Source organism: Papio anubis, chromosome 8 (assembly GCF_008728515.1).
Source record: "Papio anubis isolate 15944 chromosome 8, Panubis1.0, whole genome shotgun sequence".
NCBI classification, from domain to species: Eukaryota; Metazoa; Chordata; class Mammalia; order Primates; family Cercopithecidae; genus Papio; species Papio anubis.
In genome coordinates this window covers 115350559-116503991 of record NC_044983.1, presented here as the reverse complement: position 1 = coordinate 116503991, position 1153433 = coordinate 115350559, and the positions used below count along the sequence as shown (strand labels likewise).

General features: G+C 38.7%; 5 protein-coding genes, 4 long non-coding RNA genes and 1 pseudogene across 14 annotated transcripts; 5 read left to right on the top strand and 5 right to left on the bottom strand.

Moving 5' to 3' along the window:
- Nucleotides 1–292084: 292084 nt before the first annotated feature.
- Nucleotides 292085–315541, bottom strand: LOC108587466. The gene is made up of 4 exons (XR_001906058.3): nt 314814–315541; nt 306135–306215; nt 292846–292939; nt 292085–292356 (listed from the first exon to the last, which is right to left on the bottom strand). It is a non-coding gene; the product is annotated as an uncharacterized LOC108587466 (long non-coding RNA).
- Nucleotides 315542–386088: 70547 nt separating this feature from the next.
- Nucleotides 386089–670104, top strand: SNTB1 (syntrophin beta 1). The gene is made up of 7 exons (XM_021942884.2): nt 386089–388204; nt 504374–504590; nt 561573–561780; nt 632970–633109; nt 659384–659580; nt 663097–663287; nt 666924–670104. The coding sequence occupies exons 1-7, from the start codon at nt 387628–387630 to the stop codon at nt 667014–667016; spliced, it is 1623 nt and encodes a 540-aa protein (XP_021798576.1). The 5' UTR covers nt 386089–387627; the 3' UTR covers nt 667017–670104.
- On the top strand, nt 476279–484254 carry LOC108587350. Its single transcript, XR_002524111.2, has 2 exons — nt 476279–482107; nt 482677–484254. It is a non-coding gene; the product is annotated as an uncharacterized LOC108587350 (long non-coding RNA).
- Nucleotides 554853–558543, top strand: LOC103887078 (annotated as a pseudogene).
- Nucleotides 561793–568757, top strand: LOC103887079. Its single transcript, XR_651015.4, has 2 exons — nt 561793–565209; nt 568606–568757. It is a non-coding gene; the product is annotated as an uncharacterized LOC103887079 (long non-coding RNA).
- On the bottom strand, nt 654679–660815 carry LOC108587351. 2 transcript variants are annotated; one of them, XR_001905834.3, is made up of 4 exons: nt 660774–660815; nt 659836–659930; nt 656185–656291; nt 654679–655004 (listed from the first exon to the last, which is right to left on the bottom strand). It is a non-coding gene; the product is annotated as an uncharacterized LOC108587351 (long non-coding RNA). The 2 variants fall into 2 exon arrangements; XR_004175854.1 differs by lacking the exon at nt 660774–660815 and having other exon boundaries at nt 659836–660704.
- Nucleotides 660833–760741, bottom strand: MTBP (MDM2 binding protein). Of its 2 annotated transcripts, XR_004175853.1 has the most exons (23): nt 760536–760741; nt 759615–759695; nt 755078–755151; nt 754832–754983; nt 752559–752617; nt 750914–751058; nt 749824–749941; nt 746996–747130; nt 745096–745190; nt 742253–742322; nt 735096–735213; nt 717010–717183; nt 714783–714890; nt 707750–707911; nt 703173–703290; nt 698932–699087; nt 695064–695159; nt 688956–689222; nt 687174–687423; nt 686467–686580; nt 683067–683132; nt 662023–662211; nt 660833–660984 (listed from the first exon to the last, which is right to left on the bottom strand). XR_004175853.1 is itself a non-coding variant. In XM_021942882.2 (22 exons), the coding sequence occupies exons 1-22, from the start codon at nt 760651–760653 to the stop codon at nt 682447–682449; spliced, it is 2715 nt and encodes a 904-aa protein (XP_021798574.2). In that variant the 5' UTR covers nt 760654–760741; the 3' UTR covers nt 679469–682446. The 2 variants fall into 2 exon arrangements, 1 of the variants encoding a protein (XP_021798574.2); XM_021942882.2 differs by lacking the exons at nt 660833–660984; nt 662023–662211 and adding an exon at nt 679469–682485.
- Nucleotides 760717–810689, top strand: MRPL13 (mitochondrial ribosomal protein L13). The gene is made up of 7 exons (XM_003903115.4): nt 760717–761055; nt 762810–762933; nt 774261–774354; nt 781008–781068; nt 786585–786671; nt 792103–792224; nt 810413–810689. Exons 1-7 carry the CDS (start codon nt 761029–761031, stop codon nt 810432–810434), a joined length of 537 nt encoding a protein of 178 aa, XP_003903164.1. The 5' UTR covers nt 760717–761028; the 3' UTR covers nt 810435–810689.
- A 25650-nt stretch (nt 810690–836339) lies between these two features.
- Nucleotides 836340–1117707, bottom strand: COL14A1 (collagen type XIV alpha 1 chain). Of its 4 annotated transcripts, none has more exons than XM_031650141.1 (48): nt 1117517–1117707; nt 1058378–1058502; nt 1050589–1050705; nt 1046257–1046400; nt 1040261–1040347; nt 1016282–1016437; nt 1015311–1015430; nt 1013750–1013914; nt 1009438–1009599; nt 1006177–1006328; nt 1004899–1005028; nt 1003335–1003480; nt 1000673–1000802; nt 996687–996826; nt 988249–988375; nt 986666–986805; nt 986066–986198; nt 984651–984710; nt 982560–982711; nt 970080–970209; nt 966341–966463; nt 963620–963769; nt 959039–959155; nt 951419–951565; nt 947567–947623; nt 944266–944405; nt 936236–936359; nt 935893–936036; nt 934372–934536; nt 933764–933802; nt 933444–933582; nt 931004–931146; nt 929341–929450; nt 925887–926045; nt 918105–918182; nt 914915–915001; nt 904675–904728; nt 900621–900716; nt 899075–899128; nt 898660–898713; nt 882421–882474; nt 881879–881950; nt 864611–864646; nt 863526–863592; nt 860419–860607; nt 841457–841534; nt 839220–839375; nt 836340–837229 (listed from the first exon to the last, which is right to left on the bottom strand). In XM_031650141.1, exons 2-48 carry the CDS (start codon nt 1058463–1058465, stop codon nt 837150–837152), a joined length of 5391 nt encoding a protein of 1796 aa, XP_031506001.1. In that variant the 5' UTR covers nt 1058466–1058502; nt 1117517–1117707; the 3' UTR covers nt 836340–837149. The 4 variants fall into 4 exon arrangements, with proteins under 4 accessions (XP_031506001.1, XP_031506003.1, XP_031506000.1 ...); XM_031650143.1 differs by lacking the exon at nt 1117517–1117707 and adding an exon at nt 1080835–1081056 and having other exon boundaries at nt 836340–838047; XM_031650140.1 differs by lacking the exon at nt 1117517–1117707 and adding an exon at nt 1080835–1081056.
- On the bottom strand, nt 1094782–1096698 carry LOC116268680 (hsc70-interacting protein-like). The gene is made up of 2 exons (XM_031650144.1): nt 1095615–1096698; nt 1094782–1094989 (listed from the first exon to the last, which is right to left on the bottom strand). Exons 1-2 carry the CDS (start codon nt 1096557–1096559, stop codon nt 1094825–1094827), a joined length of 1110 nt encoding a protein of 369 aa, XP_031506004.1. The 5' UTR covers nt 1096560–1096698; the 3' UTR covers nt 1094782–1094824.
- Nucleotides 1117708–1153433: the final 35726 nt, after the last annotated feature.

Genomic DNA, 1153433 nt, shown 5'->3' with positions numbered 1-1153433 from the left:
GTCTTGCTAGACTAAACAGTCTCCAATACTAAGACCGGCCTGGTAACATATATTCTCCAGACTTTGGGTACTACAGTTGTGATGTGTCACCATTTGACAAGACAGGTAAGTCAGTTTCATGTTTCCCAAATATCAGTCATTCATGTCACCTGCATGAACTTAGAAACATCCAAACTTTTAAACAGCTTCATAGTTTGAATGTCATAAATTTATTTAATTTTTTTACTATTGTGAAGAGTAAACCATAAATAGAAGTAAACCAAACAATAAAGGATTAAATAATATATTGCTACTAAATTTTGAAAATTGAAATCAAGCCAATATGATCTTTTAAATGAGGACTGAAAAACTCTTGAGCACTGTTTTTAAAACCTGAGAGGGCACGTTCTACCCTCCCAACATACTTTCTTGCTTGTTCCACTCTAGCTATAGTGATTCATTATTCTGATTTTTCTGCATCAAAGCTTTCACAGGATCCTTTCCCTACAACATCATGTCCCTTTCCACATTTCTACTCAACCTTCAGACTCCAGACTTCAGCTCAAAAATTACTACCTCGGGGAAGAATTATTCTGTCTCTGTGACTAAGGCAAGTCCTATATTTCAAATCACTATATGCTACTCCTTTGTATGCTAGACGCTGTGGCAATTCTCCATTTCATTCGCATTTCTTTGTTAAATGCATGTCTTCCCCAGTAGGCTGAAAGTTCCAAAATGCAACCCCTGGTTTTTCTCACCCCATTAGTACCTGATAAGTAGAAGATACTGGGATTCTTATTGCAGGTCAAGCAACAATAAGGACAAGAGAGAAAGCAGTTTTTCCTTGCAAGAAAAACAAAAACAAAAACAAACAAACAAAAACTGTTTCTCCAGTTAAAGGGACACAAATAGGAGTGATTCAGTGAGGGTTTGACTGTCAGGATCCTTCACATTCCAGAAATGAGTTTATCCTTTCTCAATTCTAATTTTTATCTATAAATAGCCTAATAACTGTGAATTGAACACATGAAAATTGATATGGAACTATTAAACAAATATTCCTTCAGGAACCATCTAAAATCATCATACTGGCTGCCAGTGACGCTTACACCACACTTTGGGATACCATGTTAGGATTGGTGTGAGGTTAATATTCTCAAAGTCCAGCTTCCATTATATTGCCCTTCCAAACAGAATAATTCAAGGGTTTCCCCGTGCCTACAAAATTGAAAACCTGACTGAGTTTTAGGGCTCCAACTTGTCTTTTCAATCTTATTTTCCAATACTATTACTTATCTTATGCTCCTGACAAGCTGAACATCTCCTAAACACTCCCTCTGCTGACCTCATTCCGATGCTGCTACTTCTATTGAGAACACTGCCGTTACTCTCATTTTCTCATAATGTATAAATCCTATTCATCTTTCAAAGTCTATTTCCAACATCTCTTCTTTAAAGCTTTTTTGAATTCCGCTAAATAGATTTAATGTCTCCTTTCGATGAGGGATGTAGAATGTTATCTAGTTTCCATTATAAAATGTATCACTTCTTATTTTGCATTGCATTTCTTTATTCTCATACATAACTTCAACAATAAACAAACACATAATTGAACTATACACTCCTTGAGAGGTAGGTTTTTGTCTTCATCGTATTTGAATTTCTCACAGTTCCTGGCATAACATAGGCGCACAATAAAATATGTGTTCACGGTATAAATTAATCTGATGTGTTTCATTTTAAAGAAACACTTTGATTTTCTGGGTTTGACTTGAAAATCTCATCTCACTCCTAAATGGGATACTTTGTCATGGGCAATCTTTTTCATCTTTCTTTAATGTTAGTTTTTTATACAGAGTTCTAAGTAGAGGAAAAGAAACTCTCCTTTAGCAATTTTTAATCTGTCTAAGGCAACAATGCCAAGATATGGCTTGAGAGCAATGTCTAACTGTGAATACACATCAGGTCAGAGGAAGATGATGAGGCAGAGAACACACCATAGGATGTTGTAGATCAATCAATGGCATTCATGTTCATTTACAAGCCATCATTTGATAAAGTTTAGGAAGGATACTGCAAAGTGGGATGCCCTTGTACTCAGATAAGTTTTTCTTTTACTGATATACTCTGAAAACCAGGATTAAATGGTGGACAATAGTGATAAGTAGCTGTTAGTTGTACAAATCAGCTATTTATGTTTCAATGACATTCAGCTGTCTTGGTGAACGTAACTGCTGTCAACCTGGCCATCTTGCCTGCTCTTTCTCTCATCCCCAAACCATCTGTGGACTCCTATCAAACTGATCATTCTACAGCACAGCAGTCTGCACACCACTGCTGAAAAGCCTTCAATTGCTCCTCTTTGTCTAACAATTAGGTTGGTGCAAAAGTAACTGCAGTTTTTGCCATGAAAAGTAATGGCAAAAACCGCAATTACTTTTGCACCTCTAACAGAACCGTCTCTGGCTTGTCATTCAGTGTCTTCCACTTTCTAGACCCAGTTGACTTCAGTTTCTTATACTCAAGTTCAGAAAAGCAAAACGACAGCCTCTTAGACTCAATCATTTCTGAAATATTTTGAGTTGTTAGTATGATTTAAAATATGGTATGAGTTGTCAACATTTAAAAATCAGAACAGAGTACATGACAACCTAGATTTTTTTCATTTTCTTTCTTATTTAATTGGCAAAATTATAATGTATATATACAGTGTACAACATGTTATTTTGAAATATGTATAAATTGTGCAATGGCCAAATCAAGCTAGTAGTAACATACGCATTACTTTACATAAGTATCATTGTTTCATAGTGAGAACACTTACAATCAGTTTTCAAGAATACAATACATTGTTATTAACAACAGTCATCATGTTGTATAATATGTCTCTTGACTTATCCCTCCTATCTAACTGAACCCTCATCTCCCCAGTTCTTGCATCTCTCTTGCATTCTTCTGCCCCAGACTCTGGAAACCAACCTTCTGCTCTCTGCTTCCATGAATCTAAAAAATCTAGCCTTTTTAGATTCCACATACAAGTGAGGTCCTGTAGTATTTGTCTTTTGGTGCCTCATTTATTTCACTTAACAAAATGTTCCCTAGGCTCATTGATGACACAATGATAGGATTTCCTTGTTTTATGAGGCTGAGTAATATTCTATTGTGTATGTATACCACGTTTTCTTTATTCATTCATCCATTGATAGACACTTAGGGTGATTCCATATCTTGTCATGAACATGACAGGCTGCCATGAACATGAAAGTGCAAGTATCTCTTTGACATGCTGATTTCATTTCTTTTGAAGGTATACCCCAGTCATGGGATTGCTGGATCATATAGCAGTTCTATTTTTATTTTTTAATGAAATTCCATACTAATTTGCATTTCCACCAACAGTGTTTCCATTTCTCCACATTCTCTTCAATACTTCCATCTTTTTGATAAGAACCATTCTAACAAGTGTGAGGTGATATCTCATTGTGGTTTTAATTTGCATTTCTCTCATTATTGATGTTGAGCATTTCTTCATATATCTGTTGGCCATATGTATGTCTTTTTTTTTTTTTGAGACAGAGTCTCTCTCTGTCACCTAGGCTGGAGTGCAGTGGCGTGATCGCAGCTCACTGGAGCCTCCGCCTCCCGGGATCAAGCGATTCTCCTGCCTCAGCATATGTTTGTCTTCTTTTGGGAAGTGTCTATTCAGGGTTTTTGCCCATTTGTCTATCAGATGTATGGTTTACAATATTTCCTTCTTTAAAAATTTAGAATTTCTGGCAACACTGGTTCTTCATTCTTGTGTGACAATACTCACTGTAGCCAAGCAGCAGCTGCTCCCTTCGAATGGGCAGAACCTCTCCAGTTCTTCACAGGTGCCATCATTCCCTATGACTCTTGCATTCGCCAGCATAGACTCTGGTATGAAATCAACTTGGATTCAGTTCTCTACTCAGCCACTTACTGGCTTTGCATTCTTGAGTAAGTTCTTTAATGTTTAAAAATATCAGCTTCTTTGTCTGCCAAATGTGAAGCTAAGACTCTTGCTCATTTCAGACAGTTTTGTGAAGATTGGGAGAGACAATATATGAAGAGGGCTTAGTACAGCCCCCCCACACTTAAGTACTCTCTAAATGTTACCTATATAGTTCTTCTTATTAATACAGAAGCATTCTCGGCATTTATTTTTACTGTACTTTTTGAAGACAAAGAGACTTGCAGCTGAATAATCAAAAGGACAATGACCCACTCTTATTTGCAGCCTATGAAACAAGCAGCAACAAAAATCTTATTTCATCTCTTTTACTAGATAGTAAAACATTAATATTTGACATTTACATAACACCTGCAGAATGTAAAACAGCTGGGGTTGGTGTTTCATAAAGGAGCCCTCAAAGGGTTCTACCTTCTGAACAAATCTCATTAAAATCAAAGCAACATGACATTACCACCTTCCTTAAAGGAATGGCAGAATTTCACATTTTAACAGAGAAATTGACCATAAGAGAGCACAAGAAATTATCTACTCCTTGTATAAAATTCTGTAGCCCTGTTGCTCCTTCCTGGCATACCATACGTAGGCCAGATCGCCCTCCTTCAAGAAAGATAATCTGAAATCAAATCATCAAAAACATAAAGGATCTATTATATATGACCAAAATAATTAGTTTGATGCGATTTGGACAGCTGATTGAAGAAGAAGAAAGAGGAGAAAAAGAAGGAGCACACTTATTGACCCTAAGCTCTGTGCTTAGCGCATGATCTCACGCAATTCTAAATATAAGTAGGCACTACTGCAGTCTCCAGTTGCTAGACATAGAAACTAAAGTTTGAGGCTAGTGTTACACAGCTAGTGAGTGGTGGAGGTGGGATTCCAATGCAATTCTTATTTTTCCGAGAGCTTCATTTTGCTCTTATTCACTGTGCTCTAATACTGAAGGGGCTCTATGAACATATCTAAACAAATTAAATTCATCTATTCAATAATCATTTAGAATCTCCAAGACCTTTACTAAATTCCACATTCCTAGAATTAAAGAAAACTTGGCTACTGAGAGAAGTAAATTAAAGGTGTGCAAATGGAATTTCTACTGAATACTCTAGTCAGTGATCATTACTTACAATATGGAACGTTTTCTCTAAATTTTACTGAGATCAAAGAATAATAACTGGTCTGGTGCAGTAGTTCATACCTTTAATCCTAGCACTTTGGGAGGCTGAGGTGGGAGGATCACTTAAGCTCAGGAGTTCAAGACCAGGCTGGGCAAGATGGTGAGACATCATTTTTAAATAATAATAATAATAATAAAGAACAGAAACCTATTGATAAAGAGCTTTTAAGAATATAAAAATATGCTTGAATGTCCTTATTGCTTTAATCTTAAAATTCTATGTCAAATATTCAAACGTCTTATTTGGATGATTCTTGGTCTGCTCCCCTGATGTATTGCTCTTTTTAATATGGTCTTATTAAAATGAGCAATCATTACATCAACTGGGCACAATCATATCAATAGTAAATGTAATTTAAATTTGAGACACACCCAAGTGTGATCCCACTGACAAGTAGATTTAAGAAGCAAAACAACAAAAACTAATTCTGCCTTTCAGTGGGAAAGACAGACTAATATGAGTATCCATTACATGCCAGTTACTTATATATGAGATATTGCTTAATTATCAAAAAGCCCAGTGAAGTCAGAATGATATCCCCAAAAGTTAAAACTGAGGCACAAAAGAAAAGGATTTGTTCCAAAACACGTTCCTCATGTGTAAGTGGGCCAGCATTCAAATGTTGGACTCTCAAACTGCAAAACTTCTAATAATCTTTCAAGGTCAGAAACATATTATTTTTCCCTCACAGTTTTGGAAGTATAATTTTAATAATAAAAATATTTTTGTTTGTTCCTTTTTAAATATTTTTCCATTTCTAGAGAGATAAAAGAGCAAAGAAATGTAGTGTAAAACTTCCACCATTTCTATGATCAAGGGTAGTGACAGCATTCACTACAGGTAGAAACCTCCTGTTTGGTTTGGGAAAATGCATCAGTGGGTCTTTGGGTTATGGATGTCTAATATGCAGTTGAAAGACACAGAAGAAAACTTTACCTAATGAAGACAATAGGTGTGTTCTTAGGTGGAGAGAGTCTTCTAACAGGAATTGGTTTTTTTGTCTTCTCTGCATTGAAAGTGAAGTAACAGGAATTGGTTTTTTTGTCTTCTCTGCATTACAGGCGCGGTGGCTCATGCCTGTAATCCCAGCACTTTGGGAGGCCAAGGTGGGCAGATTGCCTCAGCTCAGGAGTTTGAGACCAGCCTGGGCAACATGGTGAAACCCCGTCTCTACAAAAATACAAAACATTAGCCAGGTGTGGCAGCGTGAGCCTGAAGTCCCAGCTACTCTGGAGGCTGAGGCAAGAGAATTGCTTGAACCTGGGAGGCAGAGGTTGCAGTGAGCTGAGATTGTGCCACTGTACTCCAGCCTGGGTGACAAAGCAAGAGTCCATTTCAGAAGCAAACCAAACCAAACAAAAAGGTGGAGAAGTAATGAACTTGGGGTCACCGATCTGATAATTGAGAAAAGAGTGAAATGTGAGATGAGTACGCCTGTGACACTAACAGCCAGCAATGACTCCCGAAGAGGGAATGGAACTCTGGGACTTTTGAAGGAATAATATGTGGCATTGAGCTTAAAGTGTTTTTCTTTTTTCTTTTATTTTATAAATCCCTTACGCTATCCTCAAATTCACAAGAAATCTGATACATCTTGTAATGTATCACACAGGGATTAGTGGTTCATGTAATCCCAGCATTTTGGGAGGCTGAGATGGGAGGGCTGCTTGAGTTCAGGAGCTCAAGATCAGCCTAGGAAACATAGTGAGACCTCATCTCTACTAAAAATTGAAAAAAAAAAATTGGCCAGACGTGGTGCACACCTGTAGTCCCAGCTACTCAGGAAGCTGAGGCAGGGATCACTTGAGCCCAGGAGTTCAAGGCTGCAGTGAGCCACAATCATGGGATACGGTGGGGGACCCTGTCTCAAAAAAAAAAAAAAAAAAGAAAGAAAGAAAGAAAGAAAAGAAAAAGGCAGTCTGATACACATAAGAACTTTATATTAGACACGCTCTCAAGCCCTGCCCACACATGAAACAGGTCAAGCACTACTAATACTTACTGAGTACTTACATTGTGCTGAGCACTGTCCTCTATCTATCTATCTATCTATCTATCTATCTATCTATCTATCTATCTTCCATCTATCCTCCTTAACTCTCACAGAAAACATAGGAGATAAGTAATTAAAAAATGTACATTTTTAAAATGTGGAAGCTGAGATGCAAAGAGAGTACATAACTTGGCCATAGTTACATAGCTAGTAAAAGTTGGGTCTGGGATTTGAATCTGAGTCTTCATTCTTAACCAATTTAAATGACAGTGATGCAACTACTCCTACATTTCTTTTCCTGGGAGGGCAGTACATTGGTAAAGTTGCACCTCAAACAAACAAACAAACAAACAAACAAACAAACTAGTGCTTTTCACAATGCATGTAAAGGCCTGAGATGAGGGGATAGTGATAAGTAGCAAGAAGGTGACAGTGGAGAAACCGGCTGTAGCACGGATATGACACAAAAGCTCTTTTCCCCAAAGAGTTTACAGAGAGTAGTGAGTTATTCAGTATATAGCAGTGAACCAAGCAACCTATGCCAGGTTTATAGAAGGATGGTTAGAGTAAATAAAGCTTTTCACCACTTGTCTCATTTATTTTTCATGGCATCTTGCCTGACCTTGCCTGGAGAATCCCAGACCATCTCTTCCTGGTTAGGGCACATGCCAGTGCTTTCTGCCCATGGACCTGTCATCATTTGTTCCAGCTGCGACTAAATCAATCAGGGATGAAGGAAGCAGAGTTCTATTACCAGAAACAAGTCCGAAAAATAATTAGGATGCCTGCCAATCTTGACTTTAACATTCACCAACCTCTCATTCAACTAACCCCTCTTGATTCTTCTACTTTAGTCTTTTTCTCCCACTCGTACCCTGTCTGCATAGACAGTACCCTAAATCACTCTCCCAGTGCAGGAATTCTGTAATCCAAGTATTACAATATGTTACAAATATATAATATATGTTTATCTCATTACTAACACTACCTTTGATTAAATAAACATGTATTTTTGGAACGACTTCAGATACATTCCCATAAAGTGCCTTTTATATTCACTAGCTAGGAAAGTTTTAAAACACCTTCAAACCTTTGATCTCCTCCTATTGAGAAGTTAAGAATATGCCATGCCTCCTTGCTTTCTTTTTTTAAATGTAAAGTTGCAGCAATTTATTCAATTGTGATATGACTGGAGTGACAAGTAAAGGAGCAATTAAAATCTACTCCTTTAGCAATTTTCAAATATATAATATTACCTGTAATCATCATGATACACGATAGATCTCAACTTATTCCTCCTAAATGAAATTTTGTGTCCTTTGACCAGTATCTCCCCAACCTCCTGGCCTCCAGTAACCACCATTTTACTCTTTGTTTCTATGGGTTTGATGTTTTTACACTCCCTATATGTGAGATCATGCAGCATTTGTCTTTGCTTGGCTTATTTCACTTAACATAATATCTTCCAGCTTCGTCCATGTTTTCACAAATGACAGGATTAGCTTCTTTTAAAAGGCTGAATAGTATCCCATTGTGGATATACAACACAGTTTCTCCATCCATTCATCTGCTGATGGTCATCTAGGCTGATTCCCTTTCTTGGGCATTAAAAATAATGCTGCAATGAACATGGGAGTGCAGACAGCTCTGTGATATACTGATTTTACTTCCTTTCGATATATTCCCAGTTGTGAGATTGCTGGATCACATGGTAGTTCTATTTCTAATTTTTCAAGGAAACTCCATACTATTTTCTATAATGCCTATAACTAATTAACATTCCCATCAACAGTGTACAAGGTTCCCTTTTTTTCACGTCTTCAGAAACAATCTCTTCTTTTTTTTTTTTCAAATTTTTATTTCCATAGGTTTTTGGTAAACAGGTGGTGTTTGGTTACTTGAATAAGTTCTTTAGTGGTGATTTGCGAAATTTTGGTGCACCCATCACCCAAGTAGTATACACTGGACCCAATTTGAAGTCTTTTCTCCCTCACCCCCTTCCCACGCATTCCCTGAGTCCCCAAAGTCCCTGCTTGCTTTCTGAGTGGGCTTTTAATTGCATCCACCAATGGAATGTGGCAGAAAAGTTTTTATGTGACTTCCAAACCTAGGTCTTAAGAAGATGCAGCTTCCTCCTAGCTCACTGGAACAGCTTCTCTGCAAGCCCTGAACTGCTGTGTCAGAAGTCAGATTACCTTGAAACAACCAACTGTATGCATTCTAGCCAACAGTCTCAGTAGAGTCCATTCACTCTGCCATACCTACCAAGCAAGACATGAGTGCAGAAGCTGCCAAATTATTCCAGGCTTCAGCCATGCAAGTCACTCTTAGTCATTTGTGTCCTTACAGTCGAGATCCCAGAGATGGACATGACATCATGATGTACACTAATAAGATATCTGTTATTTTATGACACTAGTTTTGGGGTGGTTTTCTCTGCAACTGTAGATAACCAGAACACCAGCATTTTAATAGAATTTCAAGATAGGAGAAAAATAAATGGAATAACAAGTACTATTCACTTGGAACCGGTGCATGGGACTATGTCTCACCAAAACACATCAGCTGTCATTTGTATTTCAACAGAGAAAAGATTTAAAGCTCTTGTCCTAGAATCTTAGAGTCTTTACTAAGGGAGAACCTTATTCGCTCCTACCAACATACCTCTTAAAAATCATCTCATCTCATGATGGGCAAGATGTTCAATTTTGAGTTCTAAAAATCTAATTAAAACAACTTTAAACTTAACAAGGGGATACATGTATGACCTGGAAAAATACAAAAATAGCAGACAGAGAAACAAAGAGCTTCAGGGATCAGGACATGATTTCAGGAGACTCGGTTCATCAGAACTGTCTCACTCTCATTCAATTATATCTGATCTCTGTCTCTGCTTGGCTTTATTCAAATATCATTGAAAATGGTAACCAGCATGCAATTCCATAGCCTCCAGTGCAGCAATATCAGCAGAAAGATTTCCTGCCCTAGAAGTCACTAAATAACACACAAAAGAATCCATGCCTATCCTTTGGGATAATCGTTGTGTCTGGATGGGGTGCTATGATTAATTCATCCTAAAGGACAAGACATCCCTGTGCTTGAGCCTAAAAGGGATAATTTGACAGTCTCACACAGGCCACACTGCAATGTGGAGAAAGATTTCTAAAAGAAAGGAGACACTTTTGGCGGGGCGCAGTGGCTCACGCCTGTAATCCCAGCACTTTGGGAGGCCGATGCGGGCGGATCACAAAGCCAGGAGATCGAGACCACCCTGGCTAACACAGTGAAACCCCGTCTCTACTAAAAATACAAAATCTTAGCCGGGCATGGTGACAGGCGCCTGTAGTCTCAGCTACTCGGGAGGCTGAGGCAGGAGAATGGCGTGAACCTGGGAGGCGGAGCTTGCAGTGAGCCGAGATTGCGCCACTGCACTCCAGCCTGGGTGACAGAGCGAGACTCCGTCTCAAAAAAAAAAAAAGAAAGAAAGAAAGAAAGAAAGAAAGGGGATACTTTGGCTAGAAGACAGAAATTGGAACATTGTGATGAGAAAACAAAAATCTGATGGCAATCCTAGCCTACTATCCCTTTTCTTCCATAAGTAAATAGAAGATTTAAACTCAGTATGGAATGTTTGGTTCAGGCAGTCTACAGTGTTAAGATTCCATAAAATGTAACATTTTGGAAAACTATACCATGCTTACCTCATGTATGCCTTAAACTGTGTACTCTAAGTAATTTTAAAAGTAAGGTCAAGGTATTTGGAAAGCAAAGTTGCTGAGGAGTTGTCAGAAGAAATTATAGAGCAAATTAAATTTATTAAAATTAAATACGTTTAATTTCCCCTCTTAAATTGTGTGCAAAATAAATTGATTCTTAACAATTTTATACTAAAACAGAAAGCAAAACCTCCAAGTATATTCAACAAGCATTCCTATATGTATTATTCATAGAATAATTTATTAATAAGCATGAGTATGCTTTTGTATTGACATATTCATCCACATGCCTTGGAAATGAGGAGTACAAAGTACTTTCTTAGCCTGCAAGAATTAATTGCATATTATATAAGTACCTATATGGTAGAAAAGGAATCGTGATATAACTAGAAAAGTTCTGAGCACTGAATTTAGAAAGACCTCAGTACAGGTATTTCACCTCTTTCATCTAGTTTCAGCCTTCATGTAATGGGGGTCATAAAGGAGTCATGACATATGTGAGTAAATGATTAAGTCAATCAAGTCAATTTAATTGATTGCTTGTGTCCAACTTTTACTTAAGATAGAGATTGGCTAAAAGAAACGGGAACAAGTTAGAAACTACATTTTCTCAGATCCTTCCATGGGTCAAATAGAACCCATTGCTTATTTTGTAAATAAAATCTTATTGGAACATAGCCACCCTCATTCATTAACATGTTGCCTACAGATGCTTGAGTGCTTCAAGGACAAAAGTGAGAAGTTAGGACCAAATTACACAGCTGCAAAGCCTAAACTACTCACTACCTGGCCTCTTCAAAGAAAAAGTTCAATCCTTGCTCTAGTTCAAACTCTTAAAGAAGGAATTCTTATGAATTCTAGATAACTCCACCCTTTTTTCTTTCCATCTTAGTGAGTTAGAACAGAATGTTGATCACTTATCTTTCAAAACAAACTCTTGACAGAGAAGTTTATTGGACCATAAGACTACATTTAGATTGCTACCTCACCAAGGACTGGGCAGGAGTTCCTGGTCTTACTGCTGCTGTCTATCCAACTTTCCCTATATGAACTGGATATTTCTTTTTTCATCTTCTTTTCTTCTTCAATTTCTATTCTAGCATGAATGAAGGTGTACACAAGTTTGGATCAAAGAATCATTAACTCCATGGTAGTTCCCCTTGACTGTGGTTTCACTTTCTACAATTTCAGTTACCTGCAGTACTAAGATATTTTGAAAGAGACAGAGCACATTCACATAACTTTTATTACAGTACATTGTTATAATTGTTATATTTTACTATTAGTTATTGTTATTAATATCAAATTATGCCTAATTTATAAATTCAGCTTTATCATAGGAATTATGTATACTAAAAAAAAAATAGTATACAGGGGTTTGGTACTATCCGTAGTCTCGAGCAGCCACTAAGGGTCTTGGAGCATATCCCCCCATGCACAAGGGAGGCTATTGTATTAGTACCTAGGAAAACAAGCTGTTAATGATGGTCACCTGAGAAAATGACCATTGATGTTGGAAAGGTAGGAAATATTTGAGAATGCAAAAAATCCACTTCTGAAAGTGGCTGGTTAATATAAAGGAAGTGGAGGTGCAGAGTGGCTGGGTAGCTGCTGAGGACAAACCTCTCCCTCTCTCTGTGGCTAAAAGCAAAAGGATTTACTGAATATTCAAATCCCAGTCTGTTAAAGATGTAGTTACTAATTTATTTCTATAGAATAACACATGAGGCATGCAGAGAGCCGAAGACAACAGTGGGCACCAAGAAGACAATGCAAAGTGCTCACAGAGTGACCCAGGCCAAGAGACCAAAGTGATATATAGATAGAGAAACAACCTATGGAGGGCTAAATGAGCAACCCGACTCAAGATGATTTTCGCCAGCAGGAGTGGAGCAAAGGAACTGTCTATAGATGGCTCTACAAACCTGGGCTTAGAGAAGTATGGAAAGCACCTGTGTAATCCAAGGCCTGAAAGTAACACAGAAATGGAAAAATCTTAATTCATTTTTTTAAGGCCAAAGCTAACCCAAGAGGAATATGATTATGGGAGCCTTAGTTTGGAGCATCAGTCCTATGGGCAGCACTGGGCTAAATGACTTCCTCGGTGCAAGCAGAGTAAGTTATAAGAAAAGAAGCTACAGGTGGGAGCCAGAGAAATTCCCAGGATTAAGTCCAAGGAGTGAAGTTTTAAACAAGAAAGAGGAGTTGAGAAAGCTGAAACCTGTCAGGAATCAGAGTAAACTGCACGGAGAGAAACCAATAAAATAGAGACAATGCTGAAAAGGGCATGCATCGTTAAGGACCCCACTCTTAAACTGGGTGTAGTCTTTAAGGAACGGAGAGGCCAGCTAACCTAAAGGTATGGGACTTAACGTACACTTACAACATTTCATATCATTTGATTTGCCTATTTCTGCAATACCTGATAATGTGGGTTTTATTTTGTTTCCATGAAAAGTTATTTTTGTACATTGTAGCCAGTAGCATTGTCGAAGAGAGACTGTTTCAGGTATCCAATAAGAGGCTCAAGACTGTGGAAACCTCTATAAAGGAAATAAAGACCCTCTATGACACGAGCCTCTGAGAACTATGGTATACACCTGATTCTCCCACAAGTTGATTTATGAACTGGTTACCCTATTGTTACAGCAGGCTGCTTCTCACATAGGTCTACCTTATTTGTTATGTTAACAGCATCTAGTTAGCCCCAGCTGTTCCCAATACTAGTATACTTCATATTCTGTAAGTCTATCCCCCTTAAACTTTGACAGACAGCAACACTGCCTTGCAGAAACCAGGACTGGCTGTTTAAGAACAGTCTGTGTAGGCTGGCTAACACATCCTTTTCTACATATTTAACATCATCTGGAAGCATTTTTGTTTTCCATGAAAAACACACATCACCTGATTATTCTATGGTTCATTGCTATAGAAAATGTTTCCTAAATAAAAATAACAGAAAAAACTTTTAAAAATACAAGAACAGAACAAATCTATGCAGTTCCTTATTAGCATGATTTCAGTGGCCAAGAATTTAGAAAGATCGGCTCCCAAATAAATTGACATAAAACTGATGTATTTGAGCCAGGGAGTATTTAAATACTAATTGACAATATGGCAAAGATTAAGGAGAGTACACTTGTAAAAAATTTCTTAAAATGGATTTAATTCCCCAAAGCTACTACCATAATCAAATCCAATCACGTAAAAGTCATGTTTAAAAACACTTTCAAGAAAAAGGCAGTAGTCATCATTTGCCTGCTTCTTTACTTCAAAACTTTCAAAAAATAATGCCAAAAGGATTTTTGCTCATAGGTTTTGGTTTATTCTACTAAAGACAGTAGAAATTTCTTTAGTTTTTCATTGCTTGAAAAGGATAAAGGTGGAAATGGAAGGATTTTATCTGTAAGTAGTTTCAACAATTGATAACCAAAGCTGCTAAAATATGAAATTAATTAAGAGAGAAGGGAATAAGTATAAATTACATTCTAGAACAGATCTTAGAAACTCAAGATCTAGGCTTAAATACATGCAATATCAAGATGCAAGCAGTACGGAGAGGTGGAGACTGTGGAAAACTGGAGCGTGTCTTTTCTTAATAAAACTCAAAAATCACAGCACTTTAAAGCAGTATGAGGGAATAAGGTCAAAGTCTACTGTATTTTGAATGTCAGCAATGGTCTACAGCCATACCACCCTGAACACACCCAATCTCATCTGAGTATCAGCAATATTTGATATAATTGGAGACATGTTGCATTTGCTACAGTAGATAAACATTAACAGGAATTGTGAAAAGTCCTCAAATTCTTTATTTCATTTAATCCTAACTCTCTGAGATAGGCATGATTATCCCCACTTTACAGAAGAGGAAACTGAGATTGCAGTCTAGGGCCTAGAATAATTCCTGGCACACAGTAGGCATTCAATCAACATTTGTTGAAAGTCTGAACGAATGACAGAACTTTTCCCATCTATATTTTATATCATGATGTGAGACTGAGACTCTGTAAGCTTTATTTTCCTCCTATTGGGTTTTGTCAGTGAGGGACACTAGAGGGAACAGGTAAGCAGGCGGAGGGGAAAAGGAGCTTCTTCCTGGAGCTTGCTGTTCCATTCACCATCACATCAGCCACAACCCTTCTCCCAACAGCAACAGCTGGTTCTAGTCTCCAGCTTCTTTGACACTGACAGAACTGGCCTCACTGCATCCCCGCAGAGCTAACAGCAGCAGCTAGACAGCACCTCCTGTTCCAAGGTCTGAGCCCTAACTCTGCAAAGCCTCTCCTCCAAGCTCTTGATGTAGTAGCATGAGCCAGGTGGCATTCCCTCCTTAGAAGCCAGTCTTTAGTTCCCAGGGACGACTACACGTTCCTGAGTACCAGGACCAGCCGGCCAGCTTCCTCTCCTCCAAGGTCTGCATCCTAGCTCTGCAAAACCCCTCACTTGAGTTTTCAGATTCTGAAAACCCCAACTCCTTTTTATTCCTCCAGCTGAGGGATGGAAGCTCTTTCTTGTGTTTCTTCTGTTTCTTATACTACGTCAGTATTTTTTTTTTCCTTTTCTCCAGTTTCAGACTTCCAATCCCAAATTAACCAATTCTCAATATGTTTTCTGTCAAAATATCTAATATGGTTCTAGTTTCCCATCTGGGCTATGACTGATACAGGATAGCTACCTCATAGAACTATTTTGGTGATTAGTTTATATCTAGTTCATAGGAGATTCTTATCAGTCATTATTTGATTCCTCACTTAGAGTATATGACTCTCTCCCAGTTTAATATCTTCTACATATTTGATCATCATCTTTCTATGCCTTCACCCAGGATAATAGGGTTTGGCTGTGTCCCTACCCAAATTTCATCTTGAATTATAGCTCCCATAATTCCCACATGTCGTGGGAGAGAACCCATGGGAGGTAATTGAGTCACAGGGGCGGGTCTTTCCCATGCTGTTCTCATGACAGTAAGTCTCAGGAGATCTGATGGCTTTATAAAGGGGAGTTCTTCTGCACACACACTCTTGCCTGCCGCCATGTAAGCCATGTCTTGCTTCCTCTTTGCCTTCTGCCATGATTGTGAGGCCTCCCCAGCCACGTGGAACTGTGAGTCAATTAAATCTCTTTTCTTTATAAATTGCCCAGTCTCAGCTATGTCTTTATTAGCAGCATGAGAACAGACTACTACACAAGTTAATGCCAACACAGCTAACTAGAACAAGCCTGAGACTGAAACCCTGTTTTATATCAATAGAATTCATCTTCAAAATGGACTTCACTCTTTTAGGTATGTTACTATCTTTCTACAATGAGCATGAATTATTTTCATCATTGGATCATGAAAAAATTAAACCAATTGTCATTTTGAAAAAAAAAAGAATACATTTAGTGCCTTAGACTAGCTTTGACTGCAACATGATGGACTGAAAAGACTGCTGGCTTGGGAAATGTAATCGAAGCCTACTGCTAACTAATTAATGTACAACTGCAGGCAAGTCACTGAACCACTCCACTTTCCAGTGCTCTGGAAAAGAAAATGAGAAGCTTGAACGAGACAATGTCCAAGATCTCTTTCAGCTGGCTCACTCTAAATAAAAGGATGAGTGTTATCTCTGCATATTTCATATCACTAAGATATTTTTGACAACGAAGTGATTTTAGACCTACTACATTTCCAAAAACAAGAAACTGAATTAAAGGAATGAGTACTTCTTTCTTTATGCTGATGTGAAGCTAGTAATATCAAACCTGGAAAAAAAAATCCAAGTGAAATTAATTTCTCAAAAATGTCAGTACTTCAATGGTCAATTAACTTTAAGCCTAAGAGAAAGGGAAGCTAGTCTAGCTGAAATTGTAATTGTAAGGAAGCTATACATGCCTTCTTACCAAGAAGGAGTACCTCTATAATAGTGGCAAGACTGGTGGTATGATGTGATCACAATGCTATCCAATTTTGTGGGAGTAGAGTATGGTGTTAAACTTGCCAACTAGAACATCAAGTTCAGTTAACAATCCTTTGTGGCCTCCAAATTGCCACTGTGGCATCCAGCTGTCTCTTCACCAGGGACTTCAAACAGTGCAGCTGACACCACAGGCAGCAGCTAGCTAAAGTCTCCCCTACACGTTTAGAAAGAAATAACCACAACCACGAAGGCCAAAGAATTTTTTGCAGCTGCCCTAGTGTCCAAATAAAGATCCTCATTCCAAAGTAGTAAAGTGACAAGAGCCTGAAATATCTGAAGAAGGAAAATCCCAGCTCAGAAAAGAAAAATGTTATCTGCATGATTACCTCTATAATAAAACACTTTTCCTTCTCCTTTTCTTCTGTCTTCCCTTTTTCCCTTCCTTTCTCTCTCCCTTCCTTGCTTCCTTCCTGCCTTCTTGCTTCTCCCTTAAAAAATACGGTCCCTAAATTTATTAAGCTATTATAGTAGTGAAGACTGTTTAGAAAAAGATAAAAATCATAGCCCCTGAATTCATTTAGCTCTCAATCCAGAAGGTAAAAATAAGAATCACATACAATAGTAGAATTGAGTAATATATAGTATAATAAAGGTATGTACAAGATTCTGTAAGAGTACACAGCAAGTCAGAGTGAGAATTTAATGTCACAAAAGGAGAAATCCTTGATATGAATCATGAAAAATGTGTGAGAGTGACGTGATAGGAAAGAGGGGAAAGCGGGGGCCATCTGGGCAGCATGAAGAGAATGTGAATCGTCAATCAAATGAGAAGGAGCCCAGCACCTCCTCAGATCTGTGAATCAGGGCGTTGTGTCTGAAGTGGAAGGTATATGAAGAAGCAAGGACAGATGAGATGAAGGAGACAGCAGAGGCAAGACATGGTGCAAATGTATGTGAAACTAGTGTTTGGATCAGTACTGCACATAATGAGAAACCTTTGAACGAAGCTTGACATGATAAGATTTACATTTTAGAAAAATTATTTGGGGGTCAATGTAGAGAACAGATTGGACCAGATAACATTGGGCAGAAAGCGGGGAAAACATTAGAGATTACTGCAGTGTTTCGGGGATGATCTAGGAGCGTTTGGCTTCAGATCGCAACAACTGGAGAGGAGAGGACAGACACAAGACACCAAAGAACTGGATTAGAATGACTGCATATTGGAGGGTGTGAATGAAATAGAAAAGAGGGTATAGGGAGTGAGGATTCTTTCTAAGACTTTATTTTGTTGCTACTTATGTTTATCTTTGCTGGGTCTCAATTATACAGGCTCAGAGGTGGAATCGAGTCCTATGTTTGTGGAAAGAAAAAAAAAAACTTATAATTTTAATCTCTTATCTGTGGTTGTGGTACCTGAAATTATTTATCATGGAGTTAATTCCTGTGGTTTCAAAGATATATTGACCCACAGGAATCCCAAATTACAATGCCTATTACTCCGGGTAGGAGTAATACCATAAGCCTGTCAGAAAAGTGCTCTGAAAAGAACTTCTTCAGAGAAGTACTCCTAAAAAACGAAAACAAATGTTTTTTCTTGGAGCAACCTTGGGCATAATATTTGTCTTCTATGTTAACTTTAATATATAAATAGCATTTTAAGGACATTTTCAATAGCACCTGAGAATAAGTTATACTCTATGTATATATGTCAGTGTTACAGTATTTTCTGTGGCTCAATGTACTACCAAACTTCCACAAAGTTAAGGATTTCCATTTGACATGCACAGTCTTAAGTGCATCTCAGAAGAGTCTCTGTGTTAAGGAGAATGAGCTTCGCTAGACAAGTTGGATACAAATTGTCTGAGAGGAGGAATATTGGGTATTAGTAGTCCAACATCAGAAAATGGGCATGAAAGGGGAGGAAAGATGGAAGAATATTTAAAGCAAATTCTTCCTTAGGATTTTTCCATAAGTTTAGCACATAAATTAAAACACGAGGAAGAAGTCAAGGCTAGAGATGTAATCTGGGAGTCAGAAATTGCATAAAGCGAAGACAAAGAAATAGGGAAGCATGAAACCCTGAGAAATTCTAACACTTAAGGGGCAAAAATAAGGAGGCTATGAAATAGGCCAGAAAGGTAAAGGGAATAGAGACTTTATTTAATAGTATGGTTACTTAGATCAGGCTACATTGAGGCAATGACCTTTGGCACAGACCTGAAGGATTTAGAGAGCCAGCTATGTGGGCATCTGATATAACATCATCTCTAGCCTAAGGAACAACCACGGCAAAGTCCCTAGGAGGTACCTGGAAAGTTCAAGGAAGACCAAAAGGTCAGTACAGTCAGAGTGGAGTGGGCAAGTGTGGGAGCCGAAAGAGATGAGGTGAAAGATGTGACGGGAGAGGATGATGCAGGGACTTAAAGGCTCTTGTCTTGACTCTAGCTTTTACTCTAAGGGATCTGGGATACTATTTCAGGGTTTTAAGCAGAGGAATGAAATACTCCTGCCACTATGTTTAGAGTAAGCTATAGGGCAGGCAAAGACAGATAGAATAACCAGCTAGAACACTATTAGGTGAAAAATAATGTTGGCTCAGACTAAGATAATGATGGCTCAGAATAAGATGAACTAGAGGAAGTGAAGTGAGAATTGACTGGATTGTGAATATATCTTAAAGGTAGAGCCAATAGTTCCAATAGTTATATATTAATTACATGTAGGATATAACAGAAAGAGAATAGTTAATGATTACTCCAAGTATCTTTGCCAGGAAAACTTCAAAAATGGATGCATCAACTGAGATGGAAAAGGCTGTGAGTAAAGGAGGTTTTTGGTAGAAGTTCACAATTGAGGTTTGGACATGTTGAGATAAGTCTTATATATTCAAAAGCAGATTTCAAGAAGGTAGTTGTTATGTAGGTCTGTTTTGGGGGTGATAGAGCTAGGCTGGAGCTATACATTTGAGAGTTGTTGGTATCACAGAGGGAACTTAAAGCTCTCTAACTAGCTGAGAATAATAAAAAAGCAAGAGTAAGTCAGAACAGGACCACTGATTGAGGCCTGGAGTTTCTATCACCAAGAGTTTAGGGAGAAGAGAAACCACCAATAAAGATAGGAAAAGGGTGGCCAATTAGGTAGGAAGAAAACTAAGAAAGTGTGGTGGTCTAGAGCCTGACTGTACAAAATACACATAGAAGGAGAGAGGGAAGGATCTAATGTATCAGATGCCACCAACAGATCAGAAAGTAGCCTAAAATTTGCAATTGGATTTAATAACATGGAAGTAATTTAGTGAACCTGACAGGCAGTTTCAGTGGAACGGTGGTGGTGAGATCCTGAATGAAAACAGCTCTTTCAAGGAACACCAAAGGCCAGTACCTTTTGGTGCTCTAGACTTCCCCTGTAAGCCTGTTCAATTTCTTTATGGCATTTACACAATGGCTACAAAGATTTCTTTATAGCCATTTACACAATAGCTATAAAGAAATCGGACAGCCTTACAGGGCAAGTAGTGTAAAGAACAGTTTATTTGTATTTTAAAACAGGAGAAAAATAGTATGCTTATATGTTAATGGGAACATGTGGAAGAACGAATGGGAAATGAAATAGAAATAGTGATGGTACAAAATGCACAAGAAGTTTAATCTGGTAGAAATAGTACAAACAGTGTTTGTGCAGAGGGACCCTGAGTCAACGGGAGGTTCATAGTTTCTTTTTAGGGTAAGATAAACAAGTGTGGAACAGAAACAAGCCAGTAGAATTAAAGTGATTTAAGACAGGGAAGAAAAAGAAATTATATATAGTGCGCATCTCAGTGGAGGTGAGAAGGAGGATTAAGAGTACAGATGGAGACTTGACCCATGCACACAGTGATAACTCCTCCTCTAATCCCCAAAGGAAGGATGACACAGACGAGATGCAAGGTTAAAGCAAGGGAATAAAAGTGAGGATGTGTGCATTTTAGTGGTAATATAGAAAGCAAGGACAGCTGAGCAAGGGAGTGTATGTGCTCAGTTTAGAAAAGGAGTGAATTTTGGAATATCTGCTGAGAAGAAGAAAAAGGATCATGACTAAAGATACAAGTAAAGATGTGTCAGCTGGCTGAGGTCAATGTCTATATGAAGTTAAAAAAATCTTATGTTAATAGTGGCACCAACTCATACAGTATAGTGATTATTTTCTGCAGTTTTTTTTTTAAATAGCCCCATTGTAAGAGGTAAGAAGGCAGATGGGGGATTGATCTAGGGTCCTGGCTTGTCAGGCAGATGCTTTAGAAATAAAAGAAGGGAAGAATTGATGGTGCTGGTGCTTGAGTTGTGACACTGATTAACCATGAAGTCCAGGCTGCATAGAGATGCAAATAAAGGCAAGAGGGGACAGAGAGAGAAACAAATAGAGGGCAAGGAATAGATGGTTCCTTAAGGTAGAAAAGCAAGTAGATGGCCGGGTGCAGTGGCTCATGCCTATAATCCAGCACTTTGGGAGGCTGAGGCGGGTGGATCATTTGAGGCCAGGAGTTCAAGACCAGCCTGGTCAACACGGTGAAACCGCGTCTTTACTAAAAATACAAAAATTAGCCGGGCAGTAGTGGCGTGTACCTGTGATCCCAGCTACTTGGGAGGCTGAGGCAGGAGAATCGCTTGAACTCGGGAGGTGGAGGCTGCTATGAGCTGAGATCATGCCACTGAACTCCAGTCTGGATGACAGAGTGAGACCCTGTCCCCTCCGGCCCACACACACACATACACAAAGAAAGAAAGAAAGAAAGAAAAGCAAGTAGATGTGAAAACTGAAAGAGGGTGATGTGAGCTAATTCCAGATAACAATTTTAGGATATGGATAACTAAAGTGGAATATTGGGACAGTAAAGATGCCTTAGAGTAGAGTTGGATGGGTCATTTTCGTTGATGCTTGAGTCACTGAGAGTACTGGCAGGATATATCATAAAGAGGAAAATTGTGACTGAGGTATTCAAGCCTTCTTTTTTCCTCTTCAGCTCCTAAGTTGGCCTTCAACCCATGGTACCATTCATGGTGTCTGCTTAACTGAGAGTTTGCTGATCCCTGATATAAATGTCCTCTTGGTGTGTGGTAATAATTCAATTTCTTCCCAAAGCACCTAACCTATTTCTAAGACCACAGTTAGAAAGAGGAAAAAAGAAGTTTGGTAACTTTTCCTGTAAGTACTGCTTCATAACAAACTATCCCAAAACGTTCTGATGTAAAATAACCATTTCATTAAGTTCAAGGTTCTGAGGGTCAGGAATTCAGAGAGGGATCAGCAATGTCTAGGACCTCAGCTGAGGCAACTTGATGGCTGAGGGGTGACTGGACATTTGGAGCTGGAATTATCAGGAGGTATCTTCGCGTATGTGCCTGGTGGTTGATGCTGGCAGCTGGGACCTCCGCTGTGTCTGTCACCTACAAGTGGCTGCTTTTTCTTGAGATGTAGCTTCTCACAGCATGGAAGCCTCAGGGTAGAAGACGTCTACCATTCTGGTTAGGGCTTCCAAAGTTAGCATTCCAAGAAAACCAAGTGGAAACTCTATGACCTTTTCTGACCTGGCTTTGGGAGTTGCATAGTGTCATTTCTGCTACTGGTGACAAGCAAGTCACCTAGGTGAGCCCAAATTGAAAGGAGGGAAACCTCACTTCTCAACTGATGAAGTATCAAGAAAATTACAAACATGTTTTAGAACTTCCAAGTGGCATTCATGGGGCTTCCTTAACATGACCCCCAAGCCTAGTGTGTCCTGTCATAAATGTTCCTTACGTATTATAAAAATTTAATCCCTTTTCTAAACATCGAGCCTATTGCTAGATAGGAGATAAAAACAAGGGAGAAGAAAGTTTAATAACTAATGATAATATCTTTTTACATTTAAAAAATATAGAGTCTGTTAGTCTTTTCATCCCTTTACTTACTTCCTCTGTTAAAGGATCTAAAAAATTCTGAGCTCTTGTCTCATGAGAGAAAAGTTTTAGGGTAAAAAAAGAACAGCCTGCCCTACTTCGATCTTCTAAAGGTAGAATATTGGGGAATCAAGGGGCAATGACAAGTGTTGAAGATGTAAAGGCCTGGCAGGGCACAGGTTCTTCATGCCATCCCCCTTCCTGGCTTAGGAAAATGAGAGAAAAGCAGAGGAAGGAGGCTCTGATGGTGATGGCCCTAGACACAGAATACTCATCATGCACTGCCTTACCAGACCCCGCCTTAGGGAGTGAGGAATACCCTAAGGGGGAATGGATACACAGTCATTGTGGAAAGACAGTATCATAATTAGTCTCAAGGGGATGTCTAGGTCCTATAATGGCTTGAAAGAAACAGAATAGAGTTCTTTCCTTCTTAGTGTGGCATGGCATGAAAAGAGAGTTGTCATACTGTATAGTAAGGATGACATTGAAAGCAAATGTCCCTAGGCCTTAGTATAAAGTGGTATCAAGCAAAGAAAGAAAATCCCAAATTAATTGAGGCATAATGGATGTTCCCACCCCTCCCCATGAAATGGGTGCTTAAAATAAAATTTAAAATGAATTGAAGACAGTTTAAACATATTTATCACACTTGAGCTATGAGCTAGGCTCAAATCCATTTTAACTTTTTCAAAGCTATACATTGTATACATTGTACTCAATTTATTTTACCCCAAAGGCCATGAGTGCTGAAGGACCTGAGGAAGGACCTGCTAATAACATGCCAAAGCATAAAACAGACACCAGGTGAGATTTTATTTGTACTTTTCCTACATAGGTGGCTTTTTTTAAGAGTCCATTTTCTGAGAACTTTTGCTTCACTTTTCCCCTCCCCCAAAAATAATCAGAGCTAGCCACAAAAATTACCCCAGATAAGTTAAAAAAAAAAAAAAAAAAAGCAAGCAAGCAGATGGGCTTCTTTGAGCTTCAGGATGAGGAGTCACACTGAGTTATAAACGCCTTGAATGAAGGTCCGCTGTTTTGTTCAGCTCTTAATTCCCACAGCAACATGCACAATACCTTGTAAATCAAACATGCCTAGTAAAAGGGAATTGACTTAAACTAAACTGGAGCTTAAAAATATGAACCCTGTTCCATGAAGGTCAAGCAGGAAGACCTCTAGAAGTGCTAATGTTAAGCTACTTTGCTCTATTCACTTGCAGACAAGACTGGTTAACTCAGACTTTGGTTAGCCTCCCTGGATGATTTCCTTAAGAATCTCCAGGGCAGGGGCTTCCTGATGGCAAGGTGGCAAAGGTCAACCCCAGCATCTGCACAGCCGATATAAAGGTTCTGCCAGCTACTTCTCATTTCCTGTCAAGCCAAGGAACAAATTACATGTCCCCAGGAGTTCTTCACACAAGGCTGAGCTCATGATGGATACCCGATAAATTCTTGGGAATGCATATTGAGTTATCTCATTGCAAAGCAACATTGGCAAGAAGGTAAGGAGTAGATAATATCAAATTTAGGCTGAATTCCTTTATTTAGGCTGAATTCCTTTTTTTTTTTTTTTTTTCTTTTTTTGAGATGGAGTCTTCCTCTGTGGCTCAGGCTGGAGTATAGTGGCGCGATCTCGCTCACTGCAAGCTCCGCCTCCCGGGTTCACAACATCTCCTGCCTCAATCTCCTGAGTAGCTGGAACTACAGATGCCCACCACCAGGCCCAGCTAATTTTTTGTATTTTTTCTTTTTAGTAGAGATGGGGTTTCATTGTGTTAGCCAGGATGGTTTCGATCTCCTGACCTCAGGATCCGCCTGCCTCAGTCACCCAAAGTGTTGGGATTACAGGCATGAGCCACCGTACCCGGCCTCTTTCTGAAGCCCAGGCTAAAGTGCAGTGGTGCCATCTCAGCTCACTGCAACCTCCGCCTTCCGGATTCAAGCTATTCTCTTGCCTCAGCCTCCCCAGTAACTGAGATCACAGGCGCACACCACAGTGCCCGACTAATGTTTGTATTTTTAGTGGAGAGGGGTTTTCACCATGTTGGCCAGGCAGGTCTCAAACTTCTGACCTTAGGTAATCCTCCCACCTTGGCCTCCCAGAGTGCTGGGATTACAGATGTGAGCCACGGCACCCTACCTAAATTAGGCTGAATTCTTAACTCTACCACCAGTGTGGACTTGTCAAACCTGTAAAATATGGCTAATGAAACACATCCCTGAAGGGAGATGAAAGAGATGATAGAAAACATGTGAGAAGTAACAGCCGCCACTGTGTATTGGATGCTATGGTCCTCCCTCAGGTCCCCACTGCAAGAATGAGAGACTCATTTCAGTTGCTTGTAGTGCTGGCACCTGAGTCTCTCTCCAGGAATTGTCCTAAGCTGAAGAGAGCCACTTTGCTCTAGGTCACATTCCGTGGTGCATGCTCTATATGGCGCTGGCTGAGGCCCTTGCTGCAACTACATGGAAGCTCAACTCCTCTCTCTGACCAATCCACCTCTTTCTAATACCCCAGAGGTTATTTGTCCCATAGGCACTCTCCAACAAACTTCCTGCTTGCAAGTCTCTTTCTCACAGCCTATTTCTGGAACTGACCTACGACAAACTTGTCTAAAGAAAATGATTCCTGTGACTCAAATAGAGATGAAAGACTTTATTGATGGAGCTCCTAAAGACCAGGTGGCTTCCAACTGAAGCAGAGTGAGGGTTTTTATAGGATGGTAGGCACTTGAGTACCTGGCCTTGAGGTTTTTGACTGGGCAGCAATTTAGCCAACTTTAACCCACACTCACAGTTGAACATCCTTCCTGTTTACATGCCCCTTGCTTAGAGTCCTTGGTAATTACACAATCGCAATACCCATCAGAACATTTTTTACATTTTTTCGAAGCCTTGTGGTTTATCAGCTAGTCAAAGTTTATGAAATGAGTGAATTAGATAGCAAACGAGAAAGAAAGGGGGACAAAGAAGGCAGTGGGAACATGAGGGAACATCAGTGTTGGTGGGTTTTTTTTTTAGTCCTTTTACACACATATTGTGTACTTATCACATCTCAGACTCTGTGCCGAGGTTATGCATGCACCGTCTTCAATCTTTTCCTTAATCACTAGGGGTAGGGATGCTTGGCTGCCATTTTCTGCTTAGATTTGATGATCCACAATGCTAATGAGCAAATGCCATAACAGAAAAGTAGTAGAGAACACGAGACTGAGGGTGCTCTCCGCTTGCTTCAGCGTTTTTACCCTCAAGTCCTGACTGCCTTGGTTGTACTCTGATGCCTACAGTTTTGTTTTGCCTTATGTATTTTATCCATATTTTGTATCTGTTCTGTGGTAAGAGGATGAGTTTGATATAAAGAACTCCACTGGACAGATAAGGGAACTGAGGCTCAAATAGAGTAATTACTTAAGGCGAGGCAGCTTGCAAGCAATGAAGCTAGCAGAACCACCCAGAACTCTCTGATTCCAGTAACTATGCTTTTAACCCACTGGTTTAATTTAACTTACTGGCCACTTGCAAACTTCAGAATATAGTGGAAATTTTACATTTTAATCAATACTTCTGTATGAAATAAATTAGTTGATTAAATTCTCCCATAAAATACAAATATGGCTGCACAATACTGTGTAGTATTTTGTGTTTAAAAGACCTTTGATTCAAACCGTTATGTTCACTTACTTGTTCTATTTTTAAATTATATCAGCATAAAAATAAAGGCATAGTCACTCAATACAGTAACCTACACTTAGCAATAAACATTAGGCAATTCTTAAACACACACAAGGAATTACTAGGACAACTGAAATAACATAAGCTTGCAACATGCCAAGAGGTCACATGGGTTGAAAAGGGATGGGAAAAGCAATTCTGTATTGTTTACTGCCATTTTTGTTGAAATAAACTCTGGATGTACAATTTTTCCTATGAAGAACTGTGGTTTTGCGGAGGTTTTAGTGAATCTGTACAGCATATAATTGATGGTTTTTCAGTTATGAAGAGAATTACTAATATGTACCCAAACATACTAGGAGGGTAAGAACATTCAAGCACTGACTAGAACACTGGAAAATCTTAAATATAACAAAGATACTCAATAGAGGAAGAATAATTCTTCTTTTCTATTTAATTCATGTACATGTTATTTTGTGATTTAGTTTTAATAACGATTATTTGCTAAGGGACTCTTGGCACTTGACGATTCATCTCCAGTATCTCTTTTAATACAACTAGCAATCTTCTAGTTGAGTATTGTTATAACCCAATGTAAAGGCAGTTGTAGCTCCTAGATAAAGGTTTGGTGCCACTTACTAGATGTGACTGTGGACATATTTAACCTTTAAAATAATGCTTCAATTTCCTTATCAATGTGACAGAAATAATGATGAGACCTGCTTCAAAAAATATTTTTGAAATTAAATATGATGTGTGAAATGTATGAATAATTAATAAGTATTATAATTCTATCTATGTTATATGAAATACTGAGTCTTTGGGAAGTTAATAACCCAGTTACACATAATTTGAAGGTGTCAAAACTGTGAGTCACTCACTCACTCTCTGATCCCAGAATTTGTGGACTTAATGACTGTAGCGTATCTTCCTCCAAGTCTGGGGGTTGCATTTCTCCAAGCAACAAATCAAGTGTTATAAGACAAAGCTAACAAGCACATCAAATCTTGTGTAATGAGTTAACTGGTGGCCTCCGACGGACACATTCATGTCCAAATTCCTGAAACCTATGAATGTTACCTTGTTTGAAAAAGAGTCTTTGCAGATACTGTAAGCTGAAGATCTTGATACGAGAAAATCATCCTGGATTATCTGAGTGGTTCCAAATTCCAATGATGAGTGTTATTATATTGTGAGATAGAGGGAGATTTGACACATGAACCCATACAGAGGAGACCATGTGATGGCTGAGGCAGAGATTAAAGTGACATGCCCACAAGCCAGGGAACACTGACAGCCATCAGAATTGAGAAGATGCAAAGAACAGAACTTTGCTGGAGCCTCTGGACTAGAAAATTATGAAATCAAACACTCCTGCTGATTGATGTCTTGATCTCAGGTGATCCTGCTGAAACCTTGATCTTAGAATTTTGGCCTCCAGAACTGTGAAGAATAAATTTCCAGTTATTTGTTATGACAGCACTAGGAAACTAATACAACTTGTTTAACATAAATTTAAATTTAAAATTTATGTGTTAATTTCCTCAAATCCCACTTCTACAATCTTGTCTAATACAACTAATTTATAACAGCCTTGCCTTTCTCTACTTTCTTTTTTCAATGCAACCAGTAACTTAATATACATGTTGTCTGATTTTTGGCCATATGTATCACACAAGTTAGCATTTTATCCTGTTTTCTTATTTCTTCATAGTTAACTTTGTCTCTCCAAGTAGGATGTGGATTCCTCTGAGCTGAAACTATCTACTGATTTCTTTACGGTACATTCACTTTGGCCCCCAATGAACACCTTTTTATTGATTGCGATTGACCAAATAAATGGGAAACTAGAAACTTCTATAAATATATAATATAAAAACAAGGGACATGCAGGAGGGAGAAGAGGCTTTGATGTCAAACAGACCTGATTTTTAATCTTGTTTCAGCTATTTACTAGCTTTGTGACTTGGTGTGAGTTACTTAGACCCTTAATTTCAATTTCCTCATCTGTAAGCAATGATAACCCTACTATCTAAAGCCATCGAAAGGAATCACAACCTGTGTTGTCTCGATATTGGTTGATTTTTTTTCTTCCCAGAATACATTCATACCTTTGTGGTAATAGGGTAGGGTGCCCTGTGATGATAGCCAAGGTGCTATTTGCTCCTTGTGCCAAGGTTGGGAAGCCCTGCTGTAAAGGAAACAGCATAGCACACTGTAACCTCCAAGAAGTAAGTGGCATTGTTTAGAGTAATTAATACATGTGTTTTGAATCAGTTAATTTACTCCAGAAGGAAAATAAATAAGACAATGATTGCCACGAAGGTTAAGTAGTATTTGAATTCTTTCTCAGCAATGTGCCTACCAATGGCTGATCAATGTGCTTAAGCCATGTGTTGCTCTGGGTCTTTGATGGTTTCTTTGAAACATTACATTAATCAACAGTGCCCTTCCTCTTTTCCTTAGCCCTCCCTATGTCCTCAATTTCTTCAATTGAAAAAACCCTCTTGTCCTTGAATGTGCTACCGCATCTCTAATGAATCTCTGGCATCAATTGATCTCCCTTTAGGAAATGACCTAATCAACAAGATTATTATATATGAAACCAAAAAAAGGGGAGGAGCAGAGAAAACCAAATATTATTTTACATTCCAAGTAATCTATTCCCTAGTTTCCTTTGTAACTCTTTTGCCCATCAGCAATATGTGGTTTCAATAATAATGGGGATAATGAGATGAACTTCAGGAGAGGTTACAAAGCAAATAAATAATCAGAGAAAAAAATAAGACCTTCACTTTGGAAGGAATTTGGCTTGTATGACAATGAAGCTGAATTATGTGACTGGAGATTGGTAACTAAGGGAGCTTTATTAAAAATGAGTCTCCGGCACAATATCCAGTTCTTGCAGTGGAGTGGCAAAGGTTTCATATCTTCGGTCCTCTCGCTTGAGGGTTTTTTAAAAATTATTTTATAATCTGGCAAACTGTAGTGATCTACAATTTATATGATTAAGAGGTGTTTTTTGTTTTGTTTTGTTTTGTTTTTATTTTTATTTTTTTATTTTTTTTTTTTTTTGACGGAGTCTCGCGCTGTGTCACCCTGGCTGGAGTGCAGTGGCGCGGTCTCGGCTCACTGCGGGCGCCGCCTCCCAGGTTCAGGCCATTCTCCTGCCTCAGCCTCCGAGTAGCTGGGACTACAGGCGCCCGCCACCACGCCCGGCTAGTTTTTTGTATTTTTAGTAGAGACGGGGTTTCACCATGTTAGCCAGGATGGTCTCGATCTCCTGACCTCGTGATCCGCCTTGTTTTGTTTTTTGAGACGGAGTCTCGCTCTGCCGCCCAGGCTGGAGTGCAGCGGCGCGATCTCGGCTCACTGCAAGCTCCGCCTCCCGGGTTCACGGCATTCTCCTGCCTCAGCCTCCCGAGTAGCTGGGACTACAGGCAAGTGCCACCATGCCTGGCTAATTTTTTGTATTTTTTAGTAGAGACGGGGTTTCACCGTGTTAGCCAGATGGTCTCCATCTCCTGACCTCGTGATCCGCCTGCCTCAGCCTCCCAAAGTGCCGGAATTACAGGCGTGAGCCACCGCGCCCGGCCAAGAGGTTCTTAAAAGCTTAGTGGGCTTCACCAAACTCTGATAGTTTTAAATAATCCACTCCATAGAGAAACACTAAATGAAACTGCAGGATAAAAATAGCTTTAAATAATTTCCTAGCACCGGAGACATCTCCTAGTAATTATTTTCACTGGTTAGAATGGTTAGGATAGTTACTATCTTGATTGTCTTTAAAGAACAACTATAAACTCATCTTAATTCCTTTAAACAACATCCAGATTTGTGAAATGTTTGGTTATTTTCTGAGCTAACCGTACCCAAATGAATTTTTTTTTTTTTTAACTAAAATGATCTTTCCTAATGCTCTGACACAGTCGAATTCCAGAAAGTAAGAAACAGCCCCTATTTCTCATTACCGCTATTGACAATAGGCAATGAGATAAGGGCGTATCCTGGAGATTAGAGTTCATTAGCGCTACCGAAAGCAGTAATGTGGGGATCAGCAATGTAGTTCTCCCTCCCTGAGGAAGAAACAGCTAGAGATTTTGTAGATAGTGATTTTCTCAAAGAGGCATCCTGGAAAGAGGGTGGTGGAACCAACTCATTTTCAACTGTAACTTCCGCTCACCAGCTGTTTGACCTTGGGAAGCTACTAAAGTTCTCTGAACCTAAGTTTCCTCATCCGTAAAGTGGGAAAATAATATATAAATAATAATGCCTCTCCTATTTTCAGCTCAGCATTGCTAATATTCAGAAGGGAATGTAGTGTTTGTAAAAAACTTTTAAAAGTTGTACCAAGGTCAATTGCTATAATAATTAATAGTTATCGGTGACAAAAAGATATAATTGATTCATCTGTTTACACTGAAGTACGTTTCACTTACTGTAGTCAGATTGCTCTTTGATGATAACTATAACAACTCAATAGTTGTTTTGTGTGTGTGCCAATAAAACAAACAAATTACCATCAGCATGCTATAATTTTCAGTGAATTGCTTTCCACTATCTCTTAAGTTTGGGAACCAAAAATCCTGGGGTTAAATTCCCAATCTGTCACTTAGTAGACATATAACATGGCATAAACCAATTAAGCCTTCATTTTCTCACATGTATACAGTTTATAAAACATGTAGAGTATTGCAATGAAGAGCAAATGTTATAAAGAATTTATTATGCCTGGCACAATGTGAACACTGAATAAATGTTAGGGTTTACAGAGCATCATCAACGTACTCAGAATTCACTCTAATTATATTTTCTTCAACTTTCCAGTGCAGACATGGTCGAAATGCCATAATGCCATGAACTGACCATAATCAAGCAACGAATAACATTCATCATGGTCTTTTGGCTGCCAAAATCAATCAATCAATATGTAAACTTTCTTACCTAATATTTCCTCTGAATGATTCTTCTCATTGAAAATTCCTGTCCTACCAACATTCTGATTCCACAATCAGAACCCACAGTTAATTGAGCTCATAATACTGGTAAGCAAGTACCAAAAAAGTTATCTCTTCAGCCAGAAAAAAAATGCCACAAATGTTCACCACAGTTAAATATGTACAAGCATTGTTTCTTGATATCTTGCAGAATCAGACTAAATATAACAGCTGAGGCTTAAAAACTCACTTTCTCTGTAGAAGGAACTATTTTGGTTATGCTTGGATTTCCACTGAACAGCATCTGGCTTTGTTTTACTAACCACATATTGTCTGTTGCCATCCTCTCTCTAAGACTACCCACAGAAATGTGAATGCTTCCACCAACGGTAAACCACCAACATCAGTGCAAGCACAGCAATAATTCCATAGCCAGTCCTAGATCTTAGTACTCCAAAGGGAAGAAATCAAAGGGTTTTCAGAACATAAATTATTGACACTTGGGGTTTTCAACAACTCTATTATCCCTGTACAGGCCACCAATGCAGACAGGTTGATGGAAGCTTTTTTTTTTTTAGCATCTCCACATGATTGTGATTACATTCATGTCAAAAAATATTTTGTGAATTTTTATTTTGGTGGTTGCAGGATAGCAAGATGGCATTAATATTCTGGGCTTGACCCGGATGCTATATTTGGAATGTTTAAATTTTTCAAAAGATTGAAAAACAATTAATCTCCATCATGTAGAGAAGCCTAGTCATGTTTACTACACCTGATACTCATATACTTGTTAGGTAAGCATCTAGATTGAAGGAAAAACCAATATTATTATATTTATATATTGCTAGTGAAAGCATTTTGTGTTTTTTAAGGTGTTTTAGGTGTTTACGACAAATTCTAAAGTAAGAGAATTGTTTTATTTGGTGGTTATCTTTCTTCACTCTTCCCCCAAATGGGCATGGTTCTGTAGTCACCATATTTCTCCCGCAGTTGCCAAGATAAGCGTGCGCGTGTGCACACACACACACTGACACACTCTCACATGCACTCACACGCCCTCACACACTCACTCACACTTTCACACACTCACACACTCACACACACCCACACTCTCACACACACCCACACACTCACACCCTTACACACACATTCTCACACCCACACTCTCACACACACACATTCTCACACACTCACACACACTCTCACACACCCACACACACACTCTCACGCACAAAATGCACACACACGCACACACACACGTGCGCACGTGCCCACTTTCTCTTCTCCAAACCTGGTACAAGTCTGCGGTTAATCAAAACTCAACATCTCTATCATTCAGGTATAATTTACATAAAGTCAAAATACACAAGTCTTAAATGTATAATTCCATCAGTCTTGGTAAATGTAGACACCACACCTCTATCAAAATATAGAGCGTTTTCATCATCCCAGAAGGTTACCTCGTGCCTCTTCCCAGGCAGTCCCACCCTTTCTTCCCATTCATACACAAAAGCAGCCACTGCACCATGGAGTAGTTTCATCTCTTCTAGAATTTCATCAGAATGGAATCATAAGTATGAAAGTACTCATTTTGTATCTTGCTTCTTTCACTTAGCATGTTTTTGAGATTCACTTATTAGAAATTCTGTCTTATTGCTAAATATTTATTTTCCATTACATGAATATTTTACAGTTTGTTTATCCATTTTCCTCTAGATGGACTGATTGGGCATTATGAATAATGCTGCTATAAAAAGTCTTGTACAAGGTTCTGTAGTGGTATTGTTTTATGTCTCTTGAATACTCAGAAGTTGATTTGATTTGCTACCACACTAGTAGATGCAGACTTAACTGCTAAACTATTTATTTTTTTCTTTTTTTTTTTGGAGACGGAGTCTCACTCTGTCGCCCAGGCTGGAGTGCAGTGGCGCGATCTCGGCTCACTGCAAGCTCCGCCTCCGGGGTTCACGCCATTCTCCTGCCTCATTCTCCCCAGTAGCTGGGACTACAGGCGCCCGCCACGGCGCCCAGCTAATTTTTTGTACTTTTTGGTAGAGACGGGGTTTCACCGTGTTAGCCAGGATGGTCTCGATGTCCTGACCTCGTGATCCACCCGCCTCGGCCTCCCAAAGTGCTGGGATTACAGGCGTGAGCCACCGCGCCCGGACAGTAAACTGCTTTTTAAAGAAATTACTAAACAGTTTTCCAAAATGGTCGTATTAGGTTGGTGCAAAACTAATTTCAGTTTTTCCCATTAAAAGTAATGGCAAAAACCAATATTATTTGTTTTCTTTCCCCCAGCAATATATGAGTGTATCTGTTGTTTCATATATATACAGCATTGGCTTTGATAATGTTTTATATTTTAGCCATTCTAGGGGGTACGTGTCTCGTGATTTTAATTTGTCTTTCCCTGGTAAATATTTATGCTGAATACTTTTCATGTGTTTATTAGACATTCATACACACACATTCACATGCATATATATAATTTTAAAAATATATTACATATTTATTAAATAGATGTTTGTGACATATCTGTTGAAGTCTTCTGCTGATATATATACATATATATGCACATATATGTTGTGTCTATGGTGGCTATTTGTCTTTTTATTATTGCGTTTTAGAAGTATTTTTGATATGATATGAAAAGTCCTTTGTCACATATGTTTTATTAATATTTTCTCCAAATATATGGCTTATTTTCCTTTTGGTGTCTTTTGATAAAAAGATTTTAATTTTAATAAAGTCTAACTCATTAATTGTATTACTGTCCTGGTTAGTACTTTTTATGTTTGCTTCATAACGTCCTTGCCTATCCTAAGTTTGTGAAGATATTTATTTTTTGCTTCTAGAAGCTGTACAGTTTTAGCTGTTATGCTTAAGTTTGTGTTTCATCTTGAATTAATTTTTGTGTCTTGTGTGTCTGCATCAAACTTGACTTACTCTCCTGCTATGGTTTGCATATGGCTAGTCTGTCCCCATCAAAACTCATGCTGAGATTTAATCCCCAATGCTGCAGTGTTGAAAGGTGAGGCCTCATGGGAGGTGTTTGGGCTGTGAGTATGTAGATTTTAAAATTTTCTGATTAGCAGTAGGTTGAAAGAATTATTATCAATAGAAAGGAATGTCTGGGTTATGATAGGAGGTTGTAGAGTCCAAATTTTATCATGCAGATGAAGCCTCCAGGTAGCAGGCTTCAGAGAGAATAGATTGTAAATGTTTCTTAACAGAATTAAGGTCTGTGTTGATGTTAAAGGCTTAGCGGCTTTTCCTGAATTCCAAAAGGAAGGAGGGTATAATAAGGCACATCTGACCTCCCACTGCCCTCCACAATCTGAACCAGTCTTTCAGGTTAAATTCGGAGCACCCTGGTTGACAGGAGGGAGTCCATTTAGATGGCTGAAGGGCGACCTTTGCATTTTACTTTTGGTTTGCAAAGCAGAATGGGCATCATAATAGAAGCTACCTCAGAAGGCTGTTGTGAGGGTTACACGTGTCAGGACATGTCCTGGCACATAGTAAGTGCTATGAGTCTGTGCTGCTGCTGTTGTGCATATTGCTCACCTAAATGCATTGAGCACTTCATTTTACATAGACCTAAAGGATCTAGGTCCCTCTTTAGAGTGGGTGCAGATCAGGGCCCCAGAGCTGCAGTTTGATAGATATAAGGCTTGAGTTTATCTTTGGATAGGATTATTTAGATAGGAAATAATGTAGAACCAATATAGACACATAATCTTAAAAAAGATCAGCATCCAATCTATTTTCATCTCAGTATTGGCTTTTCCTGCTGAGTGCCCTCTATGCTCCTTAAGAGCAAGACCATTCTTGTTCATCGGCAGTGCTGATAATACAGGGGAAAAGAGGCAACTGCTTTTATCTAAGATGACTGGCTGCCTTTGGGAAAGGAAGATAAAGGAATAAGTTAAAATCAGCTCACTTTTGTAAGAAAAATTATTATTTATAATCCCTTGCCTATTTATTTATATTTATTTGCATTTAATCCCCGAACAACTCTAAAAGATAAATTTTTAAACAATATTTCTCCCTTGAATTTACAGACAAGGAAACTGAGTCAGGGAGAGGTTGAAATATCACCCACACATTCATAGGCTGTAAGTAGTCTACATGGGACTGGAGTTTTTCTACCTTTAAGACCAGTTGTCTTTAAACTGTGTCATCAGATACCATGTTTGAATTTGTGCTTCTCCATCCAGTGGCTGCCTCTCAAAGTTGTTCTCAGGATTAATACATAACACAGTTGAAAGCATCTAGCTCAGAACTTCAGAACTTGACATTGGAAATGCTCTTAAAGTATGAGCTAAATCTGAATGTAAGCAGCTACAGGATGATGGGATAGAGTAATATTTGAATAAAATACTCTCAAATGCAAAGTTCCAGTTATCTATATTTCCCAGTCAATAAAGGACTAACTAGAAAACCTTTTTCTCAATTTATTTTAGATAATAATCTTTCTTCCTTTGTTTAAATAATGAGTCACTGAACTTCCTGCCTTAAGCAATCAACTGCAGTACATTTTTTTCCCCTTTAAGGCTTGAAGTTTTATTTTGGTGTTTTCTGAATATTAGTAATTTTGAAGTATGTGACCTCAAATTATTTATGAAAAAGATGTAAATATTTGAGCTTTGTAAATATTTGAGCTTCGTGTAAACAGGTCCCAAGGTCCATCCTAATTTTTTAAAATAAATCTAAAATTAATCTGTTTGCTTAGATTGGCTTTCTTCAGATAATATGAAAAAAAATCTAGGCAATTAACAGTTTAATTTGTTTGGTTTAAGATAATCAAGCTTTTCTATGCTAAACAGATAGCATCAAGGGGGAACATTTCAAGAAGTAGTGGATTAACATTACATACGTTTTAACTTGGAGGATCCTGTTTTGATTTTATAGCACATTCAGATACCCAGCCTTGAATTAAGCTATTGCTAAAGCTCAGGATAAATGTTCTCAACAGCAAAACTCTTCTAGAGACTATGCAATTACTTTGATTTTGAAAAACAAGCTAATGGATTTGGAATCTAAAACCTGAAAAGTATTCACTTGGATCCATCATTATGTGAGTTCTGGGAATCTTCCTGTGACTGGGTCCAAAGGGCAAAAGTGAATGGAGACTAGGTCCGCTGTACCTGAACCATATATTGTTTAGACAGCAGGAAAATGCTCTGTGGGAATTTAGTGAAAGGAAGGAAAGAACGAAGGAAGAGATGGGAAAGGAGAGAAGGAAGGGAGGGTAAAACTAAATCAGAAACAAGAAAGAAGAAAAAATAGAAAATAGCAAACTAATGCAAGAACAGAAAACCAAATACTGTATGATCTCGCTTATATGTGGGAGCTGAATGGTGAGAACACATGAGCATATAGAGGGGAATAGCACACACTGAGGCTCTTCAGAAGGTGGAGGGTAAGAGGAGGGAGAGGATCAGGAAAAATAACTGATGGGTATTAAGCTTAATACCTGGGTGAAGAAATAATCTGCACAACAAATCCCCATGATGTAAGTCTACCTATGTAACAAACCTGCACATGTATCCCTGAACTTACAAGTTAAAAAAAACAGAAAATTAAAAATTGTTTAAAGTTTTCTGTGTCTAACCTCCAGTCCTCGAGATAACTGTTCTCTGATATTTTTGAAAGGCACTTTATAAACTAGAGCAGTTATTCTCAAAGTGAGGTTCCAAAACCAGCGAGAGCAACGTCATCTGGGAACTTGCTAGAGATGCATATTTTTCATATTTATACTTCTCATCCCAGATGTACTGAAATTAAAACTTCAGGAGTAGAACTCAAGAATATCTGTTTTTAAAAGCCCTCTAGGTGATTCTGATGCACCCCAAAGTTTGAGAACTAGAGGAATTTCAAATATAACTATAAGATAATAGTGTTACATCCTAGGTGTCAATTAGGACCATTGCAGAATTTTGAATCTTATCCTGGAATAAAGTTTCCAGCAGAATTTCTATTTATTGAGGCACAAGCAAAAGCAAGTACAGATGTGTGGGAAGCTGTAGATGTCCAGGCAGAATGGGATTAATGTTAGATACCCAGTGTCAATAAACAAACTCCAATTAAAACAAAAACAAAAATGCAAATGAACCATCACCACCATAACAGAAGATAAGATGAAGATTTGTCTAGGGTCATCACAGACAAATTCACCTGGATACACATTTCTTTCTGATGGGTTTCCTGTGAAGGCCCAAGTTCCTACTCCACAGTCTCTTCCTCAGAGCGGTAGATAAGCCACATTCAGTCTTAAAAAATAGAGCCCTCCAATCCAAGATTTGATACTGCCATAACCTTTCTAGAAGCAGCAGTTACAGCTGGAAAGTCTGCAGCCCTCCTCCTAGTAGTTTAATATATGAGCTCAGTGTTGTGCCTGCAGCCAGAACACGTGTGAACTAGAACACGTGTGAACTAGAACACGTGTGAACTACCCTAACCCTGAGGTCGTTTAAGAGCACTTGTTTCACATATTTGTAAAAATGGTGATATGATCTAATTTTACCTAAACTTCACTAACCTGCAGTTCCATATGAAGTCATACTGTAAACAATATTTAAAATGACTTGCCCCGATCTGCATAATACATATCTCCAGCCACCTGGAAATTCCCTCCTATCCCTACCTGCTAATGTGTATGTCTAGAAATTCACATGATGTTTACATAAAATCCTTGTTGATATGAACCATTGGCATGTGCATACGTTCCTATGTTCTCACACTCCCCCATCATCACTGAAATCTATTGCCATGGTGGCAGATTACTTTTATGACAATTCTGTTTCCCAAAGTTCCCAGGTTTGTAAACCCAGAGAGTGTTTTCATAGCAGATACATACTCTCTCTTTTGTTTCTTTCTGCCATGAACGGGTCTCCAAGGCACAATTTCTTCTTGAAGCCCACCTGGGGGAGTTTCGCATGCTCCGCTGACACTGCCAAAGGATTTACCTGCTTGTTTAAAGTCCGGGTGGTATAATGACATCCCATTTCCCATGGCTTCACATCTTCCCTGCTTTGTAAAAAGGTAGCTTATACTTGCTTCCTAGTAAGGCCTTGACAAATATCAAAATGATTAAGAAAGGCTGGAGGGATGGGGAGAGAGATAAAGAGAGATGATGGGGGCTGGGGTGAAAGGGAGAGAGAGAAGAAAGAAAACTGGAGGAATGAGGAAAGAGACAGTGTGAAGGAGAGGAGGAGGAGGTAGAGCCAGGCCAGAGGAAGAAGAGGGAGAGGAGAAGAGAAAAGCTGTAGAGAGAAATAGATACCAGCTCAGAAAATTTAAAGGTCTAATTTTGTGCTTCAATTCCTAGAAAGGGAAAATAAAACAACAACTTCAACTCTTAAATCCCCTTGTTGACTAGCTGGCTTTCCACTAAATTCTAGGCCTGGGGTTTGGTCAAAGAGAATGCAAACCAAGGAGAAAATTTAGATCACACAAGCACTCCCAGGCTGGGAAGTTGCAGTGTATTTCACGGTGGAAATCATGAACAATCTTGCTTGTCATTACAGTGTACATTATTTAAAGCATCCCGAAACAGAAACATGATAAGGTATCATTTTCATGTCTTCTTACTACAAATAAATGTACACAGTGAATATGTTATTCTGAGCAGATACGTGATGAGGACTGGAGTCAGCATGGAATAGTTAAAACATTAAACTAGATAGGTAGAGTTACATATACTGTACTTGCATTTGAATCTATTTACTAAGCTATATGACCTTAGGCAATTAAGTTATCTGAGTCTCAGTTTTCTGTATCTGTAAAATATTGCCAATAATATTTATATGTGTCTACAATAATGACAGTAAGTATCAGCCAGGTGCAGTGGCTCATGCCTGTAATCCCAGCACTCTGGGAGGCCGAGGTGGGTGGATCACCCAAGGTCAGGAATTCGAGAACAGCCTGCCCAACTTGGTGAAACCCCGTCTCTACTAAAAATATTTAAAAATTAGCCAGACACAGTGGCAGACACCTGTAATCCCAGCTACTCAGGAGGCTGAGGGAGGAGAATCTCTTGAACCCAGGAGGCAGAGGTTGCAGTGAGCCAAGATCACACCATTGCACTCCAGCCTGGACAACAAGAGTGAAACTCCATCTCAAAAAATTGGTAAATAAAAAAATAATCATAATAATAGTAAGTATCTTAGAGAGTTGTTATGAGAACTTAAACCCAATAAAGGGTTTAAATACTACAGTGGTTTGAACAGTATTTCCCTAAGAATTTGTTTCTACCTGTAACTTCAGAATGTGACCTTATTTGGAAACAAGGTCTTTGCAGGTACAATTAGGATGAAATCATAGTGGCTTAAGATGGGCCTTGGACCCAATGACTGCTGTCCTTATAAGAAGAGGAGAGGACGCACAGAGAAGGAGAGAAGGCCATATAAAACAGAGGTGGAGATCGGAGCTATCCTGGCACAACTCAAAGAACACCAAAGACTACCAGAAGCTGCAAAAGGCAAGGAAGAATTCTTCCCTGGAGCCTCCAGAAGGAGTGTGGCCCTGCCAACACCGTGGTTTCAGATTTCTGGCCTCCAGAACTGTGAGAGAATAAACTGTTGTTCTAAGCCATGAAGTTTGTGGTAATTTGTTACGGCAGCCCAAGAAAATTAATACAAGTGTATAATAAGTACCCAATAAAAGTCAGTTCAACATCATGTGAGTTTTAACTTATATTCTGGCTATTACCTTGCGTTCTTGAATTGGTAATTTAAATTGGTTCTACTTTAACAGCTTTAACTTCTCCAGGTCTCAGCTTCAGCCATTTAGTCCACTTTTTGATTCTCCCAACCTGAGCTAAGGGGGATCCTGCATATTCTCCCATTAAATCTGCCTTGGCTGTGAGCCCCTAGTTACCTGTCTCAGCCTATCCAATTCATTTATCCATTTGATACTTCTCTACTAAGCAACTACTATGAACCAGTCAGTATGCAAGGAACCAGGTATAAAGCAGTGAACAAAACAAATTTCTCTTTTCATAAGATATACTTTCTGATGAGAAGAAAATAAAAGGATAAACAAGTAGGCTAGTGAATGTACATCAGATGGTGTGGTGGTTACTGCTATGTAAATAAAATAAGGCAGGATGCAGCAATGCAGAGCTAGCACAGGGTGAACTAATGTTGGTGAGTCAGGGCTGATCTTCCTGATGAGGTAGTATTTTAGCAGTGACAAGAATGAAGTAAAAGAGGAAGTCCTTCTGACTATCTGGGAGGAGAAAGGAAAGAAGAAATGGGGGCTCAGTCACCTACAACTGTGTAAGCCATGACTTGGACTTGGACTTTTACGCTGAGTGATAAAGGAAACCAGAAAAGGATGCAGAATAGAAGAGAGTGTGATCTGCCTTATACTTTTTTTTTTACTTTAAGTTCTGGGATACATGTACAGAACATGCAGGTTTGTTACATAGGTGTACTTCTGCCATGGTGGTTTGCTGCACCTATCAACCTGTCATCTAGGTTTTAAGCCCTGCATGCACTAGGTATTTCTGCTAATGCTCTCCCTCCCCTTGCCCCCCACCCACCGACAGGCCCCATTATGTGATGTTCCCCTCCCTGTGTCCATGTGTTCTCATTGTTCAACTCCCACTTATGAGTGAGAACATGCAGTGGCTGGTTTTCTGTTCCTGTGTTAGTTGGCTGAGAATGATGGCTTCCAGCTTTATCCATGGCCCTGCAAAGGACATGAACTCATTCTTTTTTATGGCTGCATAGTATTCCATGGTATATACATGCCACATTTTCTTTATCCAGTCTATCATTGATGGGCATTTGGGCTGGTTCTAAGTCTTTGCTATTGTAAATAGTCTGCAATAAACATATGTAGGCATGTATCTTTATAGTAGAGTGATTTATAATCCTTCGGGTATATACCCAGTAATGGGATTGCTGGGTCAAATGGTATTTCTAGTTCTAGATCCTTGAGGAATCACCACACTGTCTTCCACAATGGCTGAACTAATTTACACTCCCACCAACAGTGTAAACGCGTTCTTATTTCTCCACAGCCTTGCCAGTATCTGGTGTTTCCCGATATTTTAATAATCACCATTCTGACTGGTGTGAGATGGTATCTCATTGTGTTTTGATTTGCATTTCTCTAATGACCAGTGATTATGAGCTTTCTTTCATATGTTTGTTGGCCAAATACATGTCTTCTTTTGAGAAGTGTCTGTTCATATCCTTTGCCTACTTTTTGATGGGGTTGTTTTTTCCTTGCAAATTTGTTTAAGTTCTTTGCAGATTCTCGTTATTAGACCTTTGTCAGATGGGTAGATTGCAAAAATATTCTCCCATTCTGTAAGTTGCCTGTTCAGTCTGCTCATAGTTTCTTTTGCTGGGCAGAAGCTGTTTAGTTTAATTAGATCCCATTTGTCAATTTGGGCTTTTGTTGCAGTTGCTTTTGGTGTTTTAGTCATGAGGTCTATTCATGACAAACACATAGCCAATATCATACTGAATAGGTAAAAGCTGGAAGCATTGCCTTTCAAAATCGGCACAAGGATGCCCTCTCTCACCACTCCTATTCAACATAATATTGGAAATTCTGGCCAGGGCACTCGGGCAAGAGAAAGAAATAAAATGTATTCAAAAAGGAAAAGAGGAAGTCAAATTGTCTCTATTTGCAGATCACATGATTGTATATTTAGAAAACCCCATCATCTCAGCCCCGAAACTCCTTAAGCTGATAAGCAACTTCAATGGATACAAAATCAATGTGCAAAAATCACAAGCATTACTTTACACCAACAATAGGCAAGCAGAAAGTCAAATTATGAGTGAACTCCCATTCACAATTGCTGCAAAGAGAATAAAATACCTAAGAATATATCTTACAAGGACATGAAGGACCTCTTCAAGGAGAACTACAAACCACTTCTCCTCTTCAAGGAGAACTACTGCTCAAGGAAATAAAAGAGGACACAAACAAACGGAAAAAAAACTCCATGCTCATGGATAGTAAGAATCAATATTGTGAAAATGGCCATACTACCCAAAGTAATTTAGATTCACTGCTATTCCTATTAAGCTACTATTGGCTTTCTGTGCAGAATTAGAAAAAACTACATTAAATTTCATATGGAACCAAAAGGGAGCCTGTATAGCCAAGACAATCCTAAGCAAAAAGAACAAAGCTGGAGGTATCATGCTACCTGACTTCAAACTGTACTACAAGGCTACAGTAATCAAAACAGCATGGAACTGGTACCAAAACAGATGTACAGACCCATAGAACACAATAGAGACCTCAGAAATAACACCACACATCCAGAACCATCTGATCTTTGACAAATCTGATAAAAACAAGCAAAGGGGAAAGGATTCCCTATTTAATAAATGGTGCTGGGGAAACTGTCCAGCCATACGCAGAAAACAGAAAATGGACCCCTTCCTTACACCTTATACAAAAATTAACTCAAGAATGGATTAAAGACTTAAATGTAAAACCCAAAACCATAAAATCTCTAGAAGAAAACCTAGGCAATATCATTCAGGACATAGGCATTGGCAAAGACTTCATGATCTGCCTTATACTTTAAAATAATCCCTCCAGCTACTGTTTCAAGAACATATTTTAAGCAGGGAACTTCAAAACAAGATCAGTTAGGGTGTGATCATAAGAAGTCCAGGCTAAATACTACTTCTTACTCCTTTCTCACTCTTTCTTCAGACTCGTGGTAACAGGCAGGTAGAGTGGAAATGTTCATTAGAAGTTACTGGAGTCTGTTTATATTTTGCAGAGAAACCAATTGGAAATTTTTATAAAACATTATGGTTTCCGGGAGAAACAGAAATTAAGGAACCCTCCAAGCGTTTTACTGAGATAGGAAAGACTGGAGGAGTAGAGGAAGGAGATAGTTTAAATGTGAGGAATCCAACAAGCTGTGGGTATGAATTGACGAACTAACTTCCTTTCCCTTGCCATTATGACCTGGCTATCAGCTGGTGGAATCCAACCTCGTCCAGCAATGTTACGGGAATTTAACTCTTTTATAAGACCTTTTATAAAAACTCTTCTATAAAACCAGGCCCAGCTGTGCCTTTCTAAAGCACATTGTCTTAAATATGTATTTTAAACTTTATATTATCATGTAGGCCCTTAGAACATCAAGTACATAATGTTCCCCTAAAAGAATAACAGAAAAGGAATCATAACACTCTTTTTTTTTCCATTGCTATCTAATTTCCACCTGCATGCAGCAGCTATAACAAGTAAAGCTGGCAGAACATTTTAAATGGGAATGGACCTTCCCAAATCCAAGCCAAATCCAGATCTGTAAAGACAGAGCTTATGGAAGTGATAGGGCCAAGTACTGAAGACAGATCTGAGCATCTTGAACTACCATTGATTTTATTCGTCTGCTACTTTGAAACAAGGAAGCTACAAAGCTCTCTCTTGCTCAGAGTCACCAACCCCTTTTACCCGCTTTGCCAGGTACCTGAAAAAGCATGTAAAAAGGGCTGCTGAATTTGGGCAAGGGTGGGCTTTGTAGCTTCCTACAAAGAAGAGCACAAGCAGTTAAAAAGTAAAGTATTGCCAATGGTTTAGTGGGTGAGCTGGGGAGGGCGGGGGAGAGAGGGGGATTATACAGCACGATTTTTCACACCAACCCTGTCTTTAGTAGACAATTCCTCAAACCATGAGAAATTCTTCAGGGAAGCAGGGCTACTAGTATGAGGTCCTAGGTGGTAATCTTTTGCAACTCCCCCTGCAAGAAAATGGATAGAGAACAGGGGATTGCTTAGAAACATATGTTCTTCAGGGAGTCTTGCAAGTCTTGCTCTAAACTCTGAGCCAACCCAGCTGTAAGGGAGCAGAGGTCAAGACTTCACAGAAAGCCAGATGCTGCAGCCAGCACATATTGTTTCACAGACATACATATGTATGGATATGTGCGCTGAATAAATATATACATCAACGTGTGTATATACACTGGCAAATGCCCTTCCCAGCTTCCCATCCTTTTAGGTAAACTGAAGGAGGAAGGGAAGATTTCCTGTGAAAACAATGTGTAACTGTGCTCATCTGGTTAATGTGTGTGTCTGGATTCAATATAACCAAATGAAAAGAAGGAACAGGGAGAAGATTTTTTGATTAAAAAAAAAAACTTTACACAGAGTATTCAATCTAACTGAATTCAATTTCTGACTACTATTTCTTGGCACTATTGGATACTATGTGCAATATAGAAATAATTAAAAGACCAGTTACTTTTATCCATTTATAAACAGCATGACCTTGAGAATGGTATTTAACCTCCTGGAGAAATAACTGAGTGGGAGCATTTTGCTGTTCAATCCTCATTACAATAGATACTTAACAGAGATGCTCACAATATGACACAATAGAAAGAGTAATGGGCTGGGATTGCAGGCCCAGCTCTGCCCCTAGTTTGCTGTGTTACTGTGACCAATTCATCTCATCTTTGTCTCTGCCCCCAAAACTATTGCTAGAAAAGAGATGGTTTCCTCTTCTATGAAATAAGGTGGTTGGATTAGAAAAAGGGTCACAAAATAACTGTCTGTAAAAGAAATGATCGGGTTCCAAGTATTCCACCAGGGCATGAGACACCTGTCTAAAGGAGGCAGGGACTCTCATCTGTGGCCTACTGCTGTCATGTGACAACATTCATCTGTGGCCTACTGCTGTCATGTGACAACATAATCTGTTCTAATTTTTCAAGAAAGGGTGGCCATCTGTATTCTTATATGATACTAATTCTTTTTCTTTTTTGAAACAAATATATTAGTCTGTTCTCATGCTGCTAATAAAGATATACCAAAGATTGGGTAATTTATAAAGGAAAGAGGCTTAATGAACTCACAATTCCACACTGCTGGGGAGGCCTCACAATCATGGGGGAAGACAAAGGAAGGGCAAAGGGACTTCTTACATGGTAGCAGGCAAGAAGAGCTTGTGCAGGGGAACTCCCATTTATAAAACTATTGGATCTGTTGAGTCTTATTCACTAACAGGAGAGCAGTATGGAAAAGATCCACTCCTCCCCGATCCAATTACCTCCCACCAGGTCCTTCTCACAACATGTGGGAAATATGGGAGCTATAATTCAAGATGAGATTTGGGTGGGGACTCAGCCTAACCATATCAACAGAGTCTCATTCTATTACCCATGCTGGAGTTTAGTGGCATGATCATGGCTCATTCCAGCCTCAATCTCCTGGGCTCAAATGATCCTTCCACCTTAGGGTCCTGAGTAGCAGGGACCACAGGTGTCTGCCACCACATCAAGCTATTTTTTGTATTTTTTGTAGAGATGAGGTCTCACCATCTTGCGCAGGCTGGTCTCAAACTCCTGGGCTCAAGCGATCCTCCTGCTTTGACCTCTCAAAGTGCTGAGATTACAGGCATGAGCTACCACACCCAGCCCGGAGCAATTCTTAAAATACTGTAAAGGACAAACAAAACACTTTAGGGTGTCCAATCCTTGCCCACAGCCTGCCAGTTTGCAATCTCAGGACTGAATGACTCATAAACTTTCTTTTATTTCAAACAATGGGTAAGATTTTGGCACAGATGTCTCAAGAGTGCCCACATACCTCCTGCTGCTGAAATAAATTGTGTCAGAAAATTGTGTCGGGGGCCTTCCAAGGGTCACTCACTGCCTCGCCTAAAGCTGTTTTGAAGTCATGCTGCCTAGTTCCATATCCAGAGGAATCTCTAGCCTTTATGGCATTCACAGCTCAACAGAAGTCAGCAACACTCCCTATAATTTATAAGAGAACATCTCCTGACCTGGTCATTGAATCTTCTCTCAAAGTCTTTGACTTCATATCCAGCTACAACTCCGGAGGCTACTTTTGCCTCCCTGGGAAAAACTCAGGAACCTTGAAATAACTCAGCTGCACTCAGATCCCAGAAGATCTAAACATTCTGTGTATCAGAATTGTTAAAATAACTAATTGGGAGGTCATTAGATTGTAGGTACTCCAGCATCCTGAGTTTCTACATAAGTAAACCAAAACCCAACTCAGCAAGAACTGTCATAGCCTAGGAAAACAAAACTTAAGTTTAACCAATCAGAAACTGCCAATTAACCTCTTTGATGGTAAATACTGAATGTCAACTTGATTGGATTGAAGGATGCAAAGTTTTTTCCTGGTTGTGTCTGTGAGGGTGTTGCCAAAGGAGGTTAACACTTGAGTTAGTGGACCGGGGAAGGCAGACCCACCCTTAATCTGGGTGGGCACAATCTAATCAGCTGCCAGCATGGCCAGAATAAAAGCAGGCAGAAGAACGTGAAAACACTTGACTGGCTGAGCCTCCCAGCCTACATCTTTCTCCTGTGCTGGATGCTTCCTGCCCTTGAACACTGGACTCCAAGTTCTTCAGCTTTGGGACTTGGACTGGCTTCCTGGCTCCTCAGCTTGCAGACCCTATTATGGGACCTTGTGATTGGGTGAGTCAATACTCCTTAATAAACTCCCCTTTATATATACATCTATCCTATTAGTTTTGTCCCTCTGGAGAACCCTAATATAACCCTAACTAGAGATTTAAAACTATTGTTCCACCTTAACCAAGCACATATTTTGTCTTGCTTCTGTGAATACCTTATAAAAATGTTCCCCTCACACCTCTTCAGTGGAACCCCAAACCACCTGAGGTCAAATTGGAACTGCCCAATTCATGAATTGCTGTCTAGTGAAATAAACACCTGAAAATTTTGATGCAGTTAAATTTATCTTTTACCATTATTTAAAAATAAAGAAACAGAATCTATCATTATAGAGCACCCCCCATGTGCCAGGCCTGATGCTGCAAGCTTGGGCATAACACAACAAAAGAAAAACCACACATAACATGTGTAAAACTAGACAGGATATTGTCACAGAAGAAGATAGCTGAATGAGAAATAATTAGGTATACGTGAATGATAGATATTGCCAAGAGATGGTGCTCAAAGTTTTCCTTTGTTTTTAATCAATGCATATGTAATGACCTGATGGGTTCATTTAGCCTGCTGCCCAGATGGGGCCAATTTATCAAGACAGGCACTTGCAATAAAGAAAGATGTTAAGTCACACAGAGCCAGCTGAACCAAAGACTGCAATTTTATTATTACTCAAATCAGTCTCCCTGAAAATTCAGAGGCTAGGGGTTTTCAAGTATAGTGTGGAAGGCCAGGGAATGGGTGCTGCTGATTGGTTGGGGATACAATCAAAGGGGTATGAAAATTGGCCTTTGCGTGCTCTGAGTCTGCTTCTGGGTAGGGTGATAGGACCAATTAGTGGGTCCAGGTGGAGCCGCTGGTAGCCAGAAATGCAAAAACCTGAAAAGACATCTCAAAAGGCCTATCTTAAGTTCTACAATAGTGATGTTATCTGCAGGCGTAATTGGGGAAATTGCAAATCTTGTGACCTCTGCCACAATGGCTGGTAATTACGTCTACACCTTAGCAGAATTCAGGTGCCCCTCATTCTCGTAACTTGGTGGTCTTTCATTAGCTTTACAAAGGTGTTTTAGTTTGGGGGAAGGGCTATTATTAAACTATAAACTAAATTTCTCCCAAAGCTAGCTTGGAATAAGCCCAGGAATGATTAAGGGCAGTTTGAAGGTTAAAGACAAGATGGGGTGGGATAGATGAGATCTCTTTTCACTTCTATAATTCTTGACACTGTTACAATTTTTGCAAAGACAGTTTTACATATTTTATTTAGTTTCTACCCATTATATACCATGCCCTGGACATACCAAACTTCACACAGGTAATGGTGAGAGAGACAAGCAGACATTGAAAAATAAATTATAAAAGATATTTAATTGAATACTGGATTGAAGGGGAAAAATAGAGTTTCATGGGACCATGTAATACATCTTGGGAGTGGGGTTTGGTTTACAACATTCTTTATGGAGTGTAACAGAAACCCAATGTTGCAATAATCACATCAAGTCAGTTTAGCCATAAACCACTCGCACTTAATGTTTCCTTTTAGAAATTTTCTTACCATTGACCTCCACCCTGCAACTTGGTTATTAATCTCCACTTATTCTTGTTGGAGTCAGAAATAAGCCCAATCTATCTCTCCCATTGCAAGACACTTTTGTAGAAGTTCCTACATCTATGGCCATTACATCCTTTGAATAAAGTCTGCCTTACCACCTTTAACAAGTGTCATAAATAATTTTTTAACAAGTGAAAACCTTTCTGACAATTTTATAATTGTGCTTAATCTTTAGCAGTTTATAGATTTCTCTAGTATACACTTAATTTTTAAAAAGGTTTTAATTTTAGGTTTGGGGGTACATGTGAAGGTTTGTTACATAGGTAAATTCATGTCATGGGGGTTTGTTATACAGATAATTTTGTCATCCAGGTATTAAGCCCAGTACCCAGTAGTTATCTTTTCGGTTCCTCTGCTTTCTTCAATCCTCTACTTTCAGTAGACCTCAGTATTTGTTGTTTCCTTTTTTGCATTCATAAGTTCTCATTATTTAGCTTGCACTTACAACAGTATGTGATATTTGGTTTTCTGTTCCTGCATTAGTTTGCTGAGGATAATAGCCTCCAGCTCCATCCATGTTCCCACAAAAAACATAATTTCCTTCTTTTTTATGGCTGCATAGTATTTCATGGTGTATGTGTACCACATTTTCTTTATCCAGTCTGTCATTTTCGGACATTTGGTTGATTCCATGTCTTTGCTATTGTGAACAGCGTTGCAATGAACATACACATGCATGTGTCTTTATTGTAGAACGATTTATATTCCTTCAGATATATACACAACAATGAGGTTGCTGGGTCAAATGGTAGTTCTGCTTTTAGTTCTTCAAGAAACTGCCAAATTGTTTCCACAGTGACTGAACTAATTGACATTCCCATCAGCAGTGTATAAGTGTTCCCTTTTCTCCATAACCTCGCCAGCATCTGTCATTTCTTGACTTTTTAATAATAGACATTCTGACTGATGTGAGATGGTATCTCATTTTGGTTTTGATTTGCACTTCTCTAATGATCAGTGATACTGAGGTTTTTTTCATATGTATGTATGTCTTCTTTTGAAAAGTGTCTTGTTCATGTCCTTTGCCCACTTTTTAATGGTGTTGTTTTTCCCTTGTAAATTTGTTTAGGTTCTTAATAGATGCTGAATATTAGACCTTTGTCAGATGTAGAGTTTGCAAATATTTTCTTCCATTCTGTAGGTTGTCTGTTTACTCTGTTGACAATTTCTTTTGCTGTGTAGAAGCTCTTAAATTTAATTAGATCCCACTTGTTAATTTTTGCTTTAATTGCAATTGCTTTTGGTGCCTTGTCATGAAATCTTTGCCCATTTCTGTGTCCAGGATGGTACTGCCTAGGTTGTCTTCCAGGGTTTTTATAGTTTGGGGTTTTACATTCAAGTCTTTAATTCACCTTGAGTTAATTTTTGTATATGGTATACACTTGATTTTCATGTGCGATGAGTAGGTTATAGCTTATCATTCCCAGTTTTTAAAATGTGAAAAACAAGGTTCAGATAATATAAAACATTTGCCCCAAAATCACAGAAATAGCAAGTGACAGAAATAAGACAAAATTTTAAGCCATCTATTTTTAAAACCAATGTTTCTTTCTCCCTACTCCATTTTGTAGATGGTAGAATTCTCAGTACAAGAGAATCTAGAGTTCTCATTTTCCCCAGGGGAGAGTGACTAAAACGAAGGAGTTCAAAAACCTTGAGCTAAAGAGAAAGAAGGGTCTTCTGTAATCTCAGTTCTCTAGAAGGGCATTAAGTCTCTAGAAGGGCATTCACAAACCTGAATTTTATTACTATCTGTTTCTCAGAATTTATTAATGATGTTGCATTATAAAAGCATTCTGTCGTTATATGACTTGGGGAAGCTCTGGGTTTAAAGTTGATTTAACTACAGGGAATTGAAATACATTATTAATCGCTCAGGGGGAGTATACTACAATTTCCAAAACTTATTTTCACAGATTGCGGTGTTCTGAAAAAGGCAATTTAGTAAAATCTGCCTTACAACAAAAGGAAGACTCAAGGACATGTCTGACTCTTAGGTCCTGGCCATGTGTGAGCCTGGTCTCCAGTGTGAAAGAGGATCTGAAGAAAGAAGTGGCAGCTTGTTCCCCAGCTGAGATGCATTTGCTAGCTTTGGCAACTCTCCAGGACAAAGATGGATCCTTAAAAGTGATTTTTAAACTACAGAAAATTAGAATCAGTTCAATAAACCATTTGTTTAGCATCATAATAAGATTTAAATACAGAGCTAGCAATTTGTTATTTTAAACTACAAGAACACAGTTGAGTGCCTGGAAGCATTCCCTGACATTCTAGTGACTTTTTAAAGGAAATTCTAGCAAAATGGAAAAAAAAGACATGTAATGATCAAGAGTTCAGGGAGAGGTTTTGATATATGAAACTGTTAGGTTTGCCAGTGTTAATAACTATCAAGTGGAGATAAGAAATATCAATTTTTTTTCCAAAGCAAATTTTCATCAATTAAGTGACAGGAAAAAAAAATGCCAAAAATACATACTGATTTGCTTTTACATTTCCTCCAGACTAACCAGAACCAGATACAGAGACCAGAAGTATCAGTAGGAAGAACAGAAAAAGAATCTGTTCATTCAACATTTTGTCCCAGCTTTTTCTGGATGCTGACGATTCAGTGATAACAAAGAAAAATCTATGTCTCCACTGGAACTTATATTTTTGTGGAATACAAGAAATAAACATTTTACATTTTCAATAATTTGTTCATTCATCAAACATTAAGAAAATAAATGAATACATCCTTTGTGTCAGATACTGTGCTAGATTTTGTGGATAAAACAGTATTTACTTTCACCCCAACCTACTCCAGCCACGTTCTTTGTCCACCCAGTAATAGAGCACTCCATTCAACCATATAATCAGACTAAATATCTTAGGACCCTTGACCATCTTCTGCTTCTCATAAACCATATTCAAACCATCAGCAAATCTTATTTTCATCAAAAAATATATACATATTAAAAAATTCAACCATTTTTCACCTATATCCACTACTGTCTGCATGGTCCAAGCCACCATCACTGTTCGTAACGGTCTCCTACTCAGCTTCTGTATTAGTCCATTTTCATGCTGCTGATGAAGACACGCCTGAGACTGGGCAATTTACAAAAGAAAAGAGGTTTATTGGACTTACATTTCCACATGGTTGGGGAGGCCTCACAATCATGGCAGAAAGTAATAGGCATGTCTCACATGTTGGCAGCAAGAGAGAGAATGAGAGCCAAGCAAAACGGGTTTCCCATTATCAAACCATCAGATCTCATGCAGCTTATTCACTATCACGAGAAAGTACGGGGGAAATCACTTCCATGATTCAATTATCTCCCAACGGGTATCTCCCACAACATGTGGCAATTATGGGAGTACAATTTAAGGCGAGATTTGTGTCCAGACACAGGGCCAAACCATATCATTCCACCCCTGACCCCTCCCAAATCTCATGTCCTCACATTTCAAAACCAATCATGCCTTCCCAACAGTCCCCCAAAGTCTTAACTCATTTCAGCATTAACCCAAAAATCCACAGTCCAAAGTTTCATCTGAGACAAGACAAGTCCCTTCCTGCTATGAGCCTATAAAACCAGAAGAAAGCTAATTACTTTGTGGATACAACGGGGGTACAGGCATTGGGTAAATACAACCAATCCAAATGGGAAGGAATTGGCTGAAACAAAGGGGCTACAGGCCCCAGGCAAGTCTGAAATCCAGCAGGGCAGTCAAATGTTAAAGTTCCAGAATGATTTCCTTTGACTCCATGTCTCATATCCAGGTCACACTGATGCAAGATATAGGTTCCCCTGGTCTTGGGCAGCTCCGCCCCTGTCGCTTTGCAAGGTATAGCCTCCCTCCCTGCTGCTTTCACAGGCTGACGTTGGGTGTCTGCAACATTTCGAGGTGAAAGGTGTAAGCTGTCAGTGGATCTACCATTCTGGGGTCTGGAGGATGGTGGCCTTCTGCATTTCCATACATCTTCTGAAATACAGGAGGAGTTTCCCAAATTCCAGTTCTTGACTTCTGTGCACCCGCAGGCTCAACACCACGTGGAAGCTGTCAAGGCTTGAGGCTTGCACCCTCTGCTGAGGCCACGGCCCAGGCTCCATGACCCCTTTCAGACACAGCTGGAGTGGCTGGGATACAGGGCACCAAGTCTCTAGGCTGCACACAGCACCGGGACCCTGGGCCCAGCCGGTGAAACCATTTCTCCTAGGCCTCTGGGCCTGTGATGGGAGGGGCTGCAGTGAAGACCTCTGACATGCCCTGGGGACTTTTTCCCCATTGTCTTGGGGATTAACATTCAGCTCCTTGTTACTTGAGCAAATTTCTACCACCCGCTTGAATTTTTCCTGAGAAAAACAGTTTCCCCTTATCAAACTACAGAGTGGGGGAAACCGCCCCCATGACGCAATTATCTCCCACCAGGTCCCTCCCACAACATGTGGGAATTATGGGAGTACAATTCAAGATGAGATTTGCGTGGGGACACAGCCAAACCACATCAGCTTCCAATCATTTTTTCCTAACACCTGTATTCAACAGGTTATCCAGAGCGAGTCATAGAATATTATTTTTCTGTCCTTTGCCCACTTTTTGATGGAGATTTTTCTTGTAAATTTGTTTGAGTTCTTTGTAGATTCTGGATATTAGCCCTTTGTCAGATGAGTAGATTGCAAAAATTTTTTCCCATTCTGTAGGTTGCCTGTTCACTCTGATGGTATTTTCTTTTGCTGTGCAGAACCTGTTTAGTTTAATTAGATCCCATTTGTCAATTTTGGCTTTTGTTGCCATTGCTTTTGGTGTTTTAGACATGAAGTCCTTGCCCATGCCTATGTCCTGAATGGTATTACCTAGGTTTTCTTCTAGGTTTTTCATGGTTTTAGGTCTAACATTTAAGTCTTTAATCCATCTTGAATTAATTTTTGTATAAGGTGTAAGGAAGGGATCCAGCTTCAGCTTTCTACATGTGGCTAGCCAGTTTTCCCAGCACCATTTATTAAATAGGGAATCCTTTCCCCATTTCTTGTTTTTGTCAGGTTTGTCAAAGATCAGATGGTTGTAGAAGGGACACTTCTCAAAAGACATTTATGCAGCCAACAGACACATGAAAAAATGCTCATCATCACTGACCATCAAAGAAATGCAAATCAAAACCACAATGAGATACCATCTCACACCAGTTAGAATGGCGATCATTAAAAAGTCAGGAAACAACAGATGCTGGAGAAGATGTGGAGAAATAGGAACACTTTTACACTGTTGGGACTGTAAACTAGTTCAACCATTGTGGAAAACAGTGTGACGATTCCTCAAGGATCTAGAACTAGAAATACCATTTGACCCAGCCATCCCATTACTGGGTATATACCCAAAGGATTATAAATCATGCTGCTATAAAGACACATGCACACATATGTTTATTGCAGCACTATTTACAATAGCAAAGACTTGGAACCAACCCGAATGCCCATCAGTGATAGAGTGGATTAAGAAAATGTGGCACATATACACCATGGAATACTATGCAGCCATAAAAAAGGATGAGTTCGTGTCCTTTGTAGGGACATGGATGAAGCTGGAAACCATCATTCTCAGCAAACTATCGCAAGGACAAAGAACCAAACACCACATGTTCTCACTCATGGGTGGGAGCTAAAAAATGAGAACACTTGGACACAGGAAGGGGAACATCACACACCAGGGCCTGTCATGGGCCCTATAGCATTAGGAGATATACCTAATATAAATGACGAGTTAATGGGTGCAGCACACCAACATGGCACATGTATACATATGTAACAAACCTGCACGTTGTGCACATGTACTCTAGAACTTAAAGTATAATAATAATAAAAAATTATTTTTCTCTTTGAAATCTTCCTTTATGCTGCCTCTCTTAGTCTGTTTGAGATGCTATCACAGAATACCATACACTGGGTTACTTATAAAGAACAAAAAAAAAAAAAAATGATTTCCCACAGTTCCGGAGGCTGGGAAATCAAGGGGTTGGCAGATTCAATGTCTGATGGGGGCCTGCATCCTGGTTCACCGATGACTGCCTTTTCACTGTCTCCTCATGTAATGGAAGGGACAAGGAAGCTCTCTGTATTTCCTTTTATAGGAACACTAATCTCATATGAAGATTCTACCCTTATGAACTAATAACCTCCCAAAGGCCCTACTTCCTAATACCATCACACTGGATGTAAGATTTTCAACATATGAATTTTGAGAGTATACATTCAGTCTACAGCTCTGTCTTAATGCATTTGTAACAACCTGCCATGTTGTCTAAGCTCATCTGTTTATTTGTGTATTATTCATCTCCCTCCTCTTAAACATAATTTTAAAAAAAAGGAATGAGTAGGTTTGTTTCTAATATCTAAATTATCATTTTGTCTATTATAGTAAATTTTACAACATGATAAATATTCATAAGATGTAAGCAACAGTGATGTCATAGATGATAGATGAGGGTTTGATCAATGGTCTGTGGGCTTTGATTGTAGAAAGATCAGGGAAAATTTTATGAAGGAATTGAAGCCTGCTCAAAGAATTGAAGCTTTCTTAAAGGAATTGAAGCTTGTTCAAAAGCTACTATCTTCTGAAGGGAGTACTTCTGCTCCCTCTATACGATATCAACAATAGCTTCCTAACTGATAAGACATGTCTTTAGTACTCAGCCCAAACAGCCTCTTCCTTGAGACATTTTTCTTGACTTTTTGTTTGTGTATTTAATAAAAATTGATTGAGTGTCTTTTGTTTGCAGGCCATAAGGAATGCAATCATGGATGAGATAAATGTGAAGACCACTGGAATGCAGTGTGGTAAGGGCAATCAGAGGCAAGTAAACAGGGCTGTGAGCCTTTGAGTCTTCCATTTTATTTCTCCCTTTCTTCTTCTCAATTCTCTGTTTTGCTTAAAGTTGTATGTTTCTCCAATATGCTTGCAGCCCCCATTTCCAGCAAAGCTAATTATTCTAACATGGGTGGATTTTGAGTTTGAAAGGTAGTTACTCCCATATACCTTTGCTCTGCTCAATCCATTTCAGCTGCCTGTACTGAAGGCCACAAACAGCCTCTATTCTCTACTTCTTGGATCCATTAGCAACAAGAAGTTGAAGCTGGAACCATCTTGCTTCGCTAACCTGCTGTGTGGTGTGATGACCACATTGACAACACCTGACAATAATAATGGTGCAGGCAAATACTTGAGAGGCAAGGCAGGTCATGTAAGTGAGAGAAGCATGCTGGCTAAAATGTAGTAATGAGTAGTGGGGACTGGATGTGGTGAAGAGAACTTGCACTCAATGACTGCAGAGCCAGGAGTGACCATCACAGAGGGAATGTAGGTCAAGGGTAGGGAAGAAACCTCTTTTCCTCTTTCTTCAAATACAGAGACACACTAGCCTCTCTCCACGCTCCCATCCACTCCTACCCTAGAGATAAGTGAAGGATCGGGCCTCTTCAGTTAAGAGGAGGACCTGGACTTCACATCCCAGCCTTTTCCTTGCTTTTTCTCTCTGGCATTTACCTGTCTGCTCCTCTATGCGGTATGTGTTACAGAGTCAGGCCACATAGGAAGGCCTGCAGTTGTTTGGTGCTGCCTGTGACTGGGTGAAGAAGCCTGTTTCTGGGATTTGGTATTAAGAATCCCATTGTTTCTGCTCATGTAAGCCATGTCTTTTGTCTTAGACTTTATCCATAGTAAATGAGATATTTTGATCTTCACTGGCCTTAATCGTTTATTTTTTTCTCATTTTTCAGTCTATTCATCAACTCAAGTGAGGAAAACTGGGGTGCGATTTATTGGGCCCCACAAATGATATGGCTGGTGTTGCTTGATTTTCTAATTTCTAAATAAAATACAAGTTCAGATTTTTATATGTAAAAGTCTTCTGATTCTAAACTGTTGGCAACATAACTCATGTATTTATTTTCTCTTTAACAAATTTAATGAAGAACTTTGCTTGGGAACAATTAGGAACATTCCTTCAATAAACAGAACTTTTTCTAAACATTTTAAATTTATTTATTTTAATTGACAAGTAAAAATTGTATATATTAATTGGGTACAACATGTTGTTTTGAAATCTGGATACACTGTGAAATGATCAAATCGAGCTAATTAACATATGCATCACCTCACACACTTATATTTTTGTGTGACAACACTCAAAATCCACTCAGAATCCCGAATTCATGTATTTTTGAAATACGTTCCAAATGAAATATATCTGTAAGCCGATTTTCACCAGAGGTCACCAGTTTGCAATTACGCTCTAAACCCTGTAGTTGAGGGCAAGTGTCAGTATCTAGGTTTCTGTCCCAGTCCCTTCTGATAAATCCAGTTCTCATTTGAAGTTGGAACCCTGCCTTTTTTAGATTTTTAATTGATAAGTATGAATTATATCTCTTTACCTGAGTTGATTAATCTGGATTCCTGATATCTTAACTACCCAACCATCCCTGTTCAGTATCTTGTCCTAGAAGCTAGCTCTCATTCTCTTCACCCTCTTTTTCCTCCCAACTGCAAATTATTTAATACCAATATTCCTCTCCATTCACAGATTATTTCTCTCTCCCAGCCTACCTTCCACTGAGATCTTTAAAATGCATGGTATCAACATGCACACTGTAAGATCTGAGCAAATCTGATTTCTTCTTTTCTCTCTTTCCCACTTGGTCTGTGGCCATTAATACAAATTTTTCTCCTCTTTCTCTTATCACATAGGAATACCTGATATACCTATAATACCTGGTATAAGGTATTATATGTTTCTTGTTTCCATTTTCATTGCCCTGTTATTTATTCTCCTTGCTTTCTTTCGAGTAACTAGCTCCACTGACCATCTCTTTCCCTAGGTCCTTATTCAGCCAGTCTGATAGCAGCCTCCTGGGAAGAGCAAACTGAATCAATTTTTTTAAATGGCTGATTATTTTCCAAAGGTTGGGCTAGTCAATAAGACAATGTTTCAATCTCTCCTGGGACCACCCATTCAGTCTTCAACACAGCTTATTTGACTTCTTTCCAGCCATCTGTTTTACTTGGGCAAAGAGAGTCAGTTTTAATGTCTACATGTTTTTCTTTTTATGTATATTTTTGGCACCTTTAGTTAATTCAGAGTTAGCTCCAGAAAGGAAACATTTGCCATCTCTCAGCAGCTGTTTAGTCCTAGAGGAAAAAAATGCAGTCTTGTTCTTCTTTCCCATTGGCTTGTTCTTCCTTATTCTGGCCATAACTTTTCCATCATCCTTGCACTCCAATCTGCCTGACACCTGGATGCACTGATTTTTGCTTTAGAATGAAAATAATAGCTTCTGAGTTCAATTCTTTTCAATTCATTTTTCAATGTGTATGAGTTCTGAATTCCATTATATCATCCAAGGCTCAGAGTTCAGAGGTGGACTCCACCAGTCATCAAACTACATCATCAAGATATACCTCACTTTCCTCCTCTGTGAAATGATCTGTAATACAGACCCTAAATTCAAATGTCATGAGATACCCATAGATAAAGGAAAGGAGAAACTACTAGAGGCACTGTCAGATACAAGACAACTGGATATGACAGGGATTTAAAACTGAGAAGGCATGTCCTACCCAAAGTCATTTATTAGCTCAGCAAAATCTATCTGCAAGCTTCTTAACCGAAGACCGGCTTTAGCTGACAGTTTGTAAGCTGAGTGATACCTTAAGCCCTGCCATTCGAAAAACCTTAGTTTCTCCCAGCTACAGTTTTATCCCCTGAAAAATTTCCCCTTAGCCAATCAATATTTAAAACAGAATAGTACATATAATATGATGAAAGGTGAGATATGGCTTTATAAATCACACCAGTCAGCCTTTTGCTCATAGATGGAGATACCACGTTAGCATGGAGTGGATTTGTTAGTACGGGGCATTTGCTTGAGTAGTAGCAGATATGTGAACGCATCGCAGGAAGGATGTAACAAAACTTTTGTGGCCTGAAAAAACTACATATTCTTAAAATACTGTTTGCTTTTATAGTGCTGGAATTCAGAGAAAGTTGGGGAAACATGCAGAGATGACAATGACTTAAAGGAAGATGACTATCAACATGTCTTTTCCTTGATCTTCACCAGTATTAGACTATGTCTGATGGTTTGAAATGGACTGTGCTGGCAGAAAAGGCCAAAAGAAGCATGAGGAGTCTTAGCCGTTGGCCTGCTCTCAAACATGGGCCCAAGGGTTGTGAGAGCAGACCAATTACAACACAGTGTGTTGAGGTTGTAGCCACATTGACATGGTGGTATATGCTTCAGAAACAGTGGCTGAGGAGGTAAGTATGAATAATTATAGAATAATCTATACTGTTAAAACCTAAACCTCAAGAATCCTATGGTCAGTGCAGGAATCTACATCAACAAGGCTATCATAGATATTTTTTGAACTGTGCTAGACAGGCTTCAACAGCAACAACTAGTGGCAGCTACAGCAGTAGTAGATTGATCTCACTCTCCAATCTCTCATTACTTTGCATCTGAAGGACAACTAATCAAATACCATTGAAACTATGTAAGTCCAGGTGTTCTCGGGAAATTGAAAGTGGAGAATGCCTCTAGAAGAGGAAAAAATGATTCTTGTGATAATGTGAGAATGTTGGCTCTTGAGCAAAAATTTTAAAACTGAAATAGGTTGGATCAGTTAGCTATTGTCACAATAAGGTTGTGCAATCCATGGCATTTCAATAGCATTCAGCAATAAGCATTCTCACAGGTTTATGTGCTCACTGGAGTTCAGCTGATCTAGGCTGAGCTCAGGCCACTTTGCTTCTCATTGCAGATCTGCAGGTGAGCTGAAACAGCTTTATTCTACATGACTCTATATGCTACATGACTTCTTGGACTATCAGGCTAGCCATGGCATGTTCCTCAAATAGTAATGGTAGAGCTGCCAGAGGGAAAATTCAAATGCACAAGTATACTTTAAGACCCTACTTGTGTTATGTTTTCTAACCTCCTATTAGCCATGAAGCCCTGTGGCTGAGCTCAAAGGGATGGGACAGAAAAGTGTATTCCTTCAACAGAGGAAGAGAAAAACTTGTATGGCAAAAGCATAAAAACTCAAAGCCAATAATTGAATCTATAACAGATGTGAACATATTTTATATCCTGAATTGAGGAAAAGGGCTTAACAGATAATTACAGATTTGGATGAGCTTCAAGGTTTTATACAATGCTTGTAAAATAAAACACATTGCTTTTTGCTATATTGATATGAGGTTTAAAAAAGTATAAAAGATCTGATGTGTGATGTGCATTTATGTTTATATACACGTATATACTTAGAACAAATGTAAGTTGAATTATTCTATGGATGAGGCCACAGAGGATCACCAAAGATCCATGCTTCCCCTTTAATATATAGAGTTGATACTAGGAAGTGGCTCCATATTCAGGAACTAGATTTTCCAGTGCTCCTTGCAACTAGGTGGTGTCATGTGACTAGTTTCTGCCAATGTAATAGAAATAGAAGACACGTGGTAGCTCAGGTAAGCACAGTTGAGAAGTAGAAATCATTTCTCTACCTCTTCTTCCCCGTTTGCCAAGTAAATGCAAAAGACCCAATCTGACAACTTAGTCACAAGATGGAACAAGTGGAGGTCTCTCAATCTTATGGAAGCCCACCAGAAACTCTGTTACATGAATAAGGAATGAGCCTTCGTAACCAAATACCCCATTTTCCTAAAAATTATTTTTACCCCTTCCCTTTTCTCCTGAGTGCTCGCCTACCTCTTATTTAGCTCCTTAGAAATGCAATTGTAACCTTTACGTTCTCTCCACCAGGCACTCCCTGCACTGCTAGATCAACTAATTATTGGTTTGCTTAGAAGTTCCAGGGACCAAATCTTAAAACAAACCAGGCACCCTCCAGAATTCTCCCCCACCAAGAGACTGCCTCACTACAATCATAATTTTACAACCCAATTCTGCCAGCAGTGGTGCTGGCCAGACCATCGGATGGCCCATTACTGAGATAAGCCATTAGAGCCAGTCACGTAGATCCCACACCTCCTCACCCCTCCTGCATGCCCTGTGTACCAAAATTTCTCTTCTTCAACCTCTGCTTTCTGCCCAGAAATCTGAAGTGGTTCCTTTAGATGCAAAACTGGCCACTTCCCCAATGCTAAGCTCTGGAATAAAGTTGCTTTGTTCTTACCACATTTCATCCTTATCATTCAGCTTTACCAGCAGCGAGCAGCTGAGCCTGCGCTCAGCAACACCTCCACTGTGTCTATTTTATGCCACTCAACTGGAGTAAGAATTTCTTACAGCAACTTAAAAGTTATACGGAGAAGAGGCTGAAGCTCCTCTTCCCACTGTCAAGAATTTATAAAGAAGATAAAATAAAGTGAACACTTTCTGCACATTTCTCATGTGTAAGGCTTTTAACTAAATATATCACACAGTTAAATGTTTCAGACCTGTGAGATGGTTTAATGGGGTATAGCAATAGAAAGAAGCTGATTGCTCCAACATCTGCTACATTGAACTGTGCAAATAGTGGATGAACAAAAAATAGTAAAAACTCTTTATTTTGATATGGTGAGATATCCATGGAGACTGCAGAACCATGATACAAGTCAGAAACAGCAAATTCAGGATACTTTACAATAGGATCTGTGAATAAACTTAAACAAAGGAGATGTCTGATGCTCCTAGGAGAGTGCAAGTGTAAACATATAAATGTTCAGTAATTATTAGGATTGGGCTACTGGAATCTTGAGAAACTATCTTAGGGAACCCATTCTTATTCATGGTACCTAAACCCTAGACCACACCAATGGGTAGAGTTGACTGTATTATGGATGGAAGGTTGTAGGTTATATGGTTGTTGAGGAAAATGTGAGGACTGGAGCCCATATTTTCTAGAGAGCACGAGAGAATTAAAACTTTCTATTAGTGGTGGTGGTTGCCAGAGATGCTAGAAACTGCTAAAACTTTATGTATAGAAAGAAAAAAGTCTTGAAGTATTATTTTTGTGATTTTCTTTATTTCTCACATTTCTGGGCGTGTCTGCAAGTCGACTTCAAGAATTAGCATTTCTATAGGAATGCAGAAAGGAAAAAGTAGCCTTTTATTTTTACTAGCCAAAATGGACACTTGCAATCAGAAGGCAAAGCCCTGAGTTGAGAGAATGGAACTTAGAAATAAAGGAAAGATCTGTGTATTGTGTGTGTATAGAAAGTGGACACACAGCAGGACCAAGGAGGATCTCCCTAAGCCTGAATTTGGACTTAAAGAAGAGACTACTCAGTGTGTTACCTCGTATAAATATTTTCCCAAGAAAACAACGTAAGAGAAATTCCTCATTTATTCTGTCGGTGGCAATTCTAAGCTGAGACTGTCAGAGGGAGGGCTAAGGATAATTCTCTGTTTTTAACCAAATCAACAGCTATTCCGGCATTCTAGTGTTAACAATTCCTTTATGCTCATTCTCTCCAGAAGAAAACCACATGAAATTTGTAAATTAACGGAATGTTCCTCTCTTAAATGTGGACCCAGAAGTCCAACCAAAGTCTTCAGTTCCCAGGACCCAGATGCTTTCAGCATTCTCCTTTACAAATAGGCAGAAATCAGCCAGCCTCACAAAGAGGGATGACGCCATTCCAAAAACAATTTAATAGTGGGCATTCTCAGTTTCTCCTCTGTCATGCCTTTGGCTTGGAGAATTGTTTTGAAACTTCAACAGAATGAGGTCGACTGTGTCAGGGGAGGACCCCTTCCTTAGTAGCAGTTCGAATTTTAAAGCAAACAGACCAATCCATTTTGTAAGAATTACGGAGAGGCTTGCTTAGAAGATAAATCAAGTTCACCAAAGGGTAAAATATAATAGATGATATTCCTTGCCAGAATTTTTTCTCTCACGTAATTGGCACAGGCCATATGGTCCTTTAACACATATGTAACTTAGATATAGTAAGGAGTGGCAGCAACCAATTTTGTTATTTCTCTTCATTTCCTGAATTAGTTTCCTAAGGCTACTTTAGCATACTGGTACAAACTTAGTGGCTCAAAACACACACATTTATTATCTTAAATTCTGAAACTAAGGAGTTCTAAATAGGCCTTTCTGTACCATTAGGGCTGCATATTCTCTTTTTTTCTGGAGGAACTATAGAAAAATCCATTTTCTTGCTCTTTACAACTTTTAGAAGGTGCTTACATTCCTTGGCCCATGTCTTCCTTCCATCTTCAAAGTCAGAATTGGTCAGCTGAGTCTTACACTGAATCACTCTGACACTGACTCCTCTGCCTCTCTCACAAACATTTAAGGATGCTTGTGAATACACTGGGTCCACCTTGATGATCCAGGATAATCTCCCTATTTTAAGGTCATTTGATTAGTAACCTTAATTCCATCTGCAATCTTAATCCCTCTTTTCCATGTAATACACCATATTTATGAATTCCAGGGATTAGGTCATGAATATCTTTGAGAGACCATTATTCTGTCTACCACATTCTGCTTGTCAAATGATGCTATACAATTTGTTCTTCTCTTCCTTGGTTGAAATCTTAGGCCACATAGGTTTTTCCAGTTTCTTAGTAATTTAAGTAATTTTAAAGTATATGCCCTATGAGTTTATTTTCAACACTCCTAACTGATGTTGAATTTTAACCTTTCCTATCTCCCTAATTATGCCTGCCACAGGCCTAGAAACTTGGAGTGGGAAAGGAGATGGGTATGTGACTAACTTCAATTTGCTTCTTTATTACCTTCTCCCCATGTCTATAGCTGCTGTTTTCTACCTAGCCAGGCTCATGGAGGAAAAGTACTGTATTACAGACTTGTAGAGTTGTCTTCAGGCACTGATGCCTATTAATGTCAGATGCACAATTACTAGCTCTCTGTTTCTTTGGTTGCTTGTGTAGGTTCCCTGGAGATCCTCTACTGGGAACCTCCTCCTGCAGTTTCCATGATATGGTCAATGTGTCCCCTTAGCTATTTATAACTCCGTTTACAAAATCAGAGTTCTAGAATTCCTCCTCCTCCTGTTGGGGTCACATGGAACCTCCAGATAGTCAAATTGGACAGTTGACCCAGGCTAACTCCCTTTCATGGTAGAAATCCAGGTTGGTCCCAATGCTGCCCTTAAGATAATCCAGTCATATCTTATGACATTTAGACTTGACACATGATACAGAAGTTTACCAAACTCCAAGAGGCTTTTGTGAACCACCCTAAGTGGTCCCCTTGAAATTCTTTTCATTGGCTTAAGGTAAGATAAAAGAGCACTTCCTCCTTGATGAACATGGAACAAAAAGAAATAAAACAGAAGCAATGCTTTTTAGAACTGTCCCTTTTACTTACTTCTATCAGTTTCTTAACATGCAGCCAAGAATGAGTGGGATAAGGATGGGCAGAATGTGTTTTGCAATTCTTTTAGCATGCCATGAATAAGCAGTTCAGCATACGCACCCAACTTATGGGATTGTTCCTGGCACCCACTGAATTGCTCTTGGGCTTTGCTACCTCCGTGGAAAGTGATAAATATCTATATCATCACTGTATCTATTTTATAACAAAATTATATTTATGTAAGTATAACAGGGCATATTAAACAAATAGGACATTGGCATTGCTAGTGTAGAGAGCCACACCCCAAGAATATTATTATTATTAAGTATCATTAGAGATGGGGTCTTGCTATGTTGCCCAGTCTGAAGCACAGTGGCTATTCACAAGCATGATCATAATGCACTGCACCCGCGAACTCCTGGGCTCAAGCAACTCTCCCACCAGGCCTGGTCCCAATAATCTTTTTTGAGACCAGTGGGTTACATAAACCTTTTGTTTATAACCAGAGAAAGAGGAAGAATTTTGGTACAGGGCTGGGAGAAGAGTGGAAATGAGAGAGAAAGATACTAAAAAGCAGAAGTATGAAATGGTTTCTGTCCCCTTTCTAGCCCCCGTACTACTATCCTGCCTCCCTAGTATTTAGAAGGGTGTGGGCAGAGAAGATATTGTGTTGAGACACATTTTTTGGAGACTCTGATCAAAAACAATGTTCATCTAGAGCCAAGTTGACAAATCTTGGCACAGAGTAGAAAAAAAAGTCATCTTTGTCACCTCTACTTTGAACCGAGCACCACGTTGGCATTTTATGGACTAGTGACTCTGTAATTGCAAGATAGCACTCCAAGCATGGTCACTGTTATTCCCACATGGGTGCAAAAACAGTGGCAATGAGATAAGCAGCCCACAATAAATCTGAAAAAAAGAGGATTTGGTAGATCCTGTATGCTGAATACATGCCAAGGAATAAATAGATTCTATATGCTAAGGTAGGAAGATTAGTGCTGTAGACTAAGTTAAAATACTTTGGATTATTGATGTGAACATGACTTTATTTGTACCACAAAACTAGAAAGGGTAGGGACATTATAGATACATAGGATTTTACAGTTTACAAAAGCTTATCACATTATTTCAAGTAACTAAAGAATAGGCAGATTGTTATGCAAGTTGGATGAAAGACAAATTAAGAAGCTATCACACTTAGGCATAAGATTGTACCACGCATTTAATACACTGAACTAACCGTGCAAGACTTTCTCTTTTGTACATTCAGGAGTTCTTCCTAAGGATTATGTTCATAGAACCCGCAACTCTGAAATAGAGAAACAATTCACTGAGTGATTTAAGTCCTATTTAAAAAATAAGAATCATTTATAATACACACACAAAAATCTCTAGTCACTGGACTGAATTTTCAGTTTGTGTCCAGATACGCAGCATAACACAGCAGAGATCTGTTCTGAATTATCGTGAGCAGGAGTCACGAGACTCAGATACACCTACATCACCCACATACTGTTTAAGAGCCTTCCCTTTGATAATTGCATCATCTAGAAACTGAATGGCTTGGTAGAGAACTGAGGAAGCAAACGGAGTTTGTAAAGTCTATGAGGTGTTCTGAAGAATAAGCAGAAAGAACACAGGAAAAAGAAAGTGGAAAGATCAGATTATTTTTAGCACTAAATACACATTTTGAATAGAGTACCTGTCTATTAATGACTATTAGATATTCCTGAAACTGTAACAGTTGGCCTTCTGTTTCTTTTGAATTTCCACTCTGCTACTGGATTTCCAGTTTGCTTATCTCTTCTGCCTCTCTGACTATATCCTCAGTGCTGTGCCATGACCCCTTTTATTTTCTGACCTCCTGTTAAATATAAAAAGTCCTCAAAGTTCTGTGCTCTGTTTTTTTCCTCTTCCTTCCTAAGCAATAGTTCTAGTCAACATTTCACACCAATGATTTTGACGATTGGATGATCCATAAAGATCTCATATCCAGGGCCGGGTGCGGGAGCTCACGTCTGTAATCCCAGCACTTTGGGAGGCTGAGGCGGGTGGATTACGAGGTCAGGAGATCAAGACCATCCTGGCTAACACGGTGAAACCCCGTCTCTACTAAAAATACAAAAATTAGCCGGGTGTGTTGGTGGGTGCCTGTAGTCCCAGCTACTTGGGAGGCTGAGGCAGGAGAATGGCGTGAACCCGGGAGGGGGAGTTCGCAGTGAGCCCAGATAGCGCCACTGCACTCCAGCCTGGGCGACAGAGTGAGACTCCGTCTCAAAAATAAATAAACAAAAACCTCATATCCTATCACGTGTTCACAGTCTCCATCCTGATTCTATCATTTAGCCATTTTCACAAATTAGAAACCTCCAAACAGCTTTAGGTATTTCCTTGAATCCCCATATCCAGTTAACCAACTGATTGATCTCATCCCTGTATCATTTCCTGTAGCTGCTTTTATTTTTCCATCCCTGCTGTCTTTCCTTTGTTATAACTTACCTTCTGCAATAACTTCCTAAATACCTCTCTGCTTCTCACCACCTTCCTTTAGTAATCATCCACATCCCCTCTAGTCATCCTTCAAAAATACAGTTATGGTCAATACGACCTGCTAAGTTAAAACCTTTCCATCTTTTCTAATAAAAAAGCCTAAGTTATTTGATATAATCTTCAAGATCCATCACAGTTGAAATCTAAACTGCTTTATTAGTATTCTCATCAGTCCTTTTATTTGTTCTCCTTATTACTATTGGAGTATTGGGCACCTACCACCTCAGCTTTATTCTACTTGCCCACCATCCCCTGAACAAAAAAAGATGCATAATACCTCACATCCTCAGAGCTCATGTTATTATCTTCATGTGGAATATCTTATTAGCACACAGTGAATAGTAATGACAGCAATGGCTACATTTGTTGAGCAATTTCTATTGAACTATTCTAAGAGCTTGTCATTTATTACATAATTCAATCTTCACTCTACTCTCTGAGCTAAGTAGTATGATATCCATTTTATAGATGAAAAAACTGAGGCACAGAGTAGTTAAGCAACTCACCCAAAGTCACAGGGTGATATACTATGAATGTGTGTCCCCACCCGAATCTCATATTGAAATGTAATCCCCAATGCTGGAGGTGGGCCTAGTAGGAGATGACTGGATCACGAGGGTGGATTTCTCATGAATGGTTTAGCACCATCTGCTGGCTACTGTCCTGCTGATAGTGAGTGAGTTCTCCTGAGACATGGTCATTTAAAAGTATGCAGCACCTCCCCCATTCCCTCTCTTGCTCCTGCTTTTGCCTTGTGACGTGTCTGCTCCCCGTTTGCCTTCCACTATGATTGTAAGCTTCCTGAAGCCTCCCCAGAAGCCAAGCAGATGCCAGCATCATGCTTCCTGTATAGCCTGCAGAGCCATGAGCCAATTAAACCTCTTTTCTTTATAAATTACCGAGTTTCAGGTATTTCTTTATAGCAATGCAAAAATGGACTAAGACACAGGGCTTACAAACTTTATTGAAATTCTAGTATAAGGCTTTCCATTTCATTTTGTCTGATTATTAAAGCAACATTTTAAAGCAAGTATTATTACATAAATTTCACAGGAAATTGTGATTTACAGTGGTCTAACTCCAAAATCTTTGCTATTTCCAGAATAAAATGTCTCCTCTCATCTAAGGAGAATACACAAGTTGTGTTGTTAGACTGAAATTTGGGGATCTCCCATTTGGCGTAGTATTACTTTCTCCATGAAGCTTTTAGTAGGCCAGCCAAGTGATGATGCTGTACTGGCTTGGGTTACACATTTTATGAGCTGCCAGCTGGAACACAATCAGCCAAGGGAAGGAAATTTGTGAGAGCAACTAAATTATGAATCTGCTTGTGACATCCAACTAGCATAGCTCTGATAACATCATTGGCTGAGATAAATGTTACATAATATCCAGTCTATGGACTACACACAGGCTGTTTCTGATCTTTACATAGTGTTTCCAGATATCCTTTGAAAATCCATACCTGAGACATTATTTGGAGCAACCGACTTTGGATTTTTAGATTTTCCTATTTTCAAATATTTTTCTGAGTAAAACAGTGTGCTTGATTACAAATAAGAACGTTATGGCCTTAATGCTGATGAGAAGCATTTTCTGCCCTAGTCATGTGGGAGGCTGCTCTTGCCTCTCCTAATTTATCTGCAGAGGATATCACGCCATTCAAACATTGCACAACCACACTTTTTTTTTTCCCAGGATGCTTGCTTTTGCTAGGTAACTAAAGAGGACATTTTGCAGCTCTGTGTCAAAGATCAAAACAAAAACAGCAAAATCACGGCTCACATTCTTTTTGTGTAAAACTGAAGAGCTTAAATTCACCAGCAATGTCCTGCCTTTGGGTTAGTGGCCAAAATGGAAACAACACATCTAGAAAAAAAAAAAAAAATCCATTATAAAAGTAGTCTGGGAGATTGTAGATCACTTGAAAGTTTTAGAAAAGTACCTCTTCCCAATGTTATTATTTGAAAATGATGTTATTGAGGGGCAGTGAGTGTTGTGCACTTTAGTTACACCCACAATTATTGCTGGCAGATGTATATAATTTCTAGTCAAAATTTCAAACCGAGACATTTGGTTTGGTCCTACGGATAATGAGGAAGTTATGCAGCAATTGTACCTCTGGATACTGGTTTGAATGCTGAAAAGTGAAAAGTTCCATCAAACCACAACGCAGATTATAACCACCACTATATCAGCCTCTGCCATGAAGAAGTCCTATTTCTGGGTAATGGCACATCTATTTTTCAGTCAACCAGGCTCACATCTTCTGCCACCCTTGAAGCCTTCTTCTGCCTGCCATAGACATTTAACATCTGTTTTAGCTCATCCAGGCTGATAAACTACCATAGACTAGGTGGCTTATAAACAACAAACATTCAGATTTCAAAGTTCTGGAGATTAGGAAGTTCAAGATCAAGGTGCCAGCAAATCTGGTTTCTGGTGAGGACTCACTTCTGATTTATAGCCAGTTGTCTTCTTGCTATGACCTCACATAGAAGAAGGGGTAAAGGATCTCTTTGGCATCTTTTTTATAAGGGTGCTAACTCCATTTATGAGGGTTTCACCCTCAAGACCTAATTATTTCCCAGAGGTTCCACCTCCAAATACCATCAAATTGAGAATTAGGTTTCAACACTTGAATTTTGGGAGGACATCTTCAGTGTATGTGGCATTATTCTCCTTTCCCCCCAACCCCCACCAAATTTATGTCATTCTCACATTACATCAACTCAAAAATCTAAGTCCAAAGTCTCATCTGAATTTCACCTAGATTAGATGTGTGTGAGACTCAAGGTATGATTCATTTTGAGGCCATTTTTTAAAACTTTTATTTTAAGCTCAATGGTACAAGTGCAGGTTTGTCACATAGGTAAACTTGTGTCATAGGGGTTTGTTGTACAGTTTATTTCATCACCCAGGTATTAAGCCTAGTACCCATTAGTTATTTTTCCCGATCCTCTCCCTCCTCCCACCCTCCACCCTCTGATGGGCCCCAGTGTGTGTTGTTCTCCTCTATGTGTCCATGTGTTCTCATCATTTAGCTCCCACTCATAAGTGAGAACATGCAGTATTTGGTTTTCTGTTCCTGTGTTAGTTTGGTACTGATAATGGCCTCCAGTTCCATCCATGTCCCTGCAAAGGATACTGTCTCATTCTTTTTTATGGATGCATAGTATTCCATGATGTATATGTACCGCATTTTCTGTATCCAGTCTACCATTGATGGGGTTTCAGATTGGTTCTATGTCTTTACTGTTGTGAATAGTGCTGCAATGAACATACGTGTGCATGTGTCTTTATAACAGAATGATTTATATTCCTTTGGGTATATACTCAGTAATGGGATTGCCATCCTAAACAAGTTATGCATTTCCAAAAACAATGATGGGACAGTCACAGGACAGACATTCTCATTCTAACAGAGAGGAGGAAAGGAAGAAAGGAGTGACTGGTCCCAAGTAGTCCAAAATCTAACAGGGGAACAACACTAAGCCTTAAACAACATTAAAAACTGAGAATAATCTTTGTTTGACTCAATGCTCCGCCCTCCAATCCTGCTGTGCCAGAAGTCCTTCTTTATAGACACACCGAGATAGTGATCCTGCCCCCACAGCTTTTCCAGAAAGGAATTAGGCCCTCAAGGATCTGGCAACTCTGCCCCCATGGCTTTGTCCAGCCCACTCCCCACAGCTTGGGCAGATGACCCTGTAGCAGCTCTTTACCTGAAGTTTTGCTCCTGCAGCAGCTCTGTGCCTAGCTCCAGAGCCTATCCAGGGCAGGAGTCCCTGAGCTTAGTTAGGAGGCCCTGTCCTTTTATATGTAGGTGGAGTTAGCCATGCAGTTAAGCGGAAATACGATGTATGCATCAGTATCAATCCCTGGAAGAAGAACACCAAGCACCAATTATCAATCCCAGGAGAGGACTCTTACCACTTCACTAATTTTTGCTAAAGTTCTTAGATCTGGCAGAAGGTTTTATATAAATGCAGCTGCCAGAGATTTTGCACAAACCCAACTGGCAGAGTATAAATCCAGTGAGACAGAACACTTACAAAGCCCATCAGGCAAAGCAACTTTATTACTCACAGATAGGCAATAAGAATCAATGGAATGCCTAGGATCCATGGTAAACTGATTCCCCCAAGGCTCAGGAAAGCTTTCCGGGACAGATGAGATCTTGTCTGCAAGTGCCCTGCTTTGCACTACAGATGAAAGACCCTGAAACCATTCTGCTCTGGGTTTTATACCCTAGGGGCTAATTGGATTGCTGGGCCGAAATGCTGCAGGAGGTCCTCTTCCAGGAGGGATGCAAAGATAGTCCAGGCTGTATTGAACTCTTCCTCCTTATCTCAGGATGTTGCATTCTCAGTATATTCTGCCCAAGAGTTGCAAGCAAGAAGGGGATTGGTTGGGCCAGCCAAGATCACCCAGGAACCCGTCTTCCTGCATATGACCCCCAGGCTCATGCACTTTACACACCTGCAGAGACTACACCCATCCAAGGCACAACCACTGTGGCCTGTGCCACATCTGGACTCACCAGAGCTACAACTGGGGTGGCTGAGGAGTACAGTGCTGTAGTGAAGGGAGCAAAACCTGCAACGTGAGTGTCACTGGGAAGTGTGTCCCCACGGTCCCAGAAGCACAGGGGTCCCTCCTTTACATTCTTCTCTTGTCTTGAACAATAACTTCTGGCCACTGTTGAGATGACTAATCTCTATCAGATGGTCATTTGTCCACACCCTGAAAGTTCTCTTCTGACAATGCTTTCTTGATTTTTGTATTATGGATAGGCTACAAATTTTCCAATATTAAATTTCTGTTTCCATTTTGATTAACAATTCCATCTTTAACCATTTCCCCTCTTCTCACAATTTTCTATAAGCAGTCAGGAGAATCCACTAAAGACCTTCAACACTTTGCTCAGACATGTCCTCAGCAAAATACTCAATTTCTTCACTCACAAGTTCTACTTTCCACAAAACACTAGGACACAAACACAAATCAGCCAAGTTCTTTAGTACTTTATAACAAAGATGGCCTTGCCTTCATGACTCAAAAACATGTTCCTCATTTTTGTCTGAGATCTCATAAGAATGACCTTTATCAGCCATATTTCTACTAACATTCTGTTCAGGGTCACTTAGGTTTGTTTTGTTTTGTTTTGTTTTGTTTGAGATAGAGTCTTACTGTGTTATCAGGCTAGAGTGCAATGGCATGATCTCGGTTCTCTGCAACCTCTGCCTTCCAGGTTCAAGAGATTCTCCTGCTTCAGCCTCCTGACTAGCTGGGATTACAGGCGCTCGCCACCTGCCCAGACAATTTTTGTATTTTTAGTAGAGACAGGGCTTCATCATGTTGGCCAGGCTGGTCTTGAACTCCTGACCTCATGTGATCCGCCCGCCTCAGCCTCCCAAAGTGCTGGTTTTACAGGCGTGAGCCACCACCCCTGGCCACTTAGGTGTTTTCTAAAAAGATTTAGGCTTTCTCTAAACCCCTCCTCCTCTCGATTTCTCTTCAGAATTGCTCCTAAGAATCTATTCCTGGCAATGTAAGTGTTTTCTTTATGCACCTCAAACTCTTCAGCTTCCATCTTTTACCCAGTGCCAAAGCCAGTCCTCCATTTTTATACACTTGTTATGGTAGCACTCCACTTTTCAGCACCAATTTTGCTGTAGCCTCTCCTGGCTGCTACAACGAATTGCCATAGACTGGTTGCCTTAGGAGCAATAAACATTTCTCACAGTTCTTGAGGCAGGAAGTTCAAGATCAAGATGGAGGTGGATTTGGTATCCTATAAAGGCTCATTTCATATTTCACAGACAGACAGCTGTCTTCTCACTGTGTATTCACATTGTAGAAAGGGAAAAGGAACACTTTCAAGAACTTTTTATAAGGGCTTTAAACCTATTCATGAGGGCTTGGCCCTCATGACTTAATCACCTCTCAAAGTGATTGGCCCTCATGACAAATCACCTCTCGAATCCACCTCCTACTACCACCACCTTAGAGGTTAAGATTCCAACATATGAATTGAAGAGTGGGCAGGGAGGGAACACAAATATTTAATCTATAGCACCTAATAAACCATAGTCAATCTCTTTTTGATTGTCAGCTTTGTTTCCTCCCTTGCTCTAGGATTAGGACTTCATTATACTTTTCAAAAAGCTTTTCTTTTTCATTTGTGTTTTGCAATTATTTAAAAGAAATTTGGATTAGAAGTCCTAATGTTCACCATTGAACAAATATCTTTAGTTATTTTCTATTTTTCCAGCGTTCTAACAGCCTTATTACAAATATAAAGGAAATATTTTAACGAGAAAAGTCTATCTCCACCTTATTATAAAAACGTCTCAACTTTTTGTTTTTTTGAAGTCCCCTACCAATTCTATTTTATACACATAACTAGCTGTACTCCTATATAAATCAGTTAACACTGGGAGGCTGAGGTGGGTGGATCATGAGATCAGGAGATCGAGACCATCCTAGCTAACATGGTGAAACCCCGTGTCTACTAAAAAAAAAAAAAAAAAAAGCTAGGTTTGGTGGCACACCCAGTCCCAGCTACTCGGGAGGCTGAGGCAGGAGAATGGCATGAACCTGGGAGGCAGAGCTTGCAGTGAACCGAGATTGCGCCACTGCACTCCAGCCTGGGCGACAGAGCGAGACTCCATCTCAAAAAAATAAATAAATAAAAATCAATTAACAAAATGAGATTTGGGCAGGCCCAGAGAGCCAAACCATATCATTTAACTCTTTAGTTCATTTGGAAATTTCTTAGAGTGTGTTCTGTGGTCATATTCCATAAATACAGACAATCACATGGAAGTTTTCGGTTTTCCTTAAACAAAAATTAGTAGAACCAACCCCTAGAGATATACATTTAGTATGTCTAGGGTTAAATATATATGTACATATAAAATTAATTAATACAATTATATAAGTATAATTAGCATAAACATTTTATGATTATAATACATATATTATCTAATTTTTAAAAGTTTCAAGTTGAGGAAGAGTAAATAAATAATAAAGCAGAGTATTGTTTAACAAAACAATGTTTGACTCATTATTTTCTCCAAAATTGGTGGTCTCTAATTTCTTTCTTAATTAATATATTGTATAACACTCATCCCCATTGTTTCAGTTATTACTTTAAATACTAATATTTCCCGTGTAAAAGTGAGTCATAGAGTCCAATACGCCTGGCTAGCAGCATCGACTACAGGACATCTCCAGGCAGGGTTCGCTGAATAGGGGAGACAGAGCTACCTGTCTAGTATGATGATCGGGCTCTATGGAGGATAGTAATCTAGAGCTTAAGATGGGAGAACAAGACCTTACTGCAAAAACGAAACCTGATGAAACCCCTATATTTGACCAGAGTACTCAAAGTACTAGCCTGGAGTCAGAATACAGCTAGATTTTCTCCAGCCACTTCCCCAGTGCATCCTGGAGGAGACCTGTTTTGAGACCTGTTTGTACTGCTGACTTAAGTAGAGGGGTGTGTGTGTGTGTGTGTGTGTGTGTGTGTGTGTGTGTGTTAAGATAACGGGGCCAGCTGACAAGAGAGACTGGAGTTGTGAACCCTGAACAATTTATGAAATCTTTTGAGCATATAAAGAAATCTGGGGACTATCATGTTACAGATGTGGAAGATGCAACTCTAGGACAGATTGTTGCTACAGCAGCTCTGAAAATAGAACACAAATTCATCCATTTCTGTTCTAAGAGAGGAAGAATAGAAGATGTTATCATTAACGATGAACGCAGAGAAAAGCAGCTTGGCAAGTTGTTATTATCAACCCTGACTTTGCTAAGCTAGAAACTGAACTGTTATAAGATTTCCCTTGAATTTCTACCACAAAACGTTGGTTTGTATAAAAAGCTTAGATACACTATATCTGAGGAAAACCGCATGGGCTGGAGGTTTCTAAACTAAAAATCTTTTCTAGAAAATTGTTAAAGGGGCTAATGCTGTAAGTCTATACTCTTTGCAGAGTTAAAATAATGTACTGCTGCAGCCCAGTAACCTCCGTAAGTACTGGACTGAAAAAAAACATGGCAATACTACAAGTATAATGACATTTAGAAGATTATTTTGGGCTGGTGGGATGTGTGTGAATTTAGACTACAAATGAATATTATAAAGGGAATGATTTTTAACCAAAGGAATATATTTTTAGCTTGAATATTTTATTGAATGTATTTTTTTTTTAAGTTTGGCTTCATTTCTTGGTAGTCAAGATGATGGGTAGTAAGGAGTCATATGTCTGCTGTGTTGCTCATTTTTAAAAAGTATATGTTGAATAAGGCTGTTTCTTATCACATGCAAAAAATTAAATATTTTTGTTTCAAAGAAACATATCTCAATACACTTAGGGCTGTATCATTTCCCACATATTAAGTGAGGATGGATAAATTAGTTATTACAACTAAACATAGTACAGTCCAACATGTGGTGATACTAATGCAGGCAAACTTGTTCAGCCTTTTAAAGAAGTGTAGAAGAAATGAAAATGCTTCATTTGACAAGATTCAAAGTAAAATAATTTAAAAGTTTTACTAGAAGTTTGTACAGTTCTGTGTAGATAAAAAGCACAATTTTTCTTATTTGTGAAATATAATTATTCATTTGTTAAAAATACTGAAAAGCAATTATATTGGGAAAGGTACTTTTAACAGTGAATTAGCAAATCTCAGCATATGTATTTCTACCCCAGCATTTCTTTTCATGGGCATCTGAAGCCTCTGTTCTGAGTAACATTTTTATCAAAAATGTAATATTAGAGAATTGAGTGGAATACAATATTTTAAAATGTATTGATATTGTTTGTAGGCTCCACCCAAATCTCATGTTGAATTGTAATCTCCAGTATTGGAGGTGGAGATGTTGAATTGTAATCCCCAGTATTGGAGGTGGAGATGTTGAATTGTTTTTTTGTTTTTTTTTTTTTTTTTTTGAGGCGGAGTCTCGCTCTGTTGCCCAGGCTGGAGTGCAGTGGCCGGATCTCGGCTCACTGCAAGCTCCGCCTCCCGAGTTCACGCCATTCTCCTGCCTCAGCCTCCTGAGTAGCTGGGACTACAGGCGCCCGCCACCTCGCCCGGCTAGTTTTTTTGTATTTTTTAGTAGAGACGGGGTTTCACTGTGTTAGCCAGGATGGTCTCGATCTCCTGAACTCGTGATCCGCCTGTCTCGGCCTCCCAAAGTGCTGGGATTACAGGCTTGAGCCACCGCGCCCGGCCGAGATGTTGAATTGTAATCCCCAGTATTGGAGGTGGAGTCTGGAGGGAGGTGATTGGATCTTGGGGCCAGATCCCTTATGAATTACTAATCCCTCATGAATTATTGATTGTGCTCTCCATTCACCTTCAAGTATCCTGAGGCACCTTTTGTCACCTGCTCTCTATGCTCAGAATATCTGGCTGTAATCCAAACTTCTGCAACATCCAAACATCTTTCGGGATATACTGCAAGTGTTCTTGTCTTCTGCATGATGCTTTCTCCGAGGTTCTCAACCAGAAGTAATCCATCTCCATTTTCCACAGAATTTTAATTTCATGCATTTGATTTATACTTTTTTTCCTTCTCAAGTTTGTGAGCAAATATCACTAGAAAGAAGACTCTTGAATAGGAACTCTTTTCTTTCTAGTGATATTTTTTTATCTCTGTATTCCCCATCAGGCTTACAACAATGCTTTCATAAAAGCAGAGATATGAAAATTATGCAATATAAAATGGTGCTTTTTCTTTGTGTAACTAATAACTACAATCCTGTAGGAAATTGTAATTCACAGTGATTTTTGCAACTATTGTCCTAATACAATCTTACAACAAACCTGGAGGAAGGAATTAATAGCATGGACATTTGGTAGATAAAGAAATTGGAGGTCAGAGAGGCTGGTTGGTAGGACACTTGGGTTTTCAACCAAAGCCAGACCCATAGGGTCTGATTACTTCCCTCCGCATTTCCTCTCACCCTATTCATTCCCCAACACAAAAACACAAATTCTATTCCACTCTGTCAGCTGCACTTATACTTGGTTGACACTTGTTCTTCATCTTACAACTACAAGCAAGCTTTCAACTTTATCCACGACATTACTCTAAGTATTAAAAAACATCATAAAAACATTTATATTAATAAGTATGAGATTACTATTAATGTCTAAGAGGCATCCATAAGCTAGGATTTTATTTCCTTTCTTATATACAATGTTATGATTCCTGGAGCACTCAAAAGAAATTTGTTTTACCATTAACGTCCAAAGGACTGTTTTTTGATGCCTACACTTGCTTAAAAATTATGTTTACTTTATATTTGAATCATGACTTTTTTTGAATAGCTCTTTGTTCATTCTGGTGATTTCTATTGTCTTTTAAGAACATTATTTGCATTTACCAAATCTTCAGCTTTCCATGTTTTAAATGACTTTATTCAATGCCACATTTTTTTCTTAAAATATTTCACCCCTTTCCCCATAACATCATCTTTCTGCTTCAGTCTGAGTTATTGGGTCTGACAGGAAGTACCCTGAAACCTACATCTCTTTAATGCTAAATTAGACCTGCTGTAACATGGATCTGATATCTTCTAATTTTTGCTTCTACTCCTGATTTCTTTTAGTTTATATTTAAGTAACTTCCTAAGACAAGAGTGAATGAAAAGTAAACTTTATGAATCATGAATGCCTTTATGGCACACTCACACTTGATTTATAATTCATGGATATAGAATTTGAAGATTAAAAATATTTTTTTCTCATAAATCTGAAGAAATTGTTTCATCTACTTCCACATCTAGTATTATTGATGAGGATCATAATATTAGCCTGATTAATGCTTCTTTGGTAGTGATTTTTTTTTTTTTTAATTTCAGTCTTCAAAATTTTAGAAGCTTTTCTTAATTTTTAGTGCTTGGATAAATAATCAGAATGTACACAGGGATGGAGGTCTTTTTTAAATTTGTGGTCTCTTAAGAGACTTATTGATAGCACTTTTCCCTATGCAGATTCTCAGTCAATAGATTTATTTTTTGAAGTCTAGTTACAGGCCACAGTATTACGGCATCATTAGAGAATGTGCTTGAATATCAGAGTCAAATGGCTTCTTAACATTTAGACAAAATTAGGAGGATATAGTGCTGCTGCACCGGAACAACCTATTCTGCCCCTCACAGTGACACAGTATCTCCCTAGAGGAGCCAAAAGGGATACCAGCCAACTTTACATGGAGAATTTGCCCCTAAGTAAAAGCAAGACAGAGCTGAGCAATTGTTGATTTTATCATCACAAAGTTATCCATAATATAAATTACTCCATGTCCCCTGGGACAGAGCAACAGGTGAAAAGAAGCTTTGAGTAACAGTAAATGTTTTTTTCTTAGAACAAAAATATCACAAATAGGAAAGAAGTGTTCCTCACTAACAGACCTGAGGTGGGTTCTTGAATCTGAAGTGTGTTCTGTATTAACTGTGGGAAATTTTTCTATAATTTAATAAATCTTTCATTTTTGTTTTCTTCATTTTTTCTTTCTGTGCCTTTTATTTACAGGATATTGCCTAATAGGACTATTTCTATTTATTCTATTTATGTATATTCCATGTCTATTTTTTTGCTTCATATTTTGGAAACTTCATTGACTGACTTTGCAATCCTCCTATTGAGTATTTTCAAACTGTCACAGTTTAAATCATTAAGATCTTTTTTCTTATTATGGTGGTTTGTTTTTCATGATGCATTATATTTTTAAACACATTTGAGTGTTAATTCCTACCAGCACTAGTATAAAACAAAACATACCTCACATATCTGAAACATACCAAAATTATGACCATTCTACACAATTTAGTCTTTCTCTAGTGTTTGCTATCTTAATGAGAGGCTGTCAGATTGGTTTTCAATACAGTTATCTCCATCTCATCTCTTGGACTATCTCATTTTTAAGGGACACCTTTCCTAAATTCTGCAAAGCCTACTTCTCCGTCTTTGCACTTTTCCCAACATCAATTTCTCATTTGTCTTCTTGATGATTTTATTGGTTGTCTCTGCCACTAGATGTAAAGGCAGAAACTGCACCTATTTTTGTTCACCATGTATAGTGCCTATGACTTGACAGACAACAGACAGTCATTAAATATCTGTGAATGAATAAAAGAACCTATGCATGCATATATAATTATGATATCTCATTGCTATAAAATTTTAGAGGCCAGGTTATGTCAAGGAAAGTTGCATTGCAATGAAAACTACTTATGATTTTGTTAATATGTTAGTTTAAATTATCCCTTTGAGGAATTTGTATTTGAGTTCTAAATGAGTTAGAAGTGGTTACTTGTAATTTTTTTTTTTATCTGTAATGAGATTCTGTGTTGGAAATTAGCTGTTTTAATTTTTTAAAAATATACTTTATTTTTAAAGCAATTTTAAGTTTACAAAATAAATTGAAAGATACAGAGATTTTTCATATGCCCCTACCCACACATAGTCACAGCTTCCCCGATTACCAGCATCTCCCATTGCAGTAGTACATTTGTTATAACTGATTAATTTACATTGACATATTACCAGCCAAAATCCATAGTTTACATTCAGGGTTCATTCTTGGTGCTGTACATTCTGTGGGTTTAGGTAATTCATAATGACATGAATTCACCATTTGAATGTCATACAGATCAATATCACTGCTCTAAAATTCCTCTTTGCTGTGCCTCTTCATTCCTCTCTCTCCACTAAGCCCTGGCAACCACTGATCTTTTTACCATCTCCACAACATTACCTTTTCCAGAATGTCATATAGTTGGAATTACACAGTATATTAGTCTTTTGGATTGGTTTCTTTCATTTAGTATAATATTCATTTAAGTTTCTACCATGTGTTTTCATAACTTGATAGCTATATATTTTTTTAAGGCCGAGCAATATTCCATGATCAGGATGTACCATAGTTTATTCATTCACTTATCAAAGGACATGTTGGTTGCTTCCAAGTTTTGGTGATTATGAATAAAGCTGCTAGAAATATCTGTATGCAGGTTTTCATGTGGACTTAGTCTTTATCTCCTTTGGGTAAATACCAATTATCACAATTTCTGAATCATATGGTATGAGTATGTTTAGCTTTGGAAGAAACCTCCAAACTGTCTCCCAAAGTGGCTGTAGCATTTTGCATTTCCATCAGCCACAAATGTGGGTTGCTGTTGGTTCACATCTTTGTCAGTATTTGGTGATGTCAGTGTTGGATTTCGGTCATTTTAATAGGTGTGTATTGGTATCTTAGAATTATTGTTTTAATTTGCATTTCTGTGATGACATATGAGGTAGAACATCTTTCATTTGCTTATTTTCATTCATATATCTTTTTTGGTGAGGTGTCTGTTAAAATCTTTGGCCATTTTTAAATCAGGTCATTTGTTTCTTGTTTTTCTATCTTTAATTTGTATTGTTACCCCAACCTCTATGCCTATATATGATCTCCTACCTCCAAGAAGCAGACTATATGCTATTAAGAGGAAGAAACAATAATAGTTACTATGTAAATACGTATTTGGGATGATGTTGAAAAGTGTTATGGAGTAAAACAAAACAGCACAAAGGAAACAATATGTGCTAGAGGACAGGTTTTGCTGTTGTCGTGTTTAGTAAGTTTTAATATTGAGTGGTCAGGGAAGGTGTCACTGTAAAGATATCCTTTGTACAGAGTTCAGAAGGAAGGGGGCAAGCCATGTAGCCATCTAGTTTAAAAGTATGTTGGACAGCTTTTAAAAAATAACTGCAAAGACCATTAAATAGAAACAAGTTTGACATCGTTGAGGAACATTAATACCTTACCTGTATGACTGAAGCAAAATAATTAAGGAAAAAGATAATAGACGAGTGTAGGTCAGTGGCCAGGATGCATATCGTGTGTGCCTTTGGTAAGGGTTTTGAGTTTTATCCTGAATGAAATGGGAAACCATTGAATATCATTTTATACACCAAGCACTATTAAGCCTTGAAGATAATTAAGTTGTATCTCTAAGGAGCTGACAATTCAATATTGGAGACAGGCATGTAGTTAAAACGGCATTATAGACGATGAAACACTATGCAGAGGAAATTTTCAGGGAGTAACAATGAAGTCCATCTATCCCACCAGAGGATGTCATAACTTAGAAAGAAGTAGAGATGTAGAAACAATCTCATCCATCTTTCTTTGTTTCTCAGAGTTCTGATTTTTAATGGGCTCCAATAACAGGTCTCGGAGTCTTCAAATTGTGGGGTCAATCCTGGGAGGACAGCCAGAGCTTATTTACAGAGACCTAGAAAGACTCAGAATAAATTGCTGCTACAGTGCCGGTAACCTGAGTCTTCATGCATTCTCCTGGTTATATCATCCCTATTCTCTGACCTTCTGCCATCTTGGAAAAATCTATTTGATTGAGCTTTTTCTGCAGTTTTTCTGATTAGCATTTCACATCCCAGCTAACTGTAGTTGCTCCCTTTATTCAGAGGCAATCTTTCAATGGGGCCCTCTATCAATGTCCAATCAGGGAAATAGAAATCACTGAAGGTATTTCAGGCAGAAGGGGATTTAATATAGGGTATCATTTACAAAATATTAGAATGTCTGGAGAAACAAAAGAGGAAAGCTAATGTTACACAGAAGTCTGCAGCCACAGGGAGCCTCTATTTTCACTACAGATTGCAGGAGCTGGCATTCTCCATGACATTCTTAGAGATGCTGCTGCTGCTGCTGCTGCTGTTCATTAGGAAACCATAAGCCTGTCAATGCGCTGCCAGTAATTGAAATGTCATCCACCTTCCTCAGGCCTTCTAATCCCATGTAAGTGCTTCCCACTCATCTAACATAAATGTAACTGGCAAGTAAGATGATCAATTCATCCTCATTTGCCAAGGAATTTTCAAGTTTTAGCAGTGAAAAACTTATATCTCTGGAAACCCAGGCAAACTAGTCCTATTGATATCTAATAGGCAAAGGAAATTGGGCAACGTAGTTTTCAGGTTTCCAGTCTCAGCAGTACAAAGGAGAGTAAAGAAAAGTTGCTCTGGGGCTGAGTACCAGCAACAGTTCTCGAACACAGTTGCTTTAAGGAAAATACAGATGACTTACAACCAATATGCCACCCCTACTTAAATGTGAGCATGCCGATTATTCAGAACTCCTGTTGTGACTATGATGATTGACCACTGACCGTGAAAAGGCCAGACTTTAAGTCTAGGATTTTTGTAAGATTAAGATGATTATTATATAGCACAAATTCAATAAAAGGTTGAAGTTACTATTTATAAATACACAGTAGTAATATGTTACTATTACTACTGCTACTACTAACAGGAACAATAGTAACTGATGAGCAAAAAGAGGCTGTAAAGAGAATAATGAAATTGAGGACAGGCATGGAAAAAGAATAACAAAAACAAATTCACTAGTTGACTTCTCTAGTTTCAAAGGGCAGAGCTTACATTTTGTGACTATTCTCATTCCTCCCAAAATGTAGTTCTAGACATTTCTAATGCCTCCCAGAGGAGGAAGTAAACCCATTTTCCTGGTATAATTGTGGCTATGGGGCTTAGCTTATTTAAGGAGCCAAGAACCACCTCGCTCCTATCCCTGCCCAATGGCTCTTGTTATGCTAAAAGGCAAGGAACATTCCACTGTCAAAACACACAATAAAGCAAAGACTAAATATCATTTTAAACATTAAAGAATGTCATGCAAGTTTTTGGTCGCAAGAGGAATTCACTACACATTCACTGGGAGCAGAATCTTTGCTTGGCTATGATTTTGCTTGCATGGCTTTCAAAAATTTCCATAAAATGTATTTAGATTTTATGCCATTATTTTGGATTATCAAGTAAACATTTAATAATAAGACTGGTAATAAATCGCCCTTTAGGCAGGATGGTGAAATCTAGAAATGGCTTCCCTGACACTGAAGAGCAGATAGCAACTCCAGACCTCTGTGTTTCTCACAAAATTGTGTAGAGAGGGTTTTCAGAGTTCTCAGACTACAGCCCAAAGTTCATCCCTTAAGAGAGCTTTCATCATGTGTTCTTGTTTACAATCCTGTGCTCTGGCTGCCAGACAGGGCACTCACAGCTTTCTAACCTGAATGTATAGACACTGCATGTTTATCCATCCTGGGGCTCTGACATCTGATGCCCAGCTGTGCTGACGTCCGAAGAATGGACTCCAGAGGCAAGGCTCCAGTGACTGCTCCCAGGGAACAACTCCCAGGGAGGGACACAAATCCATCACAGATGACAGAGGAGGGAGGCTCCAGGGAAAGGCAGCTGAGACTGCAAGGAAGTTCAGTAGGGAAAATTTTTGCTGGGTGTGCACGTATGATTTGGGGATTGTAGAAACAGCTAAAGAGTTGCTAATGGACCATTTATTTCTCAGAGCAGAAAATGGCAGAGTTCTATATTTTTTTAATGACATGTTACATTTGCTCTCCCATCCTCTTATGTGGAATGCACATCTACATGTGCAGCCTTTGACTCTTTCACAGTAATGCTCTTTTTAACTCTCCTTATTCATGCATCCATTCATTTCATTCATTCATCTAGTTATTCTTCCCCTTTTTGATATTAAATGCTTGGACTGTGTCAGGCACTGTGCTAGGAACTAGGAACACAAGAAATAAAAGGAAGTATTTATTCAAGGGGATTTCTTCTCTCTTCCATGGTCAACAGTAAGCATGTAATTCAAATGCATTTTGAAAAGCACATACAGTGGTTCAATATATTAAAAGCCACTATGAGAAAACCTTCATTTTTCCTGATATCCTGTCCAAGGGTAAGCATGCTTGTTTTTAGACCCCCTGAGACTAATAGACGTGGCTTTTGATACAGTGGTGGAGTTGTGGGTGAAGAAAGGCACAAATGAGAGACAGTGGTCAGAAAAGAGAAACAGTTACTTCCCGTGGGCCAGATATTTTACCAAAGACTCTGCTGATGAGTGAAACATTGGCCCAGGCTTAACTTGTGGTCAACTAAATTATGACTACATCTACCATCACAACATTTGGGGAATTTTTTACAAGCTGTGCCAAAAATGTTTACCTCTCTCTCTCACTTTCTCAACTTATTTAAACACACACACACACACACACACACACACACACACACACCCAAATGCTGAATTTTATGTATATATTTTTCCTGTTGAATTTTATCCTATTGGTTAAATTATCTAAATCTGGTGAAATCATTAGGAACGTTGCTTTTGTCATCTATTATTGCAACTACTCCACCCAGCTTTATGTCTTTTGAACATTTCACAATCATGTCTTCTTTCTCTTTTTTCTCTGTGCAATCCATCTACCACATGGCAACCAGAGTGATCTTTCTAAAGTAAAAGCAAAACAACAACAACAACAAAACCAATCTTCTTTTTCCCCCACCCACATATAGTTTTAATGTGGAAAATGCCTCAGTGTGGATCAAGACTTTCAAAATTTCCCCCTTGTTTGCCTCTTCTTCAACTCCTGACACTAACTCTCCCTTACTTCCAAGTGCATTGAACTACTTAGAAGCTCTCAGAACTCAGCATACACCTGCTGTCTACCTACTTGCCCCAATCTTCCTTTTAGGATGCACTTTTCTTTTTAATCATCCTTAAAAAACACTATTCTTCTTTCAAGCGCCTGCCATATTGCACCTTCACTGGAAAAGCCTTTTTTGGAAACACGCACATCCACATCCCCTCCTTCAGGCTAGTGTTTCATTCTCTGTGTTTTCATGGTAATTTACAGATACTCTAATATGCCACTTGTAACATCCGTTAAAACTCAGCTTGTCAACTCTATAATGCTCATACAGTCACCTCAGTATTCTGGTAAGATGCAGATTCTGATTCAGTTGTTCTGAGATGGTGAGGTCTGAAAGCCTGGATTTCTAATAAGTTCCTAGGTTATGCATGCTGATGCTACTATCACAGGCCACTTTGAGTAGGAAGAATCTAACTCTTTGTATATGTTTCCTTTCTCCACTGTGAACTGCTTGAAATGAGAGCCTGTGACTTACTCATCTCTGATTCTTTAGGTCCCAACACACATATGAAGATGAAAAACATTTTAGATGAATTGGTTTTGTGTTATTATCCGATAACAGTTATTTGTTGTTTTGTTTCATATTTGACATCAAACAGTTTTGAGATTCAGAGAATTTCTGCTTTGGAGTATCTTTTTTTTTCTGTCTTTTTTTTCTTTTAAGTTTGGGGGTACATGTGAGGGGTTGTTACACAGATAAACACACATCACAGGGATTTGTTGTATATGTTATCTCATCACCCAGATACAGTTTTTTAAAATGTTGAACAGAGCTATAAGAAACTAATCTTCATGTTGACATTTATATGATTCCAACATTTCATTCAAAATAACTCGGCTTTTACATTTTTGACACAGGTTGAAAACTAATTGCTGAAAGGGGAGCTCTAGACAGCACCTTTTCTAATGTTTGCTGAGATACAGCGAAGGATGTAAAAATAAGTTGGTGACAAATACTAATATTTATGTTAGGGTACTTGCATAAGCCTTATGGAAACCACTTTCCCATACATATTTCTTTCAATGTTCATTTACAACCACTGTGCAAGATAGAGTGTATATGTTAAGGACACATAGATTCACTGGTTTTGATGCCTGACTCTGCCATTTACCAGCTGTGTGATCTTGGGAAATTACATAAAATCTTTTAGCTTCTATTCACCATCTGTAAAATGGAGATGGTAATAGTTTTTCTGCCTCATAGGGTTTATTGAGAATAAATGTGTTAATATGCATGAGGTTTTTAGACCAGTGCTTGGATGTATTCAGTGTAAGTATGGGCCATTATTATTTACTTATTTATTCAAAATATTTGAGTCCCTGGTGTATGTCACATGCTGTGGTCTATGCTGGAACTACAGTGATGCATAAGATAATACATCTCTTCTCAAGGAGCACATTGTCTTGGAAAATCAGACAATAACCAAGTAAACAAACAAACAAATAGTTAAAAGTTGACATGTGTGCTGTATAGTAGCCAAACAGGGCCATATCACAGAGCAGAAAGGAGAGTGGAAAGCTAGTTAAATAAGGTAGTCATGATCAGAAAAGCCATCCCTACCAATGGGACTTTGAATTTAAGACCTGAAGGGGATTAAGCCAGTCAGGGATGAGCAGAAGTGAGAACATTCCAGGCAACAGAAACAGCCTTTGCAAAGATCTGAGGTAGGAAATAAATATATGACCATAACCCACTTCTATGGGATGAAACTGAAGCAAAGTGAGGTTAAGTGTTTTGCCCATTGTTCAATCCTAACCTCCATCAAAGAGGAGATCATAACCCAAATTCTTGATTAATATGGCTCTTATCATTATACCATGTTGTGTACCCACAACATGGAAGGAAAAACAAAGTGGCCAGCTATATGTTCATGAGATTGGTTCAAACACTTCCCAGTCTGAAAGAATTATACATTTAAACCAGCCTTGTCATCTATAGGTAGAGATGGATAGAGGATGACAGGAAAGCCCAGGTCTTCTTCATAAAGCTATCCAGAAAAAACCTGAAATATTCTAAATTCTCATTTAAACATGTTTCCATAGTGTATTAGCTGGTTTTCACTAGGTTATGCAAAAATAAATTACTCCAAAATTAAAATTATAATGTTCAAAAAATTTTTATTTCTTGCTTGTCTTGCATTTTGGTGATGATTTTGTTGTTGCTCTGTTCATCCCAGGGTGCAGCTGAAGAAATTAGACCCTATGGGACATTCTGACCTATTAGCAAATGGAAAAGAATGAGGGCATAATCATACAATGGCTCTTAAATGTCCTTGAAGAATTTCATACCACTTTCACTCATGCAAGGAAAAGTAGTTTGGCCAAAATCAATTTGATGGCCAAATGCAACACCAACAAGGTAGAAATTGGAGGGGATATATAATATTCTCCCAACGGGATGCAATATATAGAACAATAATATGATATACCACATGTACTAAACAGAGACATTTAAAATGTGTCTCATCTGAATTTAGAATAATTCAACAGCTATTGAAATATTGAGATATGCGAAGTGCTTATTATCAGGATTTTGAGAGGAATTTTATTCTACTTGATCCACATATTTATTCACTAATTATTGAGTGCTGCTATAGACAAGAATCTGTATATTTCCTCTTTACTTTTAAATCTATACTTCTCTATATGAAAAATGAAAAACCCTATTTGCAAGGGAGAACTAATGCAACTCAGGCAAATATTTGTTTGCAAACCATATGTAGAGAAAAAGAAAGAAATCATATTCTTTAAAATACATTTTATTATAATAAGATATGGAGATGGAGTCTTGCTATGTTGCCCAGGGTGGTCTCCAGCTAAGCTCAAGCAGTCCTCCTACCTCGGCCTTCCAAAGTGCACGAGCATGAACCACCACACCCAGGCAGGAATCATATCCTTTGCCTTAGTTATAATATGTAAAAACATATGGTTAAATTTTAACTATTGTTTACACCAACATGGAGAGCCTTCTCTTTTTTTCTCTTTCTGCTTTCTTCCAGAATCTCTGCTCAACACCTGCACTGGTAACAGTATCCTAGTTTGACCATAAGAAAAACATATGTGCTCATTAGCTATCTCAGATAAGCCAAGGACTAAACCTTATAAGGTATGCTACAAAACTGGAAATGGTGAAAGCAGCAGCATTCCAAATGCACATGATTCAGAAGAGCTGAAAGGTTTTTAACAACCCTCCACAAATATATTTTTCACTTAAGATGTAAATTGAGGACCCAAGGAGACTTACTTTTAAGTTGGTGTCTTAGAGACTCAAAGGATAATAGTGTTGGGTGTGAATCTTATGCTATGGGACAATCTGATGAAAAGAAAATAATCTTTTATTTTTGTCTTATTTTCTACTTTTCAATAATACGCTGCAAAGAAAGGTAACTTTCTTGAGATTAACCTTTTGCTAGACAAAGCTAGAGACTTTAACTTAATGCAATTAATCTATAATTCCTGAAGTCATATTCTCTGGCACATACAGGACTGATATATTTAGCTGGCCACACTGATATGTTAACTACTATACACCAGTAGTTAAAATTGTGAAATGCTTCTATATCTGTTAGTGAAAAGCTGTTCCCTGAACTTCCTCCCTGTTGATAAATGTTTTTGAAATTCACCTCTGTTGAAGTGTTGGTGTTTATGATCAAGTTGGAACAATGGGGTAAGGAAAAGATCTGGGGTTCAAAGAGTAAAGTTTGAGCCTCAGCTCTGCCACTGATTTGGAGATTCAGTACTCAGCCTCTTACCTTCTCACTATTTCTTTTTCTTTATTAAAAAAATTGAAAACGGCAATAACAACTTTTTGCCTACCTCATAGGACTGACTGACAATCAAATGAATGCCAACCATAACATAGATAACCTGTAGGAGGCTTATTATGCATTAGAAATTCTAAATGCTTTACATCCTTACCTCCCCTCACCCCACACTCAACACTATACGGGAGAAGTTATTACCACTCCTATTTTTTAGATGAAGAAACTAAGATTGTTTAAGTGCACCTTACCCAACGTTATACAGATGGGATTTGGTAGAGCTAGGACTCAATCCAAGATCACTCGGATTCCAGGGCTTATCTAGTTAGTAAAACATTAGAAAGGGTATTAAAAATGCAAGATTTTCTCACACTTTTACTTTCAAGCACCAACATTTGGATGAAGGTAACCATGGTCATGTTCTCGATTGCCAGGTAATATTATACCTTTAAAAAATCTGATCCTGGCCTCCCCCAAAAAATTCCAAAATAAAAAATCCAATTTCTTGCTCCATAGACCACATGTCTTACGTCAGCCTTCTAAAACACATGTGATAGCTCTTTAACAAGATCAGGACACACAAATGTTTTTGATCAGGTTTCCCAATATCTGTGCTCCTCTGATGACAAAACATGCTATAGTCATTTTCCAAGGCTTGGTAAGATTCTCTCTGGTCAAGTGTGCTGGAAGGAGGAGGGCTCACTGGCAATGTCTGTGCACTTAATGGAAAGGAAGCAGCCTGAAGCATTGAGCCCATATGTTTACTCAGCTGTTGGTTTGTCTCCCCATCTGGAAAAAGATTGAGGGCATGCAGAGTCTCTGACCTTGAAATAGGGTAGTAGGCAATAAACCCATGCCGACCACAGACTCCCAATAACCATTCTGAAATAAACCAGGAAAAATGGCAGAGAATTCTGGACAAAGCCTAGCTTAGACTAGAGCCTATCTTTGAGAAAAAATTTCCCCATTATGGCTACTTTATGTAACAGTAATCTATTCTTGAGTGTTGTACTTTTCTTCACATTCCTCCCCAGTCTTGGTTATTTTTTTATCAGCAACAGGAAAAGGGACTAATTCAGGGTTCAATAAACTTCAGTAAACCCAACAAGCCTAATATCAACTGAAGCTGATATTATCAACTTCCCATCCTTTGAAGAAAATAATTTAGAATTTTTTTTTCTGATCTTGGAATATATATGTTGGTATGGTTCGGCTCTATGTCTCCACCCAAATATCATGTCAAATTGTAAACCCTATGTGTCAGAGGAGGGGTTTGGTGGGAGGATCCTTGGATCATGGGGGCAGATTTCTCCCTTGCTGTTCTCATAGGGAGTGAGTTCTCACAAGATCTGATTGTTTAAAAGTGTGTTGCACCTTCCCCTTCTTTCTCTTTCTCTCTCCTGCTGGCCGTGGTCAGATGTGCTTGCTTTCCCTTTGCCTTCTGCCATGATTGTAAGTTTCCTGAGACCTTGTAGCCATGCTTTCTGTACAGCCTGGGGAACTGTGAGTCAATTAAACCTCTCTTCTTCATAAATTTCCCAGTCTCTGGTAGTTCTTTATAGCAGTGGAAAAATGGACGATATACAGAAAATTGGTACTGTGAGTGGAGTACTGCTATAAGGATACCCAAAATTGTGGGAGTGCCTTTGGAACTGGGTAATGAGCAGAGGTTGGAACAGTTTGGAAGGCTCAGAAGAAGACAGGAAGTTGTGGCAAAGTTTGGAATTTCCTAGAGACTTGTTGAATAGTTGTGAACAAATTGCTGACGGCGGTATGTACAATGAAGTCCAGGCTGAGGTGGTCTCAGATGAAGATGAGGAACTTATTGAGAAATGGAGTAAAGGTTATTCTTGCTATGCTTTGACAAAGAGACCAGTAGTATTTTGCCTTTGCCCTGGAGAACTGTGGAACTTTGAACTTGGGAGAGATGATTTGGGGTACCTGGCAGAAGATGGCAGCAAAGAATTCAAGATTTGGCCTGACTGTTTCTAAAAGTGTATGCTCATATACATGAAGAAAGAGATGGTCTGAAGTTACTTATATTTAAAAGGGAAGCAGAGTATGAAAGTTTAGAAAATTTGCAGCCTGACCATGTGGTAGAAAAGAAAAACCAATTTTCTGAGGAGGACTTCAAGCCAGCTGCAGAAATTTGTGTCAGTAACGAGGAACCAAATGTTAATAGCCAAGACAATGGGTAAAAATGTCTCAGGAAATGACAGCGATCTTGGTGGCAGCCCCTCCCACCACTGTATCAGAGGCCTAGAGGGAAAAATGGTTTAATGGGCTGGGCCCAGGGCCTCCCTGCTTTGTGCAGTTTCAGGACATGGCACCCCAAATCCCAGCTGCTCCAGCTCCAGCCATAGTTAAAAGGGGCCAAGGTACAGCTCAGGCCATGGCTTCAGATGGTGCAAGCCCCAAGGCTTGGCAGCTTCCACGTAACGCTGGGCCTGCAGTACACAGAAGGCAATAATTTAGGTTTGGGAACCTCTGCCTAGATTTCAGAGGCTGAATGCAAAGGCCTGGATGTCCAAACAGAAGTCAGCTGTGGGGGCAGAGCCCTCATGGTGAATCTCTACCAAGGAAGTGAGGAGGGGGAATGTGGGGTTGGAGACCCTACACATAGTTCCTACTGGGGCACTGCCTAGTGGAGCTGCAACAAGAAGGCCACAATCCTCCAGACCCCAAAATGGTAGATCCACCGACAGCTTGCATGGTTCCTGGAAAACTTCAGGCACTCAACGCCAGCTCATGAAAGCAACCAGTGGGGCTGTACCCTGCAGAGCCACAGTGACAGAGCTGCCCAAGGCCTTGGGAGCCCACCCCATGCATCAGCATGCCCTGGGTGTGAGACATGGAGTCATAGGAGATTATTTTGGAGCTTTAAGATTTAATGAGCTCCCTGCCAGGTTTTGGACTTGCATGGGGCCTGTGTTCACTTTGTTTTGGCCAATTTCTCCCATTTGGAATAGGAATATTTACTCAATGTCTATACCCCCATTGTATATTGAAAGTAACTTACTTGTTTTTGATTTTACAGGCTCATAGGCAGAAAGGACTTGCCTTGTCTCAAATGAGACTTTGGACTTGCTCTTTTGAGTTAATGCTGGTATGAGTTAAGACTTTGGGGGACTGGTGGAAAGGCATGATTGGTTTGGAAATTGAGAAGGACATGAGATTTGGGAGGGGCCTGGGGCAGAATGACATGGTTTGGCTTTGTGTCCCCACCCAAATCTCATGTAAATTATAATCTCCACGTGTCAGGGGAGGGGCCTGGTAGGAGATGATTGGATCATGGGGGCAGATTTTCTGCTTCCTGTTCTCATGATAGTCAGTTCTCACAAGATCTGATCGTTTAAAAGTGTGTGGCACCTCCCCCTTCTCTCTCTCTGTCTCTCTCCTTCTCCACCATGGTAAAGCATACTTGCTTTCTCTTTGCCTTCTGCCGTAATTGTAAGTTTCCTGAGACCTCCCAGGCATGCTTCCTGCTAATCCTGCAAAGCTGTGAGTCAGTGGAACTTCTTTTCTTTATAAATTACCCTGTCTCAGGTAGTTGTTTATAGCAGTGTGAAAACAGACTAATACAGATGATATTCTAAGTACAACACAAAAGCCATATGAGCCAAAACCCCAAAACTCTTATATATAGAAACTGGCAAAAAGTTACAAAAAATAGCAAAAATTCTGATAGAAAATATGTATATATTTGCAAGATGCTAATTTCCCCCCAAACATGTAGGGTTTTCACAAGTAACAAGAATAGTACCAATCACCTTCCCCTAGGTAAAAAAAAATATATATATATATATATATTCTGCCCTATTTAGATGTGCCATGTACTCTACTAAACCCAGCCTACTTCATTTATTACTTTTAATGACTGACCTTTTAGCCATTTGATTTTTTCCACTTTTGAAGGAGCTTTGTACTGTATCAACTAAGCACAACTATGTTACTCACAAATTCCTTTCCTATATGTTTCAGTATTAGGGTTTGCCAATAGAGAAATTCATGTGAAACCAGGAAGGCTGAAATATGGCAGTTCCTGTGTGTACACTGGGCCATCCACTGCTGCAGCTCACTGGCAGGTCTGCTGACTCATCTTGTTGGCATGGGACAGCAGTCGGAAGCACAGTGCTCCTGGCTGGATTAGTTGTTGAGCAGCTCCTCAGTGAAATATAGCAGCTCTTGAACTTAGTGGCTGGTTGTTGGTGAAAGACCAATGTAGGTTCCAATCTGTCCTCATGGATTCCAGCTCAGGTTCTCAGGCCTCTGTTAGATCTCCCATACCTCATATCTATCTTCCTTCCCTGACTACCAGCCTTGATGACTTCAGGATGCAGCTTTTGAAGCAGAGGCAAAAGACAAACTAATTCATAAAATACTTAGCCAGCTCCCATGATTGCATGAAGCAAAACTCCTATAATAAGTCACAGTGGTTCTGGTTCTGTTTCTCTAATAGAGCCCTGATAGTAAAACTGCCTTTGCAAAATTATAACAGAAATCTGACATAGTTGACTTCATCTTGCTTCTGACTTCCAAGCTGTCCTTGGTCATTCTTGGGCATAGGTCATGGTAACTTTGGGAGAAATTTAGTTTATGGTTTAGCTTGAAAGCCAGGCTGATAATAGTACCTCCCAAAAACTAAACCCCTCCCTGCTCAGGGTTCAAAAACCACCTTTATAAGACTGATGAAAGGCTGTAAGAAAAGGATTATGGGAGGAGCCTGAACTCTGCTAAAAGATAGGTATAGTTTCTATAATCTCACTGCTCAGGAGTCATGTAGCCAGAGGTCACAAGATTTTTGACCTCCCTAATTTCTTCTATGGATAACATCACATTATAGAACCTAAGATGGTTTTTTTGAGATATCTTTCAGACCTATCCCGTCCGGATGGTGACTCATGACTCAAGTGATCCTTTGGCCCTACTCAGATGTGAACTGTGCACACGAGGACCATTTTCCACACCCTTACGATTGCATCTCCAACTAATCAGCAGAATCCATTCTCTAGCCCCCTGCCTACCACATTGTCCAGAAAAACCCCAGCCTCCAAGCTTTTGGGAGATTGACTTGAACGGTAATTCTGGTTCTCCCACATGGACTGGCCTTGGGACAATTAAACTCTTTTTTTACTGCAATGCTGTGTCTCAGTGAATTGATTTAGTCTGTACAGCATGCAGGAAGAACCCATTGGGTGATTAATACACATCTACCACAATCCTAAATCGGCATGATAATCATGATAGTTGGATCCCCACTTCATAATTCAAATATAGGATAATAATGATAATAGCAGGAAAAACTAACATTTATATATCATATTATGATTTACAAATTTTACATATATTATTAATGCTCAAAAGAAATCCTCCATGGTATTTTAAACAACTCCTTCTGACATTTGATGAAATTGAGACTACCAAAGTCAAAGTCATTTGCCAAAGATTAATAGCTAGACTGAACCAGTGCCAAGGTCAAACACTGAAGGCAGCTGGCAAAATTGTACAATACTGCACCCAGTTGAGAATTTTAGATCTCCTCTCTACTAGATGTTACCCTTGGAGACATATTTCTTATGGAATTGTTGTAAAAATTAAATAACACATGAAAGATGCTTGGAAAGGTATCTTGTTTATAGTAATGACTCAAAAAATTAACTATTATCTGTTGTAGTAATATTAATGGCAAAAGAAGCTGATTCAAAATGTAAATTAGCAAATAAATATTTTAAATAGATAAGACGAAAAGTAACAAAGAAGGGTCTACTTGCCATATCACTACGGACAGGTTAATATCTATAATCCTTGTTTTTATAGATCTGTAATGATCTGTAAATGGGGAATGACACTATTACCCTATCACTTTTATCATCCTGGTTCTCAATTACTCCATTTCACACTTTCTTTTCTTGTTTTCTTTTTCTTTCTAATCTTGTTTAATACACTTTCACACAAAGTAATTACTGACATCCTTTTCATTCCTTCTGGAACCCCAAATCATTGCTGTCTGAATCATCAACTAGTATTTCCCCCATGGACCTCAGGTTTTCTATCTTTCCTCTCACAAGATTGCCAGGAAAACTTTTTCTTTCCTGTTAAAAATATAGATTTAACATATTCACCTCCAACCCTTCAGTGTAACCGAAAATTTTTAGGCACCTCCACCCTATGCTGTATTCACCAAGGTGGCAGTAACTCTTACTGATGCATCACACAGGACCACAAAGACAGACCTTGCCTTGGAGAAGTAGGATGAGCATTCAGTAGCTGGTTTGACTAGTGCCTGTGGCTCTGACCTTGATGCCATTTGCCCTTAATTTCTACAATGAGATTTTAGTAATTTTCCCTAGCAGTGTTACCTCCACTACAATTGCTATTGCTTTTAATTCTCATTACAATGCTGCTAACAAGTCACATGACAGAAAGAATACCTCATCTACCCCATGGCAGTTTAGCCTAACCAGCTTCTTCTCAGCTCAGCTCATGCCCCAGAACACACTCATGCTTCCAACCCTCCCAAAGATCAGGAGCTCCCGGAATCCCATTAGAGCTCCTTCCAGCCTTAGATTCCCCTGCTTTCCTTTGGCATTGGGCCATCTTTTATTTTGACATTTAGAATTTCCTTTCTAAATGAGTTCCACTTTTGCTTTGTGCAGTATAAAGCCTTCTGTTTCCAATAGATTTTCTTTTGTCAATCATCCACTTCAAAATATTCTTTTTGGCTTTCACTTTATTTCCTTTCATCTTTTCATTCATAAATCACAAAGGGTGTTTTATATTAGTTATTTTTAAAGTATAATCCAGTCCACTCTCTTTGTCGATGTACAGCAATATCTCCTCTGATCACACTTCACTTTATGATACTTCACACATCCTGCGTTTTCGAAGGTTCATGGCAACTTTGTGTCCAGCAAGACTATGAGCGCCATTATTTCAACAGCTTGTGCTCACTTCATGTCTCTATGTCACATTTGGATAATTCTTGAAACATTTCAAACATTTTCAATATTATTTTATCTGTTAAGGTGATCTGTGATTAGTGATCTTTGTTGTTCCTGTTATAATTGTTTTGGGATGCCACAAACTGCATCCACATAAAATGGCAAACTTAGTAAATGTTGTGTGTGTTCTGACTAGTCCATTAGCTGGCCATTTTCCTGCCTTTCTCCCACTCCTCGAGCCTTCCTATTCCCTGGGAGATAGCAATATTGAAATTAGGCCAATGAATAACCTTGCAATGACCTCTAAGTGTTCAAGTGAAAAAGAGTCACAAGTCTTTCACTTTAAATCAAAAGTTAGAAATGATTAAGCTTAGTAAGAAAAGCATGACAAAGACCAAGAGAGGATGGAAACTAGGGCTCTTCTGCTAAACACTTAGCCAAGATATAAACACAAAGGAAAAGATTTTGAAGGGAATTAAAAGTGCTACACCAGTGAACACACAAACAAGAAAGCAAAACAGTCTTATTATTATTAATATGGAGAAAGTTTGCATGGTCAAAATAGAAGGTCAAACAGCCACAGCATTTCCTTAAACCAAAGTCTAATCTAGAGCAAGGCCCTAATTCTTCAATTCTATAAAGGCTGAGAGACGTGAAGAAGCTTTAGAAAAAAATGTTTGCAGCTAAGAGAGGCTGGTTTATGAGGTTTAAGGAAATAAGTTGTCCCTGTAACATAAAAGTGCAAGGTGAAGCAGCAAATACTAATGTAGAAGCTATCAACAAACTATCCAGAAAATTTAGCTAAGATCACTGATGAAGGCAGCTACCTTAAACAACAGATTTTCAATGTCATTGAGACAGCCTTATATTGGAAGAAGATGCCTTGTAGAAATTTTATAGCTAGAGAAAAATCAATGCTTACATCCAAAGCTTCAAAGGACAGGTTGACTCTTACATTAGGAGCTAATGCAGCTGGCAACTTTAAGCTGAAGCCAGTGCTCATTTACCATTCCAAAAATCCCAGTGCCCTTAAGAAATTATGCTAAATCTACTCAGCTTGTGCCCTAAAAATGGAAAAAGAAAGCCTGTATGACAGCACGTCTGTTTACAGCATAGTTTACTGAATATTTTAAGCCTATTGTTGAGACCTACTGCTCAAAAAAGTATATTCCTTTCAAATATTACTGCTCATTAATAATGCATCTGTCACCCAATAGCTCTGATGGAGAAGTATAAGGATATTAATGTTGTTTTTATGCCTGCTAATACATTATTTATTCTACAGCCCACGAATCAAGGAGTAATTTTGACTTTCAAGTCTTATGTAAGACATATATTTCAAAAAGCTACATAGCTGCCACAGATAGTAATTCCTCTGATGGATCTAGGCAAAATAAACTGAAAACATTCTGGAAAGAATTCATTAGTCCAGATGTTATTAAGAACATTTGTAATTCATGAGAGAAGGTCAAAATAGAAACATTAACAGGAGTTTAGAAGTTGATTCCAACCCTCGTTGACTTTCGGTGGAGGAAATAACTGTAAATGTGGTAGAAAATAGCAAGAGAAACTCGAATTAGAAGTGGAGCCTGAAGAAATTACTGAATTGCTGCAATCCTATAATAAAACTTGAATTAATGAGGAGTTGTTTCTGATGCATGTGCAAAGAAAATGGTTTCTTGAGATGGCATCTCCACCTTCTCCTGGTGAAGATGCTACAAACATTGTTGAAATGACAAGAAAGGATTTAGAACATTATATAAACTTAATTGTTAATGTAGCAGCAGAGTTTGTGATGATTGCCTCCAATTTTGAAAAACTTGCAACTGTAGGTAAAATGCTACCAAACAGCATCATGTTACAGAAAAATCTTTCATAAAAGGAAGAGTCAATTGATGAAGTAGACTTCATTATTTTTGTAAGAAATTGTCACAACCACTCCAGCCTTTAGCAACCACCACCCAGAGCCATTAGCAGCCATCAACATTGAGGCAAGACCCTCCATAAGCTAAAAGATTATGACTTACTGAAGGCTCAGATGATTGTACTTTTTTTTAGCAATAAAGCTTTCTAAATTAAGGTACTATTTTGTTTTTTATGCATAATGCTATTGCACATTTAATACACCATAGTATAGACTAAACATAACTTTTATATGCACTGGAATACCATAAACATTGTGTGATTTGCTTTATTGCAATACTTGTTTTACTGTGGTGCTCTGTAACTGAAAAGATATGCCTGTATTTGCAGTATAGTCAGCAGCTAGCTTCACCCTTTCTTATGAGGAAGGCTTTTTTCCTAATGCAAATACATATAAGCACTTAAAGAAATATCTAAAACTGTCACTGAACTCTAACACATTTGGGAAAATTTCAGATAGTGAGTTGGTTTAAAAGTAGCAGAAACAGGTTACATGCTCAGATTAGATTAAATTATAATTATTTTTAGTTCCTTATCTCCTAGTAGATTCATTTCATCAACACGCATTTATTGAAAACTTAAGGCTTAAAGCAACAAAGATTTGTCACTCCCATTAAAGGTCTTTAGCAGGTTGGCTGGAGATTTGCTCTTCATCATTCTGTTTGGAATTCAGGCCAACAGAGTAGTCAACACCATGGGTATTTCTTTTCTCCATAGGAAAGAGAAGGAGAAAATGATGAATCACACTCTGGCTCTAAAATTTCTCCTGAAAGAGATGACTCACATCTCTTCTGCTCACGTTTCTTTGGTCAAGGCAAATCATGTGGCCATCCCACAAAAAAGGGGAGGGAGGTAATAAAAGAAATGTAATTTTATCACGTGCCAGCAGGAGAAGAAATGAAAAGCTTTCGAAGAACTGTAATCGATACCACAAAAAATGTCTGAATGTTAAACTATTAGAATGCTTTGATTGTAAGTAGAAAACTACCAAACTCAAGCCGTCTGAAATAATAAGAAAATTCATTTTCCCCACATAGGAAGTCTAATAGTAGGGTGGACTCCAGTGTGTATTTAGTGGCTCAACATATCATCCAGAATCCAGATTATTTTTATTTCTCTAATCTATCATCTTTCGAACGCTGTCATTGCCCTCAGGCTAACTCTTCTCTTAGTCTCAAAATAGATTTAGCTGTTTCCAGATAATACATTAAGCAAGGAAATATGTAAATGAAGAATTCAAAAAGTTGATCTCTTTCTATGTCTCCTTAGGTATGAGAAAATCTTTTGTTAGACTCCAGACTTTCCCTCAAGTCTCACTGGCCATGGTTGGATCTTATGCCTGTTGCTGATCCAATCCTTGCCAAGAATAGTAGAGTTGCTCTGTCAGTCTTAGACCGATCATCTGATGCATGAATGTTAAGGAATCTGCCATCCTTTGAATTCTCTATGCTGGCCATACCCTTTGGGACATACCAGGCATTTATAAATGCCTGTTACAGTCATGCATAAATAAGTGGGTGACAATGACATTTTATTCTGGACTGCCTTTCATGATCCTGTCTAAAACTTCTATTTTTGATGTTATTCCCTTAGTTTATAAATAAGGAATTCCAAATTCATTTTCCAGGAGTGTCATGGCCAAGTACTACAAAATGGGTGGGTGGCTTAAGCAACAAAAAAATATTGTGTCACAGTTCTGGAGGCCAGAAGTTCAAAATCAAGGTGTCATAAGGCTAGGTTTTTTTCCGAGCACTATGAGTAAATTATCTGTTCCAGGTGCCTCTCCTTGGTTTGTAAATGGCCACCTTTACATTCAAGTGGCGTTCTCACTGTGTGCATGCCTACATGCAAATTTCACCTTTTATGAAGACATAAGTCATATTGGTAGAGGGCCTATCCTTATGGCCTTATCTTAATTAATTACATCTGTAATGATGCATTTCCAAATAAGGTCATATTCTATGGTATCAGAGATTAGGACTTCAACATATGAATTTAGAGTGGGGGAATTACAGTTCAACCCATAACAGGTGCTATAGCAAGTAGTCATAGGACGCTGTCATTTACTTCTTCGTATATGTTTTAAACATTTTCTCTTATGATGTCTCGCAAAGAAAATTTTATTTCTTAGTGCCTGTGTAAGCTCATATGCTACCCAAGAAACTGATATCTGTATTTTTATCTTATTAACATTGTGAATCTTTTAACTGATTCCATGAAATTTTTCCTGCAAAATATTTTATATATTTCTCTATATAACATTATTCTTGATTCATTTTACTTCCACTTTTAAATGTTGATCTTCATATTTTTATTTTTACCTATTATCATTTTTAGATAAATCATTTCAATGTGAGTAGAATAAGAAGAAAGGAAGGAAGGAAGGAAAGAAAAAAGGAAGGAAAAAGACAAAAAATAGAGAGAAGGAAGGGAAAAAAGAAAAGAAGGAATAAAGATTAATAAACAAAATTCAGAACTTCTGGAATTATAAAAATAATGCACTTGTAAGAAATCAGCATTAATTCTTCAAGTTTTTAGCAGTATTCTAAAAATATCTACAATTTTTTTTTATTTATCTGCAACAGACAGGTTGGGTTAAGATATAAACATTTAAGAAAGATTCAGTAAAAATACAATAAATTCTTCTTTCAAATTAATGGATACAAGTGAAATGAAATGGTGACATTCTAATTAGGATGCATTCACAAAAGGAAATAGCTGTTTAAAATCTAATTTCCTATAATGCCTTGAAATAAGACCAAGTTTTAGCAAATAGAGATTGCTTGAAGGCGTGCTTTAATGAATGCAGAGGAATAATATTTAATTAAAATATCAAGCTAATTTGTAAGTGAAAGTTTCAAGAAATAGAACCATTTAAGTTGTACCAACAAATAAGAACCACTAGTATTTGTTCAGCACATTCTGCATGCCAGTCAATGTATACTACACACTCTACTACACTTCATTAAACATCAAAATGAGCCTATGACATGTGCTGCTAGTATTACCATTTTACAGATAAGGCTCTGAGGCTCAACTAGTTAAGTTTTGTCCCAAAGTCACTGAGCTAGTAAGGAATAGAGTAGTAATAGAACTAGAATATACCTCACCCAAAGCCCATGCTCTTAAAATCATCCTAAATAACAGGTCACTATGTTTTAAGTTTCTTTCCTAAATTATCACACATTTTGATTAACTGCATCTTTTATAATATCCTGTGGAGCTCACAACTGAGTAAACTAGAGATAATTTAGAAACAGTAATCTTAGTGGAAAAAAAAATCACACTATTTACTTTGTATTTTATTATTATAAGAAAAATATACAAAATGTTACATATCATATTAAATGTACAAAATATTAAATATTAATTAATGCAAAATTTTCAAATAAAATATTTTTAAATCATTAAATAAGAAATGAGTTTAACATATTTTGAAAGTAAGCTTATGCTTGGTATGTTACTCTGTATTTGTTGACCTGTTGCTGTGTAACAAATTACCCCAAAACTTAACTGCTTAAAGTAACACACATTTATTAACTCACAATTTCTGTGAGTCAGAAATCCAGCCTTGTCCAAGTGACATACTTCTGGCTAGGTCTCTCACAAAGTTGCAGTCAACTGTCAAACAAGATTGCAGTCTCATCTGAAGTATCAGCTAGGGAAAGATCCATTTATAACCTCTCACATACGTTTGTTGGCAGGATTACATCTTTGCAGATTGTTAGATGGAGGGTCTCAGTCACTCCTGTTGGAATGGAGTTCCCTTCAGTTATTTACAAGGTGGGTCTCTTCATAGAACAGTCCACAAAAAAGCAATTGAGTTTTCTTAGTGTGAATGAGCAGGAGAGTAAGAGAGGGTATGCAGGATGGAAACCACTCTTTTTGCAACCTAATCGCAAAAATGTCATCCCTACCTGTCTGCTGCATTCCATTCCTTAGCAGTGAATCAATAAATCCATCCCACACTTTAGGAGAGTAGAGTAGATATAGGTGTCAACACTGAAAGACAAGGATCATTGAAGGCCATCTTAAAGGCTGCCTATTACAATGGTTCTATACCATTACCATTCATGATCAGAGACCGACTAGTATTAATCTTCTCAAATTCTGGATCATCTTCATTGACAAAAACTTTCTTCACCCACGTGGGTAATGAAAAATTTAAAATCATTTTTATACCTATTTAAAAATTACAGAAGCGCCTTAAATTTAAAGAGCTCCCACTTTTATTATTTTTTGTTATGCTTTGTCTCTAGGGTATATGTGCATAACGCAGTTTGTTACATATGCATTTGTGCCATAAGCTGGTGTGCTGCACCCATCAACTCACAGTCAACCTACATCATTTACATCAGGTGCACCCCAATGCACCCCTCCCCCTCCTCCCCGTGATAGGCCCTGGTGCGCGATGCTCCCTTCCAGTCCAAGTGATTCACTGTTCAGTTCCCACCTATGAGTGGGAACATGTAGGTTTATTATTAGTTTTTCTGTCTCCTTGCTATGATAGTTTGCTGAGAAGGAGCATATTTCTAGCTGCATCCATGTCCCTACAAGACACAAACTCATCCTTCTTTTTTATAATGCACAGTATTCTCATACATGATTTCTTGTCCAACCTGTCACCGATGGACATTTGGGTTGATTCCAAGTCTTTATGACAGGAATAGTGCCGCATATGAAACATACTGCCCAGTGGCATGTGTCTTTATAGTGGTACGGTTATAATCCTTGGGTATATACCCAGTAATGGGATGGCTACTCATGGTACTTAGCCCGAGACTCGAGGAATCGCCATACTGTTTTCCATAATGGCTGAACTAGTTTACAATCCCACCAACAGTGTAAAAGTGTTCCTATTTCTCCACATCCTCTCCAGCACCTGTTGTTTCCTGATTTTTTAATGATTGCCATTCTAACTGGTGTGAGATGGTATCTCATTGTGGTTTTGATTTGCATTTCTCTGATGGCCAGTGATGATGAGCATTTTTTCATGTGTCTGTTGGCTGTGTGAATGTCCTCTTTTGAGAAATGTCTGTTCATATCCTTTGCCCACTTTTTGATGGGGTTGTTTTTTTCTTGTAAATTTGTTTGAGTTCTTTGTAGGTTCTGGATATTAGCCCTTTGTCAGATGAGTAGATTGCAAAAATTTCTCCCATTCTGTAGGTTGCCTGTTCACTCTTATGGCAGTTTATTTTGCTGTGCAGAAGCTCTTTAGTTTAATTAGATCCCATTTGTCAATTTTGGCTTTTGTTGCCATTGCTTTTGGTGTTTTAGACATGAGGTCCTTGCCCATGCCTATGTCCTGAATGGTATTACCTAGGTTTTCTTCTAGGGGTTTTATGGTATTAGGTCTAACATTTAAGTCTCTAAACCATCTTGAATTAATTTTCGTATAAGGAGTAAGGAAAGGATGCAGTTTCAGCCTTCTACTTATGGCTAGCCGATTTTCCCAGCACCATTTATTAAATAGGGAATCCTTTCCCCATTTCTTGTTTTTCTCAGGTTTATCAAAGATCAGATGGCTGTAGATGTGTGGTATTATTTCTGAGGACTCTGTTCTGTTCCATTGGTCTATATCTCTGTTTTGGTACCAGTACCATGCTGTTTTGGTTACTGTAGCCTTGTAGTATAGTTTGAAGTCAGGTAGCGTGATGCCTCCTGCTTTGTTCTTTTGACTTAGGATTGTCTTGGAGATGCGGGCTCTTTTTTGGTTCCATATGAACTTTAAATCAGTTTTTTCCAATTCTGTGAAGAAACTCATTGGTAGCTTAATGGGGATGGCATTGAATCTACAAATTACCATGGGCAGTATGGCCATTTTCACGATACTGATTCTTCCTATCCATGGGCATGGCATGTTCTTCCATTTGTTCGTGTCCTCTTTTATTTCACTGAGCAGTGGTTTGTAGTTCTCCTTGAAGAGGTCCTTTACATCCCTTGTAAGTTGGATTTCTAGGTATTTTATTCTCTTTGAAGCAATTCTGAATGGAAGTTCATTCATGATTTGGCTCTGTCTGTTACTGGTATATAAGAATGCTTGTGATTTTTGCACATTGATTTTGTATCCTGAGACTTTGCTGAAGTTTCTTATGAGCTTAAGGAGATTTTGGGCTGAGACAATGGGATTTTCTAAATAGACAATCATGTCATCTGCAAACAGGGACAATTTGACTTCTTCTTTTCCTAACTGAATACCCTTGATTTCTTTCTCTTGCCTGATTGCCCTAGCCAGAACTTCCAACACTATGTTGAATAAGAGTGGTGAGAGAGGGCATCCCTGTCTTGTGCCAGTTTTCAAAGGGAATTTTTCCAGGTTTTACACATTCAGTATGATATTGGCTGTGGGTTTGTCATAAATAGCTCTTATGATTTTGAGATACGTTCCATCAATACCGAATTTATTGAGAGTTTTTAGCATAAAGGGCTGTTGAATTTTGTCAAAGGCCTTTTCTGCATCTATTGAGATAATCATGTGGTTTTCGTCTTTGGTTTTGTTTATATGCTGGATTACGTTTATTGATTTGCATATGTTGAACCAGCCTTGCATCCCAGGGATGCAGCCAATTTGATCATGGTGGATAAGCTTTTTGATGTGCTGCTGGATCCGGTTTGTCAGTATTTTATTGAGGATTTTTGCATCGATGTTCATCAGGGATATTGGTCTAAAATTCTCTTTTTTTGTTGTGTCTCTGCCAGGCTTTGGTATCAGGATGATGTTGGCCTCATAAAATGAGTTAGGGAGGATTCCCTCTTTTTCTATTGATTGGAATAGTTTCAGAAGGAATGGTACCAGCTCCTCCTTGTACCTCTGGTAGAATTCAGCTGTGAATCCATCTGGTCCTGGACTTTTTTTGGTTGGTAGGCTATTAATTATTGCCTCAATTTCAGAGCCTGCTATTGGTCTATTCAGGGATTCTGCTTCTTCCTGGTTTAGTCTTGGGAGAGTGTAAGTGTCCCGGAAATTATCCATTTCTTCTAGATTTTCTAGTGTATTTGCGTAGAGGTGTTTATAGTATTCTCTGATGGTAGTTTGTATTTCTGTGGGGTCGGTGGTGATATCCCCTTTATCATTCTTTATTGTGTCTATTTGATTCTTCTCTCTTTTCTTCTTTATTAGTCTTGCTAGTGGTCTATCAATTTTGTTGATCTTTTCAGAAAACCAACTCCTGGATTCATTGATTTTTTGGAGGGTTTTTTGTGTCTCTATCTCCTTCAGTTCTGCTCTGATCTTAGTTATTTCTTGCCTTCTGCTAGCTTTTGAATGTGTTTGCTCTTGCTTCTCTAGTTCTTTTAATTGTGATGTTAGAGTGTCAATTTTAGATCTTTCCAGTTTTCTCTTGTGGGCCTTTAGTGCTATAAATTTCCCTCTACACACTGCTTTAAATGTGTCCCAGAGATTCTGGTATGTTGTATCTTTGTTCTCATTGGTTTCAAAGAACATCTTTATTTCTGCCTTCATTTCGTTGTGTACGCAGTAGTCATTCAGGAGCAGGTTATTCAGTTTCCATGTAGTTGAGCGGTTTTGATTGAGTTTCTTAGTCCTGAGTTCTAGTTTGATTGCACTGTGGTCTGAGAGACAGTTTGTTATAATTTCTGTTCTTGTATATTTGCTGAGGAGTGCTTTACTTCCAATTATGTGGTCAATTTTGGAATAAGTGTGATGTGGTGCTGAGAAGAATGTATATTCTGTTGATTTGGGGTGGAGAGTTCTATAGATTTCTATTAGGTCTGCTTGCTGCAGAGATGAGTTCAATTCCTTGATATCCTTGTTAACTTTCTGTCTCGTTGATCTGTCTAATGTTGACAGAAGGGTGTTGAAGTCTCCCATTATTATTGTATGGGAGTCTAAGTCTCTTTGTAAGTCTCTAAGGACTTGCTTTATGAATCTGGGTGCTCCTGTATTGGGTGCATATATATTTAGGATAGTTAGCTCTTCCTGTTGAATTGATCCCTTTACCATTATGTAATGGCCTTCTTTGTCTCTTTTGATCTTTGATGGTTTAAAGTCTGTTTTATCAGAGACTAGGATGGCAATCCCTGCTTTTTTTTGTTCTCCATTTGCTTGGTAGATCTTCCTCCATCCCTTTATTTTGAGCCTATGTATGTCTCTGCATGTGAGATGGGACTCCTAAATACAGCAGACTGATGGATCTTGACTCTTTATCCAGTTTGCCAGTCTGTGTCTTTTAATCGGAGCATTTAGTCCATTTACATTTAATGTTAATATTGTTATGTGTGAACTTGATCCTGCCATTATGATATTAACTGGTTATTTTGCTCGTTAGTTGATGCAGTTTCTTCCTAGCCTCGATGGTCTTTACATTTTGGCATGTTTTTGCAATGGCTAGTACCGGTTGTTCCTTTCCATGTTTAGTGCTTCCTTCAGGGTCTCTTGTAAGGCAGGCCTGGTGGTGACAAAATCTCTAAGCATTTGCTTATCTTAAAGGATTTTATTTCTCCTTCACTTATGAAACTTAGTTCGGCTGGATATGAAATTCTGGGTTTAAAATTCTTTTCTTGAAGAATGTTGAATATTGGCCCCCACTCTCTTCTGGCTTGTAGAGTTTCTGCCGAGAGATCTGCTGTTTGTCTGATGGGCTTCCCTTTGTGGGTAACCCGACCTTTCTCTCTGGCTGCCCTTAAGATTTTTTCCTTCATTTCAACTGTGGTGAATCTGGCAATTATGTGTCTTGGAGTTGCTCTACTCGAGGAGTCTCTTTGTGGCGTTCTCTGTATTTCCTGAATTTGAATGTTGGCCTGCCCTACTAGGTTGGGGAAGTTCTCCTGGATGATATCCTGAAGAGTGTTTTCCAACTTGGTTCCATTTTCCCCCTCACTTTCAGGCACCCCAATCAGACCTAGATTTGGTCTTTTTACATAATCCCATACTTCTTGCAGGCTTTGTTCATTTCTTTTTCTTCTGTTTTCTTTAGATTTCTCTTCTCTCTTCATTTCATTCATTTGATCCTCAATCGCTGCTACTCTTTCTTCCAGTTGATCGAGTTGGTTACTGAAGCTTGTGCATTTGTCACTTATTTCTCGTGTTATGGTTTTCGTCTCTGTCAGTTCGTTTATGGCCTTCTCTGCATTAATTATTCTGGTTATCAATTCTTCCACTCTTTTTTCAAGCTTTTTAGTTTCTTTGTGCTGGGTATGTAATTCCTCCTGTAGCTCTGAGAAGTTTGATGGACTGAAGCCTTCTTCTCTCATCTCGTCAAAGTCATTCTCCATCCAGCTTTGATCCGTTGCTGGCGATAAGCTGCATTCCTTTGGAGGGGGAGATGCACTCTTATTTTTTGAATTTCCAGCTTTTCTGCCCTGCTTTTTCTCCATCTTTGTGGTTTTATCTGCCTCTGGTCTTTGATGATGGTGACGTACTGATGGGGTCTTGGTGTGGGTGTCCTTCCTGTTTGTTAGTTTTCCTTCTAACAGTCAGGACTCTCAGCTGTAGGTCTGTTGGAGATTGCTTGAGGTCCACTCCAGACCCTGTTTGCCTGGGGGTCAGTAGCAGAGGCTGCAGAAGATAGAATACTGCTGAACAGCGAGTGTACCTGTCTGATTCTTGCTTTGGAAGCTTCCTCTCAGGGGTGTACTCCACCGTGTGAGGTGTGAGGTGTGGGGTGTCGGTCTGCCCCTATTGGAGGATGTCTCCCAGTTAGGCTACTCAGGGGTCAGGGACCCACTTGAGCAGGCAGTCTGTCAGTTCTCAGATCTCAACCTCCGTGTTGGGAGATCCACTGCTCTCTTCAAAGCTGTCAGACAGAGTTGCTTGCGTCTGCAGAGGTTTCTGCTGCTTTGTTGTTGTTGTTGTTTAGCTGTGCCCTGTCCCCAGAGGTGGAGTCTACAGAGACTGGCAGGCCTCCTTGAGCTGCTGTGAGCTCCACCCAGTTCGATCTTCCCAGGGCTTTGTTTACCTACTTAAGCCTCAGCAATGGCGGGTGCCCCTCCCCCAGCCTCGCTGCTGCCTTGCAGTTAGATCGCAGACTGCTGTGCTAGCAATGAGGAAGGCTCCGTAGGCGTGGGACCCTCCTGGCCAGGCGTGGGATATAATCTCCTGGTGTGCCCATTTGCTTAAAGCGCAGTATTGGGTTGGGAGTTACCTAGTTTTCCAGGTGTTGTGTGTCTCTGTTTCCCTGGCTAGGAAAAGGGATTCCCTTCCCCCTTGCACTTCCCAGGTGAGGGGATGCCTCGCCCTGCTTCAGCTCTCGCTGGTCGGGCTACAACAGCTGACCAGCACCGATTGTCCGGAACTTCCTAGTGAGATGAACCCAGTACCTCAGTTGATAATGCAGAAATCACCTGTCTTCTGTGTCGCTTGCGCTGGGAGCTGGAGACGGGAGCTGGAGACTGGAGCTGTTCCTATTCGGCCATCTTGCTCCGCCCCCCTATTTTCTTTTATTGGCAAATACAACGTTGAAATTTTTTGTGCTGCTGCAAATGAACTTTAGCTCCAAATTTTTTCTCACATTAAACAATATGACAAATCTTTAATCTGCAAAATATGCATGGATTGGGAAAGCAAGAAGATGGCTAAATGGGCACACCAGCCATAAACAGACAGGAGGAGACAATGTATAAGAAGGTAAAGATTTGTGGCTGAAACCTGGAGCTGCATTCACAAGGAACTCCTCCCTGACCTCTCCACATCACAGGTCAACCAGCCACATTGTGGCCTCTGCACTATAGTGTTTCGGTACCTAGGAAATATGCTGGAAATTCTCCAGCGACCCTAGGATCTCTTTTTCATGGTGATCAGTAGCCATTCTGCAACTGGCTGCTGGAATGTATCCAGGAGGTAAAGCACATACCTGAGTATGTTCTGTACTACCGCTTCTCACACTTTAATGGGCATGCAACTCACGCAGACACCTTGCTGAAGTGCAGATTCTGATTAAGTGAATTCAACATGGCGACAGAGATCCTGCATTTCTAACAAGCTCCCAAGTGATGCTGACGTTCGTGAGCAGCAAGCCTCTATATAACCTAGTTAAAGACTGAGAACCACACATTGCTCATCATGTTTGCTGCCATTGAGGATGACATGGGAGTAATGCTAGACCCACTCCTGCAGACTATAATATGAAGGTAGAGTAGATAATGTAGTTGTCCTACCCTGAAACTTTCAGATCTCTTTTACTGATACTGTATCCCCATTCCCCCTAGTTCTACGGGCTATGCCTTTAGGATAGGCACGCTGCAACTTTATTCAGAGGATTGTCCTTGGGTTACATACCCAGAGGACATACCCAGAACATACCCAGAATGTGAGAGGACATACCCTCACATACCCAGAACCAGTAGTGCTTGATCATCCCTGTACCATGGGGGCAGCCTGTAGCCAAGACTGACTATTGTGGGAATAGGAAAGTTCAGCTTCCTCACTTCAAGGTGGGAGAAAATCTTCTGTGCATTTATATTTCTTTATCTATTGCTCATCCTCATTTATGTTCCAGAGCTCCCTGTGGAACACAGTTTCAGATTGAGGCTGGGACTTCACTAGAAGTTTCTGTCTACTTAGCGTTGACCTCTTCTCTGTCCAGCTTCTTCCACTCTCTTACATTGGAGTGCTTTTTGTTAAACCACTTACACACAAATCCTTGTCTGAAGTTATACACTAGAGGAGGATACCTGCTGCTTGAGGCAACTGACTAAATCAACCTAGCTCCTGCCTTCCTCCTGGAGGGCCAAGAAAATCAGTATCTCTGGCAAGCCTATGACTGGCATACTCGTTGGGATGCTCTAGGCTGGAGAACCAATTTTTGAAGCTCTAGGTTGGAAAACCAATTTTGTGTAAATATACTGCACAGCAAGAATCATGGAACCCAAATAGTTTGCAGCCTCCGTCCTATTTTCTTATCAACAAGGCAAGATATCCACCTGTTTCTGCATTTGTAAGCCTCATGTTATTGACAGAGATGTCACAGAACCATGGCCTCTTTTATAATTTTCAAGAAGAAAAACTGTGTCAAAGATGTAAAATTATTATACTCTTTCAAGTCAATTTTGCTAGTGATTCCTAATTTTTCCGGTAATCAATTTTAGCTAGCATGTGTCCTTTAGCCTTTACAGTTTGGGCTAGAATATGCAAACAAGAATAGTGATAGTGAATTAAATTGAAGACATTAACAACTTATTTAAAGGAGTTGCATTTTACTTCAAGGACAAAAGACGAAGTCCTTAAATTTGTTCATAGGCTTTTGGTATTTGAATTCTTTTTAAAGTGAAATATGAAAAAAAAAATCTATGCTGGACAGGAAGCTACAAACAGTTTCATGAGGCTTGTGTAACGGAATAACATCCCATTATTCTAATATGGGTTTGTCCCAACTAGTGGATAATTCAAAACAACTGCTACTTCTCTAATGCTTTGTTATTCTTTAATAAAACAGCTGATAATTCAAAGTTAGTTCGTTGAAACTCACATATTTTTGTCTTTTATTTCCTGCTCTTTGCTTCTCTGATTCATTGGGTTTCACCATAAAGTAAAAATAGAGCTAAGAATTGTGATAACTAAAAATCAGTAATAGACTGAAAACTGTAGCTTAAAGGGAACTGCATTTGAATGTGCATTTATATTTCTTTATGTATTGCTCATCCTCATATATGTTCCAGACTCCTTTGAGTTAACAGCTTTGGATCCACTGTTTCTGCTGCAGGTTTTAATAATAGTAAAGTTGGGTGTTTCTTTCTACAGTTAATCAAAACTACTTCCCAACGAGACTGAGCATGGCTTTTCCACACTTAAACTGCAGCTGTTTTTCATATGCTGGTATTCCAGAAACGATCTTACGTCGGCTAGCCCCTTGAGAAACTGGGCAGAGTAAGAGAAAGTTCTGTTGTCCATTATTTCCTACCATTTCTGTTTCTGGAACACTCAAAATAAAATGATAGTTTTGTCCTTACGAAAATTCTTTCCTCCATGTTTTTTCTCTGTCTAAGTAGTTTAAACACTCAGAAACTAATTTTTTGGCTACTCATCTTTTTTTGGCTGTTTATTTCTCCTGAGGGAAAGGAATGCTAAGGAAGATTTTCTGTTACAGTTTCTTTTACCATAACAATGACAATGACAGAATCAAGCACCTCTTTCACTCAATAGGTGTTTGTCGGATATCTATCGTAGTTTTCTGACAGATCCTTCCTGCCTACTGCACAAACAAAACCAATTTAGAGACTGTGGTATTGTAGTAAAGAAAGCGTTTAATTAACATGAGGGCAGTCACATGGAAGATGGAGTTAGTGCTCAAATCAGTCTTCCCAAAGGCTCTAAGGTTAGGGTTTTTTAGGGACAGTTTGGTGGGCAGGGGACTAGGGAATGGGTGCCACTGACTGGCTGGAAATGCAATCATGGGGATGTGGCAAATGGTCCTCATGTGCTGAGTTCACCTCTGGGTGGGGCCACCAGACTGACAGAGTCATGAGTCACGACTCCAGGTGGGGTAGTCTGGAAAACATCTCAAAGGTCCAATCTTAGGTTCTACAATAGTGATGTTATCTACAGGAACAACTGGGGAAGTTATAAATCTTTGACCTACAGAACAATGGCTAGTTATCATTTAACTATGCCTACATCTTAGCAGAATTCAGGCCCTTCTCATAATCCTAACATTTTGGCCTTTTATTAGCTTTAAAAAGGTGGTTACATTTTGGAAAGGGCTATTATCATCATTGCTTTAAGGTTAAACCTTAAACTTAGTTACTCCCCCAAAGGTAGCTTGACCTAAACCCAGAAATGACTGAGGACAGTTTGGAGATTGTAAGTAAGACGGAGTCAACTATGTCAGATTTATCTTACTGCCATAATTTTGCAAAGGCAGCGACACCATCATAGGTCTGTGGGCTAAGACAGAGGAAATAAGTTCAACAAGGCTAAGTTCTCCACTTAACAAGTTCATAGTTTTGGGGTGGGGGGTAACAGAAAAATCAGCCAGTGTTTTCAAAACAATGAGGTTAATTACTTCAAAGAAATACATGTGACTTGGGCACAGAGTTTAAGTAATTTGCCTAAGTGACATATTTTTTAAAGTGATAAATCAAGAACTTGAATCCAATAATATTACACACCCATTTCTATGGTTTTTCTGACATTATTTTACACTGCTTTTGTATTAAGCAATTAATCTCATGGTTTTGGAACTGGTGGCTTATTTGACAAGCGGAAAAACTTAGCCTTATTTATCTCTGCCTTCTCTGTGTCCCAGTTTCCAAATCTGGGAAATAAGAATCAGGCCACGGTACCTTGATTTTAAAGCAGCATTGATTTTAAAATACCGTACTTAATAATAGGTTATAAAGGGGGGAAAAACACTACATTAAATGTGCCAATGGCTGCAAAACACCATAATTTCGAAATACTGAAGTATGAAGAAATGTGAATATAATTATACATAGTTATTAGAGGCTGTGAAGGGTAGAGGGGAAAGGAGAATAGAGAGAGGTTGGTTAACACATAAAAAATTAAAGCTAGATGGGATAAATAAGTTCTAGTGTTCTATAGCACTACAGGGGTAAATATGGTTAACAAGAGATTGTTGTATATTTCAAAAAGCTAGAAGAGAGAATTCCAAATGTTCACAACACAAAAAAATGATAAACATTTGAGGTGATGAATATGCTAATGATCATCACACTGTATACATGTACTGAAATATTCTGTATTCCATAAATATGTACAATTATAGCAATCAACTAATAATAAAAGGAAAAAAGGTGAACTATATAGTATGTGAATTTTATTTTAATAAAGCTATTTTAAAATAAAGATATAAAATAAAAATGTGAATAAATGTATACAATATTATTAAAAATATCCTAAACAATGCCTCAGGAGAGTCTTATAAGGATAATTGAGAACATTTATAAAGTACCCTACTCATTACCTAGTATACAATATAAGTCTTATAAATAGTAGCTCTTATTGCCATTACTATTACTTAATTAAGAATAGGACCACTTAGATGGAAGGAAAAGCTTAACTCTCTGACTCCGTAGAGAAAGTTTCTCAGTGGAGGCAATACTTGAGTCAGCTCTTCAAGAATGATTGTACCAGTGGATAAGGAATGAAATTGCCTTTGAATCAAAAGGAATGAAAGATGCAAAGACAGACTGGTATGTTGGTTTCTAGGAGTTTAAAGTAGTTTGCCATGGTTAGAGTGCAAGGCATGCATGCCTCAGTGATGGCAGACACAGCTGGGTCTATATGCAGGGCCATGTCAGGAAGGGCTTTGAATGGACTTTGGATGGCATGACATAAAATTTGGGTTCCCAAATGGACAAAGACAGTTTGGTTTGAGTTCTAAAATAACAATTTGGTTTGCAAATGAAAAATGACAAAAATGAGAAATGGGCAAATGATACTTGACATTAAGCTTCCATACAATTTCCATTTTTTTGCCAATGAGAAAGAATAATCATTTGTTTCATTTTGCTAATAGAGACATATTAAAGCTGTATGTTTCCAACACTTTTAACAATATGACAATTCCAGAGTAAACTGATTTCTTGCATTTCTAGTGGGCTTAAAAAGTCATAGAGACCTCTCTCAGTCAGAACTCATCCAGTGCTGTACAATGTGTAGAACAGGATATAACTTATTTCTGAGGACACTGCTGCTGAGCTGAAGATTGAATGACTTGCCCAAGATCTCATAGCTGGCAAGTGACAGAAGTGAGACTTACATCCATATCTTTGGACTTCAGATCAGAAGCCTGTAAAGCTTCTTTGGAAGGAACTCCTCTGGGTCTGTGGTAATAATAGAATTGGACTGGTCTAGCTCATCTTTCCAAACACAGCTTTCCTCTAGACCTTTTCTCACACAGACTCTCATGCTTAGAATGCCCCTTACTCTCCTCCTTATGACTTTTTCCTATTTATCCAAAGTCTGATCACCAGAAGAAATGCTTTAAGCCCTTACTCATCTGAGAAGCCTTCTTGGCTTCTTTCAGACCATGCAGGACTTTCTCTGTGGCCCCTTCCTGTACTCTTATGTAACAACAACAACAACAACAAAAACCAAATATTTACAATGTTAATCTTTGACTTTTCTTTTCCCTCACTTTCTTCCCAGTAATTTCCCCACGATTACTCAGAACCATCAATATTCCCTTGAGTGAAAGCAGGATTTTAGAGCAAGAAGGAAAAAGGTAACACAGACCATTTCTATGTCAAAAGACATTTGTATTTTTCTACTTCAAAATAGGCTTTTGAGACTCTTAATAAAAGACTGAAGAAAGTACCACATAAAATATAAACTATAAAAATAAAATCAGGAATGGAATGAAAAAGGAACCAGATAATCCATTCACCCAATAACCACATCTGTACTCAGGGGATACTACTGGTGGAGTACAACGCCCGCGTCTGTACTTGGAATACTATACATGGAGCTGTCAGTGGGGGCAGCCTCTTGGGATTGCCAATCATGGCCAGTGGCCAGCACCAAGGTGGCACATGGAAGTTTTTGTTTATTCAAGGAAGTACCCCCATGTCATCCAAAAGAAGAAGTCAAATTAGAGTGGCTCCACTGTAGCAGGGTGTGGACCGTCTGTCAACGCTATCTTAGGTGCAGTAAGTCATCAGAAGAAGGAAATCCACCAGGCCAGGGACATTCCTGTATGCCATCAGAACTGACCATGGTTCTCTGTTAATTGTCCAGGACAATGTGAATGTTGTCTCTTGGAGTTGCATGATGCTATGGAGCTTGTCCAGAATAAAAGATTTCCCAATTCATCCAGCTAAATAAAAACATTTTGCAACCTTAATTCCCAGATGATGATGTGAAGGGGATGTGAAATATGAAGTTTAGTTTTGGAAACTGGCAGGGGCAGGACAGTGGTGAAACCCAATTCCATTACCATGTATAACTCCACGTATTATTAAAGTTTTCATGTATTGGTGTCTTCACCCTACAACTAAATTATAAAATATTTTTTGGCTGAGACTCATCTTCTAAGACTAATTTTGTATCTCAAAGACCACTTATGGAAACTAGATGTTCAAAAATTGATTAATTGATAAGAGGAAATCTTTTCCAAAGTCATTTAGAGATTACAGTGTGAAATCTTAGATTTGGGACTCTTATCCTTTAAAAATAGTTTTCTCTAAAACCCATACTGATTCATGAAGTGATCTGGGTCTTGGTAGATATTGCACACACAATTTTACATCACTGGAATTATCATAACTTGTAACAGATGCATTTTTGTCTTCAGCATCTGTCTCAAAGTTAAGGTGGTAGTAAATGGGAAAACCATGGGGCCAGGAGTCTTCGGAATAATACCTTTATGAAGTCTTTCTTGACCAACTAAACTCACAGGGAGGAAATGTCTTTCTCAGTGTCTTCATTTTTCATTTTACTGTGCTGGTATTTCTATCAGAACTGCTATTACATCAAAATATTTTCCTATTATGCATTTAACTCTCCCTCTAGATCAGTGGTTCTCAGTGAAGAGAGATTTGGCAATGATGACACATTTTAGTTGTCACAACTAAGGTGGGGAGTGACATTGAATGTAGTGGGTAGAGGCTAGAGATGTTGCTAAACATCTTACAATAGAAAGGAGAGCCCCCAGCAACAAAGAATTATCTGTCTCAAAATGTCATAATTCCAAGTTTTATACCCAGCTCTAGAAAGTACATCTTCTTTTTTTTTTTAGACACAGTCTCATTCTGTCACCCAGGCTGGAGAGCAGTGGCAAGTCACGGCTCACTGCATCCCTGACCTCCCAGGATCAAGCATTCCTCCTGCCCAAGCCTCTTGAGTATAGATGGGACCACAGGCATGTGCCACCATGTTCCATTTATGTGCCACCATGCCTGGCTAACTTTTTATTATTATTATTATTATTAAGTAGAGACATGGTCACACTCTGTTGTTGCCCAAGCTGGCCTAAAACTCCTGGGCTGAAGTCATCCTCCCATCTCAGCTTCCCGAAGTGCTGGGATTACAGACGTAGCAACCATGCCAGGCCTAGAATGTACCTTTCTTGAAGGCAGAGATCATGGCTTACTTATCTTTAATCTTAAATGCCCAGCATATAGTAATTTATTAGTATTGTATTAATTAACTAATGCAATAAATAAGTCATGAAGAGGACCTCCTTCAGGTTATCTCAAGGGCTGTTTCTTCATCTTGGGCCAGATCCCTGTCTCTGTTGTTTCTCTTTTGTAGACCCCAAAGTTTTATTTTTCTTCCACAGAAACACAACAACAAATATGTATCAAGTCCCTATATATGTACACAACAGGAAATAAAGCATGAAAACAAATATACTTGTTTTCATGGCTTTCTCAGTCCCTGCAGCATAAATCATGCTTTCTCAATCCCTCTGTCCTATTATCTCCAAATAAAACTACAACACTATTCATTATTTCTGGTTTTTCTAAAGTTGTTAATTTAAAACATTTTATCTTTCTGCAAATTATGACAAAGAAGCAGGGGTTACAGACTAAAATGTATACCTTTTTAGAAAAATTTAAGATGAAAGAACTCAGACACCTGTGGGGTCAGACGTGTTTTCAGAGAAGAGCCCTTTCTCAGCTCTCTGGAAGAAGGTTACCTTTAACTTCTCATGTTACCCACTTTTGCATATGGGGAAAACAGGTCGTCATTTCCGTAAAGGTGAGAGAGCTTCCACAAGACAATGTACTAGAGTGACCATATTGGGGCACAAGATGATGGAGTAGAACTTAAGGATAAAAACCTAGTTGAGTCCACTCTATAAGGAACATGCAAAGGGATATGATGCCACTTTATGGACAGTAGAAGGTTGTTCGAAAGCTATAGTTCACCCTGGAGCTGGCAGTCTGGCTCTTGTGCATATACTGGTGTAACTCTGAAACGTATTGTCCCAGGCAGAGATGTCTCATTGACTTGAGTAGCACTCTGCAACAGAATGTTCTGCAATAATGGAAATGTTCTATAATGCACCTTTTGTGGAAAAAAATATGTTACCTGGCAATGCTTCATGAAGAGTTTAAGAATTAGAGCAAATAATACAATGAGTGCCATATATGAAATTACAAGTTTTCTAGGAGCCACAGTAATAAGGTAAAAAAAAAAAAGTAAAATTATTTTTAATAAAATATATGATTTAACCCAATGTATGCAAAATTGAACAATTTAAAATTTAATTATATATAGTTATTAATGCGATAATTTCCATTATTTTATTAAACTAGATCTTCAAAATTTGATGTATATTTACACTTAATAACACATCTGAATTCAAATGCTAAATTTCCAATGGTTAATATGAAACAGTCTTACAAAAACAATAAAGTTTTGTGTTGAATGGAAAACTATGTCACAGTGCTCCCATTTTTAATTTAAATATGCATGAATTAAAATGAAATAACACTGAAATTTTATTTCTGGGACCCACTAATCCCATTGCAAGCACTCAATAGTTACATGTGGCTCCTGGCTATCCTATTGGACAGTGCAACTCTAGATAAACAGAACACTAATAAAATTTAAATGAAATATAAAATGAGTTAATGATCCTGTAGCGAAACCAAGACAGTAAGTGTTATGAAAAGTTAATGCTACTCAGATTTAGATTCTGGGATTTCCTACCAGAACAAAAGCGGAGAATGAAAAGAACCTGCAGAAATGGAACTTTTCCATTTCTGATCACTTTTTCATTATCTAGCTTGTACCTATGAGGCTTCAATATATCCATCATGTTAATTTGGCCGGTCCTTCTCCCACATGTTTTGTCTGCCCTGGCTAAGGAAAATCTCCCCATATAAATGCAGAGCTGCAGGGATTCAGCTTAGCTTGTGTTAGATCCTCACATTTCATTCTGCTTTACCACAGTATCCTCAGGACAACACTTTTCTGCTTCCAAAGAGCCATAATTATTCTGGCTCACATTACTAGCATCTCCTTCCCTCTGGGTTCAACTGCTGTATAAGCAGCTGCTAGGAAGTACAAAAAGAGTACTATACACTCCAGACCTGTCTTCCGCCTCTCTCCAGTTCCTGGCTCAGAACGGTTATATGTGAGAAACTCCGCTTATTCAAAGAGAAACAGGACTGAAAATGATTTCCAGGCCCCTATATCCAACGTTCTTCCTTCTCATCCTACTCTCCTGAGTATTAATGAAGAACTGTTTGAAATGTTGTCAAAGGGGAAGACAGGATATTACCTCTAAAAGAGCACCTTATCCGTCAGAGTTTGAAAAAAAAAAATTCAAAGAGTTTCTTAGAACATGGAATCCACATTGTGCAGAGGACATCCACATCCAGATGTAAAGATGGCCCCAAAGGGACATGGGAAGTTCTATTAGGGAACTATTTCCAATTCTTCTTTGGAATCTCTCTCTTTGGAAATGAGAGACTGGCCCCTAGACAATTCCTATTAGTCAGCCAACTGGCACATTTTAAATTTCCTGTTCTATTTATGGACAGTCTAATATCATCATATGTTACAAGGGCTTTCTGTAGGGCATTCTTTTTCTTAATGGACCTCAGGTGCAGAAAGTCAAGTTCACCATTTTCTCCAGTTCATAATATGTTATCATCATTGGTTCAGGCAATTCCCAAGCTTGTTAATTTTTAAAAAATTGTTTGTTCATTTATCCATCTGTTTATTTATGTATATGTGTCTTTTTGAGGTGTTTTTCTTTTTTTTTCTTTTTTTTTTTTTTTTTTTTTTTTAAGAGATAAGGTCTCACTCTGTTGCCCAGGCTGGAGTGCAGCAGCCAATCACAGCTCACTGCAGCCTTGAACTCTTGGGCTCAAACAATTCTCCCTTGAGTCGCTGGGACTATAGGCATGCACCATCACACCTGGCTATTTTTTTTTAATGTTTTGTAGACAGGGCCTCACTATGATGCCTAGGCTGGTCTCACACTCCTGCACTCAAGTGATCCTTCCATCTTGGCCTCCCAAACTTCTGAAATAAAAGGCATAAGCCTCTATGCCTGGTCTATGTATGTGTGTCTTTTATCTTTTTTTTTCCTTTGATTTCCCTCTTCTACACAGATAACTATTGTATGCTATTTAATATCTTCCCTGTTTTTTTCTGAATTACTACAAGATGTGTTCCTTTTTTGCGCATGTATTTTTAAACTACGTAATTTATGTAGTTCATTTTATTATATATTATTCATTCCATTTCTTAGTGTTTCATTAAGGACTACATGTTGAAGACCCCTCTATGTCAATATGTGTACAACTTATCTGTTGCATAATGTAATAATATAATATAATGTAATGTAACGTAACGTAACGTAACATAACATAACATAGTGTATCCACCACACTGTAACAATCCACCATCCAGTTAAGGGACAGCCAAACTGCCTCTAATCCCCATCACTATATATAATTCTGCAATGGACTTCCTTCCTCATGCATGCCCCTTTATGTAACTGTGTGAGATTTTCTTTGGGATACTGACGGGGCAGTCTTGGATGTTTGACTCAGCCTTTTCACCATGTTTCTTACTCCAGAGATCAGAGAACCAGTCTTACAGCCTGCAAGTTGTATGGACATCCCAATTAGGTACTCAAGCACTAGGGAAAAAAGCAAAAGGCTGAGCTCATAGATGGACTGAACCTACTGTGAGATACAATACACCTGGTCCCAAATTCCATTTGCCTTTCATCTACTCCCTACTAAAATAGGAATGGGGTTAAGGGCATTCTGGGTGGCCTGGTGGCAGTATCACTTCATACTTTGTATTTATTAGCCCTCAAAAGTTGTGGGTTTTGCCTTTCCCCCAGGGCAGAGTTACCCTGGTAAATGATTCAGTCACTTTTGAGGAAGGATTAGTGGAATATTTATCTTAGACACTTGCAGTGACATTCCAGGCAGCTTCCTAGAAGAAATGGGCTCTAAGTTTGAGAACTGGCTTGGATTGAGAAACTAGGTGAGAGATGCAATTTTTCAATTTAATGGCTAACATCAGCCTTCTGCTCATTTGCTTTTGATGTTTCCAGTTATAAAAGTCAGTCATTCATCTTTCATCTTGTCTCTATGAGCATCATGATTTATTTAAATGAGTGCCATCATCTTTCTCATGGTAAGTGCTGACATCCGGCCTGCATACTCTCTCTGCCGGAGACTCACCGTCTCTGTTTGCATGAGAGAGACTAGTCCCAAGGCAGTGTTTCTGTGCCTAACTCTGACTGTGAGAGTGTGTATTCTGGGTCCTCCCAGGAAATGCGGTCAGGTTTCAGGTTGTTACTCTCATTTTTTCAAAATTCCTAACCCTCTGAGCCTCTTGATCCTACAGAGTACTGTCAAAGCAGCTTCAACATCTCCAACTAATTAACTGCAGGTCTCCAACTAATTAACTGTGGTCTAATTAACTCCAACTAATTAACTGTTTTTCTATGTTCAGATTTTAAGAAGACAATCTAGAAAGTATTAGGCCAAGGTCTAGGCATCCTTGCCAAGATGCTAAAGCAAGAGCAATGTGAGAGTGTCCCTAAGCCGACAAACTCCTACCTGTTTGGCCTTATATTCCACCCACTCTGTATTAGTTTCTTAGGGAGACTGTAACAAAGCACCACAAACTGGATGGCTTAAAACAATAGACATTTATTCTCTGGAGGTTCTGGAGGCTAGATGCCTGAATTCAAGATGTCAGCTGGGCCATGCTGTCTCTGAAGGCTCTAAGGTATGATCCTTGCCTCTTCCTATCTTCTGGTGGTTGTCTGAGGACCCTGAGACCTGTAGACCCATCACTCTAACCTGTGTCTCCATAGTCACATTTCCCTTGTGTGTGTCTGAGTCTTCACATAACTTTCTAATAAGGACAATAATCATCACATTTGGGGCCTACCCTAAACCACTACGACATCATCGTGACTTAATTAACATCTGCAAAGTCCCTATTTCCAAATCAGGTCACATGCAAAAGTTCCAGGGTTTCAACTTGGAGCATTTTCCAACATCAACAAATTGTTCCACTCTCTAGATGTCAGTGGCATATCTTACAGTTTAACTCAATTCTGACACCAGTAATATCCAGAATTAGTTCAGCACCCACAAGTTAAGGACTTAGTACTAAAAAGACTGACCTATCTCTGATGCCAATTATAAGTATGGGCCTTCCATACTTCTGACCAACCAGCTATAGGTCGAGGGTTCCCACAACTCCTTCTTCAGGTTTGAGAATTTGCTAGAATTGCTCACAGAATTCCAAGAAACACTTTACTTATGCTTACTGGCTTATTAAAAAAGATACAATTCAGAAACAGCCAGATGGAAGAGATGCACAGGTCAAGGTATTGGGCTGGAGGGTGGGTGGCACAGAGCTTCCATACCCTCACTGGGTATACCAACCCTCCCAACACCACTGTTGTTCACCAACCTAGAGATTCTCTGAATCCTGTCCTCTTCAGTTTTTATCCAGGTTTCATTACATAGGCATTATTGATTAAATCATTGTTCGTTGGTGATCAACTTAACCTTCTATTTTCAGTCTTTCTCCTCTTCCTTAAAAGATCAGGGATGGAGCTAAAAGTTCTAACCTTCTTATCTTACGGTTAGTTCCCCTGGCAACCAGCTCTCTATCTTTAGGGACTTTCCAAAAATCAGCTTATTAACATAAACTGAGGTGTGATTGAAAGGGGCTTGTTATGAATGGCACAAGATTCTCCTTTCACCTTTTATCACTTAAGAAATTCCAAAAGTTTTAGGAGCTTTGCCAAGGAATGAGATGAACCAATATATGTTTATTATGAATAACAATATCCCAGGATTTCAGCATTTCTTTTGGGGGACAAAATTTAACCCACAACACACTGTATCCCAACCCTGGTTTAAAAGCTATGTACTCCTTCATATACTATATATTATATATAAAGGAATATTTATATATTCCTTTGTTGTATGCTGGTACCTAATTGCCATGTCCTACAACTCTTTTAGTAAGTATGCTATTTCCTTCCAGTGTAAGAACTATACTTCCCTGCTCAGGCTAGAGTGAGATCTAACTTTAGTTATGTGTCTGGAGACAAGAAGTTGAGACAGAGGTGGAAACTGAGGACAAATATCATTTTGTGAGGCATTCATCCAAGGTGAGATTTTCATTTTTGTTTTTATGAACAAGTCTTAACAAGGAAGAACAGGTCTTCCTTGTTATTTATCTTAGACACCTACAGTGACATTCCTTGTCTTACCAAGGAAGAACAGGTCACTTCTTTTGTCCTAAAATATTCAGGAAAATCTGGAGTAAAAGAATTTTAAGTACATCTAACCAAATGTCATTGAGAAAAGAAACAAACAAAAACCAACCAACCAACCAACCAAAAATTTTTATCTGAGGAATGCAAGTCCTTTTAAATTATAAGGTTTTAAATGAGACAGCAATCACATCCTACTTCTCCACCGTATCTCTTGAAATTGCTTGCTATTGCCGTAAGTAGAAATAAATTAATGTAATAATGCCACATTAACACTATATCACACAGTACAGCTTAGCAATGGATAGCCAATCAATAGTTTGTTATTTTAATGCGATTTCTTAATAAACAATGCAAGAATTCCTCTTCTTTCCCTTTAAAAACTCACTTGTGGCTGGGTGCGGTGGCTCATGCATGTAATCCGAGCACTTTCAGAGGCTGAGGTGGGTGGATCACCTGAGGTCAGGAGTTCAAGACCAGCCTGGCCAACATGGTGAAATGTCTCTACTAAAAATACAAAAATTAGTTAGGTGTGGTGGCACAGGCCTGTAATCTCAGCTACTTGGGAGGCTGAGGCAGGAGAATTACTTGAACCTGGGAGGCAGAGGTTGCACTGGGCCAAGATTGTGCCACTACACTCCAGCCTAGGAGACAGAGCAAGACTCTGTCTTAAAAAAAAAAACAAAAAACAAACAAAAAAAAACCTCTTGTAACTGCTGCTGCTACTCAGTGTTTATTTAGGAAAATTTATATTTATGTACACAGGATACAATCCTCAAGCTTGACCCAAATAAACTCTCTACTTATATTAATTTTTCCTCAGCTTCTTTTCTTTAGGTTGACATACCCAGTCATTATTTCAGTGTCTCCTACCTTCCCTAGTAGGGCCCTGAATTTTAACATAGGAGACCTGTAAAGACTGTGTGAGAAATCTTTTGGTAATTCAGCTCCCTTAACAGTTATAACCTATTGTTAATAAAATCTCTCAGCTGCAGGAGATGAGAGTGTTTTAAATGCTGTTGTGGAGGCCTTTGGGTTTTCACATGTTCTAAAATAAAAAGTGACTGAAAGAATGTCTGTGAAGTATCATTTGTGTTTATTAGTAAGTCTTCCATTTGCTTGTTTATCTTCTATTTAGTTGTTCCGTTTCTTACTAAAAATTAAGTATGGCTGGGCCTGTTAGCGCATGCCTCTAATCCCAGGACGTTGGGAGACCAAAGTGGGAAGGTCCATTGAGCTCACAAGTTTGAGACCATCCTGGGCAACATGGCGAAACCCCATCTCTACAAAAAAATACAAAAATTAGCCAGGCCTGTGGTGCATGCCTGTAGTCCCAGCTACTTGGGATATGTGTGTGTGTGTGTGTATATATGTATATATAAAGTATGATGACATTGATGATTATTAAATTTTCTATTTTCTCCCTCAGTTTTGTCAGTTTTTGGCTCAAATATTTTAGGACTCTGTTACTGTGTTTATACATGTTTATAATTGTTAACTTTTTTGTTTTAAAGTCTATTTTTTCTGATATAACAACTTGAGCTTTCTTATAAATGCTGTTTGCGTAACAGATTTGTAATCATCCAACAGGTTGTTCCTCCCTGCTTCACAAAGTCAATCCACTGAGACCATGGCATTGCAGTAGAGAAAGAGTTTAACTGATGCAAGGCTGGCCCACGTGGAAGAACTGGAATTATAACTCAAATCGGTGTCCCTAATAGCTCAGAGGCTAGGGTTTTTATGGGCAATTTGGTGAGCAGGGAACTGGGAAATGGGAATTGCTGATTGGTTGGTGATACAATCACAGGAGGGTAAAAAATGGTCCTAATGCACTGAGCCTCCTTCTGGGTGGGCCACAGGATCCACTGAGTCACGAGTCACAAGTCCAGATGGGATCAGTCTGAAAAACATCTAAACATAACCAGTATTAGGTTCCACAATGAAGATGTTATTTACAAGAGCAATTGAGAAGGTCACAAGTCTTGTGACCTCTGGCCACATAACCCCTGAACAGTGAGGAATTATAGAAAACTGTTCCTACGCCTTAGCACAGTTCAGGTACCTTTCATAATCCCATTTTTGTGATCTTTCTTAGTCTTATTTTATCTTATTTTGAGAGGGAGTTTCTCTCTTGTCACCCAGGCTAGAGTGCAGTGGTACAATCCCAGCTCACTGTAACCTCCGCCTCAGGGATTCAAATGATTTTCCTGCCTCAGCCTCTCGAGCAGCTGGGATTACAGGCATGTACCACCATGCCAAGCTAATTTTGTATTTTTATGAGACCCAAACATGGGTCACCATGTTGGTCGGCCTCCCAAAGTGCTGGGATTACAGGCGTGAGCCACTGCACCCAGTCTCATTAGTCTTACAAAGGTACTTTTCAATACCTGAGCAGGGAGGGGGTTAGTTTTGGGGAGGGACTATTATCATCCTTGCTTTCAAGTCTAACTATTAATTAAATTCCTCCCAAAGTTAGCTTGGGTTGTGCCCAGGAAAAACCAAAGATAGCTTGATGTCAGAAGCAAGATGGAGTCAACTAAGTCAAACTACTTTTACTGTCATAGTTTTGCAAAGGTGGTTTCAGATGCTTTCTACTCTTTTCTTTTCAACCATTTGTATCATCAAAACTTAAGTGTATCTCTGGTAGACAGCATATAGTTGGATCTTCTTTCTTCCATTCTGACAATTTCTGCCCTTTAACTGGATTGTTTAATCCACTTAAATTTTTTAATTTTTAAAAAATTATTTTAGATTCAGGGAGTACATGTGCTTGTTTATTACTTAAGTATCATGTGTGTAATGGTGAGGGTTGGGCCTCTTGTGTATCTGTCACTCAAATATTGAATACCGTATCCATCCATTTACATTTAATGGTTTTAATATTGTTGATTTACATCTGCCAGTTTACTTTTTTTGTTTTTTATTATTATTATTATTATACTTTAAGTTCTAGGGTACATGTGCATAACATGCAGGTTTGTTACATATGTATACTTGTGCCATGTTGGTGTGCTGCACCCATCAACTCGTCAGCACCCATCAACTCATTATTTACATCAGGTATAACTCCCAATGCAATCCCTCCCCCGTCCCCATGATAGGCCCCAGTGTGTGATGTTCTCCTTCCCGAGTCCAAGTGATCTCATTGTTCACTTCCCACCCTCGAGTGAGAACATGCGGTGTTTGGTTTTCTGTTCTTGCGATAGTTTGCTGAGAATGATGGTTTCCAGCTGCATCCATGTCCCTACAAAGGACATAAACTCATCCTTTTTTATAGCTGCATAGTATTCCATGATGTATACGTGCCACATTTTCTTAATCCAGTCTGTCACTGATGGACATTTGGGTTGATTCCAACTCTTTGCGATTGTGAATAGTGCCGCAATAAACATACGGCCTGTGTGTGCATGTGTCTTTATAGCTGCATGATTTATAATCCTTTGGGTATATACCCAGTAATGGGATGGCTGGGTCAAATGGTACTTCTAGTTCGAGATCCTTGAGGAATTGCCATACTGTTTTCCATAATGGTTGAACTAGTTTACAATCCCACCAACAATGTAAAAGTGTTCCTATTTCTCCACATCCTCTCCAGCACCTATTGTTTCCTGACTTTTTAATGATTGCCATTCTAACTGGTGTGAGATGGTATCTCATTGTGGTTTTGATTTGCATTTCTCTGATGGCCAGTGATGATGAGCATTTTTTCATGTGTCTGTTGGCTGTATGAATGTCTTCTTTTGAGAAATGTCTGTTCATATCCTTTGCCCACTTTTTGATGGGGTTGTTTGGTTTTTTCTTGTAAATTTGTTTGAGTTCTTTGTAGGTTCTAGATATTAGCCCTTTGTCTGATGAGTAGATTGCAAAAATTTTCTCCCATTCTGTAGGTTGCCTGTTTACTCTGATGGTAGTTTCTTTTGCTGGGCAGAAGCTCCTTAGTTTAATTAGATCCCATTTGTCAATTTTGGCTTTTGTTGCTGTTGCTTTTGGTGTTTTAGACATGAAGTCCTTGCCCATGCCTATGTCCTAAATAGTATTACCTAGGTTTTCTTCCAGGGTTTTTATGGTATTAGGTCTAACATTTAAGTCTCTAATCCATCTGGAATTAATTTTCGTATAAGGAGTAAGGAAAGGATCCAGTTTCGGCTTTCTACTTATGGCTAGCCAATTTTCCCAGCACCATTTATTAAATAGGGAATCCTTTCCCCATTTCTTGTTTTTCTCAGGTTTATCAAAGATCAGATGGCTGTAGATGTGTGGTATTATTTCTGAGGACTCTGTTCTGTTCCATTGGTCTATATCTCTGTTGTGGTACCAGTACCATGCTGTTTTGGTTACTGTAGCCTTGTAGTATAGTTTGAAGTCAGGTAGCGTGATGCCTCCTGCTTTGTTCTTTTGACTTAGGATTGTCTTGGCAATGTGGGGTCTTTTTTGGTTCCATATGAACTTTAAAGCAGTTTTTTCCAATTCTGTGAAGAAACTCATTGGTAGCTTGATGGAGATGGCATTGAATCTATAAATTACCTTGGGCAGTATGGCCATTTTCACGATATTGATTCTTCCTATCCATGAGCATGGTATGTTCTTCCATTTGTTTGTGTCTTCTTTTATTTCACTGAGCAGTGATTGTAGTTCTCCTTGAAGAGGTCCTTTACATCCCTTGTAAGTTGGATTCCTAGGTATTTTATTCTTGTTGAAGCAATTGTGAATGGAAGTTCATTCATGATTTGGCTGTTTGTCTGTTACTAGTGTATAAGAATGTTTGTGATTTTTGCACATTAATTTTGTGGCCTGAGACTTTTCTGAAGTTTCTTATCAGCTTCAGGAGATTTTGGGCTGAGACAATGGGGTTTTCTAAATATACAATCATGTCATCTGCAAACAGGGACAATTTGACTTCTTCTTTTCCTAACTGAATACCCTTGATTTCTTTCTCTTGCCTGACTGCCCTAGCCAGAACTTCCAACACTATGTTGAATAAGAGTGGTGAGAGAGGGCACCCCTGTCTTGTGCCAGTTTTCAAAGGGAATTTTTCCAGTTTTTGCCCATTCAGTATGATATTGGCTGTGGGTTTGTCATAAATAGCTCTTATGATTTTGAGATATGTTCCATCAGTACCGAATTTATTGAGAGTTTTTAGCATGAAGGGCTGTTGAATTTTGTGAAAGGCCTTTTCTGCATCTATTGAGATAATCATGTGGTTTTCGTCTTTGGTTCTGTTTATATGCTGGATTACGTTTATTGATTTGCGTATGTTGAACCAGCCTTGCATCCCAGGGATGGAGCCCACTTGATCATGGTGGATAAGTTTTTTGATGTGCTGCTGGATCCGATTTGTCAGTATTTTATTGAGGATTTTTGCATCGATGTTCATCAGGGATATTGGTCTAAAATTCTCTTTTTTTGTTGTGTCTCTGCCAGGCTTTGGTATCAGGATGATGTTGGCCTCATAAAATGAGTTAGGGAGGATTCCCTCTTTTTCTATTCATTAGAATAGTTTCAGAAGGAATGGTACCAGCTCCTCCTTGTACCTCTGGTAGAATTCAGCTGTGAATCCATCTGGTCCTGGACTTTTTTTGGTTGGTAGGCTATTAATTATTGCCTCAATTTCAGAGCCTACTATTGGTCTATTGAGGGATTCTGCATCTTCCTGGTTTAGTCTTGGGAGAGTGTAAGTGTCCCGGAAATTATCCATTTCTTCTAGATTTTCTAGTGTATTTGCGTAGAGGTGTTTATAGTATTCTCTGATGGTAGTTTGTATTTCTGTGGGGTCGGTGGTGATATCCCCTTTATCATTTTTTAATGCATCTATTTGATTCTTCTCTCTTTTCTTCTTTATTAGTCTTGCTAGTGGTCTATCAATTTTGTTGATCTTTTCAGAAAACCAACTCCTGGATTCATTGATTTTTTGGAGGGTTTTTTGTGTCTCTATCTCCTTCAGTTCTGCTCTGATCTTAGTTATTTCTTGCCTTCTGCTAGCTTTTGAATGTGTTTGCTCTTGCTTCTCTAGTTCTTTTAATTGTGATGTTAGAGTGTCAATTTTAGATCTTTCCAGTTTTCTCTTGTGGGCCTTTAGTGCTATAAATTTCCCTCTACACACTGCTTTAAATGTGTCCCAGAGATTCTGGTATGTTGTATCTTTGTTCTCATTGGTTTCAAAGAACATCTTTATTTCTGCCTTCATTTCGTTATGTACCCAGTAGTCATTCAGGAGCAGGTTATTCAGTTTCCATGTAGTTGAGCGGTTTTGATTGAGTTTCTTAGTCCTGAGTTCTAGTTTGATTGCACTGTGGTCTGAGAGATAGTTTGTTATAATTTTTGTTCTTGTACATTTGCTGAGGAGTGCTTTACTTCCAATTATGTGGTCAATTTTGGAATAAGTGTGATGTGGTGCTGAGAAGAATGTATATTCTGTTGATTTGGGGTGGAGAGTTCTGTAAATGTCTATTAGGTCTGCTTGCTGCAGAGATGAGTTCAATTCCTGGATATCCTTGTTCACTTTCTGTCTCGTTGATCTGTCTAATGTTGACAGAGGGGTGTTGAAGTCTCCCATTATTATTGTATGGGAGTCTAAGTCTCTTTGTAAGTCTCTAAGGACTTGCTTTATGAATCTGGGCGCTCCTGTATTGGGTGCATATATATTTAGGATAGTTAGCTCTTCCTGTTGAATTGATCCCTTTACCATTATGTAATGGCCTTCTTTGTCTCTTTTGATCTTTGATGGTTTAAAGTCTGTTTTATCAGAGACTAGGATGGCAATCCCTGCTTTTTTTTGTTCTCCATTTGCTTGGTAGATCTTCCTCCATCCCTTTATTTTGAGCCTATGTATGTCTCTGCATGTGAGATGGGTTTCCTGAATACAGCAGACTGATGGGTCTTGACTCTTTATCCAGTTTGCCAGTCTGTGTCTTTTAATCGGAGCATTTCGTCCATTTACATTTAAGGTTAATACTGTTATGTGTGAACTTGATCCTGCCATTATGATATTAACTGGTTATTTTGCTCGTTAGTTGATGCAGTTTCTTCCTAGCCTCGATGGTCTTTACATTTTGGCATGTTTTTGCAATGGCTGGTACTGGTTGTTCCTTTCCATATTTAGTGCTTCCTTCAGGGTCTCTTGTAAGGCAGGCCTGGTGGTGACAAAATCTCTAAGCATTTGTTTATCTGTAAAGGATTTTATTTCTCCTTCACTTATGAAACTTAGTTTGGCTGGATATGAAATTCTGGGTTTAAAATTCTTTTCTTGAAGAATGTTGAATATTGGCCCCCACTCTCTTCTGGCTTGTAGAGTTTCTGCCGAGAGATCTGCTGTTACTCTGATAGGCTTCCCTTTGTGGGTAACCCGACCTTTCTCTCTGGCTGCCCTTAAGATTTTTTCCTTCATTTCAACTGTGGTGAATCTGGCAATTATGTGTCTTGGAGTTGCTCTTCTCGAGGAGTATCTTTGTGGCGTTCTCTGTATTTCCTGAATTTGAATGTTGGCCTGCCCTACTAGGTTGGGGAAGTTCTCCTGGATGATATCCTGAAGAGTGTTTTCCAACTTGGTTCCATTTTCCCCCTCACTTTCAGGCACCCCAATCAGACCTAGATTTGGTCTTTTTACATAATCCCATACTTCTTGCAGGCTTTGTTCATTTCTTTTTCTTCTGTTTTCTTTAGATTTCTCTTCTCACTTCATTTCATTCATTTGATCCTCAATCGCTGATACTCTTTCTTCCAGTTGATCGAGTCGGTTACTGAAGCTTGTGCATTTGTCACTTATTTCTCGTGTCATGGTTTTCATCTCTGTCAGTTCGTTTATGGCCTTCTCTGCATTAATTATTCTGGTTATCAATTCTTCCACTCTTTTTTCAAGCTTTTTAGTTTCTTTGCGCTGGGTACGTAATTCCTCCTGTAGCTCTGAGAAGTTTGATGGACTGAAGCCTTCTTCTCTCATCTCGTCAAAGTCATTCTCCGTCCAGCTTTGATTCGTTGCTGGCGATGAGCTGCGTTCCTTTGGAGGGGAGGATGCACTCTTATTTTTTGAATTTCCAGCTTTTCTGCCCTGCATTTTCTCCATCTTTGTGGTTTTATCTGCCTCTGGTCTTTGATGATGGTGACGTACTGATGGGGTTTTGGTGTGGGTGTCCTTCCTGTTTGTTAGTTTTCCTTCTAGCAGTCAGGACCCTCAGCTGTAGGTCTGTTGGAGATTGCTTGAGGTCCACTCCAGACCCTGTTTGCCTAGGTGTCAGTAGCAGAGGCTGCAGAAGATAGAATACTGCTGAACAGCCAGTGTACCTGTCTAATTCTTGCTTTGGAAGCTTCCTCTCAGGGGTGTACATCACCATGTGAGGTGTGGCGTGTCGGTCTGCCCCTAGTGGAGGATGTCTCCCAGTTAGGCTACTCAGGGGTCAGGGACCCACTTGAGCAGGCAGTCTGTCCGTTCTCAGATCTCAACTTCCGTGTTGGGAGATCCACTGCTCTCTTCAAAGCTGTCAGACAGAGTCGTTTGTGTCTGCACAGGTTTCTGCTGCTTTTTGTTTTTGTTTTTGTTTTTGTTGTTTAGCTGTGCCCTGTCCCCAGAGGTAGAGTCTACAGAGACTGGCAGGCCTCCTTGAGCTGTGAGCTCCACCCAGTTCTATCTTCCCAGGGCTTTGTTTACCTACTTAAGCCTCAGTAATGGTGGGTGCCCCTCCCCCAGCCTTGCTGCTACCTTGTCGTTAGGTGGCAGACTGCTGTGCTAGCAATGAGGAAGGATCCGTGGGCGTGGGATCCTCCTGGCCAGGTGTGGGATAAAATCTCCTGGTGTGCCTGTTTGCTTAACGCACGGTATTGGGTTGGGAGTTACTGGATTTTCAAGGTGTTGTGTTTCTCAGTTCCCCTGGCTAGGAAAAGGGATTCCCTTCCCCCTTGTGCTTCCCAGGTGAGGCGATGCCTCGCCCTGCTTCAGCTCTCGCTGGTCCGCTGCAACAGCTGACCAGCACCGAGTGTCCGGCACTCCCTAGTGAGATGAACCCAGTACCTCAGTTGAAAATGCAGAAATCACCTGTCTTCTGTGTCGCTTGCGCTGGGAGCTGGAGACTGGAGCTGTTCCTATTCGGCCATCTTCTACTTTTTGTTTTCTATATGGCTCCAGGTTTTTTTGTTCCTCTATTCTTCTTTTGCTGCATTATTTTTCATTCATGAATATTTGCTAGTGCTGTATTTTAACTCCTTTAGTGACTGTTTTTCAGTATCCTTTTTGTTATTAGTGGCTTCTCTAGAGGTTACCTTATACATCTTAACTCTTAAGAATCTAGTTCATATTTATACTAATTTAATTCTCACAAGACACAAAAAATTTTCTTTTATATAACTTTATGCTTTCTTCTTCCTTTTTTGTTATACATATTTTATCTATATATGGTACCAATTCAGCAATAGATTGTTATAATTACTAGCTTATATAATTTTATGTCTATTAAAGAAGCTAAGAAAAGAAAGGACTTCAAATATATATTTATGAAGTAACATTTTTCTTATTTATCATTTCTGGCTCTTTTTATTTGTTCGTTTCAATAAAAATTTCAACTTACCATCTTAAGTCATTTCCTTTTCCAATACAGTTTTGATTCTACTTATCTCCTTTATGCTTTGTCAAATATATTACGTTTCTATGCTATAGACCCAATAATACACTTGTATACATTTGCTTCATACAATTGGTTTCAAAATTAGTCAAGAGAAGCAGCAAAATATATATTTATACCCTTTTATAATTACATAATTATTACCAGTACAGTTTGTTTGTCTATGTGGATTTTAATTTTCACCTATGTTTATGTGATTTTAGCCTGAAAAACTTCCCTTCACATTTCTTGTAAAGCATGCCCATTAGGAATGAATTTTCTCAATTTTTTTGCTTACCTGGGAATGCTTTTATTTCACCTTCATTTTTGAAAGATAGTTTTGCTAGATACAAGATTTTTATTGACTTTTTTTTGTGTGTTCCTAGGATTTTGAATACGCAATCTCATGCTTTGTGGCCCCCATTGTTTCTGACTAGAAGTCAGTTGTTAATCTCATTAGGATTCCCTTGTCCTTAAAGCGTAGTCTTTCCCTTAGTGCTTTCAGAATTTTCTCCTTTGATGTTCAACATCTTTACTATCATTCAGCTGGGCGTTGATTTCTTTGGATTTATCCTACTTGGAGTCCACTGAGCTTCTCGAATGCATAGATTTGTGTCTTCAATCAAATTTGGAAAGTTTTCAGCTATTAATCTTCAAATAATTATCTCTATCCCTTTCTCTCCTTTCCTTCTGGTACTACTGTTATGCATATTTTGGTAGATGTAAAATTGTCCCAGTGTCTTCTAGTTTCTCTCTGATTTTCAGATTGGGTATTCTCTATCAGTCTGTCTCCAAGTTTGTTGACACCTTCTTCTGCTAGATCACTCTAATGAATTTTCATTTTAATTATTACAGTTTTCAGCTTCATGCTTTACATCTGTTATTTTTTATAAGTTACATTTCTTTTTTGAAAACATCCATTTGCTGAGACATTGTCTTCCTACATTACTTCCTTAATAATAGTTTCCTGTAGTTCTTTCAATATATTTATAATGACTACTTTGAAGTAATTTTATTATCTGTTAAATCTGATACCTCATCCCTCTCACAGGTAGTTTCTTTTGCTTGATTTTTTTTCCCTCTGTGTCATGTGTTCTATTTCTTTGCCCATCTCATAACTTTGGTTGAAAACTGGATATTTTAGGTAATATAGCTATTTGGGGTACTTGTTTGTATATAGCTATTTTGGGTACTTGTTGTTTACTTGCTTATTTATTTTTTGAAATGGTTAGTCTATGTTAGTAATTTACGTTCCATCCACAACTTGAAGTCTTTGGTGTATTCCTTGGATGGTACCACCTTCATCATGTGTACCATCATCCTGGGATGGGATGTTTAAGCAGGGCTCTCTTTACCTATTTATTTCCTTAATATCACTTAATATTGTTACCAAGCTATCTGCTTCATTTGGTAATACACCCCACTCACTGAACTCCACTAATTACAGGTTAATTGCTCTATTGCTTTTTTTTTTTTTTCCTACAATGCCCTAAGGCATAAATTGCTCAAGAGTCTGATCTAATTAAATTTGTTGGTTTTGAAGCCAGTCTTTTGTTTTGACCCCAGGGAGGGCTATTCTTGGCTGTCTCTTTCTCTGGTTCTCACTGAAGAAATAACTTGCTTATTGTTTAGCTTATTGCTCTTAATTAAGAGGAGCTATTGTTTTAGAAAGAGCCCTTAGGCTTGAACTTCTTCAAATTTGGATTCAAATAATGTCAGTTCATGTGGGTAGAGCTACAGACCTCTCTTCTCCTATTCACTGTCTTTCCCCTTAGGCAACCTCTCTAGTCACTAATTTAGGCAATAAACCTCTGGTTGTCTCTGCATGCCTCTTTCAGTGTAGAATCTCTGCCCAATGTATGACCCGAAGCAAGGACAGCTGGAGGTCCCTGTATTCTTGGCCTGCCTGCCTGGGATGGAGCCTCTGCACTATGAAGATGAGCTTAGTGGGGGAAAGGGATCCCCAGCCTTTCCCTGTACTCAACAGGAATTTTATCTTTTTAACTTGGAGTTGAAAGAGATGAAAAGTGCTAGAACCTTGTCCTCCTATTGAGATACTGTAAGCACTGATTGGAAGATGAAGGGAAAGGGACTTCTCCCTTAGCTTCATCTATCCATAATGGAGCTCCTCTAAACTGAGCTGGGGATGGTCTCGAGAGGGAGGATTGTGGATCAAATGCTACTGACTGGCTGCTCTTAATGGGTTTTAGTAGATTTTCTCCAGTAAATATTTATTTGCTTTATTCCCTTAGGACACTTTACAGAGAGTTTAATTGACTGGATTTTTTTTTTATTGTGTTTACCAACTTTGTTTTTCTGGGGAGTGGGTCCATGGAACTTCTTATGCTGCCATCCAGAAGTGGAATTCACTGATGTGATTCTTTTTAACATCATTCTAAGATACCATAAGGAAAAATCCTTGACCTTCTGGAATGCTTGTGTACTAGCCTTGCACTAAAAAATATTCACAGTTGACTCTGTAGAATGGAATATTACTTTCATGACTCCATCTATGTTCATTATCCCAAGTTAATTAACAACAAAGCCTTACTATGCCACTATTGTTGGTTCTCTCTGTGAAAACACAGATATTTGTGTCAAGGCCACTGTTTATTGCCTCCCATAATTATATTTTCTGCATCCTCATTGTTCCTGGCCACCTAATGCTGATGAAAAAGTGGAAAGAATATTTCTTATTCCCCACTCTAAGACACATTTTGACACAGAAGTGGGCACTCAAGAAAAAATACTTGTACTTTCCATGTACCACAAAAGCCTTCGACAGTATGCCTCTATAACCTGTGCCTGATGTCCCACTTTTCACATACACAAACCTCTGACTTCATGTAGCTAGGCCTGGAAACCAATATGTGAGATAGACATCACTGGGTCCACAAACTATAAACTCCTCCTTTTTTGCCTTTGCACACACAAGACCTCAGTAAAGATCTTTATTGGAATCTACTCACGATGGCCCCCTGTACCAGTTTATAAAATATCCATATTTTTTGCCTGTCTTCCAACAGAAATTCAAGCTTTTCCTAAATCAAGAGTTGCCAAAACATGGTCTTTGGGATAAATCTGGCTATCTGGCTTACGACCTGTTTTGGCACAGCCTATGAGTTAAGATAGTTTCTATAGATGAACATTTGATCATAGGGAATGCTAATTTCGAAACTGAACTAAATGAAATGCTATTTTCCCCCAAATAATTTTACTATTCTCATTAGTAGATTTATATCACAAAGTAATTTGTACTTAATTATTATTATTATATTTTGAATTTTATCAATAAAAATTTTGTGGACATTTATTTTCACTCATTATATATCTTAAATATTATCCTGAATTTGTCTTATTGGTCCAAAAAGCCTAACATACTATCTGTTGCTTTAAATAGAAATTTTTCCAACTCTTATCCTAAAGGATGCCCAAAAGAATATGAGTTTGAAGAATGCCAGAGAAGAGTATAAAAACTGTGAAAATTGGCACACTCCTGTACAGGATATAGTATCCCAGATCTAGAGGATAAGACAGAGTTAGTGACAAAGCTGAAAGGCCCAATAGCACAGCTACAGATTTGCAGCAGATGTGGTCAATTTACTCCTTTCCTGACCAGATGGAGGCTATAAAGTAGGAAGCAAGACAACCTTCTTTGTACCCCCCAGTTTTTTTTTTTTAACACTGTCAACACATAAACTCCAAGAAATGGCAGGCACCTTGCTTTCTTCAGGGCAAAACACTTTCAGTGAATTTTTATTAGCCTAATTCTCACCCATATGCATGGCTAATCCACAGTGCAATGTTTTCATGCTTCAACTACCTGCACAGTAGCATGATGTGTTTAGATCAGAGGCAGTAGGATGTGGTAGAAAGTTTGCGAGATACAAAAAAGGAACTTAAAATCTTATCTTGTCACTTTAAAGCTAAGTGGCTTAATCTGTATCAAATTACTTAATCTAACAAGTCCTCAGCTTTCTTTGCTATAAAATATTAATTCTAATATGTAGCTACTTCCACAGCTGCTATTCAAAACATTTAATAACTAATGTAGCATAGGCACTGATGAATCAGAAAGTATATTGGCCATGAAGAATGGGTAGAGCCATACAAGCCAGACTTATAAATTATGTAGAGACTTAACTGTCTTTTGTGCCTCAGAGTCTAAAATATAATAAGTGCATTTTAATTTTTTGCTGTTGTTACAATGATACAATTTCCTCCCTTCATCCTTAAAAATGATGTCCTACCTTACCTGTTTAAATGTACTGCATTTTTAATATAGCAGTGTATTTATAGTGTCAGATAAGACTTGACACACAATGAGGATATGGGCTCCCTTGAAATAAATATCTAGAAATGACCCTCAAGGCTGACATGACAGGAAAATATTACCTGTTTATCCAATAACCAAAATTGGTAGTGAGATTATTGCTAAAAGCAAATTAAATTAACAATCTTTAGGTCTCGAAAAACAGCTTTGCACGAAAGGGTTGTGGTGAATTTAATAGGCTTTACCCAAGCTCAGACCATGAGCAGAAAACACTCAGGCAGAAACACATCTAGCATTTCTCTGTAGTTTTGATCTGTATACTCTACGTATTTTATTTGTTGAAATGAATATATATTGTGGGCAGAATGTTTGTATGCCCCCAAAATTTATATATTGAAATCTAACCCCAGTAAGACAGTATTAGGAGATGAGGTCTGTGGGAGGTATTTAGGTCATGAGGATGGAGCCCTCATGAATGGGATTAGTGTCCATATGAAATGGATCTCAGAGAGCCAGCTCACTTTCTTTCTACCATGTGAGAGTACAGTGAGAAGCTGGCAGTCTGCAACCCAGAACATGACCATGCTGGCACCCTGATCTCAGACTTTCAGCCTCCAGAACTATTAAGAAATAAATTTTTATTTTTTATAAGCCACGCCATCTATAGTACTTTGTCATAGCATCTTGAAGTAAGACAATATACACCATTTCTTAGTGTCTATGACTAGAAGAGACATCAATGAAATCCTCTACCCTGATTAGGTCCATGATGACATATAATAGAAATGACTTATTGACTATGTATACAAATACCAGGCATTGTTTGAACTGCTTTACACACAGTCATGTAATTGTTATGACAGCTCCATCAGACAGTATATCAAACACCTTTCAGTCACCAATTTACACTCTTTTGGACTCTGCTGTCCAATATTCCAATGGCTACTATGATTCTTTTTTTTTTTTCTTAAGACTTCCAACAAATAAAATCAGCTTGTTCTACAAATGTAATTATTGTCAGCTCCACAAAGCATTAATGGGCCACAGCCATCACATAACCCAAGGCCTTACCTTCTACTTACACCTCATCCTATCAACCAGCTCTGCATATGTTCCTATCAGCTTCACACTGTGCAAATGATAGCACTTAGTCCCTGGCTACCCATGCCATTTGTTTTTAATCCCAAACCCCAGAACTTCCCTTTTGATGCCCTAGAGTAGGACACCAAAGCAACCTGTTCAATATCTACATATGCAACCCAGAAAGTATGAGGAGTTAACACCAAGGCAAATATTCATTTAACGAAAATTAGAAACTGACAGATAAATGTTCTCCTCCTATTCTTCCAAGCGCACAGTAATCTTAAAATGTTTTTCATATGGCTGCTTAGACAGCACGGCAGAATGAAGTAATCAGTAGCATGTAGCAATATCCAACTCAAGGATGTACCTTTGTAATAACTCCATCTTCTTTCCTGCTTTACCCCTAAGGTCATTTAATCCCCCTTCCTAGGTCATACTCTCCAATAAACCTCTCACACATATCACAAAGGAGCCTTTGTCCCAGGATCAGCTTTCTGGGAACGTGGTACTAACCCAGTCATTATCAAATGTGGCCCGAAACAGCAGACCCTCAAGACAGAATTTTGGAGCATGAACACTCCCCAGTCAGAGGGCAGTAAGATGATCCCTATTCATGCTGCCAATTGAGATGAGGATTACCATTGGAACTGAGTAAAAATAAGAATTACGAAGATTCTTGCCTGTGGTTGTTTAGGATGAGATGTAAGTAGAAGGTAAGGCCTTGGGTTATGTGATCGCTGCGGCCATTAATGCTTTGTGGAGCTGACAATAATTATATTTGTAGAACAAGCTGATTTTATTTGTTGGAAGTCTTAAGAAAAAAAAGAAACATCATAGTAGCCAACTTAAACTCAAAGCATGCTGTGAAAACCGTAGATCCTCTACGGCAGCTTGAAAAAGACATTAAACTGCAGCTGCAGGGGTGACTGTGCTGAAAACCAGGCTCCTCCCTAATCTAATTATAAAGATGGCAGAGCATTAAAGGGTAGTAAATGCAAGCTTCAACAGATGTCCTATGTCACAGTCAGAACCCAGCAGGAAAGGAGTACAATTCTGTGGCCTCGGAAGAGGACATTCAATGGATAAGCCTGAGATACTTGTGTGTGTGGTTTTTTTTAATCAGATTTATTAAAGTGTAGTTTATATACAATAAAATTCACCCCTTGTAAGTGTACAAGTCAATGAGTTTTGACAAATTCACATGCTTATGCAACCACCAACACAATCAAGATCCAAAATACTTTTTATCACCCTAAAAAGTTCCCTCATGACCCTCTGAAGTCAATCTCTTACCCTCACCTTTAGCCTCTGGCAACTACTGACCTATTTTTTTAATCTCTATAGTTTTGCATTTTCCAGAATGTCACATAAATGGAATTATACAGTACAGGGTTTTTTTTTTTTTTTTTTTTTTTTTTTAGCCTCTATGCTTTCATATAATACTTTTCAGATTCATTGCTTTTCTTAGAATATTAATAGTTTGTTCCTTTTAATTGCTAAATAACATTTCATGTATATATCACAATTTGTTTATGCATTAATGTGAGGTTGAGAATCTGGAAGCCCCAATTTCCCTGGACAAAATCATGCTAGCAAGAGAATTCTCTTACCAGAGAATCGCTTCCTTACCTGGAGATCCTGTGTGATTAAGTGGACACCAAGGCAAAGCATGAAATTAATAGTGTCTGCTTTAGGAAGAAATAGCATATACACCAAAGGAATAATAGAATCTGAGTGTGTCAAAGAAACCCCTCCCCAACTAAAGATGTTTGTTCCCTAATCCCTGATACCTGTGAATATTACACGCCTAAAGGGTTTTGGGATGAGATTAAGAACCTTAAAATGGGGGTATTATCCTGGATTGGTCCAATCTAATCACATGAGTCGTTAAAGTAGGAGAGAAAGGCAGAGGAGTGGGTCTGAAGAGATGTGACCAGAGAAGGACTCAACTCGTTTTTGCTGACTGTAAAAAGGGAGAAATGGAGCCACGAGCCAAGGAATGCAACAACCTCTAGAAGCTGGAAACAGACCTCATTTTATAACCAGTAAGAAGATAGGGTCCTTGGTTCTATAATTGCTGGGAACTAAATCCCACCAACAACTCAAATAGCAGGAAGCAGATTCTCCCCTGAAGCCTCCAGAAAGACTCAGCCTGCTGACAACTTGATTTTGTCCAGTGAGACTTGTGATTTGTACTGATTTGTGACCTACAAAAAAATGTAATAAAGCTGTGTTGTTTCAGGTTACTAAATTTGTGGTTATTTGTTACAGCACAAGTAGAAAACTAATTATCTCCTGTCACGTATATTAGCAAGGATTGGGAGTTACTATTCTGCCAGAGATGTCTGAAATGTAGCCTAATACAACCCTAGAACCATGCCTCGCAATTTGGCATAATGATGGCCAACTGAAACTGAGATATAGATGCCAAGACGTCCTTGAGAAAGGGTTAGAAAGATAAGAGGTAGTGATATCAGAAAGAATTTATTATGTCAGAAGAAGAGATTTGGGGACAGGTATGTGTTGATATGTGCATAAACCTGTACAACAACTAACACCATAATCAAGAAACTGAACCTATCTATAAAACCCCAAAGTTTCCCCATGCTCCTTCACAATCTCTTCCCTTCCCTATTCCCAAGCAGTCATTGACCTGCTTTTTGTGTCTATAGATTAGTATGCACTTTTTAGAATTTTACATAAATGAAAACATATATAGTATATTCTTTGTATGTGTGGCTTCTCACTTCACATAATTACTTTGAGATTCTTCCGTGATGTTGTGTGCATCAGTAGTTTATTCCTTTCACTGCTGAATATCATTGGATGTATACACAAGAGTTTATTTATTTACTTAGTGCTTGGACATTAAGCTGTTACTAAATTTTAGATACTTTCAAATAGAGTTGCTATAAACATTTGTATCCAAGTCTCCATGTGGACTTACGCTTTCATTTCTCTTTGGTAAATATCTAAAGTAGAATGGCTGGATCATATTGTAGAAGTATGCTTAATGTTTTAAGACACTGTCAAACTGTTTTCTAGTGTGGTGTACAATTTCACACCTCCACCAGCAGTGTATAAGAGTTTCAGTTCCTCCACATACTCACCAATGTTAGATATGGTCAATGTTTTTAGTTTTAACCATTTTGATAGGTGTACAGTGCTATCTCTTTGTATTTAAAACTGATCATTTGTCTTGTAGGCTTGCTAAATTTACTTAGTAGTTTTAGTATCATTTTTGTGCATTCAAATGATTTTCTACATAAATGACTATGTTGTCTGTTAACAATGACAATTCTTCTTTGATAACTTAAATGGATTTTCAATTCTGTAGTTGGCAAATTTTGAAACTTCAAATGGAGATCACAGTGAATCTCATGTATTTCATCTCGATCACTTAGTCATAACCACTCTAATAATGCATACAGTAGGTACACAATAAGTAAATACCTTATGACTTTCTCAAAAGGATGTGTTGTCATATAAACTAGGTTGATGGCTGAAAAACACTTATGAAAAAGGAGGAAGAGAAAAAATAATTTTAAAGGCTCCTCAATTTATGTAAAAGAGGAACTTTCTCTCTTTTTCAAATGAAAAAGTGAGAGAGAACATCAGAGAGTTGTCACCAGACATTAGCAGGGTATATACTGGCTAAAGAATATTAATGCCTTTACATTCAATGTAACTTTAATTGTCACTGGCTTTGCAGAAATGTATTTGGTTTCTGTGTGGACTCTTCCATTTGCAGAGGTTATTAATTTTTGATTCTTCATTCTACAGTAGTGATGTACACTGTATATATAGTATATAAACTAGAAAATCATTTTTGGTTTTCCTGTTGTTATTCCAATTGCATCTTGGCCAGCTTCCTAGATGGTTAATTCTAGAAGTCTCTGTTGAGTAGATGAAGTGCTAAGTTTGTGAATTAGACAACTAAACTTTCCAAGCTACTGAGATACTTTGGTCCAAACGAACCAAAATAGTGGTTTCTAGGAATTTTATATTGTCTCACACATTGAATATGTTTAATCCTCTCATTTAACTTTTACAGGCTATACTATGTATAAAATATTTATTATTTTAATAGAATTTTACAGAAATTTCAGGTTCACGGCAAAACTGAGCAAAACGTACAGAGTTCCTATATACCCCAACCCCTGACACATACACAACCTCCTCCACTATCAATACCCCAAAACAGCGGTATGTTTGTTACAACTGATAAACTTATACTGACACATCGTTACCATCCAAAGCCCACAGTTTAATTAGGGTTGACTCTTGATGTTATACATTCTATGGGTTTTGTTTAATATATAACCACAGATATCTGTCATTATAGTATCATAAGAATAGTTTCACTGCGCTAAAAACGCACTGTGCTCTGCCTATTCATCCCTCCCTGCCTCCTAACTCCTGGAAACCACTGATCTTTTTGCTGTTTCCATAGTTTTGCCTTTTGCAGAATGTCGTATAATTGGAATCATAGAATATGTAGCCCTTTCAGATTGGCTTCTTTCACTTAGTAATATGAAGTTTCCTCTACATCTTTGCATGGCTTGATAGTTCATCTTTTTTTGTACTGCTGAATAATATTCCATTGTCTAGACGTATCACAGTTTGTTTATCCAGTAGTTCATTTTCTATTGCTGAATAGTATTTCATAAAAGTTTATGCTGATAAATATAACTTTATCTAGAGGGGTAAGCAGTCTTCTCCACAAGGTCATCCCACAAGCCAAGCCCCTTCTTTTTTTCTCTGATTCCCTAGGGTGTTATTTCGTATATTCAGATAGTTCACTGCCACCGTGCCCACATTGCAGCCTATGGAAAAGAAGAAAGAAAAAGCCTAACACAAATACTTTCCTTTTAAACTGATGGTGTGAAAAATAAATGATGGATGAATGGATGCATGGATGGATGGATGGATGGATGGATGGATGGATGGACGGACGGATAGATAGATAGATACATAGATCTACTACTGAACATAAGAACAGGTTAGATTTTAGATAACGATTAGCAGACCACACCATGACAGGTAGAAATAAACAATTTTCACAAATTACAGAGCACACAAAATTATGGGCCCTATAAATTCAAGTCAGTTTTAATAAGGTATGGAAATATTGAACCTCACTAGCAGAGGCAGTGTAGAATAATACAATCTTTCTCAAATTTTCTAAACTCAGACTTTCTCAAAGTGTGGTTCATTCCAAGTACAAGCAAGCAGGTGACAATTGTGTGAGGTCTTTGGATACATTTATGTTTCTTTTCAGTATTTATCTCTATTTATTGGCTACCTTATTTTTATGACAAGCTATCCCAGTTTTCCATTTATGGCAATGATATAATTTCATTTAAAAATATATTTAACCAAAAGCAATAATCATATTTAAATAAAAATGCCCAGCAAAAACAATACAAACATGAGATTTACATGATAAAAATTACTAAGGTGGACTCAAATGACTTAATATATATTCCTTAGATTAACACAAAAACTTCATTCTCTCTTTGTTACAATTTTCAAATAAATTAAATATGGCTAAAACAAATGAATTTTCTTTTAGTCTGAGTGTTTACCTATTTTAAAACTGTTTATATACCGCCACACACTGAGATTCTTATTCTCACCCATAACAAGATGTAGCACCTGACTGAGAATCAGTAGGCAGTTGAATAGACACTGAAACATTTTAGTGTTGAGCTCCTTTCCTGAAATGATTTACTGGTTCTGATACTGAGACTCAGTTCCCTCATCTACAAATGGGATACTAAAAAGAATAGAAAAAGAGAGAGGGAGAGAAACAAATGGTATAGTAATACTTAAGCTTCCAGATTTAACAAGGAAACAGTTGAGCTAAAATTATGTGTAACTGGATCTGCAAATATAAGAAAACCATTCAGCAACAGTAAAAACAATCTGGCTCTCAGTAATGCCATTTTAGTCAAAGTGTTCCCTCTGTGAACTAGACCACTGTCACATGGTGAAAAGCCAATCAATGGTGGACATGGAAAGGAACACCATGGGAACCCACGGTCAAGGCAGTCAGAATCTGGTTCAGAAGACCAGCATGGCACCCAAGGGAAATTTTACTGACTTCAAGGGGGAAATTGATCCAAAAAATACAAAGGCTTATTACTGAACATTATCCTAATAAACGTTTCTTTAGGGAAATAGTCTGAGGGAAATGTGACATCCAGCATTCCCTCCACTTTTTCCCTCTCTAAATTAACAAGGTATTTCTAATTCTTTTAAAATAGTTATGCTAATAGTGCATATTGTGCTATACAGCATTTGTAAATTGCTATTCTAAACATTTTCTAAATGTATTGCTATTCAAACATACATACGTGTGCACACTATATTTTAGGTATTTTTTTCTATTATAAGAATTATGTCATCCTTCTCTCTCACAGTATAAAAAAGAAGAGATTGCCGGACGCGGTGGCTCACCCCTGTAATCCCAGCACTTCGGGAGGCCGAGGTGGGCGGATCACGAGGTCAGGAGATGAAGGCCATCTTGGCTAACACGATGAAACCCCGTCTCTACTAAAAATACAAAAAAAAATTAGCCGGGCATGCTGGCGGGCGCCTGTAGTCCCAGCTACTCTGGAGGCTGAGGCAGGAGAATGGCGTGAACCCGGGAGGCGGAGCTTGCAGTGAGCCGAGATCGCGCCACTGCACTCCAGCCTGGGCGACAGAGCGACTCTCTCTCTCTCAAAAAAACAAAAACAAAAACAAAGATTAACTCTCAGAATTCAAATGCCTTGTTCAGGGTTATACAGGAAGGCGACATTTGGAATGTCTACTATATTAATACGCAATCAACATATATTTGATAAATGAATCAATAAATAAATATTAAGAAAACAGAGATTTCTGCTCTTAAAGTGAGTCTTTTATGCCACCATATTATTTTTCTATTTTCCCTGAGTCACAAATCCATAAAGTAGTTAAAAGGAGCAAACATGGTAGCTTATATAATAAGAGTATTTGCTGATGGCTTATGTTCCTATCATATTAAATGCATAGTTTCCAAATTATTTTATAATATTTGCTTTCTGCCTCAGAGTGACCACTTAGACCACTACAAGTTGTTCTCCAATAGAACTCCACCTACTTCAACTGCCAATATTTGTATCACATTTAACCCATAGGCCCCTCATAGGATCCAAAACAGGATGTTCAAATTAAGCAAAATGTATGATGTAAAAGCTTTTACATGAATTACTTAAAAACATTCATGACTATAAATGTTTCTACCCTTTGATCTGTGACTTTTTATTCATAGATCTCCACTTTTAAGATTTCCAAGATCTCTTCCAAGGGGGAGGGCACAAGTCTATGGTCATGAATGATGTGGGGAGCTCTGTTTTTGATTTAGACTCCTCCCTGCCACAGAGCTTTCAGATCATGCACACAGAGCCCAGCAGCCAATGAGATTTACTTCTTTAAGAAAAGAGGTAATGGTTGGATATAGTTCAGCACCAGTTCCATATTCTCTATCTCAGCTTACCTGTTGTGCAGTTCCAGAGATGGTTGCTACGTCCACATGGCAGTATTGAAATCATAAGAATGACGTGGAGGATTAGATAAGAATAGCAGTGAATTAATTTGAAATTTGAATGACTTTTGGTGCTCTTTACATTTTATTTCTGGATCTTATTATGTGTGTGAACCTTATTAGATTTCTACTGGGCACTACTCAGTTGATTCTCAAAGTAATCATAAGTTTCAATTAAAATGCTCCTATTACTTGCTCTATAATGCCTAGAGTTTGGTCTCTCTTTATTTCTAGGTGCCATGAGGGCATATATGGAGTTCAACAATCCCCTCAAAGTATCTGAATTTGGAGATGATTGGTCAAATTGATTTTCATTATTGGGCATTCCTACTAACCCTGGACTCCACTGCCACCTTTGCAATAAATATGCATTTGACAAAGAATTCAACCTTCTTTCTAAATGTCAAGTAACTAGAGAAACTCAATTTTGATAGAAAAAGCTATCATTAAAATAATGTCAAAAACATAGCACCAAGAGAAAGAGGTAAAATTAAGTCACATGATAATAAGGCTGCTGTCTCATTTACTGTTTCCTATAGCAGAAATCCTGTTCAATCCATTACCAATCAAAAAAAGCAGCTGTCAGTGTGATGGATTTTTGTTTTGTTTTGTTTTTGAGATGGAGTCTTGCTGTCTTGCCCAGGCTGGAGTGCAGTGGCATGATCTTGGCTCACTGCAACCTCCACCTCCCGGGTTTAAGAGATTCTCCTGTCTCAGCCTCCTGAGTAGCCAGGAGTACAGATGCACACCACCATGCCCGGCTAATTTTTATATTTTTAGTAGAGGCGAGATTTCACCATATTGGTCAGGCTGGTCTTGAACTCCTGACCTCAGGTGATTCACCTGCCTCAGCCTCCCAAAGTGCTGGGATTACAGACATGAGCCACCGCACCCGATCATGTGATGGATCTTTGGAACGGAATTGGGTAAATGGGCAATGGCACAGTATGTGCACTAAGACAGAGTGTGAGCACTGTGCTATTTTTTTAAAATCACAGACACAAAATTAGTCACCACGCCAATAGTCACGCCATCCTATTTGAATCACACAGAAAGAAAGATGGTCAGCAATTTTATTCTAGGAAGTCTAAGTGGCAAATTAGCAACAGATTGTTTGCCAATTGGCATATGCTTTCCTGGGAGACAGTACAATGTAGTGCTCAAAAATTCTAAGCTCTTGCCTTACACTGTCAGGATTTCATTCCTGCTTTTACCTAACTATGTCGGACTCTAGGTCAATTGACTCCTGTTGGAAATGGGGATGGTAAAAGTCCCCATCTCAGATAGCGTTCGTGAGGATTAAATGAAATAAGGAACATAAAGTGCATGATATATAGAGGACACTCTTATTTGCAATTCTTGGAAATACTAAAGGCCTTCTCTACAAATTTGAGTTTTTCTTCCACATTATAAAACAACGCCGTAGTTGATCAACAGGTGCTAAAATTATGTTTGCTCGTCAAGCTTTCCAGATTTGACTCGTCATTAAAAATGTACAAGTCTTTATGTTTCTGCCCCGCTGAATGCATTTATTTCCAACTTACTCATCAACCATTCTTAAAATAAAAATGTATTTAAATACAATCAATCTCTTATGTTCCAGCCCTTTCATGTGTCCTATACGTAACTGCAGGAAAGTTTTCAGTTACTGTGGACAACTTTCTAACCTTTTCCACACAGTCTGTGCTTATCTAAAACCCTGGCAGGTGCCATTACCTCATCCTCAGATGTTGCTTTTAACTTATTCACTACCCCGCTTACAGATTCGACCTCACACAAGGATTTTATATTTGCATTTTTTTTCTAGGAGCTTATCTTTGTTTTTATGCTGACATGAAGTAACATGTGTTGCTTCATCCCAGAGACTAGCCCAAGCCTGACTGGCTAGCCTTGAAAGCACACTTCCTATAAGGTAAACAGAGTCCATAGACCCTGTTTAATCAGTACCATTTTTCTTGCCCTACACAGACCAAAAATTCTGCTCATTTTTCATGGTCCTTCCACACATATGAACAACAGTCACACAGCCTTAAATTTCATTAATCAAACGTTAATTTTCTTGTAAGTTATGTCTAATTCAATGCTAAAAAATGTCTGCTCCCCAGATGACCAGATCTACTCATTTTCTTTTTACTCTAGAATGCTTTAATATTTGAAGTTAATGCCAGCCATGTACAAAGGTGATCAATTTATATCAGGGTTCATTTTATGTGAGATGGTTTGAAATGAGGCTGTTTTCAATAAATGATTTTATATTCCCAGCCATATGTCCAGATGATTATGAGAATAGGGTATGTGTGTGAGGAGTGGTGGCAATGTGTTTTTCTTGTGAGGCTAAACTTCCAGAGCATCGTGGTGGTCTGGTGGTCTACTGTCTGAGAGTAAGAGTGTGTGTGTGTGTGTGTGTGTGTGTGTGAGAGAGAGAGAGCATGTATGAAATAGATCGAATCTGGAGTACACTTTTTAAAAATACGAAACAGAAGTTGTCAAATATTAATAATAACAGGCAAATCACAACACTAAACAGGGAATAACTAAGCATTCACATCAGACTCACTATTCCTAATGTCCACTGAGTACTTCCCTCTTGGGTACCTCTCATAGCTCATCTTCCTCACTTTTGCCTGAGTTTTCTGCCATGTGCATATCGATCTCCAGAAACCTCTTCCTTCCTGAATCCTAGGACTTCCAAACTTTAGTAGTCCAGGTATCCAGGGAGCAATGTTAATATTAGTATTCGTGTTTCCTCATAATCTGATGCAATTTAGCTCAGCATTTTCTCAATTTATGCCTGAGCTTTTCTGAGAATATTTCTAGGATAATTTATTACATATATGCTCAATCTTGCCTTTATTTTTCTTATTCGAATTAGGAATAAAAAGTAAGTCACCAGTTTAAAATGTAAGGTCAGCAGCAAGAGTCAAAAAATTCTCCATATCATGCACTTAGCATAGTGGTTTAACTTTTGATTGCTGTATAACTCATCAACACAAACAGCAGCTTAAAACAACATCCATTTATCATCTCGCTGTTTCTATAGGTCAGAAGTCTGGCTGCAGTGTAAGTGGGATGCGTGCTCAGTGTCTCAAGGCTGAAATCCAGCTAGGCTGTGTTTTCATCTGAAGTTCAAAATCCTCTTTCAAGTTTACTCAGGTGATTGGCAGAATTTAGTTCCTTATGACTGTAGGTCTGAGATCCTAATTTTCTTGTTGTTCATCAGCCAGGAGTCACTCTCTGCTCTTACAGTCCACCTTCAGTGGCCAGCCATGTGACCCTATCTCAACAGGGCAGCTTACTTTTTCAAAGCTGACAGGAAAAATTTCTCTCACTTGCAATCTTTCTGACATATTTTAAAGGCTCGCCTGGTTGTGTCGGACGCCATCAAGGATAGTCTCCCTTTTCATGAACTCAAAGTCAACTGATTAGGAACCTCAATTATATCTGCAAATCCCTTTATCTTTGTCATGTAGTATGAGCTGCTCACGGGAGTGCTACCCTATCACATTCACAGGTCCCACTGACACTCAATGGAAAGGGATTATGCAGGCAACCTCAGCAGGCAGGAGTCATTAGGACTATCTTAGAATTCATCCTAGCACACAGGGCACTCATGCCAAGGATTCTGCAAAAAGATAGAGTTAAGAGTTCACTTTTGCTGCACACATAAAAGCCAACTGTTTGCCTGCATTATCCTGGAGAAACTGAGATTTAATGCATAGGTATTAGAGGAAAAAGGGTATAAAAGGAAATTATATACCAATATCCCCCAGCTCCACCCCAGGGAGTTGAGTTCAGCTGGAAGGATATGAGGGTAATAAACTGTGGAATAACTGAACCAGAGAGACCCTGAACCTGGAAACACAATGCAGAGAGGAGAGCAAGGGTAAGGCCCCAAATTAAAAACAAGGGGATAAATAACACTTCCTCCTGAACAGTAAGACAGCCAACCCTCACCCAAGCACAGAACACAGGCAGTCAAACTTGATATCACTCGACACCCCTAGCTACTGGCAGAAAATTGGAAGAAGTATCTAGAAACATTGACCTACTCTCAAGGGAAGGTCTAGAGATACTGATGTTTTCTGGAGGTGGTGGGGGCAATTCTACAAGTAAATAGCCAAATTTCTAACTGATACCCCTACCAGTCAACTAAGAGGGAGGGAAGGAACGAGGAAGGGGAAGGGCAGGGGAGGGGAAGGGAAGGGAAGGGGAGGGGAAGGGAAGGGAAGGGGAGGGGAAGGGAGGGGAGTGGAGGGCAGACAAACAGAGGCAATCTCCCCAAAAATGTAAATATATTCATAGCACAATACCCTATTTAATTGTATATCATATTTACATAATCATAATGAAAACTAAATATGGATTTTTAAAAATTGTGAAATAAGTATCACAATAGAATAGAAAAAACACAATGGGTTGTAAGAGCTAAAATCATTATCTAGCATTATTGGAATTCCATAGGTTATGTCTAAATCAATGAATCAAGTCTGAAGAAAATGGTTATTATTTAGAGATACAGAGAAGAACAGGATTTGTCAGTCTTTCAGCTTGTTTTTAATATCAGTTAAACCTATTCCTTTGTTATAGTTTAAAATAATTTGTAAAAGTTAATGTTACATTATGAAAAGCTCTATAGGGAACATTAAAGAAAAGGGATATTTATTTATTATTTATTTATTGAGATGGAATCTTGCTCTGTTGCCCAGGCTGGAGTGTTGGAGTGTAGTGGCACTATATCGGCTCACTGCAACCTCTATCTCCTGGTTCAAGCAATTCTCCTGCCTCAGCCTCCCGAGGGCCACCATGTCTCTCTAGGTTTTTGTATTTTCAGATGCGCACCACCATGCCCAGACAATTTTGTATTTTAAGTACAGACGGGGTTTCAACACGTTGACCAGGCTGGTCTCAAACTCCTGACCTCAAGTGATCTGACCACCTCAGCCTCCCAAAGTGCTGGGACTGCAGATTTGAGCCACCGCCCCCAGCCGAAAAGGGATATTTAAATCACACTTCAAAAGTGGAGGTGGTCAGGGACGACTATTTCAAGGGCACAAAAATGTGTCCTGAATTTTAAAGGATGAGTAAAACTCCCAAGATAATAAAAGCTAACTCTCCTTTGGTATTATATTTTAGGCACTATGCAAAGAATAGTGATATTTTTCTTCCTTAATCTTTCCAATGACCCCAAGAGGTTAAGCACTGTTACTACTATATTCAGATGAGAAAACTAAAGCTCAGAGCAGTTAATGCACTTGCCCAAATGTTCTCAAATGGTATATAGCAGCTGAGAAGTGAAACAGTCTAATGTAAGGATGAAAAATGACAAAAACACACGCTCTTAGCTATGCTGTCTCCTTTAATAAAAACAAGTCATATAAGAGATTCTGCATAGAAGAAACACAATGAGACAAGCACCGAGGTATGATACAGCACTCGAGTTCACTTGGAGAAGCTGCAGAGGCGGGTGGATCACGAAGTCAGGAGATAGAGACCATCCTGGCTAACATGGTGAAACTCCTTCTCTGCAAAACACACACACACAAAAAAAATTAGCTTCCTGGGTGTGTGGCCGGGTGCCTGTAATTGTAGCTACTAGGGAGGCCAGAGGGCGGATAATCACTTGAATTGAGGAGGTGGGAGTTGCTGTGAGGAGTCACTTTCCTCCCAGCCTGGAGCCACAGAGTGGGAACTCTGTCTCCAAAAAAAAAAATACAGAAACACAAAGACAAGAATAGGGTTACAGAAACAAAAGGCCTTGGCGCTTTGGTGGCTCATGTAATCCCAGCACTTTAGGAGGCCAAAGTGAGCGGATCATGATAATAGGAGATTGAGACCATCCTGGCTAGCTTGGGTGAGCCATCTCAAAATACAAAAAAATTAACCCCGGTAGTGTGAGAGTGATCAGCTACTCAGGGCGCTGGGGCAAGGAGAATAGCCTGGATGGCCCCTCAGGAAAATGGTTGTTTGGTGAGCCCAGGTGCCTCCCACTGCACTGGCCTGGGCGATAAGGAGTGAGACTCTCTCTCTCAAAAATAAAAAAAAAAAGAAAAAGAAAAGAAAAGTTAGACCTAGACAGAATCCCAGTGAGAAGAAATGGGGCTGAAGTCCTAACTTAAAGTGTCTGTGTAGGGAAAGCCTTTAAATGTATGAATGCAAACTGTAGGTGTTATTGGAGGATTAACAAAAAAAGAAATTACTTGGTAAATTTGCTTTTAGGAAGAATCATTCTGATCACTATGTGGAAAATGGGCTGGAAAGTGAACAGATTGGCACACAGAGATCATTTAAGAAGCAACTGCAATAGTAGTGCAGAGAAAGCCTGATTTAAAGCAGGAGCTTCCGTGGAGAGAGGACACATTTTTGAGAGTTTGAGATATGAAAGAGGTTGAACAGGCAAGACTTGTTGTTCAAGTGAACATGGTTAATAAGTCAGAGAGAATATTTAACAATCTACTGTCTGGGGAAAAAAAGATTAATACTCTCTGGTTTGTAGGTTTTGCTAATTTCCATGGTGTAAATGTTGAATATAGAAAATTTCCCTCATACAGATACCAGAGAAATAAATAACCTTAAGAGCATAGATAATAGCAAAATATGGTGAAATAATTAGGAAGTGAAGAGTTTTGAGTATTTATTACTTTTGTTTTTAATAAAATGATCATTCAGTTTTAAGTTTCAAAAAGATTGATTTAAAAAAAATAATGGCTGTGTTTAAAGATTGTTTCACAAAATTCCTGAAAAATTAACCATTGGCTCTCCTGAGCAAGTATGAACGACCCAAGCACACCATTGGAAGGCATGTAAGATTTCAGGTGAGGCGTCACATCCTCCAGGAAGCCTCCTTTAATCCTACCAGAGTAAGAAGAGAAGGCCTTCTCTGTGCTCTCACGGCACCTTGTGAAGGGTTGTACCATATCATTGATTGTACCAATCAACATTTGATGTGTTGATTTTCACATCAAATTCAACAATGTATTAGTTTCTCATCCTCTCAGTGGTGACATTCCAGTGTTTAGGAAATCATGGCCAACTTTTTCCAAAAAATTTCCGTGCTAGACAGTTTGGTCCTGAGGTACAAAGATAAATAATAGATAATCTTTATATTAAAGAATCTCACAGTCAGGAAAAGAGATAGACAGTAAATCTCACTGTAAGTTCTTGCATTAAGAACTATGATAGAGGTGAGCTGGAGGTGGAAACAAGGCATAAACAGTGCCCCCGACCCAAACCACGACAATTATCAGAGAAAGGATCCTGGGGATCTTGACATGCAATGTTCATGATTCTTCCTACATATTGTTTTGAACTTTAACCAAGAAAGCAAACAAACAAAAACTTTGACATTAATAGCAGACCAAAAAAAAAAAATCATTAGAGTCAAAGCATTAAAGCCAATTGTAGAACTGATAGAGGGCCTTCCCAATAAGTTTTCCCTTTTCCCTTAAGATTCTACTTAAAACAGTCTAGATTTCCAAGAACAGTTTTTCCGTGCCTTCGGTTTTCCAAAATTTCTTTTTGCTTGAATCAGGAAAAGATTTCTCAACTCCCTAAATGTAGGAGTAGAGCGAGAAGTCAATCCTCTTCCCAGCTTCAGTAGACAACATCAGGCCCTAACTGAAAACAAATTTGTGGGAAATGCTCTTTCACAGCAAATATGTTTTCCTGTCCTCCTCCCACATTCTGGGACATGAAGCAGCTGGACTTCCATCCTTTGCAGGGACACTTTGGGGTAACTGAGTCATTCCTACCACTGCTCCAGATAGTCTCATTCAGTTGCCAATGGCCTTAGCAGGATTCGCATTTTAGTAGCTGGTCTGCAGAAACAGCTCCAAGGTGAAACCTGGCTGGTCCCCGAGATGAAAAGCTCTTTGGTAAAGTAAGCAGTGATCCACTGTCACAACAAAATTGCTAAGTATAAGTCATAATTTTTAAGATGCACAAAAAATTGCTTACTATCCCTGATGTTTTGCAGGTGTGTATTTTATCAGTATGAACAGGAACCTGAATGACTATGAAGTCCAAAGCACAGGGAAGGCAGGACATCAGTGTTACCAATAAGTCATTTTTCCTGGCTTTTGTAACCACAGGGTCTGCTTTAAATTTCTCAACTATATTTAAGGTCCAGAACTACCATTTAGCTAACTATCTAAGCTTAAATATTTTAAATCTATTTCCTTACCTGTTAAATGGCAATCATATTTTCTGTCTTCACAAGGGTTTTGTTAAGATTAAATGATATTTTGAAAAGATTAAATGAGATAATATCGAATGGATAAATAAGTTTTTATAAGAGTCTGAGATTAGCACTTGCTAAACTATAGAATACAATGTAAATTATTATAAAATTATGTTAATAAGTGACAATTATTTACATAACTTTATTAAAAGCTTGGTACCATTATAAATTAAGATGCTGATTTAAAGGCCAGAAAGTATAAAGAAAAAGATGATCTCATACCTGTGATCCTGGCGCTTTGGGAGGCTAAGGTGGGATGATAGTTTGAGGCCAGGAGTTTGAGACCAGCCTAGGCAACACAGTGAGACCCCATCTCTATAAAAGAAAAAAGAAAAAGATTACCTTGACTTCACAAAAATTTAAAGTAAAAATTTTTAATTATATATAAAGCTAAGATATAAATAAACAGTATGCAGTATATATCAAAATTTATATTTCTGTATACGTAATAGCAAATATGGTTCACTAGTAATATATAGAAATAAAATTATTAACAAAAAATTCAAGTTTTTTATAATCATAGAAATGAGATCGTAAAATACAGAGTTTTTAATCACTATGGCAAAAGTTTAAAAATTGATAATACACTAAGCAGCAAGTGGATGGAAGAAACATATTCTCAAATCCTACTCATAGGAACAAATTAGTACAGCTTTTCACAAGGGCAATTTGGCAAAATATATATTAGAATTTAAATATGCATACCTTGGGACATATCAAGTCAATTTCCAGAAATTATCTTAAAACAATTAGAGAAGTTAAACAAAATGTACAGAAGATGTTTATTACAGCATTATTTAAAATACAGAAAAATGAGGAGTCAATACTAGTGAGTATTATCAAAGCACTAGTTATATACATTTTCATATAATCATGTAATGAAATATGCAGCTATTATATCTATATGCTTCCATATTTATTGGCATTTATGACATATTAAGATATTTCTTGTATTACATGGCATATTGATGGCATATTAACAAAAATAGTTTAAAATTATATGTGAAGTTCAATTGATTAAATTAATGAAAATATTTTAATATAGCATGATAGACAGCAAGATGTTAAAAATAATAATTATTGATATCATTAAATTAGGTTTCAATCAGTCTATATTACTTTTACTATAATAATAACAACTTCTTTTTGTTTTGAAGGGATAATTTTTTTCCTCTCTCTGCTGTTTACTCAACTGAAACAGACATTCTATCTTTATGGTAGATTACCTTTTCCTCTCCTGATCCTATCCTTTCTCTGGCTGCTTGTTGCATTTCTTGCTCAGTGATACTATGATCCAATGTCATCAAAACTACTCTTCATCATAGTGCTTGTGACATCACAAAGTCTGGATTTCCCTGAATTAAAGTCATAGTTCTCCTGACTCTAAATGAGAAATTCCTCTATAAAATATTTTCTCCTTACCAGCTTATTTTTTCAGGTGCATTGAGATATAATTGGCAAATTAAAAATTGTATATATTGAAGGCATATCATGTGATTTTTGATATAAATATATATGTTTTATAGTGATGCCTGCAATCAAGTTAGCATCGTACTCAATAGTGAAAAGTCTAAAGCTATTCCTTTAAGATCAGTAACAAAACAAGGATGTGCACTCTCACCACTTCTATTCGATATAGTGCTGGAAGTTGTAGCCAGAGCAATTAGGCAAGAAAAAAACAAATGAAAATGTGGCCAGGCGCGGTGGCTCAAGCCTGTAATCCCAGCACTTTGGGAGGCCGAGGCGGGCGGATCACGAGGTCAGGAGATCGAGACCATCCTGGCTAACATGGTGAAACCCCGTCTCTACTAAAAAAATACAAAAAACTAGCCAGGCGAGGTGGCAGGCGCCTGTAGTCCCAGCTACTTGGGAGGCTGAGGCAGGAGAATGGCATAAACCCGGGAGGCAGAGCTTGCAGTGAGCTGAGATCCGGCCACTGCACTCCAGCACGGGCGACAGAGCGAGACTCTGTCTCAAACAAACAAACAAAAAAACAAAAACTAAATAGAAAATGCATCCAAATTGGAAAACAGAGGTAAACTTATCTCAGTTTGCCAATGACATAATCTTACATAGAGAAAATATTAAAGGCTCCCCCAAAAAACTCATAGAACTAATAAACAAATTCTGCAACTTCAGTAAAGTTGCAGAATACAAAATCAATAGAAAAGTCAGTTGTGGCCGGGCACAATGGCTCATGCCTGTAATTCCAGCACTTAGGGAGGCCGAGATGGATGAATCTTGAGGTCAGGAGTTCAAGACCAGCCTGGCCAGCATGGTGAAATGCCATCTCTACTCAAAATACAAAAAATTAGCTGGGCGTAGTGGCTGGTGCCTGTAATCCCAGCTACTTGGGAGGCTGAGGCAAGAGAATTGCTTGAACACAGGAGGCACAGATCGAGCCACTGCACTCCAGCTTGGGTGACAGAGTGAGACTCTGCTTAAAAAAAAAAAAAAAAAAAAATCAGTTATATTTCTATACCATTAAATGAACTAACTCCAAAGGATTTTTTTAAATGTCATTTACAGTAACAACAAAAAGAAGAAAATATTTGGGAATAAGTTTAGCCATGGAGATGAAACATCTGCATACAGAAAACTATAAAACTTCAATGAAAGAAATGGAAAAGTTCATGACAAATTAATAGAAAGACATCTCATGTTCATAAATTGGAAGAATGACTATTATTAAAATGTCCATACTACCCAAAGGGAACTACAGATTCAATGCAAACTCTATGAAAATTCCACTGACATTTTTTACAGAAATAGAAAAAAAATCCTAAAATTTGTGTGGAACCACAAAAGACTCCTTAATCAGTTTGCAAAAGAAAAACTTGGAAGAAAAGAAGAAAAATAATTAAAACGAGAAAACATATAAAGGTGTTTATATGAGAACTGATGACATATTACTTTATTAATAAAAATGCCAGTAGCATCAGTGGATGAGGTGAGTGCATGCAGGTGACCCCATGTAGCATGTATTTGCATCTGAAAGAAAAGCACATTTGGAAAATAAGACTTAATTTTTCAGAAGTGGGAGTGTCCTATTGAGTCACCAGTTTGGGGCTCATCTGTAGAAATACTTTGCTTTAAGAACACAGACAAGATTATAGATAACAATGAGCTCAAGTAAATTCCTTGAAATATGGAAAAGAAAGGTGAATAACTGTTTATACAGTAAACAGAAAAAAACAGCGAAAGGGAAGGAGGTGTGCTGATTATACAGGTTTTTATTGAGATAGTCTAGAAATCCATTTTCAGCTTTCTTCTTTTCTTATCTCTACACTCTCAAGTATCTCACTTACTCTTGTTGCTTCAGTACTTAGCTAAGAAATAGGTTTGCATACAATAACAATAACACAATGAACCTACTTCAATACATGTAGTAGAAAAAAAGGAATTCACAGAAGAAAGGGATTGTGGCTCCCATGAAGGGGCACTGTTGCTGAGCACTTATAAATGGGAATTATTTCCTACTCCTGGTCAGAAATGTGGTGGGTATTACAAATACTTAGAGATACAAATATATAGAAAGATAAGAAAAAAGAAAAAGTTTAGAGAAATCCAATACATTCATTTAACTAAAGTAATATATATTATATTTCTATATAGGAGATGATACCAGAAAGATAAACTAGGGCTAGATTTACAGGATTCTTGAATGACAAATTAAGAATATGAGACAAGAAAAATATAAACCATTATAATCATAATATTATATTGAGATTTTTTTTGCCTCTTTTCTAGTTGTATTTCTTGATTTTACCATACAATTGTTTCTGATATTGTTTCTGCAAAACACTGTGTTGATTATATTTTTTGAAAAGTGAAAATGTAAAAACCCATCATTAATTCAACAAGAAAAATGCTGTCAGTTTTAATCTCCTTAGTTACACTGAATGAGAGGCATTACGAGAGATTTGGCAACATACAGTAAAATGTCCATTCAGTTAGAGAAACAAATCCAAATAACATACAATTTACAGGGAAATTTTCCAAATCTTTCCAGTAAGAATGGGCATGACCCATTCTTTGCCCAGGCATGTTGACCATTACCGTCAAAATCCATTTGCAATGGGAGTAGACTTTCAGGGAGAGAACAGATTGTCAGTGAAGGCTTAATGACCAGAGGTCTCAGAAAACTTGGCAACGAAATGCTGAGTACTTGGAGTCTGGAGAAGAAAAGCTTTAATGAGTGGTCATCAAAGCTCTAAGCAAAGGTCAGCTTACCTACTCAGCCAGTGTTTCTTTGAAGTAGAACTATTGTTGGGCTGCTGATTTCCCGAAAAGCCCGGCAAGCAGGTGGCTATGCTTCTCATGCTAATTTGCACTGCTTTTCCCCCTTGTGTGATGAATAGTCCACCACATAGAAGGAAACCTGCCAAGATGTTGAGCTTCAGCACGGACCTATACTCCTTAAAACTCACGTGGTTAAAGTATCCACTACAACAGTCTCCTAATCCTAAACTAATTGAACTGTGTGCTGAAATGGGCCAAAATGTTTCCTATGTTTGCTTTTAAATTGCTCCCATTTATTTCGTGGCTCAAATAATTTTATTTCACTTAATCTGACTTGTGGCTAGAGGAGATTCAGCTATTCTCCCTACAGAGAGGCAGTTCCTTGTCAGATAGACAAGCCTGTAGGATCAATGGAATGAGTTTAGGAACAAAAGTATTTTTAGGAGGACTGGATTGGTTACACACTATGCTAGGAAGGTTTGCGTAATTCTCTTTGTTCCAAATCTTTCATTAACTTGGCATTCCATCCTTAGAAATTAATTTACTTAAGTCAAAGTTTTCCTTTTTTTTTTTTTTTTGAGACAGACTCTCACTGTGTTGCTCAGGCTGGAGTACAGTGACATGATCGTGGCTCACTGCAACCTCTGCCTCCCGAGTTCAAGCAATTCTTGTGCCTCAGCCTCCCTAGTAGCTGGGATTACAGGTGCCCACCGCCATGCCTGGCTGATTTTTGTGTTTTTAGTAGAAATGGGGTTTTACCATGTTGGCCAGGCTGGTCTTGAACTCCTGAGCTTGAGCTCAAGTGATCTGACCTTGGCCACCTGGAATTACAGGCATGAGCCACCGTGCCTGGCTAAAAGTTTTCCATTCTTTAGGACACCCCTACTAAAATGGAAATACCTCTGAAAGCACCTCTTAAGGGGAATGGGATACAGGTTGGATGACTGGTTTGGAGCAGGGAGATAATAGCAGAAAAATAGTAAAAAAGATATTAAATGAAAGTCCATTTTTTCTTCTCAAAATTTTGTGAGAGAGTGGGATGAATGTTCTGTTTCTAATTTGATATTCTCCCCCTCAATAATTTAGGCTCCTAACATCCTTTTAACTTTTATAATCCAGCCTCACCTAAAGAGAACCCTATCAAAAGTAATAAGAACATCATAACGATGTGAAGAAAATCAGGACGTGATATTTGAAGCCCATGTAGGTTATGGTCAAATAACTGGAAACTTTAATGTGACTTTCTTGAAGTCAAGTTAGGGCTGGGAAAACAGAAACGCAAGAGATGCCATGTGTGATCATTAGGTGTATTATCTCTTTCTGCAAAACAAGTTACCACGCACTTAGCTTAAAATAGCCAATTATTAGCTCACAGTGATGTAGCTCAAAGTCAAGGTATACTGGGCGGAGAGTTCCCCACTTAGGGCCTCATTTCAAGGATGAAATCAGAAATCAAGTGTTGGCCATGTTTTTTATCTAGAAGGTCTGGGGAAGAAGCTACTTCCGAGCACATTCAGATTGTCAGAATTCAGTTCCTTGTGGTTGTTCCCATTTTCTCGCTGACTGTCAGACAGCTGCTACTCTCATCTTTGAGATGTGGCCTGCATTCCTCTTCATATGGCCTCTTCCCCATCTTCAAGCCAGCAATGGCATTTCAAATTATTTTCATGCTTTCTAATATCTCCAAATTGTACCTTTTGCTACTGTCCAGAGAAAACTCCTCTTTTACAGTGCATAGGTTGGGCCTATGTTATCTATGAGCCATATTCCATATAACACAATCACAGCAGTGATGTCATACAGCACAATCAGAGCAGTGATGTCTCATCATATTCCTAGGCTGCACCCACACTCAAGGGGAAAGGTACTATACAAGACTGAGGATCTTTAGAAGTCATTCTTAGAGTTCTGCCTACCACCACTATGCATCTTGTTAAGCTTTAACAGGCTGGAGCTTCACTATTCACTAAACTGAATTCACGCTACTAGAAATGCTATGATGGATCCCAAACAAGGGAAGTTTAAGCACTGTTTTAACAAAACTTGAAGTCAGATTGATTGATGTTATCCACCTTCAGGTTTATTTATTCCCAGGTTCTGAGGCAATTCTGACTACAGCAAGATAATAATGGGCATCTCACCTTTACTATCTGTTTGGGTCAACACTAGTTTTGCTGCGTAGCAGTGGCATATTTGGTGTGAGTCCTAATAACCTAGTTAACAGCCCAGCAACAGCCCTTTCCTGTCTCCTCCCAAATTAGTGTGGTTCATATGGCAGGGCTTTACTTCCAGCTTTTATTTTAGACCTCCATTCTCTCCAAGGAAGAGAGGACACCTACAGATCACAAACCACTAGACTGCCTCTCAGACACACTGTAGCTCTTTCTGGAGGCTAGATTCTGCTCCCTGCTCCTGTAATTAAGCAATGAAAGGCAATCTGTAAATGAGTGACTGATCAAAATTTTAACTTTAATGTTAGGTATACCACTTGGCACTAAATATAATCTACTGCCTGGACTCCGATTTTCTAGCCCAATCGACTAGATTGAATATTTTGAGTATTTTACTTTTTTTTTCAGTTGATTTAGATATAATTAACAAATGAAATGGAATATATCTAAGGTGAGCAATATGATGTTTATATATATATATACACACACACAGATTACCAAATTCAAGCTAATTAACATATCTGTCACTTCACAAAATTACCATTTTTGTGTGTGTGTGGTGACAACGCTTACGATTTACTCTCTTAGCAAATTTCAAGTACACAATATAGTACTATTAATTATAGTCACCATGCTATACATCTCCAGAACTTATTTATCCTGCATAACTGAACTTTGTACGCATTAACCAACATCTCCCCATTTTACCCACCACACAGCCCCTGGAAATTCCACTCAGCTTCTATGAGTTCAACTTTTTTAGATTTCACATTTTATATTACTGATGTCACACTTCATGTCTTTTTATGTTATGTATCCATTAACAAATTATAGTGGCTGTAGTTACTTTTAATACTTTTGTCTTTTATCTTTTACGCTAGGTTTAAAAGATACACACCACCATTGCTATATTAGATTATTATTATTATTATTGTTATTGTGGTTTTTTTTGAGACAGAGTCTCACTCTGTCCCCCAGGCTGGAGTGCAGTGGCATGATCTCATCTCACTGCAAGCTCCGCCTCCCGAGTTCACACCATTCTCCTGCCTCAGCCTCTCCAGTAGCTGGGACTACAGGCGCCCACCACCATGCCCGGCTAATTTTTTGTATTTTTAGTAGAGATGGGGTTTCACCGTGTTAGCCAGGATGGTCTCGATCTCCTGACCTCGTGATCCACCTGTCTCCGCCTCCCAAAGTGCTGGGATTACAGGAGTGAGCCACTGTGCCCGGCCAGAATATTCTTAATTTGACTTATACTTACCTTTACCAACATGTTTTAAACTTTTATATGTTTTCATGTTACTATTTAGTATCCTTTCATTTCAACTTAAAAGAACTTCATGTGGCATTTCTTGTAAGGCAGGTAATTTTGTTTTCTGGAAATGCCTTGACCTTTCTTTCATTTTTAAAGGACGACTTTTCTGGATATAGTATTTTTATTGTATTTTTTTCTTTCAGCACTTTGAATATATTATCCCACTCTCTCCTGGCCTGCACAGTTTCATCTAATACAGCTGCTGATAGTCTTATAACAGTTTCTTTGTATGTGATGAGTCACATTTCCCTTGTTGCTATCTAAATTCTCCTTGACTTGGTAATTTGATTTTAATGGGTCTCAGTGTAATCTTCTTTAGGTTTATCCTCTTTGGGAATTTTTAAGATCCATAAACTGGAATGTCTATTCTTCTCCCAAGATTTGGGGAGTTTTCAGTCATTACTTTTTTAAATAGCCTCCTTGTCTTTTCTCTCTTTTTCTTCTTTGACTTCCATAATTGGTTCATTTGATGGTGTCCCATAAATCCTGAGGGTTTTCTTTACTTTATAAATTATTTTTACTTTTTTTCTGCACTGACAGGATAATTTTAAATGACCTATTTTCGAGCTCACAGATTCTTTCTTTTGTTTCATTGAGGTTACTGTTGAAACTCTCTATTACATTTTCAAAACTTCATTCATTGTATTTTCAGCTCCAAAATTTCTGTTAGGTTCTTTTTCATAATTTTTATTTTTTGTTGGACTTCTAGTCTTGTTTTGCTGGTTGCGTTGAGTTGTCTATCTGTGTTCTCTTGCACCTTGCTGAGCTTCCTTAAAACAATTATTTTGGCTTATTTTTCCGATAATTCATAGATCTCATAGATATGAATCAGCTACTGGAAATTATTTTGTCCTTTTGTAGTGTCATGTTTTCTAGATTTTCCATGCTCCTTGAAGTATTGCATTGCTATCTTCTCATATGAAGGAGAAGTCACATTCTCCAGTTTTATGACTGGCTTCAGAAAAGAAAGATCTTCATCATTCATCCTGTTTAGGGATTCTTAAGAGTCTCTCAGACCTTTTCTATGGATGCACTCATTCCACTCCTTTTCTTCCCTCTTTAGAGAAAAGTCTTGTATGTCTTATCATGATCCTATAAATCCAGATTAAGCACTGAGAGCCTTCTGTTTATTTTCCCAAGGGGAGTTCCCAGAAGTGTTCAAAGTGTTTTCTTCCAAAGCACAGAAGACCAGGATGTTTACACCCTTCCCAAGATTTAGAGAGTTTTCAGCTATTATATGTTTAAATCAGCATTCTGCCCTTTTTCCTCTCTCTTCTCTTGCCTGAGACTCCTATAATGGGTATTTTGTTTCACTTGATGGTGACTCTGGCAGAGGTGAACTGGCTGTGTGTGCTTGTGCATGACCTGGAGAGGCATATGTACACCATCTGTGGGGGAATGCTGGGTGATGGCTATGGGGTTGGGCATGCAGAATGCTAGGGTTTGCATGGGCTAATTGGGGAGATCCACAGGTAAAGTGCCCTACGATGTTTATGGGCAGGCTTTTTGGTGGAGTCTGTGAAGAATTAATAGAAACCACTGCCCTTAAATTTCTCATTTGGGTTGCTGGGATTCCCCCATGTCTTTTCACTGCTCCTAGCTGCCCCTAGCCATGCCAAGCCCCTCGGTATTATGGGTGGGATGAGAAAGAAATGGACCTCTTTGGAAGCATCCTGAACAAATGGAGGAGCTGGGTCCTCACTACACCCTCACTATTCCCCATGAGAAAAATCACAGGCTGAGGGAGTCTCTCTTGGCAACAAGCTGTGCCACTCTGAAGGAGAGGTAAGATGGGTAAAGTGAAATTGTTTTTGCCCTTTTCAATGCATCTATTCTCTGAATTTTTTGCTCCAACAGGATGCTGGGTCCTTTCTTCTGACTCCTGATCTCCTATAAAAGTACTGTTGTCTGTGAGTAGTTGTTAAAACCAGTGTTTCTATGGAAGGCATGAGGGCTAAAAAATTCCTATTTCACCATTTTGCTGACATCCTATCTATGAATCTTTTGAGTATAAACACTCGTTGGAATTGAGGAAAAATGCATCATGCATACTGGACACTCCAATCTGAACTATCTATTTTCCCTCACAAGGATCAGATGTCTGATTCACGGTTAACCCTCAAGATTCCATCAAGTTTCCCTCCCTTCCCCATTGGTTGACCTATACTGGAAAGTCAAGCCTGCCAAGAGTAGAATTGGATTTCAGTTTCGAGAATCAAATCTTGGATAATATCCATAATGAAGAGGCAAGACGAGAGGACAAAGAAATAAATAAAAAGGAAACCAGAGAGACAAAGGTTAAGAATAAGGTCAGTGTCTTCTCATGAAAAACCAGAGAAGAGGATCAGTAATGTAGAATGTGATGACAGAAGAAGCCATTTGGTTTGAAGATTATTGGATTCAATAACTACATTAACTGTTCTTGGAGAGAACGAGGGAATAATATTTTTCTAATATTGGAGAGAACAAATAATTGTTACTGACAGGCTCTCTAGGAGAAAAAAATATATAGGATAGAATTGAACTTCAATATCTACCACTCCAGAGAGTAAAGGGCTGACTAGTGGAATAAGCACACAGCATTCACTCCCCACTATCCTCACTTGCAGGAGAACAATAGGTGAAGTAAGTGGAGTGGGAGATTGCCTAGACCAGCTTATTCTTCCCCGCTATTTGCCAACTTGACTGACATACATTTTTTAATATTGATATATAACAAAATAAATATGCTTGCTGCATAGTAAGTGTTCAATATAATAATGGGCTCATTTTCTTCATCAGGCACCACAATCATCTGCAAACCCCTTCCTACACTTCCCAATTAAAACCACTATTATTGGTCACCCATGATCTCCCACAGAAATTCAGAATCTTTTCTTTAGATTTCATTATTTTTAATTTATCTCGATATTTGACATTGTTAACTATCTCATATTTATTTACTTTACTTTCTTTTGCCTTCCAGAACAACGCATGATGCATCTATATATACTTCTCCAGTTCCTTGTCTGTCCTCTGCCTTGCACTGCCTTCAGTTCCTGCCCTAACACGATAGACATCCCCATAAAGTTTCATCTCTAGTCCCCTGCACTGGAAGAAGAGTTCTATTCAACTCCTAAATACCACTTACATATTAATGATTTTGGATTTATATCTCTAAGTGTGCTCTGTGTCATGACTTTTTAAAAATCCACATTTTTGTTTAGTTTACTGTCATGGCAAACAAATCTCAGCTTTTTGGTTAACCTATGGGTTAATTTCTTATTCTACTTATTCATTGCAGATGTTCCTGCCTCGTGGGCAGCTTTTCTCCAAGTAGTAACTGTGAGACCCAGGGTTCTTCCATCTTGTGGCTTCTCCACTCATATGGGTAGCCCTTTTGGAGTCCTCCACATCCGGATGAGCAGGAAAAAGAAAGAATGGAGAAGGTACATTCACTTCTTAACCCTGGCCCTAAGAAGCGATACGGCCTCTGCCTCGCATTCTATGGCTAAGAAATGATTATATTAACTCACATGCAAGAAGACAGGCTGAAAACTATAAAAACTGGCTGGGAAGCTGTCTCTCTGTAACAACTCTGTACAATGAAAGAGGAGGCAAGCATTTTTAGTGAACTGTTAGCCATCTGTACTTTGACATTTTTTTTCCCAGAAAAATTTCTTGTATTCCATCATCCAAAAATTGTCTTTATCTGATCAAGGACAAAATTAATATTGAAGAATTTAATAGTCAATTAAGCTTTGACAATGCTGCATAACATACCTTCCCTTTGAAAAAGAGATGAGATCACCCAGGAAATACATCACAATAAATAGAGGAGAGAGTTAATGATAGGATATAAGAAACACCAAAACGAAGCTGAGAAAGAGGGGTAGAAAAGTAAACAGAAAATTAGAAAAGTTCATGAATTTATAATACAGTGAGACCAAGTCAAAGATTCCAAGTGGTTAATAGTTTAAATACAGTGTTGTAGAGCAGTGGTGTTTGTGTAACCACCACCACAATCAAATTACAAAACAACTTCATCACCACAAAAATCTCTCTTGCCACCCCTTTTTAGTCACACCCATGCCCCTTTCCCTCACCATTCCCAGTCCCTGGTAATCACTAACCTATTTTTCACTTTAATAGTGTGTCATTAGAAAATACATACATTGAATCATCCAGTATGTGACCTTTTAGGGTTGGCTTTTTCTTTTTTTTCATTTAGCATAAAGCCCTTGACAATCATACAAGTTGTTACCTGTATCAATAGTTTGTTCCTTTTGTTGCTGAGTCCTGTTTTATTAGCATTTCTGGATTGCCGGCTTCTCCGGTATCTAGTCTGGGATATTTCTTCACTTCAACTTTTAGTCTTCTTATGTATGCTTTCAATAATGTTATATATGATGGCCAGAGTTTTATTAGTTGTACTTACTGGGAAGAATAGGAAAATGTACATCTACCCCATCTATACAGAAGTATAAATGTAATTGCTGTTTTTAAATGTATGAATAACATTTTTCTTGGGTTTTTTTTCCAACTTTTATTTTAGGTTCATTGAGTACATGTGCAAGTTTGTTATATGGCTAAATTGCATGTCACAGGGGTTTGGCGTGCAGATTCTTTCATCACTCAGATAATAAGCATTGTACTCAATAGGTAGTTTTCCAATCCTTACCCTCCTGCCACTGTCTACTCTCAAGTAGGCTCTGGTGTCTATCGTTGCCTTCTTTGTGTCCATGTGTACTCAATGTTTAGCTCAAATTTATAAGTGAGGACATATGGTAGTTGGTTTTCTCTTTCTGCATTAATTTGCTTAGGATAATGGCCTCCAGTTTCATCCATGTTGCTGCAAAGAACATAATTTCATTCTTTTTTATGGCTATGTAGTATTCCATGGCGTATATGTACCACATTTTCTTTATGCAGTCCACTATTGATGGGCATTTATGTTGATTCCATGTCTTTGCTATTGTAAATAGTGCTGCAATGAACACAGGTGTGCATGTGTTTTTATGACAGAACAATTTACATTGCTTTGGACATATGCCCCGTAATGGGATTGTTTGGTCAAATGGTAGTTCTGTTTAGAGTTCTTTGAGAAATGTTTTCTATAGTGGCTGAACTAGTTTACATTTCCACCAGCAGTATAGAAGTGTTTCCTTTTCTCCAAAACCTTGCCAGTATCTGTTATTTTAAGACTTTTTAATAATGGCCATTCTGACTGGTGTGAAATGGTATCTCATTGTGGTTTTGATTTGAATTTCTCTAATAATTAATGATGTTGAACATTTTTTCATGCTTATTGACCACTTGATATATTCTTTGGAGAAGTGTCTGTTCATGTCCTTTACCTGTTTTTTAATGGGGTTGTTTTTTGCTTGTTAATTTGTTAATGTTTCTTATGGATTCTGGATATTAGACCTTTGTCAGATTCGTAGTTTGCAAATACTTTCTCCCATTCTGTAGGTTGGCTGTGTAGTCTTGACAGTTTCTTTTGCTGCACAGAAGCTCTTTAGTTGGTAAACACTGACATTAAATACATAATTGTTATAAATAAGTTACTTATTAATATGTTTTACATGTTATAAATTTGATAACTTTTAGGATCTCAAATAAAAATCTGCCAAGATTTTTTACAGTATAAAAGTATCCTGAGTGCAAAAAGTTAAGGAATCAGTGTTGTAAATATTTTTTAAAGATTACGACTGAAAGTTGCACAGTGATTTAACCACAAATAACTCACTGAGATGCCTGAAAGCAGCAATCTTCATAGGGATGTGGATCTAGGATTTCTTTTAACACTCTGAGAACTAATATATATCATGACTGTATATTCTTCTTTGTCTGGGAAACTCTAGGTTTATGCTTATTTTCCAGGTGTAATTATTAATAGCAATTTCTTTCATCATTACAAATGTCCTGTTTTGTATGGCAAATTATATTGCCACACAGACTACACAGAACACTCAAGGCTATGCAATTTCCCTTTATTCTATGTTCCAGAAAAACTTCTCAAATCTCAAATTTTCAAATACCTTAGGACACAAAGTACAATATTCAATTATATTTAAGCTAACATTTCTAACAGGCAACCTGAGTCTTAAAATATTCATTTGGCTCACTGGGACCATCAAGACAGGACAAGTAATTACTCTCCCTGGATTGCTCACTGAGCCTTGATTGTGCAGAGAGTGTCATTACTACAGGTTTTCTATATTGACCTAAATGTTGAGCCTAGCATGTCCGCCCACCTTGGTTTACCATCTAGGATCAATCTACGATCAATCCCAAGCAAGCACAAAGTCTTGAAGACCTTCTCAAGTACATGGCAATGTTTCAGCTGTATGTTCTCATTGCTACTGCTAGCCATCTCTCCATCATGGAAATCAAGAAGAAAAAAAAATTAGCAATGACAGAAATGCCGGGAAAAGTTCCAGCACTTAAATGGGCAACCTCAGTGCCAAAACCAATTTGTCTTTTATTCATTCACGAAAGAAATATTTATTGGACCTATTATGTGCCTTTCTCTTGAATTATATAACCACAGGGATTGGCATATAAAAGCAGCTGAAAAATACTCATCTCCTTCAGAACGAGTATTTTCTAGAACAGTTTTCAGAAGTAGTAGCCAAACATGTAATTTTCTATCTCAACATACCCTAAACTATCTTCTACACACTAAATTCACTATGAACAAACTACATTTAAAAGGAAAAAAAACAAAATATCACATATGACATCAAGAATTCATGTGGAAATCACTATGAAAAGCTATATGTGAGAGAAATATTTTTTCTATTAAAAATGTGAATTTGAAATGGTCTCATCACTGCAGAAACTCTTATCAAACACTAAAAACTTAATTATTGAATGAGTTCCTGAATAGTCTCATAGACATAGGGTATTCTTTTCAGCCACAGGATTTTAACTGAAATAGGAGCCAGATTTTCAGAATTTATAGCTTGGGTGTAGCTGTCAATCAGTTCCTAGAAATTACTGAGGCCAATATGTAGCAAACAAGCCAACAACTCACTCCTCTAGAGGCCATGTTTGACATGACATTCTTTTCCATAAAGCCAAGACTGAGCCTCAGAATCTTCCACAATACAGAACTCAAGATACTCTCTGTCAGTTGTTCTGGGTTGACACAAGAACCCTATTTCTCATTCCTGCCCTAAACTATTAACGTAACCACAGAATAATACTTTTACTTTTAGCCTATGCTTTCTCAACTACCCATAATCATGGGATAATCATATGCTCCATTTCTCTCTCTCTCTCTCTCCCTTTCCACCTTCTCTGTCCCTCTCTCTCCCTCTCCCCTGCCCCTTTATCTCAAGATATTAATTTTTCATCAAAGTCTGTTTCTTCTCTGATTTTTTGAGATAGAGTCTCACTCTGTTGCCCAGGCTGGAGTGCAGTGACATAATGTCAGCTCACTGCAACATCTGCTTCCTGGGTTCAAGCAATTCTTCTGCCTCAGTCACCTGAGTAGCTGGGATTACAGGAGTGCACCACCAGGTCTGGCTAATTTTTGTATTTTTAGTAGAAACGGGGTTTCACCATGTTGGCCAGGCTGGTCGTGAACTGCTGACCTCAAGTGATCCACCTGCCTCGGCCTCCCAAAGTGCTGGGATTACAAGTGTGAGCCACCTTGTCTGGCTTGTCTGTTTCTTCTGACAAACTTCAAAACCTACCACCTCCACAAAGCCTCTGCAGGCTGAAAGAAATCCAGTATCTTGGATTTGTTATAAATGAAGCCCACATTTGCAGAGTTTGCCTTTCAATATTATACTCAAATAGGAACATCTTTATCAGCCAAACAGAGATGACAGCATATGATCTGGTGGGTGAGACATACATGTATGAAAAATATGAATATGTCATACATGTTATTAAAAAGAGAAGGAGCATTCTGTACGAGCACAATGAAATCCTCAAATCATCTGACTGCTTCCCTGTAAAATCCCAGGTAGTTGAAATGATAAACTATTGAAGTAACATACACAAATTAATAAAGATGACAACTTTAAAAAATGGATAAAAGAGATACTACCTATCCTATAGACTGAAACTTAAAATATGTATCTTAAGAAAACATGCAGAGGCCATAATAGAGACATCTCTAAAATTTTACTGAGGCCATGAAAGAACAAAAGAAACTGAGACACAGTCCATGTTCTCGATAAGAAAATGGATATAAAAATGCCCACCTCTTCTAAAAGTAGTTGGTGGTCTTAACACAATTCTGAACAAATTTTACAAGGAGGTAAATAATTCCATGAAATACTTCTAAAGGTAGTTGGAAGAATAAATCGATGTGACTAAGAAAATTTTCAAAAAACATTAACATAATATTTAACATTAAAGATATAGTAGTTCTATTTCTAAACCACTGAGGTAATCACTATAATAATAATAGTAATTGATTATGAAACAACTACTGTTTCCACAGGCTTTGGAATAAGCACTTTACAACACTGTTCAATTCCCATGCAAGCCTATGGTAAAGGGAATATTATGCCTGTTTTATAAATGAGGAGGTTAGGTCATTGGCCAGAATTAGCATGTGGAGATAGAGCAGCCTATTGGATAAGTATACAGGCTCTAGAGTCAAGGAGGTCTGTAGTCAAATCTCAAATACATCCCTTGCTAGCTGTGGAATTTTGAGCTTGTAATTTAACTTAATTGAAGCTTCATTACCTAATCTGCAATTTGAAGTTAATAGCTCTTATAAAATCAACATATGAATGAAACAATATAAATATACATAATAGAGTCCCATCACATAGTTGGTGCCCAATAAATGGAAACTTAAAAACACTAATATCTATACAGTAAAGCAAGTGTTGAAACCCAATAATAATGGCTAATGTATAGCGAACCCTTCATTCTGGGCATCATTTCAAATATTTTCTATGTGCAAACTTATTTTGATTAACCTAACTTTAGAGATAGTTAATATTATTACTATCTCCATTTTGCAGTTAAAGAAACAGAGGCACAAACAAATTAAATACTTTGCCAAGGACATACGGCTAAGCTGAGGCAGAGCTGTGATTAAACACAAGTGATGCTCTTAGCCACCACATGAAGCATTTCTTCATACACAATCATTGACATGAGACAGACAAGGAGATAGATGGAGTGATCTCCTGAATGTGGGCTGTGGCTAGGACACTATGAAACAGCCCAGGCTTGAGTGGATGAGGATTTAGAAAAAAACAGAAACTAAGGAGTTAAAAGAGAGGAAACTAGTATGGCAACTGTATTTAGGGAAAAAAAAGAAGACTAAGAAAGCATCAGATGTTGCTGAGAAAAGAGTCCAATCTCCTAGTTTGGAAAATGGGATCAAACTGATGTTCTTCATCAAGATATGGCAGGAAAAAAAAGCAACTTTAAAGAGCATTGGCCCAAATTAACCAAACTGTATACTTTACAAAAAGTCAGTATTTTATTTAACACTGACTATACGTCGTGGATAACTTAACAGCAATTAAAATCCCCTAATTAACACTAGATAAATAAAGGAAAATTTTACTCTAAGATAACCAGATTAATATGGACAATGAAACAATGTATTATGACAACTTATTGGTTTAACTATGCAAGCCAAAGTCTTGTTTTGTCATAACTTGCATGCAATCAAGCTTTGTAAGTCTTTGGGAAAATTAGGGGAAAACCAAATATAATTGCTTAAAACCCTCAAAGAACCAATTTGTAACAAATAACAGATTTTGTTAAAATTCAGTTCAGAGGCTCTCAAATTTTAAAAAATCTAAGGTTCTCTTATTGATTAACATACCCCATAAAATATCTGGGGAGATGGTGAGAGAGTCATCTCAGGTACATTATCATATTAATTAGAAAGTTTCCTATACAGGTATCATTATCAAAACCATCCTGAAAAGACCAAATCACCTTTCTCAAGCCCTCTCACATTTTCTCCTACTCTTATGAGAAGACATGAGCACACATGGACTTACTCTGCATAAAATACAGAAAGAAGTTATCTAAAGTGTGTTTTTGGCATGAACTGATTTATTCTAACATGGAAAAAGAGTCCTTCTTCTTTCTCCTTCTTTCTCCTTCTTTCTCACAAAGATTTCTCTTTGCCACCCCAAAATTAGAATGGTGTCACCAGCTTCTTTGCTTGAGATGTTCAACTCTAACCTCTCCAAGGAAAAAAGACCATGATTTATAAAGGCATTCCAGTGTTCTAGGCTGGAGAGAAGAGGCAGTGTTGGATATCAACTGCACACTGGCACTTAAAAAAAATGAATCACATCACAACAGAGCACAAAATCCCCATCAATACCACTATCATCAACAAACCCGTGTCCCCACATAGCCCTCAGATCACCTTGAGAAGTCTTGGATTCTTTTCCTCTACAAACTTGTTTTTAGAAGATGACAGATACATTGTGGAAAAATCTCAGTGTGGGAACAGATTATATATTGTGCTTCAGTTCTGGGTCCTGGTCTATCAGACAAAGTCACTTAAATTGTCTGAACTTCAATTACCTTATCTATAAAATAGAGGACTAGGTGAAGAGACTCTAAAAATTAAGAACAATGGTAATATTGTTGTTTCACTGCTATTTCACCCAATGTGATTTAATACATTTTCGATCAGAGAAGGGGGACCCAGAAGGAAAGCACTGACTGTCCCTACTTTCTACAGTTGACCATGGACTTCGTGTCCTTCTCTCTTAGAATGATTTTACCCACAGCCAAAGTTATAATGAAACACTACAGCTCACCCCTACTGTTGTTGCTGCTGACATTTTTCTGGAAGACTTTAACATTCTAAACTTTTTTCTCCTTTTAAAAAAATTATTGAACATCCTCTATGAGCAAGCATAAATGTTAGACACTAGGAACAGAGTGGTTCATGAAATAATTGTAGAACCAGATCACATGGAACCTAGAGTCTAAAACTAGTTGGTTTCTCCAAGTATAGCAAAAAGTCATCATATTGTAACAGGATAATGTTCTAGGATGCAAATCTGAAGGGAATTCTCACCAAAATTTATAGACTCATAAAGATTGGAAGGAATTTTTATCCTTCAATTATTCTAACTTCGTATAAAAGTACTGGAATCCATGGCAAATGGTTACTAAGCCTCTCTTTGAATACTTCCTATGGTGAAGCACTTACAGAACAGCCCATTGCACATCTTTGGCACCACATGACATATGACGAATGACATCCTTTTTTTGTAAAAGATACTGGAATATCCCTTTGAAAGGGCCAGCACATGCCTGCCAGGACATTTTACAGTGCCTCCCCACAAGTGATTATTTGGAGAAGTCACCTAATAATCCTGATAATTAAAGACACAAAGTTTAAAATGATTAATATATTGGCATAATAAATATTAAAGTATAACAAGTATTTAAGGAGAGGATTTATTTTGTGATTATGTAGCAATTCAGATTTGAAGTTTGTTATCTGAAGAGAAAGCAAGTAGGCAGGATTTAAATGTTTTAACTGTATTACTTGAAAAAGAGTGCATTTAAAATATGTAAATATAATGGGTATCTAGGAAAGGATGAAAGCTGAATATACTTGCCTAATTTTGTTCTCTTTTAAAATTCCATTCAAATGACAGTAAAGAATTTTTTCAGGCATAAATCCACAAAGATGAGAAGTAGGAGAAGATAAAATGATGACAAAATATTAGAAGGTGGGAGACAGATCAGTGGTAAATGACTTACTGAGTTCAAGAAAACTGAATCTTAATATAAAATTGGCAAAAGCCATAACACAACTTGATTTTCCCTGAATATTCTAAAGGCTAAGAAGTAGTAAAAGTTTCTGAAAATAGGAGCAAAGAGGGTAGCATAAGGAGAGTTGACAGAAAGTCAATTTAAGGAGCAAATATCCAGAACCGGTCCCTAATTGTACACAGCTGGGGAGTATCTGGATCCTGGAGGTTCATTCTCAAGAAAGAATAGTATCCAGGGTAAGAAACAACAAGTACATTTGTGAGCAGAGGTACTATTCTCAAAAGAGGAGGATTTAGTGAATATGTCTTTACCTCATCAAACAAGTCTTAGAGAGATTCAGAGCTCTACGCAATAAAAAAGTAGGCTTCTCTAATTTTGGAGCCAAAACTCAGAATCGATTCAACACAACCTTGCATTAAACTGCCCCTAGGAGAGCCCTTGTTTACCAACATGGAACCAAACAACCAGAATCTGGGTCCAATCCATGTTTCACCTCCTTCCCTGCTGGCTATGCCAAATATCTGGAGGGTGAAAGTGCATTGTGCTGTGGGTTCAACTTGACTGCCCATTTTATCCCCATCATGTGTAGACAGAAACCAGGATTTAGTAAAATGGAGAAATATGTCTCAATATTTTGCTTTGGAACACCCTAAAATATTATAGAGACTGTAGTCATGTAACAGTTAAGCTAAATGGAATTAAATTAATGCTACTGATGTCCAACCAAATTATCTAAGTAGCCCTGGAGATTAGCTGTCAATCTGACTGTATTCAAAACCTCACAGAATTCACCAAAATGAAAAGTGTCATTTGTTCAGAAAGTCCGTTTTCAAATGGGAAGTTATGTCATGGCCAGGGGACAAGCTGTAGCTAACAACTCAAGCAAATAACAACAAAAAAATTCAACTGTGTCTCTTTTTGTACTACTGTGAAGGCTGTTTATTTGTTTCCATACTGTAGACATTAGACAGCATTCTAAGAGTACAACCTTAGACAGCATTCTAAGAGTGCAACCTGTGTAAGTACAAAGCTATTCAACAATCTTTTAAAACAAGTTTACCAAAGGAATAGAACTCATTTTATTATAAAGATACATGTATGCATATGTTCATTGCAGCACTAGTCACAATAGCAAAGAGAGGGAATCAACCCAAATACCTATCAATGACAGACTGGATAAAGAAAATGTGGTTCATATATACACCATGGAATACTATGAAGCCATAAAAAGGAACATGGATGGAGCTAGAAGCCGTTATGCTCGGCAAACTTACGCAGGAACAGAAAACCAAACACCACATGTTCCCACTCATAAGTGGGAGCTGAATGATGAGAACACACGGACACATGGTGTGGGACAACACACATTGGGGCCTGTTGTGGGGGCTGGGGAGGGAGACCATCAAGAATAGGTAAGTAATGGACACTGGGCTTAATACCTACATGATGAGTTGATCTGTACAGCAAACCACCACCGCACACGTTTACCTATGTAACAAACGTGCATATCCTGCACATGTACCTAGGAACTTAAAAGTTTAAAAAAGCGGGGGAGCTTAAACAACAGTTTTTATACATAAATTTTGTGGTGAAGTAAACATGTAGAAGATGATTTTCAGTTATCCAAGTAAGATTTTTCTGATGTTCCCTAGCTCATTGCTGTTTCTGAAAACCTAGTGAGAGGTTTAAGACCTAATGGTAGGTTCTTTTGATCACTCTAATTGCTGCCTCAATGGTTATTGCTTCCATGACATCCTCAAAAGATTTTGCAACAAATTTTCATGTCTTTGTTCAAGAAAATAGTGAAGTCAAATTTCAGACAATGTTTCTGTCACTTTCCAGCCCTTTAGCATAATGTAGCCCAATATGATTTGTGATCTATTTTTCTATATTCTGATCTAGATCACTGCTTAGCTTTGGACTGTGGACTTCTGAGTTAATGCTGAAATGAGTTGAGACTGGGGGACTGTTGAGAAGGCATGATTGGTTTTGAAATGTGAAGATATAAGATTTTGGAGGGGCCAGGTAGGAATTATACGGTTTGGCTCTGTATCCCCATTCAAATGTCATCTTGTAGCTCCCATAATTCCCATGTGATGTGGGAGGGACCCAGTGGGAGATGAATGAATTGTGAGGGTGGGTCTTTCCCTTGCTGTCGTGATAGTGAATGGGTTGTCATGATAGCGAATGGGTCTCACAAGATCTGATGGTTTTAATAATGGGAGTTGCCAAGCACAAGCTCTCTTTTTGCCTACTGCCGTCCACATAAGATGTGACTTGCTCCTCCTTGCCTTCCACCATGATCGAGAGGCCTCCCCAGCCATGTGAAACTGTAAGTCCAATAAACCTTTTTTTGTAAATTGCCCAGTCTCATTTGTCTTTATCAACAATGTGAAAATGGACAATACAGGAAGTGACCTTTGAAATGAACCACATCATTAAGTGGTTTGCCCACAGCATGTCTGCACTTATTCTAGGTGTCTGCATTTTAAGTCTTGTGTTCTTCTCTCATCCCTCACTACCTCTCTGTCAAAATGAACAAAGAAGATTGTATATTTTCTTCTCAAAAGTTATTTTAAAGCAAGGTGACTTTTAACTAGTTGGGAGATATTAAAATTCTAATCATAGTAGCTTTGAACCACATATTGCAAATTTCCTTTTTACCCAGTTCTAGAATCTTTATCAACATATCATATCTTCCATTTCTGACAAACAATGTAATTTTTTTTTTCCTTTAGAGTTTTTCACTTTCCATTATGCTTCATTCCTGAATCTTACTAACAGGACAGAAAGCCACCCATTAGTTTCGATAGAAAGAAACAACAGGAGATTTCAAGTTTTTCAGGGAAGTCTTTCTTTTTTTTAAGTTCTAGGGTACACGTATACAATGTGCAGGTTTGTTACATATGTATAGATGTGCCATGTTGGTGTGTTGCATCCATTAACTCATCTTTTACATTAGGTGTATCTCCTAATGCTTTCCTCCCCCCTCCCCCCACCCCATGACAGGCCCCAGTGTGTGATGTCCCCCATTCTGTGTGCAAGTGTTCTTATTGTTCAATTCCCACCTATGAGTGAGAACATGAGGTGTTTGGATTTTTTGGCCTTGTGATAGTTTGCTGAGGATGGTTTTCAACTTCATCCATGTCCCTACAAAGGACATGAACTCACAGGAAAGAATTTTCTAGATACTGTTTTGGATCCACCCTCATTATACCCATCCTTAAAGTATTTTACACCCAAATTCTGTGAATCTGTTTGCCAGTGCCCCTCTTCTCAAATAATTCCAAGTCTGCCCTACTGGCATTATATTAACACAAATTTTCCAGAAATAACTTCTTTAGTTTCTCCATTGAAAGTTGGTGCCAAATTCAAAATGGTAAAAAAAAAAAAAAAAAAATCTAAATAAGAATTATAAATTTCAAAGTGTGTGCTTTTATGAAGATTCTCAATAAGGAATGTTTCCACAATTACTTACTTTAAGGTTTTATTAATGTGTTCTCTTCATAAAATTAACCTCACCTATCAACTTTCTTCCGGTTTTCTCCTCCAACATCATATGCAGAGATGTTTAAGAAAATGAAGGTATTGAGGCTTCACAAAGCAAAGCTTCACTTTCTTAAACGTCTCTGAATATAATGCTGTCATTCCTTCTTTCAATTTTTGTGTTTTAATCTCAGGGCTGATTTCGAAAGTATAATGTTGCTTTAATTCATTGTGCATATGCACTTGTGCATAATTACACCCCACTAAAGAAATTAAGAATGTTTTGTAGAGAAAAAAACTTTTTCTCCATGCATTTATGTTCAGTAGCTGAGGGTCTGTAAATTCAACTGGCAAAAGTCAGACTAACAGGAGAAAAAAACTTTATTTGCATGCATACTAAAGCTTACAAAATAAGTAGCTTGATGAATGGTTAGAGGTTTATATATCTTTCTTAGTAAAAAAAGAAGAAAGACAAAAGAGGTCCCCATGAGAAGAACAAATGGGTTTTTATAAGAACAAATAGAAATAATAAAGTTTATGGTACTGATTGTTCATGCAAGCCTGAAAATTCTTTCTGTCTGCTTCATGGACATACATCTTCCCCAACAGGGGATTTATGGTTGGTTTCATCTTGGTCATCTTCCTGGGAATAAAATCAAACCAGAAAAGAGCAGCTATGTTCCCAGAAGCTTCTGTTTTTAGTCACATAAGGGAAATGCCAAGAAAGCTTCTTTCTGCATCTGCTGAATCACTAATGTCTTCAACTTAAAATAATCTATATACTAACTCTAGGATTTTGAGTGGTTACCCACAAACCTAAAGGTTATCAACCCCAAGAGGCACATGAGCTTTTTCTGAACCAGAAAAAAATACCCTAATAGAATATCATACCTGTGCATTATGAAAATTTGAGGCATGTAAAAAAAATTTTGTAATTTAAAAAATTTTTGCAATTTTAAAAGAAATAAAACTGCTCTCTCAGACAAATGAGTAACTCCAAAATGTTCATGACCTAGAACCTTGCGGAAGGTCAAATTATTTGCCCAAGTTATTGACCTATCCCTGTATCTGTATCTTTTAATATAAAATATGGTTTCTTATACCTAAAGTAAATAAGTATTCTCCAGTAATTGACTTTGGGCTCATCTACATGACTTACTTTGGCCAATGGATGTTTATGTGCTCATGCCATCATTGTGAGAAGAACATGATGTGGCTATCTCACTGGCCCAAAAAGGATGACAGATACATGAGAGCAACTGATTGACCTTTATATCCAGATTGTGAAGCAATCATCCCAGCCACCCTGCAAATTCATGAGTAAATATCTGTATATACATACACACACATATACACATACACACACACATATATATATATGAACACACACATACATATATATATATAATTTTTGGATGGTATTGAGATTCTGTGGTTGTTTTTAAGCAGCAAAAGATAACTCATCCAAACTCTGATTCATACATTAAACACCTTAGGTACTACATTTTTTTCAGTGCGTTGAAGGGCAACTTGCGGTATAAACAATTGAAAACTTCTCCAAAACATTTGTTATATAACCGAAGCAATTCTACCAATACTACTATAACAATATACAAGCACTATGTGGTTGTCTACAAGCACTACTGATAAATTAGATGCAAGCACAACAATTACAATTTATCATCAGATTGCTCTTTTACGTAACTGTCTTATCACCAGAACTCCAAGCCAATCAGTCATTTTGATGAGCTTGGAAGAACATTTTGATAATATACAAGACACAGTTTTTACATAGTTGTATCCACTGTACATGAAATATCCTACTTTTTTATGTTATTATTTTCCGAATTTCTAAAGAGTTACATACATATTGCTTAATAGTATAACAATATATTCTAATTTTCTTGCCTTTTTAGTTTCTGGGAATTTAAATTTCTTTCTGTCATGATTACAAATTACAGATTGGTATATACCTTTATAGTACTAACTTCTTTTCTATTGTTTGGAATTATTTTAAATGCAGGTTTTTTTCTTTTTTTCAAAAAAACTCTGTATTTTACCAGTGATTTTCTGTTCTTGTGCTTAAATTTAAACAAGTTACCTTCATTTTATTGAATTTCAAAAAGTACAGTTCAAGTATAGTTTATCAATGACAATGAAATGTAAAGTAAAATTTACATTTTCCTCAATTTCATCTGCATAATCTCTTTCTCTCTCTTCTTTGTGTCCCTCCCCCTCGCTAAACACACACACATACACATAGCTGAGATTGACTACCGATTTCTTTTTAATATAATTTAGTTGACTCTCATCTGATCCCACTGACTCCATAACAACTAGCCAAAAGGAATCTCCACCAATTCTTCCCTTCTCAGGCTTAGAAAGAGTTCCAGGTCGACATGCTTGGAATGCCAGGCAAATGATAAATCATAACTGGGTTTATAAGAAAATTTCAACTGACTTCAGCAAAGCCCCCAACTAAGGAGTAATAAAGAGGGCCAAAAAGCTTGTTCATAGGCCCTTTTAGAATTGTTTCTTCTATCTTGAATTCTCCTATTTTGGGTCTTAGGATCAGATGAACATAGAGGAAGCTAAGCCTTTCCTGAAGGCATTTCTACCTGGTTGAGAGCAGATGTTAAATAAAGTCCCCAGTATTCCATTTTTCTATTAAATCACCAGAAACCTGAGTGTTATAGATGTAAATGATTGTGCAATAGCATCTGTCTGCAAAGTGATTCACTCATCTTCTGCCAACGCTGGCTCTCTAGGGTTCGGCTTGAACAAGGCAGGAGTCCCAGACCCCAGACCACTGCCAGATGCTCCATGTGTGCCTCTCCAGAGCAACATGAGATGCGACCATAAGAGTGTAGCAATGGCTGTGAGACCATCATGTCTTTTTCCTTTAGTGCCTCCCAGGCCGGGGCAGAATTTTCATATGCAATTCTTTGTACAGATGATAGTTTTAAAGTAAGGTCTAAAGACATTTTTATGTGTGCTTCTCTTCTAAGTTTCTTGTTCACCTAGAGTGGAGGAATCTGTTATCAGCATGGATTCAAAACTCTCCCACCAGATGAATTATACCCTAACTAAGCACAACCCACTGATGATCACTCCATTTTACAGCATTTCAACATATAGCTGTAAAATTTATATAAAATAAAGACATCTATACAACATGTGTATTCAAAATTAATGACAAAGAACTGGTCTCAAGTCAGAGAGAACTGACTTTTATATCCCCCGTTCTTGCCTCCTAGTTACAGGCCCTTGCTCAAACTTCAGTATCCTCATTTAAAAAAAAAAAAAATTGAGTTTGAATTAAAGACAGTATCTGGAATTGGAAGTACTCAAGAGAAACTGGCTATTATAATTGCATTTTTTATTATTAATAGTTCAAAATAGTCACGTTTGCGTATAATACACTTTTTTCAAATAACAATGTTTCTGAAAAAAATTACATTATTTGATCAATTTATCCTGAATAATTTTATAAGACTTGTGAAAATCAGATTAATAGTTTTCTTATATATACATTGAGATAGGCCATGGGCATTATGTTCAGATCTTGTTATGCATTTGCTCAAATAAACTAACCTTCATATGTCAATTAATATTTTACCAAGAACCAATTAACATGGCAAAACAAATAAAGAAATAAAAATTGGGTACCAGAAATTTAATGTATGCGGCAAATTATATTATTTTTCAATTATTTACTGCCTTCCCTATAAAAAGATTGTATGCTTCTGCCTCATGGCTACCAGGCTTGCTCATCTTACTTACTTTGGCAATAGAAATATGTAAGTGACATAAGCCACATCTAAGCAGAAACTTGAAGAGCCATCAGGTAATTTCATCATTGCTTTTTTCCTATCTCTTCAAAAATGTTATGAAATTTCCCTTTCAATTCTGGAATTCTGAATGCAGACTTGTGAAGTATAACTCTAGTCAATTTATAATTGCAATTGTAGATATACAGGCCACTAAACAGATTTATGCATTGGAATTAAATCTTTATTGTATGAAGCCACTGATATTTAAGAATTGTTTCTTATACAGCATAATCTTAAAAAGCTGACTAGTACAGAAATAATTGTCCAGGATAAGGTACTGCAGGACAGGAATGCTAAATAGGGGAAATTTGTTTAAAGCCCCATTAAACCTCTAAATGAGAAAGAAACTTACTGGAAACTAGGAAAATGATGGCTCCTATTATGCAATAATAACTTGCTATCTGTAAATAACTTGGGAACATTCTGTTTGACTTAACTGCTATTATTTGCATTTGAAAAAGTACTATTAAACGTGTGTGCAGGATGGATGGATGGATAGATAGATAGATAGATAGATAGATAGATAGATAGATGATAAAGAAATCAGATAAGATAGATAGATGGCCCAATTGAAGGGTGACAAAAGAATGCCCATATCTGTAACCTCTCAATTAAGGTTATGCCTATTAAAATGTTTCAGGTGGATAAAATTGCTCATAAAAAAAAGACTTGAAAGCTGTGACTCTCCTATATAAACATAATAAGCTCAAGTTACTTGTAAGTAAATCTAGAGAGGTATAGAGATGTGTTTCAAAAAGGATTTTGTATATGCCTTCCTGGAATAATATTTTTTAAATAGCTGTAATTCTAAAAGAGCCAAAAATCTTGATTAAAAGAGACTGACCATTTGAGGCTAAAATGATCTTTGCACCTCCTGATATTGTCATCAAAAGGTAAGATGAGAAATCTGTTAAGTCACTAAGGAAGGCAATTTCTCCAATGCCTTGCTTAGATGTGGCTAGGACAACAGAAAAGGAAGAACCTTCTAATAAATGAGGTCAGAGCCAAGCAGAAAAAAGGACTAAGAAACTAATTTTAAAAATCAAAATTTAGACTTTTAAAAATGGATTTTGCTAGTTTCAAAGAGAATAAAATACCTAGGAATCCAACTTACAAGGGATGTAAAGGACCTCTTCAAGGAGAACTACAAACCACTGCTCAGTGAAATAAAAGAGGACACAAACAAATGGAAGAATATACCACGCTCATGGATAGGAAGAATCAATATTGTGAAAATGGCCATACTGCCCAAGGTAATTTATAGATTCAATGCCATCCCCATTAAGCTACCAATGACTTTCTTCACAGAATTGGAAAAAACTGCTTTAAAGTTCATATGGAACCAAAAAAGACCCCACATTGCCAACACAATCCTAAGCCAAAAGAACAAAGCTGGAGGCATCATGTAACCTGACTTCAAACTATACTACAAGGCTACAGTAACCAAAACAGCATGGTACTGGTACCAAAACAATGGAACAGAACAGAGCCCTCAGAAATAATACCACACATCTACAGCCATCTGATCTTTGACAAACCTGACAAAAACAAGAAATGGGGAAAGGATTCCCTATTTAATCAATGGTGCTGGGAAAATTGGCTAGCCATAAGTAGAAAGCTGAAACTGGATCCTTTCCTTACTCCTTATACGAAAATTAATTCAAGATGGATTAGAGACTTAAATGTTAGACCTAAAACCATAAAAACCCTAGAAGAAAACCTAGGTAATACCATTCAGGACATAGGCATGAGCAAGGCTTTCATGTATAAAACACCAAAAGCAATGGCAACAAAAGCCAGAATTGACAAATGGGATCTAATTAAACTAAAGAGCTTCTGCACAGCAAAAGGAGCTACCATCAGAGTGAACAGGCAACCTACAGAATGGGAGAACATTTTTGCAATCTACTCATCTGACAAAGGGCTAATATCCAGAACCTATAAAGAACTCAATCAAATTTACAAGAAAAAAAAAAAACCCCATCAAAAAGTGGGCAAAGAATATGAACAGACACTTCTCAAAAGAAGACATTCATACAGCCAACAGACACATGAAAAAATGCTCATCATCACTCGTCATCAGAGAAATGCAAATCGAAACCACAATGAGATACCATCTCACACCAGTTAGAATGGCAATCATTAAAAAATCAGGAAACAACAGGTGCTGGAGAGGATGTGGAGAAATAGGAACACTTTTACACTGTTGGTGGGATTGTAAACTAGTTCAACCATTGTGGAAAACAGTGTGGCGATTCCTCAAGGATCTAGAACTAGAAATACCCAGCCATCCCATTACTGGGGATATACCCAAAGGATTATAAGTCATGCTGCTATAAAGACACATGCACACATATGTTTATTGTGGCACTACTCACAATAGCAAAGACTTGGAATCAACCCAAATGTCCATCAGTGACAGACTGGATTAAGAAAATGTGGCACATATACACCATGGAATACTATGCAGCCATAAAAAAGGATGAGTTCATGTTCTTTGTAGGGACATGGATGCAGCTGGAAACCATCATTCTCAGCAAACTATCGCAAGAACAGAAAACCAAATACCACATGTTCTCACTCACAGGTGGGAGCTGAACAATGAGATCACTTGGACACAGGAAGGGGAACATCACACACCGGGTCCTACTGTGGGGAGGGGGTAAGGGGGAGGGATAGCATTAGGAGATATACCTAATGTAAATGACGAGTTTATGGGTGCAACACACCAACATGGCACATGTATACATATGTAACAAAACTGCACGTTGTGCACATGTACCCTAGAACTGAAAGTATAATTTAAAAAATTGATTTTGCTTTTAAAAAATCACCTTCTTGTAGGAGGTCTTCTCATTGTCTACCCAGCAAGATTTCAAAATTGCTATGGATCAGTGAATTCTGTATACTTCCAATTTACTACCTTCTTAAATCGATGTTGCCTTGTTTATTTTATATGTGGCCCACAATCCTACAATTGTAGGTTCACACACAGATATTTTTGCTCATGGATCTGAAAGAAAGTTTCATCAAAATATGAGATACAGGTTATTACAATACTCTATCTTTAGGCCAGATGCTTTGATTGAAAACAACTTTTAATGGATATTTTTTGTAGACAGTCAGTGATTTTTAAGTAAGACTGGAAAATATATTTTTGAGATTATTAAGGAAGACTAGGATAGTTTGTTATTATTGCCATTTGTTCACTGCCCTGTCTGTAAGAATATATTTTTCTACTGAAATGATATAAAGCTTCACCATTTGACTTATTTTTCACCAGTGAAATCAGCAGTAATGCAAGCCACATCCAAGCAGAAGCCTTTAAGGTCATTATATGGTTCTGTTTTTTGTTGTTTTTTTTTTTTTCTCTTTTTTCTCTTCCATGGGAGCATCATGTCCAAGGTACTGACAGCTCCTTATACTGAATCAAACAATAGGAAAACTTGTGAAACACAATTTCAGCCATCCAGAAGCCAACAGTAAGAGAATTGCAGATGACCACAAAGATGATGATGTAACTTAAGTAAAAAAGAAAACTTGGGTGTTTGAAGTCACGGATGTGCTAGGATCATTTTTATCACAACCCAGCCTAACAAATTGATTAATAATATGTATGAGAGGTATTGCATTTAATAAAATATTCATAGAAGAGCCATTTCAATTTTTCTCAAAGTGAAAAAGAATATTGCCTAATAATGATGAATTCTAGTGTGTGTAGTAGGTATCTTTTACTTGTAAATTACTAATAGATAATGTATTTCATTTGTGTATTACTAATATGTAATAGCATTATGTATTTTGAACAGCCTCCTTATATTTTAATCATTTTCCACGTTATGAATCCTGCTTCTCTGGGATAGAATGCAGAACGTATCCTTTCAGTGCAGATGCAGACATGTGGCTTAAGTCCTGCAAATCAGACGCAACCACATAAGACTTGAATTTCAAATGGAGCAATGATCTATAAAGCTTCATTCAGGAAACCTGATCTGTATCATCCTTGGAACAGAAACATCTGGTTCTTCAGAAATGGTAGTTAGTAGGATGCTCTGCATTCTGTCCTGAGTGTAAGGAGCTAAGGAGCAGATCCTCCCATGCGGTCCTACACTGTGCCTGGTTTCAAAGCTTCAGAGTCCATCTCTCTGTACCTTCCAAATGGGCTTTAATAAATCAGTTGTTTGGTTTTTTTTTTTTTTTTAAAAGCAAGCCATAGAGAACTCTGTTGTTTAAAAGTAGGTATCCAAACAAACATATATGTGAACAGAAAAATACCGTATTTGGCTACAATTTGTACACAAGTTTAGAACGATTCATATTCCCAATGTAAATCAAAGTTTCCTGGAACATAACACTCTCCACCACCGTCAGTTACAAATCCAAGGAGAGGAACTTCATCACAAAATTGAATAGCCTTAAATTTCTTGACTATTTCTGGAAGGCGCTGCTACACATACTTATAGTTTCTTGGTTCCCACATCTCTTTTCTTAACTTGCATTCAATCTCTCTAATCTTAAGCCCTTATCACCACTTCCAAGCACTAATGCAATGACTTTCCCTGCCTCAAATTGCTTAACAAATGGATTCAACACTCACGTTGCTGCCAGGACATATCCTTTTCCTATGCAATTCAAGAACTACCCATGGACTATAGGAAAAATCTACCACAATATATTCCCGATGTACTTTTCTAGCCCCTCCTCAACAAAATCGTCTCATGCTTCCTGAACTTCAGCCACAGGAGACTTGACCTCTTAAAAATGTCCTCAATGGCATCTTATACCACAAATGTTTGTTCAGCCCACCCACAGAAACGTCTCCCACCTGGTCAGTGCTTCTCACACCTGCACATACGAAAAATTGGAGAATTAAAAAGAAATTGTCACCCTTCAAAGGAAACTCAAATACTACTCAGTAGGAAGGTTTCTCTGATCACTCTGAGGAAATTCATCACTCCTAAAGCACTGTGTACCTCTCTAAGAGTGTCTATTTCTCTTTGCTTGTATTGTTGTATGTGTTTGCAGATCTCCACATCCACATTACATTTTAATTGTAAACTTCTGTCAAGTAGGAGTCATGATTGAACATCTGTAAATCCAGAGCAAGAGTAATATCTTTGTCTCTATTATACTCCAAGAGTGTGCACAATAAAATAGAATGGCTCTGAATAGAGAACAGATTATATTAAACAGGATATGCATTTCCTTAAATGCTTTTCTCTGACTAAGCCACAACAGCCGCAACAAATTTTGTTTTCAGTGTGAGAGAGAAGTTTATAAAAAATGAATAAAAAATGTGCTTTGGAAAGATTAGATTATTGTGATGCCTTCAAAGGAGAAAGGACTCTTTTGCTGTGCATGTTTAGACTGTAGACAATTAAATGGCCTTGAACATTTGGAAACAGGAAAGGAGCAGTGTCCAGCTTTCTCCTTAAGTGTGGTTCCATCAATGTTTGATTATGGATTTAACTATTTGCATCATCCTAAAATAATAAACTCTCCTACACAATGTCACCTCATACAGGCTGACGGGCAAAACTATGCTCAGACCAGCACTTATTTCAACTGGGAGGAAATAATGACATAATGGATTCTAGTTGCTCAGTGAATTTGAATCATGCAGGGACAGACATATGAGTCTGGGTGGAATAAAGTGGGTAATAGTGTGATTACATACTTGACATCTTTGCTCTAAGTAACAACTTCCCTTGACCTCTTCAAACAAAATTAATTTGTTTGAAACTAAAATATATATTGTTTATTTGGTGTAAACATTACTCAACTCTAGTGATTAGCAAAGGAATTAGAACACAATAGGTATTCAATAAAAGGTATTCAATATGGTATTCAATAAAATACAGATATTCAATATAAGTATTCAATAAAAATTTGTTAAACTTTATTGAATTGAAAATTAATTAATGCCTCATCAATTTCCCCCTACCTTGCAAGAAAAGAAAATGAAAATCGGTTGCTTTGGTTATTCTATAAGTATAATGATCTTCAACTGCCTCCTCACATTCCCAAGCCAAACTTTGTTTTTCTGATGTCAAACATACCTAATTTGTTTTAGTTAGCCAATCATCTGGCTTCACTCAAGGCGCTAACTAATTGGCTAACAATTTGACTGATATATAGGCATGGTCATTGTTCCCTTTTATTAACCCTTTTTTTAAACAAAGTCTTCAGCTTTGGGCTTCCCAGTCAAGCGAGGATATACATATCCTCAGTACATTTTGAACTCTATCCTTTCCAAATCAATCAGCTTACAAGCCCTTGATTTCCGTAGTGCTGAAATATTAAACCTCCCTGAAATTAAACAGAGAAACCAAATGTCCAGAACCAAGAACAAGTTGGAGAAGTCTTCACAGTCTTATAATGCAAGCCATTGTTCTTTATACTAAAATCAAATGCAATGGAGAAGCAGCAGTAAGGTCTCAGAAACTTCTTTTTCCATAGGAGGAAAAAGAAGATATTAATGGTGTATCTCAGTCTGAAAGAAAGTAATATCCCTTAGGGGCAATAGACTTTTTCATGAACTTCATTTGTAATTCATCTGCTTGGCCAAATCAAAATGTAACATAGGGGAACATTCAAATAAAAAGATTATAAGCATTTGGAGAATAAAAAGAGATATTGAAAGAGTGAGGATTAATATAGGAAAGGATGAAGAAGATGGTAATTTAATGAAACAGCTGTTCCATCTTTTTTTTCCTATTCTTGAACATGAGAGTGCATACTTCTGCAAAACAGAATAATTACTGCTTTCCCTACAGTAAAACAGAATCTTTCTATGCTTATAGTTACAAAAAAATAACAAGTAGCAATTCAGGTGCTTCATTCATTGTTAGGTCCTAAGAGATTAATTTTCGTAATTATATTCATCCTTTATTAGTTACTATAAAAACAGACCCAGATATAATAGAAATGGGGAAAAACTTCCAACTGTTCTTCATAATTATACATGAATATTAATTTTTCCAGTCTGCATAAAATAGGATTCTGCTATAACTGACCACCAAGTGGGTAATGTTGTATCTATTCATGTAACAAAACAGAACAGTGATTCAGTAGAAATAACAACCAACAGTTCATTATGCTCAAATCTTCATTTCTTTGCAGGAATTTTTGTTGCATTTTGCTGATAATTACTAAGGAACACTGCATTTCTTGTAATTTTTTTCAATTACAAAAAAAAAGGTAATCTCTGTACTTAAAGATGAGGTGAGTATCTAAAGCATCTCTGCTGTTTACAACTTCTCTGCCCTAGAGTTTCTTACACATTATATCATTCAGAAAGGGTCACATTTTAAAATCATTATATTATCTGAAAAGAAGAGCTAACTAGGTAGTAAATCCAGATATAATTGTTATCAATTCATGAACGCAGAAACCTGACACTTAGAAAAGTTACATGGAGTAAATAGCCCTAATCTTGTCATCATATTCTCAGCTATCTACAAAGATATTAGGTAATTTTGGTATTTGGGATACAGGTAAAAGAAACTTGTTTCTTTACATTTACTATTGAAGAATAAAGTTAAGGAGCCATAAAATGTATTGTTAAAAGGGATTTTACAGATCATCTCATCCAACTTCTTCAGTTTATACATGAAGAAATCAAGGCCCAGAGAAGAGAACTGGTCTACACAACATTGCAGGGTTGTCCATCTACATTATCAAGGATGCAAATGCAGTTATGTAAGTCTGCGACCACTGGGCTAGACTGCCTCTCACCCACTCAAATTGGCAATCATGATGACAAGAACATTAAGGTCATGTTTCTATGTGTCAATTGCCTGTAATCACACTGAACTTTTTAATCAAAAGCCTTCTTTCTCCCAAATTCCTTTTTTTGAACAATGTGCAAAGCAAACAGTGAAATTAAAAGAGAAGGCTGATCAATCAGTTACCTCCAATCATCTATTCAGGATTCGCCAAGTGACAACCAAGAGCTATGCTGACCTAATCTTTTGTCTCCATCCTCAAACCCTCTGGGGAGTCTCTCTGGCCTACTAGGTGAGTCAGCAGCCTGTTAGCATTCTACAGTGGAGGATGTATTAAGTTGGTGCCACAGTCATTGTGGTTTTGGCCATTACTTTTAATGAACGTTGGCTGGGAATATGGATGGTCTGTGCTCACTTGTTCAACCTCCTCAGAGTTGTCCTCTAAATCTGAGGTTTTCGTGGGCCCTGCATTTTATTCAGACCTGTTATATCACTAAGACAAAAAGCTTCAGAAACACATGAGCATAAACACTCCCATCAGCCATCCTGCTATCTGTCCTCCTAGACAGGAGTTCTACCTGCTCTAAGAACGGGGCTTGCCTTGGTCATTGTGTTTCCCCATCACCTACCACTATGGCTGACACTATAGCTGCACAATAAATATTTGTCTAAAAAATGAATCTGTTGGAAAGATGTCATGAATTGAGTCAAAGACCAATCTTCACTTTTTTTGTAAAATGACTCTGGCCCCAGATCTCTCTTCGGTATAACAAAACACAATGCCTTTTTATTTAAGTGGGGGAGGGTAGAGGAATGGGAGGAGGAAATTAACTTTTTTGAAACCCCTCCTGTGTGCTAGATGTTGTGCATGGTGCTTCACATGTATTATGTATCTCTTCCTCACAAGGCAACTGTTATTATCCCCAAATTACAGATGAGAAAACAGAGAAGAGATTGTTAACATATATGTAGCATTTAACAGAATAAAATCAGTGAAGTATCAATGGAGAGAGCAAGATAAACAGATACAACATTCAAAGGACCAGAGCAAAATGGAAACTTCCAACATAAGTGTTCTAGGCTGGCTTTTCAAACTTTGGCCCCTGAACCAGTGATACTTGGCCCACTTTGAGTATATAAAAGGTCAAGAGAGTGAAGAGAGAGTGAGTTTGAAGAGAGTAGCTGCCAGCTCTGAATTATGTGGGTGCCACCATTTCACATTTGGCCAAACCTGAGAACCCTTGCTAGGTCTCCCTGTAGAGCTTCAGGTAAGTCTACGAGTGTTTGGTAGGGATGGGAGGCTGAGATCTGACCCTTGCTTGGAAGCTTGGAGGGAAGGATAGTGGGTGGGCAAGCTGTATTGCCAGCTGAGCTTTGGTCAGGTGCATTTAGAAAGCAATCACACTTCCCTCTAAAGAGGTGCTATAAAGATGATGCATGCTTTCCAGGGAGCTGCTTTGTGGGCCTTGAGAGAAAGAAAGCTGACCGGAAGCCTTTTTTAAGAAAAAAAAAAAGTTCTGCACAGGAGAGTCTCCTAGGAGTATTGTATTTGCAAAAGTGAAAGTGACTGTGGCAAGATCTCCTGAAGAATCAGGGAATGAAAGGAAGCAACCCTCCAAGGAATACAGCCTTCAGGATGGAGAAGCTGCAGTCAGAAGCCTTCAGAAGTGATACAGAAAAGTTTACAAAAGCACAGAGAGAGAGAGCAAGAAAGAGAGAGGGAGAGAGTGCCACCCACATGTTCACAAGGCCAGAGAAGGCAAGGTCATGTTCTTGAAACCACCTTTGCAAAAATTATAACAAGAAATTGTGACAGTAAAAGAGATCTGACCTAACTGACTCCATCTTGCTTCTAACCTCCAAGCTATCGTTTCTGGGTGTAGGCTGAAATTTCTTCCTGAAATTTCGACCTTGGGAAGAAATTTAGTTTGTACTTCAACTTTGAAAAAAAAAAAAATGACAATAATCCTTTCCCATAATAAACCTTTCTTCCCTGGGATCAGTCTGCCTTTGTAGGACTAACAAATTAGCTACAACTTTAGAAATTATGTTTAGGAGCCATGCAGCCTCCGGCTGCAAGACTCTGAACAAACCGCTCCTGGGAATAACAGTGCTGCTGTAAAAGCTAAGATCAGTGCTTGAGATATTTTGCAGACCCTGCATCCCAGTGCACCAGCTGACCCCACCCAGACAAGTAATCTGGCTCAATTAGTTCTGCAATCCCACCCAGGAACAAAAGACACGAAGAAAAACTCACTTTGACCCCCTGTGATTTCATCCCCCACCCAAGAAATCATCACTTCCCACTTCCCATGCCCCTACCCGCCAAATTATCATTAAAAACCCCAATCGCTCAGTTTTCTGGGAGACTGATTTGAGTAATACCAAAACTTCACCTGGCTCTGCATGAATTACTCTTTCCATATTGCAATTCCCCTGTCTTGATAAATCAGCCCTGTTTAGGCAGCGGGCAAGGTGAACCTGTTGGGCGGTTACATTCTGACAGCATCGATTCAAGATTTAATTCTCTTTCCTTTTCTCCTCCTCTTTTCCCCATTGTTCTTATTTAGACAGACTTGTCAGTGGAATGCAGGTAGAAGACAGAGCAGCTGCACACTGATGGCAAGCTGGCAAGTTGCCAGACACAAGTGGGCTCTGGCTTGAAGGAAGGATTTTTAAAATTATTTTCTGGGCTTAAAAATATATATTTTGAAATTGAATTCTATTTACACTGTTTTCAGATTTTTCCATAAGCTATTGGGGTACAGGGGTGCTACTTGGTTACATGAATAAGTTCTTTAGTGGTGATTTGTGAGATCCTGGTGTACCCATCACCTGAGCAGTATACACCACACCACAAATGTTGTCTTTTATCCCTCGCCCCCCTCCCATAAGAATGATACAATGTTCATACTTTGAAGTGATATTAGAACATTCCAGGTGACTTGCAAGTTGTGAATGTTGTCTTTTTCTCTTTTGGTTTCGGGAGCAAAGTCATAACATCCTTCTCTGTCTGTCATAATGCTGGTGCCATGTGGATTGTTAATGCCACAATTCAACCTTAAATACCAAGATGGTCCAGGGACCCCGGTACCATCTAAACACACCTGAGCCCAGCCTGGCTCCTACCACCTGCCAATTATTTCCTATAACGTGGGAAGATTTAGAAGCCAATACCTAAGGGAAGAGGGTAGATAATGTAAGATACAGTGGTATGATGAGGGAAACTGCTCCCTCCAAAATAAGGGAAATAAAATTGCCTGGCATCAAGAGCCAAGGAAGTGCCCCAACATAAAAGTGCAGCACACTGGAGTCAGGCTTCAGGTGCCTCTCAGCTGAGAGGAAAAAAGAAACAGGAAGATGTCTAAGTGTATGGAAAACATTTTGGTAGCTAACTTACTTAGGTACTGACATATTTGAAAAAGAAACACTACGACTTATTCAAAGGTCCATGACATTGGTAATTTTCCAAACCAATGGGGTAGAAGTATACCAAGGGTCACTTGAGAACCCACATGTGTGTTCTGTGTGCCTGATACATGTTAGATATTTGATATTTGTTGAATAGAGAGATGAATGGGTCTAAATCTGTCAATTACCATAATAATATTACTTTCCACTGCAATATAATGTCTAGTTGTTTTTTATTTATTTTTTTTTTTTGAGATGGGGTTTCGCTCCTGTTGCCCAGGCTGGAGTGCAATGGCACAATCTCAGCTCAATGCAACCTCTATCTCCTGGGTTCAAGCAATTCTCCTGCCTCAGCCTCCCAAGTGGCTGGGATTACAGGCATGCGCCACCACACCTGGCTAATTTTGTATTTTTAGTAGAGACAAGGTTTCTCCATGTTGGTCAGGTTGGTCTCGAACTCCCGACCTCAGGTGATCCGCCCACCTCAGTTTCCCAAAGTGCTGGGATTACAGGCACGAGCCACCGCTCCTGGTCTAGTTTTTATTTTTTTGTTTCTTTTTTGCTTTATTGTTCCTGTTCTTATTTTTCATAGCTTAAAAGACAAAATACCATGCTTAAAGTGGCCTTAAAATCCTCGGCCTTGAAACAAAAGAAGAAAATGCCATACCAGCAATAGCCTGAGAAATAAGGAAACAGCTGGGCATGAGAAAATTAAACTTCCAGAATGCTGATCAAACTTTCCTTGCAAATAATAAGTAGAGGAAAGACTGGAAGAAATGAAGGCATGGGGGCTATGAGAACTTCCCTTCAGATCCCCAATGGAGAGGAGCCAGTGAGTTAACCGCCCCAGCAGCAAAGCTCTGAAGCCCTTCAGAGAACTTGCACAGGCTGCTTCCAGTCTTAGTCGAGCAGCAGGAACATGAAGGCAGGCCCATTCTTGGAGGTCCTGGGTCTGGGGCAAACCACTCCCTCTAGGACTTCCCTTTCACCTTGCTGAGTTTTCTTACAACTGCATGGCTGCCTTAGATTCCTCCTCACAGTTGCCCCCAGCTCCCGCTCTCCTTCCCTTCAGGGCATTTGTCCTAGTAAGGCTCTTTCAAGTCTGATCCTGAATTACCAACTAACTGCCTTTCTGAGGAGCCAGGGTATATGAGGGTGTGTGTGCCTAGTCTACCCATTCACTAAGCAACCAGCAACCACCCATGGTATCCCTGCAAGAATGAGACCCAGGGCCGGGCATGGTGGCTCACACCTGTAACCCCAGCACTTTGGGAGACCGAAGTGGGTGGATCACCTGAGGTCAAGAGTTCAAGACCAGCCTGACCAATATGGTGAAACCCCATCTCTACTAAAACTACAAAAATTAGACAGGCGTGGTGGCGTGCACTTGTAGTCCCAGCTACTCGGGCGGTTGAGACAGGAGAATTGTTTGAAGCCAGGAGGCGGAGGTTGTAGTGAAATGAGATCATGCGATTGCACTCCAGCCTGGGTGACAAGAGACTCCATCTGGGGAAAAAAATAATAATAATAATAATAATAATCCATGTTTTTTCATGTCAAATTCAGGATTTTTAAATATTGGTTCAAATTTTTCTTAAATATGATATTCAAGCCAAGCAATACTCCTGCCGTCTAGGTTCTCCCATAGGCAGCCAGCTTGCAGCCTCCACTCCATACTGAGACTATCCATGTAGAGTTTTTAATCAACTGTACTAGGATTTGCCTTATTCTCCTTTTCACTGATGTCCTAGGCACGAACTCCCACAAAACCTCGAACTGAAGATGGGCAAGGAGACCTCTCAGTATTTAGAGAACACCCAAGACATAGATATGGCCCGAAGATGGATGTAGCAACTTCTCAGAACAGATACTTGGAAAGCCCAGTTGCCTTTAAACCAAAAGCAACAGAGTGAATACCCATTTTTCCTCCCCGAGTTCAAAGACACAGTTTAGACAGTTTTGCCTCTATCAGGTGCTATGGCTGACCTAGTGTTTAAATGTACTTTCAGTTGGCCTTTGAAATTTGAGAAGGTCGTATAGTACATTTGCCATAAAGACTTTGCTTAACCTGGAGAACAAGTCTTTTTTTTTTTTTTTTTTTTTTTGGAGACGGAGTCTCACTGTGTCTCCCAGGCTGGAGTGCAGTGGCGCGAAGCCCAATATCCTTGGGACAGCTGCTGTAAGCTTTTTTAGTAAATCACTGCTGCTTATGAGTTTAAATTGTATTATGGTCCAGTTAGTCCTCATCAGTATGAGAAAGTCTGATTTTTTTTTTTTTTTTTTTTTGAGACTGAGTCTGGCTCTGTCGCCCAGGCTGGAGTGCAGTGGCCGGATCTCAGCTCACTGCAAGCTCCGCCTCCTGGGTTTACGCCATTCTCCTGCCTCAGCCTCCGGAGTAGCTGGGACCACAGGCGCCCGCCACCTCGCCCGGCTAGTTTTTTTTTTTTTGTATTTTTTAGTAGAGACGGGGTTTCACCGTGTTAGCCAGGATGGTCTCGATCTCCTGACCTTGTGATCCGCCCGTCTCAGCCTCCCAAAGTGCTGGGATTACAGGCTTGAGCCACCGCGCCCGGCCGAGAAAGTCTGATTTATTTGGTTTTCAGATTTACAGTTTCTGTCTTACTAGAAGACAAAATCACTATTTTATTTGCCCTCCACACAAGGTCAGTAATTGGAACTCCCCAAATACACATTCGTTTTAGTTCTTCAGAGAAAGTTACAAAACATAATTAAAATGGATTCCTTAGACCACATTTGTGGTGAGATTGCAATGATGGACATGAATGAATGAAATTCCCTCTCTCTCTCCAAGCTCAGATACATCCTCTGGTTTCTGCTGTGTATTCTTCAGAGACAACTGAACCCTAAGGAATGTAAGTACAGGCCATGTCGTTTTAATCAGTAATAAAAGATTATTGTCTAGTTCTTTCCTGCTTTACTCAACAACACTGTTGAACTTCATTTGGATTTTCATTTCTTAATTTCAGAGTGTGATGCCAAGATTGCTAGAACATTTCAGCTGGTAAGAATTGGTATAACCCTAAAGGGGATTCCTCTTTTTCCAGCTACTTTGCAACATACACTTATTTTTCTCAACAAAATCCACACACAACTGCTTAAATCTTTTTTCCATAATCTCCCTATCTGTAGTAGGCTTTGAGACTTAAGAGTTCAGCATCACACTTCTATTTTTCAGCTAAAATTCTAGGTGTAGAATCATATACCCAGAAAACTTAAATCATTCTATCCATAGATTAATGGAAAGAGGCTTGATTCACTGTCCAGGGACCTGGATTGCTGCTACAATCCTGCCTTTAACATATGATTCCAAGAAGTAAGAAATTACCTCTCAGCCTTTTTCTCATCTACAGAATAACATGGTTGCACCACGGGTAAAGCTAGGTTTTATGAGGCCTGAAGTACATACATTTTGGAAACCCTTTATAAGGAAAATGAATTCAAAATTATGAGCCCGAATTGGATATTTAAAAAAATATTTACAGTAAGAAATTAGTAAGTATATCAAATTACTAATTTTAAAAGGTTGACAAATACCACAGACCTGAAAATAGGGAAAATTAAAATAGCATTTATGTTAATTAGCTGCCTGGCACATCTCTATATTTATTTGCATACATATATATGGAGGGGGGGAGAGAGAGAGAGGGGCGGGGAGAGAGACTGACTCACTCTGTCACCCATGCTGGAATGTAGTGGCACAGTCTCAGCTCACTGCAACCTCCACCTCCCAGGTTCAAACGATTCTTCTGCCTCAGCCTACTAAGTAACTGGGATTACAGACACCTGCCACCACACCCGGCTAATCTTTGTATTTTTAATAGAGACAGGGTTTATCATGTTGACCAGGCTGGTCTCAAACTCCTGACCTCAGATGATCCACTAACCTCGGCCTCCCAAAGTGCTGGGAGTACAGCTGTGAGCCACAGGGCCCCGCCTGCCTGTATATTTTGGCTGCACACTCTTGATTGCTTCTTCTCTTGACAATAATTTCATAACATTGTCTACAGAGAGAAGAGAAAAAAAATTGGCCTCTCCTTTAGTATGGTTGATCAAAATTTGTTTTGTATTGTTTATAGATTAGAAATGTTCCTTTTAGTTTCACAACCTATTACTGGTAATTTCACGTAAACATTTAATATCTTGCCAAATTTATGGAAAATCTCTACTCTGTCTTTCTATATAAGCTGTAAGATTCAGTAGAATTCTCTATAAACAAACTCCTGCCTCCATATATTTGCAATTTTGTTTCTTTTCCACTAACATGTGCAAAAATCTCATACTTCTAATGCCAAATGCCATCGACCCATTCATGATGCAGCAGGATTTCTGGCACCTCTGTGACATGACCTTGGTTGAGTCAGAAAGATGGTTGGTAAAAATATTCCTGAAAACCATTTTTATAGATATGGCTAGCAATAATTTAACAGTACATGGAAGAAACTAGAAACCACATAAATATAGCTCATTAAATCCAAACTTTAAATATATCTTACTTTTTCAAGTTTTATGAAGACACATAACCCTGTGAACATGATCCTCCCAGGATGTTGGAAAGACCCACTTGTAAGTGAGGCGTCCTAAAGCTTAAGCTTCAGTATCATCACAGTAAATCCATTTCCATCTCAAACCTTCCTAATCCCAAAGATGGTTCTGAAAAATTAAAATCACTAAAATTGAACCCAGTATGTTCGCTTTATCAAAAGAAAAGGAGGAGGCAGAAAAGGCAGTGAAGCAGAAGAGTAAAAGCACAGACATATGGTTTAAATTATATTGAGTCTATTCACTGATTTCAGTCACTTCTATACCATTTTTATATACCACAAACAAAAGTTGATTTTAGAGCCCTCTTATCTATTAAATTAGGTAAAGGTAGAAGCTGCTGTCTTACTGTTTAAGGATTGAGTTGACCCAGTTCTGAATTTAATGTGGATATGGCTTACATTTGGTAATTTCATATTAGTCACTAACATTTCAAACAGCAATTCTGAATCAGATTGAGTTTAAGAACAGGTGTCAGTCTGGCAAAGAAAATTTTGGGGATTTTTGTTAAGCTTTTTTTTCTCATCATTGAAATTTATAATACAAATATTGTAGTAATCTCAAAATTGATCCTAGATCATAACACAATCATAAGTTGAATTACTTTGTTAAGGAAACTTTATTAACCAATGAGGCATGTGATCTTTATTCATTCAACAAACTTTTATTAACACATATTATGTGACTGGCACTGCGCCAGGCAGAAGCATGCGTACAATTTGTGACGCTGACAGTCTTTCCCCAGTTCTCTGGGCGTGTTGATTCTATCCTTGCCTGTTTTCAAGTTCTGAATTGGTTGGTGAAGAAAAATAACTGAAACTAAGATGCATCCTGCCGCCCTGTGATTTTCCCTTCAGGGGAACCTGAAATCAAAACACCTGGCTTCAAAGGCCTCCTCTGCTTTCTACTGCCTGTGTGAATTAGGTTGGTGGTCTTCAAAATGTTTTACCTACATGCTCCCTAAAACACATGTATTTAGGTTGATGTCTCAATTTTTTTAAATCAAAAGCTTAAATAGGTATATTGTATGTGACTTTTGGTGCATTATAAATTTTGATATTTTAAAATAATATGATTAATCACTCTTTTAAATATGTCCAGTAAATCTAAATACCATAGGGATACATACTTGCCATCAATTTTTTTTTTTTAAATATATAAACAAGATCTTCCTTAACAGGAATTTTATCTCATTTCTTTTTCTCCTTGAACTTATTTTCCATCCCCCCGACCAATACACACACACACACACACACAGTATGCTGGTATAACATATTTTTATATTTAAAAGATCATCTTACCATATTTTTTCTATAGCAAAAATATTTATAAAAATATAAAACAATAATTTTAGGTTTTAAGTAGTAAGAAATTTCTTCTGGAATGTATCATAAAGGCACTAGTCCACAATTTAAAAAAACAAGTATGTTAACATTTTTCAAACTCATCAAACAAAAAATTTGTGGAAGTTTGTCTGTTAATGAGCTGAGTTTTTATTTGTTTTTGCAGTTAGCTCATAAGGGCTGAGTATGACTTAATACTAGAATAAGATTATTTTGAGTCTCACATCTACTCCTGTTTCTCATTTTTATAGATGTAAATTCTCAGATAACACAATAAATAGAATGAGATGGGACAAATTTTCTATAGCAATATCATCTCCTTTTTTTGAATTTCCTCCAAGTTAAATGCCAAAATTGATATAGTGATTTATCATTTACCACTTAAAATTATTTTCATTAGTTTCTCAACTGAAAACTTAGTTATTTCTTCCTTTGATTTTGTTGAAAGTCAAAAACTGGAAAGGATCTGACCTGCAAGGTGATTTGTTATCCAGTCATGAAAGTTATTCATTTTCTGGGAAATACACCAGAAAGATATTACCAAGTCTCATTAAATGACTCTTGGTCTTTCACACAGCGGAACCCCATTTAACCCAATGTCCTCAGAAAGGTTTAAGAAACTCAAAATATTGCTATTTTCAGTACACTTCTGGCAATATTAATTTTTAATAAAATGCTTTTGTCTCATCATGTGGCTTAAATATACTTTCCTCAAAACCTGTGTGCTACCATTGAACTCACTCAGCTTATGAAAAATATCCATTAATAACCTAACTGGCAAAGGCAGCCCTCATTGTCTAACCAATTTATTGATTCCAGACTCACTTTCTACAAGGAAATGCCTCACTTTAGTTATTGACTCAAATAAATGTATTGTGTCCCTATGACAATCAGCAAACATCTAAATTATATTTCTAAGACAAATAGACAAACTATGGCACTTTGCCATGCTTTTTCTCTTCAGTGATTTTCTTTTTGCTTTATGTTCATGAAACTCCCTCCCAAGAACAATGAATTTTTGACAATAGCCAGACACAGTACACTAACAAAATGAGAAAGCCATTTAATGCTAACGGATTATAAGTCTCCTTGAGCCATGACGATGTAAGTTGAAGACTAGTACAGTCATTCTGGACGAAATCTGGCATAATTCAGTTACATTACATAGACATTCACTCTGTGACTCAGAATTTCCACTCTTGGATCTATATCCCAAAGATATTGTCACCTGTAATGGAAACATCGGAGAATGTGTACCACAGTGTTGTGTATGGGAGGGAGTTGGAGGCTACCAGATTACCTGGCACTAGGAAGGTGAATAGATATTTGGTAAAAGGTCATAATCCAATGAACAGATCTTAAAATCATTGTGCTTGTGAAAAACTAAGCAGAACACACATATTTCACAACATATTTATATAAACTAAAAATACCTCCACATTAGGCAATACCTATTTTGCAGAATGCACATACAAGGTGATAGACATTAAATGCATCGGAATTATTGAACTGTAATGTATTGATGCTAATGTATTAAATACTAATAAATATTTTAAATAATTCATAAATATATGCAATATGGTCATAATTCTGCCTTCAGATATAGCTCCACCTTAAAAAGGACAAACGCAGTTGATATTTAAGGGTATTCTATCCTCCTTCCCTTAGTCATTCCAGGCAGGTTGATTAGGGAAGACTGTATTGGTCTGTTTTTGCATTGCTATATAGAAATACCTGAAGCTGGGTAATTTATAAAGAAAAGAGGTTTCATTTGGCTCATGATTCTGCAGGCTGTACAGGAAGTATGGCGTTGTATCTGCTCCTGGCGAGGCCTCAGGAAGTCTCCAATCATAGTGGAAGGTGAAGGGGGAGCAGACATTACACGGTAAGGGAAGGGGACAGAGAAATACATGGTAGGTATCACAGTCTTTCAAACATCCAGATCTCCTGTGAACTCATAATGAGTATTCACTCATCACCAAGGGGATGGTGCTAAGCCATTCATGAAAGATCCATCCCCATGATCCAACATCTCCCACCAGGTCCTTCCTCTAACATTGGGAATCACATTTCAACGTAAGAGTTGGAGGGTACAAACATCCAAACTATGTCAAAGATGTTTTAATGTAAAATAAATTATCCCAGGGGAAGAAAGAATCTTCTCTTTTTAAAATAATGGATTTGGTCTTTGAAGAAAAACAAAAGGGAGTTGAGTGAAGAAAATCTAGCTTTCAATTAGTGAAAACAATGAGGCTCTAGGGGAAGGACTAAGAATTTGGCCAAGGACTGTCCCTCCCCTTCTATCATCCTCTAATCCTGCTATCACCTCCTCTTATTTCCTTTTATGTATTTCCACTCCATGATCACTTCATCAGAGATGTTTGAGAAAAATATAAGTGGCTAATTAACAAAAGAAAAGATGCTAAACCTTCAGGGGATTTATGGAAATGGTAATTAAAACATAAATAATATTTCCTGAAAAGATTTAAATGGAGTGTGCTTTAGAAAGAAGGATAGGCAGATATAGATTTGATTCTGAATTTTAATTCACTCTACAACTTTCCAGTTGCATCTCGAGATACAAATGATTAAGCATACAGATTTTAAAATATAAAACAAAATATAAAACAGAATTTTAATTCATTATACAACTTTTCAGTTGTATCTCAAGATACAAATGATTAAGCATATAGATTTTAAAATATAAAACAAACGGTGTAACAACAACAAAACAGTATTTAGTTGTATTGAAATAGACTGTTATACTAATAGACTGAAAACACTATAGAACCAGCATTGCAATAGTATAACCCCTAGTGATTTTAAGACAGGATGTATTGCTTCCAAATCATGGATAATAGAAACTGGGGGAGAAACAAATAAAAACTCATCAATTCATTAGAGTACAGTAAAAAAAAAATAAGTTTCCGTGTTAAAATTAGAGGTATCAATGAACAAAATATTTGAACAGATAAATTACAAAAGAAGATGTACAAATGTCCAATAAGCACATGAGAAACTATTCAACATTATTCGTCATCAGGGAAATAAAATTTTAAAAATAATTAGAAACTGCTATACACCCTCCGGAACGGCCCCAAGTGAAAAGACTAATACTAATGCTGGCAAGGACGTAGACAATCTGAACTCTCAAACATTGTTGGTGGGAGGGTCAAATTATACAGCCAATTTGGAAAAAATATCTAGCAGTTTTTCTGAAAACTTAACATGTACTTCCTCTATGACTTTAGGTATTAACTCCTAAATGTTTACCCAAGAGAAATGAAAGCATATGTCTACCAAAATCGTAACATATTTATTCATAATTTCCAAGAACTGGAAATAGCCTGTATCCATTAATAAGAAACAGGTAAATAAATTGTAGTACATTCAAACAATGAAGTGCTACTCTGCAACAATAAGAAATGAACTATCAGATAAATGGAATAAATTGGCTAAATCTTAGAAATGTTATGCTGAGTGAAAGGAGCCTCAGGCAGAATTAAATACTACATGATCCCATTCATATGAAGTTCTAAAACAGCAAAATAAAAACCTGTAATGAAAAAATTCAGAAATGATCATCTCTTGAGTGACTGAAGGTTGGGCTTAGCTGTGAAAGGACACAAAGGAGCTTTCTGGAATGATGGTTATGACTTGGTGGGCTTCGGGGATAGTTTTATATGTTATATGTTGATCTTAATTCACCAAATAGCATGCTTAAGATTTGTGCACTTCACTGTATTTAAATCTTATGTCAAAAGAATACAGAATGAAAAACCAAAATTGAATTTATTTCAGGATTTGTATGCGGAAGTGCTTAGTGCTAATGTATTGATGACTCAAACTTACATTGGGGTGTGTTTTCAAAAATGGTAAATTGATGTGTGGGTAGAGGCATGGAGAGGTGAATAGATACATGATTAATCAAATATAGAAATAGGTTAAGATACAGGAGATTAGGGGATATCTAGATTAAATATGGCAAAGTGTTAAATCTGGATAGTAGCAGGCACCAGAGGGTGTCTTATGTTATTTTCTGTGTACTTGTATTTTCCTACATTCTTGAGTTATTTTATAATTACAAATATATATGCTAAACCATGTGTTACTTAAGTGCTGTACAAAAAACCTGTGTAAATGTGGAGTCAGAGACCCTCTACAACCACTCTGCAGTCCCCATCCCTGGACATCCCAAGGTGAATATAGAAACTACAAAAATTCTATGCTGTTTTGTCTGTTAACTTTGTAGGTGTGTTGATAGGTGTGTATGCTTAATTAAACTGCATAAGACAGAGTGGCAAAAGTATAAACATATCAGTTCTTGAGTAGAAGGCACTTTTATTCCTCAAATGAATTTCCTCCCTCCCCTCTCAAAGGATTATACAGCCCCATTCATTATCATGTGACTTGCTCTGACCAAAGCATTTGAGCAGGCATGACATCTGCCACCTCCAAGGGAGAGTGTTGTGGGCTGAATGTGTCCTCCCAAAATGTATATGATAAAACCTTAACCCCCAGTACATCAGAGTGTGACTGTATTTGGAGACAGGGCATTTAAAGAAGTGATTAAATTAAATGGAGACCATTAGAGGGTACCCCCACCTAATCAGATTAGTGTCCTTAGGAGAAGAGGAAATTTGGACACACACAGAGACACCAGGGAGGAGCCTGCATAGAAGAAAGATTATGTGAAGACAGGGAGAAGGTGCCCATCAGCAAGCCAAGGGGAAAGGCCTCAGGAGGGACAATCCTGCTGACAACTTGATTTTGAACTGTGAGCCTCCAGAACTGTTAAGACAAGAACAAGAACTTGCATGTTCCATAACTCCTGGAAGGAGCTGAGTAACTCCAGTTATTCCTTCAACCCAGAAGTGAAAGCTAGGTCACATCAGTTGCAAACATGTAACCTGAGAACAAATGCTTGTTGTCAGAAACCTTCATACACACAACAGGATGTGTGTGAATATTCATAGCAGAAGTTAAGTGGGGCCAAATTTTACAGATTTGACATTATGGTGCAGGAACAATGATTTTGCAGCCCTGTCAGCTAGCTCGTTTTGTACACAGTCATTGGTGACTTGCACTTTGCAATACAAAATAAAGCTTATTTTTCGGTGCCTTCCATAGGAGAACAATTTGGCTCCGTGATACAAAGCGCTGCAAATGACACATTGCCAAAAAGTTAAAGTTATTAAGCTTTTCTTTTGCCTCATCACAACCAAAATAAAGGCATCCTAGACTCAAAACAATAAGGAATTTTCTTCTTTTGCTCAGGCTGGAGCACAATGGCATGATCATGGTTCACCATGATCTTGAACTCCTGGGCTCATGTTATCATCCCATCTCAGCCTCCCCAGTAGCTAGGACTACATCAGGCCCAGCTACCTTTTTTTTTTTTTTTTTGGCAGAGACAAGGTCTACTACGTTACAGCTCAAGCTGGTCTCGAACTCCTGGCATCAAGGGATCCTCCTGCCTCAGCCTCACAAAATGCTGGCATTACAGGCATGAGCCACTGTGCCCAGCCAGGAATTTTCTTTTAAAAGTATTCTTGAAAAGCCTGTTCTTTTAAAGTTTGATTTGAATGAACAAAATGTATTTTGGTGTATTTTCTTCTAATCCCTTTTCTCCAATACTTGCAGGTTGTATTTTATAATAATGAATGTACATTTATATTTCAATGGACTGTTACAATTTTTACAAATAAAAAACTTTTTTCTTTGCCCTTGAAAGTCTTGAAGCCTGGGCCCAAGATGTCTATCTTAGATGCTTTAGAGATGAATTTGAAGGCTTTCCAACTCTTAATATTTTGAGACAGCTAAATTGATATTATATTTTTACATATGAATAATTTCTAAATTTTTTTTTGTTTAAAATATTCATATATCAAATTAAATAATTAAAACTTAAGTGAAGTTCTCAGGGGTTAAGTGTTTATCATTAAGAACACTAATAAAATAATTTTACAAAGTTTAAAATTAAGATACAATCTCTATTATTTGGTTTTTATAATTTAAATTTTATATACATTTTTGATTCAAAAGTAATAAATTTCACCAATTTTTCTAGCCAAAATACTCTCAATGTTCATATTAAATGAAAACTTTTATATTTTAAAAATATTTTAAAGTTCTAAATTTTTTTAACGTAGAATCAACATACTTCTAAATCTTTAAAATCACAATTTTAATTTTTTAATGATATACATTTTATTTCAGTGAGCTTTTAACATTTCAGCAAGTAGAGCTCTTAAGATTTTTTGCATATAGCTTGTTTTTTGACACTAAAACATTAAATAATCAGCTATTAATATTTAGAATACTCAGATATTGACAATAAATTCAAATGTCAATGTTGGTCCATCACCCAAATGCCATAAGCACTCATGCTCCAGGGAAGGCCAACAGAAAGTTTTCTGATAGGAGTCCTGTGACTCTTCCCCTGAAAGCTTCCTCCAAGCATAGGAGCCTATTCAACTCATGCACCAGGTAGGCCATAAGGGTTGAAATGTTAAGATACCCTCCACACTCTCAGAAAGTCCTCCATCAACAATTGATGGGTTTTGGTGGACAAATACCTCAGCTACTCACATTGCAGCTGGGGTTACTCTGAGGTGTGGTCTACTCTGTCCACCAGAGGTCTATACTGCAATTGAGATCTAGTTACCATAATAACAGATTCAATAATATACCTTTACTGGCTTTCTTCCTTTTCTTGTATCATTTCCCACCCACCAACTAGTGTTTCATAGACTCACCTCACAAATAACTCACATCCTTTTCTCAGGGTCGGCTTTGCATAATCATGTGATTGCACAAACTTCGGGAACACCAGAAATGGTATCGAAGAGGCCATTTGGCTCTTCAGCCTTTCAAAACCCAAGGACAGAGATAAAGTCCAATATCAGATTTTTACTGAATCACCAAGAACAAAACTGAACGAGAAAACCATGTGGTTATATGCTGTCCACAAAAGACATTCCAAACAGTATGACATGGAAAGATGGAAAGCAAACAGATTGAAAAGAATGTTCTAATAAAAAGTGGTTTAAAAAAACAGACACGATAATATTAATAGAAATGAAAAACCTTCAGGTTAATCAGAGAATTTTTTTTTTAATTCACTATAATGCTTTAATCCCTGAAGATGACACTATAACTCAAGAACTGATATATACTTAGTCATGAAGCATCTAAATATTTAAAACACATGTTAAAAATGTAATTTTAAAATGTTTCATATCTATAGTCAAATAAAGAAATGTAAACATTAGTTTCACATAAATGAATAAATTATGAAGGAAATCATGAAGATAAGATTAATAAGCTGGATTTAATGGAGATATATACATATATGTATTTTATTCAACTAAGCCTAGATCTGTTTTTACTCAGACATAGTCAGAAAAAAAATAAATGTGAATTAGGCCACAAAAAGGTTTTAACAATTTCAAAAAGGCAGAAATTACGCTAGCCACATCTTCTAATCACTATATAATAAAACTAAAAGTGAACAAAAGTAAAATATATACACATAGTCATAAATTTTAAAACATCTAAGTATTTTTCATTAAAGAGAAAATGAATTGAAATTAAAACCACTTAGGCATATTCCAAAAATGGGATAATTCAAATGAAAAGTGCTGTAACACATGAAATTAGTCCTTAATAGTCTTGTTAGAACAAAATAAATTTTGAAGTAAAATATTCCAATACATAAAGCTATAAAAAATATTTTTAATATGGAAAAAATAATTAATACATATAAAAGAAATAATGCTATTTGTTAAAAAGGAACATATTCCATTGTGACAAAGTTATAAAAGTTTCCAGAAGACATTTAACCAAAATGTCTCCCAGGCCAAAAAATGCCCTCTTCACTACTTAGGTTTTTATAAATCGTATTTCCAAGCCATAAACCAGAAGCAGTTTGCGAGTTTGGTAAGTTGCTATGTGGAATTCTTTATTTCCCTTGTTAACACCCCACCAGCACAATCACCAGCACCACCGCCGCCGCCACCTCCGTCCTCTAGGATACTAGCTAACGCCACATTCCTACTAAGCCTTGCTCAGATTAGCAGTAGGGATGAAAAAGCCCTAACAAACTCACCCCTTTGAAAGCCACCAGCTTCAGGTCTACAAAGGTTGACTCTCCCATTTTAGTCTTAAAGTTTTTAAACTTGTATCATTTGTATTGCTATGTAAGAAATCCCAAACTCAGTGACTTAAAATAACAATTTATTGTTTATCACAATTCTGTTCTTTGTGCAATTCTCCTCACTTCACCTGGCCCACTCGTGCAGTTGAGTTACCTTCAGGAGAAGGGTCAGTGGGCTTGAAGTTTCACTTGTTGTTGGCTGGGGTGACTTGATTTTCCTCCATGTGGCCTCCCATCATCCAGGAGACTAGAATTAGCTTCCTTAAATGGCAGCCTTAGGACAGAATTCCAAGAAGACAAAAATATATGCTGCATGGCCTCTTGAAAACTAGGCTCTGGAACTAGCAAATGTCACTTCAGTCGCATTCTATTGGTGAAGGCAAAACACCAAGCTAGCCCAGGTGGAAGAAGTAGGGTTATGGTTGTTACCTCTTAAAGGAAAGAGCTGCAAAATAGTGTGGCCATTTTTTTCAATCTACCATAAACTCAACTTTATCTCTGGAGCTGAAACCAGCTACATGCTCATCAATCCTACATCCACTTCCTGGACACGAAACAGAAGAGCATTTGAGTCTCTTTGTAGGCAAGTTGAGTCCAAGCGCATGGATTCATGGCACTTCCAGGTACAGCATTAAACTCCCTGGGCAATACTCTGTGCTGTGTCTTCCACTGTGCCAGCAACAGTGATGGTATGAGCTGAAAATGGCACCATCGCAAAATAGGAGAAACATGGGTCCCTGAGGCTTTTTTTTTTTTTTTTAAAAGAAAAGCCATCTGATTTTCATTAGCCTTTGACATGAATGAGAAATAAGCTCATAGTGCATTAAACCACTGAGATTCAAACACACCACAATTGAATATACCCTAATACAGCCTTTGAGAACTGAAAAAATGAACTCAAATAATGCAATGTAGGACATGGCAAAAAGCTGGTAGTAGAGAGTTTCTTGCTGCTGTTTTTGTTGGGAAATGGGGGAAAAAATTCACCTCATTTTGTGCCATGTTAGCAGTCTTCCTTCTACTTACTAGCACATCTTTCCTATGATATTCATTAGTCTTTTAGGCTCTGTTAGTTCCAAAGAAAACATAAATGAGGAGACTTCCTACTGTGCCAGAAATTTGCTTGCACAGTAGATACATGTCTTATGATTCAATCCACAACTAGACTACCGATATTCATAGGGAAGAGGTTACTGCTAGGAGCAAATACAAACATTTAGGGGCGGCAGGGGGCAGGGTGAGTTCATGACTAGCTTAGAAAAACACTACCTTTAAGATAGTGTCCAAAGTTAATTTTCTTTCACTCTAATTATTTCTCATTCCTTAGATAAGTGCTTCTCTATTGGCATAACACTTGTAGAATTTCACCCCTGAAAGACCTTGCCAGCTTCCTAAAATGCTAGTTTTTCCTTTGTTTCAACTCAGCCATATGATAAAATATTAAGTGGGTCACTGGGAGAGTTTTTTACCCATTTTCTAGAGTAAGAACTCCTCCAAGTGTTTTAAAGATGTAAACCTGTTCCTTTTCATCTCTGGCAACAAGGCTGATGAGAAAAACCTTCCCAGACCAGGATGATCCATCCAAGATTTATTTATTTTTCCATAATCCGTCTGTTTATGTGTTCTCAAATGACTAATGAGGCCAATCTGGAACTGGCAGATTTTGCCACAATTTAGACAGATGGTTTCAGTATATGTGCATAAAGAAAGCAATGTCGAAAATGTAAAAATAAAGATATGTTTTGTACCATCCTGAGTTTTTCTAAGGGAACAAAGATAAAATGACAAGGGGACACACAAAACTCTCAGTGTTACTAAACCCTACAATATTACCCTCTTATCTTACAAACCTCTGGAGTAACCACTGAAAATCATTACACTAACATATAGATGATTTCTTTAGCCCAAACACTGGGGGAATTTTAAACATACACTCTAGTCATTGCTTTAGCAAGCTTATTTAGGCAATACTGAGTGAACTGTTGCTGATAAAAACATGTCCTCACTCTAAACCTGAGCTCTTCCTAGAAATGAATCAAAATGAAATATTTCTGGTCAATTGTAAATATACACAGGGCTGACCATTTTTCATGTCTTTGCACAGGTGACACATTTCTGAGTCTTCTAATCCATCTATCCAAATGTTAGTGTGGTCTCCTTTAGAAGAGAACTGTTTGAAGCCTTGATACCTTTTCAATTTACTGCATAGAGTTGAAACGCTATAAAAATACAATCATTCATTTCTTCATTCAGTCATTCATGTATTCTCAACTAAGACACACTAATGTACTTTGAAGGCAAGGCAATTCCTGCTGAAAAATTCAAGCATGAATATACCCATTGGCCCTCTTTTTATAAAACTCATGGGTTTTAAAGAAATGTGAACAAATTATTGTCATACAGAATGGTAAATGTATAGTTCCTTAGAGAATAATTGCATTTTGTGCTACTTATGTCTATGGTGGTAACAACAAGAAAGAAATAAAATGAAGGAAAGAGGAAGGAAGAACCCAAGTGTAATAGGTTACCCTGATATATATTACCCATATGCCTGTACCCAGATACAAGTACCATTAATGATAATTTGCTAAGCATGTCAGCTGTTTGTGATGGTGGATGAGCCCATCCATACACAGGAGTTGTCTGTGGATCTTAGAAGTAAGCATAACGAGCAGAAACCTCTAAATGTCTTTCAAGACCCTTTGATGCAGGATAGAAATAAGAATGAGAGAGAAGGGCAATGAGCCATGAACCACAAGGTAGCCACCCATGCACTGCTGCAGTGAAACTCCAATGAGTATCAGAATTCTAAATTTTAACTTGGATATTAAAGTCATTGTAAAGGTATATGTGTCCACTCGACTGATGTAAGGGACTCTCAGACAGTTGGTAAAACATCGTTTCTGGCTTTGTCTATGAGGGTATTTCCAGAAGCAATCAGCATTTGCATTGGTAAACTGAGCAATGAAGATCTTCATCAAAACAGGTGGGCATTATCCAACCCACTGAGGACTTAAATAGAATGAAAAGGCAGATTTGCTATCTGTACTTGAGCTGGAACATTCATCTTCTGTTCCCCTCAACCATCAATGCTCCTGGTTTTAAGGCTTTCTGATTCACACTGCAACTTACACCACTGACTCCCCTGGTTCTCAGGCCTTTGTCTTTGGACTGGAACTACACCACAGACTTTCCTGGACTTCCAGCTCATAGTTAGCAGATCATGGGAGTTCTCAGTATCCATAATCACGTGAGCCAATTCCTCATAAAAAACTCTCTCTCTCTCTCTCTATATATATATATATATACACACACACACACACATACCTGTATCCTATTGTTTGTTTCTCTGGAGAATCCTGACAAATACAGTACGTTTCTCAGGGTAAGAAGATAGAAAATAATTTATTTAGTACGTTGTTTACTAGATTTATAATTTTCAAATTCTATGCATTATAAAGATTTCTATTTATGCGAGCTCCAACCCCACACACAGATTGCATATGTTTGGGAGCTTACTCATCAAAAAGTCACAGGCTTTTGCAGGCCATGCTTGCAGCTTCATTGGTAGTAATATTCCCTCAAAATCTTTGTAGGCATTTGACCTACTTTCGTTCAGCTTAGTTCCTGTGTAAGTAATCACAGTCAAAGGTTTTCTCCTGTTTTTTTTTTTTTCCTCTCTCAATTTAATTATATCTATCTTGCAATAATTTGAAACAATGGGCTTATGTAGGAAGAAAACACCGTTAATCTGATCTTTGGCACTGAGTTCTCTCCCATTTTCTGAACAATAATAACACATGACGAGAGAGGGAGGCAATACAGACTTGAGACCCCACCTTTGTAAAAAGTGTTTCATCAGCACTACCTTTAATAGCTGGCCTGACTTCAATTCTCTGATAGGGTTTTGCTAAAGGAAGAAAAAAAGAAAAGAAGCTAGCTCACAACAGTGTAACTTTTTCCAACAAGCATGGCTAGATATGGTCTGCCTTTCTAAAGTATTTTGGATGAGAGTTTATCAAATGTCTTATTCAAGTATAACAGGGATCTCTGGCTTTCAACCCTAAAATGTGTGTGTCTTACCCCTTAGAACCAAATGTTAAGACAATGGCATGTGTTTTCCATACCTGTTAGGACAGTGGTCCAACTCGAAGTGATAAACTCTGTATTAATTGTAGAAAATAAAATCAATTGCAGAAGACCCAAAATACAATGCTTAAGCAAGAGACAAATTTATTTCTCTCTTACATAGCAGTTCAAGATTTTAAGAGCAAATTCGACATTTTCAGTGTGGATCTTTCAATTCTAGGTCTAAAGGTGACTGCTCCCCTTCTCATTTCCCAAGTGGTAGAAACAAGGGAAAGGGCAAGAGGAGCAATGATGCATTCGTTTTTTTATAAAATACAGAAATAGCACACATATTTTCTGTTTCCATCCAATGGGACAGAATTTATTCACACGGCAACACCAAGCTGCAAAAGTAGCTGGAAAATGAGTTCCTGTGTAGCCATGCATAGAGCTAAAGCTTGGGCATTCTAACACTTAAGAAGAAGGACTTGATATTGATAGACAATCAGTAGTCTCTACTATAATTACACGGAAGGTCAGAATACGATAAGTAGAGAGAGAAGGAGTGGGGTAAGAAACTCACTGAGACGCAGCATAAAAGATTAGATAGGAACCTTATCCCGAGCTGATTTTAAGTTTGATACCCTGAAGATGTTAGTTAGTTCCTTAGAAAGAGCTCACTCTAGGCTGAGTCCACCTTTTGTCTTTTAAGAGGATACTTCTCAAAACTATATAGAAGCTCATCTGCCAATTCAAGGTTTCAGTTAGTCCTATTCTCCATTGTTTTGTTATACACATTCACCACAAAGAAAGAGGATTTGCTGTATGTGCACTAGTAGCTCAGAAAAAAAGGATGGGGGAAACCACATTCTCTGAAGCAGTTTTACAAAAGCAGCAGCAGCTGAGGTAAATGCAAAAGGAATAAAGGAGGAGGACAGAGGAAGAGAGCCAGGCTTCTGTGAGAACTGATCAGAGAAGTTGTCTCTCTCTGCTACTCGGACTTCACAGGTCTACGCAACTTCAGAGAGAATGACTTGGAGCCGAGTAAATTAGAAGGACTAGTGTCCAAAATACAAATCCCAGGTTGAACTTGAACTGTTTACTTAACAGCTCAGTTCCTCAGTGTCCGCATCTATAAAATGTGGATAACACATACCTCGTGAGTTATTTTGAAGATTTCAATGAGAGAGTGTATGTAAAATGCTAAGGCATTGTGCCTTATACATAAATTTAAAAAATGTTTTCTAAAAACATGCTCTTATTAAATCATAATACGCAAAGGATGGGAAATACATTGTTATTCAAAGTAATATTCTTCATTGCCTCTAACATTGTTCCTGGAACACAGCAGTTGTTCATTCAATAAAGGAAGGAAAAAGTGAATGAACACCCTGAGATCCATTAAACTAACCAAACTACCCCAGCTTTCACCAGACTCAAATTTCTTAAGTAGCGGCTCAAAAATGAAGAATTTATGTTAGAAATGTGAGCCAAAGCACATAATTTTATCTGAACAAAAAAAGTCAAAACCTCTTATTAATTTACAGTGAAGCCATAACATCAGCCTGGGAAAGCCAAAAAGACCTAGAAATATTCTAGAACGAACACACACACACACACACACACACACACACACACACACACAAAATCTTAGCTTCTTATTAGCTAAGGAAAATGGAGCCATCTACAGGTCAAATCTATTTACCATCAAACAAAACTCACTTCTTGAATTAGTCATCATAGAACAAGGCTTTTTACTTTAACTTCTTATTGTTCTTATGCTTATTTATCATTAATCTTATTCTCCTACTTCCAAATCTGTGACCCTAGTTCGAGAGTATGTCCAGAGTATTAACAGTGGTTACTACTTCCACCACCAGCTGGTGCCACCATCTTTTCTTCCTAGACCAATGCAATAGTTTGACTAGTTGCCTCCTTCTGCCTTTGACCCATTACAGTCTATGTTCAACAACAAAGAATTCTTTCAAATGTAAATCACTTAAATATCTGTCCATTAAATTTAAAAATGAATGAGCCATACACGTTTTAAGTATTGATTGTTAAGTATTAAGATCATAACAAAGACATTGTGCCTTTTTATGAACAAAATGGAAAAGCTTATGGAAAAAAATTAGTAACCACTATATTAAAGGTAAGAGCAAAAGATGAGAAACAATGCAACTAGCTCCCTTAAAAATGAGAGCATTTAAGCTGAATTTTAAAACATAAGTAGAACGACATCTTTGTTTTTTCAGTAAAATAAGAATACTAAAAAAAAATGCAATCACTGTTACTTACTGGGGACTGCCTGCCTATGAGGCACAGTGCTAAGTGCTTAAATGCAGGACCTCACTTAATCATTATAACCATCAAAATTAGCCAAAATTTTATCCTATTGTGCAGAGGCAGAAACTGAGATGTATAGAGGTTAGATAATTTACTGAGCAATATCTAGTCAGCAGTGGATATGAGAGCTGAGCTCAGCTGGTCTGTTATGAGAAACTGACCTCTTAAGGACTAGGCAATACTTCTTCCATGAAAGGTAGAAACAGAAATCCAGAGACAGAGCTATTGCAACAGCAGGAGGATTCTTAATAATCTATTCACAGGCCTTTCATTGGAATCCTGGAGCTTTAAAGTGGCCATGATTATTTAAGACAGAGATCTGCCAATCCCTGCCTCAACAGATTTCTGACATTGCAAACACACACACATACACACACACACACGTTCACACAAACAGAGATAACAATGCTTCATGAGACTATGAAATTAAGAGGCTATAACAAGAATATGAGCCCCATATGGGCAGGCACTAGGTCTTGGCACCATTGTGTCTCCAGTATACCATGTGTGGGCATATAGTGGATATTGAATAAATGAACAGATGATCTGAGACTCTGACTGCATTTTAAATATCCTGTTGACAATTAGAAGGTAAAAAGTACCATTAGCGGACAGATTGCACAACAGATTGTACATGAGGCCAAACAGTTGATGCTTTTGTTTTCAGCTATATGAATCTTAAACAGGCAATTGAGCAAGGAGTTGCATTTGGCTAAGTCAAGTTACAGTTTGAGTCTGTCTTGCTTAAGTCTAGTTTTATAACTACACCTATTACCAATTCCAGCTAGAGATGCTTTGCTGATAATTATTTAGACAGGGCTTCTTCACCCAGAGAGCCAGCGGGCGTCCACACCAGGAAGCATAGCCCAGCGACTTCAGAAGACACTGAGTTCCTAAAGGTTATGGTGAAGGGAACACACACACACCTGGAAATAGGGACATCACAGGGTTCATGAAGGTGAGAGCACTGGGCCCATGTATTTATCAGGAATCCTTCAGTTTCAAGCAATGGAAATCTTTCTCAAAATGGAGGAAACAATGATTAGCTCCTGTAATTGGTATGTTCAATAAATGGGCATGGCTTCAGGAACCACCAGACCTAGAGACTCAAAAAATGTCTTTAAAACATTGCCTGTCTCTCCAACTCCTGCCTCAGCACTCTGTTCATTTGGCTGCGTTCTCAGGTTCTCATTTAGGGTCAGCAAAATTCCAGCAGCTTCAAACTTACATGCTACCTTCTTAGCAAAACTGATGGACAGTAAAGCCACTTTTCCAATAATTCATAAATCCTTGGATGTCCTCTGATTGGTGCAGCTTGTGTAACTTGTCCATCCCTGAGCCAATCACTGTGGGCAATCAAAATCATGTGTCTCTCTGATTGGTTAGAACTGGGACACGTAACTATGGTTGGAATCGAAAGATGGAATTTTCTCTGCCCAAATGATCTAGACCGAGACTGGAAGAGGACTGATTCCCTATATAAAATCTGAGGTTTCTTCTACAATGAGAAATGCTAAAGATAAGTAATAATCGTAAAGGGGATAGGAAAAACGTTAGCTGAAAATATGAGAAAGCATGTTGAATGTGACCTGGCCAGGACTGACCCTCGACTGAATCGGTTTGGGGGTGGAAACTGCGAGTGAAAGGAGGACATTAAATATGTTAGACCACAGAACAGTCACTAAGTGTTGCATCATGGAGTAAGTTTTGCCAAGTGGTAACTGGACGGTTCACTAGTTGAGCTGAGAAAAGACATCATTAATTCACTCACTCATTGTAGGTTATTGAATGAATACATACATGTATGAAATGAATGAAAGAATAAACAAATGAAGAACTTTCTAAGGTAGGCATTATTTATCCCATTTTACAATTAAATAAAATGAAGCCCAGAGGCTGAATAGTAAAGTTCTCATAATGTCAGCAACCCATTATTTTAGCTTAAGGGCTCAACTTTTGGGTATCCATTCCTATTGTGCTCTAAAAATTAAGTACATTAAAATGAGACTTAGTATTGTGAATAAGTTTTAATCCTAAAATTTAAAACTGTGACAGAGACTTTCAAAATTAAAAGAGCTTAAATCTGAACTCTTTTACTAGCCAAGAGTCCTAAGGTAAGTTATTTAATCCCTTTTTGCCTCCACTTCTTCATTTGCAAAATAGTGATAAAAATACGTCCTTTATAATTAAAAAAAAATAAAAAAAAAATAAAATAAAATAAAATAAAATAAAATAAAAAAAAAAAAAAAAAAAAAAAAAAAAAAAAAAAAAAAAAAAAAAAATACGTCCTTTATTAAAAATGTTAAATAAAATAACCTATGTGAGAAGTGCCTAAATGACATATTTACAATTAAATTTAAAATTTAACTAAAATTAAAATTTAACTAATTAATTTATATGTTTTTAAAAAATAAAATAGAAACCAAGATCTATTCTTGAAAACAAAATGAAACATCAAAAAAAAAAAAAAATCACACACACAACTTATTCTGTCTTTCCCCCAAGCACAATTCCAAATCACTCCCATGCTGTTACTTAAGTTAATATAATTATGTACAAGGAAAGAAAGAGGCATTTACTAAGCATATAATGCGTAAAAATATGGGCCCAGTTAACTCATTGGATCCTGAAAGCAATTTAGGTTTGGTTTTACACCATCTGCAACCTCTCAGACTTCAGAAGCTTTGAATCAGCACTGCACCACCTTGCCATATATTGGACACAAATATAAAAAGGAAAAGAAAAATCAAGCCATAACTCTGGACTCCATCCAGGAAACTTTATCTTGAGGTTAAAGTCTTATAAAACGTCTCTCTTCTGCAAAATAATAATCACATCCTTGCCTATGTCAAACCTCTACAGTCTCTTCGATGTTTTTGTGTTCTAATGGAAACTCCTTAACCCCAAGTCATGACCCCTCTCTAACCCTTGTGATGTTCTCCCCCCGTGGCCTCGAAAGTATGGCTTCCCTTTCTTCAGTTTAATCAAACGCTTTCATCCCTTCCCCTTTGATTTCTATCACCAATCAGTAGCCATAGATGTGTCTCATGAGTTCTTACTATCCAGCATATAAAACAGGACAAAGGAAAACTACCATAAAGGGAAATAGTGATAAACTGAACTTTACTAAAGTTAAGATCCAAAGATACCACTGAGTGAGTGAAAACGCTGTGAGAATATATTTACAATAAATAAATCTGACAAAGAACTTATATTTAAATTTGTTTGTTTAATCTACTTTACATCAAAAATAAAGGACAATACAATTTTTTGTAAGTAGGTGAAAGACTTAAATAGATCGTTCACACAAAAAAAGGATACTGAGCTAAAAATAAGCACACGAAAAGTTGATCAACGCGATGTGGCATTGGAAAACTGCTCATTAAAACCACAGTGATAAAATATTTATATATCCATTAAAATGGCTAAAATTTAAAAAATAACAATTGAATGGATCAGTGTTAGAGAGTATGCAGAGAACTAGAACACTCTTATTTTGCTGGTGGTCCAGCAAATTGGTACAACTACTTCAGAAACTATTAGATACTATCTGCTAAAACTGAATAGATACGTAATCCTATGACCCAGCAATTCCTCTCCTGAGTACATTTCCAACAGAAATGCATATGTGTATAGATTTGTGCAAAAGAAATATTCAAGAATGCTTAAAACAGTATTATGGTGAATAACCAAAAATGAGAAATGATCCAAAAGTCCACAAACAGTGGAAAATAACATTGTGGTAATATATTCACACAATGGGATACAATACTGCAATGAAAAGCAGAAACAACTGCTCCATGCAATGGTATAAATGAATTTCAAAAACATGATGTTGAGCAAAAAACACAAATTCTATGATTCCTTTCATGTAAAATTCAGAAAGACAAAACTAGCCTAGGGTAACAGAAGACAGAATATGGTTATCTTTGGCACAGGTGGGAAGGGCTGAAGGAGGCAGGAATGATTTCTGTACTATTGACAATGTTCTCTATTTTTATCTTGATGGGGGTTATACAAATGTGTTCACTCTGTAAAGTTCATTAAGTTTTAAACTTAAGATTTGTTCCCTTTACCAAATGTAGTTGGTATATCAATTTAAAAATATACAAGGAAGTTCATATCCTTCTTCATATTTCTAATTAGAACTTCTGAATTCCATACAACCAAATCTGTGGCTTTAGAGTAAACTTGGAAATATGACTAGAACGCAACTATCCACACAGAACATTCCCAATCTCCATATCCACAAGGCTACCTTTTTCCATTTTTCAATTGAGCCTTCTCTGAGTGATGGTTTGTGGGTGCCATCATGGACAGAAATGAAAAGCAAGAGGTGAGTTCCTAAAACACTCATAAAACAGGAAATATGCATAGATTACTTACTAAATATTAAACAATGTGCTTTCAGTGCATTAATTAATTTAATCTTCACAATAAACTTTTGAAATACATACCATTATTATCCCTATTTTAGAGGTAAGAAAACTAAGGGCCAGAAATGTTTCATCTCTTGTCTAGGTTTCCACTGCCGACAAGTGGCTAGAGTCAAGATTTAAACCCAAATGTGTCAATTTACCATGTCAACTCCATGGACTACGATATTAAACACTAGCTTACCCTGCCCTCAATAAAACTGAGGATGTGGGAAATATATTCTCTTTCCTCTCTGCCCAAGGAAGAACTTTGTAGTAAGGAAATACGTGGAAAGTCATGCAGACATTTCATTTTCAGAGTTCCTATTCTGGCCAGGAACACTTAGTCCTTTATCTGGGCATGCCCACTCTATGGAAAGCATTTTTCCATCATGGAATGGAAAGAGAGCATGCAGCCTTTAGAGTCTGAGAGATCTCAGAGCTCTTCCTCTTGTGTGCTCTTGGACAAATCCATTGCCCCATCTATCAAATGAAGATAGATCTTTTTCATAAAGTTATTCAGTGAATTAAAAAGGAAAATGTCTATTGTCTTAAACCGATGCATTTGGGAAGTCTTATAAACGTAAGTTTAATTATATTTTATGTTATGTTATGTTATGTTATGTTATTTATTTATTTATTTTTGAGGTGGACTTTTGCTCTGTCGCCCAGGCTGAAGTGCAATGGCACAATCTTGGCTCACTGTAACTTCTGCTTCCTGGGTTCAGGAAGTAATTTTTCCTGCCTCAACCTCCCAAGTAGCTGGGATTACAGATGCCTGCCACCACACCCAGTTAATTTTTGTATTTTTAGTAGAGAGGGGTTTCACCATGTTGGTCAGGCTGGTCTCAAACTCCTGAACTCAGTGATCCATCTGCCTCGGCCTCCCAAAGTGCTGGGATTACAGGTGTGAGCCACTGCACCTGGCCTATTTTATGTTTTAGAGATAGTATCTGATCTCTGTCACCCAGGCTGGAGTGCAATGGCATGATCATAGCTCACTGTAACCTCAAATTCCTGGGCTCGAGCAGTCCTCCAACCTCAGCCTCCCGAGCAGCTAGGACTACAGGTATATGACACCACACCAAGCTAATTTTCTTACTTTTTGTAGAGACTGGGTCTTGCTCTGTTGCCCATGCTGGTCTTGAACTCCTGGCCTCAAGCAATCCTCCCATCTTGGCCTCCCAAAGTGCTGAGATTACACGTGTGAGCCACTGCACTGGGCCATGCTTTTTTTTTTTAACCACAGGGGAGCATAACCTCTGTGGTCTGATATATATTCCTTTGAGATGTCTCTCTGAATCCTCACAATAGTCCTGGGATGTATTTCAGAGAGGTGATTAACTTAAAGTTAACAGTGTTTAAATTAAAGTTTCTCAAACCCTTATCCACTGCACAAAACTGCTCTAAATTCCCTTCCTCATTCCTCCTTATGTGACTCGGCCTAAACCATTTGGAAGAACACTCAAGTACTTGTTTCCTTTGAAATTTAGAATGCATACTAAATTTAAAAGGAGAAAGCAGCTAAATGTCTGCTTCCTTCCTTCTGGATCTCATCCTGACCCTTCTCCATAATTCATAGCTAAATAATTATAGTTATTACTTAAGCATCACCTTCTTGGTGACACGTCTAAATATGCAATCATTTTTGGCCAAAACCTTCCTGCTCCTTTTATTACCTTCTTCAAAATTTGACATCATTACCCACTCAATTTTACAAATTGGTAACCTCAGAGTCAACTATGGTTCTTCACTTCCCCTCAACCCATAAAGTCACTGTTTCAAGATAGATTCTGAGTTTAGCCCACTGTCTCAAAACCTTCCTACTTCAGGTAGTTCTTGCCATCTGGATTTTTAGCCATTTAGTTGCGCGTGGCATCTTTTCACCTAGTCCCTCTGTTTCCTTCCCTCCTCTCTCATCTCCACTACCTTTAAAAGAAACTCCAAACTTCTTAAACGGCCAATAAGCCCTGGCACTCTCTAGACCTACCTTTCTAAGTGCCTCTAGCACACATATCTCTTCACACCCTATACTTCTGCTGCTGTGACATTATCTCCATTCATTTCGTGATTCTTTGTGCAAGCTGGGGTTTTTGTTGTTATTGTTCTCCTCCCAACCCTACCCATCTGACAATCTCCTACACATCCTCCAAAATGCTGTTAAATGTAACTTCCTATGAGAAAGCTTTTTTATCCATTCCCTGCAGCCCAACTGGTTCATTTCTACTGAGTTCCCACAGCACTTAAGATATTAAATTGTGTTATCTATTACTAATAAAATTAAATCAAATTGCTGATTTCTGATTGCTGCCACTTCTCAAGAGTAAAAGTTGCCTCATCTTTTTTCTGTGTATTCCCAGCGCTCAGCACTATACCTGGCATATACAGCTGTTGTGGGGATTAGAAAAGATATTAGAAAGGAAAGAAGACACAAAATGAATGAATGAATGAAGTGTTTACAAACCCAAGTCAAAGTATTGCATTTGAAGGGATAAGCTGCATACAAATGTAAAAGCTGCAAAGGAGAATGAGAATCTGATCTGGAGAAAGAACATTGAACTGAGATTCCATATACCTGGGATATTACTCCATCCATGACACTCACTAGCCACGAGGCTATAAAGGTGTAATTTTACCTGTCAGCACTTTTAGACTTAATGATCTGTGACAACAGCTCTTACTCTAAGATACTATAAACCTTGACAGAAAACAAAAGCTAACCAGTAACCTAAGTCTTTCTCTGTGTATTGAAGGAGTTAATTCAGATACTAAAGAAGTTTTATTATATACATATCTCTTTTCTAACTGAGGCTGGGAGGAACTAGCCCCAGTAATTCTAAGCAACAGTTTTAAAGACATAAGAAAAAAGAATATTGGCTCAGAAACAAAATACAAAGGACACTGGTTGTGAAACAAACCACATGAAGTAAGAGGAAATGCTTTTTTTATGAGAAGATCCAAGCCAACCTCCTCAAGAAGAAAAAAAAAAAAAAAAAAAAAAACTATCATTATATCCAGACAAATTAAAAGTCCATTCCAATGCAAAGCAGTTTCATTTAAGGCAAGTCAAATAGTGCAAAGGTCTTGCTGAGTTGGACCTAGAAGCTCCACACTTAAAATAGAGAGGCATTTTAACTTCATGTATGGTTTTACTCTTGCCAGTTACCAATTTTTTGTTAATTGCCTTTGGTTGTCCTTCCTGCCCAATGCTGGAAGATTTTCTTGGAATGGAAGAAGTGGTGCTGGATGTAAGAACGTTGTCTGTGCTGTCCATGTTAGGGAGAGCCAGGAACAATACAAGTCAAATTTCATGTGAATGTAGGAACCACCGTCATGCTGGCTTCACCAAGACCAGAATGTAATCTGGGGAATGCACATTTTGCTTAGCAACATCTCTTGTAACCAAGTAAACTGTTTGTATCTTTAGTGGCCCAAGTTTGTTAACTCATACTCTATTATCCACTGTTAGCATGACTCAGTTATACCCCACGCCCTTTTTCTGTGTGATTTTCAAATCCTGCAAACCAGTATGTTGTCTCATATCTCTGGATCAGATATTTTCGAGAGAGTATCAAAACACACCACTGTTGTGTAAATCAGAGCATTTATACAAGGCTACCAAGTAGGTTGCTGGCCAGCCTACAGATTGCTCACACTTAATTAGGGCTCCACCCTGGTTCTATCATCTTTGGCCAGAGTAGAATGGTCAAATGAATCAACATTGATATTTACAAAAGAAACCCCTTGGAAGAATATTTTGGGTGAGGCCGGCACTTGGAGATGAGGCCTGTCCCAAGCAGAATCACAAGGCCCATTATGATAACTGGGGTAGCTTTCCTTATATTTAAACTGGAAGAAGCCACAGCACCTCCAGATACCTCTGAACGTATCTTCAGTATCAGCAGCCACTTGAATGACCCACTTAGTTGTACTGACAACATAAGGCCACTTTTCAACAAACTTCCCGCATCAGTCAGCTGTGTTGCTTAGATTTCTGTTATTAGTTAGCTAAGTTATGCTGTAGTAACAATGGTCCCCACAATCTTAGTGGCTTACAGAGGGTTACTGCTCTCTCATGTGTGTCCACTGTGATTGATTCCAGTTCTGCTCCACATTGTCTCTACCTTGGGACCCACGCTGGCTAAAAGGTCTCTGTCTCTGAAGGGTGACTACACATCTCAAGTTTATCCAACACAGTGCTAGTTGATGCCTATTGTTGCAGAGCAATTATTAATAAATAGCATATCTTTTCACTCTCAGTAGTGTAATCTCTTGTTTTTAAACATTCCTAGTTTAGACGATAAATCGTATGTCATCTTTTCTGTGAGACATCAATGATTTCGTGGCAAAGAAGAAAGATACGGCAAAAACACAAACTGGCTGTTAAAAGTCTCTGCTCAGAAATGACTCGAATCACTTCTGCCCACATTTCATTGGCTAAACCAAGTCAAGTATGTACTTCTGAGTCCAGTGGAGTAAGAAAGGATAATTGCTCCACGGAGGGGCAGCAAATGTTCTGAACCAAATACAACCTACTACACCGAATGAAAGCAAACTTAAAGAGAAAATAAAGTGATGTAAGTGGTTTGCCCAAAGTGTGTATGCAAAATAGGTGAAGAGGTAGAGTTAGAGACACTGTAATTCAGGGGCTTTATACAACGTTATTCAGTCTTGTCCAAGGCGCTCAATTTATTAAATGCAAAAAAAAGCCCTGAATCCTAAGGAGGGGAAGTAACTTGCCCAAGGTTTTAAAAGTCCATGGACCAGTCCATGACCTGCTAATATGTGAGTTTCAGAGTCTGATGGAAGGAAAAGAAGTTAAGTGATAGCATAATCCTATATGTCTAAATATGAAGCAATCCCAAGTTACTCAATTTGCATGGTATTAAGATAGTTGTTAAAAATGGTGTGGTACACACACAGTAAATGAGAGAACGTCCAATAGCATGAGAAACATCGTTAGAACTTGAACATAATGCAACATATGAGTTATTCTTTTATGAAAAATAATTTCAGAGAAAGTCCTCAGCTTATATTCAGACATGTATGGTATATGAGTCTTATCTCCTACTTGGCACTAGGTAACCTGACGACCTCCCTGTGCTTCAGGGCCCAGCTGCTGTGGTTCTCAACCCTGATGCCTGGTTGCCATCCCCAAAGATTCTGATCCAGTTTTTGGGAGAAGAGGCGTAGGGAATCAGTATTATGTAAAAAACTCACAGGTTATTCTAATTTATATCCATGATTGAAAACCACTAATGTAGGATTTCTTATAGTAGCCCACGGACCATAATAAGAGACCTTATTTTTGGTCTAGTCACTCTTATAAGGAGATTCAAATGTCACATTTTAAGAATGGAATACTGTGTCACCCCAAATATGTATGTTGAATTCTTAACCCCCAATGTGATGGTATTTCAAGATGAGGACTTTAAGAAGTAATTAGGATTACACGAGGTTAGCAGGGTAGGATGTTCATGTTGAGATAATTGGCCTTATAAGGAGAAATATCAGAGAACTAGCACTCTCCTTTTTTTTTTTTTTTCTTTTTTTGAGACAGGGTCTCACTCTATGGCTCAGACTAGAGTGCAGTTGTGTGATCTCGGCTCACTGCAACCTCCACCTCCCAGGTTCAAGTGATTTGCCTGCCTCAGCCTCCCAAGGAACTGGGATTACAGGTGCGCACCACTACCGCCCAGCTGATTTTTTTTATCTTTAGTAGTTACAGGGTTTCACCATGTCAGCCAGGTTGGTCTTGAACTCCTGACCTTAAATGATCCACCCGCCTCAGCCTCCCAAAGGGCTGGAATTACAGGTGTGAGCCACTGCGCCTGGCCCATTCTCCCTTTTTCCCTCCCTCTCTCTCCTCCCCTTCCCTTTTCCCTTTATCTCCCTCTCTCCCCTTCTCTTTCAGTCCCCCTCCTTCGTTTAACTCTCTCTCCTTTCCACTCCTTTCATACACATATACAAAGAAGTCATATGACATCTGAGCACACAGTGAAATGGCAGCCACCTACAAGCCAAGAGAAGAGGCCTCAGAATAAAGCCTACCTTGCCAGCACTTTGATCTTGGACTTCCCAGCCTCCAGAACTGTGAGAAACATTTCTCTTGTTTTAAGCCACACAGTCTATGGTGTTTTATTATGGCAGTCTGAGTAGACTAATATGTCATTTTTCTTCAGAATGCCCTGGGTCCTATTTATCACTGCAAGCACCTCCACCCCGGAACACACACACACACACACACACACACACACACACACACACAAAAACCCTGGTTGGTTTGTTTCATTTGTTTGCTTGTGATGCATTTTTATATTCTAGGTAACAATTTAACATATAAACTAGACATTTTTGAAATTAAGAGGGAATACTATTTCTTCCAAATAGAGAAAAGAGTCTTTGGTGTTTCTAGTTTGAAGATTCAATGTCTTTCTAATGAGTGCAAGGCTAGAGATTAAGACACATTTGGCCTAGTGCTGGTTCTGCTACACAACTGGCCATTGGACATTGGGTGGATCACTTTACCTCCCTGTATATCACTTTCTGTATTATAAAGGAGAGAATCAAATGGATGGTTTTATAAGGTTCCTTGTTCCAGTTTAGGAATCACACAACCATCCATAAGGCAGTAGTTCTAGCCCACTTTTTAAAATGAGTTAAGCTTTCTAGAAAGCCAGGATCCATGACTCTTCTCTCCAACTACAAACAAACCAGTTTAATTGGTCCAGGGCAGGTAGGGCCAGTTTACTGGTATTTTTAAAAAGCTATCCAGGGTATTCAAATGATCAGCCAATATTTAAAAGTATTGAGCTACTTTACAAGTTTCTGCCAATAAGGATACAGACTCAGGTGAAGTTATTTGTCCAAAATCACATAGCTTGTAAGCGACAAAGCCAGGACACAAACCCTGGTTGTCTAGCTACAAAACTACTTCCACTATAGATGGTACAGGAGCTCTTGGAGCTGCCTGAGGCTACTGAAACAGATTTTGCTGCTCATATTTGAAAGTTGACTTGACTGAGTAATCAGTCAGACTCACCTGTCAGCTGCTATAGGCAGAAGGGGATGAAACTGTGGTTATTGTAGAATGAAAGAAGGGACCATTCTTCCATTTATATCCAGTAGAATATACTGGTTCTCCATATCTGGCTGTTAAAAAGGAGACTATGATGCACAGAGACTAATTGTGGATTACAAATATGAATGCTTATAGATTGCTCCGGCTTTCATTTCCACATAGAACTATTTTCTGGTATACTACTACATTGGCATTTTGATTAATGTTACATTTTTGGCTTGTTCTTCAGTTGTAGCAACACACAGATTTCTGTCTACATGTACTATTCACTGTCATCTGAACCTCCCACTCAATGCAGCTGATAATTACACATTCTGGAAGCTGCATGTCACAACCAATTAACTTGACAGGCTCCACTGATTCGGGTAAAAATGGAGGCTGTACAAATCTGTTTTGTGGTATCTCAGTATAGAGAAGCAATTAAGTGAAAGGAATACAATAACACAACACTGGCTTAAACCCAGGTACATGAGAAGTGATTAGAAAGATTTTGAGCTTTGGAGCCAAAGAGACTGAAGTTCAAATCCCAATTCTGCCACTTACTAGTTGAATGGTCTTGCTAAGTGACTTAGCCTTACTTACATTTTTAACTGTGTATCTACCAAAAAGTACCCCTAAAATATGTATTTTTATTAAATATTAGGTTGCTACACCAACCTAAATTACTTTTGCATTAACCTAATAAAATAATAATAATAAAAAATAGGCCAGATGCAGTGGCTTACACCTGTAATCCCAGCACTACGGGAGGCCAAGGCAGGCAGATCACTTCCCGTCAGGAGTTTGAGACCATTCTGGCCAACATGGTGAAACCCTGTCTCTACTAAAAATACAAAAAAAAAAAAAAAATTAGCCAGGCATGGTCACGCACTCCTGTAGTCCCAGCTACTCGGGAGGCTGAGACATGAGAATCACTTGAACCCAGGAAGCAGAAGTTGCAGTTAGCTGAAATTGCACCACTGCACTCCAGCCTGGGTGAGAGAGCGAGACTCTGTCTCAAAAAATAAAACAAAATAAAATAAGCATCATTATGTTCATCAGATCAGCTTCAGAAATAAAACTGACATGTAGTACTCTTGAAGTCCCAGGACTTTATCCATTTTCATATCCATTTTCTCCCCAATGATAACTCCATGCCTCTTTTAAGTATCCCCTTCCTTTCCTCTGTAGTTCTTCTTTTCAGTTTCACCCACTTGTATCTGTATCCCTAAATATACTTATATTGTGATTACCTGTTCTGAACTTTAGGATCATGTTACGTATCTGTCTTCTGTGCCTTACTCTGTTTTTCATTGTGTCTACAATCAGTTAACACCGATGTATGTAGTTAGAGATCATTAATTTTCAATACTATATAGTATTTCACTGATTGACTATATAACATAGCAGCCTCATTCTATGAACAATGACCATTTAAGATGCTTAGTATTATGAGTAATGTTAAGAGAAGCATTTCTGCAAAACTTCTCTCAGTATAAAGTTGTCAATTTCTCTAAAGCAGGGGTCAGCAAAATATAGTCCAAGGCCCAAATGCAGCTGCCATCAGTTTTTGTAAATAAAATTTTATTGGAAAACAGCCATCCACGTACATATTATCTATGGCAGCTTTCATACTACAATAACACAAGATCCCTCTTGTCCTCCTAAATGGCTCCTCCTTTCCTCAGTCCTCAACACAAAAATTCTGCATCCTTCCACTAAAAAAGCTCCAGCATTCTTTTTTTTAAAAAAAAAAATCATTAATTTATAATTATTTAAAGAAACAGCCTAAATTGTCAGCAACTGCTATAACATGGTTTTCTTTTCCTGAAGGCAAGAAATTTGAATTTCAATACAAGCAAAGGTAAACAAAGATCACTGTGTTCAGTCCTAGTGGTAACAGCTTCTTTCTGTCTAGCAGGAACAAAAGTAAAGAATACTGTTTGGAATAAAAGAAGGACTCCCTGATGCTTTTCACCTCCTCTTCCTGTCCTTCAAACTTGGTCTTCCTTGGAGGTGGTCCTTTGTGTTTTTTCTGTTTTTTTTTTTTTTTTTTTGAGATGGAGTTTTGCTCTTGTTGCCCAGGCTGGAGTGCAATGGCGCAATCTCAGCTCACTGCAACCTCCGCCTTCCCAGGTTCAAGCAATTCTTCTGCCTCAGCCTCCCACACAGCTGGGATCACAGGCATGCGCCAACACACCTATCTAATTTTGTATTTTTAGCAGAGACGAGGTTTCACCATGTTGGCCAGGCTGGTCTAGAACTCCTGACCTCAGGTGATCCACCTGCCTTGGCCTCCCAAAACGCTGGGATTACAGACATGAGCCACTACGCCCGGCTGGTGGTGATCCTTTCTAGAAACAATCCCTTTGCCCCTCTGTGGGGCAACTTGGTCTAGAAAAAAACAAAGATGACTCTGTAAGAAATCCAATGCATGGGCTAGTCTGGCTGGCCTCTGTGGTTACTACCAGAAGAATGCCAAGAATCTCACATCATGTGAACTTGGAAGGGAATCCATTGCCTCTCATCTTTACAACAGATTCCAATCCCACGCCTCAGAGCTCCACTGGGCAGTCTCAGAGGTGGCTTCATCGTCAAACCTGTTATTTACATCTGGTAGAAACATGCTGCTCCCCAATAAGGAGTAAATGTGGTTTGTGGAAAATCCTGGAACTTACTTCCATTGACACAGGACCTTGGGAAACTTTATGTCTCTGGATACCCAAACTTCTCAAATACGTTTCAAGCCAGGCTCCTGCTCTGAAATGTTGTAATTAAGCAAATTTTTGGCTACTCATTTCCATTTTCTTCCAATAAGAAGTTTAAAATGGGCAGCAACTAGGTGAAAGGCATAGACCTGGTATAGTTAAAGATACATTCAAAATAGCCCCTGTTCTTAAGACAGGACCACCTATAATATTCGCAGGACTCAGTGCACAATGAAGATGGAGAGTGACTTATTTGAAAAATAGTAAGAATTTAAAAATGGCAATAGCAAAGCATTGAGTCAAACGTGGGTCCGTCTAAACATGGGCTAGGCGGTAATGGTAATGCGGCTTCACAGGTCTCATGCTGATGAAGCCAATCCTCCTAATCTAGTAGATGAGACAAACACAAAAGCAGCTACCTTATAAGCAAGAAAGATTGTTTAATGTTCACACAAGTAATGTGCTATCAGCATGTAATTCTAGGGGATCATCAGGGTAAGCACCCCACAGGAGGAGGTATTTAAACTGGACGTTAAATGTGTGAAGACACGTTGATAGGTATACCGTGAGACTAAGTGTATCTTTGTTTGGGAAACAGGAGAAGAAAAATATGGTGGTGTGAAATGTTTGCTTTAATAGAGAACAGGCAGAAAGGCCCCAGGGGCTGGAATGTAAGGTAGTGTAGGTGACCTGGCACTAGTACTGAGGATCCGGAAAGGTCACTTGAGGTCAATTACTTGGGTGTTCCTGGGACCCTGAATTCCCTGACTTTTGACTTTATCTTGCATTGGATATACTGAGCCTTCTGAGATTTTTAAGTGGGAGAATGACATGCTGAGTCCTAAAATTCCAGTGAAACAAAATAACTCCAGTGCTAATGTGGCAAATGGATCAGAGAAGAAAAGCCAGAGACAGATAAAATTGTGAGAAAATAGTCACCAATGCCTAGGGAGAGAAAATGGGGCCCTGTGTTATAGACAGAAAGGAGATTGATAAAAGATACTGCAGTGGGCCTTCCTTCTTTGAAAAAAAGAAAGGAGAATTGCCAGGAATTTACATATTTCTGAAATAATGACGTGAGGTGGGTGGATAGGTTATAAAAATTCATGTAGCACCCTTAAAGAACTCAATGCCAGGATCAGGAAGCTTGTTCTTGGGCCCTGCCAAGCAACGAACAAGCACAGACCCAAGCTAACACGTTCTAGGCTGGGGAGCTGTCACCAAGGTAAACTCAAAAATATCATGGTCGAGGACCGAAGGACATAACTGGAGCTGCCCTCAGCACTGTGTCTTTGTTCCAGTCAAACTTCTGAGCTGTTGAGGCAGAGATAGATCTGAAACATGTAGTTCTTATCAAAAGTTCAAGTTAAGTACAGCTAGGCAAGCTCAAGAAAACTAGCCCAGAAATTATTTTTACATATTTTTTATAAAAACACTGGAAGCATTATTAAAAAAAAAAAAAATTTAGTAGATGAGGGCCATGCGTGGAGGCTCACGCCTGTAATTCCAGCATTTTGGGAGGCCGAGGCAGGTGGATCACGAGGTCAAGAGGAGGAGACTATCCTGGCCAACATGGTGAAACCCCGTCTCTACTAAAAATACAAAAAATTAGCCAGGTATGGTGGCTCGTGCCTGTAAACCCAGCTACTAGGGAGGCTGAGGCAGGGGAATCAGTTGAACCTGGGAGGCAGAGACTGCAGTGAGCCGAGATTGCACCACTGCACTCCAGCCTGGCGACTGAGCAAGACTCTGTCTAAAAAAAAAAAAAAATTGGTTGATGGGTAGGAACCAGAAAAATAATTTGTAAAATTGCCTTTTAGGATCTATTTAAATATCTAAAGCATCATTTTGTTTAGGAGAAACTTCTAATGAATAATAACATTTTGATACCAAAAAATAGATGACAAACATTAAAACACTGGTTTCTTGCTCTAATTCAAAGTCAAGATATCTGCAGCTGAAACAATTGTACAGAAAGAACCTGGTTCAAGACATGGTTCTGTAATACACTGTTGATTTGACCTGAGACAAGTAATTATGCTTCTGAGACTCTACTTCGTCACCTTGAATATAAGCATCAGATTACTTCTTTTGCCAACTTCCCTAGAGTATTAAATCAGGCAAAGATAAGCAGATAGAGAAACAAGCTTTGAAGGCTCCAATGGACTCTAGAAATCCTGGGTATTATTAGCAGTATTACAGATCTCAGCGGTCTACAACTTTTTATCTTACAGTTTTAATTTACTTCCTTATAGCCAACGTGGTCCCAAGAAAATGTGGAATGAACCTACTTGAATTGTTGTTATTGTTGTGTATGTGTTGTTTTATTTGTTTTCTTATTTTTGTTTTAGTGAAATAAGACAAATTTATAGGAAATATTAGCAGACATCATAACAAGAGATAGGAATACAGTGAATAAATAGGAAGGCCTCCCAAGCTTTCAGTGTCTAACAAAGAAAATATATTTCATTATGTTGTCTTCTGAGCATATGGGAAATGTTAAAATAAATGAACCCAACCAATACTTCTAAGTCTCGTTTCTTTTGCTTCCCTGCCCCCCCAACAGAAAACACTCATAAATCATTCATTTTATGTAAAAGCAAAGTTATTACCTCCTACTTGGCTGCTTCTGACTGTGCAAACTGGTCATGTTACGTGCAACTGTTCCTAGCATCAAGAATTCAGCTGGCTCTTGCTCTAATATGTCTTAAGTTTATGAAATTTGTGTTTCTCCCTCACTCACCAGAAAGAAAAGCTCTTGAGGGCAGGGGCTGACTTCTCTATAACCTCAGCTCCTCGTTCAGTGCCTGACATACCGTAGGTGCTAACTCAATGGTGAAGGAATGAGTGAAGATTAAATAATTATCTCACCATATGCACAGCCAGATTTTCTTTTTCATAATTATCAAATATTCATGAGTAGATTTTTCCTGTTATCAATTTTTTCCCCAAAGATAGCAAAGACTGAGTTGGATGCCTTAGTTAGGCATCCTTTAGTTTTTTTTGTTGTTGTTTTTAATAACAAATTTCACCTAATATACAAATTCCATCTTCACACAGCTTTAGTGAATATTAAATGGGTTTACACATGTAAAGAGCTTAGCATTTACATGATACATCCTCAGTAAACTAAAGATTATTATTATTCATCCATAAGAGGAACTGTAGTGGCTCTAAAGTCAGATTACCTTGATTCCTATCTTAATTCTCCTGTTACTGCTATGTGATATGACTTTTATCTCTATAATGGAGAAAAGTACTGCTCATCTCATAATACTGTAGGAATTTCACATGAGATACTCTGTATGAAAATAATGCAAGAAAATTAAGCACATGCACAGTGCTGGAAACACAGTATGCAAATACTCAATAAATATTAGGAAAAAAATCCAAGAAACATGTGTTAATTACTTGCTCTATACAAGACACTAGGCTAGTTACTCTGGGGGAAGCAATGTTAGATAAGACCCAGTCCCAATCCTCATGGAGTTTAGATTCTCAGCAGAATCTCAGTGTAAAGCTGTCAAGGGAATAGATGATAAAGAGAACAGACAGCCTTTCCCTCTTTGTTCTCCCAGAGCTCTGGGAAAGCAACATAACTTTTCTCTCATATAACTGAAAGAAAAGGGATTTACACCGCAGCCATGTAAAAGTTCCATCAAATGTCTCATAACACTTTAACTATTAGATGTTAGCGATACATAAATAATAAAAACAACCTGATTATACTGAAAATTTTATATTTGATTTCATTTAATCCTTGCAACAAAACAGCAAAATAAGTACCATTACCTGCATTTTACAAATGGAAGTTCACAGATGATAAACAATTGCCCAAGGTCATATATTAACTGTGGCCATACCTACCTACTCTAACAAACCCAAAAATGCACACTTGCACTAAGACAATATACATTCGTTTCTTGCCTACTAGGTTGCTGAAGAGGAAGGCACAGACCTGGCTGTCAGAAGCTCTGTCAACTTGGATATTCTAGCAGAATAAAGAGGAGAAAGAAGACGCAGGAGAGTATCTGGGAGGGTTAAGGAGCCAGGCCTGGAAGTGGTGCACATCACTTGTGCAAAGTTTCTGTAATCTAGAATGCAGTCACCTATCCACACTTAACTCCAGGGAGAAATGGGAAATGTAGAATCTGGCTAGGTAGATACTTCTCATGTATAACTCCTTGCTGTCGAACAGGGAGCATAAATATCTGTGTATCTTCAGCCTTCTCTAGATGAGAAAGTAAGTACCAAAGTCATGAGTGAAACTCAGGTTTATTTGACTACAAAGCCCAAGCTTCTAAACAAACACTGGTAACCATAAGAGCTCCTGATGGTCCCAGTACTGCTCCTAAATGCTGTATATGCTTCAAATCATTTCATCCTCAAAACAACTCTATGAAGTGAAAGACTAAGAAAACACAACCCAGAAGGATTAAACAGTGTGTTCAGTTCCTTCATGAAAATTACGTGAGAGTATGTGTTTGATCAGGGCTCACATCACCCCAGTCCCTGATCTTGCTTCCTTTTTTTCTTGTACTCTTTATATTTAATTGACAGTTATTGTATGTATTCATTGGGTACAACGTGGTGTTCTGATAGATGTATACATTGCGGGATGATCGAATCAGGCTAATCAGCATATCTCTCATCTCAAATATTTAACGTATCTTTGTGGTAAAAACATTCAAAATTCTCTTTCAGCTGTTTTAAAATATACAGTTTTGACCATTTCCCAGTACTGTTCCAGCTCTGTGTGCAGCCTGAAAGCCAAGCTCTGAGAGCTGCCTGGAAGAATGTCTTCTACCAGTTATCCCAGGAGCAGAACTGAGCTGTCTCCCACAGGATGCCACCAAAGGCCCCAAGACATCCTATGGACAGTTATTTTGGCCTGTATGATACCATCACTTGATTTTCTCACTTTACAGAGAGTCCTTAATGTGGGTTATCCAGGAATCCCACAACAAAACACTCCACTGAGAGAAAAAGGTTTTGGCTTTGTACACAAAGATTTAATGTACTTGCAGCTTCTGGAACACAACATTTCTCTTCAAAAGTTTGCCATAGAATGGTGACATTTGTCAAGACTAAAAAGCTATAATTCTATTCATATATTACTTTGAAGTTGAAAACTAAAATTGCATTTACTGGACATAGATTTTAAATCCTCTATTTTCAAAGTAACCACAGACCAATCTTTTACAGTGAGGTCTTACAGCAGAGTAAATTTCATAGTGGTTGCTGCTTCTAAAAGGATTTCATGATGTTAAGCTTATGAGTCCAGGCTTTGGCGCCAGGTTTCATGTGTGTAAGTCCCAGCTGTGTCACCTCCCGTAAATATATGACCAAGGCAAAAGCACTTAACACTAGGCCAGTATTTCCCAATCTGCTGAATGGAGCCAATTCCAGTGCCTATTTCAGAGAGCTGTTGCGAAGATTAGACTGTGTCTAATGTAATCACTCAGCAAAATGCTTGGTCTGCAGTAAGCACTCATCAGATTGTGTGAACTAACTCAGTGCCCATCACAATTCCAAAAGACACAATCCTGAATGCCATAATCCCAAATGTTGAAATCCCAATCAAAATCCCTAAAGGCTAAAATCTCTAACATCTAAAATCCAAAAAGTCACAATCCTGAAGGATTAAAATCCTGAAAACCAAATTCTGGGGAAGGAATTTGTGTTTGGGGTTATTCTCCAGGTAGTTGCATCATGGTAGGCAGAACTATTACCTTGTTATTGTTTTTATTTGGAAATTAAGTTTAAGATGATGTGTTGGGGTGCCATGTTGACAAGGTGGGAACTTGTGGGCTTAATTTCAGGTGTCAATTTGACTGGATTAAGGAATGCCTAGAAACCCAGTAAAGCATTATTTTGGGGGTCTGTGTTTTCAGAGAAGATGAAAGTGTCAGTCTGTGTAGATTTGGTGGGGAAAATCCTTCCTTAAGGCTTGCAGACACCATCCAATCAGCTGGAGGCCAAAGAACAAATACAGAAGGCAAATTGGTCTCTTTCTGAGAACTAGGACAGACCTTTTTTTCTGCTGCTTTGGACATCAGAACTCCAGGCTGTCCGGCCTCTGGACTCTAGGACTTAACACCAGTGGCCCCCCGGGTCCTGAGGCTATTGGCCTGAGACTGGGAGTTACACAATCAGCTTCCCCAGTTCTGAGGCCTTTGGACTTGGACTGAGCCATGCGAGTGACATCCCAGGGTCTCCAACTCGCAGATGGCCTGTCCTGGAACTTCTCAGGCACTGTAATTGCATGAGCCAATTCCCCTAATAAATCCTCTCTTATTAATCTATACACATATCCTGTTGATTCTGACTCTCTGGAGAACCCTGACTAATACTGATTTGGTATTCAGGAGGTTGAATATTATTCCTTCCTACTGTATCCCTTACAACATAATGGAAGAAATAAATGAAACTATTTCCTTGCCAAAAGGCTATGAGTTAAGTGTATGAGGCTTCTTAATGGTGAAAGGTAGTTTAAAGAAAGTTTAAAAGCTGATTATTATTGGTGCTACAAAAGCAAAAAAAAAAAAAAAATTGCTTAATTCCAAGAGCCAAATAATAACCATGCTTTCGAATGGAACAGTCATATACTTATAAAACTTGTAGACCATAACTGCTTTCGAAAAACAGCAAGTGTTTCAAAGATCACAGAAAACACAGGGCAAAAAATAGAAGAAATTTCCTTTGCCAAAGCACCAATTCACTATGCTATATATTTTATCTTCACATCATTTCCAATACTGGAGGTATAAATTGCGTAGTGATATGGTTTGGCTGCGTCCCTACCCAAATCTCAACTTGAATTGTATCTCCCAGAATTCCCACATGTTATGGGAGGGACCCAGGAAGAGGTAATTGAATCATGGGGGCTGGTCTTACCACGAACAACTGAATTACACACTTTATAAACATTCTCATGACAGTGAGTAAGTCTCACAAGCTCTTATGGGTTTATCAGGGGTTCCCGCTTCTGCTTCTTCATTCTTCTCATGCCACCACCATGTAAGAAGTACTTTTCGCCTCCCACCATGATTCTGAGGCCTCCCCAGCCATGTAGAACTGTGAGTCCAATTAAGCCTCTTTTTCTTCCCAGTCTCAGGTATGTCTTTATCAGCAGCGTGAAAATGCGTAGACTCTTAAAAAGTTCTAATTTGTTTTATGTAGTTTTTGTAAATTTGACTCCACAATAGTACATTATCACAACATTGACTCTGTCTGTAAGCATTGTATGTATATGTAAAAACGTTGAAACTTCCTTAATGAAGAGGTGTTCTGTTTGTATATCGGCATTTGTGAAAGATGATAAAATTCCTCAAGATTTTATCTCTTTGGGCAACAGCAATAGGCGGTGGTGACATCATGGTTTTCGATTCATTTTATCAAGAGTTGGGTTTTCCATCATGGTATTCCAGATGACCAGTTATAACGGTGGCTGCACACAGTTACCAACTATAGTGACATGTGTTTATACATTTCTCTTTTTGACCTATTTCTTTATGAATACAGTTCATCTCCTTATAACTCTGATATCCATGTGACTGTCATTAGTATACCTGACTGCTTAGGTATATTTGCAAAAATATGTAAGTTATTTTTGCCTATTCTATTTGTAAAGTGGCCTATGAAGTGTTCTGTTTTGTTTTTATATGTTTCTCAGGTAAATTGCCTTTTAAAAATATAAACAAGGATAATTATTTCTTTTGTAATTATACTTTTCTGATTTTGATAATTTGGGATTGTGATTTGGAGGATTGCTGACTAGGAATTTTGATCCTTAGGGATTTCAACATTTGAGATCATGGCATTTAGGATTGTGTCTTTTGGGATTATGGTACAACTCAACCAAGCTAATTAGGTATTTCCCCATTTTCTTAGATTTAGAACCCCTTAAAATGGATCAAACAGGAATTTGCTCTAATGTCATGACCCCATTAATCAATGTAACACTAATGACCAAGTTCTGGGTGGCATCTGCCATCTCATCCTGGATCAGAAGGGTAGCCCTATGGCTTCAGAACGTATATCTCCTCGATTAGATCTATGCTGTTTACCTAGTATATGCTTAGTATAAATGCTAATTTTCATCTCTATAACTAAAAGGGAAATTCAGCTCTTAAAAATGTCAGTCTGGGGCCAGAGGAATACATTTTAAGAGTCTCAGATTTACCTACAACTTTCTGTGTGATCTTGGATAAGTCCTGAACTTCTTCACTCCTCAGCTTTCTTATCCCTAATGGGCTTGATAATATCATCCATAGAGGCCTACTATGAGGATTATGTCTGATGTGACACTGTGCTCAACACTTTATAAGCATACTGTCTTCAGTGAGTACAATAATCTTTTCACTTTTGCAATAGATTCTCATTTTTTCTTTAAATAAAGACATGGTAAATATGAGTGTAAAATAAAGTCATGGTGGGAAACAGTTTGGCAGTTCGTCAAAAAAGTAAATATAAGATCACTATATGACCTAACTATTCCATTCCTAGGTATATACCCGAAAAATGAAAACACATGGTCATACAAAAAAATTGCACACATTTATAACAGTTGTATTTGTAACATTCAAAAATGTGTAAAAAACCCAAAAGTCCATCAATTGATGAATGGATAAACACTATCAAATGTTATTCAGCAATAAAAAGAAATGAAGTACTAATACATTCTATAACACGGATGAACTTGAAAAACTTTATGCTAAGTGAAAGAAACCAAATATAAAAGACCATAGGTTATACGATCCCATTCATACAGAATATCCAGAATAGGCAAATCTACAGAGAATGAAAGTAGACTGATGGTTTCCTGGAGCTGGGGGAGAGGAGATGGGGAGCTAATTGGTAAGGAACTTATTTGCGGGGCGGTTGATTAAAATGTTCTAAAATTATGATGGCTGCATAACTCTGTAAACCTACTACAAACAATTGAATTACACAGTCAAAATGGGTAAACTTTATGGTATATAAATTATATTTCAATAAAGGTGTTTCAAGGAATATATGTAATGGTAATTGTATCTACTGTAAGTTCTTGGCTGGGATGCCTAACAGCTTCCATATTGCTTTGCATGTTATCAACATTTAAAAAGTAGCTATTGAATAAAGAACAAAATGTAGAAGCCAAACTTTTCCACTGAAATTTCCTGTCATTGTCACAGTCTCTCTCTCCTAGCCCTAAATCAAGCTGAATCAAGTGCCAAAATAAGCCTAAAGAAGTTAAAAGTAGCCAACTTTTTTGCTGCAAATAGATATTGGTGTAGGAACTAGACCTTATGAGGTCTGGCTCTTCGACCCAAAAGAGCGGTCGTTTCCCACCCACAAATATATTCTCTTTCATCCACAACAAACAGTTGAAGACTAGAACTGTGTTTATAAACGGTCGCCAGACTAAAAGATTTTATTTATTCAGCCACACCACTGTTAGAATGAATTTTTCCTCCATGGTTATGGGTTGAAGAAAGTAACCTAATTGATTCATTCATTTAATTACTATGTATAGATCATCCACACTGTACCAAGAACTAGTCCAGGTATTAAATCTACTTAAGTTATTAATTTTCAGCATTACCAAACAAAAACATTTCATTTCTTCAAGATGACTCAGATGTGCTCATAAAGATTCAATAGGGATGTTAATTTATTTAAATAAGGTTCTAGCCAACCATCCAAATAAAGTAAAAAAGGAGCCTCTAGTTACAGACACAGCCTGAGATGTTCAAGCAAAGAATGGTGACACTTTACCGTCCACTAAGAAACCATTTCTTACTACTCTGGTCTTACGTCTTTTACTTACACTGAAGTATCATTAATCCAAACAGAATGTGGAAAGGCATGTAATTTCCAAACGATAACCTGATTTTCCAAAAGCAAATTGCAACTAAGATTTTGAGCACAATAAAGATAGAAATGGCACAGAAGAAGAGAGCATGATCCACTGAGGCACCAAACTTTAATCCCTGGCCTCCTCCATGCTGTACATTTTACCTTGGCCATTCCCTTCTGCTTTCAACTGGCTTCAATTACTCCTAGTTTTGGCTGCAGCAAACAAAGTATTGAAAACTCAATTTTCCGTTCTTCAAAGTGCATTACTGAGAAAAAGTGAAATGCAAGGCAACAAAGAACATTTAATCATTAGGATCTTGCCCCTTGCTGTGGGGAAACCACACAGCTTGGCCCACTTCCAAAGCCAGAATTAATGAATGAGCAAGATTCTCAGGGAAAGCCTTTAACTACAGCTGCTTAGCCCAGAGAGCCTGCCCCTTTATTGCTCTTGGCATGTCTGCCTCTGTTTCTAATGGATCACCTTCCCTGGGGAATTTGCACAGAGAGAAAGGTGCAGCCTTATGAATTCATGTTTCCATTTCCTTTCTTTTCTTAAGAAACAGACTTCAGGAGATTTAATTATGCCAAAACAGAAAAGTCTTGAGTCTTAGGACCAAGACAGCAATTAGTTGTGTTCGTCCTCTGCCATTTATTGTCTCTGAAGAATGTGGCACTTGCTTGTGGCTAAGGTTCTGGGCTACAGTATCTCAGACACTGAATCTTCCCTAAGCTCAGACCTCCAGGGAACCTGTAGCGGCAGCATCATGAACCCTCTCCCCGTCCTCATACATCTTGAAAAGGTAGATCACCATCACGAGCCCAGCAAGGGCAACATTGGGCTACCATCCTAGGAAGTGAAGCTGTCTAGACAAGTTAAGAGTTAGTCGACTTCTATCCTAGAAGTTCTCTCCTGATGGCTTCTTTCACTCAGGCTCCCGAAAAGCTAGTGCAGGAAAAAAAACAGGCCTGACACTGCACTGTGACATTTGTTGTATGTTGCCACCCGATATCACACCCATCTAAATATTGAACGTCACTTTGATTTCCTTTTGGGGAATTATTCTACCCTTTCTAAACATAGTCTTGCAAGTGTCATTAAATCACCCTCCCCACGTCTAGCCAAAGGTGAGCACAGGACATAAGCTGGGGCCACATATGTTCTCGTACCCAAAGTTTTCATCTTCAGCAGAATGATTCAAAACAAAAACTGAATAGATTTTTTTTTCCATGGGGGTGGAGAAGTGTTTGGGAGAAGGTTTTCTTTTTTCAGTTCCTGATATAAAGAATCCACTTACCCGGCTCCCACTGCCCCCAACCACACACAGACAGCTGTTGTAGTCCCTTGCTGTCATTCCTCTTTCCTATTCCATGAGCAACTCCATAGCCTTCCAAACTCCCTCTGCATAAGTTAAGCAGACTCAGTTTCTGTTACTTGAAACCAAGCAGCTGCATCATAAGTTCAATTTTTCTCAGTTTAATAAAGCGAACTCAAAGATGTAACTAAGAATCTGGCCTCTAAAGATGGACTATGTTTCCAATCCTTCAAGAAATTCTTAATAAATGTATTTTAGACTTGTTTACTATACAGTCTTTAAAAATCCTCTCTCTATATATATACATGTGTATGTGTATGTCTCTATATACACACACAGAGATAATATATATGTATTTTATATATATACAGTAAAGAGAAAAACAATCTTATTTGAGACAAAAACTGTTCTTTTGTAACTACTGCTTATACTTTATAGAAATTATTAACTGAAATTTTAAAAAGTGACGTGGATTGCTCAAAAAATAGTAGGGTTATAAAAAATCCTCATATTTTCTGGCTCCCAGTTCAGAATGTGTTCAAGTACACAGAACACAAAATAATGAAACTAAATCTTTTAACACATACTACCAAAGTATTATAGGTTACTTACCTCATTTAATCCTCTTTAAAACCTGCTATTATTAGGCCTATGTTACATCACAAGGTAACTGGGGATTTTAAGTGCCTTGGTCCTCAGCTAGTAAATAACAAAGTAAAGCAATGCAAATCCAGGCAGTTTTGACTGTAAAGTCTGTGATCTTCACCCTACATCATGTTGACTCTCTATGAAAACAAACTCTTAATGGATTTAAGGCAGAATAAATTATTCAATAAATGTTACTTAATCATTGATGTAACACCACAGTGGGAGACAGGGGAGTAGATTCCTACAACGAAACCTAAATCAAAATTAATTCAGCATAGCTTGAAGTGTTTCATGTTTAAAAATGAAACAAAGCAAATATAGCATAAAATATAGGCAAATTTTTTCTGATCTCAGGGTAAGGAAAGCCATTCTAAGCAGAAAAACAAGGATGCATCTCAAAGAAAATTATTGCTGTATTTGACTACGTATCAGTTGAAAACATCTGTAGAATAAAAAGTAACATAAATTGAATTCAAAGACAAACAGGAAAAATATTTTCAGAGTACATTACACAAGATGAGTATTTTTAGTGTATAAATGTTTTTTTCTAAAACAAAAAGGGAATAAACCCTTCAATATTTTTATATTTATTTATTTATTTGAGAGGGAGTCTCACTCTGTTGCCAGGCTGGAGTACAATGGTGCCATGTCGGCTCACTGCAACCTCCAACTCCCGGATTCAAGCTATTCTCCTGCCTCAGCCTCCTGAGCAGCTGGGATTACAGGTGTGCGCCAATATACCCAGCTAATTTTTGTATTTTTAGTACAGACACGGTTTCACCATGTTGGTCAGGCTGGTCTGGAACTCCTGACCTCATGATCTCCCTGCCTCGGCCTCCCAAAGTGCTGGGATTACAGGTGCCAGGCCTTTCTTGTTTTTAAAACAGGTCTCACTCTGTCACCTAGGCTGGAGTGCACTGGTGTACTCACAGCTCACTGCAGCCTCAGTCTCCCAAAATCAAGCAATTCTCCCACTTCAGCCTCCCAACTAGCTGGGACCACAGGTGTGCTCCAACGTGCCCAGCTATTTTTTAAATTTTTTGTTTCCCTATGTTGCCCAGACTGGTCTTGAACTCCTGGGTTTAGCAGTCCTTCCCAACTTGGCCTCCCAAAGTGCTGGGGTTACAGGCATGAGCCACCATACCCATCCTTCAAGTTTTAAAAATAGGCAATAGTCATGACCACTGAAATTACGAAAAAGTCATATGCATGAGCAGAATACATCTAATGATAAATTTAGATTCACTAATAAAAAACACAAAGTAAAGAAATTATAGGCTTCTATTTTTTACTTACCATATTGACAAAAGTTTGCATTAGTCATATTGAGAGGTGACAATGTGCTAGCAGCCCTCACTCTCAGCGCCTCCTCGGCCTCAGCGTTCACTCTGGTGGCCCTCAAGGAGCCCTTCAGCCCGCCACTGCACTGTGTGAGCCCCTCTCTGGGCTGGCCAAGGCCAGAGCCTGCTCCCTCTGCTTGCAGCCAGGTGTGGAGGTGCGGGCGGGAACCGGGGCTGCGAGCCGCGGTCACATTCCAGCGTGAGTTCCGGCAGGCGCGAGCCCGGCGGGCCCCGCACACAGAGGGGCTGACCTGCGCCGCCGGCCCAGGGCAGCGAGGGGCTTAGCACCTGGGCCAGCAGCTGCAGAGGGCGCGCAGGTTCCCCCAGCAGTGCTGACCGGCCTGCGCTCGAGTTCTCGCGGGGCCTCAGCTGCCTCTCCGTGGGGCAGGGCTCCGGGCCTGCAGCCCGCCAAATCCGAGCCCGCCATATCCCAGCTGCAGCACCCTTCCCGACGGGCGCCGCCCCCTACTCCGTGGAGCCCGGTCCCATCGACTGCTCAAGGGCTGAGAAGTGCAGGCACGGCTGGGGACTGGCGGGCAGTTCTGCCTGCAGCCCAGGTGCAGTATTCGCTAGGTGAAGCCGGCTGGACTTCTGGGTCTAGTGGGGACTTGGAGAACTTTTATGTCTAGCTAAGGGATCGTGAACGCACCAGTCAGCACTCTGTCAAAACGGACCAATCAGCGCTCTGTAAAATGGACCAATCAGCATGATGTGGGTGGGGTTAGATAAGGGAATAAAAGCAGGCTGCCCAAGGCAGCAGTGACAAGCTGCTACGGTCCATTCCAAACTGCGGAAGCTTTGATCTTTCGCTCTTTGCAGAAAATCTTGTTCCTAACTCTTTGGGTCCACGCTACCTTTAAGAGCTGTAACACTCAATGTGAAGGTCTGTAGCTTCACTCCTGTCAGCAAGACCACAAACCCACCAGAAAGAAGAAGCTCCAGACACATCTGAATGTCTGAAGGAACAAACTCCAGACACACCATCTTTGAGAACTGTAACACTCACCGCGAGGGTTCGAGGCTTCATTCTTGAAGTCAGCGAGACCAAGAACCCACCAATTCCGGACACAGTATCAACACTATTATAATACCAGATGCTGTGAAGGGTGCCAGAAACAATGTAAATTGGTACAACTTCTTCAGAAAACTCTCATATTACCTACCAAATGCTTTAAACAATGTCGATACAACTTGTCTCAATGGGGAAAACTTTAAAAGGCATTTGTTTTATGCAATACAAAGCTATGAAGTTGAGTGACAAGATAATTTTCATCTTATATATATATATCTATATTTTCCAAATTTTCACAATAAATGTATACAGGAAAGTATGTGTGTGTACATATAAGTAAAAATAAAAATGTGTAAATATAAAATTGTGTATATATACATATATACACATACATATATAAGGTTTTTTAACATTTGTGTAAATTTAAATTTATATACATTTAAGCATGTGTGCATGCTGAGAAGTTTAAACTCATTGGGATACACACAAGAAACCATTTTATTCTCATTCTACTCTGTCAAATTTCCTTTTCCCCTCCATACTGACACCTTAGGCATATTCCAGGATTCCTTAACACTTTCAGTTATTTAAAAACACAGTCCTTTTGTTTTAAAAGAGTCTTTCTCCCCTGATTCAACCTCCTGTTTCAGCACCAAGCAGCATCCTAGCTTGGAACCTAAACTAGGGAAGGGGGTGTGGTCTACGCTTTCTCTTTCTAAAGCTTGGGTGGGAACAGAGCACGGTGGGCCTCAGACACTCTCTACTCCCTCCTTTCTGGACCTAGCGCTTCCGCCCTGGGGGCTAAAAAGAGGAGAGCAGAGCCGGGCGCGGTGGCTCACGCCTGTAATCCCAGCACTTTGGGAGGCTGAGGCGGGCGGATCACGAGGTCAGGAGATCAAGACCACGGTGACACCGTCTCTACTAAAAATACAAAAAATTAGCCGGGCGCAGTGGCGAGCGCCGGTAGTCCCAGCTACTCGGGAGGCTGAGGCAGGAGAATGGCGTGAACCCTAGAGGCGGAGCTTACAGTGAGCCAAGATCTTGCCACTGCACTCCAGCCTGGGCGACAGAGCGAGACTCCGTCTCAAAAAAAAAAAAAAAAAAAAAGAGAGAGGAGAGCAGAAGGAAGCACCGAGACTTGGGCTTCCCAGCCTCACTTGGTTGTTAGGTACTTTTTCCCTGGGAACACTAGGGGGCAGTGGTGCCCTACGTGGTGCTCCAGAGGCTCAGCGGGCCCTGTAGGACTCCTCCCCAGGGCTCCTGTTAGCAAGACTCAGCGGTACATCCATCTCCCCCATATCCCTGCCTCTCTCCCGCCACTCTGATGTTCCCTCGGAGCCTTTTGCTGCTGGAATTTCTACCCAAGCAACTATGTCGCTCTGGAAAAAGACCTCTGGAGATGACCACGTTAAAAGGAAAACCATACCCAGGTTAAATTTAACAAGAGTTTGAGCAAAAAACGAGTTTTCAATGGGGCAGCCTCTCGGGCCAGATCTGGTAGGCACAGAGGGACTCCAGCACAGCCACGTGGTGGAAGAAGATTTATAGACAGAAAAAGGAAAGAGGCCTACAGGAAATAGAAGTGAGGTACAGAAACCTCCAGTTGGCTACAGTTCTGATTTACTTTATTAGAATGCTGTTTGAACAACTGACCCCCGTTGACCAAAACTCAGTGATTGGCATAATAGTAGGTTACAGTCTGTTTACAACTCCATTAAGTTATAGCTCACTATGTACAGAGAAACTTTTAGGCTGAGCTTAAAATATGAAAGGAGGCAGCTTTAGACTGAACTTGATTTAACAATCTCATGTGGGTAGCTAAGAAAGAGAGAATAAAGAGAAGACAACTAAATCCCTCTTGACACATCTGCTTCTCTTGATTCCTATCACTGTGAACTCTGGCCAACATTATCTTCTGCCTGGATTACTCAAAGAACCTCTTAGCTCCCTGCCTCCCAATCCCCCAACCCCAATCAATCTCGACCCTGCAAGCCAGCAGACTCCTAAAACACACATCCAATTGTTTAAAGACCTGTTGTCAATGATTTCCCATCCCCTTACAATAAGCTCCAGACCTGCCCACAGGGGATACAAGATTGGCATCTGGCCTCTCTTCACCACATCCTCTACCTCCATCTCCCTGTTGCATCCTCTCCAGTTCTAGCCAGACTGAATGTTCACTCCCCTCCAAGGGGCCCCACTCCTGCTTGCCCTAAGGTCTCCACGGAGGTGCTTCCTTCTTCCCACCGCACTCTCTACCACCCAGTGCTGTCACATCCTTACCTAATTCATGCCCCCCTCCTGCTTTCTATTTTGATTCAAGCTACACTCACAGGGCCCCCGTCCGAACACAAGGCAAGCTGTCACGTACCCTAACATCACCTGCCCTGCACTCACTACCGTTTTGCAATCACCAATTTCCGTGCACTCTAAAAGGCAATGCTTTCACTGAAAGCTGGATTGTATCTTTCATATTTACAGAGGGGTATACCCCCAGGACCTAGCACCTAGTCACTTGATCCATAATAAGCACTTAACTATAAATGAATGAATTAATTCATATGGAAGCTTACTTCTGGGTATCTCTTGGGCTCCTCTGCAAGGCACTGATGGGTACAGGCAAACTGAATAATCTGAAAGAGTTACATTTAAAAAAGAGTATTTTCAAAAGAGTGAGCAGAACTTATGGAAGGCAACAAGGCCGGGGTAGCATCCTGGGGACAGGGACACCAGGGAGCACTCACCACACCTTAGGTGTAAAGGGCAAGAGAAGGGAGCCGTGGGTAGTCAGGATCTACCCAGAGACAGAGCTAGATGGAGAAGGACAACTGACCAGATGCAAAGGAGACATGAGCCTGCAGTTCGGGAGGGAGTTAGGGGAATAAATACTCCAAGCTCTCTCTCTTACCCACTGGTATCTCCTGTTGGTGGCTTCCATGGCCTGAGTCAATCCAAAGCCAACAGCAGAAGAACAGTGATGGGTCCACATAAACCAGGCCTCCAGTGTGCAGGGCAGGGTGGAGACGAATGGAGAGGAGTAGATTCAGAGCACCAACACTGCATTAGCAGAGGCAGGTTGCAGCTCTTTGCTTCCTTATATCCTCTCAGTGCCCAGTATATACAGTGTGTCCAAAACATTTATGAAAATGAGTAAGGTGAATTGAACCGAACTGAATTGAACTGCTTTGACCTGAATGGAACCAACCAGATTGCTGAATAGTTTCCAAGTCAGGATTTATCTCATCTTCAAGTTATAATCATGGATATTGCACCCCTGATTTCTGATACACTCATGCCAAGCCTCCAGGTTTAACACAGTTAGGAAGGCAAAACATCCCATGTTCCAAGCAATTGCAGTGAAGCCTGCAGTTTACTGTTACATGACATTTTATATGACTTGATATTTTATCTTTAATGACTGGGTCTCCCTTCCCCCAAAGCGTATGGGGCATAATTTAGGCAAAGAACTATTGGTTACATCTGCAGTTTCAAACCAAAGAGGTAGTTAATGTTGCAGGTTTATATACATGCATTAAAATTAAAAAGTGCAACTTTTACTTGAGATTTCTTCATGCATTTAGTGGCAGCATCTATAAAGGCCTCCAGGTGCTGGTATTGGCTTGCACACGGCAGCACCTTGTGAATTATCCAGCTGGCAATTCATGGAGTGCCGCTTGTCAGAGCACAGAACCATTTGAATGGCAGCTCATGCTGGCGCAGGTGACATGCCAAAGGCAAGTCACTGGCATCCATTAGGAGGGCAGTCAACAGAGTTCAGGAATAAAAAGAGTCAGTCAGGCCGAGTCACAGTGACTCAAAAATAGCCTGCCCGATAATCAGTTATCGTAGTGGAAAATATTGCCAGACTTTTAATTTCAGGTAACCAGATTACTGGATTATCCTGCTTAACCCATTTTGTTATTTTAATGTAGGTCCACCTTAAGAAAAATAATGTTTAAGCCCAGAAATGAAACTTGAACATAAGGCAAACAGTTGGACTAGAGAGTCTTTTATGACTCCAGTACTAGAAACAGGACTCACATCATCTGCTATAGGAGAACTACTCCTTGTCAGACTTTCTGTATAATAATGAAAATCATAACAGTGATTTCACCCACCGTTTAAAGTATTCCATGCAATTAAATCATGCTATAATAGGATTATAGTGGCTGCACATGGGCTAAAAAACAACCTACTTTGAGGTCAAGGTTCTGAGTCTGAACTGATAGGACAACACACACACACACACACACACACACACACACACACGAAGAAAGTCACAGAATTCATGTTTTGTACCATCAACTATAAAATAACATCAAGGTCTAATCAGTTGTGTCATATACGGAAACTCAGAAAAAAATTACAGCATTCCCTAAAACCTACCTCATCTACACATTTCAACAGAACAGTGATTTTAAATTCTGTCAAATAGCATAAAGTGGGGAAGAGATTTGAAAATGGTGAGGAGAACCTTTAACCCAGAAGTACACATTTTATTTTAATCAAAGCTATTAAGAAATTATTTGCCCCCTGGAAAGTCCTGAGAGAGGTACTGGAACCAAAAGAACAAGGGCAAGGAGGAGGAACCCCCTGAATGAGATCCAGGTGAACATCCCCCAATAAACCCACCAACACCCCTCTACCCCTGCAAAACCTACATTTGAACACCTGCCATGAGAGAAAATACTGAAGTCAGATTGAGACAGCACCAAATAGGTGACACCCTCCCTCTCCTCCCCATCCTCTTCTCCTTGGCCCAATACCCTGGAAGAAAAAGAAGGAACACTGGAAAGCAGTACAGTGAGACGGGAGGGCCCACCTCTTCATGGTCACATGATCGTGAACTACAGCTCAGACCTGACCTTGGCGGAGGGAAGAAAATCTAATGAGGATCTGAGATCAAAGTTTTGACTTGGACCACACTAGATTTTTCAATCCCTGAAATGAGACATTTTTGACATTGAAAGTGACTTTGTAGTCGTAGGATTTTCCTAAGATATTATCACAGGACAGGAAAGTGAGAGTCAATGGATCAGAGAGGCAGCAGGTAGCAAAAAATAATGTTATTTTTTCTTTGCACCCAATTAATACTAGCAAGAAAATTGTTACACGTGGTCCTGAGAGTTCACAGTCCCAACAGCCAATATTAATATCAATATTAATACCAATATTAATATCGACCTCTGCCCCCACTGCTCCCTGAGCCCCATAAAGCACTGTATGAGGCTCTCCATGCAGGCTGCGTGCCCTCAAGTCAATCCCTTCCTCTAGGGAGGAGTTTCTCTACTTGGTCAGTCTGAGTCACGCACACATTCATACATTCATGAATTGAAGATCAAGCCACAAGATTGATGGTCCTACTGGTTCTACTGTAATCAAGTAGAGAGGTAAGAAGCATTTCCCAAAAAGAAGGGATGCCGGGGGGGGGGAGGGGAAGACGGACATTACGATACCAAACGTGTGGCCTACCACATCAGCCGACCCGTATTTACTTGTTCTCTTGTCAATTGTCAGAAAGCATCTACTTCTGCCTGTTAAACTAACCTACTTTTTAAACTTCCTTTAATAGCAGGATTGATTCAGAGAATCAAGAAGCAGGATGTGAGCAAGGCAGAGTAAACGTGAGGTAGACTTAAAGCAAGCTGATGTAAATTTAATTCCTGGTTCTTCCAGCAACCTGTACTGTTTGTGCCAAATCACTTCATATCTCCAAGCTTTAAAACTCCTATAAGTCTTACAAAATTAACCTTAAAAGAGGGAAAAATAGTCATTAGCCACATGAATGACCTCAGAAACAATTTAATACTTCCAAGCGTCACAAGTTTTTTGTTTGTTTGTTTGCTTGTTTTTGAGACAGAGTCTCACTCTGCCTCCCAGGCTGGAGTGCAGTGACACAATCTCAGCTCTCTGCAACCTCCGCCTCCCAGGTTCAAGCAATTCTCTGCTTCAGCCTCCTGAATAGTTCAGATTACAGGTGCCCACCACCATGCCCACCCAATTTTTGTATTTTTAGTGGAGACGGGGTTTCACCATCTTGGCCAGGCTGGTCTTGAACTCCTGACCTCTGGTGATCTGCCTACCTCAGCCTCCCAAAGTGCTGGAATTATGGGCGTGAGTCACTGCACCCAGCCACAACTGTAAAAATCTTACAAAATAGGGCTGGGCACCATGATTCATGCCTGTAATCTCAGCACTTTGGGAAGTTGAGGCAGGAGGATCACTTGAGCCCCGGAGTTTGCAGCTGCAGTGAGCCATGATCACACCACTGCACTACAGCCTGGGCAACAGAGTAAAACCCTGTCTTTAAAAACTACAATAAAAAAACTTACAAAATTAATCTAATGAGGGAAAAGAATAGTCAACAGCCACATAAGTGACCTCAGAAACAACTTTTACGTATTTGATTTTCCTTAGAGAAATACGTATATAGTCTACATTATTGTGCATTCATTAGATTTTAAAGATAACATCAAGGAACCTAAAACTCAACCTTATTTTGTTGAACAGTAAAGACGTCTACTTTGTTCTATATAATAAACTGCCCAGGTAAAGGTTTAAATATAAGAGAAAAAAAGAAAAGTAGAAAGAGATGGAAACAAACACCAAAAATTCTAAGGAAAAGGCAGAGACAAGCACAATCAAAAAGTCAAACCCAGAAAAACAAGCATCACAGAACCTGGAGCGATACAGTGACTTCTATAGAGTAGGAGCACCATCTTGTGGAAGGTAAGGATACTGCAGCTGAAGGCTTCTGACACCTTATTTCATTTTCTCAACCATGCAATAATTGTAAACAGCAATATCACTTTCTTGGTACTTTTCCAATGGACCAAGTGAAATTAAGTAGAGGAACAGACCCAATCTATGGAATGCAGGTTCCCCAATTCTTAGAGGAAATAATGGTTCATAGAATGTCTTCAAAACATCACAAATATGAGACACACATGAAAACATTCAGAATAAATCTAAAGGCAATGAAATTGTGAGGCTGTCTTAATCTTAAGTTTTCTGTGGCTTGTTTGATTGATCTAAATTAACTAGTGTATTTATTTGAATGTGAATATTTATAGAGCATATGTTACATAACCCAGATACCACTATGGGTGTGTGCGTGCGTGTGTGTGTGTGTGTGTTGCATGATTCCATTCATATCAAATGTCTAAATAGGAAAATCCATGAGAAAGAAATTATATTAATGATTTCCTAGGCTTGAGGTTTGGGAGTGAATGGTGGGGATGATGACTAATTGATACAGGGTTGCTATTGGGGGTGATAAAGAGGTCTTAAAATTGATGGCTGCTTGGGAGGCCAAGGTGGACAGATCACCTGAGGTCAGGAGTTCGAGACCAACCAGCGTGGCCAATGTGGTGAAACCCCATGTCTACTAAAAATAAAAAATTTAGCCGGGCATGGTGGCACACGCCTATAATCCCAACTACTCGGGTGGCTGAAGCAGGAGAATAGCTTGAACCCGGGAGGTGGAGGTTGCAGTGAGCCAAGATCACACTACTGCACTCCAGCCTGGATGACAAGAGTAAAACTCCATCTCAAAAATTAAAAAAAAAGAAAAATTGATGGTTTCCATGGTTGCAAAGCTCATGAATGTAGTAAAAGTCATTGGAGTATTCACTTTCAAGGGGTGAATTCTATGGTAAATAAATTATATAAAAATAAAGCTATTATCAAAACATGTATCTGTAAAGAAAATGCATCAGAACTTCATTGGGACATCTTTGAATATGTGTAATATAGATTAAAACTTGCATTAATAAGTATTTGTACACAGTTCTTGTTGAAATATGTGAATAAAATGTGTTCTGTGAAGGACTACCAATATTTGCTTGGTCTGTGTACCACATAGATCAGTCCATACATATGATATAAAAACAAATTGTAATTTACTCCTATAGTCAAACAAATGTTGTTCTTTGACAGAGTGAACTCAAATCACTTACCTGTTTTGTGAAGCTGCGAGATACCAGTTTGCGTGCTGGAGACACAGCAGTGAATAATACAAGGGCCTTGGCCTTTTGGAGCTTTTGTTCCAGTGAGAGATAAATGATCAAGAGGCAAGTAATTATAAAGTGCCGTATGATATAAGGTGTTATAATGCTAAATAAAGCAGTGTGGCAGACAGGAAGTGTAGGGATGAGAGAAGGGACTGCTGTTTTCTACAGGGTGGATAAATTAGTGAAAACTAAGCAGAGACATGAAATAAGCAAGGGAGTCAGTCATGTGGTTATGGGGGAAGGTAGAACCAAAGGCAGCTAATAAACGAGGTGCTTAGGCTCTGAAATCAGACACACCTGAGCCAGAATCCCAGCTCTGCCATTTACCAACTCTGTTATTTAAGCTCCCTAAGCTTCAATTTCTTCATCTACAAAATGAGACAAATAATGCATTATCCAACGTTGCAAAGGTTAAATGCACATAGAGTGCTTTGCACAGGGCCAGCCACATGACAGATGTGCAGCAACTGTAGCCAACACCTATATCAGTTTGACCACGTAAACATGTAGACAGATACTCAAAAACTCTTCCTGTTTCATTTTTATGGGATTTTCAATAATAGCTAACATTTATTGAACGCTTACTCTGTACGTTTTAAATTAAAACCTCACAATGTCAAAAAAGGGTAACATTATTTCCATTTTATAGATGAAACTGAGGCTCAACAAAGTTGAGTAGCTTGTTCATGTTCATGAACACAACTAACTGTGAGCCAGAAATTAGACAAAGGCAGTCTGACTACAGAATCTATACTCTTTGCCAGGATGCAAAACTAGCCCTGAATTAGAAAGCATGCAAAGCAAGTGTCTGAAGCCAAAACCCAAACTCATGCCTCCATTTCTTCCCACTCTGCTTAACTCTCACTCAGAAGTACTTGATTTAATCATGCTACAATTCAAGTTTGACAGTTAAACCAAAACTGCACATATATGCTGCCAAAACAAGTGGTCACTGTAAAGATTTCAAATTGCCTGATCCAGTTGTTTTTCCATCCACGATAGCAACTCATTATGGAGATGTGAAATCAATGTAGTCCACTGTAATCGACTTCTTTTGAAACATGGAATGGATAAAAACAGGAAACACTAGAGCCAATAACACACAGTAAGAATAAGTTTTCTGTTTTGTTTTTTTGTTGTTGTTGTTGTTTTGTTTTGTTTTGGTTTTGAGATGGAGTCTTGCTCTGTCACCCAGGCTGAGGTGCAGTGGTGCAATCTCAACTCACTGCAACCTCCACCTCCCAGGTTCAAGTGATTCTCCTGCCTCAGCCTCCCAAGTAGCTGGAATTACAGGCGCACCATGCCCGGCTAATTTGTTTATTTGTTTGTTTGTTTGTTTTTAGTAGAGATGGGGTTTCACCATGTTGGCCAGGCTGGTTTCAAACTCCTGACCTCAGGTGATCCACCCACCTTGGCCTCCCAAAGTGCTGGGATTACAGGCATGAGCCATTGCACCCAGACAGAATAAGCTTTTTTTTTTTTTTTTTTTTTTCAGATGGAGTCTTGCTCTGTCGCCCAGGCTGGAATGGAATGCAATGGCACGATTTCGGCTCACTGCAGCCTCTGCCTCCCAGGTTCCAGTGATTCTCCTGCCTCAGCCTCCTAGGCAGCTGGGATAACATGCACACACCACCACGCCTGGCTAATTTTTTTTATTTTTAGTAGAGACGCGCTTTCGCCATGTTGGCCAGGCTGGTCTTGAACTCCTGACCTCAGGTGATCTGCCCACCTCGGCCTCCCAGAGTGCTGGGATTACAGGCATGAGCCACTGCGCCCAGCCCAGAATAAGTATTTTTAAGTAAATCCTCGTGATATGGTTTGCTGTGTCCCCACACAAATCTCATCTTTTATTGTAGCTCCCATAATTCCAATGCATCATGGGAGGGACCTAGTGGGAAGTAATTGAATCAGGGGGTGGGTTTTTCCCATGCTGTTCTAGTGATATTGAATAAGTCTCATGAGATCTGGCGGTTTTATAAAGGGCAGTTCCCCTGCACACACTCTTACCTACCACCACGTAAGACATGCCTTTGCTCCTCCTTCGCCTTCTGCCATGAATGTGAGGCCTCCCCAGTCATGTGGAATTGTGAATTCATTAAACCTCTTTTTCTTTATAAATTACCCAGTCTCAGGTATATCTTTGTTAGCAGTGTAAGAATGAACTAATACAGTAAGGATACATATTTTTAAGTTAATCCTTGTTTCAGTTGTGTGCATGCATGTGTGAGCACCGTGTATGCTCTGTGTTGTGATGTAAAAATGCACTTTTTACAGTTGGTCTTAATCTAAATACCTTGAAACAAACTGATGTAGGGGATCCTCTTTGATCCTTTCAAAATATGATTGGTTGCCCACTTATGCCTTTTGCTTTCCAGGCTGGTCTGTTTAAATCATGTACCTATAAGATAAATTATCAAAATGGAGTTTTCATTCTTTGTTCAAACATGTTGCTGTCATGGATAGATGACATCTTTACCTACGTGTCAGAAAACCTGGATCAAGTGTTAAATTTTTACTATTTTAGTGGTTAAGATTCTCCAAAAAAACCTGTCAGATTTTCTTTCATTGAGCAGACAAGTTATTTTAGCATCAAATATATATCACCTCAATTTACTAAGTATGCAAGTTGTGTTACACACTAAAAAAAAAAAAAAAAAAAAATCTCTTGCCTTAAAGAGGCAAACTGGTTTTCAACAACCAGGTGAGTTCATAGATCACATTCTCAGTCATTCTCACGCATTTTTCAGAGCTGAAAATGTCATACATTTATATAATTTATTTGTAAGGCACTGACAACTGACAATAATCGAAACATTATGGTCTATTTCCTAAAGTAATTCATTTAAGCAATTCAAGTGGCTGAAATTTAAGGGTACAAAACATCATGTGACACTAATAAAATTTTATTGTTGTTGTTAAGCTTACATAATTTAAAACACCTATTCAATTTTAAAAAATATAGCTTCCTTCCTTATAACATAAATTTAATCTTTTAGTAATAGGTCAAAAGATGCTTTGGTAACTTTAGAATTTTCTTTATAAAATATAATTACTCAGAAACAGTGTTAAAATTGTGCTATACATTCACCACCCATTTTCTGTGACAGACAACATTTGTTTGGGTAGCCCAGGTATAGTTTCAGAAATCCCCTCCACACTGCAACCACTACCAACTGAATAGAGTCGACATGGATTAAATGTATTTGTCCTTCCTATCATTAACCATTATATTGTCTAAAACCAACATTTTGGGGTTCAAGTTCTATATCTTAGACTATCCCTGGCACTTGAAACAGAACAACAATCCAATGTCATACAATGTGCTTTGTTTCACGGTTTGGAATATAAGGTCACAGCATAATGCATAACAGGGGAACCAATAGCTTCTCTTGCATAAAATAGTTATGATTAATATGACCAAGTCATGAGAAATCTAGCTTATCCCCTCAAGTGTTTTCCCCACTGAACAACCAACACTCAAATCTTTTGTCAAATCAATAGATCCTCAATTTTCGATCTAAACAAAATAGATACTATGTAACTAATAAACATGATACACCATATCAACAGAATGAAGGACAAAAACTATATGATAATCTCAATAGATGCAGAAAAAGCACTTCATAAAATTCAGCATTTCTTCATGATAAAAGCTCTCAATCACGTAAGTATAGAAGGAACATACCTCAGCACAACAGAAGTCATATATGACATGTCCATAGCCAATGTCATGCTGAACAGGGAAAAGTCAATAGCTTTTTTCTTTAAGAACAAGAACAAGATAAGGATGCCCACTTTCACAACTCTTACTCAACATAGTACTAGAAGTCCTAGCCAAAGCAATCAGGAGAGAGAAAGAAAGAACCAGCATCCAGATGAGAAAGGAGGGAGTCAAATTATCCCTGTTTGCAGATAACAGAATTTTATGTATAGAAAGACACAAAGACTCCACCAAAACAAAAAACATTAGAACTGAAAAACAAATTCAGTCAACTTACAGGATACAAAATCAATATACAGAAATTAGTAGCATTTCTATACACCAATAGCGAACTATCTGAAAAAGGGAATTGAGAAAGCAATCACATTTACAATAGCTACAAAAAATAAAACAAAATACGTGGGGATAATTTAACCAAGGAGGTGAAAGAGTTCTACAATAAAAACTATAAACCACTGATGAAAGAAATTGAAGAGGACACAAAAAATGGAAAGACATCCATGTGAATAGATTGGAAGAATATTGTAAAAATGATCATACTACCCAACACGATCCACAGATTCAATGCAATCTCTTTCAAAATACCAATGACATTATCATGGAAAAAAAAAAAAAACTCCTAAAATTATAATGGTACCACAAAAGACCCCAAGTAGCCAAGGCAATCCTAAGCAGAAAGAACAAAGCTGGAGGCATCGCATCATTTGACTTCAAAATATACTACAAAGCTAAAGTAATGAATACAATCTAGTATTGGCATAAAAACTGATATATACACCAACATAACAGAATGGAGAACTCAGAAATAAATCCACGTATTTACAGCCAACTGATTTTTGACAAAGACACCAAGAATATATACTGGGGAAAGAAGAGTCTCTGAACAAATAATATGAAACAGTATATTTGTATGCTGAAGAATTAAACTAGACCCCTATCCCTCACAAGTACAAAAATCAACTCAAAATGAATGAAATATTTAAATGTCAGACTCAAAACTAGGAAACTACAAGAACAAAATATAGAATAAAGGCCTTAAGGCATTTGTCAAGGCAAATATTTTATGGATGAGACTTCAAAAGCACAGGCAACAAAAGAAAAAAAAAATACACGAATACAATGACATAAAATTGGAAAGTTTCTGCACAGAAAAGAAAACAACCAACAGAGTGAAAAGACAACTTGCTGAATGAGAGAAAATATTTGCAAACTATTCATCTGACAAGGGATTAATATCCAGAATATATACAGAACTCAATTCAACAGCCAAAAAAATGAAAATAAATAATGTGATTTAAAAATGGGCAATGGGTTGGGTGTGGTGGCTCATGCCTGTAATCCCAATATTTTGGGAGGCCAAGGCAGGAGGATCACTTGAGGTCAGGAGTTCAAGATCAGCCTGGCTAACATGGTGAAATCCCGTCTCATCTAAAAATACAAAAATTACCTGGGCATCATGGCATATACCTGTAATCCCAGCTACTTGGGAGGCTGAGGCAGGAGAATCACTTGAACCCAGGAGGCAGAGCTTGCAGTGAGCCGAGAACACGCCACTGCACTCCAGCCTGGGTGGCAGAATGATTCTCCATCTCAAAAAAAAAAAATACAATATAATAAAAATAGGCAATCATTTGAATAGACTTTTTTTTTTTTTTTTTTTTTGATAGAGTCTCATTCTGTTGCCCAAGCTGGAGTGCAGTGGTGCGACCTCAGCTCACTGCAACCTCCTCCTCTCAGGTTCAAGTGATTCTCCTCCCTCAGCCTCCCAAGTAGCTGGGATTACAGGCACAGGCCACCATGCCCAGCTAATTTTTGTATCTTTTAGTAGAGACAGGGTTTCACCATGTTGGCCAGGCTGGTCTTAAACTCCTAACCTCAGGTGATCTGCCCACCTCGGCCTTCCAAAGTTCTGGGATTACAGGCCGTGAGCCACCACTCCCAGCCTGAATAGACATTTCTCAAAAGAAGACATACAAATGGTCAACATGAAAAAATGCTCAACACTACTCATCATCAGGGAAATGTAAAGTAAGCCAAAATGAGATACCATCTTACTCCTGTTAGAATGGCTATTACTAAAAAAGGACAAAAAAATAACAAATTCTAATGAGTATGCAGAGAAAAGAAAATCCTTATACACTGTTGGTGGGAATGCAAATTAATGTAGCCACTATGGAAAACAGTATGTAGGTTCCTCAAAAACCTACAAATTGAACTACCATCTGACCCAGCAATCCCACTACTGAGTATATATTCAAAGGAAAGGAAATTGATATGTCTAAAATATATCTACTCTCCTAGGTTAATTGCAGCACTATTTGCAATAGCCAAGATATGAAACTAACTGAAATGTCCAGCAAAAGAAATGTGGTGTGTGTGTGTGTGTGTACATATATGTATATACCTACATACACACACATATATACATATATATGTGTGTATATATGTACACACACACAGTGAAATACTATTCAGCCATTAAAAGAAAAAATCCTGTTATTCACAGCAACATGGATGAGCCTGGAGAAGATCATGTTAAGTGAAATGAGCCAGGTACAGAAAGACAAATACCACATGTTCTCATTCATATGTGGAAGCTAAAAAATTTGGTCTCATAAAAGCAGAGATTAGGATATAGTTACTAGAGGCTGGGAAGCAGGGAGATATGGAGAAATTAATTAACAGATACAAAATTACAGTTAGATAGGAATAAGTTCTAGTGTTCTATAAATAGTGTTCTAAATAAATTATTATTATTTTACCAACCACCTTGGTAAAAATTGAAAATTGTAATTAATTATTTACATATTTCCCAATATTAAAACCCAGTAATTCTAGTATTAGAATCATACTTACTTGGTAGAAACTAGGAAATAAATTTTTGAATTTTACCTTCATGAATTCCTAGTCAATACATCTCAGGATTGTTTTTAACTTCATGTTTATAAAACACCACTTTTCAATGGGAAAAAACTTCTACCAGTAAAAGAATAATAAATTAAAAATTCAATAGGTACTACACAGAACAACCTGTGTATGCACATATACATATATGTATTATGTATTTAATATATAATACATATATATGTTACAAACGCATACCTAAAAATATGCCATTTGCATACACACGTAACTACATACCCAGTACTTGCTTGTTACAAATACATTAATTAATACAGTAAAGCTTCAGGTTGTTCTACATTGATGCAGAATTCATAATAACTCGCCAATCTTGGAGAAGACATTTGCCTTTGGATTATAAGAAAGAATATATCTATTAAGCAAATTTGGTTAGCAAGAATTGGAGAAGGGGGCTGGACACAGTGGCTCACGCCTGTACTCCCAGCACTTTGGGAGGCCGAGGCAGGCAGATCACCTGATGTCAGGAGTTCAAGACCAGCCTGGCCAACATGGTGAAACACTGCCTCTACTAAAAACACAAAAATTTGCCAGGCACAGTGGCGGGCATCTGTAATCTCAGCTAATCGAGAGGCTGAGACAGGAGAATTGCTTGAACCAAGGAGGTGGAGGTTGCAGTGAGCCAGAAATTGTGCCATTGCACTCCAGCCTGGGTGACAAGAATGAGACTCCATCTCAAAAAAAAAAAAAAAAAGAGAGAGAATTGGAGAAGGGAACTATGGAAGAATGCTTTATGTTGTTTAAAAGAGCAAACTTTTTCAGATACATTTGGAGTGTCTATTTGAACACATGGTGTTTTTATTTACATACATGGAGTGAAAATACTGATTAAAGATGTTCAGCAAAACAAGTTGAATAAAAATGGTTCATAACTTTAATGCATTTATAAATACTTAGCACACACCAAACATAAACAATAAAATACCTTGGGGAAATTGATGTTAAGATATAAAAGGTTGGCTATAATTTATGTTTTCGTATGCAGCCCAGCATTTTAACCTTGGGCATTTTTTCTTGCTTAGCAGAGTATCTGGGCCACTTACTTCTTTTATTCTCCTAGAATCAAAAAGGTGCAAAAATCATTTTTACATAAGCCTAATAAAATAATTATGAAATAGAATGTTCCCCCTGTCCAAATTATATAATATTTTCCAAAAGCAATTATCAAAGATCTGGATACTGTCTGCTGTTTTCAATTAAATGCCCCATTACTTCCTGACACTGTCATGATTACTGAGAGTAGGTGGTTTCACACTAATTTAGAGCTGTTCACAATACATAATGCCAGAGATGGCCATTCTCACTTGCACTCTGAAGAATGTAATTCATTGACACTTTACAGATGGGAACAACTTGCATGATTAATGATACTGCTCTTTGTAGTCTTGCGCAAATGCCTACAAAAGGCACAGAATACCATCTGAAGAGAATATCTGCTTCACCCCAACATCAGCAGTACTCTGGGAAAACATAATTTAAGTTTCTGTTAGAAGAAGGCATAGGTTTAATTTAAAGAATGTATATTGTGGTTATTTGGTGGTTGAGGGTAGCAACTGGATTTCTGCCCAATTAATGACAATAAATGCAGAAAACTGATGTGATCCCCTTGAATAAATGACTCTGCAACTTATACATTCGTGTTCCTGCCCAATATATGTAATCTTTCTGAGTTTTCTTGTCTTCATAGTTAAAAAAAAAAAAAAAAAAAAAAAATGAGGTACATATTGGTTTGAGAATTAGAGAGATTATACAAAGTTTCTAGCACATGATAGGTGCTAGTGAAACGGCAGGTTAGTAGACGGTCATTGGATAATCCATTCAGGCTCTTTTATTCTTGGGATGAACACACATGGCACAATAGAGGAAAATTTTCCTCTCACACCTCTTGACATTTCTTAAAGCATGTTTTATACTCTGGATTCCCAGAGATGAATGTTGGTGATTTGTGATAGCGTATACTGAAAGGATTTTTTTTCCGAATCTAACCATACTCAAATGTACACAAATTCATATCATGCAATTTGCTCTTGAGAATTTCAAGGACAGCATCTACCCTGCCCTTTTTCCCAGTAAAGGACCTTGTAACTAGGATAATGTTTCTGTCCCTTAGCCATAAATACTGTGAGACCGTATCTCCATAGAAGACTTTAAAAACACAGATATATTATTCTTTGAATCCCTTGATCAATGCCTTCTCTTCACTGTCCTAGCTCTCTCTTGCCAACCAAGACTACATTGTCAGTAGTTAATTTTGAACCTCTGATACTGCTGAAGTCCCTCTAATAGCTGCTTAAACACCTTGTCCTTACTTGATAATGCTTTTAGGAAAATGACTACAGGACTTGTCCTAGCCCAATGCATAAAAGGCGGCAAAGGTCATTTTAGCTGCTAATTCCTAATTCTACAACCAACCTGCTCAAAACAAAACACACACATCCCCTCATCAGTAGATCACCCACTGTTGACTAGTTTGCCATTGGACAGAGTTTAGATGCCAGCTCCCTATTAATTATGCAGGACCTGCTCAGGGAAGCTGTAAAACTACTGATCAGCCAAGGGTGGAAATGTGCTCCTGTGGCAGGTAGCCTTTCTGCTATCACAAATATCCTTTAAGTTAAAAGTAAAAACTCTCTTTTTGGCATTATTGTTTTCAGTAAGAACCTACAGCATGGAATGAAGGGAATTACTCAAATATTCAGTCCAGGATCTAATTCCTAAACATCGGATTAAAACTAAGGAGATGGATACTATGCTTTTGAATGGAAACCGTTCTCTGGATTTCCAAAGGAACACATCATGTCACTTGACAATTTCTCAGAATAACTCAGACTATATCATCTTTTATATTTAAAAAGATATCCAAAGATCCTAGAATAGTACTTTATACATACCAGCTATTTAGTATGTGCTATAATTGTTAAAATGGTGGGCAGAAGAAACACATTAACTGTGTTGCATTAAGTTTGCTTTCAGATAGAAAAACTCAAGTGTTTTGAGTAAGTTTATCAAACAATTCAGCTATTTCAACATCATAACCAAAATATTCTGCAATCAACGTTATGCAGCTATTTAACAATAAACCACAAGGAAAGTATGCAAAATTTTGAAGCACAGAATTGGTTATCCATTATAATTAATCATGGTTATAAATAGTCTTTAATTACTAATTTGCTTATTTGTAGTTTAGGCTTCCCACGACCCCTCAATCCTACCAGGAAATCCTAATTCCCATCTAGTGGCCAAATTGATGATGCGACACATGTTAAAGAGCCCTAAAAATCAAAGCGCTGGCCGAGCACGGTGGCTCACGCCTGTAATCCCAGCACTTTAGGAGGCTGAGGCGGGCGGATCATGAGGTCAGGAGATGGGACCATCCTGGCTAACACGGTGAAACCGCGTCTCTAGTAAAAATACACACAAAAATTAGCCGGGTGCGGTGGCGGGTGCCTGAGGCAGGAGAATGACGTGAACCCGGGAGGCGGAGCTTGCAGTGAGCGGAGATTGCGCCATTGCACTCCAGCCTGGGCGACAGAGCAAGACTCTGTCCCAAATAAATAATAAATAATAAAAGTGCAACTCAGAAGAATGTTATCTATATTCAGCATCATCCACATCCCTGAGTGACAATTCATTGTCATTTTACACATTTCTGGTGTCACACAGAACTCTCAAGGTCGTTTCCTCAGGACATGGTGTTGATCTCACCCTAGTCTTCCAACATTAAAGAAACTCTCTTCAGCTGACACGCGTGCTTAGATGACATTTAGAATAACACTGACTTAGAGTTATTCTTCTCAAAGATAATGGTAATTGTATTAGTTCATTTTTACACTGCTATAAGGAAATACCCAAGACTGGGTGATTTATAAAGGAAAGAGGTTTAATTGACTCACAGTTCTGCAGGGCTGGGGAGACCTCAGGAAACTTACAGTCATGGTGGAAGGGGAAGCAAACATGTCCTTCTTCACAAGGTGGCAGGAGAGAGAATTGCAGAGCAAAGGGGAAGAGCCCCTTATAAAACCATAAGGCCTTATGAGAACTCATTATCATGAGAACAGCATGGAGTAACTGCACCCATCATTTAATCACCTCCCATAAGGTCCCTCTCTTAACATGTGGGGATTACAGTTCAACATGAGATTTTGGTGGGTTCACAGAGCCAGACCATATCAGCAGTTGAGGAAATGGCCAGCTTTCCTCTCACCCCTAAAATCACACCATATAATCAGTCTCCTCCTCCTCTTAATGTAAACCTAGTCTACCTGTAAGAGCACTGGTATTCCAGGGAATAGCAAACCATCTGAGGTCTTAACTTTGTCCTGTGATATGACCCAACACCATTAGATGGCAGCAATGGCAAGTGACTGTGTCGTCATGACTCAGTTTTTTAGGCGGACTAGAGCAGCACTTGGGAAAGTAAAGCAGTCTGTATGATGAAAGGTGTGTCAGGTTCCTGGAATAGTGTTTCAATAGACCTAAATTTTAATTTTCTCCTACCGTTCCCCATAAGATAGCTTGTTTTTGTATAGACCCTTCTGTTCTCTGGGAAAAAAATGCCTCTGGGTATTCAGTGTGTGACGATTCCAAAAAACAATGGAACAATAGGAGTTCTTAAAGCATTTTATTTAAGTTCAAGTTTTACTATTGAAAATGCCTCCTTCCCCTATTGTGACATGATGCTTGGCTCCATGTAAGGTGAGTAAACTTAAGTCTTGTTTCATGAAGCTATTTATGTCAAAGTTTGGTGAAATGCCTTGAGCAAAATGAATTAGTGAGTTACCTAAAATCATTACCTCACTTACCTTAAATCAAATCAGCATGATCCATTGCAACAGCGTATTTGTCCCAGTATTTTTAACTTCCAATAACGCTTGAACAATCAAAAGGCTGTGATACGGCAATGGAAGAACACTTTTACAACATTCACTTCTACTCAGTTGGGTTGAATTCTCTTAGCCAACATTCTGCTGTAATTGACTAATTGTAGTTGTCCCTCTGAGAGAGAGAGAGGAGCATGCAAATAAAGCCTCCATAGAAACAGCTACACAGCTCCAGGCTCCTTCTCCTTTTTGAATGAACTAAGATCCACAAGTTGTTTCTGGCACTGAGGACAGCTCCTCCAGGCATTTGATGTGCTAAGCACTTGAATTATATTATCTCACTTGGCACTGCCAAGAACCCTATGTTATCATCCTCAGTCCATAGACAGGAAACTAAGGCTCAGAGAGATTGAATAACATGCCCAAGATCCCACAACTACTAAGTGGTGGAGGACTGCCAATTCCAAGGGAAGATACTCCTCCATGGCTGCAGACATGGTAAGGTGGGAAACGACTCACTGACACATGCTGAGGTCAGCCCAGGCCCCTGCCCCTGCACACACAAGGGACAGTTTCCCATCCTGCTCAGCTGATAGAAAGGATCAGAAAGTGGATGGTGGGAAAATATGTGTCTTACCCCCTCCCAAAATCAACCCAGTAATTCTGCAACTACTCCCTACCTATACCCACAACAATTGGGCATGCTCCTTTCTGTATTTACAGTGGAGAAATCCATTTTTGTCCTACTACACTGTCTCCCTCATAGTATATTTGAGCCGCCTGCTGTTTATTTTCATTTTGAGCATCACACAGCAGCTACTTCCAATTCCAGGCCAAGCCTGGGATATACCCGCAGACAATGAACTTAAAGTCAACCTATACTCCAGGAACCCTTTTCTCCTGATTGGAAATAACTCCCAGTTTGCCCCTTGCACTCATGTCTGCAAAAAGGCCAAGCACTCTCCACCCCTGCTCTCCAATCCCCAACACAATCCCCCAACACCAGGCCCACATTCCTGGAATCTTATTGATGTATTTCAGGCACTAACTTATGGAAAAATGATAGATTCCTTCAACAAAACTTCTGTTGCTATTTATCCTCTTGTTTTACCAAATAATAATAATAATAAAAAGGATAAAGAATGTGGAAATCGGCCGGGCGCGGTGGCTCAAGCCTGTAATCCCAGCACTTTGGGAGGCCGAGATGGGCGGATCACGAGGTCAGGAGATCGAGACCATCCTGGCTAACACGGTGAAACCCCGTCTCTACTAAGAAATACAAAAAAAATAGCCGGGCGAGGTGGCAGCGCCTGTAGTCCCAGCTACTCGGGAGGCTGAGGCCGGAGAATGGCGTGAACCCGGGAGGCGGAGCTTGCAGTGAGCTGAGATCCGGCCACTGCACTCCAGCCTGGGCGACAGCGCGAGACTCCGTCTCAAAAAAAAAAAAAAAAAAAAAAAAAAGAATGTGGAAATCTCCAACAGCCTCTTCCTCTACAGGTAGAAAACAGAGTCAGGGGTATGTAAGAAGGGTGTGTATGAAGGGTGAGCTATGTCTCTCAGCCACTCAAAAATCTCAAAGGTCTGTTTTTCTTTGCACCTGACAACAGGGCCTGGGCCCACACTTCATGTGTCTGTGTTGTTTATGCGTCTTAACCAGTTTTCTGGATAAGGAGGAGTTAAAATCCTACAAAATCCTCTTCTTCACCACACATCCTGGCAAGTCTATTTCTAATTTACATGAAGACACTGCATACATTTGTGAAGATAGCCAGTGATCTGGGCCAGCAAAATAGAAAAATAACAAAGATCATCTTGGCATGCCCAGCATGTTTTCCTCATTTTGTCCCACTCTTCTCCTTTAAAAACACTTTTTTCTCCTTCCTTCCCATGGCCACCCAAACCAGGCTGCGAGTGGTTCACCCATGCTCATAAACATAAGCCAGGGAGAAAGTTTGACCTTGAAAACAGAATTTGGGTTAAAAATAAAAAGATAAGAGCTCTAACATTCATTAAGATCTGCTATGTGTTAGAAACACAGGTGTTTTGCTTATTTTCAGTTTATACACAAAAGAACACCAGAAGATAACTCGCATTACCCATCTCCAACTTCAGCAATTTTCAAGAGCCTGCCAGTTTTATTTTGTCTATCCCTCATATTTTTTAAAACATCTCCCAGATATCACATCTTTTCAAGTCTAGATACTTGATTATGTGTCTTCAATAGGTAAGAGGTTGTTACAGAAAAACAATGATCATGTCATTATCACACATAAGATTAATAATTAATATATAAAATCATCTCATAAATAGGCCACATTCAAATATACCTTACTGGCTCAAAAATGCATTTTTACAGTTGGTTTGATTAAATCGAGATGCAATAAGCTTCATCCACTGCATTTGGTTGGTAGTCTCCTAACTCTTGTGATCCACGAGCGTTCCCTTTCTCCTACTTCCACCCAAGATTTTTATGTCATCTGTTTGCAAGTCAAGATGAGTTATTTGACTTGTAGATTGTCCTAAATTCTTTGTTGATTTATCTTTTGTCATGTTGTTTAATTTACTATTCTATTACCACTTAATATAAACATGTAGTCAGGTCCAAAGGATGTATCTGTGTGTGTAATAAGAATCTATCATAGGTATTGAATACACTACCTATATAGCATATCTAGAGTCCCAGGATTCCTGACTGTGTATGTTTATTGACATTAGCACTGAATGGTGGGTTTTGGTGATATCTATCTGCTCCCTTCCTTGTAGAGTTTGTCATTCAGTCCTTCACGGTTTTAGCAGCCATCGATGATCGTCTCCTGGATCCATTATTTCATTACAGTTAGCAAAATGGATATTTCCTAATTCTATCAGCCCTCCAGTATTTATTAGCTGGAACTCTTTAACAAAGAACAATTTTCCTCATCAATTGTTTATCTGAAAACAACAAAAGCCAGATTAATGCCTGATTCTTTCGTCTGTTTTCAGAATAGTGAGTTAGTGACCACACAACCTTCAAATGAACTTGTGGATTTTGTATATTTAACATGTTTCAAAACATTGTAGTCACTATTTGTTTTTAAATTATTCCAGGTTTTCCCAGTGGGAGCTCTTGTATTAGTCCATTCTCATGCTGCTAATAAAGACATACCTAAAACTGGGTAATTTATGAAAGAAAGAGGTTTAACTGACTCATAGTTCAGTGAAGGGGTGGCCTGCCCCTCCACACCTGTGGGCATTTCTCGTTAGGTGGAAAGAGACTTGAGGAAAGAAATGAGACACAGAGACAAAGTATAGAGAAAGGAAAAAATGGGCCCAGGGAACCGGCGCTCAGCATACAGAGGACCTGCACCAGCATGGTCTCTGAGTTCCCTCAGTATTTATTGATCATTATCTTTACCATCTTAGAAAAGGGAAGTGGCAGGATAATAGGATCCTAGTAGGGAGAAGGTCAGCAGTAAGACATATGAATAAAGATCTCTGTGACATGAATAAGTTTAAGGAAAAGTGCTGTGCCTTGATATGCATATGCAAACATCTCCATAAACCTTTTTAGTGCATAAAGAGCAGCATTGCTGCTAGTGTAGAGGACTACGTGTTGGCAAACGAGATGTTCCGATAAGTCCTGCTCTTGCAAACGAAGCAGGGCGTTCCTTCCCTGTAAACAGGGAGGACAAAGGAGCCAGCTGCAAACAGCAGACCCTGGGGGTTTGTTTATGTGTAAACATCTTGAAAATCCAGAAAGTCAGGGAAAGGTCAGAAAAACAACAATGTGTCTTGTGACTTGGCAACATTCCACAAATGACTGTATAAAATAAAGCAGAGCGCGCCATTCGAGGCGGCTGCCATGTTTGTCTTGTCTTGTGTTGTCTTGTGTGTTCATTCCTTTGTTTAGGAAACACGCGGACCCCAGCAGCTAGCACATCCCACCTTCAGCCCTAAGACAGTTTTCTCCCAACTCAGTAAATAGAACATACAATCGGGTTTTACACTGAGATATTCCATTGCCCAGGGACGGGCAGGAGACAGATGCCTTTCTCTATCTCAACTGCCCAGAGGCCTTCTTTCCTCTTATACTAGTCCTCCTCAGCACAGACCCTTCACGGGTGTCGGGCTGGGGGACGATCAGGTCTTGCCCTTCCCATGGGGCCATAGTTCAGACTATCACATGGGGAGAAACCTTGGACAATACCTAGCTTTCCTAGGCAGAGGTCCCTGCGAACTTCCCCAGTGTACGTGTTCCTGGGTACTTGAGATTAAGAGAATGGTGATGACTTTTAACCAGCAAGCTGCCTTCAGGCACTTGTTTAACAAAGCACACCCTGCACAGCCCCAAATCCATTAAACCTTGAGTCACCACAGTACATGTCTCTTGCAAGGACAGGGTTGGGGGTAGGGTCACAGATTAACATCATCTCAAATACAGAACAAAATGGAGTCTCTTATGTCTACTTCTTTCTATATAGACACAGTAACAGTCTGATCTCTCTTTTCCCCACAGTTCAGCATGGCTGGGGGGCCTCACAATCATGGCAGAAGGCAAAGGAAGAACAAAGGCACATCTTAAATTGTAGCAGGCAAGAGAGAAATGAGAGCCAAGTGAAAGGAGAAACCCCTTATAAAACCATTAGGTCTCATAAGACTCATTCACTACCCTACCATGAGAACAGTATGGGGGAAACTGCCTCTGTGATTCAATTATCTCCGACCTGGTCCCACCTGCAACATGTGGGAACTATGGGAGCTACAATTCAAGATGAATTTGGGTGGGGACACAGTCAAACCATATCAGCTCCTTAACCTGGCTCATCCATTTTATTTATCGGGCTCATCTCAAATACTTCCTGCTCATGCTAGAATCAGTCATTTCTCCAAGGAGACCTGGTTCCTTTAACATGGAAATGGCACTTAGATATAAACTTCTGGGTACTTGGAGTGATCATTGCTACTGAACTGATCACAGTTCTAGGCCTTGTCAGTAGACATGACTGATAAATTTGTAGTTTTAAGAAAAATAAACTATAAATTCATACCAATATTTCTAATTCAAAATAAGGATTACAGAGTTTTCAATGATTTTGTAAAGTTCATCTTTTCTTACTCTGAAAATTTTATCTCCTAAGGATAATTTAATTGTTTAATTGATTTATCCTATTTTAGCTATAATAAACTCAAAAAGAATGTAAATATCACCACTAAACACTAGCCAACAAAATTCAATCTAAGATGTCTTTGTACTTCTTTTTGTCCTTAGGATATATGCCCCTAAGGACATATAATCAAAATATGTGTTCTAAAGTCATTTAAAATAATTCTTGAGATCATTATGCCACAGAATTGACATATGCCTAAGTTCTTTGTTTTCAGTTTGTTTCAAATTTTTAGAAATTGTTATATTTTGATGTGGTTTTTCCTTTTGTTTTTAATCATGTAAAACATTTACACAATTTCAAAGTCAAAATAAAATAAGGTATGTGGAAAAGCATAGCTCTTCTGTATCTCCTACTCGCCTGCTTCCTCCATCGAACTATAGGTAAGCATTTTTTACTGATTTTTGTTTTATCTTGCTATTGCAATCATAAATATGTATTTCGTATTTCTTCACCTTTCCTATCCACACTATAATATACTATAAATACAGTAATGCATTTTGCTTATTTTGCTTAACAATATGTCCTGGACATTATTGTATTTCAGGACATAAAGATAGGTTTCTTTCCTTTTCAGGGATATATTATATGACATTGTATAAATATCCCAATTTATTTAACTAACATCCCTTTGATAGACATTTGGGTTTCCGGCCTTTTGCTAGCTGGTCTTCTACATTTGTGTTATTTAGTCCTCCCTAGAGTTTTGTCAATTTGGCTTATTATCCTCACGTTCAAAGGAGGAAACTGCTACATAAACAGTTAAAGACTTGACCAAAGTCTTGGAATTAAGCAGGGAGAAGGGGAAAGAAGAATTCCCCTGCTTCCATAATGTCTGTTATTTGCACAAGTCCATGTAATTCACACTACAATGAAAATGTCTGTTGACACCTTTATTTTAGAGTTGGAGGAGGGAGAGGTAAGCACGTGCTTTGCAGTAGATTGTGAAGAAAAATTTAGCCTTAAGTTCAAGGCTGGAATTTCAGGCCTGAGCCAGCCTGTGGGGAGGGTATCTGAGGGAACAGCTGGCCTTTCTGGCTTTGTCCCCAGCTAAAGGCATGCCAGACATCCACAAGCAGGTGTGTCTATTTTGGGCAGAGGGATCTTCTCAGTGTCTGCTAAATCACAACATGTCCATTCTATCACAGTGTGCTCTGAACCCTGGTGCTCCCCTAATAAATCCACCAAAACTCCCTTTGAAGGATAGAGAACAATCCATTCTCTACTGTGCCCCTTAACAGTGACTTCCCCCTTCTTCCTTCTTATCCTACAGACCAATGAACAATTATATATACCAAACCAAACAGAGCAGCACAGTTTTGATTCAGTAAAAACCATTTTACATACTTTTTAGAGGAGAAATTAAGTGAGATTTGGAGGAAGCCTTAGGACAAAACCAAAAACTTTCATTAATTTGTTTTTTCCACTCAGTTTTTTTTAAGGGAAAAGATTAATTCTGAGGGAAAATATGCCCCAATCATGTTGTTTTAAAATAAGCATCTCAAGCTAAGGCCTCATCTCAGAGCACTTTTAGCCCAATCTCTTCCCACATCCATCCTCCTCTCCAAAATCATCATTGAAATCATTGTAAGATATGAGGATCATTCACTTTTCAATTTCAAGATACAAATCATATTCACTGCACAGTTTTTAACCGAGGCAGAAGGAGACAGCCACTACATTTTAGAGATTTTGCAAAAGGGTTTAAACAAAGCAGCTTTCTCTTTCTGCCCCAGTAGTCACTGAATAGTCTTGTTAATAAAGGTTTTATTGTGTCATTGCTAAGCTTCTGAGACCAAACAGCATAAGCAAATTAGCCACAAGATCATCGCACCATAGACTGGGCAGCTGAGCACTTGGCTGACCATGTGGGGATCTGATTTCGTCACAGAGCTGAGTAGCTTTCCTAGCTAGCTGCACTCAGGGCACTCCAAGCTCAGCTGCATGGACGTGCTCGGCAAAGCCAGTACTCCAAAACTCTGCTCTCCATCTAGTCAAAACAGGAAGTGTGGCATGTGAGTCAAAGGCTGGAAGTCCACTCACTCCACATATGTGAATTTATTTTCTGCCATCTGCCAGAGATGGAGAAGAGAATGAGATGGAGAAGACACACCACTCCCTTCTGTCTGAAAGTGATATAGATAAATAAAAATACAGAGAAATACTTACATACCAGTTAAGTGTTACTGTATAACATCGGGTATATTTTTTAAGCTCTATGGGCATTTATTTGTTCACTTGCAAACGAGGATAACAACAGTAACTATGTCAGATTGTTATAAAGAGTAAAACACTTACTATGTATCTGGCAGATGGTAGGTACTCCACAAATATTAGATACAATAATTATTAAGTGCCCCTCCCCTAAATTTAAAGCTAGATGTTCTCCCTCCCCTTCCTAAAGTACATTTCTCTCTCCCAGTGTTTCATTTAATCCAACAAAACTGTAATTTAGATGCTACTCATATTTGAAGAAGAATGGCACAGAGCTGAATAGATTTATCCAAGTCATACACTTCATAGGAAGTAGACATGGAATGCAGATCAACTTGCGTCAGTTCAGCCACAAAATTCCTTATGCTTTTAATCTGTACCTATGCCACTTTTTGTGTAAGAGTCAAAACCATTAGGCACAGAGGAGGGAGAGATTAATGTCAACAGGAGTTACTAGGAAGACCTCCTGCAGGAAAACTAGGAAGGCCTGCTGCAGGAAAACATAGGAGTATACACTCTTCTGCTAAAACCTTCATGGCGCCCCATTGCTTTAAAATAAAGTGCAAGTCTTTTACCAGAGGCGGAAATCCTCTCTTCCCTTTAGCATCCACATCTGAGTTACCAGCAAGTCCTATTAGTTATAACTACAAATTGTATTCCACTATGTACATTTTTTCTGTCTATTTCTACCGCTACCACCCTAATCCAAGGTACCATCATCCAGTGCTGGTTTTTCCTACTAATGATCTCCTGGGACCTCTTCTCGCCAACCTACAAACCATTCCCTACACAGCAGCGCGAGAAAGCTTAAAATGCAAACCAGACCATGGCACTCTCAAACTTTTTGAATAATTATCAGTTGTATTTAAAATTAAATTTAAACTCCTTACCATGGGTTTCTAAATATGCATGATTTGGTGCTTATCTTTTCAACTTCATCCCATCAATTTCTTCTAATTCATTATACTGCATTAATAAAGACCTCCTTTATTTTGTCCAACAAAACACATTTTTTCCCAGCTCATGGCTTTGTACTTGCTGTATTCTCTGCCAAGGATGCCTGATATGAAAGAAGAAAGAGGAAAGGAAAGAAAGAAAATAAAAGAGCAAAGAGGGAAAGCCTGAGCTAAGGCACAAAGGCCAGAAATAGGATGGTGTAAGTAGAAAAAGATAAGCACTTCGGTGATCGTTAAATATAAATACAACGATGATAAAAGAATGAAGAAACAAAACAGTGGTAGGCTAAGACCAGATTAAGTAAATATATATTGGCTGTTATTGTTGCACCCAGAATTTAGCAACTTAAAACAACAGTTTCAATCTCATACTTTCAATGGATCAGCAACTTGGGAGTAACATAGGTAGTTCTGGTTCAGAACTTTTTATGAGGTTTCAATTAAGACATCAGCCTGGACTTGTCATTTAAAGTCTTGAATGGGACTAGAGTCCACTCCCAAGTTTGCTTTTGTAGGGCACCTCAGTTTCATGCTATGTGGACCCCTCCATAGTGCGGCTTGAATGTTCTCACGAAATGACAACTGGCCTCCCCTAGAGGGGGTGATTCAAGAGAAAGAGCAAGGAGAAACCTGTAATGCCTTTCATGACCTATCCATGAAAGTCCCATACCAACACTTCTGTTATTTTCTGTTTACTGAGCCCATATAAGCGGGGGGGAATTAAACTCTCCCTATCAAAGAGAAATATCTTGGAGAATTCGTTAATAGGTTTTAAAACCACCTTATCCATTAAGCAACGAAAAGTGACTTAGGAAGTAGGAAGTTGTATTTTAGGTTAATCACCCTGGTGCTGATAAACTGATGGATTTGAAAATAACAATATTGAAAGCAGACAGACAAATTCAAAGGATCCTGAAATAGCCCAGGGTGAGATCAAACAATAGAAAAATAGATGCATTTGAGAAATAGTAAAAAGATAAATTTGCTGTATGAGGCAGAAAAACGCAAAAATTTTATGTCATATTTTAAATTTGAATTAATTTTCAAGATAGAAAATCCATGAGAGACCAAGAGGTTGAGGAATAAGAGCATGAGTTCAGCATTGAATATTTTGAGTTTGAGCTCTGAGGTCTAGTGGATACTAATTTGCCACTACAGCATTTGTTCTTGCCTTACTCTGATAACAATCTCCTTTTTTTTTGAGGGGGATCTAACCACACCACAGGGCTGTACCCAGTGGTGTGCTGGTAAACAAACTTTCTAAAATTAAAAAAGCCCTAAGTTGTGATTTAAACATTCCCACCTTTTCCAACTTAATGCTACAAACAATTTAACAACCAGCTCAGAAAATACTGAAATGTAGTTAACAGGCTCACTCTAGCACACTACTGGTTATTTCCCTTGCTTAGCAATAAAGCACATGACTCAAGCCTAAGCCAGTCAGTGCATTGAATAACTTCTGGTCATAGTGATTGGTTCAGAGATGGGCAATGAGAGCCAATGAGATGCAAGGACTAGCTATACATCATGGGAAAAAAATCCTTTTCCTCAACACATAAACAAGAGGATGCAATGCAACTACTGCACCATGAGAAGTTAAAGGCTAGAGCCAACCCTGTAGAAAGCAGATCTGAGAGACTAAAAGAAAGTAAATCTAGATGACATTATGTAAGCCCTAAATCTAGCTATAGCTAAAACTAACTCTATTCATAGTTTTCATTTAAGTGAGCCAATAAGTTCCTTTATATTCTTTATGTTTGTGATTTATTTGGTGCAAATAAATTTTGCATTGCCTTTCTTTTACATTCAGAGAATCTCAGCTGATACACTTTGTGATATCCAGATAATTGGTTATATGAATCTGAAGCTCAGTGGAGAAGTTCAGGATTATCAGAATTTAGTGAAAATTTAAACCATGAGAGGGACAAGCTCACCAAGACAGGGAACCACCCTGCTAATCTTAATATTCTTAAAATACTGTAGAATCAGAGAGCTTGGAGAAGCATTAGAGATGATCAAATCCAACTCCTTCATTCAGTAATTAAGAAAACTGTAGCCCTAAATGGTATAATAACTTGTCCAAGGTCATTTAACTGGTTATTTCATGACAGAGCCAGGACTGAATCCCTGATTTTCTGACTTCTATGTAGACTTTTTTCTAAGTCATCACAAGCTTCGAGTTATTAGGGTTTCACTTAATAAATACATGTTCTGTGTATATTGTGAATAAAAAATTGTGTAACATTTTAGTTTAATGGATAGCACTTTGTTTCAAAGCACCTTTTATAATTTAATATTTTTGCCAACCTTGTAAAGTTGGTTAGGCAAGTGGTTTGGAGGTAAGAAAATCTAGGCTTAGAATACTTGAATGACTTTTCCAAGGTCAAACAGCCAGTGAGTAGCTACCAGTATAGAACACATGTCTTCCAATGTTCTTCCTTCTGCCTCTTTCAATGTAACATCTCATTGCAAGTGCTAAAGGTGTAAATTAGCACAGCTTCTCAGGATTTGTGATGACTTCTCAGAAACTTTGGGAAAATACATTCCGAGATGTTTATACTCTGTACTATTTTTTCTTTTATTATTTTAATTGAAAAATAAAAATGTGTTTTTTAATATTTATGGTGTATAACATGATGTTTTGAAACATGTGTATTGTAGAATTACTAAACCGAACTAGTTAACACATATGCATTACCTCCATACTTATCAGTATTTTTTTGTGATAAGAACCCAATCTTCAAGGATATAAAATCTGCACTATTTCTATAGTTCTTCAGGCTGCTAATATTTAGAGTGCTTCGCAGTCACAGTGCTAACACAGATGGTTTTATAGGAGGTATATTTGTTTCTGGGGGCTGCTGCGACCAATTACCATAAATTTATTGGCTTGCAATGACGGAAATGTATTTCCTCACAATTTCCTCACCATTCTGGAGGCCAGAAGCTACAACCAGGGTCATACTCCCCACAAAACCTTTAGGGAATAATTTGTTCCATATCTCTTCCAGTTTCTGATGCCTGCCAGCTTTCTTGGCTTGTGGCTACATCACACTAATCTCTGCCTCCATCTTCACATAGCCTTTTTCTCATTGTATCTATCCCCTGTGTGTATCTTATAAGCACATTTGCTATTGGATTTAGGACCCATCCAGATAATTTAGAATGATCGCCTCTTCTCAATAGCCTTAACTTAATGACATTTGCAAAGACACTTTTCCAAACATCACAACATTCACAGGTTCTGGGGACTAGGATATGAATATATCTTCTGAGGGACTGCCATGAAGGTCACTACAGGAGGCAAAGGAGAAGAGTTATTCATTCAAAGGTCAGGAGCTTAACAGGCGAAGTGAATCAAAGCTCTGCCAAAGTGATGACTAAGCATTCTCTTTCCCGGAGTCTTCAGTTTATCTACAAATTTTGAAAAAAGTCTAAGAGGTCAGTCTTCTGAAAAAATTCCCTACCATCAGCTTTGTCAGATAGCCATGAGTCTTGGGCTGGAGGGGGTGAGAATATATCCAAGAAGTTGGGCCTGGCTTACATGCTTGGGCACATGCCCTGTTTATATGATACCCTCTGCCAAAGTCAGCTTCATGCCAAAAGGCAAACTTGAAAAGCCACTGTCGAAACAAGAGCTCCTGTTTATCTCTGACCAGCATAGCAAGTTCTCTGCATCATTCACTCTCAGCAAGCCGGCCACTAGACTAGCCGTGTTCTTCCTGCTGATCCTTTGAACAAAGCTTGATAGGTGTAGATTTCCAACTCCAGAGCTGTGCCTGTGATGTATCACAATCTGCAGAACTTACATATAAGGGACAGTCATTCAGGGACTAATGACACATCTACTGTATGATTATTCTTCCATGTGAAAGACACCCTCTTTTCCACGCTATTGGGAAGAAAAATAAGAAGGGAATTGATACTTACTGAGCACGACAAATCTGTTTAGTTTGCCCCAGATCCACTCTCAATCCTTATTTAATCTGTTTCACAGTTCACTCCTGTGACCTTAATGGACTTCCTTACCAAATGGCTTCAAGTTAGGTTTAACCAATAGAAGACCCTGGAGGAAACTAGAGGGACGAAAAGAGAGGGAAGAAAGCTACACAATTCATTTCCCAGTTCCCCAGTGATTGCCAAGGGTTGGCCACATCTCTCCGCAAAAGGCCTCAGCACGTGTCCGATAGTTCGTCCTACACAGCCTTCTTAGGTTCTCCCTGGGTCCCAGGAAACACTTCTGCTCACATCTTCAGGCCTAAAGCTGGTGACCCCAGAATATTGTACTATATTTTGTAGTTTTCCTCTGCCCTGCCTACGCATTGTCCTGCTCTACATTTTCCTCAAGTTTTCCTAATTTGAATGGGCCATGTTTTCTGGCAGGACTCAGACTGATGAAGCCCCAGTTCTTTTATGATCTCTGCTAGATGTTTTATTTCGATGATTACAACAGTCCTGTAGATACTCTTAACTCCATATTATAGATGAGGAAACTGAGGCAATACGGCCCTATGAGGTGATACTGTCCTACAAGAAACAGCTAGCAAGTGAGCAGTGAGAAGTCAGACCCAGATTTGTCTAACTTCAAAACCCTTGGATTTTCAGTCATTTCTTCTCAATACTGAAGATATGTCTTACAGGATGCCTGGAGAAACAGGGAGTTTTAAGGCACAAAAATGGCAGAATCGTTCAAACGCTTTATTCAAAGTTAACCTTTATAAAGCTATTCAGAGGCCCCAACTCTGTTTAGTATTACATGCAAAAAAACAAACAAACAAACAAAAAACAATCCTGCAGATACAATAATTGAATGTAATTGATGTCTTTACTGTAGTCTCCTAAAAAGGAGCCAGGAGTAGATTACATTTATAATGCAGGGCTAAACTTCTTAAAAGCCTCTTTCCCTCATCATTCTCCCTGTCTACATATGTCACATATGGCAGCTACCCACAAAATCAAAACTTTTTCCTAACCACCTCCATGCTCTCAAGATCTCCAATAACATACTTTCGGCCTCCTAGTCCCTTTGTCCTTTCTTTTTGTTGTTGTTTTCCTCCTGCCAGTAACTCTCTGCCTTTTCCAACAGAAATCCCTCTTGTCGGGAGAGCATTAGGATAAATACGTAATGCATGCAGTGCTTAAACCTAGATGACAGGTTGATGCGTGCAGCAAACCACCATGGTACTTGTATACCTAGGTAACAAACCTGCACGTTCAGCACATGTATCCCAGAACTTAAAGAAAAAAAAAATCCCTTTTGTCTCTTCTAGTCTTCTCCACAATGTCTTTTGGTTCCTGTCCTCAACACACAACTGAAGAACTGCTTGATAGCTACCTGAGCAACATACGCATTTTGTTGGGAGAGTGGGAGTTTTGTTAATATACTAAACTATTTGTTAATATTTTTTCTGTGACGTAGTATAGATTTACTGTTATTTCCTCAAGAAGAAAAGATGTTGGTGTCTCATATAAAATCTATGCTAAGGACAAAATATATATTACAATTGCCTGAAGCAAGAGAAGGGTAGTGGGAGAGAGTGAAAGGACTCTTCAATTCACATCATATCCATTCCGTCAATGCCCCAGCAAACTATAGTGTAAATATTTGTTTGAACGCAAGTGTTTGGAACTCTGGACATATTTTATTTGAGAAACATCATTACAGACTACATTTTTTTATCCATTATAAATAGTATTTGCATTAAAATTATAACAATTAGTAATATTTCCTTATCAATAAATTCACCCTCTGTCTTCTATGTCCCAATCTCTAGTGAGGCAATTACACAGTCAAGCTGAGCCAAGAGGAGCTCTATCTACTAGAAAGTGATTCTAGGAACCATTACATTTCACAGCTTTTCTTAAACACCTTAATTGGCAGAATTCAGTAAAAGGTAGAATAAGTCAGTACAAGCAATCTGCAGCAGTTTTTTTTTTTTTTTTTTTTTTTTAAGTAACATTTATAGTTTCAGAGCCGTTTATCCCAAAGCATTCTCTTTGTCAAGGCAAAACCGAGGGTAAAATATAAGAGGATGATTCACTCTCAGACTTGAAAGAAAGGCACTCACAGAAACATTAGACAATGAAGCCAGCTCATTCCAATTCTATCTATGGTTCATGGAGATGACAAGGATTTTCATTTTCCTGGTTTCAAAAAAGGCATCAATCAAACTGAGAAAGAGTCAGTTTGCTTTTTCACTTGGACCCTGTAGGGTCAGGAGTAGAGAAAGGTAGAGAACCAACACTTGCTAAGCACCTGCCCTGTGAGACATCACCAAGTAATTAATAACTTACCTTGTATCACAAAAATACAAAATGCAGAGGCTGGGCGCTGAAGAGTATTTATATGTTTGTTGTCAGACCTCTCCACCTCCACTCTCTTACTAAATTATAATATCTGTGGAAGCAAGCAGCTTATCAGTCTGTTGCTAAATCCCCAGAGCCTAACATATTAAGTTTGTGCAAAAATGATTGCAATTTTTGCAATTACTTTCGATGGCAAAAACTGCAATTACTTTTGCACCAACCTAACAGTACCTGGCCCATAGAAAGAGCTCAACAAGAATATATGGAATAAATGAACAAATGAATGAGTTCCTTCTGACTTCAAAGCCCAGGGTTATTCTACTTCATCTTGCTTGTAGCTGGAAAAATAAAACTCAAACAGTGGTTGTCCTTAGATTTCGAGATGTCTGCTGTGCAGTGTATTGATATCAGGATAGTATTTCTTCCTTTACAAACAAAATAGTTTCCCCTCCACGTAAGTTTGCATTGAAAAACCACGCAGTGACATCAAATTCAAAATGTAAATCACAATTTTTGTTAGCAAACAAACCTAGTTCCCTTAATGATGATTGACCACTTAACTTCTACCTCTATAGTTAATTTGGGAGCAAATTGGAAAACAAAGTTTAGCAGAAACAATTACATTATAATGGAAATTCTGAGGAATATCTCATACTGTTTCAGGTTTGCTTTGGCTGTGTTTGCAGCCAAAATTCAGTCACAGTCAATCAACCAATTTTTTCCTCTGCACTACACCAAAGGAGTGGTTGGTCTAATTTTTTTTCTGTGTCACTGAATTGATGTTGCTTTGGCATCAGGTAGATCAGGTAGTCAGCTTTTATCTTGGGAAATAATCATCTTCTGCTGGGAGAGCTGTTCAGCTGTGTGGTAGTGCTTTATCATAGGCAGCGCATAAGTGGTGCTGTTTGCAATTTGATAAATGTGCACTGTAAGGCACAGAAGTCCCCAAACACAAGTCTCATATGTAAACATAATCAAATCATGCTGTTAACTAGGGAACTGAATTGTCATTGCGCATCCTCCTCTGTCTTTTTCACTCCTCTGTAAAACCAAATCCTCATACTTCATTCTGTACAAGCAAATTGAGAGGCATTTCTCAGTTGTGGGTAGTATTAAGATGAGCATCAAATATTTTCCATCTGCTTTAAACAGAATTGATTGGGAAATGCCATATTAAAACAATTTCATAAGAAACTGGAACATGGCGAGTATGGTAGCTCAAATCTGTAATCCCAGCACTTTGGGAGGCTGAGGTGGGCAGATCACGTGAGGTCTAGAGTTCGAGACCAGCCTGGCCAACATACCAAAACCTGGTCTCTACTAAAATTACAGAAATTAACTGGGTGTGGTGACACGTACATGTAATCTCAGCTACTTAGGAGGCTGAGGTAGGAGAATTACTTAAATTTCGAAGGTGGAAGTTATAGTGAGCTGAGATTATACCACTGCACTCCAGCCTGGGCAACAGAGTGAGACTGACTCCATCTCCAAAAAAAAAAAAAAAAAAAAAAAAAAAAAAAAAAAAAATACTGGAACACTGGGGAATATCTAAGAAATGCAGAAGGATAGCTAGTTTTTTAAAACTTTTCTTTCCCAAAGCCTTTGGAATCATAACACTTCAGGTTAGAATAAATCAAATGTTGCATGTATATGCAACGCGTGCACACACACACACCTGTCTCTCTTCAGACACTAAGGACCAAAGTTAATTATTTTAATTATTGTTGACATTTGTGTAGTGGATAGTAAGTGCATTTTAAAAATTATGAAATTGAATCAGAAAAATTAAGCAACTTGCCATAGGTCCTGTATTTAGTAAGTGGAAGAATCAAAATTGGAACCCAGTTTTATCTCTATGTCTTCACTACTGCATGCACCACCACACTTCTGTAATATTCCTGCCAATGTATGCTTGAATTCCTTTTTTAAGCCAGTCCATGAACTCAGTTTATCCCATCCTCAGACATCTCTATTTGAATTGCCTGCTCTATGCAGTGAATTAAAAGTTGTCTTTCTATAACTTCTGCCTAGTGATCCTAGGACTGGCCTGCGGCCTTTCTAAGTGCAATCCCTCTTCCAAGTGACAAGCTTTTGAATATTAAAAGCTGGTAATCATGTCACCTTGAGCCTTCTTTCTGGAGGCTGGGTAAATATTTCCGAGTCCTTCAGCCATCTTCTCTATAACATGGTTTCGTTTTCTTGATTACTGTCTATCGTATATGTCTTCCTCTTAAAATGTGGCTCAGTGTTATTCATAAGATGTCAGCTTTCATCTGGCCTCCCTAAGAAGACCAGAAATCTTACCCCCTCAATCTATTAATGCTTTGATTAAATTAAAATTTCTCTCTGCCCCAACAACCCTATGTTTTTAAATCTATACTTTACGGGCATGCAGCCTTGCCTCAGAGTCCCCCAGACCCCACACAGAGTGTCAAATCTGTAACAATCCTCTTCTAAAAATGTAAAGCAAACCCTACATGAAATTAACCAGAGCACCCAATGGGACTCTATTTTATGAAACTTAATCCACTTTAGTGTCCTGCTTCTCTCCCTAAAGCCTCATGGCCCAAGCATCCTCTATCTTTAAAAGGTCTATAAATCCTTAAGTGCCTGCCACAAATCCAGTTACTCTCCCAGGAAAGTACAGGCATATCTCATTTTATTGTGATTCACTTGATCGTGTACTGCATTTTTCACAAACGGGAGGTTTGTGGCAGCTCTGCTTCAAGCAAGTCTAGCAGCACAATTTTTCCAACAGCATGTGGTCACTCCATGTCTCTGTGTCACATTTGGGTAATTCTTGCAATATTTCAGATTTTTTCATTATTATATCTGCTTTGGTGACCTGTGACCAGTGATCTTTGATGTTACTACTATAACTGTTTGGGGGTGCCATGAACCACTCCCATATATAACTGTGAACTTAATTGATAAAATTATCTATATTGTGACTGCTTCACTGACCAACCATTCTCCTATCTTTCCCTGTCTCCTTGGGCTTCTCTATTGCCTGAGATAGAGCAATATTAAAATTAAGCCAATTAATAACCCTACAATGGCTTCTAAGTGTCCAAGTGAAGGGGAGAGTCACACATCTCTCACTTTAAATCAAAAGCCACAGATGATTTTTAGTGAGGAAGTTATGCCAAAATCAGAGATAGGCCAAAAGCTCATTCTCTTGCACCAGTCAGTGATCAACATTGTTAATGCAAAGAAAATGTTTTTGAAGGAAATTAAAAATGTTATTCCAGTGAACACATTAACGATAAGAAAGTGATATGAATAATAAGAAACAGCCTTATTACCAATATGCAGAAAGCTTTAGAGATCTGGATAGATCAAACCAGACACAACATTCCCTTGAGCCAAAGCTTAATCCAGGAAAAGGTCCTAATCTTCAATTCTATGAAGGCTGAAAGAGGTGAAGAATCAGCAGAAGAAAATTTGGAAGCTACCAGAGGTTGATTCATGAGGTTTAAGGAAAGAAGCTTTCTCTATAACATAAAAGCACAAGGTGAAGCAGCAAAGCTGATGCAGAAGAGTCAGCAAGTTGTACAGAAGGTCTGTTAAGATCACTGATAAAGGTGACTACTCTAAACAACAAATTTTCAATGTAGACAAAACAGTCTTAATTTGGAAGAAGATGATAGTCTCTCAAGGACTATCCTAGCTAGAGAGAAGTCAATGCCTGGCTTCGAAACTTCAAAGCACAGGCTGACTCTCTTGTTAGGAGCTAATGCAACTGGTGATTTTAAATTGAAACCAGTGTTCCGGGCCTTAAGAAATCTGCTGTGCCTGTGCTCAATGAGATTTTATTGTTTTGAACTTTATTTAAACATAATGGATGACAGCACATCTATTTACAGCATGATTTACTGAATATTTTAAGTCTACTGTCAAAACTTAATTCTCTGAAAAGAGATTTTTTTAAAAATATGGCTGCTTATTGACAATGCACATGGTCAACCAACAGCTCTGATAGAGATGTATAAGATAAATGTTGTTATCATGCCTGCTAAGACAATGTCCATTCTGCAGCCTATGAATCAAGGGGTTAATTTCAACTTTCAAGTTTTATTATTTAAGAAATACATTTTGTAAGCCAATAGCTGCCATAGATAGTAATTTTTCTGATGGGTCTGGGATACATAAATTGAAAAACTTCTGGAAAGGATTCACCATTTTAGATGCCATTAAGAACATTGGTAAGTAATGGATGGAGGTCAAAATATCAACATAAACCAGAGTTTTAAGAAAGTTGATTCCAATCCTCATGGATGACTTTGAAGAGTTTGAGACTTAATTGGAGGAAGTAACTTCAGGTGGGATGGAAATAACGAGAGAACTAGAAGTGAAGCCTGAAGATGTTACCAAATTGCTACAATCTCATGATACAACTTGAACGGATGAGAAGTTGCTTTTTATGGATGAGCAAAGAAAGTGGTTTCTTGGGATGCAATCTACTCCTGGTAAAGATGATGTAAACACTGCTGAAATGACAAGAAAATATTTAGTGTATTACATCAACTTAGTTGATAAAGAATGGCAGGGTTTGCGAAGATTGGCTCCAACTTTGAAAGAAGCTCTACTGGGGATAAAATGCTACCAAAAAAAATGCATATGTCACAGAGAACTCTTTCTTGAAATGCAGCAAACTTCATTGTTGTCTTATTATAAGAAATTGCCAGCCAGTGCAGTGGCTCACACCTGTAATCCCAGCACTTTGGGAGGCCGAGGCGGGCAGATCATAAGGTCAGGAGATCGAGACCATCCTGGCTAACATGGTGAAACCCCGTCTCTACTAAAAATACAAAAACAAAGTTAGCTAGGCATGGTGGCAGGCACCTGTAGTCCCAGCTACTCAGGAGGCTGAGGCAGGAGAATGGTGTGAACCCAGAAGGCAAAGCTTGCAGTGAGCTGAGATCATGCCATTGCACTCCAGCCTGGGCAACAGTGTAAGACTCCATCTCAAAAAAAAAAAAAAAAAAAAAAAGCATATATATATATATCCACAGCCACCCCAACCTTAAGTGACCACCACCCTGATCAGTGACCATCACCCATCAATGAGGCAAGACCCTCTACCAGAAAAAAGATTATATCAGCAAAAACATTAAGATTATGCCAGCAACAGGATCACACCAGTAAAAAGATTAAGACTCAGATGATTGTTAGCAGTTTTTAGCAACAAAGTATTTTTAAATTAATTACGTACATGTTTTAGACATAATGCTATTGCACTTAATAGACTACAGTATCTTATAAACATAACTTTTACATGAACTGGGAAAGCAAAAAATTTGTCTGACTTCTTTATCATGATATTCACTTTATTGTGGTAATTTGTAACCAAGCCCATGATATCTCTGAGATATGCCTCCAAGGTATATCTCCAAGGCCTTTCTTGCTTAAGTTGTCATTACTGTTAAAAAGGTACAGTCACTCATTACCCTTGCCATTACTGATGAGGCCAACCAGGGACAGGTGCGTGACTCGAGTGACTGCACATGAACTGGTTACCTCTGGAGTGGCTATTATTAACTACAGAAAAAAAAAAAAAATCCTTCTTATCAAATGGGGTCAAAACAACCTCATCGTATATTCTTTAAATAAAAGAATGTTAGTCTTCAGGCTCCACTGTGTGAGAGAATTGTATTTAACTTCTGAACTTTATTCTTAGTGCGAGTCTCCATTTGACTGCGGATTAATCTCAGGTAATTCAAGGACTCCCTTCTTTGGGAGGAGTTACCTTTAGTTTAGTGGAGTTTATGGACTGCTCATGCTTTGCTGGGGAGAGGGCATCTGATTTGGGCTATCGTTTATCCTCACCAGCATCTGTCAAATTGTCTTCCTCCTTAGGTCACCTCCTGGTTTTCAGTCATTGCTGCACTTGGGTTTGGGATATGTCATCTCAATTGTTGAACACAGGCCTTCTTCTCTTGGCCGTTGGGGTTATTCTTCCTAAGCGCCTGGGATCTTTTTTTTTTTTTTTTTTTTTTTTTTTTTTTTTTTTTTTTTGCACCATGCCACACAGAGCCACAAAAACTCAGTAAGGCTGTTTCTATCTCTTTCCTAATTTGCATTCTCCCAAATCTCTGGCACACACACCCTCTTAGGCTCCCTCTGAATTCCCAAACTTTTGAAATACAAAAATCAAGGAAAGACCCTTTGTTTCTCCTTTCAACGTGCCATTATTTTCTTGCAATGAGCTTAGAACCTCCTTTCTATTACCTAAATGGCAAAAAGAGATAGTAGGAATAAAAAATCATTTAAATTGTTATTCAAAACACATTAGTCTTCTGGACCATAAATTCAGGGCACACACAAAGACAGGAAGATTCACTCAACTCCCATGGCTGCACCAAGTGACAATGGAGGGAATCTTCAGGTTTCACAAAAAATGTGCTTCACATACCATCTTAGGCCCTTGTAAGTGACTCCACTACTAACGTGACCTTTTCTTCCTCTATCTCAACTTCTATATATTTGCAATAAACTCCTATCTTTGTTAACAATCTGTGCATGTCACTTCCTTGTGGCCCAGAAAAAAACCGACTGGCAGAATTAGTAAACAACATTATAGACTCCATAACACCTCCACATATCCACACACATACACAAACACATACAAACACACACCCCTTTCTGCAGCAACACTGGTTGGTAACTAGATATCTGCAATAAGACCCAGTGTGAAAAGATGAACTGAACCAATCAGATTCTTGCTTTCAAAAGTTTAAACTGAGGAACAATCAACAGAATCAAATAAGACTCATACCAGAAAACATGTATTGAGCAGATACTATGTGGGAAGTATTGTGCTACCTGATTTAAACGCATATTTCATTTAAACCTCACACCAATCATTTAAAGTAAGTATCATTACTATCTTTACTTCATAGGTGACCCAATTAAGACAGAGAAATTAAGTAACATGCTGAAAGTCATGTATCTAAAGCCAGGATTGGAACCCAATAATTCTGACCCCAGAGTCTAGGCTCTCAGCCACCTGTGTGACAAGGAACAGATGCAGGAAGAAAAGCCACATACAGTGTTAGGGTCATAGTAAACTAATATTATGAAGAAACAGAAAATGTATAGTGCCACAAGCTTGTGCAGTGATGGTGAGGAAAGGGAGGAAGATGTAATCTAATCAGAATCATAACTAGATCATTCTGAAGAAGTGACATTTGGGCTGAGATCAAAAGGTTATATCGGAGCTAGCTAGTCACCACAAAGCGAGAACAGCACCGGCACAGCACCCCTGTGGGCCTGAAAGAAGCCCAGAATGGCTGGAGTAGAGAGTGTGTCAGGGAGACTGGTGAGCAATGACACTAGAAAAGAAAGCAGAAAACACATCATGCTGGGCCTTGTAAAGTACGTTAATAAATTTTACTGGGAATAGCCATCCCGCAAGAAGCAGCTCAAGTCCTGAGTTTCCATCACTTCTTACCTCAAGCAGTCATCATGGATAAACAAACACGATTGCAAACGTACGAGGGGTAGAGAGTCTGATTTGTTCAACTTGGCTGAGGTATCTCCCGCTTATCCAATCAGCAGGAGGGGGCAGGGTCACATGGTCACCGGAGCCCATCAGTGTAAGGAAGCAAAAGCGGTTTACTACAAATATATGTATTAGACCACAGATTCCTGCATTCACCAGCATCTTTGAAATTACAAGATTCCCAGACATATTCAGATTTACCTGGGTCGCTGAGTTTTATTGTAAAGATAAAATGGGACCAAAAACAAAAACAAAAACAAAAACAAAACACCCTGAGGCTGACTTAATAGGCTTGGAGCCAGGTCTTATAGGAAAAGAAGTTTATTCAGAAAACATTAGTAGCACTAACATCTACTACACACAGCAAAAGTTCTAGCCACTTGGTCCTGTCATTAACCTGGCAACAACAGTTGTCCAACGGGAATGCTCTGCCATTAAAGGTTTCTTGGTGAGTCTATGGCTCTGCTTCTTCCACTTCTATTACTCTGACTTAACTCTCTCTGTATCTTCTGTTCCAGTCCCCTAAGAGCAAGGACTTGATGGAGTTGAACAGTTTCCCTCTGGTTTTAGGCTTCCCTGTTGAGGAGAATGCTTCTCAAGGTCTCCAGGGATAACCTAAAGAGGGTTGCCATTGCTCCAGTTCTATTTTTCTCCAATCTGCTGAAGGCAACACAGTGGTGTTTTGAATAAAGGACTCAATCTTTGTGCAAGGTAACTACTGCCAACAGGAGTCTAGAACTGGCCACAGATATATTTGGTTTGATTTGCACAACATTGGCTCACACAGTACTTATTTTAATAATGTTTAACCATGAATGATTTTTGAATAGGGAAATTTCACATAAAAACTCAGATTTCCAGCTTTCCTTGAAAAATTAGAAAGTCAAGAAACACTAGCCACAGTCAACAGGCACTGAGTACTCTATGAGCCATTAAAAAGCACCTGAGCTCTTCAGTTCACCAGAGTCCCTAACTTAGGCTACTGTCAAAGAGTTTCACTCCCTTGCCTGACCCTTGTGGGCACTGGAGTTGGTGAACGCTAAGGTAAGGAGTGATGTGCAGTTACTTTAATCAAAAGGGAGTTTATGGGGATGCAGGCACTTGAAGAGTCACCGCCTATAGTACTTCACCAATTGTGATTCAGAAACTATGGCCAGTGTGATTTCATCACTGCTGGCAGCTCCTAGAGCAACTTTGAGATAGCCTCTTAATGCTGCTAGCTAGTGTCCCTGCAAGCTGCTGCCTAATCAGCAATTGATCCTTTACTCATCCTGATAGCTTAACCCAGACTTGACCTAAGCATTTTTAAAAAGAGGCAGGGATAGACGAAGGAAGGCCTTCCAGCACATTGGCCCAATCCCATGTCACATCTTAGTTCATTCTTCTCTGCCCTAATAATGCCTATTACAAAACACAGTAATAATGGGGTATCCTTGCCAAGCTACATGCTGCTTCTGGTTATCAGATGACCCAGAGGGGTAGATACACCTCATGCTGGTAAAACTGGACACTCACATTTGTTGTTCTAGTACATTCATGCTTCTCTCTTGAGAAGAGATGCTACACAACGTAAGGTAAAAATCACTGTTTTACAGGGCAAATTGGTGTCCACCTATCTACTAGGCATATGACCCTGGGGAAGTCACTTAATCTGTTCCTGCTTCAATTTCTTTATCCACAAAATGTTGATAATATGTATTTCAGTGGATACTCTGAGGATGAAATACAACGAAGGTGTACACTTACTTCTTCACCCCTTTAGGGTATAAAACAATCTCAAACTCAGCTGTTTTAAAATTTAAATTAAGTTAACTTCTCTCACCCTAGCCCTCATATTGTCATTGTGAGAAGCTTCTTGCCTTACTCAGGTTCTCACTCCCCTGAAGGCCTTCTTTAATGCAAATGCTTAGTCCTGGTTTTCCAGAGAGAATATCTGATCAGTCCTACCAGTGGCTGCATTTTTTTCAAACCTGCTGCAGCTGTCAATATATTAAGGTGAAAGCCATGTGGCCTCAGTGGTGAACTCACGACCAAAGCATCCCACCGTGCTGCCACATGCCCCTAAACTATGAAACCCAGGAGGCCCCGGAGCCTGCAGGCTGTGCCCAGCTTAGTGCAGCTGCTGTGGTCAGCAAACACGTATCATGAATGCAGGGAGAGGCCCTGTGGTCCAAGGGGTAGATACCACTATGGAAGCATCATCCTCTGCCCCTACCTCATGGTTCAGCTTCTGATTTTACAGACTTTCAAGCTACCCAGCTCCTTTAACAGACACTCACAATCAGCCACTTTCACAAATCACATACCCAATCCAACACAGCCAACTTTAAAAATGTTTCCCAACTCAAAGCACACGGTACCAGAACCATTCTCATGGGACAAAACGCCGAGGCCCCCAAAGGTGGAGAATGCCTCTCCTCTCCTTCTCAATTCCTTCCATCTCCCACCACTGGAGGAGCTTGTTTCCTCCCTGGAAAAACATGGAAACATGAACAGGCCCTGCCGATGCTCTTCTTCACCCTTGCGATTAAAGCCTCCCCTGTACCGCTTTTAGGGCCACATATGTTTTAGACCAGCTAGTGACTTACAGACAGGCTAAAATGGGGGCTATCTGACAATATGAGTTTACATTTCTCGGCAATTATTTAGGACAGGTGTTGCTACGGTGCCCTGCCCTAAGGAAGACGGTAAAGCAGGTGAAGTGGGTAGGGCACAGGAGGAGAAAGAGTGTAGCAGCTGAGGATGGAAACTGATGACAGATCACCTGAGACCAGGCCTCAGTTGTGCCACTCCCTTGACCCTGTGATCTTGACAAGTCACTTAACCTCCCTATGCCCCAGTTTTTTCTTCTATCAAATGAGGCGATCACAAAGATTATAGGAATTAATATATGTAAAGCTCTTAGACCAGTCTCTGACATGTTAAAAAAAAAAAAAAAAAAAAAAAGCATAGTCACCTTTATTCCAGTTCCCAACAAGTTCCTCATCTCCATCTGAGACCACTTGAGTCTGGACTTTATTGCCCATATGACTATCAGCATTTTCGTTAAAGCTATTCAACAAGTCTCTAAGACGTTCCAAACTTTCCTACATCTTCCTGTCGTCTTCTGAGCCCTCCAAACTGTTCCAACCTCTGCCTGTTACCCAGTTCCAAAGTCACTTCCGCAGTTTCGGGTATCTTTATAGCAGCACCTCACTCTCTGTGGTACCAATTTACTGTATTAGCCCGTTTTCAGACTGCTGTAAAGAACTGCCTGAGTAATTTATAAAGGAAACAGGTTTAACTGACTCACAGTTCAGCATGTCTGGGGAATCCTCAGGAAACTTACATTCGTGGTGGAAAGCGAAGGGGAAGCAAGGCACCTTCCTTACAGGACGGCTAGAAAGAGAAGTTCTGAGCAAAACGGGAAGAGCCCGTTTTAAAACCATCAGATCTCGTGAGAACTCACTCACTATCATGAGAACACCTTGGGGGAAACCAGCGCCATGATTCAATTACCTCCACCTGCTCTCTCCCTTGACTCGTGGGGATCATGGGGATTATAATTCAAGATGAGATTTGGGTGGGAACACAAAGCCTAACCATATCAGTTTGTTTCCCTCATTTGGGGAACTCTTGCTGCTCCATTCCTCCAATCCCTCGCTCTCATATAAGTGTAGAAATTTCCATGGAGAGGGACTAACATGGTACCACTGAAAACCAGGAGGACACTGCATACCTGGCAACAACTGAAAAAATATGGCTTCCCAAATTATATTTTGCAGTCCATTAATATTAATATCTTGTTGCCAATTTTTATATCTAACTATATTATTGGAATATGCTCTTTGTTGCTTGTTAATAAAGGGAACTGTTAATGGTTGTTAAAGTTAAAGGGGCCCAAAATAGTATTACCCTTTTTTGTTATCCAAGGTGAGACTCTAATGAAAGAGAAAGAGTTAGGTAAATGATGGAAAAAAAATATCAGGTTTAACTTAGCACAATGGTACATGCCTGTAATTGCAGCTACTCCGGAGGCTATAGCAGGAGGCTTGAGCCCAGGAGTTCAAGGCCATAGTGCATTATGATCACACCTGTGAATAACCATTGCATTCCAGCCTGGGCAACATAGCAAGACCCTGTCTCTTAAAAAAAAATGTCAGATGTAATACTGATAATGCTGATATAGAAATGCTGCTTAAGTATGCGGCTACACCGGGTTTATCTATACTGGATTGCACACTCCCAGTCACAGGCAGCTCTGATCTACCTTAGATAGGGCTTTTGCTGCTAAGATTATATTATGTCCCAGAAGAGACAAAAAATTGTGCTTTATTCAACCAGACAGATCCCGAAGACAATGCAGCTGTGCAGGGCTGTTTCTCCCCAACAGTCATCAATACAATATCACCTCTCTCCACCGAGATGACATGTCTAAGGGACAGAAATAGGGACACTAATTCTATATGGAAATATATCAATGGGGAATAATGTTCCTCCTAATAATGATATTAACCTATGACCCTTCCCCTTTCCAATCATGGAAGCTCAGTTGTGTTAATCTTTCTGAATTTCATGACATTTTTAATGACAAAAATAGTTTTCAATTTGCTTCTCATGACTGAGGCCATTTCCTCCTTGGAATCTCTCAGAGGCTCCTCGATTTCCACAAATCTTCATGAAGCTCAGTATTTCCTGGGCCCCTGTTTTTGACCATCCTCTAACTCTGAGTAGACTTTTTAGGTGGTTTTAAAAGCTTGTGTGATTTCACAAAGTATTTCTTGCTCCAAATTTTCTTTCAGTCAAGCTCTAGGATTATATAACTGATTTCTTAGTAAATATCTCACTGTGACCATCCTGTCTGCTTCTCACAAAGGGCTAGATCATGGTATCTGAATCTCCAAGTCCCAGGGCAGGACATGACACATAGCAGACAGTCAAGGAAAAGAATGGAGGAAGGGTAATTGAGAGAAGGGATACAATAGAGAAAGAAGGGAGAAAAAAAGAAAACATGGGGAAGGAAGAAAAAATGAAGGAAGGAGAGACTGAAAAAGGAAGCAAAGAGACCTGAGGATCATTGCTTTCATTGGTAATGAAACGGAGAAAACATTTATAACTAGACATGATTCCAGTGTGTAATAGCGTTCAGAATTGGGGGCAGTTAATTAAACTTTCTGAACTTCTATTTTCTCATTTATAAAAAAAAATTATTTCAATATATTAGTTTGAGAATTAACCAAGTTAATGTCTGTGAAAATATCTAGCACATGTAATAAACACTCAATAAATGTTGGTTACATTAAGGTATGCATTTTAAATCATCAAAGTACTGCCAACTGCTGAATTCTTTAAAGGCTGCGTTGCAGTTCCCTTCAGACTTGAAAACCCTGATTTTGAGTAAGACACCTGGATTAGATCCCAAAGAGCCACCATATGGAAGAATTTCACTTGGGGCTCTTCCTACAAAACCACATCAAATATATAAATGTAGGCTGACTCCAATCTATCTTCAGCTGGGTGGGGCACCCACACTCACTGCTACAATTATGTAGTGGAGTGGCTCAGTGCTTATCTGAAATCTTGATGATTATAAAAGGAGTCATATAGTCTTAACTTCTAAAAAAACACTGCTGTAAAACAGAAGATGATAGTGTTTGCCTCAAAATAGATATCCAAACAGTTTCCCTTTCATGATTGAAAACATAATAGTAAATTTAACTTCCTGTCCTGAATTCCTCATTAAACTTCTCTGCAGGTGAGTGAGTTTTAGAATTTCTCCCAAGCTGCAAGTCTTCAGTGACAGGCCTGGAATTTGGTTTGGAGAGGAGAGAGGCTACAACCAGGACTGGGAATCCAGGTGCCTGCACTCATTTCCCTTAACCTAAAAGCTGGCTTGGTAGGAAGCAAGAGGCTCTCAGTATTATATGTTACCTTCAAAATGGCCAGAGGGTGTAACTCCTAGCAATTTTTTAAAAGATTATATGGTGTATTAGTTCTTTCAGCACAAGATTTTTTTATATGTATGTGTGTATGTGTGTGTATATAGATATATATATATGTATACGTGTGTATATATACATATTTTTGTTTGTTTGTTTTTGAGATGGAGTTTTACTCTGTCGCTCAGGCTGGAGTGCAGTGGCACGATCTCGGCTCACCACAACCTCCACATCCGAGGTTGAAGCGATTCTCCTGCCTCCCAAGTAGCTGGGATTACAGGCGCCTGCCACCACATCGATCTAATGTTTTGTATTTTTAGTAGAGACGGGGTTTTACCATGTTGGCCACGCTGATCTTGAACTCCTGATCTCAGGTGATCCACCTGCCTCAGCCTCCCAAAGTGCTAGGATTACAGACGTGAGCCACTGCGCCCAGCCTTGTCTTAATATTTTTAAATCCTCACTCAATACCAGGCATAACTCCTGACACATTGTAGGTATAGTCATTGATCAAAAGAATAAAAGAAAAATCAATTGAAAGGAAGATTTGAAAAAATAGCTGAATGAATAATTGAATGATGAATAAATGAAAGTCTGAAAGACAGTTCAATAGGGCTTTTCATGGTTTTACTTTTACGTTCAAGAATACATCTGCAGGTTTGTTCTATTGGTAAATTGCATGTCACGGGGATTTAGGATACAGATTATTTCATCACCCAGGTAATAAGCATAGTAACTGATAGGTAGTGTTTCTATCTTCACCCCGCTCTCACCTTCCACCTTCAAGTAGGCCTTGGTGTCTGCTGTTCTCTTCTTTGTGTCCATATGTACTCAATGTTTAGCTCCCACTTACAAGTGAGAATATAAACTACTTGATTTTCTGTTCCTTAGGATAATAGTCTACAGCTGCATCCTTCTTGCTGCAAAGGACATGATCTTGTTCTTTTTTATGGTTGCATAATATTCCATAGTGTATACATACCATATTTATTTTATCTAGTCTACTGTTGATTGGCATTTATGTTGATTCCATGTCTTTGTTATTGTAAATAGTGCTGTGATGAACATGCGATGCATGTTCTTTATGGTAGAATGATCTATAGTTATTCGGGTATATACTCAATCATGGGATTGCTGAGTTGAATGGTAATTCTGCTTTGAGTTGTTTAAGAAATCACCAAACTGCTTTCCACAATGGCTGAACTAATTTACACTCCCACCAGCAGTGTGTAAGTGTTCCCTTTTCTCTGCAACCTCACCAGCATCTATTACTTGATGACTTTTTAATAGTCCTTCTGACTGGTGTGAGATGGTATCCCATTGTGGTTTTGATTTGAATTTCTCTAATGATTAGTGAGGTTGAGCATTTTTTCATATGCTTGTTGGTTGTGTTCTTTTGAAAGGGGTATGTTCATATTCTTTGCCCACTTTTTAATGGGGTTGTTTTTTCTTGTTAATTTGTTTAAATTCCTTGTTGATTCTGGTTATTAGACCTTTGTCAGATGCATGGCTTGCAGATATTTCCTCCTACTCTGTAGATTGTTTACTCTGTTGATACTTTCTTTTGCTATGCAGAGGCTCTTTAGTTTAATTATGTCCCATTTGTTAATTTTTGTTTTTGTCGCAATTGCTTTTGGCATCTTCATCATGAAATCTTTGCTAAGTCAATGGGGCTTTTCAAACTGCTTAAAGGCTTACAAAAGTGTCCAAATTTGGGCTTACATATTCAAGAACTACATTTTACATGGAGTGATGAGATGTGAGGATCCAAACCCATATTAACCTGATTCATAAATCAATGATTGATTAATCGGTGTCAAATTACTAATTTACATGGAGAAAACTTAACTTTTAGCATTCAAAAATCCTTAGCCTAATTTCTGACTCACAGGAGGCATGCAATCATATTTACTGACTATTCATAATATTTAGTCAACTCAACAAATATTTAATGAGTGCACACAGTGATCCAGGCACTGAACTTAGCACGGGGGATACAGTGGTAAGTAAATCTATCATATCATGATCAGGCAAGCCTCTTTAATGGAAAAATCTCTATGGGAACTTGATAAAAGTAAAAAAAGTTTGCATGTTGCACATAAAATCAGAGAAAAAATCTTAATAAATAATTTTATTATCTGCTGGTTAGATGTTTATGTCTTTCTACCTTCTTACTCTAGTATGTCACCTTAAAAAGAGTTGGCACCAGGCACTTGGATCATAAATATGGTATCTCATACTGGGTATGCTCTTTTGCCATGATCTCTTTACCTTTGAGCAGAGGTTCAACACATTATCTCTTGTTTCTGCATCTTCATAAACCTCACTCAATGCTTAGTGCCTACTGGCCGTCTAGCACTTTATGAAAAACTATGAAATAGTGACCATACATTTCAGAGTGAAAGATATGAATGCTAATCAGTGTGAAAGATTTATGAGGATAGCAGCACTTTTGAAATCTTAACTGTCATTAAACTGGAAAAAAATCCAGCACAGAGCTACTAAAACCAGACAGATGCAAGGAAGGACCAGAGTGAGTTGTGATTCTACAAAGAAATGAAATGGAAAATAAGACAATGTTATGTGTATACCTGGATCTGTATATCAATATCAATATATGTGCATTCATTTGCTAGGGCTTCTGTAACAACATCATCAACTAGGTGACTTAAGCAACAGAAATTTATTGTCTCACAGTTCCTGAAGCTAGAAATCCAAAATCAAGATATTGGCAGGGTTGTTTCCTTCTGAGGACTGTGAGGGAGAAACTGTTCTACGCCTCCCTCCTGGTTTCTGGTGGTTTGCTGGCAGTCTTTGGTGTTCTGTGCCTTATAGGAGCATCATCAAAATCTCTGCTTTCATATTCACATGGCATTCTCCCTGGGTGTGTTTGTCTCTATGTTCAAATTGCCCCTTTTTATAAGAATCCTCGTTATATTGGATTAGATTTCACCCTAATTAGCTCATTTTAAATTATCTCTGTAAAGACTTTATTTCCAAATAAGGTCACATGCTAAGGTACTGGGGGTTAGGGCTTCAACACATCTTTTGTGGGGACACTATTTCACCCATACAATAGGTTTGTCATTCATAGAAGATTTCTGCACAGTAATCAAGAAAATATAAACAGTGATATCTTCTAGGGAGTTAGACTATGAGATCAGGGGAATTTTATTTTTGGCTTTTCATCTTTGAATACTCTATAAATTTTAACCATGAGTACATAATATTGTCTTGATTTTCATTTTACACCAGTAATGCCTACTTGGGGCTTTCTTCATTATGTTATTGGAAATAAGCAACAAAGCATTTAGCCGAAAATGAATAGCTGCCCCAAACATTCCATGTCTGAAACAAATACTTCAGGGAGAAGTCTAGATTCTGTTTCCAGTGAACAGAGTGTTTTACTAAGCCATTTAATCTAGGTTGTAAGCTATCTGAGCTGGGACTAGTTTAATCACATTTTGGACACAATGCCCAGTATGTTTTTGGCCATGAACCTGGGCAAAAGGCAATGTCTGTGACCCATTTATGAGTCACCAGATCTTATTGGCTAATGCCAAACAATATCTCTTCTGTTCTTAAAAAGTGGATTAACGTGGAATTTGCTGTCTCTGCTAGCATCCCCTAAAAGGAATGCAAACATGAAGCTAAGCATGACGATCAGAGGCACAGGCTCATTCCTGCTGCACGTGCACGTGGCAGTTTCCTCTAAGTGCTTCTGCAGTGCCAGGCCCCCAAGGCCACAAGTGTGCATCCCACAGGGCCGAGCCAAGGAACTTCAGTGCGCGCCCTTTATCACTCCCTTCAAGGCCAACGCCACACAAAATTTATTTCAGCTCTCTCTCCATTCAGTTCTCACGTCTATAGAAAGGAAAGTCAGCTAATGGAAACCTTTGATTTCAGTGTCAGTATGAGATTGTGTTGAAAGAGGAGTTTTAATGTGTAAGTAGAGAGGGGCTATTTAATGAATCAATCAGCAACTTCTACTTTCTTTAAGCTTTTGCTGAGTACCTGGCATTGGGGCACCATGTGAGTGCAGCGATTAGTGACAGGGGCCTCAGAATCAGAAAGACTAGAGTCTGAATATTGACTCTGTCAAATACTTACAGTTGAACCACGTGATACTTCTAGTATTAAATCATCCTGAAATATAATTCACTCAAGGCAAGTAGAGGGCACATTCTTTCATAGTATAGCAAAACTAGATTATTATTTTATAAGAAATGAGTTCAATGTCATGTTAATAGGAAGAAAACTAATTTCTCATGAAAGATCAGAAAAGTTTTCCTGAATTAAAGTTTTTTTTTTCCTGCCCAATACCTTTGAATGTCTACTCAATGATGTGGTTAGGGGCCAGGCTCTTTCTATCTTCTTGCCCCACCATCTTATCACATTACTTTTTCTTCATGGTGGCTGGAGATCTGTTGCACCTTCAATTATCACACTTGCTTTTCAAGCAAGAGGAAGGGAGGAGGGTCCAAACCCCTCTGCTTAATGAAAGCCCTTATCATCAGAAGTAAGCTTATATACCATTGGGCAGAGCTGTGGTATATCACCACTGCTGGCTAGGCTGTGACTGAGAAAAATGAGTCCTTCATCCTCTATCCCCTAGGTTAGAGAAAAGCAAAGAAGGTATTTGAGAATCTGTGTTGAGTGAGCCAATCCTTGACCAAGGCAGGGATGGAGAAGATATCAGTTATATAATGAGTTATTTATTTGCAAGTTATTTTTAGCTTCACATTAGGATGAGGAATTAAGATTTAGAGAGGTTACAATTGCCCCAAATTTTGAGACAGTCATCGTGTCTCCAAAGTTTTTGCATTTAAGAACTTTGCTTGCTTGGAACAAGAATCTAGAGTTTTCCTTTAAGCACCTTTGATAGGAGTAATGTTCTCTATTAAGATATAGAAGTAACAGTCAAGTTTGCAGTTGGCAATATACCTCCTTGACTGGCTTTGGGACATGGTGGAAAGAACAATTTAGTTGATTATTCAAGGTAGAGGCCAGCATACCCTACCAGGCCATTTTAGCTGCTGCTCTCTCAATATGGTGGGCAAATATACATCTATTTTGTAGTCACTGATAAGGTCTCCAATTGAATTTAAGTAACAGTAATTGTCTCCATCTCTTGTATTGGTTGAAATTGACAAGCTAATATACCTTTTACAATCCATTTTTAAGCTATAAGCAGAAGGATGTTTAAACTATTTTCTCAAAAAGCAAAAATATACGGTTCTCAGAACTTCTCCAAAAAGGTGATCAACAGGGCACTTATCAACTATGATTGCTAAAGAGACTGATGACAGACGGAGTTAGAAGGATTTAATTTGGTTTCCAGACACTGTAAACTGTGGATAATCTGATGCACAAAGAGTATGAAGTATGGAATGTTAAATAAAAAGTAAACCACAAGTGCAAAAGAGTCTTATGTCATTCAGTGGCAAGGTCTTCTGCTTACTCCAATGGCTGGTTATTTAGAAGAAAGGTTCATCTTCACAGTGTGTCACCTAATGATTAAGACTGTACCTTGTGGAATATAGAAATGTATCATTTCAAGATAATACCTACCTCTGCATCACAGCACTAGGTGAGTCATTTGCAAAAGCACAGCACTTATGTCCTTGAAAATGAAAACTAAATTGCATGGCATACAGAATAAGGTGTGCAGCTATAGCACTGGGAATGTAACAGAATCAGATAATCAACTTTGGAAACTGAACCACAGCAAATGACTCATTCATTCATTCATTCCACAAAACTTTATTGATCACCTACTGAGCTAATAATCACTGTGACCCTATTTGGAATAACTAGAACGCAGATTAAGGGAGATAATGTCCTGCTTTAGATTGAGGGCCTAGTTAGACCAGGCACCATCTCACTTATTAATGGCTACCTTGAAAACAAACCTATCTTATCACCGCTCTCGGGAACAAGGGGGAAATGAGCACCCTATGACTGCGAGCATAAAAAACTAGTTCTTACTATGACTTTAATGGGTTTTGAAGTCTTAAGAAGCAGGAACCTTTTGTTAAATAATCAAAAAATTAAGAGATTTCTGAGAATCACACAGGGCTTATCCCAAAGTAAGCAAAAAGCTATTAGTCACCTACTGGGTTATCCAATTATTTATTCAATATGGTCTTTAAAGTAACCTAATGTGTATGAATTGAACTTTGGGAGATATTATGGCGATGGGGTATGACCTGGTGACAAATTTCCCTTAGTACTTTGCCGAATGAAGCATTTGAACTAGGCATCACATTCATGATTTCTTATGCCCCAACACCCATCTTACCCAGTAGCAAATTTTGTATTATATTGAAATTGTCTCCTAAACTCTACCATATGTTCTCTAAGGAGCTGAGAGTCTCCCTTATTCATCTGTGTACACTCAGCAGTTAACATAAAACCTGTTATAGAAAAGGTACTCAATTAATTTTTGAAAGTATATGAATATGTAAGCCATTTCTTTTTCAAAGGTAAGATTCACAACTGGTTAGGAGAATTATGTACATCAGAGGTATATAAATAACTATTCTTAAATTAATAAAAAGACAAAATAAATGGATGAGTAATTTTATTTGAAAACCTGTTGTCTTCTTGGAAACACAAACAAACACATAATCCCTTCATGTGTTCACATGAAGTGGAGAAATCGTGCCTAAGACAGTTTGGGATGCTATATCAGAATACCATAGACCAGGTGGCTCAAACAGCAAACATTTATTTCTTAGAGTTCTGGAGACTGGGAATTCCAAGGTCAAGGTGCAGGCAGATGTGATGTCTAGTGTGGGCATCCATCTTGGTTTGCAGACAGCTGTCTTCTTGTATTCTCACAGAGCAAAGAGCAGAGAGAGAGGGGTTATAAGTTCACTTGTGTCTCTTCTTTCATGAGCATTCATACCATCATGAGGGCTCCCATCTCATAATCTAATTACCTACAATAGCCCCACCTCCTAATACTATCACAATGGGGTTAGGATTTCCACATATGAATTTTGGGTGCACACAAACATTCAGTCCATAGCAAACAGTTTTCTAAGCTGAAGTCTTAAGTGTGGTCTTTGCTCCCGGTGACCCTAGCCATGTAGACATGATTTATAATTCACCCAATGTATAGGACCAAGTCCACAATATTTTGTTCCATTGTGTCATTGCTTATTTATTTGATTTTTATGCAGGTTCACACCATGACAATCAGGTCCTCTCAGTAGCTAATAATTGGGTGCTATTTCACACTAATGTCTGGTATTCATTTCATTGGGAAGGAACAAAACCATTTGTCTTTAAATAAAATTTATGCAGAAATAGATTCACTTACTAATTTAAATTCATGTACCACAGCGTCGAAATACTTTGGCAAAATCATTTTCTCTTCTCTGCAGTTCTTGTATCTCTTTTGTTTTCTTGTGATCCTTAATAAACAAGACACCTTCTTGGGAGGCATATTAAAGTGTGCAAAATTTAGATAATAAAGCAAATCCTGGGACACAGCATGTATCATGCATTATTCAATTTTTAGAATTTCAACAAATTTTCAGCTATGCCTGAACATGTGAATCAAAACACCATTCAACTAATATAGGTGGGTGCTAACTAGGAGGCCCTTTTCTCTTTTTCCACTTGGGGAACCTCTCTTTTTTGGAAGCAGAAGGACTAATTAAGCCTCATAAGTTATGTGTGGTAGAAACCAGAGACCCCATAATTCTGATTTATTCTAAGGATAGACCCTCCTCATCCCCCAGTCTCTTACTGGATTCTAAGATGCTGCTTTTTGTGCTTGCTTCTTTACTTCGATTAAGACTCCATAGAGATCTAAGGTAATTTCATACAGTAAAACATTAGAGCTTCAAAGGAATTGAAGAATGTTGTTCTACGATAATCTCAGCAGAAGCTTAAAGGAAAACAAAAAAAAGATGTTATCTTAAAGAGATTCATAGAGGTAACTTTTGTCTAGTGAAATGAACCCCAGTAAAATTCCCAGGACAGTCACAAAGGTTTTTAAGAAAAATGAGTTAGCAGAAATGCCACTAGCTTGGATTGAAAGGAACAGATACAGATAAAATGAAAAGAGGTCTTTGAAATCCCTGAGAAAACTGCACACCTGAAAATATGGCTACCTTTTACAAAAAAATAAAATAAAGTAAAAATAACTCAGAGACACAAAATAGAGACAAGAGCCTAGAAGGCAGAGCAAAGAGCCATAAGGAATTACTCTCAAGTCTTTAATCCTATTTAAGAAACTACTACCTGTGCCTTGATGATTTTCAGAATGGCTATGGACTAGTGATTCCTGTATACCTTCTATTTCTCCCCTTTTGAACAGGAGATTTTTTTTCCATAAGTTATTGGGGTATTGGGGTACAGGTGGTACTTGGTTACATGAGTAAGTTTTTTAGTGGTGATTTGAGAGATTTTGGTGCACCCATCACCCAAGCAGTATACACTGCACCATATTTGTAGTCTTTTATCTCTTGCCCCTCCCACTTTTTCCCCGAATTCTCCAAAGTTCATTGTATCATTCTTATGTCTTTACGTCCTCATAGCTTAGCTCCCACATATCAGTGAGAACATACAACGTTTGGTTTTCCATTCCTGAGTTACTTCACTTACAATAATAGTCTCCAATCTCATTCAGGTCACTGCAAATGTTAATTCACTCTTTTTTATGGCTGAATAGTATTTCATCATATATATATTTCATCACATATATGATGTAGTATTTCATCATATATATATACATATATATCTCACAGTTTCTTTATCCACTTATTGGTTGATGGGCATTTGTGTTGGCTCCATGATTTAGCAATTGTGAATTGTGCTGCTATAAACAAGCATGTGCAAGTGTCTTTTTCGAATAATGACTTTTTTTTCCCTCTGGGTAGATCCCAGTAGTGGGATTGCGGGATCAAACAGTAGTTCTACTTTTAGTTCTTTAAGGAATCTCCACACTGTTTTCCATAATGGGTGTACTAACTTACATTCCCAACGGCAGTGTAGAAGTGTTTCCTGTTGACTGCATCCACGCCAACATCTACTGTTTTTTGATTTTTTGATTATGGCCATTCTCACAGGCAAAAGGTGGTTTTGAATTGTGGTTTTGATTTGCATTTCCCTGATCATTAATGATGTTGAACAGTTTTTCATATATTTCTTGGCCATTTGTGTATCTTCTTTTGAGAATTGTCTATTCATGTCCTTAGTCCATTTTAGATGGGATTTTTTTTTCTTACTGATTTGTTTGGGTTTGTTGTAAACCCTGGATATTAGTCTTGTGTCAGATAAATAGATTGTGAAGATTTTCTCCCATTCTGTGGGTTGTCTGTTTACTCTGCTGACTGTTCCTTTTGCCATGGAAAAGCTCTTTAGTTTAATTAGGTCTCAGCTATTTATCTTTGTTTTTATTGCATTTGCTTTTGGGTTCTTGGTCATGAAATGCTTGCCTAAGCCAATGTCTAGAAAGGTTTTTCCAATATTGTCTTCCAGAATTTTCATAGTTTCAGGTTTTAAGTTTATGTCCTTAATCTATTTTGAGTTGACTTTGTATAAGGTGAGAGATGAGGATCCGGTTTTATTCTCCTACATGTGGCTAGCCAATTATCCCAGTACCATTTGTTGAAAACGGTGTTCTTTCCCCACTTTCTGTTTTTGTTTGCTTTGTTAAAGATCAGTTGGTTGTAAGCATTTGGGTTTATTTCTGGGTTCTCTATTCTGTTCCATTGGTCTATGTGCCTATTTTTATACCAGTACCTCGCTGTTCTGGTGAGTATGGCATTATACTATAGTTTGAAATCAGGTAGTGTGATGCCTCCAAATTTGTTCTTTTTGCTTAGTCTTGCTTTGGCTATTGAGGCCTTTTTTTGCTTCCATATGAATTTTAGAATTGTTTTTTCTAATTCTGTGAAGAATGATGGGGGTATTTGGTTGGGGATTGCACTGAACCTATAGATTGCTTTTGGCAGTATGGTCATCTTCACAATATTGATTCTACCCATCCATGGGCATGGGATGTGTTTCCATTTGTTTGTGTCTTGAAAAGAATATGATTTGTAGTTTTCCTTGTAGAGGTCTTTTGAATCCTTTGTTAAGTATATTCCTAAGCATTTCTTTCTTTCTTTCTTTCTTTCTTTCTTTTTTTTGGAGTTATTGTAAAAGTGGTTGAGTCAATCAATCTTGATTTGATTGACTGCTTGGTTGCTGTTAGTGTATAGAAGAGCTACTTATTTGTGTACATCAATCTCGTGTCCAGAAACTTTGCTGAATTCTTTTATCAGTCCTAGGAGTTTTCTAGAGAAGCCTTTAGGGTTTTCAAGGTAAACAATCATGTTGTCAGCAAACAGTGACAGTTTGACTTCCTCTTTACTGATTTGGATGTCCTTTATTTCTTTCTCTTATCTGATTATTCCAGCTAGGACTTCCAGTACTATGTTGAAAAGGAGTGGTGAGAGTGGGCATCCTTGTCTTGTTCCAGTTCTCGGAGGGAATGCTTTCAACCTTTCCACATTCAGTATTATGTTGGCTGTGGGTTTGTCATCGATGGCTTTTATTACATTCAGGTATGTCCCTTGTATGCTGGTTTTTCTGAGAGTTTTAATCATAAAGGAATGCTGGATTTTGTCGAATGCTTTTTCTGTATCTATTGAGATGATCATGTGATTTTTGTTTTTAATTCTGTTTATGTGATGTATCACATTTATTGACTTGCCTATGTGAAATCATCCCTGGTATGAAACCCACTTGATCATGGTGGATTATCTTTTAGATATGTTGTTGGTGGATTCGGTTAGCTAGTATTTTGTTAAGGATTTTAGCATCTATGTTCATCAAGGATATTGGTCTGTCGTTTTCTTTTTTGGTTATGTCCTTTCCTGGTTTTGGTATTAGGGTGATGCTGACTTCATAGAATGAATTAGAGAGGGTTCCTTCTTTCTCTGTCTTGTGGAATAGTGTCAAAAGGATTGGTACCAGTTCTTCTTTGAATGTCTGTTAGATTTCTGCTGTGAATCTGTCTGGTCCTGGACTTTTTTTGTTGGTAATTTTAAAATTACCATTTCAATCTCACTGCTTGTTATTGTCTGTTCAGGTTATTTAGTTCTTCTTGATTTAAGCTAGGAAGGTTTTATCTTTCCAGGAATTTATCCACCTCTTCTAGGTTTTCTAGTTTACGTGCATAAAGGTGTTCATAGTAGGCTCGAATGATCTTTTGTATTTCAATGATGTCAATTGTAATATCTCCTGTTTCATTTCTTAGTGAGGTTATTTGGATCTTCTCTATGCTTTTCTTGGTTAATTTTGCTCATGGTCCATAAATTTTACTTATTTTTTAAAGAATCAGTTCTGTTTCATTTATATTTTGTATTTTTTTTTGTTTCAATTTCATTTAGTTCTGCTCTGATCTTGGTTATTTCCTTTCTTCTGCTGGGTTTGGGTTTGGCTTATTCTTGTTTCTCTAGTTCCTTGAGGTGTGACTTTAGATTGTCTATTTGTGCTCTTTCAGACTTTTTGATGCAGGCATTTAGGGCTATGAACTCTCCTCTTAGCACCACCTTTGCTGTATCCCACAGGTTTTGATAGGTTTTGTCATTATTGTCATTCAGTTCAAAGAATTTTTTAATTTCCATCATGAATTTATTTTTGACCCAATGCTCATTCAGGAGCGTTATTTAATTTCCATGTATTTGCATGGTTTCGAAGGTTCCTTTTGGAGTTGATTTCCAGTTTTATTTCACTGTGGTCTGAGAGAGTGCTTGATATAATATCAATTTTCTTAAATTTACTAAGGCTCTTTTTAGGGCCTATCATGTGGTCTACCTTGGAGAAAGTTCCATGTGCTGTTGAATAGAATGTGTATTCTGAGGTTGTTAGATGAAAGGTTCTGTATATGTCTGTTAAGTCAATTTGTTCCAAGGTATAGTTTAAATCCATTGTTTCTTTGTTGACTTTCTGTCTTGATGACCTGTCTAGTGCTGTCAGTGAAGTATTGAAGTCCCCCACTATTACAGTGTTGCTGTCTATCCCATTTCTTAGGTCTATTAGTAATTGTTTTATCAATTTAGGAGCTCCAGTGTTAGGTGCATATATGTGTAGGATTGTGGCATTTTCTCGTCGGATGAGATCTTTTACCATTATATACTGTCCCTCTTTGTCTCTTTTAACTGCTGTTGCTTTAAAGTTTGTTTTGTCTGATATAAGAATAGCTACCCCTGCTCACTTTTGGTGTCCATTTTCATCCCTTTACTTTAAGTTTATGTGAGTCTTTATGTGTTACGTGAGTCTCCTGAAGGCAGCAGATAGTCGGTTGGTGAGTTCTTATCCATTCTGCAGTTCTGTATATTTTAAGAAAGAGCATTTAGGCCAATTACATTCAATGTTAGTATTGAAATGTGAGGTACTGTTGCCTCCATCACACTCTTTGTTGCCTGTGTACTTTTGTTTGTTTGTTTGTTTTTACTTTATAACTTGTATTTTTGTTTTATAGGTCCTGTGTGCTTTATGCTTTAAAGAAGCTCTGCTTTCATATGTTTCCAGGATTTGTTTCAAGATTTGGAGCTCATTTAGCAGTTATTGTAGTGGTGGTTTGGTAATGGTGAATTCTCTCAGCATTTGTTTGTCTGAAAACAACTGTATTTTTTCCTTCATATATGATGCTTAGTTTTGCTGGATACAAAATTCTTGGCTGATAATTGTTCTGTTTGAAGAGTGTGAAGATAGGTCCTGAATCTCTTCAAGCTTGTAGGGTTTCTGCTGAGAAATTTGCTGTTAATCTGATAACTTTTCCTTTATAAGTTACCTGGTGCTTCTGTCTCACAGCTCATAAGATTCTTTCCTTTGTCTTGACTTTGGATAACCTGATGACAATGTGCCTAGGCAAAGATCTTTTTGCGATGAATTTCCCAGGTGTTTTTTATCCTTGTATTTGGATGTCTAGCTCTCTCACAAGGCCAGGGAAGTTTTCCTTGATTATTCCTCCAAATATGTTTTTCCAGGCTTTTAGAATTATCTTCTTCCTCGGAAGAAGATTATTCTTAGGTTTGGTGGTTTATCATAATCCCAGACTTCTTGATGGCTTTGTTCATATTTTCTTATTCTTTTTTCTTTGTCTTTGTTGGATTGGTTTAATTAGAAGACCTTGTCTTTGAGCTCTGAATTTCTTTCTTCTAGTTGTTCAATTCTATTGCTGAGACTTTCCAGAGCACTTTGCATTTCTAAAAGCGTGTCCAGAGTTTCCTGAATTTTTTATTGTTTTTTCTTTAAGATATCTATTTCCATGAATATTTCTCCCTTCACTTCTTGTGTCATTTTTTGGATTTCTTTGCATTGGGCTTTGCCTTTCTCTGGTCCCTCCCTGATTATCTTAATGACTAACCTTCTGAATTCTTTTTCAGGTAAATCAAGGATTTCTTCTTGGTTTGGATCCATTGCTGGTGAACTAGTGTAATTTTTGGAGGGGTGTTGAAGAGCCTTGTTTTGTTGTATTACCAGGGTTGGTATTCTGGTTCCTTCTTATTTGAGTAGGTTCTGTCAGAGGGAAGATCTAGGGCTGAAAGCTGTTCAGATTCTTTTGGCCCATAGGGTGGTAGTACTCTCCCGCTTTTCTTATGGACGTGGCTTCCTGTGAGCCAAACTGCAGTGATTGTTGTCTCACTTCTGCGTCTAGCCACCCAGCATGTCTACCCAGCTCTGGGCTGGTCCTGGGGGTTGTCTGCACCAAGTCCTGTGATGTGAACTGTCCATGGGTCTCTCAGATATGGATACCAACTCCTGTTCCAGGGGAGGTGGTGGAGGGTACAACGGATTCTGGGAGGGCCCTTAGCTTTGATGGTTTAATGCTCTATTTTTGTGCTGATTGGTCTCCTGCCAGGAGGTGGTACTTTCCAGAAAGCATCAGCTGTAGTAGTGTGGAGAAGGACTGGTCAGTGGGCAGGGCCCTAGAACCCCCAAGATTATATGCCCTTTATCTTTCATTACCAGGGTGGATAGGGAAAGACCATCAGGTGGGGATGGGGCTAGGCAGGTCTGAGCTCAGATTCTCCTTGGGCATGTCTGGCTGAGTCTGCTGTGGAGTATTCGGGTAAGATTCCCAGGTCACTGCAGTTGTGTAGGGGAGGATTATGGTTGTCTCTGCTGAGTCATGCAGGTTGTCAGGAACGTGGGGGAAAGCCACAGTCACAGGCCTCACCCAGCTCCCATGCAATCCAAAAGGCCTTTCTCACTCACACTATGCCCCTTACCAACAGCCCAGGGAGTCTGTTTCCAGGTGGAGGGTGATGGGCTTGAAAACTTGCCTGAGGTGACCTGCCTCCCAGCTGTGAGAAAAAAGGGCTTAGGTCTTCCCCTGCCTGTGAAATATACATGCCTAATTTGCATCCTCCCCCGAGTTCTGGCCAGGAGACTTCTCACCCCTGAACAGGATATTTTATAGCTACTATCTTATGGGAGTGGCATGATTCTATGTTGAGTGCGAGTAGAAGAAATAACTTAAGTTTTAGTTGACAGATCTTCAGCTTGAGAGAAAACATAAGCAAGGAAATGTTCTTAAGGAGTAACCTAGAAGCCCCATTCACATCTGGACCATTTAAATAAGGAGATTCTGGACTTTGTGTAATATTGTAATAGGGTGAGACTTTTTGGAGCCTTGTAAGTGAGTGAGTATATTTTGCACATGTGAGGGTTGTGAATCACTGGGAACCAGAGTGAAGATTATGCTTGTCAGGTTTTGACATGACCCTGAATGATTATTACCTTCTAGTGTCCATGTACTTATATAATCCTCCCCACACTGAATAAGGATGGGTTGTGTAACCAATAGACGATTGCAAAAATTATGGAACAATAACTTCAAGGCTAGGTCACAAAAGACATTGTGATTTTCTCCTTATGCTTTCTTAATTCACTCTTCTTCCCAAATGCACATGGAAAATTCATGAGGAAAGACTATATTTTAGGCAATGAAATTAGTCTCAATAAACTTTAAAAGATTGAAATAATATGAAGCCTTCTTTAATGACAATGGAATGCAGTTACAATGAATAACAACAGAAAATCTGGAAACTTCATGAATTTACAAAAATTAAACAACACATTCTTAATCAACCAATGTGTCAAAGAAGAAATCAAAGGAAATGTCAAATATATGAAAATAAAAACACAGCATACCAAAACTGGAATGCAGTGAAAGTAGTGCTCAGAGAGAAATATGTAGCCATAAATGACCCCATTTGTAAAGAAGATTTGAAGTCAATAGCCTAGCCTTCTACTTTAAGAAGCTAGAAAAGCAATAACAAAGTAAGCCCAAAGCCAGCATAAAGAAGTAAATAATAAAGATTACAGTGGAGATAAACAAAATAAAGAGTAAAAAAGAATAGAGAATCAACAAAACGAAAATTTAGTTCTTTCCAAATATTGACAGAATTAACAAAGCTTTACCTAAATTGACCAAGAAAAAAAGAGAATACTCAAATTACTAAAGTTAGGAATGCAAGTGGGGACATTACTACAGACCTTACAGAAATGAAAAGATAATAAGAAATTGAATAACCTAAATGATATTGGCAAATCCTCTAAACACACAAACTGCCAAAACATACTCAAAAAGAAATAGAAAATATAAATAGACCTATAACAACAACAAAAAAAGATTGAATTCATAATCAAAATTTCCATTTATCACTGGAAATCCCAGTGAAGATGGTGTCACTGGTGAACTTCACCAAACACAGAAAGAAAAATTAAAACTAATCCTTCACAAATTCTTCCAAAAAAATGGAAATGGAAGAAACACTTTCTCACTTATTATATCAGGCTACTATTAATACCAAAGCCAGACAAAAACACTGCAAGAAAAGGAAACCACCAATTAATACCTCATATGAATATAGATGCAAACATCTTCAACAAAATATGAGCAAACAAAATTCAGCAGCATATTAAAATGATTATAAACCGTGACTCACTGAGAATGCAAAGTTGGATTAACATCTAAAAATAAATTAATATAATACTCCTTGTCAATAGAATAAAAGCAAAATCCATATAATTATCTCAGAAAATAGAGAAAAAGCATTTGACAAAAACCAACATCCTTTCATAATTAAAAAAATCAACTAACTAGGAACAGAAATGAACTTCATCAACCTGATAAAAGACATCTATGAAAAACCTCCTGCTGACATCATACTTAATGTTAAAAACTTTGGTCCTAAAATCAAGAACAAGACAAGGATGTTCACTCTCCCCATTTCTGTTCCACATTTGACTGACAGTTCCAGTCAGGGTCAATTGGGGGCAAGGAAGAAGGAGGGAAGGTAGGTTGGCGGACAGGGTAAGCACCTACATGGGAAAGGAAGAAAGTAAGACTAGCTCTATCTACATATGAATCACATGAAAATGGACAAGCTGAAACTAAAATTCATATGGAATTGCAAGAGCCCTTGAATAGCCAAATGAATTATAAAAAAGAACTAAGTTGAAACATATAACTGCCCAACTCCAAAACTTATTACAAAGTCACAATAGTCAAGACAGTATGTTACTGGCATAAGGATAGATATACAGATCAATGAAATAGAATTGGGAGTTCAAAAATAAACTCATAGCTCTAGGGTCAGTTGGGTTTTGACAGAGGCACTGATACATTCAATGGGGAAAGAACAGTCTTTTCAACAAATGCTACTGAGATGATTGGATATCTATATACATAAGAATGAATTTAGACTCCAACCACACACCATATACAAATATTAGCCCAAAAAGAATCAAAAGCCTAAATGTAAGAGATAAACTCTAAAACTCTTGGAAGAAAATATAGGGTTAAATATTTTTAACCATAGGGTAGATAGTGTTTCTTAAAAATGACACCAAAAACACAAGCAACAAAATAAAAAGATAAATTCAACTTCATCAAAAATAAAAACTTAGGTACATTAAAGGACACTGCCAAGAAAGTGAAAAGACAATTTACATAATGGGAGAAAATTTTTGCAAACCATAGGGCCTAGTATAAAGAATATACAAAGAACTCACAACAAAAAGTCAAATAACCCAATTAAAATTTGGATACAGAACCTAAATAGACATTTCTCCAAAGTAGATAAATAATTAGTCAATAAGGACATGAAAATATCCTCAAAATCATTGTCATTAGGCAAATGCAAATTAAAACCATAATGAGATGTCATTTTGCACCCATTAGTATGGCTAGAATTTTCTTTTCAAATGGAAAATAACAAGTGTTAGTGAGAATGTAGTGAACTTGGAACTCATACATTGTTGGTGGTCTGTAAAATAGTGCAATATAGAGTATGACTATAAATAAGTAAAAATGCCTCTGTCCCAGCTAAGATGGGTTTGACATAAGAATGGTCTGTTTCATGACAGGCCAGGCAGCCTCATAAGTAAGATAATATCTGTGCCCTCTGTCCCAGCATAATTGTTAGTCATACACCCTCTTCTCTCAAGAAAGTCCTAGAATGGACAACAAATTACATTGCCATCCTCCTCATGGAAAGAAACTTTACCCTAAGGACAGAGGGGATGAAGGCCCATCCCCTTTGCAAAGGGTTATGAATCATTAAAGCAGGGAAAGAGTAAATTTGAGGACAGGAGGCAGTGGACTTCTCGAATTGCCTTTCATCCTATACCTCACGACGTCCTCCAAGCTGTTGAGGATATTACACAAATATATTTAAAAATTAAAAATATATGTTGCTAATAAATTGAGATCCCAAGGAAAGTTATGTTTTTTCTATAGCTGAGCACAGCACAAGATGCTATAACACAGCACAGTACAAGAGTATGTAAGAAGTATTTTCCCCATTTCAATGTTGGATGTTAAAGCGAGGAATAGAGATATCAATGTCCACCTCACTGGCGGCAGAGAACACTGGATATGAATATGATAGAAGTTAGGAAGTTAAGGCAAAAAATAAATGGATACCTAGAGATGCACACGTTTTCATTTATATGACAATTGCTTTTCTGTTTTAATGTATACCTGTGGAAAGAGGAAGGTGATTACAGAACTGAATAGTAGTTATTTTAAGATGAGGGGATTATAAGTGTTTTTTTCACTTTATTCAAAACTTTGTATGTAGTTATTAATTTATGACTTTCTCATAACAATAACTTTTATCAAAAATGTTACCAGTTATATCAAGGCACAATCAGAGAAGCAAAACTACATATATATGTGGGTGTGTGTATGTCTGTATCTGTGTTTCTGTCTATATGCACATCCACACATATTATTTGCTACAGAGATTTGACTTCCTACAATTGTGAGAGCTGGTTAAGCAGTCACTGTGGGATGGTTGTCATCCTGTCTGATGGTGAAACTTCAAGTCCAGAAGGCAGACAGTCGGGAAGAGAAGATGAATGTTATATGGGAGTAAGCAAGATCAAGCTAGAACCACAGTCACAAGCCGGAGCCCACAAGCACAGACAGAAACCCCTGTCTGTTCTTGTTATAGTGGGTGTCCTACAGAAGCTAGGCCCTTCCCTCACAGAACTACACACACATCTAACCCAACAGTTGCAAGAATTGGAGGAAGATCCAAGGGAAAGTGAAATGCTTGTGGGCTGGCTCCAACCTCACACCATGGGTGAGCCTGCAAGTCAGTGACAATACGTGTGAACTACAAAAGGGCAGCTGCATCACATCTGCCCCACATATCTCACCCCAAAATATCTCTTTTGTTCAATCCTATCCAGAAACATGCAAGAAATAGGGATTTGGGGAAATGTAGGTCACTGTAGCCAAGTTGACATGTTACAAAGCCACTACAGTCAAATTGTGCCTTTTGTCAAAAAACACCAGTAGTTTCCCTAACAAAAGATCATTAAAATCTGGACTAACATGAATCTCTCCTTTACCAGGCTATCTTTGGTATTTATTCCTAAACATTTTATTTAATCTAATTCAATCTCTTCCCTCATCATAAAATAGGGTTAATAATATCACCTATTTTAGAAAAGTTATTAATTATGAGCCATAGAAACTGACTCTAGGGTAGGATTTCTCAGCCTCCCAACTGTTGACACTTTGGGACAGACTGCTTTGTGACACAGGCTGCTCTGAGCACTGTAGAATGTCTCACAGCATCTCTGGCCAAGGCCAGATATATCTATATCGCCTCTACTACTCGTGGGTAGTCTTGCCTCCACCACAGCTGCAAGGCCATAGCAAGTACCCGGCTATGGTTATGGAACATCTGCTGCTCACCTAGCAGGATGCCAAGTACTTACTGTGTTAAATCCAAAGAAGTCAGAGTGCCTCAGCTTCAAGAGGTTACAATCAGCCCTATAAATAATCAAGATTTGACCTTTCCATGAGGGCCACGTCCTTTAGCATGGTCCTGTGTCCAGGGAGAGCAAGGACACAGGACGGTGCTGGACTTTGGAAGACCTTTTGGCTTTGGAAGACCTTATCGCTGTTACTGAAAAGAACATTTTGTTCAGAGATAAACGATGGAATGTTTCCACTTTCTCGTTTGGAAAGCTATTTAGGAAAGAAAGAAGTGAGTGAACAAGCGTTGATGGTGACGTGATGGATGAGAAAAGGCTCCTCTCTATGCTGCAGTGGCCTAGAAAAGGCAACAGTCACACACGTAGTGCTCGTTACTGCTGATGGGAGTTGGGTCTGGCATCCAGAGAAGAACATGCCCTTGGAGTTGTGCTTCCCTCTGTGGACAAATTGACATTGAGGAAACCTTTGCCATAAATAATCCCTGCTAGTCAAGAGAATATTTATCCCTTTGCTGCAGAGTGAAGACAAAAGAGTCAACGAAGTTTTCAGGAGGAGATCACAGACTCTGGGAGCTCTCTTTAGGAAGATTAAGAAAGGCACAACAGGCATCAGAACTGTAATGATGGATAAAACAAATAAAGAGGTGTTGAGTTGCTGAAACTTGCAATGGCCGTGTAATAGTCCGTTCACACACTGCTCTAAAGAAATATCGGAGACTGGATAGTTTATAATGAAAAAAAGTTTAACTGGCTCCCGGTTCTGTAGGCTCTACAGAAAGTATAGTGGCTTCTGTTTCTGAGGAGGCCTCAGGAAATTTACAATCATGGCAGACAGAGCGGGAGCAGACATCTTACTTGGCAAGAACAGGACCGAGAGAGAAGAGGGAGGTGCTACACACTTTTAAACAACCAGATCTTACAATAACTCACTCACTATCACAAGAACACCACCAAGGGGATGACGCTAACCCATTTGTAAGAACTCAGACCCCGTGATCCAATTGTCTCCCACCAGGCCCCACGTCCAACACTGGGGATTACAAATCCACATGAGATTTGGGCAGAGACACAGATCCACACCATATCAGGCTGTAACAGGTACATAATGCTAAATGTCCGGGTACAGAATGAAAAAATCAGTTACTATCCCTAAAACCTGTATTCTACTGCTTCGTATTTTATTTAAATAGAAAAAAATAAAAATAAAACAATGAGTCAGGGTCAGAGTCCATTCAACTGAGCATTCTGTCCTTAGCAGTGCTATTAAAGGTATTTTGGTGAAGGGTAATGTTGGCCCATGTTACATAAATGAATAAATAAGTGAGATAAGGGAGGATACATAAATCAATAAAGAAAAAGACTTACGGCTTTGCTCCATGCAGTCATTCGTGGACCCAGGCTCTTTCCATCTATCCTGACAGCCTTTGGAGTCCACCACTGGATCCTCTGCATTCAATCCGTAGAGAAAAGAAAAGAATGAATGTAGAGGACTTAGTGGGAAGTTTAGGGTACAGTCCTACAGGTGGTGTACATCATTTATTCTAATAGCTTATTGGCAATAACTCATTCACTAGGCCACACCTCACTGCAATCATAGCCAGAAATATAATCTAGTATGTGCTCAGAAGCAAAAGGGAAAATGGTTTGGTGAACCACAAAGTGCGTTTAATCTTGATCTGGTCCTTCCCAAACTATTTTCCAATTTGAAGAATCCTTTGCTTTTGTGTTTTTCTTACCTTGATTACATGACCACCCTTCCGTGTAAATTCTCCAGCTCATTTATGCCTCTCACGACTTGAGATATCAGAATTATACACCATAGTGGAAAAAAAGCAGAGATGAGAAGAGAGGGGATGAGAGGAGAAGAGAGAGCTTCTGAACTAAAAAGACCTGTAGGGCGACAAATCCCGAACACCTCATTTCACAAAAGAGGACACTAAGTCCCAGGGAAAAGTCACCTACCCATGGCAGCACACCTTTAAATATAAAACTGGGACTTCAGCCCAGTGCTCTTAATTTTCTTTTCAGGATTCTTACCAACAGTACCATTATTTCAAATGTGCACATGTTAAAATCTGTTACAAATGTGCAATAACTTTTCCAAGTAGTTTTTAATTCTCTGTAGCTTTATAATAATGTCTCATATTTTGTTGGGAGTTTTGACCCAAGAAGTACATATTTGATAAGCATACCTCTAGTCCAAACTACCAACCCAGAGCTCTTTGTTTGATAATACAATGATTATTGTATAATAATCATTTTATTATATATATTATATATTATATTATTGTATAATACAATGTATATATAATACAATGATTATTGTATAATAATCATTATAATTATTTTTCACTATTCATCAGAATGCATGTATGTACTAAACAAGCCTCCAAAAAGAAGTATTCGGAGACAATTTTGTTTTTGGTTTTAACTCCCCTTTTATTTGCTATATTAGGATCATTTCAATTGATAATATTGGAAAACAATTCAAAAAGCTTAATTTTCAAAATGGCATCATTGAATCATGTGTATACTGCAGGATTCCGGGACATAACCAGTATCATCAGAGTTATTCATGTCTACCCATTTCTATTTTTTTTATTTTTTATTTTTTATTTTTTTTTAATTTATTTTTTGTTATTATTATACTTTAAGTTCTAGGGTACATGTGCATAACGTGCAGGTTTGTTACATATGTATACTTGTGCCATGTTGGTGTGCTGCACCCATCAACTCGTCAGCACCCATCAACTCATCATTTACATCAGGTATAACTCCCAATGCAATCCCTCCCGCCTCCCCCCTCCCCAAGATAGGCCCCGGTGTGTGATGTTCCCCTTCCCGAGTCCAAGTGATCTCATTGTTCAGTTCCCACCTATGAGTGAGAACATGCGGTGTTTGGTTTTCTGTTCTTGTGATAGTTTGCTAAGAATGATGGTTTCCAGCTGCATCTATATCCCTACAAAGGACACAAACTCATCCTTTTTTATGGCTGCATAGTATTCCATGGTGTATATGTGCCACATTTTCTTAATCCAGTCTGTCACTGATGGACATTTGGTCTACCCATTTTTAATTCTCTTTCTTGGTCAGTCTGACTCCTTCTTCTTGCAGACAGGCTACTTCCACATGTTGGGAATGATGGCCACTGGCAAGGTCAGCCCTACAAGTTTTAACTTGAGATTCAAAGGGAAGAGAGAATCTTTCCCTCCAACTGCAGCAAAAAAGTCCCAGAGTGGATTCTAACTGGCCTGGCTCAGTCACCTGCATTTCAATGAGTGGATTTAGGTATGGGAGCAGACACTATGATTGACAGCTCCACCAAAACCACAAGGAGTGGGTTAGGATTTCCTCCAGAAACCAGAAACGGGGCTATAAAACATGCTGAGCTGAGAAAAATAGCTGTTATAGTCCATTCTGCTTGTTGGCTAGGAAAATGATATTAAACATTCAAGGAATGGAATGCATTTTTAATGAACAACTAAAATTTCAGCCACCTGATACTTTGAAGTATATACCTCCAACCTAATAGTCAACATGAAAATTCAGGACATTTTCGTTCCTCTCTTTAAGTTAAAAATATAGAACAGTAGATAGACAGTAAAAAATATTATCTCTCTGCCCAATACCTCCTGTTATTCATGGATATTCAATGGAAAGATATCAGATTTGTAGTTAATTTGGTTACTTATGCAAAAATTAATCACTAAGATATCTCTCTTCCCACCCAGAAAAAAAATAGAGCTAAATATTGGGTTTGGAAAAGGGCTATAAACATTGTCTATTCCATCTCTTTCATTTTCTACATTGTGATATTGAAGACTAGAGAAGTAATATAATCTAGCTAAAGTTACACAGCTTCCTATTGAATAAATCCTGGGTTAAAACTCAAATTTCCTTCCAGGTAGTATAGTACTGTTTTCATTGTATACCATTATCCAAATTGTGTGCATATTACATCCTTTTTAAAGATTTTTTAAAATGTAGAAGCAAACAGACAATTGTAAACTAAAAAGGGATATTTCCAGGTCTCATAATCTTTCAATTTTTTTGCAACAACTCAAAAATCCTCCTCCATTCATATTTTCCAGTGCATAGTCCTATGATATCCAAAAAAACATGGTGACTTCTATGAATGGCAAGTTTCAAACTGAACGGAAATGCTTGCAAAATAATTACTGATAAAGTCAGAAGGATATGAATCATGAGGGTTGCCTTTCCAATTTGGCTTCTGAATTTTTTTCAAAAACATCTATCCTGCTGTGTCTTTATGCAATTATACACAGCATGATTCAATAGGGAAAGAGTCCCTAAATACCATGAACAGCTAAAATAAAGTTCTAATCAACCCACTTAATTTTTTTGTTTCAAAATACATCCTAGGTACTAACATTATAATCCTTAACTTTTCTTACTTTAGTAGAAATTAGTTCTGTTTTTCTTGACCAACAAAGTTTACTTGGGATAAACTCTAATCAGAAAATTCAACTTAAAATGAAATATTATCTTTTGCCCATCGGGTTAATAAATTACGATTGAAAGTACCTAGTTTAGCAAGAATGTGGTAAAGGGGCCATCTCATACACTTCTAGGGCAGATATAAGGCATTAATATTTGTTCTTCAGGCCAACTTGGAAATATGTATTAAGTATCATTAAAAATATTCATGCCTTTTAATCTAGTAATTTTGCTTCTAATAATTTATCATAAGAAAATTATCGAATACATACAAAAGTGATCACAACAGTATTTGTCACAATATTATTCGAGTTGGAATAAAAAGGATATTACTAAATATAAAAAAGCTGTGGTTAAATAAATTAGTGATAGCACATATGATGGAATATTTTCCAACCTAAATAACCAAGAATATAAGATTGGAAATAAACTAAATAATCACAATATAAGATTGGAAAATAAACTTTGGTGTGTTAGGATGATGAAATACTATGATGCCATTTTTTAAGTAGAAAGATTTTACAACAATATAATCCAATTCATGCAAATTTTGCAAATATTTTTCAATATACCTGTACACACACACACACACACACAGAGAGAGAGAGAGAAAGAAGTACATATACCACCCAAATATCAGCATATATACCAAAAATATTAGCTCTGTCTGGAGATAATATCTACTTCAAAATGTTACTGTTAGGATTCAATTTGTGTGTGTGTGTGTGTGTGTATCCCTATCAAAAGGCCTGGGAAATAGTAGATCTTCAGATAATGCTGGTCACCTTCTTGCTTGTACAACATTTTCTGTATGTGGCAGCACTCCACACTATTCTATATCTAACATGGTTTGGCTCCAAGAACAGGGATGGAGAAAAATCTTGGGAAGGAGGATAAATCAGGCAGAAAACTTAAAAGCGTCTGGAACTCTTGGCAGCATCTCTGCATTTACCCTGTAAAACCAAAGCCTTAAGTTGATGTCAGCTTTCACATGACAGCAGAATGACAGGGCCTCATCTTGCGGTGCAGGATCTGAAAGTCTACCTTTAGTGATGAACATAGACTAAGGGTAACCTCTTTCTCAGAAAGTGTTCTCTCATTACCTTTTAAAAGCATGAATCAGACCCAGGAAAAGCTTAGGTTCATTACTTTAAAATAACCATGTGAAGGAAGCCATAGTCACATGTGCAGGCCTAATGGATTTTGGCCCCTGAAAGAGGCCTAATTTTGGACTCTTCTTCCTGTTCCCTGTTGGGTTTCCATGGAAACAAGTGTCAGAGGGGAGGGGGTCAACTCTACTCATCTTGGGTTGGGGAGCTATTTGAATGGGTAAGAGAGACAAAATCTGTCCTCTTTGGGAGCTAATTGGGTCTAACTATGGGTGTATACTTGGCCATAACAGAAAAGTGGAGGGCCCTGAGGTGATGAGGGATTTTAAGGCCAGAGCAGCAAAAGCTTCACAGAAGTCTGACACAATTTTCATCTTCTCCAAATTGCTACCTGGTAAGCTGTTCTCTGACCATCTTTAGTCTGCTTTCCCTTTTGTTCAAAAAAAAAGGTGTAGATGACATCTTTTCAGGCTATTAACACAAAGGGAGAAAGGACTCCCAAACCCAATCCCACAATCTGATTTAATGAAAATGAAAGTCAAACTGAGTGAAACATCGAAGTATTGCTTCTCCGTGAAATGAATTAAACTTCAAATTGCACAATCACCTCAACTACCGGTTAACTCATTGTGGCAAATGCGCATATTCCAGTATGGACCTCTACTCTCCCACAAAGCAACACTCATTATAATGGTAGGAGATGGCTGGACCATAATAAACAGAAACACAGACTCCAGAGTAATTTCTTTGACTTCAATGTGGACTTTTTGGCCTCAGTAGCAGATGTCACACACATCTACTAAGTTCCAGGGAGATACCAAAAACACCATTGGAGATGCTAGACGTAAGTAAGACAGAGGCACATTGCAAGACAGGCCAAATTCCAGCTAGAATTTTCTGGTGTAAATGCCAGTGAAAGGTTTGACTGAATCAAGTCCTAATCATACTATACATTTATGTATCATTACGGCATGACTACTCATTTTATACTGAGCCAATACAAATAAACTCTTCTTATCACTATGATATACAGTCTCTCAGGAAGAAGTGTTTGGATGAGAGAGAACAGCTTTTCTCCTACTATCTCACCTATGAAAAGACCCTTGGGTTCTATTGTTGTTTTCTTATATCAACTTCTGAAGAAAGAAAGAAAGAGAGAAAGAAAGAAAGAAAGAAAGAAAGAAAGAAAGAAAGAAAGAAAGAGAGAGAGACAGAGAGAGGGAGGGAGGGACGGAGGGAGGGAGGAAGGAAGGAAGGAAGGAAGGAAGGAAGGAAGGAAGGAAGGAAGGGAGAGACCCTTTTGTTAGCATCTACATATGTCCATCAGTAATGATAAGTATATCATGGTTATAAAGTCTCCGAAAATGAACAAAACAATCTTCAGTGGCCAGCTTGCATTTTGAGGGAAAGAAAACAGGAGTGGAAGGGATTAATATGTCAAACCACTCCCTTAAAGACAAGAAAACGTGACTTGGGAAGTTTTTGTTAGTCATTGTAGCCAAGTTCTTCCTATTCTGAATAACAGTTGCATTTACAATTTCTACCTTTGACCTTCATTCATTCAACAAGAATTCACTGTGTAACTGTGATGGGTCAAAGCCAAGGATTGGTACTTATTGACTGGTGACAAATGTTTCCTTATTATGTAATCAAATATCTGTTATGTTCTTTCTTCCAACAAGAGTCTATGTCTCTTGAGGACTTGAATCATGGCACACCTTTGTCTATAAAATAAAGATCTGAGTCTTCTCCCTCCATTATATTGTAACAACCCGTCTTTCCAGCCCCATCCCCACCTTTCTCTTTCATTTCTCTCTATGACAAACCAGCCATGCTATGCCCCATTGTGATATGAAGTCAGCACATTCCTGTTGGAATGCATTGGTTTGGGCAACCCCTTTACATGGATGCCCTTCTTCAAACTCTTTTCTTTAAAATGATACCCATTCTTTGGTGTCATTATCAGAGGCTATCCTGTCTACTAAGCCTCTGGAGGACCTCCAAAACCATAATCACTCTCTTCTTCCTCTGTGTTTCTGTAACACTTTTGTTTTGATCCTCTCTTAAGAAACTTCTCACATTCTTCTTATTTCAGAGCCAATAATGCCATGATTTCTATGAAATTTGAAGCTCATTACTTTAATAATGTCTTACTTATCACTGTACCCTCTATATTACATATAGAAGACAATTAATAAACATTTTAAATAAATTTATTGATACTAGCCCTTGCAATGAATGATAATAGCTAAGCAAACCCAGCCTGGAGATCCACTAACAAATCATGGCTGAAATAATTACTTTACATCCACAAAACAAAATACTATAAAGTCATGAAAAATGGTGACTTAGAAGAGATTTTCAGGCCGTCACTCTTCTTTCATCCTTAGTAGTTGTTTCAAGCTATTTAAATCATCTCAAACCCTCAAACTCATGTTTCTTTTTACTCTCAGCAGATGACTTCACATCCTAATTCACAGAGCAAATAAAACAACCAGATTTGGGTTTTTTTTTTTAAAAAAAAAAACTTCGTAACACCAAGCATACACACTCACCTGTGTGTGTATCCATCCGGCCCTTCCATACAGTTACACTGAAAGAGGTTTTACTCATCTTGCTTTAAGACTAATTTCCCTCCATGTGCTCAGTGTTATCCCCCAATTTCTTTCTTCTTATACCCTTGCTGTATTGATTACCCCTTCAAATTTCTTTATCTTCAGTCACTTCCTCTCTATTGAGTCCTTCCCAAGGGCATTTTTAAGTGTTCATGTATTTGTACTTTAAAAAAAAATCACCTCACATGACCCTGGATCCTGTGCATAAAAAACTTGATGAGGCCAGTTCTCAACCTGTTCCCTGAATTTCATCTACTGTGCATTCCCCTCACACTGAAATCTAGCTTCCTTCTCCACCACCAAATAAACATAACAACAATACTTCATCAAAATCATCACTTGCCTACTTCTCACTAGAGCCTTTGAGTACTTCAACCTTTAAGCAGTTGCTCTATAATTTAGACAGCTCCTCTGTACAGTACATTTATCCCCAGCTGTCAACTGCACTTCACATGGCTTTGCTTCTGTCTTTCTTGGTTCCCCTTTGTGAGCTTCCCTTCCTCTGACATCCCTTAAATTTACATATTTCTCAGAGGCTGCATCTAGGTCCTCTTCTCTTCTCATTCAAAACATTACTGATGAACATTTTCCTCCACCGTAACTTCAATTACCATCTTAGTGCTGATGACTCAGAGATGGGGCCTATGGTTTCCACCCAGATCACTCTCTTCAGCTCCCATCCCATACACCCGACTGCCTCACGGGCATCTCCATTAAGCTGTCCTACAGGCAACATTTCCCAGCATTTTCCTGAAGTGCTCCATTCTACCACACCCAGCATTCTCCTCTTCTGCTTCCTTTCTCATTAGACAGCCCCACCACCATCCAAGTAAGAAACCAAGATGACATTCTCATTACCTCCCCTCCTCACCTTCCACATCCACCCAGTCACCTTATCATGTAGAATCCACCTTCCACTATTTCTCAGGTTTACCAACTTCTCTCCAGGTCCACTGACACTACCCTACTCCAGGCCACTATCACCTCTTGCCAGGATTTCTGAAACAACGTCACAACTCATTTTTCCTGCCTCAGTCTTGCTACACTCTAATCTTTCCCTAGATTACAACAACCATGGCATTTCTAAAATGTACAGTATCTGTGCATATTAGATAGACACAGAGCCCATGTCAAAGCTCTGGGGAAGATTATGTCCCTACTGAAAACTCTTTCAGTGCCATTGTTCTCAGAATAAACTACAATATTATAATGAACTCCCCATTCCAGATTGCTATAATATCTGCTTAGTTCCATGATTTTTGTCTCTTACATGCTACTTTTCTTCCTTCTCTATGCCCCTGCCACCCTGAAAATCTCTGAGCTCATCAAGTGAACCTTCTATTTCACATTGTGTAATCTTTGCTTACTCTGCTCACCTTACCTGTAACATTCTCCTTTTCTCCAAGACCACACTCTCATACCTGTCAATCACACCTGGCTAATGTCTACTCATACCTCAGATATTAGATGAGACATTGATTCATTCAGGTATCCTTCTCATGCCTACAAGTCCAGTTTGAGTGCCTCTTCTTTGCTCTCACAGCATCTAGTAACCCTATTGTAACACCTAACCCAAGACATTATAATTTCTGTTACTTGCCTATATCCTATATTATAAAATTCTTGAGGACAGACATTGTGTCAATGCTGATTATTTATTGATTCAACAAATAGTATTGCAATACTAATTCTAAAATTGCAATGGTGAGGAAAAACAGACATGTAGGTTCATTCATATTTCTTACAGCTAGTTGAAAAAAAACCAGACATTAATCAAATGATGATGCATAAAATTAACTCTGGCAAATGCCACAAAGGAAAGTTAGGTTTTATGAGAGCCTGCAAAGAAGGGATTGACTTACTCAAGACAGCCAGGGCAAAGAAGGCTTCCTTGCTTCTGGAAGATGTGATAACTAATGGGAGATCCGACACTGAAGGTAATTAAAGGACAGAAAGAAAGGAATGTGCTCCAGTTTAAGGAACAGCCTGTGTCAAAGCTCTAGAGGAGATTAAAGGAACTGAAAGAAATTCAATGTGATTGAAACACCAAGAGAAACATTTAGGAGATTAACTGAAGACTGTACAAGTAGCTAAAGGTCCAGACATTCAAATTTGAATACTTATTCTACAGTCTTTGAAGGATTTCACACAAAAATATGATATAAGCAGATTTTTGCTCTGAAACAAATCATTCTGACTGCAGAGCAGACAATGGATTGGGTGGACCCAGAAATGAATGTTTGTATGTCTATGAGGAGACTGCTGCCATCATCTCAATGGCAGATGACAATGATTTGGACTAGGTTGGTGCCATCGGCCAAGCAGAGAAAGGGAAGAATTTGGGAGATATTTAAGAGATAAAAGTAATAGTACTTAGTGATGGATTCAATGTAGTAGTTAAGGAGAAATTCCCTAGAGCAGCACCTGGCATTTAGTAGCATTATAACAAATATCTATTTATAATATCACTATGTAGTACATAATATTTTGATTCTTAAAAATATATACCTATGGACTAAGTTACAAATTTCAGTTCTTATACTTTTATACTTACTAACTTTGATCAAGTAACTTAATTTATTTTGTTTTTATAATTTTTTTTTTTGAAACAGGATCTTGCTCTATCATGCAGGCTAGAATGCAGTAGTGCGATTATAGCTCACTGCTACCTTGAACTCCTGGGCTCAAGTCATTCTCCCACCTCAGCCTTCCTAGTAGCTGGGACTATAGGCATGGGCCACTACATCCAGCTAATTTTTTTTTTTCAGAGACAGGATCTTGCTATGTTGCCCAGGCTGATCTCAAACTCCTGGGCTCAAGTGACCCACCTGCCTCACCTTCCAAAGTTTTGGGATTACAGTCATAAGCCACTGTACCCAGCCAAAAAATTTAATTTCTATGTGATTAAATTTCTTCATCCATGTAATGGGGGCAGGGGAGGGAGCAGAAATATAACACAAATGTCATAGGGCATTTTTATGAAAATGAAATATAAAAATTGATATAAAGCATTTATCACAATATGTAATATACTGTAAATGTTGAATATATGTGAGTTTTAAAATATGTATATAACTGTTCTATAATATTATTACACAAACATGAAGAAAGTTTAGGAATCCTAACTTTAGCCATAATAGAGATTAAGGAGGTAAAAATTCTGTACATTGCAAACTATTAAACAATAAAATAAATTGAAAAAGGTACAAATAAATGGAAATACATCCTGTGTTCATAGATTGAAAGAATTAATATTGTTAAAATTTTCATATTACCCAAAGCTATCTACAGATTCAATGTAGTCCTTACCAAAATTCTAACGACGTATTAACAGAAATAGGAAAACAATCCTAAAATTAATATGGAACCACAAAAAACCTGAATAGCCAAGGCACTCTCCATTAAAAAGAACAAAGTTGGAGGCAACACATGACCTGACTTTAAATTTTTACAAAGCTATAGCAATTAAAACAGCATGTATAGGCATATAAATAGAAACATCCGCCAATGAACAAAATAGCCCAGAAATGAACCCACACATTTACAGTTAATTGATTTTGAAAAGGTGCCAATAGCATATAGTGGGAAAAGAACACTCTATTCAATAAATGATGTTGGAAAAACTGGATATTCATATGCAGAAGAATGAAATTGGACCTTTTATCTCATACTGTATATAAAAATCAACTCAAAATGTATTAAAGACTTAAATATAAGACCTGAAACTATAAAAAGACTGGAAAAAATAGGAGAAAAACTACACAATATTGATGTGGGCAATGATTTTTTGGATTTGGCACTCAAAACTCAGGCAATAAAAGCAAAAATAGACAAATGGGATTATTTCAAATTGAAAGGCTTCTACATAGTGGAGGAAACAATAGAGTGAAGAAACCTATAGGTTGAGAGAAAATATTTGCAGTCAATAATCTAATAAGGTATTAATAGCCAAAACACAAAAAAACTCAAAAAATAACTCAATATCAAAAAAACCCTTGACTTTGAAATGTGAAAAGTATCTGTATAGACATTTCTCAAAATAAGACATACAAATGGCCAGCAGATATATGAAAAAAATGCTAATCATCACACCAATTATTAGGGAAATGCAAATTAAAACCACAATGAGATATCACCTTATACTAGTTACAATGGCTATTATCAAAATGACAAAAGATAAATCTTGGCAAGCATGTAGTGAAAAGGCAATCCTTGTACACTGTTGATAGAAATGTAAATTAGTTCAGATATTACGGAAAACTGCATGAAGGGTTTTCAAGAAACTAAAAACAGAACTACCATATGATCCAGCAATTCCATTTCTGGGAATATATCCTAAGGAAATGAGATAAGTATGTCAAAGAGGTATCTACATTCCCATATTGATTACAGCATTACTTACAACAGCCAACTTAAAGAATTAACCTAAGTCCATCAATGGATGAATGGATAAAGAAAATGTGGTATATTTACACAATAGAATACTAGTCAATCTTAAAAAAAAAAAAAAAAGAAAAGGAATGTTGTCATTTGCAACAACATGGATGAATCTGGACATTATGCTGCATGAAAGAAGCCAGGAATAGAGAGGCAAATATCGTATGTTCTCACGTATATGTAGAATCTAAGAAAATCAAACTCATAGAAGCAGGGAGTAGAATGGTGGTTACCAGGGTTGCAGGGTAGGAGACCTAAGAAGATGTTGTTCAAAGAGTACAAAGTTGCAGTTAAGAGGAATAAATGATAAATATTTAAAGTGATGTACAGATTAATTAGTTTGATTCAGTTATTCTACAGTATATACATATAACCTCACTGTGTATCCCATAATATACTGTTATAATTTGTTAAAAAATAAAATTAAATAAAAATAATAATTTTTTTGAAACAGCAGGGATTATTTCAGTGGTTTTATGGAGAAAGGAGAAAGCGAGAGATGGCCCAAAAGACAAAAACAACACTAAAGAATATATAGATGTGATTTGACCACATTTATAAATTGTTGTAAAATGACAAGTCTATATACATTTTAAGACAAATGTTGAATATTTTTAGTAAAACTAAAACTCTTATTTATGAGTTTATCTCCTTTATGTATGGGTATTTTAAAAATATTTTCTCTAATATACATATATATGTATATATGATACTTATAACAAGAAAAAAATGGCCGGGCACTGTGGCTCACTCCTGTAATCCCAGCACTTTGGGAGGCTGAGGCGGGCGGATCACGAGGTCAAGCGATTGAGACCATCCTGGCTAACTCGGTGAAACCTCGTCTCTACTAAAAATACAAAAAATTAGCCAGGCGTGGTGGCGGGTGCCTGTTAGTCCCAGCTACTCGGGAGGCTGAGGCAGGAGAATGGTGTAAACCCGGGAGGCGGAGCTTGCAGTGAGCTGAGATCCGGCCACTGCACTCCAGCCTGGGCAACAGAGCTAGACTCCGTCTAAAAAAATAATAATAAAAAAATAAAAAGTAAGTGAAAACTGTGAACATCTTTATGCTAGTAAATTTAACAATTTAGATGTTACAGGAAAATAAATTGAAATACACATACTACCCAAAAGAAATTGATAACTCACATACCTTATATTCAAAAAATTAAATTTTTTCTTAAGAAACTTTTCATACAAAATTATCCAGCTCTACGTGGCTTCACTGGAGAATTCTACTAACTCTTAAGGAAGAAATAATAACAAGTCTACATGATATTTTTTAACAACTCATTCTATGAGGTCAGCATTACCCTGAAAATAAAATCAGACAAAAGCACTATAAAGAAAACTAGGTATCAATATCCTTTAAGAATAGTGATGTGAATATTCTTTTAAAAATTTTAGCAAGTAGAATTCAGCAATATATGAAAAACACAATACATCATGGCCTAGTATTTATTCCAGGAATGCAAAGTTGATTTACTGTTTGAAAACCAATTAATATAATTTAACCTATGACTAGACTAAAAAAGAAAAGCACGTCATCTCAATATATGCAGAAAAAGCATTGGATAAAATTCAACACAAATGCATAACAAAAATAAAAATAAATTCTCAGCAAACTAGTAATACAGGGAAGCATTCTCAAATTAATAATGAGTATCTACAAAACACCTAAAAGTAACATCATCATTCATGGTGATGAACAGATACTTTACCCTGAAGATCAGAGCAAGACAAAAATGCCTTCTCTCACTATATCTATTCAACATGTAATGGTGGTGCTAGCTTATGCAATGAAACAAGAAATAAAAATAAAATGCTTATGAATTGGAAAGGAAGAAGTAATTTTTTTTTAATTTGCAGAACAAATGATTATCTATGTAGAATATTCCAAAAGAATATGTTAAAACTAATGAGTGAGTTTAGTAAGGTTGTAGATAACAAACTCAACAAAGAAAAATCAGTCACAAATTCTGTATTCTTTCGACATTGAAAAGTTTAAAATAGGCTATTTGTAAAAGCATAATTTAAAATAATTAGAAATGAATTTTTTAAAAATGTAAGTCTTTTAATACAAAATGGTAAAATACCGCTGAGAAAAATTAAAGATCTAAATAATGGAAAGATACAGATTAGAAGACTAATTATTGTTGAGGTGCCAATTCTCCCCTAATTGATCTATAAATTCATTGCAATCTTATCCAAATTTTCAACACTTTTGTTAAAACTGGGAAGTTTATTCTAAAATGTACATGAAATGACAAAGTAGTATAACCCATGACACTGACAAAGAAGAACAAAATCAGAGGATTTACGCTGCTCGACTTTAAATCTTACTCCTAAGGCACAGCAATGGAAGCAGTGTAGTATTGGTGCCAAATAGATACATAGATCAATTAAATAGGAGACCTCAGAAACAGACACACACATATATAGTCAACTGATTTTTAACAAGGTAGCTAAGGCAGTTGAGTGGGGAAATATAATATTTTTTGAGAAATAATTTTTAAACAATTGGATATCCAAATTTAAAAAAAAACCCTGAACCTTAAAAATTATACCATTTTTAACTTTCATTTCAAACCGTAGACCTAAGCATAAGAGCCAAAACAAGCATCAAGAAAAAAACATAAAAATCCCAGTGATTCTGAATTTAGTAGGATTAAATAGAATTAAGAACTCCAAAGAATGGAATATAAAAGAAAAAAATGGACAAATATGACTTCATTAAAATTTTAGCTTTTGCTCTTCAAAAGACACTGTTAATAAAAAGATAATCACAAATGACAGAAAATACAATGCACGTAGCTAATAAAATATTTTCATCTAAAATATATAAGGAATCACAGAATACAATAATGAGGCAATGACCTAATATATATATGTACATGTGTATATATATGTGTATGTATATAAATTGCCTATATATGTATCCAAACTAAAACCATGAGATACCGTTATGCATCCATCAGAATAGCTAGAATTAAAAAGATTGACAATACCAATTATCAACAAGTACATGGAACAACCACAGCTCTCTTTCATTGCTAGTGAGAATACACACTTAAAAACAGTGGTAATTTCTACATAAGTTATACATGTACTTTAACCATATACCCTGAAATTCCATTCTTAGGTATTCATCCAAGTTACGGAAATATTAGTACACACTTGTACTCAAAAAGCAGATTTATTCATAATAGCCTCAAATTTGAAAGAATTCAAATTTCCAACAACATCTGAATGGTTTAACAAAATGTGGTATATACATACAATGAAACACAACTCAGCAACTAAAAGGAATAAACTACTATAAAAGCAATAACATGAATAATATCAAGAACATTTTGCTAAGTGAAGGAAAAGACTGCATACTATACGATTTCATTCATGGAAAATTATTTAAAAGTCAAATGAATAAATAAATAAATAATACAAATTAAAAAGCAGATCAATATTTTCCAAAAATCAGGGGTTGGGGAGAGGGTATTGACTTTGTTAAAGCTAACTAACTATGGCCTGAGAAGGACTCCGTATTTCTGTATTTCAGTCCTTGTAGAGAAATTGCAACGTAACTTAATAGGCAGACAAACTGAAAGCCTAATTTAGGAGTATGTAGCAATAGCTGAGTCTCGGCCAATCCCAGCAGCCATCCATCAGCCACTCATACACTGCGGAGTGTTGGAATGAGGCAAACGCCAACCTGGAACCAATACAGCTGTTTATGTACCTCACTTCCGATTTCTGTACCTCAATTCCTTTTTTATTTCTTTTTGTTTGTTTGTTTGTCTATAAATCTTCCACCACGCGGCTGCGCTGGAGTCTCTCTGAATCTGCTGTGATTCTGGGCACTGCCCGATTCCCCGAATAGTTCGCTGCTCAATTCAACTCCTTTAAGTTTAATTTCGCTGAAGTTTTTCTTTTAACAACTTTAAAGAGATATAAAGGAACTTCTTAGGATGATGAAAATATTCCATTTTATGATTACTATGGAGACGACACAATTGGTAATTGTATACAGTTACATATCCATATACAATTATCAAAACACAACACATTATTGCACTGAAAATGAGCGTATTTTGTTGTGTGTGAATTTGACTTCAATAATGCTGATTTTAAAAATACACTACAGACAAAAACGCCTACGTCCCTAATGCTATAATTGTCAATGGGAATTTCTTAAACTATGATAATTTAATCTTTTGCTAATTAATTAATTACATATGATCTAACACATGGTATAAAAATGAAACAGAATATTAAAAATACAGATTATTCTGAAGAGTTATGGTAGCAATGCCAACCGTTGAGGATATAAAGCAGGAAAAACCTTTATACACACTGAAGAACTGTAAATTAGGACAACTTCTTTGAAAAACTCCTTGCATTCACTTTTAATCCTAATCATATACATACCCTGTGGCCTAGCAGTTCCATGAGTGAGTATGTATCCAATAAAAATAAGGTCTTGTGTCCCTTAAATAAAATATACAAGAACTTCGTAGGTGCCTTATTTAGAATACTTCCAAACTGGAAACTAATAAGTGTCCAAAAACAAAAAATGGAGAAATAAATTGTGATATAGTCACAAAATAATCTGTTCAACAATAAAAAACTAACTACTGCTACCCACAACAATACAGATGAACTTTGTAGGCATCATGTTCAATAAACAACAACAAAAAGCCAGACCCCAAATTCCTTTCAAAGAATAGGCAAAACGAATCTCAGTTGATAGAATTCTGAATGGTGTTGTTATTGTCAAGGAGTGGACATGAGGGAGCCTTCTGAAGGGCTGGCTATATTCTAAATCTTTTTTCTTTTTCTTTTTTTCTTTTTCTTTTTGAGATAAGGTCTTGCTCTGTCTCCCAGACTGGAGTGCAGTGGTGTGATCATAGCTTACTGCCACCTCCAATTCCTGGACTCCAGTGATCCTCCCGCCTCAGCCTCCTTAGTAACTAGGACTATAGGCACCAACCACTGCACCATGCAAATGTTCTATCTTGATGTGGGTGGTAGTAACATGGCTGCATACACGTTTTTGTGAAAATCCATTGAATTGCATACTTAAAATTGGTGCACTTTATGTAAATTACACCATAATTTAAAAATTTTTGAAAGTTTAAATCATGCTTTAAAAATGTGTGGAAACATTTAAGTGTGAATAAAGGTTAAAAGATCATGACATGTAATAGTCTTAGAATATTAAATACTATTCTCGCTCTCTGGGTAAGAAGCTGGGGCAGGGAAAGGATGCTTTTAGAATATTCTCTTTATAAAAATCCCTGTGGAGTGTATGAGCGAATTCCCAGGATCAGCTAGAATAAGACTTCAAACCACATAAGAAAAAAACAACCTCTCAGTGTATTTAATTAAAATGTCGACACCACTTCTTCACTCCTTCAGTGGTTATTTCTTCTGAGTTTCCCATAAGGGTTAACAGTGGACAGATGTGGCATGACTGGAAATCAGCAGGTTATATACTTTAAACCCAGTCTGCTTCTCAATAGTGGTGTACACTTGGGGTGTTAGTTACCCCCCCTGTGATTTCAGTTTCTCAGCCAATGAAAATATTATTAATAGTTATAATAAGAATAGCTCCTGTGCACTGAATACCTATTGTGGGCTGGACACCATGCTGGCTACTTTCCATTCAGTATCTCCAACTTTATTTGGTAGGTCTTATTATGGAGAGGCAATATAAGAGTGTGTTCTCTGGAGTCAGACTTCCTGAGTTAAAAACCTGGCTCTGCTTCTTCCCAGCTATGTAAACTTGGGCCTCTGTTTCCTCATCTGTAAAATGGGAATAGAAAAATTGCTTTTCTCCCAGAATTGTTGCTAGAATTAAACAGAGATAGAAATAGAGATAGATATATATAGACACACACACATATGTTTGTGTTTCTGTGTGTGTGTGTGTGTGTGTATCACTGAGAATTTCCTGGCATGTAATAAGGGCTATAAAATATTTTATAGGTAAAATGACAAAAATAATTTTGAAGGTGGAAAATGCAAGCCCACAGAGGCAGTAGCAGTAGCATATCAAGGATGAGGCAATGACAATGGTACACTCAAGTACAGACAAGGGGTAGGCGCGTATCATCTGTTGGGAATTTTTTAAATAATAAAAACAAGACATTTTACTATCATCATGCCCCAGCAACTCAAAACAATGTCAGAGATAAAAAACCTCCTCCTGGGACCAATTGCTTTCATGTCCTATCTACTTTAGACAACCTCGCATCAAGGTTAAAACATTTGCCCAAGGCCACACAACTGCAGGTGATAGAGCTGAGATTTAAACCTACAGCCATCAAATTTGAAAATCTATACTGACTAAACCTCCTTTAAGAACCATTCTAGCTCCCAAAACACATATCTTATAATTTCTATCTGCTGTATACAGTATCCATATCTTCTTCCTTGAAACCTTTATAATCCAAGAAATAAATAATAGCACTACCATGTCCTAGGTTCTGTTCTAGCTACAGAGGCTACAGGTGTCCACAAGAAAATGTAACTGCTGTTTCAGAGCTTACATTCTAGTAGAGTAAGACAAAGTAAATAACTCAAATACAAGCACATAACTTTCGGATGACTAATCCCTCAGTTACATATGGCTACTGAATACTTAAAATGTGGCTGGTTCAAACTGAAATGTGATATAAGTGTAAAACACATGGATTTCAAAGATTTAATGGGAAAAACAGAGTGTAAAAGACCTCATAAATATTTTTATATGTTTATTACATGTTGGTAAAGAAAACAGTGATAATATATAAAACAGCATATTTACCATTTCCAATGTTCTTTATTCTCTTAATTTCAAATTTTCAGCTGGTATTGTTTTCCTTCCAGATGAAAAACTTATTTTAATATCTTTTATAGTGCAACTCTGCTGCCAATGAATTCTCTTAGCTTTTGCTCATTTGAAAAAGTCTATTTTGCCTTTGTTTTTAAAGCTATTTCCACTGAATAGAGAATTCTAGGTTGGGCCGGGCACAGTGGCTCACGCCTGTAATCCCAGCACTTTGGGAGGCCGCAGCAGGCCGATCACGAAGTCAGGAGTTAGAGACCAGCCTGACCAACATGGTGAAACCCTGTTACCTACTAAAAATACAAAAATTAGCCAAGCGTGGTGGCACGCGCCTGTAATCCCAGCTACTCGAGAGGCTCAGGCAGGAGAATCCCTTGAACCTGGGAGGTGGAGGTTGCAGTGAGCCAAGATCATGCCACTGCACTCCAGCCTGGGCAACAGAGACTCTGCCTCAAAAAAAAAAAAAAAAAAAAAGAATACTAGGTTGATAGTTTATTTTATTTTATTTTTTCTTTCAGGACTTTAAAGATGCCATTCTATTATCTTCTGGTCTACAATGTGTCAGACTAGGAGTCTGCCTACTATCATGGTTTACTTTGTATACAGTGCCTGGCTGCTTTTGAGATTTATTTTTTATCATAGGTTTCCAACACTTTTATTATAATATGCCTGGATGTGGTTTTCATTGTGTTTATCCTGCTTGAGGTTCTGTTGAGCATCTTGGATATATAGATTTACCATTTTCATCAAATTGGCAAAAATTTTTGCCAGTATTTCTTCAAATAATTTTATGTTTTAATTTATTTTTCCCCTTTTACTAAGCTTAAATCACACATACGTTGACATTCAATATTGTCGCCTGAGTCACTAAGGCTCTGTTTATTTTGTTCATTTTTTTCTCCCTATATGCTTCAGTTTACGTGGTTTCTATTGCTATGCTTTCAAATTCAGTAATTTTTTTTCTTGCTTTCTTGGTGTTAATCAGTTTTAATCTTCTCCAGTGAAATTTTTCATTCATTTATTATCCCATTTCTAGAAGTTCCAGTTTTAATCCTTCATCCCTCTCCTTATTAGGCTGTTTCCCTTTAAATTTTAAAGGTATTTGTAAAGCTCTTTTAAGGTTCTTTTCTGTCAATTCCATTGCCTTTGCCATGTTTTAAAATCTGTTTCTGATGACTGATGCTTTTTGTAATAGAATAGACTTTAATTTACATTTTAATTAAATATAATATATTCATATACATAATATTTATGTTATTTTATTATAATATAAATTGTGATGCTTCTTGTAATCAATTAAATTGTTCTACTTCTTCAAATGCCTACTATTCTTCATTAGATTCTGGACATTGTACATGTTACACTGGTGAGAAAACATTTGCACAACCTCAGCTATCACTATTGCCTGCATCACCCTGGCTAACAAGGAGGTCTTGAGTCTGTCCATGTATCCAGTGCATTACTATTACAATCCTATTTGTAACCAAGAAATCTCAGTATCTATGGCACTACCCTCTAACCCGCATCAGAGCTGATGCTGGTACCCACTCCTAGGAGCCTAGAGGGAACATCACATCCCTGGATTCCCTGTAAACACACACACACACACACACACACACACAAATGTTCCTTTTTTTTATTCTAGCAAACTTTTAAGTTACTTGTTGATCATCTTAAGCTTTTCAAAGTTTTCGTATAAGCTTTGTTATAGCAAGTTTCAAGTGTCCTTTACTGTAGACCTAGTTTATTCACTCTTGCAAGGCATGACCCTCTAGTGTTTCCACTGAATCCCTCAAAGTTTTAACAAGGGCTCTTCACTATGGTTGACCAGAACACAAACATCTCCCAGCCCTGTGTGTACTCTAGAAACTCTTCAACTCGGTTTCTTGTTTGTTTTTTGCCCAGCCTCATGGAGTCTCACCCTTCACAACTGTGGTTTAGTATTCAAGGGGGTCTTCATACAGATTTTGGAGCTCTTTCTCTGGGCAGCTCCTCAATCTCTGGTTTTACTCGTTAAATTCCAGATGGCTCACTCTTTCTAAATTCCAATTGATCTCCTTCTATGTGCTATCTGGAAAGTGCTTCCGGACAGAAAGGCAGATGAACGTAATGTTCACTGATTTGGTTCAGCTGCGTCCCCACTCAAATATCATCTTGAATTGTTGTTCCCATAATCCCCACGTGTCATGAGAGAAACCCAGTGGGAGGTAATTGAATCACGGCAGCAGTTTCCCCATTGCTATTCTCGAGATAGTGAGTAAGTTCTCATGAAATCTGATGGTTTTTTAAGGGGCTTCCCCTTCACTTGGTTCTCACTATTCTCCTTCCTGCCACCATGTAAAGATGGATATGTTTGCTTCCCCTTCTGCTATGATTGTAAAGTTCCTGAGGCCTCCCCAGCCCTGCAGAACTGTGAGTCAATTAAACCTCTTTTCTTTATACATTACCCAAATCTTGGGTATTTCTTCATAGCAGTGTGAGAAGGAACTAATGCATTCACCTTACTTATTTCTCTTCTCTCATAAATTATAGCCCTGCACTGCCTGTTGTCTACTGTCCAGAAATAGTGGCCTTGTGTATTTCATCCAGTTATCTAGTTGTTTACTATGAGAGGATTAAGTCTCAGCACAGTTACCCCATTATAGTCAGAAGCTGAGGTAAGCATGTATGAAATTTGGCAACTTATACAAATAAAAATGTTTTCTTCTTAAAAAGTAATTTTTTTTTTCAAGATGGTAGATTGGAGGCATTGTTAGCATGCCTCTCCCACTTGGAAAGACAAAATAGTGTGTCGAGATTCACGCTCTGAAATTTTTTCCAAGAAGTAACACAGGATCTTAATAGAAAAACCTAAAGGAACTACAGACTCTTGGAAAGAAGCAGGAGGCAGTCACCTCCACCATGAACCAGGTGAAAAACTGTGCGTTTACATAGTGTGAGAAGGGGAGAGACTGCCTCTGTGACACACACTCCCACTGGGGAGCCAGGCAGTCCAGGCCCTGGAGAAAAGTTTCGACCTTATCCAGTGCTGGAGCTGATTTAGTGAGTGGTGGGGAGAATGTAAGAAGGAGCAGCATTAAGATATGCTTTGTGTGCAGTCCCAGACTCCAGCAGGGGTAGAGGGAAGCCATTCCTGATCCTGTCTCAGGGGACCTTGCAGAAGTCTGCCAGCTAACTCAGGCAGTGGTCACAGGTTGACAGAAGCTCTCAACTGATATTTGTGATGTAATCTCAAGTGGGGATGAACCCTGATGGCCAGAACCAAGGGGAGAGCAGGGAGTGTGCTAAGAAATGGGCACAGGAGCTGGGTGCCTGCTTTGTGGATGGACTGGAAGGGGTATAACCTGAAAGCCACTGTTTCTGCCTCAGTTGGGTAGGCTTATAGCTGGGGCAGTTTTGAATTCTGAGTACGTGCTGCATGGAACCCAAGTGTGAGACCTGTATTGCCAGATAAGTAGGAGCTGAGTAGCTGAGTGGGGCTTATTGCCACCTGCTATACCCTGCTTTCTGTGTGGATCTTTTTGTGCAGCAGGGGCAGCTGTGCTCCTCCCAGCAACCAGAGAATGGCCCTCTGATCTTTAATAGGGCCACTGCTTGTGTCCACACGTGGGAAGCTAGAGTACAAACTTGCCTGACTTAGGCCCTACCAGGCTCTGCCCTTCCACGTATGCTGGTAGTGTAACACAATGGAGAGGAATATTTGTAAGCTCCATGGCCTTACCCATCACTGGAGATACCAGAGTACTTCCAGTGGGTAACATAAGGCAAGTACAAATTCCACTGCTACCACTGCAGCTGGTGCTTTTTGGCAAGCACCAGCTCCTGGCTGGAGGCCAGCCAGCACAGCCCATTACAACATCTGCAGGCACAATAACACAGCACTCAGGAAGGAGAATACTTTTATGTAACCTCAGCTATCACATTGCTTGCATCAACCTGGCTAACCAGGAGGTCTTGAGTCTATCCATGTATTTAGTATATTACTATGACAAGCCTACTTACAACCAGGAAATCTCAGAGTCTATGGCACTACCCTCTGATCCCCATCAGGGCTGATGCTGTTACCCACTACTAGGAACATCACATCACTGGATCTCCTGCAGACATTCCCCAGCACCAGACTGGAGTAAGCAGCCCCACTGGGTGGCTAGACCCAGAGGAGCAGCAGGATTCACAGTAGTCTGGCCCACCAGGGACTGCTACTCCAAGGGAAGAGGGAATGCACCATGGACATCTCATGGGATGTCTCATGGGACATCTCAAGGGAGCATCCCATGAGACAAAAGAAATCAGGCTGCAAGCCCTGACTTCTTGAGCTTTCCACTTGTGGGAAGTTTCTTTCAGCAGAGGCACAGGTACACTGCTAGGCTAACTGGGAAAAGTCTAGTCTCAGATTTACCCCAATAGTCAGGCAGCCCTAGCACTCATGAAGGGTCTTGGAGAAGGGAACAAATGGAGGATCTGAATGAAAAAAAAAATGTTTAACGAGATACATATATTAAAGAAAAACCAATCAGTATTTCTGGAAATGAAAGACACGTTTAGGGAATGAAAATATGCAGTGTAAAAGTTTAACGATAGACTAGACCAAGTAGAAGAACGAACTTCAGACTTCAAAGACAAGGCTTTCAAATTAACCCAATCAGAAAAAAATAAAGAAAAATGACAATCCTAAATCTATGCACACCTAACTCCAGAGCTCTCAGATTCATAAAGCAGTTACTACTAGACCTAAGAAAAGAGATATACAGCAACACAACAATCGTGGGAAACTTCAGCACTCCACTGACAGAACTAGACAGATCATTGAGGCAAAAAGTCAACAAAGAATCACTGGACTTAAAGTGCACCCTAGAACAAATGGATGGAGCTAGTAGATATTTACAGAAAATTCTACCAGGAATGGCAGAATATACATTCTTCTCATCAGCACATGGAACATTCTCCAAGATAGACCATATGATTGGCCACAAAACAAGTCTTAAAACATTTTTGAAAATTGAAATTATATCAAGTATCTTTGCAGACTACAGCAGAATTAAACTAGAATTCAATTCCAAATGAAACCCTGAAAAATATACAAAGATATGAAAATAAAACAATCTGCCCCGAATGACTTTTGGATTAACTATGAAATCAAGATGAAAATTTAAAAATTTGTCAAAATGAATGATAACAGTTACCTTTGACCAAAACCTTTTTGAAGGTAACTTGACCAAAAGTCAAACTTTCCTCTTAGCACTGCTTTTGCTTTATAGCAAAAGCTATATAAAGTTCATAGTGCTAAATGCCTATGTAAAAAATTCTGAAAGATCACAAATTGACAACATAATGTCATACCTCTGCAAGGAGAGGTATCTACAAGGAGAACTACAAAATGCTCCTGGAAGAAATCATAGATGGCGCAAAACAAATGGAAATGCATCCCATGTTCATGGATTGAAAGAATCAATATTGTGAAAATGGCTGTACTGCCCAAAACAATCTACAGATTCAAAGCAATTTTCATCAAAATACCAACATCATTTTTCACAGAATTAGAAAAAAAGTTCTCAAATTCACATGGAACTTGAAAAGAGCTCAAATAGACAAAGCAATTTTAAGCAAAAAGAACAAATCTGAAGGCATCACATTACCTGATTTCAAATTATACTACAAGACTATAGAAACTAAGAAAGCATGGTGCTGGTATAAAAGTAGATACATAGACCATTGAAAGAGAATAGAGCACCCATACATAAAGCCAAATACTTACAACCAGCTGATCTTCAACAAAGTAGATAAAAACATAAATTGGGGAATGGACACCCCATTTAATAAATGGTGCTAGGAACATTGGATAACCACATGTAGAAGAATGAAACTGGATCCTTATCTCTCACCATATACAAAAATTAACTCAATATGGATTAGATACTTCAATCTAAGACTTGAAACCATAAAAATACTAGAAAGAGAAAAACTAGGAAAAACTCTTCTGGACATTGTCCTATCAAAGGATTTATGACTAAGATTCCGAAAACAAATGCAACAAAAACAGTAATAAATACATGGGACCTAATTAAACTAAATCTGAACAGTAAAAGAATATTCATCAGAGTAAACAAACAACCTACAGAATGGAAGAAAATATTTGCAAATTATGCATCCAACAAAGGACTAATACACAGAATCTACAAGGAATTCAAACAAATCAGCAAGAAAAAAACAAATAATTCCATTAAAAAGTGGGCAAAGGACATGAATAGACATTTCTCACAAGAAGATATACAAAGGGCCAAGAAACATATGGAAAAATGCTCAGCATCACTAATCATCAGGGAAATGCAAACTAAAACCACAATTAACCACTATTAAAAAGTCAGAAAACAATAAATGTCAGTGCAGATGTGGTGAAAAGGGAACCCTTATACAGTGCTAGTGGGAATGTAAATTAGTACAACCTCTGCAAAAAACAGTATGGAGATTTCTTAAAGAACTAAAAGTAGATCTACCATTCCATCCAACAATCCCACTACTGGGTACCTCCTCAATGGAAAATAAGTGGCTATATTTAAAAAGACACCTACATATATATGTTTATCGCAGCACAATTCACAATTGCAAAGATATGGAATCAACTTATGTGCCCATCAACAAATGAGTGAATAAAGAAAATGTGGTATGTATATACCATGGAATACTACTCAGCGAAAAAAATAAATAAAATAATGTCATTTGCGGCAACTTGGATGAAACTGGAGGCCATTATTCTAAATGTAGTAACTCAAGAATTGAAAACCAAATACTGCATGTTCTCATTTATAAATGCAAAGTAAGCTATGGGTACACAAATGCATACAGAGTGTTATAAGGGACATTGGATACTCAGAGGGGGTGAGGGTGGGAGTGGGATGAGAAATGAAAAAGTACTTCTTGGGAACAATGTACACTACTCAGGAGATAGGTACACTAAAATCCTAGATTTCCTCACTACACAATTCACCTATGTAACCGACAACCACTTGTACCCCTAAAGCTATTGAAATGGATTTTTTAAGTAAATTAATTTCAAGAGCATCTCATTATAAGAAATACCTAGCTTAGTACACTGATTTCCAAACATGTTTGCACAATGCAATAACCTGGAGCCCACTCGCAGAGTTTTTGATTTAAATGGTCTGTGATGTCACTTGAGCATTAGAAATTTTAAAAGATTCCTTAGTGAGTTTATTATGCATCCAACTTTGAGAAAACCACTGGCTTGCTATACTGAAGTACTTACTGACTGATATTACACTAAAAACAGATGCATGCAGTGTGTGCGTGGGTGTGTGTGTATGTGGGGGTGGGGTGTTTGTGTACACACACCAACTGGGTATACATATATATGTGGAGTATACCCTCTGCCTAGGTCTCTAGATCAGTACTTCTCAAACATTGTTATTGGAGCAGAAATATTCAAGACAAAACCTAGCAAAGGATATTTTCTAACTGTGAACGTGCCTAGCTAACTCTAAGGACAGAGCAGAGAATTATGTTCAAGTAACTGACGGCCATTAGGAACAGCTGTGTGTAAGTGGCTAAGGGGCTATATGTTATGGATTAACCATTTGATTATGTGCTCATTAATGTGATCCAGAATGGTTAGCAATGGATCCTACCAGGGAAGGCACCTGTTTGACATGCCAGGGCTTAGAGTAGAGCTCATGTCCCTTTTTTCCACCCTTCAGTTGTTACAGTTTTTCAGACCAAAGCCACACCTAGAGAGGTATTAACGGCTAATCTATGTCTACTAAATCAGGGATTGAATTGAAACACTTCATAGCGCAAACTGGATTTTTCTTCTCTGGATGTACTAAAAAAGAACAGAAATATGAAAGAAATGTACACTTATTGAGAACCAGGTTTTTTATATATGCCATCTGACCAATAGCATCAACAATCCTATGGGATAAGATAGTCTCATTTTAAGAAGAAATCAAGGAAAATCTTAGGACCTTAGTTCTCATGATTTTCTTTGGTGAGCATGAAGAAAAAAGAGTGAAAAAATGAATTAAAGTATATCAGCTCTTGATGAAGTAGATGAGGAAATCTAAAGCCATCCCAATATCTCATTTGCTCCTCGTGCAAATTCCAGAGGCTTTTATGTGGAACTGCTAGAAGTCCCTTAAGCACAATGTGAAAACTACTTGCCAAGAAGGGCCATTCCAGGTCTAATATCTCATCATCCTATAGGTTCAGCATCTTGCCCAGGGTAGAAAGTCAAGGAGTGTTTATAGCATCTATTTTTTTTTCTTTATTTATCCCATAATTGTATTCTTCTCAGCTAAGAACACTAGTTCTATAACTTTCCCATAAATATTCACACAGATTAGTGTTATGCAAAAGAAACAGACATTGGAGCACTGGACAGATCTGGGTTAAAAATCCCAGAACCAATTATTGCTAGTTGTATGAGGGTGAGTACGTTACATTAAAAATCTCTATAACTCACTTATCCCATTTACAACAAAATAAATGGTGCTTGGGTCCGTCACGGTAACAGCAGGATACTGATGACACAACCAAGTTTGCTGATTGAAGAGAATTCGATTCAAGATCAATTTACAAAGACAAGAGTAGTTTTGGGGAACCAACAATGTGTAGCAATTACATCAAGGCTTGAAGGGGCAGGTGAAAGAACAGTGACTGGAAGAGAGCTGTATGGGGAAGATGGCTCAGTAGGAATGGGACATTTTGAGAGAGGAATGCAGCCAACCCACAGTGACCCAGAAAAATAGATATTTCTGCCATATTTGTGGACTTCACTCTCCTCTCACCTTCCAGTTGCCTTCCTGTGCCATTAACTGAACTCCCCAGGAAGCCAGAGGAAAAGATGAAGAAAAAAGAAGGGTAGAGAGTAGAACGTGGATGGGGCAGGAGGGTATACAAATGGCATAGTAACTACACAACTTTACTCTGAGGACTACATGAAACAGTCAGCTATAATGGATGCATAACTTGAGGCAGTTCCTTTCCCTTTCCCTTCTGGCATTTATTCTTTCTTCCTCTCAGGCATTGCCTCCTGTCATTCTCCTCCTCTTTCCAATCTCTAGAATTCCCTGATCTAATTCTTCCAGAGGCCTGTCTCCAGCCCTGACCACTCCACCTTTACTACCTCCATCTATTCTTAAATACTTGCCACTCTTGAAGAAGTGAGTATCACATTCACTTACCTGGAGTTGAGTTTGTCCCTGGTTAAGCTTTCTTTCTAGTTCCCTAAAATACCGTAATTGAACTAAATGGGAAAATACATGAACTTTGGCAAAAGAGGAACAAATAACACCTTTATTAAAACTTGTTCTTTACTCTGTGGATATAAGACCTTGGCTAAAATGTTAACTCATTCAGACGTCTGATTTTTAGGCCAAAAATATTAGCAGCAGCAAACAGGAAAGAAGAAATCAAGAAGGGAAAAGAAAGGAATGGGAGAAATGAAGGGGGAAGAAACAATGGCAAACACAGCAGAAAGAATGGTTGAAATCTAGACATAGAGGAAAGAGAGAGAGATAGAAACACTGAAGTCCTAGAAGTATATAGCAAAGTAAGGATGCCCAAACACTTGAACAAAGGTAAAATATGTTTAGAGTTATCTGGTTAAAAATTCAGAAAATAATATAATGTTCTAGGATATGATTTCTCAGAAGAGATGATGAAAATCAAAATTATATTAAGCTTTGCAGAGTATTACCTCAATTCCCTAGGGAATTTAGTTATGCAATGTCCCTCATTCTTATGAGGGGAGATACTTAGAAATCAATATACTGTCTTACATTAGTCACTGTTGTTTCTTACATTTGGTCTTGTCCCCTCTGCTTTTTGAGTGTAGCATTCATAAGACATTTACTGAGTCCCTCCTGAGGCTGACATAAATGTGGAGGCAGGGTAAGTCTTTACAGTAAAAGAAGAAGCAGATGTGGAGCCAGGGAAACTTGAGTTCAGATCCTACGACTAATAATATCAGTTGAGTCTGAATAAGATTGTTTATAAATTAGTCCAAACTGAAGAACAGAAAGAAGAAAGTAAGATAAAAGCTGTTTTCACAACATGCCCTTACGTGCACAAGTCACCCCCTCCATTCACAGATTCATTTGACAAACCATTATTTTCATAAGGGCATCACTCATATTTAGAAGGGTTTTGGCTCACATTAGTCACTCAGTAAATGCTTGGATACTTGAGGTTCAAAGACAAATATGGTGGGTCACTGTTGTGTAAAGGTCTTTGAAAAGCAGTAAGTATATTGTTGGGTTACCTCCATTCTTTTTTCTAACCAGACTCCTATATCCCCATCTCTCCATTTATGCAAGGCTAAGTGCTAAGTCAGATTATCTGAGACCCATAGTTTGAAGTATCTCTAGGAAACGAGGCTGTTTCTCAGCAGCATTCTCAGCAAGGGTTTAAGTCTTCTCAGTAGTGAGTCAGGTTTCTCCTACTAATATGTGATGGGTACTTTCTACCAGTTGCTCCTATCAGTGGACAGTGCTACACATGTGTGATTATATTTAATGAGATAAAAATATGCTCTAAGAGATAAAATGGATTCTCTCCATTTTACTGATCATAAACCTAAGGCTAAGAGAGGTTAGGAATTTTTCAAAAGTCACACAAGTAGGATTGATGGAACAAAGATTCCAACCAAAATGTCTGCTTTTCAGATACTCAAAGGTTCATACTGCAGGCACACCAGAACAAACCACTAACTTCCCAGATAACCTCTGGACTTGGGATCCAGGCCAGACCCTTAGAGTCTGGACCAAGTCTCCAATACCTCTGTAGCTTACCTGAGTCTGGATGCTACATAAGACAACTAAGACAGTTATGGCAAGGGCAGATTCACTAGAGTATGTGAAGCCAAGCAAATCCCAAGGGTGGAATCATGATGTAACAGAAAGAACATTGCCATGGAGTTCAGACACCAGGCGTCTAGCCCCAACTCAATTAATGTTAAAGGGTGGATGACTGCTGCTTATTATATTTGTTAGAAAACTCACATGAGATAACCCAAAAAACAATCACAATAACCTCATAATTCCTTTATTTAAAAAAGTAATTGAAATTGAAGTCCTTTTAAGAGAAGATTTGATGGAAGAAGTTGAACCATTGGTTAGAGTGACAGTTTTGATCTGTCTTTGTTTTTCACTTACCTCAGTTTTTATTTTCTGTCATTCATTGATATGAATCATTAAGGTCTAGTTCAGAGTCCTACCCAAACTTGTATATTCAGTATGTTGACAACTATATAAAAAATAAACTATTCATTTTTTAAAAGAAAGTGAAAGATCATCTACTCAAATAGTTAACAGTGATCATCACTTGAGTAATGTGAATATAGGTGATTTTTAGAACCTTCTTTCATAATGAATGTGTATTATTTTCCAAATGAAAAAATAATATGTGCTCATTTTAAGTGCTGTATCAAATGCGTATTACCTTGAAACAAATAAGAATGGAGAAATTGAACAAGTAAGGGGTGTCTCAAAAAATGTTCTTATCTATAAACACATGATTTACTTGGAGATAAATCAAAGATGAAAGATGGTTACCTAATCATCACTGTAATTTTGCAAGCAATAAAACCAAGGGGTGCTACTGATACTTAACTGTAAAGACAGAGAACTCTCCACAGGCAATTTCAACAGTGTGAAATGTCTTGAACTATTATCCACACAGAGCTGTGGCCACAGAACAGAATAAGAAGTACTAGTTAGGTCTACAAAGCATAAATAGCTGAAAGTCCATCTGAGCCTGGATTTTCTCACGGCTGTTCATTGAGCTGAGTGATATCAAGTTGGAAGAGCACATATCTGAAAATTCCATGTATATATTCTTATTTCTTGGAATACAGGAAAGTATTCACAACTCAATTATGTGGACCAAGTTAAAAGAGTAGCCCCTCCTGCATTCCCACATGCACCTTTGTTTAAAATATACTCACATTGACTGATGCCCTAACAATCTTTTTGAAGTCTAGATGAGTTTCCTCGTCTACTCACCACCTTTTCATCAACTTCAAATATTTGTTCAGTTGCTGCCTTCCAGTTCAAGCTACTTTTCCAGAGGAAAAAAAATATATCAGTACTATATTTAAAACTAATTGCCAAACATTCTGAATGCTGAAGGTGGCCTAAATAAAGAAAGTTCAAAAAACAGATAGTCATAAGGAACTGGAAACAAGCTTCAGTGATGCCACCACATTTGTAGACATCTCACCTTTCCATTGGAAATTTAATACCAACTTATCATTACTTTATGAGATATAAAGCAGTGTCACAATCAGTTGTCATTTTTTCAGTTTGACAATTGGCTTATTACTTTTCCTCTGACAGTTGTGTTCTTCCTGATTGAGTATCATTTCTCGGCAATTGTTTTGAACAAAACACTGTCATCTGTTGTGGGAAAGAGAATTAAAAAAAAATCTGTTGACCCTTTCATCTTTAATTCACCCTCCTAAGAGAATGTGAAGTGCATATGAGGCTCTTTTAGAAAGTTAGCTTTATAGTTACTGCCACAGTTCACTCCTGTTATTCCTTAATGATATTAAAAAATTGTTTTAAGTTTCACATAATGTTCTCGTTGAATACCCATAGGATTATAAAAGGTTATGTTTGATAATGTAAAATTACTGTGGATGCTCAAACCAGGCCTATATTTTTTTCATTTATTCTACAAATGTGTGAAATACTGGGGAGTTAAAGTCCTGCAGGTGAGGCTTGACCAGTCAAAGACAGGAGACATGAAGGAACCAACAGATAAATTCATTCCACAAACATGTGAGCACTATATGTGCCATATGTGCCTGTATATTCCAGGCACTGTACTTGCTGGGTGATATTACATGTACCTTTGTCATAGACCACATAGTCTTGTTTTTTTTTTTTTTTAATGGTGAAGAGGTAGTTTTCCTTCCGTTATCCTGGGAGCTACTAAAAGTTGAAGTTAACTAGAATATTAACAAAATAAAAGGGCTTGCATGTACAATATCTTTCATGAACAGCCATTTCATTTAATGATAGCAAGTTTTGGAAATCTTTTTTTTTTTAATTTTTTTATTTTACTTTAAGTTCTGGGATAAATGTGCAGAACGTGTAGGTTTGTTACATAGGTGTACATGTGCCATGGTGGTTTGCTGCACGTATCAACCCATCATCTAGGTTTTAAGCCCCGCATGCATTAGGTATTTGTCCTAATGTTCTCTCTCCCCTTGCCTCCAACCCCCCCCCACAGGACCCTGTATGTGATGTTCCCCTCCCTGTGTCCATGTTCTCATTGTTCAACTCCCACTTATGAGTGAGAACATGCAGTGTTTGGTTTTCTGTTCCTGCGTTAGTTCGCTGAGAATGATGGTTTCCAGCTTCATCCATGTCCCTGCAAAGGACATGAACTAATTCTTTTTAATGACTGCGTAGTATCCATGGTGTGTATGTGCCACATTTTCTTTATCCAGTCTATCATTTATTGGCATTTGGGTTGGTTCCAAGTCTTTGCTATTGTGAATAGTGCTGCACTAAACATACGTATGCATGTGTCTTTATAGTAGACCACCTCAGCCTGGAACTTATTGTTCATATCACTATCAGTATTTTTGTCAAACTCATTCAACAAGTCTCTAGGAGTTTCCAAACTTTTCCATATTTTCCTATCTTCTTCTGAGCCCTCCAAACTGTTCCAACCTCTGCCTCTTACCCAGTTCCAAAGTCGCTTCCACCTTTTCAGGCATATTTTCAGCAATGCCCCACTCTACCGGTACCAATTTACTGTATTAGTCCATTTTCATGCTGCTGATAAAGACATACCTGAAACTGGGGAGAAAAAGAGGCTTAATTGGACTTACAGTTCCACATGGCTGGGGAGGCCTCCAAATCATGGCAGGAGGCAAAAGGCACTTCTTACATGGGAGTGACAAGAGACAAATGAGGAAGAAGCAAAAGAAGAAAGAAGTCGATAAACCCATCAGATCTCATGAGACTTGTTCATTATCATGAGAACAGTATGGGAAAGACTGGCCCCATGTTTCAGCTACCTTCCCCTGCGTTTCTCCCACAACACATGGGAATCCTAGGAGGTACAATTCAAATTGAGATTTAGGTGGGGACACAGCTAAACCATATCAGGTATATACCCAGTAATGGGATTGCTGGGTTGAATGGTAGTTCTGTTTTTAGTTTTTTGAGGAATCACCACACTGCTTTCCACAGTGGTTGAACTAATTTACACTCCCACCAGCAGTATATAAGTGTTCCCTTTTCTCCTTAACTCTGCCAGCATGTGTTATTTTTAAATTTTTTTAGTAATAGCCACTCTGACTGGTGTGAGGTGGTATCTCATTGTGGTTTTGATTTGTATTTCTCCAATAATTAGGGGTATTGAGTATTTTTTCATGTTTGTTAGCCACATACATGTCTTCGTTTGAAAAGTGTCTGTTCATGACCTTTGCCCACTTTTTAATGGGGTTGTTTGCTTTTTACTTGAGTCTTTTAAAGTAAACAAACATCTCATCTCCCTATAATTATAATATTAGGTGAAGAAGAAATCTTAGAGATCAAGTCATTTCTAAAAACATTTTAGAAATGACTTGATCTCTAAGATTTCTTCTTCACCTAATATTATAGGTGCAACCCAGGAAACCTAGAGATATCAATTTTCCTTTTTTTGTTGTTAATGAGAGAATTAAAAAGTAAACTCAAACTACAATTACCGTAATTTCATAACATAAATAACATTTTAACCCCAGTAGGAAAGAAATTATCTCAGAATTCTAATACTCTGTTACAAATTTGTGAAACCTCATTAAATATTCTAATTCTCATTTCACTCCCATTCTAGCTGCCCTGACACTGGACCCTCCAAAAAGCCTTAATAGGTGAACTCTGTCATAGACTCTGTTTTCTAAGAAACCCATGCCTGGACATTGGTCTTCTTTTATTCCCATTTTAGAGATTAAGATAAGTGAGACTTAATCAAATTTGTCCAATGTTACATAGCCTGTAAACTGCATGATTAGGATTCAACTCCAATTTGCGTAATATGTCTGAATGTCTGATTGTTATGTTATTTCTCAATGCCCCAATTTATCCATTCTAACACTGTCAAGTCCTTTGACTTAAAACAATGGCATAAAAATATTTCTTTCTTTCTCACATAATTATAAATTTTGAGAGATATCCCTGACAGAGGGCCAAAATGAAATGTATTAAAATAAATATAAAAAATTTAAGGTGAACATGACTAGATACCCACCCTATATTTAGCTTCCCCTTTTTCCTTACTAAGAGAACCAAGATTTGGTTCAGAGTAGCTGGCTTTGTCCCAGCTTCCACTGTGGCTAAGGGTAGCTACATCACACAGTGTGGCTGAGGAGATGTAACTGGAAATCACTAAGAGGGGATTCAAGGAAAGCTCCGTAAGAAAAAGACACACTTAACTAAAATACGTGCTGTGCCCTTCACCTCTGTCCCTTATTCTATGTAGATTGTGAACCTGACACTGGAAAAGGAGCATTCATTTTACAATCACCAAACATTTTTGAAAATAAAAACCCCATGCCAAGGGAGTCTCCGTTGAAACACAGAAGAAACTTGTGTTGCTGGGAGTGTTGTTCAGTTACAAAATTAAGTCCAAACTGCCCCTCTCAGCACTTCTATTTATAGGAAAGAGAAATAGATCCCTGAATTGTTAAGGAACCATATTTTCAAGTTCTCATGACATGGAGCAGAACACAATCCCTAACGAATCACTGACACAAACATATCTTTTTTAAAAACATAAAAATAAAAAATTGAAAATGTGGCTATACATGAAGAAATTATGAGAATGTCAAGTAAAGAGTTTAAATGCCCAAATGTAGGCACTAGGAATTGTCGAGAGATACAGGTAGGATACCCTCCAAGGTGGAAACATAGAGCAGAAAGTAGAGATATGGAGGAAATCATGAATCAGAATGAAGAGGGGTGAAGAGATGGACCAGGTGCTAGGTATTAAACAGTTGAAAACACAGAGCTTCAGCCATCAATGCCTAGACTGAATTAACATCAGCGGCCGCATCCAAGGGCAGATGGAGGCTTCCCATCCAAGCTAAGCATCACAGAACAGCATGAACTCTGCTGATAGTACACTCCACTGTGTAGAGTGCACCCAACTTCTCTTCACGCTGACATAATGCTTAGGTTTAAACCAAACTTTCTGTGCAGCTGGTATGAAGTGGAAAGACTGGATCTGAAGTTGCCAATGAAGCTCTTAGAGAGGAGGTAGGGTCCAAAGCTAACAGGACTCAGGGCTCACTCAGCCTTCCTTTTGTGACTCATGCTTTCATGTATTCATTCACTCATTTTTTTCAACAAACTTATGTTGAGCATCTAGTATGTTATAGGTATTGCTAGCAAAAAATGGAAATCGCTAAGTACTAGCAAAATATAATATTGAAAAGGATAAAAACATGACTCACATACAATATATAATGATTAATTTATATTAACTTCAGAAGGAATTGGTGAAATCATAAAATATTATCAAAGAGCATTTAAGCAACAGAGAATTTATAAGGATTAAAGAAAGAATATTCAAGTAAAATGTCTGGAAAGAAAGAAGGGATTAAAGGAAGAATATTCAAATAAAATATTCCATATAAAACTAGTAAACTGTCCTCTGCAGTTACATTTTCTACTAGACAGAAATTATTTGCATGTCTACTGGACAAAAACCTACAAGTTAAAATGTGACATTACAGCGTCAGGGCTCTGATTTATAACAAATAGGATAGCAAACACAGGCATATTTGCCTCAGTTATTAAATAGTCTTTGGGTAAATCTATTATACAGTGCTTCAGAATGACACTGAAAGGACACACAACTGTCTTTGCCTTTTTTCTAAGTATTGAATAATTTTGGGAATAAGAAGCAGATTCTGTGGGTTGTTCTGTTGAAACTACACTTCCCCAACTCCAGGAAAAGAAATAAAGAACTTAAGAGAATTAAGTCCTCAATGTAAACATATACCTGAAACTTAATATGACACTTCATTTGATTCTCACCCAACCAATCAAGGTGATTATTATTAAACACATCTAAAATATTTTTTAAATTGAGGCTAAAAGCATTGCAATCACACACAAAAAGAAGGAACTAATTTCAAATTTGTAAATGTCTGTTTCCAGTCTTCAAGCTCTTTCCACTTAGGCCATGTGGACTCTCATGAAATGTATAGAGGTATTGAGCCATCCACTGACTGGTTAACTCAACAATACTTAGTGAGTACCACCTACACACCCAGCAATCTTACAGGCTCTGGCATTGCAGGGATGAACAATCTTTTCCTTCATGAAGCTCACATCCTAAGGGGCTCCAGACCTTCACTTTGGACAGCCATCATCACAAGCATTTCCCCCAGATATATGTATATATTTAATACTAATTTGAAGTGGTTCTATTAAAAAAAAAAATGTATTCCTCTTTCTGTTATCTCAGCCCAGCCACAGATGCCTGCTCCTTTTATCTAGTGGCCTCTGCCATTTCTTGCTCTCTTCCAAATCCATTTCATTCCCTGAGTTCAGAGCTGCAGAGCTTTTCTTGTAAGTCAGACAGACATCTCACAGTCTCCATTCAAAGGTTTCAGATGCCTACATGACCAGCAGCTGCTGTCGGGAAACCTGAGCCAGGAGACTGCTCATGAATGACCCTCCCCTGTGACTGCTGGTATAGGCTGGGCCTGAGATGGACAGTCAGCCCAGAATGAGGGTGGCTTTCACTTAGGATACATGACTCAGGAAGCTGCTCCTTATTACAACATGTTGCAACTTCATCCTATAGGAGCATAATTCAGGCCGGCCCTCTTAGTGGTCATTCACAATGGAGTATATCACTGGCAAAACAGAATTCAAAGCCCTCCTCCTCCTCTACCAGTGGTCCATGTGTGAGAGGGCTCCCTTAGGCATTCAGCAAGAATGCAAAACAGCAAGAGCACAGTCCCTTGCAGCCTGTGCAGACCATTTCCTTACTTGCTCAGAAATTGTGGTAAAACTCATTTCCTGCCTTTGAGTTGCAGTTATGTGTGATTGTGTAATGATTAAACAGCAGGCCATAAAATCCTAACCTTCTAGAGCTCTAAGGACTGTATATCATTGTATGCCCTACTCCTCCGCTTTCAGACAAGGCTACACCTGGGTCATTACATTCATATTGGAGAAATCCAACTGTAGCCCAAAGGAAGAGAAGGCAGAGGCTCTCACTATTGGCCTCAATCAACCATTGCAAGGTTTAAGAATAATCTGCTGCCAAACACATGTTTCCTGGTACGTCAATGAAATGCCTCAAACCACAGCTTAATGGTCCGTCCTTCTCTTATTCTGTATTTGTAACGCTGTTGTGAGACTGGTCAGTATCCACTAAATTACAGTATAACACATTGCAAATACAGTCTTCCCTTCTCTAAATATTTCCAACTCCCAAGTGTCTGGATCTATGTGGCTGTGGTGAGTGAGCCATAAAGTTGAACTAGAATCCACGCATTCATCCCGGTGAACTCCCTGAGGGCCAGAAACAGGAGATTCTAACTACTCTGTGTAAAAAGTAATTTTTACTTCCTCTAGAAGGATAGCCAGGTCCGGTCTACTCTTATTATTCCTAGACCAAAGGTGACAAATTGAGGCCCACTTATTGTATTCTAAAGAGTTTACCATATATTTTAAAGGAATAAACCAAACTAACACACTCCTCATTAAAATACGTTCTATTGTCCTTCCTTGAAAAGTATACCTTCATAATGACAAAATTGGAAAAGATTTCTAACATCATTTATTTTAAATGACTGGAAGTCAGCATGATATCAATGAAAATATGAAAACTGAAATTTAATTCAACTTGGGGTGCTCTATTGGAAAGATGTCAATGTTAGGATGAGTTCTAAAGACATAAAATGTTTTAACTATTATATATTCCATTCACATAAATATTTTCTTACCTTTATTTCAGCACATAACTAGGTTGTTAAAGAGATTCTCATAATTTGTGTGCAATTGGCAGTAAAGCCAAATTACATACACTTCTCTTGAGCCATTGTAGTTCTTAGTTTTTAAAAATTAATTTCAATTAGGAGAAATTCTGAGGCAATAAGCAATTGGAATTGTCAACGAATTCTTTAAACAATATTTAGATTCAGAAATTAATTATTATTTTACATATCATGTTAAAATATTTTAATGAGGTCACAAACTATAACCACAGAAATATCATTAAAATTTTAATTTTATCACATAAACAAGGCACAATTGCATTTTATCACCTCTTTAAAAAATATTCAACTTCTGTAGTATTTCTTAAGATAAACACGTTTCATTTTTCTCTTCTAGTGAATCTCACGTCCTATTGGAACTTAATTTAGTTGAAGGCATTTAGTCAGTATTCTCAGTGGGTATCTGAGAGTGGTTATGATGTCATACTTGATATGTTTCATTAAGACATCTCTCCTTTGCCTAAATCCAGAAAAAAATATGTATGATCTCTGAATTGATCCCAATGTCATTTCTATAGGCCTAGTTGAGAAAATAAATCAAAAATACGTATCCTTCAGAGTATGGAAAATGTTTCTGTATTTCAGCCAACATTCTACTTTGACAATTTTTTTAATCTACCAGATTTGTGCCATTATCCTAGGCCTGCTGTCGGTGGTCTCTGAATTACTTCAATAAAGCTGAATATTTTTATTTAGTTTTTTGAGAATTTGTTAAATTATATTAAATATTTTTGTAGAAATAAAATTATTTACAATTTCAGCTTTAGTACCAATGTAATGGCTGATGTAAAGAATTGGTATCATGCTTCACACTTGTTACATCCAGATCAGTGTTGTCCAGTAAAATTTTCTTCAATGATAGAAATATTCTGGATTTGAACTGTCTAATACGGTAGTTTCTCTCCATATGCGGCAGTTAAGTATTCGAAATGTGGTATGACTGAGGACCTGAATGTTTTATTTTGTTTAATTTTAGTTCATTTAAATTTAATCAGACGCTTTTGACTAGTGGCTACTATATTGGACAGCAGAGATCTCAACTTACATTTGAACACATTTAAAAGTAATATGAATTTATCATATTGCAAAATATTTCTCTGAATTGATCTCAATGTTGCCAATATTGTAAGAATTTCTGAATATTGCCTTATCTCTACTTGGAAACCATGTCTCACTATGCAAAATCTATTGACTTCATGCTATCTGTAAAATTCAGTAATTTATCTTATTCTTATGTGAGAGTTCTACTGGTCAATTTCTTTCCAGATTCTAATATCCATCTCCAATATTATCCCACCCAGGACCAAGATATGGAGGAGTGTTTGGCTGGGGCCTGAACTGTTTTTGTGCTAGGTGAAACTTTCTGATATGGAGTTCTATGACCAGGGTTCCTCTTATCCAAATCTAGGGTAAGGTATGTGGGGGAAATAAAAAATACTGCATTTAAAAAGGAAGTAAGGAGAAGACGAAAGGAAATAGGATACAGTGATTTATCCTGCCCTCCTTACTGTCGGTACTTAGGATGCCCAAATGTGGGGATAAATGATAATTGGCAGCTTCTGACCACAAATTTCTTACCATTAAAACGTTCACTATTCTGAAGAGGAGGCAAGACCTTATATAATCAATATGTTCAAAAAGTTTGATGAGTAATAATTGAATGAATGAACAAAGCACATATCTATATGCCACTTCCCCCTTACAATAGAAGGGGCTTTCAATCAGCTCCCCTTTGGGGCCCAATAATTTGACACATTTAACTATAGTCCTTAGAGGACCTTGAAAAATGATATTACATCCCTAATATTCAATTTCATCTGTAAAAATTAAGAAGTTTGCATATTAAAAAAGACACTTTCTTCCTGATCTTTACTAGGATGTTTATATGTTCACTATCTAGATTTCTAACTGAATTGTCGAATCTCCCTTGTGAAATGATGACAAAAATGGTACGTCCAGGTATTCCTCATTACAGGAACACCATTTCAGGGACACTATATATTAGTTTGTTAGGGTTGCCGTAACAAAGGTCTGCAAACTGAGTGGCTTCAACAGCAGGAATTTATTGTCTTATAGCTTTGGAGTTTAGAAGCCCAAGATCAAGTATTGACAAGGCCATGCTCTTTCTACAGGATCTGGGGAATGATTTTCTGTGGTCCTGTTTTCTAGTGTCTGGTAGTTCCTTGCCTTACGGCAGCATAAATCCAACCTTACAAAGCTTTCTTCCTGCATGTGTGTTTGTGTCCAAATTTCCCCCTTTTTATGAGGACACCAGTCATATTGGATTAGGGGCTCACCCTATCCCAGTAGGACTCCATCTTAACTCACTACATCTGCAGAGACCCTGTTTCCAAATGACCCTTTCGAATAAGGTCATATTCTGAGATGCTGAGGATTTAAGACTTCAATATATATACTTGGGGGTAGGGTACATAATTCAACCCATCATACATACATTCCAGATTCCCCTATTTTAAGATATACTGCTACATTTCATTCACATTGTACTATTCTCTTTTTCTATATTCTTTATATGTTTTCCTGGTAGATTATGTATCATTTCCATTTTATAGATGTGAGGTAAGAAGAGCAGAGAGAACATAAGTGATATTCCTAAATTCACAATTGTGTTTGTATAGGCTCATAGGTGGAAAGTTAATACTCAGTGTCAACTTGATTGGATTGAAGGATGCAAAGTATTGTTCCTGGGTGTGTCTGTGAGGGTGTTACCAAGGGAGATTAACATTTGAGTCAGTGGACTGGGAAAGGCAGACCCACCCTCAATCTGGATGGGCGCAATCTAATCAGCTGCCAGCGCAGCCAGAATAGAAACAGGCAGAAGAACATGGAAAGATTAGACTGGTTTAGCCTTCTGGCCTACATCTTTCTCCTGTGCTTGATGCTTCTTGCCCTCTAACATCGGACTCCAAGCTCTTCAGTTTTGAGACTCGGACTGGCTTCCTTGCTCCTCAGCTTGCTGATGGTCTATTGAGACCTTACCTTGTGATTGTGTAAGGGAAGCCTTAATAAATTCCCCTTATATATACATCTTTCCTATTCATTAAGAGTCCTGACTAATACACGTTGTCTCAAATGAGAGTTTGGACTTGGACTTTTGGGTTAATGCTGGAATGAGTTAAGACTTTGAGGGACAGTTGGGAAGGCATGGTTGTGTTTTAAAATATGAGGACACGAGATTTGTACTGCATTAGTTCATTCTCATGCTGCTAATAAAGACATATCCAAGACTGGGTAATTTATCAAGAAAGACATTTCATTGACTCACACTTCAGCATGGCTGTGGAGGCCTCAGGAAACTTACAATCATGGCAGAAGAGGGAGCAAACATTTCCTTCTTCACATGGCAGCAGGAAGGAGAAAAATGAGAACCAAGCGAAGGCGGGAACCCCTTATAAAACCATCAGCTCTCATGAGAACTCACTTGCTATCATGAGAATAGCATGGGGGAAACTGCTTCCATGATTCAATTACCTCCTACTGGGTGCCTCCCACAACACATGGGGATTATGGGAACCACAATTCAAGATATGATTTGGCTGAGGACACAGCCAAACCATATCAGTTACCAACGCTAGTTTCAAAGTATCCTACTCTCAAGGACAGTGATTTTATTCCAAGACTATATTTTGTTGCTCCTTCTGCATACATTATTTATTTTTCTAAAGATGTCTTTATTACTATTACTCTAATTCCCATGTAAACTGAATATCTAAAAGCTACTCAGTCTTGCCTGCTTTCTCTGCCCATACAAATTCCAACTTGATCCTTTGTTATTGTATTTGGTCTGAAGAACAAGATAAACCCTTAACAGAATTTGACCCTGGGTTCTGAGCCTTCTTGCAGACAAATTGAAAGGCTGTTGACCCTGGACCTCAAACTCTGAATTCCTCAGTCACAGGAGTATCCCAGGGCATCTAGCTGATGGAATTTCTGCACTTCCACAGGGGCAAACCAGAGAGTTGGTAGGAAAAGCCAAGAATCACAGGTCAAGCAGAACTTGGCTCCACTTGGTCATGCACTAGCTATAAGTAATATCTCAGATTTAGTAACATAATCTCCTAATATAGTGGGACTCATCAAAATGCACATAAAACATTTTATAAATTGTAAAGCACTATACAAATACTAGTTCTTCGTGTAATGGAAAATATATTTCACCACTCTCCCGCTGGGCACTTTAGCTACCACTTCTGGCCCTGCTACTGTCTCCAACCATTTAGGTGTTCAGGACATTCTCCTGTATTCCTCCATATCCTTTTCATGGAGACTGTGTTGTCCACATAGAGTGGGTCAGAGGAAGACTGACTAAACGTGAAGCACAATTAGGTCCCATTCTACTGGATGACCAGTATGTGTAGAGAAGGCTGAGGATGGGAGGACCTGTCCAGAGTACATGTTCTGGGAACAGTGACTGGTCCCCATCCTGCTTCCTGAGGTAAGCTCTAGATGTTCCTTGCTCAGGACTGCATTGTTACTTTAATTTATCCATGCCACTCCTCCCTTCTCTTTCTTCTCTATACTATGAAATCTTCATCTAGTCTCAAGCAGGGAAGGTCTGGAGAAGTTACACTGGACCAAATAATCTTCCAGTTATTTCCAAGTTTTTCAAAGCTAAAGAGTCAAGAGTTTGAGTGCACTCTTCTCTGATCCCCTGTGTTGACATTCCTCTAGTTAATGGATAACACATGTTTAGATGCCTGGTAATAGGAAGGGCTTCAGACCTCAGGTTCAAGGGAAATGGACTGGGGGAAAGATATATGTTGACTCTTAAAAGTATTATAACTACTTGAAGATCTGGTCGATACTTAATTCATAGTGGAGAAACTTTTGCTACATTATAAGGCAAAAATTGCAAGGTGAAACTCACTCTATGTAGGTCATTTAATGAAAATTAGTCAAAGAGGCTTCCAGTGGGAAGCAGAAACCTGGTACCACCTTACTCTGCTAGTATCAGCTGTGTAATCTCGGACTGATCCCTGAACACCAGTAGGTGGCTGAATAATAGCCCCCTAAGATATCAGGTCCTAATCTCTTGAACCTGTAAGAGTTACCTTGCATGAAAAAAGGATCTTTGTAGGTGTGATTATATTAAGGTTCTTGAGATGAGGAGTTTATCTTGGATTATCTAGGAGGACCCTAAATGCAATCACAAGTGTCTTAGTCCATTTGTGCAGAGACTGGGTAATTTATAAAGAAGATAATTTTATTTCTCATAGTTATAGAGGATGGAAAGCCCCTGATAAAAGTGTTAGCAGATTTGATGTCTGGTGAGGGCTGCTCTCTGCCTTCAAGATAGTGCCTGTTGCTGCAACCTCCAGAGGAGACAAATGCTGTATCCTCACATGGTGGAAGGAATGGACAGGTGTGTACCCACTCCTTAAAGCCCTTTTATGAGGGCCCTTACCCCATTCATGAAGGCTCTGCCCTCATGACTTAATCATCCACTAAAGGTTCCACATCTTAATACTATCACATTGGTGATTAAGTTTTAACACATGAATTTTAGGAGACACAAACCATAGCAACACATATCTTTACGAAACAGAGGCAGGGGGAGATTTCAGACACATGGAGAGAAGACGATGATGTGAAAATGGAGCAGAAAGTGATTCAAAGATGCTTACACTGCTGGCCATGAGATGAAGGAAGGGGCCACGAGATAATCAACAGTAGGAATGCTCACAGCCAGAAGAAGCTGGAAAAGGCAAGGACCCAAGTTGTCCCCTAGAGCATCTGGAGGGAGTGTAGCTGTGTAAATGCCTTGATTTTGGCCCAGTTCTGCTGATTTCAGACTTCTGGCCTCCAGAACTGTAAGAGAATAAATTTCTGTTGTTTTAAGTTTGTGGTAATTTGTTATAGCAGCCCTAGGAAACTAATACATACTTTTGAGTCCAAGTTTCCCATTTGCTGAATTGGAGGTGGAAGGGAGAATAGATCAGTAATTATCAACTCTGTATACACAAGAGACTCAGTGGGAGAGCTTACGAATTATTCTGATAGGGGCCACTTCCAGAGACTCTGATTTAATACCCTGGGGTGGAGTCTGAGTATCCATACTTATAAAAGTTCTCCAAGTGGTTATAATGGTGCAGCCAGGCTTAGGAGTCACTAGACTATGTGGTTCTTCCCACATCTAACATGCCTAATGGTCTGAATATGAGATAAGAGATTACTGGAGAAGACAAGACAAAAGAAAAAACACCCATGATAAACCAAGAGAAGCCTGAGTGGTATGTAAGAGAGCCAGAGGGCATCAGAGCAAATCTAGCTTATCTCTTTGGTATTTGCTAGCCTTCCTCTCCTGGGGAGGGTGTAATCATCTCCCCCAACAGTAAGGGACACTTTAGATGTATGTGACTTTCAGAAAAACTGCATCAAATGGCAAGTCAATTTACTTTTGTGCTCTGCCAGAATAGAAACGAAAGGCCCAGCAGAAATTCAAAGAACTTTCTTTCTTAATAATTCATTCATCCATTCATGAAATATTTATTAGAAGGCTATTCAACATTCAATCATTCAACAAATATGTATGAGGCATATCCTGTGTATCAGGCACCATTCTAGGTACTTGAGATCTAATAGTAAACAAAATCCAGAAAGATTCTATTTTTCACAGGGTTCTGGGAAGAAACATTCTGTGGTGAAAAATACATCGGGGGTGTGGAATAAGAAACGAGGTTGGGGGAAGGCGTGGTAGTGCCCATACTTGGACAAGAAGGCCTCACTGAAGATAAATTTCAGCACATCCCTTAAGTGGGGAAGGGCAAGAGCAATGGCCATCTGGTTAGAGAGCTTCCCAAGCACAGGGAACAGCAACACTGATGGCCAATATTTTCAGTAAATCTAGAGAATCTGCTATTCTCAGAACTTGATTAAAGAATCTATGTATTTCCTTTTGCTTTGCTCTATCTCAAAATGCTTTGGAAATGGAAAATGGAGCCTGTTTAACTCCAAGTAGAATGGAGCATAGGGAATACTGCTTTGATGAGGAATTGGTTCTATCAATAAGACTCTTCTTTACCCTTTTTTTTTTAAACCAATAAAGGCAGGAAAGGGAAACTTTTCAAACAAATAACCCAAAACTAAAAGTTAAGCTATTGTGGGACTTTGGTCCCCAAAGGGCAAATTCCTCAACAAGAAGCTCAAGGGAGGAACAGTGACCAGGGTGGCCGAAGCCCTTGAGCTCCACATTGTTTTTCCTTGCTGTGATGTGATTTTCCTTTTACATGTTTGGACCAGTCCCCTTTCCAATTAGGGATCACAGCTGCTAAGAATAAAGTGGTGTCTGTTTAACTGGCAGAAGGCACAATGGCCCACTCAGGCCATCAATGGGAGTCATTGTTCGAGAAATATTGCCATTGAGATTTTCAAAATGCTAATGAAATTACTTTCTCTTTCAATGTTGATTGTCACCCAGCTCCTTTTAGAAAAATGAAGGAGGGGTTTTAATTTTAATTATAGTGGACCAAAAACATTTCTCATGAAAATACAGATTCAGAATTTTAAAACTGCCAGGAACTTTTGATATTATTTGTGTAACCAACTCATGTATAGAGGAGAATGCAGCCCAGAAGGCTGAGACACTTGGTAACAGCAACACTGCTGCTGAATGGCAGAGTTGGAACTAGCACTCAGTCTCGTCCATCTCCATCCTGCTTTCTTTCCACTATAGCAGGCTGTGCCATCAGAAATATTTGTTAGCGACATCTGTAATTCACCATCAGATTTTCTTTGCCATGAATGAGTGCCAAGTAAGTATCTTCCTCCAGCAAATTTTCTTAGTGCTCAAACATGAAATCTAGGAAGACATCTCATGACCTTCTCCTCGCTGAATCAACACTACCTTTTCCACTCAAGCAAGGGATGTCCTTCTACACTGCCTAGGGGAATCAAAGAAATGTATTCCTTTGGGTAGAGGCATGTTTCCTGGTGGAGCATGTTCTGTGGCTTATGTGGACTTTAGGTCTCAAGACTAAAAGATTGATGAGTTCATCTTTTTCAGGTAACCTGAGCAGCAGTTTGTTGCTGGAAAATCACTCCTTCCAGATAGCTGAGGGTGCTTTCAGCCATCTGAATGAAGTGCCCTGAAGACTGCACACACAATAAGCCTCTTTTTAAAAGAGGATCCCAGGCCAGGCCTCGTGCCTCACACCTGTAATCCCAGCACTTTGGGAGGCTCTCTTGAGTCCAGGAGTTCAAGAACAGCCTGGGCAACTTAGCAAGACCCTGTCTCTATAAAAGAAAAAAAAATTAAAGAGAATTCCTCTAACAATCTGGAAAATAAAAGTACGATTCAGTCCCCACTTAGATTAAGCAAACTCTACTTTATCTAAATGCCCATAATTCTTCTGTGATTACCGGTAAACATGACCCTGGTTTAGACAGGCAGCTTTAGCACATAAAAAATTGCAATGAACTTGAAATGTAGATAATTTTTGTTTTTAAGTACTTCCATTCAGTCATTTATTCAACAAAAACATTAAGACCTACTAAAAGGCAAGCCCTGTACTAGGCAATAAGGAATAATCTTCAGCTAAAATGGATTTCCAGTTTTGCCATGATTTTCAGTGTGACTTTTGAAAAATTCATTTTCTATCTCTTAGCTTCGGTTTCTTCATCTTTAAAGTGAGAAATTTTAATACTTACCTCGAGATCTTCACACACAAAATGTTAATACTTTACAAACTGTGAAAGCTTCAAATCAAAACAAAGATTTGTAAATACTGTATAATCAATCCTTTTGGAGGATGTTTATTAATAACAGTAAAGTGCCAGGCACTTGTACTAGTGTCTCAGCTCGCACTACTCTAACAAAATCCCAGAGACTGGTTAGCTTAAATAATAGACATTTACTTCTAGTCTGGAGTCTGCAAAGCTCAACGTCAAGGTGGCAACCAATTTGACTCCTGGTTAGGGATCTCCTCCTGGCTTACAAAAGGCCACCTTCCTTCTGCGTCTTCCTGTGGCGAAGAAAGTGAGAGAGCAGGGGTCTCTCTTTGTCTTCAGATGAGGACACTAATCCTATCCTGAGTCCCCACCCTCACCACCTCATCTAAACTTAATTACCTCTCAAGGACAACATGTCCAAATACTATCACACTGGGATTTAGGGCTTCAACATATAAATTTGGGGGGCACACTAGGATCATTTACCCCTTCCTGAATCCTCCCAGGTAGGCAGTATTATTTTCTTTAAACCAGCACTAACTGAGACGTACCAAGGGAAAGTGTTTGCCCAAACTCCTAATGCTAGGAGATGGAGGATCTGAGAATCAAGTCATGTCTGTTCACTGTTGACTCTGAAGGCTCTGATGTGAAAGTCATGCATATATGACTTCTACAAAACAGACCTGACTGCCACCGAGCAGGAGGAAATAAATGGCACTGAAACTCTTGGAGTAAACTAACCCAACTGGTTCATAAAATTTCATGCACTTACAATGATGTACATCCCCTGCCCCCAGCAATAGAAATTGTCTCCCAAGGCCAAATGCCTTATCTCTTGGTATAAATTCCAGAACCATCAAAAGAAATAATGGAAATCATATCTCCAGGTCAATCAGTCTACAAATTTGACAGCTTCATCAAGACATGTGTGGTCTCCACTATCAAAAAGAATTTTTTGTTTAGGGCCAGGACATTTTAGCATGATAAACTCAGATAAATAAAGTTTACCTGAGGCTCCTACAAATAATTTCAGGAATTGACCTTCTTTTCAGGCCTAAACACTTGTATTTTTTTTTCCTATCAAAAGCAAAAAATGAAAACAAAAGCCTGAAACACTAACAGCAAACATTTCTAATTCAGTAACTTCTTTAGAACATTAAAATCCAAGAGGAATATGAGGATCCAAAACTTTTTGGGGTTTTCTCCTTTTTTTTTAAGGTATCATCAGTGGTCCTATATGCAAAAGCTGAAATCAACCTCGCAGGCACCGTTGACTTTTGAGTAGGACATTTTGTTCAGTACTTGCCTGACAAATTAGTGGCCATACTCTTGTTCCCAAGTAATAATCTAAATCCTAACCTGGGGCCACCTTGCAATGTTAGTTCCATTATGTCTTAGGTAGCAGAGAGAGGTTAGGGGAGACAAATCAAGCTCTCAAATGTGATTTTCTGGGCACTGGCATTCTCCCGGAGCCTGAAACAAGGTCATCAAGTTAGGAACACAACAACTGAAAAGAGCAAAAAGCAAACAAAGACGGAAACAAAGGGCCAAGGCCATAGAGCAATAGTTGAACTCGGTTCCAAATAACTGTTCAGAACCAATGTTAACACTCTTTCCCAATTCTGAGAGTGACTTTGATTTAATTCATCAGAATAATTCAATTATGCCATTTAAAAAATTTCTATTTTTCAGATTGTTTGCTTTGCTTTGTGTAGTCCATCTGCCAAACTGCAGAGAGCCTCAGTCAGGCTCACATCCTCACTTGGCCCTCACATATGCAGCATGTGTGTCGTATTTATCATGCCACATAGTCCCAAGTTGGATTTATACATGTTCATTACTGTGTTGTGAAATGTATAAAGATATCTGTATTTGCTTCTCACTCATAGTGAACCCTGTATATATTCTATCTTTTTCTGTTTAGCCTTAAAACAGCCTTGCAAAGTAGCTGGAAAAGATACCATCACTCCCATTTTACAGATACAAAACTATTAATAAGGTTCAAGAGGTTCAGTGACTTGCATGATAAAGGCTAGTAAGTTTGGTGAGGTATTACAGGAAGAAGATAGACTCTGTAGCTGAGCGGACCTTGTACCTACCACCTACTTTTCCTTCCTCTCTTTTTCCATTCCTCCATTCTCCACTTTTCCCCAGCAGTCAATAACTACCAACTGTTTGAATTAAGCCAGGTAGACATTAGCTTCTGGCAAATTTGTGGTACTACTTCTTTTCCAATAATCCAAAAACAATAACCCCAAACCTGACCTGTGTCAAACTTGAAATTTTAGGTCCATTTCATCTTACCCAAAACCTGATCTTATCCTACATCTTAGCTACTACAGGTATTTTGCTGGCTATTATGAATAAATGTGTATGCTGTTCAATAGTATGGTACAATAATTTGTACCATAACTGTGACTGTCATAATCACTTGAGTATTCTTTGTCTCCAAGTAACCTTGAGAACAATGATTTAAGGAAACAATGTTTGGGGTAAATGAAAAGCTGAGCAGAGTTCCATATATGAGAATGACGCCCTGGAGCCTGAAAAAGGGAAGCGATAGCAGTTTCACCCCCTTGGCTCCAGCAAGCCACCATTTTTTTCAGCTCCCTTACAATCCAACTACTGTTTTTTGTTGTTGTTGTCAGCAACAATGTCAACTCTTAACTGATGTCCTTAATCACATGGCCGCAAGCAAGCTTCTGACCCCCATATTCTTCGTTCAGGAAGTGAAGAAACATACCCAGTTGCCTCAATGTAAAGGCTGAATGAGACTGTGTCTGAAAACAATCAGCATCTTTATGATTAATATCAGCAAAGGTCAGTGGGTGGGGAAGTGGGAGATGTAGAGAGATAGGAGAAGAAGAAGGAGAAGCAGTAGCATGGGAAACCTACAAGAATTTATTTGTAAGTCAATTACTGATTTCCACATGTAGTTCCTCCTAGAGGAGAAAAAAATTAGTCTTTCTTAGGGTATGCAGAAAGACATGCTAGTTCTGCCAGATATTAACAAGAGTTACTAGAAAAAAAATGAGACCTATAATCCTAGCACTTTGGGAGTCCAAGGTGGGCAATTGCTTGAGCCCAGGAGTTTGAAACCAGGCTGAGTAATATTGCCAAACCCCATCTCTACAAAAGAAAAAGTTACTCAGGCATGGTGGTGCATGCGTGTAGTCCCAGTCACTAGGGAGGCTGAGGTGGGAAGATCCCTCGAGCCTGGGAAGGTCAAGTCTGCAATGGGCCATCATCATGCCACTGCACTCCAGCCTGGGAGACAGAATAAGACCCTGGAAAAAAAAAAGAAAGAAAGAAAGAAAGAAAAAAAGAAAGAAAGAGAGGAAGGAAGGAAGGAAGGAAGGAAAAAAGGAAGAAAGGAAGGTAGGAAGGAAAAAAAAGGTTGGGGGGTGGTGAGACAGGAGAGAGAGGGGGTTGGAAGGTCCAATGGTCAATACCCGACTAAATAAAATTTAAGAATTTCTATATATATGACCTTTAATATGTGAATGAGAATGGATAGACAAGACGACTACAGATATGTTGGATTTACCAAATGGATATGATTGTGGAAACATTTTCTCAGAATCTATCTCACAGAATGTTCTGTGGAACACAGTTTGCTCAGTTACATCTGCAAAGAAACAAAAAAGACAAGAACTTGGGACAAAATGTAGTTGAATTTCCCACGTTTATGTAGTAACTTACAGTTTATCAAATATTTCACTGATGTAATCTCAATATATGATGTTTTAGTCTCACTGTCCTTTGAATTTTACCTAATTCCATATGGTTCTCAGTTAAAGTGGCTCATGAGCTATGTAAACAACAGCAGAATCCTTTCTCAGTCTCCCCTCAATTTTTCTCATTCTTTCCATTCCTATTTTTTCTTCTTTTTCTTAAAGACTGGATACTGGGCTGAAGGGAAAGCTACCTCCATCCTAGACCCCACACAGGTCCAGCACTTTTTCCTCTTCCAGTAGGATCCTAAGTAAGAGGAGTAAGGGGAGTGCTAGAAGTGCAGTTAGTTATTAGTTCAATGGATGTTTATTGAGAATGCAGCATAATCAGAAATGCTGGGAGGGAAAAACAACAAACTAGGACTATGTATAAAGGTAAGTCCAAGTTAGATTAACATCTCAGTTTCACTCCTGCCACTGGACAAGAGATAGAGACAAAAGAGGAGTCATCTTCTATTACTTTATATCATGAACATTGCTAGATCTGGTTTCACTGATTAAGAATAAAGTGGGTGAAAAAAAATCATCTGGTGATCTCTACATCATTTTTACTAAAGTGGCAGCTGTTTGTAGGAAATAGTATCTGTTGTTGTTTGCCTCCCAGTCTTTTTTTTTTGAGAACCATGCCTTCCCTTATTCCCTTAACTCTTGGTTCATACGGTTTGGAAGAACTTCATCCCCTTGGATCAGGGAGGATACACAGGCAGAGAACTCCATCCTTGGGTCAAAGGATCAGTTGAAGGATCAATACTTGATGTCAGCAGGTCAGAGAATGTCAACGTTTGCTGAATCGCTCAGGAAAAAGGAATTTATGTTCTCTGTGATTGTGATCTCTGTGAGAGTGAGGTAAACCTGGAAATTCTGGTGACCATGTTAACCATCAATTGGAAGTGGTTTCCTGAGAGTAAATCCTAAACTGAGGAAGACAGAGCTGAGAGAGAGAACTAGGCAATTTCCTGATGGCATTATTTGCACAACTGGACCTAGCTGTCCTGAAACTAGAAACACTTCTGAAGTTTTAAGGCTTTTATTGAAGGGTTCAGTCTTTACACAACGGTCTCAGCTACAATCTTTTGTTTCATGCGAGCCCATTTTCTCCTGAGCCAGTCTGTATGCCTAGCACCCTGGGTTACTGAGGCAAGAAGCCACTCACTCTAGGACTTGCACAGTTCGACGATATTGACACTCTCTTTTATAGCTCACTGGGCATCCAGTGTCTTCCCTTACTTACTGATAATCTAAGTTATGCTTTCAAAAGATACAACTAGCACTATGGGGTGTTTTTGTTAGGAGGGTTTCAGGTTGTCTATTTGAAGGTATTTCCAGATATAAAAGTGTAACTGTTTTTTAAAAAATTATGTTTTCTATGGTAAAATATAGATTGTCTTCTTTCTGACACAAACAGTCATTAAAAAGCTGTATTGCAACTGGTGACAACTGGCAGAGGGAAAATATAATTTTCCTATTGATCCTTCTTTGTTTCCCAATGTGCTTCTGTTAAGCTAGAGGTCTAAGAGCAGAGAACATATTTTTCTTTGATTTTTCTTTGAGCATTCTGAGTCATATTAATTAGTCCATGTTTTCAAAGTGCTTTTTGAGATGAAATCTTTATTCATCAGCAAAACCGGATTTTTTTTGTTATCATAATCATAACAAAAGATGCTAATTGGCCCACCTGCCATGAAAGAACAACTTCACCTTTGCATTTAATGACTAGAAACAACATACCTAGGTATCCTATTTATTAATTCACAAGTTAAAACTTCATAGGCAAGAAATATACACTTTTACTGTTACAATAGCAGTGAAAATTCACCGCAATGAAGGAGGGCATTTTGGCAATGCCATGTACCACCTGAAAATAGAATGTTGCTTATGTGGGTGCCACAAGGGAAAACCCATTATTCTCATTGTTTCCATGTCATTGTTTCTAAATATATGAGAAATATTTCCATATTTCTAGCAGTGTAGACCTTATTGAAATAGTCCATTCTCAATACCTGTCCTATGAATATTGCTTTATGCCATTTCTATTCTATTTTTTTAGATGGGAAAGAGTTGTTTGTATTTTTAGCATTTAAATAAAACCTGGCTCATATTAGGTTGGTGCAAAAGTAATTGCTGTCATTGCCATTAAAATGAATCTAAGAAAAACCATCTAATAAAAACACAAATTCAAAAACAATATCAAAAGCCAGACTTAAAGAACATAAGTATTTAGCAATCTGAACAGTAATGAAAAGATTTCTCTCAGATTCTTTTCCATAACATGCAAAGAGAAAATATTATGTTCTCTGCATTATCCAAATATTCTTTGGCATTTTTGCTAAGTTATATTTTTATCCATGCTGTATTTTTTTGGATATCAGATGTTTGATAGGGCATTTGAAATGACTTAATTTTTTCCCTAGGAACTAAAATTATTTTTTATAAATTTTTCTTACAGAATCAAAACTATTTGGAAATCAACATTAATAGCCCTATCATCTGAGAAAACAGAGAGATCTATAAAAAAGCTATCATAGAGCACCAAGTATACTACAGCTCTTTAAGCTTTAAATCTAAAAATAAAATGTTCATGACACTTGTTTGGAAAGTGAGTTATAGAAATAAATTTAATTCAAATGCCTCTTTTTAAAAAATTAGTTTTGAAGCCTTTGTTCCGTAATAGATGGCCCGATATATGTGCAATTCACTAGTTGCAAACATTTGGGGATTCTAGGTTACTTCTTTTGTGGACCAAGGTACCCTTGAATAAACTGAAATACTCATTCAGTAAAATGACACCCCAGAGTCAGAAGAGCTAAGGGAGCACTGAAAATCACCTACATTATTATTCTCAACCAGATTCTATTCCAGGCTAATCTATCTGGTTCATACATAGAATGAGTCTAACTGAAATCTTTGAAAGTCTGATGATATATATAATGTTAAGAATCTGGCTTCTAAAGCAGTCTTACTTCTTAATTTTGAAAATAAAACAGGTTGGTTTATGAGTTTTTATACAATCCTATTATCCATAGTTTATCCACTATGTCTAAATAAGGAATTTATAATAGCTGGGCAAATAAACTCTCTTCCATCAAAGAAGGAAGTTAGAAGTATTTTAGGGGACTTCACGTATGTCTGTAATTTAAGATTTGGAGTAAGGAAGAGGTGACTGTGACATGCCCTCTGCTCTCAATAGTCCCAGGTCTGAGGAGAGGCAGATGTGAATCTGCAGTTATGAAGCAGTGTAACAAGTGCAATGACAGAACACTCTTCCAAGTGCCTTGATGGCAGAAAGAAAGGAATCATCAACTCCACTTAGGAAGCCCCGAGAAGACTTCCAGAGGAGATGTTTGCACCGAGATTGAAAGACAAGTAGGAGTTCTCTCTACAGACAAGAAGGACAAGGGGAGTCCCAGCAGAGATGTGAAATATAATGGCAGTTTGAGAGAACTGTGTACTTTCAGTAGGATTGGAGAGTTAAGTGTACTGAGGGAGGTGGTGGGAATTAAGGTTGCAAAGGCACACACGTACATATATTTACACTTTAGTATTTCAGTCATTTTTTAAAATGTACAAATAAAAATCAGGGTTTTCATACACTGATTTAAATTTAAAATATACAAATAAATATATCATTACAATTAATTTCACCTGTTTCACGTGGCTCCCACTTGGGGGTTGCATTATACATTTATGTATTTTTATTGGGCAGCACTCTAGACTATGGGCTTCTCATTTCTGCACCTTCTGTGCCTAATATGGGTCCTGTCACATAGTTCAATACCACACCCATCAAGAAACAACAGAAGGAAACAGAAGAGCTATGGAGGATTCTGTAATGCAGTGAAGGTAGTTGTTAACAAATGAATTCTCTCTCAACAGTGGTGTTCTTGGACTGATATGGCATGATCTGCTACTGAAAGATAATAATAGTCATCTTTTTTTCTCAGTTTTGGCAGGCTGGAGGGTGTCAAATAAAAGGATTTTCTTTTTTTTCTTTTTCTTTTTTTTTTGTATTTTTAGTAGGAACAGGGTTTCACCGTGTTAGCCAGGATGGTCTCAATCTCCTGACCTTGTGATCTGCCCACCTCGGCCTCCCAAAGTGCTGGGATTACAGGCGTGACCCACTGCGTCCGGCTGGATTTTGTTTAAGTAGTATTTTTTGCTCATGAATTTTTATTAAACCTTTATAAAATAAAGTAAATAAGAAGTGTAGTCAATAAGAAAAATGGAAACGAGCCCCCCTCTATCACACACTGGGAGCTTCTTTAGAAGCAGTATTCCGGGTCCTTCTACAACTTATTTCTCAACCTCTTCCATTTCAGTCCAGTTGGCTCTCAGCTTCTGACCTTTGATTGCCTGCCTTGTTTGGGATCTTCTGCCCCTTGGACAGAAGTCAATATTTAGCTTTGCTAGCCTTGATGTTTGATGCTACTCTAGATCTTGATCGTCTTCCCCTTGAGCCTCTTGGCTTTCCTAGCCAATTCTAAATTGTACCCACAGAGACATAAGGTGTTAGGCCAAGAAGACTTTATTGTTTTGAGCACTTTGCCTTTGAGAAGTGTGAATCATTCCTAATGAAATGGGCATCAGTCCCCATTGATCTGGGGATGCCACAGATAACACTGTCATGCTCCCTACAAGAAGACAGAAAAGTTTATGCCAAAAATTCATGGTGGTTACGAGCTTTGGAGAGTTATTGAGAATCCAAAAAGTAACGTGATTTCTGGTCAGAAGAGTGGGATGCTGAGGAAGAAGATTCACGTCACGTGGAATGCATAAACTAAAAACTCTAAGAAATATCACTTCCCTTGTCTTTTTAAAATTCAATTTAATTCTGATACTCTACCCCATTCTACCAGGTTGACAGAATATTCAATCTCGGACATTATGTGGGTCTCCTGTCTCTCAGGTTTCCATCAGGATAGAATATACCTAAACGATGTCTTTAAAACAAAGAAAAGATATGGCCTTCTAATCTTTACTTTATGTGATGACCATTGATATCTCAGAGTCCAAGCCACAGTAGTCCTCCAGCCTCTCATGGTTGTTAACTCCTGTGCCTTTCAAGTGTCAGGAAACACTTTCTAAGGCTGGGTACCTTCATGATACAGGCCCCACCTCCCCAGGCACTCACTATAGTCTTAACTTCTGAGTTCTGTATCCTCTTCAGGGAGCCATATAGCAGTTTATAGTATACACATCTATACTAGTCTGGAAACACATAAATCTTTCTCCTCTTTTCCATTCAAAAGAATTTCTCTCCCTTTCTTTGCCTTCAAAGACTTCACTGTTTCATCTCTCCCTCTGGGACATGATCTTTTTAAATACCCATAGGATTTCACGAAAGACAAAAAGAGTTATTGACTCGAGGTTGCTTTTACAAAGGCTCTGGCTTCTACCAGATACCGGAAGCAAGATACGGTAAAAGAGGTAAGAATAGAAAATACAAGGAGAAAAAAAGCATAAATGGATGTTTTAACCAACGAAGTTGAAAGAAGAACTATAAAAAACCACAGATTTAGACAATGGCTTCTTTGTGTTTTTACCCTATCTCTAATAGCTAGTGTAGTACTTGGCTCAACAAATACAGATTGTATAAATGAATAATTGAGTGAGTGAATTCAACAAGATTTATATTGACCCACCTTTCCTAAGGCATACCAAATTTAAGCTATCTTCATCATTTTCTCAGGATGCCCACCTAATTTGGTCTATCAGTGTGGCAACTATCTCAATATAAAAGAAATGGACCTTGTTGTTATGGTCTGAACCTTCAGTGCTGCATGTGTTAGACTAGCAAGATCCAATCTCAGACATTTCAAACATCTTTAACAAGCAAAAAGTTTGTGGGCCTATTTTCTTTCCACTTCTGCATGAGGAACTTCGATGGCAAAACTGGCAAATCTCCTTCCAATTTTAATATGGAAAGAGTCTGCAAATGACTGCTAGGCCAAAAGCACCTGCAAAATCAGCTCCCATGTAGAGAAGAATAAATGAAAAGATAAGAGAGAGTGTGAGTGAGGCTCTCATGCCTTCAACATGTCCTCAGATTGACAGGACTCAATTTTTGTCTTCACTCACTAAAAAATGATCTGCACTCATCACTATCCTTCCCTCCTTCAATCACTCTTCCATATAAGAAATGTTTCCCCCCTTTTTGTTCGTTTTTTGTTTGCTTTTAACCTTTCCTCCATTTCTGATTCCCCCTTTCTGAAAGCAAGCTCTTCTGTTTGGGATCTGTATTAATTATCTTTGCTATAATGTCAAACCCCCAAATCGTAGTGACCTACAATTTTAAAGTTGTACTTCTCAGTTGTGTGTGTGTCATTGGTGGGCCAGCTATGACTTACTCCAGATTATAGCTCTACTGCACAAGTCTTCTCATTCCAGGATACAGGCAGAGCAAGCAGACCCCAGGTAGAACACATCTTCTTCGTGGTAAGAGGGAAGAATAAAAGAACCGATGATGTATGTCAAGTTCACTCATATTCTTCTGAGTAAATCATGTCAAATGGCCAAGCCCAAAGTCAATAGGATGAAGATATACAATCCTCTTACAGGGAAGAAAGAGTGAATAATTTTGCATAATAATGCAATTTGCCATAGGATCCATCTTACTTCTTCTGGAATCCCCATTCAGGGATGGTATTCTCTACATTGTATCTCCAACTTGTCTTTCGCCTCACTCTCTTCTCTCCATAGGTAAGCAAGCTTGGGTCTTTTACACTAAAATAAACAACAATTAATCCTTCAAATTCAAGTTCCCTCTATCTATTAGCCAGCTACTCCTCTTTCCCCGCTCAAGATTCTTTTAAGAGCAATCAAAGTCTCCCATCGCTATTCCCTCTTCAACACATTGCATTGTGGCATTTCCTACCCTACCCACAAAACCCTGAAGTGGCTGTTGCCAAGGTAACCAATACTCTCTTAGTTGCTAAGTTCAGGGAGCACTTTTTCAGTCTTTATCTTCCTTGACCTCTTTGCCAAGACGAAGTGCTGTTGACCACTGCCGAGGCTATCACTCTTAGTGACTTTAATATGTGCTCTCCTGACTTGCTTCCTATTTTTATGGATGCAAACTGTAAGTATCCTTTGAAAACTGTGTTTCTTCTTGTTCTGGGTTTGTGGGGGCCCAATAAATAATATTTTCTTTTCTTGTGACTGGAAGAGAGACAGGAAAGTCAGGCTAGTGGAGATAAAAATGTAAGCTATATTTTTTGATGAAAGCTATACTGGAGATGTGGTTTAGTTGTGCAACGATAATGAATTTCCTACAACTGAAACTCAAGAGTAGATGTGTTTACTGAGTTGCAGGCAGTGGTGAAACCTCATAGGCCTCCTTATGGGGGCAGAAAATTTTTAATTGCTTCTCAAAGAGCTCTTTATAGGGAGGCAGATGCCAAATGGGATGAGGAAGAAAGGATTGAGCCTTCCCAGCTTTGAAAGGACAGTTCCTCCTTTCAAAGGTGCCAAACTGATAAGCAACTCCTCTGCCTTCTAATTGACAGGGCAATAAGAGGTCAGGCTTGTTACTCCAACGGAAGTACTGCAAGTCCCTCAGTGTAGAAATATGAGTCAGGGTGAAGGAGGCTCTGCCCTCACCCCACCCTCTGTCCCCCTCAACATCCATTTCTTTATCATCAGTGTTCTCCACATATCTGCCAGGCCTACCATAACAAAATACCACAGACTGGGTGGCTTCAAGCATAGAAATTTACTCTCACAATTCTGGAGGCTGGAAGTCCAAGGGCAAGGTGTCCAAAATTTGGTTTGGTTTCTCCTAAAGGTTCTCTCTTTGGCTTGCAGGTGGCTGCCTTCTTGCAGTGTCCCCACATAGCCTTCTCTCTGTGCTTGCACATCCTTGGCATCTCTTCCTCTTCCTTTAAGGACATCAGTCATATTGGGTTACAGATCACCCTAATGGCATCATTTTAACTTACTTACACTTTAAAGACCCTCGCTCCAAATATAGTCAGATGCTGAGGTGCTGAGCATTAAGGCTTCATTATACACATTTGCAGAGGACACAATCCAGTCCATAACACCAAGATTTCATTCACTACTTTCTTCTCTACTGTAGCTACATGTACTTTGCAGAATCTAATCTACTTATCCAGATTGAACTCTCACCAAACACTGGTAACTCAAATAACATGAATTCATTCTCTTTGGGAGTCGGGGATATTTAAGGAAAAATATATGTGAGAAGGTGTGTTCAGGAAAGAAGACAATGGAGGGGACAATGAGTTTTCTGAAATCCAATCCAACACCAGGCCCTCGGCCTGAGCACAGAGCAAAAGGGGGCTATAAATGAAAATTAAAGAATTTGTATGAGATTTTTGTTAAACCTCAGGCTCAACCAGTTTGGTGACCACTAGAGAAATGATGGTCCTGGGTTAGGAAAACAGGCAATCTTTCCATTTCTTCAAGGGACATGCTGTGGCCTGAGGACAGTTAGGAGCATGTTGTCAATTGGTACTGCATAGCTTTCGGGATGCCCCAAGGTGTTAGGCGAGCAAGGAAGCAGCATTATCATGATGAGTGCACACAGACATAGAAGATGGAGAGGCAGAACGTGACAGGTTCATCTCTTGTGAGACATTGTAGGAAATCTTAGACAATGTCACTTGGAGTACAGATCTGAGGCACCACAGAAATGCAAAGGCTGTCATGACCAAGAAATATGGGTTTTAATTATAATGTAACTGTTTTTACACTTGTTTGGGATGAGGCCTGGAAGGATATGGGTTACACTGAAATGGCACACAGGCCCCACCTGCCTTTCCTGCATCCTCTAGTCCCATAACCCTTAGAGTCTACTGCTAGCCAGGACAAGTTATCTGGAACACCCAGAACTCACCTGGCTGCTTCTTGCTTCCATGTCATCGACAATCTGACTTTTGTAATGAATGCTCTTCCCTGTCTTACCCCATGATTATTACTCCGTTTTCTTTTGAAATCTTGCTCAGACGTCACTTGGAGGGGGAAAAATTTTCTAAATGTTCCTAAATTTAATATTTCCTTCTCATTAAAAGAAGGAGCATTCCACCCCTTTAATCAGAACTTCTATCTCTTTTCTTCTTTTATTGTTCTTCACTGATCCTCCCACGGGCAGGGAGAATCCATGGAAAAGGAAAGACTTTCTGCTCTTAACTTTATGTGGTCTGGTCGGGACCCAGCACTTCCACAACAGTAGAGTTTCCAGTCAAGATTTGTTGAAGTGAACTGAAGAGGAATGAACACAAGAATCTAGAAAATTCCCTTATTTGCCTTTTAAAAAGATATCATAAGAGTTAAAAAAAAATTAAGGAAAAAAGTAAAAGAAGAAAAATATATGCAGCGAAGAAGGGTTTTTTTAAATGTGTCTGTGTGTGCATGCGTGACATATATTCTTTTATGTTAAGCAAAGCTCTGACCTTTGAAAAGATAAATGTCGGAATAATATAGAATGACATGAAGCCTTTCCCAGTATTTCCCATACAACCGCACAGCTTAGGAGACAACCTAAAGGTACCACTGATTTTCACATGGCAATGATTGCAAATTCTAAGGCACAGTGAAAAGACAGTAAGATAATGTTGAGACCTACCCCGTAAGAGTCATTCATTTGGCTTTTATATAAGGAGTGCCCACTTGCTAAGAGGGAACACTATTCTCCACTATTTCACGTTTCCCGCTAGAAACACTAAAGTCACCCTCCTGGCCGCCATCCCCACCCTGCGACCTCCTCTCCAGAAGAGTAGTGATATGTCTAACCGAGGAGTTTGGGAGAAGGGACAAGCCTGTTCTATTCCTTAACAGCTACAGAGAAAATTCTGCCTCTGTGAGGGGTGGGTGGCCTGTCTTGCTCCAGTAGTACTTGTGACTGAGTGGGAAATTCCAGAGTTCCGCATTAGGAAGCAACATCCTAGTTGTGGGATCCTCTAAAACTCCAGCCCTGCTACATCACATTCACTGCGACAGCCATATGGTCTCCTCCCTCAAGAAACTCACGGTTCGCAGTAGGGACCAGACACATAAATATATAATGACAATATAAGGTGGTGAGTAATGATTGAAATAAGCATGGGCACTGTGCAAGCACAGGAGAAAGTCACCTGATCCAGCTTGGGGAGGTCAGGGAAAGCACGAGCAGCAAGCTGAGTGTTCAATGATAACTAAAAGTTAGCCACCAAAATAGTAAACAGCAACTGCCGTTTATTGACCAAGTACCATGTTTCAGGATGCGTGGTAAGTCACTTTACATAACCTAGCTCCGTGAATCCTCACAACAGTCTGTAAATACGTTCTTACTTGCATTAGAACGATGGGAAAATGAAGACTCAAAAGTTATTTTTTATGAGCTCACACAACTTTTAAGTGATGAGGATGGAGGCATGCATTTTTTTTGGTGCTTAAAATCAGGATTTGGCAAACTTTTTCTATAAAAGATCAGATAATAAATATTTAGGGCTTTGTAGGTTATGTGGTCTTCATTGCAACTACTCATAATTCTGGTGCTGTGGAGTGGAAATATCCATAAACTATACATAAATCAATAAGTATTGCTGAGTTTTAATAATACTTTATTTACAGATAATTTGAATTTGAATTTGAATTTCTGATTATTTTCCTGTGTCTTCCTGAAATCTTCTTCTGACTTTTTCCAACTATTTCAAAAGGTAAAAGCCATTCTCAGCTGTGCAAAAGCAGGCTGTATAACAACGGGTAGCAGGTCAGATTTGGCCCATGAGTCAGTGATTCTCTAGCTTTGCCTTGAGTCATTTTTATGCCCGAGTTTCTGATTCTTTCCTGCAGTTTTCCTCCTCAATTGTGATGGTTGAGATCTTTGTTGTCTTTGTTTTTATCAAAGTATAAGTTATCGGATTTTCTTTGACATTTTCTAAGGTGGAAAATAATTTATTGTCTTCCTAGATTGCATTTAGCTCAAAGTAAGAACATTATAGCTTATGAGGGTACCAATTAGAATTCATTACAGTAGGTTTGCCCTGCCATTAATCTGAAATATTTGGGAAAATTTTACCTTTTGTTCTTTCAGCCTTGAACTTTGTTTGGTTTCCATTTGGTTTTCCCCTCACTATTCGCCAGCACATCCCTCTAAGAAAGTCATCCCTTTATAGGAATGGTTTACAGATGAGAAAACCAATGACAAGTAAAATGATGACTTCAGAAAATGACCCTTCCGTTTCTTATATCGTGGAAGTGCAGTGCATCTGAGAACGTTCCTTAGTTTCCCAAAGATGAGAAGTTAAAAGCCCTTGTAGAAATTGTGGCATGGAAGCCTTCTTGTAGGAAAGGCTCTAATAAAGTAAAACTGTCAAAGCTCAAGTCTGACCCTTGGAAAAATTGTGAAGGAAGTGGAACTTATTTTCTCAGCACTTTCCATCCTTGCCTAGAGTCCCTATTCCTGCTCAGTATCTGCTTACCCACTCTGCACCCTTAGGTGCCCAGTGTCCTCAAAACACCCTTTGTCAGCTACTTAGATCAAAGTCATAAACAGAATAGTATTCTATCTTTCAACTCTATGGGACAAGAACTCTGTCTTTCTTAACACCCAGGAATGGGTCATTTTTGGCAGAATTGCTAGTTGCCTACTCTAAAATCCACTCTCCCCCCACCACCCTTTTTTTAGTAATATAACCTTACATTGTTATCCAGGCAAGTGACTGTCTGAAATATATTTTCCCAGCATCCTTACCTGTGAGATTCCTTAGCTGTGAGCAAATGATTAAGTTCTAAACAATGACATGTAAGGGGAACTTCTGTTTAGCAGCTTTCAAGAAGCATGTTTAGATATCTGGTATGCAGTCCCTCTTTCCTCTCTTTTTGCCCCATTCTCCCTGGAGTATGAATGCTGTGGCCAAAGCTCCCAATAGTCATTTTGACCATGAATATGAAGGACACATGCAAGGGATGGTAGATGGAGGGCTGGAAGGAAAGTTGGTCTCTGATTTCATACAGCCACCAAGTTAGCTCTGGACTACTTTAGACTTCTTTTATATAGGCAAAAACATAAAGATAAACCTCTATCTTATTTAAACAATTTGCGGGGGTTCCTATTATATGGCTCCACCTAACTCTTAACTTGAATTTGATACAATAATCAAATTAGCCAAACCCATGTGGGGAGAAATATTATCTCTCTGGCTTTTTTGAGGCAGTTTAACTGATACACCATCAGGTATCCAGCGGCTGGTAAATGTGAGCATGGAAACCTCCAAGGCTGGTTACAGCAATTTCCTGGCTCTTAGTTCTCAGTTCCAGGCCAATCCTCAGCTCAGTTCTGGACTTTGGGGTCTTCATCTTACCTAGAGAGACAAGATAGGATAAGGGTCAAGAGCACAAACTCTAGACTTCCCTCGCCCATACCTGCTTAACCACTTCCTAGCTGTGTGTCTTGGAGTATACTAGTTCCAACCTCTTTATGCCTTAGTTCTCCAGCATAAAAAAGATGACATGAATAGTAACTACCTCATAGGATTATTGTAAGTCTTAAATAAGTAAATGTATATAACATGCTTATTATAAAACATCATCTAGCACAAAGGGACGCTACCTGAGTGTGTGCTATTATTATTAATGTTATTATCATTAGTATCTTTGACAATTTGGCCTTGATGTTGATAACAGTTGATATTCCTACTACAGGGTTTTGTTTTGTTTGTTTGTTTGTTTGTTTTTTCGAGACAGTCTCACTCTGTCACCAGACTAGAGTGCAGTGGCACGATTTTGGCTCACTGCAACCTCCACCTCCTGGGTTCAAGCTACTCTCATGCCTCAGTCTCCCAAGTAGCTGGGCTTACAGGCGTGGCCACCACGCCTGGCTAATTTTTATACTTTTTTAGTAGAGATGGGGTTTTGCCATGTTGGCCAGGCTGGTCTTGGATTCCTGATCTCAGGTAATCCACCCATCTCGGCCTCTCAAAGTGCTGGGATTACAGGCCTGAGCCACTGCGCCTGGCTGGTTTTTCTTGTTTATTTTACTCCTTTAGTAGTTTATTTAAAATATTATTTGAACTATAAAAAATAAACATTAACTGTTAAAAATATTCAAGTTGAGTATAAGTCAATAAAGTAAAAACTAAAACCCCTTCCTGCACTGGTCTTCCCACTCTCACTCCCACTGGCAACCACTGTTAACTCTTGCACATGTATCCTTTCAGATACGTTTCATCCACGGAGAATCATACAGAGATATCAAGAGACAGAGAGAGAAATCCTTTGAGTGAGATACATCTTTTTGTTGTTTTATACTAAAAATGTTCCTAGCATATGCACTATTCTACTTCTTGCTTTTTTTGCTCAATATCATTTGGACATTTAGAAAATGTTCCCTTGGTATTAGGGAATTCCATAGGCATCATAATTGTTTCCATACTCTTAGTATTATTAAAAATTGTTACAATGTACTTCCTTGTACAGTATCTTTGTGCACCTGTGTGAGTACATTTGTCAGAAAAATTCCCCAAAATAGAGTAGCTGGGTCAAAGTGTACGTACATCATAAGTGTTGCTATAAAGCTCTCCAAAAAAAGTGTGCAGTCCACTGATAGGGAGTTGGAGTTCTATCTCCCCACACTATCTTTAAGATTGGATGTTTTCAAACTGCTAAAATAGTTGCCAACCTGAGACATGAAAAATAATGCTTTTATTGTTTTAATTTTTATTACAAATAAAGCCGAGAACCTTTCTGGAAATTTATTATCACTTTTGTTTCTTTTTTTGTGGAATGTGTTTGATTTATGTTTTTCCCATATTTGAATCTTGCCATTTCCTCAAGGACTCTGGGTTTCTGTGCTCTGGGCAGCCTCACATGGAGACTCCTGCTGCATTTCTGGTTTCTGACATTGGCCAGTCAGTTGTCATCTTGGCCTGAGTGTCCTGGCTCCAAATGCTCTGTCCTAAATGGGTCAGGGAGGGAATTGAGGGGGCAGATTTAGACACACCAATCCAGGATCTCTAGGTAACAGCATAAAACATTGTAGCTCCTCTTTTCCAAAGCTTTGATTCCTTCATGAGGTTTCAGGATCAGTTATGTGGCTCCAGGCCTTTCTAAGCTGCCACGAGTCCTCACCCAAAGGTCCTGCGTCTCCAACAGCACAACATATCCTGGAGAGAAATGCTTGCTCTTTAGTGAGGACTACACAGAAAGTCCAACAAGTCCTACCATCCTACCGTCATCCCATGTCAGAATGGAATCCCTTCCGGAATGGTTGAGATGGCCAAAGTCCTCCAGGAAATAAGGTCTCCCTGGGGCCATGCATAGCTCACAAGATGGGAATCACCTTCTAGCAGCAACTGTAGCTCCAAAATATTGAGGATGCAATAGACAAAGTGGAGTTCAGACAACCAGCTCCAGCTCCACCATCTGTTAGTGTCACACTTTGGCACTGGAATTTAAGACTTTGGGCTTAAATTCTCTCATCTTCTACTTCTTCATCGGTGAATGAGAAAAGATTTGTCCTCTCTACTGCTGAGTTATTGTGGAGACCAAATGAGAGTGTATATTGTGAAAATATTTTATAAACTGTAAAGGACTGTATGATTTTTATGGCTATTGTATATTATTATTATTGTTAATAGTAGTAGTAGTCTTACCAGTAGCAGTAGTAGTAGAGTAGTAGTTCTTTACTCCATCTTCTTGCTTTCAAAGGCAGAAAATTTCCATTGGGATCCCTCGGGAGCACTTTTGGAGGGGAAGGACTGTATCTTATGCACCTATATATTAACGAGGGCCCAGCCCAGTGTCTTTGCCTGAACAAATGCATAATGCTTGTTGGATGACTAACTAATTGAATGCCTGAATGGATGAACAAATAAATAATTGAATGCCACTTGGTTTTCTCTCTGACCTTCTTGGAGCAACTTTAGGATACCTTTATAGTAGTATCACTAAGGTTTCTCCTTAGACCTTCTTTTCTGAACAGGAGGGAACATGCACGTCCACCTCTTTATGAGAGGAGCAGCAAACAACCTGTGGCTAATTTTAAAGGCCAGTTTTAAAATTTGATTTTTTTCCAGAGAAACTAAACAATCAATTTTTAGATGAAATTTCCCAGTTCATCAAAATATGCCAATCAAACAAAATATGTCTGTGGGCCATGATTCTGAAAGGTACAAAATTTGAATCACCTTTCAAGAATGTGTACAAAACTTTGTGTTGTGAAACAAGTGTGTGTAACACCCTCAAGAGGCCCTTTAAACTTGCCTTCACAATTCTCAAGGAAAGGCATGGTTTAGTTCACTCTTCCTTACTCAGGTGAGCCCCTTCACTGTCCTCCCATGGATCTTGCAAAACCTTGCTTTTCATCTATCCCAGGACGTACCTGATCTCAGGAGATGAGGGCATTTGGCAAAAGCAACACATTCTCCTTCAGAACAAAGAGCACAGTTATAAATCCAGCTTCAAGAGCTCATCACTGTGCTATCCCTATAGATCTCCACCACCAGATAAGCCATCTGACCTCTGAGAACAACTGCATTACACAGTACCAACCTATTCTTCCATAATTCCTCATGATTTTCCAATCCATCCTTGACCTCCTCACCACCACCTGGTCTGCACCAATCCATGCCCACCATTACTTTCAAGCTCTAACTCAATAGCTCACTCCTCTGGTCCTGCCCTTCTCTAAGAATGCCCAACTTCCACATTTTTCTGGGTATTGAAGTGTTCAGTCCCCAGCACAATGGGCTTCTGTGTGTGTTCGGTGAGTCAGAATGGCAAAGCGATACTCTCTAGAACTTTGACCCCTGGTTGAAGTGGGGTTGAATCCCATCTCTGTCATTAGGGCAAGTTACTCAATAGTTTATTCCACTGCCAGGTGAATAATCACAGTGGCCTGGGAGAGTTGCTGCAAGGATTACATCAGATGACATATGTAAAGTACTCAGTTCTCCGTTTGACACATGCTATGAGACCTACTTTCTTAGTTTTACCTCTATTTTCTGGGAGTTTCATCTAAATCTTTTCTTTTAAACTGCAAATTGCCCATTTCTTAACAACAGAAACTGAGACCTATTTTTTAATCCCAGAAAAGTGTCTAGTACAGGCTGTTTATGGATTAGTCAATAATTGTTTCTGAAATTACCAGAATGTTTATATAATATTGAAGTCAAAGTCATGAGGGACCTATGAATCAGGTTTAAAAGTTGATGGCCTTGGCTGGGCGTGGTGGCTCATGCCTGTAATCCCAGCACTTTGGGAGGCCGAGACGGGTGGATCATGAGGTCGGGAGATCAAGACCCACCCTGGCTAACACGGTGAAACCCTGTCTCTACTAAAATTACAAAAAATTAGCCAGGCGTGGTTGCGGGCACCTGTAGTCCCAGCTACATGGGAGGCTGAGGCAGGAGAATGGCGTGAACCCGGGAGGCGGAGCTTGCAGTGAGTGGAGATCGTGCTACTGCACTCCAGCCTGGGGGACAGAGTGAGACTCCGTCTCAAAAAAAAAAAAAGTTGATGGCCTCAACAGAATTGGTGCAGTATTGTGTAAAATGGTGATTCTCCAGACATTGAAGAAGAAAAAAAATAAAATAAAACACTGAAGTTTGACACAGAAAAACTGAGTTATAGTATCCTTGATAAAGTCTAACACCTTGCTAAGCTTTTATGTCCTCATTAGAAAAGCACCTGAGATGCCTGTGTTTCCAAGAATTGTTAAGGATCAACAGCCATCATAATATACTGTTTGAAATGAAAACATTTTCAAACAGAAATTAATATAATATAAAAACAAAAAGCCAGAGAATGACTGGATAACTTACACTTCTTGTACTTACCTAGGAAAGGAAGAAAGAGGAAGGCTGTTTCTCCTGGAAACTTCCCAGGTTCCCAGCATTGTTAGGATTTGAAGCCTTGAAATGCAGACATAATCTCATCCTCTCCAGGATGACCAGAGGTCAGGCTGTACTTCCCAAGGCTACTACGAGCCAGGTCTTCTTGCTTCCCAAACTCTACCCCTGCACCTGTGTTAAGCCTGCTGTGGCTAAAGCTAATTTCTAAAATATTAGAAACACTAGCAAAACCAGGTGCTTAACCAGAAATATTTTCCTCTGGGTTGACTATGTTTATAGAAAATTAAAAGTACATAGATGTATCAGTCCCTTTTCATGCTGCTGAAAAGGACATGCCTGAGACTGGGTAATTTACAAAGAAAAGAGGTTTAATGAACTCACAGTTCCATGTGGCTGGGGAGGCCTCACAATCATGGCAGAAGGTGAAGGAAGAACAAAAGCATGTCTTTCATGGTGGCAGACAAGAGAGAGTTTGTGCAGGGAAACTCCCTTTTGTAAAACCATCAGATCTCTTGAGACTTATTCACTATCACAAGAACAGCACGGGAAAGACTCGCCCCCATAATTCAATTACCACCCACCAGGTCTCTCCCATGACACCTGGGAATTGTGGGAGCTACAGTTCAAGATGAGAGTTGGGTGGGGACACAGCCAAACCAAATCAGGAGAATTCCAGCATCCCTATAGATTAAAGTAAACCCAAATTTCATCTCTATCCAAGTACCATTTTTAAAGCTTTTTCCATAATGTTGTTTTGGTTTTCTTACATTTGATTCTACTGCTAGTCTGTGGAAGTCTTTGTCACTTGACAACTGGGAGTTCAGAAAAACGTGGAAAATTACTATCTGATAGTTGTTTCTTGCCTTTTTGAAAGAACCTAATATAAAAGCAGTTAGTCTCACATGGAATCACATAGCAGAAAACAAACTGTCTGCCATCCTTATTTCTGTCGAGCGTTTGAGCACTGGTGCAGGCCTATGGAGCATGCTATCAAGCAGAAGGAAGGCCAATCAGCTCACCGCCGAGAAGCCTCCTTTGCAGGGCTGCATTAATTGTATGAGTAGGGACAGGTGGTCCTTGGAACTCAGGGACTTCACTGTATCAGAACATGAGACTGCATCACAGTGTTGAGGCTAGACTTGCCCTATGCAAACAGCCTGGAGACTCATATAGAAATCCAGACCTCCAATTCACTTAACTTAAATTGAGAGGTACAGATTCATAATCTGAAGACCAAATCCAGCCTGCAAGAGTCTTTTTGGTTTGCTTGCCTTTTATTTTATTTGTGGGGCCAAATGATATTTTTTACAATTTGAGCCAATTTTAAAAAATCCTTTAAAAGTGTATTTCTTGACTGTCTTAGAAAATTGGAAGATTTCACCCCTGTGCTTTCCTGAATGGCAGCAATGCTGGCTGGAGCTAAGTAGTGCTGCCCCTTTACATGAAGTTTGTGCTCCCTAGTTTTGCACATCTCTCACCATTTCTGATTATTCCCCAAATATGAGGCCATTTGTTATGTTACTTGCATTGTTTTCTTGTAATAGGGATATATCTCTCCTATAGTTATGACTCTGTCAAAATTTGGAAAACTGAATAGAAGGCTAGAAGGAAGATTGTTTCAAGAAAATTGAAAGAGGATATATTTCCTTTTGAAGGCAAAGAATAAACTTCTGGCCAGGTGCAGTGGCTCATGCCTATAAACTCAGCACTTTGGGAGACTGGGGTAAGCAGATTGCTTGAGTCCAGGAGTTTGAGACCAGCCTGTGAAACCTGGCAAAACCCCATCTATACAAAAAATACAAAAATTAGCTGGGCATGGTGGCATGCAGCTGTAGTCCTCCGTACTCAAGAGGCTGAGTGGGGAGAATCGCTTGAGCCCAGGAGGTAGAGGCTACAGTGAGCCATGATCACGTCACTGCACTCTGGCCTGAGTGACAGAATGAGATATTGTCTCAAAAAATATAAATAAATAAATAAATAAATTCTGATATATTCACATACGTGATATATGTAAATATAATATATACCTACCGTCATTCTCCTTCGGTTACAAGCTTCCACATTTGCCAAAGAAGAATCACAGTAATTTTTGCCTTGAAAGAATTTCAGAACTCACTGGTTTTAAAGGACGTTTTGCGACAAAATCTAAGTTCACTCTAAGTGGATTTTATTGTAGAAACCACAAAACAAAATGCTCCCTTTAAAAATAAAGATGATGAAAAAAAGAAAAGAGAGAGGGGTAGGAAGGGAGGGATCCCCAATATCCCCAAACAAATTTTTCAGTTGGTTAACTTTCTGGAAAGAAAATAAAAGGCAGTAAAATGTTTTGCAATCTTACTGAAATTTCTACTGCAATCTAACACTGATCTGACTTGGGGGCATTGGTGTTGGTGACCAAGAGGAACAGCCACAATTTTTTAACCTTTCAGGAAGCCTATGGGACAGAATTTAAAGCATAGCCATGTAAGGCTAACAGACTCACTCTTCGGAAGAGAAGTTAATCCTCTTGGGGGCTTCCCTTTAAAAATAATTTTAAAGGCCCTCACTCAGAGAACCTGGAATGTAAAATTGAGTTTCAATTAACTGAAGCCCAGTGGAAAGGGGACAAGATGTGGACTCTGTCAAACTTAAGTCTGAATTCCAGTCCTTCCGCTCACACTTAATGTGACCTTTAGCAGGTTTCTTCATGTCTCTGTGTTCCAAATCTCCATTTTTGAAACTGGGATGACTTCTGGTTTACAGAGTTGATGTAAGGCTTGCATGAGAAGATATGGCAAACTGGTTCATTGCAGGTCCTCTCAAATGTTGGTTCAGATCCTCTTTTTTGTTTCCTTTGTTTATAATAATGATAGCCACCATAGACTGGAATGCCTATTACAGTTATGAGCCACCTAATGACGTTTCGGTCAAGGAAGGACCACATATATGACAGTGATCCCGTATAATTGTGTTATAATTGTCTAACATGCTATATGAGCTTGTGGTCTAGAAATTAGTCCATAGCCTAGGTGTGTGGTAGGCTACAGCATCTAGATTTGTTTAAGTACCTTCTATGCTATTTGCACAACAAATTGCCTAACAATGCATTTCTTAATACATATCCCCATCATTAAGTGACACCTGACTGTATTTGCCAGACTGGCGCCCCTTACCCTAATTTCCAGTTTTCCCTGCTTTTAAAGTCTCTCCAGTCCTTTTCAAAGTATTTTAAGACATTGGAGCAGGTGTTATTCTTTTTTTGTAAATGGTCAAGTTAGAAATATTTTAAGCTTTGCAGGCTTTATGGTCTCTCTCAGGATTACTCAACTCTGCCTGCCATTGTAGCATGAATGGTAGCCATAGACAACATGTAAATGAATGTGTGTGGTTGTGTTCCAATGAAACTTTATGAAATTGAGTAGCTAGTCCATGGAAAATAGTTTGCCAACCTTCGCACTTTACTATGAAACTTCAGCATCCTGTACACATTGAAATTTTAACAATGCCTTAGGATAAAAATTTCAGTTTGTTTTAGGAAAGAGAGGGAGGCAAGAGAAAAGGGAGAAGAGAAATAGTTGAAGAATTCAATGTGAATTTATATTCATTACACTATTATTGTAACTAAATATAGAGAAAATAATCTTTCCACTTGTCTTAAGCTATTTACTTTAACTAGGTTGTTTACCACTTATTAGCTCAATGCTCTCAGACCTAGTAAGACCAGTTAATATTTATTGATCACTTACTCTAGGTGAGTCCTGTGTCAAGTGCCTACATGCACGATTTTATTTAATCTTTAAAATAATCCTATGAGATAAAAAATAATTTGGAAACACTGTTTTAAAGCCAAGTAAATGGAAGCTTAAAAAGATGACTTTTCCTAGTATCACAGAGTCAGTAAATTAAGTAACTGGAATTTATATCCAGGTAGTTTGACTTCACAGTTGTTTAACCTCAGTTTTATTATACATAAAAATAAATTATCAATCTATATCTTACAGGTTTCTTGGAAAGATTACAACAGGGTAAGTATCTGAAAACACCTGGGTAACAATCATGGGGCACTAAATCAGTTCCCTTCTCTTTTTCTAGTCTACTAAGCATTCATAATTATCTAGCAATTTTTTTTTTTTTTTTAAGAGACAGGGTCTCACTCCATCACCCAGACTGGAGTGCAGTGGTGTGATTATGGCTAACTGCAGCCTGGACATCTTGGGCTCAAGTGATCCTTTCTATTCAGCCTCCCAAGTAGCTGGGACTACAGGTTTGTGCCACCACATCCAGCTAATGTTTATTCATTTTATTTTTTTGTAGAGACAGGGTTTTGCTATTTTGCCCAGGCTGATCTTGAACTTCTGACCTCAAGTAATCATCCTGCCTTGGCCTCCCAAAATACTGGGATTACAGACATGAGACACCATGCCCAACCATTTATTAAATATTTGTTAAGTACCCTCTATCTTCTTGGGTTTGACTGATCTAGAACCACTGATTCCTTGGTAGAGGAAGTTTTAGTGTTGGCTTGGCAAAAGAAATTGTTTTTTTAGCCAAGGATATATGATCTTGAAGAGTCTTTGGCCTTGAGTTTCCATGACGTGTCTACTCAATCTTTCTTAAAATGCTATCTAATCTGCATCAGAATCCTGTTGACAAAATTTACATTTTCAGACACTAAGATCACAATCATCGGAATGTTTTGGGTGGGGCTCAGGTTTCTGCATTATTATCCCCAACTCTATTTTGAAAAAAAAAAAAAAAAGAAAAAAAAAAACAAAACTTTAACCTACAAAAAGTTGAATCATACAGCATAAACCCATTTATCTATCACTAGATTCTCTTATTTGGATCTCTTTCTCTTGCTGTTACACCCTCTCTCTGTTTCTGTCTCTGTATTTAAAAGTTAGTTTATAGTTTACCACATTTCCTAGAGAGTTTTCTTTCTCCATTTGAAAGTCAGTTATAGACATCATGTCACCCCTAAACACATCAGCACATATATTTTAAGAGCAAAGACATTTCACAACCATAATACTATTATCACACTTAGGAAACTTAATTTACATTGATGCAATCATATTATCAAATATAGTCTATATTTAAATTTCTTCATCACACACAAAAGTCCTTATAGTTTCTCTTTGATGATTTAATCCAAGATTTTGCCTTTTATTTGGTTTTCATGTTGCTTTAGTTTTCTTTCATTTAGAGCAATTCCACGCTGTTTCTTGTCTTCCATAACTTGACATTTTTAAGAACCTAAGCCACTTGTTTTGTTGAATGTCCCATAGTCTGGATCTGCCTGTTTGCCTGTATTTAGATGGTAGATTAGATCAAGCATCTATTTGGTACTTTGTGCACTTTTACTGGGATATATACTAAGAACAAAACAAACTGCAAAGAAATTTTGAACTTGTTTGGTAGTTTTGTTGTTGGTATTGCTATTGAAACAATAATTCTGAAACAATTTCCTTTTATACTGTAGAATACAGAAAAATGAATTAATCTATTGGCATTTTTGAAAACCAAATTTCTCACTTATTGGGAGATACAAATGTGAATAAGGAAAGGTAAGGAAGTACCTTATGATGTTAGGTTTGAATTGGTGATATGAGTATGGACGCTATCTGTCTTCCTTAGTAGCAAGAAGTTTACCTGGTCTCCAGATCTTGGTTTCTATGTGACCTTCCTTTCCTACTAAAAGGAATCAGGGATCTTTAAAGGAATGGCTGATGCCAGGACTAGGCAGATAAAATACAAGTTAATCCTGCCAGAAGGCAAAAAACAAACAAACAAAAAAATACTTAAGGACAAAGGGGACCTGTCAAAAGAACATAGGAGTCAGCTTGAAGAGGCTTATACTGGCCAAATTTTGGATATCAAAACAACAAACAGAATAATGATAGTAGTGAATTATGGCACATTAAGGAAGAATCTATGTCGAAGTGAAATGTAAAAACAACGGCAGCAAAAATAGCCGTATATTGGAGAAAGCTCTTCATTACAGAAGTATGTCTGCTGATAAATGTAGAAGGAATTTAGATATGTTACTTACATTTTTAACATGCTCCCCATGTGGTTCTAATTCCCTCCAAAGTTTGGGAACAACTTCTAGATGTTACCTTGAAGTTCTTTAATTCTATAATAGCTATAAAACTTTAAACATAGTTCCTTCCTTGCATAAATAATATTCAATATAAACATATGAAAAACAGAGATTCTAGTTAGCCGCTGATAATTTGTTTTCTCCTTTATAATACTTCTGAAAGCATTTTTATTGACTCTTCTCTATACCGGTCAGTCTGGCTATTTCTGAAATTTGCCATTCTATTCTAGTATGGTCCTGGGAGAATTTTTTCCCCTCTTTACTTCCACTACAATTCCCTTCCTATGGAGAAAAATATTTACACTCATGGAGATGGGAAAAGGAGGCAGCTGCCTCAGACTGTCTCCAAGCTCTGCATTTTGCTTGCTTTAGTTTTCTTTGTCCCTTCACCAGGCAGATGAGAACTTTTAGACATCCTGTTGCCTTCTTGGACTTTAGTTCAGTGGACACTGTGTGTAAAAGCAGTGTGTAGTGATACCTCAAAGGGCTTGAATTTTCATTTCAGACGTGAAATACAGCAATTGCCTTTTGCCTTTAAATGTGTGTTCTTCCTCTTGGCCTCCAGGTTTTACATCTAAGTAAATGATACTGTCTTAATCTGTTTGTGCTGCTAGAACAAAATACTTGAGACTGGGTAATTTATAAATAACAGAAATGTATTTTTCACAGCTCCAGAGGCTGGGAAGTCCAAGATCAAGGCAGTAGCAGGTTTGGCACCTAGTGAGGGACCAGTTTCTTCTTCCAAGATGGCACCTTGTTGCTGAATCTTCCAGAAGGGACAAATGTTGTGTCCTCATATGGCAAAAGAGATAGAAAGGCAAAAGGGGCTACCTAGTTCCTTCCAGCCCTTTCATAATGTCGCCAGTTGCATTATGAGGCCTCTACTCTCATGACTTAATCAACTCCCAAAGGTCCCACCTGTTAATACTATCATATTGGGTCTTATGTTCTGACATGAGTTTTGGGGGAACACATACATTCAAACCTTAACAGATACCTAAATGCCCTTATCTAGGCCCTCAACTATAATGCTTTTAGGCCACAACCTGTTTCATGTTCCACTATTCCCTCAAACTTGACAAATCTAAAATGAACTCACATCACCTCCTGACAAGTTCTCCCACACTCTTTCTGTCTACCTAAGTTCGTGCCTAGTACATTGTAACAGTTATGAGCATAAGTTTTGAAGAAAAACAGATCTAAGTTAGACTAGGTTTGAACCCCAACTCAAATGCTTATAGAAAGTGTGAACCTGTTGAGTGCAACATTCTCATCTGTAATATGTGGATGATATTATCTACCTCAAATAATTTCTGTCAGGAATCAATGGTATATGTTAAGTATACACAGAATCTAACACCTTGTAAAGGTTTAATAAAAACTAATTGTTATTTCATTGGCTTCTCCTCCTTTTCCTAGTTCTTTATCCAATAAATCATCACAAGCTGTTCAATCTTTTTTTAAAACCATCTCTTTTATTTCCACACAAATACTGATTTTTAGCCATCCTGCCTAAGCTATTGAACAATCTCCCTAAGTCGTTTTCCTGCTTCAGTTTGCCAAAGGCTTGTATTCCTATTGTGTGCAAGGAATCATGCTAAAGCATCTCAGTCTTTCCCAACTACTTAATCCTCAATCTGTCACCAGTATCTGTTTTGATAATACCTCTCTTTTGATTAGCAGGAATGAATGGCTTCTCAGTGCTTTTAGATAAATTCTATAGTAAATTTCCAACATATCTGTAGTGAAGAGCTATCATTTAGTCTGGCCCAGTCTGCTTCCAGATGTATTCTAGTGAACACATGCCTTTCTTTTGGTGACTTGCTTATCACCCCTACTCTAGCCATGAGGCTTTGTCTGTCAATCATGTTCTCTGTCTGTGTTCAGAAGGATAGAAATGTAACCCAAGCTGAGTCACCTGACTCCTCTCTTTGCTTGAAAGTTTTCTCGAATTGAGTTTAGGAGAAAAGGGTCCTTTCCTTCCTGGAAGCCAAGCTGAGTGCCATGAACCTGGAAGCTGCCAGTGGCCATGGTTTAGCCTTGTATAACCTAAGAAAATGCAGTGTGCTGGTATCACGTTCTAGCTGTACTTGAGGCTCATTTTTCCCTTGATCTTCTAGCAGATGGGCTACGTGAACCAATGCTTTTTCCCATTGGCATTTAGTGTCAGTTGAAATGCCATCATTGGGAGCCAAGTATTCTGACTAATAACACTACCTTTTCACCAGATCACTGTCTTATTTCTTTCCGAAACCCATCCAAGCTGGTCAACCCACTGCTCAATGAAGAAAATGCACATCCTTTTTCTTCTTGCCTTTCACCAAGTTGATCTCCTTGCTAGGAATGTTTTCTCTTATGCTCCAAAGTCTGTAATTTATTTAAGACTCAGCTCAAAGCCTACCTTTTCCATGAAACTCAATTCTTTTGCCATAAGCACAAGTCGAACATCTAAAGTTTAGATTCTAAAGTCTGAAAGTACTGAAATCATCTCATATGATTTCTAATTATTAGGTCATTAATTCTTGGATGTCTTTCCTTTCTACCAAATTATAGTCAAAATTATGGGTTCAATGAAACCATCAAATCAAATTCTATCATTTTATAGTCAAGAAACCAAAGTCGAGAAGTGAAAAGAGATAGTTCCAAATCACAAAGCCACTTTAAGTAAATTAGAATTTACTTAAAGATACTCATGTATGACTGACAATAGTGAAGAATTCACTGAAAAGGAAAAGCATGTGCCAGTAGCTTAAGTCACTGCAAAATGTCTATGTTGTTAGAAGAGTGGGGGGAAAGATGAAAAATAATTTAAAGAAAGTGCTACAGTTTGTTCAACGATGAAAAATGAAAGGCCCTAAATATTCCATGATCTGGAAATATTTCTAGGCAGAAAAACTCTTGGTTTACCTTTAAGAGATTCCCAGAGCAGTAGAAGAACTTGAGGCCCTTGCCAGAGAAGGCAGTGGGATAAGGATGTGGTATTTGGGGACTATTCCAAGTTTCAGTTATAGTTAAAGAATAGAAGGAAGAGATATCCATTTAGGATATAAGAGAATTTGCGCTAGTCATACTGATGGCCTAAGAGTCCAGTACAAAGAGGTAACCGGGGGCGGGGCAGGGGTGTCTGGAAGGAAACTGCTGGAGCAGAGAGGAGTGGGTCAGGTGAGTTATAAACAAAAGTGAACTAGCAAGTTTTGATACAGAGTAAGAAAAGAAATTTGCCATTTCTCATGAATCAACGGAGGGACACAGAAATGATTCCATAAAGGAAGTAGAGATGGTGGAGAAGGGATGAAGAGGTCTCCTTACATATAGACCCCGATGGCAAATGTTCTCCTAGTAATTGAATAACCAATCTCCTTTGCAATCTGAAGAGTATTAATAGTTTAGCAAGGCCCTGAAATAGTTATTTCAAATTTCTTTTCATATTATTTTAAAGATGCATATGGGTGAAACTTTGATTTCTTATTCCTTTTTACTTCCCACATCTGATATACCTACTTTCCATTTGCTGAAGTTTCTAGTATGTAGTGGGATAGCTTGCTATTAGGATTTTACAGATCTGTTATGTTTGACATGTCTGCCAAATGGAATCTATCATTCCACAGTTTCAAATGTATAATCCCTGAGGAAAAATGACAAATTTATACCATGGATATTAAAATACTAGTATAAAGTTTGTCTCAACAGTAGATTGTTATAGAAGAGAAGTAAAAAGAGCAGAAATCAATAACAGATGATGAAGGATAAACAACTAATTACTTTACAACTCTGCCTTAGGCTAAGCCTGAAAACGTCCTCACAATCAAATTCTAAACATAGTGAGCAGTCAAATAACTCTCACCTGACTGACTGGTTGGCTGAGAGTCTGGGTGATGGTCTATCTAGTTTACCAAGGACTTGCCCAGGTCTATGCAGGTATATGCAATAGAGGGAGTTTCCCAATCCTTTTAAAATGGTGACATATCTGCTAGCCAACTGGGGCACACCAGAGAAGAAAGAAACCACTCAGCCTTCTAATCATGTGCCATCTCCCATTCTCAGTGTTTTACCTTTAAAATAAGAATCACTAATCTAGCACTGGGATTTGGAATCTGGAGGCTGGCTGCTTCCAGACTCATTTCAGTCTCAGCACTGCAGCTACCTAATTCTCCCTGTGGGCTCTTTGTGTACATGTCTTCTTCCTGTCTTGATCATCTTTGCATCCCTGGGTGTGCCTGTCTCCAGCACCTACCTAAGTTATTTACCAAAGTATATGCTCAGAAAGTGTTCGTTGATACCTGTTTAAATAGGTAGGCCTCATCTTGGGAGTTTTGCATCTCAAGAGCCCCTCCTGCTCCGCTTTCATTCTGGTCTCTAACATACCCATAGATATCAAAGAGCTCTCCACTTCCTCTTCTCCAGTATTCACATTGTATCACTCTCCATTCTATATGCATCGGAAAAATCCCCTTAAAGATGCTCAATCTGTTATTCATGAAACACTATCAAAAGCACAGTGATCATATTTTCCAAACTGAAATATTGGAGCACATATTCTAATCAGTAGAAATTTACTTAGCAGGTAATTGAAAGTAATTTTTAAAAACAGGACTGTTCTTCAAAACCCAAAACATATGGTTGTTGAAACTCAAAGAGGACAAGGAAGATGGTCTGTGTTATGATCCTCCAAGGCCCCAAGCTGAGGCCTGGTCCAACCTATCTCTCTGATCTCCTCTCTCACCTCTTTTTTCCTCCCATGGACTGCCCCAGCCACATTGACCTCCTTTGGGTCTTTTGAACCAGACCAGCTTGGTTCTGTGTCGGGTACTTTGCACTGGCTTTTCCTTCTCCCTGGGACCCTCTTTCCTAGGTCTTTCCAAGGCTTACCTCTTATTATTCATGTCTCAGTCTAAATGTCACCTTTTCACAAAGGCTTTCCTTAATAGCCAACACCTCCAGTAGCTGGTCCTCAGCAGCTCTCAATTTTATGACTGTTTTTTCTTCCCAGCATTTACTTCTACATGAAAGTATGTGATGTGTTTATAGTCCGTCTCCACTTCCACCCTACCCTACAGTGCAAGCTTCACAGAGAGAGTCTTTGCTGGTATGTCCACTCCTGTATCCCAGCACCAAGAACATGGTCGGGGCACAACGAAATTTTACAGAATAAACAGAACATGGTTCTTTCCCCACGTGATACTCTTCTGTTATGTATCTGTGGCTACTGTGGGGCTGAAGATTGTGTGACCTGCTCTTCCAAGGCTAAATCCATCCAAATATCTGTAGGAAAATGCATATCTCATGGGAAAGAGCAACAGAAGGATCTCCGTTTGGACTGGGTGGACAATGGAAGTGAAAGTTAGGACTGGAAGAAGATACAGAACAGGGGACAGAGCTCAGTGAAAGAAATCGGGTACAAAGGGGACTTTAGGTATAATTTCCAGAATCCTGAAGTTGGACTGTTCCTAGACTCAGCTTTGACACAAACTTATAGTGTGGCCTTGGATCCTTCTTTGCTCTGCTCTGAGCTTCAAATGCCACATCTATGAGTAAGCAAGCTGGAGGTCGCCTCAGACCATTCCAGTGACCATTCTCTGAAAGGGGACACCTAAGAGAGTACATGCTTTCCTAATTACACGCAGTATGGCCGCAGTGCAGTTGTCCTGGCCTTACTGAACTAAAAAGTGAGGTCCATAAGGTATACCTTTGAGAGTCAGCATTAGCAATCAGAGGCCAGATATGAGGAGTTGTCTGAGAGGAAAACAACAAACACCCAGGCCTACTTGAAGGTACAGGATGGGAGGAGGGTGAGGATTGAAAAACTACCTATTAGGTACTACGCTTATTATATGAGTGACAAAATAATTACACCAAACCCCGTGACAAGCAATTTACCTATACAAAACACCTGTACATATACCCCTGAACCTAAAATTAAAAAGGTTTTTGTTTTTTGTGGGTTTTTTTGAGACCGAGTCTGGCCCTGTCACCCAGGCTGGAGTGCACTGGCACAATCTCTGCTCACTACAACCTCCGCCTCCTGGGTTCAAGCAACTCTCCTGCCTCAGTCCCCCAAGTAGCTGGAACTACAAGTGCCTGCCACCACACCCAGCTAACGATTGTATTTTTAGTAGAGACGGGGTTTCACTATCTTAGCCAGGCTGGTCTCAAACTCCTGACCTCAGGTGATCTGCCTGCCTCAGCCTCCCAAAGTGCTGGAAGTACAGGCATGAGCCACTGCACCTCGCCATCAGTTTTTTTTTTTTTTTTAAAGACAGAGTGAAGTATAACAAGACCACAACAGTCACCAGTTTCAACTTGTTAACATGTCTATAGAAAAAAATGTGTCGACTGGGGGAGGGCAGGGTGTTCTCCAACCTTGGAAAGAAGGAAAGGCCAGAGGCACCAGCTGGTTCCACCCTTCTCCATATGGTCTAGGGGAAGGGCCTTCCTCCTCAGTGTCTCCCTCCCAGTGGAAAGGCTGGCTTCAGTGTGCAGATGAACACAGGGGCTGTAGCTAACAGGCTTTGAAGATTTTCAAGAGTGTAAGGGCAACGGTTAGACTCTCGCAGCTTTAAATCCTGACTCTGCCATTTACTAATTACATGACAGGGGCAGCTTATGAAACCTGAACCTCCCCTTCTTCACCTGTGAAATGGGAATGATGGTAATAGTAAATATCCTCAAGAATTGCTGGGATGATTAGGTTAATATGTGTAAAGAACTTAGAATAGCAGCTGTAATTATGATTCCACTGGAAAGGGCATCTCTGGCTAACATACATGCCTCAGGCCTAATAACTGTCTCCTCTCATTCCGATGCAACTTTCAAAAAGCAACATACTCCTTCCCATGTAGGTTTGCTTACACAGAAAAAAAAAAAAAAAATGTGCTTATCACAGAGATTCTGAGAAATTCCCATCCCAGAGCCTACAGTTTCTTCTGGCAAATCGATATATTATCTGTGGTTGTGCCTGGGCCTCCCACATTGTTTGGCCACAGAGGCAAGATGCAGGCATGATGTTGATGCAGGATTTCTGGTCCAGGAGTAGATCTGTCTTGATTTGTAAATCTTCACACTGGCACTCTGTTGCCTATCTCAACCTTAGTGTATCTGGATATCAACGCAGATACTCAGGCTCTGGTTTCACTGAAGAATGATGCACATGAGTCAGTCTCTAAAGCAAGGGGCTAGCCCCAGCTGCTTTTCGGTCCTGAGAGTGGGTGGTGATACCACCTGTGTTAGCTCCTTGTCTGATTCTGCATGTCACAAAGGGCTGGAGAGCCCCTGAGGCTGCCGTGCCTGCTGTGGCCACCTTTGCATGAAAGAATAAAGAGCTTTTTGCAAAATGGGTGAGTTAAAAATATAGGAAGAGGGAGAGCTACAAGCAGAAGCATCAATCCAGGGCACCTTCTCACCTGCAATGACTCCACCTTCTCAAGAAAACGTCCAAATGTTTTCATTTCATTCTTTGAAATGAAGTGGTTGGGACTCCACTCTTTAGGGAGTCATCTGAGCTTTTAAGCCTCCTTGATTAAAAGTGTGAGTTATTCTAAAAGACTTAGAGAACTTTCAACGATGATACACATCAATGGGAATGTGTTCAATAAGATTTATTTCCTCTCAACACCTTGCTGGGTTGGGGTTACTTCAGGAATTAACAGAACTGTGTGTTTTGTTTTGTGTTGTGTTTGGAGACAGGGTAGACCGCAGTGGGAAGGGGACGTAATGGAGAATCACGAAATACCTTGAGCGGACCCTGAGACCTGCTTAGAGTTAGGGGAAAACTGGAGAGGTTCAAGGATAGAAGAACTCAGGGTTGTTCAGGTGTGACACGGGTTACGTGGGCATTTCTGGATTGGTCTGGGAAGGTAAACAACCATTATAATATTGTTACTCTGGAAAAATGCAACTTGAAATCCAAATAACTAACTTGCAAAGCAACTTTTGAAATATCACCCATTCCAACTGAATTCTTAAATGGGAGGCTTCTTATCTGGGAACTCAGGAAGAAAGGGAGATCCCCAGGCAGCATTGGGTGTGGCACTGGGAAAACAAAGATAGGTCAAAAGCTTACAGCATAGAATGAGTTACAGCTGGAAGAACATTTGTCCCTGGGGTCTGAGGCAGGCATGACCTGTTGAAAACCCCAGGCCAGCAGAGACACCTGTCCAGGGCTCCATAGAAAATATTTCCTGCATTTAAGGAGAGGAGGTTTAAGGCACTCGGGCTATGTTGAGTCTTCATTCTAGAATCTTGGGACAGCGTATTCCCTTTTAACTCCTGGGGAGTCCAGGGCCTTGGTCTGAGTTTAGCTTCCTCCTAGGAACCCGGGTGGAAAGGAGAGACAGGTAAGAACTCCGCAGAGTCAGGGAAGCCTGGGTTTGAGGAAGCAGAGGGAGGAGACCTGGATCTAGTTACAAAGGAGTTGTAAGACCTAGGGACAATTCTGCGTGCTGGGTGTGAAAGGGAAGGGGGCTCAGGAGGACCGAGTGAGGGCACCGAGGCGGGACGCACGCACCCGGCGAAGGTGCGGTGTGGGCGCCCACGGAGTGGGGGAGCTGGGACGAAAGGGGGACTGCGGTGGGCTGGAGAGAAGCGGGACGGGGAAGGCGCTCGGGAAGCTGTCCCCGCGGCGTCGTGCGCTCCGGGAACGGAGGCGGGGAGGTCTGGGCGGGCGGGCGGCGTGTGACCGCCAAGGCTGCGGCGGCTGGAACAGGTGAGCGGCCGCTGGGTTGTGGGTCCCCGCCCTTCACCGCCAGCGTGCCTCCTCCCACGGACTCTCCCCAGCGCTGAGCTGCTCCGCGGCTCCCCTTGGTTTGGGGTTTTGCAACTGGCTGCTGGCTTTTTTCCCCTCCCCTGTCTCGGTCTCTCCTTCTTCTTTTAGGTTGCTCCACCCCGCCCAGGATCAGGAGAGGGGGAACCAGCCCGACTGCGGCTGCCAACTCCCGCCGAGTGCGTCTGCGAACTCCCGGAGCGGAGTCCCGCGTGCCGCCACCTTCCCGCGGGGCGCACTCTCCTCGCTCCCCCGGGCCCCGCGTCCTCCCCCCGGCCACCCTTCCCCACTTTTCCCCCCTTTTCCAATCACATGGCATTTTAAGAATGCCGGAAAGATGGCGGTAGCGGCGGCGGCGGCGGCGGCGGCGGCTGGGCCGGCTGGCGGGGGAGGCGGCCGGGCGCAGCGGAGCGGGCTGCTGGAAGTTTTGGTGCGGGATCGCTGGCACAAAGTTCTGGTGAACTTGAGCGAGGACGCCCTGGTTCTGAGCAGCGAGGAGGGCGCTGCGGCGTACAACGGCATTGGGACCGCCACCAATGGCTCGTTCTGCAGGGGCGCCGGGGCTGGGCACCCGGGCGCGGGCGGCGCGCAGCCCCCGGACTCGCCCGCCGGGGTCCGCACCGCCTTCACCGACCTGCCGGAGCAGGTGCCCGAGTCCATCTCGAACCAGAAGCGCGGCGTGAAGGTGCTGAAGCAGGAGCTAGGCGGGTTGGGGATCAGCATCAAGGGGGGCAAGGAGAACAAGATGCCCATCCTCATCAGCAAGATCTTCAAGGGGCTGGCGGCGGACCAGACCCAAGCCCTGTACGTGGGCGACGCCATCCTGTCCGTGAACGGAGCCGACCTGCGGGACGCCACCCACGACGAGGCGGTGCAGGCGCTAAAGCGCGCGGGCAAGGAAGTGCTGCTGGAAGGTAAGGGGTTAACCGCGCGCGGGCAGCGCCGGGCGCGCACACACCTGCTCGGCTTCCCACCCGCACGCTCACACTCACACCACACTCGACCACGTGCCGACACACCCCAGGGGGCCGAATGTGTGTGTGTGGGTGGGGGAGAGGGCGGAGGAAGTGGCAGCATAGAGTTTTGTCAACTTTTACCCACCCTGGGGGCAATTTGTCTCCAGTTCGCAGGGTTGGCTTTAACCCAGGAGGGGTGTATGGAAAAGCGAGGCTAGCAGGGTTTCCCAGCCGGATTGCCTGCTTAGTATACGTTGTTTCATTTTTGTCTGCGAGTAATCCTGGTAGAGTGTAGGGATTGGGATATGGAATCGAGAATGAAGGGTGAACTTAGAATATTCCTACATCCAACGTTGCCAAGCAGGGCTACTGCGTAATTGCAACTCATAGTTTTCCGCTTTGGCAAAATTTCCCACTCTAAAGCCTGGGCAACCCAGCAGAAGAGGATTGACTCATAAAGGGGTGAGAGAGAGGTGGCAATATTGTGAATGCTAAAACTCCGACTATCCTTCTGGACGTTCCCCCTGCAAATGGGGGACTAGGGTTATGCCTGGAGAGTTGTGTCAGGGGCCGGGAAATATGTTGTAGTTTTGGGGAAAATTCACTGTCCCTGCCGGGCATCTGGCCGGTCAGTCTGGATTCCAGGTTCCTCTGGGTGGAGAGCTGGTGAAGTGGTTTTTCTGGCTGCGTTTTCTGGAGCCCTTTCTGAGTGGTGTGGAAACAACTTTGCATTTGTAAACAGTTTCCCCTGCGTGTGAGGAGCCTAGAAACTACTCTCTCTCTCTTGAGATCTGATGTCCCCAGTCCCCTCATTATTGAATGTGAATAGAATAGGAACCACCTATTTACAGTTTTGCACTGTTCATGGCTATGTTGAGTTATGTCGGGGAGAAGGGCATATGGTAGTAAACTGAGTTCTCCTGTTTGGCTACAGCTGCATTTCTCACTTGTTTCTCTTCTCTTTAGTGCTGTGTACATACCTCTGTCAGCACTAATAACGTGTAATTATTTTATCTATTTACTCAGCCTAGCCTAGCTATAGATTGCGGTATCTGGAGTCTTTTATTTAGCGGTGGATCTCTCTTGAGCTTAGTTGTTCCATGTCATACATGCCGAGTAAACGAATAAATGAACCTATAGCTATTGAAATAGACTATTTCATCTGAGACCATGTAATATGGTGATTGATTTAAGCCCTAAAGACGTAAGTCAATTTCCTGCTTACCTAGTCGTGGCACTGGTGTGTGAAACTGAGAAAGTTTAAAGCAAGGGTGCCAGCATCACTAGTGTGTGACAGCTGATGCAACTCCCTGGTATGTCGTGGCCCACCTCCTGGCCCACAATACAGAGAAGTTCTCCCCCACCAACCTTGTTTGTCTAGAGGATTTGCGATGTCTTCATAGTCAATTACCACCCTGGACCCGGAAAGTGGAAAGCTATTTGCTTTGGCTTGATGATTAACATAACAGGAAAAAACAGTTTTCTTGACTCCAGTGTGTGTTGGTTTGTGTGACAAGGGGCAGGTGGGATCTGGGGCAAGTGTTATTTGGACTATAAACTGTTGGGCACCTGCTCAGTTTGCAATACTTACTGTAAATACCGGGGTAGGGGTTGGGGGTGGGGCGGAAGGCGGGTCATTTTATTTTAGGTACTATCCTTTATTATGTCCCTACTTTTCTTCCTCTGCTTGCTTTCAATTTAACCAATAATTACTTGGCAAAGAGGTGAAAAATATCTCTCACCCAAAAAGAGGAAGAAATTTCTCTGCAATTGAAAATAAACTTAGAGAAAGAAAAAAAATCAAGCAATTATGTGACTTTCAGTTTCTTGAAACAGAAACTGAAAAGTGAGTTTGGTAAAAACCTCTAACATGACATTCTTAGAACACTTTGTCATTTGTCATAGGCAGGACCTCTGGAGAAACCCTGTGGGTCTCCTAGATATGAACATTTTTGGCTCAGTGTAGCAGCCTTATCCTCAGCCCAAGTTTTTCAAAATCAGCTGCTATTAAGGGAAGCGGAGGCCCTGCTCAGAACAGTGTCTCTTATTCTGAGCCAAAGTGTTCGTTCTCAATGCAATGGTAGTCATCAAATACCATCAAGTCAAATATCACAATCCTCTCTTTTGTAGCTTAGCCTAATACTGGGATTCCCAGTTGAAGGGGCTTATTAGGACCACTTCAAAGGCTTTTTAAAAAGACATACCTACTTCTTCATATTCTAACATGCAGTATGGATTCCAGAGTTTCTACATAGGAGAGGTTTTGAAGATGTAATCTGGTTGCATGACAGGGCAAAGGGAAATGTTTTGAAGGTACATTTGTATAGCAAGTACACCCTTTTTTCCGCCTAGATTTCTTTTTGTTTGTTTATTGGGGGAGTAAATAGAGATTAGTTTAGTACTCCAACCACCGCCCATACGCACCCCACTGCATGACATGCGCCCCCTGGTGGAGAGCTACTACCTCTACGAGTGGAACACCCTGTAAAGTGAAACCCTGGAAAAGTTTCAATGCCTGCATTCTAGGCATAGATTCCGCCACAGAATTAACATAACCTACCTGAGTCTCAGTGTCTTCATCCGCAAGATGGGAATAAGGAAACCTGCTGGACCTGCTTACTTTACAGGACTGCTGTATGGAAGAACACATTGAGAATGAAAGGCATGTATCAAATATCAGCTGCAAGTAGTTTTACAGTTCAAATGAAATGAACATGAAACTGTCCCTTCTCAAGGACAGTCCTATCTTTTTCCTTTACTGGAGTTTATATTTCTCATTTTTATAACACTTTTTTTTTTTTGTACTATGGTGTAATGCTGGGAGACCATTCCTGTGGGACCACAGGAGTTAAACAGAACTGGAGAAAGAGAATCATATCAATAGCTAACATTTCTTGAGCACTTAATATGTGCCAGGCTTTACCTGTTACACTTATAGTAACTGAGACCAGTACTATTGTTATTGTTTATTTTACTGATGAGGAAATTAAAGCTTACAGGCATTAAGTTTTTTGCATAAAGTAACATAGTGGCCAGCGCGGTAGCTCATGCCCGTAATCCCAGGACTTTGGGAAGCTGAGGTGGGCAGATCACAAGGTCATGAGTTCAAGACCAGCCTGGCCAATATAGTGGAATCCTGTCTCTACTAAAAATACAAAAATTAGCTGGGCATGGTGCCCCATACCTTTAATCCCAGCTACTGGGGAGGCTGAGGCAGGAGAATCTCTTGGATCCAGAAGGCGGGGGTTGCAGTGAACTGAGATCATGCCATTGCACTCCAACCTGGGCAACAGAGCAAGACTCCATCTCAAAAAAATAAAAAATAAAAAATATAAATATAAATAACATAACATAGCCAGGAGCATTCCAAATCTATCTGACATAAAAGCTTATATTTTTAACCTCTAGGCAATACTGATGCTCTGAGCTTCCACTTGGAACTGTGTACTTGAACCGGTTGGAGTTATTGGGTTCAAAGCATTCTTCCGCCCCACTCCTGAAGTGCTGGGGACAAATCAGCAGGAAACAGCAATTGTGTGGGCCACTCAAAAGGGAGGGACGGGAAGGAGGAGTGAGTCTTAAAAACCTAATGCACCAAGTGTCTACTGTCAAAACGAAGCTGCTGTAACATGACCCAGCCCTACCATGGTTAAACACATGGCCAGCAAGGAGACTAAATGTAATCCAAACGTGAATAAACTCTGCCAGTTAAGCCAGTGTTTAGCCAATATTCATTAAAGTTAAGATCAGAAATCTTCACACCACAAGCTCATTTCTCATTTTAAGGGGTATGGGCAGGGGCTGCACATCCAGCCATGCAGGTATTGTACCTGTAATTCCAGCAACAGCATTCACATAGACCATAGTGTCAGTGGCACCCTCTGGAGCTGGGCACAGTGCACCTGCACAAATGTCCTTGGCAGCTCCAGGTCAGGAGGGACAGAGGAGTTTTTTGCTCTTAGATTGATAGTAAAATAGTATTTTGAAATAGGTCAACTTTTTGTAACTGAAGCTACAAGGAAATTAATTTATCCATAACTTTGTTGAGATCAAGAAGTTCAGAATCTTCTGGAAGACTCATGTTGGAGTATGGAGGTGGGGGTGGACTGAATAATCCCTTGATCCCAAAGGTCTCCTGTGGAACTGGACTGGAAAAAATGGAAACTCAAAAGAAGAAAGTCAAGGACAGTTGTTGACATTACCCCTGTCCATTAGAGCTTCCCCTTCAGCAATGCTCCCCTGGAATGTTTGCCTGAGATGGTCTGGAACCTCACTGTCACAGTCACTTTCTCCAACGGTGGAAGTGGGAGTGATCAAGGAGGAAGATGGGAGCAAGGGAGGGGCAGTGATTTTCTGGAGTAAAATATCAGGATTGGAAGAAAATTTGAATTTTAAGGAATCTTACTTTATTTAGGATGTACAGATTCTTGAAGAATACCCAATACCCTGAGATTCGCGTCTTGAAACCTAGGTTTTTATCTTCTACTAGTTTCACTTTTACAAGAAATTTCATCTTTTTAGGACTTAGTTTTCTTTACTGGGAAGCATAAGGAGCTGGGTTAAGCCATCTCTAAACCTTATTCTGTCTTAAATCCTATAAACTCAGACCCGGTGCACATCACTAATAACAAAATTTTAACACCCCTCTTATTATTGTAAAGTGAATTTCACAAATAACATAGCCTAACTCTAATTTAAGTTTCAACATCCATAGAATGCCCTACTAGTAATATAAAGGAGAAATAAAATAAATTGTTAAAACAAAAACCATATTTCAATAGATAAATGCATGGACACAACTACACCAGAGGTCATAATGAAAGAGTTAGATGCTCGCACCTTTATGTTAAATCACTACCAATGCACAGCTGCACATGAAGATGAGTAGGGCTGTGTGGTATCACTTAGGAGCTAGACAAGCCTTTCACTGTGAAGGACTGCCCCAGCTGTTCCAGGATGTCCAGCTTCCCTAGCTTCCTTCACTAAATGCCAGCAGTGTGACACCCCTTCTCTACTTCATCGCTAAAAAGCCTTTGTAAGTTTCTGAACTGCCACTGGGAGGGAGGTGTGGACCCCCCACCTTCTTGAGAACTGGTGTCCTGTAAGAATGCTAATTCTGCCTCATCACTTTGTAGTGCCTAACCTTTTGCAAACTCTTTTTCGAATGTAATAATAGCGAACACATGCAAAACACTGTACCACATGCTGTTTTAAGCACTTTACACGGATCAGCTCCCTGGATCTCAATGCTATTAGTATCCCTCTTTTACACACAAGAAAACTGAGGCAGAGAGTTTAAGTCACTTGCCAAAAACACACCGTGAATAAGTGCGGAGTCTTATGTTCAAGCACAGGTCTTATAGCTTTTAATCCTCATAAATGGGCCTAGGAGATAAATAGATAAGGGACGCTTATCCCCAATTTGTTGATCAGGAAAGGGAAGCTCCAAAGGTTGGAATGATTTGTCATCATTGGTCTTCTGTTTTCTTATCTGGTGTACTGGTTTTCTATTGCTGCTATAACAAATTATTAGAAACCCTAGTAAATGGAAACAACACACATTTATTACAGTTTTTAAAGTCAGAAGGCTGACACAGGTCTCACTGAACTAACGTCATTAGCAAATCTTTATTCCTTTCTGGATGTCTAAGGGAGAACCCCCCCTTTTTAAAAATCTTTTCCAGAAGATCCTAGAGACCACCCACATGCCTTGGCTATTGGTCCCATTCAATTTCTAAAGCCTGCAATAGCACCCTAAATCCTTCTCATATCAAATCACTCCAGCCTCTTTTCTGCTTCCCTTTCATTTTTAAGGACTCTTGTGATTACTTTGGTCACTAACAAACACACCAGGATAATTCTCTATTTTAATGTTATCTCATTAGCAACCTTAATTCTATCTTCAACCCTAATTCCCCTTTGCCACATAAGTTAACATATTCACAGGATCTGGAGAAGACTAGGATGTGAGTGTCTTTGGAAGTGGGGGTGGGCATTCTTCTGCCGACTAAATCTAGTTTGCTGAAGTTGTAATGGTAAGAAATGTCCAGGGTAGTCATTAGATGATGAACCGCACCTTTATAAACAATCACTTCTTCTCTCATTGCAAGAGAGTTTCTCATTGATTTACATATTTGCTCTTTTATCAAGTAATTTATTGAGTGTCCTCTAAGTACTATGAACTATACACTACTAGGATATTGCCCTCAAGAAGCAACATTCTACTGACAGATGCAGAGAAGCACCATGCAGATACCTATAAGAGGGAGGAAAAATGGCTACATTACGGGTATTAGGAGATGCTGTGGTAGCCCGTGGGAAGGGTATCTGGTCTGTTCTTGGACAGGGCAGTATAGAAGGCAAATGCCTTCAGGCAGCCCAAGAAAGAGCTTGGGCCTCATCTGTAGCTCAGTGTGGCTAACGGGGCAGAATGTGACCTTCAGACTTTGCTGAGGGGGAAGAGTAGGGGGAAAAAAAGTAAGGAATTGAGGACCATGCCTTGGGGGGCTTATTACAGGATTGGATTTCAGATTGAGGGTAAAGTGTTTTAAGCAGGGAAATGTCATGCTCAGTTTTGCATTTAAGGCAGATTTCCCTCTAGAGTAACATGAGGTTGGTAAGGCCCTAGTGAAATGGAAGTGCCAGAGAGTAGGAAGACACCTACTAGGTGACTAGTCACTAGGTGACTTCCTACTCTCTGGCACTTCCATTTTACTGAGCCTTTCCAAACAGAAGCTGGAAATCAGGTGATCTAACACCTCATCAGGCCCATCCTGCTGTACACTACACAAACTGAAGACACTGTGAGGTGGACAAAAGGAAGTTAAAGAGGTATAAGGCGTGGCTTCTGGTTTCAGGGAGCTTCAAGTAATTGAGGAGGTAGGGCATTTGAGGCTGACTATAAAGTACTTGAGCCGGTGATGAGCGATACATGTTAGCCTTTAGCACAGTGCCTGGCACATATTAGGCTGTTAAAATGTGTTAGAAAGGAAAAAATGCTAAAGGATGGATGAATGGATGGGTGGAAAGAAAGAAGAAGGAATAAAGGGAGGGAGAAAGGGAAGGAGAGAAGGAAGGAAAGGAAAGGGGAAGGGAGAAAGAAAAGGAGGGAAGGGAGAGAAAGAATTGGAAGATTAGTTGCTCGTTTTATGACTCCCATCATCCACCACTTGTACTACTGGACTATGGTAGTAAACATTAGACGTGGTGTAATGAAAGCTATACCTTGCTCTGTAGAGGAGTAAAAGAGTGACTTTATAGACCTAGGAAACATTTAATGTAAGCCAATTTTGAAAGATGGTTGACGAAAGAGGAGCCAGACATGATTACAAAAGGTATAGGTAATGTAATTATCCTTTTAATGTTATACAGTATTTATAACCACCTTTCTTTTGAACCCCTATGGCTCAGGGACCCGCCAGTCTGAATATGTAAGAACACTTTCTACCTGAGGAGATGAAAACTGTCTGCTTAGATATTTTAATTGCTTCTTTTTTAAGCATAGGTAGCAATGTGAGAATTCAGACCATTTTCCTTCCTTGAAGCTCATCAGAACAGCCCTTCAATTCCTTATTTCTGCTGTGGTTGGGTAACGCTCTTCATGTTCAGTGGTGCATTTTAGCAGTCACCCCATGGAGTGTGTATTAAAAATAACTCACTCCGCATGGCTCCATATTTGTGAAAAGCTTCTAGCTGAACCTACCAGTGGTCTGGTGAAGGAAAATTATTCTGTGGTAGCTACTGGCCTACTAGGCGTTCCATTTCAAATGATGCACTTCAAAGCTGTTAATGTTTTCTAAAAGCCACAAGTTCCCCTGCATTTATATCAAGTGTTTTATATACCAAACCTCATTGCCCACTTCACTGGCCTTGACCTTTAATGATGCTTGCCTTTAGCTCTGGCCTGCAGAGTTAAGACTTAAGACAAAAATATGTCATACCCACCACAAAATCAATGCCCAAACAGACTCGTGCAAGGGAGCACCACTCTCAAACAGGGATAGACAAGACGGAAAAGCTTATGATTAGTAGTGATTATGATGGAAATTAAAGTGACGACCCATACTTTTTAGCTCAATACGTTTTTAAAAACGACTACTTCTACCTGTGGTTTGAAGCATCATTCTTTGCATGTTGGTGAGTGTGGAAAGATATATCTAAACTGACTGGTTGGTGAGTATCACTGCATTTGATATATCCTGTTTATTTGCATTGCTGTTCAAACTGCCATTGTTTCTTCCTGTCACAGTTTTTATTAATTAATTAATTAATTAATTAATTTTTCTCTTCTCAAAGCAGGTTAGTGCAGTGGTTTAGAGGATGGGTGTTAAATTTACTCTGCCTGGGCTTAAATTCCTATTCCATTATTTCTAACTGTGTGCAAATTACTTAACTACAACTCTCAATTTCTTAATCAGTAAAGTAACTTTCTTCTTCGTAGGCTTGTTCTGAGGAGTAAGGGGATTATGTATGTAAAACAGTTAACTCGTTGCCCAGAATTTAGCAAGTCCTAAATTATATAATCTGTCACATCTCATGCTTAGCTAAGTATTATTTTCCAATAGAGTTCAATTGTATAAGTTATAGGGTTTAGTCATATGTTATATAAAGTCGTTTGGGGGTGCAAGGAACAATTTGGGATTTGCCATATAGGGAATGAAACAGTGTAACGAATGACCAAGGCGAGGTTGTTTGCTTTGTGGGGTAAGAGTTATGATTCCACACCGGTGTTTTTTGTTGATGATTTTTAAGCAGTATCAGATGTTTTCCATCAACCAGACCACAGTGTAGGCTGCTGTGGGTTTTGGTGGGCAAATATGAAATCTGTATTAAAATGCTGGTTGTGCAGAAACACGCAGGAAACTATTTTGTAAAGGGAACGCCAACACATAAGGATTTAACCTACACAGCAAAATTCAAACTTCTTTGAAAGTTTGCATTTTCGATTACTTCAGTCTTCCAATAATTATGGAAATGTGGAAATATTATTAACCAAAAAAACCAAAATGTTTCTTTTATTAAGACTGTTAATTTATAAAACTTCTTTCTATAAATTTACATAAGTGTAATAACATAATTGTTATTAAACCAACTTTAGTTTTTTGTTCTCTATTTAGTTCTGTGCTTCATGAAATCCCAGAGGCCATCCAGTGGAAGATAGATCATTGTTTATGTACCTTTAAGAAAGAAAAAACTGTCTTCAGTGGGGAATCTAATAAGATAGCTGATTAAAATTGGGACACCAAAGGGTTCTCTCTCCAATGCGGGGAAATGTGAGAAATAGGCCCATCACTCAGACAGGCAACTTGCAACACAGAAACTTGTAGGTCTCAAATTTGGTCCCGGTAGAAGGAAGGACAAACATCTTCCCTGAGATTTTGATTTTACAATGTCATTGTGAATTTTTTAAACAATGTTCGGATAGTGCATTTAATGTAAAGTGGTCTCAGGTGGGGAGGCCCCTGAACAAATGATAGGAGCAGCTGTGAATACTCTCTGGAAGAACTCGAGTTCCATCCAAGTCTCCAGGGATTTTAAGACATCAGCAATTTTCAAGGACATTCTCAAAATCAGAGATGATAAAATATGAAAAAATTGGACAGTCTGAATTGACTAAATACGGTGCATAATAGTCATACAATATTGTGACAATTATGAATTTTGACAATATTTGTAAGGTGAGATCTTGTTAATAGATTGAAGCAAAATTTTCATTCCATTAATTTCATTAAGGAATGAAATTAAACTCCTTTCCTTCTAAAATAGAACAGTCTGGAGGACAGACAGGTGTAGAGTAATACATTACATATATATGTTACAAATAGATTTAAAAAACAATAATAAATTATGAAGGAATGAATGTTGCCACAGAACTTACAGAATGACCAGAGAAGTCATTATGGATATCTGAAATTGAATGGAATGTTTCACAGAAGAGGTGAGTGATTTACATAGTAGAGTTACATTAGCAAAGTGAAACTTAAAATATAGGCAATTATTTGGTTCTTTGAGGCCTTGCATTTCAAATACTTTCATCTGAAATATTCTTTCATCTGCAATGAAAATCAAGGTTAATGATTTTTTCTTGCTTGCTTGTAATATTCCTATATTTTCCTCTGTTCTCTACTTCATTTTTAGAATTTTTCTAAATCAAAATAACATATGATTATAGCATTTCTTTGCATACCTTGCTCCACACCCTCTTCTGCCGAGAATATTAGACTATATATATCCCAGAATACAAAACTTAGAATATTAAAATGTATATTCAAATATTAAAACACATAGTCTAATATTTTAATCTATATTCATATTAGAATATATTTTAATATTCTAAGTAATATGCTTATACTGCTTTTTCTTGATATATCAATTCTAGGCATTATTAACTAAATCAGTCTATGTTTACAAAATTATGACCATGACAGTATCATTCCATTTTTTAGCCAAGTAGTATCTATGATTAAATTTCTTGGAGTTATTAACCACTTCTTATTTTTCTGTGTGCTTAGTTTTTTTGTACTTATCCAATTTTTTTCTTTCGAATACAACAATAGATTTATTAAGTTTCCAGCAGTAATTTTACTTTTTTAAAGTTCATGCATATCAAATAATCCACAATTTTTTAAATAAAAAAATTAAAATTCTGTATAATTTTTTTTTTTTCCTGGAGCCCTGCTACTCTGGACTGGTCCCATCTAGGTCTGATGCATGACCATCCTCCTTGAGCTGTCCTTGGCTTTCTCCTGTGTCTATTTTCCTGGATCCATTGTTACTTTTTCTCTGAATTCCCTAGTTTCGCTGGAGCACATTTTTCAGTGACTTCCTGAGAAAGATTTTGGTAGGTAAGTATCTGAAAATGTCTTTAATCTCTCACTGGATGGATAATTTGAGTATGATATCCTAAATTAGCTGTTGCTTTCCTTCAGCACTTTCCAGAGTTGCTGACGAGGAGTTGTATGGCATTTTCATTCTCTTTTAATAACCTTTTTTTAAATCACTAATTGTCTAAGTTGTGTAAAGTTGGCATGGGGCTCTTATTAATCAATTTGCTAAGCATGTGATAGACACTAATAAGCTAAAGCCATGACTCTTACACTATGTGTGGAGGTTCCCCTGGGTACATAGGGTGTCCCAATGAACTTGCCAGGATGCCAGGGACTGTTTTACAATTTCAAGGAAGATGTAGCAAGATCTTTTGGACACCAGACAACCATAAGTTGAGTTTCAGCATAAGATTGCTACATTCCTTCAATGATGTGATATCTTTTAACTCAGTTTTCTGCAGTACTGTGATTTTTCAAAAAGTCATGAAAATTAGCATGGAACAGGAAATGAGAGTGGTAATATCTATTATAGTATAATTTCAAGGTTTGAAAAGTTGCATAATGCCCAGTAGGTGTCAAGTTTTTGGTACCTAAATACTTACTGTTGTTTGGGCCTAAGTACTTAATAAATAGACTCGTTAGGTATTTCTTTGGGCCCCAAGCGTGTCATGAAAAAATCACTAAGACATTAAGGGCACCGTTTACCAAAAAAGTTGGGATCTCTGAACTGAAGACTCTTACACTATCTGCATGTAGAAATCCTATTAACTGAATGTTGGACTCTCCATATTGACCCACTAATAAACTGCTTTTTGTTGCTATCTTATCGTTTCTCCAATTTTCCTTCATTTCTCTTCATGCTGGAGAATTATTAGATTTTTATCTATAACTCTTGTATTGATTTTTCATTCCATCTATCATATATCTAAGTTCCCAAACCATTTTCTTGTTCTTTGATTGTTCCTTTTTTATATAGCATCCTCTTGTTGTTTTGTAGACACATTATCTTTGCTTGTCTGTCTGAGCATATTAATAATAGTTTTTTGAAGACTTTTTTGCACCAGTATTGACTCAGATGTCTCCAAGTTCCTTTTTCTCTGCTTCGTTTTTGAGTGTGCTATGCATATCTGATAATTTCATCTATTTTGAGATTTGTTCCATCTTTGTGTACCCCAAGAGACAGAATCTGAAATGAGGATCTAAGTGCAAGAAGTTATTTGGGATGTAATTCTAGGAAACACTGGTAGTAAAGTGCAGACATGAGACAGTGAAGGGAATGAACCAATAAAGGCCCTACTGTTAGTTGCTCAGTCCCTCTAGAGCTCAGCATGTCCCAACTGAAAGTGAATGAGAAAGCCGGTAAAGTGGATCTTTACCCTCTTTGCATTAGGGGTTGCTTCTGGGACATTAACTCCCTGGCCAGCATCTCCATGAGGGCTGTGTGTACTCCCAACAAAAAGATGCCCTCAGGGAGAGAACTGAAGGTATTTTCTGTCAGCAAGCTTCGGCCTGTGGAGTTGAATGCAGAGGAGACATAACATGCTAACGTTAGGCTTCATCATAATCACATTCCTTATTCTAAAAGAGTTCAGAGGAAATCATGGTGGAAGGTGTATTGCACGCAGCCCTAGACACATTTTCATCTCAAATCTTTTATAAAAAGCTGATTCAGACATGACCAAGATTGAATACATTATCCTTAGGAAGACTTGCAAGACAATATTTTGGGCCACCTATACCAGATTTTTAAAAACTTCTTGGAATGCATGGCTAGCAGAGTGTTTGTGAAATCCAGCCGATTGCCGATTGCACAGTTCCTGTGAGTACATTATGTACAAGTTAGATTCATTGAACTAAACAGGAGTACTGTGTACATCAAGGTTTCTCAACTTCGGAGACAGTGACATTTTGGATCAGATAGGTCTTTATTGTGGAGGCTGTCCTTTGTATTATAGGATGTTTAGCAGCATCTCTAGCCTCTACTCACTAGGTGCAAGTAGCATTATCTTTTTCTAGTTGTATTAAACAAAAGTGTCTTCAGACATTGACAAGTGTTTTCTGGAGGGCAGAAAGTCCCCATTTGAGAGGCACTGGTGTACAGCCTACAGCTCTGGTTCTCAAACTTCGCCACATATTATGGACACTTGGGAAGCTTTCAAAACCCTCATGATTGGATCCTTCCCCAAGAGGTCCTGATTTTAATAGTTTGGGGCCTTAGAAGGTTTAAAATTTCCCCCAGGTGATTCTAATCTACAATCAAGGCTGGTCATTAACTGTAGGGCAGCGAAACTTACTGAGTGTAAGATAATCAGATATGGTGGGGCCTGTGTTAACCTGGGCATCTTGTTGCCATATAGAAGAGATTTTCACTTCTTATGGATTTATTTCTCTTTATTTGTGCTTTGTAGCAAACATAAGACATTTTTAGCACACCTCTCTTTTAATAGTACTATTCTGGTATGACAAGAAAACTATTGAGCCACAGAGTGATGACAAAAGCTAGGTGTGGAATAAAGGTGTACAGACCAGCTTTGTGACCTTGTGCAATCACTGCATCTGCCTGGCCTCAGTTTTCTCATTGATAACATAAGAATAGCAATGATGCTTTCCTTATAGTGCTGAGGTGACAATTAAGAGTTAATACAGAACTTAGTACAGTATCTGGCGCACAGAGGTCAGCATGTGTTGACTCATTACGAACTGTTTGTCTTCCTCCACTTGAATGTATGCTCCTAAGAGATCAGGTCTTACCCATCTTAAAACTTCAGTGAACTGAGCAAAATTAACCCATTGGCAATTGTCTTTTTGTCATTAGCCATGGCCTTCACATAGAAGGATTAGGACAAAAAAAAAAAAAAAAAAGAAAGAAAAGAAAAACGAGTTGCTTTGGTCAATATTTACTGGCTGTAAAATAATGTGCATTAGTTTGGGTCAACAACTACTCGAAAATGTTGCCAGGCCATGGGCTTTTGTTATATCAACCCCTGATTGAATATCAACCCCTGAATAACAAAGCCAAAAAACTATCCCGGTCCTTACTTCTAAAGTAGAAAAATAAACGTCAGAAATGGATTTACTGCTTTTCAAATATTATAAACACTTTACAATTTTTATACAGGTACGCTTTATTTAAAATCTTAACGTGTCACAGGATCAGTATTTCTCATTTTGTTAGAAAATGTATTCTCTGCAAATTTATCTTTGCCTCAGATATGAAATGACAGGAGACCATGTTTTTGTATGGTGTGTTTATCAATCTGTATTCATCAGGGAAAAAAATAAATATAAGTTTCTACAGCTATTCCAAATGCTGAATTAAATCGTATATCCCTTAAAAATGGCCGTAGGCCTGGGAGAGCTATCTGAAAGAAACTTTTTAAAGAAGGAATCTTAGAAAATAGTTTGTAAAATTCCATTCTCAGCTACTGTATTTTGAAAAAATGTATACCTCTTTATAGATTAGTATTTGTGTGCATATAATGTAAGACATGCACACAAAATATACTTTGGGAAGGTTGAAACTTTTTCTTTTAAAGCTGTACAGAAAGAGCATACATATAAAACATACATAACACTATATGACAGCTTTGCCACATGAATGTTCAAATACTAAATGCCATACACATAGACTGAGGGAAGAATCATGAGACTTAGGAACGGGAAGGAATGCTCTCTTGCAGAGCCAGGGCCAAAAGTGGATGCAAAATAATTCATTCCTGTCTGCCCCTGCCTATTTTCATGCTGTGTGAAAACAGCATGATTTCCCTGCAAAGCAGCTTTCATATAAGTCTCCTCATCAGCCCTTTCCCACCAGGTCAGAATAGTTAGACTCTCAGGAGCACGTCCCAGGCACTGGGAACCTCCCTCTTCAAATGGACTTTCTTTCAGTTTTAAACTCCAGACCTGTGTTGTTGATTTCTAGCTCTCCTCTCCAGGCTTTCTACTTTTGCATTTTTTAATCCCTATTTTTTGGATTAACTGTATCACCCCAAAATTCATAGGTTGAAGTCCTAACCGCCAGTACCGCACACGTGATCTTATTTGGAGATAGGGTCTTTATAGAAGTAATCAAGTGTATTAGTCCATTCTCGCACTGCTATAAACAAATACCTGAAACTGGTATTTCTTTAAAAAGAAAAGAGGTTTAATTGGCTCCTGATTCTGCAGGCTGTAAGGAATCCTGGCTGTGGAGGCCTTGGGAAACTCACAATTATGGCAGAAGGAGGAGGGGAAGCAGGCATGTCCTACCGTGGTGGCAGGAGAGAGAGAGAGCTCAGGGGGAGGTGCTACACACTTTGAAACAACCTCTTGAAAACTCACTCACTATCGTAAGAACAGCAAGGGGGAAATCTACCCCCAAGATCTAATCACTTCCCACCAGGACCCTAGTCTAACCTCGGGGATTACAAATTGACATGAGATTTGGGCGGTGACACAGATTCAAACTATATCATCAAGTTAAAGTGAGGTCATTAGCGGGGGTGGTAATCCAGTAAGACTGGGGCTTTATAAAAAGGGGGAAATTTGGAAACATTCATGCACACAGGGAGGGGCCATATGAACATGAAGGCAGGGATGGGGACGATGCATCTACAAGCCGAGGAACACCAAGGATTGCCAGCAAACACCAGAAACTAGGAGCAGGGCACGGAAGAGAGTCTCCCTCACAGTCTTCAGAAGGAACCAACCTTGCTGACACCTGGATCTTGGACTTTTAACCTTCAGAACTGTGAGACAATGACCTCCTGTTGTCTCAGCCATCCAGTTGGTGATACTTCATTATAGCAGGCCTAGGAAACTAACATCCACGGTAGGAGGATTTAGAATAAATTTCATTAGAAGTTAATAGGGAGTGTATGAAATGACTAAATAGTAACTAAATTCTAGCATTCTAGATATTTTTTCTCTTTGTCAAATATCTAATGACACCACCTGTCTTTACTAAGTGTTCAGATAAATTCTTGATCACCTCTAGGTGTGTGGTCAGGACAGAGAATGCTGGGCAATGGCGAAGGTTGTTCAGATTTATTTGTATTTATTAAATAGGTGGGACCAGGTCCCCTGGTACATACAGCACCACTAAATTTTGCTTTCATGCATGCCAGCCTTGCTATGAGTACAGTTACCAGAGAGTAACTTCTTCACTTTCTAAAAGAGTCAAAATCTGATACCTATGCAACTGAACTAATTAACAGGTTTCCTAAAATCTTTACACGTATCATTGCTGAATAAAAAAGTTATTTGATACAAATAAATGTTAAATGTATAAGTATTTCACAAATATTGCATGGGACATACTTATGATGAAAAATATTTGTCATTCATCTGAAAGTTAAATTCAACTGCATTTTTCTTTGCTAAATCGGGCAACCTTATTTACGTGACTTTCAAAATTATAGCCTTTCAACCAGTCTGAGACTCTGGTTTGCAGCAAACCAGGAGTCACTAGAGATAGACTAACCAGCAAGTAGAGGGTTTTAAAATGGTTTGTAAAGATAATGGTACACCAAGAAGCTCTTCAGAAGGTACGGTCATGGTCCTTCTCAGAAGACTGAAGAACATCTGATGGAAGGTGTGGTTCCTTCTCTGAAGCCCTGTCTCCTCTCACCAATTTTAGAGGAACCAGAGCTTGGAGCAGCCACTAAGAAATGGGGAAAAGGGGTAAGGAATAAGATGGCAGTAAATCTTCAATCAGTACTGACTGAATTACTAACAAAAACTAATATTACCAGCGTAACCTAAAGCACTTACCAAGTGAAAATCAAAGAATTGGTCTCTTGATGCTGTTGTAAAACTAATCAACAAGATTATCATTAATAACAGCCCCTCTTTATATATTTACCTTGTACATCATAGTACATATTTTTATATACTTGAGTGTGTGTGTGTGTATATATATAATAGTACATATACTACTTATATATTGAATAGTTTTCTCTAAGCAACGCAGACTTTACAGAAGTCCCTCTAGTTAGTCATTTGAAAGAACTGAAGGAAGGGGCTTACCTTCTGAGTTTTGTATGTGAAGGTCTGAGAAATTTAACGCTGTCATAAATTAACTTGAGCTGATGGGAGCTGGGAATACTGGTGCGGGAAGTTTAGAGAGGGAAATATACTTTAAAAAAATTTCAGTATTCTAGCTGAGCGTGGTGGTTCACGCCTGTAATCCCAGCACTTTGGAAGGCCGAGGCGGGCGGATTACAAGGTCAGGAGATCGAGACCATCTTGGCTAACACGGTGAAACCCTGTCTCTACTAAAAATACAGAAAAACAAAAATAGCCAGGCATGGCCGCATGTACCTGTAGACCCAGCTTCTCAGGAGGCTGAGGCAGGAGAATGGCGTGAACCTGGGAGGTGGAGCTTGCAGTGAGATGAGATCGTGCCACTCCACTCCAGCCTGGGCGACAGAGTAAGACTCCATCTCAAAGAAAAAAAAAAAAATTCAGTATTCCATTCCAAGTTACTGGGTTGCGTCATCCTTCAGAATATTGTATGGTCTAAAGAACTTCTCAAAGTCTCTCCAGTTTCTCACTGACTGGTAGTGAAGCTTACCTTCTTAATACTGAATTTGCCATCTCTGCCCATTCCTTCAGTTTGTTTATGAAGGGGAAGGGAGCCATATGGAAAGAAAGCCCCATTTTCTGATCTCACCCTATTATTGTCATAACTAAACCAATTGCAGGATTTTTTTTCCTTCTACAGTATAAAAAATTTTTATCACGCTTGACCTATGTTAAAAAATAAGCGGAGGCATATTTTATCATTGAGAAAGACACTGTGAGCTAGTCACACTTATAAAAGTTCTTTCATATGCTTCGAATAACAAATATATGAATATTTCAAAAACTCTTAAAAATTTTGGGGTGTTTTGGCAGCAATATTAAAATTCAGATTAATTCTTGAATTGTTAATGTGCTCTAGAATCTTGTATTAAATAAATAGGATTTTTAAAATCACCTTAGGAAAACCTGTATTTGACTAGTTAGAACAATGTAGAGTTTTAAGTTTAATAGGCTGATCGGCAGTTACACAACTCCTTAGACCCCAACCACCCAAATCTTCATAATTCCGGTTCTCAGAAACCCAGGACACTGGATGGAAGAAAAAAATATTTTTAGCGAGCTGCTTCCTTGAGTGAAACACTTAATAGATTGTATCCTGATAGATCACATTTGGGAACAGCGTTTCTTCGCGGGCAACCTGTGTCCTCTTTCTTAGATCTCAACTTGCTTTATCTCTTTAGCAGCTTGATTAGAAGTGGTTACTGCAACTGCCGTGGAAAAATCCACCAGGAGGTTATCGTATTTAATGTTTCAGAAAACTTGCTTTCGAAGGCGATAACAGTATTTCTTAATCACTGTGCCTTTGGGCAAAGCACAGATGTGTTGCATACCGTTAAATCACTCTCTTCTTAGGACGCAATGTTGTTCTTTGAAAGTATTTGCTTCTCCTTCCACCTCTCTTTCCCCTGCCCTCTCATTATGCCAGATAAGGCACGTTTCACAGACTTACTCTCCACACCCAGCAAGGTATTCCTTCAGAAATCCTGAATGGTTTTTTTTTTTTTTTTTTTTTAGCTCATTCCATCCCAGTTGCATCTCCAAGCTCATGATACATGTTTCTTATTCATTTTAGGTGTTCACAGATTGAGCACCTCTTAGTATGGAGCCCTAGAGTAGATTCCAAAGGTAGAAATGTATTAACAAAGCACCAACACACAGACCTATAGAGAGGCCACCTTCTTTTCTCTTCTTTCGATAGAGTTTGCCTTGAATTAGAGTCAGGGAGAATCATAATATAATAGACACTTCAATCTTAGTAACAAAAAAGGTTGGAATTATATTTCAGTGAATGTTGATTCCATTAAAAGTATAAGTCTTGAAAGGGAAATAATGGAGAAGCAGAGGACTTCTTATGTGAATCAGCTAGTGTACAACATTCTGTACAACCAGCTACCTTTTTATAAAATAAAATCCCAAACCTTTGAAATACCATCAAAACTTGCTACAATTTTAGCTTCAACCCAATTTTCCAATTTCCTAGGTTAATGCTATACTTTAGCTAAATTATTCTACTTACCATCTAAAAACACTGTAAGATATGGGATTTGCCACAGTACTTGGCTAGCAGCAAGCAATTAGTTTATATTTGGAGAAGAATGAATGAATGAATGAATGACTATGAATGTATTTCTTCTGCCATTGCCATTAAAAAAGATTTAAAAGCTTTAGGGGTACAAGTAGATTTTTGTTATATGGATGAATTTTACAGTGGTGAAGTCTGGGATTTTAGTGCAGCCATCACACAACTAGTGTACATTGTACCCAATAGATAGGTTTGCATCACTTACCGCCACCCACCCTCCCCTTTTTTGAGTCTCCAATATCCATTATACCTCTCTGTATGCATTTATGTACCCATAGCTTAGCCTCCACTTATGAGAACATATTTAGTTTTCAATTCCTGAGTTACTTCACTTAGAATAATGGCCTCTAGTTTCATCCAAGTTGCTGCAAATGACATTATTTTGTTCTTTTTTATGGTTGAGTAGTATTCCATGGTGTGCGTGTGTGTGCTTGTGTGCTTCTTTAGTACTCATATATATATGAGTGGTACCCACTCCTTGGTTGACGAGCATTCAGTCATTTCTATATCTTTGCAATTGTGAATCACGCTGTGATAAACATACCCATGCAGGTGTCATTTTAATATAGTTAATGTTTTCCTTTGGGTAAATACTCAGTAGTGGGGTTGCTGGATCCAATGGTAGATCTACTTTGAGAAATCTCCATACTGTTTTCCATAGAGGTGTACTAATTTACATTCCCACCAGCAGTGTATAAATGTTCCATTTTCAGAACATCCACACCACCATCTATTGTGTGGGTTTTAAAAAAAAATTAATTATGTTTATTCTGATTGGGGTAAGGTAGTATCTCACTGTAATTTTAATTTGCATTTCCCTGATGATGTTGAGCATTTTTTCATGTTTGTTGGAATTTGTATATCTTCTTTTAAGAAATTCATGGCTTCAAGTATTCATGATATTTGCCCAACTTTCAATGGGATTATTTGGATTTTTTCTTGATGATTTGTTTGAGTTCCTTGTAGATTCTGGATATTAGTCTTTTGTCAGTAGTATAATTTGAAGTCAAGTAATATGTTGCCTCCAGATTTTTTTTTTTTTTTTGCTTAGGATTGCCTTGGCTATTTGGGCTCTTTTTAAGTTCCATAGGAATTTGAGGATGATTTTTTCTAATTCTTTAATAAATGATGTTGGCATTTTGATAGAAATTGAATTGAATCTATAGATTGCTTTGGGCCGTATGTCCATTTTCATGATACCAATTCTTCCTATCCATGAGCATGAGATGTATTTCCATTTGTTTGTATCATCTCTGATTTCTTTCTGCAGTGTTTTGCAGTTGTCCTGGTAGACATCTTTTGCTTCCTTGGTTAAGTAAATTCCTAAGTATTTTATTTTATTTTTTGCTATTGTAAAAGGGATTGTGTTCTTGATTTTATTCTCATCTTGGTTGTTGTTGGTGTACAGCAGTGCTGCTGATTTGTATACACTGATTTGGTAACCTGAGACTTTACTGAATTAGTTTATCAGATCTAGGAATCTCTTGGAAGAGTTATTAGGGATTTCTGTTTATAAGATTATATCATTGACAAACAGAAAATCTGAATTCCTCTTTTCCAATTTGGATGCCCTTTATTTCTTTCTCTTTCCTGATTGTTCTGTCTAGGATTTCCAGTACTATGTTGAATAGGAGTGGTGAAAGAGGTTATCCTTGTCTTGTTCCAGTTCTTAGGAGCAATACTTTCAATTTTTTCCCATTCAGTATGATGTTGGCTATGGGTTTGTCATATATGGATTTTATTATTTTGAGGTATATTCCTTGTAGGTCTAGTTTTTTGATGGTTTGTATCATAAAAGGATGCTGGATTTTATTGAATGCTTTTTCTGTGTCTATTGAGATGTTCATAAGGCTTTTGTTTTTAATTGTTTTTGTGATAAATCCCATTTATTGACTTGCATATGTTGAAACATGCCTCCATCCCTGGGATAAAACCCACCTGATTATGGTGAATTACTTTTTTGATGTGCTGTTGGATTTGGTTTGCTAGAATTTTGTACAGGATTTTTGTATCTGTATTCATCAAACACATTGGTCTGCAGCTTTCTCTTTTTTTGTTATATTCTTTCCTGGCTTTGGTATCAGGGTGATACTGGCTTTGCAGAATGAGTTAGGAAGGATTCTCTCCTTCTCAATCTTTGGAATAGTTTCAGTATAATTGGTACCAATTCTCCTTTGAATGTCTAGTAGAATTTGGCTGAGAATCTGTCTGGCCTTGGGCTATTTTTTGTTGGCAGCTTTTTTAAAATTACTGATTCAATCTCATTGCTTTTTATTGATCTGTTCAGGATGTCTATTTCTTCCTGATTCAAGCAAGGGGTAGGGGTTATATGTTTTCAGGAATGTATCCAATTTCTCTAGATTTTTTTGTTTGTGTGCATAGAGTTGTTCATAGTAGTCTCAAATGATATTCTGTATTTCTGTAGTGTCAGTTGTGATGTCTCCATTTTCCCTCCTAATTGAGCTTATTTGAATTTCTTCTCTGCTTGGTTAATCTAGCAAGTGGCTTTTCAATTTCATTAATCTTTTCAAAGAACCAGCTTTTTGTTTCATTGACTTTTTTTTTCTTTTGGTTTCAATTTCATTAGATTCTGCTCTGATCCTTTTTATTTCTTTTTACATGTTAGCTTTGGGTTTGGTTTGTTCTTTTTTTTCTAGTTCCTTGAGGGATGACATTAGATTATCAATTTTTCATCCTTCAAACTCTCTGATAGAGGCATTTTGTGCTATAAGCTTTCTTCTTAGCACAGCTTTTGCTATATCCCAGAGGTTTTGATAATTTGTGTCACTGTGATCATTCATTTCAGAAAATTCTTAAATTTTCATCTTTATTTTTTTGTTAACACAAAAATAATTCTGGAGCAGATTTGTTTAATCACTATGTATTTGCATGGTTTGAAGGTTACTTTTGGAATTGATTTCTAATTTTATTCTGCTGTGCTCTGAGAAGATACTTGATACTGTTTCGATAATTTAAAATTTATTGAGACTTGTTTTGTGGCCTGTCATATAGTCTATCTTGGTGAATGTTTTGTGTGCTGATGAAAAGAATGTGTATTCTGAAGTTCTTGGGTAGAATGTTCTATAAGGGTCTTTTAGATCCATTTGAGCTAGAGTACAGTTTAAGTCCAGTGTTTCTTTGTTGATTTTCTGCCTCAGTGATCTGTCTAGTGCTGTCAGTGGAGTGTTGAAGTCCCCCACTATTATTGTGCTGCTGACTATTTCTTTTCATATATCTAATAGTAACTGCTTTATGAATCTGGAAGCTTCAGAGTTAGCTGCATATGTATCTAGAATTGGTATATCTTCTTGTTGAATTGATCATTTTGTCATTATGTAATGACCTTCTTTGTCTTTTCCTTATGCTGTTTTTGCTTTAACATCTGTTTTATCTGATATAAGAATTGCTACTACTGCTTGATTTTGGTTTCCATTTGCATGAAATATCTTTTTCCACCCCCCTACCTTGGGTCTGTAAGAATCCTTACATGTTAGCAGTATCTCTTGAAGACAGCAGATATTTGGTTTCTGATTTTTAATCAGTTATTCCAATCTGTATATCTTAATTGGACCATTTAGACCATTTACATTCAACATTAATATGGAGATGTGAATGTGAATGACTGTTCTAGTCATCATTTAATTGTTACCTAGTGACTTTGTTTTCTTACTTGTCTTATTGTTTTATAAACCCTGTTAATTTTAAACTTTCAGGAATGTCTATTCCAATGTGTAACAGCCTTTTGTTTCAAGATTTAGAACTCCTTTTAGCCTTTCTGGTAGGGCTGGTCTAATATTGACAAATTCCCACAGCCTTTGCTCACCTAAGAAAGACTTTACTTCTTCCTCATTTATAAAATTTAGTTTTGCTGGATACAAAATTCTTGGCTGACAGTTATTCTATTTAAGGAGACTAAAGATAGGAGCCCAGTCCCTTCTAGACATCAGGTTTCTACTCAGAAGTCCCCTGTTAGTCTGATAGATTTTCCTTTACAGGTTACCTGATGCTTTTGTCTCACTGCTGTTGGAATTCTTTCTTTCAGGTTGAGTTTAGATAGCCTGATGACTATATATCTTGATGATTTTCTTTGTACAATTAATCTTCCAGGAATTATTTGAGCATCTTTTATTTGGATGTCTAAATCCCTAGCAAGACAAGGGAAGCTTTCCTTCATCATTCCCTCAAATAGGTTTCCCAAACTTCTTGCTTTTTCTTCTCCTCAGGAACCCCTGTGATTCATAGGTTTGGCCATTTTACATAATCCCATATTTCTTAGAGACTTTATTCCTTTCTTTTAATTTTTTTTTGTCATTTTTGTCTGATTTGGTTAATTCAAAAGCCTTGTCCTCAGCCTCTGAAATTCTTCTACTTGATCTAGTCTATTGTTAAAGCTTTCTTCTTCATTTTATAGTTCCCTAAATATGTCTTTCATTTCCAGTGATTCTGATGGTCTTTCTTTAAAATATGTATCTCTTTAGAAAACTTTTCATTCATATCCTGAGTTGTTTTTGAAATTTGCTTATGTTGTTTTTTTACCTTTCTCCTGTATCTCCATTAGTGACTTAATAATCAACCTTTTGAATTTTTATCTGGTATTTCAAAGACTGCATTTGGGTTTAGATCCACTGCTGTAGAATTAGTGTACTCTTCTGGGGGCATTCTTTGCATATTGCCTGAATTATTTTTCTCATTTTTTCTTTTTTAGGTTGACTATTTCATCTAATTATTTTAAAATTTATTTTTGATTCAACTTTTGTAAAAAAATTTTTTCTCTTGAGGATGTGACTTTAATGTTTCTAGGTTATTGTCACCTAGCTTCAGCTCTGGGTGTTTTCCATGGTGAATACTCTGTATGAGTTTCTTGTTTATAGAGAATCCTTGTGTAATGGCTTTCTCAGATGCTGGTTGTAATAGTGATGTGTTAGGTATGTGAGCAAGTTTGCCATCTCCTGTTGGGCTGGAATGGCAGAGGTCTCATGAAGCTTATCTTATTCCCCAGTGGTATGCATTTAAAAAATGTTTTTTTCCTTTGTACTTTCTTCATTGGGTTGAACAGTTTAGGCCTCAGGCGAGTGGGAGATGGCTATGGGTAAAATCTGGCTATGGCTAAAGCGGGTGGACAAACATATTACCCTAATAGTGTGCCAAGGTCACAGACTTGACAGAGGTAGGTGGGGAAGCTTTCAGTGAAACGCGCTGAAGTATTTCAGGGGGAATGGAAGGAGCCACCACAGCCTCCATTCCAAGCCAGCAGGAAAGCAATCCTTCCAGTCACACTCTTGACCTGGTATTCTGGCTATTCAGATCAGACCAGTACCTCTTTTCATCTGTAGGAATGCTGATGTTTTATGTAGGGAGGGATTGTGACTCTCTCTCTGATGCAAGCCCGAACCTGGAGGGTACTCCTCCTACAGATGCAGTCACCCTGAAGTGTTCCAGAAAGGCTGTCTACAGATGTACCCATGCTGAACTCCTGTGGTAAAAGCCCCAGCTGTGTCTGCAGTGGTGGGCAAGGGGGAGAAGTCCCTTCTCTAAGACCCTTCATGAGCACCAGGGCTGCCTGACCATTGGGCTAGAGCTCCAGACTTTTCTCACTGAACCCAGCACTGCACCTGTACCTCTGCTGAAACAGACTTCCCTTAAGTAGAAAGTGCAGGGATGCAAAGCCTGAAGCCTGATTTCTTTTGCCTCACAGGGTGCTCCCTTAATGTGGTGCATGCCCTCTTCCCTAGGAGTAGCAATCCCTGAGAGTCAGACTACTGGAAATCCCTCTGCTCCTCTTAGTCTAGCCACCCAGTGGGGTTTCTGCACCCCAGAATGTTGCTGGGGAATATCTGCACACAGTTCAGTGGTGTAACCTGTCCTCTAGTCTCCCAGCAGCAGGTACTGCGTCAGCTCTGATGGGAGTAGGAGGGAAGTCACGTAGATTGTGTGAGATTTCCTTAGTTATAAATAGCCTTAGTGTATTGGCTTTCTCAAATTTCTCAAATGCCAGCTGTAGTAGTAATGTACTGGGCACATGGACAGACTCAAGACCTCCTGGTTAGCCAGCATAATGCAGGAAATGGCAATAGCTGAGGCTGTGCAAGTTTTTCCTTCCTGAGTGCCGTGTTATTGTGCCTGCAGATGTTGTAAGGGGCTGGGATGGCTGGCTTCCAGCCAGCAGGTGGTGCTTGCAAAAGAGCGCCAGCTGTGGTAGTAACAGTGGGATTTGTGCTTGCCTTGTGTTTCCCAGAGTAGGTACTCTGGGGTCTCAGGCAGTGGGCAGGGTCATGGAGAACCCAAAATTCCCTGTTTATTGTGTTTCACTAGCAGAGTGGGTGGAGGGGCAAAGCCACATGGGGGCCAGGTCAGGCAAATCCATGCACTGGCTTCTCATGTGTGGGCTCAAGCAGCAGTCCCAATGGGGATCAGAGGGCAGTTCTCTGGCTGCTGCAGTAATGTTCCAGTGAGGAGCAAAGCTGCCTCCACTGTACCAAATGATCTACGTGGAGCGTGGGGAATAGCAGGTGGCAGTAAGCTGCACTCAGCTCCCACGCATTTGGCAAGGGAGGTCCGACACCCACAGTGTTCTGCTAGCAGCAGCTAGCTGGGTTCCAGGCAGCCTGTACTCAGAACCCAAAACTGCCCTGGGCCATAACCCTTCTTGACTGAGACAGAAATCATGGCTTTCAGGCCATACCCCTCCTGGGTCACCCAGGAAACAGAAATGCCCAACTCCTGTGCCCATGGCTGTAGCACACTTCCTGCTCTCTCAGTGGTTCTGGTCATAGGGGTTCATTCCTACTCAAGATTATATCATGAATCTCAGCTGGGGGTTTCTCTAAACCTGTGACCACTGCCTGAATTAGCTGGCAGACTTCCGCAAGGTTCCCTGTGAGGTGGAATCAAGAATGGTTTCCCTCCATCCCTGCTGGAGTCTTGATGCCACTCCTTCTCATATATTCCCCAGCACTCACTAAATCAGCTCCAGCACTTAGTAGGGTTGAGGCCTTCCCCTTGGCCTGGACTCCCCAGTGTGGGGTTGTGTCACGGAGGCAGTCTCTCTCCTCCTTAAACTCTGCAGACTCAGTTTTTCTCCTGGTTCACAGTGTAGGCTGCTGCCCACTGCTTCTTTCCAAGGGTCTGTGGTTTCTTTCTGTTTTTCTTTTAAATTCCTGTGTTACTTCTTGGAAAACTGTTGACAGCATGAATCTCAATACACTATTTTGTCTTTTCAAGTGGAAGAGGCATGCTTACAATGCCTCCAATCCACCATCTTGGAAAGAAAAAGCTGTTATTGCCATTTTTAGCATCATTTTTCCACAGCATTCCACACCAAGAATATTCCAATTCCAAATGATCTGATTAGTGTGGCTTGGGTCAGGTGTCTCTCCTTTGTCCAGACAGCTGTGTCCAGGAAATCAGGCCATGTGGCTAGATGCCCACTCAGCCAGGACTCTGAGCACACTTTCTGAGAAGTGACTCATGGTTATGACCTGCCACATCATGGAGTAGCTTATGAAATGCAATTTATTGAGATATTATAGGAGATCCAGTACAGTCATCCCTCTGTATCTGAGGTGGATTGGTTCCAGGACTCCCTTGGATACCATAATCATTGGATACTCAAATCCCTTTAATAAAAATGGTGCAGGCTGGGCGCAGTGCCTCACACCTGTAATCCCAGCAGTTTGGGAGGCCGAGGCAGGTGGATCATTTGAGATCAGGAGTTCAAAACCGGCCTGGCCAACATGGTGAAACCCTGTCTCTACTAAAAATACAAAAATTAGCTGGGCGTGATGGTGGGTGCCTGTAATCTCAGCTACTTGGGAGGCTGAGGCAGGAGAATTGCTTGAACCCAGGAGGTGGAGGTTGCAGTGAGCAGAAATCACGCCATTGCACTCCAACCTGGGTGACAGAGCAAGACTCTGTAAAAAAAAAAAAAAAAAAAACCTGGAGTATTTGCATATAACCTACACACATTTTCCCATATACTTTAAATCATTTCTAGATGACTTATAGTACCTAATACAATCTAAATGCTATGTAACTTGTTATACTGTATTGTTATTTACTTGCATTTAAAAAAAATAATTTTATTGGTAAAAAATGTTTGTTTTATCGATTTTGAATATTTTTCATCTGCAGTTGGTTGAATCTTTGTATGCAGAACATACAGTTAGGAAGGACCAATTGAATCTGGAAGGGGTAGTAGGTAGGGAACCAAGAGTTTACTGATTGTTCTTCTTTGCCCTTGAAGTTGGACAGAGATTGAAGAAGCAGTTTCTAGAATTGGAAAGGACTAAAAAGGGTTACAAAGTGGTATTTTCAGGGGAAAGCCAAGACTCTATCAGGGGAAGTTGGAGGAGGAGGAGGGAGAATTTGAAAAAAGATGAAAAATAAGGAGAAAGGTTTTTTCCATAAGAAAACATTTCATATATTTTTAGGTTTTCGTTAGGGGTATTGACATTATTTTCTTTCATCTCATGATTAAATATGCATTTATTGAATGCACATGTGTATTCCATACAATATTCAATGTGTATTCTACATGTGTAATATTACTTTCATTTTAAACAATGCATTCCAAGTCCAAGCAGCAGTATTATAAATTTTAAAAAGGCAACCCACATTTAGATTGAGATTTTCCCATGATTGTTGAATGATTCAGTAAAAGTGAGTGAGTAGGTGAAATGAGTTAGTGAAAACCAACCAACTTAAGAGTGAGAAGTAGGTGTATTTGGAAAATATCAGTGATATATAATTTATATAATTTACTTCCATGAGAAATACTTGCTATTCTGTTAGATTGCTAGCAGAACTTGTGTTCAAAGTTAACCAGAATAGTTAAGCCAAGTTAAACATATTTGCAGAAGCTTTTTAGGTTAGTATACAATTGCATATTATAGAGGAACTATTGATTAGACACACTTGTTAAGAGAAACTTTTTCTCTCTTAAACTTCCTGTGAAGATATACGTTCTTAGTATAAAGACTAGTGCATGAAGAGTTGACTGGAAATCAAAGAGAAACTTGTTATCCTTGTTTTTCTTTCTGAGTGAAAAGCAACAGGTAAAATATCATGGTCAAATGGAAAAGTAAATTGGATTTTAAATTTTCATGTGAGTTTTCCCAGTTTGAGGTGCTCAGATTTCATTTAGTGGTTCAGTTATAATTGACAAGACCTCTTAAAACGTGACATATCCACTTGAGGGTTGAACTTTTTCATGTACTGTTAGGTGAATGCTTTTACATTATTGGATGGTAACTCTGTTATATAACATTTGTTATGTTTAGTATAACATTTTACATATATATATGTGTAGGTATGTATGTATACATATTTATCCATAATTTAAATTATTATTACATTCTAGGAGATAATGTTGTGGTTTCTTTCTCCATTTTATTTAATAGAGTTTCTAAAAATAGGTAAATGTGCAGTAAATCTCTAACCAATAAATGTTGTATTTCAATTGATTTTAACTTTTAAAAACTTTTTTAAAAAAGACACTCTAAATGTTTCAGGGAAGGCTTCAAGGATTTTGTTGTCTCCTGATTTCGTGGGTTGAACTGTGTCTCCTCAAAATTCATATACTGAAATCTTAATCCCCAGTATCTCAAAAGGTGACTGCATTTGAAAATAGGATTGTTGCAAATATAATTAGCTAAAATGAGGTTATATTGGAGTAGGATGAGCCCCTAGTCCAGTATCACTGGCATTCTTATAAAAAGGGGAAATTTGAACACACAGGCATGCATGGAGGGAAGACCATGTAAAGACACACAGCAAGAAGATGGTCTACCAGCAAGCCATGGAGAGAGGCCCAGGACAGTTCCTTCTCTCACAGCTCCTTAGAGGGAACCAATCCTGCTCACACCGTGATTTTGGACTTCTTGTCTCCAGAATAATGAGACAGTAAAATTCCATTGTTTAAGCCACTTGGCTTGTGATCATTTATTATGACAGCCCTAGCAAACTAATACATCTGGCTGTATGTCAGTAGTGGCTGCCATATGGAGTGATATGATCTCTCCCATGCTAGAGACAGACTTTTTGTTAGAAATTCCAACTCCATGCCCCAGCTCCTAGGACTTTCCTTGTTCTTCTCTTTAACATTAGACATTTCTAATGTCTACTGAGGTTGAGCTGTGATATAATTTTCCAGGAGGACCTATAGAATCATCTGAAAATTCCTGAATAAGAATGAGTCCATTCTCTGTTTTGTGAAATTCATAAAAAGAGGTAGGTTGGCCACACACGTATAATACGCAGACCTAGTAGGAATGCTGGGCTCTTGCTTTGACTGTATGTTCCATGGCCTTGGGTCACTCACTTAACTTGTCTGAGTCTCAGTCTTTTTATTTGTAAGATAGAAGTTAGTCTTTTTGTGATGTTGTGAGTCTAAATTCAAATATCTATTACATAAGCCAAAGTAAGTGAATATATAGTAATAACACTTAATAGTTTTCATGGTTCTTTTTCTCACCATTTTCATGTATTATCCAAGTGAAAAATATCTTTGGTTAAAAAAAAAAATGGCACAGTACAGGATGTCTTATAATGCAAAGCACAGTGTCTGCTTCAGCCATCCCCAACCTCCTCAATGCCTAGCTTACTTCCCAGAGGAAACCACTTTTAACAGTTTCCATATTTAGCTCTTTTAGTGGTTACCACCCTGACTTTAATAATATGCTTATGCTACATTTCCTTGATGATCAACTCTAGACATTATCTCTTTGCTCCCCACCACTTACTACTTTTAAAGTGAAGAATCACTGATTCAGCAGACATTCCCGATTGCCTACAGGTCCATCGACCTCTTTTGGAGTCTCATTCTCTATGGATCTAATTTGAGCAAAGAACTTTCGCTTCACTCAAAGGAAACCAGGGATTAGATGATCACGGGGCATAGCACAGGACAAGAAGGCGTTTGGCTTAATTACTCGACATCAAATTGGGCCTGAGTTGTAATGAGTTTGCTCTTAATATTATTCTGTCTGACCACATTTATTTTAAATAAAATTAAAACAAAAGGTGAACTTAAAATATTGTATGTTACTTTTACAAAAAGGGAAATTATCTACCCTGATAGCTCATTACTTTAAGAAGTACCACTTATTAAGAGATACTTAACAGGTATGGTGCTTTATTCTTCAATTTTAAACATGAACTAAACTGCTATGAAGATGTCAGTTGATCATCTGTGGTGCCAGTTTGATTTGGTTTTCCACCCTTCCCCTTCCAGAAATTTGCTACTGGTTATCCAAAGAGTAAGATATAAGAGGGAAAACAGAGTTGAAATCATTACTGTTTCTTGGAAACATGGCATTTCTGCAATTCAGATTTTCCTGGAAATGCTATAAAGTAAATGACTTTGACTTATAATTTCGAAAACCTCATTATCATCCATAATGTCAGGAAAACATATTTTAGAGAAGTTTACACGTTGACCATTTTGGGTTTCTTTGAGCACTGCGCAAAGAATGTGACACATCTGTTGCTCATTTCTAACTCCCGATTACGTTGAATGACTCACCAAAGTGGAGTCAGAAAACCTTGATGTTAATGGAGTTTCATATTTAGCTATTATATATGCCATAGTCACAGATATATATTAAAGCATAGCGTAAGAGGAGATATTCAAGGATATGTCTGCAAATGGGGCAATCCAATTAGGTGGTGGGGTGAAAAGAAATGTAGAAGGGGTTGTGTTTTCAGCACTTCCTGCTGCATACCAGCCCTCTTTCTGGAAATTCTTTCTTGCCTTGTTGGCTTCACCATAGCACTCTTTCCTGGTTCTTCTGCTCTGACACAGATCTTTTTTTTTTTTTTTTTTTTTAAACTAGGTCATCATTCCTCTTATGTCTTCAATAGGCTTTTAATAAGGTGTCATCCACTGTTACTTTTTTGCAACACATCCACCACTTTTTCATTGGCCCCCACTGGTCTTTACTCAATCTAATATATCCAGAGCCCTACGTGGATATATTATGTTTTTTTTTTTTTTTTGCAGACAACCCTCACATCCCTTTCTCTAGCCCTTGCCTCTATCCTGAAGTACAGGCCTGTCCACTGGATGTTCCTTACATGGACAACCCACACATTTCTCAGACGTAACATACCTCAAACCAAAACTCTCATCTTTCACTCTCCTGTCAAACTGCCTTCTAGGTAACAGCCTCATGTTTTATCTATTAACACAAGCCAGAAAACTAACACTTTGGCTCCATGCCTTCCTATCTCTCAGAGCTCATTTTACCCACAGTTTGCAAATGTTTATTCCTTTTTTATGCCCTCTTCCCTTGTCCTAGCCAGATCTTACCGTTTCTAGATTACAGCAATATCTTCTATAGTTGGGCTCTCAGTCATCAGCTTTTCTAACGCTCCACTTTAAAATTTTATTTTATTTTATTTCATTTTATTTTGAGACAGAGTCTCACTCTGTCGCCAGGCTGGAATGCAGTGGCACAATCTGGGCTCACTGCAGCCTCCGCCTCCCAGGTTCAAGCGATTCTCCTGCCTTAGCCTCCCGAGTGGCTGGGACTACAAGTGCACACCACCACACTCAGCTAATGTTTATATTTTTAGCAGAGACGGGGTTTCACCGTGTTGGCCAGGATGATCTCAAGCTCCTGACCTTGTGATCCGCCCACCTCGGCCTTCCAAAGTGCTGGGATTACAGGCATGAGCCATCACGCCCAGCCTTACATTTTATTTTTGGCCAGAGCTATTTTACTTAATAGAGGTGGTAATCATGTCATTTGCCTGCTCGAAAATCCTTGATTAGATCCTATGACTATCAGGATACGACTGAAACTTCATAGCCTGACATCCAATACTTTTTCCTCTGTGCCTACTGGCCTTTACTCAATATAATATATCCAGGGCCCCACGTGGAGCATAACATACTGCAGAGGCCTGATAAATAAATGAATAAATGAACAAATGAATGATGGAGTGGATAAATGAATAAATTACTCACCAGGCATTGAGCCTGCCAAACAGATGCATGCATCATGCTGCCAAGAAAGCTATTCCCCTCCTTCTGATGCGGGTGAAATCCTATTCAATATGTCATTTTTTAAAGTTTTTTTAGACTATTCCAGTCTCAATCAATTGTTCTCCACTTGTGATTCTGAGACATTTTATTCATGCTACAGTTGTAGCAGTTAATATATGTCAAGGTTATTTATATGTGTGTTGGGTGTTCACAGAGACAGGGACTCTTGATGGCAGTGAAGACTCAGCTGCTAGCAAAAAGCCTGATGCACTTCGGAAATCAATCCGTGTTTGAATTCCCACCACCACTAATTTCTTTCAGTCATATTATATCTTTCCTGAAGTCCTATAATAGCTTTGTAAGTGTTTTCCCTACCTCCATTCTCATCCTAAAATCTACTCCTCATTGTCCTACTAGACGAATCCTTTTGTTCTGAAAATGAAAAGTTTGCAGAAATGCCAGAGCATTGATGAAATTAGAGGTCAAGATTCCTGATTTAGAGGTCATTGTCTTCTTAAATGCATCCAAAGTTTCCACCTTTTTTGGTGACTAAAGTTGTTTTAGAGTTTTAGGCGCCCTGGGTTGTGAAATAAATAGAATATCATTTTGTGGCATAGTAGAGATCTTTCTGTAAGTTTTTAGCTGCTTAGCCATTTCACATTATTTGTACTGCGTGAGTAAATATAGAGTCAGGAAGAAATGTTCCTGGGAACAGGAAAGAGACATATCTAAGCCCGAAGTGAACTTAATGACTTTGTGTTTTCCCTGCTAACAAGAGCCTTGGAACCCACCTGGGTTGTATCAAATAATACGATTATTGCAGTTCAACTAGGTCATGTTTGTGCGCACACAAAGTTTGGATGTGGCAGAAGTAAATGACCAGACATTGTTAACAGAGCTGTAGTTTGCAAAACAGCAAAGGTTTTCAGACTTGAGAAAGGGAGCGAGTTCAGAGAAACATCAGTCTAACCAAAGTGTTTCTGCTGCTGCTGCAGATGCCACTGTTAATTGGAATTGCTTATTACTTCAGTTACTTTCAATAGTGCTTTGGGGGATACTCTTGCCCTCATATTGTCTAAATCTGTCCCTGTCACTAGTGACTGGATAACCCAGGGCATTTTAACAGCATCCTATTACCTGACAGTAGGCATCCAGTTTCCCGTATTAGAAGTAGACATTTCTCCTGGGATTTAACCTTCTGTTCAAAGCTTGAACTGCTTTGGTAGGAAAAATGTGGTCCTAATAATGTTTTCCAGTCACCTGTGGCTTGCAAAGTACTTAATGCTTATTAACTCATTAATCCTCTTCATGAATCCAGTGAGGAAGGTAGATGTCATGTTATGTTTTCCTCTTTCTAAGGGCTGTGAATCTGAAGCACAGACTTGCACAGACTGTTTGGGACATATCCGTGGCAAATTGGGAGAAAGGGACCTATCATTTTGAGATGTTCATACCCAAAATCTAGCAGCTGATTTTTAAAAATTGTAACTTCAAGGTGGCTCTCCCCTCTGTAGCTATCAATCAGAAATCCTCGGTGGGTAAATCTAGCAGGAGGCATTGGCTGAAAAATGAAGCTTTGAGAGCAATAACATCTGCTCAGTTGGGTGGGGAACAGATACTTGTAGTGTCAAGATTGTGATGCATGGTCTTGGGATTTTTCCAAGTTCAACATGTTTGTCAGTCTTTTGAGGCCCCTATTTATCCATGGGGTAAGGATTTGTTTAACCAACTATTTCCTCCTAATCCTTGCAAAAACATATATGAAGCACACAACAGCAGATGAAACCATAGTAGGAATTCTTTCAAAGGACCCAGTCTATGGCTTCTGTCCTTCCCCATTCTAAATCTGAGTGGTAGAAATGTATCCTAGTGAAAGATTGGTATTAGATGCTTACTACTAAAACTAGAATGTGAATTCCTACTTCTAATTAAAAGCCCTCATTGCTGTTCCTTAGATCTATTGGTTAGGTGATTTCTTGGGTTCTGGCCAACCATAGAGGGGAACTTTAATCTGCATGCTTCTTAGAGAGCCCTGTTGCCACCTTATTATTTTCCTAATGAAGAATGCAGAGCCCGAGGACATGTAGATTGTTTATTCATCCATGTGTGCACTTATTCATTTAGGAAGTACTTTTTCATTATTCACCATGTGACGACCATGTGCCAAGCTCCTGGGGGTACTGATATGACCAGGCTTATGTGGGGGAAGCAGGTGGGCCATTTAGCAGGAGGCCTCATATTCATAAAAGGCCTCACATTAAGACTCTTGACATTGCTCCCAAATGAAGTTTTATTTTGGTTGTAAATAAGGGTTATTTGCAAAATACAAGCATTTAAAAATATGTGAGAGTTTTGGGAATCCTGCTTTGGCATTTCATAATATCATAACGTGTCCACAGGTTTCAAAAGTAGAAGTGACCTGGGCTGGTTAGAACCTCTTGGAGTTTGTAGAAATGGCTCAGACACCCTCCTTGTGTCTCGTTACTCTGTAGGAGATCAGGCATCCTTCTCGCCAAGAAACAATGCAGATGGTACCCCAGAATAAGAGAACATCCGGAAGCAGCCATGGAATGTAAATGTTAAACAGCTGGAAGAAGCCACAGAGAGCCCCCAGTGCTTATGTGTCAGTCAAGGAGACTGATCTGAAAGAGGTGTGGCAGGACATCCCTAAGACCCACAGGCAGTTCACGGCACAGTGAGACTAGAATGGAGGATTGGTAATCTGAGGAGCTCTGCTGTTTCCTCCATAGAATTGGGCCCTTGATAAACATACGTGTGCGTGTGTCTTTATAGCAGCATGATTTATAATCCTTTGGGTGTATACCCAGTAATGAGATGGCTGGGTCAAATGGAATCTCTAGTTCTAGATCCCTGAGGAATCGCCACACTGTCTTTCACAATGGTTGAACTAGTTTACAGTTAATGTGTGCAGCAAACCAACATGGCGATGTATACATATGTAAAAAACCTGCACATTGTGCACATGTACCCTAGAACTTAAAGTATAATAAAAAAGAGAGAGAGGCTGGGCGCGGTGACTCACACCTGTAATCCCAGCACTTTGGGAGGCCGAGGCGGGTGGATCACCTGAGGTCAGGAGTTTGAGACCAACCTGACCAACATGAAGAACCCCCATCTCTACTAAAAATAAAAAAATTAGCTGGGTGTGGTAGCTCATACCTGTTATCCCAGCTACTCAGGAGACTGAGGCAGGAGAATCACTTGAACCCGGGAGGTGGAGGTTGCGGTGAGCTGAGATCACGCCATTGTACTCCAGCCTGGGCAATAAGAGCGAAACTCCGTCTCAAAAAAAAAAAAAAAAAAAAAAGAGAGAGAGAGGGAAAGAATTGGGCCCTTGACAGAAGAGTGGCACTTATACTGTGCTTTACCCTGTTACATGGTCCTCTGCACCACTCCCTAGGCATGGGCTGATGTCAGCTTCTTTCTGTTCCTTCCTTCCTTCCTTCTTTCCTTCCTTCCTTCCTTCCTTCCTTCCTTCCTTCTTTCATTCCTTCCTCCTTCCCTCCTTCCCTTCCTTCCTCCCCTCCTTCCCTCCTTCCCTCCCTCCCTCCCTCCCTTCCTCCCTCCTTCCTTCCCTCCCTAGGCATGGGCTGATGTCAGCTTCTTTCCCTCCCACCCTCCCTCCCTTCCTTCCTTCCTTCCTTCCTTCCTCCCTTCCTCCCCTCCTCCCCTCCTTCCCTCCCTCCCTCCCTCCTTCCTTCCTTCCTTCCTTCTTTCTTTTGTTCTTCCTTTCTTTGCTTACCCCCATCCTCATCACTCTCTTTTTTTCTTTCTCTCTCTGTCTTTTAAATTGAGTGCATCCTGGTTTTATACTTACTGCCAGTGTCTTTTTGCTATACTCCTCTCTTGTTCCTACCAGCAATGGAGGTTGGCCCACATCAAAAGCAGAAAGTTTGGTTTTAATCAGAACAATATTTGCATTGTGAGCTTTGATCTTGACTTCTCCTGCCTGGGGCCAGAGCAGGACTTCACCGCAACAGTGAACTCAAGTCTCCATGTTCTCCTCTCTGAAGCTGGGATCACCAGGATGTGGTTAGCATGTTGCGGAATGAGTGTCACTGGGATTCAAAGCCTGCAATGAGTTTTTTTTTTCAGTAAGTCCCAACTATATGAGAAAGAGAGAGAGGGAAAAATCCCATATAAAGTAAGCATCTTCCTTCTCGCCTCAAAACACAAAGAAGACAAGCTAGACCAGATTCACTATTTTCCTGTTTCATCCTGTTCTTACTCCTTTTCTTTGAGTTTTAGACAAGTATGTTATGACAAAAATTTAACTCCATATTTTCCCTGGAGTTTCAAAATTATTTGAGCCGCGTCATGGATAGTACTGCTCAATGTGCCAAAGACTTCAAACTCAACATGACAAGCCTGAACTTAACATTTTCCCCTAGAAACCCGCTCTTCTGGCTGGGCGTGGTGGCTCATGCCTGTAATCTCAGCACTTGGGGAGGCTAAGGCAGGTGGATCACTTGAGGTCAGGAGTTTGAGACCAGCCTGGCCAACATGGTGAAACCCTGTCTCTACTAAAAATACAAAAATTAGGAGGGCGTGGTGGTGTGTGTCTGTAGTTCCAGCTACTTGGGAGGTTGAGGCAGGAGAATGGCTTGAACCCAGAGGCAGAGGTCGCAGTGAGCCAAAGTCGTGCCACTGCACTCCAGCCTGGGCGAGAGAGCAAGACCCATCTCAAAACAAACAAACAAACAAGCAAACCCTGCTCTTCTTTGGTTTTTGTAATCTGCCACCAGGCTCCCCAGCTGGAAACCTTGAATTCATCTTACACTCCTCTCTCATTCACCACATTCTGTCAATTCTGCCACCTAAACAAATCCAATTACTGCCTTCCTTCCACTCCGTACGGCACACAGCTGCCAGGGAGATCTGTCTAAAATGCAAATCTGATTGTGCCATCCTCCTCCTTGAAAAGCTCTGTGCATTCCCCGGACTGAGTTACACATGCACACTCTTAAGCATGAGACAGCCACATGGCTCTGGCTGCAGCTTAACGAGGTAGCCCTGCTATAACCCATGCTGCAGCCACACTGGATGTCTGACCACACCTTCATGGGGCGTGCTCATGAATGCCTCCTGCATCTTTGCTCCAGTTAATCACACCACCTGCAATATTCTTTCTCTTTCTTCCACAACTGGTCACATTTTGTTCTTTCTTCTAGATTTAGCTCACTCTCCCCACATTTAAGTCTTTCACGGCCTCTCAGGTACTTGGTTGTGTCATCCTCCCACTTGGATTTGATTTACTGGAAGGAACATGGGCTTTGGAGTTTCACAAACAAGACTTAAGAACCTGCCCCACTCCGAATGTCATTGCTTCAACCATAACATAGACGCAGTGCCAACTTCACAGAACTATTGAGGGAATTAAACAAAGAAGCATTTGGCTTCTGATAAATATTAGTTTCCTTTCTATAGCAAATTTTACATAGAAAATTGCATAGTGGTTAAGAGACTGTGGCCCTCAATCCAGAAGGTGTGGCTTTAAAGCCTAGCTCCACCTCGTACTTACGTGAGTGACCTTGAATGATTACATTTGCTTGAGCAAATTATTCTCCTTTCAATGTCCTTACCTCTATAATAATAGTACCCACTTGATAAGGGTGCTTGGGAATATTAAATGAGATAAATACAAGGTTATTGTATTTGGCACACAGTAATCACACAGTGGGTTTTGGCGGTAGTCTTTTTTTTCCCATACTTGCCCTGCGGTATCATAATTATTTGTTTACACATTGTTTTCCCTATTAACCTAAGGATTCCTAAAAGGACCAGATGGTGCCTTACTCAGACTTGTATCCTCAGCTGCTGCCGTGGAACACAGTGTAAGTGTTCGGAAGTTACTTCTTCAAATGGATAAGGCCTGGCACGTTTCATATGAAGTTTTACTTCTGGACCGTGGTCAGCAACACAATCCGAAATTCTTCTAGGGTACTACCCCACGCTCACATCCATGCCAATCTCTATTTTTATTATTTATGTATTTATTTTTAATAGAAATGGGGTCTTACTATGTTGCCCAGGCTGGTCCCAAACTCTGGGCTTAAGCAATCATCCTACCTCAGCCTTCCGAAGTGCTGAGATTACAGACATGAACCATCGTGCCCAGCCTCAACCTCTCTTTAAAACCCACTTCAAAGTAGGCTTCTCTAAGAATATTTCCTCCATGTTACCCCAAGTTCATTCAGAGCTCTCTTTCAAATCTCAGTTCCAGTTGCTTTACTGATTTTTTTAAAATTATTATTTCACACGTATGTCCTCAGTGGGCTTTTTTTTTTCAGTTCTTAAATTATTTCATTTGTTTATTTTTAATTTTAATTTTGGGGGCTACATAGTTGACATGTAAATGGTAGGGGACTGGACTACCTCCTTTCTGTGATCTGTGAGTGGTCTTGCTGCCACCAAAGTAGCACAGTTGTTGTGGGGCTTTCCATGAATAGTGTTACCTGGTCGGGTTGCCTCTCATGGTAGCATCTTTTTTCCCCATCTTCTTTTCTTTTTCTTCTCTTTCTGTTCTCTCCAAGGGCCCCTCCAGCCTTGAATGAGTGTTGTGATCCCTGTTTTAGACTAGAGGAACTTCCATTCCTGCCCTGGATCCCAGAGTCCATCCATTTAAAACCTGTTCTCTCCTCTTTCCTATCTGTGGCAGGCATATACCATGTGGGTTGTTTCTCACCCTTCTCATTTCAGCTTAGCTGACTCCAGTGGTATTGGATGCCAGGAGACATCCTCCTCCTTTGCTTGTTTATTTTACACACATACACAAACACACACATACATTTTAAAAGTGTGCCCCTTGCCAGGCGTGGTGGCTCACACCTGTAATCCCAGCGCTTTTGGAGGCTGAGGTGGGTGGATCACTTGAAGTCAGGAGTTCAAGACTAGCCTGAACATGGTGAAACCCCGTCCAACACAAACAGTTAGCTGGGTGTGATGGTGTGTGCCTATAATCCTAGCTACTCAGGAGGCTGAGGCAGGAGAATGGTTTGAACCCAGCAGGCAGTGGGTGCAGTGAGCCGAGATCACACCACTGCACTCCAGCCTAGGTGACATAGTGAGACTCTGTCTCAAAAAAAAAAAAAAAAAAGAAAAAGAAAACAATTGTGTCACCCTAATCCCGTATGTGAGAGACAATCTAGAGGGTTCTGTACAGGAGAGACATAAAACAGATACAGGTCAGGCACAGCGGCTCATGCCTGTAATCCCAGCACTTTGGGAGGCCAAGGCGGGCGGATCACTTGAGGTCAGGAGTTCAAGACCAGCCTGACCAACATGGTGAAACCTCATCTCTACTAAAAATACAAAAATTAGCCTAGTGTGGTGGCGCATGCCTGTAGACCCAGTTACTCGGGAGGCTGAGGCAGGAGGGTCGCTTGAGCCCTGGAGGTGGAGGTTGTTGTGAGCCAAGTGTGCACCACTGCACTCCAGCCTGGGCAAGGGGAGTGAAACCCTGTCTCAAAATAAATAAATGAATGAATAAATAAATAAATAAATAAATTAATTAATAAAATAAAACAGATACCAAATATGTGCTGAAACACTGTTACCCAACAGAATTCTTAAGAGCAGTATATTTTAGATTTCAGTTAGTAGGGCTAAATTCTATTACAAAGATGCTCAGAGAGCTTGATGTAAATTAAAGCTCTCTGTTTGGGTTTAAGTTTCAAAAAACAATGAGGCATGGTTTTGTTTTGTTTTAAGCATGTTTTTCTATTGTCTTCATGTCACACCCTCGAGCTGAAAGTGATTCTTGATTAGGGAGAAGACAGAAACCAATTAAGGGCTTCTCCAGTCCAAATGGAGTGATTACTAGAAAAAAGCTGCAGCATACTCCACTTGCATTTACACAATCTTAATGCATTTGTTTTCTTAGAAAAGAAATTTAAACACTTGTGATGCAATGGAACAGAATTTTTTTTTTTTTTTTTTGAGACGGAATCTTGTTCCGTCCCCAGGCCAGAGTGCGGTGGTGCAATCTCTACTCACTGCAAGCTCCGCCTCCCGGGTTCACACCATTCTCCTGCCTCAGCCTCCCGAGTAGCTGGGACTACAGGCGCCCGCCACCTCACCCGGCTAATTTTTTGTATTTTTAGTAGAGACGGGGTTTCACTGCGTTAGCCAGGATGGTCTCAATCTCCTGACCTCGTGATCTGCCCGCCTCAGCCTCCAGAGTGCTGGAATTACAGGCTTGAGCCACTGGGAACAGAAATTTTTTAATACATTTTTCCTAAATCTTTTTCTTTATTTTCATATGGAAACAGAAATTTGTCAGGTGCGTTTTTCTTCAGAATAATTATTTTTCTGTTCTTCAGGTGACAGAAATGGTAGAAATGAAAAGAGCACACACACCTAGCATTTTCTTCCATTCTATAAATTTGGATCTTTTATCTCATTCTCTGGATTCGGATATTCTAATTGTTGTCTGGGTCCCTGGACTTTTCTCTTTTCCCAAAACCTTGTTCACCTCCCTCTGGGACAGAGTAGTTTCCCTTCCTGGGGATACTGAGCTGCTAGTTTTATTCTGTTCCGCCCACAAATCCAGTGTTGCTGCATCTCTAAAGTCTCCTTCATCTCCTCCCACGTAATAACTTATTTTACCCTTCCACTGAGTGATCAACCTCCTGGAAAAAAATGACAATCCAGGAAATAGATGATCCAAAGTGACTCTTCTTGTTATAGTATTATGAGATCATTATTTCGCACCTCTACCCATTCCCTAGCCTAATTAAAATGTCTGGAAACATAGGTACCAGAAATAAACTGCATAAGAAAATAAGCACAGACCATTGAAATTAGATGGTTCCATCATTAAAGGTCTGGACTTTTTAAAAAAATTTTTTGAGACAGAGTTTTGCTCTTGTTGACCAGGCTGTCCCCTTTATGAAGCTCTCAAGATATGGGCTGCCGTGCACCAATCACTACTGGCTGTAGGGCACTGGCACATCGCGAAGTTCTGGTGCTGGCATAGATTCACTGAGACTTGAACAGCATGAGGTCAATGCATTCCATAGGAGACTGTGGTAACATCGTGTGCAGGTGGGATAAGTCTGTTTTCTAGGTAAGATGTTCCTGGCTTAGCTGCTGTTTTCTGTGACAAGTTTTGTGGACAGGAACAATTGCCCGCCTTTCCAGCAGTGCACTTAGAACCTCAAAAAAACTGGCTCTTGGGCAGATCAACAACCCATTGAATGCAGTTGCAATTTAACAATCTGAGCCACAGAAAGATACTGCTACTTGGCTGGGTTGTGACTATCTTCCCTGGGTAATCCCTGCAGGACTTTTGAGGGGAGGAAAGAAGTGGCATCTCCCATTTCATCCATCAGAATCATCATTTAGGAATTATCAAGAATGAGAGAGAGTGAGTCTTAGAATATGCAGAAAGGTATACATGGCAGTTACTAGTGTATTAATAAAAATGTCACTGTGCTGAAGAAACAACCGAGCATGATAAAAGACTACTATGGAAAGAATTTTTCATTGTGGCACTCTTGCAATGGCTTTAGGTGTCTAATTGCATTTAAGGCTCAGAACAACCCTCTAAGGAATGATAATCTCCATTTCACAGATGAGGAGGAAGAAGAACAAAGAGGCTAAGTGATTTGCCCAAGGTCTCACAGTAATGAGTGTCAGAATCCAGATTTGAACCAAGACAGTCTGGCTGTAGAGCCTATGTTCTAAATAGCTATACCACCAGATCCTTCTACTACCTTTTTGGTTTTTTGTTGTTAACATATTCAAGGTCTAAAGAGTGTATAAGCAAGCCAACTAACTTGCACACTCTCTGTGTTATTGAAATATATATGCATGGTGTGTGTATGAACACTTTTTATACACGGTGTACAATTATAAAGTACTTTGGAGTAGGAGAGGGTTTAGAAGTTTATTTCAGCTTCCCACCCAGTGCAGGGGTCCCCAGAGAATCATCATTCAGCTTTGCTTGAACTTTAAGGTCAGATGAATAAAAATACTAAGGGTCAACATAAGCGCTGATGCTAATAATTGCTGTAACTATGGAAACAAACTAGAATACAAAGGACAAAAAAAGGTTCTTAAGAGAGAATTTTAAAAAGACAACTGAAATCCACCATAAACACACAAAGTAGTGACTAGGCTGGGAACCCAAATAAATTAATAAACACTGGAAAATGGAGGAGAGTAGGGTGAGAGAAGTATAAGCACTAGATTTCTGGCCATCTGTAAAACATAGTTAAACACTTCGTTTGTTTTGATTAAATAAATATTTTTGTGTTTGTGAAAAAAACTCTGGGATAATCATTCATATAATTAGAAACAAGATGCCTGCCTTCTAAATGGATATAGAATATAAAACATAGCCTATTTAGGAAAAGAAATAGTGGAAGAGAAACAGTAAGAAAACAAATGAACAATAGCAATGAACCCCAATGTGTAAGCTCCATGGCAAATACATAGCTTTACATTTTCCTATTAAAACATAAAATACACCAAAGTAGATTTAACAATGATATGCATGATTTGCATTCATTACCCAATGACTAAAAATATTCTAGCCAATTATAGTGCTGTACAGTATTTTGTTGGTTAACATCTTCTCTAATTACTTGGAAGATAAACTATGGCTTATTCAATTTGGTATTGCCAATGTATAATTGTTGTATGATTGGTGCTCAGATATATGTTAAATGATTTAATGCAGTTTTAAAAAATGAGTGGATAACAATATAAGGAAAAAAGTATTTAATGAAAAAATATTATATATAGAAGAGTGGGTGATTATAAATGTATAATCAATAGTGAAGACATAATGAAATGGAAACCCTATGTGCCATCAATAGTGAAGACATAATGAAATGGAAACCCTATGTGCCAAACAGCATTGCTATAAACTACTTGGGGCAAAAACTGTTGGAAATACAAAGGTAATTGGTGGTAAGAGTGTGGGCTTTGTAATCGGTCATACCTGGGTTTGAATCATGGCTCTGATATTTAGTAGGTTGGCCAATTATTTATCCTTTCTGAATCTTATTTTCATCATCTACAAAAATGAGACTAACCTCATTGTGAGGATTAAGTGAGGAAATGTAGGTAAAAGTGAAGGAGGGAGAGATGTATCCTGTTCTCAGTGGTTATGCAGCATTTGGTCAATAAATATCCCGAGAATGAGAACCCTCTTCTAGTCATTTTCACAGTTCTTTCATGCCAGTATAACGCCTTGTTCTATTAAACATTCAAATAGATGCTGAGTATAGAATAATTTTAAAAAGAAGATCAGCATAAACTCTGCTTCCTTGCTTAAAAACAGAAATCTAACTGTAGTGGCTTTACAAATTAGAGGTTTGTTTTCTTACATAAAGTTCAGACATAGGTGATGAGGTGTGGCTCCATGAAGTTATGAAGGACTCAACCCCCTTCTCTCCTTCAGTTCAACCAACCTTAGCACTTTCTTTCCATGTTCCAGGTCACAGAATGGCTTCTGAAACTCTAACTATCATGGCCACTGCCGTGACTTGAATGTGCTCCTCAAAAAAAAAAAATGTGTTTTGGAAAGTTAATACCCAGTTCAACAGTGTTGGGAGGTGGGATCTAGTGGGAGGTGTTTAGGTGATAAGGGCTTCATCCTCATGAATGCATTAATGCCAATTATTAAAGAGTTTGAGGCTGTGAGTTCCATTTCTTGCTCTCTTGCATGCATGCTTTTTTTTTTTTTTTTTGCCTGTCTGTCTCCCACCATAGGATGATGCAGCAAGAAGGCCCTCACCAGATGCCAGCACCTTGATATTGGACTTCTCAGCCTCCAGAACCATGGAAAATAAGTGTCCTTTCTTAAAAATCACCCAGTCTGTGATATACTGTTACAGAAGTATGAAACGGACTCAGACAACCACAGTCTAGGTTATAGGAAGAGGAATGGCAACAGTCAAGGACATTTCTTCCACTTCACTTATCTCTCACAAAAACTCTCCTGGAATCCCTACCCACAAATTCTGCTTATCTCTTATACCATCCATTACTCCCTATAAAGAAGATAGAGAAATGTGAATTTTTTAGTTTTTTCGGTTTTATTTTGTTTTGTTTTGTTTTTGAGACAGAGTCTTGCTCTGTCACCCAGGCTGGAGTGCAGTGGTATGATCTTGGCTCACTGCAAGCTCCACCTCCCGGGTTCAAGCGATTCTTATGCCTCAGTTTCCCCAGTAGCTGGGACTACAGGCGCCTGCCCCCATGTCCGTCTAATTTTTTTGTATTTTTAGTAGAGATGGGGTTTCACCATGCCTGTTAGGCTGGTCTCAAACTCCTGACCTCAGGCGATCCTCCCGCCTCTGCCTCCCAGAGTGCTAGGATTACAGGCATGAGCCACTGCGCCCAGCCATGAGTTTTTTTTAAGCTGGAATCTTAGCCACTCCATATACAATAGAGGTTCTAATGTTAGTGAAGAAAGGAAGAATTGATATTAGGGAGGCAACAAAGAATCTGTCAAAATGATGGATGGTTTTCTTGGATGGGAACTTCTTGCATCACTTATTAAACTCTACACTTATGTATTTAATAATTTTCTGTCTAGTGGGTTTACTTCAACTGAGCAGGGCCTGGGGTGGGGTCCTAAAGTAACTGATAGAGCTTTCCTTTGTGAGTTTTATCTGATATATATTCTGTGAGAGATTGAATTTAGAAAGTAGGGCAATTGAAAATGGCTAGGGATTCCTGAAGGGTATTTATTAATTTATTTGACTGGTAAGACATACACCAAAAAAATCAACAGGGGCAAAACAAATACAACTAAAAAGTAATTTTTCTTCACCCTTGGTTCTCAGTTATTCAGCCCCTGTTTTTAGAAGTACCCACTGTGACTAACCACTATTTAAATTTTGTGTAGACTTCTGGATGAAGTCACTGCATATAATGCATATATGGGTATGTAATCTAGTTTTTTTTTTTTTTTTTTAAGCAAATGAGACCATATCAGACATACTTCTGTGCACATGGAATATTTCACTTAAGAGTATTTCTTGGATATCTTTCCAAGTCATACTTGAGAAGCTGCCTCATTGTTTTTAACAGCTGGCTAGTATATCATTGCATGGATATATACCATTATTTATTCTCTTGATGAACTGTATATACACCATAATTTATTTGGCTGAACATTTTGAAGAGTCCAATATTTTGCTGTTATAAATAAGACTATAATGAATAACCTTGGAAATATGTCATTTTGTGTATGTGTAAAAGTATTCCAAGAACTAGAATTTATTCTGAGTCAAAAGGCATTTGACCTTATGACTTTGAGAACATTGCCAAATTACTCTCCATAAGTATCGTGGCAGTTTTTACTCCACTAACAGTGTACTGAGAATATATTTTTGCTCATTACATTGTGTGACCAAACACTTGGTCTTCTTGGAAAGGCCAAGGCAGGAGAATCGTTTGACCCCAGCAGTTCCAGACCAGCCTGGACAACATAGCAAGACCCCATCTCTATAAAACAAACAAACAAACATTTTGGTGTTTGCTCATATAATAGACCAAAAAAAAAAAAAAATCGTAGGTTGAGTATCATATTGTAAATTTAAGAGCTAAAAAGAATTCTATTTATATTCTTTGCCCATTTTTCTTCTGGGTTGGTTAATTCTTACAGGTTGTCTTTATAGTTTAAGGAAATTAGCCTCTTATTAGTTGCAAATGTTTCCAATTTGGTTTTTACTTTGTTTATGGTATTTTTCATGCAGAAAAAATTTTTTTAACTATTATATAGTCAAGTTTGTTGACTTTTAAATGGCATGCAGATTTTACATCATATGTAGAAAAGTTAAGATCTCACATTAAGATTGTTTTAATAGGTCAATTTTTTCCTAGTTTTGTTTTTCCAAAGGGTGGCACAAAGACCAGTGTAACTACAAGGTACCAGGAAGCCAATTTCAGCTCCTGCTGGAAGGAAGAACTTTTAAACAATTAGTCCAACAGTGGAATCATCCCCTTCTTGTTGTAGTTTTCTTCAGGGTTTGGTAAGCTAACCATTTCTAAGAGTATTCCAGGAAGCCTGTATTTCTTATTTCTGCAGTCCTCTATCTTCTTTCCAAGAAGAAATTTACATTTACAATGGGCATCATTACCAGGCAGTTCTTGGAAAATAAGCACATTTAGTAATAGGATATATAAGACTCGTGATATCTATTAATACATAGCAAAAGAAATTTAATGGAAATCATATAAATTGTTCTAGAGGAAGAAGTTTTTTGACGTAGTTCAGTATAGTGGTGACAGACTGAGCTTCCAAGTCAGAAAGACTAGTTCAGATCCAAATCTGTGCCTGGCTGTGAACCTCTGAGCCTCAGTTTCCCCATCTTTAAAATGGAGATAGTAATACTACCTACTACATAGGGTTCTTGTCAGGCACTCTTAAAAGTCCGAAAGTTCTATGCATTTTTTAAAACTTTAAGTGTTCAATAAATATTGGCTCTTTTGTTATTACTCTATTTGGATGCAATTCCATTGCCTAGTATTTTTTTTTTTATTTCAGCAAGCATTTATTTAGTGCACACTGTGTACTAAACACTGTACTGGATTCTGGGGCATAAACAAGAGTAAACAAGGTATCTGTTCCCAAAGACCATAGCCTTAGGTTTTACAGGGGTAAGGAGGCAGGATAATAATAAAATGTACTTATTAAATCAATAAGACCCCAAAGCACCATGCATTTGTAATCTAGAGTATGAATGGCACATATGGCAAAGTAACATGTTGGCAACGAGCCTATGAATAAATAGCAGCTGGACTGCAAAATCAAGGCGAAGCTTTTCCCCTACCCTCCGAACCCAAACAATCCCCTTCTTTCATCAGGTAACAAGAGATGACAGCACAGGGATCACGTCCTAATGCACAGCCTTTCATGGCTCCAGTCCTGCTTTTCATTCTGATTAGAGGATAAAGGAAATGGGTTTCCTGGCTGGTGTCATCCTGGTAAACATTTTGCCTGCTTTGCAGAACCGCCACCCTATTTAAGCGCAATTTGCTGGACCTGCAGTTGGTTGAAAACAGCAGGGCCTTTGTCAGTGAATAGAGCTGTAGTGACAGGGAGGACATTTATAAAAATGCTGGTGTGTCTCATGCCCTGTGCCAGCTGGTGCTATTAGTGCTCTTTTATGTGCCTCTTGAAATACACTATAATAAATCTTTAAAGGAAAGCCAGGGCATAATGAGTAATCAAATTCAGTCGTCTGGAATGCATTGCAGTGGTGGCTTCTAAACGTGCATATTGCCCCATCAGAAATGGAGAACTGAGAAGTTAAGCAAAACAGGTTGTTCTTGAAAGTGTATCAGAGACATTTTTGGTAAAGAATCATAGTGGCCCTCTTCCAGTGGCTTTATTTTTATTAAGAACTAGCAATCCATGAGCTGAAATACACAGACTGCTGGAACCCAGCCTTGATGTGAATCCTGCATCTTAGTCTGAGTTACTATTTTAATAAAAAAGAAACACTTCTATTAAAAGTCTCTGGGTGCTCCACCAAGTATTCTCTATCTATTCAATGTTATAATCATAGAGCTTACACCACAGTGTAGGAAAATGTCTGGGAAGTGATGACTAAAAAAAGCAGTTTTCTTCCAGCTGGTATCTACCTGATGATCACCCCATATGTATATGGTCAAGGTGCAGAAGAGATCTCTCCAATTAAAAATACTTGATACATTTGGGTAATACAACGTGTTCCAAGTTTTCTCTTTTTCTTTTTCATTTTTATTGCTGTAGAATAATTAAAAATGATCAAAAATAAAAGAACTGTGGTTAGGTATGTATGTCTACAGACCACCCATTATTCTCCCTTCTGGGCAAAGTCTAGATCAATTTTTCCATTTGAGCTGGAGCTTCCTATTTGCAACTATAGAGATTAGTGTCGAATGCTTGGACCTGCTAACGTAGGAGTTGGTTAACTGTGGCTTGTGGGTCAAATCCAGCTTACCATCTCTTTTTTGTTTATTTGCCTAGAAGTTAGTCTGTGTTTATTGTTTGCTGTAACTGTAGGTGTCAGAGGCTGAAATTTCTGCTGGTGTCCCTGTTTTTGGGGGGTCCCTGTTGTCTTGGGTTTCCCTAGAGACTCCTCTATAAATAGAATCTGAGCCTTGCAGTTCTTTTCAGCTATCATCCTCTGTTATACTGGAATCCTATTGACGTGGCGCTAAAATGGAGGTGGTGGTAAAGGGGAAGCACTCAATAACCCTACGATTTGTCTCAGTCTTCAGTGACTCCATCATTATAGATTCAAGAACCTTTTAATTCCTTTCCTTGTTTATAGTCTTGCTCATTTTCCTGTTGGGTTACTTAACTTTTGCATGTGTTCTTTATAGTTTTAAGAAATTCGCCTCTTGTTAGTTGCACATCTGTTTCCTATTTGTCTTTTGACTTTGTTTATGGTATTTTTTCATGCAGAAAAATTTTTTAATATTAATAAATTTTACTACATAAAATTCTTCACAAGGTCTTCAGGTTTTTTTTCCCCACCCCTTAATAAGTGAGACAGGAAGGCTAGATGGGGCTGGCGTTGGGTATTTCCCTTCTCCCAGGTCAACTGGGCTTTCTCTGACAAAATCTTACTAGGTTAGGCTCTGGTAAAATGGTTTCCCTAGAAGACAGGTTGTGTTAAGGAGAACAGAACAGTCTGGGTGTATTTAAAAATGGTTACTTTTCCCCTCCCCCTGCAGGAAGGATGAGGGGATTTTTCTTTGACCTTTACAGTGCAAACCTAGTTAAGCTTCACCAGGTAAAACTCATACAGATGTGCCTCCCCCACCTCCCTCAGGCTGGGTCTCCAGGAGTTTTTAATCTCTGAAGCTAGGCCAGGCTCAGTCTCCAGTAATTAGTAAATTATCCTTTAAATGTGTCTACCCAATGTTGGCTCCAGTATTTCTGCCCCAACTAAGATACAATTCTTTGTATCTACGCCTCTTTTCGGTTTTAGCAGTGGTGATTTGATCTGTGACTTCACTTCTCTGATAGACCTAAGAAGAATTGTTGATTTTCAGGGTGTTTTATGGCTTGTTTCTTATTGTGAGGACAGGAGTGACAAATACCATGATTATTTACAGAGCCAGAAACCAAAGTCTACCACCTGTGTTTGTATAGCTTGTGAGCTAAGCATGTTTTTTGGCATTACCAAATGGTTGAAAAAAATTTAAATAATTTTTTGTGGCATGTAAAAATTATATCAAATTCAAACTTTAATACTGTGTTCGTAAATAAAATTCTGTTGAAACATGGCCATTCTCATTCATTTATGTAGTCTATGGCAGATTGAGTATTTGTGACAGAGACTGTATGGCCAGCAAAACTTAAGTTATTTATCATCTGGCCCTTTACAGAAATGGCTGCTTTTTAGTACACTCTAGACATAGGTCCTGGTTAAGTTTGAATCCCTTGACACTGTGCTTGAGTTGAAAATCAAATGATTGGGCACATGTCAAGGGCTGGAGAGGATCTTCACATTTAGAGATGAGCGAAGACATAGGCCTTCTCTCAAGAAGACTCTAGGCTTGTGGGGAACACTAGAGGGCCAACCAAATAAGAATTTAACTGGAGCAGTTCAGAATGAAAGGCTATGAAGTTCGTCTTGGGCCGTAGGGAGTCATTGGAGTCCATCCTATTTGGTAGAACAGGAACTTCTTGATGATGGGCCAAGGGCTGGATCTTTTCAGGAGTGCCAAGCTCAGGTGGACATTGATGTATTGCACTTTCTGAGAACTGAGAAGTTTCAGCCCCAATCTTTCCAACAGTAATGGCTGCTGTGGCCACTTCAGTACTATAATGCCACTTTCAAACGCATGTTTGATTTTTTTATTTTTAATTTTACCATTGTGATTTTTTCATTCTTCAGTTACCAAGAATTATGCTAATTTGAGGAAAGAATGGACTCATGTATCAGAAAAGTATTCAAAGCAAACCATCAACCTAATTTCAGAAAGTAGAGACCAGTGAAAGTCCTAAACATTTATAAAGGGTAGAATGCTTGGACATTTCTGGGTTGATTGTGAACTCTGCCAGTAGTGTTTATCCATTTGCTCTGCCCTCTGAAGCCTGCTTAGATTTCGAGTAAAAGGAAGGATAAACCACAAACCGTTTAGTTCATGTATATCCTATAATACATGTATGTTATTATCTCTGTAGATAATAGGAGAACTTCAGAACTTCGTCTATGGCCTGGATGGAAATTCTTTCAGTTCTTGTTGTTATTTACAACAGCTATAAGATGTCAGAAATGCCTCCTTAGCTAAAGTGGGTTGGGGCCGGACAAGGTGGTTTATGCCTGTAATCCTTGTGCTTTGGGAGGCTGAGGCAGGAGGATTGCTTGAGCCCAGGAGTTCAAGACCAGCCTAGGCAACATGGCAAGAAACCGTCTCTATAAAATAACAATAATAAATAAATAAATAAGTTGGTTGATGCTGAGGAGGGTCCATGCTGGACTTATATGATAGGATGGATGCAGAAAACGAGGAGATACACAATATGGAGTTCCTTATTAATTAATCACAACTTCCCTGAGGTCCAGATTCCTCAGAAAAGTTAGGTGACCACTCTTGGGCCCCCTGTGTTGGCCACAGTGTATTAAGATGTGTCTAGGCTGCAAATTGAGTAGTGTCCTTGAGTTTTTCTGGCTATGTCCCCAAACTGCAATTCTGACTGTACACTATGTTGTGGTTTGGCCCGGAAACAGGTATATTCCCTTGCTGCCTTATACTTTTTATCAGAGTGATTGTGAAATCCACCCAGCAGCTCTTGTCCGTGGGGCATCAGCATATTACATGGCATGTTAATGGAGCTGGAGAAATAGTGAAGCAAATAACCCATGCAAAAGTAACTAAAGCACAAATAAGGAACATGATATTGACTCTCTTGAATCTCTCACAGAGTGTAGATTTGATGAGGACCTCTAACTCAATGTAAAGGTTGCCTTAATGAAATCTGTCTCTTACTATCGTCATCCAGGCCCTTACTGAATATGTCCGGAGGTGAGGAACTCATATCCTCCCCTCAACCCATGTATGTCAGTGTTAGACACTGCATTAGTCAGGGATCTGGGGGTTGCAAGTGACACATCAATTTGTTTAAGCAAAAAACAAGATTTATTAGCTCTCTTGACAAAATTTGAGAAGGGCACATTTCAAAAGTGAATATAAATAAGGTTTAAATATTGGAAATCAATAATTAATTTTTCATCTCTTTCCCTCCTTCCTTTTCTCTTTCATATACATATATGTAAAGCTATTACAACATCACCTGGAACACAGTAAGTGCCCAATATGTGTTACTTGTTGTTACCTTTATTACTTCATAGGGTTAGCAGAAGCAATAAATGAGATAATGCGTTTAGCATGGTTCCTGGTATCACCACCACCACCACCGCTGTTACTACTTCTCTTTCCAATTTTCTCTGTTCTTCTCCTTTAATCTTTCAGAGTCTTTCCCACTTAGTGGAAAACATGGCCATCAGTAACTTCCAAACTCACATGTCCCTGCTTCACAATTAGAAAGCATTTGGGATTTCTTCTTTCTGTTTCTTACGTTCCCCATGTTAGGGAGAAATCTGATTAGCTTAACTTTAATCCAGTGTGCATACCTCTGTGGTCGCAGTGGCCAGGAAGGAAGGATGCCCTCACTAGAACAGTACAGTTGGACTAGAGGGAAGTTTTTCACAGAAGGAGGGAAGACTTGTTAAGCTGACACAACTAGAAAGCTATTAGAGACATCTGGGGTGATTAGGAGGGCTTTCATAAATTTAAACGGAATACTTGTACTTCCGTTTAAGAGTAGTTTGCTCTTCTCCTGAAACACGAAATGAATCAGTTCTTTCTCCTTTGTGACCTTTCAGATATTTAAATGCAGCTGCCATGTCTGACTACTTGGCACATTACAACATTCTACTGACCCAGGTCTCCTGTCTCTGAGTTACTTTTACTCCAATTTTCAGCTCTGACAGGACCCTTGTAGACTTCTTGTTTCCTCCTTTTCTTTAACCTCTGTAATCGCCTTGCCATCTCTCACCCTGCTCTAGTCCCCATAGTTCCCCTTAATCGTTGCTCAGCTAGCCTGGCCTTTGCAGACCAATCACCCAGTATCATGTAGGAATGCAGTCCTTTCAGCAGCAAACAGGTTGAGGAACCCGATAGATCTGTTTTGATGCCTGTGCCTCTCCTACTGAGTAAAAGTATGACCTTGAGAAATTGACTCAGCCTCTTGCAGTGTTGTTGTAAGGATTAGGGACTAGTTATACACAGTCCTTAGCCCAAGGCCTGGCATATAGCAGATATACAATAAACAGTAGCTGTGGTTACCGTCATCATTATTCTTATATCAATTGCTGGCATCCCATAGTAAAGAAACATGTGGTTAGAGAATTTATACTCCATCCCGTGCCCATGAAGCAAAAGGCCAGGTTCTTCCTATCCTGGCAAAGCCAGCATGAAGAGGTGACTTGACCACATAGGCAAAAATTGGACCTTGGGACTTCAATTTCTTTTTCTTGCAGGCCTTAGGTGTCAGTCCCAGCACTTAGGCCACTGGGAATGTAGCAGTGGCTTTTCTCTTGTTTTCTACCTCAAGTTTTAAGCCAATTGTCTTGAGGGATATAAAAGCCCCGTTATCCCAAGCTAGGGAATTAGAATGTTGATTCTGTCCAGGTCAGCTCTTAGAGGCTACATAGGTAGAGATGACTCCTGTCCGGGGGCTTTACCAAAAGTGCTAGCTCAACCCATTCAACTCCATCAAAGAAACATAGTTTTCATATTCTTACTCTGGCTAAATGTCTTGGCATTTGAGGTTCCCTACATTTTGACTGTAGTCTACTTTTCCAGCTTTAACTCCCCTTACTCTGTTGTACTCACCTTCTACCCATCCAGAACAGGTTAATTCCCCCTCCCAAAGCCCACTCTGTGAATAAGCACATCTGAATATTTTATCACATTGTTACCCCAGTGAGTGACCTGCACCAAACTAAATAAATCCTACCCATCTTTACCACCTTAGCTGTCCATTCATTGCTTTACATCTATCCATCCATCCATTGAAGAAAATTGCTATTTTAGGCATCGAGGATACAGATGTAAACAAGACCAAGTCCCTGGCCTCATGGAATTTACATTCCAGTGTAAGAAACAGACAACAAAGATATAAATAGATGCTCTAATGCCAGGTGTATTAAGTGTTGTACTAAAAATTAAAAAAAATAAGGAAAGAGAAAATGATGTTAGAGTTAGGAAGGGTAGAGATTGGCTATGTTGGATATGCTCATTATGGTTCATAGAAGGGAAAGTCATCTTGTCCAAAATGCTCCAATACCTCTGAAAGACAGCAATCCACGGAGACAATGCACTGTTGATCTTAAGAGCACAGGCCCTGGAGCTGGATTGACCTTGGTTTGAATTCCAGCTCAACCACTTGCTGGAATTCAGCTCAACGATGTGACCTTGGCTGACTGACTTACCATCTTAGAGGCTTCTTATTCCTTATCTGGCAAATGGGGATTAGAATAGCACTATTTGTTCCAGCTGTTGGTTGCTGGGAGGATTAAATGAAATTACGTCTGTAAAGCTATTACAACATAACTTGGAACATAGTGCTTAATATGTGTTACCTGTTGTTACCTTTATTACTTCATATAGTTAGCATAAGCAACAAGTGAGATAATGTATTTGGCATGGTTTCTGGTATCACCACCATCACTACTACTACTACTATTGTGATTGTTATTTTTATTATTGTTTTCTAGTGACAGAAGACTTTTAAGATGGGAAGTTCCTTGTCTTATGAGTTTCCTTTTTTGACAGTCTGTTCACCAAATTGCCCCTTTTCATATTGAACCCGAACGTACTTCACATAAATATTTAGTTTGTGGTCCCAGATGGACCTGTCAATCATAACCTCCAGAGCTAAGCATCCAGACCAACATAGTTTGGCTCTCCCTGATCATGACAGCCCATGGCACGCTCTCCTCCTCTGAAATCCCCAAGCCACTTTTGTTAATACCACTCACTTGACCTTACCCTTTATTGTTCTGATAGCTATTGCCTTATTATGTTAGTATTTAGTTCAATCTATACCCAGAACAAAAGTGCTCTAGGGCAGGATATTGTCCTACCTTTTCTTTTTATAATCCCCTTGGATGGAACCCCCTCTCTCTTTCTTCTCTCTCTCTCTCTCTCTCTCACACACACACACACACAACACACCACAGCGTAGCATAGACTCAACATTTACACAGTGTCAAGGCCACTGTGTCACTACTGTGTGAAGAACACTGCAACCACACTGGGTGACATGAGAACCAACACCATTGCCTCGGATACAAAGGTTGCTTGTGTTTCGCTGGAGCATCTATTATTATGCCAGTTTCTTCCATGTGCAAGTCAAAATTGAGTCTTTTTAAAATGTTCCTGCTGACTCATAATCTTGCTTGTCGTCTTTTCCTCCTCATTTACGACTCTACAATCCATAATGTATTAAATGATGCAAGATCGCGGCCTAATACTAGGGAAGAAAAGTAGTAATTGAATTCTTAAACTCATGCACCTTTCTGTAGCCTTTGCTTATGATGTTGTTTTTGCCCTGGGCACAGACAGCACATTGAAGGACTGGCCTTCAAACCAGCTTCTCCCATTGCTTTTCTAATGATAAGAGTGAGTAACATTTATTAAACATTCACTTTGCCTTCGTATATTCTCTACATCTACACTTCACATGCATGATGTCATTTAATCTTCAGAATCACCCTCTGAATTTGGAACAATTCTTATCCCCACTTTAGGGATAAGAAAATTGAGACTTAGACAAGGAATCTCAATCCCAGAACTAGATTTCTTTTTCTTCTTCTTTCTTTTTTGAGACAGGGTCTCACTCTGTTGCCCAGGTTGGAGTACAGTGGCACAATCATAGCTCACTATATAGCTCAAGCGATCCTCCTCCCTGAACTTCCCCAGTAACTGGTACTACAGGCATATGCCACCACACCTAGCTAATATTTTTCTTGACTTTTTTTTTTTTTTGTAGAGACCTTTTTTCACCATGTTGCCCAGGCTGGTCTCAAACTCCTGGACTCAAGCAATCCAGCAATCCACCCGCCTTGGCCTCCCAAAGTGCTGGGATTACAGGTGTGAGCCACAGTGCCAGGCCCAAGAACTATATTTCTTAACTACTCCCCCGTATGATTCCATCAGGACCTGTGTGACAGTGAGATAATTTTTCAGGTTCTTTTCTCTGTGATGCAGCCTCTGGCCATGTGTTCATTTATAGTTTCAAGTAGAAAGTGAGTTACTGTCAGCAGGCCAGAAATAGAAGACTTTGGGAAATTTCTTTTATCTATGATATTAGTTTACAAAGTTTAGACCCTGATTTAAGTAGGCATCATACTCCCAAATTAAGATGGATGAGACAAATTAGAACAAATGTATCTATGATTGCAGGATCAGTCATAGGGTTTCCTTGATACAAAAATTCTCTCCTATCTTTTGATAGTTCAGTTTGATTAGGAAAAATTCATTGCATACACAAATTTTTAGGCACATATCTAAGGCATAAGATAAGATATATATGTGGATCCACTGGTTAAAACATTAAATGTGTGGCTTGTTTCATCATTAAAGTCCCTCTAATACGCATTTATTTGCTTCCCAGAAGAATTTGATCTGATCGTTGTTCTGCCAACCGCACACACCTGATGCTTCTCTGATCTTATCTGCTGCTACTCGCTGCCTTGCTTATTCTCCCCTTACTGTTCACAGGGAAAATGTACCAAGCACTGTGGGACTGAAGTTCTGTTCCTGCCCTCAGGGAACTTCCCATTTTGTTGAGGTGACAAGATTATACACATGGGATTGTTTGACAATTTGGAACTACACAGTAGTGCTATTGAGAAATAGGGCAGGTCTTAAGAGGAGGATTTAGAATAGACTTTTCAGAGGTGGTGAAGGACTTGAACTGGAGATTGGATTTGGTTGGTGGAGTAAATGGATGGGTTTACAAGTCTGGGAGGTGGAACAGGCACTGGAAAACCAAAGACAGCATAAAGGAAGAACTTTTTAAAGTTATCCAATTATATCCTACTATGTTTCAAACCATCTTGAAGGCATGATGCTGGGAGGAACCTAGCATGTGGGTGGACTGGTCTGATACACTTACCATTTTTCCTTGGTGTATATTATATGAGTTTCAAACAGTAGTTTAATGTGGCGCCTCAGGATTGACACAGGTGATTTCTATTCCCACACTGCCAGTGATGGCCCAACTGTGATGTTCCTCCAGGGCCTCTGAAACACCCTGTGCCATCAGGCTTAGCAACCCCAAGGAAAACCTTGGAAGGGAGCACATATTGCTTCTTTTCCAGTAAAAACAAGTCTGGTTTTTTTTTTTTTTTTCCTTCCAACTTTTATTTTAGGCTCAGGGAATGCATATCCAGGTTTGTTACAGGGGGAAATTGCATATTGCTGCGGTTTTGTGTACAAATTATTTCATTACCCAGGTAGCAAGTATAGTACCCAATAGGTAGTTTACCAATCCTCACCTTCCTCCCACCCTCCATCCTCAAGTAGGCCCCTGTGTCTATTGTTCCTTTATTTATGTCCATGTGTACTCAGTGTTTAGCTCTCAATTATAAGTGAGAACATGTGGTATTTGGTTTTCTGTTCCTGCATTAATTAGCTTAGGATAATAGCCTCCAGCTGCATCCATGTTGCTACAAAGAACATGATTTCCTTCTTATTATGGCTGTGTAGTATTCCATGGTGTGTATGGAGTAACATTGTTTCATAGTTTCTTTATCCAGTTCTCCATTGATGAGTTTCCAGGTTGATTTTATTTATTTGCTACTGTGAATGGTGCTACAATGAACATAGCTGTGTGTGTGTCTTTTTCCTAGAACAATTGATATTCCTTTAGGTATATACTCAGTAATGAGACTGATGGATCAAATTCTTATGAGGATGGTCAGGGAAGTTATTCTCACTTTACTGAAGAGGAAATTGATGTTCATGTGCTAAGACACAAAGATGTGATTTTTAAAATATTACATATATAATAGGTATGAAACAATATATATTATATAGGCATGTATACACACACACAGATATATTATAATGTGCTAACTTCAGCATTTCTGCAAGCTTTAACCTAGCCAAGGTGCCTGATCTGAGATCAAATTGGATTTTCATTACCTTTTGGCCTAATGAACCACATACACCTGCCCTTCTCTTAGACTTGGCTCTTGCTAATTATCTCTCTCAATTTGATGTTCTTCTCTTCTCACTGTGTATGTCATTTTTAATGAGACAAACCAGTGTTTGGGAGAGGTTTATGGGCAAGAAGAAAAATAAGACGATCACTAACAACTGGCAGCAGGTTATAATGCCAAGATCGTCTACAACATTTTAAATGACATGCTGAACTGTGTGCTGAATTGCACCATTTTCCATTAATTGCTTTCAGCCAGAACAAGATGAACAAGTAAGAATGGGTTGAGAAAGCGACCTGATCATAATGTCTGCTATTTATTGGGCACCCATTGTGTGCAGACACTGTACTCAATCCTTACATATTTTTTTTTCATTTAAACCTCATACTATTATTATCACCATTTTACAGAAAAATAAATGGAAGCCTGTAGAGGTTAAGTAGGTGGCTCAGGAAGATATAACTAGTAAGTGATGGAGCTGGTGGTCAGGAATTTATGTATATACATGTATATATAATAGTTCATTGGAAGAAAGCTTTCATCACGAGTCAAATGCTTGTGGGTAAAGAAAAATTGGAGACCAGCTGTAAGACCAGACATTTACTTCCAGTGCCAATCAATATTGTCACCAAAGCAGGTGTAGAAATGATTGTGGGGACAGATTTCTTGCACCAAAAAAAAGTATCTTTTAAGATTTAATTTGTATGGCTATTTGAATGTGCAGTAATAAAAAGAAGTGGAAATACACACATAGAAGTAGTAACTTCAGAGCCTTCACAAAACCCTCCTGTCTGAAAGGATATCCTCTACCCAGTTGTCATGTCAGAAATTCCTTCCTTAGTAATTAATATCCTTGCGTAGTTTTTTTTAGGTGTCATCTTAATGTGGACAACATTCATCACATATCAGATTTTGTCACATATCAGATTTCATCAAAATTGAGTTTGTCTTTTCACATTTACTCCCCCTTCTTCCCTCTCCTGAGATAACTTAGTGTCCTCACTCCACTCTTTACTTAAGCGCTGAATCTCACTTCATTATCTCTCCTTCATCAGAACGTCTCCATTCTGTGACTCTCTGTTCCTTGATACTTTGTTCTCTAAAGCTGACAGTGGGTGATCACAGGTCAGTTATCAGAAGGAATCCTTTAGCCGTAGATGATATGATTTTTCTGCTTCTTAGAAGACAGTGTCATGATAGTTAAGCAGCAGGCTGATTGCATGTGTTTTCATCACCTGAATTGTAGTATATCCAGATGGAGGGTAGTTTGGGGGAGGGGGATTCTTTTAGATTCTGCAGGAGCTTTTCCCCATACTTAAATCACGGTTTCCCTTCCTAATGCATAAAGCTGATTCTGTTTGGAAGAGGGAAGCCGGCCTTTTATTTTCCACCTGACACCTCATGATAGATGGAAATGTCCCTTCCTCTTCTCTTTCTTATCTCTCAGCATCCTTCTTCTCTGAACAAATGAGCATTCGTGACCCTTGGTGAGTCAATTTCATTTAAACAGAAGGCCAGATACACCCCAGTGTATTCAATTATTTTATCATCAATTCCCTTTTCGGCAGCATCTTTCTCCCAAGAGTCAGAGATCACTTTACAAACTGTATTGGCAACATTATTGCAAGTCAGAGCACAGTGACCTGCATCTGAGGACAGTGATTTAAGAGACAGTGAATATGAAAAGACAAATTTGATTTTGATGAATGAATGATAAGAATTTTGTGTGTTATCAACATACGGTGACACCTAGAGAAACCAGTTCAACAAGTACATCACCAGTGAAGGAATTTCAGGCAAGTCAGTTGGTGTTGGGGCAGTTAGGAGCTCAGCAATTCATTTCACACTCTCCATCAAATGATTAATTATATAAATGCACTAATTCAAGATACTTGTTGAGCTTTGGCTATCGCCAGAACCCTGGGCACAGGGTGCTGGAGATACAAAAGTTTAAGTGAATAAATGAAGGAAGCTGGCAATGGTGAAAAGGAAGGAATGAAGGAAGGGAGGGAGGGAAGCAAGGAGGGAGGGAAGGAGGGACGGAGGGAGGGAGGGAGGGATTGTTAGCTTTAGCAATGGAATAATTTGTCTCTGACAGGAAGGGCTGGCCTTGCAAGCTCAACCAAGCTTTCTTAGTACTTTTCAATAATTAAAATAATTGAGCTGTATGACTAAAATTTGCAAGTGGAAATTTCTGTTCATGTTCTGTGATTGCTATAGGTTTATAAAGCAAAAATTTTAAAACTTAGAAGGAACCATGTTACGGCTTTGAGTCAAAGACTTGGACAGTTTTTTCACCTGAAAAAACAGAATCTAGACTCATGAGGAGTTAGGTAAGTTCACAGGAATTAGCAGACAGGAATTCCAAGAGCAGCACAGACCTTTCTGTACTAATGTTTCAAGCCAACCCACATATTGCAGTTGCTGAGCCGCCTAGACTTTCAGCGTAAATGTAAAGACGAGAAAGATATTTGGCTTCTAACTTCCCCTGAGTCTGTTTCAGTTTTCTTTTTTGCAAACGTTTATCAACAGTTGTTCATAAGACTTTCTCAATAACCAAAAAACGCAACAGGCAGCCAGAAGAGATGGCCTCTTCACAGCAGAGACAGCCACAAGATACCACCAGAAAAAAATAGAATAAGATACATCAGGTAGATGCATAGAGGGGCTGTAGTGGTTTATGCAGAGTACATTGATCCAACTCCTAGACATGCAAAAATCCACATATTTAAGTAGCCTCCTTAAAATAAGTTGACTTTTCAGTAAGCAGTTTGGCCAACTGCTAGCGTACAGTGAAAGGAATAGTTTAAGATTTAACCTTGGCCACAACTTGATTTTGCAAACATGTACAGAAGAAACAGAATGCTTTCCCTTTCCTTTTTACTGCCTCCTGCAATCAGTGGTTTGCCCAAGCAAATTTTAAAAATTGGAAAAAACAGGTCTTTGGAAGAACTAGCTAGAAATAGGCTACAGCCAGACCTCCTAACTAATCCGTTGAAGGATGTCTTCTCATTCTTTTCCAGGCTTTCCTTTGATTCAGTGTTTGAAAAATCAGGCAAACTAGAAGATTATTATTATAACCACTGTTATAAGTCATTATAATTGTTTATAATTTAGATTTACATGATTACTGATTCACTTGTATTATGTTCTTATTGGGTGCCAGGTGTCGTACTGCCTGTTGCCTGTATAATTACTAACAGTAACAAAAATCACTGCAAGGTTGGTAGCATTCTTCCTAGAATTTGTAGAAGAGAAAAATTTAGACTCAGACAAGTGCAAATGACTTACTCAAAGTCCCACAGCTGTGAAGTTGCATGGCCAGGGGCTTAAATGCTTGAGTCTGTCTGGCTGCAATGCCTGGGCTATTTCTTACCACACCATGTTTAATGAAACTAGAACACTGCCCTACACAATAAAACAAGGATATATCTTTAGTGCCATTCTAGTCTTTTGCTGGGTAATGAAGCATTAACAGCATAACCCCTGGAAGAAATTTCCATTTTTTATTTTCCTTTGGAATTATCTGCCTTGAAGGTCCATAGTAAACTGAAGGGCTTACACGTTTCTTCTTCTATGGGCAGATTTATAACATACATATTTTGTATGTTATATATATTATATACTGTATTCTGGGTCCTGTGAAGTCAAAGGCCCCCTGATCCATGAATCTGGCTTTTCCAGACAGCAAATAACTTCACCATCCCTTTCCCTCTAGTCTTTACAATTCCTGCATGAGCCAGATGCTTTAGAAAACAGATCCTTTGTATTGAATTTCCACACTGCAGTTCCCAGACCACGGAAGGATGAAGACCAAATTTTTTGTATTTTGTCATCTCTATTTATGTGGATAGATATATATTTAGAACAAGTTAAAAAGGAGGGAGGAAAAAAAAAAAAAAGCTCACTCCAAAACAAACGACTTCCTGATCTAATACAGAGGATGCAGGAGACTTTGCCGTCAGTGGAATGGACAGGATGTCCACTGTTGCCACAACAGAGCTTATTTGAGTAGAGTCAAACTAATTTATCTGAGAGGATGCCTGGTTGCACAAGAGAAAGGGGAGTGAAAGGTTTGAGTTATTTAGAAAAGCAAACAGTTATTCTTTAGCAGGCATCAAACACTTTAACTCTGGCAAACAAGTCCATTCAAGAGCTCATCACATAGAAAATAACTAGCAATGCATAATGTATCTTTTCTATGAGGAAACAGTAGAGGAAGAAAGAAGAAAAAAAATAATTTTTATATCTACCCAGAGACAACCATGTTTAAAAATTAGTACATTGTTCTAGATTATTTTGTGTGTATGCACATATGTGTGTATGGGTATGCCTTTTTTTATATTTTAATTTTAAATTTATGTTAAGTTCATGGGTACATAGGCAGGTTTGTTTTATAGGTAAACTTGTGTCATGGGGTTTGCTGTATAGATTATTTCTTCACCCAGGTGAAGCCTAGTAACCTAGTAACCATTAGTTACCTAGTAACCTAGTAAGCCTAGTAACCATTAGTTACTTTTTCTGACCCTCTCCTTCCTCCTACTCTCCACGCTCCCAAAGGCCCCAGTATGTGCTGTTCTCCTCTGTGTGTGAATGTGTTCTCATTTAGTTCCCATTCATAAGTGAGAACATGGGCTGGGTGTGATGGCTCATGCCTGTAATCCCCGCACTTTCGGAGGCTGAGGTGGGCGGATCAATTGAGGTCAGGAGTTTGAGACCAGCTTGGCCAACATGGCGAAACCCCATCTCTCCTAAAAATACAAGAATGAGCCAGGCATGGTGGTGCACACCTGTAGTCCTAGCTACTCAGGAGGCTGAGGTATGAGAGTCGCTTGAACCCAGGAGACGGAGGTTGCAGTAAGCCAAGATTGTTCCACTGCACTCCAGCCTGTGTGACAGAGCAAGACCCTGTCTCGAAAATAAATCAATAAATAAGTGAGAACATGCAGTATTTGGTTTTCTGTTCCTGCATTAGTTTGCTAAGGATAATGGCCTTCAACTCCATCCATGTCCCTGCAAGGGACATGATCTCATTCTTTTTTATGGCTGCATAGTATTCCATGGTATATATGGGGTATGCCTATTTTAAAAATAATAATAAATAAGACCATATGATATATTCTGTATTTTAACCTGCCTTTTTTTTCTTTTTACTTAAAAATACACCATGGACATTTTTCTCTGAAAAAGCAATTCATTGCTTCTGAGTATTCTGTGCCTAGATCTACAACAATTGTTGGCTATGCATGTTGCTTCCTATTACAAACCATTCATAATGGCATCCGTGTGACTGACTGAACCCTTGTTCACTGCACTCCAGCCTGAGTCCACTGACTTCCTTAGGATAAATTAATTAAACCTACAAGAATGGACTAAACACCATGCACATTTTCAAGATGATTAAACTGTCCCTGGAAACATGGTTTCAGTCTATAGCCTGAATATAGGAAATGCCATTTCTCCCATCTCCAGTAATACTGAATGTTTATGATACTGAATAACAGAAAGAAATCATTATTTTGAAAGCTGCCTGTCTATTCATCTTGATACCATAGTAAATGGCACAATTAATCTTAAGGAAAGACTGTAAGTTTTATTTAGAAAAATGCCCGCTTGGCTTATTTAGATGTGAAAAGCTAAAGCTGGGGTAGGTAAATTTTTTCCGTAAAGAGCCAAAGAGTAAATATTTTAGGCTTTGTGGGTTATAAGATCTCTGTTGCAGCCACAGTTGATCCTTGAACAACATGGGGCTTGGGGCAGTGATCTCTGCACTATTGAAAATTCACATGTAACTTTTGACTTCCCACTCACTTAACCACTAATAGCCTACTGTTGACCAAAGCCTTACCAATAGCATAATCAATTAACATTTATTTTATATGTTATATATATTATATACTGTATTTTTACAATGAAGTAAGCTAGAGAAAAAATGTTATTAAGAAAATCATATGGAAGAGAAAATATATTTACTATCATTAAATGAAAGTAGATCATCATGCAGGTCTTCATCCTCGTCATCTTCATGTTGAGTAGGCTGACGAGAAGGAGGAAGAAGAGGGGTTGGTGTTGCTGTATTGGGGTGGCAGAGATGAAAGAAAGTCCAAGTATAAGTGAACTTACGCATTTCAAACCTATGTCAAAGCTCAACTCTGCTCAACTCAGCAGTGGCACCAAGCCTTTGTGAATAATGAGTGTGCCTGTGTTCCAATAAAACTTTATTTACAAACACAGGTGGACTGAACCCACAGAGCTGGGGTGCCCCATCCCCTGGGATAGACCACTGGGCATGGTCTGTAAGGATTAGATTCAGACCAAAACAGAGCAATAATAGGGTACATGATGGAGTAACTCTTGGGAGGAGAGGCAGCAGTTAGAGGCAGTAAAGATACGGGGGCAGTGGGACAGGACTTTGGGGTGAGAGAGAGAGTGTCCAGCGTCATGGCAGCTGGTAAGGATTACAGAAAAAACCTTCCAGAGAGAAATTCCCTATGGTGTGGGTGGGTGGCTGAAGAAATTCAGCCGAGGAATTGCATCATGTCTAAAATTAATTTCAAGATATTTCCTGTTTTGCTCCAAATAGGAGTTCTCTTCCAGGTTTCTAAAGCCTTCAGTAAAATGTTACTGACGAATGAGGGAGCGAGGAAGGGCTCCTCCCATGGAGTAGGTGGAAAGAGAAACAGCCCCAGGAGGCGCCATGGTGAATGGAGTGTCTGAGAATTAATCTAGGTGAGGGAATCCAGACAAACTGTGACAGGAGAATGTAATTCTGCTTCTCTTCTGGAATTTTCAGAAGTCCCCCGGGGAATGCCGGCTTCTCTTCATCTGTAGGATGGGGCTCTAGCGGGCAAGGTTCTGGCAGGAAATGGATGGAGTGCTGGAGTAGAGGTGTGACCCAGGTTAGGTAACCGACCACGATGGGGATGATGTCAGGGACTAGTGACAGTGGGGAGCCATCAGCACCCCAAGCATGGGAGGCCAGAGAGGGAGATGCATCACCAGGGGCTGATGAGAGCTGCAGGCAGCAAAGACTCTCCACTCTGCCCCACTGCTAACACGTGTAGCTCTGTGCAGCCAAGACCAGAGAGGACACGTAGCTGGGAAGGACAGTTAAAATAACCACTGAGACCTCTTTTTATTCCACCTTAGTTCTTCTGCCTATGGTCCTAATGTCTGGACAAAATAGAAGTCAGAGGACAAGTGAGACTGGTTAATGGAGCCCACAGAGGTCAGTCTCTTAGGACTTCAAGAAAGACGATGGATTTGGGGGCAAGAAGTTGTCATGGAGAGCAACCAGCCATTTTATTTGGATAATAAAAGAAAGCTGTGGAACTTGGGATATCTATATTATTAAAATCTACCAAATTATGGTATTATATTATTTCATGTAATATATGATTATATTATTATTTTTAATGTGGCAACAATATTAGGTGCTTTGGACATAGAGGAAGAGACAGCGATACAAATACAAATCATACAAATGTGATTTGCAGTTGCCGCTTGTTTTGGTTTTAGGAGTCTGAAATATTCTCCAGTTTAATCCATGTGTAGTATCTATTCAAAGTTTCTTTTGTCCAGAAAAACCCTACCAACACTTAAAAATAATAAAATATTAAAATAGAAGGAAAAATGATTCCCACTGAGTTCCTCTGCAATTATAGCAATGCGTCATATTCACTGGTAAAAATGAAGTTGAATTTATGCCACGTCAAACATACTAAGAGTAACTGAAAGGTTTGCATTTGTATTCTGAGGGGGTGAGAATGATCCATCTTCTGCAGATGAATCAGCTTCCAGGGTTGGTAGAGGGGCCAAGACAAATGACAGCTCGTGATTTTTTCTTTTCTTGTGGAGCTCAAGGAATCTTTGTACATTTTTCTGTTGCAGCAAATTGCATTGCTAACATTGACCTTCATTTGCTTAAATGTATGCATTAGTTTTTAGAAGGAAATGAGAGGTGCTAGTTAATTTTTAGTGTAAGAGATGTAGACGCACTCTTCCAAGGATTGATTTAATCAGCTTCTCTTCCCAGTGGAACTGGAAATAAATCGAAGTGAAGACCTGATTTCCCCATCCCATTAACTTCTTGTATGAGGGATTCCCTTGCAAAAAAGGGCCACCCAGGCTGGAGTGCAGTGGCACAATCATAGCTCACTGCAGCCTCAAACTGCTGGGCTCGAGCGATCCTCCTGCCTCAGCCTCCCAAGTAACTGGGACCACAAGCAAATGCCACCATGGCCGGCTAACTAATTTTTATTTTGTGTAGAGACAAAGTATCCTATGTTGCCCAGGCTGGTCTTGAACTCCTGGCTTCAAGCAATCCTCCTGCCTCATCTTCCCAACCTGTTAGGATTACAGGCATGGGCCACTGCACCCAGCCCCAAATTAAATTTGTATTATAAAAAAAATGACGTTTTCTTGTATTGGGCCCTGTGATATAATGGTGGTGGGCTCTGTACTTTAGTGTGAGACACACAAGTTTAGGAAGAGATTTAGGCTATTTCATTGCCACCTGCCAACATTGTAATGATAACACCCAGAAAAACCCCACACCTCTAAAAGTGCCTCTGTCATTAGACCACCTGCTTTTTATTGAATGTTTTATTCATAGCTTGAAAGGGGGTTTTACTTTATCAGGAAACAGGGAATTACTACTTCTACCTTTGCTGCAAATCAAACTCCATTAGATTTTCATCTTCCTTCACTGATGCACAACCCTTTAAACACAGGTCTTTGCATGACCCTTTACTCAACTTTCCATTAATATAGTCCAATCACACCCGCCTGCATTGCCGATATCAGTTAACACGAGTAATGCTGGCCAGGTATCAAGAATGTCAATCAAGAAACCAAGGAAAGGGTGTTTGGTAATTACGAAACCGTGTTTTATAATTACCTCTGTGCTATGTGCAATTTCCTGACCCCAAATGATAATAAAACACAGTCATCCAATTACACAGTCAGCCAGTCTACGAGATCTGTGTCCTTTGAAGATGTAACTTCACTAGGATTGTCCTCACATATTTGGGCCCTACCAATCAGAAGTTTCCTTGTGGAACAACTGAGCAGAAAAACCCATAAAGAAGAATTTCTGTCCTATAGTAGTCACTGACTTGCTTTCAGAGAAATGGTAGTCCCTGTGGTGGCCTCTAAAGGTCCTCCAGAGAGCGCCCTGTAGTAGACTCCTACCTCACTTCACTTTTTGCTAAAAATCTTACTTTTGCACACTTGAAAGTCTCTGTACCTTCTCTCTTCTCATTTTCAAAAATATGAATTTTTGAAATTCATATCTGGCTTTTTGCTGGTCCCCAGGGATCACTACTGGTTTCACTTGTCCCTCCCCAACACTCCCAAGGTGTGAGTTCATCTGTCCTCCCCACTGAGACCCAGAAGAGAGCCCTGGTTTAGTGTTTAGAGATGCATGCAGTGTTTAGCACCTTCTTTGTGTAAACTTCCCTATCTAGAAAATACCTATCAGTCTGTTAATTTCTGGAAAGAGAAAGGAAATGTCTTACTATAAAGAGGCATATTCATGATTCCAATCTGTAAAGGGACCATTTAAATAAAGCTCCTGAGAGGAACAGCTGAATGAAACACTGCGCATACATCTTAGAAGAGTTCACCAACGTGAAAGGTGGAGAACTTATGCTGTACCCTCAACTGTAGGAGGAAGCTCAGCAAGCAGTCCTGAGCTGAGACAGGGATGCTCAGGTGCCATCCTGTGACTCGATCTTTTTGCTTCCCGTAAGAAATAAATCATAAATAAATCGCCTCAGACAAATCTGATGCTTTCAGTTGCTTACATCCTCCAGAACAGGCGAGCCAGTCACCTGCCCCAGTAACTTATCCCTGAGTCATTCTGGGTTGGTACACTTTTACTGATATTTCATGAAAATCCTTTTTATTGCTTTTTGAATCAATGGAACACAACATCCAAGATAATCAAGAAAATCTTTTTGAAAGGCACAGCTTTCCACCTCAAATTTTTTTTTTTTTTTTGAGACGGAGTCTCGCTCTGTCACCCAGTCTGGAGCATAGTGGTGGGATCTCAGCTCACTGCAAGCTCCACCTCCCGGGTTTACGACATTCTCCTGCCTCAGCCTCCCGAGTAGCTGGGACTACAGGCGCCCGCCACCCCGCCCGGCTAGTTTTTTGTATTTTTTAGTAGAGACGGGGTTTCATCATGTTAGCCAGGATGGTCTCGATCTCCTGACCTCGTGATCCGCCCGTCTCGGCCTCCCAAAGTGCTGGGATTACAGGCTTGAGCCACCGCGCCTGGCCTCTCAAAATGGTTTTACTTAAGCCAGGGGCCATAAGATGGCAGGCAGTGCTTTGCTTGGCTGTCAGAGGAATTGACTTTTCTCTTTAAGTTGAACGTCTTTGCTTCTGTTCTCCTGTTTTCATGGGCCCTATTATTTCCTACAGTTGTTCATCCAGACCATTCACATGTGTATTCTACCTGCCCATCCCCTATGGATTAAACTTTTACTCTCTCAACTTTGTTTATAAAACACAATATTTATATGGCTATTTCTGTATGCCTTACACATACCCTACCTCAATACTGACCCTGGAATACTTTGGAGAATAGAGCTGAAGGCTTTGCGTGTCACATACAGTCTTTACGGCATACTCCACCTCCTTCTCCCCACTTTCTCCTCTTCCTTCTCTATTTCTCCTTCTTCTCCTTATTTTTCTTTTTACAACCTTGAAAAATGTAAAAACTATTCTTAGCATGTAGGTCCTACAAAAATAGGCCAAGAGCTGGATTGGCTATAGTTTGCTGACCACTGATACAGAGAAATGAAAGTTGAGAAGACACTTAGATTCATGTTTTAAAAAATTAGGAGGAGGTAAAATACCATACTTCTTGGGTGTTTGTGTGTGTGTGTGTGTGTTTGTTTTGAGAGGGAGTCTGGCTCTGTCACCCAGGCGGGAGTGCAGTGGCGTGATCTCAGCTCACTGCAACCTCTGCCTCCCAAGTTCAAGCAATTCTCCCACCTCAACCCCGCCGAGTAGCTGGGACTACGGGGGCTCGCCACTGGACCCAACTAATTTTTTATTTTTAGTAGAGACAGGGTTTCGCCATGTTGGCCAGGCTGGTCTTGAACTACCAACCCCAGGTGATCTGCCCACCTCGGCCTCCCACAGTGCTGGGATTACAGGTGTGAGCCACCACAACTGGCCACAAAACACTATACTTCTAACCACATATATCTGAGTCTGAATTCATAGAACATGAATCAAAATTGCCTAGAAATGCTTAAAACAAAGAAAGAAAATCAATGACTAGTTGCCATGAAGACTCAGTAAACCTGGACATGAATCTCTGATATGATCATGTGAGGTTAATGTTTCATCCAAAAGGAAGAGAGCTGTATAAAGTAGAAGTGGATATACTGGACACCAAGAAGATGCATCCTTCTGTGCAAACTCACTGCCTGACACTAGGGTGTGGACAGGACTGATGTGATGTTATCGTGCTAGTGATTAAAATCGCGGGCTGTGGGATCAAATCCTTGCTCAACCACTGGCTAGCTGGGATGTAACCAGTCTTAAGCTCTCTGGGCTTCAGTTTCCACATCTGTGAAATGACTGTCATCATTGTAACCACTTCCTAGTGGTTGTGTGCTGTTGAGAAGATTAAAAATGCTTGATACGTTTGGGTAATAGAATGTGTTAAAGTTTTTTCTTTTTCTTTTTCAATTTTATGTGCTGTAAAATAAAATAATAAAAAGTGATTTTAAAAAAAAAAGAAGAAAAGAACTGTGTTTGGATGTGCCTACAGGCCGCCCATCATTCTCCCTTCCGGACAAAGTCTAAATCAGTTTTTCCATTTGGGCCTGAGCTTCCTATTTGCTGCTATGGAGACTGTTGTGGAATGCCTGGAGCTGCTTAACATAAGGCTTAATTACCTATGGCCTGTGAGCCAGTTCCAGTTCCCCACCTCTTTTTTCTTTATTTGCCTGGGAGTTAGGCTGTGTTGATTGTTTGCTGTAACTGTAGATGTCAGAAGCTAAAATTTCTTCTGGCGCCCTCTTTTCTTCTACCTCAAGTGCTTAAAATATGCCTGACAGATGGAAATGCTCCGTAAATATTAGTTATTATTATTGTGATTACTCTTTTTGTTTTACTGCAAAATCAATGAAAGGAAATTGATAATTTTCTTCTGAGAGATCATATTCTAGAAGAAAGATGGCACGGTGATGGAGGATCTGAACCTGGATGCTTTATTCTATATAAAATATAACATGTACCAAGTTCTTGACTGTGTCAGCTTCATGGCTCAGAAGGTGGAGGAAGTGATGAGGGCAGCAGCTGCTATGGACCATCTTGTCTTCAGCCGAATACATAAGAGGTGCATCACTTTTCTTCCAGCTGTCCTCCTGTCACTAAAATTAAAGAATCTAAGTATCCACCCTCTGGCAAAAACAGATCATGGAAAAGAAGCAAGTAACTGCTTTCCTACTGAATTTCTCTTAGGGCCATTGACTGATTTCCCCTGGGTATAGATGGGTTACTCCAAGAACATGGGGTCATGTATGGCTGTGTCATTTTTAATCATGCCAGCTCTGACTCTTCCATTAAGTTTGTAATTTGAATATGCCACATGGTATTTATGATCCTCCTCTTCCTCACCAATAAAATGGGAGTAATAGCGACACTTCCCCACCTGGGCAGAAGGCAAAAATGTAAAGAAGAGTTAAAAAGCACTCCCCAAGCCCAAGTGCTTTGTAAATATTTAATACTTACTGAGTAGTTAAGGTAAATGTCAGGAGAGTGTGGAGCCCACCATGAATCTTTTTGTTATGACAGCTCTTTAGATGTGTTTAATTCCCCAGTCCAAACACAGGGAAACCTGAACTTTTCTGACCGTTTCCCCTTGTCTTATTTTCCTGCTTCTACTATGCCCAAATATTTCCCATCTACCATTAAATGACAGTTCATTCGAATTCCTCTACAAAAGATACTTTTAGTTTATTAGGATCCTTGATGGGCTGCTCTCCACTTTGAGTTCCTAAATGCTTGTACAGAAAAACTTAGGTTTCTTGGGAAATTCCCTTTCTGGACAAAAACACCTCTTTGTATTTGAAGAGGACTGAATGCCATTGTCTGAGAACAACCCCCATTGTTGGAAGTCCTCGCTTCTCATTAGGCTAGCTCATTTCTACAGAAAGGCTCAAATAATTTTCTTTCAACTTCACAACCCTACTGGGCCCTTGAAACTAAGCAGATTTTATACTGTTCCCCTGATGAAGGTTTGCTGGTTGATAGGAGGGGTCTAGGTAAATTGAGTATAAATAAATGGGTGAAAAAAAAAAAGGCTTTTAAATAATGCATTGGGGTTTTTCCAGAGTAACTCTGTTTTCTCTTGAAATTACTAGAGTTTTTCAGTAAACATTTGCCTGGATACATTTTCACAGAGGAGTTTGCCACATTCTGAGGACCTCATTGGCTCCCACTGTTCATTGCTATGCCCATCTCACACCCACTTCAACTGTCAAACAGAAGAACAATTCTTATTAACAGTGATTTGCTTTGCAGTTTTAGTTTATTTCTAAATTGCAGACATGGTTGATGACTGAAGTTGTTTTAGTGACTGTTTATTGGAACAGAGCAGAGAATAGATTCAGGAATTCTTGAGGCTGCCACGTGTATAGTGAAAAATAGAAATAAAAACCATGCCATTTTGCTTAAAAAGAAAAATCCCCAGAAACCTTAATGGTGATACATGCAATCTGAGGTTAGATAGCTTATATTTGTATTGTGCTTTGCAATTTTCTTAGGACTTTTTTGTACATTATCTTCTCAGCTTTAAAGTACTGGTTTTGAGGTTTTTGGTTGATGACCTCCAGTAATAGCTGTAGAAGATACAGCTGGGGTGGATGATTGTGAGTTATAAGGAGGAACATTGTTACATTAGGTAGGAAGGAAGGAAGGAAGGAAGGAAGGAAGGAAGGAAGGAAGGAAGGAAGGAAGGAAGGAAGGGAGGGAGGGAGGGAGGGAGGGAGGGAGGATGGGAGGGAGGGAAAAGTTCAATCACTCAGCCTCTCTGAGACTTGCTTTCCTTTTATAAAACATGAAGATAATAATAATTCTTACCCTATCTGTCCCATGAGGTCTTGGATTACCTGCAGTAGACTCCACATTAAAGTATTGCTTCATCCAAAGAATACTTTAGAAGTTTTAGCGGGTGTTATTGCTTACATTATTATGACTCAGGAAAAGTTTATGTCTTCATCTGTTCAAGATGTCCTAACAAAATATCATCAACTGTGTAGCTTATATACAACAGAAATTTGTTTCTCATGATTCTGGAGGCCATGAAGTCCAAGGAAGATTTGGTGTCTGGTGAGGGCCCACTTACAGTTTATAGAAGGTGTCTTCTTGCTGTGTCCTCATAGAAGGGGGAAGCACTCTCTCTCAGGCCTCTTTTATAACAGTACTAATCTCATTCATGAGGGTTCTGTCCCTATGACCTAGTCAACTCTCAAAGGCCTCCTTTTCTACTACTATCACCCTGGGAGTTAGGATTTCATTATATGAATTTGGGGAGGACACAGACATTCAGACCATAGCAGTTGGTCCACTCAAGATTGTTTCATTCACTGGCCTACTGTGCTATAAAGTTCCCACTTTGGGAAGATAACACACAAACTCTATAGCATTTATGGACATATCAACTGGATTGGCTCAGCCAGTTATGTATTGCCTTCTTAGGAGACCTAATAAAAGTGAAAAACAGGATTATATATTATGACAATTGAAAGGGGTGGATAAAAGCTCTGAATTGGAGGATAACAGAAAAGAAATGAGGATTGCATTGCAAGGTTGGTGGAGAGTATGCTGAAGCCAGACTTCACCAAGACATACCTTGACATAGCTGGCCCCTAGGTTTGCCCTCAGCCATACAAATCAATAGCTGCTGTGTTCTCCTAAGTGACTTCTGAACTCTAATCTCTGCATATTGCTTGTGATTAGATCTTTCTGAGCTTGTTTCGGTTTTCATGTTCTTCTGTCAAAAATTGCTAGTTCATAAGATATGTCAGAGTTGTACACAAATTGCTTTTCTTTCCTCTCTTAGAAAATGCCAATAGAAGGAACATACACTACGCAGTCATGAGATTTCTTTGAACTGAGAACAAATATCTAGCTGTCTATCACTTCTTTGGTGCTTCATAGTTGACAAAGTGATTTTTCATGCTGTATATAATTTATTTAGTGCATTAACTCTGAAGTAGGTAACCCCAGTATTTTTAGGAAAATGAAGGTAATACATACCTACCTTGCAAGGTTGAGAGGATTAAATGAGACATTTGTAAGCAACTTTTCACAGCCCCCTGGCATAGAGAAAAGTCTTATTTTTAATACCCATATTTTATGGATGAAGAAACAAATTCAAAGGATGTGTGATATGTTCAAGGTCACAGAACAAGTTGAAGATGGATCTATCACTTGGACTGCCGCTCCACCGCGCTAACATCATGTTGATGAACAGTCAAACAATTTGATATTTAAGTTTAAATTCCATGTTTCAAATTGTTGAGAAAGAAAGTGAGAGAAAGAAGGAAAGAGAGAGAGAGAGATGGAGAGAGAGGAGTTTAAGAACATTGATGGGCTAAGACACAGGTAAGACATGTTGAATACCTCACCCAGGGGTGATTAGGATATCACGTAAAAATGATGTGTGCCTGTGGCTCAGGTGTAGTTATGTAATCGAAAGGGCTGTGGGAATGAAATGCATTTAATTTTCCTCCAGCTCCCTGCTTCTAAGGCTTCAGTGTTTGAGTTCTGCCACACCAGCCTTTGCATATTAATAGATGCTTGGCTATCCCTGGGGAGCTCAGGGTGAGGGAGAGGTCCTCTGCAATAAAATCCAAGCTGATTCAGTTGAAGGTATTTGTGAAGCCTTTTTTATATCTACTTTGCTTCTAGACCTCCCAGCATACATCACGGAAATGTTATTTCCAGCAACTGAAGCTTTGATCTCCAGCAATACCAGCTCTTGATAGAATTCGGCAGTAAGAAGGTTTATGGTCATTGGCTCCTTGTTATTCTTTTTGGCCTCCTTGCCATACTTTTAGTTCTCTTCACTGATATCTGCCAGTTGCAGAGACTTATCTAAGGTCTCTTCAGAGTATCAACTTTTGTCCTGGGCCTTAGCTATTGTATCTCCAATTTTCCATGATTCACCAGTTGAGGGGTAAATGGTTAGGCTTTGTGTCCCCACCCAAATCTCATCTTGAATGGTAATCCCCATAATCCCCACATGTCAAAGGAGAGGCCAGGTAGAGGTAATTGAATCATGGGGACAGTTTCCCCCATGCTGTTTTCATGATAGTGAGTTCTCACCAGATCTGATGGTTTTTATGAGAGGCTCTTCCCATTGTCACTCAGCACTTCTCCTTCCTGCTGCCTTGTGAGGAAGGTGCCTTGCTTCCCCTTTGCCTTCCACCATGATTGAAAATTTCCTGAAGCCTCTCCAACCATGCTGAACTGTGAGTCAATTAAACTTCTTTCTTTTATAAATGACCCAGTCTTGGGGAGTTCTTTATAGCAGTATGAAAACAGACTAATAGAAGGGGATACTTTCAAAAGAACATAGTTTACAGTAAAAATACTTGGCGAACTATTGTGAGTCACCCATGGAGCTGCTTGAACCAACCTCTTCCTGCCTCCTGCCTGTTCTTCCTCCTTCTTAGGAGAATCCAAAGATGGCTCATTCGTTCCCTGGTGTATTAGTTTGCCAAGGCTACCAAAAAAAAAAAAAATGCCACAGTCTGTGTGACTTGACCAGCAGACATTTATTTTCTCATGGTTCTGGAGGCTAGAAGTCTAAGGTCAAGATCTGGTTTCTTCTGTGGTCTCTCTCCTTGGCTGTAGATGGCTGCCTTCTTCCTGTGTCTTCACATGGCCTTTCTCTGTGCACATATAACCTTGGTGTTTCTTTTATGTGTGTCCTAATAACCCCTTATAATAAGGAAACCAACCACTCAGATTAGGGACCACCCTAATGACCTCGTTTTAACTTAATCACCTCTTTAAAGAGGCTGTCTATCTCCAAATACAGTTCAGTTCCATGGTCCTGGGGGTTAGGGCTTCAACATATAAATTTTGTAAGAGGTAGCAGAGTTCAGCCCATAACATCTCATCACCTTGCTCCCTTCATGTCTTGCTGCCTCCCTTTTCGGTTTCTTTGGTGTCTTGTTTTCCATTCTTCTGGTCTTATAAGGCTCCAGGGTCCCCTTATGGAAGTCCCTTGTGTCATCCTCCAAGCCACTCTCCTACTCTCCTGCAAAAATTTGCTGACATTCAAGCTGTCTTTGGGGTTTGTGTAAACTTTGTGGCATTGACCTTGGGTTGTCACATGGCCATAGCCTCCTCTGCTGACTTGGGCTGCAGCCCTCTTCCACCAGAGCAACGACGCTTTTCTGAAGACACAAAATGGACAGACTTGTATTCTCTTTCTTTAATGCCCCTAAGTAGTTTGACTGCTTTTCCTGACTCATTATTTCTATTTTATGTCCTCTCCCTCTTAGAACTTCACAAGTTCTTTTATGGGCTGGTTTGAAAAACAGTCGAGATGTGTTCACTTCCAAAGCTTTCTTATCCACTTATAGCCAGTCATCCTTTAACCATCTGGACCCTCTCAGAAATCTCTAGGCTGGAGGGTTCTTTTTCCTCTCAAGACTTTGCAGACAGTTAAAAGGCAGCCATCATCCGGTTTGGTGCAGGCCACATGACCTAGATGCCGCAATTATGCTCTCTTTCTGGAGGAGACTCCAACAACCTGTGTTTCAGCATGCATCGTAGGGCTTCATCCTTCTGGTTCGGGGGTAAATCCAAGGTTGAACCCTAGAATTGCCACTTAATTGTTCAATAACCCAGGAGCATTATTTTCATCGGTCTTAGACTCTTCATCTATAAAATGGTGATAATGACACCTACTTCTTAGTCTTGCTGTCAGACATGAAGTAAGGTGGCATAAAGCCTGGCACATAGCAAGCATTCAATAACTGTTAGCTTTCATGACCATTTTGCAAATAAAACTTTTTTTTTTTTTTGAGACAGAATCTCGCTCTGTCCCTCAGACTGGAGTGCAATGCTACAATCTCGGCTCACTGCAACCTCTGCCTCCCAGGTTCAAGCGATTCTCTTGCCTCAGCCTCCTGAGTAGCTGGGATTATAGGTGCCCACCATCATGCCTGGCTACAATTTTTTGTATTTTTAGTAGAGACAGGGTTTCACACTATGGGCCAGGCTGGTCTCAAACTCCTCAAACTCAAACTGCCCACCTCAGCCTCCCAAAGTGCTGGGATTACAGGCATGAACCACCATGCCAGGCCTGCAAATAAAACTTTGTGACAGGCTGGAACTTCTTCGGTTATAAGCTTTCCTTCTCCTGTTTGTGCTCCTCTATTATTTGTATTAAACAAAGTATTTATTGAATATCTGTTATGTTCTAAGTACTGCATTAAGTTCTTTACATTTGTTGATCTTATTTAATTCCTCACAATAAGCCTTAAGGTTGATACTGTTACTAACAGAACTTTACAATCCTGGGAATATAGCCTTGAACAGGACAGATATTATACACTCCTGTCAGATCTTACATTACAGTGAGAAACTCAGATGTTAAACTAATAATTACAATACAATAATTATAGCAGCCTACTCTTCCTTGAGACAGTACCTACTTCCCTCTAGTTATTACTGGATCTTGGAGTTTAAGTAGAGTTTGCCTTACTATTGCTAAGCACTCCATGTTGTGAAATTATATAATAATCAACTTTCGCATTCCTTAGGAGTCTTATCAATGAAAACCCTGAAATCTTAGACATGGAAAGAAATGGAAGGGATATGGTTGTTTGTATTTGTTAAGTCAGAGCTAATTATTTGTAATTACCTCATAAGCAGGAGATGCATATTCATGTTTTGTTCCTTCTTTTAGAAGGGACCAAATAGTTTGGAAATCTCAGACAACATCCTGATGAAAGGCAGTTGAAGAAAGAGAAATATTACTTGGTTGGCTTAATGGGAGTTTGGAAAAGATCTATTGCTTGGAGTTCTAGAATGACTGAGCCTGGGCCCTGTAATTCCACAGAGCAGTGTGCTGATCATAAAACCAATGTTGTATGGAGGAAAATGACACAGATGCCTATGCGTGGACCACCAACTGCCGGCCAAGGATACCTTTCGGTGCCCTCAATTAAAAATCACAGCCAGATTTTTAACATGGATAGACCTTCTTATTCATACAAAGTGAAGCCTCAAGTGTGATGACTCACTCTAGGAAGAGGAAAGAAACAGACTACTCAATGCTTTTGAAATAAATTATTGTAATATTTTTACCATTTTGTGAGTGTTTGTTAGAAAGGCTATTTGTCTACCTCATACTTGGCATATACATGATTTGTACTCCCAGTCAGGGCCTGTTGAATGAAATTAGTTTCCTTTATCAATCATCCCTATGATATCTGTTACATGGACTGGCATTCTGGATACTATCTAATAGTAACAGTTCTAATGAACATGCTCTAATAACATTGCTCCTTGCAACAGATGTGTTTTACCCCAAAGTATAAATTCCTTAAAGCATAGACAGGCAGAGTTGGCTCATGCCTGTTATGCAGCCTATCATGTCCTTTCTTTTATTTCTTTCGTTTTATTTATTTATTTATTTTAATTTTAATTTTTTTTTTTTTTTTTTTTGAGATGGTGTCTCATTCTGTCACCCAGGCTGAGCTGGAGTGCAGCAGCATGATCTCAGCTCACTGCAACCTCCGCCTCCCGGGTTCAAATGATTCTCCTGCCTCAGCTTCCCAAGTAGCTGGGATTACAGGCATGTGCCAACATGCCCAGCTAATTTTTTGTATTTTTAGTAGAGACAGGTTTTCCCTATGTTGGCCAGGCTGGTCTTAAACTCCTGGTCTCAAGTGATTCACCTACCTTGGTCTCCCAAAGTCTATCATGCCCTTTCTATTGAGCAGCCTGCAAGTGTCTCAAATAAATATTTGTTAACTACTTATAGAATATTTCTTTGTTCAAAATAGAAACGATTAACTCTTAACTGAAGGAAATGATAGAATTATCTGAAGAACAGAAGGGAAACCTTTCACGCTTAAGAAGGCAGAACCCACATCCTCAGAGTGAGGTTTCTGCTTTTCTGGTTAAACATGAGTATTAACTGGAAAAGTCTACTTTAAGCATGAGCTCTGGCAGGTACAGCTAACATCATTTTGGACACCTTCGCTTTTTTTAAATCATGAACTGTAATGCTGTCTTCCTCTTGGTGGTTCAACATTACAGAAATGAGTAGAGTTAACCTACAAGTTGTAGGAAGCCATTTGATGACAGACAGACACTTGAAAAAGTAGCTGATTTACCCACAAGTCATATCAGCACTTTGAAGAAACAAACACTGCCACAGTACCCTGTTAAAAGTGTCAGTCATAAAGCTCTTTACAAAGGTATTGTGCCTCCAACTTTTAATTTTCATACCCTCATGGAGAGATAAGCATCTTCAAAAGAGCCCAATTGCCTTATAGGGCTTTCAAAGGAAGCTTCAGTTTTGAAACACTGCTCACTGCTTCTACATTCCTCCCATTTTCATGAAATAAAATTGGCATACTAGTCCCCTTTGCAGAAGTTATACAGCATTTGGGAATACTGAATGTTTTCTGTTGAAGTTCATCTTAGAGAACTTAAAAATTCAACGAGTCATAATCATAACCCAGAATTAAGCCCATGGTATACAGCAACAGCTGGGGTCTGGGTGATAGAGAGGAACGAGTTCTGCCATAGACATCTGCAGGTTTGGCTTCTGGGTCTGGGTCTGGTACTTACTTGCTAGGTGATTCAGGGCCAGTCTTCTCTCAATGAGCCCCAGTTTCCTGCCCCTGCCATGTAAAATGAGCCTGATATCTGCATGATCACCAAGCTCTTTTCCTGCACTGACATCCTATGACTCCTGGCAAGGCAGGGGAGCTCACCTTTTCTAATGAAATATTAAGCAATCAGGACTAGACGCCTTGGAAGTCATCTCTTCAAGCCCAGTCCTCGCAGGCTTTCATCAGCTGGCCCAGAGAGGTGATACTGTTCCTATTGATCCTGTTTCTAATGTTTCGCCATTGACTAGCTTTCACATCGTTCACTCTCTCTGAGTCTGAAAGTAAAGAGCTGCTGCCCCTTTCTACAGAACGTGTGTGTTTCCTGTATATTGTGGTTGTACACTTTCTTTGCTCTGACTTGTGAAAAGAAAAAAAAGAGAGAGCTAAGCATTCTTTTTCTTTTCTTTTTTCTTGAGCAAGCTGAAATAGGCAGGGTATAATTTTACTTGGGTTTATAAAATGGCAGTTTATTTAACTGAGAAATACCTGTACTTTTTCTTCTTAGCTATTATTTATTTATTTGTTTAATTTTTTATTACTATATTTTTTTGAGACAAAGTCTCACTCTGTTGCCCAGGCTAGAGTGCGTAGTGCAATCTTGGCTCACTGCAACCTCCGCCTTCCAGATTCAAGCAATTCTCCTGCCTCAGCCTCCCGAGTAGCTGGAATTACAGGTGCCCACCACCACACCCAGCTAATTTTTATATTTTTAGTAGAGACCGGGATTTCACCATGTTGGCCACGGTGGTCTCAAACTCCTGACCTCAACTGATCTGCCTGTCTCGGCCTCCCAAAGTGCTGGGATTACAGGCGTGAGCCACTGCACCCGGCTGCTATTATTTATTAAGCAAACCCACGGTAGGCACTGTGCTAAACTCTCTCTCTCTAAAGATATACTATTTAAAAGGTTTAAATCACCGTGAAAAATAGGTGTTATTGTTCCCACTTTACAGAAGATGAGATTAAAGTTCAAAACTATTAAGTGACTTGCTTAGGGTGACTAAGTGATGGACCTGAGATTCCGATTCATCCCAAAGATCCTAATCACAACATGTTTAAATCATTTTGAAGAGACATAAGAAGGTGTAATGCTTCCATTTGTAAAACAGTTTGTTGTAAAATCAAACTCATTTTGAGGTATGTTTTAAGCTTACCACTTGAATATTTAAATTTCATTAGAACTGGGCCTGGCGCAGTGGTGGATCACCTGAGGTCAGGAGTTTGATACCCATCCTGGCCAACATGGCGAAACTTTACTCTACTAAAAGTACAAAATACTCTACAAAATTACTACAAATACAAAAATTAGCCAGGCATGGTGGTGTGCACTGCAATCCCAGCTAATCGGGAGGCTGAGACAGGAGAATCACTTGAACCCAGGAGGCTAAGGTGAGTTGAGATTGAGCCACTGCACTTCAGCCTAGGTGACAGAGCAAGACTCCATCTCCAAAAATAATAATAAATAAATAAATAAATAAATAAATAAATAAATAAAATTTCATTAGAACTGTTCCTGGCATAGAATAGGTGGGTACTTAATTTGGTTGAACAGATACTTGGATTTACAAAAATGCAATTTATGTGCGGGACATCACTAAGGGGTTGTTGGCAGAATTAGCAGTGCATCTGTTGTATGTTGAGTGAGACAACTGCTTTTGCAGGCTCTGTGTTTGCAGCTGACCTGATGCCACAGTCATGTGCATGGTAGCTGTAGGGGCAGTGGTTCTGGTAAAGTCTTGGGACACACTCTGTCCTTAAAATTCACACTCTGTCCTTAAAAATACGTTAGTGGAAAGACTGCATCTAACAAACTGAATGTCCCTTTTGACATGTTTTTCAGTGGCATCACTATCCTGTGAGGTTGGTGGTAAATTAGGCATAGTCCCTGTTCTGCTGTCTCAGCCGCTCTGAAAGCAACAGGACTCTCATTTTGGGCTCTTAGACAAACTTGGATTCATGTAGGCAGAGCATAGAGCTATTAATCAAAATTGATAGCAATTGTAATTAGAGCTACATAGGGAAATATTATTTTTAAGGTTAATTTTGAATAATCAATGCATACATGGAATAGAGAATTCAACAAGTACCAAAACTCTCACCCTCAACCCTCACTTCCATTCACCCAGTCTCTTCCAGAAGATTTCAGAGATATCTAGACATATACAAGCACGTATATATTCATACATTATTTTTTCTCATAAAGAGTAATAACATATTTGAACAATTCTGTACATTGCTTGGAAAATAAGATTTTCTTTAAAGAGTGTCCAGCACATACAGACCAGTTAATAAATATTTTGTCAAAACCACAGTGAAATACCATCTCTCATCAGTCAGAATGGCTATTATTAAAAAGTCAGGCCAGGTGTGGTGGCTCATGTCTATAATCCCAGCACTTTGAGAGACCAAGGTGGGCGGATTACTTGAGACCAGAAGTTAGAGACCAACCTGGGCAACATGACTGTAAAAACCACGTCTCTAAAACAAAGTACAAAAATTAGCCGGGTCTAATGGCTTGTGTCTGAAGTCCCAGCTACTTGTAAGGCTGAGGTAGGAGGATCACTTGAGCCCAGGAGGCAGAGGTTGCAGTGAGGCAAGATAGCACCAGTGCACTCCAGCCTGGGGACAGGGTGAGACCCCATTTGAAAAAAAAAAAAAAAGATCAGTAAACGACAGATGCTGGAGAGGCTGTGGAGAAAAGGTAACATTTATACACTGTTTGTGGGAATGTAAATTAGTTCAGGTGCTGTGAAAAGTAGTTTGGAGATTTTTTAAATAACTTAAAACAGAACTACCATTTGACCCAGCAGTCCCACTACTAGGTATATATCCAACAGAAAACAAAATGTTCTACCAAAAAGGCACATGCACTCATGTGTTCATTGCAGCATTATTCAATAGCTAACATATGGAATCAACCTAGGTGCCCATGGATGGTGGACAGGATAAAGAAAATGTGGTGCATATACATCATGGAATACTATGCAGTCGTAAAAAAAAATGAAATCATGTCCTTTGCAGCAACATGGATGCAGCTGGAGGCCATTATCCTAAGTGAATTAATGCAGGAACAGAAAACCAAATGCTGCATGTTCTCACTTACAAGACTTATAAGCGGGAGCTAAATATTGGGTGCTTTTGGACATAAAGATGACAACAATAGACAATGAGGACTACTAGCCATGGGAGAGAGGGAGTCGGGACAAGGGTTGAGAAACCAACTGTTGGGTACTATGCTCAGTACCTGGGTGACAGGATCATTTATATCCCAAACCTCAGCATCACACAATATACCCAGGTAACAAGCCTGCCTGTGTACCCCCTAAATATAAAACAAATGTTGAAAGAGGAGAAAAAATAATAAATATTTTGTTTTGTTTAAAAAATAATTCACGGCCGGACACAGTGGCTCATGGCTGTAATCCCAGCACTTTGGAAGGCTGAAGTGGGCAGATGACTTGAGCTCAGAAGTTCAAAACCAGCCCAGGCAACATGGTGAAACCCCATCTCTACCAAAAATATACCCCTGTAGTCCCAGCTACTCAGAAGGCTGGGGTGGAAGAATCACTTGAGCCTGGGAGGTGGAGGTTGCAGTAAGCCAAGACTATGCCACTGCACTCCAGCCTGGACAACAGAGCAAAACCCTATCTCAGAAAAAAAGAAAAAATAATAAATTAATGAAAAATAAAAAATAATTCACAAAAGCAACATGCAAGAGGGAAAGGGTGGGAGAAGGAATATCTGCATAGTAATACCATACCACAGTTACACTCAGAAAGACTCGCCTAGGAAGCCAGGGTTCTAATCTTTCATGAATTCTTCTGGTCTAGAAGGAAGCTATATGGTATAGCAAAAAAAACATAGGGCTTAGAGTCAAACTCACACAGAATGTGTTCCATATTTATTAGCCCAGCAGTCAATGAACTGAAATTTCTCACAGGGAACCACACAGCCTGGTGCTGGGCACATGGTAGATTTTACACAGCAATGATAAAAACTTCTGCTCTTTCATGAATCTTATCTATAGTCGTTTGGCTCAATTTCAACTTGGGTCTTGTTGCAATAGTCTATCTATGATGAAAAAAACACCTGGTGGTAGTTTTCCTCTTCTCTGAAAGCAACGGCTAGCATTTATGGAGTATTACTATTGCCAGGCATCGTACGAAGCACTGTGCCAATGTGATCACATTTAATACTCATCACGACCCTACAAGGTAGTAACTATTCTTGCTATTATCTTTAGACAAGAAACTGAAGAGAAACATAAGATAACTTACTCACTGTTTCCTCAGGTAAACAGACTCTCAGCTGGCTGACCCCAACGTGCCTGCTCCTCACAGTCCTTGCCTGCCTCTTGTCTGCATCAAATGGTCTTATTCTCTGTAGACATAACCCTTGGACACCCCAGAAGAGAAACGGAGTTGTTACTACCTCAGCTCAGTTCTGGCACACACCCCCAAAGCTGGAGGCAGCTTTTTAATGTATTACAACTACAAATCACAGGACAAGGCAGCCTTTGACCCCACATGTCAGAGATCCCACAGTATTCTTTTCTGTGTTGGCCAGCCGGCAAGAGTTTTTATTGAGGTGCATTTTCTGGCTTCTCTTACTTCTGCCTCCCAACCAAACTATCCCTGAGAACATCCTTGCCTTCTAGTCACTTGCCATCACAGCAGGCTTCCTATAATTCCTGCAGCGTAATGCAAAAAGAAAGGGGGGGAAAGTGTTGACTGAGATTCCTGGCAAACATTATTTAAGCTGAAGAAAAGCACTGCAGATTGACTATTAGACACTATTAGACGATTAGTGCTGGTAATGCCAGGATGCTTTCTTGTCAGCATTCCAGTCTGAGATTTTTATGACTGTTTAATTACCAACACTCTCCCCCATTGCCAGGATGTGCCTCTCCAAAACCCTACTGGAAGTTCAGTGTCGATTACAACCAGCTACGTGCACTTCCTACATGGTAGATCTTTAATAGCTTGCTTTATTCTGTGGCACTAGCAGAAATCATCCAGATAATGGCTCCAAATTTCCCTTTTAAATCTTGTATTTTTTCCCCATGTACCATGAAAATAGAACTGTTTTCTTTCTGCTGAAGAGTAATTTTCCTGGTAATGATATTTAAGAAGGAGTTTATTTCAAAATGTCCACATTCATCTTACATGTTATCTGGAGATTCATTCGTGATTTTGTTTAGCCATTTGAATAATTGTGGGAATTACATATTTGATGTCAATGTTGAAAGAGGAGTTTAATCTACAGAGGGTGAGTTTGTCAAGAAAAGGGCATTGCTACAGAAATAGGCAGTTGTTTTATAGAGAAACAAACGGAATCCTTATCCCAAAAACAGTATACTCACTAGTCAACAATGTCTCTGACAATGTCTAGGAAACTAGAGAAGACAATCTTAGTGCTAAAATAATATTCAGGTTTTTAAATGGTAGCTAACAATTTTTTAGAAATCTATGTGTACAAAAATAGATTTTTCAAAACTGAATAAACATAGTTCTTAAACAATGATGAGCAAAATAGTTTTGCTTATATGGCACCAGCAAATGGGGAAAACTTTAGTTCTTGTTGAATACATGGGAGAAACAGAAATCCTCATTGAGGCAGGAAGGGAGCGAGGCAGTCATTTCAATATACTGAGCCCTGAACACCCAGCCTTACCTCCCACATGGTTATCTGTCAGATTGATCAGATTGGTTTGTATAAAGTCAACAGTGATAACTTTATGTTTATGGTGGCAGTGTTCTAATTTATTATCAGTACTAATGATAATTATCAACTTCATACAGTTTGTAATGATATTGAGAAATTTTCGAATAGCAACTCTTAAGAAAGCTCTCCTGTCTGGGGAGATGAAGGAGCTGCCTTAAGATAAGAATACAGACTAGACAGTATCTTAAAAGTCCTTTTGGCCCTGTGTTATGATGATGAATATTGTGTATGGTGGAACTTTTCCACGGGCATAATTTAATCTGTCCTTTCTCTGTTGTAGATACTGCTGCTACCAACTCATTTCCTTCAATCCTCTTTTATTAGGTTGGTGCAAAATTAATTGTGGATTTGCCATTACTTTCAAAAACAAAAACAAAAGTGGCTTCCAAAGCTCAAATCTCACAGTAGATTAGAGCTTTGTACACAACATTGTGAGCTAATTTGAAGCTGAAGCTTTAAAACTTGGTGCTTCCTTTCCATCAAATTACTCGAAGTTTAGGTTCCTCTAAAAGCAGAGTCTATTTGAGACAAGGACCTAGGTACAGGTAGTTGATTTCAGAGATGATCTCAAGAAGTGGAATGAAGGGCCGAGAGATTGATACAGGGAAGAATGGAGAGTCCTTAAAGAATGAATACTGAGCTGGTTACCACTTTGGGCAACTGGGGAGGAATCTGACTGGGGACAATTTGAGGAATTATTCAGAATGCACTTAGAATAATGATACCCCCCACCTCCCATAAGTTTGAAGGCTGGAGCATTATCCAACAACCCCTCACCCCTCCTCTCTCCACTTACCTCCTCCTTCCCAGCCTCACATTAACTCCTCCATACTTGGCCGAGTGGGTTCTGCAGTTTTGCAGAAAGTTCTGAAGCAGAGGAGCTGAGGAGCCTTAAGACAGGAAGTCCTCACTGGTTAAAGGAACTGCTCATCACATCTGCCATTAAAATCAGATGTGGTTCAAGTCAGGAGTAGTCAAAGACTTGGGCCATGGAATCCCATTAGCAGCTGCCACATTTTTTAATTGCTTGTACTCCCCTGCCCTGCATCTCTACCTCCCAGCCCACTTCCCTCCTGCTCACACTCTGCCTTGTGCTTTTCACCCACAGTCTTCCATGGCCCCTGTAAGTCAGCTTGCCTCTCTCCTTATTCCCAGCTCCCTCTCCCTCCTGCATGCCTAGTTCAACTGTGCGATTCTGCCACCCTGGCTTTTCTTCCTTCCTCTCTAGCTAAAATCATCTTTGTTTAGGAGCCCCATCTTTCTTATCTGACTTTCCATTTCATTAAAACAACAAAAACAAACATAGTTTCCAAAGCTCAAATCTTACATTAGATTAGAGATTTGTACACAACACTGTGAGCTAATTTGCAGCTGAATCTTTAAAATCTGGTGCTTCCTTTCCATCAAATTACTCAAACCTTCTTCCCCACTCCATGTTCCCTAAAAGGGAATCTCAACTAAAAATAGCTTTCAGTGTTTGAAAGCAGTAATGTGGTGTGGGCTGAGGAGCTCAACTTGTGCATGTGTGGAGAGAACTTTATTCTGAGAGTCTCAGGAGACACATATCCCTTACCTGGCAGGTGACACAAGATGAAGGGACTCTGTGTTCTCTTGCAGCAATGAAGTCATGTAATGGAACTAATTAAAGCAGGCAGGCCTGGGCCCATGGCTGTCACTCATCTCAAAGCCCAGACTTTGTCAGAGTGTACAAGAGCTCTGACTGGCCATATTACCCATGTGTTGGGCAGGGTCCCCTGAAACAGGGCTCCTTTGCAGAGTACCCAGGTTGAACCTATAGCAAAAAGGCTGGCACACCTCCAAAGCCTTCTGCTGTCTTCCATGGGTTTCCTCTGTAGCTTCAGAGACCTAAAAGATCTTGGCAGAGCCTGAAGTAATCTTTTTCTTTCATGGAGAATAAGCCTGAGTTTCAGACCCTCTAGCTCTAACTCCATTAAACATGCCTCTCTTGAGTTCCCAACACATTGTCTTTGCTTCAGTTGCATTGCTAATTGCGATGTAGTATAGTTCATCTTCAAATGTCTGCTGCCTTCCCCACTAGACTGGAAACACCCTGTGGCAGGAGCCATTTCCTAGCAATAACAATAGCTGCCATTTACTGGACATTCAGTATGTGCTAGGTATTGTCTTAGGGTTCTAAACATATTTCATGTTCTTTATGGTAGTATTTCTGGGCAGATATTATCATCCTCTTTTGTAAATCAGAAAATTTGAGAGAGGTCAAATATGCCCAGGGATATACAGCTTTTCAAGGACATAAGAGGAACTTGGGCCCAGCCGCCTATCTATCTGAGCCAGTGCAACTAACTGGTGAGCTGTACAGCCCCCTCACTGCTTCAGTATATGTGTCTCCTGGTCAAGAAACCAACTAGGAGTGAATGAAGGGCTTAGCACTTCATTCATTAGAGTGGGCTTAGCAAACTCAGCAAACTCTAGGCTCATCTCACACATTTATTTACTTTGTCCATTTGGAAATAATGCCAATCACACTCATCCATCTACACTGAAGAAATGCCATGTTTTTTGCCTTCTAAAAATAACTTTAATTGGCTTTTTGTATAGTTTGTAGCACTGGAGTATTGACTTTTAGTCTTTTCTAAGTATAAATCATATGTAGTATATATATGTATGTATGAATATGCAATATATATATATATATGTCGTATATAGCTCCTTTGAACCTGCTTTGTTCATATAGCCACAACATAACACCATGAGTATTCTCCCTATTAAAGTATCATTGCTGCAACATAGTCAGAACAAGTGTTGTGACTGGATAATCAGATTGGAAGGGAATTTTGAGGTCATTACCCAGCTTTATCTAAACTAATGGTCTCCAATGGAACAGAACAGAGGCCTCAGAAATAATACCACATATCTACAACCATCTGATCTTTGACAAACCTGACAAAAACAAGAAATGGGGAAAGGATTCCCTATTTCATAAATGGTGCTGGGAAAACTGGCTAGCCATTTGTAGAAAGCTGAAACTGGATCCCTTCCTTACACCTTATACAAAAAGTAATTCAAGATGGATTAGAGACTTAAATGTTAGACCTAAAACCAAAAAAACCATAGAAGAAAACCTAGGCAATACCATTCAGGACGTAGATGTGGGCAAGAACTTCATGACTAAAACACCAAAAGCAATGGCAACAGAAGCCAAAATTGACAGATGGGATCTAATTAAACTAAAGAGCTTCTGCACAGCAAAAGAAACTGCCATCAGAGTGAACAGGCAATCTACAGAATGGGAAAAAATTTTGCAATCTACCCATCTGACAAAGGGCTAATATCCAGAATCTACAGAGAACTTTAACAAATTTACAAGAAAAAAATCAAACAACCCCATCAAAAGGTGGGCAAAGGATATGAACAGACACTTCTCAAAAGAAGACATTTATGCAGCCAACAGACGTATGAAAAAATGCTCATTATCACTGGTCATCAGAGAAATGCAAATCAAAACCACAATGAGATACCATCTCACACCAGTTAGAATGGCAATCATTAAAAAGTCAGGAAACAACAGGTGCTGGAGAGGATGTGGAGAAATAGGAACACTTTTACACTGTTGGTGGGACCGTAAACAAGTTCAACCATTGTGGAAGACAGTGTGGTGATTCCTCAAGGATCTAGAGCTAGAAATACCATTTGACCCAGCAATCCCATTACTGGGTATTTGCCCAAAGGATTATAAATCATGCTACTATAAAGACACATGTGCACGGATGTTTATTGTGGCACTATTCACAGTAGCAAAGACTTGGAACCAACCCAAATGTCCATCAGTGATAGACTGGATTAAGAAAATGTGGCACATATACACCATGGAATACTATGCAGCCATAAAAAGGATGATATCCATGCAGGGACATGGATGAAGCTGGAAACCATCATTCTCAGCAAACTATCACAAGGACAGGAAACCAAACACCGCATGTTCTCACTCATAAGTGGGAATTGAACAATGAAAACACTTGGTCACAGGGTGGGGAACATCACACACCAGGACCTGTCATGGGGTGGGGGACAGGGGGAGAGATAGCACTGGGAGAAATACCTTATGTAAATGATGGGTTGATGGGTGCAGCGGGCCAGCATGGCACATGTATACCTATGTAATGAGCCTGCACGTTGTGCACATGTACCCTAGAACTTAAAGTATAATAAATAAATAAATAAATAAATAAATAAATAATTTAAAAATGAAAAAAAATAAACGAATGGTCTCAAAGTTATTTTTAACTATGACTCATTTTTTTCCTCAAGAAATCTACATAAAACATCAATAGGTAGCATAAATAAAAACTGGAATTATGGTTATATTTATATGAATTTATTTTGTAAGTACAGCTTTGTCACATTTACTCATTAAAAAGCCAGCCAATTAGAGTAATAAGGCTCGTTCAACCAGGCAGCAATGTTTAATTGGAAGTTAGGGATGACATCTGAGGTTTTATGTAAGCCTCAGTATCTTGTCTTCATTGCATAGGAGTTGGGGGGTCATGGTCCACACAGGTATTTGTAACATCATCGTTTAACAGATGCCCCTGGAATTAGCTAAATACAGGCTACAGGAGAAGCCTGATTTCAAGTCTGCACAAAAATGAGTTAACCTTGTAGCAGCATCCAAACTTTGGTGTTCCAGCATATCCAAGTTTTATATAAGACACATTTAAATGCACAGGTGCCACTTTTTCTTACCATTTTTTAAATAGTCAAAAGTAAATTCTCATTAAAAAGTGAAATCTTACACAAATATGTGTATAATCCCTTAAAATGCACTTTATAGAAGTCTAGGGTTCCCTGACACCCTAGGGTTTTCTGAAATTCAGCTAGGAAATCACTGATTTAGCTTTCCCTAAAAGTCTAACACATTAATAAAAGCTGCAAAAGAAGGAGGCTACCTAGGCTGCCTCAGGAATACACCCAAGTATTTAAATCCCCTAATGATGGTCAGAAAATTCCTTCTCATGCCTGACTTAAGTTTCCTAAGCTGGTGCCTAAGCTTAGCATAGTATATAGAAGGCTCTTTGAAAAGACTTGTTGACTGACAGATGGAGGCTCCTGTGGAAGGGTAAGGTAGGTGATTGGCCACTCTTCTTCTCACCAAATAACTATGATCTAGTCTCCCACTCACTCCTGACTTGGTACTGTGATTGCCACGATTAGGCAGCATCATTTTCTGATTAGCCCAACATCCTGCCAAAACAGTAATGACTTCTTCAAGTCACCTCTGCATAGAAAACATTTGGCTTGATACATTTTTACAGTGTGGGTTTGCAAAAGATATTGATCAGTGCTCTTCATAGCACTTATGTGAAGCTCTAATACTTCTCGTCAAAACTCAGTATAGGATAGAGGTCATTGCACTGGGTCAGGCAAGAAAGGAAAAGTCAGTAATTCAAGTTGTCCACTTGAGCCAGTAATTGAATGTTCAATAGTTGTCTGGGGAGTTGGATTCATTTGCAGCAGATAAAAACAGGAGATGGTAGGCAGATCTGAGGCATACGGAAAAGACCCAGTTATCAGAATAGGGTCACGGGGCCAGAGAGTCAGGAGGACTTGATACTCACTGGCCATGCATTGTGCTGATGGCACATAAATCTATCCTTTCTGGCCCACATGAGACTCGTGTGAGAACAGGGAGGATACTGGGCCCTCAGACAGGGGCCAAGGAGGGAGCTGGAGGGAGAGGAGAGCCTCACTGTCTGGGGTGCCAGAGAAGGTCTAATATGCTCAGGATTGGGCTGCCCCAAAGTGCACATGGGAATTTTCTCCACAGTCTTATGACATAGGTTATTTATGTTGGATAGTGAGCTTTTCCTCGTTTTGCTGCCAGCTCCTTTGCCCTAACCCATGTACTTACTGCATCACCGATCACGGGAAGGTTTGATGGCTACCCAGGCATTTAAGAGAATTTGGAAGCTGTGCTCTAATCCTGGAAGGAAGTATAAAATTTTAATTGAACTACGTAGACAGTTTGAAATCGTTTTACAAATAGGAGGGCAAGGCTTTTTGAGCCTTGTCCGCCATTCGTGTAAGTGGAATTCTTCATGAGAGACAGAAAGGTTAGGCTCATTCCATGGCATGAGGAATGATGTGAGCAAAGGTGAAATCTGGGAGAGTAAGTGTAGTGAGTAGAGCAGACACCAGCACACTATGTTGGCTTTTCTGTCTTCCCTGTCTCTCTTTCCCTACATCCTGGTTTGTGCTTCCTGGATTCACCTCTCAAATAAACCTCCAGCACTCACGTCCTTGTCTTGGGTTCTGCTTTTGGGGGAAGGCAAACTAAGACAGCGAGTTCAACCTTCTTCAACTGAACGTCATAGCTTTGGGGGAGAATTACATGGAGCAATGATGGATGGCAAGGATACCCACCAGATCAGCCATCTCCACCTGGGCAAGCTAGACAGACTTGGACCAACCAATTGTCCATGCCTCTAAGAAACTAGGAGTGTGCCTGAATAGATAAGGGAGTTTATTCAGTAGTATTAACTCATACAATCACAAGATCCCATAAAAGGCTGTCTGCAAGATGAGGAGCAAGGAAGCCAGTCCAAGTCCCAAAGCTGAAGATCTTGAAGTCCAATGTTTGAGGGCAGGAAGCATCCAGCACTGGAGATAGATGTAAGCTGGGAGGCTAGGCCAGTCTGACCTTTTCACGCTTCTCTGGCTGCTTTATATTCTAGCGACACTGGCAGCTGATGAGATGGTGCCCACCCAGATTGAGGGTGGGTCTGCCTTTCTCAGTCCACTGACTCAAATGTTAATCTCCTTTGGCAACACCCTCACAGACACACCCAGGATCAATACTTTGCATCCTTCAATCCAGTCAAACTGACACTCAATATTAGCCATCACCAGGTTAATGAGTTCCTTCTCTATTCAATCCCTCTGCTGTTGGACAAACCTTTTACCTTGCTGTTTGCTTCCGAGATGGTGAGAGAGTTTGGGTTTGAAGCAGATGCTGATCAGTGACCTTCACCACACTTTCCTAGTCACAGTATCATAGTTGTTCTGAACCTACCAAGTCAAGCCAAGAGACAGCATCCTTCCTTTGTGTGTGTGTGTGTAGAATTGACACTCTTGCCTTCGCTCTTGTAACATTTGGAGTTTATAGGGAACCACAGAGAGAAAACATCCTCTATTTTGATTTCTTCCTGGTAGTTTTACTTTCTCTAAACTTTTTGTTTGGTTCTAGTGGCTCCACAGTGCCTCCTACTCAGCCCTCCAAAACCCAAACTTCCCACCTGTCAAACCATCCTAAGTCCTTATTTCCCTTCCCCTTCCAGAAGCAGTTAGGAGGAAGGGGGTGTGGTCAGAACCAGACCCACTTCTAACATTTTCAGAGCCCAAAACATGAGTATGAATGGAGGTCCATATACTATAGGTCTAAATATGTTAACATTATCAATCAAATTTACAAACATGCAATAAAATATATTTGGCCACCTTCTTTGCCAAAGCCTAATGAAGAGAAGCTGGTGGGAGACCACGGGGAGAAGGGGCCCTGGCCTGAAGTCCATCCCCTCTTCTCTTCCCACCCCTGGTTCCACAGGCACTGCAACATGAATCCTGCTCACATGTGTGGACAGCCCAGCATGCAAGCTCTATCCATGCCCTGCCCCTGTAAACGTGGCTCCCTTTGCCCTCCTGGAGCCTAGAGGTTTTATGAAAGCAGTGGCACAGTGACCCTCAGGAGGACAGACAGGGAGGACAGATGCTCACAGGCCCTGGGTCCAAGCTTGGAGCCTTTGCATCCTTCAATCCAATTAAATTGACACTCAGTATTAGCCATCACACCAATTAGACAATTCCAGGGTCCAGAAGGGAACATAGGCTCCAATTGGGCCTATCCCCTTGGCCTGGAGGACTCTCCCTTACATGGGAAGAAAGACAGCCAGCAAAATACCAGAGCACAGCCCTCTAAGAATAAAAGGGACGAAGGCCTCCCTAGCCTGGTTCAAAGGGCAGGACTGCTCAGGGCTGATGGACAAGACACATCTAGTACCTCTTTTCTTCCATCTCAAACCTGTCCGTGGCACTACTGAATGGCTCTTTTTTGAGGAAAGAGGGCTTTGTTTTTCATTTTATTTTTGCTTTCTCTAAATATGCCCTGCAGATCTTTCCTTTAACAGTGTGGGGACTGAACAAGCAGCTTCTGGCCCTGGCCCTGTTTCTGTATCTGGAGCAACACAATAGAACATCTGCCTTGACCCGGACTGCCTTCCACTCTGCACATCATTTCCCATCTGTGCCAGGAGAGGGGTGAAGCTGTCAATACATATCAACTGTATGGACTCCTGCCCGTTCTCTGCTACAAGGGCTGGAAGCTTCCCTGTGATGAAGAAAGGCAACCTCAATGCTTCGGAGGCTTAACACTATTTGCCCACCCAAGAATCCATCAGGAAAACTGAAATTATAGAGTACATTGTGGTGAAGTTGTAACAAAACAGCAACTGATGAATATGAGTTTTTGTCACATTCCCTAGGCCACTGGAGTCACCCAATCATTCCTTCAGCTTCGGCTGACTCTGCAAAGGGCTCTGTGTTCTAGCTCTCGACTTGTGCAGTGGGAGAAGAGTTTTAATATAGAGTGGCCCATTTGAGCGGGGTTCAATGGGCTGCACCACAGACTCTGGGATAGCAGGTGATATTTCATATCGCCTAGGCAGCACTGAAAGGAACATTAAGCTGCATTTCCATTATCAGTGAGGTCCGTAGTGTCCTGAGGATCAGAATCCCAGCATTCTAATCAGTCTGCCTAATATTTTCCGGGGCAGCCTCCTAAAATCCTATGATTGGTTTGCATAGGAAGTCTGAACCACCTTTCTTAAGGGAAAAGTGATCTACAAGAATGCCCGGAGCATGATGAGCCGAGGAGAGATTCAGTGACAAGTTAAAGAGCCTTGTACTATGAACAAAAGGATCACTTCTGGGGAACCTAAGGATTTCTGCAGAGAGGAGTGGCTCATTTGGCTGGAGTATTAAAATCCACGAAAACTGCTGAAAGATCAGTAAGGAAATTTCTGTTCAGAGAGGCCCAGACCCCAGTCTTAGCCTTTGCCCTCGTGTGAATTACTCTGCAGACCCCAAACCACCTAATAGTGCTAGAAAAAAATCTTCTATTTCTCATGTTAAATCATGAAATTTTATAAGTTTAGGTTGAAGAGAAAAGCAAGGACATCTAAACCGAATACCAATGTCATGCTTAGTTCCTCTGCAAGGTGCCGCCAAGCTGACTTTCATCCTCCATGGGACACCTTAAAGGAGAGGGAACTCACTGCTTGCAGCTGTGGACATTTCTGATTACTAAAAGTTCTCATTATCTATCAAAGTCCTGAACATCAAGTGTCTAAAAACAGAGACCTATATCTTAACCTCTAGCATCCTCCCCAAATGAGGGAGGATGTGTATTTGCAAAGTCAGCTCCTGGAATAGATGTCACACTGCAAGTATTGACCTTCACAAAAATAGAATATTTTGCCTAGAATGTTGGCTAAGGAATCAGTTTCATTTTGTGTGTGGCTGTGTGAAGAAAATAACATTTTATTCTGTGAATAGTTTTAGTAGGGATACAAATTTCAGGTTACTAATGCATGAAAACACTTTAAAGTATATTTCAAGTGAAAATTGTCAATAATCATGATAATAGAATTCTGCACAGAATATATTCTTCTCAGGCAGTCAGTCTGTGGCAGACATGCTTGAGGTAGGAAAATTTATGCCTGTATTCATTCATTCATTTATTTATACATTCATCAAATATTTATTGACTACCAACTATGGGCTCAGCCCTAAAATGACGGGGATGAAAGACCGGAGTTTCTTCCCCTAAGAAGGAGCTCAGAATCTAGCGGGAAAGATGATGATGTAAACAACTCATTATGACACTGAGAAGAGATGCCAAGGGTTCTGTGGAACTGAGGATGTGCACCTGGATTAACTCAGAAGGAATTTTCCAGGGTAAATGGGACATCGCAGATTGATATCAGCTGGTTCTCTTCATTGCCTCCTCCAGAATCTCCAGTTCCTTGATGAGTTAGAGGTTTGGCTTTTTTTACTAACCTTCACTCGGATTACTTTCTCAAAACAGTCTCTCCACTCCTGTGTGAGTGGGACAGCATGATGAATAAAGGATGCACTTAATAAGCGAAACAAGGAGGGGGGAAAAAAGAAAGAAAGGAGAAGAATGCTACCTCTCCTAATTACCTGTTGCTTTAACCTCTGGCAATTGGACCCTTTGGTCTTCTGTGCCAAGTAACTGTCTCAGTGTTGACATCACGTGCAATCTTCATGGAACCTTTATCGAGTCTCCCACCCTTTCACCCACTTTGTTTGTTTATCATACCTTCTAGGCATCCTCTTTTATTTATTGCTTCTTTCAAAGAGACCTTTATATTATGAAACCCAAGTCTGTTTTCTTTTTTTTGTTTTTAACCATTTATCCTCCCCAGATACACAACTCATGGGATGTTAACTAAAATTTGCTATTGCTTTCTGGGCTCTGTTGAGTAAGTAGCCTTACTTTTTGATGAGAACCAAGAAACCTGAGCATTGGATAAAAATAAAATATAAATTCCACTAAAATACAAGCAAGTTATCCTTCATTCACAGGTAGGCGAATGAACCAAATTTCCTTCTTTCACAAGGATACTGTGAGCTTAATGAGGCCAAACAAACGCATGTTTTGACTCACTCAGTTAGGCTAAATTTGCTTTGGAGAAGTGAATGGGTTAAAGTCAAGACTGAATGATCTGGAATGCATCTTTTTGAAGGAAATGGAGCTATGCATGTAGAGGAGAATGAAAATTAAGGGGATGTTACAAGACAAAGGTTGGCTATATTTTTTTATAACTTCTGCAGTTGTGTATTGAAAGGGAATTTGACTGTGATGGAGATTTATGTCTTGAAGATAAATGAAATTTCTCCAATTTGTGCTATTATGTAGCTCATCTTTTCACAGAAATCCAAGACTACTGACAGATCAAGAGGTTTCACATTTCAGATCCTTTCAGCATTCAGCAAATGCAATAAATATCAGAGGTGGCCGGTGTTGAATGTAAGAGCAGATGTTGTTTCTGCAGGAAGCAGGATGGAAACTTACATCTACTGGCTTGCTGCAACTTTGAGGAGACTTTCTTCTATACCTTCCTCTAAATGTGACTTGAAACCTTCTGCCGTGATATTTTAATAAACTTTCTATATCCTGATGTTTCCTTTAAGGGTATCATTCTTGCCCAAGTTACCACCTTGACAAGAGACTATCTCCATAGCCCATCTGTTAGTTCAATTAACAGAGGCTTCTGAGATTTTTGCTTGGGGACTCAGCATTTATATTTATACCTCATCCTCTAAGAGTAATTCTTGCAAATAATCTTTGGGAATGGTGGCTGCTTCCTATCTAGATTTGAAGATCCTGCTTTTAATGAAGAATGCTTTTGCCAGAAAAAAAAAGGACTTAAAATATCTACCTCCATGATTCCATGTCTTTCTGGAGTGTGGATTTATTTTTTGTGGCCAAATCACCTTCTGTGAAATGAAGTATTTGTATCTTACTTATGAGGGCCAGGCTCAAGTTCTCTTGGGACAACTGAATTGCACAGCTGGCTGGAATTGACACCACAAGTTTTGACTCTTTCTAAAGACAGTATTATGGATGGCTTGCACACACTGGCTTCTTAAATGTAATCAAATGGAGGAGCGGTTCTGTCTCTGTGGTGGGCAAAAGAGAGTGTTTCAGAAATACAGGTGGAAGGTGCTCTTTGTGTCTGTGCTGAGCAAAAAAATAAATTCTGGTCTGGTAAACTGCATCCAACTCAGTTTGACCAGACAAGCCAAATTTACATGTTTCTGGTATGGAAAGACCTTAAACATACAAAGAATGTGATATGGCAGACACTAATCAATGAACCCCTTAATCCAAATATACTCTAGCCTATGACAGACTCTAGCCTCTTCTTGGCTCCAACACTCTTTTGTTCCTGGGTTTCCTCTTTTAAATAATAATTGTAAGTATTTTTATAGAGTCCTTTACAGGTAAAAATGTACATTATCTCTTGTAATGCCTACATCAAATTATTATTAATGGGAATGAACTGTAATTACACACCACAACATGAGTGAATCTCAAACATGTTACACAGTGTGAAAGAAGCCAGATGTACACAAAAAAGTACATATTGTATGATTCAATATTTTTTTTTGAGATCGAGTCTCACTCTGTTGCCCAGGCTGGAGTGCAGTGGTGCAGTCTTGGCTCGCTGCAACCTCCAACTCCCAGGTTCAAGCGATTCTTCTGCTTCAGCCTCCCAAGTAGCTGGGACTACAGGCACCCGCCACTATGCCCAGCTAATTTTTGTATTTTTAGTAGAGATGGGGTTTCACCATATTGGCCAGGCTGGTCTCCAATTCCTGACCTCGCAACCCACCCGCCTCGGCCTCCCAAAGTCCTGGGATTACAGGCATGAGCCACCATGCCCAGCCTGTATGATTCAATTTATAGAAAAATATAGAAAAAGCAAATCAGAAAACAGATCAGTAGCTACTTTTCTGTGGGGTGGGGTGACTGAAAAGGAACATGAGGGAAATGTCTACACAGATGAAAATGAAACCTATGAAATGCATGTAATATGTATTTATCCAGACTGAAAGATGCATGTAAGGTCTGAGTACTTCACTGTGTGTAGATTATGCCTGAATTTTTAAAAATATTATTTCTCTCAGGTGTATCTATAGATGAGGAGGCTGAACTTTAGAAAGATGAAATAAGTTGTCCATTCTCATGCAGCTGAAAGAGAGAACTGCACCTCAGCCCAGATGATCCTAACTCTTTAGTTCAGGTTTTTCCACCTAAAACAATTTCCAGGAATGACAATATTTATATTACTCCACTATGGAGTCAATGCATTTTAGGTGCTTTTCTTCCTGGGAATAGAGATGGGTTTCTGAAACCACATGACAGGGTACTGGCAATAGTAACCAGGAGAAGACGGTGTGCAGCATGTGTAATGGTTAATGCTAGTGCTGGATCATAAAGCCTGAGTTCAAATTCCCACTCTGCCACTTATTATGCAGCATAAGAAGTTGGGTGAGTCTACCTGCCTGAGATTCAGCTTCTTCATATGGAAAATAAACTGTAGTGAGACATAAATCTGATCATTCATGGACTGTTCGTAGTTGCCTATGAACTATCACTGAATGATGGCTATGATTCTTCTTCACAGTTTTGGTTAAAGGATGAATAAAAGCCCCTGTGGTACTAATAAGTTTACCATGTTATTACAGTGGCTTACAATGTGACATTTTTGTCTCCACTGAACTTTTCTAAGTTTTTACATAATTAATTTATCATCATATAAAAAATGCATATAAAATTAGACTTAATAGTGCTTCTATCCTTGACCTCCTTGTTTGGCAACAGGAATTGTTGAGAAATTCAGGATGGTGTGTACCTCATTCACTATATGAATAATGTCTATATATATATATATATATTTTCGAGACCCAGTCTCGCACTGTCGCCCAGGCTGGAGTGCAGTGGCGCAATCTCGGCTCACTGCAAGCTCTGCCTCCCAGGTTCACGCCGTTCTCCTGCCTCAGCCTCCTGAGTAGCTGGGACTACAGGCACCCGCCACCACGCCCGGCTAATTATTTTGTATTTTTAGTAGAGATGGGGTTTCACCGTGTCAGCCAGGATGGTCTTGATCTCCTGACCTTGTGATCCGCCCACCTCGGCCTCCCAAAGTGCTGGGATTACAGGCGTGAGCCACTGCGCCAGGCCTGTCATATATTTCTAAGTTCTGAAAGAAAATTCATTCCAAGTGTAATTCACTTATAAATCTACAATTCCATGAATTCTCAGTATGATTCACTGAAGTATGTCTTGATGTTTGTAAATGACTGCAAACTTGGAAGGAAGCATTTCTTGGAAGTAATTAGAATATTATGTGTATAATGCGGGCAGACTTTCTTAAAGCAGAAGATTCCATTTAAAACATATGTGAGTATGACCTAAGGATTTAAAACAGAAACGCAAATGAGTGTTTGCTTTTTTATATTGACAAACAAGGTACACTACTCTAAAGGTAAAGTTTGTTTTTTGGGTTCTGCTCCTGTTACAATTGATAGCATGTTAGACTACAAATATTTTATTATGTTCTAGGGTCCTCAGAGCCTGCTTAAGTCAAAAATCCTGCATGACTTGTCCAATGAGGTCATATACTTAAATATGCATTATCTGTTGAACAGAAAAGAAAAAGGAGTGAAGAGTTTAGACCCTGACAGAAAGTAAAACACTTGTATTTTTTCGTGCAGAAATATGTTGAATTCTCTGGTGCAAAACACCTGACGGCCTGCACAGCTACTGTTTACACAGTAAACAGTCTTGCATGGAGGGAAGTGAGGCGGCCCAGGACAATGGATAATAAGAGTGTTCATCTGTAACTCACAGCCAGGATTTCCCATTTAGCTAACCCAGAGCTTTGATCCGAGGGAGCTGTGAGGCCTTGAAATGTGGAGTATACTTTGCCTTAGGGCAACACAATTTAGAGTGTATAAAGATTTTTTTAGTGATTTTTTAAATTATGCAATATTTAACGGTGTTATTTACATTGAAATACTTCAAGTCCACTTTCAACCTGGAGGAAACTTAAGTTTCATACCTAGATTCAATTAACCATATCACCATCTAAACAACAACATGAATCACGAAGTGATTTGAGATTTTTTCCGGCTACTTGCCCCAGGCTTGTTAAAACTCTGGTTTTGTTTTCTGCCAGTGAATACCTGGGTTTCAATGTTCTACCACAGACAACACCACAAAGTAGGGTTTGGTTTTGTTTTGTTTTTTGTTTTTGGCACAAGCCAAAAAGATTTTGTTCTGGATTCTTCTCCAAGTGCAGGTCAATATGCCCTAAAATATTTTCTGGTGATTGTTTTGAGATTCATATCAGTACCCAGGAAGAGTTGCCTTTTAACACATTTCAGAATGTGTGCTACATATCCTTTAATTTGATAATTTATATTGTTTTAGTCTATTTGTACTGCTATAACAGAATACCAGAGCCTGGGTAATTTATACAGAAAAAAAAAAAAAAATTATTTCTTGTGGTTCTGGAGGCTGGGAAGTCCAAGACTGAGCCAGCAGTAGGTTTGGTGTCTGGGGAGTACCTCATTCCCTGCTGCCAAGAGAGCACCTTGCTTTGTTCTCCAGAGGGGATGAATTCTGTGTCCTCACATGGCAGAAGGCAAATGGAGAAAAGGGGCCTAAGCTAGTTCCCTCCTGCCCTTTGGTAAGGCACTAATCCATTCAACAGGGCAGAACCCTCATGACCTAATCACTTCCTAAAAGGTTCCACTTCTTAATACTACCATAAAGAGGATGAAATTTCAACATGAATTTTGGAGGGGATGCATTCTAACCACAACAAGTGTTACCTAATTTAATAGCAAATTTGTACGTTACATGTTATCAGGCCCCGTGAGGCTTAGAGAGGTCAGGAAATGTTCCCTGTAGCCATTTGTGCAGCAATCAGCCGCATAAGCTGGATTGATCTGACTCAAAGTCTGTGATCTTTTAGCTCAACTCTACTGGTACTCAAATAAGCCGATAAGCTTCCTGTTGTTTAGTTTGAGTTCTCCCTTCACAACACCCACAACCTCCGCCCCCTTCTTCCCTGCTCCAAGATTAGATCAGGGAACATAGATAGTGTTTTAGAATAGGAGGAAGGGTTTAAGTCATCTGTTCAGTTCAACATCTATTTCCCTTTTGAGCTTTGATGTCTGCCTTTTGCCCTTTTGCTTGCCCCTGGGCTGTCTGCGGAAAAGGTGGGGGGATAGTGAGGATATGGATAACTTGCAACATAAGAAAATGGCTCTAGGTTGTTACATACCTGCCATCCCCCTCTGTCCTTGTTCTCTAGTTTTCTTCTGGGAGGTTTGCCTTGGGCAGAAAGGGTAAAGGGAACTACTATTTATGGCATACCCTTTTTTTTTTTTTTTTTTTTTTTTTAATACCAGACACTTTACATATATCATCTGGTAAAATATACACAACAACCCCATGCTTTTGGTATTATTTTCTTCTTTTTCATGAGAAGAAATCTCAGGCTTAGAGAACTGTAGCAAGTTGTCCAGACTTTAAGGCTCTTTGGGGAGAAAAGATTCTAAATCAGATTTGATTCCAAAAGGCAGACTTTCACAGCACAGTAGGAAAGAGGAAAAGCTTTGGAATCAGGCTTGAATCACAACTTTGAGGCTGTAGGGTCTTAGGTAAGTTGTTTGACTTCTGTGTCTTCATCTGTAAACTGTTAATATAACAGTACTATCTCACAAGATGGTTGTGAAAATTAAAAGACATAATCTGTATAAAACCCTAGACATTTAGTTAGTGCTCAGTAAGTGCTAACCATTACGATCGTCATGTAACATCTCCTTCCACTGGAACTGAGATGAAACTCTGACCATTTCCCAAAGCTTCAGACTCATAATTCTGCTGTCTGTTGACCTATATCTCTTCATGGATGTTCTGTCTACAGCTCAAACCTCACATCTCCAAAACTGAAATAGTTCACTCTCATCCCAGAAGCTTGTATTTCTTACCATATTTTCTATCCTTTTTAATGGAATTGCTGTCTACCTAATTTACCAAGGCAGTTTCCCTGATTTTATAGAATAGGAAATTTAGAACACTAGAAGGTTAAATTATTTGCTAACAACTACTCAGAAAATTAGGAACCCAGCCATGGTGGAAATTCAGGTATAACAAGTTCTAGGTGCTTTATCCTACACCTTGTTTCATTCCTCCTTCCCTCGCTCCCTTTCTCCCTCCCTCCTTCCTTTCCACCCTTCCTTCCATTTTTTCACTCTCTCACTTATTCATTCATGCATTCATTTGTTTAACATTTTTAACTTTCCAATCCTTATACATTGAATTGCTTCTTCTTGTCATTTAGCACAGCCTAGGACTTCCAGTGCAACATTATAAAGAGGGATAATGAGAGGGTATTGTTAATTCAGTCCTGATTTTCAAGGAGATGCTTACAGCATTTCCTTATTCAGAGTGCTTGATGTCAGTTTGGTTTTATTTCTAGTGGACAGTCTTTATGAAGTTAAGGAAGTTACCTTCTATTTCTGGTTTACTAAGGGCTTCTTTTGTTTACTATAACTGTCTATTAAAGTTTATAAAATATAAAATGAATTTTCCTCACTTAAGTAGTCATATACTTTTCTCCTTTCATCTGCTAATATATTGAATGCCAATAATACATTTTCTAATATTGAATCAATCTTGCATTATTCACATAGTCCAAACTTGGTCATGCTGTACTACCGTCTTCTATATATATTGTTGGACTTGGTTTACTGATATTTTGTTTGGCATTTGGGATTTATGTTTATATTTAGGAAAATGGATGGGCAATTTTCCTTTAAAAATTTTCCATGACTTAATTTGTTATTAAAGTTATATTAGCTTCATGGAATAATTTGGGGAGATTCTTTCTGTGTCTAGTCTCTGGAATAGTTTGATTAAGATTCGAATGAGCTATTCTTTAACAATTTGGTAGAATTCACTAATAAGCTCTGGTTCTAGTATTTTCTTTTTAAACATATTCTTTAAAATTAAAGAATACATTTTAAAATTCTTTTTAAAGAATTTTCCCATTCCTTTAAGAGTTACAAGACTACCCATGCTCTCTATTTTCTTAGGTCAGTTTTGTTAAGTTTATTTTTTTCTAGGAATTTGTGCACTCCAGGTTTTCAAACTTATTACCATAAAACTGTCAAAAGTATTCTTTTATGTTTTTGAGATTATTTATTATTTTAATCTCTATTATATCTGATGTCATTTCCCCTTTTGTTTATAATACAAATTTTATGTCAATTTTTTTATTTTCATCAATGTGACAGTTTGTATGTTTTTTAGTATTTCCTATATAACCTTTAGATTTTTTCTTTTGGCACATGTGGAATATTTTGATAACATCAATTCTGATATAATTATCACAGAGTATGTTTATTAATTTAATCCCCTTTTCCAAAATCCATAGATTTTCCCAGCATCAATAGCAATTAATTGCTCATTAACCACAGTAATCTAGCTCATGTCTTCATGTTACCTGAAGTAGATGTATTATTACATCTGTGATTATGGTGAAAGGGATTTTCAAATTAGAGTTAGAAGATGTGGGATCAAATTCCAGGTCTGGTGCTTACTTGCAGTAAGATATTTAAACTCTCTGAACCTCAATTTGCCAACCTTTTTATTGTTAAAATTTTCTATAGGTTTATTTATTGAAAGAGTTGTATCCATTCACTCATGCTCACCATCATTCCTTTCCTACCTTTTGAAAAAACAACAAAGCCCCAACTATCTTGACTGCTATGCCTCAAGTGAAGCTTCTAGAGGTTTAGCATTAAATCTTGTGAGGTTTTATTCTTCTGACTCTGATAGTCAGATCCTTAAAGCTTGCTTAGGCCTTTCCTCTGTCAACGTGATCTAATTCTTGGGAATTACTCTCCTAAGAAAATATGAGGCAAGGCCAAGCTAAGTTTGGCCTCTTGGAGAAAATCCAATGCAGAAGCCCAGTGAAGTCACATTGAGCTGAGTCCTAAAGGCATCAGTTTTATGGAGCAAGATGTGTTTGTGTGTGCACATACGTTTGGGGGAGGAGGTGAAATTTGATGGGGAAAGTTGTTAGGCTTTCACTCTCTGGGTCATGGAAGTCTCAAAAAAATAGACGCATCGTCAGATTCTAAAAGGCCTTGCAACTTATGCATATTTCAGATGAGGGTGACAATAAGCATGCAATGAGATTGTGTGCAAGGAAGTGCTATAAAGCACTTTCAAAATAGGAGGTATCCATGGCATTATCTAGTCTGACAGACTCTGATGTTTCAAAGAACCCCTCACCTTCTACCTTACCTTCAGATGCCTCTACAAGTACTTTAGATTTGCAGTGTATTCGGAGTAAGGTGGAAAAATGTCATACCATTCTTGACTCTACCCTTGGTAATATTTAGTTTACTTAATGTGGTTTCCTTTGGAAAAGTTTTATGACTCTGGACTTCTGTCACTGAAAAATAGCTGCAAATTTACTGAGCCCCAAGTTTGATTTGCAGGATGTTATTATGAAGCTACACCTGGAATAATAGAGTTTTATCTTCCAGAGATACCTGTAAGGGGTAAGAGAGAGACACACTTCCTGCTTTTGACGTAAAGTTTCATTCACATGTGATCTTCTGTCCAGCAAGGAGTAAAAACAATATTTGGAGTTGAGCATTCAGACATCCTTTCTGCATGTTACCTACTTCCTGTCTTCAGATGTTAGAGTATAGCTGTTAAAATAGTTACTTTATTTTCCCAGGGAAGAGAAATTATGATTATTTTTGATGGTGAGGGCCTTGCTGGCAAATTAATCCAGGTCCTCTCAGGACTTACTAATATCTGATGAATAAATTTTAGACTACTTTTTGTGTGTATTGAATCATATTTTATAGAAATTTTGGTATTTTAAGTTTGTATACCTTTTCTGCCTGGCACGATTATAAAATTCTCAGAAGCCATAACTTGTATATCCAATTGATTATCTATCCTGCAATGTCTAGTCCCACACAATGCACAGAGTAAGTGCTTAATTTATGTGCAAGAAATGAATGAAAGAAATGATACTTTCAAGCACTTTTTATTTTGATAGTTCTAAGAGTCAGAAAAGAGACATCCTTGCAATGCATTTTCTCATTGAAATTTCATAGCAACAATAACAGCAATGACATAATAGCAATATTTAAATTTGAGTGATAAGCATGTGCTAGATACTGTTCTAAGGGCTTTGTATACATTTTTTGAAATTATTTAATCCTTGTAACAATCCTATGAGATAGGTGCTGTTATCAGGTAAGGACACTGAAGTACAGAGAGGTTATATACCTTCTTAAGGAAGTCCACCTTGTAAATGGAAGATTTGGGATTCCAACCCAGATGCTCTGACTCTAGAGCTCGTATTTTAAACCACTACATTATATTGCCTATCTAAGGAAGACATTGTTTTCCTCATTATACAGATGAGGATTCTAAGACCCAGATAGCTTAACAAATTGTCCCATTGTCATACTACTAATATGTAACTAATAAACATATAATAATGAAGAAATGTACAGCACAATTTTATGCTTGGTAATGTATCTGTGAATCGATCTCACTATATTGGAGTCTGTGGATTAGGCATCTCAATTAACCACATTCCAGAAGAAATCACAGAATATGGCAACTTGAAGAGATTTTAGAAACAATCTGCTCTTTCACAAAGTAGAATTATTTTCTGCAATGTGGCTGGGAGATAGCTCATCCAGTTTCTGCTTGAAATGTCACTAGCATAGGGAAGTCACCACCTCTCAGTCTTTTCTTATATTGAACCAAAATCTTACCCCTGTTGATTGTATTCATTGATCATGGCTCTATTCTGCAGACATACACAAAGTGAAGTTAACCCAATCCCCAGTTATTAAGTCCTGTAAATTGTTTTTCTAGGTTGAATAACTTCTAATAATTGCAGTGTATCTTTCAGTGTTTACTATCCCAAGTTTCTTGTAGATTTTTACTTATTTTGACTCATTTAATCCTCACAACAGTTCTATAAGTGAGTGAAAGAACAAACATGTGGGGAAACCAAGTAATTTGCTCAGGACCACAGAACTAGGCAATAGAAGAGCTTGAAATTGGACCCTAGGGTCAGACTTCAAAGTTTATGCACTTCACTCTTTTGTGCTAGTGTCTCTCATTTAATGTATGGTTTAATTATTTCTTGAGCCTTTCAACAAGCTGATCACCTGCTTTACCCTCATTTAAACATCATCTAACCTGTTAGAGCTTCAGGTATGGGCTAATCAAGGAGGCAAAGAGAAGGACTTCTCTCTCCTTTTCTGAATGCCATACTTCTATCAGTGGAGCCTAATCTCCTACTACTTTATTATGGGAATCATAGCCATGAAAATCCCTAGAATCTTTATTCTTATCAACAGCTTATAACACAGTTCTCCCTGTCCTACATGTTACAGAGATTTTTATTTTGAATATGCAATGATAGAACTTTCTACTTTATCTCTATTATAGTTCATCTTTCTATTTAGTGCCCATGTGAAACTCTTAAAATCTCAATTTTGTCATTGTAAGCATTAGGTAGCCCTCCCAGAGGCTACCTAGTAACTTGAAGTAATAAAAGCAACACCTATTATGCACCTCACCTATTAGATTCAACAATTGCCACCTTCAGGTTTTGAAGGAGTGTGGGCCAGTTGCTTTATAATATCTAGATGTCAAATGAGCAAGATCCTGGTAGTTCCAGCCTCTTTTTGTTCTGGCTTATCTTTTTTCTTTATGAAAACACAAGCATTGATATTTTATCAGCTTATGAGATGATGAAAAGAAAATGCTGCAGATTAAAAGTTTTTTTCTTTTTTCTCTCTCTCTCTTTTTTTTTTTTTGACACACAGTCTCCTTCTTTTGCACAGCCTGGAGTGCAGTGGCATGATCATAGCTCACTGCAGCCTCAACTAACTGAGCTCAAGTGATCCTCCTGCTTCAGCCTCCTGAGCAGGTAGGGCTACAGGTATGCACCACCATGCCTGGATAATTTTTTAATTTTTATTTTTGTAGAAATGAGGTCATGCTGTATTGTTCAGGCTAGTCTCTAACTCCTGGCCTCAAGCAAGTCTCTCACCTCATACTCCCAAAGTGCAGGAATTACAGGTGTCAGCCACGAAGCTCAGCTAAAAGATGTTTTTAAAAACATGACTTTGAAAATTTTTGTGGTTGTACAAACAGGTTTCAGGCATGAACATTTGTATATGTGTAGAGGCAGCATCCAGGATACAAGAAAAAAGCATGGTAAAGTGATTGGAAGTCGGGGATGTAGAGCTAGACAACCTCGGTTCAAATCTCAGCACTGCCAGTTGCTACCATGTGACCGTGGGCAAGTCACTTCAGTTCTCCATGCCACAGTTTTCTTTCTTATAAGGTAGGCATAATAGTATGCCTACCTCATAGGATTGCTCCCTAATGAGCATACTTTACACATTTAGAGCCAGGTCCAACACAGGGTAAGTAATCAATAATTGCTAGTTGTTATTGTTCTAAAGCTGGAGTTGGCAGACTACAGCCCATGGGTCCAACCTGGCCTTCTGCCTGGTTTTGTGAATGAAGTGTTGTTGGACTGCTGCCACACTGATGTATTTGTGTAGAATCTGTGACCTCTTTGTGCATCAGTGGCAAAATGAAGTTACGACAGAGACTCTAAGGTCCACAAAGCCCTCAGCATTTTCTCTCTGGCTTTTTACAGAAAACTCTTGCCTACCTCCATTTTACAGGATAGAATGCAGGGTTCCTGACCCTCATCTGTGACTCCTTGGTCTTGTAACCTTAGGCAAGTGACTGATATTCTCTGGCCTCTGCTACTTGATCTGTAACAAAGATTGGTTATGAGACTGCTCCTAGAGAACAACTCTAAGAAATTGGCCGCACATGGTGGCTCATTCTTGTAATCCCAGCACTTTGGGAGGCCAAGGCGGATGGAGCACTTGAGGTCAGGAGTTCGAGACCACCCTGGCCAACATGGTGCAACCTCGTCTCTACTAAAAATACAAAAATTAGCCAGGCGTGGTGCTGTGCACCTGTAGTCCCAGCTACTCAGGAGACTGAGGCAGGAGAATCGCTTGAACCCAGGAGGTGGAGGTTGCAGTCAGCCAAGATCATGCCACTGCACTCCAGCCTGGGCAACAGAGCCAGACTCCATCTCAAAAAAAAAAAAAAAAAAAAAAATCTGAGAAATTATATTATGCAGATTCTATTTGTTGTTCATTTGCTCACTAATTCCATGTTTTGTAGCCAGACATTTGTGCTAATTGCATGTCCCCGAGTTTTTATTTTGTCTGACAGTAATGAGTACTTTCTATGTGCTAAAAACACACTTCTAAGCCCTTTGTGTGTGTTAACTCATTTAATCCTCATAACCTTATAACAATTCTCTGAGGTAAGAACGGCTATGCATCCTCATTTTTCACATGGAAAAGTGAAGCTATCAAAAGGGTAAGGAAATTTTCCCAAGCTTACATAGCTGGCAGGTGGCAGAGCTGGGATGTGAACTGTATAGTCTGGCTCCAGAGTCTAGAGTTTGTAAAGTAGTCACTCAACTTTGAAGACCTTATGGTTTTACTAGAGAGAACTATTATGCAAACAATTGCATATAAATATAAGGATTTTTAAAATATTGGTAAGCTGATCAGCACAGTGCCTGGTGTGGAATAAGCCATCATCACGATATTTATGGTCCTGATGCTGTTGGTATCAGTGGAAGCTGCTACAAAGCACAGCTAGTGTTTAAGGGAGGCATGCCTGGAGGTGTCAGGAGCACTTTGAAAAGGAGGTCTTACCCCAGCATGAGGTTTAAAGGATGTAGGGAGTTTTCCAGAAAGGTTTCCACATGGAGGAAACTGCATGTGGAACGAACAGAGGCAGGAGAGAACATGGTATGTTCAGAGAATTAAACCGTACTTCTCTGTGGCTTGTGTGTGAACCATGGAGAACAAGTCAGCTAAGATTAGGTCAGGAAGTAGGCAGGTGCCAGGTGGCGAATGGCTCTGTGTAAACGGGGACAGGCTCCTGTCTTCTAGTGCATGTCACTTTCTGAGCAATGCCCTATATTGTCTGAGTGTTTAATGTCTCCACCCTATGCTGCAACAGGCACATGTGTACTGGAATGCAAGCACCTTAAGGGTGGGGAGCCAGTCTGTCTTATTCACTGGGACTATTCCAATACTCAGGGCCCTCCCTACAGCAAGAGCTCTTTAAACATTTGTTGAATTAATTAATAACTAAACCAATCATTGTGCTCTGTATGGATGTAGGATTACTCATGAGATGGGATACTTTCTGCGGGTACATTGCCTTACTTTAGCATAATCTTGCTTTGTTGAAGAATCAAGGTAGGTCACATTGAATGAGTGGATTCGTCTAAAATAGGATAATTTTGAGATAATCTTTTCTTTGGAGGCCAAAGATTACTTAACAAATTCATACCTAGTTTATTTTACTTTCGACTCCACATTTTAAAGCTCAGTCCCTTCTCCAAGAATGTCCTATGACTTCTTCAGAACATTTTGGCCATCCTTCAAGTGCTTCTTCCCTTCAAGATGTATTTATGCCAGGATTCAGCTGTCAGAATGGAAGTAAAATAAATATTGGTAACTGAATGAAAATAATGATTCTTCTAGATAATGCTGCCAAACCTAAGAAAAAGTAACTTGAGAACATAATCTCAATGTGGGCTTATATTCCTATTTGTCAGGTGCCTGTAGGGTTTGGTTAAAAGTCAGAAGACACATCTGCTTAAGGCCTCTGTCTAGAATTTGGCACACATTTAAACAGGGCTATTTCTTGGTGATGACATAAATAGCAAGATGAAGTAAGACACATTTTTTTTGTAATATTGTCAGAAAAGGCAGCTTCCCAAGGAATCAGAGAATGCTTGAAGGGTAGGGACCTTATTTCCCTCCTTTGACAGGCAAAGAAAATGAGATCCAGACAAGGGAAGTGACTTGCCCAGGGCTGGAGAGCTAATTAGTGGGGGAGCTGGAACTGTAATCCAGGTCTCAGACTCCCAGGGCCAATTCTCTTTCCTCTGCATCATTCAGTCTTTCGAGACATTAGCTATAACTTCTGAGAAACATATTACCTCTTTCATCATTTCTTGGTCTTTTTGAAAATATTGATGATCTCTCTCTGCATCTTTCCTCTGTAAGATGACCTGGGAAAATGCCATTGAGGGTAAATCTTATATTACATTTTGTTGGCAAGTCCTACTGTCACCAGCCTGTCCCCAACTTGAACATTTCACCAAAAGTCTGAATACCCACGTTTCTTACCTCCAGCTAATCCCCTTTCTCCTTAATCAGATTTTTCAAACTGCACATTTGTGTTTACATCCTCTAAAGCAATGAATTTTTTTCCCTTCCTATAATCTGGAAATTCTTTTTTTGTTGTTGTGTTTGTTGTTATTTTTAAGAAAACTTGAATATATCAGATGGACTTTCTGGCTCCTTAGAAACTAGTCTGGTAGGAGAGTTGATTGGATTTGCCTAAAGCATTTCCTCATTAGTAGCCTGTGTGCTGCTTTTTCTTTCAAATGTCATCTGGCCAACCCAACAAAGATTTAATTGTGGCAACTTGGAGCCGTAGCAGACTTGGGCTTTACTGAATGCTCTTTTGAAATCTTCACAACTGCCTGTCCTTCAAATGAAAAACACAAACATATTGAAAGTGGCTTGGTGGATTATTGGTTTGAAGACCACTTCTTACTTCTCTCCGCCCCTTTTCTTACAACTGAAGATTGGAATTTTAATTGCTAAACCACAGCTTTTAAATCACGATGCCCAAAAAGGTCATGGTTTATTAATTAGTTCTGATTACTAGGCACCCTGAACCTGGGCCTGGCTGCTTCTAATCAGTTTCAACAGCTCTTTGCCTGAAATCACTGCCGGTAAGCACATAGAGGTGTAATTATGCATACGCTAGTGGTTCAGTTCTGCCAGGTTAAACCCTCTATTATGAATACATATTATAGTGTCTTAAAAGGCATTTATTGAAATGCCATAGTTTAATAGTTCAAGCTTACAAAATCAAACTGTCTCATGTTAAAGGCAACAGCCCCTTAATTGGATGTTTTCTCCCAGCACATAAAAATATTGACTTAAATACACGTGCACACACACACAGACACACAATTTTTTTTTTTTTTCAGAGTGAGAATCAGTATTGCTTCCTGATTGAACCTAAGGACTCTAGGGCCAGTCTGCCTGCATTCATCTCGTGTTTCTGCCATTTTCCAGCACTGTGACTTGGCAAATGACCTAACCCCTCTCTATTGTAGTGTCTTTGGTGAAAGGGGGATGATTATAATGCCTATATTGTTGTGAGGTTCAAATGAGTTAGCACACAAAAAACATTTAGCAAAGTATATGGAACATGGTCATCATTTTTTAACTGATTGCTCTAACACATTTATTTGTATTTATGTGTTATAAAATCTATTTATGCTAAGTCCTGAGAGAATTAGGAATGCCTTCCTCTGGAAAAAGCTGAGTTGTCTCCAGATATTTATTCTCTTCATTTTCCACAGTAATAGCCACCTCTCCCTACCATTTTTAGCTGGGTGGACAAAGAGCTGTCAAGAATTTTAAAAAAATTATTTTCCACCTAGAAGTGGCCATGTGAGTAAGTTCTGGCCAGTGGGTTGTGTGTTAATCCATTTTGCATGGCTATAAAGGAATACCTGGGCCTGGGTAATTTATAAAGAAAAGAGGTTGAACTGGCTCACGGTTCTGCGGCTGGACAGGAAGCATGGTGCCACCATCTGCTTGGCTTCTGGTGATGCCCCAGGGAGCTTTTACTCGTGGTGGAAAGCAAAGGGAGAGCAGCACATCATATGGCAAGAATGGGACAAAGATAGAGAAAATGGGGAGGTCCCAGACTCTTTTAAATAACCAGATCTCAAGTGAACCAACTGAGTGAGAACTCGCGCATTACCAAGGGGATGGTGCTAAGCCATTCACAAGGGATCTATTCTCATGATCCAATACCTCCCACTAGGCCCATCTCTAACACTGGAGATTACATTTCAACATGAGATTTGGACGGGCTAAATATTCAAACCATATCAGGTTGTAAGCAGAAATAGTGTGTCAATATCTGAAAAGTGGCCTTAAAGCAAGAAGGATGGTGTGTTTTTCACTTCTTTGTCCTTCCTACTAATGGGAATTTGGTTGTGATGGCTGGAACTCAGCAGCCATATTGGATCATTAGACAGCACACCAGGGATACAGAGCAGTCAGGAAGCAGAAGCCTGCGTCCCTGACAACTTCAGGGAGCAGAGTTGCCCTAGCAGCCCTTTTCTTTCACTCTAGACTTTTGATAAATAAATAACAAACTCCTGTGTTACTTAACACACTGATGTTGGCTGCCTATTGTAGATAAATCTATTCTTCGGCAACACCTTCCCTTCCCTGAATTAGATGATATCCTAACTACTTTGATTGCCAGGTATAGAAATTTTAGAACACTAACACAGAGAACCATGAAGGTTTCACACACTCTATTTCAGTTAGAGCCACTGCTTTACCACACCCAAGCATGGCTACCCTTCTTTCACTCCCTGCCTGGGGCTGCTTAGTCTCAGACCTCAACTGGTGATTGGAGACAGGAGTGCTTGGCAGTAGAGTTATGTCCACAATTGATAGCCAACCCTTGTGAAAATGACTTGGAGTCTCTTCCAGCAAGAAGGGCCATCTTGACCATTTTATTACTTCCTCTGTACCAGAAATTATGGGTTCTTGGAGAAATCCAATGGCAATCTTCTTTTGCCTTTTTTTTATTATACACAGTAACAAACTTCTCCATTTTCTATACGTATCAACAAAAATCAGAACTCCTGGACAAAGGGATTTTAAGAATGGATGTGTGGATGTTACTTATTCTCCCTCAGGATAGATATGAAAAAAACTACCAGGACCTCAGTATATCTTCTTTAGGAATAGTGATGATAGTCTCTTAGCCTCATTTAATTCCTTGAAATTGAAAATTTGTTTTCTGGAGATTTCAAGACTCATTTAGGGATTTTGCTAAGATTTCCTCCCAATACTAGTGAAAAGCAGAGGTGATATCTAAAGCTCTCAGAAGAAACACAGGAAAACCTAAGCCATTACCCTATCCAAAGTATAAAGAAGAATGACACCTTATTTCTATTTTTCTTGGTGGTGAAGTTCACAGGCGTTGTTTAGCAAAGCCAAATTAGGTTTCTTGAACTTATAGGTTGGTGTCTTGGCATCAGGAAAATTATTTGGCTCTGCCATATTCGCTATACCCTACCTTTCTGAGGGTCCAGTTAAACATATTTAGATTTTCTTACTTTATCCTTCACGTCTGTTCATCTGTATCCCATATTTTCCATCTTTTTGTATATTTGTGCTACATTCTATAAAATTTCTTATCTACAGTTCCCTAATTCTTTCTTCTGACATGTCTATCTGTGGAAGTTTCAATTCTGGTAATATTACTAAACATTCTGTTTGGTTCTTTTTATCACTATGTTAAATCACTTTTAAAGAATTTCTAGAAGATTCTCTCAAGCTTTCATTTGTCTCTGTAAACATACTATAGCTTTGTAGTATGTGTGAGGCTTACTGCTGTCAGGCTGGGCGTGGTGGCTCACACCTGTAATCCCAGCACTTTGGGAGACCCAGGCAGGTGGATCATGAGGTCAGGAGATCAAGACCATCCTGACTAACATGGTGAAATCCCGTCTCTACTAAAAAAATACAAAAAATTAGCCGGGTGTGGTGGCGGGCACCTGTAGTCCCAGCTACTCGGGAGGCTGAGGCAGGAGAATGGCGTGAACCCGGGAGGTGGAGCTTGCAGTGAGCCAAGATGGTGCCATTGCACTCCAGCCATGGCGACAGAGCGAGACGCCATCCAAAAAAAAGAAAAGAGACAGTGCTGGTTCTTGCACGTGGTATGTTGTTTCCTTGTGTGCAACATTTTCTTTGATTTGTATGCCTGCTCATTGCCTTTTAAAATGATTCATAGGGATTCTTTGACGCTTAGGATGAAGTTGCCTTCCTCCAGAAAGGACTTGCATTTGATTCTTCAAGGCCTCTAGAGATTTGTCGAGCTTGAGATTTCCTTAAATCAGTTTTAAGATTTAACATAAGCAGTCATATCATCTACTTACTTCCCTTCCTCCTGGCTTAAACTTTTAATAATGGACCATTTCTTATTATACCTCATGGACAGCACAGTTCTTAGCACATGAAAATTGACTGACAAGTTTTGACCGGTTGAGGGAAATTTTTAAATTATCACACCTACCTTATACTTTGTCTTTATTTTCAATTGGCCAGTTAAAAGATTACTATATGCAGAATATTACTCCCAATGGGATATCCCTTCTTCAAGGCAGTGCCATGTCTTCTCTCCTTTGGAAATTCCCCTAGTGCTGTGTCACATAGGAAATGGTTACTTGGCAAATATTTGCTTCCAGGCTAAGACTTGCTATACTCCCCATGCTTCTTCCCAGGAATGGATAAAGCCACACATTTCTGGAATTCCTCCTGCCTTATATGGAGATTTAGAGTGTTGCTTGGATTATCTCTGACAAAAACCCCTATGGCCCTGGAAATGGTGGATCTACTTCTAATCTTTTCTCTTAAGTACACCCAATCTCACCTTCCAGGAGTTCTCTCTAAAACTAACCTTTGATTCTGCCACTCTCTCACTCACAGATCACCACGACTATCACTACTGCCTGTAGAATAAAGCTCAAACCTATTAGCTTGTCATTTGCAGCCTTCATCTAGGTGGTATGGCCAGATCTCATGAGAAAATATTATCTCTGGGAAATCAAATTCTAGCTACACCACTTACTAGCCACGTAACTTTACGTAAGCTAAAATTCTGAGCATCAGTGTGCTGATGTGTACAATAATACTAACCTATAAGAGATTACCTATGTCAAACTGCTAGTGTTCACTTGAATTAGAATAGCCCTACAAGGCATTTCTTTCTAGCAGGTCTGAAAGAGATAGCAATATTTTTCTTGTATAACTTGTGGACACATGGACGCTCGGTAAATAAAAGATACCTTATCCATACCTTTTCTAGACCTTAGTTTCCTTGTATATAAAATGAGACCTTAAATGGTCACTTGAAACTTAAAGTGGGAAGATATGTAAAGCACCTGATTCAATACTTGGCACATCATTAAGTATATTGCAAATGTCCTTTCTCTATCCTTCTTCCAAATTGAGACCTGACTTACCTTTTCTATGGAATTGCAATAAAAATTATAAAGCAGAGCATGTTACCTAAAGAAAGGATTATTATTCTTATCTCTACTTTTTAAAGTCCTAGCTACTCTTTAAGGCCAAATTCAAATGCCACCTTCTCCATGAAGCATTCCTGGATTCTCACTCCTGCAACACTCATCCCTACTCCACTCAGAAGGAGAATAATGCAATCAAAGGAAAATCTTCAACTCATCTTAGCTGATACTTGAATTTTCTATATTTCCACTAGTATAATTCTACAATATACAAAGCTAAGCAGTGTTCTAGCTTCTACTAAAATGGTTTCCCAGATGAAAAAGTTCAGGATCTTCTGAAGAAGTATATTTATTCCAGCCTCAGACAGCTTAAATATATCCCCCTAAATTTCTGCATTTGCTCATGGGTATGTCTGTGTTCCTCTTTAAATATTTTGCCCAGAAATAAATAATATTTATTAAAATACACAGTCCATGAATAATATTTCTCCTTCTGTAACTGCAACCTGTGCTAATAGGTTTGGAGCAACCATGGAGCTCTTTTCTCCCAATTGTACTTATATTCAATTAAAACCCTGAACTCTTCTTTGACAATATATGTTGGTGTTAAATGACTGCTCGTCTGTCTTGTATTAATACATCTATTTTTGATATGATTAAGTCCCTCAATAAAGGTCCATATTACATGCATCCGTGTATATTTGAACTGCGGATTAAATTTTTGTGAACCTGAACTCTTTCATGCTCCTAGATCCTTTTTTTTAATGGGTTCTTCCAAGGCATTTTATTCCTTTTATAAAACATAGCTCATTCTGCTTTGTGCCATAGTTTGTGTACTTTGTCTTATGTCCTATCTTAGGTGGGTTTCTGAGAAGCAGAGCATCTGTCTGGGTGATTGGGTAGTGACTTTGCAGCCTCTGAAGCTTAGCGACTTCTGTTGGCCCAAGATTGAGGAGCAGCTATGAGTTGTTCTCACCCAACACACAGCAACTAGGCTATAGGAAAAGGATCCTAGATGGGACACCAACAGCATCCACTCTAGTCACCCATGATTTTGTAATGCTGAGTATGGAGTGTATTGTTCATCTCTGTAGTCTCCATAATCCTGTTCATGTCTTGCACAGGGAAGCCACTAGTTGGTGGAATCGATTCGTCAAAGATCTGGAGGAAATGCCCCCTAGTTCGCTGTCATTCCAATTCACTGCCATTTGTAATAACAAACACCTGTGAGGGACTTAGCCCAAGCTCCCCAAGCAGCAGAGAACCAGAGTATGTGGGTGACAGAGAGAAGAATATGCAAGTTTGTATTGCATGTTCCAAGAATCTCGTTGCCCTGTCAACTCAAAAGCTGTCTAAGGACCAAATGCTCAAATTCAGAATAGGCAAAAATACTCCTTAATACCAAGGCAAACATATCAAAGAGCAGAACTTCAGTCTGCTCCACTTGGCTCGTAAGCTATTTTTGTTTTCTTAAGTTATTTTTGTTTTCTTAAGCTTTATAAAGGTAATACACACATATGGTTAAACATGAAAATGATATAAAAGAGTAATAAATAAATAGTAAATACCTATTTCTTAATTGTGGCTTTTATTTCCACTTCCCATAGCTAACTAGTGTTAACAATTTCTTATATTTCTACCCAGAAATAATTGTAGGCATATAAGCACATATATTTATGAATTTATATACAAAGATATTATAGTATATGTATTGCTTTCTCCTTTTATCCCCACTAATAATAGATCTTACAGGTCTTTCCACATTAACACATCTATCTATCTATCTATCTATCTATCTATCTATCTATCTATGTAGATATATTTCATTTTTTAAACGATGATATAGATGTCTTACAATTTATTTAATCTGTCCCTGTTTAATGGATATTTACATTGTTTCTAGTTTTCAGCTCTTACAAATAATTTTTTTGCTATTACACATTTTCTCCACTACAAAATATGTTCTTATATGTATTTCTTTGTATGTTTCCTTAACACTATTAAATTGAAAACCCTATGATTGTTTCTCAACAGAAAAATGGCATCATGGGTAATGAATGTGGCCACCATATTCCTTACATCTATGTTGAATAATGTATATTTAGCCTAAGTTGTACTTTCTCACTCTGTGCACATGTTTTCAGCCTTTTTCCCAGAATGCAAAACTTAAAATCAGAAAATGTAAAAGTTGTCACAGTTGAAAAAAGCTGGACACAATTCTCAACTGTAGGACGTCATAACAGCAAGTTCTAAGATCCACAGAGCTATATAATTTAAATAATAAGATAATTACCTTGCGTGGAACAGAAATTCGGAATCTCGTTGAGAATTTAAGAAGTTCAGTATTAAGAGCTTATCCAATTCAAGTCTATTTCAGAAACATAATCAGACTTTCCAGAAATTCAGCCATGATGTATTAAAAGCACTTATTATCTTTTTGCTTGCAGTGAAGTACATGCGAGAAGCCACGCCCTATGTGAAGAAAGGATCCCCAGTATCCGAGATTGGGTGGGAAACGCCTCCGCCTGAATCTCCTCGATTAGGGGGCAGCACCTCAGAAACCCCATCATCGCAGTCCTTCTCCTTCCACAGAGACCGGAAAAGCATCCCCCTCAAAATGTGCTACGTCACTCGGAGTATGGCATTGGCCGACCCTGAGAACAGGTAAACAGGGTCAAAACTCTCCGCTGTATTGAGCAGCTCCTTGACCTCTCAGGCTAAATGGGGGCTTTCACCAGGTTGCCCTCATGTTCTGAAAACACATCATGGCTTCCAAAGAAAAGCATGAAAGGGCCATGCTGAGAATAGTGTGTGTGTGTGCGCGCGTGCGTGTGTGTGTGTAAGAGAGAGAGAGAGAGACAGAGACAGAGGAGAGAGAATCTATACACTGAGCACTGGTTCTGGAAAGAGTTGAAGAACTAGAATCAGTATCCTAAATGTCTTCAGGGCTCATTACCAGTCCACATGACTTAGGCCAAGTTTCTTAAACCACTTAACCTCAGTTTTGTCATCTCTAAGATGGGAATAATTGAGAATTAAATTAGGAAAGCCATGTGATATAGTTTGGATGTTTGTCCCCTCCAAATCTCATGTTGAAATGTGATCCCCAATGTTGGAGATGGGGGTCCAGTGACAGGTGTTTGGATCATGGGGGCAGATCTCTCATTAATGGCTTGCTGCCCGCCCCGACGTAGTGAGTTCTTGCTCTATTAGTTCAAGTGAGAGCTGGTTATTTAAAAGAGCATGGCATACCTCCCCTCTCTTTCTTGCTCCCTCTCTTCCCATGTAACTTGTTGGCATCCCCTGCCCCTTCCACCATGAGTGGAAGCTCCCTGAAGCCCTCATCAGAAGAAGATGCTGGTATATAACCTGCAGAACCATGAGCCAAATAAACCTCTTTCCTTAAATTCCCCAGCCTCAGGTATTCCTTTAGAGCAATACAAAATGAATTAATGCACCATGTAAGGTGCTCAGCACAGGAAAACTTTCCATGAATATAAGCTATAGTAATGTTTCTTATTAATGTTAGATAGTAATAAGCAAATTCACCTTACTAGGCCTCAGTGCTGTCAACTGTATACTTGGAGGGTTAGATGAGAGTTGCTTTAAGGCTATTTTCTACTTTAAGCATCTCTTTATGCTCAAGAGAGCAAAAGGAGTGGCTTTGGTCCAAGTCTGGAATGCTGTTTCCCAAAGTCAGTACATGACTTTGCATGCCACAGGCTAGATATATCACCCGACCCATGGCAATTATAAGGAATGCAGCCAAGAGGAAGTAAAATTCAGGGTCCCTCATCCCCCAGAAGTTTTACTTTAGCTCAGTAGAAGAGAAAACGTACATTTTAGGAGGAAAATAAGAGAAATAAAGAGAGTGAGGAATTGAGCCAGCAAATGGGGAATCTTGGTGACCTTTGCATCCACATTAAAGTGCTAAAAATAGGAACCGCTCGACTGGCCCTTATTTAGAATGTGTGTGGGACAGCTGCAACCCACCCGAATAGAAAGTATTTGGCTAGGCTCAGAGTTGCTGATGGGGAAAGGCAATCGGGAGTAGGGGCAGGGAGAAAGTTGCTTCCTTGGCCCCCAGCTCAATGTCTTTTTTGTTCTCATCTCAGTTAGCTCACTCTAAAGACGCTGCCAGGGCCCTTCTGGCTCTGGCCAGCTGCAAGATCCTTCTACCCTGCTCTCCCTACTCCTCCTGTATTAGTTATTTCTGTACAGGGATTGGCCAGTTATACAAGAAAGCCAGCAAGTATTGGCAAGAGGGGTAAGAGCAGACAGATTGGAAAGGACACAGAGCTCATCGCTGGTCCACTCTCACCCTGTTCTCTGTTTTGTTCCCCACAATTTCTGCAGAGTTCCTGGGCCTGCAGTCGATGTCCTGGTTATTCTAAGTCTCCTTTTCCCTGGCCTTTTACCCACCCAATAAAACAAGTCCCATCTCCCAAGGATCTAATGTCAAAGTTTTCAGATGTGATGAACTCATGATGTAGTATTGAGTGCCTATGATGTACATTATACTAATTAATGTAGACCACAGACTGCAAAGTGGCAGCCTATAGGTATACCCAGCCTACAGATATGGTAAAATGCAGGCTAAAAAATGTCCAAGGTAAAATGTCCATAAAGTAGCACAAGGAAGGATTGATTTATGTTGAAGGCCAGAGTTCACAAGCAACATCCAGTAGTTACGAATACATACCACAAAACAAAACAGCAACTTTTAGAAGGGAAACTGCAGAAGATGCAAGAAGAAATAGATAGAAACATACCCATATTAGGTATTTCAACATATACCACTTTCCATCCAAGTAAGGGCAAGTACAGGACACAGGTAAATACAGTAATCCCCCCTTATTCACGGAAGGAATGTAACAGGACCCACACCAGATGCCTGAAACCATGGATAGTACTGACTCCTCTCAGTACTGTTTTTTTCCTATACATACATACCTATGATAAAGTTTAATTTATAAAGTAGGCACAGTAAGAGATTAACAACAGTACTAACACTATAGAACAATTATAACAATATACTGTAATAAAAGTTATGTGAATATGGTCTCTCTCTCTCTCAAAATATTTTATTGTACTTATTTTTGGACTGCAGTTGACCTCAGATAACCATAGAAAGTGGAACCATAAGTAAGGGATGACTTACTATAATTATTTAGAAGACCCAAACAACATGATAAATAAGGTAGATCTGAATACACTGCAAACTCTTTACCTTGATAATAGAGAATACACTTATTTTTCAAGTCCACAAAGAACACTGACAAAATTAACCACAGATCAGGTCACAAAGAAAATGCAATAAGTTCCATTAGGTACAAATAATACAAACAATAGCCTCTGATGACAGTGGAATAAAACTAGAAAATCAATAACAAAACCAAACCACACAAAGCCCTTTGTTCATGGGTTTTTAAAAGCTCTCTGTAAAATAACTCATGGGTCAAAAGGGAACTATAAACTGACATTGTTGCATTTCTTCAAAGATAAATAATAATGAAAATAATGCATCCATTAAATATGAAGAGAAAGAAGGATAAAGAGAGAGTGTAGAGTGTGGAGTCAACTAGACACACAGTGGAATCTTAGTTCTATCCCTTATATGTGAATTTAAGCAAGAATCTCATTTAATTCAAATAACCATCCTAGGTAGTGGAAACTCTTCTCTCTACTTTATAGACAGTGATACTTAGCTGAGAAATGAGAGTTGAAGCAAACGGTAGATCTCAGATTCAAACCCAAGCCTAGCTGACCCCAAGCCCAATTTCTGAATCATCACACACATTGCTTCTAACTTCAGCACCTGGCAGAGTAGCTCGCCTGAACTGTAAGCACCTTGGCCAGGAGTTAATGGTCTCCTGGGAGCTAAAACCTGCGAACCGATGACAAATGCCACAGCATCTTGGGGCTAATCCTCTTGGTTGGTGACACACAGGTGCCTATAGTCTGATTAAAAACTCTAATGTCCAATTTCTCAAATACAAACAGCCATAGAACAGCAGGCAGGATTGCTGCTCTTTCTGTGAAAAAAGGTCACCCAGCAGGCATTGAATCCACAGGAATATGTGACTGCTAGTGGCTGTCAGTAATTACAATATATTTTTATTATTCTACCTCTTAAATATCTCTTGTTTTTCATATTCAGCTCTTCACAGCCACTTCCCTGAACCAGGCCCACATCCTTAGGCCCTGAGAGTATTTGGGTGTTTCTTACAGGGTGTTTTGTTGGTAGTTTGCTCTTTCCCCATTTCCCACCATGTACTCTGTACCTAGCTAGCCAAGGGAATCTGAAACACCTGAAATTTACCCCTTCCGTCACAATGGCTGGCTGTCACCTGCACTCACATCAAAACTCCTCAGTATTGCATTAAAACCCCTTTAGGCTTTAGATATTCCCTAACTGTTCAGCTCCTCTCTACCTCATCCTTTCTGTTCCAGCATCCCCTAAATAATTTGTGTACTTCCTACAATTGCCTTCCTGACAACTTCCTACTTGCCCTTTAAGCCTCAGGATAAACATTCTTCTCGGATATCAGTGTCTCGCTATACCTTCTGTGTCAATTTGTTCATTATAGCATGCTTCATAATAACTTGTGATTTTTTTCTTACATGCCTACTCAGTTCCTGAGTCATAAGCTTTCTGAGCTCTGAGACACTCCATGTTTTCATTTTATTACCCCAGATATCTAAAACTTTGGCATTCAAAACTATTTTTGTTCATAAATGATAAATAGTATATTTATCTGCTCATTTTTCATATTCTTCTCTAAAAATGTCTTTTGAAAAAATTTTCCACTAAATAGTTTTGGGAATAAGGGAATAAATAAAAGCATAGTTCTCTTCTGACAGACATAGGAAGCTTAAAGAAACCAGGACAATCCATTAACCAAGCCTGTCACTGGATTGTGAGCAGCTGTGCTACAATGGGCAGTTTATGAGGCTTTAAGTCATGACTCTGTACTGCTGCGTAACAGAGTCCACTGTAGATTTTCATGGTTAAATTATGGAAAGATTGACATCATCTTTCTTGGGAAACAGCGTACATCTCTATTTATGGTGCACAAATGAAACATTCACAGAAGGTGCTGTCTTGGTTTCAAATGGAAAACCTCTGCTAGGCTGCACTGTGATTCAGAGGGGTGTGATCTATTAAGTCCTGTAAGATGCCTGGATACGTTGCTACAAGGTACCCTTAGTGATGTCACCACAATCCAGTGCTTGAGTTTCAGCCACAGAAGATCAGAAACTTGATTTAGTTGGCATAGTGTTAGCAGATCCATCTCTAAGGGGTTGACTCACATTAACCAAATAGACAAAATTTGCTTATGATGAGCAACACCATTGTCAAATAGATGGAAATGCCCACATGGGAGGATCTATATGCCCTCTCATTGTGAGCAGGCTGTATTGAAAGACAAATGTGAATATGAACAGAATGCCAGAACCCTAAGTATTAATAACTCAAACGATGTGGACTTTCAAAGCAGAGCAATCCACTCTTTCTGAGTAGATAAGCTACACAAGAAATTATATTGTCATGAAAGTGATTTGGTGAGTGTGGAATCAATAGAAGGTGTGCTAATAGACCTTAGGAAGTATGTTTTAGACAAGTAAGCTGAAAGCCCTCCCTTCCAGGACAGGGAGAGCCTTGCCAAGGTGACCCTTACGTAAATTTCTGCTTTGCCAAGACTCCTACTCCTTTGGGCTGTACATAAATAGCTTGAGGTTTCCCATGTGGCCCTTCCCTGTCCTTTCATGGCTAATTTATCCCCTTCAATTCACATGGTTCTTTCTTCCTGTGAGCACAAAACAGTGGATTTGGGTTTTGCTTATCAAATTTAATCACTTTTCATTCTAGGCTCCTTGAAGTTGTTCTCATAGTACCCTGTTTTGCGTTTTAGATGATTGGAAGTACTTTAGTTGCACATTCATAGACAGATGGTCTTTCGTGGCTACCAAGAGAGGAATCGTTTTACCAGTTCAGCCTTTCTCCCCTTTTTCCCAGTGTTTGGGGGCACATTACTGCCCCCTCATGTCTTATATAGAACTCTCAACTGTATTTATTAAACTTTGAATACTGTTGAAACATTTCCTCCTTTAGTGCATCAAGAGTGAAGATTTATGAGGTACTTTTTCCTGTCTTTTCTCCTCTGTCTTTGTTTATGAAAAGTGCTTCTCTTTTTAAGAGGCCCACAAAGTATGTATTTTCTGAATGTAGTTTCTTCATTCTTTGTTGGGCACATCATGGTGGCTTCATAATGGAAACTATTGCCAGAACTCATGATTGACATTACATTTTGGAAACAGAAAAAAATGTATATAAAGTATATGTATATGGTGCTGTAATAAGTAATGTTTTACATATGTAAAAACAGGTCCAGATTAAATGTATGCTTGTATCAGTGAATAAAGCTCTAGGGTTACAGTTACTATAGAAAATATGGGTTTAAATCCCAAGTCCGTTACTTATTCCCTTTAAGTAAATCATCCAATCTCTCTGATTTTCAGGCTCCTTCTTTCCTATAGTCTTAATGTTTGTGTCCCCCAACCCCCTAAATTCATACATTGAAACCTAATCTTTAACGTAATAATATTAAGAGATGAGACCTTTGGAGGCAGTTAGGTCATGAGGTTCATACTTCATGAATGGAATGAGTGCCCTTTTATAAAAGAGGCTAAAGGGAGCCTGTTTTCCCCTTAGACCATGCAGGGACATATAGTAGGTACCAACTATGAGGAACGCACCTTCACCACACACCAAATCTGCTGGTGCTTTAATCTTGGACTGTCCAGTCTCCAGAATTGTGAGAAAAAAATTTCTATTGTTTGTAAACTACCCAATCTAAGATATTTTTTATAGCAACCTGAATAGATTAAGAAATTGGTACAGAATTAGGGTGTTGCTATAGCAAAGACCTAAAAATGTAGAAGTGGTCTTGGAACTGGGTAATGGATAGAGGCTGGAAGAATTTTGAGGTACAATGCTGTGAAAGGAGATTTAAGGACAATTCTGGTGAGGTCTCAGAAGAGGAGAGCTGTAAAGAAAGCCTCAGTCTTCTTCGAAATTATCTAAGTGGCCATGGTCAGAATATTGGTATAAATACGGTGGTAAAGGCAATTCTGATTAGGTCTCAGATGGAAATATGGAACATGGTATTGGACAATGCAGGAAAGGCCATCCTCGTTATAAAGTGGCAAAGGACTTTGCTAAATTGTGTTCATGTCCTAGAGTTTTGTGGAGGGAGGAACTTATGAACAATAAAATAGAATATTTGACAGAAGAAATATCTAAGCAAAGTGCTGAGGGCGTGGCATGGCTTCTCCTGACTGCCTATAATAAAAGGCAAGAAGAAATAAATGATTAAAAATGGAATTTATAATCAAAAGTGATGCAACACTTAAAGATCTGGAAAATTCCCAGCCTGACCCTGTTGTAAATAATGAGAAAAATGTGTCCTGGAGAGAACACAAAGAGTGTAGCCAAATGAACCTTTGATAAAGAGATTAGGATGAGTAGGTGGAATCCAGATGCTATTTATTCATCAAGACAATGGAAGATTGACCCTGAAGGCATTTGGAGATTTAAGACTGCCAGGGCCTTGGGAACAGAACAATTTAATGACTCTGCTCTGTGCCTTGTGTTACATTGATCCTTGGCTGCCCCAGTTGTGGCTCAAGTGGCCCCGGGCATGGCTTAGACTACCCTCTGGAAGGCACAGGTAGTAAAACTTGGCAGTATCTGCAAGGTGCCACTACACCAATACACAGGGTGCACAAGCAGTGAGGACATGGCTATCTCCACCTAGATTTCAAAGGATGCCATGTGGAGCCTTGGGGCCCAGAAAGAGAACAGAGGTGGGACCACCAAAGAGAATCCCCACTAGGGCAGTGCCCACTAGACCTGTGGGGCTGGTATCATCACAGAGAGCCCCCATTAAGGCAGTGCCTAGCAGAGCCATAAGGGCAGAGCCACCTCAGGGACCAGACCTTCCACCATTAGAGCCATCAATGTGGAACTCATGCCTGGGAGAGTTGCAGGCATGCAACTTCAGCCCATGAGAGCTGCCACATTGACTGTGCCCATCAAAGCCATCCAGGTAGAGCAGGGCTACCTGGAGCCTGGGGGGCCCAACCCCCATCCCAGTGTGTCTGGAAGGCGGGACTTTGAGTCAAGGAAAATTATTCTGGAGAATTAAGATTCCATTTTTGCCGGGCACGGTGGCTCATGCCTATAATCCCAGCACTTTGGGGTGCCAAGGCGGATGGAGTACCTGAGGTCAGGAGTTCAAGACCAGCCTGGCCAACACGGTGAAACTCCGTCTCTACTAAAAATACAAAAAATTAGCCGGGTGTGGTGGCAGATGCCTGTACTCCCAGCTACTCAGGAGGCTGAGGCAGGAGAATTGCTTGAACCTGGGAGGCAAAGGTTGCAGTGAGCCGAGATCATGCCATTGCACTCTAGCCTGGGGAACAGAATGAGACTCAGTCTCAAAAAAAAAAAAAAAAAAAAAAATTCAATTTTTGCCCTGTTGGGTATAGATTTGGTCAAGACCTGTTATTCCTTTCTTTCTTCCTATTTTTCCCTTTCTCTCCTATTCCATGCCTGTTCCACCATTGCATTTTGAAATACATAATTTGTCTGATTTCACAGGCCTCCATCGGGAGGGAAATTTGCTTCAAGATGAGGCATATCTTTGAGTCTCACTTATATGTGATTTAGACAACATTTAGAGAGACTTCAGATTTCACACTTTTGAGTTCATGCTGGAATGAGTTAAGAATTTTGGGGGCTATTGTGATGGAATGAATGTATTTTGCATGTGAGAAAGACATGAATTTGGGTGTGCTAGGGGCAGAATGTTATGGTCTGAATGTTTGTGTCTCCCCAAAATTCATATGTTGACAACTCATCTCCAGTGTGACAGTATTAAGAGATGGGGCCTGTGGAAGATGATTAGGCCATAAGGTCTCCACCCTCATGAACAGGATTAGTGCCTTTATAAAAGAGGCCTAAGGGTGCCTATTTGCCCCTCCTGCTACATAAGGACACATAATAGGCACTATGAGGCTCTAACCAGACACCAATCTGCTAGTGCCTTGATCTTGGACTTTCCAGTCCCCAGAACTGTGACCAATGAATTTATGTTATTTATAAGTTTCACAGTCAGAAGTATTTTGTTATAGCAGACTAAGACATTACCTAACAGACTAAGACATTATCTATAAAATGTGGCCAATAATATAATCATGTTTGATTTTTATGATAGATGACTTAATGTTGGCATCCTCTAATTCCTGGCAGGATAACTATGGGGTAAATGTAGCCTTCAGTCAAACTATCCTCCTTGCTGGGTGCAAGAAAAGGGGATTTTTTTTTCTCTGTACTCAGAGTCCAGGAGAGAGAACTGGAAGGTCAAGCTGTCAAGCAGAGATTATTTTGTAAGACATTCTTTCACAGACATTTTTAAGCCTTTTGAGATTTCTGGCTTTTTATAGAGACCTCAGTTCCGTTTTCCCAACTCATGGGTTCTCAATGCCTTAACTATCTTTTATTTGTCAAATTCCAAGTCCTCAGCCCACCTACCACTACCTGACCCACTACATGCTACCTGTCTCAACCCCACCCCTACCCACTTTCCCAGGGATGCTTTATTATTAGCTTAAATACTCACCATTCTGATTTTTAATGCCACCCCAACCCTTTTTGTTGACACCTGGGAGTTTCCTTTTCTTTCTTGTAAGATCAGCATTACACAAACAAGCACACTTTTCTTACTATACTTTATCTAGAAAACCCAGGTGTCAGTAGCAGAAGCATTCCTGAATTTATGTAGATCATTATTTTGCTGGAACTGGAAACCTCCTGAAACATGGCAGTGGAATTGCTTGTAATTGGCTATGTATATCAGGAACAAAAGTCAATATTCTATTTTTTCAAATGTAATTTAACATAAGAAGTTAAACATTTGCCATTCAATTTAAAATTAAAAACAAAAAACTATGAGTATTATTTTTTGGATAATTTACCTCCTTCATTTGAAATTATGGACTGCCCTCCACCACCAGAGCCATCATTTTGGTCATGCTTTTTCAGCTATCTATATACCTACCTATTTGTCTGTCTATCTATCTATCTATCTATCTATCTATCTATCTATCTATCAATCATCTATCTACCTACCTACCGACCTACCCACCCACCTACATACATGTCAGTATTTGCTTCTCACTTAGAGGACCCATGTGAAATACTTTGTTACTGTAGAAAGGGTATACATACAAGGAGAGGTGATGTTAGCCTTAGATTCAACAGTGTGGACCCTCTGCATTTGAGAAATTTAGGGAGTAGAATACATAGTAACATTTCAGCAGTCGTTTTAATGGTGGTTGGGAAGGAGAAGTTCAGAGAGGTTGGATTAAATTAGTCAGAAATTTGAAATAGGAAACAAGTGCTAAATGGTTGTATTATTTTTAAGCATACATCGTGAATGAGACTAAGTGAAGAAGTACTGCCTGGTGGCACTCATAACAGACCTAACAAAATAGATCATACACTCCCTTTTTTAAGTTATTTTAAGTGAAATTTTAAATGTTATCAAAATGATAAAGGCAGATAATTTAAAACCCAAATAGATCTAAAAGATTTTTTTAAAGCAATGGGAATTTATTAATTTTATGATGTCTTCCTCTTTTTGTTATCTGTCTTCACATGTCTTGTTAGAAGGATGTTGGAACTTCTAGATTGATGTTGTAAGGTTGTTTTTTTTCTCTATTGCTTATATCACATTTTTTTTACTTTATTTTTTAATCCTTCTCATGAATATATTTTTTTACCTTTCACCTGTCATATTTTGGCTCTTTTTGTTTTCTGAATTTTTTTTATAGAATTTTGTTCTTTTTTGGATGTCATATTTTCTGTTAATTCTTGGATAATAGTCTCTTTTTTTTTACTTTTCTTTGTATTCTTTGTTCCTCCATTTACTGTTTTCTGTTTGTTTGTTTTTTTTTATCTTTGTCTTCTTTACTGGAGGTTTTCTTAAATGTCTGGTGATCCATTGCTATCTGTTCATTTCTTGCACTGAGAAAAATGTGTTGGAACCTATGTGGGGAGTTGGGAGGGGGATGTCAACTGGTGAGAATTCACATGGAATTATTGCTTGGTGAACCAAACCTTACCAAGAGATCCCTCCCAATTCTGCAAATATCAGTGTTTAGAAGCTTTACCTGGGTCTGTTCAGTCACTTATGGGAGAATCATTCTGTCTTTTTGAGTGTGGATTGGTGGTAGATAGTGAGAGAATACCCACTTTCCACTGTTCTAAGAATCCCAACACTCAGCATACAGACTTCATTTAGGGACTCTTTTCAGGGCTATATCACCCCCCACCCTGTCTCTGGAGGTTCTGAGCCCATGCAGGTTGTGCAGAGCCAAGGGACTCACATCTGGCTGGAATTCTCTCTTTGTGGCCCTTTAGGTTATAGGATTTTATACTCTTCTTCCACTCTGCAGAGTCAGTAACCCGGCTCCATTGCTGTCTGTCCTCCAAACATGTTGTGCCTGTCTTATTCTCTTGTGAGTTTAGACCTCCTTCACTGTCTTTTTCCTGGATCTTATAAGAGGCAGAAGATCAACACGAATAGCCAAACCACTGTTTTTCCCAATGAGAATCCTTGCATAATTTGCATCTTGGAATATAACAGAGTACACAAAAGATTCATTTTAATAAGCTTAAAAATATTTTTATAGCCTTGTTAGTTTTAAGAAAATTTGTTTTCTTCCTAGATAAACTTCAGTATTCATTCTAATTACCATACATTTTAAATCAATGTGAATGAATTAATGAGGTTTCACTGGCAATGGTAAGCTAGTTAAAAAAGGAATTTAAGTACCTCTGGTTTACCTTGAGAGAGAGTTGAGGAGAGGGCTCACCAAACATGGTTCTATGACTTCACCAATACACGACTCCTTATGAGTTAATTTTAGCCCATATCTGTACCTATCAGCACCATTCCAGGAAAATTTTAGTTTCCTATGTGCACTTTGAGAGGTTAAACTTGACCATCTGGGTGCTGAAGGATTTTTGCTAATGTTGATATATAGGGCTTGATCCTTTGCTCTTGATACATTAATTGAACTCTATTTTGCTTGCAAAAAGCTGCCCAAGGATTTTCAAGCAGAGATAATGATGCCTCTGAAAATAACTCCGATGCTATCATGCAGGCATCCTCTATTCAAGCAGGCATAACCTAGCCTGGAGATTCTAGAGTAGAAAGGGGGGCATCACAAAGAGACCCCTGCTCTTTCTTCTTTTGACACATGTGAAATTTGGATTTCCTTGGTGGGGAATGAGTTTGGGATACAGCACTGAAGATACACTTAAAACAAAACCTGTGTGGACATATAAGGTGTGTATCTGTTGGCAGATACTCCCTTTGATCCTCAACAATACTGTAACAGGAACTTTGACATTGCTAGTATGTTGAACCTGATTGAGATATTGCTCCTTTTCTTAAATTTCAACTTTTCAATAGATAGTTTTGATCATCTTGGTTCTTTGCTGGATGTTGAGGCTGCATCAATGACAGAGTCCTTGCCCTGACATAGCTTCCCGTTAGGTAGGGAATATCTACAAGTTGGCAATTAACCAAACAATATCATAGAAAGACAATGAGGAAAGTACAGGATGCTATGGAGGCTCCCTCGCAGGATGGACACCGAATCCAAAGTTCTGTTTTTAAAGCAGGCTGGGTGTTGTCAACAGGGAATGATTCTCAAAGCAAGTGATGTCTATGCCTAGACTTGAATAATAAAGTAAGTGTTAGCCAGGTCAAAGGTTAAGATAGGAAGACAGGGAAGGTATTCTCAGCAAAGGAACTAGTATAAGTACAGACACTAAGGCAAGAAAAAATATAGTTCGGTAGTTTCGTTGAAGAATGGGAGGTTTAGTTTCTTTGGAGCAATTCATAAGAAGAATGTCTCTATACCTACTGTGTACCCACAAACATTAAAAATTAAAAAGAAAGCAAAAAAAAGAATATCTCAAGAGATGAATCTGAAGAGGTCATCATGATGAGAGCTAAGCCACTTTATGACTTGGACTTTATTCTAGGAGGGGTCTGAAGCCTTAGAGTGATGTAACAAAGATCTCTCTGGCTGCATGGATCAATAGGAGGCAAGACTAGAGGCTGGGAGACCAGCTAGGATGCTGTTGCAGCAATTTAGGTTACAAATAATCCTGGCTTCTTTTACAAGGTTAGGGCAGTGATTCTGAAGAATAGTTAGATACATTTGAAAGATTTAAAGAGATAGAATCGGCAGGAGTTGGTGATGAAATGGGCTTGGAGGGATGAGGAAAAAGAAGTATTCCAGAATTAATTTTGCTCAGAGCCACAGTCAACCACACACCTGGCCACTATTACCTAGCTTATTGCACTGGTCCTGAGTCAATGGGACTGAGGTCAGGTATGTCTTGATGGAAGACAGGGGTAGGTGGAGGCATAGGAAAGGTTTAGGCTTTTGGAGATATTGCCTGAATTGAGACTTAGAGTATGACTGCATTTTGAGAGTTTTGTGTTCCTTACTGGATTTCCAAGCTTGTTAAGGACAGCAGCACGTATGGTTTTTCTTTTGTATCTGCCAATTTTTAGAACAGTATATAGAAATCACCCACTAAATACAGAAGGATAAATGCAGTGATATCTGTCAGGAGACAGGTATCATCCCTGAAATGTCAGCTAAAGAGCATAATGCAGGAACTATAGACAGAGGAAGGGGCCATCTTGGGAGCCAACAGGGGATGGGAAAACACCCAGGACTTAGCACTCAGTGGCAAGCTCTTACCACCCTTGTGTCTGAGGAGCAAAAAGAGCAAGTTACTACAATCTGGAGAGGACTGTAGCCCTGGGAGAGGAACAGCGGCCCAGCTGGGGTTGGAGGTAGGTCAGTACCCCAACCTTTTTCTTCTGCCATTGAATCCCCATCGGGGCTTCTGGTTGGCCATGCATAATTGGAAGCCAGAGGTGAAGGAGGAGCCTGAGTGATTCCATTTAGCCCATAGAGGTTGACCTCTTGGAGCACAAAGCAAGGCAAAGAGTGGCAAATAATGAATCTGGAGGCAAAAAGAAAAAAAGTCACAGAATTGTATTTACATTTTGCCTCTTTGAACATAGGTCTGGTATGTATAATACAAGTGATAACTAGTTATAAGAAACTGTGGTTAATCCATATACTTCATTTCCTGACCCTGTTGGAGAAAAATGTCTTGGGTAGCCCCAAATCAGTATTTACACCTTCCTGTTTAATGAAAGTTCTTATATCTACCTAGAGTTTTGATAAAGATTTCTTTTAGCCACTGTGATATGAGTTGGATAGGGAAGTAACAATCGAGAGGCTCAGAGGACGACAGAGTTGGTTTGGGTCAAGCTGGAAGTTGCAGAAGAGCCATGTATCAGGGAGGGAACAGGACAGCTTAGCTCTGAAATAGGGTTGGAGATTAGTTTACTCTTCTCAGAAAGTGGTCGAGGTCTACAGGGACCATGTTCTTCCATTATGACAAAACTAGAGGCTAGAGAAGGCACCAGTAAGAACGTTGTCACAATGCCAGGCTGGTGTTGATAGTGACATATCCATAAAAAGGCAGCAGAGAGACAGATGGGATATAAGGAGAAGAAAGGGGCACAGTTGAGCAGTAACTATTCTCAGTGGAAATCAAAACTCTAGGCTGCAAAAATGTCTTTTAACCTTAATTTACTTTCATTTAAAATGCCAAATCACTTACCCTTTACATGCACACTTTCACTTATAATGTGGTGGGTTTTTTTTCACCCTAGAATAAAACCCTCTCCCGGATCTCTGTAATGAAACACACAATAAAGGCCAAGCAGTGCGATTTGTTTTCATTGCCTGTATTATTAAACATTCGGACAATCAGAAAATGTTTCCTCATGTTACCTGGAAACCAAACCCTAGATCCAGAAGTTACAATTCTTGGAGTTATTTTCTCAAGCACTCCATGACTATTTTTTACCAAATCCATTGTGCAGCCTTGAAAAGATAATTGACTTTCAGGCCAGGCCAACCTGGATTTCATTACCATCTTTTCTACTTATTATCTAGGTGACTTTTGGCAATTTACTTAACTTCTTTGAATTTTTTGAATATATGAAATGAGGATGATAGTATCTCTATGAATATACTATTTTTAGAATTAAGTAAGTTGACATCTGCCTAATGCCTGGGATATACTAGATACTTAGCAAATGTAAAATCCTCCAATTTCCCACTTAAAAAAAATCCAGCCCTACTAAGATTATCAAAGGATTCTTTCAGTATCATGAAGATGTGTTAAGAATTTTTTAGAGGGTTTTATTAAGTCCTGGGAAAGTCGTATATTCAGTTGAAAGTATAAAACAGCCATTTGGGTAAACGAAAACCACATCATGATTTTATATACTTCTGTCTAATCCTGCATCTGTAGTAGCTGACAGTTTGAAGAACTAGGTCAGTTTGCAAATAGCATCTTTAGATGAATTTCTCCAGAAAACACAGAGACACGCCTTGAATCACTAAGAAGATGTAGAAGCCTTCCAAGGCCATATATGGCTTTATAGAAATATTCCAATAAATTTTTACGGCACAGTTCTCTGGCCCGCTGTCAGATATGTATAAAAGGAGAGTGACAAATAAAACAGGGTGCGTGAGCCAGAGTGGAAATTTGGACCACAATATTTCTGTGGATACCAGAGCAATCCCAGGGTTCTGTTGACTTCCATGTGCATCAGGTTTCAAGCCTTTATAAATCTATTATCATTATCTCTGTGTATAAAGGGTTTTTTTTGTTTGTTTGTTTTTTTGTTTGTTTTTTGTTTTTTTTGAGATAGGGTCTCATTCTGTCACCCAGACTGGAGTGCAGTGGCATGATCATAGCTCACTGCAACCTTGACCCTTGACCTCCTAGGCTCCAGCAATTCTCCCACTTCAGCCTCCTGAGTAGCTGGGACTGCAGGTGCAAAAAACCCACCATGCCCAGCTAATTTTTGAAATTTTTGTAGTAGAGACAGGGTCTCACTATGTTGCCCAGGCTGCTCTTGAACTCCTGGCCTCAAGCAATTCTCCCGCCTCAGCCTCTCAAAGTGCTGATATTACAGATGTGAGCCACCATGCCCAGCTGTTTATATAGTTTTAATTGTGCCACCAGCAATTTAGAACATGTATCTTGGTCATTTTTTTCCTAGTTCTCCAGCTACTTCTGTTGTGCTCTGTCCACCTTTTCTTTTGGAATCCTTCCTAGGGTGAGAAGTACACCATTGTGAGCTTTTTTCAGCTGTGGAAGAGAAAACTAACTGCTACATACCAGCATTGAGCTATATGAACTAATGAAAACTTCATTAAAAACCAATGCTCATAGCAGCTGAGAAGTAATGAATTGCTGCTCTCATAGCAGTCTGCAAGTTGTAGTGGAAAGAGCATGTGGCTTTGTAATCAGATAGTCCTAGGTCTGAATCCTGTCTCTTTGTGATCTCGAATACTTTACCTCTCTATGCCCCAGTTAATCCATATATAAAATGGGCATAATAAGATCTACTTTTCAGAACTGCCACAGAGTTTACATGCCTCTCAAAGTGCATAACTTCTTGAGTAAGATGAGTTTTACCAGGAAATATATAAAGCCACTGAATGAAAAGGTACACCTCCTAGGAACATGAATTTTCCTCTGAATTTTGGATGGATATAATTTATTATAGAGTTCCTTTTATGACAAAGTACAACATGAGACTTCAAACAAATTTATGCTTGTAGTTATTTGAGGTCAAACTTAAGACTACCCATAGTCACAAGCTTACTTCTTTCAACAATCAGGAGTTCTCAGAAAGCTGTTAAAAGAACTTATGTATATAACAAGATTTAGCAAGTGTTATCACAGTCAGATTCAGTGAAAGATATAGAAACCAATCTAGGTAGCTTCAGCAGAAAGGTATTTAATAAAAGGAATTCGTTGCCTATACAAAAAAAAAATGGCACTTTGGGAGGCTGAGCTGGGCGGATCACGAGGTCAAGAGATTGAGACCGGGGGCGGAGCAAGATGGCCGAATAGGAACAGCTCCAGTCTCCAACTCCCAGCGCCACAGAAGACCCGATTTCGCATTTTCAACTGAGGTACTGGGGCTCATCTCACTGGGGAGGCCGGACGATCGGTGCTGGCTCAGCCTGCTGCAGCCCGACCAGCCAGGAGTTGAAGCAGGCCAGGCATTGCCTCCCACCCAAGCTTAAGGGGAAGGGAATCCCTTTCTAGCTGTAGGGAACTGAGACACACAACACCTGGAAAAATCGGGTAACTCCCACCCCAATACTCTGCTTTAAGCAAACAGGGCACACCAGGAGATCATATCCCACACCTGGCCGGGAGGGTCCCACGCCCACGGAGCTTCCCTCATTGCTAGCACAGCAGTCTGTAGATCTACCGGCAAGGCAGCAGCAAGTGCTGGGGAGGGGCTCACCATTGCTGGGAGAGGCTACAGGTAAACAAAGCTGCTGGGAAAGCTCGAACTGGGTGGAGCTTCAGCAGCTCAAGGAAACCTGCCTGTCTCTGTAGACTCACCCTGGGACAGGGCACAGTAAAAATAAACGCAGCCTCTGCAGATGCAAAACTACTCTGTCTGACACAGCTTTGAAGAGAGCAGTGGATCTCCCAACAGGGAGGCTGAGACTATGAACGACACTGCCTGCTCAAGTGGGTCCCTGACCCCTGAGTAGTGCCTAACTGGGAGACACCCACTAGGGCAGTCTCACACCCCACACCTCACAGGGTGGAGTACACCCTGAGAGGAAGCTTCCAAAGCAAGAATCAGACAGGTACACTTGCTGTTCAGAAATATTCTATCTTCTGGCAGCCTCTGCTGCTGATACCCAGGCAAACAGGGAATTGGAGTGGACCTCAAGCAATCTCCAACAGACCTACAGCTGAGGGTCCTGACTGTTAGAAGGAAACTATCAAACAGGGAAGGACACTTTACACCACAAAACCCCATCAGTACAAACGCCATCATCAAAGACCAGAGGCAGATAAAACCACAAAGATGTAGAAAAGCAGGGCAGAAAAGCTGGAAATTCAAAAAATAGAGCACATCTCCCGCAAAGGAGCGCAGCTCATCGCCAGCAACGGATCAAAGCTGGACGGAGAATGACTAACGCAGATGAGGAGAAGGCGCTTCATCCATCAAATTTCAGAGCTAAAGGAGGAATTACGCACTCCAGCTAAAGAAACTAAAAAATCTTGAAAAAAGTGGCATCTGACGCTAGACTAATTAATGCAGAGAAGGTCATAAACGAAATGAAAGAGATGAAACCATGACACGAATTACGGACAAATGCACAAGCTTCAGTAACCCACTGATCAACTGGAAGAAAGAGTATCAGCATTGAGGATCAAATGAATGAAATGAAGCTGCAGAAGAGAAACCAAAAGAAGAAAGAAGAAAAGAAATGAACAAAGCCTGCAAGAAAGTATGGACGGCGTAAAGACCAAATCTACGCCTGATTGGGGTGCCTGGAAAGTGAGGGGAAAATGGAACCAAGTTGGAAAACACTCAGGATATCATCCAGGAGAACTTCCCCCAACCTAGTAGGGCAGGCCAACATTCAACCAGGAAATACAGAGAACGCCTACAAAGATACTCCCCGAGAAGAGCAACTCCAAGACACATCAGCCGTGATTCACCAAAGTTGAAATGAAGGAAAAAATCTTTAAGGGCAGCCATGAGAAAGTCGAGTTACCCACAAAGGGAAGCCCATCAGACTCACAGCAGATCTCGCAGAAACTCTGCCAGAAGAGAGTGGGGCCAATATTCAACATTCTTAAAGAAAGAATTTAAACCCAGAATTTCATATCCAGCTAAACTTAAGTTTCATAAGTGAAGGAGAAATAAAATCCTTTACAGATAAGCAAAATGCTTAGAGATTTTGTCACCACCAGGCCTGCCTTTACAAGAGACCCCATAGCACCTAAACATGGAAAGGAACAACCGGTACCCGCGCCATTGCAAAACATGCCAAATGTAAAGACCCATCGAGAAGCATAGGGAAGAAACTGCATCAACCAATTCCAGCAAAATAACCAGTTAATATCATAATGGCAGGATCAAGTTCACACATAACAATCTTAACCTTAAATGTAAATGGACTAAATGTTCAATGAAAAGACACAGACTGGCAAACTGATAAAGAGTCAAGACTCCATCAGTCTGCTGTATTCAGGAGGACCCATCTCACACGCAGAGACATACATAGGCTCAAAATAAAGGGATGGAGGAAGATTTCTACTCAAGCAAATGGAGAACAAAAAGCAGGGTTGCAATCCTAGTCTCTGATAAACAGACTTTAAAACCATCAAAGATCAAAAGAGACAAAGAAGGCCATTACATAATGGTAAAGGGATCAATTCAACAGGAAGAGCTAACTATCCTAAATATATATGCACCCAATGGCCAGGAGCACCTAGATTCATAAAGCAAGTCCTTAGAGACTTACAAAGAGACTTAGACCCCATACAATAATAATGGGAGATTCTCAACACCCACTGTCAACATTAGACAGATCAACAAGACAGAAAGTTAACAGGGATATCCAGGGAATTGAACTCATCTCTGCAGCAAGCAGACCTAATAGACATCTATAGAACTCTCCACCCCAAATCAACAGAATATACATTCTCTTCAGCACCACACGTAATTTACTCCAAAATTGACCATATAATTAAAGTAAAGCACTCCTCAGCAAATGGCCAAGAACAGAAATTATAACAAACTGTCTCTCAGACCACAGCAATCAAACTAGAACTCAGGACTAAGAAACTCAATCAAAACCGGCCACATGGAAACTGAACAACCTGCTCCTGAATGACTACTGGGTACATAAATCTAAATGAAGGCAGAAATAAAGATGTTCTTGAAACCAATGAGAACAAAGATACAACATACCAGAATCTCTGGGACACATTTAAAGCAGTGTGTAGAGGGAAATTTATAGCACCAAATGCCCACAAGAGAAAGCAGGAAAGACAAAAAATTGACACTCTACATCGAATAAAAGAACTGGAGAAGCAAGAGCAACACATTCCAAAAGCTAGCAGAAGGCGCAGCAAACTAAGATCAGAGCAGAACTGGAAGGAGTATAGAGACACAAAAAACCTCCAAAAATCATCAATGAATCCAGGAGTTGGTTTTTGAAAAGATCAACAAAATTGACAGACCACCAAAGCAAGACTAATAAAGAAGAAAAAGAGAGAAGAATCAAATCGACGCAATTAAAAATGATAAAGCGTATGTCACCACCGACCCCACAGAAATACAAACTACCATCAGAGTAATACTATAAACACCTCTACTTAAATAAACTGGAAAACCTAGAAGAAATGGATAATTTCCTGGACACTACACTTTCCAAGACTAAACCAGGAAGAAGTTGAATCCCTGAATAGACCAATAGTAGGCTCTGAAATTGAGGCAATAATTAATAGCCTACCAACCAAAAGTCCAGGACCAGATGGATTCACAGCTGAATTCTACCAGAGGCAAGGAGGAGTTGTACCATTCCTTCTGAAACTATTCCAATCAATAGAAAAAAGAGGAACTTCCCAACTCATTTTATGAGGCCAACATCATCCTGATACCAAAGCCTGGCAGAGACACAACAAAAAGAGAATTTTAGACCAATATCCCTGATGAACATCGGCAAAAAAATCCTCACAAAATACTGGCAAACCGGATTCAACAACACATCAAAAGCTTATCCACCATGATCAAGGGCTTCACTTGGGATGCAAGGCTGGTCTAACATTCGAAATCCAATAAACATAACTGTTATTACAAACAGAACCAAAGACAAAGAACCACATGATTATCTCAATAGGATGCAGAAAAGCTTTTAATAAACCAACAGCCCTTCATGCTAAAAAAACGCCATCAAATTCGGGTATTGATGGAACGTGACTCTCAAAATCATAAGAGAGCTATTTATGACAAAACCCACAGCCAATATCATACTGGAATGGGCAAAAAACTGGAAAAATCTTTGAAAACTGGCACAAGACAGGGATACCCCTCTCACCAATTCTATTCAACATAGTGTTGCTCCTATTAGGGCAATTAGGCAAGAGAAAGAAATCAGTATTCAGTTAGAAAAGAAGAAGTCAAATTGTCCCTGTTTGCAGATGACATGATTGTATATTTAGAAACCCCATATCTCAGCCCAAAATCTCCTTAAGCTGATAAGCAACTTCAGCAAAGTCTCAGGATACAAAATTAATGTGCAAAAAATCACATTCTTGTATACACCAATAACAGACAAACACAGAGCCAAACGGCACGAACTTCCATTCACAATTGCTTCAAAGAGAATAGTAAAATACCTAGGAATCCAGCTTACAAGGGATGTAAAGGACCTCTTCAAGGGAGAACTACAAACCACTGCTCAGTGAAATAAAAGAGACACAAACAAATGGAAGAACATACCATGCTCATGGATAGGAAGAATCAATATCGGAAATGGCCATACTGCCCAAGGTAATTTATAGATTCAATGCCATCCCTACCGCCACTAATGAGTTTCTTCACAGAATTGGAAAAACTGCTTTAAAAGTTCATGGAACCAAAAAGAGCCTCGTGACTCAAGACAATCCTAAGTCAAAAGAACAAAGCTGGAGGCATCACGCCACCTGACTTCAAAACTATACTACAAGGCTACAGACCAAAAACAGCATGGTACTGGTACCAAAACAGAGATATAGACCAATGGAACAGAACAGAGTCCTCAGAAATAATACCACACATCTACAGCCACATCTGATCTTGACAAACCTGAGAAAAAACAAGAAATGGGGAAAGGATTCCTATTTAATAAATGGTGCTGGGAAAATTACATAGCCATAAGTAGAAAGCTGAAACTGATCCCTTCCTTACTCCTCCTTATAATGAAAATTAATTCAAGATGGATTAGAGACTTAAATGTTAGGACCTAATACCATAAAAATCCTAGAGGAAAACCTAGGTAGTACCATTCAGGACATAGGCATGGGCAAAGACTTGTCTAAAACACCAAAGCAACGGCAGCAAAGCTAAAATTGACAAATGGGATCTAATTAAACTAAAGAGCTTCTGCACAGCAAAGGAAACTACCATCAGAGTGAACAGGCAACCTACACAGAATGGGAGAGAAAATTTTTAAATCTACTCCATCTGACAAAGGGCTAATATCCAGAACCTACAAAGAACTCAAACAAATTTACAAGAAAAACAAAACAACCCCATCAAAAAAGTGGGCAAAGGATATGAAACAGACATTTCAAAAGAAGACATTCATACAGCCAACAGACATAAGCAAAAAAATGCTCATCATCACTGGCCATCAGAGAAATGCAAAACCACAATGAGATACCATCTCACACCAGTTAGAATGGCGATCATTAAAAAGTCAGGGAAACAACAGGTGCTGGAGAGGGGATGTGGAGAAATAGGAACACTTTTACAATTGTTGGTGGATTATTGTAAACTAGTTCAACCATTATGGAAACAGTATGGCTTATCTCAAGGATCTAGAAGTAGATGTACCATATGACCCAGCCATCCCATTACTGGGGATATACCCAAAGTTGATTATAAATTATGCTGCTATAAAGACACATGCACACGCATGTTTAAGGTGTTAATTATTCACAATAGCAAAGACTTGAATCAACCCAAATGTCCATCAGTGACAGATTGATTAAGAAAATGTGGCACATATACACCATGGAATACTATGCAGCCATAAAAAGGATGAGTTTAAGGCCCTTTGTAGGACATGGATGCAGCTGGAAACCATCATTCTTAGCAAACTATCACAAGAACAGAAACCAAACAACCGCGATGTTCTCACCATAGGTGGGAACTGAACAATGAGATCACTTGGACTCAGGAAGGGGAACATCACACACCGGGCCTATCGCGGGAGGGGTGGGGAGGGTCGGTAATGGGAGTTATACCTGATGTAAATGACGAGTTGATGGGTGCAGACCAACATGGCACAAGTATATATGTAACAAACTGCATCAAGTATGCACATAAAAATTCTACAACTTAAAGTATAATAATAATAAATAAATTAAAAATAAAAAATAAAAAAAAAAAAAAAAAAAAAAAAAAGAACTGTGAACCAATAAATGAAAAAAAAAAAAAAAAAAAAAAAAAAGAGATTGAGACCATCCTGACCAACATGGTGAAACTCTGCCTCAATAAACATACAAAAATTCAGCTACGTGGATGGCACATGCCTATAGTCCCAGCTACGCAGGAGGCTGAGGCAGGAGAATTGCTTGAACCCCTGGGAGGCAGAGGTTGCAGTGAGCCAAAATCGTGCCACTGCACTTCAGCCTGGCGACAGAGCGAGACTCTGTCAAAAAAAAAAAAAAAAAAAAAAAAGGGAAAGGCTCAGGGAAAAGACTTTAGATTGGGTCTCCATTAGTGACCTTTAGAACTCTACAAAACTGATAGAAAAGTGAAACTGGAGAACCAGGAGGTTGCCATTGAAACTATGCTACACTAGAGCAGTGATCCCCAAATTGGAAAACTGGGATGAGGGAGCTGGTACCTTGCAACTGCCTTCTGACACCCAGAAAGCTGAGGATTGGACACTAGAACTCCAAGTTGCCTGCCATGCTTCTCACAGCTTTACTTACCAGCAGTGGAAGCCAAAACATCAGGAGTATTTCCTTCTCTTCACATCTACATACCACATCTCATGGGAATATATAAAATATATATCTGGCAGAACCTATTTCCAGCTTTGCTGCAAGGGAATCTGGGGAAGTAGATATATCTTTAACCATTCTATCTTCTGCAGTACAGCAAGGTATATCACAAAGAAGATGCAATGAGGTAGAGTAAGTTCACAGTGTCCACTGCACAAAGTGTTGGCTACATGGTAGAAGCTCAAGAAATGCTAATTCTCATCTCTTCTCTTCTAAAGACTCAATATATGATTTTAAAGGAAACTCTGTGCCCTGACTATGGTTTGGGAAATTGTGGCAAAGATAGTTTACCTCCTCTGATCAGTATTGTGGAATTCTAGAAAGAGATTCTTGTGGTAAAGAGAGTAGTGCTCACCAAATAGTCCCTTTGTTCCTCTGCATTTCCAGGCTTTCCTACAGTTATGTTGGGTCTTGTGGCTAATTTTGGCTAATGAACTATGACTGGAAGTGATGTGTGCACTTCTGGGCTGAGACAGTGATAAGTATGTGTGTTCCTGGAAGTACAAAATGACAGAGCTTCCTTTAGCCTGGCTTCTCCAGTGATCTAATGGAGCCTGTATCCACTCTGACACATAGGACCCTTTGTAGACATATAGCATATTATTTTCATAAACTTTTGTTGTGCTAAGTGACTGAGATTTCAGGATCATTTGATACCACAGTATAAACCTATCCTATTGTAACTAATGGGGTCATCATGTAAATGTACTGAGTTCAGTCAAGCTGATTAATACTTACTGAGAAACACCAGTAATTCTCATGAAGCTTAGACTGTTTTGTAAGTGAAATGTTTTCTTTCTCTTCCTCACTTCATATAGTTCTTAATACAGAGCCCCAAAGGCTGCCATGTTACTTCGTTTTTACTTGAAGCTATCCAAGTGAATGATTGTAACCCAGAGGTCCCAGATGAAGACCACTGGGCCTTTTCGCACTTAAAACATGTGAAAAGCATTATTTGTTACTGCAATTTTAGCTGTTGCTTTTAGAGACCTTTACCATTTGCAGCTGACTTTCTTTCTTTCTGGGTCTAAAGATACCTTTGTTCGAAAAGGAGCCCTTGTCTCCGTTTGCCTCAGCAAAACGAAGTGTAACTGTAGCATAACCAAATTCTGCCACAGCTAAAATGCTAGAATGTAAGTTTGTGACATTCCTTCTGCCTTCCTAGCTTATAATTACAGGATTATTTTAAGACAAGACCACTAATTTTTGAAAAATAAAGAATAGAGACTTGAAAACACTTTGCTCTCTTTTTTGCCCTCACTTCTGTACCCTGTCATATTCTCATCTGAATTAACTTCTGCTACAGTAATTCTCAACCTTCTTTTTTTTTTTTCAAATCTTGCCATTACAGCATTGGTGTGAAAGTCCAATGAGGCAATATGTGTTAAAGCATTTCATAAGCTATGATGCTATAAGAACGTAAGGAAAATAACAAACCTCATTGAAGATGTCCTTGCTCCATCACTAGGGCCCAAAAGAAACCCACAGCCTATTGCTGTTCAGCAACTGTGTGCTATGAGCTTTGCCAACTTGAGTCTCCATTCCTCAACTCCTTGTATCTGTTACCATGTAGTGGTTTTACATTTCATTTTGTCTTTTCTTTTTATTAACATCTGTCTTCCTCACCAGCTCCATGAGTAAAGCAGCCTTGTTTGCTTTTGCTCTTCATTCCATCTCCCAGTGTCCAACCCAGTGACTGGCTCAGAGTAGGCATTGAATAAATACTCCCTGAAGGAATGGATAGATGGCTGGATGGACTGATGAGTGGATAAAGCAAAGAGAACACAAGGGTGACCCAGGAAATAGAGATGAGCTTCTCAATTTTCCCATTCAGCATTCCTGCAGTCTACATGTTGCTATGGGCCAGGTCAAACAGTTGTTTAGAATTTCTTCAGCTATGATTTTTTTTTTTTTTTGGTGCCTTGGATATTCCCCAAGAACTTCCAAGTCCTGATCCCTAAATGAAAAACTCTCCTTTACAGTGATTGCTTCAATCAGTATAATAGTTTGCCAAACCCATGAGGCACTGCTTATGAGGGAAAATATTCTCCAACTATGGCCGCAGTACAGCATATTTATTTTTTTCATGATAACCAAAACTGTGACTTCTGTAGGCCTACTTGTGAGAGCTGCATAGCTTTAAGATTGTCATAGGTAGCCTCCCTACTTCCATGTGGCAGATATTTTAAATTGCAGTCGCAGCCTTTCAGCTTAGAACTGCTTGTCCTGAAGAGCCTTAAATTCTAAACCAGAGGGGCTGTTGAGGAGGAGAGGTTGGCACGGGGGTTGCTCTTGGGAAGGACAGTGTCCCTCCCCATCCAGGAGGCCCTGGTGCCAATCAGTCATAATAGAGCAAGAGGCCCTGGTACAGGCACTTCTGGGAAACTGACAGAGTTTTTGCAGCTCTGTTGTTCATCATAGCCCAAGTAGAGAGGGTGGCTTAAAAGCACAGGAAATCGGCCGGGTGCAGTGGCTCACGCCTGTAATCCCAACATGTTGGGAAGCTGAGGTGGGCAGATCACCTGAGGTCAGGAGCTTGAGACCAGCCTGGCCAACATGGTGAAACCCCATCCCTACTAAAACTACAAAAAAACATGGTGATGCCTGCCTGTAGTCCCAGCTACACAGGAGGCTGAGGCACGAGAACCGCTTGAACCCAGGAGACGGAGGTTGAAGTGAGCTGAGACCACGCCACTGCACTCCAGCCTGGGCGACAGAGTGAGATTTGGTCTCAAAAAAAAAAGCACGGGAAATCAAAGTCTGCAGAGGCCTTTCAGGATCCAGACTACTCTTGGGCATTTTAGCAGAGAATTGAATGCAGGGAATTGGTTCACTGTTGATGAAGGACCTGAGAATCCAGCAGGAAATGATGAGGCCTCTTGGAGGTTAGCAATAGCAGGAAGCTCCACCTCTCTTAGGCTACAGAGGCAAAGTAAGAGGGAAGTTGCTACCAGCATCCAGGGTGCAGGGCCACTTTGCAAAAGCTGGAACCACAGTGGACCTGCTCAGCTAGGGGAGCCATAGAGAAGACACTGTTGCTGCTGGAGATTCTACACTAGGTCAAGTGGGGGACCTGAGGTACTATGGTTTTCCCTTCCTCCTGCCCTCCAGTCTCCTCCAGTGCCTCCTATTTGGCAGAAGCCATGTGACACAGAAGCCTCAGGGAATCATCCCCCTGTAATAACTGACCAAGCTCAGGAAAAGCACAAGGAATGGATTTGATGGCAAACTGTCCCAGGACAGCAACAGGAAAGCATCTGATTCTTCCCTATGTCTTTACTTCCTAGTACACAATAAGTTCTCAATAAATGTTACACTGAATGGATTGAATGGCTCTGCTACTTAACTCTCTCAGTTATGTGAAATAAGTCACTTCATGCCTTTGAGTGTATTTCTGGACTAAACTGGAGATAAAAATATGTTCCCCATTCTTATCGTAACGAGTAGAGGATTCTGATCTTTGGTGTCTTTCAGGAGCTCTGTGCCATCTTGCAGAGGTTTTATTATCATTGCACAAAATTCTTATCAGTGAGTTAAATCATCCTCACCCCCAGGATTGACCCTGAAAGTCATTCTTTGGAATGAGACTTTAATGTTTAATGGCTTTAATGTGATTTGTTTATTTCTTTGGTGGAGTGCAAGAAACATACAGATTTCTGGTCCCAAATAACTTACGTGTTGCTCTAGGGTATCACTTTAAAATATTTCATGATTTATTCATTTATTTTCAATAAGTAACACAGATGCTCCTCAACTTACCAATGGGGTTACATCCTGATAAACCCATCATACGTTGACAACATCATGAGTCAAAAATGCATTTAATACACCTACCCTACTGAACATCATAGTTTAGCTTAGCCTATATTAAGCTTGCTCACAACACTTACATTAGCCTACAGTTGAGCAAAATCATCTAACACAGATTATTTTATAATAAAGTGTTGAATATCTCATGTAATTTATTGAATGCTGTACTGAAAGTGAAAAGAGGGGAGGTCGTATGGGTACTTGAAGTACAGTTTCTACTGAATGCACACTGCTTTTGCACCATCATAAGTTGAAAAATCCTAAGTCGAACCACTGTAAGTTGGGGACCATCTGTACATGCACTTGGTTTAATATTCAAAAGGTACAGAGGACTTGCAGTGAAAAATAAGTCTACCTTTAAGTCTTGCATCCAGGCCACCTACTTCTCCTCTCAAAGAAGCAATACTGTTGCCAGCTTTTTATGTTAAAATGTCAATTTAAGACAGTAATTATTTCCCCAATCTTCCAAATGACAGGCATATTAGTTTTCTAGGACTTCCATAACAAATTATTACAAACCAGGTATCTTAAACAATAGAAATGTATTCTCTCATAGTTTTGGACACTAGGAGTTCAAAATCAAGACATTGGTAGGGCCAATGTCTTGACTGCCAAAACCGCAAGGTACTACTTCGAAGCCTCTAGAGAGGAATCCTTCTTCCTTGGCTTTTCCTTCTTCTAGTGTCCTTGGTATTTCTTGGCTCGGTATGTCAATCCTTGGTATTTCTTGACTTGTAGCTGCATCCCTACAATCTCTGCTTCAATCTTTACTGGCCTTCTCTGTATGTGTATATCATCGTGTGTCCTCTCCTCTTCTTATAAGAGCACAGTCATTAGATTTAGAGTCCACCTAATCTGTTATAACATGATCTCATCTCAACTAATTATATTGCAAAGATCTTCTTCCAAATAAGGTTGCATTCTGAGGTTCTGTGTAGAAATGAATTTTGAGAGGACACTATTCAACCCATTATTACAGGTCATGGGGCTTCTCAAGTTCCTCTAAAAATAAGACTTATGTGGGGAGATGGGGGTCACATCAGTGGATAAAAATATAGATTCCTGGCCCCATCCCAGATCCAAAGGATTGGAACCTCCAAAAAAGGGGCCTGGAAATCCATAGTTTCAACAGGTTTTCTAGGCAAGTGTAATCGTTGGGGAATTATGAGAAATGCTCCTTTGAAATAATCAAATAAAGGCAAACATCCCAAAGTACAAAACCTGATTCAGTGGACTTGAGGTCAAACACTTGCTCTGCCTTCTACTAATTAATAACTTTGTGCATTTCACCTAATGCCTCTGGGCTTCAGGCTTTTAATTCATAGAATGGTAGTAACAGTAATGGTACATACATTGTGGGACTGCTAGAAATGGAAAGAACATTGTGTCCATGTACTCCGAATGATGAAGAGCTGCTAGGAGCAGACCTGAGACTCAAACCCAGAGGCTCTGAGTCCATGTCCACCATGCACTTTCCACTGAAATCTTGCCTCCTTTTGACTTCAAAGAGGAATTGTCCATAGGATTCCTTTAAAGATCTAGGTTCCCCCAGGGGAGTTTTAATCTGATCTACTTACAAAGCTATAATATTTGCACACTTATTAGATAATACTAAGTAAATAGAGCAATGGGTTATTTGACACCTCAGTGACATCTGCCTACAATCATCCTTTCACTTCCCTACCCACCAACCCCCAACATGTACTTCACAAGCCTGTGGTCATCCTTCAGTCCTCATACAGATATCACCTACTCTGAGCGGTCGTTTCTGTCTGCCTCCTTCAAGACCAGAGTTGTTGATATTGTTATTCTGAGAAACGCTGGCTATCATTTTTCCAGCCCCTGCTGTATGAAGACCAAGGTATTAAGGGACAGAATTGGGTTTGAGCTAGCCCTTTCTGACTTCAAAGCCCATGTGTCATGGAACCATCATATTACACTGTCTTCAAACCCCTTCTAAAGCTACCCTAACCACATTGTATGGCTTATGGGAAAGAAAGCCTATTTCTTCCACCAAACTATGACTCCTTCTTGTTATCCATGCCGAAGCACAATCCCGCATTTTGTTTGTGTCATAAAGCACCACATAATAGGTGCTCAACAAGCGTCTGACAATAGACTAGAGGAATTTATGGGTAACAAGAAAGCTAGACCTATACTTTCTAGGACATGATACATTTTTATGAGTTGGAAGGAATCTTAGAGAAAATTTTATACTAGATTAAAGTCAAATTGAGAAGCTTTTCCAGGCTACAACAGTGACTTAGCATCAAAATGAGACAGTGAATGATGTCTTGATGTTTTCTAGCTTCTTGCTACTCCAAGTGTGCTACAGGGACACTAGTAGCATCACATCACCTGGGGATCTATAAGTAATGCTGAGTTTCAGACCCCACTTCAGGCCTGTGGAATCAGAATCTGCATTTCAATATGATTCATTCCATTACAGTTTAACAGGCATTTTCATTTTGAATAGATCACTGAGCTTTCACCAAACTAATCTCTCATCCTTTAGTTGAATGTCCTTTTTTGTTGTTTTCTAGAGATGAAATTCAATTTCCCGGTGAATCCACATGTGTGAGGAATTTAGTAAGGAGGGGATGGTGGTAGTGAAATCAATTAAATTCATTCAGTGCCTTGGAAATAAAGCTTTAACAAAGGATCAGAAAAAGTTCCTTTAGTGCAGATGGGAAAACTGATTTGTCATTTAGAATAGCACCCACTCTGGCTCAGATCCAGGCAAAATGTCAACTGCTCCAACTCATGAAAGGTCAATAAATTGCCTCAAACATTTTATGAATTGCTCATCTCAAAGCCAGAGCCACCATGGAGATGGTTGATGGTTGTATGCAGTCCAACCCCATGATGTCATCAGTCTCATGCCCTTGTCCCAGCCTGATTTATCCCCTCAGCTTCTAGGGTGGAGCCATTTGAAGCTTCATTTTCTCCTATCTGAAGTCGAGCCAACTTTCTATTATGGTTATGGGAGTAGAGTAATAGCATGAAACAGAGAAAGTAACAGCTCATCAGCCTAAAGTATTTCTTCCCAGAGTTTTAACTTCTGTCCCTAAGTCTTTTTACTAAGGTTGCTTAGAATTAGTAAAATCATTTAGTTTGAATTTCTTATTTTCTCCAGCTGTTCATGATGCAAAATTAGTGGTGATGTTGGCAGGCACCAGAAGAAAGGAGAGAGTACTAAAAGCATGGATAATATACAAACCCTATAATTGGTCCCTTCCAATTATCTGTATTTGTAAACTGATGCCAGGAATATAGAGACCCTTAGGGACTGATTCCTGTTTTATAGACACAGTGACTGGTACATAGAAGCTGTCCAATAAATACCTTTCAACTGACCTGAAGCAAATACAATCTAATTATCTGTCACTTAGAACATCAAAGGAAATGCCATAATGTCTTCATAATAAAGACTGTCACACTGAAAAGTCAATATCTTAAAGACTTATCTGAAAAAGCATGGTAGAAGACTTCCACTGTGACCAAGATGGAGTAAAGGGAACTATATTTACTCTTCTTCCTGAAACAAACAAAAAAGCAGGTAAAATGTATGATACGACAATGCTCAAAACCTTGGACATCAGGCAATGACTCCTGAGAGATGGGAAACAAATTAGATGCCCCTCTGAGAAGCGCTCCTGTCTTGATCTCTCAAGCCATGACCCAGGGAGAGGGAACGGCAGGGGAGCCTGACAGACTCCCTGGGTTGGGAAGACAGAGCTGAGGGTCTGGAAGACCAAAACAGCCACTGTTCACAAGGCAGATACCAGTGAGGAGAGAACTGCACAGAGAATTCTGGAGATTTTGAAAAGGGTCTTGTAGTGTCTAGCTGAGAACCGATCAGTGTATGTGTATGAGGAAACTACACAGAGCCGAGGCAAAAACTATACCACAGGATGAGAAGAAACAGTGCTCAGCACTCACACAAGGCCAGAAATAATGCCTGTCCTGCCAGTGGGACTGGAAAATGTCATGATTCATGGGACATTGGGTAGAGCACGCATACGGGCCTCACCTCTATGGAAAGAATTAGCCCCAGATGGAATACCACTCCAGTCCTGCCTAACAAACCTTAATAGCAACACCTGAAAAGACCAAATGGTTTCCAAATAACTGTGTCCCAGAAAAAAACAAAACAAAGCAAAACAAAACACTGATGAATATTTTTAGGAATATAAAAATATCCAGCCTTCAATAAGGTAAAATACACAATATTTGGCACCTATGAAAAAATTACTAGGACTACACGCAGTTGTTCACTCCTGTAATCCCAGCACTTTGGGAGGCTAAGGGCAGAGGATTGCTTAAGGCCAAAGACCAGCCTGGGCAACAAAGCGAGAGCCCCATCTCTACAATAAAATAAAATAATTAACCAGGTGTGGTGCACATTTTAACTTGTGTATTAGTCTAGGACTCTGGGAAATTTTTCCTCCTGTATCTCCTTGTGTCCTAAATGAACTGTTTGAGTCCTCTCTATTCTTCCTCACATATGGATTTCCAAACACTTCTCTCCATTTCCATGACCACCAAACCACTGAGGCAGGTACATTACTGGGCAGGAGAGGGGCAGCCAGGGGCCAGCTTTCACCTGTGTGAGCTGTAGTGTGGTGGCATGCTAGAGCCAGCTGTAGTACTAGCTACTTAGAAGGCTGAAGTAGGAGAACTGCTTGAGCCCAGAGGCTTGAGGCTGCAGTGAACTATGATGGTACCACTGCAGCAAAGCCTGGGTAACAGAGCAAGACCCTGTCTCTTAAAGAGAGAGAGAGAGAGAGAGAGAGAGAGAGAGAGAATTACCAAGCATGCCAAGAAGGAGCAAATCTGACCCGTGATGTAGAGAAAAACTGATCAATTGAAACTGACCCAGAACTGACATGGATGTTAGAATTATCCAACATGGACCTTAAATAATTAATATAATAGTATTCCTTACGATCAAAAAGTTAAGTAAAAACGTGAAATTTAAAAAAATTAATATCACACTTCTGAATATGAAACAATGTGTGGATGAAAAACACACCGAATGGCATTCATAGCAAAAAATACCTAGTAATAGAAACTATTCCTAATGAAACATAGAGAAGATAATTTTTAAAAAATGAACAGAGAATCAGTGAGCTATGCTACAAATTCAAGCAGCCTAATACACCTATAGTTGGAGTCCACAAAGGGGAGAAGGAATCGAAAATCATTTGAAGAAATAATGGCTGAAAATTACTCAAATTTGATAAAAAACTGTAAACCCCCAGGTCCACAGAAGCTCAATAAACCATATATGCAAGAAATATGAAACTAACGACGCCAAAGACATTGTAATCACAATGCTCAACACCAGTGATATAAAGAAAAATTTAAAAAGCCACCAAAGAAAAAAAGACACATTACACATGCAAACTAATTTATAATGAGAGGAACAAAGAGGTGGCAGCTGATTTCTCACTAGAAGAAATGCAAATGAGAAGGCATTTAAGCAACATCTTTCAAGTCCTGAAATAAAAATAACTGCCAAGTAGCATTCTATACCCAGCAAAAATATCCTTCAAAAATTAAGGTGAAATAAAGACTTACTCAGACATACAAATGCTCAAAGAATGCATCACCTGCATACCTGCACTACAAGAAATACTACAGGAAGACTTCAGGCAGAAAGAAAATTACATCAAATAGAAATATGTATCTGCAGAAAAGAATAACTATAATGTTATGATGGTAACACTTCCCTCATTGATTTGTAGATCCAATGCCATACTAATCAAAATCTCTGCGGATTTTTTACTAGAAATTGGAAAACTGATTCTAAAATTCATATGGAAATGCAAAGGACTCAGAATAACCAAACAGCTTTAAAAAAGACAAAACTAGAGGACAAATAGCACTTCATTCTAGTCTTTTTATGTTACAGCAATCAAAACAGTGGGATATTGACATCAAGACAGATGAATTGATTGATGAAACCTAATAGGGAGTCCAGAAATAGACTCACATATATATGGGTAATTGACTTTCAATAGAAGTACAAAGGCAATTCAAGAAAAATAGTATTTTAAACAAACAGTGCTATAAAAATTAAATATCCAAATGCAAAAAAGTACTTCAATCTTTATATTATACTGTATACAAAAATTCCTTCAAATGTATTATCAACCTCAAAGTGAAACATAAAACTATAAAACTTCTAGCAGAAAACAAAACATTTTTGAATTTGAGTTTGGAAAATGTTCTAGATAAGACACTAAAAACACGATAACTAAAGCAAAAATTGATAAATTGGATTTCATTAGAATTAAAAACCTATTATTGAGAGAATAAAACCACAAGCCAAAGACTGGGAGAACATATTTGCAAAGTATATATTGATAAATGACCTGTATCCAGATCATATATATTTTATTTATTTATTTAGAGATGAAGTCTCGCTCTGTTGCCCAGGCTGGAGTATAGTGGCACGATCTCAGCTCATTGCAACGTCCGCCTCCCAGGTTCAAGCAATTCTCCTGCCTCAGCCTCCCAAGTAGCTGGAATTATAGGTGCGTGCCACCATGCCTGGCTAATTTTTGTATTTTTAGTAGAGACGGGGTTTCACTATGTTGGCCAGGCTGGTCTTGAACTCCTGACCTCAAATGATCCACCCACCTCGACCTCCCAAAGCACTGGATTACAGGCATAAGCCACCATGCCCAGCCAAGAGCCTATATATTTAAAAAATCTCTAACCTTATAATAAAAAGGCAATCAATGCAATTTTTAAAGGACAAAAATGTATACGACACTTGGTCATAGAAGATAGATGCATACAAAATGAGCACAGGAAAAGGTGATCTACTTCATTAGTCAATGCACACATGCAAATTAAAACCACACAGTGAGATACCGCTACGTTCATATGAATCTAGCTAAAATTAAAAAGGATGGCGATATTAGGTATTGGCGAAGATGTGGAAGAACTCAAACCTTCATATGCTTCCGTTTGAAAATGAAAAATGGTACAGTCACTCTGATACAGTTTGGCTATTCCTTAAAATGCTAAAGGCACACCTACCACATGAACCAGCAATTTCTCTCCTAGCTATCAACCCAAGATAAATGAAAGTATGTGTTTATACAAAAACACAAATGTTCATAGCAGCATTATTTGCTGCTATTACTATAAGCAAAAACTAGAAACAACCCACTTTCCCTTTGAAGGATGAATAAACAAACACTGCTGTATCCATGTAATGGATTACTTAGCCATGAAACAAATGAACTATTGATACATGCTACAACATGGATGAATCTTAAAACAATTATGCTGTGTGAAATAAGCCAGACAAAAGGAAGACATACTGTATGATTTTATGTATTAAAATTCCAGGAAATACAAACTAATCTATAATGAGAGAAATGGGGGAAGCACTGTCATGGGGGGGTATGTATGTCTAAAATTATTGTGCACTTAAAGTACGTCCAATTTATTGCATATCAATTATACCTCAATAAAGCTATTAAAAAATAAATGCAGTTATAGAAATAGTCTTGCAGATAAACTGAACTATTTGCTATTCCTGAACATCCTCAGCTTTCATACATTTCTGTCGTTGGTCATCATCTTCCCACAGACTGGAATACTCTCTTCATTCTCCACCTGTCAAAATCCTCTTATTCCTTAAGCCCCATGTCAAATGCTTTCATCTTCCTGAAGTATTTCCTGATCCTTACACATATCATGGCTTTCCTTCCTTGGATACTCTGTGCTTCCTGAACGGCACACCTGTTCTGCCATGTATTACAATTATTTTGGTACCATCCGCCTCACTAGGCTATAAATGGCTTAGATTACATCTGATTTATCTTTGTATCCCCTGTCTTCCTATGCCTAGCAGACTCTGTAACCATGGATGGGTAATTTTTGAGTTCAGTATTTGGAGGACACAATTTCCTAAATATACAAGCATTAATTCAGAAATAAAACTGTCATAATAGAATGCCCTCCTACTCTGCTGTAATCGGATCTTTAGTATCTCAAGCATTCTCTCTTTTGCACTTACTGTGCCTCCATTATAACTGCACAGACATTCTGGCTGGCCTCCTTGCCCCCAGTCTCTGTCTTTTCCAATGTGGACTCTCCGGCAGGATATCACTAAAATACAAGCTTGATCAGGTCATTATGCTTGAATAATTCTGTCAATGGGTCCTCACACTGCCTCCTGTTTGTCCCTTTGCTTTCTTGCCCACCTTTCCCCCACACTTCTAAGCCACTCAAGAACTACTTGTGGCCAGGTGCGATGACTCATGCCTGTAATCCCAGCACTTTGGGAGGCCGAGGCAGGTGGATCACCTGAGGTAAGGAGTTTGAGACCAGCCGTCAACATGGTGAAACCCCATCCCTACTAAAAATACAAAAATTAGCTGGGCATGGTGGCGCATGCCTGTAATCCCAGCTACTCAGGAGGCTGAGGCAGGAGAATTGCTTGAACCGGGAGGCAGAGGTTGTAGTGAGCCGAGATCGCACCATTGCACTCCAGCCTGGGTGACAGAGCGAGACTCGGTCTCAAGAAAAAAAAAAGAACTTCTTGCACATTCCATCATGTGCAATGTACTCTCATACTGATGTCTCTTCCTCAGGCTGCTGCTGTCCTTGGGATGCTCTCCTCTTGGCCTCTACTCTTCCTTTTTGGCTTAGTTAACTTTTCCTCTTCCTTCAGAAGTAAGCTTTAGGGTCATCACTGTTCTAGTCATTGTACATGTAATTCAGTCCATTTCTATCTGTAGATGAGGAAACTCAGATGCAAAGAGGTAATTTCTTTGTTCAAGGTCACTTAGCTCATAGCCAGTACATGGACCAAACCAAACTGGCTCTGTTAATGACATTCTAACCTCTGTGCTATGTGGCCTCTCCTAGACGGCAGTCATTGGGTTCTCTATCTGCTCCCCTCCAAGCCCCCTGCCACCCCCTGCCGCCACACACACACACACACACACACACACACACACACACACACACACTTCAGCCTCTGTGGACAGTGAGCTCTTTGAAGGCCATGGCTATGTTTTCTAGCCTCAGTAACTCCAGTACCTAGCAGGCTGCCTAGCAGAAAACAAACATTCAAGGAATATCTTTGAATGAATGATTCAAACATGATTAAGGTTGTTTGTACTTGCTGCACCCAAAAATCTGACCTCTTTCAGTTTACGTTTTTGTAGAAGGTACATTTAAGTCTTACTTTCAGTCCATGCTTTCATGATAATTGATAATCACCCCTCATGCAAACTGTCCAAGGGTACACTGCTGGATGTAAAGTTTAATCGCTTGACTCACACATCTGGAGGGAACAAATGTTTGGAATGCTGTGAGGCAGAGGCAGACATCTGACCACCTAGGAGCTCAGAAGGTCTCCCTGGCGGCACACACACAGCATTCTCCTCTCGCTGTCCATGGCCTGCCCCTCTCAACCCACCCCATGCACCTTGAGGTCAAGAAGTAGAAAGTTTAGGGTTAATTTCTTTCATCTGTAACAATTTTTCTGTTCCACTAGTTTAATACACATTATCTTAAAAAACAGGAACTAATGAAGTCGAAACAAAACAAATCTAACCCCATAGCTTTGCTGCTTCACAGAGAGACTGTCTTTCTTCCCAACTTGTCTGGCACCTTGGCATTTACTGTAAGATGAGAAAGATTGAATTTCATGTAGTGTGACCTTTTAAAACTTGAACTGAACATTTGCATTATTCTGATTTTTGTCCTTTGCAGAATTGCACGACAATTTAAAACTTGTCTAGATAGTTTAGATATAGATTTTTTTAAATAGCAATTTTGTGGGGAGCTGATTTATTTGTTTGTGCTTGTTTAAATCAGTCAGGTAATGAAAATGATTATTGCTATCTACAAAAGAGGTGAAAGTGTCTTTGAGCAAAGACTTCCACAGAGAAAATAATTATGAAGCTGTCATCTCCATAAAGTCCTTGACAGTGAAATATCTACAAAGTACAGTGAGTGTTTAAAATACAGAAAGAGCTACTAGTCACAAATTTAGGACCAGCTCTCTGGAAAATGATTTAAAAAGTTAAAATTGCCTCCAGCACACCATGAGTTTTCTACTCCTTCCCCATTCTCTGAACATAGATAAACTTAGTTGTTAAGCAATCTGGACTTGCAGCCATAAAAAAGAATGAGTTCATGTCCTTTGCAGGGATATGGATGAAGCTGGAAGCCATCATCCTCAGCAAACTAACACAGGAACAGAAAACCAAACACTGCATGTTCTCACACATAAGTGGAAGTTGAGCAATGAACAATGAGAACACATGGACACAGGGAGGGGAACATCACAAACCAGGACCTATGAGGGGTTGAGGGGAAAGGGGAGAGGGAACATTAGGACACATACGTAATGCATGTGGGGCTTAAAAGACTGGTTGATAGGTACAACAAACAACCATGGCACATGTATACCTATGTAACAAACCTGTATGTTTAGCACATGTATCCCAGAACTTCAAGTAAAATAAAAATTAAAAATAAAAAAGAAGAAATCTGGACTCTAGGCTCAGTAATAGTACCTGCAAGTGTGACCTTGGGTAAATAATTTCTCTTCTCTGGAAGTTAGGCTTTTCACTTGTGAAATGAGTGATTGGTTTAAATGGCCTCGAAATTCCTGTTCGTTTATTAATTGTCTTTGATCATTCATTCATTCATGCATTTAACTAGGATAACTTTGGTTTCTGCTTTTTCTCTATACGTGCATGCTTCATTTTGTTGCACTTTGCTTTATTGTGCTTTGCATATACTCTGGGTTTTTTGTTTGTTTGTTTTTGTTTGTTGGTTTGTTGGTTTTAACAAATTGAAGGTTTGTGACAACCCTGCCTTGAGCAAGTCTCTAGGCACCATTTTTCCAATACATTGTGCACAGTTTGTATCTGTGTCACGTTTTTGTAATTCTCACAGTAATTCATACATTTTTATTATTTTGTATCTGTTATGGTGATCTGTGATCAGTAACTTTGATGTTACTGTTGTAATGGTTTTAGGGTACCACAAACTACACCCATATAAGTCAGATAACTTAATGCATAAATGTTGTATGTATCCTGTCTGCTCCATCGATTGGCTGTTCTTCCCTTGCTCCCATCTCTCTCCCTATCCTCAGGTCTTCCTGTTCCCTGAGACATAACAATCTTGAAATTAGACCAGTGAATACCTCTTTGAAGGCTTCTAAGTGTTCAAGTAAAAGGAAGAGTCACACGTCTCTCACTTATATTCAAAAACTAGAAATGATTCAGCTTAGTGAGGAAGGCATGTCAAAAGCTGAATAGGCTGAAAGTTAGGCTTCTTGTGCCAAACACTTGGCCAAGCTGTGAATGCAAAGGGAAAGTTTTTGAAGGAAACCAAAAGTGCTACTCCAGTGAACGCAAATAATAAGAAAGCAAAACAGCTTCTTTGCTGGTATGGAAAAAGTTTTAGTGTCCTGGATAAAAGATCAAACCAACCACAACATTTCCTTAAGCTAAAGCCTAATCCAGAGCAAGGCCCTAACTGTCTTCAATTCTTTGAAGACTAAGAGAGGTGAAGATGCTGCAGAAGAAAAGTGTGAAGCTAGTAGACGTTAGTTCATAAGGCTTAAGAAGCTGTCTCTGTAACATAGTGCAAGGTGAAACAAGTGCTGATGTAGAAGCTGCAGCAAATTATCCAGAAGATCTAGCTAAGGTCATTGATGAAGGTGACTTCACTAAACAACCGATTTTCAATGTAGATGAAACAGCCTGGGATTGGAAGAAGATCCCATCTAGGACTTGCATAGCTAGAGAAGAGAAGTCATTGTCTTCAAATCTTCAGAGGACAGGTTGACTCTCTTGTTAGGGGCTAATGTAGTTTGTAGCTTTAAGTTGAAGCTAATGGTTATTTGCCATTCTAAATCTCCTAGGGCCACTAGCTATTATGCAGAACCTTCTCTGCCTGTGTTCTATGGGTGGAAAACAAAGCCTGGATAACTGCACATCTGTTTATAGCATGGTTTACTGACTATTTTAAGACCACTGTTGAGACCTCCTACTCAGCAAAAAAAGATCCCTTTCAAAATATTACTGCTTATTGACACTGTAACTGGTCACTCAAGAGCTATGATGGAGATATACACGGAGATTACTGTTGTTTTCATGTCTGCCAACACAGAATCTATTCTGTAGCCCATAGATCAAGGAGTAATTTTAACTCTTATGTCTTATTTAAGACATGATCATGAGTGAAGGCATGAATCATATAGCCTTATGAAATGTATTTCTAGCACAGGAGAACTAGATACAGGCAGATGTATTTCTTAAATACACTTCATAAGGCTATAGCTGCCATAGATAGTAATTCCTGTGATGGATCTGAGCAAAGTAAATCAACGACCTTCTGGAAAGGATTTACCATCCTAAATATCATTAAGAACATTTGTGATTTATGGGAGGAGGTCAAAATATCAACGTTAATGGGTGTTTGGAAGTTGATTCCAATCCTCATGGATAACTCTGAAGACTTCAGTGAAAGAAGTAACTGCAGATGTGGTAGAAATAGCAAGAGAACTAAAATTAGAAGTGGAACCTGAAGATGTGACTGAATTGCTGCAATCCCATGATAAAACTTGAACAAATGGAGCAGTTGTTTCCTATGGATGAGGAAAAAAAAAAAGTGGCTTCTTGAGATGGAATCTATTCCTGGTGAAAATGTTGTAAAAATTGGTGACATCACAAGAAAGGATTTAGAATCTTACATAAACTGGGATTACACCTGTAATGCCAGCACTTTGGGAGGCCGAGGCAGGCGGATTGCTTGAGTTCAGGAGTTCGAGACCAGCCTACCCAACATGGTGAAACCCCATTTCTACTAAAAATACAAAAATTAACCAGGTGTGGTGGCATGCGCCTGTAGTCCCAGCTACTCAGGAGGCTGGAGCAGGAGAATTGCTTAAACCCAGGGGGCAGAGGTTGCAGTGAGCCAAGATCAGGCTACTGTAATCCAGCCTGGGAGACAGAGTAAGACTTTGTCTCAAATAAAAAGAATATTACATAAATTTTGTTGATAAAGCAGCAGCAAGATTTGAGAGGACTGACTAAAATTTTGATAAAAATTTCTGCAGAGGATAAAATGCTATCAAACACTATCACATGCTGCAAAGAAATATTTTGTCAAAAGAAGAGTCCATCGATGTGGCAAACTTCATTGTCTTAAGAAAATGACACAGCTATGCCAGCCTTCAAAAACCACCACCCTGATCAGTCAGCAGCCATCAGCATTGAGGCAAGACCCTCCACCAGCAAAAAGATTACAACTTGCTCAAGGCCCAGATGATCATTAGCAATTTTTAGCATTAAAGTACTTTTATGTTAAGGTGTGTACCTTGTTTTCTTGACATATTGCCATTGCACACTTAGTAGACTACAGTATGATATAAACATAACTCTTACGTGCACCGGGAAACCAAAAAAAATCCTGAGATTCATTTTGTTGTGATATTCACTGTATTGTCATATTTACTTTATTGTGGTGGTCTGGAACTGAACCCACGATATCTCTGAGTTATGTCTGTATCTAGTTCTCCTGTACTAACTAAATTGCCTATGATGTTTCCTACTTCCTGAACCCAAGTTCCCTGGCTACTCTCTAGTCCCTTTATGTGATAGATTCTCTTTAAATCCTTCCTGTCCCATCCAGCTTCTGTCTCCTCTTCATCATTCTCTCATGGCCCTCTTCTCTGCTGGGTGGCAGCTACTGACAGTTCCTGTTAAAAAGTTCTTAGATACTTATAACTTAATTTACTGTCTTCTACAGGTAACACATCTTTATTTATATAGAAACCTGAGACACAATGCCTTTATCTATATCCTCTCCCCTTTTCTCCTCCTGTACTCTCACTAAGGAAGGATTTAGTAGAACATACAACTGAATGGATGAGTGATATTTTGGTAATGGTGAAGTACTGTTATTATGTGTAAGCACTGCTAAATTCACATAGTAAATAATTGCTTTAATAATTTATTGAGAATTGAGTGATGATTCTCTGCACCTTAAATAGGTACAAATGATTCTCTCACATTAGGAATTTCTTGAGTTATTTGAAAATTTAAGAAAGCATGTGCTTGTTCAAGATTGCTTGAGTATAATCTTAGTGATTACTGAAACAGTATCTGTGTTGAGTTCTCTTCACATGCCTCCTGGCATGTCTGGCAAGTACTAGGCACTAAAAAATAATTGATAAGTTGATGAATGAAAAGGCATTTTTGTCACAATTTTGCAAATGGATCAGACAGATAAATCTTATTATTTTACATGAAACTCTGACATAATGAGAGATTGTACTTGAGAGATTATTAGATGAAAAAAATCCAGGACTTGATCCAAGGGTGGGGCAATGAGGAGATAAAGTGGCCTATTTTTGGAGAGGTATAAGTCAAAATGCTTTCTAGCAATGTTAAGTAGGCAGCGTGGGTGCTGCCAATTCCCATTTCCATGCCCACAGCAAACATCCGTAAATGATTATGACACTTATCCTAGATGAGCCTGGAATGAGGCCTCAGATTCCTTTCAAGACATCATTTCAGGCAACCACTACCATTTAATCAAAGTTGGCCTAGACACTATTCACAATAGCAGAAACTTGGAACCAACCCAAATGTCCATCAATGACAGACTGGATTAAGAAAATGTGGTACATATATACCATGGAATACTATGCAGCCATAAAAAAAGGATGAGTTCATGTCCTTTGTAGGGATAGGAAACCATCATTCTCAGCAAACTATCACAAGAACAGAAAACCAAACACTGCGTGTTCTCACTCATAGGTGGGAATTGAACATTGAGAACACTTGGACACAGGAAGGGGAACATCACACACCGGGGCCTATCGTGGGGTGGGGGGAATGGGGAGGGATAGCATTTGGAGATATACCTAATGTAAATGACGAGTTAATGGGTGCAGCACACCAACATGGCACATATATACATATGTAACAAACCTGCACGTTGTGCACATGTACCCTAGAACGTAAAGTATAAAAAAAAAAAAAAAAAAAAAGTTTGCCTAGAAAATAAAACTTACATCCCATCCTAGGTTAGTCACTGCCCCAACTCTACTGAGAAAACTTGGTAACTTACAGTCTGGCTAGTTCTTCTGAAAGGGAGATACCGCCAAGATAATACTGATAAAACTTGTATACTGGGCCCTAGAGAAGAGGACAAGAGGCATCAAGGATGTTGGGTCATCCAACTTCAATTATTGGAAAGATATTGATGGCATTAAAACAAAATAACCACAGGATAAACAGACTCTTGAAGAGTAGCTTGTACATGTATATACTATAAGTCTCAGGTTATAACAAGATATCCAAAGAAAATGGAGATATTTAACCAAACTCACGGTGTTTCTCTCCAAATCTGAATCATTTTCAGTTTTTTATCTTAGTAAATAGCACTGTCATTAATTTAGTTGTCTAAGCCCGAAACCTAGGCATCACCTTGACACTTCTCTCTTCCCCGCCGCCTCACAGTTATCATAACGTCCTGTCGGTTTTATTTTCTATACCTTTTTCTAACTCATGTACTTTACGCCATCTCCACCACTAGATATTACATGGGACATACTAATACCAAAAAATTATTCCATGTTTATCTGAAACTCAAGTTTAACTGGGCATCCAACATTTTTATTTGCTAAATCTGGCAACCCTAGTCTAAAATAATCTAATTCAAAAGAAGCAAAAGTAGGCCCTCAGACTCTAAATGGTGTGATCTAGATTGGGCTGTGGGATAGATTATTTATCAATGTAAGTACTAAGATTATAAGACAAATGCACATTTATTTGCCCTGCATAGCAACTTGTCTCTTTAGATAGCTTATTATTTTTTAAAATCAGTTGAGCAAGGTAAAACCACAGAATATTTTGGGAGGTATAGATGATATGCATAGTGAGAAAACAAAATGTTTTCTTTAGTTTTGACATTAGCTGACTTGTAAAATTAATAATGATATCATTTCCCAAGGAAAGGTCAAAGTGCTGAAATTCTTCACGTATTTTGTAAATTTATGTGTCACTGAAAAACTGAAATCTAGCCAACATGAGAGATATTGTCAAGTTCCCTCAGAGCTTAGCAGAATACTATATCATGCATGACCTGTTTTTGAAATGGGATTTTGTGAAAAATACCGGAACACCTTTTCTGGTTTCTTTTTCATTAACTGCTCACACTTTACACATTCCTTAAATGATCTCCCTGGTTCCCATCATGGCAACCTGCTTCCTAAATCCACATTCTTAGCTAAGGATTGTGGTTTCAGGCAATAGAATCAACTCTGGTTAAGGATATTACAGTGTTCACGGATTTCCTCAAAATTTCAAAAAAACAGTCTCTGGAAGCTCAACACCAACCAATCCTGAATGCTGCTCTAGGGAAAATACCCATTGTCACTTTTGTAACAACTGTTTCACAACTCACACACTGCCTCAGTTCACACCAATGACACCTGAGATTGGCCGAGCTCTACCTAAAAATGGGGTGCCTCCTCCTTCCTGCCTTCCAGATGATGGAGTCTATGCATGTCTATGCACATTTACTTCCTGATGTTGCCCCCTTCAGAATTGCCATTCAGTGTGAGTGGTTCTGTCCTTGAGCAGCAAGGAAGGCTGGGAACTTGGATTCTGGCTTCTATCTTTGGGAAGCTCAACATATAATTTGGAAAATTTTCCAAATACACAGGAAGGATATTCAAAAGATATTGAACAGCAACCAACATGAAATATGTTCCCTGCTTTTCAAACACCACATTTTATAACCATCCTGCTAGATGGGGCATAATGATTAAGACATGGGCTTTGGAGTCCAATGAACTTTGGTTCTAGTTCCAGTTTTACCTCTTACTAATGGGAAAAGGCAGGATGGGCTACCCCGCTAAGACACCATCTTCTTATCTGTGAAATAGACACATTAATACCATTCACCTCATAGGACGGTATGAGGATAAAATGAGAAAAGTGAACAAGTATGGTGGTGGAGTCTGCAACTTCACGGAACAAATACTTATCCTCATTACAAATGTGATTACTACCAATCTTTTTACCTCTTTCTTTTACATCTTGTAGTTGCAACCCATTTTAGGATTTTTTAAATAATCTGATTTTTGCTTTGGTGTTATCGTTTTCACATAAGAATACTTCTTTCTACTGAAGCATTTCATCAATGACATTATTGCAAAAGGTTTACAAATATTCATTTTTTAAAAAGTTTTCTAATTTTTTCCTGATTACGTTGAAAAAAATTGGAAACTACAGAAAAGCAGAAAGGTGGAAATAAAAATACCCCAAAATGTCATGATCTAGAGTTAACCGTTGTTATTTGTCTGTCAAGAAGTATTTTTCATCAACCATAGGAATCACAGTTTAAGGAACTGAAAGCGACCATAATGACCATGTGGTTTGAATTCTCTTAGATTCCCCGAATTTGCTGCAAGCCAGCGAAACTTCATCCTCCTGACTGGTTTCATCTGTGTTTTCTCCAGAGTCACTTGGAGGGGAAAGGTCACTTGAAACTTTCATTGTCAGGTTGTGAGTTGTTTTATTTATTAATTTCGTAGTAGGAGGCTTCACGTTTTATGTGTTAGCCTTGTGTTTCTAAACAGGGGAAGTAGAGGATGCTGGGAAATACCATTTGACTCTATGGAAGCCTTTGAGAGAGCAAGAGGGGAAGAAAATTACTCTTTTATTGTGAGTTTTGCCAAATGATCTCTGAGAAGCTGTGATATCATTCATATGCCGTGCCAAGCTGGATTGAAACGGCTCATCTTGGCAGACATTGAGAGTGAGCATATAATTCCTTGGGGTTGGGATGGGCTGTTATCAGAAATAGTTCCATAGGCAGTATTTACATAACTGTGGTGGAGTGTGAGAATAAACACAGCTGTGGCATTGCCCTAAATATTTCTATTCAGCGGGGAATTAAAAGAGAACTTTATCGCTGAACGACAGATAAACACAATTCATCAAGCAGTGGTCAGTTCAACTGGGGAACAAAATAGGAGTTATAAAAGACTGGCCTGCTGAAAATAGCTCCAATCAGCCATCCTGACTTTATTACTGCTTTATTCCCTCCCTCCCTCTTCTTCCCTAGTTCCAGAAATGTAGGGCTCATCAGCCAGCAAGGAAGTTGTCTGGATTTTCTTTACCCCAAGAAGGAAGTCGAGGACACTGTCCTTTACTGAGTAAAGACCTACCCTGGGCCAGCATGCTTTATATATGTTCCTTACTTCAGAATGGTTCCCCATTTTCTTTCTGGGCTATAAAACTGAATGTTGGTGGGAGTAAGACTTCTTGCCAAGAAGACAACTTTTTAACTCCAAAGTGAGCTAAAATGGACACGTGATTTCACAGCTCTAAATGATCTAAATTCATCTTACGAATTTCTTTAAGCATCCATATATTTTAAATAGTAGTGCAGTCCTGGTTCTGCTATGCCCAGGAAGATAGTTACATGATGTATTTGTGAAATAGTTTTCTAGGATTGCCATAACAAAGTATCACAAACTGAGTAGCTTAAAACAATAGAAATTTATCCTCTCTCAGCTTTGGAGACCGGAAGTCTGAAACCATAGTGTCAGCAGGGTTGGTTCTTTCTGGATGTTTTGAGGGGTAAACCATTTCATGCCTCTCTCCTAACTTCTAGTGGTTGCCTGCCCTCATTGGCATTCCCTGTCTTGTGGCTGCATCACTCCAATCTCTGCCTCCACCTTCACATCGCCTTCTTTTCTGCACATCTCTCTGTGTCTTTTCTGTCTCTTATAATAGCACTCTTATTGGATTTAGGACCCACCCTAATACACTGGGTGGAATGATGAGATAATGAGACAAGGATTTCATCTGAATCCTTCCCTTAATTACATCTGCAAGGATCCTATTTCCAAATAAAGTCACATCCTGAGGTTCCCCAGGAACCTGAATTTTGGAGGGACACTATTCAATGCACTGCACATGGTGAGTTAATTGGAGACAGAGACCACGTACTCCAGTTGCCTCTACAGCACATAACACATGCCAGACACCTCATCAGTGTTCTAGAACACTTGCTAATTGGCTGTGACAGCACTGCGTGTTTCTTAGTCCGTTTTGTAACCCAAGAGATTTACTGGGATTTTCTGTTTCAATATGCATGCCTTGACTCTTTACTAATAGAATTTCTAAGAGAGACCGGTAGGTATAGATAATATGAAAACATTATGTTCACTAATACAGTTTTTTTCCCCCATTTACTAAGTCAACAGAAAGTCTTAAATGCTAAAAACATAAGTGACAACTACTAACATCAGGTCACAAAGCACTTTCATAATTATTACCTCATTTGATACTCCAGTAACCCTGTGAATGTTATCACCTTCATTATCATCATCATCACCACTTTGATCATTACCACCACCATCTCAATTTTATATGGGATGAAGAAACTCAAAGCTCAGAGAAATGAAAAGACCTATTTGAGGTCAGTGTATGAGTCAGGACTTTTGGTTGTATTTTGAAAGTAGCCCAACTTGAACTGGCTTAAGAAAAAAAAAGGAACATAGAAGACCAGGTCCTTCCCTCTCGATGGCAAGATGGTCATCACAGATCCATGATTGCATCCAACCCCCCAGTATTTACAATGAGGAAGGGAAAAAAGTCTCCTTAACAATTATTCCTGGAATGCAATTTCTTTACTCTCTATCACTGTCTATTATGGAATGTGCATTACACTGGATCCAGCAGAAATTCTGGGCTTGAATCTCTTTGGTCCAAATTGTTTCATACCTACAACCCTCAAGCCATCAAATCCCCCAGACCACATAGAATGAGAATGAGGATAAAGCCTGTTACCAGAAAAGCAGGGTATGGAAATGGCAGACAAACAACAGATATCCATAAGAAGCATAGTTTACAAATGACAGCTTGGGCTTGAGACAAGACGGTTTTAACCAATAGATCTATTCTATGGCCCGCCCTTCTCCTCTTCTGTTTAAATGCATTGAATACATGATAAATGCACAATGGAACAAAATTTAAAAGATACAAAGTTATACAGTTAAAATCTCCCTTCCAATTTTGTCCTCCTGTCACTCAGTTTCCCTCCTAATTGAACTCATCTCTATACCCCTCCAGGAATAGTTATAGTTTCCACATTTACAAGCATCATATGAGTTGTTTTTACATCAGTGATACATTATTCTCACTGTTCTGTCCGGCGCTTTTTTCGCTCCACTCTGTTAGGTATTTTTGGCTCTCTGACTTTAATGACTTCAACCACCCAGGCACAGTGACATTTTCACACACCACTTAGTTTTCACTCTTGAATTTTTTTTCTGTTTTCCTTTTTCTGTCCTTCTCCCTACCCTTTTCTTACTGTGTTTCCCCATTTTACCTCCTTCCATATGTTCATTATGTAATTATTGAAGTTGAAACTACCTTTTTAAGAAAACACATAATACTAAACATTTGACCCTACAAAATGGTTCTTTTGAGGTATGTTATCAGCAAAAACCTACTGAAAAAAATGAAACCATTTCTCATCTCTTTTCACCCCAGAGTCACTGATTAGCTCAGGCTATGAGAAAGCAACAGCTAATTGTAGCTCTAGTTATGGCCACAACACTCATTAACTTGTGCCCCTCAACAGGAACCTCATATAGCTCTTTTTTGTTTTTAGAATAAAGAGGTAGATGGGTTAAAGGGTGACATGTTATCAGGTTTGCCCCAAATCTTTTAGTATCTTGCAAAAGACTCATGCATCTTTCCCTAAAGTTATTTTGTTTTCATTCCAGGATAGTAGAAAGAGCCTTTGTATAACCTTTTGGTTTTTCCCGGGGCTTGCATTTTTCTTCAAATCCCAGTACTCTGGAAAGCAGTTGGACTATAGCCCACCTGCCCTGGAGGACTCTCCATGCTTCATTGGACCAATACAATTTTATTGTGCACAAATTTGGAAAGACTATTCATTGTAAACTAGGAAAACTGATCAAGATGGGCATGGCACTGTGACGTCTCATACATGTTATTTCATTTAATCTTTTCAATAATCTCAATAGACAAGTATATTGAGGCATTCTACAGATAAAGAAATTGAGGCTAGGGAGTTTAAGTAACTTGTCTAATGCATCACAGCCAATAAGTCATAAAGCCACTCTGAATCCAATAAGTCACAAAGTCAGTCTGAAAGTCATAAAGCCAATGTTTATTCCAGCATGCATCTTTTCAATTGGTAAGAATATGGGCTGCTGAAAGAACTACTGAGCAATGAACCAGGAATGGAATTTCTTTACTCTCTACCACTTTCTATTCTGGAACGTGCATTACACTGGATCACATTTTGGTAAAATGAGGTCAAATAACAAATTAGGTCAAAATGTGTTTATTTGAAGTTCAGTTAATGCCAAGTAGTGGGGATATATAGGTGTAAAATCACCCCATGACCTTGTTGAGAATCTTGAGTTGTCACCCAGGGATTTGAAGGACTTCAGTGATACCAAGTACCTATCGTTTGCCTTAGATAGTAGAACTCATTGATATTAAAAGAGGAAGTTTGTAGCCCTTTCTCCTCTCCCTTTGGGTTTTGTTGGGGGTGAGGGAAAAGGGGGAATGTAAGTTGCTGAATTCTTTTAATTACTCATTGCACAAATAATTGACACCTTTTCCATGCCAAACTTTTGCCAGATCAGCCCAACAATTCTTAGCCCACCATGATATTTGGTGGTTTCATGCTGCCCTCATGTGTGGTCAGTGAGAGGCTCTTTCTCATCTCTCCTATTGTCATTGACCCCTATCTTAAGTCTACCATATGTCTCATCTTATAATCCAGAGTCAAAGCTTAGTTAAAAAGAATGATTTCCCTCTTTACTTGGATCTGCAAGATCTTCATAGGCTACTGGTTCACAGCTCCAAAAACTCTCCCTCTACATTTGCATACAGGCTCTTTGCAGGACTTTACTTCATCTGAAAGCTTCTCTATGGTGGTTTTAAGATACAGATATGTCTACAAATGCTTTGGTACTCTTCCTTGTATCCTAGTGGAGCTTAATTCTCCTTTTGTTGAATGTGTATTGGACTTACTGATGCACTTCTAACAATAAGAATAAACCAAAACTCATGGTGTGCCTGCTGGTGGGAATGTAAGCTAGTAAAACCACTATGGAAAACAGGATGGAGGTTCCTTAAAGAACTACAAGTAGAACTACCATTTGATCCAGCAATCCCATGACTGGGTATCTACCCAGAGGAAAAGAAATCATTATATGAAAAAGACACTTGCACACGCATGTTTATAGCAACACAATTCACAATTGCAAAAATATGGAACCAGCCGAAATGCCCATCAACCAATGAGTGGATTAAAAAATGTGATATACATACACCACAGAATACTACTCAGTCATATAAAGGAACAAAATAATGGCATTTGCAGCAACCTGGATGAAGTTGGAAACTGTTATTCTAAGTGAAGTAACTCAGGAATGGAAAACCAAATATCAAATGTTCTTACTTATAAATGGCAACTAAGCTATGAGAATGCAAAGGCAGAAGAATGATATAATGGACTCTGGGGACTCAGGAGAAGGGGTGGGAGGGTGGTGAGGGATAAAAGATTGCACATTGGGTACAGTGTACACTGCTCAGGTTATGGGTGCACCAAAATCTCAGAAATCACCACTAAAGAACTTATCCATGTAACCAAAAACCACCTGTTCCCCCAAAACTATTGAAATTTAAAAATCAAAGAAACAATAACAACAAACATGGTGTGTGCCTTTGAAGACCAGGTCAGAAAAAGCATAGCAGTTCCTTTTTTTCTTTGGAGGAAACACCTGCCATGTCAGGAGGACACTCAAGCAGCCTTTGGAAAAGGCTCATATGGCAAGAAACTGAGGCCTCCTGCCAATGGCCATAAGAGGGAGCCATCTTAGAAGTGGATCCTCAACCCCAGTCAAGCCTTCAGATGCCTGCAACCCCTGTCAGCATCCTAACTACAAATTCCTGAGCCAGAACCACTCAGCTAAGCCATTCCCAAATTCATGACCTACAGATACTTTGAGATAATAGATGTTTGGAATTTTGTTTTGTTTTGTTTTTGTTTTTCAGTAAGGGTCTTGCTCTGTCACCCAGGCTGGAGTGCAGTAGTGCAATCATGACTTTTACTGCAGCCTTGACCTCCTGGCCCCAAGCAATCCTCCCACCTCAGCCTCCTAGGTAGCTGGGACTACAGGTGTGCACCACCATGCCTGACTACTTTTTAAATTTTTTGTAGAGATGGGGCCTCCTTACTTGCCCAGGCTGGTGTCAAACTCCTGAGCTCAACTAATCCTCCCACTTCAGCCTCCCAAAGTGTGGGGATCACAGGCATGAGTCACTGTGGCTGGCCTGGAATTTTAAGCCAAATTTTAATTGAAGGGAATTTGTTAGTCAGTAGTCCATAGCTAACATACTCTCCAGGAACCATCTGTTGTATTACTCTTCTGGGGACAACTACCAATAGGCGCAGCTCATTAGGGGGCTCCAGCTTGGCCTCAGAGAGGCCTGCGGTGGTCTTTAATCTATATAAATTTGTGGAACATTTAAAGCATATGCCCAGGCTTCAATATCTGGAACCTTACTCAGTATGACTGGGATAGGGTCCAACCGTTTATATTTAACTGAATGATTTTTTAAAAAGAAGCCTATTAAAGGATATCTGAAGAATACTTTTAGTTGAGAACCTTGCTGTTCTTTTTGATGATAAAAAGCAACAGGCCTCTCTGCTCTGTGTCTTTTGTATTCTTCCTCTGAAAACTGATGGGGGAAGCTCAGTTCACCATTCCATGTCCCTCTCAGCCATTGGGAAGCCTGGCAAACAACCAAGCTCAGTCCTTTTTTTTGAATGAACCTATGGCACAGCCCTTCTCAAACTTGACTAAGTCAGATTTTCCTGGAGCATGATTGCTGGACCTCATCCCCAGAGCTCCTAGTTAAGTAGGCCTGAGGTGGGAACCTATAATTTGCATGCAAATACTGCTGGTCTGTGGCCCCACCTTGAGAATCACTGCCAAAAAGTATGGGACCTGGTACTTCAACTTTGCCTCAGAAATTGTCCTAGATCCTCCCTACACTTCAGGTAGCAACAAAAAAATGAAAGCAAACAAAAAGTCATCCATTTTTGCCTGAGGCAAAAGTAATCCATAGTGTTAGAAATTCGAATAGTGATTATATTGGAGGACAGGAGCTGGAAAGGGTATACAAAAGAGATTTCTGGGATGACTGTAATATTCTATTTCTTGATCTGAGTGATGGTGACACGAATCTATTCTCTTTGCAAAAATACAGTTGAGGTGGACACCTACAATTTGTGCACTTTTCCGTCTGTAGGTTATACTTTAAAAGTTTACTTTAAAATTAATAATAATGATAAGCGCTGTCAAAACCTGGAAGAAACGGGCGTCCGCATCACTAGCCTATACCTCTGTTTGCGAGTCTGCTTTATCCTAGGGCCATGCTGGCAGCCCAACGAAGAAATACTCTGTTTTCTTTCTTTCATTTTTGCTGGCATCACTTGTGTGTGTGTGATACCTGTGGAGTCCTGTTTCCCAATATGTCGTTTCTTTGAAAACAAATGCCAGCCTTCAAAAGAAAATATTGTAAATGACGTATTTGCATGCTTTAAATTCCTAGAATAATAGATATTGATAGAATAACTTGAAAAGCCAGTTGATAACCACCATTGTTGATTAAAAATAAAGTTTTAAAGAAAGGAAAGAAAAGCAGGCTAAGATCTCATCAATGCTTTTGAGAATCCTAGTTTGTGTTCTGCTATGCAACTTTACTGAACAGTGAGAACTTTGGGAGACAGTGAACTCACCCCAGATTTATTACCCATTTCTTTGAAAAGAACCTAAAAGTCATGAGGGTTTTTTTTTATTGACAATTGATTCTAATTATTAAGTCTTTGGATATGAATGAAGAAGGAGGAAGAAAAAAAATGCTGGCTATTTGACAGGAGATTCTTACTCTACCCACAACCCCAATATCCATTGTTCCTTTTCTTGTTGAAGGACTGCTGTACATTATTATAGATGATAATAAGAGAACAGAAATTATCTCAGAGATTGGGGTACCCATTGTTACTGTTGGTGTTTATGATGACCCAGTTGATGCAAGAAAGAAAGGACTCAAGATGGCTGAAATAAAAGTTAAGCATATTGAAGCCAAAGAAGCTTTGGAAAATTGTATTACCTTACAGGATTTTAACTTGGCATCAAAATTAAAAGAAGAAATAAAAGCATTAGAAGATGTCAAAAGAAACGTTTTGAAAGAGACAGAGCAATTTGAAATTAAAGAAGTCCACATAGAGAAGAATGACGCAGAAACATTATAGAATGTCTTATGCTGTGAACTGTTGAAGCAGATGTCCATTTCAGTAGGCATAAGTGCAGCCATGAATGGGATCATTGAATTTTTTATTCTTCCTAAGATAATACATGTTTACCCTACAGTAAGAAATCTGGCTGTTTTATGCTCGGGAGCTGCAGACTACAGAATCAGGATTTTGCATGTAACACTTTGTGTTATCATTGCAGGTTTTGCAAATTGATGATGTCACAATAAAAATAAGTGCTTTAAAGGGAATCTTTGACTAGCTGATAATGTTTGGGGTTGAACCACTTAAACCTAAAAAATCAAAGCCTTTTAATATGAAGGTGCAGAGATAAACAGTGATTGATGAGCAAGAGTCATAAAAAGTTGAAAAGGCCCTTACAGCGAAGAATGTTCTGAAACTCCTTTCTGATTTCTTAGTGAGGTATCTACACTTAGGACAGGAGCCATAGAAGGACTAGCCAAGCCGATGTTCTCTGGGCTTTGGGTCAGCAGCAGGACTTTTTCCCATCTTATTTTGTAATGGTAGAGTCCTGTGACTGAAGAGGATGTTCAACTTCGACATTGCCTAGGCGTGTTCTCCCCCATGTTTGCTTATGCAAGCAGGACTGATCAGGAATACTTTGAAGAAGTTTCTCTTCCAAGCCTGCAAACACTGGCCAGTGCTCCTGCATCTTCTCCTTTAGCTGAAATTCATATCAGAAATGTTGTTGAGTTACTTATAGATTTGATGAGAACAAGCAGATTAAATCCTCAGGCCAAGAATTCCTAAGATTATCAGGCCTTAACAGTACATGACAGTTTGGCTATAAAAATTTGCCGTGAGATCTTAACAAGTCCATGCTCACCAGAAATGCGGGTCTCTATAAAAGCATTGAGTTCTTTAGAACTCAATAGCCATCTTGCAAAAGATCTTCTGGTTCTATTGAATGGGATTCTGGAGCAAGTAAAGGATGGGGCACGTCTGAAAGCTTTGGAGAAAATCAAGATTCAGTTGGCAAAAAGAAAATAAAGAATTTGGTGAACAGCCTGAGGCAGCACAGGATGCCAACTTGACTACAACTATTTTTCAAAATGAAGATGAAAAGAATAAGGAAGTACATATGACTCTTGTTAGGGATGTAAAAGCAACCCTGGCATCAAAATCTAGTCAGCAAAAGACTAACAGGGGACAGAGAAAAGTGACAGCTTCAGCTAGGATGAAGAGGAGATATCAGATTGCTGAGGCTGACTCTGAAAGTGACCATGAAGTTCTAGAACCAGAATCAGAAATGAAGATGAAACTACCAAGACAAGCCAAAACAGCAGTGCTGGAAAAAAGTAAACCTAATCTTGCACAATTTCTCAATGAAGATTTAAGTTAGGAAAGTTGGTGGAGGTAGAGTTCTTTAAAATTATCTTCAGTTCTTTGCTTGAATAAAGTTACCCTTGTCGAAATTTTTAAAAAGGCCTTCAAAAGAAAATATTGTAAATGAAGTATTTATATGTTTTAAACTCCTAAAATAATGAATATTGGTAGAATAACTTGAGAAGCCAGTTAATAACCACAATTGTCTTTATTTTTTGGTTTTTTGTTTGTTTGTTTTGTTTACTTTTGGGACAGAGTCTCGCTCTGTCTCCTAGCCTGGAGTGCAGTAGCCGATCTCAGCTCACTACAACCTCCGCCTCCCGGGTTCAAGCGATTCTCCTGCCTCAGCCTCCTGAGTAGTTGGGACTACAGGCGCCCACCACCACGCCCGGCTAATTTTTGTATTTTTAGTAGAGATGGGGTTTCACCGTATTGGCCAGGTTGGTCTCGAACTCCTGACCTTGTGATCCGCCTGCCTCGGCCTCCCAAAGTGCTAGGATTACAGGCATGAGCCACCGCGCCCAGCCCATCATTGTCAATTAAAAATAAAGTTTTAAAGAAATAGAAGAAAAACAAGTTAAGCTCTCATTAATGCTCTTGAGAATGCTAGTTTGTATTCTGCTCTGCAACTTTACTGAAGAGTGAGAACTTAGGGAGAGAATGGAAACTCTCACCGTAGATTTATTACCCATATTTTTGAAACATGCCTAAGAGGCATGAGATTTTTTTCCTCTGTGTGAGGACAGTTGTCACCAAAAGAATTCCCTGTTCCATCACATAAAATTTTTGGTATCTCACTGGGGAGACTGGCTTTGCAAATTCCTTAAAAAGAATACTAATTATGGCTAAAGTTCTCCTAGTGACATCCCACTTTCCAAACCTTCCCTCTTCTACAACTTATGCTTGTGGTAAAACGGTTTAGTCACTGTAAAAGGTTGGTTTCAAATGTTAATGAAGCCAAGTTGCACTGGGTCTTCTAACTCTCAAGCCATCTGCAAAATTGTTATTTTGAAACTCAGGAGCTAGGTGGAACATATTGGGCATAGTTGTTGATGATGAATACTACACTTCACATCACTGCAGAAGACAGTGAATGCCCCCCACAGGACATTGTCCAATCTCAAGGAGAGGTATCGTGGTATAGTATTTAAATTCACAGGCTTTTGAGCCTATTTAACATGGGTTTTCATCATTCTCAGCAAAACTATCGTAAGAACAGAAAACCAAACACCGCATGTTCTCACTCATAGGTGGGAATTGAACAATGAGATCACTTGGACTCAGGAAGGGGAGCATCACACACCAGGGCCTATGGTGGGGAGGGGGGAGGGGGGAGGGATGGCATTGGGAGTTATACCTGATGTAAATGACGAGTTGATGGGTGCTGATGAGTTGATGGGTGCAGCACACCAACATGGCACAAGTATACATATGTAACAAATCTGCACTTTGTGCACATGTACCCTAGAACTTAAAGTATAATAATAAAAAAATAAATAAATAAAAATTAAAAAAACATGGGTTTGAATCCCAGCATCACCAACAGTGTGGCCTTGGGTAAACTTCTTCTTCCTCTCTCTCTCTCTCCAAAGTTCATTTTTTTCTTCTGTTAAGGGGGTGTTAATAATATCAGTCATAAGGCTATTAGAAGCATTATATATAATAATATAAAATGATTTAAAAGTTTGCCTGGCACATAGTAAATTCTCAGTGAATAATAGCATGATTATTAAGGGATGAAAGGAAGTTAATGGATAATTCTATTCAGCTTTGAATTTCCAAATCCCTGTATCTTTCTAATGTAAACATGAATGAATAAATGATATTTATTGCACATATACATGAATGAATATTGGGGTTTTTTTTCTCTATGCAATTAAAAAGTACCTGTCTAAAATTTACAGATACGGGGAACAGGTTAGTTGTTGCCTAGGGACAACAACTAGGTGGCGGTGGGGGACACATGACTAAAAAGGGGTAGTTGCGGGGGAGATTAAAGATCTCTGCTTTGTGGTGATGGAGTAGTTCTGCCTTGTAATTGCAGTGGGGTTGACACAAATCTACACATGAAAAAATGGCATAGAACTATACCTTCACATTGTACCCATGTCAGTTTCCTAGTTTTGATAATGTACTATAGGAGGTAAAATATAACCACTGGGGGAAACTGGTAAAGGGCATCCCAGACTTCTTTGTTCTATTTGTGCAACTCCATGCGAATCTATAATTACTTCCAAATAAAAAGTTAATGACACAAATTATCTGTTGAGAATTTCCTTCTTTTACCACAATTACAGTATACAGATTTCTCACTCTGTTTCTTCAGTAATCCAATTAGAGTTCTGGCATAAGCTTTGTCGTTGGACTTTTATTTTTATTTTAGTTTATTTTATTTGAGACTGAGTCTCACTCTGTAGCCCAGGCTAGAGTGCAATGGCTTGATCTCAGCTCACTGCAACCTCTGCCTCCCGGGTTCAAATAATTCTCCCACCTCAGCCTCCTGAGTAGCTGGGATTACAGGCACCTGCCATAATGCCTGGCTAATTTTTGTATTTTTGTAGAGACAGGGTTTCACCATCTTGGCCAGGCTGGTCTTGAACTCCTGACCTCAGGTGATCTGCCCACCTCAGCCTCCCAAAGTGCTGGGATTACAGGCGTGAGCCAGCGTGCTGGGCCTGGACTTTAAATATATAATATTTTAAGTGCTGTCTCCCCGTTGTTACCCCTTCCTAAGCCAATTCACGCCTTCACACCACGGGTCTGAGGATTAAGTGGAAGCTAAATGTGCTACAGACAAAATTCCTAAAAGATGCAAAGTTGGGTCATCTTCGATTCTAAAATATTCTCAATTGATTAACACTGAGCAGCAGGATTAAGCATGTGGCTAGATATATTTCAATCTATTTCCTGCCAGCACCAGCAAGGATGTGAGTATATTATTAAAATCCTCTGTGAATTAAGAAGTAAGGCAAATTAGTATCAGCTCACAGTTTGGAAGTCTCGATATGATACTACTAATCAGCAAATCAGCTGAGTAACAAGAAAATCAGATAACCTTAATTTAGGTGATTTGGTGGTTGCACAGCTGTGTTCCCAGTATGTAGACCAGTACTTGGGCACCCAGTAAATATGCGTGGATGAATTAATGAGTGAATGAATGGATAGCGGTACCATTAAGGCATCCCATGGGAAACTGACAAAGTCTAAGAATAGGAGTAAAGAATTAATTCACCTTTGTGGCCCAGGTCTTGACGAAGCAGGACCTGCCAGGAAACTTTCTAACCCTTCTCTCTGTGTTCCCCTAGGCAGCTTGAAATCCACTCTCCAGATGCTAAGCACACAGTGATCCTAAGGAGCAAGGACTCAGCCACTGCCCAGGCATGGTTCAGTGCCATCCATTCCAACGTTAATGACCTGCTGACCCGAGTGATTGCTGAGGTCAGAGAGCAGCTGGGGAAAACAGGCATTGCTGGGAGCCGAGAGATTAGGCATCTTGGCTGGCTTGCAGAAAAGGTAAGAAAAATACCTTCCTCTATAATAGTCATCCTTCCCGAGATTCCCCCAGCGCTCATAACCACTAAAGTTATCTCATTCCATAGGCTGATTCTCTCATTCACAGTCTGTGTGGATTTCTTATCCCTCTCCAGCAGGCTACAGGCCTTTACATTATACAGGGGTTTTGTCTTAATTGAATTTGATTACCTGCATTTAGTCAAACATGTGGCAGATTGCACGGGGTCCAGGTTGCTGGATGATGGATGAACGAGTGAGTTGAGGAATAGTTTGATTTTAACTTCTATGTATGAAGGGAAGGGAAAATCACTCAACCTCAGAACAGAGCTGTTGCTTTGGGAGGCAAGGAAGTCCAAATTATTACTTCAAAAGGGTTTGTGTGGGTTTTGATGAGCCTGTTTGTTAATAACACAGACACTTTTGAGATGATTCAATTATACATTTACAAGTAACAGCAAGGATTACTTGAGCAATTACTATAAGCTGGCTCTTTTCTTATGTTACCTTATATTTTATTTGTGCTGTTAAGCCAGCCGCTCTTTAATGCCATCATTAAAGAGCACCTACTTTTGTGAGGCACAGTGTGAGGCAGGAGTCGGGGAGGGAGTGAACACATAAAAAGACTTAGCCTCTGTCTCAGAGAGGACAGCTGCTGTGGAAAAGACTTTGGGTCATATTAACATGGTCCCTGATTTCTTTTCCCAAGTTATGGGATATGTTAAAGATAGTAAAACTCACTTTGTGGCCATCTCTTGGGAGTTACTCTTTCTCTCTATTTCAAAGGATTGAGTCTTTGCCATTGTCCTTACATATGATTGCTGTCCCTTGAAGTTGACCTTGAGTGCTCAGGAACGCTGGACTTTGGAGATGATCTGACCTCCCAGTGACTCACTTTCTAATAGACAGTAAATGGGAATAGTGAATGTCACAATAACACGTTTCCTGCCAAAGAACTCTGTCATCTGAGAAGGCCCGGTCATATGGCACCTGGAATAATACCTGAACACACCAGTTGGCTGTTTTCCGTCATTGTGCTTTGTTTGCAGCAGATCATGCCTGGGTCTTAGCCTAACAATTTAACACCAAATGGGTTGTTTGACTTGGTATTGTCCTATCTCTCAGAGATTTCAAAGAACCAGAGGGACAATGCAGGTGATAGGAGCATCCAAATTCATAATAAACACAAACCACCCGTAGCCTTTCATGAGTTTATGTGTTAGGGTTCCTGAAGAAAACAAGACCGTAAATCTGGATGGCTGATATGATTTTGAAAGTCACATCTCTATCACTCTCCACTTTCTACTCTCTTCAAATGCATGTGTTTTTATTAGGAAAGGGCCTGATAGTCAAGGATCTTTCCATTACAAGTGGCAGAAAACTCAACTCAATTTAGCCTGAGCAAAATGGGCATGCCTGGGTTCTGATAACTGCAATGTCCAAAGATAAGCTTCAGGCATGGTGGGATCCAGGGACTTAAATAATGTATTAAGTCTAAGTCTCCATCTCTTTCTTTCCCTGTCCTTTCATTAGTTTATTACCAGGCTTCCTCTTTAGTTGGCCTGACGGTTCCAGGCTTATGTTTTCTTTGCTCCTGGTTGTCTCAGTGAAGAATGGCTTCTTTGCCCCAATTGTTCCAACACAAGTCCTGAGATTATAAGTCTAATTGGGTTGGCTTGGATAATTTGTTCAGTCTTAGTGCTGAAATCAGCCTCACCCAAGTCATTTGCAGTGAGGATGAGGAGGGGTGGTTCTCTAATGGAAAAAATCAGGTGCTGTGCAAGAAAACAATCAATGGATACCAGGGAAGCAAAAGCAGCCAACATTTACTGTAGAACAAGAGAAGGAGCTGATTGTGATGAAAAATGCTCTCACTTGGTTAAGGTTCTGGGTGGACTTGGAGATACAGCACATATTTCAGGATCCTGGCAGCAGATGGATGGGAAGGTCGAAAGGGATAATTGGAAAGGATTTAATGCAGGAATAATTTATAAGGTGTAGCCAAGGTTTGGGAAACCAATGAGAGAGAGAGAAGAACTCGAGGGCCAACAGTAGTAAGAGGCCACTACCATCCCTTGACCAGAAAGGGCAAGGAGAAGCAGCAGTTACCTGAGACTAGGGAGGCTTCTAGCTGTAGAAAAGTGCCACCTACTACCACTGTGGTATTTGGAAGAGAAATGCAGCCCCTGCCAACCCCTGCCCACTGACCCCCTGCTGGTGTCTTCCAAAGGCTGAAGCTGGCTGGAAGCCAGAGGCAAGAAGCCCCATGGATGCACTCTTAAGGTGAGTCTCCCAGGGTACAGAGAAGGATGGGAAAGGTAGAGACTGGATCTGAAGGGGCAGAGGGAGGCTGGCCAACACATACAATCTTGCATCTTCCAAGTTGATGGTCTTAATTCTTAGAGGTACTTTTCTCTCATCTCTTTAAATACAAGCTATGTTTAAAATCATTACCATTATTCATGAAATTAAAAAATCTTCCAAAGGTTACTCTTTCTCACCTATAATTTGTCTCATGCCTTTTGCTTATCCCAAATTATTAGCAGACATATTATTAGACATTCTCATGGAACAGTAATAAATGTGCATATGAAGCTCTTCCTGTTTTTAGCATATGATTGTTCTTATGATGTAATTTCAGATCATCATTCCAGAGGTCTCCTTAAGGGTATTATGCAGAGTATCTGTAAGAGCAGTAATGATCATGGATAATTATGAGAAGCAAGAATGTCTTTTATTGCCTTCATTTTCACGCTTCTCAGAAGATTACCATAGATCAAGTTTAAGGGAACAAATCCAAACTGGATTTTTTTGAATAAATATTTAATACTGAATCCTGGTGTGCAGATATATGAATGGTTTTTAGCAAAATGTTACAATGAATGGCAAATCCTTAATACGATGCCTTTCTTATATTATCATAAATACCGTGAATTCGCTTGGTATTTGTAAAGACATAAAATGTGATCCTATATCTATCTAGCTGTAATTTATCTTAAATTGACATTCTTTGTCTTTTCCTATATTGTTATATTTTGATTTTGTAAATTTATCACAGTCACTCTGTGACAAGGTTGTACAGATTATATTTAATTTAGTTTCAAGTTTTTAGAAGTGGCATTTATGTGAACTCAAAAAATATGAAACAACAACTTCCTTTTTAAATTTCCGTTTAGTGCAAATCTTAAAATCTCCTCAACACTATACAGGAGGAAAATTTAGTATTAACATTATTTTTCTTCATGAGATAGTCAAGAGACTTGAAGAATGGCTTCTGAGAAATGACAGGAATTTGAGTGAATGGAGACATTTCCCTGCACTCCAAGAGAGGAGAAAGAAGGAAGGCCTGTGTTAGTATGGCTTGTTGGGGGACTGGGGGGAAGACCAGAGACTGATCTAAAGTGAAGCGAGAGTTCATCCTGGAGAAAAGTGGTAAGAGGACCTGACACCTTGACTAGAACTTGATTATGGAAGATTTTTTTTTTTTAATAGACAGTGTCTCACTATGATGCCCAGGCTGGAAATCCTGGACTCAAGCAATCCTGCCTCAGCCTCCCAAGTAACTGGGACTACAGGTGTGTGCCACTGCACCTGGCTACCAATTATGGAAAATCTGCTTTCGTCTGTGAGCACTGTCACCTGTAGATGGGTCATGTACATCAATGTAAAGCCCTTCCCATGTCCATATTAGCCTCAAATCTTTCTTTTTTTTTTCTTTGAGACGGAGTCTCGCTCTGTCTCCCAGGCTGGAGTGCAGTGGCGTGATGTTGGCTCACTGCAATCTCTGCCTCCGAGTTCAAGCGATTCTCCTACCTCAGCATCCTAAGTAGCTGCAATTACAGGCACATGCCACCACACCCAGCTAATTTTTGTAGTTTTAGTAGAGATGGGGTTTCGCTCTGTTGGCCAGGCTGGTCTCAAACTCCTGACCTCAGGTGATCTGGCCACCTCGGCTTCCCAGAGTCCTGGGATTACAGGTGTGAGCCAACACGCCCAGCCAGCCTCAAATCTTTTAACTCCTTGCAAGCCCCCATGTGGCCCAAGATGAGCCACTAACTCCTGTGAATTGTAAAATGCGTCATGCCCCAAACACATTTTTCCCAATCTTTGTTTCTTAGTTCATCTAATCCTTTTACAATTATCGTTACGTTTCAGATAAGACAAAAACAAGCTAAGTTCTGACTCTCCTGTTACTTAGAAAAACAGTAATAAACAGGGACACAGCAGAATTGTTGAGTTATATTTTGTGCTCAGTTCATCAGGCATTCCCTTTGCTTTCCTTGTTATCTCGGTTTGCAAACTATTTCTTGTCAGATTAAATATGCAAAAACACAACACAGCAAAACAAAAGCCCAAATGGGGAGCTCTGAGATGCAAGTTCAGGTATCAGTTTTATTCATTTCCATTTCGTATTCTTTCAAATGGGAGCGTTTATATAGTTGTGCCTCCCCATGGCGTTACTGGAGAAAAGGAAGTTGGTAATTCATACTTATTATGGGCAATATGCTTCAAATAATCCAAATCCAATGAGGTAAACTTGTAGTACTTGAGTAACTTTTCTAAGATCTCTCCTCTAGTATGTGGTAGATTTAGAATTTGAGCTTCTCTTTCTAACTCCAAAGTCCAGCACTTTCCACTAAGCTGACCTTATAAAGGGGCCCAGGAAACATCTGTCCTTATGAGTAATGCCTCCAACAATCCCATCTAGAGCAGTATCACAGACCAAAAGCACAGTTTCAGAGCTAAAAGACATACTAAGATAATTCAAATCCTTTTAAATTATGAAAATAAGGGAAATTTCCATCCTGGCTAACATGGTAAAACCCTGTCTCTGCTAAAAATACAAAAATTAGCTGGGAGTTGTGGCGGGCACCTGTAGTCCCAACTACTCTGGAGGCTGAGGCAGGAGAATGGCGTGAACCCGGGAGGCAAAGCTTGCAGTGAGCAGAGATCACGCCACTGCACTCCAGCTTGGGCGACAGAGCGAGACTCCGTCAGGAAGGAAGGAAGGAAGAGAGGGAGGGACGGAGGGGAAATTTGTATACCTAGGTCGGGCGACACTTACCAAGATCTTCTCATCTCTCCTATCCATATACATCCTGTATCTTCAACTGCTTCCGTTCTTCTCATGACTCTAAAAGAAGAAAAACAGGGAGGAGAGATTCTCTCCTTTCTGTCCTTCTCTTCCATTCTTGACTATGTCAATCAACCAAGTCTCTCTGGTTAGGGTCCTTCTTTTATCTTCCACATAGTAATCCTCCTCCCTTCTCTTCCTTCCTAATTTTGTCTTATAAAAGTTCAAAGAACAGGTCCTACAGAGACTGAAATCATATTTCATAGGGCAGATTAGGGGAAGGCAATTTGTATAGACACATACACACACATATCTATGAATTTCAGTTATCATTATTTAATTAGATATGCCAGTCTCTCAACAAAATGGTTCAAGTTTCTGCTACCAAGGCATATTAACTGTGAGTAATTTCACAAAGTACAGACCTTATTGCTAAGTCTTCAGTTCACAAATTCCACCATGTAACTAGCAGATGTACATCCTGACTGGTGACCAATCACATCACTTCTTTCAAAGTCTATGGGTGATTGGCCATGGCACCTCTGTTAATCACTTCACACGCAGACAGCAAAGGAGATAACTCCCTTTCCTCCCTGTCTCCCAGTGACAAATCCATACGACACTTCACAAGGATGGATCCTAGAAAGAGGGAGTTGTCCCACAAAGATGACAGTGCAGCAAAGGTACAAAAAGTGATAATACTGGAAATGAAATTTGCATCAAACATAAATGGAATGATAGCAGAAATAGCTGCCCTTGGGAATGTTCACACTGATACTGTTCTAGATAGCCGCCAGAAGAACTTAGGGAAGGTAAACATATAACCTGTTAGTGAAGACCGTAGCTGTGATGAAGGATGAATATGCCCCAGAGGAGGTGACACTTGTGAAAACTTCACATTAAAGGAACTCTCAGAGATAGTTCACATCATTGAAAGTGCAAAGGATAAAATGTTGCTAGCTGATCCAAACTTAGAAAGGATGATGACAATTTGCCAAAGCATTAAAAAAAAAAAAAAAGGCTTGTTCTATATTATAAGTTAGATGAGGAGAAGACAAAAAGTTCTGTTCAATCCTTCTAATGTTTTAAATTAGAGATTACTAAATAAACATTTACTCTTTTTCTCATCTCCCTATGCTTATATAAACTGACAGTAAGACACTTTTTAACATTTTGATAAAAAGTTTTAAAGGTCATGTAATGATCCTAATTTTTCCAACTGATTAAGATTGCTTAGTGTGGTTTCAGCTTTCATAATCATTTTTATTACCCAGCACTACTGTGCAAAGGCAGAACTGAGCGATTTCTCAATCTCTCTACTTCCCTGTATCTATCTATTCATCCCTATCTAATTACCTATTTATCTATGTGAATATATTGATATCTCTCTCTCTCGCTATATATATATATACACACACACATATGTATGTATATATTATAGTCCATATTCTTACATAATTTGTTAGATCACCATTAATTTTCAGTTCCAACAACAGCAATTTACTCATCCCCCCTAATTCCAGGTAACTAGAACCAACCAAGTGATTTCTTTCTCTAGCTACATTGCCCACCTACATTAGAAGAATCTCAGTGTGAATGTAAAATAGCCCTGGCCCTAGGAAAACAGGCTGCTGTAATCAAGATCTTGACAGTGTAATTAACAGAGAGATATTTTTGGAGCCCCTAAGTGTATCAGCCCCACCATCTGCCTAAAAGAAATTACCTAAGTCAGAATTTCTCACTGCTTCTTCCAGGGAGAAAATAGTCTCTGACCTGAGGGAACTCCCATCTGATAAGAGAGAGAAATAGAACTACTGTCCGGGCTACCCTGGCTTGCATCATCCCTAAATCAAGACTACTGGTTATGGTAGAAAACACAGTCTGTTAATGCAATTAAGTGCTAATAGGCCTGTTGTGTTGCTTTAAAAGGGAGTCATCAAGTTCCTGAGTGAATCACCTCTGAGATGGAGCAAGACTAAGAAAAAATCTGGCAGCAGCTTGGGAATCTTCCCATTAGTCTTTTGCTACAAGTGTTTAAACTAAATGTGCCAGTATGAATTTCATTCAGACTGCCTCCATCATCTATTCTCTCAAATGAAACATTAGAGATTTTAAATTGGGATGAGTGAGTAAGTGGGTGGCAGCGGCAGTATGAAATATGCCCACTTTTCTGCATGCCTTCACAGTCATGTGAATTTAGTAAATGGAATTTAGTAAAGTGAATTGTTCTCACCAAGGTGGAAACATCAGAGCTGCCCATGTAAAAGTGGGGGTGTGTGTACATTTTATTTCTTGAAGGCTGATTCATACAACTTCATATGGGCCTGCTTCAGTCTCTTTGGAGAGAACCATGGAACTTGAGATAGAAAGCCCCCGTGCCTGGTGACATGGTGCTATGGTTTGAACTTGTCCCCCAGTGTTCATGTGTTGGAAACTTAGTCCTTAATGCAACATAGTTGGGATCTTTAAGAGGTGATGAGGTCTTGAGAGCTCTGCCTTCATGAATGGATTAATGTCATTATCACAGGAATGGATTAGTTATTTCAGGAGTGGGTTCCTGAGAAAAAGGATGACTTCAGACCATTTCCTGTTAGTCCACACGCAGACAACAAGGCTGCCCCAGGCACTGGAGGCCCCACATCTGTCCCAGTGGGCCTAGGATTTGAGACATGGAGTCAAAGGAGATCATTCTCCATCATTAAGTCTTAATGTTGTTTTCCCTTTTGTGTTTTGGACTTAACTGGGACCAGGTACCCCTTTCTTCTTGCCTATTTCTCCCTTTTGGAACAGGAATGTCTATCCTATGCCTGTCTTATCATTGTATTTCAGAAGTAGATAACTTGTTTTCATTTCACAGACTCACAGCTGGAGGGAGTTTGCCTCCAGATGAATTGTAGTTTGAGTCTCACTCATCTGATGTAGATGAGACTCTGAACTTTGGACTTTTGAGTTGGTGCTGGACCAAGTTAAGATTCTGGGGCTATTGGGATGGAATGAATACATTCTGCATGTGAGGAGGACATGAATTTTGGGGGGAAGGTGTGGAATGCTATGGTTTGAATATGTCCCCAAAGTTCATGTGTTGGAAACTTAGTCCCCAATGCAACAGAGTTGCATTCATGGGACCTTTAAGAGATAATTAGGTCATTGGGGTTCTGTCTTTATGAATGCACTAATGCCATTATCATGGGCATGAGTTAGCTATTGGAGGACTGGGCTCCTGATAAAAAGGATGCTTGACTCCCTTCCAGTCTGTCTCATGTGCACGCTCTCTTGCCCTTGCTTCTTCTGCCATGGGATGATACAGCAAGAAGGTCCTCACCAGGTGCAGGCCCCTCATCCTTGGACTTCTCAGTCTCCAGAACTATAAGACATAAATGTCTTCCCTTTGTAAATTACCCAGTTGGCCGGGTGCAGTGGCTTATGCCTGTAATCCCAACATTGTGGGAGGCCAAGGTGGGTGGATCACTGGAGGACAGGAGTTTGAGACCAGCCTGGCCAACATGGTGAACCCCATCTCTACAAAAAATACAAAAAGTAGCCAGGTGTGGTGGCGCACGCCTGTAGTCCCAGCTACTCAAGAGGCTGAGGCAGGAGAATCATTTGAACCTGGAAGGTAGAAGTTGTAGTGAGCCAAGATTGTGCCACTGCACTCCAGCCTGGGTGACAGAGCAAGACTCTGTCTCAAAAAAAAAAAAAAAAAAAAAAAAAAAAGCAAACAAACAAACAAAAAATTACCCAGTCTACGGTACTCTGTTATAGCAACACAAAACAGACTAATGCATGTGCCTTGCAGACTCTACTGAACCTACTTTTATTGGGCATTACAGATTGCCCTTTCTTTATGAAACAGATGTGTTCCAGAAGAGCTGCCTGACTTTGGTCAAAACATAATGATTTTCTATTAATTTCTATTATTTGATTTTTCTGGTCACCTCCTCTTTGCCCCACTGGTAAGGAAGATATTTCCCACCTGAAACAGGATGAGATGGCTGAACACACACTACTCAGCACTGGACAGATGAGATTAGCAGTAGTTTATTAGTCACATATACTCACAGCCTGGGAGGAGGACACTGCACGCCACGCAGGGCCACATTGGGGTTGCACTAGGGAGCAGAGTGACACACCAGAAGCACTGGGAAGCATATTTTGCAGTAATAGGAGGATGAGGTGTGCCCTGGTTCCCAGGGGAGATGTGATTGGCTTCTTTGAATAATTTCGCAGGCTGCTAGGGAAATAAAACCCACTAGGTTGAGAACTGGGTGCAGTGTAGCTGGTCCAGCTGATACAAGAACTAGCTGGGTGGTGGGCATATCAGGGGAGCCAGGTTAACTCACCAGTAGGCTTTTGGAGTCATGTGAGGTTCAAAGATGTCAAGGCAACACATGAAGTTTTAAGCCTCACGATGACCATGAAGCCTACATTGGTCAATGTCTCCAAATTCTTTAGAAGCAGAGTCTGAGATGGAGATTCTTGGGGAGTGATTAACTGAGTAAGGCTCTTAGGAGAAACCTGTAAGGAAGTGAGTGAAGCAGGCTAGGCTGCAGAGGAAGGTAAACAAAAATGTAGTATTAGCTGAAATCTAGTTTCAGCCTGATCCCACTGGAGCTCAAGAGTAGGAACAGCAGGACAGAGCTCTCCCACTTTAAGCCAAGGGAACCAGGCCTTTCTACACCCATATAAGGCAGCCATTGGCTGTGGGCTCCTGTAGAGGTAGAGAGAGGCCATTCCCATCAGCCAGGGCAATTCTGTAGAGAAGGAAAAGATTAAGCTGTGACCAGTCAACATGTACATCCGGTGAGGCTAGGGTGCACTGGCCTAACAAAGGGAATTTTGGCAGGCAACCAACAATATCTACTGTAATCACTGGTGTATTCCCATGAGGGAAGGAATTCCATCAGGGATTCCTTAGGTATATGGGACCTTTAGGTGGGACAGATTTAAATATAATGGCTACTACTGTGACATGTTGAAGGTTATAGCCACCACCTAGAAATTTACTTTTATTTACAGCTGTATTCACATTCTAATAACTCACGTTGGCATTTACTTGCTCCCTTGTCCCTCACATCATGGAATAATAATTTTTTTTTAATGCTTTGAAATTCTGAAACGTCATTTTCAGAGTCTCTTTGCATCCTTATACGTTTGGTTTCGGCTTTTTATTACTTCTAATAGAACTGGGCTGCTATGCAATGCAAATGAACACATTTCATTTTTCATCCTGAAACTCTCTCAGGTTGGTATCTTCAGGTTTGTAAGTTGAATTCATTTTCTGGTTTAGCAAGTCAGTCAATTTGAAGTTTTTAAAATATTGATTTTATTTATAATTAGGGATAGAAATATAGATGAAGCTATAAGTCTAGAATCTGATTTAAGAACATACATATCTACATATGGGCTGCATCAAGGTGAAAACAGAGATCTTTATGGAGCTGGAGAGGCCAAGCAGGACTCTTAGAATTACATTAGTCACTTTATCACAATGGTTCAGAGAGAGAGGCCCTAAAATATTTCTCCACGTGTTTTGGCCCTGCAGCTTGTAACCCTGCCGAGAAAAGAGGCTGCTTCTTATTTTGTTCTATGGCTCCAGTGCCTACACAGTGTCTGGGAAATAGTAAGTGGTCAACTTAATGTTTGTCAAATGCATGAGTCAGTGGACCGGTGATATTAGCCAGAAAATGATTCCCTGTTGCCAGTAGACACTGCAACACATTTTCTCTGAGAATGAGGTACAATTCACATTATGTGTTCAAAGTGGCTTTGCTGGGGATGGGGTAGGAGGGAGGGAAACCCAGGCACCTGGTATGAGTCAAAAGGTAGAAGAGATCTCTGGGAAAATGAGAAAGAGAATTAAAGAGTGAAACCTTGGGGAGCATGAAAGGAGGAAGAAGATGGAATGATAGTTGGTTTCTGGTCACGGTGACCCATTCACCAAGCTCTCTCTTGCCCTAAGTAGAATTGACACGTTCCTTCTGTTCTGAAAAGCTTCTGAAATATAACTCATAACGCCTATTATTACACTTGTTTGTTGAACTATTTTGTTGGTGCAAAAGTAGTTGCGGTTTTTGCCATTGCTTTAATTATGCAATTACTTTTGCACCAAACTAATACTTTATTTTGGCTCACAAAACATGTGGCTGTACAGTTCATTGCACTCTCTGACCTCCCTTCCCTACCTCTCCACCTTCCCACTTCTCACTCCTTGTTCTTTTATTCTCCACTCTGCATACAAACAGACTAAATCTTCCACGAACTAATCTTGGCATCTTTTCAGTTGCAGATTTCCTAGACACTTTACTGTATCTTCTTTTCCCTAGTTAGCTGTCCACTTATAGGGTCACTTTCCTGCTCAGTAGCACCTCCACTAGTGGGCATGAAAGAGGGAAAAATGGCCGAGCATGGTGGCTCACGCCTGCAATCCCAGAATTTTGGGAAGCCAAGGTGGGTGGATCACCTGAGGTCAGGAGTTTGAGACCACCCTGGCCAACACTGTGAAACCTCGTCTCTACTAAAAATACAAAAATTAGCCGGGTGTGGTGTCGAGAGCCTGTAATCCCAGCTACTCGGGAGGCTGGGGCAGGAGAATCACTTGAACCCAGGAGGTGGAGGTTGCAGTGAGCAGAGATTGCACCACGGCACTCCAGCCTGGGGGAGGGAGAGGGAGAGAAAGAAACAAAGAAAAAAGAAAGGAAGGGAAAGGAAGAGAGAAAGAGGGAAAGAAAGAAAGAGAGAAAGAGAGAGGAAAGGAAAGGAAAAGAAGAAAAGAAAAAAGAAAGAAGGGAGGAAGAGAGAGAGAGAGTGAGGAAGGGAGGGAGGGAGGGAAGGAGGAAAGGAAGGAAGGAAGGGAGGGAGGGAGGGAGGTGCATATTAACCCAATTAGATTCTCATCAGAGGCATTGGGAAAAATGTGCTAGAGGATTCCATCAGTAGGCATGTCTGTGTATTTTACAAAGTTTCAGGCAAACATTCGCTTTTTGTGTGCCTGGATCTCCCAACACACCATAAGATAACCTGAAGTCCATAGTGTCGGTGCTGAAAACACAAAAAAATCCCTGTTGCGTGTGGGGGGGTGGAGGTGGGGGGAGTTGTGCATGCCTGATGCACAATTTAACTGGCTATATATTAGCTGTTGAATTCAAACATCAAACATTTTGGCTAAAGTGAATTTGGAGAACCTAGAAATAAAATTGGGTTCAACTAAGTGCAATAAGAACTTATTGAATGAATATGTGGGAGGCAGGGAAGGGCAGTGAAGGTTGCAATACACCCTACTATAGAAGGAAGAGCAGGGGCTTTGCATGGAGACCTACCTGGATTTTAATACCCAGTTTGTTACTTACTGGTTGAGTGACTTTTGACAAGTTTTTTAAAAATCTTTAATCCTCACTTTTTGTGTCTATAAAAAAAAAAGACATTAATACCTACTGCAAAAGATAATTTTTACAACTTAATTGAAATTGTTTTTGTATAATGGCTGGCACAGGGCCGGCACATAGCATCCAATAAATTTAATCTAGCAGGTGAGGGCAGTCAGCTCTCTAGCTTGCATGTCTTGTTAGAAAAGTAGCAGTTACTTTTGGAGTATTTTTGGAGTGGAGTTTGCAATAGAAGCCTCTAGAAATCTCCAAATTTGTGAATGCTACTATACGTGTGTGCACACACACACACACATACACACACTTTCTTCTATTAGGTGCAATAAAAATGAGTTGTACTGGACTTTTTTTTACTGAAATACTGACTTACCAAATGGCTCAGAACTACTGATCCAATATTCTATTCTTTAATTTATCCCTAACTTCTATTTTCTGGCAAAGAACTATCATCTTCATAGAACCTCCATCATCAACACCGTCATTTGGCTTTTTAGGCCATTTTACAAAAATGTGTGTGTGTTTCATGCCTTCATGCAAGGGTAGGACAGCAGAGCCATGCTGACATGCCTAGAGAGGGGGTTGTCTGGGCCTCCTCCAGGTCTGAGTGTCAGCCCACACTTCAAAACTGGCCCTTAACACAATGACAAATTAGTGCAAAGTCATCAGCATTCAAGGTCACACAGAGTAAAAACTGTATTAAATATATGAAGGCCAAAGATCTACCGTAAATATTAGAGTAAAAACTGAACTTAATAAAGAATCAAAATCAATACTTAACAATAGTGCTGACAAAATTAGGGAGGGAGAATGCGCAGTGTGAAATGGGGTTTCCAAGAAAAGCTTGATGGGAAAAATCAGACTGAATAGTCTTCAAACAGGGGAAAGATTTGAAAGCTTCAAATGGATCATAGATGACCTGCTGCCTAATTTCACAAGGTCCTGAAATAAAGAACATATTACTTCATGTCTGGAAAAGAGGTCATAAATCAGAGTTACATAAATCAATCCCAAGTTCCCTGAAAATGAAATCAATCTCTCTCTTTCTCTCTCTCTCTTTCTTTGTCTCTTTCTTTCTCGCATTCTCTCTCTCTATATATATACATAATTTTCATATATATGAAATATATGAAATATATATGAAAATTATGTATATATGTATATATTTCATACATATATGAATCATATATACCAATACCCCATTATGAATCTTGTAGAAGTAATTCCATGTTTACAGAACTGTAAATTATAAGAACACCTTTCTAAAGCTTATATAAATGATTTTAAAAGGCAATTTTTAAATTAGTATAAAAATGATCTTTCAACAAAAGCATAAAATAATGTATTCATAATTGCTGTATTTCTTTTCACTGCAAGAGACCAGAAATTGAAGGAAGAAGTATTTTTAGGAATTTTAGCGTTCTTGATGGCTTTTGTAGAAACTAACCCATAGATATGTATTTTATTGTTTTCTCATTTTTCTATTTAAACTTTTAACAAACTAGAACCTTAAACATAATTGCGAGTTATTCTGGTGCATTTGAAAAAGACAAGTTTCTGGAAGCTTCACCATGGACCTTGATATTTTTCTGAGAAAACAGACCTCAGACATGTGGAAACCAACTTCTCCCGGCTCTAGATTTTCCACCCTCTGCCCTTTTAACGTATGGTTTTTCCTCCATGCCAAGCTTCAAGGCTTTAGCTTGAATAATAACTGGGTTGAAAGGTAATTTCATCCAGCGTCCAACAGCCAGAAACCAAAATGGAACTATCACAGGAATCTATTTTTATTTATCCCTCATCTTTTAGGGATTGAACATCTTTTTGCTTATAATCAAGTGATTTTTAAAATATATATATATATGATTAGTCATTTGCTTATCCATTTGATAAACACTATTCGGCACCCATAATTCACTCATTCTGTAAGTAACTATTGAGCACATACAATATGTCAAGCAAGTGAAAGCACTGGGACTATGATGGTGACACGTCAGACAAGTTCCTTGCTGCACTGGAGCTTCTTTCAGCAGGGGAGGTAGATAATTTGTAAGAAAACAAACAATTCAGATTGTGATAAGTGCTGATAAAAAGAATGGGCAATATGAATTTAAGGGACGAGAAAATTAATTTTAGATAATTGTTTATAATAGGCAAAGCAGTGAGCTGGAGATACAAAGATGATCTCAGGGAACTCAGAAACAAATGAGGAAGACAAACATGGAACCAAAGAATTTCAAATACAGACCTGTGCATGCCATAATTTATTTCCATATTAAATCGATGGGGGCTCTTAGGAAGAAATCAGCTCATTTGGACTAAGAGTTTAAGAAAGCTCTTAAACTGAAACTTAAAAATCAGGTACAGAAAGACTTTCCGGGTTGCAGAAACAGTATGTGCAAAGGCTTAAAGACGCAAAATGCATGGCCTCGTTTAAGAATAGCCATTAATCTTGGGTGGCTAGAGCACTAAATATATATATTCAGGTGATACTGCCTTTCTTAGCAACACCCTTAGGCAGTTGTACCTTCACTCGTTTGCTACTGTATTGCATTTTTAGAATTCTTCTTTGGAATCGCCTTCAAAGACAGTATCTGAAAAGCTACTTTACAGTCACGTGGGCATCCCCCTTAGTCCAAATGTATTTTCTCTCTTTTTCTACTTTCACCCTGATTGGCTTAACTGATCACCTTGTACCTATTCCAAGGGGAGCTCCGGTCTCAGAGCTAGTGATCTGGAGGTGAGTTCCTAGCATGGAGCGAGGTTGGACATGCTATTATGCCAACCAAGGCTGACCCACAAAACACCTCACCCAAAATGCATGAGGAAGCCCAATGCCGTAAGTTCCTTTGGAAAATAATTCAACAGCATTTTATGAGTCCCCACCACTGGGTCAGGTAGGTGTTCTATTCTACCTTAGCACTCGTTCTAGTGAGTTTTACATATCAATTCAGTCTTCACCCAGTATTTATAAATCTGTGGATTATCTTTCTTTTAGAAAGTTAGACAGATGTAGCAAACTGCTTTTGTGAAGTACAGCCTAGGGCTTTATGTATGCTACCACAGTAGATTTAGAAGTGAACACTCCAGTTTCTCATTCCACAAAAATATTCTTCCTTGGTGTCCCAACTATAACAACCACACAAGTTACAATAGCAAAATTAAATATTTGCTTGGTGCTTTATAGAGTGATTTTATATTCGTTACTGCCTTTAACACGCTAAGAGCTCACTGATTCTACACCAGGGGTGTCCAATCTTTTGGCTTCCCTTGGCTTCCCTGGACCACATTAGAAGAAGAATTGTCTTGGCCAACACATAAAATACACTAACACTAACGATAGCTAATGAGCTTTAAAAAATTGCCAAAAAATCTCATCATGTTTTCAACACAAATTTGTGTTGGGCCACATTCAAAGCTGTCCTGGGCCAGCCCATGGGCCGTGGGTTGGACAAGCTTGTTCTACACCATTATCTGCCAGAGCACTGTTGGTTTGATGAGTGAGCACATGCCTGTGCACCAGGCTGCAGGCCTCGCTCTGCAGGAGCCACGTTCCCTTTCAGGAGGAACACAGGCATCTTCAGCAACGTTGTGTGCACCTCATGGTTGTCATGGTGCAAAGTGCTTATTGGGATTCTGCCAGAATAGATGTGATCATTGAGAATAAAAACTACTCTTTGAATTGTGCTGACAAGAAAGCTGATCCTCGGTGTCGAAATGATTAGTGTGACCTTTAATTTTTAAAGTGACTTTATGCAAATAGGAGTGGTGCATGCTGTGTAATTTTAAACATAATATTGCATTTGTTTGTTTTCCTTTTTCAAACCAGGACTACAAAAATCAAACTAGGCCTGGCATGGTGGCTTATGCCTGCGATCCCAGCACTTTGGGAAACCAAGTTGAGAGGGTTGCTTGAGTCCAGGAGTTTGAGACCAGCCTGGGGCAACGTAGCAAGAGCCCCCCATTTCTACAAAAACAAAACAAAACAAAAACCCTTTTTTTAATTAGCCAGGTGTGGTGGTGTGCCCCTGTAGTTCTAGCTTACTGAGAAGGCTGAGGCAGGAAGATCACTTGAGCCCAGGAACTCAAGGCTACAGTGATCTATGATCACACCACTGCGCCCCAGGCCATGTGAAAGAGTGAGACCCTGTCTTAAAAAGAAAAAAAAAAAAAATGAAGCTAATCTTAAGCACCAGTGTTGAGTCAAGTAGTCGAATCTAAAATCACCAACTGCTAGTATCTCTTCCTCATTGATCCACACTTAAAGGAAAGGAAAATTGATGGTACTACCCAAAAATGTACTATTAAATAATTATTTTTGAATCATTACCGACTTGGAGATGTGAGGAAGGCTTCCTTTATTCCTTTCCTAATATTATTTTTTCACTCCTACAAGCATTTGTTGTCCTCCAGGAAAAGGTGATAGGAGGTGTGTAGGCACTATTTGGGTGCTGAATGATGAATTACAGAGGATCATTTAGGAGGCCCCACCCTGAGAGGAACAGTTAGCTTATAAAGAGCTACATCCAGTTAAAGAAGAAATTGGTAGGAAAGAAAGAAGAAAAGACAAAGGGAGAAGAACAGTTAGTTTTTAAAGAGCTACATCCAGTTAAGAGAGAAATGGGTAGGAAAGAAAGAAGAAAAGATAATCCTAAAGGGAAGGGAAGGAAAGGAAATGAAAGGAAAGCAAGAAAAATAAGGAAGGAGAAAGACATGCTGTAATCTTTTTACCTCCATTCGATTCAAACCGGCTTATGTTATTCAGATGGCAGAAATAACATTTGCACTTAAAGAGACTGGCTTCAAAACTTTCAGCCCTGACCTTGAGGCTGCTCACTTGGCCATCTAATGAATGGTATTTGGTTCCTGGAAATATGATAATGCCATTTGCATGTTCAGTTTTCTCCTATTTTGGTGGTAAATCCAATAAGTTCTTCATGTAAGCAGAAAGGCAAATTGATAACCATGAAGCCCTGTGGGTTCTGCAAAGGGATTTTTTCCTCCCCTCAATTTTTAATGAGGCCCCATATTCGTTGTCTTCCCCAATGGCTACTTTGAGCAAGATGTGCTCAGTGTATGCTGTTGAGCTGATGCCACGCTGCTGACCTTTGCATTCGGTGAGCCCTCAGCTGAGAGTCTGACCTAAGCTCAGACATATTGTTGGATCCGTCATGTTGATTCTTGGCTCTGATACTAATGCACAGCTAATGAGTTGCATGGTGTACATATTAACCCCAGCTCTGGTGGTGCTAATGCCAGATGCATAGTGAGTTGGAGTTGTGGGGAGGGAAGCAAGATGCCCAGTGCACCAGCATCTTTTTGTTTTTGTTTTTTTGTTGTTTTGTGTTTTTTTGACATAGTCTCACTCTGTTGCCAGACTGGAGTGCAGTGGCGCAATCTTGGCTCACTGAAACCTTTACCTCCTAGGTTCAAGCGATTCCCCTGCCTTAGCCTCCTGAGTAGCTGGGACTACAGGTGTGCGCCACCACACCTGGCTAACTTTTTTTTTTTTTTTTTTTGAATTTTAGTAGAGATGAGATTTCACCATGTTGGCCAGGATGGTCTCAATCCTGAACTCGTGATCCACCTGCCTTGGCCTCCCAAAGAGCTGGGATCATCTTAATAGACGTGAACAATTAGAGGAGCTGTGTTGGTGGAATGCCTGTTTCATGGCTTATGGGAAGTAATATGCAGTCTAGAGGTGGAAAAAACATACTGTCTTATCTCTCCTCTCAAATTAAAAAAAAAAAAAAAATCCCTCCACCTCAGAGAGGTGCTTTACGAACTGTGAAATAGGAAGAAAAGTTGAAATATTTGAAGAGTTCGATAATGGCTTTTACTACCAAGGCGACACTGCTGTCCAGCCCTGCTGTTGAGTAACAGTAGATTTAAGACCTCCAGGCATGGCCATGTGGCACTGACCACAGGCACATTGGTGACATTTCAAGACAGTGCTGTGTTACCTGTTTTCTTCAAGAGCTGGCAGGCCAGAGCTAAGGCATAGAAGGGCATGCTACTTTGGCCTTGGAAACAAGTTTTCAAAAGGCAGTGGTGTAAAGAATTTCTAGCAGCACACTCTGAAAGACATAATGTGCCAGAGAAGGAATTGTGTCTAATTTGTTCCTGCACCTGAAGTGCCTATCACTGTTTCTGGCCACTAGTTTAAGACAGATTGGTTGAACTGGTTAAGGAGTCATGAAAATTGATTATGCACTCCACCAGGCTACTAAGGATAGCTGTTTTACTTTGGACAGGGTATCTCTCTTAAATTTGTTTCAGCTGCCTCATATTACCGATGAGAAAACCGAGACGCAGAAAGGATAAATAACTTTGCACTGTATTGCACTGATTTCCCTAAGAATTTATGTTACATGAGAAAGAAGGATGCCTGCTGTAATGCTGTGGATAAACAGTGTGCATGGAGCCCTAAAGAACCAATTCTCATCCTCACTGCTCTTTCAAGCTGTTTTTTTTCTTGGGCAAACCACTGACAGTCTCTCTGAACTCCTGGATCCTGCCTTGTAAATGGTAAATAATGCACGTGAAAGCACTGCATAAACTTTAGATCCCCATGTAAAGATAAGCTATTATTAATTTCCAAGACACTGCTTCTCCAACTCTGTTACTACAGTTTAAAGGGGAGTATATATGAGAAAAAGAAAACAAATAGAATCCACAATCAAATAACTGAAAAGTCAGATGTCATGATACAAGCAAGTACATTTGAATTTGTTTACTATAATGAATCCTAAATCATTCACACCATTCTGATACCCAACAAATATTAATAACCACTACTAGATACATGGTAATTCTCCATTTTACCCTTGTAAAGACAAAAACAAAGAATGCCACATACTTTTTCCTATATAAATGTCAGTAAACCTTATATTTATTCACTCACTGTCACTAAGCATCTGGTACACTATTGTAGTACATGATGTTACTATATACTAGCGATATTGTAATGTTGATCTCCAGAGTGTTGCCTGGAGAGGGGATGGTGGGATGGTGTCAATTAAAAATGCAGATTTTGTACCCATTAACCAACCACTCTTCATATCTCACTTACCTTTCCCAGCCTCTAGTAACTACCATTCTACTCTCTACCTCCATGTGATCAATGTTTTGTCTTCTTTTTTTTTTTTTTTTTTTGAGATGGAGCTGCACTCTTGTTGCCCAGGCTAAAGTGCAATGGCACAGTCCTGGCTCACTGCAGCCTCTGCCTCCTGGGTTCAAGCAATTCTCCTGCCTCAGCCTCCCAAGTAGCTGGGATTATAGCCGCCCACCACCATGCCTGGCTAATTTTTGTATTTTTAGTAGAGACAGGGTTTCACCATGTTGGCCAGGCTGGTTTTGAACTCCTAGCCTCCACTGATCTACCCGCCTCAGCCTCCCAAAGTGCTGGGATTATAGATGTGAGCCACCATGCCCAGCCAAGATCAACTTTTTTAGTTCCCACGTAAGAGTGAGAAAATGCAATGTTTTTCTTCCTGTGCCTGACTTATTTCGCTTAATATCATGACCTCCAGTTCCATCTAAATGACTATAGTTAACAATATATTATATATTTCAAAACAGCTAGAAGAGAAGATTTGGAATGTTCCCAACACAAAGAAATGATAAATGTTTGAGGTGATGGTTATCCTAAATACCCTAATTTGATCTTTACACATTGCATGCATGTATCAAAATCTCATATGTGCCACAAATATGTGTAATTATTATGTATCAACAAAAATATTACAGCCGGGCGTACTTTTGTCTCTACTAAAAATACAAAATTAGCCAGGCATGGTGGTGAGCACCTGTAATCCCAGTTACTAGGGAGGCTGAGGCAGAGAAATCGCTTGAACCCAGGAGGCTGAGGTTGCAGTGGGCTGAGATAGTGCCATTGCACTCCAGCCTGGGCAACAAGATCAAAACTCCATCTCAAAAAAATAAAATATAAAATAAAATAAAATAAAATAAAAGCAGATTTGGAGACTCTACCTTAAACCTACTGATTCAGAATCACCCCAGTGGCTAGCGCTTGGAAATCTGTATTTTCAGCAAGCTCCCAGGAGATTCTGATGCCTAATAGTGTTTAACAAACATCACTGTATACTGTGTTGTGGAAGACCACATGCTATGAAGTTGGTCCCCTTGGTTCTATGACTTACTAGCCTTGTGACCTGGGCAAGCTCCTTTAATGTTTCTAAGCTCCAGTTTTCTTATCTGTGAAAGGGATGTAATAACTACTTTGCAAAGATTTTGTGAAGATTAAATGATATAATATACACAATATGCTTGTTATAACATCTGATATTATAATAAGATCTCATTCGTAGTAATGACTACTGTTAATGTTATTATAAGGACCACTACGCAAAGTGGAAATATCCGTTAAACATGATGGCTTTCTCAAAGGCTCACTGTTCAGTGCCTGTGTTAAATTTTAGCAGCTAATTGCAGACACCATGATGTGCACTACAGGGGAGACATGACTGAAATTAAATGGAAATTCAGTGACTCACTCTGTTTAGAGGGATTTGTGGAAAGCTCACCAGAGAAGAGATTTGAGTCGATCTTGAAATAGGTGTCTTCCAGGTAAGAACCAACCTCACCAATACACAGAAAAATAAGTAATACTGAGAGTACTTCCAGAAAACCCAAAGGAAATTTGCCACATGTCTGGCACTGCCTTTTTTTTTTTTTTTTTGAGACAGAGTCTTACACTGTCATCCAGGCTGGAGTACAGTGGCGCAATCTCAGCTCACTGCAACCTCTGCCTCCCAGGTTCAAGCGATTCTCCTGCCTCAGCCTCCCGAGTAGCTGGGACTACAGGCGCTCGCCACCATGACCAGTTAATTTTTTCTATCTTTAGTAGAGACGGGGTTTCACCGTGTTAGCCAGGATGGTCTCGATCTCCTGACCTTGTGATCCACCCGCCTCTGCCTCCCAAAGTGCTGGGATTACAGGCGTGAGCTACTGCACCCAGCCTGGCACTGCCTTCTTGATAGCTGTGTGGCATCACTTCGCATCACCTCTCGTCTCAGAGGTAATTACTCTTTCTCCGACTTAATTTTCTTCACAGACTGCTGTAGGGAATGTGGACAGTGTAACTCCACAAATATGTTAAATAATTTAAAATAACAGTCCCAGTTTCCTTATTAACGGTTTGTTTTCTAGAGCTTCTAATTGCTATTTTCTAACTTTTGATTTTGCTTCTTCTTCCTTTTCTCCCTCTTCTGCACTCTTGGGGGAAGGTTTAAGTGGCCACCAGCTGGCCAAAAGTGACCCTCAACAAAGATCTAAGGAATCCAAAGCTTAATGGTGGATAAACCTAACAACCAGCATTAATTTCATATGCACTGTTTAGCATTATCAAGAAAATTCAGCACATTTAGATTAGGCATTTGCTATAGGGTCAGACCTGCTCAGGGCTCTTATTTGGTCAGCAAGAGGCCAAGACCCACAGAACCACGACCACCACCACCCCTGTGTCAGCACGAAGCAATTACAAAAGACTAACCTTTGTCCATTTTCCCCCAAATCTTTGGGGTCTTGGAATGCTGAGGGGGGATGTGTTACAGTAGGTAGTAGTCAGGTACGATCAGGGCAGGAATGGGCTCCCCCCCCCCACACACACACAGCAGGTGTGTTGGGCAATCATCAGGTGATGGTTAGGCCATTGTTAATTGTCTTGCTAAAGTAGTAGTTGGTCACAGCTGGCACCAGGGCAAAGCCGTCGCCTAACAGAGAGAAAACACCTGAAACTGATCAGCAGCTTCCCAGTAAGATCTCAGGAGTGGGGAGAAGCAACGCAAGATCCCGGAAGTAGGCCAAAGTATAAAACCCCAAGTCAAGAGGGAAAGCTGTGCCCTTGGTTTCTCCAGTTGCCCACTTGGCCCTCTTCCAAATGTGCTTTTCTTCCTTTCCTTACTGTTTTAAAGCTTTTTAATAAACTTCCACTCCTCCTCTGGAAAACAAACAAACAAAAAGTTTAGCCCTGCTCAGTGGGCTAAGAATGCAAACCATTTCCCTATCCTCAAGGTTTATAAGATGATTAATGAAGGAAACAATCAGTTAAGAAGTTTCAAAATCGGGGTCGGGCGCAGTGGCTCACACCTGTAATCCCAGCATTCTGGAAGGCTGAGACGGGAGGATCTAAGATCAGGAGTTCGAGACCAGACTGGCCAACATGGTGAAACCTCGTCCCTTCTAAAAATACAAAAATTAGCTGGGCACAGTGGCATGTGCCTATAATCCCAGCTACCTGGGAGGCCAAGGCAAGAGAATCGCTTAAACCAGGGACGCAGAGGTTGCAGTGAGCTGAGATCGTGCCACTGCACTCCTGCCTGGGCAACAGAGTGAGACTCTGTCTCAAAAAAACAAAAAAGTTTCTAAATCAAATAGTGAATAATAAAGAAACTGTGTGTGCAAAGCAAAATAATCCTATGTTGATTAAATCACTGCCTATATCTTTATGTGATTAACTAGAAAAATGTGAGATCAGGAGAGTTAAGAACATTGGTCTAGCCTCATGGGGGATCCCAAAGGCCAAGATTTGGGAGGAGAATATGAATGTATTAAATCTCACCTGTGGTACCCTTAGGAATTGCATGCACACCTTTTCATGAGGCAGGAGGTCTATGCTATGGTTCCCAGGAAGTGTTGGGCCATGGTCTCTTACAAAGCCTGGAAAACATCAGACAGAACAGTGGCCAACACTGCTGGAATACTTGTGTGTACCACGATGTAATATGTAATAATAAAGTGAGACATCTCTCATTTCTCCCCCTCTCAGGCAGAAAGAGAGGTTTGACAGAGTTTGTTTTTTATTTGTTTTGGTTTTTTTAAAAAAAGAAAAAACAAAACTTAATTTTCTTTTAAAAAATAATCTGTGCTCATTGTAAAAACTATTTTCCATTTGTTTTTTCAATGTGATTACAAATTTTGTAAAGGTGGTTCTGCAGGGCTTGGCAGCGCTCCCCAAAGATACTCTCATATTGACAGGGCTCTCCAACACCCTCGAGTGGCAGGTTGGGAGGGAACTTTACACTTCACCAGCAGCAGCAGTCTCTTCTGATGGCTCAGGGTGTCCTGCCCCAGCCCCTGCTGCCTGATGGCAGGATTACTGCTGGGTGGTCATTTGATCCCCGGCATATGTTGACAATGAAAGAAAAACTCCAGCATGGACCTACGCCTGGTCTATTCATTGTCTTCAGTTTAAGGAACATAAAACATTAACACAGGAGGGAAGCGGGCAATTCCATACTGAACTCTTCCTACCTTAGAATATTTGGCTTGTCTAGTTTTTAAAATATTTTTTCATGCCTGGTACTAGACTTATTACTTTTCCTTTGTTCTTCTCCTTTGTTTTATTTTCCTTTCTACGTATTTTCGAATAAGACTTACTATGCAGTCTCTATCTGCTCTTTTAGTTGTCATCCTTTACTTTTTTTAGGTACATATGTGACCTAAAATCTAAACAGAACTAATATCTCTAACTCATTCCCCCTTAATATAAGGATCTCAGCAAGATTTTACTGCACTCCTATCTTAACATGTTATTTTGTTCAGTGTCTTATTTATCATCTTATTTTACACTCCCCAAGGTAGCAATTACTTTTTTAAAAATTCATTTAATACTCACTTAGGTTCGCACACACGTCGGTTTCTTTGCTCACCTTTGCTTTCTACATCCCACTACTTCCTTGGGAATTCAGTTTGCTTCTTCATAAAGTACTCCTTTTAGTAATTTTCTTTTTACAAGAGTCCTTTCCTTTCTTCCAAAACGCATTCTCCTGTGTTTTTCTAGTATTTTAAACAGATTTCTAGTGTCGTCTCCATCCTTTTGTTGTATTATAGAAGCTGAATTAGTTTGCTAGGTCTGCCATAACAAAGTACTGCAGACTGAGTGGGTTAAATAACAGAAATTTATTTTCTTACAGTTCTGGAGGCTGAAAGTCCGAGATCAAGGTGTCAGCAGGGTTGGTCTGCTCAGAGGCCTCTCCCTCTGGCTCGTAGATGGTCGTCTTCTCTCTGTATCTTCATGTGTTCTTCCCTCTGTGGATGTCTGTGCCCTAATCTTTCCTTCTTATGAGGACTCCAGTCATATTGGATTAAGGCCCAAACATATGGCCTTATTTTACTTAAATTACCTCTTTGAAGACCCTGTGTCTAAATACAGTCACATCTGAGAAACTGGGGGTTAGGACTTCTACGTATGAATTGGGGTGGGGAGGGACAATTTTGCCCATAGCTGTTGTTCATGTTCTTCTAATAATCCTATATGATGTGTTCTTTAACTAGTTCTCATGGAGAATTTTTATCTTTTGTGATTTGAAGTTTCGGACAGTGAGCTCATCTTCATTGGGTGTTTAATTTGGGAATTCTGTGTGCCTGGGTCAAAGATGGGTTCCTACAGAGCAGGTTTATACCAAAGGATCTGCCAGGTGCTGCCACAGTTTCAACGACTCTGTTCAATGTTTTTGATAATTACCAAGCTTGCAGTTTCTGTAGATCATGTAGGCAATATAAATGCTAATCCCAGACCCTCATGAGGCAGAAGCCTGTGGTTGTAAATGATCAGAGACCTTTTATCCTATCCAAATCACAGCTGATGGCAAGAAAGCTTTTTCTTTTCATCCTTTCACGAACTGTGCATTCTTTTAAGGGTCCAGACTTAAGTGTGGACATCAGTCACAACATTTCACCTTGCAGAAACCACCCGTGGAGTTGTGTAGCACTCAGCTATTCACAAGTAATTCTGAAACCTGTCTGGGATTATGGAGATCTTCATTTTCCCCAAGACTTTCTACCCCAGCTGGGCCATAGCAGCAACGCTGCATCACTTCCCTTTTTCTTTTTCTTGCATCAGTGACTTTCAGCTACTCATTTAAAACAATGTAAGTCAGATGTTATCCTTCACTTTTAGGTATCTTAGTACCAGGGTTTTCAAGATAACAAGTCCTTCATTGCTGGAATGAAAAGTTAAATGGCAAGTTCATTAGGATTGCATTAAATTTATAGATTAGGTGGAAGCAACAGCCTTGTAATAGTGAATATTCCCTCTCAAGAGCTGGGTATTTGTTTAGATACTCTTTGTGTTCCTGTATTAGATTTTAAAATGTTTCCTTGTGTGAATTTGTACTTCATTTTATTTTTTATTCACTTTTATTTACCTTTGACTATTATACTTGGAATCTTTATTATTTTAACTTCTACTAAATGTTTTTTGTTTATGTAAAGGCTATAATTTCCGTACACTAATTCTGTACCTACTTGTTGATTCGTTTATTTATGATAATTTTCCAATTGCATCTCTTGGCTTTTTCAGAGATACAGTCTTCTCACCCCAAAATTATGATAATTTTACCCCTCTCAGCTAATTTTTTATGTATCCATTTAATTTCTCTTGCTGGATTGATGTTTCTTAACAATGGTATGTAATTGTGGGGATAAGGAGTATTCTTATATTTTCCCTAACTTAAACAGGAACGTTTCTTGTGATGTCAAGAAACAATAATGTTTTTTGTGGTTTCTTGTTAAGCTTCACATTGGCTAACTTGCGAATTAAAGTGATGGACATTTGTATAGGTCTTTAGAATTTAAAAGCACTTTTCTACACATGGTCATGTTTGAATTCTCACCTCCACTTGATTTTGTGAGACCAAAACCAACTTGCTCAATTTTCTTTTAAAGACAACTTACTGAAAATTTTACCTCAGTGAATAATGACCTTCAATTGTACCTGCGGATAAAAGTTTTATCCACTTTTGGTTACCAAATGTAGTGATAATACCTGCCTATTAACAATGTCCTATTCACAAGCGTCCTATTATTTGTTTCTTACTGAAACTCAAATCTGGTCTTCTTAACTAAAAAGCAAGTGAGAAGAATTTAAGAAGCTGTGTAATGATTTGGAGTGTGTGTGTGTATATATATATACACACAGACACACACACTGACATAATAGTATTTTATACTATATAGACACACACACTGACGTAATAGTATTTTATACTGACATAAATATATAACTATATATTCATAAAGTACCCATATTTATACAGTATAAATACAGTATATATAGTATAATTATATATATATTATACCATTATATATAATTATATATCATATAATTATAAGTATATAATTCTGTTATAAATATATATTCTTATATACAATTATATATTGTAAAACATATGATATATAAATTATATATATATATAGATACACATATCAGTATATAATTTTAGGGTAATAGCTATTACTTTAAAATGTTTGCATAAAGCACTGCAAAGACCTGGTCTGATCTGTTCATACTTACACAGTTGGTGGCATTTACTAAGGGCCACTCTGCAAAACTGTGCAGTTTGTGCATTCCACAAAGGTTCCCAGATGCAGGGACAAGTAGGGGCGAAATCCAATTGACATCCTACTTGCCAAGCCTCCCACCTTGGCAGGGGCATGGCCCACCAGAAGAGGCCCCTTTTTGTCTGTAGCTAAATGTTGCACGTGCAGGGCTGCATTTTCCCAGAAGGGGGCACCTTTTCATCATTCACTTAAAGATTCCATAAGGCTGACACCACAAGCCATGGATTACACTGACTTCCCTAAAGCCTAATTTCATGCATAGCTCACGGGAGTCACAGCACAACCTCACACTAGTATTACACTGGGGCTTTGCCCTATCTGGACTTTGTTTTAACAAATGTGAGGTCATCTTTTCAGAAGATTCCCACTATGTAAATCTCAGTTTTGAAACATATGCCATCTTCATTATCATCAACAGCAGACATCTACTGGACAGGGGTCACTGATACACAGTAGATACAAAAAGAGGTGAACACATAACTTAGCATGGCTACTTAGCAAACGCTAACCAAAGATACGTGTCATGGCTGGGCTTGTGAACATACACTACTCTTGTCACAGGTAAACTTTCTATAAAAAGCACAGTTAGACGTGGTAACATCACAAGAAACTACAGATTACCAGCTGTTAGCCTTGTAGCTACTTCTGGGGAGCTTGGTATCTCCATAGGAAATGGAGTAAGTAAAACCTCCCTTCAGAGACAAGCTGCGTATTATGGGAGCAGCACACTGACTCTGGAAAGCCGATAAATTTCCTGTGCATTGATGCACTGCAAAGGACTCGGCCTATTTCTTGCTGTTCCTCCAAGCCCTAAAGAAAGGGAACTGCGGCCGGGCGCGGTGGCTCAAGCCTGTAATCCCAGCACTTTGGGAGGCCGAGGCGGGTGGATCACAAGGTCAGGAGATCGAGACTATCCTGGCTAACATGGTGAAACCCCGTCTCTACTAAAAATACAAAAAACTAGCCGGGCGCGGTAGCGGGCGCCTGTAGTCCCAGCTACTTGGGAGGCTGAGGCGGGAGAATGGCGTGAACCCGGGGGGCGGAGCTTGCAGTGAGCCGAGATCGCGCCACTGCACTCCAGCCTGGGAGACACAGTGAGACTCCGTCTCAAAAAAAAAAAAAAAAAAAAAAAAGAAAAGGAACTGCAGAGTCAGCACCGCTGAATCAAATTATTGAAGTGGAAGGAATCTTATACATCATACACTCGGCATTCCTCGTACATAAAGGCACATTGGTGTAGGAATATGCAGTGACCAATTCAGGACCACACTCTTGGTAACAGGAGAGTGGAGATTAAAATATGACATGGAACTCTACTTGAGGATTCAGGATGCTACTGCTTCTAAGATTTTTCAAGTATTTTCTTTCATCTGGCAATGACTTATGAATACTATAAGTATTAATAGTCTCTGGAACATCAATGGCTTGAAGCAGCAGCACATCTTACTGGAAACAATTGCCTGGCTTTGAATTCTGGTTTGTATCTCTTTACCAGGAATGGTTACTGAGCTATATAGTTCAGTATTTAGGTCTGATGCTTCTATTTTTGGAATAGTTGTCTGTATGAATTTAAAATGCAAAAGTTGGCTGGGCATGGCGACTCACACTTGTAATTCCAGCACTTTGGGAGGCCAAGGCAGGTGGATCACCTGAGGTCAGGAGTTCAAGACCAGACTGGCCAACATGGTGAAACCCCGTCTCTACTAAAAATACAAAAATTAGCTGGGCATGGTGGTGCGCACCTGTAATCTCAGCTACTCGAGAGGCTGAGGCAGGAGAATTGCATGAACCCGGGAGGCAGAGGTTGCAGTGAGCCGAGATCACACCACTTCACTCCAGGCTGGGAGACAGAGAGGAAACTGTCTCAAAAAAAAAAAAAAAAAAAAAGCAAAGGTCATAGGCTTCCAAGCCATGGGCTAATTAGTGGCCTATGATATGACCACCTGAGAACTGACATTTGGAAAGCCTGCAAGAGTGGGCCACTTAGCAGTGGAAGCCGAACTGACATTTGATGGAGATTCAGGTATTCAGAGCACCACCATTAGCCACAAGAAAGCAGAGGACACTCATAGGCAGAGACAGATGACTATACGGATGGAGACACCAAGGGGATACCAAAAGAAGAGACAACTAATTATGTTTCTGATGGCTCTCCAGTTCCCAGGAGGCCTGGCTCAGTTTCTCTCTTGATCTGTGCGTTCCATGAGAACCTTGGCATCCTCAACTTACACCTCCCTCTTTATTTGGGCCCCTATCAGTCATTTTTCCTTTTTTGTAATCAGAGTGTCTGGACAATGCTGCCTTTCACTTGCAGACACCCGGATATGGAACCCTGGAAGAGCAGGATTCCTTTCGACAAAGCCCTGGCCTGACAAGCATCTTAGTCCCTACTGAGAAGGGCTGCAGCCACCTCTTCTTCATCAGCCCTGGTCAAAACATACCTCTGGGGAGATGGAAACTTCATTCAACCACTTTCCAATTCCATTAGAAAGAGCTTTATTCCTCCCAAGATTGATCAGTGAATTGATTATGAACTGAATATTAGGTCTGAACATTTTGAGGTGATTTCTGAATGAAACTTGAATCCCACGGGACCTGTGAGTGACATAGGACCCAGCAGTTTCCCCTTCTCATCCTGAAAGCATATGGGCACAGTGTCATGTCCTATAGATCAGTGTTGTTTCAACTTTTGCATGCATCAGAATTGCCTGGAGGACTTGTTAGAACATAGATTGCCGGACTCCCCTGCAAGAGTTTCTGATTCAGTAGGTTTGGGGTGGGATGCAAGAATTTGCATTTTTAACAAGTTCCCAGGCAATGCTGATGATTCTGGCTCTGAATTACACTTTGAGAAGCACTGTTTTAGAAAAATTCTTGTCAAAAAAAAAAAAAAAAAAAGAAAGAAAGACAAGAAAAGAAGTGACAAGTGTGGAATGACAACTAAAAATCTAGGGTAGCTGGGTGCGGTGGCTCATGCCTATAATCCCAGCACTTTGGTGAAGCCGAGATTGGTGGATCACTTGAGGCTAGCAGTTCGAGACCAGCCTGACCAGTATGGTAAAACCTGTCTCTACCAGAAATACAAAAATTACCCGGCGTGGTGGCGCACCTGTAGTCCCAGCTACTTGGGAGGCTGAGGCAAGAGAGTTGCTTGAACCTGGGAGGAGAGGTTGCGGTGAGCCAAGATCATGCCACTGTATTCCAGCCTGGGTGACAAAGCGAAACCCCGTCTCAAAAACAGAAGAAGAAAACAATCTAGAGTTTTTTCGAGGGGGGTGATGAAAATATTCTGAAATTATATTATGGTGATAGCCCCACAAAAATAACTAAGAATAATTGAATTGTACATTTTAAATGAGATAATGTGGTGGTATATAAATTATATGATAGCAAAGCTGTGTAAAAGTCATCTTAACATGACTTTTAAATAGCTATTGATGTTTAAAAGCTTTTTAAAAGTTTAATGACTTTTAAACAACTTTGTTATCATATAGTTTATACACAGAATTGACATCTTAAATGACTTTTAAATGCTTTTTGTCATATAATTTATACATATAATTTTAAAAAATTAATTTAATAGATTGCAAACAATATTTTTCTCTTAATTAAATAGAATAGAGTAGAAAATATTAGAATGTGTTTACATAGTGTATTAGGATTCTCCAGAGAAAAAGGAGCAATAGGATGTGTGTGTAGATGGACAGGGAGCTAGACAGATACATAGAAACACAGGGAAAGATAATCACATGATTATAGGGGCTGGCAAAGCTGAAATCTGCAGGGCGGACTAGCTGGCTGGAAATTGTGGCAAAAGATGAAGTTAAAGTCTTGAGTCCAAAGACAGTGTAGAGGCAGAATTCCTTCCTTTCGGGGAACCTCCTTCTTTTCAGACCTTCAACTGATTGGATACGGCCTACTCACATGATGGAGGGTCATCTGCTTTACTCAAAGTCAATGTGATTAAGTGTTCATCACATCTAAAAAATACATTCACAGCAACACCTAGACTGATATTTGACCAAACAGTGGCATACCATAGCCTAACTAGGTAGACACATAAAATTTACCATCACACAGAGTAAAAATAGCATCTTGTGAAAAGTTTGCTTCCATTTGCACACTCACCTATGTGTGAACTGGCTTGTGATTTTAAATGCCTTCATTACTGTGAGTCATAGGTTAAAAAATACAAAAGCCTCTGCTTTTCATCCTCATGTGCAGACAGATGACTGTACCAAAAACTTTATGAAATAAAACAAACAAAAAGGCGGCTTTAGTACTTTTGGTGAAAGCATACTAAATGAAATTTAATCTTTTGTGATTGTCGTTGTTGTTGCTTGTTTGTTTTGTTTTGTTTTTTGCCCCTAACTTAAAGACCTAGTGGAAAGAAAGTAGTCTCAAGGTTTCTGGAGCCCTGTTTGGCTATCTGGCTGTCACCTTTATTACCGTAGACAGCCATATGCTGTGACTGAGGGCTTATAAAGCCAAGCCCAGGATGACTGAACCAAGTGGAAAACACGTGTAGGTTGGCATGCCCGTCTTGTAGACACAGAGGGATGATTAATCCAAGCCTCACTGTTGCATTAACATGTGACCAAGCAATTTATCTGGAGGAGGCTGTTTTGGCATGGCAGCTTCAAAGACATAAAAATATTGCAATTTCTTAACGAGTCAGGTGCAGAGCTGACAGCCGTGACCTCCCACTGCAGACGCAAGCAGGGCACACAATGAGAGTCAGGGATGGAGTGAGACACAAGAGGTAGATGAAGTTGTCTCCAATACACATTACTTTGTATTTTTTGTTTTGTAAAGGACTTTAAAACTCTGTCTTTGAATTTTTTTAGCACGAAGGATATGGTGAAGCTCTCAACTGGATTAGAGATGGGATTAGGCTCAGGTATGGGGTAAGGATGTCCATGGTGTATTTTTTGGAAAACACAATTTAAATTGTTTTTAAAGATAATTTCAAATGGTCTCATCCAAGTAAGCTGTCTCAGAATATCAGATGTTTTCATCCTCATGAGACTAATGAAATCTAAATTTTACCATCTAAATTCACCACCCTTAGGTATGTAATGAGTGCACACCGCCCCTCACCCTATGCTGACCACTCCCTCTCCCCACTAGAGATCAGTCTGAGGATGACTGCAGGAATAGCAAATCTCTCTGCTGAGATTCGGATTATTCCCCAGAATGAAAGTGTCCATCGTGTCTGACTCATCTGGATTCCCAGCAGTGCTAGCAGACAGCACCTCTTGACATAACTCCATGGGGAGCCAGCCTAGCTGCCTTGCCATCCTCTTTGCCTGGGTCTGCTGGGCACCAAGCTCTTTTACCTGCATGAGTGTGGGGAAGTGGTGTTTTGTCCTCTGTATGAGCTGTTTGCTTTTCCTTCCCATCTGAGTCTAACCAATCCCCTGTGCTCGGACTGAGTCAAGCTGAGCAAGGCTGGGCTGGACTCTCACTGTGCCCCATCTCCTCACTCAGATTTCCCAGGATGGCCCTGCTCTGTGTCTTTTGCTTGTGCCTCCTTCACCCCACAGCCTTGCAGCTGTGCCTCATCCCACTCCCTTGTGACTAAGCCCAGTTTCCCCTCTTTCTCTTGCAGCCCCATCTTATGGTCAGCCTCAAACTGAACTGCAAAACGGCCTGACTGTAGAGCTACCACACTATGCTGACCGAGATAGATTATAGGTAAATTAAATGACAAATTGATACATAGAATAAAAGACGAGTAAGGAATTCCAGCTACCTATTGCTGAGTAATAGCTACCTCAATTAAATGCCTTTTCACTGGGGCAGCAGCTTAAAATCAACAGCCAATTTAACATCTCTCACAATTCTGTGGGCTGACTGGGTTTAGCCAGAAAGAACTTCTGCTCCATGTTCTGTCAGTGGGACCTTCAGTCATCTGGAAACTTCACCGAGCTGTACCATCCAAGATGGCGCACACATATGGCTGATAATTGGTCTTGGTTGTCATTTGGGAGCTTAGCTGGGATTTCAACTGGAGCACATGTGCCCTCTCTGTATGGCTTGGGCCTCTCTCGGCATGGTGGCTGGATCCCGGGGGCACAGTGTTCCAAGTACACGAAAGCAGGAGGTGCAGAATGTCTTCAAACCCAGTTTCAGAAGTTGCACGGCATCACTTCTGCTGCATCCTGTTAGTCAAAACAAGTCACGGGGCCTGCCCAGAGGAGAGAAAGAGACTCTACCTCTTGGTGGATTTGTGGCCACCTTTAAGCCACCACATGGAGACAGGTAAACAGATAAAGAAGAGGTGAACTGAAATATTCCAACTAAAATTTGGAGGAGCTAGATCATGTTTTCTGTGTTTCTTGTTACTTCCCTGCATTTTCTGGTTTTTAACAATAAATAAATTGCTATTTTTAAATTTAATAAGTATAGCTCATGCATAATCCAAATGCTATAAGTATAGCTTGATAAATTTTAACCAACTGTACCTGTCCATGTCACTAGCATCCACATTAAGAAAGACAACATTAGCAGCATTTTAGAAATCTTCAATAGCTATGACTTTTGCAAAGAGAAAAGCATTTAATATTTAAAGAGAAGCATCTATCGTTTTTTAAAGTTATTTCCAATCTTCTATTTTTTACAACTATGATATATCTTTGACATATGTAAAGTAACTCTTAACTATTCTTCAAATTATAAATTTCAGGGTTCAACTGGCTAATCTCCAACAATTTCCAGCAAATGAATAGAAGTAGGATTTTCCAACAGCGAAGTGCCCAGTCTGAATATTTGGTGAACTCACTGATCATGTATATCCTTATTTAAGCATTTATCATTATCAAACTGATATTTAATTCTTCAGATTTGTTTTGAAATGAAGCATGAATAAATATAAAATCTGGATTTATAGCAAAAGCATCAAGCAGCAATTAGCTTCAGAAACATACAAAAAAAAACCTGCATGTGCACACAAGGTCATTTTGTCAACCTCACATTTTCTGGAGGTGATCGTTAGGTTCTGATGAGATAGAAGTCACACAATTATACAACTCACTGTTAATACAAATTATTTGTGCAGTATTTTTATTAACTTTTAATGTGTATTTCTATTTTGTAACAGCCACTGATGAATAATTAAGGACCAAGGCTTGTTCTCACTCTTTGAATCTTGACTTAAAGTTCCCTGGTGACATTCACCTTTCCTGGCCACCTTATATAGAGGTAGCACCTTTCTTCGTGCCTGGCTTGTTTTCAACAGAGCCCTATGGCAGCCTGAATAATGGTCTGTAAACATATCCAGATCCTAAGCCCTGGAACCTGTGAACATTACCCTGTATGGAAAAGGGGTAGTTGTACATATTAAAGACCTTGCCATGTAGACATAATCCTGCCTGCATTATTCTACTGGGTCCTACATGTAATCACCTGTATCTTTATAAGAGGGATGCCAAAGGAGACTTCACACAGAGGAGGAGCTGTGCGATGGAAAGCAGAATCAGAGAGAGAAGATGCTATGGTTCTGGCTTTGAAGATGCAGGGCTGGAAAAAAAAAATGCAGCTCTAGAAGCTACGAAGAGTAAAGCAAAGGGCTCTCCACTAGAGGATCAGGAGGGAGGGCAGCCCTGAGGATGCTTTGACTTTCCCCCATTAACTCGAATTTCAGACTTTTGGCCTCCAGAACCATAAGAGAATAAATACGTATTGCTTTAAGCAACTTGGTTTATGGTAATGTGTTACAGGGGCATAGGAAATGAACATGGTGCCCGCTACAGTCTGAATGCTTTGTTTGCTTCCCTGTTTTTATTCTCATCTCCCTCACTAGACTCTAAGCTCCTGGGGGTGAGACTTTCTCTGACTTCTTCACTGCTATCCACAGTTCAGTACTTGGCACAGAGTAAATGTATACAAAGTGATTCAGCCATAAATGATACTCAGGAGAAGGCTGTTTGGAGAAAGCTTGTGAATGCTAAAGGATGGAGAAAGCTTGGCCTGGCATAAAGAAGTGGGGCTGGAGTTACAGATAGGGGCTCCGTTATATGCAAATGTGCAGAGATGAGGATGAAGAAGTCATGTGGAGCTGGGGACCCAGTGAAGAAATGACCAGATAAGCCCTGAGTTCCCTTGAGAAGAATGGAGACTCTTCCTGGAAGGATGACATGAGGTCAGATTGAGGGAACTTTGAAAACCCAGAGGAAAACAACAGATTGGAATGGAGAGGGATGCGTGAGAGCCAGAAGTGGGACTTCAGGCTGGATGGCTCTTGACTTGTGGGCTTATAGTTTGCCCAGTGAGCAGAATAAGCACCAGCAAAGCATCTTCCCATCCCCAAACAGAGAAAAGTTTACTCTTGAGGAATTAATGATGACTTTTGTAGCTGGAAAATCTGCCAAGAAACTCTTTTAATTTCACATATGATGTATGTTCTGTTTTAAATTTGTCTTGATTTTAGTTGGAATTATATATATAAGTCAGCAAAACCGCAACCTTTCCAGGACTTTAGACCTCTTAAGGATTAAGACTGTAAGTCGTTGGGGCTGCAGGATGGGCCAGAAGCTGGATTCATCCCTGGCCGGGGCCTGTGTCCTGATGCTGCCAAGGTGGCTCAGTTCTAAGGGAACATACTCAGTCTGCAATGCACAGATCTGCAAATTCATTGGCTCTGCCTCTTTCCATAATGCTGCTCTCGTATTCTTACTTTGTATAATTACCTGATGACTTATATCCTTATTAAGAGCTTGCCAAAATGGCAATCAATTAGCAAACTCATTCATTAGGATCCTTCTTTGTGGTTTTGTTGTAAAGGATACTCATTTTTCACTAATGTGATGTCCTGCTACTCCTGAAAACTGCTGTCCTGTGAAAATGCCAATTCAGCAGGAACCCTGGCTATGGAACAAGAGTGTGCAAATCACACATGCTTATAAAAATCCATCGCATCACTTGTGGGAGGCAGATTAATGGCTCCCTGGGGGGTGTTGTGCTAGTTTCCTATAGCTGCTATAGCAAATTACCACAAACCCAGTGGCTTCAAACAGAAATTTATTCTCTCATAGACCTGGAATTCAGAAGTCCAGAATCAGCATCACTGGGCCAAAATCAAGGTGTTGGTAGGGCCATGTGCCCTCTGGATGCTCTAAGGACAATCTATTTCTTGCCTCTTCCAGCTTCTAATAGCCACTAGTATTCACGGGCTTGTGGCCACATCGCTCTAGTCTCTGTCTCTATGGTCCACTGCCTTCTGCTTGTCTATGTGAAATGTCCCTCTTGTGATTGCATTTAGGGCTTGTGATTGCATTTTTGGGGTTCATCCAGATAACTCAGGCTAGTCTCCCTATCTCGAGACCTCTGCAAAGTCTTTGCCATATAAGGTAGCACAGGTTCCAGATATTGGGACATGAACATCATTTGTGGGGGGACAATTGTTCAGCCTACCACAGATGTCTATGCATTAAGCACCAAACCTCTGCATATGTGATTAAAGTTACGGACCTTGAAATGAACAGAGTAGCTGGATTATCCAGATGTGCTTAATCTCATCACATAAGCCCTTAAAAGAAAAGATGCTTTCCTGATTGTGGTCAGAGAGAGCGCAGAGAAAGACACAGGAGGGATGTGAAGCAGGAGAGAGACTTTATCCACCATTGCCGACTTTGAGGTGGAAGGGAGGGTGGAGAAGAGCCCAGGAGTGCAGGCAGCCTCTAGAAACTGGGAATGGCCCTCAGCTGACAGTCAGCAAGGAAATGGGGACCTCGGTCTTATAACCAAAAAGAACTGAATTCAGCCAACAACCTAAATGAGCCAGGAAACATATTCTCCTCTAGGGCCTCCAGAAAGGAGCACAGCCATGCTGACATCTTGATTTCAGCCCGATCAGACTCGTATCAGACTTATGACCTGTGCAGCTATAAATCTGCATTGGGTCATGATTGGTTTGTAGCAATAGAAAATTAACACCCCAACGTAAACAGTGGGTTTAATAAACAGAGGAGGTCTCAGTTTATTAAAGTTTTTGGTATCAAATAACAGACATATAGATATACTCAAAATTAATAAATGTTGATGTTCTGGTCTCTGTTTAGAGAAAATACCATGATAGATTTTTGGTTTAGTGAATGTTGACATTTCTGAACGTGTGCCTTAATGTATGTATGTTATGTAGAGAGATGCTGGAGAATGCTTTTATAGCTTAAAAGACATAAAAAAAAATTAAGAAGAGCAGCTTGTGAAACCATCCACATCCCTCTGCTTTATCTCCTGTCCCTGGGGGGTATGGATGTATGTGATTATACATATATCATTGAACATGGGCAGGGAAGGTGGTTAACACACACAGACACACATGCATGAAGAAGCAGCTCAACATATTGATCAAGAAAGTGAGTCCATTACAGGAAAGGGGTCCCAATCCAGACCCTAAGAGAGGATTCTTGGATCTCATGCAAGAAATAATTCAGGGAGAGTCCACAGAGTAAAGTGAAAGCAAGTTTATTAAGAAAGTAGGGGAATAAGCTGGACGCAGTGGCTCACGCCTGTAATCCAAGCACTTTGGGAGGCCAAGGTGGGCGGATCACCTGAGGTCGGGAGTTTGAGACCAGTCTGACCAACATAGAGAAACCCCATCTCTGCTAAACACACAAAATTAGCCGCACGTGGTGGTGCATGCCTGCAATCCCAGCTACTCGGGAGGCTGAGGCAGGAGAATTGCTTGAACCCATGAGGCAGAGGTTGCAGTGAGCCGAGATTGAGCCATTGCACTCCAGCCTGGGCAACAAGAGCGAAACGCTGTCTAAAAATAAAAAAAATTAGAGGAATAAAAAAATGGCTACTCCATAGACAGAGCAGCCCCTAGGGCTGCTGGTTGCCCATTTTTATGGTTATTTCTTGATGATATGCTAAACAAGGGATGGATTATTCATGCCTCCCCTTTTTAGACCATATAGGGTAACTTCCTGATGTTGTCATGGCATTTGTAAACTGTCAAGGCACTGGTGGGAGTGCAGCAGTGAGGATGACCAGAGGTCACTCTTGTCGCCACCTTGGTTTTGGTGGGTTTTGGCTGGCTTCTTTACTGCAAGCTGTTTTATCCACAAGGTTTTTATGACCTGTATCTTGTGCTGACCCCCTGTCTCATCCTGTGACTTAGAATGCCTTAACCATCTGGGAATGCAGCCTAGCCTCATTTTACCCAGCTCCTATTCAAGATGGAGTTGCTCTGCTTCAAACACCCCTGACAAGTCCACTGCAGAGACAAAACACAGTGATGTAACCCAGGAGCCTGTGCAGTCAGGCCTCAAGGAGGACCAAGGATAGTTAACATCTGAGGTGGTTTATTTTAGCCTCTGGGCCTTCTGCTTGACTCTTGCCTTCACTTTCTTTTGTGAATGTGTGGTAAAATATACACAACATAAAATTGACCATTTTAACTATTTTTTTAATTGTATGGTTCAATTAAGTACATTTGCATTGTTGTGCAACCATCACCACCATCCAGCCACAGCACTTTCTCATCTTCCCAAACTGAAACTCCATACCTATCAAACAGCGTTCCCATTACCCTTGTCTTCTTTTGCCTTTACTTCTGCACATGAGCTCTAGAAAGGGCAGACATATCCCTCTGAGGTGCTAAAACAACACGAGGAAACTCAAAGTTTGAAATAATTCAATTGAAATCATTTGAGATTTATACATTAAGACATGAGCAGCCAGGTGCCGTGGCTTTCACCAGTAATCCCAGCACTTTGCAAGGCTGAGGTGGGAGGATCACTTGAGGCTAGGAATTCCTGACCAGCCTAAGCAATATAGCAAGACCCTGTCTCTAAAAAAAATAAATATTAGTGGCTGAGTGCAGTGGCTCACACCTGTAATCCCAGCACTTTGGGAGGCCGAGGCAGGTGGATCACCTGAGGTCAGGAGTTCGAGACCAGCCTGGCCAACATAGTGAAACCCTGCCTCTACTAAAAATACAAAAATTAGCTGGGCTTGGTGGCGCATGCCTGCTACTTGGGAGGTTGAGGTAAGAGAATCAATCACTTGAACCCGGGAAGTGGAGATTGCAGTGAGCTGAGACTGCACCATTGCACTCCAGCCTGGGCAACAAGAGAGAAACTCTGTCTCAAAACATACATACATACATACATAATGGCTCAATGTGGTGGGATGCACCTGTAGTGCCAGCCCCTCGGGAGGCTGAGGTGGGAGGATCACTTGAGCCTAGGAGGTCAAGGCTGCAGTGACCCATGATTGCACCACCACACTCCAGCCTGGGTGACAGACTGAGACCCTGTCTCAAAAATAAATAAATAAATAAATAAATAAATACATGTGCTGAGCCCCTTAGAAGAGATATGTTACGTACATAATACATAACAAAAGTATCAAAGGCTCATAAAATCTCAAACGATACCAAATTGAATTGAGTGAAGTGAACAATGAAAGTCCCTCCTCTCTCCCCTGCCTGATGCCATTTTAAGAAAAATGCCCTGAAGAGTTCAGTATGTCCCCTCTTCCAGACAAGGACTTTTTGTAGTTGTGAATTTGGGCCAGCTTTAAAAATAGAATCCCCAGATAGCTTTCCAGATGAGGTGATTTATGCGATTAGGAAAAACCTCTGTCCAATGTGCCATCTCCCCAAATCATTTTCTCATTTTGCCGTTTTACGGCTGAAATCCTATCATTAACAATTCATTTATTTGGCTTAATGATTTGTCTCTTCTTAAGATGCAAATACCGCTTATAAGACTAACTCTTTAAGCCCTAACCCTCCTGTAAGAGTCTATTTAAATGGAGTCATTTCTTCTTTCTCCTTTATCTCATCATTTGTTTCCTTCCTTCCTTTTATCCATCACCAGCAGAGACTCTGAGTCCCATTAGGACAAGGACTACTTGAGCCTTATTCACTGTCCAGTTCCTGGGATGGAGTGACACAGGATGTATTCAATAAGTATTTGATTGGCTGCGAGACCTTGAGATAATGGACTCAGACATGAGACCCAAGGGTGCTGAGACATAATGGAAGGCAAAAGAAATGTGGTGTGAGCATGCGAGGCTGCCCCCGGATGGCTTTTCAGCTGCTGTGCACTGCCTAGGCTTAGGGCATCTTTCCTTTCAGTGCCTGCTTCAGTGGGAGTCTGTGCCGGTTGTTAAATATTTTGAATATCACCCCCGGCACCACGATTAAACTTTACTGACCTCATAGTTCTCTTCATGATCTACCCTGTGAATCAAAACTTTACAACTGATTCTTTTTTAAGTTTGAGAAGATGGAAAATCAAAGCAAGATAGCAGTGTCTGAGTTTTTTTGTTTTTGTTTTGTGTCCTCAAAGTTGTTTTATTCTCCCTTTTTCATTTTAACAGCTGTGTAAACATTTAGCCAACAACAACAACAAAAAGCCATGGGAACGGGGTGTGGGGAAAGGATCATATGCAAAGGAATCTGCTGTTTGCAGAAATATTTACGGAACGCCAGCAGCGTTATTCCAGGTGTATACAGCAGATTCACCGGCCCTGTTAATACCTCCCCAGTGGCATTTAATTCACTTATTCAGAATTAGGAATTGCAAAGACCCCAGAGTAGGAGAAAGGGAAACTGACTCAATAGAGCTCTTATATATGCCTCATGATGGATACCAACAGTTACCACAGTTTATGATATATTTCTTTCCTTATTTGATGGCTTATGTAATGCCTGTCCTCTCTGCCAGCCTAAAAGCTCCATCTGAGGTAGAGCTTGTCTACTTCTGTTTGTCACAAAGTGCCTAGCTCCCAGCACAGTGTCTGGCACATAGCATATATGTGCAAATATTTCATGCAAATATTTATAGCATGAAAGAATACACATTATCTCATTTAGTTGGGATAGGCTGTTCTAATGGTATAAATGAATTTTTTTAAAAATTCTCTGCTTGGTCAGGCACAGTGGATCACACCTGCACTTTGGGAGGCTGAGATGGTAGGATTGCTGGAGGCCAGGAGTTCGAGATCAGCCTGGGCAATGTAGCAACAGTGTGACTCTACCAAAAAAAAAAAAAAATCATGGTGTGGTGGCACATGCCTGTAGTCCCAGCTACAGGAGGATGAGGCAGGAGGATTCCTTGAGCCCAGGAGTTTGAGGCTGCAGCATGCCATGATCACGACACTGCACTCCAGCCTGGGTGACAGAGCCAGGCCCTCGCTCTTGAAAAAAAAAAAAAAAAATCTGCTTATTGGCTTGAAATTGGACTGTTAATTTATATTTTTAGTAGCTTTCTCTCAAAGCTTTTAGCCTCTTTCACACTTTTTAATAGAATGAAATTTATTTTCATAGATGATTTAGCTTTCTTCATGAATGGGGTCAACTGTATATAATTAGTGACTATCATAATAGAAGCAGTAGGAAAAGATTGACCCTTACTATTTCCTTTATGAGAAAGTAGTGAAAAATTAAACAGAAGTGGTCTATTTTTTATTTGTTATGTCATCATCATCATCATCTTTAACTAAGCTATCCCCTTTTGCAATTTAATGAAAATGGATCTTTGTAGCCACTGAGACTGAAATGCTTGCATATCAAGGAAATCACCTTCTTTATCCTAAATCACACTCTTTGCACACAATGAGGAAAAGAGGAGAACTGAGTTTTTATGTATTGGATTGCATAGGACACCCAGGGGAACAAGGCTCTAAAGGACTCAAAAATTTGTTGGGGTGAGGTTAGTATGAGGCTAAAAGAAGAGGTGCCAGAATAGGTGCAAAGGAAGCATTTACAGAGCCATAAAAACAGAGCAGTTGTTGATACCAGCTGCAGTACATCTACTGCATTGTCATGGATAATGTGTTTTCTGTCCAAAACCTCATACTCCTCACATTGTGAGGTATAAAGCCAGCGTTATTCTCAGACATTCCTTCCTGGCAGAGAGCAAGGAGGTCCCAGGGTTGCTATGCATCTGTGACAAATCTATCTAGAATAGCATGTACACTTTTGACCCCTAGGTCTTAACAGGGATAGAGGGAAAAGTTGACTATGATGAAAAGGTCACCCATTCTCAAAGGGTTAAAAGGCAGGATGAAGTAGACTAAATCTCACAGAGCTTGGTAAATGAGGAACACATAAGAAGATGCTGGAGGAAGAAGTAAATTGTTAGAAGCGAAATATGAAAAGACAAAAAGCATGTTCTTGAGGAGGAGTTTGGTGTGGCTAATTTTCACAACTTGCTGATGATCCAAGGACAGAGGAAAATCTGGGAGAGAAGCATCTGAGGATCCACGATGCTGACTTTTAGGCTGGTATATGTTTTGTGTGGTGCCTACTTCTGCAGATGTTCTCTCTTGGAAACTGTAATGTCTTGCAGGTATGTCATTTCAGAGAATGAGAGTGACATGTGTTAGGTTGAAACCTACAATGAGGCCAGGCGCAGTGGCTCACGCTTGTAATACTAGCACTTTGGGAGGCCGAGGCTGGCAGATCACGAGGTCAGGAGTTCAAGATCAGCCTGGCCAACATGGTGAAACCCCATCTCTACTAAAAATACAAAAATTAGCCAAGCATGGTGGTGTATGCCTGTAATACCAGCTACTCAGGAGCCTGAGGCAGGAGAATTGCTTAAACCAGGACCCGGGAGGTGGAGGTTGCCGTGAGCCGAGATTGCACCACTGCACTCCAGCTTGGGCTACAGAGCAAGACTCTGTCTCAAAAAAAAAAAAAAAAAGAAAAAGAAAAGAAAAGAAAAAGAAAAGAAAAGAAAGAAAGAAACCTATAATGAACACAGGAGAAGCAAAGATGAGACTTGGGTAAGGATATGCTGGTAAGACAGCAGATGTCATTTCATATGTGATGGGCCCCGCAAGACCAGCAGGGAGTGTGGTGATTCCAGAAAGCATTAATCATTACGGCATGCACTTTTACAACACACATTCTTGCAAGTACTCTATATAATGATTACTGTGCTTCCTACTTTGCATCTGTTACCACATTTGATTGTCACAATAATCCTATGAAATGGATACTGTTATCTACTTAAATCAGGCTGATGTTAGGTACTGGTAGGAAATTGAAAGATAGAAGAAAGCAGCTTCATGATTCAACTCCAGCAAGGAGCATGTTGGCCACCTATGTGTCATTCATGGCAAAAGAGAATTTTGAGGGGGGGGAAATAAAGTGAGAGAGAGGAACAAAGCATGTCACCTCATATTTTCACAGCTACTTTTCTATTTGGAAATCACACTTACATCATTTCCTGTTTGATAACTACAAAGAATTTGCCAGCTGCCATAAAAACAGCTGCATGAAGCAGATTCTTTGCAGTGTAGACTGAGCCTGTCCATGGGAATGTGAACTTGGATATTGACTGAGCCTAATGGGGTGGAGGTGGAAGACTGAGGTGTTGGAATTGTTAGAGGAGGGTGAATGTGCAAAATAAGATGGAGCTGGAAAATGGAATTTTCTGGTTGGATATATTATCACTTCTAATAATTTTGGAGTTATTTTAGGAAATAGAAGGAAAGAGTAGATTCTGGGTAGTACAATGGACTGAATGATTGTGTCTGCATAACAATTTATATACTGAAATGCTAATCCCAATATGGTGATATTTGGAAGCAGGGCCTGGGGTGGGGGTAAGGGTAATTAGGTCATGAGGGTGGGTCATTAGGTCATGAAAGGTCATTAGGTCATGATGGGAACTATCCCATCATGACCTAATTCATGATGAATGGGATAGTCCCCTTCTTAGAAGAGTCAAGGGAGCTAGCTAGCTCCTTCCACCATATGAGGATACAATGAGAATATAGCCATCTACAAACCAGGAAGTGGGCCCTCATCAGACACCAGGTCTCCCAACCCCTTGATTTTGTACTTACTAGACTCCAGAACTGTGAGAAATAATGTTGTTCTTTAAGCCACTCAGTCTATGGTAATTTGTTATAGCAGCCAGAACTGACTAAGATGGATGAGCAATTGGCAATTCCCATAGCAGTACAAGTGGATACAACAAAAGTCATGACAGTGGTACACTAATGACTTAGAGTTTGGAAAAATTACTGTGAATGAATCAAATGCTCATAAATATAACATTAGAAAGAAATGAAGAAGAGGAAATCCCTGAGCAGAGCTTCTCATAGCTTGGAGGTTACTTTGGCAGATGTACCTTTATTCAGGTCAACTGATCTCAGCGAGCATTTGTGATAATATTGTAGACACTGGCTAAATGATTAAGTAATGAAGGGCTATAATCCAGTATCAGGATGAGTTACATGGGTCAGTGATTCCCAAAGCAGGCTGCACATCAGAGTCCTCAAAAGAGGGTGTATAAATACAGATGTGTGGTCTCAATTCCTGGATACCAGGATTCAGTGACTCAGGGATTCAAGAATCTATTTATAGCAAATACCCAGTGATACAAGGCAGGGAATCCAAGGAGACTGGTCACTGGTAGAAAATGAGTAGTATATACATTATGATGATAGTGATGGTAATTGATGCTTATTACAGATATGCTCAAACAATAGTATGCAGAAGACTTATCCAGGCACCTCCCTATAGATCTAGATTTCTGTGAGACACCCACAGCACTTTTGAATAATTGGATCCCAGGAGGAGCAGACTTCTGAATTTGTAACCAGCAACCCCGCTCATTCTGAAGCAGATAACCTACCAATGAAATTTTGAGAAACACCTTTAAATACATTATCTAATTCCATCCTCCTAACAGTCTTAGAGAAGTAATATCCCCATTTTACAGATGAGGAAACTGCAGCATGGAGAAGATGAGTAACTTCTTTAAGATCACAGTGAAAATAACTAAGCTGAGTTGCGAACTAGAAGTGTCAGATAAGATTTATGTCCTTACTACTATATTCCCTCCTTGCTGCCAGGAAGTCAGACGAAAAAAAAATGGCTATTCCCAGTTGGGGCAGGTTTTATGAAGGAGTTTAAAGCAGGATAAGTGGGCTTCAGAATTTGTCTGTCACTTGGTCCTTGGAATACAGTTTTACAATTTCTCTAAAATCAATTCTTGTTTGTTTTTGTTTGGTTAGTTAGTTGTAAAGCTTTGATAGATCGCACTGGAAGCAAGCATGCTGATGTTTTGTTCATATAGTAAATGGTATTATGGTGTCTGACATTACTGAATAGCCATAATGCTAGGCCATGAGTTTAGGAAATGTTGGTGTGATGTTGAGGCCAGACACTCCCTACATTTTAACAGTTTCTTCCTTCAAAGAACTTCTGGTTTTCTTTTTTGACAGAAAAATAAAATGAGGAAGTAGACAAGGAAGCCCACAAGCATGCCCCACCTTTTATCCTTTGAAAACAAAACACAGGATGTTGAAGCATACATTTTTCTTTTTTTTTTCCCAAAGAGCTTGCTCTGTTTGGATTTAGCAATAATGTTCTCTCTCCTTCAAAAGATAGCTTTTTTTAAAAAAAAATTGTCAATTTCTGCACATCAGCATCCCTTTAAAGGGCATCTTTCCTGGAAGTTAAGGAAGTAAAGGCTGTAAGTCAAAGCTAACTTGTTTACCAAATAGAGACTTTAATTGAAATGGCCCTTTGGAGTTAATGAAAGTAAAATAGCTTTCCCCACTACATTGAGAGGAGGCTAATTTAATTATCTGAGCGTCACAGATTAGAAGCAGCCTTTCATCCATTTCTGGAAGCTGAGTATGGACTGCTCACACCTAATGAAGGAAAATGGGAATTGGAGCCATGGGTGGGCGAAGAAGGTCCGTGAGACAGCGCATAGATCTCAGGCTTCTGAGCGCTTCAAACAATGATGCTTAAACAGTTTACAGTATTCATTGGCGGGGGGACCTAAGGCACAGTTGACTAGGTGTGACTTTAGTTGCTCAGAGTTCAGCAAGGATCTGTTGAACACCGCTGTACTCCAGTCATTCCGCAGGGGCTAAGGATATGTAAGGTATGGAACCATGATACACAAAGGACAGGCATCCCACACAAGATGAAATTTTCCAGAGTCTGATTTTTCAGAACTAGAAGGAATTAGTAAAGGAGTGGGAAATGGATAGTAGGTTGGGCCAGAGGATTTTTGTGGAGATCTTTATAATTTGTGAGAACTGTGCCTCAAGAACTTTGAAAGGTACTGAACTCTAAAAGCTGCCACATACAATTTTCCTCCCATAAAACATTAGTTTTCTTTTTGTTATTGTTGTTGGGTTTTTTGTTTGTTTATTTGTTTCTTGAGACAGAGTCTCACTCTGTTGCCCAGGCTGGAGTGCAGTGGTGCGATCTTGGCTCACCACAACCTCTGCCTCCCGGGTTCAAGCGATTCTCCTGCCTCAACCTCCCGAGTAGCTGGCATTATAGGCATGTGCCACCACACCCAGCTGATTTTTGTATTTTTAGTACAGACAGGGTTTCACCATGTTGGCCAGGCTGGTCTTGACCTCCTGGCCTCAGGTGATCCACCCGCCTCGGCCTCCCAAAATGCTGGAATTATAGGTGTGAGCCACCATACCCAGCCATATAGGGATTCTTAAAACTTACATAAAGGAAAATAAAAAACAATAATGAACCTCCAGTTTCAACAACTGTCACTATTTTATCTACCTTGTTTCCCCCATCTGCCCATTTTTAGAAGGGACAAGGGAGGGATTTTAAAGCAAATTTCAGACTTCCTGTCATTTCGCTCCATACATTATTTTTCAACTTAAATTCATTGCCAACTGAGGTAGGCACAATAACGTTCCCCACAAGGATGTCCACGTCCTAACCCCCAGAACCTGTGAGTGTGTTGACTTACCTGGGAAAGAGAACTCTGCAGATGCAATGAAGTTTAGGATCTTGAGATGGAGAGAAGATCCCGGATCATCCAAATGGGCCCAGTGTCATCACAAGTGTCCTTATAAAAGGGAGGCAGGAGAGTCAGAAGCAAGAGAAGGTGACATGGTGACAGAAACAGCGGGAAAAAAGGTAACATGATGCAGAGCCATGAGCCAAGGGATGTGGGGGACCCGGAAGCAGGAAAAGGCACGGAAGTGGGTTCTCCCCAGAACCTGCAGAAGGAACCAGCCCTGCCAACACCAAGATTTCAGGATATCTGACTTCCAGCACTACAGGATAGCAAATACCACCAAGTTTGTGGAAACTTCTTGCAGCACCAATAGGAAACGAATACACTAGCTTTTAAACATAGGGAAAGTTTACATAAAAACATTCAGATTCCTGGCTTCTCTTGAAACACCGGAAGATTTGGCAATGCCATGCCCACCATCATTCCTGGTAATAGTTGACTGATTCCTGAAAAGAGGTTATCTCATAAGTGAAATGGAAGTTATTTCTCTTTGTATACCTGGTCCTCTGTAATTATATGAATTTATGACTCATTTTCTAGAAGGTTCTGTGGTTAATATAGCTAGTGTAACATTGCTTAAGAGATGTGTTTTGTGTCCAGTGTTTTCTATCCCATGAGCTGGAAAGGTCAAGAGCCACTTAACTTCCTAGACTGCAGATATCTCAAAAAGTTTGGGAGTTGTTAATGCTGTTTCATAGCCTAACTTTGATAGTGACTCAAATGCTGTTTCATAGCCTACTGTATTCGTGTTATATGTTGTTAAACATATGATGCGTTTGATTTTAAACTGCACAGCATATTACATTGGACTTCACTCTTTTAGAAACTTGCAAATATCTGCCCTGGGGTGAGCAAAAAACACCAGCGAAAAACCAGGATTTGCTAACGTAACAGAATCATGCAAACTGAATTGATAGAATAATGGAAATGTTTCACCTCCTTTAGAGAACAGACTAGGTTTCATTTACTAGCCCTTCAATTGTGCAATAAAGAGTAAACATAAGGGACCAATTTTGCCCCAGCCACTTGTTATAAATAGAAAGGTCTCTTACTGGAACAACATATTAAGGGTTATGACTCATTTCCACCTTAGTCTTCAATTACTTTAATCAGATGTGAGGCTTGGGGAATAAAGAGCTTTGATTATTAAGAGGGGAATTTAGGAATTTGGACCAACATATTGACATCTGGCCTGAGTGAAGCCTCACATGCCAGGAGGCAGGAAAGAACGACAGAAGGAAGAAAAGAGAAGCATGTGCACTGAGCTGGGCCCGTGCACTCCAGCTGAGGAGACAGTCCAACTGAGCTCCCCACATGAGCCACATGAGTGACTTTATAATTCTAACTGCCTGTGCTTAGCCAGGACATAACCTCTCAGAACCACAGTTTCTTCTTCCGTAAATGGGGATAATAATAAATACCTTAAAGTGTTGCTGAAAGGATTAAGAGTGGTGAACTACAGCATAGTACTCAAATGCCCTTGTAAGGGCTGCCATTAAAAAGTACCATAAACTGGGTGGCTTACACTACAGAAATGTATAGTCTCACAGTTCTGGAGGCTAGAATTCTGAGATGAAGGTGTCAGCTGGGTTGGTTCCTTCTGACGACTATAAGGAAGAATGTGTTTCATGCCTGTCTCCTGGCTTCAGGTGACCACCAGATTGCTGGCAATCTCTGGCATTCCTTGGCATGGAAACGTATCACCCTGGTCTCTTCCTTCATGCTCACGTGGCCTCTTCCTTGTGTACATGTCTGTGTACACCTTTCCCCTTTTATTAGCACACCAGTCATGGTGGATTAGGGGCCCAACCTATTCCAATACGACCTCATCCCAACTAAACTAATTACATCTGCAACGACCCTGTTTCCAGATAAGGTCACATTCTGAGGTACTGGGGTCAAGACTTCAACATATGAATTTTGGGGAACACAATTTAACCCACAATAAGACTCATCAGAGTAGACTGTCATACATGTTCACTCCCTCAGCCCTTTCCTCCGTTGATAGAAAGAATTCTTTCCCTGTCACATAGATTTTTAAATCACCAGCTTTAAATGACTCAAAATCAAACATATTACATTTTCCCTAAATCTCTTTTCTCCTAACTGCTCTTCTAACTTACTACTCTTTTTTTTTTTTTTTTTTTTTTTTTTTTTGAGATAGAGTTTCACTCTGTCACCCAGGCTAGAGTACAGTGGTGCGATCTCGGCTCACTGCAACCTCTGCCTCCTGGGTTCGAGCAATTCTCCTGCCTCAGCCTCCCGAGTAGTTGGGACTACAGGCACCCACCACCGTGCCCAACTAATTTTTGTATTTTTAGTAGAGACGGGGTTTCACAGTGTTGGCCAGCCTGGTCTCGAACTCCTGACCTCAGGTGATCCGCTCACCTCGGCCTCCCAAAGTGCTGGGATTACAGGCATGAGCCACCATGCCTGGCCCTAACTTACTACACTTTTAAGAGATCCAAAGGTAGAGCAAATCTCAAACAATTCTGACCTAATTGAATTGGTCATAATTCAATTGAAACATAATATTGTATAATTCAGGCAGGGCATGGACTTGAAAGTTGCTTTTAGACTTTGCTCAGAGAAAGATGAGCTAAGCAAACAGGTAAACAGATGAAAAGGGAATGTTTACAGGTTTACAGAACAATCCATTACAAAGCACTAGAAGGAATTTATTTTCATACAAAAAAGAAGCCTTCATTTTCAACAGCTGGTACTTTGAAGCTGTCCTGAGGCAATGGCTGTGTCCCCTGGGAGACCGGGTGTTCCCAGTTGAGCCAAGACACTGAGGGTGTGTGGCCAATAAATATTTTGACTCTAAATGGGATCGTTGCTGAGAAAGCCTTCTAGGAGTCAAAGACTTCTCATAAAGTCATCCCTTTATAAGAGAAGGGATGATGAGGAAAGCAAGTCTAGATCCAGAAATCTGGATCTGGGAGGTGAAAACAGTTTCACAGTCATGGAGTCAGGGTTTCTCTGGAGGGAGGGAAGGGACACAATAAGCTGTCAAGGAGTAAAAACAACGTAGTCACAGAGAATGCACACAAAATCATTCACCGTGGAAATGGCAAGGGGGGCACACAGCAAATCCAGTTTGTGGTCTAAGTTCATGGCCAGGATTTCTCCCAGAGTGCTGCGTGGGGCGGGTGGGAGATCGTAGTAGGAGCTGGTAATGTAATGACTCACCCTTTCTCCCTTCTTTGGCTCCCAACTGAGAACCAGAAGGAATGATGAACTAATGGGAATCAACAACAATAACAAGCAAACACATTAATAGCTGAGCAAGTGCCCAGTAAGCACTAATGCCAAACTCTAGATAAATGTCAGATTATACAGAGCATGGCCTAAGCCATGTGTCTTGCCTCCTGTGCACTCTGGAATGCTGAGGTCTACAAAGTGAGTTAATGGGGTGGACCAAACTGGCCAGTCTGCCCCAGGGTCAGCCAGGTGTGTGTGTTCTCACTGTGCAGACACAGGGACTTGAGTGATAGGGTAGTGATCACAGACACCCACTGCTGACAAACGTGACAATGCCTCCTATTAAAAGAGGCCAATGACAGTTCTTAGGTCTGAACAATCAGATTAATAACGCTTCTTTCCTCGGAGGGGAGTTAAGTAGAAAGAAAGAAATGGGGGACACTCTTTCTCCCTGAAGTAATCCTTCAGCAGGGCTCCAATCGGCTTTTCCAGAGGCGAGGGAGGGTGTAGGGTGGCCACTCAGCTAAAACTTATCGAGCCACAGCCTCAGGCAAATGGGTCCGTTTCTTGCAATTTATTAGTCCAACTTAATTGTGTTTATCTTGAACGTGCAGTAAAACAGGGATGCAGAGTAACCCAAGTAGAATCTAACAACCTTTTTTTTTTTGAGACCGAGTCTCACTCTGTCACCCAGGCTGGAGTACAGTGGCCTGGCCTCAGCTTGCTGCAACCTCCGCCTCCCGGATTCAAGCAATTCTCCTGCCTCAGCTTCCTGAATAGCTGGGATTACAGGTCCAGCTAATTTTTGAATTTTTAGTAGAGACGGGGTTTACACCATGTTGGTCAAGCTGGTCTCGAACTCCTGACCTCATGATCTGCCCACCTTGGCCTCCCAAAGTGCTGGGATTACAGGCGTGAGCCACTGCGCCCAGCCGCCACTTAATAGTTTTGAACCTTAATCTCATCTTCTGTAAAGTGGGAACAGTAACACCTGTTTTTCATAGTGATTTAAACCTTTTAAATAGTATATCTTTAGAGAAAGAGTTCAAGCGATTCTCCTGCCTCAGCCTCCCAAGCAGCTGGGACTACAGGTGTGCACCCCCATGCCCGGCTAATTTTTGTATTTTTACTAGAGACAGGGGTTTCACTATGTTGGCCAGGCTGGTCTCTAATTCCTGACCAGTTTGTGGTCAGGAGGCCCACCTTGGCCTCCCAAAGTACTGGGATTATAAGTATGAGCCACTGCGCCCGGTCAAACTCCAATAGGAGATTTTCGTTTTTTTTTTTTAGACAGCATCTCACTCTTGTCGCCCAGGCTAGAGTGCAATGATCCAATCTTGGCCCACTGCAGCCTCCGCCTCCCAGGTTCAGGCAATTCTCACGCCTCAGCTGCCCAAGTAGCTGAGATTACAAGCGTGTGCCACCACGTCAGGCTAATTTTTGTATTTTTAGTAGAGACAGGGTTTTACCATGTTGGCCAGGCTGGTCTCGACCTCCTGACCTCAGGTGATCTGCCCTCCTCGGCCTCCCAAAGTGCTGAGATTATAAGTGTGAGCCACCGCGCCTGGCCTACCAACAACCATTTTAAAGCAAGAAGAGACATTGGAACCACTTAACTGGAATGCATTTTGGAGTGTATCCATTTTGAAATGCTGTCTCATTAGCAGTGAGCAAATGAGGCGAAGCAATTGAAAGGCCAAGTTCATGTGGTTGACATGGCCCTGTGCTATGATGAAGCCTACACAGACCCTCCTCTGCCTTCTACCTCCTCTTCCTGCAATGCTGTAGGTAGAGAGGAGATTTAAAACCTGGGCTGCACACTTATCTCCTTAGATATGTGTGCTCTGCCCTAAGGTTGGCTTCATTATGAAATCCCAGACACCAAGGCATTACTTTTAATAGAGTCATCTAGGGCCTCTGTTAGAGTACATTAGCATCTGACCTTCTGCATGCTCAGTAAATAAGATAACTTGTAAAACATCTACTCCGTTTCTGCAAGTATGCAAAGGGAAAAAAGAAAACTGGAAAATTGACCGAAAATATAGTGGGTTTGGGCCACTTTCTTATTATTAATTTCCTGTCTTTATGCCTTAATAGGAAGTTCTGAGGACAGGATTCTGGGGAGCTCAGGAATTTTGATAGTCTTGTGACCTTTCTGGTTTAAATAGTGCAACACCAGGCCTCTTTTGTCTCTTTACCTCCTTCCTTATCTCATAGAAGCCATATGTTTCTTTGACATATTTTTATTACAGCATTTAGAAAATTACGTAAGTAGGCCAGGTGAGGTGGCTCACGCCTGTAATCTCAGTACTTTGGGAGGCCAAGGCGGGTGGATCCCCTGAGGTCAGGAGTTTGAGAACAGCCTGGCCAACATGGTGAAACCCCATCTCTACTAAAAAAATACAAAAATTAGCTGGTGGCACACCTATAATCCCAGCTACTTGGGAGGCTGAGGCAGGAGAATCGCTTGAACCTGGGAGGCGGAGGTCACAGTGAGCTGAGTTCATGCCACTGCATTCCAGCCTATGCAACGAGTGAGACTCTGTCAAAAAAAGAAAAAAAGAAAGAAAAAATTCCATAAGTAATTCCTGTTTGTGGTTTATTTTCAATGAAATAATAAAACAAAAATTACTTAAAATTCTATCCTTTGGAGATAATTATTTCCGTGTGTAGTTTTATGGGAAAAAAAAAGTTACCATGATGTTTCACTGTTTTGGAAGCTGCTTTTCCCAAACAACACTATATATAGTTTTTTCTTTCCCAGGAAAACACTGTTTTGCATTCTATCACTATAGATCAATTTGCATTTTCTATAATTTTATTCAGTATGCATATTTTTCTTTCTTTTGTGTGGCTTCTCTCACTCTGCAAAATTATTTTGAGATTCATCCATGGTGTTGCATGTACCAATAGTTTATTCCCTTTTTCTGGCTAAATATTATTGTTCCATTGCATAGATACACAATTAGCTTATGCATTCACCTACTGACGGACATTTGGGCTTTTCGAACTATAGATACTAAAAACTACTAAGAATATTTCTATACAAGTTTTCATATGGCCACATATTTCATTTCTCTTGGGTTAATAATATCTAGGAGTGAAATCACTAGATCAAATGGTAAATGCATGTTTAACTTTAAAAGAAACTGCCACAGCATTTTTCAAAATGGTTATCCCATTATTCAGTCTCAACAATGTATGAGAATTTCAGTTTCTTTACATCCTCATTAACACTTGGTACGGTCAGTCATTTTAATTCCATTCATTTTAATAAGGGTGTAGTGATATCTCATGTAGTTTAAATTGCATTTCCCTAATGACTATGTTTGCACATCTTTTAACGTGCTTATTTGAGGTTTGTGTGTATCTTCATTGCTGAACTGTCTGTTTATATTCATTTTTGTTGAGTTTCTTTCTTATTACTGAGTTTTGAGAGTACTGTATGTATTCTGGATGTAACCACCCAAGGGGTTCACCTTGCCCGCCGCCTAGACAGAGCCTATTCATCAAGACAAGGGAATTACAATAGAGAAAGAGTAACTCATGCAGAGCTGGCTGTGCCAGAGACCAGAGTTCTATTATTACTCAAATCACTCTCCCTGAGCATTCAGGGAGCAGAGTTTTTAAGGATAACTTGGTGGGCGGGGGCAAGCCAGTGAGTCAGGAGTGCTGATTGGTCAGAGATGAGATCATAGGGAGTCAGAGCTGTCTTCTTGTGCTCAGTCAGTTCCTGGGTGGGAGCCACAAGAGCAGATGAACCAGTTTATTGATCTGGGTGGGCCCAGCTGATCCATCAAGTACAGGGTCTACAGAATATCTCAAGCACTGATTTTAGGAGCAGTTTAAAGAGGGTCAGAATCTTGTAACCTCCAGCTGCATGACTCCTAAACCATAATTTCTAATCTTGTGGCTCATGTTAGACCTACAGAGGCAATCTAGTCCCCAGGCAAGAAGGAGGTCTGCTTTGGGAAAGGGCTGTTACCATCTTTGTTTAAACTATAAACTATAAACTAAGTTTCTCTCTGAGCTAGTTCAGCCTACACCCTGAATGAACAAGAATAATTTGGAGGTTAGAAGCAAGATAGAGTCAGTTAAGTTAGATCTCTTTTACTGTCTCAGTCATAATTTTGCAAAGGCGGTTTCAATCCCTCCCTTTGGGTTTTATAACACCTTAATCTTAAACTGTAGGCTATGAAGATGGGAAAAGGTTATTGAGTGCTCTGGCTTTTTCCTGCTGACAGGGGATGTAGTGGGAATTGGAGTGAACACCAAGGTGAGAAGAGTGGAACCACTTTGCAACTGTCTGAGCAATGCATGCAGGCCTGGCTGGGCTTCCAAGGCTTGCATGGCAAAAATGTTCACACTCTTATCTATAGTTTTACTGCAGTGTAACAAGTCCTATAGGATGAGGAGCATGATTCCCAATTTTAAAAGCGAAGATTTGAAGGCATTAGTTTGGGGACTTTTAATCCACAAAGAATTTAGAATTTAGTCTAAACTGCAGGAAAAAACAGCTAACAACATATTTTTCTTTTTCAAGTCCCCCCTTTTTTTTTTTTTTTTTTCTGAGATGGAGTCTCCCCCTGTTGCCCAGGCTGGAGTGCAATGACAATCTCGGCTCACTGCAACCTCTGCCTCCCGGGTTCAAGCAATTCTCCTGCCTCAGCCTCCTGAGTAGCTGGGATTACAGGCACACGCCACCATGCCTGGCTAATTTTTATATTTTTAGTAGAGACGGCATTTCACCATGTTGGTCAAGCTGGTCTCCAACTCCTGACCTCGTGATTTGCCCACCTCGGCCTCCCAAAATGCTGGGATTACAGGCATGAGGCACCGTGCCCAGCCTCCAGTGGCCATTTTTATTAAAAGCAAATTCAGATAGAACTGATTTGTTTACAAAATAAACTTCAGTCTTACTATACTTGGCCTGATGATTTGCTTAAATTGCAGCATGAATAATTATTTCTCACTTAGGCTTTTTAAATTGGCTTTGATGAACTCTGTTCCATGAAGGATCTCAGATAAGACTTTTTAAAAGCTGAGCCCAACCATGGGTTTATACCCTTAAATATCTATGATTGGGCAAATTCCTCTCCTCTTGAGGTCCCAAGATAACTTGGGGTTCCTGGGCCTGTTAGAAAGTAATATTCTTGACTTACCACAGGTCAGGAACCTTGTATAGGGACTCTGCGTGGACAAGGTATGAGGCCAAACTCCCCCATGGGCTTTAATTGGCTCTGTAAGCTAACTTTGATTCTTTAAAGGAATCATGCCATTTCAGTGAAAGCCTTGGTAAAATAACCAATTTCTCCAATTGTGTCCTGTTACAAAAGAAAACAGATTTTTATTGCACTTGTGCAATTAACTACAGTGCTATAAATTGAGAATATTCACAAATAGTTTCCAAATTTTGAAGAAATCAGGTAGGGAGAAACAAATATGCTTCAAATTTTGTTCACAGGAGTATATTTTACTCAGTTGTTAAAAGTTCCAAATGGCTCTAAACAAATAAGTTCCCTTGACTCTGAAAACAAAAGCCTTAGCAATGTTTAACACATTAGCTTTTCATGAGAGTCCTAGAAGATTGGGTTTTTCCTCTATTCCAATAGCACAATTTTTAAAGTTATCTGAGACTTGCACTTAGAGTCCTATATCTGATTATAAACTGCCTTTTGAAAAGGACCAAAGCAAAACAAAATGTCTGTGGATGACAAAAGTCTATAGCCACTATTAAAGCTATAATTGACTAGGAATTTTGGTTACTTCCATGGCATACAACAATTTTACATAACAATTAGAATTATTAATAATATACACTAAATTATATCAATGTTATAGAAGTTTCCCATAATTTGGAACATATAGTAATAACATATTTATGCAAATACAGTCCAAAGTAAACCAACCACCATTTACTTTTTTATTTAAAAGTTTTTCCTATATTCTAATGTCACAATCTCCAGTGTTATTAATCAGAATCCTGCATTTAAGAGCACCTGTTAAATTTTATAGCTGATTATAAAGCCCTCTTTTAAAGAGGACCAAAACAAGACAACAATTGTCTGTGGATGACAAAAACATTCTAGGGCTGCCACAGTTAAAGACACAATTGGCAAGGAAATTTGTTACCTCTGGCACACAGTCTGTTAACATAATAATTATAATTATTACTGGTAACATATACTAAGTCATATTAGAATTATAGGAGTTTTACATAATTTTGGAACATATACCAATGACATATTTACACAAATGTAGACCAAAGAAAGCCAAACACCATTTCATATTTGACAATGCTTCCTGTTTGATTTTTGTACCAAATAAGCCAAATGTCCTTTTTGGACTTTAGAGGACCTAATATTTTAGATATAGAAAGAGACATAATTTATAATTTGATTTTGGAAAATTTGTCAAATATCAAAGGTTTAAAACGCTGGATATCACAAAATATAATCCCAGGTCACCATAAGTCATTCATTTAGCCAAAATAACTCCAAAAAGTTTTTTTAAAAAAGAAAACCTTTACTCTGATAGAGGAGACTTAGCTTTCCAAACAAGACCCAATGAAGATAGCATGAGGCCAGCTGAATCTGTCTTTTCTTTTTTCCCCTGCCATTTACCCAAAGGAAAAAACAAAACCTTTTCATTATCTATTAACATTACATAAAAATAGTCTTCATGAGAAAAGAGAAAACCAAATTTCATGTTTGCATCAGTGCATTTTTAATGTTAAAGCTAGTTTTTCAAATAAAATTTTATATCATTATCCAGTTTTAATTAGTTTGACCATAAGGTAAGATTTTCATAAACTTTTTAGGACCCCTTACAATTTTTCATCGAACATAAAAGATTAATTTTTTAAGAAAACTCTGCTGTTTGGACACATGGGCCCAGATTCTGGCTCCACATCACTGTGATTTTAATGTTTTTACGTAAAGAAAAAAGCTAAATAATTTCTTTTAAATTTTAGCCAACTTGTTTATACCCACAGAATTTTTATAAGATCAACCCTTTACAAACCCTTTTCACTTTGCTTAAACCTTCTGTTTTGTTTCATTACTTTTTTAGGTTAAGACAATCTTTAACACCCTCTGAACTAGATAGAATTATATTCCCTTTAACAAAAGCTATATTCCCATGCCTTCTTATAATCTTTTACCAAAAACACATTCCCTACACACTTTGTATGTAAAACTGTTTTTCCAGTGATCTCAATTACATGTTACAATGTTAACTCTTAGCAACTTTTATTTTTAGTGAAAAACCTGAGAAGTAAGCAATTTTAATTATGTACTAGTGGTGGAGCCTAGGACATCAGACAGAAATGCAGATAAGGTCTGACTCCTTTTAGCATAGCTAGTGGGCATGGCTTTCCATATGCTCCCAGGCCTTATCTATAATCTAATGCTCCAAAATAGGTAAATTGAATAAATTTCAAAAGCCGAAGAAACAGTTTGACCTTAAAGCATTTAGCAAATTTGATATCTGACCTTAATTTAAACCAAATATCTACATTTTAATACATTTTGTTCTTTAGAACTCTTTATTTCCAAAAGATTACGAAAGTCATGTGAACAAAAGGCATTAAAGTTTCTATTTTTCTGACGAAATATTTGATTTGAATGCTTATTTTTCTAAGCCAATTAATCAGAGCTCTTTTATGTATAAACATACAACACATATAAATACATACACAGACAGAAGATTCAGCACTTGTAAAATTATTCATTTGCCAGTTTCTTAATTGCATGACTGGCTTCAGGGTGAAGCCCTTGGAAGAATAGAGCTGGGAAAGCATGCATTTCTAGGGCCAAATAAGTAGCACTAAGCAGCTGAAGGCAAATATGGATCCTCAAAATTAAGGGTGTCATTTTATGCTGGTTTGTGAATCCCAAAAGGAGGGAAATACCATGGGAGAAGACAGTGTAGTGGTTCTACCCTGCATTTCATTGAAAGGCAACCCAAAGCCAATCAGCCTATTTTGTAATCAGCCCATCCCTCACGGGAGTCTCAATTCCCAGTCGGCGGGTGGAGATGTTTCCTTATCTTCCAGGTGGCCAAAAGCATGTGTCTCTGATCCAAGTGTGCAAAGAGTCAAGAATCCCTCCATAACTACTATTAGGCACCCCTTAAAGTGTGTTTCCTACCTAGTTTTTATAATGCGAAGTAATTTCTGATACCTCTAAACTCAAAACCATCAGATAACACAATGCAAAACAGAACAGAGTCTTTGATTTTGAAAGGGATTTATCAGCTTTTAACTCCTGGGGTTTCATGAGGAAAACAGAGGTTTTTTTCCCCCAAAACGGGATCTGTGGCACCTCCTCTTTCTCCCAAGGAGTCCTAGGCTACCGGAAGTTATCTCAGGGCCTCTCATGTGTGTACTAAGAGTGGCAAGACAAACAAATGGAGCAAAATAATTCAGTCGACTGAGAAGAAAAAAACTTTTTTCCAGAAAAACAAATTCCAAGAAGAGAAAAACATAAAGGCCTTTTAAATGTTTTTAAATAGCTTGTTTATCCACTTTTTTTTTTTTTTGAGAAGGAGTCTCCCTCTGTCGCCCAGGCTGGAGTGCAGTGGTGCGATCTCAGCTCACTGCAAGCTCTGCCTTCTGGGTTTACGCCATTCTCCTGCCTCAGCCTCCCGAGTAGCTGGGACTACAGGCGCCCGCCACCTCGCCCGGCTAGTTTTTTGTATTTTTTAGTAGAGACGGGGTTTCACCATGTTAGCCAGGATGTCCTGATCTTCTGACCTTGTGATCCGCCCGTCTCGGCCTCCCAAAGTGCTGGGATTACAGGCATGAGCCACCGCGCTCGGCCTGTTTATCCACTTTTAATTAAGCTGACTTTTAACCATAGTGCTCTTTAAAAAAGAAATCATTTTAAATTTCTTAGTACCTGACTTTAGCCATGCCAAGTGGCTTCTGAACTTTACCAAAGGTAATCTCCTAGGTGCTTCAAAGACATTCTTTCTTTCTTTTTTTTTTTGTATAAGATTTAGAATCTCCACAAGGTAGTTCAGAGAAAGGAAAATTCAAGAGAGGAAATCAGAAGCTAACTGTGGGGGGTGGGGCAGGGGGAAACCACCTCAATAAATGTCAAAGTTACACAAATAACAAACCAGAAAGGAATCATTCCAGAAGCCAACAACTGAACCCAGGCCACCACTGTCAAAAGATAAAGCCTTAGCTACTGAGCTATACAGCATTGAGCAGTTTCTACTGCTTTTCCCAGAAGGAGCCTAGAGAAGCCAATTTCAAGCTTGCAAGGCTTCTAACTGCCCAAGAAAAATTTTTAGGACTAACTATGACATGAACTCCAAAATTCCTGTCCTCTGGATGGTGGAAACCAAAAGAAAGTATCTCCACATGATCACAAGGGTAAACTCTGAAGGACACAAAACAGAGAAATTTCAAACTGTATTGGTTTCAGGGACCTGTAGCAAAGTTTGTAACTGACCAACCTGCCAAGCTGGCTTAAAAGCAGGCTTATAGAGGTCCTAAACCCACGTTCTATCCTGTAATACCCTTCTCTCCATTACAGAACACAGAAAGACAAATTATTAGCACAAAGTACACTAGATTTGCTACAGCCTAAGACTAGTCTCTCACATCCTTTATCAGATACATGCTTTTCTCCCAGTCTGTGGTTTGTCTCTTTATTCTCTTAATAGCTTTAAAAGAGCAGGAGTTTATAATTTTAGTGACGTTCAACTTACCAATTTTTTCACTTATGGATTGTTTTTTATTTTTGTTTGTTGTTGATGTCAGAAACCTTTGCCCAGCCCAAGTTCACCAAGTTTTTTTCTTGTTTCCTTCAATAAATCTTAACGTTTTATGTTCTACAGTTTAGTATAGATTCATCTTGAGTTAATCTTTGTATATGGTGTAAGACACAAATTGAAGTTAATTATTTTGCATATGGATATTCAATATTTCAAGCATGATTTGTTTAAAAACTGCCCTTTCTCCACTGAATTTTTCCTATCCCTTTGTTCAAATTTTGTTCCCTGTTATATGCGAATTTATTCTGTTCTGCTTTCTCTACTCTGTTCAGTTGATCTTTTTGCCTGTCTTTATGCTAATACCACACTCTAGATTACTGCAGCAATTTAATAACACTTCAGGTCAGACGGTGTTATTCCTTCAATTTCCCTTTTCCTTTTCAAAGTTGTCTTAGCTATTCTAGGTTCTTGGTATTTCCATGTAAATTTTAGTCAGCTTGTCAATCTCTACCAAAAAAATATATTTTTTTAAGCCTGCTGGAAGTTTTACTGGAATTCAGTTGAATCTTTAGATCATTTAGACAACTAAAATCTTAATCATATTGATCTTTCAACCCATAAATGCAGTGTATGTTTCCATTTGTTTAAGTTTTCTTTCATTTCTCTCAGCAATGTTTTATAGTCTTCAGTATGGAGGTCTTGCACGTGATTCATCATGCCTATCCCTAAGAATTCCATACATTCATGCTAGTGTAAATGATGTAATTTGTTATTTCAGTTTGTTTATTGCTAGTATATGCAGATACAATTGCTTTTTTTTCTTTTTCTTTTTTTTTTTTTTTTTTTTTTTGAGACCAAGTCTCACTCTGTTGCCCAGACTGGAGTGCAGTAGCACCATCTCGGCTCACTGCAACCTTCGCCTCCCAGGTTCAAGCAGTTCTCCTGCCTCAGCCTCCCAAGTAGCTATGATTACAGGAGTGTGCCATCATGCCAGGCTAATTTTTGTATTTTTAGTAGAGACGGGATTTCACCATGTTGTCCAGGCTGGTCTCAAACTCCTGACCTCAGGTGATCCTCCTGCCTTGGCCTCCCAAAGTGCTGGGATTACAGGCATGAGCCACCCATGCGCCCAGCCATAATTGCTTTTTATACATTGGTCTTTTTTCCTACAACCTTGCTAAACTCAGTTATTAGTTCTAGTATCTTTTTGCTAAATTCTATCAGATTTTCTACATAGACGTTCACAGTGTCTGTGAATAAAGACAGTTTTGCTTCTTCCTTCCAATCTGGGTGCCTTTTATTTCTTTTTCTTTTGTGATTGCACTGGCTAGAACTTCCAGTGCAATGTTGATTAGAAGTGAGGAGAGCAGACATCCAGCATTCAGCAACCTCTGCCTCCTGGGTTCAAGCAGTTCTCCCACCTCAGCCTCCTATGTAGCTGGGATTATAGGCACCCTACACCATGCCCAGCTAATTTTTGTATTTTTAGTAGAGACAGGGTTTTGTCATGTTGGCCAGGCGGGTCTTGACCTCAAGTGATCCGCCTACCTTGGCCTCCCAAAATGTTGGGATTACAAGCATAAGCCACTGTGCCAGGCCTGCTGAGTGTTTTTTAAATCAGAAACAGATATTGGGCTTTGTCCTTAAAATACTTGTTTAAGTATTTTAAGTATTGATTGATCTTTAATTTGTTATTAAATAGCTACAGTAATGCTTTTTTGAATTAATCCCTGCTTAGTCATGATGTATTACCATTTAAAAATAATTTCATACTCAATTTGCTAAAATTTTGTTTAGAAATTTTGGGTCTATGTTCATGAGGGGTACTGGTTTATAGTTTTCTATTTTCATAATATATTTGTCTTATTTTGGATCAGTGTTAAGTCTTTGTTTTTTTCTTTTTTTTTTCTTGTTTGTGGATCAGTGTAAGTCTAGTCTGTAGAATGAGTTGGAAGTATCGCTACTTTTCTATTTTCTGAAAGAATTATATATAATTGGTATTATTTCTTAAGTGTTTGATAGAATTCCTCAGTGAAGTCATCTGGCCCTTGAGTATTTTGGGAAGAAACATTTTAAACTACCAATTCAATTTCTTTAAGAGAGATAGTACTGTTCCAGTTTTTGTTTGTTTGTTTTTGTTTGTTTGTTTTTGTTTTTTGAGATGGAGTTTCCCTCTTTCACCCAGGCTGGAGTGAAGTGTCTGGATCTCAGCTCACTGCAACCTCTGCCCCCTGGGTTCAAGCAATTATCCTGCTTCACCCTCCCGAGTAGAAGCAGCTGGGATTATAGGCACCCACCACCATGCCCGGCTAATTTTTGTATTTTTAGTTAGAGATGGGGTTTTGCCATGTTGGCCAGGCTGGTCTTGATCTCCTGACCTCAGGTGATCCACCCGCCTTGGCCTCCCCGCAAAGTGTTAGGATTACAGGCGTGAGCCACCATCCCCAGCTGTTTCAGTGTTTCTTCTTGAACATGCTTTAGTAGTTTGTGTCTTTCAAGGAATTTGTCAATTCTTCATATATTCCGTTATCATACATTTAATGCTATATTAATTAATATTATTATTTATAAAGAGGATCTGGCTATGTTTCCAAGGCTGTTCTGAAACACCTGGCCTCAAGCAATTCTCCCACTTCAGCCTACCAAATTGCTGAGATTATAGATGACAGCACCACACCCGGCCTTATATTTAATATCTGCAGACTATGTAGTGATGCTCCCTCTTTCATTTTTTAAAATTTTACTTTAATTTCTGGGATACATGTGCAGAACATGCAGGTTTGTTACATAGGTGTACATGTGCCATGGTGGTTTGCAGCACTGTCAACCCATCATCTAGGTTTTAAGCCCCACATGCATTAGGTATTTGTCCTAGTGCTCTCCCTCCCCTTGTCCCCCATCCCTCGACAGGCCCCAATGTGTGATGTTCCCCTCCCTGTGTCCATGTGTTCTCATTGTTTAACTCCCACTTATGAGTGAGAACATGCGGTGTTTGGTTTTCTGTTCTTGTGTTAGTTTGCTGAGAATGATGGTTTCCAGCTTCATTCATGTCCCCGCAAAGGACATGAACTCGTTTCATTTCTGATATTCATAATTTGTATCTTCTCTCTCATTTTCATGGTCAGTCTGGCTGGCTAGAGGTTTATTGATCATTGATCTCAAAAAACCAGATTTTGGTTTTGTTGAACTTCTGATGCTTTTATGTTTCTTTTTTCATTGATTTCTGCACTGGTCTTTATTATTTCCTATTTTCTGCTTATTTTGGTTTAATTTTTTTTTCTATTTCTAGTTTGTTAAGGTGAAAACTGAGACCACTGACTTGAATACTTTCTTCTCTTCTAATATTGGTGTTAATTGCCCATTTCTTCTTAGTCCTGCTTAAAAAGCAACATCTTGAGGATTTTGATATGTTGTGTTTTTATTTCCCATAGCTCTCTATTATTGATTTCTAATTTAATTCCATTTTGGTCTAAGAACATACATTGTTTAACTTGAATACATTTAAACTTATTGAAACTAGATTTAATGCCCAGAGTGTGGTCTATCTTGTTAATTCTATGTGTACTTGACATAATGGGTGTTCTGCTATTGTTTTTTTTTATTTTGTTTGTTTTTTGAGATGGAGTTTCACTCTTGTTGCCCAGGCTGGAGTGCAATCACATGGTCTTGGCTCACTGCAACTTCCACCTCCCAGGTTCAAGCAATTCTCTTGCCTCAACCTCCCAAGTAGCTGGGATTATAGGCATATGCCACCATGCCTGGCTAATTTTATATTTTTACTGGAGATGGGGTTTCACCATGTTGGCCAGGCTGGCAAAGGTTGCAGTGAGCCAAGGTGGCACCACTGCATTCCATCCTGGAAGACAAAGCAAGACACCGTCTAAGAATAAATAAGTAAAAATAAAATAAAAATTAAAATGACACCCTCTTTAGTGTCCCATGATCAGACCATATTTTTCATGCTGTACTTTTCACCTTACTTTATTTTTCATCATTATCTTAATATCCATCCACATAATGCATCACTCAATCTGTTCCTCTCCGTTTTTTGAGACAGAGTCTCACTCTGTTGCCAAGGCTGGAGTGCAGTGGTGCGATCTCGGCTCACTGCAACCTCCGCCTCCCAGGTTCAAGTGATTCTCATGCCTCTCAGCCTTCTGAGCAGCTGGGACTACAGGCGTGCGCCACCATGCCCTGCTAATTTTTGTATTTTTAGTAGAGATGAGTTTTCACCATGTTGGCCAGGCTGGTCTCAAACTCCTGGCCACAGGTGATCCGCTCGCCTCAGCCTCCCAAAATGCTGGGATTACAGGCGTAAGCCACCGTGCCCGGCCTCTGCTCCCCTCTTGACACCAATCTTAAATTCAGCAGGTGATCCAGGTACCAGACAGCTTATGAGAAGAGAGAACTTAGTCCTAGAAAGCTGAGGCTCCCATAGAGCACTTTTCTTCTTTCTCTAGCCTTTTCTCTCATTCTCCTTTGCCTTCTCTTCCTTTTCATTCTCCTTTGCATTCAGCTCTAGATGTCCTAGATTTTCTTTTTTTTTTTTCTGAGACAGGGTCTCACTGTGTTGCCCAGGCTGGAGTGCTGTCGTGCAATCTCAGCTCATTGCGACCTCCACCTCCTGGATTAAAGTGGGTCTCGGGCCTCAGCCTCTCAGGTAGCTGGGGTTACGGGCGTGAGCCACCATGCCAACCAGCTCTAGATGTCTTGTCTGACTCCTGATTCCTGGGTCCTGGGGATTGTTCAGGGCAAGCTGGAAGACAGCTGGAGATTTGAGTGGCCTTGCTTAGCCCTGTCCCTATGTGTCTGTGGCCACACTTAAATGCTGTTTCCTTCTTTATCAGCCTCCCTGAAAGTTGGTGCAGGGATTAATTATCTAATGTTTGTAAAGCATTTGGAAGTCGATCAATGCTAATTATTATTATTACACTGAGAGCTCGTCCTTTGTTCTAAACACCCAGCAACCTGAGGCGAAACAAACTTCAATTAAAAAGTTGTCCAGATAAACACAAGCTGCAACACAAAAGCCATAATGGCCCTTCTTCCTTCGTGAAGGTTTTCACTTTGTGTTCTCTGTCCCTTACATCTAAGCCTTCCTTCCTGCTCATTGGAGCTGGGGGAAACAGTGGGCTTGAGGTGAGCAACTGGGAGGGTTTAACATTTTGAGTACCCATCGTGTAGGAAGTTTTATATATTTTGTCTCATTTGATCCTCAAAAACACGTGCATGGGAGGCCATCCTCAGCATGTGACACATCCGTGAACAAGTGCTTAGAGCGCATAAGTAAGCCGGTGAACAAGTGCTTAGAGCATGTAAGTAAGCTGTTCACGTCCCTCAGCTGGGAAGTGGCAAAGCCAGATTTTGCAGACACGCTGTTTGGGTCTAAAGACTGTGAGCTCTTCCTGCCACGCATGCTCAAGTAGAAAATGGAATGTAAATATGTTAGGAAGAGTGAGTTGGTAGGAAACGAGAAAAAGAGACCCGCCTATTGCCCTTTGCCTTAAGAAAAGAGTGCACTGAACAAAGAGCTGTAAAGCAAGAATCCCAGTTGCTGAAGCAGTTCCAGCCTAGTAGCAGATAATTTTAAACTTAAAAGATGATTGGATTTTGAAGTTGAGGAGGTGGTAGCAATAATTTAGTCCCACTCCATCATTTGGTGGAGGAGGAAATTTTGACCCAGCAAAGGCAAGTAATTCTTGCCCAAGCTCACTCAGATCTTTAATCTGATGTGCACTTTACTAACCTTAATACTAAAAAATAGCTATGTTTTTAAGGATTGCCTGTCTACTGTCTGTAAGACAGCTTTGTAAATCCTGTATGTGCATGAATTCATTTAATCCTTACAATTCTGCCTAAGAGACAACACTATCAAAAAGGCACTGAAAGTTCTGATAAAACTGTGTCTTTGGAAATAATGTGAAGATTCTAGAATTTTTGTTTGTTTGTTTTGTTTTTCTCTTTTCTTTTTTGACACACAGTCTCACTCTGCCGCACAGGCTGGAGTGCAGTGGCGCCATCTTGGCTCACTGCAACTCCATCACCTGGGCTCAAGCAATTGTTGCACCTCAGCCTTCTGAGTAGCTGGGACTACAGGACATGCACCACCATGCTAATTTTTGTATTTTTAGTAGAGGCAGGGTTTCCGCCATGTTGGCCAGGCTGCTCTTATCCTGGCCTCAAGTGATCCACCCACCTCAGCCTCCCAAAGCGCTGGAAGTACAGGCATGAGCCACTGCACCCTGCCAGATTCTAGGTATTTTAGAAGAGACAAGATCAGTTTTCAAACTATATTCCAAAGATTGGTCGCAACCCGACTTAGAGGCATGGGTGGTGCTAGGATGAAGACATAAAGTCCCACAGGTGCCAAGATCGCCCACTGGGAGGCGACCCCATGTAAACTCTCTTTCAATTCTTCTTCTTTTTTTTTTTTTTTTTTTTTTTTTAGACAGCGTCTTGCCCTGTTGCCCAGGCTGAAGTGCAATGGCACAATCTTGGCTCACTGCAACCTCCGCCTCCCAGGTTCAAGCGATTCTCCTGGCTCAGCTTCCTGAGTAGCTGGGATTACAGGTGCCCGCCACCATGCCTGGCTAATTTTTGTATTTTTAGTAGAGACTGTTTCACCATGCTGGCCAGGCTGGTCTCGAACTCCTGACCTCAGGCGATCTGCCTGCCTTGGCCTCCCAAAGTGCTGGGATTATAGGCCTGAGCTACCTCGCCCGGCCAATTCTTTTACATACTGTTCTAGGACTTGTGACTTAATCTGAACAGAGAGATCATTGAATTTAAAGAGTTTGGAAGCCACTGACCCAGATGATTTGGGAGACCTGTCTCAAATTAAGGACACTTCCATAATTGTTACCAATTGCTTCTTACCACCACCTGTCAAATTCTTGCCATTTTGTAAACCTTTTCTCTCATGCTCTGTGGAAGTGATTACAGGGACAGGATTCAGTTCACCAAAGTTGTGCTTCAGAATAATTTCAGAATTGAATGTTTTATTCCCCTGTCGCCTTTTCTTCACCTTCTTAGTTAGAAATCTGATCAGTTCTTGAGAAACTGACGACTGCAGCACTCAAGGCAGGAAGCCAGGCAAAGATGGAAATCACATCTGTTTCAGGAGTCATGTGTTAACAGAATGCAAACAAATCTCCAAAACTGTCGTATTCACATCAGAATACTTTGGGTGCCAGGAAAGCTGGATTTGTAAGGCACCTTGTCACTAGAACAATAGCACCAATATTTGAGCCTGATAAAAATTCGCCTTCAAAGGTTTGAAATAATGAAGCGTATGTAGCACAAGGTATGACTTTTAAAACTCTGTTCTTCCCGAGGCGGGCGGATCATGAGGTCAGGAGATCGAGACCATCCTGGCTAACACGGTGAAACCCCGTCTCTACTAAAAAAAAAAAAAGGCGGGCGTGGCGTAGTCCCAGTTACTCCGGTGGCTGACGCGGGAGAATGGTGTGAACCCCAGGAGGTGGAGCTTGCAGTGAATGGAGACCGCACCACTGCACTCCAGAGCGAGACTCCATCTCAAAACAAAACAAAAAGATTCCTGTTCTTCAACATAATTTTTTCCCCCGTTGGAAAGTCGTTTGTCCTCATAGGTGGCCTTCTACCTCTAACCATTTACATTAGCATTAAAATGACAGCTCTGCATACAGGAATAGTGGAATGTGCCCACTACAAGTATTCTTGAGAGGTGAAAACATGCTAGCAGCCCTCACTCACCTCCTCAGCCTCAGGGTCCACTCTGGCGGCGCTTGAGGAGCCCTTCAGCCCAGTTCTGGGCTGGCCAAAGCTGGAGCCGGCTCCCTCTGCTTGCGGGGAGGTGTGGAGGGAGAGGCGCGGGCGGGAACCGGGACTGCGCCCGCAGCGCTCACAGGCCAGCGCAGTCGCGGGCTCGGTGGGCCCCGCACTCGGGCTGGCACTGCTCAAGTTCCCACCGGGCCTCAGCTGCCTCCCCGCGGGGCCGGGCTCGGGACCTGCAGCCCCCCATGCCCGAACCCCCCTGAGGTGGGCTCCCGCACAGCCCGAGCCTGCTCGGGGGGCGCTCGTCCCATCAACCGTCCAGGGGCTGAGGAGTAAGGGTGTATAGCTCTGGGACTGGCAGCAGCTCCGCTGGCAGCCCCTGTTTAGGATCCACTAGGTGAAGTCAGCTGGGCTCCTGAGTCTAGTAGGGTTTTGGAGAACTTTTACGCCTAGCTAGGGGATTGTGAATACACCAATCAGTACTCTGTGTCTAGCTCAGGGTTTGTAAATACACCAATCAGTACTCTGTTTCTAGCTAACCTAGTGGGGTCTTGGAGAACTTTTGTGTCTAGCACTCTGTGTCTAGCTAAAGGATTGTAAACGCACCAATCAGCACTCTGTGTCTAGCTCAGGGTTTGTAAATACACCAATCAGTACTCTCTATCTAGCTAACCTAGTGGAGACTTGGAGAACTTTTATGTCTAGCTAGAGGATTGTAAATGCACCAATCAGCACTCTGTGTCTAGCTCAGGGATTGTAAATGCATCAATCAGCTCTCTGCAAAATGGACCAATCAGCTCTCTCTAAAATGGACCAATCAGCAGGATGTGGGGGGGGGGGGCATCAACTAAGCCAATAAAAGCAGGCTGCCTGAGCCAGCAGTGGTAAACTCCTTCTAATCCTCTTTGACATGGGAGAAGTGTTATTCTTTCACTCTTTACCATAAATCTTGGTGGTAGTTATTCTTTGGGTCCATGCTGTCTTTAAAAGCTGTAACACTCACGGCGAAAGTCTGTAACATTCACTGCTGAAGCCAGGGAGACCAGGAACTCACCAGGAAGAAGGAAGGACTCCAGATACGCGGTTTTTAAGAGCTGTAACATTCATCGCTAAGGTCTGTAGCTTAGCTCCTGAAGCCAGCAAACCATGAACCCACCAGAAGGAATAAACTGGACACACTGCTTTTTAAGAACTGTAACACTGTAACTGTAACACCCCCGTGAGGGTCTGTGGTTTCATTCTTGAAGTCAGTGAGACCAAGAACCCACGAATTCCAGACACACTCTCACAGCAGAGTTTACCATAAACACACAGCAGTTTTCAATGAACTGTAAAATGTTTTAGGGCTTTGGGATATATTTAAACCTGCATATACCACTTGACACGTAGGTGAGTTGGTGATTACACCAGTAGAGAAGTCTGCATTATACTGTTGGTATTTACTGTTGAGTCTTATTTTGCAAACTTAATATTGTTTTTGAAGAATGATGCTTAGTTGCGTTCACATTTAAATGACCAATTCCGGTCAAAGTTAATGGATTGCATCTGACTAGGTAAGTAAGATAGTCACTTTGCGAGGATCATTTGTAGCTTCTCCAGTCCTTTTTAATGAGCTGGAAAAGTAATTTACTAAGTTTAATGTGGAAGCTGGAAAAAATTTATTCTGAACTCCCCCCGGCCCCGCCCGAAACGCTTTATGCCTTGAGACCATACTTTATTCACCTTGCAGGGTCTGGTACATTGCCTTTTCTAACAATTTATTTTGATCTGTTGAAGATGCTGCTGTTCTGCTGGAAAAAGTCCTTTTACAAAAGCAATAAGCTAGCTTTTAAAATATGCATAAAATGCACAAATTGAGGAATATGTCAACAGTCATTCATGTCCTAGTATAAATAGCTTTACAGCAGGGGACTAGGGGAGGGCACTTCTTCAGAAGCACAGTTTTTGTTTGGAATAGCTGGAAGGGAGGCATTAAAATGTAAAGGTGATCATCAAGCAATGAGTTCTTCCTGGGAGAACTTTGGAAAGGATGGGAAGAAAAGGTATTGAAATTGTCAGCACCAAGCTTATTCTTGGCTCGTCTTATAATTTTTCCCAAGGAAAGTCATTGCCTTGTCATAGTGATGCCATTTCCAAAGGACACCATTTTTGACATGTTCAAAAAATTGGTGTCTGACACGATTTCCCCATCTTGTGTTTTACTGAGGGTGTTACCATCTGCCAGCTACCACGCCAAGCACATTACACATACTGTCTCATTTAATCCCCACTATAGCATGATGAGGTAAGTGCTACTTAACAGGTACTTACATGATGCTTATTCTGCACTGCATTAAGCATTTCTACAAATTTTAGCTCATTTAATCTTCAAAACCACCCTCTGCTATACGTACTATGATTTCTCATTTTACAGATCCAGAAACTGAGACACAAAGAAATTAGTTGAATTGCCCAAGACCCCCACAACTAGATAATTGGGTAACACAAATTTGTGTTCAGGCCTGCTAGCTCCCGAGTCAGCACTCAAAATCACTGTTGTGTATGATATTATCCTTATCAGTAAGGAAATAGAAGCACAGATAATATCTTGTCCAGAGTCACACAGGCAATAAATGACAGACTCACTTAGGAAGCCTACGTGTAGGACCTACAGAACTCAAGCCTTATATCATTCTGTAAATCTTCTCTTATCACTCATTCCTCATACTAGGGTGTTAGCTTAAAGCTAGAGCTACACACATGCTTGTATCTCTATACAGATTCCATTGTGTCACTTAAAGTAATAAGACTAGAAAGGGAAGAAATTAGCTTTATCACATATTTAGCTTACTGTCTAATTTACTTTGATTCTGAATAGATTTTTGAGTTGTGACTTGCTATGACAACATTAAATCTTGGATTAGTTGTCAGTGTCAAAAGCAATCTTAACCTCATCTGGAGCAGTGTTTCTTTAATCAGCATAGGGATTACCTGAAGATTTTGTTTAAATGCAGATTTGGATTCAACAGATCTGGATAGGCCTGAGACTTTAGCAAGCTCCCAGATGATGCTGATGCTACTGCAACATGGTCCATATTTTGAGTAGCAAGAATTGAGCATTCACTGAGTTTTTAAACTGAGCATAAAGATGTATCCTAGGGCCCATCAAATGTCCTATATAGATAGAAGAACATATAGGAAGTTTGGGAAGGGCAAACACCAGGCCAGGGGGATGGCTAATGAGATAAGAGCTGAGCTACACAGATTCTGCAGATTAGAAGGGTTTTCAAAGATCATCTGGTCCAATCATCCTACTGATGACTTTCAGAATCCTTTCACATTCCTGTCAGGTCATCTCAACCCTTGAGTTAATAAATTATGGGTGGTGAACGGAACTGGACATTCAACAGAATCAGATAAGTTTCAAGATGATGCCTGAATCACAGAACCAATCTAAGAGCAAAAGACTAGGGAAAGAGGCTGTGATGTCTCACTCTGTCTGGGTAGACATTTGCCACCATAGTACATTTTCCAGAGCCTTTAGATATTTATTCAAAAACTTTTTAGACCTTACCATTTCATAATTTTAAAACAATTCTACTGTACCAGAGAATCAGCTGGAAGTACTTATTCCCCCAGGCATTTGCCTCCCACTATGAAATCAAGATTCAGTGCTGACTGGCAGGTGAGAAACAGTGACAGATGTGTGGCAGCTGGACTGTTTCTTGGCTGTCCTGACTATACATTTTAGGGCCCTTGAGACAACAGATATTTTCAAAGATCAGGAAGGATGGAATAAAGACAAGGTTCTTTCCATTTTGATTTTGCAACCAAACCAAAAGACACTCAACGTATTGCTGAGTCCTCTGATTAGGGGAATGCCAACTTCTCATAATCATCCTTTTCTCAGGCTGTCATTTGACAGTTCTCTGCTTTCTTTTTCAGGTGCCAGGGGAAAGCGAGAAACAGTGGAAACCAGCCCTGGTTGTGCTGACTGAGAAAGACCTTTTAATCTATGACAGCATGCCAAGGAGGAAGGAAGCGTGGTTCAGCCCAGTTCACACATACCCTCTTCTTGCCACCAGGTAGCCATGGCCTTGGTTTGGTATGATGTGTTTGTAGGTTGATACTATTTTAATGAATTACAGTTAGCTCAACACGTTATATTACTGCTCACTATTGCAGCAGGGGCTGAGAGCTCCTTAAGAATATAGCCACACATTTTTAGCCACATAGATTAATGATCATTTATGGCCAAACATGAAGCAACAACACAGAGACAAAGAACAAAAGACTCATCCATTATCAAGGAACAGTGACATCTGTGAGATGTTCCTCATCTAGCCAGCTTCCTGGGTCTCCATCTCATTCCCTTTGAAATGAACTAGGCATATGTGTTTGTAGTCTTGAAGTCCAAGTAGAATCACCAAGCAAGGGTCTTCACTGGGTGGCACATAAGTGTGTTATATGGGAGTACTCCACTGTGCTTTTTAAGGCTTGTTCAGCAGGAAATCTCGTAAGAAGTTATTTCTCAGTTACATGATGCTTCCTGTGGAAGGGTGGCTGCCAGGTTCTGTTTTACAGGTCCTTCAATGCACATGTATTATTCATGTGAAATATGTCTTTAAAAAGCACTTCATTGAGGTATTGACATGCAAAGGTGTGTACATATTTAATGTATACAATTTGATAAATTTGGAGATATACATCTATGAAACTATCATCATAGTTGATACCGTAAACATATCCATCACCTCCAAAAATTTCTTCCTTCCCTCTATATTTTATTTTTTGTGATAACATGTAACATAAGATCTGCCCTCTTAGCAACCTTTTAGGTATATAATACCATGTTGTTAGCTATAGGTGCTATGCTGTACAGTAGATCTCTAGAGTTTATTCAACTTGCATGACAAAAATTTCATGTCCTTTGGCCAACACATCCCCATTTCCCCCTCCCTGCTGGAAAACACCATTCTACTCTCTGCTTTAAGAGCTTCGTCATTTCAGATTCCTCATATAAATGGGATCCTGTAGTGTTTGTCCTTACGTGTCTGGCATATTTCACTTAACATAATGTTCTTCAGGTTCATTCATGTTGTCAAATATGGGAGGATTTCTTTCTTTTTAAGGCTGAATAATATTGTATTATATGTAAATACCACACTTTCTTTATCCATTCATCTATAAATGGACATTTGGAGGCATCACACTTCCTGATTTCAAAATGTATTACAAACCTATAATAATCAAAACCTTATGATACTGGCATAAAAACACATAGACCAGTAGAACAGATTGGAGAGCCCAAAAATAAATTCATCCATTTGTGGTCATCTGATTGTTGACAAGGGTGCCAAGAATACACAATGGAGAAAGGATATTCTCTTCAATAAATGGTGCTGTGAAAACTGGATATTCATATGCAAACCATGAACCCTATTTTACACCATACACAAAAATAAATTCAAAATGGATTACAGACTTAAAGATAAGATCTGAAACTGTAAAACTTCCAGAAGAAAACATGGGGAAAATATTCTTGACATTGGCCTTGGCAATGATTTATTGTATATGACACCTGCAGCACAGGCAACAAAAGCAAAAATAAATAAATGGAACTACATCAAAGTAGAAAGCTTCTGCATAGCAAAGGAAACAGTCAACAAAATGGAAAGGCAACTTACAAAATGGGAGACCTCATATATAATTAAAGGTTAACATCCAAAATATGTAAAGACTTACATTTCAATAGCAAAAAAAAAAAAAAAAAAAAATTCAAAACGGACCTGAATAGACATTTCTCCAAAGAAGACATACAGATGTCCAACAGGCATTTGAAAAGGTGTTTAATGTCACTAATGATCCGAGAAATGCAATTCAAAACCACAGTGAGGATGTGGTTAGGATGTGTGTTAGGATGGCTATTGTCAAAAAGACAAATGATAACGAGTGTTGTTTATCATTTGATAAATGCAAACCCTTGTATACTGTTGGTAGGAATGTAAAATGGAGAAAAGGAAATCCTTGCATACCGTTGATAGGAATGTAAAATGGTGCAGCCACTCTGGAAAACAGTATGGAGATTTCTCTAAAAATTAAAAACAGAACTGTAATGTGAGCTAGCAATCCCACTTCTGGGTGTATACCCAAGGGAACTGAAATTAAGGTCTTAAAGAGGTAGTTATGCTCCCATGTTCATTGCAACATTATTCACAGCAACCAAGACTTGAAATACAGTTTGATTTTTAATTATTTATTTTTGAGATGGAGTTTTGCTCTTGTTTTTATGTTTTTTTTTTTTTTTTTTTTTTTTTTTTCTGAAGTTTTTTTTTTGTTTTTATGGGTTTTTTTTTTTTTTTTTTTTTTTTTGAGACACAGTGTTGCTCTTGTCACCAGGCTATAGTGCAATGGCACTATCTCGGCCCACTGCAACCTCTGCCTCCCAGGTTCAAGTGATTCTCCTGCCTCAGCCTCCTGAGTAGCTGGGATTATAGGCGCCCACCACCATGCCTGACTTTTTTTTTTTTTTTTTATAGCAGAGACAGGGTTTCACCATGTTGGCCAAGCTGGTCTTGAACTCTTGACCTCAGGTGATCTGCCTGCCCCGGCCTCCAACAGTGCTGGGACTATGGACGTTCTTCTCAACCACTGCACCTGGCCTGAAATACAGTTTTAATGTGTTGCATCCTTGTCCCCTTCTTTGAAAGCTTATATCCCAAAAACAGAAATGAATCAAACTCGAGTCTTGCTTTCAAGTAGCTGACATTTCCCAAACCTGACTTCTGTTGCCAGCTCTTTTTGTTTGTGCTTTATGACAGTGAGCTGTTTGCATTCCTTCTATACCTCTGCTTCTTTACCTGCAAACTAGGCATGATACAGTCATATTTGTGGCCTTCCTGGCATAGTGCCTGGCAATATCGTGCCCTCGATGTCTGTTGAATGAATTATTGAACAATGTGAGACAAACACTGGAAGGAGTTTGGTCCAAGAGACAAAGCATAGTGGACGGAGGTTTTGGAGCATCTGACCTGAGCAAGATGTAGACAGAAATAAGCTGGGCTCTCCATCCTGGAAGTACTGAGCTGCCAGACGGGTTGTGGTCAACGGTCAGCTGGCTGCAAGGAGGACAATGAGACCCAGTAGCAGAGCAAGAAGTAACACAAGGTTAAAATGCCAGCAGTGAATAGAGCTGAAATTCCAGAAAAATCCTTATTACTTCCAGTCGTGATTGATAATGAAGACTAGCAGCGGGGGTGGGACCGGGTGGGTAGGGAGCTAAAAGATGGAAATTCTTGGCCCCAGAGGTGAATAGAGGAGGTTTTCAGGGGTGAGGAACCAAGCCTAGATCACTTTTGAAAAATAAAATTTGAAAGTAATTTAATATTTGAAGCTTTCGAGCTTCAGAATGTTTGGCAGAATGGCTATTAAAGTACAATACAGCTTTGTAATAAAACTGCAGTAATCATGGCCGGGTACGCTGGCTCACACCTGTAATCCCAGCACTTTGGGAGGCCAAGGAGGGCAGATCATCTGAAATCATGAGTTCGAGACCAGCCTGGATAACATGGTAAAACCCCATCTCTACCAAAAATACAAAAATTAGCCGGGTGTGGTGGTGCCCATTTGTGGTTCCCAGCTGCTCAGGAGGCTGAGGCAGGAGAATCACTAGAACCTGGAAGGCAGAGGTTGCAGTGAGCCGAGATCGCACCATTGCACTCCAGCCTGGGTGACAGAGTGGGACTCCGTCTCAAAAAAAACAAAAACAAAAAAAACCTCAATAATCAGAATGTAAACATCCTTAACTGCACACAAGACTCAGGCTGTGTCTTGGGGCCCATGAGAATTTGGCCCAATCGCTATTGCTTTCTGTAGTTTGCATCCAGAGTCTTCATCCAATGGAACAACATTTTATCTTCAGATTCTGAGACATTCCCACAACAGAAACCAAAGAAAGATTAGACCACAGTCACTGGATTCCAGTTACTAAGAAGGAAAGTTGGACCCAAGCCTCTTGAAATGATTTTCAGAAACAAAAGTTGAAATAAGGTAGTTTCTGCGCCTCTCAGGCAACATGAAAATAAAATTCACCCTAGTACATAGGCTTGTTCTCGCAGTTTCTTGGCATTATGAACAATGGGGGCTGCTTTTTCATTCATTCATTCATTGATCAGTCAACATTTATAAATCATCTACTATGTGCCAGGAGTTATAATTGGGGCAAGGGATAAAGAGGTGAAAAAAATTCAAACTTGTGAACCTAGCATTATCTGGAACAAAGTGTGCCGACGTGCAGGAACACGTAAGGAACCGTTTGCAATGAAGACAACAAAAAATGGCACACTCTGCCTGGAGAGTGGTGGAGGACTCCTTGCAGTAGAAGTCATGTTGAATTGAAGCCTGAGGGAAAACTCACCAGAGGAACAAGGGAAGGGAGCCCAGAGAGGGGCGTGGGTATTCCAGGCTTAGGGGAGATCCAAGCACAGAGGTCATGCAGTGCTGTATGGCCCTGGGGAATGAGGGAAAATGAATCAGATATTCACTAAGTACCCAGCACTTGACACAAGTTACCGTTTACAACTTGTGTATCCATTCTGCAAGGCCTGTATTAGTGTGCCCATTTTGCAGATTAGGTACCTGAGGCTCAGAAGAGTTCAGGAATCACCCCAGGTGGTGTAGCTTCTGAGAGATGGAGGTGGGATTCCAGTTCTGGAACTGTGTGTCACTTGCCTACCTGTGCCTTGGTACCACTGGGGATTGGCACAGAGGTGGGAGATGGGGAGGAAGACTTTTCACTAGTGTATCCTTTTTTACCTTTTGAAATTGGAACCATGGGGAGTGGCAGGAGTCTTTGGGGATGATAAGAATCATGGATGTGATCTGGGTAGATATTTTTACATTTGGTGTCAAATAACAAATGTCCAAGGAGTGACTGTTGAATCCAAACAATTTTGCAGTGATCCTGATTCCATTGTAAAAAAAAAAAAAATTCTGTGAGGACACAAAGTACTCAGCTACAGGAAGAGATAAATTGCTCCCCAGGAGTCTCCCCTCTTTTGTTTTTTTCTCAGCTTTCCTATCTTGTAACCAGGTTTAGCACTGGGACTCCAACCCCCTGGTAAGATGAGGAGACTGAGAAAGGCTCTGCCTTAGGTCTGGTTCTTCAGAAGCAGAGAAGGCAACAAGGACTGAAGTGGCAGTGAGTTCTTAAGCAAAGGCTCCCAGGAGAAGCCTGGAAGGGACGGGGGGAAGGACAACCAAGAGAGAGGAACCAAGGAGGCTAGTATTTCAGGCAAAATCTCGGTCTCAGCCTGACCTTACAGGGGGCTTGAGAGCTAGACTGTTTAGCATGGTAGCCACTAGCCAGATGTGGCTATTTAAAATAATTAAATTTAAGTAAAATTTAAAATTCAGATCCTCAGCCTCCTCAGCCATATTTCAAGTGTCCAACAGCCACCTGTGGCTAGTGACTACCATTGTGAACAGCACAGATCTAGAACACTGCCATCACCACCAAAATTCTATCAGACAGCACTTCCCTAGAGCATGTAAATGACTCCTTCCAAGTTTGTCCCGACTCAGGCAAGTGACTGGACCTGTACGTTCCTCCAGCAGTCCATGGACAGCTGAGGCTGCCTGGAGAGATGTCATCTCGCAGGCTCTTCAGGCTTCTGCACAAGCAGGAAAGTCCTAAGTGTGATTCCTTAAAAGCAAAGGCCCAGAAGGAGGGATGGGTGTGCAGAAACAGTAAATGGGACCTGAAGAGGTTTGAGTGGAGCACTGAAAGTGTCTGTTACAGGTTCACAAGAGACACAGGTGCCAGGTCTGAACCGAGAGTAAACCAGATGAATAGCCTAAACCCGTAAGCCTGCAACCAATATGAAAACAGGAAATGAAAACCTCTTCAGTGCATCATTGTGGTCATTTAGAATAGAAGATGCAGGCTGGGCGTGGTGGCTCACACCTGTAATCCCAGCACTTTGGGAGGCCAAGGTAGGCAGATCACCTGAAGTCACGGGTTCAAGGCCAGCCTGGTCAACATGGTGAAACCCCATCTCTAGTAAAAATACAAAAATTAGCCAGGCATGGTGGTGGGGGCCTGTCATCCCAGCTACTCAGTAGGGTTTGGCATGAGAATGCCTGAACCTGGGAAGCAGCATTGCAGCGAGCCAAGATCGCGCCACTGCATTCCAGCCTGGGCAACAGAGCAAGACTCTATTTAAAAATAATAATAATAAGTAAATAAATTAAAAAGACAAAAAACAGAAGATGCAGTAAAAAAAAAAAAAAAAAATCAGTGTCTACAATGCAACCATAAAGGGGACCCAGTTGTAATAGTTGTCCCCTCAACTGACTGTCCCTCTCCCAAATTACCCAGCCTAACCACTGAACTGCAAGAGGAAATGTTCCTCTGTGTGTATATTAGCCCTATGAGGAATGATACAATTAGGCCTGAAGGATTGCCTTGGTCTCTGGCTGGTAGTCCATGAGGTAGAGTATGTCCAGGATCTTAGGTGGCACTGGCTATTCATTCTCACTCTATCCTCTCGAAGTAGTAGGTGAGCTTTTGCCTGCTCCTGGGCTGCAGCCTGGATATGGCAGAGCTGGGAGTTTGCATCCTAGTCTTCCTTCCTCCAAATGGGTGCTTAACCCCAGCCGGATCACCCCAGCTCCCGCTTTCAGAATCCCCATCTGTGAAACACACTCACTGGAATGCCATTGTCTCCAAAGCCAAAGGAAAATATACTTTGGTATAATAGAGTTTTAACTGATCTTTTGGCTTAAGCATCAGCTACCAGAGCATCAGTCCTGATCAGCTTCTCCCCAAGACCCTGTGGATGTACCTAGAAAAAGACTTTTAGAAAGCAAACAATGGGGAAAAAATGACCCCTGCCTTCTCTGTGAGATGATGTCATGGAGATGGAGCCCCTTTGCAGCTCCAGGCTGAACTTCCTAATGAATTGTTGTAGGAGGCAGGGTCCACCCCAGCTGAAATAGAAACTCTTATCTCCTTGCAGATAAAGGTGGCTATCTGAGGTGGGAAGCTGGGCTGATGCTGTTGGTTTCTGGTGAGTTGTGGGGGACGGTCCGTGCCAGAAGTGGTAGCATTCAAAGGGAAGCAGAATCATTCTATTGCAGAGGTTACCCCAGCACTTCCATTGACTGCTTTTTTAGCCACTTATTTAAGTTCAACAAGTGACTCTTTCATTTACTTCCAATGCATTCTATACAGCGTATACAGCACCGTGTCCTTTATATATGACCACATAGGCATGTAATCTGTCTACTAGTATTATTTGTCTGTGTATATTTGTAAAGAAGAGGATCATTCCTGTTTTAAAAAATTTATTTTAAAAATCTTGTATTGAGATCTAATTTATACATAGTAATATGCACAAATCATAAAGGTATAGTATAATTTTTACTTACGATATAGAGCTATGTTTTTAAAAAATGTATTATACTGTGCCTACTAACTAATCACCTTGGGTGATATTATCAAGAAGGCCATGGTAATACTATTTTCAAAATAGATCAAGCTGGACTGAGCACTTTGGCTCATGTCTGTAATCCCAGCACTTTGGGAGGCTGAGGTGGAAGGATTGCTTGAGGCCAGAAGTGCAAGACTAGCCTGGACAACATGGGGAATCCATCTCTACAAAAATAAAATAAAATTTAAAAAAACACAATTAGCCATGCATGGTGGTGCACACCTGTAGTCTCAGTGACTTAAGAGGATGAAGTGGGAGAATTGCTTGATCCCAGGAGATCAAAGTTGCAGTGAGCCAAGATGGCACCACTGTACTCCAGCACCTGGGTCCAGAGCAAGATCCTGTCTCTTTAAAAAAAAAAAAAAAAGTAGATGAACTCTGTAATGAAGTAGTGGCTGGCCCTTATTGGGCATAGATCAAGGCTATGTGCTTTAGGTGGATTCTATTAGGGTTTGCAAACCTTGCCCAATATGAGGATTATCTGGATGCTTATTAAGATTCAGGTCTTCAAAACCCTGCCTTAGTTATTCTGGCTTAGGCTGGGGTTGTGGATCAGGAGAATGTGCTTTTAACAAACCAGGAAAATGTTTTTCAGGGTTACCACATTCAACCCTCACAACCCCATAAGGTTAAGGTTTTATTCCTATTTTACAGATCAGTTAACTTAGGAACTAAGTAGTTAAGTTACTTACCCACCGTCATGCAACAGTAACAGTAAAAGATGGACCTGAGATTCTGTTTCTACCTTTTGATTCTTATCCACTATTCTGTGCAGCTTCCTAAGAGCATATCCTTATTTCCTAGAGTTTCAATGGCTCTTAGAATTTGCTGAGTGTATCATATATAAAAGTTTTCTTTCCTGACAAATAAATCACGCAGCAGGTGGCCTCTTATTCCAGCTAACAATCAAGGGAATTGTTACCCCTAATCACGCAGAGTGAGGACAGAGTTGCGGATGGAATCAGAGACCTAGAGTTTCTGGCTTACCTAGCAGTGGGAGTACCATCTGGGACTGTTAAACAAGCAGATATTCAACTCCACTCCAGACCAACTGAATCAGACACTCTGGGAATGGGACCCGGTCCATCTTTGATTTTAACAAGCCTCCAGGTGTTTCTGACACAGGCTCCAGTTGGAGAATTATTGATTTAGAAGACTGTGTGCTGCTGCTGCCTCCCGTCTTCTCAGGGGTTTGTAGTGTGTCCGAGTCCATTTGGGGCTGCTGTAATAAAATAAGTTAGCCTGGGTAATTTATAAGTAATGGAAATGCAGTTCTTACAGTTGGAGACTGGGAAGTCCAAGATCAAGGTGCCAGCAGATTTGCTGTCTGGTGAAGTCATGTTCTCGGCTCCATAGATGGAGCCTGTTGCTGTGTTCTCATGTGGGTGGAAGGGCAAAAAAGGGACTAACAGACTTCCCAAGCCCCCCGTTTTTTGTTTTTATGGGTTTTTGTTGTTTGTTGTTGTTGTTGTTGTTTTTGGAGACAGAGTCTTGCTCTTGTCGCCAGGCTATAGTGCAATGGTGCAGTCTCGGCTCACTGCAACCTCCACTTCCCAGGTCCAAGTGATTCTCCTGCCTCAGCCTCCCAAGTAGCTGGGACTACAGGCACACAACACCACACATGGCTAATTTTTGTATTTTTAATAAAGACACCAGCTAACTTTTGTATTTAATAGGGACACCACAACCGGTCTCTATTTTGTATTTAATAGAGACACCGGCTAATTTTGTATTTAATAGAGACACCACACCCGGCTAATTTTTGTATTTTAATAGGCCATTACGTTGGCCAGGCTGGTCTCAAACTCCTGACCTCAGATGATCCGCCTGCCTCAGCCTCCGAAAGTGCTGGGATTACAGGCATGAGCCACCACACCCGGCTCCCCAAGCCCCTTTATAAGGCACTAATCCTATCCATGAGAATGGGGCCCTCAGGACCTAGTCACCTCCTTAAAGGCCCTACCTCTTAATCCTTTTTTTACATTAGAGCTTCAGTTTCAACATGAATTCTGGGGGGACACAAACATTCAAACCACAGCATGGTGGGAGGGGAACTCCGCAGCAACCATGTGGTTCTTTTCCCTGTGGTTCTTCAGAAGCGCTGTTTGGCCGCAAGCTGTGATGACCACCAATGGATCAGTTCTAAGGCTGTCCTGGGTCCTAGCCTCACAGAGTGATCCACAGCTCCTAAAATGTGGTGTGTTGCTGCCCTTCCTTTTCACTTAGATGACCTTCTAGCGCATTTTCACTGGTGTTTTGCATTCTTTGCTAGCTTTATTTTCATGGCTGCATAGTGTCCGTCACACGAATGCTCTAGAGCTTGGATTCTAGAAACTGACAACCTGGCTCCAAATCCCAGCCTTGCTACTTACCAAGCCTTGGAGCCTTGGGCAAGTTTTGTAATCTCTTTTTGCCTCATGTCCTTCATCAGTAATATGTGCCCAATATCTGTACCTGCCTAATAGGGTTATTATAAGGATTACACTAGATCATGTAAACTGCTTAGATTAGTGCTTGATATATGGCAAGTGCTAAATAAATTTGGTTATTTTCTAATTTTTTAACCCCTCTTCTATTTTGGGGTTTAAAAATACGTTGGCTACATTTTTAAAAGAACTCCATCACACTGAAAATTTGTAACCAACTAAAATTCACAGGTCATCGTTATACCACCTGCTAAAAAAACTTTTAAAATCCATCCTGTTAGCAGAAACTAAAAATTAAGAGATAAGCCAACAAAAAGTCTCCAAAAATATCTCCTTAATAAATGGAAGATAATTGGATTTGCTGGTAGAGAGGGAAAACAGTGTTTCATCATATCAGATTTGACAGACCTGGGTGTGCACTGCAGTTTTGCCCAGGCAAGCCCCAGTTTATGACCACGAGCAAGTGACGTCTTCTCTCTTATCTGTTTCCACATCTGAAAAATAGAATCATAGGCTGGGCACGGTGGCTCACACCTGTAATCCCAGCACTTTGGGAGGCCGAGGCAGGTGGAGCACCTGAGGTCGGGAGTTCGAGACCAGCCTGACCAACATGGAGACACTCCATCTCTACTAAAAATACAAAATTAGCCAGGCATGATAGTGCATGCCTGTAATCCTAGCTACGTGGGAGGTTGAGACAGAAGAATTGCTTGAACCCAGGAGGCGGAGGTTGCAGTGAACCGAGATCACACCATTGCACTCCAGCCTGGGTGACAAGAGTGAAACTCTGTCTCAAAATAATAATAATAATAATAATAATAATATCTATTGCAAGGCAATTATGAAAATTAAAATATGATGAACGTATTAGCCATAACAAAATACTATAGACTGGGTGACTTAAACAACAGATATTTATTTCCTCACAATTTTAGAGGCTACAAGCCCCAGATTAGGTGCCAGCATGATCAGTTTCTGGTGAGCACCATCTTCCTGGGACTGCTGCCCTGTTTTAACATTCTCAAATGACCTGTACTTTGTGTGTGCATGGAGAGAGAATGCAAGCTCTCCATTGTCTCTTATCATTTTGAGGATGCTAATCCTATCATAACAGGGCCCCCCATTTAGCTTTAACCAGCTGCTCTTAGGCCCTATCTCAAATACAGTCACCTTGGAGGTTAGGGCTTCAACACATGAATTGGGTGGAAAGGGGCACAATGCCATTCATAGCAATGACCTATGTGCAGCCTTCTTTTTCTTTTTTATTTTATTTTTTGAGACAGAGTTTTGCTCTTGTTGCCCAGGCTGGAGTGCAGTGGCGTGATATCAGCTCACTGCAACCTCCGCCTCCCAGGTTCAGGCAATTCTCCTGCCTCAGCTTCCCAGGTAGCTGGGATTACAGGTGTGAGCCTCCATGCCTGGCTTTTTTGTATTTTTAGCAGAGATGGGGTTTCACCATGTTGGTCAGGCTGGTCTCGAACTCCTGACTGCAAGTGATCCATCTCTTTTGGCCTCCCAAAGTGCTGAGATTACAGGCATGAGCCACCGTGCCTGGCCGGCCTTATTTTTCATAAATACACATAGTAGGGCCAGGTGACTGTCATTCCCCTTCTCTTCCCCATAGCAGAGCTAGGGAGCTTTGTTCAGTCTTTTCTCTAGCACAAGAGGGAATGGCCAGGACTATAGCCAGTAGGAAACAGTTTTCTTCTAAATCAAGTTATTCCCTTAAAGAGTTCATAGTTGATGTGTTTCTTTGCTTGGGTTTTCCTTTTTAGGCCCAGGCACATCTAATTTATATTTTTCTGGAGGATGAAAATTTGATTGTGTGTTTCATAGAAGTGGCACCAGAAATGCTCACAACATGTTCTTGGTGTCGACTGCCATGCAGAGATGTTTACGAGCAGTCATCTCTCCTCTCCCACTGCCAAACGCGGATGGTGCCCCTGTGAGTCCATTGATGGTACAATTTATAGCAGTGCACTCGGGAAGTTTGCAAACATGTTGTAATTTTAGCAATTCTCATCCCTCAGCTTTTTATGAGTCCTTGGGAAAACATTTTTTGCTTAGCCAAAGTTTATTTGATATTGCTAAACATTAAAAAGAGAGAAAAAAGGTATGCTCCCTTGTATGGAGTAAGAGCGTTAGTTTTTTTGTCAGTGTCGCCATAATTGGCAAATGAGATGGGTCTACAGAGAGTGAGGATTAAGGTCACATTATTTCTGGAGTTATAGAGGAGGTTTAACCCAGAAATTCTGCACGGCCAGTCCCAGTGGCTGGTGGGACTTTCGGGAACACAGAGCTTATAAAAAGAGTGACACTGCTCTGAGTCCAGTTTATTGTCCCGTGGGCCTAAGAGAAGGGTGTGGGGTTGGCTTGAAAGGGGAACTGAAGAATGTGCACTTCTCTACTCCCAGATTGCTTGGGAGCCAGGCATACCCGAGCATTTCGGCTAAACCTGATGGGTAATCCTTGGTGCCTAAGCAACTAACCCGTTTCTTTCTTTTTCTTTTTTTTCTTTATTTTTTATTTATTATTATTATTATTATTATTTTGAGCGGTAGCAAGGGTTATTGTGAAGAGCGAAAGAACAAAGCTTCCACAGCATGGAAGGCTGGAAGGGGACCCAAGCGGGTTGCCCACAACTAACCCATTTCTAAATGCTAAAAGTAGTAGTAGTAGCTGCCTCAGGCCAGCCTCAGAAATTTTAGGAATTCTTTTCGCTAGAAAGTTTGGCCTATTGCATTTGTCAAACATTAAATTACAATCAGCCTATGGTTTCCATGCTAACCCTGGGGGTCATCCTTACTGGTAGAGAATATGGGGCATATTCATTGCCTGGGGTGGCATGAAGAAATTTACATGCCCAAGAATCTAACGGCTGTCAAACTGGGAAGTGTGGGGTTTGCCTTCCACACCCAGCCATCCCATTTGTCCCCATATACCTAGTGATCTTCCAGTGTCTGGTCTCTGGTCTTCCCTCCTGCTAACCAGGAGCCCCTCAGGAGTGGTGGGTGGGATATAAGAAGAGTGAAGAGATCCACGGATTTTGAAATCAGACAAACCAGGAGTTGAATCCTGAGACCTCTACTTGCAGTGCGATCTTGGGCAAAATACCAGTCTCTCAGAATCAGAGTCTCCTCATCTGAACAAAGGGGGCGGTAATATCTTCCATTTTATACAATGATTGATAGGACTGATTGAGCTAGCATATATAAATATTAAGCATATGACTGAGACATAATAAGTGACTGATAAATGTTAGCAATTGTTAAAGACCAGATAAAATAATTGTAATTAAAGTAAGTAAGTTGACATATTTGACTCTGCATTTTATCTGGGAATCCTAGTGTCTTAAATCACAGTAATTGAGCTCTAAGGACTGAGGTTAATGAAACTGTTGGCTGTTTGGATGGGTTTGGGGGAGGGTAAGATAGAGTCGGAAGACTGCAACTCCTTGGCACACACAACAGAGCTAGCTCTAAATGCTACTTGTAACAGCTCCACAGACAGGAGACCTGCAGATGGCTTCCTCTTTGGGGCAGGAATGTTTATTTCAGTTAGAGAAACTTAATAGGCTCCTGTTAGTGGCCAACATTGTAGCCAGGACTGATGGTAGGAGAATTTCTGGAAGCAGTATGAAATAGGAAAAGCTGAGTGTTATAAGAGCTGATTGTTCAGGTTATTTGCTCATGGTTTCAATTTTCCATTAAAATAGGACTGATTTTAGTCATTACCATCCATGGAGACATTCCTGAAGGTCTTTCTATACTATGTATTCTACACACACAATGGGACGTATGTTGAACTAATTAAAGCATAGTTAGATAAGAGAATATGTAAGAGTTAATTAAAAGATTCAAAAAAATATTTAAAATTTATAGCTCCAAGAGTGCTAAAAAAAAAAAAAAAAAAAGTAACTTCAAAGGAAAAATTTCCCAAGACGTTGGACCGTCATGATGTGAGAATATCCATCAGATTGTAATTCTTGTTTACCTCTGGAGGAGAGCAGCACAGGGATAAATTAAACCTATGGATGACCTGAAGTCTGCATTATATTCTTTCAAGTTTCTTTTCTTAATTTTTCTTTTTTTTAGGGGGATGGAGTCTCATTCTGTCTCCCAGGCTGGAGTGCAGTGGTGCATTCTCAGCTCACTCCAATCTCCCCCTCCTGGGTTCAAGCGATCCGCAGCCTCCTAAGTAGCTGGGATTACAGGCATGTGCTACCATGCCCATCTATTTTTGTGTTTTAGTAGAGATGCGGTTTCACCATGTTGGCCAGGCTGGTCTCGAACTCCTGACCTCAAGTGATCCACCCGTCTCAGCCTCCCAAAATGCTGGGATTACAGGTGTGAGCCACTGCGCCCAGCCTCTTTCCCTTCAGTTTCCTTCCCCACCTATAGTTGGTGAGCTGGAGTTTGGCTCTTTTTGTGTGTGATAGAAAGAGTATGGACTCTGTAGTCATATAGCCCTGGGTTCAAATTCTCAACACTACCTGTGGGATCCTAAGCAGTTATTTCACTGCATAGAACCATGGATTCCTTGTTTATAAAGTGGAGCTCATAATACCACTTTCAAAGAAGCGTTGTGGAAATTAAACGAAGTAATACATCCACACAACCTTTCACGCGGTGAACATCCGCTTTTCTCTGTCCATACTACTACTGGCAGATCATGAGGGCACGAAGAAAGGTATGGAGGACAGCCACTTGTCTCCGGAAATCTACCTGGATAATGCCACTGAATAGTCAGGAATTGACTCCAAGCTGTTTTGCTGCTATTCACCTGTACTAATTTGTTCATTTCTTATAGTCAATATCCCTCAATATCAACTTTCTGAGATATGGGACCTTGCCTTTCACCACCATATTTAGATGAAAGGAGTTTATTTATTTATTTATTTATTTTGAGACGACGTCTTGCTCTGTCACCCAGGCAGGAGTGCAATGGTGCAATCTCGGCTCACTGCAGCCTCTGCCTCCAGGGTTCAAGCAATTCTCCTACCTCCGCCTCCTGAGTAGCTGGGATCACAGGTGCCCACCACCAAGCCTGACTAATTTTTGTATTTTTAGTAGAGACAGGGTTTCGCCATGTTGGCCAGGCTGGTCTCGAACTCCTGACCTCAGTTGATCCACCTGCCTCGGCCTCCCAAAGTGCTGGGATTACAGGCATGAGCCACCGTACCCAGCCCAGATGAAACGAGGTTAGAAGATATAAATGAGGCAATTGATTGGCTATCCCTAGCTGGGGGAAATGATGTAGGGGGTTAGAGAGTGTTCCTGGGAAGCCCCTTTCACATGACCATTTGATACTTGTTAGTGATTCTTTGACCCTCATTTCTTTCCTGAAGGGTCTGTTGACTCCCAGGCTCCATTGGGGTGGCCAGTGGATGAAAGTATTTGAGACTGCCAGAACCATGTAAGGGATCTGGCCAGTGCTTCGTGTGTGTGTGTGTGTGTGTGTGTCTGGCTTGCATTGTGGCATCTGCTGGGAGATGCTAATTACAGCAATTAAGTAAAATGAGGATGTAACATTGCTTAGCAACCCAGTTACCTAATATGTAATTTTGCTAATTTGGCTGAATCTGTGTGCTGTAATTGTTTGTGTTTTAATTAAGGATATTAATAATAATGTTTTTGTATGGAACATTTTATGCAACATTCTGTGATACCTCTCCAGAATTAAATTAATGCATAAGCATTTCTTGAAAGACAGGTTTTTGGGGATTTTTTGTTTTGTTTTGTTCAAAACTAGTCAGGCTAAGGGGTATATTTGAAGATCCAGAAACAATATGCAATCTGATACCTCAGTTGTCAGTGGAGAGAGAAACACTTGGCCTGATGTCCTGCAGGAATGAGTTCCCCAATGTCCTGGACAAAGATTTGGCCCAAAAGTGGTCCTATCATGCAGCCAGTTTGAGCCTCATGGAATTAATCACTTTGGGCATTTAAAGTAATTTAAAGACATTTTATAAATTATTTTTATCTTGCTTAGGGACCCGTTTATATACAAATCTTCAAATTGGATCCATGCTGACCATGAATGTGAAATCTTAACAACTTTCACTTTTTCAAAAAAATAGGCAACTTCTATCCCCCAGACCAAAAGAAGGTAACTCTACCTCCCTAAACAACCAAGTTACTACTGAAAACACCAGTCACTAAAGGTAGATTTAAAAGAAGAAGCAGGAAATTGATGTTAGGCTGTTCTCATAAAACATCTAATCTCAGTTACCTTTCAAGATCACTTTTTTTCAGGGCTGAATTAATCTGGAAATTAGCTTGTAGTGGACGTAAACCCAAGTTCTTTGGATTTGGCATTAGCTACTGCTTTGTGTGGTTGAAGGGCTGAGAGTGGGAGAGGAGTCATATAGTAGTCATTAATCACAAACTTCTTGGGAAACTGTTCTCTTTATATTCCAGCTATTCATTTAGTCGTTCATTTAACAGATACTGAGTGCCTGCTATGTGCCTAGAACTGTTCTAGGTGCTGGGAATACAGCAGGGAATAATCAAATAAAAATTTCTACCCTGATCAAACTTATGTTCTAATAAGAATAATGGCCATTACTATGTATTCTGTGCCAAGCACTGCTCCATGGAATATTCATTTATTAACTTATTTAATTTTCACAACACCACCATGAGGTGACCATACTATCATCCCCAGTTTGCAGTTGAGGAAGCTAAGGCATGGAGAGTTTAAGAAACTTGCCAAGGTCACATAATGAGTAGTAGAGCTGGGATTTGAATCCAAGTATCTGAATTTCTGCTTTACCTCCTCCTACCTATGACTTCATTCTGTTGCCCCTCTCTGATATTATACAGTCCTATTTATTTTTTTCACTTATTCACACTCCTGGCTAATAGGAAATGTAAAACCTTTCTGTGATTTATAGCTTTGCTTCCAACCATGGGAATGTGTTTCTGAGTTTTGTAACTAACCAGTTTTATAAAGAACAAAGCATGTCCTTGGTTTTCTCAAGCAGTTTCAGATAATACTCAGAAATTGGGTGTGAACTGCAGCTTGAAACCCCGTCCCAGGGTGCCAGTATTTTTTTTCTGGCTGGGTAAGAAAGTTATCTTCTCTTGGGAGACAGCATTTTCTTGGTTGCTATAGTTTAGTTCTTGCAACAGATAAGAGACAGATGGTCATATTTTTAAGCATACACACAGAGCTTAAAATGTAAAATAATTGAAATATAAATAATAGCTATTTCAGAGCCCCCCTGAGACTGCAGATCAGGACAGATCTTTGGGAAGAATCTTGGAAGAAATGTAAAAAGGTTGTTCCTGGCAGAATGGGAAAAAGCCAGGCAGACAGATTTTAGCCTTACCTTTCCAAATGTCCAGATGACAGTTTTTGAAATCTTAATGTCCAGCTGACATTTACTTGGTACTTAGTTCCCAGAATCTGGCTACAATAATGTGTTTCCAAGTGTGATCTACAAATAAAGAGCACATTAGGAGGCCATTTCACTGGCCGTGAATGTCAGAGTATTTCAGAATTGTGTTGTGTTGTGTGTTTGTGTATGTGTATACTTTCCTTTGCAAAACTGACTTCACATGTTAAAACTTTTTGAAAAACATGTATTCATGCAGTTACCCAGCCAACATTTATTGAACACCTACCATGTGCTAGATTCCAGAGAGTTAAAGAGAGAGGAGACCAGGCTCCTACCCTGAAAGAGAGCAAGGTCTACTAAGAGAGATCAGGTGGTGATTATGAAACAGTAAGGTAAATGGATTGATAATGATGTGTGGGAATCCAGAGGGGGGATGCCTATCTCCAGAAAGAGATCAAAGAGGAGATCAGATGGCAAATGGTCTTGAGCTCCAGTAGATCACCTTGCTGTCAACAGAAGTTTGTTTTCCCCCGCATCTTCTTACCCAGGAGCTGTCAACTTTGATACATGAGCAACAACCCCTACAGAGTAAATACCCAAGAACCTGGGTTGGCTGGCAGCTTAGGCAACCTCAGACTTGCTGGAAGGGCACTTACTTCATCTTGGCTTCCAAGAAGCAAGATATCTGCTCCAAGTATGGTTTTCTCTCCTAGATTATTAGCCAAGGTCCAGAGATGGTTTTGAGGGGAGAATAACATCCCTGGGGAAGTCAATAACTAACCCATGCTTGAACACTTCCACAGATAGTGCAAACATTTATGCTTACCCTTTCCTCCTTTCCATTCCTCATACAAAATCTTCTCTTTTCCAGATAAACTCATGTTGTCTTTGGCATTGTTAGGAAACCTTTCCGTATTTAGACCCTCAATTTCCCATCTAAATGACTATTTCTTTTGAATACTGTTTTGACTTCCAGTATAAACTTCCTCTCCTTTGCAGTGGACATGGCCCTTTGGGGATCCTGGTGTTACTTAGAACTCAGGTATCAGGTTCTTAAGATCTTAAAGGCCTAATGCAATATGGCTGTAGCTTATCTGGAGTCTGACGTGCCTGTGAGCCATCTGAGTGGAGATGATCAGTAAGCAGGCTGTTGGATAGACAGTATCCAACATTGTATATCCAATATTATTTATTGGCTGGGAGTTGGTAATATGCCACTGCAAATTAATCTCAAGAGAAAGATTTCACAGAGCATTTATAAATTGAATTATTCCACTAGTTTTCTCTATTTCTTTCTGGAGGCGCTACTCCTATTGCCCTGGTGGCTCACATAACAAAAGAGAAAGGATCTTAATCTTATCGTGTCAGATGGCCTTGACTCATCTTTGCCATGCCATAATTTGTACAGCAATCAGCTGTCTGTTCAGTCACTATAAGGTAGTATAGTGATGAATGTCTACATTCCTATGTTTCATCCCCGACTTATTATTGTTGATCATCAGAAGCAATTTGTTGGGAATGATATAAAGAATAAGTGAAATCTATTATTTCCAACACCTTGATAGGGATGAAATGACAAATATGTTGATGACCATGGGATTCCTTCTTTGTCTTTGTGCCATAATCACTGATCTCCATTTTTAAAGAATTGCTTCTCCTGAAAGTTCAGATCCCTCTCTGGAGGAAGATCTTTATAATGATCAGGTTGCTCCAGTGAAGAGGAATAATTTTCCACCCGTCCACCTACCTGGCTCATATTCTTTGCTTGTCATCTACCAGAAGCTCGTTCCAACTCTCTTACATAATCCAGCAATAAGTCTCTCCAAAACTGGAGCTCAACTTGGAGTAAAGAGGCCATGGGGATTCGGAGGGGAGAGAGTATTTCTCCTTTTAAACTGTGTCTCCTGGAGGCTTAATCCATGCCTGTTCTGTTCACACTGTACCTAGACGTGAGTTTGTGTAGACTAGGTGCTTATTAGTCTACTAGAGGGACCATAACAAAATACCACAGACTGGGTGGCATCAACAACAGATATTTAGTTCTCACAGTTCTGGAGGCTTGAAGTCTAAGATCAGGGTGCTGTCAGGATTGGTTTCTAGTGAGGACTGTCTTCCTGGCTTGCAGATGACTGCCCTCTTTCTGTGTCCTCACATGGTCTTTCCTCTGTGAATACACGGAGCAGGAGAGATTTTTGGCTTCTCTTCCTCTTCTTATAAGAACACGGTTCCACTGGATTAATGCCCCACTCTTAGGACCCCCTCACTTAACCTTTATTACCTCCTTGTAGGTCCTAATGTTATAGGGATTAAGAAGGAATTATTTAGGTAGATAGCAAGGGCATGGGAGTCCTCAGTAAGGCTTTTCCTTTTAATGAAAAGCAACCCCAAATCATTTTCTAACAAAGAGCAGGCTGTAAGTTGAGCCGCAGACATAAACAAGCTGGGAGCTTGCAGGGGTGAATGCCGGCAGGAACTACCGACTAGACATTTTCAAGATGGCGGCTCCATCTTCCCTTCTCTGTCAGCCACGTGTACAGCAAAAAGCAGACAACATGGCACCGATCAACTGGAAAGTCCAGTTGCATAAGAAGATTAGGGTAGGGCAAGCAGCCCTTCCCCGAACTATGTGAAAGTCATACCTGATGGAACCGATCTGTGAGTCCTGCCTAAATCAGATACCGCCTTCTCAAACTGGACTATAAAATTCAGTGCATTGGCCTCTAGCCGGCCTTTCTGCTCGGAAACCCCTTTCTCTATAGAGGAACCTGTTTCTCTTTCTCTTCTCTTATACCTATTAAACCTCCACTCCTAAACTCCTAGTGTTGTCCCTGTTCTAAATTTTCCTGACGCGGGACAATGAACCCCAGGGGATATACCCCTGGCAAGGTAGCCACTTCACTATTTTCAAATACTGTCATACTGGGCTTCAACATATGAACCTTATGAGGACACAATTCAGTCCATAACAGTATTCCATAAATATTTATTGAGTATATCAGTTGGTGAATGAAGAAATCTTTATCGATTGAATGAATGAATGAATGAATTAGTGAGTGATTTTTGGTGTTCTTTTGTAAGGAAGGGAGAAAGGACTTGAACAAAGCAAGAAGCTTCTCTGTGACCCCTGAGAGTACCCCTGAGTCCAAAAAGATCCTGTAACTTCAACTGGCAGGTCTCAGTATCTCTGTTATCTCCTTTGCTGGAGGCCAGTGTGTCAGTGTAAGGGATTAATGAAGCCACAAGTGTAGGTTTCATCCCACGTGGATCAGTTAACTTTATTCTGAGAAGGGCTATTCCATAGCTATAGCCTGCGGGCCTTCGGTGTTAGACTCGAAACACTTCTAATATTAAACAATGAAATAAATGTGAGTTACACATGCATTTAAGAAAGATGAATAAAAACAAGTAAACTAATTACCCAATTTTTGGTGACTCAGTGACAGCAGTGGTGGTGGTTTCATTAAAGAATAAATGTTTACAGAGTAAAAACTGTTAAGGAGCACCCCCCGCCCACCACGCAGGTCAAAACCAATCACAAGTGAGGCAGGCTCGCTGAGCGCTTTCAACCAGCGCTCATTGTCGTACGTTTGATTATTATAGATGTCATGATTTTTTTATACTAATTTGTATGCATTTCTTCACTCATTTTCCAACTCACTTATTCCAGTTCAGAGTCAACGGTGGCCAGACGGAGCCTATCCCAGCAGCTCAGGGCACAAAGCAGGAACCAACCCTGGACAGACGCTCACACCCACATTCACACTCATCCCAGGACCATGTAGACACGCCATGTAACCTAACAGGAACATCTTTGGGATGCAGGAGGAAACTGGAGATCCCAGAGAAAACCCAGGCAGTCATGGGGAGAATGTGCCAACTCCACACAGACAGTGGACCCCCAGGGAATCCATTTCTTTTCTCACTAATGTTATAATAAAATGATGTTGAAGGGAATGAAAATATTTGAGGACCTGGCGTGTATGTTTCTTAATTTTTTTTTTTTTTTTTTTGAGACGGAGTCTCGCTCTTTTGCCCAGGCTGGAGTCCAGTGGTGCAATCTCAGCTCACTGCAACCTCTGCCTCCCAGGCTCAAGTGATTCTCCTGCCTCAGCCTCCTGAGTAGCTGCGTCTACAGGCACGTGCCACCACAACTGGCTAATTTTTATATTTTCAGTAGAGACGGGGTTTCACCATATTAGGCTGGTCTCAAACTCATAACCTCACGTGACCACCTGCCTCAGCCTCCCAAAGTGATGGGATTACATGCGTGAGCCACCATGTCCAGCCTCTTAGAGAAAATTTTAAGCATTTTTTAAAAAGAAGACATAAAATCAGCCATAAAATTGCTCTACATTTTAATGGATTTGTTTTCAAGCTTTTCTTAACATCCTTGAGTTACATTTACAGAGCTTTTCCGTAATATAGATGTATTTTCCCACATTTACACATAGTACTTATAATTTCAAGGTGTGTAATACTGCATCCAGAGGACACGCACACATATGGATACAGCAGATAGCTGATGTATTTCACTTGAGTTTTATCTGGGAAAAGTATCCTTTTATTACAGCATACCCACTAGGTAGTGAAAAGACAATTTGCTTTATCTCAGAGTTTACATACAGTACTGTACGTTTCATTAAGCCGATATCAGCATATCCAAAAGGACACATAATTCAACATGTCTGCTGCTCCTCAGATGGCATATCCAGGTTCTTTACTATAAAAGAGAATTTACACTTGATTAGTTGAAAAATCAATTTTCCTCTTGCCTCTTTTTATTAATCAATGAGAGTTTTATGATGAGATGAATAACACAGAACATCAACAGCCCTTCCTGTAAAACAGCAGTCCCCAAGACCTAGGCCGTGGACCTGTAGCGGTCTGTGGCATGTTAGGAACGGGACCGCACAGCAGAGGTGAGCAGCTAGGAAGCAAAGCTTCATCTGTATTTACAGCACTCCCCATTGCTCGCATTACCGCCTGAATTCTGCCTCCTGTCAGATCAGCAGCAGCCTTAGATTCTTGCAGGAGTTTGAACTCTATTGCTCCTTCTGAGAATCTAATGCCTGATGATATGTCACTGTCTCCCATTGTCCCCAGATAGGACCATCTAGTTTGCAGGAAAACAAGTGCAGGGCTCCCACTGATTCTACATTATGGAGAGTTGAATAATTATTTCATTATATAGTACAACGTAATAATAGTAGCAATAAAGTGCACAATAAATGTAATGCACTGGAATCATCCTGAAACCATCCTCCCCTCAATCACCAATTCCCCACCCCATCCCGAAAGATGGGGAAACCAGTCCCCAGTGCCAAAAAGATTGGCACTTCTGCTCTAAAAGCTTCCTTTGACCGGGTGTGGCGGCTCATGCCTGTAATCCCAGCACTTTGGGAGGCCAAGGCAGGCAGATCACCTGAGGTCAGGAGTTCGAGACCAGCCTGGCCAACATGGCAAAACCCCATCTCTACTAAAAATACAAAAATTAGCCGGATGTGGTGGTGCACGCCTGTAATCCCAGCTACTCAGGAGGCTGAGACAGAGAATCGCTTGAACCCAGGGGGTGGAGGTTGCAGTGAGCCGAGATCACACCACTGCACGCCAGCCTCAGTGACAGAGCAAGACTCTCTTATTTATTAAATAAATAAATAAATACAAAAATAAAAACCTTCTTCATTATTACTTCTCGAACACACTGGACTTCCCATCAAGCTCTCCCTGTTCAGGGTATCGGTCAGCTTGGTTCCAGGCTTTCTCAGACCTCGTTCCTTTCTCTTAGTAATTCCATTCCTCATACCCTGAGCTACCAAACGTGGATTTTCTAACAAATTGCATTTTCCCAGTTATTATGTATTTCAATTTTAGAGTCTAATGAATATTGGTAGGAAACTCACAGAAACTCCTAGGATTCTCCATGAGAGGGGCATATCTTTTTCTCACTTTGCTTCTGCCTCTACAGTATATTTATGCTGACTCTGGATCGTGACAGACTTGATGTCCTCTGGATGGAAATTTAGGGTATGGAAAATGAGAACAAGTTAGGCCAGGGAAGGAAGAAGGGAACCAGTTTTTATTGAATGCCGACTATAATGTTCTAGATACTGAACGAAGTGCTCTGTATACTTTACCATATTTAATCCTAATCCTATGGGGTAGGTATTATATTTTTTAAATGAGGAAAATAAGGGTAGGGGTAAGAATGGAGCACAAACCATATACTAGTTTCTGTGATAGGTACAGAGCATTGGTTATTTAGTCTTCACAACACAACCTTACTTTTTTTTTTTTTTTATTTTGAGATGGAGTCTCACTCTGACGCCCAGGCTGGAGCGCAGTGGTGCGATCTCGGCTCACTGCAACTTCTGCCTCCCGGGTTCAAACGATTCTCCTGCCTCAGCCTCCCGAGTAGCTGGGACTACAGGCACAGGCCACCACACCCAGCTAATATTTTGCATTTTTAGTAGAGATAGGGGTTCACTGTGTTAGCCAGGATGGTCATGACCTTACTTTTTAAGAAGTGGTGATTCTTAAAAAGTTTAACAAATGTCAGACAGAATGGGGTTCTAATACAGTTTTGTATGCCTCCCAAACCTATGTCCTTTTTCAGCTTAACATGCAGCCTGCCAGCCGTGCTCAGCTGATACAGATGTTAAAATTTCAAAAAGGCAGGGTGAGCTATTTGATTTCTGGATTCAGAGTATGTAGTGCTCACCATTACACCATGGCACCTCACATGAGCAATTTCATTTCTTTTTTTTTTTTTTTGAGATGGAGTCTCACTCTGTCACCCAGTCTGGAGTGCAGTGGCGCGATCTCAGCTCACTGCAACCTCTGCCTCCCAGGTTCAAGCAGTTTTCTGCCTCAGCCTCCCAAGTAGCTGGATTACAGGTGCATGCCACCATGCCCAGATAATTTTTGTATTTTTAGTAGAGATGGGGTTTCACCATCTTGGCCAGGCTGGTCTTGAACTCCTGACCTCGTGATCCATTCCCCCTTGGCCTCCCAAAGTGCTGGGATTACAGGCGTGAGCCACCACACCTGGCCAACCTATTTAATTTGTTGAAGCAATTAAAGCTTAAACACTTTCAAGTCTAAAAACTTATTTTGAAATACAAACACTTTTGAGCAAATAAGAAAACACAGTATACATATACATTCTTGCTCCTTGTAGATACCTTTTCTTAATGAATTTTTACCTTACCCTCAATCCCTTTAAAGCCTATGCTAGGTAGGCTTCAGAGAAATGCTTTCTGTTTTCTTTAGCCTCACTTTCATTTGAATCCTCTAGCAGCTTCTCAGTGACTCTGACTCACTTATTACAAAATGCCCTCCTCCCTCCTGAATGAATTGGGCTTAATCTCTACATGTTAAATCCCCGTGTGTGGGCACCCATGCCAGCAGTCATTTCCCTTCACAACTGTCCTAGACTACTCTCAATGAGATTCATGGAACTGCCATACCTTTTTTTTTTTTTTTTTTTTTTTAAGACAGAGTCTCACACTGTTGCCCAGGCTGGAGTGCAGTGGTGCGATCTCAGCTCACTGCAATCTCTGCTTCCCAGATTCAAGCCATTCTCCTGCCTCAGCCTCCCGAGTACCTGGGACTACAGGTGCATGCCACCATGCCGGGCTAATTTTTGTATTTTTAGTAGAGAAGGGGTTTCCCATGTTGGCCAGGCTGGTCTTGAACTCCTGACCTCAGGTGATCTGCCCGCCGCAGCCTCCCAAAGTGCTGGGATTGCAGGTGTGAGGCACCGTGCCTGGCCTTTCATATCTTTAATGACTCTTTCAACCTAAAGACTTTTCAAATACCCTTTTTCTTTGAGTTGGCCTTGCAAACCACCCCTCCTGCCTAATTTTAACTTTGTAAGTAAAAGAAAGCTCCTTCAAGTTATACAACAAACTTGTTGCCAGAAATTCAACAGGTAATAATTTGCTTTATTCTATTGATAATTTTGTTCCTGAAATATTTAGGTTTATAAGAGAACATAAGCTTTTGTATTTCCTCTGTGCAATTTTAATCTAGGGGTAACAAGCCTTTTGCCTAAGAAAATAACTCTTGCATCCACCATGTGGTTAGACACCTGGCATTTCTCTAGCAAATTGTAAAGTGTTGCTTTCTGGATTAAAAGATGAGACTTAAAATGCAAATACCCTAGAGAGAAGTCACATTTACTAAATTAGACTTATGCTATCCTGCAAATGATTGATTTAAAAGTCTCTCCCAAAAGGAGATTGAGATATCGAGGCATAGGAGAGAGGATGAAAGATCCCAGTGTTCAAAAGCAATGAATAAGAAGTAGGACCTAGCCCCTGCTCCGAAGGTGGCCCTCAGAGCACTTTGATTCTTCCTCTTTCAAGTCTGGTCTTTCAGAAAATATTTACTATGGAAGTCACATTTTACGCTGAGTGTAAGTTCAAAAGTCAGTGTGAAAATCTTGGGTGGTAAAAATCTCTCTTGAAAATCTCCCCTAAAGTGCAGTTCCATACTGCTTTTCAAGAAGTCCAGCATTGCCAGTTCTTCCTTGAGCTTTATCAAATACACCAGTGCTAATGCTTCAACTGAGTTCCAGCTTGTTTGTTTGCATTTAGGGGCTACCTGCATGAAAAATTGCACACCTAGAAGTACATTCAATGCAGCCTGACGTTTCAAACTACAAGAGACACAGGAAAGTGAAGCCTAACCCAGGAAATAATAGATTCTCAGTCTTGTTTCATGCTTGTGCTGGGACATATAGATGCTCAGGAAAGGAATGCTGGAGAGAATTTTACACAGTATTTAATTTATTTTCTCACTCATATTTATTTATTTTTCCTTATAGTTGAACTTGCATAAATTATAGTCATGTTATTGAACTCCCTTGCATATTCGTCCAGATGTCCAGCTCTTGGGTGCTATCTTAACCTCATGCTACCATTGGAGAGGAGATGGCAGAAGAGCAGGGTATAGTGGAGCCCTTTGATTCCAGTCCAGAAAAATGAGAGCAGATCACCAATTTGGGTCTTATACAAGGTGATATGCCAGGTGAATAAACTAGTCTCCATTTTGATGATATCTCTCTCTCTCTCTGTCATTCTCTCTCTCTTTCTCCAGGCTGGTCCATTCAGGTCCAGGGAAGGGATCACCCCAGGCTGGTGTGGATTTGTCCTTTGCAACGCGAACTGGTACCAGGCAAGGGATTGAAACACATCTCTTCAGAGCAGAGACCAGCAGGGACCTCTCCCACTGGACAAGGAGCATAGTACAGGGTTGCCACAATTCTGCTGAACTCATTGCTGAAATCAGCACTGGTGAGTACTGCAGTGGGCTACCGAGGACACACTGTTAGGGGAAGATGAACCCTCTACTCCACTGGGGCCTTAAAGTAGTTTTCATCACTGGCCTCTGGGGATAGTTAAAATTCCAGAAGCAAATTTAAATTCTTCTACATTAAGGAAGTCTATGCCCTACTAAAATGTAACCTAAAGCTTTGATTATAAAAAGACTTATCCTATCTTCATTCAAGAAAATTTGGTAAATTGGATAGTCGGTTACAGTTCTCCTACCTGTAACCTCTGGGTGGCTTCCTGGAGGAATGAACTTTGAGGCATGAATGAGTAGTGTTCTTGGTTACAAACAGCAGAAACTGATTCTGAGTAATCTATCACAGAATAAAATTATTGGAAATATATTAGGCAGTTAATAGGATTGATCAGAAAACAGGTGTGTGAGTCTGTTTGGCCTGCTATCAAGAAATGCCTGAAGCCGGGTCATTTATAAAGAAAAGAGGTTTACTTTGGTTCCCAGTTCTACAGACGGTACAGGAATCATGGTCCTGGCATCTGCTTCTGGTGAGGGCCTCAGGAAGCTTCCCATCATGATGGAAGGCAAATGGGAACTGGCATATCACATGGCAATAGAAGACAGGAGAGAGAGAGAGAGGAGAGGAAAGTGCCACACTATTTTAAATAACCAGGTCTCTCATGAATTCAAAGCAAGAGCTCACTCATTACTGAAAGGAGGAGGGAACCAAGCTATTCATGAAGGATCCGCCCCCAAGACCCAAACACCTTCCACCAAGCCCCACCTCCATACTGGGGATTACATTTCAACATGAGATTTGGAGGGGATAAAACATCCAAACCGTATCAACTAGAGACCCAGGGCAGTAAAAAACAGCAGGAGCCAAAGGCATCGTGGTGGCGATAAGCAGAGCAAAGGTACAGTTCTGGGAAGAGTGACCGGTGCCCCTGCCCTGGTGTGAATGAAGAGGCAGAGGCAGAATGGAAGTGCTGAGTGAGTACAGGCCACACCCACACAGAGCTCTTTGAAAGGGCAAGTCGGTGGTAGAAACGGGAGATGTGTGTAGAAGGAAGAACGCTTCTATAGTACAGTATGTATTAAGGACCTGCTATATGCCAGGCATTTAATGTGTCAGTAGTTTCATACTTTGAAAAACAAACTTTTTTGGGGGGGGGTGGGGATGGAGTTTTGCTCTTGTCACCTGGGCTGGAGTACAATGGCGAGATCTCACTGCGACCTCCACCTCCCGGGTTCAAGCAATTCTGCTGCCTCAGCCTCCTGAGTAGCTGGGATTACAGATGGGGAGGCAGTGCTATCAGTACAATCTCTGTGCCATTGTCCTTGGACATCCTTGGATGGGAGGGCTGGCAGAGGGCAGGGTTCAGGGACTGTTCCCAGAAGGAGTGATAGACCTGTTAGAGGAAAAGATGAGCGCTAGTTACAAGTCGAAAGATATCTGTAAGTCAGTCAGGAGAAAGGGCATATGTTTTAATCAGAGCTCTGATTAAAATCCACTGCATTCTGTGAGCAATGGAGATCTCTATTTCTTCCCCAAAACTTTGAAGGCCTCCCCACCTACTGTCATTATCATGAGGTAGGAAAGTTAAGCAATTCTGTGCCCAGCTCCTTCTCCACATCCCTCCTTGTCCTGAGAGCCAGACCCAGAAGGAACACAGGGCAGAGTGCAAAGAACTTGAAGTTTGAAAGCCAAACAACCTGGACTGGTGACGTGTTCATGTCTCTGAGCTTTCCTTTTTCCACCTATAATATCGGGCTGTGTTCAGGCTTCAGAAGTTCGAGGCTGGTCTCGAACTCCTGACCTCAAGTTATCTGCCCACCTCGGCCTCCCAAAGTTGGGATTACAGGTGTGAGCCAGTGTGCCTGCTGGCCTTATTTAAATCAAAGTTCTGTTTTTTCTGGCTTGAGACAAGGCCTACAGGGCCATTGGAAGGCAAGTACACCTATAGACCTGTGTGTTCTTAGATGGCTAGATAGGGACTAGTAGATCCCAGCAAAAGGAATTTCTTTCCATTTTTTTCCTTAATTCTATAGGGCTTTTAAAATGACAACACCAAAATAAATCCATTGCATGGAGCAAATGATGTACAGCAAGTTCTCAATCAATAAAGCCCTTGCTCTTATGCCTCCAAGCCCCACCCCCAGCAGGGAGTGTCCTGGTTTCCCTACAGAACTTTTAGATGTAGATCAAAACCTTATCCAATTTACTTGTCAGGGTCTGTTAAATGTGGTGTTTTGTGAAGCAAAAAAAAATCCAATCTGATGTGTAATAACCTTTTTCAGAACTCTTTGATCATGAGTTTTAAACATTCACAAGTCTTCCTAAATAGGAGTTAGGATGCTGTGGCAGTCCCCGTGCCCAGCCCATAAGCTTAAAGAGCAGGACTCTTCCTAAACATAGTGAGAATCCCAGATAAAAGCTGGCAGCGCACCTGCTCAAGAAGTTTTTGCTTTGTGCCTTTGGATCAGAGGGCACCATGTGGATGCCACCCCTGAGATTCCTGGATGCCACACCCGGGGTGCTCTTCATGGAAGATGCCACATCTGAGGTCTGTCAGCAATAGCAGCTTTTCCAGGATCCAAGATCATCAGGGAAATTAAAAGAGCACCCCTCTCAATTTCTAAAACGAGATTTGTTAGACTATTAAAAATTAGACTATTTTTAAACTACTCATTCCTGACTTACGTATTTACATTAGTTAACTTTGATAATATCATGGGTGTATACTGTCTTCTTTCACCAGGTGGTAGATATAATTTTGTGTGTGTGTGTGTTGATGATGATAAGGATGGTGATTCAAATGTGTCTTTATTTATTTAAAAAAAATTTTTTTTTTTTTTTTTTTGAGATAGAGTCTTGGTCTGTCACCCAGGCTGGAATACAGTGGAGTGATCTTGACTTACGGCAACCTCTGCCTCCCAGGTTCAAGCCATTCTCCTGCCTCAGCCTCCAGAGTAGCTGGGACTACAGGCACACACCACCACGTCTGGCTAATATTTGTATTTTTAGTAGAGATGGGGTTGTACCATATTGGCCAGGCTGGTCTCGAACTCCTGACCTCAAGTGATCTGCCCGCCTCGGCCTCCCAAGGTTGGGATTACAGGTGTGAGCCAGTGCGCCTGCTGGCCTTATTTAAATCAGAGTTCTGTTTTTTCTGGCTTGAGACAAGGCCTATAGGGCTGTTTGAAGGCAAGTACACCTATAGACCTGTGTGTTGTTAGATGGCTAGATAGGGACTAGAACACAGATAACATTCAGTAGATCCCAACAAAAGGAATTTCTTTCCATTTTTTTCCTTAATTCTATGGGGCTTTTAAAATTACAACACCAAAATAAATCCAAAGAGAATATTTTCATGAACAATGACTATATTTTTATTTTAGTAAGAAATTTGTAGCTGATTGCTGGGACTGAGGAGGCATGAAGTGAGTGATTGGGAAAATGGATTGATCGCCATTGTTCATACTTGTCTCTTTTTCTCTCTTTCTCTCTCTTTCTCTCTCAGCTTGCACCTACAAAAACCAGGAGTGCCGTTTGACCATACATTATGAGAATGGATTTTCTATTACCACTGAACCACAGGAGGGTGCCTTTCCCAAGACCATCATACAGTCTCCTTATGAAAAGCTCAAAATGTCTTCAGATGATGGAATCAGGATGCTGTATTTAGATTTTGGAGGCAAAGATGGAGAGATTGTAAGTGTACTTTTCTTTAGACCATGTGATTTCATATATTAATATTTCATCATGCAACATAATGCTGCCTTACTCTTATTCAGCATTTGACTGCTAATGATGTACTTGCAAGCCCATGTTTTATTTGATCCTTGAAATACAGTGATTAGGTTCAATTATTTCAAAGTTCTTTTCTTCGGTCTCATTTTCCATTAGAAGACTACATAAATATTTGAGTCAAAGGAAAGAATCCTTTACAAAGCTAGATTAAATTCTTATCAAATAGGGTCTCACCAGCTTAAAAAATGTACCCTGCAGTTTTAAAAAGTATCAAGCATCTCATATAACCTTGGCATTGTGCTAGATGTTAGGGATGCAGCGAACTAAAATACATGGTCCCTACTGTCAGGGAAGTCTCCGAGGAGAGGACAGAGAGCAAAGAGACAGGAGGGGCCAGATGAAGAGCAGAGCAAGAGGGCAGCAGGAAAATGAAAAGAAACTGATCAACTCCACTGGAGTGGAGAGAGGGCCAGAGGAGGGCACAGAAGCATGGAGCTGATGTCAAACAATATGCAACAAAATTAGCAAATTTATCCGTGAAAGTAACATATGTCTCATCTCAATGCAAGTAGTCCATGCGTTGAAATTCATCATTTCCTGAGATGGTTTCTGCCTGCCATAATGAAAAAGTATACGACTTCACTTGCACAGAATGGCGAGAATTGCACATTCTTATACTCTCTAGCAAGTGTCATCCTTGGCATTTCAGGAAAACATAGTATCTCATTTAAGCTGTCAAATGTAGAACTTCAAAGAGGACTTTGATTTTGTAATGACTAGTCTCTGTTTAGGTCCTCCCTAGCCACTGGGTTACTCAATGAATTTGTTGGCTTTCAGGAAGAAAAGGGCAGAACACACTTAACAGACCGTAGGGACTTTTTATCTCAAAATTGCAGCCCCACTCTTCTAAATGATGGCATACTTCTGGTACCAAGACAGTACCACATTTCTTGCCACGAGTGCCATAGGCAGCCACGATGGAGGCCATTCCCCGTGGCTGACACTTGGTTTGCTGACATTCACTTTCTGAGAGTTATTTCTAGCCAAGCATTTTTCTAACTTTTAAAATGGATCTACAGAATTTTTATCAAATGTTTGTTTGTTTGTATGTTTCAATCAGTAGGTTCAGTGTGAGGCACCCACTTGGAAATAAAGTAGTGACTTGAAAGTCCATTTTACTAAGAATATTTCTAATTCAGTTGCTGCTCTATCAATCACCCATCGTGTGCTTTTTCCTAAAGGTGACTACTCTCTAGCAAAGTGGAAAAGAATAAGAATCAGTCTCCTGCTTTATCCTTGGCTTAAAAATTCAAGGCTATTTTTGCCCATGAGGAAAATCACTTATGTCTAAATTTCAGCCTTTCTGCCAGTAATTACAGCCTGACTTGGAAGATTTAGGAAGAACTGATTTTTACTGCCAGTACATTTAGTTGACAGGCTCAAATTCAGACACAGCCTCCTTCCCCTCTACCCCCTATGTCTGTTTAAGCAATCCTGGAGGTGGGCCACAGACCGTCCCAGTGTGGAGGGGGAAGGGAGCAGAGATGAGCTGTAGGAAATGCAATAAACTGAGGGTCAAGACCTGGGTTCTCTTTCTGAGTCTGCAACAAACTCACCAACTCTCTTGGGAAAGTCCTTTCATTGCTTTCTATCTCAGTCTCCCATCCATAAAATATACGGATTGAAGTAGCTCATCTTTCATGTCTCTTTCAAAAGTTTCCTTCTGTGTTAGTGACATCGAATGTTGTGGTTAAGCCCTGGCTCTGGCATTAGACAGACTTACATTTGAGTCCACGCTTTTCATTTACTGTAAGATCTATATTTCAGAAAGTTTCATAACTTCCCTGAATCTTAGTTTCCCTATATAAAAAAATGGAGATAATAACAATAGCTTCCTCATCGGGATGCTGTGAGAATTAAATAAGATAGTGGATAGAAGATATTTAGCACAGTGCCTGGCTCATAATGAGTACCACCTTAACTTTGGTAGCTATAATATGCTCAGGTGGTTGTGATTCTCCAACATTGTCATCATCAGAACAAAACTGGGGACAGCAGAAGAGAATTGAGAACAGCTCTCCCGATTTCCCTAAATTAGGTCAGGTGATAAAATTCAACTTCTGAAGGACTCTCCTGCTCAGACTGTATGTCTTGCGTGTGCCAGGTTCTCAAGGAACACATCAAGAGGCATAAGACTTCAGATGGTGCCTTCCCAGAGATGTGGCATACATGCTTAAACAGTTCAAGACTGAGGATGATGACAACACAGCTACTTAGCATGGGTTCTGTGTTTTAGTTTATGAGGAAGTTTCACATATAGTAGCTCCTTTAATACTCAAATGACTGTGAATTAGTAGGACTGAGAAGAATTTTAAGAGACTTATCCAAGATTGTACGTCTGAAAAGCATCAGAACCAGGATTCAAACCTAATCTTCAGATGTGAAATTTAGTACTGCTTCATACTGTATCAAATCCAACATGAATAAATATTTATGGTACCACTATTGTGGTACCAAAAATAAATGGCTTAGACAGTCAAGAAAGACAACATCAATATTTATGGTATTGGTATATCTAAATTTCACAGGACCTATTTTGGAAAAAAGATACATGAGATGTAAGGAATAAGTTCAAAGAGTTGTTCCTTTATCTCATTGAGGGGCAATGATTTTATTTTATTTTATTTTTACTTTTTTTTATTATTATACTTTAAGTTCTAGGGTACATGTGCGTAGCGTGCAGGTTTGTTACATACGTATACTTGTGCCATGTTGGTGCGCTTCACCCATCAACTCATCAGCACCCATCAACCAGTCATTTACATCAAGTATAACTCCCAATGCAATCCCTCCCCCCTTCTCCCTCCTCATCATAGGCCCCAGTGTGTGATGTTCCCCTTCCCGAGTCCAAGTGATCTCATTGTTCAGTTCCTACCTATGAGTGAGAACATGCGGTGTTTGGTTTTCTGTTCTTGTGATAGTTTGCTGAGAATGGTGGTCTCCAGCTTCATCCATGTCCCTACAAAGGACACAAACTCATCTTTTTTTATGGCTGCATAGTATTCCATGGTGTATATGTGCCACATTTTCTTAATCCAGTCTGTCACTGATGGACATTTGGGTTGATTCCAAGTCTTTGCTATTGTGAATAGTGCCGCAATGAACACACGTGTGCATGTGTCTTTATAGCAGCATGACTTATAATCCTTTGGGTATATACCCAGTAATGGGATGGCTGGGTCATATGGTACTTCTAGTTCTAGATCCTTGAGGAATCACCATACTGTTTTCCATAATGGTTGAACTAGTTTACAATCCCACCAACAGTGTAAAAGTGTTCCTATTTCTCCACATCCTCTCCAGCACCTGTTGTTTCCTGACTTTTTAATGATTGCCATTCTAACTGGTGTGAGATGGTATCTCATTGTGGTTTTGATTTGCATTTCTCTGATGGAGGGGCAATGATTTTAGAGCATAATTGCTCCAGTTAACACTTAAAAGCAGGAAGTGCATATAGATTCATTTGATGTGCAAATCACTCATCTACATCAATCATTAATTTAAAATCGCTCATGCTCTCTTCTTTTTAAATTTCAGCAACTGGACCTTCATTCCTGCCCCAAGCCAATTGTTTTCATCATTCATTCCTTCCTGTCAGCTAAGATTACAAGACTGGGCTTGGTGGCCTGAAGACAGGGGCGACTTGCCTTTAAGAAAAGAAGGGCTGCAATGCCACCAGAGAACGTGACATCAGACACCATCTGTAGTGAGCAGCGCACCAGATGTAGCGTGCTACAGTCAGCTTTAGCTCTCAAGAGTCATATGTAACTGTCCCAGACTCCTCTATCAGTTTCAGCAACTACAAGGGATACCCTGCGAAAGTACCGTGAGAAATATCAGAGTAAAACTTTCTAGAACAGTACAAGGTTAAAGAGGTGAGGTGACGGGAAACACACAGCATAGCTTTGAAATAATGACAACAAGGACATGACCATTAGAACAGCATGCAGATCTTAATCATCCCAGTTCCTAGGTAACTGGTTCACCAGGTACACAAGGCCCAAATAGTTGAGAAATGGACATTTTTACCTACTCCTCCTAGCCCCTATGCCCAGTAACAATGATCCCTTTTTTTATTGTGATTTATTTCCTAATTCTTGCTGAGTTGACTTTCACTTGTAGGAAAAGAAATATATTTCAAATAGAAACCCACCTTCTATTTAAGTATGAAGCAGCTGTTACTTTTTAAACACGAATTATCTTTCAATAGTGTAGAATGATTCCAAAGTGTCCCCATTAGCATATACTGAGCAGGAATTAAATAAAGCATCAGATACTGATCTGAGCTGTAAGCTAGTAGAATCTGAGCCAAAGTAGACTGCTTAAATTGATAAGCTTTGCTAAAGAGTTGTATGTACAAAGGATTAATTCTGGGACTACACTCACACCAAGATCTGCTGTCTTGTAGCCAAGAACTACAGCTTTATTTATAGAGTGAATTATGGGTATTTTTTCAGAAAAGATTGTCATCTGATACACATATAAAACAACTCACATTGTTGGAGTTAACTAATTATCCCTGTTTCATGGTTTTCAGTGGAAATAGTAAGCAACTTACTGACCCTTGTTTTTGCCTGTGCTTGTATGCATGCATTTCCAAGCAAGTAATAGAGCAGCCTCATTTAATTCTGGACAATGCTGGGTTTTACATATAGACTGACTGCTATAATCAAATCTATTGATAGTATCTGCAGTCCTTTCAGAATTCCAGGGAAATAATATAATGACCTGATATTTTTCTACAGGAATATTTTCAGACATAGCACATTACTGATTTAATGCTTTTGCTTTTATCTTTCAAATCAAATTCGCTAAAAATAACACCTATTGATTTTGAAGTCATTTTTCTCAAACCTTGAAAATGAGCTCTAGGATCTCTATAAACATTTCGAACACTTTTCCTGTAGTTTACACAGACAGACATCTATTGTTAGACCTGTGTGTTTTAAAGAATCATACGTTAACAAATACCCATGCAAAGAGCTTCAAAAAGTGAAACCGTGTTAAAGGAACATGATTTTACTCACTCAGACATATTTGTTTATTGAATTGCAAAGTTTTATTTTAAATCAGCATTTCCCCAAAGAATATATCATATGACGCTAGGTTCCAAGGGGCTTGACCGAGTGGTGTTTTGCTGGGGGGAGGTAGGGGTTTGTTAATACACTTGACTGAGCTGAAAAATGTTAAACAGATTTCACAATTGCCTCCTTGAAGATTTTAAAGTTCATTGTGATTCTTCGAGGGGAAATCTGGTGAGCCATTCCTCACACTTACCTATGGGACTCCTTTCTAATGGAACATCTTGTGAAGCTAGTGGGTTTTGTTTTGTTTTTTTAATGCTTTAGAAAACACAGCTTTAGGATATTGACTTTTTGTTTGTTTCTATTTTCAAATGCTGAAAAGTCAAGTCCCAGCTTGAATACCATAGAAAAGCTTTGATGCATTTGTAAATTATATTGCACTTTCACTATATATTTTCAAAATCACTGGAATGTTGTTATACAAGAGAATTATAATTGTGTATTGTAAATAACATATTAAAATACATATATTAATGCCAATAGTTAAATTCAACAATATGTAATCTAAGGTGCTCGGTTCTACATGAAGTATGAGTTAACTGCTCATAATTAAGTTGCCAAGATTCTATTATATATTTATAGACAAATTAAAATGATCATAATTACAAATATGATTTCCTTATCACTTAAGTTTTGGACTGATTAATATCTGCGTGGGGGTCAATGGAAACTACATTCTCTACATTTATAAACATTTAATTATTTATATTTTAGGAAAATATATTTGAATAAAATTAATGAATTTTCTGGAGTAAATTAAAATGTTGTTAGCAAGAAATAGAAAATTTGACTAAGATAATTGTGTATTGAATCATTTTTCCCCCCAAGTTAAAATGTATCATAATAGAGAGGCTCTAATGAATCAATTTCCAATATTCATTTTTTTCTCATTTTGAATTCAAGTTACAATGACTTTACACTGTAGATTTTAATCTTGCCTGATGTGTGCTGGTGTGTATGACACAAACTCATAAGTCTGGATCATGCTTGGGTACAGTCAATGAATCAACCAAGTCACTTTGAGGAATTTGTTTTTGTCCAATTTGCTCTGTGCTCAATCCCATGAATTATTAAATTTACAATGTTTGTCCCCAAATGAAAACCAATATAAATGAATGATGTTTTAATCTGTACTTTATGGGAAGCTTCCTATTTTTCAGTAGATGTGGTTGAGTTCCCTGGTATGGTGACATCCTTTTAGGCCATCTCATAGGGATTTAAAGAAGGCCAATAGGAATATAGATATTGGTTTGTCTTTCTCTTACTTGAACTAAGTAGGAGAAACCAAACCATAAACCTATTACAAACTACCCAGGCAGAGGCATTTACTTAATTCATCAACTAGTGCAATTAAAACCCTGAAAACACATGTTCCTTGTTGACTCTGCTTGGTTGAAGCAGGAAAGAGTGGTTTTGATGGTCAGAAAGTTTTAAAATTAATGGGCAGGGCCTTTCTAGCCCCTGTTTTACAAACGCGTTAGATATTCCATCTTGAGGGGATTGCAGTAGGAGGCTACAGTGAGGGGGTAATTTTTGGATGTATCTGGACTTTAAAAAAAAAATGTGCCTATATTTATAGCACCATGAATATTATGTAAAATTTATATATGAATTAAATAAATATTCACCTCTGATTTCCAGTGCAGAAGTTTATATGATATTCTAAATATACAATACGGTGACCTGGACAGTGGTTTTACAATACTCATAGAAGAGCATGGGAGTATGAAGGCAAGTCTTGCCATTCTCTTCCATCAAGTGCTGAAGGATAAGGGGGATGCCACTAGCAACACGTTTGCGTGTTCACTTATTTTTACTTTTCTGAATTCATTTAAAAATATATAGGTTTGGCCGGGCACAGTGGCTCACGCCTGTAATCCCAGCACTTTGGGAGGCCGAGGCGGGCAGATCACCTGAGGTCAGGAGTTTGAGACCAGCCTGGCCAACATGATGAAACCCTGTCTCTCCTAAAAATGCAAAAATTAGCCAGGCCTGGTGGCAGGTGCCTATAATCCCAGCTACTCAGGAGGCTGAGGTAGGAGAATCGCTTGAACCCAGGAAGCGGAGGTTGCAGGGAGCCGAGATCATGCCATTGCACTCCAGCCTGGGTGACAAGAGCAAGACTCCATCTCGGGGAAAAAAAAAAAGTGTTTTTTCTTTTTCCCATTGCAGCAAAGTTTAACAGATCCCTAGAATATTAATATTGTCCCCAAATTACTAAGTTGAATATAGTTTTAGGATGGGTCTTCACTCAGGGCTTAGGGCTCCCATTTTTAACTACGTTTTCATGGGATTTGACACATACACCAAGCTCCAAATACACAACTTCTCTGTTGTACTAAAATTTGGTTTAAGTTGCTTGTAATAAATGTCATGGACTGGGGTTTCAAAGTCTTTTTACTAGTTGAAACTTTAGTAATATTAAGATTAAATTTAGAACCATAGAATCACAATTTTGAAGAGATCTTAGAGGCTATCAACCATATTTGAGCCCAAAGTTTATTATTTATTTATTTATTTTTTTTTTTGAAGGAATGAAGGGCTTTATTGAAAACGAAAGTACACTCCACAGTGTAGGCCTGAGCATAGGGGGTCAAAGGCTCTGTTACAGAGTTTTTGTGAGTTTAAATATCCTCTACTTGGGGTACGCCCTATGTAAATGAAGAGGATGAAGTAAAGTTACAAGGTGTATGCCCTATGGAGAGGCTATTTCCTGTTATAGCTGAAGTGTGAATTAGCCTTATGTTCCCTGCCTCCAGACTCTATTTTCCTGCCTCATCTCTCCACTTAGAGATGTGATCCTCATAAATCTTTACGGGAGGCAGAGGGACCGATGGTGTTTTTTTCTGTAACTGCTTCATGCTGACTTGAGGCGTAGTCTCTACCTATCGGGAATCACGGAACTCTCTCTCACGCTGCTCTATCTAGTGGAGGCAGGGTAGTTTCTTGATGGCCAGGGGCAATGTCTTCACCTGGAACTGGCTGGAGCCTTTGTTGCACGATCACCTGAAGCTTGATGGTCTCTCAGGGGTTCCAATGGGTGCACAGTTCCAAAACTGTGGCGGGACCCTTCTCAGTTGCAAGACCACGAACCTAAAGCTCAAGGTCCCGAAGTTTTTGTTGTAGTGTGGATGGCAAGGACAGTCATCCTTTGATGTTTCCAGAAGATTCAAACTGTAAAAAGTTTTCTTTACCCTATTATTTCAACAGTACTAACTTAAGGTATATGATTTGCTAGTAATGTAGCAACATTGTATATACATATAAAAATGAATATAAACCAATTGAAACTTTTTGAATATAAACCAATTAAAACTTTTTAAAGTTTGTGCCACTTAAAGTCATCCCACACATACACCATGGCTCAGGTACTACATCTTTGGAAACACTGACCTTGTATAATATTCCATTAAACTCAGGAATCGCTTCCTGAACATCCTTTGAAATTATTCATCCAGCCTGAAATTGAAAATTTCCAGGTATGGGAGAGAAGTACCTCATCTCCCCAGGTAGGTGATTCCATTGCTGGATGGGTAGAGATGTTTGAAAGTTCTTACACTGTTAGAGCCAAAACTTCTGGCAGAAGTGGGAGATGGTGAAAAATAAGAAAGCCCTATGGGGACAAGATAGAAAACTGACACACAATCAGACCATCCATTGCCTGTTGGCAGCATGGTCAGGAAAAGGCATCCCATGGACAAAGCCCCTCCCGCTGACTCTGATCTCAGAGGTGGACACACTCCTGCTCTCATGCTTGGCCTCATGGCTGTGATTCTGCCTTGGCTTGGACCATGGCCTGGGAATGTTGAAAGAAAACGTAAGGTCAGAGGATCACTTGAGGCCAGGAGTTTGAGAGTTTGAGACCAGCCTGGATAAAATAGCGAGACTCCATCTTTAAAACAAAACAAAATAAAACAAAAAAACAAACAAAACAAATTTCTATCTGCCTAACTTTCAGTCATGACCATGGTTCTACCCTAGAAAATACTGGAAGTCCAATTTCCTGTCCACATGAATATCCTATATAAAAAGACAAGTCAAGGCTGGAAACTACTAAGTAATGTAAAATGATCTGAAAATGGTTTTCAATAGGGCATTTAAAGTTCATTTTCATCTTTAAAGAACTACAGTTACCAAGATTAAAACCTTCTACAATACTTAGTGGTAAGATATCTTGCAATAATTGAGAGAGCAATTTGGCAATATCTACACAAATTTAAAAATACATGTACCTTTTGACTTGTGGGAATTTACTCTAGAGATATAACTGTATGAGTGCACAAAGGCGAATGTCTAAAGATCATCTCTGCAGTGTTGCTTGCAACAAGACCATTGAAAAAGTCAATGTGACCATCACTAGCTAAATAAATCCTGGCACAGAAGTATGCTTGAACATTCTGCAACTGTTACAAAGAATGGTCCATCTTTAAGTGCTAATATGGACAAAATCTCTAAGTGCGAGCTCTGCGAGGTGCATATCTCCCGTTTTTTGTGTTTTTAAATGGCTCTCCAGAAGAGTCAAAGTACACCCTCCACACACCCCATGGGGGCATTTTGGAAGTCTGTGGTAATGCTATTTGGTTGTCACAATAACTGGGGGAAGGGGGCACATTATTGGCATTTAATGAACAAGACCCAGAGTTCATAGATATAATGCTAATGACAGCCGTACATCCAATGGAACCATTTCCCACACAATTTTTGAGTGTCCTGGGTTATTTGTGTTGGTGAAAAACCTATTTGATAATCCAAGCCTAGACCCTGACTACCTTTTATGTATGAAAACATTTTGACAGATTCAATATATTCTGACTTTTCTAGATATGCAACTACCATATATATGAAAAAAAGATTGTGTTTCGTTTTGCTCAGGTCATTATCAAAAGGTATTAACATTTTATAAAAACAAGTCTGTATGGTACTTGAGTTACAAACAACTGACTTAGCATCACTTCAGTCATGGCTAATTGGTCTGAAAGTCAAACATCTGACTACTTCATTTTGTCTTTTAGTGTAGTCATACTCCAGCATCTCCATATTGAAATGCATACTGTTTTATTATAATTACTTTGCTTTTCCAAAAATTTTATCTTATGGTTAAGAGATAGCAATTTTTAAGAGTCTAAGTATGTATAGGTTAGATTACTGTATAGGACACATCCTATGTATATCCTCAGATTTCTTCAGTGCCATCATGGCGTCTCCTAAACTTCCAGCTGTTTACCACAACCTTAGGCACCACCATAGCTGGGTCTGCTTGACCTAAGTGTTTAGCCACTTAGAGCCAACCAATTACTTGCCTGGAAATGTTGCCTCCCCTCCCATCTCTGTTTGGTGGCTGCCAGGCAGCCAGGCAAAGGAGACGCATACTTCAGTTTCTGAGTTCTATCATCAATTCCAGACTTGGATGGACAGCACACTGCAGGGCATAGGAGCTGGATTCCAGAGCAGTTGCTGGGTCATAACCTGAGCAAGGCAGAACTATAGGGGATTTAAATCTTTGTGGGGTCAAACAGGAGTCAGTAACAAGGAGGAGCCAGCACAAATAAATAATCCTCTTCTTCCTCTCTTTTTTTTTTTTTTTTTTGAGACCAGAATCTCACTCTGTCACCCAGGCTGGAGTGCAGTGGTGCAATCTCAGGTCATTGCACCCTTTCACCTCTTAGGTTCAAGCTATTCTCCTGCTCAGCTTCCCAGGTAGCTGGGATTACAGGCAGACGCCACCATCCCCACCTAATTTTTGTGTGTGTTTTTTAATAGACACAGGGTTTCACCATGTTGGCCAGGCTGGTCTCAAACTCCTGACCTCAAGTGATCTGCCTCCCTCGGCCTCCCAAAGTAATGACATTACAGGCGTGACCCACTGCACCCGGCCTCTTCTTCCTCTTTTTATGTACTTGTGTGAGGCATGCTTTCTCTGTACACCCTCTATCCTGAGAGACATCCCATGTGACTGAGAAGATGCTGACTTAGTGGTTGACTGTGTCTCTCTGGGCCTCATGAGCACTAATGTCGCCTTGCCTTGCTTTCCTGCCTTCCCTGCCTTTCCCCTCCTTTTTTCATCATCTCCGTGTCTCCCAAATAAAGCAGCAGCACAAATCCTTGCCTCAGATTTTGCTTTCTAGGAAACTTGGCCTAAGACCATTATTTATGAATCCCACCTTGTGACAGCGAAGGAGATATTAAAAGTACTGCTTATAGAAGGGGTGTTTGGGCCTGATTAGTTGAGAAACAATGGACACATATAAAATGCCTGTACATGTATTAAAATGTCTGGAAAGATACATTTAAAAAGGCCTGTTACTATCAGTTACTGCTGAGAAATGGGACTAGGGATGATGGGTATGACCTTAATACCCTTCTAGATTACATGAACTTGTTAACTGTGCATTTCAAAATTCCCTTTTAAAAAAGGTTCTTTTTTATGACTAATGTTCCGATATGATGAATAATATATTTAACCTGTCTATAAAATCCTGATAATAGAACTATTTGAATGTGTGACCAGAAATCAATTATCATGTCACCTACAGTCCTCTAAATTACACTAAATTTGATTTCACTGGGGGAAGCAAGTCTAATACCTCATTAAAATGACTAAACCATGTCCAAGGAGAGTATGGAATCACATTTGAATGATAACAGAAAAGCCGCAGGAGCCTCTCTTTTGGACTTTTATTCTCTATTATTTTTTTCCTTGTACATAAATGAGGCTTTTTCTTGGAAGAGTGTAAGAGTCCATAGACGGAACATTGCTCAGTGTCACAGCAAGAAGAGCTGGGTAGAGGCGGGAGATGGTGAAAAATAAGAAAGCCCTATGGGGACAAGAGGCAGGATAGGAAACTGACACACAATCAGACCATCCATTGCCTGTTGGCAGCGTGGTCAGGAAAAGGCATCCCATGGACAAAGCCCCTCCCGCTGACTCTGATCTCAGAGGTGGACACACTCCTGCTCTCACGGCTGTGATTCTGCCTTGGCTTGGACCAGGGCCTGGGAATGTTGAAAGAAAATGTTGTTCTTCACAAGAAACAAAGCCAGTGATATTTTCAGCAACTTTCCTGTATAATTATTTGGATGAATAAAGCCTATTTACTTCCAAGAACTCAAAGGCAATTCCAGGAAACACTAAGAATAATGCCTCATTAATGAATTGTAGCTCTCCTGCTTCCTAATTCTCACCCACACAAGAGAGTAAGGAACTTCTTCCTCTGCAAGTTTTCTGGGTCTCATGAAAAAGGGAAACGCAGTCCAAAAAGTAAGCAATTTCATTTATCTTCAACTATGGCCTTCAAACTAAGGCCTTAATACATGAAGTTTTTGAAACTTTCTTTCTTGCACTTGGCCTCTCAATGAATTTTTGGATGTGAGTGGAAGCTAATGTTTATGTACAACAAGCTACCTCACAACCTAGTGGCTTAGAATACTGCAACATATTATTTCTCACCATTCTGAGGGTTGCCTGGGCAGCTCTTTACTGGTTTTGCCTGGGCTCACTCATGTGGCTGTATTTATCTGGAGCATGTGCTAGGCTGAAGATCCCAGATGCCTCACTCACATGCCTGGCAGCTGACATGGCTGTCAGGGAACCTCTGTTCTCTTCCATATGGCCTCTCACCTTCTAATAGGCTAGACTAGTTCTCTCATGTGGCTCCCTTATATGCAGGACAAGGTTCTACAGGAGCAAAAGAGAAGCTACGAGGTCCTCAAGGCCTAGGTTCCAGCTCACAGCATGTCATTTATGCCACATTCTACTGGTCAAAGTCACATTGGCAGCTCAGATGCAAGGACTAGGGGAACAGATTCCATCTCTTGGTGAGAGGAGCTCAAAGCTTTGTGGCTATATTAGACCATATTTTACCCTCTGGACACGATTATTTTCATTCATTCCACATGAAAAATAACTAATACAGGCTAAAGTCAATATTTCATGATCATCTGGTAGGGATAACTCTCTTAGGGTGTGGCTTCTTAAAATCTACAATATTGTGACCTACAGAAACAAAGTTAACTGCCTTCCACACATCCAAAATACAATGGTGAGGCAGAGACAGGATAACTGCAAGAGATGGGACTAGTCACTAGTTCACAGTAATTCTGAAATCCAACTAGGATTGGACGACTTTATTTGAGATCTTCTGTATGTGATTTTGCTAAAAGTTGCAGTTTCCAAGAACCTACTGATGACTTGAGGACTTACTGTAGTCCAAGGATGCAACTGATTAGTTTTCTTATCCTGCTTCCTGTCCATTGAAATTTGGAGGTCTCTTTTCAGTTTGATACAATTTTCTTACAATTTTCTGAGATTTCTGGTGCCAAGAAAATTCAATGGGGGAAAGAATAATCTTTTCACTAAATAGTGCTGGAACAACAGGATATCTATATGCAAAGGAAAGAAGCTATATCCCTTCACAAAATTAACTCTATACAAAAATTAAGTCAAAAATTAAGTCAAAATGGGTCATAGACTTAAATTCAGGAGCTAAACTAAAAAGTAAAAAACTCATAGAATGGGAGTAAATATTTGCAAATCGTATATCTGATTGGAAACTAGAATCCAGAATTTATAAAGAAGTCTTACAATTCAATAAAAGACAAATAACCCAATTAAAGAATGGTCAAAAGATCTGAGTGAACATTTCTTCAAATAAGATATGAAAGTGGCCAGAAAACACATGAAAAGATGCTTAACATCATTAGTTATCAGGTAAATGCAAATCAAAACCACAGTGAGATACTACTTCGTATCATTCTCTTGTGAAAAAAGACGAGTGCTGGCAAAATGTGGAGAAAGCAGAACCCTCATCCATTGCTGGTGAGAATGTCAAGTGGTATAGCTACTTTGGAAAACAGTCTGTCATTTTCTCAAAAACTTAACCATGGAGTCGCCATGTATCCCAGCAATTCCACTCTTAGGCATATAAACCCAAGATAACAGAAAACATTTGCTCATGTGCAAACTTGTACACAAATACTCATAGCATTATTAATAATACCAAAAAAGGAATCAACCCAAATGCCCATCAACTGATAAATGGATAAACAAAATGTAGCAGATTCATACATTATTCAGCTATAAAAAAGGGATGAAGAACTGATACATGTTACAACACGAACTTCAAAAACCTTATGCTAAGTGAAAGAAGCCAGACCCAAAAGGTCATATATTACATATACTGTATGAGTCAATTTATATGAAATGTCCTAGAATAGGCAAATCCATAGGGACAGAAAGCAGATTAACGACCAATGTCCTTACCACACACACACACACACACACACACACCAATGTGTGATGATGGATATGTCAGATTGTGGTAATCATTTCACAATGTATATGTATATCAAATCATCATGTTGTACACCTTGAATATGTACAATTTTAATTTGTTAATTATACCTCATTAAAGCTGAAGGAAAAAAATGTAGATTAGTGGTTGCTAGGGAATGGTGGAAAGAAAAATAAGAAATACTGCTAACAGATACGGGGTTTCCATTTGGAGTGATGAAATGTTCTGGAATTAGATGCAGGTGATGACTGCACACTTTGTGAGTGTACTAAAACCACTGAATTATACACTTTAAAGGGTGAAGTCTAGTGTATATGATTACATTTCAACTAAAAGAGACTTTGTGGGTTTTCTGTGTATTAAGTTATAGTCTAATCTATTGATGACAGCCATGCCCCCCATTCTTTTCACGACAGGTCTCTCTTTATTGACAGTGTCAGGTGCTGTGAAACACTACCCTTTAGATTCTTAAAAGCCATTTTGTCTAGCTGAGAGGGTCTACTTTTAAATCATTAAGTATTTCAAATGTCTTAGTAGAGGATTATATAGCCATACCTTTGGATTGATTCTTTTTCTGAGGCTATTTCTGACTTAGAAAATTTTTTGCCGTTGGAGATACTGAAAGTGGAAAATCATTTTATTTTCCAACCCAGAATATCCTAAACCCTTCATATCTTCTCTAAATTCTGCTAGAAAACTGAAGATTTCTTGAATTCGTTTATCTTTTCCTATATCTTATCATATTCAGCTAAACAAATAAATGGCCGTTGATACTTCCAACACTGTCTGGAAATATCCTTAATTAGATCCATGAGTCCATTAGGTAGACTTTCTCTCTTCTGGGCTATTTAGGCAACAGTTTGCTAAATGTACCACCACTACGTAACACATCTGAGCTACTTGGGCCCAGTGACTCCCTGTTTCCCAAACAAATGGCCTCAAATGGTTGAGGTGGTTAATGTTTGTAATCCCAGTACTTTGGGAGGCTGAGGCAGGAGGATTGCTTGAGGCCAGGAGTTCAAGACCAGCCTAGGCAACATATCAAGACCACATCTCTACAAAAAAAGAAAGAAAGAAAGAAGGAAGGAAGGGAGGGAGGGAGGGAGGGAGGGAGGGTGGGTGGGAGGGAGGGAGGGAGGGAGTCCAGGCAAGGCAGTGCTTGCCTATAATCCCAGCTACTCAGGAAGCTACTTGGGATTGTTTGAGCCAGGGAGGTCAAGGCTCCAGTGAGCTGTGATCCTGCCACTGCACTCCAGCCTAGGTAACAGAGCAAGACCCTCTTCCACCCCCACCCACAAATAAAAAGAGATTTCCAAATGCATCATATAGTTGCCAAGACATGGTATAGTCTGTTTCAAAATTGTATTCATTCTAGTTGGTGTTTAGAGGCATCTTATTATGGTTTTAATTTGCATTCCTTTGATGACTGATGATGTTGGGCATCTTTTCATGTGCTTATTGCCATTCCTATGTCCTGTTTTGTGAAATGTTTTTTTCAAATATTTTGCCCATTTTTAAAAAATTGAGTTATGTCTTATCGTTAAGCTGTAAGAGTGCTTCACATCATCTAGATAAAAATCCTTTGTCAGATATATGCATTGCACATAATTTCTCCCAGTCTGTGGGTTACATTTTCACTCTCCTAGTGGTGCCTTTCCAAGAGCAGCTTTTAGATTTTGAAGTAAAATTTATTTTTTTTTAATTTTATGGTTTGTACTTTTTGTGTCCTTTCAAATAAATCCTTGTTTTATTCCAAGAGTGATGAAGATTTTTCTATGTTTTCTTCTATAGGTTTTATGGTTTTGGACTTTAAATATAAAATTATGATCCATATCATATGAATAGTTGCAAATGGTAGGAGGTTACGGTTGAAAGTAACTTATTTTCCCATATGGCTGGATATTCTCTTATTCAAGTTCAATTTTTTAAAAGACCTTTTTTCCTTCAATGAAAAGTTTGATATATAGGCATACCTGTAAGTTTTTATTCTGTCCCACTGACCTATATGCTTATTCTAATTCCAATAGCAAATTGTCTTCATTACTGTAATTTTATAGTAAGTCTTGAAGCAAAGAAACAAGTCTCCCAACTTTGTTCTTTTGTTACAAAGTTATTTGGCTATTGTATGTCCTTTTAATAAGTGGTTACATCAATTTAGTTTTTTCATGTATACTTTTGCTTTTGATCAGGTTAACTGATATAATTTACATATGCTAAATTTCAAACAGCATTACAAAAGTTTATCCAGCATATTCACAAAAAGAAATATTTTAAATGGTATCAGGCTTACAGGTTATCTTCAAACTTGTTTTAATGTATATTATTAAGTACGGCAGAAAACCAGGATCCTTGGAAGAAAGGAATAAAAACAAAAAAATGGATACACCAATACTTGCAGAGATCCTATGTTTGGATAAGCAGTGTGGTTCAAGAAATACAAGTTCTCATTCTGGCTCTGTAGTTGCTGAGCTATGTGATCCTGGATATGACATTTAATCTTGCTATACTTCTATTTCTTATCTATAAAATGGGAAATAGCTACCTAATATGGCTGCAATGAGATAATGTAAAATGATTAAGATAATGTCTGTCACATAGTGCTCAACAAATGTTAGCCATGATTATCATCTTTTCGTGATCCCTGTGAAGTCAGCATTATTTACCCCATTTTTAGAACAGCAAATTGAGGTTATGAGAGTTTTTCTTTCCTATGACTATTACTGTGTTCCTAGGAATGTTTTCAAATTGCCTGATCTAATCTGTTGTACTTTAACACCTACTGGCTCCTCTTATATTATACATGTTTATTAGTCTGACTAAATAAATTTATATTTTAAAAAGTGTATTGGTACAGCATTTTTTTCTTTTGAGATAGGGTCTCGATCTTTCTCATAGGCTGCAGTACAGTGGTGAAATCATGGCTCACTGTAGCCTCGACTTTCTAGGATCGAGCAATCCTCCCACTTCTGCCTCCTAAGTAGCTTAAGACCCCTCCTAAGTAGCTGCAGGTATGTGCCACCATGTGCAGCTAATTTATTCTTTTTAGAGATAGGGTCTCACCATGTTGCTCAGGCTGGTCTCGAACTCCTAGCCTCAAGCAATCCTCCTGCCTCAACCTCCCAAAGTGCTGGGATTACAAGTATGAGTTACTATGCCCAGCCATGGTACAACATTTCAAAAGACAATTTTGCTAACCTAATAGAATCTTCGAATATTGGCTCACTCTTGCAATTCCTATGATAGTGAACAATTCAGACAAAAAGGAGCATTTCAAATCAGCAATTTCATGGAACCCTAGAAACGCTTCTTGAAAGCATTCACTTTGAATTCAACATAGGCAAGCAAAGCAGGTGATAAGCAAATTTCTTTAGTTGGAAGAAACTATAAAGACGGCAGATTTGATTACATTAAAAACTAAAAATTTCAGAATACTATAAACAAAAAGACAAAGGGCCAATATCCTTAATATATAAGAACATATATAAACAAGTAAGAAAAAGTCAAAAACAGTTCAAAATAAAAATGGGCACAAGCTAGATATAAACAATTAGAGAGATGCCAACATGTTTAAAAAAAATTCACCCTTACTATTTTCAGTTTTCAAAAAAGGAAATGGGGACTCTGCTGGTGGGAGCACATATTGGTCTTTCAGGAGGGCAATTAAAAATATTTACAAAAGAGCTTAAGACCCACCAATTTCCCTCCTAAAAAAGCATACTAGGAAAATAGTGACATACTGGGAAGATTCATTAAAGTTTTATGTATTACAGGGAAAAACAGAATCTTTACGTCCAATAATGGGGGATTAAACAAACTGTGGCTCATTTGTATTAGGCAGTTATGAAAAAAATGACATAAATTCACAACATATTATATGAAAAGCAGGTTATAAATTAATACACACACACAACACACATATGCATAACAACATATTATATGATTCCAATTTTGAAAATATTTAAAAAATAATTACATATATTTTTAAAATACAGCAGTTATATCTAGACAGTAGGGGGGAATGTTGGTAATTTTTTTTCATTCTTCTTTGTATTTTCTGCATTTTCCAAATTTTCTACCACAGGAAAAGATACTTTTTTTCCTGGGAGACTGTACTTAGTGTCATTTTCATTATGCCTTATTTTCACAATTTATCTTGTTTCTTAATTTGTGTTACCAAATAAACATTAATAGCCCAACAATGGTGGCTCCAGGACTGAGGCCTGTTTAGATTTTTTTTGCCAATACTCTCTAAATCGGGAGCAGTCCAATAAACTATGTTGTTGGAACACATGGGAAAAGCCATTGGCAGTATCTTACTTACATCTAAGAAATGCATGGCCTAACTTAGTACACCTAACAACAAAGACATGAATTCCAAAAAGTAAAAAAAAAAAATTGTTTATTGTAATAATTAAATAACTAAGAGTAAACATTTTAAAACATATACAAATAACTTTAACATTAAAATATAGTAACACTGTACAAAATATGTATCTAATTAAAAATACATTTATGTAGCATCCCCAAAGCTATACAAATATAGAATATATATTCATGAAATCTTTAGAAATATAACATCTATTCTTTGAATAAAGTTTAAAATTTGTTTATAATTTTCAAACTTAAAAAAGTAGTAAATAATAGCTCCATCCAATTTATAATTGTCTTAAAGAGAATGATTCTGTATCATTTCTTGCTTGTCTTTTCTAATACCCATTCAATCACCTAGGAGGAGAAAAATATGATTATAGTAGATTTCTATTGAAAACACAAGCAATAGAAAAATACACTGTCAAAACTTCAGAAGAACATGGTAGAAAAGTTAAAATAAAAAGGAAGATATTGAAATCTTATACTAAAAAACACATTTTATTTTGTAATGGAAGAACATTTTTGTTGGACTTCCAATACTGAGTATAATATTGTCCTCACTGGATGAAATGAAGATTCTGCTCCATTTTCTCACCTTTATATGAAAATATGTTTCAAATGGTCAATCAAATAAACTAAACTTTGAAAACAGCTAACCAAAAATGGATTGGTTTTTCCAGCACGTCAGATAATTTATTTTTTCTTTTGCTTTCTTAGCATCACTTTGGAAACTCTTTTGTTGACAGACTAACATATTAAATACTATAAAATACTCAGCCTATATAAGCCTATTATTAAGTTTCTTAAAGAGTTTTCATAGGGACAGAGTTGAAAAAGACCAGTAACTAATTATTGGTGCATATATAATGGCATCATAGCAACCCTGAAATAAAATACCATTTTAATTGAATATAGTTTCTTGGGAATAACTTTACCTGTAGAGCATTGTTGTTTGCTGTTTTCTTCATTTCTTCAAATAGACCCCTTGAAGTTTTAAGATCCTAAACATAATAAAATACAGCATTTTACAATATGCACATTAAATTACAAAGAACAACTCATTATTATTCAATACACTTGAGATTATCCTAAATCATTCTACAAGTATCAGTGTGATTAGGGACAGACTACAAAAAAAAAAAAAAAATCTAAGTACTAGGTCATAATTTAGTTCCATTCTGAAATATCAAAATACTCTAACCAAAATACATACACCTATACGTAAGTCCATCTCACTCTCATCTCCTATTCCCAATAGAGCTGACCTAAAATAACTCCCACCCTCCACCGTGAGCATCCACTAATGCTGCATTACTCAAGAAACAAACATATGGTTTGTATTTATTTATCAGGTAAAAGATATTTTTTCTTCATTTTGGCTATTTGACTCCATCATAAAGAGGAATGACATACAAAAGGAAACTGATGTCTCACTTTTAAAAATTTAGTGATTATATCAAATTACAAAGTAAAAGAAACTGAACTGTATTTAAAAAGATAAGAAGCAGTTATCTGTTGTACTTCCAAGTTACGCTCCATAAAGGCAGCCACTTTCAATTCTTTCAGGTTTTTCCCTTATTTATACCTTAATGTTTCTAACTACTATGCTTATGTTGCTACTTGGTGATTAAACACTTTTAGACAGAGACTACTGATGTTAGGGAGAACAGTCATGGATTCAAGTCTCGTACACAAAACCTTCCTACTCTTCCTTTCAAGAACAGTTGTATCGCAATTTTTGATTAGTAAATAGGCAGTGTTTGTGCTATTGTATCTATGTAAATACTTTCAATTGTGTGCTAATTAATGTATTATGGTTATAATTTATCTTTCTTCCAATATTCTATTTATCCTGTTAACTACTGTTAGCTTTTTCATTTGCTCAGCTTTCCATGTATATAATTCTGGATTTTTCGTCCCTAAATACTGGCAACAAATGGGCTAAATGTACAGCAAAGTTTTTTCAAGCCCTGAAGTATATGGGATAATCTCTCAGTTCAGCTTCCTTTCTGCTTTTGGTCTTTTTAATTAAATTTTTTAAACCTGGAGATCTTTCTCCCATAGCCTCCTCTAATTTGTTCTAGTTGCTGCCTAGGCCTGGTACTATTAGGACTTGTCTTTTCCATTTTAGATTAGTTTTTGTGTTGTTTCGTGATTTAGTCCCTTGTTCTGCTGAACTTCATCGTCTAGCAGATTCCTCAAAAGGGTAAAACAAATTCTTTTTCGGATATTCCATGTTTCAGTGGATCTTCATTAAACCCTCATATCGGACTGCATTCCAGACTGGGTATAGAATACTAGGTAAGTCGCTTTCCCTCAGAAGTTTCTTTTCTTTTTTCTTTTTTTAATTCTAGAAATACACATCCCTCAGAATTTGAAGATACTTTTCTGCTATCCTCTAGCATACAGTGTTACTGTGGAGAAGTCCAATGCCATTCTGATTATTGATTCGCTATATATAAACTAGATTATCTCCTGGCAAGCTTTTAGAAAATGTTCTCTCCGTGCTAAGAAGTGTGAAATTCCACAATTATGTGACTAGCTGAAGAATTTTCATTCATTGGTTTGGACAAGCTAGGAGGCTTGTGTCCAGTCCTGGAAAAGTTTGTTACATTTTTGAACAAGTTTCTCTCTTCTAAACTTTGGGAATAAAGTAGAGAAGATTGTTCAAAAAATGTAAAATTCATATTATTAGCATTTTGGATCTTCTGTATTAATCCTCCAATTTTCTTGTCCTGGATTCAATGTTTTTGTCATTTGATTCTAATTTCCGGTAAATTTTTTTCATCTCAACTGTTCAGCCTTTCCACTTAACTGATTTTATCATATTATTAATTTTACAGAGCTTTCATGTTTTATGCTTTTTTTGGAAACAGCATCCTGTTCTTGTTTTATGGATGCGATTACCTTCTTTCTATGAGAATTATAGTTTTTGTGAAGTTTTCTTCAACTTCCTGCTTCTTCAGAGTTCCCTTTATTCCTTTATGTTTTGGCATCAATTGTGTTAGAAGCTTTCCTCAAAGCCTCTAAGGAAGCTGTCCTTAGAAGACAGCTTCTAGTGTCCTCTAGTCATATTGTGGCTGTCTAGTCATATTTAAAAGTGAGACACTAAAAATCTGACTGGAAGTTCTGTGCAGAGATTGTCACTGGTTTCTTTTCAAGGTAGAGTGACAAGATGGCCATTTGGCTTTTCCACTGCAGCTTCCAGTATTTTCCCCAGTGACTATTTCCTGCACTGTCCCTGAGGTGGCTGGAAAAACCTATGCATGATAGACCTTGTAGTTAACATTGTGGGAGAAGGGCATGCCAAGCAAGTTGGACAATCCCCAGGTCACTTTGTAGATAGATTTTTATTTAACTCCCTTGCTTTCTATGTGGACCCTTGCCCCTGCTTTCCATGATACCTGGTGTCTTCAAATCATGAGCACCTCAGGTTCTGTGGAATTAACATGCTTCTCACTAGTATTCCACTAGGCACCCAATTAGATTGTAACTCCTTTCACTTTCTTACTCCACGCTTCCATGTGCTTTTTTGTTATTGTTCAACATGTATTAAAAACATTTCTAGTTTTTTCTTGTCCTTTCTCTTGGATATGTGATAAATCTGCAGTTTTAACCAGAAACCCACAGATAACTGATTCAGGTCAGAAACTCTTAAGGCTGGACATAATCTAACATCGTCTAAGTTTTAGAAAATCATCATCTGAGTGGTTGATGTGTCCAATGTCTTACAATTAGCTGATAATGGATCCAAAATTGGAAACTGGGTGTTTTGATATTTAGTCCAGTAGCCTTTTTACTACACAGTCATCCCTTTTGTCTCTGCGAAGGACTGATTCCATGATTCCACTGAGAATACCAAAATCCGCCGATAGTCAAGTCCCTTATATAAAATGGTGTAGCATTTGCATATAACCTATACACATTTTCCCATATACATTTTAAAAAATCTGGACATGTTCAGTACAGATGCAACATCCTTTTCTTTTTCCAGAACATTTTCAACTTGCAGTTAATCCATGGATATGGAACACATGGATATAGAACCCACAGATATGATTAATAATTAAACATATTTTGAAGCTTATTACCTGTAAGTCAAACACATGTTAGGGGAAACAGGATATTGGTTAAAATGTAGCTTTCTATATATGAGAACTCAAATCAAAACAAATATAAAGTATTTTGGCTTCATTTCTTCTATCTCCATCATTTAATAAATCTGGCAGCAAGAATATGCTCTCAGTATAAAAAATACTCAAACTTTTTTTTTATGTCAAACAGGAACATTAGAACATGAACTAAATTTTGCCATTAGTAGAGAAGATACTGTACCTTTAGATAGAACTTAGAGATTTCAAAGAGACGCTGGCTGCATGCAGTGAAACATTCATGGGTCTCGGTAATACTGTGTTTCTTCAGGGTTTCAGTAACTACTTCTTTCAGTATCTTGAACAGAACATAACATATGACTAATATTTCTTAGAAAAGCAACAAACCTATTATTTCAGCTTTAGAGTTCAATCCTGTGAATTACACAATCATTTTGCTGTGCTAAAAGACAGACATATTCATTAAGACAAAATGAGAAAAAAAGATATCTAACATTTACATGGTCAGAAGTGTCACAGGAATAAAATGTTAGCAGGAAATGACTAGAGTGTCTTAAGAAACGAACTCGAATCATGAGTTCTGAATTGATATCCGAGTGTTAAAGTTACACACAGCAGGGATATGTAAGCGTATATTTATTTTTTATTACGGAAAATTTCAAGCATAGAAAAGTAGAGAATATTTGACACACAGAGAATATTTTATAATAAACTTCTATCTTGATATATCTTTTAACCAGCTTCAAGTATGATTAATCTGTAGCTAATCTTGTTTCATTTATATCCCCACCTATTTTCCTATCATCCTTCTTACACCAGTGAATTCTAGACATCGTTTCATTTCATTCATAAATTTTTAGACATATATTTTAATCAAATTCAAAAAGACTTCCCATGTAGAACTAAGAAAAATGGGAAATAAATCTTTACCCGTGTGTGTTTCTGTGATCTTGATTCCTTAATTTGCCTTGATGTTTTTGATTCATGCACACTTTTTTGACCTGAACTGGTCTTTATAGCAAGTTTTGGAGTTTCACAGCTAGGAACTGGAACCAATGGACAAGTCACTGGTAAGGACCGCTCTGTTTGTGGCTTTCTGGTTGTCACAGGATGATGATGGTGATTACTGTTACCACTTGTCTGAGAAAGAAGAGACTCTGAACTTTCAGATTTCACAAGTCTACAGTAGGGGAAAAAAATCAAGAACGTAGATTAAGCAAATCAACATCGAAGTTCACTTTCTGTCTTAAATGTTACCACTATATCCATTATGACATAAATTCAAGAAAAGCAAACAAAGTTTATTGCTATTACTGCCTTAAGTAAGCAATAAATATCACATTATAAAGTTGTTCCTTAGTTCTTTAGATGAGTAACTAAAACATAGAAGGTAATGAATAGCAAACTAGGATTTTGGCTAATAGAGAAAGTAAATATAAGTAACTACCTATTTATCTATCTATCTAGCTAGCTAGCTATACTCTCTCTCATCCTCTAATTTACAATTTCTCATATAAATCAGCTATGCATGCCGAGAGTGCTGCTATTTATAGATGTAATATTAATCTGTTAAATACTTATACTTTTCTGTTAAGATAATTTGAACAGAAACACCACAACCTGTATCTTCCTATACCCATGGAACTCCCTTGCAAAATAAGTAATAGTGTTAAAACAAATACAAATAAACTATAAAACTGGCTCATACTTCAATCTTCCTAAAATGTTTACATTTGTTCCCGACAAGACCCAAATTTTTATCTTTACAAGATAGGGTCTTATAGCCCTCAGTTCTGCTGACCCAGAGGCCACAGTGTACTTTCCTTTTAAGAACACATATATTTTTATTAGCCACAGGTCAGAAATAAGAAATACGGCTATAAATATAGTACCCCAAATGTTACTGTTGCTCTTTAGTTTTATCAGGTATAAAAAGTACCACGAATTTATAAAGTCCTCATAAAAACGACTAAGTTCTTCCATATCAGGGTAACAGTATTCTAACTTTTTAAACTATTCAAAAAAAGATCTGAAAGTTATATTTTCATATAGTTCATACTTTTTGCAAGGTTTAATTAAATACAATAAGAATTCAAGCCTTGCTTTAGATGCCAAGAACCTAAGTTTGACAAAGGTTCTAAAAATAACATCAATTCAATAGAAATTAGTGTTCACTACATAAACTTCTAACTTCTGTTCAAGTATCTGGACATTTTATTTAGTTAGCAAAAAAAAACGCATCCAGAAAAGTTTCATATATTATATCATTATGTAGAGTTTAAAGCTATATTTTATATGTAACAGGTGTTTTAAAAATGGTACCTCATGGAATCTCTTGCTTGCTCAAGGGAACAATGCAGGCAGGAATCTGAGGGGAAAGGCAAGGAAGAGCTAACGGGAGAACTCCCATCCCCAGTCTCTTCAACAGACCAGCTCAGCAGCTTAATCTATGGGGTGAAATCTCCACTATTCCACAGCTTAAAAACTTTACAATCCATTGTGCTCATGGACTGTATATTAGCATATAAAGCAAGAAACTGTGTTTTTTTTCTAAATCATTTTTTGTAACTTATAAGCAAAATCATCAACAGCTCATAAAATAAACTTCTTGCCATGAAGAAATTAATCTGAAAGACTAATATAAAATAAAAATCTTCTAGAGACTAAAATACTTTCTGTTGAGATACTATTTATGTGCATGTAATATAACACCTTTTTCTGGGATAAAGGCAATTCAGATCTTTAGATCTCCGTTTCAATCGGGATACTTCAGTTCGAAGTTCATTTTGTAAAACTTCTCCATCAGGGACACTTCCAGGTTCTGATGAAACTGCAGGAGATGGAAGAGGGCTCAACACAGTAGGTACTGGAAAACTTTCTCTGGTGCAGGTGGTTTGAGTTTCATAACGAATAAGACGAGACTGAAGTTCAGAAAATCCTCCATCTCTTTCCAAAGCTTTTCGGTCGTCCAAGCAATATCTAAAATGAGTGAAAGAGCATTAAAATGTAAACCTCCATGAGAGCAACAGACTTTCCCCTTTCAATTAGAAAATAGTAGGACATTTACTTTGAGAGTTCTTGATTAATTTCCTAATAATTGCTGGAAGGTTGACTGGCTGGCCTAGTTCCCTCCCAAGTTCAGTTTTCTTCTAGTTTGCTATATGACGTGGCAAAAGATTAAAAAATGTGAAGTACAATCTGATTTCTCTTTCACTTGTGTTTCTGGGCAACAGATTAAGTTAATCCTTTGGCTTGTTTTCAAAATAATACAGTTGCTGTTTTAATGCTTTTTAAAACTCTACCAACCTCTGATGTCTCAGCATGGCTGATACATGACAACATGAACTGCTGTCTTCTGTTAGAAAGGGCAAGTTTATTCTCAACACAAAGATTAAAAGGGTATAAAGGCATTCTAAACTGGCTCACCAAACAGCTTAGAACATTTCAAATTTTTTCGTTGAAACTCAGTTCCCACCTTATTAACTGATTGACAGATTTTCCTTCAAACACTTCGGCTGTCTGTGCATGTGGTTTCTAGCTGAATCTGATTCAGGGCATCAATGAAATGTTAGCTCAGTGAATGCTTCTGGACTCAAAGAAATCCTAGGTTGTTAAGTACAACAAACAAGGATATCAGGAAGATCACCTAGGAGCTGTGTGACCTTGGAAAACTCTTCACTTTCTTCCCTTTCTACAACTGCATTTAAAAAACACAAATGGCTTCACATATGTGATGGCAGCACTGTACAAATTAAAACCTTTCTCTGTGATCTGTCATTTTTACCTGCAAAAGTCTAAGATACTGCCTAAAATCAGATTTTTGTATCCAAAAGATTTTAGTTCAACTCCCAAAGAGTGTATCATTTCCTGAACATCTGACTGCTTGATGGAGGTTTTAAGAACCTTATCTTTCCCTTGTGACACTTACGTATTTGATACAGACAGACTCCATGGATTTAAATCCAGGCTCCTCTACTTATTAGCTGTGTGAACTTGGCTAAATTACTTAACTTTATCTATGATTCTGTTGCTTCATCTGCAAAATGAGAATTATAGTACTTATCTGAAAAAGCTATTGTGATAATTCCTTGAATTGTATACATAAACACAGAATCAGTGCCTGAAACATGCAAGCAGGGCAGTCAAGAAATGTATGCTACTATTATTGTTATCATCATCATTAGATTTATTTTCTAGCACAGTAAAGCTGGCAGTATGCTGATAATACGTAGCACAGCCAGAATGTAAACCCAGGTTGGTGACTTCAGAGCCTGAGTTTAACCATTTTAGTATACTATCTCTATGTAAAGTGTAAGAATCATCTTACTCATGTTCAACACATGGCTGAGCATTAGAACCATCTGAAGAGCTTTTAAGAAATACCATGTGCTCATTGTTTCTGATTTAATTGGTTTAGGGTAATACTCAGTTACCAACAGTTTTAAAAATCTGCCTGGGTGATTCTTAAAAAAACTACTTAAATCCATAGAAACAGAGTAGAATAGTGGTTATGGGGATGGGGAAGGTTATGGAAAGATGTAGATTAAAGGGTACAAAGTTGCAGAGTTATATAGGATGAATAAATCTAGAAATCTAGTGTGCAGTATAAGGACTATAGTTAATCATATGTACTGTATATTGAAAATTTGCTAAGAGAGCAGACTTTGGGTGCTCTCAGCACACAAGAGGTAACTATGTGAGATGACGGTTATGTTAATTTGCTTGGCTACAGTGATCATTTCACTATGCATACACACATCAAAACAACTTGTTATATTAAAATATTAAAAATATACACTTTTTAAAAATCCTACCTAGATGATTCTAAAGTATAACTAGGACTGAAAAATCTCTGATCTACTCAAACAGTGTAATTTAACAGGTGACAAAACTGAACTCTAAATCCAAATGTGAGTTGGTGGCAGAGCAGGGAGTAGAACCTAGGTCTCTGGCATCTCTCTAGCTAATATTCTTTCTCTAGTCTGTTGTTTAAGAAACGTATTTCATTAAAAATCAGAAGCAACCCTAAGGGTTACTGATGAGTCCTACTTCTATCATGGGTAATTGGTAGAATCTAGAGTAAAATTAGAACCATGAATTTCAAGAGTCTGGTAAGAGGCAATATAATGCCTGATAAGCTTGAATACAGAAAATTTTTGAGAGAAAAGATGCATATTTTGATTATAAGATGAATATTTCTTTCTACCGTAAGATTTTATTTCTAAGATGCAGATTTTTTTCTTCCAGTTTTAACATCTCTTGATCACAGCTGTTCCTAATGTCATAGCTTCAACTGAATTATGCACATTGTACATCTTGATGTTAATTGCCATTTAAAATATCTTTAGATTATACTATGATTTGTCATTGGAACAAAAATTTACTTTGTAAATTAGAGAAAAGAAACAGTGAAGCAGGAGGCAGGGTGTATATTTGATATTAGTGAAGTCAAAATTTATTGTTGGATGAATGACTACAATCCCATATTTTCTTATAAAACAATAAGCAAATGCTTTATGGGTCCTAACAAAGAAAAATACCCACAAGACGATGAAGCTGTTTTTGTTTTGTAAATAAGAAATAGACAAAATACTGCCCATCACACACTAACCAATACCAATGAAGGCAGGAGAAACTGACAAATCTCTTGGAATAGATGAAGGAAATTTCAAAGCAATGAGAGCCTGGTGTGATCAAATGATTGTCAGAGTATGACAGCAGAGTTTAATTTGCTGTTCAATAAAACAGTGCATTTTATAATTAATGGAATGTTAAATTCCAGGATAGGGTAAATAAGTGAAAAAACAAACAAGCCAACAGTGGTTAATATTTTATTTTGCCTTAAAAAACATTGTTTTGCTCCCATGCAATTAACACATTTTTTCCAAATATTCCTTTGTATCAGAGAAAGAGCTCCAGGGTTCTAAAGGCCCACAACAACATAAGAGAACTTTCTTTGTAGTTTCATGTTTACTTTAAAATGTTACTTGAATTTGTTTCTACTCCATAATCTATGCTGAACATAAATCGGCTCTCATACTATACACCCAAACCTTCTTGAAAAAGACATGTTTCGGAATTCATGGTCCTCACCTCCTACAACTTTGTCAGCCTAGTCTCAATGTCCCCAGTTTAATGAGCATAAATTTACAGTAAAAAAAAGTGAGTCACAGATAGATTTGTTTGTTTATGGGAGTAGGTAGGTAGTGGAGAAGAGAATTACTTTTTACAGTGAATCAGAATTTCATAACATTGAATGTGTATAAGTTAATAAAGCCCTGTGTAGATTTAAGCCCATCAGGGCACAGTACTCAAATAAGTCTTAATTTAATATTTTGATAAATGATCATGAAGAACATATCCTTGAAAAATTTTATAAATTTGTATATACCAAGACTTTTCTATAGTAAATTAAAAACAGCAGGAAAAAAAGAGTAGAGAGATGGAGATGCAGAATAAACAAAACTAAATTAAAATTTTAGGAAAAATAATCTAAATAAGATTATATGATGGACACTTTAGTCAGCAGTTAAAATGTAATTATTGTAGCTTATTTTATTCAAATCTGTGCTTCAGTGTGTTTGTAGGGCCGAAGAAGTGAAAAACAGATGTGTCCTGGGGTATTCTGGCCATGTAGCAAAGCGAATGTTAATACTAGTACATTTTCTCAACAGTGAACACTACTTTTCATAATAATATAAACACTGTTGACTGGTTTCAACTTTCACATTCAAATTAAATACAAAACAACTGAAATTTTTAATTAGTTTCCTTTCATAGATTAGGAGGTCCTAATATTCTTATCAAGGTGGGGGAGATACTGCTGTATAGCTGATGGAATAAGAAGGAGAAGTTTAAGTATATACATATTTAAAAACATGAAAGTAAATAGCGGAGAGCTCAAATTGAGAAGAACCAAATCTTCATAGTAGAGTCAATATTTTATATTGTGACAGTTAAAAATATTGACATAAGGATATTTTCTAAAATGAGAGATAATCACCAGGGAAACTAAACCAAACAAATAAAATATTTTTTTTTCTAAAAACTGGGACTGCAGGTAGGTAGTAATAAGGAAAGGAATTGTTGGTTTTCCTTATAAACTTTTCTGTAATGTTTAATTTCTAGGTCTTTAATAAAATCAAAAGGAGGAACACAGAAAAATATATCTTATTAATCGAATGTTTATATAGTAGAACAAGATGTTCCCACTTACATTTAATAAACTTAGTATAAATGAAAAGTAAAATTTTGGGCCGGGTGTGGTGGCTCAAGCCTGTAATCCCAGCACCTTCTAGGGCCAAGGCAGGTGGATCACTTGAGGCTAGGAGTTCAAGATCACCTAGCCAACATGGCTAAATCTTGTCTCTACTAAGAATACGAAAATTAGCCAGGCATGGTGGTGCATGCCTGTAATCCCAGTTACTCGGGAGGCTGAGGCATGAGAATCACTTGAACCCAGGAAACGGAGGTTGCAGTGAGCCAAGATTGTGCCACTGCACTCCAGCCTGGGCGAAAAAGTGAGATTCTGTCTGAAAAAGAAAAAAGAAAAGTAAAATTGTGTAATGAAAGCACAGAAGGATATATGGCTAAAAACATAGTTTAAGTAAAAGCTTAAGCTAAATTTAAGGCTATTTGGGAAACATCCCTACCTTTTTCATGTTAAAGGGAGAATAGTAATCCTCTCAAACAAGGAATCCTTTAGTCAAATACCAGAACTAAAAAGATGGATCAGGTGGCATTTCTTATCTTTTTATAATTTAGTAGTTATCTCTGAGTTGCCTATCTGTTCACAAAACAATTTAAAAATCTTATCTTACCATTTAGATTCAAATCAGCATTTCATAAAGGACTTCTTTTAGAAATAATTCATTATTGAATGTTATACTTCATATTGCTAATTTCAAAGTCTTCAAATTCTTTTTTTTTTTTTTTTTTTCTGAGACAGGGTCTCATTCTGTCACCCAGCTGGGGTGCAGTGGCATGGTCATGGCTCACTGCAGCCTCAATCTCCCAAAATCAATCGATCCTCCTGCCTCAGCATCCTGAGTAGCTAGGACTACAGACACACACACACCCCACTATGCCCAGCTAATTTTTGTATTTTTTTGTAGAGACAGGGTTTCACCATGTTGCCCAGACTGGTCTCAGACTCCTGGGCTCAAGCAATCCACCTGCCTCGGCTTCTCAGAATGTTGGGATTACAGATGTTAGCCACCGTGCCTGGACTCGAATTCTTGTTTCAATTATTTTTCACACAGACAGATATTTAATGTTGTTGGATGTATCGATATTTCGTTCCTTGTTATAGTTGAATAGTATTGCTTTATATAAAATATACCATAGTTTATCTATTTTCCTGTTGATATCCTCCTAGGCTCTTTCCAGTTTGAGGATATTGAGAATTAAACTATTACGTGCATACTTGTATAAGTTTTCTCTTGGAAAAATGTCTAGTATTGAAATGCTGGGCCCTATCTAACAATTTCTGAGCAACTATAATGTAATTGGTGACCAGGAAATATTAATGTGACCCATAGTGTGAATATACATTTATAACATAGGGACCAAAACAATTTTGATTAAAATATCTAGTAGCTAATAACAGGATGCTTAAATGCTGTTAAGCTTATTAATCATCAAGCAACTTCTTCAACAGAAGACAAATTATTTTTGTATGCACTGCTTTGCTTTTTGAGGTTTTTGACATATTCTCTTGGTCTCTGTCTCAATTTATATCATTTTATTAAAGTCACTCTTTACACAAGACAGACTGTATCAACAACATACAGAAGAGTAAAGTACAAATTAAAAACTTACTCAATTCCATGATAATGACATACTGAGGCTTTCTCAAAAGGTAAGACCTGAAGTTTCCCAGGACTAAGTTCTGGTGTCAAAACAAAAGTCTTTTCCCTGAAACAAAAAGTTTTTCATTTGTATTCAAAGTTTATTTACTGACAAAGAGAAAGTTAAAGAAAGTATCTTGAAACAAATCTGACTTTTTCCTCTATAACTGAATTTTACATGGGATAAAGGTTAAGGCACACCAGAAAGTATAAGAAGGAAATGAAGCAAGGTTAGGCCCTGGCTTTTGTTACTTACATTTTCTGTACTTCAAGTAGGTTATGATGTTATTTATTGCACAAAACTATTCTGAGAAATGGGTAAACAAAAGTGGAATATGATTTATAACGGAAATTTAAGAAGCAGTATTATTTATTTCTTTTTTTTGGAGTCTCACTCTGTCGCCCAGGCTGGGGTGCAGTGGTATGATCTCGCCTCACTGCAACTTACGCCTCCTAGGTTCAAGCGTTTCTCCTGCCTCTTCCTCCCCTACTCAGGAGGAGCTGGGATTACAGGCACCTGCTACCATGCCCAGCTAATTTTTGTGTTTTTAGTGGAGACAGGGTTTCACCATGTTGGCCAGGCTGGTCTTGAACTCCTGACCTCAAGTGATCCGCCAGCCTCGGCTTCCCAAAGTGTTGGGATTACAGGCATGTAATCCAAGAAGCATCCAGCCAAGAAGCAGCATTATTTCTAGAAGATTTTTTCCTTGGTAGAGTAAACTAAACTTTAGGCATTTAGTTAAATCCTTTTCTGCAGGGGAATAATTAAAGTCAACTTGAATCTTTGGTAACAATAAAAGTATTTACTTCCTACTATCACACATGTGGGACCCAGATCTTTCTTTGCCTGAGAATGTAGTCATTGACACCTACTTTAAGAGGCAGCAACTTTTTAAGTATCAGAGGGTATAGAGACTAACTGCTGATTTCAGTTCTTTTTCTGAAGTAGGTTTTCTTTTTTGAGACGGAGTCTCGCGCTGTCGCCCAGGCTGGAGTGCAGTGGCCGGATCTCAGCTCACTCCAAGCTCCGCCTCCCGGGTTCACGCCATTCTCCGGCCTCAGCCTCCCGAGTAGCTGGGACTACAGGCGCTGCCACCTCGCCCGGCTATTTTTTGTATTTCTTAGTAGAGACGGGGTTTCACCGTGTTAGCCAGGATGGTCTCGATCTCCTGACCTCGTGATCCGCCCATCTCGGCCTCCCAAAGTGCTGGGATTACAGGCTTGAGCCACCGCGCCCGGCCTGAAGTAGGTTTTCAATCAGCTGGCATGTTAGAACTAATCATATGTCGAGTTTATATAAAATATTCATGCTCAAGCCTTTCCACACCTAGAACTACAGAGATATATCAAAATCTGGGAAAGAAGAGGGTCACTGCAATTAGATTAAGCTCTCTGGGTTATTCTGATAAATCATCCTTCTCTGAGTTGGAAACCACTGTTGTAATGTAATGGATCATGGTCCTGAAGCTCAGAACTTCAGGAAATGGGGAAATTATGCAACAGTGGTCTTTAAATAGTTAATAGGTAAAATGAAATACAAGGGGCTGACCGGGCATGGTGGCTCACGCCTGTAATCCCAGCACTTTGGGAGGCTGAAGCGGGTGGATCGCCTAAGGTCAGGAGTTTGAGACCAGTCGGGTAAACATGGCGAAACTCTGTCTCTACTAAAAGTACAAAAATTATCCAGGCGTAGTGGTGTGTGTCTGTAATCTCAGCTACTCAGGAGGCTGAGGTAGGAGAATCGCTTGAATCCAGGAGGCAGAGGTTGCAGTGAGCTGAGATCACGACATTGCACTCTAGCCTCCCAAGTGACAGAGCAAGACTCCGTGACCCCAACAACAAAAAAAATAAAAATGAATGAATGAATGAAAGAAAGAAAGAAAGAAAGAAAGAAAGAAAGAAAGAAAGAAAGACTGACCGATCAGGGGCTTGAGTTCAGAAGAGTTGGAAATGGTATGTAGAAGGGCAAATAAATAGTAGAGTACTAAGAATAAATTTGCTGTCACATTTCCCCCCTATGGCATTAGTAATGAAAACTGTCCTGCCACTGAAAATTATCTAGGGTACTATGATAAGCATTTGAAATTATTACATTAAAATGTAAGATTCATACCAATTAATGAATCCTAAAAAGCAGACATTATATTCAAATGCATCCATTTAAATTATTCCAAAAAAGTAACACTAGTAAATTACAATGACCCCAGTATTTTGATGATTATTAAAATAACTTTGTAAAATGGAAATCTTTAAGTATCTAGCATTTTACTTCTTTCCTTTACCATACTGTCTTCTCATTTCTCATATCAATCGCCCTCAGCAACCTTACCTATTTTTGTTTAATTTCACTCGCAAGTTTTTCTTTCTAAAATAAACATGTTGATAAATACGTCAATGTTTATTATTTCCTTGGTATATACATGAGTCATATTTGTATTTTAACACAGCATTTTGGATGGCTTCTTGTGCAGGTAAACATTTAATAAGAGCATATAGGTTCCTGATTTATTACCATGAAAACTCATCCTTCAACTTTAATGTTAACAGAAGATACATTTGACAGCAATGGAGTTATTTACTAACACTTAAGAATCACATCAAATTTTCCTGAATAAATCACCTACAATTAGTTTCCAGAAAGAACTAACTTTGTCTCCTCTACAATGCATCTAGAAAGATATTCTGCCAGAAAGAGTACAACTTACATAAATAACTCAGTTTAGGCAAACTGACTGACTCTGCCAGTTTGTGCTTAATGATTTCAAAGGACAATAATCCAATTAACTAAATAGATAAAAACATGTATATTTCTTTACTTTCTTGATTCCCACAACAAAAGGTTATCCATCTTTCAAAGTTATGAGAAAAAAAATTACTCCAAAATTACATAATTTTTATGTCATTAAAATCATTAAATCATTAAGACTCTCAAATTTTCAAAGTTGCTCTTTATCTCTCTCTCTAGTGAACATGCACATAAAGCAATAATGTTCCAGCAATATTTCTGAGATGTAATTGCCTTCGAATAACACCTTTCCAAAATTCACCTTTAAAGGCAATATTTATCATAGTATAATTCAAATTAAGCTTGTAAAAGTGATCAAAGTGATCTACAATTTTTAAGGGCTTTTGGAAGGTTTTCAAAATAATGAATTAACAATTAAAAAGACATTAGAGTAATGAGTAAATTATTCAATTCTCACAGGTATTTGATGTCACAATTTTATGGGCAATTTTGTCAATGTCAGCAACATGCAGCATTTATTAACTAGTAACTTAGTGAAAACTGTCTTGGAAGTCAAATTAGTTGTAAATTATTCACGTAGACACTGAATTCTTACTTGGTAATGTCATAGTTTCAAAAGCATTTTTATTATACTTTCCTGTTCTTCAGGTGAAAGGTCATGCTTTTTGCTACTATTAGGCATGCCTGACAATGCTCATGCTGAGTAGTGGCAATATCAACACTAGAGTAACACAGAAAAGAGAACTAAAATCAAAATTTTGTAAGTCAAAATTCCAATTTTTTATTAGAAAGTATTACCTTTGCATACCAAATAGAAGTTACTGACTTCTACAGTGAATATGGTGAGTTTGCTTTTCTTATTCCTGTTTCTCATAAGAGAAATAAAAGAGAATATAAATTCGAAACCACAAAGCAGTAGGATATTTTGCTAAGGTAAAAAGTGAAGATTAAGGCCAACAGACAAATATTGGGATCAAACTTATAAATTTTCCCTGAGTAGCATAGGGCATCAATGAACTATGGAAATGAGACACAATTTTATTTAAAAGTAATTTTTAAAAAGTTAATTGTAAATTATAAGTTTATAACCTACCCCTTTTGAATGGGTAAAGGTTGAAGATCTCCAACGGGTAATCCATCTGAGGTAAAGTACTTCAGCAGTTCTTTAGCATCCAATAATGTGATTGAGTCCCGAGGACCCTCTTTGTGGCCCAGCAACTGTTCAGATGAATGAGGTAATGAACCACTTCTGGGAAAATAATGTTATGCAGATTTATTAAAAGTGGATTCAATCCAGAGAGAAGCCAGAGTCAGAAAAAAAAAAAAGTAAATTCAAATTCACCACAGTCAGGAACCAGAAAAATACAACAGGAACACTGGAGAATTAAACATTTAGGAAAGATAATAAAGTAAAATATTTGCAAATCACTGAGTTTCTAACTATATTTTAAAAACTCTTTAGGTCACAATAAAACTTGCAATTATCATGTCAACAAGTAGTATTTTCACTACTTAAACAGAATTACACTATCTATTAATGATGACCTATTATTCAGTGGTGTGAAGTTACCAATTCTATAACACTTAAATCTAAATTCTCTTGTATGTTCTGAAATCCCACAATAACATAAATTTTTGAGGGAAGCAACTGAATGTTCCAATTTTCCACGAACTGGAAAGATTACTTGAAGCACAACCAGGAAATGAGACAATAATCAGAAATCTCCCCAAAGTCTCTTGTAGCCATGATTATGACATTATGAATAAGCACTGAATCATTATTATATACCTGAAATACATGCAGGACTTTATATTTTTTCAAACTACTTTACATATAATATATTCTTAATCCTCACAAGTTTCCTTGAAAAAGATGGAATAGGTCTTATCTCAAAATGAAATAATAACTAAAAATAAGTACTTTATAAAGTGAAAATCACCACGCCAAGCTTAAAAAGGAATCATTATTCCTATTTGTCAAGTAAAGATGCTAACATACAAAAGGTTGTATTATAGACTCAGGGTGATACAGCTATTTAAAATGACAGAACTAGACTAACTCCAAATTAGTTACTATTTCTACTCTATCACTCCATAAATGAAAAAACAAAAACTCACAGAAAGTTTTAAATACTGGAAAGTGAAAAACTGTAGTTTCAGTTAGATGTTTCCAGTTAGAGGTTTCACTATGCACTGAATCACAGATCACCATAGCTCTGTTACCATAGCATAAAGGAAATATTTCAACGTCTATACAGAAAATTAATTTCCTAACTTTATATTAATTCAACTATTTCCTGATAATTTTATTACTCAAATTAAGCATAATTGCTGATAATGACATGATTAAAATACTGACACTACAGTTTTAAACATATTTCTATACATTAAGGGTCAATAAAATACTGATAGTGCCTCTTTCCTCTTCCTATTCCTTTGTTTTTAAAGTGAAAATATTAATCTAATAAAAACAGTCAACAAAACACTCAAATTTTCTCTGGACATCATACTCCAGCAGGGTAAGAGCTATAGAATGATTCTAATTTGTAAAGATACAGAACCATGTGCCTGTCTCAGTGTCAGCAGTGATGGCCCAGAAAAATTTAGTGCTGGGTGAAGCACCAATGCTTCCTGCCTGCTGATACCCTAAAGTATGCTCTAAAGTGAAGCCTGACAAACATGCTCTACCCCGGCTCTCCCTTCTCCCAACATTAACATAAGTGAGAGATGTGGGGAACAGGACTAAACCTATGGAAAGAAAACACATGCCAACTACCTATAGAAAGCAACATGGTCCTAAATTCCTAGTTATGAACAGACAATCTAGGACCATCAGACACTGGAGAAAAATTACACATAAGAGAAAAACACCAGAAGAACAAATAAAACAGTTGCAAATGAAAATGAGATAATTCGAGAAACAGATAAAACAAGTTTAAAGAAAATTCTAATTAATATCCTTATAGTATCATCTCAAGTCTTATTAATAAAGGAATAGGTTGCTAGAAAAAATACAGCAGAATAACAAGAGAAAATTATTAGAAATTTAAAATATGACTACCAAAAATTTTAACAGAAAAGATGAAAACAAAGGTAAAGGAAATTCCCAGAACATACAGCAGAAAAGTTAAAGAGATAGAGTATTAAGAAAAAAATGAAATTAAGAAACATCAATCCGGAATGTTTAATATTAATTAAAACAGGTATTTCAGAGAGAAAAGAAAAAAATAAAATGAAGGGAAGAATAGTATTGAAGAAATAAGATATTTATCAGAGCCACAAAAAGACAAAAGACTTGAATCTAAAACATCTCATACTATGGCCTCTTGTAATTTCAGAACATTAAAGAAAACAGAAAATTGTAAAAGTTTTAGAGACAAAATAAAATACCTATTGAGGAACAAAAATTGATCTGGCATCAGACTTCTCTTTAATATATGAAATCCAAGAAAATACAGAACGAATCTAAAACATAATCAAAAGAAATACCAGGATAACAAATACGCAGGTAGAGTCAGTCAAGTTAGAGTAGGAACTCGGAGAGAAGAAAAACAAAATTAAGAATTTTATATTGCAAACAGCATAAGGTTTAGAGACAGAAGATAAAAAGGGAAGAAAAATAGGGGTGTTAATTACTCATCTTTCCCAGTGGGAAGTTATAAGATGTCATCTAAAATTGGTAGGCAAGAAATTCAGGTTCTGTTGTGGGGAACCTGTACTTTTCTCACTCTTCTTTCTTGTCTTCTTCTGCCTAACCTATAAACACCAGGGATTCTTAAGGAGTGGTCTTAGCCTCCATTTCTTTTCGCCTCATGGTCTCATCATGTGACTTACCAACCATCATGTATTTGGAAAACTCTACTGATGATAACTCAAATTGAGTGAGTTCCAGATATCCCCACAGTCCACTTGTTATTTTCACTTGGATAATTCATAGATCAAATGTATCATCCCTAAAGAAGAGTTCTTGATTTTTTTCTCCCCAAAGCTGTCCTCACCCTAAGTTTCCACCCATTTACCCCAGAAGAACACCACTCACTCAATTGAAGCCAGAAATCTAAATCATCTTCAATGTTTCCTTTCCCTCTATTCCACATCTAATGCATCACAGGAAGCTTTTCACCAGCTTACCACCAACGTATCTCCCAAATTTGTTCTCCCAAATTTGTTCCCACTACTACTGCTCTAGTTTGAAATCAGTCATCTCTCACTTAGCCTACAGAAAGAGCCATCTGTCTCTCTGCTCTAATCTCTGCCTCCTGAAATTTATTTGCCGCAAGAAAGCGAAATTTTTGCAAAATCATATCCCATCACTCTTTCATATGAAATCCTTCCACTAATGCACTTACAATGAAATCCGAACTGTGTATGAGGACCTATTTGGTCCTATGTGACTGAATGTACTTCACCCATTTATCCATTAGGTCTCAGTTCAAATGTAACCTCTAAGAGGTCTCCCTGACCATCCACCTCATCTAACTGAGTACTACCACTTCCCTCCCCACAACAAATAAAATTATTCCCCGCCAGTCTTTTTATTTCACTCATTACACACAGAATAATTTACAATTATTATATTTACTTGTCTGGTTACTTGTTTTGATTGCTGCTGTCATTAAAAGGTAAGCTCTAGATGACAGGGGCAGAGAAACAGCTTGTTCTTCCTCATATTCCCAGTGCCTGACACATGGTTGGTATTCAATGTCTGTTTCATGTGTATGAAACAAAGTTATAGCAAGTAATAAAATACTATCCATGGAGAAGCTAAAAATAAAAATGTGATTTGTAATATTTGGGAGAAAAGTAATGTAAGAGAGCTTAGCTTCTCCTCTTTTATTCCATCATTTAACAATTATGTACTAAGGGCCTACTATGTACTGAACCAAAATAACAAAAACACAACAAAACAAAACAAAAAATCCTGCCTCCCATAGTTCATTAATAGGCACCATATAAACATATATGAATGTAAAATAGGAACAAAGTGGTTCAAATGAGGCGAGTACTTCTACTTCGTTTTACATGCTCTTGTAGTAAGATGTTTTTATATCTTCATACAGTGTGTATGTTTATTGGAGACGGTCTGAAAGGCTATACACCAAAATGTTCACTGTGATGACACAGACCTAGAAAGTACAAGTGCAGGGCAGAGCAAGATGAGTACTTCCTTTTTAACTGATATACTACTCTAGTGATTATCTATTCACAGTATGTATTTCTTTTATAATAAAACTATAAACTGCTCATATCTCATAAACATAATTTAACTATTTTAAAAAGAGTTCATTCAAATTACTGAGCTATCACGTGCTTTACTACAGATTCAAATATTACCTCATTTTTTGTTTTGTTTTTTCAAAAGTTTCCAAATTTTGAAGAACATGCCTTTCTGGCCATTCCAGAGGATTGGTTTCCATTAGACTTGAGGAATTAGGTTCCACTGGACTAAAATCTAAAGTGAAAGAAATACACATAAGTCTGAAAAGTATTAACATACTGAATTTTGCTAATAAAAGTGTGTATTTATAGACACATACATACATGTGTGTAAGTGTGTCTAAAAAGGTATACTTATCTTAGGCATTTATTAAAGACCTCTCTGATGGCCTAAACTGTGCAAAAGGCCATAGAAATGTTTGTTGCAAATAAAAATAAAATATCACCTCATAATAAATGTTATAAGCTAAAATTCACAAAATTGTCTTAGCACTATTTAGGATTCCTATGGAATAAAAGCATAACTTTGTCATTTTGGGTGAAAATAGTTCTAAATGGAAAGAAGGTAACTCGATAGAGAATATATTGGATATTCTGTGTGATTTTCATACTAGAAATAGGAATTAGCACAAGTAGACCAAAACATTTATTGTTTAAAAAGAGATTACCTTATTCTCAAAACTACAATAATAATAGATAAGTTATGATGTTCTGATGTTCTCTCTGAGAAACCAAGATGCTTAAACATTCACACCTTCAAATCACTAACATTCAATGTTATTTTCTACTAATCAAATATTATATGTAAGAATGTGCTTATCTTTCTAGATAATATGCTGCAGTGAACTACTATTGAGATTGCTGATAATATTGGGATTTTCAATGAAAACCTAAAGGGACAGTTTCCGGTCTTATTAGAAATTATTATTAATAGTAGTAATATATTCAAACTGTTTTAACACTGGCAAAATTACTAACTGTGCTACTTTTTGGATTGCAAAACTATTTGGTTTTAGAATTGTTTTGAACACTGTTCTAATAAACTCACTGAGAATTACTGAACATCAGCTATTTGACTAACTATCAACATTAACAAAAATACTCATTTGAGAAAATAATGATTTGGTAAACGAATTTTTTTTTTTCCCCCCAGAGACGGAATCTTACTCTGTCGCCCAGGCTGGAGTGCAGTGGCATGATCTCAGCTCACTGCAACCTCTGCCTCCTGGGTTCAAGTAATTCTCCTGCCTCAGGCTCCTGAGTAGCTGGGATTACAGGTACATGCCACTATGCCCAGCTCAGTTTTGTATTTTCAGTAGAGAAAAAGTTTCACCATGTTGGCCAGGTTGGTCTCGAACATCTGGCTTCAAGTGATTCATCCACCTTGGCCTCCCAAAGTGCTGGGATTATAGGTGTGAGCCACCATGCCTGGCCTGGTAAAGCAATTTTTAAACAAGAAACACAAATGAAAATGAATGCAAACTGCTATCTTACTTTCTTTTACTTATTAAACTATTTAACCTTGAATAGTTTAAAATATTTTCAAAACCTGTATTGAATTGCCCTATCTAAACACCATCCAAATACAATACTTCGCATTTTTTAGTAAAGGTGGTGAAATACTATTTTAAAGAGTAATGAACTTCATAATAAAATAACATGCTACTGAATGTCAATGTGGCTTTCTACTAAAAGTATAAAGAAAAATATCACTTGCATTTCTGCACAGCTTCATGCTATGAGTTCATAAAAGAATATAAGCAATCTTAAATAACAGTAAACATTAAATTGTTCCTAAATATTTCAATATAATATACAGCCTAAAAAATAAATTACATAGGCTAAATATTAAGAAATAGGTGGGAAAACATTCATATGTGTCATGTCTTTTGTGGAATCATTTAATACAATTCTTACAATAAAATAAAACACAGTATTTCATTTATGTGGCAGTCAAGACACTGGGCTATGCTGACAGCCAAAAAACACAAAGGCTCTCTGAGAAACCAAGAACACTGCTTTAAAAAAAAATCATTTTACAGGAGAAACACAGAAATAGACAATAGAACCAACACAATAGGGAAACAGGGAAAACTGACCTATAAAATCAAAAATTACAGCAAACAAAAAGAGATGACATTATGTGATTAATGAATTCAGGCCATTATAACCTTACACACTTAAATATGAATAAATCACAAAGAAAATGTTATATTACAAATTAATAAAGCAAGAATTATAAATAAATGCCAGAAGATTCCTTTTAAGTGTTTGAAGTAATAAAATAATGATCTGATAGAATTACCTGGAAAACTTATTTATGCAGTGTGTTGATGTGCCCAATGGTCCCATGCAAAGGAGATCGTTATTGTAGTTATTGTATTATGAGTTCAGATATCACATTTGACTTTGTCAAAGTCTTTAGCAACTTTGTGACAATGTGTAAATAAATGGTTATATTAGGCATTTTCTACATACTGACTTGTCACTTGTTATACATGCTAGAGTTTTTACCAAAAAATGAGCAGATTAAATAACTTTATTAATTACTAACAACTAATATGGATGCTTGCAAATGAGTCAGAATATGATATCTAATTGGCCTTAGTATTTCTTTCATTATGTAATTTACAGGTAGACGTATTTATTCAAATCAAAGCGACAAAAGATGTTAAAAATCGCAACTTCATTCTTAGGAGTCATGTTCAAATGCATAACCTGTCAAATTTCAGTTCAGGTTCTAAAAATCTTCCAAGTTTCTTTCATTTGTTCAATAAATACAATCTTAAAATGTGATCCAATAATTAAAAAAAAAATTACAGGAAGAGAGTATAACAGAAAACTACGGAAACTGGGGAAAGTCTGGGAAAGTCTCTTTGAGAAAGTGACATTTAAATCAATATCTGAAGAATGATCATCAGTTAATCAGGTAAAGCCTGGAAGAAAAGAATTCCAGGCAGAGGACACTGCATATATAAAGTTCCTGAGGCAGAAAGAAATGTAATGTGTCCAAGGAAAGAAAGGACTTCCTGTGATAAAAAGGAAACAGAAATGTACTGGTACTAGAATAAGTATGAAGCCAGATATCATTTAAAGTTTTTAAAACCATATGAAGGTTGACGTATTCTATGTGCAATTAGAAGCAATCAAGAAGGTCTGGGCAAAGGAGTGACATAATCTGACTGTAGATTGTGTTGATTCTTTGCTCAAACCTTTTTGATTTTAAGATGAGCTCTCCTGCAGCTCAGTGTCAAGCGTCCTTCGTACAGGTAACTTTAAGATACATATCCTTAAACTTATATAAAAGTCTTAGCAATTATTTGAGCCCTTCCTATCTTTCAACCCTCATCTCCCATATAAATCCTCTGGTAAGCCAATCTCTCTCTTGATCTCGGTTTGCCTTTTCTTACCTCCATGACCCTGAATATGGTGCTTCTACCAGGCACATCTTATCTTCTCTCTATCTAGATCTTATGCATCATTCAAGACCTGTATCAAGTTCTTTGGCTCCTAACCAGCCTTCATGACTATTCTACCCTACTTGCAGTTCTCTCCTCAAAATTCATATTTATTTAACCAGCACTTACTTTATACTAGGCAACTGCCTAAGCAATTTAAGAATAATTAATCTTCATAACAACCTATGTCATCCCTAATTTAAAGATAAAGAAGCAGAGGCAAAAAGATCAGAAAACATGCCCAAGGTCACATAGCAAGTAAGCTGCTAGTCTTGCTCCAGAGTCCATGCTATACATGGAGCTATGGTCTCTCACTTTTTGAACACATCCCCCATTTACAAGTAATCTAATAATGTCTCCAGCACCTTTCAGATTACTCTGTACGTTATTTAACTTGGGTACTGATATGCAATGGTGATGATAATGATAAAACAAGTAACATCTTTTTTGGTGCTTGTGTTAAGTGTTTTACAGGTATCAACTCATTCAATCCTCATAATAACCCTACTAATCCTCACAATAATCCTAATAAGTGGGTTATATTATTATTCCCATTTTAAACATGACGAAACAGGCACAGAGATGAATAACTTGCCTAAAGACATTTGGTTAGCAAGTAACAAAAGAGAGATTTGAACCCTGACAGTTTAGCTCCACAGCCTGTGTCCTTAAACAAGGTTATTCAAATTTATCACAACACTGGAACTCAGGAAAGCAGAAAGAAATACAACTAAATAATGAAATGATTTCCAGCCGTCTAAGTAAAGTCTGACTGTTCCTCCCCTACTGAATGTTAAATATGCGTCATCGTATCATATGGACTTTTACCTCTATTAAATTTACTATGATTACTATGATTTACTAGATTTTGCTTTCCACACTTTATGGAAATGTAGCTTAATAGAAATTCACACATTTCAGTAGCTTAGTAAGACTAAAGAGAGGCATCATCTTCAAGTGCTTCTTCCTTTGCCCAAAAGCAATTACACTGAACACAGTTAATGAAAAAAGTTACTAGAAAATTTATAATGTTTAAATAATGAGTAATACAGTTCATCACATATACATACATACTCGCATCTATATAAGTATCTATTATTATTTAAATCTGTGAAATATATTTGGATTTGACCAATACATTTTATAAGTTTTAATAATAAATGTCATAGTTGCCACACACACACACACACACACACACACACAGAGAACTAAAATTTAAAGTAATAAAAAACTTACCATTTAATATATTGAAGGTTTTAATTTTGTCCATCTTTCTTGGAATCATTTTAGGAATCACAGCATCAAAATAATCTAGAAAGTGTTTCCTTGTGAGTACTAACAGGCTTTTGAGTTCAGCAACAGAAACGGTTTCAGGCTGTTTTGCCAACTTTCTCCTTTCTATAAGACAAATCAATACAATTGACTTATTTTTTATCCGCTTTGGAGCTCATCTACTACTCTTTTGGGGAAAATATTTTCAGAAGTAAAACAAGGGAATTTCTCTAGTAAATCAACATTCCTGTTTTCAGGATTGTAGGCCTTCTTTCACTTTAATCCTATTTGTAGATAATGGGAGAATTTCCAGTTATGTGAGATAAACAGAAGTAATTCATTGATACTATAAGTTGATAACAGATAAAGGCAGGTTTACAAAAGCCTTCAGAAATATATTGCAGGGCATTAAAGTGGTCTTATGTTCACGTTTATGCAGAAATAAAACTCGTTAAACTTTCAGTTAAATATGGTAGCTTGGCCACTTCCATTTCTTCTTCTCAAAACCTAAAATCACAGCAAAGAAATAAAAAGGGAGAACAAAAGAAGGAATGACAAATAATGACATTTTTCAACAAATTTTGGAAGACATAAATGACAGCCGAGTGGTAAGTGAGTCTGCAAAGTAGAGGAAGAGCCGCCTTGGATGCCTGTAGAGAGGCACTACCAAGGAGTACAAAGTAGCTGGTAGTGAGATGCTGGACTGAAACAGGACTGGATGTAGCACAAGAAGTTAGAACTCCAGGTCCTTCCCCTACCCAACCCCCTATTCCTCAGAGTTAGGCACCACTGCTTGCATTTTTTTTTTTTTTTTGTATGGAACATCAGGTATATGAAAAGCTAGTATTGAGGCTGGGGTTAAAACTAAGGGATTAAGGAAAAGTCTGTTCATTGAAAGGTTGGACTCCAAGCCCTGATACCAGAAAGTTAACATCCACAAATGCCCCACTGGAAATATCAGAGGATTCTCCTTTGGTTAAACTGAATGCTGTCGGAGAAAAGAACTCTAGATAGCAACACTGGGGTGAAGTTAGGAGTAGAAGCTCATGAACTAAATGTTGAATTGTCACTTCACCAAACTATAGTGAAGCTTGACAGATATTACATTAGAAGTAAGCATACAAAACTTCCATTTCAAAATAGGATGGAAAGAAAAGAATATCCAGACATTTAAGGAAAGGTGTTGATGGGGAGAGGCAGCTCTTTGTTTCCCTGTGCAAAGATTTGATTCGGTTAACACTTTCAGCTCCCCTCTTCCTTCCCATCACTCACTGAGCTAGTCATGAACAAAGCATGCTCTGATAGATTCTTCTGACTTTCATCTGAGTGAGCAAGTCTTCAGGATTTATTTTCTCTGCAGACTTCTGCTGCACGGTTGGTCTGCAGTTGCCTAGCTCTGACAGTCATTCAGTAGCAAAGTTCAATGCTGGGTGTATGTATGAGGAGGCCAACTTGGCCATAGATTTAAAAAGCCATATCCTTTAATACAGCTTTCATCTATAATTTCTCTCCATCTGTATATTTCTTACATTTATTTTTCAGTTGGTTCAAATGTTGGGAGGAGAAGTGGGTATTATTCATTGGAATCCCAAACTAAAAAACATCCAAAAGAGAGACTAAGGCAAACAAACAGAAAAAAGGGAGTCCAGCAGAAACAAAAGCATTGTAGAAAACTAAACAAACTTTGCTATAATTTTCTCATAGACATATGAGAAGATACTGCACCCATGAAATAAGTACAGGATGCTTTGATAAAGAAAAAAAAATCAATGAACAAGAAATGACTCTAAAATTAAGCACACGAGAGATCAAATTTCAAAAATTCCATAGAAGAGCTGCAAAATAAAATGGAAGATATTCCCCCAAAACTAGAACAAAAACATAGTAATATGAAACTAGGAATGGAAATCAGGCATTCTGTCCAGAAAAGTCAATATCTAGTAAAAGCTCTAGAGCTCCGGAGAGAGAGAGAGCGGGAGAGAGAGAGAGAGAGAGAAAGAATGGGAGGAACAAAATTATTAAAAGGATAAAAAAAAATTCAGATTTCAAGATATGACTCTCCCATTTAAATTGCCAATCAACTACAAAGCTCAATAAATGGGACTGGTGGGGAAGAGGGGAAAGATAAACCCAATATGACTCAAAGTAAACCTTCTAGAGACAATGCTTCTGGAGACAAAGTTACCAGAAAGTGGGTAAAAACCAAACAAACCAAGATTAGATTACTACAAAGGATAGGAATTATATGTGACTTCTCAACAGAAACACAGTAAAGCAGAAGACAATGAAGCAGTATCATTGAAATTCTGAGGGAAAATGATTTTTAACCTAGAATTTTATTAGTGAAGTAAATAAATTTTCAGACACGCAAGAACTCAAAAAATTTATGCTCCATGAACTTTTGCTCAAAAAATGACTGGAAGAAGTGCACCAACCAAACAAAGGCATAATCCAATAAAAAGGAGAATAAGGTGTCTAGGAAAAAGAACATTCCAAAAGAAGAAAAGAGGAAAGGGAAATCTTCAAGATATTAGCAAGTCTAACAAGCAATCAGTCCACAGTCGAGCAAAATACGAAACACTCTAGGAAAGAAAACAATAGAGAAATAAAAAGGAACTGATGTATTTGAACACACAATGAATGTTAATGATAGGAGTGCAGCAGAAATGTTGGAGCCTCTGGAAAAACATAATAATGTTTTGTCTATACAGAAGAGTAGGCAAATTAAAAATAAGGTGATTATCAACCATAAGAAAAACAAAGAATTATATAAAAGAGATTTGATGATCATCATTTATTACATGGCTCTGCAGTAAACTTATTTATCAAATTATAATAATGTTAAAGCCAACCACTGATTTAACCAAAATTCATGACTTCACTGTAAGAAGCAGAAAGAGAATGTGAAGATTATGTGGGAAAGTGAAGTTTTTATCTTCCACAGTTAGATGTTAAGATAATGCCTGAAACTGATAAATCTAAGAAATAGCAGCATACATACATTATTTGTATAGGGGTCCCCCTGGAAGAGCTGAGGATAGCTGTCTATAAACACAGGGACTGAAAGATGGGGAGGCATGGGTGGCACATTGCTGTTTGCCTCTTGAAGCTTTTTCAGTATCATTTGATTTTTCAAACTATATCCATGTATTACTTTGATAAAAATAGTCTATTTCAAACACTTCTAGTCTAGTAACATTTTCTTCCACAATAAAATAGTAACCTAAAAGTTCATAGAAAATTCAACGCAATACGCATTTATTAATTTTAAGAGCTTACTGCCTAAAAACCACTGTACTGTGTCCTTAGACACAGAGGATTAAAGCATTATTACATTACACTACCTGAGGTCAGCACATAAATAACGCAAGGGAGTAGAATAAGGAGGAGACAACCAGTGTCAAGGTTCTACTTTAGAACATCAGCTTCATGATACAAGCCTCTGTAAAATCCTGCATCACCAAGGTGGACATTGGTAGGGTCCTTCCAGATCTGACCCAAGGTAACTAACATGGCTTCCACAATCAAGAACATTAGGAAGAGTAAAATGAGAGCTATAATATATTCTGTCTCTATTACATCCTCTTAGTGAGAAAATCATAAGCCTCATTGTCTTTTTCTGCACAATCTGCTGGGAGCCATTCCAAAACAAAAAGTTACCGATGGTTTGGTTTTATCTGGAAGATGTACAGAGTAATCTGCTTCAGAAATTAGCCCCTATGTTGTTATTAATGTTAAAAATATACTCAAATCTGGTTGGGCGTGTTGGCTTACTCCTGTAATCCTGGCACTTTGGGAGGCCAAAGCAGATGGATCACCTGAGGTCAAGAGTTCGAGATCAGCCTGGCCAACATGGAGAAACCTCATCTCTACTAAAAATACAAAAATTAGCCAGGCATGGTGGTACACGCCTGTAATGCTAGCTACTTGAGAGGCTGAAGCACAAGAATCACTTGAACTCGGGAGGTAGAAGTTGCAGTGAGCTAAGATCATGCCACTGCACTCCAGCCTGCGTGACAGAGCAAAATTCTGTCTCAAAAAAAAAATTATATATATATATGTGTGTGTGTGTATATATGTGTGTATATATATGTGTATATATATGTGTGTATATATATGTGTATATATATGTGTATATATACACACACACACACACACACTCAAATCTGAACCTGAACCTGACCTATATTTATTAAACCTGTCAATTATATTACAATTTGAAAAACAGAGTAAGAATCCATATTGACCTTAATGATTAAGAAATGGAGAGAGAAAATAGATAAAGTTTACAAGTTATGAGTAGGATAATTTACCTAGGCAAAACATCATCTCCACACAAGTGAGTTTGCATATAAGTGGCAGATAAATATCTGAGAGAAAAACATTGGACTAAAGTCTAAAAATGAGTCAGCATAAGAACGCTATTTTCCTAAAAAAGCTAGTAATAACTAAGGATTTATTAAAGAAAAATGTAGAAGCAGAACATCCAAAGGAATCAGCAGGTCGAGCATAAGCTTTGCACTGGGTTTTATACATTTAACAAAGATGTAGGGAGCTCAGAGTAGAGACTGCAATACTGGAGCAAAATGATAATACTGCTGTTTTCATACTTGTATCATACTGAACAGTCTTTTATTTAAAAATTGTTCAGCATTCTCAAGCCTTTTCTTGAAAAATCAGTGAAACAAGATTTTTAATATTTCCAAATACAGAAAGTTCTAAATTACCAACAAATTTGGTAAAATATAAATCGCAAGCTTATAAATTTTAAATATCATCATTCTAATTAAATAGTATTACATGTAATTTTCAAAATAAAATTAATGAAAATAAACTAATTTTAAAAATTAAGCCCTAACAAATTTTATTTCATTTTTGTGTTATTTTAAAAAACAAAGTGCCTCCATAGTGTTATTAGTGAGTACATTTTTGTGCAAATTTTTCTAGCTATTCTTTCTAATTTAGTATTAGAAAAATACTGGAAAGAGTAATAGGTCTACTCAGTGTTTTGCTGATAATTTGAGGAAATCTTTTTGAACAAGTTTTGTTTTTCTGTAAACACTATAATCTCTGTATGGATACTGAACCACTAATTTTTTTCCAAAGAGAGCTGTTCCCATTATATTCTTTAGTTTTCGTCATGTACAAATAAGTTAACTGCATTGCTTTAAGTACTTTTCTGTTCACACTTCACTTATTTGAAAATCACTGAAGTAGACGCTTAAGACATGCTTACATTGGAAACTTTCTTTTGCTGTCATTTGCCTCTGCCTTTTGAGACACAGGCATTCTAAACAGATGCATCTTTGTCTCCAAGTTTTTAATCCAGTATTAACTCTCTGGGTAGAGAAGAGATTTGTTCAGGAAGTATTTTCATCATAAATAGATTAACTGGATCATTAATCTGAATCAAGATTTAACATTGCAGATTGCAAAATGGCCATTTCATGGACATATCCAGAGCAAGTGTCTCTAGCAGCAACTAGCTCTAAGGTCTTCTTCAGTTTCAGGTTCCCACCTTACTCTGCCCAGTCTAGTGGCATCCCTACGATGTTTATTACTATTATTATTTTTTGCATTTCTGTACCCTCTCCTGCCCTCTCACCAACTCTGCTGAACTTTCCACTCACACCTCTAGGCAGCAACCTAGTTATAGCTGTCATATTTCGCTTCCCACAAAACCAGGAGGGATGGCCCGCTTGGGGTTAAGTCTTCTTTCACAAAGAAGAGATGCACCAGCTTCAGAGAGGTCCCTGCTCCTCTGATAGTTTTTCTTTTTGGAAAGGTGAGGAACAGAGGTGAAGATGAAACAGTGGAGATGTTGAAGGAACTGAGTTATAAAAAGCTGCAGGAGGCTTATTGCAAGGAAATCAGGGCCTGACGGGTTTTTGGCAGGAACAGAGCAAAGTTAAAAAATGAGTAATACTGATGTCTGAAATAAACATTTTATATCCATAACAATACTGGTATTTCAGTATATATGTGTGTGTGTGTTTATGTATTTGTTGGTTATAGCATGTACTACACTTTATTAAAAATGATTTGCCTTTCTAATTACACTTTCCTTGAGCAAACATCATTTTCTTGGTTTAAAAGAAAAAAAACACCAATGGTTAGAGGAGCTCAAGACTACACAATTACCCTGGATTTTTACAATTGAAAAAGTTTGTAATCTTTACATGAATAATTGAGACCAAGCATTCTAAAATTATCTTCTATTGAATAGGTAGGCTACTGAATTCACACTTTTAAGATATGTTTTTAAAGAAAAGAATGATCGTTCTTATTTTATAATATATGTAATGTATAATTCGAATATCTTTTTTTCTACATACAACTAAGGAAGACTCACAATTTGAATCAATTTCTTAGAAATTACATAACAATAAATAAGTTCAATTAGGCAACAAATGAATGCTTAAAATTTGTATTAAAAAATAAGACTGATAGCCAAATTAACTGTAAAAGAGAAAACGTGAAATTATGACTCTTTTCTGAATAAATCTATAATGCCAATGTCACTCAGCACATGAAATGTTCTTACTTATTATTGATGATCATTATTAAACTCTAAGAATCAATGCTCAAGGTAACACATTAATTTCCCTAAGACTTGCATTTTTTCCTATTTGTAGCATCCAACTTCTGCTACCAAAAATATATAAAAAGATATTTTATCAAGAGTTCTACACTAAACAGAAAAATAAAACTTACATACCTTTTCTAGCATCCAATTAAAAACAAATTTTGAAATACAAAATTTGCTGATGAAGTATTTTTATAACTGTTAACAGTGATGTACAAATAAACAGAAACATTCTGAATCTAGTGAAAATATCTCTTCTACTCTACATCATCGCTATCAAAAATAGTTCTATAAATAAGTAGCGTAACTAAAAGATAAACTATATAAGAAGAAGTGTGCAAATAAAGGTAGCTTATGTCCGAACAAGTCAACATTTTTAGAGTAGGATGAAATATACAAATTGTTACTTACTTAGGCATTCTTTCAAAGCTAAAACTTGAACATTAGCTAACTGTTTCTCTCTTTGTACAATCTGCTCCCCAGAAAAATGTGGAAGTGATAACAAGTCAAAAGGAAAACCTGAGCAATAAGAAAAAAAAAAGGTCAACATTAACAATGCCCTTTGCCAACAATTAGTACTCAGTTCCTGGAAAATGTGTTACAGCAATGATTTAACAAAAAATAAAAACCAATCACTCACCTCTCTTGATCTTATATATTTCAAAGTAAATAATAATAATAATTATGCAGCAGAAAAGAAGCATACTCAATTATTTTGCATTTTAAACATTGACCTGATTTTTAAATTGAGGGAATTAGATAGTAAAGCAGAATTCCCTGAATCACATTTTCTTCTACCTAATCAGAAATCACAGATAGGGAACGGGAGCCAGTCTCTAAAGATACCCCCAAAAGCCACTGAATGAACCACATCTCCTGTTATTCCTTTTTGTGCAGTACCCTCCACCATGAATCCAACCTAGATCAATGTGCTGGATGGTGCCATGATAGCCTTAGCCGTGTCTCTCTCCCCATTCTTCATGCCCATAGTACTCAGAATAACTGTAGAACGTACTGGAAATGTACTATCTTGAAATAGGGAGGAACTGTCCAAGATAGCTTGGGTTTTTTTCCTTTGTACCCTAAAAGCAGGATGTCCTTTAAAGCGTTGCCCAATGAGTCACATGGCCCCTGAAATACAGAAGCCAGGTCAGGCTGCCTTTTGGGGTCCCTTAGCTGTGGTGCAAACGGCACACATGCAGTCAAGACTCCATCTGCCCTGGGAAGCTTTCCTGAGCCTTGGGGTCCTGGCTCACAACAGATCCTAGGCTTCTTTTGTTCTTGCTGCCTATCTGTAAGTAATAAACCTGCTTCACATAACTTGCATGTGAGTGTGTTCTGTCACACTGGACTAGGACAAATTGGTGACCAGTACATGGTGGACCTAAATAGTAGCCCAGGGGACAGCAGAAAGATGTATTTAGACTCCTGTTACTGGTGGTTGGCATAGTGATGATCTTCCCTATTCTCCACGCTGTGGCAGTCCTCCCTTAAGACTGCTAATTATTGGACATGCTTCATACTATGTAACAAGGTAACGTAAATGTGACACTGAATGACTTCTAGCTAGGACACAGAAACCCTTGCAGCTTCACAGAACAATTGCTCTAAGTCAGCAACAATATAAGAAGTCAGCCTAGGCCGGGCGCAGTGGCTCACACCTGTAATCCCAGCAGTTTGGGAGGCTGAGGTGGGCAGATCACGAGGTCAAGAGATCGAGACCATCCTGGCCAACATGGTGAAACCCTGTCTCTATTAAAAATACAAAAATTAGCTGGGCATGGTGGCGCACACCTGTAGTCCCAGCTACTCCGGAGGCTGAGGCAGGAGAATTGCTTGAACCTGGGAGGCAGAGGTTGCAGTGAGCGAAGATTGCGCCACTGCACTCCAGCCTAGTGACAGAGCAAGACTATGTCTCAAAATAAAAAAGTCAGTGAGTCTACCCTAAGACCATGATGTTTTAAGGAAGCCCAAGCTAGCTGTGAGGAAAGGGCCTGTGGAGAGAAAATCAGACCTCATCTGTTCCAGCCATCTTAGCCCAGGCACCAAACATGGGTGTGAAGAAGCTATCTTAGACATCAAGCCCTGTGGAATCTTCAAATGACTGGAGCCATAGTGTATGTGACTGTAATCATATGCACGACCTCAAAATAGAAACATCCAGCTGAGCCCATTCAACCCACAGGACCATGAGAGATAATAATAAACTGCTATTTTTAAGCTAAATTTGGGATAGTTTGTTATGCAGCAATCAATAACCTAAATAATAAAGCCTGGGAAGAGGGAAAGATGGGCAATAAAATAGAACGTGTGGCTTGAGACCATGTAAATGAAAATGAGAAATATAGCAAAATACATGTATTTAAAGTGGAAAATACTAAAAATTTCATTTTTAGAATTGAAGGCTGATCTACTAAATTTTACTAGGTATAATGTAAAAGGAATTTGCTCTTTGCACATTAAATTGTAAAAAAATGTCATAATATGTTTTAAATAAAAGGTAAATTAATGAGAGAGAATGGAGTTTGGGGAAAATAAATTCATTAAATTTTTAATATTTCTTCTACTTAAAGCCACATATGCTAACTACACACACAAACAATGTAAACATGTTTTAATACCTAAAGTTAACACTTACTCAATTTGGCTTCTTCTGTCTTTGTTTTCATCTTTCCATGAATTAAACTGAGTGCAAATGAGCCATTGATCTGGTTGGCTGAGTGAATCAATGTGGCTTTACATCTTCTATTGCCATTACCTTGTAACAAGAGATAATAGCTTGAACACTCTCCTTTCACTTCAACATCTGGAACTAAACAAAAACAATTATCTTGTTAAGTATGTGAAAATTCAGCACACAACACAACAGAATCATACATTTGATCCACAGGATATAATAAAATTTTTATGTTATTTTAAAACAAGCTATTCATACATTCAGGGCTAGTAGTCGTTCATTTAATTCAGAAGGCTGTTAAGGCAAAAAATCATAACAAACAATTACAAAGCATAAATCTTTTATGTGTACTCATTCTTTAACTTTTGATATGGCTTATCAGAGTTCTACAGTATATTTCTTAAATAACCACATCAATAATGTTTACAGCTTCCATTTCTTCAAAGGGGAATAAACTGACTCCTACAAACACACACAACTTAATTGATGGAAGCAGAAGGGTACAGCTATACTCGGGAGTAGCTTTTTGCTTCTTGCAGTGGGCATCCATAATGTATTTTACAGAGGGAATGGAGAGCATTCATTAATCTGGCATGCCAGTTATGTGAAGGTCAGTTAAGACAGCATCCAGTATATTTTAAAAGCAAATCAAGTGAGGGTTATAGTGAAGGTTGAAGAAAAACTGTGAAGCCTTCAAGATTAAAAATAGAAGTAGAATCTTTTTTTATTGAAGATGGTGAGTTGGACATAAACATTTATATTCACTATCTCCTGAAATTCCACTAAATGAGAATAAAGAAATCTTAAAAATAGCATAAATCTACAAAAAACTAATATCTGGAAGAGACAACAACTAAAATTTGAAAGCAGAAAAGTATATGAACAACTGGTAACAAACTTCAATCTCTCCGCTGCTAAGGAAGCTGAGAAAAACAGCAGAGAAAGCCCCAAAGCAGCACAATTTATACATGCATCCTCAAGAGGTCTGGAATTGTGACCCCAGATGGCTCTGGAAGCAAAACAAAGCTGGAATAGGAACAGAGTTTGAAAGTCAACTTGAGAAACAGGCCTCCTGATCCCTTATTCTATTCAGGCAAATGACTGTCAGAAGATTAGAGGTTTATTCTCCGAATAGGGTAAAACGAAGTGTCTTCGGCTTGAGATACATAATGCAGAGTTAAGGGCTGATTATCAGGGAATAAAAGTGAATGCTTACCTCTTTAAAAAGTTATCTATGTCTCTATTTCCCTTAAGTTTATTTTGGGGGCTATCAGGATGGCAGGGTGAGAAAGTCTGTGGACCCACTCCCCAGCAATACAAGCACAACTGGTGAAATGATCCTAAGGGTATATACCAAATTAAGAAACATTTATTCAAGAAAATATACTAAGATTAGGGTTGGGAAGAAGCAGGTTGGACAGACTGGAGCATCTATCCATTGAGTTGGGAATGGATTGGGAAGAAGCAGGTTGTGGCTTAGTATTTAAGAGTCCACAGGACTTCAGTCGCAGCCTGCTTCTCTCCACCCATTCCCAAAGCAGATGAACAGAAACTCCAATCAAAGTGGCTGTGGCCAAAAAGATGGGTCTTCCTCTTCCCTCGCTTCCAATAAAGGGTTACAGCATCTCATGGGAATGAGCAGGCTGCCAGCAATTTCTCATCCCCTCATTCTGAGTTGAAAAGACTAAATTCCTGATGCGTATGATGAGAATTTGGGGACTTCTTTCTCCACCTAGCTCCTGCTCATAAGGTAGAGGTTCTACCCCAGGAAAGCAAAGCTGAGAAAATAGGGACCCAAATGTCCTCACCTCGGCGCATTCACAGGGCAGTTTCTACACTGGGAGAGGTATATAAAGAAGACCAGAAGCTACATGCTGGCCCAGCTACCAAAGTAGTGGCTCAGAGATTTTGCCCAGGGGAAGAGACCTCAAAACAGAAGGCCCTAAACTCTACCCAAAGAAACTGACTTCATCTGACTCAGATTGCAGTAAGTTGGAGCCTAAAGGGGGTCTCAAAAACTATGGAGACTTGGTAATAAGCAAATAAAAAGAGGCTGGTAGTTCACCTAATTAAGAGAAACAAGCAAAAGATCTCGTTCATTAGAGAGAACGGGGGAATGAGACAGCTAAGAAGCGTCATCTTGGTGTCAGAATTCAAATCGAAGAATGCCCACAAAAATGAATCAAATTTAAATGGATGTGGAACAATTTAAGCCCCAATGCATTGTCAAAAACAATAAAGCAATTAGTGAATATGGCAATTAGTGAAGTATAAAGCAGCTACATGTGACAGCAAATGAGGCAGACAAAGAAGGTATCAGGGAAAGGGAAAGTGAGTCAGGCAGAGACCACTGGATGCCCAGGGTGAATCTGGCCACGCTGAAGGCTGCACCCTCTGAAGAGTGACACCAAAGTCAAACAGACTTCATTAAAATTCATACTATAAGCAATACAAGCCCAACTCATACAACAAATAAATATACAAACAACAAGAAAACAAACCTAATAAGGGGGGAGAGAAATTATTAACCAACAACTACAATATATTACCTAAATTGTCATCTTTATCAAGAAATTATGAGACATGCAAAGAAACAGAAGGTGTAATACCTACAGAAGGGGAAAAGCAAGTGATATAAAATACTTGTGAGAGGTCCCAGAAGTTAAATATAACAAAGACTTCAAAGCAAACATTACAAATATGTTCAAAGAACTAAAGGAAACCACATGAAAGGCATGATGACAGTCTCATCTAATAGAGAATATAGATGAAAAGATATAAAATAAAAACCCAATGGAAACACTGGAGTGGAAAAGCACAATAAACTTAAAAGGACTGAAATCATTAGTCCTTTTAGACACTAATAATTCAGAGAAATCTGGGAAATTAACAAATATGTGGAAATTAAACAACACACCAACAAATAACCAGTGGGTCAAATAAGAAATCATAATGGAAATTTAAAAATACTCTAAGATAAACAAAAGATACAAAGTTTATCAAATACAGCTGAAGTAGTGTTAAAGATCTCAATCAATAACCTAACCTTCTACCTTAAGACACCGAAAAAAGAGGAAGCCCAGCAATTCCACTCCACTCCTAGATTTATACCAAAAATGATTTTAAGCCTGTACCTGTATATTCAGAGCAGCATTATTCGTAATAGCCTAAAAGTGTCAACATTCCAAATGTCCATCAACTGATGTGTGGATAAAATGTGGTATATCTAAGTGATGAAATATTATTCAGCAATAAAGAGGATGATGTACTGGCATATGCTACAGCATGTACAGCATGGATGAACTTTGAAAACATTATACTAAGTCCAAGAAGCCAGTCATTAAAAACTAGATATTATATGATTACACTTCTATGATATGTCCCAAACAGTCAAATCTATACAGACCAAAATAGATACATGGTTGCTTAGGGGTAGGGGGAGGAATGGGTGGTGGAAATGCGCAATGATTGCTAATGCGTATGGGGTTTCTTTCCAGGGAGATTAAAATGCCCTAAACTTGATTGTGGTGATAGTGGCACAATTCTGTGATTATATTTTAAAAGTCACTGAATTGTAAACTTTAAAAGGGTAAAATGTATGGTATGCATTATATCTCAGTAAAACTGTATTTTTAAAAATTATCTTACGAATGTAAAGTTCTGCTTACAAAAAGAAAGTTCTTGACAGTACTTCAGTTCTTTAGAGACAACCACACAGCATATAAAAGATCCTTTTATATAGTATACAGAATGTCATATATACACATATATACATCCCAAAATACTAAGAAAGTACTGTAATTTTATTACAATAGCTACAGTTTATTTCAGAGATAGGAAGATACTGTGGGTCATAGTCTATTCCCTAAAACAATGATGAAGTAACAAAAACAATTTTTACAATCAGATTGCTAGAGTGACATTAATTCTGTTCATAAACTGTAGTTTTACAACATGAATTTAAATAAAGGTTATTAGAAAAGAAAAACACTTGTTGTTACCAGTTTTATTTGAAATTAAGGTTTGCCAAAAGATACAGTGACCTTAATTCATTTACCATTTTAGCTACTTGCTGATTCGACTTATATTTATCTCTTCTATCTATGACATTCTTTCCACATTTATTTTAAATCTCATCACCTTTATTTGCATTTTAATCACTGAAGTTTGTAATTACAACAATCTTATTTTCCTCAAAAGAAAAATATTTACTGTAAAGAATTCTCCTAGCCATAATGACTCTGCAGTCATTTAAAAAAATGTTGCTCCAGATTTGGCAGGTGTTAATTGAAGACTTATTAAATAACTTTTATGTAAATACCACAGAGAGTAACAGATTTACAATTAGCATAGTTATTCTAGCCTCATCACTCTTCCTAAATAAGGGAAAATGATTACTAAAAAAAAGTCTGTCTATTTTCAACTGCTATGTTTATTTACATTATCATTTGATAAGGTGTTGGCTTGTATGCCCCTTCTCCACCAAAAGCATACATATATTTTGGATAATACTATACAGATAAAATGGGAGAAGCAGAAACTACCAAGTGTCTATTAGTTGCATCAAAGTTTACAGATAACACATAAACCACAATAAAGCCTTATGTCTTTATTAGTATTAGCAAAAAAAATTCTTATGTAATAAAAATCAAGTTATATTCTTTGTCAACAAGTTTCTTAGTGGTTCTTAAAACCCTGTAACACTCATTTTTAACGGTTAATATGAAAACAAAATTATAATAATCTAAAGGATAAACAATATTCCACATAATAGAAGGAAAAAAAAATATCCCAGGACTACGGGGGAAACAGGATATTCTGGGTAAGTGAATATTCTGACTTACTGATAGTTATTATATATGTTCATAAAGAAATGGCAAAATAATATAACCAATTATTTTAATAATCATTCCAAAAATGAAATAATAAAACAAAATCTAGTTTCCAATGTAGGCATCTTAGGAGGCTACACTCTTTTCAACAATGAGATCGCTGTTTAACTCAAGACTCAACTTTTGAAACAGCCCTTAGTGCCAGGTGGGGAGGCACAAAAAAAAAAATCAATCTAAGTACTTTATATTCATAAAGTATCTTCAAAAATGTATTTCCTAGCCTGATACCCCACCGTATTCATCAGACTAAGCTTTGAACAATTTAGCATAAAACTAGGCTGCCACTGACATTGTTCAAGAAAATGACTGTAGAGGCCGGGCGCGGTGGCTCAAGCCTGTAATCCCAGCACTTTGGGAGGCCGAGGCGGGTGGATCACGAGGTCAGGAGATCGAGACCATCCTGGCTAACATGGTGAAACCCCGTCTCTACTAAAAATACAAAAAACTAGCTGGGCGAGGTGGCGGGCGCCTGTAGTCCCAGCTACTCGGAGGCTGAGGCAGGAGAATGGCGTGAACCTGGGAGGCGGAGCTTGCAGTGAGCCGAGATCGCGCCACCGCACTCCAGCCTGGGCGACACAGCGAGACTCCGTCTCAAAAAAAAAAAAAAAAGAAAATGACTGTAGCTCAATTTTTAAAAAAATCTAAAATAGTTTAAAAAATGACAGTACTGGCCGGGCGTGGTGGCTCACACCTGTAATCCCAGCACTTTGGGAGGCTGAAGTGGGTGGATCATGAGGTCAGGAGATCAAGACTATCCTGGCTAACACGGTGAAACCCCATCTCTACTAAAAATACAAAAAATTAGCGGGGCGTGGTGGCACACGCCTGTAATCTTAGCTACTCAGGAGGCTGAGGCAGGAGAATCGCTTGAATCCAGGAGGTGGAGGTTGCAATGAGCTGAGATCCGGCTACTGCATTCCAGCCTGGGGAACAAAGCAAGACTCCGTCTCAAAAAAAGAAAAAGAAGAAAAAAAAACGATAGTACTGTTGAGTAGGTGTATAACTCACTACTGTGAAAATTATAAAAACACAGGATTTATAAATTCCACCATGACTATTTTAAACAATTAAGTAATATTAGGGTCATAAACTATATACATTTCCTCTTAATTACAATATTAAAAAATACACAATTTGAAAGCTACAATGAATAGAGAAGCCACTCAGAAGATATTTCCAGATCTTATTCATTATGAACAGCAATGATTTCTTTGTTGTTTCACAGACACAGAAGCATATAAGATTGGAGAGAATAACAAAAAGCTACTGCAGAATTTAGAAAGAGTGTACCTTCCATTACCAATTTGATTCAAACAAGTTTGAGATACAGTAAGCAAGTAGTAGTATCCTCATTTTCTAGATAAGGAATTAAAAGGCCTAAAGCAGTGATTCTTAAATTTTTTCTGCCTCAAAGCATCGAAAGGATTCTTCAGTAACAGCGATGTCACCTAGTGTTGGGGAAAGCACCACCTAGGGCAGAGGTTCTCAATCTTGGATACACATTTGAACCACCAAGGATGCTCTAACAAACCACTGATACCCTAGGTCCACCCCAGAGATTTGGGTTGAATTATTTTCAGGTGGAGCTCAGCTTGACCTTTTTAAATAACTGTCAAGGTGATTCTAATTTACAGCTGGTGTTAAGAATCATTGAACTAGAGAGAGAAACAAAAACTCTGCATTTAGACTGAAGGACCTAAATGATTCTTAGAAAAAAAGTGATTCTTTAAATAACTTTAAATAACTGTCAAAATGATTCTAATTTGTAGCTGGTGTTAAGAATCATTGAACTAGAGAGAGAAACAAAAACTCTGCATTTAGACTGAAGGACCTAAATGATTCTTAGAAAAAAAGTGATTCTTTAAATAACTTTAAATAACTGTCAAAATGATTCTAATTTGTAGCTGGTGTTAAGAATCATTACGCTAGAGAGACAAATAAAACTCTGCATTTAGGTTGAAGGACCTAAATGATTCTTACAAAAAGTGATCCTTACAAAAAATAAAAAGCTTTAATAGTGTACAATTACATAGGTATTTACATATGTACATATATTAAGGTCTAACTTTAACAAATTTCGGGAAATGTAAACAACTTTGCATCCACTATGAACCAGTTTTGAGAAACTTCTATCACACCTTTGCAGTCAATCTCCCTTCTATCCATGGCCTCAGACAACCATTGATCTGCTTTGTCTCCTGCCTTTTATAGAAATTTCATACATATAATCTTACAATAAATAATCTAACCTTGTCTGACTTTATTTATAAACTTAGCACTATGTTTTTCAGGTACACCCCAAACTTTTCATGCCTTCTCATTCCTCTGTATTCCACTATATGCAAAAAAAAAAGATCTCTTCACCAGATGATAGATATTTGCATAGTTTCCAAGTGTTGGCTATTACGAATAATGCTTTTATAAACACTTGCATATAAGCCTTTGTGTAAACATAATGTTCTCATTTCTCCTGGGTAAATATCTAGGAATGAAAGGGCTGGGTTGTACAGTCAAGTGCAAGTTTAACTAACAAACTGGTTTCCTTACTAGCTGTGCTATATTGTACATCCCCAGCAACAATGTGTGAGATGTGCAGTTTCTCCACATCCTCATCAACATTTGATAGTCACTTTTCGATTACAGCTGTTCTAGTGAGTGTGTTGTAGAATCACATTTTGGTTGTAATTTGCATCTCCCAAAAGACTAATGATGTCGGGCATCTTTTCATGGAGTTTACTAGTCATTCATGTATCTTCTTTGGTGAAATGTCTATTCAAGCATTTCACTCATTTATTAATTGGGTTGTTTTATGATATATAAAATTGTGAGAATTTTTCAAATATATCTGTCCATTGTCAGATATATGATTGGAAATATTTTCTCTACGTAGCTTGTTTTTAAATGTTCTATTAGTGTTTATCAAAAAGTAAGCATCTGAACCTTGGTGAATTCTACTCTATAGATTTGTTTTCTTTTTCTAATTTATAGATTTGTTATCTTACAAAAGTTTTATAATTTTAGCTCTTGAATTTAGTTATATGACCCATTTTGAGCTAATTTTCATTTAAAGTAAAATTAAAGGCTAAATACATATATATACACATAATTTTTACATATGGATATCCAATTCTTCCAGCAGTGTGTTGAGACTATCCTGTTGCCATTGGCATCTGACTCTATTCTGTTCCATGGATCTATGTATTCTTAGCCCAATACCACAATGTCTTGATAACTGTGGCTTTATAATAAGTCATGAAATCAGGTAGCTAAGTTCTCAAATGTTGTTTTTACTTTTCAAAATTGTTCTGGTCATTTTAGGTGCTTTGCAATTCCATATAAACTTAGGATCAGTTTGTCAATTTCTTTTATTTCTTTTTTTTTTTTTTTTTTTTTGAGATGGAGTCTCACTCTGTCACCTGTGCTGGAGTGCAGTGGCATGATCTCGGCTCACTGCAACCTCTGCCTCCTGGGTTCAAGCGATTCCCCTGCCTCAGCCTCCAGAGCAGCTGGGATTACAGGCGCCTGCCACCACGCCCAGCTAATTTTTGTATATATATATATTTTGTAGAGACGGGGTTACGCCATGTTGGCCAGGCTCGTCTTGAACTTCTGCAGTTTGTCAATTTCTACAGAAAGTCCTGCTGGAACTTCGATAGGCATTGGGTTGAATTTGGAGTTCTATCTTAATAATACTGAGTTTTCCAAACTCTAAATATGGTATATATCTCCATTTACTTATATCTTCTTTAATTACTCTCAGTAATGCTTTGGGGTTTTCAGTGTACACGTCTTATACTTCTTTTGGTAGGCATATTCTTCAATATTTTATTCATTAATTTCTGGTTAATTTTTTCCTTCTACTCACTTAAGTCTTCTTGCTTACTGAGGTTGATGGTTAAATTGATTGTTGATCTTTCTTTCATGCTAAGATAAGCATTTCAGATATTCTTAGTACTGCTTTAGCTGTGTTCCATACATTTTGTTTTGTTTTTACTTTCATTCACTTAAAACTATTTTCTAATTTCCTTTTTGATTTTTTCTTTGATCTATAGGTTATTTGGAAGTGTGTTAATTTCCAAATAGTTGAGAGATCTCTCAGGTTTCTTTCTGTTGTCAATTTCTAACTTAATTCCATTGAAATTGGAGGATATCGTGTATATTATTTCTATCCTTTTAAATTTGCTGAGATTCATTTAATGGGGAGCATGTATATGGGTCTGTCCTGAAGCATGTTTCCTATGTGCTTGAAAAGAATGAGTATCAAGTTACGTGTACAATAAAGGTTGGTAGTCAAGTTAGTTGAAAGGTTTACCACTGTATTCCTAGCACAGTAACGCCTTGCACACAGCAGGCACAAAAAAATATTTGTGGACTAAAAGAATACTTTGTCAGCTGGGCGCGGTGGCTTATGCCCGTAATCCCAGCACTTTGGGAGGCCGAGGCAGGCGGATCACGAGGTCAGGAGATCAAGACCATCCTGGCTAACACGGTGAAACCCCATCTCCACTAAAAATACAAAAAAAAAAAAAAAATAGCCTGGCATGGTGGCGGGCACCTGTAGTCCCAGTTACTCGGGAGGCTGCGGCAGGAGAATGGCGTGAACCCGGAAGGCGGAGATTGCAGTGAGCCGAGATCGCGCCACCACACTCCAGCCTGTGTGACAGAGCGAGACTCTATCTCAAAAAACAAAAACGAAAACAAAAAAAAAACTTTGTCTCTGTCACTAAAATTTCTTTCAGAATCCTTATCAGTCCTTTATTTCTCAAGATGAAATTTATAGGTCACTTGCACTGTGCTATTTTAGCCTTACCTGTTTCAGCCCACTGTTTTTTGAGTTTAGATTCAGGAGGTACATATGCAGGTTTTCCATAACGGTATATTGTGTGATGTCGAGATTTGCACTTCTATTAATCCCATCACCCAGTGAACACAGCATGCAACTTCTCTCCTTTGGAGTCCCCAGTGTCTACTGTTCCTGTATTTATATTTGTGTATATCCAGGGTTAGCCTCCATTTGTGAGAACATGTGATATTTGGTTTTCTGTTTCTGTGATAATTCCTTCAGGATAATGGCCTCCAGCTGTATCCTTGGTGTTGCAAAGGACATGGTTCCACAGTATTCCATGGTGTACATGTACTACATTTCTTATGGCTGCACAGTATTCCATGGTGTATATGTACCATCTTTTTATAGCTGCATAGTAGTCCATGGTGTTTATGTATCGTTTTTATGGCTGCATAGTATCTCATAGCATACATGTACCATCTTTTTTATGGCTGTGTAGTATTCCTGGTATATATGTACCACATTTTCTTTATCCAATCCTCTGTTGATGTCAGCCCACTATTTTGAAACATTTTCACCATGGTGATTTGAATGTGAAAAAGGCACATGCTTCATTATTTCAAAACATTTTATCAGTCATTAGTCTAGTCCCTCTAAAAATATTTTTGTTAGAAGAATTGTTAGTCAACAAAACAATCAGATATGATTTTCTCCAAGAGTACCTTTAACACATTTCTTTTCAAAAGAATTCCAATTTTAAAAAATGAGGCAATATTCAAGTTTAGACTTCTAAAATTATCAAACATCTAGAATTATAAAATTGTGAGATACTATTATTCTGCTACATGAGAATAAATTATTTCCACAAACATCAAGACATAAAATTGAAAAGACTAAGTTTTTTTTTTTTAATTAAATTTTAAGTTCTGGGATACATGTACAGAATGTGCAGGTTTGTTACATAGATATACACGTGCCATGGTGGTTTGCTGCACCCATCAACCCGTCATCTAAATTAGGTATTTCTCCTAATGCTATCCCTCTCCTAGCCCCCCATCCCCTGACAGGCCCCAGTGTGTGATGTTCCCCTCCCTGTGTCCATGTGTTCTCATTGTTCAACTCCCACTTAAGAGTGAGAACATGCAGTGTTTGATCTTCTGTTCTTGTGTTAGTTTGCTGAGAATGATGGTTTCCAGCTTTATCCATGTCCCTGCAAAGGACATGAACTCATTCTTTTTTATGGCTGTGTAGTATTCCATGATGTATATGTGCCACATTTTCTTTATCAAGTCTATCATTGAAGGGCATTTGGGTTGGTTCCAAGTCTTTGCTATTGCGAATAGTGCCACAATAAACATATATGTGCATGTGTCTTTATAGTAGAATGATTTATAATCCTTTGGGTATATGCCCAGTAATGGGGTTGCTGGGTCAAATGGTATTTCTGGTTCTAGATCCTTAAGGAATTGCCACACTGTCTTCCACAATGGTTGAACTAATTTACACTCCCAGCAGTGTATAAGTGTTCCTATTTCTCCACATCCTCTCCAGCATCTGTTGTTTCCTGACTTTTCAATGATCATCATTCTAACTGGCGCAGGATGGTATCTCATTGTGGTTTTGATTTGCATTTCTCTAATGACCAGTGATGATGAGCTTTTTTTCATATGTTTATTGACTGCATAAATGTCTTTTTTTGAGAGGTGTCTGTTCATATCCTTTGCCCACTTTTTGATCGGGTTGTTTGCTTTTTTCTTGCAAATTTGTTTAAGTTCCTTGTAGATTCTGGATTTTAGCTCTTTGTCACATGGATAGATTGCAAAATTTTTCTCCCATTCTGCAGGTTCCCTGTTCACTCTGATGATAGTTTCTTTGCTGTGCAGAAGCTCTTTAGTTTAATTAGATCCCATTTGTCAATTTTGGCTTTTGTTGTCATTGCTTTTGGTGTCTTATCATGAAGTCTTTGCACATGCCTATGTCCTGAATGGAATTGCCTAGGTTTTCTTCTAGGGTTTTTATGGTTTTAGGTCTTATGTGTAAGTCTTTAATCCATCTTGAGTTAATTTTTGTATAAGGTGTAAGGAAGGGGTCCAGTTTCAGCTTTCTGCATATGGCTAGCCAGTTTTCCCAGCACCATTTAGTAAATAGGGAATCCTTTCCCCATTGTTTGTTTTTGTCAGGTTTGTCAAAGATTAGATGGTTGTAGATGTGTGGCATTATTTCTGAGGCCTCTGTTCTGTTCCATTGGTCTATATATCTGTTTTGGTACCAGCACCATGCTGTTTTGGTTACTGTAGTCTTGTAGTACAGTTTGAAGTCAGGTAGTGTGATACCTCCAGCTTTGTTCTTTTTGCTTAGGATTGTCTTGGCTATACGAGCTCTTTTTTGGTTCCATATGAAATTTAAAGTAGTTTTTTCTAATTCTGTGAAGAAAGTCAGTGGTAGCTTGATGGGGATAGCATTGAATCTATAAATTACTTTGGGCAGTAAGGCCATTTTCACGGTACTGATCCCACCTATCTATGAGCATGAAATGTTTTTCTATTTGTTTGTGTTCTCTCTTATTTCCTTGAGCAGTGCTTTGTAGTTCTCCTTGAAGAGGTCCTTCACATCCTTTGTAAGCTGGATTCCTAGGTATTTTATTCTCTTTGTAGCAATTGTGAGTTCACTCATGATTTGGTTCTCTGTTTGTCTATTATTGGTGTATAGGAATGCTTGTGATTTTTGCACACTGATTTTGTATCCTGAGACTTTGCTGACGTTGTTTATCAGCTTAAGGAGATTTTGGGCTTAGACGATGGAGTTTTCTAAATAAACAATCATGTCATCTGCAAACAGACAATTTGACTTCCTCTCTTCCTATGTGAATACCGTTTAATTTCTTTCTATTGCCTGATTACCTTGGCCAGAACTTCCAATACTATGTTGAATAGGAGTGGTAAGAGAGGGCATCCTTGTCTTGTGCCAGTTTTCAAAGGGAATCCTTCCAGGTTTTGCCAATTCAGTATGATACTGGCTATGGGTTTGTCATAAATAGCTCTTATTATTTTGAGATACGTTCCATCAATACCTAGCTTATTGAGAGTTTTAGCATGAAGGGGTGTTTATTGAAGGCCAAAAAGACCAAGTTTAAAAAATTATTTTCAATGAAAGTATACATTATGTGACAAAACAAATCATGCATGGCCTTTAGATACATTCAAAATTAGGTAGAAATTCTAATTTCACCCTGTGACATTAGATAAGGTTCTTGGTTTCCTTGATTGCCTTATTTTTCTCAATTGTAATATAAAGGATTTTTTAAAAACCTACTTCTCAATATTGTTTTGAGAATTAAAGGTAATGAATCCACAGCGTATGGCACATAGTAGGCCTTCAATATTGGGAGATAAAATTTTTTATTACTTATCTATGATTTGTTTAGGTTGCACATGATCATTCAATTTTTTGACAACTTCATAAAATATCTCTGCAAACATGGTGAGCCAGCCATTTTTCACTGTTCATCTGTCTTCTCAATAAGTTTTACATACAGACATTTTTCTTTTGAAATGTAATATGGTTGACTTAATTGCATTTGTTTGTACAGTGCTTTTGCATTTTTCCTGTATCATAGTAATTTCTGGGTATTTTATTGAATACCAATTTTAAAAGGCATTCATTTGCTATTATAATTAAACCATACTTCAAATTGGGCATTGTTTGTCTGTTTTAGTTCACTCTATGAAACTGCTGATAAAAAACAATTTTTGATATACAAAAACAACATATGGTTCAAATTAATACATATATATTTTTTATTTCATCAAAGGATGAAACTGATAAAAATTGGAGCACAAATTTTGGTTCATACTACATGGATGGAGTCCATTCAAAGTCTTTCTTTAATTGTCTGGAGAGCAGTTATTACTACCTAGAAATATATACTTCACTCATTATTTAACAAACACTTTTGAGTAACTGTTAAGTGTCAGGCAGAAACACATTTAGTACATTAGACAGCATGAGTATTAAGGTAAGAAGATAAAGCTAGGAAGATGAATAAGAGGTCAGGAGAAGAGTCTATTTGCAACGTTAGATGGGCTCGCAAAAAAGGTCCTAAAAGAGAAAAATGATTTTGGAGTAAAGACCTGAAAAAATTAGGAACTAGTCATATGGCTATCTGGGGGAAAAACTAAACCTGTTACCTCCACCATAAAATAAGCTCCATTAGGGCAAGGATTTTGTTCTATTTACTGCTGGTCCAGCATGTAAAACAGTGCTTAATATATTGTAAGTGCTCGATAAAAATACCTGTTGAAAAAGCGGATACTTAATGCATATACAAATATGTTTAAATGCTCAATACACACAAAGTTGTTTTTATCATTAATAATAGTATAACTATTGCATACCTTGCTTTTTTCATTCAGTATGTCTTGGGGATTTTTCCTAGTCAGTGACTACTAAATACAATGTTATAATAACTTCTGAATATCTATTTTCTGTAGTACAGTGTAAATTCCATTAGAGGAAGACTCAAGTCTGTCTCATGGATCAGTAATCCCAAGATAACAGTACCATGCCTGATACACAATATCTGCTGTATATTCAAATAAATGAATAAAAAGTATAACTCACTAGATGCATGAATGAATAATAAAGTCACAAAGGAATAAAATCAAGGAATACTTTCAGGAAACAGTACAAAGTTAGAATGAAGATTCTGGAACATATGTGGCAACAACAGACAACAGTTGGGCATAATTCAGAAGACTGTGGAGAAACAGAGTCATGGTGTAGGAGAATGATCTGAGAGTCGCTATATGATTTGGGATAGTGAGAAAGGGTATTGTTAGTGATGCTAGGAAGGGATAGGAAGTTTGCCAGGTGTGAGTTATTGAAGCTTTTACATTAGCTAAAACTCAGCTTCCCTATTTTTACAAAAAAAAATTCCGTTAATGGGTAAGAATTTCTCCTACAGAGAGGATTATGGGTAGAAGAGAACTGAATAATCAACTGTCCAGTTTGATTTTATTTCTACTTCTAAGATTTTTTAAAAAATACTGTAAAGTGTCAGCTTAATCAGCCCTTAATGATAAAGTCTAATCAGTAATCAACAATCTGGCTTCAAAGATTATGTGATCTGTGTTTTATTATTATTCACAAGTTACCAATATTAATGCTCAAATTTCAAGAAGAGATAATTTTAAAAAAATCAAATCAAGCCACAAGGTATTTTCTTAAAATTACAATGGAAATCATGCCAAAAAAACCCCACACCTAAGTTAAGAGTAAATTACCTTAAAATCAGAAGTTCCAACATAATGGTTGTTTGAAGTTGGAGAAAGTTACAAGAGGAAAAATAAATAATGAATGGGCTGCCAGAATATACTCAAGTTTATTGAGATGTTAATATTATGATTAACTGACTGCATATGTCTACGTATGTTTAATCAATTTTGGACATATGTAAAGCTGAGAAATGGATCAGTATTATTCCATGATTATATGTAGAATAAGTGAAATTGACTATATTGCCACTCAGAAAATCTATTTCTGATTGTTTTAGCAAGTGCCAAAATTACCAAATACATATTTGTTCCCTGTGAGATGAGAATGGTTAAAAGCTGCACTTATTCATGTATTAGTATGGTGCCGTAAGTTACAGTAATAATGTCTCCTCCTACAGGAAACTTTTCTTGAACTCTTAAGGCTATGTTAGGTCATACACTCTGGAAGTACCTTTCATTTTGCCTTCACAATGTTGGCTAAACAGACTTATAATTATTTTCCCAGGTACATTCCTCACTTGAGTATAAATTTCACAAAGAAAAAGACCATGAATCTACTTCCTCAAGTGTAAAAACCCAGTTTGATGCTCCTTTATTTCCCACACTTTGCACCATGCTCTTTATCAATGGTATTTTAATGCTGATGTTAACGATAACTTGCTAGGGTCTTCCAAAGATCATTTACCATATCATTTCCTAACTTTCCCTCCACTTTCACCTTACATGCAGGTACAATTTGCCCTCTACATCTATGGGTTTCACACTGTGGATTCAACCAACCACGAATTGAAAATATTCCAGAAAAAAATTAAAAAATAACAAATTACTAACAGAGAATATAAATTTTAAAAACCATATAGTATAACAAGTATTTACATAGCATTTACATTGTATCAGGCATTATAAGTAATCTAGAGATGATTTAAAGTATACAGGAGAATGTGCACAGGTTATATGCAACTATTACTCCATTTTATATGAGGGGTTTGAGCATCTAGGAATTTTGTTATCCACAGGGGTCCTGGAACCAATTCCCAGTGGATACTGAGGGATGACTGTATTTCTGAAGACTCTATCCTTGGCTCTCTTCTCTAGCCATGTTCTTTATGTGTTGTTGTTTTCAACCATTCCTAACTAACATTCTACATTCCTAACTAGTAGGCACCTATGGTAGACTTTTTACATTGGTGGCTTCCTATTATTCACATCTTTAGATAGGTACTTCCTCCTTGAATTTGGACTATTCTTGTAACTAGCTCTAAATAACAGAATGTAACAGAAGTAAGACTGGGCTAGTCCTGGGATTAAGCCTTAAAAAGTCTTGGTAGTTTCAAGTTCTATATGTTTGTCCCGAGCCACCATGGAAAAACTCCAGCTAACTTGCAGGAGAGATCATGTGACAAGACCATGTGGCAAGGAAAAGGCTCTGAGACTAAATGGAGAGAGAAAACCAGCCAGCTCCACTGAACCCAGCCTCCAAATGATTTGCAAGTTCAAAACACCCACATCAATGACCTCTGGTGAAATCAGTAGATGCTGAGGGCAGCTCAGACTGCAAAACTATAAGCAAATAAAGTGTTTGCTCTTTCAAGCCACTAAGTTTTGGGGTGGCTTATTACACAATAGATAAAACTGCTGGAAAACTCAAAATCCAAATATCCAGCCCTGACTATTATCTAGAGATCTGTACCTAAAATTCAAACTCTACATTTAAATTTCCACAGATATCTTACCTACATTTGCAATTCAACATCTGCTAAAATAGAATTCAGTATCTCTCCTGTTTCTTACATGGAAAAATAGAAAATCTATACTGTATAAGCTACTGATTTTAAAATTGTATTCCTCAAAATTCAAGGGCCCTGTAGAGTATTCCTACAGATTTCTTCATAATAGTTCTGGTACACATGTCTCAATTACAGTTCTTAGTCCCATCACATTATGGGTCACAAAAACTATAAGCTAAAAAAAAGTAAAAAAATTTTGTTCAATTTAAAAAACACACATCAAAGCCAAAGTATGATGGAACACATTTCACCAATGTGACTTTGGGAAAGTAATTTTAACATTCTAAGCCACAATCACCTCATGAAATACTAGGGTTTAGACTTAATCTCTGATTTTATAACAGAAATTTTCATTTGGATAAAGACATCTTGAACATACTAGAGGAACCGAGTGGGAACACAGAGTAGTGGTAAAGAGCACAAGAGCACAGGTTCAAACCCTTGGAGAAATGACAGCCATAGGTTCTGCCAACTAATAGCTTTGTCACTTCTCTAAGCTTTAATTCCTTCATCTGTAAAATGAGGATAAAAATAAGTATACGGGGTTATTACAAAAATTAAATGAATCAGTATATCTAAAATAGAATATTTGGAATATTGTGTAAGATACAGTTAAACTGTTAAATAAAAATCCTTAGGTCAGGCACGGTGGCCCACGCCTGTAATCCTAGCACTTTGGGAGGCGGAGGCGGGCGGATCACTTGAGGTCAGGAGTTTGAGACTTGCCTGGCCAACATGGTGAAACCCCATCTCGACTAAAAATACAAAAATTAGCCAGGCGTGGTGGTGGGTGCCTGTAATCCCATCTACTTGGGAGGCTGAAGCAGGAGAATCATTTGAACCCAGGAGGTTGAGGTTGCAATGAACCAAGATCGTGCCACCACACTCTAGCCTGGGTGGCAAATTGAGACTCTATCTCTAAATAAATAAACAAATAACTTCTACTAATTTCTTCAAAAAATTATCACAGGTTTTTTTTTTTAATGTACCATATAATAAATGAACCGCTCTTTTCACATATTTGATTCCTGAAACATCTCTAAAAAAACCCATGTTCAATATAATTAGCTATCTAATGAACCAAGAGTTCTGCCTTTAGATCACTAGCATTTTAAATGAATATGGTTAGAGATATTTTATGTTACAGTAGGTTGCAATTAAAAATCTGAAAATGATGTAGACTCCTGGTAATCAATAGCTATAATATGAAATACTATTTTCTCATATAGAAATGTTATCTTCACTTCAAATTTGATACATACATTAACTAGGCTGCATCATTAAAACAACTGAAACATGTAATACTCACCACTGATTGTTTTAGGCTTTTTAGCTATATATTCCTTCCATTTTCTTGAACTGAGTTGGTTGGGAGGTGGAATAAGTATGTTACTAATGGTACATGGCAATACAAAAAGAGCACCAACCTGGATAAAACAGATCATATTTTCATTGATTGCACACTGAGATTCACTCTTGAATAGTGCCAAGTGACAATTTTCCACTCATATTTCACCAATTTAACATGCATTTAGTAATGCCCTCTCCCAATAACTCTACTATAAAAACTAAAAAGTAAGAACAATGGCCCACCCTCTGTCAAAACAAAACAAAACAAAAGCTAAAATGCAGACAAACAAAAACAGTAAAGGCATTCAATGCTACAGGCTTCCCTTTTCCACTGAGGTATACATCTCTGAAAAATTCACAATATTTGTTTCAAGTTCAGGTTGTGGATATAATTTATTTGTCTATATACAAAACAGTGTAAGGCTGAGCTCTAGCACTAAAATATTTTGTTATATTTAACCATCATCTTATAACTTTTTGACTAGATGGATTATTGTTCTAGTTTCAAAATTAAAATACATTTGCAGGCAATTTAGAAACTTTGTTCCTGGAAATCAGAGATTTAATGCTAATAGGTACAAACTGAGGAGAAGACAATGAATTATATGGTAGAAAACATACAGCAACTTCTGACTGATTTATGAGCAAACTCAGCTTATTCATCTTTGTATTGCCAGGGCTGGGGATACAGATGCTTATTAAATATTGGTTCAACAAAATCACCATAATATATTTAGGTAAACTCTCAGTTTATTAAGGGCTGAATAAAACAAACCACAATTCTGAAAGTTATATTTTTCCAGTTAATTCAGAAATGCAGCTACATCAATTAGCACATGTCAGTAAAAGGTATTTCATTTTAAAACTCTGGGAAAATTTAGGCAAAGCATTTGCCAAAGATCTTAGAGCTAGTGCAAAATCACTTTTAATTGTCCTATATTGATGGACTGGTTACATGAAATATGTGATCACTAATATTTTAATATTTTGTTGCTATTTATTATTTTTACTTATGCATTCTTAATTCACAGATATAAAAATAAATATTAAAGTTGGTGCAAACGTAATTGTGGTTTTTGCATTGTTGAAATTTGCCGTTTGATATTGGAATATGTTCTTAAATAAATGTGGTTATGTTATACATCATTTTAACGAGCATTTCTCACTTTATATTTTCTTGTTAATAACTTATTACTTGCTGTTTATGTTTATTTTAGACTATGGAAATGATGTTAGACAAAAAACAAATGTGAGTAATTTTCTTATTGGAGTTCAAAATGGGCCAAAAGGCAGTGGAGACAACTTGCAACATCAACGCATCTGGCCCAGGAACTGCTAATGAACATGCAGTACAGTGGAGGTTCAAAAAGTTGTGCAAAGGAGACGAGAGCCTTGAAGATGAGTGGTATAGTGGCTGGCCATAGGAAGCAGACAACAACCAATTGAGAGCAATGATTGAAGCTGATCCTCTTACAACTACACAAGAAGTTGCAGAAGAACTCACCGCTGACCATTCGGTATTTGAAGCAAATTAGAAAGCTCAGTAAGACCAGGCATGGTGGCTCATACCTGTAATCTCAGCACTTTGGGAGGCCGAGGTGGGTGGATCACCTGAGGTCAGGAGTTCGAGACCACCCTGGCCAATATGGTGTAACCCTGTCTCTACAAAAGATACAAAAATTAGCCAGGCATGGTGGCACATGCCTGTAGTCCCAGAAACTTGGGAGACTGAGGCAGGAGAATTGCTTGAACCCGAGAGGCAGAGATTGCAGTGAGCCCAGACTGAGCCATGACACTCCAGCCTAGGCAACAAAGTGAGACTCTATCTCAAAAACAAAACAAAACAAACAAATAAATAAATAAACCCCCAAAAGCTCAATAAGTAGGTGCCTCATGAGCTGAGCAAAAACTTTAAAAATCGTTGTTTTGAAGCATCGTCTTCCCTTATTCTATGCAACAACGAACCATTTCTCGATCAGATTGTGTGACGAAAAGTGGGTGATGACCAGCCTCATGAATGGACCAAGAAGAAGCTCCAAAGCACTTCCCAAAGCCAAACTTGCACTAAAAAAAAGATCATAGTCACTGTTTCCTGGTCTGCTGCCATTCTGATCCACGACAGCTTTCTGAATCCTGGTGAAATCATTACATCTGAGAATTATGCCCAGCAAATCAATGAGATGCACCAAAAACTGCAACACCTATAGCCGGCATTGGTCAACAGAAACGGCCCAAGTCTTCTCCATGACAACACCCAACCACATGTCACATAACCAATGCTTCAAAAGTTGAATGAACTGGGCTACAAGTTTTGCCTCATCCATCATATTCACCTGACCTCTCACCAACTGACTGCCACTTCCTCAAGCATCTCAACAACTTTTTGCAGGGAAAATGCTTCCACAGGCAAGGCAGGATGCAGAAAATGCTTTCTAAGAGTTTGTAGAATTCCAAAGCATGGATTTTTATACTACAGGAATAAAAAAACTTAATTTTCATTGGCAAAAATGTGTTGATCATAATGGTTTCTATTTTTATTCATAAAGATGTGTTTGAGCCTAGTTATAATGATTTAAAACTCATGGTCTGAAACCACAATTACTTTTACACCAACCTAATATGTTAGGAACAAAATAAGAAAGGTTAAAAGAAATATGCTTATTTTTCTTTATTATTATAGGCATAATCTTTTTAAAGTCAAATATATTTTATGTAGTTAAGAATTAGAAATTAAAAATAAAAATATTTAGCAATAGAAAATAATCATTAAATCTAAAAAATATATCTAATTTTCTCGACATTAAATCCTAGTTCTTCTTTCTTGCATACATAAGACTCCATAGCCCAAAAAATGTGACCAGACTGTATAGTTAAAAAGGTAGACAAGGCTGTAATGTGAGTATGCCAGATTGGGTCCCAGTTACAGCTTTCTCAACATTTTAGAGATGCTAATTGCAGTTAAATGCATTACTTACAGCCTAATATAAATGCGGTGGGACCATTAGCTGAAATGGCCACACTTCTGAGATAGCCTGATACTGACTAGACATTTGCTTCAAATATGAAAATAAGTATTTCTAAATCACATAAACTATACTTCCCTACAAAATAAATTTATCAGTTGTTTATAATGCATTCTTAATAAACTTAGGTGCTGATAACTTGCACCCATACACTAATCATTAGATAACTCTGAGATTTGAGGATGATCTGATCTGTTCAGGCTATCATTCTATCTCTAGAATATAAACGCCAAATAACAAGTCAAATCTGACTTTCAAAATCTTGATTTTTTTTTTTTTTTTTTGAGACAGTCTCACCCTGTTGCCCATGCTGGAGTGCAGTGGTGTGATCTCGGCTCACTGGAACCTCTGCCTCCCTGGTTCAAGCGACTCTCTCGCCTCAGCCTCCCAAGTAGGTGCATGCCACCATGCCTGGCTAATATTTTCTATTGTTTTAGTAGAGACGGGGTTTCACCATGTTGCTCAGGCTGGTCTCGGACTCCTGACCTCAGGTGATCCACCCGCCTCAGTCTCCAAAGTGCTGGGATTACAGGCATGAGCCACTGCACCTGGCCTGAGTTTCAAAATCTTGATTAAGTCTTTTCAGTAGGTCCTTTCCAACAAGAGTCGTTGTGGAAATCACGTTTCTAGCTTTGCAAATTCCTCTCTTCGAAGAAATATTTCCCAGCCAAAAGATTAGTGAACGTCGTAACTTCCTAACAATCCTATCTTGTCTTTTCCTAATCTAGCTTAATTATTAGTAAAATAAGCTTTACTCCAAGAAGCTTTTACTTACATTCTGGGGCTAACCATAGCTACATAGAGAGATAATTTGTTTAAGCTAAGATGCTGACTGAGGGTAATACAAAGCAATAGAACTTAAGCACCCTGAAAGTTTCCTGAGAAAGGGCCTGTCCACCTTATTCTATCCAATATTACAAATAGGCATCTGGCAGATACTAGCAGTAAAAACATTAAAAAAAAGAAAAAAATTAATTGTTTAATAAATGAAACCCAAGTTATTTATTTATTTATTTTTTGAGATGGAGTCTCGCTCTGTTGCCCAGGTTCGAGTGCAGTGGTGCAATCTTGGTTCATTGCAACCTCCACCTCTTGGATGCAAATGATTCTCCTGCCTCAGCCTCCCGTATAGCTCGGACTACAGGGAAGCACCACCATGCCCGGCTAGTTTTTTGTATTTTTAGTAAAGATGGGGTTTCACCATATTGGCCAGGCTGGTCTCGAACTCCTGACCTCAGGTGATCCACCCACCTTGGCCTCCCAAAGTGCTGGGCTTACAGGCATGAGCCACCACACCCAGCTGAAACCCAAGTTATAAAACACTTCATTTCAAAGAACTGGTATGTAATTATATACTTTTTCAAAAACGTGAAAAATGACTGGGTGCAGTGGCTCAAGCCTGTAATCCCAGCACTTTGGGAGGCCGAGATGTGTGGGTCACTTGAGGTCAGGAGTTCAAGACCAGCCTGGCCAACACGATGAAACCCTGTCTCTACTAAATATACAAAAAAAACTTAGCCAAGCATGGTGGTGTATGCCTATAGTTCCAGCTGTTTGAGTGGCTGAGCCAGGAGAATTGCTTGAACCCAGGAGGCAGAGGTTGCAGCGAGCCAAGATCACACCACTGCACTCCAGCCTGGGCAACAGAGTGAGACTCCATCTAAAAAAAAAAAGTAAAAAACAAATCGTAACTCAATGTATAAGAAAAATAAATTACTTCATATTTAGATTTGTCTTCTAAGTTACATAATATATGGCTTCAAAAATAATCCCTTTTGCTGCATTAAACTGGGAACATAGTTATAAAGTCTCTATTCCTTACTAATAAAGTATGTTCTAATATTTTACAGTCGTGGTTCAAGAAGAAAAAATGATAACCTAATACAACAAATTTAAAACAAAACAACTGAAAATACATCATTAAACATTAATAGTTCAGGGTGCTTCTAGAATTAGTGTTGCCTATCTTCAATAACTAGATGGACTAATGATTATGTTATACCTGTGCTAAACTATAGGTACAGATCTGATTTCGACTTGAAATAGTCTCTATACATTAGCCAGGCATGGTGGCACATGCCTGTAATCCCAGCTACTTGGAAGGCTGAGGCAGGAGAATCACCTGAACCTGGGAGGCAGAGGTTGTGATGAGCTGAGCTCGCGCCATTGCTCTCCAGCCTGGGTGACAGCGTGAGACTCTGTCTTATTTAAAAAAAAAAAAAAAAAAGAGTCTCTATAAGATTTCTACAAATTTCTCTGTAAAATTTCTATAAATTTCACCATACCTTCAAATTACTTAGAGAATATCTAGTGTTTTGTACTTTTAAGGAAACTGTTTCACTTATGTGTGTCAACCATTTGGGCCACATAAACTTCAAAGACAATAAAAAATTATGTAGCAACCATCATTTACATCATAATTGGTAGTTTATAAAATACATCCAATTTGGTTTTCATTACAATTCTGAAACAGGTAACACGGGGATTATGATTTCCAGTTTGCAATATGAAAAGCTATAAGCCAGTGAGTGGGGCAGCTATGGCTTAAAGTCAAGCTTTCTAAAAACCATGCTCTTCCATTGAAGACTTTCTACTATACCATCTATATTTCTTCCCTCCCTTATCTGACAATATAGATGAGATAATTAATGATAAATAATAATATTCTCAATTCATACAGTGAAGCAGCTCCAAAAGATTAGGTGACTGGACAGGGTTATATAGAGAGCTACTTAGCCACCTGGATTAAAATAGAAACAGGGTATTTTTTATTCTCAGTGCACTTAAAAAATACATACTAATTCATAAGATGTCTCTGCAAATAGTTCTGGAGAAATGTATGGCCTTATTAACCTCTATCTAAAGTAGGGTCTCTTGACTTATTCCCTATCTCAGGCTGTTTATTTCTTCATAATTCTTATTGTGTCTGCAGTTACTTATTTTCTGCTTGTCCCCTAAAATGTAAGTTCTACAAGTATAGAAGCGTCATCTGTACACTTCATTACTGGGTTCCCAAAATCTAGTATAGTACCTCACACACAGTAGAATATATGTTGGATAAATGATAAAAGATACATTTTAAAATTTCAAAATTCAGCAAATTAGTTATTTTTAGAGGATGAAAGCCAGGGTAATACTGGTAAAGGCCACTTCATCAAATAAATACTTTGATGCCCTATTCAAAGGACTATTAAATTTATAGAAAAAGAGGCTAGAAGTCAAAATCTTAAGTTAGTATATAGTCAAGTATACATCTTAAGGTCAAAATCATTTTTCCTTTACTATATCGATTTTCTATAGGAATTATAACCAAGACTTGATTATAGCACCATAGGGAAACTGCTATAATTATAAGAATCATTTTCTCCCTGCAGGATTATTTGCTAGTCTACTTGTTATTAAAACAATAAGAAAATGTTACGTAAGTACTGCCAGTAAACATTGTGTGCATTAAAAATTGTTTTCCAAGAAACATAACAATTGAATAAATAACTAGAAAAAAAGCAAATTTTCATTTTTTTCCTACTAAAAACTGAATTTGATTTTAAATAGATGATTCCACTTAAAATTATCTATATTGTAATTTTTTTAAAGTTAAAAATATACCAATTTTACATCATTATATATACAAAATAACTGTTAAAATAGTCATAAATCTCCTAAACATCATCAGAATTTAGAAAGAAAAACTGGAAACTCCCAAATGACAGTTTAGTAAAATTTTAGCTTTTTCCACTTTCATCCCCTGCCCTACCATGAAGAAAAGAATGCAAGTATATGAATGTCTTCTCATCGAATTGAAATCGCATGTTGAAGAAGTAGGTTAACAATAACAATTACCAGTCATAAAGCTTATTTCTGAAAATCTCTCCTAAAAACAAAATGCCACTTATGTTTGCAGAGTACTTTTACAGTTATTATGAAAAGTCCAAAATATCTTAATATGAGTTAGGACCAAAATTATCCTATATTACAATAAAGAAACCAAGTCATTAAGCAAACAGATTAGTAACTTACATCCATTTTCTTACACATCCTTAAATGGCAAGTATAAAAACAAACAAACAAAAAACCCCCAAGAAACCCTCAATACCTTGCTACACAGAGAAGAAATCTGCTCCAACAGCAACACAGAATTCTGTTTGGTACTGTTTGTCAATCCTCTGTACTAAGGAGTTAAAGAAATGATGTAATGGTACCCGTGAAACAATGTACTCCTTAAAATAAGTTTCATTATTTCAATTCTTCCACAGTTGCTTAAATTCATTTATTAAAAAATTTAACTGTAGCCGTTAACAATTACTCCCTTCCCTAAGGATAATTATTTTTCCAATTATTTGTTTAATTCTGAAAATTCCAAAAATTTGTTTAATTATTTGTTTAATTCCGGATTGACTGAGGCAGAGTGGTGTCCACTGAAATGCCCACTAAAATATATGATTGTATGGAAGTGAGAATTTGAAAATGAGGATGACAAAAGAATAGAAGGGAAGGTGCTGGTGTGAGAGGCCCTCAGAGAAGAAATGGCCAACATTTTGTGACTAATTAACTAATTGTTGAATTTTACCTTCATAACTTGCCCCTCTGTAATGGGAGATAAGCCTTGTTTAGCATCATTGTTTAAATGCTAAGAAACAGTGCTACTATAAACAGCATTACTATAAACCACAAGAACAAGAAATGTATAAAAACTGTAGCTTCTAAATAAAAATTCAAAAACACTAGGCTAGTGTTTCATTTCTTTTTATACAAAATGAAATACACCTAAGAACAGAACATTTTGTATAAAAAGAAATTGTATTTCTTTTTATTATATAATTATACAATACAAATTTCTTTTTATACAAAATGTTCTGTTCTTAGGTGTATTTCTAAACATTCTTATATATTTTTAAAAGAGAGTTTAAAATATGTTGAATATATTTGCAGATACATATGATACCATTTATATTTACTTAAATACATAAAATGATACATCAGCTGACTGATTCTTATGTTTCTTCATGGTGATGGCAGGAGAAATATTTAAACATTTTTTAAGTATATAAATTACTTGTTTTTTTTTCCCCACAGATTCCTAACATTTCTCCCTCCTCTCTACACCATATACCAGGGAAGTCCTCTGCCTATTCTAAAAGCATAAATACAGTATTTAAGGGAAGATTTTTTTTTCCATGTTGTAGAACTTTTCTTAACATAATGGTAGCAAAAAGTATACTGAATATTATGTAAAAACACGGTCAAACATCTAAATGTTGGGTGGTACCATGAAAACAGTTTACAGTACACTTTGCAAACCTTTTTGATGCAGACACTTTTTCCAAGTGACATTTTATCTGGAAACCCAATATTTAGGGCAGAAGAGGTGCTGCTCTGGTTGCAGTAGGAGGGGGCCAAGAGCCATGCCCACTCAACTTATCTTTCAATCCCATTATCCAGAGAACCGAGTCCTCAACTTTCCTTGGAAGATGGTTTGAAAACCACTGGTCTAAGGCAAGAATCTAATGTAAGATAAATATGTCAAATGGCTTCTGCCCAACAAGCTGCTAATAGATGAGGACAGAGAAAAGAAGGATTAATAATAGATTATATCTGAAAGTAACATCTACAGTTACACTGCCAGGTAGAATGCTGGCTAAATGGTTCTCAACAGTAATGTACAAAAGATAAAAATTTTTTAAAACTACCTATTATATCTTTTACTACAACGTACATTACCACTCCAACTACGCGAACCTGAACTCCTCTTCCTCTATGAAAATGGCTCATCTCATGTTATCTCAACTAGTGACACCAGTTTCAACATAGGGAATCAACTTCACTCTCTGGCCTTCTCACTTTCTCGGCATGTAATAAATAAATCATGATATCGTGTTGATTTTACATCTTTAACACATCGTGTACTTTTCCTGGCTCTCCATTCCAAATGCCACTTGTTTAGTTTGAGCTTTGCTCAAGTTTCCAAAATCCTACCAGCATGATCTAAAATTTACTTCTCATTAAGCTACTGTCTAGCTTATAATCCTTGTATGATTCCTCATTATCTTTCGGATAGAATTTAACCCCAATCATGATATGTAAGGTCTTTTAGGACCTGATTAATCTGAAAAGCCTCTCCAATCTGATTACTTAGCAACTGCCCTCAACACCCCCAAACCAAAAAACGACTACTCTTTAGAGAGTCTAGACTACAAACAGTTTTCAGCTGGGTAAGGTTCTCCTATACCTTAGTAAATGTTATCTTTCCTGCAGCAAGGAATTTTCAATCAGAAAATAATGAGTATTTTGATTTAGGCTGACATAATCCAAAGTCATTCATCTGACAATATTGAGTGCTTACTACACGCTATGATATATTGCAGTTACAGACTTCTTCAGCAGAAACATATTGAGTAAAACATAGAAGTCATGGAGATGTATTCCTGGATTTCAGGAAAAGGGAAATTATTTCCCCAAAGCATTAAAACTATTTAAAAAAATAGTAAAGTTAACAAAAGCACATAAAATATACACATGGTGATGTCTGGGCAGTGGGTGGGAAGGACAAAGTTTCAGTTAATGCTAGACTAGGTGTGAGAGTATATTAGTCCTATGCTCAAGCAGAGAACATTATAACTGCATTAAAGAAACAAGGCTCAATCACTTCTGTATTATTTCCACAGTTCTATCCATAGAAAAGTCTCAACAACACTGAACAAAAATAAAAATGCTTGCATAGGGAGGAAGATTTCTGATAAAATAGGTATAGGATCCAGGAGGTGGGAAAAGCAAGAACTTCCTTCCCCAGCAACTCCACAGCCTACTTGAACATCAACATTAAAACAATGAATATAATGAAAAATATATATCTAACATGTGTATTTACCCGACAATACCAGAACATTCTACCTGACACAGAAAATGTAATCTAAAACGAACATGTAAATGAAAGGATACAACTCAAATTCAATGTCCGACATATAGCAGGAGGGTAGATCTGATAATTTTATCATCTGCACAAATTCTAAAGCAGGGCCATAATAATGGAAAACCTAGAAAAGAAGTTAAAATTGTGTAATATTTAAATACCATAAACAAAAGTAAACAAATTAGTGATTAAGGGTTTAAAACTTTAAAATGGATCTTAAAAAGAAACTTTTTACACATTATGCATGCCTAGTATGTAATCCTCTATAGCAGACCAGAATTTCTTCAATTTCAATTCTACCTTTCAGGGTAGAGAAACAGACATGGAGATCACTTAGTAACCAGGAAGAGCTTTCACAGGAGAAAATAAGTATGGGAGGAGGTAAGCAACAGAGGACAACAGTTCTCAACTTTTGCTGTTTATCTTCAACAAGACAGACAGGTGATACAATAGGCTATAGGGTTGAAGAAACAAATTAGCAACCTACCTCTGCAGGTGGACTCTGTAGACTAAAAAAGTGAAAGAAAAGACACTCCAGGATGAACTTAGGTTGAGTGGTACACTGACATTAAAAAAAAAAAGAAATTCTAGCAAAAAGACTAAATAAATTACAAAGATAGTGAAGCCAGCATGTGCCAATTAACATAGAAAGCTCCATTCAGAAAAAATAAAATTTCAGTACTGTATTTCTTGGGTAAAGTCTAAAACTAAATTAGAATTTGTTATTGAAGGGCTGCTATTTCAATAGTTGGCGCCATAGTGCTTCACATGAAAGGCAAAGAAAAGAGCACACTTCTTGAAGAAGTTAACAAAGTTTTAGACTTGTAAAAAGTGGAGTAATTTCACTATATATGATTATGTGTATATATACATCTATAAACATATGTGTCTATACAGTATGTGTGTCTATACATATACAGAGAGAGAATATGAATTTTACATTATTGAAGAAGTTGTACCCTAAGATTCTCTTCAACAGTAGCAAAAATTTGGATACATTATTCATACTTGAAGAAAAGTTGAGGTCATGAATCTTTCTATTCTAATCTTTAGAAAAGAATTTAATATTCCTGTGAAAGATGGCCACAGTTACTTAAAGTAAGCAATTCTAAACAAATATTGAGAAATGAGTCCAAATCAGAAATTATACTCTCTGTTTGTACCACCCTTTGATTAGAAAATATTAACCATCAATTTGACATCTTTTTAACTTCATGACCACTGATTTCCACGTTCTTAAATTAGTTCTTTTAAAGAGAATTCTAAGATACCTCATATAAGTATCTCTTCTTATGTTATTTTTCCAATGTTAAAAAGCCAAATAAACCTTTTCCTAATTATTGTATTTTATAATTACTTGCATTTTAAGAACAAATGTATAGAAAATATGGGGCAAGAACTGATACTTCTTATACTGTAAGTTAAGCATATGTCAGGTACTATGTCAGATATTAAACTCTTACCTCATATAATCCTCATAACTTTGTAAGATACGTGTGTTACTATTGCCTCCACTTCACAAATGGGTTAATCAATCTACCCAAGGATATAAACAACAACTTACAGGTGACACAGTCAGGTTCCAAACCCATGTTTACCTAACACCAAAACATACCCTCTTCTCACTACGTCATATTCTCTCCAAACTGAGTCTTAGAAAGGTCACATAGTAAAGTCCAAACCAAAGGTGGTTTCAGGATTACACTCATTTAGTATCATTACATATCTTTAAACATCTAAAACAATGACAATATCACCAAAATTTAATGCTGATGACACAGTATAACTTAAGTACTTAATCATATTAAAAATTATGCTAGTGAGCACACTTAAACACATATATTAGTAATATTAATTCAAGATTCAAACATATTTTATAGGAACAAAAATACGCATGAATGATCACACAAAAAAATTAAACACAATTACCTTTGGCAAAATATTCTTATCCTTTGATGGTATTATCTTTTTGGCAAGGAAGTCAGCATTTAAGTTAGATGTACTAAAATTCTCAGGTGTGACTCCCTTTAAACAAAATTCAGGAAAACTAATTTCAAATCCAAACTGAAAAGAGACCAAGAAAACACAGTTACAAGTATCATGAATAATGCTATAAGATTAATACATCTTATTACAATGCAAAAGTTAAGGGGAAATCCATGTGTAAATTTATTTTTGAGTCCTCAGCTCAAAAGTGTGCTTCTTACATTTAGGTATACATCCTATTTTAACTTACACATCGATTTTTCAGTTTTTCATGAAAAGCTCTCATTGGCTCTTTACCAGCTGGCAAGAGTATGTTAAGCTCATTCTACGCAGCAACAGGACCAAACAACCTCCTTTGCATTGTTCAATATCTGGCTTCCTACCAGTCTGTAAGTTATGCAAAGACAGAAGCTGTCTGTCTTGTTCCTTTTGTTTTTTTTTTGTTTTGTTTTGTTTTGTTTTGGCTTTGAGATGGAGTTTCACTCTTGTGGCCCAGGGTGGAGTACAGTGGCATGATCTTGCCTAACTGTAATCTCCACCTCCTGGGTTCAAGTGATTCTCCTGCCTCAGCCTCCTGAGTAGTTGGGATTATAGGGACCTGCCACCATGCTCAGCTAATTTTTAGCATTTTTAGTAGAGACAGGGTTTCACCATGTTGGTCAGGCTGGTCTTGAACTCCTGACCTTGGGTGATCCACTCACCTCGGCCTCCCAAAGTGCTGGGATTACAGGCGTGAGCAACCGCACCTGGCTCTATCTTATTCCTTACTAGATCCTTAGTACAATGTCTCACATAGTTTGTCTTTGATAAATGTTGCTGATAAGATCAATTACTGCAGAAGTAGTAATAGCAAGGATGCCAATAATAGTAATGGTAGCCACAACAATAGTGATAGCTAACGCTTACTGAGTGGTTACTCTGTGCTTTGAATAATTTAATCCTCACAAAAATCTATGAGATAGGAAGTATTATCATCATCTTACAGACAAAGACAAATGCAGCACCAAGAGGCTAAGCATTACACATCAGGCTACGCTAAACTAGAAAAAAAAAAGAGTTGGGATTTGATTGTAGGCAATATAACTCTAGAATCTATGTCCTTAATCACCATAATGCCTCTTGACTAAAAAGCTGTTCTCTATCAAAAAAAGTGATTTCAAGTTTTAAATGCTTGTATTACGTGGATGTTGTATTAGGTGGACTCTTCTAATCCTGAATTTCTATGAAGTTTCTATTTCATTTTGACATCTCTTACTATGAACGAATGTTTGTGGGTTGTGTAAGTCATGTCCATTTTGAAATAAGTGTTCATAGTAATTTATGTATTTAATTTATGGACATTTAATTTCCTATTCAAGAGAATAAAAGAATCCCATGAAAATAACTCTGCTATTATCTCTCTTGTACGTAAACATGCAGTTTCAGAAAACATACAAAAGCAATTCTAGCAAACTGTATCTTCCACTCTTCCACTTGGCTATGTGAGGTTTTTTGTTGTTGTTTATTGGGGTTTTTTTTGAGACGGAGTCTTGTTCTGTCGCCCAGGCTGGAGTGCACTGGCACGATTTCAGCTCACTGCAACCTCCGCCTCCCGGGATCACACCATTCTCCTGCCTCAGCCTCCTGAGTAGCTGGCACTACAGGCGCCTGCCACCACGCCCGGCTAATTTTTTGTATTTTTAGTAGAGATGAGGTTTCACCGTGTTAGCCAGGATGGTCTTGATCTCCTGACCTCGTGATGTGCCCGCCTTGGCATCCCAAAGGGCTGGGATTACAGGCGTGAGCCACCCACCGCGCCCAGCCTATGTGGGTTTTTTTTTTTTTTATATCAAAACACTTGCAGAGAGAGTTCACCTGCAGATTTAACCTCTCTGAGATTCAGGATGAGCAAACATGCAAATCAACAAGACAAATCCAGCCACATTGATTCCTGTTGTCTAATCAGAGATTTTATTAAACCATTACTAAGGGTGAATTAAAAAAGAAAAAAATGTGTAGTAATTAGTGTAGCAAAACTTTAGAGGAACTCAAAAGCCTACTCATGCTCCCATGCTACCCTACACAAACATTAAGAAACTTTCTTAGTTTTGCCTATTTACAAAAATACATAAATTACTATGAACACTTATTTCAAAATGGATACAACTTACAAAACCCACAAACATTCTTTCATAGTAAGAGACGTCAAAATGAAATAGAAACTTCATAGAAATTCAGGATTAGAAGAGTCCACCTAATACAACATTCTCATCTTACAATTGAGAAATCTGAGGTCCAGTAAGGGTAAAAAAATTTGTGCAAAATCTGAGGGCTGGTTAGTAAACAGCAAAGATCACCTAAGGTAGTATTATGGGAAGACAATATGCTCTAAGCAATTTTTCTAGTAGTTTACACATGCAATAAAATAAAGCAATTTGGATAAACAACATGAACTCGATTAATGTCAAATTCTATGGTTTAAAAGAACGTTACATTCAGCACTCAAAACATAATCACATTATTATGATTAAATTAAAGTAAATTAAAATCAAATAAAAATTCAGTTCATCAGTGGAACTACTCACATATAAAGTGCTCAGTAGTAATAAGTGGTTTGTAGGCTACTGTATTAGCATAGATATAGAACATTTCCATTATTGCAGAAAGTCTACTTAGATAGTGCTAGTCTAGAATATCTTTATAAGGTATATTTTCGTTAAGATTTTTTTAAATATCTGTGTTGTAAATAAAATTGAAAGGCCCGCTTGGCAAATTGTGAATAATCCATTTACCTTTCTTTCCCATATCTGTATTTTTCCCCTCCATAATTCCTTTGAGTCAATAACATTTCTGAGATCTTCTAAAGACACAACATTAGCAGAAAGGTATTCTGCAATTTTCTGACAGTTTCTATAGAAAAAAGATTGCAACAATTAAACACAGGGTTTTATATTTCACTGATTTAATCATTATAGTTAACTACAAGCCTAAGAGGCAAAATTGCAAAATTTATATTGCTGTATTTTTCCTACTAATATGAAACACCCATCAAGTCAGTCTCTAAGTGAATTGCTGTCACATGTTCATTTAGTCCCAACAACCTCACAAATTTAGAGTAATTATCTTTAGTACTAAGGAGGAAGAAATAGACTTTCCTCTTACTATTGGCTTAAAGGTGTCAGATGTACACACACACAGGCACAAGGTCACTTTCCTATCTTCAAAAAGAGAACTGCTCTCCTATATTGTCCCCATACAGCTTTGTATGGAATTCTACAACAGCACTTATCACAGACTATGTTGACTGTTAGCATTCCTGTTTCTCGCTGCACTTCAATGAAAAAGATCATGTCTTCTCACTTTCTTAACTTACCAGCATCTATTGCTATGCTTGCCATAAAGGTATTGCTCAATAAACATTCATTGAATGAAAACAAATCATGAAGTTATTAAATCCAATTGAATGCTTATTTAAGGATCAAAATTGTAATATACAATTAATCCTTGCTAAAATATCATAAAATACAACAGTGTATATTTATTCCTACATTGGCACATAACAGAAAACCAAATACAACATGACAAATCCAGTGTATCTATGTTCAAAAGCATACAGTGTGCTTATAGAATTAATCCTCAGTAATGGTTGTAAAACAGCATCAATATTTACTAAACACTTAAATATTTCAGAAACATAAATATAAAATATGAAACATCTAGATTCTTCTCAATACACAAATGTGCAATCATGGTATAACATACAATTTTATCTTGTCACATTAAAATAATTTTCAAATGCTGAGTCTGAAAACAGAATAGTATGTTAATTGTGAAAACAGACAATGCAACACAGACAATAATCAAATATGAAGAGAAGCTTACATTTCACAATGATTTCCTGCTATAGTGATCTTTGCTGAATACCATTCTCTCAAATGTTTTAATGCTCCTACAGTAGGTAAACAGTCTTTCAATTTAGGAGGATCTTTGTCAGAAGGCAATAGTATTATATCTACCATTGCTCTACCTAGAAAGAGAAAAAGGCATTTTTGTAATTTTTAAAAAGTTAGATCTGAAATGTCTCAAAATAGTACCTTGAACAACTGGATTTTATGTTTATTTAGAAAAATGAATTTTATATTTATTTAGAAGACAAAGGAAGATTTTAATTTCTGAAATTCTTCGAAACAATACACGTCCTTAGGAATTCAAACTTTTTAAATGTTCATCATTTGATTTATAGCCATGTTATCTTGAAATAGCATATACTAGAAAACAATAAAATATATTATAACTACTTGCCAATTCTGCAGCAGTGGCTAATTACACACATTGCTCTTAAGATCATCAATGCTATTGTACTCAACAGAGGAAAAAAAAACCTGTGCAATTTCATTATATTTTCCTAAACATAATTTTGTTATCCAAAAGAGAATGAATTAGTGCAAAACTATAATATTCAAATAAATGATGTCTCTTTTATAAAGGACAATAAAACACTCAGAAAACCAATTACACTGACATCATCATTGGATCCTGAAAAACAATAACTTCACAAAACTTTAAATTTTATAAAATTATAAATTTCCTGAAGGACTACAAAAATCAAAATGAAACAAACTGGAGCTAAATTTGATAATGAAAGTATTCTAATTTGCCAAGACAACTATGTAATATTTTAGTGCATCCTTTGAACTCAACACATTTCATTTTAAAAGTTGATGTGTTGGTCAACTCATTCAGTTATTTTTCTATGTGGGGCTTTTTGTACTAATATATGATCTCCTTGAATACGAGATCAGACTGACTACAAGCTATAAGCTTCTTTATGTTAATCACAGATGCTCTATTCATCATGGCACACCTGGCTCCTAGTACAAATATTTACTTAATAATGACCTTCAATAAACAAAGTATTCAGAAAAGAATACTCTTCAAAGTATTTGTGGATGCCAACTGTACCAAATATTAGATGACAGCTACTTGATTAACACAAAGGAAAAAAGTAAAAAACAGTTTTAGGAATATTATGATACAGTATTTCACAAAATATTCTTTCTACTATGGGAAAAAAAATATCAAAAAAAGCTGAGGAAACGCCTTCTTTTATGGTATGACATTCCATTTGCTAATGCATATAGTAACTTCACCATAAAAGAATGTTATCCAAATTATCAAGGTTAAATAATCTCTTTTTTAAAGAGCTGTTTATAGGATTAGTCTTCTACAGAACATACTCTGAAAAACAACAGTCTGTAGTAGAAAGATTCTTCTTCAGTAATAACTAAACAGAGATAGTTATTTAATTTTCGCCTAACTAAATGAAAACAATGAAAAGAACTGCTACATCTCAGTAATGTACTCTAATGGAGTATATTCTGTATCAACTTCAATTATAAATTGTTTTGCAATTTTTAATTTAAAGATTAAAGTGAGAACACTAACATAAAGAATAAATTTATCACTTATTCATAAAAAGTGTAATAAGATAAGATACAAATTATTGAAAGTAGTCATAAAATATTACCAGGAGCAGGAAGCTTGTCTGATAACTGATGCAAATTTTCTGCAGCTTCTTCATAGAGACTAAAATAAAAGGGTAAGTTAGGGGGAAAAAAACCCACAAATACATTTATATATAATCATAATAGGTACTATTAACTAAAAACATTGTTGCACAGACACAAACAGGTTAGATGTATAATCTCATTTTATCTTTATGACAATTCCAGGAGGTATTACTATAATACTATTATTATCTCCACTTTAAATAACTTGCCTAAAGTTACATAATTAGTGTGTACAGAAGCTAGGATTCAAACTCTGACTACAAGTTCTTACCTACACCCCAAAAACAAACAAACAAAGGGAATAAAACTCCCTAAATTATAACTAGCATATTAAATATAAATCATAACAGACCAAACATTTTTTTGGAATCTTTTATTTATTTATTTATTTTTGGTTTTGGGGATTTTTTTGAGACAGGGTCTCACTCTGTCACCCAGTGTGGAGTGCAGTGGCATGATCACAGCTCACTGCAGCCTCAATCCTACAGGCTCAGGTGATCCTCCCACCTCAGCCTCCTGCATAGCTGGGATAGCTGGGACTACAGGCACACGCCACCATGCCTGGCTAATTTTTTTATTTTTTGTAGATACAGGGTTCTGCCATGGTACCCAGGCTAGTCCCAAACTCCTGGGCTCAAGTCATCCGCCTGCCTCAGCCTCCCAAAGTGCTGGCATTACAGGCATGAGCCACTGCACCCAGCCATTTTTCTGAATCTTAAAAGAAAATGCTAAGTGTTTAATAAAAAAGGACATGATTTTTCTCTGAATGGTATTTACTAGTCTTGACTAAAGAATATGATGCCCTCCTCAGATCCTTCAAAATGGATTAGTTTTATCTATATGATACAATTTTTTATTACATAGCATAAAGGTACTTAAATCCTTTATTATAAACCCACCATCATCTTAGAAACTTAAGGCATCTTACGTAAACTCTAGTTTTCAGGCTCCCTCTTGTGGAAATAATTATTAGGTCACTTATCAGAAACGTTTATACTTTAATAGTGGTAGGAAAACATATGGCATGATACGAGTTTTTAAGGGTAAATGAAAGCACCTGAGAAATCACCTAAAAGTACTTCAATACTTTACAGATGAGAAAACAAAGGACCAGAGAAGTTACATGACCGGCCTAAGATTGTGTAAATAAAGTCTATCTCCTTGGTTCAGTGATATTTCTCTGGTTCTGAAAGGTCTCCTTTTATTAATCAGAACAAACAAATATGATCTGGAAAAAGGAAAATGAAATTTTTTAAGTCTACAGCTACTTACAGATATAATATGTGACTACTACAATAAGAGCAGTTTTGTCATGAAATGTCATGAAAGACTAAAATAAGAGGTATTAATTATAAGGGGAGGGATATTTCAGAAAGAGAAAAATTACTATCACAACTTATGTCACCTGGATCAACTTACATATTGTACCACAATTCAAAAAAACCTAAACGTGAACTCAGTCATGTATATATAATCCTCACAAACTCTTTATGGATTTTAAAAGGTACCTGAAACGCTGCAAATACACATTAATTAAAGAAGTCACATATTTCAGCCTCAAATAGCAAAATGAAAATGATACTTTGGTATGAATGCTAGCTATTAACATTAAATAACATTTCTATTCAAGCTTTTAAAATACATTATTGGCCAGGCACAGTGGCTCACAAAGTGGCCCAGCACTTTGGGAGGCCAAGGCAGGCAGATTGCTTGAGCTCAGGAATTTGAGACCAGTCTGAGCAACATGGCGAAACAATATCTCTAAAAATATATATATATATACAAAAATTAGCTGGGTGTGGTGGTGCACACCTATAGTTCCAGCTACTCTGGAAGCTGAGGTCAGAGGATAGCTTGAGCCCAGAAGGTCAAGGCTGCAGGGAGCCAGGACTGCAACACTGCACTGCAGCCTTGGTGACAGAGCAAGATCCTGTTTCAAAAATAAAATATTAGGCAGAATTTATCTTCAAGAAAGTAATATGTCAATTAAAATATGACTTTTTATGATTCTTGACATTATGTAAGCTTAAGAAACATGCATTTTAAAGAATGTTATTCAAATAAAAGGCCCAAATTGCCTTATGTCTTCCAAAGTGAAGAGTCGAAAATTTCAATTAACTAGAATTTCTTCAGTAAAGATGCTAAAATATATAATCTTCATTCTTATGGATTAAAATAACTGTCTAATATTAAGTATTTTAATGATAATACAAAAAACATATAAGCATACTCAGCCAAGGATAATGATTCCCTGCTATTACTATCTTCTTCTTCAAAACACTCAACAGCACTCAAACATTCTTCGATATTTGTTTGAAGAACATCTTCAATTTTATCTTTTTCTGTATCGAAATGTATCTCTTGCCAATCAGAACTACAAAACTAATAAATCAAAAGATTGTATTAAATAATGGATCATGAAATTATTTATATTAGTAAAGACATTCACTAATAGCTATTTTTTAATTTATATTACCTGATAAAATCCATATATTGCCTGCACTGCAAAGAACCACTTCTTGGAACCAGGTATACCACCCACTGAACAGGCTTGAAAATAAAATCACACTTCTTATTAGAAAGGCATACCATAAATAAGCAGATGACACAGCATATATACCGTATTTAGAGACCATATTTTTGAAACATATTATATAATTATCCAACATATATATGTGGATCTTTTAAAAATCTCTGCTAAAAATTCAAATAGAATAATCTACCTCAAGAGCAAAATTCTTTACTCATAATAAATACTTGGTTTTCGTTTGTCACAATTCAAAATCCATATTATTATTTTTTATTATTTTAATCATTTCACACAGATTACAATCTACCATAAAGATATTGAAAATACAGCTACTCAATTACCACTGAGTAACACAAAACCATGTAAGTCATTTTAGTGAAAACAATTCCTTCTCCAAAGACCATGCAGGTTGGTTCAGCCCAACTAGAGACAGAGGCGTTAAAGAGCAATCCCAGCCTAAAGATAAGGAAGATGCTCTTCTTGGAGAACAGAGTATTATATGAGGATATAAAATTAAGGGTCACCCCAGGGTATGTGTCAAGTAGTCACAAAGAATTTAGAGCTATGTATAGAAATTGGACTCAAAAAAGGAAGAAGAAAAGTAGTAACTGAGGCTTAACTAATGGAAGGAAGCGAGGTAAGATGCTAAATTCTTATTACCACTTTCTTCCAACAATCTCAGCAGAAGACCCCTACCACCTTAACAAAATAGAAACTATCAGGTAATAATTCCAATAACATCCTCTCAGGAAACATACAACTCAACTTGTACTCCCATTAAGTCTTTCCTCTTTCCTCCCCTTTAACGTGTAAGAGGCACTGTCCTTCCAATTCAATGTTACCCCCCAAACCTCCTGAGACCACTGATTCTATTATCTAGTCCACTGATTATCTTTCCTGCATTTCACTCTGCTCCCTTCTGTCTGTTCTTTGTCATTGCCATTTAAATACACACAAGTGTTTCTCAAAGTATTTCTTTTTTAAAAAAGGGGTCCCTTTAAATTCATCTCTACTTCACTTTCTTAGCTCTTCCTCAAAGATAAACTTCTGAAGGTGCTGTCCACACCTGACTGTCTCCATTTCCTTAACTTTTCCACTTCCTTCCACATGCATTTCAATCTGTTTTTTGTCTCCAATATGCCACTGAAAGAACACGCATCAAAGTCACCAATAACTGACTTGTTACTAAATCTAGCAGTTTTTAGTGCTGTTGTTATTTGACCTCTCAGCATAAGAGAAAAATAAAAGATGACATATTTGACTACTTTCTCTTTAAAACACTTGGCTTCTGTGGCACCCATCTTTCGGCTCCTCCTTATTCTTTTTAAAAACTGGTGTTCAGTTCTTCTAAATACTGGGATTCAGTTTGAGACTTTCTGTTCTTCCTACTATCCATAAGCAATCCCATCATTTCTCATGGCTTCACCTGACATCTATACATTAGTTCTATACTTTATATTAACTGGTGCAAAATAATTGCTTTTTTTTTTTTTTGCCATTATTTTTGCAACAACCGAATATCTCCAGCCCTCTCCTACATTTTTAGTTCCAGACACACTTATCCAACTTTTATAAAACATTTTTACTTTTTTATTTTTACATTGCAAACATGTAAAACATTTTTACATTTTTACTTTTTACTTTGACATCTTACAGGCAACTATTAACAGGTTCCAAATTGAACATGTCATATTCCCTCCAAATCTGGTTCTCCTTTCTCACTAAATGCCACCATCATGCTGTTACCCATGCCAGAAACCTCATGTCACCCTTGATTCTTTTCTCATCCTTCCCTTCTTCTACATCATACCAATTCAACGCTAAGGTAGGTGAATTCCATCCCCATAATTTCCTTCAGATCTATCCATTTTCCTCCACCCTGGCTGCCTCTCCCATTCCTCATTTGGTCTTCTACAGAATCCCCCTATACAGAAATAGCTATACTTTTCTCTAATCCATCTACTATACTTCAGGGAGAACACTTCAAAAGCACAGACCTGATCATGTCTCTTCCTTAATTAACACTTTTAACGGCTACTGATTACCATTAGGAAAAAATCCAAACACCTTGAAACTATTTACAAAATCCTCTAAATAGCCATGCCTACTTCTCCACCCTTATCCCAATTATAATCATAATGTACTTTCCGTCCCTCAAACTTGCCATATTACTGAAATCAAAAATCCTAGTATGCAGGAAATTCAGTGCAGGCAGTTTCTATTCTCACGGCTCTGATATGCACAAATTCCAGTTACTATAGCTTAAATAACACCAGTTCCCCAACAACCTGGTTTAAATTTCAGTTACCATAGTATATTAATTAACTATAATTGCATAGTTTAAGACTTCATTACAAGCTTCTCAGTCTACAAAACCACTGTTTACATAAAAGATGTGTGTCATGATCAGTAACCAATCATGTTACTGCTTTTAAAGTATGTCACTGATTGGTTACTGCACAAGTGCCAGTCAGTTCACACACAGGTAGCAAAGGATGTAATTGTGTTGCCTCCCGGTTTCCCAGTGTAAATCCATGTGATATTTTAGAAAAGTGGATAAATGGATGAGGGAATTTTTTAAAAAGAGAGAGATAAAGAAACACCAAAGAAATAAAAAGTGCTAACACTGAAAGCGATCTTCAAACTAATGTAAATAGAATTCTAAAAATACTGCTGTGACAAACACCTTTTGATGAAAAAGGTGAAGATGTCCCAGAGAAAATGATGCTAGCAAAAACCTGAACATTAAAGGAACTCAGACATATTTCACAATAGTGAAAGTCCAGGTCGGGCACAGTGGCTCACATCCGTAATCCCAGCACTTTGGGAGGCCAACACAGGTGGATTACTTGAGCCCAGGTGTTCAAGACCAGCCTGGGCAACATAATGAAACCCTACCTCTACAAAAAGTTAAAAAATTAGCCAGGTGTGGTGGCTCATGCCTACAATCCCTGCTACTCAGGAGGCTAAGGTAGGAGGATCACTTGAGCTGGAGAGGTTGAGGCTGCAGTAAACCATGATTGGGTCACTGGACTCCAGCCTGAGCAACAAAGTGGGACTCTGTCTCAAAAAAAGAAAAAAAAAATTGAAGAATAAAACATTGGAAGTTGATACAACTGGAATATGATAATTCGCCAATAAAAGAAAAGATATTCATTCTGTATCGTAAGTTACGTGATGATGCGAAGGTGGCAAGCACTGTTCAAACTACTCTTGATAAGGCTTTTACAAAGAAATAAAACCTTAATTCTCAATGTTTCTAAGGTTTTAAATTACAGTGTACAAAATAAATTTTATTTTTACTATTTTTTTGCTTCCCTAAAATTTTATAACAGTAAGAGAATTTTTAATGTTTTGACAAAAGATATTAAAGGTCATGGGACAATTCTAATTTTTCTCACTGATTATTATATTAAGATTGCTTTGCACAATCAATTATAAAGTACCACACTACCACCCAAAACAAGGACCGTGTGTATAAGAAACTCCTAAATACACAAGCGGAAAGTAAAATTTATCATAAGAACCCCTAGAATACTCCCAAGAGCTCTTTTACATATACATCTGAGGTACAAATGAAAGAAAATCTTTCCTGCAATAATAGTAGTATTGACTAAAATTATACCAACTTGAAAATTAATGAGTACTACTAGGCCTTGGAAAACAGGCTAGGGCAACATACACATATTAGAAATCATTCCCCAACGGTATTAGCTGATACCAAGAGACAAGAAGTTCTCTAATGAAAGAAGAGAAAGGTGCAGATTGTACAGTCACAGGAACTACAAATTTATCAAAAGGAGCAGACCCTTCCTTGCATCGACAGAAACTTCCTTCAGTTTTTAGGTATTGGTCTGTTTTGGCATCTCCATTTTCAGGACGTTTAAAGGACATTCTCCAGTAAAGGACAAGAAGAGGGAATAAAAAAAAAAAAAGATAACTATCAAAGTCAGTAAATGCATTTGTATAATGCCAATAGAAGCTAAAGGAGGAAAGATTTTTACAAAGTAAAGGTTGGTCAAAAAAGCAAAATACTTCAAAAAGTCAAAGCAGATAAGAAGTGATTGTGTTTAGTAATTATTAAGTACTGTTAAGAGAACCAGTAACAGCTAAGAACAGAAATAAATAAATGGTAAGGAAATCAGTGTGGGAGCATTATTTACATATTTTTACTTAGGATAAAACCATCCTCATAAAGCCACATTCCCCTTACTTATACAGAACTAAGATACGCAAGAAAATTTCATAAAAGAAGCAAAACTCAAGCTGAGAACCTAGAATACTTTTCATAACTTTATTATACTCAAGCATGAAGAAGAAAGGAGTACTCTATTATTCAGTTTTGTACTCCTTTAGTTACCTCTGTAACTCAGTGCCTTGTACACAGTAAAGAAGTATTTCCTCGTATTCCTTAGGGTCCAAATTAATTAAGTTAATTTCCAGTACAAATGCCGTGCCAGAGAAAAGAGTTTATTATACTTGCCAGGGAAAGTACTATCTTCTGGATTAATTGAAGCACTAATGCTTCTTTTCAAGAGGTGATAAACATTTGCTGCTGTGAAGTCTGAAAAAGAAAAGACAGAATAAGTCAAAGGGCTCCAGACTTACATAATCTAACTTACTCCAGTTTCACCATCAGAGGCTGTCAAGACCAGTACGTTGTACATAAAAGTACTACTCGCTACTCAAGATCTGTTCAAGTTTTGATACAGTAAATCTAAAGCAAGCAGAGAAAATAGAAAAGGCTCCCGATCTGTACATGCCAGCCAGTTAGCACAAATGCAAAATTCCCCCCAAAAGAATAATTTTAAAGGGAAATTCTGTCACAATACCTTATACACAACCACATATATTTACTCCTCAAAATGCTTGTTCGATCGAAACAAATGAACACATAGAATGCAATATTGAATCTAGACGGGTGCACCAAAAAGCAGTGCAATCGCAAACAATTAAAATCGTTTAAAATTCATCATTTGTTTTTAAAACTTAGTTTCTATGTGGGATGTCTCCTCCCATTAGATGTAAATTCTAGTACAGCAAGATATTTGTCCATCTTGTTCCTGTCTGTATTATCTGCATGTGAAACACAGGGGCAGAAATAATAAATGCATATATATATCCAAAAACCAGGAAATTCCATTACTAAGGCATAGAAAATTTACTAAGTTAAATATTTACTATGCCAAGAACTTCTAAGGGCTGGAATCTTGCATCCACAAATTTGTCCCTGTTTTTCCATGAAGATGCTATTTTTGCAGCCCTCATTAACTCTATCCCAGATAGAGTCCCAGCTTCGTGGGACAACTACATATTGATCCCTCTCCAGCAGAATTTTATCACAAACTCAAACTTCTTCCCCGCTCCACAAGCCGTTCCCGCCCTTTCTCATCCCAGCGCTTACCCGGCTGCTTCTCAGTACCCTCACCCCACGACACCTCTGGCCCATGTTCTGCCTCCCTACTGGCCGCCGACGGGAATTTTCCTTCCCCCCAGATCACCAGCAGCAGATACCGATCCATCTCCTCAGAGATCACCCCTCAATTTTAGGTATCGGTTCCCACATCCAAACAGATGCGCGCTATGACGCACTTCCTGTTCCCTTCATTTAGGTCGGCTGGAAATTGTGTCCTCCGTCGGGTTTCCGCAGTTTTCCAGCAAACGAGTTATTTTCGGGAGTTACTCCCTAAATAACTGCATTATCTGCTCCTTTCATGACGAAATTGCTGCCGTGGGGAAGACTGGAGGAAACTCGAGGAAGAGGGAGAAGCCGACAAGTGCTGGACGGGCTAGGAACTGTGCTGCTTGGATGTTAGCGTTTCCCGCCGGGCCAGTAAGGCTGCCTCACCCGGCTTGGCTACTAAGAGAAGGACGGACGGTCTTGCTAGTGGGGAAACATGTCTAGTTTCTCTAGGGCGCCCCAGGTGAGCTCGGACTCTTATGGCTTGATGGGGTTCGTTATACTGGCAGAAGGAGAGCGTTGGTTCCGGCAGATTAAGTAGTGAAGCTGGGGCGACAGGGAAGCCGAGACCCTCGGCTAAGGTGCCTTGGGAAAGCACAAGAGGGTCGTCATTCTGGCAAGCACTTAATGTCGTTCGTTTGTTACTCGTCCCCTCTTCTTTTCAATCTGCCCTTTTTTTGGCGAGTGGGGCGGGGGGAAGAGGATTAGGAGAGCAGGTCGGAGAGGTAATAAGGTGGATCACATAGGACACTGTAGGCCGTTGTAATATTTTGGTTTTTTACTGAGTAAAATGGGGACCTATTGGAGGGTTTTGATCCAAGGAGTAATGTGATCTGACCTAGTGTCAAAAGGAGCACTCTGACTGCTGGGTTGAGAATAGACTGTTCAGAAATAGAGGTTAGTAGAGGACAGAAGCAAAGAGTATGTTTGGAGGGTATTACAGTAATCCAGGCGAGACGTGATGGTGCAGAGACCACGCTGGAAATCCTGTGGAGTGTATTGAAAGCGGTCAGGTTTTGTTTGAAGGTGGAGTCAATAGGACTTCCTGAAGATTGAATATAGGCCAACAGCAAAAGAAGAAACAAGGATTACCCCAAGGATTTTTGGTTTGTACAACTGGAGGGTGTGTCATCAACTGAGATAGGGAAGGCTGAGATTGAACCAGGTTTCAGGTGGAAGAATAGGAGTTAGTTTGGGTTATATGGGTCTAAGATGACTCTTAACCCAGTGCCGTTCCAAGTGTGGTTCCTTCCGTGGACTGTTTGTTGCCTGTCTGTGATGAGATAAATACAGGAAGTAAAATAAAACTTTTAAAAACTTTTTTAGCAATTTGACATCGTCCAGCATTTGTATTTTTTTCATTAAAGTTTTTTGGGGTTTTTTTTCTGTCAAAGTATCAAACTATTTGTCTACAATGGATGGGGACAAAAACTGGCCTTTTTCTTATATGTAGATTAGTTTGAGGTTGTGATAAGTAAATTTAAAATAAAACCAGCTAGCCTCGTTTTATTTTTCCAGCATTGTTTAGCCTCTTGTGTATATGCATAGCGAAAGCATCTGGTGGAGATCTTTCTGGCCTAGAATTTTTAAGAATTTCAATACATTGATGACGACTGTAAAAACAATGGTCTATTCCTGAGGTAACCTAAAGATAACTATTTCAGGCAACTTTTTAAAGTTGAAATTTATTCCACATCATCCATCTGTACTTTCCCGACTACACTGTTCTATTTTACTCTCCCCAGGAACTGAACTTCCAAATCGTCTTCAGTTTCCAATTGGCCACTCAGCTTTTAATATAATGTACCTACTAATCTATAAATGTTTTTGAAGACCTTCATAAACAGCTTCTACTTTCTTACAAGCTTCTCATTGCCCCTCCAGATTCTATTATGTGTTATACAAAAAAAAAAAAAGTCATAATGTAAAGGGAAATATATCTTTGGGATATTTATAGCAAAACATAAGTCATATTGCTAACAGGAAACCAGGCAGGAATAATTACTGGGTTTGTCTTTGCAGAATGATTAGGAAAAAAAAAAGCCCTTTTCCAGAAATAGAAATGAAAACAAAAATTCTTTAGCAATAGAGTTATTTTTCAAAGAAATTGATATTAATTGTAGAAAACATGTGATATTATATAATAATAAATTTAATTACTGTATTTCCATTTTAATGACAATTATCTTTATTTTTCCTCTTTTTTTTTTTTCCAAGCAATGGGCCACTTTTGCTAGAATATGGTATCTCTTAGATGGGAAAATGCAGCCACCTGGCAAACTTGCCGCTATGGCATCAATAAGACTTCAGGGATTACATAAACCTGTGTACCATGCACTGAGTAAGTATTATTTTAGACTTGTCATTAACCACTGTAGTTTTCGTGTCGGAGTAGAATCTTGGTGAAGTTTGACAGGGCTGAGTTTAAGGACCCTTTTTATTTTTCCTGAGGATCCTGTATTCCATTCTTGCTGAAACCATACTGGCGCCCTAAACCGAATTTGGCTTATTCACGGGAAAACCATATGGATCAGTTTACCCAGAACAAGCATATTTTATGCCACTGCACAGCAAAATTATTAATAGCCCTTCTTTTAACACTCAGAAATAACCTGAATTGCCCCATGACTTAAACTTTCACTTTTATATATGTCCTTTCACATGATGACATGCATATAAAGAGTTTTTAAAGGAAATAATTTTGTCCTCTCTTCTAAAAAATCATTTCCCCTAGAAAAATATATGGTGCTAGCTAGGTATGGGAAGCTTATTTTCACTGATAAGATTAATAGACTTGCTTTTCTGTATCCTTTTTCCAAAATAAAATTAAAAAGTTGTTTTCATTCTAGAAGATTTCTGCTTACAGATAGTTTTTGATAGACCTCATTTACCCCAGCACTTCATGGCCAGATCCAGATGTCAGTTTTTAGTCCTCATACTGGTTGACTTGTCAACATCATTGGCTGCAATTGATCACAGTTTTATTTAGCTTTTATTGTGCAATATATTAAACATACAAAGATGTGTATATAAAAATATGTGATATTTTAAAGGAAATTAACCATAATAACAATTATAATGGTGAAATGAATACACTCAGCATTGGTTTGTTTCCAGTTTTTTTGCCATTATGTTATATTACATTAATGTTGCTATCAATATTCTTGTGCCATTTTCCTAGTACACATGGAAGAATTTTTCCAAGGTATGCCCAAAGGACAGGAATTACTGGGTTTTAAGGTGCATAGAAATTACTGAGTCTTTATCATGCCAGTAGCATGCAAGAGTTTCCATTACTCCTCATCTTCAATAACACTTGATATGTTCCTTCTTCTTAATTTTGACTATTCTGGTAGATGTAATTTCTACTTTGTGATTTCAATTGCATTTTCCTGATGACAAATATGGCTGGCTGAGTATCTTTTCATTTATTGCCATTTACAGCTTCCTCTTCTGTGAAATGTCTGTGCATGTCTTTTGCAAATTCTTCCACTGAGTTGTTTGTCCTTTGCTTTTTTCTTACTTTTTTTATAAAAGGTTTCAAACTATCAGAAAAGGTCAAAGAATAGTACAGTGAATTTCTTTATACTCTCCACCTAAATACAGTTGTTAACATTTTATCATATATTTTTTATTAAACCATTTGAAAATACATTGCAGATGCCATTATAATTCCCCCAAAATACTTCAGCGTACATCTCCTAAAAATAAAGATACTCTCTATGTAACCAAAATGCCATTGACACACGTAAGAAAATAAACAGTACTTTAATTAGGTGGTCTAATGTTCAGTGCATTTTTAAATTTCTCTGGTTGTCCCAAGTATGTTTCTAATAGCTATTATTTTTTTGAACCAGGATGCAACCTAGGTTTATGTATTGTCTTTGGTTGTTATGCTCCTTTAGTCTCTTAATCTAGAATAATCCTTCTTTTATTTTCTTCTCAAGCTTTTGAGGAGTCCAGGCTAATTTTCATCTAGAGAACTTTCTTCTTGAAACACATTCTTCACTTGTTTCCCTGGATTCACTTGTTTCCCTGTTTCTTCTCCCTTTCTTAGTACCCTTGGCTATCCTCAGCTTTCTAAACTCTCCAATGCTCTTCTCACCAAAAATCGGAAGTGCCTCAGGGCCCAATCCTTGAAGTGCCTAAGGCCCCATGCTTTAGATGATTGCATTATGTCTCATGTATCTAAAAATCATCTATATGTTAATGCCTCCCAAATTTAAATCTCCAGTTTTGACCCCTTCCCTGTATCCTAGACTCACATATACAAATTTCTATTAAGCAAATTTTTCTGGTGTCTAGTAGACATCTCCAATGAATAATTCCATTTGGGGATGTCTTACTTCTTGTCTACTTCACCCAAACCAACCTGTTCCTTCCCAGTTTTCCATCTCAATTAATAGCATCACTATTCTTTTTGTTGCTCTGGTTTGAAGGCATTGTCTTATCTGCAACTCCTCTTTGTTCAACCAAAAAAATAAAAAATAAAACATATATATATATACACACACACACATATTTAAAAACATATTAGAAAAAAGTATCTCTGAACGCTGGTACCTCTCATCATCTCTCCCTCTACTCTGATTTTAAACTGCTGTACTGTATCCTGTTTTATTCCAAAAACTGTCTCACTGTGATCTGTTTTCTTCTGCCATTGCTTTCATGTAATTTTTTCTCCATAGATCAACTACAGTTATCTTCTCCAAATGAAATTTCTGTGTGTCCTACAAGAACTTAAATAATATGGTCCCTGTTAACTTTCTGACTTTCTTTCCTTTATTTATTTATTTACTATTTAATTAATTATTTATGTCAATCCACTCAGGCCTGTGCTGTTCCATTAACTTGCCTGCCAAGCACATTTTTGCCTTATGCCCTTTTTTTTTTTTGAGACAGAGTCTCACTTTGTTGCCCAGGCTAGAGTGCAGTGACCCGATCTTGGCTCACTGCAACCTCCGCCTCCTGGATTCAAGCATTTCTCCTGCCTCAGCCTCCCGAGAAGCTGGGATTACAGGCATATGCTACCACACCCAACTAAGTTTGTATTTTTAGTAGAGACGGGGTTTCACCATGTTGCCGGGCTGGTGTTGAACTCCTGACTGCAAGTGATCCATCCACCTTGGCCTTGGAAAGTGCTGGGATTACAGGCGTGAGCCACCACGCCCAGCCCTTAGGCCCTTTTCACACTCTGTTCCCTCTGCCTAGATATTCTTTACCAGATATCTGCATAGCTTATTTCTTCATGTATTTCAGATTTCTGCTCAGGCATTTATATTCTGAGAGAGGCCTTCCCTGATTCCTCTGCTCACCCTTTCACTCTGTATACCTTTTCCTTGCTTTAAAAAAAAAAATAGTGTTCATGTATCACCTGAAATGTTATGTAAGTATCTGTTTATTATCTACCTTCCTTCACTACACTAAGTTCCCAGAGCACAAAAAATGTTGCCTATTTTGTACACAACTGTGTCCCTAGTACCTGTAATAGTGCTTGACACATAATTGGAATATAAGAAATGTTTGTTAAGTGAATGCGCTTGCATTTATGAATTCCAGTTGTGAAAATGAAGAAAATACTTTTAGTCAGGGCTCTGGCATTGAAGCTAAGTCAGATTTTTGGATCTGTGGAGCTAAGAGGAAGGGTATTCCAAATGATTTGATTTGGGCAAGAGCAAAGATTTATGCTGCTCTAACCTTTTTTCTCTACCCAATGAAAATTTCAGTGAGATCAAAATAAACCCACACTCTGAAATCTGTGAGTATATAATATGAATCTGAGGTTTTGTCCTGTTAGTCTTTGTTTTTCAAGCACCCCCCAGTACAATGTCTGGCCCATCATAGATGCTTGCCAGAAATCGTTTGTGGAATGACACTTTCAAACAGATGTTTTGTGAGTAGTCAGTTCTTGTTCCCTGTAGTTATCCTGTGAACACTGGGTTAGTGAATACTGAACCATTGCTTCTGGGAGAGATACGGAGTTAGATTCCTCTGAACCTCTGGTCACAGCATTTTCATCAACCAGTCAGTACATAACTTTGTTTTATGTGTGTTTCTGTTTAAAGACATCTTGGCCGGGCGCGGTGGCTCAAGCCTGTAATCCCAGCACTTTGGGAGGCCGAGACGGGCGGATCACGAGGTCAGGAGATCGAGACCATCCTGGCTAACATGGTGAAACCCCGTCTCTACTAAAAAATACAAAAAACTAGCCGGGCGCGGTGGCGGGCGCCTGTAGTCCCAGCTACTCGGGAGGCTGAGGCAGGAGAATGGCGTGAACCCGGGAGGCGGAGCTTGCAGTGAGCAGAGATCCGGCCACTGCACTCCAGCCTGGGCGGCAGAGCGAGACTCCATCTCAAAAAAAAAAATAAAATAAAATAAAGACATCTTAACACTGAACTCGTGACCAACAGCAGTATAACAAGCTTATCTAACACACATATTATCTCTATAAGGCAACAACACAGCCTTCTTATATTTAGGAACACTAAATGCACTCAGTGTAACAAGCTTGGGGGATATTTTAAACAGTGAAACCACTAAGAAAAGTCCACAGATGCCAGAAACATAGCACTACATAGAAAATGAAAAGGATGCTTGTTTATTTTATGAAAGGTGAAAGAAGGCAGAGCATCGCCTTATTCAGCCTCAAATGGGAACATGTGCATCAAATAACACAAATTTATTTCCACTCTGAGCATGTCCATCAATGACTGCAAAAGCACTATGAGTATTGATTTTGGGGTAACAAATTTTAACAAGTAGGCGAATTTGTAAATATGGAATCTATGAATAATGAGGTCAACTGTATTTTGAAAGTAAAAAGTGATCAGGAGACTTACACTTTAACTTATAAACCTGTTTACTTTAAAAATCTTTTTTGGCAGACCAGAAAAATAGAGAATTACCAATTCATATAGTTGTTTAATTCCTTAGGACTTTAGATATTTTGTTTAACCACCTCATCTCTTCATTGACAGTCGAGTAAACTAAAATCAGGATTTCATTGCTATTCAGCTATATTATAGTACAGCTGGGACTAGAACTTAGGCACCTGTTTCTCATGTAGGAAATTCCCCATTCCATTTCACTCTGGTGATACTTAACCACTTGTATTGAGTATTCCTGCAGCTTTTTTCCTTAGCAATGGTATCAGCAGATAATAAATGAGATCTCTTAGGTTGTCTCTGCAGAAATGCAAATAATACAAAATTTGAAGAAAAGTGCACTTAGTAGCAGTCACCTAATTTCCATCTCCAAATATAGCACTATCTGTCCACTCAAAGTTCTGCTTCCTTATTACCAGGTCGTCATTGCAAAAGTATACCTTAGATATGGATGAATAGGCATTCTGCTAGGATACCAGAAGAGCTGTTGTGGCTGCCTATTAGGTTTCTTTGAAAGTAGAAACTTACTTTTTAAAGACTGAATTGCATTTTTTTTCACTATGTGTTTTGAGACAGGGTCTTACTCTGCCACTCAGGCTGCAGTGCAATGGAGCCATCACAGCTCACTGCAACCTCCACCTTCTGAGCCTCCCAGGTAGCTGGGACTATAGGCGTGCACCATCATATCCAGCTAAGTTTTTTGTAGTTTTTGTAGAGATGGGGTTTCACAATGTTGCACAAGCTGGTCTTAAGCTCCTGAACTCAAGCGATCCACTCACCTCAGCCTCACAAAGTGCTGGAATTACACATATGAGCCACCTTGCCTGGGCATGTTTCACTGTATTTAATATGTAATATATTAGCAAAACTTCTTGTGTCCACAAGATGTCACTAAAATCAAAACTTAAATTGCAAGCAATTTTCAATTTATAAATATGTTGTGTTTTAAGAGTTCATTCTAACATTTAGTGGTTTAATAAACATTTATTGAGCAGATATTATGGGCTCATAATCACTATAAATATATTTTTTTGAAAATTGACCTACAGTTAATAATATTACAAATGATGATCATTGTTCTAGGAATGATTGTAAAAATTAACAAATAATGTATCTGAACATAATGTATACAATATTTAAACTACCTTATTTGTGAAATGGATGTTTGTGAAGTGATGTGGAAATTGACTTTTCATTATAAGGTTATTTTTTATGGAAAATGTGGGTTAAGGTAGAAAGGATGTGGAGCAAGTAAAGGAATCCCTCCTTCTAATTAGAGCTGCCCTCTTGAATTTGGGACTTGGGAACTTTTAGAACATGTTTCTGATAAATGAAAAGAAAGGTTATGTGTGGTGATTAGTGGAGTATGACTTATTCTTTATGAGGATTCTACTCCTTTCTCTGCCAACTGATTAATTCATTGAGGAGGACTATAGGAGTATTTAAAGGAAGCAGAGGAAAACCTTTCTTTAGCTTTGCTAAAATTAGATTATGTTAAAATATTTCTGTTCTGCATTGAATGAAATAAAAGTTGCACTCAGTTTATAAAGATTAATGTTAGGAATGCTAACATACCAAACAATTCAGCAGAGATCAGATTTATGATCTAAATCTAATCTGTAGTATTCTGCCTTGTAAGTTTATGATGCTCTTCTTAAAGTTGCTTAGCTAACATATTTTTCTTTTACTGTTCAGTTAAATGTATAAATGTAATTCAAATGTTAATATCATAGCATTTTAATTTTGCAATCTAAATTGTACATTTATACTTCACCTCACTCCTAGAATATCATCCTACAGAGCACTGAAGTAGATTTTTGCTTCAGGTTATATCTAGAATACGTATCTCCTTTGGAAGTGACTATATCGATATTGTCAATAAATTAAACAGTATGCCTTGTTCGTGTTACAGTATCTATACAGTCAGCAGATTTTATGGTAACCTATATGATCATTCATCACCTTGGCTGTGCACAAGTTCAGGGATGCCAAAAATAACACTGAAGTAGCCATTGGGACATTTGTCCTTCCAAACTTAGAAACAAACATAAAGGCCAAAGCCAAACTTTGTTGTTTATCACTAATTCAGATAGCTATTTTTCAAACATTTCTCAAACTAAATCTTCAAGGAAACCCAATAAATAAAAGCAGTACTGTCCTAGTTGAAGGAAGAAGAACCTAGATCCTTGTGCCTTGAGTCACCTTTTAGAAGCCTAAGACTGAATCACCTGCACTTTAAAAACCACTATGCTAAAGCAAACAGCTTATAAGGAAGGATTCAACCCTATAAAGGGGAAAAAAACAAGCTACAGACTGGAAGAAAATATTTGCAAACTACATCATCAACAAAAGTCATATCTAAAATATATAAAGAACTTTCAAAACTCAACAGTAAAATCAAACAATCTAATTAGACTATGGGCAGAATACATGAACAGATGGCAGATAAGTACATGAAAAGATGTTCAATATAAGTAGCCATTAGGGAAATGCAAATTAAAACCACAGTGAGATAATACTACACAACTATCAAAATAGCTGATATAAAAAATAGTGACAAGTGCTGATGAGGATGCATAGGAACTGGATTACTGATGCATTGCTGGTAGAAATGTAACATGGTACAGCAACTCTGGAAAGGAATATGGCAGTTTCTTCTAAAACTAAACATGAGCTTACTATATAGCACAGCAGTTTCATTTCTCTTGGACATTATCCCAGAGAAATGAAAATTAAGTTCATGAAAAACCTGTACCAATTAATAATCCCTCCACCCTATTACTCTTTATCTTCCCATGTTCATCAGCTCCTGGCATATTGCATATTCATTTATTTGTTTGTTTATTATCTGGCTTTTCCACTAGAGCATAAGATTTATTAATAATAATTTCTCTGTAAGGAACTTAAATTTACAACCAAAAAACCACCCTATTAAAAAGTGAGCAAAGGACATACATAAAGAGACACTTTTCAAAAGAAGACATGCATACAGTCAACAAGCAAATGAAAAAATGCCCATATCGCTAATGATTAGAGAAATGTAAGTCAAAACCACAATGAGATACCATCTCACACCAGTCAGAATGGCTATCACTAAAAGGTCAAAAAATAATAGACGTTGGCAAGGCCAAGGAGAAAAGGCCATGCTTATACACTGCTGGTGGGAGTGCAAATTAGTTCAGTCATTCTAGAAAGCAATTAGGTGATTTCTGAAAGAACTTAAAGCATGTACAGTTCATTTTAGCACTATTCATAATAGCAAAGATATGGCATCAACGTAAGTGCCCATCAGTGGTAGACTGGATAAAGAAAGTGTGGTACATATACACCATAGAACACTGTAGAGTCATTAAAAAATGCGATCATGTCCTTTGCAGTAACATGGATGGAGCTGGAGGCCATTGTCCTAAGTAAACTAACACAGGAACAGAAAACCAAATACTGCATGTTCTCACTTATAAGTGGGAGTTAAACATTGGGTACTCATGGGCACAAAGGGAACAATAGACGACTACTTGAGGGTGGAGAGTGGGAGGAGGGTGAGGATCAAAAAACTACCTATTGGGTACTCTGCTTATTGCCTCGGTGACAAAATAATCTGTATATTCAACCCCCATGACATGCAATTTACCTGTATAACACACCTGTACATTTACCCCTGAACCTAAAAGTTTAAAAAAATAAAAAGTTTTTCAGTTACATTCATTGCTATATCCCCAGCATCGAGAATGATACATGGCATTAGTAAGTATGTAATACATAGCAAGTGGATTTGTTCATCAATGGAAAAGGGTTATAAAGTAAATTTTAAAAGAGCTGGAGACTCCCAGCAAGCAAATTGGTGTCTCTATCTGAATCTGCCCTTGCATGGAATCTGAATATTTCAAACATGGTTAAAAACGAACACTAGGGATTTTCGTAAACACTTACTGTGTCTGGCAACTCTATATGAGGGATCTATAAAGAGTCTGCAGCAGGGATCTAGGACCAAAAAAATTATACAAATGCTAGAACAAAGTAGAGTTCGTTATTTCAGTTGCAAAAACTGCAATTACTTTTGCACCAACCTAAATAGCATGGCTTACTTGGCACAGACAGTGTTGGAAAAACTGGTAAATAAGGCTACAAAAAGTTATCCTATACTCTAGGTCTCCTTGAATCCCTAACCAAGGAGTTGGTACATGGGGAAGTACAAAGATGGCAAATAACTGTAACCTGTCAGTGGTTTGCTGAGAAGGACTTCTGAGATCTTAGAATTTAGCAGAAAAGAATATGTAATTGATTAGTGAATGATATCATTGCCTCCTTATGGCATTATAACTACCACTTTTTGCCATCTGGTTGTAGTAGACATGTAAGATCTGCCTTTGAAGTTTTACTAGAGTTGTATTTGAAGCTTAACTTTACCACTTATTAGACATATCATTTTAGCTGAGTTGTTTAACCTCTGACTCTGTTTTCTCATTAAACATTATTAAATAGTAAAAGTGGCAGGCAGAGGGAGTACATTAGCTTTACCTAACACGATAGTTGTGAGACTTTGAGTGTTAAAAGTGACTATAAAATGCCTAGCTCAGTGCTTTGAAAGTAGAAGATATTGAATAAATATTACTTCCTTTCCTCCCAGGCAATTTTGAGGAAAAATTATGACTTAATTCTGGCTTAAGGGAGAAGATGGGCCAAAACATTGAGGCGGTATAGGACTAAGAGGTGCCCCTGATGGTGTAACCTACCTGAGACTTTAGGTTTTGTGACATGAAGCTGTTGAGTTTTCACTTTGTTTGAATTAGTTTGAATGTATTTGGCCATTTAATTTAGCACCTAGTGTTATACTGAGGAGTCAGATAAAGTTAGAAGTTTAAGATTAGAATTTTTATAAATAAACTCACAATTCCTATTTCTAAAAATTGTTTACTATTAATCTATTTTTCAACTTAATTTCTCTTCAGAACATCTCTTGATCAAGCACTAGAGCTATGATTTATTTGAATTTGGTACATATATATTAAATGTGCAGCTTTAAGTTAAAAATTATAAAATGAAACTATTTAACTTAATAGAAATTTAGACAGAAACAATTGTGCTATATCCAGGGTTACAGTCTTACATTAATACTGACTTTAGTGTTAATGAAATACAGTTAAAAGCATGTATTTAATTGCTGGTTAGTTTTTGTTTAGCGTTAGTAATGAATTTACTAGAAGCAATGAATTCATTGCTTCTTAGAATGAATTTACTAGAGATTTGGCATATATTATTGAGGAAGAACAATTTTTCCTAGATTAGATGTGATACCTTAGAACTGAAAGAATATGATTTTCAGTTGCTTTGTGGCAATCTGTCTAATGCCCCATGAAAGATTTTTTTGCTCTCTATAAATATTTTTTGAGTGGCTCAAGATGCTTTACCTGTATTTAAAACTTAACAATTTAAGAGTAAATTCAGTTTTAGTGGAAAGTTTAAAGATTCAATTTTTTCCTCCAAATAGATGTTATGGAAAGAGCCTATACTGGGTATTAGGTAACTTAGTGTGTGAGCCTTTGCAAATCACTTAATCTTCTGCTGTAAATGTCTGGATGTGAGCTAAAGTAATTTCATCGTTTTTTGAGGCTGTCTGGTTATCTTCTCACCTTCTTTATTTACTCTTCTGCTGCATTTGCCCAACTGCCTCAATATCCAACAGGGTGTCACTTTTCGGAACTTCAATCATTTAATTAAATATTGTCAGACTATTCTTTTCCATCTAATAACAGCAAGCTTCCCAGGTCTTTCATTCATACCTCTGAATTTCCTTTCACTCTAGTGATGAAAACCCACTTGCTTTATTTTCTTTTCTTTATTCTTCTCCTATATAGACTATGAACGTCTCTGAAAATTCTGCCATTCAAATTTAGAGCTCTGCATAGAATCTTAAAATCTTTAGTTTTCATATATATTATACTTGTGTTTGTTATTTTTAGTGTTTTTTTTTTCTTAAGCTTTAGAATATCTTTAGGTTTGTTTTTTTCTATTAGTAGAATAGGTGTTTTATAAATGTTTCTGATTACTTGATTTTGTCATATATAGTAAGTCATTTGAAAATGTACATGTTAACTTTTTAGTTTGTTTTCAGATGAACAGCCAAACTTAGGGGTAGAAAATGAGTGCAGATACACATATTTTGATTTTCAGGTCATCTGTCCTGTCAAATATGTTTGTGTAGTCATAGTTGAGAGTAGCAGTTTAAATTTACTATATACATAGTTGGAAAAAAACCTTTCCATGGTAGTTAATAAGATCATAGCAGTCTGCTCTCTAAATTTGCAAAAAATGATAATCAATTGTAATGTTTTATGTTTGTTTTCAATTTACCTATAGGTGAAATGTGCTTTTTTATGTCTATATACATATTGTTTTCATTTTCTTCACTATTTTTCAGGGAAATTTTGTATCAGACATTTAAAGGCACTTAATACAAACATTTTTACTGAAGTGTAATTATTAATTGGAAGAGTAATAACAGTAATTTGCCTTTAAAAGGTGTATTGTTGTTATTGGCACCCTTATTAAATTTCTTTTACTTTGCAGTGTTGAGATTTTCCAAATGGCCAGCCAACTCTTTCTATACTTAGATGTTATATTAAAAAGTAACAGAAGTCTATTCAAGGATTTTTGATGTTGCACTGTGACTTGCTTTTTATTTTTTTAATACGTTGTTTGAACTTAGGCTTTATAAATAACCAAGGACACTTTTTCTTAAGGTTTGTATTTTTCATACAAAATCTTGTTTCTTTTTAAAATCTAGGTGACTGTGGGGATCATGTTGTTATAATGAACACAAGACACATTGCATTTTCTGGAAACAAATGGGAACAAAAAGTATACTCTTCGCATACTGGGTAAGATAATGCTATTGTCAGGGAAAGCAGGTAGTTAAAATATATTACTTTAAGAATACAGTTCTTCTTTCTTAAAAGAAAAAAGATATTTTTAAGAATCGGCATTTATTACTAATTTTACTCATGCCATGTATATAATTTACTCAATTTTTAAAAACCACACAACTATACCAAATGTAGTTATTACCTGATAGTATTTGTTTATCCTAAAAGTGTTTCATATAACCTGTGAACAAGATTAATCTCATGTTTTAGTCACTCTTTTACTTCTGTATTTCTGCTTCCTATAATTCATCTTACTGCTGTTTTCAGAACCATCCCAAACACCTGAAAGTTAACAAGATGTTTAAGGAATGGTCACTCTTCTCTAGATAAAATCTTGTTTGTCAGTATCGCTTTTAAGTAAATATACTCACCTGGGTGTGTTCTGTTGGTTTCCAAATACAGCGTGACTCTCCTCCATTTTTCAGTTAGGCAATCTTCTGTTGCAGTAGAACTTTTCTTCAAGGTCATAGTATTTCTGTGTTTGAGTTTACTGTCAGCTAAAACTCCTAAGTGTTTTTCAGGTATACTCCTGTTGAATCATGTCTCCTCCTTCCTGTGTGCTTTAGTTGTAATTTAATTCAATTGCAAGACCTTAAGTTTACTCCATGTTAAATTTTATCTCCAGCCTTTTAAGATCCTGATTTTATCATCTCATGTATTAGTTAATCGACAGCTTCAGGTCATGTGCACATTTAATTAAGTATACTTTCTATACTATTACCCAAGTTATGGTTGGTTAGAAATGTTGATTTTTTATTCTTGATCAAAATCACTATTTTATTTCCAAATGCATCTTCGCCTTTGATGTTCCCATTCGTTTCTTTTCATCTCTTGCCCCAAGTGCATCTTAAATATTTGGAACAACTGTTTTGCTTCTTTGAGCCAGCCTTTTCCCATTCCTCCCCTTAAAATACTTTCATGAAATCTTTATATAAGTTAACAAAACTGAATTTACATCCATCTTTAGTAATGTCAGCTATTGGCAAATCTCTGTGTATAAACCAAGTTCTACAAAATTGAGAGGTAATTGGGAAAGAAATATTAAAAGTCAGAATAACATAATGTGATAAAAGCATAAAGGGAAGTATTGACACAAAATACTATGGAAATTACTATAGCAATAATATGTAGTATTACAGCAAATGAAGGAAAATAACAGCATAGCCAGTAGTGAACAGCTACCATAATGTGTACGTCAGCTGGTATGTCCCTGTCAGTAGTGCTTTCTCACTGATAGATGAAAATTCAAACTCCTTTACAAGTCATTGGAAACCAGTTCCCACTGCTGCTTCGTAGTTCTTCTTAGACAACATATTGCTATTTCATTCCTTTCTGCCTTTGCACGTGTTGTTCCCTGACAGTGAGGACTTCTCCTATTTAGCCATTAAAAATTGGCTCAGATGTCACATTTTCTGGGATACCTTTTCTATTTCCTCATCACTCAAAGAGTTGATTGTTTTTTGTTTCTGTTGACTGTTCACTTACACTTTGGACATACTACTTTATTATGCTCATAACACTATATTACAATTACATATTCAAAATTTAGCTTGCTAGTTGTAAAATTTTTAGGATATACTAATTTTAGAAAATATAGAGAAGTTTAAAGAGGCAAGTAAAATTCACTCCTGATCCCATGAGTTAACATTTTAATATACAATCAGCCCTCCATATCTATGGATTCCACATTGTGGAAATGTAAAATTTTTGTTTTGTTTTGTTTCTTGAGATGGAGTCTTGCTCTGTCACCCAGGCTGGAGTGCAGTGGTATGATCTTGGCTCACTGCAACCTCCGCCTCCCAGGTTCAAGCAATTCTGCTGCCTCAGCCTCCTGAGTAACTGGGACTACAGGTGTGCACCACCATGCCCAGCTAATTTTTGTATTTTTAGTAGGGACAGGGTTTCTCCATGTTGGCTAGACTGGTCTCGAACTCCTGACGTCAGGTGATCCGCCTGCCTTGGCCTCCCAAAGTGCTGTGATTACAGGCGTGAGCCACTGCACCCGGCCTGTAATTTTTTTTTTAATTGCATCAATACTGAACATGTACAAACATTTTTCTTGTCATTATTCCCTAAACAATACAGCATAACAGCTATTTACATAGCATTTACATTATATTGGGTATTATAAGTAATCTAGAGATGATATAAAGTATACAAGAGGATATGTGTAGGTTATATGCAATTACTACACCATTTTATATCAGGGATATGAACATCCCTGGAGTTTGGTATCCTCAGGAGGTCCTGGAACTAGTCCTCAACAGATGGAGAGGGATAACTGTATATACAAGTTTATATCCTTTTTCACTTAATAGAAAATTCTCAAAGAACCTTTTTTAAGTATTATTTTTGGTTACTAAGTAGTAGTGCACAAAATGATTTATGATACTTGATCATTGTTCTGTTTTTTGAAATGAAAATTTTGGCTTTTATACAGGGCTGATAAACATCTTTTTTTTCAATTCTTGGTTTTTTTTTTTTTACTTTTAAGTTCAGTTACATGTGAAGTTTGTTACATAGGTAAACTTGTGTCATGGGGATTTGTTGTACAGGTTATTTCATCACCCAGGTATTAAGCCTAGTACCCATTAGTTATTTTCTTCTCTCTACTCCCAGCATCCACCTTCCAGTAGGCCCCAGTGTGTGTTGTTCCCCTCTATGTGTTATTGTATTCTCATCATTGAGCGCCCACTTATAAGTGAGAATATGCAGTATTTGGTTTTCTGTTCTTGTGTTAGTTTGCTTAGAATAATGGCCTCCAGCTGCATCCATGTTGCTGCAAAGGACATGATCTTGTTCTTTTTTTATGGCTATGTAGTATTTCATGGTATATATGTACTACATTTTCTTTATCCAGTCTACCTTTGATGGGCATGTAGGTTAATTCCATGTCTTTACTATAATGAATAGTGCTGCAGTGAACACACATGTGGATGTGTCTTCATAACAGAACAATTTATATTCCTTAGGGTGTGTACCTAGTAATGGGATTGCTGGGTCAAATGGTATTTCTGTCTTTAGGACTTTGAGGAATTGCCACACTGTTTTCCACAGTGGTTGAACACTCCCACCAATAGTGTAAAACTCCCACCAACAACGTAAAAGCATTCCTTTTTCTCTACAGCCTTGCCAGCATCTGTTATTTTTTGACTTTTTAATAATAGCCATTCTCACTGGTGTGAGATGGCATCTCATTGTGGTTTTGATTTGCGTTTCTCTAATGATCAATGATTTTGAGCTTTTTTCCACGATTGTTGGCCACATGTATGTCTTCTTTTGAAAAGTGTATGTTTCTGTCCTTTGCCCACTTTTTAATGGGGTTTGTTATTTCTTCTTGTAAATTTAAGTTCCTTACGATGCTGGATACTAGACCTTTATCAGATGCATAGTTTGCAAAAATTTTCTCTCATTCTGTAGGTGTCTGTTTATTCTGTTTCTTTTGTTGTGCAGAAGCTCTTTAGTTTAATTACATCCCGTCTGTCGATTTATGCTTTTGTTGCAATTGCAGTTTGCATCTTTGTCATGAAATCTTTGCCCATGCCTTTGTTCTTAATGGTATTGCCTAGGTTGTCTTCCAGGGTTTTTATAGTTTTGGGTTTTACATTTAAGTCTGGAATCCATCCTGAGTTATTTTTGTATGTGGTATAAGGAAGGGGTACAATTTCAATCTTCCGCATATGGCTAGCCAGTTCTCCCAGCACCATTTATTGAACAGGGAATCCTTTCTCCATTGCTTTCTTGGCCAGGTTTGTCGAAGATCAAATAGTTGTAGGTGTGTGGTCTTATTTCTGGATTATCTGTTTTGATCCACTGGTCTATGTATCTTTTTTTTTTTTTTTTTTTAACCAGTACCATGCTGTTTTGGTTACTACAGCCCTGTAGTATAGTTTGAAGCTGGGTAGCATGATGCCTCCAGCTTTGTTCTTTTTGTTTAGGATTGCCTTGGCTATTCGGGCTCTTCTTTGGTTTCATATGAATTTTGAAATTTGTTTTCTAGTTCTGTGAATAATCTCAGTGGTAATTTAATAGGAATAGCATTGAATCTATAAACTTTGGGCAGTATGGCCATTTTAACAATATTGATTCTTCCTATCCATGAGCATGGAATGTTTTTCCATTTGTTTCTGTCATCTCTGATTTCTTTTTATTATTAACTTTAAAGAAGTTTTTTTCTCTTGAGATGGGGGCTCACTGCGTTGTCCAGGCATTTCTTGAACTTGTGGGCTCAAGCAGTTCTCACACCTCAGCCTCCCACAGTACTGGGATTACAGGCATGAGCCACTGTACCCAGCCTTCATCTCCGGTTTCTTTGGACAGTAGTTTTTAGTTCTCCTTGTAGAAATCTTTCACCTCCCTAATTAGCTGTATTCCTAAGTATTTTATTCTTTTTGTGGCAGCTGTGAACAGGAATACATTCCTGATTTGACTCTGCGCTTGACTCTTGTTAGTGTCTAGGAATGTTAGTGGTTTTTTGCTAGTGACTTTTGCACATTGATTTTGTATCCTGTGATGTCTTTGTCCAATGATTTTTTTCATATATGTAGGATTATTTAAAATCTCTGGAAGTGAAATATATTTCAAGATCAAAGGAATGGTCATTTATAGGTCTTTTGATAGGTATTTTCAATCATGAGTTTACTAAGCCATAGAAGAGCATACAAATGTTTGTTATCCCAAATCTGTGCAGACACAGTATTATCTTTAAAAATAAGGCTGTTGTCTTTTGATATGCAGCTGAATATTTACATTTGCATAATAATGAAGTTTCAGTGTTACTTTATCATTTTCTGTGAACATTTTATCTATTAAAATTATTAATCCACTATTTTATTTTTTACTTTTAACAAAATTTTTATGTTATTTACTGTATAGTTATTTAATTTTTTATTATTGGATGCCTTTTCCTTTGTAATTTCTTCTGTTTTCAGTCTCAGAAATTCTTTCTTGTTCAGATTTTCGTAAACATTTACTTCGAATTTTTTAGGAGTTGGGTTGAATTGGGTGTGCGTGCACCTTGAACTTTCACATCTAAGTCTTTAGTCGTCTAAAATACATTGGCATGAGTTAGAGATACAACTTACTACTAGTTGTATCAATAGAATTTTTCAATTTTAAATAGAACAGGATTTTGTCATATTTATCTGTGTCCCCAGTCCCAGCATGATACACATTCAGTGTTTACTGAATTAATTTCAATGAAAAGCCCTTGGCTAGCATTTAAAACAAATGTTCTCTTACTCCATCCCATACTGGAGGAAAGAGTGTAGTTATTTTCTTACTAGTAAAAATCGATTGAGTGTTGCATTATTCAAGTCATCCTCCACTCAAAATTTTACATTAGCTTTCCAAATACTTCAGAATAAAGTCCAAACTTCTCAAATATATTGTAAATGGTATGTTTTAGAATTTGCCATCTCAGTTTTCAAACTAGAAAGATCATCTTTTAGCATAGAAATTGCAAAACATTTTTTTCCATGGAGAGAAAGAATGCAGGAATAGAAGTCTAGACAGGCATTTCTTTTTCTAAAACTGAGATTCCATGGAAAAAAGAGAGTATCAATTTTAAAACTATCTTTCTCAGCAAACTTCTAACTTTGATAAGTTTCATTCCTAAAACGTGTTTTCTTAAATCACCTTTAAAATATTTTCAAATTTTATTGAAGGGAACATATGGAAAGAATCACATTTAGGTAATCTTGAGGTTTTTTGCAGATTCCACACTGACTTTCCAATTTCTTCCCCCTTTCTTAAAATCATTTGGACTTTATTTATCTATTTAGGATAATAGAACCTTACATCTATATATGTATTGTTTTTGTTTTAAATTTCCCAGTCCCTTTCAGAAATATTTTTTCATTTGACCCAGAAATCTTGTGAGGTAGATAATATTTATTCATATGAGTAAAATTATAAGCAGAGAGGTAAAATGAGGTGCCTGATATTACACTGGGGGTCATTGACAAAACCTAGATTCCATCCCTGCATCTGGGGTATCTGGAAGCTAAGCTGCCTTCAATACTATTCAATGTATATTTTGTAATTGCCACTTTTTTCATTTTATAAAGAATAATTGATCTGAGCACAATGAAATATTATATTACTTAGAGCCAATATGTAGCACTTAGAGACCTTTACAAACTGCTAAGAGGAAACATGATTACTGGCTGTCTAAAGTATGAACTTGACTTCAGAACCAAGTGGACTACCAACATTTTCCCCAGACCTAACCCATAGTTTATACAGTTTATCTAATTTGGTAAGGAACATGAAATATTCTGGCTTGTTTCTATTTCTATGTTAAATCAAGTAGTAATAAACTGCCCCGTAATGAGTGAGTGAATTAATAAGTTACAATTCATATAGAAATATACTTATGCCAATAAATTTTCCCAAGAAGTAGAACTTTTTATGATGTAATGGTAGTTGACCATTTAAGAGAATAGCATTTCAAAGAGCGTAGATTACTACTTAATTTTGAAAACGCTAATGAACAGCATAGTTTCCAGAAACAATTTATTAAAATAGTTTTCTTATAAAAGAATAATCAGTTTAAGAATACGGTATCAGCCTATGCCCAGTTTTAATGTCTTTGCTCCTTTTAACAGCTACCCAGGTGGATTTAGACAAGTAACAGCTGCTCAGCTTCACCTGAGGGATCCAGTGGCAGTAAGTTCCTTGTATTTTTTATTAATCATCTTTGGAAAGACCAATTCAGACACTGTTTTGTCAGTCTCCCTTCTCTTTTAATATAGTCAGCATTCAAGGATATAAATTCTTCACTTTAGCTGTATCACACAAGTTTTGATAAGTATTATTTTTATTATTCAACTCTATGTATTTTCTAATTGCTATGTATTACGTTTTGCATTTAGTCGAAGAATTCTGATGTTTTTCTTTTTAAATTTTGATACCTGCATAATCACCTAGTATATGATGAGTTTGCTGAAATGCCTTGGAAAGGAGAGAGATATATGTATGCATGTGTGTACATATATTTTCAGACATGCTAAGTGTGTTCTTATATTCTGACTTTTGTTGTTAACTCGAATATTATCTGAGTTTATTTTTATTTATTAACATCCCAATTGTAGATTTATTAATTTCTTCTTACAGACCTGTCCATTTTATTCTGGAAAAAATAGTAAAGTTCTTAAAAACATAACTACTTTCATTTTATTTTATTATTTCTTTATTTATTTATTTTTCTGGAGGCAGGGCCTCACTCTGTCACCCAGGCTAGAGCACAGTGGCACAATGATAGCTCACTGCAGCCTCAAACTCCTGGGCTCAAGGGATCTTCCCACCTCAGCCTCTCAAATAGCTGGGACTACAGGTACGCACCACCACACCCTGCTAAAACTTTTTATTTTTTGTGGAGACCAGGTTTTCGTATGTTGCCCAAGCTTGTCTCAAACTCATGGGCTCAAGCCATCCTCCCACCTCGGCCTCCCAAGTGCTAGAATTAAAGGCGAGAGCCACCACACTCAGACTTTATTCTATTTTTAGTTTATGTTTTTAAAGACAGGGTCTTGCTATGTTGCCCAGGCTGGACTCAAATTCCTGAGCTCAAGCAATCTTCCTATTTTGGCCTCCCAAACAGCTAGGACTGTAGGCACTCTGCTTGTTTATGTTTTATTTATTTTTCTTATGTTTTTTTCCTGTCAATTTTTGCCTTATATATTTTGAAGGTTTAGTGTTAGATGAATTTAAGATTGGAATTGTAATCTTTCTAAACAATTGATCAGGGTCAATATGTACTGATCCTCTTCATCTCCAATAATGCGTCTGTTTGTTCTGATGTTAAGATAGCTCCATTAGCTGACTTTTGATTAGTGTTTGCCTCATATATTTCATTGTTTAAACTTTACTGAGTTATTCTGTTATAGATGTTTTTATTGTAAACATCATGTAGCTAGATTTTCTCTTCTTTCTTGCCTTCTTTTGGATTGGTTGAATTGATTTATTATAGATCTAAGGATCATCAGTATTTTTACCTTCCTTCCAAATCAATGAAAGCCCTTAGAAGATTTTTAACTACCACTCTCCCTCCCAATCTACATGCTTTCTTTGTTCAGGATTTTAAAAAACTCTTCCGATTGAACATTCTTGTTATTGTTTTATTCTGTTACTGATTTTTTTAAATTTTCTTTTATTACAATCTCTTCTTGTAACTCAGCCTGCCTTCTAGTATCAGTTTCCTTTTCCTTGAAGTACCTCTTACTGGCATTCTTCTAGCCACATTCTCTTAATACTGAACTCACCTTTTTGGTCTGAAACTGTTTTCTTTATTTTTGCTTTCATTCTTGAAAGATAGTTTTGCTATAAATGGAATTCTAAGATAACCATTATTCCATTATTTTTTCTCTCAGCTTTTTGAAGCTATTATTCAATTGGAATTTAGCTTGTATTATTGCTTTTATAAATCAGATGTCGATTTAATTATTTCTTTATGTGTACTCTTGTCTTTTTTTTCTGGATACCTTTAAGACCTTTTCATTGTCTTTGGTTTTCATATCTTCCTACTACAGTCTTACTTATTTCGTTTGAGGACTGGTGTCTTCGGTTCTGGAAATGTGTTAGCTCTTAAATCTTCTAATATTGGGTCTCTTTATTCTCTGTTTCTTCCCTTTGGAAATCTGGTTATAATAAGAGGAAACAGTTGCATTTTATTGTACATGATTCAGCACCTCTCTTTCATACTTCATGTCTCACTGTCTCTGTGGGGCATTCTCAGTAATTTCTTCAGATCTGTGTTCCAGTTCTGTATCTTTTCACCTGTGTCTAATCTGATTAACCTTTTTCTGAGGTCCTAATTGCAATTACCTTTTTTCCGTTTCTTGAAGTTTTATTATTTGGTTCTTTTTCAAATTTCTTGATCAGTTTCAATAGTCTTCTGTTTCTTTATCGTGTTTTGGTCCACTCTTATATTTCTTTATGCATATTAAACATAATTCTTAGCATTTATATCTGATTCTCATATTTGTGGCCTTGTAGGTCCACAATTTGTAATATCTGCTCAGTATACTTACTTGGTAGGCTCATGTACCTTGAAACTTCATCTCTGGGAATTCTTTAAGACCTGTGTTAAAAATGGCTTTCCTCAAAAAGGATTCACTTAGCTTATGGCAGCTACATGGGGCTATAACAACCTGAGATTTTTTTGAGCTAAACTTTAGACTTACAGGATCTTCATCCCCACAAGAGAGGATGAATTTGGGGCCTCAAAGCCTTGTGAGGTCAGTTTTCATACTTTAAAAGATTTTTTTATAAACAATATTAATTAACTTCACTAAGGTTTATTACTTTGTGTATTATACTGGGAGAGGTTCTAATTCATACATTAGTCACCAATATTGCTAAAGGCAAAGTCTCCTGTTTTAAGATTTATTTTTCCTTTAACTATTGATAGAACTAACCTTTCAACTTTACTCATAGGTTAGATAGCATTTTTTTCCTATTAGAGACTATTTTGTCTTTTTACTGCAATACATTAATAAATTAGCAAAATGTTAGACCTAAAAATATCATTTTTTTGTTTCCCTTAAATAATAAAAATAAATATCTATTGTCAGGATACAACCATTTGTTTGGTATAGTACTGCCTAAAATTTTCTTGGTAAGGTTGGGGGGAAGGATATTTTATTATAATAAGGCCTGACATACCATTTAGAAGTTTCATGATTTACTATTTATTTAGTATTGTTTATATCTGTTTTATAAAAGCATGCTCACAGTTTGCTTCTTAGGAAATATTTAATTTTTTTTTTAACTAGTGTGTTTTTAAGCCTTACAGGTCAAAGTATTATACTTTGAATATCAATATGCTTTGTATCTAATAGTATTAAAAGTTATAAGGGCTCCTGATAATATATATCACAGCTGTTACAATAAATTATATTTTTAATACTTTATAAATATTTGAAATGTTAAAATGAAAGTTTCTGTTTTATCTTAACTGTACACTAGGAGGCAGTATAGTATAACGTTCATGTTAAAAATTTAGTATTAGGTAACATTTGTAGAAATTGTTTCAAATTATTGTTTATGAGTAATAATTGAAATGGATTGTAAAATGTTTGAGGAAGGCTTAGGAAATATTTCAGAGTTAAATCCATTTGGATTATTACCTCATTAAAGGATTTTAATTTTTTAAGTCTTAATTTTTACTATGTTTTGAAGAAGAATGTCTTGTCAAGGAAGAGATTTATTATTTACTTTTAATTCAAATGCTAAGTGTTTTCTGGAATAGTAGGCCTCTGCCAGTAGACATAATTTGCTTATCAGTTCTTACTGTGTGTGGCCTATCAGAGAATTTGTTTCACAATGCAGCTTTCTGATTATTAGTACAGAATTGAAATTTGTGAAATATGATAATATTTAATAGTTAAATAGGTAATAGTTTGTTGAATATTTAAAATTTTTCATAATGGTGTAGATTATTCTAATTTCAAATAAATATATCAATTTAGCCCTTTTCTTATGTTCTTTTTCTCTCTGTCATATGTTTTAGCAACTTTAAGAGGCTCTATGTCCTTATGTTTTCTTCTAACATGGTTCCTCTATTTGATTTTCCCCCTTCCTATAAATAATAAGTTACTTCTGTGACACAAATGGCACATGCCCTGGGATATAGATTATATGAGGAAGGTCTTCAATATTTACTAACTTTATCTTGTTCTTTTTTACTTTCTGAATTTCTTAAAACTTTTACTTAATGTCTATACAGCTAGAATTACTTTTTTGCATGTATGTGTTGTTTCACGTGTATTTCTTTGTTTACGTACATTTGTATGTCGTTTTTCCTCCCTGTTAGCTTATAATCTTTTCACATTTTCTAACTTTTTAAAATTTGAGTGTGGAGTTTGCATTTTCTAATAGGGCAAATTTTTAAAATGCCAACTTAGTAATTCAAATAAATACAACTAAATTTTTTAGAAATAGGAGAATCAAATGCCATGTAACACTACTAATACAATAAAATTGCCTTTACGATGATATTCAGAGGATATAATTACTTGCTTATCCAGAAAAGATAGTCTTAACATTGTCAGTTTCAATTTACAACTTTTAAAACATTGAAAAATTTAAACGCTAATAACTAAATCAGTGCTGTCTGGTAGAAATTTTTGCTGTGATGGAAATGTTCTGTGTCTGCACTGTCAAATGTGGTAGCCACTAGCCACATGTCAACTGACCACTTGAAATGTGTGGCTTTTGTGACTAAGGAACTAAATTTTTAATTGCTTTTAATTTTAACAACATAAATATATATATGTTTATATAAATATGTTTACATGTATATTTATATATACTTAAATGACCTCTCAAAAACATAAAGTTTTAACGCCAACAGAAAATAGAAAATAGATGGAAAATGCATATGGTATCCCATTAGCTTTTGCATGTAACGAGACTTTGCAGTCTGATTTGATGAGAGAATAAAAGTAATAGGAAGGCCTCTTACAAAGTAACCCTGTTCTAACATATACTGTTTTAGTGGGTTTAGCTGTAACACACATCAAATTATATTGAAAACTGAGTGCAGATGATAAAAATCAATTATTCTATCTAAAATTGGCACATATACAGGTTATTTTTAATCTTTTTTTTCTTTTTCTAAATAAACAATAAATGGAGCCAAAAGAAAATAGTAATGTACAAAGTAATAAAAGTTTCTTTTCTGTTGCTTCCACATATCCACTTAGGTCTGTTTCTTTCCTGTATTCGTGTTGAATCTAAACCCCTCATTTTCTTTCTTTTTATTATTATTATTATACTTTATGTTCTAGGTTACATGTGCACAACGTGCAGATTTGTTTTATATATATATGTGTGTGTATATATATATGTGTGTGTGTATATATATATATGTGCCATGTTGGTGTGCTGCACCCATTAACTCGTCATTTACATTAGGTATATCTCCTAATGCTATCCCTCCCCCCCACCCACCCCACAATAGGCCCCGGTGTGTAATGTTCCCCTTCCTGTGTCCAAGTGATCTCATTGTTCAGTTCCCACCTATGAGTGAGAACATGCAGTGTTTGGTTTTCTGTTCTTGCGATAGTTTGCTGAGAATGATGTAAACCCCTCATTTTCATCATCATCTCTAATTATGTTTACTTTCTTACAATCGCAAGTCACAATTTTCTTATTGTGTCCTATGTATATCTATTTTTCAGATTGTAAAACTAGCTATTTATGGCATGCTGCCTAAAAACCTTCACAGAAGAACAATGATGGAAAGGTTGCATCTTTTTCCAGATGAGGTAAGTCAGTGGTCATTGGTAATAAGGCTTTTCCAAAATTTTCAGTTAAATGTTTTTCTTTTTAAATAAATGCCAACACTTATTTTCAAAAATGTTATGTCAACTTCTGAAATATTTTTGTATTTTTTAAGTGAATATGTATGTATAAAAAATGATAATTACTTTTATTAATATTTTAAAATGTAAAATGAACCATCATTGGACTAAAAATTAAAAGTGTCTAAATTTTTTTAAACAATTTTAATCACTGCTTGCTTTTGAACAAGGAGCTATGATCTGAACCCCTGTTAAACTGAGGTACTTGTTGATAATTTCATTCACTGTGAAAAAGTTTTAATTTAGTTTACTTTTTATGTGACCAGTAGCAAAACTTCTGTGAATCATGGATTAATAGCTTAACTTTGGTTGCTATTAGTTTCCATGATTTAACTTTAGAATCCTTGTTCATACTCATAGTTGAGTCAGCTAAAAATTACTTGGAAAAAGTATAAACATTTTTATTTATTAGTATTATATTGTTTTAAGTACTTAACTTTTCTCCTTAATATAATGCAATGAAATACTAAAGCTTCTATAATAAAATAATTGAGTGCAGTATCAAATCAGAGTGCCTGGCTTTGAATCTGTGCCCCATTATTTACTGACTGCATGGACATGGGCTCATTACTTACTCTGTTTTCTGCTCTGTGAAGTTGACATAATAATGGTATCTATTTTACAAGATTGTTGTAAGGATTAAATAAAATACACTTGTAGATTGCTTAGAAAAGAGCCTGGCATGATAAGTGCTAATTGCTATCATTACCATGATTATAATTGTCCTTCTTTTTCCTCCTGAAGGAATAATATAAAAATTTATTCCAGAATATCAAGTTACAATGATTGTTCAAGCTATGCATGTGCTGTTATTGTTAGCTTAAACAATACCTGAATAGTTATTAATAATGAGTAAGTTGCTCATATTTATCAAAATGATTAATTTATTGTCTTTGCTATAAATGAACAAGTAGAATAATTTCCCACTATTCACTTTACCTCTAAGGTAGCATGTATGGGAGCAGTATCATCATCCAAGGATCACTTCATGATGAAATTGCAAGAATTTAAGAATTCCTATTTCTGATTGTATTGTCACTTTCTTTAGAAACCATAATTTCTAAAAGACACAAAAATAATATTTCATTTACAAAGTAAGTTTGAGTGTAGATATTTTAAGTATTCATGGTAGTTCAGTTAAATAGGAAATTACTTCATTTCAGAATATAAATGAACCTAGTTCCCAAAAGCGAATTGATAAGTATTCAGAAGCTTGACAGTACATTTTATCAAGCCCATGGGGGAAACAGGCACACTCATACATTGTTGGTGGTAGCACAACATGGTGCATCTCATCTGGAATCCTGGGAATTAATTAGGTAACATTTAACGAAAATACATACATCAGGAGATTGATCCTTGATCCAGCAATCTCATTTATAAAAATACACCTTGAAGATACACATGCACATGATTATTTTCACTGTACTCATAATCATACAATAAAAAAACTAATGCTTATTCATAGGAAGTAAATTGTCGAGTATTGTGCAATTTTTTAAAAAAAGAATGACACATATTTTTGTGACTTGGTAGTTGTGCTTTCCAGGATATATTGTTAAGTGAAAACAAGGTAAAAAAGAATGTAGATGGCATACTACATTTGTATGCGTATATATGTATGTGTGTTTACATACACACAAACATATCTTTATGTGCACTACTTTTTGCGTAAAGAAGCACCAGAAGAGAAAGTTGGCAACTACTAGACTATGGGTACAAAGGAATAGGGAAAGAATGAGATTTTTTTCAGAGACTGTCTTTTAAATTTATTTTTTATGTTAATCATGTTAAAATTTTATATATTAGAAAAATAAAATGACAGCACCAGTAGAGGTGAGCACAATTAGTTCCCAAATCTTGTTTTCCACATGCTATTCCCTACCAAAAGGAACTTAGTTCTTGGAGAACTGATTGATTCACGATCTGGAGCAAAGAACGAACTAAATTGTTATGGGGTATACACATGCACAAGACTCGTATTTCTGCATGATTTATAATAGTGACCTAATAAAAAGTAACAGAAAATAAGGCAGTACTCAAAAACTCATGGAGCAATATCAAGAGAACATGGAGCCAGCTTTAGGTGGTGCCCACTTTCCCACTGACCAAATACGGAACTGTGTGAGCCTCAAAACACATGGTAATAATAAGGGATTACCTTGAATAAGAAAACAAAAATCTATATGGCTACAATGACCATCCAAAAATTATTTTTAATTTATTATAATGTCCCTTCTTTCTGAGGATAGAAAAGCCCTCTATAGAAGAATATCATATAAAAAATGTAGAAGGAATACTGAACTAGAAAAGCCACCATCACCAGCATATTCTGTGGCTACTGGGTAAAAGGTTATTGTGGAGCAGCATAGTTTTAGTTTCCAAGTAACACACTACGGAGTATTCATTATTTGTAAAGGGAATCTTTTCAATTATTTGTGATGGGAATCTTCCCATTGCTTTTACATTAATAAAGTCTGGTGGACACCACCATAACCAAGAGATCAAATCTTTGGTCACTGTGGGAGAAACTGACATCAGGTGCCTCCTGCTGTGAAGCACTGAACACTCAACATAAACTACATAGCCTCTTGTCAGTAATGCTTAACCTGAGTGTAATCATGGAAAAACAATAGTATAAATCCAAATAAAAGGAAATTCTGCAACATAACTGGCCTGGACTCTTGAAAATATTAAAGAAAAGGCAAGGAAACTTACGATTAAAGGAGACTAGACTACAGAGTAAACAACATAATATAGTAACTAAATGCAGCATGTGATTCTTGACCTGATCCTGAATTGGGAAAAGTTACATTTGACAATATGAGACCTATTTGGGAAATTTGAATATGTACGTATATTAGATAAAAAGTATTTCGTTGATGTTAATTTTCCTGAACATTAAATTTAATGTGGTTGTGTAGGAGACTATCTTTAGGAGATACATGCTGAAATATTTAGTTTGAAATATTTGCAAATTACTCTAAAATGGTTCATCCAAAAAGCGTTTGTGTATAGACAGACCAAAAGAGAAAGCAAACATGTCCTGTTAACAGTTGGGGAACTTAGGTAAAGATTAGATTAATGTTCATTATATTGTCACAACTTTTCTGTAAATTTAAATTTTTCTAAAGTAAAAAGTTGCAAAAAAAGTGATCACTTGACCCCTGTTTCTGTTTGTTGCACTTGTTCTTTTCCTCATTTCCCCTTAGGTTAACCACCTCTCTGTGAAGAGAACTCTTAAATCCCCATAAACAACCTTCAGTTAGCATTCATGGGTTACCTTCTCTCTATACACATTAAAGGAGATACTTCTCCCTCTTCCTGGTTTCATGTGTAATGCCTAATCAAAAACTTTGATTCTTCGTTTTGCATTGATTTTAACCATTCAGCAAAATCCTCTAATAGTAAATAAATTTGGCTCATTCTATTCAAAATTCTATTCCATGCAGCAAACATTTGCTAGGAACCCACTATGTTCCACGTGCTCTATGCTGAGTGAGCACTTAGCAGCTTTTTGAAATTGTCTTTACAGCTGATCTAGGGAATTTTATACTGGCTTTCCAAAGAAGTATGAAATATTTATACATCTTTGGAAATATCTGACAGGTAGGCTCCTTCAATAAGTAAAAAATAAGTGTCACCAACAATCTTTTCTATGTCCAGGCATCCTCTGCTTGCCCTGACTCTGTAATTATTGTGCAGATTTGAATATACTGAGGAAGTGATAACAATAGGGGAAAGGATGTTAAATATTGTTAAATGCTTTTCAGTGAAGAAGCACATTATCAATAGTGTCTATTGTGTTTTGTATATGTTGATAGTGACCCAGCCTATCCAAACCACAATTTTTAAAATTCATTTAAATCGCTTAAAATATTATAAATATTTTGCTATATTGGGTTTTAGGACAAGCTTACAGGACAGTAGAGCTCTGTGATCCTAAAATTATTATAAAATTTTATCTTGATTCTTAAGACAATATGTCTTAAGACAACATGTCTTAAGAATTGGTCAAAACGATGCCTTATTTGATGCCATGTCCTTGGCCAGATATTGGATTCCCACTTGTAATAGTGCTCTCTGCAGAGAGCTGTAATTTACAGTGTGATAATCCTTTTATCGAAAATTCCTGTGCGCATACTATAAAGAGAAGAGGGAATTATATCTACTCCCCTTATAAGAATGCCTATAAGACACCTCCATATTGATATCATTATTTAAATAGAGTTCCCAAAATTAATTTATCATCCAATCTCACAATATAGTGCATTCTCCCAGCTGCCTTATTTCTGTGTCATGAGTACAATATAGATGTTCATTCTTTTGGTTACCCACACTCTTCATTTTTTTATTCCTCCTTAGTCTGTCTAATTCCAATGCTTGCTTCTTTTAAAACGTCTTAGATATGTGCTTTACACTTTAGTGTGCTTTTAAGTATCTAAATTCAAACTTTAAAAAAATCTTACCTTGATTACCGAAACAGCCACTTAATTGTTCTTGTTTCCAGCTTTTCTCCACTGCAGTTCATTCTGTCTACTGTTGGCAGGTCAATCTTCCAACTCTTCTCTTCGTTTTTCTGAACGTTGGATACATAATAGGGGGAAAGTGGTCCTGGTCAGGGGAATACAATTAATAAAGATATCACGATTTGAGTCTAGAGCAACACATGAAAGGTGAGGAGGTTGATTAGTCAGAAACCGTGGATGTGTGTGTGGAGAAGTGACGTTGAAAAGATCTAGTGGTAAAAGGACTAGTGGTAAGGACACTGTCTAGCTAAGCAAGTTTAGCAAAGGAGTTAAAACTTTATCCTGAAAAATTTCAAGCTGAGAGTTGACTTTTTAAAAATTATAAGCCTTAAGAAGGCGTGATCTTTTTATTTTCCTTTATATGGCCAGCACCTAGCCCAATGTTTGGTTCTTAGAAGTTCAATAAATGTTTCTTAGATTAATAAATGACTCAAAGATTTTCATTTTCAAATTTTTTTCTGGCCACAGTTGGAGCACTGATTGAAAGGTAGTGGCACTAGACCCAGTAGACCCATTACTTAGACTCGTCAGAAGAGAAAGCATGAGAATGAGCCATGGCAGCGTCTTTTTGCAGTTGAAAAGAGGGAAATAAACAGTACATTTTAAAAAATAGGTGTCTTATTGTAATGGGATTACTCGTATTAATCTAATATACTTTTGGGGAATTTTTATAAGGTTTTTATTTTAAAGATTTTATGTTTTCCTTATTCTGTGAACATTCTTTTGCTTTTTTTAACACTAAGTATTAGTAATTTATTGCTAAGAAAGATATTTTAAGAAAATGAAGTCTATTTTTTTTAATGTAGGATATTCCAGAAGATATTCTTAAGAATTTGGTGGAGGAGCTTCCTCAACCACGAAAAATACCTAAACGTCTAGATGAGTACACACAAGAAGAAATAGATGCCTTCCCAAGAGTGTGGACTCCGTAAGTGTTTCCCTTCTTCTTGTCTTTTTTTTCTCTTTTGATATCCTCTGTTTCCTCAACCATATGATTAAATAAGATCCTTGAGGACGGGAAAAGTGAACTCATATTTCTGCTCCCTTGGGAACTCAGCAGCTACTACCTACAAATAAACTCTAGATGTAGATATTAGAACCAAAAATTTTTAAGCATTAAGACCTTGCTAGGTAAGTGCAAGGATGTTCATAGGTTCCTATAATTATCAAATATTTTGTTTGGGTTGACCTTCCTTGGACTGATGGTAGTCTTTAGGAATGATACATGAATTGTTATTAATCTGAAATGTAAGGATTCTCAGATTTCCACATTGTTTCATAAGCTAAACTATTATCTAATGAAAAGTCATTAATTTTGGATACTTGCTGTCTTGGTTCAAAAAGAAAAACAAAACAAAAAAAAAACACTTTTTGCTCTCCTCTGTACGGTTTCCTCTACCTAAGGCCATAAAGCTGCTAAGATGTAACATTCTTACTCCCATCTAGTTGTTTCTAGGCTTTTTTGCCAGGGCTTTCCAGATGATGAAGCATTTAAGTGTAACTTTCTCAGGCAGTCCTTCCTGTAATCTTTGAACCTGGTTAGGCTCTCACTATGGTTTCTCATCGTACACTTCCATTTGCTGATTTACTCTAATTTAATTATATATTTGTGTGATTATCTGTTTACTGTCTGTCTTTCTTGCTAGACTTCATGAGGGAGCTACATGTTTGTCTTACTTAGCACTGAGCATGGTGCTAGACAAATTAAGTAGACACTCAGCCAGTATTTTTTGAACAAATTAATTAAGACAGATTTTTTTTATCAGCTTTTGTAAGTGACTTCAGGAAAGAATCTCTAGAAAATATGAAGCAAAGACCACTTTTCATTTTTTTCACAGCATTTATCACTGTCTACAGTACTTTTATTTATAAATGTGTGTTTATTATTTGTCTCCCTACACTCATGGCAATAATAAAAATAGCAAGCACTAATAAAGCATTTATTATGTGCTTTATATGTATTAATCTACTAATCCTCAGAGCGATCTAGTGAGTCAGTACAATTTTTATTCTTATTTTTTAAATGAGAAAATGTGGGCACAGAGAGATAAAGTAACTTGACTAATATCACATAGTTGTAAATGGTAGTTTAGGGATTCAAGCCTGAGTGACTAGCTGCTGTGTCATGCTCCTTACTCTGCTGGAATGCCCCTTCTTGCATTGGCGTGTCAGCTTCAAGGGGGCAGGGACATTGTCTGGTTCAGCGTTTACATCATAGAAATACTTAGAAACATTTAGAAATAGTACTTGGCACATAATGGGTACTCAGTGAGTGTTTTTGAAAGAATGAAGACATGAGCTCTTTCCCTAAAAATTAATTGTGAAATTGTCATGAATACCTTAACGAAGTTTTAGAAAAATCCAAACAAAGGTTCAAATCTTGCCTCTATAGCAGCTGACTCTATAACCTTAAGTAAATCATCTGTCATTTTGAGCCTTAGTTTCTTCATCTCAACTCAGTTTCTTCAGTTGTAAATTAGAGCCAGTCCATACTTCTGAGAATTGCTGGAAGGAATAAGTGAGCAACTTAGCACACTTGAAGTGCTAAGTTTTTAATAGGAGAATTTTTTTGCTATTGCAAATTCTATACCATTTTAACATGCTTGCTAGTGTAGAATTTTATTGTAAATGTACTTAAGTTGATATAGTTTGAAAATATTCAGCTTTGGTAAGTTATATACTAAAAATATTTTAAGTTGTCCTTGAAGTTTTGACAGGTTACCTTCCTATAACAAGTTCTGTAAATATGTATCTGATTTTCTTACAGAAACACCATCATAAATGAATTTATATTCCTGACCAAGAGGGGTGTGGTACTCTTTTTTTTTAAATTAGAAATAACAAAGATCCTGTTAAATCATGGATGTGCAAATACATATTATACACTTGAAGTCATATTTCATGAATATTCTAAAGTGTATTCTAAATCAGTTAAACTGGCACCACAGTAATATAACAATTCACAAATTATATTTAGTGTTATTATAGTCAGAGTACTGACCAAAATTCTCATTTTGCTGAATGATTTCTGCTTTCTTTTGAAACAAATTAGAAGGTGCCTGAGTGCCTTCATTTTATTAATAGAATTAGAAAGGGCTTTTCTATAGCTATTTTTAAGGAGACTTTTAGAGAAACTTAGAGCCACTTGATGCATTTTTAGTTACTACTCTGGGAATGGATTTTCCTGCCCTCTGTCTTCATTCCAGATTTCCCTGAGGCAGGAATATGCATTAGACACCAAGTTTTCCTTTATGCTTTATTAAAGTTGTGATTTTTCCTCATAAATAGTCACATACATATGTTAACTTGTATTGTCAAAGTAATAAAATAAGTATACGTTTACTGAAATGTACAGATAGTATAGGTATACTAGTCATTTAATATAAATCATTCTATAGTTCTTTCTCCCTGCACATTTGAGGTGACATCAAGTCCAGTTAGTCTTTATTATGTGAAAAGCATGTGACCAGGAAAAAAAATAGTCAAGTTTGTCTAAGAAATAGATGATCATTTACTTCAAGGCTCTTGAGTAGAACTTTCTGCAATGATGAGAAAAACTCTCAGCCTATAATCCTAGCACTTTGGGAGGCCAAGGCAGAAGGACCTCTTGAGCCCAGGAGTTCAAGACCAGCCTAGGCAAGATGGCAAGACCCTGTCTCTACAAAAACAAAAAACAAAAAAATTAGCCAGGTGTGTTGACACACACCTGTAGTCCCAGCTACTTGGGAGGCTTGAGGCAGGAGGATCCCTTGAGCCCAGGAGGTTGCAGCTGCAGTGAGCCATGATCATGACACCGCGCTCCAGCCTGGACAACAGAGCAAGACCTGCCGAGAGAGAGGGAGAGGAAGAGAGACGGGGAGGGGGAGGCAGTGGGAGAGGGAGGAGAAGGAGAAGGAAGCCTGGCTCTGTGGCTCATGCCTGTAATCCCAGCACTTTGAGAGGCTGAAGTGGGTGGATCACCTGAAGTTGGGAGTTCGAGACCAGCCTGGCCAACATGGTGAAACCCTGTCTTTAATAAAAATATAAAATAAAAACTAGCTGGATATGGTGGTGGGCACCTGTAATCCCAGCTACTCTGGAGGTTGAGGCAGGAGAATTGCTTGAACCCGGGAGGCAGAGGTTGCAGTGAGCCGAGATCACATCATTGCACTCCAGCCTGCGCAACAAGAGCAAAACTCTGTCTCAAAAAAATAAAAGAGAAGGAAGCAAGGAGGGAGGGATGAAGGGAGGGAGGTAACTCTATTTGAGCTTCAAATACATTAGCTACTGTTGATGTGTAGCTCTTGAGGCCTTGCACTGTGGCTAATGTGACTAAGGAACTGAATTTTTTTAGTAAACAAAATTACCCTTGCTTCATATGGCTAGTGTCTACATTATTGGACTATGCTATTTTAGTTATTGGACTATGCCATTTTATAAAGTTCTATTAAATATTATATACTTTAGAATTACAATTAAAATATTTGATATGCCATGCAGTTCAATTCATGGAACATGAGGTTTTTATTATTGGAAGGATTGCCTTTATTAGAAAAAAATTTTTTGCTCCTTTTAGAGGAGGACCTTGCTTAAGATATGCTTTTGTTCTGCCCAACATAGCTAAGCCAAGAATATTATCTTCCTTTGCAATGTATTAACTGGAATTTGTTTAAGATAGATCTGATGGCGAATCTACAGACACTTGACAAACAGATGTACCTGCATTGCGCCACAAGTAAAGAGCCGCAAAAATAGCTTGCTTTGGTGTTTGCTTCCCTAGTAATAATACTTAAAATATGTTTATAATATTAAAATGTATATTTTATAATTTGAACTGTTATAAATATTTGGTTAAATATATGTTTATTAACTTTTCTATTAGAGACTAAAAGCTTCTGAGCAGCAGAAACAATTATCAAAGAACTTTGAACCCAGTAGATGATTGACAAAATTGCTTTAACCTTAATTAAAAGCTAGCATTGTTGGGATTTTATTTACATTATTTTAAATCACCTACAAAGATTCTTTCAGGCCTAGTTTCAGCATCATTAGGTTTTCTTTTGCTAGTTATTAGTTTAGTCATTAGTTATTGTCATTTTTAAGCTATGGTAGAAGATAGGGAATGAAATTGATATTTATGACAAAACTATACTTTTTGAAAACTAAAAGCCATTTTATATATACTATGGGTACTATTGCCTATTCATCTCACTTCTTAAGTTAGTGGATATACTTGGTGTATTATATTTTACTAGTGGATATACTTGGTATATTATATTTTACATAAATCATGACACATAAATTTTGTGAAAGTGTTATGAAGTTATATTTTATATTTCTTGATGATACAAAGCAGATATGTATTTGCAATATGCAAATGGTGACTGTGGGGTTTACACTTAAATTTTTCTTTTTTCTTTAAAGGCAAAAAATAGCACCATCTTCACAATTCTGTTGCTTGAGATTGTAGCTTTAAAATGGTCAATTTATTTTAATACTATCAATAATTACTTACATGATTATTGCAGTTTTGCCAGCACATTTCACAACCCCAATAATCATGGAAATTAATCATGCTCATTGTAATGGAAATGTTTCAAAATGTAGTCTACAAATAAAACTTGGATCATTTTAAACTTCATTTTCAATTTTTGCAAAATGATGTAGGAGAGCTTTTCCTAGGGAAAACTAGGCATGTGAAAAAATTCAACTTGAATTGCTTTGCAGTATTTTTCCTTACATGTTAATTCAGTAAGAAGTGCTTTTTTAAAGCAAAACTCTCCTTTGTAGAGAAGCTAACCATGGAAAGCCTCAGCATCAATACATGCTTGAAAACAGGTTTTTATAATAAAAACCTGTGTTCCTGGTGTTCCAGTACTCTACAGAGTGTGCTGTTAGAAATGTGCCTGCAAAGGAGAGCTGGATGGTAAGGACGAAGACGAAGTATGAGGACAACCATTACTGATGCAGAATTGTCTCTTCTGAAAGTTGGATGAGGATTAGGGAGTTCAATATGTAATCCATTCAGCTCTATAAAAGAAAAGCTGGATTCCAGATGCTGGGAACATTAGCACTGCATTGGTGAGCATCCTGTTCAGTCTATAGCTCTAGAAGAGAGCAAGATTTTAAGCTTAGTGCATATTCTCTGATATGAAAGCTGTTAATCCTAAAAACTACCCATTTTCAGATTTACTTAATACTCAGGAAAAAAATTACTTTTACCTATGCCTTTATAAAATATGCTTCAGATCAGAGACTTAAAGACAGTGTAGAAGGATTTTTACCTTTTCTAATCCCATAAGTTGCTGGGATCTGGACAGCTTTAAGATTTTCCATAATTTTATGCTAGTCTAGTCATGTGGCATTTTCTCCACACGATTTAACTTAATTTGCTGCTCTTCACAGTCAGAAGTTACTAGCTGGACTTGCGGACTAAGGTTACTTTCCAACTTCCTACCCATTTCAACCAGCTCAGCACTGACTTCAATGATAGGCTTCAGTCTCTCCAGTCCTGAGTTTTGCTCAAATAGGCATTCTAAGCTGTACTGTTCTTTGGATATGAACAGATTAGGACTGGCTATTAAAATAAAAAAGTATTCTCTATTTAAACAACAAAAACCAAATCATTTATAAGTCCTAGCTGATACAGATTTTGACTAAAAATTTGTAGTTGAATGTAATGGCAATTTCTGTTCATTTTAATTGAAAAAAATCATTTGGCAAAAATTTTCAACAATCTAACAGGTTTAGTTTATTTAAAAGCATGTTGATCTGTAGGTTTGTATCTGAAAGGGAAGAAACACAAAAGAATAATCAAAAAGAGATAAAAAAAATTTTTTTAATGTATGTTGAGCTTTTTCTGATCAGGATGGTGCTACAGTGCCTAGGAAAATGAGTGCTAAGGCACCATTACTTTACCTCTCAGTATAGCTAACATCCTTAAAGAATATGTGATGTCACCAGATTTCCTGAAATGGTTTATTCTAAATAATTTCATTCATACAATGGAAATGACTTAAAACTCAAACTGACCTTTTATTGCTTTTAAGATTAGTTCACCATCCAAATATTATTTTAGTCTTTTAAATGTTTCATAGAATAAGCATTATACTAAGAAATATTATTTCAGAGTGAAAAGACATAAAACCTAATGAAGAAAAAAATATATTTTTGAGATTACACTTTAGCTACGCTCAATTTCCTAGACTACAGCTGAAATGGGATTTTTTTTTACTTCAAAAATAAATTATTCTTAGTAGGACTAATAATGTTAAGTGTCACTAATCTTACTGTAGCATAAGCCATGTGCTTCATAACTTGATGCTTGGTTTTATTCACAACCAAGTAAATTTTTCCTACTATTTTATAATACAAACTAAAATCTCCAAAAAGTTTTTTCCTAATGTTAAGAGGTAAATTCTTCTATAGAAATTACTCCATTTTCAGGATAATATAAATGTTTTGACCTCTGTTATTACTGAATTCTGAATTTGAATCTCTGCTTTTTTGATATGTGCTTATGTCACCTTAATGAGTAGCGGTATTTTGCTTGTTTCATCTAATGAGTAGCAAGCAGTGTTTTGCATAGGCATGCATATGGTAAAGAATTTGCTATAGAAAAACAGAATGATGTGGCATGTAGTGTGACTTTAACTGTTTTTGAGCAGTCACAAGAACCATAGAGAATTTTCTCAACTCAGACGGGCCTTTTTAAAAGTTCTGTTTTCTCACTCAAAAAAAGTAATACTATTTTCAGACATTACTTTGTTTAAAGGCAGTTTTTGCTAGTGACAAGTATTATCTGCAAAATAGTTACTACAGAACATTTGATAGCTATGGAAAGTGTAGCACAATTTAGAGAATGAATTAAAGAAAGTTTTATGTTAGCTATTTCTTAGATGATTCAATAATCTCCAAAGTACATTCTAAGCACATAAATGAAAGTTTAAAACTTTCAGCTTTCACTTCAAAGGTCAAAACTTGTGTATGTTTCATATATATTTTACATATAAGTATACTATATATAAATTATATATAAAATATATATCATAGCTTTATTAGATAACAATTATACACACACATACACACACACACACACATATATAATCCACTGTTAGAAACTGCTTTATAAAGATGAGGACTTGGTCCTGCTCACTGCTTTATTCCCAGTGCCGACAGCAGGACCTGACCAGTCAATTTGTTGAATGAATGAATGCATGAATGGAATCATATCCTCCCTGAAAGGGAAATTGATGTTCAGTTCGTGAAGTGTGATAAATTCATGTTTTGGGTTTTGCTGCTTACTTAAATCTTGTTTAACTATAGGTAAAATAGACATTTTTCTTAACAGGCCTTGCTTTAGTGCAGCTCTAATATAGCCAGTTTGGGATACTTTGTATTACATGTTTAAAGAACGATCATGGCAATTTCATTAACATACAACTTATATTTCTGTCAAGGAGTAAATTTGTATAATTTACATGAAAAAAAATTGACAGGTGTTAGCTTTCAGAAATGGCATTTGAAATATCCCTCTAAAGATTTCCTGTGATTATTTTAGAATACTGTTATTATTTACAAATATATTAACCTTATGTAACATTAATGTACATTTTAAAACTACATAAATTTGTTATTTCCAATGAAACAGTGACAAAGAAGTAGGGCTAATGTATAATATACATTCACCTATCATCCCTCTTTTAAAAGATTAAGCCATTTCATTTAAGTTTCAAGTAGTTAAGCATTCATAATATGAAAAGTAATGTGCTAGATGCCACACTTCTTGTTTTTAAAAACTATTTAATCTAGTGAGGAGATTAGGTCATCTCAGCACAAAATAGGGAAAATATGTAAGCAACATAATCTGAGAATTCAATTCTAGTTTGCATAATGTTACCATATGTGGGTTACCAACTTTTAAAGAACCTAAATACATTTGCTGAGTACTAAAGCTACTTGAACTGCAATTTGGGAGAAAAGAACCAGGAAAGATACTGTGTATCAAATGGAGTCATCTCTAGTTTAGGAAGAAGTATGTGTGTTACCTTCTGTTAGATAGTGTTAGTAATTTCTTACTGAAGGTGCTCCTCTGTCTTATAAATAGCTCTGTCTTTGGTCTGAGGGGAACCCATGCTAATTAGAATGTGGTCCATAAACCAGCAATGCATCAAGTGGGAGCTTGTTAGGATTGGCGCATCATGAGCCCCTCCACAGAATAAGTGAAATCAGAAGCTGCATTCTCATAAGAATCCAAGCAATTTGTATGCCTGCTGAAGTTTGAGAAAGACAGACATAAATAGCCCTCTCCTCCCCTTTCTTACATTACCTTGAATTTCTTTGTTTTAGTGGAAAGAAATAAGCAATGCAGAAAAGTTGTGTGTATGCTTGTTTTCATTTCTGTTTGAGCCAGAGAGAAGTAAAACCATATTTAGTGTAAAAACCTCTCTTTTTCCCCACAGGGGAACCTCCTGAAAAACATGTATCATTAATTGCCTCCAGTATGAGTTGATGTTTCCAGCTGTGCCACTATCTTAACTATCTAGTCTTTGACCATGATACTGTTTTTCCCCCTTTGGAAGCAAATTAACCATCTGCAAAATATCCCAGTTATTTAAAGATGAATTTGCACATGAAGTGACATTTTCAAGGGGGTCACTGTGCTCTGTACTGTGCTTAGATATACCAGACATCCACTGTGTATCGGACATTGCCCTGGCTGATGGGAGTATAAGATAATCACATCAGCGCCCTGCTTTCAGAGGACTGGCAGCCTAAGAGGCATCATATAGAATAAAATGGTGCTTGCAAGCACTGGAGTCAAATTGTTTACACTCAGATCCCTGCCATCTACCTCCTAGCTGTGTATCCTTAGCCAAGTTATGGAGCTGCTCGGAGCCTAAGTTTTGTCACTGTAAAATGAAATTATTAACAGTGTCTTTCTTACAAAGTAGTTGTGAGGATAAAATAATTCATGTGAAGTCTTTGTTATTCTTTGTGGCACCTAATAAGCACTCAGCATTTGTTATTTACCAGGAAGAGCCAGTATGATTAGAGAAGCATTGTAGTGGAAGTATGTATTAAGCTTTCTGGCAATCCTAGAGAAAGGAGCCCAGTCTATGTTAGAAAGGAATTGTTGTGAAGAGCTGGACAGAAAATGTAACGTTTGGGGTGGATTTTGAAAGATTAGTCATGGTTGCCAGGCAGAGAAAAGAGAAAGGAAATTTCAGGTACCCAAGTTCAGCAGTGTGAAGGTATTTATCTGGGCAGTAGCAAGCAGTGTAACCAGGCTATAGAAAATAGAGTGCAGAAAGAATAACTCAGAAAGGTTAACTGGGGCCACATAGTGGAGGCTCATGTGTTTAATTCTAGAGTATTTGAACTTTCAGAATGCAAGAGAGGGTCATTCAAGATTTTTAAGTGGGGCCACATGACATGGAGAAGTGGGATAGAAAAGCAGAAACCTGTGTTAGAGGCCTTCCAATTTGTTCCCTCTTGCCTCAAGTTTCCTAAGTGCCAAATCCTAATTTCTACATGTCTGCCATGTCCAGATTTTATCATATTCAGAATCAACCCTCCATTCCCTATCCTGAAAAACAGCATAGCTGCATTCTTCAATCTGAAAATTAGTAATCTCTGAATGTAATTTTCTAGTAACTCCTTCCTACCATCTCCCTGGCTCCTTTCCTCTTCTCTCTCCCATTCCACCCACCTCCAAACCCAACCTGTTACTCTCTTGTTTCCAAAATTCTGAACCTGACCTCTCTTTTTTCTCATCACTGCCACAGTTCTGGCAGAGCCCATACTTTTATACTTCCTCCAAAAAAAATCTTGAAACAAATTTGGGCTTCATTAGCCCTCTATTGCCTTGAGGTCAATGTCCACATTGCTTTATGTGGTGGATCATACCATTCAATTTTACTTCTAAATTCCACTGAAAGGTGGTATTGTCATTTCGTTTCAATTAAATAAACCTTTTTGTGTGGAAACAACTGATGACTGTGACTAAACACATTTAATTCTGTTGAGTGGAGTTGCAGACTTCTTGTGAGACATTAACTTAGATTTCTTTCCAATTGCATGACCACCACCTCCTTTGTAATTATATGAACCAGCTGGATGGGATAACAAATTGTTTCTTAAAATGTACTGGTGTGTCTCTTTACTAAGAACTGCTTTGAGTATATTGAGTCACATACCAAAGGTGAAAAGGGTATATTCTGGAGCTGCGTGTAACTGTCATCAGATTGTTGTTTCCCAGACTTTGGATGCAGTTTTTACATTTGGATAGAGATTTCACAAACAAAGTGACAAAATTCTGCAGTTTATCTTCTTATTGTTATAGATGGCTGATATGGCAAAGCATACATGGCTAGTTTCCCAGATCAGTGCCTTTGTTGCTCAGAGTTTAATAATAAACAATTTAAAATTCTGTAGAGTTCTTTTACTTGGCTAGTAGACTGTCAGTCTTCTTAGGTAGGCTATGTGGTATCCTGTGAGTATTCAGTTTCAGAAAACATTTATAAATTTATAAATATAGAAAGGGACTAGTAGATTAAGTTGTTTTTGGGCAAACAAAGTCGTCTACTGTTTAAAGGAACTCAAACTATTACATATTTTTACAGTTGTCTTTGAAATACTTATTTATTTTCTTCAACATTTATTTTAAGTTCCAGGGTACACGTGCAGGTTGTACAGGTTTGTTACATAGGTAAACATGTGCCATGGTGCTTTGCTGCACAGATCAACCAATCTCCAGCATCCATTAGCCATTCTTCCTGATGCTCTCCCTCCCCCAAACCCTCCTAACAGGCTCCAGTGTACGTTGTTCCCCCCAACCCCACGTGTCCATGTGTTCTCATCTTTCAGCTCCCATACGTGAGAACATGCAGTGTTTGGGTTTCTGTTCCTGCATAGTTTGCTGAGGATAATGGCTTCAAGTTCCATCCATGTTCCTGCAAAGAACATGATCTCATTCCTTTTTATGGCTGCATAGTATTCCATGGTATATATGTACCACATTTTCTTTATCCAGTCTGGGCATTTGGGTTGATTGCATGTCTGTGCTATTGTGAATAGTGCTGCAATGAACATACACATGCGTTTGTCTTTATAATAGAATGATTTATATTCCTTTGCGTATATACCCAGTAATGGAATTGCTGGGTCAAATGGTATTTCTACCTCTAGATCTTTGAGGAATTGCCACACTGTCTTCCACAGTGGTTGAACTGATTTACTCTCCCACCAACAATGTAAAAGTTTCTTTTTCTCCACAACTTTGCCATCATCTGTTGTTTCTGGACTTTTTAATAATTTCCATTCTGACTGGCATGAGATGGTATCTCAGTTGTGGTTTTGATTTGCATTTCTCTAATGATCAATGATGTTGGCTTTTTTTCATGTTTGTTGGCCTCATGAATATCTTCTTTTAAGAAGTATCTGTTCATGTCCTTTGCCTGCCTGCTTTTTAATGGGGTTATTTTTTCTTCTAAATTTGCCTAAATTCATTGTAGATGCTGGATATTAGACCTTTGTCAGATGGATAGATTACAAACATTTTCTCCCATTCTATGAGTTGCCTGTTGACTCTGATGCTAGTTTCTTTTGCTGTGCAGAAGCTCCTTAGTTTAATTACATCCCATTTGTCAATTTATGCTTTTGTTGTAATTGCTTTTGAAATTTTTGTCATGAAATCTGCCCCTGCCTATGTCCTGAATGGTATTGCCCAGATTTTCTTCTGGGTTTTATAGCTTTGGGTTTTACATTTAAGTCTTTAATTCATCTTGAGTTAAATTTTGTATTAGGTGTAAAGATGGGGTCCAGTTTCAGTTTTCTGCATATGGCTAGCCAGTTTTCCCAGCACCATTTATGGAGTAGAAAATCCTTTCCCCATTGCTTGTTTTTGTCAGATCTGTCGAAGATCAGATAGTTGTAGGCATGTGGGCTTATTTCTGAGTTCTCGGTTCTGTTCCATTGGTCTATGTGTCTGTTCTTGTACCAGTACCATGTGATTTTGGTTACTGTAGCCTTGTAGTATAGTTTGAAGTTGGGTAGCGAAGTGCCTTCAGCTTTGTTGTTTTTGCTTAGGATTGTCTTGGCTATTTGGGCTCTTTATTGGTTCCGTATGAATTTTAAAATAGTTTCTTCTGATTCTGTGAACAATGTTAATGTTAGCTTAATGGGAATAGCATTGAACCTATAAATTACTTTGGGCAGTATGGACATTTTCACCATACTGATTCTTCCTATCCATGAGCATGGAATGTTTTTCCATTTGTTTGTGTCCTCTCTGATTTCCTTGAGCAGTGGTTTGTAGTTCTCCTTGAAGAGGTCCTTCATTTCCCTTGTTAGCTGTATTCCTAGGTATTTTATTCTTCTGTAGCAATTGTGAATGGGAGTTGATTTATGATTTGGCTCTCTGCTTGCCTGTTGTTGGTGTATAGGAATGCTAGCAATTTTTGCACATTGATTTTGTATCCTGAGACTTTGCTGAAGTTCCTTATCAGCTTAAGAAGCTTTTGGGATGAAACGATGGGATTTTCTAGATATAGCGTCATGTCATCTGCAAACAAAGGTAATTTGACTTCTTCTCTATTTGAATACCCTTTATTTCTTTCGCTTGCCTGATTGCCCTGGCCAGAGCTTCCAGTACTATGTTGAATAGCGGTGGTGAAAAAAGGCATCCTTGTCATTTGCTGGTTTTCAAGGGTAATGCTTCCAGCTTTTCACCATTTAGTATAGCATTGGCTGTAGGTTTCTCACATATGGCTCTTACTATTTTGAGGCATATTCCTTCAATACCTTGTTTATTGAGAGTTTTTAACATGAAAGGATGTTGAATTTTATCAAAGGCTTTTTCTGTGTCTATTGAGATGATCGTGTGGTTATGTCTTTAGTTCTTTTTATGTTGATGAATTACATTTATTGATCTGCATATGTTGAACCAGCCTCGCATCCTGGGGGTGAAGCTGACTTGATTGTGGTGGATAAGCTTTTTGATGTGCTGCTGGATTCAGTTTGCCCGTGTTTTATTGAGGATTTTTGCATCGATGTTCTTCAGGCATATTGGCCTGAAGTTTTCTTTATGTTGTACCTCTGCTAGATTTTGGTATTAGGATTATGCTGGCCTCATAAAATAGGTTAGGGAGGAGTCCCTTCTTTTGAATTTTTTAGAATAGTTTCTGTAGAAATGGTACCAGCTCTTCTTTATACCTCTGATAAAATTCAGCTCTAAATCTGTCTGGTCATCGTTTTTTGTTTTTTGTTTGTTTTTTGTTTTTTGTTTTTTGGTTGGTGAGCTATTTATTACTGATTTGATTTCAGAATTATGGGTCTATTCAGGGATTTAATTTCTTCCTGGTTCAGTCTTTGGAGGGTTTATGTGTCTAGGAATTTATCCATTTCTTCTAGATTTTCTAGTTTATGTGTATAGAGGTGTTTGTAGTTTTCTTGCATGATGGTTTGTATTTCTGTGGGATCAGTAGTGATACCCCCTTATCATTTCTGATTGTGTCGATTCTCCTCTCTCTTCTTCTTTATTAGTCTAGCTAGCAGCCTATTTTATTATTATTATTTTTCCAAAACACCAGCTCCTGGATTCATTGATTTTTTTTTTTTTTTTTTTTTGGAAGGATTTTCTTGTCGCTGTCTCCTTCAGTTCTGCTCTGATCTTGGTTATTTCTTGTCTTCTGCTAGCTATGTTTGCTCTTGGTACTCTAGTTCTTTTTGTTGTGATATCAGGTTGTTAATTTGAGATCTTTGTAGCTTTTTGATGTGGGCATTTAGTGCTACAAATTTCCCTCTTAACACTGCTTTAGCTGCATCTCAGAGATTCTGGTATGTTGTCTCTTCATTCTCATTAGTTTCAAAGAACTCCTTGATTTCTGCCTTAATTTCATTATTGACCCAGGAGTCATTCAGGAGCAGATTGTTCAGTTTCCATGTAGTTGTATGGTTTTGAGTGAATTTCTTAGCCTTGAGTTCTAATTTGATTGTGCTGTGATCTGAGAAACTGTTACGATTTCAGTTCTTTACATTTGCTGAGAAGTGTTTTACCTTACTGTGATCAGTTTTAGAGTAAATGCCATGTGACAACAAGAAGAATATATGTTCTGTTGTTTTGGGGTACAGAGTTCTGTAGATACCTATCAGGTCTGTTTGATCCAGAGCTGAGTTCAGGTCCTGAATATCTTTGTTAATTTTCTGTCCCAGTGATCTGTCGAATATTGTCAGTGGGGCATTAAAGTCTCCCGCAATGATCATGTGGGAGTCTAAGTCTGTTTGTAGGTCTCTAAGAACTTGTTTGTGAATCTGGATGCTCCTGTATTAGGTGCATATATATTTAGGATAGTTAACTCTTGTTGAATTGAACCTTTACCTTCTGTCTTTGTAAATTTGATTGGTTTAAAGTCTGTTTTGTAAGAAATTAGGATTGCAACCCCTGCTTTTTTCTGTTTTCCATTTGCTTGGTAAATTTTTCCTCCATCCCTTTATTTCGAGCCTATGTGTGTCTTTGTTTGTGAGATGGGTCTCTTGAAGACAGCATACCAATGGGTCTCAACTCTATTCAGTTTGCCAGTCTGTGTCTTTAAATTGGGGCATTTAGCCTATTTACATTTAAGGTTAATACTGTTGTGTGTGAATTTGATCCTGTCATGATGCTAGCTGGTTATTTTGCAGACTTGTTTATTTGGTTGCTTCATAGCATCACTGGTCTGCGTACTTTAGTGTGTTTTTGTAGTGGCTGGTAGTGGTTGTTCCTTTCCATATCTAGTGCTTTCTTCAGGAGCTCTTGCAAGGCAGGCTTGGTGGTGACGAATTCCCTCAGCATTTGTTTGTCTGAAAAAGATCTTATTTCTTTGTCACTTAGGAAGCTTAGTTTGGCCAGATATGAAATTTTGGGTTGGAATTTCTTTAAGAATGTTGAATATTGGCCCCCATTCTCTTCTGGCTGGTAAGGTTTCTACTGAGAGGTCCACTGTTAGTCTGACTGGTTTCTCTTCGTAGGTGACCTGGCCTTTTTCTCTGGCTGTCCTTAACATTGTCTCTTTTATTTTGACCTTGGAGAATCTGAACATTGTGTGTCTTGAAGTTGCTCTTATCATGGAGTACCTTACTGGGGTTCTCTGGATTTCCTGACTTTGAGTTTTGGCCTGTCTTGTTAGGTTGGGGAAGTTCTCCCTGGATGATATCTCGAAGTATCTTTTCCAACTTGGTTCTGTTCTCCCTTTTTCAGGTACCCCAATTAGTCATAAGTTTTTACATAGTCCCATATTTCTTGGAGGTTTTGTTCATTCCTTTTCATTCTGTGTGTGTGTCTGTGTGTGTGTGTGTCTGTGTCTGTGTGTGTGTGTGTGTGTGTATAAATTGTCTGCCTGTCTTATTTCAGAAAGATACTTGGTCTATTCTGCCATTGATACTTGTGATTGCATTATGTATTTCTCATGTTGTATTTGTCAGCTCCATCAGATCAGTAATGCTCCTCTCTAAACTGGCTATTCTGGCTGTTGGCTCCTGTATTGTTTTATCATGATTCTTAACTTCTTTACATTGAGTTACAGCACGCTCCTTTAGCTCAGTGAAGTTCATTATTACTCACCTTCTGAAGCCTACTTCTGTGAGTTCAGCCATCTCAACTTCAGCCCAGTTTTGTGCCTTTGCTGAGGAGGTGTTGCAGTCATTTGGAGGAGAAGAAGTACTCTGGCTTTTAGAGTTTTCAGGGTTTTTGCATTGATTCTTTCTCATCTTTGTGGGCTTATCTGTCTTCGATTTTTGAGGTGGCTTACCTTTCAGTGGGGTTTTTGTGGGGTCTTTTTTTTGTTGATGTTGTTGTTGTTACTTTGTTTGTTGTTTTTCTGTTAACAGACCACTTTTCCATAGGACTGTTGCACTTTGCTGGGGGATCTCTCCAGACCCTAGTTGTTTCAGTTTTTACCTTACTTGGAGGTATCACCGGTTAAGCCTGCAAAACAGCAACGACGGTAGCCTGTTCCTTCCTTTGGGAGCTCCGTCCTAGAGGGGTACTGACCTGTTGCTGGCCCAGACACTCCTGTAGGAGTTGTCTGGAGACCCCTGTTGGGAGGTCTCACCTAGTCAGGAGGAACAGGATCAGGGACCTGCTTAAAGCAGTCTGGCTGCTTTTTGGTAGAGCAGGTATGCTGCGTTGTGGGGAGCCCATCCCCATCCAGACTGCTTGAACTGTCCAGAGCCAACAGGCTGGAAAAGCTGAACTGGGTAGATGTTGGCCACCCCTCTGCCAGGGGCTCCATCCCAGGGAGGCATGAGTGATCTGTCTGTATAACCCTGGCTGAAGTTGCTGAAATTCCTGGAGTTGCTGGTGCTCACTGGCACCAACTGGTGAGGAGGGATGGATCGGGGTCCCACTTAAAGAAAAAGTCTAGCCACAGTCTGGCACAGCAGCTGTGCTGCATTGTGGTGGACTCCTCCTTGTCTGGACTGCCTGGACTCCCTGGAACTGGCAGGCTGGAATGACTGTGTCAAATGAACTGCAGAAACGGGCCGTCTCCCCAGGGCTCCATCCCAGGGAGAGATCAGAGTTCTGTTCATATAACCCTGGCTAGAGTTGTTGAAATTCCTACAGGGAGGCCCCACCCAGTGAGGAGGGATGGATTAGGGTCCCAGTTAAAGAAACAGTGTGGCCATGATCTGGCACAGCAGCTGTGTTGCATTGTGGGGGACTCCTCTTTGTCCAGTGAACTCCTTGGAGTTGGCAGGCTGGAATGGCTGAGTCGACCTAATCACAGAACTGGCAGCTGCCCCTCCCCGCAGGAACTTGTCCATCTCAGGCAGTCTCTAGCCTGTTGCACTGGTTGGCTGGATTTCCAATCCAGTGAGGCTTAACTTGTGAGGTGCCGTGGAAGTGGGGCCCGCAGAACAAGACTGCTTGGCTCCCTGGATTCAGCCCCCTTCCTCGGGGAATTTACAGATGGATCTCCTGCCTTAACGGGGATTCCTGGGGCTGGAATCTGTTAAACTCCTGGGTCTCTGTGTGAGCCTGAGCAACTGCTCTGCCAAGACTCTGCACAGCTCTGTGTATTGGACCCAAGGCCCTGTTGGTGTGGGCTCACGATGGTATCTCCTGATCCACAGGCTGCAAAGATCTGTGGGAGAAATGTGGTTTCCCAGGTGGGGTCACACAATCACTCACTGCTTCCCTTGGCTGAGAGTGGGGGTTTCTTTGGCTCCATGCCACTCCCAGGTGGGCGATCACTCCATCCTGATTTCCTTAGTTCTTTCTCCATGAGTCGAGTTGTCCGCCTAGTCAGTCCCAATGTGAGAACCTGGGTATTTCAGTTGAAGGTGCTGAATTCACTTGCCATTTTCATTCATCTGGGAGAGCTGCAGACCACAACTGCTTCTAATCAGCCATCTTGGCCAAAATATCTGTTTGGTTTTTTCCTAACTTCCTTCAGAAAATTCCATATGGAAGCTCAACACCTACAAATACACTCTTGAAAAGATAACAGGACAAATAGTTTGCATTTTATAATTTCCCATTTTTAATTGTCTCTATTGTTATAATTTAATACTTCTGAAAATTTTTTTTAATTTACTAATGAAAGCAACTCTCAGGTGTGATTAATCTTATAATCACATAAATAAGGAAAATCAGTTGTGTTTGTAAATAAATATTAGAAGAGTGGTGTTTATATACTTATTTTGTATATGGATCATAATGAAAAATTTAGCATATGATAATATAAATAGGAAAAATCACTTATTCAAAATTTGCATTTGTACTATAAATCCATGTCTTTGTTTGATTTTTAAACTCTTAAAGATTACAGTAATCTTTTCAATAAAAACTTTATAAAAGTGTTTAAAAATGGAACAGAGACATTGAATTCAAGTTATTACTAAATACATTCTTATATAGGCACAAGGTGGCTTGTATTTATACTTTCAAAAAGACTTTGGAGTTGTCACTTAACTGTTCTACTTTATAAAGATTTGATGTTAATGGCTTTTTTTTGGTCACCAAAAATTTAGATGTAGTGTTTGTAGCTATTTCTTGGTGAACAGTTATTTTTATTTTAAATTGGAAAAATAATCTTCATCAGTCAGGAGAAAACGAAATAGTGATTCATGAAGAAATATGTTGACTTTGTCTTTCAGACCTGAAGATTATCGGCTATAAGAGACTAAGAATTGCAGAAAATAACAGTGAAATGATTGAAACTTTCTTCTGATGAGTTTCTCTAACCTACAGGATGGAGTAGAACAACTGCTACAGTTCAGCACCTGTTTTATGTGCCAAATCACTGGGGAAGGGTCAGGAAGGTATACTCTTCAATAAGAAATTGTCATTAAAATATACTATTTTATGGAACCATTTTTATGTAATCTGATTTGAATGTTATAGTTGATAATAATAAAATCACTTTGTTGACTATTCAGTGTTGCATTTAATGATAAAAAACAGACCGTGTGTATAGAATTGCAGTTACACATTCCAAAAATGCCTCTTCATGCAGATTTTCTCAAGGTGCAGGTCACTTTTCTTGTCCCTTGTGAACAAGCTCTACCTTCACTTTTCATTTCAGTGGCTTTTTTGTTTTGTTTTGTTTTTGTTGTTGTTTTTTTTTTTTTTGAGACAGAGTCTCGCTCTGTCGCCCAGGCTGGAGTGCAGTGGCGCAATCTCAGCTCACTGCAAGCTCTGCGTCCCAGGTTCACGCCATTCTCCTGCCTCAGCCTCCTGAGTAGCTGGGACTACAGGTGCCTGCCACATGCCCAGCTAATTTTTTGTATTTTTAGTACAGACGGGGTTTCACCATGTTAGCCAGGATGCTCTGGATCTCCTGACCTCGTGATCCACCCACCTTGGCCTCCCAAAGTGCTGGGATTACAGGCGTGAGCCACCGCGCCCGGCCTTCAGTGGCTTTTTTAATCTAACCTGTCATCCATCTAAATTCATATTTGCAGCTTAATAGGGTAAAGTTTGCCCTGAAATATTTATAAACTGTTATCTTTTTCTGTGTCCCATATAGCCTCTTGGCCCCACATGACACCAAAATAAATAATGCCCATCTGCTCGTTAGAAATCCCTCTTTCCTGCCGGTGATTGTGTTTGTAGACTCTCCACACTGTTTTCCCAGATCTATCCTGTTGGCTTCCATTCATGTCTGTACGGGCACTTAGATTGGGGTGCTAGGATGACTATTGCTGTAAAATATGCTCTCTAGAAATTAAGATACTGAGCCACTGCATTTGGGCATTTTTATGGTGGTATTTTTTTCTTCTCTTTCCCTAGCCAATCAAGGAATGAATTTCAGACCAACTTTCCCATTCATTCAGCAAACATATATTGAGTACTGCTATATGCCAGGCACAGTGCTAGGTGCTGGGAAAACAAATCATACAAGTCGCCCCCAACACTTCTGTGCCCCATCAAAGAGTCTGTCGTAGGATGGGAAGGAAGTGTAGATAGATTTGTAAACAAGTAAAACTGGTTGTCAAAAGTGCTGATATAACTGTGCGAATTATGATGTAAACATGTTTAATAACTGCATTAACTATGACATAAGCACTTACTATGTGCCAGGCACAACCACTTTATATGAATTATTTAATACATACTGTAATGGAGGTACTGTTATCCTCCCCATTTAAAGGGGACACAGTGAAGCAGCAATAAATTAAGTAATTTGGCCAAGGTAAATATCAGGATTTGTATCCAGGCAATTGGGTTTGAAAGCCCATGGACTTAGCCACTGCTAGATGAGAAAAGGTGAGTATGTTTCTGTATTACAAATTCTTTAACAAAGCACGTATAACCTGGCACAGGTTAACAACTACCATTCAGAAGGAAGTCTGTTACATTTTAAGGTGTTGGACCAAAAAGAACCTCCCCTTCTTGCTTTTGATGGAATAATCTTAGGGGAGTGAGCCAATATGAAATAAGTCTCCAGTTCCCGATACATCAGCTTTAATAGGAATTTTTGCCCAGTGTCTACTAAGCACCTGGAACAGTGCTGGCACATATTTGTCAGATGGCTGAAGGACCACTGAAGAAAGGTCCTTATTTTTAACAAAACTTGAGTGTTTGAGCAAGTAAGATGATAGAGACATGGTCTATAAGAATATTGAGCCAAATCATTATAATATTAAGTATTCAATAAGAATATTGAGAATAATCACCATAAATGTCACTCACTTGCTGTGTGTGAGAGGGAGGGTTGCCCAATTCTGCTGATTCATGTAGACCTAAACAGAGGCTATATTGGTGGACTGAATTGCTCCTACTGCTTGCTGTTAGGAGATAAGTCCATTTTGGATTCAGAGAAAACTGAAGCAGAAAAGTTTATTTTAAAACTTTTTTTTTTTCAGAGAGGCTTTGAGCCAAGACAGTGCAACAGTTTAGAAGCAGAAACTATTACACCTCCCGCTGCCTACCCATTTGCCATTGTCTGAGAGTTTAACTGCCTTATCTATACATACCCTGAAAGAATACAACCTCAAGTAGCCAAATAAAAATCACAGCTCACTGTATGGGAATCAGTAGTCCAAGGGAGGAAGATAAGCTGGACCCTAGAATAGCAGCTCCTATCAAAGTAAAATGAATAGAAGCAGAAGAGAACTTTTTAAAAATAATACAAATTCTTATGTAAAAAAGAAACTCAAATTATTACAAACATTGGAAAGAACAAGAACGCTAACATGTTTTCTGTTACCATATGTATCCTCAATTTGCAAATTAGTGCAGACAAATGAGGAATCAATCCCCAAAACCAAAATCATATTTGTTCATAAACCATTTTTCACCAGGTGACTATGCATTGCACTATTGGAAAATATCAGTAAATGTGAAAGACACCATCCAACTAAGCATAATGACCTGGGAAGAATATACAATATACCTTATCTTTCTTACCCCATTTTACTCAAGTCCATTGCCCTGTGGGAAATACCCTGCTGTATTTATGTACTTTCTCAGTAAAACATGAGTAAATGTCCTATTACAAGTGATAGGAAAGGAGAAGGCTTACATATTGCAAAGTTTTACAATAACAGAATGTGATACTGCAGCAGCCACTGGGCCTAAAGTAATCACATTGATGAACATAGCAGATAATACTGAAGACAAACAAAGGCTTAATATTAACATCCCAATAATCATCTGCTTTCCGGAGAACTAAAAACTGACAAGCACTTGCAGGGAGCTGAAGATAACTACAAACCTGATGCAGCATGAGCACACTTTGTGTCATCCAATTTCATCTGGGGCCACACAACTTCAGTAAAGAGGGCATAATTAACAACAAAAAAGGTTGTATTTCTGTTTATAGGGAGTTTGAAGACATGAAAAACAAGATAATAGCCACCTTTACCCATTTCATTCAAAAAACTATGTTTTGTATGTCTTCTTTTGAGAAACAACTATTCAGGTCTTTTGCCCATTTTTTGATGGAGTTATTTGTTTTCTTGTTTCTTGGTTGCTTATATATTTTGGATCTTATCCCCTTGTACAATGTATGGTTTACAAATATTTTCTCCCAATCTGTGGGTTGCCTTTTTGCTCTGTTAACTATTTTCTTTGCTGTACATAAGCTCTTTAGTTTAATGCAATCTGATTTGTCTATTTTTGCTTTCATTGCCTGTGCTTTGGGGAACAATCCAAGAAATCACTACCCAGACCAATGTCCTGGAGGTTTCTCCCTGTGTTTTCACCTATAAGTTTTATAGTTTTAGGTCTTAACATTTAAATATTTATTCTGAGTTGATTCTTGTATAAAGGGTGAAGATAAGGGTTTATTTTTATTTTCCTGCATGAAGATATGCATTTTTTCCAACACAGCTTATTGAAGAGACTGTCATTTTCCCCATTGTCTGTACCTGGCACCCTTTTTGAAAATCAATTGACCATAGGTGTGTAGGGTTATTTCTGAGTTCTTTATTCATTGGTCAATGTATTTTTATGCCAATGTCATGCTGTTTTGATTACTATAGCTTTGTAATATATTTTGAAATCCAGCAGTGTGATACCTCCAGCTTTGTTCTTTTTGGTTGATGTTGTCTTGGCTATTTGGATCTTGTGGCCCCATTCAAATTTTAAGATTGCGTTTTCTGTTTCTGTGAAGAATGACATTGGAATTTTGATAGGGATTGCATTGAATCTGTAGATCACTTTGTGTAGTATGGATATTTAATGATATGCTAGATTTTTTTGCCACAGATTGGAGGCAGCATTAACATGCCTCTCCTGCTTGGAAAGACAAAACAGTGTGTAGATACTCACACTGTGAACTTTTTTTCCAAAAAGCAATGCAGGAACTTAACAGGAAAACTGAAATCCTCAGTTTCTTTTAAAGATGTGGCAGGATGCAGCCTGCACCATAAGCCAGATGAAAAACTTTGTCCCTAGAGTGTGAGAAGGAGAAAGGCTGCCTCCAGGATATACACCCCCACTGGGAAATCTAGAAATCCACGCCACAGGGGAAGGCCTTAACCCTACGCCATGCTAGAACTGATTTAGGGAGCGGGGGAGGGGGGGCAATATAAAAGGAACAGCAGCAGGAAGAACTTTACATACATTCCTAGTCTCCACTGCAAACCAAGGGAAGCCATTCTTTATTCTGCCTCACAGGGGACCTCATGGAGGTCTGCCTACTCAGGCAGTGGTCACAGATTGAAAGAAGCTCACAAATGAATTTTGTGATACAACTTCTAGTGAGGAGGAACACCCTTAGCCAGAAGCAGTCAGGGCAGAGGGAGTGGGGGTGGGAAGCAAATGAGAAGTTTGATGCAGCCACAAATGTAGAAGCTGTGTGGGTGGACTGGGAGGGTTATGGCCCAAAAGCCATGGTTGCTATTTCTGCAGTGGAGGCTTATGGCCTGGGGCAATTTTTAGTTCTGAGTGTAGACAGCCTGGAACTTAGCTCACTGCTGCTAGCAGAAAACTGCAGGTGTGAGATCTGCCTTGCAAGTGTATGGAAGTTGGGTGCTCCTTACTCCCTGCACAAACTTCTGTGCAACAGAGGCAGCTATGTTCCTCTCTGAAACATTACCCCAGTAGCCAGAGAACCAACCCACAACTTCCACAGGGGCTGCTGCTTGCTTGTCATGCAGAGTCAGAGCATAGACCTCCGTAACTCAGCCCCCACTTGGCTCTGTCCCTTCACCCTCCCTGGTAGCTTAACACAAAGGACTGAAATTTTTGGAAGCTTAATGACCCTGCCCATTACCTGAGAAACCAGAGTACCTTCCCTGGGTAACATAAGGCAAGCACAAATCCCACCATTACCACTGCAGCTGATATTCTTTTGCAAATGTCACCTCCTGGCTGGAAGCCAACTGATACAGTTCTTTACAGCATCTACAGGTGGAATAACACAGTACCCAGAAAAGAGAAAACTTGTGCATGACCTCAGCTATCACCATTGCCTGCACCACCCTGGCTAACCAGGGGGTCTTGAGTCTGTCCATGTGATCAGTTCATTACTGCTACAACCAGCATTTGAGAACCCCAATACATGGAGGCTCTCTGTAACCAAGGAATCTAAGAGTCTGCATCACTCCCCTGCCACCCCCATCAGAGCTGGTGGTGGTACCCACTGCTGGGAGACTTGAGGACAGATCACATCTCTGGATCCCTTGCAAACATTCCCCAGCACCAGCCGGGAGTGTGGAAGACCCAGAGGAGCAATAGCATTCACATTAGTCTCTGGCTCTTGGGGATTCCTACTCCTAGAGGAAGAGGAAGTACAACACATCAAGAGAAAACCCTGTGGGACAAAAAAAAAAACAGACAGCAGGCCTTGAGTCCCAGATCTTTCCACTGGTGGGAAGTTTCTTTCCGCAGAGGCACAATTGCAGTGCTGAGCTCAGCAGGGAAAGTGTATAGCTCTACCCCAACAAGTAGGCAGCTCTGGTGCTTGTGAAGGGTCTTGGAGATTTATTTTCCCCCTCATCCACCATTGCTGACACAGCTGGGGCTTTTCCCATGGGACCTCAGCAGGGGTGCACCTATAGACAGCCTTACTGGAACACTTTGGGTGACTGCATCCCATAGGAGGAGCACCCTCCAGGTGTAGGCTTGCAAGAGAGGTAGAGTCACAATTTCTCTGTCCTTGGAACATCAGTATTCCTGCAGATGGAAAAAGGTGCCTGTCTGATCTGAATATCCAGAACACTGAGTCAGAAGTTAGTCTGAGAGGAGGATGGCTTTCCTGCTGGCCTGGCAGGGGAGCTGAGGTGACTCTTATCCTTCCCTCTGATAAGACCTCAGTGTGTCTTCCTGAGAGTTCGTCCAGCCACCTCTGTAAAGGCTAGGACCTGTGCCCACCATTAGGTATTACCTTTACCCACCTGCTATAGCCAAAGCCAGTTTTTACCCATGAACACCTCCCCTATTGGCCTGAAGCCTATTCAACTATTGGACTATTCAACCCAGTAAATAAAATACTGGGGAATAAATAAATAGTGCACACCATAGGGGAATGAGAAGTTTCAAGAGACCTCTGCCATTCCAACCCTATAGGATACAGTGAACTTGGTGACACAGCAAGCACATTGCTACTGCAACCAGCATCTGAGAAAGCCATCGTACAAAGACTCTATAACTGAGGAACTTATACAGAATCTTCACCTGTGAAAGCACCAAAAACTGAATTAGGCTGCAATAAACTACAAACATTAAGACACATCCTTGAGAAGGAAAAAAGAAATTAACAAAAAACATAGTCAAATCAAACACAAATTCAAGAATAATGAGAAGAAATAATCTACCCAAATGAGGAAGAATGAGACAAGTAATTCTGGTAATATGACAAAACAGGGTTCTATAACACCCCCAAAATATCACACTAGCCCTCCGGGAATGAATCTAAACAAAGGTGAAACCACTGAAATATCAGATAAAGAATTCAAATTGGTTATTAAGCTATTCAAGGAGATATAAGAGAAAGGTGAAAAACAACAGAAATTTTCAAAACAATTGAGGATATGAACAAAATATTTCCTAAAGACATAGATATCCTAAAGAAAACCCAATCAATTTCTGGAAATGAAAGATATACTTAGGGAATTATATAATAAAATGTAGTGGAGCATTTCAACCAGGGAGGCGGAAGTTGCAGTGAGCCAAAATTGCACCATTGCACGCTAGCCTGGGTGACAAGAGAGAAACTCCATCTAAAAAAAAAGAGAACTTAACTTCACTCTAGAACAAACAGACCTAACATGTATTTACAGAATATTCTACCCAAAAACTGCAGAATATACATTCTTCTCATCATCACATGGAGCATTCTCCAAGAGAGACCATATGATAGGCCACGAAACAAGTCTCAATAGATTTTTAAAAATCAGAATCACACTAAGTATCTTCTGAGACCACAGTGGAATAAAACTAGAAATCAGCTTCAAAAGAAAACCCCAAAACTGCAAATACATAGACATTAAACAATCTGCTCCTGAATGATTTTTGGGTTAACAATAAAATTGAGAGCATAAAACTCACAGGGTCTATAAAACAATAACACAATATAAAAAGTATCTAGGTAACAATGAATAAAATGAATGGAACAGTACCTCATATCTCTATATTAACATTGAATGTAAATGCCCTAATTGTTCCACTTAAAGATACAAAGTGGCAGAATGCATACAAAATCACAAACCAAATATCTGCTGTATTCAAGAGACTCACCTAACATGTAAGGATTCATCTAAACTAAGGTAAAGGGGTGGAAAAAGATATTCCATGCAAATAGAAAACAAAAGCAAGCAGGAATAGCTATGTTTATATCAGCTAAAACAGACTTTAAAGCAACAACTTAAAAAAAAAGAAAAAAGACACAGAAGGTCATTTTACAATGACGGAAGGATCAATCCAATAAGAAGATACTATAATCCTAAATTTATATGCACCTTACACTGGAGCTCCCAGATTCACAAAACAATTAGTACTAGATGTGAAAAGTGAGACAGCAACACAATAATAGTGGGAAACCTCAATACTCACTGACAGCACTAGACAGATCAAGACATAAAGTCAACAAGCAAAAATGAACAGCCATGCGCAGTGGCTCATGCCTGTAATCCCAGCACTGTGGGAGGCCAAGACGGGTGGATCACCTGAAGTCAGGAGTTTGAGACCAGCCTGGCCAACATGGTGAAACCCCGTCTCTGCTAAAAATACAAAAATGAGCTGGGCAAGGTGGCAGATGCCTGTCATCCCAGCTACACGGGAGGCTGAGGCAGGAGAAATGCAGGAACCTGGGAGGCGGAAGTTGCAGTGAGCCAAGATCGCACCATTGCAATCTAGCCTGGGTGACAAGAGAGAAACTCTGTCTCAAAAAAAAAGGACTTAAATACACTCTAGAACAAACGGACCTAACATGTATTTACAGAACATTCTAAATTACAGAACATTCTACCCAAGAACTGCAGAATATACATTCTTCTCATTATCACATGGAGCATTCTCCAAGAGACCATATGATAGGCCACAAAACAAGTCTCAATAAATTTTTAAAATTCAGAATCACATTAAGTATCTTCTGAGACCACAGTGGAATAAAACTAGAAATCAGCTTCAAAAGAAAACCCTAAAACTGCAAATACATGGAAATCAAACAATCTGTCCTGAATGATTTTTGGGTTAATAGTAAAATTGAGATGGAAATTTAAAAATGCTTTGAAATACATGATAGTAGTGACACAACTTATCAAAACCCCTGGGATACAGCAAAAGCAGTGCTAAGAGGAAAACTTATATTGCTAAATGCATACAGCAAATTTTTCTGAAAAATCACAAACTGACAGCCCAATGTCACACCTCAAGTAACTAGAGAAACAAGAATAAACCAAACCCAAAGCTAGCAGAAGAAAATAAATAATGAAGATCAAAACAGAACTAAATGAAACTGAAAGAAAAAATACAAAAGATTAATGAAAGAAAAACTTGATCCTTTGAAAATATAAACAAAATTGATAGACCATGAGCTAGATTAACCAAGAAAAGAAAAGAGAAGGTTCCAATGAGCTCAATTAGAAATGAAGCTGCAGAGTTTCATTTTGAGACTCCTGTGAACACTTCTATTCACATAAACTAGATAACCTAGAGGAAATGGATAAATTCCTGGAAACATACAAGCCTCCTAGATTAAGCAGGAAGAAATAGAAACCCCAAACAGCCCAATAACAAGCAGATAGATTGAATCAGCAAATAAGAAGAAGAAGATAAGGTCAGCAGAAAAAAGCCTAGGGCCAGAAGGATTCACAGATGGATTCTATCAGACATTCAAAGAAGAGTTGGTACCAATCCTACTGAAACTATTTCAAAAGATTGAGAAAGAGGGAATCATTCCTAAATTATTCTATGAACATAGTATCACCAATACCAAAACTGGGAAAGGACATAACAATAACAACAACAAAAACTACAGACCAATATCCCTGATGAACACAGATGCAAAAATCTTCAACAACATACTGGCTAACCAAATCCAACAGCACATCAGAAAAATAACACACCACTATCAATTCACCCCAGGGATGCAGGGATAGTTTAACATATGCACATCAATAAATGTGATACATCACGTAAAGAGAATCAATAACAAAAACCATGTGAACATGTCCCTAGATGCAGAAAGAGGCATTTGATAAAACCCAGCATCTTTTTATGATTTAAAAAAAAAAAACTGAAAAACTAGGCATAGAAGGGACTTACCTCAAATTAATAAAAGCCATATACAAGAAACCCATAGCGAACATCATACTAAATGGAGGAAAGTTGAAAGCATTCCCCCTAAGAATTGGAACAAAACAAGGATGCCCATTTCATGTTTATTCAACATAGTACAGGAAGTCCTAGCCAGAGCAATCAGGCAAGAGAAAGAAATAAAGGGTCTTCAAATTGGAAAAGAGGAAGTCAAACTATTGCTGCTCACTGATGATATGATTGTATACCTAGAAAACTCTAAAGGGTCCTCCAAAAAACTCCTAGATTTAATAAAAGAATTCAGTCCAGGTGTGGTGGCTCACATCTTTAATCTGAGCACTTTAGGAGGCTGAAGCAGGTGGATTGCCTGAGCTCAAGAGTTTGTGACCAGCTTGGGCAACATGGCAAGACCTCATCTCTACAAAAAATACAAAAATTATCCAGGTATGGTGGTGCCTGCCTGTAGTCCTAACTAGTTGGAAGGCTGAGTTGGGAGAATTGCTTGAGCCCAGGAGGTCGAGGCTGCAGTGAGCCATGTTAGCACCATGGTACAGTACTCCAGCCTGGGTGACAGAGTGAGACCCTGCTGAAAAAAAAAAAAAAAAAAAAAAAGAATTCAGTAAAGCCTCAGGTTACAAAATCGATGTACACAAATCAGTAGAACTGCTATACACAAACAACAGCCAAACTGCAAACTCAATCCCTTTTACAGTAGCTGCAAAAATATTAAAATACCTAGGAATATAGTTAACCAAGGAGATGGAAGACCTCTTCAAGGGGAACTGCAAAACACTGCTGAGAGATATCAGAGGTGACAGAAACAAATGGAAAGACATCCCATGCTCATGGATTAGAAAAATCTATATCATGAAAATAACCATACTGCCCAAAGCAGTCTACAGATTCAATGCAATTCCTATCAAAATACCAACAACACTTTTCACAGAATTAGAAAAAACAATGTTGAAATTCATATGAAACTGAAGAAGAGCCCGAATAAGCAAAGCAGTCCTAAGCAGAAAGAACAAATCTGGAGGCATCACATTACCTGACTTCAAATTATACTATAAGGCTATAGTTACAAAAACAGCATGGTACTGGTATAAAAGTAGACACATGAACCAATGATACAGAATAGAGAACCCAAAAGTAAAACCAAATATTTACATCCAACGGACTTTCGACAAAACATACAAAAACATAACTTGGGGAAACGACACCCTATTTAATAAATGGTGCTGGGAAAACTGGGTAGCCACATGCAGAAGAATGAAATGAGATCTCTCTTTCTCACCTTATATAAAAATCAACTCAAGATGGATTAAAACTTTAAATCTCAGACCTGAAACCATAAAAACATTTTTCCAAGGTTATCTTCTGGATAACCTTGGAAAACCTCTTTGGGATATTGGCCTTGGTAAAGAATTCATGACTAAAACCCCAAAAGCAAATGTAACAAAAACAAAAATAAATAAATGGTACCTGATTAAACTAAAAATCTACACAGCAAAAGACATAATCATCAGAGTAAACAGACAACCCACAGAATGAGAAAAAATATTTGCAAACTATATATCTGACAAAGGACTAGTATCCAGAATCTACAAGGAATCAAACAAATCAGCAAAAAACCAACAATCCCATCTAAAAGTGGGCAAATGACATGAATAGACGTTTCTCAAAAGAACACAAATGACCAACAAACATACGAAAAAATGATCAACATCACTAATCATCAGGGAAATACAAATTAAAACCACAATGAGACACCACCTTGCCCCTGAAAGAACGGCCATTATTAAAAAGTGAAAAAACAATAGATGTTGGTGTGGATGTGGTGAAAAGGGAATGATTATACACTGCTAGTGAGAATGTAAATTAGAACAATCTCTATGGAAAACTATATGGAGATTCCTTAAAGAAGGAAAAGTGGAGCCATCATTTGATCCAGCAATCCCACTACTGGGTATCTACCCAAAGGAAAATAAGTCATATGGAAAAGAAACATGTATACATATGTTTATTGCAGCCCAATTCACAATTTTGTAAACATATGGAAGCAACCTAAATGCCCATAGAACAATGAGTGGATAAAGAAAATGTGTGTGTGTATATGTATGTATACTGTGTATATATATGTATACACACACACACACATATATATACACACACACACTACATTTTATATGATGGAATACTACTTAGCTATAAAAAGGAACAAAATAATGTCTTTTGCAGCAACTTGGATGGAGCTGGAGGCCATTATTCTAAGTGAAGTAACTCAGGAATGGAAAACCAAATACCATATGTTCTCACTTACAGTTGGGAGCTAAGCTATGAGTACGCAAAAGCATACAGAGTGGATAATAGACTTTGGCAACTCAGAAGGGTGAAGGTGGGAGGGGAGTGAGGGATTAAAAAAACTGTATATTATAGACAGCATACATCTCTCGGTTGACAGGTGCACTAAAATCTCAGAATTGACCACTATATAATTCATCTATGTAACCAAAAACCACTTATACCCCAAAAGCTATTGAAATAAAAGAAATATTTAAAAACAGAAAAACTAAAAAATAAAATTTTAAAAATTAATTCTTCCAATTCATAAACACAGGGTATCTTTTCATTTATTTGTGTCATCTTTCACTTCCTGAGTTAAATTCACCCTATTTTTTACACTATTGTAAATGAATTGTTTTTTTAAATTTTCTTTTTCAGATAGGGCATTGTTAGTTTATAGAAACACTAGTGGTTTTTATATGTTGATTTTGTATCCTGCAACTTTGTTGAATTTAATTGTCAGTTCTTACAGTGTTTTGATGAAGTCGTTAGGAATTTCTATACATAAGATTATGAAATACATGATGAAACAGAGAGAGTTTCACTTCTTTCTTTTTCTATTTGGATCTCTTTTCTTTCGCTTGCCTAACTGCTGTGGCTGGGAAGCACAGCACTGTGTTGAACAGAAGTGATGAGAATGGGCATTATTGCCTTGTCCATGATCTTAGCGGAAACGCCTTCCGACATGGAAGACATTATTCTAAGAGAAATAAGCCAGGCACAGAAAGGTGAATAATTGAATAATGTGTGACCTCACTTACATATAGAAGTTTAAAAAGTCAAACTCATAGAAGTAAACAATGAAGTAGTGGTTACTAGAGGCTGGTCAGGAGGCAAGAGTGGATAGGGAAAGAAGAGACATTGGTTAAAAGGTACAGAGTTTCAATTAGATAGAATAAGTTTTCATGGTCTATTGCACAGCATGATGACTATAGTTAATGCATACTTCAAAACAGCTAACAGAGGATTTTGAATATTCTCACCAGAAAGAAATGATAAATATTTGAAGTGTTGGATATGCAAATTAGCCCTATTTGATCATTCCACAAAGTATACATTTGTTGAAACACTGCATTGTACCCAAAAAAAATACACAATCATTATTTGCCAGTTAAAAATAAAGTAAAAACTATGATCTTTCTTCCACAAAGGTAGAAATCCCCCATAGCTCACATGGGGCTACTCTTTATAGTTCAAAGCCACAATCATTCACTACAAATACCTGCACTAAGCAAATTTCATATCCCGTCAAAATTGTGTCCTACATTTACTATAGTATTCCTTTATTTATTAGGAATTTGTGATGTTTAGAATTGTGGTACCTTTAATAAGACTACAAGTTTTGATGTTTCTGCCCCAATTTCCCATAGCCCTGTTATTTTTGGAACTCAAAATTCCATTACGCAGGCATTATTTTTAGAAATGCATATATCACATTACAAGACAAACAACTGTACTCACTGTAATTATTGGTTCAGCACATCCTTCTGCCGGTCTGACTCCTCTTCCAGAGTCCTAACGGGTCACATTTCCCCAACCCCAGCAACAGAGCCATATGGGAGATACTATACTAATAAGTCTGGTGCAATCCCTTTGTCATGACTGGATTGGAGTAGGGAACGCCTCACTGTAATGCCTCCTGAGTGGGCATAGTGACACTGTTGGCAGATTCTGTTCTTATCTCCAGGCATAGAATGTCTCAGGGGTTCCATTAGGACCTAGCAGGTGGGCCAAGATAAAGCTGGGTTTTAAACTAGCTCTCTACAATCATCCTTTGCCCAGGTTTCCATCATTTCCTTATCCTAAGCCTTACTCTTAATTAGCGAGATAACGACCAAGAACTATAACAGGTGAGATTTATACGTGTCTCCTGATTTAGGCAAACTGGGCCATGTGCCAGCCCAGATGCTGGGTTAGCAGTAATGAAATAATGCTGCTGTCTTTAAAACTGATTGAAGAGCAAAGTTTCAGTTTACTTGTAAGGTTTAACGTGGATAAAGGAGGCTTTAAAAATATTCATGTAAATTGCAGTTTTTACCTGATTTCTACTACAGTTCCTCTCCTTAATCGCCAATTCTCTCCAATCCTGATCTAGACTCTGTCACTATGCATATGGCTCATCTTTTTTCTGTGCTGCCTTTGACTGATTTGTTTTCCTATCTTCTCTTGGAAAAGAGGGTTAGTACCACATTCAGCCAAGAAAAACATTAAATGTCCTGGCCTCTCCTGGCTAAAAATTTCCCCGTGGAACAGGTAGCAAGGTTTGAGTCTACAAAGCCTAGAAGCCCCAGGAGAGATTCTACTGCCAATCTCTACAGTGTGGAGTTTGAATTGGATAGAACTCTATTTAAAAAGGTCTGATCTTTCCAAGACAGACATTAAGGCTCCATTTCAACTGAAACACAAAGTCTTGCAGAGAAATGGTATTTCTCCCACTCTGTCCAAAATTCTAAAATAACAGTTGAGTAGTTTTGCAGCATCACTACTACTTGGGGCTTCACCTTGGAAGAATGTGAATCTGAGATTGGCTACCAATATAACAGAGAGTCAACTCCACCTGAAAGCCAACTTTTACTAGACTAGCTGCCCAGGAGGATAGGATATATTTTCCACATGAAGATGGCATCAACAGGACCTCTGAAAGAGACACACATTTCTATTAGTGTCATTTGGTTCATGAGAAACTCCTTGATTTCAAACAAATCTTGACTTCAAAACTCCACATTCACTTTTCAATTCCAAAGTTAATACCTATTAAAATCTTCTAACACTGGCTACTAGAAGACCATTCTGTTTGTGGTTGGACACCTGTGCTTTATAGATGCTCTAGCTCATCAGCCAAAATCATTTAGAATCAATACTTTGAAATTATGATGCCATTTGGCATCTTCTTTGGCAATCACAAAACTAAAAAAGACTGGTTATTTAGAGGAAATTCTGACTGTGAAGCATCTTTTACTTTTTGGTGAATTCACATTGTCCAAAGAAAATATTTGTATGACTTGTGAGAAGAGTATTAACAGTTATTTTACTACTAGTGCACTGTTAGCAGCATGATGTATATGCAGAGCCAGTAAATCACGGGGAAATATAAATATGTGTATTCTTCAGAAAATTTGATCCAGAGTCTAAACCTGGGGAGCAGTGATTAAGCAGCCAACTCTTCAGTCTATATAAACAAGGGATCAACTGCTATCATATATTTCATTCATTTAGCTAATATTTATGTCCCAGAAACTATTCTAGATGCTTGATATATAAATATTTTATATATATATATATATGAATAAAACAAATTTTTCTGCTGTCATGGAGGTACATTCTAGTGAAGGGAGGTGGATAACAAACATAATCTGTAAGTTATATTAAATATAGGTTATATACAAGTTATATTAGTAAATGTTAAGTGTGAGATTTCTCAGCTATTATTACCACAGTAATTCTCCATAACACCACCCCAAAATAATATATATATATATTTTGCTTGTGTGTGACAGATGGCTAAAAATCAGTTGATTTCTATAGCTGGCCTCAACTGGGCTTGCCTCCAAAATGCAGATTGGGTCCAGGTCTAGTCCACATGTCCCTGGTTATTCCTGGGCCATTGGCTGCCTGAGGCATGTTCTCAGGGTGAAAGGCAGAAACGCGAGAAAGTAAGCCCAACTGTGCAAGCATATTTTAGCCCTCTGCTTGTGTTGTGTGCATTAACATTCTACAGGCCAAGGTAAGTCAAAGTCAAGAGTTGGGAGGCATTTATGTAGCATGGAAGAGGCTGCCAGTATTTATACAATGGCCTACAGTTCAATATATTACCTGGATCCCGGTACCTCTCTAATTTCACCTACAATTCTCTGTCTGCCCCTTTTTTGCCATACTAATCTTTGCTGTTCCTGGAACAGCCTTGGTATCCTCCCATTAGGGGGCCCGTGCTCTTCCCATTTCTTCTGCCTAGACTGTTCTTTGATATACGGTCATGTGCCACATGATGACATATTGGTCAAAGACAGACCCCCTGTAAGATGGTGGTCCTGGCCGGGCGCGGTGGCTCACGCCTGTAATCCCAGCACCTTGGGAGGCCGAGGCGGGTGGATCACGAGGTCAGGAGATCGAGATCATCTTGGCTAACACAGTGAAACCCCGTCTCTACTAAAAATACAAAAAATTAGCCAGGCGTGGTGGTGGGCACCTGTAGTCCCAGTTACTCAGGAGGCTGAGGCAGGAGAATGGGGTGAACCCGGGAGTCGGAGCTTTCAGTGAGCCGAGATGGCGCCACTGCACTCCAGCCTGGGCAACAGAGGGTGACTCTGTCTCAACTAAAAAAAAAAAAAAAAAAATTTTAAAAGATGGTCGTCCTATAATATAATACCCCATCTTTACGGTACCTTTTCTACATTTAGACGTGTTTAGATGCCATTGTGTTACAATTGCCTGCGATATTCAGTACAGTGACAGGGTTGTAGCCTAGGACCAATAGGCTATACCATAGCCTAGATGTGTAGTAGGTTAGACCGCCTAGGTTTGTTCAAGTACACTCTATGTTTATGCAATGACAAAATTGCCAAACAGTGCATACATATCTCAGAATGTATCCCCATCATGAAGGGATGCATGACTGTATAGACTCATGGCTTACTTCCTCATCTCTTTCAAGTCTTTGCTTGAATCCTACCTGGACCACCTCATTTAAAACTAGAGCCCTCGCCTTCTCACCCTCAACTCCCCCAATCCTCTTACCTTTATTTGTCCATAACACCTACATCTTTCCTATACAGTATACCATTTACTTACTTATTAGGTTTATTGTTTATTTTCTGTCATTCCCACTAGAGTACAAGCTCAAGCTTGTGTTTCAAGAGCCCAAAGCATTCCAGGAATATATAGCTACTGGTCCATAAATGCATTCCCATAGTTCAAATGTACATGACAAACCGGGCAATTGCAGTAAGCTCCTAGTGGGTCTTTTTAACTTTAATTTCTACCGTGTTGTTACAGATCCCTTCTGCTTACTATGATATCACCCAGAGCCATGGCGGACAGTTGTGAGAGTGCAGCAGACTCACCGGCACTGGCAGGTTCTCATGTCTCATGCATATGCAAGGAGCTTCTGTGTTCTGTCTCATGATACTCATGCCAAGACAGCCCCTGAGATTGAAAGTTAACACCCTGAGAAACAAGGCTCCACCACAAGGATTCAGGAATCAGTGAAGGAAGGCTTCAATCTCCCACCCTCAAGGGGACAGTTCTAACAAGCATCTTCTCACTTCTCAGAGGTCAAGGTAGAACTGAATCTCCACTGCCTACAGCTGCTGCCGATAATGCACCTTCAGATTGGCTTTTCCTTGTTCCCTGTCTCATTTGTGCTGCTTCCTCACTGTTATTTCCTTTAGTCACTTTTCAAATAAACTGTCTTCCCTGAAATCCTTGTTTCATGTCCTAATTTCAGAAAAACCAAACTGAGCCAGGCTCTAGTTGATGCACTTGTTGAAGCTAGGCAGGTATTTCTAACATAAAGGTCTCCTCATGTCACTCTCAAACCAAAATACTTAGGGATTCCCATCACCTAGTCTGAAATTCGCACACCTTAGCAGACCTACAAGACTCTCTAAGATTTTTCTAGTCTCACCTTTCCATCGTCATCTCCATCCACTCCTATTTTTGGACTTTACATTCCAGTCTCTCTTAAACACTGGTGATTCCCAAACAGTTATACTCTCAGTCTCCATGCCTTTTTTTTTTTTTTTAATTACTTAGAACAACTTCTTTTAGCTCCCCTCCATCCAGTCTACTTCTACTATGTCTCATACATCTCAGTTCTTCCAGGCATCCTTAGGTATTTCTTCTCTCTTATTATCTCTATTCATTGTGCATAAGCCCATTATAACTATTTCCTTATTGTGTTATAATTGCTAGTCCCTCCATCACCAGTTGAGCTTATTGAGAGCAGAGAATATGTGTTGTTGTTGCTGTTGTTGTTGTTGCATACACCCAGCACAGTGCCTGGCTCATGGAAACATCTACAAGAGTGCTTGGCACACAGTAGATCCATAGGAAATGTTTGTTGCATGAGTGAGGGCAGCTTTATTAGTTACAGTCATGCTAGCTAATATAACCCACACACACTTCTGGGTTGTTACATAATAAAAGTTTATTCCTTGTTCATGTAACAATACAATGCAGGTGTTCCTGATCAGTCACTGGCCTTCCACAAAGTCATTCAGGGACCCAAACACCTTCCATCCTATGGCTGTACCCTCCTATAAGACCCTGGAGTCCTCAGCATTCAGGTGGCAAGTGGGAAGCAGCAGGCAGAGAAGATATCCACACTGCCTAACCTCCGTGAGTCAGAAGTCGCAGAGTTCATTGGTAAGAACATGTCATGTAATCATACTGAGGGACTCTGAGAAATGAGAATCTAATTTGTACCAAGAAAAAGAGAAAATAAATTTGGTTGTAGCTAGCCAGTCTCTGAAACAGCAGGCAATAAAAAATTATCTGTGAACCAGATAGAATTGTCTCTTTGCTAATACCAGATTTAGGGAGATGAGAACTCCAGACTTTAATGAGTTAAAGAAATAATGTATCAACAACTACAAACCAATATAGGTCCCTAACCTATAATAAAATAAAGTAATAAAGCAGGTGACTGCTTCCAAACACATCTGATTTTGCTGTACTCAGTTCTTGCTTTGATAGGCATAAACTTTTTAAATGAGTGTTAAGATTCAGAAATGGTATACAAGCCACAGTCTTTCTAGTCACCAGAAATGTCTTTGTTCACTATCTAGAAATATGAAAACAGAAACCATCAACCTCGATATGGTTTGGCTGTGTCCCCACCCAAATCTCATCTTGAATTGTAGCTCCCGTAATTCCCACGTCATGGGAGGAACCTGGTGGGAGGTAATTGAATCATAGGGGAGGGCCTTTTCCAGGCTGTTCTCATGATAGTGAGTAAGTCTCACGAGATCTGATGGTTTTGTAAAGGGGAGTTCCCCTGCACACACTCTCTTGCCTGCCGCCATGTATGATGTGCTTTGCTTCTCCTTTGCCTTCTGATATGATTGTGAGGCCTCTCCAGCTATGTGGACTGTGAGTCTATTAAACTTTTTTCCTTTATAAATTACCCAGTCTTGGGTATGTCTTTATTAGCAATGTAAGAACAGACTAATACAACCCTATTTCCACGCTGCCAACCTCCTGGGTGGATGGGGTGCTGAGTTAATGGTAACTTTTATTCCTCCTCATTATTGAAAGCTATCTGCAGCCATGCAAGTATAGCTCCAATTCCTTCAGAAAGCACCCATAGATATAGACAATGGGTAGCTATCTAGGGAGAAGAAAAGTAAACTGCCCCAAAATTGAAAAATGGAAACAAATGTTACTGTTACCTGAACAGTCGGGTTTTGAATTGTATCCATCTTTTTAAGCATTTCTGTTACTCACAGCCTCTAGAGTTGTGGCTCTCTGCTGGTTTGATACAACAGTCACCCTTGAAAGCGAATCCAGAGATGAAGCTTGTTGGCAACTGTCCAAGAATAACAAGCAAGCAGTCAGTGACAAGGGAGATTTAGTTAGCAGGAATTCTATGTGTGGTGTCCAAATCTGATAACTAGAATGTCTGTGAAAAGAACTTTATTTTTGGAGTTCAGTCCCTTCAGCTTCCACACTTTCCAGTTCAAAGGTGTAATAGAAACAGATATATGGGGGGAAAAAAACACAGGTAAAGTGAAAATATGTCAATTTTTGAAAAGTCAAATTCTCTCCAACACATCTATTTAGTAATTAAACACATTCAAACAATACTGGTTTCTCATCGTGAAAGTGGAGCTGGTTAACAATTTTGTGACATAATTGTTAGGGCATAACCAGGACACAGTTTTATCAGGATTCACTGAATTTAGGCCAGATGACAGGACACACTGAAAAATGGAGATAAATGTCTTCAGTAATTTTACCTCTCTATTCTATCTTATTCAGTTACTTTTACTTTGTTACCATACAGAATTTTAGATCTTAAAATACATATTTTTACTGCTCTAGATTTCATTATAAAACTTACTTTAAGTTTGGTTAATAAAGTTGAATTTTATTACATTAGTTATGAATTTTTAAAAATCAATAAGATTAAATGAAATTAAACAAAGAAACAAACAACAAAATGTAGTTTTCATGCCAGCATATACTTTTTGTTACATAGTAAGATACAGAGAAAAATTAAACCATGAGTAGCATTTATGCATTTATAAATGCTACCTAAACAAGAGAATCATTCCAACACTCCTGATAATGAATTTACTCTATTGCCTGTTATTCTGCTTTCAAAATTATCATTGCCTACCATCTTTCTAACTGTCAGTGACTCATTTTTATTCACTCATTCCAGATCATTAATAATAATGATGATACTTAAAGGGCAACAGATTATTTGTAAAGCAGAATTTTATTCTAAAATCTTTTATGATTTTCTAGTAAAATCTTAAGCTTCTGAGAGCACATACTTGTTGCAAAATATTTCTCAAACAATGTAAAACTTTTAAGCATTAACATTTAAGTAAAATTTACTTAATTTTTGTTGATAATAGAGTTATTCTAAAGAGTATAGACATAACTAGGACTTTGTGGCAAAGGAGTTTTCTAAACTCTGAATATGTTTAGCACAAATGAACACTTTCCATTAATGTTTCTGATGCCACATCAAATTAGAGTGAAAAGTTGTGATTTTTTTTAAACCAAATAGTTTGGTTCATACCTTGGAAACCTCCATTCTGCATTTGAACAGCCCCTTTTGTTGGGGACAGGCCCAAGGGGATTAATCCTTGTCCTGCTGTCACAGCTTAATTAGACATCCAAAATCACTGCTTTCTGTTTCATCCTTCTTAAGTTCCTATCTGCTACTAATAATGTACTTACTCAGAAAAAAAAAAAAAAAAAAAATCAAAGCCAACATGTCATTCTCAAATCATTCCCTCTCCCCTGCTCAAATTTCTCTCTCCCTTAATGGACTTACCATTCAACCAATCTTCCAAACTTGAAATCATGAAGCCGTTCTTTCCTTCCTCATGTCACTACCCCAGATCCCATCAGTCATCAAGTTCTGCCCAGAATCCTTCCTCAATAGTCCTCAAAGCTTGTGCTTCCTATTCTTTGTCCACTGCAGTGCTGTGGTCCAGGCTATCACCATCTGAACGACCACAGCAGGCAGCACAGTACATATGCGGGAGGTTGCATGAAATTTGGGAACAAACCAATGGTTAGAATCCCTGCTTTGCCTCTTCTGTGTTTGTATGTGACCTTGGATGTGTTACTTACCTTCCATGTTTCAGCATTTGCAAAAAAGGAAAGAAAAAAAGGTAACACCTACCTTAATTTGTAAAAATCAACTTCCTATAAAGCACCCAGAACAGAAGCTAACATAGAGGAGGTCTTTGTTAAACGTCTTTTTCTTTCCTCAATCTTTTCCCACCCCAGTGTATCTTGTACTTTCTATAAAAATTGTACCCCAAAATAATAATTCTAATCAGGTCACTCATCTGCTTAAGATATTCATTGCCCCTGTTCCCTCAGATAAAAATCTCAACATGGGATAGAAGATCTTTCACAATCTGCTCCAAGTCATCTTTCCTGCTTCAACTTAGAGCAGAAAATTAGGGAGCTCCTATGTCACTCTATTCATCTCTTCCTTTCCGGGACCCCAACACATGGCTGAACTCATGGCAGATCCTGGTTAAAAGTTTGATGGATGAACACATGCATGCATGGAGAGATGGATGAATACATGAATACAAGAATGAATAAATTTATCAGAAGACAAGATTTACATACTTCCCTTACATTATAGAACATTTACTAGATCTGAATTTGAAAGCTATAGAAGCTTATCATTCACTTCCAGGCTTTATTCCTGTCTCCCAAATTTTCTGCCTTATACTGAGAGAAAAGTTTTCCTGCTATAAGCAGAGTATGTGATTTGGCCCAGAATATAGATGAAACTGTGCTAGGATGAGATGCTTCTTAATAGAATTCTACAAACATTTATTGAGCAGCTGTCAAGGGTCAAGCATGCTCTGATCAGTCTGAGACCCCTTAAAGAATGCACATCGTAAGGGAGAAGAGAGGTTAAAGAGTTAGCTGGTAAAGGGGGCTGCAGTGTCATAGTTGTCAAGATGGTCGTGGTGGAGTTTAGTAAAGGCTTGACACAGGAAGGGGAGCCTCAGGTGAGTCTTGAAAATTTAGTACGAGTTTAAGCAGGTCATTGAAACTAGGGTGGGGCAGAGAAGAGGGACTTTCTGTGTGGAAGAAAAAGCATGTCAAAGATATAGAAACAAGAGAGAACAGGCACAATGAGTTCATTATGGCTCTAGTTTGGAAAGTGTTTTGTTAAGATACCTATTTAAATATACTTCCTCAAAATTAAAATACTAATTACGAAGTTGGAGAATTTGTTGACACAAAAATGAAAAAAAGGATAACAGAAGGCAAGAAATTCCCCCAGATAAGCCCATTCATTTTCCCTACCCCCACCCCATAGTCTGTAGCCTTTAAATACACTCTACATGCTGATGACTCCTAAATTTATCTCTAGCATTGATTTTTCTCCCAAGCTCCAACTTGCCTGTTAGACACCTCATGCTCAGTTTATCTTGTAAAGTGAAGTCTTAAGCCTCATTGCCCCAAATCTGTAATTCCCAACAGGATATTATCTCAATCCACCCAGTTGCTTGTGCCAGAAACGTGAGTTATCCTGTTTTCCTTTCCTTGCCTCCATTTCCAGTTGATTAATAAGCCCCGTTATTTCCATTATCTTAGGTCAGTTCTCCATTATCTACCACTGGTTCACTACAATGGCGTAACCAATGTTTTCTCATCTGCTATGATCCCCTCCAACTCATTCTCCACCATGCAACCAGAATGCTCTCAAAATAGTGTTTTAATAGCTGTGGCTTACGGATCACCGAGGTGGTTGGTTGAAAAATAAGAAAATGCACCTATCTAGTTCTCAACTCAGACAACTGACACAGAATCCGTGGGCATTCTTCAGAGTTCAGGGGTCTGCACTTTAATGAGCCCTACCTCTACCCCTTTTTGCTGTTAAAATTGAAGCGTCCCCAATATGTAAGGCAGAGAAATCTAGAGGTTAGGAGTGGATGTCTTGAGCCAGAGCTTCTGTGAATTCTAACTATGTGTCTTTGGGCAAGTAACTTAACTTTTGGTGCTTTCGTCTCTTTACTGGGAAAATCAGGATGATAGTGGACTAGATCTTGGGTTGTTGGGAGGTTCAAATGAGTTAAAACGTAAGTGGTAGATTTTATTGTTTCTTGCCAATATTTCTGGTTCTGTTCTGTCTCCTAGCACATGGGAAGGCTGTACTTCACCGCCCCATTGAATGTGGTCATGTGATTTACTTAGGCCAAAGATCCATGAGTGAAAATAATGTGTGTCACTTCTGAAGGAAGCGTGGGGCAACGAGTCTCCAAGTTCTCTCTCCTCTTGCCTTGGTGATGACTGGAGTGCATGTTGACATGGAAGTGTCCGAGGCAGAAGCAGTGTGGAACACTGAGCCCAGATGTGGCAGACAGCTGCCCTGCTCTCTTGGGTGAGCAAGAAGGAAGTGTGTATTGTGCTAAGCTCCTGAGATGTTAGGGATTATTACCACTGTATAGCCTAGCCCAACCTAACTGATACAACTTTAAAGCTCCTGGGATAGGCTTGGCCGATAGTAACTGCACAGTAACAACTTCAGAACATAAACACAGCAGTGTGATTCCATGAAACAGCAATTTTCCCTTTACTGACTTAAAACAGACACTTGATGGTGTCATTCCTCTGTTTGCAGCTCCTCAGTTGCTCCTAACGAAATTTATTAATAAAATAAAATGCACATCACTAACTTCACACATACAGTCCCCTTTGCTTTGCTCTTCAGCCTTATTTTGTTCACTCTTCCACTCACTCTCCTGCCAACCGGCCTGCTTGTAATTCCCTGAACATGGCACCTACCTTGCTGACAAAGGGCCTTCGTACTTGACAAACCCTGGGATTGAATTCATCTCCCACACCTTTTCTTATCTTCATGTCTCTACTTAAATGTCAGCCCCTCCCACCCAAATGGAAGCAGATGTTTATTCCTCCATTGTTATTCCTGTCTTAGGACCTTATCTGTGTTTTTCATATTCTTCATGATTGGTAATTAATTTGTCTATGGCCATACCACCCTGAACGCACCTGATGTTGTCCAATACTTAATTTTGCTTGTGTGTTCACATGTTTCCTGTCTTTTTCCAGCAACAGAAAGGATGCCCCATGAGGGCAGAGCCCACATCTCTTTTGTTGATGGTTTTATCCCCAGAACGAAAACACTGCCTGGTTCACAGTAATATTTGATATGGAAAGATGGGGTGGGGCAGAAGAGGTTAAAAAAAAAAAAAATTGTTCTAGAATTAAATTGGGGTCTTTTGAAATATAAAATACTACCCTAAAATGACTATTGCCAAAAGAAATAGAGAGTTTGTAAAAAATGTGATGAGAATTCTGAAGAGTAATGTATTTTTTATGAAATGATGCTTTATTACTTTTAGAAAACGGTATAAACTTATCAACTATAAATTAAGATACAAGTGTATTTCTGCCAAAGTAAGTCAAGAAAAATGCATTTCAGAATCAGTTTTTATTACAGGCAATGTATTGTAAACTCGAACATCCAGAATCCGAGTTACACTTTTTATTTTTAACATTTTACTAAATAAAAATCTGATATACTGCGTCCAAGTGATGACACATTCCAAATTAATGTAACTTTCTTACAGCTTAAATAAACAAATTTAGATCACCGAGTGAAATCAAAGCCAAGTGTATTTGCACAACTCAAGAATGATGTGAATGGATTAGAATCTCTGGTAGTGTATACTTTACCATTTATAAGCAAACTTTGACAGTCCTCTGAGTGACATGGTATTAAACTTTGTTTCCAAGGGCCAAATACTAAAATGTATAGAATATCCTACTCTATACTCACTATTAAATGTCATGGACTAGGAAATCTGAGACACAGAGTAAGAAGCAACTATCACACACCCCAATCATTTAAGTTGGAAGAGTTCTCTTAGGTGACTCTGGGTCAGGCCGTCTTGAAGGGCCTTAGACAAGTTTTCCTTCCCATAAATCCTGCTTTCTCAGGCAGAATCATATACCATAACTGAAAGGAAATGGCTGCTGGTTATCTACTCATTGTCTTCTTTCATTCCCTGCAAAGACACCAAAAAAACTGGTTTAGACCCGCCCCCCGCCCCCGCCCCACCCCATCAAAGGTACACAAGTAGATTGTTTGAATCCTTCAGATGAAGTCTTCTTTCATCTCCAAAGATCAGGAGATTATGAGAAGGAGAGAAAGTCAGAGAACCTGGTGATCAGACAGACGCCATTCTTCGTGTTAGCCTTTTCCTGATCCAGAAAGAATCCAGCTTCTAGTTGTAAATGATCCCATCCCCGCTTTTTAAAGCTAGCTTTACTAGAGAGATGTTACAGAGGAGAAGGAGCACATATTAAATTTATGGTTCTCTTTTGTTTCTATTTCAACTAGCACATAATAGAACTCAAATCTTTCTCAAATACCTAGATTTTTCCTTTGTGAGCAAAAGACAAAGTACGGTTTAAGGATTAGAGTCTATTCGATTCAACCTCATTTCCACTCTGCATTCTAGGGGTTTTTAGGCTTTCCTCAATATCAGAAGATAGGTGGGCTCCTCAGTCAACTATTGGTAAACACTTATTTAGCAGAGGTCATGCATTTGCAGGCTCTTTACTGCCTGGTAGATTATAAAAGAATATTAAAATGTTGCTAATCTCTTAGTTCCAAGTCAACTGCTTCTTCTGTTTTCTACTGCACTCAGAATGAATGAATGAACGAATGAGTAAACAAATGAATGAGAGTTTGAATGCTTACCTAAAGGAAGACAACTGTTGTCTTTCTGGAGGACACTCAGTTGAGACTACAAAAGCTTAAGGTGATACTTAGAAATGCAGAAAAAAGAATCCACATACATTGTTTCAAAGTTTTATTTGCTTACAAAAGAAAATGGAAGTAGGTTTGCGAAAACTTATCTGCATGTACAAAGTAATCCCTGTAGATAAGGAGAGGCAACCCCTGGAACACACTGCTGGATAAATTGTTCATTAAAATTATATCTCTTTGCATCAGAGTTGGTGGAAAGTCATTATTTCACGAGTTAAAACCACTGAAAAACTAAATCTATTTTTTAAATTACCAAATTCAGAAAGATTATATCCAAATGCTGACTTTTGGATACCCAGGAAACCAGTTACCAAGTGATCTCAGAGTTGGACATATCAATTAAGCAAGAGGTAGTTTGTCCAATTATGTCCCTTTTTTCCTTATCAGCAAGGTTATTCCTATAGCAAGTAGGAGTAAGTGACATATTCTTTGAACCTCTTTGAATTCTTTTCTTGCTGCAGGCATATTATTTCCCTCAAACATAATCATATCTGTTCATTTCAGGACTTGAGAGAGAAGATTTCAGAGTTCAATTTATTTTTCCCAATTCCTCTTTGAGCTCTCTTCTCTGGAAAAACAAATTATCTGACATGCCATGAAAACACCAAAGGGAAATCATTTCTACCATGTCATAGATTAAGGGAACTTTTTAAAAATATATATATTTTTGTTAATAATAACAATAATATTAACATTATCCAAGGAGGAGATTTAGGCTGCTGAAATGAGCCCCGCCCCCGCCCCCCAAAGGAGCATACAAACCACATAACAACATTTTCTCAAACAAGATGCCTTAAGAGTTCTTGCAGTTGGTCTTTCAATTTCTTCTGAGGCTATCAGACTCCAGGGCCCCACAGTTCCATGGCTTCCAGCTCGTCTTGGACAGGGGTGAACTCTGGCTGATCTGGATGGGGAGCTAAAGAGGAAAAGTGGGGGTGGGGACTTGCTGCACCCAGGAATCATAAATTGATATTCTCCCCTCACCTGGGTCCTTAGAGACACAGAGATATCGTGCTGGGTAAAAAGCAGTGGGTATCTTAATCCACCACGCCCCTTGTACCTTCCCCATAAGATTTCAGACAGTTAGTAAACAGACGAAGGGAAAGATACATTACAGAAATTGTTAGAAAATTAGAATCATAGCCAACTATTTAAATATTACACGTTTTATTTACAGAAGAAACCCTGAAAACTCAGCAAAATTATAAAAGAAATAGAAATTTTAAAAAACGATCTCATGTTAGAAGTCCATCACCAGAGGAGAGCAGGGAGGGGAGGTGATCAGGGGAGGAAGGGAGAGTAGGGTGGTCAAGCAGAAAGATGCCCATCCATCCTGTGTGGGGAGAGGAAGGAGGAGGAGGCACAGTTAAGTAACTTTATTACGGAGCTGTCACACAGGGGAGTCTGGGATAACTTCTTGGCACACGATCATATACCTCTATCCAGGCTGACATGGAGCAGTCAGTGTCTATTAAAATAGACATATATGATTTGGTTAAGTTCCAATGTTATCACTCCATCATGTTTGGAGCAGAGTGAGCAAGAGATTTGAAAGCGTGAAGGCAGGGATGAAGAAGAGGCAGGGAAGCAGGGTGTCCATTGTTAGGGGCAGGGGCTTGGTGGTGGTGGTGGTCGACAGGACAGTTCTGTTTCCATAGCCAAATGCCCGGGGCCAATGTAACCAGAGTGGAGGATTTCCACTTCAGTGCTGGTAATCATTGTAGGGGATCAGATCTTAATAAGGGATAGGAGTATTTGAGAGAACAGGGAGGGAAAAGATGAACAGAGAAAAACACATCAGCAAAACTTTGTTGACCAATTCCTCTGATAAATAAGGTTAAATTTCTACTGAAGCAGAAAATTTTAAATCCATTAACTAGTAAGTTCATGGCCCCACAGCAGTGCCTCAGCCTCTCTCTTGATGCTTCCAACAGCGACGATGTCAGAAAAGGGGTCATTGCACAGCACACCAGCATGCACACTGCAGATGTTTTAGGAAGGATATTCTTTTAGTCCAGTAGTTAGTGATAAGGCAAGGACAGGATGACTTTTGTTTCCTCTCACAACTATCCTTGGTCACCTAAAGTATGGTGCTTAAATGCACCTAAATGCAAGTGGTATGCAAGAGATCATTGAAAATAATCTAAGGGGCCGGGCGCGGTGGCTCAAGCCTGTAATCCCAGCACTTTGGGAGGCCGAGACGGGCGGATCATGAGGTCAGGAGATCAAGACCATCCTGGCTAACACGGTGAAACCCCCTCTCTACTAAAAAAATACAAAAAACTAGCCGGGCGAGGTGGCGGGCGCCTGTAGTCCCAGCTACTCGGGAGGCTGAGGCAGGAGAATGGCGTAAACCCGGGAGGTGGAGCTTGCAGTGAGCGGAGATCCGGCCACTGCACTCCAGCCTGGGCGACACAGTGAGACTCCATCTCAAAAAAAAAAAAAAAAAAAAAAAAAGAAAATAATCTAAGGACCCTCTTAATTACAGGCGAAGTTCTAAGTTTGACATTTCCCCAAACCAAGAGTAAAATTTTATGAGACATCTTGGCCACATCACAGCTGTCACATAAGAATGAAGACTCTGAAAGAATGTTCGGCCATGTCCTCTAAATGTGCTAAACATGAAGTCAGAGGTCAACTCTATGTAGGTCATCATTTGGAAGTGAGGAAGACTTAGATGTGCTGTTATTTTGAATTTGCTCTTAAGGTTTTTAAGGGAGTAGCCTCTATAGCAATTTGCACTTTATAGAAAATGTCTGGGATAATTTAAGGAAGCGAGGCATTCAAGTTCTGCTTCCCATTCATAACCAATTTAACTTTTTTCATAGCACTATCTTCCCATTTTGGTAGTAAGCATAGTGAAACATTGATCAAAGCCCAAAAGAGGGGCTTTTTGTGACACTTACCTCTCACACCATAGGCAGAACATGATGAGGGGTCACAATATCCAGGCTGGCCAGAAGGACCTTGTGGTCCAGGAACCCCCAGATGACCTGGGGGGCCTCTTGGTCCAGGAGAGCCAGGGGGCCCAGGGCTGCCAGGCCGACTCTCCCCTGAAGGTCCTAAGAAGTACCCACAGACAAAAACAGTTGGTCGTTTGCCACAACAGGGTGAGTTTTGAGACAACCAAGAAGTAAACTAACTCTTAGAAGAAGCAACTTGCAGGACAATTAGGACAACGTCTTTCTACTCATTGAGTTCTTTTTCTTAGACTGGATTCCCTAGGCAGAGGATCATAGTGTAATCACTTATCCTCCTGGAGGTCAATGCTCTTAATCAGCTCAGGAAACTAGGAGGCAAAATGTATATTTTCTATTACCTCTTGGATATTAAAGGGAAAGAAACATTCCATTTTCAACCTTATTTTCTTTTTGGAGCTTTTGTTTCCCAATGCAGTTCCTTATGAACCCAATCTATGGGTGTGCACACACACAGACGCAAACATGAACACACTCAGAGCTCAACCTCATCATCCAGTTAGAATAGCCATGCAATTCAGTACCAGTTTATGGCCCCAGATAATTAAAGCTCAACCTCATCAACAGTTAGAATAGCTATGTAATTCAGTACCGGTTGATGGCCCTAGATAATTAAAGTAAATTTGTATGAGTGTGAAATTGTCCTGGAGGGGACCAATGACGAGTTTGAAATTCGACCCAATATACTAATCCAAAATTTCTTTAAGCTAGTTTACATTAATTGAGAATTCAGATTGAGTAAAAATAGGAGGATTAAAATTGTTGTGAATCGAAGAAATTTGTCAGTATGAGAGTTTTTTGGCTTGTATGCTTGTTTGTTTTTAGGCCTGGGTTCCAACAGTGTTGAAAAGGCATTCTTCAACTATAATGGAATTTCTCAACTGGAACTGAAATGAAAAGTAGGAAGAAGTATCACCTTCTATTTGAATAGTATGGTGGCTCTCATATATTCAGCTCCTCAATCAGCACTCACCAACCACCCATTCTGTATAATGTGTAATGTTATATCAGTTCCTCACATTGTCTCTAATAACAGAAATATTTACACTCAAAATGAATCTATTGCATTAGGAACCTCCCTCAGAGAAAGTATTTTCCAAAATCCTTACTAGACTGGAAAGAAAAATCTGTAAAGCACTTTACTCAATGTGGCTAAGACTGACATTATAAATATATATTATAATAAGATTGCAAATTATAATAATTCTAATATAAAGTCTGATCATCTGGAGACCATTCTAAAAGCACATAAAACACAAAACTCAAAACTTCTACAGAACTCATTCAGTAAGATTACCATGGCAGGAAATACTAGTGCTCACCAAATAGCCTTGTATTTCTCTAGATGTTGTGTCTGCCTTGCAGTTCAGCTGGGGCTAGGTGATTAGTTCCAGACAATAAAATGTGAATGGAAGTGACATCTCATTCTGATGAGGAAGTTGAGACTGATGTGACTTCTTTTTTTTTTTTTTTTTTTTGAGACAGGGTCTCCCTCTGTCACCCAGACTGGAGTGCAGTGGTGCCATCATGGCTCACTGTAGCCTCAACCTCCAGAGCTCATGTGACCCTCTGCTTCAGCCTCTCAAGTAGCTGGGACTACAGGCACATGCCACCACACCTGGTTAAATTTTTGTATTTTTTTGTAGAAATGGGGTTTCGTCACGTTGCCCAGGCTGGTCTCAAACTCTTGGCCTCAAGTGATCCTCTTGTCTCAGCTTCCCAAAATGCTGGGCTTACAGGAGGGAGCCACCACACCCAGCCCGATGTGCCTTCTTTATCTTTCTCTTGGAGGCTACATGATTCACTACAGAGGTCATGGGTTCTGAGATGGAAGAGAGCTACCTTACTCATATGAAACTTTGTGTGAGTGTGAAATAAAGCTTTATTGTATAAATCCACTAAGCATTTGGGATGTATTTGTTACTATAGCATAGTCTGTCCTACCCTAACTCACACAAACAATAACATCCCAGAATATGCTCTAACTTTTTGGGCTTGTATATTGCGAGGATCATTATTAACAAAGAAGTCTCCCAATAAAACAAATACGAAATACAGCCATTTCAGTTACATACTAGGATGTAAGATGACCATTTCCTCCACTGCAATGCCAAGTGAATATAAAAATGTACATTTGCAGTTTCTTGTTAGGAAGGAAGATTTACCTGCTGGTCCAGGGGGGCCTCTTGGACCTTGGGTTCCAACGCCTGGATTTCCTTTTTCTCCCTTGACACCAGTTAGACCTGTTTAAAATAATTTTTAAAAAAATGTTTAAAGTTCTTTTTGAAAAAAAATCTTGGTAGTTCCATTTTCTGGAGTTCAAAAGTGCTTCTCTGATGAAGACAATGAAGTGGGTTGGTTTGGGGTTATGAGTACCACGGGACTTTTAAATTAAATTCTGACACTGGTAGCTTATGGAGAATCACATGTTGAAGTCTGGTTCTGTATTTGAGTGTGTGGTCTGTATCTGCTACTCTGCCAGTCTCTCTTTCTCCTTCCTACTGAAGTCACACAGTCTGCCAGGAACTGGTCCTTGTCTTTGCACGCACCAGGCCACTGGACTTATGCAGCTGGCACTCCACAAGTAACACAATAGAAATCACAAGTGAACACGTCTAACATTTTCCTTTTGGTCCACCCTGTAATGTATCTGCAAAAGGCATGAATTATAATTAGGCAGCAACATTCTGAAGAGCGTGAGTTTCCATTAAAACTTGGAAGCTTCGAGAAAGCCTGTGTTTGATTTGGCTGATTCAGCCCCATAAAAATCTAAATCTATTCATGTTTCTTTTCCATGGAGTGGACCTCTTATAATTTACAGTGCTATTAACAAAGTATACATTTTCACAGGCAAACACAAAGAAACATATACTCTGACACCTCATTATCTAAACAGGTCCTATCACAAGATCACTTCAAAGGTGAGAGCACCTATATTGAGGCCCAAGGTAAGGTTGCATTAGACTGGGGTCTGGGTTACCCTGGCTTACATCACGGAAGATCTTTGCTGTCTGTATTTCATGTACAACAATGCTTTGAAATAGCAGCACGCAGAACAGCATCTCTGTTTAATTATACCTACTGAGAAATTATGCTGAATTGGCAAAGCCTAGGAGGAAACATCAATAAACGAAAAATGGCCAATTTGACAGGTAGCAGGCATGGAAAGGCTTTGCAATTTTTTAAAATTACAAATAACTATTTGTTTACTTTAAATATAATGCATATTCACTGTCAACAAATTAGAAGATGCAACAAGCAAGATGCTAGCACTTGAAAATAATCACTTTTAACATCTTACTTGATAACTTCCAGAAAGAAAAGCGTTGATGTATGATTTGTTCTGGAAATCATTGGTAAAGAAGACTCTGGTGAGGAACTAACAGGTTTTGGTTTTTGGATTTTACACTGCACATATAATGGTTGCTCCTAACTTGCAGCTTTGGTATCTTTTGTGCTCCCAGTAATGATCTCTTGTAGTCAAGACATAGCCTGGCATCTCTTTTAAAAAGCTCTTCTTCTTTACTAGGAGTCATCCAGGTTGGTCTACTCATTGCTAGAATTCCCAAACACCCAATCCTATTGCATGTCACCTTGATGGTGCTATCTGAGCTTACAAAAGACCAGTACCTCCATGACAGCCCAGGTTACTAACCACCATGCCTGTGACTTTCTGTTTAGGGCCTGGTTCTTCTCTTAGGAGCCCATAAAGAAAACAACGATTTCTCAAAAGTAAAAATACCATCTCATCTGAGTTTTAAAAGCACACAGGTAACTCTGACTCATCAATATTTAATGCTCAATTGCTAATCAAGTTGTTCAGACAGAAAGCCACGCTGTAGAAGCCTCCCGGATATTAGTTTAGTAGCTAATGAGAGTTTGTAGTTTTTAGCTGAGAGGTGCTACTTCACTTGTAAGTGCTTGTGCCCCAGTGTGCATCTGGGAATTTAGCCGAGAATCCTTCTTCTTCTGCTTGAACTGGAGTCACTTTGCCAACAGGGAACAAGTAATTTTGAAAGAACTAGAACATAATAAAATATACTGATGACTAACACCAGGCTGTTCCTGATTAAGAGCGTGGTGACTCAGTGGCCTCTCACGACCTCACGGTGCAGGATCATCTTTAACAGGATGGCTCCTAATGCTTAACTCTCCACAAGAAGACATAGATCAGGGAGAAGAGGACATCTGGGGAAGTATTCTTGGGACTAATCCCCTGATAATAGTTTCCTGACTTGTTTTTTGCTCACTCATAAAGAAAGTACGAGGTGGAGAAGATTGGGAATAGAAAATCTGGTTGTTTTAATTTTCTCATTATACAGAGAAAAATAAATGGAATCAGATATTATCTGTAACATATGTCGAGGTAAGAAGAGAGAAAGAGCCTCACAAAAACATTTTGAAAAAAAATTCCAGCCCTCGAAATGCTTTAGAAAAGGAAAAGGAAAATGCCTAAAGACACAATTATATATTAACAAGGAATTTTAGATTGTATTCTTTTTTTCTTTTTCCTTCTTTCTTTCTTTTTTCTTTTTTTTTTTGAGACAGAGTCTCACTCACTCTGTCACCTAGGCTGGAGTGCAGTGGTATAATCTCAGCTCACTGCAACCTCTGCCTCCTGGGTTCAGGCGATTCTCCTGCCTCAGCTTCCTGAGTGTCTAGGATTACAGGTGTGTGACACTATGCTTGGCTGATTTTTATATTTTTAGTAGAGACAAGGTTTCATCATTTTGGCCAGGCTGGTCTCGAACTCCCGACCTCAAGTGATCCGCCCACCTTAACCTTCCAAAGTGCTGGGATTACAGACGTGAGCCACCACGCCTGGCTGATTTTATTATTCTTCAAGGTATTATATTACAAACTACATTTAGGTGAATACATTAATATTTGTCCACACATCCACTTATGGTTCTCATACTGAAGGAACGTTCATGTCCATGACAACTGAACTTGGTTGTAGGCCATTTTTTGGAGTGAAGCAATCTTGTTAAAAATTAGTATTTAAGTACCTTAGATGAGGGTTGAGATCAAAGGCTAAGTGTAGAGACTTCAGGTCTCTAAAAATAGATCTGGATATATTTTTGATAAGCCTTGTAGGACCTAATTTAAAGGAGGGAAATCAAATGTCCTAAAACATCAGCCTGTGACTATCCATGAGATGCCTGAGGACAGTGGAGCCTGGGTATAAAGTCATTTTTCACAGAAAAAACCCAGTCATGGCCCATCATAGATCTCTTCTGCATAGACCCAAGGTGTGGCCACTTGGTGCTGAGATGGGGTCACCAGTGCGACGTGCCAGTGTCCCTTCCACAAAAACACTGAGACTCAGGAGACTCATGGGACTCCCAAATGCTAATTTCCTTCTTTTGAAATGCCCTTTACCTTGCCTGCCTCCATAACTTCTCCTCATTCTTTAAGACCCAAATCAAAACTTCTCTATAACCATAGTAGGCAGAACCATGACAGACTCAAGAGGGCAAGGAATATTTATCTTATTCCACGGCTATATCCCCAATGTGTAAATATCCCCAGTGTATAAATATGATGTCTTCCACATAATATATAACTCACAAATATTTGTTGAGTGAAATAACAGATGAAAGAATGAATGAGTGAAGGAATTCTTTGCTTTCTTAGTAACTGTGCTCCTTTGGTACTGTATATGCCATTGCATTACCTATTCTCATGCCTACATGGCCCCAAAACTATAGGACTTTTGACTGCTGGAGCCGTGCCTCACTTATCTCTCTAGCGTCAGTCCATAGCCACTCTTAGGTGGCCCAACAAATACTGGAAGACTAAATGAATTGAATGCCTAGACCAATACTCAACGTCCCATTACTATTATTTTAAAATTTATTTTACTTCTAAATTCTTGGCTACATGTGCAGCACGTGCAGGTTTGCTACACAAGTACATGCGTGCCATGGTGGTTTGCTGCACCTATCAACCCATCACCTAGGTTTTAAGCCCCGCATACATTAGCTACTTGTCCTGATGCTCTTCCTCCTCTTGCCCCTCCTCCCGACAGGTCCCAGTGTGTGTTGTTCCCCTCCGTGTGTCCCTGTGTTCTCACTGCTCCCACTTATGAGTGAGAACATGCGGTGTTTGGTTTTCTGTTCCTGTGTTAGTTTGCTGAGGATGATGGCTTCCAGCTTCACCCATGTCCCTGCAAAGGGCATGATCTCATTCCTTTTTATGGTTGCATAGTGTTCCATGGTGTATATGTACCATATTTGCTTTAGCCTATCACTGATGGCCATTTGGGTTGGTTCCACGTCTTTGCTATTGGGAATAGTTCAGCTGCCCATTATAGGCAAGCATATTTTTGAAAAATCAACAGACAAAATTCCTTAGGCTGAAGCTTCATTTTCACACCCTCGGTTATGTGAACACTGCTTTTTCTAACAAGTTGCTTGTGTGGTGGTGATATCAACTACTAGTGCATTTTAGAGATGAATATAATTGGCTCCAGTTAAGTTTGAGGTACTGCAATTTCTTAAATGAGCACAGCTAATATAAATAAAGATCTAACTTCACAAAAATATGATTTAGCCAAGATTAAAATACCCTTAGTTTTCTGTAGAGTAACCAAAATAATATTTAGAATCATCAGAAAGAAGTCCCCTCCCTTCATCTCCTCCTCCTCCTTCTCTCTCTTTTTCTAATAGACTATCTTTTAGAGCAGTTTTGGGTTCACAGTAAAACTGAGTAAAAGACACAGAGATTTCTCATATACACCCTGCTCCCACAGATGCATAACCTCGCTCATTGTACAACATCCCCCATTAGAGTGGTACATTTGTCACATTCATTCATTCTTCAGAGTCTCATCAGAAACCATTTCAGGTTGCCTGATTTTCCCTCACTGCTAACCTAATACTGACTTGCCAATATTTTCGTTTTCTGGCCCACAAAATCTGGGACTTGTTTGTTTTAGATCTTCCTTCCTTATATTCCAAGTGCCAGTCACACATTAAACACTCAAGAAATATCTGTTAAAGCAATGGATGGCCGGGCGCGGTGGCTCAAGCCTGTAATCCCAGCACTTTGGGAGGCCGAGACGGGTGGATCACGAGGTCAGGAGATCGAGACCATCCTGGCTAACATGGTGAAACCCCGTCTCTACTAAAAAATACAAAAAACTAGCCGGGCAAGGTGGCGGGCGCCTGTAGTCCCAGCTACTCGGGAGGCTGAGGCAGGAGAATGGCGTGAACCGGGGAGGCGGAGCTTGCAGTGAGCTGAGATCCGGCCACTGCACTTGAGCCTGGGCGACAGAGTGAGACTCCGTCTAAAAAAAAAAAAAAAAAAAAAAAAAGCAATGGATGAATGAATGGAATACAAAATTTGATTGCAGACTTTGACAAATCAAAAATGTGCCTGAGAATGTATCAGCACTGCCTACAAATTATCTCACTAGGCTTCGGATGCCAGCTGCTTCACATGAACAAACTCATGTTATTTCCACAAGAGCCACAAGGGCAGGCACTACTATAACCCTGAAAGAGAGCCGGATCCTGAGAGGGTAAGTCACTTGTCCTTAGGTAGGAAATAACAGAGCCAAAATCGCAACCCAGGCAGATTGGCGCAGAAGCCTCTGTGCTCAACCACGGCACTCCCTGCCTCTCCATCCTAAGCTGGACCTGAAGGCTCTTTCTTGTCTTGCTTGCTATAGTATGGCTTCCAAAACCGCCTGCCAAATGTGTCTACACACTCCCTCTGGCCTCACGCTCAGCAGTCAGCCCCGTGTTTAGCACCACATTTCCTCAGCTGCTTTCCTCAATTTGTATACTTGCTGTCTGCCCTGAGCAAGATTTGGAGTTCACTTTAAGGGGATTTATCCTGCTCACACTGACATGTCCAGGGACTGGCCCTTGGTTGTCTGTTTCCTATTTTCTTTGGCCTTTTGGCCTCTGAGTTGGGAGATTTTATTCATCTTTATGGCCCCGCTGACCACACCACGCACTCCAGCCTGGAGTCTCTGTTGCTTCTGGAGCACAGTCACTCCTTCCTTATCCCAGACATTCTAAGGAACTCCCAGGATTTATGCCCAGGAAGCTATGCAAGGCCTGGGGAATGCTTCCATTGTAATTGCACCAAAAAGTCACGGAGATTATAGATCAAGGCTTGCTGTGTTATTATACTGTCTGTTGCCTGGGATATGCTGGCGATGGATTGCAAGTGCAGTCTGTTCTTCACTCAATGTTTGTGTGAATGCCTACTAAGTGCAAGATACTGGACCTAGCACCTGGTTACAAGAAGGCAGATTAACTGGACTCAATTCAATAAGTACTGTATGCATTTTGTTAAGCTCTTCTATTTCTACATGTTTGGTCTGTACGACTAGTACCAGTTTCTGGGGCTGCATGTCTTATGCTAAGGTGGACAGGGATGGAAAACATGTAGTTGTTTTATTGTCTTTGCAATGATTGCTAAAGGTCCCTCTTTCCATTGTCTTTTTCATGTAACAACTGGCCATCTACTGTGCCTTTATAATTCAGGGCTCAGCCAGGGAAATACAAACCACTCTAGATCTTTCAGACAGAGGAAATTTGGAATTTAACACAGAGAATTGATAACATGGATGATGGAAAAGCTTAGAAACCAAGCAAAGGTGTAACTTACAAATTGGCAACAACACGGAGCCACTATTACCCGTAGGAGAGTACAGACATTGAGAAAAAAAAATGTGACTGGAGCCCAGAGCCCAGGGGCTTCGGGTAGGATCTAGAAACAGAGGGGGAGATTGTCCAGTAGAAGCAGGGGCGCAGAGGGGTGGCGGCTACAACTGGAGTTGCAGAGGAGGCAGGGGTGGGGTTTGCCCTTCTTCGTACCCTCCAATCTTCCTCAATGCTTCCCATTGGGCTGACCTTGCCAAAGAGCAGAGGGCAAAGGGGCCTGGACACACAGCACCATGAAGCTAAAGCCAGGAGAAGGCAAACAACATAAACTGCCTAGCCCAGTCCCAACATCAACCACTGGGAATCCAGAGTCAAAAGCACCCCTCCCGCATGTAGCAGGTTGTCATGGAGTAGGAAACACAGACAAGTAACAAGTAGTTATAATGCAATGTGAAAACAGCTACAGCAGAATATGAGTGCATGGAACTGAGGGTCCTGTGGGGACTCCAGAAGGCTTTCCAATATGGCTGAGCCTGAAATGACATCTTGAAGAACAGGCATTATCTGCTAAAGAAGTGACAGATGGGCACGGTGGCAGACGAACGTGCATGTGCAAAGGCTTGCAGGTAAGAGACAACAGAAATGGTTTGGTATGGCTTTGGCAGTTTCAGGTTGTTTCACAGGCAATAGAACAAAAGGATAGTCTAGTCCAGAGCACGACAAGCTTTGTGTGCCAGACTATGGAGAGACACTAACTTGTAAGGGCCACCTTCAGTACCTCCTACTTAATTTTATGTTCGGACTTTGTATTCTTTTTCTTCAAGAGGAACCCCAAGTCATAAGCTTCAGGTTCCACAAAACCTGGATCTGCTCCTTCTGGGTGCTACAAGGCAATACGTTGGTTAAGGCAGCCTGGAGTCCTGTAGAGCCCAGCTCTACCAGTAAACCCTGTGCTAGTTCCACAGAAAATCCAGAGGAAAACAGTTTGAATCATTAAGTGGGGGCACTCAATGGTCAAAGGAATCCACTAACCAAAGCAAGATCAAGGCAAAGGGGTTAGCACTTCAGGTCTTTCTATTAGTCTCTATCAGACAGGACAGTATAGGTAGAGAGTTCTTGGGTATTTTGCCCACAGACTCACCTAAATTTGGGCAGCAAGAGGGAGGAAGTGCAGTAGGAAGGAACGAGGAGAAGTAGGAAGAGTGGAAGTTAAAAAGAGAAGGGTGGAGAGAGAGAGAAGATGAGGTGCAAAGTTCATCAGTGCACACTAGGCTAGTGTAGCCTGCAGGTTGACCATTTGCAATGCAGGTGAGTGGCAGGAGAAAATGGGCATTAAATCAGGCATCAGGAATCCGGGTTTTTTGTTCACCCAGTGTTGCCACTGATACTATGACCTCACTGGTACATAAGAATGTCAGACCAAATGCCAATCTATTACTTTCTGCTGCAAAATTTTGATTATTCCTTCTTAAGAGGAATAAAAATCAAATAAAATTTGATAATTCCTTCTATTATATTATTTCCACTCTTGACTATTAAGAAAATTATAAATTATTCAAAATTAGTGGCAAAAGGAGCCAATTTCTATAGCTTAAAAATGAATATTTCAGATTCAGCTTGAATAGTCAACCGGTTGATGATATTTAAATTGGAGCTTGGTCTTCACTCCTTGCAGAACTGGAAAATGACACGATGCTCTCCACTCTTAGAAAAGTGAGCTGTGTCCAGGCATTGGGATGAGGTCAGGGTCTACAGAATGTAAAACAAAATGTGTTATGACCAACAGCCCTTCAAGATCAGCATGAAAGACCCATTACTATGTTCTCACTCATAAGTGGGAGTTGAACAATGAGAACACATGGAAACGGGGAGGGGAACATCACACACCGGGGGCTGTCAGGGGGTTGGGGAAAAGGGGACAGAGAGCATTAGGACAAATATCTAATGCATGGGGAGATTAAAATCTAGATGACGGGTCGATAGGTGCAGCAAACGATCATGGCACATGTATAGCTATGTAACAAACCTGCACGTTCAGCACGTGTATCCCAGAAGTTAAAGTTAAAAAAAAAAAAAAAAGGACAAACACATCCAAAATCAAGGATACTCATCATGTTTTTTCAAACTAGCAAAGAAGTTCAGGAAAGTCAAACTACTTCGCCATATTTACGTAGTAATTGAATGCCAAAGTCAAATCTAGAACAATGAAAATGGAAAGGATTAATGAATATATCTTTTCTCTGCATATTTTCACCCTCCTCTAAAAATACATTTTGATAATTAACTTATTACAGTCATGACTTTGAAAGCCATGTCAAAAAATTCACCAAAAATGGTTTATCACAGCTAATACAAACAACTTTAGTTTTATCATATAAACTACATTATATTTCCATTTTACTTATGTTCAAGGCTTGAAAATTTAAAAAATGACAAAATACATTCCTACATTTTTAAAAAAGGAGTTTCTTTCTCTCTCTCTTTTATTATCTAGTATAACCAAATCTCCTTCTCAGAAAACTTGTCACGATTTTCTGGTTAAATTACACGACAACAACTTGAAAGGAAATGCTTACATTGTTCACGTGGCAGTAATCTGTCACCATGATGTCTCAGGATTGATGCACAATATCCACATGGGACTTTGTTTTTATCAGGGCTCAAGGGTGAATGAGGAATGGCAGTCAAAAAGCTAGCCAAGAGGCTATCAACACTATAAACTAGTTATGACTTATGAAATAACTATTGTATTTCATTTATTATGAGGAATAAAAGAAAAAGGTACATTAAAATTTGTTTTCGGGGATAAGGTAGCCTCATTGTAAGAAAGGATGAACAGAAAGAAATCATTAAAGGCCAAATCAAGAAAGTATACTCTATCCCTATTGAATGACACGTGTCACACACTAATTGCAGTAGGATTAATCAGTCATTGATTTATCAAATATTTGTTCAAACTGACTAATAGACTTTCCAATTAAAGTTTTAAAATGTTTTTATCTACAGAAACAATGATACTAGCTTCCATGGCAAAAACAAGACAAAACACTAGTTATAGCTTTTTATTACTGTAACAGTCATATTCTACTAATTATAAAGCGTGGAAACATAATTTAATGCTAATTTTAATTTGTCAATGGCTTTTTTTTCTCTCATTCTTTGTGTTTGTTTTGAAAATGGATTTTGTTCTAATTACAATTAATTTCAGAAACAGGAACACAAAAGGTATTAGTAGCTTTCAAAAACATTTTTCCCAATAATTGTTACTGTTTTTAAAGGTGCTTACACCTGCATCTTGCGTTTCCCTCTGAAAACCTACATCTGTCATTTGGATGATTTAAAAATACAGGAGAGAAAAACAAACATAAATGGTGAAAACAGGCAGGGTAAGCCAACTCCTCACAAGAGCCCTTCATTATTCAGCATTGTAGACGTCATACTGCTTGGAAATCATTTCAGTGGATGAGAGCATCACCCTCTTTGCAATGCACAGCCAGAAGGCCTTGTTTTAATTTAGAAGAGTGTAATGGTTTAAACAGGCACTCACAAAATCTTTAAAATGCCTCCCTCCAAAGTGTGCAGCCCAATTCCTCTCTACTTGAGTGTGGGCCAGGCTTAGTGACTTCCTTCTAACAAATAGAATATGGTGAAAGTAAAAGCTTGGGCTTCTGAGACTAGATGCCAAAATTATAATGGGAACTCCTCTTTGCTCTCCCTCTTGGATCAGTGGCTCTGAGGAAAGCAGCCTCTATGCGTTGAAAATGAATTCTCAACCATGCCCCCACAAAGAGCTCCGCAGCAAGGAAATGAATCCTCCTGCCAATCATCAGCCAGGGCCGGAGACGCCCGCCAACAGCCCTGTGAGGGCACCATCTTGGAAACAGATGCAACAGCTCTAGTCAAGCCTTCAGACGACTGGCTTCCTAAATGACATATTGACTGCAACTTTATGCAAGACTCGTAGCCAACAGCACCCATATAAAACTCACATCCCTGACTCACAAAAATGGACATTATATATATTTGTTGCTATTAAGCCACTAAGTTTTAAAGTAATTTGTTACACAGCAATAGATCACTAATACATAGAGTTTCTTTCTGCAGCCATGATCAATATAAAGAGTCACTTTGTAATAAAAAAAATCAATAAAAGATGATGAAAACAAGAAAATAAAGAGCATTCCTTGCCAATGCCTTAAGATGACTATACCTTTAGGAAAACACAATCCACTAAACCTTCAGAGAAACGTCTTGTTCTGAAGGGCATTCAAATTGGACTTTACCAGATGAGTACTGGGTGGAAAAAAGAAGGAGAAAACTATCTTTATTCATTTTTCAGGGAATGAGAGGCAGGGGATGGAGAATCAAAGAAGGAAGAAGGTAACATATATTTCAGCAGATTTTTTTTTTTTTTTTTTTTTTGGAGACAGAGTCTTGCTCTGTCACCTGGCTGGAGTGGCATGATCTCAGCTCACTGCAACCTCTACCTCCCAGATTCAAGCAATTCTCCTGCCTCAACCTCCCAAGTAGCTGGGATCACAGGCACAAGCCACCACACCCAGCTAATATTTGTATTTTTTTAAGTAGAGACAGGGTTTCACCATGTTGGCCAGGCTGGCTTCGAACACCTAACCTTAAGCAATCTGCCCGCCTTGGCATCCCAAAGTGCTGGGATTACAGGTGTGAGCCACTGCTACCGGCCTATTTCAGCAATTTTTTTTTTTTTTTTTTTTTTTTTGAGGAGTCTCGTTCTGTTGCCCAGGCTGAAGTGCAGTGGTGCAATCTCTATTCACTGAAACCTCCACCTCCTGGGTTCAAGCAGTTCTCTACTTCAGCCTCCCTACTAGCTGGGATTACAGGTGCCCACCACCATGCCCAGCTAATTTTCTTTCTTTTTTTTTTTTTGAGACGGAGTCTCGCTCTGTCACCTAGGCTGGAGTGCAGTGGCCGGATCTCAGCTCACTGCAAGCTCCGCCTCCCGGGTTTACGCCATTCTCCTGCCTCAGCCTCCGAGTAGCTGGGACTACAGGCGCCCGCCACCTCGCCCGGCTAGTTTTTTGTATTTCTTAGTAGAGACGGGGTTTCACAGTGTTAGCCAGGACGGTCTCGATCTCCTGACCTCGTGATCCGCCCGCCTCGGCCTCCCAAAGTGCTGGGATTACAGGCTTGAGCCACCGCGCCCGGCTAATTTTCATATTTTTAGTAGAGACGGGGTTTCACCATCTTGCCCAGGTTGGTCTTAAACTCCCGACCTTGTGATCCACCTGCCTCGGCCTCCCAAAGTGCTGGGATTACAGGCGTGAGCCATCGTGCCCAGCCTATTTCAGCAAATTTTTAACAGCAATAAAAAGAAAGAACACATCTCATGCAACTGAATATCCACTGTAATACAAAATCATAGGGAAGACTTGAAAATATTTAAGTGCCATTTAGCAAATAATAACGAAAGCTCTACCAGCACTCGATCTTTAATCAAGATGATCTGTCCCACAGAGATAATTTTTCCAGGAATCAGCTAGGATACATGGGACATTAAGAAATTTCACAAAAATGATTTTTACCATTGCAGCATTTCTGGCTCAGAAGTGCTACGGTTTTACTCAGAAATGCGATGGTCTTTTTAACCACAGGAATATCCCACTTCTCTCTCCCAGTTTAAAATCAATCTGGAACTCAGTTTTCTCTACAGATGTCTGAGTCCTCTTGACTCACAGCTTACCCCGAGCATTACGGGGACAGGTTTAGCTTTCGTGTGGGTGCACCATTTCCCTGCCATGCTGCCGTGTCTGAGTCTCTGAGAGGGAATGCTACCTACTCAAGGTGCTCAAAGGAAGGCTGATTCCTTGTTTACTTTTGTTTTCCTGGGGGAGTTCTCTTTGCTATTGAGCACATGGGAAAAGGAGGACAAGATAATTTACATTTATTTGCATAATGTAATCATGCGTTTATTATCTTAGTAGGTCACCACTGTGAACACAACAGAGACAAACGCAGAGTGACTTAAGTCTTTATAATGGCGTCCTGAAGCAGAAATTGCAGAAAGTTTACCTTGTTCTTAGGATAAGTTCAAATTCCTTACCCAGACTCAAAATGTTGGTTGCATCCTGTGGCCTCCCTCTACTCCTCCCTCCTCCTGAATTTTTACTATCCTTTTAACTCACCAAGCTGCAACTATACTATTCTTTTTTCTGTTATCCAAAGCAATGGAGCTTAGTAGGCGCAGTGCCATCCCTAGGAGACATTCTGGATACTTGCAGGGGAACTTCTGGTTGCTGAAATGATTAGAGGTTGTTTTTACATTAAAATACATATTAGAATAAATTATTTGACTATAAATTACTTTCCTTTTAGTTCTCCTTTGTATTACACTAGAGAACATTGTAATTTCTCTATTTAGTGTTGTTTGTTTAATGATATGTGAAGATAGGTTATATTTCATATCTATGAATTTTATTTTGGAACAGTAAAAGAGACATGAGAAATTATTTGTTGTGAAAGGGAGAGTCACTGCCTTAAAGGTTTCAAGCCCTTTCTCACCTCAGGACCTTTGCACACACTGTTGCCTCCTCTGCTAGAATGCTCTTCCCCAACTCTCTTATTGCTATGGCAAGTTCCTACTAAAGTTCTAGGTCTCAGCAAAACATCACTGATCAAGTCGGTCTCTTTTTGTATGCCATATGTTATCCTGTATTTTTTCATAGTACTAATTACAACTGAAATTAAATGATTCATATATTATTTGCTTAATATCCATCTCCCACTAACAGTAAGGTGCCACGAAAGTCAGGAAATGTATACCCTGTTTACCACCATGTCATCAATGCCCAGCACAAGCTGGAAGTGTAGTAGATGCTCAGTAAGTACCACTGAATGAATGAACGGAGATTCAGAGATTAAGTTTTAAGCTTAAGTCGTCAAGATCACATAGCTAGTTAAGTGGCGAGGCTAGCAAGCACAGGCATTCTGGAATCATACATACCTGGATCTGAATTCTAGACCCCTATTGTTCTGCCGTGTGACCCTGGACAATTAACAACCTAGCAGAGCCTCAGTTTCCTCACCTAACATGGAACTAATCCTGATCTCATAAGATTTTTATGAGCATCACATAACATGCTTAGCGACTGACACATAGTAGTTGCTTAATAAATGTCTACACCCGTTCTTCTCAAAGACCACAGTGACTGACATCTTCCTCTACATTCTGAAACCATTTATATTCTATATAACTCATTTAGCATTTACCATCTCCCAGTTTGTGCCCTCAGCAATGTTTTATATTCCTTCCTTATCCAAACCAGGGCTTCCACTTTACCCAAATGAGGTAGTGTGTACAGGACTGAGCGCAACACTTGGCAGATGCAATTGGAGCCCAATAAGTAAAAGCTATAAATAGTAGTATTATCTATCTGCCAAACTGAAAAACCTTACGTAAACCCTGCATTTAATATTTGCTGACTTATTGTATAAGATAAACCAGATATAAATTCCAGCCGTCCAGCTATACAATCTAAAATGAAAATCTTTAGATAGTTAGGTTAGATAGATGATTAGATGGTTTCTCTGATTCAAAAATTTTGGAGGGATTATGGAAACTAAAGGAGTTGCATAAAGACTGAAATCAGGCTGGGCACGCTGGATCACGCCTGTAATCCCGGCACTTTGGGAGGCCAAGGCGGGGCAGGGGGTGGGGGCAGCTGAGGTTAGGAGTTCGAGACTAGCCTGGCCTACATGGTGAAACCCTGTCTCTACTAAAAATACAAAAATCAACCGGGCGTGGTGGTGCCTGCCTGTAGTCCCAGCTACCTGGGAAGCTGAGGCAGGAGAATTGCTTGAACCCCGGGGGCGGAGGTTGCAGTGAGCCGAGATCTGAGATCACACCTCTGCAATCCAGTCTAGGGGACAGAGCAAGACCCTGTCTCCAAGAAAGAAAAAAAAAAAAAGATTGAAATCAGGGTAATTTTCTAGTTCTTTTCAAGTAAATAAAGAAACTTAATTTTGTGAACTATAAACCAACAAACTTATTGTTGACTTGTTTAATATATGGCTCAAGATACCAGTGTAGAGAATGAACATTTAAATAAATTGACTAAACAAAAACAGATGAATCATCTGGGAATGATATGCACAGAGCAGAAATAGAAAACGATCTGTAATTGAGGAAATCTGGTTTGGAATCACCCAAAACTGTGACTGGAGAGTAAGTTGAGGTCAGAACAGCGATTGACACATAGTAGTCAACCACTGGATTGTCCAGTCAAGCGCTGGATTGCCATGGTTCAGTGATCAAAAGAGGAACCTCAGAACTGGTCCTCTCTTCTGAATTTTGGGATAACGAGGAGCCAGGTTATACAGAACCATTTACATGACGACAGTACACGGTGTAATGGGGAGAGGTAACCAACGAGCATCCCATGGAAAAATAGCTTTTCTTTGACATAAATTAACAGAGAAGAACAAGTGACAAGGAAAAACAGGTGAGAAATTGGGCTGCTTAATATAAAGCATGATGTTATGCAAATGAGGCCTTTTCAATGCTAGGTGCCAATAATTAGACAAATCTAAGTGGGATTTCAAGCTTCAGATAGAAAACCTGAACAACGTTAGCCAGAGGATCCCTTTGAATCCTTAAATTCTAAGAATTCTCTATTACAATCTGTGTAAGAGGATAGCTAAAAATTCTTCCACACAAACTTACCAAAAGGAGTTTAAGTTAAAGGAGACAAAGGGTTAATGAAGAGAGAGACAGACAATCAGATGGAGCAAAAGTGCAATCTTCTTTTAGATAATAAGAAAAGTCATGAAAACCCATGTACATCACATTGCGAATATGAAAGAAAAATCCATAATTTTTCTTCTGCTCTCTAAAAATGCATATTCTTTCCCATTTCTCTGATAAAGATGGGGTTAATCAAAGACATTGTATGGGGATAGCGTTTTTCAAACTAAGGTAAGGAAACCCAAGGTCTCTCCTCATTCTTTTAACAAAAGAAGAAAACAGGGAATAACAGGAAGGGTAAAAATAATTTCTTTTGTCCCAGTTATATACATTTGCATGCATGCATATGCATAAGCAATATTGCATCATGATGCCAAATGTATTTTTTACTGTGTATCACATTTTTTTTTTTGAGACGGAGTCTCGCTCTGTCGCCCAGGCTGGGGTGCAGTGGTGTGTTCTCAGCTCACTGCAAGCTCCGCCTTCCGGGTTCATGCCATTCTCCTGCCACAGCCTCTCGAGTAGCTGGGACTACAGGCGCCCGCCACCACGCCCAGCTAAATTTTTGTATTTTTTAGTAGAGACGGGATTTCACCATGTTAGCCAGGATGGTCTCGATCTCCTGACCTTGTGATTCGCCCACCTCGGCCTCCCAAAGTGCTGGGATTACAGGCGTGAGCCACCAAATCGGCCTCTGTGTATCACATTTTTAAAAGTTTGAAAAACTAGAATAGAAAAGTTAGAGCAGGCACTTCTGATGAAAAATTATCCAAACTGAATGGAGCTGTGAATTTAAAAAAAACTTTTTTTTTATTTCCATAGGTTATTGGGGAACAGGTGGTGTTTGGTTACATAAGTTCTTTAGTGGTGATTTGTGAGACTTTGGTGCATCCATCACCCGAGCAGTATACACTATACCCTATTTATAGTCTTTTATCCCTCATCCCCTGCCCACCCTTTCCCTCTAAGACTCCAAAGCCCATTGTATCATTCTTATGCCTTTGCATCGTCATAGCTTAGCTCCCACTGATGAGTGAGAACATATGATGTTTGGTTTTCCATTCCTGAGTCACTTCACTGAGAATACTAGTCTCATCCAGGTTACTGCAAATGTCATTAATTCATTCCTTTTTATGGCTGAGTAGTATTCCATCACATATATATATACACCACAGTTTCTTTATCCACTTGTTGATTAATGGGCATTTGGGCGGGTTCCACATTTTTGCACTTGTGAATTGTGCCGCTATAAACATGCATATGCAAATATCTTTTTGGTATAATGACTTCTTTTCCCCTGGGTAGAGACCCAGTAGTGAATTTTTTTAGGAAGACTCCTATGAGGCTCATAGGAAGCCTAAGCAGAAAGTGAGCCTCATTTCAGTGTTCATGCCAGAATGCTCAACAGCCATATTTCTCATAATCTTGCTTGTGTAGTTTATTATGTGCTACATACACTGCCTGGTAATAGTACTTATTTTTACTCGTTACAATATTGTGTCCTTATAACATTATTTTATCAAGAATGATGATAATCATATTTTATACGGCAGAAAAAAAAAAAACCCACAGTCTCTGGCTCTTATTTCAAGTCTTGATGTTGGCTGACTTTGAGCCTTTTTGGCCTTACCTCAATATCTTCATATGCTTCCTTTTATAGAAAATGAGAAAGAGAAAAGATAGCTGAAGACTTCAGTTTTTAAATTTTATTGTTTTGACTTAGTGGAAAGACAGACCTTTCCTCTCTTAATCTTTCCTGGATATTTGGATCCCAAGGCTAAGAACCAAACATCACTGCCTACCTTGCAGCAGCGAACCCCAGCTGCAGCTGAAATAACTTTGCCGGGAACGAAGAGCCCCTTGGATGCTGGCCTATAAGCCCTGACCTATAATAGTCATCGCAAAATCACACCCTTCAAGTGGTGATCAACTAAAATCACGTTTCCCCCATGCTCAAAGGGCATGTCTCACTTTCTGTCTTACTGTCATCTTTTATGCATTTGTGAAATACAGGATTCTGCTTGTCTACTGTACTCTTTAGAATATACATCAATATGTATGTAAGAAAATTACATCATGGAAATTCATATTTCCAAAGGTCGTCTGGGCTGCCCTTTGAGAACGCTTGGGTGATTTTTTTGTGGTCTAATCATTCAAGTGCACTTGCAGAGCAGGAGAGACTCGGTCTGGCAAGAACGGGACTAAGACTTCCAAAAAGAACAAAGACAACTTATGACTTGCTGGGAGTGACTCAGGTGCTGGCTCTGTGCTCACTGAGTCACAGTTTCTCCATTATTGACAGCATCAGAGGATGCCCTGCTGACAGAGGGGGCCACATTCCAGGCTGCCAGGTCTTTGCTGAGTTGTGAGGGAATGATGCCATTTTCTACATCTGCTGATTTTGTGCTTTGACACAGGGGAAAACTTTCAGAAAGAAAAATCAGAACTGGGTCACAATTAAAGCAACAACTATCTAGTAAGTACCTATTAAGTGCAAAGCATTGTGCAAAGCAATTCAGAACCAACACCTGCTCTCAACAACCTGGCTGTTCGCTAATGCCTGATGAGTGCTAAAACAGAAAGAAAAGACAGCAGGGCATCGGGTGTTCATGGGGGTGGAGATATTTGGGTTCTGGGGTGATAAATAACAATTTCATGCATAAGACAGTTGAGTCTTGAACTAAGAGTAAGATGTACGGAAGACAAAGGAAGGAAAGGACATTTCCAAAGAGGGAAAACAATGTGTACAAAAGTGCAGAGGCAGAAATACACAAGGCCTGTTGGCATGAGTCAAAATAAATATGAAATACTGTTTTTGTAATCTGTATTTTAAATCAAATTTTATAAAAGGAATATATCCTACCCATCCCACAAAACTAATAAGGCTCACACAGCAGACAGGTAGAAGTTAGTTTTTCCCCAGGTCTATGTTCTACAAAATGTATCTTAGAAAATACTCTGATTGGTTATCTCTCTTTCCCATCACTTTCTTCATGGTTGGTACGCAACCATGACTTCCCACATCTCCTTTACCTGCTTCTGGAATGGAAGATCTTAGTCAACTATAGATTCAGTCAAAAGTTTTATTATTGTATTACACAATACTTCTAAGACCTGTAGATGGTGGAAAAAAAGGCTAAGGTAGAATCTCTATTTTAAGGAAACTTTAGTGGGAAGGACAAAACATTGGCCCATGAAACTACTAAATAAAATGTTGTCTGATATAATGGGAAGATGAGCCACAGACACTATTTTAATTTGAGGTTTAGAGCTGACACAGTCTATATAGGAACATGTGAACCATATGCTGATACAATTCATGACTCTTCTCAGGACTACCGCTGACTGTTGCCCAGTCTGGGCACTGCACAAATAAAGCACCAGCAAACCACCAGAGTGAGTTCTCTGCCTTGACATTGGTGTGACGCCATGTTTGGTCAGAGGGCGGCATCATTTTCTAATTCTTCAACTTGGAAGGGGCACTCTTTTTGACTTCATCCATCTAGAGGGGATATCTTTCTTTCATTAGCTCAAATCCTCTCAGAGGCGATTTGGGGGTTCTGACCTTCCTCTCATGTAAGTAGATATGGCTCTTGATAAACACTTGGCAGATTGCTCAATTTTCTCAGTCTCAGAGATAAATAAACAAGAAACTGCAGAATAGACGGGGCAGAATTAATTTAAGTCAATTATTTCAGACTTTCTCCTTGTATAAACACCACTAGAATGTTCTGCTTCCCTGCACCCAGCTCAGAGGAGTTCCTCTGAGAGAAGGGGCCCAGCTTACCTCGTTCTCCTGGGGTCCCTGGCACGCCTGCATTTCCGGGGAAGCCTGGTGTGCCTGGGGGTCCTTGTTCACCAGGGGCTCCAGGTGAGCCTGGTCTCCCAGGCTCCCCAGGAGGCCCTTGGACAGTCCGGATGGATGAGGAGTGGCTGGGAATCTGGTTGAGGATGGCAGTGTACCTGGCCATGTGACCTGAGGCACGAAGCATAAAGACAGCATTCAGTGAACTGTCACACAAGGAAAGAGACCGGGGTGTCATTCGTTAAGGCTCCAAACAATTCTGTTAGATACCCACCAAGGGAAAAATCACACCCCTTTGAAATACGTTGATTTCCAGCTTAACATTTTTTATGTTTTACTCTGGATGATATTAAGGGTTGGACTGTTGTCAAGTCGCATCTCATGTGTTTGGAATTCTGCAGCTCACGTCAGCATCTCAATAAACATCATTGAGCAGAAGTTGTAAATTTCATTTTCACCCTCAACATTTATCTGACCCCTAGACCCTCACCCAGCTGCCATTTCTCTAGCAATTACTCCCCAAGTTATTTGTCTTTTCTACAACGCACAAAGCCTCCCCACCCTCTTGCTCACAAATCCCCAGACAAGTGCTCTGTCTCAAGTCATCTCTTGGTCATCAAGCTTTTTTTTAGGAACCTTTACTTGAGTCTCATTGGCAGAAACTCCCACTAGCTTTATATTTTTAAAAGATCTGGCACTCTCTCCCACAATCGCTTAACTCAGTTATGTCTGGAAAATATATATACAGATATATGTTACTAATTACAAGTATAAAGTACTTGATATCATGATGTCTCATTTTTCCAACATCATTAGGAGATGAGATTTCCCAACATAAGTGAATTTTCTAGTTTACTATTATTTATCCATTTTGAAATATTTAAAACTAAATAAAAAATAGTAACCATTTCTTCAAGGAATTCACTCTAAAATACATTCAGTGCATTCTTTCCTTAAGCATTAGATTGTCACTGTAACTAGGGATCCCCTCCTGATGACTCAAGGCTATTAGCAGGCACATCCATTGCTGCCTGGGCAGGTGAGATATTTCCTCATTTGCTTTTTCAGCTTCTGCCTTTGACACGGGGTCTGTCCATTATCATTTTCCCAGCTGTCATCACTTTGGCCTTGAATAATTTCCCATGTAACTCTTCCCAGCATAATTCTGATCAACTGTGAACTTAAAAACTAGAGAAGTGAGCTTGTGAGGAATTATTTGCTAACCGAAAAATCCAGTTCTGAGTGGCAGCTGAAGGAATACAGTAAGGAGCCCAGAGGAAACTGAAGTAGTGTTAGGGAAGATCGTTGAGGTGCCAGAAATACAGCCACTGAGTAGGTTGGGCCTGGCTTATCAAGTTGCATGCAACTTTTTTGATTTCCTTCTAATATATTGACAGGCAGGGCTTTGCTATTTTATGGACTTGTTTAAGTTTTGCTATGTAACCAATCCCTTGCTGACTTCTACTTCCTAGAAGTCAGTCACAAGACTCTGAGAATTTGTAAGGAGAAAAAATTGATTTTGAACCCTTGATTTTTAGGGCACGCTTTAAATAACCAGATATTTACACATGATTTTTATTCTACAGTAGAATAAGACAGCAAGTATCGTGAGATCTTTCTTGTGTTGTGGTCAGTGAGTCATAGTAAGATTTACGCCTTAAGTTTTCTGAAAATAATGATCTGCTCATTTACAATGTACACCTGAAATCAGAAATCTACAAAACAATTCAAGATACAGGTTATTTACAATATGTCAGTATAAAATGATTAATGTTCAATTTCTCTTTTATAATGTCTTTTTAAAGATCCTATTTTGGCATTAAATTTAAACAGTTATATTTAACTGGTAAATTCTCTCTCACAGACACACACATAGTTTGGGCAATATAAGAGAAAATTAAATAACGTTAAAATATAGGGAGCATGACTACTGTGTCTGAAGTTGGTAGCTTCATACGCTGGTGCCCTGATGTTTTTGCCCTAATGAAAACTCTTCCAAGCCTATGCAGATCTCAACTCCATGCCTCCTCCAGGGTGAGATTTGGATTTATCTCAGAACTAAAGATGGAATTTCGAACTTAGCCAACAGAGCTTTCTTAGATATTTGCAGGGCTTCCTGGCCCAACTCCCAAACTTTCCTGAGTTAAAATGAATGTAACCCCAAGCCAATTAGCCACCTGGGGAATGTCAGCCCTGGAAGCCGGGGTGCTATTGGGTGGGAGGGCTGGACAGCAGAGCTAGGCGAGAGCTGGGTGGGGTTGAGAGAGATAGTTCACCTCTGCTTGGCCTCAGATATTCCTGGAACTGAACAAATTACGGCAAAGAGAAGGGCCTACGCTAGTAACCTTTTGATTAGATTACTGTGATAAAATATATAATCAGTGGGCAGAGGGGAAATGTGCAAAAGTGGTGGGTATCTAAGCAAATGGGCACTGAAATACAGTGCTATCAAAAAGCTCAAGAAAAACGAAGAAATGGGACAGGCATCATATCAAGCTTGTTCTGATGTAATTTTTGGCACAAAGTCCAAATATAATATCATCTCAAACGTCAGAGCAAGTCTGTCCGTGTGTGTGTTTGTACTTTGGTATCTCCTAAGAGATAAATGAGAAGACCTTAGGCTAACCAGAAGATAATGGATGTGAAATGGATAAGAAGGAAATATTCATTTAAACCTTGCAAGTTAATAAAAATCAACACCATAAATTGTCTTTCTGAGGTAGCTTCTGAAGATGTAGTCTGGCAGCTTTCAAGTGCTGAACACTTGAGAAAAAATCCTACCCACCTGGAGAGACGAGAAAGGAATAGAAGATTTGATCTGGGCAGTCAAGTTAAATTTACATGGGCAAACAGGCGGTTCTTGGACCGATGACACAAAGGAATTTGGCTTTTGTACCATCGATGTAGAGCTCTAGGGTAATCTGTGATGATCTCTTTGATGGGTCAGTGATGGTCATCTGTAAAGCTTATGTGTCTGCACCAAGACAATGCTTTGGAGTTTTCCTTAGTGGTACGCTCACGGGAAAAGCAAACTCTTCTGGATGAGAGTTTGTTAAGGGGAACAACTTCCATAACCATTATATACTTACTCTGGATGAGCTGTTCGCATACTTGACGTGCCACTGATCTCACCATGGCTTGAGACTGCAGGTCACCCTGGATGAAAAAAAAGCATACTCCTGACTCAGCTGTAAGCCCAGCCACATTACCAGGACTTCCAGGATGTGGATCTGACTTGCCCCATTGTTCCCATCAGGGATCTTTGGCTCCTAGCAATGGGTGGGTTTGACCACCACGGTGCATGCAGAGAAGGGGTAAGCAATTTGATATTCATGGTTCAAGGATCCTGGGAGTCCTTATTAGATTAACAAGCACAAATAAGTATTTCTAGTCCCATATTCTAAAAAATTTAATAGTTTTGAAACAAACCCATATATATTTAATACCTGATTTATAGCTCTTTAGAGCTTATAAAATACTGCACTTTCTTGAGCAGTGGCTCATTTAATACTAATAGCAACCCAGAGGAAAGGTGTTAAACCCGTTTTATAGCTGAATAGCATTAAACACACGGCCCAAGATTTCACAGAGGTAATTGGATGAGCCCAAGGCCACTGCTGTTTCTGCTATAGCCAATGGCACAATTATATTAGCAGCTGCACAATTTCTGGAAGGAGAGAGACAACCCCTAAATCAAGCTGACTTCAGTTTTGGGGCCAGTTCTTTGATTCTATGCCTGCCATTGTCTTCCTGGGTGTGAACGCTGGAGCATCAGAAAGCTCAGGAGTGCCATGCTGCCACTTGTCCCTTGTATAAAGTTTTTACTTTTCTGAAGCCTTTTCACATCTATTATACAATGTTCTCATCAAATCCACTTCGTAAATTATATGAGAGCGATTCTCTCCATTTTATCCTTAAAGAAATGAGCCCAAGTTCATTGACCTGGATGGTAGCAGATATGCAACTAGAAACTAGCTCTCCTGACTCCCAGCCCACAGGGATTTTACCTCTGGAAAACGTGGCCACGGCCTAATGAATTGGGGAAAGGGAGAAACAGGGACTGGTACAATAGCAATGAATAATAATGTTAGTAAGTGACGATCCTTTATCAGGCTTATGCAATGGAAGGGGTGCAATCAGCTGGGGCCAGAAAACAGAGCCACAGGATACTTACCCGCTCTCCTCGTTCCCCCTTTGCCCCAGGGACACCCTGTATGAATGGAAAATTGTCAAGTTACTTATGATATTTCACTTAGTTAAGAGTGATCATCATGCATCTTTTCTTATTTTATTAAGACATTTTTCTTAGCACCAGTAATTCTGCAGCAAAAATCATTACACAACAACAGAAAATAGACAGCAACCAGTAAGCACAACAAACATAAAAGCTGTTACTCATTCTACCCCTTCGGCTTTTTTACGCAGAGACATGGTATATTTTGGCCACAAAATTTGAATCATGCAGCAATAATACTGCTTCGTAACACATATTTTCACCGAGTAGGTCCTTCGCACCTTTCCACCCTAAACGCCACTCTACGTACTGTACTCAGTATACTGAGGATCCTTTATAATTTATTTCACAAATCTCTGCTGAATAGTTAAATTGTTTCAGTTTTTAAAGGAATATCTCCAAAAGGATAGAAAAGACTGCCTCTCAATTTAGGAGTTCAAGTCAGAGATGAGATTAGTGAAATCCCACAGCTTCACTCTGATTTCTGTGCAGCACGATGCCGCACAATTCTTCCTAAATCTCCCCAATATGGGAGCTCACATTTATGTGAATTCTCAATTGATTTGTTATTTTCTTATGTGGCTTAGCTACTCTTTGGCCCATAAGAAACCTTGCCGTTATTAAAATGCATCTACTTTAAAAATCATATTTTCAGGGTTTCTCCAGTGAAATTATACATCTAATGAAAAACATGTGTCTTCAGAAGGATTTCATATTTTTGTTTAAACTCGGAGGCAATGTTCATTGAAAAACATTTTTATAGTCTCGACTGAAAGGAGAGTGAATGGTATTTATTAATGGAATTTGCCACGTTGTCAGACTGTTTCCAGTTGTTATTTCAAACAGGTCCCAAGTCAAACTCGGTATCTTCTTCAAAATCTGTAGTCAGTGAACCGTTACCCAAATTCAAACTTCTGGTTTCATCCCATGGTGTGCAGGTAAACTGGCTTCCCAGAAAAAGAAAATGCCCTGACTTGTAGCGTTTGCTGATTTTGGAGGTTTAGTGTTTCTATCACAGCTGATTTCAAGCTACAAATGCTCTGTCACTGAAGATGGAATTGGAAAGGGAAGAGAAATGCATGATTGACTCTCCTGTGCAGATATTTAAGCAGCCCACCCTGGTTCTATCTTTTCTATCTATCATGCCCTGCCATGTCTATTCAATACACACACACACACACTCACAAACATACACCACATACAGATACCCACACACTTTTTTTTTTTTTTTTTTTTTTTAGATGCAGTCTCCCTCTATCTCCCAGACTGGAGTGCAGTGGCACGATCTCAGCTCCCTGCAACCTCTGGCTCCTGAGTTCAAGCGATTCTCTTGCCCCAGCCTCCTGAGTAACTGAGACAACAGGCGCACACCACCACATCTGGCTAATTTTTGTATTTTTAGTAGAGACGGGGTTTCACCATGGTGGCCAGGCTGGTTTCTAACTCTTGACCTCAAGTGATCTGCCCACTTCAGCCTCCCAAAGTGCTGGGATTACAGGAGTGAGCCACCACATCTGGCCAACACTTTTTTTTTTTAACGTAATGTTAGAATCTTAGTGTTGGGTATATGGGCGTGGTGTTTACTCAAAATTCTTTCAATTTTGTGTGTGTTTAAAAATTTTTTATGCTAATACTTTGGAAAGAATGTAGGACACTGGACCTGCAAGCTGGGTTAACTCTCTGAGTTTCTTTGTAAGATGAGGCCACTAAATGAAGTGATCTCTGGGGTCTCTTATCAGTCTAACACGCTGTTCTCTCATGATGCGGTCATTATGCAGAAGCAGGGAGCACAAGAAACAGAAACTGATGAAAAATACAAAGTCTGGGCTTCCAAGGGAAGGATTCCAACCTCTACAGAGAAAGAAGATCCTCACAATTTGTGACCTTTATGTGAGTTCCATGAGGCAGTCTGTGTCCAGCTTGTAGACTTCTGTACCCCCACATCCTAGGATGGTACATGGGAGTGGCAAATTTTCAAAAATCATGTGCTAACTGAATGAGTGAATGGATGGCTGAATTTCACTTCAAGTTTGAATGGCAAGCCAATTTGTGCTTCATTTCAACTACCCTGATTGTAAAAAGGAAAGAAGATGGCCAGGCACAGTGGCTCACGCCTGTAATCCCAGCATTTTGGGAGGACTGCAAAGGCCTTGATCACAATGCAGGTGGACCATGAGGTCAGGAGTTCAAGACCAGCCTGACCAATATGGTGAAACCCCATCTCTACTAAAACTACAAAAATTAGCTGGGCGTGGTGGCGCGTGCCTGTGGTGGCACACACCTGTAGTCCCAGCTGCTCGGGAAGCTGAGGCAGGAGAATCGCTTGAACCTGGAAGGCATTCCATTATAAAACTTTTTTGCAAAAGTAAGATTTGCATAGCACACTCCCGCCCCAGCCCAAATTCTTTTTGGAAATAAATGTACTGACTGTGCCTTCTTCCTTCATTCCTCAGGTTTCACAAACGGACAGATCTCTAAAGAGACCTGTGTGTGATGTTCCCCTTCTTGTGTCCAAGTGTTCTCATTGTTCAGTTCCCACCTATGAGTGAGAACATGCGCTGTTTGGTTTTTCGTCCTTGCAACAGTTTGCTGAGAATGATGGTCTCCAGCTTCATCCATGTCCCTACAAAGGACATGAACTCATCCTTTTTCATGGCTGCATAGTATTCCATGGTGTATATGTGCCACATTTTCTTAATCCAGTCTATCATTGATGGACATTTGGGTTGGTTCCAAGTCTTGGCTATTGTGAATAGTGCTGCAATAAACATACGTGTGCATGTGTCTTTATAGCAGCATGATTTATAATCCTATGGGTATATGCCCACTAATGGGATGACTGGGTCAAATGGTATTTCTAGTTCTAGATCCTTGAGGAATTGCCACACTGTCTTCCACAATGGTTAAACTAGTTTACAGTCCCACCAACAGTGTAAAAATGTTCCTATTTCTCCACATCCTCTCCAGCACCTGTTGTTTCCTGACTTTTTAATGATCACGACTCTAATTGGTGTGAGATGGTATCCCATTGTGGTTTTGATTTGCATTTCTCTGGTGGCCAGTGATGATGAGCATTTTTTCATGTGTCAGTTGGCTGCATAAATATCTTCTTTTGAGAAGTATCTGTTCACATCCTTTGCCCACTTTTTGATGGGGTTGTTTGTTTTTTTCTTGGAAATTTGATTGAGTTCTTTATAGGGTCTGGATATTAGCCCTTTGTCAGATGAGTAGATTGCAAAAATTTTCTCCCATTCTGTAGGTTGCCTGTTCACTCTGATGGTAGTTTCTTTTGCTGTGCAGAAGCTCTTTAGTTTAATTAGATCCCATTTGTCAATTTTGACTTTCATTGCCACTGCTTTTTGTGTTTTATACATGAAGTCCTTGCCCATGTCTATGTCCTGAATGGTATTGCCTAAGTTTTCTTCTAGGGTTTTTATGGTTTTAGGTCTAACATTTAAGTCTTTAATCCATCTTGAATTAATTTTTGTATAAGGTGTAAGGAAGGTATCCAGTTTCAGCTTTCTACATGTGGCTAGCCAGTTTTCCCAGCACCATTTATTAAATAGGGAATCCTTTCCTCATTTCTTGTTTTTGTCAGGTTTGTCAAAGATCAGATGGTTGTAGATGTGTGGTATTATTTCTGAGGGCTCTGTTCTGTTCTGTTCCATTGGTCTATATCTCTTTTGGTACCACTACCATGCTGTTTTGGTTACTGTAGCCTTGTAGTATAGTTTGAAGTCAGGTAGTATGATGCCTCCAACTTTGTTCTTTTGGCTTAGGATTGTCTTGGCAATGCAGGCTCTTTTTTGGTTCCATATGAAATTTAAAGTCGTTTTTTCCAATTCTGTGAAGAAAGTCATTGGTAGCTTGATGGGGATGGCATTGAATCTATATATTACCTTGGGCAGTATGGCCATTTTCATGATATTGATTCTTCCTATCCTATCCATGAGCATGGAATGTTCTTCCATTTGTTTGTATCCTCTTTTATTTCATTGAGCTGTGGTTTGTAGTTCTCCTTGAAGATGTCCTTCACATCCCTTGTAAGTTGGATTCCTAGGTATTTTATTCTCCTTGAAGCAACTGTGAATGGGAGTTCACTCATGATTTGGCTGTCTGTTTGTCTGTTATTGGTGTATAAGAATGCTTGTGATTTTTGCACATTAATTTTGTATCCTGAGACTTTGCTGAAGTTGCTTATCAGCTTAAGGAGATTTTGGGCTAAGATGATGGGGTTTTCTAAATACAAAATCGTGTCATCTGCAAACAGGGACAATTTGACTTCCTCTTTTCCTAATTGAATACCTTTTCTTTCTTTCTCCTGCCAGATTGCCCTGGCCAGAACTTCCAACAATATGTTGAATAGGAGTGGTGAGAGGGGGCATCTCTGTCTTGTGCCAGTTTTCAAAGGGAATGCTTCCAGTTTTTGCCCATTCAGTATGATATTGGCTGTGGGTTTGTCATAAATAGCTCTTATTATTTTGAGATACGTCCCATCAATACCTAATTTATTGAAAGTTTTTAGCATGAAGGGCTGTTGAATTTTGTCAAAAGCCTTTTCTCCATCTATTGAGATAATCATGTGGTTTTTGTCTTTGGTTCTGTTTATATGCTAGATTATGTTTATTGATTTGTGTATGTTGAATCAGCCTTGCATCCCAGGGATGAAGTCCACTTGATCATAGTGGATAAGCTTTTTGATGTGCTGCTGGATTCGGTTTGCCAGTATTTTATTGAGCATTTTTGCACTGATGTTCATCAGGGATATTGGTCTAAAATTCTCTTTTTTTGTTGTGTCTCTGCCAGGCTTTGGTATCAGGATGATGCCGGCCTCATAAAATGAGTGAGGGAGGATTCCCTCTTCTTCTATTGATTGGAATAGTTTCAGAAGGAATGGTACCAGTTCCTCCTTGTACCTCTGGTAGAATTCGGCTGTGAATCCATCTGGTCCTGGACTTTTTTTGGTTGGTAGGCTATTAATTATTGCCTCAATTTCAGAGCCTGTTATTGGTCTATTCAGGGATTCAACTTCTTCCTGGTTTAGTCTTGGGAGGGTGTATGTGTCCAGGAATTTATCCATTTCTTCCAGATTTTCTAGTTTATTTGCATAGAGGTGTTTATAGTATTATCTGATGGTAGTTTATATTTCTGTGGTATCGGTGGTGTTATCCCCTTTATCATTTTTTATTGCATCTATTTGATTCTTCTCTCTTTTCTTTTTTATTAGTCTTGCTAGCAGTCTATCAATTTTATCAACCTTTTCAAAAAACCAGCTCCTGGATTCATTTGTTTTTTTAAGGGTTTTTTGTGTCTCTATCTCCTTCAGTTCTGCTCTGATCTTAGTTATTCCTTGCCTTCTGCTAGCTTTTGAATGTGTTTGCTCTTGCTTTTCTAGTTCTTTTAATTGTGATGTTAGGGTGTCAATTTTAGATCTTTCCTGCTTTCTCTTGTGGGCATTTAGTGCGATAAATTTCCCTCTACACACTGCTTTAAATGTGTCTCGGAGATTCTGGTATGTTGTGTCTTTGTTCTCACTGGTTTCAAAGAACATATTTATTTCTGCCTTGATTTTGTTGTTTACCCAGTAGTCATTCAGGAGCAGGTTGTTCAGTTTCCATGTAGTTGTGCAGTTTTGATTGAGTTTCTTAATCCTGAGTTCTAGTTTCATTGCACTGTGGTCTGAGAGACAGTTTGTTATAATTTCTGTTCTTTTACATTTGCTGAGGAGTGCTTTACTTCCAACTATGTGGTCAATTTTGGAATAAGTGTGATGTGGTGCTGAGAAGAATGTATATTCTGTTGATTTGGGGTGGAAAGTTCTGTAGATGTCTATTAGGTCTGCTTGGTGCACAGCTGAGTTCAATTCCTGGATATCCTTGTTAACTTTCTGTCTTGATCTGTCTAATGTTGATAGTGGGGAGTTAAAGTCTCCCATTATTATTGTGTGGGAGTCTAAGTCTCTTTGTAGATCTCTAAGGACTTTTTTTATGAATCTGGGTGCTCCTGTACTGGGTGCAGTACATATATATTTAGGATAGTTAGCTCTTCTTGTTGAATTGATCCCTTTACCATTATGAAATGACCTTCTTTGTCTCTTTTGATCTTTGTTGGTTCAAAGTCTGTTTTATCAGAGACTAGGATTGCAACCCCTGCCTTTTTTTGTTTTCCATATGCTTGGTAGATCTTCCTCCATCCCGTAATTTTGAGTCTATGTGTGTCTCTGCGCGTGAGATGGGTCTTCTGAATACAGCACACTGATCCAATTTGCCAGTCTGTGTCTTTTAATTGGAGCATTTAGCCCATTTACATTTAAGGTTAATATTGTTATGTGTGAACTCGATTCTGTCATTATGATGTTAGCTGGTTATTTTACTCGTTAGCTGATGCAGTTTCTTCCTAGTATCGATGGTCTTTGCAATTTGGCATGTTTTTGCAGTGGCTAGTACTGGTTATTCCTTTCGAGTTTGAAGATTCTTCCTTCAGGAGCTCTTGTAGGGCAGGCCTGGTGGTGATGAAATCTCTCAGCATTTGCTTGTCTGTAAAGGATTTTATTTCTCCCTCACTTATGAAGCTTAGTTTGACTGGGTATGAAATTCTGGGTTGAAAATTCTTTTCTTTAAGAATGTTGAGAATTCTACCAGAGGTACAAGGAGGAGTTGGTACCATTCCTTCTGAAACTATTCCAATCAATGAAAGAAGAGGAATCCTCCCTCACTCATTTATGAGGCCAACATCATCCTGATACAAAGCCTGCAGAGACACAACAAAAAGAGAATTTTTAGACCAATATCCCTGATGAACATCGATGCAAAAATCCTCAGTAAAATACTGGCAAACCAGTTCAACAACACATCAAAAAGCTTATCCACCATGATCCAAGTGGGCTTCATCCCTGGGATGCAAGGCTGGTTCAACATTAAGCAAATCAATAAACATAATCCAGCATGAAAGCAAGAACCAAAGACAAGAACCATGATTATCTCAATAGATGCAGAAAAGGCTTTGACAAATTCAACAACCCTTCATGTAAAGCAGCTCAATAAATTCGTTATTGATGGAGCATTACCTCCAAAATAATAAGAGCTATTTATGACAAGCCACAGCCAATATCATACTGGATGGGCAAAACTGGAAAAATTCCTTTGAAAACTGGCACAAACAGGATGCCCTCTCTCACCACTCCTATTCAACACATAGTATTTAGGTTTCTGGCTAGGGCAATTAGGCAGGGAAAGAAATCAAGGGTATTCAGTTAGGAAAAGAAGAGTCAAATTGTCCCTCTTTACCCAGATGACATGATTGTATATTTAGAAAACCTCATTGTCTCAACCCAAAATCTCCTTAAGCTGATAAGCAACTTCAGCAAAGTCTCAGGATACAAATTAATGTGCAAAAATCCTAGAAGCATTCTTATACACCAGTAACAGACAAACACAGAGGCAAATCATGAATGAACTTCCATTCACAATTTAGCTTCAAAAGAGATAAAATACCTAGGAATCCAACTTACAGGGATGTAAAGGACCTCTTCAAGGAGAGAACTACAAACCACTGTCAGTGAAATAAAAGGGACACAAACAAATGGAAGAACATACCATGCTCATGGATAGGAAGAATCAATATAGTGAAAATGGCCATACTGCCCAAGGTAATTTATAGATTCAATGCCATCCCCATCAAGCTACCAATGAGTTTCTTCACAGAATTGGAAAAAACTGCTTTAAAAGTTCATATGGAACCAAAAAGAGCCGCATCTCCAAGACAATCCTAAGTCAAAGAACAAAGCTAGGCATCCATACCTGACTTCAAACTATACTACAAGGCTACAGTAACAAAACAGCATGGTACTGGTACCAAAACAAGAGATATAGACCAATGGAACAGAACAGAGTCCTCAGAAATAATACCACACATCTACAGCCATCTGATGTTTGACAAACCTGAGGGAAGAAACAAGAAGCCGGGGAAAGGATTCCCTATTTAATAAATGGTGCTGGGAAAATTGGCTAGCCATAAGAGTAGAAAGCTGAAACTGGATCCTTTCCTTTACTCCTTATCTGAAAATTAATTCAAGATGGATTAGAGACTTAAATGTTAGACCAATACCATAAAAATCCTGGGAAAACCTAGGTAGTACCATTCAGGACATAGGCATGGGCAAAGAGACTTCATGTCTAAAACACCAAAGCTGCTTGACAGCAAAAGCCAAAGTGACATGGGATCTCATTAAACTAAAGAGCTTCTGCACAGCAAAGAAACACCATCAGAGTGAACAGGCAACCTACAGAATGGGAGAAATTTTTGCAATCTACTCATCTGACAAAAGGCTAATATCCAGAGACCATACAAAAGAGAACTCAAACAGATTTACAAGAAAAACAAGTAGCCATCAAAAAGTGGGCAAAGGATATGAACAGACATTTCTCAAAGACATTCATACAGCCAACAGACACATGAAAAATGCTCATCATCACTAGCCATCAGAGAAATGCAAATCAAAACCAAATGAGATTACCATCTCACCAGTTAGAATGGCGATCATTAAAAGTCAGGAAACAACAGGTGCTGGAGAGGATGTGGAGAAATGGAACACTTTACACTGTTGGTGGGACTGTAAAACTAGTTCAACCATTATGGAGAAAACAGTATGGCGATTCCTCAAGGATCTAGAACTAGATGTACCATATGATCCAGCCATCCCATTACTACAGGTATATACCTAAAGTTACTGAAATTATGCTGCTATAAAGACACATACTGCATTATGTTTTATTGCAGCACTATTCTAATGTAAAGACTTGGAATCAACCCAAATGTCCATCAGTGACAGACTGGATTAAAATGTGGCACATATACACCATGGAATACTATGCAACCATAAAAGGATAGGTTTGTGTCCTTTGTAGGGACATGGATGCAGCTGGAAACCATCATTCTTAGCAAACTATCACAGAATGAAACCAAAAGCATGTTCTCTCCCTAGGTGGGAACTGAACAATGAGATCCCCTTGGACTCAGGAAGGGAACATCACACACGGGGGCCTATCATGGGGAGAGGGGGAGGGAGGGATTGCATTAGGAGTTATACCTGATGTAAATATTGAGTTGATGGGTGCAGCACACAACAAGGCACAGAGAGTATACATATGTAACAAACCTGCGTTATGCACATGTGCCTACAACCCAAAAGTATAATCATAATAAATAAATTAAAAAAAAGAATGTTGAATATTGGCCCTCACTCTCTTCTGGCTTGTAGAGTTTCTGCAGAGAGATCCACTGTTAGTCTGATGGGCTTCTCTTTGCGGAGTAACCGACTCTCTGACTGCCCATAACATTTTCCTTCATTTCAACTTTGAGTGACAATTATGTGTCTCGGAGTTGCTCTTCTCGAGGAGTATCTTTGTGGCATTCTCTGTATTTCCTGAATTTGAATGTTGGCCTGCCTTGCTAGATTGGAGAAGTTCTCCTGGATAATATCATGCAGAGTGTTTTCCAACTTGTTTCTATTCTGCCCGTCACTTTCAGGTACACCAGTCAGACATAGATTTGGTCTTTTCACATAGTCCCATATTTCTTGGAGGCTTTGTTCATTTCTTTTTACTCTTTTTAATCTAAACTTCTCGCTTCATTTCATTCATTTGATCTTCAATCACTGATACCCTTTCTTCCAGTTGATGGAATTGGCTACTGAAGCTCGTGCATGTGTCATGTAGTTCTCGTGCCATGGTTTTCAGCTCCATTGGGTCATTTAAGGACTTCTCTACACTGGTTATTCTAGTTAGCCACTCGTCTAATCTTTTTTCAAGGTTTTTTTTTTTTTTTTTTTTGAGGCAGAGTCTTCATTTTGTCGCCCAGGCTGGAGTGCAGTGGCACCATCTCGGCTCACTGCAAGCTCCGCCTCCCGGGTTCACGCCATTCTCCTGCCTCAGCCTCCGGAGTAGCTGGGACTACAGGCGCCCGCCACCGCGCCCGGCTAATTTTTTGTATTTTAGTAGAGACGGGGTTTCACCGTGTTAGCCAGGATGGTCTCGATCTCCTGACCTCGTGATCCGCCCGCCTCAGCCTCCCAAAGTGCAGGGATTACAGGCGTGAGCCACCGCGCCCGGCCTTTTTTCAAGGTTTTGAGCTTCTCTGCGATAGGTTCGAACTTCCTCCTTTAGCTCGGAGAAGTTTGATCGTCTGAAGCCTTCTTCTCTCAACTCGTCAAAGTCATTCTCCATCCAGCTTTGTTCTTTTGCTGGCAAGGAGCTGCGTTCCTTTGGAGGGGGAGATGCACTCTGATTTTTAGAATTTTCCAGCTTTTCTGCTCTGTTTTTTCCCCATCTTTGTGGTTTTATCTACGTTTGGCCTTTGATGATGGTGACATACAGATGGGGTTTCCGTGTGGATGTCCTTTCTGTTTGTTAGTTTTCCTTCTAACAGTCAGGACCCTCAGCTGCAGGTCTGTTGGAGTTTGCTGGAGGTCCACTCCAGACCCTGTTTGCCTGGGTTTCAGCAGCAGAGGCTGCAAGAACAGCAAATATTGCTGAACAGCAAATGTTGCTGCCTGATTGTTCCTCTGGAAGCTTCATCTCAGATGGGTACCTGGCAGTGTGAGGTGTCATTCTGCCCCTACTCAGGGGTGCCTCCCAGTTAGGCTACTTGGGGGTCAGGGACCCACTTGAGGAGGCAGTCTGTCCGTTCTCAGATCTCATACTCCATGCTGGGAGAACGACTACTCTTTTCAAAGCTGTCAGAAAGAGACATTTAAGTCTGCAGAGGTTTCTGCTGCCTTTTGATAGGCTATGCCCTACCCCTAGAGGTGGAGTCTATAGAGGCAGGCAGGCCTCCTTGAGCTGCGGTAGGCTCCACCCACTTCAAGCTTCCTGGCCGCTTTGTTTACCTACTGAAGCCTCAGCAATGGTGGGTGCCCCTCCCCCAGCCTCGCTGCCGCCTTGCAGTTCCATCTCAGACTGCTGTGCTAGCAATGATCGAGGCTCCGTGGGCGTGGGACCCTCTGAGCCAGGTGCAGGATATAATCTCCTGGTGTGCCGTTTGCTAAGACCGTTGGACAAGTGCAGTATTAGGGTAGGAGTGATCTGATTTTCCAGGTGCCATCTGTTACTACTTCCCTTGGCTAGGAAACAGAATTACCTGACCCCCTGCGCTTCCCAGGTGAGGCGATGCCTTGCCCTGCTTCAGCTCATGCTCCGTGGGCTACACCCACTGTCCTGCCCGCACTGTCCAACAAGCCCCAGTGAGATGAACCCAGTACCTCAGTTGGAAATGCAAAAATCACCTGTCTTCTGTGTTGCTCACGCTTGGAGCTGTAGCCTGAAACTGTTCCTATTTGGCCGTCTTGGAACCACCCCAATTCATTTAATTCTTATAACACTCCAATACGATTAACTTATTTAGTGCTTATAATACTCCTATAAGATTAACTCATTCATTCTTTATAACAACCCTATATTATTCCCATTTTCCACATATGGAAAATGAGGAACTAAGAGGTCATGTCACTTGCTCAAGGCCATGCAATAAGGAAGTGAAAAAACTGGGGACCTGAACCTAAATTGTGGGCTCCAGAATCCACACACATCCCGAGTACACTCTACTGTTCTGTTGAAAGAGAACTCTGCTCAGCAATTCTGCCAGCTCGTATCTTCTATTCCAGGGAAGATAATATTTTCTCAATTAAAATAAAGCAAAACAAGCAAACATACCATGCCTAAAGCCTAACTCTAGTAATTCAGAATTAGGTTGCAACTTGCATCATTTTTAAAAAAATCTATTTTATCTTGAATAACTTTATTTCTGCACCAATACATTTTTTGACAGTTTTCCTGCTATTCTTGCTATCATTGATTAAACTGGCTTGTTTGAAAATGTTTCAAATCTAGAGAATGCAATTATAGTGCAAACCTGACTGACATGGTAAATGCAGAGCATCAGCTGTTGGCACCTTTTGGTATGTAGGGATGGATGTGTTTAATTGGGCTTGAAATTCCTCAAACTCAGTCTCATGATGCTGGTTATTAAGTAGCCAAAGGGTGCAGCTGGGCGGTCTCAGTGAAAGATCTTTTTAATGAAATATCTGTATGGCAAGACATTTTTTTTTATTCCAACTTTTCTGACATCGTTCCTTTGATTTTTACAAATTAAAACAAAAACAAAATAAAAATTCTTGAGCAAGTGAAGGCCCATAACTCCACCAAAGTATGCTTTGAGGGAAAACACATATTCCCTGCAGATGTAGGCAGGAAAAAGTGGCACACTTTCCTTTAATTTTAGTAGCACTCGAAATGTAAAGAAAGGAAAATACAGTGGCTACATTCATAGATTCACCGAATTTTAGTGCTGGAAGGAAGAGGAATGATCTTGTGGTTCAAGTACCACATATTAAAGATGTCTGTTAAACTAAATCAAAACATCTTAGGCTGGCTTGAAATGTCTTCCATGACCTGACCCCTAATCTATAAGAATATTCTTCTAATATGCCTCTAACATGCCTTTGAACATCAGCCTAACTAGAATATAAACGTACCTTCTTTTTTTTTTTTTTTTTTTTTTTTTTTGAGACAGAGTCTTGCTTTGTCTCCCAGGCTGGAGTGCGGTGGTATGATCTCGGCTCACTGCTACCTCCGCCTCCCGGGTTTAAGCGATTCTCATGTCTCAGCTTCTTGGGTAGCTGGGATTACAAGCACCCACCACTACACCCAGTTAATTTTTGTATTTCTTTTTTAGTAGAAACGAGATTTCACCATGTTGGCCAGGGTGGTCTCAAACTCCTGACCTCAAATGATTCGCCTGCCTTGGCCTTCCAAAGTGCTGGGATTACAGGCATAAGCCACCCCACCCAGCCTTCTTTTTTTCTTTTAATAAATACATATTAAGTACTCTCTATGTGTTAGACACTGAGCTGGGGTCTAGGACTCTACACAGGAGTATGATAAAATTTCTGTTCTTAAGGAATTATCCTTTTAGTGGAGAGACAAACATCAATAGTTGAAATGCAGTACCTAACAGCCTGCAAAGGGAGGGGTGGCTTTACACGGGAGATGAGAAGCCTTAAAGAAGGATTTGCCGGGAGCTCACCAAGTGGTGAAAAATAATGCAGCCCAGTAAGGCAAACGAGCATCCCAAAGAGCATCCTGTAAGTTGTTAGCATCCCCAAAGACAAACATGTGAAATGGTATGGCATATATTTCGGGAACTTTAAATAATGTATGAGTGAATCCAAGTGAAGGGAGGATGGTAATCCAAGTTGGAAAGGAAAGTAGGGGCCCGTCCTAAAGGGCCATGAGCTCTGTGCTGAACAACTGGGCTCCTTCCTCCAGGGATAAGGAGGAGATTCAAGCCAGACAGTGACATGTGGGAGTTGCACTAAAAGATGTTCTGGCAGCTGGGGAATGGACTAGAACAGGGCTAAAGCAGAGGCCGGGGGGCCAATGAGAGCCTCTCAGGATAGTCTTTGGGAGCAGCGAGCAGGGCCTGAAAGAAAACTGCGGTAGTCGTGATGGAACTAGAGAAAGAATTGAAAAATAGTAAAATGTACAGAGACGGGGTGCTCTGTGTTTGCCTTACGTTTTTCTGCAACTGTCACCTAAGTGATGCAATCTTTCTGTCCCTGTGGGTGGGAATCCTACCCATATTCTAAGATCTCAGCAAAATGGTCTCTCCTTCTGAAGCTGCTACTCCTACCCCTCAGCTTAGGGGTCTCTCTCTTCATGGAGCTTTCAGAGCAACTTCCTTGTCTTTCCCTTAAGGCATTTCACACTTTCTGCCCTCTATTACAGCTTCGTATATAAAAACATCATTCTCTCTGGATTTCTCAACAGTATGGAAAAATGTCTTGAGATCTTTTGTATCCCTCATGACCGCTCCCTACCATTTAATCTTATATGGATTGTGCTCACCCCCTAAATATTTTAAATGAATGAATTAGGAAACTGACATTCTGAAAGGTTAGATGATTTGTGCAAGTGATGTGGCTTACAGCTACTTTGAGTCATGTCAGGGCTACATCAGGAACCCAGGTATCCTGACTTCTAATGCAAAGCTCCGTCAGTGATGTAACCCTGGACCTGTCTACCTGGCTGAACACATGGCCCCAGCAGTAAGCAGCTCCTTCTTTCGTGTGCTTTATCACTCTCTAACAGCTGCAGAGGAAGAATTGTACTTAAGCCAATGCTCAAAACTTAGATAGAAATTAGGACCTCAGCAGCAGCAATGTACATTCCGCCCTAGGGAGCCGGCAGCTGGAAGCAGAGCGCACAAAAGCAAGTGTTTCTGGCACCCACTGTAGGAAACATGTTGCTATTTTCAGCGGTGCAGCCTGTCCCTCTTGGTCCCTTTCCCTCATGCCTTCCTAGACAGACATCCATGGGAAATCAATCAAGGCCTTAACACCATGACACAGAGCCTGCTGTCACAGTCATGCCAGTCTGGCAGGCAGCAAGCATCTGGGAGCCAGCAGGTCCAGAAAAGTCTGGGCTGGACAGTTCAGAAAGCAACTTGCTTTTGAGAGGAAATCCCCAAGCCAACTGTGGTATCCTTACCCGATGCTTATAGGCCAAATGGTTTCTGCCTCTGGTCGAAGTGCCAATGGCACAAAGGCCCCTCCTGCTGCGATCAAGGGCCCCTTTCTGCTGATTTATAGTGAAAACCACATTATGAACAAGTGTTTTATTTATGGGAAAATTTTATTGGCATTTCTGTAGATACTACATTTGGAGTCTAATCCAGAGTCACCAAAGGCCAGGTGGGTGAGCAGGGTGCTATCATAGTTACTCAAACACTCCAGGTCTCACTCTAGCTCTCCATGCTCCATGTCAACTCTCCCATAGCTCTCAGAGCCTGCATTTCTTTCCTTCCCTCTTTCCTATTCCCTCCCTCTTGGGTCAGGATCAGTCTATACCTCGCTTTTTCCTAGCCTGGCTTAGGAGAAACTAGTTCTAGGAGATGCTAGTAAGAATAAGAACCTCATGCACAAATACATTTATTGTCTAACCAAATTAAACTAGTTTTGGGTGTTTTCTAATTTCACTTTGGGATGCCTCAAAGCTTTTGATGTCCTAAGACTTCCCATGAATTTCCGAGAAACAGATTAGGCAAGCAGTTTCTGTGCATGTGGCTTATACAGCTAGTTAGGCTTATACAGCTAGTTAGGGTCAGGTCAGGGCCACTTCTTTGACCAGGACCCCTTGCTGTCTGGCACTGTGGATATATTCTAAAACTCTGGTTCCCAGGAGCACATTCTGGAAAGCAGACTGAAGCCAAATACCAGAAAGTATGTTTTTAAGTTTATTTTCTGGTATGATACAGCTTCGAATCAAATGAATAGATAAGCTTGCAGTGAAAGAATGAAGACAGGTGTGTGTGTGGGTACGTGTGTGTGTGTGTGTGTGTGTGTATGCATGCATTTTTTCATGTGCTCACCCATGTGGGTTTCAGTGTATGCTTCTAGGTGCAGGATCATACTTGGCAACATGTTTTTGAATTAAAAAAAGATGTGTGAAGATAAAGCAATCAGATTTTCTTCTGTGACCCAGTACTAGGTTGACATAAAAAGAAGAGATCTAAAGGTATTTTGAATGACATTGTAATTGGAATAAAGATGCAGCTGTATAAAGTGATTACTAAGGATAGCATTTATTTGGATGTGCAAATTAGGATGTATTTGCTAAAATCAAGATGCATTATTTATGTGCATACCCTGTATGGGTTTGTGTACCTACATAAGTCTCATGTGAGTCATGGTCCAGAAAAGGATTCTGAGGATGAAATAATTTTATTAAAATGAGTTTCAAGAATAAGAGGAGCAAGACTATCTGGGTTGCTAGAGGAAGACAGGCCACTTTCTGAATGAGAACCAACATTTCTGTTACATCTTGTTTACTATGGTAGGCAGAAAAAAAGGCCCCTCAAACTTCTTTGCCCTAATCCCCAGAACCTGTGAATATGTTACCTAATGTGGCAAAAGGGAATTTGCAAATGTGACTTAGTTAAGGATTTGGGAGTTATCTAGGGAGATTAGCCTGAATGCAATCACATAGGTCCTGAAGAGAGCCTTTCCTGGCTGTGGTCAGAGAGAAGTGACCATGGCAGAAAAAGGCCAGAGAGATGCAACATTGCTGCCTTTGAAGATGCAGGTGGACCATGAGCCAAGGACTATGGGAGGCCTTTAGCAGCTAGAAAAGGCCAGGAAAGAGATTCTCTCCTCTAGCCTCCAGAAAGGAAAGACCGACACCTTCCCTTTAACTCAGTGAGATCTGCGCCAGACTGCTGACCTGCGGAACTGTAAGATAACAAATTTGTGTTGTTTTAAGCCACTGAGATTGTGGCAATTTGTTAAGTGGTAACAGGAATCTAATTCACTAGACGCTTCCATCCTCATCCATCGGATTTCACTGCTGCACACATTCTTAGTGCGTTTGCAGTCGTACACATCTTTGCATTTTTCAATGTTTAAGTTTATGGATGCAGACTTAGCAATTCACAGATAAATATCAGAATGCTGACTAATATCTAACCCTAGAAGGAACAACTTGCATGTCACCAGAAGATGCCAAGCAAGTCTCCAGAGGCCGTGTAATACAATGACCTCATTTTACAGATGAAGAAACAGGCCCAGATGTGTTCATTTGTTTTTCTTCCACCTTATCCCTTCCCCTCCCATTGATCACATTTAAACACCAACCTAAGAGACTAGAAGAACAAAAATCAGAGTTAAAGAGTTCTATTCCTTATGTTTTCACTTATAACACCTCTCACTTATGTGTGAGTGTGTGTTTTAATGGGAAATTCTGTCTTGTAGAATTTAGAAGAGAAAAATCTAATCTTACATTCATTAAACCTTGAATTTCCCAAGCTTTGTATTTTTCCCTTTGGGAACCCAGCTTGATTAACACATAGCTGTTGTGCCCAACCTCTGGAGAGATGATATTGAGCTTACTTAGCCAAATGCAGAATAGCAAGCAACAGAAACATAAGCAAAAGCATGACAGATTATTCCCTGTTAGGACCATTTATCTTCAGCCATGACATATGCACAATCTGATCTTCATCTTTATCCTAGAAGCTTTTCTGATTTCCTTTATGAATTTCCATAGAGAACAGTGCTGAATAAACATTTCTGACTAGCAGAGAGGCTGGTAAACTTAAACACATAAATAAACGTGATGACTGGGCATTCATTCTGAGCGACTACGGCTGCATACTCACGGGTGGTCCCAGGGCGCCTTGCGGTCCCATGCTTCCTGTGATTCCTGGGACTCCAGGGGCCCCAGGGATGCCCTAGAAGAGAGGTAGGAAAATGGAACAAAGTCAGGAATCACACATTCTCATCAATGACAGCCAACTTTTAAGCAAGTGTAACAAATACACACCATGATAGCTTCCCTCCCCCTCATCACCGGGACCTCATTCCTGTTCCCAATTCCCAAAAATGGAGGGAAGACTTTTTTTTAGTCTCCTCACTATATGTCAGGTGTGGTTCTTTCAAATTCAAGCCTTACTTGTGATTTAATAAAAGCTAAATCGATGCAGGTGATCTTCTGGCAAAATGACTCTGAGATAGAATAGTCGGGCAATAGGGATACATTATCTTTCTAAAAAGTTTTAAGAAGAGTTCTCTACCAAGGGATGAGTTGTTACACTATAGTGAAGGTGGCTGCCGAGTAAAAGATCTGGCAAAAGAAAACCTCTCAAAGGAAATGAAATGCTTTAAAACAGAGTGTGTTCCAGCAGTTTCTGGAAAGGCTTACTATTGGCCCTGGTGGTCCTGGAGGTCCCGAGGATCCATCCTTTCCTGGAAGGCCCTGGTGAAAAGAAACACAGTGTGTCAGCTAAGCAGATGCTTTACATGGCTTTCAGAATTGGGCTCATCTAACTCCTTTTCACGTTTGGGGGTCAAGTCCTGCTGCTTGCTCTGGACTACCAAGGATTCACTGCCTTTAAACTCTTCATGGAAATTGTTTTTGGCAAGGTGTTTGTGTCTGTTGGCTCCATTAAATTGTTCAGTGCAAGAATTTTAGGTGTAAGAAATGCCACTTACGAACTTAAACAGGAACTTGCTTCCAAAAAGTGCTTTTACTAAACTAAGCATAGCAAATGGGAAGAGGATCCATTCTTGGTCATTAATGAGCAGATGAAAAGATGAATTAGTGTCTTTCATGACCTAAGAGAGTCTTGGGTAGGGAATCTCTATCAGAGGGATCTGTCTTTCATTAGGAGTACTGCAATATCTGAAAGTCTGCAACTTCAGGAGTAAGCTGGAGGAGATTTGGGAGGATTTCCTGCAGCAATGACTGAGCTTTGACTACTGGGCAGATTTACTGTGGGCTTACAAATGAGCACGTGTTTGCGCCTCATTCCCTGGTGGAAGGATTTAAGGCAGAAAGCAAGTGATGTTCTTTATAAAAACATCTTCTTAAATTATAGAATATATATGTATATGTGTGTTTTTTATGTTAAGTGTTAAAAAAACTATAAGAGCTGGGATGACTTACTCCTAAATGTTTATAGCTCTTAATTGTGAATGCTGGCCTTTCCAAAGCAGTTAATTTAAGAGAGAATCTTCAATCTAAATTTTATCATATTCATAAAATTTCATAAAATATTTTTCCAAACACTACCTGTTACTACAGGGAGAAGCTGAATTTTCACCATGGAATTGATGTCCCATTGGAATAATTATTTTCCATCTCAAACTAACTCAAACCTCTCCTGGCATCTTTGCAGACTCTCCCAACTCCCTTTCTGACATTCTTGCCACTTTTCCAGTGAGCCGTCTTTTCCACTTATTTTACCATGAAAATCCATCCTTTTTTTTTTTTTTTTTGAGACAGAGTTTTGTTCTTGTTGCCCAGGCTGGAGTGCAATGGCGCAATCTCAGCTCACCGCAACCTCCCCTTCCCAGGTTCAAGCGATTATCCTGCCTCAGCCTCCAAAGTAGCTGGGATGACAGGCATACACCAGCACGCCCGGCTAATTTTGTATTTTTCGTAGAGATGGGGTTTCTCCATGTTGGTCAGACTTGTCTCAATCTCCCGACCTCAGGTGATCCGCCTGCCTCAGCCTCCCAAAGTGCTGGGATTACAGGCATGAGCCACTGCGCCCAGCAGAAAATGCATCTTTTAGGTCTGTCCAGACTCACATTATGTCTCCCTACCTCAAGGTGTCAAATAAAAGACAGCAATGATAAGGCTGAGGGAGAGGAAATGGTGTGCGAGTTAGGAGAGTGTGAGAGGTGGTGCCAAGGCAGGGTGATATAGTTTGGCTGTGCCCCACCCAAATCTCATCTTAAATAGTAGCTCCAATAATTCCCACACGTCATGAGAGGGACATGGTGGGAGGTAATTGAATCATAGGGGTGAGTCTTTTCCATGATGTTCTCATGATAGTGAACAAGTCTCATGAGATCTGATGGTTTTATAAATTGGGTTCCCCTGCACATGCTCTCTTGCCTGCTGTCATTTAAGACATCACTTTCCTCCTCCTTTGCCTTCTGCCATGATTGTGAGGTCTCCCCAGCCATGTGAAACTCTAAGTCAGTTAAACCTCTTTCCTTTATAAATTACCCAGTCTCGGGTATGTCTTCATTAGCAGCGTGAGAAGAATAATACATAGGGGTAGGACGAGTGTGGAGGAGAAACACTGGTCAGCAAGGCCCTTCGCCACACTCTTAACCTCAGAATGCTAGCGAGTCAGAAACCAGATAAGGCAGAGGATGCATGGGCTCACCAATATTTGTGATTTTCCTTTCCTGCCTAGGCACATTGCTTAGCTGTTTTGCACTCTCTCTGCAATTACACTGGAGCCACATGGCTGAGTTCTGGCCAATGAAAAGGGGCTACTTTCAGGGGGCTAGTATGAGTTTTAGCTCAAAAAAATTTCCAGTGGGTGATTCTACGCTTTATTTTCTCACTCTGGAGCAAACTTAAAGCCCAAATGTTGAAGATAAGTGTTCCAAGATGAAAAGACCCTGAGTTCCTAAATGACTGTGTGGAGCAGAGACTCCCTATCCACCACTCCTCCATCCACCCTTGCTGACAGCTCTGGATTGTGAACAAGTAATCAACTTTCATTCTATTTCATTTTATTGCATTAAACCACTGAGATTTTAGGGTTGTTTATTATAATTGCTGTCCAATCCTGATACATAAGTTGGTATTTTTATTTTTACTACTACTTATATTCTTGCACTTCAGTCAAAAATATTAGTCTTGATAAACCCTGATACAGATTACATTACACACACATACACAGGACCTTAGACCTGCTAACTAAACAATAAAAATTAATGCTGATATCAGTTGAAATAAACTATTTTATTTTATTTTTTTAAGACAGTCTTACTCTGCCACCCAGGCTGGAGTGCAGTGGCACAATCATGACTCACCTCTGCCTTGACCTCCTGGGTGCAAGTGATTCACCCACCTCAGCCTCCCACGTGGCTGCGACTATAGCCATATGCTACTATGCCACCCCTATGATTCAATTACCTCCCACTGCGTCCCTCTCATGCCATGTGGGAATTATTGGAGCTACAATTTAAGATGAGATTTGGGTGGGGACACAGCCAAAACATACTAATTTTTGTATGTTTTGTACAGATGGGGTTTTGTCACATTGCTCAGGCTGGTCTCGGACTCCTAGGCTCAAGTAATCTGCACGCCTTAACTCTCCAAAATGCTGGGATTAAAGGCATGAGCATTGCACCCAGTCCATAAATTATTTTAAATGGAGTTTAAATGTAGCATGTCCAGGAAGAAGGACAAACATCAATCAAAATATGTGATGGATGAACAGGACATTAGAACTCATCCATTTCAACTCCTTCATATTACAAGTGAGAAAACCTGGGGCCAAGAAAGAGTTGAAAGAAAACCTAACTAATTTTTTCAAATAAGTTTATAATAATATATTCTTATTCTGAGATGAAGTTCTTAGAGAAATGGACCGTGGGCACACATTCACTAACTTAAGGAGACATTTTCAAAAAGTCATCTTTTGCTTCCTGCTTTAAAACTCTTCCAGCACTGGCTAGGGAGTGAACATGCACCCATGTGTGAGCCCACAGAGGACCTGTGGGCAATGCAACTGCCCAGCAACCAAAACTGCAGTGTTACTGCAGGGGTTCTCCCCGAGTCACTGCCAGGCTGTGTCCAGAGAAGAAACATTCCAAAAACAAGTGAGGAGAAACTTTTCCACAGAAGGAGGCAAGCTGCAGAAAAGAAACTGCAGAAAATTGCATTGTTCCAAGGAAGAACAGCAGGAAATAACACATTTATTCCCCTCTCCCAATCAGATGAGAGGAGTTTAAAAAACAACAATCTGTCAGTGTTCTCATCTATGACACTGGAAGGGTACTCTTGTGAAGGGGCTTGAATTCACTTGATTTATGGACATGATGTGCATATCATCTGGAAGGATAAATGAAATGTTGCTCCCACATATGAGCTTAATTTGGTGAAAGGGCTAGTGCTTCAGTGTGATCAAACCAAAAGTGGAGGCTGCGGCTGGGTGTGGTGGCTCACGCCTGTAATCCCAGCACGTTGGGAGGCTGAGGCAAAAGGATCACTTGAGCCAGGAGTTCAAGACTAGCCTGGGCAACATAGAGACACCTCTATCTCTATAAAAAAAAAAAAAAAATTAAAATCAAAAAGAAAATGACTCCGTGTGGTGGCTTGCGCCTGTAGTCCCAGCTACTCTGAAGGATTGCTTGAGCCCAGAAGGTTGAAACTTCAGTGAGCTGTGATCACACCACTACACTCCAGTCTGGGTGATAGAGTGAGACCCTTTCTCAAAAAATAAATAAATAAAGCAGAGACTGGATAAGACGTTTGTTTGCTTTAAGTTCTACCTAAAGAGTATCCTCAAAAGTTGGAATTTCTTCTTTCTCTCCTTCTTTTGAGGGCAGAAAATTATGTTTTATTCACTGCTACATTCCTAAAACTTTCTTAACACATTGCTGACACAAAATAGGCACTGCACGTGATCAGGTGCAGTGGCTCATGCCTTTAATCCCAGCACTTTGGGAGACTGAGGTGGGCAGATGACCTGAGGTCAGGAGTTCGAGACCAGCCTGGCCAACATGGTGAAACCCTGTCTCTACTAAAAATACAAAACTTAGCCAGGTGTGGTGGCTCATGCCTGTAATCCCAGCTACTTGGGAGGCTGAGGCACGAGAATCACTTGGACCTGGGAGGTGGAGGTTGCAGTGAGCCAAGATTGCACCATTGCATTCCAGTGGGTGACAAAGCAAGACTCCATGTCAAAAAAAAAAAAGGTACTGCACTAATAAATACTTAATTTGAATAAAATTGAGACTCCTTCTCTACTTATCATGTTGAATAAGTAAGCGTGAATCACAAGTAGAATGCGTCTGGAAATGTATAGGGTGAGGGGAATGCTGGTGTCATTCTCCTTGCTCTTGAACCCTCTGCAAGCATGTCGAAAAGACATCAGGAGTCATCCTACTCTCAGAAGCTGAAATTTCATTTCAGTAAAAGCTTAGGGTTAGGATCCTAGAAGCAGACCCAGATCCTTGTGTATTTGACTTATTGCAGGAGTGTTCTTGGAAGAAACCCGTGAGGTAGTGAAGGAAGTTGGGTAGGGGCAGGGAAGAGGTTAGGTAGAGTAGTGAGTTATCTAAACTTCTGCCTGATCCCATGGGGAGCTCTGGAGTGTGAATTACACATCAGAGTTGACTCACAGTAAGAGTCTATGAACCAAATCAGTTAGTCATTGACTGAGGGCCAAGATAACATTTCCAAGGGCAATTTTCTGGAGAAGGGGACAATTATGAGTTGTTATCAGTCAGCACCATAGCAGCTGGTGATGTAGTTCACCTGCCAGGTAAAAGGGATCCAGTCAGGGCACCAACAGCAACCACTACAATGCATTTTATTCTGGCACTTTTTTTCATGAACAACTAAACACTTTTAGATATAATGGTTCAAGAACAAAGAACAAATTTGTTCAAGAACAAAGGTGGGTTTTGTTTTTGTTTCTGTTTTTTGAGATAGAGTCTCACTCACTCTGTTGCTCAGGCTGGAGTGCAGTGATACAATCTCAGCTCACGGCAATTTCCGCCTCCCAGGTTCAAGAAATTCTCCTGCCTCGGTCTCCTGAGTGGCTGGTATTACAGACATGCACCACCGCACCCAGCTAATTTTTGTATTTTTTTTGTAGAGACAGGATTTCACCATGTTGGTCAGGCGGGTCTTGAACTCCTGACCTTAAGCGATCCACCTGCCTTGGCCTCCCAAAGTGCTGGGATTACAGGCATGAACCACTGCACCCAACCAAGAACAAAAGTGTTTTTAACATTACTGTAAGTTATCTGTTTGCATTGTCTCAAATTTTTCTTACAAATTGTGATAACTAAAAGGATATTAGCCTTAACACCATTTCAAAAACACAAAGCCATTTTTCCTAAAATTTCTTCTTAACCCTAGAAAATTAAAGATCTTCACATTTTCCTTCTCAAAATAGTTTTATTTTTAAACTCTTAAATGATACCAGTAAACCTACCTTTGAAAGAGTTTTCATTTGCAAGCCTTGCATTTGTCATATTATCCAGAAATATCTGTACAGATACCACATGCTAGGGATTCTGCTAGGCTCTAGGTAAACAATGATGAACAAGACAGCCCCTCTTCTAAGAGTTTACAGTTTTGAGGATGGTCAAACAATGAAAAGAAACCAACAGTGTGTTACACTGAGAGACTATAGAGTTCCAATGGGAACATGTAGGAAGCGCACCTAACCCAGGCTTGGGGACAGAGAGATTTTCACAGAAGAGCTGGAATTTAAGTCAAGTAATCAGAATGGTTGGGTCCATGGCATGAGTCTCCCTGTTCACACACCACTGCATGTTACAGCTCTCACTGGCAAGCCAGTCAACTCTTAAAAAGGCAGAGTTCAGGCCCTTCTTCTCACATCTTCATTTCAGGGTGAGCAGCAGTAGCAGCAGCTTTTTATATAAAAGCAATAAACTTGGTGAAAAGAAAAATTTTGTAAGGTATCTGCATTTTGTAGGGTAAATTAATGGGCAAATTCTAGCTTTGTCATTCAGCTTAACTATAATCAGAGCTCATTGAATGATCTTCAACTATTGACAGCTAAAAAAGTGCTTGCATGTCCCCAAACCTTTCTATATGCATAAATTTTCCATTTTACACCAGGGAGCTAATCTAAGAAGATGTGTGTTTAGGAATTGAGCATCCTCATATAAAACAGAACACTTGGCCAGGTGCGGTGGCTCACGCCTGTAATCCTAGCACTTTGGGAGGCCGAGGAGGGTGGGTCACTGAGGGGTTCGGGACCAGCCTGACCAACATGGCGAAGCCCCATCTCTACTAAAAATACAAAAACTAGCCGGGCATGGTAGCTCACACCTGTAAGCCCAGATACTCAAATGGCCGAGGCAGGAGAATCGCTTGAAGCCAGGAGGTGGAGGTTGCAGTGAGCCAAGATCACACCACTGCACTCCAGCCTGGGAGACAGAGTGAGACTCTGTCTCAAAAACAAACAAACAAACAGCAGAACATTTAATTAAGCAATGTACAGTGAATATTAGGAAATAGAAGGTTAAACAATAAGCATAATACGTGAATTCACTTAGGCTGACTTTTTTTTTAAATGCATGAAATCAGTCACCCATAGACAGGGATTTTTTAAAAATAACATGAATAGCTCTAGGCATTTTTCCTTTTTAATATTCCTACCTCAAAATATTAATATGCACCCATAGTCCACATTAAAAATAATTCTTGCTATAAAAACTTGAAAGGATTTTTATAATTTGCTTTTAAAAACATTTACCAATGAGCAACTTACTAAGTTATGGTTGGCTATGATTTATCAGCAAAAGTATACCTAACCCACAATCTGCTTTCAAAATCACTAATATTTGAAAAAACACTAAATTTAACTATGGCTGAAATTGGCAAAGCATATTGTTATATAGACATTTAATTAAACACTTCTTAATTTCCATTTTTGCAGTTTTCTTTTCCATACTATAGAACAAATATATGTGCTTTTTTTCAAGTTTCTAAACATTTTTCGGTAGGCTCTTTAAAAGTTTGTAGTTTGTAGGTACTGTGCCCATGGTCTCTCAAAAACCGACCTGCCCATAAATAGTGCTGCAATTGAAAATCAAGTCAGAAGGGAGAATACTTGTTTCTGTAGCCAGCAGAAATACTGCTTAGAACTAGCGACTCAATTATAATATTCTTCATCCATTCATTCTTTGAAGCAGACAATGGTAGGTCATGATACTAACCTTAAGATTCTGGCCAATTGTTAAGGTCATTCAACTGACGCTATACCCTTGGGTAGAGTGGGGTCTGTAAGCAGCTGGCAACAGATGAATTTGTTGAAAGGGGCCAGGCTCAAGCAGTCAGGGTTAGAGAAATGCTTCTTGAAGAAACCCCCGTTGCACCATTTCAACCCTGTGGCATGCTCTGGACTTCTGTAAGCAGACTAGTGTGGCAGCTAGCCATAAGAAATAAGGCTGCTACTTGCAGCAAAGGATTAAGACCAACCACCAGATTAAGAGGCCAAGCAACTAGAAGCCACACACCCTGCAAACACTGTCCCAGGCTAGAGATCCAGGATCAACCCTTGTGTTGGGTCACATGGGGAAATTTTCAGTAACACAAACTTGCACACACACACATTAAAAATGTATATGTATATATGCACAGATAAACATATACATCTATTTATATGTTATATATACACATATACTATTTTTATTTCATTTATTTATTCATTTATTTTTAAATTCTTTTTAGGTTCAGGGGTACATGTGCTGGTTTGTTATACAGGTAAATTGCATATCACAGGGGTCTGTTGTATAGATTATTTTGCTACCCAGGTAATAAGCATAGTACCTAACACGTAGTTTTTTGATCCTTATCCTCCTCTCTCCCTCTACCCTCAAGTAGGTCCCAGTGTCCATTGTTCCCTTCTTTGTGTCCACATGTACTCAATGTTTAGCTCCCACTTATAAGTGAGACTATGTGGTATTTGGTTTTCTATTCCTGTGTTAGTTTACCCAGGATAATGGCCTCCGGATCCATCCATGTTGCTTAAAAGGACACTATCTCATTCTTATAGCCAAGGCAATCCTAAGCGAAAAGAACAAAGCTGGAGGCGTCACACTTCATGACTTCAAACTGTACTACAGAGGTACGGTAACCAAAAGAACATGATACTGGTACAAGAGCAGACACATAGACCAATGGAGCAGAAGAGAGAACCCAGAAATAAGACCACACACCAGTAACTATCTGATCTTTGAGAAATGTGACAAAAATAAGCAATGGGGAAATGACTCCATTTTCAATACATGGTGCTGGGATAACTGGCCAACTACATGAAGAAGATTGAAACTGGACCCTTTCCTTATACCATATTATACAAATATTAACTCAAGATGGATTAAAAACTTAAATGTAAAACCCAAAACTATAAAAACTCTCGAAGACAACCAAGGCAATACCATTCAGGACATAGGCATGGGCAAAGATTTCATGACAAAGCTGCCAAAAACAACTGCAACAAAAGCAAAAATTGACAAACGGGCTCTAATTATACTAAAGAGCTTCTGTACAGCGAAAGAAACTATCAACAGACTAAAAAGACAACTTACAGAATGGGAGAAAAATTTTGCAAACTATGCATCTGACAAAGACTGAATATCTAGCATCTCTAAGGGACTTAAACAAACTTACAAGAAAAAAAAAAAACTCCGTTAAAAACTAGGCAAAGGATATGAACAGACATTTCTCAAAAGAAGACATACATGCAGCCAACAATCATATGAAAAAAAAAAGCTCAACATCACTAATCATTAAAGAAATGCAAATCAAAACCCCAATGAGATGTCATCTCACACCAGTCAGAATACCTATTATTAAAAAGTTAAAAACAAAACAAAACAAAAACAGATGCTGGTGAAGTTGTGGAAGAAAAGGAATGCTTTTACACTATTGGTGGGAGTGTAAACTAGTTCAACCATTGTGGAAGGCAGTGTGGTGATTCCTTAAAGACCTAAAGACAGAATTACCATTCAATCTCGCAATCCCATTACTGGGATATGCCCAAAGGAGTATAAACTGTTCTATTATAAAGACACATGCATGTATAGGTTCATTGCAGCACTATTCACAATAGCAAAGACATGGAATCAACCTAAATGCCCATCAATGATAGACTGGATAAAGAAAATGTAGTACATATACACCATAGAATACCATGCAGCCACAAAAAAGAACAAGAGCATGTCCTTTGCAAGGACATGGATGGAGCTGGAGGGCATTATTCTTACCAAACTTATGCAGGAATAGAAAAACCAGATTCTGCATGTTCTCACTTGTAAGTGGGAGCTAAATGATGAGAACACACAGACACATAAAAGGAAACAACTCACACTGGGACCTATCAGTGGGTGAAGGATGGCAGAAGGGAGAGAATCAGGAAAAATAATTGATGTATACTAGGTTTAACAGCTTAATACTTGGGTGATGAAATAATTTGTACAACCAACCCCCATGTCACATATTTACCTATGTAACAAACCTGCATATCTTGCACATGTACCACACATACTATTTTATTTTTATTTTAAGTTCCAGGGTGCATATACAGGATGTGCAGGTTTGTTACATAGGTAAATGTGTGCCATGGTGGTTTGCTGTACCTATCAACCTGTCACCGAGGTATCAATCCCAGCATGCATTAGTTATTTTTCCTAATGCTCTCCTTCCCCGACCCCACCTCCCACCAGGCCCCAGTGTGTGCTGTTCTCCTCCCTGCGTCCATGTTATCTCATTGTTCAGTTCCCACTTATAAGTGAGAACATGCGGTCCACATATACGATTTTTAATATATACACACTCATTTATAATTTCAATGTGTATCTATATAAATATAAACATATGTACATTTTTAGTAACCTGCAGTGATGACTTCAGGGAATTAAAACAAAACAAAATACCAGCAATAGTCTATTAAAGAAATCACTTTGACATCGGTAGGTCTCACACAATATACTACCTAGTAATTCCAAAACCTAGCTGGTTATCAGAATCATTAAGCTTTTAAAAACTATACATTCCTAAGTCATGCCTAAGACCTTTTGATTCCAAATCTCTGAGACTGAAGTCCAGGAATCTGTATATTAAAACACAAAACAACAACCTGATGACTTAAGTTAGGAAACTGCTGGTTTACCAATATAAAATGCAAGTCCCGACGCTGAAGGACAGTGTTAGAACCAGGGTGCAAAGCAGATGTTACTATTTGTACCACGCCTGTGTCTCAGATAAAGACAATTTCAGAAGTATCTTTTTTTTTTCTTTCTGAGACGGGGTCTTGTTCTGTCACCCAGGCTGGAGAGCAGTGGTGCGATCTCGGCTCACTGCAACCTCCACCTCCTGGGTTCAAGTAATTCTCCTACCTCAGCCTCCTGAGTAGCTGGGATTACAGGTGCGTTGACACCATGCCCAGTTATTTTATTTATTTATTTTGTATTTTTAGTAGGGACAGGGTATCACCATGTTGGCCAGGCTTGTCTTGAACGCCTGACCTCGTGATCCACCCGCCTCGGCCTCCCAAAGTGCTGGGATTGTAGGCGTGCGCCACCGTGCCCAGTCCAGAAGTATCCTTAGAGTCAGTAATAACAGGAAACTAATGTGTCCTAGTAGCTGTTCTCTTCTCAGATGTGCCCAGGTGTGCCACTCTCCAGGTAAAGGTGTAAAGTGATCAAGAAAGCATATTTTTATGGGTGTAGTATCAGTATCTACTTCTTCAAGAAAGTTACCCACACTGGGTTCCTATTGCCCCAAAATGCAGGGTGAGATATCTTCCATGTTGAAGTCCTGCTTATTAAATATCTCTTTTGAGAAAGATTTTCTCACAGTAACAAAATCCTATGGTGATCTTTACGAATATAATTTTGTGGAAAGAAAGAGTGACGTGTAGGAGCTAGGCAGATGGATTAAAATCCTAGCTCTAACACTTACTAGCCATGTGCCATTGTTTCTTCAGTTATCTGAGCTTTAGATTCTTTGTCTGTAAAATGGGGATAACAATGCCTAGCACTCATAGTTATTCTGAGGACTGGAGAATATCATATTTGCAAAGCACCTGCACATACTCAATAATTAATGGTAGTAGTTGCTGCTATTTTTATTAAAATAATCTGCTTAGTCTCAATTGCATATACCATCATCACTGTGGCTGATTGCGCAAAGGCTTTCTTGGGATTTTATAAAACCCATCTAGACCCACAAAGAAGAAAATCAAATTATTCCCTCCACTAGTTTTGTGATGGTATTTACACATCCTCTTCAGAAGGAGTAAGATGCTCAAGGGAAAAATTATCATGAATCTTAGTATTTTACAAAATATTCCTTAGATAAATATTTCATCACTGCTTAACATTTATGATAAAAATTAAATCCAGATAGTTGACTCAAGTTCAGTTTCTCAAGTGCATGTCAAGTCTAACTCACTTTTGAAGAAATGGAATATTCATCACAAATATGTCCTTTGTAGACATAAAACCTGCACAATCTAGAAGCATGCTTCTGGTGTCCTTGTCATTTGAAATCCAAGAAAAAAAAATTTAACTTGCTTTTAAAAAAAGAATTTTTGTATTTCTTTAGTCTTCTAGGGCATCTTGAAATGTCAAGTACAAGCCTTATAAAATATTATAAATGTCCAGACTTAAGTTTACCTTGAAAATAGTGAATACTAATATTAGCTAAAATCACATTTTTATAGAGAAATGCTTTATATGAATTAATCTCCATGACAATTCTCTACAGTCAAATATTATTTTTTCCACTTTACCACTGAGGAAAGTGAGGCTTGGAAACATGAAGTAATCCATGTCTTGCCTGTTCTTCCTAGTTTTCCTGGGGACCACCCTGATGTCTAGGGTGGGGACTGAGAAATCCACCCTATATTAGAGGAGCTCAAAGATCACAGGATAGGTCCTGAGGTCACAGATACCAAGAAAAGAAGAGGAAGGAGATGAGAGCAGTGACAAGATTTACAGTGCAATGAAAGATGAGACGAAAACGCTTTCTTCTGGAATGACCTGGAATGAAAACTGAATGCCTCAATGCACTTGGCTATGAAATATGAACTTGCACTATTGCTTTTCAAAGTGTGGTCCTGTACTCTACTGGCTGCCTAGCAAGAGGCTGCAACTTGTTCAGTGAAGAAGTCCAGTTTTTACCGGACTTGCTTATGGCCTCAGGCCCAGAGTTGAATAAGAGCTACCTCTAAGAGTCAAAGATTCCCCTTGGGAAAAGCCAGAATAAGCTAGAAACATTAGAAGAAAAGATGTTTCATCTTCTCTTTTATTATTTGTTAAGATCTCTCTCCTTTTAGGTTAAATTCAGGGGTACTATTGGTTTCAGCTCCAGGAAAGGGATGCTAACCTTTCCCTAAGCTTTCAGTCAAGGTGATGGCACCTGGTTTGCACTTTAAGTTTGTGCCTGTCAATAAGAGAAGACAAAGATTTGGCCAGGTGTTGTGGCTCGTGCTTGTAATCCCAGCACTTTGGGAGGCTGAGGCAGGAGAATCGCTTGAAGCCAGGTGTTTGAGACCACCCTGGGCAACATAACAAGACCCCAATCTCTACAAAAACAAAAAATTAGCCAGACATGGTGGTGCAAACCTGCAGTACCAGCTACTTGGTAGGCTGAGGTGGGAGCATCACTTGAGCCCAGGAGTTTGAGGCTGCAGTGAGTCACGATTGTAACACTGCACTCCAGCCTGGGCCACAGAGCAAGACCTTATCTGTAAAAATTAAAATTAAAATAAGTAAATAAACAAGAGAAGGCAAAGATAGAAAAGAAAGAAAAATGAGCAGTAAGGAATAGCCCACCAAACCTACTGCACACCACACTCACGTACTCCTTACACTGTCCAAGGAGCTAAAAGCACCCATTGAACATCATTGAAAATGTTTGTTGCAGCTTCCTTCTCCTTTCCCTAGAGTAGCCTTTACTCACACAGGACTGGGGAAATAAAGGCACAGTAACATTAAGTGATTTCAGTGCTCAGAGTGGAGGGAAATAAAAAACTTTGCCTTCCTGAATTTCTGGACAGTGAAGCCTGACTGGGGAGTTTTCTGGAAGTGTCTTCTCAGTCATTTCAGCAGTAAGTTTCATCATCCTGCGTTTGCTCTCTGTCTGTTCCAAGCCATGGTTGTTATTGTTGTTGTAATTTTTTTTTCCCCAAATGTAGCTTTGCCTTTTAGAATGGCCTGAGGTGGAGCAGGAATAACTGCAAGGTGTTTGTGCTTACTCTATAAACAGTACCTCCTCTCCTACTGCCAAACCAGGGAGAGCTGGCCCTCCAGTGCAGCATGTCTTCTGGGGTGCTTCGTGTCCAAGGTCTGTCTCCCACCATGAAAGCTGTCCTGGGCCTCCTACCTTACAATCCTGCCCAGTAATTATTAATATCTAACCGTGTTAGAACTTTACTATCCTTAAGCCCTCAGATCAGTTGACTGAACAGATCACAGCCACCTAAATAGGCATTTTTAATCCATCCTTCATTTCTTCTTTCCTTCTCTACTGTCTCTGAGAAGACCCTTTTGTTTTTCTGGCCCCAGGGAATAGCCATGCTCTTATCCCTTCCTCCCATCTCCTCTAGGTAAATAGTCTACAAACTGTCTCCCTCTGCCATTGAAGTTCTCTCTTCTTCTGGATTCTTCCCTGTAGGCAGTAATGAGCAACTCTGTCCAGGCTGATTGTAGTACACGGCATATTATATATGCTCGATTAAGACATTGCTGATTGATAAAAAAAATATGTGGTCCTTCTCTCAAGCAAGGCAGCCATGTTACACAATTTCAGGGGCACCATTTTGTTTTATTCTGTGTGAATGGCATCCCCTCCTGTTGCACATTGAAATGATATTGCCTTCAAATATCTCTCCTAAAAGAATCATCACAGGATTCATATAATCTTTTCTTTAAACATGGCCCTATAAAGAATGAGTATCCTCAGAAATCTAGTTTGGAAAAGCAAGCCCACTTCCATCTAATATGTTTTCAAAGTAAGAATCAGACATACTCTAAAAGTTTGACTTCCAGATTGGAAGAGAAAGTAAAATAAAATCCAAGTACAGATATCTTATCACTTTATTACAGCTCTAAGACTTTTAATCCTATAGAGGAATACACGTTTGGAGGGATAGCAAAATATTTATCAAAAGTCTGTGTTGGTCTATTGGTGTTAAAAGAAAGAATTCCAAAACCAAATGATTCAAACACTAATCCAACATGTCTGATTTGTGAGTTCTTTGCCAAGATTGGACTTCATGCACAGATAAATCAAATAAACTCACCAAACTAAATCTTCAGAATTGCCATTCTCAGAACTTCAGGAATCACGAAGGAATCCAGGTGTGTAACCACACAGGATCTTAGCCTACGCCCTTTGCCAAAATATATAAATATTTCTAGACGTTCCTTCCACATGTACAACAAGAACGCTACATAAATCTAACTGTTACAGAATGCCTTCTTCAGATACATTCACCTAAACATGTTTCACGGACTAAGTAATTCCATTTGATGAACAGAGACTACACTGAGATTTTACACAAACGAAAGTTTGGTGTTAAAAAAAAGCGGGGTGGAAGTAGAAGGGTTGCACATCTACATTCTATAGAAAAAAAACAAGAACAATTTCACTATTCTTGAACAGTATAGCTACCCTGAGCTAAAAGCAAGCCTTGTTTGAGTAGAGAAGTGAGCGCTCAAGTCAATTGTTTGCTAACCTAGTAAGTTTGACCAAAAACACCAGTGAACGCCAGATGTGTTGTCCTTCATTGGCTTGGATCTAAGTGGCTGCCACTCTATATAATCCAGTCTTGAGGAAAACTGTGGAGCCGCTCACATGTCTAAATCGGTGACAGTTTAAGGAAGATCAGCCTCTGTGTCCCTTGCTGAAAATTTAATGACTTCTTATTGCCTTCATGTTAAAGTTCAAAATCCTTAGTTGGAAAAAAATAGATGATTTAAGTGAATTTATGCTTACCTCTCTAACTTCATCTCTTAACAATCGCCCCACACCTAAGTATGTGTGCAAATGCATTCAACACACACACACAATTACTCTAATCTCCTGCCATAACTAAATGAAATACAATATTGGAAATGCCCCACCTTCCCTCACCTCTATCTCTTTGTATATGTTGTTTCCTCTGCTTGCAATAGTTTTCCTTTCCTTGTTCACCTGGCTGACTTCTATCTTTCAATCGAGACTCGGCCTAGATGGTACATCCTCTGAGAAGCCTTCTTCCAGCCTCCAAGTCTAGCTTGGTTATCCATTCTTTGTGTTTTCACAGGGCTCTGCTCCCATTATAGCATGTAATAAAAATTTCTTATTTACTTGTATTTCTTCCCAATAAACTATGAACTCTTTGAGAACAAGAACCTCAAACCTGGTTCAGTAAAACTTTATCGACTAAACAAATACCAGATGTTAATGTATCCCTTTCCTGAACATCTTTACACTTTATTGTACTGCTGTCCACTTGAACAGATGAAAAGAACCAATAATTGAACTATATTAAATAAATGGAGATTGCCATGTAAGCGATACTACAGAAAGCCATTCTATTTAAATTTCAATTCATATGGTTCTTTATTTCCTTTACATGTATGCCTCAAGGATTCGAAAGAACTGGAGAAACCTACTAAACCAATGCACACAATAAACTATATTCAGGTTATGGGAGCACTCGGAAAGGGATGTGCTAATTTGGGAAGGTTTGATGAAAGTTCCTAGGGTTTGACAAAGTAATGAACATAGAAGATGTCAGTGAAGGGAAATAAAAACAGGAGAAAACAAAAAGCAAAAACTGGCTTGACTCCCTTACATAGAAGCCAGTCAGCAATAAGAGTGACCTGGTGAAAAGTCTACTTTGCTAAAAACCAACCTTAGGCAAGACCTTACCCTCTGGCCTGGTGAGCCATCACGTCCTGGTGAACCAACGCCTCCTGGGATACCCTATGTAGAACAGGGACAAAAAAGAGTCAGGTTCACAGGAATGAGTCATCTGCTCACCCAGCTTCCCTGAAATAGATGAAGGCCTCCAAACAAACCTAAGAGCATAATGGTGAACCCTTTGTAACCCACAATTCAGACTTAGAAGTTATTCATGGGCAAAGAACATTGCCTGTCAGAGCTCACCTGAGGAACATCAGTGTGACTCTCAAAAGCGGCTTAGGGTAAGTGAATACAGGCAAACAGTCTTTAATATGGAAAACACTTACCAAGATCACAACTGACTTCAGAAGCTCCAGCTTTTTTTCCCCCCTTGGCAAAGGTGTAGACTGACAGCAATAGACTTAAAAAATAAAAATATTACCTGTGGACCTGGAAAGCCAGTATCTCCTTTCTCTCCTTTTTCTCCTGGCATTCCCTGAATATCCAAAAGTATACAGAGTTAAGTTCACATAGGGAAATTCTTAGCATTTTCTTTTCCCTCTCTCATTATTTAAATGTTTTCCAAAGTAAATTGTGTTCACACTAACATCTAAACAGAATATATATATCCTTTTTTTTTTTTTTTTGAGATGGAGTCTTGCCCTTGTTGCCCAGACCAGAGTACAGTGACACGATCTTGGCTCGCTGCAACCTCTGCCTCCCGGGTCCAAGCTATTCTACTGCCTCAGCCTCCGAGTAGCTGGGATTGCAGACGCCCGCCACCACATCCGGCTAATTTTTGTACTTTATTAGTAGAGATGGGGTTTCATCATGTTGGCCAGGCTGGTCTCAAGTTCCTGATTTCAAGTGATCCGCCTGCCTTGGCCTCCCAAAGTTCTAGGATTACAGGCATGAGCCACTGCACCCAGCCAACAGAATATATTTCACTTTCCACATATGTTATACCATTTATGTAAACATTTGTATGGAGCTGAACATTTATATACCAGGATAGTTTTAACATAGAATATACAGTCTAATATGGCGAGGCCAATACTGTAAATACATGGAGGGCAGACTTGAACATTTCAGTATTATTTACAGTTTGGATTTTACAATCTCATATCTATGTAGATTTGTTTTGTTTTGCTTTGGCTAGAAGATACTCAAATGGAATATAAGAAGGGAAAAGCAAACACAGAATCTGGCATGTAGTAAGACCTCAACCAATGTTTATTATTAGTAGTAATTACACAAATTGGCACATTAATGCTTTCTAAAATGTAAAAATAACACTGTAGGAGAAACTTCTCAGCTAGGCAGACACAATCATATGTGCAGAAAGATTGCCAAAAATTGTATTTAAAAGGATCTGGTTGCTTCCAACATGAATTAAAGAGATTGGTTTTATTCTTAACTGTAGACCCCTATAGGAAGATTAATGAAGATTAGTGAATGGAATTAACTTTTTTTCAATGGTACAAAACGACTTTCCAAAGAAATGCAGCTATATAAAGTACACTGTCTAAAATTCTAAAACTCTCACTCTCCATAAACTGCACTTCGATGTCATCTGAGATAAGGATCATGAATAAACGGCTTTTATTAATTTATATCAGCAGTTACCACACATAATGAAAAAACTTAAATTTGTATAACATTTGTTACTTTCTGGATGTTATCACATCCATTAAGAATTTAGTTAAAAGAGAAAAAGGGCTACATATGCTAAGCTTTGTTCTTTCTCTATAGACACAATGCTTGTGGATGGACCTACCTCCAATAGTATGCATGTACTTATTTGTTAAAAGACCTTCATCATTGAACAAAAAATGGCTAAGGGCACAATTAGTGAAATGACACTCCGTCATTGTTTTCAAAGGGACTGATATTCATTATGAAGACACAGAAGACAAAAGTTCATTCTTTGTAACCGCATGGAAAAGAGACAACAATAAAATCCATCTGAATGTTTGAACATAACTCACGGGCATTCCTTGAATGGACAGACCACTTGGTCCTTGGGGTCCAGGTGGACCCTGAGGTCCTGGTAGACCAACTTCACCCCGAGGGCCATCTGGTCCCTGGAAGGCAACAGAGAAGTATCATCCTAAAAGTAAGTTAGACTCTCTGACATCTAAAAAATATTTCTGCTTAGGACAATTATAATTTGTTTTCTTATATAGTTTTTCCCAAGATAGGAAATACTCAGGATAACAAGACATCAAGCTTCAAATGATTTACCTTCCAGGCAAAATGTCATCAGTAAACCATAAAAGTAAACACACAGGGATTGCTGCAACTTTATGATTATCATTACTACTTTTGCTTCTGTAAATAAGAGTGCTATGCCAATTATGTAAGTAATGAGACCCCCCACACTCCATAACAAATTTATAAGTGCTTCAAGACCACCCTCCTAGTCTGGGAAGGTTCACACCGTCCAGATGAACTACATTCTCTCTGTCTTCACTACTGTCAACCACCTACCTGAGGGGGACTCCTCTGCATTTATTGAGAACTTTGCACCTAGCCTCTGCTTTCTTCCTTACTTTGATGCTGCCATCACACTATAACTGCTTCAATGTCCACTGAATGACCTTCCCTAGGCTTAGTATTATTTTACTTCCTTCTTTATTTTTTGTTTTTGAGATAGAGTCTCATTCTGCTGCCCAGGCTGGAGTGCAGTGGCACGATCTCAGCTCACCACAACTTCCTGCTCCTAGGTTCAAGTGATTCTCCTGCCTCAGCCTCCCGAGTAGCTAGGATTACAGGCGTGCACCACCACATCTGGCTAATTTTTGTATTTTTAGTAGAGATGGGGTTTCACCATGTTGGCCAGGCTGATCTTGAACTCCTGACCTCAGGTGATCTTCCCAATTTGGCCTCCGAAAGTGCTGGGACTACAGGTGTGAGCCACCATGCCCAGCCTATTTTACTTCCTTTCTTTTTCAGGATCAGACATCCCTTTCACCCTTACTTCTGTTACCCTTACTTCTGTAGCTTGGACCTTGTTGCGGTTTAACTAAAACTAAACCACGTAGGAAATCTTAGACCCAGAAAAACCTACCTATCCTCAACCTCTTCTGTCTCATTTTGTGACTTCAACTAAAGCTATTCTTTTATTAAATTGGATCTCCAACATCTGGGTATCATCTTAGATGTGAGATTGGTGAACTCATTACTTGGGACAAAGAGTACAAGAAAAAAAAAAGCCTTTGTGGGGGTAAAGTGTGGGTAGATAGCGAGTGCAGACTAAGACTTGTTAAGATTTAGGTGCATGGGATAAACCTCATGGAAATGTCCAGCAGGCCAAGGAGTAAGGCTAGGTCTGGATTTGGGAGTAGTTGAAAATATATTTATAGGTGAGATTATTAAAGAGAATATATTGAGTGAGTGAAACAGAATGTGGATAAAAATGAGATGATAATCAGGTAGAAGGGAAAGGAAGAGAAACCTGGGGAAGAATCTGAAATGAAAAAGCCTGAGAATTAGGAAGAGGCTGAAGATGGAGTGGTACTGTGGTACAGAAACGGCCAAAGGAGGAGAAATTTTCAAACAAAGAAGTGTTTGATTGTGTTAAATTTTGTAGAGATCTCAAGAAAAATTAAACCCTAATCTATGGAACTGGTAACAAGCAAGTAATTGGGAACTTTTATGAGAGAATTTTCATAGGACTCCCAGAGGAAGAGGAAGCATATATGGGTTGAGAATTCTTTGGGAGGTGAGCATGTGAAAGCACTGAGTGATAACTATTCTTACAAGGAGCATGACATAAGAAGAAGGAAGAGGGAGGGAGTGGGATTTTTAAAAATACAACGGAGGCGGCAAGGAGGCAATTTTTATGTATTACTTAGTATTTATAATGGTTTAATAATATATCATTTTAACATATAATAGTTAAATAATATATTATTTATTTATTTATTTTTGAGATGGAGTCTTGCTCTGTCTTGCCCAGGCTGGAGTGCAGTGGCACGATCTCTGCTCACTGCAGCCTCCGCCTCCCAGGTTCAAGCAATTCTCCTGTCTCAGTCTCCCGAGTAGCTGGGACTATAGGTGCCCGCCACCACACCAGCTAATTTTGTATTTTTAGTAGAGACAGGGTTTCACTATGTTGGCCAGGCTGGTCTTGAACTGCTGACCTCAGGTGATCCACCTGCCTCAGCCTCCCAATGTGCTGAGATTACAGGTATGAGCCACTGCACCTGGCTGAGTTTAATAATATATTATCAAGAAATTGCAAATAGAGTAGAAGGGCAAAAAGTAGGGGGTCCCATTTTATCCTGTAAAATATGAGGCAAAAATGATGAGGGGAGACCAAGAAGAAGGTTGCTTTGTCCTTCCAAATTCTTATTCTGTATTTGCTGCAACAAAATAAAAAATAATACATATTGAGACCTTCTGTATGGAAGGTATCTATTCCCGCACTGTCCACATTGGTGGACATGTCAACATTCGTTGTCCAATAAGACTTTTTTCAAAAACCACTACATATTTGGATCTGTGATTCATCAAAATCATCATACAGAAATAACTGTATCAGTAGCAGTCCCATGGGAATGGATAATTGGAGGAAATGGGTAGGTCTTGGGACCACCAAACATGTACGAACTCATTTATCTTCATGATTAGAACAATCATCCAGTGATCATGTTAGAAAACACCGGGGTCATGCTGATAGAGGCATTGGGAGGAGGGAACTAGAATCTATAGGAGCAGAGGGGCATTGCCTTTGGGTGAAACTGAGGAAGATCCAGTGCACACTTGCTTGAGAGGAGGCCTCCAACTGCTGCCCTTCTTACAGCACCATAAAAGATGGAGCCAAGTAAGATACATCAAGTCTGTCCCAGCAAACAAAATAAACAAAAAAGGAGACATCTTATGTTCTGAATTTTGAATTGGGTAGTACCTGATTATCTTCAGCCTTCTTTCATTTACTTCTTTTTTATCCCAATATTTTCTTCTACCTTGCTTCATCTGTTTCCAATTTTATGGTAAAAAGCCTTGCAATGTTCTCCTCCCCATGAATAAATGTTATGTAAATTCAATAAGAAACCATATTGAGCAGTAAGTCAAGCAAGATGGATGGAGAAGAGAACATGTGGAGCAACATGGTGAAAATGAAATGGGAGTCAAGTTATAAAGGACCTTCAATGCCTCAGCAAAGAGGGTGAATGGTATTCCGAAGGCAACAGCATGTGACTGCAGGTTTTTGAAGAGTATGATGTGATCTAGCATAGACTTTAAGGAAATTAATCTGGGGGCAGATGTGAAGAATCAATTGAAATGTTAAGCCACTTGGGACAGAAGACCAGTTAGAAGATTTGCCAAGAGCTGGAGAGAAGATGGGGAGGCCTGAGGTTCATTAGTGACTGGGCTTCTGCCAGTCCTCAGGATGCCTTTGTGCAAAGTAGAAAAATGTGTTTCTTGACATGGCTTGGCATGGCTTGGTCTCTTGGCGGGTGCCTTTGTACAGTGTACAACCTGAACCACCATATTTGATGACCCTGGGCAGTAAGAATGAAAAACGGAGTTGTGTGTTTGATTATATATAGTGCAGTGGAGAAGGAGGAATCCAAAACCTGAGAAATTACCTGGAAAGGAATGATGCCAAGTTGTGGTTCTGCATGATTCCTCTAAAGATATGCTTTTGTTGTAGGTAAAGGAAGAGAAGAATGTACAAATTCTGAGAGAACTACCTTAGAGACTAAACCACTCAAAACATTGACATTCTTATTTCTGATCCAGAAGCCTTTCTTTCCACTGAGTTATTAAATATTCTTTTGGATTAAAAAGCATAGTCTCTTAAAATAAGGAAGAAGAGTTAGGCACAACTTTCATAAAAATAGAAGGAAGTTTAGATTGCAAGAGTGAACTCAGTCATACTTAATTCCAAAATGATGGCTATTTATGAGAGAGAGAGAGAGATGAGACAGAGAGAGAGAGAGACAGAGAGAGACAGAGGCGGGGAGAGACAGAGAGAGGGAGGAGACAGAGAGAGAGAGAGAGAGAGAGAGAGAGGGAGAACATGCACATTACCTTTGGACCTGGTTCACCTTGCTGGCCCTTTGGTCCTCGGAGTCCCGGACCACCCTGGCAAACAGATGTTAAATATTAGCTCAAAGACAAATCTCAAAACAGTGTATTTCATTCATTTTCCTTAATAGTATGAATTAACTCATTATTATTTCATGTAAAGGCCAACACACTGTGTAATAGTATACATTCATCATGATCCTTCACTGGAAATTTACCACCCAGCCCCAGCCCTTTCATGGTTTTGGAAAACTTTCTTTGCCAAATCATTTTTAAATACTGAAAAATCATAAGATTTTATTTACTTAGTGATTATAGAAGACTACCATTACTAATGATCCAAAGAATACACAGTTAATCAAAATTATATATGTTATATAACATATATATAACATATAAATCATAACTTTGAGATGATCCAATTAAATTGTAAAAAGCACATGAAAGTAACAACAACCTAATTTTCTTTATACAACAAAAGGACAATTAGTTTCATCTTTCTGAAAGTTGTCATTCATATTTCCCCTCAAAGTTTTTGCCATATTAATGCCCTATCTAGAATATTATTTAATAGCAGTATTCTTTATATAGATATATATCTACAAACATAATATGTATATACATGTTATATATATATATTTCCTGTATGTACATTCACATGTGTCTAAACACATGCGTGTATTTACTGAATATCTTAATTGACTATTTCACTTATTTTAAAAGCAAATACAGCATTACAGTAAATGAAAAAAAGTATCGCTTGCTAAAACTATAAGGTAATCTTAGAAATCAATACACTGTAAATATTGCTACTAAATTTAGCTAGATTCTGTTTCTATTGAAATCTGTGAGCCAAGAGTTTGCTCTTTAATAAAAAGGGAGACGAATAAGTGTTAGGAGGACCATGTGGGCACCAGACAGAATTTATCTTTCACCTGAGCAGAAGGATTGAAAAATCCTTGAAAATGGACTAACTTTCTGCCTGTGTGATTCCAATTTATTTCATGCTATGTCCAGGATTACTGAAAGGGATACCGTACACCATTAGCAGAACACTGTATCGCTTAAGAAAACACTGGGTCAGGTGATCTTTAAAATTTCCTTGGCTTTTAAAAAAAACATTTACATGCACTCTTCCTTTTTATCAATTAGTTACTCATCTTCCAGATTTTAAAAATACAATTATAAAATGTAATTTTATTCATGTGCATATGTATCTATAGAAAATACTGCCTATAGTATTATTGTATTTTTGCTGTGTATGTTTTAAATATGTGATGTCACGCTTTTTACACAGCTATGACTTCAACTTAATATGCTTTAGTGATTTTTTATTATAGCACACATAGATCTAATTCATTCTTAACTGTTGTATAGTTGTCTGAACCTTGGATATGTAAGAGTTTGTTTAGCCATTCTTTTATTATTGGAAATTTAAGTAGTTTTATTCCCACAATTTTCAGCCGTTTAAATAATGCTTCAGGCTGGGCGCGCTGGCTCATGCCTGTAATCCCAGCACTTTGGGAGGCCGAGGCCAGTGGATCACTTGAGGTTAAGGGTTCGAGACCAGCCTGGCCAACATGGTGAAACCCCATTTCTACCAAAAATACAAAAATTAGCCAAGCATGGTGGCACAGGTCTGTAATCCCAGCTGTTTGGGAGGTTAAGGCAGGAGAATCGCTTAAACCCAGGAGGCAGAGGTTGCAGTGAGCTGAGATCATGCCACTGCACCCCAGCCAAAATGATAGAGTGAGACTCAGTCTCAAAAAATAAAAAATTAAAAAAAATTTAAAACATGTTTCAATTGACATCCTTACATATCCCTTAAGTAAAACTTACTATTTCTCAGAAGAAGATACCAAGAATAGAATCATACGTGAAAGTTGATAAATTTGCAGATACATTATCAGATTGCACTCTAAACTAACTGTGCCAGTTTACAGATCTGCCAACAGTTTAAGGGGGGCCCTGTTTCCTTAAATCTTAATCAACCCTGAATATTTCCAAACTTTACATTTTTATCAACCATATTGCTAAAGAAAAACCTTATTCTTGTTCCAATTTTCATTTCCCTGAAAACTATTATGATTATGTATCTTTTCATAAGTTTATCTATTTGCATTTGTTCTCACTGTGACCATTTATTTATACACTTCACTCAGTTTTCTATTGGGTTACATGTCTTTTTCTCTTTAATGAGTAGAAATTCTTCATAAGAAGTCATACATTGCTTGGTGATGGAAGTGCATTCTGAGAAATGTTTTGTTAGGCAATTTTGTCATTGTGTGAACATCATGGAGTGTACTTACACAAACTCAGATGTTATATATACTTTTATTTATAGATATTTTCTACATGGAAAACTAAATGTCCCAGCACCATTACTGAATATCAATCATTTCTCTACTTGATCTGCAATGCCAATATCAAGTGCCGTATATCAGATTTCTATACATGCTCCATTATAGTTTTTCCTCCAGCGTGTCAGACACTATGGCTGGCTCCCTAAGAGCCTTTTCTGACCCCCATCTCCATTTCACGCCTACGATAAAGGCCAAAAAAGACAGATACTTGTTGTCTTGGCTTTTCTTTGCAAGCAGGAATAGTTGTGTTAAGCAGTTTTGGCCAATTTGATCAAGAAGCAGCAAACCTAAGAAAAGCAACATAGGAAGCTAGAACAAGCACAAGTCCTTGAAGAAGTTGTCTAGCAGCCTCATTTGCCTTCTTCAGATCATCTGCCTCTAAACCTTTTATTGAGCAAACAATAAATGTCCTATTGTCCTCATAGTTTACGCTACTGTGTTAGCTAAATTTTCTGTTTCTCGCAGCCTAGTCTATCTCAGTTAATATACCCAGTCTGTCACAACTTTTTGTTTGTGCATCTTAAATGATCTGTTTTCAACTGAAGATTTTATTCAAATATATATTCAAATATATCTTCAACTGAAGATTTTATTCAAATTATAATAATCAAGACTGTTTATCTCACAGATATTCATGTCAGAGGCACTGTGTCCAAAAGCCAGGGATCATTTTATACTTCTAACTTAATTTCCACCTCATCCTTAACTCTTGTCACTGGGCATGGGACAAGAATTCAACAAATACTTGTGGATGAAAACAATCATCTTTTCAATAAGAGAGGGTTAGCCTTTGCAAAGAGAATAGGATTCTTCTATTCAGGTCTTCCTACAGATCCTTTGGTTTTATTGATACATCATACTACTGTGAAATTCATGAATGAGAAAACAATCAAAGTATGTTCAATCGTCAAACAGAATTTATTATATATTGCTCAAGATACTATTTCTTAATTAGTTTATTATTATGCTTTATTTAGAATACAAAATTTCCTTATTTGAAATTTTTGAAATATAACATTTCAATTGCTTTTTTCTTATTTTACACCTTTTTTCCCCTCCAAATCAAAGCTCAACCCTTCCCTTTCACATCTCTGCTGCTTCTCCTCATTAGAAGGTTTGCTGTTTAGGTCACAAATAAATATTTTATGACTTGTTCCAGCATATTACAGATGAAAAAACTTGAAAACCCTCCCACTTATAAACATGCATTAATGCTGGCTAAAACACTATTGTAATTAAGAACTCTATTCTTAAGAACCAAGAAGAAAAAAATAAAACTAAAAAAACTATAGTACACATGTGAACTGAAAGTGCCCTCAGGAAGGATGGGAAAGGCGGCTGAGACTTGCTGGAGAGTTTATGTTTTAGAGCTCACACAGGCAATAATAATAACCAAGACATCTAATTTGCGATGTTAAAAACAGTATTAAAACACTGGGTAGTAAGAGCATGTAAATTATTTTTTTTTTTTTTTTTTTTTTTTTTTGAGACGGAGTCTCGCTCTGTCGCCCAGGCTGGAGTGCAGTGGCCAGATCTCAGCTCACTGCAAGCTCCGTCTCCTGGGTTCACGCCATTCTCCTGCCTCAGCCTCCCGAGTAGCTGGGACTACAGGCGCCTGCCACCTCGCCTGGCTAGTTTTTTTTGTATTTTTAGTAGAGACGGGGTTTCACCGTGTTAGCCAGGATGGTCTCGATCTCCTGACCTCGTGATCCGCCCGTCTCGGCCTCCCAAAGTGCTGGGATTACAGGCTTGAGCCACCGCGCCTGGCCAGAGCATGTAAATTATTAAGAAGACGATCTAAGTTGAAAGAATTCCAACTCATCACACTGGCAAAGAAGTATAGAAATGCTGATTATTTCGAACTTTGTTAAGCTAAGTATATCTGGTAAAAACTTCTGGGTCAGCTATTAATAGAAAAGCCAGGGCTAATATCCAGAACCTATAACGAACTCAATCAAATTTATGAGAAAAACAAACAACCCCATGAAAAAGTGGGCAAAGGATATGAATAGATACTTTTCAAAAGAAGACATGCATACAGCCAACAGACACATGAAAAAAAGCTCATCATCACTCGCCATCAGAGAAATGCAAATCAAAACCACAATGAGATACCATCTCACACCAGTTAGAATGGCAATCATTAAAATGTCAGGAAACAACAGGTGCTGGAGAGGATGTGGAGAAATAGGAACACTTTCACACTATTGGTGGGACTGTAAACTAGTTCAACCATTGTGGAAGACAGTGTGGCAATTCCTCAAGGATTTAGAACTAGAATTACCATTTGACCCAGCCATCCCATTACTGGGGATATACCCAAAGGATTATAAGTCATGCTGCTATAAAGACACATGCACACGTATGTTTACTGCAGCACTATTCACAATAGCAAAGACTTGGAATCAACCCAAATGTCCATCAGTGACAGACTGGATTAAGAAAATGTGGCACATATACACCATGGAATACTATGCAGCCATGAAAAAGGATGAGTTCGTGACCTTTGTAGGGACATGGATGAAGCTGGAAACCATCATTCTCAGCAAACTATCACAACACAGAAAACCAAATACCGCGTGTTCTCACTCATAGGTGGGAACTGAACAATGAGATCACTTGGACACGGGAAGGGGAGCATCAGACACTGGGTCCTATTGTGGGGAGCGGGTAGGGGGGAGGGATAACATTAGGAGATATACCTAACATAAATGATGAGTTAATGGGTGCAGCACACCAACATGGCACATGTATATATATATATGTAACAAACCCGCACGTTGTTCACATGTACCCTAGAACTTAAAGTATAATTTTAAAAAAAAAGAAAAGAAAAGAAAAAAAAGAAAGTAACAACAAAAAGATAACCAAAACAAATCTACTATTTCATAGAAAAAAATGCAAGAAAAAGAAAAGCCATAGAGTATACTTTCCAAACTAGTGGAGGGGAAAAAAAGAATGCAATAAAAGCAAAACTTAAAGACAAAAATAAATACAATCTCAAGCAAGAAATATATATGTGATACAAATAAAAAAGCAAAAATTGAGAAATCAAGAAAAACCAAGAAAGTAAAATTAAGGTTGTGGATGTAAATCAGAATAGGTCAGTTATCGCAACCAATAGAAATGGACTAAACTACAAAAGAAAGATTGTAAAACCAAATTAAAAGCAAAATCTTGGCATATGCTATTTAAAGAGAAATATCTAAAATATAAATATAAAGACATCAAAATGTTGCAAATAAACAATGAAGAAAATATATATGTTACAAATTAATATTTGTTAAGATTTGCCCATATATTTGCTATTTCTTTGGTCATAATTTCTTCTGGTATTATTTTTTCTTTATTTTAAATTATGTCTTATGCATATTCCTTAGAGAGAATATTGGTGGTAAATTAATAGTTTTCGTTCATCTGAAATATTTTTATTTCTGACATCTGAAGTGTTTTCAAAAGATAGTTTTCAGTGAGGCATGGTGGCTCACGCCTGCAATCCCAGCACTTTGGGAGGCCAAGGCGGGCAGATCACCTGAGGTCAGGAGTTCAAGACCAGCCTGACAAACATGGAGAAACCCCGTCTCTACTAAAAATACAAAAAATTAGCCTGGCATGGTGGCACATGCCTGTAATCCCAGTTACTCAGGAGGCTGAGGCAGGAGAATCACTTGAACCTGGGAGGCAGAGGTTGCGGTGAGCCGAGATTGTGCCATTGCACTCCAGCCTGGGCAACAAGAGCGAAACTCTGTCTCAGAAAAAAAAAAGAAAGATAGTTTTCACAGTTGTACAGAAATTGCTAATTGTCCTTACATTCATTTCCACTGCTTCTTTGTAATAATATGATCTCCTGAGTTTTAACTAAACACATAACCATCCATCTAGGGACTTGATTTCTTGTAATCCTATGTAAGTAGGTATGACCTTATGACTAAGTGCTGGCTAATGGAATATGAGAGAAAGAGTGCTGCATATACCCTGGGTGTGGTTCTTAAATGAAAACCAAATGCTGTCCTCAACCATTTTCTCCCTTTCCAACTGGCTGGAATGAGAACATGCAAGGTAGACAAATTAGAAAATTAATAAATTAGACAAAGAATCCAAAACACAAATATTGGAAGCATATTAATATTAGACAAATCAGACTTGAAGTAAAAAGCATTACTGAAGTTAAATGGTTTCATTTACAATGATTCACATAACAAGCCAATAGGAAGACAACAGTTGTAATTTTTTTAACATTTTAACATAATCTCAGGATACATAAAAAGTTAAAATTAAGCAGAATCAAGAAGTTCTTTGAAACTAATGAGAACAAGGGTACAACTTACCAGGATCTCTGGGACACAGCTAAGGCAGTGTTACGAGGAAAATTCATAGCACTAAACACCCACATCAAAAAGTTAGAAGGATCTCAAATTAACAACCTAATATCACAACTGAGAGAATGAAAGAAGCAAGACCAAACCAACCCCAAAGCTAGCAGAAGACAAAAAATAACCAAGATCAGGGCTGAACTGAAGGAAATCAAGACACGAAAAAACATTCAAAAGACAACAAATCCAGTAGTTAGTTTTTTGAAAAAATTAGTAAGATAGATAAGCCACCAGCTAGACTAATAAAGCAGAAAAGAAGGAAGATCCAAATAAATACAATTACAAACGACAAAGGGAATGTTAACCTGACCCCACAGAAATAAAAGTAACCATTAGAAACTACTACAAATACCTCTATGTACACATACTAGAAAACGTAGAGGAGATGGACAAACTCCTGGACACATACACCCTCCCAAGACTAAACCAGAAAGAAACTGATTCCCTGAACAGACCAATAACAAGGTCTGAAATTGAATCCATAATAAATAGTCTACCAACAAAAAAAAGCCCAGGCCAGGGATTCACAGTCAAATTCTACCAGATGTACAAAGAAGAGCTGGTAACATTCCTTTTGAAACTATTGCAAAAAATTGAGGAGGAATAACTCCTCCTCAACTCATTCTATGAGGTCAGCATCATCCTGATAGCAAAACCTGGAAGAGACACAACAACAGAAAACTTCAGGCTAATATCCTTGATGAACATCAATTCAAAATTCCTCAACAAAATACTTGCAAACTGAATTCAGCAGCACACCAAAAAGCTAATCCACCACAGTCAAGTAAGCTTCATCCCTGGGATGCCAGGTTGGCTCAACATATGCAAATCAATAAATGTGATTCATCACATAAACAGAACCAAAGACAAAAACCACATAATTATCTAAATAGATGCAAAAAAGGCTTTTGATAAAATTCAACATCCCTTCATGTTAAAAACTCTCAATAAAATAGGTATTGAAGGAACATAACTTAAAATAAGAAGAACCATATATGACAAACCTGCAGTCAACATCATACTGAATGGGCAAAAGCTGGAAGCATTTCCTATTGAAAACCAGCATAAGACAAGGATGTTCTCTCTTACTACTCCTATTTAATATAGTATTGGAAGTCCTGGCCAGTGCAATCAGACAAGAGAAAGAAATAAAGGCATCCAAATAGGAAGACAGGGAGTCAAACTATCCCTGTTTGTAGATGACATGATTCTATATCTAGAAAATCCCATCATCTTAGCCCAAAAGCTCCTTCAGCTAATAAACAACTTTGGCAACATTTCAGGATGTAAAATCAATGCACAAAGATCACTAACATCCCTATACACCAACAGCAGCCAAGCCAAGAGTCAAATCAAGAATGCAGTACCATCTACAATTGCCACAAAAAGCATAAAATGCCTAGGAATACAGCTAACTAGGAAGCTGAAAGATCTCTACATTGAGAATTATAACACTGCTCAAAGAAATCAGAGATGACATAAACAAATAGAAGAACATTCCATGCTCTTGGATAGGAAGGATTAATATTGTTTAAATGACCATACTCCCCAAAGCAATTTACAGAGTTAATGCTGCTCCTATCAAACTACCAATAACATTCTTTACAGAACTAGAAAAAAACTATTTTAAAATTCATGTGGAATCACAAAAGAGCCTGCATAGTCAAGGCAATCCTAAGTAAAAATAACAAAGCTGGAGCACCATGTTATGCAACTTCAAACTATACTATAGGGTTATGGTAAGCAAAACAGCATGGTACTGGCACAAGAACAGACACATAGACCAGTGGAATAGAATACAGAACCCAAAAATAAGACCACACACCTATGACCATCTGATTTTCAACAGAGCTGACAAAAACAAGCAACGGGGAAAGGACTCCCTATTCAATAAATGGTACTGGGATAACTGGCACAGAAGATTGAAACTGGATCCCTTCCTTATACCACATACAAAAACTAACACAAGATGGACTAAAGACTTAAATGTAAAACCCACAACTATAAAAACTCTGGAAGACAACCTAGGCAATACCATTCAGGACATAGGCATGAGCAAAGATTTCATGACGAAGACACCAAAAGCAATCACAACAAAAGCAAAAATTGACAAATGGGCTCTAATTATACTAAGGAGCTTCTGCACAGCGAAAGTAACTATCAACAGAGTAAACAGACAATCTACAGAATGGAAGAAAATTTTTGCAAACTGTGCATCTAACAAAGGTCTAATATCCAGCCTCTATTAGGAATTTAAACAAATTTATAAGAAAAAACCCAAATGATCCCATTAAAAAGTGAGCAAAGGACATAAACAGACACTTTTCAAAAGAAGACATACAAGTGGCCAAAAAGCATATGAAAAAAAGCTCAATATCACTGATCATGAGAGAAATGAAAATCAAAATCACAATAAAATACTATCTCACAGCAGTCAGAATGCCTATTTTTAAAACGTAAAAAAATCACTCACGCGGGCAAGGTTGCGGAGAAAAGGGAACACTTATACACTGTTGGTGGGAGTGTAAATTAGTTCCACCATTGTGAAAAGCAGTGTGGCGATCCCTCAAAGAGCTACAAACAGAACAACCATTCAACCCAGCAATCCCATTACTGGGTATATACCCAAAGGAATATAAACCATTCTATCATAAAGACACATACACACGAATGCTCACTGTAGCACCATTCACAATAGCAAAGACATGAAATCAACCTAAATGTCCATCAGTGACAGATAAAGAAAATGTGGTACATATACATCATGCAATACTATGCAGCTATAAAAAAGATCAAGATCACGTCTTTGTGGTAACATTTATGGAGCAGGAGGCCATTATCCTTAGGAAACTAACACAGAAACAGAAAACCAAATACCACATGATTTCACTTATAAGTGGGAGCTAAATGATAAGAACTCATGGACACAAGGAAGGGAACAACAGACACGGGGACCTACTTGAGGGTGGAGGATGGAAGGAGAGAAAGGATCAGAAAAATAGCTACTGAGTACTAGACTTGGTACTTGGGTGATGAAATAATCTGTACAACAAATCCTCATGACATGAGTTTACCTATCTATATAACAAACCTTCGCATCTACCACTGAACCTAAGGTAAAAGCTTAAAAAAGAGAGAGAAAGTGGACAAAGCAGGTGTATGCAAATCTTACAGGTACAAGTAAAGTCCTGGTTTGAAATATTCACACTGAAAATTAACCATAGTAGCTTTAAGGGAAGATTTTGAGTATAGACCAGTATGAGACATCGTATGGCACAGTGGTGAGGAGCATCATCTCTAGGAGTCATGGACACTGGGATTTGAAGCCCAGCTCCTCCAAGCTGTGTTCTTTAATCAAGCTGCTTAACATCTCTGTGTCTCACTGTATTCCTACAATTAAGTGAGTAATAGCCATTTAGTACAGTAGACAACACATATTAGACACACACAAGTGATAGTTATTAATATTATTAAAGAACATTTAAGGCTGAACTCAGCAAGACTTACTGGTGGGCCCGCTGGTCCCAGAGCCACTTCATTGGTTTCAGTACAGGAGCAAGAATGAGGAAGGTCTGGGCAAGACTCATCATCTCTCTGAAAAGAAACAAAAAGAGCACAACCATTAGCATACCAGTTTATACAAATGGCTTTATTGGCTTAAAGAAAACAATTTGATTTAAGATATTTTTAGACTTTCAAGTGCACATTACAAAGGCAGAGAATATTCACTCCCGATTGCAAAATATATTCTGTAAAGAAAAATGAATGGGTACCTCCTGGTCACTGATAATCACTATTATCAATGGGTGTTGCTAAAACCAGCTTGGGAATCCAGGTGAGGAAAGACAATCAGAAGTGAGTGCAAAAAAGAATTCTTGATTACTATTTAATTCTGTTGGTTGGAGTAATAGTACTCTGTGAACTAAAGGTCTTGAAAACTTTTTTATGCTATAATAATTTTTCTGTTTCAAAGGATAAAAGAAAACTTGTTGGAGTACTCAATCAAAACAACTATATCAGTACTAAAACAAAGAAAAACAAAATCAATGTTTAAACTCATCATTAATTCCCTATGACAGTTTCCACAACTGCTCACATTCTGTGGTTGAAAGTAAGAAAAACATCACAGTGTAGATCTAAGGCTCTGGAATAGGAGAACATTTTTCTTCTCTCTTAGGGAATATTGTTATCATGTGACATTACAAAATAGATTATTAATGGAAGGCTAAATATATCTGAATGAGTTACTGGAATCTGTAGAGGAAGACAGAGCACCTGCTAACAGCTATTGAACAATTTATAAATATCCCATTTAGAACAGCAGCCAAAATGAGCTCAGCACTGGGATAAGATACTATAGAACTTCATGGAGTTCATCAGTTCCTTTGGATAGAGAAAAAATTAGTCATTATTTAAGACTTTGGGGGAAAATAAAATTAGAGCCAAATAGAGCACAGATGACAGTTAAATTGCCAACATGAAAATAATCTGAGTCTCTACAACATTCACAACAGAAACCCAAGAAAGGTTAAGCAAATGGCCTGTTACATGGTGTGTATACTTTTCTCTAAATGTTGGACAACAGTACAAGATTTCAATTCAAACCCCCTGTGAATACATCTGGCCTGAAATCTGGCCAGCTAGAGTGAAACATAAACTTAAGCATTCTGAAAGATCCCAAAATAAGGCTAATTACAGGCCACCTGTAGCCAGAGACTCAGTGATGGTTTTGCCAGTGCTGCTGACTGTTACTGCACCGTGTCTTTTTACTATGGAATTTACGCCTCTTCAATGAGACAAGTAAAAAGAAAAGGAACGAGAAGGGTCCTTCCCAGAAAAAGTGGTGATCACATCTTTGCTTGATACAACAGAGGATTCTGAGTGTTTCTGCTGCCAATTTCCCATTTACCTGCCCTTTCGCATAACATCAAGGTGTCGCTAATTTAATTTCTTCCCGAGTTTACTAGAAACTTATTTTGGTGAAGAAATAATAAGTTGCTTCCTTCTCAAATACAGACTGCCATGAATTTGGTGCTTGCAATAGATGTTGTGAGGTGATAAGTCTTAGTGATATGGTTTGGCTTCTTGATATAGTAAGTCTTACTGAGAGATTGGCTGTGTCCCCACCCAAATCTCATCTTGATATAGTTCCCATAATCCCCATGTATCACAGGTAGGACCCAGTGGAGTGACTTTTTCAACTCAGTAACTTTTTCTTCAGTGCATAATGTAAGCCAGGTATGAATCGCAGGGGTGGTTACCTCCATGCTGTTCTTGTGATAGTGAACACATTCTCATGAGATCTGACAGTTTTATAAGGGGCTTTTCCCCCACGTTTGCTCTGCACTTCTCCTTGCTGCCACCTTGTGAAGAAGGAAGTGTTTGCTTCCCCTTCCACCATGTTTGTAAGTTTCCTGAGGCCTCTCCATCTGTACAAAACTGTGAGTCTCTAAATCTTCCTTTACAAATTACCCAGTCTTGGGGATGTCTTTATTAGCAACATGAGAACAGACTAATACAGTTATAAGGTCAAATCTCACAGACTTCATGAAGGGTTCCCCACGCTCTGGAGAATTCCAGCTCTAATTACTAAGACATGACTACTATCCAACCATGACAGGGTCATCCATGCCAGCTCACTTGTCCTAGGATCCTAAGATATAAATCTGTTTTTTTGTTTATATATATATATATAGGTATACACACATCCCATCAGTGAGAAATTATGGTTATTTAGGAATAAGATATAAATATCACTTTTTTCTTCCAATTTATGTGTATTATATTTTATATGGGCTACTGAGTTGTTAGGACATAAATATTTATACCATCACTTGGTATAAATAACTTTCAAATGTTTAGTTTTCTAGTAGGATTGCATACAGGTTATGTAGATTATGACTACGGTTCTAAAATTGTGCACCAAGAAGTCTGGGAAACTATATTAAACTCACAGGGCTCCTGTGAATGTTTTAAAAATTTAAGAGAAGCACAGCAATACTCAGCACCCACTGGACTTCGTGTGAATGACGAGCTCAAGGTGGTCTGCAGTTTCAACATTAGATTTTGCAACACTTTTTTGGATGACGCCCTAATTTACAAATACAGCTGCTGTGATGAAAGGTAAGTACTATGAAAAAAAGCAATGTAGAAAAAGAAGTGAGGATGGCAATGGCCAATATGATTCCAAGATATGAGAAATACTGTAGGGGTCAGGTATGCACACACATCCCATCAGTAAGCTATTTCGGTCATTTAAGAATAAAATATAAATATCCCTTTTTTCTTTCAATGTATGTGCCTTATTATTTTACATGGCTACTGAGTTGTTAGGACATAAATATTTAGTAAGATGTTTGGGCCTATTATTTCATAAATGGAACCGCAAGGTGTTTCTTTTGGCTTAGGGGTGCAAGAAAAAAGTTGAGACACTAAGGGCTTCATGAGCCACGGAATCTGGGAACATCTGGACTATGTATAAATGGAGCACTCAGAGTTGTGCCGTTCACAGTGTATGTGATCCGAGGTCATGCAGGAGAAATCGTGTTAATTTCACACATGCCTCCTTATTAATCTCTTTCTAATTTTATCATCTCAATGAGTTGCCTATGATATGAATGTTGAGAAATAGCTTCTCATTTCCAGAAAATTAAATACAATAAAAAAAAATCAATAGAGATGAAGGAAGAATGCTTACCAGGCCTGGAAGTTCACAGCATTTGTCTGTATTGGCCCATGATGTGGAACAAACAATATCAAACATCTGTAACTGGAACTATGATTTAAAAAGAAAATTGTCATTCAATAAAAAATAAATAAATTATCGTTATAATTTTATGTTATGTACTATGTAACAGATTTTATGTTATGTATTATATAACAGAATATCAATACATTAATAATACATGACAGTAAGTAAATTTAAAAGTAACTCCAATAATGTCAAACTAATTCTTTTCCTCAAACACACAGTGATCTAAGGTTTTGTCTACAATTTTTCATCCACCATCTAAACCTTCTTACTTATCACAACTTCCCCTCTCATTTCTACCTAAAGAGTAAGCTTAACTCCTCTGTTAAAGTCTTCCTTACAAGGCCCATCACAGCTGCTCCCAAATGACTGTCATCACACAACACTCCATGTGCCTCCTCTATAGCACACCTCCCACTACACAATACAATTATTTACATTTCCAAACTCATCCTTAGGTCACCTACCATAATATGTGGTAGATAAAAAGCACTCAGGAAGGCTTATTGAATTAATTCTCACTTCATTGCTTTGTACATAGACTCAGCAACGTTTTCTTCAGTACATAATGTAAGCCAGATACTATGTAGACTTTTAGGATACAAACATTTTTTTAAAAAATCATAGTCCTGACCTAGAAGAACTTACAGGGAGTGAGAGAGGAGCACATAAATACTGTACACAATGTGGTAAATGTCATGACAGCTTCACATTCAGTATTGTGAGAATGTAAGCTATGTGTATTTTTATTTACACCATTGATCATGCCATAAATATTTAGACAGGCTTGCTCCACTCATGTATGTTGGTGACAAGTCAATATACATGTTGAAATACACAGAAACATAATTATAACATCATTAAGGGCTAACACTAGCCTAACGACCCAATCATTTTTACTGTATTTCTTCCTACATTATTTTCAAATATTAAGTGTGTGCTCTATTACTGATCGGGGAGAAGGATGAAATTGTTTTCATTTTAAATCTGTAATCTTGCTTTCAGCAGTGGTGTTTTCAGCAAAGCCTGGAAATTCCTGATGCCTTCCTTATTTTCTCCCAAATAGTACTACCCATCCTTCGCCAAACATCTTCTAGAAAAATGATAATGCCCAAGTAGACAGTACTATTGAAATATGTTATTAAAAATGCATATCACAAAAGAACTTTTTCTGATAGTAAACAAATGAAATTGGGCTTTCTGTCATTATACTCAAGTAACGATGCCTTATTGCAAACAGTCATTCCAACTGATCAATGAAGTAACCCCTGAATTTTCAAAGCAAATCCATAAGTTAAAGCATCTTATTTTTTTGATCCTATATACATCTATTGAGCTGTTTGCAGAAATATGTGCATGGCTCACTGCTGTTTTTTCTAGGTGGTTTAAGGTTCTCCTCCACCATCCAAGAGTATGATAACTGAGACCATCCAGGGCAATCAAACAAAAAAATTATGTCCAATAAAAAATTAAGTTTTTATTAGGTTAGTGCAAAAGTAATGTCAAAAACTACAATTACTTTTGCACCACCTAATAGAATTAAAACAGTTGAGAAAAGACATTATAGCTTATTTTCATAAACAATTACAACAATAACAACAAATATTTCAAAGATCATAGGGATTCTGCGAGTATGGAGCTAGACTGCCTGAGCGTCATCTCTGATTCCTCCACTGACAGACTGAGTCACTTTGAACAAATTATTTAATGTCTTGGAGGCTCAGTTTTCTCATCTGTAAAGTGAGCATAATAATAGTAGCTATTCATGTGTTTGTGAGGATTAAATGAATTAGTATAGAGGAAATATTTAGAACTGTGCCTGGAACATAGCTGCTATAAATAATAAATATTAGCTTTCTCAAAATTGATTTAAAGAGAAGGTGTACATATAATACAAAGGCCAAAAAAGTAGAATCAAAATGATGGTGACAGTATTGAGGACAGAAATATAATAGTAGTTTGTTTCCACAATAATAATATCTATGAAATGTTTTGATTCAGAAAAGTCTTAGCAAATAACAACAACAATAGCAACAAACATTTGGAGAAATGAATGTTACTATGTGCCCGGCACTATCCTAAGCACTTTGCACATATCATTAAATCTTCAGATTGCCGCTATGGGGTATGATCATAACAAAGTCCATTCTGTGGAATAGAACCGGGGAAGAAAAAGTTTAAATAATGTAACCACATGTTGAAGGCTTAGTTGTGTTTGAGATTTAAATGGCATGCCCCATTTTCTTGTGGTTTATTTTCCCAGTAAACTGATCTTTGATCTAACTTTTAAAATGCAGATAGCCCAATGTAATCTTACAATGCCATTTTGTCTGGGGACATTTATTAAATGGATCCCATTATGACAGCATTGCATAGATTCAGCTAAGTCTGCAAATCATTTATCCATTAAGAAATTTTCCATTTCTGAGTAGAGCCCTCAGAGCAAAAACATTTTCACGAATGGAAAGACTTACTTAAAGCAAAGGCCTTTCACAAGCCTCAGTATATATCAGGATTTCTCGAAGTTTTTCAAATAAACATCTACTACCTAACCACCTATAACAGTCTAATGTCTACAAACCTTTGGCTAGACTTCTGCCTTATGAAGTTATTGGGACTCTTAGGAGCTCAATTTATTTATTCCAGGGGTTGAATGCTTACTAAGTACTGAATGAAGCCAATATTATAATTTCAGGAATGTTACGTGGGCTGACTATTCTTTTGCAAGTTAAATGATGTCAGCAGCTTTTGTGAGTACAACAAATTTATTCATAATTGTTTGCACTTGTAATAGTTGAGATTCCTCAGCCTTTATTTAGGGACTTTTTTTTCCAAGGCACATTTCAGGGTATTGACTGAAAGAGAAAAAAAGCCTCTGGCTTTTATTCCAAAAGCAATGACATACATATTTGTGCAAATTATACAGGAGACAATACAAGATGGTATGTCAAAAGATCTCATATTTGAGTACCTTAAAATGCAAGATAGTATGGCTCAAAATAAACAATACTTTAGCGAACTAATGCAAGAAGCAGCCCTCTTTTACTTTTGTAACTTTTTTGTAACTGAAAATTATAAAAGATATATCTTTGCTAAAAAAAAAAAAAGAGGAAGAGACACAAAACCTCCCACTTTCACTTTTCATAATCTCTCTCACAGGAATACTTAGCCAATTACGAATGTTCATTTTTCATTGTTAGACATTTTTTATCTGGTTTAGCACAAAAGGCAAGTCACTTGGGGTTAAATGTTAGCATGAAAATAAGTTGAGTCATTTTGATCTGTGAATGGGAATTAAAATGTACCTCTGGCTCCATTTTCCACTCAGTGCCAAATTTTATTCTCTGAATTTTTTTCTAACATACTATAAATAAATTTATAATTTGAAGTAAAGCTGTGCCTGAATTTATATAAATATTTAGAGAGCTTTACACTGCACAAGAATACTGGTGAAAGAGTACAGAGGAACTAAACCATTTTCTGTTTGTAATTTGATGTCTAACTTTTATTGACGCCATCACAAAACTAAGATTGTGCATTTACCACTTGTCAACTATTGAACTGATTGTTTTTAACTTGTTCTCAATCAATTTATTGAATTTAAGGGAAACCACGAAGGCACTGATTAAATTAGAAAATAAAAATTCATAACTATTGCACTCGTTGGTATTAATTAGAATTCTCAGGTATAGACACACTTGGGGGTAGTTTTGATTACTTTGCTGTCAAGGTTGTAATTCAAATGATGGTAAATCTTTGAACCTGTCAATGAACAGATAGGACATATAGTCTCTGGTACAAACCAAACTCCCTTCTCTGCCTTTATTCTCTAATTATCAGAGTCTGTCCTAATGGAATAAGCACTGGAATGAAAGGCAGATGACCTTATGGAAGTTGGATACAGTCTCTTATTTTACTACTCTAACTTTTTGAAAGGGGACCTGACCCTAGCTTCTTTAAGTCTCAGTTTCTCTATCTACAGAGTAGAGAATACATAAGTATCTCTTTCAAGGATTATTACAGGATTAAACGAAATGATCCCAGGAAAGTACACACTGCCTAGCTCCTAGCAGAGATGTAATAACTATTAGCTATCATTATAATTTTAAAAGCTTAAAATAGATAATGCATGTGAAAATATACTATACTTATTAGCAATTTAACAACACTTGTTTTCAAACAAGTGTTTGTAGAATCATCACCTAGTCTACTATTGATTTATATATAAAAGCTGTAACTCAGTGGCTAAAATGACAGGCAACTCCATGGCATAACTCATACGTCTCTGTTATTTGAACAGCAGGGAGCTAAACATATGCCAGTTGGATAATTACCTAAGTATTAGATTTGCAAAGGTAGAAGAAAGGCACTAAGAAATATGATCATATGCCAGAAGCTCAAAACTTTTCTAGAATCATTTCATTAGGTACCAGAAACTGCAGGAGAAACTTCTTAGGAGAAAAAGTTTGTAAAAGAGAAGCACAGTTGTTAAGTTTCATTCCACATGTATTTAGACAGCTAAGTTAAGCCTGCTTGTTAGGTTAGCCTCAGTAGAGACTGTTACTGCCTATACAATCTCGCACTGCTGAACACCAGTTGATTTTATTAAGAACGTAATTTCTATTGAGTAGTTACTGTATCCTTAAATGCATTAATCTATCTTCCACTCAATTATGGTTTATAAAGAATATATTTTCTTTAAAGACTAAATCTTTAGACTCTTCCACCATCTGGCATATATTGAATAATTGTTGGATTTGGCAGGGAATGGAGACCTATAAGTTACTAATCTCTCTCATATAATAATTACTCCTAGAATAATCGAGAATTTGCACAACACACATTCCCTTTTGCTGGATAGTAGAGTAAAAATGTATATCAAGGTTAGATTGGCAGTCTGTGATTTCTAAATTTAAAATTGAAAACTGAGACTTCTCTTACCTTGCACTGAAATGATTAAGTAATATCCCTCAAAAGGCAACTCTGAGTTTCCAATCACATTCTTGAGATCTAACCTAATACATTCATTTCAACATAATCAAATTCTTCAGTAAGTGGGCAGACTGAAAATCTAGTTAGTAATCCTCTGTAGACTTTTAGATTCAACAAATGCTATGACTTTTTTCCTACTAGCCTTACAAAGAACTCTTTAATTATTGACTTTTATAATTCTCCTTTGTCTACTACTAGTTGGAAGTAACCACAGAGAGTGCTCTGTTTAATTCCATTTCTCTCATTGCTAAAAGTAAAGATTGATCATCAGTAGGCTTGAAACTTGCAGGCATTTTTACTTTCAGAAAGAAATTAGTTGATATTTAGTTGGTCATATATTTGCAGCATAATTATTACATACAGTATAGTTTAAAATACAATTATACAACTATCATTGTGAAATATATTATAATTATAAAATAATTAGGAAAGGGTACGATATATATTATTGGACTATTGTCAACATCACACATGGAATATATGCAAAACAAAATTTTTAGAAAAGATATAATACAATTTGAAACAGACAACGTTCTATTTAATTTCTATCAAATGTTTCTTGAGAACTTACTCTGTTCATCAGTATTAGATAATGTGATGCAGGGTGGTTTTAAACAAAGACAATGACATGGTTTCTATTTTGAGGCATTTATAATCTGTTAGAGGAGTCAAATGTAGATATATGAAAGAGAAAGAAAATGGTATGTGACTATCAATAATCAAGTGCTAGAAGTCTAGAAAAGGTGGGATGGAGGATGGAGAATGTGTTTTTGACTTTCTTCAATAATAATAGTTACTCTTTAGCAAACACCTACTACCTTTCAGGAATTTTACATTTGTTATTTCTAAAATTAAGAAAACATTAATAATAGTATTATGTGATCTGGACCCAGAATCTCATATACCTAGAAGGGTTTCTCTTTGTTTTGTTGTTGTTGTTGTTGATGTTTGTTTTGTTTTTTTGAGATTGAGTCTTGCTCTGTCGCCCAGGCTGGAGTGCAGTGGCGTGATCTTGTCTCATTGCAACCTCCACCTCCTGGGTTCAAGCAATTCTCCTGCCTCAGCCTACCGAGTAGGTGGGACTACAGGCACGTGCTACCACACCTGGCTATTTTTTTGTATTTTTAGTAGAGACGGGGTTTTACCATGTTAGCAGGATGGTCTCGATCTCCTGACCTCGTGATCCACCCACCTCGGCCTCCCAAAGTGCTGAAATTACAGGCGTGAGGTACCGCGCGAGGCCTGGTTTCTCTTTCTTAAATTAGAGTCTATTCATTCATCATCTAAGTATCCATCTATATATCCATTTATCCATACAAGATATTCTTAGTTTGATAATTCTGTGTTTTTATAAATTCCTTTCTGTACTATCACAGGAGTATCTTCCATTAAGCAGAAGATGGTGTGTGTTTTAATTATCATGAAATGCCACACATTAGGAGGAGACAACTTTTCAAAATCATGTAAACATTCCCAAAAGTCTCTTACTGTAACTGAGAACAAGAGAGCCTTCCAAAGCTTTTACATTCTCTTTCCAAACATCTAATCCGTAATTCTCCAAAGCAAAGTAGAAACGAAAGAACTTTTAAAGATCCTTCAACTGTAGGTGTTAAACTACTTAGCATCATCTACCTATCAAGGTCTGAAAGTATCAATGTACCCCTATACATAAGGGGACACATTGCTACCATTCACTTCTACTGTTACCACAAAGATAAATGCTGCAAAATAGCAAAGTGCTCCAAAGTAAATCACTCTCTCAACTCGGACTATTTCCTGTGTACTAAGTGAATGGCAGTGGAATTAGAACCATGGGCCTGTTTTATTTACTTGACATAGTATAGGATTTCATTTTTACAAGGTGATCTTCAGCTTTCAAAGTCTTTGAGAACTACCAGCTCTTGTATAACTGGCTAATTCTACAGATCTATGAAAGTGGGAGACAATAGTAATCTATAATTATCTTGATTGTTCTATTACATAAGAGAAGTATAGATTAGAATAGTTGAGATTGTTTACAAGAATAAAATGCCTCACTAATTATAGAATGACTCAAATTAGACAATGCTGCTAATTAGCTGTGAATGAACAGTGCTAACACAAAAAACTGTGTGCACTATTCTTTTCTTGTGGGTAATGAGTGATGGGAATGTGATTTCTTTGCCAATTGGAAGTCTCCCAGATTTAAATTCCATGTTGAATGGTAAAAAATTATATTATCTTAGAATAGTATGGTACTTAATCACTAATAATTAAAGGGTAAACTTTACATTATTGATAGCAAAAACCTAGTTTTAAAATGCCCAAATCTAACCCAAATAAGAGGCTTATGTCAATTTCCTGTGTGTAATATTCACTAATTTTGTGTGGATTTGTATTTGCTTATATAAATGAGGTTCATTTACAGCTGTAATTCTTTTCTAAAAACCATTTATGCCCCAAACCATGTGATGAATATTTTACCATTTAAATTTTAAAATGCATTTAGAAAATAAACTAGCCTAAATCCTAATGTATACTCCATATAATACAGCGGAAGCATACTACCACAAGCTTTGAATGTACATGTCTTAATTCTTTTAAAGAGGCCATTATCTATTTATCCATCCATCCATCCATCCATCCATTTATCCATTCACCTTTTTGTTAAACCTTTCCCCTGGAAAATAGCTAATGTACTTTAAAAGAATTTCTCTCACTTAACAGTAACACAGCTTCATGGGTTTATTCACTTACCGGTGCAGAGTTTCCATTTGGTCCTCTTGATCGAACCATTTTCCCTAGTACTTCTACACCATCTGATGTGATATTAGCTGATGCATTTATTGCCTTCTCACCCACTTGCTTGCAGTCAATAACCAATTTGACCAAAGTGTCACTGACAACAATGTGTAGCTAGGTAAAAGTAAGATGTTTTAGGAGGTAAGAAAGAGAAGGAAATATCAACCAAATTTGTATAATTGTATGATTCTTCATTACAAAGTAAGAAAGAGAAGAGAAGGAATTCTGTTACCATGTATTTTGCTAGAAGAGAAAATTTCCACTTTTATCATCTCCATGATTTTCCCACATTCAAGTACCATCTCTATTTTTATCTAATTAACACTTCTTTTTAAAGTGGCTTTGAAAGGATTCACTTTTTAAAGTCTGGCCTCACTCGAGAGCAATTGCATCTTTGAAATCACAGGACTGCTGTACTAGCTATGCCTTTTCTGAATGCAAATTAACATAAACACAAAAATATTAAAATTAAAAATTCTTGTTGATATATCATCAACAATCATCCAAGGTACCACGAGTGGTTGGCAAATCACACTTTGAAAATATTTGTTTAATTTAGGATGAGGAAAGGGGATCTAGAATCTGAGGGGGAAGGAGGAATGCTTTCTGGTGAACTCAGGTTCAAATAAAATAAAGCTGCTTAGCTTAGCGTATGGTGCAATTTTCACAAACTAGAATCTCAAGAATCTGGAGGTCCATGATCATATTTTCAGGAGTTGACACATTCTTTGTAAGGACTTGTAAAAGTCTGTCTTATTTAGGTGATAGTCAAAGTTAGGTATATTCTAGATGGACTAGATAACTATACTATGTCCAAGTTCTGCCATAAAATTTCAGTGCTTATATATGCATTGTAACTTATGATGGCGTTAGCCTCATGAGTACTATAGTACTTGTTTTTGGCAGACTGATGAGCTAAAAGAGTGAAATTAATAGGTAAATAATGATTTCACCCTAAGTAAAAGCCGAAATAAGTTATAAATCTGTTTAAGGTAAGGTATAATGATAGTTCAAAGAAAAACTATCTTGGGCAATACAATCAAGGTTATGCGGTGAAATTAATAGGCAAATAATGGTTTCACCCTAAGTAAAAGCCAAAAGAAGTTACAAATCTGTTTAAGGTAAGGTATCATGGTAGTTCGAAGAAAAAGCATTTTGGGCAATACAATCAAGGTTATGGGAGTTATAGTAGCTAGCAGTGTATTCACATTGTAAGCAGAGGTTGAATGTCAATGAAATAATGTCCTCTTTCATATTAAGATAGTATTACTTTTAATTTTACTGGTTTTGTTCAACTTCATTTTTGTTTCATTGTTGTATATTGAAAGCACATGGACTTACACCAATTTTTATTGCATGTTTCCTTTAAATTAGATCATGATACAAATAATGTAAGTCAACATTGGGACTCTTGAGAATCCTTCTCCTTCAAAAAGGAATTAACTATTGCCCAAGTATAGAATCACGGATGGAATAAACACCACCACATTCCTTGCTTCTTATTAACATCTCTGTTACGATCATTTACTAGAGTATAATTCAACTAGCATGTGTTTTTGAGCCGTAGAACACTTTCCATTATTATAGATTACAGCTAGAAAACCTAGCTTCTAGTACCCCTGCCTTAAGAATCGTTAACTTTTGGGGACTTATTCACATGCTTAAGTTCTATTTTTTTTTTTTTTAACAAAAGGAGATAATGAAAATTTTTCAGATATTTTGCTTCTTTGGTTGCACTTAAGTGCTCATGTATATAATTAAAGCTTTTTGAAAGAGACCTTGGGCCCACACTTCATGATCAAACTGTAAAAAATAAAACTAACTGAAAATCAATGAGAAATTAAGGTAAAGTATTTATTCATTTATAAGTCTATGAACAAATAGAATTTGATTTCTACAAATTGAATTTGCATTGACATATTCTATTAATAGGTCTATTTTAAAGTATTTTGTCACATGAGAAGCCTTTTTATGAATTTTTTTCCTCGTTTGACTTTTTGGCTTTATTAACACTTAGAGGGAAGTCGTCCTTCATATAACTTTAAAAAATTTAAAGCTTTATAAATTTTAAATCAATTTTTAATGAACCTCACTTCTTGACTTCTTCTGGTAAGGAAATAAAGCTTAACCTTCACCTAAGACTTACAAAGGATTCTTTGGAATGAGAATTACAAGTTCATGCCTAAAACGTGGGCTAAAATGACGATGTTTCTTTTAACACTCATGAAATCTCAAATGCTTTTCATCTCTCATACAATTTTTTTTTTTACTATTTTGCAATACACTGTCCATAACCAAGAAAATAAACATGCCAAGAGGAATTTGATGATTAAACAATGTTAAGTCCTAAGAGCTGCTAATGAGACCACTTTGAGCCATGAACTAATAAATCTCCACCTGTATCTCATGTGCTTTTCAGATACCTTTACTTCTGGTAGTACAGCCCTACTAAACAGGAAAAAAAGTAAGTGTGTGTGTGTGTGTGTGTGTGTGTGTGTGTTTAGCAACTGTTCTTACGCAATTATGTGGTATGCAATTACGATATTCAAAACCACAGAAAGTAGCAAAGTTGCATAAATTAGATTGATTTGACCGCATTCTAGGCCATGAGACAAGAGCCAAGAAAATTGCTTTGCAGCATCCCTTCTCTCACTTTAAAAGGGCAGTAAGGGCCTGGTTAGGAAGCAAAGTATTTTTCTACACCACCTAGCAAATGCTCTGCTCATCCTGCAGTGTAGGTGCTGCACTGCTTAACACCATAGGTCAGCAGGTTTATTCAAATACAAAGGAAGCAGTAGATGTTGGTAACTGTCCACCCCAGTGATCACCACAGATAAGTGTTTCTGAGAAGCAAATGTTAAGGAACATAGTTCTACCACAAGTGATGAGTTATTAAAATAATGACAAGTAAACTTAGGTTTTATAAAATTTTTTCACAGGGTACCTGTTATGATGACAGTGATGGGTTGTATTTGTATATATGTAAAAGTATCAGTGCAATCAGTTGTCTCTGTCTGCACATTTTAAGATGATTCGGCGGATTGTGCTTTCATCTGCACTGGTAGATAGCTAGTTGTACCAGCTAGACCAGCAATCTTTTCTACATCGCACCTAATGTAGCAAATGAGCAACTGTCCACTTGGTAACACCGTATCCTTAACTACAATTTTCCTCAAAGAGGAAAGTGGACCCCTTATTTTCTGGAGTGCCTGACAAAAAAAAAAATGCACATTTCAGGGTCCTCTCTCAGATCTACCAAATCCCAATCTCTGGGCATTGTTAACAATCACAAAGGTTAATTCTCACTCCAGTTGAAATTTAAGATCCAAAGCCCTATGGAATTTTTCTTAAATGGCTTTGTTCAATAGCAAACAGAATAAAGAATATATGCATACACAGCATTACTGACCTTGTGAAAGCTTCCATAAAAAATTTTCCTAATTTCAGGTCCTTCGAAAGTAACAGTCTGAAAATCCCCACTCTGGTCATAGTTGAAATATGTTAGAGTTTTCCCACCATCTATTTAAAGAAAAATAAAAATACTTTAGAAATAAATAAAGTAAGTGAATTTTTTTTCTAAAATTCAACACCAAACAAAATAATGCATCTATTGTTTTGAAACTGTATTTAGAATGATGTAATGGGTAAGGAAGTGATCTACAGTCCCCAGATTGCTGCAGACTCTTAGTTGGTTACATGAACAGATTTAGCCACGTGGTGATGACAGTGAGGCAAAGACTTCCACACATACCCTTCCTCTGTACTTCCTTGCCCAGACTCTCATCCCCATCACTCTCTTGGGAGAAATTGTCCAAGGGGCTGGGAGTAGAGGCAGACACAGCTGCTTTAAGTTTATCAAATCTTAAAGAATAGAAACCAGGCCCTTTGTCTTTTTAACCCACTGCAGCAACCAACTTTCCTAGGATGTGCAAATTATGCCACCCAAGATATTTCAGTTATTATGAACAAACAAGCAAAAAATTTCCTAATCTTAAATTCTTCCTATTACAAGGAATATTTTATTATTTAAAAGATAGGAATATTTTTCTAATTCATTCCTATGCTACAAACTAATTCCTCTGTTTTCAAAAGGGAGCAAGCTAGTCTTAATCATTTTGAGAAAATTCTTCATTTTCAAGTCCCGGGTATATATGGAGTTAGTAACATATGTCCTTTCAATCTACAGGTTTTCCTTAGTTTTAATATCAATGTAAAATGCTTCCACAGTATCATAATTAGTTGTTGATTAGTTTCCATGTACTGAAAAATCCTTTTACAAATACTAGTCAGAAATAAGCTTAATACTTTCCTTATCTGAATGTTTGACCTAGCACCTAGTAATAGTCTCCAAATTTTGGTTCCTAGGTTCACTGGAATCCTAAACTAAAACTAGATATAGAAAACTCAGTGATATTAACCAAAAACTTGATCTGCTTAAGTGATCATCATGTACAACATCCAAGAGCACGAGGTTAAGAAGCTTCCTTCATTGGTTCTTCCTCAACTTTCCAACCTCCAAATATTGGCATTTCCCAGCCTCCAGACCTATTCTCTGCTCTTTCTAGACTCATTTTCTAGATGATCCCACCCAGTCTCATGGCTTATATAGCAAAGACACACAACTTTCAAATGTATATCTCCATCCCAGAATTGTTTCTAAATATGCTGCTGTCAATCTGACATCCACTCTGGGATATCAAATATGCATCTCACATTTATCATATCTATGTCCAAAAAATGAACTGTGATCCCACCCTTCCCATTGACCCTCTAAGGACCTTGCTCTTTCTGTAGTTTTTCCTCTCCCAGTAAAAATTGCTTTTCTCTCTTCTCTTTCCTCACAAGTGCATGCCAGGTCTAGTGTTGGCACAAAATAGGAATTCAAGAAATATTTGTTGAAAGAATGAGAAAATAAATGGATAAATCAACTGCTATATAATTCATTGTTTAGTATTTACACATCACATAAGATTAGCGAGTTACTCTGTAATATACACAAACAGGCGAAATGGCGTGCCACATACATTACTCATACATTTATGTGCGAATGTGATCTCAATAAATATACTTACTGTCTAAAATAACCCCAACCAATGGGTCAGAATTTTTATTTAAAATCTCCCAAAGAGCAAATGGCTCCTGTGGAGTGTCAGGAAGAATCCGGAATAGAAAACTGATTGTGTAGTCGGAGGGCAATCCTTCCGGATGCATGTACCTGAACATAGAAAGAAAATCATGTCTCATTGTATCCTTCCTCAAAAAAGTTACTCCTTTGATTATAAAGCAAATACATTTTCATTCCACAAGATTTGGAAAAACAGAAAAGACCACCATTGACACCAACTAGATCACTGTTGTAGTGATCTAATTTAGTAAAGAATGTGTGCATTTGTCCAATTTATATCAGTTTGTCCCTTTCTTTTCTTAGCACCATTCATTAGCCATTTTTCATTTCCTTAAATATTTTTAAGAGCATGATATTTCATGGCTGCACAATCTTCTCCTGTTTGGCTATTTTATCACTTACCTAATCAGTCGCTTCTCACTGAACATTTTAGTAGTGTCAAAGGTTTTCATACAATAAACAATGTTGATCTATTATCCTTTTGTAAAACATAACTTATGACATTATTACTTTCTACTACATGTTGTAGTCAATTACATTCCCAACTGTGTTGCACTATCCAGAGCCACCTTCAAAAATTAAGGGTACATTACCCCTGGTCCTGGGAGTATTGTCTGCAGACAGATTTCAGACACCAATCCCCTTCCAGAAATTTTCTTGGCTGAAAAAGGATGCCTCTCCCAAGGTCATGCCACCTTATTAGGAAACCTCTTTTCAATGACTGGTCATTGAGGAAGTATGAGGACCTGAACCCCTGAACCCAATGGGAGACAGCTCTGAGAGGCCATACCATTTTCAGAACTCCTCTGGATGGGTGGAGGTTTTACTGAGATTCTTCACAGCTTGACTTCTCCCTCTTGGCCTATCCTGCGTCCTGCTGTTCCCTTCCATGAGGGAACACGCTCACCGACTTCCCACATACTAATCTCTGCTGGAAAATCTGCTTCCTGAAGAGCCTAACCTAAAATATCACCTTGTCTCTCTTTCTAACAACTAATGTTAGTTTTACTCATTTACTTTTTAAATCTTCCTCCAAGCAAAAAAATACAGCCCTTTACATGTAGTAGGAACTCCATAATAGTTATTAATTGAATAAATAAATGTGCAAATTTAGTATGCACTTGAAAAATGAAAGTTTAGTTTGCATAGATAAAAATAAATATTCATTTATTTATACATTCATTAATTCATTTGTCCATTCAATAAGTATTTTTTGAATGCCAACTATATGTCAGACATTGTAACAGACATTTAAGATGCATCAGCAAATAAACTGACAAAGGTCCTGTGATGGTAAATTTTAGGTTTCAACTTGACTGGATTAAGGAATATCTAGAAACCTGGTAAAGTATTATTTTGGAGTATATCTGTGAGGGTGTTTTCAGAGGAGATTAGCGTGCGAGTCTGAGTGAACTAGGTGGCGGAGATCCACCCTCAATGTGGACAGACACCATATAATTTGCTGGGGATCCAGAGATAAAAACAAGAATAAAGCAAATGTGTCTATAAAGTAGCTAAGTAATACGATTTTTACATAAACCTGACTACTACTCTTCAACTTTCTAGAGTTGCTGTTGTGACTGTCTCAAAGATAGAAACCATTTGAACCATATAGCACTATCATGAAATGATTCAGGGTCTGGGCACTGGAGCTTGATTGCCGGATATAAATTTCAACATTGCCATTTAACTATGCGAGCTCACTCAAGCCATTTAGCTTCTTTGTGTTTCTGATTCATTATCTGTAAAATTTAGGTAATAATGAAATCTACTTTCATAGAGGTGTTTGGAGGTTTGAGTGAGTTGGTGTACATAAGCATTTAGAAAGATGGCTGGCAGTAGTGCTCATAAGTATCAACTTTTTTTTTTTTTTTTTTTTTAAGACAGCGTCTTGCTCTTTCACCAAGGCTGAGGTGCAGTGGCGTGATCATGGCACACTGTAGCTTCAACCTCCTGGGCTCAAGCAATCCTCCCACCTCAGTCTCCAGAGTAGCTGGGACTACAGGTGCACACCACAATGCCCAGCTAATTTTTTTTATTTTTATTTTTTTGTAGAGACTCTCATTTTGTTGCCCAGGCTGCTCTCAAACTTTTGGCCTCAAGTGATCCTCCCACCTTGGCTTCCCAAAGTGTTAGGATTACAGGAATGAGCCACAGCACTCAGCAATCATTTTTATACGTTGTCACAGATCAGCAGATGTTAAAGTTCAATCCGCATTATGTGTGAGTCTGGTGTTTTTAAACAAAGAAAGGTAAATATCATCTACTCTAAACATCGTAGAAAATCCTAGCAGGTACTATTACACCATATTTCAAGTTGACATCATTTTCACAGTGAGATTTAATAAACATATGATCGACTTTAAAATATTGCAATGGAAACATACCTGGTTGGCTGGGAAACCAGGGCATCTTTATGGAGTTGGTAACATGGAAACACATTGAAAGTACCAGGCTCCATAGAAACCCCTTCCACTGATGAAAAATCTTTTTCAACCAAACCAAACATTTCCATCATTTTAAATCCTAAAAAAAAAAAAAAAAATGTAAAAAAAGAATAAACATAGGGAATATGGCACTTTAGAATTTTAAATTTTAATATTTTTCTATTAAGGATTTAAAAACAAAAACAGAAATCCCATCACCCCATCTCCAAATGAGAGGCATATAATATATTTGTGTTTGAAAAGATTGTGATAATGCATACCTGCAAGATCAATGCCATCCTTGTGTACCATTGGACAGGCTGGAAAACCAAACAAACAAAATAAAACTCTAATTCGGATATTTCACAAACATACTCTTTCCCAGTCCTGAGAACAGGAAACTAATATAATCTTTCCAGAAGCTGATTGTGGAGAGAATCCAAATCAGATGTGACTATGGATTTCTGTGGTTTCGTAAAGATTGAAATGCGCTAAGGTTCCTTATTACAACTAAAGGGTCACAGCTTCCTTCCCTCCTGGGTTCATTAAAATAATGTGTTGCCCAGATGAGAATTCTTAATACATTTTACATCTTAATACATACACTCTTAATACATTGAAAATTATTTACTGAATCTGTTTAAGCACAGTTGCTTTTAAACATAGACTCTCATCTGATTAGGGAAGGTTTTTATCAATCTAAACTCTAAACAGAGGAGGGGAGGTTTACTTCCATATGCTCAAGGCCATAAAACTTAATGTCTATATAACAAGCAGCACTGGAAGTCAATATGCTTTTCTCAGATCAAGATGGGACTCATTATTTAACCAGTATCAAATATTTCAGCCGCTGAGCAACATGAGTAAGTACAAATTCCAAAGAACTAACTTGCTGATGCAGTTTCGCAGACAAAAGTAATTAACTCATCTTCGATTTTCTTAAAGGCGTCAAAGTCATCCACAAAGAAGACATGGCGTGCGCTGGGCTTACTGCCAATGCTAACCAACTCCGAGTAATCTGCGTCGGCCACACCAATTGCAAAAATGCTATAGCCTGTGGCAGACAGAGAACAGATTTCTGATTACTTTAAATTGTACAAAACACAAATAATGTAATATAAGACACGTCCAACTGTTTAAAATATGTTTATTTAGGAAGTCCCATGGGGGTGGATAATCCATTCTTTACAGTTCTGCATGTATATATCTCATTATGTGATAATGATTCCATCATCCCCTAAAGAGATTTTCCATTTTAAAGGAACCCAAGAAGACTAAGGCCCCAATGTGTGCTTGAGATGAAATAGTTTGCATTTGAGTAATATCTCTATGGTTGCATATTTTTAAAAGTTACTTTAACATTTATGGTATGAAATATACTTGAAACAGAGACACTGAGCTTATCTCAGTTTTTTTTACAGAAGTAGAAACTGAGACATTGATAGGCCTAGCAACCTAAGGTGGGTCACCATTCAATGCTTGGCAAGTAAACAGAACTACTATTTGCCATAACTTATGTAATGTAATCTTCACAGCGGTCCTGTGAGAATCTCCATTTTACAGAATAAGAGGCTGAGGAATTTCTGTAATAAGGTTCCTTCCCTGTACACACACACACACACACACACACACACATATATATATTCAATCAATATATTTTCTTTTTGTAAAAAAATTTACTTTAAATTCTGGGATACATGTGCAGAACGTGCAGGTTTGTTACATAGGTGTACATGTGCCATGGTGGTTTACTGCACCTATCAACCTGTCATCTAGGTTTTAAGCCCTGCATGCATTAGGTATTTGTCCTAATGCTCTCCCTCCCTTGCCCCCAACCCCCGATAGGCCCCGGTGTGTGATGTTCCCCTCCCTGTGTCCATGTGTTCTCATTGTTCAACTCCCACTTATAAGTGAGAACACATGGTGTTTGGTTTTCTGTTCCTGTTTTAGTTTTCTGAGGATGATGGTTTCCAGCTTCATCCATGTCCCTACAAAGGACATGAACTCATTCTTTATCATGGCTGCAGAGTATTCCATGGTTTATATGTGCCACATTTTCTTTATCTAGTCTATCATTGATAGGCATTTGGGTATGATTAAGAGGCTGAGTTGTTTCTGTAATAAGGTTCTTTCCTTTGTCCTTTTCTTACAGTACTCAGTTGCTAGAGTTCCTTATAAAGGGCATCCTGGATGTAACGAAAGAGTTAGAGAAAATAACCTATTTTCTCTAACAAAACAGTACACTTACACATTTGTATACCAGAAAGTATTTTAAAAATTACACTGTCTAGTTCATACGAAGAAATATTTTAAAACATTTAAGTAATGCTGATATAGCCTATATATTTGTATTTAGAAAATAACAATTCTAACATTACATTTGGTAGCCACTATTGTTTATGTATCTTACCATCTAATTGCATCTCCCTGGAGATTTTGTTCACATCATCTTGTGATCTTCCATCAGTTATAACCACAATAACCTTTGGGATGCCCCTTCTTGTACCTGACTCTGCTGTGAACAAGGAATCTCGAACATACTTAATTGCTTTTCCTGAAACAAAGAAAGGCAACAGTTTGATCTCACTCTCTCCCATTTTTGTTTTTCTGGGGAGGAAAGGGTGGGAACAAAGTTCTTAAATTAAGGAAAGAAAATCTTTTTAAAAATTACTATGCCTTAAAACAAAAGGTCACTTCAGTAGTTACTAATAATGAATTACTTTGAGCCTTAGCTGGGCTTCTTTTGGTCATACCTGTTTTTGTATTTCCTCCTTTGTATGAAATGTGTTTAATTGCATCAAGAAGAGTCTCTTTGGTTTTGTAAGCATTTAGTTTAAATTCTGTTCTGGGGTCATCAGTGAATTGAACCATTGCAACCTGGAGAGAGAAGGTGTATTCATTTTTACACATATGTAGACTTCCACTGGGTCAGTAGTTTTAATTTCTTCATTATCTCATTACAAAATCTCCTTGGATTAAAATTTCTTTCATACAAGTTACATGCCAAATTTGAAGACAAATTAAATACGTCTTTTCTTTTTAAAAAATTTTATTTTAGATTCAGAGGGTACATTGTGCAGGTTTGTTACATGGGTAAATGGCATGTCAGTGAGATGTGGTATACAAATGAATCTGTCCCCCAGGTAGTGAGCATAGTACTCAATAGGTAGTTTTTCAACCTTCAGCCACCTTCTTTTTTCCCCCTACTAGTAGCCCCTAGTGTCTATTGTTCCCATCTTTATGTCCACGTGTACTCAATGTTTATCTCCCACTTATAAGTGAGAGCATGCAGTATTTGGTTTCCCGTTTCTCTGTTAATTTGCACAAGATAATGGCTTCCAGCAGCACCTGTCTTGCTGCAAAGAACATGATTTTGTTCTTTTTTTATGGCTGCATAGTATTTCTTGCTGTATGTTCACCACATTTTCTTTATCCAGTCCACCACTGATGGGCATTCCATGTTTGTTATTGTGAATAGCGCTGCAATGAACACAGGAGTGCATGTGTCTCTAAGTACTTTCAGGAAGTAGTTTTCAAAAAATCTTTTCAAGCATGTAGGATTTTTGCCACCTCATTTGACAGTTTAAAAATGGCAGCCTAAGCTCTCTAACTTGACAAATGTCCGAGAATCAGAGTTAGACTCTTTACAAAGATTTCCTTATGAAGCAAACCTATGAAGTAATTACTACTATTCTACTCACTCTACACTTGAGGAAACTGAGCTGCAAAAGACCAGTTACTTGCACATCACAAGAGTGGTCACTGGCAGAGTCAACAATTGAAGTTAGGTCTATTTTATATCAAAATGTATGTTCTTAACCACTACAATACAAAACTTTCTGGCTTCAGTTCTTACAACTTGCTTTTATTCCTGTGGAACTTTTGGACCATTTTTAATTAATTGTTTTTAATTTGTTTTTCAGAATCATGATGTAAGAAGTAAAGATAGCATCTTTAGAGTGCTTTCTTTGTTTAAGTGAGCCTTAAGCTGCTACCAGTTTATCAGTCTACTGGACATGTCACCATTTTTATAAAGTCTCCTCCAATTCAAAGGAAATTTCCTTCTTTCTGACGTGCCTCAGCATGTTATCTATTCTCCTCTTTTTTAATAACCTATTTTTATTTTTTTTATTATACTTAAGTTCTAGGGTACACGTGCACAATGTGCAGGTTTGTTACATATGTATACATGTGCCATGTTGGTGTGCCACACCCATTAACTTGTCATTTACATTAGGTATATCTCCTAATGCTATCCCTCCCCTTTACTCCCACCACACAGCCATAAAAAAGGATGAGTTCATGTCCTTTGTAGGGACATGGATGAAGCTGGAAATCATCATTCTGAGCAAACTATCGCAAGGACAGAAAACCAAACACCACATGTTCTCATTCTAGGTGGGAATCAAACAATGAGAACACTTGGACACAGGGTGGGGAACCTATTTTTATTTTCAATACTTTTGGGGTACAAGGGTATTTGGTTACATGGTTGAATTGTATAGTGGTGAGGTTTGAGATTTTAGTGCACCCATCACCCAAGTAGTGTACATTCTATCCAGTATGTAGTTTTTTATCCTTCACTCACCTTCCACCCTCCCCACTCTGAGTCTCTAAGTCCATCATACCACCCTGTGTTCCTTTGTGTAGCTATAGCTTAGCTCTCGCTTAAAAGTGAGAACATATGGTGTTTGATTTTCCATTCCTGAATTACTTCACTTAGAATAATGGCCTCCATGCAAGCTGCTGCAAAGTACATTACTTTGTTCTTTTTTTATGACTGAGTAGTATTCCATGGTGTGTGTGTGTGTGTGTGTGTGTGGGTGTGTGTGTGTGTGTACATATTACATTTTCTTTACCTACTAATTGGATGACGGGCACTGAAGTTGGTTCTATATCTTTGCATTTGTGAATTGTGCTAAAATAAACATATGTTTCCTGGTATCTTTTGACATAATGACTTCTTTTCCTTTGGGTAGATAGCCATTACTGGGATTGCTGGAACCAAAGGTAAATCTACTTTTAGTTCTTTAAGAAATCTCCATACTGTTTTCCACAGAGGTTGTACTAAATTACATGCCCACCAGCAGCAGTGTATAAGTATTCCCTTTTCACCACATCCATACCAACATCTATTGTTTTTTGACTTATAATAATGGCCATTCTTACAGGGACAAGGTGGTATCTCATTGTGGTTTTAATCTGCATTTCCATGATGATTAGTGATGTTGAGCATTTTTTCACATGTTTGTGGGCCATTTGTATATCTTCTTTTGAGAAATGTTTATTCATGCCATTTTCCCATTTTTTTTTTTTTTGATGAGATATTTGGTTTTTTTCTTGCTGATTTGTGTGAGTTTCCTATAGATTCTGGATATTAGTTCTTTGTCAGATGCATAGTTTGCAAACATTTTCTCCCATTCTTGGGTTTGCTGTTTACTCTGATGATTATTTCTTTAGCTGTTCAGAAGGTTTTAGTTTAATTAGGTACCATTTATTTATTTTTGTTTTTGTTGAATTTGCTTTTGGAGTCTTAGTCATATATTCCTTGCCTAGACCAATGTCCAGAAGAGTTTTTCCCAGGTTATCTTCTAGAATTTTTATCATTTCAGGTCTTAGATTTACGACTTTGATCCATCTTGAGTTGATTTTTGTATAAGGTGAGAGGTTGGGATCCAGTTTCATTCTACATGTGGCTATCCAGTTTTCCCAGTGCCATTTATTAAATAGGGTGTCATTTCCCCAATTTACGTTTTTGAATGTTTTGTCCAAGATCAGTTGGTTGTATGTATTTGACTTTATTTCTGGGTTCTCTGCTCTGTTCCATTAGTTTATGTGCTTACTTTTGTAACAGTACCATGCTGTTTTGGTAACTATGGCCTTGTAGTGTACTTTGAAGTCAGGTAATGTGATGCCTCCAGATTTTTTTCTTTTTGGTTAGGAGTGCTTTGGCTATTTGGGCTCTTTTTGGGTTCCATATGAATTTCAGGATAGTTTTTTCTAATTCTGTGAAAAACAATGTTGGTATTTTTATAGGAATTGCATTGAATCTGTAGATTGCTTTGGGAAGCATGGTCATTTTCATAAGAATTCTTTCAATCCATGAACATGGGATGCTTCCATTTGTTTGTGTCATCTCTGATTTCTCTTAGTAGTGTTTTGTGATTCTCATTGAAGAGAATTTCCATCTCTTTAGTTAAGTATAATATATTCCTAGGTATGTCAATTTTTTTTTTTTTGCAGCTATTGTAAAAGCTATTGTGTTCTTGATTTGATCCTCAGGCCTTATCTCTTATCTGAGAATTGATCGTTGGTGTATAGCAGTGCTACTGCTTTGTATACATTGATTTGTAACCTAAGAGTTTACTGAATTTGTTTATCAAATCTAGGAGTCTTTTGGAGAAGTCTTTAAGTTCTCTAGGTATATGATCATATCATTGGCACACAGCAATAATTTAACTTTTTCTTTTCCAGTTTGGATGCCCTTTATTATTTTCTCTTACCTGATTGCTCTGGCTAGGACTTCTAGTACTATCTTGAATAGAAGTGGTGAAAATGATTACCTTTGTCTTGTTCCAGTTCTCAGAAGGAATGCTATAAACTTTTTTCCATTCAGTATAATTTTGGCTGTGGGGTTGTTATATATGGCTTTTATTATTTTGAGGTATGTCCCTTCTATTCCTAGTTTGTTGAAAGTATTTATCATAAAGGGATGCTGGATTTTATTGAATGTTTTCTGCATCTATGAGATGAACATATGGTTTTTGTTATTAATTCTGCTTATGTGATGTATTACATTTATTGACTTGTGCATGTTAAACCCTCTCTGTGTCCCTGGGATGATATTCACTTGATCACAGCGTATTATCTTCTTGATGTGTTGCTGGATTTGTTTAGCTAGTATTTTGTTGATTATTTTTGCATCTATGTTCACCAGGGATATCGGCATATTTTCTTTTTCATTATGTCCTCTACTGGTTTTTGTATCAGGTAATACTGGCTTCACAGAATGACATAGGGAGAATTCCCCTTCTAATCTTTTACAATATTAGGTTGGTGCAAAAGTAATTGTGGTTTGCACCAATCTAATAGTTTCCATAGAATTGGTATCAATTCTTCTTTGAATGTCTGGTAGAATTTATCTGTGAATCCATCTGGCCCTGGGCCTTTTTTTTGGGGTGGGAAATTTTTTAAAATTACTGATGCAATCTCACTGCTTATTACTGGTCTGCTCAGGGCTTATTCTTGATTTAATCTAGGAGGGTTGTTGCTTTCCAGGAATTCATCCATTTCGTTCAGATTTTGTAGTTTCTATGTATAGAGGTGTTCGTAATAGTCTTGAATAATCTTTTGTATTTCTGTGGTGTTGGTTGTAATGTCTCTATTTTCATTTCTAATTGAGACTATTTGAATCTTCTCTCTTTTTTCTTGGTTAATCCAGCTAATGGTCTATCAATTTTATCTTTTCAAAGAATCAATTTTTTGTTTCATTGATCTTTTTTATTGCTTTTTGTTTCAATTTCATTTAGTTCTGCTCCGATTTTTGTTATTTCTTTTCTTCTGCTAGCGTTGGCTTTGGTTTGTTCTTGTTGAACCAGTTCCTTGAGGTGTGACATTAGGTTGCCAATTTGTGCCTTTTCCGACTTTTTGATGTGGGCATTGAGTGCTATTAATTTTCCTCTTAGAACTTCTTTTACTGTATGTCAGAGGTTTTGACAACTTGTGTAAGTATTATCTTTCATTCCAAAGAATTTTTTAATTTCCTTCTTAATTTTATTATTAACCCCAAAATCATTCAGGAGCAAACTGTTTAATTTCCATGTATTTGTATATTTTTGAGGATTCCTGTTGGAGCTAATTTCTAGTTTTATTCCCTTGTGATCTGAGAAGATGCCTAATATGACTTTGATTTTTAAAAATTTATTGAGACTTGTTTTGTGGCCTACATGGTCCAGCTTGGAAAATATTCCATATGCTGATGTGAAGAATGTATATTCTGCAGTTCTTGTATAGAATGTTCTGTAAATACGTGTTAGGTCCATTTGTTCTAGAGCGTAGTTTGAGTCCATTGTTTCTTTGTTGACTCTCTGTCTTGACTATCTGTCTAGTGCTGCTAGTGGAGTGTTAAAATTTCCCACTATTATTGTGTTGTTGTCTTACTTCTTAGGTCTCGTAGTAATTGTTTTCTGAATCTGAATCTGGGAGCTCCAGAGTTAAGTGCATATAAATGTAGGATTGTAGTATCTTCTTGTTGTATCAATCCTTTTATCATTATATAATGACTTTCTTTGTCTTTTTATTTTACTATTGTTGCTTTAAAGTCTGTTTTATCTGACATAATAATTGCTACTCCTGCTTGCTTTGGGTTTCCATTTGCGTGGAATATCTTCTTTTACCCCTTTACCTTGAGTTTACACAAATCCTTACATGTTAGGTGAGTCTCTTAAAGACAGCAGATATTTGGTTTATGATTTTGTATCCATTCTTCTAATCTCTATCTTTTAAGTGGAGTACTTAGGCTATTTACATTCAACATTGATATTGAGATGTGAGGTACGGTCCCAGTCACCATGTTGTTACCTAAGTACTTTGTTTTCTTCATTGTGTTATTGTTTTATAGTCCCAATGAGTTTTATGCTTTCAAGAGGTTACATTCTGATGTATATCAAACTTTTGTTTCCAAATTTAGAACTTTTTTTAGCATTTCTTATTGGGCTGGTCTGGTAGTGGCAAATTCTCTCACCATTTGTTTGCTTGAAAATGACTTTATTTTTCCTCCATTTATGAAACTTAGTTTTGCTGGATTCAGAATTCTTGGCTGACAGTTATTTTGTTTAAGGAGGCTAAAAATAGGACCCTAATCTTTTCTGTCTTGTATGCTTTCTGCAAAGTATCCATTATCCTCTTACGATACTTCTTGTGCCCAAATTTTCTTAGCCATTCTTTCACAATATATTCCAAATCCATTTGTTTCAGTGTACTTCATTGCTACCACCCTAGTCCAGGCCACCATGATCACTCTGCTGGACCATGAGAGTACCTTCCTGACTGGTCTATCTGCTTCCACTCTTATCCGTATTAGTAATTCACATGCCACAAAGCAGTTGAGGTAATCTTTTTTTCTGAAACACATCAGATCTTGGCTCTCCTTAAAACCTTCCAGTGACTTCCAGTTGCATTTATGATGATACTGAACTCCTTTGATGGTCCACAAGACTCAAGATGATCTGGCTTTTGCCTGCTTCTTCCACTTGTTCTATCCTCACACTCTCACCTACTATATTCTAGCCACAAGTTTTGGTGTATGAAGTTTCAAAACTCATTCTCATCTTGGGTCCTCTATACTTATCATTTTCTCTGTCTGGAAACTCCATTCTCAGATCTTCAAGTCTGCATCATTCACATCTCAGTTCAAAAGGCACCTCCTCAAAGAGGTCTTTGGTGACCATACAATTTAAAATAACTGTCACACACAATTTAGAATAATCCCCTGACATCTTTAAATCACATCACTCTGTTTTCATAGCGTACATCCCTACCTTGTGAATCTATTTGCTTGCCTGTTTATATCTGTGTCTGTCCCTTTTCTCTTGTTTTTTAACTTTTCTTCTAGGTTTAGGGGTACATGTGCAGGTTTGTTAGAGAGATAAATTGCAAGTCGTGGGATTTGATGCACAGATTATTTTATCATCCAGATATTCAGCATGTTACCTCACAGGTAGTTTTTCAATCCCCACTCTCCTCCTACCCTCCACCCACAAGTAGGCCCTGGTGTTTGTTCTTCCCTTCCTTGTGTCCATAAATACTTGATGTTTAGCTCCCACTTATAAATGGGAACATGCAGTATTTGGTTTTCTGTTTATGTATTAGTTTGCTTAGGATGCCTCTAGCTTCATCCATGTTGCTGCAAAGGACATGATCTCATTCTTTTCCACTGTTGCATAATATTCCATGATGTATATGTACCACATTTTCTTTATCCAGTCTACTATTGATGGGCATTTAGGTTGATATCATGTCTGCTATTGTGAATAGTGCTGCAATGAACATACTTGTGCATGCATGTGTCTTTATAGTAGAATGATTTATATTCCTTTGGGTATATATTCAACAGTAGGATTCCGGGTTTGGGAATTCTGTTTTAAGTTCTTTGAGAAACTGTCAAAGTGCTTTCTCCAATGGCTGAATTAATTTACATATCTGCCAACGATGTATAAGTGTTCCCTTTTCTCCACAATCTTGCCAGCATCTGTTGTATTTTGCCTTTTTAATAACAGCCATTCTGACTAGTATGTCTTCTGTCCTTACTTTTAAGAATACGAGCCCCACAAAATTAGAGACATTGATTGACATTCATTATGACAGTATAGTACATGGCCATAACAAATCCTTGATACATATTTGTTAAATGAATGAGTTAGTTTCATGTTCCACATGATCTATAGTAAGGTGTTCCTTTCAAGATTTTAAAGTCCTTAAGGACAGGGAAAATATTGTGTGTATCATTAAAAGAGACATTCTACCCTAGTATGTAATCCCCTGACATGGACTTTCTATCTTGTTTTAGTTTGCTGAACTCAGCACCTTTTAAGGGTAAGCATCCTCTGGAGCTTCACCAGGCATCAATAAACTGCTTCTAAACACATACCTGTCTATCTTTTCATTTAAGGTTGAGTCCAATCATTATAGTTCCTGACCTACAGTACCTGACAAGTAGCTGTAATAAGAGCTGGAGAAATAATTTCTAAATACATAGAATGAATGAATTATTTATTAGCCTTACTTGGGTTCCATCTGTGCCAATCTTGTTCAGGGCTCCAACAGTGCTATACAGAAAGCTGATGATCTTATTGAAATTGTCATCTCCAATGCTCCAGGATCCATCCACCATAAATACCAGGTCAGCCTTGGCCGCCTTACATACTGAAGACCAACAATGAATTTTGAGTCAGAGATAAGGGGAAAATTTAGTAGTTATTAAACCAGTAAGACAAATAATAGTTGCCCTCTGATAAGTGAAGCTCTTTTTCAAAGGGAAGATATAAACTTCTTAATGTTCATATTACAAACTCCTGTTCACTATGCTTCTTTGCTGTAATTACTCTTTTATATTCAAAGCCCCGTTCTTATTCATGACTAAGAAGCTTCTATTATGCATGTGGAAACAGAGAAAGAAAAAAAGTGTCCACCAACCACAGCCCAAAAGAATGAAAATGAAAGACTAGGAAAAGATGGGACTAAGGGGATTCAGAGATCAAAGTATCAGCAAACACTGTCTAGTGCCAACTGATTGGAAAAAAGGACACGCTATCACTCTGTGCACTGTCCTTTTCTTATTGAATTAGCAAGTTAATGTCAGAGAGATTCAATCTCAGCAGAAAAGCATGTGCTAAAATGGAAACAGATTAATCTAATTATAATTTGATATTCATTTGGGCTGAGGCCCTAAACAAACAAATTCTAATCTTAGTTAAAAAAAAAAAATTCTGTCTCTGTCCTTCTATTGCCCACAGATACATGTCAAGAAACGTACACTAATGCTAGCCAAGGGAAAGTATTATCAGCAGGTATTACAGATATCAATAAAGCAATCAAACAAGCAAAAAGAATTAAACAAAGCAAACTATACCAATAAAAACCTACTCTACTGAGAACATTTTTTAAAAGTTCTATTATGTTATCATGTGCTGTTTCAGATTATCTATGCCTCTCCTCCTCTTCATTAGGGTTGATCATTGCAGTTGACTCTGTTTTATGATGAAGCAAACAATTTGCTCTTCAATAATCTGAATCTTTTAATCTTATGCCAATTGCACACAAATATTCTATGAGATAATGTGCCTTTCTCCTTGCTTTAAGGAAAACCTCACTTAGTTTTTATTTTATTAAGTACAACTTTATTGCCTTAAAGCTATTTATAATATAAAATAAACCATCTCCAAGTGAGCTAATACTCTAGGGGCAGTACAGATCTGGTGAGGCTGTTCTCATGAGTTCTGCGATTTATAAAATTTTACAAATTTGTGGTTTGAACTTAAAGCTGAAAGGAATAACAAGATCTGCTAATTATGAGTTTATAAACAGGTCCTCTGTTTCCATGGAAAGATAAAAGTGAAAATTACGTTTCACTTTCAAAATGAGAGCAAATTCTATTAAAAAATACACTCAAAACGAAAAATTTAGTTAGTAAATCAAAGAAAGAAAATATATCAACATGCATGAAGGAATTACCTCTGGGGTAAAAAGTTGTGTTTTTAATGTTCTTCTTTTATGTTTTTTCTATGTTTTAATATTTGTTTAATAAATATTCAGTATTAGTTTAATAATACAAATTTATTGGCTTTTAAATTAAATATACCCAGGACAAACAAAGCCTAAAATACACAGTGCATTCAAGTTGTAAAAGCACCATCTAAAACCATCACAATGAAAATCTCAGAACCAATGTTTCTACTTTGTCAATCCTTAATCCCACAGACCCTTCCAGATCACATAAGTCTTCTATAAGAATTCGTGAATGTTGATAGAATAATATCCATACTCAGCTATAAATAAAAATATTCTGACTTCAGAGCATTCTGTAATATCTGCATCAGAGGTGCCTAATTAGTAAATTTATCAATTAGGATTCTGTTTCCAGTTCCAATGGTGAGAATAACCATAGATGTTGAGACTAAAGAAGGCTAGATACGAAGCTGGAAGAAGAAAGAATTTGGCATTCCAGGTAGAGTGAATAGCATTCAAAGATGCAGGACAGCATATGACATGTATGGGGAACCCTGAGTTGTACAATTTTGCTATTATATAATGTATTCTGGGAAATAATACTGCAAAATAGATTGATTCGTGAAGACTTTGCATGCCATCCTAGGATGAATGTTGAGCTTTATTAGAGTTCTTAATTGCCTGTTTCTTTGTGTCTTCCACTCTCTGCAGCATTTGAATCCACTGACTTTAAACTCCGAATAACTTATTTTTTATTGTTTCCCTGGTATGTAACAGGCACTTTAAGATGCATTATGAATGGAAGAACTCTTCCAATACAACCTTCTAACATGTTCCACTTTCTCCTCTCATTCTTCCAGTCCATCCTCCCTATTTCGCCAAAGTTACCATTCTTAAACATAGATTTCATCAGATCACCCTTCCTTCTTACAGATTGTCACGACATGCCATTACCCACAGGATAAAGCCCAAATTCCTAATTTTGTCACATTAACCACTCCATAACTCTATCCTCATTCTTTTCTCTTTAGTGCCACACTAAAGCATTTATGATTCCCTAAATCCATTAAGCACTTGGATCACTCTTGACAACGAGTGTTATTCATCCCATTACTTGTCTCTCAAACTCATTCTTCAAAATGTAGATCAAATTCCTCTTCCTTTACGATTCAATAATCTGCAGCAACATTAACCATTACCACTTCTGGACTACCATAATACAACTGCTACTTTATAACTCATAAACTTGACTGGTATTTATCTAGGCAAGCACCCATTTCTCTTTAATACTAAAAATAAGCAGAGAGCAGCAATCACGTATTATTATTTTATTTCCCACGCCTACCATAAGAGCTTTGAGAACAAATAGCAGGATTAATAAATGTTCACTACTGAAATGAAAAAAATAATGATCACTACTTTGTTGGGGGCCTTTTTAAAGTTACCTTAATAGCTTAGGTAAAAGGTGATGAGGAACTGTTGTGATGAGGAAAGAAAAAACAACTGAAAAAGACACTTCAGAGGTCGGCTGGGAAACTATTATTGTACCTGAGAAATTACAGACTGGATTTTCACTTACAAATTATGTAACTATTCTTCCTTAATGAATGTTAACTGCTCTCATATTTCAAAAAATCAGTATTAAGCATTCTGTTAGTAAATCCACTCTTTGTGTGCAGAACTGATATTAAATGGATATCATTCAAGCCCATCATGGTTGATAAGCATTTGTATTAAGGAGAAAATTAGGTAGCACAATAAATATACTTTATTAATACCCTGGTTTTAAATGAACAGGCAAACAAAACCAACACAAATCCTAAACCTAAAATCAGATCATTATTCTATTATTATTTTACCTTCTTTTGCTGGTGGAATGGTTGGTGGAAAAGTTGGTGGTCGTGTAGGAAGTGATTCTGTAAAGGAAAGGGAGAAAGGACATCAGTTTGCCATCTCATCTGTGGGAAAGAGAACAAGGTCATGGAGTACTAAATATTCAGGGGAGTCAATGATTTTGATAACTGTCTTCCCTGAGAATTTAATGAGTACTATAAATCAGCCATAGCCTGTGAAAACTGACTCCATCTATCCTCTCATCCTCACACTGAAGGCTTGAAATGCTATTTTGCCACCACTCAGTTTACCCAGCAGGAGTCAATGAAATCAAACTGTCAACTACAAAGTGGTTCTAATGTTGATTTAAGGCAGGAATCCTGCCAACCCATTTGAAAGTTCATCTCCTGTTGCTTTCACACACACAATAAACTTCATTTCCATTCTGCCTAAGGATTGACCATCAATCCTTGCTCAGTAGCACTTTTCCCTTTCCATCCTGCATCCCCCAGGATATTGGTCACCAGTGGACTCTGATTCATTCTGCTCTGCTCAGACTGCATCTGGAAATGTCTTTTGGTTTTGAGGACCAAATGTAACATTGGCAGGCTAAAGTGTGTTTGGATCTTTTCAACCTGGATTATGTGGGAAGAGAAGTCCACGTACTCTGCAGAGGTGTGGCTTGGTTAAAGGATCTGGGGACAGTTAGATCAGAGGAGTGATTATCAATTCTCATTCCAGCTCATGTGGCAAAGCACCAGGAAGTTTTGGTGTCATTAGGCAAACATAAAACACAATGTTATTATGTATTCATTTCTAATTCCTATTTGACACTAAAGACTTAAGAAAAACTAAGAAAATTCTTCTAGTTATCCCAGTTAAATACTCAGGAAAACCCTCCACTAATCATAGCCATTCACAGAGGGGAAGTCTAGCCTCAGGCGATACTGAGCACCAAATAGCTAGAAGGATTTGAGCTCAGGCAGACTGATCATTTGCCAAGAATTTTATAAACGGTAGTTTCTTCATTATCAGGAAGGCTAAGAGGTGAATTGTAAGGTCTCTTCCAACTTTAAGATCCAATAAAATAAAATAATTTAAATAAAATGATTCAACATTAAAAGAATGAGGTAACTATATATTACTAAATGAAAAAATATTCAAGATGATTATTTTGTGAAATAGGTCACAGAATACCATGGCATAATCTCATTTGTGAAAAATAAAACTTATACACACATAAACACACACACACACACACACACACATACCTTTTACATTTTATATATATGTGCTTTTTATTTTTCACAAATATGTATATGTGTGTGTGTGTGAAAAGGAAATATTTCTGAAAAGGAAGAACAAGGAAAGAGGGAGGTTGACAATGCACTTCATATATTTCTGTTTTACTATTATGGATATATATCACTGTTATTTTTAAAGGTAATTTTTGAAGCTAAAAACTCTCAAAATTTAAAAACTGAGAATTTTTTTTTGTAACTAGGATTGCAAAACTTTCTTAAAAACCCCCAAAAATGTTTCTAAAGCCATTTAAAGAATTTTAAAATTTGTGGAAGTAGTCAGTCATCTTAATAATTGTGCATCTTCTTTAATAGGGAAAATCAAGGCATCTCCTAAGTCTGGTCAATAAATCAAGAATGAAATCAGTAAGAGAGTATGGCAGCCAGATTAATATGACTGGGCAGAACATCTGGCCAAAGAATCTCTTAGGTAAGAAGAACCACAGTGAACTGGGGACATATGTTTATATTCTATATGTGACATACAGATTGTCCCTGTCTTCAAGGATGTGAGGGGCTGTCACTCAAAGAAGAAGTAGTCTTTACCTGCATTGCTTCGAAAGGCTGAACCACAGCCAACGGGTGGAAGCTACAAGAAGACAGATGCCTCCAACATAAGGAAAACATTTACATCAAACAGAGCTATCCAAATTGGATTTAACCCTAGGTTAGTAGTTAACCAGTGTGGGGTCAAGGACAGGAGAAGCTGAAGTAGATCAGGGGTTCTAAACACAAATGTTTCTAGGGGTCAGGTGGGCAATCAATAAGCACAAAGAAAGTGTAAACATTAAGGTGCAGTAGCAAACTTAAGCATACATGCACTGTCTAAACAGACAGCACTTGGTTCCAGCAGATTGGCACCATGAAGATAGACACCTAGTGTTGCAAGATATTCTGACTTTTCAAAAACTACTTTAAAACTTAAAAAAGTATGGCCCAGAAAAAACATGCCTGACAGTGAGATCTAGCCTTTAGTTTATGACTTTTAAGAAGATAATAATGGTAACAACAGAAAGTACTTGCTCAATGACATACAGGTTGAAAAGCTCTTCAATGAGTATTCTTTTATTGGTTGTTTACTGCCACCACTTGAGGCAAGACAGTAGTTAATTTTATTGATGAGTGAAAAGCTCAGAGATGCTGAATTGCCCAAAGCCATAATGCTAGAAAGGGGCAGAACATGATCCTCAAACCAACCATTTGACTCTAAGTCTTGTGTACTACCAAGTTCCTATTAACTTCAAAACTATATGATTTACAATCCATAAGATGGAATTCCAATCAGCAATAAAAAGAAACAAACTACTGACAAAATCTGTAACATGGATAAACCACAAAAACATACGCTAAGTGAAAGATGCCAGATGCAAAAGACTACATATGGTGTATTTCCACTTACGTGAAATGTCCAGAAAAGGAAAATGTATAATAAAAGAAAGTAGATTGCCTGAAGCTCAGGGTGAGAAAGGAGATTGACTGCAAACAGCAGGAAAGGTTCTTTGGGTTGATGGAAATGTCCTGAAATTTAATTGTAGGGATGGTGATACAACTCATTACATGTACTAAAAATCATTGAACTGCACACTTAAAATGGTACTTAAATTTTATGTTATGTAAATTATACCTCAAAAATACAAGTGGAATATGAAAAATTGCATATTTAAGTGTCCTGAAATAAAGTCTTTGTATTACATAAAAGAAGATGATTTATTATACTTTTATCCTCTCTTTTTGAAGGTTACACGTGCATGATTTCCCTCTGCAAGTGCCGGAGAGGCTGGAAGAGCTATACGCAGGCAGTAATCCCTTCTAAATGCCATGTACGTGATAGAGGGGTCACCAAGAAAGCCCATTGCCCAACACCTATTCAGACACAAATCCTCCTGGAATTTCAAGTTTAAATTCAAGATACTAAGTTAAGCACACAAATGTCCCCCAGAATTCACTACATTTCAAACCATTTTAATGTTTGTGCACCCAGGGTCAAGAATCTTTGACTAGAAGTCTTTTCAAGAAGTTGACACTCTCCTTGCTCTTTGGAACATGTTAAAAGAGGTTTGTTTTAATTTTATACTTTGCCTTTCCCTTTAGTGCATCACATCTGCAGTCAGCTTGGAAAAAGTGCAAGAGCTTCTTAGGCAAGCAGTAACTCTAGGGTCAGCTAGTTGGAACATCTTGGCTCCCTTCCCATCCTCATGGCTGTGGTAATATGCCATTGTTTTAATGTCAGAGCCAAGTCCTCAAACTGCATTTGACACTCCACATACCACAACAGTTCCTTATGGATCTGGATCACAATGTAAGTCATTGTCTCAATTGCTTTACTATCGTGTGGACTTCTAGTCTCTTGTGAAACATATATGGGGAATGGAAATAAAAACCCATACTGATGACATCAGTGGGCCATAGGCAATGAATTCTGGGACTGAGTAAGAGGAACAAAACTTGTATTACGTATATTCCTGAACAGCAATAGCTAATATTTTTCTAAACGGGATAAGGTATTTTCAAAACAGGATGCCTAAAATTCTGTTTGTTCATGGGGAGAGGGATCAGGAGAGAACACACACGACTTACGTGTTTTTTCCATTATGCTCACACTAGGTCCTTCAATCTCCTGGAGCTTTGTATAAACACTGATTTTATATTCAGAATCAGGCTGAAGTCCATAGAAGCAATGCCTGGTTGTACCTCCACCCACAGTTGATTCTTGCTTTTTTGTATCTATAATAAAAACAAAACAAAACAAAAACATACACATATGAAATTTTTGAAACACAGCCATTGGCAGATGATTTGCTTCTAAAATACTTCACATGTGTAGCCCACATCAGATAAAGCCAGAATGAGTTATATTTGTTTGAAGTATTGTATCTTCTTCCAAAGAGTTAATACACTCACTGGTATTTTTCTATGAAAAATCACATTTTGTATGTCAACAAATGATGTTTACTATTAAAAGACTTCGAGATCAACTCTGTACTTAATGGAGAACTATTAATGCATGTAATTATATGCACACATCCTAACTGATCTTTTGGACAGGTGCAGATGTGAGGGCATGTTTTTTTCTCTTTTTTCTTTTTTCTTTTTTTTTTTTTTGAGATGGAGTCTTGTTCTGTCATCCAGGCTGGAGTGCAATGGCGCGATCTCAGCTCATTGTAACCTCCGCCTCCCGGGTTCAAGCAATTCTCCTGCCTTAGCCTCCTGAGTAGCTGGAACTACAGGCGTGCACCACCATGCCCGGCTAATTTTTGTGTTTTTAGTAGAGGTGGAGTTTCACCATGTTAGCCAGGCTGGTCTTGAATTCCTGACCTCAGGTGATCCACCTGCCTTGGCCTCTGAAAGTGCTTGGATTACAGGCATGAGACACCATCCCTGGCCTATTTTTTTAAAACCTGAACTCCCTTTTATTCAGTATGATTTTCTGAACACAGTCCAATGTTATATAACATAAACAGATACTTCCTTTTGGTCTCATATAACTTATTACCACCCAAGAGGATACCCTTCTAGGCAGTGGTCTAAAGATACAGGTATGGACCTCAGAAGCCCTGGTCCATGGGTCCAGGTTGTCTTCAAAGCTGCCACAACTGCAGGCAAGAGCTTGCAGCAGCACTGGGATCACCAAGGAGTCTTCACACTGCCCAGTATCTCCCTCTCAGCCTTGACTTTTAACTGACACCAATGATTTCCTTCAATCGCAAAAGACATTCCCAGGGAGTTCAGAGGGGCCTCTTCAAATTCCCGGCATCCACTCTGAAAATCCTTTAATTGAGGAAAAAGGACATGGTGTTTACATAGCATAGGGCCATATATGCTGTAGAACTCAGTCTCTCAATTTCTGGTTCTTTTTTTATCGACCAAGGAGACATGTCATACACAGCCAATTCACATGGTACCTCCTCTGTCTTTTTCTCCACCATGACAGAGGCACAAAGAACTCTGGAGACCTGACTAACTATTGGCTCCTTTCTTTGTTCCCACGTCCATAGCAAAATTATGTGCATCTCCTGGAAGAACCAGTGCTGGCCCTTAGGTCCTGAGACAGGAATATGGATTAATTACATTCATCATTTCTTGAGGGTTTATTATATCCAGGTTCTGTGCCTGCTATTTAATTATAACAACAGCAATAAAGATAATAACAGCCAACATTTAATGAGTGCTTATCACATGCCAGGCAATATTCTAAGGAATTCATATGCATTATCTCGTTTGATTCTTATAACATTTATAATTATTCCCAATTTAAAGAGATGAAACTAAAGGTCAGAAAAGTTAATAACTTCTTCAAGTCCTTATTCTAATTAGCAGAACTGAGATTGTTTAAACTGGTAGATAATAGTTGTACATATTTTGGGGGTTTGTGTGATATTTTCATACCTCTATACAATGTATAATGATCTAATCAGGTAATTGGAATATCCACCACTTCAAACATTTATCTTTCCTTTGTGTTGAGAATATTACAATTCTTTTTTTTCCAGCTATTTTGAAATATACAATTATTGTTAAGTATTATTTCCCTACTATTCCCTACTATAGTACTATCAAATACTAAAACTTACTCCTTCTACCTAAGCGTATTATTCTACCCCTTGACCCACTTCTGCTCATTCCCCTGAATTCAGAACTCTAAAGCTCAGTTTCAGAGGATGTTGCTTTAATTTCCACTGGTATATTCTAAGCAAATGTAAATGAAATCAATAGTTTTCCAAAATGAAACCATCTGAGAGCTGTTGAGTGCATATGAAATGTGCGAACATGACGGCTAGAGATCAGATGAGGAATCTTTATGACTCAGTGCTTTATCACTCCCCAGAGCCTACTTGGGCGGCTTTCATTACTGAAGAGTTTCAAGTGTTTTCCTCACAGGCATAGAGCATTGTTGTTGTTGTTTTTACCACAATGGACAACTGATTAAGAGGAGGAATCATTGCTACCGTGAAAAAACAATTATTCAAATTTCCCTCTAGATTGATCATCTTATCCATAAATTGCATGTGTTTAATCAAAGCTTCATAAAGCTTTATTTCTAGGGATTGAAAAACTAGTGTTGAAAAACAGCACTGATTAAATATATTACACACATTATTTAGTGGTTAAAAAGAACTATCCACTCCTTCAAAATGTTATTTGCAGAGCAGTTTATGAAGAATAAACAGAATCTAGAAAATATAAAAGCATACCAGTTGCTTTTTCATCTATAAAATGCAAACATTTTACACAATTTTTGTCTATTTTATAAGTATCAAACCTAGTTAAATTTCCAACTATATTTTGATATGCATATATTGAAGCACATATATGTATATTATAATATGCATATATCAGAATAAACATGATATAGTTATTTAAATTTTGTCTATGGACAAATATAGACTTTTAAAAATATAATTGAATTAAAGCCATTTGTTAAATAGAATTTTAAATTTATTTTTATATGTTGTGAATATTAGACAGTTTCAGAAGTGAACTTTATAATTTTTATTAATATATTTGTTCAAAGTAAAATACTGTCAACTTTAATCATTTCTTGTTCATATATTATGAAAAATGATAACATTTAAAAATTGTTAAAGTGTTTGTGAGATTATAAATTATGTGAAATGGGTTTGACAGTAAAATTTAGTGAACTCAGTGTTTTGCTTTGCTTAGGTCCAAGTTTAGTCTGTGGTTTCCAGGCTCAGAATCCCACAACAACTGTTTTTTTGTTTTGTTTTGTTTTGTTTGACCCTTAGCTATCCGTTAGAGCCTCCTAAAAGCTTCTGTGGGCCACCTGTAATACAAACATTTCCTGAATGTTATGCATGGATCACACTGATCTACCTCCACAAACCTTCCGAGGACTCTCCATGAGTCAATTCCAGAAATGCGCTTTTCTGTCACATTTCCTATTTCATGTAGAAACCCATGTACTTTAAAGACCCTTGAAAATAGAATATAAGTAGATCTTACTGCTAAAATAATACAGCTATAAACATTGGAAAACTGGAACAAGCACTATAAGATTAATGGCAAAGAGTATCAATTTGGTTCCCAATACTAACAAAGAGGGGTTCCATGAATGGGGGTGTATCCATGTTGCTTTTGGCATATGCAATTCAGGCCTATTGGCTTTGCCTTAAGGAAAACATTCAAACTGACCAAATGGTGACTAATTTCCTCAACCCCTCATGCCAAAAGCAGGAAGTTAATTTTATTTTTTGAAACAGAGGGAAAAAATCTGTCTTTATTTGTCCACTATTCTTAGGAAGCAAGACTAAATCCATTCTCCAGATTATAATCATGTTGATAATAACGCCACCAGCTTGACTTACCAAAATGTCCTACAAGTAGTTATTGAGCTCCACAAGCAAAGAATATCATAACGTCACTGCTCCAAAAGGTTTAATTTTGATCATAGGTTTTGTTCCATATGGCGTTTTTTTGTGGACCTGGTCTTTGGTAAGGTAGGCTCTCCATTATGCTGCAATTCTCTATCCTTTTCAATAAATAATACTGCAAAGCTGACATCTCAGCACCTAAATAGGGACAAGTGGAGCATCCTCTGAACCCTGATCTAAGCAGGTTACAAAGAAGTTCATCAAGCTGTGGGGATTAGGGTGGGAATAAAGTGTTTGGGCCTATGTGGCATATATTAATAAATAAATGCATTTGAAGGCAACCTTAGGTGCCTAGGCAACTCAAAAACAGCTGAAGAGAGGGATAAAATCCCAAAGCATCTGCAGAACTAATGGAGGATCTCACAGGGCTCTGAATTACCCAAGACCAACCAAAAATCTCTCACTTTGGACTGTCCTAGAATTAACCAAAAATCTATCATTTAATTTGGCAAATGGATGACTGAGTCAAAAGCAGATTTTGTTTCAGTCTTTCTTGAGAAGACCTTGTCCTTCTGGTAATCTTTCTTTTCTTGGTCATAAAAATGTCATAATATTTACATGAGTAAAGGACATCTGTTGCTTTTGCCTGTCTTGTATCTGAAATCTCTTTCTTTGCATCCATTCCTCCACACTCTTGGTCTTTATGGTTTTGGGAGGATTGAATAACACCCCTACCTCCTGCCACCACCACCAGATACACGGGTGGAAGGCAACCAGGTCCAAACAGGCAGTTTATTTCATGCCCTTGCACTCAATGACAGATTTAGAGGCATATGACCCAAACCAGGCCAATATGACTCAGTTCCTGGACTTCTGTTGGAACTATTGAGAAAGAGAAGCTCTCTTTTTACCAAGACTGTTAAAGCTGGAAGCTGGGAGAATGTAATTCTGGATCTGACTCACTGAGCCTGACTGAAAATGAAGGCAGAGGAAAGCAAAATACAAGAAGGAGCAAGACTTTATCTCTAGAACATTGAACACCTAGGTCCAGATGTGCCTGGAGCCAGAGACTTTGGACTTCTTAGTATACTAGCCAATAAATGGACCCTTTGGCTTAAGTTTATCTAGATTTCTGTGAATATTAATAAACAAGCCTGAATGAAACAGTGTGGCTATTCTACTTACAAAACCTTGCAAATTTGCAGTTATTGCCTCAGTTAATAGACGCAAATGAAATAATTTTACAGAAGCTGAAGCCCGGAGAAGAAAGTTGACCAGCGGTTGTGGTTACAGTGGAGACTTCATCACTGACTTAATCTCAGAATAAAAATGCACATGCTCAAGCTATGAAAAAATATGTGGAAAAAAACTGGAAAAAATTACCCATCAAACTGTAAGGATTTGACCGAGGCATTCAGAAAGAGGTCAACTGGGATAAAGCTTTACTCCAACACATGGGGAAATTGGGTCTCATTTATTCCTAGTATCTCCTTTGCCTGGGGTAGAAAGACTGAAATTTCCACAGAGACAGCATATGTAGCCAATATTACAGTCAAAACACCTGAGGGTCTGAGACTCATCTGCCCGTGGAAGAATGGGCATCTTACCACAAGTCCTTTAAAGGCAGTCAATCAGGATGGTGATCACATTCCTCTGTAAAATAATGAAACTCAACCTAATTCTTCTCCATTCCAAAGTAGAAAGACTATTCCTTGATCTGAATTGTGTGAGTTAAAATATCTAAACACATTTCCTACTGCCACCCTCACACTCACTCCTCCATCAAACATTCCTTTTCAAGTTGTCAATTAGAATCTTTTGCTGTCCAGCTGATAAATAATATTCAGTAAGACAACTGGGTGAATGAGAGGTGGGCTATTTTTTTTCATAAGTCTAATCTCTCAGCAACAAATGTTGATGAGAAGTAAACTGAACAATACTTTTGTTCATTCTTGTTCAATTAAGACCATAAAGGTTGAGCTGAAAACATTTCTGGCAGCCTGAAAATAATACTGAGGGAGTACAAGTTCACTTAAGTTGAAGATAAAAAGCAAATGTGGACTCATTTGCTTGCAAGCAAAGATCTTGGCTTCAGAAAGAGCTTATTGTGGTTTTAGATGACCGGATCAGTATTATCAGACAAATCAATCATATCCTCTGATAAAACTCTCAAGGCTGCTTTGCAAATATGTTAAACTAAAAGCATTTAATTTAAAAAGCTACGAATATTACTGATTCCATTGATAAAGCCAGTTTTTATACATTGTTGTGTCAACATATATAGTTATAAATTTTTATGAAAGGAAACGAATATCCACAGGAACCCACGTCCCTTCATTTCAATTTCCTAAATCATATAAAAGGATAAATCACATAAAAGAATTGTGGGTTAGTTTGGGAGGGTGATTATTATTATACTTAGTATTTTTTTCTTAGGCTTAGCAAATACCACTAAATGTCAACCCTTCTATATTAAAGTGTGACTTATAGAAATATAGGTAACATAACTCCTCCAGATTTCATAGCTGTTTCTCAAATTGCTGCCTGTGCTTCATCTACTTCTGGCATCCCATCAATCATGTTTAACAAAACCACAAAATCCATGTGACTTATCCTGACTTTCTCTCCCTCAACGTTTATTCCAGATTAATACCACTCCCAAATGTCAAGCCAATGTCAGGCTGGAAGGATCCTTACATCACATAGAGGGATTTAAGGAAGCAGTGGTGCCACATGTCTATCATGATGATATCTTGCCTGGGATTCGCAGGAGTTTCTTCTAGTATGTTCCACCTATCTCAGTTCTTATTCTACAAGGGACATATTTCCAAATGCTCTCAGTGCTCTCCTAAAGTACTCTTTCCACTTTATGGATTGGATCCAAAATGGGATTTATGGATTTTGAATGTATCTATAGTCAGGAATATGGGCTACTAAACCCGATCTTACCTGGACTAGAAATAATTAGGTCATTTGCTTTACGGAAATGGGAAAACCAAGATCATTTGTCCAGAAAGAATAGGCTACATTTTTAACAATTTTACTCCCAAGTTTGGAAGATTTTAAAAAATCATTTGGGATTCTTTAGCATCTCCTATAATCCCATAAAATAACAAGACATATCTTTTCTATTGTTTCTATAAATCTGATTAAGTATATTATTTGATTCATCTTCTGAATAGTGTCCATGCTGACATTGGGAAAAGATGATAAACCGGCTCTAGATACTCATTTTTGGGTAATCAGTCATTTGTTATTGTTCTCAATATTTTTAATGAAGACAGTGAGACATTTTTACTGTTTCAGTTTGGAACGAAGTCCCAAATTGTGGATGTATGTGAGAACTGTAACGCCGAAGAACTTGTTCATGATGGTATAGATACATTAAATCTCTGTAATGAGGGTTTGTTGTTCACCAGTTATCCCCAAAAGAAAAAGAAACATTAAGAAAAACATCAAATTTAAACTTGATCCCTAGAGAGTGATTACCCAAATTAGAGCACAATATAATTTTAATGTATGCTAGTCTTGGCTATCTGGCTGCTAACATTTTTGGGGTCCTTCCAGTGCACAGAGCACTGTTGCAAATGCTTCCTGTGGAATATCTCAGTTTTATCTTCACAGAACTCTAAAAAATCAGCACTATGGTTATACCCATTACCAGATAAGGAAAAGGGAGGTTTGCAGAGGGTTAGTAATTCGCTTACCCAACCAGTCAGACTCCATATGCAGCATGACTGACCAGTACAAATTGCTTCCTCGACAAGAGGGCTGTTGTCTAATGCCACTTGTGTGTTGTACACAGTGGTGTGCAAAGAGCCAAATACACAAATGCTTGACAAAAACATAAGTGATGGATTGTACTTACCCTGGAGGGATTCTATAACAACTCTATAGGCTGTGGCATGGCGATGTACCTGCCAGTGGGCACACAAGCTGGTCATTTCAACGTGTTTGGCTTGGAGGTTTGTAACACCCAAGAACACTGGAATGAAATGGAAACATAACTGTATCACACTGCAGACAACACCACAAACATCCCTGAATCTGAAATTAACTTCTGGAACAATTTTCATTCAAAGCTGCATACTCAGAGAGCTGGGAAATCCATCAATTTACAATGAGTTAGTGTACAAAAGATAACTGTTTTATGACTTGAGAAAACAGATTGCAAAACATTATGCATGATGTGGTCTGTCTGCTATTTTTCTTATTTGTTTGTTGTTTGTTCGTTTTGAGACGGGGTCTTGCTCTGTAGCCCAGGCTGCAGTGCAATGGCATAATCTCAGCTCACTGTAACCTTGACCTCCTGGACTCCAGCAATTCTCCCACCTCAGCCTTCCGAGTAGTTGGGATCACAGGCATGTGCCATCACACGCAGCTAATTTTTTTTTTTTTTTTTTGTAGAGGCAGTGTTTCGCCATGTTGCTCAGGCTGGTCTCAAACTCCTGAACTCAAGCCACCTGCCTACCTCAGCCTCCCAAAGTGCTGGGATTACAAGTGTGAGCCACCATATCTGGCCCTGTCTGCATTTTAAACAGAAGAGGAAGTACGTAGTCATAGCAAAAAGACCAGATGCAAACGATGATGAAATTTTGGGTAATTTTCAATCTTACCCCCTTTATATACTTGTATTTTCTAAATATTACACAATAAACATGTAATACTTGTATAATAAAAAAGTAAATACAGTATGTACTTATCAACCAATGAGACAGCCATGGCTTAAAAAAGGGAAGAGTAAAATAGTCAAAATGGAAGTGTTCTGCCAACAGGAGCAGTTTTACAAAGACTGGTCTTCAAAACACGATTGAATAAACACTATTGAAAATTTAAAAATAAAAGATTTTACACAGATAACACAAATTATTTTAAAAATACATAGGTTCCTATTAATCTTAGACACTGTGATATGCAAAAATGGTTGTCTGGGGAGGCAATAAAATATTGTTTCTACAAGACAATAGAAAAGTAGGTAGCCAGTGTTTATCATTTGGATCCAAGCAGAAAATCAACATATTTACTTTTCCTAATGACCTCTGACTTCCATTCATATCATTTTCTATTATTTCTCTCTCTCTCTCTTAGCTTACTCACAAAATAAAAATACCTTGAAATTATCTTTTCAAGATGGTAAAAATAATCTTGTTTAACTACAATTTGTACATTTACACTGTTCCTTTCTGTTACAGAAGAAAAGAAGACTTTTTTCCTAAAGCCAATTATACAATCTCTCTTTCCTCTAACAAAAACAAATGACATGAATGTTAATTGATTTATATAACTTTTTTTGTTTTGTTTTTTGAGATGGAGTCTTGCTCTTGTCACCCTGGCTGGAGTGCAGTAGCACAATCTCAGCTCACTGCAACCTCCACCTCCCGGGTACAGGCGATTCTCCTGCCTCAGCTTCCTGAGTAGCTGGGATCACAGGCGCCCACCACCACACCCGACTAACTTTTGTATTTTTAGTAGAGGCAGGGTTTCGCCATGTTGGCCAGGTTGTTCTCAAACTCCTAATCTCAGGTGATCCACCTGCCTCAGCTTCCCAAAGTGCTGGGATTACAGGCATGAGCCACTGTACCCGGCCCTGATTTACATAATTTTATGAATGTTAATGATTTATATAATCACACAAAATATTTTAAAAATATCTTATATTAATTTATTTACCATTGTGGGAGGTTTTCTTTTGCTTGGGAGAAAGAGAATAAATAATAAACCCACTTAATTTATATTTTAAGGACAAGAATGTAAAACAATTCAACAATCTCAGTCTTTTAAAAGATGTTTGGAATGCTCAATATATTTATTAAGGGAGAGAAGAAAGAGGAAATAAAATTGAAGAGGGAGCAGAGAAAAGAGGATGGAAAAAGACAAGAAAGACTGGGGAGAAGAGAGACCAATAAAAAATCATAGTGCTGGGCGTGGTGGCTCAGTCCTGTAATCCCAGCACTTTGAGAGGCCAAGTCACGTGGATCACCTGAGGTCAGCAGTTCAAGACCTGCTTGACCAACATGGTGAAACCCTGTCTTTACTAAAAAGAGAAAATTAGCCAGGCACGGTGGCGCATGCTTGTAATCTCAGCTATAGGGGATGCTGTGGTGTAACTAAGGAAGGCTGTGAGGTTGCTACAGGAGCAAAACAGAGGAAATACTTGGAGGTTTCATTAGTGAAGCCACAACAGTGTCACATCAATAGCCAAGCACAAGATCAGAACCACAGCCAAAGGCTTCCTAGGTCTGTTGAAGATAGAGACTATTTCTTTTAAGATACATTTATTCACTAGCTAGCCTTTAAGGTCTCAAGATATTCCGTGACAGAGAATTCAGGACACCTCTTCTGTAAAAGGGCTGGCCCTACACGCAATTGGGGGATGCTGGGGTCTGGCTTAATATACGGCTCACTTTTGCCTGACAGTATTGATTAGATTAATTATTTATTAGGGATGAGGGTAAGATATAGGCCAAGTGCATAAAGCCCAATCATTACAATAATAGTAGTGGTTATTCATTGAATATTTGCCACATCATAAACGCGTTACATACATTTTTTCTCTGCGATCCTCACAATTTGCCTGAACAATGGTTATTATTATCTTCATTTTAGAATTGAAAAAGCCTGGGCTGAGGGAAGTTAAGCAATTTGCCCAAGGCCACGCTAATAAGTAGCAGATTTGAGGCTTATTCTTTCGATAATAACATGACGATCTCAAGAGTGGCGCATGTGTTGCTGATTGCACTCAGGACTATTTTTATTAGCACATAGCCAAACCACTTGTATTTTGGTCATTTATGTGTTATCTTTAATGTGTATTTTAAAATGTGATTAAAAATCTTGAGTGATATAATGGACTCTGGGGACTAAAGGGGGAGGTTTGGAAGGCGGGTGAGGGATAAAAAAGTATGGATTGGGGACAGTATACAGTGCTCCAGTGATGGGTACAGTAAAATCTCAGAATTCACCACTAGAGAATTTATCCATGTAACCAAAAACCCCTTGTATCCCAAGAGATATTGAAGTTTTTAAAATAAATAAAATAAAAAAACAATAAAGATGTCATTTGACTACCAAAAAAGAAAATAAATGTATCAAAATTATTTGATTGTGGTGATCATTACACATTGTAAACATAAATCATCACGTTGAAGATTGCAGATCTGTGTATCTATACCTTGAACATATACAATTTTCATTTGCCAATTATACTTCAATAAAGCTAGAAAAAAATGAAAGAATAGTGATTATTTGAAACAACAACAATATCTTGAGGGATTTATAACAATAGAATTACAAAACAGATAGAAAAAGAGTAGCAAAAACGAAGATGGTATTATACATCGGTAAAAAATTCTTAAGCCAAAAAGCAGTAATTTAAGGTAGACTGGAATAAGCTGAGGATTCACATTGAAAACTCTAGGGTAGCTATGAAAATTTAGAATATTTAACTAAAAAGCTAGTAGAGCAGAAATTTTTTTTAATATATTAAAAAATAAAAATACTAATTTTCTGTTTAGGGTAATTACATGGATTTTGAGAAGTATTTAGGTCAAAAACTGTAAGTCAATTCAAATAAATAAACAGATCATGCAGAGGTATAACAAACTTCAGGAATATGGAACGTACATGCTGGAATTTGGAAAACACTGATTAATGCGTGGGTGTCTGGGAGTGGTGTACGTCAATGAGAAGTCCCAGATGGTGTGCAGACAACACGAAAACCCTCAAAGGAGTAGAGAAGGAAGTGCTGAGAATGGGGTGGCATGTACTTTTGATGGATGGCATGTGTGCATGTGCAAGGGGGTGGAGTGACCCCTCTGAGAAAAGACAAACCTCCTTCTGCTCCAACTTTGACATTGGCCATCTCGGGCTACAGGCTGTTTGGAAAATTTCACCTAATCTGAAAAATGCCAACACAGATTTTCCAGAAGGAAATCCTATCTGCAATCATCAAGCCTATTTGAAAGCCAGGTACTGACATCCCGCCTGTCAACCGGGACTCCGAACTACCCCGAATATACAGCACACCTTTATTTCCCTGAAACACCATCCAGAAAGGGCAACATGGAGGAAAAGAAAAATGAATGACCAAATGGAAGCAGGGGTTGAGTGACAAGTTACAGTGAAAACAAAACAGCAAAACCCCGTGTGCTTGGGAGGCTGAGGAGGTTGAATCACGAGGTCAAGAGATGGAGACCATCCTGGCCAACATGGTGAAACCCCATCTCTACTAAAAATATGAAAATTAACTGGGCGTGGTGGCATGTGCCTGTAATCCCAGCTACTCGGGAGGCTGAGGCAGGAGAATTACTTGAACCCTGGAGGCGGATGTTGCAGTGAGCCGAGATCGCACCACCACACTCCAGCCTGGGCGACAGAGAGAGATTCCATCTCAAAAAACAAAACAGAGCAAAACCCATGTACAGTTGAGGCCACTGGAGATGGCTCTTACATGTTTTCACCATGCCTGTCAGGGCGTCGCTGAAGCCTGAGGCCTGGGAGGCAAATATCTTCACATTGTAATCCATTCCACTGAGGAGGTTTGTGATAAGAATGGTGTTAATGTCAGCTCCCACAAATGTTTCCAGTGTTGGACCAGGAACTAAAGAAGAAAGAGGATATATTTTAGTTACAACAAAATATGGGAAAATAGAAGCACTCTTAGATCAAATTGTACTCACTTGACTGCTTTTCAGTTGCCTAGGATTACACAGCAAGCAGACAGCAGGGTTGAGGTTTCAATCTGGTCTCATCTAGCTCTAAAAACTGCTGCACTAAAGGTTATTTTTAGGGACCTAGTCCTTTCCCCAAATATAGTTTTATCCTTGTGCTTATTCAAAGAAGTTGGTCCACCTCAGTCTACCATCTGCTATATTGTTATGTACTATGTCATGATAGGCAATTGAGGAATTTGTCCAACTAAAGAAATAATTCTCAATTGTCCCTTCTAAGGTAACCAACTTTGTTCCCAGCAGACACGCAAGCGGCAGTCACAGCAAATTTTATCATGGAGACCAGGCCAAACCTTGCCACACTCTGAACCAGCATCAAAGTTACCACTTTAGTTTTATCTACTCCTTTCAGGATGTTTAATACCAGACAGATTACGCTCTTATTCCAAGGCCCTTGATTAGCTAGCATTTTCAGGCCTTTATGTTTTCACCTCTTCTTCAATCTAGTGGGGTCTTTAATGAAGCCTTAAAAACATTCGTTGCTAAAGCCTATACAAATTTATTTACCTCCTGCCTCTTCCCATGCATGCTCATTCTTTAAGAGCTTTGAGTTAGTGACACGTTCTCAAAATACTCATCACTTTCCTCCAGAAGGCCCCTTCCAACAATACATTTATATGTTTCTCTATGTATGTGTTAACTCAGTAGCGACGGTCCCATGCCCCACACGTACAATGCAAATGACCATACATGTATATTTCTCCCACTTGACCTAAAACAGGATTTCTCAGCCTCAGCACTGCTGGTATCTTGAACTGAAAAATTCTTTACTCTGGGGCAGAGGAGTACTGTCAATGGTAGCATGTTTACCAGTACCCATTAGATTCCAGGAGCAAGTCCTCCCTCACCAGTTGTAACAATAAAAAATGTCTCCGTTGGGGGGCAAATGACATCAACTGAGAACCACTGGTCTAAAATAAAGCCTTTTGTGCTTAGAAAGCCTGATCAATATTTGTAAAATGATCCAAAGAACAAATTAAGCAAGGCTGTCTTACAAATTAATGCATGCTTCAGGCCTAAAGCAAAGAGACAAAAACACTGGTGATGCGTCCCAAAGAATGAGCCTGGAGCAGGCTCATGCATCCATGTTCTAGTCTTGCTATTTTATTTTCCTGGTTATAAGGATGCTTGTCTGCAGAAACTGGAGGTGGGAGTATTTCAGTCTTATGGGCCTGAAGACAATAGCACATGGATAATGGGACACAATAGAAAAGGCTGAAAATTGATATGGGGCAAGAACCACATCTCAGATGAAAAATTGAGACTAATGGAGTTTTTGAAGGCAGAAAGGGCTTACATTCTATTTTTATTTTTTGAGACAGGGTCTTGCTCTGTTGCCCAGGCTGGAGTGGTGTGATCACAGCTCACTGTAGCCTTGACTTATCGGGCTCAGGCAATTTTCCTACCTCAACCTCCCAGGTAGCTGGGACTATGGGTGCATGCCACCACACGTGGCTAATTTTTGTATTTTTTGTAGAGACAGGGTCACACTATGTTGCCCAGGCTGGTCTCAAACTCCTGGACTCAAGCAATCCACCCTCCTCAGCCTCCCAAAGGGCTGAGAATATAGGCATGAGCCACCACACCCAGATAGCAGAAAATGTTTTCATGACCCTAAGAATGTTTTTAAAATTTTCCTGCCAAATTAAGAAAAATGACTGGAGATGTCCTTTCTGCTGAACAACTAGAGTACTGCAGGCCCAGGTCTAGAAAACTGAGAAGACCCTAATAACATCAATTCTAGTCTCCTGTTTAAACTTCGTGAGATTGCTAAGAATGGAGAGATGGCACTGTAAGAGGTGCTGGTGCACACAGTCTCCTCTTCACAGGCATACAGACCAAGGGTGCAATTGCTTTCTACTCCGATCATTTTCATGCCTTCAAGATATAATTATGTGGGAGGTAGAGGTGAGAGGGATCCTCTTATGGAGGTGGCTAAGAGACTGGTGGAAAAGCATTTTACTACTGTGATGAGTCCCCCCGCCCCATATCATTTCCAAACTGGAGAGACTAAGAAGTTGGTAAATGAAATTTTTCCAACTAATCCAAGAAGTAAGAGGTAGAGGAGAACTTTGAAATCAGAAATTCCAAATGTTTAGAACTTATATGTTCATTGAGCATAAAAGCTTCCTATAAAGTCAAGGTCTGCTTAGATTGGTTCCTGGTCTAGGGTATGATTAGGTCAAGTTTATACCCAATACACATTCTTCTAATTGATGTGCCCAGTAGTTTTTTATGTCATGTCATAGCTTCATCATCCTGATAATATCTACCTTATCACTAACCATACTAAAACACTTTATTTTTCCAAAACAAGTAAGAGTTTCTCCCTACTTCTTTAAAAAATACAACCAAACAAAGTGTTATCAGAAAACAATTTACCTAAAGACATTTTAAGTGACTACTCATGGTATCAATATTATTTACAAAGCCTTACTTACCACTGACAGGTTTGTAGACAATTCTATAGCCTTTCACTGGGGAAGACGGGGGGTCCCACGTAATGCGCAACCGGTTATACCATTCCTCGGACACCCGCAAGTTCTGGGGCGCTGAGGACGGCACTGAGCAGAAAAGAAAAGGAAAAACAGGGATTCAGTGTAATTTCCTTCTGTATGTCCCACACTGTTGCCACCAAAATATAAGACATCTTCCCACAAAATTAAAAATATTTAAAAGTGAAAGTGCACTGAAACACACAATGAGAAGCCTTTGAGAGTCTGTGGTTGTTTTTTGTTTGTTTGTTTGTTTCTGGTTTTTTTTTTTTTTTTTTTTTTTGAGACAGAGTCTCACTCCTTCACCCAGGCTGGAGTGCAGTGGCATGATCCCCGCTCACTGCAACCTCCACCTCCTGGATTGAAGCAATTATCTTGCCTCAGCCTCCCAAGTAGCTGGGACTATAGGCACCCGCCACCACATCTGGCTAATTTTTTGTATTTTTAGTAGAGACGGGGTTTCATCGTGTTAGCCAAGATGGTCTTGATCTCCTGACCTTGTGATCCACCCGCCTTGGCCTCCCAAAGTGCTGGGATTACAGGCGTGAGCCACCACGCCTGGCCTTCAATATTAAATATATGGGAAATAACTGCTCTCAGGATAAAACACTTTTATCTGAAATGTAGAAGTCTTTCATTGTTATTTTGATTCCCCTTTCATCAGTTAATTTTAGGTATAATTGAATTCAATCATGTTTATTAGAAATGTCTGTCTCCATGCCACTCTGTTCCACTAAGTATATGTGAATAGCAATATTGGGGGCGTGTTCATAGAATGTTAATAGTGATTATTCTCAGAGGTAAGTTTCTGATTTTTTCTTTTGCTTTCATCTTCATATTTCCTATATTGTTTGAAGTTTTATATTATTACTTATCCATTTTTTATCAAAACATTACAGTCATTTATATGGAGCACTATTATAAATTTGTATGCATTTTGTCATTATCATTTTGTTGTTGATAAAACTTAGTTGTGTCGGCCACTGCTTAATCATGCTTAGATCATCCACTAATACTTCAAAATAATTTCACTATATAGAGATTGTTAAGATGTAATGGCATTTCTGTAATAAGATTTAGGCCCTAATTTCATACTAATAATCTTTAAATAATTTTTATTTAAAGATAAATAAATAATAGCAAGTATTTACCTTGCTAGGTAAAATACTACTTGATGTTTTCTTTAATTGTTGCTTAAGTCTGTGGTTTTGGTTTTCAAACATTTATTCAGCAGCAACATACCAACATATGCTAGAAATTCCAGTGCATAGACCAAATCAAGAGGCCAATATACCGGTAAAGGTGGAGTGAAAAGTTTGAAATCTCCCTATAGCTCTGCTCTTCTGTTTTCCTTCTGTCCTTCCTCATGTCCCCTGAGGAAACAACTATAGCAGCTCTGAGGACTCACAATACTCTGGGTGATGTTTAGCAACATGTGCAGGCTTGGTGGGAGTCTGGATGGAGGCACATGGCATAAGCATGGGAGGAGGGAGTGATGCCAGCACTTTTAAACGAGGAGATGATACTTATTTGCCTAGCTGAGTAGAATCAGGACTCCGGGCTTCAGAATTTTAACGATTTTCACAAACTTAGTTGAAAACTCCACACTTCGGTGCCCAGGTACAGAATTCAGCCCTTGATACCATTTAGAACCTAACCACATGTCACCATTGGTAATTATGACAGATAAAGATGGTCACAGAGTTTTTGACCCTCCTTCCATTGACAGGTGGGGCTATGACTGTTTCTTTGAATCTGGGTGGGTTCTATGACTACCATGACCAATAAATAGACTGCAGCAGAAGATATACTAGCAGTTTCCATTTTATGCCTCTTGGAACTCTTGCTGTTACAGTCCTGAGGTGACATGTAAGAAATATGACTGCTTTGCTGGAAAGACCACATGGAGAAGCTCTGAAACTAATGGAGAGAGAGAGGGACTCAGCTGGGTCCAGGCTGCTTGCCACCCTCACCAAGATGCCAGATATGTGGGTAAAGTTGTCCTGTACTCTCCACACCAGCCCAGCCCTCAAGCGAATACCACCGGGTGACATGGATCAATCCCATGTGGAGCAGAATTTCCCGGCAAGTCCTGCCCAATTTCCTGACCCACACAATTGTGAGATGTGATTAAAAAAAAAAAAAAAGGTCACTGTTTTAAACCATTAAGTTCTAGAGCAGTCTTTATGCAAGAATAGACAATCAGATCAACAATGAAGACAACTAAGACTCTGTAATGCTTTAACCAAGGGTTTTCATGCATCTTTCTCATTTGAGGACCATGGTCAATCCTTCTTAAACAAGTGTTGCATGACGCCTCCTCTGTGCCACACAGCACCATAGGAGCTTGGCATGCAGAAGTGAACAGTATTGATGAGGCCCCAAGCTCTCACAGTGCTTGCCTTCCAGGGATGGGAGACAGACAGTAAGCAAATACATGAATAAATAAGAAAACACCAGAGAGTAATTAGTGCCATGATATGACCAAAAGCAACAAACAAAAAATGATAATATCACAGACAGTGGGGGCTACTTTGCATGGGGTGGCCAGAAAAAGCTGAGGAGGTGATGTTGAGCTTAGACCAGGATGACCAGAAAACTTCTGACATGCAAACATCTGGGAAAGCATATTCCATGTAGAAGGAATTGCTAGGGCATGGGGCCTAGGGCAGGAACAACTTCAAAGAGTCCAGTGGAGGGCAGAAGGGGAGGTATGACTGGGGAAATGGCCAGGAGGGGAGATCAAACAGATCAGCAGGATCCAGGTGGTAGGTTCATCTTTGTAAGGCACAGAAGGACGTAGGATTTTATCCTGGGTATAATGAGAAGCCATTGGGAGGCTTAGAACAGAGGTGCAGATCATTTATCTGCTGAAAACCTCCTCAAGCTGCTATGAGAAGAATAGGAGATGGCATGAGTAGAAGCAGGAAGACCTGACAGGAGGCTAGTACACGCATCTGGATGAGAGAGAGTGTGGCTTGCATAAAAGGGAATGAATTAATGGCATTTTCAGCAACCCAGATGAGACTGGAGACTTATTTTAAGTGAAGTAACTCAGAAATGGAAAACCAAACATTGTATGTTCTCGCTTATAAGTGGGAGCTAAACTATGAAGATGCAAAGGCATAAGAAGGATACAATGGGCTTTGGGGACTCCAGGGGATCGGGTGGGAAGGGGATGAGGGATAAGAGACTACCAATTGGGTTCAGTGTATACTGCTCAGGTGATGAGTGCACCAAAATCTCACAAATCACCACTAAAGAAATTACTCATGTAACCAAATACCACCTGTTCCCCAAAAACCTATGGAAATAAAAGTAAATTAATTAAATAAAATAAAAATAAAAGAGAGTGTGGCTTGGACTACAGCACACCTGTTAGGTGAAGAGAAATTAGGCACTCAGAGTACATTGTGATGAATCAACAAGACCTTGATGAATTAAACTCTGGAAGAGAAAGATGTACTGGTTTTTCAAGTCTTCACTTCCACAGAAAAGGAAACTGCAGCCCAGAACATTTAAGCAATTTACTTAGAGTCACATAGCTTGTGTATGTAAAGACAGGATGCAGACAGATTTCCTGTTTCCAAATCTTTTAGTTTCTTCACTGCAATCTACTGTATCTTTCAGGGTGCATTACAGGGGACAAGTCAGCTTATAGCCAAAGGGAGAAAGCTTCACTTACAGGTTTTTCCAGGAGCAGAGACACTGACGCCTTCTCCATCTGTGTAGATGGGAGTCACTGTGACTTTGTATTCAGTATCAGGAAGCAGAGGCTTCAGAAGGAGATTGTTCTGGCTTCCAGCCACCATAATCTGAACAAAAAAGCAAAGCACCACAGTCTTAGTGAGACCTGTTTCCACTGATTTGCTAATGAAGCATAACTTTACACATTTTGAAACAATCAAAAGCAAAGAGATGTGCTTTGAGAGTGAGAAGAAAAGAAAAGGCATTCGTGCAAAAAAGCATTTCTCCCTGAAATTCCCATCATAGTAACCCTTAGTTTATAATCACTAATACAGAAGGTTTAAATTTGATGCTCTTAAGCTCTAAGGAATATTCTTCTCTCAACATCTTCTTGGCATTTGTAAAGTATCCAGAAGAGAGAATAATGGCCTATTTAGATAGCAGGTGTTTATGGATTGGGAGAGTTCATTCTATAATCCAGCCTGCTGCTTATCATTTTTTGTTTTACTTAAGTATCCTCTTGCAAAGTCAGCCTTCCATTCTTTCCTCCTTCAGAGATAATCAGACCCCAGCATTTTCTTCTTTCAGTTAGAAAGGATGGACCCTAGCCAAGAGCAACAGAACCACACATTAAAGCCAAGTTTTCTTGAGCTGAAGCATATTTACCACTAACACTAAAAAATGGTGCAGCTTTTTTGTTTCTGAAAGGAGTTGTCTTCCTCAATCTAGAATCACCATCACTCTGTGTCTAAAAGGCTGTCCCCACAAAAAAGAAAAGGAGCAGTGGGTTTGACATCGCACAAGTGAGTGCAGGGCGCCATGTGGCGGCTGTGTGAACTCTGCCACCTCGAAAAGAATCGTCTGGACTAGAAACCACATGTTCTCAGTGCTAAAACCACAAAACTTTCTGTCTGTGCTCCAGGAGTGAGGAGCTGGCCCATCACCGGGCCATTTAAAGAACTTAATCATGGCTGGAAAAGTGCTAGGATGTAAGAACTGACTCAAACGGGTTTAAGGGAGTCACAAGACCAGGACAGCTGGAGTTACTTTTCAAGTGCTGGGTAAAATGCCAGCAGGCAAAGGGCGATGCTGTCTCTTTCTGGATGAAGGAAGGAACCCATAAATCATGGAATAAGCCCTAGAAAGCCTCGAGTTGAACCCAGAAGCAGCTGTTGCTAAGATATTGCTAAGCTTCAAAAGCAATATTTTAAATATGAAACAAGGAAATCTAAATTAGGTGATTTTATGTGAGATTAATATGATTTTGCTCCTCATTGGAAAGGGCCATTGAAATGTACAGGTATGAACTGATGTGTGAACTCGGGGTCCTGAGAAGGAGATATTTACAAAGGAGCTCTGCTTTATTCCAGAATGAGTTAGACGGCCCTAGCACTAAGAAAGGGTAAGAGAAGAATTGAGGTTGCCCTGACTTGTATTACTCCATCAACATAGCTTCCCTCAGGGTGTTTCTTTTAAATGTAACCCTGCTGAAGCAGAGCCTGGGCATTCATTTCAATCTGTCCATCTAGCAAACCACCCATGTTGATGTTAAATAATGTCTTCTTTCAAACTGAGAAGCACACGGTCTTGGAATTAACCAATTAAATTTAGCACATGGAATACTAAAAAGCAGTGTGACTGTTTTAGAAGACTCATTAGCTTGCCAGGAGTAGTTGCTGTGATTTATAGTAAGAGGTCTCCCTTACCTAGCAATTATTATGTGCCAGGTGCTGCTGTAAGCATTCTGATATAGCATATGCAGACTGAGTAAACCTTATCAGAAATGCTTGAGACCAGCAGTGTTTTGGATTTGAGATTTTGTTAGATTCAGGAATATTTGTAGATGCATAAGGAGGTATCTTGGGGATTAGACCCAAGTCTAAAAACACTATTCATTTACATTTCATATATACTTTATATACATAATCTGGAGGTAATTTTATACAATATTTTAAATAATCGTGTGCATAAAACAAAGTTTGTGTTAATTACTTCTATGTGAAATTTTCCACTTGTAGCATCATGTCAGTGTTCAAAATGTTTTAGATTTTGGAACATTTCAGATTTTGAATTTTAAGATTAGGAATTCGCAATCTGTAATTCACTTAATCTTCATTACCTCCTTTTGAAATAAGGGGTATCGTCACACTCATTTCACAGATGAGGAAACTGAGGCTCATAGAGCTATTGAGTAAAAGAGCCATTCCGAAACCCCAAGAATCTTGTCTGGGCCTTTGTCCTCTACTCCACATGACTGCATCACTTGAACCTTCTTACCCTATTGATACTCATTCTCAAGAGTAAAAAGCAGTCTCCTCTTGGGTATGCAAAGTTCCTCTTGCCTGGCCTCTGCTTGTTTGGACAAAGCAAAGTAAAAAAATGTGCTCCTACTAAAAACAAATGCTGCAGGTCAGAACAGATGCTGGTTTTATTTATAAAACAATTCTGTAAAAGTGTTCATGGTTAGGTGGGATGCAAATATAACTAGTGAGCTTCATGCTTTTATTTTTTTTCAGAAATGGATTTTCATGTCTGGCTCTAATATCACCCAAAGCTTTTCAGTACAACCTGGACCACATCCAACTAGCTGTTCCTGCAGTAGAAAGAGGATTCCCTGTATCTGGCTGTGTTCCCGTCTTATGAAGTTCAGTTCTACATAGTGATTCTCAAACTCTTTGTGGTGAAGGACTAGGTGGTCGTGGTGTCATTTTAATTCCCATCCATTGCAGACCAGTATTTGTAAAATACGATAAAACCAAGTGGTTAGAAAAGTGATCATGTTCTCAGGTTGTTGCAGTAATGTCAAATGGCTATCAATGTTTCTAAAATGTTAATCTTAATATCTGAACTTATCATGTAGTCATGTAGGAAACTGAGTCACACTTTGAGTATTCTTCCTCTAGACATATTCTTGCAACCCAGAATTCAGGTTAGAGCTACAGATTTTTATACTTAGGCTCTAGAAAATTCTGAAATCCTGACTAGCCTTTTAAAATAAAAGACCTTCCTATCCTGAAAACAAAATGTATAGCAATGTCATTGCCACTCCTCCATATTCCAAGACAGAGTTGAAAGTCAATCCTTATAAAATATGTGACAGGTACTACAGTTTTATTTCTAAGAATTCAAACTTTTTTTTTAACCTGGAAATATTTGATAGGTGTAATTATATCTAGAACGTATAGAAACACTTCATTTACCTCAACTGGAAACGTAAATTAAATTTCCCTTGTTTTACATATATTTAAGCTGAACTTTGGTCTACGATGTTATAATACACAGTGTATAACATATACATACACTATTGTCCAACTTCATTACACAAGCTTATCACTTCTTTGTGTAAATTTAATCAGCCTTGAGAATTAAGGAAGGTTTGGTATTCCTCTTATCTTGACACATTTCCTTTCTTGCTTTCATAATATGTCTTAGCCATCTGTCTTTCTGTGCCATATGTTATTATTTTAAGATGTCATTTGGCCCATGTGATTTCAAGACCCTTGGACTTTAATACAGATGTGCCTCTGCCTGTCCACCTTAGTTTCATAATCTAAATTTACATGCACTCCACTTTCTGTCTCCAGTCATAACACATTGCATTTGTATTGCAGTAACAGTTCATAAAACACTGATACAAATTTTCAAAGAACCCTCAGGTGAGTCCCTGAGAGGGTGCCTGTAAATCAAGTGTGCACATACCCTATTTAATTAAAATCCTCTAAAGGAGGATTTTAAGGAGCTTGATACTTAAAGAATTCTACAGTAGTTTCTTCTGTATAGCAAAAGAGAGGGGGAAAAAAACAGTTTTGTGCAGCAAATAAGCACCACCAAATTTATCAACATTTTTCATTTTTACTACAGGTTTGTTTAACTGGGTCAGAGTGCTTAAGACTTTTGATCTTTTTTTCCCTTCATCTAGGTGTCCAACTATTTCAAAAATAAACAGTGTGAAATGAAAGAAAGTAGAAAAGCAAAAATTATCTAGAGACAACCCAAAGTAAATATTATTATTATTTTACCTTGCATAGCTTACGAGTGCATGCATGAGATTAAATTGTTATTCTTTCCAAATGAACAGGAATAATTCACTAAGAAGCTTAATGTATTTCTTAGAAAGAGTAAAAAACAAAAAGCAAACAAACCAGAAAAAAAAAAAAAAAAACAGCCTCTCACTCTGGGAAGTTTCCATGGGCTCATTTTTAGGAACTAAATTACAATATGAGAAAAATAACACAGAAAATAAAATATCACAACTTATATATTTAATTACCATTCCTAACCAAAATTTTATTTTATTTTTTTGAATTTGCCAATCATGGACCATTTGAAGTGTATGGTCTGAGTGAATTTGTAATTCAACCTATTTTGTTTAAGAATCCATTAACTTTTCAAAAGTATACTCCCAGAACAGTATAATGGCCTTCTGGCTATTCACAGTAGGTGTGGTCTATCACTGCGTCCTATAAATACTTCCTCCATCAGTCAGAAATGAAGTACTTTCCTTAAAGGATTTTGGGCTCAAATAGTTGTTTGTGTAAGCATATAAACAAAAATAATTTCCCATTGAAGCCTTTTTGAGAGAGGAAGGCAAAGGAATGATAATGTTATACTTGAGCAATAATAAATCTTGTAGACTTCTTTCCCAGAGTGTCAGAAATAATGCAACAGAGGGCAAGAAATGCAGGTAATGAGCTAAATAAACATATTTCATGACTCAAAAGAAAAATTCTTCTGGATGCATACTGGAGTTACCTGGTTTGATCAGAAACATGTCTAAGAAAGAATTTCCAGGTTCTAGACGAAAAGGAATGATACAGTGTAAATTTAGAATACATGGGAAGGCCATGATTAAAAGCGTACCAGGCCATGATTAAGAGTGTATCATTGATTTTGGTGCCCGAGTAAGATGGCCAAATAGGAACAGCTCTGGTCTGCAGCTCCCAGTGAGATCAATGCAGACGGCAGGTGATTTCTGTATTTCCAACTGAGGTACCCGGTTCATCTCACTGGGACTGGTTAGACAGTAGGTGCAGCCCATGGAGGGTGAGCATAAGCAGGGTGGGACATCACCTCACCCGGGAAGCACAGGGAATTGGGGAACTCCCTCCCCTAGGCCAAGGGAAGCCATGAGGGACCATGCTGTGAGGGACAGAGCTATCCAGCCCAGATACTATGCTTTTCCCACGGTCTTTGCAACCTGCAGACCAGAAGATTCCCTTGGGTGCCTATACCACCAGGGCCCTGTGTTTCAAGCACAAAGCTGGGTGGCCATCTGGGCAGACATCGAGCTAGTTGCAAGAATTTATTTTCATACCCCAGTGATGCCTGGAATGCCAGCGAGACAGAACCATTTACTCCCCTGGAAAGGGGACTGAAACCAGGGAGCCCAGTGGTCTTGCTCAGCAGATCCGATCCCCACAGAGCCCAACAAGCTAAGATCCACTGTCTTGAAATTCTCGCTGGCAGGAAAGCAGTCTGAAGTCAACCTGGGATGCTCAAGCTTGGTGCGGGGAGGGGCATCTGCCATTAGTAAGGCTTGAGTAGGTAGTTTTCCCCTCACAGTGTAAGCAAAGCTGCCTGGAAGTTTGGACTGGGAAGAGCCTACCACAGTGCCACAAAACCACTGTAGCCAGACTGCCTCTCTAGATTCCTCCTCTCTGGGCAGGGAATCTATAAAAGAAAGGCAGCAGCCCCAGTCAGGGGCTTATAGATAAAACTCTCATCTCCCTGGGACAGAGCACCTGGGGGAAGGGGTGGCTGTGGGCGCAGCTTCAGCAGACTTAAACGTTCCTGCCTGCTGGCTCTGAAAAAAGTAGCGGACCTCCCAGCACAGTGCTTGAACTCTGCTAAGGGACAGACTGCCTCCTCAAGTGGGTCCCTGAACCCCGTGCCTACTGACGGGGAGACACCTCCTAGCAGGAGTCGACAGACACCTCATACAGTAGATCTCCAGCTGTCATCTGACAGGTGCCCCTCTGGGATGAAGCTTCCAGAGGAAGGAACAGGCAGCAATCTTTGCTGCTCTGCAACCTCCGCTGGTGATACCCAGGCACACAGGGTCTGGAGTGGACCTCCCGCAAACTCCAGCAGATATGCAGCAGAGGGGTCTGACTACTAGAAGGAAAACTAAAAAACAGGAAGCAAAAGCATCAACATCAACAAGAAGGATGACCACTCAAACCCCATCCAAAGGTCACCAACATCAAAGACCAAAGGTGGACAAATCCATGAAGACGAGAAAAAAAAAACAATGCAAAAAGGCTGAAAATTTCAAATGCCCCTTCTCCTCCAATGAATCACAATTCCTCCAGCAAGGGAACAAAACTGGATGGAGAATGAGTTTAATGAACTGACAGAAGTAGGCTTCAGAAGGTGGTAATAACAAGCTCCTCTGAGCTGAAGGAGCATGTTCTTTTTTTTTTTTTTTTTTTTTGTGAGACGGAGTCTCGCTCTGTCGCCCGGGCTGGAGTGCAGTGGCCGGATCTCAGCTCACTGCAAGCTCCGCCTCCCGGGTTTACGCCATTCTCCTGCCTCAGCCTCCCAAGTAACTGGGACTACAGGCGCCCAAGGAGCATGTTCTAACGCAATGCCAGGAAGCCAAGAACCTTGATAAAACATTACAGGAACTGCCAACCAGAATAATCAGCTTAGAGAAGAACATAAATGACCTGATGGAGCTGAAAAAAACAACATAAGAACTTCGTGAAGCATACATAGGTATAAATAGCCAAATGGATCAAGTGAAAGAAAGGATATCAGAGATTGAAGGTCAACTTAATGAAATAAAGTGTGAAGACAAGATTAGAGAAAACATAATGAAAAGGAACGAACAAAGCCTCCAAGAAATATGGGACAATGTGAAGAGACCAAATCTGCATTTGATTGGTGTACCTGAAAGTGACAGGGAGAATGGAACCAAGTTGGAAAACACACTTCAGGATATTATCCAGGAGAACTTCCCCAACCTAGCAAGACAGGCCAACATTCAAATTCAGGAAATACAGACATTACAAAGATACTCCTTGAGAAGAGAAACCCCAATCATCAGATTCACCAAGGTTGAAATGAAGGAAAAAATGTTAAGGGCAGCCAGAGAGAAAGGTCGGGCTACCCACAAAGGGAAGCCCATCAGACTAACAGCAGATCTCTCTGCAGAAACTCTACAAGCCAGAAGAGAGTGGGGGCCAACATTCAACATTCTTAAAGAAAATAATTTTCAACCCAGAATTTCATATCCAGCCAAACTAAGCTTCATAAGTGAGGGAGAAATAAAATCCTTTACAGACAAGCAAATGCTGAGGGATTCTGTCACCCCCAGGCCTGCCTTACAAGAGGTCCTGAAGGAAGTACTAAATATGGAAAGGAAAAACCAGTACCAGCCACTGCAAAAAACATACCAAATTGTAAAGACCATTGACACTATGAAGAAACTGCATCAACTAACGGGCAAAATAACCAGCTAGCATCATAATGACAGGGTCAAATTCACACATAACAATATTAACCTTAAATGTAAATGGGCTAAATGCCCCAATTAAAAGGCAAACTGGATAAAAGTCAAGACCTATTGGTTTGCTGTATTCAGAAGACCCATCTCACATGCAAAGACACACATAGACTCAAATTAAAGGGAAGGAGGAATATTTACGAAGCAAATGGAAAGCAAAAAAAAAAAAAAAAAAAAAAGCAGGGGTTACAATCCTAGTCTCTGATAAAACAGACTTTAAGCCAACAAAGATCAAAAAAGACAAAGGACATTACATAATGATAAAGGGATCAATGCAACAAGAAGACCTAACGATCCTAAATATATATGCATCCAACACAGGAGTACCCAGATTCATAAAGCAAGTTCTTAGAAACCCACAAAGAGACTTAGACTCCCACACATAATAGTGGAAGACTCTAACACCCCACTCTCAATATTAGACAGATAAATGAGACAGAAAATTACCAAGGATATCCAGGACTTGAACTCAGGACTTGGACCAAGAGGACCTAACAGACATCTATAGAACTCTCCACTCCAAATAAACAGAATATACATTCTTCTTAGCACCACATCACACTTATTCTAAAATTCACCACATAATTGGAAGTAAAACACTCCTCACCAAATGCAAAAGAATGCAAATCATAACAAACAGTCTCTCAGACCACAGTGCAATCAAATTAGAACTCAGGATTAAGAAACTCACTCAAAACTGCACAACTACATGGAAATTGAACAACCTGCTCCTGAATGGCTACTGGGTAAATAACAAAATCAAGGCAGAAATGAATATGTTCTTTGGAACCAATGAGAACAAAGACACAACGTACAAGAATCTCTGGAACACAGCTAAAGCAGTGTTTAGAGGGAAACTTATAGCACTAAATGCCCACAGGAGAAAGCTGGAAAGATCTAAAATCAACACCCTAACATCACAGTTTAAAGAACTAGAGAAGCAAGAGCAAACAAATTCAAAAGCTAGCAGAAGACAAGAAATAACTAAGATCAGAGCAGAACTGAAAGAGACAGAGACACGAAAAGCCCTTCGAAAAATCAGTGAATCCAGGAGCTCGTTTTTTGAAAAGATTAAAAAAATAAATAGACCACTAGCCAGACTAATAAAGAAGAAAAGAGAGAAGAATCAAGTAGACACAATGAAAAATGGTAAAGGGGGCAGGGGTGGTGTATGCCTATAATCCCAGCACTTTCGGAGGCCAAGGTGGGCAGATCACAAGGTCAGGAGTTCGAGACCAGCCTGGCCAACACGGTGAAACCCTGTCTCTAAAAAAAAACAAAAATTAGCCAGGCATGGTGGGGGGTGTCTGTAGTCCCAGCAACTCGGGAGGCTGAGGCAGGAGAATCGCTGGAACCCAGGAGGTGGAGGTTGCAGTAAGCTGAGATTGCACCACTACTCTCCCAGCCTGGGCAACAGAGTGAGACTCTATCTCAAAAAAAAAAAAAAAAATGATAAAGGAGATATCACCACTGATCCCACAGAAATACAAACTACCATCAGAGAATACTATAAACACCACTATGCAAATAAACTAGAAAATCTAGAAGAAATGGATAAATTCCTGGACACATACACCCTCCCAAGACTAAACCAGGAAGAAGTTGAATTCCTGAATAGACCAATAACAAGTTCTGAAATTGAGGCAGTAATTAATAGACTACCAACCAAAAAAAGCCCAGGACCAGATGGATTCACAGCCAAATTCTGATGAAGGTACAAAGAGGAGCTGGTACCATTCCTTCTAAAACTATTTGAAGCAATAGAAAAAGAGGGACTCCTCCTTAACTCTTTTTATGAGGTCAGCATCATCCTGATACCAAAACCTGACAGAGACACAACAAACAAAGAAAATTTCAGGCCAATATCCCAGATGAACATTGATGCAAAAATCCTTGATAAAATACTGGCAAACCGAATCCAGCAGCACATTAAAAAGCTTATCCACCACCATCAAGGCAGCTTCATCCCTGGGATGGAAGGCTGGTTAAACATTAGCAAATCAATAAATATAATCCATCAAATAAATAGAATCAATGACAAAAACCACATGATTATCTCAATAGATGCAGCAAAGGCCTTCAATAAAATTCAACATCACTTCATGCTAAAAACTCTCAATAAACTAGGTACTGATGGAACGTATCTCAAAATAAAAAGAGCTATTTATGACAAACCCACAGTCAATATCATATTGAATGGGCAAAAGCTGGAAGCATTCCCTTTGAAAACTGGCACAAGACAAGGATGCCCTATCTCACCACTCCTATTCAACATAGTATTTGAAGTTCTGGCCAGGGCAATGAGGCAAAAGAAAGCAATAAAGGGTATTCAAATAGGAAGAGAGAAAGTCAAATTGTCTCTGTTTGCAGATGACATGATTGTATATTTAGAAAACCCCATCGTCTCAGCCCCAAATCTCCCTAAGCTGATAAGCAACTTCAGCAAAGTCTCAGGATACAAAATCAATTGCAAAAGTCACAAGGATTCCCATACACCAATAATAGACAAACGGAGAGCCAAATCATGAGCGAACTTCTATTCACAATTGCTACAAAGAGAATAAAATACCTAGGAATCCAACTTACAAGGGATGTCAAGGACCTCTTCAAGGAGAACTACAAACCACTACTCAAGGAAACAAGAGAGGACACAAGCAAATGGAAAAACATTCCATGCTCATGTATAGGAAGAATCAATATCATAAAAATGGCCATATTGCCCAAAGTAATTTATAGATTCAATGTTATTCCCATCAAGCTACCATTGACTTTTTTCACAGAATTAGAAAAAACTACTTTAAATTTCACATGGAACCAAAAAAGAGCCCATATAGCCAAGAAAATCCTAAGCAAAAAGAACAAAGCTGGAGGCATTACACTATCGGACTTCAAACTAAGGCTACAGTACCCAAAACAGCTTAGTATTGGTACCAAAACAGATATATAAACCAATGGAACAGAACAGAGACCTCAGAAATAACACCACACATCTACAACCATCTGATCTTTGACAAACTTGAAAAAAAAAAAACAAGCAATGGAGAGAGGATTCCCTATTTGATAAATAGTGCTGGGAAACCTGGCTAGCCATAGAAAGAAAACTGAAACTGGACTCCTTTCTTACACCTTATACAAAACTGAACTCAAGATGGATTAAAGATTTAAACAAGAGACCTAAAACCATAAAAATCCTGCAAGAAAACCTAGGCAATACCATTCAGGACAGAGGCATGGGCAAAGACTTCATGACTGAAACACCAAAAGCAACTGCAACAAAAGCCAAAATAGACAAATGGATCTAATTAAACTAAAGAGCTTCTGCACAGCAAAGGAAACTATCATCAGAGCGAACAGGCAACCTACAGAATGGGAGAAAAATTTTGCAATTTATTCATCTGACAAAGGGCTAATATCCAGAATCTACAAGGAACTTAAATAAATTTACAAAACAAAAAACAACCCCATAAAAAAGTGGGAGAAGGATATTAACAGACACTTTTCAAAAGAATACATTTATGCAGCCAACAAACATACAAAAAAAAAAAAAAAAGCTCTTCATCATTGGTCATTAGAGAAACTCAAATCAAAACCACAATGAGATATCATCTCATGACAGTTAGAATGGCAATCACTAAAAAGTCAGGAAACAACAGATGCTAGAGAGGAAGTGGAGAAACAGGAACACTTTTACACTGTTGGTGAGACTGTAAATTAGTTCAACCATTGTGGAAGACAGTGTTGCGATTTCTGGAGGATCTAGAAGTAGAAATACCATTTGACCCAGCAATCCCACTACTGGGCATATACCCAAAGCATTATAAATCATTCTACTATAACGATACATCCACACATGTTTATTGCAGCACTATTCACAATAGCAAAGACTTGGAACCAACCCAGAGGCCCATCAATGACAGACTGGATAAAGAAAATGTGGCACATATACACCACGGAATACTATGCAGTCATAAAAAAGGATGAGTTCATGTCCTTTGTAGAGACATGGATGAAGCTGGAAACCATCATTCTCAGCAAACTAACACAGGAACAGGCAACCAAACACCGCACGTTCTCACTCGTAAGTGGGAACTGAACAATGAGAACACATGGACACAGGGAGGGGAACAGCACACACTGGGGCCTGTTGGGGGGTGCGGAGCAAGGAGAGAGATAGCATTAGGAGAAATACCTAATGTAGATGACGGGTTGATGGGTGCAGCAAACCACCATGGGCCATGCATACCTATGTAAAAACCTGCGTATTCTGCACATGTATCCCAGAACTTAAGTATAATAAAAATAGTAATAATAATGATAAACAAATTAGAAAAAAACAGTGTATCATTTAGAAAAAGGAAAGATAGATAAAACAACTCAAAGAAAACTCAGTGTATAAAAATCTAAATCCCTGAGGGGATACACCCATGTTAAGAATAACTAGAAATGACTATAAATCTGCTCAATATGAATTGACGTCAATGAAAAATATAACTATTAGTTAATGGATGGTATTTTATTAAGAATATTTTCACTATACCATATAGAAGACCTTTTCTGTGTCCTTTGCTTAAAAGTTTTTTATCAGATTTCCAAGGGCAGAAGAAATTACTTCCTATATTAAACTTTTACACATATCTATACATACATATATACAGATACAAGTGCATATGGCCTTTTATGATCCAACTTTGGTGCTTGAACAGGTGATTGAGGCAGCAGAAGAGAAGCAACATTTGAAACAATGTTCAGAGGTTATTAACTTAAAGCAAGTTGTACATGGAGCAAGTTTTGGATATATAAAGGTCACTAAGAAGCCAGTAGTGGAGTCAGATTAACAGCAAACATTAGTTTCTGGAGATGGCAGACTCACTAAGAAACGAGCAGTAAAGTTTGCATTGATCTCCAAAGACAGTCTTGTTAGTTGTGTTAGTAACATCTGCAGAGTTTCTAGTCAGCTGAATTTGTACAGACCGTTCCTACCACTTCTTCCTCGGGGTCCCCTTGAACTGTCAGGTAGGTCACCCTAAACTGCTGCACATCGCTGTCAGAAATGTCCCATTTTACCCGCAGGCTAGAAGTGGTTTCATCACCTACAACCAGGTTTCTGATTCCCGTCTGGAAAACTGGAATAAACACAACCAAAGATTTAAAAACTTTTAACCCTCATATTCCAAAATGAGCCACAGAGACTACCTGTGGGGTAACAGCAAGCATCATTTAATGTATCCCTGTAATATAGATGTATATGAGGCAAGAAGAGCTCAGCTATGGTGCTTAATGGGGAGGCAAGATACCTACTAGCAGCAAATAAAAGTGGGATTAAGAGATGCTTACAAGATGAGACCATGGAGCTCTCAAAACTGTCAGTTCTGTATATGCACTAGTAAAAAGAACTGGGAAGAAGCCCTGAGACTAGAAAAACAGCCCATGGAACCCAAAGGAAAGTGTGGTCATGAAAACCTCACACTAGTGCTCTGTGGACATGTGGGCACAGTGGGCCAGATCTTGTCCACCTCTGTGTGCAATCTAGCATCCAACACACATCACAATCACCTGCCCTAGCCCCCATTTCTGTTTTAACACTTGTCATTCAAAGCACAAATCTGCGCTTAGGCTGCCTTTATCCATTCAGCCCACACATACACGATCTTTTCTCTGATACTTGTCCAAACTCCTTTACCCATGTTTCCTGGCACATTCATGCTCATCTCAAGGTGTCTCCTCCCTTATTTGTCACATTTTTTTTTCTTTTCTCTTCTACTCCCAACTTCATTTCCCTTTGTCCATCTCATCTCATTCTCCTTTCTCTTCATTCATGTATTAATTCATTTAGAAAATATTCATTGAACTTTTTCTGTGTGTCAGACTGTTAGGGCTTTGGTTTTCATACAGTTACTAACTCAACAAAAATAGTAAAAGTGTCACAGGGGAGGTAGGAGAATGACATTTACCTGGCAACATTGCAGGGGGGTTACCAGGCAATGGGAATGGGAGGAAACTTCTCACATTCAGGGCAAGGAGTTTGGGATGGAAAGAGAAAAATGGGGGAAGCATAGGAAATATGGTTGAGGCCAGGAAGGGAAGCAGGACCCAACTAGGAAGGATCTTGGATGCTATGAAAAAGATTTTAGAGCACAAAGAAGGCTTGATAAGGATTAATTGAGGAATGAATGAATCAACGAATGGGTAATGGAGAGCCACTGAAGTGTCTTACAGAAGTAAATAAATGATATTATCAAACTTGTGTTTTACCAAGTTGACTCTGACAGCTAGTTGGGAGGTATATTACAGTGAAGGGGAAAGCTAAGCTGAGAGAGGAAACAACTAATGTAGGAAAAACAATAGACCAGCCAAGTCTCAGTTACCCACAGAAATGCAAGGAAAACATGATAAGAATAATTCTCAACAAGACCAGGCATGGTGGCTCATGCCTGTAATTCCAGAACTTTGGGAGGCCGAGGAAGAAGGAACATTTGATCTCAGGAGTTAAAGACCAGCCTGGGCAATATGGCAGGAAAGACCTCATCTCTACTAAAATTCAAAACAATTAGCCAGGCATGGTGGCACATGCCTGTAGTCCTAGCTACTTGGGGGGATGAGGCAGGAGGATCGCATGAGCCCAGGAAGTCAAGGCTGTGGTGAGCCTTGATCATGCCACTGCACTCCAGTCTGGATGACAGAGTGAAACTCTATCTCTAAAAGAAAAAAAGAGAAAAGAAGAGGAATTCTCAACAGAGAGCAACAGAAGTCACTGAGATAAAGAGGAAGGCAAAGACCCCTGGGGAGGCAGCTATGTTAACATTCCAGGTAAGGTGCATGAGCATCCAAGGCAAAGATGAAAGAAGTAGAGTGATATATCAGTGAGATCAGTTGACTAGGAGATCCATAGTGGCAAGGAAGATGTTGAGAGGCTCTGAGAGGTGTGAAATTTGAACCAGTGTGCCAGAAAAGGAAGGGAGGGTCATCTATTTTCCTATTTAATAATAAATAAAACCAGGATAACATAACATCTGTTTAAATAAAAATTTTAAAGTGGGTAAACAGGCTACTATTTGACCTTACCTGACGTCACAGGCGTGGTAGGCACCATGGTTGTAGCTGGTTCTGTCCAAAAACTGTCAACTAAAAGCAATATATTACTTAAAAATGCTGTAAAAATAATAACTGTCCATTTTTATATAGCATTTTGTAGCTTTCAAAGAACATTTCACCTATATTATCTCACTTGCCTCCCACAACAAACATGACTATGGTTAGAAGACCAAAGAAGTGAATTGTAAGTAAGGCAGACATACCTGTTCCACAGATAGGAAGACTGAAATCCGAAGAATGTTAAAGTTTCTCATCACAGATACCAGGCTTCACATAAACATTTGAACTACATCTACAGAATTGTGAAACCACCCAATTACTTTGAAATAGGGGCATAGCCATGGTAATTAAGGGAAATTAGACAGTGCTGTAGACCAAGTTGTGAAAAGGCTGCCAAACAGGACCACCACGGAGTGCAATGTGCTTGGACAAGCAGTGCATCTTCTATTTCTTACAGCCACCATGGGCATACAGTAGAATGAAGCACAGAGATGAAGATCCTCTTTTTAGGGTCAACACACCCATTCACCTGGTGCTGGAACACTGCCTGCCAACAGTTCACAGCTCTGAGAACTGTCTCGCCTGAGTTCATGGCCTCTGTCAGGGAATGGCTCACCTCCAGCTACTGGGGATGCAAGAGTATGAAGTCTCAGCCCCTTTGCCTCTATTTGGGACAACTCAGAAGGGTCACCCCAGCATTAGACCTCCGTTATAATAAGATTAGCTGAGGGTTCAGTTTCAACTTCTTCCCATGTCCTGTCCTGCTGTCCTCAGGTTTTTACATAAGCATCTCCCAACTGCACTCTTCAATAAACTTTCTGGCTGCAATTTTCTGTCTAGAATCTGGTTCCAGGGAACCCAGGCTAAGGCAATTTAATATGTGGTCAATACCTCATATTTTAAAAATGAAGAGATGAATGAATCAGCGAGTAAATTTTGTACAAGATTCTTGGAACCAAAATCAACTTGGAAAATTCCAGAAACTCTTTGACATGTTGGCCCTAGGTTTATTTGTTTGGCAATCTATTCATTTGTGAATTATTTTATCCATTCATGCATACATCCATTCACCTATCCACCCATCCATCCATTCTATGGGTATTTATTCTACAGTTAACATGTGCCAAGTACCGTGCTAAGTCCTGGAAAATACAATGGTGAGCAAGACAGATGTGGTCCCTGCCTTCATGTTGATCATTATCTAGGAAGCTAAGATACTTCACATACTGGTTTCATTGAAGGTGAAGATATATGAAGAATTCTGGGGGAAAAAGAGAAACTGAAGTTTCAATAGCCAAGGATAAAGCAGATGGGGAAGGAAATTGATGGGGTAAAGAGGGATTGTGGGAGCAGCTGAAACGCATCGTGGCCAGACCAAGACTTACGTGTGGTCCCCACAGCAGTCACCACCTCACTCTCGCTTCCATCATCAAGTACGGCCAATAGTGAAACTTCATACTCCGTACCGGGCTCCAAGCCTTCAATAACATGTGAGTCCTGTTCTTCTCTCAGGACAACCTGAAATGTATTTTGGTGCTTAGTAACTACGCTTATTTGAAAAAAAAAAAAAAAAGAAAAGAAAAGAAAAAGTGTTATTCTGAGCATAAGCAAGAAACAACCAACCATAAAGAACTCCAAGGCTGTCGAAGTCCATATTAAGGTCAAGTCAGAGACTTTATTCCTTTCGATCCCCTCAGCAAATAAGTTATTAATATTGGAAAAGTGACATTTTACAGTTGTATTAAATGTCATTTGTTAAAGTCAAAGAATCTGAAAATATATAAAGTATATAACTAAAGCTCTGGCAACAATATATCATAATATTAGGAAAATCATATGATTTGACATTTCTAAAACTCCAAGCCATGTAAAATACTAATTACTTCTGTGATTCTTAATATATTTTAGAGTGAAGACCAACTCCAGCAGCAGTAGGTATTCACTAATGCTCCGGATTAATTTTCAGTCTGTTTCAGTCAACTCACCTCCTCGGTCTTCCCCCCATAGACTGGAATCCACATCAATTTGTGTAGCCCTTCATCAGCTGAGAGGGGATGCCAGGTCACCCTAAAACTGTCTGTCGTCACCTCATCAATTTCTAAGTATTGCTGGGCTGGAACTTCCTCTGTAAACCAAGGAAGGAGATTTTGTTAGGGAAATGAGAAGGCAAGAAAGCCAAACCCAAGTATCTCCCAGGGGTGTAGAAGACTCTTTGAGGAATCTTTTGCTTTAGGAAAGCACAGGGAAGAAGGAAAACCAGGGCCCATCAGTCCAGGGTGGCCTTCCATTTCTGTTTCCAGCATTCACCAATATCATAAATTAGGGAAACCATGGAAATAACAGATCTTAAAACTTTTCCAGTAATTTCTAAAACTCTTAGCTTTTCTATTTGGCTGTTTTCATTAACTATAAAAAACAAGAGTGGCATATTCATTTTTTAAAAAATATTATTTTCCAAGTATCTTGAGGAAATTAACAAAATAGTCCTCTAGGGGCCTAAGAAAGCTTCCCTTTTAGTTCTTTTTGCTTTAGTAGCTAAATCGCTCCCTAATATTAATCCTGGAAAAGAACCTTCCATCTTTTAACTTGTGCATATGGTGGTCATCAGAAATGAAACAGAATTAATCAGGCCTTCCACTGTTTCAGAGCTTATACACTTCTGGGATGTACAACAGAAAGTATAACACCCAACTGCACCCAAAATAAATTGTCAAAGAATTGGTTTTTATTATTTGAAGCCAGAGTTTTTCTAAAAAAAAAAAAAAAAAAAAAAAAAAACAACAACAAAAACACAAAAACCCAACTTTTTGATAGGACACCATGAGAATCCCAACTAGAATTAGCCTTCTGGAGATTTGGTTAAATTACTGAATTTTTCCACGAACATTATTTCTCAATCCAGCTTCTTTTTCATCTCTCTCCAAATCATCTTCTCATCTCCCCAGTAAAGACTACATTTGTTTCCAAGTGCAATCAATGGTAAGTTCAGAAAGCAAATAACAGAATTGTTGCCACCAGGAGACAAAAAGTGGCTACAGGATACATATAGAAAAGAAAAATAATGTATACATGTCTTACATTTAATTTTAGGGTTTAAAATATTACTTATTATTATATGAAGATTCAGGCTCCAGGAAAATCATTGACTGATATATTGAGCTCAATAGTATGAGACTGTCATTTTTGTAGGTCAAAAACTGTTGGATATCAGCAATTTTGGAAATTCAACCTAATACACACACTCATTTGAATGGAAGAAGGATGTAGAAGTTTTAACTAAGGAATGAAAGTAAAAGGAATAAGATTAGGAAGAGAAAAACATATATTTTTTTAAAAACGGACCTTTTGAATTTAGGTGGTCTTTTCTCTCTCTTCCTTGCTTTGATAAAAAATAACCAGCCAGTACACACATTAGTCATCCGGTTTATTTTTTAATGATAACATAAAAGAAATCAAACTTAAAATTCAATCTCTTCAAAATCACAAATAAAGAAGGTGCTCTGGGTTCTGGTTTCTATATATTAATAGCTATTCTCGAAATTTTTCAAACCACAATGAGGCTGCTTACCGGTGGTAAAAACCCCAGTCAGAGGCTCTGACTGTCCTTCATCATAGATGGAGAAAATAGCAACAGTATACTCTGTGAGAGGTGTCAAGCCCTTCAGAGGGAAGGTAGTAATAGGATCAACTTCAACCTGTCAAAGAAAGAAGTCATAATAACAGCTCTATCTAATGCTCTCTAAGTACAGGAATCATTTTATTACTGTCTGTAGCTCGCTTAGCTGACAGCACAGTTATAAACACTGCAAAATAAATTATTGAATTATAAAACCAGACAGTTTATGTATGAACATTTCTGAACTTATACCTTTAGATTACCCACCAATTAATTCTCAGGACAACTTTGCAATCAATATTCTTTCCATTCATTCCAGACACAAAGTGCAGACAACTTAAGAGGCGGACATAAATACAGATAATGTTTCCAGTTAGATCTGCTAGTAGCAATCAGTTTTTTGCTTCACTGCCTGGGCTCTGCTGGCCCCATAGCTAAGTAATTCACAATAACTCCTGTAAGAGTCGTACAGGTGAGCAACGATGCTGGGGAAGAACTGGGGAACATTAATACTAAAGAAAATAGTAAATATTTGAAACATTACTCTATCTTCCACAGAAAGACATATTTGGTGAAAATATTTTTCAACTTCTTTGGGGCATATAAAAGATGAAATCCCGAGGAATGGAGATCAAGGGTGTAAGAAAAATTAAGGATTAGAAAAGAGAACTTGACAACAAAAAACATACATTGAAAAAAGAAACCACAAAGTAAGAGGAGATGGGTGGGTCAGGCGTGGTGGCTCACGCCTGTAATCCCAGCACTTTGGGAGGCCGAGGCAGGTGGATCACTTGAGGTTGGGAGTTCAAGATCAACCTGGTCAACATGGAGAAACCCCATCTCTACGAAAAATTTAAAAATTAGTGGGCGTGGTGGTGCGCACCTGTAATCCCAGCTACTTAGGAGGCGGAGGCAGGAGAATCACTTGAACCAGGGTGGCAGAGGTCACAGCGAGCTGAGATCATGCGACTGCACTCCTGCCTGGGTGACAGAGTGAGACTCTGTCTCAAAAAAAAAAAAAAAAAAAAAAAAGGAGATGAGGGCAGGGTCTACAAGGCACCCTCAAGGCAAGAGAAAGAACAAGAACAGATGAAGCTTTGTCACTGAGGGGTTGGACATGGGGCTACAGCACTGCACAGTACAGGGTGCATATTGTAGACCACGTATATGGGGCCCACACCTAGGTGTTTCACATATATTCTCTGTTAATCCTCACAAGCACTTATAATAATGCATAATGAGGTGCCCCCACTGTGGTGATACTCTGGAAAATTTAAGAAATGACCATATTTACCTGAGAGCAACCTCTGCCAAAAAATAAGCTCTGCTTAAAATGTTCTCATGAGACATTTGAGCAGAGCAATAAGATCCTTTTTTCTGTTGTTGTTTTTTGGAGACAGGTTCTTGCTCTTGTCACCCAGGAGGGAGTACAGTGGCACGATCTTGGCTTACCGTAACCTCTGCCTCCAGGGTTCAAGCTATTGTTTTGTCTCAGCCTCCCATGTAGCTGGGATTACAGGCGTGCACCACCAGGTCCGGCTAATTTTTCATTTTTAATAGAGACACGGTTTCAGCATGTTGGCCAGGCTGGTCTCAAACTCCTGGCCTCTAGTGATCCACCCACCTCGGCCTCCCAAAGTGCTGGGATTATAAGTGTGAGCCACTGCACCCAGCCAAGATCTCTTATGTATGGTACTATCAGTGACTAGTCCTGATGCTACCTGAGGTTCAGGGGAAGGTCACTAAGCTCAACACTGTATGTGTCTGCTCATGGCAAAGTAACCTTTAGCAAAATATAAAATGTCACCTCCCTACTTAAACCTTCATTGGCTATCTATTGCACTCTGAATCAAAACCAAGCACCCTGAGATACCTCATGGCCTTCATAATCTGGGGCAGCACCTTTTCTTTCTGTCATACTCCAGTGGCCTGTTGGGCTCCAGCCACACTGGCCTCCTTTCAGGTCCTTGCCTTTCCCACCTCAGGGCCTTAGCACATGCAGTTCACTCTGTCTGTGACCCCATTTTCCAGCTCTTGTCAAAATTAGGCCTTCTTCCTCTATCATGACTATGCTTAACTAGAACCTCCTCAGAGGAGGGTTCTTTTTCCACCTATGTTTCCACCTATAAGTGGGGTTATTCACTGACACTGGCCTTGTTGTTTCCTCCTTGGTACCAGTGGCAATGTGAAATTACTTTATTTACCCACATGTTTATTGTCTATCTCCTGCATAGAGTATAAACTCCTTGAAGGCAAGAACTTGTTTAGTTTCTTCACAACTGTATGTTGAATTATATTTTTTGAGTGAATAGAATAAGTAAATTAAAATGAAGATGAAGGCACCAAAAATACTATTTCTTAAAAGAGGTGAGAAAGGTCTTCTCTAAACTAAGGGCCAGAACAGAAGCCATACACACCTCTAAAGAATCTACACCTCTGTAGGTCAAAAAAGAGTGCCAACCCTGGAAAAAAAGAGCTGTCATTGTACTGTACCATTGTGCTGTACTGGGCCACTCTTCTGGAGAAGGCCAGCGAATCCCAGCCTTCCCAGACACTCTAGTTGAGGGGTCACACACGGACATGAAGTCATCCTAGAAGTTCTGGTCCAGTCAGATTCCCAGATGAATGCATGAATCACCCCAGCTGATGCCACATGGCAGAGCCCAGCTGTCCCTGCTGAGTTCTGCCCAAGTTACATGCTCCTAGGCTATATTTTAAGTTGCAGTGTTGGTTACACAGCAACGGTTAATTGAAAGTATGGATTATCTTCTTCTAAATCAGGGATTGACAACATTATAGGTCATTTTTAGCACTTACTGTTTACTGCAGCCTGTGAACTATCTGCATGCTTTATATGCATTCACTTATTTAATCCTTATCACAATCCTGTGGGGGAGCTAATTATTACTCCCCATTTGAAAATGGAAAAATGAGATTCCAAAAATTAAGGAACTTGCCCAAGGGGAAAACAGCTAGTACATAGGTCTTAAACACAGGTGTTTCAGGCTGTAAATCATATGCTCTTAAACACTATTTAAAGTATGGCTTCATTATTTAAGCTCACAGAAAATACAAACCCATGTTAAAAAATGTGAGTTCAAGACATACTTTCCTAACCTCTAGTTACATATTGCTTTCTGTTGTTTTGAATTGTCATGGCTGAGATTTATTGAGCACTTACAGAGTCAGGGACTTGATACTCATTGTCTTATTTAGAGTCTCCCCCACCCAGCTTCACCCACCAAACCCTAGGTGCTTTCACAACTATTTTCCGAAGGAAAATCTAGGCCCAAACAGCTTAACTAACTTGCCCTGAGCCATAAAATTATTAACTGGAATGTCTAGTTAGGCCTTGATCTTGTTTCTAAGTTTCGAATCTGTGACAAATAGGAATTTTGCAAAGATATCAAACATACACAAAAGCAGTTAAAATCTAGGTACTGGATTCTTAGGTCCACCAAACAGGAGAAAGGACTAAAAGAAAGAAGTGTGTGTGTGTGTGTGTGTGTGTGTGTGTGTGTATCTGTTAAAAAGGATCTCATTTATTAAATATTTGATGCTGAATAGACTATATTTTATATAATTTCAGCATTGATTATTCTATTTCATCAAATAAAGGCCTTTAGGTATCATTTATTTATATTAGTTAAAATATCATGCTTTAAATGATTAGTCCCAGAACTGATTTTGCTGGTAGTATTTTAAGATGTAGAAGAAAAAATTGAGGAAATAATAACAAATAACCATGATCTCATTGTTATGCAACAATTTCTGAGAAATATCCTCAATCAGTCTAGCTAAAAGTTTAACTTCAGCCTAATTTTGGAAGGGATGTAGAAAAAGGCCCTGATGAGGAACAAGGGATTTGGGCTCAACTCCAGGCTCTACTGCTGAGTCACTGCTACTAGGAACTGGACTCTCAAAGTCCAAAAACTGTGGCCTTTGCATTTATAAAACTCAAATGGCAGCACTTAATTCTCCATCATGTTTGCGTACTTCCAAAATCCTTTCACAGTAAATGCTACCTGAGATGACTTCTGTCCATAGTTTGATAAGTCATACTTTGTCAGCATTTGGTTCTGTAAGGATTACATGAGGTTTAGAGCACTCAGAACAGTGCCTGGCTCATGGGAAGCACTCAACAAATGTTAGCCACCATTATAATCATCACCATCATTATCATCATGGTCATCATGATCATCATCACCATAATCATCACCATCATTATCATCATCATCATCACCGTCATCATCACCATCATCACCATCATCATCATCACCATCACCATCATCACCACCATCATCATCACCATCATCACCATCATTATCATCATCATCACCATTACCATCATCACCATCATCATCATCACCATCATCACCATCATTATCATCATCATGGTCAGCAGCAGCATGGACATTTGTTGAAATACTTGTTTCATTTTTCTTCCTGGTCTCCAAAAAGTTGGGCAGAGGGGTAATGCAGAAAAGATACAGAGGGAGGAAGAGGAAGTGAGAGAAGGAAGATGAGAGGAAATGAAGCAGAAAATATTGAGTGTAAAGCAAAAGTGTTAATAATCAATTGCATGGGCCTGGCACAGTGGCTCACACCTGTAATCCCAGCACTTTGGGAGGCCGAGGTGGGCAGATCACGAGGTCAAGAGATCAAGACCATCCTGGTCAACATGGTGAAACCCCGTCTCTACTAAAATTACAAAAAATTAGCCGGGCATGGTGGTGGGCGCCTGTAGTCCCAGCTACTTGGGAGGCTGAGGCAGAAGAATGGCATGAACCCAGGAGGCTGAGCTTGCAGTGAGCTGAGATCGTGCCACTGCACTCTATACTGGGTGACAGAGCGAGACTCTGTCTCAAAAAAAAAAAAAAAAAAAAGAAAAAAAAGAAAAAATTGTTGCATTGTCTATAAATAGAAGCTTAAATTCATAGAAATTAAAGCAAAATCTAATAAAAATATTCATCCTTAAAATTATACATTCTAAAGTTAGGTACAGTAATACTTCAATAAAAGATACTTATCCAGCAACCTCAAGTATCTATAGCATGGCTATGAATTAAGAAATAAGAAACACACACACACACACACACACACACACACACACACCCTAGTCAAAACTGGTGTTACAAAATCCATGCATGGCTTATGCATTTTACTCACATGAAATTTTCTCAAATCTTCATTCATAGCCCATTTTCTCACATTTTAAGTTCGGTTTTACCAAACATAGCTTTCTAATTTCCCAGAAACAGCAAATGCTAGCAGCTTCCCCGAGACTGGAAAACACTACCAAAAAATCCCCAAACATATGTTCTCAACAAATATGTTAGTCTGGGGCTATTCTCTGCAAAGACAAATAACAGAAAATAGTAGAAGCTACAGCAGCTGCTATGGTCTGGAAGGTTGTGTCCCCCTGCAGATTCGTATGTTGGTACCTGATCCCCAATGCAGTAGTATTAAGAGATGGAGTCTTTGAGAGATGATTAGGTCATGAGGGAGGAAGGCCCCTATTAGAGAGGCCCATGGGAGCTTGTCTGCTCCTTCCACCAGGTAAGAACATAGGTAGAAAACTCCAACTATGAGGAATACACCTGCAAATTCAGGTGCAGGTGCCTTGATCTTAGACTTCTCAGCTTCCAGAACTGTGAACAATAAATTTCTGCCTTTGATAAGTTTCCCAAGCTGGGCACAGTGCCTCACTCCTGTAATGCCAGCACTTTGGGAGGCCAAGGCAGACAAATCCCTTGAGCCCAGGAGTTTGAGACCAGCCTGGACCACATGGCAAAACCTGGTCTGTACAAAAATTAGCTAGGCATGGTGGCATGTGCCTGTAGTCCCAGCTACTCGGGAGGCTGAGGTGGGAGGATCACCTGAGCCTGCAAGGTTGAGGATGCAGTGAGCCATGATCACACTACAGCACTTCAACCTAGGCAACAGAGACCCTGTCTCTAAATAAATAAATAAACAAAACTTCCCCAGGCAAGGTATTTTGTTACAGAAAACCAAATGGACTAAGACATGGTTATAATCATTATTATATAATTATATTATAAATGTAATGGATATATAAGAAAGTTTGTTTTTGTTTTATTAAAAATTATTACCAAAGGAGGATGCTCTACAATGAACAAATATTTACTGGTGAATATAGAGGTGTTACTTTCGTTGTTCAATGAGTCAACTCTTTTAAATTGGTAGGTTTTATATAAAAATAGAAATCAGTGGTATCTCTCCAAGAGTCTTAAGATCTGGCAGCCCATGCCTGGATTTCTATCCAGCAGCAATCAGTAGAAGCTGAGACTGGCTGCATCTTAGATGCACACACTTCCCATCACACCAGTCCCTAGTATCCCTGTCATTGAAACCCACTGTCCATTGTCACTTATCATTAGTCTTGCTCGTTGTCTTTCTTTCAGTAGAGAATTTCTTCTGCATTCATGTCCTCAAAATGGGAAGACAAAATATAGCCTAAGTTAGGCTGGGAGCAGTGGTTCATGCCTGTAATCCCAGCACTTTGGGAGGCCTAGGCGGGCAGATCGTCTGAGGTCAGGAGTTTGAGACTAACCTGAGAAACATGGTGAAACTCTGTCTCTACTAAAAATACAAAAATGAGCTGGGCACAGTGGCGCATGCCTGTAGTCCCAGCTACTCGGGAGGCTGAACCAAGAGAATCGCTTGAATTTGGAAGGCAGGGGTTGCAGTGAGCCAAGATCATGCCACTGCACTCCAGCCTGGGTGACAAAGCGAGACTTCATCTCAAAAATTTATATATAATATATATATTTATAATATTTATAAATATGTATATATAATATATATTTATATGTAATACATAATATAATATGTTATATATTTATAAATATATATTATATATAATACACATACATTATATATAATATATATTTTTATATATTATATATATAGCCTAAGTTAGCCTCATGTGTCAAGCAAAACACGACAGTATTTCTTTGCAGGTGTGTCTGCTTCCACAGATTTAATGGTATGCTTCAATCATTTATAGTATCTGCCTCATCCTCCTACACAGTTGAATTTACAACCCTTGGGAAAGCAGTTTATGTATTACCAGTGACAAAGAGACACCTATAGCTCAGTGTTTTTTTATTTCAATCTTTTTACTGCTCCAGGCTACTCTCTTCAAAAACAAAGCAACTCATCCAAATGACCAGACTCTTCAGGAGTATTTACTCTCAAGATTTACGAAGGTTTAATGAAGCATATCGAACAGTATTTCTATATGTTAGCAAATGTGTACTTACTGCCTATCCATTACACAATGTCCCTTATGAGGATGCATTTTGTAAAATATTGCTTGGATTTAATTTTAGAAAAAAATTTGTCTCTGCATATAAAAACACTTGCTTTATTTGGTCAGAAAGTAGAAACGATGCAATCTAACATATTTCCCTCTTTGTCTTAGCTTACTGGACCAAGATAAGGGAAAATAAAATAAAAATAACCTCGCTGTTTTGCTAAAACACATTTCCAAGGGAACACTTTTTTGAAAGTATTAGTCACTGCATGCAAGATACTGTATCTTCACAGGTTTTAACAAGTTCCATTATTTGAAAGTACTTCTTAGATAAAACTCGAATTATCTGCTAAATTTAGGCTCATCTAACTAGAGCCTTTCAGATGCCAGTTTACTCAAAAGCAGAAGGATAAACTAGAGAACAGTGACATTATTTTTAGTTCGATGCTTCCATGAACATACCCCCTCCCCACCCCCATCCCCTGTGGCAGACTGCATTTTCCAGAGATGGCCACATCAGTGACTATCTTCTTCTCTACATGCTCCTCCTATCCTCTGACATGTCTCCCACCACAGGTAGGATCTGTGTTTCTCCCCACTTATAAATCTGGGTGAAGGTGGTGACATCTCATACCAATGAAGCGTGACAGAGGTGATATCAAGTGACTTCAGAGGCTGGGTTATGAATAGCGATACAGCTTCTACTTAGCTCTCTCTCTCTTTGGACATGTGTCATGGGACTCCTGAGCCAACTCCCCTGAAGCTGCATGCTGAAGGCATTGTGCGAAGAGTCTAACTAGAGATATGGAGACCTGCTCCAGATCTCAGCTGTTCCAGTCTCCCCAGACCAGGCACCAGATACATGAGTAAAGACGCCATGAGATGGCTCCAGCTCCAGTCACTATCTGGCTCTAACCTCACTGGGGAGCACCCCTCCTCCAGAGATAACTGCAATTCACACCCCAATTCCTGACCTACATACAGGAACTATGAGAGACAATAAATAATTACTATTATTTTAAGCCACTAGGCTTTGAGATGATAGGTTATGTAGTCATCAATAACTAGCACCCCACCACCTAAAAAATATACAGTATGTCCCAGAACTTACCTCATTGATTTCAGTCCCATCTGCATTGTTATATACAATTCGATAACCATTGATCTGTCTTGAAGTTGGGTCCCAGGTTAATCGAGCACTGTTAGAGCCAATATTGGAGATTCTCAGATTTCTTGGTGGACTTAAAGCCACTTGGCCGTAAATGGAATAGAAAATAATTAAAATGTCAGATTACATACACATAAAAAGAAACTGCGTCTTTGACTTCTATTTACAGATGAAAAGTGTCACCCAGATAATAATTTATAACACTGAAATAACCAATGTATTGTCTCATAAAAATCAATAATGTTCTCTAATTAGCAAAGAAAAAAGTTTTCTTTGTAGAGAATAAATAGCAGTAAGAAGTTACACACGGTTAGAAATAAGATTTAGGTAAATTTTCTGTGCCTATCACTCTACCTGACGTAAGAAAGAAACCTAATGGATTAAAAACGAAGTAACTTGAAATAAAATTTTAACTAGTCCACTCAATTACCATGTGACTCTGGCAAAGCCACTCTACCTCTCAGCTCCACAATTTCCCACATGTAAAATGAGGGGATGCCCATCCGCCATTTCCATGTTGGTATCTATTAGGCAAGTCCAATTTAACCGGTCCAAACGGAATCAGTGACTCTTGATGCCTTCCCCTAATTCTTCTTCCCTCAATCTTCCCCTCTGAGCAAATGGAAACTCTATCCTTCCTACTGATCAGGTCAAAAACCTTGGAGACTCCTGGATTGCTCTTTCTCTCGCAACCCACTTCTAATCCATCATCCAGATCTGACCCCTTCTCTTCACCTCCACTGCCACCATCTTGGTAGAAGCCACTATCCCCTCTTGGCTTGGATTCTTGCCATGGTCTCCCAGCCAATCTCCCAACTTCCATCTTTCCCCTACTATTAATATAATTATTCCTTAGCAAGCAGCCAGAGTGCTTCTTTTAAAATGTCAGTCAGGTAATTTCACTTCTCTGCACAAAATCTTCAAAATGGCTCCTAACTCCCTTAGCATAAACCCACAGTTCTTAGCACGATCTTTTCTTTCTTTCTTACTTTCTTTTCTCTTTCTTTCTTTCTCTTTCTCCCCTCTCTCTCCTTCCTTCCTTCTCCCTTCCCTTCCCTTCCTTCTCCCTTCCCTTCCTTTCCCCCTCCCCTCCCCTCCCCTCCCCTCCCCTCCCTTCCTTTCCCTTCCTTTCTTTCCTTTCCATTCCTTTCCCACTCTGTCATCCAGGCTGGAGTGCAATGGTGGGATCTCAGCTTACTGCAACCTCCACCTCCCAGGTTTAACTGATTCTCATGCCGCAGCCTCCTGAGCAGCTGGGATTATAGGCGTGTGTTACCACACCTTGCTAGTTTTTATATTTTTGGTAGAGACGGGGTTTCACCATGTTGGCCAGGCTGGTCTTGAACTCCCGACCTCGGGTGATCTGCCTGTTTTGGCCTCCCAAAGTGCTGGCACTACATGTGTGAGCCACCGCAGCCAGCCTAGAGTGGTCTTTATGGCCCTACATGACTGGCCTGCTGCCATTTCACTGCTTCCATCTCCTACTACTCCGTGCCTTTTCCATGCCACTAGCTGTGACTGGAACCTGCCATGCATGCTCATTCATAGGCCACTGCACTTGCCTTCTCTTTGCCTTCAAGGCTCTTCCCCCAGATATCCGCACAGCTGGTTTCTTTGCTTCTTTCAGGTTTCTGACCATATGCCACCTTCTCGATGAAGCTTTCTATGATCATCTTATGTAAAACAGTTCTTCTACCCCCATACTACCAGTCTCCTTCTTCTGCTCTATTTTTTTTCACTGTATATTTCTGGTTTATTGTCTCTCTCCCCCAGTATATTGTAATCTCAGGGGGTTAGATAATTTGGTTTCATTTTGTTCTCAGATCTATTCCCAATATAGCGAGTACTCAATAAACATTCATTGAATCAATGGGTAATTATTTGACCTGAATAAATCACAGTGGCTTTGTGAGACAAATAAAAATAAACATCTTACTATTGCTTTAAAATTATTTAAAGAGGTATTGGTATTTCTGCAGATTCCTAACTGTCAATTCCATAGCTTTTTGAACCTCTTTAAGGACTGCTATCTAATTCAATAAATTAAAAATTTTCCATAATTTTTGACAGTTTCATGAGCTCTTTACAGGCTTATTGTAAAAATAATTGTTAACATTTACTGAGTGTTTTCCATGAGTCTGACACATAACATATGTTAACTTATTAAATTCTTACATTAGAATGCAAGGATAAAGTTGCAATTATCCCCATTATATTGATCACAAAATTGAAGTAACTTGTCTAACATCCCAGTTAGTAGGAACAGAAGAGCAATTCGAATTTAACCTAAGAAATTGATTAACTGATTCCAGAGCCCATGATATTAACCAGGATGCTAATTTCTCCTCTCTCACTGTTTCTCTCTCTTACTCACACTCTCTCATCCCACAAACTCAGTGCTGACAGAGCCAACAAAGCAAAAAACTTGAAGACAAATAATGACAATTACGAGCCATAGCCATGAAGCATGTTTCCTAACCTCAAAGCCCAGTCCTTTCATTAATTCAATACATACTGATTTTTGACAATAAAGATCTTGTAGGAGTTAGTGACTCGCTTAATAATTAAGGTGCCAGAGAGGAAGTGTAGAAAAGAAAAAAAAGCAATATAATTAAGTAGTATGCACATTTGGCTCTAAATTTTTCTGAAATTCCATTACATTTGGCAATATAATGGAATAATGTCTAATTTACTTTGCACATAAAAATGCCAGCCTCAGGAACAAGTATCTAGGATATCATTTTTCAGGACCTTTTTGCTAATCATGGGAAGGAGTTGTACATATTTTAATAAGTATAAATAAGTGAACACTCTGAGTGAAAGAGAGATGGGCTGTTAAGGAAAGCTTTTCTTTCAAATAGTTAGAGTCCCAGAATTCACTTATGTGGTAGATGCTTTCTAGCATGATTCATTTCTTTTCTTTTTCTTTCTTGGGCTCTCCTAGAGCTTTTGTTTGTTTCTTTGTTGTTTTAATTACATTGGTCTTTCTCTGAAGACCAAGAATAACATAGCGTTGACTAACACAGAATGGATGTGTGCAAACTTCTTTATCATTAAACTTCTATTTTGTTTTCCCAAATGGAATCTTAACGAGAAAGGCATTGTAGAAATTGTGCTATTCATCTCCTCCCAAGTCCAGGAGAAGAGTGGTGAGCAAGACTTCAAGTCTCTCTGCACTTTCTTATGTTTCAAAAGATCATGAATAGAGCCATATTTTAATAGTATGTGGTATTATTAGAATGCCATAGTAATATTTTGTTTATATCATATTTTTTAAATAAATGCATACATTTCCCAAAAAGTACTAGGAATTCCCTACATCTAGCCAAAATTAGCCTTACCAATAAAATTTTTGCTCAATTGAAAATGAATTACAATAGTAATAGGCTCAGATAAATACAGCAAAGATTTTTAGGGAAAAATGTTTGTTAATTTTGATATGAGTGGAAAATAAACAGATATTCAGTAACTATGTGCTGAGTGTTTTCACATATACTACTGTATTTAATCTTATATCAACTACATGCTGTAAAATTATTGCTCCTCCTTTTATACAACCAAAAGAGTTTTATCACTCACCCATTGTCACCTAGCTAAAATATGAGTTGAGCTGAGATTCCCATCTCAACTGCTATCTTGCAAAGCCCACACTCTTCCCTCTATATTCTGACCTGCATTTGAATTTAGACAAAGAAAGACACAGGTGGAATTATCTGGAGGATGCTGAAGTTCGGTTCTGGCAACTATATCATTTATAATAATACAATATATTAAAAATACATTTTCCTGTCCTAAATAGAATGTGAGATTTTTAAAATTACAATTAGCTTTTAAGAAGTTTCAACCCAAACTAGTAGTTCCAATTCAGAATCCCCACATTCATGCGGGCTTTTACTACAGCATCCCAACTGAATGGCTGTGCTGCTCACATGTTGTTTCCTGTCCCGTAACAGGATCGCTGGCCTCTTCTCCAAACATGGCATAAACTGTGACTGTGTATTCTGTATTGGGCAACAACCCACTCAATTCAATATCCGTGTGGGTCTCTCCAATTTTCATCTGAAAAGAACACATGTTGTTAGATCGTTTGCCAATACATATTATTCATGCTGATCGGAGTGGAACAGAACAAAGGTGAGACTTCATAGGATAAGACTTTACGTCCCCTCACAACCCCTCCATCAAACAGGCTTCAGTCATAACTTTTAAATTGTCTCGTGTCATTTTATATTAGGAACAGATATTATGGAACCATATAAGTCTAAAAGTACCATGTGAACTGTGTTAGGATAACTCTTTACATCTGGACAAATGGCAACTCCAGCCAGAATAACAATGTTGAGTATACGCTCCCCAGGAGAGGGTGGGTGAGATTGAATCAGGAATGTTCTCTAGAGACTGTGAGCTCCAGGCCAGTGTGCTAGAGGCAAGGCCAAGTGGGCACCTTTCACTATTTGGCTAATTCTAACCAGTGCTCTGGCCACATGCCCAGTTTTTGCTTCAAACTCAATGAAACTGGGCCAGTTTTGTGGCCCCATTCAACAACAGAATCCACGCAGTTGAATTGCAAGTTACTTCCAGTATTCAGAAGAGATCCAATCACCTTGACACCCAACTTGGCAATTTGCTTTTTTGATTCTTGAACACGTTTTCTGACCCTTGGATTCAGTCAAACTATCCAACATTCTCAGTTGTGCGACAATAGAGTGATGGGATAGTTTTATGTTTTGGAAGGAAAAAAAAAATCTCCATAGACAGTCTACAGGCACATGACTGCCAGGGCTAATCATCAAATTAAAATTTTGAATTTTGAACTAGCTCAACATATATAACATAAACCCACAGAAAATAATATAATACACACTGATGTACCCACTACTCAACTTGGATAAATATCAAATTTTTGTCATATCCACTTCAGATTTTATTTTTTAAAAAATTAATATATACAGATAAAAGGTCTTTCTCATTCTTTCTGTTCACCACCTCCACCCTGAGGTTGATGTATATCTTACGGCTGCATTTTTGTACTTCTGTATGTATATAGATATACCTATAAACAATATATGATGCTGTATGTTTAACAACACACATAATGGGATCATATCAACACAATCTTTTTGCAGCTTGCTATTTTTTTCTGTGTTAATATTACATTTTGAGATTTATCCATGTTGATACACAAGGACAGAGTTGACATCATTAATTTCTTTATGGTATTCTTTTCTATAAATATATCACTATTTTCCATTCCTCTATTAATAGGCATGTTAGTTGTTTGCAATGTCTTATTCCAACAAAATGCCTGCATTGAAAAATGCCTGCAAGATGTTTCCCTATGATACATTTCCAAAAAATAGTATATATCTTCAACAGGATGAAATATTTCAAAATATCCTCCGAAGCAGCTGTACCAAACTACATGCCCGCCAGCAGTTACAGGAGTGATTCTTTTCCTGCGTGCTCATGAATACACAGTATTATCAGACTTTAAATTTTTTTTGCTAATCTATTGGTTATAAACAACTATTCCTTTAATTCTTTTTCTCTTTCATAGTGAGGCTGAGCATCTTCTCAGCACCATTTGTAAGTCTCTCTTTTGTCAAAATAATTCAGATCAACTTTAAATTCAAATAGGCAAAAGCCGTCTAAGCCTTGGAAATAAAAAGACACATGTCACCAATACTCTATTCTTGACACTCAGATTCACCATTTTTTCGACCCTAAAGATTTCCGTCATCAGAGACAGGCTTTACACAATTTTAGACAACCAAGTTCTCTGAACTGCTTTGCTTATTAACTGCCCCTGCCTGGTCATTACACTTCCAAGTGTCAGATTCATCCTCTTCATTCCTTACATGTCTGCATTATAGCTATTGTCCCCTATAAATTAAAAATGAGTACTAAAATGTTTGAAAGTCATTTGAAGGTCAAAGGTTCATCATTTAAAATGGAATAAATTCAAAAATTTGCACCAACGAGGTATGTCTATCTACCTCTCAAATTAGTAAGAAAAAACTTAATTCAGTGCATACAGAGAAAATAGTCACTTATGCACCACCACCAAAGCAAAATATATAACATTCCTCTAGAGTTATTTGGCAATACTGAATGTAAACCTTAATAATTTGCCTACCCTTTGAAAAACAAACTCTATTTCTAGGAATTTATCCTAGGGAAATAAACAATTATGCAAAGATGTATGTTAGGAATATTCACAAAAGCATTATTTATATAGCAAGCTATCTAAATATCTAAAATCATAGATTAATTAAACATGACCTGTTCAAACCAACAGTAGAATACTATGGGTGTATACAATGACTTCGTAAAATTTTCTTTAATGACATGGAACGAGATTCACAATAAATAAAATGAAAACAGCAGACTACAAAACCACTTCCATTTGTTGCTTTTAAAATGCATTGACAAAGACTGTTAACAACGGCTATCTCTCGGTGGTGGGATTATACATGCTTTTTTTTTCTTTTGGCTAATCTGAATTTTCTACATTAAATTTTTACAATAAAAATTTTATTTTATTTAAGGAAATAAAAGATTCTAGGACTGTAGTAGGTAGCAGGTGGTTACCTCTTTTTCATCCCCAGCCAGGTCCTCTGTTAGGGGAGCATAAAGGATCAGGTAACCTGAGGCCCCAGGTACTGCATCCCATTTGACTCGCATGCTGTTCTCAGTCACATCATACAGTAGAAGGTCAGAAGCCATGGGTAAAGCAACTGCAAGAGATTTTTTTTTTTTTAATGTTGAGCCACTTACATATGTGTCCTTGAGAAAAATGAAATTATCAAGAAATAAGATTGACCATAAGAAGGGAGAAAGGAGTTAAGAATAAATTGCAAGCTCCTGCGTTAAACAATGCTGATGAAAAACAGGAAACATTGTTGTTTTCAAATATGGTTCTAGACCCTCCCTAATGTGGCCCTGCCTACTCTTCTAACCACAATATCAAGTTCAGGACTTTGCTGACATTTCCAGCTCCTTGTACACAGATCTATGAGAGTGCTTACAGTCTTTCATTGCACTAATCTGCTTGCACATCCTTGGTTTGCGTTCCCACCCCCTACTACACTAAAACATCCTTTTACTTTTATTTATTATTTTTTTGAGACCTGTTATTCCTCTGTCATCCAGGCTGGAGTGCAGTGGTGCAATCTTGGCTGCAACCTCCACCTCCTGGGCTCAAGCAATCCTCCCACCTCAGCCTCACAAGTAACTGGGACCACAGTGGCGTGCCACCATGCTCGGCTAATTTTTGTATTTTTTGTAGAGACCGGGTTTTGCCATGTTGCCCAGGCTCACTAAAACATCCTTGAGAATAAGGATTGTCACTAAAATATTTCTGCAAAGTGAGGGCATTAACACTTATCTGACAGATTGTTGCCAGGGATAAATCCAACAGATTTCAGAAAGTGATGATCACAGTGCATGGCGCATTGTGATTAGTGTTGTTTACCCTGTTATTGTTCTATCAGAGGCAGATTTTTTAGAGCAGTTTTGCATAGTGCCTCGCATGTAATAGGAACTCAGTTAATATTAGAAATGACTACAAGATGTTCGATCTTTTTAAAAAGATTATCTCTTCTCATGATTCTGTGTGCATGTGCATGTGCGTGTGTGTGTGTGTGTGTGTGTATTATGTGTGTATGTTGTCATTGTGTGTTACTATGAACCTACCCAGGAAGGGAATTATTAGTATTCAGAAGCTTGTTTTACCTACAATGATATGAACAATGAAGATAGCAGTAACATAATTGCCTTGGCATTCTACTGGGCAGGAGAGCTATGGAGTTTTTTCTCTACTTCTACTGACAAATTCAAGGACAATTCTTGGTTCATAGTAGGCATTTATTAAATACTTATTTAATAAATGAATGAATGTTTTTGTACTCTTCACCACCAAATTGCTCTTAAACCTATCAGAGATTTATAACAACTTTTTCAAGACATAGCACCTGCAAGACTACAGCTCTAGCATGGACAAGTACCACATATAGCACGACAAATGTCTTCTGTGAATTTGATTGAATTTGATTCAGGATGTCTATCAACACGACCTGAGCAGAATTTCAATTTAAGAAAGGCCCCCTAAGCAGCACTCCACAAAGTTAGAAGTGGGGTAGAATTAAATACATACGTGTAGTTTCAGTTCCCCGTAGGCCTTCACTAGCAGTGTGGGCATAGATTGCAAAGACTGCTATCTGATATTCAGTTAAAGACATCAAGTTTTTCAACACTGTGGAAGATACACTTCCATCTACCACCACCTGTTTAAAGAACAGTTTGAGTAATGAGAGCATGGAATATCTTACACACAGAATTGAAATCAAAAAGCGAAAATATCTCCAGCAAGAATATTTCATTGAATATTTTCTTGTTTGTGCCACATCCTCCTTTCCACTGTGGCAGTCAAACGCTCTTTGAATGCCTACATGAAGTGAGGCACCTTTTATGGAATGTGTCCAGAAGTCCCTTGTTAATTCATATCTAATAGAAATAATTGTGTTGATACCAGGCTAATTATTATCCTATTTACATCCACTTAATAACAATAAACATGATATTTTTCCATAGAGCTTTGGGAAGCATTTAAAAGATTTATTAGTCGTGAAAAATAAAAGAATCATTGGAAGCACTCAGATCTCTCTCCTTTTTTTTTTTTTTTTTTTTTGGTCCAAATGATTTAAGACTCCACAATCTACTTCTCTAACGCTTAAAAAATATCATAAATCCTACCATAACACAGAATATTGTGAAATATGCTGAGGTCAGTCAGAGGTTAGAACAACAAAAAGAAAAAGAAAAAAGAATTTCATTGTGTTTTAACATATTCCTTGTGAATTGTGGTATCAAAGGTAGGAAATGGGAAGGATCCAATCATCTGGCAATAGGTGTTCTCGCCTGTGTTAGCCAAGCCATAAAAAATGCTGGCCACAGCTGCTTTATTATGGCTTTTCCATTGCACTCATCCCTACAAATGTCCAGGAAACTCCAAGGCTTGGAGGACTAGTCCGTATATGACCACGTACTTTGGAATGCACAGACTTCACTGAGGCAGAAAGCTCAGATCACTCCCAAGCAGAAAAAATGCACAAATAGCAAAAGGGGTCCTGGCCAGATAATTAGCTACTGATACCTTTTACTTTAGAACTTACTAATTTGAAGAAGAAAAATACGTTGTGTTAGAAAGTCATACATGACCAGTTCTGAGCGTTATTTGGAGAGATGAAAGATGTAATTGCCATAACTCAGAGATATGGGAGAAGAATATGAACAAGTGGAAATGCATTTCAGTCAAATTCTTTAAAATGTCTGTGACGGAATAATCTTATACATAAATTTCTGCCTTGTTCTCACTACTGTAGAAGACTTGAGAGAATAAAAAGGATGGTTGAAAATACTGTCTCCTTTTTACCTCGTCTGGTTTTCCACCCCTGGTAGGATAATACACAACTCTGTATTTTTCCACATTTCCTGGGGCATGAGTCCAGTTAACCATAAAGCTTCTGGCAGTGACTTCAGAAGTAATCAACTCCGTAGGCGGCCCAGTGATGGCATGGGCTGAGGCTAAATTAAAGAAACACATCAAATAAACCTCTTACCCAAAGTTATTTCTTATGAAGCTAAGACATCTCATTAGACAGAAATAAATACTGATTTTATGCTGCCTCTAAGATTTTCCTCTTTAGATAAGTTGATTCAGTTATCCATTTGTTCATTCAAACATTTAAATGTCTATTAGGTGCCAGGTACTACGCTAAGTTCTGAGGATTCCAAACTTAAATAAGATGTAGTTCTTGACTCTAGAGAACTTTCTCAAATTAAGGTCATTGTTAATAAATAATAAAAACAAACATTAACAGCTGGGCATGGTAGCTCATGCCTGTAATCCCAACACTTTGGGAGGCCAAGGTGGGTGGATCACCTGAGGTCAGATCAGGAGTTCGAGACTAGCCTGGCCAACATGGCAAAACCCCGTCTCTACTAAAAATTCAAAAATTAGCTGGGGATGGTGGCAGGTGCCTGTAATCCCAGCTACTCAGAAGCCTAAGGCACAAGAATCGCTTGAACCAGGAGGCAGAGGTTGCAGTGAGCCGAGATCGTGCCACTGCACTCCAGCCTGGGGAATAGAGCGAGACTCTGCCTCCAAACAAACACACAAACAAACATGAACTAAGCATGTGTGTATTGAAAGTTTCTCTTCAGAGTCTTTAGAAGTTTTTTTTTTTAATCTCATCTACTTCTCCCTAGTTCCTATTACTGTTCACACTTCGTATGTGAGAAAATCAAGGCACAATGAAGTTAGCTAACATGACCAAGGTCTCACAATTAGTATCAGAGTTGACATTGATATCTGGGCTTGACACAAGAGTCTGTGTTTTTAAGCATCAGAGAACACAGGCTCTATAGTAAAAATTTCAGTTCAACAAGTGACTAATATCTAAAAATGTGAAAGAAGAAAAAGCAACTAACATATATTAAATGCCCACTATGAGCTCAACACTACATAAGCATTTTTTCGTATGTGTTACACATGTTAAAGCAAATGATTCTATAAAAATTTGGGACATGCAAAATCTAAGTGGAGGGGGGATACAATATGTAAATGATAATAACAAGGTTAAACTTTAGAATTTCTCACACTTTAAGGGCACTCACTCAAAGGGACTTTAATAATCTCAATTTTTAAAATACTGTTTTGAACACAAACTATGGCCAGGAACTTTATTACATGCTGTATCATCAACCACATGTAGACTATTTTGGAAAAACTGAGCTCTAAAGTAGCTTCACTTTGAAGCTCGGAGAAATGTGTTCAGGATCATACTGCTTGGATGCCCAGCCCAGCCCCATGAGATCTAGCCTGGGGAAAGGGGAATGATGACAGAGAGAAGGACATGTAGCCAGAAAGAACCATTTCACGCTGGTTACAACAGAGGCAGCAAATAAAACCAGACTCTTAAAAGAAGACTTGGATATTACCCTCTTCTCAGATTACAACTCTATAAGGCAAGCGCAACCTGCAGACCAGTGATATTGTGAGGGGCAAGGCTTAAAAATCTATGATGGATTTGCTCCAAGAAAGAGAAGAGCTGTGCTTTACTCTATTCCTTTTGCTGAGTATAACTAAAAACTCTGGAAATTATATCAAAGACAAGCATAAGAAGACGCTGAAAAGTAGAGAGAAGAAGGTCAATGAGTGCAGAACTACAGGGCTCAGGAGCTCCCAGCAGTGAGCTCCCACTTCCTTTTACTCATATATCCCACACATGGAGCTAAAGTATCTGGCAACCTAGAAACACCAACAGATACATACTAAAAATTGCTAACAAAATCTTCTCCCTCTAGCAAAGGACCAGGAAATGGCCAGCCTACCAAGACTGAAACTTTTTAAACATTTTTGGCAATAACTGTTCTACTGCAGATAATCAACACAGAAAAAAACTGTGGCCACACCTTTACCCATGCCAGCAAAGGCCTAGTGGGAAGCCAAAATTTCCAGCCTTTCTTGGCTGTAATAGGGTGCCCTAATATCCACCCCAAGCCCCTCATGCCAGCTAGGGTGGTGTGAGAGGTCAAGCAGAGAAGAGATATTCGTCCCCAGCAGAGGGTAATGAATCTTTTCCCCTACAATCCTATCTGTGATATCAAGGGAGACCACATGAAGAGCCTGCCTGGACCCTCAACCCCACCTGGGAGTAATAAGGCACCATTCCCCCTCACTCTGTGATGGTGTCAGAGGAGACCTAGCAGTGAGTCAGGACTTTCACCACTGTCCAGTAGCAAGGAGGCCACTCTTAATGAAAACCAAACTAAACAAAACAGCAACTGGGATATGATCCAGCCATTGTACTACTGGGCATTATCCCAGAGAAATGAAAACTTATGTTTGCACAAGAACCTCTACATGAACATTCACAGCAGCTTGATTCATCATAGCCAAAGGCTGAAAGCAACCCAGGAGCCCCTCGACGTGTGAGTGGTTAAACAAACTGTGGCACATCCACATCATGGAATCTGACACTCAATTAAAAAGAAAGCGCTGTTGACACATGCAACAACTTGGATGAATCTCCAGGGAATTCTCCTGCATGAAAAAAGCCAATCCCCAAAGGTTACATACCACATACCTCCATTCACATAATATTTTTGACATGAAAAATATTGGAGATGGAGTAGTGGTTGTCTGGGATTATAGAGAGAGGGAGAGGGATATAAGTGAGGGTGGCTATAAAAGGGAACAGGAACGATCCTTGTGGTGGAAACGTGCTGCATCTTGCCTGTATCAATGGCAAGCATTCTGCTTGTAGTAATGCAATTAGCTTTACAAGATTTTGCCATTGGAGAAGCGAGTAAAGAACACACAATCTTTCCATGTATTATTTCTTACAAACTGTATTTGAATGCATAATTATCTTAAAATTAAAAAGTTTAATTTTTAAATAAAAGTAAACGTTACATTATGGAGAAAATCATCTTGTGTTTAAAGAGTCTCTCCTTCACCTCCACAAAGCCTGCTAATATACTCCCTTTTCTACTCTGATGGCTCGGGTCTTAGGGGAATAGGGGGTCTTCAGAAAGCCAATATGGAAAATGAAAAGAATTTTCCCAATTCACGATAGGCTTGTGCACCGTAATACTGACATCCACAGGACTGCTCTGTCACTCATTTTACCTTTAATTTCTCTGTCCTGTTCTTCCACTCTAGAGCAGACAGTCCTGGTCAGACTCTCCACAACTGTGTGCATCAGGTCGAATTCGGCAACATTGTACACATGAGTGCTGTCCGGTTCGGAGGCGATCTCCTGCAGCTCATTCACATCCGCATTTTTCACCCCTTACACAGAGGACAACAGGAGAATGGTGACCTTTATGCCCCCTTGGAAAGAGTGACTGCGGTGGGCCTGATCTGACCCAGTCAGTCAATCTTCACTGCAGTCAAAGCATCATCTGCTACTTATATATATATATATTTAAAATTTTATTTAAAATGCACACACATGAAATAAACTGATGAAATGAAAAAATATCGTCTTATATCTATAACACAAAACGATAGCTCTGATTCTAACAAATTATTCATGTAGAAAGAAAGCAAAAAAAGGGAAGAGCGAGCATATGTACCATTGACAAGATGAAAGCTATTATGTGCTCGTGTCCCAGTAAACAACACTTGGGACTCCCCCAACCCCATCTGAGAGGCTGCTTCAGTCACCCTCCCTCGTTCTGGTGGACTTGCAGTCTTGGATTTGGTTATAGGCATCTGCTACTTTAAAGAGGAACATTTCATATCAGATTGCTTTTTACAAAAAGTCAGTTGCAGAATCATTTTTAAATGATTAGATATTAATTTTACTCAATACATCGTAACAGGAAGATGACTTCATAAAACTAAATTCTGTTTTGCATGAATATTGCAGAAGTAATAGTAATTAAACCAGCATCCTAAACTATCAAAGCTTCAGGTTTAAGTTTCTATAAAATAAGTTTACTGAAATTGAGAAATACTGCTAGAACAAATATACATATACATATATTTGAAATTATGATTCTATAGCATTAAGCCAAGGAGAAAGCTAGGGAAAATTATTTTTTAACATACTTAAATACAATTTGCTGTCTAGTAACCACTGCAATTTTACTAATGTAAATAGAAAATTTCTGGTCCTTCCACAGTATCTACTGAATGCCATGGTCAAGCACAAAGTTGGGTGTCTGGAATACAGCAGGGACTAGAATAGGACAGAAAGCTGTGAACACAAACCCTTAAAAAAGAGTTTGATCACCGTGTCCCCAAGCACCATAGTAACTGTTTTCCATATAATAACACCTTTAATCCTCACAAACAATCCTATGAGTTTAGAACTATTGTTCCCCTATTTCATACTGCCTCTCAGAAGACTGCACATTAAAATGACTAAATATTTACCAACAATGTTAGAGATAGGAAAGGAGAGGCATAAGGTTAAGTTTTCTGGGTGGGAAGGTAGATTTCCCTTCCCCAAGCTTCATCAAACAAGGAGGATTTCTTTATAATCCCCGTCGTTTCAATCATCAGAGGGCATTAAAAGGAGGTTCTATAGAAGCAAGGAAGAGAAATTACCTGGGGCAACATGAATTACTTCTTAGATGGCTGCCTGTGCCAATTAATTTATCTTTCAACCCCAACATATTGAGCAACAAAGCGTTAGTTGTCTCTGAACTATTTGCTTTAGGAGGTTGCAGGATAATAAATACTGCTGATTTCCAGGTAATTTTCAGAGAAGTCTAAATCACATCTGGATGAATTTACTTAAAGCTTTGCTTAAAAAATCACTTATTTATCATTAACAAGAGCAGAAAATGGAGAATAAACACATAAATTAATCCTCCATTAGGTTAAGTCTTTGACAGAGATTTCCTTTATTGGACAAAAGGACAGGAAAATAAATCTCTCTGATGGTTCTTGCCTGAAGGACTTCTACAATTGCTTCTAAAATGTACATCTGAATGAATATAACATTGAATGCATGCTGGAGCAGTGCCAATAATGCTTTTTTGTGATATTCAGTTGAAACCGACAAGTTTGGACTTATATAGGAATATTCTGGGAAAAATAGACCCAATTTTGCCTCTCCCTCACCTTCCCAAATAAAATAGTTTGACTGTTGCAATTGCACAGAAAAGAGAGGAAATGGTCATCATGACTTTGGAGGAATTTGTTTTGTAAGGATTTTGCCTTGTTCATCTTTGTACCCCAACAACCTCCACAATGCCTGGTGCATAGTATGTAAGCTAATACTTCTTGAATTAAACATTCTATAAGCCATATTGTGAGTAGCAAATCTAGGACAGGGTCTTAAGATTTTTTTTTTTTTCATTGATAACTCTAAAAGATGTACTATTAAATTTCAGGGTAAGAAATGTTCCTACAGAGCAAATTTAACTCAACTCCTAGGACCAACTTCACATTTTTCTTTACAAGTGAAGCACCGTATGGTTAAATTCATTTATTGCCCATTTAAATTCCAGGGGTGTGCTGGTGAATGTGGTAAATATTTAACAGTCAGATTTCTGCCCTAATTTATAGTGTTTGCCAATTTCTGTAGAATAAATACCCCCACTGTAGCTTATTCCGGACTACCAATATGAGGTCACAGAATGCAGACTTGGGAAGAGATGTGCACAGTTGGCTCTTGCAAACTGGCATGAGCTGGCTCCTGCACACCACTGAGCTATAACACCTAGCTCCTCCCGCCCACACACACATGCACATAAAATAACAAGATTCTAATTTACCAAAACAAAGTTCGAACATAATACATTTTTAATTTTTTCCTGGGATTTCTTTGTTCTTTCTTCTGTAAATGAAAAATGTAGCAGTAATGGCTGTACACATCACTTACTTGAATAATAATAATACACCTCTCTTACATGTATGTTTCATGAATATTTTTATTTTTAATACTATGGGTTATAATGCTATCTTAGAAATTCTTTAGAGCACTAACTTATTAAACAGCCATTTATGGGATACTTTTTAAGTGTCAAGCACTGGGATAGGCGATCAGGATGAAAAGGTGAAGAAGATACAACCTGAACCTCCGGGAATTCACTGCTTGGAGATGCTGTAGGAATAAGGAAAAGAAACAGGAGGGAACACCATAGTTTCCACAGCTTCTGCAGCTGTTCTTAGACTGTACTTGGCTACATACTAGTAGGAAACAAGTTCTGAATAAATGATCAGAAACATCCTCTGATGAAAAATTATATATATATATATAGGAAAAATATTTTATATATATATATATATATATATATATATATATATATATAGGAAAACTTTTCAGGATCTTTCTCTAAGGGAGAGAAATTTAACCAATATACACAGAGGAGATATTCCTGTGGGCTTACCAGTAGTTCTCAACCCTGGAGAATGATTTTAAGATACAGATCTGGGTATGGTTTCAAAACACGTATTCCCAGGCCCCTTCTCCCTGGATAGTTCCGTTTCACAGCAGTAGAAGTACTCTGAAATATGTAGTTTTTATGCCAGCACCCACTATAACTGGGTATGTAACTCCAGGGTAGAGATTACTCTCTTTTGATAGAAGAAACATCTCATGGGAAGTTCACAAAAAGAAACATGCACCATCTTCTTGATAAATGCAGGAAAATAAATGCATTTTATTTGGACTAAAGACTTATCACAAATAAAATAAATATGTAAAACATAATAAAAGGGAGCATTCATGATAACCCATTTCAAATGTCTTCAGAGCCCTATTAAGGAATTTGCTGTTATATTTTGGTTTGTATTTCAGTGTTGCTTGGGAATCAGGCATTTTTTCTGCTGAGAAAGTTTGTTGTTCTCTACTAAATAGAAGACCTTCCCGTTGCCAAAGAAAATGTTAACATTTTAATCAACAGCAAAGATGCATCATCTAAATATTTTGTAGTTATTCCAAATGTATGCTATATATATACACACACACATATATGTGTATATATATGTGTATATATATGCTTTTTCACACAAGAAGGATACCTTATAAAGGGTTAGTTTCCGATAAGAACTACTACAAATCTTGAACTTTGTGTCTTCTTTATGTAGTTGCAGGACCCTAATTCCTTGAAAATGATAAATTAGAGTCTTCCTATACTGCCAGAAAAGAGATAGCTGTGACCCTTAAGGAAAGTCTTGACTTATTAAACAGTAACAAACATATACCAGGCCTTTGCATGCCACTTTATGCTTTTTGCAGCATTTTATACATGACACCTCACTTAGAAATCCTCACACCATGGGATACATGACAGCTAGCATCACTCCCATTTTAACTGTAAGGAAGCTGGGCTCAGATCACAGGGCTGCCTATGGCAAGGGCCAAGACTAGAAAGTGCTCAGGTCTCCTGGCTTTCAGTGAAGTGCATTTCACATTACATATTGTTTTAAGTGGTTGTGGGTCTAGGACCTTAGTTGAAACAAGACTAAAAAGAGCACATACCTATGGCAAACAGTTCTACACCAGACTCACGAAGGTTTCTAGATGGTGGAATAATGTCATCCTGGGATTTTCCATCTGTGATTAAAATGCCGATTTTGGATACTCCAGTCCTTGATCCTGCTTCAGGTTTGAAGCTATTTTCAAAAATGTAGTTCAAAGCAAGACCTTGTAGAAAACAAGGAAAAGTAAACACCAGCCATCTCTAATAAAAAGTCTCCAAATTCTCCAAAATACAACCACAAGATGGGTAACCTATTGAGCCACAGGAGTTTTTATTACATGTGACTCTTCATTGTTACAATAACCTTGTCTTTCACAGATTCAACAAGGAACTAAAATCCACTGGAATAAAGGTAATGAAAATAATTAAACACTGCATTCTCTCAGAAACTAGCATTTATAAAGAACTCTGAATTCATGGCCAATGGATGATAATAGATATTGTGTACAAGCAGATCTGAACCTTTATAATTTAGGATGAAGCAAGAATACTCACACAGCAGTGCGTTATCATTAGGTTTTCAATTTGTTCGTGATATTCTAAGGAACCGAACAATCCCCCTCTTTGTTTTTTAGGAGTAGAAGGGACAGATCTAAAATCATTAATCATACTCCTGCCTTGTGTGTATGACACTTTCCATCCAGAAAAAAAATAAGAAATGGTGCAATATTGTTATAGGATTTGTGTTTAATAAATTGTTTGCTGCATAAAAATCAATAACAACATCTACATTGTTTCATCTGAGCATCTCTAATATGTACCTGTGGTAGGCAATACAGGTTGAATATCCACTATTAAATCCTTGAGACCAGAATAGTTTTGGATTTCAGGTATTTTTGGATTTTGGAATACTTGCATTATATTTTCTGGTTGAGCAGCCCAAATCTAAACAATAAAAACTTGAAATGCTTCAATGAGCATTTTTTTAGCATCATGTTGGCACTCAAACATTTTGGATTTTCATAGTTGGGATGCTCAGCTTGCAGCATGTCTCAAGGTTAAAATTTTTACAAACCCTTTGTGACTGTGCCATGGATGATTATAATGTAAATATTCTTATATTCATCATTCATCAAAAATACTGGTGAGCCAAAGATCCGTATTACTATTAACAGAGAGGATCTTGACTTTTCAGAAAATTATATCATAATATCTTCATGATAACTACTGATTGCAGAATAAGGGCAAAGAAAATATCTCCTTTGAAAATAAGAAGAGATTTGTTTCTATTTAAATAACAGGGTGGAGGATGGCAGGAGGAGAAAAGCAGTGAAAAGAGTAGCTGACAAAAGTCAGACAGCTACTCCACTCTGTTGGTCTCAGGGCTTGCTTCATTTTCTCCTAACCCAACCAAGCCCTTCCTGAAACATTAGAGTCATAGAGTAAAAGGAATGAGATATCTGGCTTTTATCTCAATGCTGAATTTGGGAAAACCGTCATCAAAGAATCCTAAGTGCTAATTTAATTAAAACATTATGATAACACAAAGTGGCAAAATGAGGTAATACAATTATTCTTCAAAAAGATATGTTGTTATAACATGGATTGAACAAAATATACCTGTTAGTGTATTTCCTCCTTTATATGGGAGGTTTCGGACAGCTTCAATCACCTCATCTTTTGTGCTAAATGCATTCAAGTGCCATTCTATTCTGGGGTCGCCACTATACTGTGCAAGACCTGGAAAAAAAAGATTAGGAAACTCACCAGGAATAATGGGTTACTCAAAAATGTAGTGAGCTACTCAAGAAACTAGAACGACGAAAGGCCTCATCTTTGCAATATATATATATATTTTTGGCCCGGCTATAAATTTTCAGAAAGACTTGCTGAGTAAGATGAATTAAAGGAATCAAGTTAAACATATACGGAGTTCGAGGGAGTGGACATATTTTCCAGCCATTTATAAATGAGTACCCAATTAGGTACTTGGCATTAAAAAAAAAATCTGATCATGTTTGTAGACAAAAGGCCTAGATTTATTTGTTGTTGATTTATTCTCAAAGGAGTGATTTTTCTTAATGGCTATTTAAAAGTTAAACTAGGAGACTTTGTTTAACAAAGATTTATTATTTTTATTATTTGTAATATTGCTCAAAGATTTACAACTTTTTTGCTTGTTATCTGGGCTAGAATTAATTTGGCAAAGATTATCTTGTACTATAAAATGACTGCCAATTTTCTAGTTCAACATTTTCCTAGATTTAGTTATTTCTTTTAAATAGAAAGAAAACTGCTATGCAATAAATTATTAAACCAGCTGTAACTTTTAAAGTTTTATTTTTATTATTAACAGAGAAGATCTTGACTTTTCAGAAAATTAAAATATGTTCAATAATTAATTGAATGACACTGTCATTGCAAAAATTAGAAGGAATAAATATTTATTGATTGAAACATGTGCTTTGGAGATGATGAGTATCCTGCAATCCTGAAAGTCACTTTGTAAGGAATTTTTGAAATTTCTTAAAACACTTCCCAGTGGTTTTGCACTGACAGCTGACTGCTACTGCTAATAATAGAAATTATACCAATTCGTGTCTTCTCTGAGCCCACATCGAATGCTGTAACCAGGTTTTCCAAGAAAAGCCGAACCAGTCTGAAGTTGAATCTTCCAATACTCCATGAACCATCGACCAGGATTACAATGTCAGCAATCGCTGGAGTTTGACAGACAAATTTCACTTCTGCAAAGCACAAACCAGAAAAGCACATGTGTTACTGTCACAGTAACTTCAAAAACAGTCCATCTTAACGTCTTTTAGACAACTTAGTGCTAAGAATACAAAAACATTCCCATAGGAGCAGCCATCTTTTTACAACTCTTCCCTTAAATGTATTTTACTAGAAAAAAAATTGTGGTAATGGTTGGCAGTAGAGCCAGTGCTCTGGAAATAGTTAGGAAAATACTGGGCAGGTTCACACCATCCTGGCAACTCAGCCTTCTGTGTATTTTAGAAAGTAGTGTCTGTGCAAAAGCATCCAGCTGTGGGCTTTCGCCTGTTGATTCTTTCCAGGAAAGGTCTTAGCAACACCAGTGTGTGCCAGTCAGCCGAGATGGGAAGACAGCCAGGAGGCAAAAAGACGGCTCTCCTATCCTGATAAATTTATGCTAGAGGAAGTGATAGGAAAAGAGAAATACGGGCTTTCTGAATTCAACGAAACGTTACAGCTGCATATTTAATCCAAGAAAGATACAGAGACTTTTTCTAAAGAAGGAAGGGCTTTTGGAACAAGATAATTGGAAAAAGGCCAAAGAATTTCCCCAAAGTCAAACGTTTTTTGCATATTATGTATATGTGACAGTAAATTTTGTTCCTAAAGATCACGTAAATAATTGATTTTTTTAATGGCTCAATTAGGATTCAGGACAAAGATTCAGAAGAGGATGCCCAGTGGCCATGGTACCTATGTTTTACCATCAGAGAAGGCCCCACTCACAGCAATGCTGTGGAAATGCAGAGGGCATATGGCTAAGCCTCTATAAAAATGGAGGAGGCTGCCTGATCTAGGATAGATCTGTGCTTCTTTAGGGGAAATTCACCATTTCTATTCACACAGAGCCAAGACACAGGAATATTCTCCAAGTGTTTCACAAAGCCTTAACAATATCAAGATGGTTTGGTTGTGTCCCCACCCAAATCTCATCTTGAATTGCAGCTCCCATAATTCCCACGTGTCATTGGAGGGACCCAGTGGGAGGTAATTAAATAATGGGGGCAGGTCTTTCCCATGCTGTTCTCAGAATAGTGAATGAGTCTCACAAGATCTGACGGTTTTATAAAAGGGAGATTCCCTCTGCACATGTGCTCTTGCCTGCCGCCATGTAAGATGTGCCTTTGATTCTCCTTTGTCTTTTGCCATGATTGTGGGGCCTCCCCAGCCATGTGGAACTGTGAGTCCACTAAACCTCTTTCCTTTTTAAATTACCCAGTCTTGAGTATGTCTTTATTAGCAGTCTGTGAGAACAGACTAATACTTTTAGTACCTACTGCAACATTGCTTCGTACTCTAGTCTGTGCTTCCAAAGAACTGCTTAACTCTGCTGAATTTTCATATTAGGACTAGAGATCATTAAGTGTGTGTGGCAGGCAGAGGGGTTTTGGGGGTGGGTTTCTTGTATCCTTTTTAACTTCTTGCTGGCTTAGAAAAATCTTTGTTTGTTTTTTTTTTAAACATATATAATGAAAACCAAAATACAGAAGTGTTCATAAACAAGTTGAATATGCCTTTACCTAAAAAAAAAAAAAAAAAAAAAAAAAAAATAGTTGAACTACTATGGTTGGCATAGGCAGTTTAATATACGTGTCTCTGCACCTACCAGGCCACATTTTGCTTAAAGGATCTTGATTTTTTTCCAGATATAAATATTTATGGGATACCTAGATGCTTTTACCAGATGGGGAAAAAATGAATTTGCCAGTGAAATACTCCAATATTCATTATGGAAGCTAAACAGTACAACTCAATCCAAAGTTTATATATTCACTTTCTGGGACCAGATTCCCTTTCTTAATCACCAAATGCAGAGCCATCAGCTGGTAACTTTGTATTTGGGAGTTAGCCCTACTGTACCACACTAAGAAAAAGGCTAAAATGGAATACCACAAAAAGTCACGGGATAAAAATTAATTTGTTTTTGGACATAACCAGGGAAAACTGAAGTCTGGTTAAGCTTCAAGAACCCATTTTTCTCTGTTTTTATGGGGGAAACTTACTCTCAAATGGAGAGTAGTTTTCTTTATTTTCCAAAACTACTGGGGATATTATTTCACTTATAAATTAATTGGGAACCACATGGATAGGCACTTAGAAAGGGAACCCTTTCTGCTTATTTAAAAGATAGCTAATGAAATTGGTATTTTCTGGTTCCAATAGACATGTTCTGTTTATTTAGCTCTTTTAAGTCAGAAATGACTTGGAAACACAAATTCCGTATAGCTCCTAAGCAAGATACAGAACTAATTGACTATAAGTCAAAAGATTGATAACTTTAATAAGACTAAAAATTTTTAAGTTGGTCATCAAAAGACATCTTAAAGAAATAAAAGCATAAGTATGGGCTATGGTCAAGGTCATAGATTTTGGGGGTAAGATGAGCTTGAGTGCTTACAACACCATTAAAAATTACTAATTAAGTAACTAATTAAAAGAAGAGAGAAATAATCCTATCTAGCATGCAGAAAGCATTATCTAGAAAAATAATTTGAATGTTTATGTCACATAATTTAAGCACCAAGAACCTTAAAAGCAAACTACAACTCGGCATATTTCACTTGAAATTAAGACTCATAGGAAGATACTTTTTTCAACAACTTCAGAAGTCAAAATCTATCATTGGTTTTGTACTACAAAGTATGATTTTTGTTGAAGATTAGTATGTACTCACTTGAGAACTGTAAAAACAATATTTTTTCTTGTGTCCTAAATCCTGGTTATCAGCTCTAAGACTTATATAAACACAATGAACCCTAATGGCTATTTCCATCAAAATGTACACATGTGCAATGTTTGTCCCATCAACAGGTTTTCCTGTGCCAGGGGCAAACAGCTGTTCGTATACTTGGTACAAAGAGGTAATTTAAAAGCCGCTGTGTTCAAGTTCCATAATCATATATCTTAACCATAATTCCAGCTGTTATGGTGAATCTTTTTAAAGAAATGCATTCAAATCATTGTCTTACTATAAGCAGGAGCCCAGATTCAAAACTGAAGACAACATTACTCTCCACTGGCAAACACATTACCCATTTCACCATTCTTAGAGAGACACCAATCAGGAAGAAAATATTAAGTACCATAAAATGTGTTAAAAATCAAGTGGTAGAAAAGAAAACCAGACACACCTGGGAGCCCAGGTAAATGTGTAAAACCCAGCAGCTAAATGTAGTTTAAATCTATAATATAAAGAAATGAGGGCATAAGCTTTTACTGCTAAGACAATACTCCAAATTAATTTGTAAAATAAAATCAATCCTTTTTGTCTACAAGCCTGTATTTAAAATTAAAGCAAAGGGACAGAGGAAATGACCTCTTGAATCATATTTTAATTCAGCTCTTAACTTTACATGGGTCTTATCTAAAATGCAACTCTGAAAATATAGGTGGTGTTTTAAAACATGCCTAAACAGCTGAACTTAAAGAAAAGCACTCAATATATGGCCTAGATTACAAAGATAATAACAATTTGATGTCACAGATAGAATCAAAAGGAACAATTGCACAAGTCCAGGAGAAATGATCCCCTTTCTCTTCTATATTTTCTGGAGTTTTGTGATGAGAAGAATTGGAAGAACTAGTGATTTCTTAACATTCCGTATTTGGAAATGATGTACATTATTATATTAAATGTTAAGTCTGGGTGTGGTGGTTCATGCCTGTAATCCCAATACTTTGGGAGGCTGAGATGGGTGGATCACCTGAGGTCAGGAGTTCAAGACCAGCCTGGTTAACACGGTGAAACCCCGTCTCTACAAAAATACGAAAATTAGCCGGGCATGATGGTGGGTGCCTATAATCTCAGCTACTCGGGAGGCTGAGGCAAAAGAATCGCTTGAATCTGGAGGTGGAGGTTGCAGTGAGCTGAGATTGCGTCATTGCACTCCAGCCTGGGTGCAGAATGAGACTCCATCTCAAAAAAAGAAAAAAAAAAAAAAGTTAAGTCTTCCACACTTATCTATTGATTTAGTCCTCACAACAACTCTGTGGAAGAGGTACCATTATTATCATTCCCATCTGCAGTCAAAAAGTATGGCATACAAGGACTGCGTGATTTGCCCAGGGTGTCACACAGCTAAGAAGTGGCAGATCTGGGATTTGAAACCCAAGTAATGTCTCTCCACAACCTATGCAATGTGTCTCCACAACCTATGTTTTTAACCACAGGGCTATATACCGACTTCAGGAAGGCACTCTATGTTATGTAAATTTAGAAAGCAAGGGGGAAAAGCTTGTAACATAAAGCAGTGTCTCTGCTGGGCTTGCCCCTGCTATGTCCACAGCTAATCTGTGCGGTTTGCTAACATTTCCAATTATTTTTCTAGAACGTTTTTCCCTCCCAAATAAATGCACTTTCATACTGAAGTTGCCCATGTGAAAAGCATCCTTCTTCCAATAATTTTACACCAATTTTATTGTGTTACTGACATCATGAGAAACTCCAAACCCATGTTTATTCATCTGATGTTATGCAACTAATTTCCTGGATGAAATTTACTTATTTATTGAAAATCTATTTAGTGTTTATTATGTACCAAGCACTATTCTGAGCAACCGGAAACACAACAAAGCCCCCAACTTCTTGCAGTTTAAATTATTTTATTTATTTATTTATTTATTTATTTATTTTTGACTCGTAACACCACTCCATGATTCAATTCTTAGTGAAAGGAAATAGACTATAATAAAGCAACATAGGTTCAGATGCAAAAAAGCGCTTTATAAAAGTAAACAAAATCATACAAAGAGTAACTCTATGTGGGGGCAAGGGGTAATGTTACTGTAATGGCAATAGTATGAAATTACCAGATTAAAAATCTTCCTTTTAAACCATGTTATTGTTTTTGTTCTAATGGCATTCAAATTAAAGACCCAATTATGGTTTATATAATGAAATGTTTACAATGCATTCTTAGATAAAGGTATTTATCAACATAGTCAGTGAAGATAAAAAAGAGGGAGCTGACAGAAGATAACTTTTTCTGCCAGGTAAACTCCTATTCATCCTTCAAAATCCAGGTCACACTTTACCAACTTCATGAATCTTTTCCCACTCTCCTCAGATGGGACTCATTACCTGCCCCTCTTTATTGACTCTGGATTTGTACACTGTTTGTTGTGCCCATCACACTGGAATATTATGATTGGCTTCCATTTCTATCTCCCTGACTAGACTGTGAACTCCTTGACGGGGGAGGGCTTTTGTTACTTGCCTTTTTAGCCACTTTATCTGGCTCAACTCTTGACATATAGTACATCGGTGTAGCTAAAGTACATTGAATTGTGTTGTTAAAAAATAATTCCTATGTTCACATAGTTCCAGTAGGACACTAGAGAAATGAGCCATGATGGCTCAATTAAACGTGTTCTCTCCTCCTGCCCTGCCACACTACCGCATTGGGAAAGTGGATTACAGTTATGTAGGAATCAGGGAGATCGTATCAAAGTGGCCTGCCTTCCTTGATGTTTTCCTAATGCTGGAGGCTAAGTTGAATGAAAGGAGAGTGTGTACTATTTTTATTCACCCTGTCTTAACCTCAGTGAGAAAATCTCATAATGATTTCACTACAACTGGTCTAGGATTCATTTCGGGGCTTTGAATTACTTCGTTCTATGCCACTCAAAATATCAGGCTCAGCCATTCATTACACAAGACATTTGAAGGAATACTGTGGCCACAGAACGATTTTTCACTTAAGTCTCCTGTGAGGTTACATTCAAGTTTCCAAACCAAGAGCAAAAGAAAATCCCTAAGAATTTGGTACAGTAGAACTCTTGGAAGATCACTGTTACCATGTAGAGATTGGCTCCAGCCACACTACTGAAGGTATTTTTATAAAAAGAGTTAACATCATTTTACATCGCCAAAAACTCAACGAGAAACCTTCATTCTGAAAGGGTTTTTCAATACATTGGCAAATTCTGACTTTTACAACATTCCCATGAGAAGCCATGTTGTCTCCATTTTTCAGAAAATTAAATTGAGGGCAGGGTGTGGTGGCTCACGCCTGTAATCCCAGCATTTTGGGAGGCCGAGGTGGGTGGATCACGTGAGGTCAGGAGTTTGAGACCAGCCAGGTCAACATGGTAAAACTCCATCTCTACTAAAAATACAAAAAATTAGCTGGACATGGTGACAGGCACCAGTAACCCCAGCTACTCGGAAGGCTGAGGCAGGAGAATTGCTTGAACCCAGGAGGCAGAGGTTGCAGTGAGCCAAGATCACGCCATTGTACTACAGCCTGGGCAACAAGACAGAAGCTCCATCTCAAAAGAAAAAAGAAAAAAAAGAAAATGAAATTGAGGTTCAGAGAGAACAAGTGACTGACTTACTGGGTACTAGCAGAGCTAGGATTGGATAACAGGTACTTTTCTCTTCTTCTTTTTCTCTTTTTAGAGACAGGGTCTCACTCTGTTACCTAGGCTGGAGTGCAGTGGCGCAGTGCTAGCTCACTACAATCTCGCATTGCTGGGCTCAAGTGATCCTGCCTCAGCCTCCTGAGTAGCTGGAACAATAGGCACATATCACATGCCCAGTTAATGTCTGTTTGTTTGTTTGTTTAATTTTTGTAGAGATGGGGTCTCACTATGTTGCCCTGGCTGGTCTCGAACTCCTGGGCTCAAGCGATCCTGCAACCTTGGCCTCCCAAAGCACTGGAATTACAGGTGTGAGCCACCACCACTGCACCCAGCCACGACAGGTCTCCTAAATGTTTGGTCCAATATGCATTTTCCAACATATCACACTATCACTACCATGGAAGTTGTCCTCACAGAACGCAACATAGATGATTACTGCCATAGGAGATAACATCAGAAACCATCTATGTAGGGGATGTGCAGCAAGGGGCTCATTTCAGCTGTGTCTGGAATTTACATTAATCTGAGTGAGGTTAATACTCATTTAATCCAATCGTGAGTGGAAATGTACCTTTCAAAGCCTCCCCTGACAGTGACAGATGCCTGCCCTATCTAAAACAGTATTCCCATGACTCACTCCTTTTATCCCTGTTTTATTTTTCTTCCTAGAACTTCTGACTTCCTAGAAATATATTATACAGTGTGTGGTTAATTTCTTGTGCCAATTTGTCTAGGCCATGGGGTGCCCACACATTTGACCAAATGGATGTGTCTATGAGAGTATTTCTGGCTGATTTTTGTAGACTGAATAAAGCAGATTCCTCTCCCTAATGTGGATGGGCCTCTAAGGGATTGCAGGCTGAAGAGCACAAAAATGCTGAGTAAGAGAGAAGCCTGCCTGACTGCCTTGAGCTCATACGTTGTCTTTTCATGCCTTGAGACTTGAACTAAAACATTGGCTCTTGGGTTTTGAGCCTGCCAGTGTTTGGATTAGAACTTATACTATCAGCTCTCCTGGTTCTCAGGCCATTGGATTTGAACTGAAACTACATGGTCACTCTCCTGGATCTCCAGTTTGATGACTGCAGATTTTGGGATTGCCCAGCCTCCATAATCACATGAACCAACTCTTTATATTAAATCAATATCTCAAGCCAGGCACAGTGGCTTGTAATCCCAGCACTCTGGGAGGTGGAGGTGGGCAGGTTACTTGAGGCCCAGGAGTTTGAGACCAGCCTGGCCAATATGGTGAAACTCCATCTCTACTAAAAATACAAAAATTAGCCAGGTGTGGTGATGCACACCTGTGATCCCAGCTACTCAGGAAGCTGAGGCACAAGGATTGCTTGAATCTGGAAGGCAGAGGTTGCAGTGAGCCAAGATCACACCACTGCACTCCAGCCTAGGCGACAGAGCGAGACTCTGTCTAAAATAAATAAATAAACAAACAAACAAACAAACAAATAAATAAATAAATCTCTCCAAACACACACACACATCACAAACACATCTCACACATATACACACACTTTCCTTTGCTTCCTTTTTTATATTAGTAATTATGAAAAGCCTACCATTTAGTGATAGCTTTCATCAGATGCTCTGCATACATCGTTTTCATCTAAGTCCAGTATTAATCCTATAAGGTAGATGTTCTTTCCATTTCATAGAGAAAGAACGGTTAAGTAACTATATAGGTTAAATAACTTGCCCACCAACAATTTGAATCTAGGTTTGATTCAAATTCAAACCCAGAACTAACTCCAAAGGCTGAACCATTCAACTCCCATCACAGAAGAGAAGTATTTTGGAGAAAGGAAGGGAGGGAAGAAAGAAAGAAGGAAGGAAGAAAGGAAGGAAAATGTGGACAAGCCTTGCAATTAAAGATAGCATGAATCAAAGCCATACGCATTTGTCCTACATTCGACCTGGGATGAATAACACCATGACAACTTACAGGAATGTGAAGCCCGGTTGCTGCGCCACAGTCGAAACAACATTCCAGCTGTCACTCAGAGCCCTATAGCTTGAGAGTAGCTAACAACCCTGTAAACACCACAGGCATCACATTTCTCCTCTGCTCTAAACTGGAAGGGGACTGGGAGAAGACATGACAGCTGTCTTCAAATATGTCAAGGGCTGTCACATAGAAGAGGGATTAGGAGGATTCTATATGCCCAGAAGGAGTGTGTAAAGTGACAGATTTCAACTCAATTAGACAATGTCCAAAGATGACTGTCTTGGGAAATATTAAAATCTCTGTTAAAGACAGCAGATGCAGGACAACCCTTGAAGAAATGGCTCAGGAGCCTCCACCATTCCCGTGACTGGTTGAACTGCAGGACTCTCAAAGTGACCTAAATTTTAAGATTATTTCTTCCTTCCTCACCTACCATATTAAGCCTAAACTGTTCATTGTACTTTCCAAAGCTCTCCACTTGACCCGTCCATGTATATTTCTCAATTCCTCCCAATACAATTAGTCTTCTTTCTCCCAACAACATTCCCATCTCAGAAACTTTTGACTCAATTTTTATTCCCCCATCTCCTGTAATGTACCCTCTCCAAATTCTTCCTACCCTACCACAATACAAGATACCTAAAACGGATTTTAATTCCTTTGAAAATATGTGATCCTTCTTATATATTTTTATATAAAGTTTGCTTTAGGCCAGGCGTGGTGTCTCATGCCTGTAATCCCAGCATTTTTGGAGGCTGAGTCAGGAGGATCACCTGAGCTCAGGAGTTTGAGACCACCCTGGGCAATATGGTGAAACCCTGTCTCTACTAAAATACAAAAAAATTAGCCAGGCATGGTGTCACACGCCTGTAGTCCTAGCTACTCGGGAGGCTGAGGCATGAGAGTCACTTGAGCTCCAGAGGCGGAGGTTGCAGTGAGCTGAGATCGCACCATTGCACTTTAGCTTGGGCTACAGAATGAGACTCCACGAAGAAGAAGGAGAAGGAGAAGGAGAAGTTTGCTATAAAGTTTTTATTGGTACAGTTGCCTAGTTGTTTCCTGATTTCTTGAAGTGAATATTGACCCAAGGGAAAAAAAAAAAAAAAGAAGAAGAAAAATAAAAAAAAAATTTAATTTGCTTTAAAGTTTTATTGGTACAGTTGCCTAGTTATTTCCTGATTTCCTGAAGTGAATATTGACCCAAGAAAAAAAAAAAAAAGAAGAAGAAGAAGAAGGAAAAGAAGAAAAATAAAAAAAAATTAAGTTTGCTTTAAAGTTTTATTGGTAAAGTTGCCTAGTTATTTCCTGATTTCCTGAAGTGAATATTGATCCAACAGAGGCTATTTTAGCTGATCACTTCTATTTTAAAATGAAATTTGCTCAACTTCAGGAGCCAGTGTATTATATTCCCATTTATTTTCAGCTCTGTATATAATACTACATGATCTGGCTGTATGTTTACTTTGGTCTTTTAAGGTGATTTTCACAAAACTCAACTCAATTATCCCGCTTACTCCAATCCATTAATAATGAACTGATCCTGACATTTTGCAATTTCTGAAGTCATAACATCTGCTTAATTTGACAACAGTCATCCCTGCAGGTATAGAGACAAGATACTCAATAGAAAATTCTTAGACAAGGAGGAAGTTACAAGTCAGAGAAGCCCAAGCATTCCTATGGGAGACTCACTCTGCCAAAATCAATAGCAGTCCTCATAGCTATAAGGTATCCAATTGTTTTAAAAATGATATGTTACAAGTTCTTTTAAGAATTAAGACATTTGAAAACTTATTTCAGACAGAGTTAAGAATTCTTACCACTGGAGAACAAGTTGGGAATAATAAACTTTGCTGGAGGCCAGAGGAAAAGTGTCAAAATTCTTCAAAACTATCTCATCAAGGGCAGTCAGGGAGGAACTAGAGGAAAACTGCAGGTCTAATGCTAGGAGAATTTCATCCAATTGTTGTCAGGAGTGCATAAGCATAAAATTTTTTTGGCGGGGGGGGGCGGGGGAGAGTGTCACTCTGTCTCCTAGGCTGGAGTGCAGTGGTGCGATCTCGGCTCACTGCAACCTCCACCTCCCAGATTCAAGCAATTCTCCTGCCCTAGCCTCCCGAGTAGCTAGGACTACAGGTGCATGCCACCGCGCCTGGCTAATTTTTGTTTTTTTTTTTTTTGGTCATGTTTCAAAAAGAAAATGTTATGAAATGCTCAGAGAGCAGAAGTGAGGGGAGAAAGGGGCTAAAATTGCAGGACAACCTTTCTGTAATACATGTGCGGCATTAGATCAATGTTTCACAACCATTTTTAGTTATCACTCCCATAAGGAGTCTTTAGATATTTTTTCCTCATCACCTCCTCATGAAATTTTAAAACCACAGGTATACCATATAGCTGTTTATATATGTATTGTATATTTATACTTAACACATAAAAGAATTAATATTTTCCCCTTTCACTCCCAAAATAAATTTTTGCCCATTCAAGGATATCACTCCTATTGAGACTGCATGTGTTACATCATTGTTTGTAAAAGAAAATTGTTTTTTCCTGAAACGCACAGCAACTTAAGGCACTATTTTAAAGGTGATCTTAATGGTCAAATTATACTCCATATGGTTGAAACTTTACTTTTTAAAAATTCTTCAATTTTTTCATGATGTGGCAGAAACAAGTTCATCTTAATAGTGCACATTTCGGAGATAATCTAAAGAGAATTGTAAAACATTTTAAAGCTCCCCATAGTTGACTTAAATGTGTTTGCCCAATTCCATTCTCAATCCAGATATCTCAGTTAGGGCTAATACCATCCTTGCAGCTCCTGGTGTGGCCAGGCAGATTCTTTCATTTCCTTGTTCACCACAACTGGATCAGAGACGGGCACATGAATCAAGCTGGACCAATCAAAACTGTTCTTGAGATGCTTTCTGAAACTAACATTAAAAAGGCTTCATGGCCCACCATGCAGTGGTTCATGCCTGTAATCCCAGCACTTTGGGAGGCTGAGTCAGGGGGATCACCTCAGGTCAGGAATTAGAGATCAGCCTGGCCACATGGGGAAAACCTGTCTCTACTGAAAATAAAAAAATTAGCTGGACATGGTGGGGCCCATCTGTAGTCCCAGCTACTCAGGAGACTGCAGGAGGAGAATCTGTTGAACTCGGGAGGTGGAGGCTGCAGTGAGCAGAGATCGTGCCACTGCACACCAGCCTGGGAAACAGAGTGAGACCCTGCCTCAAAAAAAAAAAAAAAAAAAAGGCTTCCTACCACATGAGATTGGGGTTGCCCACTATTATGTAATTCGGGAACCTGGAACTCTGTGGGGGTCTTCATTGCCACTGTAGGAACCCTACCTAGAAATAAAGCCATCTCAGAGGAAGTCAGACCCAGGAGATGGAGAAGCAAGAGAGAGTAACTGATACTGGATTGAGACCCTAGGTCCAGCCATGCTTCAGTTACATGAGCCAGTACAATTCTTTTTGTACTTAAACTAGTTAGAGTGTGTTTCTACTGAAGCGAAGGATTCCTGACCAATATGCTGCCTAGAATTTTTCAGTAAAGGTAGGTCATAAACTAAGGAGAAATGAAGTATAAAAAAAGAAGAGAAATGAATCGCACATAGACTCTGAGAAATAAAACAGTATTTCAATTAGCTCTACTGAGGACCAATAAATAAATGGTGGGAATTCCGAATTTTATAACATAAATTGGGTTCTTACATTTAAGTGAAAACATTTAAAATATGTTACAGATTAGTAGTATTCCCAGTGGAGAGGAATCATGTCTTATCTGCACTGTCATGGTTTCAACTAAGTCAATTAATACCACTTTTTAAAAACAGAGGTTTTGCCTAGGTTTTCTTCTAGGGTTTTTATGGTTTTAGGTGTTATGTTTAAGTCTCTAATCCATCTTGAGTTAATTTTTGTATAAGATGTAAGGAAGGGGCCCAGTTTCAGTTTTCTGCATATGGCTAGCCAGTTTTCTCAACACCATTTATTAAATAGGGAATCCTTTCCCCATCACTTGTTTTTGTCAGGTTTGTCAAAGTTTAGATGGTTGTAGATGTGAGGCGTTATTTATGAGGCCTCGGTTCTGCTCCATTGATCTATATATCTGTTTTTGTACCAGTACCAAGCTGTTTTGGTTACTGTAGACTTGTAGTATAATCTGAAGTCAGGTAGTGTGATGCCTTCAGCTTTGATCATTTTGCTTAGAATTGTCTTGGCTATACAGGCTCTTTTTTGGTTCCATGTGAAATTTAAAGTAGTTTCTTCTAATTCTGTTAAGAAAGTCAGTGGTAGCTTGATGGGGATAGCACTGAATCTATAAATTACTTTGGGCAGTATTGCCATTTTCGTGATATTGATTCTTCCTATACATGAGCATAGAACGTTTTTCCATTTGCTTGTGTCCTCTCTTATTTCCTTGAGCAGTGGTTTGTAGTTCTCCTTGAAGAGGTCCTTCACATCCCTTGTAAGTTGGATTCCTAAGTATTTTATTCTCTTTGTAGCAATTGTGAATGAGAGTTCACTCATGATTTGGCTCTCTGTTTGTCCATTATTGGTGTCTAGGAATGCTTGTGATTTTTGCACATTGATTTTGTATCCTGAGACTTTGTTGAATTGGTTATCAGCTTAAGGAGATTTGGGACTGAGACGATGGGGTTTTCTAAATATACAATCATGTCATCTGCAAACAGAGACAATATGACTTCCTCCCTTCCTATTTGAATACCCTTTATTTCTTTCTCTTGCATGATTGCTCTGGCCAGAAATTCCAATACCATTTAGGACATAGGCATGGGCAAAGACTTCATGACTAAAACACCAAAAGCAATGGCAACAAAAGCCAAAATTGACAAGTGAGATCTAATTAAACTAAAGAGCTTTTCCACAGCAAAATAAACTATCATCAGAGTGAACAGGCAACCTACAGAATGGGAGAAAAATTTGCAATGCATCCATCTGACAAAGGGCTAATATCCAGAATTTACAAGAAACTTAAATAAATTTATTAAAAAAATCAAAAAGTGGGAGAAGGATATAAACAGACACCTTTCAAAAGAATACATTTATGCAGCCAACAAACATATGAAAAAAAAAAGGCTCATCATCATCGGTCATTAGAGAAACTCATATCAAAACCACAATGAGATGTCATCTCATGCCAGTTAGAATGACAATCATTAAAAAGTCAGGAAACAACAGATGCTAGAGAGAATGTGGAGAAACAGCAACACTTTTATACTGTTGGTGAGAGTATAAATTAGTTCAACCATTGTGGAAGACAGTGTGGCAATTCTTCAAGGACCTAGAACTAGAAATACCATTTGACCCAGCAATCCCGTTACTGGGTATACACCTAAAGGATTATAAATCATTCTACTATAAAGACACATGCACACGTATGTTTATTCACAATAGCAAGGACTTGGAACCAACCCAAATTCCTATCAATGATAGACTGGATAAAGAAAATGTGGCACATATATACCATGGAACACTATGCAGCTGTAAAAAAGAATGAGTTCATGTGCTTTGCAGGGACATGGATGAAGCTGGAAACCCTCATTCTCAGCAAACTAACACAGGAACAGAAAACCAAACACCACATGTTCTCACTTATAAGTTGGAGCTGAACAATGAGAACACATAGACACAGGGAGGGGAGTATCACACACTGGGGCCTGTCGGGGGATGGGAGGGTTGGGGACGGAGAGCATTAGGAGAAATACCTAATGTAGATGACGGGCTGATGGGTGCAGCAAACCACCCTGGCACGTGTATACCTATGTAACAAACCTGCACATTCTGTACATGTGTCCCAGAACTTCAATTTAAAAAAAAAAAAAAAACCCAGGTTCAAGTGGTTCTCATGCCTTAGTACTCCAGAGCACTGAAGAACAAATAACTGCATGCACAGTGAGATCTCAATCATTTAGAAATGGGTTCTAACAGAGTCAAGCTTTTGCCTTCTTGGCTTTGGCTGGTCTTGAATTCGATTCCTCATTTCTTCCAACCTCTTGATCTTTGGAAAGTGCTGGGATTAGTAGTCCTACAGTTACTGTACCAGGCATGATTATGGGTGTGACTATCTTTTTTGTTTATGCTCTTCAGAACTCTGTATGTTCATGTGGTACCTTTTCTAATCTACCTATTTTCCTTGTCATGGTTTTTCATCTCTTCTTTCAAATATTTCTGACATTAGTAATCATATTGTTATTGATATTATGAATAGCGACCTTCTTCTTTGGCATTGTTTTATCAGGTCTTGGCTCAAATGTGATTTTGTGTTTGCTTCTGCTAGTCATTCCATTGCTTTTACCAACTGAAGCCATTTTTATATTAATTTCCTGAGTGGGCAGGCCTCAGAGCACATGGTAAACATAAATTTGGATACCTAAGCTGTGTGTGGCACAGGCCCAAAGTTATGCATTCTCAAGACTCTTCCCTCACTCAGGGCACAGGCATATGCAGAGTGGCTTCCTCAGGGACCCCCTGCATGGATAAGGAGCAATTTTCTAGTTTACCCTGATGTTGTTGCTGAAACACCATGTCAAATGTCTAGATAATAATAATTATAATAACAATGAGAATAAGGTAGAGAAAGTGAGAGGAAGAAAAGAAAAGTGAGGAGGAGGAAACTGGGAAACAAGAAGAGGAAGAAGCACTAATGGAGCATTCTCTACGATCCAGGTATCCTTCAAATCCCTTAATGCATAAATTCTAGTCCACACTTAACCCCAATGTCCTGTTTATGATTGAACCCAGTTCTTTCCCCTTTAGTCTAGGAGTAGAGTCAGGTTCTTGCCAGCACTAACCTACAGGACCCCTCTAGTTCCCTGTACTTTAGCTACCTTCTAGTGCCTACCTAACGGAAATTAAAACCCTAACAGTCCCATTTTTACCAACTTGAACTCACAGTCCTGGGTTTGCCAGATCTAAGTCCCACAATAGCTAGTGGAAAGGTGTTAACATTTCAAATCAATCTCTTGACTGTGAACCAAGAACCATAAAAGTATTAATGGGAGGTGAGAGATCCCAGTCAGTGAAAATATACCTCGAAAATAATCATGTGCCCAGGCTACACTCAACCATAATGACTGCATAATTCAGAACTGGCCCTTCTCCAAGAGAAGGCATTGGGCACATGTGTTGAGCCCCTGCTAGACTACGTAAGCTCCATGAGGGTAGAATTCTGCTTCCCATGCTCACCACTTACTCCCCAGAAACTAACTCAGTGCTTGACACTAGGGGATAATTACCAGCTCTTCTATGCATTCATTATTAAATCAATAATATAAACCATTGCCCATGATGATCTTAGCTCTTGCAAAATATACATGTTACTATTAATAACAAATACTATGCTATTTATATATGTATTTAAACTGTTTTACGCATGTAGTAAATGCTATATATAAAATATGTGGCACTTACTATGTACTAGGTATTTTACACATTTTAACTCAATCCTCACAGCTAACTCTTGAGAGTTCTCATGCTTCAGGTAAAAAAAAAAAATCAACTATGGGAGTATAAGAGGTAGAAATGTTCAAAGGTAGGCATGTGTGTGTGTATATATATATATTTTATGAGTATAGCCTATGCAATTATGAAATAGCAAAATAGAACAGTTGTCCTCAGAAAAGCATTTCATTACTTTTTTAGTGAAGGATTGTGTGCCAACACACTCAAAAATTTTTAAACATCCTAAGACAAAGATAAACAAACTTTTTCTGAAAAGAGCAAAACAGAAAATATTTTAGTCTTTGCAGGTCATATGATCTCTCTTGTAACTACTCAACTCTGATATTGTGGGAAGGCAGCCATAGACAATATGTAAAGGAATGAGCATAGCTGTGTTCCAATAAAACCTTATTTTAAAAAATAGACAGAAGACTGAATTTTGCCCATGGGCCATAGTTTGCTGATTTCTGGAAAGAATAATTTAAGCTCATCTCATTTTTCCCCCAGAAAATGAGAGCACTGAGATTCACCCCGACAGTGTAGGGACTACAGTATTTTTAAAAATCCATTAAAAACAAAACAAAGAAGGCTGGTGATCTTAATTTTAAAAATCACTGAAAAAGAAGAAGAAAAAAAAACCCTATGCTGTTTTTCCTATCAGTCTCTTAATCATTTCCAATCAGGTTCTGCATTCTTGTGCAAAACTCCAAAAATGATTAAAGAAAGCTGTTTGGACAATTATGGAGAAATAGCCATTAATGCAAATGTGCCAATATTATGCTCAAAGGCAATACCACTTTTGTTTGTGAGTTAATTTTGGATTATTAAAGAAACATGTACAGTAGATTGGAAACAAGTTAAGTATTTAACTGCACAGCCACTTCTGTTAAGGATCTTAACTCTGTGCATTTAAACTAAAATTGTAAAATATGTATAATATATCTGATTGTATCTGAGCCACTATCAATGTAGACACTTACACAAGAAAATCACAGATTTCAGGGAAAACAAAGAGCAGTATAGTTCAATGTGGATCATGAAAGCACCACGACTTGGAGGAGCGGCTTATGCTAAGGGTTGCATAAACGACCTGGTTGGGGTGGAGGGGGGGCATCTTTTATCTCCATTGAGTCACACTAATGCATCCCCCTCCACCTCCTAGGAGCTGTAACTCTGTCCTGGACTGTCACCATTGTTTATAACTCACTTCTTAAGACAATTCTCCCACATAACCAGCGCTCTCACAAAGTCCTCACTGCCCTCGCACACACCTCATAGAAACCCTCACCTGAAAGAGGAAGATACCTATTTTCCACAAACCTCTTGAAAGTTCTTGCCCTACCCCAAGTCCTCATCACTACAATAAACCCTTTGAGACAGCGCCTGCCTGAAAGTGGGCTCAGAAAGAACTCTTCCGTAAACATATGTTCAGACATATCTTCAGTGAGGAAGGAAATGGACTGCTTATGAATCTTCCTTCTCCAAATGTGTATTGGTATTTATTAGAACATGTGCCAATAGTAGCCTCACTCTTCCATTGTCTGCTTCTTAGTTTTAATTCGTTTCACTCAATCCTAGGTTTTGGAAAGGAAAGAGGAAGGTGCATCAGGGGAAAGAATACAGCAGTTAAGACACTTTAGAAATACATAGCTATAGCTAATAAATTCTGGAGCCAAACTCTAATCCACAAATGCTTCCATAGATTTCACCTTAAACACTGTTGTCTAAGTGGAAAAAAAAAAAAAAAAAAGCCAATCCAAACACGCAAACTTCCTTGTAAAATTCTCCCTTAAAAATATTAACAAATCTGTTTGTTCTTACACAAAGAAACACACAAAAGATAAGACGGAAACTAACACATTTGATTATATAGGAGGGGCAAGCAAAGTTGGATGGAAGGAATAGCAGACGTGATACTTCTTTTTCAGTGTCATCCTTTTGTAGACTTTTCAACTTCTGGAAATGTGTCAATGTTTTACATACTCACGGATTAACTTAACTGTTCCCTATTAAAATAAATAACAAAACCACAGTGAATAGGGAAGAAAAGAACTAATCCAAGATCCTTTTGAATACAGATATGATATACTTTAGAATAAAAGCAAACATTGAACTCAAGTTAATAGATTTGTTTGTCTTTTTGCAGTATGCACAGATTAGCAGTTCTAAAACTATTTCTATGATTGACCATTTGAGTAGATATATTTAGAATATTGGGAGTCATGTTTCTCACTCTCTTGAAAGGGGAGTTATAAATATTAGAAGAAGGAGGGCTAAAATAAACCCTGTGATATGGGCAAGAGATAGATATAAGATGCAGTAAGATAGATAGATAGATAGATAGATAGATAGATAGATAGATAGATAGATAGATACATAGATACATAGATACATAGATGACAGATAATAGAAAGATGATAGATGGATGATAGACAACAGATAGATGATTGATAGATGATAAGTAAATGATAGATAGATGACTGATTGCTAGAGAGCAAGAGAATGAGAGACAGACAGAGAGATAATGGTATGACACTCCAGAAGCAAGAGGCACGGTTAGTACCCACATTTTGGTTGCAAAATACTATTCTCCACAAAAAGAAGTCACGATTCTTGGAAGAAATGGTTCATTTTGGGGCCAGGTAGAAAAAATACAAGAGCTCAGAATGTAAAGTTTGTGCCAGAAAGTAAGAAATAACTTAAAGAATGATGGGAACATATTTAGACAGACATGAGAGATAGATGGTACCTGAGCAACTCCAGAAGCAATTTGAGGCATCGGTTAGTACCCACATTTTGGTAATGCATTATAATACTATTCTCACACAAACTAAGAACCTACCAGTCCATACTCATATGAAAAGAAATGGTTCAATTTTGGGAGCCAGGTAGAAAAATATACTTAAGAGCTCAGAATGCTAAAGTAATATGTGCCAGAAAGTAAGAAATGAACTTAGAAAAATTACCATTTGAGAAACATCATAATAGTTACTGACTCAGGCAAGAATCAATAGATGCTAAAGCAAGTAGGTGAAATTTTAATGAGAAACAGAATATTTACATGTCTCAAAATATCTCATCATAAGCTACTTACTTACTGCAAGGGAAAATATATATCTGGTAGATTTCACCTTAACCAGAAATTTATCAATCAAGACATTAAGTTGTAATAGTCATGCTGGAATGGGAGACAAAACCTTAATGCATTCAAGGTGGGAAGTTGGACTTGATAGTTCTTATGTAAAGGAGGCACCCTCACAGGGCCATAGCCTTACAAATTGTTGGACTAGAAAAATAACTGCTTTCTAGCAAGGGAGATGACAAGGAAAGGGTTTACATTGGCCTAAGCTCTATGTGGAGGAAAACTGTCTCTCCTGTGAATTTGTAACCATGGACAAGCCGTGAGTATCTTAAGACAAGAAATTAACATAAAGTGTTTCCAGGTTGGTAGCAACCAAAATGCCCCCTTCTGAAGGAGCTCACCCTTAAGACATGCTGTGAAGAATTTCCACACGAGTCCACAAGCCAAAGTGACACATCAAACAAAGAAACCAGCCCCATGAATGAAAGTCAGTATAAACAAGTAACAAGAATTTAACCCTAACCGGGTGTGGTGGCTCATGCCTGTAATCCCAGTACTCTGGGAGATGGAGGCAGGTAGATCACCTGAGGTCACAAGCTTGAGACCAGTCTGGCCAACATGGTGAAACCCTATGTTTACTAAAAATACAAAAATCAGCCGGGCATGGTGGCGGGCACCTGTAATCCCAGCTACTTGAGAGGCTGAGGCAGGAGAATCGTTAGAACCCAGGAGGCAGAGGTTGCAGTGAGCCAAGATTGCACTACTGCACTCCAGACTGGGCAACAGAGAAAGACTCCATCTAAAAAACAAAACAAAACAAACAAAGAAAAACACACACACACACACACACAAATTTAACCCTAAAATGCTTTAATAATAGAATTATTGAAATCAGAATATAAAATAATCATGATTAAAATATCAGAATGATTAACAATTAAAAAGGAACCAAGCACCATAAAAAATTCCTAGCAACCTTGAAAAAGAAGCACATGTAATTTCTAGGAATAAAAGATTTCCCCATTGAAAAGAACAGGCTAAAGAGTAGATTAGAGAGAGGAAGAGATCTACTGTCCTAAAAGACAGATATAAGGAACCCAAAATATCATTCATAAAATCAGAGAGGTAGAAAATATTAGTATTAAAAGACATAGATTGTCCAAAGAAACTGTCATAAATCTAACTGAGAGAAAGAATATGAATATAAATTATTGAGAAAAATAATATTTAAAAAGTTAAAGGTCAAGAATTTTCCAATCCTGGTGAAAGATATAAATCTGAAATCTGCAAGCACAAAGAAATCTACATCTGGGCTGTCGATAGTGAAGCAGCAGAAGCCCAAAGATAAAAGACAGCAAGCCTGAAACGCATCCAGAGAGAAAAGAGAGGTCACCTACAAAGGAACAACCCTTAGACTGAAAACACACATCTCAACAAAGCAACAGGAGCCAGAAGATAGTAAAATGTCTTTGAAATGATTGGAGACAACTCTCAATCTCGTACCCAGCTAATCTCTCAATAGTGACTACAGAGTGAAAATATTTTTGCACGAATAAAGATAAATTTATCACCGCAGATCTTCTATGAAGGAAAGTGGATACATAGAGAAGGTCTGAGATGCAAGATGAAATGGTGAACAAAACAACTTCGTGGGCAAATCTGGACAAACACTGATTGTTAAAGAATATCTATAATAACTGTATTCAATAATATATTTGTGAGACAAAAAATAAGTTAATGTATTTTTCAAAAATGATGTGTAAGACGGGAGAGTAATAGTTGAATATAAAGCATTATTAAATTCCGTATTCCGTATTATAGGGAAATAATAAAGATATTGATTAGGATTAGACTATGTTAGCTTTTCCAGGTCAGTAAGGGATAAAATGGATTTAAAGAAAAAAGAAACTTGGTCAATTTTAAGTAAGGTATAATAGGGGGAAAAAAGATAAGAAAAATGTAGGATAATAGCATAAAATAAAAAGTAAGTCCAAAATTATCAGTAACATCAACACATTTAAGTAAACTAAAGCTATAAAGTAAAATACAATGATTGTAAGATAATTTTTAATGCAAATTAATCTACTTTACAAATTACTCACCTTGAACTTGAGACACAAAGAGAATGAAAGTTACAGAATAGAGAATCAATGCATTATGTGAGTACTAAATAAAATAAAGGTGATATAGCTATATTAATATTAGATAAAATAGTCCTTGAGGCAAATATTGAATTACTAAGAATAAAAAGAATCATTACAAAATATGAAAAAGAAAAATTGACTAGAAAAATATAATAACTCTTATTTTATTTGTATCTAGCCTTAGGTATTTAAAACAAAATTGCCAGAGTTACAAATAGAAATGGGCAAATACCATCAAGGGAAATTGAAATGCACATTTTTCTCAAGGACACATGGAATGGTTTTAAAAACTGACCACATTTAAGTAATAAAATGCCTCAACAAATTTCAAAGAATATTTCTACACACCCCATTCTCTACCCACAATGCAATAATTAGACATCAATAATAAATAAATGTCTTCTTTTAAAATCTCCAGATGTTTAGAAATTAATAGCATATTTCTAAGTAACTCATGGATCAAGGGAGAAAATCTAGTGAAATTTAGAAAATAGTATGAACTACAGCATAACAACACTACATATCAATATTTTAAAATGCATATAATAGAAAAGAAAAATTAAAAATTAAAGTGTAAACACTCAACTCAGGATGTTAGAAAAAAGAAAATACAATGAAGTACTGGATATAAAAGCATAAAAAGATATCAAGAGAAGCTATAAAAATATATATATGCAGCAACTAAATAACTTGATTCCAAGGTATATACTCTAGAAAAATTCTACCACATGTACAGGAGACATAAGCAAAGATATTTACAACAAATTAATTATAGCAAAATAATGGTAACATCAAGAGTGGAAGGGCTAAATACATTGGAATATATTTATCCAGTGGCATTCTATTCTACACAGTAAAGAAAATGAATAAATTGGCTCTACATAAATCAACATAGATAACTCAAAAAAGTTTAACATTAGATTTAAAAGTTGCAAAGGTATACATCCATTATAATAAACTGCATATAAATTTGAACTTTGTATAATTAAATATGTTTTAAGCTTGCAAATATATATGAAGTAGAATGATAAAGACATATTGGAATGTTAAAAACTGACTGCAGCTTAGTGGCAGCCTCCTACAAGAGAGGAAAGGGAATTTATGGGGATAAGTAATGAGTTTTAACTGTATGGTAATAGGTTTATTTTCTTAATCTGGACAAACATGTTTATGACATTATTTTTATACATTTTATATCTAACATATTTAATATGTTGTAATAAATATAAATATAAACCTGCACATCATTAGAAGAAAAATAGGCAAATGTTTCATGTTAAAATATTAGAAAACCAAGAAATGCATCAAAATTCAGAGTAAAACATTTGTCAAGGATTTTTTTAATTGTATTAAAAATTATCAAAAAGATGAATAAAGTTGCAAGGCAAATTATACACCAGGAGAAAATATTTGCAAAACTACAACAATATGTAGAAAAGGGTTTCGTACTCAAAATATTTAGAAAATTTTTATATATTCATTAAAGAAATAAAGACAACACAAAACAAAAATGAACAGGAAAAATTACAGATGACCACTAAAGATATGAAAAAATATTCAGCCTCACTAGTAATCAAAAATATGTAAATTAAACAAATGATATAAAATTGGGGAATTTTTTCAATATTAGGGATTTCAAATGTTGAAAAGAACATATGAAATAATCCCTGTTACATATTGTTGGCAGAAGTACAAATCACTGAAAAAAATTTAAGTCGATATTGATAGAGCCTGCCATCTATCAATCTGGCAGGCTAAAATTTGCTTATCCTTTAACTTCGCAGTTCCACAGTTAGAAATATGCTGTTACAGCATGTTTGTGATAGTGAAAATTGGACAACATTAAATGCTCATCAAAAGGGGAATAACCAGCAGGGTGCCATGGCTCACACCTGTAATCCCAACACTTTGGGAGGTAGAGACAGGTGAATCACCTGACCGAGACCAGCCTGGACAACATGGCAAAACCCCGTCTCTACTAAAAATACAAAAATCAGTTGGGCATGGTGGCATGCGCCTGTAATACCAGCCACTCAGGAGGCTGAAGCAAGAGAATCATTTGAACCCGGGAGGCGGAGGTTGCAGTGAGCCGAGATCGTGACACTGCATTCCAGCCTGGGTGACAGAGTGAGATCCTGTCTCAAAAAAAAGGGGGTTGGGGGGGACTAATCACTAAATTATAATAGTCTATCCCATAGAATACTATCTGGCTATTAAAAAGAATGAGGTAGACTAACAATAATAACTAACATTATTCAATGGCAGGCAATGTTCTAAGTATTTTACCCATATCAATGCATTTTATCCCAAAGAACTCTATGATCTGAATCCCATTCTCCACATTTTGCAGATAAGGAAATAGAGACATAGACATTTGGATAACTAGTATAAGATCACTGAAAGTGGTAAAGGCAGGCTTTGAATTTAGGCAGGCAAGTGGGAGAGCCCATGCAATTTACACTGGGTGATCCTGCCTCCTATATGAATTGGCATGGATAGGTTTCCAAGTGAAAAGGTATGCACAGAACAAGAACTATGATAGGCTATACATATATGCACCATTCTGAGAAAGGTGCCCTAAAGGTCACCTGCCATGCCAAAGGGTTGAGGGTCATCTTGTGTGGGAAAGGAAGGAAGAGTACAAAGAGGCCACAAGCGATCTTCATATTAGACCTGCACTTCTCAGATGGGACCAGGAACCACATATGTGAGAATTGCCTGTGTAATTAAAACAACCCAAATCCCAACATGAGTTAATCAAAATCGTCTCTGACCTTCTGGTGAAGATGGTCTACTCCCATTTCCTCTGTCCACAACTTTGACTCTGGGCTTTGGATCCTTTCTTTTTTCTAAATCTTTAACTGGAAGAAAAGTAGAGAGACAGCACCGTGTTATATTAAAGTCTAAAAGAAAATGTTCAATGAGTTTTACTAAAACCCTTGAGAGCCCTAAAGTATTTACAGAAATGAGCTCCCTGGTACAAACTCATCCCCAAATATTAGAACTGCTCTTTTTTTTTTTTCAACTATGTCATGAGAAGACACAGAAACACCTAAGGAACTACTTTGGCTGAGTATGCACTATGGGCAGATGTATCACACATATTTAATCCTTCATAACTGCTGTAAAATCAGCATAATTATCCCTAGCTTATACATGAGGGAATGAAGAACCAGAAAGCTAAAACCTATTTCATAAAACCAGTTAAGTGTTGGCACGGGGTTAAAGCCATATCTTCAAGTCTCTGGACTTAGCCTATGAGCTTGGTCCCCATTCTAGAAAGATCTTAACCATAAATAGCCTCATTTGGAATTGCTCCATCAGCAAAAAAATAAAAATGAAAATGAAAAAAGTGAAGAGCCTTATAATAATTCCTTTTCAAACTTAAAAAAAAAAGTTTCCCCATTAATAAATGGTAGTTTTTTTATGGTTTTAATTAGAAAATGTTCAGGGACCAAAAAATGCCCCATGGCCTTTTAATAAATTCGTATCAACCTACACCATTAGCTTAACTTTCAACTGCATTCTCTCCCTAAAACTGCACAGCTGCTTTTCTGCCAAATAGCACCTTAGGCTGTTTGAAGCAGTCCAAGAGCCTGCCAAATGGCAGTGGTTTCTGCACAAATAAAACACCCCGTGAAAATGCAGAAGTGAGCCAAGGTATTTCGTTTAATTGCTACATTCATTTCATGGAAGTCACCAAATGTACTGGGGGGTAAGCTACATAGGGGAAGCAATGAGTTCCTCTGAACCACCCTTGCTGCCTTCTCCAGGATATTGTTCCATTCATCCTGTCTTTATCATATCCTCCTCCTCTTTCTTTCCACTGTCTTCCATCGCTTTGCTGAAATGGTTTGAGATTTGTCATTTGCCAAGGTCATGTCACTCTATTATTCCTTTTCTTAGAAACCTTCCTTGACTTTCTGCTACCCAGAGATTAAATTCCAGGATTTAAAACACAATTTTAAAACATTTTAAAAATAAAAATATAAGATGCCTTGATCCTGATATGTATAAATTTTTATAACAATTTTTTTAAAACTTCATTCACCGACTTCTCTATAAGCATTGGCACTTTGGAGCACCCCCACCACCACCACCGCCCCCCCTCCTTCCACACACACACACATACACACTTAAATTCTTTTCTTTCTCAGTTTTTACAATGGCTTTATCCTGGTTTTCTCCTGTTGACCACTCCTTTTCATTCTCATTCTTTGGGCTCTTTCTCTATTACTATTCATGAAACACAGTCATATACTAAGAGTGTCTTGTGTCTCTGTACAACCCGCTGTAATTTTACCACCCCACAATTTAAATTCTCACCTTTTCATAGATAATTCCCAAATCTGTATCTTCAATCCCACCCACACATGTGCTGTCACCGCAAATTACTTGCATTTTCGAAAACAAAATATGTCTGCAACTTTAATATGAGAAAGATCGTGCTGAGTGATGCTGGAGGTAGAAATAGTTCTAGGAAAGACCAGTAATAAATTTAGAGGTAGAGACTTGGAGAAACTTCCCTTTTGAGTTAGACTTCCAAAGAAAGGCAGGAATTTGCAGGCAAAGATTGACAAAACACATTTAAAAGAGAAAAAAATTTTCCAACATAGAATGTGGTGAATTCTTACAAATTTCATGTTGCCTCAGCATCCATTTTAAATGTAAGTTGGACTTACTCATACTAGAAACAGGCTCAATCACCCTTGACACAGTTTCTGGTCCTACAACATACCCTAAAGCACTAGTTCCTAAATGTGGTTAATCCAGATTATCCGACTTAAACAACTGCTCCCTGCCCATCTTTCAAAGTGTAGTTCAAACGTCACCTTTCCAGTGGAGTTTCTGCCAGTCTCTATTTGGGAGTTACTCTTACTATTCATTATTCATTATTCTCTCCTAGATCTATTTCTACCTTCTACTCCCTATGGGAGAGCCGCATACAGCCCACCTGACTGGCGCTACTGGCCCTCATTCTCTGCATGAACTGTGCAGATATGCCACATTGACTGCCTCCCAGTCACAGTGTGACCTCTTGGAACTCATGCCTGCTTGATTTAAATGCCCCAATTAAAACCCTCCTCAAAGAAACCTGAGGATAATGCCCTGGACCCCAATAAAGACCCTGGCTTATGGGTGCCCCCACTTCTTGTGCTCCCTGACCTCCATGGGTGTGGCCTCCAGGCATACCATATAACTCTCAGGACCTGTAAGTAATAACACTTTTACTTCCATCTCATGTCTCTCCTAATCATTGGAGAGGTGCCCTCCATATTTAAAGGTACTAAATTAAAACACAGAGCAATAAAAAGCAGTCTATAAATAAACAAGAAAAAATAACAGCCATTATGGAAGCTGATCCACTATGTCACATATAAGATGTAAACATGTATGTTGACCAAGGTGCTGTCTTCCTCATGTAGGGGCAAAATCAATTGGAAAACAGATAGTTAACAAGCAAAATGGTATTTCTTACGACAACAATAGCTACCATGCTCTACTATGTGGTGAAGTAAGCTCATCTGCACAGTAATAGGCATATCATCACCCTCATTTGCAGGTGAAGAAACTGAGGCTGGAAGTGGTTGAACTGCTTGTGGCAAATTTGGAGTCATAACACCTATTAGATCAGATCTGCCTTTCTGTCTTAGAAATTCAAAGATCATTTCTTATGTTTTACTGTGTATCAAAATATGAACTCATAAAGAATTCAAATCCCTGCACTAAAAGCAAACTTAGAGCCACAAGCTTTATCTTGATCACCACTTTCCTGGATCCAACCACGGAAGTTTTCTAGGAAGAGACTGGGTTTTAGCTCCATCTCACAGAGAGCAGGCATATAACTGAAATGCAAAAGGAAAAAGAAAGCTATCCAAGCAATTTTCATTTTATTCTTACAAACTGCTATTTGGGCAGAACAAATCCCTCTATCCTGCCAATAAAAATAACACAGCTAGCCGACCGCGGTGGCTCACGCCTGTAATCCCAGCACTTTGGGAGGCCAAGGCGGGTGATCACAAGGTCAGGAGATCGAGACCATCTTGGCTAACACGGTGAAACCCTGTCTCTACTAAAAATACAAAAAATTAGCCGGGCGTGGTGGCGGGCACCTGTAGTCCCAGCTACTCGGGAGGCTGAGGCAGGAGAATGGCGTGAACCCGGGAGGCAGAGGTTGCAGTGAGCGGAGATCGCGCCACTGCACTCCAGCCTGGGTGACAGAGCGAGACTCCATCTCAAAAAAAATAAAAAATAAAAAATACACGCTTGCATATTATTTATCTAGCTAACCAGTTATACTGTTTCTCTACAGCTATCTTAGCAGAGTTAAGCAAGATGGAAACAAATGAATTTCCTTTTAAGTGTTTTGAAGAAGTAGCCTGGGAAGATTTATATGACTCTGTGTTTCTTCCACTTTTCAATCGGTGGAATATTTGAAATAATCAATTGCAAAACCTCAGACTAGAGAAAGATGAGTATTTTCTCCTTATCCCTTTTACTGCTTCTCACAAACTTTAAGTGAAGTTATTTCAGCTACTCATGCAGGAATTTTGGAGGCCAGAAACTAAAGTGCAGTGCCAGTAAAATGAGACAGAAGGCTAATTTATACCAAAAATAACATAAAAAGCTTTTCTAAAGCTCCTGGACAATGTGAATCTCAAAAGAATGTAACATTTACAACACGTGTATGCCCTGCTGACAGGTGAATTTGCCAGATGTCTTTATTCAGAAGTTTCAAGAGGTAACAAAGTTGTGTGTTCTTTTAATTTTTTCAAAGATTTACAAAATATTGGGTTGGTGCAAAAGTAATTGCAATTTTTCCAGTTTAAAGTAATTGCAAAAACTGCAACTACTTTTGCACCAGCCTACATGTCTCACAAAACATTACAGAGAAGAGGAAGAGAAAAACGGGAGGGAAGAGGTGTAAAAAATCTAGATAGAACATTGCTGCACACAAAGTTCCAGACCCACCACCACACAGATTTATGGATTCATCTTATCGTAGGATTTTAAAAGCTATTGTTTAAAATTTAGAAAAAAAAATCTATTTGAAATGATGTCTACAATTTGCTCAAAAAATAATAAGAAAAAGGGTTTGAGGGATAGAAGAAATAAGACTGGCCATGAGCAGCTAATTGCTGAAGCCAGATGACGGCTACTTAGGAGTTCATTAAAATATTCTGACGATTTTTTATTATGCTTTAAATTGTCCTGAATAATAAATTGGGCTTTTAAGAAGAGTTTCTTTTAGCAATGACATAACAGAAAGTTAACTAGGCTAGGCCTCTTCTGTTTGTATTCACAATACAAAAAAATTTCATCCTTCATGTTTGAAACACCACTTTCAGGAAAAGGGTGTTGCTGTAGTCTCTGGTCATTAGAATATAAGGTCCATATGGGGCAGGGATTTGTCCTGTGCCCACGTGCCTAGAAAACAGTCTGGCACTTAATAGGCATGTGAAATACATTTGTTCAATGAAAAAAAAAGAAAAGAATGAATGAATGTCTCCCGAGAGACAGAAGAATCAGGGCCTGTGTAGATCTTTATTTTTTATTTTACTTTTTGTTTTTGAGACGGAGTTTCACTCTTGTTGCCCAGGCTGCAGTGCAATGGCGCGATCTCGGCTCACCAAGATCAACCTCCACCTTCTGGGTTCAAGCGATTATCCTGCCTCAGCCTCCTGAGTAGCTGGGATTACAGGTGTGCACCACCACGCCTGGCTAATTTTGTATTTTTAATAGAGACAGGGTTTCTCCATGTTGGTCAGGCTGGTCTCGGACCCCTGACCTCAGGTGATCCACCTGCCTCAGCCTCCCAAAGTGCTGGGATTACAGGCATGAGCCACCGTACCCAGCCTGTGTAGACCATTTTTAAACTCAATCTAAAGAAATGTTTCCTAACGAACTCTGTGGACATTGATTGGACCATTGCAGAGCTTTCGCTCCCGCTTAGAATGTCCTCTGCACACCCTGTCATTTCTCCAAATGCCCAATTTACTATTTGAGAACTGGCTCAAACGTGAAGCTTTCCCATGTCTATCCTCTCCACAGCCCATTACTGGGGCAGAGAGAGTACCTCTCTTCAGAGAGTCCTGTATGTACTCTCTCCAATACTTCTCACATTGTATTTATTGACAAACCAGCTTATCATGGAGACTGGCATAGAACGGTCCCTATGTCAACTGATTAACAATAGGAAAGAATTAAATTCCCTGTTGCATAGGTTGTTTTAGTAGAGGCTCGACTGGCACTTTCTGGGGATCCTATAGAGGAGATGCAGGCATTATCCATTCAGACATTCATATTTATGGAGCACCCATTATATGCCAGGCCTATAATATGCAACTGTGATACAATGAGAAATAAAAATCATTGAGTTATAGTCTTTGCAAAACTTGCAGGCTTGTGGGGGTCACAGAGAAGTAAATAAGCAATTACAATATGGTGTTATAGTACCAGAAGGGAAGCTCTAGATGCTAAGAAATCACATAGGAGAGATGTCTGGATAAGGTTCAGGAGCCAACATTAAAAAGTTCATTGGAAACTAAAGCACAAAGGGTAAGTAGGAATACAGCAAAATGGGGGAAAAGGAAGGGTAGGAAAGTATTAGAGATCAGAGGAATTTGTTGAAGGTAAGACTGAAGGTCTTCTAGGATCTCTATAAATCTGAAAAATCTAGAATTTTAAGTTGTAGAATATATATCACAGACTCAAATCCAAGGCTGGGACAGAGTCCTGCAGAGGTACTTTCAGAACTGTAAATACATACTTCTGAATTGGCCTTGAACTGGCTTGCTTTCTTTATCTTTATTGTATGCAATAATTTGGACTGTGTAATTCTGGTCTGGCATAAGGCCTTGAATAATTGCTTTAGTTGCAGTGTTCTGGAGATTCAGCTGGTTAGTTTTTCCACCTATAATAAAAGAGAAAAATAAATCAGTTCTAAGAAACAAGGTTCACTGTGAACATTAAGAAACTTTATTAGTTAGCAATAAAGGTGTTAAACAGTGAAGGCATTTTTTGAAATGTGTTTTATTGTATATATTTTAAATTGTATATATTTAGAGTGTATATCACGATTTTTTTACATACATCAAGAGGTGAAGATATTTAAAAATAGATACAACGGTATATATGTGTATTGCACCTAATTATAATATAGTTGCCATCTTTATTTTTAGTTGTACTCTTTTTATATTAGATAACTAACAATTGTCAGAATTAGAGAAAATCAAATTCACGAAAATATTTCATCATAACACTCTACTGCTTTTATATAGTAGGAAAAGTCATAGTACAAGCTTACAACACAGCAAGCCCTCAGCATCAGATATACTCTTCGAGGAAAGAATTTCACTTAAAAGTGAAGAGAGAGGCTAGGTGCAGAGGCTTATGCCTGTAATCCCAGCACTTTAGGAGGCCCAGGTGGGTAGATCACCTGAGGTCAGGGGTTTTATACCATCCTGGCCAACGTGGTGAAACCCTGCCTCTACTAAAAACACAAAAAATTAACCAGCCATGGTGGTGTTGGTCTGTAGTCCCAGCTACTCAGGAGGCTGAGGCAGGAGAATCGCTTGAACCCAGGAGGCAGAGGTTGCACTGAGCCGATATCGCGCCACTGCACTCCAGCCTGGGTGACAGACTGAGACTCCGCCTCAAAAAAAAAAAAAAAAAAAAAAAAAACGTGAAGGGGGAGATATGGGCAGGCCGAAGGTAATTATTGACACTGGAATTTTTTTCTAGGCCTCTCTAAAGTGAGTCAGAGCATCCTTGAAACATGAGCCATTTAATTATCTTAAATCTGACCACAAATGGCTCAGGATGCTGAAGGAACCACTCATTGACCGGCTACTTAAAAGTTGGCTTGGTTCATGAAAAGATTTCAAAATCCCATTACCTCTCCATCAAATTAGACTGACATCTAAGGCTTTCTTGAAAGTGCTGATGATTAAATACTCAACTTTTATGCAGAATTCCAAATTTTACTTTTCTTCTCTAATTTTTGCCTGCAATTACTGTGTCTGAGAAAAGGAAAATTAATTTAAAACTTCTGTCTCTCTAGCAGTACCAGCAAGAGAAGTCTGAAATTTGCTGAATTAGTCAAACATAATACAGATTATAATTTAATCATATGCTAATAAAATTAATATTTTTAATTCTGAAATTTGATGCTGCTATTATCTGTGCTGCCTACTACTGGAGGGCAAAATGGAGTCTTTCTCTTGCCAAAACCCATTTCCTTATATGCGTTTATGCTCAAGATGTTAAATCTGGTTTCAGGAACTTCTGTCATTTAAAACTCATCTACTGCAAAGTGCACCTAATATATCTTTCACAATGTGTGTTTCACTAAAAAAAGTTTCTCGAAAAACAAACCCTGTATATTACAGTCCCTCTTTGAGAGTTATGGAGTGTATTGTTTTATTAAAGGCTTTGAGATTCCTGAAACAAACAAACAATAAAAGCTTTAAACCTCTGTTTAAACTAGAATTTCCAAATTTATTTGACCATTAAACTATTTAGCTGCAAAACTGTTATTAGCATCCTACAGAATACCATGGAACACGCTTTCAGAAAGGCTGGCATAAACAATAGTTGAATCATGTCTCATAGTGTTGAAACAGCTATAAACATTTTGTGGCTAAATGTATTTATTACTTTTTATTTACTATGTTTAATCAAATAGATGCCAGATTGTCAAGCCTGATTATCTTGGATTGCTGCAGTAAGGACACTGTGGAAAATAAACTTAGCATTCACGAAGAAATACTTTGCTTACATTCCCAATTTTTATTTTGTCATGGGAGATGTCTAAGCAAGAACTAGACATCTACTTCTTGGGTGCACTCTTCAAGAGGGGATTGAAGGATTCAGATGAAGGTTTGTTTCAGAGGCTACCCAAGTCACTCTTACAGTTCTATGATTCCTCAATAACACTTGCTTGGGGGGACTTAATAGTTTGGTATTATCAGCAATTAATCAGAAAAAGTTAAGCTACCAATCACCTGAAGGAAAAAAATTACCTTTCAAGATCAGACATGGGGGCTTCTCAGAGGTACTAAAAAATAGTAACTTGTATTTTGACCTTTAGACTCATAAATGTTCAAGAATCTTTTAAATTTAAATTTCCCATGATAGCTTATTTTTAAAAATAAGCTATATTTTTAAAAATCAAAGAAATTCCAAAATTGAGTCATACTCCAAAATGAAAACTCTGACCCAGGCTTGAGAATATTGTTTTCCATAAGCAAGTCACTTCTGTACGCCACCATGGGAAAAGTGGACATCTGGCATTGCTCAACCAGAAGTCATTCTAATGAGCCTATGGATAATATTTCTTAATAAAAGATATGTCAGGCCATGTGCGGTGGCTCACGCCTGTAATCCCTGCACTTTGGGAGGCTGAGGCAGGTGGATCACCTGAGGTCAGGAGTTCAAGACCAGTCTGGCCAACATGGTGAAATCCCATCTCTACTAAACATACAAAAATTAGCCAGGCATGGTGGTGGGTGCCTGTAATCCCAGCTACTCAGGAAGTTGAGACAGGAGAATCACTTGAACCTACAAGGCAGAGGTTGCAGTGAGCCAAGATCGCACCTCTGCATTCCAGCCTGGGCAAGAAAGAGTGAAACTCTGTCTCAAAAAATTTTTAAAATTTAAAAATAAATGAAAGATATGGCCTTTTGGTGACCAAGCAAGAAACCAGGTGTTTCATCTGCTTGTCTTTTTGGAATGTTTATATCAAGTGCTGAGTAAGACGTCCACATTAATGAACAATACAGCATCTGTCTCCTTCACCGTATCTTTTGGGAAAAGGTCTACCACTGAAAGGAGTCTAGTTCCATATAACCCTCTTTATCACCAAGAAAAAGAATAAATAATTACTATATTTACATAAATATATATTATACAAATATGTATTATTAAGTATTTATTATGTACTGTGCGAAAATGGATCCTTGGAGAAGTAATGGGACCTAAAAGCATCTTTATGATAATCATAGGTAACATTTACTGAGCACTTACTATATGGCACCACTGTTCTAAGGGCTTTATATTTATTTTAGTCTTCACAACTGGTACTTCCCAAATTTACTGTGCATAGGAATCACCTGGGGATCTTTTTAAAATTCAGATGCTGGTTGAAGAGGTTGAGGGTGGAGCCCAGTAATCTGCATTTCTAACAAGCTCTCAGGTAATGCCAATGCTGCTGATCCCAGATCAACCTTGAGGTGCAAATTCATAGAAGACTCCACAGGGTGGGTACAAATATTGTTTGCTCATTGCGTAGAAGAAACGTGAGGCACTGAGTGATCGACTGGCCTGAATCACACCACTTATAAGTGACAGAATCAAGTTTTGAATTCAAGCAATCCAGTTGCTGATCCCATCTTCATCTTCCTAACAACCAGGTAGCAGAGGCAGTTTCCCTACATGGTCTGTATTATTTTAGCTTATTATATTTGTATAATAAAAACGTAAAATATGAGAAAGAAAAATTCAACTAAATGATGCTGAAAGATACTTCATTATTTAAAGACACTTAACTTAAAGCATCTTTAAATAATGAAGTATCTTTAGGCATCATTTAAGCATCAACTTTAAAATAAAGATGCTTAATCTAAAGCGTCCTTAAATAACTATTCATGATCAAAAAATGTGTTCATCTTATGCTTTTCCTGCCTTATCACTTATTTTCACAATATCCACTTAGCCTTTATAATTTTAATGTATAATGCTGAATATTATTCTGTTGAGTTAATTAATCATAGTTTATTCAACTAGTCAAAACTATTGGACACTCAGGTGCATTGTATATTTAAGTTCCAATGAATTCAAAGTATTCATTTCTATGTCTAAACAGAGAAAATAAAACTTGTTGACTGTCTGATAATTTGGTCTAAAAAGAACTAGAGCCAAGAGTCACTCTTTACTCTTTGGGGAACATTATTACCTTGATTAGATGGTAAGATTTTAAACGCTAAAGATAAAACAAAAAGCTTTCAAATAATCCCAACACAATGCTTACCACTACATGTTTTTAGTTACCTGTGCATGAAAAGTTGCTAATGCTCTACAAAACACAGTCAATTGTTTTTACCTGAAGCTGGAGTCACAAGAAGTTTGTAACCACCAAATTTCCCTCTTGGAGCCTTCCATGAAATCTGTATACTGTCATGAGATATTACATTATATCGTAACCTTGTGGGTGGAGCCACTGAAAACAAAAAACAAAAATGATGTAAACATTGTAACATTTAAGTTTCTATTTGTTAAATCATAAAGTCAAAGTAGTATAACCAAAATACACACAAAAGACTACATCAGCCTCAAAATATGTATTTTTTATATATATATGTTTTTTGAGATGGAGTCTCACTCTATTGCCCAGGCTGGAGTGCAATGGCAGGATCTCAGCTCACTACAACCTCTGTCTCTTGGGTTCAAGCAATTCTCTGCCTCAGCCTCCCAAGTAGCTGGGATTACAGGCACGTGCCACCACGCCCAGCTAATTTTCTTGTATTTTTAGTAGAGACGGGGTTTCCATCTTGGCCAGGCTGGTCTTGAACTCCGGACCTCATGATCCACCCGCCTCGGCCTCCCAAAGTGCTGGGATTACATGCATGAGCCACCGTGCCTAGCCATAATATATATTATTTTTTAAACCCCATTAATGAACTGATCAGTTTGCAAGATAACACAAACCTAAGGGCATTTGTTTCTTACCCAAGGGATATCCATTTGTCAAACAGTAGTGACCTTATGACAAAGAACTAAGACCAACTGTTAGAATGTAATACTCTAGCCTAGTTTAATAATTGAAGCCAATTTTGTAAAATGCTTTCATTATGTTACAAGGATAAATTTTTCTCCTTGAAACATGTGAGCTTCTATAATCTACTCTACTGAGACCTGTTGTATGTCCTTAGGTTTTTCACTTTGGTAATTCAATATTTTTGATTGATTATATGATAATTTGAGAGGGCTATTGTGGATATATTATGGTAATAAGATATTCATTTAAAAACATTGGAGAAAATGATTGTAAAGGCATTCAGGACCAAGTAAAAGATAATTATGTTTTATAAACTTGGATCCAGTTTTCAAGGATAGCTGATTTATATCTATCAGAAAGATACAAAGCACATGGTCATGAATCAGCCCAGAATGTTTTATCTTTTCTGACAGTTTACAAAAACGAGTAGAGCCGTATTACTTTTTGTGTAGGTCATTCAAACTTCAAAACACATTTCTGGGACACTACACAAATGTTCCAGTATTTCAAAAAAAGTAAGAAGGTTTTTATTACTTACTCTCTAAATGAGTTTGTTGAAAAGAAAAGTTAATACTTAATGGAAAAGTTAACCTTTTTTATCCACTTTTAAGCCCAGCCTCTCTTTCTCATTAAAAAAAAAAAAAAAAAACAGAGCGTAGAGAAAAGAAACAAACTTTCTCCTACATAGGCATGGGGCAGAACACGGGATATGGATGTTAGTTTCATTCCCAGTTCTACCACTTAGCTAATAACCCTGAGCAGGTTATTGTTTCTTCCAAAACCTTAGTTTCTTTATTTTTAGAAAAGCCGATGGCGATACTTTTTGCAAAGGAGAGATGACAACTGTAAATAGGATAATGAATATCATGAATATAATGCATTATAATAGGAGTTCAATAAATATTTGTTCCCTTTCCCCTACTTCATGTAATGATTCAGCTTAAAAGCTCACTTAATCTTCAAAACATACATTGCTATTCCAATTTGATAGATAAAGGAACCAAGGTGCAACTAAGGTACTTGCCCAAGTTCACATACTGACCCCAGATGAAATGCACTGTTTCTTTGAAAGATGATTCATATTAAGAAGTCACCCTCGGCCAGGCATGGTGGCTCATGCCTGTAATCCCAGCACTTTGGGAGGCCAAGACGGGTGGATCACCTGAGGTCAGGAGTTTGAGACCAGCCTGACCAAAATGGTGAAACCCCATCTCTACTAAAAATACAAAATTAGCCAGGTGTGGTGGCACATGCCTGTATTCCCAGCTACTCGGGAGGCTGAGACAGGAGAATCAATTGAATCAGGGTGGTGGAGACTGCAGGGAGCTAAGATCAGGCTACTGCACTCCAGCCTGGATGAGAGACAGCGAGACTCCATCTCAAAAAAAAAAAAAAAAAAAAAAAGAAGTCACTCTTCATTGAGCTAGATGAATGAATAATTTACTACTCCACAAACCGAAATCAGATGAAATCTTCTGAAATCAGTAAGCACTGAAAGACACAATCTTAAGAATAGAGTTTCTTTCTATTTGTCCTTTACTGTCTCTAAGTAGAGAATGCTAGCCATGCAGAATGAAAACATTAGCTTCCTGTTCTCAATGTGACATGAATGGAAGAAATAGTCTACATTTCTCTGGCTAATGAGAAAACATAAATTTGTCATAAGAATAACTTTTTTCAAATGGAAGAGGAAGGTGCCTGAACCTAACATTTGAATGAACAGAAAAACTGTTACTATTTTGTTTAGTCATCAACTCGAGAAGAAAATTTATTAATAGATAGATTCTTATTACTTATGGAAGAAAATTAAAAGTAAGAATTTTAAAACGTTACAAAATATATGCAAGTTTCTGACTCAAATCAAGGCATGGACTAGTAAATGTCATTGTCAAAGTATCTGCATGAATGAGCTGCTGAAAAAAAAGCTGCCTTGGGAACCATCAAGTGGAAAAGTACAAATAGGATGGAGGCTTCAATCTAGGAAATTCCAAGAGAGTCAATGATTCCATTAGCACTCCAGGTGTGTTGACATCTCAAAACAGCAAACAACATTCAGGATTCCTAGGTTAAAAAGTCTTAATTTTAATATCCATGCTACTATTCTTTAAATGTTCTCTGAGTTTATAGCCCTCAACATCTTTTAGTCAATAGATAGGCTTCTAAATCTCCAGGAGAAAATGAGGGCAATGTGGACCATGTTCAGATAATCTGGATGGTGTTCTAGAACCAAGAAAGGCATCGGCTTCCATTCAATTGCTCAAGAAAACAAAGTGCAAAACCATTGAAGCAAATGCAACAACCAAATCCATCAATACTCAACTCTTTTATTAATTTACAAGTGATTAAACTGTCTACAGTCCCATTACAACTGCTAGGCAAAAGCAATATCATTATTACCTTTTATCAACAGACCACATCTATTGTCTATAGAAGCATAAATACCCTCACAGTCATTAAAAGGAAATCTTGGTTAAACATAACGTTCACATTTTCTTTAGGTTTTTGCCTTTAGGGTAAAAAAATATTGGAAAGAAGAAATGCTAGTTAACAAAGAAAGAGGCCTAAGATCACACCTGTGGATTTCAAAGTTAGCTTTTTTCCCCCTTTTAGAAGGCACTGGGACTGGAACCAAAGCAAGGGCAGCACGACTGACAGAAATGCTGTAAGTGCCGTGGAGAAATAATTGCTCTTATCTCATGGAACAAACCTTTGTGTACATTTTATACCAGACCCATGATTTTTCTGTTTGCAAGCACAAAGGAAGTACTTTTTTTAACATATGCTTAACTTCCATTAATAATTATAAATGCTTGCATGAACTTGACTCAAAATTTATGTCAGTTCAAATCCTAATCTTTTCAAAAAGACAAACATCAAGTGTAAAGTTTGATTTCCAGCACACACCAAGAGCCCAGAGGAAACCAACAGACTCATCTTTTGCATGGTTAAGTGTAAAGGATGAGATTGCACATGAAATTAGGTCTGATATAAGATCTGTGAATACATAAACATCATCCCAAAGGGAGACTGAGGGGGAAGACTGAGGAGTGGCTACCCATTATCTTCCACTCCACTGCAGGGTTAGGCTTGTCACTGAAAGTGTAGAGGCATTTTTGTTCTGCTGTGCTGTGCTATGCTTTGTTTGTGAAGGAAGATTTTCTTTAAGCTCAAAGAATACCACTGCGATCATTCCCATAGAGGCTCATGGGCAGGAGAGAAATGTTTATGTCATGCCATTGAAGTCTCACTGTTATCAAGCATTTAGGAAATTCTATTTCATAATCTATTTATTAAAGGGTTGACTTTTGGCTGTCCCTTCCTTCCTTCCTTCTTTCCTTCCTTTCTTCTCATCTGAATTTGAACGCTTACGGTTTTGTCAAGTGACCCTCTACGTAAAGACACTTATTTTAATAAAATGTTCACATTTGTTTATTAAAACGTTAGTTTTTACACAGGGACACTGAAATGGACATCTTGTATTCTTCCCTACCCATAATCGCATCTCCTCTTCCTTATATGACAGCATCCTGGTTTTCTTCCAAGGAACAACACCGCCTCCCCCGACTGCATAGGGCTAGCCATCCTCCCCTGGCTAAAGGCTGGGAAAATCACTCACACCAGGTCAAGCAGACTCTCCCAAGAATCTGAAACTTGACTCCAGTGATGCAAGGATGGAAAATAGTTCCAGTCATTCCAATGACATGCCCTAAGGAAAATGGTCACTAGTTTCTCCAGACTGTATCCCAGAGGGTTTCCCAGATTCCTGTCCTTTTCAAAGCTTGATTATTTACTTTTACTTTGATTATATGAGCTACTGCATTACCTACTGGTGAATACATTTTTGCTTAGTTGACCAGAGAAAATTTATTTTATTTGCAACCAAAAACTTCTGGCTGATAAAGATAATGCAGTATGAAATCACACTGAGAGTTTTTACCTCTTTAAAATCATATTTCAGGGTGCTAAGTTGATAGGGCAACCAATTATATTTATTTTTAAAAGACTTTTAAACAGCAGAGAAGTATTTGGCTATTTTTCCAAGTAATCTTAAAAAAAATTGTTTTTAGATTATTAGCGGGGTGCAGTGGCTCACGTCTGTAACCCAGCACTTTGGGAGGCCAGGGCAGACAGATTCGTTGAGCCCAGGAGTTTGAAACCAGCCTGGGCAACATGGCAAAACCCCATCTCTAAAAAATAAATACAAAAATCAGTTGAGCGTGGTTGCATGCACCTATGGTCCCAACTACTCAGGAGGCTGAGGTAGGAGGATCACTTGAGCCCAGGACGTGGAGGCCATGATCGCACCACTGCACTCCAGCCTGGGCAACATAGCAAGACTCTGGCTCAAAAAAATAAAATAAAATACAAAAACTTTAGCTTTTTATGTTAGTCATTTTTTCATTTAAATGTGCTGCCTAAATGTTTTATAAATCAGAGCAATAAAATTTTGAGAGACTTTTACTGTAGGATATGCTACGGGGATATTTTTTTAATGTGGTTTAGAACCTCATATGTTGTAATTTCATAATCTGTTATAAAGATGCTGAAAACAGCAGTAAGGAAAACATTCTCAACTTTTTAAATGTGTTTGGCTACTAACAACAGCAAGAAATATGTGTCAACGTGTGAACACAGAGGTCTTTATAAAGTTAAAGCTAGCCCCTATGCAAAGTCTCCAATTTTCCATGTGTTGAGGTTTTTAAATGACAGTTATTTTACCTTCAGTGGCTCCTTCCTGTAACTGTCCAAAACAAACATTGCTAGAACCAGGTACATATTTACTGTGAAACTCTAAGAAAGTATGGATCCCATCACTCTGTTATTGCTGTACACATTTTTCTCCTACAGCCATCATATTACTTTTTCTGTACTCTAGTTCATTTAACAACTTGTCTTGAAAAGAAGATGCTGGAATAATCCAGGTATAAACAGTTATATGAGGCCAGGTGTGGTGGCTCACGCCTGCAATCCCAGCACTTTGGGAGGCCAAGGCGGGCAGAGCACAAGGTTAGAGACCAGCCTGGCCAATATGGTAAAACCCCATCGCTACTAAAAATACAAAAATTAGCCGGGCGTGGTGGTGGCAGAAGAATCACTTGAACCCGGGAGGCAGAGGTTGCAATGAGCTGAGATCAGGCCACTGCACTCCAGCCTGCGAGACAGAGCGAGACTCTGTCTCAAAAACAAAACAAAACAAAACAAAACAGTTATTTGAGCCAATGTAGGTTCACAGGTCCTGGAGAGGGAACATTTTCTATAAAATATTCCATGGAGATGGATAAGCAATTTAAGGAGCGAGAATTAATTTCCTGTATTTTTTTTTTTTTTTTTTTTTTTTTTTTTTTTTGAGACAGAGTCACCATCTCAACAGGCTGAATGCAGTGGCATGATCTCGGCTCACTAACTCCACTGGGAGTTCACATAATCTCTGCCTCAGCCTCCCAGTAGCTTCAGGACCGGCCGCCGCTACACCTGGCTAATTTTTTTTTTTGTATTTCTAGTAGAGACGGGGTTTCACCGTGTTAGCCTCAGGATGGTCTCCATCTCCTCGTGTCCGCCCGCCTCGGCCTCCCAAAGTGCCGGGATTACAGACATGAGCCATCCTGTATGTCTTTTAATACTAGCTGTATTCGTTGTTTATTGTTACTGTAATAAATTTCAAAACCTTAGTGGCTTAAAACAACAGACATGTATTATCTTAGAGTTCTAGGTGTCAGAAGTTTGAAATCAATCTCACCGGGCTAAAAGGATGGTGTTGGAAGGGCTGAATTTCTTTCTGTGGGGGAGAATCACTCAATCATTGTCTTGCCTTTTCTAGCTTCTAGAGGCTTCCCACATTCCTTGACTTGTGGCCTCTTTCCATCTTCAAAGCCAGTAGTACCCAGTCAAGTTTTTCTCACCTGGCCGCTGACACTGGTTGCCCTGTCTCCCTCTTCCATATTTAAAGCTTTTTGCAGTTACATTGGGCCCACCCAGATAAGCCAGGCTAACCTCCCTATTTTAAGGTCAACTGATTAACAAACTTAATTCAATCTGACATCTTAATTTCCCCTTGCCATATAACATATTCACAAGTTCTGAAAATTCATATGTCAACATCTTTGCAGGCACATTATTCTACCTGCCACACTGACTTTGTTTCTCTTTTTCTTTTTCTTTTTTTTTTTTTTTTTTTTGAGATGGAGTCTCGTTCTGTTGCCCAGGCTGGAGTGCAGTGGCGCAATCTCAGTTCACTGCAACCTCCGCCTCCCGGGTTCAAGCCATTCTCATGCCTCAGCCTCCTGAGCAGCTGGGACTACAGGCGCCCGCCACCGCGCCCGGCTAATTTTTTTTTTTGTATTTTTAGTAGAGACGGGGTTTCACCGTGGTCTCGATCTCCTGACCTTGTGATCAGGTATGAAGTGATAGAAATCTCCTGTACACTATGTAAGAGACAAGACATGATTAGGATACATACACACTCACATTACAGTTCTTTATTAATAGAGCTGTAAAAATAGGGCTCTATTCATAAAGCAATTTAATTAATATAGTGTTATTAATATAACTGATATTGTAACATAAAAATGCGACTTTCACTGGTTAAACTTGCACAGGCTTTTCAGAAGCACTTTAAGAATAGGCCGGGCATGGTGACTTGCACCTGTAATCCCAGCACTTTGGGAGGCCGAGGCAGGCAGGTCACGAGATCAGGAGTTCGAGAGCAGCTTGGCCAATATGGTGAAACCCTGTCTCTACTAAAAATACAAAAATTATCCGGGCATGGTGGTGCACGCCTCTAGTCCCAGCTACTTGGGAGGCTGAGATAGGAAAATCGCTTGAACCTGAGAGGAAGAGGTTGCAGTGAGCCGAGATCGCATCTGGGCGACAGAGCGAGACTCTTTCAAAAAAAAAAAAAAGAATGACCTGTTTAACCAATTGCCACAAAATCACTATGCTCAGTCGCTGGTGAGGTTATAATCCTCATCAAAGATGTGTATATTCCTACAGTGCAAACAGTTGGTAAAACTCAGTAAAAGCCAATATATTGTTAGGATAAATAAAATAAGAATGATAATCAGAAACAAGAAGGCTAGAGTCCCAGACCCTACTGATTCTCCAAGTTTTCAATTACCTTGACCTTGGACGATGGTGCAGAAATAAACAATTGCCAAAAAAGGTGGAAGCAACCAGTACCGCATCTTGCACTGAAAAATCTTCATTTTATTTTCTGCTTTTTACATGGGATGTAGCAGCCACCTAGAAACAGAGAGAATGGGGACATTTTTGAGAAGGCTGAAAATAAAGTATATGTAATCATTTAGGACAGGCAAATAAGCTAACATGGATTAGTATTGTCAGGAAGTAATTAATTCCCTAGAGCATCGTGCATTTCACTCTAAAATACAAACTGATGAGGAAAAGACTTTTTAGAAGATGCTGTAAATGGAGAGAATGATTTGAAATATTTGGGAGAGAGCTTCAGAATGTACTTTGTGACTCTTCCCTATGGACATAAATTGCATACTGAATTTCCCAAATGGATAAATTTCATAATTTTACCTGAAATTAGCATTATCATCAATCCCAATGTCCTTGCCAGTGTTCCTCCCATATTTATCACATAAAGTTCACATAAACTCCTACTGTTGCCTTATATTGCCTACAAAGGACAAATATATAGGACCTTTCTACTGGTGATCCAAGAGAATTTGAAAAACCATTTTGTACTAATATTAAAAGACTGCAGTACTCAGACTTCCCTTCATTGGGTTGAATAACCCCTAATCCTTTCATCTTTTCTCATAGTTCTTCTTTTTCCTAACATAAGTGAATATAAAACTCTTCCAAATTGTTCATTTCCATTGGGATATCAATGAAAGAAGAGCTACAAGCAAAAGAGAGAAAGGAAGGTAAATGGAAGACAAGAAAACGAAGAAGAAAAAAAGAAAGGGTATAATTATTATATATCCATAATAATTAATAATATAAATTTTACCATTAAAAAACTTTTAGAAAAAGAAAGGAAAGAAAGGGAAAGGAAAGAAGGAGGGAGAAAGGGAGAGGGGCAGAAATGGAGTGTGAAAAACAATGAATGTTTGGTATTACTTTCAAAGACGATTCTACAAATTATAGATTATAATTCTATTAATAGGTCATTACAGAGGAGAAATTCTGAAGTCTTTCCCTCAGAGATTAAGAAAATATCTCCAAAGTTTTCTTCTACCCAAGGCATATTTTTAATTCATTTTTTTCATTAATATATTCATTCATTCATTTCCCAATATCATCCCACAAAGGATCTGAAGCAACTAAATAATAAATGAACCTAATGGATAAGATAAGAGTGCCAGATTTAACATATAAAATACAGGACTATAGTTAAATTTTAATTTGAGATAAACAGCAAATAATTTTTTAATGTTAGTATGTTCTATGCAATAGTTGAAAAATACTATTTTTAAAAAATCATTGTTTATCTGGAATTAAAATTTAACTGAGTGTCATATATTTGATCCAGCAATCCTAATATAAGGGGAAATTTTGGTGATAAAACAATAAAGTAATGAGTTAAATGAGCACAGAGAAAATGGATCTGGTCCTGTATAACTGGTAAAGGTAACCATGAATTTGGCTCCAAATTTATGAATTAGCAGGTAAAGCAAGAAGGAAGCATAATAAGCTTTAAAGCTTACTATATTTTTAGATTAACTACAACATATTTTTCAGGAGATACGTAGCTTTTTCTGACACCAAAAGCTGAGTAGAATTTTTCCCATGGTTCACGCCAAAAAGTCATCTTACTTTATTCACCATAAAATGTATTGAGCCCTTGCTATATGTAAAGACTACTCTAAGTACACATATAAATTCCTTTAATCCTCACAGCAACTCTTTGAAGTAGGCACAATTCTACTACGTATTCCCGATGGACAACAAGGCACAGAGAAGTTGCCCAAGTCACAAAGCTAGTGAGTAGAGCCAGGATTTTAACCACATAGGCATAATCAGACATGGTAGAAGCATCTTAGGAAAACATTTCTACAAGATCAGGCTTCACATCACTTTCTTTCCACTTTAGAAATACCTTGTTCTTCTTACAAAAACAAAGAGCTTTCATAGTGAAAAATTCAGACTACAACAAAGTACAACAAAAAGAATACACCTTTTGTTATTATTTCCTTGTTCAAGTGTATTCTGATGACAGTAAATGCCCTTTTACTATATATATATATAGTGGTATCACAACTTCTTTATCTACCTTTCTTTGGAAATACAGGTTGTTTCCAAATTTCCTTTATACATATAACACTACGATGAATATCCTAATTCACATCTCTTTTAATACATAATTTATTTACTTTGGCTAAATTCCCAATTGTGGAACTGTTAGGCAAAACAAGATGCGTTGTTTGTTTGTTTTGAGACAGAGTCCTACTCTTGTCCCCAGGGCTTCTGCTCACTGCAACCTTTGCCTCCCGGGTTCAAGCGATTCTCCTGCCTCAGCCTCCCAAGCAGCTGGGATTACAGGCATGTGCCATTACACCCGGCTAATTTTTGTATTTTTAGTAGAGACGGGGTTTCACCATGTTGCCCATGCTGGTCTCAAACTCCTGACCTCAGGTGATCCACCCACTTCGGCCTCCCAAAGTGCTGCGATTACAGGCCTGAGCCACCTCACCCAGCCCAAGATGCATGTTTTTAAGGTTTTTCAAATACAGGTACACAATGCTCTACAGAAAATAACACTCATTTCCACTTCCACCTGCATCTCATATGAGTACCAGGTCACATCAATTTCACCATCACAGAGGTTGTTTTCAATATATTCTGATTTTATAGGTAAAATGGGATTAGCATCTTAATCAGATTTTTTCACAACCAGTAAAATGTGACATTTGGTGTTTGTTGGCTATTTAAATTTTTTAAACAAAATACCTGTTCATGACCTTTACCCATTTTCTTATTGATCTACAATAACTCTTTATATGTTAATTTTAACTCATATATATTTAGTAATTTTCCAGTTTGTTTTTTGCCTGACAATTTCATTTATTGGGTTAAGAATTTTTTTTAAAGTTCAGAAATCTGACTTGATCTTTTTCTTTATGGTTTCTAATTCAGCATCATGGGTAAAATGGCCTTTCTTACCCCAAAGTATATTTCTAGTTAACTTTTTAGTTCCTATTATTAATGGACTCTTTCCAATACTGTTATCTGACAGATTTGTTTTTAATATAGAAAAGATATTGATTTTTTATATTAATGGACCACTATTCTGAATTCTTGCTACCTTTATATTTTTTCAGTTTAATCTCTTGGATTTTCCAAGTTGACAGCTGCATTGTTTGCAACCAATGTGTTTTTTTTCTTACTGTATAGGTTAGTAGTTTAAAAACAATTATTTTACTAGGGATGCCTGAAATATTTTACCATTAAGAATATTAATGGTAGTTGAGTTCAGATGTGTTATATTAAACTTTTAAAACTTCTTGTCTTTTTACTAAGAATATTTTTTTCAATCAAGAATGGATGCTGAACCTTGCCTTTATGACAATTCATTCACTGGAATGTCCATATTTTCATCCTGACTTCTCAGTGTAATTAGCTATTTTGATATGTCTAGTATTAATCTATCTTTGCAATATAGAAATAAGTCCTACCTATTAATAGCAATATTGCTTTTTTTAAAACATTAATGTAATCATAATGGCTTTGGCTTTCAGGCCAAGCCATTTTTAAATAGAGATAGTAATGACATATCATTCTTTAAATAAGATCCCATTAATAATGATACTTCATTTGTGCCACTGGTTTTTTATATTCTTGAACAACAAGAGAGACAGCTCAAGACTGTTTCTGTCCAACTCCTAAGAAACTAATCAAGTGCAAACACTCTTTGTTATATGCTGATCATTTATCAAAATGTGTTAAGCTTTAAATTCCTTTACTTTTCTCTACTATAGATATATGTCTCCAGTGGCAACAATAAAAACACATCAATTGACGTTTCCTAATTGCAAATCAAAACTAGGTATGACTGATTACAGGACTCAAAAGAATATTAATTCTTCTTGAGGGATAAGAATGAGAATACTATTCTAGGTGTCATTTACCCCTAAATGGAAGAGTATGAGTATTTTAAAAATTATTATTACAATGATATTTTAAGTCACATTACATTTATCTAGTATCTCCATACTATTACCATTTCAAGACCTTTGATAATGGAATGTCCGGATAAAATTCCCACCATGACAGGGATTATACCTAGCAAAGTACAAGCTATCTCTTAGGTTACAAAGCTTGAAGACTCTGATCCCCTTGAATGCTTTAAAAAATACTCCATATTGCTTATTTAAATTCCAAGTTTTTTTGTTTTTGTTCTTGTTTTTTGAGACGGAGTCTCGCTCTGTCGCCCAGGCTGGAGTGCAGTAGTGCGATCTCCGCCCACTGCCTCCTGGGTTCAAGCAATTCTCCTGCCTCAGCCTCCCGAGTAGCTGAGATTACAGACATGTGCCACCACGTCTGGCTAATTTTTTTTTTTAGTAGAGACAGGGTTTCACCATGTTGGCCAGGATGGTTCCAAACTCCTGACCTTGTGATCCACCCGCCTCGGCCTCCCAAAGTGCTGGGTTTACAGGCGTGAGCCACCGTGCCTGGCCAATCCCAAGTATTTTTTAGTTGCTATTATGCTACTTCCCCCAGTCCTGGATGCTGTTCTTTTGAGAGATACTGCACTAGTCTGTTCTTTGAAATAACATCTATAATCTGGTAAGGCATATGCCAATCAGGCTTTAGACTGGAGCTAGACCTGAAGATTTTAAAACAATCCTGTTTGCATCCTTTCAGTCTGGAGAGTATGAAGGAAAAACTGTATCAAGTGGGATGTTGGGTTCTATAACTCCTACAATCATTCAATTCTGCGAATGGAATGAGTGGGGGTAGATTAATACAGCCTTCAGGTAGTAGCTTTAAGTGCAAAAGCCTCTGATGAATGCAGCAAAGCAAAGTTACATAAACTTTCAAAGTAATATGACTCATGTAGTTAAATCTCTGATACTTGGGTTTTATTTCAAAATAATATGGTATATCTAAAGGAATAAATTAATTATATTTCCTTCAAGCAACTATTCATAAAAAAATGTTGACAACTAAGCTTTTTTAAAATATCCAATCACAGTCTAGTATACAACTCTTTCATGTTGCCACTAAAAGAGAGGCCCATATACTTTGATCATTATACAAATATTCAAGTTAAGGTCCTACAATAAAAATTAACGAATGTACTAATTTGTGCTTAGGGTCCAAAATATATCTTCCCCTACCAGCCTACGACCAAAATGCTAATTAGTAAAGAATATTTTCTTAGATTAACACATTCACATACTGGAAATTCCTTAAAATTCCTAATGGAATAGGCAATACATTCAGTGTATATGCTAAAAGAATAGTCAACATATTAAGTGACTACCATCTACACAGCATTATAGCCTGGATTAATTTGTCAGGACACAGAAGACATTAGGAAAATGGTTAGTAAATGTTGATGAAATATAGGAGGAAAAGCCCCAGGGTATACATAAAACCCTAACCCTACAAAGTCAAGTAAAACAAGATTAGTGGATTATCCAAACCGAGTATAAGCAGCTCTTCTGTAGACAGAAGGCATGAGTGCAGGGGAATTTGAGAAGATATGGCAGCAGGCTTCAGCCTTATCAAATCAAAACATTCAGCAAACCTGCCAGTTACACAGATAGCTGTCCACCACACCCAAAGAAACAGATTGCAGCAGAATCACTCTCTCAACTCCAATAAAATATTCTAAGATTTCCTTCTCCAAACATTATAACCAGAGGTTTCAATCAGAACAAAGCAAAGAAAAGAAAGGCAAAAAAAAAAAAAAAAAAAAAAGGCCACATTTGTCTTTTTGGAGAAAAAAAAAAAAATCTCCTTTTCAGATCAGGAGACTTACATTAGATATCCCTGGCCAGGTATGGTAGCTCACACCTGTAATCCCAGAATTTTGGGAGGCCAAGGCAGGAAGATGGCTTGAGCCCAGGAGTTTGAGACCAGCCTGAGCAACTCAGTGAGACTCTGGCTCTACAAAAAAATTAAAAATTAAATTTAAAAATGTTAAAAGATATCGCATAATGCTATTTTAATGTAGGAGAAAAAGATCTTCTTTAACATAGGAGAGAAGAACCTTTTTCTCCTTTTGTGAAAGGCCACAATCAAATAGCCTTTCTCTTTTCTCATCAAAGCAGTTCCTGCATCCGAGTGTTTTGAAGCAATACTTAACATGTAATATTGGAGGTTACTCTGCATCTCATGTACTTTTTAACTAACTAAATAAATGCTATGCTTGTCTTGGCAACTTTTTTGGAAACTGGGCATTGTTTATATGGAAAAAGCATTGTAACCATAGTGTATCTTCAAAATTCTTTTTTCTTTTACTTTTTTTTTTTTTTTTTTTTGAGACAGGGTCTGCTTCTGTCACCCAGGCTGGGCTGCAGTGGTGACATCATGGCTCACAACAACCTCAATCTGCTGGACTCAAGTGATTCTCCCTCCTCAGCCTTCCAAGTAGCTGGACTATAGGCATGTGCCACCATGTCTCGCTAATTTTAAAAATTTTTTTTGTAGAAATGTGGTCTCCTCATCTTGTGCAGGCTAGTCTCGAACTCCTGGGCTGAAGCAATTCCCCCGTCCTGGACTCCCAAAATGCTGGGATTATAGGCATGAGCCACTGTGCCCAGCATAAATTCTTCTTTAGTTATTGTTTATTTTAAGTTAGGATGAGCAATACCACATTGGGAGAAGTGAAATTTCAGTTTTCCCAAGCTTTTCTGCCAAGTCCCCAAACTTTTGGACAGTAAAGTAAGGGCAAGAAAAATCCCAATCCTATTAAAATGCCATGAGATATTTTAACATTTACCAAAATGTCAAAGCCTAATTTGTTAAAATTTTGCCCGAAAGCCTGCACCAAACAAATAACTCTGCCTTGATTTTTTGCTGTTGTTTAAAAACATCATGTTAGAAATGGCTACTTAGTTCTCTCTTCAGAAGGTATAAGCCATATTTACGGAAAGTTGACAATGTCTAATACAAGTGCTCTTAAAACACTGTCATAATTTTACAATCAGTAACATAAAACTAGGTCCATTAGTGCTAATTTGCCCTTCCACTAATATGTTTGTTTTATTTAATCTCATTTGTCCAGATAAGTTTAATAACGAGCAAAGGCCCTAAGCGTAAGCATTAAGCAATGCTTACAGGCACCCACAAAATTCCCAGACTAACATACAGCCAATTTTATTAAAATTCCTTAAATATTTATCCTAACATTTTTGTAAACCACACACACTCTCTCTCTCGCCAAGATTTATACACATATATACACACAAACCTTGGATAATATTGTATTCAATTGTTGCTGACTTACAAAAAATAAACCACAAACTTAAACGAAATTCTTGTTAGTTATTTGATATATCCAGCAACTCCATGCCCTGAGAGCATTGTTATTTACAGTGTTAAATGTCCATTTCAACAATCATTTATTAAGAGTCCTACTATACAACCAAAGCACTGTAGTTGGTAATAAGAAAGATACAAAACTTTATACCATATCTTCCCCTTGGTAGCTCACTTATAGTTAATTGAAAAAAAGAGATTAATTGAAAAGTGAACCTTAGGTGAGCTCACTTACAATTTACTTGAAAAGCAAGATCGTCAGCAATCATATTGCAAAACCGAATGAAATAAGTATGAAACAGAACAGAAAGGTAGCACAGGTGGTGGTATGAATAGAAAACTGGGAGTGAGGAAGCCACTTGTGATCATTTGCTATAGGTCCTTGGCTAGCTGGTTTAACCACTCTCTGCTCTTTATCAATGAAATGTGTGAGATAATATCTATCTTTTATTTTTTAATTCATTAATTTATTGTTGTTGTTATTTTTATTTGGGTTTTGTTTTAGGATCTCTCTCTGTCACCCAGGCTGGAGTGCAGTGGCATGAACATGGCCCACTGCATTCCCAAACTCCTAGACTCAAGAGATCCTCCTGCCTTCACCTCCTGAGTAGCTGGGACTACAGTCACATGCCATCTCACTTGGCTGAGTTCTTTTTTTTATTTTTATTTTTTATACAGACAGGATCTCACTTTGGTGCCTAGGCTGGTCTTGAACTCCTGGGCTCCAGCAATCCTCCCACCTCCGCCTCCCAGTGCCAAGATCATAGGCACGAGCCACCGCACTTGGCCATGTCTACCTTTTAAGATGATTGTGATATTTTAGTTAACTTACTTAGAACACAGATGACTCTCAAAAATGTCTAATTAGTAGCATGTTCACAACATGTTGAAAGAACAAAAAAGGAAAGGGGAATCATAATAAATGAATTTTCTACTTGAGCAGATGCTAAAAAAGGAAGGAGAAACAAGAAGCCTTTATCTCTTCTATCACATTAAGGTTGTGGGACTAACTTGGCAAAAACGTTTAGGCAAAAACTGAATATCCAGATAATGACAGAGGCAACAGTTATTTGCAAGAGTGAACCAGTTTAGACTTTTCAAAATAAATTTCTAGCCATTTTTATCATTCTCCAGATGATAGCTCTATACAGATTTGAAACGATCAATCATATGAAGACATGGACGACTTGACTTGAGTAATTCATAGGCTTAGAAAAAGACTCAGCAGTTAACCGTTGACAAGTTTATGCAAAGAAGACTTGAAAGAAATGGTGATATTTAAGCATATTTTATACCAAAGAAAAATAAGAATCAGAGACACATAACAGAGGTTTTCATATATTAGAGCTTTTATGTAGAAGATAAAACCGTATTATTTTGTGTAGCGTCTGAAAACAGAACTCTAATCAGTTGCGATGCTCCCAACCCACAGAAGTTCTGTAACAGCTCTAACAATTAGAAGCACTGCTTCTCTGTCACCAGAAATTCTGGAGCAGAAACTAGCTAAGTTTTACCCATAAGAGATGTTATCAGAGGGATTCCTGAATTTGGGGCAAGGGAACTGGATAAAATGATCTCTAGGATGCCTTCCTCAACTCCACATTTTATATATATGTTAATATCTACTTTATAGAAAGAGAATTTTACAGTCAATTGATAATCTAGGTCACATATTTTTGTAGATTAAAAAACAAACAAAAAAAACAACAACAAAAGAGATAGGCTTAATGTATCATCCAGTGTGTTGGCTTTGAGGGTATTCCTCCTTACTTCTTCTCACTATTGAAATACTACCCTCCTCACATCCAGAATCATAAAAAAAGGATTTTCAGGATTAGCTAACGAGATCCACTTAAAAAGTACTAGAGGAAGTGAGCAATTATTACACTTATCTGTTAGCATCATGACATAGGAAGAAAAAACTCTAAATTAGGAATAAAGAAGACCTAGTTTTGTTACTATTAGTTTGGTGGTTAGCTTTTTTCTCTCTGAGGGAACTCTCCACTATGCAAGGCATGGTGATCAGAAATCAGGCGGAAAGCTGCTGTCTTACTGGCATAAAGCATCAGGGAACAGAATTCAGGAATACTAGAGAAACTAGATATTGAGAAGGGAAATGTCAGAATGGAATGAGACACAAAGTGGGGGCAGGGGGAGTAAAATCTGCATAAAACTGCCCCCAAATCCTGGACATTTCAGAATGATAAAGATCACTTAATTAGGAAAAATTAATCATCAATGTGTATAAATTTAATAATGGAGTTTCAAAATACATAAAGCAAAAACTAATAAGACTAAAGAAACAAGCAATAAGCAAAGTTGAAGATTTCAGCACTCCTCAAGAACTGGTTGAACAATTAGACAATATATCGGTATATAGATGTGAACAACTCTTATCAAGTAGTTGATATTTATTGAGCATTACATCCAACAACTGCAAAAATGTACATTTTTTAAGTGTATCAGTAAAATTTAACAAAATAGGCCATATTCTGGGCCATAAAATAAAACTCGATAAATTTCAAAAGATTGAAAACATATAGAGTATATTTTCTGACAACAGATTTAAATTAGAAATGAATAATAGCCTGGGTGTGGTAGCTCACACCCATAATCCCAGCATTTTGGGAGGTCAAGGTGTGAAGATGGCTTGAGCCCAGGAGTTTGAGAACAGACTGAGCAACGCAGAAAGACCCCATCTAATTTTTTTAAAATGAATAATAAAATATCTTTATAAATTCAAAATATTTGAAAATTTAAACAATATGCTTCTAAATAATCAATGGGTCAAAGGTGAAATCACAATGGAAATTTTTAAATGTTTGAAAGGGAATGAAAATAAAGGTACAATTTGTGAAAATTTGTGGAATGCAGCTAAAGAATTAGAGATAAACTTATAGGTTTAAATGCTTATATAAAAAAGAAGAAAGATTTAAAATCAATGATCTAATTTTTTACCTAAAGAAGCTAGAAAAAGAAGAGCAAACTGAATCCAAATTAAGTTGAAGGAAATGATTAATAAAGATAAAAGCAAATACTAAAGAAATGGAAAACATTAGTAGAAATTAACAAAACCAGTATTTGCTTTTTTGAAACATTAATAAACTTTTAAAACCTTTAGGAAGTGTGGTCAAGGAACAAAGATTGAAACACAATTAACAATACCAGGAATAATAGAGGATATAACTGCCTACTTCACAAACTAAAAAACAACTAAAAAGGAAAAATACAAATAACTTTTTGCCAATAATCCCAACAATTTAGCTTACTTGGAAATAAACTATTCAAATACTCAACTTGTTAAAACAGACACATGAAGAAATAGAAAACCCAAATAGCCCTGTATCTATTAGAGAGATTAAATTTGTTATTAAAAAATATTTCCACAAGGAAAATTACAGTCCCAGATGGCTTCACTAGTGAATTCTATGAAATATTTAAGGAAAATATAATACCAATTCTACACAAACTCTTTCTGAAAGCACAGGTGAAGGCTAGCATAACCTTTTGTTTTTTGTTTTTTTTTTTTTGGAGACAGACTCTCACTGTCACACAGACCGGAGTGGAGTGCAGTGGCGCAATCTTGGCTCACTGCAACCTCCACCTCCTGGGTTCAAGCAGTTCTCCTGTTTCAGCCTCCCGAAGAGCTGGACTATAGGCGTATGCCACCACACATGGTTAATTTTTGTATTTTTGGTAGAGATGGGGTTTCACCATGTTGCCCAGGCTGGTCTCGAACTTCTGGCCTCAAGTGATCTGCCCACCTCAGCTTCTCAAAGTGCTGCCCGGCCCTAACATAACCTTTTTATCACAACTAGACAGCATCACAAAAAATAAAAATCACAGAATAACCCTCATGAACATAGATACAAAAATCTTTCACAAAATATTATCAAATAGCACTTAACAATGTATAAAAATAATAATAATAATGACCAAGTAGAGTTTACTACAGGAATGTAATATTGGTTTAATATTTTTAAATCATTTAGCATGTTTAGTATGTTTCTTCCCTCAGGGAGAAAAAGGCTAACCATCAAGATAATATCCACTAATCATTTAGCATGAGATTTTATACATATATATATATTGTGTGTGTGTGGGTGTGGATGTGTGTGTGTGTGTAATCTAAATAGAAGGACAAAAAGTATTTCAGAAAATTCAATACACATTCAGGATTTTAAAGAAACTCAGCAAACTAAAAATAGAAAGGAACTTCTTCAATCTAATAAAGGGCATCAGTGAAAACCCCATAGCTAGTATCACACTGAATGGTAAAATATCGAATGCTTTTCCCCTAAGATCAAGAATAAAATAGGGATGTTAACTATTACTAGTTCCACTCAACATTGTACTAGAGGTCCTAGTCAGTGCAATCAGGCAAGAAAAAGAAATAAAAGGCAGAAAGAATGGGAAGGAAGAAGTAAACAGACTGTATTCACAATCAACATGATTGTTTACCAGTAAATGCTAAGGAATCTACCAAAAACAAAACCCTACTTCAATTAATAATTTAGAAAGACTGACAGACAAGATCAGTAGGCAAAAATCAACTGTATTCTTATATAATAGCAGAAAATAAATCAAAAGAAAAAATTTTTAAATTTATTTACAGTGATATCAAAAACATAAAATAGTTAGAAATTAATATGACATGCAAGGCCTCTATACTCTTCAGAATACAAAAATACAAAAGTGTATTACTGACAGAAATGAAAGAAAGCCTAAATAGAGCAGTGCATCATGTTCATGGATTTAAAAAAAAAAATATTCTGTTAGAATGTTCTTAAGATAATCTATAGATACAAAGCAATTTAAATCAAAATCTCAAAAAAGTCACAGACAAATATTCTCTAAGACAGTTTGCTAAAAGTGAAACTGCTGGTCATAAGGTATGTTTATTCCTTTTAAAAAGTATTAATGGGTTGGGCATGGTGGCTCACACCTGTAATCCCAGCACTTTGGGAGGCCAAGGCAGGCAGATCACCTGAGGTTGGCAGTTCGAGACCAGCCTGACCAACATGGTGAAACCCCATCTCTACTAAAAATAGAAAAATTAGACAGGCTGCGGTGGTGCGCTTCTGTAATCCCAGCTATTCGGGAAGCTGAGGTGGGAGAATCAGTCGAACCTGGGAGGTGGAGATTGCAGTGAGCCAAGATTGTGCCACTGCACTCCAACCTGGACAACAGAGTGAGACCCTGTCTCAAAAAGAAAAAAAAGTATTAATGGATACTGCCAAATTGATCTCCAAAGAGATTATGCCAATTTATATACCACCAAAAGTATATGTGTCTATTTTTCCATAAACTCATTGGCTCTAACAGTTGCAAATTCTTTCATGTATGAAAAAATTGTAGTTCAACATACAACATCTCCGTGCACATCTTTCATTTACTTAAGACATCTTTTGTTTGGTGGACTATCTGGCATATCCTTGGTCATTTTTCTATAGAACTGTTTTTTTTTTTTTTGAGACGGAGTCTCACTTACTCTGTCACCCAGGCTGGAGTGCAGTGATGCAGTCTTGGCTTGCTGCAATTTCCACCTCCCAGGTTCAAGCGATTCTCATGCCTCAGCCTTCCAAATAGCTGGGATTACAGACGTGCCCCACCACACCCAGCTGTTTTTTGTATTTTTAGTAGAGACAGGGTTTCGCCATGTTGGACAGGTTGGTCTCGAACTCCTTCCCTCAAGTGATCTGACTTCCTCGGCCTCCGAAAGTGCTGGGATTACAAGCATGAACCCCCACACCCAGCTAGGAGTATTCATCTTTTTATAAGAAATTTTTGCATTTAATATGTAGCTCCTTTTCCATCATATATAATAAAATATGTTGCCCAACATTTATTTTTTTTGTTTTTTATCTCCTATGGTTTATGACATGCATATAAGTCTCCTTCTCCTTTGGAATTGTAGCATTTTCCTATATTTTCTTTTAGTATTATAACATTTTCAATTTTTAAATTGAAATCCTTGATCATCTAAAACTTATCGTGATGTAAATGGAAAAGTTTTAACTTTTCTTCTCCATGTCTATCCAATTAGTCCCATACCACTTACAGAATAATTTACCTTTTGTTCACAGATTAGTAATGCTATATTTTATTTTCAAATCTATTGATTTCCTATTTATGTGTGACTATTAAGTAATTGTAAGTATCAAAACTTTACAATATGTTTTAATATTTTCTTTTAAGTTTTCTTTCTGATTATTTTTGATTAGGTACCAAAACTACTCAAATTGGGATGTTAAATTAGTAGACTGATTTAGGTAGATTGACCTTTTTTATATAATAGTCCATCTTTACATCAAAAAAGAATATATTCTTTGTTTATTCAAGTCAGTCATCTCCATTTCTTCATAAGCACTTTAAAGAGTTATATAAATTTGACATTTTGAGTTTATTTCTACATATTATATACATATATGTTTTATTTCCTGTGTTAATGGATTTTTCTTAATCACTTTTGAACAAGTTTTTTTTGTTTTTTTTTTTTTTCTTTTGAGACGGAGTCTTACTCTGTTGCCCAGGCTGGAGTGCAGTGGCCGGATCTCAGCTCACTGCAAGCTCTGCCTCCCGGGTTCACGCCATTCTCCTGCCTCAGCCTCCCGAGTAGCTGGGACTACAGGCACCCGCCACCTCGCCCGGCTAGTTTTCTGTATTTTTTAGTAGAGATGGGGTTTCACCGTGTTAGCCAGGATGGTCTCAATCGCCTGACCTCATAATCCACCCGTCTCGGCCTCCCAAAGTGCTGGGATTACGGGTTTGAGCCACCGCGCCCGGCCCAAGTTGTTTCTTAATTATAGTAAAGCAATTTTATTTTTATATTAATTTTGTAACCTACCTTGAATAGTTTAACATTTTTTCAGACTCTTAAAGTTTGTAATAATTGATTTCCTTAATTTTTTCTGTAGATGATACATTTCTTCTTACCTTCCAAATTTTATGTTTTTCATTTCTTTCCCTTTTCTTACTGCTTTGGTTACTATCTCCAGAATATTTATCCTGGAAATTTTGTCTTGTTCTTATTTTTAACAGGAATGCTTCTTTGGCATGACTTTGGTTTTGAAGACACATGGCTAGACAGACTGTTAGAGAAGACAAACACATATATACTGACATAAATGTATCGTGTGTAGTAAATTTCCATCTGTGTAAACTTTACTGAGCTATTAATCTGAAATAAAATGTTAAATTATTGTGGTAGCTATGAAGGAGATCACCTTTTTTTCTTTTAACTTTTTAATATGACAATTATATTAATCTATTTTCTAATGCTAAACTTACCTGTAAAATTTGAGCCAAACTTGATCATTGTGAATTATTGTTTTGGGTTCTATTTACCAATATGCTATTCATATCAATAAGTACATCAATATTAGTGAAATTAGTCTGTAGCTTTTCTTTTTTATTATGCTGTGTCAAGGTTTGATATCAGTATTATTTTTTTCTGGTTTTATAAAAAAAAACTTTGAATTTTTTCTTCTTTCTCTATACTGTGCTTTGAAACAGTTATAATAGCACAGTGTTCTTGATTTTTTACATTTTCATTAGCATTCAATTGCAAAACCATGGGGAGAGTTTGGTACTCTTGGAGAGGTTACTTTTTAACAACTTTTTCAACATGTTTGTGCCTAATCTTTATTCATAATTCCTGTATAATAAAAAATCAGTTTCAGTAATCTGTACTTTGTTTAGAAATAATTAATTACAGATCATTAAAATAAGAATACTGCCCAAAACACAGCCTGGGCGACAGAACAAGACTCTATTTCAAAGAGAAAAAAAGAATACTACCTAAAACAATATCCAGGTTCAATGTTATTCCTATCAAACTACCAATATCATTTTTCATAGAAATAGAAAAAAAAATTCTAAACAAAACCAAAAAAGAGACTCAATCGCCAAAGCAATTCTAAGCAAAAAGAACAAAACTGGAGGCATCAAATTATCCAACTTCAAACTATACTACAAGGCTACAGTAACCAAAAAAGCATGGTACTGGTACAAAAACAAACACACAGACAACTGAACAGGTTAGAAAACACAGAAATAAAGTCATACACCTACAACTAACTACCTGATCTTCAACAATGTCAACAAAAGCAAGCAATGGGGAAAGGACTCCCTTTTCAATAAATGGTGTTGGAATAGCTGGCGAGCGGTATGCAGAAGAATGAAATGGGACCCCTACCTTTCACCATATATGAAAATTAACTCAAGACAGGTTAAAGACTGAAATGTAAGACCTAACATTATAAAAAATCCTAGAAGAAAACCTAGCAAATATCCGCCGGGCACGGTGGCTCACGCCTGTAATCTCAGTACTTTGGGAGGCGGAGGCAGGTGGATCATGAGGTCACGAGTTTGAGACCATCCTGGCTAACACAGTGAAACCATGTCTCTACTAAAAATACAAAAAATTAGCCGGGCTTGGTGGTATGTGCCTGTAATCCTAGCTACTAGGGAGGCTGGGGCAGGAGAATCGCCTGAACCCAGGAGGTAGAGCTTAGTGAGCTGAGATTGTGCCACTGCACTCCAGCCTGGGCGACAGAGCGAGACTCCATCTCAAAAAAAAAACAGAAAAAGAAAAAGAAAAAGAAAAAAAAAGGAAGAAAACCTAGCAAATACCATTCCAGACATGCGCTTTGGCAGTGAACTTATGACTAAGTCCTCAAAAGCAACTGCAACAGAAACCAAAACTGACAAGTGGAATCTAATTAAACTAAAGAGCTTCTGCACAGCAAAAGAAACTATCAAGAGAGTAAACAGACAATCTACAGAATGGGAGAAAGTGTTTGCAAAGTATGGATCCAACAACGGTCTAATACCCAGAATCTATAATGAACTTAAATTATTCAACAAGCAAAAAACAAATAACCCCATTAAAAAAGTAGGCAAAGGGCATGAGCAGATATTTCTCAAAAGAAGATACACAAGCAGCCAACAAACATGAAAAAATGCTCCACATTGCTAATCATCAGAAAGATGCAAATCAAAACCACAATGAGATACTATCTCACACCAATCAGAATGGCTATCATTAAAAAGACAAAAAAAAAAAAAAAACAGATTTGCAGAGAAAAGGGAATGCTTATACACTGTTGGTAGGAATGTAAATTAGTTCAGCCACTGTGGAAAGTAGTTTGGAGATTTCACAAAGAACTTAAAAAACTACCGTTCAACTCAGTAATTCCACTAATGGATATATACTCAAGGGAATATAAATAATTCTACCAAAAAGACACATGCACTCGTATGTTCATCACAGCACTATACACAATAACAAAGACATGAAATCATCCTAGGTGCCCATCAACGGTGGACTGGATAAAGAAAATGTGGTACATATACACCATGGAATACTACACAGCGATAACAAAGAACAAAATCATGTGCTTTGCAGCAACATAGATGCAGCTGGAGGCCATTATCCTAAGTGAATTAACAGAGGAACAGAAAACGAAGTACCACATATTCTCACTTATAAGTAGGAGCTAAACAGTACACATGGACATAAAGATGAGAAAACAGACAGTAGGGACTAATTGTGAGGGAAAGAAAAAAAGGGGGTGAGGGCTGAAGAACTACCTTTTGGGAACTAAGCTCACTACCTGGGTGATGGGATCATTCATACCCTAAACTTCAGCATTACACATATACCTGTGTCACAAACCTGTTCTTGTATTCCCAAACTAAAATAAAAGTTGAAAAAAAAAAATAATCCATTTCATCCAGGCTTTCTAATTTATTGGCATATATTTATTTTAATTACCATTCAATTCTTTTAATTTTATCCAAGTTAGTGATTGTTTCCATTTTTATTTCTTACCTTGTACACTTTAGGCTTTTTTTAATTTTGCTTTTTAAAAGACAAAAAGCTGAATAAAATTCACAGTGATTTTTGTTTAAGAGAGAAATAACAAATGGAAGGGGAAAGCAACAGTAAAGTAGGAATAAGGGAAGGAAGAAGAAAAGGGAAAATGGTGAAGAGGAAGAAGATGAGGAGGCAGAGGAAAAAAAGAAAAACTAAGGCGAAAAGAGAGAAAAGAAAATAGTATAAAGGCAGAAAGGATCCAAGATGACCTCTCTGGCCAAATGTGGGTCAATGTTGCCTAGACTGGTGCTACTCAAAGTAGCTCGTCTATGAACTGTTACTGGTCCTCAATGAGATAAGGAGCTTATGCCAATATGCAAGTCTATGTATTGTTTTGCTTCCTTCAACAGAAAAGCCTTGCTATGAAAAAATAATAATAATCTCAGTTGAACTAACAGTGTGCTTAGTGAACAGTGTGCTTATTGACATATTTGATTTACATCATCGTGTAGTTTTTGTCTTATCAGAGGCAGGTAACAGTTTGTGGATGAGCACCAGCCAGTAGTAGCACCAAACTTGATCCTTCACCAACCAGGCCTCCAATGAACTGCATCTGTCCCTCATCTTATTGAGATTCTCCAGCTAGTTTCATGGCCTCACTCACTGTTTTAACCTTCTAGCTCTTCGGTACTACCAGACATCTAGATGGGTAGTTTAACCCATATTCAAAAAAGTTCAACACATACAGGCAATCAGTAAATATTGATTGACTTAATAGTTATGACTGAATGATCAAGGCTGATGTGTGTACAGCTTGCAGTTAATGAACTAAACAATTTACACTTGGCATAGGGTCAATGACACTTGAAATTGGCAGACACTCTGCTTCCAAGTTATGTGCCCCAGTGCAAAGCTGTGTTATCCAGAGAAAACAGAACTGTTTTCTTCTCCCAATGGCATAGGTTTGCAGAGAGGGGCTACCTTTTTCTAATTTACAGAAAAATTCTATTAGGTTAGCAGCACCCCTGTGAATCACTCAAATGCAAGGAATTTGACTGAAAATTAGCCTCAGTTATACAGCTGCTCAAACAATATTAAACTGATGCTGTATGTTCTAAATGATAGAAGGTAGAGCCATTCCAAAAATATGGCAAATTGGAATGACAGCTCCTTGACACAGGAATGTTCTTCACCTGGCTTTTTTTCTCTCTTCATTTTTTTCAAACACTGACATAGTTCATCTGTCAAAGAAATGGGAGATTGTTTTTAACTACAATGTACATCTGTAATCAGTATAAAGGGTAGCTTTACATCTCCATTTAGACATCCTTTCCTTCAGGAAGTTTTCCTTGATCTTCCAAGTCTGGAGTCAGATGCTCTTCCTGTTTCCTGTGGTAGTAATCTCTATTTTCCACTCTGTAGCATTGAACACAACCCTGTAGTTAGCTACTGGCATTTCCATTTGCCAAAGCATATTATTCCCTATTGTATTTTGAATGCTTAGCACAGTGCCAGCACAAGGCAGGAGGCAGGGCCGGGAAATGAAGGAAGAACAGAAGCGAACAACCCACAGCAAAGTATCACTTTTAGACATCAATTAAATGTGCTCCTCTTTGCAAAAGCCAGAGACAAAAGACCACCCAGGAATAGATCTTTATCCAATAAAGGGCCTTCTGACTGCTCCTAGATAAAGACACACCCTAAGACATTGCAATGGACTTAGCAAAGTGCAACCTACCTCTGGACCAATTTTTGTAAGCAACTCAGATAATTTCTAGGAGAAATGAGGGAAAACATTGCTCCCTAAAATTCACAGGGACACCTTTCAGGGTAGCTCCGACAAAGGCCCATAGAGAGAAAAGTGCAACAAGACCACTAACAAAAAAATTACCTGGAGGAAATGGGGAGTCTAGGCTCTAAACTTTGACTTAAAGAATGCTCAGAACTTCCCATAGATGCTCTTTTATTTCTCAATGCCCGCCTCAGCCTGCCAAGTAGCTGGGATTACAGGTGCCCACGAGCACGCCCAGCTAATCTTTATATTTTTAGTAGAGATGGGGTTTCGCCATGTTGGCCACGTTGGTCTTGAACTCCTGACCTCAGGTGATGCACCCACCTTGGTCTCCCAAAATGCTGGGATTACAGGCATGAGCCACACTGCACCTGGCCCCATATAAACTTTTCTTAATCATACTTCTGTCACTTGCTGGCTTTGTGATCCCATACAAGGTACTTCTTATCCTTGAAGCTCAATGATCACTAAAGGAGGAATATTATTTGCTTCCCCAAGTAATTGGGAGACTTAAGTCTGTTTCTAAAAGAGAAAAAGGCAGAAACCCAGTACGTACTTTAAAAATATGCCAACATTTCCAACACACACACACACACACACACACACACACACACACACACACATCACATCACAGGAACAGGATGCAGTTTGGTCTACAACAAAAGTTTGCTGTATACAGAAAAGTAACTGGATCCCCGCCATTTTTTATTTACTCACAGAAGGAGTCAAGAAGAATGAGTATTTTCCTAACAGCCAGCACTATCTAGGGGCAAATCTGCCAAGAAGAAAGTTTATTTTTATCACTTTCCTTTAAACTTTCTCCCTCCACTCCACTGTCAGTTCCCTGGGGGAATCAACTAGTGCCTCGTTTACCAACAACTTTGTTCTCAATGGACTATCATAATCCCAGATAATTTGTTAGCTCAGTGGTGCTCAAACAGCACCACTCCATCATGCAGCAATTCAGGAAGACTCTTGTCCTTTAAAGGGATCTTAGGTTACACTAGACAGGCCAGGAAAACAACAGTCATTTGGCTGGGTTTAGATAAAAGTGACTGCAAATGTGGCTTTACAGTCGTATCACTGCAAAGGCTGTCAACTGAAAACGGGCAAAAGACATTTGTGTTTTACTGTATGACACTAGGAAATATTTAAGATTGAAAGGACGACTCCCCAAGAGGTCTTCTTAATGAGCTAGGGGCTTTCCCTAGAGCCCCTCAAATCGGATCGATTTGTTCGGCCCATTTTTAAGACCAGCCCTGGCTGATTCTGAAAAATCAAGACATGCGTGGAGGGCCCCAAGAGTTCTCTGAAATCCTCAGCTGGACGGTTCACAGCAGGATAAGTGCCAAGAGGCTCCTCCCATCAATCTTGAAGGCTGGGATCCATCCAAAACTGCTCCAGGAATCCTGATGGGTTCCAAGGAATACTTCCCAGGGAATTACTAAGAGGCCTTACCAGTGGGGCGCCTGTCCTTTCAAAGGGACCCACAGGAGGTCAGGGCTGCAGTGGAGGTTCAGGTCTATCCTGGCTCAGGGTTCCCCAGGGAGAAGGAGAGGATGGATACCCAGTATTTACTGAGACAGTAAGAAAGATAGCCTGTACATCATGGATGAACCTTGAAAATATTTTGCTAGGTAAAAGAAGCAGCCACAAAGGACCACATATTGTATACTTCCATTTATAGGAAATGTCCAAAATAGGCAAATCCATACAGACAGGGCAGCAGGTTAGAGAGAAATGGGGAGTTACTGCTAATAGGTACAGGATTTCTTTTGGGGGTGCTAAAATACTCTAAAATTCTGGATTTACTCTACTCTGTGAAAACACTAAAAATCGTTGAACTGTACACTTTAAATGGGTTGAGAGGTATATGAATTATATCTCAATAAAGCTGGTTAAAAAACAAGTAAACAAAACCATCCTGAAGTTTACCTTATAATAGTGAAGCACTTGAGTTCAGAGGAATCCAAGTTACTCTTCTGAAAAACCAAATATCCACAAGCTGCTCATTGATTCATTTATTCCTTTACTCATTCTAAATTTACCAGTGAGTTCTCTACGTGCAGACTGGACCACGCTGTCAGAAACAGAACACCAGGTCCTTCATTGCATCCAGCTTCAAGTCTGTTTGCTGGATTTCAATAGAGCCCATCACGTACTGTAAGTATTATAAAAAGTACACTCCCTGTCCCTCGGTAGAGGAAGGGCCCCAAGGCCTTTAACAGGGGAGTTTCAGGAAAATCCATTTTCATTTCTGCTCTCCTCTCCACAGCCACCAAAGACTAACTCCCATCCTTCTCTTGTTCCTGCCTGCCCCCACTCCCACCCTCTTCAGCTGCTATCAACAGAGGACTCTCCAGAACTTGCAGAAGTAATGCGGCTCTCAGCAGCAGCTCCAGAAGCAATGCTTGGGGGAAATCCTGGCCCGTGTGAGAGCTGCACACAAGCTTCATTTGGACACTTTCCGTAAGGGCAGGTCCAAAACTCTCCTGGTCCTTAGCAGACCAACCCTGAGCCACACAGGACACAGGAACCCAGCACCAAGATCTGAGCGCCTGTGGTCCTGGACCTGCCGGCGGCCTCCAGGCTCTGCCCTGGGACTGAGGCCACTGTAAAGGCTCCGTGCGCCAAAGCCCAGCTGCCCCGGATGCCTATCCGCCCAGACGCTATGTAAAAGGAGGCTTGAGCGGACGCGGGGTGCGGGGGGATGTCAGAGAGATAAAAGGGGGCAAGTGAGAGGTCGGCAAGCTAAATCGGAGAGGATTCTCCAACATTACAACCTGTTGGTGCCTCTCTCAAAACTGCAACCTCCTGGCTTCTGGCACCGAAGCAAAACGCACGAAGCATCCCAGCTTCCCGGCGCAGAGAGGTGGAGGAGCGCCTACTGTCGCCATCCTCCATCCTCGCGCTCTGCCTAGCTGTTTCCCTTTGCGTCCAGCGCCTGGTCCTCAGCTACCCAAATCTGTAGAAGTGCCAACAGGTGACTGGGTGAGTTTCGTCCCCTGTAATCTCCGTCAGCAGCTCTCCCAAGCTATCACAAACACAAGCTAAATAAAAACTGCGTGTTCTTTATGGACACACAGCCCTTCAAGACGGATCCCACCCAAATTACCGCCTTTGTTAAGCCCCTTCTTATATGGAAATGCTGGAGCCGCCACTGTCCCGCAGCCAAACGCAGCTTCTTCCCGCCACATGCTCACGTCACCCAAACACTGGGAAAAGCTTCCCGGAGCAGCGCATGGTATTTCCAGTATCTCTGCGCTCTCATTACCCAATGCCTCTAATCTCCCTGCACCGTGAGCCCCACGAAAAGGCATCCAGGTGCACCCGTCCCATCCCATCCCATCCCAAAGGTCCCCAGGCCATCCTGGGCGCGCGCGTGAAAAGAAAGTCCATGGAACTGCATTGCATCTGCAGGTGGCTCGCTGTCTCCCCTTTTCCTTGTTCATGCATGGACTTCGAAGCCGAGCCGAAGAAGAGCAGAGAAAGACGAACTGACCTGTGCTGGGCAAGGTTCCAGCCCAGGTTGGGAGTTCTCCGCGCCTACGGAAGATCGAAGCTCCGCCGCGAGTTGGTCCTTGGCGGCGCACCGTCCTTGCTCTCTTCCCTCGGAGTACCCTTTTTTAATTAGCCTCTCTCTCCCTCCCCCTCCTGCTCCCGCTGCGCTTCCACTCCCAGCCTCCTGGAGCTGCCTCCGCCTCTCCAGCTGGGCGCCCAGGATCAGATAAGAAGAAAGGAAGGCCCGCCGGCAGCCAATTATAGAGCGGAGGGTGGCCGCGGGGGCGGGAGGTGGGGAGGTGGGGAGGTGGGAGGCAGGCCTAAACCCATAACGCCCCCCACGTTCTCTCCTCCTCCTCTCCCCCATCCCCGCCCTACTAGAGATGTGGAGAAGCCAGCCCGTGCCGCTCGCGCTCGCCTACCCCGAACCTGGCTGTACCCCCAGGTGCGCGCTGCAGCGGGCTGTGGCGCGCCGAGAGCGAACTGGGCTTTTTCCCTTCCACTGGGGCAGAAGCTAGTGCAAGCTCCCAAACCAGGCCCCTTGCTCGCATTGGGAGGTCTCCAGTCCTCCTATTTTCAGGTGCTGTGTGCCCACTTCCCCATTCCCAAAAGACAGACCTTGCCTTCCCGCGTCAAAGACCCTGCGCTCCGAGGGAAAGAGGTATGCACTATGAAGGCCCCCTTCGAGCGTCTTCTTCTCCCTCTTCCTCTTGTGAACAAGTCCAAGGGCTCTAAAACGCCAAAGCAGCGATGCTCAGACTTTAAGGTGCAGGGGAATCAGCTGGAGGTATCAAAATGGTCATTTTTGTAGGTTACAAAAGGACGAATGTAGGCAATTTCGTGTGGTTGTACCTCATAACTTGCCGTTTCCCCACCCGCAGACATTCTCGTTCAAGGAGCCTGAGGTAAGACCAGGGACTCTGCAATTTTCACACCCGCTGGTGGTTCAGATCTTTGCAGGCCACTCTTTGAGAGGCTCTACCCTGAGATGTGAAGAACAGAAGGCCACCAGGGCCCTGCGCTGGCTCTCCGGAGACTCGGTCCCGCGAGCTCACCTGCTGGGTGGGGCCTCTAGAAAAGTCAACACCTTTACTTATTTTTGACCCATAGTCCCCACCGTCCATGCCCGATTCTTCACAGATGTTAGTGGGAAGGTGGGCGGAAACTGAAAATTCTGCAGAACCCTATTTTGCGAGAAAATACTTTCTTGCCTTGGAAAACTGAAAAGAATATTTCACTACCACCAAAGGCTGGTGATGGAGCAAAGAGAGAGGAAAGCAAGTGGTACTCTTAGGTTTCCAAATTTGCCTCCATCATGCCCAGCTGAGAATCCCTATAGAAGGACTGTGATTTGCAAGGTGGTCCCTGCGACATTCCAACTGTCCAAGCTGCGGCTAGCCACCTCCTCTGCTCTCCTCGAATGTGTTATTTGCATCGCCGCGCGTGCTCCGAGCTGCAGCAGGGGTCCTGCGGCTGGAGTGAGTGGAAGGCCCCTTCCAGCCCCCACCGCCGCCCCGCGTCCTGCGGTGTCGCTAGGAATTGGCCTCAGTTCAGCCACAGGGTGCGGCCCGAGCAAGGCGCCATTCGGCTTCCGCGCTTCACTGACTGCAATTCTCTCGGGCCAGGAAGCCGGCGCAGCTTTTTAGGAGACCCGCTCCGACTCCAAGGACTGCAAAGGGAGAGCGCCACCTCGTGTCTGTGCGGGGCTTGGGAGAGGCGGGATCTGGAAAGGCACCCTTTCAGCCTAGATGCACACGTAGGGACTAGAATTCCTGAAATGCAGTATTTATTCCTGAAGACAACCACCACTTTAGTTAGGTCTCTTTCCCTCTGCCCCCATCCAAGTGTCTACCATCCTCATATTCTGATTCCCCTTCTCACTAATAAAAATTTACTCTCGTGTTCATTTTTACCAACATGAAGATGACTAGCATAAGTTTTTCTTATAATTCCCTTTGGGGAGGTAGTTGTAATGTTAGCACAAAGTTTAGGTAAAAGATAGGGGGTAGTTCCAATCATTTAATTACAGAAAATTGGCCGGGCGCCGTGGCTCACGCCTGTAATCCCAACATTTTGAGAGGCTGAGGCAGGTGGATCACCTGAGGTCAGGAGTTCAAGACCAGCCTGGCCAACATGGTGAAATCCCACCTCTACTAAAAATATAAAAACTAGCCAGGCGTGGTGGCAGGCGCCTGTAATCCCAGTTACTCGGGGGGCTGAGGCAGGAGAATCTCTTGAACCCGGGAGGCGAAGGTTGCAGTGAGCCAAGATCACACAATCGCACTCCAGCCTGGGGGACAAGAGCGAGACTTCATCTCAAAAAAAAAAAAAACCAGAAAATTGGGAATGGGAGGTTGCCTGATGATTTTAAAATGTGAAATATGTGTGCAAAAACCCACAGATAAGCATAATATTTGCTTGATAAAAATCTTATGTGATGATTTGTATTGATTTAGTAATCATATAAAATGGGTTCCTTTTCAAGAATTCTAACTCATCCTTCCTTCCTCTCCTTAACTTTTGACTTCTTGCATTTCACTTTAAATGTAGAAAAGCCTCAGTTAATGTTGAATCAGAATGGCTGGTTTCAATCAGTTTTCCATTTAGTTGCAGTTGTGTGTGAAGTGTCAGCTTCCAGAGAGGTTATTCAACGCTGATCTTAAGGCCAGTCCTCAGAGTCTGGTGGAGTACTGAGAACTGAATCACAGAAACAAGACCAGAAAACCCCACTGAAGTTTCCCTCCTTCGATCTAGGAAAAAAAAAAAAAAACCTGCATATGAATATCTGGGGCCTTTTCAAAGATAACCAAAAATTCCAGCTTCTAACAGTAATTGATTTCAGGACACAACAACTCTTCCCCAGAGTCTCATTCCAAGTCTGTGACCTGACTGTGATCCTATTTCTCTCTAAGGACTGCACGCACACCTCTGCCCCTTTCTTGTCTCACATTGGTGAGGTTATTTTGCCTCCCTGAGCCTAACTCCTCATGTGTAAAAAGAGGGGATGGCACCCCGTCTCTACTAAAAAAAAAATACAAAAAACTAGCTGGGCGAGGTGGCGGGCGCCTGTAGTCCCAGCTACTTGGGAGGCTGAGGCAGGAGAATGGCATGAACCCAGGAGGCGGAGCTTGCAGTGAGCTGAGATCCGGCCACTGCACTCCACCCTGGGCAACAGAGCGAGACTCCGTCTCAAAAAAAAAAAAAGAGGGGATGGCCAGTGCAGTGGCCGATGTCTGTAATTCTAACATTCTAGGAGGCCGAGGTAGGTGGATCACTTGAGCTCAGGAGTTCGAGACCAGCCTGGGCAACATGGTGAAGCCCTGTCTCTACCAAAAAAAAAAAAAAAAAAACAAAAAACACCCAGGTGTAATGGCGCATACCTGTAGTCCCAGCTACTTGAAGGGGTGAGGCAGGAGGATCACTTGAGACCAGGAGTTCCAGTCTGCGGTGAGCTGAGATGGGGCCACTGCACTACAGCCTGAGTCACGAAGTGATACCTTGTCTCAAAAAAAAAAAAAAAGAGGGTAATTAATTATATCTTAAGGGATTGTCATGTGGATTAAATAATAGATGTGTTTATGGACCTAATGCATAACCAACAATTAATAAATGGCAGCTATGTTACCCAAACTGGTACTATCCCCCTCCCCCCCTTTCTGCCCGTTGCACAGGACTGTACTCTCTTAGCTGCCCCTTCTGGAAGATTCTCCTTTCCATGTTTCTCAACAGAGGTACTATTGACATTCTGGGCAGGACAGCATGACTACCTCATTCCTGGCCCCATCAGCCAAATTCCAGTAGCACCCAACCATCTCCTGGGCATTGTGATAACCAAAAAATACCACCACACAAGCTGTAGCAAACCCCAGTTTCAGCTGAACAAATTATTTGCAGTTCTACTCCAACCTTGCTGTAACACCCAGCTGTGATTCTTTTCCCCCAGTCTGGTGTCCATTCTACCTTCATACTCAGCCAGTAAGCAGGCACCAGCTGATAATAATATGCCATACTTATGAGCAATAACCATGGCCCAAGTCCTGGACCTCCTTTCTCATGATCCCCTATCCATGCTGACTACCCCATTCCTGCTTCTGGGACACCCGTATTTGCCCCGATCTGACAGTAGCACAGCTGGTAACAGAGGGTTGATGGCCAGCACAGCAGAGTGTCTTCCAGACCGTGCCTCATAGTCAAGGGCCCATGTCCCATCTAACTGACTGATGTCTTTGATGTACCAGCTGTTAAGTACTTCGTATCTCACCCTTGGTAGCAGAAGTCTGAATTCCTTTAGGAAATTACCTCCAATCCATTGTATGCAGCTGCAGGGAGGTTGTCATTCAGCTTGCCGGTTCTTTTTTCACCTATTCCCCTAGTTAGTGGGCATAGACTCTAAACTAAGCCAGAGAGATACTCTGTCCCTCAAATCCGAGTATTAAGTGGTGGGACACAAGGGCAGAAAAAAATGTTTCCTGAATTTTTATCTCGGTTTATCCTGACAATGATGTCTGAAGGAACACCGTCTCCTGATACCCAGATAGCGCTCTCACCTCCAGCAGGAGCATACCACTGCAGTTATACCAGTTGTTAAAATACTGAAATGTGGCCAGGCATGGTGGCTCACGCCTGTAATCCCAGCACTTTGGGAGGCTGAGGTGGGCGGATCATTTAACATCAGGAGTTCAAGACCAGCCTGGCCAATATGGTAAAACCCCATCTCTACTAAAAATATATATTTTTTAAATTAGCCAGGTGTGGTGGTGCACACCTGTAATCCCCACTACTAGGGAGGCTGAGGCAGGAGAATTGCTTGAACCCGGGAGGCAGAGGTTGCAGTGAGCCGAGATCACGCCACTGCCCTCCAGCCTGGGCAGCAGAGCAAAACTCCATCTCAAAATATATATATATATTGAAATATTTCCACATTGGTTGGCAAATAGCTGCTTCTCCAATACCGCAACACCCTGAATGTCCTCTTCCCCACCCCTCCCTGGGACCTCTACCTCAGATCTCCCTTTTGACCCCACAATTGAAGAGGTAGCCTGTAGATTTGCTGCAGGCCTCTAGTTTGCACTCAAATGTAGCTTCCAGCATTCATTCGGATTGGACTGTCCCTGTGCCACCCTGGTTGCTCAATCTTTTGAATACCAGCCCTGCTCAGAGCTCCAGGACATCTGGCTCCTGTTTTTCCTGAACCTTTTGTCTCAGTCCATGAACATCCCCATTAGCTCCAGATTTGATTTATTTCCCTGTTAATGGAAGAAACTCGACAAAACCAACCTTTATTTCACCAGTCCTGAAGCCGGGACAAAAGCCATGAGACAGCTTGTCCAAACTTACCTAGAGTATTAACAACAAAACGAACACTAGAATTCAAATGATTTGACTCCCAGGCCAGAGCTTTTTCCACTGTAGTATGCTGACTTCTTTCCAAACAATACAGCGATACCTCCCATGCTCCTGTAGGGTTTTTGTTTTACGATTGCATTCAAGTCCATCACCCTATTTAATACATTAGCTCTGCAAGGTTAAGACTTATTCAGAGGTGAAAATCACATTGTCTTCTTCTGTCCTTTAGGGTGCTGGAGCCCTCCCTTTCTCACAATTGCCTTTCATGTTCTTGAACCAATAATTGAGACATTCCTCATCTTTTCAGCTCCATGGCCCAGATCAAAGTCATGACCCTAACAGCAGCCAAGTTTTTCATGTGTGACAGCGTCGTATCAGTGTATGCATTCTGCATAAAAGATCCTATTCATAGCACAATAATGCTGGATCAAGTCTAAGAGATTATATATTCAGTCACGAGTGGCATGACAACATTTTGGTCAACAAAGAACTGCATATACAGCGGTGGTTCCATAAGAATAAATTATAATGTCACGTTTTTACTGTACCTTTTCTATGTTTAGATAGGTAAATACTTACCATTGTGTTACAGTTGCCTGCAGTATTCAGTACAGTAACATGCTGTACAGGTTTGCAGCCTAAGAGCAATAGGTTATGCCATATAGCCTAGGTGTGCAATAGGCTATCCCATCTAGGTTTGTGTAAGTACATCCTAAGATGTTCACACAGTAGCAAAGTTGCCAAACAATGCATTTCTCAGACTGTACCCCTGTCGTTTAGCAATGCATGACTGTATGTGCCAAACCCCCTTCACTTTACAAATGAAGAAACTGAGATCCAATGAATTAAATGCCCCATTTAAATCCCCAAAGAGTCAGTGTCAGATATTACTAGATTAAATACCATCTGACAAAAAGCCAAGACTCTTTCCAATAATAACAATATCACAATAAGAAAAAGAACTTTTATCGAGAGGCTTTTGGATTCCAGACATGCTGGGAGAACTGATATGGACTATTTCAATTTTTTAATTATTTTATTAAAATCGTACATCATGTAATTTTTAAAGTTATATAATACTGAAAACTTGTAAAGTAAAAATAATACTGTCTTGCTTTCCAGAAGTATTTTTTACCCTTTTAGCAGTTTTTTTCTGAGACTTTCAAAATTTCCATACTTCTAAATAACACACATGTACTGCCATGTGTCTATTAATCAGTTTTTTATATATATATATATATATATTTTTTTTTTTTTTTTTTTTTGAGATGGAGTCCCACTCTATCACCCAGGCTGGAGTGCAGTGGCACGATCTTGGCTTACTGCAACCTCCACCTCCCAGGTTCAGGTCATTTTCCTGACTCAGCCTCCTGAGTAGCTGGGTTTACAGGTGCCTGCCACCATGCCTGGCTAACCTTTGTGTTTTTAGTAGAGACAGGGTTTCACTATGTTGGCCAGGCTGGTCTCGAACTCCTGACCTCAGGTGATCCGCCCGCCTCAGCCTCCCAAAGTGCTAGGATTACAGGTGTGAGCCATCATGCCCAGCCCTATTAATCAATTTTAAACATCATTTATATATTTCCTATTATGGCAAAAAGGATAGGCTCTCTTATGCTGCCATCCCCCTTTCTCCTCTTCTATCATCCCAATGTGATTAGATTACAATTTTGGTTAAATCTATATTCAGCATTTTCATTCATATGCTATGCGAGTATTATTCATATGGAAGCATCAATGATTATTTTCCTTCTACATTTAGTTTTTCCTGAAGTTAATAAATGACCTTGCTTTTTCATTTTCTTACTTTTCTCTTTGCTTTTTGCTAGTTCTTCCTACTACTTCCAACAGCCTCTCAGTACAGGGTTCCATAATTTACATCAGGTAAATTTTTTTAGACATTTCTCCTTCTTTGGGCAGTTTTCCCTCTTAGAGCCGCTACTTGGTTGTCATGCTGGCCTTTGCTTTTCTACTGTACTTAGAAGTTGCTTTGCCTTTTTCCAAGACTGGATTCTGATTTCCTGGATATGACGGCTCCCTCTTCCCTGGCACATGCCCTTGCTCTGGTTGAGTACATCCTCCAGGAGTTTGATCTGGTTAAAAAGCTGGTTCTACAGTAGCAGGCATGGTGGTGACAGCTCTTAGCTATCTGTCTTTTGCGCCAGGCTGCTTCCATTTGAATGGCTGCTGTCCTAGTCAGTTCAGGCTGCTATAACAGAATACCATAGACTGGGTGGCTTAAACAACACAAATTTACTTTTCACAGTTCTAAAGGCTGGGAAATCCAAGGTCAAGACACTAACAGCTCTAGTGCTTGGTGAGGGCCTACATACTGGTTTGCAAATGGCTGTCTTCATGTGTCTTCACATGGTAGAGGGGGGGAGAGAGAGAGAGAGAGAGAGAGAGAGAGAGATCATCTCTTTTGCCTCTCCTCTTAGAAGAATACTAATCCCATTCATGAGGGCTCCACCCTCAGAACCTAATCGGCTCCCAAAGGTCCCACCTCCAATACCACCACATTGGGGATTTAGTCTGCAACATATGGTTCTTTGTGGGATGGGGGGCCAAAAATATTCAGCCTGTTGCCACTGACCTCTATACCTGGGCGCAATTCTCATTCCACAGGTTCTATTTCTCTCATGTGCTAGATATCCTGTTTTCAACTGTACATGTCTTCCCAGTTGTACGTCATTCTCTCATGTTGAATAAGGATATTCCCCAGTGGTATCCTAAGACAGGTGCATGATGAGAGGAGACACATTTTTCAGATCTTGTGTTTTACCCTCATGTTTCATTACAAGTTTGAGGGACACAGAATTCTAGCTTAGAAATAATATTCCTTCACAATGGTGAAGGTGTTGCTCCCTTCCTTCCTTCTTGCTTCCTGCATTGTTGCTATGATTAAGAAGCCATTCTGACTTTTGGTCCTCTCTGAGTGAACAGTCTCCCCAACAACCTACTCCTCCTGCAAGGTTATAAAATCTTTTTGTCGCCTATGCTTTGAAATTTCATGATGGTATGCTTTGATGTGGGTCCAGTTTCATCCATTGTACTAGGTACTCCGTAGATTCTTTCAATCTAGCAATTCACATGCTTTGTTTCCAGAAAAACCTCCTTAAGCATCTTATTAATGAAATCCTCGCTTCTATTTTTCTATTCTTTTTGTCTGGATTTCCTTTTTCAAATAATAGACCTCTAAGAGTGATACTGTAATGTTACTACTTTTTCTTTACTGTTTCTTTGTCTTTTTGTTCTATCTTATGGATTTTGTCACCTTACTTTTAAATTTTATTTTAATTTCTTGATATCCTGGCCTTAGGAGATTCACTCATATTGGCTTCCCAAAGTGCGGGCATTATAGGCATGAGCCACTGTGCCTGGTCTTTATATTTTAGTTTCTAATTTCTGTTATTACATTTTGATTTCCAATACATCTATTTTGTGTTTTTTAAAAGGTTTTTATAATAGTATCCTATCCTTGTTTCATAGGCACAACCTCTGTGAAGATATTAACAATTGTGTTTTCTTAAAGCTTTTTTCTCTCTGCATAGACTTTATTTTCCAAAAGACTTCGTCTCCTTGTTTGTTTGGAATTCCATCTCCACATTAGGAACTTTACTTAGATTTCTGCTATTCCTTGGTGGCCTGAGTATGAGAAAGTGGTTCCAAAAAAAAAAACCAAAAATGTCGCCGGGCGCGGTGACTCACGCCTGTAATCCCAGCACTTTGGGAGGCCGAGGTGGGCGGATCACCTGAGGTCAGGAGTTCGAGACCAGCCTCAACATGGAGAAACCCCGTCTCTACTAAAACTACAAAATTAGCCAGGCGTGGTGGTGCATGCCTGTAATCCTAGCTACTTAGGAGGCTGAGGCAGGAGAATTGCTTGAACCTGGGAGGCGGAGGTTGCGGTGAGCCGAGATTGCGCCATTGCACTCCAGCCTGGGCAACAAGAGTGAAACTCTGTCTCAGAGAAAGAGCAAGAGAAGGTATACAAAATGTTAACAGTTGAATTTATGTAAAGACTGTACGGGTATCCTTTGCACTAATCTTTCAACTTTTCTGTAGTTGCTTTTTTTTTTCCAGACAGACTCTCACTCTGTCTCCCAGACTGGAGTACAGTGGCACGATCTCGGCTCACTGCAACCTCTGCCTCCCGGGTTTAAGCGATTATTCTGCCTTAGCCTCCCGAGTAGCTGGGTTTACAGGCACTCACCATGCTCAGCTACTTTTTGTATTTTTAGTAGAGACAGGGTTTCACTATGTTGGCCACGCTGTTCTCGAACTCCTGGCCCCAAGTGATCCGCCTGCCTTGGCCTCCCAAACTGCTGACATTACAGGTGTGAGCCACCATGCCCACCCCAAGATTTTAATTTTTCAAAGTAAACTTCTGAGATATAAAAAGAAAGGAGAGCAAACGCAGAGTGGGAGATTGAAAAAGGGACTGGAAGCTGAACGTGAGCCCCTGCTTTTTAGGGTGACCTTCACTGTAGCCCTTTGTTAAGAAGCCCCAGGGTCAGTATCTTTATTCTTTCCTCTTGGGCGGGCAGCTTTCTCAAAGAGTGCACTTCCTGTCCCTTGCCTCAAGGATAAATCTGGCTGCCAGAGTTCTGATTGAACGAGTCGGCTTGAGGACTTTGAAATCAGCACTCCTTATGCATATGGCCTCTTAATCCTCTATTGTCAGTACCACACCTGTACTCTCCACTGCATGGGTTCACTCTCAGGCTCACACCTCCACGTTTTTCCTTCTCCAAAGAATAAACCTCAGTTTTCTACCAACATACAGGAGTGTAGCATTAAGGAGAGGGACTAGAAATTTGCCCTCTTAAACATCTTCCACCCAATCCTTCTTATTTTAGCACCAACTCTTTTTATCCCATGGCTCTGGGCTGAATATTTGTGTCCTCCCAAAATTCATAGGTTGAAGCCCTAACCCCCAATATGGTGGTGTTTGGAAGTAGTGCCTGTGGTAGGTAATTAGGTATAAATGAGGTCATGAGGGTCAAGCACTCCTGATGGGACTCATGCCCTTACCAGAAGAGTAGGCCAGCTGAGAAGCATCTCTAGGGGTCTATAAAGTGGTACTATTACACTCTTTATTTTCAGAAGAGGGAACTCGGGTGGAGAGAGGAGATTACCAAGATTACTATGGAGTCTGCAAATGGAGTAAGAATTCAAATGTCACCAAAGCTAATATCCTTAACACTATGCTGATCTATTTCCCCATTCACATTCTTTTAATCAGCTTAATTTCATGTTGCCTATTTTTTCTGTCTTTTAAGGAAAATTACTTGACTATTCTGAAGAAGAAACAATAACAACACACCCCCCCAAAAAACAGTGAAAACTGATGACAAGGATGAAGCATTGTTACCTGTTACCTGTTGCCTATTGGTCAAACCAATATGTTGCTAAAGGAAAAGAAGTGGTGATTGCATTGTACATCGAGCCTAAAGCTATGTCTCAGATTATATCCTGCTATTCATGCTGTTGCTCCCATATACAGCATAGTTCACGGATTCACCAAGGCTAGCCTCAGGCCTCTGGTGAGACTTCCTCCAAGAACCTACACCCTAGAAAAAAATTTGGGGTAATATATAACCACCAAGATATATCCACTAAGACTAAAGAGACACTTAAAATATTAATAGGAGCCAAACTTTAAACCAAAGGAAAGACATCCTAAGGCAACATTTCAAGAATCAGCCCTGGGAAGATTGAAGAGGGCCAGAAAGTCTTCACTGAGGACATTTTAGATTTTCCAGAGAAATGAGAAGCACACAGAGCTAGAAATAGAGAGAAAATCACAGAGATCTCTTCTCTTAGAGAATTGAAAGAGCAGAGAGACAGAGAAGGCATGAGATAGAAAATCTTGTATGGGTCTGGGTTTTGGAAAATTCTGTTTGTTACGCTGTAGTGAAGTGCTCTGCAAAAATTATTATTTGTTTTGTTTTGTTTTTAGCTGTTATTCATGTATGTAAGTTGTGGTTCATAGTGTCTCTTCCAATCTATACCCTTTGACGTGTTAATTAATTGATGAAACTTTTGTTCTCAAACTTTTACTATTTCAATCCAAAACCTTCAGATTTGTCTGAAAATTCACCATGGGCCACTAGACTGAGAATGTCTCTACTCTGCAGTAGCCTCAGTGCAGAAGCTTAGAGGAAACCAAGCTGAGCACTGAAATCAGTTGGCAGTGCCCTGCTCCCTCTGTGACTGTATTCACTTAAAGTTGTCCAGATTATGTTCTCAGGATCAATGACCATTTTATTTGTGTCCCTAGCAACTGGCTTAGCACATATTATCAATCCAAAACATGTTCTCTGAATGAATGAACAAAAGCAAGAATGAATGAGCAAACCACCATATTCCAGCAGAGCACCACGATGGTTTAGAGCTTCTGTTCGTTGCCAGGCTTTGCCCTCATGAGTTGGGTGACATTAACTAAGTTATTTAAGATATGCCTTCTCATTAATTTATACCACAGATATTACTGCTGGGCTCTGAGTACGCATGGGGTGAGCAAAACAAGTCCATTGGCCTTGTGGAGTTTAGAGTCCAGCTACACAAACACACACTAACAAAACATGAAGTGCTCTGATGGTAGCGCATTGAGGTGTGAGAGTGCAGGTATTATGCAACTTATTCAGGTAGAATGATCAAGAAGTACATAGGTGAGGAGGTGACCTTTAGGCTGACAAAAAGAGAGACAGTCAGCCTTGAGAAGATATGAAACAAAAGTATTCTGAAAAGAAAGAAAAGCTTTTATGAAGTCGTTGGGTTTTCAATGAAACAATTGAAAAAAACAATAAGAAAACAAAGTCATCGGGCAAGGGAGAGCTTGCACAGGCCCAAATTATTTTGAATGAGCAGAGTTTGGTGAAATCAGAAGAAAGAGACTTAAGGCCAGGTAGAGTGGCTCAGAGACTTCGTAATCCCAAGACTTTGGGAGGATCACTTGAGTCCAGGAGTTGGAAACCAGCCTGGGCAATACAGTAAGACCTTATCTCTACACACACACACAAAATAATAAATAATAATTAAAAATTAGCCAGGCATGATGACATGTCCCTGTAGTCCTAGGTACTCTGGAGGCTGAGATGGGAGGATCACTTGAGTCCAGGAGTTGAAAACCAGCCTGGGCAATACAGTAAGACCTTATCTCTACACACACACAAAAATAAATAATAATTAAAAATTAGCCAGGCGTGATGACAAGTGCCTGTAGTCCTAGGTACTCTGGAGGCTGAGATGGGAGGATTGCTTGAGCCTGGGAGGCACAGGTTGCAGTGAGCCAAGATCGCGCCACCACACTCCAGCCTGGGTGACAGAACAAGACCCTGTCTCTAAATAAATAAATAAATAAATAAATAAATAAATAAAGAAGGGTGGAATGAGACACAAGAGGTGAACAAGGATCAGACCTTGGACAACCTTGTATGCCAAGGTAAGTATTTTGACTTTATCTTGGCAATGGAAAGTTTTAAGTAAATGAGGGAATTGAGCAACTCAGAGATTCTTATTTAGCTGACCAGGAGCAGGGGCAGACGGGTATTTTATTAGAAGCTTCTCAGTGATTCTAGCACACAGCCAAGGTTGAGATCAATAGTCTCTATATTCCTGCAGGAGCAAACCTGCTTTACTCACATCCTTCACCTGCTCTGATCCTCCCAGTGGTGGCTCCTTCAAACAGAATATGGTGTAAATATATTGGCTTAGTAATCAAGTTCCTCCATGTCTGCCTTAGCCTAACTTTCCTGTCTTATGTCCACTCAACTTCCTAGACAAACTTTATAATGTAGATTAAGGGTGTGAGTTCTGATGTCAGACAGAGCCAGACATGTTACTTTATCCACATTGTAGCATGGTAGTTATAGTTACCTCTTATCATGTTTAGGAGATTTAATTTTATAATATCTGGAAAGCTCTTCACCTATTATTTAGTAAGCACTTCCTAAAAGTTTGCTCTTGTATTATTCCCTGATCCCCAAATAGAATTTTCCTAATTCTGCCCTTTGTCTGATGTTAAACCATACGAACACTTTTCTATTCCCATCTACCTAAACAGAACCCACCCCTCCTTCAAGTTCCTGCTCAAAACTACCCCAGGTAGTACTTATCTTTGGCTCCTTTGATCCCTTATAGTCATTATTGTGTATTTTGGAAAATAGATACGTATTAATTTGAGAGCGCTCTTCTCTCAACTCTGCTTTTTAGAGTGTTTCTTGTTTTTTGTTTTTGTTTTTTTGGCTCGCACTAATAACTTTTATTTCACTCCAATTACAGCAATAATCTTCCATACATATCTTCCCTGCCCAATTCAAAAAAAAAAAATCCAAAATGATTAGTAAAGAAAAATATAAGACTTAACAGACCCTTTAAATTTGTTTTAAATATTTTGAATATTTAAAAAGTGTTTAAAGTTTGTAACTCCTAGTAGGAAAACATTATCTGAATGAATATCCTAATGGCAAACCACTGTAAAATCCTTCAGCTGAATTTGGGGGAGAGGGGTAGGGATTATCTTCAAAGCACCCCAGCTCTCCTGATGAGAAGGTCAGAGGTACACTGGTTTGTATTACTGCGACATCTATAAGGTGATCTAGGTTGCTTTTCCTTCAGCAAGGGCTTTATTTATCAGAAGGGCATTACACTTGACCTCTAAATTTGGCTGACAATTTACTGATGAGATTCATAACCTTTGGGTTGCTCTGGTATTCTGACATATTTGCTGGGTTCTGAGCCACATCCTGGAAGGCCACCATAACTTCTGGATCCTGCATGGCTGCAAGAACCTCTGGATCACTAAGAATTTCTGGAAAACAGTATGGTGATTCCTCAAGGATCTAGAACTAGATGTACCATATGACCCAGCCATCCCATTACTGGGTATATACCCAAAGGATTATAAATCATGCTGCTATAAAGACACATGCACACGTATGTTTATTGTGGCACTATTCACAATAGCAAAGACTTGGAGTCAACCCAAATGTCCATCAGTGACAGACTAGATTAAGAAAATGTGGCACATATACACCATGGAATACTATGCAGCCATAAAAAAGGATGAGTTTGTGTCCTTTGTAGGGACATGGATGCAGCTGGAAACCATCATTCTTAGCAAACTATCACAAGAACAGAAAACCAAACACCGCATGTTCTCACTCATAGGTGGGAATTGAACAATGAGATCACTTGGACTCGGGAAGGGGAACATCACACACTGGGGCCTATCACGGGGAGGGGGGAAGGGGGAGGGATTGCATTGGGAGTTATACCTGATGTAAATGACGAGTTGATGGGTGCTGACGAGTTGATTGGTGCAGCACAGCAACATGGCACAAGTATACATATGTAACAAACCTGCATGTTATGCACATTACCCTAGAACTTAAAGTATAATAATAATAATTAAAAAAAAAAAAAAAAAAGAATTTCATTGAGTCCAGGCATTCCAGCCATTCCAGGTACGGCCCCTCCCATTCCAGGCATTCCTCTGGGAAAACTACCAGGCATTCCCCCAGGAAGGCCACCTGGAAAAGAGCCATACTGAGCTCCTGACTGTCGTCTGGCTTCTTCCTCCCTCTGGGTTCCCTCATGCTCTTCTCGAGCCTTCTTAACTTGTTCTATTCTTTCTTTGATCTCTCGCTCTTCATGTTTTCGTTCATACTCTCTCTGATGTCCTGCAATTTTCTGTGCCCTAGGTTGAACTTCTTTCAGCATTGCAATAGCATCTTCATCATAATCCAATTTACAGGCAAGGGCAAGATCATGGGCTGCTTCTTCCCAGTGGCCTAGAGGTCTGTGTGCTTTCCCTCGCCACTTGTAAGGCTGAGCTGAATCAGGGTTTATCTCAATGGCTCTGTCACAGTCTCGGATAGCAGCATTTGGCTTCTGTAATTTGACGAAGACACTGGCCCTCTTGGCATACACAACGGCCAAGCAAGGATTCAGCTTGATGGCATCTGTAAATAAGTCAATGGCTTTCTGGAGCTCACCATCATTTAGGGCTTCAATAGCAGCCAGTTTTTTATCATTTGCCTGATCCATCATCTCCTCCGTTATCTCTGCATTTTCATCTCCCATTTCTTGAGGAGAATCAGTGTCTGGTTCAATCACACCTTCTTTATCAATTTCTAGATCACTTTCCTCACTTGATGGTTCGTCTGCCTTTAAGTCTTCCTCCACCTTCTTACTATCAGGTTTTTCTTCCTTGGTATTTTCTTCTGATTTAGCTTTCTGAGTAGCAGGTGGTACTTTACCCCCCATGCTCTCCACCCACTCTCTCAGGAAGCGCATTTCCTCGGTGTGCAGAACGCTCAGATCCTGCTTACACATTTTCACAAAGGCCCGAAGCTCGTTCACTTTGCGGGAGTCCATGGTAGAGAGGTGGTGGGCGCAGCTGGGGGACTACGGCCCTGTTCCAGGCCCAGGCGCTGGCTCCGAGTGACCACGCAGAAGGGGGCCTAGAGTGTTTCTTTTTTGTCTGCCCAGGTGGAATGCATGCTTCCTTGGAGCATGTTCATTCATAACGCAGTGATTAAAAGCACAGATTCTTGCAAGAATTCTGGCACCACTACTAACCTTGGACAAGATGCTTAACCTCTTTGTGCCTGTTTCTTAGTATGTTAAATGGGAATAGTAAGAGTACCCACCATGGTACTCATGGGCATGTGTAACTATCAAATGAATTAATCCATCTAATTTAATTAATCCCTTCGAGCCTCCAGAAGAGTGTCAGGGACACAGTAAGTCCTCACTGCTAACTAATGTTAACTGTGCCAGATACTGCTCTGTATCTTCCACTATTTTTATTCCAGGACTTTTGGGTAATGAGGCCCTAATATATGTGTGCATTTAAAATTCACTCCTATGAAATTGTATAGGTAAATATACCAGAAATAAATTGTATGAATATTTGCACAAAAATGAGTCCTAAATGTTCAGCTAATAATGAGAAAAAGGCTGGGCATAGTGACTCACACCTGTAATCCCAGCACTTTGGGAGGCTGAGGCAGGTTGATCACTGAGGTCAGGAGTTCGAGACCAGCCTGGCCAACATGGCGAAACCCTGTCTCTACTAGATATACAAAAATTAGCTGGGTGTGGCGGCACACACCTGTAATCTTAGCCACTCAGGAGCCTGAGGTGGGAGAATCACTTGAAACCAGGAGGCAGAGGTTGCAGTGAGCCGAGATCATGTCATTGCACTCCCACCTGGGCGACAGAGAAAGACTCCATCTCAAAATAATAATAATAATAATAATGAGAAAAATATATGTTTCTGACTAATTTGTAATGGCACTTTTATTCTCATCTCCATCAAAAGTTCACATCAATGAACACTGTGGGTACATTATCAGAATTAACAGAATTCTAATAACTTTGACATTTATACCCTTAGAAGCACTCAGGTTAATGTAGCTCTGCAAAAGTCTATAATCTGATGCTGTAGTACTGCACACATTCTTTATCCTGAGTATTAGATTGCCATTATTTAAAGCTGAAAGAGTGACATCCTTATGAGATGTTTCAGTCGAGATAATAAGCAGCACAGTGCCTTGCTCATAGTAGAGGTTTCAAAAAGCCTTGTCAACTTACATTTTATTTCAGCAGAAATCAGAAGAAGGGGTCTTAGCTGGCTGAGGAAGTCTTTCTGCTTTAGTTTCATCTGTATGGAAACCACCTATTATAAGCCTTTTTTAGAGAAGCAGATGTGCGAATTATCAACTCCAACATAGGATCTTATTCATAATAGGGACTTGGTAAATGTTTGCTACGTTGAATTGAACAAAATTAATCAGTTATGCCTCTTCCATCCTTCCCATGTGGCTGTCATCAGTTTTAAGGCATCTACCTAAGTCCACCTGTGTGCCACATGCTGCAACCAAGAGAGCAGCTGGCAGAAGGCTCAGGGACCATTCACTTACTTCCGTGTTCATCCATCCCCTTTGACCTGCCCGATGAAATTCTAGGTATCACGGATACACAGCAAAAAAGTTCCTTCCATCTGGAGTTTACTCATGGAAGAGACTGACAGAAAACACGTAACAGATAAATATATAATATAACGTCACTGATTAGTGATGGAAAGAAGGTTAAGACCCAGGGGTGAAAGTGGACACAAGCTGCCCTTTTAGATGGGGGGGGGGTCGAGGTGACTGAGGAGGGCATTTAAGCAGGCAGCCACCCTTGGAATTAACTGGAGGAAGAGTGCAGGGAGCCAAAAACACAGTCTCTAGGGATGTTGGAACAGCTAGGAGGCCTGTGGGGCATAAGAGGAAAGAGTAAGAGTGAGATCAGAGTGGGAAGAGGGTCCAGATGTCGTAAGTATCGTAGCTGGGTCCAGATAGCATAGAGAGACTTTGGATTTTGTTCTGCGTGAGTAAGGGATTTCTGAACCGGACAATGATATGGTCAGATTTAACTATTAAGATGCTCACTCAAGGCTGGCATGATGGCTCATGCCTGTAATCCCAGCACTTTGGGACGCCGAGGCAGGCAGATCACGAGGTCAGGAGTTCAAGACCAGCCTGCCTGACCAACATGGTGAAACCCCATCTCTACTAAAAATACAAAAAATTACTCGGGCATGGCGCCTGTAATCCCAGCTACTCAGGCTGAGGCAGGAAAATCGCCTGAATCCAGGAGGTGGAGGTTGCAGTGAGCCAAGATAGTGCCAATGAACTCCAGCCTGGGCAACAGAGCAAGACTAGGTTTCAAAAAACAACAACAACAAAAATTAGCCAGGTGTGGTGATGTGCACTTGTAGTCCCAGCTACCCAGGAGGCTGAGGCAGGAGAATCGCTTGAATCCAGGAGGCAGAGGTTGCTGTGAGCGAAGATCGTGCCACTGTGCTCCAGCCTGGGCAACAGAGCAAGACTAGGTCTTAAAAATAAGAATAAAAATAAAGATGCTCACTCAAGCATCCATATCTGACTTTCTCAGAAGTTTTTCTTATGAAAGTCTTACTTCCAGGAGTGATAATAAGAATAATTTTTATGAGATAGCCATTTCACTTTCAAAGCTTCCTGAAATAAACTATCACGCATGATTTTTGTCACAAACCTATAAATATAGGAAGAGCATGTAGTATCATCCATTTAGAAAAAGAAATGGAGGCATGAAGAAATTAAATAAGAAAAAGGATACTTGTGATGATGTAGCCAGTCCCTAGGAGGCACTACCTCACCAGTATGAGGGTCAACGTGCAGCAAAATTAATTGGCTTGATATCTCAAATGACACAAAACATTTCCATTCAGAAATCCAGAGGAGGACCCAGGACCATAAAGGGTTAGATATATTCCTTGCTTAGAGGTATTCTGCACAGGGACTCGGCCTGAAGCTAGAGGAGAGATGATGATGAACCTTCAGCTCATTCCAAACCTCTGTGAAGTGAACCTGCCAAGTTTGATCTGTCAGCACTTGTGATAATGAAATAATTTATGAGGGTCTGTGATGATAGAATTGAACATGATTTAAAAATCTTTCCTTACTACACAGAACAAAAATGCACTTTCAACTGAGAGATTTCAAATCAACAATCGAAATAAATGTATCCGTCTGATCTTTGGAATGAGTTACATGTAGCATAGTTGACTAACTACTAGGGACCAATTAGTATTCATTTGTAACACTGGAAGGACTTTCAGTTATTTTATTGAACACCTAAACACAACTGTATCTTGGAGAAGAAAACAATTCTGTTGATGATGTAGGATTCTACTAAACCTGAATCATGTTTTAGAAAAAAAGTTGTCTTTCAAAATAGTAAGTATAGTGTACATATTGGTACAATTGAACTTCACAATGAAAATGACTGTTGGTCATCACCAAGTCTGGGGGGCTAATTGAAAGAAAGAAATTGATTTGGATGATCTTACATAGTCTTTCCTGTTTTAATAATTCTATGATGTATGCAAGTGGAATTTTCCTGGAGTCTCAAGGGTATTCTTTTTGTTTTTCCAAACTTTTTTATTGTACAACAGCAACCACTTCTACACAGAGTTGATCTTATTGGTGTGGCATTTTCTTGCAAATTTGCCCAGAAAAGGGGCTGTTGTGATGTCTTCAGAGTTCATAATTTCTTGGTATCCACACTAAGTTTTGTATATATTTTTACCTGGTCACTTCTAGAAAGACCCGTCAACAAGATCAATTCCAAAAGAGTTGAAGCTGTAAGATTCTTCATCTGGAGTTAGTTAAGTTTTCTATAATGAGGTAGTGGAAAAAATAAGAGCTAATTCCAGCCAGAGGACACTCATTCAAAATAATAGAATCATCCACTGGAAAGTGTTTGGGAGATCATCTCTATTTTCTGTTTCCAGGCAAGACATCATCTAAGCCATTTCAACTCCTCAAACTACTTGCAAAGTTCTGGAAGGCTCCAATGAAACAAAACCACATTCTCTGCTCCCTTTCCATTGACAACCTCATTATTGGGAAGAGCCTTTCATTTCTGGAAATCAGATAGCTCTACAGAAGACAGAAACCTACACCAGACTGATTTTGCCGAGAGGTCAAAAAAAAAAAAAAAAGCTTGTCTATACATAAAATATGGCTTTAAGTCAAAGTTGATGAATTTAAAAAGATACTGAAATAGTATTGAAAAAGACTAACACTATTCCTGCTTAGTATCGAAATGTTTCATTCAGATTTATATGATTTTTAAATAGGTTTTTAGATTTTCAGCCAAATAATCCATGTTTATTATGGAAAATTACAAAAGGGAAAACAAAAGAAAAAATCACTCATAATTCAACCTCCCAAGCAGCTACTGTTAATAATCACTTTTGTATAAAACAATTTCCTCTCTATGAAAAAATCTCCATGAATGGTTTGTAAGGATGGGCTCATACTTTTTACAATTTTTTAACTTTTTGTACTCACTGGCCATTGCACCACCATCTTTCCATGTTTAAAAATAGATATCTACCAACACCTGTGAAAAGAAGGGAAGAAAATTAAAAAATGATAGCTAGAAATAGATATCTATATGATAATTTTAATTAATTTTAAATTAAATGTATTTGATGTTTCAGAAATCACTTTAGACTTCCAAGTCTGGTGAAACTAGGACAGTCTGCATACCCTTAACAAATTCTCCACTGAAGCAACCAAAAAGCTATATAACATATTTATATAGGTGCTTTCTAGATGCATTGTTAACCTAGTGAGAAAGTTTTTAAAAATCCATTAAGGTCAAAAATTAGTAAAAGTCTCCCGGGAATCCAGAAAGGTGCACAAACACTCAGGTGTGCTTTTGTCCTGGGGCATCTGCAAAACCCTAGAGACTGAGTTTTGCTGTGACAGCCTCTCAAGCTCAAGGCTAGGGCCTCCTAAAAAGGAATTTTTCCAGGAGATCCCTACAGAAAGCTGGCAACGTAAACAGTCATACCTTCCATGAAAGTGAGATCCAGAAATAAACCTGCTCTCAGAGCAAACAGTAAATAATGTATTTATTTATTTTTAATCTCGGACCTGGATAAATAAATGAGGAGAGATTTCCTTCTGAGATGTACAGCCCTAACACAGCCTTCATCCAGGTTTGTAGCCTGAATTCACATGATGTGTGTGAATTTCAACAGCTCATGGCTAAGAATTATTTTAAATGGGTTCCAGGTTGATATTGGTCCTAAACACCTAGCAAAAGCAAATTCAGTACTTTCTAGAGGAGCTCACTTTAAACATAGGCCTTGAACAATTCCAAGTATAGTGTTCCAAGATATACAAATAACGTGATGTTTTAAAAAATCACAAAACCACGTAAGGAAGTAAGACACTATAAGCAATAGCCAACGGAAATAAAGCAAGTGGACAACAGACTCATATCTACAAAGACTTTAGATAAGAAGATTCATAAGCATGCAATAAGTTATGTTTAAAATATTTAAAGAAGAGAGAAAATTGAAAATATGAGTAAGAATAAAAGATTATTAAAATAACAGCATATCTGGAAGAAAAAAGGAAGTTTCTAGAAAAGAAAAACCTAGTACTTTAAAAAAAAAAAGTTTAATGGATCTAGAGAATAGACAATAAATCCTATGATTTTACAAGTCAGAAAGATAGCAAGATATAAAATGAATATACAACAATCAATAGAATATCCATCATATAAAAACAAACAATGGAAGAGTGAATCCCATTTACAATAACAATTACAATAGAAATAGCCTTAAGAAATTTTTAAAATCTACATGAGGGGAAAGTTAACACTTCCAAAAACTTAACTTGTGAACTTAAACAAATAGGCAGAGAATGACTCAATGTCATAAAAATGTCAGTTCTCCGTAAGTTAATTTTCAGATTTAATAAAGTCCCCATAAAAATGCCAAAAAGATTTGATTATCTTAAAATGAGATAATTTAATATTAAAATTTATATGAAAAAAATAAACATGCATGAATGGTCAGTAAAACACTGAAAAAAAAAAAAGAGCCCTCAAGGGACAGGTGGAGGCAGAAATCTCTGTCATACTCAAATATACCAGAAAGCCATTATAATTACAAGATTATTGTACTAGTGCATGGACAGATTACTTAGTGGAATAGATTAGAAGGCACAAGTATATATGGAAGTATAATGCATGATAAAGTCGACGTCTCTAATTACTGAGGCCAAGATAGACTTTTAGTAAATGATGTTAGGTTAGGACAATTGAAAAGCCATATAGATGATAATATTGTATCCTCATAGTCCACACAAGAAAGAAAACCCCAATGGATAAGAAAACTCATTATAAAACTGAAGCCATGCAAGTATTAGAAGAAAACACAGATAAATACCTTTGAAATCTGGTGAGGAAAGGCTTTCAAAACATGTCTAAAAATCTAGATACAATAAAAGATTCATGAACTCAACTCTATAAAAATTTTTAAAATTTTTAAAGAACTTTTGAATGACACAAAACTCTGTAAACAAAAACATAGACAAATGATGAACTGGGAGAAAATATTTTCAACACATATTGCAAATAAAGAACTAAAATCATTAATCTGTAAAGAACTTGTAAACATCAAGATTAAAGAAGGACCAAAACCTTATAGATAAATGGGCAAAATACATGATGTAGACAATATACCCCCTAAAAAGATACAAAATGTTCCTAACACTTATGAAAAGATCTTCTATCTCATTCGTAATTAAATCCAAATGAAAACGAGAAAAACATTTCACATCTATCAAAGTGGTCAAAATTAGTACATACAATGATATACTCTGTAGGATAATGAGCACTCTTAATATAAGATGATGAGTGTGCAAAATGATGCAATCTCTGTGGATTGAAATTTGGCAATATCTAACAAAACTCCATACACATTTTATGCTTTGACCCAGCAACCCGACTTCTGGGAATTTGCCCTGAAGTTTACTTTCAACAATGTGAAAATAAATATATACAATGTTATTTATTAAGACATTATTTGTAATTGCCAAAATACTGGAAACAACTCAAAAATTGGTATATAGAAAATTGATTGCATGAATGATATATCCTTGCAACACAATACTGTGCATCTTTTTTAAAACAATAAGGAAAACCTATATGAACTGATATAAAATGATTTCCACGATTTATTTATTTATTTTGAGACAGAGTCTCACTGTGTCACTCAGGCTGGAGTGCAGTGGCGTGATCTCAGCTCACTGCAACCTCCACCTCCCAGGTTCAAGCCATTCTCTTGCCTCAGCCTCTCGAGTAGCTGGGATTACAAGCACCGGCCATCATGCCCAGCTAATTTTTGCATTTTTAGTAGAGACGTGGTTTCACCATGTTGGCCAGGCTGGTCTCGAACTCCTGGCTTCAGGTGATCCGCCCACCTTGGCCTCCCAAAGTGCTAGGATTAGAGGCATGAGCTACTGCATGTGGCCCGATTTATTTTTAAAGAAAATAAGCAAGATACAAAAGCCTGAATGGGAAAAGGTGTCGTTCTCTGAGATCGAAAATGCCAAAAGAGTCTAGAATAAGAGAGAAATTAAAAATACTGTTTTGGGTCCAGAGCGGTGGCTCACGCCTGTAATCCCAGCGCTTTGGGAGACCAAGGTTGGTGAATCACCTGAGTTCAGGAGTTCAAGACCAGCCTGGCCAACATGGTGAAACCCTGTCTCTACTAAAAATACAAAATTAGCCAAACCTGGTGGCACATTCCTGTAATCTCAGCTACTTGGGAGACTGAGGCACGATAATCGCTTGAACTCAGGAGGTGGAGATTGCAGTGAGCTGAGATCATGCCATTACATTCCAGCCTGAGAAACAAGAGGGAAACTTTGTCTCAACAGAAAAAACAAAAAAACTGTTTTGAACTAATTAAGCTTCAGATGCCTTTGAATTCTTAATTTTAGTATGATCTAATTTATTGATATTTTCCTTTAAGGTTTACATTATTTGTATCTTGCACAAGAATTAAAATACACTTTAATTCCTTAAAGTGTATTTAAAGTAATGCCTATTAAAATAATGCATATTAAAATAATGCCTTCTAAAATTATTTTTTGTTTGTCTTTAATCTGAAACTAGTTTTAGTATGATGTGGCGATTAAATTTTACAATTATTTCTCCAAATTTATTTACTTAATACGTATACAGTATTTTATGTGTGTGGGCACCTTTCTGCATTATACAAATAGTAACATTAAATTTTCATAAATACATAGCATGCTTATCCCTGTTTCACAGATGAGAGAATAGAATTTTGAGAGGTTAAGTAGCTTACCCAAGGTCACAAAGGAAGTAAGCAGTAGAGCCCAGGATTTTATCCCAGACACTTTGGCTCTGGAATCCATGCTCCTGGCCCCTAATGAATAGCCAATTGTTCCAGCCAATTGTTCTCCGATTTCTCACTGACTTGCAAGTGTGCCAATACCACGATTTTTACTGTGTAATATCTTGTTTCCCATAAAGTTCCACCACCTAATAACTTTAGCATCCAGTAATGATTCTTGCCTAAGTCAATTTTTACTATGTTTGGAATCCTTCTATATTCATTGCTTCGCATTCTACAGTAAGGAAGGCTATACTCTTAATATATATTTATCTATCTACCTCTAGATTCATGAATTTTTTATTTTTTTCAATGAACTATAATACATTACTATAATAATTTATTTTGATTCTCAAATTATTCCATATTTGGCCAGTGGAACCGCTTCAAACTGGCTCTGTGTCCTTTTTGACATGACCTCATCCATTTTTGAGCAGTTCTTTTACTTTCTGGAACAAGATGTCCCAGGCTTATCTTGTATTTTCCTTTTCTCAGTCCTGGAATCAGCTATTTCTCCAAAGTGGTTCCTTTCACTGGGGGAGAGTATCTAGAAACCAAGCTCTGAACACTCTTGGGACAATGTTGCCTCTAGGCTCTTTGCAATTCGCTACTACAGGGCTTCTCTTATAACATTATTCTCTCTCCTTTCTCCACAATCAGAAACATAACTCCCCAAAACATCAATCTATTTCCTCCTTTGCTCGATCATACAACACACACAAGATAGTTTCAGAATTGCCACACTCATACCATTACCAATAATAAACTCACTAAATACAATTCAGGGTTTCTTAGTAGTTATTTTCTCTTTACATTAGTGATATTTAATCAGAGGATGAGGTAGAGAAGTTATTTGGATTATTCTCATTTTCCTTTAGGGTATGGATATATTATTCAATAGAAATATGGTAATGTTTGTTTCTGTTTGTATTAAAATTTAGGTTTCATGCCCATCCATGTTGCTTTAATTTTGTGTTTTGATTATGCAAAACACTACATAGTTTATGATAGTCAAAACTATATGCTGCCATGTACATTGCCTCACACTGCCACTACTGGCACACACATGAATATGGATCCTGCTGCCACCACCCCAACAAAGCACTTTTGCTGGCACGCTCCCCCACCCCATTGGAGTGTGGTTGCCAGCAAATCAGAAACACTCCTCAGCCCCTCCAATGCAGCAGGCACTTAACCTCGAGGGGCAAGAGAGCAAACCTGTGGGGCAGGTCTTAGCCCCGCAAGGTTAGAGCACACAGCCCAGGAGTGCTGAACTGAGCCTTCACCCCCTAAAATCATCCAGAAACAAGGCCAGTCAACTAAACCCAACTTATACCACAGTCAAACTCTGAAGGACATCAAAGAATATAAAAGTAAACCCATAAAATAAAAAACCCATCCAAAGGAAAGCAACTTCAAAGATTATCCAGAGAGATAAGAAAGAACCAGTACAAGAACTATGGCAACTCAAAAAGCCACAGTATCTTCTTACCTCGAAATGACCACACTAGCTCCCCAGCAAAGGTTCTTAACCAGGCTGAAATGGCTAAATGGCAGACATAGAATTCAGACACTGAAGAGCAATGAAGATCATCAAGATTCAGAAGAAAATCAAAACCCAATCTAAGGAATCTAAGAAATCCAATAAAATGATACAAGAGTTGAAATATGAAATAGTCATTTTAAGAAATAACCAAACTGGCCAGGCATGGAGGCTCACGCATGTAATCCCAGCACTTTTGGGAGGCCAAGGCAGGTTGATCACTTGAGGTCAGGAGTTCGAGACCAGCCTGGCCAACATGGTGAAACCTCATCTCTACTAAAAATGCGAAAATTAGTGGGGTGTGGTGGCATACAACTGTAATCCCAGCTACTTGGGAGGCTGAGGAAGAACTGCTTGAACCGGGAGGCAGAGGTTGCAGTGAGCCAAGATCACACCATTGTACTCCAGCTTGGGCAACAGAGTGAGACAAAAAAAAAAAAAAAGAAAGAAAGAAGGAAAGAGAGAAAGAAAGAAAGAGAAAGAAAGAAAGAAAGAAAGAAAGAAAGAAAGAAAGAAAGAAAGAAAGAAATCCAAATTGAGCTGAAAAAAAACTTAATACAAGAATTTCATAATACAATCAGAAGTATTAACAACAAAATGGACCAAGCTAAAGAAAGAATCTCAAAACTAGAAGACCAGTTCTTTGAATCAATTCAGAAAGACAAAAATAAAGAGAAAAAAATTTAAGAGAATGAACAAAACCTCTGAGACATACGGGATTATGTAAAGAGACGAAACCTGTGACTCATTGTCATCCCTGAAACAGAGGGAGAGACAGCAAGCAACTTAGAAAACATATTTAAGGATATCGTCCACAAAAGTGTCCCCAACCTCACTAGAGAGGTTGACATTCAAATTTAGGAAATTCAGAGATCCCCTGTGAGATACTAAACAAGACACCCATCCCCAAGATACACAGTCATCAGATTCTCCAAAGTCAATGTAAGAGAAAAAAATCATAAAGGCAGCCAAAGAGAAGGGGCAGGCCACCTACGAGGCGAACCCATCAGGTTAACAGCAGATCTTTCAGCAGAAGCCCTACAAGCCAGAAGAAATTAGGGGCCTATATTCAGCAGTCTTAAAGAATATAAATTCCAACCAGAAATTTAATATCCAGCCAAACTAAGTTGATAAATGAAGGAGAAATAAAATCCTTTTTAGACAAGTAAATGCTAAGGGAAATTGTTACCACCAGACCTGTCTTACAAGAGACCTAGGAAGTACTAAACATGGAAATAAAAACACATTTCCAGTCACGACAAAAACACACTTAAGTACATAGATCCTTGACACTGTAAAGCAGCTACACAATCAAGTCTGCATAACAGCCAGCTAACAACATGACAACAGGTTCAAATCCACATATATCAGTATTAACCTTGAGTGTAAACAGGGTAAACATCTCACTAATGGCACAGAGTGGCAAATTGGATAAAGAAGAAAGACTCAACTCTATGCTGTCTTCAAGAGACTCATCTCACGTGCAATGACACCCACAGGCTCAAAGTAAAGCATTGGAGAAAAATCTACCAAGCAAATGGAGCACAAAAAAGAACAGGGCTACTATTCTAATTTCAGACAAAACAGATTTCAAACCAGGAATAATCAAAAAAGACAAAGAAGAGCATTATATAATGATAAAGTATCCAATTCAACAAGAAAACTTAACTTTCCTAAATATATATGCACCCAACACAGGAGCACCCAGTTCATAAAGCAAGCTCTTGGAGTGCTACAAAGAGACTTAGATAACCACACAATAACAGTGGGCCACTTCAACACTCCACTGACAGTATTAGACCAATCATTGAGGCAGAAAACTAACAAAAAAAGATATTCAAGACCCAAACTTAACATCTACGGAACACTCCACCCAACAACAACAGAATATACATTCCTCTCATTCTTATATGGCAAATACCCTAAAGTTGACCACATGCTCTGCATAAAGTAGTTCTGAACAAATTCCAAAAAACCAAAATCATACAAACCACACTCTCACAGCACAATAAAAATAAAAATCAATACTAAGAAAACCTCTCAAAACCATACAATTACATGGAAGTTAGCCTGCTCCTAATGACTTCTGGGTAAACAATAAAATCAAAGCAGAAATCAAGAAATTCTTTGACAGTCAAAACTATGTGCTGTCATGCACACTCTAGAAGAAATCTAAACTAAATGGATAAATTCCTGGAAACATACAACTTGCCAAGGTTCAACCAGGAAGAAACTGAAACTTTTAACAGACCAATAATGAGTTCCAACATTTTCAAACGAATGAAAACAAAGATACATCATACCAGAATCTCTGGAACACAGCTAAGGCAGTGTTAAGAGGAAAGTTTACAGTGCTAAATGCCCACATCAAAAAGTTGGAAAGACCTCAGATTAACCAATTAACATCACACCTAGAGGAGCTAGAGGAACAAAAGCAAACCAACCCCAAAAGTAGCAGAAAACAAGAAATGACCAAAATCAAAGCTGAACTGAATGAAATTGAGATGCAAAGAAAACATAAATGAAACCAAAAATTGGTTCTCTGAAAGAATAGATAAAAGTGATCGACTTCTAGTGAGGCTAACAAATAAAAAAGAGAGAAGATCCAAACAAACACAATCATAAATGACAAAGGGTTATTACCACTAATCCAACAGAAATACAAAAAAAAAAAACCCTCAAAGACTATTATAAACACCTCTATGCACATAGACGAGAAAATCTGGAAGACATGGATAAATTCCTGGAAACACACAACTTCCCAAGATTGAACCAGGAAAAAATTTAAACCTGAACAGACCAATAACGAGTTCCAAAATTGATTCAGTAATAAAAAGCTTACCAACCAGTAAAAGCCCTGGTCCAGATGGATATAGCCAAATTCTACTAGACATTTAAAGAAGAGCTGGTACCAGCCCTACTGAAACTATTCCAAAAAATTAAGGAGGAAGGACTCCTCCCTAACTCATTTTATGAGGCCAGTATCATCCTGATACCAAAACCTGGCAGAGACACAAGAAAAGAAAATTCCTGGCCATTATCCCTGATGAATATAGATGCACAAATCAGGAACAAAATCCTAGCAAACTAAATTCACTAGCACATCAAAAAGCTAGACCACCTCAATCAAGTAGGCTTTATCTCTTGGGTGCAAGGTTACTTCAACATACGCAAATCAATAAATGTAATTCATTACATAAACAGAAGTTAAAACAAAAACCACATGATTATCGCAGTAGACGCAGAAAAGGCTTTCAATAAAATTCAACATCGCTTCACGTTAAAAACCTTCAACAACTAGGCATTGAAGAAACACATCTCAAAATAATAAAAGCCATTTGTGACAAATCCACAGCCAACATCAAACTAAGTGGGCAAAAGCTGGAAGAATTTCCCCTGAAAACTGGAACACGACAATGATGCCCACTCTTCCCACTCCTATTAAACATAGCACCAGAAGTCCCAGCCAAGGCAGTCAGGCAAAAGAAACAAATAAAAGGCATCCAAACAGGAAGAGGTAGTCAAACTATCTCTCTTCACAGATAATATTTTATATCCAGAAAACCCCCATAGTCTCTACCCAAAAGCTCCTAGATCTGATAAACAACTTCAGCAAAGTTTCAGGATACAAAATCAATGCACAAAAATTAGTAACCTTTCTATACACCAACAACATCCAAGCTCAGAAGCAAGCCAAGAACACAATCCCAGTCCCAATAGCCAAAAAAAAAAACAAAAACCTAAGAATACAACCAACCAGCAACATAAAAGATCTCTACAACACAAGTTACAAAATATTGCTGAAAGAAATCAGAGATGACACAAACAAATGGAAAAACATTCTATGCTCATGAATAGGAAGAATCAATATTGTTTAATGACCATACTGCCCAAAGTAATGTATAGATTCAATGCTATTCCTATCGAACTACCAATATTTTTCACAGAATTTGAAAAAGCTATCTTAAAATTAATATGGAACCAAAAAGGAGCCTGAATAGCCAGTAAATCCTAAGCAAAAAGAACAAAACTGGAGGCATCACACTACCTGAATTCCAACTATGCTACAATGCTACAGCAACCAAAACAGCATGGTACTGGTACAAAAACAGAAACACTGACCAATGGAACAGGTTAGAGAACCCAGAAATAAAGTCTCATACCTACAGCCATCTGATCTTCAACAAAGTAAACAAAAACAAGCAATGGGGAAAGAACTCCCTATTCAATAAATGCTGCTGGGATAGCTGGCTAGCCATATGCAAAGACTGAAATTGGACCCGTACCTTTCACCATATACAAAAACCAACTCAAGATGGATTAAAGACTTAAGTGTAAAACCTAAAACGATAAAAATCCTAGAAGAAAACCTAGGAAATACCATTCTGCACATAGGACCTGACAAAAATTTAATGACAAAGACTCCAAAAGCAATTGTAACCACAACTAAACTTGACAAATGGGACCTAATTAAAGAACTTCTGCACAGTGAAAGGAACTATCAACAGAGTAACAGACAAGCTGCAGGATGGGAAAACTATTTGCAAACTCTGCATCCAAGAGGTCTAATATCCAGAATCTATAAGGGATTTAAACAAAGTAACAAGCAAAAAGCAACCCCATTTAAAAATGGACAAAGGACATGAATAGACACTTCTCAAAAAAAGACATATAAGCAACCAACAAGCAAATGAAAAAATGTTCAACATCATTAATCAATGCAAATCAAAATCACAATGAACTACTATCTCACACCAGTCACAATGGATATCATTAAAAAGTCAAAAAATAACAGAGGTTGGCAGGGTTGCAGAGAAAAGGGAATGCTTATACACTGTTGATGGGAATGAAAATTGGTTCAGCCACTGTGGAAAGCAGTTTGGAGATTCCTCAAAGAACTTAAAACAGAACTACAATTTGACCAGCAATCCCATTACTGGGTATACACCCAAACAAAAATAAAATAAATATCTGCCTTAAAGACACAAGCACACACATGTTAATCACAGTACCATTCACAATAGCAAAGACATGGAATCCATCTAAATACCCATCAATGGTGGATTGGAGAAAGAAAATGTGGTACATATACACCATGGAATACTACACAGCCACAAAAAAAGAACAAAATCCTGTCATTTGCAGCAACATGGTTGGAGCTGGAGGCCATTATCCTAAGAAAATTAATGCAGGAACAGAAAAGCAAATACATGTTCTCACTTATAAGTGGGAGCTAAACATTGAATACATACAGACACGAAGAAGGGAACAATAGTCACTGGGGCCTAGCTGAGGATGGAGAGTAGGAGGAGGGTGAGGATTGAAAAACTACCTATTGGGTACTTCACTTATTACCTGAGTGATAAAATAATCTGCATACCAAACTCCTGTGAAAATCTACCCGTGTAACAAACCTGCACATGTACGCCTTGAACCTAAAATAAAAGTTGGAAAGAAAAAAAAAAGGGTGGGGGGGTGCTTTCTTTAAATTTATTTATTATTTATTTATTTATTTATTTTGAGACAAAGTCTCATTCTGTTGCCCAGACTGGAGTACAGTGGCGTGATCTCGGCTCACAGCAACCTCTACCTCCCAGGTTCATGTGATTCTCCTGCCTCAGTCTCCCAAGTAGCTGGGATTATCAGCATACGCCACCACGCCCTGCTAATTTTTGTATTTTTAGTAGAGATGGGGTTTCACCATGTTGGCCAGGCTGGTCTGGAACTCCTGACCTCAAGTGATCCACCTACCTTGGCCTCCCAAAGTGCTGGGATTACAGGTGTGGGCCACCACGCCCTGCCAGAGGAAAAAAAAAAAAGAAAAGAAGAAAAAAAAATTAAGAGAAACTATAATAAAAGGTATATTTGAGAAGTCACACCCTCCCCTATTACTCTCACAGTTCTTCTCTATGGGTAAGCAATTTCCTCGTTTCTGGTTATTCTTAGTGTTTGTGAGGATTTTTTGTTGTTTTGGGTTTTTTTTTTTTTTTTTTTTGCAAAAAGAAAAATGTAAGTATGCAGAAACACACACACACTCATGCACACACACACACACGCACCTATCACCTATTGTTATTTTTTCCTACTCTCATAGAAAAGTTAGCACTATTGTATATTTAGGGATCATCCTCAATGCCTCAGTCTCTGTTGAATTCCATAGTCCTATTAATCACCAAGACCTTCCAACATCCTCTCTTGCTTACTCTACCAATCTATTTTCTTTTTCTTTTTTTTTTTTCCCAAGATGGAGTCTCACCCTGTTGCCCAGGCTGGAGTGGAGTGGCGTGATTTCAGCTCACTGCAACCTCCACCTCCCTGGTTTAAGAAATCCCCCTGCCTCAGCCTCCTGAGTAGCCGGGATTACGGACACACGCCACCACGCCTGGCTAATTTTTTTGTATTTTTAGCAGAGACGGAGTTTCACCATGTTGGGCAGACTGGTCTCAAACTCCTGATCTCAGGCAATCCGCCCGCCTCAGCCTCCCAAAGTGCTGGGATGATAGGTGTGAGCCACCACACCCGGCCTCTACCAGTCCATTTTCTATATTGAAGTGAAAGTAAACTTTTCAAAATGTCAATCCAAACAGGTTACCCTCTACCTCTCCTTCAGTAGTTTGCTGTTACTGTTAGGATAAAGTCAAACATTCTTAATATGGCCTAAAAGATTGCTTTTCCTACTTTGTAACTTTTTCTTGCTCCAATGTTGCCCTTTTAATGATACCTCTTAGAAGACAAGCTCCCCTGACTCTCTTGCCATTAGTCATGTTTAAGCACAGGAAAAGCTAATTCCTCTATGATTCCTGGTTGTGCTTATACTTGTAAACACTCATACCAATAAACTTCAGTTCATAATATTTGTATCTAAGATTTATCAAGTTTATCCCATGAACTCATTTTAATCATATAGCAGATGGATAAAAATATTTGCATTTGGGAGAATAACCAGACATGGTCTTTTATCAAATAATTCTTCAGCAAATGGAGATATGACAGAGTAAACCAGAACAGCAGTGCTGTGAGTCTTGTCACATCTCCGGGCTGCCTATGAAGGTTGGAGAGGAGAGGAGAGACTGGGAATGTGTATGGAAACTGAAGAGAAGACCTTTGGAATACGTGTACTGTTTGACTCAGAAAATAGAGTTATGATACTTACTTCTAGAATTATCCTAAGGAATTAGCATGGTTATTTTTGAAATTTAAGGACAAGGATAATCAAAACAGCAAAACAAAATGGACAAAGTATGTGTTATATGTGTTAAGAAGGTCTGGAAGAATATAGACCAAGGAATAAATCATAATTTCCTCTGTGTGATGAGGTGATAGTCACATGAATTTTATTCTTTTTTGTTTCTCTTTATTGCTAATGTTGTCTACAATTATTGTACCTTGCTTTGATCATTTTTGGAGGTAATTTTTATTTTAAAAAATTGTGTTGGAGTCTTTACTGAGTTTGATAGAATTTAAAAATGTTCTCGGCCGGGCGCGGTGGCTCAAGCCTGTAATCCTAGCACTTTGGGAGGCCAAGACGGGCGGATCACGAGGTCAGGAGATCGAGACCATCCTGGCTAACACGGTGAAACCCCGTCTCTACTAAAAAATACAAAAAACTAGCCGGGCGAGGTGGTGGGCGCCTGTAGTCCCAGCTACTCGGGAGGCTGAGACAGGAGAATGGCGTAAACCCGGGAGGCGGAGCTTGCAGTGAGCTGAGATCCGGCCACTGCACTCCAGCCCGGGCGACAGAGCCAGACTCCGTCTCAAAAAAAAAAAAAAAAAAAAAAAAAAAAAAAAAAAAAATGTTCTCTGCTCCAGGAATAGAAGTTAAAATTTCAGAGAGGAAGCAGCTAGTTGCAAAGGACAGAGATGGAGAAACACTGAGGGGAAGTAAAGTTCCCTCTCCATCCTCAGCCCATCTATTCTGAAATTTAGCCAGGTCTTCTCCAGCCCACACTTCTGCCATGAAATGACTCCCTCTGCGTCATACACACACCTGCAAGAGGCGGATTGAATTGATGTTCAGGCAGCAAGCCTAGGAAAACGTGGAGGGTCCTTGCCAAAAACGAATTCAAATTCCTTCTGAGTTTAATTGTTTTCCATTTCACCATGCCTAGATTTCCTCCTTGTCTTCTCCATCCCAAGAATCTTCCTGAAGCTTGGGTACTTAGTCAGGTCTCAGGTGTGAACCATCTGGAAAGAAATCCTTTTGAGAATAAACATTTTCTGTGCCAAAAATATGTCTGAGTCAAGTGTTAGCTCTGAGCCCTCAACAACCTTAAGATTTCCCCCAGGTGTTGAGAGAATGAGAAAACCGCCATAATGGACGATATGGGAGAATCAGGTGGGAAGGTCAGTGGGGTCCAGCCCGTCACGGGTAGAAGCATGATTGGAGCACAGCCTCCAAGAGATGTATTTCCATATGTTTTCAAAGCATTAAGAGACATGGGTTTCCTTAAGACAAGAAAATATGGGACCGGGCACCATGGCTCAGGCCTGTAATCCCAGCACTTTGGGAGGCCGAGGTGGGTGGATAACTTGAGATTAAGAGTTCGAGACCAGCCTGGATAAAATGGTGAAACCCCGTCTCTACTAAAAATATAAAAATTAGCTGGGCATGGCGCCTGTAATCCCAGCTACTCAGGAGGCTGAGGCAGGAGAATTGCTTGAACCCGGGAGATGGAGGTTGCAGTGAGCCAAGATGGCCTCATAGCACTCCAGCCTGGGTGACAGAGAGAGACTCCGTCTGGAAAAAAAAAAAAAAACAGGAGGGCCTCTAACGCTTTTCCAGAAGACTCTCTCATTGGTGGGCAGCTGATGAGTAAACAGACTCGACTTAGACTCAAAAGAAAATTATGGCTGGGGCCGGGCACAGTGGCCCACACCTGTAATCCCAGCACTTTGGGAGACCAAGGCAGGCGGATAACTTGAGGCCAGGAGTTCCAGACCAGCCTGGCCAACATGGTGAATCCCCATTTCTACTAAAAATACAAAAATTAGCCGGGTGTGGTGGCGCACACCTGTAATCCCAACTACTCAGGTGACTGAGGCAGGAGAATTGCTCGAACCCAGGAGGCAGAGGTTGCAGTGAGCCAAGATAGGGCCACTGTACTTCAGCCTGGGCGACCGTGTGAAACCTCGAGAGAAAAAAGAAAAGAAAAAGGAAAAGAAAAAGAAAAAGAAGAAGAAAAAGAAAAAGAAAAGGAAAAGAAAAGAAAAGAAAAGAAGGAAGGGAAAGAGAGAGAAAGAAAGAGAGAGAGGAAGGAAGGAAGGGAAGGAAGGAAGGAAGGGAAGGAAGGAAGGAGGGAGGGAGGGAAGGAAGGAAGGAAGGAAGGAAGGAATGAATTATGGTTGGGTAGGTATTTCAATGTAGATGTCTGTGACTCCAAAAATATGTTTTCTTTTTGTTTTATAAACCTTGTGATATTGTCAGCAACTATATCAGTGTTTTTACAACTCTTTTCTACCACAATAAAGAGATTTACATCATAACCCTAGCATACACTCACATATACTCTAAAACACATTTACAAAGAAAATCTTCCCAAAACAACATACATCTTTCCTAAATGCGGTTGGATCATTACTATTCTGTCCTATTTCTACTTTTTATCATGCTGGTTTCAACCCACTCTGGTTTCAAGAGTAGGCTGGTTTCAACCTGTGAAATATATTTCACAACCCATTAATAGATCCAAACCTGCCTACATTATTTATATAAGTTGCTTTAAGTGGTTTTTTTTTCTGAAATTAGCTTTTAAATTTTCATGGATTTATTTTTTACATAAAATTATATTTTGGCCAACATTTTCCAATACTATTGTTATCACTACTTACGGGCAAGAGAGGTGTTCTGTGTTTATCCATGTACATTATTAGTAAGCTTCTTATTCAGACAAAACCTTCTCAACCTTCTGTTATTAAATATTCTGTCTTTAACTGCTTGTGTAGAATCTTTATTGTGTGCTATCACAGCCATTGCATTTCTGAGTCATAATATTTGTGAAGCAGGGTAGAAGCTAGTTCTCCAAGGAATGCTATATAAAGTCAGTCTGAAAATAGCACGTTTCTATTTTTTACAAGTATCCAGAAATTGTCCATTCTTCTTTGAATAATACGCATGTTTCTAAAGATAAAGCATTGCAGTGATTGTGTGAACTTAAGGAAGACATCTTTGAGTGACTGCTTCCTCACCTGCAAGATCATACAATCTCCTAGGGCTATTGGGAGCTTTACAGGAAATAATCCAGAGAAAGGGTGTGGCTCAGCACCAGGCACAACCTAAGTTCATTTGAGACATGACTATTATTAGTAGTAGTATTAATGAATCCCTTGTGTTAGACTAAGTCCTCTAGAAAACAGAGGCTGAAAGAAAAATTAAGATCCTAAAACTGTTTTGGGAAAGTGAGAACCTAGAGCAGTGAGAGTGGAAGAAAAGAGGAGAAAAGGCAAAGAAAGATGCAAAGCAACACAAGAAGATGTATTCCATGCTCTCTGCTGTTTATTTCATGACACATTGCAAAGGAACAAAGCAAGTTTGCCTTGCATACAGAACCTCTCTAGAAGGGTTGCCAGGAGGAACTGCATCTCGGAGTAGCTTATGGAAGACACAATGGTGAGGAAATCTACTCACTCTACTACTCTATCTCCCTCTTTTTTTTCCCCATTGGTTATGTTTCACTCTGTAAGAAGCTAACTCCTCTGTACTTCTGTGTTGTCCTGTCTAACCCCTTGGCAGTTGCTGAGGAAGTCAGATCCCTGCTGGATGAGTCTGTTTGTGTTACTATAAAGGAATAGCTGAGACCTGGCAATTTATAAAGAAAAAAACGTTTATTTTGGCTTACGGTTCTGCAGGCTGTACAGGTAGCATGGTGCTAGCATCTGCTTCTGGTGAGGGTCTCAGGAAGCTTGCAATCATGGTGGAAGGTGAAAGGGGAACCAGCGTGTCACATGGCAAGAGAGAGAGCAAGAGACAGGGAGGAGCTGCCAGGCTCTCTTAAACAATCCGATCTCACATGAACTCATGGAGTGAGAACTCACCTTATTACTGCGAGGACCGCACCAGGACATTCATGAGGAATCTGCTCCCATGATCCAAACACGTCTCACCAGGCTCCCCTCCAACATTGGACATCACATTTCAACATGAGATTTGGAGGGGACAAAATATCCAAACCGTATCACCTGCCCTGTTTTGTGGTGTCTCATCCCAGTCTTAAAATGGAAAACCAGCCCGTCTGAGGTGAGGTACCACTAGGAGAGAGAAAATTAGAGGCAACTGAGGATAGTATGTAAGCAAGCGTGAAAGGTCTGAGGCTCAGTGCACTTCAAGTGTTCTCACTGGACTCCTCTCAACCCTTCGTTCATGACACACTGCTATCATTGTTCCGTACGTGTTCAGATTTTTTTTTTTTTTTTTTTGAGGTGGAGTCTTGCTCTGTCACCCAGCCTGGAGTGCAGTGGTGTAACCTCGGCTCACTGCAACCTCCTCCCCCTGGGTTCAAGCAATTCTCCCACCGCAACCTCTAGAGCAGCTGGGATTACAGGTATGTGCTACAACACCTGGCTAATTTTGTATTTTTAGTAGAGATGGGGTTTCACCATCTTGGTCAGGCTGGTCTCGAACTCCTGACCTCAAGTGATCCACCCACCTCAGCCTCCCAAAATGTTGGGATTACAGGTGTGAGCCACCATGCCTGGCCTCATTTTTTCTTACTATGATGCAATAAGATAAATGATATCTGTGAACCTATCACTAAGCTGAGAACTAGAATACTGATAATAAATTACAAATATATATCTACACACGTGGGTATGTACATAAATATATGTACACATATACATAAATACATATATATGCTGTATATTTAGCTTTAGTTGTTTTGAACTTGTTTTTTAATTCAATATTAAAGGATTTATTCATATTGATACATGTAGTTATAATTGATTTTCAAAGATACATAGCATTATTTGTGGGACTGAATTGCATTTATGTTCTCAGTAGCTAAGCAATGGGTTTTCAGATTGTTGTCCTTTTTTTTCTTCTTATGAATAGTGATGCCAGTACAGGAATGTCAATGGTGGCCCATAGGGGTTAGGAACACATTCAACCTCGTGAGATACTGCCAAACTCCTTTCCAATGTGATTGGGCCAATTTACTCTTCCTCCGGCAATTTATAAGAGACGTAAGAGATTTTGATGATTACATCTTTCTAAAGCTCGGTTTTGTTGGGCTTCTTAATAATTGCCAATTATAATGAAATAAATACTAAATGAAATTAAAGAAATGTATCGGTCTCACAGTGGAATGCTACATATTATTAAAAATCAATTATATATGTAATCAAATATATATACCTACATAATGAATAGGTGTAAAATGCTGTTATCATTAAGATACACTAAAATGGCCTTATGCGGCCCAGCAGAGATAGAACTCTTGGACTTGAAATGAATGGACAAGGAAATAAATTTCTTTGTGATAACAACAACAACAGTAGCTAACAGTTACTGGCTGCCTGATACAGCCAGGTATTCTAATTTTATATATAAGGTTAAAGTAAATATGTGAGAAATATTTTTGTTAGACTTATTTTACAAAAAACAAACAAAACAAAACAAAAAAAACCCTAGGGTTCAGAAAGCTTAACGCGCTTGAGCAAGAGCTTAAAGCTACTTCATGTTAGGAATTAGGGTTCGAAACCAGGTCAGTCTAGCTCGACACGCACAATGACAAGAGCACTTATGACAGTCTGAATCACGTAAAGGTTTCTTAGGGGCCAGGGAGTTAGATGTCTGGGCAAGGCATCTATAAATTTCTGCCAGCCCTGTAGGATTTCACTATCGAAGGAGAGAGCAGAGGAAAGGAACAAGTTATACCACTAGGTCAGAAAAATAATTTTTAAAAAGAATGTTTTTATGTTTATGTTTTCTTTAACTTCTATTATCTTCAGTTCTAAGACAGTGTTTTTAAAATGTCAACCTCTTAATCCCTCAATTTTGGCCAATGAATTCTGAGTGGAAGTAAACATGTGTTATTTCTGAGTCTGGACAGTGTGAGAGACCAGGTCAGTCAAGTCCACAGAAGTGCCTGCGATGATGGGAATGTTCCAGAATCCACGCTACAAAATATAGTAGCCAGTAGCCACATGTGGAAAAAACTATCAAGCACTTGAAATGCAGCTTGTGCAATGAAGGGACTGAAATTTCCATTTTATTTTAATTACTTTTGAATCAAATCTAAGTAACTGCAGGTGGCTCCAAGCTGTGTAAAGCACAGTCCAGTTCTAGGGTTTTCTTTCTGTTATGATGACCAATGTGGCTCCATCTAGCGGTTGGTCCATCAGCCTGAGAAGGGGCGACACAGAACAGCGCTTCCCAGCTGATGGTCGATTTGAATGTGTGTTCAAAAGAAATAAGCTTCTGTTGTTTTAAACCACTGAGATTATTTTCCTGCAGTAAAACTTAGCCTATCCTACAAGAGACAGGAGTAACTAGATGAGAGCTTTAATGGAAGGGTTGGAACTGAGTTTCCATTGCCCACTGTGGTACAGGCATCGGTGGCCATGTGTTCCATGCACAGACACGGCCCTTCTAATGGCACCCTCCTGACACCTGCACTGTGGCCTCTCCAGGCCGGGGCACTACCCTAAAGAGTGAGAATAAACCACCTAGTGTTGGGTATCATGTAACCTAATTTGAATTTCTGTGCCACCACTTAATAACTGTGTAAGCTTGGGAAAATTACAAAAGCCTTTGAGCACTAGTTTCAGGGTCTCTTAAACAGCCATAATGGTAGTCCTTAATTTATAGGATTGTCATGAAGACTAGTTAAGAGAATGTTTATAAATTGGATGACACATAGTAAGCATTCATAGAAAGATCAGCTACCTCTTCTTATTCTTACATTGTTATTCTCATTACATTCATGGAAGTGCAGAGGTGCAAGAGCACACACATAATGGGGAGTCTGCACACACATGTCTTCGGTCTCAAATTCTGACACTCATGAGCTGTCTGACCCTAAACTATCTAGTTTCTTTCAGATTACTCATTTCCAAAATGGATAATAAAATACTAAAGGGAAGGCCAGGCATGGTGGGTCACGCCTGTAATCCCAGCACTTTGGGAAGCCAAGGCGGGCGGATCGCCTGAGCTCAGGAATTTGAGATCACTCTGGGCAACACGGTGAAACCTGGTCTCTACCAAAATACAAAAACCTAGCCGGGTGTAGTGGGGTGCACCTGTAGTCCCAGCTACTCGAGAGGCTAAGGCACAAGAATCTCTTAAGCATGGGAGGCAGAAGTTGCAGTGAGCCAAGATCACACCACTGCACTCCAACTGGGCTACAGAGTGAGATGCTCAAAAACGAAAACAAAAACAAAACTAAAGTGGAGTTGCTATGAGGGTTAAATGAGAGAGTGCCTTGAAGTGCCTGGTACATTACATAGCAGATGTTCAGCATGGACTCCTTTTATGTCCAAGCTGCTGCCTTTCCTATCTTACCCTCCTCTCTGCAACGTATTTACCATTCTCTCTTTCTCTTTCTCTGTCACACACACACACACACACACACACACACACACACACACACCCCTGTATATCCTTCCCATTATCTTATTTAACCTGGCCATAAACAACTGGACAGTTTCTGGCTACAATAATAATGCTTCAACCATTCCAAACTCACTGCATCCTGCCATATGTCAAAGGAACTGACTAAGGTAAGCAGTGGTGCAGCTGGCAGTACACCAGGGCCACCACGTAGCCAGCCCTGAAGAGACAGTAAAGATGTCTCTTGAATTTCTAAGCTTATGAGATAGAGAAAATGTCATGACTAATATTCCAGGAAGTAGGAAAGATGTGACATTTCCTCACCCATCATAAGGATCAAAGCTGACATGCCATAACAAAGGACAGGTTAACAAGAGAAAAGCATAACAACTTTATTTAATCAAAGTTATCCATGACATAAGAGCCCTCAGAAATGAAGACCCAAAGACCCAGAGAAAATGGTTCATTTTTATCCTTAGATTTAGTAAAGTGTAGACAGTCATGTGGAAATGTGATTGGACAAAACGGGTATGATCTCATGGTGATAGACTGGGGGAGAGTTAACCCAACAAGGCCTGTCTGTTCAGGTTCTTGTTGGCCTCTCTGTGTAGCACTTCTTCCTCCTGGTATAGGACAGAAGCCCTCCAGAAACAGGGTCTTACGATCTACTATCAGACAAGGTAGGTCAGAGTATTTCTTATGGCCAGCTCCTACACAGAAGGCAGGGGAAGGTTACAGTAATATAGCTGGTTTCTATAACCTGCCCTGGGGAAGAAGAACTCTAATTTCTCTCTCTCTCATTTTTTTTTTCTTTTTCCAGATGGAGTCTTGCTCTTGTCACCCAGGCTGGAGTGCAGTGGCACAATCTTGGCTCACTGCAATCTCTGCCTCCTGGGTTCAAGCAATTCTTGTGTCTCAGCCTCCCAAGTAGCTGGGATTACAGGTGTGCACCACCATGCCCAGCTAATTTTTGTATTTTTAGTAGAGACAGGGTTTTGCCATGTTGATCAGGCTGGTCTCGAACTCCTGCCCTCAGATGATCCGCCTGCCTCAGCCTCCCAAAGTGCTGGGATTACAGGCATGAGCCACTGTGCCTGGCCCCAAATTCTAATTTCTATGACTTGCCATCAAGGAGAAAGGAGAGGAGACCTCAGGGCAGGAGAATGTTGGAGAAGACTTTGCTTCTGAGGCTGCTTCTGAGGCCTTCCAATCTCCTTTAGTTCTAAGTACTCAACAAGCCAAAGCATTGTATTTTGGGGTGTCATTTTCTGAGCTCCAATAGTGGAGTCAGCCTAACCTGGCACAGCTACTCCATGAGAGAAGCAATGAGACCTGGGGATGGGGCCACATTTCCTCGGTGACAGTGGATTATTATGTGGGGACAAAGTGAAGCTTGAAGAGAGAACCTAAAGAGATAATGACATCTAGGGTCCCATCTCCCAAGAAGCGGCTAAACATCATGAAACTCCAGGTGTGGCTGAATTTGTGTGCCTAAAGTAGAAGATGTGGAAACTTCTGCTCCCAACTGGAACTGTTACAGACTGAGGGAGACTAAGGAGAAATAACAATTAAATGTCATATGGAGTTCTGGATAGGATCCTGGAACTAAAAAAGGACAACAGTTGAAACACTAATGAAATTGAAATAGAGTCTAGATTTAGTTAGTATAGTGCCAATTTTAATTTCCCGGTTTTGGTAATTGTACTATGGTCATATAAGGTATTTGCCTAAGAGGAAGGTTATTTGGGGCCAAGCCCGCCATTGAGAATAAACAAATTTAAAAACTGGAATAAATGATTGAGGTATAATTTGTATGCCACAAAATGTGCAAATTTTACATTAAAATTTATTGCATCGAAATATTTTTATGTAAGTCCGGGTGCAGTGGCTCACGCCTGTAATCCCAGCACTTTGGCAGGCCAATGTAGGCAGATCACCTGAGGTCGGGAGTTCGAGACCAGCCTGACCAACATGGAGAAACACCATCTCTACTAAAAACATAAAATTAGCCAGGCATGGTGGCGCATGCCTGTAATTCCAGCTACTCGGGAGGCTAAGGCAGGAGAATCTCTTGAACCCGGGAGGCAGAGGTTGCATGCGGTGAGCCGAGATCACGCCATTGCACTCCAGCCTGGGCAACAAGAGTGAAATTCTGTCACACACACACACACACACACACAAAATACATATATATATATTTGATATATATATATATACTATATAAAATATTAAAATACATATTTAGGCCGGGCACGGTCGCTCACGCCTGTAATCCCAACACTTTGGGAAGTGAAAGTGGGTGGATCACCTGAGGTCAGGAGTTCAAGACCAGCCTGACCAACATGGTGAAACCCCATCTCAACTAAAAACACACACACAAAAAATTAGCTGGGCGTGATGGCGGGTGCCTGTAATCCCAGCTACTTCAGGAGGCTGAGGCAGGAGACTTGCTTGAACCCAGCAGGCAGAGGTTGCAGTGAGCCAAGATTGCGCCATTGCACTACAGCCTGGGCGACAAGAGCAAAACCCTGTCTCAAAAATAAATAAATAAAAATTAAATAAATAAATAAATAAATAAATAAATAAAATACGTATTTATCAGACTGGTAGATCACTTGAAGTCAGGAGTTTGAGACCAGCCTACTCAACATGGTGAATCCCCATCTCTACTGAAAATACAAAAAGTAGCCAGGCATGGATGTGCATGCCTGCAATCTCAGCTACTTGGGATGCTGAGGCAGGAAAATCGCTTGAACCCAGGAGGCAGATGCTGCAGTGAGCTGAGACCACGCCATTGCACTCCAGCCTAGGTGACAGAGTGAGACCCCGACTTAAAAAGGGGCGGTATTTTTAAAATATTTTGGTCTTTTTTTTTTTTTTTTTAAGAAGAAAGGAAGGGATGGAACGTCACACTTGATGTGGCTCGGGAAACCAAGCAATAGAAATCATTTTGAAGTCTTTAAGATCCTAGGCACTAAAATTTGTGCCTGGGCCATGTTTTCCACAATTCTCCAAGAGACAAAGTATCCCCAAGTGACACCTGGGCTATTACAGGGCAATTTGTCTGAGAGGCTGCAGCATTCCAGATGAAAGGATGACCACTTTAAGGGAATGGGGTTGGCATTTAGATGAAGACTTTGCTCTTCCTTACATGAAAAGTCAGGAATATTTAGTCCAATAGGAGCTGAGCAGGGCCAGCAAGTCCATGTTCCAGGTCCAGGAATGATTCTCTTAGGAATAAGAAACAGCAAGTATTGTCTTTCTTTATCGTTAAAATGATACTTACATTTCTCCAAGGATATTATGAGAGCTTTTAACTTCATGAGGTGTAGTAGTAGCTACTCGTTTGATTTTGGCAGTTAGGAAGATGAGTGAGCCAAAAAAGAAGTGATCAAAACAAAGAAAAGTTGTAACAGGTCAATGCGTTTTAAATTAAGAATCTATTTTAAAATCAAAACAGAAACTAAGCGAACCCCGCAAAAACACAAGGGGGCAGCATTTCATAACATTACAAATAAATGCTGAATCAGCTTTTTGGGGTAAAGATATATACAGACAAACAAAGAAGTTATCAAGTGAGTCACCCTAAGTAACCTTAAGTCACAGAGCTCAAGAGTGGCAAAACAAGGACCATCACTAATGCTTCCCACTCTCAATTGAGTATTTTTCTTTTTTTTCTTTTTTTGGGACAGGGTCTCACTCTGTTGCCCAGGCTGGAGTACAGTGGCACGATCTCGGCTCACTGCAACCTCCACCTCCCGGGTTCAAGCAATTCTCCAGCCTCGGCCTCCTGAATAGCTGAGATTACAGGCGCACACCACCATGTCCAGCTAATTTTTGTATTTTTAGTAGAGATGGGGTTTCACCACGCTGGCCAGGCTGATCTTGAACTCCTGACCTCAGGTGACCCGCCTTCCTTGGCCTCCCAAAGTGCTGGGATTACAGGCGTGGACCACCACGCCTGGCCTAACTGAGTATTTTTCCACCCCATGTTGTCTCATACAGTATTCCTGGATTAAAGATCCCTGCTACATGCTGAAAATGACTGACTTCTCACCAAAAGACCCATGGATAAGGTTTCTATTTTCTGTGGACACCGAGTAGGGCATAGGTGACTGACACCTTGTCACTAAAGATGAATAGTTCAATTGGAGTAAAACATGAATCAACGTCCAGAACAGACCTATGCTCTCAATATAATTATGCACTAATCTTCAACATCGAGGAGACCTTAAGGGAACAGTTAGGTTGGGACAGTTTTTAAAATGTGTTTTGCAAATGTTAAAATTGTGCATTTTCATTTCTCTCTTGAATCATGTTTTATTGCATTCTCTTACCTACCTGCCCTCTTTAGAAAGACAATGAAATCAGGCTTTCTTAGGAGAGAAAATAAGGATTTGCTATAGCACTTTGTAGAGCCCGTCTTCAAATCAAGGTCAGGGCTGGTGGATGAATTTGCAGTTTTTTGTAATGTAGGGAAGCTTCCTTTTCTGCTCATGACAGTCAGGCCCTGGGGCTTGCTGCTCCATGCTTAAAGGTGGCTACAATGTCAGGAAGTAGGAAAAAATCTTGCCTCTTCTAACTGAAGGGACTGTGGGAAGAAGGTATATAGAAAGAAAGAAGGAGGATGAAGTGGTCGGTGTGTTTGTTTTGGGTTTTCTTCTTGGAAATAAAGCCTGAAGGCTGAAGAAAGCCAATGGGAAGAGAGATTTCTACCCTTCTTCACAGTCAGGACTCTAGAAGTGATGGCCACTCCTTAGCTGCCCAACTTGGCAATGACCACATCAAAGTAAACCTGACTGTCCTTCCTGGTTAGTAGAGAAAGTAAATGACTCTGAGCTTCCCCAGACAATTTTCTGCAGAGGGTCCATGAGATCCTGAGGCTCCAAGAGACCCTGGAAGGCAGCAGTGTGGAGACCCTGAAGGTGTCCCATGTGCCCACTGCGGCAAAGGATAGGGCTGCCCCAAAGCAGAACCCGAATGTGGACGGCAGAGCCAAAGGGCCAGGAGGAAGACATGGTGGAACCAGGGTATCTGTAGGGCCAGAAAGAGCCAAAGTGAGACTGAGACAGGCAAAGAGGAGCCCAGGCCCTAGCCAGGTAGAGAGAAAACAGATTACAACAGCTACAGTCTTGCTGAAAGCTGAACATAGAGAAATGTCCTCCTACTTAGGAAAAACTCCTTCATTAAGTTGAAAGCAGGACAGCCTTCCTCCCTCCCTTTCCTAAGGGTGCCTATTAGCCTACTTCTTCTTTTCTATTTGATTCACTAATAGTCCCCTTATGTCCCTATTTCTCTAGGGACTTGACATCAAGTCCCTGGTACTGAAGCAGAAATCAGTTTGAATGACATTGAACTGAAAAACTTATCTCTCTGTTAATTCCCAGATGGTGTTCCAAACTTCTGCATCCCAAGACAGCTTCACCCTTCCCGAGCAATGCCTTGTGACCGGGCACACTGCCTGGGAATTCAAAGAGAAGTCACTGATTCTCCCACTCTTCTGGGAATTTTAGGCCTGGGGACCAGCTATGAGTCCAAACTCATCCACCCAGGGTGCATCATGTTTTCGTGCTAATAGGACACTCATCAGCCTGTCTTGCGTAACCTGGACATTCTGTCACAGGCCCCGTGAGATAAGTGGCCACAAGTATGCAGTGACGCCTTTATTCTGAGACCTTGACTATAATTCTGAGGAATCACAACAGAGATAATGATATTCCCAGAAGAAGCGGAGTTCAAGCCACTACCAAGAACACTACTCCTGAACCTCTTTCTGCAAGGCAGTGGGAGTCGGTATGCCTGCAGGTCTGAGGCTCTGGGATAACTCTAACCACTGGCCTAGGAAGAATTCAAGAGACTTCGTAAAGCAGTCCCATGAGAGGACAAGAGATTTTGATGTTAGTAGTTAGTTAGTTAGTTAGTTAGTTAGATTTATGACTGGTAACTCGGCCACACCTCCTGAATTCAAACCCCATCTCTACCACTTACTGGGTGACTTTGGGAAACTTGCTTAACCTTTCTGTGCCTTGGCATTCTCATCAGTATAATGAGATTAGTAACACTATCTGCCTTAGAGGGCTGTTGGAAGAATTAAGTGAGACACAACACAATATTCCATGTAAAGTATATGGTGTCTGACATATAGGAAGGTCAATAAATGTTACCTGTTATTATTATTAGCTTAATGGTATTAGTTTCCTTAAAGAGAGAAAGCTTACATAAACTCTAGAAAGCAACATATCTTCATATCCAGATAGAAGTAATCAACACAAAATTATACTTAATTAAAATTTACGGGCACAGATTCTAAACCCTAGCCTACTAAACAGCCAAGTCTGTATGTAAATAATATGATTCCCTCTACCCTTATTTCCAGGAAGAATTATCAATGTTCTTTAGTAAATTGTCTAATCAAGACTGTACTTATAACTAAGGTGGCAAATTATTAGTAAAACAGGATTCAGGCCAGGCACTGTGGCTCATACCTGTAATCCCAACACTTTGGGAGGCCAAGGCAGGCAGATCACCAGGAGTTCCAGACCAGCCTGGCCAACATGGCAAAACTCATCTCTACTAAAACTACAAAAATTAGGCGGGTGTGGTGGTGCACACCTGTAGTCCCAGCTATTTGGGAGGCTGAGGTAGGACAATCCCTTGAACTCAGGAGGAAGAGGATGTAGTGAGCTGAGATCACACCACTGTACTCCAGACTGGGGAGCAGAGCAAGAATTTGTCTCAAAACAAAACAAAACAAAAAAACAGGCCGGGTGTGGTGGCTCATGCCTGTAATCCCAGAACTTTGGGAGGCTGAGGTGGGTGGATCACCTGAGGTCAGGAGTTCGAGACTAGCCTGGCCAACATGGTGAAACCTCATCTCTACTAAAAATACAAAAATTTGCTGGTGTGGTGGCACATGCCTGTGATCCCAGCTACTTGGGAGGCCGAGGCAGGAGAATCGCTTGAACCTGGGAGGCAGAGGTTGCAGTAAGCCTAGATCACGCCATTGCACTCCAGCCTGGGTGACAAGGGTGAAACTCTGACTCAAACAAACAAGCAAATAAAAAACAAAAAACAGTACTCTATGGATGAACTGTGACCTTTAGAAGATGCAGAGGCACAGCTTTTGCCAGCTTCTGATCCTTTCAATCCGGGATTACAAAGGTGTGGTTAAGGGAATCATTGGGCCTGCAGACGTGTTTGTTTCACGAGGGCAGTGGTTTGGTTCTATTCTGTTTTAACACAAAACACTGTTGCGAATTTGAATGCTTTAGGAGGAGCATGCTGTCTGCAGCTAACCACAGTCCCTCCACTCACCCTCGCCTTAGCCCCTGCCTCTGCACGTTTCCATACCCACATGCCAACACAGCATTTGAGTTTACCACCTCTAAAAAAAAACCCAGAAATTAACAACAACAAAAATTCCGGGACCACTTGAATTCTTATAACCAGTCTTCTTATTGCAGAAGGACTATTTTTCATACACAGAATCCACATACAACAGCGATCCGCCAATTCCCAAATCTGCCTTTCCTTCCCTCTTTCCCTTCTTCGCACTTCCCTTTCAGCTCTCCAACTAGTTTGCAGAGTTGGATTCAGCAGAAGGAGGGCGTTCCTATCAATCTTTTCAATGTTTCTCACCATTTAAATAGGCAAGACGAATTACTTGCTTTTTTTTTTCACAGTTCCTAAAAGATGTGACTCTTGGCTGGGGCTTTTCCTGAGTAAACAACATGGCAACGGGGAGATCCAAGCCTTCAGGTATCTTCTGACTCACAGCTGTCGGCACAAAGACAACCCCAGGGTGCAGGCTGGATGGGAGAAGCTTCCAGATTTTAGATCTTTTTTTTTTGCTTCAATATTTTTCATATAGAGCCAAAGCTCTTGGTGACACCATTTTTAATTCTTGTATTCATGTATCATAGGTCATGGCAAGTTCCCTGGAACGGAATTGTTAAATTTGCTGAAATTTTAACATTTCTTCTATCTTTATATACCTACATTCAACTGTATATTCCCTGTTTAATTATTGCATCGTCTCAAATATTGTTGGGTTTTGCATTTTTTTTTGTTTTTGTTTTTTTTGCTCTTCAACCAGAAGGAGTGAGGTAGGGGCGCAGATAGAAGAGCACGGTTCTAAGTTACAGTAATGTGTGTTCCTTATTGTATCTAAGTTACCGTAATGTATCTAGGTTAATGTATCTAAGCTCTCAGCTGTGACACTTTGATGGTATTCCCCACAACAGTTTCACAAAGTCTCATTTCCTTAACATGGAAATAGAGTCAACTAATAATTTTGAATCCATTATCTTGTGGTGGTAACAGCTTTTGTTACCTGGTATAGTCGGGAAAACAATTTAAAAATAAATAAATAGATAAAAGTCCTACAAGGCCTATGAGAGAGATTGCTTGTCTGGGCAAGACCACCATGGGGCTTGATTCCAGGAAGCATCATTCCTCACAGTTTGTGTGAATATTGTCCCCTACAGCTGTGCAGGATGCAACCAGCATGACCCGCATACGCTGGCCATGTAAAATGTGGTATTACCTGCTCTGCATCTAAATATATCTGTTTTAAATAGGTAAGTTCTATCCGTTACATAAATCTACTTACAATAATTGCTACATAGTATTTTTTTTTAACTTGGGGCTTTATACAACAATAGAATTTGTTGAGATAAACTGAACCTACACTCTAGAACACAGATTATTTATACTTTACCGTGCAATTAATATACCGTAATTAGGAAGCTCAAATTCTAGTTACTATTCCATGGTATTCTGCCAGAGAATGTCAATTACTCTCCTTAACCAGGAAATGCTGAAAATCATTAGTTTATGTTAGTAAGAATACTGGCCTTTTCCGCTGTGGTACAGATTCTCCTCTGTTTTTCGTTTGCCTGCCTGCCTGCCTTCCCTCCCTCCCTCCCTCCCTCCCTCCTTCCTTCCTTTTTTTGAGACGGTTCTCGCTCTGTCACCCAAGAGTCTGGAGCATGGTGGTGTGATCTCAGCTCACTGCAACCTCTGCCTCCTGGGTTCAACAAATTCTCCTGCCTCAGCCTCCCAAGTAGCTGGGATCACAGGCGTTCACCACTTGGCTAATTTTTGTATTTTTAAAAATAGAGATGGGGTTCCACCATGTTGGCCAGGCTGGTCTCAAACTCCTGACCTCAAGTGATCCACCCGCCTCAGCCTCCCAAAGTGCTGGGATTATAGGAATAAGCCACCGCACCGGGCCCACGTTGTTTTCTTTGAATTGCCCAGGGTTTGTTGAAACTGTTTTATGTGTCCCACAGTGTTCTTTGCTTGCATATAACTTTCTTATGTCAGTGCCCTCATCACTATTTGCAGAAAAATCTTATATACCCTCTTACAATATTGCCAGTGAGGTCTTGCTTACCTCCAATATGCTCTGCTTACTGCTGGAGCCATCTTTCCCCATTGTATTAGCTTCCTAGGGCTGCCATGACAAAGTACTAAAAACTGGGTGGCCTAAACAGCAGAAATTCATTGTCTCACAGTTCTAAAGGCTAGAAGTCCAATATTAAGGTGTTAGCAGGGTTGGTTCCTTCTGAGGGCTGTGAGGGAAGGATCTCGTCCAGGTCTCTCTCCTTGGCTTGTAGGTGGCCTCAATCTCCCTGTGTTTCTGCACACTGTCTTTCCTCTGTGCATTTCTGTCTCTGTATCCAAGTTTGTCCTTGTTATCAGGACACTAGTTATTGGACTAGAGCCCACCCAGATGACTTCTTTTTAACCTGATTACCTCTGTAAAGACCCTATCTCCAAATAACATTATGTTCGGAGGTACAGAGGGTACAACTCCAACATCTCTTTTTCAGGAGAGGCAATTCTACTCATAATACCCATTTTCCTGGAAATAGCTTTTTTTTCTTTTTTTTTTTTTTTTTTTTTTTTTTTGAGACAGAGTCTTGTTCTGTTGCCCAGGCTGGAGTACAGTGGCGCAATCTCAGCTCACTGCAACCTCTGCCTCCAAGGTTCAAGTGATTCTCTTGCCTCAGCCTCCTGAGTAGCTGGGATTACAGGCACACACCAACAGCCCAGCTAATTATTTTTGTATTTTTAGTAGAGACAGGGTTTCACCACATTGGCCAGGCTGGTCTCGAACTCCTGACGTCAGGTGATCCGCCTGCCTCGGCCTTCCAAAGTGTTGGGATTACAGGTGTGAGCCACTGAGCCTGACTGGGAATAGTGTTTCTTTGTTTGCTAAATATTACAGCCTGGCTGTACCCTGAACATCCCACTCGGCTCAGTCACTTGGGGTTTCCTTCTTTCTGCCAGAGCAATCATTTGCTGCTGTTGTATCAGCGAATGTGATTAGAATTATCTCCGTTTGTTGAGAAAGCAGCCTTGTTAATGGTATAGAGTTCTATTTTGTTTTGTTTTCCCTTTGAGCAGAAACATGGGCATTATGACATTTTCTGTGTAAATCCAGCATAATAATCTTCAGTTGGCTAAAGTTGGGGTTTACTATTAACTGTTTCACTTCCACTTGGATATAAGCCAGTGATTTTGAAGTTTGTGACTGTGACCCATAGGAGAGTTTTGAAATCAATATATAGGGCTACGACTAGCATTTTCTGAAAGGCAGTGTAATTTTTTTTAAAAAATGTTTTAGGTTGGGCATGGTGGCTCACGCCTATAATCCTAGCACTTTGGGAGCCCGAGGCAGGCAGATAACTAGGTCAAGAGATTGAGACCAGCCTGACCAACATGGTGAAACCCCATCTCTACTAAAAATACAAAAATTAGCTGGGTGTGGTGGCACGCACCTGTAGTCCCAGCTACTCGGGAGGCTGAGGCGGGATAAATCTTGAATCCAGGAGGTAGAGGTTGCAGTGAGCCAAGATTGTACTACCACACTCCAGCCTGGGTGACAGAGTGAGACTGTCTTGAAAAATAAAATAAAAGGAATAAAATAGAATAGAGTAGGGTAGAGTAGATTAGTACCTAGTTGAATTAAAAAGAAAACATCAGAATGTATCTACATGGTAAGGGTATATGCTTGTAGCAGTCATTCGTGCTGTTCATCAGATGTTTTCAGTTTCTGTCCCAGGCACATGATGGGATGGCATTTCCCCACTCCTTGAAGTTAGGTGTGGCCAAATGACTTAGCCAATAACATGTGAGAAGTGATGTGTATCACTCCAGGTGAAGCTTTAAGAGCCATTATAGATTGGCTGTGCTCCCTTTCTCTCTACTGCTGATGTTGGTGACCTGTGAGATGGAGGCTGCTCCATCCCGAGTCCTGGGATGAAGAAAAAAATGGAGCAGGATTCCCAGCCACCTCATGATGCACACAACACAAGCCAGAACAAAATTTTTATTGTTTTAAGCCCCTGAGATTTGGGGTTGTTTATTACCTAGTTGATCTGTTTCAGTATGCTGTGTAAAACTTATATTTCAGTTATATACGTCATCATAAAAAATGAATCCTTTTTTTTTTTTTTTGAGAGAGAGAGAGTTTTGCTCTTGCCACCCAGGCTGGTGTGTGGTGTGCAGTGGCACACCAGCCTGGTTCAAGCAATTCTTCCACCTCAGCCTTCCAAGTAGCAGACTACAAGTGTGTGTCACCACATCTAGCTAATTTTTTATATTTTTAGTAGAGACAGGGTTTTGCCATGTTGGCCAGGCTGGTCTTGACCTCCTGATCTCAAATGATCCTCCTGCCTCAGCCTCCCAAAGTGCTGGGATTACAGGTATGAGCCACCAGGCCCAGCTTCAGATAAATTATTAGACATCTTTTAGCCTCGGTAGTCTTATCTCTAAAACCAGAGCATTGAACTAGAACGATTTCTCAGGTCACTTTCACATTTAGGGGTTGTTTATTACTGCAGCATAACCTCGATCTGACTGTGTCAGTATACTCCATAAAACTTGTATTTCAGTTTTATATGTCATCATACAAAATGAATCTATTTTTTATGATAAATAAAAAATGATATGATAAATATGATATATAAGACAAATGACGTAAGATAAAAATGCAGTCTATGTTAGTGGCTATCAAACTTCTTGCTTACAATGTACAGTAGGAGATTCATTTTAGGCTGGGCGTGGTGGCTCATGTCTGTAATCCCAGCACTTTGGGAGGCCGAGGCAGGTGGATCACGAGGTCAGGAGTTTGAGACCAACCTGGCCAACATAGTGAAACCCCATCTCTACTAAAACTACAAAAAAATTAGTTGGGCGTGGTGGCAGGAGCCTGTAATCCCAGCTACTCGGAAGGCTGAGGCAGAAGAATCGCTTGAAACTGGAAGGCAGAGGTTGAAGTGAGCCAAGATCGCACCACTGCACTCCAGCCTGGGTGGAAGAGCAAAACTCCGTCTCAAAAAAAAAAAAAAAGATATTAAAGTATTACCCATATGATACAGATAAGAGTTTCTAACCCTTGTGTTGCTGACATTTTGGGCTGTCCTGTTCATTATAAAAAGCTTAACGCACTAGATGCTAGTAGCACTCAGTTGTGATGACCAAATGTCTTTCCAGACATTGCCAAACAGCCGCTGGGGACAAAATCAGGCCTGCTTGAGGACCACTGCTGCAGAACCTCTGCTTAGAGTTTTTCAATCATTTCTTTTTTTTTTTTTTTCTCCAAGTTATTGGTAGAAAAGAGAATTACTGCTTCCTATTAGACAACAAAAGCAAAAACACAGAACGAGTTTAACCCTTCTAAGAGAAAGGTATCTGTGCTTCCCTATTGTTACATTTTATTGAAGCCACTTGATTAATGTCTATCTCACCCACTAGAATAAAAGCTTCATAAAGGTACCATGTCTGGTTCTTTTCTGCTGTGTCTCTAGGGTGCAAATCACCAGACACATAGCAGATGCTCAATAAAAATAGCACCAAATGGGGCGGGCACGGTGGCTGACACCTGTAATCCTAGCACTTTGGGAGGCCGAGGCGGGTGGATCACCTGAGGTCAGGAGTTCGAGACCAGCCTGACCAACATCATGAAACCTGTCTCTACTAAAAATACAAAAACAAACAAAAAAGTAGCTGGGCATGGTGGCAGGTGTCTATAGTCCCAGCTACTCAGGAGGCTGAGGCAGGAGAATTGCTTGAACCCCAGGGGGTGGAGGTTGCAGTGAGCTGAGATCATGCCACTTCACTCCAGCCTGGGCAAAATAGCGAAACTCTGTCTAAAAAATAAAAAATAAAAAAATAAATCACCAAATGAGTAAATGAGAGAGTAACTTTTCTCTGCAGTCCCTCCTACTAATAGGAAAACGGTTCCTGCAGGATCAATAGGTTAGACTAGGTTTGTGGAAAGTAACTTTTTTCTAGTTCCATCCCTAAAATAAAAAGGTTGTCTCAAGGCAGTGTATTCTTGCAAACAATAAGGTCTTGTCCAGAGCACAAGTCTTCAGATGGGGATTTGGAAAGGTTAAAGAGAATCCTAGTTTTTGGGGTCAGCTATGAGGACCCAAGTTGATGACCCTATATGGAACTCCCAATAGTATTCCAACATCAGGAACTCCTTTCAGGACAAACTGACAGAAACGTAAGATCCAGAGTATTTTCAAACTTCCTTGTGGCAGTAAGGACAGGTCCCATATTGAACACTCTCCCATGGGTCATAGGCATAAACTTCGAAATCACTGGCTTATAACCAAGTGAAAGTGAAACAGTTAATCATAAATCCTAACTTCAGCCAATTGAAGACTATTATGCTGGATTTTCACAGAAAATGTCATAGTGCCCATGTTTCCGTTCAAGGAAAAAACAAAAACAAAATAGAAGTCTACGCCATTAGAGTCTGTCTTCTCAACAAAGGGAGCTAATTCTAATCACATTCACTGATACAACAGGAGCAGATGATTGGTGTGGCAGAAAGAAGAAAACCCCAAGTGACTGAACCAAGGGGCTGTTCAGGGTCGAGCCAGGCTGCAATATTTAGCACACAAAGAAAAGCTATTTCCAGGATAAGGACAGGTCCCATGCTGAAGATGCGGTGTGAAGAGGGCCAATTTTGCAGTAGGCAGTAAAAGACTGCAAAGCCACTATGATGTGACTCCAGTCCCCTCCTGCTGCTCGTGATTCTGGGTTACTCCCCAGGAGCAGAGCTGCATGGATAGTGATGCTTTTGTGTCCCAGGTCACTCTGCCCTTGTTATTTCTCACATGAAGTGTTGAGTGAGCCTGAAAAAAAGATGCACCTTCCCTTCTAAAGTCATGCTATCTATTTACTCAGCTCATGACTCTGCCTGGATACACAAGACTCATAACGGCCATTCTGTTTTATTCTAACTTCTTTCTTGGATACCAGCTGGTAAACACAGCCTTCTCTAACTATTCTTACAATCACAGAGTCTCATTAGCTGAGTGGATTTTCATGATTCTTGCTGGCAACCACCCAAAGCTACCACTTTGTCTTATCCTGAGTCCAATAGCTGGACTCCATCTTTTTCTTTTTCTTTTTCTTTTTTTTTCTTTCTTTCTTTCTTTTTTTTTTAAGACAGAGTCTCACTCTGTCACCCAGGCTGGAGTGCAATGATGTGATCTCAGCTCACTGCAACCTCCGCCTCCTGGGTTCAAGTGATTCTCCTGCCTCAGCCTCCCAAGCAGCTGGGATTACAGGTACCCACCATCATGCCTGGCTAATTTTTGTATTTTTGTAGAGATGGGGTTTCACCATGTTAGCCAGGCTGGTCTTGAACTCCTGATCTCAGGTGATCCACCTGTCTCGGCCTCCCAAAGTGCTGGGATTACAGGCATGAGTCACCGTGACTGGCCTGGATCCCATCTTTTTCTGTGGCTTCCTCGACCCCACCTCAATTTACTTTTCCCCATTCAAGTCTATGACTTTGCTGTTGTAGATGAATCTCATTTCTTTCCTTCTCCAGCAGCTTTGAAGCCCATGTTTATTATTTCCTAATGCTTCCCTATATGTTTTATTTATCTGTTTTTTACTTTTGTCCTTAAACAAAATATGACTCCTCTTTTCTTCTCTACCAGAGATGGCCCTGTAGGATCTCCCAGCAGCCAACGGTGAAGAAAGGACTGTCTTGACAAACCAACAGAAAATGGGCAAATACTTGAATAGACATCCTCCAAGGAGAATGTCCAAATAACCAATAAACATATAAAATGTGCTTAGTGTTGCTGGCCTCCAGGGAAGTCCAAATTAAAACCACAATGTACTACCACCACACACTCACCACAGTGGCTGAGATTAAAAGGGTGGAGAACACCAGGTATTGGTCTTAATGCTCATACACTGCAAGTGGCAGTATAAATTGGTACAACCACTTTGGAAAACTGTTTGGTAGTATCTACACAAACTAAACATATGCAGTTCCCTACAGCAACAAGTGCTTATGCCCATCTAAAAACATATTCTAGCATGTTCATTGCAGATGTATGATTGCCTCAAACTGGAACTACCCAATATTCATCAACCTAAGAATAGAAAAATAAATGGTATTATATTTTCACATGGAATATTACATAGAAACGGGAATGAATTATGCATGGCCTCATGCAATGTGAATGAATCTCACCAACAAGATGTTGAGTAATGGAAGCCGGACACAAAAACAATGTACACTATGTAATATCATTTACATAAAGCCCTAGAACAGGTAAAAACAAATCTGTACTGTTAGGAGTTATAACAGTGGTTACCCTTACTTATGAGAAGAGAGCTGGGTGCTGGTCGTACAGGTGTGTTCATTTTGTAAAATCCATCAAGTTGTACCATTATAATCAAGGCACTTTCACTGTTTTCTTTTTTGACACAGGGTCTCACCAGAGCACAGTGGTACCATCATAGCTCACCATAACCTCAAACTCCTGAGTTCAAGTGATCCTCCTCACTCAACCTCCAAGTAGTTAGGGCTACAGTCACATACCTACACATCTGGCTAATTTTTAATTATTTTTGTAGAGACAGGGTCTTGCTATGTTGCCCTGGCTGTTCTCAAACTCCTGGTCTCAAGGGATCTTCCTGCCTCAGTCTCCCAAAGCTCTGGGATTGCAGGCGTGAGTCACTGCTCCTGGCCACTTTTCAGGGTTTATGTTATATAGCATCAGGAGTCAGCTAACCTGGAGGTCCACTGAGATTAATATCTGTGGATGAGAAGTTCACTGGGACAGATGCTCTCAGGAACAGTATCTGTGAGAGAAGAAAGGCAGCGATGAGCACAGCAAGCAGGTGAACTGAGAGACAGTCAAAGGCCTCAGCCAAGCTCGCTGGGAACTCGGGAGCTGTGATGGCTTTTCTGCTACAAACCCTGCCCTGTGGAAGTAGCCAGCAAATGACCCTTCCAGGTTATCTTAATTTGGGCTTTAAGGACTGGGTCTTTACATGTCCACATTGATTACATATCAATGTTTTAAGAAGTGTCTTCAAGTATTTGCAATTTAGTCAGTCCTTTCTTTAAAATTGTGGGCTACCACAGGGAAGGGGGAATGACCTTGAACCAGGCAGCTCTCTTTAGCAGAGGTCATCTATGGAGAGAGGCTCAGATGAGAGCTACTGACCACCAGCACTCCTAGCAGCCAGGTAAATGAGTGCCTCAGTCCAGAAGGAGGCCACAGCAACCAGTGCAAATGTGAATAAAAAGTTTAAAAACAAAGACTGTGTCTTGGACAATGAAAGAAGAATCAATTGAAAGAACAAATGAATATACGGGACACATAAGATGTACAGTGACCATATACTGGCACTGAAGCGGTTCTATTAACCACCAGTCATTTGTTTCATTATCCTGAACTCTGGGCCAAAGTGGGCTATTTCATTAGCTACTTATCATGAACAGACTCTAATATGTGTGTTTATTCCCATACGGCTTAGTTTCAAGAAGAATTTCCTGTGACTTGCCCAGATACTTATAACCCAGCAAGAGAGACTTTACTTATTAGTAGCGCATTGTGGAATTTCCCGTATACAATGTGGCATTCCAAAGAGTGGTCGAGCACTTTCAGCCTTGCTGGCTACTTCCAAAGGGCAGGGCTTGCAAGCAACATTCCTGCTGTTCAGTACTGTGGCAAGGATAGCCCCATGTGCTCCAAAAGGACTTGGGCTGATCCGGTGGATTATTTACTAGAGTTGAGGCTGCAGTTTTCTGGAAGGCACAGATGACTGAGAGGTTGAAGAGCTCTCTTCAGTAAACATTGTGTTCCCTGTCGTGGCAAGGGGCCCATTGCGAAATCACGTTCCACTGGGTCTTGCTCTTCTCCCTGCCCCTGGACTGAATCATCTCTTTGGGTGGGAGCCCACAGTCACTCAATCAATCTTCCATACATTTATCCACTCCTTTTTCTCACAGGGGAAGGCTGGGCTGGGGACAGGCAGATTGTTGGTGAGTTTTAGCCACCAAGAATTCTTCTGCAAGGTGGAGAGGATCATATCACGGTGGCAAAAAGTAGCGTCTCTCTTTGTTCCAAGTTTCATCATAAACGTTTGCTGTATTAGTCAGGGTTCTCTAGAGGAACAGAATTAATGGAGTGTATATATATACATACACACACATATATATATATAAAGGGGAGATTATTAAGTATTAACTCACATGACCACAAGGTCCCACAATAGGCCATCTGCAGGCTGAGGAGCAACGAGAGCTAGTCCAAGTTCCAAAACTGAAGAACTCTGGAGTTCAATATTCGAGGGCAGGAAGCATCCAGCGCAGGAGAAAGATGTAGGCTGGAAGGCTAGGCTAGTCTAACCTATTCACATTTTTCTGCCTGCTTTATATTTGCTGGCAGCTAATTAGATGGTGCCCATCCAGATTAATGGTGGGTCTGCCTTCCCTAGCCCACTGACTCAAATGTTAATCGCCTTTGGCAGCACCCTCACAGACAGGCCCAGGATTAATACTTTACATCCTTCAATCCAATCAAGTTGACACTCAGTATTAGCCATCACAGTTGTGCTTTCCAACAACGGAGTTGAAACAGGAGCCAAGGGAGGCAGAACTGGGAGCTTGGCCAATCTTGGATGGAAGGGAAGTCTGCCTCTAGCTGTCCTCTTTCTCAAATTTTTTCTATGGAGTCCTTGCTTTCCTTTCTGTTCCCCAACTCCTCAGTGAAAGCCTGAGGTGCCCAGGGTGCTGTGGCTCTGCCAGTGGCTTTTCAGGGCAAAGCCAAATGAGAAGAGCACCACAAAATCAGATCTATTCCTCTCCCTACATTACCACCATCATTTCATTTGAGAGGTGTTAGTGGCTTATAGGAACACTGAGCCCTGGGGCCTCACATACCCCTAGTAGGCAATTACATAGAAGACTATAAAGGGATAGAGCAGCCCCATGGCTCTTTGTTAAAGCAGATTGCAAAGGGCTTCCAAGGTCACAGGGTTCATGGTTCAATCCCTTCCCAGGTAGCTCCAGAGTGTTTTATGTAACACTTAACTGTTCCCATACTGCAAGTGGACTTGGCAGAGACACTATAAAAGGCTGCCTGAGTGGATATTTATGGTTTTGTCTTCCAGAAAAGCCTTTCTTTCAAGGAAGTGCTGCTCCAAATTATTGGGACTATTGATTCACAGGACTCCTATGTCTTCAACACAGTAAACACATATGACCCAGAAGACCCATGGTAAGTCAGGAATCCATCTCCTTATCAACAGAAATTGGCCCAGGGATAGTATGTGATGTAGGTCAGACTACTTGGAATTCTGGGACAAGATATTTTATACTGGAGCAAACAAAAGAAGTATGCTTTCCTTTCTAATCAGTAACCTGTAAGAATTTGAGCCCAGAGCTTCTGTCAGCTGCACATACACACACACAGGGAGAGAGAGAGGCAGAGAAAGACAGAGAGAAAGATGACAGAGGCAGAGAGACAGACCCCTGGCAGGCAGCCTTTCAGGTTTATTCATCATAACTTCCTTATACTAGGATGAGAAGACATCCAAATGGGTACAGGGCCCATTTGTCCCAGTTTACACCTGTTATCCCAGCTTAATCATTAACTTTCTACCTCAGAAGTGTAGCTCTTTCAGTCTCAGAAGTGCCCCAGGTGGATGATAAATTATTTAATCATTGTTCCTGTTGCAATGTGGTTAACTAAAGCAATATAGCCTTTTTCTTTTCTCTTAAAACTGGTTCAAGCTGGTTTTCTGTCACACGCAAGCAAGAAACATTATGACTGATCTATCACTCCTTTCTGAATGAATCAGGCAATCTTCTCCACAGTACACCTTCTGAATCTGATTGCTTGCACTCTTGCTTGAATTCTTTGGCAGATGCCTGATTCTGTGTCTGGTGCTTGGTCTCCACTTCCTCTGTGGAACTGATACCGTGGGCTCTCCCAAGCTTACTCAACCACCATGTCCTAATCATGAGTTCTTTACTCCCTATGTCACCAAAGGCCACTATCGTCCACAGATTTCATCCAAAGGCTCTAAGGCCATGCTCAGAGAAGAAAGCAACCAGGACAGGCCTGGGGAACCACCTGGGTGAATAAACTTCAACTCTTTTCTATACCTTTCTATTCTTCTGCTCAAAATTCAAACTCCTGGAAGGGAATGTTAATTGGTATAGCTTGGGTATGGGACTCACTATTTTCACTAGGAGAGACTGGGCTACCATGATAGACATCTCACCAGAACTACACAAAATGAAAGAGAGGCAATTTACTCCCAAAATACAAGTGTTAGCAAAATAATAGGAATAGGTACTGGGGGATGAAAAATATATTCAACAATGTGCATTTAATAATTCAATAGTATAGCCAGCTATTTGTATGTCTATACCAATGAGAGTTGAGTGAACAATTAAAATATATATGATTGGTGCTCAGAAGAATTGGAGTTGATCTTTCTGGAATAACCAAGAATCTCAAATATTATCACCCTGAGTGATAATTCAGCTAGTCCTTCTTTTTTTTTTTTTTTTTTTTGAGATGGAGTCTTGCTTTGTCTCCCAGGCTGGAGTGCAGCGGAGCGATGTCCGCTCACTGCAAGCTCCGCCTCCCCGGTTCACGCCATTCTCCTGTCTCAGCCTCCCAAGTAGCTGGGACTACAGGTGCCCGCCACCATGCCCGGCTAATTTTTTTTTTTTTTTTTTTTGTATTTTTAATAGAGATGGGGCTTCACCGTGTTCGCCAGGATGGTCTCGATCTCCTGACCTAGTGATCTGCCCACCTCGGCTTCCCAAAGTGCTGGGATTACAGGCGTGAGCCACCGCGCCCAGCCGAGCTAGTCTTGATCTATTGTACATTTCCACTTTTCATAATCATGGCAAAGACATTTTGGGCTAGTATTTGTAGGAAGTTTTGGTGGTTTCTCTGACATCCTCATCCCTTGCCTCAAGTCTACCCTGCTGCATCCTCTCTATCCTAGGTGGCCCCCTTAACCCACATCACATGAAAGCTGGCTTCTAACATCCTCCTGTGGTTCAGTCTCCAGCTTGTGCCCTTTTCCTAGTGTAAATTCCATGACTCTATACTTCTGCCCTTTTCTACTTTCGGCTTCTGTTCTCTACTTTTGGCTTCTGACCTCATGATTTGGTTTCCTATTTACAGCACATCTCACCACTCTGACCCTCCAGCACTCCCTCTAGAGCTTCATAGTGTGGTTCTCTAATTTCCCAACATCCTTAATCTGTAAAAGCTGGAGGCTAATACATAATTCAATCCTGAGTCCTTGTACCTTAGCATTGACCCTTGCGGGAGGCACCTTCAGTGCTTTGCCCTAAGCTGATGAAAAATGTAGTGAACAAAAATACTAGTCCTGAAGTCAGAAACACCTGATTCACGTTCCAACTCTGCCATCATTGTCACTGTGTAAACCTGGAACTTAGTCTTTCAGCAGAATAATGCCCTGTAGCTTTCCAGAAACTCTGCACACAGTTTTGCAGATGTGTTTTTGTTGTTGTTTTTTTCTTGTGTTTTTTTTTTTGAGATGAAGTCTCACTCTATTGCCCAGGCTGGAGTGTAGTGGCATGATCTCAGCTCACTGCAACCTCTGCCTCCTAGATTTAAGTGATTCTCCCACCTCAGCCTCTCGAGTAGCTGGGATTACAAGTATGCATCACCACGCCTGGTTAATTATTGTATTTTTAGTAGAGGCATGATTTCACCATATGGGCCAGGCTAGTCTCAGCTCCTGGCCTCAAGTGATCCACTTGCCTCAGCCTCCCAAAGTGTTGGGATTACATATGTGAGTGACCATGCCCTGTCCTCTTCCATTTTTCATTTTGTCTCCTAATGTATTTCCTCCAAATGCATTGTGTAGATTATGTTTTTTGGCTCCATCTCCAATTCAGGTCCAATACCAGCACCTGGACTTGCTCGTGGATATATCTTTCTGCTGCCCAGGTGCTGACTTTTGGCTGTATTTCCCATCTGTCATCCTACATGAACCCCCCCAGCAGATACAACCTCTCCCAATGGGCTCCACAGTGCTGCTTCCATGTATAGTTTTGCATCCTCACTCATATTTATGCTTGCCCCCATTGTAGCCAGCATCCCAGAGAGAGAGCTCAGCATTCAATGAGGGCTGGAAGAGGCTGCCAGAAGCTGATAAGGAGACATAACAGATTGTGAGTAAAAATGGGGAAGGAAACAGTAAAAGAGAGGCAAAGTCAGTTGGTGGTCATGGAGAACAAATGGCAAGGAGATCAAAAGGAAATAGCCTTGAACTTTAACTCCTAGAGAGCATGAATTTTTAAAAAGGAAGCTTTACGTGAACTTAATCTAGAGTCTAGACATTAACTGTAAAGAAATGTTTCCACCAAAAAAAAAAGGAGGGTATTGAATGAGAACTTGTGTGAGCACTATTTTTATTTTTTGTGGTAGAATTCTTTTTGGAGTGGCAGGGGTTAGGAGCGGGGGAAAATGAGAGGCAGTCTCTGTTCACGCAAGGAGTGTAATCAGTCCTTACAGACCCTCCAATTGTCTGACCTCACCAGTTGCCAGATGAACCAATGCATTCTTTGTTTCTGGACTTAATCTTTTTCATGTTAAGAGGTTTACATCATCCAAAGTCATCCATGATGTAGTTGATGTGAACAGAAGCCATTTCCAACTAGTAAGAGAGTACTTCAGCCCCTGGTTGAAATTGGCTAAAGGGTGGTGTGTGCATTCTGCTCCCCCTTCAGACAACTGGGAGGGAGCTGGAATCAGGAAGCCCCCTAACAATTATGGGCATTGTATTACGCAACTATAAATATGCACGGCCATTGAGCTGTTTTTGCTCTGGCACTAATGATCTTGAATTGTTCACAGCTACTTTCTCTCCTGATAAAACTTTGGGGTAGTCAGTAACTTGGCTAGGCAGTCTTTCTAAGCTGGCTGGATGACACGTTCACCTAAGCAAAAACTCCAAAACATTCTTCTGGACTTCTAACTCACATAAGGCAGGCATAACACATCCAAGAATGAAGCAGTCGTCAGGAATTAAAAGACAGCAGCAACTCTCACATCCTGAATTAAGATGAATGCGTTTTTTCCTTCAAATATGTGTGTATGAGTGTGTGTATGTGTGTGTGTGCACATGTGTGTCAGTGCAAAGTCCAGCTGTAATACAGAGCCCTGACCTTATGACTAGTTGTTTGCATGTTGGAGGTCAAAGGGGAGGTAAAAGATCAAAATTTAAGATGGAATTGGGCCAGGCACAGTGGCTCACACCTGTAATCCCAGCAGTTTGGGAGGCCGAGGCTGGTGGATCACTTGAGGTTGATCTCATCACAGGAGTTTGAGAGCAACCTGGTCAACATGATGAAACCCCGTCTCTACTAAAAATACAAAAATTAACCAGGTGTGGCGGTGGGTGCCTGTAATCCCAGCTACTTGGGAGGCTGAGGTGGGAGAATAGCTTGAATTCGGGAGGCAGAGGTTGCAGTGAGCTGAGATCACACCACTGCACTCCAGGCTTGGCGACAGAGAAACACTGTCTAAAAAAAAAATTAAGGTGACATTGATGAAGCATTGTGAGAGGTATTAGAAAATGATTACATGGGACTATGTACACAAAGTAAGTAATATACTTCATAATGTAGTGTGAACCAGAACATCTGAGACAGGTCTCAGTTAATTTGGAAAGCTTATTTTGCCAAGGTTGAGGACACATCCATGACACAGCCTCAGGAGGTCTTGTGACATGTGCCCCAGGTGGTTGGGGCACAGCTTGATTTTATACATTTTAGGGAGATGTGAGACATCAATCAACATATGTAAGAAGTACATTGGTTCGGTCTGGAAAGGCAGGACATCTCAAAGCAAGGGCAGGAAGATTCCAAGGGAGAGGGAGCATCCAGGTCACAGATAGGTGAGACACAAATGGTTACATCCTTTTGAGTTTCTGATTAGCCTTTCCAAAGGAGGCAATCAGATATGCATCTATCTCAGTGAGCGGAGGGGTGACTTTGAATAGAATGGGAGGCAGGTTTGCCCTAAGCAGTTTCCAGCTTGAGTTTTCCTTAGCGATTTGGGGGGCCCAAGATATCTTCCTTTTACAGTACATAAAACACTTAGCATGTGTGTGGCACATCATAGACATTCCGTAACTATTGATTTTGTCAGTGAGAAACTTTCTAGAGTCTGGAATCCTGAGGATTTGGCTTGATTCATTTTATGGTGGTTCGGTGACCTCAGATCTTGTAAAAAAAATAAAAAAGGTCTCTGCCTCTCCTCCATCCTTGGGGTAAACCCATACTTTCTTCCTTCTGAACTCTAAGAAAGACACCAGATTAAAGGTCTCCTGTCCTCCACCAGATGTCAGTCCGGCCTTGTGGGTATCTTAAGAAAGACCTAGGGAAAGAGATGACACAAGCTCGCTTCCAGGAATGAATGAAAAGAGAGTAGAATGTCTCTTACAGGCCATCTGAGAAAGGAGGCAAGAAACAGACTTCAGCAAGATTTCAATTCTAGGCCCACTAACATTTCAGGAAGGACGGGGGATATTTACAAATTTGCAGAAATGTTTACAAACATATACTTTCATTAACAAATGCTCATCAAGAGGCTTTGTGCTGACCTTTTTAGGCCCTGGGCATATAAGGATTCATTGATGTAGTTCCAATCCTCTAGAGCTCCACGACTTGCCAGGTTACTTTTTGGTTGCCCACCTGTGGTGTTACAACTTAATATCTACCATAGTAAAGGTCTCCAGCAAATCAAGGAGTCAATCATTGTGTTGAATGAAATGAAACAAAATACATGGATAAAAACAAAGGGTCTTTGTTTGGTTTCCAGAATAAAACCTACAAAGGAATCTGAAAAATAAGCTATTACACTCCCAGTTTGGGAGCAAGGAAAACCCAGCAATGAACCAAATGACAGGTAGTGATGTTGAGAAGAAAGAGGAAAGCAGGTGGAATCACCAATGCCTGCAGAAGAAAAGCAAGGATGTAATGGCAGCCACCAAGTTACAGGAATGAGCCCTAGATCCCTGCTGCTCAGGAGGGGGCTGGGTGTGGTCCCCAACAGCAACACCGAGAAAGTGGGGTCCAGGCGCAGTGGCTCATGCCTGTAATCCCAGCACTTTGGGAGGCTGAGGCAAGGGGATCACTTGAGGTCAGGAGTTCAAGACCAGCCTGACCAACGTGGTGAAACCCTATCTCTACTAAATATACAAAAATTAGTCGGGTGTGGTGGCACATGCCTGTAATCCCAGCTATTCAGGAGGCTGAGGCAGGAGAATCACTTGAACCTGGGAGGTGGAGGTTGCAGCGAGCTGATATTGTGCCACTGCCTCCAGTCTGGGCGACAGAGTGAGACTCTGTCTCAAAAACAACAACAAAAGAAAAAGACAGTGGGGTGCTTCCAAAGAGCAAGCTCTTGCTCTAGATTGTCTTCTTCCAGCATGTGCATGAGTGACCTTGTACTTCTGGGCAAACAGGATAGTCCTAGGAGGCAGATGCCCTCAGTAGTCAATGACTGGGTTCCAAGCCTGGCCCCACGGCTTGTCCAGTATGTGACCTCGTACCACTGACTTAATCTTCCTAGAGAGCTGAGTTTCTTGCCTATAAAAAGAGGATTTTATTATAACCTACCTCATGGACTTGTTGTGAGGATTAAATGAGATTATCTGTAGAAAACATTTAGTAGAGGAGCTGGCATATATTTGGAGTGCAATAAATATTAGGTTTTACTATGAGTTATTTCAAAGACTGTTTCTGCGTTTATAAGGACACAGCAAAACAGCACACTTACTGATTTAAAAAAGTCACTGATTTAAAAAATGTTCTATGATTTCATATTGTTATTTCCATTTATGTAATAAGTTGGGAAGTGAGCACCTACTGTGTGCAGGAAAATATGTAGAAAACAAACAAACAAAAATAATAAGTTGGGAGGGTGTAAAGTACTGATGAGAAGAAGGAAAGCAAAGAAGGTGGATGGGTAAGTAGGGAATTGAATGAGTGGATTGTCCTGTGCTCACAATAAAAAATAATACATACTTTAATGGCATGAGATGGTATACATGAAGCATGAAAACACTGGAAAGTTTTTAACATCTTGTGTAGTCCAGGATGGCCAAGAGAAAAATCTGAAAAAACGGGTTCTTTCTCTGACACAGACAGGCTGGTCTGACATTTGGTGAGTCCCATCTTCTTTAGAGCTTCTCACACTTGTTTCCCTCATTTTCTGCTGCTACATACCAGACCTGGGGGACTCTCTGCTCAATAATTAACCAGTCTTGATATTTCCAGGTCACACCATCCATGTGTTTTCTAGGTTCAGGAGCAGGGGCTAGTATTCTGCTTCCTTACCTTTCACAGCTGCAGAAATATCCAAATCTTTTAAAATTTGGGCTCACACTTACCCGCACATTTTCAAAATTGAGGTAACGGTCAGGTGCGGTGGCTGACACCTGTAATCCCAGCACTTTGGGACGCCAAGGTGGGTGGATCGCTTGAGCCCAAGAGTTTGAGACCAGCGTGGCCAACACAGTGAAACCCTGTCTCTACTAAAAATACAAAAATTAGCCAGGCATGGTGGCACGTGCCTGTAATCCCAGCTACTTGGGAGGCTGAGGCAAGAGAATTGCTTGAACCTGGGAGGCGGAGATTGCAGTGAGCTGAGATCATGCCACTGCATTCCAGCCTGGGCAACAGAGGGAGACTCAGTCTCAAAAAACAAATAAATAAACAACAACAAATGTTGAGATAACAGAGCATACATCTTCCCTCTCTCTTTCTTCCATCCTTGGGATTGAATCTCAAGAGATGTCAGTGGCCACCTATATTAAGTTTCGATTATGAATTGGCCTCTGTGGACCCAGTCATCTCAGACTTCAAGAAATTTAGTATTTCACTCCAAGGGAGAAAAGCACATTTTAGTATAAGATAGGGAGTCCCAAAAGGCAAAGAAAAATTCACATAAGCAGAATGACATGCAAAAGAAAAAGAGAGTTGTCAGGTCCTGGAACTAAGAAAATAGACACTTCAGCCAAGTTCTTTACAGAGCACGCCTTTATTTTGCTCAGTGCATTCGTCAGACGTACATGACAGCAGTCTGTGCTTCCACTCTGTGACCGCAGAAAGCTTGTGCTAACAGAAGCGCAGGGGGGTGGTGTTGCTTACGTAATTCTGGCATGAATCTCTAAAACCTGTAGACTTAGGAGGCTGCCCTCAAAAGACAAATAATGTCTTAATTAAGGTGTGTTTAGGAAAAGAACCTCCTTTGTCATCAAAACTAAGTCTTCAATATATCCTGAGAAAGAGTGTTTGCTGTATAAAATACTCAGTACATAAATGTTGATTACTTGGATTGCTTTTCTAACAGGCTGTAAAACTGCTGAGAGTCTGATAAGGTAATAAGTAGATAATATTAAGCAGTGTTTTAAAATTATTCTGTATGAAATTTTAAGTTTTAAAGGTTGTTTGGGAAGTTATTTACTTATAACTTCTAGTTTTAAAAGCTAGGTAGCTGAATAAGGATCCATTGCAAAATTATTTTTGCCTTCTGCCAATTTCCAGCCAGAAATCCAGGCTGGAGCGCAATGGCGGATCTCGGCTCGCAGCATCCTCCGCCTTCTGGGTTCAAGTGATTCTCCTGCCTCAGCCTTCCGAGTAGCTGGGATTACTGGCATGCGCCACCACGCCCGGCTAATTTTGTATTTTTAGTAGAGATAGGGTTTCTCCACGTTGGTCAGGCTGGCCTTGAACTCCCGACCTCAGGTGATCCACCCGCCTTGGCCTCCCAAAGTGCTGCGCCTGGCCAGCAGAGCTACATTTTCTACCAACCCGTGAATCTCTTTCTCAGTACCTGAGGAATATAGGGAAAGCAACAGAATGGATGATTTCCTTTACCTGACTCAACTGAATATGGAGTTTATTATATGTATTTTTCTAATACTCATATTATTGTCTTATGACAATTAAAACAACTGAAATGCATATTGCCAGTGTATTAGTCCGTTCTCACACTGCTATAAAGATACTACCCGAGACTGGGTAACTTACAAAGAAAGGAAAGAGGTTTAATTGACTCACAGTTCAGCATGACTGCAGAGGCCTCAGGAAACAGAATCATGGCGGAAGGGGAAGCAGTCACCTTCTCCCTAACGCGGCAGGAGGGAGAAGAGAAAGCAAATGGGGAAGAGCCCCTTATAAAACCATCAGATCTCATGAAAACTCACTCACTATTGCGAGAACAGCAGGGGGGAAACCACTCCCATGATCCAATCACCTCCCTTTTTTGATATGTGGGGATTACAAATTCAGATGAGACTTGGGTGTAAACACAGAGACAAACCATATCACACTTGTATTATTGTCTTATGATAAGTAGAACAGCTCAAATGCATATTGCCGGTGAAGATATAAATGTATAGACAATGTAATGTTCTTGTGCATTTGTGTGGGCCTGCCAAGAAGACAGGTAATTAACATAGTATTAGTAATAACAATACCTACAGTTATTGGAGCACTACTGTGTGCCAGATACTGTACTAAAGCTTTACATGTATTAATTCATTAGCCTTAATAACAGATTACTATACTACTTCATATGAGATTATTATCCCACTTAAAAATGAGAAACCTGAGATGCAGAAAGATGTGCGGATAAAAAGCACTGGACTGAGAATTTCTGAGCATGCATTTCAGTCCCAGCTACACATTAGTTGGTGTGAGTTTGGGGGCAAATCACTTCTCCAGAGTGCATTTTCTCTTTTGTTTAGTAGGTACGAAAACAAGAAAAACATTCAATTGTTGATTAGCTATTATGGGTCAGAGACAGGGATAAGCATTTTACACGCATCATCTAATTTAACCCTCACAGTAATCAAATGGAGTAGGTACTGTTATCCCCTTTTACACATAAGGAAACTGATGCCTGGTGAGGTTGAGTAACTGGATGTGCTCCTGTGTTACAGCAGGAATCTGAACCTGGACTTCATTTATTTATTTTGTTTTTGAGACGCAGTCTCGCTCTGTCGCCCAGGCTGGAGTGCAGTGGTGCAATCTCAGCTCACAGCAACCTCCACTTCCTGGGTTCAAGCAATTCTTCTGCTTCTGCCTCCGGAGTAGCTGAGATTACAGGTGCCTGCCACTGCTCCTGGCTAATTTTTGTATTTTGTTCTTGTTGTTTGTTTTTGTTTTTTTTGAGACAGAGTCACTCTGTCACCCCGGCTGGAGTGCAATGGCGTGATATCAGCTCACTTCCACCTCCCGGGTTCAAGTGATTCTCCTGCCTCAGCCTCCCGAGTAGCTGGGATTACAGGTGCCCGCCACTACACCCAGCTAATTTTTTGTATTTTTAGTAGAGACGGGGTTTCACCATGTTGGCCAGTCTGGTCTCAAACTTCTGACCTCGTGATTCACCCACCTCGGCCTCCCAAAGTGCTTGGAATACAGGTGAGAGCCACCATGCCTGGCCTAATTTTTGTATTTTTAGTAGAGATGGGGTTTCACCATGTTGGCCAGGCTGGTCTCGAATTCCTGACCCCAGGTGATCTACCCGCCTCAGCTTCCCATAGTTTACAGGTGTGAGCCACCGTGCCTGGCCTGAACCTGGACTTTATGTTCTCAGAGCCCACGCTCGTAACCACAATGACCTTTATACTCTTGGTTCCTTTAGACTTCCTGTTTTCTCTGCCTGCAGTGCTCTTCTTCCAGATTTCTCTAGGGCTGGCTCATTCCCATATTTTAGACATTAACTCAGAACATCAGGTTTGCAGAGGCTTTTGCTCAGGGCTGTTGCCCTCCATAACTCAGAAGGTGCGGTTCTTATAGACTGTAATGTGAATGGTGCCTTGTTGGAATCAGAGACCCGGAAGCCCCGTTTTTCATTCACCTCTCAGATGAAGCCTGGTCATTCTCTATCACTCATTTGGATTCATTTACTCCTTAGCACTTACCCCTGTCTAAAATTAATTATTTTATTTATATAACATACTTATTGTCTGTCTCCCCCAATAATATGCAAACTTCATAAAGAAAGGGATCTGTCTTACTTACTGCTGTTGGCCAAACATTAAGTGACTGGTCATAGCAGGCACTTAATAAATCATTTGTTGCATGTTCCTGAATATGTCACACCAATTCCTAATAATCATGGCCTCACTCTAGTCACAGAGCTGTAAGATAAATGTTTCAAGACATCCTGAATATTATAAAGACAGTGATGTAGTAAGTTAGGATGGCAAACTACTTCTTAGGGTTTCTGTGCTTTCAAGTTTACTAGCTTTGCAACAATGTAGAATCCTTAGTATCAATGACAAAATAAACACCCGTTTGATCAAAATTAAGAAGTTTCAAATCTCAAGTGTTGGAGAAGATATTGATTACTATACATCTTCCCCCACCCCCACTTTTTAATTTTTTTAGATGGAGTCTCACTCTGTCGCCCAGGCTGGAGTACAGTGGTGCGATCTCAGCTCACTGCAACTCTGCCTCCTGGGTTCAAGCGATTCTCCCGCCTCAGCCTCCCGAATAGCTGGGGCTACGGGCGCCCGCCACCACATCTGGCTAAGTTTTGTATTTTTAATAGAGACGGGGTTTCACCCTGTTGGCCAGGCTGGTCTCGAACTCCTGACCTCAAGCGACCCACCTGAGTCACTTGAGGCCTCCCGAAAGTGCTGGGATTACAGGCATGAACCACCGCGCCCAGCCTATGCATCACTTTTATGTTTTACTTCAACCAATTTGGAGGCTAGTTAGATGTGACTTTGTAAAGCTGAGCATTCACATTCCTTACGACTCAGCAATTTTTCTCTTAAGTGGATTCCTAAGGGAAACTCCTTCACTTGGACCCCCGGGAGATGCTATGAGAATGTTCACAGTAACCCCACTTATGACAACAAAAATGGAAACCACCCAAAAGCCCATAGACAAGAAAACAGATAAATAATTGGTGGTCTGGAAATTTATGAAGCTGTGATAAATGAATGAATCACAACTATACACAAACATCTGAAAAAAACTTAATAATACTAATACTGGATGAAAACAACCAAGTCCTAGAAGATTATATAAAACTTGGTGCTGTTTTAACGAAGTTCATTTTGTAAAAACATAAACAACCCTTAGGAACAAAAAAAGCAAGAAACTTATAAACTCAATGTTCATCACTGTGTTTTCCTTGGATGAGGAAAAGTGGCTGGGAAAAAGAATACAGGTAAGTGTAAATTATTATCTGTATTCTGGTGCTCGGGTTGGATAGAGGTTTCTAGCATTAAGCCACCTGTTTTAACACCATGATTTTTTATTTCCTCCTATATGTGGAGAATTCTAGGATTCAGGCTAAAAGGTGACTCTTGAAGGATTATCTGGGTCCAAGGGCATGTCTACTCATTTTTTATTCATAGTGCCTGTATACAATGTCCAGCACAACCCCAGTCCTCAGTAAGGTTTCCTGAATGAAAGAATGAATGAGTGAGTGAATAAATTACAGAAAGTTCAAAAATATTTTTGGTTAATGTTGAGTGTAGTCTGAATAACCTCTCACCCCAATACTTTACAGTAACCCATACACACATGAAATATCGGGAAAAAATTTAACATTCTCCCAGAGTAGCAGACAATCACACAGTATTTTTCCACATAGAATATTCTGTTATACCCATCAATACTGACCTAGGTAGGGAGAAAATAATTCTGAATCCAGCAGAGTACCAAAAAAGCTTTTTAATGCACTATTTGTTTTCCAGGCAAAAGATCTTCAGAAAATATCCATCATTAAGTAGACTTACAAATGGCACTTTTGGCTACATAGGAGAATCAGATATGAGACCCATGTGTTTTTTCTGATAAGCTAGTAGTAGGTCAGCTTTATAATGCAACCCTTTCTTAGGATAAAAAATGGCTAATTTGTTTTGAAAGACAGGAAAATCTGAAACCCTAAAGTCATTGTTTTAAAAAATGTGGGCCAGCTGCAGTGGCTCACACTTGTAATCCCAGCACTTTGGGAGGCCGCGGAGGGTAGATCACAAAGTCAAGAGATCGAGACCATCTTGGCCAACATGGTGAAACCCTGTCTCTACTAAAAATACAAAAAATTAGCTGGACGTGGTGGTGCGTCCCAGCTACTCAACGGGTTGAGGCAGGAGAATTGCTTGAACCCGGGGGGCGGAGATTGCACTGAACCGAGATCATGCCACTGCACTCCAGCCTAGTGACAGAGCAAGACTCCATCTCAAAAAAAAAAAAAGTAAGCATTTATTTCACGCTATACACCTATGTGTTTTCATACAATAATTTTAAGTATTATGGTATACATTTTCATAAGAGAAGCAAGTAAATCTCAACATAATTTTAAAATAAAGATATATATTAAGTATCTTTATTATTTATTAATGCATTTGACAATACCATATGCTGTCTTTGATGACAAGTTTCATTTTGGTACATGGTAGATTTGTCCTTTTGGTACTGACCTGAAGAAAAAACATGTTACACCTGAAATTCTGCCTTAAGTGAGTAAAACCATGGCCAACTACATCAATACATTTCAGTCAACTAGCAAAATTGAAATGTTTTAGTCATTCTGATTTATTTATAATAAAAATGAAACAAGATTAATAGTCAACAGGAGAGAATAGTTAATATCATCAGTTTAAAACTGGTCTTTTTATTTTTTTCAAGATAGTGTCTTGCTCTATTGTCCAGGCTGAAGTGCAGTGGTGTGATCACAGCTCACTGCAGCCTCAACCTCCCAGGCTCAAGCTATCCTCCCTTCTCAGCCTCCAAGCAGTTAGGACTACAGGCGTATGCCATCACGCCTGGCTAATTATTTACATTCTGTAAAGATGGAGTCTCACTCTGTTGCCTAGGCTGGTCTCAAACTCCTGGTCTCAGCCTCCCAAAATGGTGGGATCACAGGCGTAAGCCACTGCACCCAACCTAAAATAGGACTTACAGCAGATTACTTATACCGCATATTCAAAAGAAAATAATATTTGGAAATGTAAGATATCAGTCTGAATAGAAAACATTTTTAATATTAATTCCTGTCTCTCCGATGCAGCCACCTTTCACATGATAGTGTG

What these genes read in the sequence shown, in the direction of transcription:
- SNTB1 (XM_021942884.2), top strand. Translation starts at nt 387,628, where the DNA reads ATGGCGGTAGCGGCGGCGGCGGCGGCGGCGGCGGCTGGGCCGGCTGGC. An exon ending in TTGGCCGACCCTGAGAACAG is followed by an intron (nt 504,591 to 561,572) that starts GTAAACAGGGTC and finishes GTGTTCCCCTAG; the next exon opens with GCAGCTTGAAATCCACTCTC. An exon ending in GAGGCAAAGATGGAGAGATT is followed by an intron (nt 663,288 to 666,923) that starts GTAAGTGTACTT and finishes TTTAAATTTCAG; the next exon opens with CAACTGGACCTTCATTCCTG.
- MTBP (XM_021942882.2), bottom strand. Translation starts at nt 760,653, where the DNA reads ATGGATCGGTATCTGCTGCTGGTGATCTGGGGGGAAGGAAAATTCCCG. An exon ending in TACAGATATGGGAAAGAAAG is followed by an intron (nt 747,131 to 749,823) that starts GTAAATGGATTA and finishes GTCTCTTTTCAG; the next exon opens with TTTGGATTTGAAATTAGTTT. An exon ending in GACAGAAGAAGCCAAATTGA is followed by an intron (nt 714,891 to 717,009) that starts GTAAGTGTTAAC and finishes CTTATTGCTCAG; the next exon opens with GTTTTCCTTTTGACTTGTTA.
- MRPL13 (XM_003903115.4), top strand. Translation starts at nt 761,029, where the DNA reads ATGTCTAGTTTCTCTAGGGCGCCCCAG. An exon ending in ACCTGAGGGATCCAGTGGCA is followed by an intron (nt 781,069 to 786,584) that starts GTAAGTTCCTTG and finishes TCTATTTTTCAG; the next exon opens with ATTGTAAAACTAGCTATTTA. An exon ending in TGCATCTTTTTCCAGATGAG is followed by an intron (nt 786,672 to 792,102) that starts GTAAGTCAGTGG and finishes TTTTTAATGTAG; the next exon opens with GATATTCCAGAAGATATTCT.
- COL14A1 (XM_031650141.1), bottom strand. Translation starts at nt 1,058,465, where the DNA reads ATGAAGATTTTTCAGTGCAAGATGCGGTACTGGTTGCTTCCACCTTTT. An exon ending in AAGGTGAACCAGGTCCAAAG is followed by an intron (nt 900,717 to 904,674) that starts GTAATGTGCATG and finishes GTTGCCTTCCAG; the next exon opens with GGACCAGATGGCCCTCGGGG. An exon ending in AAGGCGCCCTGGGACCACCC is followed by an intron (nt 864,647 to 881,878) that starts GTGAGTATGCAG and finishes CCATTCATACAG; the next exon opens with GGTGTCCCTGGGGCAAAGGG.
- LOC116268680 (XM_031650144.1), bottom strand. Translation starts at nt 1,096,559, where the DNA reads ATGGACTCCCGCAAAGTGAACGAGCTTCGGGCCTTTGTGAAAATGTGT. An exon ending in GAATGCCTGGACTCAATGAA is followed by an intron (nt 1,094,990 to 1,095,614) that starts ATTCTTTTTTTT and finishes TGTTTTCCAGAA; the next exon opens with ATTCTTAGTGATCCAGAGGT.